The sequence below is a fragment of the Typha latifolia genome, chromosome 3, assembly GCF_019914945.1.
Source record: "Typha latifolia isolate L0001 chromosome 3, TyphaL0001v2, whole genome shotgun sequence".
Taxonomy (NCBI): Eukaryota; Viridiplantae; Streptophyta; class Magnoliopsida; order Poales; family Typhaceae; genus Typha; species Typha latifolia.
The window spans coordinates 14,335,154-15,430,279 of record NC_133088.1 but is presented as its reverse complement, the minus strand read 5'-3'; the positions used below and the strand labels follow the sequence as shown (position 1 = coordinate 15,430,279).

The 1,095,126-nt window shown below is 37.7% G+C and overlaps 159 protein-coding genes, 12 long non-coding RNA genes, 6 other non-coding genes and 3 pseudogenes across 272 annotated transcripts; 84 read left to right on the top strand and 96 right to left on the bottom strand.

Annotated features, from left to right (window-relative positions):
* Window positions 1-300: 300 nt before the first annotated feature.
* On the bottom strand, window positions 301-5,780 carry LOC140784958 (transcription factor EMB1444-like). The gene is made up of 10 exons (XM_073132602.1): window positions 5,602-5,780; window positions 4,927-5,016; window positions 4,310-4,421; window positions 4,036-4,077; window positions 3,807-3,866; window positions 1,672-3,423; window positions 1,484-1,585; window positions 1,232-1,384; window positions 1,029-1,154; window positions 301-942 (listed from the first exon to the last, which is right to left on the bottom strand). The coding sequence occupies exons 1-10, from the start codon at window positions 5,700-5,702 to the stop codon at window positions 760-762; spliced, it is 2,721 nt and encodes a 906-aa protein (XP_072988703.1). The 5' UTR covers window positions 5,703-5,780; the 3' UTR covers window positions 301-759.
* Window positions 5,781-11,110: 5,330 nt separating this feature from the next.
* Window positions 11,111-16,812, top strand: LOC140784957 (uncharacterized). 2 transcript variants are annotated; one of them, XM_073132601.1, is made up of 4 exons: window positions 11,914-12,276; window positions 13,231-13,379; window positions 15,806-15,963; window positions 16,062-16,812. In XM_073132601.1, exons 1-3 carry the CDS (start codon window positions 12,091-12,093, stop codon window positions 15,942-15,944), a joined length of 474 nt encoding a protein of 157 aa, XP_072988702.1. In that variant the 5' UTR covers window positions 11,914-12,090; the 3' UTR covers window positions 15,945-15,963; window positions 16,062-16,812. The 2 variants fall into 2 exon arrangements, with proteins under 2 accessions (XP_072988700.1, XP_072988702.1); XM_073132599.1 differs by having other exon boundaries at window positions 11,111-12,276; window positions 15,806-16,812.
* A 2,873-nt stretch (window positions 16,813-19,685) lies between these two features.
* Window positions 19,686-23,115, bottom strand: LOC140784462 (dof zinc finger protein 1). The gene is made up of 2 exons (XM_073131882.1): window positions 22,886-23,115; window positions 19,686-22,131 (listed from the first exon to the last, which is right to left on the bottom strand). The coding sequence occupies exons 1-2, from the start codon at window positions 22,907-22,909 to the stop codon at window positions 21,097-21,099; spliced, it is 1,059 nt and encodes a 352-aa protein (XP_072987983.1). The 5' UTR covers window positions 22,910-23,115; the 3' UTR covers window positions 19,686-21,096.
* Window positions 23,116-34,888: 11,773 nt separating this feature from the next.
* Window positions 34,889-39,336, top strand: LOC140784956 (uncharacterized). Of its 2 annotated transcripts, none has more exons than XM_073132598.1 (8): window positions 34,889-35,362; window positions 35,832-36,936; window positions 37,044-37,134; window positions 37,252-37,385; window positions 37,475-37,526; window positions 37,852-37,931; window positions 38,081-38,174; window positions 38,264-39,336. In XM_073132598.1, exons 2-8 carry the CDS (start codon window positions 35,842-35,844, stop codon window positions 38,851-38,853), a joined length of 2,136 nt encoding a protein of 711 aa, XP_072988699.1. In that variant the 5' UTR covers window positions 34,889-35,362; window positions 35,832-35,841; the 3' UTR covers window positions 38,854-39,336. The 2 variants fall into 2 exon arrangements, with proteins under 2 accessions (XP_072988699.1, XP_072988698.1); XM_073132597.1 differs by having other exon boundaries at window positions 37,228-37,385.
* Window positions 39,337-41,621: 2,285 nt separating this feature from the next.
* LOC140784950 (bifunctional fucokinase/GDP-fucose pyrophosphorylase) lies at window positions 41,622-47,716 on the bottom strand. 2 transcript variants are annotated; one of them, XM_073132590.1, is made up of 7 exons: window positions 47,252-47,716; window positions 46,811-47,090; window positions 46,058-46,425; window positions 45,286-45,412; window positions 43,658-44,674; window positions 42,552-43,270; window positions 41,622-42,364 (listed from the first exon to the last, which is right to left on the bottom strand). In XM_073132590.1, exons 1-7 carry the CDS (start codon window positions 47,576-47,578, stop codon window positions 41,969-41,971), a joined length of 3,234 nt encoding a protein of 1,077 aa, XP_072988691.1. In that variant the 5' UTR covers window positions 47,579-47,716; the 3' UTR covers window positions 41,622-41,968. The 2 variants fall into 2 exon arrangements, with proteins under 2 accessions (XP_072988691.1, XP_072988690.1); XM_073132589.1 differs by having other exon boundaries at window positions 46,058-46,428; window positions 47,252-47,701.
* A 1,300-nt stretch (window positions 47,717-49,016) lies between these two features.
* LOC140784955 (calcium-binding protein KIC) lies at window positions 49,017-49,993 on the top strand. The gene has a single exon (XM_073132596.1). It carries the CDS (start codon window positions 49,406-49,408, stop codon window positions 49,799-49,801), a length of 396 nt encoding a protein of 131 aa, XP_072988697.1. The 5' UTR covers window positions 49,017-49,405; the 3' UTR covers window positions 49,802-49,993.
* A 390-nt stretch (window positions 49,994-50,383) lies between these two features.
* Window positions 50,384-54,167, bottom strand: LOC140784953 (serine/arginine-rich splicing factor RS31). The gene is made up of 6 exons (XM_073132595.1): window positions 54,096-54,167; window positions 53,788-53,936; window positions 52,380-52,492; window positions 51,961-52,196; window positions 51,198-51,452; window positions 50,384-50,675 (listed from the first exon to the last, which is right to left on the bottom strand). Exons 2-6 carry the CDS (start codon window positions 53,891-53,893, stop codon window positions 50,645-50,647), a joined length of 741 nt encoding a protein of 246 aa, XP_072988696.1. The 5' UTR covers window positions 53,894-53,936; window positions 54,096-54,167; the 3' UTR covers window positions 50,384-50,644.
* A 578-nt stretch (window positions 54,168-54,745) lies between these two features.
* LOC140784952 (embryogenesis-associated protein EMB8) lies at window positions 54,746-60,745 on the bottom strand. 3 transcript variants are annotated; one of them, XM_073132593.1, is made up of 12 exons: window positions 60,303-60,745; window positions 59,843-59,971; window positions 59,333-59,464; window positions 58,423-58,565; window positions 58,229-58,326; window positions 58,039-58,133; window positions 57,607-57,660; window positions 56,772-57,089; window positions 56,536-56,635; window positions 55,753-55,829; window positions 55,582-55,671; window positions 54,746-55,477 (listed from the first exon to the last, which is right to left on the bottom strand). In XM_073132593.1, exons 1-8 carry the CDS (start codon window positions 60,687-60,689, stop codon window positions 56,868-56,870), a joined length of 1,260 nt encoding a protein of 419 aa, XP_072988694.1. In that variant the 5' UTR covers window positions 60,690-60,745; the 3' UTR covers window positions 54,746-55,477; window positions 55,582-55,671; window positions 55,753-55,829; window positions 56,536-56,635; window positions 56,772-56,867. The 3 variants fall into 3 exon arrangements, with proteins under 3 accessions (XP_072988694.1, XP_072988695.1, XP_072988693.1); XM_073132594.1 differs by having other exon boundaries at window positions 55,582-55,661; XM_073132592.1 differs by having other exon boundaries at window positions 55,582-55,619.
* A 1,123-nt stretch (window positions 60,746-61,868) lies between these two features.
* On the top strand, window positions 61,869-69,072 carry LOC140784951 (ATP-dependent zinc metalloprotease FTSH 7, chloroplastic-like). Its single transcript, XM_073132591.1, has 13 exons — window positions 61,869-62,913; window positions 63,879-63,944; window positions 64,036-64,170; window positions 64,271-64,336; window positions 64,427-64,612; window positions 64,712-64,798; window positions 64,893-65,006; window positions 65,125-65,249; window positions 65,342-65,450; window positions 67,128-67,253; window positions 67,352-67,675; window positions 67,751-67,874; window positions 68,768-69,072. Exons 1-13 carry the CDS (start codon window positions 62,044-62,046, stop codon window positions 68,890-68,892), a joined length of 2,457 nt encoding a protein of 818 aa, XP_072988692.1. The 5' UTR covers window positions 61,869-62,043; the 3' UTR covers window positions 68,893-69,072.
* Window positions 69,073-69,826: 754 nt separating this feature from the next.
* LOC140784948 (cytochrome b5-like) lies at window positions 69,827-72,186 on the bottom strand. Of its 2 annotated transcripts, none has more exons than XM_073132586.1 (4): window positions 71,948-72,186; window positions 71,752-71,841; window positions 70,605-70,671; window positions 69,827-70,401 (listed from the first exon to the last, which is right to left on the bottom strand). In XM_073132586.1, the coding sequence occupies exons 2-4, from the start codon at window positions 71,836-71,838 to the stop codon at window positions 70,151-70,153; spliced, it is 405 nt and encodes a 134-aa protein (XP_072988687.1). In that variant the 5' UTR covers window positions 71,839-71,841; window positions 71,948-72,186; the 3' UTR covers window positions 69,827-70,150. The 2 variants fall into 2 exon arrangements, with proteins under 2 accessions (XP_072988687.1, XP_072988688.1); XM_073132587.1 differs by having other exon boundaries at window positions 71,752-71,844; window positions 71,948-72,079.
* A 2,325-nt stretch (window positions 72,187-74,511) lies between these two features.
* On the top strand, window positions 74,512-90,231 carry LOC140784946 (protein HLB1). Of its 2 annotated transcripts, none has more exons than XM_073132584.1 (14): window positions 74,512-74,982; window positions 76,334-76,456; window positions 77,208-77,277; window positions 77,854-77,964; window positions 78,210-78,293; window positions 81,627-81,677; window positions 83,545-83,574; window positions 83,715-83,777; window positions 83,921-83,986; window positions 84,131-84,259; window positions 84,857-84,892; window positions 86,174-86,293; window positions 88,390-88,575; window positions 89,925-90,231. In XM_073132584.1, exons 1-14 carry the CDS (start codon window positions 74,621-74,623, stop codon window positions 90,033-90,035), a joined length of 1,542 nt encoding a protein of 513 aa, XP_072988685.1. In that variant the 5' UTR covers window positions 74,512-74,620; the 3' UTR covers window positions 90,036-90,231. The 2 variants fall into 2 exon arrangements, with proteins under 2 accessions (XP_072988685.1, XP_072988684.1); XM_073132583.1 differs by having other exon boundaries at window positions 74,512-74,988.
* Window positions 90,232-92,922: 2,691 nt separating this feature from the next.
* LOC140784947 (uncharacterized) lies at window positions 92,923-93,985 on the top strand. Its single transcript, XM_073132585.1, has one exon. The coding sequence runs from the start codon at window positions 92,996-92,998 to the stop codon at window positions 93,728-93,730; it is 735 nt and encodes a 244-aa protein (XP_072988686.1). The 5' UTR covers window positions 92,923-92,995; the 3' UTR covers window positions 93,731-93,985.
* A 205-nt stretch (window positions 93,986-94,190) lies between these two features.
* On the top strand, window positions 94,191-98,127 carry LOC140784949 (uncharacterized). Its single transcript, XR_012108342.1, has 3 exons — window positions 94,191-94,327; window positions 95,508-95,758; window positions 96,845-98,127. It is a non-coding gene; the product is annotated as an uncharacterized lncRNA (long non-coding RNA).
* Window positions 96,370-100,756, bottom strand: LOC140784945 (probable metal-nicotianamine transporter YSL9). 3 transcript variants are annotated; one of them, XM_073132581.1, is made up of 8 exons: window positions 100,202-100,756; window positions 99,625-100,068; window positions 99,381-99,553; window positions 98,622-98,719; window positions 98,397-98,531; window positions 98,121-98,310; window positions 97,914-98,028; window positions 96,370-97,837 (listed from the first exon to the last, which is right to left on the bottom strand). In XM_073132581.1, exons 2-8 carry the CDS (start codon window positions 100,049-100,051, stop codon window positions 96,912-96,914), a joined length of 2,064 nt encoding a protein of 687 aa, XP_072988682.1. In that variant the 5' UTR covers window positions 100,052-100,068; window positions 100,202-100,756; the 3' UTR covers window positions 96,370-96,911. The 3 variants fall into 3 exon arrangements, with proteins under 3 accessions (XP_072988682.1, XP_072988681.1, XP_072988683.1); XM_073132580.1 differs by having other exon boundaries at window positions 99,625-100,094; window positions 100,202-100,736; XM_073132582.1 differs by having other exon boundaries at window positions 96,370-97,831; window positions 99,625-100,094; window positions 100,202-100,736.
* A 3,230-nt stretch (window positions 100,757-103,986) lies between these two features.
* Window positions 103,987-110,330, top strand: LOC140784944 (kinesin-like protein KIN-14E). Its single transcript, XM_073132578.1, has 20 exons — window positions 103,987-104,349; window positions 104,819-105,117; window positions 105,190-105,361; window positions 105,443-105,513; window positions 105,603-105,783; window positions 105,874-105,983; window positions 106,093-106,192; window positions 106,273-106,359; window positions 106,449-106,625; window positions 107,359-107,632; window positions 107,728-107,889; window positions 108,013-108,228; window positions 108,324-108,361; window positions 108,475-108,638; window positions 108,706-108,831; window positions 108,918-109,043; window positions 109,116-109,187; window positions 109,305-109,367; window positions 109,453-109,515; window positions 109,606-110,330. Exons 1-20 carry the CDS (start codon window positions 104,115-104,117, stop codon window positions 110,113-110,115), a joined length of 3,246 nt encoding a protein of 1,081 aa, XP_072988679.1. The 5' UTR covers window positions 103,987-104,114; the 3' UTR covers window positions 110,116-110,330.
* Window positions 110,331-111,881: 1,551 nt separating this feature from the next.
* LOC140784682 (uncharacterized) lies at window positions 111,882-113,345 on the top strand. Its single transcript, XM_073132204.1, has one exon. The coding sequence runs from the start codon at window positions 112,397-112,399 to the stop codon at window positions 113,177-113,179; it is 783 nt and encodes a 260-aa protein (XP_072988305.1). The 5' UTR covers window positions 111,882-112,396; the 3' UTR covers window positions 113,180-113,345.
* Window positions 113,346-116,809: 3,464 nt separating this feature from the next.
* Window positions 116,810-133,996, top strand: LOC140784618 (uncharacterized). Of its 5 annotated transcripts, XR_012108297.1 has the most exons (23): window positions 116,810-117,151; window positions 118,957-119,211; window positions 119,292-119,416; window positions 119,546-119,590; window positions 121,221-121,302; window positions 122,367-122,435; window positions 122,901-123,071; window positions 123,165-123,230; window positions 124,818-124,886; window positions 125,010-125,081; window positions 125,211-125,269; window positions 126,810-127,088; window positions 127,639-127,775; window positions 128,760-128,854; window positions 128,928-128,966; window positions 129,057-129,116; window positions 129,692-129,793; window positions 129,916-129,967; window positions 130,048-130,100; window positions 131,765-131,829; window positions 132,723-132,774; window positions 133,406-133,734; window positions 133,917-133,996. XR_012108297.1 is itself a non-coding variant. In XM_073132111.1 (22 exons), the coding sequence occupies exons 1-22, from the start codon at window positions 116,978-116,980 to the stop codon at window positions 133,478-133,480; spliced, it is 2,196 nt and encodes a 731-aa protein (XP_072988212.1). In that variant the 5' UTR covers window positions 116,810-116,977; the 3' UTR covers window positions 133,481-133,996. The 5 variants fall into 5 exon arrangements, 4 of the variants coding, with proteins under 4 accessions (XP_072988212.1, XP_072988210.1, XP_072988211.1 ...); XM_073132111.1 differs by having other exon boundaries at window positions 133,406-133,996; XM_073132109.1 differs by having other exon boundaries at window positions 130,030-130,100; window positions 133,406-133,996.
* A 408-nt stretch (window positions 133,997-134,404) lies between these two features.
* On the bottom strand, window positions 134,405-135,380 carry LOC140785118 (uncharacterized). The gene is made up of 2 exons (XR_012108382.1): window positions 135,240-135,380; window positions 134,405-134,660 (listed from the first exon to the last, which is right to left on the bottom strand). It is a non-coding gene; the product is annotated as an uncharacterized lncRNA (long non-coding RNA).
* On the top strand, window positions 134,736-139,337 carry LOC140785117 (uncharacterized). 4 transcript variants are annotated; one of them, XM_073132858.1, is made up of 5 exons: window positions 134,736-135,810; window positions 135,901-135,980; window positions 138,210-138,285; window positions 138,365-138,472; window positions 138,574-138,920. In XM_073132858.1, the coding sequence occupies exons 1-5, from the start codon at window positions 135,460-135,462 to the stop codon at window positions 138,721-138,723; spliced, it is 765 nt and encodes a 254-aa protein (XP_072988959.1). In that variant the 5' UTR covers window positions 134,736-135,459; the 3' UTR covers window positions 138,724-138,920. The 4 variants fall into 4 exon arrangements, with proteins under 4 accessions (XP_072988959.1, XP_072988958.1, XP_072988956.1 ...); XM_073132857.1 differs by lacking the exon at window positions 138,574-138,920 and adding an exon at window positions 139,018-139,337 and having other exon boundaries at window positions 135,460-135,810; XM_073132855.1 differs by lacking the exon at window positions 138,574-138,920 and adding an exon at window positions 139,018-139,337 and having other exon boundaries at window positions 135,460-135,980.
* Window positions 139,338-144,009: 4,672 nt separating this feature from the next.
* On the bottom strand, window positions 144,010-146,032 carry LOC140785021 (AAA-ATPase At2g46620-like). Its single transcript, XM_073132704.1, has one exon. It carries the CDS (start codon window positions 145,843-145,845, stop codon window positions 144,283-144,285), a length of 1,563 nt encoding a protein of 520 aa, XP_072988805.1. The 5' UTR covers window positions 145,846-146,032; the 3' UTR covers window positions 144,010-144,282.
* A 3,374-nt stretch (window positions 146,033-149,406) lies between these two features.
* On the top strand, window positions 149,407-153,741 carry LOC140784157 (uncharacterized). Of its 2 annotated transcripts, XM_073131391.1 has the most exons (7): window positions 149,407-149,698; window positions 149,956-150,102; window positions 150,297-150,395; window positions 151,477-151,668; window positions 151,825-151,944; window positions 152,027-152,098; window positions 153,182-153,741. In XM_073131391.1, exons 1-7 carry the CDS (start codon window positions 149,426-149,428, stop codon window positions 153,404-153,406), a joined length of 1,128 nt encoding a protein of 375 aa, XP_072987492.1. In that variant the 5' UTR covers window positions 149,407-149,425; the 3' UTR covers window positions 153,407-153,741. The 2 variants fall into 2 exon arrangements, with proteins under 2 accessions (XP_072987492.1, XP_072987493.1); XM_073131392.1 differs by lacking the exon at window positions 150,297-150,395 and having other exon boundaries at window positions 149,415-149,698.
* Window positions 153,742-154,982: 1,241 nt separating this feature from the next.
* LOC140784115 (uncharacterized) lies at window positions 154,983-159,001 on the top strand. The gene is made up of 8 exons (XM_073131323.1): window positions 154,983-155,297; window positions 155,746-155,890; window positions 156,024-156,192; window positions 157,146-157,416; window positions 157,509-157,774; window positions 157,857-158,072; window positions 158,307-158,415; window positions 158,557-159,001. The coding sequence occupies exons 1-8, from the start codon at window positions 155,147-155,149 to the stop codon at window positions 158,616-158,618; spliced, it is 1,389 nt and encodes a 462-aa protein (XP_072987424.1). The 5' UTR covers window positions 154,983-155,146; the 3' UTR covers window positions 158,619-159,001.
* Window positions 159,002-160,583: 1,582 nt separating this feature from the next.
* Window positions 160,584-163,286, bottom strand: LOC140784540 (uncharacterized). Its single transcript, XM_073132018.1, has 3 exons — window positions 162,831-163,286; window positions 161,621-161,780; window positions 160,584-160,967 (listed from the first exon to the last, which is right to left on the bottom strand). Exons 1-3 carry the CDS (start codon window positions 163,060-163,062, stop codon window positions 160,769-160,771), a joined length of 591 nt encoding a protein of 196 aa, XP_072988119.1. The 5' UTR covers window positions 163,063-163,286; the 3' UTR covers window positions 160,584-160,768.
* Window positions 163,287-165,535: 2,249 nt separating this feature from the next.
* Window positions 165,536-166,418, bottom strand: LOC140784442 (mitochondrial import inner membrane translocase subunit TIM23-2-like). Its single transcript, XM_073131859.1, has one exon. It carries the CDS (start codon window positions 166,277-166,279, stop codon window positions 165,725-165,727), a length of 555 nt encoding a protein of 184 aa, XP_072987960.1. The 5' UTR covers window positions 166,280-166,418; the 3' UTR covers window positions 165,536-165,724.
* A 3,583-nt stretch (window positions 166,419-170,001) lies between these two features.
* LOC140783321 (oligopeptide transporter 7-like) lies at window positions 170,002-173,176 on the bottom strand. Its single transcript, XM_073130178.1, has 7 exons — window positions 172,957-173,176; window positions 172,375-172,856; window positions 172,189-172,286; window positions 171,538-172,107; window positions 171,192-171,447; window positions 170,910-171,092; window positions 170,002-170,798 (listed from the first exon to the last, which is right to left on the bottom strand). Exons 1-7 carry the CDS (start codon window positions 173,006-173,008, stop codon window positions 170,181-170,183), a joined length of 2,259 nt encoding a protein of 752 aa, XP_072986279.1. The 5' UTR covers window positions 173,009-173,176; the 3' UTR covers window positions 170,002-170,180.
* A 4,211-nt stretch (window positions 173,177-177,387) lies between these two features.
* On the top strand, window positions 177,388-180,589 carry LOC140784122 (methionine gamma-lyase). The gene is made up of 2 exons (XM_073131339.1): window positions 177,388-178,407; window positions 179,848-180,589. The coding sequence occupies exons 1-2, from the start codon at window positions 177,642-177,644 to the stop codon at window positions 180,435-180,437; spliced, it is 1,356 nt and encodes a 451-aa protein (XP_072987440.1). The 5' UTR covers window positions 177,388-177,641; the 3' UTR covers window positions 180,438-180,589.
* A 658-nt stretch (window positions 180,590-181,247) lies between these two features.
* LOC140784123 (uncharacterized membrane protein At1g16860-like) lies at window positions 181,248-184,821 on the bottom strand. The gene is made up of 5 exons (XM_073131340.1): window positions 184,402-184,821; window positions 183,806-183,961; window positions 182,566-182,774; window positions 182,262-182,475; window positions 181,248-181,553 (listed from the first exon to the last, which is right to left on the bottom strand). Exons 1-4 carry the CDS (start codon window positions 184,735-184,737, stop codon window positions 182,277-182,279), a joined length of 900 nt encoding a protein of 299 aa, XP_072987441.1. The 5' UTR covers window positions 184,738-184,821; the 3' UTR covers window positions 181,248-181,553; window positions 182,262-182,276.
* Window positions 184,822-186,673: 1,852 nt separating this feature from the next.
* Window positions 186,674-188,522, bottom strand: LOC140784210 (homeobox-leucine zipper protein HOX24-like). Its single transcript, XM_073131472.1, has 2 exons — window positions 187,371-188,522; window positions 186,674-187,215 (listed from the first exon to the last, which is right to left on the bottom strand). Exons 1-2 carry the CDS (start codon window positions 187,710-187,712, stop codon window positions 186,952-186,954), a joined length of 606 nt encoding a protein of 201 aa, XP_072987573.1. The 5' UTR covers window positions 187,713-188,522; the 3' UTR covers window positions 186,674-186,951.
* On the top strand, window positions 188,063-188,737 carry LOC140784211 (uncharacterized). Its single transcript, XR_012108229.1, has 2 exons — window positions 188,063-188,136; window positions 188,211-188,737. It is a non-coding gene; the product is annotated as an uncharacterized lncRNA (long non-coding RNA).
* A 1,844-nt stretch (window positions 188,738-190,581) lies between these two features.
* LOC140785336 (uncharacterized) lies at window positions 190,582-193,095 on the bottom strand. Of its 2 annotated transcripts, XR_012108427.1 has the most exons (3): window positions 192,648-193,000; window positions 190,978-191,139; window positions 190,582-190,866 (listed from the first exon to the last, which is right to left on the bottom strand). It is a non-coding gene; the product is annotated as an uncharacterized lncRNA (long non-coding RNA). The 2 variants fall into 2 exon arrangements; XR_012108426.1 differs by having other exon boundaries at window positions 190,582-191,139; window positions 192,648-193,095.
* Window positions 193,096-195,599: 2,504 nt separating this feature from the next.
* On the top strand, window positions 195,600-200,229 carry LOC140783350 (uncharacterized). The gene is made up of 10 exons (XM_073130221.1): window positions 195,600-195,882; window positions 195,975-196,053; window positions 196,150-196,244; window positions 196,898-197,002; window positions 197,111-197,190; window positions 197,985-198,075; window positions 198,146-198,253; window positions 198,693-198,779; window positions 199,099-199,167; window positions 199,854-200,229. Exons 1-10 carry the CDS (start codon window positions 195,649-195,651, stop codon window positions 199,983-199,985), a joined length of 1,080 nt encoding a protein of 359 aa, XP_072986322.1. The 5' UTR covers window positions 195,600-195,648; the 3' UTR covers window positions 199,986-200,229.
* A 1,171-nt stretch (window positions 200,230-201,400) lies between these two features.
* On the bottom strand, window positions 201,401-210,596 carry LOC140784465 (sphingoid long-chain bases kinase 1-like). 2 transcript variants are annotated; one of them, XM_073131886.1, is made up of 9 exons: window positions 210,325-210,596; window positions 208,628-209,161; window positions 208,151-208,522; window positions 207,480-207,573; window positions 207,356-207,393; window positions 205,852-205,998; window positions 204,744-204,843; window positions 202,745-203,685; window positions 201,401-201,945 (listed from the first exon to the last, which is right to left on the bottom strand). In XM_073131886.1, the coding sequence occupies exons 2-9, from the start codon at window positions 209,051-209,053 to the stop codon at window positions 201,796-201,798; spliced, it is 2,268 nt and encodes a 755-aa protein (XP_072987987.1). In that variant the 5' UTR covers window positions 209,054-209,161; window positions 210,325-210,596; the 3' UTR covers window positions 201,401-201,795. The 2 variants fall into 2 exon arrangements, with proteins under 2 accessions (XP_072987987.1, XP_072987988.1); XM_073131887.1 differs by lacking the exon at window positions 210,325-210,596 and adding an exon at window positions 209,676-209,801.
* Window positions 210,597-214,383: 3,787 nt separating this feature from the next.
* Window positions 214,384-222,653, top strand: LOC140784993 (uncharacterized). The gene is made up of 6 exons (XM_073132670.1): window positions 214,384-215,666; window positions 215,846-216,397; window positions 216,495-219,524; window positions 219,679-222,140; window positions 222,228-222,448; window positions 222,532-222,653. Exons 1-3 carry the CDS (start codon window positions 214,704-214,706, stop codon window positions 216,603-216,605), a joined length of 1,626 nt encoding a protein of 541 aa, XP_072988771.1. The 5' UTR covers window positions 214,384-214,703; the 3' UTR covers window positions 216,606-219,524; window positions 219,679-222,140; window positions 222,228-222,448; window positions 222,532-222,653.
* Window positions 222,654-223,718: 1,065 nt separating this feature from the next.
* On the top strand, window positions 223,719-228,114 carry LOC140784727 (uncharacterized). The gene is made up of 3 exons (XR_012108309.1): window positions 223,719-223,910; window positions 225,080-225,289; window positions 227,786-228,114. It is a non-coding gene; the product is annotated as an uncharacterized lncRNA (long non-coding RNA).
* A 2,144-nt stretch (window positions 228,115-230,258) lies between these two features.
* LOC140783589 (trihelix transcription factor GTL1-like) lies at window positions 230,259-234,808 on the top strand. 2 transcript variants are annotated; one of them, XM_073130522.1, is made up of 3 exons: window positions 230,259-231,435; window positions 232,117-233,719; window positions 233,805-234,808. In XM_073130522.1, the coding sequence occupies exons 1-3, from the start codon at window positions 231,032-231,034 to the stop codon at window positions 233,814-233,816; spliced, it is 2,019 nt and encodes a 672-aa protein (XP_072986623.1). In that variant the 5' UTR covers window positions 230,259-231,031; the 3' UTR covers window positions 233,817-234,808. The 2 variants fall into 2 exon arrangements, with proteins under 2 accessions (XP_072986623.1, XP_072986622.1); XM_073130521.1 differs by having other exon boundaries at window positions 233,801-234,808.
* Window positions 234,809-241,763: 6,955 nt separating this feature from the next.
* LOC140784335 (uncharacterized) lies at window positions 241,764-255,433 on the bottom strand. Of its 2 annotated transcripts, XM_073131674.1 has the most exons (21): window positions 254,915-255,433; window positions 254,653-254,797; window positions 253,762-254,093; window positions 253,167-253,248; window positions 252,768-253,086; window positions 251,799-251,857; window positions 250,338-250,427; window positions 249,070-249,161; window positions 248,830-248,928; window positions 248,650-248,727; window positions 247,445-247,529; window positions 247,305-247,363; window positions 247,132-247,201; window positions 246,858-246,949; window positions 246,478-246,540; window positions 246,338-246,404; window positions 244,683-244,937; window positions 244,322-244,438; window positions 243,279-243,431; window positions 242,379-242,505; window positions 241,764-242,301 (listed from the first exon to the last, which is right to left on the bottom strand). In XM_073131674.1, the coding sequence occupies exons 1-20, from the start codon at window positions 255,361-255,363 to the stop codon at window positions 242,407-242,409; spliced, it is 2,805 nt and encodes a 934-aa protein (XP_072987775.1). In that variant the 5' UTR covers window positions 255,364-255,433; the 3' UTR covers window positions 241,764-242,301; window positions 242,379-242,406. The 2 variants fall into 2 exon arrangements, with proteins under 2 accessions (XP_072987775.1, XP_072987776.1); XM_073131675.1 differs by lacking the exons at window positions 253,762-254,093; window positions 254,915-255,433 and having other exon boundaries at window positions 254,653-254,717.
* Window positions 255,434-258,609: 3,176 nt separating this feature from the next.
* On the bottom strand, window positions 258,610-259,885 carry LOC140783808 (protein CDI-like). Its single transcript, XM_073130874.1, has one exon. The coding sequence runs from the start codon at window positions 259,581-259,583 to the stop codon at window positions 258,777-258,779; it is 807 nt and encodes a 268-aa protein (XP_072986975.1). The 5' UTR covers window positions 259,584-259,885; the 3' UTR covers window positions 258,610-258,776.
* Window positions 259,886-262,373: 2,488 nt separating this feature from the next.
* Window positions 262,374-263,745, top strand: LOC140785203 (salt tolerance receptor-like cytoplasmic kinase 1). The gene has a single exon (XM_073132980.1). The coding sequence runs from the start codon at window positions 262,587-262,589 to the stop codon at window positions 263,577-263,579; it is 993 nt and encodes a 330-aa protein (XP_072989081.1). The 5' UTR covers window positions 262,374-262,586; the 3' UTR covers window positions 263,580-263,745.
* A 1,393-nt stretch (window positions 263,746-265,138) lies between these two features.
* Window positions 265,139-266,940, bottom strand: LOC140785133 (uncharacterized). Its single transcript, XM_073132886.1, has 2 exons — window positions 266,015-266,940; window positions 265,139-265,935 (listed from the first exon to the last, which is right to left on the bottom strand). The coding sequence occupies exons 1-2, from the start codon at window positions 266,828-266,830 to the stop codon at window positions 265,426-265,428; spliced, it is 1,326 nt and encodes a 441-aa protein (XP_072988987.1). The 5' UTR covers window positions 266,831-266,940; the 3' UTR covers window positions 265,139-265,425.
* Window positions 266,941-266,996: 56 nt separating this feature from the next.
* On the bottom strand, window positions 266,997-270,468 carry LOC140785134 (monothiol glutaredoxin-S6). Its single transcript, XM_073132888.1, has 4 exons — window positions 270,045-270,468; window positions 268,404-268,477; window positions 267,401-267,499; window positions 266,997-267,299 (listed from the first exon to the last, which is right to left on the bottom strand). The coding sequence occupies exons 1-4, from the start codon at window positions 270,239-270,241 to the stop codon at window positions 267,241-267,243; spliced, it is 429 nt and encodes a 142-aa protein (XP_072988989.1). The 5' UTR covers window positions 270,242-270,468; the 3' UTR covers window positions 266,997-267,240.
* A 572-nt stretch (window positions 270,469-271,040) lies between these two features.
* On the bottom strand, window positions 271,041-273,831 carry LOC140784831 (COBRA-like protein 7). Its single transcript, XM_073132415.1, has 6 exons — window positions 273,711-273,831; window positions 273,529-273,605; window positions 272,785-273,235; window positions 272,478-272,634; window positions 272,103-272,380; window positions 271,041-271,422 (listed from the first exon to the last, which is right to left on the bottom strand). Exons 1-6 carry the CDS (start codon window positions 273,781-273,783, stop codon window positions 271,130-271,132), a joined length of 1,329 nt encoding a protein of 442 aa, XP_072988516.1. The 5' UTR covers window positions 273,784-273,831; the 3' UTR covers window positions 271,041-271,129.
* Window positions 273,832-278,216: 4,385 nt separating this feature from the next.
* LOC140784623 (kinesin-like protein KIN-7K, chloroplastic) lies at window positions 278,217-298,148 on the top strand. Of its 3 annotated transcripts, XR_012108298.1 has the most exons (26): window positions 278,218-278,723; window positions 278,838-278,935; window positions 280,622-280,711; window positions 281,164-281,216; window positions 282,042-282,107; window positions 282,821-282,874; window positions 283,181-283,240; window positions 284,878-284,956; window positions 285,286-285,353; window positions 289,571-289,627; window positions 289,710-289,814; window positions 291,340-291,444; window positions 291,531-291,638; window positions 291,725-291,856; window positions 292,031-292,213; window positions 293,103-293,279; window positions 294,122-294,262; window positions 294,410-294,529; window positions 294,661-294,711; window positions 294,829-294,876; window positions 295,078-295,215; window positions 296,004-296,735; window positions 297,167-297,296; window positions 297,384-297,488; window positions 297,572-297,649; window positions 297,747-297,859. XR_012108298.1 is itself a non-coding variant. In XM_073132117.1 (25 exons), exons 1-24 carry the CDS (start codon window positions 278,386-278,388, stop codon window positions 297,464-297,466), a joined length of 3,216 nt encoding a protein of 1,071 aa, XP_072988218.1. In that variant the 5' UTR covers window positions 278,217-278,385; the 3' UTR covers window positions 297,467-297,488; window positions 297,572-298,148. The 3 variants fall into 3 exon arrangements, 2 of the variants coding, with proteins under 2 accessions (XP_072988218.1, XP_072988219.1); XM_073132117.1 differs by having other exon boundaries at window positions 278,217-278,723; window positions 297,572-298,148; XM_073132118.1 differs by lacking the exons at window positions 278,218-278,723; window positions 278,838-278,935; window positions 280,622-280,711 and having other exon boundaries at window positions 281,196-281,216; window positions 282,042-282,117; window positions 297,572-298,148.
* Window positions 298,149-298,997: 849 nt separating this feature from the next.
* LOC140783421 (B-box zinc finger protein 21-like) lies at window positions 298,998-300,478 on the bottom strand. Its single transcript, XM_073130312.1, has 3 exons — window positions 300,028-300,478; window positions 299,595-299,951; window positions 298,998-299,501 (listed from the first exon to the last, which is right to left on the bottom strand). The coding sequence occupies exons 1-3, from the start codon at window positions 300,220-300,222 to the stop codon at window positions 299,382-299,384; spliced, it is 672 nt and encodes a 223-aa protein (XP_072986413.1). The 5' UTR covers window positions 300,223-300,478; the 3' UTR covers window positions 298,998-299,381.
* A 7,306-nt stretch (window positions 300,479-307,784) lies between these two features.
* LOC140784113 (SH3 domain-containing protein 2-like) lies at window positions 307,785-314,761 on the top strand. Its single transcript, XM_073131321.1, has 10 exons — window positions 307,785-308,113; window positions 309,283-309,405; window positions 309,490-309,559; window positions 309,686-309,837; window positions 310,981-311,082; window positions 312,565-312,765; window positions 312,862-312,924; window positions 313,065-313,217; window positions 313,333-313,407; window positions 314,305-314,761. The coding sequence occupies exons 1-10, from the start codon at window positions 308,054-308,056 to the stop codon at window positions 314,419-314,421; spliced, it is 1,116 nt and encodes a 371-aa protein (XP_072987422.1). The 5' UTR covers window positions 307,785-308,053; the 3' UTR covers window positions 314,422-314,761.
* Window positions 314,762-315,468: 707 nt separating this feature from the next.
* LOC140784026 (uncharacterized) lies at window positions 315,469-316,368 on the top strand. Its single transcript, XM_073131202.1, has one exon. It carries the CDS (start codon window positions 315,469-315,471, stop codon window positions 316,366-316,368), a length of 900 nt encoding a protein of 299 aa, XP_072987303.1.
* A 613-nt stretch (window positions 316,369-316,981) lies between these two features.
* TRNAP-CGG (transfer RNA proline (anticodon CGG)) lies at window positions 316,982-317,053 on the bottom strand. Its single transcript has one exon. It is a non-coding gene; the product is annotated as a tRNA-Pro (tRNA).
* Window positions 317,054-317,127: 74 nt separating this feature from the next.
* LOC140783286 (uncharacterized) lies at window positions 317,128-319,274 on the top strand. The gene is made up of 2 exons (XM_073130113.1): window positions 317,128-317,657; window positions 318,682-319,274. The coding sequence occupies exons 1-2, from the start codon at window positions 317,184-317,186 to the stop codon at window positions 318,934-318,936; spliced, it is 729 nt and encodes a 242-aa protein (XP_072986214.1). The 5' UTR covers window positions 317,128-317,183; the 3' UTR covers window positions 318,937-319,274.
* Window positions 319,275-324,244: 4,970 nt separating this feature from the next.
* On the bottom strand, window positions 324,245-326,220 carry LOC140783242 (GATA transcription factor 5-like). Its single transcript, XM_073130045.1, has 3 exons — window positions 325,889-326,220; window positions 325,387-325,713; window positions 324,245-325,291 (listed from the first exon to the last, which is right to left on the bottom strand). Exons 1-3 carry the CDS (start codon window positions 326,000-326,002, stop codon window positions 324,599-324,601), a joined length of 1,134 nt encoding a protein of 377 aa, XP_072986146.1. The 5' UTR covers window positions 326,003-326,220; the 3' UTR covers window positions 324,245-324,598.
* Window positions 326,221-333,939: 7,719 nt separating this feature from the next.
* LOC140785282 (uncharacterized) lies at window positions 333,940-347,263 on the top strand. Its single transcript, XM_073133095.1, has 15 exons — window positions 333,940-334,296; window positions 334,395-334,476; window positions 335,630-336,130; window positions 336,604-336,769; window positions 336,856-337,008; window positions 337,917-338,014; window positions 338,185-338,276; window positions 344,450-344,520; window positions 344,601-344,736; window positions 345,163-345,222; window positions 345,320-345,402; window positions 345,479-345,555; window positions 346,611-346,681; window positions 346,753-346,810; window positions 346,898-347,263. The coding sequence occupies exons 1-15, from the start codon at window positions 334,046-334,048 to the stop codon at window positions 347,021-347,023; spliced, it is 2,025 nt and encodes a 674-aa protein (XP_072989196.1). The 5' UTR covers window positions 333,940-334,045; the 3' UTR covers window positions 347,024-347,263.
* A 409-nt stretch (window positions 347,264-347,672) lies between these two features.
* LOC140785283 (probable serine protease EDA2) lies at window positions 347,673-357,418 on the bottom strand. 6 transcript variants are annotated; one of them, XM_073133098.1, is made up of 15 exons: window positions 357,130-357,367; window positions 356,935-357,022; window positions 356,062-356,187; window positions 354,277-354,432; window positions 353,804-353,986; window positions 353,527-353,643; window positions 351,885-351,938; window positions 351,736-351,807; window positions 351,074-351,179; window positions 350,845-350,941; window positions 350,552-350,646; window positions 350,040-350,114; window positions 349,221-349,304; window positions 348,893-348,991; window positions 347,673-348,067 (listed from the first exon to the last, which is right to left on the bottom strand). In XM_073133098.1, exons 2-15 carry the CDS (start codon window positions 356,980-356,982, stop codon window positions 348,006-348,008), a joined length of 1,374 nt encoding a protein of 457 aa, XP_072989199.1. In that variant the 5' UTR covers window positions 356,983-357,022; window positions 357,130-357,367; the 3' UTR covers window positions 347,673-348,005. The 6 variants fall into 6 exon arrangements, 3 of the variants coding, with proteins under 3 accessions (XP_072989199.1, XP_072989197.1, XP_072989198.1); XR_012108419.1 differs by lacking the exon at window positions 356,935-357,022 and having other exon boundaries at window positions 350,021-350,114; window positions 357,096-357,346; XR_012108418.1 differs by lacking the exon at window positions 356,935-357,022 and having other exon boundaries at window positions 350,030-350,114; window positions 357,096-357,346.
* Window positions 357,419-358,985: 1,567 nt separating this feature from the next.
* Window positions 358,986-362,289, top strand: LOC140783189 (uncharacterized). Its single transcript, XM_073129968.1, has 4 exons — window positions 358,986-359,763; window positions 359,854-360,088; window positions 360,257-360,333; window positions 361,840-362,289. The coding sequence occupies exons 1-4, from the start codon at window positions 359,188-359,190 to the stop codon at window positions 361,948-361,950; spliced, it is 999 nt and encodes a 332-aa protein (XP_072986069.1). The 5' UTR covers window positions 358,986-359,187; the 3' UTR covers window positions 361,951-362,289.
* LOC140783190 (NAD(P)H-quinone oxidoreductase subunit M, chloroplastic) lies at window positions 362,098-363,780 on the bottom strand. The gene is made up of 2 exons (XM_073129969.1): window positions 363,210-363,780; window positions 362,098-362,458 (listed from the first exon to the last, which is right to left on the bottom strand). The coding sequence occupies exons 1-2, from the start codon at window positions 363,678-363,680 to the stop codon at window positions 362,282-362,284; spliced, it is 648 nt and encodes a 215-aa protein (XP_072986070.1). The 5' UTR covers window positions 363,681-363,780; the 3' UTR covers window positions 362,098-362,281.
* A 670-nt stretch (window positions 363,781-364,450) lies between these two features.
* Window positions 364,451-365,137, bottom strand: LOC140784024 (glyoxylase I 4-like). The gene is made up of 3 exons (XM_073131201.1): window positions 364,968-365,137; window positions 364,771-364,879; window positions 364,451-364,681 (listed from the first exon to the last, which is right to left on the bottom strand). Exons 1-3 carry the CDS (start codon window positions 365,135-365,137, stop codon window positions 364,451-364,453), a joined length of 510 nt encoding a protein of 169 aa, XP_072987302.1.
* Window positions 365,138-366,494: 1,357 nt separating this feature from the next.
* On the top strand, window positions 366,495-373,080 carry LOC140783275 (kinesin-like protein KIN-7F). 2 transcript variants are annotated; one of them, XM_073130095.1, is made up of 13 exons: window positions 366,495-367,141; window positions 367,231-367,320; window positions 367,410-367,510; window positions 367,597-367,710; window positions 367,778-367,859; window positions 367,943-368,010; window positions 368,097-368,162; window positions 368,253-368,380; window positions 368,803-369,130; window positions 369,440-369,544; window positions 369,629-370,540; window positions 372,074-372,396; window positions 372,484-373,080. In XM_073130095.1, exons 1-13 carry the CDS (start codon window positions 366,904-366,906, stop codon window positions 372,803-372,805), a joined length of 2,877 nt encoding a protein of 958 aa, XP_072986196.1. In that variant the 5' UTR covers window positions 366,495-366,903; the 3' UTR covers window positions 372,806-373,080. The 2 variants fall into 2 exon arrangements, with proteins under 2 accessions (XP_072986196.1, XP_072986197.1); XM_073130096.1 differs by having other exon boundaries at window positions 366,793-367,141; window positions 367,249-367,320.
* Window positions 373,081-374,730: 1,650 nt separating this feature from the next.
* LOC140784992 (CDPK-related kinase 3-like) lies at window positions 374,731-380,853 on the top strand. The gene is made up of 11 exons (XM_073132669.1): window positions 374,731-375,539; window positions 376,603-376,733; window positions 377,050-377,091; window positions 377,178-377,286; window positions 377,434-377,512; window positions 377,898-378,194; window positions 378,414-378,523; window positions 378,998-379,105; window positions 379,280-379,342; window positions 380,077-380,244; window positions 380,464-380,853. Exons 1-11 carry the CDS (start codon window positions 375,003-375,005, stop codon window positions 380,602-380,604), a joined length of 1,785 nt encoding a protein of 594 aa, XP_072988770.1. The 5' UTR covers window positions 374,731-375,002; the 3' UTR covers window positions 380,605-380,853.
* Window positions 380,854-382,051: 1,198 nt separating this feature from the next.
* On the top strand, window positions 382,052-384,323 carry LOC140784092 (uncharacterized). The gene is made up of 2 exons (XR_012108218.1): window positions 382,052-383,745; window positions 383,850-384,323. It is a non-coding gene; the product is annotated as an uncharacterized lncRNA (long non-coding RNA).
* LOC140784091 (probable methyltransferase PMT17) lies at window positions 383,662-388,410 on the bottom strand. 3 transcript variants are annotated; one of them, XM_073131296.1, is made up of 6 exons: window positions 388,129-388,410; window positions 386,769-387,514; window positions 386,467-386,677; window positions 386,045-386,342; window positions 385,431-385,898; window positions 383,662-384,267 (listed from the first exon to the last, which is right to left on the bottom strand). In XM_073131296.1, the coding sequence occupies exons 2-6, from the start codon at window positions 387,447-387,449 to the stop codon at window positions 384,042-384,044; spliced, it is 1,884 nt and encodes a 627-aa protein (XP_072987397.1). In that variant the 5' UTR covers window positions 387,450-387,514; window positions 388,129-388,410; the 3' UTR covers window positions 383,662-384,041. The 3 variants fall into 3 exon arrangements, with proteins under 3 accessions (XP_072987397.1, XP_072987399.1, XP_072987398.1); XM_073131298.1 differs by having other exon boundaries at window positions 386,769-387,454; window positions 388,129-388,384; XM_073131297.1 differs by lacking the exon at window positions 388,129-388,410 and adding an exon at window positions 387,851-387,920.
* Window positions 388,411-390,792: 2,382 nt separating this feature from the next.
* Window positions 390,793-396,593, top strand: LOC140785007 (autophagy-related protein 13a-like). The gene is made up of 3 exons (XM_073132683.1): window positions 390,793-392,238; window positions 393,920-394,098; window positions 395,831-396,593. The coding sequence occupies exons 1-3, from the start codon at window positions 391,123-391,125 to the stop codon at window positions 396,120-396,122; spliced, it is 1,587 nt and encodes a 528-aa protein (XP_072988784.1). The 5' UTR covers window positions 390,793-391,122; the 3' UTR covers window positions 396,123-396,593.
* A 2,420-nt stretch (window positions 396,594-399,013) lies between these two features.
* Window positions 399,014-399,826, top strand: LOC140784877 (vacuolar iron transporter homolog 2-like). The gene has a single exon (XM_073132477.1). The coding sequence runs from the start codon at window positions 399,031-399,033 to the stop codon at window positions 399,742-399,744; it is 714 nt and encodes a 237-aa protein (XP_072988578.1). The 5' UTR covers window positions 399,014-399,030; the 3' UTR covers window positions 399,745-399,826.
* Window positions 399,827-405,638: 5,812 nt separating this feature from the next.
* Window positions 405,639-408,876, bottom strand: LOC140783708 (actin-7). Its single transcript, XM_073130687.1, has 5 exons — window positions 408,606-408,876; window positions 407,285-407,357; window positions 406,813-407,206; window positions 406,017-406,630; window positions 405,639-405,931 (listed from the first exon to the last, which is right to left on the bottom strand). The coding sequence occupies exons 2-5, from the start codon at window positions 407,342-407,344 to the stop codon at window positions 405,866-405,868; spliced, it is 1,134 nt and encodes a 377-aa protein (XP_072986788.1). The 5' UTR covers window positions 407,345-407,357; window positions 408,606-408,876; the 3' UTR covers window positions 405,639-405,865.
* A 9,687-nt stretch (window positions 408,877-418,563) lies between these two features.
* LOC140784408 (uncharacterized) lies at window positions 418,564-438,061 on the bottom strand. Of its 2 annotated transcripts, XM_073131805.1 has the most exons (22): window positions 438,020-438,061; window positions 436,837-437,157; window positions 436,618-436,749; window positions 436,083-436,250; window positions 435,905-435,988; window positions 434,491-434,541; window positions 434,073-434,129; window positions 433,867-433,949; window positions 432,860-432,983; window positions 432,700-432,759; window positions 432,133-432,381; window positions 431,856-431,939; window positions 431,572-431,719; window positions 427,858-427,985; window positions 426,997-427,044; window positions 425,365-425,495; window positions 425,077-425,159; window positions 424,394-424,497; window positions 421,893-421,963; window positions 420,568-420,863; window positions 419,023-419,610; window positions 418,564-418,909 (listed from the first exon to the last, which is right to left on the bottom strand). In XM_073131805.1, the coding sequence occupies exons 2-21, from the start codon at window positions 437,047-437,049 to the stop codon at window positions 419,438-419,440; spliced, it is 2,487 nt and encodes an 828-aa protein (XP_072987906.1). In that variant the 5' UTR covers window positions 437,050-437,157; window positions 438,020-438,061; the 3' UTR covers window positions 418,564-418,909; window positions 419,023-419,437. The 2 variants fall into 2 exon arrangements, with proteins under 2 accessions (XP_072987906.1, XP_072987907.1); XM_073131806.1 differs by lacking the exons at window positions 418,564-418,909; window positions 419,023-419,610; window positions 438,020-438,061 and adding an exon at window positions 419,769-420,060 and having other exon boundaries at window positions 436,837-437,214.
* A 418-nt stretch (window positions 438,062-438,479) lies between these two features.
* LOC140784756 (AP-2 complex subunit alpha-2-like) lies at window positions 438,480-456,072 on the bottom strand. Its single transcript, XM_073132296.1, has 27 exons — window positions 455,493-456,072; window positions 453,262-453,393; window positions 452,698-452,823; window positions 451,710-451,772; window positions 451,531-451,628; window positions 451,232-451,439; window positions 450,255-450,326; window positions 450,092-450,184; window positions 449,533-449,634; window positions 449,269-449,366; window positions 448,442-448,523; window positions 448,201-448,289; window positions 445,638-445,743; window positions 445,463-445,528; window positions 443,290-443,396; window positions 443,096-443,200; window positions 442,861-442,981; window positions 442,545-442,721; window positions 442,210-442,449; window positions 441,881-441,961; window positions 441,540-441,704; window positions 441,364-441,450; window positions 441,133-441,258; window positions 439,819-439,899; window positions 439,675-439,746; window positions 439,134-439,213; window positions 438,480-439,059 (listed from the first exon to the last, which is right to left on the bottom strand). The coding sequence occupies exons 1-27, from the start codon at window positions 455,622-455,624 to the stop codon at window positions 438,918-438,920; spliced, it is 3,051 nt and encodes a 1,016-aa protein (XP_072988397.1). The 5' UTR covers window positions 455,625-456,072; the 3' UTR covers window positions 438,480-438,917.
* A 1,449-nt stretch (window positions 456,073-457,521) lies between these two features.
* Window positions 457,522-458,305, bottom strand: LOC140784461 (21 kDa protein-like). Its single transcript, XM_073131880.1, has one exon. It carries the CDS (start codon window positions 458,279-458,281, stop codon window positions 457,682-457,684), a length of 600 nt encoding a protein of 199 aa, XP_072987981.1. The 5' UTR covers window positions 458,282-458,305; the 3' UTR covers window positions 457,522-457,681.
* Window positions 458,306-459,892: 1,587 nt separating this feature from the next.
* Window positions 459,893-464,350, top strand: LOC140785159 (elongation factor G-2, chloroplastic-like). The gene is made up of 4 exons (XM_073132919.1): window positions 459,893-460,282; window positions 461,366-462,780; window positions 463,313-463,825; window positions 463,939-464,350. Exons 1-4 carry the CDS (start codon window positions 460,036-460,038, stop codon window positions 464,107-464,109), a joined length of 2,346 nt encoding a protein of 781 aa, XP_072989020.1. The 5' UTR covers window positions 459,893-460,035; the 3' UTR covers window positions 464,110-464,350.
* A 992-nt stretch (window positions 464,351-465,342) lies between these two features.
* Window positions 465,343-470,217, bottom strand: LOC140785160 (hsp70-Hsp90 organizing protein-like). Its single transcript, XM_073132921.1, has 7 exons — window positions 469,174-470,217; window positions 467,725-468,013; window positions 467,113-467,198; window positions 466,136-466,359; window positions 465,980-466,046; window positions 465,836-465,895; window positions 465,343-465,708 (listed from the first exon to the last, which is right to left on the bottom strand). Exons 1-7 carry the CDS (start codon window positions 470,050-470,052, stop codon window positions 465,595-465,597), a joined length of 1,719 nt encoding a protein of 572 aa, XP_072989022.1. The 5' UTR covers window positions 470,053-470,217; the 3' UTR covers window positions 465,343-465,594.
* A 1,341-nt stretch (window positions 470,218-471,558) lies between these two features.
* LOC140784687 (pectinesterase-like) lies at window positions 471,559-473,453 on the top strand. The gene is made up of 2 exons (XM_073132211.1): window positions 471,559-472,463; window positions 472,547-473,453. The coding sequence occupies exons 1-2, from the start codon at window positions 471,587-471,589 to the stop codon at window positions 473,233-473,235; spliced, it is 1,566 nt and encodes a 521-aa protein (XP_072988312.1). The 5' UTR covers window positions 471,559-471,586; the 3' UTR covers window positions 473,236-473,453.
* Window positions 473,454-476,977: 3,524 nt separating this feature from the next.
* Window positions 476,978-479,448, bottom strand: LOC140784490 (plasmodesmata-located protein 8). Of its 3 annotated transcripts, none has more exons than XM_073131938.1 (3): window positions 478,486-479,448; window positions 477,557-477,658; window positions 476,978-477,458 (listed from the first exon to the last, which is right to left on the bottom strand). In XM_073131938.1, exons 1-3 carry the CDS (start codon window positions 479,237-479,239, stop codon window positions 477,454-477,456), a joined length of 861 nt encoding a protein of 286 aa, XP_072988039.1. In that variant the 5' UTR covers window positions 479,240-479,448; the 3' UTR covers window positions 476,978-477,453. The 3 variants fall into 3 exon arrangements, with proteins under 3 accessions (XP_072988039.1, XP_072988040.1, XP_072988041.1); XM_073131939.1 differs by having other exon boundaries at window positions 477,557-477,601; window positions 478,486-479,318; XM_073131940.1 differs by lacking the exon at window positions 477,557-477,658.
* Window positions 479,449-482,119: 2,671 nt separating this feature from the next.
* On the bottom strand, window positions 482,120-482,653 carry LOC140784023 (auxin-responsive protein SAUR36). The gene has a single exon (XM_073131200.1). The coding sequence runs from the start codon at window positions 482,651-482,653 to the stop codon at window positions 482,120-482,122; it is 534 nt and encodes a 177-aa protein (XP_072987301.1).
* Window positions 482,654-489,146: 6,493 nt separating this feature from the next.
* Window positions 489,147-492,550, top strand: LOC140784604 (NAC domain-containing protein 7-like). Its single transcript, XM_073132096.1, has 5 exons — window positions 489,147-489,512; window positions 489,632-489,830; window positions 490,963-491,147; window positions 491,230-491,501; window positions 491,782-492,550. Exons 3-5 carry the CDS (start codon window positions 490,988-490,990, stop codon window positions 492,355-492,357), a joined length of 1,008 nt encoding a protein of 335 aa, XP_072988197.1. The 5' UTR covers window positions 489,147-489,512; window positions 489,632-489,830; window positions 490,963-490,987; the 3' UTR covers window positions 492,358-492,550.
* A 733-nt stretch (window positions 492,551-493,283) lies between these two features.
* LOC140784640 (uncharacterized) lies at window positions 493,284-496,700 on the top strand. Its single transcript, XR_012108300.1, has 3 exons — window positions 493,284-493,416; window positions 494,420-494,498; window positions 496,269-496,700. It is a non-coding gene; the product is annotated as an uncharacterized lncRNA (long non-coding RNA).
* Window positions 496,701-500,686: 3,986 nt separating this feature from the next.
* On the top strand, window positions 500,687-503,257 carry LOC140784457 (protein YABBY 4-like). The gene is made up of 7 exons (XM_073131877.1): window positions 500,687-501,179; window positions 501,276-501,434; window positions 501,583-501,715; window positions 502,303-502,351; window positions 502,504-502,579; window positions 502,683-502,757; window positions 502,865-503,257. Exons 1-7 carry the CDS (start codon window positions 501,078-501,080, stop codon window positions 502,946-502,948), a joined length of 678 nt encoding a protein of 225 aa, XP_072987978.1. The 5' UTR covers window positions 500,687-501,077; the 3' UTR covers window positions 502,949-503,257.
* A 4,323-nt stretch (window positions 503,258-507,580) lies between these two features.
* Window positions 507,581-511,210, bottom strand: LOC140785318 (monocopper oxidase-like protein SKU5). Its single transcript, XM_073133157.1, has 9 exons — window positions 510,798-511,210; window positions 510,553-510,662; window positions 510,209-510,479; window positions 509,986-510,124; window positions 509,502-509,868; window positions 508,950-509,315; window positions 508,785-508,863; window positions 508,029-508,228; window positions 507,581-507,924 (listed from the first exon to the last, which is right to left on the bottom strand). The coding sequence occupies exons 1-9, from the start codon at window positions 510,960-510,962 to the stop codon at window positions 507,819-507,821; spliced, it is 1,803 nt and encodes a 600-aa protein (XP_072989258.1). The 5' UTR covers window positions 510,963-511,210; the 3' UTR covers window positions 507,581-507,818.
* Window positions 511,211-512,820: 1,610 nt separating this feature from the next.
* On the bottom strand, window positions 512,821-517,726 carry LOC140784743 (beta-fructofuranosidase 1-like). Of its 2 annotated transcripts, XM_073132276.1 has the most exons (6): window positions 517,077-517,726; window positions 516,080-516,945; window positions 513,836-513,997; window positions 513,500-513,735; window positions 513,333-513,420; window positions 512,821-513,262 (listed from the first exon to the last, which is right to left on the bottom strand). In XM_073132276.1, exons 2-6 carry the CDS (start codon window positions 516,938-516,940, stop codon window positions 513,062-513,064), a joined length of 1,548 nt encoding a protein of 515 aa, XP_072988377.1. In that variant the 5' UTR covers window positions 516,941-516,945; window positions 517,077-517,726; the 3' UTR covers window positions 512,821-513,061. The 2 variants fall into 2 exon arrangements, with proteins under 2 accessions (XP_072988377.1, XP_072988376.1); XM_073132275.1 differs by having other exon boundaries at window positions 516,080-517,125.
* A 7,145-nt stretch (window positions 517,727-524,871) lies between these two features.
* LOC140784233 (chaperone protein dnaJ 13) lies at window positions 524,872-536,788 on the top strand. Of its 2 annotated transcripts, none has more exons than XM_073131506.1 (13): window positions 524,872-525,123; window positions 526,231-526,517; window positions 527,405-527,602; window positions 527,720-527,834; window positions 528,169-528,255; window positions 528,856-528,944; window positions 529,782-529,866; window positions 531,351-531,404; window positions 532,616-532,696; window positions 534,426-534,503; window positions 534,924-535,160; window positions 536,347-536,454; window positions 536,542-536,788. In XM_073131506.1, the coding sequence occupies exons 1-13, from the start codon at window positions 524,986-524,988 to the stop codon at window positions 536,596-536,598; spliced, it is 1,614 nt and encodes a 537-aa protein (XP_072987607.1). In that variant the 5' UTR covers window positions 524,872-524,985; the 3' UTR covers window positions 536,599-536,788. The 2 variants fall into 2 exon arrangements, with proteins under 2 accessions (XP_072987607.1, XP_072987608.1); XM_073131507.1 differs by having other exon boundaries at window positions 524,900-525,123; window positions 526,199-526,517.
* Window positions 536,789-537,146: 358 nt separating this feature from the next.
* On the top strand, window positions 537,147-540,428 carry LOC140784234 (bifunctional adenosine 5'-phosphosulfate phosphorylase/adenylylsulfatase HINT4). Of its 3 annotated transcripts, none has more exons than XM_073131510.1 (6): window positions 537,147-537,769; window positions 537,874-537,920; window positions 538,755-538,831; window positions 538,917-538,983; window positions 539,969-540,046; window positions 540,146-540,428. In XM_073131510.1, the coding sequence occupies exons 1-6, from the start codon at window positions 537,656-537,658 to the stop codon at window positions 540,243-540,245; spliced, it is 483 nt and encodes a 160-aa protein (XP_072987611.1). In that variant the 5' UTR covers window positions 537,147-537,655; the 3' UTR covers window positions 540,246-540,428. The 3 variants fall into 3 exon arrangements, with proteins under 3 accessions (XP_072987611.1, XP_072987610.1, XP_072987609.1); XM_073131509.1 differs by having other exon boundaries at window positions 537,520-537,769; window positions 538,778-538,830; window positions 538,920-538,983; window positions 540,128-540,428; XM_073131508.1 differs by having other exon boundaries at window positions 537,520-537,769; window positions 540,128-540,428.
* A 4,915-nt stretch (window positions 540,429-545,343) lies between these two features.
* Window positions 545,344-547,267, bottom strand: LOC140783870 (probable aspartyl protease At4g16563). Its single transcript, XM_073130962.1, has one exon. The coding sequence runs from the start codon at window positions 546,991-546,993 to the stop codon at window positions 545,521-545,523; it is 1,473 nt and encodes a 490-aa protein (XP_072987063.1). The 5' UTR covers window positions 546,994-547,267; the 3' UTR covers window positions 545,344-545,520.
* A 2,446-nt stretch (window positions 547,268-549,713) lies between these two features.
* On the bottom strand, window positions 549,714-552,019 carry LOC140783488 (peroxisomal membrane protein 11-4). The gene has a single exon (XM_073130384.1). The coding sequence runs from the start codon at window positions 551,915-551,917 to the stop codon at window positions 551,246-551,248; it is 672 nt and encodes a 223-aa protein (XP_072986485.1). The 5' UTR covers window positions 551,918-552,019; the 3' UTR covers window positions 549,714-551,245.
* An 836-nt stretch (window positions 552,020-552,855) lies between these two features.
* On the top strand, window positions 552,856-555,803 carry LOC140784356 (uncharacterized). Of its 2 annotated transcripts, none has more exons than XM_073131720.1 (2): window positions 552,856-552,938; window positions 554,657-555,803. In XM_073131720.1, the coding sequence occupies exon 2, from the start codon at window positions 554,709-554,711 to the stop codon at window positions 555,669-555,671; it is 963 nt and encodes a 320-aa protein (XP_072987821.1). In that variant the 5' UTR covers window positions 552,856-552,938; window positions 554,657-554,708; the 3' UTR covers window positions 555,672-555,803. The 2 variants fall into 2 exon arrangements, with proteins under 2 accessions (XP_072987821.1, XP_072987820.1); XM_073131719.1 differs by having other exon boundaries at window positions 552,856-552,966.
* A 40-nt stretch (window positions 555,804-555,843) lies between these two features.
* On the top strand, window positions 555,844-559,682 carry LOC140784354 (uncharacterized). The gene is made up of 2 exons (XM_073131715.1): window positions 555,844-558,781; window positions 559,037-559,682. Exons 1-2 carry the CDS (start codon window positions 556,264-556,266, stop codon window positions 559,378-559,380), a joined length of 2,862 nt encoding a protein of 953 aa, XP_072987816.1. The 5' UTR covers window positions 555,844-556,263; the 3' UTR covers window positions 559,381-559,682.
* On the top strand, window positions 559,619-564,149 carry LOC140784355 (uncharacterized). Of its 2 annotated transcripts, XM_073131717.1 has the most exons (8): window positions 559,619-559,813; window positions 559,892-560,020; window positions 560,096-560,135; window positions 562,360-562,435; window positions 562,517-562,714; window positions 562,800-563,009; window positions 563,097-563,542; window positions 563,632-564,149. In XM_073131717.1, exons 1-7 carry the CDS (start codon window positions 559,771-559,773, stop codon window positions 563,496-563,498), a joined length of 1,098 nt encoding a protein of 365 aa, XP_072987818.1. In that variant the 5' UTR covers window positions 559,619-559,770; the 3' UTR covers window positions 563,499-563,542; window positions 563,632-564,149. The 2 variants fall into 2 exon arrangements, with proteins under 2 accessions (XP_072987818.1, XP_072987817.1); XM_073131716.1 differs by having other exon boundaries at window positions 563,097-564,149.
* A 2,498-nt stretch (window positions 564,150-566,647) lies between these two features.
* Window positions 566,648-571,821, top strand: LOC140784358 (vesicle-associated protein 1-1-like). Of its 2 annotated transcripts, XM_073131724.1 has the most exons (8): window positions 566,648-566,931; window positions 567,107-567,177; window positions 567,281-567,362; window positions 567,453-567,568; window positions 567,657-567,821; window positions 567,910-567,951; window positions 570,825-570,902; window positions 571,396-571,821. In XM_073131724.1, the coding sequence occupies exons 1-8, from the start codon at window positions 566,880-566,882 to the stop codon at window positions 571,501-571,503; spliced, it is 714 nt and encodes a 237-aa protein (XP_072987825.1). In that variant the 5' UTR covers window positions 566,648-566,879; the 3' UTR covers window positions 571,504-571,821. The 2 variants fall into 2 exon arrangements, with proteins under 2 accessions (XP_072987825.1, XP_072987824.1); XM_073131723.1 differs by having other exon boundaries at window positions 566,721-566,931; window positions 567,281-567,568.
* A 253-nt stretch (window positions 571,822-572,074) lies between these two features.
* Window positions 572,075-576,010, bottom strand: LOC140784359 (uncharacterized). The gene is made up of 3 exons (XM_073131725.1): window positions 575,082-576,010; window positions 574,926-574,982; window positions 572,075-572,435 (listed from the first exon to the last, which is right to left on the bottom strand). Exons 1-2 carry the CDS (start codon window positions 575,738-575,740, stop codon window positions 574,976-574,978), a joined length of 666 nt encoding a protein of 221 aa, XP_072987826.1. The 5' UTR covers window positions 575,741-576,010; the 3' UTR covers window positions 572,075-572,435; window positions 574,926-574,975.
* A 155-nt stretch (window positions 576,011-576,165) lies between these two features.
* Window positions 576,166-579,653, bottom strand: LOC140784357 (uncharacterized). 2 transcript variants are annotated; one of them, XM_073131721.1, is made up of 6 exons: window positions 579,210-579,652; window positions 578,471-578,542; window positions 578,226-578,375; window positions 578,086-578,146; window positions 577,205-577,329; window positions 576,166-576,612 (listed from the first exon to the last, which is right to left on the bottom strand). In XM_073131721.1, the coding sequence occupies exons 1-6, from the start codon at window positions 579,573-579,575 to the stop codon at window positions 576,547-576,549; spliced, it is 840 nt and encodes a 279-aa protein (XP_072987822.1). In that variant the 5' UTR covers window positions 579,576-579,652; the 3' UTR covers window positions 576,166-576,546. The 2 variants fall into 2 exon arrangements, with proteins under 2 accessions (XP_072987822.1, XP_072987823.1); XM_073131722.1 differs by lacking the exon at window positions 578,086-578,146 and having other exon boundaries at window positions 576,204-576,612; window positions 579,210-579,653.
* A 2,221-nt stretch (window positions 579,654-581,874) lies between these two features.
* Window positions 581,875-583,830, top strand: LOC140783959 (heavy metal-associated isoprenylated plant protein 39-like). Of its 2 annotated transcripts, none has more exons than XM_073131118.1 (3): window positions 581,875-582,285; window positions 582,380-582,461; window positions 583,313-583,830. In XM_073131118.1, exons 1-3 carry the CDS (start codon window positions 582,277-582,279, stop codon window positions 583,507-583,509), a joined length of 288 nt encoding a protein of 95 aa, XP_072987219.1. In that variant the 5' UTR covers window positions 581,875-582,276; the 3' UTR covers window positions 583,510-583,830. The 2 variants fall into 2 exon arrangements, with proteins under 2 accessions (XP_072987219.1, XP_072987220.1); XM_073131119.1 differs by having other exon boundaries at window positions 582,155-582,285; window positions 582,383-582,461.
* A 1,650-nt stretch (window positions 583,831-585,480) lies between these two features.
* LOC140783953 (uncharacterized) lies at window positions 585,481-587,548 on the bottom strand. Its single transcript, XM_073131108.1, has one exon. It carries the CDS (start codon window positions 587,245-587,247, stop codon window positions 585,721-585,723), a length of 1,527 nt encoding a protein of 508 aa, XP_072987209.1. The 5' UTR covers window positions 587,248-587,548; the 3' UTR covers window positions 585,481-585,720.
* A 113-nt stretch (window positions 587,549-587,661) lies between these two features.
* Window positions 587,662-601,309, top strand: LOC140783951 (protein SHORTAGE IN CHIASMATA 1 homolog). Of its 2 annotated transcripts, XM_073131106.1 has the most exons (8): window positions 587,662-588,078; window positions 588,287-588,373; window positions 589,247-591,216; window positions 592,106-592,307; window positions 593,519-594,034; window positions 594,453-595,931; window positions 596,013-596,088; window positions 601,104-601,309. In XM_073131106.1, exons 1-8 carry the CDS (start codon window positions 587,773-587,775, stop codon window positions 601,118-601,120), a joined length of 4,653 nt encoding a protein of 1,550 aa, XP_072987207.1. In that variant the 5' UTR covers window positions 587,662-587,772; the 3' UTR covers window positions 601,121-601,309. The 2 variants fall into 2 exon arrangements, with proteins under 2 accessions (XP_072987207.1, XP_072987206.1); XM_073131105.1 differs by lacking the exon at window positions 601,104-601,309 and having other exon boundaries at window positions 596,013-596,307.
* LOC140783952 (uncharacterized) lies at window positions 596,254-601,953 on the bottom strand. Its single transcript, XM_073131107.1, has 9 exons — window positions 601,820-601,953; window positions 601,531-601,734; window positions 601,281-601,403; window positions 600,952-600,989; window positions 600,741-600,861; window positions 598,180-600,306; window positions 597,763-597,870; window positions 597,044-597,183; window positions 596,254-596,879 (listed from the first exon to the last, which is right to left on the bottom strand). The coding sequence occupies exons 1-9, from the start codon at window positions 601,895-601,897 to the stop codon at window positions 596,636-596,638; spliced, it is 3,183 nt and encodes a 1,060-aa protein (XP_072987208.1). The 5' UTR covers window positions 601,898-601,953; the 3' UTR covers window positions 596,254-596,635.
* Window positions 601,954-607,156: 5,203 nt separating this feature from the next.
* On the top strand, window positions 607,157-609,896 carry LOC140783955 (probable ascorbate-specific transmembrane electron transporter 1). The gene is made up of 4 exons (XM_073131112.1): window positions 607,157-607,482; window positions 608,553-608,601; window positions 608,693-608,892; window positions 609,400-609,896. The coding sequence occupies exons 1-4, from the start codon at window positions 607,333-607,335 to the stop codon at window positions 609,706-609,708; spliced, it is 708 nt and encodes a 235-aa protein (XP_072987213.1). The 5' UTR covers window positions 607,157-607,332; the 3' UTR covers window positions 609,709-609,896.
* A 4,578-nt stretch (window positions 609,897-614,474) lies between these two features.
* Window positions 614,475-617,816, top strand: LOC140783957 (remorin-like). 2 transcript variants are annotated; one of them, XM_073131115.1, is made up of 6 exons: window positions 614,475-614,767; window positions 614,914-615,160; window positions 616,492-616,542; window positions 616,635-616,722; window positions 616,876-616,957; window positions 617,338-617,816. In XM_073131115.1, exons 2-6 carry the CDS (start codon window positions 614,995-614,997, stop codon window positions 617,536-617,538), a joined length of 588 nt encoding a protein of 195 aa, XP_072987216.1. In that variant the 5' UTR covers window positions 614,475-614,767; window positions 614,914-614,994; the 3' UTR covers window positions 617,539-617,816. The 2 variants fall into 2 exon arrangements, with proteins under 2 accessions (XP_072987216.1, XP_072987215.1); XM_073131114.1 differs by having other exon boundaries at window positions 614,757-614,830.
* Window positions 617,817-619,594: 1,778 nt separating this feature from the next.
* On the top strand, window positions 619,595-624,026 carry LOC140783954 ((+)-neomenthol dehydrogenase-like). 9 transcript variants are annotated; one of them, XR_012108211.1, is made up of 8 exons: window positions 619,596-619,856; window positions 619,973-620,216; window positions 621,103-621,168; window positions 621,252-621,431; window positions 622,709-622,770; window positions 622,912-623,058; window positions 623,337-623,393; window positions 623,526-624,026. XR_012108211.1 is itself a non-coding variant. In XM_073131110.1 (5 exons), exons 1-5 carry the CDS (start codon window positions 619,822-619,824, stop codon window positions 622,936-622,938), a joined length of 552 nt encoding a protein of 183 aa, XP_072987211.1. In that variant the 5' UTR covers window positions 619,595-619,821; the 3' UTR covers window positions 622,939-624,026. The 9 variants fall into 9 exon arrangements, 2 of the variants coding, with proteins under 2 accessions (XP_072987211.1, XP_072987210.1); XR_012108209.1 differs by having other exon boundaries at window positions 622,912-623,190; XR_012108210.1 differs by having other exon boundaries at window positions 622,892-623,058.
* LOC140783958 (LIM domain-containing protein PLIM2b-like) lies at window positions 622,786-624,602 on the bottom strand. Its single transcript, XM_073131116.1, has 5 exons — window positions 624,030-624,602; window positions 623,668-623,767; window positions 623,503-623,534; window positions 623,306-623,395; window positions 622,786-623,214 (listed from the first exon to the last, which is right to left on the bottom strand). Exons 1-5 carry the CDS (start codon window positions 624,162-624,164, stop codon window positions 622,984-622,986), a joined length of 588 nt encoding a protein of 195 aa, XP_072987217.1. The 5' UTR covers window positions 624,165-624,602; the 3' UTR covers window positions 622,786-622,983.
* Window positions 624,603-624,804: 202 nt separating this feature from the next.
* LOC140783956 (pre-mRNA cleavage factor Im 25 kDa subunit 2-like) lies at window positions 624,805-629,687 on the top strand. Its single transcript, XM_073131113.1, has 7 exons — window positions 624,805-625,063; window positions 625,906-625,951; window positions 626,931-627,024; window positions 627,136-627,209; window positions 628,528-628,614; window positions 628,708-628,818; window positions 629,286-629,687. Exons 1-7 carry the CDS (start codon window positions 624,945-624,947, stop codon window positions 629,355-629,357), a joined length of 603 nt encoding a protein of 200 aa, XP_072987214.1. The 5' UTR covers window positions 624,805-624,944; the 3' UTR covers window positions 629,358-629,687.
* A 3,686-nt stretch (window positions 629,688-633,373) lies between these two features.
* Window positions 633,374-634,864, top strand: LOC140784022 (transcription factor LAF1-like). Its single transcript, XM_073131199.1, has 3 exons — window positions 633,374-633,509; window positions 633,980-634,109; window positions 634,288-634,864. The coding sequence occupies exons 1-3, from the start codon at window positions 633,374-633,376 to the stop codon at window positions 634,862-634,864; spliced, it is 843 nt and encodes a 280-aa protein (XP_072987300.1).
* A 1,087-nt stretch (window positions 634,865-635,951) lies between these two features.
* Window positions 635,952-644,583, top strand: LOC140784709 (DEAD-box ATP-dependent RNA helicase 8-like). The gene is made up of 10 exons (XM_073132238.1): window positions 635,952-636,589; window positions 637,296-637,356; window positions 638,370-638,604; window positions 639,419-639,657; window positions 640,446-640,697; window positions 640,779-640,959; window positions 642,545-642,633; window positions 643,012-643,085; window positions 643,172-643,324; window positions 644,192-644,583. The coding sequence occupies exons 1-9, from the start codon at window positions 636,285-636,287 to the stop codon at window positions 643,248-643,250; spliced, it is 1,515 nt and encodes a 504-aa protein (XP_072988339.1). The 5' UTR covers window positions 635,952-636,284; the 3' UTR covers window positions 643,251-643,324; window positions 644,192-644,583.
* Window positions 644,584-645,102: 519 nt separating this feature from the next.
* On the top strand, window positions 645,103-647,607 carry LOC140785367 (transcription factor MYB17-like). 7 transcript variants are annotated; one of them, XM_073133250.1, is made up of 5 exons: window positions 645,103-645,471; window positions 645,594-645,717; window positions 645,854-646,142; window positions 646,451-646,580; window positions 646,733-647,607. In XM_073133250.1, the coding sequence occupies exons 3-5, from the start codon at window positions 646,010-646,012 to the stop codon at window positions 647,382-647,384; spliced, it is 915 nt and encodes a 304-aa protein (XP_072989351.1). In that variant the 5' UTR covers window positions 645,103-645,471; window positions 645,594-645,717; window positions 645,854-646,009; the 3' UTR covers window positions 647,385-647,607. The 7 variants fall into 7 exon arrangements, with proteins under 7 accessions (XP_072989351.1, XP_072989348.1, XP_072989347.1 ...); XM_073133247.1 differs by having other exon boundaries at window positions 645,851-646,142; XM_073133246.1 differs by having other exon boundaries at window positions 645,574-645,717.
* Window positions 647,608-651,557: 3,950 nt separating this feature from the next.
* Window positions 651,558-654,610, bottom strand: LOC140783258 ((+)-neomenthol dehydrogenase-like). 2 transcript variants are annotated; one of them, XM_073130075.1, is made up of 6 exons: window positions 654,500-654,610; window positions 654,170-654,296; window positions 653,824-654,067; window positions 653,532-653,597; window positions 653,260-653,439; window positions 651,558-652,188 (listed from the first exon to the last, which is right to left on the bottom strand). In XM_073130075.1, exons 2-6 carry the CDS (start codon window positions 654,202-654,204, stop codon window positions 651,808-651,810), a joined length of 906 nt encoding a protein of 301 aa, XP_072986176.1. In that variant the 5' UTR covers window positions 654,205-654,296; window positions 654,500-654,610; the 3' UTR covers window positions 651,558-651,807. The 2 variants fall into 2 exon arrangements, with proteins under 2 accessions (XP_072986176.1, XP_072986175.1); XM_073130074.1 differs by lacking the exon at window positions 654,500-654,610 and having other exon boundaries at window positions 654,170-654,354.
* An 883-nt stretch (window positions 654,611-655,493) lies between these two features.
* LOC140785345 ((+)-neomenthol dehydrogenase-like) lies at window positions 655,494-659,137 on the bottom strand. Its single transcript, XM_073133214.1, has 5 exons — window positions 658,926-659,137; window positions 658,593-658,836; window positions 657,074-657,139; window positions 656,811-656,990; window positions 655,494-656,071 (listed from the first exon to the last, which is right to left on the bottom strand). Exons 1-5 carry the CDS (start codon window positions 658,946-658,948, stop codon window positions 655,613-655,615), a joined length of 972 nt encoding a protein of 323 aa, XP_072989315.1. The 5' UTR covers window positions 658,949-659,137; the 3' UTR covers window positions 655,494-655,612.
* Window positions 659,138-659,920: 783 nt separating this feature from the next.
* Window positions 659,921-662,010, top strand: LOC140783343 (uncharacterized). Its single transcript, XM_073130212.1, has 2 exons — window positions 659,921-661,336; window positions 661,447-662,010. Exons 1-2 carry the CDS (start codon window positions 659,989-659,991, stop codon window positions 661,506-661,508), a joined length of 1,410 nt encoding a protein of 469 aa, XP_072986313.1. The 5' UTR covers window positions 659,921-659,988; the 3' UTR covers window positions 661,509-662,010.
* Window positions 662,011-663,598: 1,588 nt separating this feature from the next.
* On the top strand, window positions 663,599-668,274 carry LOC140785358 (F-box/LRR-repeat protein At3g48880-like). 2 transcript variants are annotated; one of them, XM_073133227.1, is made up of 3 exons: window positions 663,599-663,733; window positions 666,397-666,773; window positions 667,476-668,274. In XM_073133227.1, exons 2-3 carry the CDS (start codon window positions 666,415-666,417, stop codon window positions 668,086-668,088), a joined length of 972 nt encoding a protein of 323 aa, XP_072989328.1. In that variant the 5' UTR covers window positions 663,599-663,733; window positions 666,397-666,414; the 3' UTR covers window positions 668,089-668,274. The 2 variants fall into 2 exon arrangements, with proteins under 2 accessions (XP_072989328.1, XP_072989329.1); XM_073133228.1 differs by having other exon boundaries at window positions 663,614-663,733; window positions 666,394-666,773.
* Window positions 668,275-668,634: 360 nt separating this feature from the next.
* Window positions 668,635-670,812, top strand: LOC140783950 (membrane steroid-binding protein 1-like). The gene is made up of 2 exons (XM_073131104.1): window positions 668,635-669,144; window positions 670,270-670,812. Exons 1-2 carry the CDS (start codon window positions 668,831-668,833, stop codon window positions 670,538-670,540), a joined length of 585 nt encoding a protein of 194 aa, XP_072987205.1. The 5' UTR covers window positions 668,635-668,830; the 3' UTR covers window positions 670,541-670,812.
* A 244-nt stretch (window positions 670,813-671,056) lies between these two features.
* On the bottom strand, window positions 671,057-678,371 carry LOC140783949 (uncharacterized). 5 transcript variants are annotated; one of them, XM_073131100.1, is made up of 8 exons: window positions 678,192-678,358; window positions 677,920-678,044; window positions 675,588-675,901; window positions 675,422-675,515; window positions 674,492-674,613; window positions 672,194-672,340; window positions 671,362-671,466; window positions 671,057-671,266 (listed from the first exon to the last, which is right to left on the bottom strand). In XM_073131100.1, exons 3-8 carry the CDS (start codon window positions 675,897-675,899, stop codon window positions 671,231-671,233), a joined length of 816 nt encoding a protein of 271 aa, XP_072987201.1. In that variant the 5' UTR covers window positions 675,900-675,901; window positions 677,920-678,044; window positions 678,192-678,358; the 3' UTR covers window positions 671,057-671,230. The 5 variants fall into 5 exon arrangements, with proteins under 5 accessions (XP_072987201.1, XP_072987203.1, XP_072987199.1 ...); XM_073131102.1 differs by having other exon boundaries at window positions 674,492-674,616; window positions 675,588-675,794; window positions 678,192-678,349; XM_073131098.1 differs by having other exon boundaries at window positions 674,492-674,616; window positions 678,192-678,348.
* Window positions 678,372-679,021: 650 nt separating this feature from the next.
* On the bottom strand, window positions 679,022-683,662 carry LOC140783947 (uncharacterized). Its single transcript, XM_073131097.1, has 10 exons — window positions 683,412-683,662; window positions 682,907-683,012; window positions 682,477-682,615; window positions 681,642-681,750; window positions 681,419-681,555; window positions 680,847-680,983; window positions 680,122-680,228; window positions 679,848-679,975; window positions 679,614-679,678; window positions 679,022-679,484 (listed from the first exon to the last, which is right to left on the bottom strand). The coding sequence occupies exons 1-9, from the start codon at window positions 683,454-683,456 to the stop codon at window positions 679,624-679,626; spliced, it is 963 nt and encodes a 320-aa protein (XP_072987198.1). The 5' UTR covers window positions 683,457-683,662; the 3' UTR covers window positions 679,022-679,484; window positions 679,614-679,623.
* A 467-nt stretch (window positions 683,663-684,129) lies between these two features.
* On the top strand, window positions 684,130-687,763 carry LOC140783946 (glutamyl-tRNA reductase 2-like). The gene is made up of 3 exons (XM_073131096.1): window positions 684,130-684,607; window positions 685,803-686,044; window positions 686,194-687,763. The coding sequence occupies exons 1-3, from the start codon at window positions 684,373-684,375 to the stop codon at window positions 687,325-687,327; spliced, it is 1,611 nt and encodes a 536-aa protein (XP_072987197.1). The 5' UTR covers window positions 684,130-684,372; the 3' UTR covers window positions 687,328-687,763.
* Window positions 687,764-691,422: 3,659 nt separating this feature from the next.
* Window positions 691,423-694,247, bottom strand: LOC140783319 (elicitor-responsive protein 3-like). Its single transcript, XM_073130175.1, has 5 exons — window positions 693,911-694,247; window positions 693,754-693,819; window positions 693,253-693,379; window positions 692,926-693,046; window positions 691,423-691,728 (listed from the first exon to the last, which is right to left on the bottom strand). Exons 1-5 carry the CDS (start codon window positions 693,975-693,977, stop codon window positions 691,675-691,677), a joined length of 435 nt encoding a protein of 144 aa, XP_072986276.1. The 5' UTR covers window positions 693,978-694,247; the 3' UTR covers window positions 691,423-691,674.
* A 5,115-nt stretch (window positions 694,248-699,362) lies between these two features.
* LOC140784212 (probable galacturonosyltransferase-like 3) lies at window positions 699,363-701,183 on the bottom strand. The gene has a single exon (XM_073131473.1). It carries the CDS (start codon window positions 701,049-701,051, stop codon window positions 700,011-700,013), a length of 1,041 nt encoding a protein of 346 aa, XP_072987574.1. The 5' UTR covers window positions 701,052-701,183; the 3' UTR covers window positions 699,363-700,010.
* Window positions 701,184-704,011: 2,828 nt separating this feature from the next.
* On the bottom strand, window positions 704,012-706,138 carry LOC140783945 (uncharacterized). The gene is made up of 2 exons (XM_073131095.1): window positions 705,148-706,138; window positions 704,012-704,534 (listed from the first exon to the last, which is right to left on the bottom strand). Exons 1-2 carry the CDS (start codon window positions 705,888-705,890, stop codon window positions 704,291-704,293), a joined length of 987 nt encoding a protein of 328 aa, XP_072987196.1. The 5' UTR covers window positions 705,891-706,138; the 3' UTR covers window positions 704,012-704,290.
* Window positions 706,139-706,474: 336 nt separating this feature from the next.
* Window positions 706,475-709,453, top strand: LOC140783944 (probable beta-D-xylosidase 6). Its single transcript, XM_073131094.1, has 5 exons — window positions 706,475-707,425; window positions 707,515-707,612; window positions 707,689-708,039; window positions 708,126-708,542; window positions 708,629-709,453. Exons 1-5 carry the CDS (start codon window positions 706,560-706,562, stop codon window positions 709,225-709,227), a joined length of 2,331 nt encoding a protein of 776 aa, XP_072987195.1. The 5' UTR covers window positions 706,475-706,559; the 3' UTR covers window positions 709,228-709,453.
* A 1,083-nt stretch (window positions 709,454-710,536) lies between these two features.
* LOC140785350 (thioredoxin M1, chloroplastic-like) lies at window positions 710,537-715,188 on the top strand. Its single transcript, XM_073133218.1, has 2 exons — window positions 710,537-710,903; window positions 714,644-715,188. The coding sequence occupies exons 1-2, from the start codon at window positions 710,651-710,653 to the stop codon at window positions 714,961-714,963; spliced, it is 573 nt and encodes a 190-aa protein (XP_072989319.1). The 5' UTR covers window positions 710,537-710,650; the 3' UTR covers window positions 714,964-715,188.
* A 1,246-nt stretch (window positions 715,189-716,434) lies between these two features.
* On the bottom strand, window positions 716,435-721,181 carry LOC140783943 (delta-aminolevulinic acid dehydratase, chloroplastic). Of its 3 annotated transcripts, none has more exons than XM_073131091.1 (13): window positions 721,068-721,181; window positions 720,162-720,481; window positions 719,892-720,003; window positions 719,649-719,722; window positions 719,281-719,349; window positions 719,120-719,203; window positions 718,982-719,051; window positions 718,190-718,245; window positions 717,980-718,101; window positions 717,803-717,874; window positions 717,632-717,713; window positions 717,474-717,551; window positions 716,435-716,783 (listed from the first exon to the last, which is right to left on the bottom strand). In XM_073131091.1, the coding sequence occupies exons 2-13, from the start codon at window positions 720,456-720,458 to the stop codon at window positions 716,613-716,615; spliced, it is 1,287 nt and encodes a 428-aa protein (XP_072987192.1). In that variant the 5' UTR covers window positions 720,459-720,481; window positions 721,068-721,181; the 3' UTR covers window positions 716,435-716,612. The 3 variants fall into 3 exon arrangements, with proteins under 3 accessions (XP_072987192.1, XP_072987194.1, XP_072987193.1); XM_073131093.1 differs by having other exon boundaries at window positions 720,162-720,461; window positions 721,068-721,159; XM_073131092.1 differs by lacking the exon at window positions 721,068-721,181 and adding an exon at window positions 720,858-721,018.
* Window positions 721,182-721,929: 748 nt separating this feature from the next.
* Window positions 721,930-723,445, top strand: LOC140784665 (expansin-A12). 2 transcript variants are annotated; one of them, XM_073132187.1, is made up of 3 exons: window positions 721,930-722,152; window positions 722,279-722,588; window positions 722,940-723,445. In XM_073132187.1, exons 1-3 carry the CDS (start codon window positions 722,011-722,013, stop codon window positions 723,253-723,255), a joined length of 768 nt encoding a protein of 255 aa, XP_072988288.1. In that variant the 5' UTR covers window positions 721,930-722,010; the 3' UTR covers window positions 723,256-723,445. The 2 variants fall into 2 exon arrangements, with proteins under 2 accessions (XP_072988288.1, XP_072988289.1); XM_073132188.1 differs by having other exon boundaries at window positions 721,950-722,152; window positions 722,282-722,588.
* A 128-nt stretch (window positions 723,446-723,573) lies between these two features.
* Window positions 723,574-725,504, top strand: LOC140784466 (pentatricopeptide repeat-containing protein At4g21705, mitochondrial-like). The gene is made up of 2 exons (XM_073131888.1): window positions 723,574-723,929; window positions 724,175-725,504. Exons 1-2 carry the CDS (start codon window positions 723,645-723,647, stop codon window positions 725,420-725,422), a joined length of 1,533 nt encoding a protein of 510 aa, XP_072987989.1. The 5' UTR covers window positions 723,574-723,644; the 3' UTR covers window positions 725,423-725,504.
* A 1,225-nt stretch (window positions 725,505-726,729) lies between these two features.
* Window positions 726,730-733,201, top strand: LOC140784778 (uncharacterized). Its single transcript, XM_073132327.1, has 8 exons — window positions 726,730-727,442; window positions 727,794-727,839; window positions 729,040-729,089; window positions 729,275-729,316; window positions 730,994-731,107; window positions 732,078-732,156; window positions 732,618-732,689; window positions 732,776-733,201. Exons 1-8 carry the CDS (start codon window positions 726,880-726,882, stop codon window positions 732,821-732,823), a joined length of 1,014 nt encoding a protein of 337 aa, XP_072988428.1. The 5' UTR covers window positions 726,730-726,879; the 3' UTR covers window positions 732,824-733,201.
* Window positions 733,202-733,666: 465 nt separating this feature from the next.
* LOC140784078 (monothiol glutaredoxin-S11) lies at window positions 733,667-737,813 on the bottom strand. Its single transcript, XM_073131264.1, has 3 exons — window positions 737,432-737,813; window positions 736,247-736,321; window positions 733,667-735,035 (listed from the first exon to the last, which is right to left on the bottom strand). The coding sequence occupies exons 1-3, from the start codon at window positions 737,597-737,599 to the stop codon at window positions 733,791-733,793; spliced, it is 1,488 nt and encodes a 495-aa protein (XP_072987365.1). The 5' UTR covers window positions 737,600-737,813; the 3' UTR covers window positions 733,667-733,790.
* Window positions 737,814-738,345: 532 nt separating this feature from the next.
* On the bottom strand, window positions 738,346-743,551 carry LOC140784705 (DUF724 domain-containing protein 6-like). Its single transcript, XM_073132234.1, has 6 exons — window positions 742,320-743,551; window positions 741,453-741,881; window positions 740,197-740,940; window positions 740,017-740,083; window positions 739,853-739,939; window positions 738,346-739,723 (listed from the first exon to the last, which is right to left on the bottom strand). The coding sequence occupies exons 1-6, from the start codon at window positions 742,812-742,814 to the stop codon at window positions 738,765-738,767; spliced, it is 2,781 nt and encodes a 926-aa protein (XP_072988335.1). The 5' UTR covers window positions 742,815-743,551; the 3' UTR covers window positions 738,346-738,764.
* Window positions 743,552-743,790: 239 nt separating this feature from the next.
* On the bottom strand, window positions 743,791-743,864 carry TRNAI-UAU (transfer RNA isoleucine (anticodon UAU)). The gene has a single exon. It is a non-coding gene; the product is annotated as a tRNA-Ile (tRNA).
* Window positions 743,865-743,999: 135 nt separating this feature from the next.
* Window positions 744,000-746,382, bottom strand: LOC140784632 (uncharacterized). Its single transcript, XM_073132129.1, has 4 exons — window positions 746,106-746,382; window positions 745,475-745,633; window positions 745,076-745,291; window positions 744,000-744,342 (listed from the first exon to the last, which is right to left on the bottom strand). The coding sequence occupies exons 1-4, from the start codon at window positions 746,304-746,306 to the stop codon at window positions 744,001-744,003; spliced, it is 918 nt and encodes a 305-aa protein (XP_072988230.1). The 5' UTR covers window positions 746,307-746,382; the 3' UTR covers window position 744,000.
* A 601-nt stretch (window positions 746,383-746,983) lies between these two features.
* On the top strand, window positions 746,984-751,143 carry LOC140783942 (tetraspanin-19-like). The gene is made up of 6 exons (XM_073131089.1): window positions 746,984-747,389; window positions 748,482-748,581; window positions 749,654-749,734; window positions 749,826-749,930; window positions 750,374-750,538; window positions 750,629-751,143. The coding sequence occupies exons 1-6, from the start codon at window positions 747,241-747,243 to the stop codon at window positions 750,638-750,640; spliced, it is 612 nt and encodes a 203-aa protein (XP_072987190.1). The 5' UTR covers window positions 746,984-747,240; the 3' UTR covers window positions 750,641-751,143.
* Window positions 751,144-751,417: 274 nt separating this feature from the next.
* Window positions 751,418-754,118, bottom strand: LOC140783940 (sphingolipid delta(4)-desaturase DES1-like). Its single transcript, XM_073131086.1, has 2 exons — window positions 753,638-754,118; window positions 751,418-752,524 (listed from the first exon to the last, which is right to left on the bottom strand). The coding sequence occupies exons 1-2, from the start codon at window positions 753,800-753,802 to the stop codon at window positions 751,682-751,684; spliced, it is 1,008 nt and encodes a 335-aa protein (XP_072987187.1). The 5' UTR covers window positions 753,803-754,118; the 3' UTR covers window positions 751,418-751,681.
* Window positions 754,119-755,549: 1,431 nt separating this feature from the next.
* LOC140783941 (E3 ubiquitin-protein ligase AIRP2-like) lies at window positions 755,550-759,186 on the bottom strand. 2 transcript variants are annotated; one of them, XM_073131087.1, is made up of 6 exons: window positions 758,890-759,186; window positions 757,139-757,289; window positions 756,967-757,033; window positions 756,643-756,877; window positions 755,999-756,161; window positions 755,550-755,854 (listed from the first exon to the last, which is right to left on the bottom strand). In XM_073131087.1, exons 1-6 carry the CDS (start codon window positions 758,973-758,975, stop codon window positions 755,804-755,806), a joined length of 753 nt encoding a protein of 250 aa, XP_072987188.1. In that variant the 5' UTR covers window positions 758,976-759,186; the 3' UTR covers window positions 755,550-755,803. The 2 variants fall into 2 exon arrangements, with proteins under 2 accessions (XP_072987188.1, XP_072987189.1); XM_073131088.1 differs by having other exon boundaries at window positions 757,139-757,281.
* Window positions 759,187-760,812: 1,626 nt separating this feature from the next.
* LOC140784903 (expansin-B16-like) lies at window positions 760,813-763,498 on the bottom strand. The gene is made up of 4 exons (XM_073132509.1): window positions 762,983-763,498; window positions 762,228-762,534; window positions 761,961-762,090; window positions 760,813-761,421 (listed from the first exon to the last, which is right to left on the bottom strand). The coding sequence occupies exons 1-4, from the start codon at window positions 763,152-763,154 to the stop codon at window positions 761,227-761,229; spliced, it is 804 nt and encodes a 267-aa protein (XP_072988610.1). The 5' UTR covers window positions 763,155-763,498; the 3' UTR covers window positions 760,813-761,226.
* A 2,840-nt stretch (window positions 763,499-766,338) lies between these two features.
* On the top strand, window positions 766,339-770,997 carry LOC140783476 (uncharacterized). Its single transcript, XR_012108148.1, has 4 exons — window positions 766,339-766,413; window positions 769,265-769,354; window positions 769,896-769,944; window positions 770,564-770,997. It is a non-coding gene; the product is annotated as an uncharacterized lncRNA (long non-coding RNA).
* Window positions 770,998-771,969: 972 nt separating this feature from the next.
* On the top strand, window positions 771,970-779,266 carry LOC140784135 (ultraviolet-B receptor UVR8). 2 transcript variants are annotated; one of them, XM_073131359.1, is made up of 6 exons: window positions 771,970-772,712; window positions 776,355-776,564; window positions 776,650-776,760; window positions 777,484-777,852; window positions 777,927-778,034; window positions 778,698-779,266. In XM_073131359.1, exons 1-6 carry the CDS (start codon window positions 772,374-772,376, stop codon window positions 779,037-779,039), a joined length of 1,479 nt encoding a protein of 492 aa, XP_072987460.1. In that variant the 5' UTR covers window positions 771,970-772,373; the 3' UTR covers window positions 779,040-779,266. The 2 variants fall into 2 exon arrangements, with proteins under 2 accessions (XP_072987460.1, XP_072987461.1); XM_073131360.1 differs by having other exon boundaries at window positions 772,066-772,712; window positions 776,361-776,564.
* Window positions 776,957-777,028, bottom strand: TRNAR-UCU (transfer RNA arginine (anticodon UCU)). Its single transcript has one exon. It is a non-coding gene; the product is annotated as a tRNA-Arg (tRNA).
* Window positions 779,267-779,654: 388 nt separating the features above from the next.
* On the top strand, window positions 779,655-780,533 carry LOC140785004 (major pollen allergen Ole e 10-like). Its single transcript, XM_073132679.1, has 4 exons — window positions 779,655-779,835; window positions 779,945-779,976; window positions 780,078-780,318; window positions 780,467-780,533. The coding sequence occupies exons 1-4, from the start codon at window positions 779,757-779,759 to the stop codon at window positions 780,490-780,492; spliced, it is 378 nt and encodes a 125-aa protein (XP_072988780.1). The 5' UTR covers window positions 779,655-779,756; the 3' UTR covers window positions 780,493-780,533.
* A 2,273-nt stretch (window positions 780,534-782,806) lies between these two features.
* Window positions 782,807-783,369, top strand: LOC140784021 (glucan endo-1,3-beta-D-glucosidase-like). The gene is made up of 3 exons (XM_073131198.1): window positions 782,807-782,879; window positions 783,003-783,034; window positions 783,118-783,369. The coding sequence occupies exons 1-3, from the start codon at window positions 782,807-782,809 to the stop codon at window positions 783,367-783,369; spliced, it is 357 nt and encodes a 118-aa protein (XP_072987299.1).
* Window positions 783,370-785,030: 1,661 nt separating this feature from the next.
* Window positions 785,031-788,001, top strand: LOC140784873 (microtubule-associated protein RP/EB family member 1C). 3 transcript variants are annotated; one of them, XM_073132472.1, is made up of 7 exons: window positions 785,031-785,283; window positions 785,419-785,574; window positions 786,362-786,468; window positions 786,851-787,064; window positions 787,148-787,261; window positions 787,411-787,720; window positions 787,821-788,001. In XM_073132472.1, exons 1-6 carry the CDS (start codon window positions 785,176-785,178, stop codon window positions 787,684-787,686), a joined length of 975 nt encoding a protein of 324 aa, XP_072988573.1. In that variant the 5' UTR covers window positions 785,031-785,175; the 3' UTR covers window positions 787,687-787,720; window positions 787,821-788,001. The 3 variants fall into 3 exon arrangements, with proteins under 3 accessions (XP_072988573.1, XP_072988574.1, XP_072988572.1); XM_073132473.1 differs by having other exon boundaries at window positions 785,033-785,283; window positions 787,816-788,001; XM_073132471.1 differs by having other exon boundaries at window positions 785,033-785,283; window positions 787,411-788,001.
* Window positions 788,002-788,475: 474 nt separating this feature from the next.
* Window positions 788,476-794,606, bottom strand: LOC140784872 (uncharacterized). Of its 2 annotated transcripts, none has more exons than XR_012108328.1 (12): window positions 794,147-794,606; window positions 793,974-794,058; window positions 792,690-792,820; window positions 792,450-792,552; window positions 792,262-792,276; window positions 791,301-791,446; window positions 790,948-791,143; window positions 790,632-790,706; window positions 790,209-790,325; window positions 789,690-789,748; window positions 788,784-788,882; window positions 788,476-788,640 (listed from the first exon to the last, which is right to left on the bottom strand). XR_012108328.1 is itself a non-coding variant. In XM_073132470.1 (12 exons), the coding sequence occupies exons 1-12, from the start codon at window positions 794,437-794,439 to the stop codon at window positions 788,620-788,622; spliced, it is 1,326 nt and encodes a 441-aa protein (XP_072988571.1). In that variant the 5' UTR covers window positions 794,440-794,601; the 3' UTR covers window positions 788,476-788,619. The 2 variants fall into 2 exon arrangements, 1 of the variants encoding a protein (XP_072988571.1); XM_073132470.1 differs by having other exon boundaries at window positions 789,704-789,748; window positions 794,147-794,601.
* Window positions 794,607-795,389: 783 nt separating this feature from the next.
* Window positions 795,390-798,477, bottom strand: LOC140783938 (clathrin light chain 1). The gene is made up of 3 exons (XM_073131085.1): window positions 797,951-798,477; window positions 796,304-796,457; window positions 795,390-796,204 (listed from the first exon to the last, which is right to left on the bottom strand). Exons 1-3 carry the CDS (start codon window positions 798,337-798,339, stop codon window positions 795,722-795,724), a joined length of 1,026 nt encoding a protein of 341 aa, XP_072987186.1. The 5' UTR covers window positions 798,340-798,477; the 3' UTR covers window positions 795,390-795,721.
* A 976-nt stretch (window positions 798,478-799,453) lies between these two features.
* LOC140784762 (probable prolyl 4-hydroxylase 3) lies at window positions 799,454-803,712 on the bottom strand. Of its 3 annotated transcripts, none has more exons than XM_073132304.1 (8): window positions 803,399-803,706; window positions 803,186-803,270; window positions 802,294-802,391; window positions 802,120-802,217; window positions 800,915-801,044; window positions 800,602-800,789; window positions 800,305-800,391; window positions 799,454-799,508 (listed from the first exon to the last, which is right to left on the bottom strand). In XM_073132304.1, the coding sequence occupies exons 1-7, from the start codon at window positions 803,590-803,592 to the stop codon at window positions 800,318-800,320; spliced, it is 867 nt and encodes a 288-aa protein (XP_072988405.1). In that variant the 5' UTR covers window positions 803,593-803,706; the 3' UTR covers window positions 799,454-799,508; window positions 800,305-800,317. The 3 variants fall into 3 exon arrangements, with proteins under 3 accessions (XP_072988405.1, XP_072988406.1, XP_072988404.1); XM_073132305.1 differs by lacking the exon at window positions 799,454-799,508 and adding an exon at window positions 799,857-800,201 and having other exon boundaries at window positions 803,163-803,270; window positions 803,399-803,712; XM_073132303.1 differs by lacking the exon at window positions 799,454-799,508 and adding an exon at window positions 799,857-800,201 and having other exon boundaries at window positions 803,399-803,708.
* Window positions 803,713-805,155: 1,443 nt separating this feature from the next.
* On the bottom strand, window positions 805,156-817,483 carry LOC140784704 (wings apart-like protein 2). The gene is made up of 13 exons (XM_073132233.1): window positions 816,758-817,483; window positions 815,173-815,272; window positions 814,219-814,555; window positions 813,401-813,513; window positions 812,084-812,212; window positions 811,885-811,978; window positions 811,673-811,759; window positions 810,455-811,140; window positions 809,501-809,799; window positions 807,334-807,487; window positions 806,162-806,259; window positions 805,995-806,076; window positions 805,156-805,536 (listed from the first exon to the last, which is right to left on the bottom strand). Exons 1-13 carry the CDS (start codon window positions 817,300-817,302, stop codon window positions 805,453-805,455), a joined length of 2,808 nt encoding a protein of 935 aa, XP_072988334.1. The 5' UTR covers window positions 817,303-817,483; the 3' UTR covers window positions 805,156-805,452.
* A 2,483-nt stretch (window positions 817,484-819,966) lies between these two features.
* LOC140784305 (RNA polymerase II C-terminal domain phosphatase-like 1) lies at window positions 819,967-832,097 on the top strand. Its single transcript, XM_073131619.1, has 17 exons — window positions 819,967-820,776; window positions 821,699-822,175; window positions 822,572-822,782; window positions 822,910-823,067; window positions 823,168-823,238; window positions 823,323-823,428; window positions 823,506-823,589; window positions 823,770-824,339; window positions 824,425-824,488; window positions 825,048-825,181; window positions 825,264-825,317; window positions 826,279-826,375; window positions 827,006-827,205; window positions 827,310-827,396; window positions 827,876-827,941; window positions 828,486-828,559; window positions 831,214-832,097. The coding sequence occupies exons 1-17, from the start codon at window positions 820,519-820,521 to the stop codon at window positions 831,320-831,322; spliced, it is 2,820 nt and encodes a 939-aa protein (XP_072987720.1). The 5' UTR covers window positions 819,967-820,518; the 3' UTR covers window positions 831,323-832,097.
* A 613-nt stretch (window positions 832,098-832,710) lies between these two features.
* On the bottom strand, window positions 832,711-835,149 carry LOC140785253 (protochlorophyllide reductase-like). Its single transcript, XM_073133053.1, has 5 exons — window positions 835,004-835,149; window positions 834,820-834,921; window positions 833,750-834,272; window positions 833,223-833,581; window positions 832,711-832,994 (listed from the first exon to the last, which is right to left on the bottom strand). Exons 1-5 carry the CDS (start codon window positions 835,052-835,054, stop codon window positions 832,839-832,841), a joined length of 1,191 nt encoding a protein of 396 aa, XP_072989154.1. The 5' UTR covers window positions 835,055-835,149; the 3' UTR covers window positions 832,711-832,838.
* A 1,096-nt stretch (window positions 835,150-836,245) lies between these two features.
* On the bottom strand, window positions 836,246-841,844 carry LOC140785044 (uncharacterized). The gene is made up of 7 exons (XM_073132742.1): window positions 840,198-841,844; window positions 838,920-839,010; window positions 838,665-838,822; window positions 838,527-838,578; window positions 838,260-838,342; window positions 838,080-838,173; window positions 836,246-837,262 (listed from the first exon to the last, which is right to left on the bottom strand). Exons 1-7 carry the CDS (start codon window positions 841,605-841,607, stop codon window positions 836,715-836,717), a joined length of 2,436 nt encoding a protein of 811 aa, XP_072988843.1. The 5' UTR covers window positions 841,608-841,844; the 3' UTR covers window positions 836,246-836,714.
* Window positions 841,845-847,844: 6,000 nt separating this feature from the next.
* LOC140783742 (uncharacterized) lies at window positions 847,845-848,839 on the top strand. Its single transcript, XR_012108180.1, has 3 exons — window positions 847,845-848,051; window positions 848,237-848,342; window positions 848,571-848,839. It is a non-coding gene; the product is annotated as an uncharacterized lncRNA (long non-coding RNA).
* A 65-nt stretch (window positions 848,840-848,904) lies between these two features.
* LOC140783741 (DNA (cytosine-5)-methyltransferase DRM2-like) lies at window positions 848,905-852,101 on the bottom strand (annotated as a pseudogene).
* A 252-nt stretch (window positions 852,102-852,353) lies between these two features.
* LOC140783739 (nucleolar complex protein 2 homolog) lies at window positions 852,354-857,314 on the top strand. Of its 3 annotated transcripts, XR_012108179.1 has the most exons (13): window positions 852,370-852,560; window positions 852,671-852,762; window positions 853,438-853,509; window positions 853,597-854,121; window positions 854,272-854,586; window positions 854,740-854,808; window positions 855,209-855,538; window positions 855,610-855,816; window positions 856,041-856,127; window positions 856,200-856,294; window positions 856,421-856,579; window positions 856,671-857,148; window positions 857,259-857,314. XR_012108179.1 is itself a non-coding variant. In XM_073130760.1 (12 exons), the coding sequence occupies exons 1-12, from the start codon at window positions 852,539-852,541 to the stop codon at window positions 856,999-857,001; spliced, it is 2,304 nt and encodes a 767-aa protein (XP_072986861.1). In that variant the 5' UTR covers window positions 852,354-852,538; the 3' UTR covers window positions 857,002-857,314. The 3 variants fall into 3 exon arrangements, 2 of the variants coding, with proteins under 2 accessions (XP_072986861.1, XP_072986862.1); XM_073130760.1 differs by having other exon boundaries at window positions 852,354-852,560; window positions 856,671-857,314; XM_073130761.1 differs by having other exon boundaries at window positions 852,674-852,762; window positions 856,671-857,314.
* Window positions 857,315-857,456: 142 nt separating this feature from the next.
* LOC140783740 (vacuolar-sorting protein BRO1-like) lies at window positions 857,457-860,359 on the top strand. Its single transcript, XM_073130762.1, has 2 exons — window positions 857,457-858,820; window positions 859,400-860,359. Exons 1-2 carry the CDS (start codon window positions 858,173-858,175, stop codon window positions 860,228-860,230), a joined length of 1,479 nt encoding a protein of 492 aa, XP_072986863.1. The 5' UTR covers window positions 857,457-858,172; the 3' UTR covers window positions 860,231-860,359.
* Window positions 860,360-860,625: 266 nt separating this feature from the next.
* LOC140784898 (vacuolar-sorting protein BRO1) lies at window positions 860,626-872,565 on the top strand. Its single transcript, XM_073132503.1, has 8 exons — window positions 860,626-861,480; window positions 862,206-863,156; window positions 863,475-863,564; window positions 863,749-863,817; window positions 864,449-864,589; window positions 865,090-865,138; window positions 870,222-870,325; window positions 870,499-872,565. The coding sequence occupies exons 1-8, from the start codon at window positions 860,815-860,817 to the stop codon at window positions 871,000-871,002; spliced, it is 2,574 nt and encodes an 857-aa protein (XP_072988604.1). The 5' UTR covers window positions 860,626-860,814; the 3' UTR covers window positions 871,003-872,565.
* Window positions 872,566-875,179: 2,614 nt separating this feature from the next.
* Window positions 875,180-877,578, top strand: LOC140784900 (uncharacterized protein At1g65710). Its single transcript, XM_073132506.1, has 2 exons — window positions 875,180-876,377; window positions 876,473-877,578. Exons 1-2 carry the CDS (start codon window positions 875,346-875,348, stop codon window positions 877,382-877,384), a joined length of 1,944 nt encoding a protein of 647 aa, XP_072988607.1. The 5' UTR covers window positions 875,180-875,345; the 3' UTR covers window positions 877,385-877,578.
* A 2,165-nt stretch (window positions 877,579-879,743) lies between these two features.
* LOC140784899 (ABC transporter G family member 11-like) lies at window positions 879,744-883,784 on the bottom strand. The gene is made up of 10 exons (XM_073132505.1): window positions 883,127-883,784; window positions 882,763-883,052; window positions 882,474-882,645; window positions 882,250-882,372; window positions 882,034-882,162; window positions 881,756-881,950; window positions 881,495-881,581; window positions 881,138-881,410; window positions 880,372-880,479; window positions 879,744-880,291 (listed from the first exon to the last, which is right to left on the bottom strand). The coding sequence occupies exons 1-10, from the start codon at window positions 883,511-883,513 to the stop codon at window positions 879,938-879,940; spliced, it is 2,118 nt and encodes a 705-aa protein (XP_072988606.1). The 5' UTR covers window positions 883,514-883,784; the 3' UTR covers window positions 879,744-879,937.
* A 5,248-nt stretch (window positions 883,785-889,032) lies between these two features.
* On the bottom strand, window positions 889,033-890,159 carry LOC140783322 (UPF0426 protein At1g28150, chloroplastic). Of its 2 annotated transcripts, none has more exons than XM_073130180.1 (3): window positions 889,986-890,159; window positions 889,731-889,874; window positions 889,033-889,375 (listed from the first exon to the last, which is right to left on the bottom strand). In XM_073130180.1, exons 1-3 carry the CDS (start codon window positions 890,019-890,021, stop codon window positions 889,187-889,189), a joined length of 369 nt encoding a protein of 122 aa, XP_072986281.1. In that variant the 5' UTR covers window positions 890,022-890,159; the 3' UTR covers window positions 889,033-889,186. The 2 variants fall into 2 exon arrangements, with proteins under 2 accessions (XP_072986281.1, XP_072986280.1); XM_073130179.1 differs by having other exon boundaries at window positions 889,731-889,898; window positions 889,986-890,142.
* Window positions 890,160-892,270: 2,111 nt separating this feature from the next.
* LOC140783388 (uncharacterized) lies at window positions 892,271-895,975 on the top strand. 2 transcript variants are annotated; one of them, XM_073130264.1, is made up of 7 exons: window positions 892,271-892,460; window positions 892,587-892,765; window positions 893,500-893,717; window positions 893,809-894,010; window positions 894,089-894,174; window positions 894,761-894,852; window positions 895,506-895,975. In XM_073130264.1, the coding sequence occupies exons 2-7, from the start codon at window positions 892,691-892,693 to the stop codon at window positions 895,766-895,768; spliced, it is 936 nt and encodes a 311-aa protein (XP_072986365.1). In that variant the 5' UTR covers window positions 892,271-892,460; window positions 892,587-892,690; the 3' UTR covers window positions 895,769-895,975. The 2 variants fall into 2 exon arrangements, with proteins under 2 accessions (XP_072986365.1, XP_072986364.1); XM_073130263.1 differs by having other exon boundaries at window positions 892,271-892,471.
* Window positions 895,976-896,692: 717 nt separating this feature from the next.
* Window positions 896,693-897,632, bottom strand: LOC140784800 (uncharacterized). 2 transcript variants are annotated; one of them, XR_012108317.1, is made up of 2 exons: window positions 897,281-897,632; window positions 896,693-897,139 (listed from the first exon to the last, which is right to left on the bottom strand). It is a non-coding gene; the product is annotated as an uncharacterized lncRNA (long non-coding RNA). The 2 variants fall into 2 exon arrangements; XR_012108316.1 differs by having other exon boundaries at window positions 897,379-897,632.
* Window positions 897,545-897,647, bottom strand: LOC140785375 (U6 spliceosomal RNA). The gene has a single exon (XR_012108432.1). It is a non-coding gene; the product is annotated as a U6 spliceosomal RNA (small nuclear RNA).
* Window positions 897,648-899,000: 1,353 nt separating this feature from the next.
* On the bottom strand, window positions 899,001-899,945 carry LOC140784874 (aquaporin TIP3-1-like). Its single transcript, XM_073132474.1, has 3 exons — window positions 899,813-899,945; window positions 899,474-899,721; window positions 899,001-899,384 (listed from the first exon to the last, which is right to left on the bottom strand). Exons 1-3 carry the CDS (start codon window positions 899,943-899,945, stop codon window positions 899,001-899,003), a joined length of 765 nt encoding a protein of 254 aa, XP_072988575.1.
* Window positions 899,946-901,537: 1,592 nt separating this feature from the next.
* Window positions 901,538-905,403, top strand: LOC140785181 (uncharacterized). Its single transcript, XM_073132947.1, has 5 exons — window positions 901,538-901,783; window positions 902,762-902,921; window positions 903,553-903,913; window positions 904,015-904,169; window positions 905,144-905,403. Exons 1-5 carry the CDS (start codon window positions 901,741-901,743, stop codon window positions 905,253-905,255), a joined length of 831 nt encoding a protein of 276 aa, XP_072989048.1. The 5' UTR covers window positions 901,538-901,740; the 3' UTR covers window positions 905,256-905,403.
* Window positions 905,404-914,913: 9,510 nt separating this feature from the next.
* Window positions 914,914-917,869, bottom strand: LOC140783754 (uncharacterized). 2 transcript variants are annotated; one of them, XM_073130780.1, is made up of 6 exons: window positions 917,667-917,869; window positions 917,457-917,527; window positions 915,830-915,878; window positions 915,648-915,754; window positions 915,472-915,554; window positions 914,914-915,401 (listed from the first exon to the last, which is right to left on the bottom strand). In XM_073130780.1, the coding sequence occupies exons 1-6, from the start codon at window positions 917,713-917,715 to the stop codon at window positions 915,092-915,094; spliced, it is 669 nt and encodes a 222-aa protein (XP_072986881.1). In that variant the 5' UTR covers window positions 917,716-917,869; the 3' UTR covers window positions 914,914-915,091. The 2 variants fall into 2 exon arrangements, with proteins under 2 accessions (XP_072986881.1, XP_072986882.1); XM_073130781.1 differs by having other exon boundaries at window positions 915,830-915,918; window positions 917,667-917,852.
* A 1,036-nt stretch (window positions 917,870-918,905) lies between these two features.
* Window positions 918,906-922,686, bottom strand: LOC140783243 (abietadienol/abietadienal oxidase). The gene is made up of 10 exons (XM_073130046.1): window positions 922,580-922,686; window positions 921,983-922,256; window positions 921,571-921,901; window positions 921,299-921,448; window positions 920,777-921,016; window positions 920,535-920,618; window positions 920,225-920,303; window positions 919,648-919,769; window positions 919,394-919,521; window positions 918,906-919,245 (listed from the first exon to the last, which is right to left on the bottom strand). Exons 2-10 carry the CDS (start codon window positions 922,195-922,197, stop codon window positions 919,137-919,139), a joined length of 1,458 nt encoding a protein of 485 aa, XP_072986147.1. The 5' UTR covers window positions 922,198-922,256; window positions 922,580-922,686; the 3' UTR covers window positions 918,906-919,136.
* A 1,801-nt stretch (window positions 922,687-924,487) lies between these two features.
* Window positions 924,488-927,993, bottom strand: LOC140784020 (uncharacterized; annotated as a pseudogene).
* An 845-nt stretch (window positions 927,994-928,838) lies between these two features.
* LOC140783753 (mitochondrial intermembrane space import and assembly protein 40 homolog) lies at window positions 928,839-931,027 on the bottom strand. Its single transcript, XM_073130779.1, has 4 exons — window positions 930,790-931,027; window positions 929,698-929,732; window positions 929,439-929,564; window positions 928,839-929,205 (listed from the first exon to the last, which is right to left on the bottom strand). Exons 1-4 carry the CDS (start codon window positions 930,905-930,907, stop codon window positions 929,026-929,028), a joined length of 459 nt encoding a protein of 152 aa, XP_072986880.1. The 5' UTR covers window positions 930,908-931,027; the 3' UTR covers window positions 928,839-929,025.
* A 734-nt stretch (window positions 931,028-931,761) lies between these two features.
* Window positions 931,762-941,407, top strand: LOC140783926 (uncharacterized). 3 transcript variants are annotated; one of them, XM_073131062.1, is made up of 8 exons: window positions 931,762-932,211; window positions 936,108-936,206; window positions 936,295-936,370; window positions 936,927-937,022; window positions 937,739-938,252; window positions 939,524-939,659; window positions 940,688-940,955; window positions 941,043-941,407. In XM_073131062.1, the coding sequence occupies exons 1-7, from the start codon at window positions 932,209-932,211 to the stop codon at window positions 940,874-940,876; spliced, it is 1,113 nt and encodes a 370-aa protein (XP_072987163.1). In that variant the 5' UTR covers window positions 931,762-932,208; the 3' UTR covers window positions 940,877-940,955; window positions 941,043-941,407. The 3 variants fall into 3 exon arrangements, with proteins under 3 accessions (XP_072987163.1, XP_072987162.1, XP_072987164.1); XM_073131061.1 differs by having other exon boundaries at window positions 931,767-932,211; window positions 936,040-936,206; XM_073131063.1 differs by lacking the exon at window positions 931,762-932,211 and having other exon boundaries at window positions 936,066-936,206; window positions 936,295-936,410.
* On the top strand, window positions 941,123-945,189 carry LOC140783925 (alcohol dehydrogenase-like 6). Its single transcript, XM_073131060.1, has 11 exons — window positions 941,123-941,264; window positions 941,755-941,849; window positions 941,942-942,078; window positions 942,489-942,535; window positions 942,640-942,962; window positions 943,205-943,287; window positions 943,382-943,457; window positions 943,534-943,595; window positions 943,806-943,901; window positions 944,009-944,170; window positions 944,893-945,189. The coding sequence occupies exons 2-11, from the start codon at window positions 941,822-941,824 to the stop codon at window positions 945,007-945,009; spliced, it is 1,131 nt and encodes a 376-aa protein (XP_072987161.1). The 5' UTR covers window positions 941,123-941,264; window positions 941,755-941,821; the 3' UTR covers window positions 945,010-945,189.
* A 755-nt stretch (window positions 945,190-945,944) lies between these two features.
* Window positions 945,945-946,717, bottom strand: LOC140784396 (uncharacterized; annotated as a pseudogene).
* A 2,221-nt stretch (window positions 946,718-948,938) lies between these two features.
* LOC140784395 (uncharacterized) lies at window positions 948,939-954,609 on the bottom strand. 3 transcript variants are annotated; one of them, XM_073131787.1, is made up of 13 exons: window positions 954,469-954,600; window positions 954,179-954,226; window positions 953,681-953,949; window positions 953,527-953,601; window positions 953,376-953,434; window positions 953,139-953,274; window positions 952,331-952,427; window positions 952,086-952,152; window positions 951,560-951,658; window positions 950,659-950,748; window positions 950,138-950,292; window positions 949,473-949,574; window positions 948,939-949,193 (listed from the first exon to the last, which is right to left on the bottom strand). In XM_073131787.1, the coding sequence occupies exons 3-13, from the start codon at window positions 953,931-953,933 to the stop codon at window positions 949,094-949,096; spliced, it is 1,233 nt and encodes a 410-aa protein (XP_072987888.1). In that variant the 5' UTR covers window positions 953,934-953,949; window positions 954,179-954,226; window positions 954,469-954,600; the 3' UTR covers window positions 948,939-949,093. The 3 variants fall into 3 exon arrangements, with proteins under 3 accessions (XP_072987888.1, XP_072987890.1, XP_072987889.1); XM_073131789.1 differs by having other exon boundaries at window positions 953,139-953,199; XM_073131788.1 differs by lacking the exon at window positions 954,179-954,226 and having other exon boundaries at window positions 954,469-954,609.
* On the top strand, window positions 954,569-963,087 carry LOC140784394 (CDT1-like protein a, chloroplastic). Of its 3 annotated transcripts, none has more exons than XM_073131786.1 (8): window positions 954,569-954,657; window positions 957,206-957,597; window positions 957,674-957,793; window positions 957,864-958,092; window positions 959,580-960,278; window positions 961,715-961,916; window positions 962,004-962,094; window positions 962,814-963,087. In XM_073131786.1, exons 2-8 carry the CDS (start codon window positions 957,212-957,214, stop codon window positions 962,857-962,859), a joined length of 1,773 nt encoding a protein of 590 aa, XP_072987887.1. In that variant the 5' UTR covers window positions 954,569-954,657; window positions 957,206-957,211; the 3' UTR covers window positions 962,860-963,087. The 3 variants fall into 3 exon arrangements, with proteins under 3 accessions (XP_072987887.1, XP_072987883.1, XP_072987884.1); XM_073131782.1 differs by lacking the exon at window positions 954,569-954,657 and adding an exon at window positions 956,684-956,884; XM_073131783.1 differs by lacking the exon at window positions 954,569-954,657 and adding an exon at window positions 956,749-956,884 and having other exon boundaries at window positions 957,209-957,597.
* Window positions 963,088-967,821: 4,734 nt separating this feature from the next.
* Window positions 967,822-971,770, bottom strand: LOC140785269 (uncharacterized). The gene is made up of 3 exons (XM_073133075.1): window positions 970,675-971,770; window positions 969,742-969,890; window positions 967,822-968,582 (listed from the first exon to the last, which is right to left on the bottom strand). Exons 1-3 carry the CDS (start codon window positions 971,737-971,739, stop codon window positions 968,018-968,020), a joined length of 1,779 nt encoding a protein of 592 aa, XP_072989176.1. The 5' UTR covers window positions 971,740-971,770; the 3' UTR covers window positions 967,822-968,017.
* A 232-nt stretch (window positions 971,771-972,002) lies between these two features.
* LOC140784493 (transcription factor SRM1-like) lies at window positions 972,003-974,533 on the top strand. The gene is made up of 3 exons (XM_073131943.1): window positions 972,003-972,324; window positions 972,831-973,192; window positions 973,828-974,533. The coding sequence occupies exons 1-3, from the start codon at window positions 972,298-972,300 to the stop codon at window positions 974,318-974,320; spliced, it is 882 nt and encodes a 293-aa protein (XP_072988044.1). The 5' UTR covers window positions 972,003-972,297; the 3' UTR covers window positions 974,321-974,533.
* Window positions 974,534-975,081: 548 nt separating this feature from the next.
* LOC140785179 (uncharacterized) lies at window positions 975,082-977,647 on the top strand. 2 transcript variants are annotated; one of them, XR_012108397.1, is made up of 3 exons: window positions 975,082-975,524; window positions 976,161-977,229; window positions 977,418-977,647. XR_012108397.1 is itself a non-coding variant. In XM_073132944.1 (2 exons), exons 1-2 carry the CDS (start codon window positions 975,173-975,175, stop codon window positions 977,063-977,065), a joined length of 1,257 nt encoding a protein of 418 aa, XP_072989045.1. In that variant the 5' UTR covers window positions 975,082-975,172; the 3' UTR covers window positions 977,066-977,342. The 2 variants fall into 2 exon arrangements, 1 of the variants encoding a protein (XP_072989045.1); XM_073132944.1 differs by lacking the exon at window positions 977,418-977,647 and having other exon boundaries at window positions 976,161-977,342.
* A 5,036-nt stretch (window positions 977,648-982,683) lies between these two features.
* Window positions 982,684-985,495, bottom strand: LOC140783312 (prefoldin subunit 5). The gene is made up of 4 exons (XM_073130158.1): window positions 985,229-985,495; window positions 985,037-985,140; window positions 984,529-984,606; window positions 982,684-983,016 (listed from the first exon to the last, which is right to left on the bottom strand). The coding sequence occupies exons 1-4, from the start codon at window positions 985,431-985,433 to the stop codon at window positions 982,933-982,935; spliced, it is 471 nt and encodes a 156-aa protein (XP_072986259.1). The 5' UTR covers window positions 985,434-985,495; the 3' UTR covers window positions 982,684-982,932.
* A 75-nt stretch (window positions 985,496-985,570) lies between these two features.
* Window positions 985,571-985,642, top strand: TRNAT-UGU (transfer RNA threonine (anticodon UGU)). The gene has a single exon. It is a non-coding gene; the product is annotated as a tRNA-Thr (tRNA).
* An 895-nt stretch (window positions 985,643-986,537) lies between these two features.
* LOC140784503 (uncharacterized) lies at window positions 986,538-988,052 on the bottom strand. The gene is made up of 2 exons (XR_012108288.1): window positions 987,854-988,052; window positions 986,538-987,046 (listed from the first exon to the last, which is right to left on the bottom strand). It is a non-coding gene; the product is annotated as an uncharacterized lncRNA (long non-coding RNA).
* Window positions 988,016-988,088, bottom strand: TRNAF-GAA (transfer RNA phenylalanine (anticodon GAA)). The gene has a single exon. It is a non-coding gene; the product is annotated as a tRNA-Phe (tRNA).
* Window positions 988,089-988,198: 110 nt separating this feature from the next.
* On the bottom strand, window positions 988,199-993,472 carry LOC140783354 (sugar transport protein MST3-like). 2 transcript variants are annotated; one of them, XM_073130224.1, is made up of 5 exons: window positions 993,340-993,472; window positions 991,825-993,201; window positions 991,201-991,288; window positions 990,927-991,092; window positions 988,199-988,662 (listed from the first exon to the last, which is right to left on the bottom strand). In XM_073130224.1, exons 1-4 carry the CDS (start codon window positions 993,470-993,472, stop codon window positions 991,086-991,088), a joined length of 1,605 nt encoding a protein of 534 aa, XP_072986325.1. In that variant the 3' UTR covers window positions 988,199-988,662; window positions 990,927-991,085. The 2 variants fall into 2 exon arrangements, 1 of the variants encoding a protein (XP_072986325.1); XR_012108132.1 differs by lacking the exons at window positions 990,927-991,092; window positions 991,825-993,201; window positions 993,340-993,472 and having other exon boundaries at window positions 988,521-988,662; window positions 991,201-991,407.
* Window positions 993,473-994,320: 848 nt separating this feature from the next.
* Window positions 994,321-1,005,323, bottom strand: LOC140784506 (probable sphingolipid transporter spinster homolog 2). Of its 3 annotated transcripts, XM_073131973.1 has the most exons (17): window positions 1,005,235-1,005,250; window positions 1,004,823-1,005,012; window positions 1,004,205-1,004,336; window positions 1,003,381-1,003,482; window positions 1,003,182-1,003,286; window positions 1,003,005-1,003,080; window positions 1,002,146-1,002,220; window positions 1,001,660-1,001,762; window positions 1,001,489-1,001,563; window positions 1,000,965-1,001,046; window positions 999,941-1,000,038; window positions 999,679-999,755; window positions 998,733-998,846; window positions 995,984-996,103; window positions 995,494-995,622; window positions 995,240-995,318; window positions 994,321-994,823 (listed from the first exon to the last, which is right to left on the bottom strand). In XM_073131973.1, exons 2-17 carry the CDS (start codon window positions 1,004,906-1,004,908, stop codon window positions 994,708-994,710), a joined length of 1,569 nt encoding a protein of 522 aa, XP_072988074.1. In that variant the 5' UTR covers window positions 1,004,909-1,005,012; window positions 1,005,235-1,005,250; the 3' UTR covers window positions 994,321-994,707. The 3 variants fall into 3 exon arrangements, with proteins under 3 accessions (XP_072988074.1, XP_072988072.1, XP_072988073.1); XM_073131971.1 differs by having other exon boundaries at window positions 1,004,823-1,005,323; XM_073131972.1 differs by having other exon boundaries at window positions 1,000,965-1,001,040; window positions 1,004,823-1,005,323.
* A 973-nt stretch (window positions 1,005,324-1,006,296) lies between these two features.
* LOC140785163 (uncharacterized) lies at window positions 1,006,297-1,010,046 on the bottom strand. 2 transcript variants are annotated; one of them, XR_012108395.1, is made up of 8 exons: window positions 1,009,935-1,010,046; window positions 1,008,881-1,008,986; window positions 1,008,518-1,008,649; window positions 1,008,263-1,008,307; window positions 1,007,878-1,008,047; window positions 1,007,606-1,007,691; window positions 1,006,964-1,007,245; window positions 1,006,297-1,006,638 (listed from the first exon to the last, which is right to left on the bottom strand). XR_012108395.1 is itself a non-coding variant. In XM_073132925.1 (8 exons), the coding sequence occupies exons 1-8, from the start codon at window positions 1,010,002-1,010,004 to the stop codon at window positions 1,006,504-1,006,506; spliced, it is 852 nt and encodes a 283-aa protein (XP_072989026.1). In that variant the 5' UTR covers window positions 1,010,005-1,010,046; the 3' UTR covers window positions 1,006,297-1,006,503. The 2 variants fall into 2 exon arrangements, 1 of the variants encoding a protein (XP_072989026.1); XM_073132925.1 differs by having other exon boundaries at window positions 1,006,964-1,007,071.
* A 367-nt stretch (window positions 1,010,047-1,010,413) lies between these two features.
* LOC140784204 (bifunctional nitrilase/nitrile hydratase NIT4B-like) lies at window positions 1,010,414-1,013,809 on the bottom strand. Its single transcript, XM_073131464.1, has 5 exons — window positions 1,013,414-1,013,809; window positions 1,013,150-1,013,329; window positions 1,012,188-1,012,481; window positions 1,011,369-1,011,650; window positions 1,010,414-1,010,861 (listed from the first exon to the last, which is right to left on the bottom strand). Exons 1-5 carry the CDS (start codon window positions 1,013,553-1,013,555, stop codon window positions 1,010,707-1,010,709), a joined length of 1,053 nt encoding a protein of 350 aa, XP_072987565.1. The 5' UTR covers window positions 1,013,556-1,013,809; the 3' UTR covers window positions 1,010,414-1,010,706.
* Window positions 1,013,810-1,014,772: 963 nt separating this feature from the next.
* Window positions 1,014,773-1,020,620, bottom strand: LOC140783646 (proteasome subunit alpha type-2). Its single transcript, XM_073130595.1, has 11 exons — window positions 1,020,444-1,020,620; window positions 1,020,275-1,020,351; window positions 1,019,284-1,019,348; window positions 1,018,828-1,018,874; window positions 1,018,387-1,018,462; window positions 1,017,457-1,017,524; window positions 1,016,802-1,016,871; window positions 1,016,444-1,016,529; window positions 1,015,855-1,015,917; window positions 1,015,692-1,015,757; window positions 1,014,773-1,015,009 (listed from the first exon to the last, which is right to left on the bottom strand). Exons 1-11 carry the CDS (start codon window positions 1,020,482-1,020,484, stop codon window positions 1,014,961-1,014,963), a joined length of 708 nt encoding a protein of 235 aa, XP_072986696.1. The 5' UTR covers window positions 1,020,485-1,020,620; the 3' UTR covers window positions 1,014,773-1,014,960.
* A 438-nt stretch (window positions 1,020,621-1,021,058) lies between these two features.
* Window positions 1,021,059-1,024,794, bottom strand: LOC140783647 (uncharacterized). The gene is made up of 5 exons (XM_073130596.1): window positions 1,024,535-1,024,794; window positions 1,022,812-1,022,991; window positions 1,022,135-1,022,261; window positions 1,021,826-1,021,939; window positions 1,021,059-1,021,417 (listed from the first exon to the last, which is right to left on the bottom strand). Exons 1-5 carry the CDS (start codon window positions 1,024,649-1,024,651, stop codon window positions 1,021,302-1,021,304), a joined length of 654 nt encoding a protein of 217 aa, XP_072986697.1. The 5' UTR covers window positions 1,024,652-1,024,794; the 3' UTR covers window positions 1,021,059-1,021,301.
* A 6,439-nt stretch (window positions 1,024,795-1,031,233) lies between these two features.
* Window positions 1,031,234-1,036,574, top strand: LOC140784076 (nicotinamidase 2-like). 3 transcript variants are annotated; one of them, XR_012108213.1, is made up of 3 exons: window positions 1,031,234-1,031,955; window positions 1,033,679-1,033,739; window positions 1,036,018-1,036,574. XR_012108213.1 is itself a non-coding variant. In XM_073131261.1 (2 exons), the coding sequence occupies exon 1, from the start codon at window positions 1,031,326-1,031,328 to the stop codon at window positions 1,031,929-1,031,931; it is 606 nt and encodes a 201-aa protein (XP_072987362.1). In that variant the 5' UTR covers window positions 1,031,234-1,031,325; the 3' UTR covers window positions 1,031,932-1,031,955; window positions 1,033,063-1,033,323. The 3 variants fall into 3 exon arrangements, 1 of the variants encoding a protein (XP_072987362.1); XR_012108214.1 differs by lacking the exons at window positions 1,033,679-1,033,739; window positions 1,036,018-1,036,574 and adding exons at window positions 1,032,737-1,032,968; window positions 1,033,063-1,033,323; XM_073131261.1 differs by lacking the exons at window positions 1,033,679-1,033,739; window positions 1,036,018-1,036,574 and adding an exon at window positions 1,033,063-1,033,323.
* Window positions 1,035,895-1,040,957, bottom strand: LOC140784074 (serine carboxypeptidase-like 34). Its single transcript, XM_073131258.1, has 10 exons — window positions 1,040,487-1,040,957; window positions 1,038,353-1,038,460; window positions 1,037,789-1,037,884; window positions 1,037,604-1,037,696; window positions 1,037,439-1,037,527; window positions 1,037,041-1,037,334; window positions 1,036,820-1,036,956; window positions 1,036,640-1,036,732; window positions 1,036,356-1,036,461; window positions 1,035,895-1,036,263 (listed from the first exon to the last, which is right to left on the bottom strand). The coding sequence occupies exons 1-10, from the start codon at window positions 1,040,770-1,040,772 to the stop codon at window positions 1,036,111-1,036,113; spliced, it is 1,455 nt and encodes a 484-aa protein (XP_072987359.1). The 5' UTR covers window positions 1,040,773-1,040,957; the 3' UTR covers window positions 1,035,895-1,036,110.
* A 1,550-nt stretch (window positions 1,040,958-1,042,507) lies between these two features.
* Window positions 1,042,508-1,046,310, bottom strand: LOC140784075 (uncharacterized). The gene is made up of 4 exons (XM_073131259.1): window positions 1,046,175-1,046,310; window positions 1,045,292-1,045,386; window positions 1,044,802-1,045,070; window positions 1,042,508-1,043,668 (listed from the first exon to the last, which is right to left on the bottom strand). The coding sequence occupies exons 1-4, from the start codon at window positions 1,046,202-1,046,204 to the stop codon at window positions 1,042,854-1,042,856; spliced, it is 1,209 nt and encodes a 402-aa protein (XP_072987360.1). The 5' UTR covers window positions 1,046,205-1,046,310; the 3' UTR covers window positions 1,042,508-1,042,853.
* A 2,775-nt stretch (window positions 1,046,311-1,049,085) lies between these two features.
* LOC140784553 (uncharacterized) lies at window positions 1,049,086-1,051,236 on the top strand. Its single transcript, XM_073132033.1, has 2 exons — window positions 1,049,086-1,049,621; window positions 1,050,749-1,051,236. The coding sequence occupies exons 1-2, from the start codon at window positions 1,049,271-1,049,273 to the stop codon at window positions 1,051,163-1,051,165; spliced, it is 768 nt and encodes a 255-aa protein (XP_072988134.1). The 5' UTR covers window positions 1,049,086-1,049,270; the 3' UTR covers window positions 1,051,166-1,051,236.
* A 196-nt stretch (window positions 1,051,237-1,051,432) lies between these two features.
* On the bottom strand, window positions 1,051,433-1,052,676 carry LOC140784019 (probable protein phosphatase 2C 80). Its single transcript, XM_073131196.1, has 3 exons — window positions 1,052,125-1,052,676; window positions 1,051,843-1,051,992; window positions 1,051,433-1,051,717 (listed from the first exon to the last, which is right to left on the bottom strand). The coding sequence occupies exons 1-3, from the start codon at window positions 1,052,674-1,052,676 to the stop codon at window positions 1,051,433-1,051,435; spliced, it is 987 nt and encodes a 328-aa protein (XP_072987297.1).
* Window positions 1,052,677-1,053,010: 334 nt separating this feature from the next.
* Window positions 1,053,011-1,060,095, bottom strand: LOC140784538 (probable LL-diaminopimelate aminotransferase, chloroplastic). Of its 2 annotated transcripts, none has more exons than XM_073132014.1 (10): window positions 1,059,922-1,060,095; window positions 1,059,765-1,059,844; window positions 1,057,656-1,057,723; window positions 1,057,060-1,057,176; window positions 1,056,512-1,056,574; window positions 1,055,803-1,055,907; window positions 1,055,563-1,055,613; window positions 1,055,031-1,055,351; window positions 1,053,631-1,053,837; window positions 1,053,011-1,053,559 (listed from the first exon to the last, which is right to left on the bottom strand). In XM_073132014.1, the coding sequence occupies exons 1-10, from the start codon at window positions 1,060,002-1,060,004 to the stop codon at window positions 1,053,266-1,053,268; spliced, it is 1,389 nt and encodes a 462-aa protein (XP_072988115.1). In that variant the 5' UTR covers window positions 1,060,005-1,060,095; the 3' UTR covers window positions 1,053,011-1,053,265. The 2 variants fall into 2 exon arrangements, with proteins under 2 accessions (XP_072988115.1, XP_072988117.1); XM_073132016.1 differs by having other exon boundaries at window positions 1,057,301-1,057,723; window positions 1,059,922-1,060,091.
* A 1,350-nt stretch (window positions 1,060,096-1,061,445) lies between these two features.
* On the bottom strand, window positions 1,061,446-1,065,813 carry LOC140784961 (uncharacterized). The gene is made up of 3 exons (XM_073132606.1): window positions 1,065,110-1,065,813; window positions 1,064,531-1,064,661; window positions 1,061,446-1,062,660 (listed from the first exon to the last, which is right to left on the bottom strand). The coding sequence occupies exons 1-3, from the start codon at window positions 1,065,365-1,065,367 to the stop codon at window positions 1,061,928-1,061,930; spliced, it is 1,122 nt and encodes a 373-aa protein (XP_072988707.1). The 5' UTR covers window positions 1,065,368-1,065,813; the 3' UTR covers window positions 1,061,446-1,061,927.
* A 1,868-nt stretch (window positions 1,065,814-1,067,681) lies between these two features.
* Window positions 1,067,682-1,068,434, bottom strand: LOC140784680 (uncharacterized). Its single transcript, XR_012108302.1, has 2 exons — window positions 1,068,193-1,068,434; window positions 1,067,682-1,068,106 (listed from the first exon to the last, which is right to left on the bottom strand). It is a non-coding gene; the product is annotated as an uncharacterized lncRNA (long non-coding RNA).
* Window positions 1,068,435-1,069,156: 722 nt separating this feature from the next.
* Window positions 1,069,157-1,070,432, bottom strand: LOC140784739 (xyloglucan endotransglucosylase protein 6-like). The gene is made up of 4 exons (XM_073132269.1): window positions 1,070,251-1,070,432; window positions 1,070,084-1,070,184; window positions 1,069,721-1,069,914; window positions 1,069,157-1,069,629 (listed from the first exon to the last, which is right to left on the bottom strand). Exons 1-4 carry the CDS (start codon window positions 1,070,417-1,070,419, stop codon window positions 1,069,215-1,069,217), a joined length of 879 nt encoding a protein of 292 aa, XP_072988370.1. The 5' UTR covers window positions 1,070,420-1,070,432; the 3' UTR covers window positions 1,069,157-1,069,214.
* An 8,081-nt stretch (window positions 1,070,433-1,078,513) lies between these two features.
* LOC140785112 (replication protein A 32 kDa subunit B-like) lies at window positions 1,078,514-1,081,706 on the top strand. The gene is made up of 10 exons (XM_073132849.1): window positions 1,078,514-1,078,778; window positions 1,078,857-1,078,967; window positions 1,079,053-1,079,150; window positions 1,079,233-1,079,274; window positions 1,079,357-1,079,434; window positions 1,079,988-1,080,066; window positions 1,080,195-1,080,284; window positions 1,080,401-1,080,486; window positions 1,081,143-1,081,211; window positions 1,081,305-1,081,706. Exons 1-10 carry the CDS (start codon window positions 1,078,674-1,078,676, stop codon window positions 1,081,387-1,081,389), a joined length of 843 nt encoding a protein of 280 aa, XP_072988950.1. The 5' UTR covers window positions 1,078,514-1,078,673; the 3' UTR covers window positions 1,081,390-1,081,706.
* A 740-nt stretch (window positions 1,081,707-1,082,446) lies between these two features.
* On the top strand, window positions 1,082,447-1,084,590 carry LOC140784084 (large ribosomal RNA subunit accumulation protein YCED homolog 2, chloroplastic). Its single transcript, XM_073131275.1, has 7 exons — window positions 1,082,447-1,082,765; window positions 1,082,850-1,083,041; window positions 1,083,485-1,083,574; window positions 1,083,739-1,083,825; window positions 1,083,909-1,083,989; window positions 1,084,065-1,084,110; window positions 1,084,182-1,084,590. The coding sequence occupies exons 1-7, from the start codon at window positions 1,082,565-1,082,567 to the stop codon at window positions 1,084,247-1,084,249; spliced, it is 765 nt and encodes a 254-aa protein (XP_072987376.1). The 5' UTR covers window positions 1,082,447-1,082,564; the 3' UTR covers window positions 1,084,250-1,084,590.
* Window positions 1,084,591-1,085,061: 471 nt separating this feature from the next.
* On the bottom strand, window positions 1,085,062-1,089,771 carry LOC140784083 (probable metal-nicotianamine transporter YSL12). The gene is made up of 6 exons (XM_073131274.1): window positions 1,089,262-1,089,771; window positions 1,087,209-1,087,372; window positions 1,087,026-1,087,123; window positions 1,086,807-1,086,941; window positions 1,086,489-1,086,678; window positions 1,085,062-1,086,398 (listed from the first exon to the last, which is right to left on the bottom strand). The coding sequence occupies exons 1-6, from the start codon at window positions 1,089,710-1,089,712 to the stop codon at window positions 1,085,280-1,085,282; spliced, it is 2,157 nt and encodes a 718-aa protein (XP_072987375.1). The 5' UTR covers window positions 1,089,713-1,089,771; the 3' UTR covers window positions 1,085,062-1,085,279.
* Between the last annotated feature and the right edge of the window lie 5,355 nt (window positions 1,089,772-1,095,126).

The following is a 1,095,126-nucleotide window of genomic DNA, read 5'->3' as shown; positions in this document are numbered from 1 at the left end:
TTGGCATTGCAAGCTAAAATTGATCAGGATGGTATTCTCTGTCAGTCAGTACTTCATGGCAAATTAGACACCGTTAAAGTTTTGTTTCTCTAAGAAACCAACAATAATAATAATAGATACATATGACTTTAATTTTTCCTACTAGGAATTTTAATTCAAGAGGATATGAAGGTACAAATTAATATATAGCAAGGGTGGACCTCTGGCCATGTAAAGGTCTACGGCAAATTAAGGAGTATTTGAACTCAGAGAAGGACAAAAAAAAACGAAGAGAGAGAGAGAGAGAGAGACAAAAACAGAAAACAGGGAAGAAACAATAGCATATCATTCACAAAAAGATGTTCAGCACTATGTTAAAAAGGTTAAGAGAAAGAACCAAAGGTCACAATGTCGAGAGTTCTAAACGTCTACAAAAGAATATACACGAACATGCAAGTGATCCCAATACAGCGTTTCTGGCATTAGGATATATGATACGTTGTTATTCAAGTAGGAAACAAAGTAATTCACCAGCAGCTCCTCTTGACACATCTTCCCTGAATATAATTGAAGTGCATTTAGGGGCCTGATCTCAAGGGAGGTGTCTGTCTTGTTACGGTCTTGTCTTGCGATCGACCATCTTCACCCATAATGCTTGTTTAAAGTCAACATTAATCCAAAATACTGATGGCGGGTTCTTGTCATCAATCTCGGTTTGCTAACAATGGGGTATCACATAGTATCCACTGCATTTGTGTGACTGAACCATGCTACTATAGATCATTGCATCCTATCAGCCAGACCAACAGGAATGGATATTGGAGATTGCTGATAATCTTTGAATGTTGCAGCTCCTTTGTCAATGACCTTAGTCAGCAGGTCACTAGACCGAACAGCACTAGTTTGTTGCAGTAGTTGAATGAGTGACAAGAATATATCCATCCTAGTTACATCTCTATTTGCCTGCATAAGTAGAATGCATATATATTTCAGAAACAGTGATACAATGGTTAATGGCATTTGCTGGAATATATCTTTCATATTTTTACCTCAACAAGAAATCGTGCCCATATTTTACTGTCACGAATTTCCATCACGCCCTTCAAGATTATTAAGCCAAATCCGCGTATAACATCTGCAATCTCTAGAAAAAATCCGCGTTCCTCACAAAGCATCTGTTGGAGAAAGAATCGGTATCTCATATTTCTAGCAGACAATAGAATTAAAGAAGGGATTCTGGGATGCACTTTACCTCAACTAACATCTGGCCGGGGGGTGTGAGGTCCTCAATGATTATTGGGCACACCATAGTTTGACCAGAAACTTCGTAGGCCCAGGTAGTGCCACCACCTCTGCCACCACCCGAATTCTCTTTCAAGACAACACCACTCTCCTCGCCAATCATCTTGGCACAGCAAGGAAAAAATGAGAAAAGAGCAACTGTTAGTAAGCAAAAGATGTAGCTCCAAGGGGAAGAAAATCTGTACGCTCAATACTGATGTACCTTTGGCTCATTGGCTTGCTTAATTTTATCTGCATACTTTGTCACACTTTGCAAAAAGTGCATGTGTTTGATAGTACGGTCCAACAAAGCATCGATGCTACACTGTTATATTTGATTGAAACAAGGTCAACATAGATAAGGCATTAAAAATCAGAAGAAACGATTGAAACAAGAAAATGATATGTTACCTTTGCACCATCCGGAACGATCTCCCGTAACTCCTTCACACGATCTTGTATCTGCTGACGGTCTCTTGGTCTAGGCCGAGTACTTTCCCCAGGTCTAGCTCTTTTCTTTACAACCTTGACAGCTTCCTCAGGCTTCTTTGGTTGGTTAATTTTGACAGCATTATTATTCATGCTACAGCTGTCCTCAATCCATGGACTAACATGCGACTTTGAGGGTCCTTCCCTAGAAGATTCATACGTGACTTTATCAGATGTATGGCTAATGGAAGGAAAGCTTACAAGTGGTATTTGATTGTGGTGGGCTGAAGGATGAGCCAGTGTAGCAATGGTAGATAATTGATGTTCTTTATCAAGACCAGCTATGTGGTTAAGATTAGTAGAACCACAAGCTGAGGCTTTATTATTATCACCAACTATGGCATTCAATAGTTGTTCAAAACTCGACTTCGGAAGTAACTCTTTTCCAACACCTGAAATGGAACCATTTTCCAATTGCGAGATGCACGAAGCACTTCCACTCAAATTTGAGCAGATGACATTTCCCACTGGCATTACAGTGTCCTCCCACCATTCCTGCATGAGGGCTTCGATGCTCATGTCCAATACTGTGGCATCATACGAAGCATTATCAGCAAGTTTCTGATTCAGGCTTGTCAAAGCATTCTCATTGCTCCCTTTTCCCAGGGAATACACTGGAGCTGCAGTTAAACATTCAACTGGCTTACTAGGTAATCCACTTGACATAATGCAGCAGCTACCATCAGTTTTGACCAAACCAGTTGAAACAGAACTAACACCCAAAGTCTCATTCATTTGGGAAGCAAGGTCTGTGATACCATTCTCGGGTAATTGATCACCCTGATTAATCATAAAGTTACTTGGACTATACTCAGAAGGAAGCAGTAGGGATTGTTGAGGACCAAAGGCTTCATGGAAAGTGAGACTATCTGGAATTTCTGAAACAAAAGAAGACATATCTCCAACTGATTGGGCATTAGACAGATTGCCTATAGCAGAAGATGACCTATATAAATTCTGGAAACCTATCAACTTCTCTTCACCATGGAGACAAGCTTTGCTTAATTCAGAGGATCTTGCGCCAGTCGTAGTCTGCCATGATCCATATATATTGTTAGATGAAGAGGGGCCTCCACAGAGTTGATGGAATTCATTTAAACTAGGAAAAAGTTCTGTATTTGTTGAAGAGAAGCAAGGATAACCTTGAACTCCCATCCCAGACAACAATTTCTCCTCCATCACAGGAAAGTTAGTGAATCCTCCTATCGGAATAGTGTTCAAATAGGCAGAAACTTTATTACTAGTAAGATTGGCATCAGGTTTTGTGCTAGTTGTGACTTTTACTTGCACTTGAGAACTAGCTGCACGCGGTTGGTCTGTTAAGTGATATGGTAACTTCTTAGAGTTGCAAAATCCTTTGATTGCACCTATTGATTTCGAAATCACTGGCAGGGCTGCTAAATGAGGATATATGCTGCTTCTTCCTGTGCAATTAGATCCAAATGTATTGAGAGATCCCTGGGACTGGGAGAAATAATCAGAAGACCATAGGGAATCCCTCAACAACTCTGGGTGTGCTATATTCTCAGTGCATGCCTCACTTTGTAATGAACCAACTGCTGGGTGTTGATCATTAGTATTGTGGGAATCGCCATGCATAAGAACACTTGACATGTTTCCCATCTGCAACAGCAATTGCTTAACTTCGATGATGAACTCTGGATTTTCAGAAACCTGGTGAAAGAAAGTGAAAATCAAAGTGCATCAATATGCAACTCCCGACATGCCTCATAGTTACAGAGCAAAATATCAAATATGCAACTAGCGGTAAGTTGTGCTCACAAGTCATTTGGCAGAATGTAAACTTTGTTGGTCAACAATAATTTATCTAGGTTGTTCTTTATTAGCAATCTGAGAATACCTTCTCTCATCCATTTTTCCACATGACATCATTGCAAGTCATGCCAATTATTCAAATAGTAGCTAGAAACCCATGGTGGCACATTATTTCTAAAAATGTATCTTAACCTATCTATAGATAGTATCATAGTTCATGATCAGCTAGTGGAAACTCATACTCATTTACGTCAAGAAAATGTTTACTGATGAGAAGTTACCTTTTCCATGGAACCAAATTGAGCCACAGCAAACGGAGGAAGAGATATTATCGCGATAGTCTGCAGATTAAGTGTCATTATCAGTGGCTAAAAACACTATGGTAAGTATCAATAAAATGTGAACTTGAACAGTTCCATTCAAATTGTTGGCTTGAATTATGAAGGGAGTAGATGAGCACATTTGTATGTGTCTGAGCAGAGAGAGATTCAGTAAACAAATAGCACAAACCTTTATTCCATCCAACAGCTGCAGCTGCCATGAGGTATTGCTCTGTTATAGACCAAATAATCATGGAAGAAAATGTTAGCACCTTCCAACATTATCAGATGTGCAAATGCTCCAACAATGTAATGACCCATGCAATCATAAACTTTCATAATAAAGTAGTTATATCAGTTTGTTTTTCTTTTAAGAAAATGTCAAAATAAAACAAATGTGTAATTATCAGCTAGTATGTCAGTCCCTACATTGATTAAGAAAACGAAGGCCCTTGCATCTGTACCTGTAACATGTCTAGATTGCTCAGAATGCTGGTCTGTAACAAATCTATACCAGAGGTACCATCAGCATACATCCACTGACACTTCCCATTTACTGCTGCTCCTCCTACGATACTGCAAAAAGGGAATAAGAATTACACTGAAGCAAAAACAAGTTCTACAAACCTATAATCACCAAAAGATAGATAAATTCATAAAAGCGACAACCAATATGATATTTCGGCACTTTCTACCATCTGTGCTCAAGACTTCTTGATAGGCTAAGATTTAGAACTGAATTGAATAGGCCGAGACTATTTATCTAAGTGAGCAAACAGGGATGGCGGAACCCAGGACTCTTGCTCTTGTATAATGTGAGGTCACCATCTTCTCCAAAAGCTAAAGTGGCAAATTACATAATTTTACAATGTAGCATAGACAGTCGAAAATAAAATGATGCAAGAATATGGTACTTTGGTGGTTGAAGTAATTGTTAGCTGTAGGAAACAAGCTGAAAAACCAACTCGTTGTCAACTACAAGCACTGCTCCAGCATTTGGTTTGCGAACAGTAAATCTAACCTAAGGAAAACAGGAAAACAAACAAAATTTAACAAAGATCACAGAATATATTTGTCGTACCCTTCCCCAATACGGTGGACCTGAGTCAGCATCTTGTCAATCACTCCTCGAACTTGTTCTTCACAGTAGCTATCTTCTATTACGAGCATCCTGTAGATTTAGAATCGCCTTAACTACCACTTAAAAAGTACCTCATAAGAATTTAGCAAGCCAGACTTTAGACGACAAGATCTGAGAGATCATTTGAGCAACTAATTTTGAATAATTATAACAGACTAGCAAGAACATGCAACATAACACTAGCAGCAAGCAAAAACTCGAGTAAAAATTCGATTTTTGTTGGAATGCTACTTGGGTCTAAAGCCTAAACAGTGCGTCCAAAAATGGGGGAAATAGAATGTGTTGCATTCATGGAATAAAGAATATTCTCCCACACCCAACCACCAAAAAAAAAAAAAATCAACATAACTGTACCAAATTTTGGGTAAGTTAAAAAAGAAGCACTTGAATGCTATTTACTCCAGAGGCAAGAAGACTATAAATTTTACATCTTTAGGAATCAAAAGAAAAGAAACCTAACTTAGAAACAAAACGAAGAAAGCCAAAACCACGGGGAGGAAAACAACAACCCAAAGAGATCCCACAACAAAATGCTCCGAGAAAACTGGGAAAAATTTCCAAAAAAAAAAAAAAGTAAAGGAAAGATGAAGAGCGATCGCAGCCGTCGGTACATACGGAGGATTCCCGCGATCCGCGCGCCAGATCACCGCGTACGACCACCCCCCGCGGCGGCACAGCTCCCCGAGAGCCTCCCTGATCAGCTCGGCCCCCGCCATCTCCACCGCCGCACAAACCTCGAGGCAGCAGCAGAAAGAACCTGACAGGAGAGAGAGAGAGAGAGAGAGAGAGAGAGAGAGAGAGAGAGAGAGAGGAACCCCTAAGCTTCAACCCTCGAGCTCCTCGGCTCTTCCTTTAATGGGGCGGACTTCGAGGGGAAGAGGGAGAGAGAGAGGAGGAGAGAAGTTTTTTAGTAAAAGGAGTGGCGAACTGGGTTTCAATCCGAAGGCGGTTTTCCGTTGAAAGGAAAGAAACGGGTCGGAGTTGGGAGGGGTAGGTAGTTATATAAAGAGTCTGGAGTGGAACAAGATCGGCGAGTTTTTGGCGAGGATATCTATGGTGAGAATATAACGGGGAAATGCCTGTTAATTACCGGATATAGGCCATGCCCCTCTTAATCTCACATTAAGTGGAATAATCCAAGATTCTATGGGATACTTAGGAGAAGGACGAAAAGTACACAGTTTCGTCCACACATGCAATCCATCTAATGAAAAATATGATTCTAAAACTGTGATGTCTCTCTCTCTCTCTCTCTCTCTCTCTCTCTCTCTCTCTCTCTTATCTCCTTCGCATGCGTCTGAAAAATGCTGCACCAAATATCCCACGGTGCCAGTTCTATGGACCATGCATGCATGTTTGAGTTTGAAACCCTAAGCTAGATACATTATAGAGTTTTAAGTATAGGAGTTAAGGAAATATTAACTAGTTTCTAGAGCCAACCACAGACTGCTGCCAATTTTACTCTCCGGCCTACTGCAGAAGTTTCAGACAATCTTCTGTCATTAAAAGTCTTCCTGGCTTAGTGTGTAAGGCTTTATGCGTTGGTTGCTTATTTGATCTCCATTTCTTTCTCTAGTTGTAGTCCCACATTGTCACCTTGCAATATTACATATCTTTCAGATTAAAAACACAAAGGCTGTATGATATCTAAATTGATCAGGAAAGAAGGGCATCATATTATAACTTGTACAGGCCTGAGCTGTGCCTCATGATCATCTCTTTCTATCTGTGGCTCTGTCTCTCTCTGTGTGTATGTGTGTGTGTAAACAGCCTTAATTTGAGGGGATCCCACAGTCCACCACCCCTAAGCTTTTGGGATCACCCGTCACTATCTCAATCAAAAGTTTTAAGTGGTATCCTTCCACCTCTCTCTCTATCTCTCACAGTTCTAAGAGCAGTGGGTATTGTAAGGTCCACAACCATAAAGCTAGCTTAGAAGATCATGCATCATTCCACATAATGGATGTCTAGGAAAATAGTACAAACCACTTCCTTACACCTCTCGAGATAAGCCTCACTCATCCTCCTTTTAAAGAATAAATCCCACACAAGCATAGGAATCTTGACTAAGACCACTAGTCATGCCATCACATTAAATCCAAGAAAGGAAAAAAAGGGAACTCCCAACCCCATGTTAAGTTTGGATATATATATATATATATATATATGATCCCTAAGATTAATTTGCAAAACCTACCCACAAAGCTCACATAGCCTTTGCTTTTTTTCTTCTTTTCACACTCTTGGGACCACTCAAGTGATTATTATGCTCTTGTTAATCCAATCATCTTTGCTTGCATATGATTGAGAGCCTACCAAAGGAATATTTCTAGGGTTTCTTCCCTTGTTTGTATGTCTGCACTTGTAATTATTTCTTGGGTGTGCTCTTGTGCAACCCTAACCCCCTCCTGCCCACCACCATCATCTTGTAGGTTGGTAAAGCTGTTCATAAAGAGAGGAGAGAGATAGAGAGATAGTGAGGAAAAAGGGTGAGGTCCACCACTAGCAGCTACAAAACACGAAGCTTTCCCATTATACTCGGCATCAAGGCCTATGGTTTTGTCTCCTCAAGCTTTCCCCAGTGTCCCCCCTCCATCATGGCCGTTGATAACAAGGGTCAATGGCATCAAAAAGGATTGCTTTTTTATCGTTCTCATTTCCATCTCTTTTGTGGAAAGAGGGATGGTAAAAAGAAGGGCAGGGTGCTGCTACTGGATGTGGATAGTACCCAAGGAAAAGACAGCCAGCCAGCCATGTGCTCCACTATACTGGATGCCATAGAGCTCCTCTCTTTTGTTTACTGGATCTTAGCTATGAGCCTCTTCCTTTATGAATTTATTATCCATTGGTGAACTCCATATATTGTACTTCCTTGGAGTGCTTGTAGAAAGTTTTTCTTTGCATTTGAATATTATTAGTTCATTGTTGAATAAAGTTTAAGTTAACCTTATTTTCTTTATGTTTGTAAGACTCCTTTTCGTTCTGCATAAAGCTAGCTAGCTAGCTCGTCTAATTAGTTAAAACTTTTTTAAAATTATATTCTATGGTATAAACTAATTGTAGCCTGCTTTCTTGATCAGACATGATTAAAAATACCTAACAGTTATTATTAGTATCCTAATAGCTAATGACACCAACCATATATATAGAGAGAGAAAGAGAGAGAGGGAGAAGTTGAGTGCTTCAGCAAGGCTTGTGCTACATGGTCAAGAAAAAATGGATTAGCTTAGTTAATTAGATAGTGGAAAATCTTCACAGCATCATTGCACCTAGAAATTAATAGTCACGAGATTAAATTAATACAACGACATTTGGACTAGCTATAATACAATATCTACATACTTTGCATCCTTACTAGTGCATGAACTAGTACTTCAAGCTTTACCTGGCTACAGTTTGCTTTATGGAATTGATTAATTAATTAAGCTAGCATACTAACCAATACTTAATCTATATACGCGACTCTTTGTTGGGCCAATATACGCAACCAATATTAACCAATAATTAAACGGGTCATATTTCTTACCTACGTGCATGGCGAATTCAAAATGCTACGACGGCAGCTAAGCTGACGGTGGGTAGTAGATCGAAAATGAAGTATTCAACAAAGGCCAACTTCCGATCGAGGACTGAGTAGCAGTCGTTATCGTTAACGCGGGGATGCCGTAGAGATTACGAAATGTTGCTCTAAGAAAAGAAAATTAACCTTATTCTATGTATCTCTATATATATGGCGTCGTCCTTCAGAGATGTCAGCTTGTGAGGACTTGGGATATATATAAAGATTGGAAGTGATAGATCGACTGTGACGGTGGCCATGGGTAGAGAGACCCAAATAGGCAAGTTATTAAGTTTTAGTAGAGACCCAAATAGACCCAGTAGTGCAATTGGGAGTACTAGTGTGGGGCTGAGACGGTGATAGTTCTGATCGAATGGTGCGGGACCACCCATAAGTGGGGTTTACGACTTAGGGAATACAAAGATCTCACTTGGACCACCAACTTGGGATGCTCAATCTTACTTAGATTCTTGTGATAATATTTGTATATCTATATTCTATGTATCATTGCCTATGACCGACGTTACAAGACTGACTCTAAACCTAAATAATTATTTTGTGATTTTGTGATTTAATGATTTTGTTCTATAGCTTTGACTTGATTGATAGCTTGATAATACAAATGGCTTAGAGCAGCAGTTTGACAGTACGACGACTTAAAGCATATCTTAACGGCGATAGTTTGGGTGACGCATATGGCTTGAAACATAGATTATGCATCTTATTATATTCGCTAAAATTTAGCGAGGCCTAAGTGACTCTTTATCTAGGGAAGATTGACTTTTTATTGAGTCCATATATAGCCTTTCGAATCATAAATGATCAATATATATATATATTCTAAAAGATTCTTTTGTATATGAATATACCACAATCTATATTTAGCCCAGTTCACTTTTTTTTATTACTAATTATTATTTTACTCTTAAAAAATATTACTTTAATTAATTATCATTTTAGTCATTATCTCTCTTTGTTTCTCATTCATACATTATAAAGTATATTTTAATTATTTATCAAATTATTATTCTAATTTTACTCTACATCAAGTGTATATATTATGCAGTGGATTAGTATATAACCAAACACCAAGACTAATTTATACCAATATAAGATATTTTATGCTAGTATCAGAAATTATAATAAATATACTACTATTTGTCTTTTAAAAAAAGCTTTTATTTTTACTATTTTATATATCAATATTTTTTTTTAATCTTTGCATGCATGTATCTAAATCTAATGAAGATTTGTAATAAGGAGCAGTTGATTTGCATAGAATAGAAAAGGCTATATATAAAGAACTTCATGGCTTCTAAGGAATAATAACATATATGCTCCTGAATCATTGACTATTTTTATATAAAACATCTTATTTATTTTTTGATATATATCTAGGATCTATCTCAAGCCTCAATTATGTAACACCTCCTAAATATTTCTTCTAATGAATTTTCCACTTAACTTTTTTTTTTCGTTTTTAACATTTTTCGTATATACCGTCAATGGTTAAAAATATTAGTTGAGAATGTCGGCGTGGGAAAATTAATAAAATAAGCAAATTTGTACGAAAAATAATAATAATAAATAGTCTAAGAGAAATTATCCCATTTAGCTGCATCTCGATCGTAGCAACCAACTTGTATCAAACCCATTGGTGGTAGACTAATGATTTGAACCCAAGCATTTAGTTGACAAGTATCGCATGATATGGAATCTCTTTGGTCCCCGGAGATCGATCAATTGGTGTGATTTGATTTCTTTCGGCCAATTAGCTCTATCAATATCAGTCAGCTTCATTCAAGAAGTTGACCAATGAGTTCTAGACCCAAAAAAAAATAATTAGAGGTTAAAATTTCATGCCCACAAATATAATAATCAAGACTTGCTTCGAGAATAAGTTTGTGTTAGAAATTAATGCAAAAGTAGTAAGATCTTCGTACTGGTATGCATATATTGACCGATAATATCTTTCTTTATAAATATAAGGTAAGATTCAAATATCCTCGTGTGATTATATTAAAAATTAAATTATATTTTTGATCTTTCATGTGTATCACACTTTGCTCTCTTGGGCCTGCAATATTAAATAGAAGAAGATTAAAAAAGTTATAGGTGTATTTTATTTTAAAATTATAAAATAAAATATAGTTAATAAATGTAATAAAAGGATAAAGATAATTCAAATTATAGTAGAAATTTTCTTCAACATTTTATATATTAAGTTTGGATAAAAATTTTAATAATCCAATAAATAAGTATTTAAAGAACAACATAATTCTATGCAAAACCACATTGGAGCAATTTGTATAATTATATATCTATCTAGTTGAAATTCTTTTGCATTGTTGTTGGAATTCATCAATAGAGATAAGGAGGGAGAGATATATAAAATTAAAATATCTTCTAATTACTATATATGGTGTCACCTCATTTTTTTTAATACACTAAATTGGGCTAATCACTTGTATGATTGTATCACAATCATGGCCCTACATAATAGTAGCAAATATTCCATGCATTCACTTCCTCCGATAAAATGCCTGCTCTTCCTGCCAACCACACAGGGGTTTATTTATATATCAATATCAAGATCACTGGAGAGCTATCTTCTTCTCTCTCTCTCTCTTTTTTTTTTTTTCTTCCAATTTTCTCTTAAATTAATGAACAAAATATTCCAATCATAACCTGAAGTACGACACAAGAGACAGAGAATGTCGGACGGACTCCGCCTCGATCCGAACGCACCGACTCCGCCACGTGGCATATGAAACGGCGATGGTGCGAGTTCTCCCAGAGGCCGGTCGCCACCGCCGGGACCACGGCATCGGGAGTCGGACCGTCCGGCTGGGACGGCCGGCCGGTGTCGGGTCCTTTGCCGGTCGAACCGGGGGCAAGAGGCCGGCCTAGGTCGGACGGGCTGCCAACGTAGCCTCTCGTCGGGAGGATCGTACGGACACGTGGCGGTTGCGACTGTTTGGAGGATGCAGAGGGGATGATTGCCTGTGATGATGCCATGGTAACGTAATCAGTAAGCATTAAAGCGGAAACCCCCCCCCCCCCCCTCCCCCCCCAGTTCTGCCAGCTCAGCCTTAACCTTAGCCTTAGCCTTTCTCTTTTTCTTTTCCTTTTTCTTTCCTATATATATTTTTTAAAATTAATTTTATTCATCAGCAGCTTTTGTATACCAATCTATTCTGGGCTTGAAAATGCACAATGGGCCTGCAATATTATTGGTTGGGCCTATTCCTTGTACCTGGGCTTTAGATTTGATACGAGAAAATCGTTGAAAGAAAGGAAAGAAGATATTTCGGCCGTTGCGAACGGCACCGTAGAAGTCGTGTCCCGTGACGGATTTTACCCTTTCCCTCTCCTTCTCGTCTATTTCTTCTTTTCCGCCCGCCCCCTTCGCAGAAACCTCCTCCTTCTTTATACTGTCTGTCGTCTTTTCTCTCCACGACTCTTTTGTTTTGTTCCTATCTAAGAAGAATCCAAAACGCCCATCTTAATTATATCACAGGAGAAAAGAAGAGAGGGTTGAAGGAATGACGAAGCTGTACGCGCAGGCGTTGCCACCGACGGATCTAAACAAGAACACGGAGTGGTTTATGTACCCAGGGGTCTGGATCACCTACATCTTGATCCTCTTCTTCTCATGGTTCCTCGTTCTCTCCGTCGTCGGATGCACCCCCGGCATGGCGTGGACCATCGTCAACCTCTCCCACTTCGCCGTACGCCTTCTCCCCTCCTCGATCTGTTGTTATCTTGCCGTTGGTTTTTGATGAATTGGCCGATGGGCGATGAATCTGTCCATTTTGTTTTATTGGTACTCTTAGATGGTCTTATTTCCCGGGGTTCTGGGATCGGCACAGGTGTTTCGGCCCATCTCTTTGTAGGAATTATAATGCACGTATCTTCTTTTTTAATAAATTTAGATATTGGGTTTGATATTAGATGATTTCGTGGTTAAATTGAGGTGAATGATAAAGGAAATCGAAGGGGTATTAAATTTAGATGCATGAGAGCTAAAAGGCGCTACCTTTCGTTCGTCTTTTAATAGGAGAAAGTTGTCGCGGAAGTCCGCCTGATTTGGTGCAATTAGGGCACGAGACGTACGTTCTTCCTAGTGGCCAAGATTTAAGGAAGTTTTTAATATGTCCGCGTGCAAGTAAACTTCGCTTAGTTCTTCCAAGCTCTATCCTCTGCTAGTTCTCATGTACGAGTTTTCTCTAGATTTTCTTTTAAAGATATCATGGTTTGTTTACGTTTGAACCGAAACCAATTATGTCAAGCCTGTGCATCAGTTCTGGTTATAAATATTCCGACTCATTGGTTGGTGGCAAGATTTGTTACCCTTTAGGAGTCATGTAATGAAACCTATGGTCTATGCTGTGAAACAGGAGATACCATGCAGAGCTATTCCCTCTACGTGTCTTGATTCGGAATTGAGTTTGCTTTAAGGACGTGGATACTGTCATGCGTCTTAGGTAGAAACGTACTTTTGTTTAAACTAGAGACAGCAATGTTTTTTTAATGTGCTTTAAGTGTTGCTTTGTTCTATTGGCTGAAAGTAAATTCTTTTAAGGTTTTCATATTCCTTATATGGTTATCTGTTCGCTGATATTCTCTACATGTTCCGCCTCTCCCAATTTTGCTATTTTCCCTGATGAAATCTTGCATTTCAGATAACTTATCATTTTTTCCACTGGAAGAAGGGGACTCCCTTTGCTGACGACCAGGGTATCTACAACACTTTGACCTGGTGGGAGCAAATAGACAATGGCAAACAACTCACTCGCAATAGAAAGTTCTTGATTGTGGTACCTGTTATTCTGTAAGTATTCTTTCATCTTCCCATTTTCAGTTTGGACGCTGCTTGTGGCATGTAAATGCAGAAGGAACAATGTGCATTATCCACTACAACTCATTTACCATTTTATGCCAGTTTATTCTTTTACATTTGTATTTTGTCTCTTGGTACACAATGCATGGGCTTGTAGATGCAACTCTAGCTTCATTTGTCCATGCTAGAACTGTCTACTATGTAGGACTTCTTCGGTCATATTTCTTTCTTTAGAGTTCTTTTTATGTGCTTGGCAGGCTGTGCAAAAGGCAATGCAATGTAAGAAACTTTAATTGCAGACATGAATGTAACTAAACAGCAATTGAAAGAGGTAGAGCAACTGGAAAAACTATCCCAACTCAATCAGTAGGATAATCATCCCTACCTCTAATTATCATTCTTAACATTAGAACTTTCGGAAATCTCATAAACTTTCAAGTGCTGTAGTTTCTTAGTACAAGAAGAAGATGCTATGAAGAAATTTCGACAATTTTAAGGTTGAACTCTATAGTTACTATTTACCTTATTATACACTTATAATTAAAATTTGAGGTGATTATTTATCATTGCGCTGTTGTCCTTACCATGGGTAACTGGATCACAGGTTTTGATATAGTTTTATAAAGTGACTAAACTTGTATCTGGCGGATTCTGGCAAGATCTGTTCTGTAATAAGATACTCCACATATTTTTAATTCTATCTAACTTTTAATATATTCTTTACAGATATTGTTATACTGGCAAGATGTGTTTTGTGGTAAAAGAATGTATAATTTCATTCTGATGACACTAACATGCTCAAGATTCTGGATATGCAATATAAATACATATCTGGTTGAACTCGAAGAAATACTATTTGTCCTCTGATATATTGGTTGCAGATTCTTGTTGGTATTATAATTATTTTCGGTAGTAGTAGTAGTATGATTCTATTTGCTAGAGAGAAATGTAGAATTTTTGTATGTGGAATGGGGAGGTGACACTTGCAGATGAGAAATTAATGTTGGAGGAGCCATTTTTAATTCCCACCTCGAAAAGCTGATCCAAAACCAATTAGTTTCCGCTCCTATTCCCCCTCCTGTAACAAATAATTCTACATCCCCATCTGACCTTCTCCCTTTCTTTTGTCTTCATGCATGGACCTCTATCCCATTCTCCCTCTCTTTAGCAGTTTAGCCAACAACACCATCACATGTCTCCATTCTCCAATCAATATATCACTTTACCTCCTCTTCTGGTTCCACTTGACCCATTTTGACCGTTCTTTTACACACTGAAACTGACTTCACAGATGGACTTCTGAGCATACTAACCACATTTAATCTGCTGGAGATTGACTATTTCATATTTCTTAATTATTTGGAGTTCTAAACTCCAAAATCTAACTACACAGTTGCATCAACCCTTCTTACACAACATTTGTATATGTTTGTTAGTGTTGATAGACCATACTAAATTCCCTTTGTTTATGCACCTTATGGTATTTATTAGATTGTTCTTATGCTACAAGTTTGATGAAAAATGTATGTACTACTTCTCAATGGCCTTGTTTGATCCTCACCTTTCTGTTGCCATATGTTACAGAAAATAACAAACTCCAGGACAACTGATAAGAACATGCTTATAGTTATACAAACATGTACATTCTAGTATTTGTGTGATCTTTGTTACTTGAGGTTCTCAATTTGATTTTGTACCATATGGACCAAAAAAGGTCTCAATTTTGGTGATAATTCTACAATTAGAGAGGGTGTTGCCTAATATAATCACCTAATGTTGGTTAGCTTTGTTGCTCTTATGTTCCGTTCACTTTAGAAATATATTTTTTTTATTCTAAAATACAATTCTTATTTTAGAAGCACAATTAAACATCATAATAATCTCAGTCTAGAATACAAATATTATTAATCAAAATTGCATCTTACTAATTTTTTCTTGATATATGTCCCATTAATTTACTTTATATCAAATCAAAGAGTATTAATAGTAATTTAAAAAAAAATAAAACATATTTTTTTAATTTTATCCTTCACTTTATATCATATTAAAAATTATTATTACACTCTTATTCTAGAATACAAGTAAACATAAAATTAGTTATGCCTAGAATAAATATCTCATTTCGAAAATAATAAAGAAGATAGTTATTCTAGAATTGATCTTATTTTTAAAATAAACGATGCTTAAGTATCTTTTGATGTTGGAATCTTTACCATCTTTGTTATAAGATGTAGCATGCTCGTTAGTAAGATTTATAACAATTTTAAGATTCATTTTAACAAAGTGTACATGTGTCCATGTTTTTGTAGTTAACATTCTTCTGTTAGTGGAGAGATGCCTCCAGATCATAGTTTGGACTTTGGAGTATTTTATCAACTGACTAAAATGTGAGCGGTTCCTATACGTTTTTCTGGCAGGTACTTGATAGCTTCACACACAACAGACTATCAACATCCAATGCTTTTCCCCAATACTCTCGCAATGATCGTGCTGGTTGTTGCCAAAATGCCTAACATGCACAAGGTCCGCATCTTTGGAATAAATGCTGGCAGTTAAGCGGCACTGCTCGAAAGATGTAAGCCATTATCACCCTTGTGTTTGTTGCTGGATGCCGATAACCTACTAAAGTGTAAGATGAAGATCATCAGTAGATGTTCTGTAATTTCTGTACAGAAATATTCAGAAGAAGCTGGAAACGACGCTGTGCTTCTCTCGGTAAAACAAAAGTCGTCTATGGACTTTCTTGTTGCTATCGGCTTTTCCCTACAAGTACCTGTTGTGTGTTACCTTGTACAGTTCCTCATTCTACGAAGAACAATACATTGCTACAATTCGAATAAATAGGACCTGCTGCTGTCTGTGTCATCCCAAAGGTGATGATGGGAATATGACACAATTATTATTATGAATAGTCATAGAGGATGTCGGGTTATGCTTTAGAAATGAGACAGATGATTCCTTCATCTTTGACAGGTGATGATGGATTGTTTTGTCTATTAGTTCTAGGACTAATGACTTGATTAGGCCTCATCTTTGATATTGTCGGGGCTTGCTCATTCTCAGAGGTGGCACAATTAGAGTTTGGTTGCTGAAATGATAACAAGAAGACATGCATTGTTTCCCATGGTGAGCTGATTACAAAGCTTTCTAGGGATGCTCTGAGAGATTGGTGAATAAGGTTGAAACTATCTTGAAAGGAGAGGTGGTGTTAGGATTATGATGGGCTTTTGCATGGAAAAAGCTAAGCGAGTCTAAGTAGATGACTGATTTTAGAAGATAAGCTTTCGATGCTGATAAGCTAGACTTTATGTTGAGCTTTATGCCTGCCATTATTTTGTCTATTTGCTATTTTTACCATTATTTTTTATATGTATTATTCTGACTTACCATTAAATGATGATAGGTTGTTTTTTGAGGATAATAATGTGATCTGTTAATGGGCAAAATTGTTGATGATTGACAAGCCCAATAATATTGTCTTGTCCTCCCTTTCCATCACATTAATTCCATGCACAGTGAAGCAATATTGTGGCAGGAATATTTGGCAAAGCATTGGATGACTCTGACTTGAGATGCAAATAATTACTGTCTACAAGCTTATGGGAAAATAAAATATTAAATTAAATACATTTTATCTGTTTTTTTTACTTTGGATTAAAATTATTTTACCTGAATGTGTTTGTGTATTAAAGATGCTCCCTACATTTTTTATTAAGTTATAACGGTTAGATATGTTATCCAAAAATAACAGTATTGATGCTGCTCCTTAATTTCAAAATTTGGTACTAGGTTGAACAAAAGTTATTTATTCATCTGAACTTTAATTTGTACCATTAAATCATCTTGAATTTTATTTTAGAAACACACTTTTTTTAATAGAAATAGAATTATTTAAATCTTTATTTAGAAAAAGATTTGGCATTAAATTATTTAAGTTATTTCTTTTCAGCTCCGTTAGCAATGTTTGTATTTATAGTTTAGTTAAAAATGTAAGGAGGCAATACAAAAGAAAGTATAAGAGGTAAAATAATTTTGGTCCAAATAAGAATGCCTGCAGTTACATGAAATACTTTCAGGAGATTTATTAGGGTCAACTTGCATTTTTTTTAATTTTCATTCATATACTACTAGATATTATTGTTTGACCCCTTCATTTTATTTTTAGTGTCTCAAAATTGTCTTGATGTTAATTCTCTTAACAAATCATTATAATATTGATGATTTAACTATAAATATAAAATGATCTTTATATCCCTGCATAAATTTTAACCTATCCTTAAGCCTCCAATCCTGTTTAACATCTCGTTATCATCATGTACTTCAATTTAAGTTATAAAATGGCAACATCTCATTAATTTATCTCAAAACTGGGTGAGAATTTATTGCTGCTCAACCTATGAGATAATTAATAACAAGAGTGTCAAAGTAATTTAATAGCTCTCTTTATAACCATTTGATTTTTTATTTTCTATTTTTCGAGAGAGAAGTAAAGCAGTGTCGTTGGAATTTGAAACTGAGTACATCTATTTAACATGAGCCCCTTTGATTATATGAACACTATTCAATGACAATCATTTTAGTTTCTTACATCCGTTTGGACCACAAGGGATTAGAAATGACACCAGAAAACTTAGGGCCATATGGTAAAGCAAAACATAAAGGTGATTTTAATAAAATGGATAAGCTTATTGCTGATTTCAAGTTGGTTGAATAGTCGTTTCAACTTACAAACACACTGGTCCAATTAAGAGAGATCTAGCTTTTTCTCTACCAAACTGCAGAGGTCCCACCCACTTGGGGTTGGGTGGGTGCGAGTGGAAAGAGTTGTGGCGTCCAATTCACACAAACATATGACAGGGATCTCAAGACTGTAGCCATTGACTTGATGCAGATTTGAAGAGCCTTTTTCTACCATCCACTGATCGAGCAACTCCTATTACTCCTATTTCAGACCAGAAATGGGGTTCATGTGCAGTAGTTCTTCACCAATGAAAGTTATCAGTTGCCTTCAAATTCTAGACTATGGTTAGAGAACAAGATAAACATGTTAATTGTTTGAGTTTCTCTTTGTAAAGAAATAAAACTTATCTTTTTCTTCTATTTAAAATTTATAATTCGTATGATATCTCTACTGAGTTACCATTAATTTTTCTTTCCTCTCAAAAGAAATCCTCGTAATGACAAGAACGTACGAGGTACGTTGTAAATTATGTATAAACTGTTCTCTTATCTTTTTAGAAAGAGGAAAAGAATTTTATTTTATACTGGACCAAAAAAGAATCCCAACATAGACAGAAAAACCCATCTGTTTCTTCCCTTCTTTTTCACTCCAGATTGTTCTGTTCTACAAATAAATCTTATTTCCTTCCTTGTTATTCTCACTTAAATTGTGGCCAAGAAGGTACAAATGGCACTCCAACACATGCATGCCTTCCTCGAGAGAGAAAAAGAGAGAGAGAGAGAGAGAGAGAGAGAGAGGAGCATCGAATTCTGTGCGCCATCGTCTCGTGAAATGGTTCTGCTGAAACAGGCCAAACGAATAGATTCTTGCATCCGTACCTCATCCTTGTTTTTTTGATATCTCTAGCGACTAATGACGCTTCTTCGGTTGGGAGAGAAACTCGACGATATTTTGTTTACACTCGTAAGAATCTAACGATCATAGTTAACTTTCACCTTCTAAATTCATAATTTTGTACTTCAAAGTAGCATAATCATGAAGCTAGGAATTATGCCTACATTCCGCATTGCTACAACCAACTACTGTGCGAGAGAGAGCCAAAAAGAAATGCCAAACAACTGAGAGCAAGTAATAAATGACATCAACTTGAGCTATGGCATAAAGATATAAGGGGACGAGGACAAACGACTAGGAACTGTTAGCTAATAATCAAGTCGAGAGCTATAAATGACACACAATTACTATGTTGCATGCGAAGTAAAAAAAAGAAAAGAAAAAAGAAAGATCCACTGTATCTTTATCTACGAGCACAGCGGCTAAGTTATCCTGCTCTGCGACCATTTGTTTTTGCACCCATTCTCCTAGGAATACGAGAAAAGGAGAATTCATATAAAGAGAATTCATGTGGAAGAACTAATAAGAAGGCCACAATATCTTCTTTTTTACTAAAAAATAATGTATAGATATTAAAGAGAGGGAGCCCTACAAATAAAGTACACCAAGCATCACGCTAGATAGATAGATAGATAAGAGAAATCTAACAATCTTTTAAAAATTTGGGATTTAGGATGTATATCAATAAAGTAGTACGCATTCCTTAACAGCACGCATTAAAATAGGCGATAATGAAGTAATTTATTAGTGCCACCATCAACAATGTGGGGGGGGGAATAATTCCTCATCCCCCATCCCCCATCCCTAGGGGAATGTTTCTGTGGGACCCTAAAAGAGAGATGAATGCATGGGGAAGGGGAAGTGGCATGCCAGTTCATTAATTAAAAGAGAAAAAGAAACAAAGACATGGGAGGAAGTAATCATACATGGGTTTGATATATGAGTGGGCACGGGAAACATTAGGTAAAAAAAGAAGAAGAAACTTTTCGTTGGGCAGGTGAACTGGCTCTCCAATTGACTGCCCTTTCAAAATAGTGTGGGTACAGTGGTGGGGTGTAATTGTCATCCATCTTTCTTCTTCTTCCACCCTGCTTGTTTTGTTCTATATATCTATATCAAAACCCATGACTCCATGAGGAAAAAAAAGAAAGGGCATGATGGGGGTGAGGAGTGGGGGATGTACCTTTCAATTATAATACTACAATTTGCTATGCGTTACTACCGCTTCCAGATGGCCTAACACTTGAGATAAAATAAATGGGCATGTGAGGGAGGAGGGAAGCAGCCTTTGGGAATGAGTGTTGTCGTTGTTGTCATACCTACTTATTCTCTTCTCTGCTCCTCTCTATGCTTTCATGGCTGGGAGAATCTTGGTTGGGATGATGAGACAGGACGTCTCAGACCTGCTACAGAAGGAGTGAGAGATAGATGACATATGAAAAGCCAAAAGATAAAGAGAAAGAGAGAGAGAAGACACTGATATAATAATAATACATATTACATTCAAACCTCTTGTTTTGATGATATAAATAAACAAATAGGACATGGTTACTTTCCTTTTTTCTACTTTAGTTTGAGCACGCCAAATCTTTGAAAGTCCCACAGTTTTTAAGATACACAATACCAGATTATTATTTTTCCAAAACACATAAGATACATGGGAGAGCCCATCCTTCTTTCCCTTTCTCTCTTCTTGTTATGATCAAATGTGAATGGTGCAATACCTATAAGAAGTATGGTTATCTTCTCCCATGTTATCCCTGCAAAGGAAAATTAGAAATAAAACGAAAATAAGGGGGGAAAAACCACACCAAAAAAAAAAAAATCTAGGCCTCTCTGCTGTTTCTTTCACCACACATCCAAGATCCACCTTGTAAAAGACACCCTCTTGAAGCCATCCTAAAAATAAGCTTCACATGCCCACAGTGAAGTATGAAGAAGAGAATATGAGAAACTAAAAAGAAGAAAGTAAGAATCAGGTAGAACTCCATGTAATCACCCCTCTCTGTCTGCTGTTAGTCCTGAACAAACTCCAAACAAAGTCATTGATCACCACCACCACCACCACCATAAGAACACCAAAAGAGATAAAAATAAAGAAGTAACATCACTCTTCCTCTTTTCTCAAGTATTCTACCATGCTCCTCCTCCACCTATCATGCCATTCCAAAACCCAGGAGGATCCCCACCTTGCCCCCTATTCTGATCAAACGCAGCAGTTGTTGGAGGTACTACTGGCTTCAAGTCCTCAAATGGCAAAAGTATTCTATTCTCCTGCACCCCTTGCAAGCTTCCATAACCATTTCCAGCCCCTCCACCACCACCAATTCCATCGAGAGGAAAACTAAGTGTAGGAGGCCTGAACTCTTGTAAACCAAACCCAGTTGGGTACTCTGGTATCGGCATAGGCAAGAAGGGCCCCAGTCCTCTGCCACTCATCCCACTCCTAAGCAGCTCCATAGCAGAAAGGGCACCAATACCAGTGCATGGATTGCTACCACTGTTACTGTTGTTAGTGGTGTTGTTGTTCTCATTGGCTGCAGTGGTGTTGCAAGCACTGCTGCTCTCCAAGTTTGGGAAGTGATCATTGAACTCAGGCAAGCTATGGTGTGGGAAAGCAAGGTTGAGGTCCTGACCCTCGTGGAATTTTGGGTTCTGAGAAGAGGAGGAGAGGGAGATGTGTTGCAAGGTGAGGGGTGGAGGGAGCTTCCCTGAGGTGGTGCAGATTGCGGAGGTTGATGTAGTGATGTTTGAGGAAGCTGGAGGGGCGAGAGAGGTAGAAACAAGGGATGTGGAGGTGGAGGTGGTTGTGATGGAGGTGGACGACCTCTTGTTCTTCCTTGATCCACCACCAACTGGCACATTCCTAAGCGATCCACCCTCAGTCCAATACCTCCTACAAGTCTTGCAGAAGTATCTTGGCTGGGTGAGGCTGTAGTTGTTATAGTAGCAGAACTTGGTGTTGGTGGAGTTGCACCTAGGGCAATTGAGGGGCTGATCCTTTTGAGGTCTACTCCTCCTCTCCATTAGCTGAGGCCTGGTTGTGGTGGTGCATGTGGTGCTGCTTGTGTTGTTGTTGTTGTTGTTGTTGTTGAGGATGATGATGTTGTTGCTGTTGCTGTTGGCTGAGCTCATCATCTCCTCTATGGGCTTCATTAGCCCTATCTCCTAAAGGAAGCCAGATCATCCCCATAGGAACAAAGGAGAGAGAGGGAGGGAGGGAGGGAGGGAGGGAGGAGTATTAGCAAAGAGGATGTGGTAGTAGTAGTATATCAAACATTAATATGTAGATATATATATATATGGAGCATCTATATGAACAAGAAGAAAACAAAAGAAAAGCATACAAAAGAAAGGATCAAAGAGGGAAAAAGGAGGAGATTGGGAAACAGCTAACAAAAGATGAAAGAGAACCCACAAAGACACAAACACACACACTTTGAAGTTTGTATGTAGATTGTACATCACAAGAACAAATCTAGCCTTTTCATGCCACTGCTTTATTACATAAGCTAAAAGGAATGGGGGAGAGAGAGAGAGAGAGAGAGAGAGAGGAAAGTAAAAGGTAGGGAGAAGAAAGTGGTGTGCTGCTTTCAAGAAGATTAAAAGGAGGAGGTGACAGGAATTAAAGGCTTAAAGCCAAAGGAAAGAAAGGTGTGAGGAAAGAGATGATACACTGGTCTGATGAGAGAGAGTTCTCTCCCTCTCTTAAAAGGCAGGCACACCCTCTCACATACACCAAACCAAAACAAAAAATTCCACATCAAATTCATCAATTCCACAAAACCCAGTGCAATCAAAACAATCATCTCCAAAAAAATCCACACAGAATTAAAGCACCAAGAACAAGGAACTACCCAAGAAATAACCCAGAAACAAATCATACCCACAGCAAGATCCAAGACATAGATGCTAGATTTACCTGAGCCCACTGGGCTGTATCCATGCAAAGCTCTTGCAGGTAGTACTTGCGTGTCAAATCGCCCCTCTCCTGACCTAGAAGAAGAGAGCAATCTTTTTAAGAAGAAGAAGAGGAGGAGGAGGAGGAGGAGGAAGCCAGCAAGAGAAGAATGTCCAAGGCTGGGGTTAGTGGAATCATGATGTGGGTATTGCCTCTCATCTCATATCTCAGAGAGAGAGAGAGAGAGAGAGAGGTTGATAGTGGATTCGCTAATCTATTTTATTTTATTTCTTTACACATTACCCTCTATACTTTAGTCTTATTGCAAACACCTCCCTCAATTAGCACATCTGCGAATTGCCATGTCAAGCTGAGGGTGTGTTCTGCAAGAAGGAGAAAGAAATATAGAATGCAGGTGGGTATTTGCAAAAAAGACCCTCACATTTTTATACTCCCAATTATATATATATATATATATATATATATTTTTTTTTTTGTTGAAAATAGTATGATTTGCGTGTGTCTCTCTTGATTGGTCATTGCTACCTGTTGGTGAGCGCTGGAACAGTGTGTGAGTCAACCACAGGGTTGGTTTACGGTGGGGGTAAGCGAACCGACACGTGTGGAGGAGGACGTGGCACGTGTATCCAGAATGGTGGCCAGCATATGGGGCCCCCGACAAAAGCTTGAGGGAAGTCACGCTTGTGGTGGCCCACTCTTAGTGCGTAGAAGAAATCGGGGTGGGCTGCCGATTGTGACATGTGGAGGAGAGAGAAAGTAGGATTATTTTTTTAAAAAAGGGACAATATATAATAAGGTTAATTACTTCGTCGTCACCCGCTTAATTATACTCGATTTTTAAACTTTTACAATGCACTCGGCGTAAAGTAAAACGGGTAACGGCGGCGACGGAATTCGCATAATGACTAACTATACCCCTAACAAGTGAACAAGGTCATCAATTTAATTAGCAAAAGATATTAATTTGTAAAAGTACCTAAATAGCCTCATCAATTCTCCTCGTCACCCAGCCTTACGTTTAGCACCATCATGCCCGGCACCGTTGCGAGGAGTCCGCACAAGCAGCTAGCCCCCGAAGTATTTCCAACAAGTTTGGAGAAATTAAGAAAGAAGGGTCTCAAAGGACTCCACCCACTAATTAGACTTCATTGCGTTCTCCATCACCATCGCCACCGCAAGGATCCACCTCGCTCTTGCCTTCCACTCCACGATACCCCTTCCCCATCACAACCCTCCCTTTGGTCCCCAAACCCAACCCCATCGTCATCGACATCCAAATCCTTTGCATCAAAGGCCTCTGTCGCCCTCTTTTCTAGCATCTCTACCACCATACTCCGGCAGGCCCTCTTCTCCTCCACCCCTATCAGCCTTTACGACATCCTCAAGAGGCGTTGGTCCCCGACTGGCAATGATTTCTCCCTCCCCCTCCATCACAAGGTCCCTGTTTGGGGCATGTGTGATTAGCGCAGGAGCCGGCAACCTCACCGACATTACCATAATGTAGATGCAAGCCAATGGCTGCCTCCTTGTCGGTTAGCGCCGCAATTATCGCAGCGCCTTGGCGGTCGACGATGGTGAAGAGGAGGAAGATGATTAAGTCTTTTTTATATTAATATTATAAGAAAATTAAATTATATTAATATATAATTTTTTATCTTAATTTAATTAAAGAGTCGTATAAATATAAATGTTACGAGATTATTTTGAATTAATTTCGTCTAGTATGACTGCCACATAAGTTGACTTCCCCAATTTTTCTAACGGTATTAACAATTCTCGAAAGCCTATAACCATTGATAAAAAGTAAATTATCAAGCAAGAAGACACCAACTAAATAACAACAATGAAGGAAATACAGCTCTAGATGAATTCTTATGCAGCTTAAAGTCATCGTATGAGTATTGTGACTCAGGCAGTCAAAGTTACAACCTCATAAATCACGAAAAAGATTTGAGGGAGGAGCACAAATGCTAAGGCACGAGTTATAAAAATCCCAATCAATCTTACTCCTCAACCCACCAAACTGGCCGAACAACCAACGGTAGTCATCGACTACCATGGCAAGAGTTGGGAGGAGGCCAAGTGAGGAGCCCTCATCAAATTGCTTTACCCCATACCGAATCATTCAAATGGTGGCACAAGCCGAGCTAAGGCATATGTTAAGCTAGAGTTTTTAGAGTGAAGGGGTAAGAATGGAAACAATAGAAAGCGACGATAACAAAGAAAATTAAAATTAAATGGAAGGTGTAGAATGATAAATCCTTATTTTAATAAATCTCTCAAAATCATATGTTTTTTTTATAAAAAAAAGTTAGAATTATTTTAAATAATAACTCTATATTTAATGGTTTTATGATCAACACTTTGTGTTTGAGCTATTTGTGATCTAATCTTTTTCGTCTATAATTTTCATCTAACATTCCATTGTTATTCTAATTACCACCTCATAATTACTTAAATAGTGAGTATATAAGAAAAGTCTATCATAAAATTGCATACCTTCCTAACCTATATCAGAATAAGTTCATCCGGATATAGATAGAAGTAGATGGATAAATCAAAGTCGATATTCGAGAAAATCCGGATAGGAAACCTATCAGACCGGATCTTAGAATAGTGGACCCATTTCCAAACTAGAATAAAGCGTTTCTTAGATATCTTCAAAAGAGATTGCCTTTTAGGCTGTCTTGCTTGAACCTGCCAGTGTTTCATCTAGCCCCAAGTTCTTTCCGGATTACCATTTTCTCTTAATCTCACGGCAATTAAGACTTTAAATATTATTAAATTAAAATTTGGTTCAATAACAAGTTTCAAAAAGGGGATGGAATAAGGCCTAGTTAGTTATTGAGTAGCGAGGAAAATTAATATTTTGTTATTTTTTAAGACACTAATTAGATTGGATAAGTTTAATCTAGGTGTGCATGGCGAACAACTCTTATATCTCATAAAAATAAAAATAAAAAATAAATTTTAATTAGGGCTAAATGAGATTTTAAGTTTATATTTTTCAAAAATTTCACTCTGACAGTATGTTAATTCATCAACTGCTCTAAAACTTAAATAGTTAGATAATAGATATAATACATTTATTTAACACTTCCAAAATTTTAATCCTAATAGTTGCAACGTTAATTAAATAATCCAAGATGGCATGTATGCACATTTTCCATAAGTTAAGCTTATATTTCATTAAGATTCAGGTCTCTTTATATGCAGCCCTAATACTGTAATACTACTAGTTATAAAACAAGAGCAGGGTAATAAGACTTAGAATCTATGACATTTAAAAAATTTTATGTGGATAACATATTAGATGACTTCTGTCTCTTCTTCTCTTCTATCTACTATTACTTATATTTATTCATTACTATTTTACTTTTAGAAAAATGTTATTTTAATTAACTATCAAAGTGCCAATTTCAACTTTACATAGTATTAAGTAAAATTATTACAGATTATATAATATAATAAAGTCTCTTATAATAATATAAAAAATTAGGATAACTATAGTAATATTTATTAGCCATTAAATGCTGCATTGCAGCAGCAGGTGCTTCATTGTTGTTTCCTCTACCCGTACAACTTTCAGACCATGTCCTTTTGGCATTTGAAACAATACATTTAGGCATAGTAACAAGAGATTTGGAAGTTTATAGAGAGTCCTCGCTTGACATGAGTTGGAATTTTCGAAACATTTGCACATTAATGAATCTGTCACCTTCATGCTTCCTAACATCCTATTTATTGTATGAAAAATAGCAAGGGGGGTTGAGTGAGAGGTGTGATGTGATGCTTATAATTATTTTTGCCTACTGTTTAAGCTAAATTATTGGAAACAAACTTTGAGAAATTTTTGTTGGTTATCGATCTGGATCTTGTCATCCCAATAGGATTAATTGTATGTTTGCTAAGCTTAGTCCATGGTTAATTATTATCCCTAAGCGATGTAATAATCACATGCATTCCATTTAATGTATCTAAAAAGTGATGATAGCTCATAATAAAAGATTATCTATTTTCAAATCACACTACAAGACTTTGACAAAAATGTCCACCACTTAAATCATTGATTTGGGCCACAAATGCAAAGGACAAAGTAGGGAATCATGTTTAAGTATGGACAAATTAAGACGACTTTGAGACGAGAAGATTAAGTGATGAAGTTTTGGTAGAGCATGAACAGAAACCCTTATGGGTCTCACATTCAAACAAAATAAAGGAGAGAGAGAGATGGATGAGTTTTTCTCCAGTATCAACATCCACAGAACTATTATGTCGTCTTGCAGATTAGGCCACTTTTCAAGCCACCCCTGGCCCATTGTTAGGGGGAATATGAGAATAAGAAAAAGAAGATATCCAGGACTTTTCTTGCATGTTTTAGGTTTATGGCCAAAGGAATTTCTTCAGTGGAATGTGCAAGAACGACCACGAAGTTTCCCCTTTTGCAAGTGTGAACGAGTCGAAATCAGGTGAGAATCCATAATATACCTTGAGGATAAATAGGAAGTTTTGAAGCACTGCACTTTATTAGATTGCATAAAAGTAGTCATAGCTTATGTTATTCCTCTCATGTGTGTAAATAATTGGAGGACTTCCAGCGGTAATTTGGCAGTTTGCGAATCAAGAGCTTTCTATTAGACTTTTTTGGGGTTTTATTTCTTAAAATTTCCTCCATGGAAGGACTTTGATGAGTTTTTTTTTTTTGTTGTTGTTGCAAAAATCTAGCTAAATATCCAAATAATCTAGCCACATAAGAGTTAATCATTGAACATAATTACCCTTTTCTAAACCTCTCAGCAAATTGCTATTAATCTGGTCTTCAAATCGTCACACTATCGAGCTGCAAGGGCTAAGCCAAGTAGCCAATTTTTTCATAACCCACACCTAGGTTTAATCTCACGGCCTCTTATCTCGGGGATGTACCAACCATCTATGCGACAACAATAAATAGTTGGTATTGATGAGATCATTATATTGCTATAATCCAAGCAAAACGAAGATGTTAGCATATATGCAAAAGTCTTGAATTCTAGCATCTTCGTTGTGACAACTACAGACTTATATAAGATAGCTATACGCAAACCCAAAGAAATTGGGATAAGAATCCATTCCTACGTTGAAAGTCACGGATAACAATTTAATAAAATTATATTATAATTTCTTATATAACTGCAATTAAAGACTTTTAAATATCATAATTATCATTAAATTTTTTAAAATATTAAAATATTTTAATTATTTTAGAGTCATCATTATAATTATTTCCTAGTAAATATTTAAATTTAAAGCTCTATCCAAAAGTCTTGAATTCTACCATTTTCATCATGACAATTACAGACTGTGCAAATCCAAAGAAATTTATCAAAATTATATTATTATTTTTTGTATAACTGCTATTAATTTTTTTTTAAATATCATGATTATCATTGCATTCTTTAAAATATCATAATTATCATTGCATTCTTTAAATATTAAAATCTTTTAATTGTTTATTTCCTAGCAAAATATTTAAAAAACTATTGTTAAAGTTACTGATTTATAACCTAACTTGCAGATAGTTCCACTCCCACCTTGATAATTGACACTAGAGCCGCCACATCCAAGCCACGTGGCGACACATGCTCTTGTCACGGCCGGCGTGACCGGCGGCTTAGAAGAACCGCCGTACTCCCCCCACCGAGCCCACCCCAACGACGCACATGCTTTCGCAGTCCAACACGTGTCCTCTTACTGCCAAATAGCATCCTGGGCCCCACATTTCGCTGTGCGGGTTTAACCCCTCATGGAAGTAAAGTATATATATATATATATATATATAGATATAGATATATTTAATATACGAGTCGGTTTCTTAAATTGACGTCAAAATCCGTAGAAATTCGACGTGGACTAGACGCTTGCCTTCATTTGGTGAGTGATGAACACGTCATCAAAATCCCTCTCTGATGCTTGTCGTCGTCTTCTTGTACACCCCCTACTGCCGTTGTCATCTTCATCTAAATTATCTCCCTCTCGCTCTCTCTTTCTCTATCTATCTATAGTGAATACTGATACGAAGCTTAATTTGCTTTGATGTTGGTGTTTGTTTGCTGTTGTCTTCTTTTTAATTAGGTCTTCCTACGATAATTTTTTACACAAGTGTGGGTAGATGTAGAAGAGTCTACTTCAGTCTTCCAACTATTGATTGGTCTCAGTCGTATATAAGTCTCTCCTTGGAAGTCAACCAGATGATTTTCTTTTTGTCCTCTCTCTCTCTCTCTCTCTCTTTGATTGTTTCTTTTCGTAGGTTGTAAGTTGAAAATTCCAGTGCATATGAAATGAAAGCTAGAGAACATACATAGGTCAGCTTAATGAAGTGTTTGGTTGATAGCTGGGTTGGATTTTTCTCAAGGCCCAGATAAGGTGGGCCTTCTTCAGTAGAGGATCATCTCATCTACTTTGTTTTGCCAACTTACCAGGGGAATTTAGTCAGGCCCATGGTTTTGGTTTTGGAATTGGAGGTGATTAATTAGGTGGGGAGTTGGACTTTGGGAGATTGAACGTGCTTTAAATCCAGAGAATTAATTTACCTACCTTGAAGCCTCCTTTGATTCTCGAGTAACAAATTGGTAGACGAAATGTTCGATGGAGCATTTGGAGCAGTTTATTCTGGTATTCTCTGTGGATCGGGTCAAAAAGGGATAAAGGAAAGGAAAAAAAAACCATTGGATTATGGTTCAAAAGACTCGGTCAACGCAAGAGAACCGTAGCACTACGATTCTGGAGTATTAGTTGCCCTTTTAATTCAACAGGTAAAAGATAAGTAGAGAGTGATGGGAAACTAACTTTATTCGTAGCTCTATCCATATTTTTCTATAATGCATTAAGCAGCATTAACGGTACATTTAAGGGTATAATAAGAACACTAAATTTAGTGATATCTCCTATTATCAAGACCTAATCTTATATTTAAAGCTATAAATACAAAGGAAAATAAAAATAGAAGAAGGATGTGGTTATTATAATTTATAGCCGTTTAGATTGGGATTGTAAATTTTAGAGAAATATTAATATGTATCCACAGGAAAGAGCTTTTTATTGGACCAGAATTGTCCACCGAACCGAAGTAACGGGAATTAAGGCTCAAGCCCAGCCCAAAGGCTTAATGCCTAATTTTTAATTTAATTATATTCCCCTTGTATTATATCTTAAATATCATACTAAATTCCTGAAAAAATAAACATAACATTCTTTTTACTTCTGTTTCATTTTAATAATATCTTTTTAAAATACTTTTAAAATAAACTATATATTATTACTATTCAGTGTGTACTGCACTTTTAAGAATAAGACCAAACTATGCACATATAACACTTTAGTATAAAATTACTAAATATTAATATTAATATTTATTAAAGTAAAATCCATGAGTTTTAACCTCACTCGAACCTAGAGGATTTAAAATAATTTAGGTTTAATATTATCTGATTCATATTATAAAAAATAGTCTATTATTAGATAAATTATATTCGTATTTATTATCCTAACCTATTTAACTCATTTATAATACAAATAGTACATTTATAACACAAATAGATTCATATATAATAGTAAATAAAATTACTTATAACCTGTATAATTCTTATAAACTCATATATAACTTAAACTTAACCCAACCCAACACAATATAAACCTATTGCCATCAACTAATATAACCAGAGTCTTTCCCAGTGAATGTATATAATTAAACCCTAACTAAAATTGATCCCCATTTATTATTACCAAATTGAATGCACCGATCAGCTATCTCCAGCTGAATCATTTCTCTGGCAACAGATAAGTCCTCTCTCTCTCTCTCTCTCTCCCTTTCTCTTTCTCAATCTTTGCCTTCAATACCCAACAGATATATATATATAATTAACATGTCAACTAGCCTGGGACTTTAATAAAATATGAATGCCCAACGTGGGCCTTAGTTTGTCCCACAACAACTGGAAAGAACAGAGCAGCAACCCATCGACAGCTCTACATCCTTTGTATCCCTCCAATTTCTTTTACATATTTATGTGGGCAGTAATGCATAAACGTAGACAATAATTGCAAGATTATTGTAATTAATCTAAGCATGATTGGTGTACTAAGAGTTGGAAATTCCTTAGACAGAAGGCATATTACAACCTGAATGCAACTATATGTATCAAAGAGAAAAACCTACGGCTTTTCTTTCTATATCTCATCTTAAAAGGGTCTAAATATGAGTGGTTAAGGGAATCATGTAAGCATGTGGGAGGCAACTAACCGACTTGAATTAAATCCAATTTGCCGTTACTGTAGAATATTCTCAGACTATTTATACTATTGGTTGTCATATAATCTTATAATTATAATAGTCTTTAGCAACAAGAAGATTAGCTTACCAAAATTATTTTATTATAATTGAATATTTATACCCCTTATATTTTTTTACTTTAATATCTTAAAAATATCTCGAGTCATTTTGACCTTAAAAATCTGATTTCGTTTTTTATTTATTTATTTTAATCTTAAAAGAACTTACTCAAAGTATTAAGATCATTAATTTTACATCCATCAATTTAATCTTAAAATAAATAGACATGATCAAATGGTAAATATTCGTGCCGTCAGTAATAATAAATACTCTTTAACACTATATACGAAAAGATTAATAAAATGATGAGCTATTTAATTGCTAAAAAGTATGGAAAAATGTGCTCACTTTTAAAAACTTTTTTTTTTTAATTTGATGTTTGACTGGAAAAATTAAATTAAGAAGTACTTTTGTTTTATCTTTTTAATTTTTTAATTAAAAAAATAAGAGTCACTAAATTTTTAATCATTTTAATTTGCTCACATGCATGCGCTCGCTTGCGGCTAAAACTAGTAATTAATCTTTATCCATCTAATAATAAATTACGCCAAGTTTCCATGCCACGGACTTACTAAACAATAATGATACTTCATCGGAAGTCGCGCTGGACTAAGAGCGAGACACGTCTACTTAATAAAAATTAAGATGCATGCATATATATATAAGACTATAACACGTCCAACTGGTTAATAAAAAAAACCCTAATTAAGTTCTCAACTCAAGCCCGGAATTCCCGGGATTAGTAAGGCAGTGAGGAAATTAAGTGAAACCCAAGACGGGATTTGCTACGTAAAAGTTAAGTTAGGCATTAGTAATATAACCCCCTCCCCAAAAGTCTATAAAATTATAATTAGTGTTTCCACCTTTAGAAGGTGCAACGTTCCATCACATGGACTTCATCGACAGGAGGGAAAGAGCTAGAAATGGGAATGATTGATAGAATGGGTGGTGGCGATGGATAAGTAATAATTAATTAGTACGCTAATTATAATCCACGCGGTTGTCGGGGGGAGAGGGGAGGGCGACGGGCAAGAGGCAAACATGTTAATTAGCAATGTACGTACTAATTACATTTATGGGATCGGTAGCACTAATTAATTAATTAATTGTCGGCATGCCGAGGTGGAAACCCCTAGAACGTAGAAAGAAGCACATGCATGGTGGTAATAGTGATCGGCAGTGTTAATTAATTACTCGAGTACAAAAGAGGGGAATGTTTGCTTGCCATTGAGATTAGTTTCAAATATATGCACATCGGTTTCACTGCATTAATGGAACAGTGTCAAGATTGGTGTCCTAATATCATCAAGGTAAAAGTAAATCAGGAATAAATAGTTTACTCTTAGTCGGTTGCCTAATCGCTTTAGTTTTTTTAATAAGTTTACGTAATAATTTATATTTAGATACTAAATTATAAATAAGTATGTTAATTATAATTTATATTTTACTTAAAAAATATGTATAATTTTATCATGTTAAAATTTTATTATCCGCATAAGAAGAGATCACACATGCAAAATATGTTAAAAATACGAGGTACATTATTGGTATATTAAGTAATAGTTTAAAATTGTCTAATTAACTAATTATCTCTAACACTGGTATAGTCCTCCAATCTCATAATCCTGTGAGAGAAGATGATGAGTTTGAATGTTAGGAGCAGGCTAGCCTCCTGTCCGGCCCCAAGAATGAGCTGATCGACATAGTAAACGAAAATAAATACATTGAACCTTCCACCGAGAAGGTAAAGGAAAAGAGCTTTTAGGGCCACAGTAAAAGTAACAGGAACAGGAACAGGAACCGTTGACCTAATATAGTTGAAAATCCAAATGACCGAACTGCCCTTTAGGTAATCTTTTTCTTATTAGAAAACCTGCCCTCCAAATTAACCGGACGAACGGACGCGTGGATGTGACGCGGACTCCAAAATGGACTCACGCACTCACTCGTCGAGCTGCTTCTGCACAAAGTTGAGGTGCAAAAACGTCATTTCGCACCTACCACAACCGCCGTTCCTTAGCCTCGTCGTCCACACCTGGATGGAAGCATTCGTCGATCCGAACCGTCCAAGTCCAAGCGATACATCCAAAGTCGGGATCCGGGACGAAAGGACGGTGATCCCGGACTCACGGTTTTATATACTGCTCAGCCTAGATCTGCGTGATCCGAGCGGGGCCCATTAGTTGGACGGTCCTGATCTGCGGGGTCTCGTGGATTGGTCTCGTTGCGTGTGTAAAATGCCATGGTATTCTGGGAGGTGAGAAGACGCAGTCTTCAGTTTCACTGAGTCGTCGGTCAACTCTCATACGTTGACTTCGAGGCTAAGCGCGGGAAACCGGAGTCTCCTGGGCAACGCTCGATTCTCTCTATCCCCTGTAGACCGTTGTTTGAGAAGAAAATAGAAGAGAAAATAAAAATGGCCCAAAGTAAAACAATTCGGCGTTCTTTCATCTGACTCTCTCTCTCTTATCAACTCTTTCTAAAATCAAAAGGAGGTAGGAGGTAAAAAGTTTACTAGATAATTTTTAGTATGACATAAATTAAAATTAAATATAATTTATTATCTCACATTCTGCTCTTATTTTGTAAATAATTTTAAAACATCTTAGTCCTGTAACAACTATGACAGTGACCATCTATTCAAAAGTAACTCTCAAACTTTATGTAAGTTAATTTAATGATCTTTCTCCCATAACAACTATGACTATGACTAATGCGCTGGGGTTTAAACTTAAAAGTACTCATACAATATAATTTAAAAAAAAAAAAAAACTAGTTGAATTGTAACCCAAAAAGTCACCTCCCAAATCAATACCCTATGGGATACCATTAGCTTTAAATTTAATTTTATTAAACAGGGAGATGTTTAGATCCTAATGCAATCTTTCTAACGACAAAAAAATAAATTGGCGGCACATCGATCGGTGTTATATAATTGTGGGACATGAAGATGGAAATATATTCTGAATAAGTTTCTATTTTTGACCTGAATATGACAGGCGACATGTATGGCCTTGCATAATGTAGCTTGGTAACGTTCCAAGCATACATTACATGACCCCCCCCAAATTCTTTAATTAGGGCCTCAGGATGCTTTTCAAGACTAATTAATACTAAAGAATGTTCAAAGAATGCGGATATTTCATTAGCCAGCCTCAGCCCTCAGGTCGTTTACTTGGAAATTTTATTGGTACAAAATTGACAAATTCCAGCAAAGAATTAATCTGAGAACCTGTGGACTACTTAATTTTTTTTTTTTGAATAATTATAAATCTATAAGATAATGATGCTTTTATATAAAGTTTTTACTAATATATATATATATTTTTTTTATAATGAGGAGATCTAATCCAATATTAAGTAAATAGTAAGGATTAGTTAATCTTTTTTAAACTTAGTAAATGATATATATTGTCCCTTACCTAACAAGTTAAGGTGTTAGAATTATTGATGAGTTAATATGTTAGCAGAGAGCGTAGGTTTTTTTAATGGTCTAGAATTCAAATTTTGTTAGCTCGGCTTAGCCCTTAATTTTTTTATTATTTATTCAAAGAATAAATAAGAGAGAGAGGAAGGAGTGGGGGCGATTTATGTCATTTGGTCGGGCTATTTCCCAATAGAATTTGGAAGGCAGCGGGGAAGCGAGGGGATGAGAGCAGGGCTTAATAGAGCAGTACAAAACAGCGGCAGGAGCAGGCAGCGTTGAGAAGAGAAGAGAAGACTGAAGAGAAGAGTGGAGGTAAAAAAGAATAAAAGAAAAATTGATAAAATAAAGATAAAGAGTCTCTCTCGTCTCGCATCCCATTAACGTCCTGCTCGATCCGTCCGATCCCGGAGATCGAGGCACCCACCATCACCTTCTCCTTCTCCTTCTCCTTCTCCTTCTCCTTCTCTCGCATTCTTTTCTAGCTCGTTGGGTCCCTGTCCCATTGTTTATTAGGGTGTTTGTGGAATTGTTTAGACCCGGTTCTTCTAATCTCGCCGAGGGAGGGAGGGGAAGGGGAAGGAGGAGGGGAAAGGGCTTTGAATCCCACAGGTGGAGATCTCTTTGGAGAGATAGGTTGCTTGGATTCGACGGTGTTTCGCACGCTTTTAACGTGGGAGTCCAGGTGAGCCTTCCTTCTCTCTCTCTAGTTTGTTGGCTTCTAATTGCTTCGTTGTTGTAAAAGTCCATCCTTTTGTGGTCAAAATCGCTTCTTGCTTCATTTCTATTGGTTTTCCTGCGTTTTGCTTTGTTTGGTATTGCTTGGTTTCGAGATTTGGGCTTCGTTTCTCCTTAATCTGTGTCGGAGATTGAGGGGCTTTGCCCCTTGGATTAGATGAAGTCGGTCGCCTCCTCTTTTACTATTCCAAGCCAATGCTTCTGCCGACTAGGTTCATTGCCCCTAGGTTGGGACTTGCAGAGCAATCTTGGGCTATCGGATTTGGGTAGATTTGCTTATTGAATGACTTAGATTTACCCCCATTTGTTTATCCCTTTGTTTCTCATGTGAAGGGAATTCATGACGTTGCTTAGTGCTTATAAGAGCTCTGCACTGTTTACTGAAATGGAATTTTCTCTTGTCATTTACTTTGAAGTGAGACAGCCATGGCTAGTAGCCACTTGCTCCGTGAAGAAGAGGAAGAGGAGGATCTCTTCTTTGACTCAAGGGAAGAGCTCTCGTCTTTATCATCTGATTCGTGTCCTGGTAGCCCGACGAAGCACGATATTTGCCTGGATGGGAGTTTTGTCAGCCGAGTCTCCAGCGATCCACGGTACCTTCTCTGGATTAACAGGCCTGACAGTGTGCGGGAGCGGCGGGATAAGTTCATCAGTTCGATGAATTTGGATCTCAATCACGGTCGCCAGCCAGGATCTGTTAATTTTGATGATGATTCGAAGGCAGTGGATGGAATTGTGCCAGACACAGATAGACTCATGTCGGATGGAGGAGCTGTTCTCAGAAGCTGCAGTTCGGAGAATGGGTCTTCCATGTCCAGATGGTCCACCGACCGACCCAGTACATCTGATGATGGAAGCTTAGAGGAGAACTTTGAGTACAGAATCAAGAATTCGGATGATGGTATTTTAAGAAGCCTACACGAGGTTGCTTCTAGTAATAAAGCGTCGAGCAATTCTGAGAAGACTATGAAGAAGAGAAGGATGGGATGGCTTAGAAGATTGGGTGTTGTGGCTGGCATTGTAGATAGCGAAGGGAATAAAGTTAACTCAAGTCTCGCAGCATGTGATCAGAGTACCAGTGGTAGGGTTGAAAGGGTTACAGTTCGTCCATATAAGAGGCGATCAAAGGAATTTTCTGCAGTCTACAAGGGGCAAGAAATCAAAGCTCACCAAGGTGCCATCCTGACCATGAAGTTTAGCCCTGATGGCCAGTATTTAGCCAGTGGTGGTGAAGATGGAGTAGTGCGTGTATGGTGTGTGATGGAATGTGAGCGATCAGAGACCTCTGGCATTCGTGATGATGATCCGTCATGCATATACTTTTCAGTGAACAACAATTCGGAAATAACGCCCATACAAGCCAAGAAGGAGAAAATGAGCAAGTCAATGATAATGAAGAAAACAACAGATTCAGCTTGTGTTGTAATTCCAACCAAGATTTTTCGGATATCTGAGGAACCATTGCATGAGTTTCATGGACACAATGGGGATGTCTTGGATCTTTCGTGGTCGGCGAATAAGGTCAGTTAGCTTTATACTTATTACTTGTAGGCTAATACTTCTTTTCATTTTTTTTTTGTAAATGTAATTGCAGTTCTTAAATGTGAAAAGTTTTGCACTCTCTGCAGTATCTGCTGTCATCCTCAATAGATAAAACCGTCCGCTTGTGGCAAGTTGGATGTAACAACTGCGTCAAAATTTTCCCTCATAATAATTATGGTAGGCAAATGAGAATTCTTAATCATTTTTACTGTTTATATCTACTCTAAGATTAGATTAATCTGATGATTATTTATTTTTCTACTAATGCAGTGACCTGTGTTCAATTTAACCCAGCAAATGAAAAGTATTTTATCAGTGGTTCTATTGATGGGAAAGTACGAATCTGGGAAATTCCTGGTTGCCAGGTTGCTGATTGGGCTGATATTAAAGAAATCATCACTGCTGTGTGCTACCACCAGAATGGACAAGTATGCTCCTCACTGAACCATCTAGTACTTACACTTACTGAATTGGCACTTGTAGAATTTGGTCAATAAATTTTTCTTGTTTTGTGCAGGGACTAGTAGTTGGCACAATCACAGGAAATTGCCGCTTTTATGATGCATCAGGTACACAACTATTTCATGTTTTTACTCCAAATATTTGTTTGAACTTTTCATATTGTAAATATTATGACTTCTTTCTGGTGATCATGGATTCAATTCTGTTGTGTTAGTGAAGATCTCGGTTTGATTTTGTCACTTTTTTAATGATTATTTACTTTGAAAAACATCTCAGTCAGGAACATCCTAGAGTTGTCTTCTAAAACTTTCAAACTGCTTGCCAGTCATGTTGTGTTTCAAAATGGTTATAATATTGCTTCTACTTAGCACTTCAACTAGGCAATGCATCTCCAAATGTCATTAATTAATAACTGTGTTTGTCATGATTCAGATAATCATCTAGAGCTGGAAGCTCAGATCTCACTACAGAGGAAAAAGAGGTCTTCCCGTAACAGGATTACTGGCTTTCAGGTAGCTTTTTACTTTAAATTTGACTTAAACATGAAATATGTTACTCCCTGTGTTATGTTATTTGTCCGTTTTCTCCTCACCTCTTTTGATGGATTACCTATATTCGTTGTATGGTTCTAATGTCCTTTAACTTTGCAATCTGTGTCCAGTCCTGCCCAAGCGATACTAAGAAGCTGATGGTAACATCTGCTGACTCAAAAATTCGAATTCTTGATGGGGTTGATGTAGTCTCCAAGTACAAAGGTAAAAGTCGATTTTGTGAAATCATAAACTTCAATTTTGGAGGACTGTCGAACTTCTAATCTCACACATCATCTGCTCTTTATTTTCAGGACGCAGAAGTTCTTCTACTCAGGTATCTGCATCTTTCACTCCAGATGGCCAGCATATCATCTCTGCTAGTGAGGACTCCAACATTTATGTCTGGAACCATGTAAACCAAGATGCACTGACATCAAACCAAGTGAAAAGCATATGGTCTTGTGAGCATTTCTTCTCCAGTAATGCTTCTATTGCGGTACCTTGGAATGGTTTACAGTCCAGAAAAGCGGTCTCAGTTTCCTCTGAGAATCTTCCATCGCAGCAAGACGTATTCAGGGACCTAACTGGTGTTTTAGAGAATGTATCTGGTAGCCACGGAGAAGATCTAGTAGGGGACAATATCCTTCATCTATCACCTTCTGGTAGTTTCACTCTGAGTCAGTTCTTCCCAGAGTTCTTTTCAAAGAGTTCGGCAACTTGGCCAGAGGAAAAGCTTCCATCCGGCTTGATTACAGCGTCTACCTTGAACAAGTCTCAGTATAAGTTCCTGAAAACTTCTTGTCAGAATGCTTCTCATGCCTGGGGTCAAGTGATAGTTACCGCAGGATGGGATGGTCAGATCAGGTCGTTTCAGAATTATGGGTTACCAGTGCAACTCTAACTTGATGTAGCCATCAAATGATTAGCAGAAAGTCCTATTTTCAGCATCTCACATGGCCATGAGTAAAAGCTACCAGGCATCTTCCTTTACAGAGAACAGCTCATTGATGAAGTTGATGCTGGTCCAATTTGTAATTAAAACGTACGAATATCACATGCTTGGTGCTCCTGCTGCATTGTACATGGACCAGAAATTGTATGTAAACTGGTGGTCCTTCAAGATCTTAACAGCAATATTAGTCGCGGCAGGCCCAGAAACTTGAACTTTTTGTAGATTTGTGCAGCGTAGTTTGGATCAAGAGTTTTTGTGTTCTTTTTGCCTTTTCTTTCTTTGGACTCCTTTCGAGGGTCTCATAGATATATCAGTAGCAAATTTTTCGCAAGTGGATGTGAAGCACCTCATCGCCTAGGCGAGGGGAATTACAATGTACTGTCAAATAGAGAAACTCCATTGAATTATACGTATTCATTCCTTTATTCGACATATATTGATCCTTGGATTCTCATGTTCTAGTCTCTCTGAGCAGGATAAGTCCATTTGTGGGGGACTTGTGTTTTGGGTATACATTGGGAGGTCTCTGTGGGGGGACCTGAGTCCCCAGTAGATCTTGTGATCACTGTGTCCTTTCAAGATTGGTTAGTTGATGAGTTATTATTGCTTAAAACCTTGAAAGTTCTTGTGACCTGGCATCTTGAGGCCTTGACCCTTGTTGTTGCCTTTGCACTATCCCTTGTTGATTCAAGGGCAAGGCTTAAAAGGGTAGTGATTGGAATCAGATACAATGGAAAGTTATCTGAGCCTCTCCCTATCCTTTTACAGATGACTATTTAGTGTCACTTTCAGTGCCCACTTCGGCATAAAAATGGATATTAGAATATAACAGCAATTCAATATGATCATGAATTGAGGATAACTATTTGTGTGTTAGATTGGTGGAGGAGTTCCAATATATGGAAAGTTTTTAGGATAATAAGTAAGCTCAGGTTTTCCATTATGCGTTGTGAATCCTCTGCTTGTTCTTCTAGTATTAGGGAAACTGAGAGTGCTTGCAAGGATTCTTCATTCAAGCCCTCGAGCTCTGCTTATTTTGTAAACAAGAGAGACAATTCCAGTTGCCACAATGGACATTTCAAATTCTTTGTCAAACCATTTATTTCTTCTTGCAGTCAGAATGAGAATTGAAATAGGCATAGTGCATTTCCTTTCCTAGAATTAGAATTTCATGAGGCGTGGCAACCTTCTCTCTTGATTTCGGCGTTTGACTCTGAATCAGGAAGAAAATTCTTCAAAGGGTAGCTCAGTTGGTAGGACAAAAGTTCGTTGATTCGATTATTAAATCTTTCCAAATTTTGACTAGTGTTGGGTTGCTATGACTTGGTAGTGGATTGGTTATCTGCCAAGTAGATTGATTTTGAGCCAGAAATTGTCACTTAATCTGGGAATCGAAGGAATAGTTACTGTTGGTTTACCTAACATCAACTTTTGCAAGAGTTTGATCAAACCGGCCTTGGAGAAACTGAGCTTTGATTAATTAAATTGGACCCATGAACTTTGATAAGGTCTGAATGAAAGTTAACTGCGACCCTAAGTGGGCCTGGGTGAGCCCAAGGTTTAGCAGGAAAGGTATAACCTAGGCCTATTTAAGTGTAATATTTGTTAGCGTTTTTTTTAATTATATAATTGCCACCGAGTTTTTTCAAAATATCATGACACTAAAATCTTGATCTTTCTTAATATTTTTTGTTAAAATTAACAAACACATGAAATATTTATTAACGGTTTTATCTTGCATAAAAAGAAGATATTATTTCTTGTACTCATTAAATTATTGGATAGCCCTTGAATTATTTTAAATTTTGTACAAGGGCAAAATAATTCGATTTTAATTATAATTAGTTAAATTTAGCTAACAAAATGATATTTTTGAATGAGCATAAAGGTTTAGTGATAATTATGATATTTTAAAAAATAATAGCAATTATAAATTTAAAAAGTTTTTAGTGATAATTATATAAAAATCTTTATTTGTTATACTCTACTTAGTATTTTTTTAAAGATCCACCATTCTGGCTGTCAAATTCTGCTCGTTAAGACATGATCAAAATCGGCTAGAAAGTGAGTAGATTCAAGTTTAATTTGAAAAACATGCAAGAAATTAATTTTGAGCTGAACTTGATCGTGAGCTAGTTTGATCAAACTAAAGAATAAATAATAGTACAATATTTAATATTATATAATATATAAAATTTAATATATATGACATAATATTTAGATCGAAGATCTAAATGTTGATAACTATATCGTTCTTATACCTTCACTATTGAATCAGGCCTTGATTTAAGTTTGATTTTATCGTGAATCAGACTTGATCGAACTCAATTTAGGTTAGAATTAATTCAGACTTGAAATAGGTTCAAACTCCAAATTGATATTTCAATTCAAGATCAAGTTCGGCTCGATTACACCCCTGCTGGGCCCCAATTCTACAGGGTCATGTTATCAATTATCAGATAAAATGAAAAAAAAAATGCAGTAAACTTGGCACCATAGGCTTGTAGATAAACCACTAACATTTCTTCAATTAATCATCAACTAAATACAAGAAAAAAAAAACGAATTTTTGAAAATATAGATGACTCTTTAATCACTTGGGCATCTGTCTATGGAGAGTGCTTGTAGTCTTGGTCTACAACTGTATCTTCCTACTGCATAACAGGTTGCCAAACAATGTTTGATATTCCAAATGAACTTAAAAAATACAGCATGTATTCTAGAAAAGTGGACTTCCCAAAGCCAGGAATGTCCATCCTTTATATTCCACAGATAAAATCAAATGACAATCTCAACTTGCCCCATCTCGGTGACAAGAACATATGGGATGATTCGGAGGCCACCAACTAGATGAGGGGAATGAATACTCCACAACAAATGTACACATGCAACTACTAAACAAGTGGATCTTAAATACCTCAGATCATGATACGTGTAACTAGTAAACAAATGAGTCTTGAATACCTCAGATTATGATACGTGTAACTACTAAACAAATGGGTCTTGAATACCTCAGATCATGATACGTGTAACTACCAAACAAATGGGACCTGAATACCTCAGATCATGATACGTGTATGTTCCAATTGTACACCTTCACATCAAAATCTGTAGATTCTTTGAGCGCATGCCTTAGGTCTTGTGCATGGTTATAGTCCTTAGCAAGTAGCAAAGCAAAACCACCTCCACCAGCACCGACTAGCTTGTAACCACAGCAGTAAGGATCGGCGAAAGCAAATAACTTGTCTACGAGCTGGTTGCTGCAGAATGGGTCCAACTCTTGATGATGCCTCCAGGCCTCCAACATTATGTGTCCGAGCTCATCGATGTCACCATTCATCATTGCTTCCCTTCCTATTTTGGCTAGAGTTGTGAGACGCTTGATGCTGGTTATGAGCAGGTTATCACGCTGGAGATATCGTCTAACCACCTTCTGCAAAACTTGATTGGCAAGCCTTACCTGCATAACAAAATATAGTAAGAGAAATTGTATGGAACAGATGACTGAAGTACTATGCTTCCTTGAGTGTTGCTGATTCGAGCATTAAAATGGTAAAGAATATTTGATTTCACATGAAGCTATTTGATTCTTAGAAGTATAAAAGAATATTCTGACGTATTAAACCAGAAAGGAAATACCAACATACTTGGCCAGTGAAAACCACTAGAAGACGCTGCTCTAACTCCAGCATCAACTGAGGTGACACTGCTAGAGGAATGACCTGCAACCGAAGTGGTCGTTCTGGAAAACTATGAGTACATTTAATGCCAGGGTACAGGCCACCAATTTGATCTTGCCATCCTCCACCAGTGCCCATTACTTGTTCTAATAGCAGAACAATTCTAGCAATATTATCGTTACTTTCATCTTCTTCCATGAGATGCAGAAGTCCCTTCACCACAGCGGCAGCCAATATACTAGAAGTTCCAAGACCACTTCCACGGGGAACGTCTGCCCATGTCCTTATGCTTAAACCAGATACTGACAATATTTTGTGATGGATAATACCAGACACAAGAATAGCAGACTTTACAAGGCGGAATGGATCATCAGATGCAAAAGGAGCAGAAATCGATGTAGGATCGTCAATATAGACATGATTGGCAGTATCATCTACAATCAGAATGCCAAAATTTTGAGTTGTCTCTACCACTGTGCAGATTGGAAGAGATCCTTCCAAACTTATTGCCATATTCAGGACACATCCTGGACGCTCCAAGCTCCAAGGAGGTGTATCACTCCAACCACCAACGAAGTCAACCCGAACCGGTAATTTCACAATGGCTTTTGTCCTATTGAAAGTGCTTTCCTCATGGTTTCTGATAAGGTTTGATGATGCATTCATCTCTCTAATCGGCACATATTCTACGAGTAGATATCTAAATTAGTGTGACTGAAATGAAAGAGCAAAAGCTTTTAAAATGGAGTGTCATAGTTATATTTATGTAGTAGCTCATATAACTCAAAAAAAAATTCCCCTATATCTTTAACTGGGCTATGCCCACTTCTGAGAGAAAAAAGGAGCTCTTTTCTAAAAGATAGTAAGTCAATAAGTGAAAACAGCGGATAAGGTTACAAAGAATATTTTCATAACTTTACTTACCTTAAAGGTTTAACCTTTTAATATAATGACCCAAAAACATTACTATTTCACTAATTTATATTTTACCTGTCAGACGCTTCCTGTATCCCTTACTTTGGGTTAGATCAAACACATCAGATTGCATTACTAAGAGAGATGAATCAGTATACCTTCAAATTCATATGTTACTGCCAATGCAGTCTCACTGGCAACTGCAGCCCAAACTTTCTCTTCTACCATATGAGCAGTTGATTCATCTCCGCAAGCCCTAAGAAGATCAACTTGAACCTGGTATCCTCTGCTTGGAGGAAGAACACAAGCATACTGATTCTCAAGATTAGGGCAGACTGCAAGAAGTTCTTTACAGATTTCTATTCCTAAGACATCTTTTTGTAGAATCTCCTCACACAATTGAGATAAGTTGCGTCCGACCAAACCATAGATCAAGCAAGCCTTAGCTATCCCAGCTGCAAGATCTGCTTGATGATTACTTGAATCCATGCAGAGATTAGGAAAGTCAATAGACCGATGCAGCTCCTCCAAGCTGACACGGTATGATTTTCGCCACAAGGAAAGCATATCTTCAGACTGGTGGTAGGATGATCCCATCAGCCACATTCCTATATTAAGCATTACAGAAGGAGCTAGGATAGGAAATAGTTTTGCGTTCCACAAACATTTGTCTTGAGTGTCTGTTGAGCTCCACAAGTCGGTTTCCTCAATCTTAAGATCATATAAGACCTTTCTCCATGGTTTGCCACAGAAAGTTCCGTTCTGTTTGACTGAAATTTTGGGATTGTCATGGATTCCACAATAGATAATAACTCTTCCCAAGCCTTTTATCAGAGGTACTTCCCAAAGACAATGACGATCAGGTAAGATGAAATGAACTAATTTTCCGGTTTGCTCACATTCATTTAATCCTCGTAACTTTACACCAACAACGATGGATTGTGAACCAATCTGTATTTTGCCTGAAAGAGATGAATCATAAACCATAGATTCCCCTCCAATCGAGACCCCAGGTGAAATTTTGCTGGACAAAATGACAGCTGTTGCAGCAATATCACAAAAGGTGGTTTCTGGTAAAGAACACAAATGCCTTCTACCTACTAGTCCTGAATTGGGACCCCCTAAGTGATCCATAACTTCAACAGAAGTGCCAAAATGTAAAAAGGACAAGCCATCTGCAAAGAAATAAAATAATAGTGAACTCTCAATCCAAAGAGAAGTAGCATCTATCTGCATAATCTCTCACCAAAGTTAACAAGAAAAATCAAGTGAAGAAGCAAAAAAAGAAAAAGGTATTGTCAGCAGAACCTAAGCACAGAATTACTAACTCATGAGAGAAGCTATCAGACCCAAAAGGAGATCACCATTGAATCTGAAAAATGCCAAGGTAAATCTGGAAAAGCTAATTCCACAGTCCACAAGAAGACATAAGGCATTTAAATTAAACTGTAAAAGAGTTCGAGATCATATATAGGTTTTTCACGATTTACTGTCAGGGATATACAACTAGCTGCAATAACAAGAGGCAACGAAAAGTATTCTGACCCTTATGCATAATTGGAGAACTATGACAATTTCAGAAGAATAGAGAAGAATTTCATCATTATGCAAGGAAAAGAACTAAAATTCTACTTACTTCTGGTATGTGATAGATACTAGGTGTTATTATGATTCAGGGAATCAGAACAAAACTTTAGCTGCAATCTCCAAAAGCAAACTAATTATTAGAAACAAGTTAAAAACATAAGATGATAAGACAGATTTGTTATTTATGGATAGGACATACAAGAACAAAAACTGAACATCTTCTGACTTCCTAGTGCATTGACCAGCTCTTTTCCTAAGGGACGCAGCTTCAACCACTCATGTTTTGCAGGCACCCATGCCGCTATCAAGTCCTCGTACAAACTCATCTGCAATCAGTTAGAAAAGATTCAAGTTTCCAAAAAAGCAGAAACTTAATGTGCTGACCAACGAATTTGCCTAATTAGAATATCATGATGCATGATATACAAGAAAGTAAGCATAGAAGGTCCAGATTACTTGACCTGAGTAGAGATCAATTAAAAGATTTCTTATGGCAATACGAATATAGTTGAGAAGGATCAATAGAAAGGAAATAGTGCCTGGGTAACCTCTAAATATATCATTTTAGGGTGATAATTTAATACAAATTGACCAAGCCTCTATATCCATTTAAGCTGCAACTAAAAACCCTAAATGGCAGAAAGTGTATGATCCTTCCTTGGGTGTAGAATACAAAAGGCAAGGGTTCTTCTCATCAAACCATAAAGTTGACAAAAACAAAGTTGACAGCCAGGTAGCATGAACTTTTGAGAGAAAACAACTGACCATCAAATCATGAAAAAAGCTAGTAGGGTGAGAGACCGAAACAAAAACAAGAAAAGAATTGCACCAACTTCTCTTACTTAGACAAAATGCAATAGATAAGAAAGACCTAAAATATCTTCAAATATGTAACTCGAAGAGAGATAACGAAAACATAATACTTGCTACTGTTACAGCTCGCACATCAATGCTGAATAATGGTGGCTTGCCTCTTTTCTGCTATTCATAAGATCCATTATCATCCTCCTACTTGAAGAATATGCAAGTCTAATAAGCTCTGCCCATGCTTTGCCTCTCACTGCTATTATCCCTGTGTCAAGTAATGCTCTACCATCATGTAGGATGGCCTGACTCTCCAAAAGCTCATTCACAGTTGGCTTTTGCAGAAGATTCTCAACTAAAGAGAGTGAATAATTTTCACCCAAAGTTCCGTTTTTTGATGCTACAATAACACCATGATTAGAAGCTACATCCAGGTTGATTGGGACTGTGATAATGCAAGAAGCATCATGTGGAAGATTCATCTTGGAAGCATCAAAACAGGGGAGAACGTCTCCAGTCATGATGAAAATCCCACCTGCTAGGTAAATCAATTGTAGTAAGATGGATTGAGATGCATTGAGGTACACTAAGGGAATATATGACAAAGACGACCAACAAAATTATGCCAATTGCCAAAGAGGAACACCCGATGACTTATTGAAGCGCTTATTCACATTAATCTTAATGAGTCTTGATAAATGAGCTTCATACTAATGATCAGCAAATCAACATATAAAACAATTGCAGTGCACCTTAAGTAAAAGGCGTAAAAGGCCTCCAGTACCAAAACCAGCTTCGACATGCAAAGGAGACATTAACTTTAAATAGTATAACTACTCATTAGCATCTATTTTCCTACTAAGATTGAAACATTCCACTACATTGAATACAATGTAAAAGAGGATTCAGGAGAAACTAACCTGAATCCTTGAAAGCTTGCCTGGCACCAGAAGAAATTGCAAGTATGTGATCGAAAAGCAAGGGAACAGGCTCATCGGGATTATCTGTAGCCAAATATGGTAGTGGCAGAAACACTTTTCCCATTGGATTAGCCCATGGAACCCTCTTAGAGTCACCTCCAGCATGAAGTAATAATATACGCTTCTTAGCAATAAAGTTCACAATAAATGGAGGGACATCCTCATTAGAATCGCCATGCTCTTTAGATAATAGTTCATCGCATTTGCTGTCGTTTGGCATCTGCTGACCAATTAGAAGCAATTCATTTGAAAGATAATCCTAAGAATGTTTATATAAGGGGGAATATAATTACACATCTACGTCAAGATCTAACACTAGCGCTTCTTTCAAGGGGATAAAAATAAAGATCCAAGAAGTTTGCATAGGAGTAGGACGATGACCTCGGAGAGGAGGTGGGCGGCGAGAACTGAGATGGCGTGGAGAGTGGCGGCGCCGGATCCGATGCGGGCACCGTCGGGGTCGGGGACCGCGAGGGTGACGGTGGAGGCGGCGATGCGGCCCATGCGCTTTGCGCGATTCAGGTGCCACTCGTACAGCGCCGCCTGCTCCGGGCTCGCCGCCGTCAGCACGACGGCGTCCCACGTGGCGACCCGCGAGGGGTCGCGCACCGAGAGGCGCAGATGGTACCAGGACTTCCGGAGGATGGCCTCCACGTCATCCGCCGTGGGCCCCCTCCTCCTCCTTGCATTCCCCCACCTCTGCTCCATTCACCTCCTCACGATTGGAACTCGAAACGGAAGCAAGACGACGGAGACGAAGGCCAAATAGAGCGGAGAGCAACGGAACCGAATCTACTACGCTCAGACCCGATAACTAACCGACTCGTTATTGTCGTATGATTACTCATTAAGGTGCTTCTTAAGCGAAAGATTTATTTGTCTTAAAATAAAGGGTATTAACCTAAGACGTGCTCCTGTTCGGCTCCTAGTCAATTTTATCAAGCTCAAACATGAATTAAGTTCAAAAAGGATTCAAATCGACTCGGTCTGGCTCCTTTGATCAGGAGAGCTAAGTCAAGCTTGTTCAAAACTTAGCTCAACTAACTAGCGTAAACTAATAAATTTATAGAACTAAAGATCTAGCTATTAAATCTCAATCTAGCAATTATAATATCTATTATATATATATATCAAATTAAACCCAAATGAACTAAGTTTTACTCATGTTCGGCTCATTAATATTTTGAACTCAAATTTTGACTCATGTATTAAATGATCTAGTCAATGTTGAATTAATGTTTAACTGAAACAGGAGTTATTTGCAAACAGGTTAGATTCACAGCACTACTTAAAATTAGCTAATGAAAAAGTTTTACTTTATTGTGCATTGTTACATATGGAGTCTGAGATATCTTAACCTACATAAATTGAAGTTATTACCTATTCTATATATGCGCGTATCAACTAGACATTAAATACTCATCACCAATTAAGCAAGCTACCTATAACAAAATGCACAATTTTAATATCCAAACCATTAATATAACAATGTAGTTCTACCATGGATAAATTTTCATTTAGAAAGAGTAACCTAAATTTGAAGTGTGAGAACTAAGGGTTTTCTCATTTTCCATTCTTTCTCTCAATTACTCTTTCCCTCTATTTTTCTTCTTCCTCCTCCCTCCTTTCTCTCTTCTACATTTCTTTTTCCTATTTTTTTTTCTTCTTCCTCCCTCCCCTCCCTGTTTTGCTTGATTGAGGTTGTAGTCACTGCAAATGGAGTTGCTTTGACTATAGTCATCTAGGTCACGGGCCCCTCTCTTCCTCTCTCCCCTCATCCTCTTCCCATATCTTTCTCTTATTTTTCTTTCAATTTTCTCCACTTTTGAACCACCTCCTACCATGCCGCCCTTTACTAGTGGCTCTTTTCTATCGACTCCATCTCCTTCTAAAAACTTGCTTCGCCACCTCCTCTCAATTCGTCACTGTTTGTCACTGCTCCACACACTATATATTATGTACTTATCTTTTTCTTTGTCGGCAAGGGTGATGACTGTAGTTGGTGGTTGCTGTGTCACATAGTTTTTTTTGATGTGGTTATTTTTGAATGTGTTGTGTGTCTTATTTAGATCTTGTGCGCCCCTAGAACTTGATACTTTTTTTTTCTTTTAATACTAATAGAGGGCTCTTCAAAACATCTGCCCCCTTTTTTTGTATTAAGCTTTGTAAATGATGATCCAATTTTATGGGGTTATCAATATTTGATCTTCTCTGAACTAGGAGGAGGACAATAATAACAACAACAATAATAACAAAAAAACAAAAGCAAAAAACAAAACAAGAGAGAGAGAGAGAAACGTCAGATCCAAAACAATAATTCGACGTCACATCTCGAAACGACCAAAATAATATCCGAGAGAAGCTTCGCTTCTCCTCTGCCTCAACTATTCCTTTGTTCCCTTCCACGAACCTTCCTCGAAACCCCCTTCAGTCGAGAACTATTCTCCACCTCGTCACCGACGTGGTCGTCACGTCCTCCATTGAAATCAATCCCATAAGGAAACGCGCATAGAGAGAAGATTAGTAGGACTCGCGATGACTGAGGAGAGGATTGTCCCCACGGCGGCCGCGGCGGCGGAGGAGAAGGAGGAGGACAGGGAGTACGAGGATCTGATGCCGGTGATGGCGGAGAAGCTGGAGGCGGAGGAGTTCGTGAGGGAGCTGTGCTCGGGATTCCGCCTCCTGGCGGAGGAGGGGAGGGGGCTGATAACGCCGGCGAGCCTGAGACGGAGCGCGGCTGCGGTGCTGGGGTTGGAGAGTATGACGGCGGAGGAGGCGGAGGCGATGGTGAAGGAAGGGGATATGGATGGGGATGGCGCACTCAACGAGACGGAGTTCTGCGTGCTCATGGTGAGGCTGAGCCCCGGGATGATGGAGGATGCAGAGGGGTGGCTCGAGAAGGCGATCGCCGCGGAGGTGACGAGACCTTGATTTCACAATGGAGGTAATATAATGGTTTGCCTAATCATCGTGTAAACTACTTTTATTTTTCTACGAATATCCAAACAAACAGACTTTCATATTTGATGCACTTCTACCTGTCATCTTGTGCGAAATATTGTACTGGTTGATTTACATATGAAATGTCAAATAAAAAGATGGAAGTGGTTATGAACCGAGCAACTGCTATTGTTGTTGTAGATAAACAGTGATTGTACAATGATAACCACAGGGAAAAAAAAATATAGTTATTCTGAAAAGATACTAAACTGGCTCACAGCCACTCTAGTGGTATTAGAATTAACCACAAGAATACGAGGATCGTTCGCACACCTGGCCTTTAGAGCGTATCATCTTTCAATCCTGGACTTACCTCTAAACCTTTATACAACAAACTAGGGAATTGTTGGAATACAAAACAGAGAAAACAATCCTACCACAAAGAGCCAAATAGGGTTAACCTGGTGGCTATACAAAAATTGTGCATTTAGAAAGATTCAAAAAACCAGCATTTGATTCATAGGAACGCGATACAATCTAACATATTAGCTATTTGATTTTGTAGGGGCACTATTCAATCTAAGCATATTAGCCATAAAAAAGTGGAACAAGCAGATTAAGTCCAGCAAACAACCATCAGACATGATGGTGATATGCGTTTTATACAAAATACCAAAACAAGTAACATTGGCACTATTTTCTACTAGATAATAAAATGAAGTTCTTCCTAATAGTTTACTGATTGATAAGGAAATCTTAAAAAAGGAGAAGCTAGTAACAGTGACACAGAAATGAAGTCGGCTGAACAATCATCACGGCATCATCTTGATAGCTTCAAGTCATGGACCTTCGGACAGGAGAACGGCTGTCAACCAATTAACAAGAGTAAATAAATATTATCTATCAAAAAGCAATCAGACATACAGAAATTAGAGTGACTGAAGATAAAGACAATAACTCCTTGGAATCTCTGTAAATATTTAAGGCATTACGATATACTATTCTCCCACTAATATAGCAAAGAAAAGATGTTAGTAGCCATAACCCCAAATTTGTAGGCTGTTATATATTGTTCCAGCATGCATACCAGGAATAGGCTTATTGTGTCTAACTGATGTAATGTGGGTTATTTCATACAACAGAAATATAGAACATCACTAGGATAAGAGATGTGGTGCCACCAGCCAACCAGTAAACATTTCTTTTTTCATGCATTCGAGTAGTATTTCACCATCTTTCTACAATGAATTTCTACTGAAAACCCAAACTTCACAGCCTTAAAGATTATCACATGCATAGAACTAATTAACAATTGCCAAACTAAAGAAGGTTCAGTGCTTTCAGCTTAAAACTAATTAACAATAAATTAAAGGTTTAGAATTCTCACCTTGGGTGACGACCATACTCAGGACTTCTGCTCCTATCATATGATGATCCATTATATCGATCATAAACAGGGCTCCTAGGACGACCATAATCAGGACTTGGGCGGCCCCTGCGATACCCTGGACTAGCAGAGCGGCGATATGGACTATCATCATGCCTACCATAACCACCTCTTCTAGGACTATCAAGCCTGTCACCTCGTTCATCATCATCCCTAAAGGCATATTCAACTGATACAACCCTGTCCAATATCTTACTGCAAAATAAAATTGGAGAAACACATTGGGCATGAGATGTGAATGATGCTTCACAAATTAAAAAACCTCTTCAGACCTGTACTCATTCAATTGCAAAGTGGGAAATGTGCATTTGAGTATCCACAGCAAGATTTAGTGTAACTACACAAATCTCACTTTCCGGGGAGCAGGCCATAGTTTCACTACTAGTGCCAATCAGAGAAAGCATTATAACATAGCTAAATCTTCATCAGCATGTTGTCATTTGAGGTAAAATAATATAGCAAACTATGCAATTGAGAGGACCAACTCACTACTGTAGCAAGCAAAAAGAGGAAGAGATTTATGAGAATTTACTAAGTAAGAATAACCAGCACGCAGAAAAGGGTCTGAGCCATTTGAACTAAGAATAACAATAGGAGAAAACAAAAAGGAACTGAAGGATGTTCATGATAAGCACACGAGTGCAATACTATAGCTAAAAGTTATCAGCAGAAAAACCATGAATGAGCAGCAAGGCAAACATACCTCATGTTAGTGCAGTCAAGGGCCTTTGTGGCTTCTTCTTGGGTTTCAAACTGCACAAATGCAAAGTTCCTCCTAATACGCACATTTGTAATCTTCCCATAAGGTTCAAAATGTCTTTCAATGTCACGAACTCTTGTGCGTATTGGGTCAAAATTGATGACAAAGAGAGTTTTAGTTGGCCTCATGTTTCCAGTTGACCTAGAGCCGTCACGATTCCGTGGTCCCCGTTCTCCTTGCTGGAGGAAAAAGAACAAAGAAAACAAATTAATTCTATAATAGTCTATCTACCTGAATGGGATTGGACACACAGTAGGTACAAATAATAACAATGGAATGGTACATGGATAGCAAAAAAAAAAAAAAAAAAAAAATCAGAGAACAATTCAACTCTGATAGTAGTGAAAGAATGTGTAACTTACCCTTGACCACTCCACTGAAAGCCTGCGTCTACTATAACCAAAAGGTACATCGTCAAGTGCTCGAATGGCATCCTCAGCATCACGTTCGTCTTCAAAATAGACAAAAGCATACCCTGCAAGAAATAAGCATAAAAATTTTGAGAAGACCAAAAACAGCAACTTGATAAGTTTCTGATTTCCTTTCAAGTATTATCAAACTCAGGTTACTTAATTTCAAATAAGAACAGAAAAGTACTACACCTGCATATATCTGTAGGTCTGGTGAACATTATGATAGGAACTAAGCATGTGGTATAAGTTAAACCCAAAGTAAGAAGACATTGTTGAGCATGCTTCACACCATGAATAGAGCAAGCGCACAGTAGGCATGGCATGGTGATATCAGTAGGCATGGCATGCTGACACGGCTAGGCATGGCATGGTGATATCAGTAGGCATGGCATGCTGACACGGCTAGGCATGGCATGGTGATATCAGTAGGCATGGCATGCTGACACGGCTAGGCATGGCATGGTGATATCAGTAGGCATGGCATGCTGATACTGCTAGGCATGGCATGCTGATAAGAATCCTCAATAATCATACTTGCACAATGGAAACTGTGGACATTTCAGAGGGGTGAGAAACGATGATCATGTGAAGGAAATGAAGAATGCCGGAAGTGAATGGAAGGAGCTGATGTACTGGCAGGAAGGTTTCCTTCGATGCAGAAGGTTTGTAGTTCCTGCGGCATAGCAAACATTTAAACATGGGGCCCTCTGTACATAAATTACAGCTCTGATCATATCGCACCAACCATCTCCTGAGAAGGCCGTATATGCAATTCTATGTGGCTACAATGGAAATGGTTTACACTATCAAACTATTATGGTGTGTGATTCGTACATGTCTCCCACTCATGTAGTTTAAGAAAAATCACCAGCAATCCACTGGACCATTAGATAACCATCAAATAGAACTCTGGTCGGAAGATTCTACAATTATCTGAATGATTAGTACATGTATCAATGTCAGATGTTGAGAAATGCCTAAAATATATAAGGCATACCTAGACAAAAAAAAGTATCTAGGATATCCTACTGTAAAGATAAAGTATATGGAATATCATCTACAGGTGAACAATGATCCCCATTGTACAGAAGAGCATTTTATACAGATTTAGAGATGAAAGTCCAGAGAAGATCTAATCCAAATCTTCAAGTTACCAAGAAAGAGGGTAACCACCCGACAAGACAATCCAAATATTCCTAATACAGTGAATCACAAACCTACATCCCCTACTTTTGTCTAGGATCAACAAGATTGAACTAGTTTCGAGGAAAGGAGTAGCTCAAAGAATGAATATGCAAAGAGACAACTTTTAGCGCCTTCTTGGAGAAAATAAACTGAAAGAGGCAAAAGAAGTTACCAGATTTCATATCGATGCGATCGACCCTCCCATATCTGGAGAAGAGCCGGTCCAGCTCCGATTGGCGAGTATCGTAGTCCAAATTCCCGCAGAACACCGGCCTCATCCTTCAAAATCGCGAGAACGAACACCTCTGAAAAACCCTAAACCTGGAGTCAAGTGAAATCGAAAAAGGACGTTAAAAGCATGCAAAATGGAACGATCGAGAAGGACTCTTATACCCTAGAAGCGAATAAAAGAATCCGATGATCGGAAGAGATCAAAAAAATCGAAACGACTGAGACATGGGCGAGAAGGGAATAAGGAACCTTTTACTGTCGCCAGAGAAACCCTAGAAGCGAGAAGAATAAAAGAAAAGTACTCTTTTAACTCCAACGGGGTGGGTTTGTGCCCCTTATATAGGCGGGACTGACGTTATGTTAAATAAGCCAGGCCCAGTAGGCCTATTGCAATTTGAGTGATAAATAGAGCGCTTAGTTTTGAAGAAGAGAAGAAGGTATAGCATGGGCTTTGGATGGCCCAAGTTATACAAGTTTAAGCCTAGCTTAATTAACCATGAAACTCAATACCTCGAAATGCTCATACTGTCATACATTATGAAATCCTTTAATTAAGCTCTGTCCTGTTGGTTAGTAAAAATACTACAATCTCTATGGTTGTCAAAAAACATTTTACTGACTTTAGTCAAATGGTAACAGGTCACCATAAGTTCAAAACACACGTAGTAGTGGCTTCGTAATGAAAAATTTACTAAATATCAACTCTAACCATGTTAATCAAGGAAATACAGTACTAGTGGCTTCACTCGAGTCAAATTTAAGAATCACTCTATCTTCCATTATTTCCTTCTCTTTCAAGTAATTTTTGCCGTCCCAAAATGTTCATTAATATTATGAAAATCTTCACTGTCCTGTTAGCCTTCAGAAGAAAATGGAATACTCTGATCTTGCACAGGAAATTAGGAAATACTCTACCTTCATAAAACAAAACAAAATACAGCAATCAATTCACATCCTAATATACAACAAATAGAAGACTGGTATTTAGCTCCTCATCAACTATAAGTGTCACAAATATTACGTTTCACTACTTCACTTCTTAACCTCCTCGTACTCTGCCTCTGGAGTCTGATCACCACCACCCTTCGAGCTGCCACCAGACATGTGTTGTCCGATCTTTGATACTGCCTTATTTGCTGCATCAAGCTTTTCTTTCATCTTCTCAATGTTATCTCCTCCAATCTCTTTTCGCTTACAGTTAGTGGTAGAAGAGCAAAGATGAACGAGACAGAGGATTCTCCTTCCAATTCTAAATGATCAAGCTATTTTAGCAATCTATTCTTCAACAAATGGTGAAGAAGAAAAGCATTCAAGAGTGGAGAAGATTCATCATCAACAACTTTACAAAAGATAGGCAAACAAAGCATACATATTCCTCAATCTATTGGACAAAAAATATAGCTTTTTGTGAGAGTTACGGTTGTTATTCTGTACTTGATCTATGCTGGGTAATAGATAGAGCACCACCTTATATCTGTCTGTTTTTCTGTGAGTATGATAAATGTATTCGTTGGGCTAGTCACAGCCCAGCGTTTGGCTGGAGTTCCAACAAGCAGCTCTCCCTTGGGAGTAAAGGCAACCACTGATGGGGTGGTCCGAGATCCTTCAGAATTCTCTATTACTTTAGGATTCTACACATATCAACAACAAATGGATACGGTACTTAACAAACATGATAGAAATGATATAAAGCTAGAGTGTCACTGGTTTATTGCTAGTTAGATAAAGGTTTAACCTTTCCCTCCATAACAGCCACACATGAATTTGTAGTTCCTGAAATCAATCCCAATAACATCACTAGAAGCTGATTTTGTACTGAAAACCACTACACAAAACAAGGTAAGTAAAACCACTTTATAGCATTGGCAAATACTAATCTTTACAGATTAGAACCACAGATTGTTACCTAAATGGTCTCGCCAAACTTGCCCATTTATGAGCCAAGTGAGAAGCTATCCATGTAGATTTTATGTTGCCAGATAACTGCACAACGTAGGCATGAGGATAAGAGGTCTGTATCACATATTAAGGGCAATAAGACTAGTAAAATGGAATTCTGAAAAATTATATTAACTTACTCAAAAGTGAATTCAAGTACTTAATTGTGCAACAGGTACCGTTCCAGAGCAGTATAACTTAAAACGAGATCAACAAAAGTAGAAAGAGCAAGCAGGAGAATAAGATGTTGGATTCGATCTATCTTATACGAATAGACGAGAGAGAGAGAAGGGTTTGGGAAAGAAGCATATGGATGCAACTCTCTCCTCCGCATGGCTGATCTGAGAACCACCGAGGTGGCCATAAATGATTCCTCTCTTGAGTACAAACTCTTTAACAATTTTTTTCACTATAGTGAGAAAGGAAAGACCGTCCTTTCTAATAAGTTGGCGCTCAAAAGATTTTGGAAGTGTGTGGAACTGGAGTGCCACCAATATGAGACGAATCGCGGGTTCTCCGGTATCAAAACGGGCTGGAGCTCTTGATACTTGGAGGACAATCTTATCAGTGAAAAGCCATTCAATTCTGTGGCTTTACAATTTAATTCCAAATGACAATCTCATGATAAATAATACAACTCCATATAACATATTGCTTATAAAGAAGAATGAGAATGGGCTAAACAAATGAGAGCCCAAAGAGAAAAATGCAGGGAGAGGATAAAGTATATAAAGGATTCTATAGATTCTACCCCGAGGTCAGAGAACCTTGACAAAATAAGATGTTCTTCTGTGTATCTACCTCTGGCGTCCTCTTATCAATTCCACAACATAACTGGACAATGGAATATCCTAACGATAGGCAAGAGATGTCAGTAGAGTATACAAAGAACATTGTAACTCTCTATTTTAATTTAAATGGATTTTGCTTTTCAAATTCAAATAGGTAGAGAGCTGATGGATGAAAAGAGAAAGAGTGAAGATGTACCCTTGACGGCAGACCCTTTCAATGGCAAATGAGCATGTGGAATCAAACATGAAATGGAATGGTATGAATTGCACTGTTAGAAGCAGTCAAGCCTGCCTATTGTGTGCTAACAGTTACAGATGTTGACGATTGTGGAACATCATGTAGCTCATTCCAGAAACTGTTGCTGGTTCCGCTGGCATATTCATTATCCAGATTCTCCAGGAACTCCATTACCACAGGATCAGTCCAAGGAGCTCCAAATGGAGCTTCAGACCCTGCTACCCAACCAAGATGCCCACCTTGCGGAGTAACTATCAGCAGACAGTTTGGATTCTCCTGTAATAGGAAGAGAAGAGAGCAGTCTCTTTTAGAATCAAAATTTCATGCACTACAAATGAGAAAAAAGACAGTAATTAGCAAGTTCAAGAGATCATGGGTAAGAAAAAGATTCATAAAATAATAATAATAAAAAAACAGAAAAGTGCAGTGTGGTATAACTCCAATGCTAATGACCAGCCATCAAAAGATAAAGGTATGCCCCTCTGTATGGATTTGTAAGAAGTAGCAAAATATATGACAATTAAATATAAAACATGAAATCCCGATGGGAGCCTATATCTGAAAATATTAATACAGGGTGGTATTTATGTAAATTTCTCGAATTTGATGGGTATATAATGCAATTTTCATTTATCGATGGTATCCATACGCAAATAAGCACCATACATTCAAAAACCCAAAAGAAGGTTTCATCAAATTTCAGAAAAAGAAAAGAACATATAATACGGCAGTCCAATCATAAGTGAAAATAAATAACTAGAAAAGATAGTAGTCTAGCACTACAAAAAAGTACCTTGATTTTCTCACGTGGAATTCCCCTAGATGGTGCAATTGGATCGTTAGCAGCCTGCATATTAAGGAACAGGAAATAGGAATAGCATTAAAATTTAAAAGATTAGTAAAGGTACTATTTATAAACATTACCGACATTTGACATTTTATTTAGTGAATAAATTATTGAAACCTATGCATAAACAATTATTACTGCAGTTCAACCATGATTAGAATCAAATCTACTGCATAAAGCTGGAACAGTGACCAGCAGATGTCTCCCATCATATAACCATGCTGATATAAGCTGAATCCTTTTCACCAGATTATTGTGAAAATTTTCTTTAGCTGAAGATCTGACATCTCAATAGAACTAATACTTCACATCCTCCAGCCTTTGGTTTCTCAAGTTCAACTGTTCAACAAAAGTAGCATAAAAAGTTACCTATATTACCTGTATGCACAATAAAGGTGTTGCAACATGCTCGATTGAATTTGAGCTGCTTGAGTTGGAGTAATAATCATCAACCGACTTGAAACCAAATGAAACTGCAAGCATTTAGAAGCTCCTTAGTGGAAGGAACCTGCTAACTGAAATGTTAAGGCCATAGAAATAGTGGTCATAAAATCAGGCTGATGTATACCACGAGTTAACCCCTGATCAAAATCTCTGACGGACTTGGCATTAGCTGTCATAGGGATATCGTACTCTCCACCGAGACCTTCAAACAGTAGTGCATGCCTGACAATTGACAGATGTTGAATCAACTATATATTACCTATCAGTTTATGAAATCATTATGTTGGATCAAATGAGAAGTTGCATAACAGGGTTTACTTTTTGAATATGTTGCACAGAGCTCTAGCAAGAGCTCTATCATATACGTTATTGAAGCCTACATGGAAGTCCTCATCTGCGATTACCAGATTGAAAGGATTACATAAGGAGACTGCCCCAGAAAGAGGACAATTATGAGATTCCTGCATAAGTAGAAAAGAAATATACATCAAAATTAATAGCATAAACCATAAAGAAGTAATAGTAAAGAAAACAAGGGATGACAAGGAGCTGTGACGACAGCAAAGCTCAGGTGCTCACTGGCACATCTTGAAGGAAGGAGGATGGTGCATATAATTATTTTTTAGATGCCCATTCATTTTAGTAAAAACACAAGAAATCTGCAGTTCTGATTAATTTGAACAATCATCCTTTTGTTTTATTTGTACTTAATATTAAAATTGCATGCAAATCAACAAGACAGCATTAAAAAAATTGTAGCACTTAATAGAAAAAGTGTAACAGCCGATAGTTGGTGCTTATCCTATATTCCTACATGGCAATGTTTAGCATTATTTTAGTTGTTTATATAGTTCAAAATATGAGCTTTCTCAAGTTTGAGTTATGCAAATAGCTGGCAATATTACCATGAAAAGGATAGTAGATGGTGAGCATTCGAGTCATTTGACAATCACATAGATCATGCAATTATACGAAATGCTAAAAAAAAGGTGAAGAAACAAAAGATTCGTGTAACATTGACATCAGTCTATTAAAGTGATTCCTAATTATCATACTTAAACATTTCAGCCATACTTTGCCCTAAGTCTTCCCTGTCAATTGCAACTTGCAAATTCTTTCCAATGAGATAAGAATTGTATAAACAATCACAGTGCAAGGTCAATAGAAAGAAGTACTCAGGTATTTATCATGCAGCCTTTCTCACTATTATAAAAAGAACAAAACTTACCTGACCAAGATAGCGGACAAGAATATTTGCCCCAAGAGACCAGCCAACAGCATAAATATTTGACTTAGGATAGCATGTAGAAACATGATCGACAACTTGGCAAAGATCTGCTGTGAATGAAGCTGAATAGAACTGCATATTAGAGAAGAACTCAAATGAGAATCTTGATCTGGTCAGTTTTTTTTACTTCTGAATCGATAGGGGATCCCTATACCTGTTAGAACATGGTTAAATAGTCATTACGAGGTAAGCAATTGAATGCAGCATGTTTCCAAACATAACAAAGGTTAAGTACTCAATATAACAAGTCAGACAGAAGTATATGGTACAGAAATTGCTCATCTTCTGATCACTAAATCCACAGATGAGACTTGAGACTTGAGAGGCATTGGAACCTTGTCTCTCTTGTGATCACTCATTCCACGTAAAGGAGATACACAATGAAGCATATAGTTTTCTCTTTCTTTTCAGAAATAAAATTTACTACTGTAGAGGCTATATCACAAATACCTGGGCAGTCGTTACAGGGCTATTGGCACAACCACGACTGTTGAATACCACAATACGCCATCCTTTATTTCTAGCTCTTACAAGCATATGCCTCACATAAGTATCATCACTGCCTCCTGTTAGACCAGGCTGCAGATAAAATCACAACTCCATGATCAGACGAGCATCTTCACGCAGGCGAGACCAATGAGAATACAGTTTTCTTAACCGAAATAGAAAAAGATTCCAAATCAGGTACAGTTAATTCAGGAATAATGCAATTCAGCAGTATACTAATAATAGCATTAGCACTATCTAATACTCCTAAAAATAATTTCTCTTCCCTCAAGCAATTCCCTCTAATTCCAAGGTTCCATCTTTGAACACAAAACCGTTGATTGCATTGGCGACTTACTCTACTCATGACGATGCTCTATGCCTCTATTACATTACATCACGGCAAGAAGAATAAGAACCTCACCAGAAGAATGAGCACCGGGGAATCGAGCGGCAGCCGCCGTTCGTCGCCGGAGACCCAGTCGAGCGCCACGGAGCCGTCGTCCCTCGTCCGGAGGCACTCCCGCCGAAGGGCGACGTCGGGGAGGGAGCGGAAGAAGGCGGCGAAGATGGTCTCCACGTGGCGGTTCCAGCCGACGACGGGGAAGGGCGTGTAGGGTTTCTGAAGGCTGGGGAAGCGGGAGAGGAGATGGCGGCGGGATCCGATGATCTCGAGAGACGACGAAGGGGAGGGGTCTTGGAGTTGCTGGTTAGCGACGGGTTTGGGGGAGTGGAAGGAAGCCATGGTCGGGAGAACCGAGCGGAGTGGAAGAAAGGAGCGAGGAGTGGAGGAGAGAGAAGCATACGCCATTCTTTGTTAGATGCGAAAGTGAATGGAATCGAAGGAGCCAATCAGAAGCAGAAGAGAGAGAAAGTAGAAGAAGAAGCAAAGAAGCGTTGGTGACGTGTTTTGGTAATGATTTTTTAAAATACTCTTTATTTCTTAAATTTAGAGTGTAGAATGTTTATTAATGATTTTTTCCTCCATAAAAACGGAGATTATTTTTTTAATTGTACTGTGATATTGAATAAATATTTGATAGCTTTGAAACCATTTTAACAATTTACAAGCCAAACTATTTTTTTAATCTAACTTTGGTTTTAATTATGAATATTAAATTCAACTCACAGAATATGATTTTTGAAAGAATACAATAATTTTAATAGCAATTATAATAGTTTAAAAACATTTAGTGGCAATTATATATAATTCCGAAATTTTAAATAGGTACATTAATATACACAAATAAACAAGCTTGAAGGGTATTTTTGTTTTTCACTTTTTATTAATCAAATAAAAAATCACAGTCTGTTCTCACTAAATACTAGAAATTGATAACTTATTTTCTTATGAAGTAAGTTATTTTGAGATCATTTCACTTCCCAATATTACTTCGTTAATTTCACTTTTTACGTCCAAACACATCCATGCAGTAAATTCTAAAAGTTTGTTCTTTGTCATTTTATCTTTCATAATAGTTTTTTTTTTATTTTTTTTTTACATAATTGCCGCTCAAAAGTTTTTAATGTCACAATTATTAGACTACTTCAAACCTACCATTTTACCGGTTAATTATAAGAAATCCGTAGGCAAACCATTAATTTATCTAAGAACATTTTGTTTTTTTTTGGGTGAAAGAATAGAATAAATTTTTATTTATTTATCATTTAAAATAAAATAGTGGAATTTGAAAGAATCGAGTGTTTTGTAATACGACTTAAATGTAGGTAGTAATATGTAAAAGAGGAAAAAAAAAAGAGAGGAAAAGATCTAGTTTACCAACGCCTCCTGTGGACAGCGGTCTCTGATTTAACTAGACCGTCCAATTTTATTTTATTTTAAATTATTTTTTTCGGAAGCTTAATCCATCTTGTTGGATTCTTTTGGTTTTGGACTGCATCCACTCGCACCAGGCCACCACGACCACCACTTGATTACGTCGCTCTGCCTGCCTGCCTGCTTGCCTGCCTGCCTGCCTACTGGATAAGTCTCCCGCTTTGGAATAACAACGACGCGGCCCTATTCCGAACAGTGTCCCCACCTCCTCCTTCGCCGACTTCTCTATCCACCTCTCTTCCATCTCTCCGCATTAGGATAAAAAAAGAAGGAAAAAAATATATCTTATCCACCTTTTTATCCGGATCTCTAGGGTTCGAGATCACCAATGGCTGGAGCAATGGAATCCTTACAAGCCCTAACGCCCCACTGCTTCCCCTCCTCCAAAGAATCCACAAGCAGGAATCGATCGCTCTTCTTCCCTTGCTGCTCCTCTCGAAACCGCTCCGTCGAGCTCGTTCGCTTCTCATCGACGCCGTCTCGGAGGAATAGCGCCGCGCCGCTGTTCAATTCTGGGGACGTTATTCTCCGCAATCGGAAGTGGAGGGATAAGTCCAAGATTCGCGCCAAGAGTTCGTGTGAGCAGGGCGGGGATGGCTCTCCCGGGGAAAATAATAGCGAGGCGTCGCCGGAGAATAGCAAGGGGATGAAGAAACCAGCTTCGACTCATAATCCCTCGACGGCGCCGGCGTCGGCGTCTTCGCCCTCTCCTCCTCGAAGGAAGAATAAGTGGAAGGGCGGGTGGTGGTGGAAGTGGCAGCCAATTATCCAGGCGCAGGAGATGGGCGTTCTGCTTCTCCAGCTCGGGATTGTTATCTTCGCTATGCGGCTTCTCCGGCCGGGGATTCCCCTCCCTGGCTCCGAGCCAAGGCCGCCGCCGACCTACGTAAGCGTGCCGTTTAGTGATTTCTTGAGTAAGATTAGTAATGATCAGGTGCAGAAGGTGGAGGTGGACGGCGTGCATATAATGTTCAGGTTGAGGTCAGAGCAGGGAGGGTCGGAGGTGGAGGGGGGAGGAGGAAGCAGGACGCAGCAAGAGGCGGAGGCTTTGATTAGGAATGTGGCCCCGACAAAGAGGATTGTGTATACGACAACTCGGCCAGGGGATATTAAGACACCTTACGAGAAGATGCTTGAGAACCAGGTCGAATTTGGCTCGCCAGACAAAAGGTCGGGTGGTTTCTTGAACTCAGCCTTGGTAAGAATTTTGGTTCTTCTCGTTGCTTTGTGCTTTTAGGCCAGTAAACTAGTTCTATAAGGGGCCATATGGGTTATGATTTTAAAACCATCATTTCTGCTAATGGACCCAATTCTCTTGAATGATGCTTTCTCATTATCAAAGCATCAGAAGAAATGGTTAATTTAAGCAGTAGGGCTGTTAGAGGGTATACTCTATTCTCTCGCAATTTTATGCCAAGGCAATTTCCTTTTTTCCCCTCTTAATCTGGCATTTAAAACTTTATCTATTATTTAACTGTGTTATTAAATTTCTAACCTTTACAATGTCGGTCTAGTTTCCATCTTCTAACACAATGTGAAAAGGACTGTTGTTACTATCAGATAAGAGTCACTTTCAAGAAGGTGATCTCCTATTGATGTTGCATATACAGGGGTGCTTAGGATATACAGGGCAGACTACAGATATAGGTGATTTGCTTTTAAAGGAATCTAATGTCCGACACTTGGGGGAAGTTCCATTTTCATATTTCCTCTTATGACCTGAAAATATGCAGTATATGTATTTTTTATTCAAAGATTTTGTCTTGGTGATCCCACACGCTGAATGGTTTGTGGACTATCATCTCCTTCTGTTGAAAAAAGTGCTAGTAGGATTGTTGAAAATTGAAATATCGTAGAGAAGATAGAACTTCTGAAAGCTCTGACAAATTTTGCCAGTATGCAATTCACAACTTATCTTACTTGGCATGGCCATCCATTAGAGCGAAATGCTCAAGTTACTGTAGATGGATCAATGAAAACTTACAAGCAGTTATATACTTATATATAATTGCTGAAAAAAAAATCCTCTAAAATTGAGCTTGCTGTTTTTCTGTAAAGTTGGATAGTAATCAACATGTGTTCATAAGTTTACATGTATTAGAATCCCTTTTGTGGAACTTTCTCATAGATATTCTAACTATGGCTCATTCGTCTTTCATGTAGGTTGCTATTTTCTATATTGCATTACTTGCTGGGATTCTGCAACGCTTCCCAATAAGCTTTTCTCAGGTTTCAGATGAATCCACTCCATTCTACACTCTATTGGAAATTGGATTTTCCCTAACAACTATAGTTCTTCTCTTTCCTTTCACATTCTCAGCATACAGCAGGCCAGTTGAGGAATAGAAAGAGTTCAGGCTCTGGTGGAGCAAAAGTATCAGAACAGGCTGATGTAGTCACTTTTGCTGACGTGGCTGGTGTAGATGAGGCCAAAGAAGAGCTGGAGGAAATTGTGGTATGCTAGGTCTCATTCATTATTTTATCTCCTTCTCATTGGAGGTTTCTGGATTAAGACAGGAGGAATAACATATTAATTTTCTTCTGTTTATGCTTAGGAATTCCTTAGGAATCCAGAAAGATATACCCGTCTTGGTGCTCGACCTCCTCGAGGAGTCTTGTTGGTTAGATATCAGTAACTAATACCAAACATGACATCCTTATGCTTCAAACTTTATTCGGGAACATTTCCTTAAACTGTAGTTTATTTACAGGTGGGTCTTCCTGGGACAGGTAAGACTCTTCTGGCAAAAGCTGTAGCTGGTGAAGCTGAAGTTCCCTTCATAAGTTGTTCAGCTAGCGAATTTGTAGAGCTATACGTTGGTATGGGAGCCTCACGAGTGCGTGATCTATTTTCAAGGGCAAAAAAGGAAGCACCATCAATCATTTTTATCGATGAGGTGAAATTAAATTGTTATGTGATTGGCTAGTCCTGATCCATCCTTTCATATCTCTTATGCTGTCAGCTTTTCTGTTTTTTTTTTTTTTTCAAAATGCAGATTGATGCTGTGGCAAAAAGCCGTGATGGTCGATTTCGCATTGTCAGCAATGACGAGCGAGAGCAGACTCTCAACCAGTTGCTCACTGTAAGAAGGCAGAAAAGTTATTTCTTTGTTCCAATCTGTCTTCAGTCATTTCTTCATTTGACTATTTAAAGTACCTTGGTTATTCATGATTTAGGAAATGGATGGATTTGACAGCAACTCTGCGGTTATAGTCCTCGGAGCAACTAATCGTGCGGATGTTCTGGACCCCGCACTTCGCCGTCCTGGAAGATTTGATCGTGTAGTTATGGTAAGTATTTTCTGTTTTGTTTCTAGTATAGATCGTAAAACATTGAATATGATAAGCTTATTGACCAAGATTCTTGTTCTGCTGTGGCGTTGTAATACTTTTCATGTTTGTATCACAGGTTGAAACTCCTGATAGGCTTGGCAGAGAATCTATTTTAAAAGTTCATGCAAATAGAAAAGAGCTTCCGCTTGGGAAAGATGTAGATCTCAGTGAAATTGCATCTATGACTACTGGTTTTACTGGGTAAGAATTTTTTGTTTGGGTTTCCTTTTAAGATGACCATTTTCCATTGATTTGACTGGTTGTTACAAATCTTTTGATTAAACCTTACACAGAGCAGACCTTGCAAATTTGGTAAATGAAGCGGCTTTGTTAGCTGGAAGGGCAAATAAAGAAGTTGTGGAAAAGATTGAATTCATTCTTGCAGTTGAACGCTCAATAGCTGTATGTTATTCATTTAATTTTCAAAGATTTTTTTATTTATATTTTGTATTTCAGCTTTTGTACTTTTATATACCTCTTCAATTTTTTATTGCTATATTACAATTGATGCTCTATGGACATTGTTTTTTTAGCTTCCAACCTTATGTTATGCACATTAAGAAGACACCTACGAAACAGAAATTAATTATTTGTGTGTATATAAGGAGGGATGTACTTGTATGTAATTGTGAATCAGTCTTATTTTCTATTGCTGCCTTAATTCAGAAGGGGATTTTGGCGTCTGAATAAAATAGAGATATTTCTCTCGCATTTTCTTTCTTCTGTAGATGTCAATCAAAAATCTGCTCACATGTTTTGCAGTACTCTCTCTGAAACAACCTAACAAACCATTATTTTACATTCCCTACATGAATGATGGTACCTCTCATCTTTAAGAAGACCCATTTCACTTCAAATTTGAAACTCACAAATCATTTTTTAGCCTTTTAGGATAGCTCAATCTAATTCGAATAACAAGTGGTTGTCATTATATAAATAAATACAAGGAATAGAACAATTATTCAATAAACTGGACTGAAATCATATTTTCTTTTTCTTTATCTGTGAAAAACTATTAGGAAGAAATTTGAACATATGTTAAGAGTATACCCCACAATATCTGTGAAGCTCGGATTCAGGTGCATCTCTTTTTAAAAGATCTTTTCCCACGTTCAGCATGTGATTAATTGGGGACATAAAAAAGATGGCACTTAAACAAAACTACAATGACTGCCCCCCATTTTTATCATTTGTTAACAGCATATAGTGTAACACAGTAACATACTCATGGTTTAAAAGAAAGTGTCAGAACACCTAATTGATGATGTTCCACTCTTGGAGTTTGTTCGCAGTTGATATGTGCTCTACAGGTATAACAAGATAGTGCCTGTCACATATAAGAATCGAAGTACATATTTGATCTTTTTGTTCCCCTATCTACTATTCAGTAGATTTAACATAGAGATGTTGCCTGTTATTAATGACCAATTTGATTAGCCTTTTTCTTTAATATGTGAATGAGGTTGTTTTTTCTAAATATCATTTGGTTTTAATTTGAACATAGAACTTCTCCATTATAAATGGAGGTAGCATTTTTATCGGCATCTTTTGCTTGATCATTCAGCATATTTTTTATCATGTATTTTATCGAGAGTTATGTTAATTTATTGGAGAGTTATTTTAACACAATATCCAGGTAGGTGGTAGGCTTAAGCTCCTAGGTGGTAAGAAGTAAGAACCAGTGTAGGGCACTAACAGGAATTACATGTATATGTTCTCCCAGATATCTATTGGCTGCAATTTCAAGGCTTTTACTAGAATTACCAAGTTATGTAGGAAAGAGTTGATCATTCTTTATTGTCATAAGCTTGTCTTTAGAAGTTGAATAGAAGCACTAGTAAATAGTTTGGCCTATTAATATTAAGATTTATCATGGTGTTCACCGTCAGCAGTTTCTGCCCCTTCTAATGTTGATAAATCTATTATGGGATTTTTATGTTACTATGCTTCGTGATACAAGAAACTCTTGCCTGGCCTCCTAAAAAATGTGTCTCTTTATTTTTCATCTTGAATCTATCTTTTACAATGATATGTTTTAGATACCTGAATAGTATAAACTGAAAGTGTACGGATATTTAGGGTATAGAGAAGAAACATGCAAAATTACGAGGAAGTGAGAAGGCTGTTGTTGCACGACATGAAGCTGGGCATGCAGTTGTGGGGACTGCAGTAGCAAATCTGCTCCCCGGACAGCCACGTGTTGAGGTTTATTACTAAAGCAACTTTTTTGGTGATAAAATAAAATTAAGTTGATGGATATCTTATTTCTTACAGAGTAATATATATATATGTTCTTTTACCAGAAATTGAGTATATTGCCGAGGTCAGGAGGTGCACTGGGTTTTACATACACCCCTCCTACCACGGAGGACAGATATTTGCTCTTTATTGATGAATTGCATGGTCGCTTGGTCACTCTTCTTGGTGGGCGTGCAGCAGAAGAAGTTTCTTATTCAGGCCGTGTGTCAACTGGAGCACTTGATGATATAAAGCGAGCAACTGACATGGCCTATAAAGCTGTGGCTGAATATGGCCTGAATCCGACTGTTGGTCCAATATCACTAGCAACATTGTCTAGCGGTGGCCTTGATGAGTCTGGTGGAGCATCTCCATGGGGAAGGGATCAGGTTTTTTCTCCATCTTTTCTAGTCATGTAGTTGAACTTTTTCCCAAAGACAAGTCCATTGAATCTGAATATACAGGGGCATCTAGTGGATCTTGTTCAAAAGGAGGTAAAAATGCTACTGCAATCTGCGCTTGAAGTAGCTCTTTCTGTCATTCGTGCCAATCCTACAGTTTTGGAGGGGCTTGGAGCATATTTAGAAGGTATCTGAATGTCTTACTGAGCTTCAGTAATTATAAATGACTGTCTTGGGCAAATTTTATTGATTTTGGCCATGCTGGGCCTCATTTTAGATATTCATTCCTGGTAAAGGCCCATATAAAATTGATGAAACCTAGGTTAACTGCCTGTACTCCAACTAGACAGAATTGATATTTGTAAATACTAGTAGGCTTCCTAAAACAACATTATAGGTTCATGCAACAAGCATCCTTCGAGATGCTCTATTTTGCTGTTTGTAGAAGTTGTATCATAGAAATATCTAGGTTGACTTTAAAACATTTGCCTGCTATTTAATATTTTAATTATTACCGTTCACTGCAAATTATTCTTTTCTACCCATACAATATGCATAACAAGAAAATGCTCCTGCATTTTCTGATTATATGCATGAGTCAACCACAATATTTGCCTCTTGTTCTCTTTCCATATAATGAGAATATAGATGAAAAGGAATGCTTCCACCTTGAAAGGAACCTGTATACAATTCTCTTATGTTTCTACCTTGAAAGGAATCTATATACAATTCTCTTTTATCATCAGACATGTTATCTGTTCGTTTAGATGCCTCCTTTGCATATATACTATTGAACTCTAGTATGATATTCTTCTACTATATCATTCTTAAAGCTTTAAGCCTTTAATCATTATTCTGTTTGAGTTTCACACCTTTTGAAATTCTGAACACTGAAAAAAATTATTCCTCTTGAGGTTAAAGATTAGAAATTGTCAGGTACTGTAGTTTGAAATTTTGAATATCATTTCTCTAAATTCCTCATCATTTGTGGTGCCGTAAGGAGATTTTAGGGTTACCCTTATCGTGCTCATGGATTTGGTGAAGTACTTTTCTGAATTCCGGGTATCTCTTTCTGTGCAGAGAAAGAAAAGGTGGAAGGCGAGGAGCTGCAAGAGTGGTTGAAGTTAGTTGTAGCCCCTGCAGAACTGACGTTTTTCATTAGAGGCAAGCAAGAGAATGTTCTTCAGCTTGAAGCAGGTTCCTAGCACACGCAAACATCAATTGCACAAATGTTATACTAGGACTATTCTAAATTATTAAATACCATATGGAAGGCACCCAGGAAGTGTTTCACATCCAAGATGGTAACCTCTCTTGTATGTACAGTTCGTTCAAATCAAAATAACTTTATATTTATAAAGGAATTAACCACCTTCACCCTGTAATGATATAACTGATGCAATACGTTTTGGTGCTTACTGTGGTTACATGAATATACAACTCACAGGATATTATTTCTATGGCTCGGATATCGATGCTATTTCCAAAAATCCTTAGTAATATAATGCAGTAGTTAAAACTGTAGCCATATTTTTTTGTTTTTTTGAGAAAACAAACTGCGGCCTATTTCGTTCGGAAGCATGTGTGCATTTCGTGCTTTCAAGGTATATTGCTGCTGCAAATTTAACTGGATACAAAGTTTCTTCTGTGGACCACGGTGTGCTTATCTATACCTGTTTCAAAGGCATTAGTAAGCAAATAAATAATCCTTCCTCTTTAGATACAGAAGTATTTAAACTTTATCAAATTGTAGTTAATATATTAAATTATTTGGTCTAGGTTCTAAGTTACGTGCGTCATTAAGAATTATTACTCTAAATTAAATACTACCAAGACAATGCTCAAAACCGTGCGCAGAGCGAAGTCATTGAATTAAGTTATTAAATAATATTTTCCAAAGACAATTATTTGTGATTGAAATCGACAATGCTCTCACCTCTTCACTCTAATTTTTTAAAAGAAGTTGAATACAAACCATGTTGGCAAAGTGTGCATCCACACAAGGTGTACTAAGCTGATGATTGCACGCTTCCAAGCATGAGAAGCTATGCAAATATCAGTTATGGGGGAAAGTAGAGCAAAAATAAATAAAAACGAATTGTATCTTTTGGAGGTGTAGAAAACGGCGAAAAAAGAAAATAAGAAAAACAATCTGCCATCTCTAGTAACATCGCATAATCCTAGTGGCCTTCAACCACAGAAGCAAACAATAAATATAGTGGCTGCGGTAGTATGGAAGAACTTCGAGCATCACAACAACGGTTCTTCCTGCTCACTACACTAACTCTGGAGTGCAAAGGATTATAGAGAACACAAGGTATTATAATAAACATCACAGCAACTATTCCATGCAGCCAATTGGAACAACTAAAATGGTGGGAATGCTCACTTATTTCTAAATAGACCAAGGCACTATCAATTGATCCACTGTCAGACGCACTGGATGAAAATGGTCGAAGGAAGCTACTCTGCTTTGGTAAAATGTCGGACAGCAAAGGCTAAACCCAAGATCAGAAGGGGCACAAGAAACTGCAGTATTTTGATCATGGCCTCAGAACTTCTGTCCGGATTGTGAGGTGCTTGTTGAGGAGCAATAAATGTTCGCTTTGTTGGAACAGTAGAAGAGTCTATCTCCCCAATGCAGTACTTGGCCATCATCTCCCTTGCAGAATTGCTGTGACCGACATCTTCGAAATCATTTGTTGCGTCTTTTCCTGAATAGATTATATGGAGATAATGAGCTTGAACTTTATGATTACATCACAGGAACTCCACAGGCTACATTCCTCAAGACACACATATTGACAATTTGACATGAATAAGTAAAAAAGCTAATACAACAAACATAAGGGGAAAACAATGGCAGAGCGGAGAAAGAAAGCTGCAGGTAAACAAAAAGAAAGGACAGGATTCGAACCGGTTGCAGCCAGCAAGACCTCATCACCACCAGGATGCTCATCCATAAATGGTGTGACATCGTACACCTACAGAACAAGCATATGTTTACAGAAAGGGTTAGTTTTGTATGGTCAGAATTATTATCCAATCAGAAATACAAGCATGACCAAGCCTTTCTCATGTGCATATGAAGTAGAACATTTGCTATGTGAAACTTAGTTGATTCACTATATAAGTCACAATATGTAGGCTACAACAAAATATCTTCTCATCACATGACAGATGACAAAATCATATTTCATCATGAAACTTCAAACCAGACATGCATAAATGATTTACTTATGAAACTTTTAAGCATCTTGCATTTTTCCTAATACCAGCGTGTAACCTTTTATTGACTGTAGCATTCACAGACATTTTTCTCAACCTATATAAGTACAGTTATTTGTTATACAACAATGATACATCCAAGTCAAATGTGCTACTATGCAGCATGCACAAAACTCTGTTAGTATTCACGAAACAATCAGCAGTCAAACTCCTCACAATTCATAAAATTCACTCTGATATGTCCATCAAGTAACTGGTGAACAGAGCGAACTGAGATGCAAACAGAAGATAGAAGAGATGAAACAGTAGACATGTTGAAGTGATCTGAAAGATCCTCTTTTAGAAGTGCAACATATCGTATAAATGACATGCTTGCTGTCATTTTCATGACTCCAATCTCACGATAACACAACTGTGCTCGGATGAAGATAATAAGGAGAAGGAATTACTGATTAATTATTCGGGTCATGTCTTTGGTCTATCTATTCATATATTATTCTATTATCCTACTAACCGGGGAACCCCAGCGCAAACACGTTTCTACTCTTCGGAGTGAATTTTGGGGGAGAAAAAGGGAGAAGCTTTTCAGTTGCCTTCTCTTGCGCATCCAAAAAAAAAAGGACAGAAGGAAAAGTTAGTCTTTCCCCTTCCACTTCCCTTTAGTTCTCTACCAATGAACTAAATCCTTCACCGATCTAAACCTAATCTTTGGAATCATTAGATAAAATAATTATAGCCAACAGACCGTATCAAAGCTTCTCCACGAAGAAAAGAAGAAGAAGAAGAAGAAGAAGAAGAAGAAAGATAACAGATCGAATTTTAGGGATAGAGAATACCTTCCCGGAGATGATGAGCCAGCAATCCTTGGTGGCGTCGTGCTTCGAGACCTCCTCGAATCCGTAGATTTTGGGATCGGACGCCATTGCCTACTCCAAAAACATCCCAATCTCAGATCCCAAATAAAAATTAATCAAAGCAGAAATTTACGAAAAAAAAAAAGAGAGGGAAAGATCGAGTAAGAGAAAAACTTACTCGATAGATAAGAAAAGATCGGAGAGGGCTATTCTCTCGTTTCTCCGCCTACTTGAGCGTTCCCTCGGATGCGGCCGCGATAATAAAAGGCGTGTTCTTTCCAAACTCCATCACTATTTTATATATTTACGTAACGGGATTGGGATGAGACTTCAGAGGATAGTGGCCTGGCGTCTGGCGATGACGGTAATTTTGCGTAAATGCCACGGTGATGCCACGGTAAATTAATGGGCAAGTCCGTCTAAATCCATTACTGCTGTTGACTTCATCATTTGGCATTTTCGAGTTCGATCGGCACGAGAATAGCGGGCTACGGGTGAAACCGGATTGGACGACGGTAAAATCATATTCTTTTTAGAAAGAAAACAAAAAGAAAAAGGAAAATTCTTCAGATACCGACACCTGTTTGGAATTCTCAGGAGCGGATTTGAAATTTTTATTTCAATGGAATCCTATACCTATAATGTCCGAGTGAGAGTTAATTCAATTCATTTTGGATGATTCCGATGGATGGCTATAACGAAGTAAAATGTTCGAGTTTTGGGTCTTTTTTTCTCCCCTCCCTACGAGGAGGACTTCTCGTCCCCAGCCGTTGGCGATTTCTTTCCACTTCCTTCCTCTACATTTGATTTCTCCTTTCTCCTCCAACCAAATAGTTAGTAAAGGGGAGAGGTGTTTTCCCATTTCTTCCTTCTCCCGCTCCCCCTCTCTCTCCAAAACTCCCACCTTGTTCTTTCAAATCCACCCTCCTTACACCTGATCTCATATCCTCTTCCTTCTGTGTTGTCAATCACAACAGTCTCCGTTGGGCGTTGTCCCTAATTTTTTTGGATTCTAGGCATGTAGTCGACTTAGCGTTCGTTGGCTTTAGATTCATCTAAAGATATAATAGAAAAAATCTTGGATTAATTGTATTTTACTTATTATAGTTTAGTTCAATTTTAAAAAGCCTCCGGGTATTTTTAATTTAAACACTTAATCTCCGTGTGATATTAATTAAAGTACAATAGTTATTTTTTTTTCATCCTATTTGATCACATTAGAGGTCAAATTTAAAAATCCTTATTAAAAATAAAGTTTTAGATTATTGGATAGACTTTTCAATCCTCTAAAATTTTATCTCTAATAAAAATATTTAAATTCGACCATCTAATATAATTAAATATGATGAAAAAAATAATTATTATAATTTAATCAATATCATTATATAAAGGCTAAATTCTTAAGTTAAAAATACATAAAAATATTAATAAAATTAAGATACGCCACAAGGAATAAAATATAATTTCCTAGATAATATTTATGGATTAAGATTATAATGGAAATTTTTTAAATTGCTCCACTCAACAACATTCCTAGGAGATTGATGGACCTAACATTGGTTAAGATCTTTGTATCCAAATTAATCTCTGCGGCAATCGAGAGAGTCGATGGGACAGAGCCTGATACCAACCAACTCTAGTAGAGTTGGTAGGTATCTTGCTCATGACCAAGGAGGTCATGAGTTCAACTCTAACCCCAAACAATATTGTGGAGAAATTGTTTGGTGGTTGGTGGTTTGGTGGCTTGGCTCGATTCAGTTGATGGCTCAGTAGTACAGTTAGTTTAGAAGAACAGCTTGGTAACGGCGTTTGATTCGAAACAATTGTTCAGTGACGCATATGGCTTGAAGCTTAGACTAGACAGCTAAAAGCTCGATGGGACATAAAGTGCCTCTGTATTTAGGGAGTGTTGGCCCTTTGTCCAGCCCATATCTAGCATTCGGGTTCATGAATGATAAAAAAAAAGATGGGACAGAGCCCGATCTCAAAGCAATCTGGCATAGCACCGTTGATTATAAATGAGTCACCGTCTCCTCGGCGACTGCACCTTCTAGTCGACGGTGCTCAGCGGATCCATGATGCATTAGCAATTAATTTTTTTAATAATTCTCTTTTCAATCCATAAACTATTACTATTTTATAAAATAAATCTCTAAATCATTAAAAACATCCCACTTTGACTCCTTCTATTAGGGGATCATTATGCACACAAAAAGAGTTTAGAAGATCATCACGTACTAAATAAAAGTTCAGAGAATCATTATAAAAAATAGTTGAAAAAAGATTATTCCTTAATTTTTCTCAAAGTCAAATAGTAGCCTTTTGGTTCATGGTGTTATACAACATCCAACCTTAACAATTGCACTGCTTTACTCGTATAGTCGTATAATAAAGCAATCCAACTTAGTCTACAATTAAAAACATTTAAGAAATTCTCTTAAATATATATCGTAAACATCCTCTAAAAATATAAAAACATGTGAGTTATGTGATGTTAGACTAGTTGGGTTTAATTAATATAATTACGCATAAAGATGAGAAGAAAAAAGTTCGATTCGAATTATGTGTAATGAAAACTTAGAATGAGAACTATAATATCTTGTGAAAATAAGAATAATTTTTTTTATTAGAAAAGTCTACGCTAAATCAGTTTCGGATCTGATCTGCATCTGGATCCGGAGGTGACGCGACTCAGTTCTTGGACGCCATTTTCACTAAGAGAGAGAAATATATACATATATGAAATATGAACACCGGCAGCAGCCAGCGGTGAGACTACTTTGGTCTTCTTGGTAGAAGATCTCCTCTTCCCTCCGGCGAAGAGTAAACCCTAAACCCTTCGATCCCGGGCATGGAGGAGACGGATCCCAAGAACGGCGACCAATCCGATCTTTCCAACGGCCACGAGCCGGAGGCGGTGGAGCCGACGGCGCAGGCCGGAGACAACGCGATCGAGCCCTCGCAGGAAGCCAAGGAGAGTGAGATCGAGCCGAAGGAGGAACCCAAAGAAGAGGATATCTCGCTGGAAGGATCTGCCGCGGGTAAAGCCGAGGCGTTGAATGGCGAGGGGAGTCGGACTTTTACGATGAGGGAGCTTTTGAACGAGTTAAAGGAGGAGGGCGGGGGGGATGGGGGCAAGGAGAGATCTGGATTTGGGGAAGCGAATGGATCTCTGGGTGGAGATGGGAGGGAAGGCGTCGCCGAGATATCATCGTACGGGTTTGTTTTCTTAGAATTTTCAAGAATTCTGTTATGCTTGGAACCGTAGATCTAGGATTGATGAGTTATTTGTTTCTTGGATCAATGCATCTAATTTTTGAGATCTGTTTATGATATTTTGCTGTCAATTCTTGGATCACGACTTGTAATGCGCACTGTCACTTTTAGGGTTCCAAGGACGATTATCTTGTAAGATAAATGCCAGCAAACATTATCACAGCAAACTTTTCATTGTATTTATATCTTTTGAGTCCAAGGAAGTCATTGATATGCTTAAATCTATGAAGAAACTTTTCACTGTATTTATGTCTTAGAGTTGCTTGTTTAACCGCCTGGTTAGGCGCAAGCCAATTCTAGTGATTTCATGAAGGGTACTTGCATAAAGTTCTTTTTTAAATTTGTATTAACTGTGGAATCCTTTGTCCTTCCAAGAATTTTGTTTTCTTCCACAAATGCAGCATTTTTTATTAGGAGCATGGCAGGTTCTTGGGTTGTTCTTTAGAGGGTTGGATTCTAAATGGTTGGAGTTTGGCTGGATTGTTTACACGTTTCTCTGTAAACCATAAGAGGACATTAGCATCCATCATACGAATCACAAGAAGCTGTTGCTTTTGCTACTTGGTGATATCGTACACATTGTCAGACCTCGGCATAAACCAATTTCTTCTATCAAACAATGCGTCATTTCATCCTGTAGACTCATTCTACATCCAAAAAATGAAACATTTGCTTCCAGATCACATAGGATTGAAGTTATTTGGGACGCTAGAGTGTTATACCTTTTGTCATTTGCTTCCCTTGCCTGAGGATTTCTTCTTGAAGGAGTCATTAGCTTGGATCTTTTGTTCAGTCGGAAGAAAGGGGGAAAACATTGTTTTGATTTAAACTTTTGAACAGTAATAGCATAACACTGGGATAAATTTGGACCGGGCTAAAAGAAGGGTGCTGACCATAATTATCTTTATGTCATACTAGATTTTTTAATTTCCCATAAGCCCCTGTTCAGAGACCCTTCGACAAATTTAAAACCATGTTTTAAATCTTGGAAGAACTCTTAACTTGCCTATAATATCCTTACAACTACTATAAGAATAATTGAACTTTAACAAGGACTTTAAAGCAAATATAATAAGTGCTAAAAAGAACAAAGGAAGATCATCAGTTGCTCATCTATTTCATTTTTTCTTTCTGTTCTCTTTTTCTTTTTATTCATATGCACTACATGTCATCTAATATGGATGTTTGTTTGCCACATTGGCAACCTGAATTTCATAATATTTTGTTTCCTCGATGAAAGAACTGAATTTTCCACTTTATGATTGGGTCCTTTCTAAACTCATTTCAGCCAAGATAGCCTGCACTTTTATACATCTCAGAATGATGTTGCCATGGACTTAATCAACAATGTCACTGGAGTTGATGAGGAAGGTCGTTCTCGCCAGCGGATCCTTTCTTTCGCTGCTAAAAGGTTTCTTATGCTATTATCTTGTCATTGAAATATCAGTATCCTCACTTCTTTTGTTAGCAGCATTGTTTTGTTTTGGTCATTGTTAACATTGCTACTGCTGAATTGTTAATACTGCATTAATTGTTACTTGTGATCGTTTTATTTACTTGTCTTCTCCATATGTTCAGTACATGATTGTTCTTGTAAATTCAAGAATACAGTAGTTACATTTTGAAGCCTTTTGATTTCTGTAGCTATTAAACGTTACTTTTCCTTACAAAGTTGCTAATTATTGAAATTTATATTTCAACAACCAATTCATCATTTGATTTATGGTTTGTACTTTTATTGTCATTATTGTTCTCTAAGTACCTACGTCTACATTTATATATACAACTGTAGAATATTAGCACCACCAAAATGTTAGTCAAGCATCTCTGTAAAGTTTCAGCTGGGGCTTCCACTACTGAGGGAAAAGAACATATGAACAAATTCATAGTGTGAGCCTCCACAATATATGGTCAAGTTAGATATGATGATATGCTACACATAACATTCAAGGCTAGAAAGAAGCATTCTTCTTTAACTTATTTCTCTATGTTCTTTGCCAAAGCCAAAAGTCCAATGTAAGTACCACAAATCCATTTGAAATTGGAAAGGATAGCAAGACTTAGAAGCTTGGTTGTCATAGAAAACATTGTCTTTAACATGATTAACCTACTGAGAAGGATTTGACTTGATGCCTGAGTATAATATAATTTCTATACTACAGGTATGTAAATGCAATAGAAAGAAATCCAGAGGACCCTGATGCATATTATAATTGGGCCCTTGTTCTCCAGGTATGGTTTTAAACTTCTGATTGGTTGTACTTCTGGTTATGATATTAACTAGCCAACATCTCCATGCTTATGATATATTCATGAAGTATTCCCTTAACATGTATGCACTGTGCATAAGTACTTTTTGAACACATTGCTAATAGTGTAAAAGTTGTTGACAAAAGAGTCTAGCCATGAGAGTTGTTTTAGTAAACTGTATTGTCCTATAATAAAATTTTGACATTATGAAAGTAAATCAAAATGCAACCCAACAACAAGATAATGTAAAATCCATTAGATAGAAGGAAAGAATAATGTGAGACTCGAAGATGATGAATTACTCACCTAGATATCACTATCGTAATACATAATCTTTGTCCTGTTTATAAGCCCTTAAAACTATCAATAATCAAATTCAAGTCTCTTGTACATAGCTTTCAGGTTCTCACTTTTTTTTTTCTTACTTGGAGTCATTGGACTAGTACAGAAGATCTTACATGCTTATGTTGTCTTTGAGAATAATAGGCCATTTTAAAGGATGCTTTAACAAAATACAACACGGATAGTTCCAAATTTCTGTTTTGTTTACTGATGCAGGAAAGTGCAGATAATGTCGATTCAAATTCTACTTCATCTAAAGATGCTTTACTTGAGGAGGCTTGCAAAAAATATGCTGAAGCTACACGACTTTGTCCAACACTTTATGATGTAAGTTTTTAGTTATTAACTCTTGGTGCTTTTGTTAATCTGTACAGTGTCTGTGTCTAACAGTGGCAGTTCTTGTAATGGCTAGCAGCCACTTGCCTTGTCTCAGTATCTTAATGTTCTGTTGAATATTTGGGTCTTTTTCTTTCTCTCATGTATCTTAAGTTGTCATTTACTTTAGTTGGTTCGATCCTGCTATGATTAGCAACCACTTTTTCATGCTACCACACTTCATTCTTCTAATGCAGGCCTATTATAATTGGGCAATTGCTATCGCTGATCGAGCTAAAATGCGCGGCCGTACCAAAGAGGCCGAAGAACTATGGAAGCAGGTTAAACCACGAGTTCTTTTATATTATTGTTCTCCGAGTTCATAGTTTTTGGTAAAGTAATTGTTGATGTGAATTTGTTCAAGTTTATGATTCTCATTTTGACTGTGTCACTTTAATGACATAATTATTGATGTTTCCTGTTACCAAGGGCTTTTGTGTTGCAGATTTTTTTTCCTAAAGATATCAGGTGGTTTTTTGAGCTAATAGCTCAATAGTGAGAATATGTAGACCAGATAAAATTTAGAGAACATTTCAAGAAAGTAAACTGTTGCTAGTTACAAGTTCACAAGGAACTATTAACCTAACTAACTTTGTAAGAAAACTTGCAAGTCTAGCTGGTGAAATTATGGATGTAAGTTTATAGACTAGAAGATATGGGGCATAGTGATTTATCTAATAATTTGGAGGGGAAAAAGAATGTGCCTAGTTCATTTAGTCATCGTTCACTTTAGGAATAACTTTTTTCTTATTTTGGAATATAACCTTTTATTCTAGAATAACAATTAACATCATAATAACTTTATTCTAGAATACAAACACTATTCATCAAAATTATGTCTTATACTACACACTAACGCAATTACTAATTTACCCATAATATCTATAAAAATAAATGTATTTTATATCAAATCAAAGAGTATTTATAGTAATTTTATAAAAAATAAAACACTTTTTCTTTCATCTTTTCTTTTACTTTATATCACATCAAAGTTAATTATTACACTATTATTTTAGAATACGAGTGAACATAAGAATATTTATTTAGAATAAAGATCTCATTTTGAGAATAACAAAGAGGAATACCTATCCCTACTCTCTGAATCATCATCTTCTACAATGTGTCCACTCTTCCCATCCTAAGGTATGTCCCATATCACCTTGCAATTGGTACTTTTTCCTAACTATTTGAAATTTCATAGTCATACTTCCATAATCAAAAGTGACTGCCCTAGACTCTGCAACCACTTCACTTCTAATTTAATATTAAAGCCTTATAGTTCCAAAGGATACATATCGACGAGAAGGCAATAGTCATGCAGTCTGACCTCTGCATTACGACAAATCTCTTGCAATTTACTGATTCTCATCAGCCACCAATACTAAAAACAGTGTACCAAGCTCTATCTTATCCCAAAGCCATCAAATGACCACTTGCTCACAAAATAATGCGTGCTTCCATTTTTAACAACCAACACCGACACTAGCCTTCCTTTCAAGGATCCTGCAATTCACACAGTACGCAACATCACACAGCAGGTAAAGTATGCAAGATGATCTCCGGTGATTCCATCACATCATCTAGGGTTGCTTCAACCATCTCTTCATTTGTTGTGTCATGGAAGTCTAATTCAACCACCGACACGAATAGTTGTTTCCCCTAGCACTAATGTTCACAAATGAACTTCTCATCACAGTTAAGTATAAGCATTTTTCTCGTCGTCCTACATTTGCTCATAATATTTAAAACATAAGCTTGTACCGTGCCAACTAGTCGGCTTGCCATCAGTCCATGCCCTAGGTTTTGACTGGACGTGATCGGTGCTAGGTTTACCGTGGTACTTGATATGGGTAAGATCCCCACCCTACCTTGTGTTTGCTTTCCCCTTGCTAGTCTATCCTCATGCATGCACACCAAGTCTATGGCACGAGCTATAGTTTGAGGCTTAAAGTGTTTCAAAAAGTCTAGACATGTCACTCGGAGCTGAACTCCTCCCATCTGGGCTTCCTCAACTGCCCTAGCAAAAGCGACCGTTGGTCTCACCTCAATCCTGGCCAATGTCTCAACGATGTGAAGCATCTACTCTATCATTTCCTCCATGTTATTATTTATTATTTATATGGCTTCCCCAAGCATTCAAACGCCTGATCCAAAAACGGCTAGTTCCTTTGTTGAATCCTCCACTCCTCCACTAGCAACCCAACGTCGCCTACGCTAATAAATAAACTAGCATGGAGTGGTCAAACCTCCATTCCTATCACATAGAGGGGATGTGAGAGTCCCATTAGGATTAAAACAAATCACATAAGGTAGATATTCCTTTCCTAAGGACAATCTGTAAAAGAAAGTGACCAATAGAAAGGCCTCTAATTGGCAATCCTAATTAGATTAGGACTCCTAAATATTCCTAAAGCCTCTAGGAATTAATGCAACAACTTTGACAAGTGCGAAACCAATTAGGTCTCCATTTTATAACAACCTCCCACTTGAAAAATAATATGACTCCACTGATAATACGAAGATGTGAGTCTTCAATGTGCATCATTGTTCAACTACTGCAAGGATCTCAACTCTACCTTCACTATCAAAGACCAGAAGAAGTTGAACATGACTTCAACTTCCCAATTAGAACTACTTTAGTTAGCATATTTATAAAATTCTTATTTTTGTGGATCTTCCCCATGATGAATTATCCATCTTCAAGCAATGAGTAGATGAAGTGGTACCTGATTTCTATATGCTTTGTCCCTTAGTAAAATGTTGAATTCTTTGCAAGATATACTGCACTATAGTTGTCGTTGTGCAATTTGATATCTTCTTATGGTAGGCCAAGTTCAATCATGTTTCTCAATCATATCATCTCTTTGCACACTTTTGCTGCCGCAATATACTTAACCTTTGTCATGGATAAAGCAACTATTTCTATAACTTTGAAGCCCAACTAACCGCTATGCTCCCCAAAGTGAATATATAACTTATAAATTGACTTTACTTCTAAAGTAAACGATGTCTAAGTTCTTGAAAAAGTTGCAAGAGAGTAACATAATATCTTACATGTGATGTCATCTTTAAGAAGGATACTGAAGGAAGAGCCATTTCCTATAAATTTGGGTTAGCTGAGCAACAGCTAACCAAGAGGGTTCCAAAAGGCAAAATTTGGAAGAACTCCCCTTATGCTGTTTGTGGAAACTTGGAAAAGAGTTTATATCAAGAGGGAGAGATGAGAAATTTGATAACAGATGTCTACCCTAATAGAAATTCAAGTGGAGTAAGTTTTAACTCTCAAGCATCATACTTAAGATCCTTTTCAGTTGTCATATAATCATATTGATAATTTCGATTGTGTCATGATCTTGGATGTATGCTGAGTGCCTTATATAAGTTCAATTGTAATTAGTTTGTAAGCGGTCATTCTTTAGATCTATTTGCCCTATTTTCGTGGTAATTTCTATTGCTATCTTGTTTGTGTCATTGTTTGAGATAAATTTTTTGTTTTATTCGTTCTTGCTTGTTATTACTTTTTTTGTGATTATCTCTTATATTGTTAATTGTAACTTTCATACTTATTGTAATTGTTAGTGGTACTTCTGACATCTTACTCATTTCTACTGCAGGCAATAAAAAATTATGAGAAGGCTGTTCAGCTTAATTGGAACAGTCCTCAGGTCAGCTTTGTTCTCATGCCATGCTATTTTGTTTCTTAGCTGCTCATTTCACAATGTAATTTTCATGCTGTCTTTCTTAGCTGAATAACGTCTTGGGGATGAACAAGGGCAATCTTTTTGTTGAGTTAGTGTAGTGGGCAGAGTGCAGACAGATTAGAAGGATGTAAATAATTTACTTACCATAACCTGCTGGTCGAGAAAGATGTTTGAGCTTACAGTAGATGTTTGAACGCAATTTTCCAAGAGCATCCGTTCAAATGAAAGATAATAATACAAACAGGTGTTCAAATGGTGGCAGGAGTTCAATGCAAAAACTTGAGAGCAGGCGTTCAAAGCACATTTGATGTCTGCTCAAATGCATGATGGGATTTCATCCTACTTTTGAAAGCTTGGAACATGCTGTTCGAATGCTCGACGATTGCCATTGAAACCTGCACAGTGAATCATTGAATGCAATATTCCATAAGTATCTATTCAAAGTACGTACAAGGTCTGTTTGAATGAAAGACGATAATACAAGAATGTGTTCAAACAATGACAGGAGGAGTTCAAATGCAAAAGCCTGAGAGCAAGTGTCTGAATATGCTTGAATGCATGATGGCATTTTAATCTGCGTTCAAATGCTTTGAACATGCTGTTCAAAGGCTCGACAATTTTGGAAATATTCTTGATTGATTTCCGGAAGATTTGATAGTGGTTTTGGGTTTCCTTGTTTTATTATGGAAGAAAAAGACATTGAATGAAGTACGACTTCATGACAACATTAAGAACTCTAGAAGATCATTAAGAGAAGTTTGGAGATTCAATCAAGCTCGGAGAGTTGTGAGTTTATCAAGTTCCTCCAAAAGAGTTGCTTTTGTGATCATATCTCTCTTAAGGGCTATGGAGACATGTCGAATAGCCTCACGGGTCATCGATGCTAGAGCGCAGGACGGATAATTGGAATGAGTGCTTATGAACAGAAAATTTACCCTATTAGCAACCTAGAGATTCTTTTCCTATTCTTCTGGAGAGTCCAAGTGTCTAATGCTTTTCAGCTATCAAACTACCTCATACTCCCATAGAATTCCTGGTAGATAACCGAATAATCTAACCTTCTTACCATATTAGTAAAATGCTTTAGTTTTACTCTACTTCATTTTCTCTGTGATACTTTCTAAAAAGATGGGACCCCTGGTTCAATTATGAGCAGGTAAATTTAATACTTTTTTAGTCCCAGGACCATAATTACTTTCTTTCTATTTCCAGGGATTACTCCATTTACTACAAGGGCAAAAACAAATTAAGTTTGCAATTAATTTTGTTTCTACTCTTCATTTAACTGGTTCATGTGAGTGAAGCTCATGCTAGTTGATTACTGTTTGGAAAGTCAAAAACTGTATACGAACTGGGGTGGTACTACTAATCTAACTAACATGATGTACACGATTCCAGCATTGTGTGTCAGTCCACAAATTGGTACTAAAGTAAATTTCCGTGCCTAAATCACCACTAATTTGATTATTATCTAGATGACCTCAATCTCCTTTATCATTCTACTTACAGTTCTCTGACTGAGGTAATGGGAATATCAAATAAACTTCCATCTTATAGTAAGTCTGATCAGTTTGACAATCTTGATGTATCCAGTCAGATGACTTTGAGGAATGTAATTCTTGACACTAGATGGTCACTGTTGTGTATAAGCCATTTGCTTCTAAAATTCTATAGGATACCAAGAATTTTGAAGAATTATCTGTTGATTATATCCTATTTTTTCTTAAGACAATTATTTAAAATTTAAAGGTTTTATGATAAAGTGTGCTTTAATTGCATATTGTTTTTATATTGATGACCCCTCATGAGTTCTCATCTTCTATGATTGTAGGCTCTGAATAACTGGGGGCTTGGTCTGCAGGTACATTGAGACAACTTCTCCTATAATTAACTGGCTTCTAGATTTGATGAGACACGGACTTGCTCATCTCTAATATTTATTCGTGTGAATTATCTCTATGTTACTTAAGTTGACCTTCAGCTAAGAAACTTGTGATGCAGGAACTCAGTGCAATTGTTCCTGTTCGGGAAAAGCAGACAATTATAAGAACAGCTATTAGCAAGGTATACTGACATAGCCTGATACTCCCGAGATTGCTTTTATCTGATATACTCACAAAAAATTGTAACTTCGATGCATTATATCCTGGATACATATATGTGATCTCTTTTATGATAAGTGACATCAATATGAGTTATATTTGCAGTTCCGTGCTGCGATCCAACTACAGTTTGATTTCCATCGGGCAATTTACAATCTTGGAACAGTTCTGGTCTGTCTACATTTCATTACTCACCTTAAATATGATGTTTTTGTGCCTTTACAAGATTCTCCATACTTCTTTGGAATGTTTGAGGCCTATCATTATTGATTCCTGATAATTGATACAATCATAGTTCCATATGTTATATTGCAGTACGGTTTAGCAGAAGACACCTTGAGAACCGGGAGACCAGTCAATGAGAAAGATGTTTCCCCTAATGAGCTTTACAGTCAGTCAGCTATTTATGTTGCAGCTGCTCATGCTTTGAAACCGAACTACTCGGTAATGCCCTTCAGTCATAACATCTTATCTCTCTCTTGAATTATCGTCATATTATTTGTTAATAATTCTTATACCGTTATGCAATAGGTATGAATGTAGTAGTCTTGATCCTAGAGATAGACTGGGAGCATATTTGGAATTGATTTTCCTTTTTGGACAAACTCTAGGGCTTAGGGTTTGGCGATGGTGGTGATGGTGGGATTTAGGCTTAGCTGCATAGATGTAGGCGGAGGAGAACAAGAGGTGGAGGAAGAGGGTGTTTTGGTCAATACCAAGGTCATGTGCTTGACATGTGACAACTTTTATTAGTAACCCTAATGTCATCTTAATGGAAGACCTACTTGATGATTTTAAAGGTTGAGAGGGTCAAGTTGTAGAAAAAAAAATTTGATGGGGTGAAGCGCAAACAGCCTAGGTGCAATTTACCCTATTATTGTGTAATTGTTATTTGGATTTTGGACTGGAGATTAAACTTCATATTTCAATTTTGTTGCGATCCACAGTCAGTTCTTTCTTTGCTGCAAGTTAATTGACTTATTGGCGACTCCTATCTGTTGTAATGATGAGACTATTTATACTTTGTTTGCTTATTTACAGGTCTACCGAAGTGCCTTGAGGCTAGTGCGTTCTATGGTCAGTTGTAGTTGCTGAATTTCTTTACTTTGGGATTATATTTCCTGAGCTGTTAGCTTTAAAGCATGACACATTAATGAAGTATTAAACCAAATTTAACTAAAATTATATATATATATATATATATATATATATATATATATATATATATATATTTTGCACCTGATAAAGCTAAAGAGAACATCAAAAAGTGACTTTACTCATTAAAGTTTTGATTACCCATGCATTGATTATTAAAGATGTTTGTAATTCCACCAAAACTGATAATGTTATTACATGTTCTGTCACATCATATCTGTAATAGAATTACACAGTAGACTGCTCATTATGTTCCTTCTTAATATCATCAGGGGATTTTTGCATATAATTCTCCACATTTTGCTGATTTTTTTTTTTGCAATGACCTCACAATGTCATATAGCTAGAACAAAAGTTTGCAGAACACTGCTCTATCACATTATCACACAGAGATAAACAGAGAGAGGTTAGGTAGGTTATTCTTTGGCATATGACTCCTTTTTTTCAAAAATAATTCCTAGCATTATAAGAAAAATTGTAAATGACTTACATTACCTATTCTCACAAAATGCTTCAGGTGGTTTAACATCATATGAGGAGCTGTAGGCTCAAAGTGTCCAGTCAAAGATTAGGGTTGCATTGTTGTATTAAAATTAGTCAAAATCTCAGAGATCATAACTCTTTTCTTGCTTTAAATAACTAGTTTCCGTCATTTTTCATCACTCTCTGTTGCTTACCTTCTGCGTAATCAAAGAGTCTGATCTAAGATTAACAATAGATTGCTTGTTAAATTAGGTTTAAAGAACATATAAACAAAAAGAATGATTAAAATGCAAAATTATATAAATTTTAAAATCAGGAAATTGACATATTTTGACAATTTAAATTCCTTTTAGCTTTCAATATTGCTTTGCAAATTATGCATGAACAATTACTTAGCCTCTGTTTGGAACCTAATGCTGTGCTCTCTCAATGGATTATAGTCCTTATCCAAAAAGTGGTGCAATAGGGGCTTGTGAATGAAACCTTAATGAATAGGTTATTATATGCAAAGTCCTTAAAATCAATCATGGAAATCTAAAACATGGTAATGCAAAGTGTGTCATTTATCTTATAAATATTAGATTACATACTGTGAAAAGGGATTTTCTCATGAATTTCTTATGTTGAATTGACTATGCAAATTGGTTTATTTATATTCTGTTCTTGTAAACACATCCACTGATCTATTTTACTGTTTTCTCATGAAAATCTTTCTAACAGCTACCCTTGCCGTACCTCAAGGTGGGGTACTTGACTGCACCTCCAGCGAATAACATGATTGCACCGCACAAAGATTGGGAAAGATCACAGTTTGTTTTGAATCATGAGTCGCTTCAACAGGTGAGTTGGATGCAATATATGGTTCTAAAATCAGTTGAGCTCCTAGGACCCTAATCAAAAGGGTCTTAACTTGTTTAATTATATTGTGTAGTGCACTTGAGGTTTTGGATGCAAAAAAGTAAGCCCATCGGCCATCGGGTGTTTAATGTTACTATCACAAATATAATGGGTCAAGAGTTTCTCTTAGGTTTCTAATTTTATATCGTAATTCATGATTTCCAGTAGGACTAGGTGCCAAATAATTCCCTAAAGATGACATCAATATGGTAGATGAAGTTATTTAGGTCATGTTTGCTTTGAGTTTAGGACTCCCCTCTGAACTGGTTCAGGGACTCATAACCTGGTTCAGTAACTAGATATCTTTTTTTATCTTTTTTATATCTACCAAATTCACTATCTAAAAAATCAAGACTAAAAAATGAGATCAACTAATCAAGTTATAGGCTTAGCCTCAAACCAAATAAAACCTTATTTAATGAGTTTAGACCAGTCCAGGTTATGGAAATTGCAAATTCCTGTCTACTTTCATACAACACTTGGGCCTGATCCAAAATTCCATATATAGCTAGGGTCACATCTTTTGCCAGGTTCTCAAGTTTAGAGGTGGCATATTTGACCTCCATTATGACTTATTAAGTCATCCACTATACAAGTTTTATTGCTATTACTCTTTTATTTTATTCTTCTTTAGGTCCTTAGTTTTAGGTATATTTTCTCTGTGTCCCTTTTCTTGTATAGTAGAATTTATATTAAATTTTATATTTCTCTAGATCTTTGCCTTGTATATTTTAAATTTTATACTTATAATTTATCTTCCTAATTTTGAAGTGATCATGTCTATCAGCCCCATACATTTCCTTGAAAGAGCTTTTGTAATTGAAGCCACCAAAATGTGTCTTCTTCCCTGCACTTCATTTCTCATGCTTGTCCAGACAATGGCGAGAACTCTTGAATTTATACCATCATATTTAGGCAGTGGATAAATGATTAGGGGTGGCAATCCGACCTAATAGGGTCAAATTGGGTTCAGGTCGGGTCATGATATTGCAAACACGAATATAATCCATTTATTGAACTGGTTAGAATTCTAAACACGAACACAACCCATTTATTAAACAAGTCATGTGGGTTATAAACGGGTTATCGGGTGACATAATTTATTTGGGTTCTAAAGAGATTTTTCAGGTTATAAACAAGTTTTTTCGGATTAAAATTTTGTTTTTTTGAATGATAAATGAGTTATTTATTTATTTATTGATTATAAACGAGTTAGTGGGTCATAAACAAGTTAGTTGGGTCATAAATGAGTTATCATGTCATAAATAAATTGGTGGGTGAGGTCATAAATGAGTTAAATAGGTTGAGATAATAAACATGAACACAACCCATTTAATAATCGGGTTAGACGAGTTGATCCATTCATGACTCGAACTTGATTAAACTAAGCCCAAATTTATTTAAAAATCGGGTTACCGTGTCGGGTTATCGGATCGAATCAACTTTTGCTATCCCTATGAATGATGCATGGTTCTAGCCTTTGCTCATTACCGATCTGAGTGCTGGAGATGCAGCACATCACACACTTGATTTATTATCATTACCGATTGAAAAGTAAAAGAGGAAAGAAAGAAAATCTGTCTATCCAATTTTTCGTCATTGTATAATAGTTTAGACGTGATCCATCTGTGTAGAGACTGTGCTCATCTGCTGGGTGGAGGGATAACAGCTCTGCATCATTATTTATCAAGTCCTATATTTTAACGACACATTTCAATTGAAATGCATTTTGTATGTAACAGCTGTATACAGTGAGAACTTGTATACCTACATTTAGGATTTGCGTATTTATGCTTAATGCCTACTAGTTAGAAAAACCTTGTCAAAATAAAAAGGGGATTTTAACTTGGATAAGGTAATTTTTGTTCCCCAATCGAGATTGAAGAAAAAACAGTCTTATTTGTCATCATATTTTCTGTCTGTATGCTCAGATTTCTTATGTTATTCCAGCAACAAGTTATTTCCCTTATTCACCACGGTAGTCATCTCACAGTTATTATCTTTAAATAATAATAATGGTCATTTTCCCACCTTTTCAGATCAGTCTGAGTGACAAGCATTTATCAGAAAGCCCTTCTAGCAGGTCGCAGGGATCTTCACATATTGATAAAAAACTATTCAAAGTTGATGTTGTGAATATCGTCTCTGTCTCAGCATGTGCAGATCTAACACTACCACCAGGGGCAGGTCTTTGTATAGTTACAATTCATGGACCTGTATTCTTGGTAAGGGCTTCCTCCTGAACTATTTTCAAAGTCATGTATCAGCACTTAGCAGGAGTTCTTTCATTATCTGTTGTCTTCATCATGAGAGACACACTTTACTAATTTTCACTGACTAATGTAATTGATATTGAGTTTGTGATAATAGGGCATATGCTTGCATATTAATTTTCCAGTTGAATGGTCATTAGGACTCTAGATGTATTGGAATGAAATGTCATAGCATTATATTGCTTGTGCATTTGTGCCACCATATGGCTGGTGTAGTAAAGGGATGAAAGAGAAGGAAACAGACAAATAGAGAAAACAAAAGTTGAAAGAAGAGAATATAAGAATTGACCATTGATCTGCTATGGTCTGATTTCACAGCTGGGTATTGAACTTCCAAAATCTGACAATTGTCTTCCTGTAGCACTCACCAGAAAAAAAAAAATTTACAGAATCTTATTAGTGTAGCTATAAGTATGTCTAGCATTGGTTAATTTGTGGCTTGAACTTGTTGGTTTTACGGACTAGCAAATCTAGTTATTTTTTATTAGGACTCTAAGCCAGCTTAGCTGAACTAGTTTAAGATAGTCAAAAGAGCAAGTGCAACAACTAAATTAATCTTGAAGATTGCAATTTGCAAGATATGATCATCCAACTCAGTCCTGAGGTTTCTGTTGAATGCTATTTTACACCATGAAAATATCAAGATGTTTGTGGCTCATATCATCTGAAAATCATACTTCATCTATGTGTTCTTGTGATTGAATGTGTCTTGCTGGTGCTGTACATATACAACATTCAAAAAGCTTACATTTACTCAAACTCTTCCCATATTCCTCTTGAATATTGCTTATAGAAATACCATTTTTAACATGATATCAGCATCATACAAGTTCTTTTGTTTTTCATTTTTGGCTTATGAACGGCATTTCAAGATGATTGCACAAAAAGAAAATCCCAGTAATTTGTGGGTGTATATGAACTTCTCCAGTTCGCACCTTGTTTATGGAATAACTTGCTTTATAAGCACCTTATCTTTGGCATAAAGGGTGTCTCTGTCCTTTAAGTATTAAGTTAACCACCTTCAGGTATACTTCAATTGGGCTTCAAAATGTAGCATTGAAATAAATTATGATGCTAACAATGACTTACTTGTTATCACTATTAAAATTTTGAAACGCTGTATTTCTCAATGATGATGGGTGAGGAGATAAAATATTGTGATAATATTTTGGTTCTCTCATGTGCCTGAATTTCTGTTGCCACTGAATAAGTGTTGGCTTTTATTTTGTTCCTGTAGGTGATAATGTTATCATTTTTTAACTTGGCCATCTTTTTCTTCTGTTATTTCTATTCTGATACAGGTTGCGGACACGTGGGAGTCGCTCGATGGTTGGCTTGATGCTATCCGCCTTGTTTACACTATCTTTGCAAGAGGGAAGAGTGATGTTCTTGCAGGTATTGTTACCGGTTAATTTCCTTTTATCACATTACCTGACATATAAAGATGGTGGTTTTATGATATTTATAGAACATCGAGTCAGTTTTGCTTATATGTGATAGGTTGTAAAATCACAAGAATTTTTTGTAGAACATCTCGGTCTGCAATATTTTTAGTTGTTGTATTTGTACAAACTGTCATTAATTTATGAAATCTTGATCTGTGAAATATCTAATTGTGTCTCAATCAGAAAAAGGGTCCTTTCCTATTTTGTGAGGTATACGTGACTCACTAGCAGCTTAATTTCGGGTTTTACTTGAAGTTGAGCCTAAGACACATAGCTCCATATATGTCAAAATACTTCGCTGATAGGACAAGTTCGAGTAGACTGCGGTGCATCAAAGACGAGGAGTTGGACAGACAGGTGGCGAAGGAGCAGACTGCAATTGCATCGTGAGGGGGCCAAAAAAGAAAAAAAAAAAAAAAAAAAAAAGAAGAAGAGGGAAGGGGGATGAACCTCATGTCGTCAAGCTAGAGGTTCAATGTAAACTACAATTTATCTTTGCACTTAGTTATGTTACCCTCGCATCGAAAGAGCTTCGGATTGGACTTCGATCGGCGCGAGGTTAACCAGAATTTACCTCGCATCGAAAGAGCTTCGGATTGGCCTTGGCCAATATATGTAGGGGTAAACCAAAAGCCTATTCTACATGCTCCTCCAGTCCAGTATACGAGCATCTGCATATGTCTGCTACTTTGTTCGGAACTGAACACAAGACAAGGAACGTAGAGCTCAATCTCTTGCCATTTGGATTCCACGGTGGTGGTTGAGCCTAAGTTGCTTACTACTGACTGACTGTACCTTTCCCCGGCCCACGGCTATCGTCGTCTGCTCCTGGTCCTGTTCATTTATCCGTTGGTATACCGAGTGCAAGTTGGGATGCTGGGTTGCCACTTGTTAGCCGTAGTCCGCATAATTCTACTACGTGGGGCCCTGCCACATTATTTTGTCGTGTCGCTCGAGCCCAATCAAGCAGTCAAATCATGTTTCCATCATTGAGGGTCAGACCTTCTCATGACCACAGAGTGTGAGAGTGAGCAACCACATCGCGGGGACGTCATTGTTCCCAGAGAGACAGAATCTAATGATAGGTGGGGCGATCGGCAGGGATCCCATCGGAAACTTTTTATCCCAGGCGATTCTACCGTGGCACGAAGTTTCGTGCACAGTCTTCACCAGCTCACCTTTCCGTCAAAAGAGGGTACAAAGATTTAACAGTGAATAATTGGATATGATTCGATGCTAGCAACTAGCTTGAGCTCGTCTTATTTGCACCCTATTTTTAGGTTGACGTATACGAAGCTTGAGATGCGTAATTCCCGTCTCTCGTACCATATAATTCAAGCCCCGGTGATATGAAGCATATGAATTGCTAGGATTTGATTTATCTTGCTACATAAGAAAAAGATAAATAATCTGTCACATCGCTCCATATCCCATAATACAATCTGACCAAAGGCTATAGTTTTCTTTTTAATTCTTGAACAGCTCTTTATTAAACACACTCTTTTACTATTTTTTGTGATCAGTCCCTTTGTAAATACGCCTCCTATTTTATCCATTTTGGTATGTCAAACAAAATTGCAACCTAACTTCCGTGTCAAACACACGTAAAATCACCTACGTGTGTTACTTTTCTCACGCATATCTCTAATTCGTGCCTAGAGATTTGGAAGGGATTCTATGCAGCCCCCTTCGAGTTAACCTGTCAGCAGCTGATTCGCTCAAAGTATGAAGTAGCTAATGATTTGGCACTTGGCAATGATTGCCGACTGTAAGAAATTCTTACAGTAGGGGCTACATGGGATCTTCTTGTTGCGCACTCAGATATTCTAGGCGTTAGCAGAGGTGTCAATTTTTGGTCCCATCCAGATCCCAATGCTTTAAATGAATTTTATTTTAATAGCTGATACCAGTCTTAAACGAGTAGATCTGCTTAACCTTATTATAATCCAATAATCTATTTATTAATATCAAAAGAGTTATTTATAACATGATTAAATCCTTTAATAATTTGAATAATTTATATAAATTTGAATAGCTTTGTTTACCCAATAAACCTATTTATGATGTATGTAATATATTTACGATCCGACCTGCTAATTTATTTATGACATAATAATTTAATTATAACCTAAATAATTTAATTATCTTTTGATCTCATTTATAACATGAATTTCTTTTGTAACACGATTAAATTATTTTATAACCCGAACATATCGTATAAATTTGAATTACCTGCCTTACCCGATAACCCGTTCTTATTATCCATATGACAAGCCTTAATATTTGATCAATCTTGTGTGTGGACAAGATTTGATCAATATTTGATCCATATGATAAGCCTTAATAACACATTATTAATATTTGATTAATAATGTGTGGACAAGCCTTAATATCTATCTCTTCTCCTCTTCAATTATATGTACAAGCCTTGTAATTGATCAATCTTGAATAAAATATTTGACTGCATGCTTTCTCTTCGGGCTTGGGCTCAAACTTAGCTTAAAATTAATTTTGAGCCTGATCTAATTAATCAAGCTTGACTCATTTCAAGTAAGAGCATAATTCGATCGCCTCAACCTAGGCTAAAGAGATTTCCTCATCTCCTGCGGCCCGAGGGCTGTGTTCGGTCGAGCCATCCGAGACAAATAAGATGACGACAAGTATCGGATGCAGGCATTTCGTACAACCGTAACTGCAGACAAGCTGTTACTCTACTGTGCTTCAGGCCTTCAGCACCGCATGTCTCAGCGGAATCTCCACCCACACGCGCCCTCCCAGAAGATTCCCCACACCCCTTAATGACGTGTCAATTTCGGTCCCTTATACCTCAAGACCACGATAACCCGCCGCCCTTGCACCCCCCTATCCGTATAAAATAACCCTCCGCTCACCATAGCCAATGTGGATTAAAAAAGAAAGGTTAGCCGATGGTCGAAAGGGCGAGCCCGGCGGTGGCGATACCGCGCTCCTCGGCATCCACCTCCTCGTCGTCCCGCCGATTCCTCGGCCTCCTCACCCAACCGGACGACTCCGATCCGAACCCTAGCTCTAGTTCCCACCTTGCCCTCGAGCTCGACGAGAGCGACGTGGTCTGGTCCTCCTCCGCCTTCGAGTTCTCCTCCTCGGCCGCCTCCTCCTCTTCCTCCGCCTCCTCTGCCTCCCCCTCTCCATCTGCCTCCTTCTCTCCCTCCTCCCACCTCCACCGCCCCACCCGCCCCTTCCCCCCTCAAAAATTCGGCCTTTCCGCCGTCCTTGCGGACGACGAGCCGCACCTTCGGCGCCCGGCAGGGAGGATCGCCAGTCCCGTTCCGGTTCCGGCTGGAAATTCGCCGTCGCAGGCGGATAGAGTGACACAGAAGGGGTTCCACATGTCGGCGCCGGTGGCGGTGCCTGCGTGGCCGAGGAGGAGGGATAGGAGAAAGGTAGAGGTGGAGGCTTTGGAGGAAGAGGAGGATGATGAGCGGAGAAAGGAAGAAGCGGACGAGGAAGAGGAGGAGGAGGCGGAGGAGGAGGAGGAGATGTTGCCGCCCCACGTTATCGTGGCGAGGTCGCACGCGACGACGTTCTCCGTGTTCGAGGGGGTGGGACGAACCCTCAAGGGGAGGGATCTCCGAAGGGTGCGCAACGCCGTGTGGCAGAAGACCGGCTTCCTTGATTTGTGAGAAGCCGCGCACACAAAAAAAAAAAAAGGAGCCGCCTTTTTGTTGTTAAGCTTTCTTCCTTCCTGTTTAATTCTTCTACCTATATTATACTCTGTTTTCTATCATCTCCTTCTTGTTTTCCCTTCTATGTTCTTTTTTAATGTGGGTTTCGTTGAGTATTTTGTTGCAATTAATAAGTTTAGCTGCTTTGTTGAACCGAGTTGTTGTAGATTGGATTGAAGGAATACAAAGATTTTTGGCATGTAATTCACTAAATTTTCTTTCTGAGCTTCCTAAGTTTGATGCTCAATTTCACAGTTACATATTCATCAAAACTATTTTGATTCAAATTTACATTTGAACCTCTACCTAATTTTACACTTTGTAATCCTCCTAGTGGAAGTTTTCTTTTGTATACCTTATGTTTTCTTTAAATTTAAGAGAATAACTACGAGACACCACAATCATTTTAATTGCATGAAAGTTGTAACAGCTCTGTTTTGGATTCGATCTCTACGCAGATATAACTTATAATAATTTGTCACTGTGGAATGCCGATGTCAGCAGCAATGAGTATGGAGTTATGCAGCCACTTTTACAAACTATAATCGAAGTCAGGTAATGACACTTCTTGACATCAGAAATGCATATCCACATTATATAATTATGCGTACGATATTGTTAATAATTGTTTTCCAAGTTGTAAGATGAGAAGAAAAAGAAAACAGTCTGTGGTGGTTCCCATCAATCTCCTTTCTTTTGTATGCCATGTCAACATGACGCCATTAAACTTCAACTCAGAATAATTTAATCTGACAAAGAATATATAATTTGAATTACCTGAAAGAGATCTTCTGTTTTAAAAATTATAACAAGTGAAAATTTAATGAATGAAAGATAGATAGTTCCACAAGCTAGATTGTCAAATTTTAAAAGGGGTTTATTGTATATATATATATATATATATAATCAGATCATTCTTTGCAATGCTACACATGATTTATCTAGATTAACGCTTTCTAAAACTAGAACATCATGGACTGATAAGAGTCTCTTCTAATTCTAATTCGAGTGCACTAAGCTTGTCTTGTGTGTATGAGGAGTTTTGATTAGTTGACTTTTTCTTTAAGCTGGAAAAAAATATATAACTGAAATTAGTTGTGATTCAATTCACAGAGTGGACTAATTAATGTTCTTGTTCAGATTTTTTTGTCGTTGTTGTTGTTATCGTTGCAATTATTGAACACCACCATGGACAATAATGAACTCAATTCAAATAATAAATTCTCGATGCCAGATATCACCATTTAATCATGAGATGTGGATATCTCACTTCCACATATATAAGTTGCTATTATTAATCTTCAGCAAGTTGATTCTAGAATTAAATGTTAGCGTTCGCCTTACTGATAGAAACAGCTCAATTTTAAAACAGCGATAACTGTACGTCGATAAATAATTTCTGACCAATTTGTACCATAAAATATTACTCTCGGCCTATGTTAAACACCACTCAGATCACCTTTAATTGCCAACTGATATGTTTATTAAGAACTGTAACTACGTAGTACTTTTCTTTTAAAATTTTATTCCAAAAGCCTCAATACTAGATCTAAAACTAAACAAAGAATCACACCTTCCTTTCTTAATGTAAATACACTTAAATCCAACCCCGTTTTAGTTAACATACTAACATTGAGTCATTGCTCTAAACCATCACACCGCTAGCTGAGCTAGGTCACCGCACTAAATTACTAAATAATTTTCTCGGCAATAACCGCTGATCTATCTTATGCAGGCGAGGTATCCATACTTTCTTTTACAGATAGCAAAAATCCAGGAACGTTCCAAAATATTCGAGCTACTCATTCATTAGTTTAATCCAAATGATCAGAGAGGCATGTGATGGCAAGAGGTAGGTTCTAAGGACATGGCAGTTCTAAGCATATCTCATCATCCACAGTGGCTAGTAGCAGATTCAAAGCATGCAGTAGTGGAGATGCACCGACCTATCTACTTACGATCAGTGGAACCTCTCAATGAAGTCAGGTTGGATTTAGGAATCGTATGACTTACAAATCCATATTTTGATCAAATTATTTGTTTTCCAATACAAATGACATGCAAGACCGAAGAGTCTCAACTTTAAACGTGGTTATAAATCCTCAGGGTGAAATACATGCACGTATAAATTGGTTCTTATTATATGCAATTGGGTATAGGGTTTATGTTTGGTGTTTAAAGGATTTAGATTTTAGGGTCAATATTTTTTCCAATATCATACATAGTCTAATAAAATTATCTTTGTTTATGCGAGACAAATTATTGATAACTATTTAACACAACTTTATTAGTCACTTATATGTGATTGTTAACTTTAATAACAATCTGGTAGCAATATTTTGTTATAAACTAACCATAATGTAATTCTAAAATAATTAAAATATATTAGTGACAATTAGGATATTTTTTAAAGAATATAATGATAATTATGATATTTTAAAAGTATTCAATGACAATTATGTAAAAGAAAAAATAAATTCGTGATATAATTTAAACTCATGACCTCGGCTCTAATACAGTTTTACTCAAAAAGCTTAAGACATTAAAGAATAGTAATTTTTATATTTTATATTATAATATCTATGACCAGGGAGTTGTGATAAAACATACTAATCTTATTCACATAAAAGCTCGAGCAAGATAGAAGTACATTATTGGTAGTTTGGTACATCATACATTATTGGTAGTTTGGTACATCACATTACATTTCATTCTTGGTACTTCAAGTAAATCTCACTTCTATTATTATCTTTAGTGCTGCTATCTATATTACAAGTTACGTACGACTGAAGATCTCCTGGAGCATATCTAGATGCACGAAAGGAATTATATCAAAATTCTGGGTTTTCCAAACAAAAGTTTCTCTCTGTGTAGCTTTCACTGGAACCACCATCCTTGGCGAAGGCAAATTTTCTGATATCTATCAGCTATCATAGAACATGTTGATCTGCAACTTCTAAATATTATAAGCTATATATATATATATATATGTGTGTGTGTGTGTGTCTTTCTAACCATAGTTGCTTTTGCTTGTACATGTACCTTTCTGCTAATTAAGATACCTCATTGCAGAATCTCTTTTCCCATTGAACGCCTCGCTGCTACTTAGCGCTTTGAGCAGAAGTGCACCATTTTTACGCTAGGAAGACAAAAACTTCATGCAGATCGGAGGATTTACCTTCGCCAAAGCTAGCAAGGAAGAAGGAAGGATCCAAAGCCCATCTCCACAGATCAAACCAGAGGCAACTGCAGGTACCATCAATGCAGCCTTCCCACTGTTACGCTTGTGCCAAGCAAAGACTATCAAGCTCCCAATGGACATGTCAATCGCAAAACTTGCTCCGACTAGGAAAGGTACAGCCATGGCCATTGGCAGAGGAACCCAACAGCCATACTTAGCTGGGGAAAAGTCTCTCATTATGTTGGCGACCACTGCAAAACCAAAGAAACCATAACAAAGCTGCAGGCAATGGTGAGGAAGTGCAGAGAAGCCCTCAACACCCAGTATTGCCATGTTTCTGTAGATCAAAGCATAAGGAGCTTTCCAGTTTCCATCTGGATTTCCTATATCAAAGGCTTTGTAGAAGAGGAAGAAGGTGAGAGGGGCAACGATGCAGCCCATGACAGTTCCAATAGCTTGGCTAAGAACCATTGATCTTGGGGATGTTAAGGTAAGATGGCCAGTCTTTAAATCGTGCATCAGATCAGCAGATATTGACACGACCGACTTTATCAGCCCACAACCGACAAGTCCTGCAACTACACCAGAGTCTTTCCCTGCCCAAGCTGCAAGAATGAAAAGGGCTACTTTTCCATAATTGTAAGCCATGTTCATATCTGTAAGGCCAGCTCCATAAGCATTGCAAAATCCAAGGGCAGGGGCAAGCATGTAGGCTACAACAACATAGTACCACTTCACCTCAGGGAACATGAAGGGAATAGCAATTATAGAAATCACAGTGAAGAGGATGTATCCTGAACAGGCTAGCCAAACTGGAATGCTGTCCCTTCTGAAAATTTCATTGCGTTGAAGATCATCAAGGACTTGAGAGCCTTCATCTGCCACTATAGAGCAACTGATATCAGTCTAAGTTACATCACAAGCAGAAGTTTGTGTATGTCATGTCATCGGTCTCTTTACCTTTTTTAAGGCCCTTATCTTTTGATCTAGCATGCATGTTTTTGGCAGTGAAAGCTAGAATCTTAAGGAAATTGTAAAGGCCGTCTCCTAAAATGAGAGCTATAGAGATGAAGACCTATAGAAAGAACAGAGATATGTAAGAAACTTGTGGATCAGATGTTTTTTAGAGACTAGTTTTGAAAAGACATGTAAAAGTTTCTTCATTACCTTATAACCTTGCAAGCTCCTCATGCTGCTTTCTGGTAGACTCCCAGGGTACCAATCACCTTTCAGTTCACTTATAAGTGGCCACATTATTCCCCAAGAAAGGATTGCCCCGAGAAGCAGAGAAATATTCACGATATGTGAACAAATCATCCCTGCCCCAACGTATGTGAGGCTAAAATCGAAAAAGAATCTGTAACACAGCAGAGAGATAATTGTCAACTGCATTCGTTTTGTATGCTATATTTAACAAAAATAAGACGGACAAGTGAGGATTACGTCTGCTTCCAAGCTTTTAGCCCAAAAGTAGGGAACTGTGAAAATCCACACCCATCTCCACCTGAGTAAAACCACTGGAAGAAACTCCAGATGAAACTGATGGTAAAATACTTTGCAAATCCATGGACCTGCTTTCTGATGTGAAAATAGAATCCAAATTATCAAGTAAGTCAAACTCTACAATTTCTTTTTTTTCCAGGAGAATTAAGTAAAATTTATGTGTACTTTGCCATCTTATCTCCTTGGGGCGTGTGGAATCCATTAATAAGAACAGCAGTTGCGGTCCCACTTGGATAAGTTAATTTGTAGTCGAGTATCATGATCTGGAAAATAATACAAACTAATCATGAGTATATATAAGCTGTATTTCTATGAAAATTATAACAAATACCGTCACCGTCGATCTTGGATGAACAAATTTATAGGTCAAGAGACATATGTCAAGTTCTGGAATTTGTAAGCAACTGAACAACTCAGTCACGAAAACAGAAAGTCTTCAACAATTGAGTCGTTTTCAGAAGCAATCAAAGACAAAGAAAATAATATATTTTCTTTCAACTGTTGTAGTATAATCTGAACTGTCTTAATCTATGTATATGCTCACACTCACAAGGAAATTCTTTACAATACAAACCATTAAGCAGGAAAAATTGGGTGTCCTGCAGCATTAATAATGATTGTTCCAACAAATCATTTTCCTCATAGCTGATGCAACACTCATTCAAAATACAACAAACCAAACCGAAAAAATTGAAAGCCATATTGACATGTAAAGTTTCAGCAGGAAAAACTCATAAATTTACCAAATCAATTAGCAACAATACTGAAAAAGATGCCAATCGGATAGTGCACAATTGTTTAAGGGGCTCATGGTGTATGGGTGTTCCCAAGTTCAAATTCCGGCATCGGGTTAACTAAGACACCATTAAGTTATCACTTCTCTTAGAAAAATAATAAATAAATAAATATAGATGGATGAATTACCTTCCTCAGAGGAACCAAGGCAAGAAGCCCAACGAAACTAGCAATAAAAAGAAATCCAGTCATCCACCCAACTCCAGGTTCTTTATAGCTCCCTGGAATATTTCCTTCTGTGTCCACTCCTGCCTGTTCGTAAGTCTTCTTGTTTAGACCCAACAAATAAGACCCAAAACCACCTGCAATCACAGGAAGAAATATTACAGATCATAGTTTACTATTCGGAGTTCAAGAATTGAAGCTTTCTTACCTCCCACAGAGATGCTATAGCATGCGACTGCGCAGGTTTGCACCACGGTGTTCTCCTGCCGGGTGAAGGGAGTGGTCACAATGCCAATCTTGTGAAGCAATTTAGTCCATGTCCTGAGGAAGACAAAGGCGAGGAGGGCGGCGGAGACGTTAAGAGTCGGAACGAGGCCTGTGGTGAGATTCAGCTTCATTACTATGACACTGTACATGATTCCAATCACAAGGCTCGCAATGAGGCCACGGAGTGTTATTTGCTTAGACCACGGAGGAAGCCTCCTGAATTCTCCAACCTTTGCTTCCATGGATCCTTCCAAGTCCTCTCTTTTCTGGATCTCTTGTGCCTCTTGGGATTGTTCCATATTGGTAAGGGTAAGCTCAATTTGGTCGATCTGGGTCTTGCGTTTCTTCTTCCTTGTCTCGTCCCTCATTCAGAGGAATCCATCTTCTTCTCTTAGACAAAATAACAAATACCTGAGAGGTTTGATAGCAAATCCCATTAAAGTTTCTACTTCGATCCAATCATTGAGATCGAAAAGTAAAAGTCACTTCTTTTTCGTTACGAAAGATAAAAATCTCACCTGGGTTTTCCTCGTACGCCCAAAAGTTCAGATCTTTACAGACGAACGAATCGAAAAGGATCAAATTCCTGAGATGGGTACTCTTAAAACCCCAAATGCCATCGGTTTTAACCTCCCCATTTTATAGAAGGACGGATATCATGTAAGATCTCTTCTTTTCAAAACCATAAGCTGTGATTCGTCGAGATGTACTGCAGTGAGTACGTACGAGCATCCAAATTGCAGTACAAGGAACGGAGTTCAACTCTCCGCAGGAATCGCCGGTTCTCTTCCGATCCTACCCAACTTTGCCACGCGCAAAGACGAGAGCGTTAAATCCCATCCTTTTCCAGAGTGGGTCGGTGCGAAATAGAAGGCAAATAACAATAAGGCAGAGTGCTCGGGAACTTTTACGGGAAGTCTACTCTCTCCACAGGGCAAAGCGTGGACCAGCAGCAGCGTATGGATCGAGCAAGAAAGGAAGATACTTTTAACGCTGAAGACATTGATGGTGGGCTTGGATGCACATTGAAGAAGTACTAATTCTTCGCCCTTCGGCTTTTTGGCTCATTTGTCACGTCTTATGTCTTTGTCTGACCAACTTTATTCATATTTCAAAGAAGGGTTGACGATCGAGTTTGGACGTTGCTTTCATGGCTTTTTTGTATGCCAAGCCATGGTGATTAATAATTAAATGATGGGTCTCTTTCTGCACTTAAGATTCTGGTTAAGTACTGATTCCTTTTGTTAACTAAAGTTTTGTGTGCATATTATCAAAAGTACCAAGTACTTTTTATGAAAAGTTATTCTAAGAAAAACATTCTAATCTGAAAAAAAAATCTTATAATTTATAGTCTAATTAAGAGCTACGAGACTCACTAGAATTCTATCGAATAAAGTTAGATAGAGGAGTCGTCTATTCGTTTAGATGCTTAGTAGAATAAAGGTGCATTCTGAGAACAACCAAACATATCAAGCAACAATTCTTGATCCTTATCTGACAAGCCACTTGATCTGAAGACGATAACTCCTCCTTTCTTCACTCAGAACACTGGATTGGATTGGCTAGAAATCGGACAGAAGGTGATCGAATTCAGTGCGTCCAAAAGAGAGGCTGTGAAATGAAGAGAATTGTACAAAAAAGTCTCTGTGATTTGAGGTCACGCTGGTGAGATGAACAGATGATGGATACGTTTGGGTGTGATCGGATGGTATAAAAAATTGTGGTGGTGCCTCAAAGCTTTGATTTGGACATGTCGACAGGTGGTCGATGTTTAGTTACGTTTAGAGATTCCTCTTAAACGAGAAAGGTGGTGTGATTTATTTTGGTGCAAAGTGCGAGCTCTTTTAAGAATCAAGACATTTGATGATGTCTTGATATGATCTTTTTACTAGATATTACTTTTGAGAGCATAATTTCCTAAAACGATATCTTTGGATACCCTCAGATTACTGTAGGATTATAAGATAAGAAGATTGCAATTAGGATCACAGGGTGAAGAGAGGATCAATCCGGTAGGTTCAGATTTAGTCTATATTTCTTATCAGTCAATATATCTAACCCAATTTTTCTAAATTCATATATAAATTACTAAATAAAAAAATCTAATTTTATTCCAACATAGATTTTTTTAATGACGATATTTGAAATATTCCTGTGGTTATTATTTAATCTCCTTGTCTCTTCTAAAAAAGAATCTCTAGCTCCCCACTCTACATAAGCAAGTTGTTCTTGGGACATCCCAATATGAAGAAGAAGAAGACAAAACTATTTAGATGCAGACTGTCTTGGACTCAAATCAATAGCCTTTTTCTTATTCTTATCCAGTTGCCAACTCGTTCAACTTAAACAAAAGATAAATTAGAGGAAGATAACTTATTAATTATGACAAAGACTTACGATTTAAGAAAGAGTAATACAGAAAGGAAACATGAAGAACCAGCCATTCTTTTTCTTCTTCTTCTTATTTTTTTTTTCATAGATTGCCAATAAATTGGGCAACCACCAATGCTTCCTTCCTGAGATAAATTAGATCACGAGGGAGAAAATTATATTAAATGTTGGTTGATAAGTACGTGGAGATCCATTCGTTCAAGCAATCCAACTCCCATATGGACACTCCAAAAAATATGGAAAATACTATCAATAATTAAATTTATTTATACTTAGCATGAGTTGTTTGTAAATTTCTAGCCTATGTGAAATGTAGACTAGTCAGCCCACCAGAAAGCTCTTTTTTCTCCCTTCATCTCGACGGCCTTCCTTGTGATTGCTTTACTTGCCCTCCTCCCCTCCCCTAGTAAGAGGTTATGTGTAGGGGAGGAGATCTTCCCCTCATTATGAGTTGTTCCCCTTTTCTCCTCTTTTTGTCTCTTCACTTCATTATCTTTTTCTTTCTTTCTCCTCACATGTTTCTCTTCTCTTGCTACCATTCTCTTCTAGCTATCTTCTTCAAGGTATTAGTCAGTCATTGTTAGGTTAGTGTCTCATTGCTGCTCTTTTCTCTCTCTCCATAGATATTTATTAGTCTCTATGACATGACCTCGTCGTTGTCAGATCCACTTCCCATTTTCCTCCTATGTCCACATCCATCCCCCAACATTGCCATCTTCTCTTCCTCCGCCAACTCCCACATTCTTTCTTCATTGTCGGGCTACTAATATAGACGTGTTGCCACCTCCTCCCCTCCCCTCCGTTGTCAAGTTGATTCTTTCCCTCTCCTATTCTCTCTTCTCTAAGCCGATTGTTTTGTCATGCTTGTCTTATCTCCCATATCACAGTGAATCAGGTACATGCAGTGCAAATCAAGGGAATGCTATAAATTAGTGTTGAGAAATAGTTTGGATTTTTTGTCACCTTATATATTTGAGTTGGCATGTCGTCGATTAGCAAGTTCAAGGTGCAACATACCGTGTTTGTTTTCTTCTTGTGTTTGTGTTCCTATTGTAGGGTTGGATCTTGAAGCTCTAGCCTTTTAAAAACTTACCGGGATGTATGTCTTCGTCTACTAGATTGTGAGAGAGTAGCAGGCTAAATTTAGACCCTATGTTCATGTGACTCCTCAAGGCCGTGCTTCACGTTTGTTAGTTATATGTGCCCTAAGATTTGATAATTATAGTGATGCAATGCGATGTGTGGTGTTATATTTAAGTATAGAACTTATGTTAAAAAGATAGTCTCACAACTTTCTCTCTTAACTCGTGTATCAAATTTTCATCAATATTTTGATGAATTACTACACATACGAGCTTGCCCTACCTCCTATGTATGCCTCGGATTCTTCTTTGGAGGATGGATAGATTTCTTGTTGAGCTCATGATCCGCTTATTATTAGATTTAAATTAGTATCTAAATTATATCAGCATACATCAAATTAATAACTTAGCAACCACACTATTATAAATTATTACAATTTACTCTCTTTTTAATCTTTTTCTATTATCAAATCAACTTCATCATATCTTTCTTTATAATTTAAAAGTAAGTGTAACTAATATACGTGGTTAGTTAGGCTGAAAGTCTCATATAAAAATAAATAACAATAGCCATTTCTGCTACACAAGTAAATCCAAAAATTCTCTTATAAAAATCTCAAATTTGTATAAACTACATGAGTAAATCTTAAAAATTCCTCCAAATAATACTAATTCTCTCCCTGATGAGTGATATGCACCACATGTCACGTGACTTCTCGAATTCGCTTCCAGATGGCTCCATCAAGTCAATTAACATCCTTTAAAGCACAAGGGCTACAACGGTCGATTCCTCCCAACGGTCACCTTATTTCAAATTTGAAACGCTTTCTCAACCAACAAAGGAAAAGGAAGGAAGACAAAAGATAAGAAATTGAAACCAAGAACCGCGGAGAATCCTTCTACGTATTCGATTTCAAGAATCTTTAGAGTAGATTTTCTTTCGAGGATTTTGGATACAATGGAAGTGACCCAACAGAGCCAGTTTTCTGCATACCCAGAAACCCTAACTCTCGACTCTTGCTTCTCCTCTTCCCCAAGTTTCTGGTCTAAAGAGTTGATGAGGTATGGTTCTCCGTTGCTTAGAGAAGAGAAGGAGATGGGCGTTTCTGTGCAAGATTCCATTGATTCGATGATCTTGGTTTCTGGTCCGAGGATAGTCCAATCTGGGCTTAAGGAGGTAGATTGCCGTAGAGGTTAGTCTCTTCTTGAGTCTTTTCTGATGGGTTTCCAGAATATTGTCGTTCCGTGCCCATCTTTGGGTGTTTAATTTCAGAAAATACTATTTGATTTTTTTCCCAAATCGTAGGTATGTTTAAGGTTCTTGTAATTATGTTTCTTCGGATCTCAAAGATAAACCCTTTCTCACGAAAATGACCAGAATGTGAGGTCCATGACAATTAGATTTCTTCCTTTAAATGTTGCTGATATAAAGATGGTCTTTTGTCTTGTGCAATTGATTAGCTGCATGGAAAAAAAATCCGCGAATGTTTTCACTTCCCTTCTTTGCTGTGTGATTCTTGTGTAAATTACAACTCTGAGCTGAACTTTCACTTCCCTTCTTTCCTGTGTGCTTCTGTCAGCTTGCATATCGTATAAACTTTAGATTTTACTTTGTAATGCTTCTGATTCTTATTCTCCTTTTGATAATTTCGTGCGAGGCAGATGATCTTGTAATATTTGTTAATGCCGGAGGGTGTGCGATACAAGGACAGGATACACGCCTCAGTTTTGTTGCCGATTCTTGTTTCCAGGGAGGGGATATTATAGAAACAGATGAGTTAATAATAGAAGGTGGCGATTACCCATCTCTTTATCGGTGCGCACGATATGGAGATTTCTGCTACAAGTTTGATGGTCTCACACCAGGAGACTACTTCATAGATCTCCATTTCGCAGAGATAATTAACACAAATGGGCCAAAAGGAATCAGGACCTTTGATGTTTTTGTGCAAGAAGAGAAGGCAAGAATGAGAATTCACTTCTTATGTTTGTGTTTGCATTGCTTTCTTTCTAAATTTCCAGTGGGTTTGCAGATACTCTCCGAGCTAGACATATATGCAGTTGTGGGAGCTAATAAGCCTCTTCAGTTAGTTGATGTCAGAGTCACTGTAATGGACAATGGTATTGTTGTACTCAATTTTGAAGGAGTTAGAGGAACTCCTACCGTTTGCGGGATCTGTGTTCGAAAAGCACCATTATTATCAGGTTAGAAGCGTACTGGATATCTATTTAAATTCTCATTTTGTCTTAGATTGACTAATTGTAGCTTCTGTCAATTTAATACAGCACCATCAGTGAAACCCGAAAATGTAATATGTAACAAATGTGCTGCTGAGATTGAAGTTTCCCCTATACAGGTCAGAATTTGAAAACTAAATTTAGATCATTTAGACAACTCTTAAATTTGTGTTTTGGTTGGTAAGGTGACTCATTGTTCATGTTACAGAATAGAGCTCGGAGTAAGTTTCTTGCTAAATATGAGAAGAAGATTCAAGAGCTAACAAGTCAGTGTAATTTAAAATCTGATGAGTGCTATGCGGCTTGGTCATCAGTGACGGCTGCTAATGAGCAGCTAGAGAAGCTAAAAATGGAACTTCATGAAAAGATCTTCCGAACTGAAACTCTTGGTAAAGAACTTAATCTGTGCTGGCAATGGTTTTGCTTTTGCTTACAAATGGATTGTACTTATTGGCAAATTCTATCATTTTCTTTGTCAGAACAAGCTGTTGAAAGACATACAGACAAATTGAGAGACATCTCCGAAAGGTACGAACATGACAAGAAGCTTTGGCTTACTGCACTATCTGATTTGGAAGGAAAAATTAAGGTAAAAGGCAGTGTGTCATATATAGGGACTTTTGTCTAGCTTATGTAATTCTACATTGAGAATTTGAACTCATCAATCTTGACAATAAAATTTTGCCTTTCATCCTTAGAATATGAAAAAAGAGCATTCCCGTCTTTCTATAGAAGCACATGAATGTGCCAACTCAGTCCCTGATCTGAATAATATGATTGTTGCAGTTCAGGCCTTGGGTATGTTTTGAATTAAATTATCTAAACTATATCATGAAGAGAACCATATATTCTATTTTTTATGCTTTATGCTCTTGCAGTTGCACAGTGTGAGGATCTTAAATTGAAGTACAATGAAGAGATGGCAAAGAGAAAGAAACTATATAATCAGGTCCAGGAGGCAAAAGGTAGTCTCTGTGTGTGTGTGTGTGTGTAAATGCACTCTACTTATGGTAAATATTGTTAACACCTTTCTCCTTCCTTCCTGTCATTTCAGGGAATATCAGGGTGTTTTGCCGGTGCCGTCCTTTAAATAAAGAGGAAACTTCAGCTGGTTGTGCAGCAGTCGTGGATTTTGATGGAGGCAAAGATGGTGATATTGGGATCATTACTAGTGGACCTAACAAAAAAGCATTTAAATTTGACAGGGTCTATACACCGAAGGATGATCAAGGTAGTTTTGATAGATTAATTTACATTTTGCAGCGCATGTTAATGGGTACAATTTTATTGTTATTAACTTGATCTTATTGAGCATGTTCAAGATAAGGTGATAACCATTTACTTGTAATGGTAGGGTTTAAAATTCATTGACACCAGCGAACCTAGATGAATATGAATTGATTCAGGACTTTACCTTGAAAATATTGTTTAGCTATAATGCATAACTTGGCAAGGTTCCTTATTTTTGTAGTAACTTGGCAAGGTCCCTTATTTTTGTAGTATACATTTATATTCTGACAGAAACCATGCATGTGGTTGTAGCAATGTACATAGGCAAACATGTACATTATTCTTTATTTTCCTTCTCACATCATACTACATAAATTTAATAAAAAAAAGACTACATAAAGAAAGTACTCAAAGTAGCATTTTTCATAAATAATGCAAAAACAATAGGTTGGGGCAAAAGTGGAATATTTATTCTAGTTCCACTTTTTCCTTTGTAATGTTCATAAGAAATCATGCAAATGATTTAGACTTCTACACTGAGTGTATAAATTTGAGGTTTTAATAAAGTTCATTTGATTTACCCAGTGTAGTAAATATGGGGAGCATGCCATTTGAGACGTTAATAAAGTCATTTGGTTTATGATGTGATCTTTTCAATCATATAAGAAATCAGATCCTTTTCTTTCTAAATTTTTTAGGTTGGACTAAAGCTTAAATTTTCTGATCATGAACAGCTGATGTATATGCGGATGCTTCACCAATGGTCACGTCAGTCTTAGACGGCTACAATGTATGCATATTTGCATACGGGCAGACAGGGACAGGAAAAACTTTTACTATGGAAGGCACAGAGAGAAGTAGGGGAGTAAACTATAGAACTTTGGAGGAATTATTTAGAATTGCCGAAGAGAGGAAAGAGACTGTTAGATATGATATTTCTGTGAGTGTTCTTGAGGTGTACAATGAGCAAATCAGGGACTTGCTGGCAACATCCCCATCATCAAAGAAGTAATATAAAAAAAAACAACATTTCTACACTTGGTCATGCTATCCAATTATCTGACTTATTGGATGTTGTCTGAAACTTGCTCTTTTTTATTCAGGCTGGAAGTAAGACAAGCAGCTGAAGGATTTCATCATGTGCCCGGGATCGTAGAGGCCAAGGTTGAGAACATCAAGGAGGTCTGGAATGTGTTACAAGCTGGCAGTAATGCAAGAGCTGTTGGATCTAACAATGTGAATGAGCACAGCAGTCGTTCTCACTGGTCTGTTGCTTGTTAACCATTCCTTGTTTATGATCATAATATGGTAGCTTTTGTCTTCAGTATGCTATGTAGAAACTAGAAAGTAAACTCTTCTTGTGTTATATGAACTATTTTTGTCTTCAGTATGCTATGTATAATGGTGAAAGCAAAGAATCTAATGAATGGGGAGTGCACAAAAAGCAAGCTTTGGCTTGTTGATTTAGCTGGAAGTGAGAGGCTAGCGAAGACTGATGTACACGGAGAAAGGCTTAAGGAAGCTCAAAACATCAATAGATCCCTTTCAGCCCTCGGGGATGTTATATCTGCTCTTGCAACCAAAAGCAGCCACATCCCCTACAGGTTTGAAAGAAACTTGACAAATTAGCAATTGATAGAGTAATCATTTTCTTATATTTATAATCTAACTGAAGCTCTCTTTTTTTTTCAACCTTCAGGAACTCCAAGCTGACACATTTATTGCAAGACTCACTAGGTATTTGATTGTGTCCATTGCAGCTTGACCATTTATTCCTGTCTGCAACTTTTTATTATTATCTTTCCTATGGATTTCAACTAAGTTGCATAACTTTCCTCTTGCCAATGTAGGAGGTGACTCTAAGGCTCTAATGTTTGTACAAATTAGTCCTTCTGAGAATGACTTAAGTGAAACTCTGAGTTCCTTGAACTTTGCAAGCCGAGTACGTGGTATAGAGTTAGGTCCTGCAAAGAAGCAGGTTGACACTGGGGAACTCCAAAAGATGAAGCAGATGGTGAGTATTGAGATGACTTACATGTGATTTTTCTAATGAGAATCCCTAAGATAATTTTCTCCTGCAGCTTGATAAAGTGAAGCAGGAGGCCAGAATGAAGGATGAAACCTTGCGGAAGCTAGAAGAGAACTGTCAGAACTTAGAGAATAAAGTTAAAGGGAAAGAACAAAATTATAAAACTTTGCTTGAGAAGGTATTGTTTTTATTTTAGGGTAATTGTCGTGATCGTTCAATAGTCATAGTTATAGAAGCCTTGTAATTTTATCATTTCTATTGTAGCACAAAGAGATTGAAAGCCAATTAGAGTCAAGGATGGAGATACAGAACTTATCAGAAAGGCAGCAGTGGCAGCTCGCAGAGAAATTGAAATGGAAAGAAGAAATGTGCACCACCCTTCAACAAAAGGTACAGTTCTGGAATCCTTTTCATGTATCTTTCTAGCCCAGAAATATGTTGAAGCAGCTCTCTCCTCTTCAGGTAAAAGATTTGGAATATAGATTGAAAGAGCAGCAACACTCTGACTCTGAAGTTTTGATTCTTCGGCAAAAGGTTTGTACAGCAATCAAAACCTAATGTTATGAGAAGACAACATCAGCAATGACTTTTCTTTGATGATTCAAGCAACAATGACTAAGCTACTGTTATCATCACCTGTATTTCGCACAGATTAAGGAGCTTGAATACAAGTTAACAGAACAAGTACACTCTCAATCAGTTGCAGAACTAAAGGTTGTTATCAATGGAACAGTGCCTCTTCTTTTCTCCTATTCAATGAGTTAACAATAACTAACATTAAGAAATATATATCATGCAGATTAAGGAACTTGAATATAAACTGAAGGAAAAACTGCAATCAGAATCGACACTTGTACTAAAGGTAATGTGAACTCAGCAGCATGTCATCTTTTCTTTTCTTTTCTTTTCCTACTTCAAGTCCAGTAGCCTGATTTCTCTTTATTATTTGCAGGTTAGGGAGCTTGAAAAGAAGCTACAAGAAGGAAGAGAACAGTCAGCTTCCAAGATATTCGACCTTTCTGAATCATTACGAATTGCAACACCTATAGAAGTGAAAGCATTCTCAAGAGACGAATCAACATGTGAAAGTGATCATCTAATACTTCGAAGCTCAAACTCAATCAATAAGCCAAGTACTAGCAAGGAATCAATCTTGCTTAGGGGAGCAGAGCCTCTTCATGAGATCAAGCGTAAAAGAGAACTAAGAATTTCAACATTTGGAGAGCATGAGAACAGCATTGCTGCACTGCAATCTGTGGCGGAGAAAAAGATAATGATGCAAAGTGAATTGAACAAGGTTAGGAGAATTGATCCAGCAAAGGCTCTTGGAAGGATCACTAGGACATCAAAGGTGGTTACTACCAGTAAGATCTTCCCTCATAGGAGGATCACCAGGGAGCAGCAGCAGCAGGCAGGAGGTGGAGTCAACGACAAGGATAAGACCAAAGGTTGGGCCAGGTAGCTCTGTGGAGATGCATGCTACATTTTGTTTACATAGTTTTATACATTTCAATTTGAAAATCGATAGGTTAAAATGAGCCAATGCAGCTTGATTTGATTTGCTGTATGTTGATGCAAAGGATGTATCATTCCTATTGTATGTTTGTATATAAATGACAGTTCTGATTCCATATTTGGCCTATAGAAAAAGCACGAAGACCTCAGTTTGCCTTTCTATATTTGGAAGCCCCCTAATTGATTTCGAACTAGACACTTTCTATTATCTGCTTACTTTTGCTCGTAATGATTGGATCTTTTCCAACATCGTACACTTTTTGAAAACGTAATTTTAAAAAAAAAACGTAAGTTGGGTAGGCAGGAAACCATTTTTGGGTTAGGTGAATCATTCAAAATTCGGAGCTGCGTCTTAAATAGCCCTGGCTAACATTACACGGCATACTACCCAAACTGAGCTATTTACAAATTCTCTTTAAACAAGATTGGAGATGAAATATAACAAGCATATTGAATATATGATAGCATAACACTGTTTCATACATCACTTTGTGCCTTTTATTTTCATACGTTTATTTGCAAGACAAGCTGATATTATTTATCAGTATTATATCTTGCGGATCCCCTCTTCTTTTAAATCTTCTTTTCGATCTTTAGGTGTGATGTCATGCTAGTAGTTGATTGGATGAAACTCTTTTTTTTTATTGGATTGGATGATCATTCTAACCATTTGGAAATATTATCCTAAAATGCAAGCTGTACGCTCGACACACGATTACCACACGTGCCATGATTACTTGGAACACGCGAAAAGGTTAGAAAAAGTTTGTAACTGATTTGATGAGTTGCCAAGAATCCTGTATGGAGGAAATTCCTGCAATTGGAGCAGCAGAAGATCAGCTACCAGATGCTAAAAGGGAACTTATTGCCAACAAAGGTCATGGATTAGACAGCACCTTTAAATAAAAAATTATTAGATGACAACACCAAGATAAATACCATTTTTAAGAAGGTCACGACACTAATTTCAACTTTAAATAATTATTATAAAAAAGTTATTTAATGGTTTGATGACTTAGCTTAATAGTTTAATTTAGTTGATGATTCAACAGTGTAATTGACTTAGAAAAATAATTCAGCGACTTAGAGCAGATCTCCAGGATATTTAATTTAGAGCAATAATTTGACGACACAAATAACTTCAAATTTAAACTAAACAACTTACTATATTAATTAAAATTTAATTAGACATAAATACCTCTATATATAAAAATAATTAATTTTTTATTTAGCCCATAAATAGTCTTAGAGCTTTTGAATGATTAAAAAAAAGACAGCACTAACTAACTTTATCTCCCTGCGATAAGTCTTAAGATCTACTTCAACTTATAAGTGTTATTGTGAAAAAAAAATTTTGATAGATTAATGTAAAAGCTCGACTCTGATTTAATAATTTGACTACATTTATCTCAAAATAATAGCTACGAGCCAAGCCATCAACAAGCAAATAATTTACGCTGCTTGAAGTTGGTGTTGAACTTATAATCTTCTAGATTGTAAGAGAATACTCTCCCTACTTAAATTGAGTGGTACCAAAAACATTTTAGTTGCTCCACCCTTATCATGCAAAGAGGGAAAGAATTCTTTTTAATCTTTTTTATTTATTTCAAGGAACTTTATCTTTGGGAAACCCATGGGCGTGGAGGAAATCGAATCCACGCAGTGGTTATCTAAGCTCCAAGATATACTCTCTTCGTTTAACACGAAGCGGGTCTTGGTTTAACTTTGCAAATGGAAAGGTAAGCATCATAGTTGCATGAGAGACTTAACAAGAGCCAGCATACACGAGGCATGGCCCAATTCTTAATACACGAGTCACCGAGCATATAGTCATATAGAACTTTTTACGGTGCATCCCTACATCTGGCCTCACACTAAATCTGCATAATTGTTTCCAGAATCACCGAACCGTCCAAATTCGTGTGCCCAATGTTTTTCCTCCTTCCAAAAACCACTCCCAAATCTCCATCAAAACCCACAGCGACCAGCAAGACTCCATAATCATTACCTTCCACTACTCAGGATGCGCCACGTACCCAGTTCCCTCCGGGAAACTGCGTGCCATGCGACCGCCGTTTTGAAATAAACCAGAAGACTCTTTATCCTCAGCCACCAGTTTTCAGCCGCCACACCCCCCACCCGCAACCCCCCTCCATCATTTTACTAATAATAATAGTCCAGAGAAGGAGGGGAGAGATAGATCGATCAGATCGAAGAGAAGCGAAGCGATGTGCCGATCGACGACGAACAATGCCGACTTCCCATCGTACACTCGGGATCGCGACCGCCTCAAGATTCGTGCCTTCTACCTCCGTCTCATCGAGCAACAAGACGCTCGGAGGCCGCTCCCTGAGAACCTAACCCTAGTATTCTTGCCTAGGATCGACGGGATCGGACTGGAAGTCAACGGATCCAAGACCCGGCCCGGCGCCGCGGCGATCGTGGCGCTCGACCGGGTTCGGTCGCCGGAGCCCGGATCCGTGTTCGCGAGCACAGATCGGATTCGGATTGGAGAGGGGGCGCGGTTCGAGGCGTACCTGGGGGACGAGGTGGTGGTGACGGGGGTTTTCCGGCGCAACAGCGGCGGCGGGGGGTGGAGGATGGAGTGCCGTTGCGCGAATCCCGAGGAGGCGGCGGCGTCGGAGGTGTGGGTGGTGGCAGAGAATGGCGTGATGATGAGAGAGAGAGTGGAGGAGAAGGGAGGGAAGAGGAGGAGGAGGAGGAGGAAGAGAGGAGAGTTTTGTTTGAGGCTGGAGGAGATACCGGAGGAATCGGACGGCTGCGACTGCTGCTGCTGCGAAGGCGGGTTAGAGGAGGACGAGGAGGAGGAGGATGGGAGATCGGACGGCGGAGAGTGGGAGGACGGGGAGATGGAGATTGGGGATTCGTTGAAGATGGAAGGAGTGAGGTGGGTGGTGGATGTGGGGATATGGGTGGTGTGCTTGGGGGTGGGATTGCTCGTTACTCGAGCTTCTCCGCTTAGAAATCTAAGGCGGAGAAGGCTCATTTGAATCTCCCGCCCTTTCCTCATCCGACTTAGCTGAGGCAGATTTTTTTTTCTTCTTTTTAGGATGTATAAATCTTTAATTGAAACGACCAAATAATTGATATGCGTCATATTATTTGGTTATTTTTTGCAATTAATTTTCTTTATAATAAGAGATACCATGAACGCAAGTACGTTGAATTCTTCTTTTGAGGATTAGTTTATACAAAGCTTTCAGGATTCATTCACCTTTTGGTACAGGTGTGTAGATCTGGGAACTTTTTGGTGGAAGATTTACCATCAGTATGATCACTCGACCACTTGTCATCTTATACCCTTGTGGAATATCTCCTACTTTTTGTATATGAACAATCTTCTCTCGCCCTTTATGGCTTTATGGAATGTTTGATTGGTCGTATTTTGGAACCTAATTAGTTGCTCTTAAGTCTTAATAACTCAATTGAAGGCATTGTACGACACTGAGTCTGTTCCGGGTTCGACTCCCTTAGCTGTATGTTGGTTTCGTCGTTTTGATGTATGGTTGCAAACTAATATGGATGGCAAGGAAAGGATATGGCTCTATGATTTAGAAAGGTGCCATGATATATTTATATAAGGTGCTCATATCACCCAAATCTATTTTTTCTCAACCCTTCTATCAATTATTGCTACTTATTAAGTCGACTAGTTCAACGATATTCATCCTGTCCTCAATATTTCCAGTCATTTTTTTTATACATTTTGAGTTGTTGGCATGTCTTTATACTTTACATGTCTTTAATAAAAGAATCACATTATTCTGCCACTTGTGTGTTTTTTTTTCCCACCTTTATTTCACCATCTATTTTTTCAAAGCTGCGGTTGCAAAGTGGAACCTGTCTTTTGTCAATTCAAAAGATTTGATAACAAGTGTTTTATTTTACTAGTTCCATCCACGCTATACTTACAATTATTTTTTCTCCTCTTTCGGTCGATGGAAAGGAATGTGTAGTGACAGCACAAAATTGATCAACATTATTGGAAGTAGTGGATTCGTGAAGATCACAATCTCATGTCCTTAATAGTTCAAAAGAGAAAAAAAAAAGCATAATGAAATAACAACCATACATGAGATAGTTGTGCGTTATTTTGTGCATGTGCCAACCAAAAGGCCAATCAAGACATGGCAAACAACAACTCGATCACGCTCGCTGCCTTTGAATTGATTATATTTTAGTCCTCAACTTGTTCTGCTTAGCTCCCAATTAGTGATAATCACACATTAGCTTTTCTAATCACTTTAAAAAAACCTTAACTATTCGTGAGTCTTGTAATTCGGCAACCATTGCTTATCAATAAGGCTCTCAACCTCAAACTTATCTGGCATTTTCTCACCAATCCTTCTTCTAATTGGGCTATGCTGTTAAAAGCTAAACACTTCCCCCACCTTTTTTATGGCAAGCAAATTCGAAACGTCTTTGGGTGTGCTGTTTGGAACTCTATAATCAAAGTAAAGGATATATTATCAAAGCATGCACGTTGGATGGTGGGTGATGGTGCATATATTTTTATTCTCTCAGACTTTTGGCTGCCTGCAACTATTATTGAGGACCTTCAGTTACCTAGCTCCATCAACAATTAAAGTTAGTGATTTGATTCATGAAGGAAGTTGGAATCAGTCGCCCATCAAAAGCATTTTCCCGGCGTCGGCAGCCTCGCTTATTCTCAATATATACATCAGCCCTACTCCGTCACTCAGCCTGACAAACCTTTTTGGGCACCCGCGAAGGATGGAGTGCTCTCTGATAAAGCTGCTTATGAAGCAGTCTCGCAAGGCGAATGGTTGAGTTCGTCGTCGAGGATTGATAATAGGAAGCTTTGGTCAATCATCTCGAGACGTTATTCCAAGGGTAAAAATATTTCTTTGGAGGTGCTTAGCGAAAGCCATACCAGCAAGGGCAGTCCTTTATAGCCGCATCCGAGACATTGACAAGGGTTGTCATACGTGCTGCTCCATCAGCGAGACCATCAATCACCTCCTTCCTAATTGTCTTTTCGATCACGCAGCTTAGCTCTCATGTTATTTGGGATTCAGATCTACAATGCTTCCCTCCTCCTTAGATGCCTGCCAGCTATCTCTCCACGCAGACCTTCTGACAAAAGACATAGCCTACTATTTTCGCCCTTTGTGGTGTATCTGAAAAGCACGTTGCCAAAAGGTATTAAACAACGAGGACGATGTCCCTCGAGAAGCAATCTTCAATGCTAATATGCTTCACTCATGTTATTCGGCACATCTTAGTAGCTTTCCAAATATGACGAAGGAACCTTCGAAGTCCTTAGAGCTAGGAGCAGCACACTCTTGTGCTGGCTGGTTGGCGCAACCTGGCAAAGTTCGCTCTGTAGTAGCATTGATATCTATATATCATGCTCAACTCTCACTCACCTCCTCCGGCCATATCGTTCTTTTTGGAGCATTGCCTCTGCCCCTTAGTTGCTAAAGCTAGAACCATTCTAGCTAGCTTGGATGAGCTCTCCAAGCTTCCTTCAAGAAATGAGTATTGCCTCTTCAGTGATAGACAGGTAGTTGTTATCTGGATCAACAACTAGGAGACTAGTTCGGAATGGATAATCCACCATTTAGTGCTTGAATTTAGACATCTACTCTAAGTACCCTTGGATTAAATAGGGTTTATGAGCAGGTGCAACAATTTTTATGCGCATTATCTGGTTCTGCATGCCATTCACCTTACGTCTTCTGGCTAATGGTCAAGCGAGCAGCTAAATGCCATATCTAAACTTTCTTAATGCTTCTTTCAGAAAATAATAATAATAATAATAATAATCTGGTAATATTATAACTTATTGAAAACTTAGTTGATTTATAAAATTGGTCCAGATTATCGGAATAAAGACACAGAAGACCCCCAAAATTTAGCCTCGACAAGTCACCAAGCAATTAATCCTTAGTCAAATAATTTGCACGATTCAATTAATTCAACGTTACTTGTTATATATAAACCCAATGGAGTGCAACGAATTCCTCTCATATGGTCCCCCTGTGACCATGGCTATGGACTAACAAATAAAATTTATTACCAATAATGCTATATGCCTAGATATATTTTTCTATTGTAGAATAATTTTCAAACTAGTTTAGTTATGTCTATTTCTAAAATATGTATAAAAAAACTTATTCTAATTTAAGTTATTATGGCGTTTGATAGTAAAGCAGTCGATTGGTATTATAATTACTTGTAAGAAAAATAATAAATTTAATTTAGATTTTATGCTTATTCTAGTAATCTACCGGGCCTTAATGTCCCTCTCCAATCCTACACTCCTACCGCCTCAAGCCCACCATAACCGTACGGCTCGTGATCTATCGATCGAACCCGAATTGGTCCTGTGATCCTGTAACTAATATCTCATCCTATTCGTACCCGCGAAGTCCCCGCCCGTGGTACTATCTCTCTCTCTCCTCGCGACAATTTCCGACACGCCCCCGAGATATCTTGCGACCCCCGAGAACACGAAAGAGAAAACCACGCCCGCTGGGCGGAGATCTCTGAGCGAGCTAACCGGGCCCCACTGCCTGCCACGTCAGCACTCTCCTCTCCTCCTCCTACACCGCCCCCCCTTCTAATCTCGCTCGCTCCCCTCTCCCTTATTATTTATTATTTTTTCTTTTCTATTTTTTTGCTTTTCTTTCCCTTATCGACCTCGTCTGTAACCGAGCGGGTCGTTGTCGCTCTCGACGGCGGTCAACGAAGCAGATATCGAGAGCTGGGTAGGTAGGGGACTAGGGTCCCGGCGATCTTGACGTGGATTCCGGCGGCCGGAGATGGGGAAGAACGACAGTGGCAGCCGGAGCTACTCGGCGAACCCGACGGACTACAGGCGAATGGAGGAGGTAGGGTACGGGGCGAGCGCCACGGTGTATAGGGCGATCTATATCCCTTCCAACGAGATCGTGGCGATCAAGTGCTTGGATCTCGATCGCTGCAACAGTAACCTCGTCAGTTTCTATCTCTCTGTCTCTTTGCCTTCTTGTACTTGATCACTAGGGTTTCTGCCGGTTGGAGTCGTCAGGTATTGGTTTATGTTGAATTCACGGTCTAGTGAGTCCAGATCGGGGGCTGGAATCAGGTTTCTTGAAGTAGTTGATTTAGATTGGAATAGAAATTATGTGTTCTTGATTAGTTGCCTGTGATGTTTTTCTTGTGGAGTCCGTCTTTTTCTTTTAATTCCTTGCTGAATTAGGCTATTTGGATCAGCTTTAGCTGTTCTACCGCATGATTTGATTTACGAAGTGGACATTTAGGATGACTAGTCATGTTTAGTTCATAAATTCTGTGATCGATTCCTTGGTTTTGTTTCCATCGATCTGTTTTCTCCCCTCCTCGAAAGTTGTCAAATGCTTTCGAAGTCTCTGTATCCTGCAGCGCTGATGTGCGAATCAAGTTCATGCTTCAGGAGGAGGAGAAAGGGTCATCTTTTTTTCTGAACAGTATAAAGAGCAGGCTATGTATGTAGCAGTAATAGAAAGTAATAGTGAATTCAATATATTCTAGTATAGTTGGATAGAAAAGTAGGATTGAAATTAATCAACTCTATCTTCCGTTATTACGGTATCTCAGAGTAATTGAAGTAATATTTTGTTTAGCTAAGCTGGTAACACACAAATATCCTCTCTAATTATGATATTGGGTGTCCCAATCTTTAGTTTTAAGCCTTTAAGGTTTGCATGTTTATCCTCATTTTTAATAATTCAGAGTGATCATAAGTAAACTTCTGTTGAATAGTGAACTGGAAAGGGAAACACACATCCTCATTAATCGTGATATTGGGTGTATGAACTACAGTCAACATGTTATATACCTGTGCCAAATTATTCTTATCTGATTCGTACTTGTTTGCCATCTAAAGCTGTTTTGAGAATCTGGGGCTGGAGAGAACTCAAGTTAAAGTTGAGAAGACTAAGTGACACGGAATATTATATGAACAGCTATTATCTAAAATATGGCCCATGGAAGTTTGTTCATAGTTCTTAGGTAAAGGATCAGTCAAACAAGAGAATGCTTTCATGTAATCCATATGTCCATTTGGCAGATGAAGTTACGTACCGTAATTGAGATGAGGCTAATTTTGGGAAATCCACAGGTTTATTCCTAATTGCCTTTCTTCTGCTCTGCCATGCCTTAATGAATTACTGTAACTGGCTCGCATTCTGATCAACTATGAATTAATCTCGAATTGCCTGAATACTCATTTGGGGGTCCTTATGTCAGAAATGTATAAGGTAAGATACCCCTAATTTACTCACTAGCTTAGCTAGCAGAACTGTTCATTAGAAGCAGGGAATAATTAGTTCTGAAATATTAATTTTTGGCACTGGACTATAGAAGAATTTAGCCATCAAGTGTTGTAAAATATTAAAGATTATAGGAAAACAGGTGTAGTGAAACTGCAAAAAAGGGCAGGTTAAGTGGCTAAATTTTATCAGACAATTTCAATACTCATATCCAGCTGGACATCAGTCGGGAGGACAATTAGATCGCGAACAAAATGTCCAAATGTCAAAAGAGAAAATGCTCTATGAATCCATAGAGTTAGATGTCTTTGTAATTTTCCATTTTCTATAGCAGGTTAATTTATTGACATAAGTTTTTTAAAGCTATTTCTATTGTGCAATTTTTTAATAAATATGCATACATTTTCCAAGGAATGACTAGTAAAGTATTTCAATCTATATATCATATCTGTCCCCATGCATTACTTTAAACTACATTTAAATGGTACTGACTATAGCATGATATGTAGGATGATATACGAAGGGAAGCCCAGACGATGAGCTTGATAGAGCACCCCAATGTCATAAGAGCTTTCTGCTCTTTCGTTGTTGAACGGTTCCTTTGGGTGGTTATGCCATTCATGACAGAGGGTTCATGTCTGCACCTGATGAAGATTGCATATCCGGATGGATTTGAAGAGCCAGTTATAGGATCTATTTTAAAAGAAACACTTAGAGCTTTGGAGTACCTTCACAGGCATGGGCATATACATCGAGATGTCAAGGTTAGTTTATTTATGGAAGGCATACACTCTTTGTTTTTTCTTTACATGACGTCCTTTTCTAACAAGACTCATAATTACAGGCTGGAAACATCCTTCTAGATAGTTCTGGTGTGGTGAAACTTGGGGATTTTGGTGTATCTGCTTGCATGTTTGATAGAGGTGATAGGCAACGTTCCAGGAATACTTTTGTGGGAACACCATGCTGGTGAGATACATAGTACTTTTTAATGCCATTTTGTGTGTTCTTTCTTCTAGAATCATTATAATTTTCAAAAGTTAATCGCCAACCAGTATTCTGATGAGCTGTTTTTTTCATTTATCTTTCTGGCTATAGGATGGCCCCCGAAGTTTTGCAGCCAGGGAGTGGATATAATTTCAAGTAAGTCTATTGACAATCTAAAGAAAATAGTTGTCTGTTAATATTTTCTGCCTAGTTTAAATTTATAATTACTTGGCCAAGATTTAAGTTGTATCACAGTTGAACTACTATTTATGTCTAAAGCAACCCATTTATGCATTAAAGGTACCAGAGCGTAGTGATGAAGCATTTCAGCATTCCATTGAACTAAGAAAGTCAAATACATTTGACACATGCTCAGTAGGCTTTGATGCTTTTTGTGTCCTTGCAAGAGAACTGATTTCATTTGGACATATGCAATTACGTTTATGGAAGACAAACACCATCTATCATTTCCTGATGCAAAGAGGACTGGGTATAGGTATAAAAGAAAGGCAAAATGATGCTTTTGGTATAAGCAATAACAGGATGAGGACAAAGCAACATTATAATGTGATGCAAGGGTTTTTGCTACATTAGAAATTAATCAGCAACAAATGATGGTCATGGACCTTAATTTACTCCCTCATGCAGGGGGTATAGAAGAGCCAAGTTCGGCTCAATTTGAAATTATTAGAAACCAATCTTGAGCTTGGATCAAGCTCGAAACTAATTGATGCTGAGGTGGCTCGAGCTCAGCCCATTGCAATACCGCACCAGCTTGTGTTTGGAGATACCCAAAAATGTGTGGATACACACACACACACACACACACACACACACACACTATGCACTATATGTCTACTATACATGCTAAGACAATCATATTTGCTAGTATCAGATTTATGTAGTTTGGTCAGATACATTCATGCATAGAGTTACAATACATAGTAACATACTAGTAACTATTAGTTAGTTTACCATAAAAAGTTACAGATCGCTAATCATTAACAAGAATGATAGCTTTGTTTCTCATGAGGTTATTATGTACCAAAAGGTATAGCTAAAAGAGATTTACTTGTTTAGCTAGTGAACAATTATTAAGACTCAAAGAAGAAAAAATACCATCTAATAAATAAAAGACCATCTAGATGATGCTGTTTATAAAGATTTAATGAGGTGCCCGCTTGACCTGTATGAAAATGATGCAGAAAACATCCTACTTATCTTACTAGTAAATAGATAGTTAAATACCTCTTAGTGGAATAGTTGCAAAACAATCAGCATTCATGAATTATACTGTTATCCATAAAGAGGATGGCATCACTATCCTCCTGTTGCAATGTTTATGAAGTGCTTGAACTCATAAAAGAATGTGCATCAACAAACTATCTTGATAAGCGGTAAGTTAGAGTAGTGCATTTTGGGTTTTCACTAATTGGAGTTGTCTGCTTGATAAAGTTTACATTAAGTTTGATGAAGATTGGGATTTTGTTGCTTGTCGAAGATTTTCCATGAGGAATTTTCTACGATGTTAATCATAGTAGAACACTGAGATATTCTTGATATATGTTACTCTAGTTTAATTATCCCAAATAAGGTGATTCTAAATGCTAAATAAGACACACCTAAATTTTGTCTAGTTACTCCTATTCTCATTCCATCAGTAAAAACTATTCTTCAAATAATTTCACATATCTTGTTAGTAAGATGTTATATTAATATATTTAGTTATTTAGGGAATACGTTGACACTGAGGTGATCTCATTAATTGTTGAATCTTTCCTGACAGAGCTGATATCTGGTCTTTCGGGATAACTGCACTTGAACTAGCACATGGCCATGCTCCATTTTCTAAATATCCTCCTATGAAGGTATGCCATCAAGTTATTTGGTCATTTTACAGCAGTCACTTTAGTTCTTATGCCGGGCATAGATAATAGTTTGCAAGAAGAACATTAGGAACATAAATCTTCGGATTACATCAAAGAGCTTTTCATAGTTTACATTTGCCTGGTCTTCTCATGAATAGCTTCATATGTTTGCAAATATTTCTGAAAGTTCAACCAGTATGTTATTACACGTATCTTTTATTATTGTGAATGAATCCTTGTTAATACCATTTTTGTGGTGACTTTGCTAGCCTTGTGCTTGTAGGGTGATTTTGTGGAGGTAAGTTGGGAACTCATATTCAGTAATATTATCAAGATACTGACATATATTTATACTATTAGAAGAGTGACTATTTACCTCTGATGTTTATAATTCTCTGGTTCCTACTTTTAGCTGAGTTTGCCATCATAAATATGCTTTGTATTCTCTTTTCAGGATTAAGTCAATAATGAATATTTACTGGAAAAACATTTCCTTCTAGATGGTGTTGTTCTGAGCTAGAATGGCAACTGACAACTCTGTTGCATAAATGCATAGGAATAATTTTGTTAATCACTTGTAGTTTGATGACACTAATTCCAATGTTCTTGCGATGAGATCTTTTATTGGGTATGATATTTATGTCTTAAATAAGTAACTATTAGTGATTGTTAATTTCTTGGAATCATAATTTGGCTTCTTTCACAACTAACCATGAAGTCTTATCCAAAGATTAAGTTCTAGGGATCTCCTTCACAGGTTCTTACTAAGCGTACTACTAATGTTATTGTGCAATATTAAATCTTTGCTTGAAGCTTCCATCTTTTTCATCTGTTGTTTGTTTACCATTTGGGTTGAATTTATAATGAGTTGTGTTTTAATAGAAGTCTGGATATAGGCATAAGCGATCAGTTTTTAATTAATAATTATGGTGCTGATTATGATTTGCAGATTATACAGCATGTCAAGCATCATACAACTGCTTAGCTGTTACTTTCTTTCTTTGCATTAGTTAAATGTAATAGTAGATGCTCTGACCTGATTGTTTTGGTCCATCCATATGTAGGTTCTTCTTATGACCCTTCAGAATGCACCTCCAGGACTTGATTATGATCGTGATAGGAGGTTTTCAAAGGTATTACCAGTCCTTTTAGCTATTACTTATTCTTAAGGCAGACATTGCTTAATAATGTGACAATCATCTTTTGAATTTCTGTATTTTTGTAGATTTTAGGTAGTCGTAAAATTAGTTTATAGCACGATGGGCTTGTCATACATAGCCCTGTTCTGCTAAGGTAGCAGCGTTGGCACATGCAGTCTGGCATGAATAGGCATGACCATATTAATATACAAGTGATACAACTAGGACTCAGGTAGTGCTTAATTGGCTTGTTTTGTTTCTGCACAAACAATACAAGGGAGCCTTGAGATACTCTACTGTACTAGTGCAGATAAGGCATTTTTTACTAGTATAAGTTTGGCACTAGACTTGTGTAATAGGATCTTTCCGAAGGTAGATTGGTATAAGTCGGCATGGCCAACCGTGTTTTATATTTTGTAGTGTTTATTGTTCTAATGAAAGATTTTCAGTTGTAATCAGTCTTTCAAGGAGATGGTAGCAATGTGCTTGGTGAAAGATCAAGCAAAGAGGCCAACAGCAGAAAAATTGTTAAAGCATTCATTTTTCAAACATGCAAAGCCTCCAGAGTTGTCATTGAAAAGTATCTTAGTTGACTTGCCACCCCTTTGGGACCGTGTGAAGGCACTCCAGGTTAGCTACATTAATTTCTTGTGTATTTCTAGAAGTTCCTTTTTTAAAAATGATATAAGTGATCTCATTGTCTGTTCTTTTCTACAAGTGCAGCTCAAGGATGCTGCACAACTAGCTTTGAAGAAAATGCCTTCTGCAGAACAAGAAGCGATATCACAGGTAAGTCATTATTTTTTTTTTTACAAATTTTGGTGCTTTTCTCAGAAGAGTTTGGTTAGTGAGGCTTCTTACCTGTTAATTTCAAGATTCTCAGTAGCAGGAAATTTTCTGGTAAAGTGTGAACTCCAATGCTTTGAGTAGATTAAATCTTCAAAGATCTGTTCTGAACTTCTAATAGTAAGAGGGACAGAAAGGAACCAAACTTTTTAAAAAGTAGTAGGCACATATAAAATAGTGTATCGAGAGGTTCTGCTTGAGGAAAAGATGCTATCGGTGAGCAATTCATTGCCCAATGCTATGTCAACTGTGTTTGTTGTATGTTACAGAGAAGCAGATAAAAATGGCGAGTAAAAAGGCCATCTCTTACTGTTTGTATAATGGATACATAGTGGGAACATCGGATAGTTGGATTGGACTTTTGATTTTAGGGTGGCACCTAAAAGATGTTTAAAAGACCCGGAAGAACACTTTGGTTTCATAAACTTATTATTTATTGAACAGCTTCCATGAGGTATTCTTATGTTTATCTCCTTTGGCTTTGCTTTGGCATGAATAGCTGGTATAAATTTTTTTTTTATCTCAACTTGTTGTGTTACTTATTAAGGATTTTTAATAATTGTCATTGAACTTCTCAAGTATCAATATAGCCACTACATTCTTCAAAATATCATAATTGCCACTGACATCATTGAACCTTTTCAAAAATACCAGCCCGTCAGTTAAATTTAACGAATCACTGCTAAAATTAACTTTGTATTACTGAAAGACCATTTTTCCCTCACATATTTTCTGAAAATTGGTTTTAAAGTTATATAATTTGTTCACTTTAATAACTATCTGTTAAGAATATTCCATGAAAAACTAACTAGGATGGCAATTCTGAAAGAGGTATAAGATTTTAGTGGCAATTATACTATTTTAAAAGTTTTTAGTGATAATTATGTAAAAAATCCTACTTATTAAGGAAAAACCCAATTTCATTTAGCTGATGGTGGGATAATTGTAATGATCACAATTGTCTTTCTTATTTTCTGAAAATTGGAACAAAGTGAGGACCTAGGACAACTGCTGCTGTAATGCTATTCCACAATTTTGGTGGAATGCTTATTCCCATTTCCCAGTAGCCTTCAGTTCTTTTCCTCATAAAATCAAGTTGTGCTTCATCCATTCCCATTTCCCACCATGATATTCAATCAGATAAAACATAAATTTTATCATATGGCAGGATAATGGGGATCAATCAAGCTACTCCAGGCTTATTATTGAGCAACTAGGCCAAGGAATGTTAATACAGGGAGTGTATATTCCAACCTAAAAAACAAACTGCAATTAACATTATTGGTGTAAAAACTCTTCCATCAAAATTACCTTGTTAGGCTTTGGACTTGAAACAACATGTTAATGTCCTGCAATACATAATGTTTGAGTAGAAGTATGGTAGGAGATGCATGCAAGACGAGTTTATATGGATAGTTCCCTTCATGTGAGCGTTAAGGCAACTATTTCTCAAAATTCAAGAAATTTACATGGGAGACTAATTTTTGAACCAATAGTTTAGATATTTATTGTGCTTCATTCCTTCGGCAGAGTGAGTATCAACGAGGTGTTAGTGCATGGAACTTTGATGTTGATGATTTGAAGGCACAAGCATCACTGGTATGGTATCACCATACCTTTCTTTTTAGTAGTACATCTATTTCTATTTCAAAATTAAATATCAATTCCTTTTTGTGCATTCGATTATTAGAGCTGCTACTGATTTTATTAATATCATTTTAGATTCAGGATGATGAGGATCTTCCTGAAATGAAGGAAGATGAAGAAATCATGAGGCAGGTTGTCATTAACAAGGTCTCTGCAGCCTTATTTTAATTCTTTTTAGGGCATGTTTTATGTTTGCTATCTGTGCCTTCCGTGTGAGATAATACTTTTCTGGTTATAAATTGACATCACTTATAAAGGACTCTTTATAATTGGCAGGATCCATCCACTTCAACTAACTCAAGGAAAACAATACTTACTAATGAGATCAACTGTAGGTAAGTTGTCTTAGGAATTCTTCCTTTTCTAGTACCTCATTTTATATTTCTTGTGAGCAAATGATTTTAGCTTCAAATCTTATTTTCAATTCTTTCTATGAAGTTTGATTTTATAGGTAATATACTAATCAACGATGGCCGTGCCACAGGCACGGCACGGCATGTGTCGCGGCACTTGCCGGCCGTGCCGTAAGAGGAGAAGAAAAAAAAACGAGAAACTCACCTTCGTCGTCGCCGGCCGCCGCTCGCCGCTCACCTGCTGTCGCCGCTCGCCGCTCGCCGTCGCCCGAGCGCGTCGGTGCCCTAGCCAGAGAGAGAGAGAGAGAGAGAGATAAGGTTATCGATTAAAACTTAAGTTGCGGATCTGGATCCTCTCTCTCTCTCTCTCTCTCTCTCTCTCTCTCTCTCTCTCTCTCTCATCTCTCCCTCGGGCTACGGCACTGACGCGCTCGGGCGACGGCGATCGGCGAGGGCGACGGAGACGGCGAGTGACGGAACTATTAGGAGGGGTGTCGTGCGGCACCCCTCGTGCCATGTGCCGGCACGCCCCGTGCCGGTCAGCACGACCATCCATGATACTAATATTGCTTAGTGATCTGTATACACTAACACGTCATGCATAAAGCTAATATAAGTAGATGTAGGTTGGAGGCAATAGTAAAGGCAATATAAGCCAAATATGTCTACAGGGAAATGATCTATCTTGTACCTTTCTTGGTGATATATATAGATATAACTCATCAACTATTCTTAAAGCTTAAGTTGTCAGAAAAATATTATTTTTATATTTTTATACTTCTCTTCACTTTCGGGTTTAGGACATTTTGATAGATCCAAGAAGTGTACTTGAATTAAATGAGTGACATATTTTATATGATAGATAGGCTTGATTAAATTTGAACTCAAGACATCTGCTTTGATATCATACTAACTTATCAATTACTCTAAAAGTTTAAGCTATTAAATAATGGACCAACAATATATGTCATATCTTTAACACACCTCCTATATATTTTATGTGGATAGATAAAAGATATTGAGTGTGCGACCCTCCATATTGCACAAAATTCAATAGTAGAAAATAAAAATTAAATGAGGTTGTTCGAACTCAAGATATCTAGAAAACCAGGCTTTGATACCATGTTATATAACTAGTTGATTGAAAAGCTTAAGCTATTAAAAAACAATATTTTTCTATTTTTATATTCTAACATACACACATGTGTATACATATGCAATAAATAGATCTAGAAATACTAATTTTATAATTTTTTCTAAGACAATTTATGCTCTAGCTACCACTTCTGTTGAGGTTTATATCATCGTCCACTTCTCATTTTCTCTTTAGGTTTGCGTTCAGTTCTACTTAGGAGATACCTAAGCAAGTTGATTATGCTTGTTTTATATTTACTCAAATGTTACAGCGAATATTAATATTTCTAATTCATTTTGATTGGGAATACTATTTATATAGCATAGTTGTAAACCACTTTATTTGATTTATAAGTCTTATTGCAAGTTTTATCCATTTTTTTTCCAGGGAAAGTACTTGTGGAGTACTAGAGTCTGATACGAGGTGCTTAAGTACAAAAGATGTGATTTTGGAACCAGATATTTGCAACCCTGGCAATCAAGACAGGCTTGGCAGATATGAGAAGCAAAGATCGGCAAATGATTCAGTTCCATCTACATCAAAGCAGAGCATAGAAACCAACCACTGGAAAAGCGAAGTTGGAAAGAAACATCAAACTTATAGCGGTCCGCTTGTGACTTCTAATTCGCATAGTAATTCATTATCTGAAAGAGGCCGTACTGAAAGGTTCATATTTTTTTTTAAATTCTTTTCAAACTTGATGCTTGTTTAAACTTTAAAGTAGTACTTCAAGAGTAATTGAATATGAAGAAAGTCCATGTAGCATTATCTAATCTATCTTGTGCAATTGATATACAAATCCATATGTCTGGATATGTTCTATAAGCTATTGCACGTAATGTCATAAATGAAGATATATATTGGTCAAATGGTAGTATTCTACTTATTCTAGTAAGGTCTCACCCCACTCTTTCAAAAAAAGAAAAGAAAAGAAAAACACTTTTAGTAGTGTTGTATAAGCATAACCTGCTAATGATATTTTGTTTTAGTGGTTCTAGATGCATTCGGTAATCATATAATGTGTTCAGTGTAGAAAAATACATACATATATATAGGTCAAATGTTAGTAGTATTCTACTTATTCTAGTAATATCTCATTCTTTCTTTCAAATAGTATATATATAGTGTTAATGTAATGATATTTTCTTTTAGAGGTAGGGCTTTTCTTATGCATACAAACTAAAGAATTAGAGGCTAAATTTGCTTCCAAATGTAGGTCTGATGTTGACAGTCAAGCAGTAGCTGACAAATATAGACGAGATGCACGGAGAACAACAAATTTTAGTGGCCCGTTGATGCTTCCAAACCGTGCTTCTGCAAATAGTTTATCAGCTCCTATACGATCTTCAGGAGGTAACAAGGCAACATAGATCTCGATAATTTTACTTTGTTAAGCAGAAGCTTGTTCAGTCCTTGATGAAGCACTCAGGCAAACTTTTCAATTTAGTTTAGCTTAGGGTTTTTATATGTATACCCTTAAAGAATTTCTTATTTGCTTGTATGTCGTATATTAGAATAGAAAATATAAAAATCACCATTCTCTAACAGCTTAAGCTTTTAACGTAATTGGTGAGTTAATATGGTATCAGAGCTAAAGATCATGAGTTCAAATCCTACCATGCTCATCTTTACTACTATGCTCATCATTGCTTGAAAATATTAAACTTTACCCATTTAAATTAAATTTACTTCTTGAACCCATTAAAATATTTCAGCTTGGAAATGAGGAAGAGTATTAAAATATAGAATATAAAAATCACTGTTTCCTAACAGCTTAAACTTTTAGAGTAATTGATGAGTTAACACCCTCTAAAATTGGTATTTGTATATATACTTCTCAAAACATATGTTATTGCATAGATACCCTCCTAGTTATTTTTCAAGTTAAATCTAAATATTTTAATAGTGAAAAAGGCAAAAATATTCTTAACTAAGAGAAATACTTGAAAACTAAAATAATGATATTTGTCTTTTACATTTAAATTGTTCAAATTTTGACGGTTAGTTTTTACTATGAGGGGTATTCATAAAAAAAATAAGGGTTTTAAAAAATATACATACAAAAAAAAGTGTGTTTTGAGGGGTATATATGTAGATATCAATTTAAGAGAGGCATACAAGCGATTAAAAGATTTTTGAAGGGTATGTATGCAAAACAACACCTTTAGCTTAAGGGTGTACTTCTCAATCAGTGTTAATAAATATCAAAGAAAGAAAATCTGAATCTTGAAAATATGGAATAGGAGTCTTGCTGGTTAAATAACCTTTTGTGGGATCACTCCACCTTTCTGTAACATGTACAGAGAAAATAATATTTTGTTTTACTACTTTTTATAGGTTATGGGGATTCTTCGGAGGATAAGTCTAAGCCTAATGTGGTACAAATAAAAGGCCGTTTTTCAGTTACATCTGAAAATGTGGATCTTGTAAAGGTCAGCTCTTAATTTAATAAACTTTTGCTGGTAGAATGGTATATCAAACTTAACATATACATTTCTGGTTCAGGATATTCCACTATGTACTATTCCACGGAGGTCATCCCAGGTTGGCAGTTGTTCCTGATTCATGATCTGTTTACAATATTTTATTGCACTGAATATTTTTCTTCCATGGTATAATGTTAAGAGTTCTCAGGGATCTCCATTGCGAAAATCAGCCAGTGTTGGTGAGTGGCTGGTCAATGCTAAACCAATGGTATGCATATTCATCTGTTATTAGCGGTCTAACGAGTTTGATACAAAGCTATCCAATATTTATCTTTGTCCAATGTGGAGTATGCTTTATATGCTTCAGAAGATTAGCTTCTGTAGCTTTGCACATGGACCCATTTTGAGGGAATTACATGATATGTGAGATTTGTCTGTGAGCAACATGAATCTCTCGAAATTAATCTAGGATTGCTGGCAAAAGATAAATACTTGAGGTCAACTTAAAATCACCTAGAAAATTTGTGAACTATTTCTGGGGCCAACTTTTTCCCCTATACATCTTTATTTCCAGTGAATTACAAACAATACATAACTAACCAACTTAATTTATTAAATAGTAATTTTATTGAATTGTCTGTAATGTGTACATGGTGTAGATAGTTTATACTCATCTCATCTTTATTTGCCAACAATAATTATGTCATACTATACAAGTTCTCTTTCCCACTTTTTGATCAACTTAAAGTTTGACTATTTTAAGTGCTGTTATAATTAGGGTTTGGGATATCTCCTTATTCTCTTTATTCCACAACTAAAGTCAAATTCCATTTGGTTTTCCAGCCTACTAGTCAATATCCAAAGGAAGTCAGCAGTAACTTGCTACCTGCATCAGTTCTTATGCCTCATCTTCAAAATCTTGTTCAGCAAACTTCATTTCAACGAGTATGATGAAATGATCCTACTTCCACTCTATGCATTGCATTATTGCTGAATAATCTCTGTTAATAACCTCTCTCATTGATGAGAAGTTTGGTAGCTAAAATCTTTCTTTGATGATTGTTCAGGATCTCATGATCAATCTTTTAAATAGCTTGCAACAGAATGAGGTAGTTGATGGTGAGTATAAGATTTTCACTCTTGATTGAACCACTCAAAGATTTATTGTAACTGTAATTCAGAAGAGCTGTGTTTTTCAGGTTTTCAACCTGGAGCATCTTCACAAGCACGCAATTTGGACATTGATATGTTGGTAAGTGAACTTCAATAGAAGTTACTTGACTGCTTTGAATTTGGCATAGGGGTTTTCATATGGTCTTTTGTCATAAACCTTTTTCTCTTCATATGATGGAGAATGAACCCAACTTTGATGTGAAGTTTGGGGTGATGCTTAAAGTGAAGTCCTTCACATCCTGTGACATATCAAGCAATATTTCAAAATGAAAGTTGGAACATTTAGTTTGTGTTACCATTTTGAAATCCGGTGTGTTTCAGAAATTTGTTCAATGATCATAACTAAATTCTGAGAAATTTTGTCAGCGAATATATGGGATAGTCATTATACAGGTGTAAACATATTATTGGCATCTCCCATCCTTGGTACTCTCTCATCTATCAATCTTTATTGCAGCAAATATCTGCTATATTTGTGATATAGCTGCATGGATATTTAATTTCTGCCTATCTAGTGGCTCTCTTGTCTATTCATCCTTTTGAGTGACAATGGCCGTGCCGACAACGTATCGGTACGTGGCACGAGGGGTGCCGCACAGCACCCCTTCTAGCAGCAATCCACTCACGCTGGCCTCGTCACCCGTTGTTCGCGTGCCAGAGCCTCGTCGATGAAGTCACCACTCGCATCCGCGTCGGATGCGAGCAGCGACTTCATCAACAAGGCTCTGGCACGCGAACGACGGGCGACAACAAAGTCAGCGGCGAGCAGCCACGATGAGGTCAAAGAGTGAAGGTGAGTAGTCTCCCTCCTCTTTTGACATTATATCATTGTATATATTGCTATCTATTTAGGCCCTTTTCATGATATAGCATTAGAGGTGTAAACGAGCCGAGTTCGAGCAAGCTGAGTTTTGCTCGGCTCAGCTCAAAATGGAGATTACTCCAACGCGGCTTGAGCTTGAGCTCGAGACGAGCTGGTTAATAGAGGCTCGGCTTGGCTCAGCTCATACTAGTATCGAGCTAGCTCGGATTGGCTCGAGTGGCTCGTTTCTAGAATATTAAATATTATTTAATTTGAGAGAACACATTTTAACGGTCTACGAGACTATGTATAAAAGCCACTTCAATTTTGTTCACTTTCGATATGAGACTAAATCGAACTTCATTTTAAAAATTTAACACACTACTTTGAAAAATGTAGCAACTATGATTCAAACCTGGGTTATGGGTAAGGATAAAGGCATTCTTACCTATTGTGCTAGAATAACTTTAGATAAATAAATAGAACTAAATATAATAATATATATTTCGAGCTAATTCGAGCTGAGCTCGAGCAAGCTGGCTCCAACTCGGCTTGGCTTGATTATCTTTTCGAACTAAAGAAGTCGTAGAGCTCAAGCCAAGCTTGAGTTGAGCTCTAAACGAGTCAGCGAGCTTTTTTTACAGCCCTAATAGGCATGCAAGCAAGTGTGCATTTTGTTTCTTTTGCAGGTTGATGTGTAACCTATATATGTATGATCTAGTAAAGCAGTACTGGTTCTGTTATTCTAGATTTTTTAATAATTAACGAACCTGTATATGCTGAACAAATGCACAACCATTGATACCAATATGTCCAATACCACTCAAACATGTATGCCTTGCCAAGTTGATACTACTTTTAGCAAATTCGCTTTTTGCGTTTGACTCGTGTAGAAGAAATATGAAGTTCTAAATAATGCTGAATTCCCATTATTTTGGCAGGTTGAGTCAGCAACCACTGAGAGAGAGCGTTTATTGCTTAGTAATATTTCAGAGTTGCAAACCAGGTAAATCTTCACTACCTTTTAACACAAATATATTTTCCACTTTCCGGAGAGGTGTTATGCATCATAATCTGATTTTATTACATAACCGGAGTGGTCAAAGTTGTGCAAACAAAATCCTGGGATGGTCAATTTAGTATGGCATGGTGTTAAAATTGTACAAAGGGAAAAAAGATGCTTTTGGGAGCTATATGCTCAAATAATGCCATTAACAATTTCTTAGTATGTGCCTACTGACTTTTACTCCAAAAAAAAAAAATTATTAGTATACTGAGCATTATTGCGCCTTGCTTATTTTCTATAAGACTGATGCAAAACAGAATGATGCAATTGCAAGTGACAAAATATATGTTTTCAAAATCAAAGAGCAGATCATAAATGGAGGACATGAAATTGGATTAGATAGTGAATTGGTTCATGAATTGTAAATGGTTTATATGAGCTAAAGGCTTATTACTGGTAAAGGAGAAGAGAATGAATGGATCTTATTACTATGAAGCCTTTAGAAACTTTTCTTTTACTGAGAGAGAAAAGGCAATATAACATAGTTAGGGCATTCTTTTGCTGATGAAATGATATTCGTTCTGCATAAACTATCTATCTCTGGTCCTAGCTTTCTGATCTGTAGCATTTTATTTGCCAATCTTGTATTTCATTCCCAATATAATTAGTTGATTTCTCTTCCAACTGCCAGCCAACTTTCATGTATCAGTGCTAACGCACTGACAACTTAATGTGTTGTTGAAATAAGTGCTGAAATATAGTTATGTTGTTGAAGAACTTGATCTTATATGAGCAACAGCTAAACATGCTTCTATGTAATAGATGAATCCCAGTTTGTTATCCAATATATGTTAGTTTAATTAGAGTCAATCCCTCTACTGTTCCTCCTGCAGGATGATTGCTCTAACTGATGAGTTGACTGCAGCAAAGATAAAGTATATTCAGGTAACTCTTTTTCTCTATGATGGCATATTGTCAATTATATCTTGAAATGTACTGACCATCTCGTGATTACCATACCTTTTCTGAACTCATTTCTGCTTTTGAGCAATCTCTTCCACTTTCTATTCTCTTAACTTGTACCTATGACCCTTGTTTTTAAGAATCACTTCGGAAACATGCATGCTGGCTTCTGTCAACTCTTGATCCAACAAGAACTTAATCCAATTATACTTTCTGTGTCAGTGAGCAATTAAATAAGTTGCAATAGGAGTTAGTTAGCAGAACCCAAATAGTTGGGACCTAGGTTTGGTTGTTCTTGTTGTTGACAGACAATTGAAGATGTTGCAACAAGAATTTTATAAATAAATATAGGTAATTTATTTTTAGCTGAAACTCATGGAGAGCAGAGTGTAAGTTAAGTTCTGGAGTATAACAAAAGTTACAATACCGCACATTTTGACTTGGAGACATTTTTTCCAATAATGTATCTGACACTGTGCTCCTTTTTCTTTAAGTTTAAAATAATTCTCCAAATATGTCATAAATTTTTTACAAGATGATAATTTTCAATGACAAATAATCTGTATATGGAACATTTTGGCCTATTATGATGGTCCAATTTTCTCTCTTTCAGTTACAGCAAGAACTAAATGCATTATATTGTCGCGAAGAAGAAGATAGAATAGATGAGATTGCAGAAGAAACATGAGTTACTTATAAGGGAGTCTTCAAGGCGACACCGGGATTGTCCAGGTAATGCTAAAAGACCTGGCTGAAAATCATACTCTCGGTCTGGTTTCACTGCCTCTTCTATGAAGATCTATTAGGAGGGAGATTGATTTCCACACCTGCTCCACAGCCATATATGGCTAGAATTTTTCGAGGATCACAGCTTTGCAGGTGCCATCGAGATGTATTTATTCTTCACAGGACTGTCAACCCATTCTTGAACGATTGGCATAAGTAAGTAGTTACTTGGCAGTTCTCTTTAGATTGTTTTTTGTGGATTCCATGTTTTTTCGTGTTCTGTTGGTTATAAAATTGTGGTGTAGCATCCAACTGACTACACTGTCTTTGAAATTGTCAGATTTGTTTGTAATCAATTTTTTTCCCCTTCTGAATCCTCTTTTATTGCATGGTGGAAGTTCGAGCTCATCATGCTGATGACTGCAGTCCTACCGAGAATATTTATGTTGAATCTAAGAATAAATGCCTATTATTTCAACGGTCATTTGCATGATTTGTAGTATTTTTCTGATTTTTTTCATGTAGTCTTATGCAAATCAACCTTTTGGTACTTCCATTGTTTCACTCCTCAATTGTAAAAGTGGTAGACGAATTGTTGTTAGATTTCTGAATCGTTATCTCTAATGGAACCGAAGTGATCTGACTGATCGAAAGATCCTTTCAATTTTCTAGAATCCATTACCGGAGAATAAGGAATAGATTATTGTGAATTCAACCGTATTGCCTCTGAAGAGAGAGGTGTTACTGAGAAGATTTGCAATTTGCACTGTGATTAATTAAACATTTAATTTGGCAATTAATCCCATGAAAATCTCATATAAACTACTCTCCACGCGCACCCTCTCTGAAGAAGGAAAAGGAATTTATTCGATAGAGCATCGAAGCCTGATAAAAATTTGCGTTGTCAATTATTTACTGATCCTCATCACTAACCAGTGAGGTTTACATCCATTTATAAGGGATATTATCGCTATGAAAAATAAATATCTGCTAGGAAATATACATGCTTTGATGAGTCATCAACGAAGTTACTGACAAGATGAATTGCTGGAAGCCCTTAACCATTGGTTGTTAAGAGATCTATCAAAGCTACGTCGTGGTCGAGTTGACTCCAAGATCCAAATGAGTACGGGATTGTTCATCTGCGGAATAAAAATCTTATGAGGAATATATATTTGTAAAATGCACGTGGAATGGGAAATTACATAACCAACAAAGTACGTATTCAATATTTTTCGTCTGGATTGGAAGGCGGAGACACCGGCAAATCACCGTTCCAAGGTTAGAGTACAAAGCCCGGCGATGTAATTGCCGTGAAATATGTTTAGCTCTGTCACCTTTAATATAGCCCCCTTTAATTTATATTATATATGCTGCGTTATCTTTATATATAGTTGCAAGAGTATCTTTGAGTGAATATAATCCATATTCTTTTAAAAAGTATGCCTGATCACAGACCTTAGCCAAATGTAATTTCTATTTGCCTTATGATTTGAAGATAATTAGCTCATCGTTTGTTCCATAGATCGTTTAGATATAGCGGTATTGTCATAAGTAAAGAAAATTACATCATATTTATGATTTGGCTTTAGGAGGCTTACAAAGATATCATGCATCCGCATATACAATCAACTCTTTTGAATAAAATAAATGCATAATTATTGCTCCACAAAGGTATTGCAAAATACGCTTTTAATTAATGCCTTCGTGGAGGAGAATACCTGAATCTTTCCGTCGTCATGGGCATGGCTACCCCGAGCTTCAATCTCAAAGTCGCTTCCCACGGACTTCAATCCGATTGGGCCGAACGGTCCGCTTCAAACCAACCAAACCAAATTAAACCCCTGAGCGGCCGAGCCTACTCGTCTTCCTCCCTCGAATTCCTCTCCTCCTCCTCCTCCTACAGTCCTACCTGGCAACCTTCCCTTCCTCCGTCGCGAGATGATCATCTCTATCACTTCGTGCTCGCCTCCACGGCATCCCCTCTTCCTGGGCCAGCGCCCTTGCGGTACATCAGCCTTCTCTACTCTTACTAGGGTTTTAGACTTCAAGAAGACAAGAAAGATAGCAACGGGAGGCCGGAGGAGGACCAGGAGGGGCGCATGCAAAGCGGAGCTCGCCCAAGATGCGCCATTCGCCGCCGCCATCGGTGCATGCGTCCTTAGCTCGCTCATCTTTCCGGTTACACCCGACAGGGAAGGCGATGAGGACGCCGGCGGAGCTATGGATTCGACGGATACGAGGTTGGCGGTTATGGGGATCATCGGCTTCATCCCTTACTTCAATTGGATGGTGAGATATTTGGACCTGTTACTGCCATTTGAGTATAAGATCGTTTCTTGCTTTGTATCTGATACGTTTTATTGTTTTTGGGATGGTAAGAGTTGGGTGTTTGCTTGGCTTGATAGTGGGAACCAGAGGTATCTTGTGTACTCCATCGTGTACTTGGCTCCCTACTTGAGGTTTGTCTTCTTTATCAATTTTGAACTTTTAGTATGTATGGTAAATAAATGTGTGGTTCTGGTTCTTCTGAATGATAGGACAGGAGATATTTCTTAAGCGTTGGCTTTGTAAATAGGTGTTTCTGTTAGCTATTGAACTTAAAGACATGACTTAATGCAAGCATCAACTGCCACAGATATCAACTAATGATCACCAGTGTAGCTAGAATAAGGATTGGGTTTTACAGGATGATTGTAGCTTTATTTGCATGATTGGACCCATGTCTTTGCACTGATTTCTCGCTGCATTAAGTCATGAAGGACTATCTTTCTCTCCCTTGTGTTTTCCAAGAATGTTAGTTGGGACTCTGATTGTTTCTGGCCAAATACCCTCTTGAATTAGCTTGACTTGTCTCTGCCCTCAAACTGTTGCTCTGTTGTTAAACCTTTTCTTGCATTGTGTTGCAGGTTCTTGTTGTTTCTAGCCTGCACATGAATTTCTTAATGTTTCATTGGCAACTTTTATTCTCTATTCTCAGTTCATCTGCAGATTTATTTCAATACCCCAGGTGGATTCTCTTTCATCTTGAGCTTGCCACTTGTCCTGTTCCTTTTACAGGAATTATTCTTATCAGGAATAATCTCTTGCTGTATTCAATGATAATTTGAGTAATTATTTTGGCCCTTAAAAGTATTGTTGTTTTTCCATCTCTTTCTATCATACCCCACATTTTTAACATCTTCAATGCTGAATTAGTGAATTGTCAGTTTGTTGTTGTTGAGACCTGGTGTCACATTTCAATGCATGCTTATAAAAGCACCTTCAATTATCTTTTGCACAATTACCAGTTCAGGATATTAGTTACAGTGTTGTTTAGGTGATATTAATTTGCAGTTATATCAAGTGAATCACTAATCCGGACATTGAAGCCCTCTCCAGAATATATATTTTAGCTGGACTTGATATAGTGAAATGTTTCCACAAGGACATCCTTTCCAATTCCATGTTGACATTGCTCATTCTTATCTCAAATTATTGGAGTAATGATGGAAATTAGAGATCCATGCAATTGTCTTCGGAAATTAATTGTCTTCTGTTATTGTATATTCTTCAAACCATTTTGTAGGTGCTTAATAGTTTGTTTTCTTATCTTTTAAAGTGAGCTTTTACTTCAACATTTCGTAATATTAGAGCATGACAAACAAGGAGTACTATTACCTATAATTAGTACAAAGAAGACATTTAGAGTCCATAAGCTAATGATGGTGTGCATATAGGAGGCTGTAAAGCCGTTCAGATGACTGGACTCATAGACCATCTGGCATGAAAAGATTTGAGTCCTTTAGATTTCTTTTTATTTTATTTCATTATTAGATCAGTCTTTTATTAGTTTATGGTTGTTTAAACTGTGATAGTGAACTAATGCAATTCTTAAATTTCTGATAACGACAGAATGGCCATATTCTATCGTGGAAGCTCTTGTGAGATTCTCAGATATAAGATTAAGAGAAACCTTGACAAGTTTTCTTTTGTAGAGCTATGATTGTCAATACCAGATATTGGTGAGAATTCAAATTCAGACAAGAATTTCCTTGTTTCAGTTTAATGTAAATATGATTAAATTTTGAAAATGAATGGGGGCCTTGTTTGTTTTACAACTTTAATAATCATCTGACAAAATGTATGAATGTCATTCAAACATTTCAGCTTCTTGGAAGGGATACATGGCTCTTTGTTTGAGTGTTGGGCAACTGAATGGAGATTAGGCAATGAAGTAACTTAAAAGGCAGAAGTCAATGATTTCCTGATTCCTAATTTTTCATAGAATTTGTCTGTCATGTCATAAAACCCTTTGCCTTTCTCTTTTTTATATTTTTTTTAACCCAACATCGGATGTTACAATCTGCTATCCTTCTAAGCTGATTGGGGCAATTAAGAATTTCGTTACAAGGAAAAATGTTCATGAAACAGATGATGCTGATGTGGAATATGGTAAGCCTTTTGAAGTGGTTTTAATCTATGGATATGCTAGCGTTGGTCTGTCAACTTGTGCATATACTCATGGGACAGATGACACTAAGGTAGAAATTTCAATTGTTTTAGCTGGTAATTTTTTATCATCCATGAGTACCCATTTTCTTGACAATTGGTTTTTTGTACTAAAAAAAGGCCCTGAACTGTTAGAAACCATGTTTTTTAATTTGTTATAAGTGCTCCAGGCTCTACTGAAATGTGGTACCGTTTTTCAGGACAAACTTATCACTGTCGCCAGAAGAAAGCTGGTTGCCTATTGCAAGCATATTAGTCTGCATTATACACATACAGGTTAGTCAGAGGGCTCATCAAGTTTTCAGCTGATATGATTCATTTTCATGTTCATAATTACTTCTTCCTTTTCTGGCAGCTGGAGACCAGCATTAAGAATGGGGATCTCAATGGCATTCAAATTCTTGAGGTAGCTCGGAAACTAATCTTTCGAATGGTTAGGAAGAAGGAGACTCAGTCCACAATGGTATTTTATCTGTATTATTCGCTGCATACCTTTATAGTTCTTTGGATCTTCGTGCGTTTTAAACCTCTATTTGCGGGTCTTGCTACTTGTGTTTATTTCAGGGAAGTAGTGAAAAACATATGGAGTTACCTTCTGCACATGAATTAAGAGAAAAGTTTCGCGAAAGGGAAATCATTAGAAAACCACTTAATGATCTACCACACCTGAATGAAGATCCTGATATAGAAGAGAAGGAAATGAAAGAAGACTAGACAATTAGAAAGCAAGTCGATCCTTTATTTCCTTTTTTCCTGGTGTATTAATAGTTGAACAACGGAAAAAATATGTTCTGCTCGTGGAGAGTGACAATGTGTCTGAAACTTTTCATTTATTCTTTGTGTATTCTGTGGGACTTATGTAAACTTCTAAAGGAGTAAACATTCGAAAGCTATGTCAGCTCTTTGAGCCACTGCTGTGGATATCTATTTTGCACTTAAAAACATCACTATTAATGTCAAATATCCAAATTTATTTCCAGGATTAATTTTGAGCTTCTACTTTTTCAGGTTGTATGGCAAGTGAATTCTGGTAGAAAACTTCTCGATCACCATCAAATATTACAAAAAGATAGCTACGTCTTTGTTCTCCAGAGCACATCGCCTATTTTGCACCAAAAGGAACCACATGCTACCAAGATATGCCATAAGAAAGAAAAGTGGGTAAAAAATGTGGAGAAATTGTACAAAGGAGAAAGGCCAGGAGCATCTCGCAGCCACCAAAATCGTACGTAAGACATCCATCCCTTAGAAAGGGACCTATTGAATGGAGTTTGAAGCTTTGTTTCACTGCTTTATCATCAGCATCAACAAAGACAAGTCCTTATTGATTCATTTGTACTCCGTCCATAGATTACTTTGTGGTTCTCATTGAGAGTTTTTTTTTTGACCAAACTGATCCAGGTATAAATTTTTCTTATCCAAATAAATTATTTTTTAAATTTATTATCAAATGAAGTCTAATTCACTGTAATCTGAAATAAAAATACTGAACTGATTGTTTGTAAATTATTTTTTAATTAATCTTTTAGTTAAGACAAGACACTGAACTAATTGGCATTTAGAGTGAATTAAACCCCATTTAGTTATAATTTAAATAACAGTCTATTTTGATTATAAAAAAAAAGAGTCTGGTTTAATTAAAAGCTCTCATTTACACACGCAAATAAGAAGGACGAATGCAACACCAGCAGAAAAAGATACAACGAGCATCCCACCAGAATCAAGAGTCCAATCGCCTTATATTATGACCACAAACAAACTCTTTCTACTATCTTATGTTAACATTTCAAGAGTGTCGTGTCTACGCCCGGGGTACGAGTTTTTGAGGAAACTATGAACTTAATATCAAAATGATGTGTTTCATCACCGCAAACCATAAATAAAAATCTAAAATATTAAGTATTTTATCTCCCTATAAATAAAATGCTAATTAGATCAATATTCATTTTTATTGAAAAAAAATTACTGAACAATTCAACGATTTATTTAAAAAAAAATATAAAACGCTAAAAGATAAGTGTTTTATTATTAAAACACTAAACAAAAGATATATAGATAAAAATATAAAGAAAAAATTTTATAATATCGTAACTTTTTGACATTTTTATCTAAAAGTCAAATAATAAATTTGTCAGCATTTTATCTAAGACTTTGATATTAAATTTGAGGTATCATTTATTTAAATAAATAGAATATAAAAAAAGATTAGTTTGTTCAAAATTCTCTGAGGCCTTTGATTTGACCATCGAATATATATCAAAAATACGCATTCAATAGTTCTAATCATATCAAAATATGAGTACAAAATAAGCTTTTTGAATATGATGGATATGATTCCACTTCGGCTATATATATATATATATATATATGCAAGCTAACACATAAATCATATATATTAGATGATTCTACTTATGTTCAAATGTAAATATAGAACTATCCTTTGAGTATAATAGATATGATTTAAGCGTTAACTGTGTGCAGCTGACGACTATTTAAACTGACTGGCACAAGATCGGCCCAGACAGAATCCCAATATGCACACATAGCACATTATTTTCCCACTTCCATAGGCTTATATTTTTTTGGTGTTCATATTTAGCACTTAAAATGTAACAGCATCTTGGCCTAATGGCGCAGTTGAACAATAGTGACAGATTCAGCTGGCTTCTATATCACCAAACAAAACCAAACACCTCATAATAGTCAGGTGGTCATATCCAGTACTATTTATTATCAGTTTTAGATGATTTTTTATGGGTAGCATGCTCATATTAAAGTGTTAAAAAAATAAAAAATAAAACAACCACTAGTTCAAGTGGGACGAAATTATATGTCTTTGGTCAACAATAAAATCACACTCTGAAATTTAAAACACAATAAGAAAGTTATTGTTCGCATAGATATGCTGAAATACTACTGTTACATGATGTATAGAAATAGTTAGTGGCATACGCGAAGCCACGTAGCTATAAGAGGGCCAATTATCCCTTTAATTTTAAAATCCTCCCTTATTAATAGTTCTATTTGGCTCCTTCTTGATTTAAAATTAGTTCCAAATATTGTTCTCTTTCCATAAAGAACTACTTTAATTTCTAAAATAATTCATAGTAGCAGAAATGCAATATATATTTTTAGTTAGAATATTACCAAAATATTATAAGATGTGAATAATTTTATTTTATTTTATTTTATTTTATATCAATAAGCTTGTTGTTGCTTATGCTTTATTTTTTTGTTAATGACAAAATTGCAGTAGGTTGTCTAATCTATGATACCTAACTATCTTATCTCTTTTTTTATCGGCAAATTAATATTATTACTACACCTTTGATCTGAATGAAATATTTATATTACATTCACTTTACCTAATAGATTCATGTCTTTATTCTTTCGGACTTATGCTATTACAAGCCTCATCTAAATCTAAAATCAAAATTATTTTTACTAAACTTTTTTTCTTTTGAATTTTGGTTTGATATCACGGTGGGTTTGAGTTTGGATTCTGCTAATAAAAATTGTTTGCAACTTGCTATCTTGCTCCTGTTGAAAGGACTTAACACCAAACTTTTCTTCCCATAAACTATTGATAAAAGATAGTTTAATACCAAAATTAAATTCACCTATAAGACTAACCAACGCATTATGAAAACCCTTGTAATAATATGGCAGGTTCTTGCAGCATATAAATATTGAGTTTATAGCTCTAATGATGTTAATTTTTGAGAGTTAGACGCATAAGAAGACTTCAAATTATTGCATATTCTTCAACCTTGTTGGGTTGAATTTTTTGGTCAATGTATGTGTGTTTGTGTGCGTGAAGAAATTGAAGGCCAAAGACATTTAATATTTAGACCTAACATTTGGACTAGAATTCCAAGATAAGTTGCAACCACCAATCTCCAGTAGCTATCATACGAAGGTGGAAGGGTGACATAAGATATCAAACCTTGCAAAGAGAAATAATGTTACAACCAAAGTTGAAAGAATTTTTGTCTTGATATCATACCGACTTTGTCACTTCTTTTTACCTAATTAATTAATGTGTTATCCTTCCAGACTTAATTATGAAGCAAAACTTTACCAAACTCCAGAGACAAAGCTTCCTACATATATACACAGACTTTGAGGTGTCTCCTAGAGGTAGGCAAGAGTAAAAAGATAATTATATAAGCCTACGTAATTTATATAATTACACACGTCTTTGTTCTTTTGCCTTAAAACTAATGGATAGGAAGGAAGCACAAGCCTTGTGGAGTAATATTCTACCATGTTCTCAGTGTTCCACGTAGCCTTCCACGTCATCCGTACATGCTGAGCTGGGTGTATGCTCAGATCCCCACGTGGCGGAAGGCGAGGGAAGCAAAGCGAGAGACGAAAACATGAAGACAAGTAGTTGCACTGCATTTCAAAAGGAAGTGCTCAGATTGATAATTAATATGAAGAAAGAAAGTAAAATAAACGGTCCTCTTTCTTTCCTTTCGTTTTCTTCCCATTTTTTCGATCCAGAGATTTCAAAGCTGAGTCAGATGCTCAGTTCAAAGTAAAACTTTAACTAATGACAAAGAACCTAAATACTTATTCCCTCTCTCTTTCTCTCTGTATATATATGGAAATAGTACATATGTCATATTAATCTTCTTTTGGACTTGTTCAAATGGCTAATTCCGCATAGTGACAAAGGAAAGGTAAATGGTCTATAGCTTCGATTTCGTGATCAAGTGAGATGAAAACGAAAGAGTATTTATTAGTAATCTTATATATATATATATATAGTCAAAAAGACTGCATGCCCATGTCATCCCTTGATCCAAAGACTACTTTGGAGTTTGGAGAAGATGGAGTCAATGGAGTTGCGTGCCCTAAGACTCTAAAAAAAGATCAAAAGTTTATCTCAGGAGGTCCTTCATTGGAAAGTGTAGTCGTATGTGAATTAGCTACCGTGTGTGTGTGTGTGTGTGTGTGTGTGTGTGTGTGTGAGAGAGAGAGAGAGAGAGAGAGAGAGAAGTATTCAGAAGAGCCAAACAAGATAAACTTTGGCAAGATTTAAGTAAAGGTGTTGGAACTGAACCCTAGAAAAATGTGGCTAAAATTGAATTGGACCAGGTGCAATTTAATTACTAGTAAACTTATCCACATTGGTAGTTGTTAGATAGATACGGTGGTTTAGCTTATAGTAACCAAATCCTACATTCACATTGACAACAACAAAGGAGAAATATTAGTAGGATAAGAGGTAGAGTTGGAGAAGCAAAGGTCTACTATCTAATATCTATGAGGCAAAGCTACTTATTGTTATTTAATGGCTTAAGCTTTTGAATTAATTGCTTGTCAAACATTAATAGGTTGTGATACTCTTCTATCTTCTCCATTTTTAAGACATTAAAATGTTAGTGCTGGACCATCTCAATTTTGTGGAGATAATAACAATCCTAACTGTGGGCTTGATCAAGTGATCAACTCTAATTAATCAAATTAAGATGCCAATTTTGAAAGCTCGTACAGAAGACAACTGTCCATGATCTTAGCATCATGACCTACAATTTGTTATAATCTTTATGGATCACACAACTCATTAGCTTTACAAAGTATTTGCTAGCCAGTACTTGCATAACTGTCTATACTTAATTCAAATTGCTTTTAACTAATGAAGCATTAGAGTTATGCTTACTAATATTAATTGCTACTAAGTCTTCCAATAATTTAATGGTAACAGTGGTTTGCTAGCCTGTAATTAAACTATGTTTATATATGATTAATGCTCATTTTAAGATCATCTTTGCTTCTATTATTGTTGTGTCATCGATCCAACTTTCATGCTTACATCTATCCTGTGACTTTTTCCAAATTAATGCATGAAAATTTGTTAAGCCATTATATTTATAATTTTTAGCTTAGACTAATATAAGACATGGAGCTCACTAGTAAGCTAGTCGGCTGGGCTCCCATTTTGGCGATAGCAGAGTTAGCCTTAGAAAATAGAAACAGCTCAACTCCTCGAGATTCGTGTAAATCAACTGCTTGCCATATTATATATCTTAAAAAGGGTCGCGAGTTTCGAAGCACACGTGTCATTTATACAATTTACATGAGCCCTTCGCCCCTTCCTCCTCCTCCTCCTCCTCCTCCTCCCAGTCCCACCCAACCAAAATAAACCCCAAAATTCAGGTTAAATAAAGAAAAAGAAATTTAAAATTTAAAATTCTACTCCCTTAAAAAAAAAGAGGAAAAAAAACACAGAGTACGTGAATATTCTCTAAAAACCAATGCTTAGATTCACCATTCCTTCTCCACGTTACCATTCGCCGGCAACGGCGCCGCCCCCTCCGCCGCTGACGGCGACGCCGCCGCCGCCGCAGCCGCCATCGTCCCTTCCTTCCTGCTCCCATTTCTAATCTTAATGAATCCATACAACTTCTTGAACTCCCTCAAAGTGGACTCCTTTCCGAACCCAATCGCCTGCCCACCTCCTCCATTACCCAATCCACCGTTCTCCCCACCGCTCCCCAATCCGTTCACCATCTCCTCCAACCTCGTCCCCGACCAGCTCTCCCTCAACCTCCTCGCCCCACCGATGGTACTCCTCTCCACGCCCATCGTCTGCAAGGCGTTGATCACCGTCTTGATCGCGCGGCTCGGCGATCCCCTGTTCGCAATCATGATCTCACCGACCTCCGCGGGGCTAATCTTGACCCCGGATTGGAACCCTTCTTCTACTTGCGGATAGAGCTTGTGGTCTTTGAGACCCAGGTAGCTACTCGCCAAGGTCTTGAACGCCGCAAAGTCGCACATGGGGAAGTGGATGTGGACGTCGAGGCGACCCGGCCGGAGGACGGCGGGGTCGATTGCTTCCTTTCCCCCGCCGCCGCTCATGGTGAAGACCATGACGCGCTCCTCGCCGCAGCAGGAGCAGATCCCGTCCATGAAGTTTAGGATCGAGGTGAGCCTCGCGGTGGTGGTGGAGGAATCGAGGGAGAAGTCGCTGAGGTAGCGGTCGAGGTCCTCCACGAGGATTAGGGATCGGGGGGTGGTGTGAAGGAGGAGCGACCGGAGGTCAACTCCGCCGCCGCGTGAGAGGTCGACGTCGTAGACGTCGAATCCGAGGAACCGCGCCATGGCGGCGGCGAAGGAGGACTTCCCGGTCCCCGGCGGGCCGTAGAGGAGGTAGCTCCGCCGCCACACCCGGCCGAGCCGCTGGTAGTACGTGCGGCCCTTGAGGAAGCTCTCCAAGTCGGATCGGATCCGCACCTTGAGATCCGGATCCATCGCGACGGTGTCCAGCGTCGCCGGGTGGGTGAACGCCACAGAGGACCACCGCGCTCCGCCGCCGCCGCCGGAATTGGTGAACAGGCGCAGGTCGCGGCGGCGGAGCTCGATCTCGTCGGCCACGGATTCCAGGTGCTGGAGGTAGGGGCGGAGGACGCGCGTCCGGTCCTGGCGTCTCACGCGGATCACGAGTCGGTCGGGCTCGTTGGTCCACGTTAGCCGCGCGCCGAGGAAGGAGTCATGGGCCGAATGAGCCGGCCCGAGGAAGAGGGAGAAGTCGTTGGGCTTCCGGGACGAGGAAACGAGGGAGGCGGCGGCGGAGTCCTCGAGGGACGGCAACGACGCCACGTAAGCATTCGCCTTCCGATACAAGGGGTTCTCCTGATTGCCCTCCGTGCACCGCGGGATGGAGAAGTTCTGGTACACCTGCGCCTTCTCGTCCAACCACCGCCACCACCGCCCCACTAGGTACACCAAGGACTTCACCGATAGAACGATTCGGAGGATTACCAGACCGCATAAGAAGGTTAGGACCAAGGAGAAGGGATCGCTGCTGCTCAGAGAGAGCAGCATCGTCGCCGATTTTGTACTTTAAAAAAAAAGAAAAAAAGAGCACTTGGAATATAGGAAGGTTGGGGATGAGAGTCGAGAGACGATGAGGTTTTAAGTGGGGAGAGGACGAGAGAGAGAGGAGAATGGAAGGTGGGAGACGGCGTTGTATATAGCTTTGTGCGAACGAGTCCAATGAGTAGAAACCAACTCGTAGATTAGAAGATTTTTAATTTATTTTATTATTTTTCCTTTTTCTTTTCTCCTTTTTGCGAAATTAAAATTGGACGGTGGGGCTTTCACAGATCAGATTCGGTGTGGGCGGATGGACCGGGGGAGATTCAAATCTAATCTTTTTACTAATCGCCTGTCAAAATTCCAGATATACCCTTCAGAATCCGATTCATCTTTATGGATTTCCTCCTCCTCATACGGATGGCAGTAATTGAGTCATTCACATCTTATGGCCTGCCTTGTAAGCTTTGTCAGCTGCAGTATCTTTCTTTTCTCCTTCTCTTTCTTAGTGGGGGGAATTAAATGAGTTTGATTGCTGACGGAACTGGAATTCAAACCTGCCGATGTTGCTATTGCTGGTTGTTTGACATTTGAGACACTTGAATGGAAACTCCGTTCTAATAAGTCTAATGTTTGAACCAGCCAGCGTAACTCTTTACAGTCGGCGAAAGTATCGTATATAGACTTCTTTTACTTTGACTAGGACTAGGAGTCTTCCGTGTTTAATATCATCTACCACCTTTACTCCGGAGGGAGGGAGGGGAGTGGGGGGACCGTTGAGAGCTTCGTCAATGGGTTGGATAGTTGAAAGGGCACTCCTTTGAAAGGTGAGCAGGCCCATAACTTGGACAGTAGATTGCTGAGCAAAGCCAGTTAAGTCTCATTGGTGTGGCGCCGCTCAAAGCAACACCTCCAAATTATTCCATTTCCCTATGGATTATTAGTGTATCAGAGGAACTTTATTATAACAAAAGTTTAGAGCTGTCAAACTTTGATTTTTCTTGTTCAAAATTGTAGATATATACTAGAAAATTCAAGAGCTATCCTTATATCTTTAGCCCTTCGAGAGAATCCAAAAGCTGTCCATAATTCTATAGTTAGAGAAATGTAGATATAGAATCTGACAGGGTATGGAATGTCTAGTGGAATTCACCTCTGTATCCATCTCAGTTTCCTAATAGTGATGTACTCATGGGTATTAAATTGGCAACAAACTTGATAGTTATATTTGTTTAATTTTGGATACAAATTTGTTGGTTTTACATACATAGAAATGTGAGTTTTTTTTTTTTGGGTTGTTGTTGAGAGAGAACTTAGAAATGTACGGTTAATTTTTTAAAAATTAAGTGCATATACTATAAACAATACAAAAAAATACAATTAGGTTGCACAAGGACCTACTCAAGTAGATGACGTAGTGAGGAAATAACTACACCACACTAAAACATCATTCAATAGTCTTAGCCTGTTAGGCTATTTAAATGTCTTCTTCATTTTTCTTGTAAGTGTTTCTTTCTTCTGTCATTGTCTAAAGAGATAGAGATTGAAGTGATATTTAAACCACTGACACACATAGTATATGCTGAAACCAAGAAAGATCCAGTATTAGTATCCATATCATCAATAGAGAAGGCCCAAGATGATCTCAGCTTATTTTCACAAACAGCATTTTTGGGTGGTGTGAATTGTGATTGAGTGAATGGTTGCAACCTACTGCCTCTAAAAATCTAAATGCTTGTGCGTTAATGCTCTGTTTACACTTAACTCACATGCTCTGTTTATTCCGCGTGTGATCAGATCTAATTGTACTAAAAAAATTATATGAAAATTATACAACTACAATAAATCCACTTTATGAGATATAGAGTATAAAATTTAGAGTCAATCTTAGTATTAAAATTGAAATAATTGAATGATCTCTTTAGCTGGCCAGCTACTTTGCTAGCTGGATGTGTATGTGAACATCTCAATTTGCCTAATGGGCAGGAAAGGATTATAGTAGACTAATAAAGAATCCGGATATCAAATAGTACAAGTGCTATCTTAAACATATGGAAATAAAGAAATCACTCGTCTTTACTAAAGTCCAAGAAAAAACACTGTGAATTCTCTATACAAAATAGAAGTGGCATGCTACGGCTCTAACATGAGAAATTAAGGCGTGTTTGCATCTTTAATAAATGTTTCTCCTTGCAGTTCATCACTTCAAGTTAGCCATTATTACAATCTAACTGGCTCTGCGAGGTGCATAAATGGCATTGATAAGTTCTAGGAGAAGCATTGATGGGCAATTGATTAGCTTTGGTCATAAAAAATAGAGCTACCACGATGTGTAAAATTATAAATATTAATGATAACCATATGTGCATCCAATTTCGGGTGGACAAGCTGTCCCCAGAGGTTACATTAGCAAGTTATTAAATCTTTTTCTTTATTTTTGTAAGAGATAGGAAAATGAAAAAAAAAATCCAATTTAATAATCTTTAGATTTTAATGGGGTTATTTATATAAAAAAAAAGTTGAAAATTTTTATAATGAAATGTATATAATTTAAATATTTTTTAATGTAAATGTTCTGATTTTTTTTGTTTGTTTTTACTTTGTTTAATGCAGAGAAAATAGGGGTAAGAAATGGGCCAATATCTGTCAACTTGGCCCATTTTTACTTGGGCCTCAGTCTGGCTAAGCCTCTCTCTCTCATCTCCTCCAATTTCAAACCTTAGTATTGGGTTTAGGAGGACCGGAGAAGCATTTCCTATTTTTTCTCCTTCGCCCTTCTTCTTTCTCCCTCTTTCTTTCCCTTCTCATTCCAGTTCTCGAGACTTTTACAAAGGAGCTTCTCTTAGGACCTCACAGTTTTTTTTTTCTCTCGTTCTGTTTCAGGTTGTGGTGTCATTATTTGGAGCGCTAGTGTCGATGTGGTATCTCGGTACTCCTTCCTAATGATTTTTTAAAAAAAATAATATTTATGAGATATATGGATTGAATAAAGTGTTAATGTATACAGAGACACTTAGATTTTACTAAATTTTAGCTAATATAATCAATTGCATAATTTAGATTTCAAACTATGCGTCATCGAATAAATGTCGAACTGCTCTTCAAAATCAATCGCACCGTAGTCATCAACCGAGTCGATTCCATAATCTTCATAGTCATAAAAAGTGTTATCTATCAACTTTAATAAAATTTAACCGATTCCTAATAAAAAAAATAAGTGTGCGGGCTTAGTCAATATAAAAATTGATATATTCTTGTTATACTTTGAGCCATTATATTATTATGTTTTCTTTCGATACCTATGTTTTTATTTATTTTCGACCCGGTGCATGGGCCTAATTGTTAGGACTTGTAAAGGGTCTACATTTTTATCTCGCTTTCTTAATTAATGGATATTATGCTTGTAATCTTTGGATCTTAATAATATATCCATCGGTCTAAAAAAGGGAGAAAAAAAAGCTCTATCGGATCCTAGGATGTCAACCCAAATCGGGTCCATTTCCCAGGATCCACGTCCGCTGGACCCGGACAAACCTTGTACTATTTGTCCATCAAAACCCCTTCACACACTCGTAGTGCGGCTCGACCTATGTTCGCCATTCGGAGCTGGTGGCGAACAACGCTCGCTTTGCAGACCCGAAGCTGCACCTTCTCCATGGCGGCGGCCGCCTCTTCGTCGCCCTCTTCTTCTCCCAAGAGAGCTAGAGTTCCGGCCTTCTCGAATGGCTCCCAAAACCCTAACCCTAGGAGGGTTGGCACCCACAACGGTAGCTTCCACTGCGACGAGGCCCTTGGGTGCTTCATGATTCGCCTCACCGATAAGTTCTCCGGTGCCGAGATCGTTCGAACGAGGGATCCCCAGGTTCTTTAACTTTTCTTGAAAGAACTTATAAAAATATCTTCTCGTGGGGTCTTTCATGCAGTTGGTGTTTGTTCTGGAATCATGTGTTGGAAACGAGTCTATAAATTCTTACGGCGTTGGTTCGATGAACTCAGAATAATGCAAGAAAAGTTTTAAATTGGGAAATTTGTTGTTAGAACTTTCTTCCAAGCACTTACGAGGTCTACAAGGTTCGTTATCTTCGCGCTTAATGTTGCTCTTGCTATCATCACTTGCAGATACTGGATACGCTAGATGCAGTGCTTGATGTTGGTGGAGTATACGATCCGAGTCGAGATCGTTATGATCACCACCAGAAAGGCTTTAGCGAGGTCTTTGGCAATGGTTTCAGCACTAAACTTAGCAGTGCCGGACTAGTGTACAAGGTAGCATGATTTTACTTACTGTTCGGCCAAGTTTAGTCTAATCAAAGATAATATCCTTCTATCATGTTTACGTATTGCTTTAACATAACAAAGCCGTTGATATGTCTACGTTCCATTTACGTTCAGTTGATTGTAATTGCATTTTATGATACTTCGAGAGTGGTTATTTACTTTATTCTACTCTATTGTTGTAGCATTATGGTAAAGAGATTATTGCTAAGGAGCTTGAGCTTGCTGAGGACCACGAAGATGTGCAGCAGTTATATCTTGCTATATACAAAAGTTTTATTGAGGTAGTAATTCTGAATGTTGATGGAACCATTGCATGTAGGTGTCACAAAAATGAAGGTTTTCTTTCTTTCCTTTGACATTTTTCAAACCCTTAAGTACCAGATGTGTGGCAATAAGGCTTGCCCCTTGTATTCAAGAGGCTTTTGATCAAGTCTTAGAAACATCCTCCTCAGAAATAAGAGTAAGGTTGCATATGTCACTCTGCTAGCATAAGCGGGAGATTCGTGCATGAGGACACTCTCTTCTGATGAATTCTTTGATTATTTATATGTTAGACAATGGGACAGAGCCCTCCCTGATGCTCTAGTCATGTAGATCCATGCCATGTCCCAATGACCGTCAAAGGCACTATTTTTGTGAATTTGAGCACCACATGAGCTTGAAGCCTTGAACTCAAGGCACCTCATTCATTTGCCTAGCCATTTGTGACATGCATTGAGCACACTCCTTGCAATTGTCAGCTGATAGTGCTAAATCTAGGTGATGTAGTATATCTGTCCAATTTAATGGCAGTCAATGTTTAATGTGTTTTTACTCATTCATAGATATGGTTATGTTGTGGATGTTATATTTGGTTGTCATGATGTTACAGACCCACTAAATGAATCATATTCTTTCCAGTAAATGTCATTTCTTCGATAGTTGCGTTTCCACACTTTATGCCAGTAATATATGTAGTTGAATCCTTTAGGTGTAGTAACTAACTCGTTGAAGCTTCATTCACCCAGACTATCATCTGTGGCTGCCTCAGATTGACAGAGTTGCCCTGATTTGAGTTTAGCTTTTTGTTTACTTTAGAATTCTTGCTGTAATTGACTAAGTTGTTATAGGTAAATAATTATGAGTAAATCCTTAAAATAAATGCTGGTGTTTGAAATGGAATTTACTCGTCATTTGCTTCTACCATCAACACAAAGCAGTTGCATTGTCTTATTTCCTTGGTGGTCTGATAATTCATACTGTATATACTAGTCATTTGGTAAAAAGAAATTTTGACCAACTTAGAATGACTTATATGTCAGAATGGACCAACTTAGATTGACTCATGTGCGAGAATAACAGAATGGTTTTATTGTGTAACAGGCACTTGATGCCATTGACAATGGGATCAATCAATATGATACAGATCAGCCTCCAAAGTATGTGAATAACACGCATTTGTCTTCACGTGTTGGGCGTCTTAACCTGAACTGGATGGATCCAGACCAGTCCTCTGAGAAGGAAAATGCAGCTTTTCACCAGGCAATGGTGCTTGCTGGCAGTGAATTTTTGGAGGTGGAAAATATGTCTGCCAATTTATCTGTATTTTGTATGTTTCCGTGCTAGCATGCACGAAAAGTTGCTTCAGATGTCATGATTTCTGTTGAATATTTATGCGGAAGTGCTTCAGCATGATTTGACTTCATAACTTGTCTCTTCTTCTATTGCCAGAGTGTCCGTTTTCATGTCAAGTCATGGCTACCTGCGCGATCTATTGTTATAGAGTGTTTGTCATTGAGAGGAAGTATTGATCCAAGTGGAGAGATCATGGTTTTGGATAGATTCTGCCCTGTAAGTTCTTTATTAGTCACCGTTGTATGTTAATTGCTATACGAAATTGTCATTTCGTTATTTACAAATTTCTCTTTCACAGTGGAAGCTTCATTTGTTTGAGCTTGAAGAGGAATTGAAGATTGATCCTCCAACCAAATATGTTCTATACCAGGTAAGTTTGCCATCTCTGTAATCCTGACAAGTATTAATCATGAGTTTAGTAGTTTACTTCATGATGAAACCTTAAGATAATAGGCGGTCCTTTAAGCCTGAAGATATCAGTACAACAGCAACATACCTTAACTCTCAACTAGTATGCTCAATTAAAGTTATGCAGTGTCTTCTTCCTGCTTTTAACTATGCCTATTTTGGTCATTTATCTTCCTTGTGTCACCTTAAACTTGAATGAAGCATTCTGTCGTTGTGCACTAAATTTTATCTGTTGGATGTTTCACCCATGTATACACAAATTTATGGATATAGATTAGCGATGCTATTCTTCGGGGAAATAAAAGCTCTCTTGTATATTTTGATGCTGCACCATTTCCCTTTGTGGGAAAGGTAACCATAGAATTCGTCTTATTACCTCGTAAAAATGCAAGGATACTCCCAACTCTATTTTCTCCAGTCTGATATGTATCTTGTCGCAAGAAGTAATGAAGTATTTAGATGCTCTGGGGCCTTAGTTCATACATTGGTTGAACCAAGCCAGTTCAACAATTAACACCAAGCTGCACTGCCTGTTAAGGTGAAAGAACCCCTATTTGGCATTCACCTGTTGTATATAAGCTGTTTTTTTAGCTATGATATATGGAAGGAACTTTTCAGTTATTAGGTTTAGGACTTGCACTGGACATATTTCCTGGATTCTGGATCTATTTTTCTATAAGGCACAGTGCTTCAGCAACACATCACACAAGAAAGGTAGATAGCTGACTTGCACCCAACCACCCCTCATGTTACTCTCCATTCTGGGATCTTATAAGGTGCAATATTTTACCCAGCATTGTTATTTGTAAAGTTAGGCATCAGGTATTGTTGGCCATTCTTTTGCTTGGATGTTGGTATCTCGTACCGAAATAGTATTCTTAATTCAGGTCCAATCTAATTAATGATATGGCTGAATGCCTGAATGAAGATCTAGTTTACATTCCATCATGCGATATATCGTTCACTCATCACTCACCAAGTAATGCTTCCGATGCGAAACAACAAAACCACTGCTTATATCTTGCTTTTGGTGATGTAATTGCAGGATGAGAGGAGTAAACATTGGCGAGTGCAAGCTGTGGCGGTATCTCCTGACAGTTTCGAGAGCCGAAAGCCTCTCCCATTACCTTGGAGGGGCCTGAGAGACGATGATCTATCAAGGGAGTCAGGAATTAGTGGCTGCATTTTCGTTCATATGAGCGGATTCATTGGTGGAAATCAAACTTACGACGGGGCCTTGGCTATGGCAAGAGCCGGTCTCAAATTTTGATTCGAGCTAATAAGCAAATTTGAGGATGGAGAATATGAGACTATTTGGGAAGAAGCTTAAATGCAAAAGGAAATGCATTTTAGGACAGCTGGGTAGTCACTTTGACTTGTTTGCTTGCTGTGATGGTATACTATGGCGGACGTCAATCAACGAAGCCTTGTAAGAGATATTATGTCCCAATTTTTAGTACTGAATTCTTATCAATATTAGTTTACATTTCCCAGATGGTCATTAAGCGTCCATTTTACTTCTCTTGTAATGCACAGCAGATCTACTTGCTGGCCTTTGTAGCCAAAACTTATATTAGGTCTTGTTTACTCGTGGATTAAGGTTTATATTAGGTCTATTCTAGTATGAATAAGTATTTTAATTTCTAATACTAGAAGTAGAGAGTTAATATTTTTATAAACTATTCTAATGCTTAGTTTGATACTAATAGTAATAATCTTTATGATATTAAAATATTAGAGGATAGTGAATTTGTATTGAGAATTAATGATGTTTTTTATTAAATGATAAAAATATGCTTGATTGGATGTAAAATAGTATTAATAATATTTTTCATTATAAATGTGGATATTAGAATAAATGTGTACTTATAAATATGCGACAATGTGAAAATATATACATGTAATATATGGCAGTCTGGATATATAGTCATATAATGTCATGATAATGTCTGACAATGCATGGTTATGTAGCCAGTAAGTGGTAGTGCAGATTTATTCTTTGTACTACGATGCAGTATATATATTATAGTGTATTTAGTGTATTGATGTATAATCTTGCAATATAGCAATTGTAACTTATTATTAAATTATTTTTTAAAAAATTTATGAAATAAAATGAGAAAAAATAATAAATTAGTATACTAGAATAAACTGAGTTGTATCGAAGAAAGGCTTGTTATTTCCTTGTTGAAACACGGGATAAGAATTTATTATGAATCAGCATGTGGAGTGGAGACGCATCTACATACGCTACAAGGAAAAGTTTCTTTTTTTATCTTTCTAGAGTTATCTTTACCTTTCCGTAATCGTAATTAATGTTCCTCTTTAAGTGCATCGCACGTGCAGCATGCTCAATTAATCCATGGAAAGCACATAGACTTTTGTACTTTGGGGAGCCAACGTAGCCGTCGATCGAACCCTTTAATCTCGGAATCCATGATTGATCAAATCAGACGGCTCATGCCTCGTATAGATACATGCACCCTATTCTCGCGGCACGCACACCGACATTCGCGGTGCGAGATTAAAAATGCCAACTAACTCCAGATCTAACTCATCCTCATCAAGAGTAAAAAATAAGTTTGAAAAGGCCTGCCATTGAGGTGGATATTAAATAACTAATAAGATTTTATCAAACTAACGGAAAGATCTAAATGGATTACCACCAAACAAAGGAAAAGAATACTAAACATTGTTTGGCGTCAAGGATTAATCGATGGGCTAGCTATTCTTATTTTGAATCGACATTTCTGCTACATAAATTGCACAAAACTATTCTTTTAATTCAAATTATAGACAACATTCTGAGCACCACTTAATTTAACAAAATAAGCATTAGTCCTCTCGCAGGAAAGATTAGGCCCAAAGGAAGCAGCTCAACTTAAATATCCGGGCATTGACGCAAACACCCCCAGCCCCCAGGCCTTCTTAAAACGCTCTCGCTCTGCGTTAAGAGAGAGAGAGAGAGAGAGAGAGAGAGAGAGAGAGAGAGGTAGGAAAGCTTGGGAAAATGGAGGTGTTCTACTACATGGTGTTCGGGGGGCTTGCGATGGTGGTGGCGTTGCTGGAGTTGAGCAAGACGAGCAAGGATCGCATCACCACCTCCTCCGCCTTCAATTCCTTCAAGAACAACTACCTCGTCGTCTACTCCCTTATGATGGGTGCGTCCTGCTCTGGAATTATCCGAACCGGCTTTCTTGGTTTGTTAAGTTGTTAGATCTGGTATAAGAGTCGGGCTGGTTGATGTGGTATCTCGATTTAGGCACAAATGAAGATTCTTTTTTCCTTTTCTTGTTCTGGTTGAGTGATTGCTTAGGTTTAGGAATGCTTTACGTCTCCGATCTAGTGGCGTGTGTGTTAATTTTGTAATGCGGGCTGATTGATCTTAGATCTGTAGCTCTCCATGCTTGATTTGGGGTTTTGGGTTATATTTATAGATGCAATTGTGCTTGGAGATCCGGTTGTGTCGTAATTTTGGAAGAAGATCTCAGCTAGATCACCATGTTGGTGCAATTTTCAAAAATTGAGATCGGATTAAAGGTCGTTTTTCGTTATTTCTTTGTTTCAGCTGTGAATTGGTCTAACTGCAGTTTGTTTTACATGCATCAGCTGGTGATTGGTTGCAAGGTCCATATGTGTACTACCTCTATAGTAAGTATGGGTTTCTTAAAGGCGAAATCGGGCGGCTCTTCATTGCTGGGTTTGGATCTTCCATGCTGTTTGGGACAATTGTCGGTTCTCTGGCTGACAAACAGTGAGAATTTTCCTAATGAATATGCCGCATCTTCCATATTTGGAAGTTTTTTTTTTAAAAAAAAAAAGTCATGCATCTAAGGATAAAGTGAAATCTGTGTATAAGATCTCTGTGATTTTTTATGTGACTGCAGAGGTCGGAAGAGGGCTTGCATTACCTACTGCATATGTTATATTCTTAGCTGTTTCACCAAGCATTCTCCAGAGTATAAGGTATTGATGGTTGGCCGAATCTTGGGAGGAATTGCAACATCGCTACTCTTTTCGGCCTTTGAGTCTTGGCTTGTTGCAGAACATAATAAGGTGATGATATGATCCAAAGTTCCTTAATTTCTTTTGTAGTTACTTTCAACTCTTTAGGATACATAACATTTTGCTGACAGAAGATAATCATAGTTGGTGCTTTTCGTGGCACATAATTTGTTACTTTTTCATTCATGTTCCATCACCCTCGATCTTTATATTTCTATTAAATGCATTTCCCTGTCCTTTTTCCTCCCCACAGATATAGCGAAGTGGTTTCTCCTTGAGTCTAGAGCACCTTAAATTGAAGAAATCATTCACCATAACATACCATTTGGATTGATTTTGCTATGATTTTAAAACTTGTTACTTTTTTGTATATATAAATATTTGAACATCTTTTAACTTGTGAATTTGCTAGCGTCAGTCTCACCTTTTTTGTGTGATATTTGATAAATATATGTGTACCACTCAAGTAAAGAAGTAAAATTGAATACTTTGAGATTTTGCAATTGATAAGAGATGCAAGAAAAAAAATGATAGATTGAGTATACTCTGAGGAACACGGAATAATGAAATAAGTTAATAAAGCAGAAAAGAATTTGATGAAACCAGACAACTCTATTCATCTTGCATATGAGCTGGCACATCAAGAAGTACATCTAGAAAGTATTGCGCCTATTTTTGCTATTTGACTCAAACAATTTGATTAAATGTAATGCCTGCCCTTCTTTTCTCTCATTTAGGAGGCATCTAGGTGTTCTTCATATGCATATTTGTTAATTCATGTAAATGAGCACTTTATATTATTTACAAGTAGAAATTGAAGAACAGCAAACATCTGTGTGGATGTGGACTTGTAATTGGGATGATATATGTATGATGCCATTAGCCCATTATCTTCACTTCATAGTCAGATATGATTCAGGACTGGAAGGAACACTAAAATTGGTGATTGGTAGGTCGGAATCTTTTTATTTGGAGATCTGAGACTTTGTTTTGCTCTTCTGCAGAGAGGTTTTGATGCCCAGTGGCTGTCCTTGACTTTCTCCAAGGCTATATTTCTTGGCAATGGTCTTGTTGCCATCATCTCTGGGTTGTTTGCAAATCTTTTGGCTGATAACTTAGGATTTGGTCCTGTGGCTCCATTTGATGCTGCGGCATGTTTCCTTGCGATAGGCATGGTCATCATTTTCTCATCATGGGGTGAAAACTATGGAGATCCTTCTGATGGCAAGAGCTTGCTGGCTCAGTTCAAGGTTGCTGCTGTAGCCATTGCTTCTGGTAAGTTTTGGTTTAACCCTTATTAGGCCACAAAAAGAAAATCTATCTTGAGTTTGGGTTGGCAATTTCATAATTAATTATTTTGAAATCAGATGAGAAAATTGCTCTGCTGGGTGCAATACAGTCACTGTTTGAAGGTTCCATGTACACATTTGTGTTCCTGTGGACTCCCGCATTAAGCCCAAATGATGAAGACATTCCTCATGGCTTTATATTTGCTACATTCATGCTGTCTTCAATGTTGGGAAGCTCTATTGCCTCTCGATTAATGGCTCGTGCAACACTTAAAGTTGAAAGCTATATGCAGCTTGTTTTTGCAATCTCTGCCTTCACTCTCCTTCTCCCTGTTATTACAAATGTAAGATTTCTGTTTTCCTGTTGTAATGTTCTCTCTTATTTATGACATAGTCAATGAGAGTGATTCTGTGTGCGCTGAACAGTTCCTAGTAGCAACGGGTGGAGTAAAAGGTGGCAGCATGCCACTTGGTGGCTGGATCCAACTCTTTGGTTTTTGTACGTTTGAGTCCTGTGTTGGGATATTTTGGCCATCAATTATGAAAATGAGATCCCAGTACATACCAGAGGAGGCCAGGAGCACAATCATGAACTTCTTCCGGATCCCTTTAAACATATTTGTCTGCATTGTGCTTTACAATGTAAGCAAGCAATACTTTGGTTCATCAAAATCTATAATTGTGATGCATCTTCAGTTAGAGATATATATAGCTCATAAACCAAAGAAATATCCTTGCTTACTTTTCCATGGTTTCTTCTCGTGTGTGCCAGATAGTTACTTTAATAATTAAATACTGCTATATTGTTTCATGAAAATGATGGAACTATGTTGTTAGCTTATTCCTCTAAGACTGGTTCCTGATATATTTTTGAAGGTGAACGCATTCCCTATCACTGTCATGTTTGGCATGTGCTCTATTTTTCTTTTTATGGCGGCAATCTTGCAAAAACGGCTGATGGTGGTCGCTGAGAGCCATAGATCAAGTAAGTTCCATTTAACATCTAGCCTATGCATATTGATACTCGCGGATCATTTTTACTTTGTTCCTTTGCTTTCGCAAACAAAATATTCATCCTCAAAACTGTAAAAAACTTTTGTTACAATCTCAATGAATTTCCTTGCAGAGTCACAAGATTGGACTGCTTTGAGGGAGAGGAATGGTGAAGAGGAGCCATTGAATGCCTAATTAGTTCTTTAGGAATTGCAGTTCTCGCATCATAGCAAGCAAGAAAGAGTAAACATTCCAGCTTTTCAAATCCATGTTGTTTCAAATGGAGTGGGAGGAGTTCGATATTGCATTTTCAGCTTCTTAATGTTATTCAGAACCAACTTTCCATGTGAAAGAGGCTTATAAATTCTTAGATAATTTATTTCTGAGTAGCTTATGCCAATTAGTATACAAGTTTCTCTAGAGATCCAGGCTTTTTTAAGCTGTCTGAGCTATTCATTGTATTTGCTTCTAATTTTCCTCGTTTCTCTTCAGTCTTCACCATTATCTGTCTAGTTGAAGCATTCTGATACGCATGATGCGAACTTTGATATTAATGCAGAATGATTGGTTGCTAACAACAGCACTTGTATGTAGTTCATCTATTGATCATCTTGAGCCCTGTTACCAAGGTTGTCACCTGCAACTGCAATAACATACGTAGTTCATGCATGAAATCATTTTTGGTGCAATCTAACTATTTACATTGTTTTTCGAGCATGTCTTTCCAAAGTCGATAGCGTAGGGAAATGAAGTTAATGTTTGTATTTCCTGAACCAAAAAATTATCTGACCAGGATCAGCATAGCATCATGTTTTTTTTTTCACTATCAGAGTGACTATTCTTGAATTTTATGAATATACTCTCTCAGTGTAAAGAAGAAAATGAATGTAGATATCCTATTTATATTAGGCACCTTTTCTCTGTCATAGTGATTATGCCTTTCTGGCGCAGGTATTAGTTGATTTGGTAAAATATTTTTTACGGCAAAACATGGGCAACTTTGGGGCTCAAAGGCCCAAGTAAAGCTTAAAAGTGTAAATAGTGTACTAAACTCACTCTCTTTAGTTTTCTATTATCGAGCTAATTTTTTTATTCACTTCTGTTTTTTATAGATTTGATAAGTAAATATATGATATTAAAATACTCCATAAAATTTTTTATATTCTATCGATAATCTAACATAAATAATGTGTGTATCAATTAATTTGGGCTCAAAGTTTGTAAACGAATCAGATCATGATTTGTCTAACAAAAACTTAATTTAAACAGAAAAATATATGGATGAAACTTGATGATTATTCTCTGGTGGTGTTGTCTACACATTGGTTTTGAGTTTTTCACCAAGCTAACTCTATTTTAAATTTTGATCAAAATATACAATGCATAAACTTAAATATTAAAATGGGTTTATTTTATGGTAGTTTTAATTAAAATATTTAAATGTTAGGCGTTTTATTTATCTAAATATAATAACACAGATAATATCAGTAATTTTCTAAGTAAAGATCTTCCTCAGCTAAAAGAGTGAATTCGATAAGAGATATAAAATATTATCTAAACTGTTTTAATAAAAATGCTGATGAGATTAACATTTTACTTAAAATACGCTGATATTATTAGTATTTTACTTTTAAATAAGTAAACACTTAATATTTAAGTATTTTTAATTATCACAACAGTAAAAGAAACCTTTTTTTATATTTAAATTTGAGTGTTATCTATTTTGATAATAATTTTAAAAATAAATCTAGTTCAGTCAACTACTCGGTTTCCAGGAGGAATGCAACTCCATGAATTCCCAAAAACATCAATCATGAGCAACTCCTTTTTATCATCGTTTAACCATCGATATAGAATACAATAGCACTTCTTTTCCTGAGCATAAATGGCATTTGTCTCATTTCTGTACATAGAGACGAAATAGTTGTGGATGTATGTTTATTGGCAATTTGGCATAAAGAGACACTATAAATCACCATTCGGAGACTCCAAGTTCTACTCCAGGAATTTCTGGCTGTTAGGAGGAATTTGCAGGCCCTGATTGGATGCAAACCATTTCGAACTTAATTTAACCTTTTCACTTTTATCTGCTGAATAGTTTTGGCAACTGCAGAACAAACGCAGGAAGACTCGATACTCAATACTCAATAGGTCGATGAGTTGTTTCCCAGCTCTGTAAGTTTACATTAATGACTAACATTTCACATACTAAACACTGGAGTTACAGACAAAATCTGTCACAAGATTATAATATCAATGTAAATGCAAAATTATACACACTTAAATACAGGATTAACAATAGAGATTGATGATTCTGTGGTACAGAGAAACATGTAAGAACACCTTCACATCTTGACTCGCTTCGCATCGGCACAAGCAGCCTCCAGATCCCCAATAAAAAAAAGGATCCTGTCGCAGATCTGGTGCTGCTCTTCCTCAGCCTGCAGAGGGACTTCTTTCGGCTGGCCAGAGCCTAGGTACCTTTGGATCTCACCTTGATGGATGATATAGTAATCGTTTCCTTCTCTAATGATCTTTAGACCCCTGAAATAAATTTGAGAAAATTTGCATTAAGATAGAAAGATATACTCGTAATGAAGAATAGATTTTTACACATTGTATCAAGTAACCTTCCAGACTTTGGTTGAGCTAAACAAAAATGCTCAGCACTATCTCTACTGGGTTAAAGTATATATCAAACAAGTGTCATACTGTTTGTGCTAAACAGACTCTCTCAATATAAAAACTAGTACGTGCCAAAAGTATTGCGTAAGAGAAAATCTCATGCAAATGATCATCCTGCTTGCTTTGACATTACTTGTACCTCTGTCTTAATCATTCTGCTGGACTCTTGAATCCATCTATTAAGTTTTTCTCCTTAAACTAGATATGTGGATGATAGTTGTCATCCTACTCAGTCTAACTATGATCGTCACTTGTAGTAATTTTTGCTAGTCATGCAGCCAAAATTTGTTGTTTGTATAGACTTATCTGCCAAGTCAAAATTATGAGGTCCAATATGAGTTACTGCATCTATGAAACTATCACCATTAACTAAACAATCCGCAGTTTCTGTATAATTTTTGTGCTCAATTTGCTATTCTGAAGAAGAACAAAGATATTCAAAGACTGATATATACATACATACATACATACATACATATATACATATATATATATGAACTCTGATGACTCACAGTCCATATCGATCGCATCGGTCTTGCACAATGTAGATATCTTTCCAGGATTTGGAATCTTGCGGGGCATAAAACTCAGCAGAGTCTCCTCCCCATCTCTCCCTAAATAGGTTACCCCATAATGAATTGTCAGAAGCTAACTTCCTCCACTTTCTGCAAACTAGTTAGGAGTAACGGAAGTGTTAAAAATGCAGTCAGGCAAAGGTATATAATAATACTAGTTCACAGCAACAACAGACTACAAGATGCCATCAGCTTCAGATGTAATCCCAGTTAGCAATTGGACAGGCTAATTATTAAGGCCTGAAGCAGTTTAAAGATTCAAATAACTGTAATTACCAGCAAAAGCATTATGATCAATAGAAGCTCTTTTTTTTTTTTTCTTTTTTTGAGAGGAAGTTGGTTGGGCCCAAGGCAGTTATATATACTGAGAAACGAGGCAAAAAAAGGGGAGGACAGAAAGCCTTATAAGGAAAAGGTTGCAGAGAAAGAGTCAATAGCCGATAGGGGAGGCCGACGGAAAGCAACAATGCCACCAACTACACTGGTACCAGATCTAGAGGGAGATCCAGAAGCCCAAGGAGTACGTCGGCGTTAAAAATTCTGTTGTTTCTTTCATTCCATAATAACCACCAAAAATTCCAAGCACAAAATTCATCCGTTTTCTAAAGGAAGGCAGAATGGACTGCCTCGTCCTGGCTGCCCAGTAGGATAACAGAGAGTTCAGCCGCTGCGAGATCCCTAAGACGCTATTTAGATCTCCATCACTAATTTACTTTGAACAATTGTAACAATTGTAGTATAAGGCTGAAGTTTAGCATCATCATATATATTTATATGCATCATAGGTTGACAAAGTGATAGGCTTTGTAATCCTTTACCTGCAAAGAAAAATCTTGGAACGTACATTCTCATCTAACTTCTTGAAATTGTATTCAGTTCAGAATATTATCTGACACATGGCTCCTTATCTGATAATTTCCCCATTCTCATACATTTAAGTTTGAATGGCGTATATTTGACTATGCGCTAAGATCCAACACCAGATCTATCCAAATTGCAAAATTGCCAATTCTTAAAGAGATTGGCCAACCAACTCCAATTGCATGGAATTAGAACAAAATTGCACATCTTGAAGTAGGGTATTTATTAATCCAAAACTATAACAAAGTGCAGAAACAGAGGAGATAGAGAGGGAATTTCCACAGACCTTGGAGAGAGGCTGCAAGACTTTGGTGATCCAAGAGATCGAAAACTTTAAGGCAAAGCTCCCCCGGCAACCTTTCCATACCCCGGAATTCTAATCCCGCGGTTTCCCCTTCGATCACCGCCGAGAACAACGATGTCCGAGATGAAACGCACATAAGAGGAAGGAACTTGGCAGAGACGATAATATAACTATAAGAATAAAGCATGGCGTTAATCCCCAAAAATGTTGTCATTCGGACCAGGGAAAAGGGCAAAAGGGTAAATCCAAGTATCGACTAGTGATACTAATAGCACCGCATCATGCCACTTTGTCATCCAGCGTGTCAAAGTAACGGATCCGTTTCCAAGGGAAATAGAGGATGGATTATCTTTAATGATTTAATCCTCATTCTCCTTTCGTAATTTTAGAACAGATTATAGTTGAAAAAGTTGGTTAAAAACCCAAGCATGTCTTTAGAGAGTTTAAAAAAACAAAAAAGAAGCGACAGCGCCATGGAAAATTTTATCCGATTAGACCTAAATTTATTTCACTTTTTTTATAATTTTATTTGCATCACTTTAACTCCTTTTAAATTATATTTAAATTAAAACTATCATTTTTACTATATTTAATTAGAGATAAAAATGTAAATAATTGAGTAAACTTTTGCACTCATTTAATTAAAATTTAAATAATAAAATATATTGAACATAAGTATATGTTCATCATATTTTTATCATCTAAAATTTAATTAGTATTATTTAAAATGTGTTAAAAAAAAACTTATTTAATTATCTATAATTTTATTCCTAATGAACATTAGAATTAAAGGAGAGTAAAGTAAATGTAGACCTATCGAAGGGTGCAATGTCATTTTCCCATTGTATTACTAATTTTCAGTGTAATCCGTCAAAAATGACCAACCTGAGATAATAGTTTCTATTTCATGAGATACAAACCATTTTCACAGCAGATATCTATAAAAAGATACAGTTTGTCATCAATAACCACAATTTAGCAATCTTCTAATACCAAATCAAATGGTTTCACCCCCAAAAGCCTTTCAAGCAAATTAAGCTCACAACGGAAGTGTTCGATAAAAGCAGGGGAAAAATGAGGAGCAAAATCTCATTCCCATAACCATTTTCAGAATCTGAATTTGCGCTATAATAACAAATACACACAGGCAAATGCCAGAGGATATAAAAGAACAGAAAGATATAAACAAGGGAAAGGTGAACAAAATGAAACAAAAATAATTTTGGAAGATTTGAAAATAAAAGACAAACAGACCTTGTTTGACAATTTGACATGGTAACAGGGAATCAACTACCCATAATTAAATCCAGATAGTGAAAAAGGGAAACTACATTTCTAGAAACTGAGGCTTCCACCCATGCATGTCACATTAGACAACATAAAGTATAAGATATATGTACACATGCAAATTGGAAAATAAAGGGGTTGCTATTAAATCAATCAGTCATATAGGGAAACTATATATACTTTCGAATACAGTGTGTTCTAATGGAAGATCAAAAGTCTTCTCATCTATTGCAATATCTGATTGGTTGATGACCAGCTGTAACCTTACATTGGAAAATAATAATAGCACTTTCCTTGATTCCGAAAGAAAAAAGAGGACATAAGATCCCAACTTCAACAGATAGGCAACTCGCAAGATATAGTTCATCCACATGAAAGAATCAATAGGTGGAACATATAAAGAGGAACCCTCCAAGTATTTCGAAATTCAGATTTCCCCTTTCTAAATCAATGTGCCTTGTAAACAAAATGAACAAAAAATACATGACTTATGATTTATAAACTTGCACAAAACGATACAATGAAGAAAATGGACATGCACTTCAAACCAGGAACTATTAGTTCATCTTATGATTTCCCATGTGCTAGATAAATCATACAGAAGTGAAAATTTTAAGTGCTTTTAAGCTGGAGCAGGAATTAGATCATAAAGATAGGAAGAAAAGATAAGATCAGGAGCACAAGATTTCCTATTTAGAAATTAGAACCATAATAGAAAATTCAATGTAGTTGACTAAGTAAAGAGCCAGGCATTATATAACAAGCGAAACTAAATCCATTCGTGGCATGTCGAAATAATATGACTTTATTACCATTTCTACAAGGAATGCATCTCTACTAATAATATTTATACTACTAACTTATTGCTGAATATAGGTACAAAAATTAATAGTCAACAATCTGTTGGCATAAGTCTAAAAGATGCAAAATGACAGTAAAGCAATATCAAGTTAAGTACAATAATAACAAACATCTCATCCAGTTACAACATTTATGAAAAAAAATTAATATCAAGTTCTTTTCTCTTATGGAGACTAAATATATTCAAAATCCTGCTCAGCAATTCTCGGATGTATATATATGCAATTTAATGTGTCAAAATGCACAAAACAGTTATCAGTCCATACATGAAACCGATGAATTTTAAGTGCCAACAAATGCCCAAGCATACCGATAATTCAAGCAATGGGTTGAAGTTTAGATTCATCCTAAAACAAATACCAATCAAATATCCACAAGACTCGAGTACCTTCATATCATTTCAATACTGCTATATATTTTCCACAATCCATTCTACTCAAACATCATAAACTTGTGTACCCTATACAGTAAAAGGGGTTGCAAGAAGTAGCTCCTGATAATTGAACACAAAGAGATAATACAATATGAATCATCAAAGCTAAACATGAAGAGCTATCCTTCCATATATATGCCAAATTATTTCAATAGTCATCACAAGATTATTCTGCCAGACCTACCAAACCTCCATTCATCCCACAGATAAATGAGATGGCAAACTTCTGCTACAGCCATATGTATAGCAAGAAGATAAGTAATTTAAGCCAAAAGATTTTTTAAAAAAAAAGCCTTCAGATTGGTACATATCTCTTCATGACTTGCTTCCCCGCGACAACAGCCCCAACCATCAACCCTCCGATCGCCCCGGCTACCGCGGCCGACCTCGGGCCACTGGCTGCCCTATAGATAGCTCCGGTGCCGAGTCCTGCAACGACGCTGTTGATCCAGTCGTCTTTACTCCTAAAGGAGACCATTCCGCTCTCCATCCCGGCGTAGAGAAGCCCGATCACGCCGACCCGGTTGCCAATCCGACGGCCGTCCTGGCCGGAGGAGTTGAGGACGCGATTGACGCGAATCTTGAGGGTATCCCCAGGCTCGGCGGCGCAGGCGGCGCGGCGGAGGCCGATTCCAGCTCCCGAGACGGCGCCGCAGAGATAGCCGACTCCAGTGTAGTAGGTGAGGTTCTCACCCCAGGAGCGGCGCTGGGCGAGAGACTCCTCCTGGAAGAGGAACTCCGGAGAGGTAGGGAGGTCGTATAGACGACGGTAAGGATCGTATAGATGTCGGCCGTCTCGGATCATGCGTTCGACGTCATCCCCGCCAGGGAAGTTTCTCCCATCCGCCATTGGAGCCCTAAAATCCCTCCCTTTTAATGAGATTAGGTTTAGGGTTAGGGTAACGATGGGCGGGAGGAAGGACGGAGGGACGACGGAACGGTGGAAAAAGAAGAGAGCGCAAACGAGATGTTGAGCGGATTTATTTGTTTTAGGCGGTGAGCGGTCCTAATTTATATATATATATCACCTCTCTTTATTGGTCCTAACTTTTGTGCTACTTTGTAAGTTAGTACCTTGGATTTATGATATTACTGCACTAGTCTATACCTCTAGTCGAGTTACATTAGTGGACCCAGGCCCATACCCAACTGGACTTTGCCTTCCCAAATCGAGTTGGGCCCAAAACAGGCCCGGGTCAATTGAAATGTTGGGAATTTGAGAAATTAAACTACTCTGTAATTTTTAAAATCTAGGACATTTAATATGTTTATTTAAATTGCATATTTATCAAAACTGACCGGATATTGACCCGGTTAGATGTTGGGTTACTAGGTTACTGATTCAATATTGGGTCACCCGGTCCGGTCGGGTGGTTTATTTAGAATTGTTTTAATATTTTAATAATTATAGTATTAAGGAATTCAAAAAAAAAAATCTATAAAAGCAATGCAATTGCATTTCTTCTTTTTTTTTAAACTAATGTTTAGGTTAAAGTACATTAAATCATATGAATTTCAAAAAAAAAATAGTATCTTAATTACACTTTTAATTTTTTAAATATATTCCTTAGGATAAATAATATAATAGTTGATATCTAAGGTAACTTTGATAAAATTGAGCAACTCTGTACAGTTCTAATAGCTATTGGTAAATTGACTAAAAACTCCAATTCAAAAGATTCGCAAGTTTTGGTTGCACTGAGCTGATGCATTGTGCATCTTCTACCATTAAGTTTTCTTTTTTTGGAAAAACTCTGGTTCCATTGTTCTAAAAGTGCAATGAATGTTACCCATTTGTTCTAGGCATCTCCTAATCTTCTAAATGATATAGTGGGCAAAAAAGTTTGGTCATAGTTCGTAAAATCTTTGTGGAGATGCATAAAAGACGTTCTTATATATGCATGGAAAAATGTCTTCCATCCATATATTCAAATGTTCGTATCTTTCAAAGATTTGATTATTTCAAACCGAATCGCCACGAGACAACCTTTAGATTTCATCGTCAGTGTCATTCGTAGCTGCATAAATAATTTCTCCCAATTAGGAGAGATGAAGATATGTCGGTGATTTGGTCTATCCCTCAATTTAGGTTCAAGACATCAAAAGACATGCAATTACAAAAATCTGGAGGAATGAATTCAATCCGGACCCAACAAAATAGCTTGAGATGTAGTCTTATCCCGTTTGGTCGCCTAGTCGGCCGCACGGTTTACATACATGCAAAAGACATTAATTTGTAAAGGAGCTGAATAATATTTTTGCAGTCAGCAACTGGACTTTGGAGTTTCCACAAACAACCGATCTCCGTCTTCGTGATCCGCACAAGTTCGAGTTGAGCCCCATTGTCGGAACTAGCATGAGCCGAAGAGCCCAATTTTTGGGCCAGCAACACCGAGTCCCCTAGCATAGGCTCCCAGGCCACTTTTAGAAGAGCGCCTTCAGCAGACCGAAGCACGGCTCCTGCTCCTCCTTAGTAGAGCAGAATAGTCATGGGGAACAATTAAGATAGACACTGTTAAACCAACAACACTTTAATTTTTAGGAAATTAGCTTACTTAATATGTCTCAATAGTAAAGTTATTGTGGAGAAGAGATCTTAACAAAGAAAGAGAGATTAGATTTGATGCTTCGAAAGTGCTTTACCTGATATGGTATTAGAAAACTAGCTTAGATCAGGAGCGATTCTCTCTACTACGGGCTGGCTCCTCATCATATTAAAATCCTGCACATTATATCATGCTACGGCTGAGATCTAAAGAAGACCTCCTTCGACGTACGAAGGCCAAGAAAAAAAAATTTTTAATTAAATTAAATTAGTCTAATTAATTTGAGTGGCCTAACACGGACGACAGTGGTGGTTCCAATCTTTTTGCCGACCTCTTCCATCCAAATCCATTATTTAGATCTTTATTTTTTTTTTTTTTTGATCATTCATGAGCCTGAAGGCTAGATATGGGCCGGACAAAGGGCCAACCCTCCCTAGATACAGAGGCACTTTAGGTCCCACCAAACTCTTTAGCTATCTAGTCTAGGCGTCAAGCCATATGCGTCGCCGAACAATTGCTTCGAATCAAACGCCGCCGAGACCTGCTCCAAGCCGTTGCGTTGTCAAGCTGTTCTTCCAAGCTAACCGCACTGCCGAGCCATCAACCGAATCGAGCTAAGCCACCAAACTACCAACCACCAAACAATTTCTCCACAATATTGCTTGGTGTTGGAGTTGAACTCATGACCTCCTTGGTCATGAGCAAAATACCTACCAACTATACTAGAGTTGGTTGGTATTATTTAGCATCTTTATTTGCTAACCCATTTCCGTCCAAATCCGCTGAAAGCAGGCAGATTGTTTGCAGCTCCTGTTACAAGAACTCCATGCAGTCAGAGTATTTGGCAGCTCATGATTGACTTATTTTAATATTTTCTCTTTTTTAACTCACGACTCCCAAGTATTAAACTAGGAAAAGTTCGTTCAAGTGCTATCCAATGAAAATATTTTACCCAAAGATTCGCTTAATTTGTTATAATTAATGTTATCTTTACCAATAGGAGGGTGAGGACCACCCAATTTGTTGCCTGTCAGTGTGCAAAATCCTACGGTAATATAACCACCTAATTGCAAAATATTGGTCAATGCAAGATAACATAGGTAGTAATTGAGAATTAAGCAATTAAATCTGGTTATTACTAGATGTAGGGGTAGCATTGGTTACTACTTATTAGGTCGACCCATCACGTAATAGATCCTTATTGTTATTACCTGGCACTAGGAGCTCTGTATCTATCTTGGCTCCATGTGTGTGGGAGGTTAGATTTGTTGTTTAATTCGATAGTACACTTTTTAGTGCTATATAGAAAGGTGATGCCATACTAGCTTAGTCGACATGCAAAGAAGAAGAGGAAGAAGAAGAAGAGAAGAAGAGGACATGGCGTGGTATTGGTTCGGTTCATCTCTTTCATGTCGATATCATTGAAGAAGAGGCGAGCCGAACCAATATCACTCATGTATTCTTCATTCAAATTTATATTTCCAGATCCAATAATATAGCTAGCTACCTTAGTTCTTTTTCTCTTTTTCTTGTCAAGTTATAATATATGTTGTTCTAACTTATGCTGGAGGGCTTGTTTCCTTGCGTTGAGTTGATTCAGTCTTTTGGCTGCTCAAGGTTGTTTCAGATTAATTGTTACACAAGTATACCATTTCGTGTAGTTTATTCTGAAGTAGTATCGATAAGCTTTTATCTGGCTTCCATCTGAATTATGGTGGTTTTGATGATCATCAGAGGTTCTTTGTTCTTTGTTTATTATGGAATATTAAGATCAATCAAAAAAAAGGTAGCTCTGTCCTGATGAGCAGGAGTTCTTTTCACTTACATTCAGATTTCATGAGTTAATTTGCAACTCTATATTAGATTCACCATATATTTGACTTTGAGGAAGACGAAAAGAGGCCGCAGCAGCCTGAGGAGAGAGATGTGGATATGAAGCTGGATAATTTCCGGAGAAGAAAGGACTTCTAAGATACCAACACAAAAGCGAGGGAAAGGAAGAATTTTGAAACAAGCTTGCAGAGAGTACAGATAAAATTGGATTTCTATTAGGATGATTGTTTTTTGAGAGCTTTGTACATTAAAATCACAACCACAAATGCAACAATTGCTCCTCCTTACTCATTTACTCTTATTTACTTTCTCTGTCACAAACATATACACTTCTTTTTCACAAGAATAAAATTCCAATTTAAACAATCACAATCAAGAAGAGATTGGGCAATGGTCGACGGCAACACCATGCGCAGTAGGGCAAGAAGCCAAGGTGCACCCATCCAGCTTATTACCCCACCAACTTAGCTTAATCCCCTCAAACTCCAAACACAGGTACAGCAACACACCCATGAATGCCAGTCCAGCATCCAGTGCACCAGAGAGTATGTAATTGTGGCGTTGCCACCAGCCTCGTCTATACCTATAGACAACAAAGCCGGAGACAAATCCAACAAGGACCCAAGTAGTGTAATTAACTGCGGTGGCCGGAGGCATCTGGCCCAGAGCACTGATCATGATAGGGATGTTGATGAGACGAATCCATTGGTGTCCTGGAAAGGCTCTGTGAGCAATCCAGACCAGAAGTGGAGCTATGGCTCCAAGAAGGAAGAACCAGTTGATGGCCGAGTAGGTCCCGAGATTGCCGAAGATTCTGCGAGGCCCGATGAGGCCCCAGACGACGGATGCGTCGTAGAAGACATGGTCGCTCGGGCATGTCCATGGGCTTTCAGGTGACATCTTTGCTCTGTCGCATATGTCTGGGATCGTGTCCATTAGCCACCATGCAGTTCCCAAGTGAACTATTGCTGACTCTAGTGTTCCAACAACCTAACAGAAACATAATTTCTTCAGTAATCATAGATTTGACGATGGTACACTTGATTCATGGTAGATTCTCTCAATACCGTGAGATGATAAGAATGTTTAAAGGAAGCCAACCTGTGCCATAAACATTGCTTTGGGAGGAATCTTCATGTAGTGGCCCAGTTTGAAGTCTTGCAGAAAATTCAATGCCTGCTTCATGCTAATGAAACCATAAACTTTGAAGCACATATTTGCAACAGGGCGACCTGGGTATAGATAGCCTATGATATACTCTGTGATGACATTCAGCCCTGGTGTCTGTTTGTCATAATGTTCATATAAGTGAAATCCTGAAGTAGATGCTAATAATATGCATAGAAATTGAATCTATCATCAAAAGAACACCCAAATTTAGACCTGGTTAGTTGTAGCTTTGAGGATTCCGATGGGCAGAGTGAAGGAAAAGGCGATGCCGCACGCTAACAACACACCCCACCATGGCAATTGGAGCTGATCTATGTAGTACTCACATGCGAAGATAGTAAGAGCAACATTAACTACAAGTATGCACACAAACCACCATTGAGGAACTTGCTTGTATCTGCTCATTAGCCTTGTATGCACATCCATCCTCTCCTCTCGAAATGCCATTTTACTCATCTCCAATATTTCTCTGCACAGATAGGATAATTTTTTCTTCCTTAGAGTTTGGATACAACATAAAAATTACCATTCTGAGATTGTGAGCTTGGTAAAGTTTTACCTTCCATGGAACAAGAGAACATGAACAATTGTGGCAGTGAGCGAGGCGAAGCTGAGGCCATAAGTCATGGCAAAGAAGGTGCTAAGATAGAGAGGCCCCTCTTTCTCATAAGCATTAGCATCAAACTGGAAATGAGAGTCAATAATGGTGGAAATATTGTATCTGAGTCCCTTAGAGGTGAATAGCCCATCAGAGAATATTGGAAAGGTCTTAGCATTATACACATCCAGCCAGTATGTCACGGGAGTGATGACATACATAAGAAGGAAAAATCCTACACCTATGTTCGCAGTGGCGAACCACGGGCTAGCGAGCGGGCTACCAAGGTAGGCGCACACCGACGACCAATCGAGCCCAATTGTCGCGATACCGAGCCCATGCATTCCGGAACCTATTTGTTGTGCCAGGACTGAGTTGGGGAAGACCCAGCATATCCAAGATACAGAAGTTAGCATCTTGAAGAGGTAGCCTGGGAATACATAGTAGGCAAAGCTACAAATGAAGGCAATCAAAAAGAATTGGTTCCTTGTCAATCTTCCCCTCTGCCTCTCTTCTTTCTCATGAAGTGCTCTATATCCAAGATCACAAAGTTAGATCGAAAGAAGTAACTTTTTCCCTGATAATTTATACAGAAAGAGGTAAAAGTGTCACCTGAAAAGAGAGACTTGAACAAGATTGTAAGGCCACCACATAGCTGCAGGTTCTACTAAGTATTTCCTAAATAGCCCTGCCCATCCATATCCCAAGACCTGCTCTTTTTTCAAAGAAATTCTCATTCAATTATTTTTACTAACTTGGGAGAGGAAATGATCAATGATTTAGTAAGTGATGACATACCTGCGTGGTTACGATGACGACCAAGGAGATGAAGAAGGTCATGTTCTTCTTATAGAAGACCTTGACGGCTGAGACGATGTGGACGGCGTATACGTTGCCGGCGCCGGAGCTGGCGAAGATGGTGATGAGCACGTGCTCCTTGACATTGAACGGCCCGGGATTGAGTGTGAACTGGAAAGAGGTGTCCTTGAGGAAGATGCGGGAGGTGATGGCGGAGGCCATGAGGTGGCCGAGGGGGATGACGGCGATCTGCGCGGAGATGGAGGTGATGGAGAGCGGCTCGCTGCGGTACCAGAAGAACTGGTTGAGGAAGGAGAGGACAGCGCAGGAGGCGACGCCGAGGACCCACATGCGGAAGGTGAGGCACGGGAGGGAGGGGTCGTCGGCGACCGGGACGGTGAGGGCCACCTGCTCCACTGGGGAGTTCGACGGCACTGAGGTGGATGGGTAGTCGTCGATTTCGCCATGGATGGGCTTGGAGACTGCGAATTGCGGAATTGGAAAGAGGAGAAGACCATTAATTAAAGAGGTGGAATTTATTAGCTAAAGGAAAGAATTTATTAGAGAGTAATAGATAGTTACGCAATGGAGCTTTGAGTTGAGCACGAGGAGGAGGAGGAGGAGGAGACTCCATTGTGAAGCGAAAGAGTTGCAAATTGAATCACTTCATGGAGGACTGGAGGAAGTTGGATCGCCGGGGGTGAAGAGGAAATGCTCTTTTTCTAGATCGTTGACTTCTGGATATGGGTAAGTTCTTGTGCACGTATTAGGACACATCCCCGGCCACCTACATTCTGGCGATGAAGAGCGGATCGTCTGCAGGCACCAAGATAGGAATTTCCACACTCCGTTGTCGTGTATCATCCATCACTGATTTCCCATTGGTGCCCCTGCGAGATCGGAAAGGGAATCTTGGGTGGGATCCAGATAGGCGTGAGAAGGATAGGCGTCAGATGTTACGCAACTGGTCGAGGAGAGGATCTTTAGGTTGGTACTTTGATGGATCATAGTTAATTCTCCTTTTGGGGTCACAGGAGCTATTGCTTACGTGGATGCTACAAGTCCAGCGGTTTTCCTTTTTTTTTTGTATGCATATTCCCCAAAAGCTTCTTATTTGCAATCTAACCATGCACCGAGTTGAGTGCGCTTCTCTGATAAGAGAAGATGAATACCCAGGTCTTAAAAATAATTCATATACATATAAATTTTGAAAGAGTACTCCTAATCATTTTCTCTCTTTTTTTTTAACAGACAGTCTGCAATTCGATTAAAACTTAATTAGTAGCACAATCGGTGACCAAAGTCTCTAGAAAAAGTGAATACACCCTGTAACAAAAAATTGACTCTATAAGCCTTTCTAACAACGCAATTAGAATAAGCCAAAACAACAGTTCATCCTGTCAAAAAAAAAATTAACCTTACAAACATCAAGTTAACACCACATAAAGCATCAACCTACTGCCCAAAACGAAACTATCACTAGCAAAACAAGTATCACAAAGTAGTTCTAAATCTATTAAACATCTTTCAAAGTATTGAAAATGAACAACAAAAAGATAACTCCACAGCAGTAGCATCAGTCTTCCTCCAAATCTACCACCTTGTTCAGCAAATAATCATCCATTAGTCGACGAGCCCATTTCGTAGCCTTCTCTCCTTAAATTCCTAGCCAACAGAGAAACAAGGATGTTACCTTATGTGAGAAAGCTTTATAAGATGTGACACAGTTATTTAAAATTCTATTATTTATTTCTAACCTAAAGAACTCAAATTATTGTACTTAACAAAATATACCACCATTTTTCTCTCTCTCTCTAAATTTAGATTGTCATTTGGAACCAATCTTTCGTATGCTTCGTCTTACTTTAAATTCTCCAATACTTCATCATTTGCCGCAACAACTTACCATTATATTTACACCTCAAAAATAGGTTATCCACTTACTCATCTCTTTTATAAAAAAAACGCAAGTAGAGTTGCCAGTTTAGTCTTTCTTAAGCAAGTTATCTCTAGTCAACACTCTATTATTACAAGCCAACCACAAAAAAAAACTCTAACTTTTAAAGAGTCTTCAGCTTTCATATTATTGGCAAGCTTTTAGAGATAACACCCCTATAATTAAATAATCTACAGAGAGATTTAATAGTGAAAATACAATTGTTTTCTCATCTACATCTAACTTAGTCATTACTCGTATCTCTCCAGGTACATTGGGTATTCACAAAATTGATCATATGTTGTTTTTCTAATAGAAAATTCTCGAATAACATTCTTCTATATTTGAACTGCTAATCTCCTCTTTCAGGCCAAACCTCATATATATTTGCATCTTCATCCCAGACTATATTAAACAACTGAGGATAACTAATCGCAAGAGAACAGTCCTCAATCCAAATGTCTTTCCAAAATTTTACACGTCTGTCATTATGAATTTCCTACTGCAAACCAGTTTTAAACACTACTCTAGTTTGTAGTATTCCCCTCCAAAAAAGGAGAAACTCTACTAGAATTAACCAGTATGAAAGAATTAATCTTGACTTTTTTTATAATATCTTTCCATAATAATAGAGATCCACAAATGATGTTCCAAATTTAGAAACCTCCACTACCATTCAGCTAGTAGAGATTTATTCAGATCATGAAGATTAATAATCCTCATTCCTCCAAATTTTTTTCTACACACTTTGTCCCAACTGGCTAGAGCATAATTTTTTTTTTATTCTCCACCGTCCCGTGCCAAAAAAATTCATCCTCAACTTATCTATTCGTTTCTGCACTCAAATCGGCATGTTAAAGAAAAAGAGAAAATATAAGTAACATCTTATTATCACTGACTAAGCTCAAAACAAAACAGAGAGAAAAGAAAATACAAATGCCACCTAACTTTGAATTATTTTCAATTTATCATAACTTTTTTTACTAACATCATTCATCTCTAAAATTAATATTTTTTTCATTATGTTATGTCTCATTAAAGTAGATATAATAAAATTCATATTTTAAATCATCTCTTATATATTTTAATTTCTCTCCAAATTGAACGTATTTTTCTTTCTTCAAAAAAAAAAAAAAAAAAAATCTAAACTTACTAAGCACATAATAGCGGGCATGCAAGCTTCTGAACCCGTAAGCAGCCTTGTAAAGCCATAATAATTACTCTTATTTTTTTCTTTAATAAAATTTATAATATGAGAATATATATATATATATATATAAGATAATTTTAACACATATGGATATAAGTCTACAAGACTAACAAAAATTACGCTAACGCTTGCGGGCTTGTAAGCCCATAATTCTTAAAATTTTAAAAGAAAGTGTAATTTAATAATTATGGGTTTACAAGCTCGCAAGGCAACAAGTTTATGGGCTTGTATTTAAGCCCATCGTAGTCTCGTAAGCCTGCAATCTCGTAAACTAAAAATATAATGACTTTAATTGTGGGCTTACAAGCTCATGAATCCGCAAACTTGTGAGCTTCTTTAAAATAAAATAAAAAAGAAGAGAAAGAAAATTTACCATCATTCAAAAACTTGTATTTAATAAAAATAATTCAATACTAACATAAGTCAGGATTAAAAGATATATTGGTCTTTTTTTTTTTTAACATATTCTAGTTTTTCTCTAAAATCAACACATTTTTTACTTTTTTATATCACATCAAAAATAAGAAATATATTCTTAGTTTACTCCACAATTAAACATCTAAACTATGGCTAACAATGATGTCACTTAACCACGTTAAACCACTAAATTCAAATTAAATAGAACTAAATTTTAGTAATCAGCACATCAATTTTCCTATAATAGAGTCACATATATCCATAAAAAATCCTCCTAAAAGATAAATGAATTCTAAATTCTCTAAAAGATTGGAAAACATTCTACATTCGTGATCACAGAGATAAGTTAGTGTATCCAATCTACATAGAAGATCCTCATAAAAGATAAATGGATTCGTAATCACAGAGATAAGCCGGTGTACCTAATTTAAGAAAAATGAATTCTGAAATCTCTAAAGGTAAAAAAATAAAAAAAATAAGACTAAACTTGTGATATCATATCCTAAGTTGGTGGTGATCACGGAGATAAATATCGTGAGCTTATCTGCGTGGTACTTATCTCCCAAACCGTGGACCCGATTGCGACATTCACCTTCTCCCTAGCTGTCGGAAGCTCATGCTAATTAAAAGATTCCTCCTCAGCTTATCGCCGTAGCTATCGCCACGTGTTCTACACTATAGCAACAGATAGATGGCTCTCGTGTTAAATGTGCCCTTGTTTACCTTAGGAGTTAGGACACTATAAATATACCACACATTAGTTAGGTCACTGCCAGATGCATACGAATTACGTTTTTTTTCTCCTCCACTCGTCCTCTATTAAAGTAAGAACTGACTTCTTGCTAATCAATTCTTAGAGCCTCGTCAATTTGATTGCACTACCGATGTCGTTGTCCAAAACCGACGATTATGGTAACAGCTCTAATGCTTGTTGTAACGTTTCCAGCCATATATAACCTATTTACGTGCTACTGTTCAATAACACGTGGACGTTATATATTTTAAATTTTTAATAATTTAAGGTTTTAAAATAAATGATGAAATGATTATACTACTGGATGACATGCACGATAAGCTTATCTTTTTCTGTACGACTATTCTTCGTTTACGTTGTAAAAAGTCTAAAATCGTCATCTTTTCTATGAATGCTTATCAGTTTATGTTTTTAAAAATGTAAACCATTTAAATGGTAGAAAATTTGAATACTCTTACCTGATAATATACAAGACAATTATGTCGTTAAATTATTCACCAAAGAATAATATTTCGAGGGCAAATGTACACGATAGTAGTCGAGTGGTATGTATCCATGCAACGAAAGAAGAGGGACACTCACATTGACGTGTAAATAAATACCGTAGAGATTATTGTATCAATAATCTCAATAATAGTACTAAATCTCAGTATGAAAGGACTACCATAAATAGGACCCGATTCATTGCATAGTCCTGACTTTCCCCATCCGTTTCGCCTACCGGAATTAATCTCTTCCTTTTTGGTCCCGAATTAATCTCCATCTCCCCCCAATTCTCACACGTTTCCACTTTCCCGTCCCAATTCACGTTTAACCTGATCCACCACAGCGGGACAATATACCGTTCCTCCCTTCTATAAATACAAACTACCCCGCTCACTTCTATTCCATCCCCAAACCTCACCTCAATTATAATTCCTCCTCTCCCCATCCCTTTCACCGATCCAGCAATGGCGGAAGCGGTCCAATCGGCGATCGTCGCGATCGCGAACACCAAGAAGCGCCAGCCGGAGAATGATGACGACGGCGAGTCTGGAGCGGCGGCGAAGTACAGGCGATTCGGGGATCCGGCTGCCGCGCTGGCAAGCGCGCGGCACGAGTTCGGCGAGCACGGTGGGGTCAACATGTCGATCGAGGCGTCAGCGACCTTCACGGTGATGGAGGCAGAGACGATGCGGCGGATGTTCGCCGGCGAGCTCGGCCCGGACCGGGACTTCTTCATCTACTCCCGCCACTTCAATCCCACCGTCCTGAATCTCGGCCGGCAGATGGCAGCGATGGAGGGTACGGAGGCCGCCTACTGCACCGCGTCTGGGATGTCGGCGATCTCCGCCGTCCTCCTCCAACTCGTCGGCGCGGGGGGGCACGTGGTGGCCTCCCGGTGCCTCTATGGAGGCACGCACGCATTGCTCTCGAGGTTCTTGCCCCGCACGTGCGGGATCACGGCGACATTCGTGGACGTGGGGGATCTGGCCGCTGTGAGGGCGGCGATAAGGGAGGGGGTGACGACGGTTTTGTACGTGGAGGCGGTGGCGAATCCGACCCTGGCGGTGGCTGACGTGGCGAGGCTGGCAGAGGTGGCGAGGGAGAAGGGGGTGAAGCTCGTGGTGGACAACACCTTCGCGCCGATGGTGATCTCGCCGGCGAAATTGGGTGCGGACGTGGTCGTGCACAGCGTCTCCAAATTCATCAGCGGCGGCGCCGATGTCATCGCCGGTATGTAACAATATACCCTAGCTGATTACTCGCTTTTAACACGCGCTTTTCTGGACTGTTCTTCTCTTGATTTCTTTTTTCTTTTTCGTATCCTTTAATAACGCATATGCACAAAAATGAAAATCCATTTGATCGGTTGTTCCACAATAAGACTACGATCCGATCATCAAACAATATCACGGTCAGAGTCCTTTTTTTTTTGGTGAAGGTAAATACTTTTTAAGTGTGAAAGCGACGGGACTGATAATAGGTTTCTGAGTGTTATATTAGGATTTCTTTTACTAATTTAAGTGAGCAATGCTAGGATTTGGGAATGTAGAATAATTAGATTCAAGAGTAGGTGAGGATGCACGGAGATCTTAGCCGTTAATTGTCATTATCAAGTGAGAAGTTTTTTAGGTAAGCTTAATGAGGCGAAGACACCTACATAAAGTATAGAGGTGTTAGAGAGCTATGTGCTTACATAAAGGATTTTGCAGTATGCGTAAGAAAACTTAAAAAGGCTAATGACCTTATAATATAACGTGGTTGGGATACTATACGTTTTTGATATAGCTTTCGATATAAGAGTTAGTCAGATTAGATCACAAGTCCAAGCTTGTCATTGTGAGACTACTCGATCTATATGGCGTTATCTAGAGTCTCTAACTTATCAGCACGGGTCACTCATCCCCGTCCTGTAGTTGGTACAGAACATAAAACATATATAATAATTTTGTAAGATTCTGGTCAGATACCCGACCATGTACCAGAGATTCCAATTAAGATGCGTCAGCCAGAAGAGTTGAGAAGAGTAGGAACGGCTTCACGGTAGTGAGGCAGAGTTCCCGTGATCTGGCGTCCATGCATGTGCCCTGCACTCCCCCCCCTCATGCTACATGTTGCTTAGCTTTTCCTTGTCCTGTATTGACCCGTGAATGCATGAGTGGTCTCTCTCTCTCTCTCTCTCTCTCTCTCTCTCTCTCTCTCTCTCTCTCCAACCTACAAATCGATAGAGTATGTAAGGATATTAAAAAAAGTGTATGCATGTACAAATTTGGGTTATCATTCCATTCTTTGGACAAAAATTATTCTAACTCCCAACTTTTCTTTTGCATCATTCTGATTTTGGTGACATTGAGATACATTGAACTTTATCTTCGAATATATATTTGTTTAACAGAGAAACTATTTGTCATTTTATCATCTCTGTGGATGTCGTCTGCAATTGCAATCCAGTTAGAGGTTTATAATATAAAACGATTACATCTAAATTACAGGGGTTAAAATATACTTTAACTCTTACATGTAATCATGTTTCATGAGCTCGCGACATGTTACCCAAAAAATATTAGACCTGATATATCTAAATAGAAAGAATAAAACTAACGAGCATCCTGTAGTTTGACAAAAAGAACAGAAATCACTTGATTAAGTTTAACTAATTGTGTACTTAACCAGGCGCCATCTGTGGTCCGGCAAGCCTAGTGAACTCCATGATGGACCTCCACGAGGGCGCCCTTATGCTCCTCGGCCCGACCATGAACGCCAAGGTGGCGTTCGAGATCTCTGAGCGCCTCCCCCACCTCTCCCTCCGCATGAAGGAGCACTCCTACCGCGCCCTCACTTACGCCACCCGCATGAAGAAGCTCGGCCTCAAGGTCATCTACCCTGGCCTCCCGGACCACCCCGACCACGCTCTCTTTGCCTCCATGGCCAACCCCGGCTACGGCTTCGGCGGCCTCCTTTGCCTCGACATGGGTTCAGAGGAGAAGGCCAACCGACTGATGCAGCACCTCCAGAACACCACCCAGTTTGGCCTCATGGCTGTCAGCCTTGGCTACTACGAGACGCTCATGTCGTGCTCGGGGAGTAGCACGAGCAGCGAGATGCCTCCTGAGGATAGGGCGCAGGCGGGGATTTCTCCGGGACTTATCCGCATGTCGGTTGGATATAGTGGGGAGTTGGAGCAGAGGTGGAGCCAGTTTGAAAGGGCACTTGCACTCGCGCAGCAGCATCCTGAGGGTGGTAGCCTCTACTGCAAGGTTTGAATTCCCCCCCGCGGACCCCCTGGAATAAGTCCTATATTATTATCCTCGGATGAGTGGTACTAGAGGCATCGTGGTTTAGATAGATGTATGACGGGGATGTACATATGAAGGGGGTTATTCATAACAATAAAAGAAACTACCGTAACCCACAAGAGACCTTATTTTGCTCCTAAGTTATCGGTCCCTCGGGTTAATTAATACTCTTTTATTCGCAAACGGTAATTCCCTGTTACAATGCTTCTTTCCAGAAAACTACTCTTTATCCTAATTTCTTTTACTGGAAAACGCCTCTAAAATTACACTATTCTAACGAATAAAATACGGCAGCTTAGTATATTACAGTGGGTGAAGTGATATATAATATGGATGCGTGACGAAATATATAAATTTTACAATGTAAATTGCCAACTGGTTACACCTAAAATGCCCCCACTACGTATCACTACAGTATTACTCCAATCTTGATTCAAGGAAAATAGCATCAATAGTGTTTTAAAGAGCATAATTTTAACTGCGAAGTAAACAATAGAAACAAACTTCCTGTCTTCCAATTGGCTTGGCAGCAGAGGATATCACATTCGTATAAGATATAAAGAGTAGGCCGAATTAATTAAAAGTCTCACCTCACCATTTTGATTGTGCTTTAGCTAGCTCCTGCACCCAGTGAATCTATATTCTATACTCTGTAGCTCTTTGTGCGTCTTATATCATAGTTTTGCATGCAAAGACCTGGTTTCAAACGATATTCAGTTACTTTGTTGTCAACAATATATGCTTAATCATATCCAGAAAGAAGGACAAACAACAATCTGGAAGAATGTCTTTAAAGTGTACATAGATACTTCTCTACATGAATGTAGTTTCCCTTAACAAGCATATGCAAGTTACAAAATCAGTTAGCTGAAGAGGAAATCAGCAGGCCATGCAATACATAATTTGACCTCAAAAGGTGAGCTCTTTCTAACCATTTAGCTACAAAAGAACAAAAGCTATGCAAGTCAGTCTTTCTGCACAAAATATCCAATGTCGCCACCCCTCCCCATCCCCATTCAGCAGTTAACCATATCAATTTGCTGATGCTGCAGGTACTTTTGCACGTCATTTGACAATCAAAACCTGTAAATTAGATTCTGTTAGTGAGCCTGGATCCATAGAGAACACTGCAATGTAATTTTAGTGAAATCAACATTGTTGCAATAGATGCCATTGGGGAATTCATTACAGGGATTCTATAACAAGCTATTCTATTAGCATGTTCTTCTTCTTTCCCCATATCTTATCCTTTGTAATATCACTAAGAACTACAATATCATGGGGATTCTAGTCATTGTGATGAACGAAACAAAGAAGTTTATCTTCCCATACAACTGATATACTGCATGTATAGGTTCACAGAAAATGGTGTTACATGTATAATTAATTAATTAACACTTTGATAAAAAAAAATAACAGCAAGAAAATGAAGTCTCTTGGTACTCCTCTAAAGTATTTATTTTATTGTAGACGAACATCAATTACAACTCTCTGTCTTCCCATAAATTGTTGGAATCTGTTGGAACACAACAATGCTAAAAGGAACAAATTCAAGAAATCCCCCCTCCCCACCAGGTCAGAATGATGAACTATCTAAAAAAACTAAACGTTGATGCTCATATCACTTCTTCCACTATCAGAATGACAATTTTCTCATCCTAAGAAAACTCTATAGGTTAACTACATTCGAAGGAGAAGCCCCCTGGCAAAATAGAATAAAAAAGGAACATAATGTTGAAGTTATTGATATCAAAAAAGTTGAACGAGTAAATTCACAGGATAAAAGCTCACCCCAATGTCAAGGACTCAGGAAACAGCAAGGTTGGGCATGAAAAGATTCTTGTCAGAGATCTTCAAAAGCAATCCATCAACATCAACAGGAAGGAGTAAATTCTGCAGTAAGCAACCCGTAGCAATAGGTTCGGGTAGTGGAACAATCATAATTGCACCACTCTTTCTACTCAACATTCCCATCACAGTCAAAGACCTTCCCTCCTTTATATACCTATCATATCATGCAAATGACAGCACTAGACATTTCAGGAATTCCTGAAACAATGGACATTATGAGCTCTTTAAAGAAAAACATGCATACCCTTCCTCAAGCCGCAGAAGTGAGTCAGCAGAAAAATGTCTTTCTTCCAGCCAATTCTTCAATGTTGAAGACAGTTCTCTGTTTCTGAGCGTCGTGTTAACAAGTATATTTTCATCAACCAAGGGAATCACTTTGGAGTTGCTTCCAGCTTTCACCAGAGCTCTGGTACCTGATTTCGCATCTGTTATGTAAAAGTCTGCAGCGAGCCTCTGCCAAAGGCCAGAGAAAAAGCACAATAAGCAGAACAGCTTCTAGGAATATAATCCTAGTGAGAGATCATGAGAATAGTAACAATTCAAGGCACAAATTTGAAATAATCAACTGAAAATCTATAGAAACTTTTACTTTTCAAAATTTTCTTATACCAAGAAACAAACAAATGACAATGGGCAGACGCTCACAAGATTTAACTTGGGAAGCACATCCATGAGCAAATCCATTAGCTTGAGCTATTTAAACAATAAGCGAAGCATTTTGTGCAGACATTAGAATCCAGAGGTCTGTGAAGTTCGGAGTCTGAATAATCATACTGTAGATGGATACACCCAACATAATCTTTGGAAGAAATAGAAGGTAAAACACCAAAACTTCTAGGAATTAAAAATGAAGAGGCAGCAACTTGCCACATGAATTGTAAGATATAAATCTAAAAGGAAAGCCTCCAGAAAAATACCTCTTCAGTAATAATAACTTCCTTCATGACACAGGTAGATTTAAAATTAGTTCCGTAAAGAAGATGAATCAACCATAAAGCAGCATGAATCAATGCGATTGACATCCAACTGATAACAGGATAAGAGTCCTTGTATTTAGAAAAATTCAACTCACGATCATGACTCTTGATTACATCCAAGATAGTACACGTGATATTTGCAACTATAAGTTTGAAAATCATGCCATTATTCATCAAATGGTACATGTAGTATGCCCTTTCTTCTGCAAAGTACTCCAGTTTAAATCAGAGGATAAAAATGGAGTCTACAAGTTTGAGGATGTTGTCAGAAACTTGCTGGTTAATAGTTTCTCTGCTATCTGCTATTTTCCTATTTCCCACAAAATGCTAGAGATTAAAAAAAAGAAAACGAAAAAGATCTGTTACAGTAAATTTAAGAAAGAATGAGTTCATTATTATTTGAAGAAAGATACAGAAGACACAAATCATGAATGTAATTTAAGAATGAAATAAAAGGCAAGACAACTTCTGAGCTTACCCATAAAATAAGATCCCTTCCCTACTTACCTCCAGATATGTTAAATTCCATCGGAAGCATCGGTTCTTGGCATTTGCTAGGTATGATTTACATCCGCTATATGTATACAAACTTGTGGATGTGTAAACACATCTTTCAACCTTCTCATACGAAGAGACCAGAGAAACATCACAGCATGAAGCAAACTGTGCCAGCGAAGAATAAAAGAAAGATTGAACAACCGATATTAGTAACTTGCAAAAACTGCAGATAGCGTCAGAGACAATGTAACTGCATGACAATCTAGATAGAGAACTTGATGCATCTGAGGGGGCACAGAGCAACATTAATCGGAGAAATAATTAAAATGTACAGGTTTTTGGAAGATTACAGTAACTCATTTCGCTTTGAATCATTCGCAGTGATCGAAATCCTAAAGAAGATCCGACGGAAGAGAGAACAAGGTAGAGATCAAACTGCAGCGATGTATTTGTCCGTATTGGTCAGCGGAAACATTCAACTATAACAAACACGCATCTCAAAATTCGAGGGTACACGTAATAATTTTATATCCAAATTTCAAAGGCACATGCACATTAGGGCAAACACTGATGAAGAACGAACAACAGAAGTAGTAAACTAATACCCCGGTGATCTTGACGAGCTGGCCATCGGCGGCAGTGCGGAGGTCGGAGGCGGGGAATCGATCGAGGAAAACCCGAAGCGCGCGGTTCGATCTTTGCGACGCGGCGTTCCAGAGGAAGAAGGCGGCGACGAGGGCGGAGATGAGGAGGAGGGCAACGAGGAGGAGAGCGTTATGGACGACGGCGAGGATGAAGACGGAGACACCGATGCCGGCGAGGAGGAGGGGGAAGAGGACGCAAGGGACGGCCGTCGGGACAGGGCCGCAGCACCGGCGCCGATCTCCTTCCACGGCGGAGGAGGAGAGGTCGTTCACCTCTGGTTTCTCGTCTCGAGACATGGAGAGAGAGAGAGAGAGAGAGAGAGAGAGAGAGAGGTTTGGCTTGGGGTTTAAGGCAACGAGGGGTTCCTCTCCTCACCTCGCGCACATAAGTGCTTCTTCTTCTCTTTTTGAGTCCATGTGAGTCGTCGCATCGGTAGGCTCACGTGGAGCACGTGATTAACAACTGACGCGCTATTCGCGGATGTGTACGTATAGGATCTGGATTATTCATTGGCCCGTTCCATTCGGTTATAATTTATGTTTTCTAAAATTCTAATTAAGATATACTATTCAAAATTTATAACTCTATATTAAATACTATTCAAATTATTTCACTCATAATCTCGATTATAATTTTACTTTTATATTTATTAAAATTATTTTAAAATATCTCTCCCCTTTCCCTTACCACTAATATATCTTACTTCACAAATCAATGTTTTTTTGCTCAATTCCTCACATATATTCTCTTTTTTACTATTAAAGTACTTACAAAATATGAAGGAGTTTTAATTTAATTTATGTATCAAATCAAATATATTTTTGAGTTAATTTTTACAATTCTTATTTATGTTTTATCTCAATTTTATGTCACATTAAAAATAGAATTCTAGTTTATAGCCGAACATCAAATTATCCTACTCTCTTATGAGTAAAGCATTAGAATAACTCGGTGCAAGTTTATTTATTGGGTCGGACTGATCTGATTCGGGCCGAAAGAATCATGAGGTCCGGGTCAGGCTGGCCCGAATACAGGCCTGTAGTTCTAACTTCAGCTATTTGGAAGAAGGAAAAAAAAAGCTATTTTGTACGAAGAGTAGTGCTAAACTTTTTTATTGTATTTTTTTTAAAAGGTTATTTGTGAATAGGATATACTTTGTAATTGGGTGATTTTATTATTTAATTATACTTAATTTTTTTGTTTATAATAATATACTCTAGTGTGCATTGCATATGTAAAATATATGCACTATATAATTTAATTGCAAAAGCCCCTTCGTAGCTGCTTACATATTTTAATGAAATTGTGCATAAAATAAATCATGTGATTAATTATTACATGTTTTCTAAATAAAAATTTTATTAACAAAATAATCAAAATGATCTTATCTGTATATAATCCCTTTCTTCAACTAAAGTGCATAAATTGTATCATGATCTTTGACAGTAAGAAATGATCAAAATATCCATCTCTATTGCTAAAATATTTATGATATAATTAAAGTGACTAACAGCAACAACCACCGTTCCACAGCAAGTTATAATTATCTCTCTTCTCTTATTCAACTTCGCACTATCTATTATGAGGGCATTTAAATCTTTTTTATCTTAAAATTGTCTTACTAGCTATACTTATGCATAGTTTAGTCACTAAATATAAATTATTACATAAAATTTATTTAATGTATTCACTATAATTTATTCATATATTTTTAATAAATAATAAAAAAATAAGTAAAATTATAGGGGTACATAATTTGTATTTATGAAATAGACTAACAAAATCTTATGCATTAACCAGAAGTAGGTCTTAGTCAATTAGGTAAATTTGGACAAACAATGCCCTGGCACTAATAGTCGACGATTACGGCTCTGACTTGCAACACCCATAAAGTGGCCATTTAGATCTACGGAGTCCCAACTAATCATAATACCTCATATGACAGTAATAATAAGCTAAAGAGGGTATGCAATAATTCTCCATAGGCTCACTAATGATTGATGAAGCAGGCGTTGTCATTTCAGGAGTATTCTTTATAGATAATATGCATCTGAATTTATATAAGTTTTCTTGATAAGATTTGATTTGATTTTTATGTTTTTGTATCTCGACGTGGCTTTATTTATGGCCAATTAATGAACGCCAGGCTTCTATCAAAATCTCTTAAAATATTCTCACAATCTCCAATTTGGATGTTATATGTTTAATTAATCAAGGAAAGAGAAGAGGAAATTAAAGAACAGCCCTTCACTTTCACTTCGCTGATGTTGCTTCCCTTCAGCTAAGCAATACAATGGTATTAATTTGTATAGCTGAGAGAAATCAAAATTTTCGTCAGCCATTTTCAGACACGCCTGCAACTTGGATATGATGCATCGCAGAACTTTGTTTAAAAGGATAAGAAGACTTTATGCAACTCTCAATCATAAGCTACTCTACTTTGGCAATCCAGATAGATCATTGATGACTAGCCACATCTAACATTAGACTGACTACTAATAAATCTCTTCTTAGGCAACTGGATTCAACTCTGTCAAAGGCCAATACTCCCACCACTCAGAAGTAGCAAGACACTGCTCCGGGGAGCTGCTGCAGTTGAGACCACACTGCTGCTCAATTGATGTCAAATATTCGCTCTCAGGATAAACCAACTCCGCATCTTCTTGGTTAACAAAGCTTTGCTGCGGCTTAATTTCGCCGTCGGGCAGTTGGTAGCCATCTTTGCTGCTGTCATCGGAGTCCTGCTGCTTCAGCAACTCACTGAGCTTCTGCAACTGCAAATTAAGGGTGATCGATAGAGAAAGTAGTTAAAAATCAAACACTTTAGCTGCAGTAGAAAGCAATCAAAATTTTATGTATATGTATATATATATATATATATATATATATATATATATATATATATATATATATATATACGCCAAACCACCTGTTTGACAAGGAGCTGCTTCTCCTTTCTCAACGACTCGATGCTCGATTGCAGCGCGTCGTAGTCGGCTTGCAACGCGGAGTACTCCCTCTCGAGCTGCTTCGACTTCCACCTGGCCCGCTTGTTCTGGAACCAAATCGCCACTTGTCTTGGTTGCAAACCGAGATCTCTCGCAAGATGAAGCTTTTGCTTCGGCTCAAGCTTCGCCTGTGACTCGAACATGGACTCCAGCGACTTGATCTGCTCCTCGCTGAACCTCCTCTTCTTGTCTCTCTTCATGCTGGACATGTAGCAGGAGTCCGACTCTAGTATTGCAAAGCAGTCCTCATGACTACTTCCCATATCTCTAAAGATCCTGAATTGGCTAGCTCTCTCTCTGTCTCTCTCTCTCTCTCTCTCTCTCTCTGTCTCTCACTCTGCTTCTTTTTATATTGGGAGTTTGGTGCTGGAATTGCGGCTGGAGATCGGTTTTGGAGACTTCCGGATGCTAATGGCAGTGAGGAGGCCGGTGGATGCTCGTCTTAGGAGAATTACAGGACTGGTTTTGTTCAATTAATTGGGTTTGATGGAGCACTGAGACCAATGGAAACATATACCGTGGAGAACTAATCTTCTATAAAATTCTCTATCAAGGACTCGGTTGCTTGAGAATTCCTCTCTCCTCTTTCTCTCTCTCTCTCTCTCTCTCTCTCTATGAGGTGGCAAACAAGTTTGTCTCTTGTGCGTTAGTGTTAACTTGCTCCTCGTGGGGCTCCCTTATAGCTAGGTAGGAGCCACTACATATTATCTTATTAATTTTTAATTTTTCTTTTGTTTACATAATAATTATCTTAGATAAAGGTAGAGCTGCGATGTAGCGGAACATACGGTGGGGCCGGAGTGGCAGCGGAGCACGGGTTGGTGGCGCCGGTGACAACGACGGAGGCGACGAAATAAGCATTACTTTAGTATTAAAGGCGAGGGTGACGTGTATGAGGGAGGGGGGTTCGGCCAGATCGCTCGTACGGGAGAAGCATAGGTCGACACGTGTCCCGGGGAACAGTCTTTTACGCTGTTTGCCGTTCTGCGTCAGCAACTCGCCGATCCACGTGGCGGGAGGTGGGATCTTTGGCTGGCTACTTTTGCCGGAGCGTCGGCGTCGTAGTCGGCTCACCACCACTTTTGCATATCGCTTTGTAGATCCTCTTTCTTGTTCCTTCTTTTTACGTGGCAAATTCTTAAATCTAGAGAGAGAAATTTGTGGGAAGAGAAAGGAACACATCGAGGAGTTGTTAATATCCGAGGCGAGAAAATTAAGAAAGCCAACTCTTTCACTCTTTGGAATAATCCGCGTTAATCTATAACACATCCCTTGATATACTTTCAAATAATATCCTTTTTATTATTTTTCGATTAACATTGTGTCATCCAGAATCTATCCTTGTTTTTCCTTTAATTTTCACAAAAAAATTAATCTAACCTAACTATTTCTAATTAAAAATTTAAAAAGTAATTTATAAAATAACATGTTGGGGGTAGGGTGATTAATTATATAAAAGAGTTTTAATTTGGTGGAGTGAGTTTTAATTTGACTAGTATAGAAATTTTAGTAATCTAATGAATATAATTATATAAACTATATAGTGAGCTTAACATCAGTTAGTCAAAATAATAATAGGATGTTATATAAAAAGTATAAAAGAAAAGAAACGCCGAGTTACAAAATTCTCAAGAACTCAATATTAATCAGAAAAAATAGAGGGTATTATTTAACAATTAAAAACTAACAAAATAATTAATTTAAAAATATATTAATTAGGACTCACAACGGTGCCGGAAAGCTTTTCAATGAGCACCCAAAAGTCGATGAGTGGCCAACGTTAACCAACAAATCAGCAGCACAATTAATTTCACAAAGCATAGGAGAGATTTACATTTGGATAAATATATATTGAGAAAGAAAATGCATCATAAAATACTATTAAGAATGTTGGCAAGCAACAACGAGTCAATTTCGATCCCAAGTTGGAATGTTGGTTATCCGTCAAACAAACAAAAAGAGCTTCACGTCCAGCCTAAGCTTTGGCTTAGGCTTCTACAGTAAAGATGAATCTTTTTATACCAAGATCTTATTATAATTAAAAGACATCCATCAATCCCCGGGCCACAAAACTAACCCCCTGTTTTAGAGGGTCATGTGAAGGAACCACGTATGAAATAAACAGAGTATATATATATATATATATATATATATATAAATAAAATTAATTGATCTTAATTTCAACAGCTCCCATTAGGATATGAGCAATGAGGGGGTGGGATTGGATCTTATCGATAATAGAGATAAGCCCTCCCCTTCACCCTCCCTCCCCCTTTTGGAATGGATAGCATGACATCTCACCACGCCAAGGCCAAGTTATTGTCGACGTAGTTATCCGGAGGATGGAATCTTCCCATGCTAATGGTGGGTTCCAATCCCTTTAAATCGCTCGTCAGCTCTCCATATCCAACAGTTCGTCGGCTCCATCCCTCTCCACTTCTCAAATCCCATCTGGAACTTGGAAGCCCAATCACATTTTGCCTTTTAAAGGCCGTTTAAGGAGTGGTTATGAGTTAACGGCGATGTTATTGCTTGTGTTTTTTAAACTCATCCATCACTTACATGTATTTGTGTCCTTTATTTTGCCATATAGTAATTAAAAATAATGGTTCCAAGTATAAAATCGGCTTGTATGTGTCTATAGATTACTAATCATAACCCTCTTTCTGCTCTAATAAATTTTCTTTGATTAAATATCAACCCTTGGTGGCCTGCCTAACTATGGTATCCAATCTCAATTTAGTTTTGGGCTTGGCCCATTTATAGTCATAAATTTAGGCCCAGATGACAAATTCACGACTCAATCTTGGAGCCTTAATCTAACTGAGACCAATAAGATAAATTCCTAATACAATTATCTCAACATATTTTTGTAAGTAAGAGAGAGTGCCCCCAATCAAATTATTACCTGTAAATAGTCTTCTTTTTCGCACTATAAATATGATTACCTAATTATAAGATAACTTGCTGAAGAATCTTAAACCACAATAAAATCCCAGTATGCTTTACATGCTCATATCACTACCTTCAATATAATTCTTTGTCTTGATTAATTTATGCACAGCTTATTCAACTTGTATAAGTAGAGGATTTCCATAATGGAATAGTGTAAGAAATGGTGCACATTGTAGGTAGACAAGCTAATAGCTCGAGATTTTGAGTTAGATAGTACAAATGATCTCTCATTGGACCAATTACGTAGCCATATGTTTGGGAGATATATTTGATATAAAAGTTTAAGCGGTTAAGTAATTGAGCAACAATGTATATTCTCAAGTGAAGATTGATAACCTAAATATTCTCGAGGAAGGAATCGTTCTTTCTCCTGGTCATAATAACTGCTGCACCAACTTGGTTACATCTTTTTAAATAATTTGGTGCTATTCTCAAGGAAGGCATCGTTCTTGAACTGTTAACCTACATGGAGAACATGAACAAGATGCTCTACTTAGATAACCAAAATGTGCTTAGAATCGTGTCTCTTGACCACAGTGAAAAGGAGGAGGTAAGAGATCCTTAGTGCCATACCAAAGTAGACATGATAGTGAACCAAGCCACAGGTACACATACCACTTGCTGCAGTACCAATCCTTCTCCTCTTCTTATTCTGACTTGGAGTTGCCATCAGGTGGGGAAAGTTATGGGCAGAAGACTCCCATTGAAAAGCATCAAAACACATGATAAAAAGTTCTATATTCCCAAGTCCCCAGAACCAGGATGGCATCATTCCCCAATAGGTGCAAAAGTTTTGTACACACACAACTATTAGCAATTAGATGATATAAATGGACTAGTAAATCTCGAGCAAAGAGTTTAAGACTTCATTTAAGTAAGCAAATGCATTCATTAGAAAAGTAGTCAGGAGATGAGGGAGCACGAGATTGGGGCGTCCGGCTGAGACAGGCATGATTCTCCCACGCAAAAGAAACCCTAAACATCTTATCAATAAAAGATATATAATATACATTATTAGTTTGTTACATAATAGTTTAAATTTTATCTAATATAATATCGTAGCTACTTTTCTCCCAGGTCTTGAGTTCTCACCTCAGTAGCCTGCTTTTATTCCTTAACTCTTAGTTTTGATGTATGGTGACGGTCTACTGTTCTCTTCTCGCGAGCAGAGAGGTTCCACACGGGAGACTCCTGCTTAGATTAGCTACTCTACATTATTCTCTAGAAGAGCTTTGATCTTTCTTTTCTACCTATCCCCTTTTTTCTGGTAAATAAGAATGGAGTGACGAATACTACAAGATGAAGACGAGCAGCAAGAAGCAAATTTTAGCTTTGTTTTTAAGAAAAAAATGTCTTCCATATATGCCGGCAGTGAGTTTATATATATAGTCTGAGACTGTATAAATACTAGAACACAGTGAGTATATGTATACGAGAAACAAAAAAAAAAAAAAACTAACCTCAAAGACAGTGAATATTGCTATCAAGGACTAATTTTTACCAATTTACTTACCCACCCTAGGAGATAAGATTTATGAGTAAGCGAAGGTAAGACATCATGTACTTTCTCTACTATACAAATTAAGAGATCAAGAACACCCTACAAAGATTAGGTGGATCCTTGTAAATGATTGAATCACAACAATAGAAGCAAAGGAAAAGAAGAGGACTAAGACTGTTATTCCACTGGTATGATATCATCACGATAGGTATGTCTGAGCTGCTACAAGATGAACTTCCGCTCATAGTATAAGTAGATCTACTACAACTTTATGCTCTCTGATAAAGATCTAGAAGAAAAGAAACTTTTTGGAGCATGGCGATTCCAACTTCTTGGAACAATTCCCCAGCTACTATAGATCAACTTCTATCACATGAGAAAGATTAAGCACGTCCCTCAGAAAAGGATAATGGACATGAGAAGAAAGAAGAGATCGTTCAATCAAAAGGTAATGATGATAACTTTTCCCTTTCTCTTGTCAGAGAGGAAATAAGGAAAAAACTTAAATAGTAAACAGATTTGACTGACGAGAGAGAGAGAAGAGAGAGTCAAAACACTTCATCATTACACCAATCTGCTACTTCTCAGATCCACATTTATAATCAAATCCAACAACACAAAAAAAAAACGGCAGGCAGTTGCTCTGACCGGCAAATCATGAGCAAATGATCACAAGCCCAACACGAGAAACCCCAAGAAAACAAACAAAAAAATAGGATGGGCGAAAAAGTTGTTAACTCACCGCACGGCTGCTCATAAACTTGGGGCCAAGAACTTTGGAAGCTATGGTTGAGGGGAATGAAGCCTGGTCCGAGATCTTTTCGCTGAGAAGAGAAGGAGAGAAGAAATCAATCTCTAGCTCACGGCAGCCTCGAGCCAGACAACATTCCCCCCAATGGAAGAGCTTCCTTCTTCGATCTCTTTCCTCTTCTTTGGAGGTGATGGAGGAGGAGGAGGGTGATCAGGTTGGGGTATGTATAGAGAGATAGAGATGAGAAGAGGAATGGGGGTGGTCATGATAGGTGACATGATTACATTCTGGGGTCAGAGTTAGAGGTGTAAAAGATTAAAAAAAAAAAAAACGAATTAAAAGAGGAGGTGAAAGATGAGAAGGAAAAAATAAAAATAAAAAATAAAAATAATAAAAGAGGGTGAAGGTTATAAAGACAAAACAGTGCGGCAGGGTATGACACTACGCATCTGGGACTTCAGAAATAACCACGGACTTTTGTACTCTCTTTTTATGTCTCTCTCTCTTCTTTTGATGTGGCTCTTGAAGTCAATCCTGGGCCGTCCATTTAGACATGGACGGCCGAGATGACAGAGTCGGTGGGGGCAACGTGGACACGGATGGGAGCAAGGGGAAGTGGTCGAGTAAATTGCGAGTCCCCGTAACGGAAAAATCCCGCACACCGGTCCCACCCCCCCCCCCCCCCCCCCCAATTATTCCAGGGATCGGATCGCCTGCAGCCTAGGCTGCATGAATTCGGTGCACTTTCGAAAATATTAGTTCTCGATAAATATAACCTAATCAATATACCGGAATATAAAAGGCTGCCGCCTTAAGAAACTATACTACACAACTATTTATTTCGATTAAAACATTTTTCAGGTAGCCGTGTAGAAAAGCCTAGTTTTTTCCTTCCAGCTGTCCTTTGATCTACTCGGAATCTTGCATAATATTTCGTAAATCTTTGCGACTGTCTGTTTCCCTTCTTGGTCGTTAGCGTATTTTTTCTCTATTAACTTCTTTTGTATAAAGAATCAAACAAAAATTTATACCGGCCTCGTTTACCGCGTACTTTTGACAGCAGCGCGAATATCAAAGCAAGCCGAGACCATCGGCCCCCTACATGTCAATATACTGGTCACCTGGCTACTGTTGTTCTATGTAAGATAATTATATATATATATATATATATATATATTGGATATTAATGTTTACTATAGATAGGAAATTTAAAAAAAAAAAAAGAGTAGCCAAGTTAATTAGCTTAGCTTGGGTTGGCTTAATCTCTTGTTGGTTACTATGCATATTAACTAGTGCTTTTTCGCTAATTAATCAATGAGGCCATTAAAGGGACCACAAAGGTACGTTTACTCGAAGGATGCCAAGTTGGCACCAGAGATAACAGGTGCAAGTGTCCACGAAGAATAATGGTGGTCATCAAAAGTCGTGCATAGTCTGGGAAAAAAAAGTATTATGTAAGCTTACAGCATAAAAGTTGTTAGACTTTTTAATCTGCAAAATTAATTGATTAATTAATTAATCAAACTCCTTCACAAATATCTCCGCATGCATAGAATATTAAATTAATCTCGCAACCTTCTTAACCACTCTCGCAAACAACCAATGCGTAAACGTCAACGCTCCAAATTAAAATTAATATATATATATATTTATATAAGTTGGCAACTTTTTGCACCTCCCATGATCACATGCCGATAGGAATTAATTCGGTCCCCCACCTCCCTTTGTATAAAAATAACGTCGACTGCTGGCTTAAGATAAAGCTGTGGAGTTGTTGGAGAAAAGGGGTAAGGGGCGAGGAATTGAAGCACTTTAATTAATGGCCTTTGGAATGGAGTTGTACGTGGTAGCAGTAGCAATTAATGAACATGTTACCATAGTCTATAGACGCATACATACATACATACATACATATATATATATATAGATTATGTATATGTATTCGTGCATGGTTTTTTTTTTTTTTTTTTTTTTTGATGTCATATTCGTGCATGGTGTTTTGAGTTTGAAATGAGAATTTGAAGGGGAGAAAAGGGATTGCCTGCGGCGCTGGATGCAGGAAGTTCCTGCATTCGGGTGCCTGGCAGTGTATTATTTGGGCTGGGCTCAGGTCGATCTTTTTAGTTACCATATTTGAGGCCTATAAGCCAGTTGAGACCGAGAAGGCCTGGGCTTTGGGTACCTATAGTTAAAGGTTTTTTTATTCGCACAGTTAAATTTTGAATAATTTAAACATAAAGAAAATTTTGTTTTATAAGTCATATTAATATTTAATATTTTTACTTATTTAATAAATAAAACTTATTCGTGTTGACTTCAATCCGACCTGAAAAAATGGTACTAAAATAAATGAGTGACAAAACATTTAAAATATAACGCAAAAAAAGAAAGTGGTACCTTGTTATATTAATAGTGTAATTTGATATCTAAATATCACTTTCCGTTTAATAATCTAAAATAATAAATAAAATAGTGAGATTCATAAGTTGCTCTCTGCTATCATTTTATATGACCCGTTTATAAAGACACTCAGAGGGAGCCATTATTTCGCACCAACCAAAATTTATAGCAGCAGTTAAAAGGCAATACTTCACCACTATTCAAACATTAATTATCCCAATACCCTCCATATATTTTCCATTATAATGTTAGTAATATATGTGGGGGTCCGCTTAATTTGCATATCTTGTAATTAATCCCTGAGATTTAATCTTACATATTAAGGTTATTATTATTTTTTGTAGCTTGTAATCATATTAAAAAAATATATTCTTAAATGTTCTAAATCACGATAGACAAACAATTTTATGAACATTATAGGACTAATTAGTTAATGTTGAAACCTACGGGGACTAATTAGTTAATGTTGAAACCTACGGGGACTAATTTAGTAGTATTTTCCCCTACTAATATTGTTGTCTTCCACGAGACATCGTTTATATTAAGAGCTCACTCTTCTCGCTCGCTCTCCTTCGCCTTCGTGTAGGCATCCATGGTGGACGACTCCGAAGCCAACGGACGGGAGGACTCCTTCGTCCTCGAGGAGGAATCGGGGCGGCTCGCTGAGCTCGCGCGTGAGCTGCGAGACGCCGCCGCGGAGCTCGTCTCGAGGACCTCGAGCGAGGAGCAGGGCCTCCGCCGGAGAGCGGTCGCCCTCGAATCCGGCATGCGGAAGCTCCAGTACGCCGTCAATGGCCGCGCGATCGATCGCAAGGACGCCGAGAAGGTTCGAATCCCTAGACGCGATGCGATCACATCTCTTCCTCCCTTTTGCTTTCTTCGCGGTTTCTTGGAATCTAGAAGCTGTTCTGGTTTCAGATAGAGGAGGACCTGTGCAGGGCGAGGTGCATCCTTAATGATGGAGATGTCGCCTCGCTTGTACCTGGCAAAGCTCACGGTTGATTTTCTTATTCTACCTCTGTTTGATTCGTGGTTTCGTGATCAGAATTTAGTTGTTTTTGTCGTGAATTCTTATGTAGTTGTTTGTGTTCAGGTAGGTTCTTGAAGATGTTTCTTGGGCCCATAAATGTCCGGGCGACGAGGAAGGACGTGCAGCTGAAGGTGAAAGATGAGTATAACAAATACAGGGTAAAAATCTCGCATCTCTTCATCATCTTGATATCAAATTAATTATCTAACATATGAGGTATTTCACGAAGCTTGAATAGGAAATCTAAGATTAATCTATTATGTTTGGTTCGGCTCTGATCGTGATGTTAGTTTGGCCACTTCTTTAAGTTACTTACGTGAGATAAATTATCATATTTCCTGATCAATGTTTTCGCCCTTCAGAGAGGAACTCGTATGTTTTTGCAAATGAAAAATGCATGGGAAAGCTATTTGGATTTTGTCTTATCCTTCAAGGTTAACACCAAATAGAGTTATCTCGTTGATTCAAAAGGAAACTACTTTACAATAAATCTACTTAGACTTCTAGTGGAAATTAGAATGACAGAAAGTTGTCTTCTCTTGCAGAGTTGCAGGTCACCAAGAATAGTTTGCAACTTTAGCTTTCTAGTTAATTCAAGTACTAAAAGTTACTTGCCAAAACATCCAAATAACAGGTTTATATTTATTTATTTATTTATTTATCTTCTGTATATACTTTGCACAACATCAGAGCTGGTAAGCACATGACGTTAACTGTCAATTATATTATCTGGGATAGTTATATCTGAAATGTGATTTTTGGAAGAGGAGGAATTCATAACTAATTAGTAGTCTAATTTTATTCTGGGCAGGATAGAACAGCTTTTTTGTTCCTCCTTTTCCCATCCATCTTACTTATTCTCAGATCAAGGAGGTGGGATGGGTGCTTTCCTGCATTGCCGGTCCAACTGTACCAAGTATGGAAGTTCTACAGCTTAAATTCAGTTTCAAATGTTTTGCTATCACTAATACGTGACATAATATACAGAGTTTGAAGTTAACATCTAGGTCGATCAATTTTTCAGGCTTGGCTCTTGTTTCTCTATACAAGTTTAGCGCTGCGAGAGAATGTATTGAGAGTAAATGGAAGTGATATTCGCCCATGGTAAGGGAAGGCTGATTTGTAGAAATAATTTTGGTTTACCATCATGGTGCTTATTATCCAACAAACTCATGTACCCTTTCTTATGCTTTTCTAACAGATACCAAATCAAGTTTGCCTCTTTCATCTTCTTGAGGAAGCATTTTTTGTTTCCTATTTGAATGTTCTTTTCCTTTGCATGACTTGCATATACATTTCATGCACTTTGTCTGAGATGAAGTACAAAAGAAAACTACTTTATTTTCCTCAATTTCTCTATATGTCAAATATGCTATAAGTTATAACAGACTTGAAGAAGCAGAATTTTCACCTGAATGTACATTTAATCTTTTTTCTTTCTTTTCTTTCTACCTATTCCATTGTAGAAAGAACACATCCTTCTCATCTTGTTTCAGATTGTTTTCATGGTGGATCATCAATGAACCAAGAATCAAGCAACACTTTGGTGATTATACAATTGAGCCACGGACTTATATAATATATGATACGTCAAAATGTATAAATATTTGGAAATCGAGATTGAATTTGAAAGTTGTCTCCATTCCTGTAAAATTCAATATTCTTAATAAACAATAGGCATCAATTACTAAGCCTTCTCTGTGCACTTGGCCCTCTTTTCCAGTTGAATCCCTACATTATGTAATTTTTTATGTTTATATGGAGTCTGCACTATTAGAGTTCTTGATTGAGGCCTTCATTGTGGTTGGTTAGTTACTATCTTTAATCAAAACTTGAGTTGTAGTGGTAGTTTTCATGTTGTACTTGTTCATTTATTAGTTATTCTTTTGGTTCTGCAGGTGGATGTATCATCACTACTGTGCAATGCTGATGGCCATTGTGAGTCTTACTTGGGAGATAAAAGGGCAACCCGATTGCGCATACAAACAGGTACTTCCTTTTGCTTCTCCTTTCACAACGGTCATAACATATCAAGTATGACATGTAAAACCTTGTGCAGAGAGGGGTGCAGCTGTTTCTGGCATGGGCTATGATGCAAGGTGTGGCTATGCTTCTACAGAATAGATATCAACGACAAAGGCTTTATACTCGAATTGCTTTGGGAAAAGTATGCATCATATTCCACCTGCTACCTTAGCGTTTGCTGTGTAACAAGTTTAATATCTACTTGACATGACAATAAAAAGAAGAAAAGAAAGACTAACACATGCAGGCCACTATTATTTTTTATCCTTTGGGAATGATGATGTGACTCCTGAAGGTTCTAATGGTTGTGGGCTGTATTCATGGATCACAACTTATCTTCATGATCAAACATTGTACTTTTGCCTCTGTGGACCACATATTTTATTTTGTAAGTGTAATTGGGTACTATGAAATTTTTCTCACTTTCACTGTGCACCTGCCTAGTTTATGTAGCTTTAGTTCATTGATCAGTGATCATTGATGGGTCTCTTGAAGTATTACCTTCCAGTAGCTTAGTTGCACCTAATCTAATTTCTTCTTCAGCGAGTATGTACTTTATTTTGTGCTTCCTGCTTTTGCAGGCAAAGAGAATGGATGTTGTGTGGGGAGAAACAGCTGGTGTAGAAGGTCAATTGTGGATGTTATACCCGATCCTTTTCATATTACAGGTATGTTTTCATTATGATTGTGTTATAATAAACAAAATCTGGCATGCAGCGCTATTTTCGTTATGAAATGTAAAACCCTTTCTGTCCAAATCAAGCTTGAGTAATAAGGCATCTCAAGAAATTTTAGCTTGTGATCAGCAAGAAAAGCTTCCCTGTAGAATACTTTTGATGAAAGAGCAATATTACTGTAACTTCTTCTAAGATTGTGGCAGATGGGGCACAATAAACCATTGAAATTTGGAAATATTATTTCACTACAGGAGAATAAGATATTTTCTTCCTAATCATGTTTTTCATACGATGATGACTTGATTTCCAGGGCTTTGAAGCTTATCTTGGGAGTTTACTACTTCGCACTGCATTGGATGGTGTTGTTTCTGAGTGGCAGGCAAGTGATTCTTGTGATCCAAGATAAAACTTTACCCTAAAATCATGTGGTTGACGGCATGAGCAATAATTAAAAATTAAAAGGTATATAAGACAATTTACATACATGATTTGAATATAGAGGGCATAAATTAGAAACAGATGAAAAGATCGGTGTTAAATGAAAATTCCTCTCTAATCTACCTATTTGTAAAAGAATATTTTGTAAAAGTTAAGCATTGTATTGATCACATATTTGTAAAAGAAAAAAAAACCTTATACGTTTTAGTTTTACCAAATAAATCTGACAGTAGGATGTTCTTTTGTGAATATTTTGTTAAATGTACGTCTTGAATGGTAAATAAAAAAAAAATTAGGATGTAAACTAAAAAGCATGAAACAATTGGGGATGTTAATAAATTTTTTGTTTGCTGACTTGCAGAAGGAATGAGAACTTCTACAGATTTATTATTATATTTGATCTTTTATAAAAAGAGACTATATAAGAGAGAAATCAAATAATACTAATTTACCCATACAAATTAAAAGAGTGATCTTTACTTTCGACTAATTTTATGTAGTATTATTTAATCTGAACTGTTGGATTAGGAGAGAGAAATTTATGATTCTTATTGAATTATGTCCGGCGGCATACCATGACATTTGAATAGGTGCTCTAGAATCTTACAATTACTTCCAATGCTGCAGGTGATAGTTTGTGGTATGCTACTGGTAGTGATGGCGGTGGGCAACTTTGCAAACACAGTGCAGACGCTGATGGCAAAATCAAAAGTTAAAGCAGAAATGAAGCGAAATAGGACCAAGCAAAGCACAGATTAGTGAGTCATACTTCAAGACCTGGGAGTTTTGATAATATATTGTAGCCTACTCTATCCGCATTACTAATTAAAGGACTTCCTGATCTCCCAAATGAATCTCCAACAAGATGGGAGAAGTGAATGAATCCTTCATCTAGTACTTTGGACAGCTTGAGGTCCTTAAAATATTATCAGTCCTTTGTCCGGACAAGGTTTTGATCCGAATTTTTAACCCTATTAAGTCTTCGCATATTTCTTTTCTTTTATGCCTAGTTTACTTCGAAATTTAAATACCAACTTAGGTGAGTTTTGTCACATTCTTTTCTTACTATGTAAATTGCTTACTGTGTTTGCGACTTACATATAAATTACTTTCCTCAATAAGTCTAGTTCACTTGTTTACGTAAGTCACTTTTCAGTTCATGACTTATATAAGTAGTCTTTCCAACGGTTTTTCTCTCGTTCAAGTCAAACTTTGCTTAGCAGTCCATATAGAAAATTAATTTTCGCATAAGTTGTTTTTTAGTTCAACAACTTATGTCTAAAAAGTCCGTCTAATTTAGCAATCTTTGTTGAGCTAAATCTGACTTGACACAATTTACTTAAATTTATTTTCAAGTTTTGAAAGGAACTACGACGCTTAACAAAAGCTGGGTCAAAAAATCGTCTATGCCCAACAAAGCTTTGAGCAAGCTGGAACAATCAATGCAGCATACACTATTTTACGTCCAAATCCAAAAGACTTAAGTGACGTCCAATATCGAGTTACCATTATTGGGTCACTGAGATTCATTATTACGCCTAGATTTTCGGAAGCATAGCTTGTCCGCCTCTCCACCTCCATGTCTCTCCCATAAATAAATTAAGGAAATTTAGAGGTCATTCCTTCTTCTTTTTCCAAATATCCACAACTTAAGTTAAATAAAAAGATTTTTAAAAAAAGTTAAATAAAAAAAAGTGAACAACCAAACTAGACCTATCCCAAATTTTACCTATCAAAATAGACTGCTGCTCAAATTTATTACTAGTCCTAACTAAAATGCTAAATTTATAAACGTTTTATCATTTGGACCAGGCCACTAAAACGTTGGATGAGTTCAGCAATTTATTTAAGACTACAGTAAAAGAAAAGTTTCTAGTAATAAGTTTTGAGAAGATCTATTTCAGTAAATATAGTTTGAATAATGATTGGTTTGGTCTAAAACTCTAAATAAAATGCTATAGCGACCGACCAATCATGATGTTGAAAAGGATGAGAAATGTAAAATGAGGGTGGATATTGTGAAATGTTACATTATTTTGAACTGGAAGTGAAAGGCTAGATGGAACAGTGAGATTATAAACTGGATCACAGAAAATGTGTCAACCAATGAGGAAGATCTAAATTTCGTGGATTGGATATTCGAATTTCAAAGAAAAAGAAAAGGGAAAAGAAAATTACGAGTATGGATTTGACTTGAACCCCATTCAATGAACTAGTAAAGATTATGTTCCTTCATACAACTATAGTTTGCAAGAATGCTCTATAATACAAGTGTACACATATCTTGGAACTGGACCACAACTGAAACCAAACAATATCTCAAAGCCCTGCAACAGAATGAACACACAGCAAAGAAAGAGATAACTGATGATTAAGATTAATCCCGTTACGCTCCTATGAGCACGCAAATGTACATAGACCTCACAGATAACAAGGCTGATTCCGACCAAATCTCGAGTTCTGAATGCTCTGAATATTCCAGTACGACACCTCACAGTCAGTTGTTAGGGTACGGAACAGAGAACAGACCATTGACAAAAACTCCCAAATGATCAAAGATATACATATTTTATACACGATTTTTAGCAGGACGGCCAATCAATCGACACTGTTCAGGTAGCAAAGAACATCGGACTTGCCCCTTAGCATGTAGAAGTTCACCATCAATGCCACACCCATTATGAGTGTTTGTGCCAGGTCTAAGCTTCACTGACTTCACCTGTAATGCCAATATGTAGTTAAGAGTCATGTATGATTTCTTGACTATTCAAAATTATGCAGAACAATTAACACTAGGACATCAAGATGATCTTTCTTATGTCCATTGCAGCACTGCTTAATAAATATAAAACATCACTGAATAAATAAGAAAACTAAATCATTAGAAAATGCAAGATTTAGGGCATATTGTTTAGAAAGCAACTGCCTTTAGAATTGGCCAGCAGTTAATCCATGATGAGGTGTAAATCTGTGATACTCATATAACCATCTTGATCTACTAGAGCAAGACCTCACATCATAGATGCATACAGAATGGATCTAAAAGAGAGGAAGAAAGTCATGCTAAGAGTTGATATAGACCTCTATAACCTTCAATCAAAGAATCAGAAGAGCTGAATCAAGTTTTCTGAATAACTCATCTCCAAGAAACAATGTTTCAGGAAACAAAAGATGGAAGGTAAAAAACATGAAGCAGTAAATACACTGACGTGTGGAAGGAAAAGAAAATCTAGGCAATAATTGTAAGGTTCTAAACTGACATGTAGCTTTTCTATGAGATGCCGGGTATGTAGTTCTTCAGATATATTACCAGAACTAAAAGGGTAAACCACAATAATATGATTGCTAGAAAAGCAGAAAGAACAGCAAAGTTATGTCAATTGAAAAGACTGAAAGAACCTCAAAATTGCAGTAGTCAGTGCAGTTATAAAATCAAATATAAATTTTTTTGGAAAGTGCAAAAAATATCAGACAAACAAATATAATGAAAACCGAAAGGCAAGCAAACAATATAATACCTTAACATATTCGACAGATGGTAGAGAAAGATGCCGCCCAAACTGAAGCAGTATAAAAAATCTCAACAACCTCAGTCGGCCACATCCACCAACCAATAGCAAGTCTAAACTGTTATCGTCATGCTCAGCTTTTGGTGCAATAACCTGGGAACTCAAACTCTGCACGGTTCTGCAAGAGTGGTTGCAAACCAGTACACCAAGAAAGTGCCCCTTCCTAACTTCCCACTTCTCATCTAGCTTTGGCACAAGTTCCTTCATTCCTAGCTCTATGTCTTCAGGTGGCCCTGGAAGCTCAATGGCTTTCTCAGGTTCCCAGTTTGGCTCTGTATCCCACTTCGGTCCAGAGTCCCAGATAGGCCCAGGATCTGACACTGTTGAAGAGTTGTCTTCCTTGTCATACATTGTTGTGGCTGCCCATGAAGACCTGGAATCATTGGTAGCAGTCAATCCTGTCCAAGCTTTATCTGTCCTTGACTTTGATCTGGTTCTTGGCCAGTTAGAGTTGGATGAAATGTGAGGTTGTGGGTGGAGGACTTCTTCCGGTTCTGAAACTATATTAGTTCTCCCCAAGGATAATCGCTTTGATTTGGGATCAATTCCACGGACGTACTCAGATGGCTCATTGCTTGCAAGTGTACTACCTGTTGTATCCAAGTCTCCTGACATTCTGCTAGGAGACATAATCGAATCAATGCTAGATAAACTGGAAGCCCTTGGAATGCCTTCTGCTCTAGACCTTAGCATTATGTCTGTATAGAAATCTGACATGTCAATCTTTTCTTGCTCTTCTGAAGCCCTTTTCTGGGAGTCAGATTCCTTTGAGATGGGAAGATACTCCAACTCGAAACTGTACTTGGGCAAGCATAGAAATTTCAGAAAACCAGCCACAAAATATCGAAGAGGACCGAATCGCTTCTGATATTTCTCGGATAGTTCCAGAACTGCAAAAAAGAAAAAAATAATAATGATAGATGTAGTTTATATTCAAATACTCAGTCATCATCAATTAAATGAAAAGTGAAAAGATTCAGGAAACTTAATTAGGAGATCAGACTGAAGTTGGGAGATCCCTGAAGAAGTATTCAGACCCAACTTGGTGGGCTGAGTGGAGCAGTCCATACATTCATTATTCTCTTTGGATCTACCAGAAAGTGAATCCAAAATTTACAGCTGGCCCACAAGCTTGACCATGAGCCAGCCCAAAACTAAATCAATTAAAGGAGATGAAGGTTCATCTATAATTAGTGGACTTATTACCACCACAACTAATTCAAGCAATAAAAATTTAAATTGTCTGAGCAGATAACCATCAAACAACTAACTCTGATTATCTATCACTTTACAGGAAAAATAACTATAGTTATAGTATCTTGCATAGTCTAGTAAAAGAATTAAGAAACTCAATACGGAAACATAAACTGTTATCTGATGGTGCCATATCAAAGTGTGCCCCATTTTAGAAACCTCCTTGATAGTTTAACTCATATCTGTATAAGAATATTGTGTTTCTGATACGCAGCTACAGGGGGTACTCACCCCCTGTGCATTATAAAGAATATCTGGAAAACTGAAGTCTGATTTTCATAAGCTTGAGGAATTCAATTTTCATAAATTTGAGGAGCTCCTACATTAAATACTCCAGACTGTCATAAAAAAAACGTGTACAGTGAAATTTCAATGATAGTATATGTAATATTCGGAGGCAAAGATGATAATTATGCTCAGCCTCACTCACCAGAAAGCAAGGCCTATCGAAACGATGCATGACCAGGTAAGCCCATATTTTGATTAACAACAAAGCAAGATATTGTAGGCTGATAATCGACAATATCTGGCACTACAATAGCAGGGTTTGAGTTACTAAGATCTGAAGATTGAAGAACCATAGACCATCTAACATGTAAAACAAATAACTAAGAGTGCATGTTTCAGAATAAGAGAGCAAAATCAAGTCAAGATCAAATAATCAAGTTTGACTTCTATGAAAATGTATAGTTACCATCACTGAGGAAACCGAAGTATGAAACTGTTGTTCCAAAGTGAATGATCCCAGATTGAATCCATTCAACTGCAAAAACATCTGTAGCTGTAAGGCCCCCCTGTGACCAACAAATGTTATGTCAACATCGGCAATATAATATGTAACAGTATTATGCCCAGATATGCCAAAATAGTTATGAAAAACTTGCACAAATGTAACAAAGTACATTCCAAGAAGAAACCTTGCCAACTTATCTTATATGTCTACCTCCACTTTCAATCTTAACCCACATATCTAGCTCGACTGTACAAGATACATCGTTAGGAGGACTTAATCTAATCTTCAAGATTAGGCTTCAAGAAAGATACTTTTAAGGTCTTTACTTAAACAAAGAAAGCAGCTGTATGAATTTTGAATTTACAGAAACATTATTTGGAGGCTATTGTCACGGCCCAGCAGTATGCCCATATGTCTCTTCCTCACCCTTATCTCCAATTTTCATGTTATTTCTCTGAGATCTCCTTGATTTCTAATTCTGAGAAGTCACTTGAAATAATCACCAAATAGAATTGTTACTCTGCAAAATTCCTCTTCTAATATTTCTTAAAGTCTAGCTGAGAGGCATATCAATATTCTTCAGGGTTTCTATAAATTTCCAGTCTGGTAAATCATTCACAAGGATAGATAAAGCCTTTGTCTATAAACAAAAAGAATATCAGTACCTGGATCCAAAGATTCTAAACCATGTCACTGTTTCAAGATAAATTTTATATTTTCTCAAGCCTAATCCCCCTAAATATCATGGACCTGCCCTTGTCCTAACCAGAAAAATAATAATATAATATATGCCATCCAGTAAGCTTCCCACTTCATTTGCTTAAGAATAAACAATTGCAAATGCATTTAGATTCACTCACCCAGTTCTAAAAATATCAAGCAAGCTGGGTGCGTGCATAATGATATTGGCTACCAGTTTTTCTATTGATAATCACCATCAGATGTAGTAACAAAATAAAGAAAAAAAACATGTTCAGGAAGAAAGAAAGAAAGAAAGAAAGCAGAAAAAATAGCTTGAATCGTGGCAACATTATTAACAATAAAGTGATTGTATTGCATGATTGATTACCTTCACAATTGCCATTGCAGCAGAAATTGGATCTCTAACTCCTAGAACAGTCCAGACAAGTGAATTGTCAGAACCTGCTGGAATTATGCCAATCGGAATGGAAATAGCTTCCCTCTGATCACCTCTACTAAGAAGACCATTAAGAACCTGCATTAGAATATGATCATTCAAGTCCCAAATATAAAATTGAATAATTGGTCATGCATTGATTATTTCTATTATGAAATGGCAATAAATATTAGGCATATGTACCACAGGTGTAAGCCTCAAAAAGAAAAGCAATGATTGGAGATGGAGATTGAGGTTCCTAATCGCTAAAAATTTGTTCAATAATGTCTAATTACAGCAGAAAGGATCACCAACCAACAATATGGAAGAAGAATGCAACTCCAACTTGAAAAATATATCAGCAAAAATTGACAAACTTTCATGCCCAGTATCAACTCATTGCTAATCCTCAAAGAACAGGTGGCTAGTTCCTAGTCAAGGAAAACATGGGAAAAAGGGGTGTGCCATGAAATGCGGCTAATTCGCAGTTATACCTTATTGATTGGAATTTAGGCTCATGCAAACTATGTGCAACCCTCCAAAAGTTCCTCTAGACATGGATATAGTACATATGAAGGAGAAAGGTGATGAATTGATTTATGTAATATATGCCCAATGTTGTGAAGAGCCAGATAGAAACACAAATGCACTGGCAGTAAAAAGGATATAGACGCAACATACATCGAAGCTATATTCGGGGCTTCTAGTCATAATTTTGTCTGTTTAGCTAGCTCTAAGGATCATGGTATTGGAGTTACAGTCAGCTAATTATGAAATTTTTGATATGAAATTACTAGCCAATGCAAGTATTTTGAGATCTCTCATAAAAAATGGTAATCTAAAAGTCCAGATGAGTGATGCTAGTTTATACTTTATCAGAAAAACAAAGCATGCATAATTGTACATTTAAGAAATTCACTGCCATACAGCTTTTATACCTAAAAATTTACCGAGTGCAAGAATGTGATCACAACATATACGGTGCTCAGAAATTCTAGGTATGATGAAGAAGCTGAGAGTAGCACTAGTTCAAGATAAGAAGAAAGTCAGAAACTTTGCTTTGACTTGAAAATTTTGTGTATCCATATAATGCATAGAAAGAAGTGCTTTAGTTCAAGCAAGCTAATAGAAAAAAGGCTCCTAAGAAAAATGAGAAATATAACTTAACAATCATGTAAGAGGGAATAACCATATATCAATGGCAAATGATGTTTCAGAAAACTAACCATGTGTGGAGTTAAATTTGTGATAAACAATAATTCGACAAACAGATCAAAGATGAAAATTTTGACACCATAAAGGGTAATGAGGTAAACTAGTTTGGTCAGTAGAGGAGTCTCTATAGATCTCATCTACTAACCAGAAAACCCACATACTAACTACAAAATTTTGACAAGTTATGATAAAATCAGTGTACTCAAATAAGAGCTTAATAGAAGATACAGTGGAGACAGACCTCATTTACAATTCCATCACCTCCAACACATACAATTCCTACAAAACATTTGAAGTAATGTAAACCAAATGTATTGGAATGTCATTAGGGTACAGTAAAGAGAACTGAAATAGTGCAAATGTACCATCAGGGCATGTGCTGAAATCAACAGTAGAAGCAATAGTTTTTGCATGACCTGCATGTGTTGTTTTAACTACTTCCATCTTGAAACCTGCAACCTGTCACCAGTTTAAAAAAATTAGTTATTGGACACTGAAGCTCTGTAATATGATAGCACCTTTTATTTCACGTCAAACAACTTACAAAATTACATAACTGCTCAAAATAAGCAAAGGGCAAATGAAAAAGCAATAAAATCAGGACAAGCTGAGACAAGGAAAGGCAGCTCGCACTATTACAAAAGTTAATTAATAATATTTATTTCAGGAGATTAACAAGTTTAGAAGCTAAATTTATTTTTCTTCTATATGTCATTCTAGTGAAATTAGCATTTAGAAATTAATTTTGTGCCGAGTCATATAGCATATCTAGATGTCAATCTACAGGGATCAGCAATTTACCAGGAAAAGAAAATATCGGTTGTCTAATAGCATACAGTATATATTGATGTTCTCTTTTACAAAGAGTGCTCCTTGTTTTATGTTAGTTAAAACTTCAAAGTACACAAACATAATATATAATGAAAAGCAACCAAGATTTCCATGTCAACAAAAAAGAATGTATGAAAAGCTCTCACAAAATGGTCTAAGCTCCGGCAAGTACTGAATCAGCATCAATTCATTAGATAAAGCATACCTTAAAGATGGGCTCAACTTTTCCATGGAAAACTTTACTAGATCGACCATGTCCAGATCGAGGATTCAGTATCACAAGTATCTTTGGTGGACTCCTACATTTGATATATGGTTGATCAAATGGAACCTCACTTGCTAATATATCAGAAGCCTGCTTCTTAGCAGAGACCATAGGGTGAGGTAAGAAATTTATAAAGCATTGCTGATCTGCAAAGCCAGTAACCCACAGAATGGCTTCCTCTGAATTAGAAGCTAAGAACCGGAAGTCTTTTTGAACTCGTTGAGGCTTTACAAAGCAAGAAAGCCCACATGATCTCTTCTTAACAGGGTATGCATGCACTGTGAAATGTCGAAGACCAGCATTATAAGACACCTGTCAAAGTTTAAAAAGAAGCATAGGTTTATAGGGCACAATCATCAATAATTGCAATCACAGATTCAGCCAAAACAATTAAAATCATATTCTCTGAAAGCTTACTGATATGACATCCTCAAGATTAAGCATATTAGAACCCCATATCAGGGTTTTGCTCGTAAGTCTCGCATCAGTGCCATTAGTGTTTCTACTTCCCGAATTATCTTTCTCATCCCCACTCATACTTTTTGTTTTCTTATCCAGAATGAGCTTTCCGGAGAAAACTTCATATCCTAATAAGTCAGACTTCTCATCTCCTATATCAATTCTGTGCTCATGTGCCTTTGCCTTTTCAGAATCTATATCAACAGTGTGTGGATCCTTCTGCTTAAAAGATTTCTTCTTGCTTCGTTTCTCCGGAAATACAGTTGGAGAAGAATGCTGCCCTGTTGCTGTTTGAGAGCGTCTGCTACTCATGCGACGACTAGACTGCTGGGATAAGCGCCTTGGGGAACCAACATTTTGATGATGATGGTCTGACTTCTGCATTTCAATCTTCTATGTGGAGCTCAGTACATGGTTACAAATAGCATATAATGGAGCATGTCAGCATCACTCCTTAGAACCCATGAGAAAAAGTCAGTGTAATAGTGAAACCTGCAACAGAAGGTATCATATGTTGTCATCCATGAACTGAGTACATCATCCGGCAGAAAATTAATGTCTCGATGAAGTATTTAAAACACTTGTTTTCATGTAATAAGTTAGGATGGCTCGAAACGGTTAGAGAGAGGCAGGTTCTCAGCTGGACATTATAATAATAATTTGATTCTTGAAATTTGACAATCCTAGATATAGTGGCAGATTTATAAGTTGATTTGGCAATACAGCAAAAATGCTAGATTTTAGTATCAGTCGCCTCTTTAAGTCATTTTCATAATCTCTATTCTCCTCAGACCTTATTGGTATGAACATAATAACCAAATAAGAATGACCAAAATCCAGCAATGTCGCAAATCCTATTTATTATAATTGCAGGAGAAGTGGAAAATTATACCTAGAACTTCTGCATGAGCTTATTTTGAGATCAGAAAGCCAAAATGTTTTCATAGAAAAAGCATGACGAGAGAAGAATGTAAAACTACGTAAATGCCCAAGAATGAACACTCACAAGGTTTCGATATAGCTTGGATGCAGCATCATGAATTGTTACCAATTAAAATAAGGATAGCCTTCTGATACCCTTTGAAATTAAGAAGTTTTGCCATCTCTAACGAGCACACCCAATATATCTAGCCTCGCAAACAACATATTAAATAGTAGTTCTTTAAGCAGGATTAAAGACTTCAGGAAATGCAAGAGTCCTAATCAACAACGGTTTTCAATCCTCTTCAATAGTTCAACCTACCTTCACCTAACAGAAGATTCTGTTCTAACAACCACTATAAAATTCAAACAAGGATTAGAGAAAAGATATTAATAATGTAATAGTTCACTTCCTCCTATTCAATTCAAGGACCTAAAAGAACTCTTATAAAAAAAATATTAGCTAGAATACGACTATCCCTTTCAGATTCCGCGTGAATTCAACGGAAAATAACAATTTAAAAGTTAACAATCCACCAACCCTGAAATCAATATCTCTGAGCTCGGATCTCGTCAAAATAATTCCATCAGAACCAACAATTGCGAAACATAACAATCAATCCTGCCGTGTTATAACGGAGGGAAACAAGAGATCGCCAAAAAAAAAAAGAAAATCAAAAGCATTTCTCGCAATTGGATCAAGAATCAATCAGAGGAGAACAAAGGGGCAGCACCTGCGATTGAGCTCCCATCCGCCCGATCGACCACGGGAGATCGATCCGATGCGGAGGCCAAGAACAAACCCTCGTTCTCGAGCACCGCGGGCTCCGAGGAGAGGAGTAATCGAGAGAGAAAGGAGCGCGAGATCGTGCCAAACCAAGCTCTGTTTCTCCTCAAACGTGGCTCGAAGAAGAACCCTAGAACCGGGGTCCAAAGACAATGGAAACAACCAAGCCAAGGAGGAAGAAAGAAAAAAAACAAATTAAAAGGCAAATAGGAGGAGGACGATAAGAAAGATTTATTGGCTATTTATATATGTAGCGTATTGGACACGAAGCGGCGTTCCGGCTCTGTAGTAAAGGGACTATTTCGTCTTTTTCTCTGCCTTCTAATTATTATTTCTTCACATTAAATTTATCAAAAGAAAAAGGTGAGCAAGTTTCTGCGGAGAAGAAGAAGAAGAAGAAGAAGAAGAAGAAGAAGCCATCTCCCATGCCCCGCGGAGTATTATATCGGCACCGGAGGGCATAGATACGGCCACTCGCTGTGAGGTTACCGCGCGTCAAAGTGAACATTTTACGGTCGTTCCCTAGTACTGACTACTGACTGCTGTAAATGCGCATTTATTGATGTAGAGTAGTTATATTTTTTTTTAAAATTTCATCTTTAATGTTATATTATTCTTTAAGAAAAATTTCAAATAACACCCGTCAAGTTTAATTATTTTCTAATTAATATTCCGTTTGAGAATTTTGTAATTAGATTACTTTCCTGTGATTTTTATATAACATCTCACTGTTATTTTTACTAACTATTATAAAACCTAATTTATAGTTTCTGTAACTCCCCTGATTAAAGTCTTAAAATACTTTTGAAAAAATGTTAGATTTAAATATCGAATATATATATATATATATATATATATATATATATATCTAACCACCATATCTTATTTCATCAAAGGATAATTTAGTTATTTTAAATTCATCTTTAGTATTTTAATATAACGTTTTTTTATTTAATATATTTTATTTGAAAATAATAATAGAGTTTCAGAACTTGAATGTTATAAGAAAATTATAGTGGCTTAAATTACAAAATCCTTAAAACTGCATTTTAATCTGAAAAATACTGGAAGTATAGGGTGTTATTTGAAAATTTCCTAATTTTTTTTTCAGGTTACCTGTCAGATTCGTGCCAATTATTAGACCCATGTATCCCGAGAACGGGACGTTGATTTTATTTCTTGTGGACTACTGGAGTATCTGAGGATTGTTTTATTTTCTTTTCTTTTCTTTCTTGTTTTCTTGTATTTTATGGAACGATTGCAGAGGTGATCAGTTTAATTAGCGGTAAAATAAATTTTAAAAAGACGATTACAATTTGACATAAGAATATAAGTAGGGATAGGATAGGATGGATGGCCTTCTAAAAGATAAGTTTTACACTTAGCTAAACACAAATCAAAATATAATAAAAAAATATTATCAAGTAAATTAAAAAAGAAAGTGGGCACTCAGAGGGAAAGAGAGAGAGAGAGAGAAAGTAGAGCCCCTGTCCCAAAAGTAAGTCTTCATCTTAACCAATATCACCGGTGTCGCATAGAATTGTGGCAAGAGACTAAATAAAATAATGTAGACTAAAGAATGTTAGGCATCTTGTGGTCGTCAAACCCACAATTAATGTAATGTTACAATCCTGCAATAATCTACTTTTATGAGAACCCTACGAGTATAGAGTCTCATCAGATTGTATCCTTGAAAGGTATAAAGGTATAAGACTAAACAATTTGTTCATCGTTACATGGATGCAAAGCAAGTGATAGATAGTCACGACCCCTTGGTTTGATATCAAGAATTCATATCCGGTTTAACAAAGAGAACACGACACTGTCACTTGCAATCGTGCACCAATAATAATGGACTAGGGGACTATAATTCAAATAGGCATTTCATCGAACATCTTGTAGGCACGACCAACATGAAAGGATGAATCTGATGGCCAATGATGGTGGCGACTACATAATTAGAGTGGCCAAGTGAACAAAACTAACACTCTCGTTGTTAGGACAGAGACGAGAGCTAATGAGGGCTGAAACCAAATATCTCTGTTATCGACGACAAAGACTATGGAGTCGACGATTCCAATAGTCGTGAGATCTTTAAGGAGAATAACATGGGAGAACGGAGGTAAGAGTCTCTCCCCTCTCATAGTCAATTTAGCTAAAAGAGGAGAGAGGGAGGAAAGAAGACCCACCAACCACAACAAACTTCTACAGGACACAAATTATTTTCCCTTTTAAGTTGCGCACTTTTCTAAAGCAGGGGCTTATCAAAATAATAATAATAATAATAATAATAATAATAGTAAAGTAGTCAAAGTGAGAAGAAATTGGTTACGGCGTGCAAAATATTTCATTAAAAAACAATTATTTTTTTTGTTGATTACTAGAATGGAATCTGAATGATTTGTTAATACAGGTTCTATTATTATATATTGGTTGCTCGTTACCCTTTCCTCTCTAGAAATGATTGGAAAATTTAATAATTTTTCTGCTCCTAATAAACATTTGACAAGTTGGGAGGCACGGATGGTAATCAAGCACCAACATAGCACAAAGTGTATGTTTATAAGCTCGGCTGTTAAAAGCTGGAAGCTCGAGATATTCTCGCATTAATGTCATGTCTAAATAAGTAGGAGAACTAGAATGAAGTGTATAAAAGACGAAATCGTTCACATGGTTTTTTTTTCTCACCAAAAGATTGATAACCAATGTCCGGATCTAGTAGAGTTGATAAGTATCTTATAAAAATATTTGGTAGTTGAGTAGTTTGGTAGCTTGGCTCGATTCGGTTGATGGCTCGACAGTGCGGTTAGCTTGAAAGAACAACTTGGCAACGCAACAGCTTGGAGCAGGTCTCGACAGCGTTTGATTCGAAGCAATTGTTTGACGACGCATATGACTTAAAGTCTAGACTAGATAGCTAAATGCTCGATAAGGCCTAAAGTGCCTTTGTATCTAGCCTTCGGGCTCATGAATGATAAAAAAAAAATCAACAATGTCCGAATTATGCTTTTGGGAAGCACCAAAGCATGAGTGGACAACAACGCATATGGGAGGCTCGATCTAGCTCTTTAGCATAAAAATAAAAGGACGCCCAAAGATTAAAAGGAAGTATTTCAATGGGTGTACAGGAGGACTGGATGCCAGTAAAATGTTTATATTTTTCCAATCTTTCTAGATACAAGTATAAAGTGTTGGAAGTACGATACACCTGTTATATATATAATTTTACTCGTATTTTATTATTTTTAAATATAAATGTAATAATTATTTTGAATATTTTTTAAAAAAAATTGTGTTTGGTTACTAACTATATTTTAAATAATTATATTAATTATACTAAAAATATTGTTTAGAAAATATGCATAACTTATCTTATGTAAGATTTAACTAAAATATGCACAAATAAACATTTGGCTGCAAAATGTATTTAAAAAAATTATAATTTATAAATAAGTATTCCCTATGCACGGATCAAATACTAAACTAAGCCTCCACCAAAATTAATTTATTCAAATAATTTGCCTCTGTTTTTAATAACTAAATAACGTTAGAGGTTCATTATTTTTATTTTTTTTTAAACAAAATCATTTTGATTTTCTATTACAAGTTAGGCATTTTTTTTCTTTGAAATATATCCTTTTGCCATTTGAAGGTCTGATTAAAATCAGACGGGACATTTTGAGAATATGGGTAAATTATTACTAGAATTCTTATTTAATTTTTTATTATTTCATCTAAATAATTGAATACAAGTCCCTTATATACCCGCCCGCCTTAAGAGATGTTCCTCTATTTCTATAATATTCTATCACCATTTAATAAGTAGCTCAAGCAGTAGATAAACAAATTTAGAAGAAAAAAAAAAGAACTTAAAAAAACGAAAAATATTTTATAAATATTTTCCATGCCAATCATTTTTTAAGCTTATTAATAAATAAATAAAAACATTTTGAAGTGAATTATTCTGGGCCTTAGTTTGATTAAAAACTATAGCCCGATTGAGAGGCAACAACTCGACGCTCTGTGGACTCCGGGAACAGCCATCTCCATCACGACGCTTCCAAGACCCAGATCCTCGTATTCCCCATCCGAAACTCCCACTCGATGAAACACCTGACCACCACCGCCAACTCTCTCTCCTTTTCCTGGCCTCACCACCAAAACCAAAAGGAGGATTCCGAAACATTTTTCTCCCTTCTTCTTCTCTTCAAAGTTTGAAACGCCACTACACCATCGGACTCTCCACTTTCCAAATATATACCTCCCCTCCTCTCCTACCTAAAATATAACAACCCTGTCTCCTCCTCGCGCAAATGAGCGAAGACTATGACGATGACGACGAAGATGACGACGATGAAACCAGCCCTCCTCCCCACCGCCTCCCTCCGCCCTCTTCGCCGCTGCCGTATCGCCTCCTCCGCCGCGGCCTTCCTTGCACTCCTCCTCACCACCGCCGCTTGGCTCTCCCTCGTATTCTCCTCTTCATCCTCGCCATCCTCTCCGTCCACCTCCTTTTCCCTCCTCTCGTGGACTCGCTTTCATTCCATCTCCTCCCCTCCTCCATTATTCTCTCCTCTATTCTCCCCTCCTCCTCCTCCTCCTCCTCCTCCTCCTTTCCGCGACCCCTTCCTCTCTTCAGAGACCCTAACCTCCTCGGACTCGCAAGACGGACACTCCTCTTCCTCCCCTCTCGCAGCTCGCCACCTCGTCTTCGGCATCGCTGGTTCCGCGCACCTCTGGCGGCGCCGCCGCGAGTTCCTCCGCCTATGGTGGCGCCCTTCCTCCATGCACGGCCACGTCTGGCTCGACGACCTCCCTCTAGCTAAGGACGATGACGACGCTCTCCTCCCTCCGATTCGCGTTTCCGAGGACATCTCCCGGTTCCGCTATACTAACCCCACCGGCCACCCATCCGGCCTCCGCATAGCCCGCATCGTCGCCGAGAGCTTCCGACTCGGCCACCCCACGGCACGGTGGTTCGTGCTCGTCGATGACGACACCATCGTCTGCATCGACAACCTCGTCGCCGTGCTCGCCAAGTACGACTGGACCGAGATGGTCTACGTCGGGGCGCCGTCCGAGAGCCACTCTGCAAACACCTATTTCAGCCATTCCATGGCATTCGGCGGCGGTGGCATCGCCCTCAGCTACCCGCTCGCCGAGGCCCTTGCGACGATGCAGGATGGATGCCTTGAGAGGTACCCCCGGCTCTACGGGAGTGACGACCGGCTGCATGCCTGCATCTCCGAGCTCGGAGTCCCCTTAACTCGCGAGCATGGTTTCCATCAGGTACATTTCGGATTCTTGATATATTTGTTCTTAATTTTCGCCGTCAAGTTAACTTCTTTATCAACTGAACGTAATGTCTGCATGTCATTGGATTGGGACGATGAATGATCATTGGAACTAGTATCTTATTGAATAGGAATATTACCAATATTGCTGTTTGTTCTTCTTTGTTATCTCAGTGGGATATTAGGGGGAATGCACATGGACTTTTGGCTGCTCATCCTATTGCTCCTTTTATATCAATCCATCATGTTGAGACTGTTGACTCCTTTTACCCTGGCTTGAGCTCCCTTGAAAGCCTTGTGCTTTTTACAAAGGCTATGAAGACAGATCCACATAGTTTTTTGCAGCGTGCTATTGCTTATGATAAAAGCCGGAAGCTTACTATTGCTGTGTCACTGGGCTATGTTGTACAAGTGTTCCCTAACATTGTTCTTCCACGAGATTTGGAGAGATCCGAGCAGACTTATATTGCTTGGAATAAGATTGGTCACAAGAACGAGTTTGATTTTGACACAAGGGATTCTTACAGATCAGTGTGCAAGAAGCCGATTCTATTTTTCTTGAAAGATATTTGGAAGGATGGTAACATTACAAAGGGTTCTTATGTACGAGCTACTGGGAGAGATGACCTGAAGAGGAAAGTGTTCTGCTTTCCTCGATCTCCTCCTTTGCCAAAAGTAGATGAAATTCAAGTTTTGGGAACTCCATTAAGCAAAAAATGGCATTTGGTTTGTTAATACCTTGGTCTTGCTTGTTTCATTTTGATGAAATTTTGTCTTTATAAATTCTTAGCTGATGCATATGTTTTACCTTTTGATTGAATAGGTGCCACGGCGGCTTTGTAGTAAGCTAGATGAAACAAGAAATGGCACTTTGCTCATTATTGTTGGGCAATGCAAGCAGGGAACTTTTGGGTCAGCCGCTAATTCTCTGTGATTATTAAGGAGGCAATAGAATTTATAACATTTCACTAAATGACAAAAGGAAAGCATAGTTAGCAGTCAGGCTTTACTTTCTCCTGTGTTTCAATATTTTTGTTCCACATTGGAAGCTGGTCTTTGATTCACTCGAGCATATCGACACTTTTCATATCAATGCTTAGACCTTCTTGAGTACTGAAGGTAGTTTTGAAACTTTTGCTTCAAATCTGATTGAGGAACATCTTTTTTATAATTCTTTGCCTCAAAGCCTTTCTCATAAGGCATATCATCATAATTTCATAATATAATCAATGATTAGAAAGCTCTTTCATGTATCAGTATTTGCAGTAAGTATTTTTTATACCCTAATATCTTTTATGATGGATTGGTCTTCATAATTGGTTCTTTTGTCATTTATCATGTTGTCACATGTAAAATAGTTTGAATCTCGTGTGTCAAGAACAAGGTTTTAAAATACTGTAGGTAGTAGACGGGTGGACAAGGGATCATGTAGCGCTTTAGTGCTAGGCGAGTGCCTAGAATTCAAAATGGTTAAAAAATAAACAAATAAAAAAATAATAGTGAGAGAAGAAGTTAAAAATTTAAAATTAATGCCTACAATTTGAACAATATACTAGTGCATTCTTCTTAACATTCTTATTAAGAACTATAGTAAGCTATAAGAATCCACTAATTCATCAATGTACAATAGTTTTAAATTTCAGAGTCAATCTATATATTAAAATATGATATAAGATGCTACAGCGGTCATCTAGGCGGGACTTAAGTGGAGCCTAGTTATATTCTATATTTTTAGAAGAATGGTCAAAAAGTACTGATGGATGCTTATGCTTGGTGCTCGTAGTTATTGGAAGTTGGAAAAGTGCAAGACAATTATGCCAACAATCTTTGAGCAACCTCAATTAAATTCCTGTGGAACTTGTCATGCATAGTTGAACAAACACACAACAAGCATGTGCCAGTGTGGATCTGTGTATATAGATAAGGTTGTCATGTATTTGCCCTGGAGTATTTTTATATTTGCATGTCTTCCCTCATATTCCTTATAACTGCACTATATCCTTGAAATCATCACCTGAGTTACATATATTCAGTGACGGTAAACATTATTTTAGGTTGATAAAAATTGATGCTTCTTGGTTTGCGCTCCAATTTGTTGACACTTTGCCGGTACAAGTAAATTATTAGAGCAGAGCAATATATATCATTTTCTGAATTTCTCCTGCTGGTCATTTTGCTGAATTAAGTGAATACACTCACACATTGACTTATAGGGGACTCCTTAAAATTGGAGGCACAACACTGTTTTATTACACACAGTGTCCTCACTGGTTAGTACATGCATGTGCCAAGCAACTAAATGCCATCACAAGTATGTGAGGGCCTTGTTCCCTGGTTTGCGTGGCACAACAGGTTGCATTATTAAATTGTATTATCAGCTATTACAGGGAAGCAATACCTACATTTATGCGAAAGGTTATTTTGTTGGAGCAAGAATTTCCGAATGCCTTTCTAAACCATGGAATATAAATGGCCTAAAGAGACCATTGTGTAGCACTTTTACGTTGGATCCATGAGCACATCTGATAATGCCAAAACTAGCAGTCAGATAATAGCTGAAATGGTGTTGAATGATTTAGATTGGTCATTTCGGTCTTTTATATTCTATTTAGTGCTTAGAGTAAGTCGCATTTAATCACTCATGTTGAATTATTGATGAATATTGGCTTCTGCGAGATGGTCCTTTTCTTTTCTTTTCTTTTCTTTTCTTTTGATAGTAAATGCTCTCCTCTGCAAACCTATGTCTGTTATTGGTGCAAAAGAACATTGGGTTTTGATGCTTGAAGATTCTTTTGCCTTTAGTTTTCTTTTTATTCACATTCTTGGAGGGAGTTTGGAAATGTAATGGTAGCACTGATTGAGGATAAGGTATGAGGAAATTATTTAAGATGGTCTGAACATGCTAAAAGTGATAACATGGTGCGATTAAGAAGTGATTCAGATTTCCAGTATAGATGGAAGATGCCATAAGGGAGAGAGACGAAAAGCAGACCTAGATACAACTAGAAGTTTAGAACCCTTCATGATGTTGAGAACTCCAAGATGGAGCTGAACGAAGAAAAAAATATATTCATTTAAGTATTTAACTGACACCAATTAAGGGAGTCATAGGGGTGTTGTTTTTATTCTTGTACTCCTACAGGAAGCTTTGGTTGTTGATCCATTCAGGGAATATGAAATACTTTGTTGCTTTTGAAAACTTAACTTCTCTGATAAGAGGAAGGCAAAAGGGCATGTGTTTAGTGTTTACTGTATACACACGCCACGGACCATGGATTATCAGATTAATTGGTCTGCACCAAGGGCTGGTGGGGTTCACTAATAAACAAGGATTACTTGTGGTTCACTAGATTTATGTATGATTCCACGTGCTTAAACTTATCGAAGATAATGAAAGTTTTATATAATCCAAATCCATATCTACATTCTATATATGCTGCATCATAATCTTTTGACATTTAATGGCCTGAACTTTTTTTGATGTTATACCCCCACATACTACTGACATTTCCTTTATGTTTGCAAAGGTCATGCTGTACCTGCTATTTGATACTTTAGATTTTCTTGGATGATGGTATAAATTGTCCTGGAAAATATCTTTGAAGGGTACAATGTTGGTTTCATAATACAGTGATTAGTCTGATATTTGCTAGACTAAGCATCTTTCTTTTTCAGAGAAGTAGTTGCCACGTTAAGCAATAATTATCATGCTCTGTTACAGGCATGCTGTACTTGGCATGCCTAGGATTTTGACAGCAGGTCCCATTACGCATTAGCATGGCGTCACACATTGGGAGATGAGATTTTCTCAAACCTATTTGATCAAAAAATTGCTGCTGAAGCTGAAAAAAAGGTAATTACACTAAAGTATTGTGCAACTAGGATACCATCCCTTGTTTTTTATATAATAGAATGCTGTTGTCATTTTCTTTTGTTGTTGCAGTATTAGATTAGCTGTTGCTAATATATTTTCACCAATATCTGATGTTTTCATTTATTGGTACTAGAGGTTTCTTGTTGTTTATGCCTTGGCAAAAGATATGAAGGATCGACGAGGTTCTATATCTCGATTAGTGTTTTTGTCTTGACTGGGCCTGGGTTTCTCTTTTGGCAGTGATGCTTAGCATCAAAGTTTTGCAAAATTTGTAGAGAAGTTTCCAAATATGAAAATTGAGAAGAAAACTTGGACACAGCAAACCAGATTGCTCATCACTTTGGAGTTATTTTGTTACATAGGAATGGTTCAGTAGTTTCAGGATTATATATGTAAAACTGTATGATTTAAGTGTAGTATGACTTAAAATACTTCATAAGTAAATAATTAATCAGTGAAGTTAATGTTATTTGTTACATGACAATTATATGACTAATAAGTGTTTGGGTTAAGGAAATGCTTTTGGTGGTAGGTAAATCAAATTATGGCGATGTACATGGTCACTGTTGAGAAAAAAAGGAAGATATGTCATGAGTTTGCATCTAAATTAGAAGAGAATGGTATAACTAAATTTACTCTTCAATGTAGCTATTGATGAACCATGTCTAGAATGTGTCTGCTCGAGTTCACTATAATGAGTTTTATTTGACTTCCTTAGAAATGAATACGTTTGGTGATAATATGCATAGTGCCTTTGAATGGCACTGCACAGTTTTTTTTTTTTTGAAATGGCCAGTTCTAGTCAATATTCAATTGTATCTATAGTTTCATTCAGGTCTGAGTCAATTTCAGTCTGTTTTGGACATCTTTCGAGTTTTCTGGCATAGATTTCCAATGAAACCATAAATGATGGATATTTCAGATCATTTTGGATGGAAACAAGTCCTTTTCGACTAGAACTTCAAACCTTTTATTTTATGGATATTCCAGATTTACTATTGTGCTTTGACCTAACACCTGACAATAATACTCTGGAAAGTGTTGCAATTAGAAGTCAAGAATCATATTTTAGGACTTCTAAGTATATGTAACAAGTCCGTAATGTTGTGACCTGAGCCCATCCAGGCGCTGTTTGCAGCTTCTAAATCGGCTCATCAACAAAGACAGTTTGAAGAACATTCTCAAGAAACACTCTTATTCAGATGAAATTACAGCTGTTAGTAATATTGAATCTTCTATTCTGTGGCATAGGGCAACATGCTTTGTAAGGTTGTTTTGGCATGTCAACCTCAGTTGAAGGCTCATATTATGGTATTGTCTTAGTATTATTGCCATTGTGAAAATAATAATTGGATTTAATGTGAAAAAAATATGATGTTATACAGAGATTTTTTTTTCTTCTAAGAGTATATTTATAGAGAATTTTTCTTTTATGATAAGTAAAACATGTTCTGTTCTCTCTGATGGCAGAACTTGTTAATATTGATTTCTTCAAGGTAAACTATATATATGTGGATATAGACGATGAACTGCTTATCCATTTATTTTCATCCGCCAGTCCTTGAACTAATTATGCTAGATTGTTATGCATTATTTACTTGTTTTCCACCTGACAGAAGAGCATGCTTACTTACAATTAGTGGTCTTTGATATGGATCTTATGGTCATAATGTCGCCAGAAGCATGAATCAAACTTGAAGGACGGGGTGTATGCTATCTAATGCTTATGCTTTAAAATGATTCCTTTACAAAGATGTTTTGTATATCTTGCAAAAGCCAGAAATAATTCCCAATTGGAGCTGAAGATTGTATGGTATTCTTGGTAGAATTCATATAGTTTGACAGGGTTAATTTAGAATTGGTGAAGCTGGTTGATATAACAACTTGTTCTGGAGTCATCTATGAACTTCGCAGGTACTTTCTATTCGAAAAGATTTATTTTGAAAATAAAGTTAGACATCTGGAACAAGAACATGGGAAATTGGTGGTCTGGAACTAGATTTAGACACAGATTGCATAAGATTTTCATTTTCCTTTTCTTTTTGTTTTGTTTCATAATGGTCAGCAATTAGCATGATTGCGACCTGTTGACCTAAAAAGTGGTTGCAATCATCTCTGAAAGATGATTGTTGTAGCTCAGTGACTGTTGCTACTGACTTCTATGAACTCTTTTAAGTCATCTTTCCATTAATTCAGGCATCCCTGATTCAGCAAGAAAAGCTCCTATTTGATTGGCTTCAGATGCCTGCTGCAGTTTACGTTCTGAATTATAACAACGAACTTTGTATTTATTCTGCTTGTCTTTTTATCTCCTTTTTCCAGTTGTGCAGTGTTATTACAAGTCCTACTCAATGCCTACATAAAGAAGCTTTATTCCTGCAACAAGGCATACCTACCTATAAAATCTTCCTGTCCTTTACTCATGCACTTCTAAGGGTGACGATTTGGATTAATTCTTTCCCTTCTGGGGTATAATCTTTAAAGCTAGCTACTTGGCTTTCCTGAGACCACGCATGTGATTGTCGCGTTCGATCCTGTCTATTACGACACAGGAGATTACGACATATCGACGGCGATGGTTGTAAATCTTGTCTGGTACAAGCTTACTTCTCTTCATCCTGTATCACTGAGTTCTCCCATGTCAATTCTGCACCTAATTCTCCTCTCTATTTTCTTCTCCAGATTGCTCCGATGTGTGATCGGTATTATAGCTATGCAAAGGACAACATCATTGCAACAGTAATGCTAAGAACGATACTGTTGTGTGATTTGTGATACTAATTTCTACACTAGGAATTAGGGGTTGGAAACAGTGAGTGGGGTCATGCACACAAGTGGCGAGAGAAAATTGGGCTTGGTATTAATTGTATGTGAGAAGGTTGACAGTTGCAACTAGAAGGGAGGTGCGTTTTAATCACATTGACATGCTTTATATTCCTTGGAATGGATTGCGTGGTATTAATTTTTGTAGGATTTTTTTTATCAGGGGAGGGAGTGGATATCTGATCTTATCACTAGCTAGATTGATAAATAGCATGTGCAGCTACTTGCAGTGAACAGTGTTTCCCTACATATATCTAACTTTGATGACGCAAGTGGTTAATGTGAGTTAATGCCATCAGATTGGTCAATTCAATAGTGGTGCTCATATTTTATCTTGGAATATATATATATATATATATATATATATATATAATGATTGGAGCTCGTAGATTAAGTCGGCAAAACAAGGGTCCAGCTTTACTCGATACGAGCCCCACAAATAATCCACATATTATCACCGTTGCATCCTGCACAGCTTATAATTTCTTGGTAGAAATTAGAGTTTAATAAAGTGACTCGCTTCAGCGAAATAACTCTGCTTGAAAGTAAGTTAAAAAAAAAATTGTTAAAATTTTCTTGGTAGATGAGAGAGTTATTTTTTTTAATGTTTTCTGTAAATAAATATAAAAAGTATAGAGGTATTTGAAAGTGATTATCTTTTTACTTCACTTTTAGGCAATTAAACATTTCTGTTAAAGATTGTTGAACTTCTAACCCCTTTTATTCTGTTTTTCTCTTCTATTTTTTCCTTTTGTTTTGTTAAAGATTTTCAACATCCAAAGTAAGAAATGAGAAAGATAACCACAGAAGAGAGTCAAGTTACCCAAATAAAAATTCAACAGATACCGTAAATTTTAATTTAACCACAAAAAGATAAAATGTATTTCTAAGTAGTTATTATTACAACAAACAAATAATTGCTTGTGATTGCACTAACTAGTGAATTCATACTGACTCATGGAGAATAACCATGGCTCTTCATATTTCACGATTTTAGAATAGTCCCATACAAGAATAGAAAAGCTAAAGTGCTCCTTTGGTTCCATGCATTAATAACAATATCAATTTTTGGTTCATAGATCCCATCACATATCCTTTCTAAGTGGCAAGTTAAAACCATATGAAACATCTTGATATCCACTTATAAACACATGCTCTTAACCTTTGATGGGAAGAAAAGAATGAAGACCAAGATTCTTTTGCTTACGATGATTTCCATTTAACACTGTACAAATGCAGCGTCTTGATATGCATGACGCCAAAACTGTTAGGTTTGTGATATCAAAGTCACAAAATTAAATCATATATTTATTAGGGTTGATTCAATAGACTCATGAAGTGAGTTATCTATGTTTGAGTTCACTTGACTTATGTCGCTTGGGTTATATGTGAGAGACTATATATGAGGGTTTGTAATACCCAAATGTTGAGAATTGGCACACAAAAGAGGGGTTTTGCCCTCTAGACACTTCAAAGGTAGGTTTTGCTTAAGGGAGAGTCGGACGAGAGAAGGGCTTCCTCTAAGAATGCTGTTTGACGACGGTAGTAGATAAATGAGATCTCTCTACCTATATCTCATATTCTTGATAGCGAAATATTCTTCTTCCTGTTCTTGGGCATAGCTTAGTTTTGGATGAACCATATGTATCTTATTGTGGTTATGTCTATAAGTCTTTCCTTACTGTTTTCTTATTTCTTTACATGCTTATAGGTTTTGAGGAGGAGAGTGTTGTTATAGCAAATATAGTGATTTGGTATTAGAAGTACTTTGATTCAATTAGTGAATGGAAACAGCCCTCCATTGAAAGTCATATAATATATTATAATAAACTATGCCTGTGATACCATGATCGGAGCTGCAATTCATCATGGTGTATGTATGACTCTTACGAATATATCTAATAATTTTGACTACTTTTCTAAACATTTGGATGCTCCTACTCACCAAGTAGCATGCATTCATCTATCCATCCATCGTATATGCAATGCTTATCATTTAATCCTGAGGCATTGCATCTAAATCTCCCATGATTGGAGCTTTGATTGCAGTGCACTTGGTGATCGATCACCCAATTATATTAGTGGGTGGAAGATTTGATGATGCTGGTCATTATTTGATATAACGTATGCGAATAAGAAAGAAATTTAAAGGAGAGGAATATTTAACATCAATCGGAACTCGGAAGGCTAATAATATTAGCTGTTATGTGACATCCTTCTCCTCTGCCCCCACCTCCAACTCCCAATTGTCATGTTTTGTCCCGTTCACTCTGGGGTCAGCGAGTTGACCACTTTATTTGTGGAAATATTAATTTCTCATTTTAACATCTTATATTATACATATAATTATCAGAAACAGTCGATATTTTGTCTATATAATCATCCACATTTAATTTATATATATATTATTATCTTAAATTAGAGGAGAAGACGTGATTTTCAAACCCCCAAAAAAAAAAAAAAAAAAAAAAAAAACGAGAAAACCTTAGATTGGGTATTTTCTATGATATTTGATAAATAATAATAGTGGTTGAATTAAAAGCAGTGCCAGTGAACGACTGAGCTTAATAAAATAAATATCTTTCCATTCTAATATTTCACGTTTTCTTTTTGTTTGCATTAGAGTCAACTCTTTTTCTCTTAAATTTTCCTCACAATTTCTTCTACTTATCAACTTTATTTTCCTTCTCTCTCTCTCTCTGTGGACGTAGAGAGGAAATTATGCGGTCCGTGTGGTGATCGATTGCGTAACTCAAAGAAACTCCAAAGCTCGTTAAAAGAGGAGCCGTCCAATCATAAGCTACCGACGTGGAGCTTACGTTACCTGGCGTCCACGTGGTTGCACGTGGCAATCCATATCACCATGCACTCCTCCATTACTTGGGCTTTGGATTCTCCCTGCAAGGTGGCGTTTAGATGCGGTATAAATTCTAATCTACTTTAGTTTTATTAACTTTTAAACTAAAATAAGTTAATCTAACTAGGTTTAGAATAATAAATTTGGGAGATATTTTGGTAAATGACTAAAATATTATTTGTAGTAGTTAGATTAGGAGAGGAGAGATGTGAAGGATCGAAATGATAGCAGAGTAATACTTTTTTAAAGAAAAAATAATAATAATTGAATATGTAAATAAATATTCCTAATAAATTATTATTAAAGCTAATAACCATATGTAAACAATTAAAATATCTCCCCTTTTATGGTATATTCCATATATAATATTTGACAGCCTTTAAACCATTTTTAAACATTTATGCAAGGATAAAATAATCTTTTATAGATCTAATTTATATTTTAATTATGATTAATCATATTTTAGTTAATAGATTTTAGAGGATATCCATATTTAAAAAAAAAACCGTCAAATTTTGTAATTCGAACCTTGTATGCTTAATTCTTTACAAATCAATCCCTTGTTATTCCAACCGTTGGGATTAAAGGCTTTGGGAGACGATTTTAATTTTGTTATATATATATTGCTGCTTGTTGAAGCTCACACTCCACTAGCATGTGCATCTTTAATTATTATAACTTCAAGTAATGATAAGAGAAAATAATTGCAAATTATAAACATAATGATTTGGCTAAGTACAGTCTAAGGTACCAAATTAGAGATTTCGTATGGCTTCGATGCCATCCAAATTAATCTATGTCGTTTAGTACTTATTACAACCTTATAATTTGGTGGAATTGATTCATTTTTGTGAACAAATGGGGAGCTTCGAAAGCCCTCATTTATAGATCTAGTAAAGTTTCAACATGGGTTAAGATTAGTGAGTAAAGTTCTAAGCAGGAAGGATTAAAACAGTTGGGTGCTAAGATTAATAAAACTTAGGCATCTTGTGATATGTGTGGATACCTAACAACAGTGGTTTCTTTTCCCACTGCTTAATTAAGGACCATAAAACTTTGGAGATATTTTTGATTGGGGTGGGGAAAACATGAGACCCAATTCATTGAACCTAGGAGAATGCCCAATTTTTTCTGCATGGAATTATTTTATATGCACTATATTTTTTTCCTTCTTCACTAAAAATACTTAAAAATATTCTACAGACATAACGACGTAATAAGATGAATTCTCTCTCTATATCTCTCTACTATCTTCTGCATCTATTTTGAGAATATTTGTAAAGAATTTTTAGGTAAGATTTTTTATTTTTCAATTTCAAGATAAACGAGATTAAATAAGAGATTATAAGTCATTATCCCCCTCAAACACTGCCAATATATGTCGAGACTTTTAGGGTTTTTAACCAAATTAATTTGGCATTATAAGTTAGTTCCAAACTTATTTACAAGTAGGACGATACCGACGCTTAGAAAAATAAATCTGATTAAAAATAACAATTTTTTTTAATTTAATAAAAATCACTGAATAAGAAAGCGATTATATCGAGTCTTGTATATACAAAGTCAAATAAGTTTGGAACTTTCATTCTGATACTTTGTTTGGTGCTCACATTTGGTTTGCCCAAAAACTCATAATTTTACTTCTTAATCTCAGCCTGCAAATTTAATCAAATTTGATTAAATAATAAAAATTGATAATTATGTGGACCAAAGATAATTTTTGTTGGTATCCTCATTATGCCCCGACATAGAACAATCTAGGAAAGATGGGTAACTTTCCTTTTAATTTAATTAGCATCTCTAATCTTAATTACTTCATCCTCTAATATACTATCCATTGATACAAGTATGAAGAGAGACAGCATAATTCAAGGTTTTAGGACTCCAAGGACTCTATACAAATTACTAGATTGAGAACATTATTTATAAAGGTGCCAAATATAATTGCGAAGTTCATATATATATATATATATATATATATATAATTGATTTGCATTTTACGAGTAATAGCAAGTGCAACCAGGTAGTGACATTAAATGAAACATTATACCAAAGCTTGAAAACTTGCTTTAATTTCTTAAGTTTGGTGAGAGCATACTCGAAAACCATGTGAAATTAGACAATTCCATTTAAAGTTTGTCCTAGGTTTATCATTCCCTCTCTACATGTCCAATATTTCGCTTACTCTAGCGTGCATAAATCTTTAAATAATTTATGCAAAAGTAAAGTAGTATCTTTCACTATGATTAATTAGGTTTACCTACATAATTTTATTCTTAAAAGAGTCCATAGGACTATAACTCAATAATTTTTCGCTTTTCTAAAGGTAAAATAGTGGCTTTAATATAGTGAGACGAAAGGCCCAGGAGATTAATAGGATTATGTACATAATTTAGCTTCTATCTTTGCACACGCAACCTTCCTACGTGAAACAGTTGGCTTTCTCGATAATTCACACTCCTAACTTTAATTATTATCTTCTTCTCTTTGGGATTCATTCATACTGCATTCATTCACTAATTTATTGTACAAATTATTGATTCACTCGTTTTACGTACAGATTTATATGATACGACATTTTCTGGTCTTCTTTACATACCCTTTCCTTTGTCCCCATCTCGTACTCCTATTTCATAGACGGATGTCACGTTACCTGGGGCTTTCGCACAAAGGAAAAGTGAGGATGAATGAATGAGACAGAGGCATTAGTGGTAAGGAAGCTTAAAAGGTTATGTATACCAATTACCAAGGCAATATTGCAGGAAAGATGGGGAGATATTAGTTAGGTTGATCATATTTTATTTTATAAAATTATGATTTCGATCGTACCAGCTATAATTTTATGATTTGAATGGATTTAAATTTAATCCCGGATAAATCTCGTACAAAGCTATTGAATGTTTTTTATTTATTTAACACGGATTGTTTTGTATTGAAATTTTAAATACCAAAATAATAGGCCCGGCTCAAATTTTAATAAAAGCATGATAAACTTAAAAGACAGGGTGTTAAGTGCAAATATTTCGTTCTTCGTTTTTAATATTTTGGTAAAATACGAAGCTAACGGTGGTCCCAAAGGTTAAAAACAGCCCAACCAATGAGCGCCTGCACCTGTCGAGAGTGGGCCCGGCCCAAATACACGCTTGTTTTTTTTTCACATGATGGGCCCCAATCTCCCCCTCCACGCTAATCTTTAACTGGTCCCCCACCTCTAGCCAATCACAGCCACCCGATCCAAATCGGACGGCGATCCCTTCGTCAATCGACCCATGCAAGTCCACCGCGAGATAAAAAGAAGAAGAAAAAGTAAAAGGAATAAAAGATATTAAAAAAGAAAGAAAGAAAGAAAGAAAGAAAGAAAGAAAGAGGGATTAAAAGAAAGCTCGTTGTGCCGCCGAATTCAAGCATCCTCTCCTTCTGACGGAAACACCCCTCGAGGTCGGCGTTCTCCGCAGAGTAAAAAATCGTTAGCGGATGAACAGTGGGCGAGGGCATCTGCGTCATTTGGCCGTGCAACTGGGGCTTGGAAGCGACGACAAAACTTGGCAGGTCAGCATCAGCTTGGCATCAAATTGGGAGAAGCTTTCCGTTTCGGTTACTTCCCCTCCCAAAAAATGACTTCCTCTTTGGTATTTACTTTCTTAGCGTTGAGACGATTTTCTAATTTTATTATTATTATTATTATTATTATTATTATTAATTCTTTCTGGATTGGTATAGATAGTGAGATAATTGGTTGGAATGATGAGTCCTATGTACAATTCCCGTCTATTTTTAGAGCGGGTCCGGACCAAGGAATCCAATTGGGTACGGCCATGATTGCGAGATGAGCCCCCGATGGCACATGCTTAATCTCTTTGCTTCTCTCTCCCTTCTTCCTCGCGTAATAATGGAATTGAGCCGTGAAAGAAAGAAATATGTCCTACGACGGGTAAAAAACATAAAACTGATTGATGAGTTACAAATAGAGAGAAATATTGAGTTACAAATAGAGAGAAATATTAAGATAAATAGTGAGAATAAAAAGGGGGGGGAGAGAAATGAAATGGAATGGGATGTGATATTTTTTTTTTCTTTTGGGGTGGAGGGGGGAAGGCTCTATTATTACTTGACCAGATTGGGGCCCACTGTAATAACTCAAACCCCATCCTTTCAGTAGAAAAATAGAGCAAAAAAACAAGCCCACATCTCGGCAATATCTTGCATGCCAACTCCTCCATGCATTTACTTTTTTATTTTACTCTAAACGATTAGCAATGGATCTGTTAGTTATTTAACTCAAAATCATCAATGATTAACGTCACGGGGGAGATGATGGAGGGGGGGTCACGCAGGTGGAATCGTGTGCCATCTGGATCGGAGATTCCCTCCGTCTGCTTTATTTTTAACGGGGTGTGTGTGTACGGAAGTAGTTATTTGGTAATAAAAAGATGAATAATAAGTCAATTAAGGGTTAGTTTACTTGAGTTATTACCTGGCTAACATGGTATGAGTGTGGGGTTTAATCGTGGGGATTTGGCTGGCAGTTGGGGTTTCCGTGGGATCCGCGATATTCGCCCGGCACGTTACAGCCCTCCTCCTCTCTCGTCTCCGCCCCCACAATACAGCTGTTGTAGTGTGTTCTTGTCTACCCCCCCCCTCTCTTTATTCTTTATTCTTTAATTTTATTTTTAATTTTAATTTCATTTCTTGTGCAAATTACTCCTCTGCCTCGTAATTCAAAATAATTGCGATAGGCAAAATTCTTGGTAATGTATATCAAGAAAAATGGTCCCTAAGACTAGCTAACTGGGCCACCACCGCCACCACCAACCACCATTGTTTTTATTGAACCCACTTCACAACGCTCTGATCGAAACCGTCCATGCTAGATGGGTCCCATCGTAACTCCCCCGTTTCAAAACTGTTAGCTGGAGGAGAAGAACCAAAGCTATTCTATTTTTATTTATTTATTTATTTAATATTTTACCTATAGATGTATAATGCCATTATATAAAAAGTATATTACCACTATAAGGTATGGGATAGACTGTGTGCGTGTTGTGGTTGTGCTCTTATTACTTGTTTCTCTCTCTCTCTCTTCTCTGTCCTTTCGGTTTTAACTATTATTAGGCAGCAAAGTAAGCCCCCCTGACAGCGCAGCATCCAGTTTGTTTTTATCATTTCCCATCTCTCTTCTCTCTCTCTCTCTCTCTCACATCATCATCATCATCATCATCATCATCATCATCTCCTGTAAGTGTAACCCTTCTCTCTCTCTCTCTCTCTCTCTCTCTCTCTCTCTCTCTCCCCCCTTCACTATATTCATTTCTCCCCCTCTCTGTGATGCTGTTTCCCTTTCTTCTTCTTCCTCCCTTTTCTTTCTCACCCATAGCCATAGCCTGCTTCAACTTCTACAATATTCTTCACATATAAATGGTGACGGAAATTTTTTAGTTATTTTGCCAGCACAGAGCTCGCTCCTAGTCTTTGCGCTTTCTCTCTCTCTCTCTCTCTCTCTGGCCTGGACTGGCTCTCTCTCTTTTCTTTTCTTTTCCTCTTTCCAGTTGTCTATGCTTCAATCTCTTTTCACCCCCTCTCCTTGTACTGAGTTCCTTTTTCCAATTCCGGATTCCTCCTTTCTCTCTCTCTCCACACTCAGTTAAGGGAGGGAGAGAGAGAGAGGGGAATAGGGAAGCTGGAGATCGCAATTAGAATTAGTGCCTGAGCTGTGGTACTACAAGCAGAGAGAAAGTATATAGCCAACTGAAGTGGTAATTAGGGAGAGGGAGAGAGAAAGAGGAGCGGGGGTAAAGATTCCAGTGCCATGCAGCAGCAAGGGGGGTCCCAGTATGGGGTTCCTCCGCCGGAGATGACCCCATTTATGGGAATTCCCGGTGGCCCCGACCACCTCCAGCCTCCGCCGCAGCAGCCGTCGCCATTGTCGCAGCTCGCCGAGGCCGCCTCGCCTATAAGCAGCCGTCCACCGCCGCCTGCAGGAGCAGGAGCAGGACAAAGATCTCATTTTGAAGAATTGGTCCCCGGAACTGGTGGGAATTTCCCCGACGATGAGGCCCTCGCCGCCGCCGGCGAGGAGGTCGAGCGCGGCGGGGCGCCGGGGAACCGGTGGCCGAGGCAGGAGACGCTGGCTCTTCTCAAGATCCGCTCCGAGATGGACGCCGCCTTCCGGGACGCCACCCTCAAGGGACCTCTCTGGGAGGATGTCTCCAGGTAGTTAAACGCATTACAAATCCTCCAAATTTCCAACTCTTTTTAACGGTTTCTTGGGCTTTAGTCCCCCATGAAATAGAGTGAAAATTCTCTCTCTCTCTCTCTCTCGTGAATTCTGAGAAACACATGTTAGTGGCAACCTGTAGCAGCAGATGCTGCAGCTGCTGCTCCCTGCGGCTATTGCTTTCATGAGCTCCAGTTTTGGGAAAGAAGAAAAAAAAAGTACTACTACTACGACTCTCTCTCTCTCTCTCTCTCTCCTCTCGCTTAGATCCAGAACCCATCTCAGCTTCACGAGCGTAGCATCTTTTCCCCTTCCTTTAATTATGTGTTTGTCGCCGAATTCGAGGAGAGCCGCTTCAGATCCGCGGCATCAATCCCAACAAGTCCCTGTTAATTTTCTAATTCCGGTGCAGATGATTTTAAGACAAAGAGGCGACGAGAGAAACGGGGTACAAGGCGCATGCATTCCTTATTTATCTCACTTGAAAATTTCGCTCCCCCTTTTTCTTTCCCATCACGTTAATATACTTTATCTTTTCCATCTTTTTTAAAATATTATTAGTATTATTCTTCTTATTATTGTCTAATTAGCGTAGATGCTGTTTGTGTGGTATGTATGCAATCATCGTCCTCTCTCATTCATATCTCCTCCTCTTCTTCTTCCTGCTCCTCCTCCAGGAAGCTAGCCGAGTTGGGGTACAAGAGGAGCGCTAAGAAATGCAAGGAGAAGTTTGAGAACGTCCACAAGTACTACAAGCGCACGAGGGAGAACCGCGCCGGCCGGCAAGACGGCAAGACCTACCGCTTCTTTAGCCAGCTCGAGGCCCTCCACGCCGCGACGACCACCGCGCCCAACCCCGCTGCCGTCGTCTCCCCGGTGAGCTCTATCGGAGTCAGCGCCGGCATGGTGGGCCCCTCCTCAGCCAGGATCCAGCCGACTCCGATCTCCGTCGTGCCCCCGCAGAATCTCGGGCCCACAATCCCGATCGCCGCCGCCGCCGCCGCCACTCCCACCGGCGGTATCAGCTTCTCCTCCATGAGCACGTCGTCAGAGTCGGACGACTCCGACGACGAGGGAACCGAGGAGATTGGGGGGAGCAGGGAGCAAGGGAAGAGGAAGAGGAGGGGAGGTTCGGGGGGGAGCCGGAAGATGATGGCGTTCTTCGAGGGACTGATGAAGCAGGTGATGGAGCGGCAGGAGGCGATGCAGCAGCGGTTCTTGGAAACGATCGAGAAACGGGAGCAGGAGCGGATGATACGCGAGGAGGCGTGGCGGCGGCAGGAGATGGCGAGGCTCAGCCGCGAGCAGGATATCCTCGCGCAGGAGCGCGCTATGGCTTCCTCCCGCGATGCCGCAGTCATCTCCTTCATCCAAAAGATCAGCGGCCAGACCATCCCATTGCCGACTACTCTCCCCACCACCACCACCTTCGCGTCAATCTCGCCAACTCAGTATCCGATATCTACACCACCGCCGGCGCCGCCACCTCAGCAACAGCAGACGCCGCCGCAACACCAACAGCAAAAGCAACACCACCATCAACAACCACAGCAAACGCCGCCACCGCCGCCGCCGCCGCCGCAACATATCCAGCAGCTCCAAGAGTTTCGCGGCTCCGAGCAGCATGATCAGTCTGGGAGCGCCGGCATGGAGACCATGTCGGCGTCCTCGCGCTGGCCCAAGCCGGAGGTGCACGCGTTGATCAAGCTGCGGAGCGGGCTCGAGACGAAGTACCAAGAGGCCGGGCCGAAGGGCCCGCTGTGGGAGGAGATCGCCGCCGGAATGCAGAGGATGGGATACAGCAGGAGCGCCAAGAGATGCAAGGAGAAGTGGGAGAACATCAACAAGTATTTCAAGAAGGTGAAGGAAAGCAACAAGAAGCGGCCGGAGGACGCTAAGACCTGCCCTTACTTCCACCAATTGGACGCTCTCTACCGCAAGAAAAACCACGGCGGCGGCGGCGGCGGCGCCAGCAGTAGCGGCGTCGTCTCAATGGGATCGATCCAGCAGCAAGGGCAAGAAACCGATCATTCCAATCCCAATCCGCAAGAACGAGGTGACTTCCTCACAATTATGGCAGCTCCACAAGCCCCGCAACAACCAGAAAGCGAAAGCAACGATAACAGCAACAACGATAACTTAAACAACAGCAAAAGGAATGTCGGGAATCCCGAGGAGGGTGGAGGATCCGGAGGCGTACAGATACAAACCAGCAACGGAGGATTAACTCCAACCTTGCTCGAAGAAGGCACTAGTGGCGGTGGCATGGCCATGAAGAAGGTAAGCAAGCAATGCTGAAACTTAGAGAAAAAGATCGATTGGTTTGTAGATCGTATCATAATTGAATTGATTGCTTTGAAGCCAGAAGACATTGTGAAGAAGCTGATGGAGCAGCAGCGGCAGCAAGCGGCGATGGAGAGCTACGACAAGTTGGACGACCCCGACAGCGACGTCAACATGGACCAAGACGACGAGGAGGACGAGGACGAGGACGAAGACGAGGAGGACGGGAAGATGCAGTACAAGATAGAGTTCCAGAGGCCCAACGTGAGCGGCGGCGGAGGAAACGCTCCGACCACAGCGGCGGCGACGACTGCGGGTTCTTTCTTAGCCATGGTTTAGTATAATTAATTAGCCCACCACCATTAGTCTCTTCCTCTTCCTCTTCCTCCTCCTCTCAATGTACCATATGTACCTATTTGTTACCCAAACACCCACCCAAAACTCGAGACTTCGCATCACCCCAACACTCAATTCTTCTCTTCCTCATCTCCTCCTCCTTCTTCCTCTACACTGTGATCATCATCATTCCTTCTCACTTCTTCTTCAGTAACTACATCTTTAGTTGCGTCGTAGGTCTACAAGTTTTCAAATTTTTTTTTTTTCATCTCTTTTCTCTAGATCATGATGATGATGGTGTTCATTGCGTCAATCTATCCGTTGTTAATTTATTGATTTGTTGTGGAATAAGAGTCCTCTTCAGCTAACGGAGTGGGCTGACACGACCCAATGGCTAGCTCAGTAATAAGCTCATGCACATAGCAGCATCAACAAACAAAAAGAGAGGGAATCAAAAGGTATAAGAGTTCGATCGCACTCCTGATCATGAGAGAGAGGAAGTGTACATTGGAATCTCGGATGAACAGAGAGAAGGTGGCAGAGGAAAACAAAAAACAAAACCCAAAGAAAAAAAAAAACCAACCTGTTAGTTTGGACGTTTCCACATGTTGTACATCTTCATCGACTACACGTAGTTTGTCTCTGTATCTTTGTGTACTCTACCAATGTAAGATTAAGATCTAGAACAATGGCGGGAGTTCATCTGGTGTGTTGTGCTGGGCATTTAATTATTTATCTCTTCTTCTTCTCCTCCTCCTCCTCTTTTTTTTCCCCCACTTCATTTAAATTGATTGATTAAGATGCAGTTGTTCTATTAAAATTCTCGTTTATGCTTGATTCATGTACTACTTATTAGCAGTCTTCTATTAATTATTAAAGCCCGCCATAAGTAAAGTTTCAGCAAGGTATATTGCTTAATTAGTATACCCACTTGGGGAGAAGCGTATATAATATTAGCAGAGGTCGGTGAGTTAAAGCGATCTGGGATTAGCTTTTATGACAGTAACGTGGAGGTCGCCGGTTCTACTGATACCGTTGAGATGCCCACCAACCTATTTTTCTTTATTATTATTTATAGATCATAAATATTAACAAATACATCTTAAGTCAAACCATGCGCATATAACCTTTCTAAATATTATATACAAGATTTATTATTGTTAGAAAGAACAAAATAGGGATCAAATAATACTAATACTAATACTAATACTAATACTAATACTGGAGGAATGTGTTGCTTTCTGGGGACCGATGATGTATTTTGGAGATAAGAGGGGGTGTAAAAGGACAAATATAGACACCCGTCCCGAGTGTATCAGAGCCCACCACGCTCTTTTTGTTTCCTAAAATGCCCTCCTCTTGCTTTTAACCTTCTGTCGCCCCACCGGCAAGGTCAATTGGGGTGGGGAATAATCGCTCTGCTGTATTTCCCAAATTACCCTTCTCTCAGATCCTCCAAGGCTGACACCCGTTTATTCTGGCTGTCAGTTTTACCTTCCACCTTTTTGTGGACTCTGAAATTGACATTCAGGTGTATATCATTTCGTATCAAATATATATATATATATATATATATATATATATATATATATATATATATATATATATATATATATATATATATATATATCTTAGAAGAGGCAAACTAATTGTCTAGTTTATACTTGTGGTTAACTTTCAGGCTCATAAGCTGGGTAGTAAATATTATTTGGTTTATTCTATTTTTAACTCTTCTTTGGACACTGCAAATGGACATAAGTTTTGTTACTCTCATCTCTGTGACTTTATTCATGCTAAAACAAAATATTCCAAACCCAAGTAGATATATTAATATTCCTATCCAAGTGGTCCGTCTAAGTAGATCTCATTCGCAGAATAAATTTCTAGTACAAGTTATTCAGCCAATGACTTCCTACTTCCTTACATTTTTTACTACTTACACAAGCATTTTAAGCGGTCCATATTGTTACGGACCATACCTTATTATCGGTTCAGATAATAATTATAGTATTGAGACAAAGAATGAGGAAAAAGTTGTGGGAATTTAGAGATGACAACTTGATTTTTCTCACTTTTTTTTTTAATGCTTTCAATATATTAACATTATATATGCAAATTAAAAAGGATAAGTCTCTATATATATGCAAATTAAAAGAGAATATAGAGACGATAGGAGGGATGTGTACTAGGAGGTTAGATATAAGATCAACATTTTTCTTAAGTGCAGCGAAGACGATGAAACTTTCCTTCTTTTTATGATCAAACCTATTGGTCCACTCTACTCCCAAGTCTTTTTCCTAAATCTCTTTCCTAGCAAGTTAATGCCACAAGTAGAGCTTTGACTATTCCAAAAGTTAACAAAAATGGTTGTCTCCGATCTATTTCATTTTTACTGTCATAATAATTCAGGAGATTAACCCTAGTCGATAAGTTTGGGTCTGGCCTAATTATAATGGAGTCGCTTGAGTATTCTAATTTAGCTATGAAGTAGCTTAGCATTTTGGACATCCTTAATGTAGTTAATATATATAAGCAAATAACTAAAATTTCTTTTTATAAAAAAAAATTCTTGTAACTAGAAAATATAGAAACATTGCATAGAAAAGGATAAGAGAGGAGAAAGAATTAGGTATTAATAAATATATATATATATATATATATATATATATATATTGAGATAAAGCATTGTTTGATTATTATACTAGTAAAATAAAACTTATACTAGAATAATAATTATGTATTGCATTCGAAATCAAATATAAGAGACTGTAAATACAATGCATCTTAATTTAATGCGAACTCATCAAAGAAAATTATTGTAAAGATAGAGTTTAAACTCATTGCCTTGCTATGATCGATTTGGCCACCATTATTTAATCAAATGTTAAGAATTTATCCGTAGACTATGATTATGATGCTTTGAAATCTTTGTGCCCAAGTTCAATGTTCATCATCTTGATCCAACTCAAGAGAAGTTGCTGCTATTCGGATAAGATCTAGTTTATGGTATCATTGCCGACAAAAAACTAATGCATTTATTATTGACCTCTTATGTCATTACTCCTCTTGTTTGGTATCTAATCCTCCATTCTTAAAATATCAATTTGTGAAATAGAAAACAATAGAGTTAGTATATGCCATCACCGTAACTCAATGATTAAATTTTACTAATCCATGATAGAGGCCCGGCTAATATTAGGATTAATATTTGATCATTTTCTTACCAAAGCATTAAATATTATATTATATTTTAAAATATACATCAAACTAATTCGAGCCCAGAGTTAAATTCGAGCTGTAATTAGCCGAGCCCTTGAGTCTTACTATGATAGATAGCAAGCTAGTGATTGCTGAAAAGAAATAAAAAAGAAGAAGAAAGAAGGGAGTAGTGGTAGCATTAGATCAGCACAACTCTAGCCAGAAAGAAGCTTTTCCCTCGTTTGGTCTAATTAACTGTAAGCTTAGTAGCTAAAAGAATCATTTGATTAGAATAGATAATGGAATGAAATTAAAGGTGGGGGCTAATTAATGGCAATGGAGTTTGGGGAATAGTAGTTATTGGGTCGTTAAGAGATAAGATAGAAAGGAAGTGGTAAGAAAAGCTTAGTATAATATAAAGACGTGCTGCCTGATAAGACAACATGATGTGCTCGTTTTATAGATATTATTAAGTGTTTAAGTGCATGCCAAACTTTTTCTCCACTTGCCCATGGCAAAGCCCCCCAAGCTGATGCAAACTCTCTAATAAACAAAGCAAAACAGGCACAACTTAATTTAGGATCAATCTAAAAGTGGTAAGGTAATTAGGTTTTCATTTTGTTAGGTCAAAATTTAGAATGATTTCTAAAAGTTTCTCCTATCACTTTAACTCTCTCTCAATTCTAACTTATTTGTAACTGGTTGGAGAAAAAAAAAAAAAAAAAAAAGGCACTCTCAATTATTAAATCTTTATTAGATAGCTAGTTGACTTGAAATAGTGTAAAATTCTTCTTCTTCTTTTCCTTTTTCTTTTTACCATTGGTTTGAATTCTTTCTTTAGTTATTAAGTATACAATTGGGTCTTCACTTATTATTTAAAAAGGTTATGGGGGTAGTGTGCTATGTGTCAATATGTCATCCACTTGAAGAGTTCACGAGCTAAGTCCTCCAACAACAACTAACACAAAGTGTCTCCTTGGATGAGCACAAAAAGATTAGCTTGGGCTGGTTAGCTATGTAGGGTGGGCCTGAACCTAGCTAAGGGTTTACATCTTGGGTCTCATTCTAGACTCGATTATCTAAGTCAATTCATGCAAATATTTGTTGCGTAAAATAGACTAATATTTTTAGTACAAGCAATCACTCAAAATAATTGTTTAGGTTTCGTATATTCAAGTAATTGACTTGTGGCATTGATTGATTTCGAATTGCGTCTTAGGGGAAATCATGTTTGATCTTTTCTCATTAGAGAATTAGTTTTTATTGTATCTTGTAACCTTGTTTCGATCGATTATTAGCTCCTTTTGAAGTATTAATAGGATTAATTAAATCATCACGTGTCGAAAATTAATGGTTAAGGATTAGACTACTAGTTAATTAAAATACACTATTCAAGGTACGGATAACTCCCAAATTAAAAACAAACCTAACTTATCATGCATGGCATGATGCAAGCCTATTTATTTTTATTATATAAGTTATAGCTAATCAACTAAAGCATACTATTTGAGGCATGGATAACTAACTCCAAGAGAGAAAAAGAACAAACCTACCATGCCAAGCATGATGCAAGCTTATTTATTTTTAATGAAACTACTATTATTAAAACAAAACATATTTTTAGTTCTGGAGGTTTTTATGAGCAGTAGTTTCGATATCAGATAATTAGTAAATCATTTAAATTCTCAAACTAATAAAATATATAATAATAATAATAAAATTTGGGGAACACCAGAGTGAGTTTTGCTTGCAAGAAGAACAAAGATGGCAACCTTCACAAATCACCTATATGTATATATATATATTCAAGCATTTAATAGTTATAAACCCAATTCTTCAAAGTAATCATAAATTTCCTAACATAATTTTACCCAAATTGCAAACCCCCCAAGTGGAATCTTTGGCATAGCATCGACCCAACAATGACAAGTGGCTCATAGTTGCACATATCCTAGATCTTAGGCAGCCATGGCCCAACCAACCCTTTCTTTTCTCCTTAGTGGTATGTGGATTCTTATTAAGCTGGCAGCTTGCTTCTCACTGCGGTAACTGCATAGATTCCAATTGTTTGGCAACAGTGCTGTGTCTTACAGCACATACTTCACTATCATATCCAGATGCCCCCACCAATATATACTATAGAGCTGGATCAAACCCCCCAATAGTCTTTAATCATCTTAAACTTAGACAAGTATCATGTAAAGTTGGGCCTTAGACCGACCACCGTAGCTCAAATTCCGCCGTAGCTCTTTTGTCTAGCTTATAATTTAGCTTACAAGCTCATCAAAAAGAAGAATGTTCTTTTCAATAAGACCAATGGTATCAAAACCCCCCAACAAATTATTCCAGACATAATAAGCATACAAGATGCCAGCCTCAATCCCTTGTGTAGGGGAATAAAACTTTAATTAAATCTCTCTTTTTAAGGTTCCCTTGGTAACATGGGACTACCAAGTAGTCCCTCTCAAAGCTTTGGAAGAATTCCTGCAAACCTAACACCCCCCCGCCCTCAAAACCAAATAGTTTTGCCAATGGGAAGAGGCAAATGAGAGGGCCTAACTCTTTCCTTGAGAGGGCAAGGCATAAGTTTAAAAGGGGCTAAGTTGGTATGTTGTTCATGCCAGATAACTCCAGCCATATTTGAAAGCTATATAGATATAAAATACTACACCTAAGGCAACTTAGAGGATATTGCTAGCTCCATGTTATGCCCTTCTTCACCATGTTCCCCACTTGCATCCTTTTGCACATGCCCTTCACTCTCCCAATTAACAATGCCAATGGGCCCATTCCCAAAACAACCTCCTCTCTCTCTCTCTCTCTCTCTCTCTCTCTCTCTCTCTCTCTTATTCCTCCTTGCCCTTTTCCTTGTACTTAGGGCTTTGCAGTATTATTCTCACCCTACTTTAGTATGAGAGGAATAAACAAAAACTTTACTTTGTGAAAAGGGTAAACAAGCCCATGCCTTTCTTTTTAAGTAGTTGATGATAAGATGTGAGTAATTGAAATGAGTGAGTTAAACAAACATGCACAAGGCTTGCTTTAGTTACAGTGTTTAGGGGTTGTGGGAATTCCATTATGCCATCCATATTCCCATTAGGATATGCTTAAAGCTTTGTGGGCTCCATTGCAAAGCTTAAGCTAGCTGTGCAAAGAGTTGCTTGGCATCACCTCCCTTTATTTTATTTATTTATATTTTTTTACAGCACTTCGCCAGGAACTAACAGTTGGGAGTTGGGAGACATGCAGATGGCACTGAAATATTTATGTTGCTACCTTTTTATGTGAAGGTTTTGGATTTTTAAAATCCATTAGCTTTCGACATGTGAGAGGATGCTTTGAGAGGAAGTCATTATCACAAGGCACACTTCTTATTTCTATGGGCTGTGAAGCATAAACTAGAAGCAATTGGAGATTCCTAGAGCTCATCTATAAGAAACATTTTTGCAATTCACCCCTTTGCCAAAAACAGCAAGATTCTTGCTTACCCTATTCATCGATTGCCACTATCTTGTTTGGCCTCATACGAGTTGGGCTGCATGCACTTTCCATTCTGCTCTGCTACAAAACTACAGGCAGTAAAAGATGAGAAATTTACATAAAAGAAGAATGAGAAGGGTCGTATCACTTTTCACAGGAGGCTTTTGTCAATCAGGTACAGTCTCCAGATAAATTAAGTCGTAGAAAGGGGGAAAAAAAAAGAAAAGATTCCAGATTGAATTGAGCTATTGTTTGGGCCACTACCATTAGTTTATTTTTAATGAGTACCAAAACTAGAGCATGAAGTCCTAATATAGTGATTTAACTTATAAGCTACTTGCTCAAAAGAATTACTACTCTACAAGCAAGAATTTTTTTTTTTTTAAGTGGGTTTGTCAAGGTCTTCTATTATCTTCTCTACTCTATTCTAGCAAAATCCAAGTCATATCTTGGTGATGTCATATAAATAGCATGTCAACAATATCAAAGGAAGTACCAATTCAACTTTTTTTTTCTCATCATTTTTCTTTTGACTTCTCAATAATCCATTACTTCTGTCAGAAAACTATACATCTTAAATGCACACCAAATTAGTTAGGGTAGGAGCTGGGCCTCCTATAATAATGGTCCACCAAAAGTCCCTAACTACCTCAAGTACAAAACTCATTATTCATCAGAATTTAGAGCTTCAACTGAAGGCCGTTTTGATCACCAGCAAGTTTTTTTTTTCACAAGCTTTGTTCATCACAAGGTGGTTGCGAATAACATCGACGGCAACTGCTTTGAAGCAAAGCTGGTGCAAAGGCAGCATGACCATCATAATTTGTAAGCTATGCTAAAGTTCTGTAAGATCTCAAGAGGATATAATTTGTGGTAGCTCCCACAAGTTCAGATTCCAAGGTCAGATTGTGCCTCCCACTTTTGCTTACTCTAGCAAAGAAGCAATCAGAGTATTCCCGCAGTATAAAGAGAACAAGTAGGAACGCATAAGACAGTGTACAGCTTTGTATGGATCAGAACAACAATATTGTGAAACACACTATCACAGTGCTTCGTATACAGCATAATGCAGCTGTTATTCCTGCCATGCTCACAACTACACATTTCAATCATTGTCAAGGTTTAGACATAATAACGCAACTCTAAAGTAATCAAAGGATTTTCTAATGGGAAGTGACAATCTTTTTGGGGTTTCTCCAACAGTTGTGACAAATCTGGTCAAATTAGGACCTGTCTTAAAACCTCCATTCCTCCTCTGTAATTTTCTCTTTTGTACTCTTTTTCATTAGTTTCACGAAGCTGTAACTGCAGCCTCCACTGTCTTCTCACATTCAAAATAAATAAATAAAATGTGTGAGAGAGACTGATTCAGTGCCTCTCAGAACACCAGAAGGGATCTACTACCCCTGTTTCCGTGATTCTAGTTCCAGTTGTGGACCTTGATACAAAAACCCAACAGGATGCCAGTGCTGGGGAATAAGTGTCAATCCCCCAAAGATCCATAATTTCTGAGGACTAACGCAGCAAAAGAGATTCGATGTGATATTCCAATTGCCATAATTTATCTGCAGAACAAAAGATTGTATAATTAGTTGTAGAATTTGGTCTGGTGGAAAGACATTAACAGTGAAAATTATTTCACCTTTGCATAAATAGGAACTTGTTAACAACTAAGCCCCATCAGAAGAAGTAGCAGCAAGCAGCTTCCTTACTTCACTAAGACAGCTATCAAGTGCCCTGAATTCCTCAGTCTCTTGAAAGTTCACAGCCTGAAAACATGCAGAGATGTGTTCCTGAGTAGTCATGCATGTGTAGACTGTAAGGTGCTTAAATGCAATCCACTGAAAAGACAAACAGTCTGAGGGAACTGGGGACATGCTTGTTCAATATGATACCTCTAATATGAAGGCAAGTTGAATGACAGTAACGTGAGCACTGAATTGTGACCGAGCATTAATGGTTATGTGTATGTAAATCATGCACAAATGCAGTTTTAGAAAAAGTAGACTTTTAAGCTCATAGATATTATCCTACATTTGTTATTCTCTTCTAATTATTCACCATATTGTGGTCGCACTATTTGTTTTGGGACTTTCTTGTTAAGTGTTACACAATAAACCTGATACTTTCACACACCCTAGAATAAGTTCCCACTTATCCCTTTCTAATTTTTTGTATAAGTTCCCACTATATGGTTCTTATTTATATATTATGTAATTTCACCCGAATACTACAATTACAACAATCATTTTAACAGTTTTGCTCATAAAAAATTATGATATATACAGAAAACCATATTGTCAGAAAACATGTATTACTGTCCATGTGGAAACAGTATTAATTTTATAAAACTACGTTAATCATATTAGGTTGACTTGCCGCTTTTTTTTTCTTACAGTAGCATTTTCTTGTTTAATTTTGTAAAAACATTTATTGCATTTACTAATTTATAGGGCCTTGTAGGCAACAAGACATTACTATCCACAACAACGAAACTTATGCACACACATCCTTTTTAGTTATTGATCAAAACTGACGTTACCTGCTTCACAGAGCTTCTTAAGTGCATCTCAGCTGTAATTAATTCTCGGCGATTTCCAGTAGACGAAGCAATTTCCATGTAAATCTTGCAAAGCTGAAAAGAGGCATGTGCAAACCTTTTGAACTTATTGCTATCATGCCACATATCTGAACCCTGCAACAAAGAAAATAAAAAATAAATAACTAAACAGACAATTCAGTCAAATGGGACACATCCAAATTTATAGAAGTGTCCCTCAACTTCAAAGTTCTAAAAATACAGAGCCTAGAAGCTTTAGAAGAAACTGTTAAGTGATAACTGAGGATTGATGTGTCAATCGGCACAGTCCGCGCTAGGAGTGTGTGCCGGCATGTGGCATGAGGCGTGCCGCTCAGTGACAATGTGTGGTGCTGCCTATATCACCCGTATCTCTCGATATGGTAAAGACAAAACGCGCAGGGCATCTTAAGTGACCCGATACCTATTTACTTAGTTAAAAAGACTCATTTTACAGGTCTCTTTGCTGGTAGGCTTACTTCCTAAACAAAAACAAAGAAAAGGAAGAAAGAGAGAATTTAGGTCTCTTCCTATTTTCTTTAGTTTAGAAACCAAACCTGAGATTAATCATCCTAAATGTAGCAAAATGAAGTTAAATCTATCATTTGTAAGAGGTCATTCTACATAGATCAAGCATTTTGTGCTTGAACAATATAACATTTTATTCAAAACATAGGAATTAAAGGGAAAGGATAATTGTTTGATAATGCATTGAATCATATTTTTACTTGAGTGTTGTTATAATTAGGTCCTTTACAATATTTAGGGATAAAAGACTCTAATATAAACTTCTATACATATTTTAGAACTTAAAATATGTATAAATATTCTAAAAATCTATTTAGAGGTGTGTCAATACACAGGTGCATGTCAAGTTGACATGGGATATGCCAATAGAATATCAAAAAGGCATGTAACACTGGCACGGCAATCCTTGATGATAACCTTAACTTTTGAAGCAAGTACTTCAGATTGCGATTCAAAATAAAATAAGATTACATAAAGACCTGGAGGGATCGAACTTGCTTCAGGAGAGCTTCAGAACACATGGTGAGATCGCCCTTGATTTTGTGCCACCTAGCATATAAACCCCATATATCTCCAGAACCACCATTTCGAATAACCTAAAAAAACACATTAAAAGTTCACTCATGCATAAGCGTTGACTTTCAGGGAAAGTGCCATACTGCGTGAGGATATGTGCCACCATTGAAGGATAAAAGGGATCAGAAAAATAAGAATAACAGTAATTGACACCAATGTTAAGACAACTAAAATTTACTTGTCATATAAGTAGCTAGCCAAACAAGAACACAACAAAAGCAACAAGAAATAACAGAGAAGGGTAGACCATGAATCATTATACACCTGTTGTAGAACATTCCCAAGCATTTCTAACAAGCTGCTATATTCCCTTGGCGCTTCAAGGACAGATTCTGGGTGTCCGGACTCATTGGATGTGTCGCTTAAAGAATTAGCAACACTAGTTTGATGGATATCAAACGAAGTTAGAGCAGGAGTAGAGGACCTTTCCTCAAACTTCCTCATCAGCTTATCCAATAATTCAACATCCACCCGCTTGTTAGATGACAGATCTAGTACCATTTTAGTAGCTTCCAGCGCCTGCAATGAATGGATAGTTAGCATCAGTGAATTCTCAAAACTAGTCCACATTCAAGCGACTTTAAATTATAAGATCCTGGTGTGCCAGGATATTTAATACTAATGAATGTTAACTGTATCTCAAAAACACAATGTCATCTGATCTTGCATCATCTCAAAATTCACCCACTTTAGCAAATCAATATCATAAGTACCAAAGAAGGGCAAAATAAAACTTTGTTCACTATTAGAGAGTACTAACTGTAAGAACTGAGGGTTTTTTTTCACTATTAGAGAGTACTAACTGTAAGAACTGAGGAAAAAAAGGATGAAGAGGGTGCACATGGGTTTTTCGGCTAAATCCAAATTAAAATTCGATCTCTCTCTATTATAAAAACCCTAATCGAAATCAAAATTCAATTATTATCTGTTAATTCAGTTTAATTAGAGAGACATCAATAGTGACATTGGTTATTTTTATTATTGGATTACATTTATTGTAGTCAGATATTCATATTAATTATTATCATTATAGAGTTAGAAAATTTATTACATTCCATGTATCTCAAGTGTATTGAGGTACATGGTCAGTTATGATTCTAATTTCGAGTCTTGACACTATCCTAGTAAGAATTAGTTATTATATTTCTTTTAAACTTAACATTTAAAAGAATATGTTAAGAATCCTATAAATATTGACAGCCCAGGACATCAAAAACAAGATATATAATGTGGTCTCCAAAGAAACCTTTGGGACAATGGTTGAATTTGAGGTCTGATTTAGTGCCTCTTGAAAGATTTCAGTTGAAACAGAAACCAAGGCTATAGAAATAAATTTAGCAATATTATTGCAGAAATGTACAAATTTGTATTTTATGATTATCTCAGCACTACCATTAATGATAATTTGTAACTAGATCATAGGGGTTATCATCCCACTCCCTTACTCAGAAAGAAGGCAAAAACGAGAGAACAAGAGCTAGAGAATGGCATAAAGAGGGCGAACGCTCGCCAATAAGTCAAATAGAGGAATAAAGATAGAGGCTGGAGCACAATCTCTGGTCCATCATCTGTAGCAGGTTAAGAAAAATATTAGGAGTCCAAATGTCCAATTTTATTGCAAGGATAGAGAATGGTTTTAGATTATACACTCTTTAGTACAGTATTTGTTTTAACCAAACAAAGTAGGCAACCAGAACTTCATAAACTAGGAAGAAGAAAATGAGAATTTTGGATGGTCCAGTCCTACTTCGCTTCACTTGGGTAACTCTAGGATATCGGTGACCTCTTCAAGGAAGATTATAGCTATATTGCATGTCTATGCCTACACATCCCTACCAAATTTGTTCAGTGCATCAATCAGATACCTGTAGGCTGAGAGACTTAAACATATTAGAAATAAAAAACTTTTCATATCTAACCTGGTGTAAGTTTCCTACATCCAGAGATACATGACTAAAGTTCTCCCAAAGTTGCCAACTATTTCTCCTGCAAAAGCCCTCATGTCAAACATTGAACCTGCCATCATGTTACTGGACAAAGAAAAATAAAATTTAAGAACCTGAATTTTAGGGCTTCCTTGAAAGCAATGAATGCCGCTGTGTTCTTCTTCCTAATCATATGCCTGAACAGTTCATTTTAAAGATCTTTCAGAGAGTAAAAGTAAAAAGGAAGAAGAGGAAAAGCATTTGACACTGAAATATTTGTAAAACTAGAAATGCATTTTCCATCTAAAGGCTATTACAAACATATTAGATGTACTAAAATTGATAGTGCTTAACATGTTGTGCATACAATGCAATAAGTTTACCTCGTAATGAAGTATATGTATCAGCAAGGCCGAAAAGGAAGTAGAACAAGAAATAACAAGAGCAAAAGATATAAAAAGGCAAAAATATACATAATAAGAAGAAAAAAGAAAAGAAATGTGAATCAACATACAAGCATGCAATATTATTCCAAGCCTCTCCATTATCAGGATCTATCTGGACAGCATGAGTAAATGCATCCACTGCTTTCTCAACATCACGTGACTGCAGAAACCAAATACCAGGCATACAATAAATTACCAATTTATTCACATGAATGCGAGTGCCGGAAGGAGTTGTATAAGATACATAATTTGAGTAATTCTTACATACACCAAGAATTAGAATTTACATATAAATATGCCAGGAAACGGCATGCTACATAAGGAATAACGAATAAGGATCACCTTCAAAGCTGCTGCACCAAGAGCAAACCAGCCATCTGGATACAAAGAATTTAATGCCAATGCTGATTCCCTAAAGAAATCCCAGTAGAAATAAGTATTTTTTGCTGTGACTAGAAACACTAGTAAATCGCATAGAAAAGAAAGGAAATTATCCCAGTCATGAAATTATGTACCAAAGAGTTTTAGATGTTTCATAGTCACCCCTGTTATAAGAACTTCGAGCTAGAGACCGCTGTCAAGAAAGAAAACTCATTTCAAGTAGACAAAATGTACCAAAATCAAGGTACAAAAGGAGAGTATTAAATAACTTCACCAAAGCTCGAGAAGATTTATTGTTTGAAACTTCCAACGCTTTTTCATAGTGGGCATCAGTGGTTGTGACATCACCAAGTGAACACCTATAAAAGCAAGCAAGCATCATAAAGGACAACGAAGCACATACTACTATGAAAATAGAACACCCAAGGCAGAAAACAGAAAATCTACAACATGGTTATTTAGTATGGCATCCAAACTGTAGTTAACATGTATGCAGCCCCCCGAATGTGCTAGAAAATAGCAAGAACAAAGAAGGGTGAACATGCTCACATTTGTAATTTTACAATTAACAATAAACAATTAAATAAAATTATAACAAAAAAAAGTAGATAAAAGACCTAGAAGAATCTAAAGTAATTTGGAGAATACATGAAGAATTAAAGAAAGACTTCCTATGAATGAGGCTCCTTAGATGTAGCAAATTATAGATGTAATTGTTCTGAAATGAGAGAAGGAAAGTTTCAGCAAAGATTTAAGGAAACATTACCAGGTATCAATCAAAAGGGAAATGGCTGGAGAATGACGAAAGGAATGAAAAGGGTAAGTACATGCTTTAAAAATTTTAATAAATTAAGACAGCTGAGAAACATGTCTAATATTTATAAATGCCAATTGTGAAATGTTTCATGTTGCATAAGTGTCCTCAACAGCTCCTTAGTTTTAGACATGAAGAATGTCTGATAAATTTTTTTTCCTTACATATCCCTCTCAAGACACTCATAACCTACAAGACTATGAGAACTTTCTGATTCACATTATGATGGACCATGTGTGATGTGTCTATCATGTGCTCGAAGCGCTAGAGAAATTTTTCTACAACAACCAGAAGAGGTAGCATTATACACATTCTTATAAAAAATGGAAGTAGGGAAAATACAGATTAGATATTTTCTGTTCCAACCTGCTTTTACATTTGAGTATAAAGTTTAGATTAACATGGATAACAGTTATTTATCCAGCTTGAATCCTCTTCAGGATCCAAAAATGAGAATAGTCCTGTCCAGTTCGAGACTTTTTGCCTATTTGAATTTTCTGAGTCCAGTTACAAAGTCAAGTCACATAGAGCATAGTAGCATACCATACTATTAATTTTCACAAGATTAATAATTTCTGCATGATAAATGAATTTTCAAATGGAAATGATCTAGAACACCGATCTCTGAGTAAATCAAAGCACCTGCAAATGGCAGATTTACATACCATAATCTTGGGTCATTAGGTGTCTCAGATAGTCGTGCCTTGATAAGATCAACAGCTGCTGCCTTCTTATCCAGCAATCTGTCAAATTACAAGAGAAAGAAGTTACAGCTTTACTAATTAGCATAAGCGGATGCTGAGAACCACAAGCTAACAATATGTTTTAACAGGAACAAACCATACTGGTAGCAATAGATTAAATTATCCCATAATTCAAGATCTTCAAAAATATGTAGGGCCTCCCCAATCATACCACAACTAACCAGAAGTTCACTATATTCCCTGGAAGTTCAAAGTGAAATAGAAAAGTTAACTTTCCTAAGATAAATCCATGAAATAGTGTGCAATAGAAAATGTAAATTAGAGGTGAAAATTCAGTGCAGAAAATGGAACTACTGTCCAAAAAGGATCGCCAATACATACTTGCGCAATGCAGGAACAGTTGGCATATAAACTCCAAAAGCAAATTGAATCCTTTGTGCAGCAACAGGAAGAGCTTTATTAACAATTTCAACCTATGCATGTATCAACAATTTACATTAGCAGAGACTTGGCTGAGGGACATATGTAAAATTATAAGAGGTTAGAAACTTAGAATAACCCTGACATTTCAAACAACTAACCAGGGATACAAAATTTGGGGCTGTAAACTATGTTTTAGAAGCTTGGTCAAGGAAATAGTGCTGAATCCCAAGCCTTGAATCCCTTGGTCGGTACACTATGCTATCTTCATTTAACATGCTTGAAGCAACTCAAAAGAAGTTTCTTTTATCATATTCCGATTAGTAATTTACTAACTTCAATTTCATGAAGATACCCAAGCCTTGAATCCCTTGGTCGGTACACTATGCTATCTTCATTTAACATGCTTGAAGCAACTCAAAAGAAGTTTCTTTTATCATATTCCGATTAGTAATTTACTAACTTCAATTTCATGAAGATACGCCCGTTTCTTACATCAAACAATTTTTCTCCAACTTGAAAAACAGATACTTAAAAATCTAACAAGAGTAATAGACTACCTGAATCATTATGCAAGTAAGACCCCAAAATGGACTTACAGCAGAATAACATAAACAAACAGCATCAATCAGCAACATTGACAGAATGTTAAAAGAAAAGAAGAATTAAAAGGAACCCTCAGTGACAATCAAATGCATCAATAAGAGATGCCAAGAAGGCCACAAGATAAACTGGCAATAAATAGAACACATGAAAATATACAATTTTGCAAGGAAAAGGAAAGTCAGCAAGTTATATTAAGTAAAAGATATTAAAAAACATAATCATTAAACAAGAAAAACTCAATAAGAACAACTTATATACAATGGTGTTGGCATGCTATGAACTTCATGTATAGAAATGATTGATCATGTTGGTTACGCCGGATTTCATTGTCAGTCCGTACCATGTCAATGCCCTGTCAGGGCCAAATATAAAGGAATATCTTAACGGTCCCCCATGCTGACTCATGCCGATATGTGCCAGCTGTATCAATTGGTTAACATCAATATGATGCCCAAGATACATGAATCATGGTGAATGATTAATGCTTCCTTGGAAGTTTATGAACATATAGAATTATATCAGTAAGGTATCTATGAATTATGCAACAATAAAGGTGCATTTGAACTTTTCAAGTAGACAATAAAAAATACATCCAAGCAAAACAATGCTGAGTGTCAACATACCAAGTTATCCATCATTAACAAAGCGCGCTCTTTTGTGTGACTACGACCGGACTCCCATCGAATACGTAGAATGTCACAGAAGCTTCTAATCTTGAGAGAAAAGTCCATTAGAAATGACAGGACATTCCAGGACGTAAAAAAAAACAAAGATTGTCCACCAACTAGTAAACTCCACATACTCAAAAGAGTGAAAGTGAATATGTAGAAAGCTTCCCAAGTAAATATATCTCAGAAGCAACATTAATTTGCCATAAAAGATCATAATCTCGAAAAGACTATTAAAGATCTAGTGTATTCTTGTTACTTTATTAAGTAGCACATGCTGAGCATGTTCCTCTACTAGCTTTATTTCTATTTTGACCTATACTTCTAGAACATATAATCCTAAGGGAAAAATTATACCGCTAAGTTGGAAGGAAACCTCAACTTTAAAAGGTAACTCATGATATTATGATTTAATGCAGATTGTGCATAGCAAAATGCAGAAGAGTCGATCTAGAGTTCTTGTTCACAACTCACAAGTAGTATGCTGGTAAACAAACTTCCCTTCTATTTATACTGCTATTTATACTGCTTACTTTAATGGATTAAACTTCTTGACCTGCAAGCATCAAGTATGCAGGTCTATTCTTTTAGGTCAAACAACCAAACAATCTGAGACATTTTGCTGCTTTTATCAATACTATCCTAGAACATTATTTGGACTCTTCTTGTACAAGCCCTTTTTCTATGGAATTCCTCCAACCCTTTTAATTAGGATGACTTTCCATTACTTTTGTCAGCACAAAGAGTAGTGCTGTAACAGTATGTGCATTAGTAAATTAAATATCCTGGATTTTCAGTAGTATATGCAAGATCCTATTGATAAAGATTGGCTTGTTGTCATTGGATTATTAAAATCTACACAATGTTGGCTCAAAGAGCTTTGCTAGGGTTCGTGCTGAGGTAATTTGTTTATTATTTATGTAACAAGTTTATTGTCTTTGATTGAATTTTAAATATGGATCACTCATTTTAATATGTATAGATGACAAAGGAAAATCATAAGGAAAATCAAAAGAACTTGATATGCATAATTCTTTAGCATCATATAAAAAATATATTTATATATTGGTATGACCATCCTGTTTGTACCGTGGATATGATTTGAACCACTATATCAGCTTCTCTTTTTCTTTTTGGCTTTTCCTATATCGAAAAACCTTCCATTGTGACCCAGGTGACACATTTAAAATGCATAACTTCATCTTTATATTTCCCATAGTCATATAGTAAACTTATAACATCTACATTCTGAGACTTCTCTATTTCACATGACAGGACTCAGTAATTCTAGCCTACATATTTCTGGAGGAGCGAAAAATTAGTGGTTGCGAAGACTACTGAAGAGGACAGGTTACAAAAAGGAACATGTTGGCAATGCTAAAGAACTAGAACAGTGCATGAACAATTACAACTTACAGAATAAAGGGAATGGCTTTGAGCATCAATGGACTCTATGTATGGGCCCATCTCCCACCCTGCATTATAAGACCATCTGTAACATGTCAAATAAAATCATATAAATTGCATTCAAGAATATAATGAGAGTAAAAAAGTGCTGTATGCTGATACCTAAATCAGTTGACCACCACAAATAGTGCAGTAATTCAAGTAAATTGCTAGAGATCATTCACACACATATGCACATATAATCTACAAAAGTATCATGAGAATAAACATAGAAAAATAAGTAACATATGTATGGATACATGCATATAACATTAAAATAGACACATTATTTTACGAATATAGAACAGAAAAATCGCAATTCCAATTTATAGACTGCATATATTTGCAACGAAGAACATCACGGTTATGAAGCCATTAGAATTATTTAAAAAAAAAGAGCATACAGAAGGATTGACGATAACAGCTAAATTGTACATTGCACCTCATAGCAGCCATTATTTTGTCAATTCAGTACTAAATAATAAACTACAGTTGTTGGTCCCAAAAAAATGGCTAGTATAATGTCATATCAGTGAACATTGACAAATAAAGTGGAACGCAAATCAACCCATCAAATGGCTATATAGAGTTCACGGCATGCACGTCAATTTTTTACTTTGCTTTAGCAAGGAATCTAACACCATTTCTTGAGTGCTAATATCAGGCTAATGAAGTCATAAAATTGTGGCCAATATTCAGACCCTAATTGACTTGCTCTAGCCAATCAACTGACTTTAGGTGTGGATTGAAAATCTTCAAGTAGGACATACAGGAGAGCATATGGCATAAATGCCTCCATCCATGGCATGTCATGTTACATGATTATACAGTATAGCAAATTCCTAGGAGAATAGAATATGTATAAATCATGATTCAGAAAAGTATAAATGATGTAAATTTGAAGCAAATTTAAGAATTCATTTACAAGGAGTGACATACTCGACAACTCATCATCACGACTGCGTCGCCTAAGATGTAGGCATTGAGCCAATACAACTGTTTGCTGGATAGCTGACAACAAAAGGTTACTACTAGAGCCGGTACTATTTTCATTGACATCACTCATCATCTCACTATGGAGCAATCTTGGAATCCTTAAAATATCAGAAGAGTTATTTTGTGCATGAGGACTAGAAATTTCTTTATCTTCAAAAGAAGAAGCATCGTGCTGGGTTGGAGAAGTCTCAATTGGACTCCCATCGTGATTAACTTGTTTATCTGCCTTTGCAACAAGTACCAGCTGAGGCTTTGCATCCACCTACACCAAAGTATTGTGTGGTTTTGTTAGATTGTAATAATGCAAAGATGGCGTCATAAATAGTTTAACTATAACCCAACCTGGTGTATTGTCCGAAAGCCAAGGATGCCAGTAAGAGATAGTTGTAGGCCGCATGCTTCCTCAGCAAATTTGAGATGCATCCTATCGAAGAAGCCAAGAACTCCAGTAAGAAAAAAGATCAAACTATTCTCACAAACATTTAGCGATGTTAAGATTAATCAACTTTATAAACTTCATATATATATGTAACTGTTTACTTCCTGGATAAACATGTCAATACATATTGGCATAAAATGCAGGAAACAGGAAATGCAATAGTTAATAGGCATCACCTTCCAGAGTTTACATGTACCAGATTGTAGCCAAACAAAACAACAGTACAATTGGTACTTTGAAGATACAACTAGAAAAAAATTCTAATATTTCTTGCAAATTTTAAGGCCAAATTAAGATGATAGAACACTTAGTCAAGAAAAGGAGCACAAAGTGCTTATATACAGACAAAAGCAGAAGTTTGAACTATAAGCAACAGTGGGCCCTAGAGCTCAAATTTTGGTGAAGGTTCTAGAAAGTTGTGAATGATAAGCAGCAACAAAATTCATCCAAAATGACAAAGAAGAAGAATTGTACTATAATGAGCAGTGAAATGGTCACCTTGAAGAATCAACACGGCCATACTTATATTCTGCAATTCCTGCTTCTAACTGAGCAACTGATACAATGGTTAAACCTTCTCCTTCGTATAACAAAGAACCCCAATAACTAGAAACCTTTTCCAGTTCACCAAATTGAAGCAAGGTATCCTTCTTAAGTACTTGCACTAGCTCGTATAAAGAAGATGACAGTTCTTCTAAAATCCTTTGCTGGAGGAGGATGATTCTACATAACCACCAAGATACACTTCCTTTACCACTTAGACAAGTATTTTTCCCCTTGGTGGACAAATCCTTTAACTTGCTCAGCAAAATTTTTGCATAGACAATATACTGTAGAGAAATAACATGTTAACCAACAATTTCAAAATACAACCATATAACCAAGGCAACAACTCATCTGCAAGAAGTCCAAATATGCAACTGAACTCCTTATCAAATTGTGAGAAGGAAAAAAAAAATACAGAACTCGACAGAGCAGCTGACTTCAGCACATGCAGGATACAGTAAATACATAATGTTGGTTCAATCCTAATTCGATGATGGAAAACCACATTGAACAAAAGGAAGGAGGAAAAACAAAAACGAGAGACAAAATAAGCAACATCCTTTTCTGCACATACTGCACATAGATATGATGCTGATGTCTCCTTTAAATGCAGGCAATAGCACATGCAATCCTATGGTCATCAAAACATTCAACAGCCCTACTTAAACTCTCAAAGGTCTATGGAGTTCCCATGTCACCTTGCAAGTGCCCCTTAAAATGCCTACCAACCTAAAAGGTCATCAAATATGCAGATGATATGATTTCCAATCAAGGAATCAATCACCACATAATTTTCATGAAACGGTTCATCAAAACATAAAAGCAATATCTTGAATCCCGCACCTGCAAGAGCGAGAATTTGCCCTGCACATCGCAACCAACCGAAGCCAGCGATCTCCGAGCCCAAACATCCCACTCCCCTTCGCCATTATCATCTTCTTTCTTCTTTGCCGCCGGAATCGGAAACGGAGAAAACTCCCCAGTCGGCCTTCCAAGAATCCAAGGATTCAGCAACAATACCCAAAATAATAATAATAATAATAATAATAATAATACAAGCCAAAGATACAATTTTTACACTACTATGACATCCAAGAAGACACACCCAGTCAGGTTCCGCTGCGTGAACGCAAGAAACGCCGCAACGCCGAGGCACATCAAGAGCGCACACTTGCACTCCAGTTCGTCATCCATTTCCTCGGATTCGGCATCAAGAACTTGAAGCCAGGCCTCTGCCGCGCAGCTCAACAAGAACGAGTCAATGCTCCGCTCCGCCTCTGCGTAGAATAGAGCGGCAGAGTCCGTGGAGTTCTTGAAATCCCAGGAGCTAGCGAAGGGAAAGGGGAGGAGAGCGGCGTCGGAGGCGAGGACGTCCCCGTATTCTCCGCGCTCGATCGAGATGAGGAGGGATTCGATAAGGGGGCGAAGAGAGTTGGAAGGGTGAGAGGGTGAGGGCTTAGGGGAGGAAGGTGGGGAAGAGGGGGTTTGAGAGATAGTGCAGCGGAGGAGGCGTAGCTCGACGGAGCGGAGGAAGCTTGGGTCGGAGCCCGCCATGTTTATTGGTCCGGAGGAATTGGAGGAGAGGTGGGTTAACTAGGGCTTTAGAGACAATTTAATTGAATATGATTTTTTATATAAAACTGAGTGTAGAAATATTTATAGGGTCGCACATTATTATAATAAAATATATAATGTAAATATATGATGCAGACTAAAATTTATTATTATAGACTAAAAAATTAAATATAATACAAAATCTCACGAGTGACATTTTAAAAAGTACACATCTTACTTAAACCCTCGTAAATACTAATATGTTATATATCCTTTAAAAATCTTTTATTTGCTTTTATGTCAATATTACGATATTTTTACATAATTATTACTTTAAAAAAATATTATAATTGCTATCAAAAATATCACTCTGCTGTTAAATCTAACTAGTAATAATTAAAGTATAATACATACTGCTTTTCTGAGGCATAAATTATTAAAAATAATTTAAAAGCTAATCAATATTATATCCATACCACACAAAAAAAAAACATATTGTACTTTCTGATATAAAATTTATTGATTAAATATATCATATCCTAAACTTGGGAAAAAAAAAACAAGGAGTGTTTTAGTTATTTGCATATATTTACTAACTTTAACAATAATATGTTATGAATATTTTATTAAAAAATAACCGTAATAATAATTCTAGATAATAAAAAAATAATGACATTTCTGATATTTTATATAATATAATAGCAATTATGAATTTTAAAAAAAAAATAGTGACTATTACATAAAATCTCATCTTTTATTTACTTGTATATCACTCCAAAGTTGATACTTTCATGCTTATCTATCTAAGCAAAGTGATCTTTGATCCTATATACTTTAAAATCCTTTCTTTACGTGACTATTTAAATGTAGAAAGACAAAAAGAAAATGTAATATTGTATTGTCTGAATAAAACCACCGATGAAGTATCCCTTGCATACTTGTCCAGGGGTTTCATTAAAAAGGACAAAGAAATAATTATAATAAGACTATATAAACCATTACTCAACTCCGCATGCGTCCTCTTTTTTCTTTTAAATATATTGACTCTCTAGACTAGAGAAGACCTCTCACTTCTAACAGTGTTGCAGAAAGCATAGAATAACTATTTTTATTATAAAGATAAAATGATTCATTGAGGACATAATATTTATTGATCACGTGAAATTACATGTCATGATTTTAATAAAAAAAATATAACGTAAAGGATATTTTGAAGATGTTACATAGCTAAAGGGGTGTGATGAAAAAAAAGATAGGAAGTCTCAACGTGGAAAATGAGCAACAATCACGAGCCTGGATGTAATTATCTCTGTAATAAATTGATATAATTAATATTTTACCCCTATATTAAATTGGTAAAATATATCAATAAAAAAGATGAAAAAGAAAGAGCTGTCGAATACATCAAAAAATCCAGATGACCCCAACTGTCTTTATATTGAGTTGTTAACAGTTTTTGTCAACTCCCCCCCACCCCCCCAGCAGGAAACAAACAGATCTTATGTATGCCATGCTGCCACCTTCGGCCAGAATCCAAGCACCAACTGCTGGAGTTCACATACCTTTTTATCTTTGAAGTGATCCACACAAACCAGTAAACCAGAAGGATCCATTTATGAGGACCGACTGATGTGGAATACACTAAGAATGTAGCATAAATTTTGCCTCCTCAGATGGCACCATTGATAGGAGCATAAGGCATGGTGTAGTACAAACCATGTTTGTTTTCTAGTTGCAAGCTGCTAAATATCACCAGACTCCTCGGCAACTTCAATGTTGTTGTGCAGGAACTAAGACGACAAGTTGTCAGTAGGAAATGTGTCAATTTAGATGCAAAGCATGTGAAGCAGATCGACAAATAATACAAAATAAATCAGTACAGAGGTAGGACTGAAAGGGTCTCTAGTGATATGGGATCCCATGCTGATTTCGTCTTCAGTGTGCATACTGTGTTTCCTATATTTTACTATAGGTGGTCATTAATTCAAAGCATTTGTATTAAGGACAAGGGGACGTCACAAACTCTAAAGAGTGGTGGCATCAACACCACCAGCTTTCCTCATTTATACAAAAGTGCATGGGATCGCAATATTTAAGTGGCTGATGCTTGGGGTGGTCGGGGTTTTCAATTGAGTTATAGAAGGGGTTTGTCCGAAGATCTATGGACTATAAACAAACAACTATTTTAATTGTTTTATGTTTCTGGTTAGTTAGATAGCAAGAAGAGAGATAAGTTAAACTGGATGTTTAATTTTGTTACAATCTTTACTGTTAAAACTGTCTCTCTACTCCTTCCTTAATCATGGAGGTAGAGTTATCAGGATAATTTCGAGAATGTGGAAGTTACAAATACATCTAAAGGTAAATGCATTTTTAGGGATCATAGAATTGTGTTTACTGTGGCAAAGATAACAGTGTTACTCACTTGGTATTGAAGTGCTCTAATATAAGAATATTTTGACTTGGGCCAAAGGTGTTTGGGGGGCTCTTTTAAAGTCCCAAAACCTGAGAAATTTGGACTTCTCGTCTATGTAGGAAGTTGGATAATGAGGAGAATGGCGGTAGATGGGAGCCGACATGGAGTGCTTGGAGTCAACGAACGGAGAGGCCATGGCACTAGATGCCGGCTTGGAGAGGGACACGGCGGCGCGAATGGAGGGAGATAGGCTTGGAGAGGGACACGGCGGCGCGAATGGAGGGAGATAGGAGGTGGTGGCGGTGGCGAAGCGAAGAGAGATCATCGATGGTTATTTCTAAGGTTTGGGTATGACGACAACGAGAGGAAAGAAGAGGGTTTCGTAAGGAAGTGATGGAAAATTGATTTATGGGTTGGGAGAAATGGGGATTATGGGCAACGAAGGAATTTTAGAAAAATTAGTATTAACTAAGCCACTTAACTATCCCATTGTTAAAAATTAAAAGGCAATTTAGTTAATTTACCAATTTCGGTGAGATATTTTTGATGGTTCAGAAGATTAATATGTACCCAACAAATTTTAAAGAATTACTGTGAAAATAAGTAATAGTTCAAAAAGGTGAAAAAATGATTATTAAAAAAACAAAGAATGTTTACACAAAGCATATTCCTTAAAAGATAACATTCATCTAGAGGTGATTATCGAGCGGGCTAAATCAAGTTCGGGCCGGGCTTTTTCGAGCCAACCGGTATTAAGCGCATTAAATATTGGGTTTGAGTTGTGTATAATATATCTAACAACACAAAAAAGAAAAAGGAAATGGAAGAGATAGCAAGCAAAGAAATCTACTCAGAATTATATAGAGAAACAAATCCATAGCTATAATGCGATGAAATTAGAATGAATTTAACTCATCTAAGGCTAATTGCCAAGCATATGAAATCTCCTACTAAAGAGACAATATAAAGTTTTAAACTACTTCATGGATTACCCAAATCAAACAGCTACTGCAGCCGCATCCTCTGCGATCTCCTTCTTCCCCTTCTTCTCCTTCTCCTTCTCGTACTCCTCCAACTCCTCCAACCACAACTCCGCGAACTCGCAATCCTTGTACGCCTCGAACCAGGGGCCCCCGGAAGTGTAGTGTAGCGCCTTCGGCACCGTCGTAGGATCCTCCGGAACAATCTTGTTATGCCCGACCAGGAAGTTCCATACATACGGCACCTCCCCGATCTCGGCGTCGTCCAACCACATAAACCTGTGCAGGAACGCCCCTGTCTGGGTGCTGACAGTCTCCGGCGTCAGCACCTTGTTCTTGGGATGGCCGCAGTTGTAGAGCACCATGGACGACCAGTTCTTGCGCGGGTACACGGTCTGGACGGCGCCGTCCATTTTGGTGGTCTCCTTCGGCGCGTACTCGTGCTTGACGCACATGACGGCGTAGGACGGGTCGATCAGTGAGAGGAGGTCGTTGATGTCGGCGCGGTAGAGGAAATCGCAGTCGACGAAGAGGGCCCAGCCGTGGAAGTCGGCGAGGAAGGGGGTGAGGAAGCGGGTGAAGGAGAACTCAGTGCTCTCGGTGGGGTTGCGATCCCGCCAGTAGTTTCCGGCGGAGCGCAGCTCGGGTTGGCGGATCGGGGAGATGGAGAGGGGGATGGAGGAGTGCTTGAGGAGGGAGCGGCGGCAGAGCTCGTAGGGGAGGTCCTCCCGCGGGTCGTACCCGATAAATATCCGAAATGGGAGGAGGGAGGAGACGCCATTGGAGGAGGCGCCGTTGGGGAGAGGGGAGGAGGACATGGTCATGGTGGTTACTTCTGGATCTCGGAGACGAGGAAGGTGACGATGGATCTGGTAGAGCGAGTGGATTTGGGGCCTTTAAAATGGGAATGAAAAGAGAGAATCCTTTTGCAGATAGAACCCTACCCTTAAGTAAAATTATAGCTCTACTTGTGCACTTTTCACTAACCTATAGTAAAAAGTGAAAAAGGCAAGGTCGAAACCGTAAAATTAACGGGGACGGAAGGATCGACCGATCGATCGATCGGCGCCCACGTTTTGCTCGACGCTCGTTTTCAATGGATGAAGAGGCGACGAAACTACCACCCATCGTTTTGGGGGGAGGAGATTCTAAACTTGTCGGTGGGCTACTTACGGTGGGAATTAACAGAGTACAGCCTGTGATTTGATACGTGTGAAGGGGAATACTTTTTAAATAACATTCTATTTTTATCTCAATCTCTTATATAAATTATATATACTTCATTATAATATATATATAGAAAATAGACAAAGAGCGCTTTGAGTTGGGCCGGCCTGCAAAGCTGGGCTTTCGATGAATTATATGGGCCAGGGCTGGTTGGATTATCTTCATTGGTGAGTGTAAAAGCCTTTTTGCTTTCTTGTAAGAGTAATATACTCTGTTGTCTTCGTTGGGGAGTGTAAAAGACTTCTTCTAAGCCTAATCTCAAATTGGGCCGAACTAATGAATCAATTTAAAGTGGCTCACATAGCCCATGCCGGAGTAGTATACCTACAAACCTGGACACACACACGATGCGTACCGTTGGGATTGTTGAGGCTCTTCGATCTCCTCTCGCGTTAAAAATAGGGTTCTTTCTTTTCCACGTGTAACCCTCGATATAATTTATTTATGTTTACATCTTTCTAAGGTTAATATGTACCGTGTAAATGAGCCTCGGCTTAGTTCGATTTAGCTTGAAATTAATAAAACTTCGGCTCGAAGCTTGGCTCACTTAAATATCAAGTTAGCTCAATCCAAAACCAAATAACTCTAATATGTTAATCAACTAAAGCCATTTTAATGCATTTAGATAGAATAATATCTATATGAGAATATACTCATCGTATCAATTTTTTTGATACGGAACTAAAGAGCTATAGATTCAAGAATTGAGCCCAAGGAAGATAAACTTATATATCTATCCGAGCCGAGCTCCAATAAACTGACTCTAACTTGGCTTGTCACAGTTAAAATTTTAAACCCAAAATCTCAGTTTAACTACGCTCATTTAGAACTCTAAGCTGAGCTCACTATTAAAATTCCTACTACTTACCCCTCAAAAACACTTAATTTTTTTAATTTTGCATATATATACCTATAAAAGTTAGCCTATAGTTAAATTTTAATATATTTAATAGTAAACGATTATATATATATATAACTCTATTTTTCTGGATATATACATTTATATTAAACTTTGATCCATTTTATAGAAATCCTCCCGATTCTACTACCGAAGATTGAAAGACTACTTAAGAAAGTGAGAAACCGAGTTGGGGGGTTCTTAGTTCACAAGCTTTAATAGTTTACTCAGTCAATGTACTTGCAAGTACAAACTCATCTACATAAATCATAAACTAAGATACCAAAAGTAACAAAGATATGGTCCACCTAAGTTACACCCACTGATCCACAGACACAATTTGCCACCATTTCTTAATAAATTTCCACCTTGTTTGTTAGTTTAGGCACAAATCATCCAATATTTTTTCCACCCCCTCTCTGCTCAATAGAACATCCCAGAAAATTAATAGTTTGTTTAGATCCACGCAGCTGTTTGTCCCTAAATTTGTTCTTCTGGCAGCTTGCGAGTAGCTTCCGATGCTCAGTTTTCTTTATAACACCAACCAAATTATGTTAGCCAAACGACAGGATCGTTAGATAATTTGGGAATAATAGGACAGGCACACGGATTGGGAATACTTATCCTCTTTGTTTCATGTTTGGATATATAATTTTTTTTAAAATACAACTTGTTTTGATTTGATTGTCATTCACATCTTACTATATAAAAATATATCATTACGGATGATATATTTGTAAATTAATTTTAATGCTTTGAATAACTTTATACTATATTTTAAAATAAGGGGTAATTTATTTATCGTAAAATTAACTCAGAGTATTATCGTGGCAAGTAATAAAATGATAGATTGTCTCCGAATAAATTTGCCTATACTGTTATCCAAAATGCTTAGCACCTGCTCAAACGAAGGAACCTTCTTGGTTCGTTCTTATTATTTGATTGATATGATTGTGTTAGTGAATTAGGCAGCATTGAATCTAGTCAAACCGATTTAAATAAAGGGAGATGAAATGGGCCACTGATAGGATCGGAAGAAATCTTTAATTTTGTTTAAGATAGTACAAAGTTTCAATTCAATATATGTTAGCGTGTCACCTTCTTCGACACCCCAACAATTAAAACGGACCCATGACTTCGATTTAATTTCTAGGGATAATTATATATGCTTAAAGAGTTTGGAAGGGAACAAACAAACTATCCAAAATTCCAAATCTTATCAGCCTCATACTCCAAACTGCCAATTATATGCATTTGGCACTTTCTATGGCCAATCTTAAGGAGGAGGAGGAAAAAAAGAACCTAATATTAATCACATATATTGACATTTTACATTTTGCATTCAATTATATTTACCTAATGTTAATAAGAACATTTATATCAAAAAGATTAATAGTTCAAGAGCCCACGTGTGATTATTTAAAAAAATAAAAATAAAAGTTACCTCATATTCATACCTCTTCAATTAACCTCGTCAGATTAGTTGCCCCACAGATTATTCCCCGTTTTATTAGTAGATTAAGTCGATGGGCCTATATAAATACTAAAGTACACTTCTTTCCTCCACTATCTTCATCTCACTTTCCTCTCTCTCTCTCTCTCTCTCTCTCTCTCTCTCTCGCCTTATTAGTAGATACTCGACTCTAGACTCTCCACATAGATATCTTCTTCTCACTTTCGTCTCACTAGTCACTACCTTGAGATGGTCCGCAAGTACAGCTTCTTCTGCTGCTACGGCGGCGGACCCAATTCCCGAGTCACCGACGAGCCCAATCCTGAGCCCAAATGGGGTCCAATCCGCCAATTCACATGGTCCGAGATCGAATCCATGACCTCCTCCTTCACATCCTCGGTCATCGGCGAGGGTGGCTTCAGCACCGTCTTCCTTGCCCTCCTCCCCTCCTCCTGCTCCCTCGCCGCCGTCAAGCTCCACCGCCGCAGCGACCGCCTCCGCTGCCTCTTCCTCCAAGAGCTCGCCGTACTCCGCCGCATCAGCCACCCCCACATCGTCTCACTCCTTGGCTTCTCCGACGACGGCGCCGCCCCAGCGGCCGTGTTCTCCCTCGTCCCGAACGGCACCCTCCACGACCACCTACACGTCACCTCCGGAGCTCCGCTAACGTGGCCGCGAAGGGCCGCGATCGCGTTCCAGATCGCGAAGGCCCTAGAGTACCTCCACGACGGCTGCGACCCCCAGATCATCCACGGCGACATCAAGCCTTCCAACGTCCTCCTGGACGCGAATCTCGATGCCAAGCTCTGCGACTTCGGGTCCGCGGTGTCGGGCTTCGAGTCGATGGTGAGGCCCGGCCCGGCCCGGCAGATGACCGGGTCGCCGGGCTACATGGACCCGTACTACCTCAAGACCGGACTGGTCACCAAGAAGAGCGACGTGTACTGCTTCGGCGTGCTGGTCCTGGAGCTGATCACGGGCGTCGAAGCGGTTCGCTTGGACAAGGGGAGGATTTTGACGGCCGTGATGCGCAGAGAGGTAGGGGATCTGGTGGACCCCAGATTGGGCACAGAGTACGACGTGGCAGAAGCGGAGGCGGCGGCGGAGGTGGCGGCGATGTGCGTGGGGAGCAACCCGAGCTTGAGGCCGTCCATGGCGGAGGTGGTGAGGGTTTTCGAGGAGCACGCCGAGAGGTCGATCTCGGCCGTCGATTCGAGATCCAGCGGCCAGTTGGATCTGTAAATAGCGCTCCTCTGTTTGATATTAATGGTAGAATTAAAGCACCGCTAGATAACTTTGTATTTATTGGTACAAATAATTTCCCTCCGCTGCTCTCGATGTTAGCTGTCCACGTGGCAGGGACAAAATCTTAAATCAGAATCAAGATCGCTTGGTTTATTGCGTAAAATTTTGTAGGGGTGGAAATGCAAAATACCCCCAATGAGCTTATGATTAGGGAGTAATTGAGATGTACGCGTTTGATTCGGGTGTGATTGGTTGTGGGACTACCGAATGGATTGATGGGTATAGCAATTCAGATGGGTAGCGACAGTTGCAGCTGGTGGGTGACATGTCAACCACTTTGAATTAGTAACGAAAGAACGACCACTTCATGTACGTATATAAAGATAATTGGGAATTTAAGTGAATAGAAATCTATCTCATTTTGAAGCCTTTCATTTATGATCACTAGAGTAAGACAGTTCACCGGACCGATGGAATCTAGAATCATATAAAAATAACACAGTTCGAATGTGCCATAACTACTTCCATTTTATCTCAATTATATCTCGAGCCGGGCGTGGTTTATGTGATCTTTATCTTGTATCGTAATACTATTAGCTTATTAAATGCAAAGTCTTCCACTCATTTCCTTATAAATGTATACGATGCCATCCCTAGCATCCACAATACTAATCAAACGCATATAGTATCGATCCTCGGGAGTTCAAATTTTTGGCGCCTTTTAAGGCCATCTCTTCTATCCATATCACCGACGTAGTCCCGAGAACGTGGCAGATGCACGCGTACACGTGCTGACTTCTGCTCCACTGAGCTTTTAATCTGTGATACAAAATAGTAGTTGAAAAGAGTAGCAGATCAAAGGAGTACTAGGTCGTGCAAATTAAACGAAGACTAGTAGTATCAAATTCAAATACATGGCATCTCGCTACTACTCGATGGAGAACTTTTATACATAGCGAGGTGTGATCGATCACTTGCAGCTCAAAAGGTTGGTAGATGAAGAGGAGAACTTTACAGTGTGTCAAAGCAACAACTGATCGATATCTGTCTGTGTCCCTCCCCAGGAGCCAGGCTTTGAGCAAAATTCCACCACATGCATTACTGCTTTGCTTACAAGAAAAGCTAGGATCGCCTTTGCTTTATCCTCTGCCAACTTTGTATTCTAATGGAAGAAAGACACCGTAGATACCAACTTTGTTTTCATATTAATTATATATAGGGGCACCAGCAGCGTTAACTATACTATACTACTCGATTCGATACGTATCTGAAGATATTATGACACCATGTTGTCCATGTATCATTGATCTCACTCAGCTGGTGGACAATACGGTGGCTTGGCTTTTCAGCAACAATCAAACTGTGTTGAATGCTGTTAATGATAGTGATGATAATATTGTTTGGACTAGTCTCAATTTTCAATTGCTAATTATGAATAATAGATGGATATCATTTTACGAGTAAGTGTAACAACACATATCTCGGCGCCTCATTAACTGGTTCATTATTCCGTCTCACGGAGTGGGCTTTGCTGGAAAATAATCCACATTTTACTCTTTAGGAAGAATAAGTAAAAGTTTATTAATTAATCCTGATAACTGTTACAATGTGTGGACTCCATGGAGCACTATCCGAGTACGAGTCATAACATCCCATGGCCATGAGAAATATTGGTATCAATGGGCTTGGTGAATGGCATCTTAAGCCTGGTTAAAATGTAACCGTAGCCAATTCAAGTCCCATTTGGCTTTCACATTCCCATTTAACATATGATTTTTAATTAAATAGAATCGACTTCTTAACCACTCCTAATTAAGAAGCAATTCTATATCATTAACCCTAATCATTGATGTATGACTGGATTAAACAGCCGACACGTGTCTGCCGACTTCTGCCCTCCCTTGCAAAAGAAAAACACTTGAGGGCACCGACTCAAGCAATTATCCGCCAAACTAACCGCCGCACTTCCCTCCTTAACCCATCCCATCGGGCTCGGGATGGGCCCAAGCAAATAATTCCCCTCCAACATCAACCTCGCGAACCCGACCCGCTCCCCTAAACCCGCAACCCGAACAGCGTACTGAACTGGTATCAACCCGGTGAACCGGTTCTCCTCCAGGTTCACCGCCGCTAGCCTCGGCATCACCCCAATGAACCAAGGCAGTAACCCGCCCAGCCGGTTATGGCCCATATCCAACGATATAACCCGGCTCCCTGTCCCTGTTCCTACCTCAACCGGTTCCTCCAGTGACTCGAAGCGGTTCCAGGCCAGGCTCACCTGCTCCAGTGACGGGTGCAAGAATACTGTGGCGGGTACCGTGCCCGATAGCCCATTATGAGAAATATCCATCACCTACAGAGAGGATAAAATTATAAGGAGTAATTCTATAAATTTACAAATCTAAAGAATAGATTGAGCAGAATCTCCTCGCCTGGAGAAAGGGTAGGTCGGCCACCGATTCAGCTGGTAGCGTTCCGTACAGGCGGTTGCTTCGGAGCGAAATCTGTACCAGAGAAACCGGCAGGTGCCCCCCCTTTGGGAACGTTCCCGAGAGTGCGTTATCGCTTGCATCGAACAGGAGTAGGCCCGAGATCCGGCGTAGATCGGGGATTCCGCCGGTGAGATTATTGGATTGGATCTCGAGGCGTTTGAGAGAAGGAAGCGAGGCGATCTCGTGGGGCATTTGGCCGGAGAGGAGGTTGTTATCGAGGATGAGCTCTTCTAAAGAAGAGGAGGAGAAGATGGAAGGAGGAATGGAGCCGGAGAGGGAGTTGCGCGAGAGGACGAGGCGGCGGAGGAGAGGGGGGAGAGGGCAGGAGGGGATCGAGCCGGCGATCAGGTTTCCGGCGAGGTCGGCGGAGGAGAGGAAGGGGAGAGAGGAGAAGAGGGAGGACGGGAGGCTTCCGGAGTAGGCGGCGGAGTCGAGGGAAAGGGCGGTGACGCGAAGGAGAGAGGAGGCTGGGTCGAGGTAATCGCACCGAAAGCCGCAGGTGAAGGTGGAGGTGAAGGCGGAGTCGCACGGGTCGTAGGCGAAGTCCCACGTGCTAAGGCACGAGCCTGGGAGTATGGAGTTGGGGTTGATGGAGTTCTTCAGTGATTTGAGAGCTTCTATATCTCCAGGAAAGGTCTTGGAAGTTACTTGGAATACTACTAATGTCTGGAGAAGTAATACAGAGAGAAGAGAGGAAGCCATGGAGAGTGAGCTTAGTGGAGACTGGGAAGTCACTTCACTCACCTTTCTTTTCATTTTGAATTAGGTCTCTGTCTGAGATAATTTTTTAAAGGAAAGTCGCACCAAGAAAGTGGGCCCACTTTAACATTTCGTCTTGTAGCCTCTTGGTCTTTTCCTGGATACGGGTTGTCAGATTTAGGCATCTGCTCCATTTCGATGACCGCCGAAGAAAAAGATAACATTTGTTTCAAACGAGGCTATAGAATACGAACTAGATTGATACAATTGCTACAGCAGCAAATGTAACAGTTCTACTCCAAAACACAGTCTATTTGTTGGTCAATAATCCCACACATAACTGGAAAGCAAAGTGCATTTCCAAGCATCCAAATTTTAGTACCGAAACTAACAATCTAACATAAACTTCGAGGTGGTTGTCACCTTCCACCTCTGTCAGTACGTCCGGCTTATCGGAGATGTAGCTGTCATCTACTTCTACCAAGCAGCTTGTGGAGCTGGCCATTTTCCAGTGCAACCATTGTATCTGAATGGTTTGAAGATAAACGGTATTAAGATTATGCCCAAGAATAGGAGGGTGCGAACTTCATAAACAACCAGTGCAATTTGAAAGTATTGAACACAAACCATCTGAGCCACCAATGTGCTTCCCGTTGATAAAAACTTGCGGTACAGTGTATCGGCCAACTAAGTCAAGAAGAACACTTTGAATCTCTCTGCCATCATCTGCATTATACACGATAACAAGATAGCACTGTGAAGATTACTACTCTTCTGCAATAATTTTACAAAACATAGTTAAGAAAGTTTACTGGGGTGGAGAATTCGGCATCATATGACAACCAAAAAGAAAGAACATACGAGTTCCATTCTCAGATCTGTGATTTCTTAATAATCGACAAAGTAAAATAAATACATTCTAGGATTTTCACAGGCCAAAAAGAAAGAACATTCGAGTTCCATTCTCAGATCTGTGATTTCTTAATAATCGACAAAGTAAAATAAAGACATTCTAGGATTTTCACAGGGCATGGCCCAAATTCAAAACAAGGATAGAAGCATATCTGCCGCCCAAGTCCATTTTACAGTAGAGTAGCTTGTCTAGTATGTAATGTAAGTAATCCAAAATCACTTTGCTCATATGGTTGTTATTCGCATGGAAATAATGTCAGCGGAAAAATACATGCTCTCAGAATTCTCATATATAGAATGAAGAGACATCCAACTTTTCAAGGTGATCTTTTATTGCTGAAAACTAATCCTTTGATCCTCAAGTATAGCTCTAAAAGAATAAATAAATTCAACTGTAAACCAGATTCTCAAGTTGTTTCAGTGACTCCGAGGAAGGAACTGAGTAGGCTTTATGTTCTATGTACATATTTATGCACTTGTATACATATAACTATACCTGGATATATCTCTTTGTATATCATCTCTTTTCAAGGCACAAAAAACAACTTTTAGTAGAAATGATGAATTTGATAAAGATCAAAGATGAATGGAACATCAGTCATTATATGGAGAATTGCCTAACAGAAACTAGTCCTTCAAATCTTGCTGATTTTCCAAACATTAACCAGCTTCAAACGCGCACATACTACCGAAAGAAAAGAAGATACAAATCCATTACCTCGAAGATCAAGTTCCACTACATATGGCTTCTCACTTAGTTGATCAAACACACGCTTAGCACGCATTGAGTATCTGTAAGAGAAATCCAATGTTAGAGCATCCACAACCTAATGTTTCTTAAAATATGTTAAGCGCAGAACATAGCCACAAAAGCAACGAGAACCATTATAGTGATAACTTCATCATGTGTACTCTAGTTGACAGCCAGGTGAGCATTAAATTGATAGGAACTACTGAATTGAAAATTTTCCCATTTTTTATTTTCTGATACTATCATGAGATGGAAAACAGTGTATGCTTGATTTTAGTTCTTAAGCAGCTCAGCATCATTCACCCGTATATTAAAAATGAGACCACATCTAAGCTGTGAGGATACATGTCAACCACATAATGGCCCTGTACTTGCATTCTGCAAAAAATCTCACTGTTGCATTTCAATAGATCCCATCATCTAATCTATCACCTGGTCTGAGAATAGTGATATTCTGATACTGCACACATACTAGCAAGAAAATTCAAGAATACTTTGCAATTTAGATTAATAGCTTGAACCTGTGTCTGAAGACTGAACGAGAACTTCTTCATAATAATCTCTTAATAAATTCTCATATCTTATCTGTGGACGTGTAGCATCTCCAACCTCAATTTTCTGGTGCTTTATTTTCGTCAAGACAGGCATCCTTGTTAGCATTGCCAGAATGCCCAAAACTATTCACTCCATACATCTAAACTTAGCAGAGAGCCACTTAATTATGTTACATTGGAAATAGTTTTGCTATTCCTGAGGGGAAAGAAAATCCTGACCAATTCCGCAGCCATACTAAATTTTGGAACTCAATGTAAAAGGAAGCTTGCTAAATCTTAAAATCTTGTCACCCATAGCCTCAAGTTGTAGCCATTGGGCAGACGGAGTCAAGCAATTAAAATGAAGCAAGATTTTTGTAACGTGCGTACTTTTGCAAATCCATGAAGGTTAAGTTTAAGTTCTATCATGCAAGACATGAAAACATAAGAGCTGGATGATTTTTGTAACGTAAAAGGATACAGTTGCCGTAGGAGAAATCTGGAAATCTGTCCAAGTTGGTACATCTATGCCAAGGGGATATGATGCAAATAGCATTAATAAAAAAATATATAGAAAGGCAATAACAGCAAAACATACACCTTATAATCATCAAATAACTCAGGAATGAGACTACCATGAAAAGAGACTTGGCAATGTGTAAAATGGTAACTTCTGATGTAGGGCTTGGCTCTTTCTTAGATAGTTTCATATCCTGCTATCAAAAATTCCGAAGAATACAAGATAAAGCAACTCAATTTGACTTTGCGAGATCTTTATTCTTGATGCGAAGGTAATGATATGCCTACGCATTCAGAAATTCCTTTTCCAAGGAACAGATTATTGACCTCTTCACTAAAATTCTGTCGACTAATAACAGTACAACAATTTAAGATGCATTAATTTATGTCGGAAAAAAGCAACAGCTAATTCTATAGATTGATTTGGACTTCACACTTACTGTACTGCACAATAATATTTGCCGCCAACAATTGAAACAAAAAAAGGAAACAACAAATCCAATGAAATCAAAATCCAAGAAAGGAACTCAAGGAACACATAGAGAAAGAACATTACGGGCAGTAGGTTTTGGAGAAGATGGCGATCCGATTGGAGTAGACGACGTTCTGAACGAAAGCGGAGGCGGAGTTGACCCCGAGGGCGGGATACGGCCCGCATCCGAGAAGTAGAAGGACGACGAAGGCTACGACGGCGATTTGACGCCGAGGAGGACGGCCCGGCGAGGAGAGGGCTTCCGTTGCGCCGCGCGCCATCGCTGCCTTTTACCCACCACGGCCACGGGGGACTTGGGCTACTGGGGTTCGATCGTTTGATGGTTCGGGTTAGTTGTCCTCGAGATTAGGATGATGCTGTGATTCGGCTGTGGAATATCTCACACCCTTCTGGTTGGGAAAAGTGTGCCCCGTGAGCCTTGGGTTCCAGTCTGGCAACCCTACAAAATTCCACGGGAGAAATTGCTCACCGTGTAGTGAGTGTAGTTGGGCTAAATTTCAACTTTTAATTTAAGCATTTAAGTTTCATAATCTTAATTAAAATATAATATAATATTTTTTTATATATTTGATAAATTTATAAGAAGCCGAATTTAAATATTTTTATTAAATACAAATTTTTTTAGAGAATTTAATAAGCTTTATGAGACATCTGAAATGATACCAAATTTTAAATTTATAATTTTATCTCTAATAAAAATTTGTAAATTTAACATTAACTATCGTCAAATATATTGAGGAAAAAAGAAATTGTTGAGTGTTAAAGTTTAAAATACACGAGAGTTTACGCAATTGAGTAAAATATAATTAGACCCAATCTCAAACCCTCTAAGGATAAGGTGTTTCTAATAAATTTTCTTATAGTTTATTATTATTTTCCATACATTTCAATTCACACCCTGCATATTGCTCTTAGTATTATGGACACCCCAATACCCCATCCATCCGACTGTTCAAGGTATATACAAAGTGCTGCTCAGCCTGTGTAATTGTATATAGGAGATATGTGAAACTTTATTTTATTCTTTATGCATCTAAGCATGGAACAGAGAAGGTTATTTTCCCCCAAGCTGCTCTGTTTCTGTATAAATTAAAGCATCCCAAGCTATAGGAACTATTCTTTTAATCAACTCTATAACTGAAATCTATCTAAAAGTACAGAAACACAGCAAACAACAACAATGGAATCAGACCCAGGAGCAGGTGAACTAAAGCAGGCATAGTTGGGCTTCCATTGGGCAGAGAAGGGTAATTGTCCGGGGACGGCATGACGCAGTCGTGCCCATTGAAAGATATTCTCCTCGGGAAAGCCCAGCCTCCTTTGAACGTAAATTCTCCAGTGTCCTTCTTGAGTAGCATCTCGGTCTGTACATTCCCACTGTTCCCGGATTGCAATAGCATATCATTGTAGGATTGTATCCCCCAAAACATTCCTGTGTCATCTGAAATAGAATATAAAATTATGTTCTAGTAGAAACTATATACAGCTCTGTATTACTGCATGGTAGTGGAAATATTACAATTTAAAATTTTCTTGTTCTAAGGTTGTCTCTGTTCTTTTCACAGCAAGTATCACGATGAGTAAATCCTAAGGAGTCTGCAGTACTTAACGAGGAGAGTCCGATCCCTAGATCATCTCTCGTGGAATTTGAAGATGAACAGTGATATTTAGCAAGAAAAAAGCTCAAGAATTTAGTCCTTGCTACAAGTTTTTTTATTCATCTTTCGGACATTTATGTTAATTTTGCTAAACCAATATTATCTGTTACACACTGTTTGAAGCTTTTGTACCATCTTGTTTCTACACAAGGTCATTTATTCCAGGGATTAAAACTTCAGGTTGTATATGACTCATGCCTGTGATTTGTCCTAAATCATAAGTAAATACTTCAATGAATTATCATCGGGATCATATGGGTCGACAAATTTTTGAATTCAGGAACGGAGGGAGAGAGAGATGAAAAAGAAACAACATAGGAGGAATTAGCATACAGAACTTCCTCCGAGGTGTCAAGCTTCAGATGCACAGATATAGTTAGCAAGAACATAGTAGCGTGTAAAAATTGCAAGGACAAAAGAATTATTCCTGCTCATGTTAAAAATCCCAGAGAAGAATACTCACTGGAGTCACCATATTGAATAAGAGGTTGGTAGTTGAAGCTGAAGACTCGAGTCAAGCTTCGCAGGTTTGGATGCTGTATCACCAAGTTCCAATCACTATAGTTCCTATCGACATTAAAGTTGGTAATTGTCACCTTAACCCTCCAGTATTCCCTGTAATTCACTTTCAAGTGCCAGTGCACTCGAATCGGACACATATGTTGTGTGCACATCACAACTGGAGGTGTTGATCCCTCATCACCATTTGGAAGCTGCAAAAAATTAGGTTGCTCACCCTCCCTACAATAAGATTGTCAAAAAAAATGAAGCCCAGATAAACTTGGGAGTTGATACAAGACTCATTAGGAAGAGAAAATAGAGTCTCTTAGGAGCTTACCTAATGCATTTTGGCGATGTTGGAGATGTTTGGCAGCCACAGCTACAATGAGGACATGAAACAATGGTATCATTGTAGAAGGTAGACAAAGAAACACAGCAACCGGGCAGATCTGATTCCCTGAACTGGGAGTAGGAACAAGTAATTTCCCATGTCACTGCAAAAGAATTCATCCAAAAAGCCTAAGTAACAACGCTGTAGTGGTAAAATTCATTTCTTGTTACCAAAATAGCCTCCTTTTCTGAATCGCATAAGCATGTTCACAAAGTACAGAAGTAAACATATCTGCAAGTCCTACATCGCTTACTTAGAGCTTGCGTGGTTCGGTGCTTGTCAAATTGGAATTTGCTCGGCGCAACATCGATAGGATCACTGCAGGTATATCCTGGAATACCAATACTGAAATTTGACGGCTTATCGGTCTTAATATTGTTACCATTCAGATTCCCCACAGACATTTGGAAAGAGGTCATGTATCTAGTTGGGTTTTGAACAGTAGAAGACAGTACTCCTCCTCTGCAGCAATTTGCTACTTGCTTATTGTAAGGAGCCCCAAGAGGCAAATCCACAATGACTGGACTCTTTTCGCAGCAGTGCGGTATAGTTTCTCCTCTGAATCTAGAACAATTTCCTTGCTCAGTGGCTTCTCCACCCTGCATGTTCCAAATGAACTCGTCCCCTGCCCAGGTCCAACTCAGCTTCCAACCAGGAAGCTCAATGTGCCGATAAAGCTGGTAATTGTATATGCGTACCATGACCTATAACTTTAAGAAAAAAAAGGTGAGCCTTGCACAAATGGAGCACTATCTTGTCGTCTCGAATATACATCAAATAGTTACGAGGAACACTCTCTTAAGATGGCACTAAGTTGGTACATTTGATGAAATTTTCCACAAGGACAAAACCTGATGGTATTAAGAACTACTACCGGATGATTTAATTCAATAAAAGTAGAGTTATTTTATTTCCCAAACTTGTCATTTTGCAGAGGGGTGAATCTTTACTGGTCGCGAAAAGACAACATAAATTCGTTGATCACATCATACAATACCGTGTAAACATTGTCTATAGTCTGGAAATCCCACTTGATCGTGATGTTCCCATTTGGATCCATCGGATCGTACCCATCTGCAGACCAACATGAACACACACACACACACACACAAAAAAAGAAACCGTATGAATATGCATCAATCCAAACTAAGGGAAATGGAGGGGAAGAAAGGAAGATACCTGACAATTGGACGAATAGTAAGATTAGGAAGCACGAGAAGAGGCAATGGAGGTGATGAGCTCTGGAAATCATGGCGATGGTGCACCGATAAACTATATCCCAACCAATATATGGTGTTTGTGTGTGTCTTGGGAGTAACACACACAGAGAGAGATAGAGAGATTAGAGGAGATGGAGGTAGAGAGGAAGATGGAGGGCGGTGATAAGAGATTGCCATAAATAGCATTCCATGCATTGAAATTGCATTAACGCCTGATGTGGAATTAAGTTCTTTTTTTTTCCTCTCTCTTCCTCGAAATAGAATTAGCTTCTTTGGAAAGCCAGCCAGGTTTCAGTTCTTCTTCTGCCATCGCCTCTCTCTCTCTCTCTCTCTCTCTTCTTGATACGTAGTATTGTGGTGTGCTCAAAACTTCGTTCATCTCTGCCAGAAAAAAATGTTCACAGTGACGGGCGGTTTTAAAGTTTGGAGGGCATGCAAAAGGTGATACCGATAGGGACGTTCTTAAATGGGTTTTTTACACTACTACCCCTCTAAATTTATTATTTACGTATTTATCCTTTTATTTTGTATTTAAGTGTATACTCTTTAAAGTTTATGAATTTTTGTGTAAATTGATACACTGCATATTACTTCTTAATAATTTCACGAGGAAGTAATACATATATCCTTAACTGAAAAAGTGTACTTATGTTTTCTTATAATTAAGTGATGCAGGTTTTAGGTAGATTTGAAGAGTGTTCGTGTTTTTAGCCGAGACTAGCTTAATGAAGTATCACTGCAGAAACCAAGGAGTCTTTTGTTTGTTTTTTTATATATATTTTTAAATGCAACTATATTTATATAATATAATATAATATTTAGTTTTTCAATTCAATTTTAATTAAGTAAATGTCAACATATTTTCTTAACTCTTAATGAAAAAAAAAGAGAAAATATAAGGCTTTGTTTATATTAGTTTTTCATTTATATTATAAATGTTGGATCTTAAAACACGTGAAATAAAATGTTCCTAAATGTTTTAAAAGATATGCATGCAAATATCAAATTTCGAAGTTTGTAGACATAAATTAGAGATTCGAGAAGGATATACATGCAAAACCGTTGTTAAATAATAAGTTAACTCGGTCTTCCATCCTATCTTTAATGCTTTGGGGTAGCCCATCTTGGCTTGCAGGAGTTGTACATAAAGGTCCAGGCCCATATGGAAACTTCGTTGCCTTGGGCTTCCACACATTTAAGAGGTAGATTAAATTGAGGATGGGTTCATTTGCAGGCTGATCTATGTGGGCCATCCAAGTATCTAAATTGTCACAGTCAAAAGAGACGGCATAAAAAATATATAAATTTGAATGGACACGATCAAAATTACCAAATGTGTGCCATTAATGCTTTTAAATTAAGTTTATTAGAATATCAATAGGCTTGTCTTTCTCTCTAGCCTAAGATGGCGAAAGGTAACTTATTTTGCTAGTAGCATAATAGGTGAGGTGACGCTATTCCATGGCCTAAAAAATAACTCCTCTATCTAGGCGGTCCACAAAGGTAAATTTAAGACAACAATAGCCATTGTTATATAGCTGATTTGGAGAGCAAGAAACAAAATATGATTTGAGAGCCCAGACAGATATCACAACATGCTTAATGATTCAGATGGCGCAGGAATATTTAGGGCAGCCGGTTGAAGACAGAAAGAAATCAGAAGGTCTGTGGGTCAAATGCCAGTCTCTTCCCAGTGACTCCTGTGATCTAATCGAAAAGACAGCGAGATTGGTATCACCGCTAGAGACCACAAAGCAAATATGCTCTTGTCATCGGCTAAGCAGATCAATGCCTCTCTGAATCACTTGCCTTGAAAAGGAAGGGCTCAGCACTCCACCTTGAACAATCTGCAACATCGTCCACTACTGCTCCCTGCTCAAACCTTCTTTTCCTCTCATGTACTTTTTGTCATTTCTTTTCGGAGTGCAATAGGGCCGCCTGTGCGGGGGCGGTCAAGTCCACAATTAATTTAGCATGTATCCTCTTTTTGGACTCATCGGAGGCTTAGGTGTTCCCATTCGAGCTCTAATAATTAGTTGATTCTCAACTCCTTTTGATATATATATATATATATAAAGTGTGCCTCTCCATGTATTTCCATCTACTGTGCACCGCGTTCCTGTCCCAATCTCCTTTTTTCAAAACTTGAACATTGGTCTTGGTCCTTCTCTATCAATTATTGATGCTTAGGGTGGTCCAATCCTCGAGTACAAGCATTGCCACGCATATTTCCTGCCTAGCAATCATCCCATGTGGACGTTTGCTTCCTCCACGCTGCATCGTTCCTCGTTCGTCAAAACTCGGTGGTCTTCCTTTGTCTCTTACGCCTCTTATATATATATATTTGTTTCTTTCTTTCCTCTTCCTTCTCTCGACCGTGCAAGAGAAAGAGGAGGTCTCTTAGAAGAGAATAGCAGCAAGCTTTAGAATATCCCACCCCATTTTCCAAAATGCTAAATTATCATTTTGACTCTCTCCAAAAGCTAAAATATTATAATTTTAAACTTAATTTTTAATAAAAATAAATAATAATAATAATTTATTTAGATCAAACTGGCAAAACATAATAAGGTCTATTTGACCATTTAAATTTTTTATTATAATTATTACAACCAAATATTATCCTATCCTATCCTATATTCTTATCCTAATTAGAATAAATTTTTTCTTAATATGATCTTATTCTAATCTTGTTGCCAAACGGTCCCTTAGATAAATGCTAGTAAAAATCTGCGTGGATAGTAGAATGTGGATTAGATGTGTTATAGATACCAAATAGAATTATAATAAATCTTTTTTCTTTTGCATGTATGCCCTTTTAAAGTTTGCAGTCACCGATAATGGATAAAATAGTCTAGAGAGTTAGATAAACGCTATTGATGATGTTAACCAAGCGTTGTGAGTCAATCTCGATTCAGACGTGATAAGTTCATTGGGGTTGAATGCACGTAAGAGTCTCCCTAACGTCGATAGCTTTCACAGCGAGTGAGAATAAGAACGGGCTGCAGGGACTGCCAACTATAATCGAGGAGCGTGAGACGGAGCCCGTCCCATTGGGCTCGTTGAACTCAAACATGAGCTATCAGTGTTGAGCTCGATGAAACTAAGAGGATAAAATTTACAGTGTATGTATTGGGGAGGAGAAGATGCCATCGAGCGTTAAAAGTCATGTTCTCTAAATGATAATACGCAAGGGATAGAGTTCTCTCCCATATTAAGTAAGACAATTGTTTAACGGAATTGAAAAGATAGTCATTACTTTAATTCCAAAATTTTTAATAGTAAGGCACTGATTACTGTAAGCAGCAGAGGGCAAGTCTGATTGGAAGTTTGTTATAACAGATATTCCACAAGAACAATTTGATCTTGAGAGGGCCAAGCAACTTTCACAGAGCTTCCAACCCTTCCAAGGGCCAACTGGGGTGGCTCAAAGCGATTACGGTATTATGGTGAATTTAATATATATGAGGTGGTGTCCACGACAACGCGAGGACTATAAATTATATATAATAATGATTGCGTTACCGAGTGTTTTTGAGATAGCGGATCCTTTGCAGCCTTTGGTTGTAGGTGTTTCCTGCAGATTCATTACTTGGCAACCCACAAATCACAAAAGCCACCCATGACCTATCACATATAGCAAACTGAAAATTAAATATTTCGTACGCTGGCCTCTTATACACATTAAAGTTTGGATGGAATAAAGTCAGAAACGAACATAAGAGAGAGAAAAAATAAGAAAAAAAAAATCCCTCATCTTATTTGAATATAAAAGATAAAAAAAATTATTATTTGCTAATTGTACACTCAAGTATCCATATCATTGATAAAATATGTTGTTGCTATATGACACGACAATAATAACAACACAAATTATACAAAAATGGTAGGAAGAAAGCTTTTTTTGAATATAACTTTAAATTGTTGTATGTGTTAGAATCGGATGCAGTAAAAAATAAGACTGTTATTTGAATAATAACCTACAGTGAAAGAGAGCACACTAATTCTGCAGATTGATTTGATATGCTTTATTAGATGTTATTTATTATGTACACCCCCTAATTAATCGTGCTTTAATTATAGAGCTTCCTATCCTCTGTGTTGTTTACAGTATTTAATTTATCAACTCCTAATTACAACATTGTTCATACATGGGCTCATAAGTAAATTGCATACCTTCCAACATTAGACTTAGTTTAACTTGAGTTATTTTTATTATGGATAAGAAAAGTGATTGGTTAAAGAGCTAGCTAGCCCATTCATCACCTGATACGAGATAGCGTCTATTCTAAGTCACAGTTTACCTTCCTGCCCTTTTTGTTTCTCATTCCGCCCAAAAAGAACGAGCAGCGTTTACTCCCGCTCGCCCACTTCAGTTTTCAAATTCTCCCTTTCCCCTCCCACTGTTTAAACTTTGAATCTCACCCCATTAACTACCCCAGGCTCCACCCCTCTGCCACGTCACCCCGTCCTCGTCCCCCAAAAAATTTCTCCTCCCAGTCCCAGATACCCCTCTTCCCCAGCCCACACTCCCGCTTCCCTCTCCCTTTCGCAGCTCTTTCTTTAAACCCCTCCTATTCTTTTTACCCCTTTATTTTTTGTTTAGAGAAAAAAGTCCTCGCGAGCTCCATCCCATGGCGACGTCGTCGTCTTCGCGTGGGAGGAGCAGCTCGCCTTTCGGCTACCGCAAGCCGCATTCGACCTCCTACTCGTCGTCGTCGTCGTCGTCGTCGTCTTCTTTCTACAACGGGAGGCAAATCCCTAGGTCCTCTCCCTCCTCCGTCTCCTCTCACTTCTACGGCGCCGCGAGCGGGTCGATGCCGAGATCCGTCACCCCTACTCGCCCCCGCAGCTCCGGCGGCTCGCGGAGCCGCGCCCCTGTGGCGTTCCCGCCGCCAGAAGAGCTCGTCGTGGAGGACACCTCGAGATCCGGCGAGAGCATCTCGGTCACCGTCAGGTTTAGGCCGTTGAGGTGAGGTGTTTCGGATCTGGTTGACTTTCGAGGGTACATCTGCGGGTTCTTGGATCTCCGAGGATTTTGAAAGTTGAATACGGTCTTTGTGTTTTGTGGACAATGTGGGAGCAGCGAGCGCGAGTTGCAGCGTGGGGATGAGATCGCGTGGTACCCGGATGGAGATAAGATGGTCCGCTGCGAGCCAAATCCGGCCATTGCCTATGGTTACGGTACTGTCCTTTCATAATTTTCTTGATTTTCTTGTTTAGTTTGAGTCAAAACATATTCGAATGCCTGTTCTTGATTTTGGTCGCCAAACCTAAATATATCCACCTCTCAGTGAAGCATGGCTAGATAATATTGTAGAGATCATACTGAGTAAGTTGGTATAGTATGTTTCAAATTCGGAGAAGATTAGACAAAGCAAGGAATTTAAAGTACATCACTTATTTAATTGCAGAAAGCACACGGACAAACTGACATATCTGTCATACTGATGGCGATTCATCCAGTTAATATAAGTTGTTAGTCTTTGGTAACTGGAATCATACTTCTATAATTAAGGCCGTCAATGGATCATATTGCTTTATGCTGTATAATTTGCTTTATTTATTGCCAAGAAATATTGTTAAGGATAGCATATTTACATGGATCTGAGAGTCAAATTGAATCATAACAAATATGGCAGGAAGGCTATTTGGTTTTGCCAGAATGTAGAGTATTTATTACATGGCTGAGCGCATGATGCTTATCTTTATTTGTTCTACTACAATGACATCCTAGGTTGTAAAGTATGTTGGACGTAAATTGTTTACCCTTAAGTTAGTAATGCATGTTTTTTCCAAAAAAAGAAGAAAGGAATATATATCTTTATTTTTTAAACTATTATCTTAAACACGGTTTGGTGTACACCAGCAACAAACAGGCTTTGTGTCCCAGTTAGTTCTGTGGGCAACATGAATCTATTGCACCAGTCCATTGCCTTATCTTTTTGCATCCTATTGACTATTGAGGCAAGGCTTCAGCCTGATTGACAAATCAGAGGTTAGACTGGCATTAGTAATGTTACCCACTTACAATCTAACTAGTGTTCCAAAATATTAGATTAAGCTGACCAAATTCAGGTTAAAAGCAATCCAGTTGCAGCTCTAGTACCCACAGAGATGCCTACAGGTTGAGTACAATCCAGGTGTTTCAATCATAGTCGTGTTGGCCACCTGTGATTTTTTTGCTTTTTTTTTTTCCCTCTAGATTATGAAATTCATACCAAGAATTACCTATAAGCCATTTTCTGAGAACCTCTGATTGACTATTTAGGATAATCTCACGTCTCACTTTTTATAAGTGTTTGTGTGCATATCTTTTTTATTTCTAACTAGATAATAGGGCATGAGGTTTCTATTTATCAACGTTTGAAATCAATAATGTATTCCTGTCTCTCTGAGCCGTTTTACTCAAAATGTTGACAAACTATTATTATGCACTATGCAGGATCTTATTATTTATTTACTTTTCTTTTTCCTGGATTTCAATTTGCTCAAAGCCACAGATCTATGATTAAAAAGTAGGACTTTCCATACGTACAAGATGGCTTTGTTGTTTTGGCTTAATAAAGGCATCTTTTCCTTAGTGTGTTCTCCTTTATAAGTTTTAGTTAAACTACCCATGCTTTCTCATTGTCTACTCTGTTCTTTATTAAAGCGTATACAAGTTATCTCTGTAAGACTTTCTCCTCTTTTAAAGTTCTTATTACTTGGTCATCACTATCTGAAAGGTGCAATGTGAAATTTATTTCTTCTGGTAATTTTGGTTGTTATAAGAAGCCCCCTCTTTTATAATCTGATTACTCTATCTTGTAAATGTTATCTGTATTGGATTCACTTATTCATGTCATTGCAATAATTTTTTTTTTCTAGATAGAGTTTTTGGACCTGCTACAACTTCCCAGGATGTCTATGATGTGGCTGCTCGGCCTGTTGTTAAAGCTGCGATGGAGGGCATAAATGGTATACAACCTTAATCTTGTTTAGTGTACTCAACTTGAAGTGAGCCAACACTCTTGTCTGTTTGGTAATGGCCAAGTTACCTTGGTTTTATAAGCATTTTTTTAAGAGAATTGAACATCACTCATATTTTGGGAAGAGAAAACTTTGCTTGATGGCTTATTATTTGTTGCTACTTGTTCTTATTGCTAGTTTTCTTTGACTCGCTGTATTCTTGATAGTGGTGTTTACTAGTTTTATTTATTTTTGATTGAGGGAAGGGACTAGCCTAATGTTGCTAGGCCACCATGAATGCTAGCATAGACCACAAACCCCAAGCACAGTTTGACCAGGGTGCATGGCATTGGTTATTCCGTGTCTTGTTAACATCCAATACAGATCGTAGTTTGTTATCGAGTTAAAGTTACTACAAAGCAGCATTCTTTACTAACTATCGCTCTATATTGAACTTGTAGGGACAGTTTTCGCTTATGGTGTCACTAGCAGTGGGAAAACCCACACCATGCATGTAAGTTTCTGATCGTCAGTCTCAGTTGATGTAAAATTGATAACTCATTAAATACTCTAAAAACTTAGATCTTTAGAAAACTGTGATTTTTATATTTTATATTCTAACAGAATTTTATATTAACTAGATATTTTAACTATAATATTTTAAATTGGCAATATGACCTTGTAAGTAACTATGATAATTTAAATTGGTGGCCACTTTGCCCCCAACGTACACATATATAAAAGAAATCAACTGTCACTTCAGCTTTCTCTGTCCCTGATAAAATTAAGTTACTGCTTCCTAAGTTAATCATCTAAACTTACACTGGGTGACAGAAATCCCTCCGCAAGCAAATACTTATTGATAAATACCTTGAAAATTTCTGCAATTCTGAGGGTATTACAGAACTAGAGCTGTTGAGCTCTGCTAAGCTCTTAAATGGTTAGAAGCCTGTTTTGGTTGTGCTGAACCTATGGATTAGCCATTTATTTGGCAGCAAGCTGACAAAAGTTATTACTTCCTTTGATCCTTTTGAGTGATTTTAAATATGTTTTTATATCAATTCCCACCGGAAAATTTCTTCTTTATCTCTAATGAATGTGAAGCTAGCTGCTGGCAATCTATAGTGTTTGGAACCACAGTGCTGTGACCTCTTTGTCAACAGTATGCATACTCTCATGTTCCTCTTGATCTGATGTGCTTGCTTGAAGTGAACTACAATCCCCATAATTCTTTTGCTCAATTTTGAATTCATTACCTTTAAGACACGAATTTTACTCTGCATTCTGTACTTCATCCTTCTTTTATCTTGTTTGCTGCGTTGATACTCGTTTTTTGTAGGGTGATAAACAATATCCTGGAATCATTCCATTGGCCATCAAGGATGTCTTCAGCATAATCCAAGATGTATGACAAAGTATATACAAATCTGTAAAGTCATACTGCAATTTTAAATCTTTCTAGCATACAGAAACTATCAACTACAGTAATTGAGAGCATTATAATTCTAGTACTAGAATGCTAGGAACCATAATCTGTTTATAATTGATTGCATTTCATCTTAAATCGCGTAGGTATAAGCTGTTATCTATGTCTCAGGTTCGCTTTAAATCTATCCGTCCTTTGTTACCAGATTTAGCGACTGACAAACATTAAGCCACTAATATTATTACATCAATTAGCAGATTGCAGATAAGCTACTTTTGGTTCATGATGCCTATGATGCTGTTTTCATTTTTATTTTTTGATCTCACTAAATCAGCTTGCTGCGATAGTTGAGAGAAGAAAACACTCCCATGACATCTTACGGAATAATTGAGAAAAGAAAACAATGAGAAAACAAGGTAATAGGTCAAGATTGGTTGCTACTGTAAAAGAAAAGAAATAAATTGTGTTCTTGAAGATCTTTTATCTATGTGTGGATGGGTGGGTCTGTGCATGATAAAAGTATAGTGCCCTACATTTGTTGGTTAACTATGTGCATCATCACCATGACAATTGTAGCTATTGAATTGCTGCTCTACTATGTTTTTGTTTTTTCTTTTCTGTGTTTTCCTTAACCTATTTCAAATGTCTGTGAGGGTATGTCTAATGTTATGTTTTTCAATTGTTCTTGGCAGACACCGGGAAGAGAGTTTTTACTTCGTGTGTCATACCTTGAAATTTATAATGAGGTAAGTCTTTCCACTACAACTAGGCTATGTAACAAATGGCTGCCAGCTATCTCCAAACTCGAACTGTCAACTATTGTCATCTGCATGCCAAAGCTATCCTCTTTCAATTAAGTACAATGTGAGAAGTTAAAATACATCTCTATCTGAAAAATGGAAGTCTACTGACAAGCTATGTGATATTGATTGCTCATGTTCAATCATCATATCCTAGATATCAAATGGCCTCTATTTTTATATTTCTTGAGCATTTTGTTCATTACTTTACATCTTCATGTTTCATGATTCTTAATTAGCATTACACTCCAGGTGATAAATGACTTGCTTGATCCTACTGGCCAAAATTTGCGTGTTAGAGAAGATGCTCAGGTTTGTCTTCTTCATACACATTTATCTTGTCAACAGAGTTTAACTTATTAATTCCCTGCACAGGATATGTTGACCTTCATCTTTGCATGCGTTCAGAGCAAATCTCCTATACTTTACCTAGTTAGCTAGCTTTGCCCTACTTTCTTTTTGGTTAGTGGATACTGACTTGTTGACACCTTATGTCTGGCCCCACTATGGTTGTAATTAGATCAATCTAACTTTCTAATAGTTACAAAGAATCAACTATTCCATTTTTTCTGATGAATAATAATTATGAGCCATCATGCAGCCATCATTTTGTTATTTCTTTTACATGGTGGGAATAAAAACTGCTGTTTGATTTATTAAGCTATCATTCATTTAAGGTTGATGATTAATACATTTTTTTCTTAGAGCTCTCTCATGCATTAAACAAACAAATATGTTTTCAATGACAATTGAGACACGATGTTATGGTTTTATCAGAAAGGAGCAGCTGTGAGAAAATAATGCCACCTGTTAAAATGTCTCCTGTCAATGTTCTACCTTGTGTTTTTAAGTAATCTGTTGGCACAATTTTTTTTGTTATATTTGTTTAGCCTTTCTCTTATCTAGTTGTGCATCACTGATTGATAGGTTGATGAACAAATTATAAATCAAGTTTGCCTTTTTTAACCCTCTATATCAGTTTCAGAGTGATGAAACTGTAGATGAGTATGTTCTCCAAATAATATCTAGGTTGTGTGTTTGTTTTTACTTGTCCTGCTTGTCACAGGTTAATGTATTAAAGTAATTACGTGGTAACCTGATTACCAAAAAGTTCAGACGTGCTTAAAATTTCTTCTATGTATAAGAAAAAGCATAGGGAAATAAAATCGACTCGATCCATGGCCCCTGCCTATTCTGCAAAGTTACGAGTCGGACATACGAGTTCAATCTTACTTTGGTGAATTTTTGTCGATCTTTAATCCTGAATTGGGATTGCACATTGCCAAAAGATTAATTTGGCCAACTATTTGCCTTTTAATGAATAGAATTTCTTATTTGTAGATGTAACATCAATGCTAATCTTTTTTGATATGTAGAGGCTTCAACTACTGTGACAGTTACCTCTTGCACCTAAGAGGTAGTTTGTTCAAGACATGGAAAAATCCATTTCCAAAAGTATAGAGGCCCAAAACCCACGGCGGCCAGAGCTTTATGCACCAAAGCACAACCTTTTCTCATACTTGATGACAATTTATTTGAGGTAGATGGTTTGCATGATAGTTAACTCAGCTGAAATTGCTCACCCAGATTGAGCATACCAAGAAAGTTCTGAACTCTCTGAATGAATTGGTCTTCAGATCAAGTTCTGCATAATTTGTGTCAGAAACGAACTGACCTCAATTTTAAGATCTGCTTAGTTGGAAACTAGGCTGAGTTTTTAGTCGATGTTTTCTAAGGTTCTGCTGGAATATAAGCCGTAAACATTGATGGTCCTTTTTTCTGAGCTCTCAAGTATAAATCAGTAGTTTATTGCTCAAGCTCTTTATTGACAGAATTGGTTTCTGGTCTCGTCCACTACCAACTATTTTCCTTCAGAATATAAAACCCTAAATAAACTTCACTTGTCTCTCTTCTTGATTCCTTTGTTATTAACAACTAGGCCCTTGCAGGGAACATATGTGGAAGGAATAAAGGATGAAGTTGTTTTATCTCCTGGGCATGCTCTTTCTTTTATTGCTGCTGGTGAAGGTGATAATATTGCTTTAATTTTTTTAATGTCCTTGTTGCAGAAGTGTTTTACATCAAACTTATCTAGCCATTTAAAAAGTTTTCTATAGCATTCTTAGTTCTTACTCGTATAACTAGGCCCGTCAGTTCAGCTACACCTTTTCCATTAGAGCAATTAAATGCATAAGAATTGTGTGATTAAATAGTTACTCATAATATTGTAGTTAATGCTTATTGAATTCATTTGTTTATTATTTGATCTCTAGCAGCTAAAAATCTTGCTTAAAGTGCCTTCATCTACACCTCATCTTTGTTATCATGGAATTCAACTTATTTTTTCATATTTGCAGAGCATCGCCATGTCGGTTCTAATAACTTCAACTTGTTTAGTAGCCGCAGTCATACAATCTTTACGTTGGTATGTATACTTCATGCTTACAATTTTCTGGGTTATGGAATGTTCTAGTGTAATGAATTGTTTTGGACTTGGGAAATGGAAGTTGTTCGTGCATTGTTTAGTCTACTGGGAGATCATTAAAGCAATCATATTTCTAGAATGGGTATAACCAAGGAAGAAAAGACTGAATGCTTTGCTCATAAGGTCTATGTTTACCTTACTCTCTTGATTGTTGTTTTTTCGCTCCAGCCAGGTCATACCTAGAGTGATTTTTTGTAAAGCGCTTCAATACCTCAAGGAACTACTCTAGCTCTTTCTCATTAAGAAGATATACGTATATATATAGACATGTGGTAGATTCTCTCCCAAGTAGAACATTACATATACACAGTAACACTCCTCTCAAACTCAAGGTGGATCAAACACACAGCGTTTGTTAATTAGATACTTAAAACACGGAATGAAATATGGTTTATTAGTTCAGTAGAATATAATACATGTGGAAGAAAGTGTCAACTAGAAGCTGACGTCGAACAAAATGACAGTCCACCTCGATATACTTTGTTCTCTCATGAAATACACGATTCCTTGCAATTTGTATAACGCTAATGTTATCACAATAAGTAGAGTAGGCATAAGAGCTGACACTACGATAACACTCAATAGACGTAAAAAATGAATGATCTCCTTAGAAGTAGTGGAAATGACACTACATTTTGCTTTAGTACTAAAGAGACAAGATCTCATGTTTTGCTTCGCCAAGATATACACACATAGGATCTATATCTATGACTCTAGTGGTAGAATGATGAGTGATAGGATCGACAGGCGAATCAGCATCAGAATATGCATGAAATGTAGTAGACGAATGTAAGACTGCATAATGACCAGATCGAGGGGCAACCACAAAGTAATTGGCTGGACTCACAACATGAGAAATATTTGGTCTGGTGATATATAAGTCTACACAAGCTGATTAACAAGTTTTCTATATGACTATATCTAGTTGGATCTGCCAATGACACCCCTTTTAAGATGAAGCTTCACATGAAGCTCAAGAGGTGTATCAATTGTCTTATCATCAAAGATAGCTGCTCGGCTAATCAAATAAAAAACGTATGTTTGATGAGATTCAAATATGCCTCTCTTACTATGAGCAATTTCAAGATCAAGAGAATAATATTGGAGACCCGAATCCTTCATCTGAAAGCACCGAGTATTTCTTCAAAGATTGAATAGCAGCTGAATCATCACTTGTAATTATTATGTCATTTGCGTAAAGTGGCACGATAACTTACCCCTATAGTGATGTATTCATAAACATACAATGGCCATGATCTAATGTAAAATAATAGGATTATTAAGATTCTAGGAACAATGATGGTGAAAGAAAAAGTAAAATGTTTCACACTTCCATTATTAACTAGTGTTTCACATTCAATACTCACATTGGAGATAAATCTAAAATAATCTCATTTCGTCATTAATTTTGATTGAGTAAAAAGATGGCATACATATAGCTATTACAAATGACAATGGGCAAATAACACTCTAAATAATTGTAAAAAAGTATAAACAATCCTAAACAACATAAATAACAAATATATAATAAAAATAATTGATTTAAGACTAATTTTCTAAAGGAAGAACTGTACTGATATATGTGCCCGTGTAATATGTCACCGATACCTGTATCATGAGTACTCTCAACATAATCATCATCTGTCATAGCTTGATGGAACCACTGAAACCAAGTAGAGATGCCTATTTGAGCCCATAGATGGGATAAAGAAGCAATCTATGTCAAACTAGAATGGAGGAACAAACAATCCAGGAGAAGGTTGCATATAAATTGTTTCTATCAAACATTGTAAAGAAAACTATTCTTCACATCCATTTGAAATAAAGGGTCAACGATAAATGACAACTACCAGAAGAAGAATATGGATAATACTCATCTGAGCCATTGGAGCAAATGTCTAATTATAATTGATGCCATACTCTTGTGTGAAACTTCTAGCAACTGGGTGAGCTTTTTGTCATCCATAGATCTGTTTGATTGTCTTTTTTTAGTAAACCCATTGACAACTCATGGTTTCAATACCACTCGGTAGAGGAACAACATCCTATGAAGAACTATTAGAAAGTTGTAAAACTCTAATGAATAACAAACAACGCCACTATATCTTTGAGGAGGATAATGCTCACGCTGGGATCGACGAGGATCTACGGTACTAGTAGGAGAATGTGCAAATGATGACACAGAAAATGGAATAGGAAGACACATGAAGAAGGTACGAAATAGACCTATCGAGAGTATAGCTGAGTGATAGGAGGGTGACGAGAGGGAGGATCTTTGGAACATTCAACAAGAGTCAACTTAGGAGAATATTGAGTAGGCAAAAGATTAAGAGGAAGGCGAGGAGACAATGTAGGTGATGTAGGCTTAAGAAAAGTGAGGTAGTGACACTCGTGAGAGCAATAAGAGATATCCTCTATAAAAGATACAAAGACTAGCAATTCACATATGACGGTTAATAGAATTATAGCATTAATAGCCTTTTTATTCTGAACTGTACTTAATAAAAAAAATCATACAGATTGTGCCAACAACTTGTTGGTACTAATGAGCAAGTAGAAGAATTATGTAAGTACATCCAAAAATATTAATGCGACTAAAATCTAGTTTATTAGAGAAAAGAACATGAAGAGAAAAATTTTGTAGGAGAGGAGGGGATGAAATTGATAAGGTTAATAAAAGTCAAGAGGGCTTCCGTCCGAAACGAATAAGGGATATGAAACGAGAAGAAGAGCACTAGTAATCTCTAAGATATGACGATGTTTTTCTTTCCTATTTCATCATTTTGCTTATGAGTGTAGGGACAAAACTGTTGAAAGTTGGGTGCATAGCAACAGTGGTATACTCTTGAGCGCATCTAGACCTGAAAATCGTAATGCGTTTGTGAAACTGAGTGTTAAAAATAGAAGTGAAAATCTGATAAACTTGGGAAATCTCATATCGTTGACAATTGAGATAATCTTGAGTATATTTAGATAAGTCATCAATTGAACTCATAAAATACAATTATTTACACATGGAAGATAAAAGGAGCATGTCCCCAAATATCAAAATGGACATGATCAAATGATGAACTGTTTTTTCTATTTGCACATGGAAGGTAAAGGGCCAATTGTTTGGCCAACTTTATTATTTACACATGAGAGGCATGAGACTGGATTTGTCGAGATGACAGTTGAGATCATGACTATCAAGCGCATTTTCTACCGTAGTGGACTAATATGACTAATCGGCAGCAGTCACAAGTAAAAAATCTGCCGAGGACAGCAAATAGTCGTGAGTTGGATCTATAATAACCATCATGATACTATTGCGATGACTAGCGACAATGACAGTTGCCTAGACAATGCAACCAAGAGAGTTGGGAAGCAATTCATAATTCTCTTTAGGTTTTGGTGAGAAGCTCAATCTCAGGACAATTGCGCACATTGGTTTTCTTGCAAGTTTTTTCCAGACGTGGATTTTCATGTGAGATTGTCCAATCGACGGATTTTCACATCGTCTGCTTTTGTAGAGTCTGACTCAAGATAGTCTTGCTGTAGATGCGAGGTAGGGAAAAAAGCTGCGATCACGTGAGGGAAAAAGGAAGTACATGGAACCCTTGTTGCAATCATGTGATGAAGGTTTTGAAGTCAGACCAACATAATGGAGTCCTCAATGCATGGGATACTTCAAGATTAAATGACAAAGAAAAGAAAAAAATAGAGCAAACTCTAATCACACTCTTATACCACGTAATGAGAAGAACAACTCGAGCACTTTCTCATTTAGAATATATATGCATGTGGTAGATTATCACTCAGGTATAACATAACCACATATGTACATGAACAATCTCATGAGGTATTGAGATCAGACAGTTATTGTCAAAAGTGAAGAAGTTAGATATATGCAGTATAGCTATTTTAGCTTTTGTAGAATATAATAATTTGAGTAAACCTTATATTTTGTATTGAAAATTTTGTTTACAATACTTTTTTTATTTTTTTATTATATTTTTGACTCAAAAGGAATCATTAATGGTCTATTCCTGTAATTCACTCTTCCATTTTAACTGTTGTTCATCTGCAACTGTGCATCATCTTTTCTAAACACCTTGTAATGTTTCTATAAAAAGTATGCTCACATTCACCTTTTTATTTATTTATATCATCACCAGATGATTGAAAGCAGTGCACATGGTGAGGAGTATGACGGAGTGATGTATTCTCAACTTGTATGCTCTCTATCTTATTAGTAAGAACAGGTCATTTGTGTTTGTATAATTGCCTTAATCTACTCTCTGTGTTTTTTCCTAGAATCTGATTGATTTAGCAGGATCAGAGAGTTCCAAAACAGAGACAACTGGATTAAGGAGAAAAGAAGGATCTTATATTAACAAAAGCCTTTTAACTCTTGGGACAGTAGGTGTTGGCTTCCGGTTTATATTTCCATGCATACATTGGTTGAAGATTACATTTGTGATTGAAGCTTATTTTGATTGTATTTGCAGCTCTCTTAATTATACATTTATATAGATTTAATAGATCCTCAACTTTTCTCATATTACGAGTCGTCAACTTTTATCCTTTCTTATCCTTTTGTACTATCAAGAGTTCTTTCCGTAAATTTCCTAATATTCTTCTCTGCCAAATTAAGGTGATTTTGTCATCAAGGCAAAATAGCTTTCTATCATGCTCAGGTCACCATTTTGTATTTTATGATACAACCGACATGAGAAATGGTGATCAATTTTGATCAATGTACTTTCAATAATTCTTTTGTACGAGAAACAAGATACAGTAGTAGTCCTAAATTATAAATGAGACTCTTGGAGTCCTTGGCTCCTTGCCGCAATGGATGCCTGGAGTGGAAGTCATTCATTGCCTATATTGCATGAATAATTAATTCACTTTTGCAATCTTAGTTTCTGAACAATGACCATATATTAATAATTTTCCTGTTGATGTATTATAATACTTTGTCGGCAAAACTTTGCAATTTGCACTTGCAAGGGGCCTACTTCTATCCAACTTTGTGGTTTGCGCCACCTACACACTTGAGTAGGTGGCCATCCACCTGTCATTTATGCCAATACTATCTTCTAACCAGATAAGAATATAACTAATTCTAGAATCGTTATTTCTCTTTATTATTTCCAAAATGAGGTATTTATTCCAAGAGTAACTATTCTTATGTTCACTTATATTATGAAATAAGGGTGTAATAATTACTTTTAATGTAATATAAATTGAATGAAAAGATGGAAAAAGAAGTTTTATTTTTTATAGAAGTACTATGAATGCCCTTCGATTTATATAAAGTAGATTGATGAGATAAATTTTAAGGGTAAATTAGTAATTATGTTGGCGTGTGGTCTAAAATGTATATTTGATAAATAATGTTTGTATTCTAAAATGGCGTAATTATGATGGTTATTTGGAATAAGGAGTTGTATTCTAGAATAAGAAAAAGATTATTCTTGAAGTGAACGGAGTCGAACTATTCAAGCCCAATTCAAGGTGGCTGTTGGCCAATGAGATACATATGCTATCATATATGCAAGTTTGTGTGTCACACTTAAGCAACTTTCTTGAAAGTCGCTGAGAGATGAATAACTAGTCAGTTCTCACTGGCTGCTGTTCTGAACTCTGGTATTAGTTTGCTGCAATTTATTAATTATTTTCTCTGAATTTTTTTCAATAATTAGCATGTTATAACTCTTTGCACTTAATACATGTATTATATGGGGAAAATGTTGATGAACCAACCTTTAAAGAATTAGCATTTTTTTCCAATGTAGAATATTAAATTTATTTACTATTGTAAATGACCTGTGATAAGTGTGTACCTTTACTGATTCTTATGGTTTGCCATAAATAGTATATATTGCCCACTGAGATTCTGAGAATATTCTAGTGACTGTTTATTTTGTTTGAACTTTGAAAGGTTATTGGAAAGCTCAGTGAAGGGAAAGCATCTCATATACCTTATCGTGATTCCAAATTGACTCGCCTTCTACAATCGTCTTTAAGTGGCCATGGACTTGTGTCAGTAAGTTGTGAAAGTCTATTTTTTGTTAGTTGATCTCTGACTTAATTGCCAGCTCAGTTAAGGATATACAAACTTATTTCATACAGCTTATTTGCACCGTCACTCCTGCATCAAGTAACATGGAAGAGACCCATAACACATTAAAGTTTGCGAGCAGGGCAAAGCGAGTTGAGATATATGCTTCTCGTAACAGGGTAGGTGCAAAGATCTTACATGAACATTTTTGTGTCACTCATCTGCGAAGTCCAAATAAGCAGCTTTTAATATTTCCCCCCTCCAGATTATTGACGAAAAGTCACTGATTAAGAAGTATCAAAGAGAGATTTCATGCTTAAAGCAAGAGCTTGATCAGCTAAGGAGAGGAATGCTTACTGGCGTTAATCAAGACGAACTAATGATTTTACGACAGCAGGTTTCTTTTCTAAAGTTTTTTGTTTATATATTTATTGTTTTTGCATAGATTATGATTTCAATGTATTGTATTTTTTGTGACTATCAACTGCAGAAGAATGATATTGAGATTCCATTTATAAGCAGTGTCTTTTAATCCTAACCAATGGAACATGTGCTTCTATTGTGTAAGCAGTTAGAGGAGGGTCAAGTAAAGATGCAATCTCGTTTGGAGGAGGAAGAGGAAGCAAAAGCTGCTCTAATGAGTAGAATACAACGACTAACCAAGTTAATACTTGTTTCTACAAAGAACACAATTCCGGGACACTTGACTGATTTAGCTACTCATCAGCAACGGCACTCTGTAAGAGACGAAGATGTAAGTTTAATTTTCAAGCTTGAAGATTGAGACTAGATCAATTAGTTGTTGCTTCCAAGGTGTCAAAGTCAATTATATTCTCTAAATGGCATCTACAATTTCCCGGATTCCATAATTAATGAAATATTTTAATGCCTGAAAATTCGAGCCTGAAAGACTAGAATCCTATTTGGCTCAAAAGGATTTGCTCAAAGTATTGATTAAAAGTCAAAAAGTACTATATCATGTACTTTACCATGGCTTCAAAGTTTTTCTTTTGAATCTGTAATTTAAGCTATCTAAGATGTTCATAGGTACTATAGTTTTTTTACAATTCATAATATATTAATTTTCTATGTTTGATCATCCCATTAATGTTCATGGATGATGAACAATTATATGCTTGCATTATTTTGATTGATGATGATCTTCACAACTAGGGAGACAAACATGTCCTTTTTGAATTTCAAAATATGGCATTTGCCTCTCCTTGCTGGTGTTATGGACACCTTGATGCAAGTTTTGCATGATTACTAGTGCTAGACTGTGCAGCTTGCCAATTCCATGATATGATATATTCTGGAAGCAGGGTTACACACTTATACTCATTTGTCAAGTGGACAAGTTGAATAGAAAAATAGGTACAGTGATGTTAATTGCTCTAGAATTTAAATCTTAGCTCTGCCGGCATAAAGGTCACGTAGAAGGTTCTATATATTATCATCATTACTTGAACTATCTTAATGATATTCCCATGTTTAGTTGGGTCTTCTACTTTTTCCTGGTTGCTGTTTATTTTTTATATTGGTCAATAACCTTCATTACTCTTTGGCATGGAAACTATCCTTCTCATCATAGAGCATGCTAATTGAAAAGGCTCATTTTCATTTGATCATTTCTTTTTTTTCAGAAATTGGATATTTTGCGTGAGAGTTCTCCAGTGCTTGCAAATGACAATAACTTGGAAGACTCGGTATCTTCTGTGCTGGCAGATCCATCAGATACATTATTTGATGCTCATCGGAGTTCAAGCAAGTTGAATGAAGATAATTCCTCTGTTACTACTTCCGTCACAGAATCATTACAGGTCAGTGGTCATGTAGCTTGATTGTAGGTAGTCCGTACTATTTATGATTTCTATCTTCTATTTGATTTCTTAAGTTTATTTTTATCATCTGGTTTTGTCACAGCCGTTTAATTTTGTTGGTTTTGTTTTACTATGGTCCCTATTTCAGTTCTTGTTCTCTCCTGGTGTTAACTGTAAGTTATTCAGAAGTACTAGGTGAATTAATTTTTTGTTGTGCCACCTATATGCTACATGATTCAGTACCTCTGCGAATCCCCACTTTTTTCACATTCCATCTGATAGAACAAGGAATGTTTGTGGTTTTGGAAAAGGTTAGTACTTGTTTCCTTATAAGCTGCATATCACATAACCTCTTATTCTAGATATACTGATTTTTTCAAGTAAACATGGTTCACAATAGTTCAAGACATGCAAATATACTACTCATAATTTAGAACTACGAGTAGTGCACCTTTTCAGAGTATTGAGCTCTCTAAGTATGTTCCTCAAAATTGATAGTGGCCCATGCAGACTGTCAATCGTCTTAGTGACCTAATGAGTGTTGCTTGTCCATGGTGAAAGTTGCAGAAGGATGAATTTTTTGCTGCTTACTGCAGATCTATTTAAACCTGAATAGAAGTATAGTATGAGGAAAGAATTCACTAAATTAGTACGAAAGCAGTGTGCTAGGCATTTTTCTCTGGTAGATGCTGTAAGGAAACTGCTCACTATGTTAGTACAAAAGCAGTGTATTACCTACATCTTGCAAGAGTGAGCTAAAATTTTCATGCCACCCTGTTTCTCTTTTTTCCCTTTTCAGTTTTAGTTGATGATTATAGACATGATTTGCTACACATTTACAGGCTGAGATGTCCGCGTCTGACCATATGGATCTCCTTTTTGAGCAAGTTAAGACACTTGCTGGTGAGATTGCATTCAACACCAGCACGCTTAAACGACTAGTAGAGCAGTCTGTTGATGATCCTGATGGTTCAAAAATTCAGGTATGCTTTTCTCATTTTGTATTTGCTCTGTTAAGGTGCTAATAAACTAATATGTTAATCACAATCCTTTCTGAAAAAAGTAGAGTTGGAAAACTGATTGCAACAGATTATGGAAGCTTGTTTGAGAACACATGTTTTTGACCACAGATTCAGAACTTGGAGCGTGAAATCCAGGAGAAGAGGAGGCAGATGAGGGTCATAGAGCAACGAATTGCAGAGACTGGCGAAGGGTCAATTTCTCATGCATCTTTGGTAGATATGCAGCAGGTACGATTCTTCCAGGACATCAACAGAGCACATAAATGCATCATTCCACCATAGTTTCTTTGGCATGTGCCCCTGCAGAATATCTTCGCTAATTATTTTATTTGACACTTTTGTATTTATTTTCTAAACAGACCATCATGAGGTTAATGACTCAATGCAATGAGAAGGGATTTGAGCTTGAGGTATTCTCTCCTAACAACTTTTGCTATCACTAGCACGAACTGAATTATCTACTGAGATTTATTTTACATAATTTCAATCTTCTGAAGCAACTCATTTACTGATTCTAATTCCTGCAGTTAAAATCTGCGGATAATCGAATCCTTCAGGAGCACCTACAGCAAAAGGTACAATGACAGCATTTTGTCAAGATTGTTGTTTGGCATGTGCTTGCACATCCTTGTTTATTTGTGAGCAAATGCAAATTACTTTGTCCATTCGATATAGTCTTTTTATATTAAACTAAATAGTGCCAACTAAGCATACATATTCAGTCATTTAGTACCATCTCTTTGTCCATTTACTTTACCTCTTCCACTCTCTTTCAGTGTCTGGAAAACAAAGAATTGCAAGAGAAAGTTCTACTTCTAGAGCAACAGCTAACTTCAATGAAGAATGACAAGAAGTCATTGGAACAGTGTGCCAAAGAAGAAAATAATGATTTAAGGGCTAAACTTCAGTTTCAGGTTATTTAACTTCAATTTGTTCACTTATTTTGTTGTATGTCCTACAATCCTTGAAAACTGATTCATCAGTATACATTTTATATCTTCTCTTTTTTGTCATTAATTCATTGCATACTTCTTTGCATTTAATATCATTATTCACACTGTAACACGTTTGGTATATGCTTATTTTTTGACGTGGCATGAGATGAGAAACATGTTGATGCAGGGAAAACATTAGGCACATAGATCCATGTCCATGCCCAAGGAGAGAAAAGATGGGGCATAAATGGTTAATTTTTCCCATCTATAAGAACCTTTTTTATACTTGGATGATTAGATAGATAAAATAAAGAAAAATAAAGATAACCATCCTAGCTGTGGAGAAAGAGAGTAGTGGAAGAGGAGAAGAGGTTCAAGTGTAATTTTCAATAATATTTCTCTTCTTTTTGGAATTTTACTCTCTGGGGTTAAGGAGATGACATCAAATCATAATCTAAACTTGGACTTTTTGAAACTTAGAACTAACCAAATCCTAACAAAGTTTATCTTAAAAATGACTTCCAACCAAATCTCTTGGATTTTAGGATCTTAGACCAAATAAGATACTCCATAAATAAATCCAGTTTCTATACACATCTGAAAAATTACATAGAGAAGAATGAAAGTTGGAAACATAGTTAAAATTCTGTAATCATGGGATGATCAGGAATTGTTATAGTAGTCAATTTATAAGTTTGCGCATGTCAAGTCTGTATTTTTTCTTCTTTAAAACTAAACCAACTCTACTGTTTTGATATACTTCGCAGGATGTTGAAAATGAGAAACTGAATCATGAACGATTAAAGCTAATTGAGGAGAACAGTTGGCTGCTCAGCCAGAATAAGAAATTAGCTGAAGAAGCTTCTTATGCAAAAGAACTAGCATCTGCTGCTGCTGTTGAACTAAAAAATTTGGCATCGGAAGTTACAAAGCTCTCACTACTAAATGCAAAACAAGCGAAGGAAATATCAATTTCTGGTAACCTTGCCAGTCATAGGACCTATGACAACAAGGCTGAAGGAATGAAGTTAGGGAGAAAAGGTCGGCCTGCTAGTAGAGGAAGAGAAGTTGGTGGTTCAATGTATGATGATGTCGAGTGCTGGGGTCTCGACTTCGAAGATATGAAGACAGAGCTACTAGCTAGAAAACAAAGAGAAGCTGCCTTAGAAGATGCTTTGGCAGAAAAAGAGCTTCTAGAAGAGGAATACAAGAGAAAATTAGATGTAGCAAAAAAAAGAGAATTGGCTCTAGAAAATGACTTGGCAGGAATGTGGGTTCTTGTCGCTAAACTGAAGAGAGGTGCTTTAGATATATCTGAGTTGAATGTTGATGAGCGGTCCAGCAAAGCAGCTGATGTCACCTATGATCAAAAAGAAAATTATGATGAAAACAGCAATCCTCTTTTGAATGGAAGACAAGTTTCAGATTTTTTGGCAAAGTCCATAAATACACAAGAAGATAGAAATTCTCAGTTAGAACCTGTTCTTGTTCGTCTTAAGGTAGATATCATTTGCATCAATTAATTTGGCATATATAGCTGCTCAAGTTACTGACCAAGAAGTTTCCATTTTGCTTCAAATTTACAATTCACGTTATTTTTTGTTTTCTCCTTCATATAGTTTCCGAGATGCCTTCATGCACCAATGCCATTATGCTCAATTCCAATTTTCTTTCTCAATCTGGAAAATATTATTAATGTACTTTTGTATACTCCATCCTTTTTTTTCTTTTATTTTTCTTAGTCTAAGCTGAAGGGCCAGACAAAACAATTTAGTACCTACCATATATTTTACCTTGATCTGTGTTGTTATTACATAAGAAGACATGCAAAAGTCAGTATTGTAATTGATATAGAAATATCTGAATTGTTCTTCGCGGTGATGTTGATATACCTGCTAACCCCAGAATTTGACCAACATATTTTATCCAGGCTAGAATCCAAGAGATGAAAGAAAAAGAAATCGAGTCTCTGCGTAATGGGGATGCACCATCTCATGTTTGTAAAGTTTGCTTTGAGTCTCCAACTGCTGCAGTATTACTTCCGTGCCGGCATTTCTGCTGTAAGCAATTACATTGTTAAAGTGGCTGCTTGGTCGTCCATTTTTTTTTCCTAGGTGACTAATGGCATATGTTGTAATTATCCCCAGTGTGCAAGCCTTGCTCACTTGCCTGTTCAGAATGTCCTCTTTGCCGTACTAAGATTGCTGATCGGATCATTACCTTCACATGATACATCATGTCTAGAACTGAAGGTATCAAACTTGGGCGGCGAACTTGTTCCTATCTTCATTTTCATGTACATGTCTTGCTCTAATGCATTTTTTATATTTGTCAGGTAACTTCCGACGTTCTGTTTTCTGCCTTATACAATAAAGACAATCTTCATCCAAAATTTTAATCAGTTATCCGGAAGGTATATCGTCCAAATTTCGCTTATATTTAGGAGTGTAAGTTATCTCTCTTTTCTAGAAAGCAATGATGTCTTTCTGGGTCATATTTAAACTGTTCAGATATAACAAGGAGATTATCTCCTATATGGCAAGAGATGCCACAAAAAAGTTGTAAGACATTTTTTCAGAAGAAAATAGGAAAAGGAACACAATTTCATGGAGCTGCTTTCTTCCTTCCTGTTGTCTCCTGAATTCTTTTGGATATGATACTGTCGAGAACCGAGCAGATGAGATCGGGGCTAACAGAGGGAAGCAAATGGTTCGTGCAGTAACTGGAGATCAACATTAATACTTTTACAGACTAGTGTGCAAATTTGGTTACTGTCTTCAGTCTTGTATGTATATTTTTGTGGAGAGCAACTCAACAGCTGTCTGTATATGTATATATATATATATATATATATATTTAGTCCAGTTAGTAAATGTGATTCCAATTTTCTTGAGTGGAATTTTTTCGAGGTCTACCTGTTGTCTGGCTGCATTCCTGTTACTTTTGGTTTTACATCTCCTGCTATAGCAGCTCGTCTCTTTCCCCTTTGTAATATGCATTAGTTTTGGACTTCAAAATATTATTGGGTATCTTCAGCCTTCTGATATTAATGCCAAATATGCGAAAGTTAGACTGCGTAAATAAAAGCAAATGATATTGGTAGTATTGTGGTATTGTGTGCTCTGGCTTCCAGCTCAACATTAGCTATGGTATGAGATGTATGTGCACTGCTGCATTTCTTTTTTTCCTGCTCGAGTACGTCTGTTGAATAAGATATTTCAGAAACCTTCAAGGTTGGTCAGTCTTTTATATATTACTAGTTTATTATTTGTTAGGTCATTTTCTCTTTTATGAGTGAATTTTCCTCTGAACACAGTTGTTGGCTGTGCGTGGTTAGAGAAAAGAAGATAAAATGGTACTTAGTTATAGCTATTCAAAATTGTTTTGCTTTCCTGATATGTTCATGTTTATTCTACTGTAGCATTATTTTTTGCAACAGCAGAAATCGAAGATATGTTAATGTTTATTCCCCGTCTAGGCTACCACCCGGGACTTTGACATGAGAGGTGATAAATTGCAAAATCGATGGTTGTAGCGGAATAATTATCTAATAAGGTCTTGGCTCGTTCTCGCTCTGACTTGGACTCATTCAATTAAATGAATCGGATCCGATAAGGTCACCTACCACACCAAACCAAAAGCTGGAGAGGATTCATCTTAGGACCACTTTTGTCTTCAGCCTGGAATTTGCCCAGGCTTGAGATCTAAAATGATTCGGTGATAAACTGTTCTTCGAAGTGGAGTTTGACCAGGTTTAATGCTTTTAACCATAACAATAGCATACTTTCTTTTCAACAGAATAATATTACAAATTACTTATGGAAGATAGCAAATGGGTATGATTCCAACCAAGACCTTTTTCCCCTTTTCCCATTCCTTCATAACCTGGGAAAGCAAGCGCCAAAGGAACGAAGGAAGTCTTGATCATACCACAGTCGATTAATCTAGAGGAGCAAATTACAATCAATGATAAAGGTGCTCTAATTCTCTCCCACCTAAGTTAAAATGAGAGGAAAACAGAGGACCCAAAAAGGGAAACGCTTCTGGATGATATCGAAGCGCAAAAGAGAAACATATTGAGCTCCAACAGCTAATAACTTCCACATCTTCCATAGTAAAATCGAAAAAAAAAGAGGCCAAATCCTTCACCAGTAGCAAAAGGAAGCCCTGGATTTCTTGTTACTCTTCCACTCGTTGTGGATCTGAGGAACTTGAGGGACCCAGATCGGGAATCCTTGAGATAAGCCACTGGTGTTCACTTCGCCCTGTTTAATGATTACAAAACACCGATCAAAATTACTTCCACTCCAATTTGAAAGAAGCCCAATAAAAGTATGACGGCAGTTGATAAGACCAACCTGATAGAATCCATTGGCGGCGGTGGCTGCGGCGTCATCAATCAAGAAGTCCTCCACGTGCCATCCGGGCAGCATCTTGGTCAGGTATTCGGAGATGCTACTGCTGTTGCTCACGGCCGTGACTGAGCTAGTGGCCTCCTCCTCCACGATCACCTCTTTCTCATGCTTAATCTTGTCGACCTCCTCAACCTCTATGGACATGGAGGTTGAGACGATCGGAGTCGAAGAGAGCTTGATACCCGTGAGAAGGTATCTATTGTGCTTCATGGTCAGATCACTCGCGGTGTGGATAGACAGGTCGCAATCCCTGCAGAGGATAGCGCGGTCTTCTTGGCAAAACAGGAATCCTCTCTTCTCCTAAATATTATACAAATTATAGATTAAACCTTCCTTTTTATTTTGATATATAATCTTTCTATATTCCGACGCTAACCTGACATATGTCGCAAAGAGGTGTCGATTGCATCGAGCAGTCGGACGGGTGGATGAGAGAGAAGCGTCGGTGCCTGCCGGCCAACTTATTGGCACGGTGGATGCGACGGTCGCAACCGTCGCAGAGCGCGGCCTCGTCGGCGCAGCAGAAAACGGAGGCCGTCTCCGCGTAGCAGAAGTCGCATTGGACCTTCATGTATATGGATGTCTTTTTATTTCTAGCTTCTTCTCAGTCTTCTTCTTCTTCTTCTTTTGATTCAAAATGAGATAAAGAGTAGGCGTAAAGGTGGGGATGTGTTTATATTGGTGTAATGAGCTAAGAGTCCTGTAGGTAGTTGGAATATAGTAGGGGGGGTTGGAATTGCGTTTATGATCTAATTCGAGTGACATAGTAAAGTGAAATTAATGAAGGTGAGAGGTGAAAACGAAGTGAGAAAGATAAGATCTCTCCCTCTCTCTCATCGAATTGCCGACTTAATTGCGTTTCCGGCGTTGAGGTCGGTCGTCTGCAGCCCAGACTGCAGGAGTTTGCTGCATCGAAAGAGTGCATTTCTTATCTCACCTTTTGTCATATTATTTTTTATAATCTACATGAAAAAAGTTAATTTGATAAGAAAATGAGATAAATCTAATAGACATTTTCGCACTTGGCTTGGAAAAAAAAAACACTGTGGTTCCCTTTGAAAATAAAGTAGCGTGAACTTTGTGTCATCCAAAGAAGTCTTTCATTTTATCTTTTCTTTTCCCTTTATTTTTTCTGACGTTGATTTCTTGGACCACTTTCTGGATTGGTAGTAAGATTTGAAAGGGTTCTTAATAATGATGGTATTTTAAATGCTTTTGCATTAAGGATTAGGGATTAATTATAAGCATATATTCCTAATTAAATAATTTCAAATCAAGGATGAGTCAAACTTTTATTTTTCAGTCTAATTTTTCAAGCAGGGTCCTGGAAACACATTAGTTGTTATATGTCATTACCACCCATTATGTTAGATAATCAACTATGCTTTAACTCCCAACTAATGCATTTAAAACAATATACAAATATTCTTCTATCCTTACTGTTTTTTGTACTCTATCACTTGGATATCCGTTGAAACACCAAATAAAGATAATATTTATTTATAAACGATACCTTATTTTAGGGATTCTATGTCATTCTATCAATCAAATAATGACTTTAATATTTAATAATTTTTTTACTAAATGGTTATATATAAATAATTTATCTCATATTTTTAGTCTATGATTCGACGTGAGACCTTTCAATTATCGCACGATGAAAGTAAAAATTGTTGATCTTCCGAGGCACAAGTGCCGAGAAGTGTGGATTGTGAACTCTCTAAAGTGCAAGTTGATCTCAAGCAATATTATAGGACACCATCAAGGAACCACATGGTCTAATAGTAACACAAGTACTAAACTTTGGAATACCGAGACTAGATATATAGAGGATATTTTGTTTGTTCGAATAACTGTAGATAAATAAAATAATAATAATATTATTATTAGATTTATATGTGAAATAATTTAAATAAAAAATTTTAATTAGAGTAGAGATAATTTGATGTTTAATTACAAAATTAAAATAATTTTAATCTAGAATATAGAAAAAGATAACTTCGAATCACTACTTTCCTCTATCATTACATTTGCATATAAAACCAATCGCCTGTGAAATTGTAGAGATAGTAAAAAAGTATATATATATATATATATATATATATTTCTAATTTTGAATCTAAGCAACGATGTAAGGACAACGACTAAAATACCATTCACTATTATTCAATTGTTTCCTTCCAACGACTTAAACCATGACACTATTAGTTGAAAGCTAAATCTTTGCATGTCCTATTAAAAGATTTCAAACCTACTATCCGAGAATAATAGTATCACTATTTTCCTCCATCACTAAATTCGCGTTAGCCGATAACAAGTTTTACGCAAAATAGTTATAGTTAATAACAATTCTAAGTATTTTTTAAGGAAAAAACTTATATAAATATGAGTATTTTGTTTTATATTTTACTCATTTATTGAAATGGGATACTATAGATCCGCACAACTTATTATGAAAAATTCAATTAAGTTGTCCATGAATGGGGTCAACAAGTGGGCATATGGGCATGGGCATTGGGTATTAACTAGGGGAGCCACAATAAAGACACCCAATATATATATATATATAATTGATATTTTTTAAATTATTTTTTCTCCGAGATCAAGCTTGCTAACTATAAATCCTAAATCAACCAAAAAAAAGTTATGGATCTACCTAGATAGCCTCTTTCATTTATGGTGGAGTAATACCGTTTGGTCACCCATTAAGGAGAAAAAATAAATTGAGATAAAGTAGGGATTTATTCTGAAATAAAATTATATACGAGATAAAAAAAAAACTGTAGAATAAGACGGTGTTTAATTGTGATAGTTAAATTACGAGATAAAAATGATAAAATTAATGGCATTACTGTTTTTCTAGTTTCATATAAAATAGATTTTTAGTTCTTTTTTTTAAGAAACTAGGAAATATGTTTAAAAATTAGATATAAATTATATTTATTTTTATTATCTATTGTATTATATTCTCATTTAATTAAACTTAATACATATGAAATCATTTGTTAGTATAAAAGCGGGTCCAGATGGTGAAATAACGAGAATGAATTTTTTATTTTTTATTTTTTATTTTTAAACTTACTGATGTGTTAGCACACCTGACGTGTAATATAATAAATTAAACATTCAATTATTACGGATGACATGTAAATTATGCTCATTATGTTTTGACATGCCAAGGCCCAAGTTGCATATATATATATAAAATAGATATCGACATGGGAATCAACAGGTGGTTCATAAAATATCGGTACTATATATATATACATATATTTATATTTATAATGAAGGATGAGATATGATGATGAGAGACAGAGAGAGGGAAAAAGGTCGATTTTGTTGCAATCGGAGATGAAAATCCTCGGGATTCGGAGTCAAGCAGCGCCAAAACGTCCCATCCATACACCTGTCACCCACTATGCGCTATTTTTTATTATTATAAATTTATCCTCCATTGGAATCCTTGTTCCATACTTCTCAGGAGGTATCAGAGACGAGAAATGATTTCATTAACCAATTAGTTGTTTAAAATAAATTTTATACGTGGATTAGATTAATCGATAAGTAAACTAAAATTTAAGTATTTTTTATTACTTATTTTTATAACTGTTTTCTTCGTAAGAGTAGAATATGTGGATAAATTTAAACAAGTATTTATGAAAAAATAGACAACTAAAAAAGAGAAATAAAACTCATTACAATTTAAAATGGTGATCAGTATTTCATGTTAATTTTATTTAGTATTATTTAATCTTAACTATTAGATTAGGAGAGAGAAAAATTAGTAATTTTTATTGAATCATTTATCTAAGATACAATATATTTTTAAACAAAATTTAGTAATTTTAAAATTTTTACATTAGTCATTAATAAAAAAAATTATATTAAAACATGGATGACTAATTCAACAGTTTTGCTAAGCTAGATCCGACACGATAAAACTCACGTAGATTTATATTTAAGTTTGAAAGGAAATTGAACGCGTGAAAAGAATTAGCGGCTAAATTCGTCGTGTGTTTTGACTTAAAGATAATTTATATTGGAATTTGACGAGGGCTAAGCTAGGATGGACTAGTTCAGGATCCACCGTTGAATGCGCCAACAATATATTAATTGTGCATATTCTATGACTAACAATACGTTGACATGCATTCAACAGTGGGCTTAGATTCTCGCACAGATCATCTGACATAGAAATCTAAGGATTCAATTTATTATATTAGTATTCAAATAACCTACCTACTTGACTAATATAATTCATATGTTGGATAAACAAGACCTAGTCCTGAAATTTTAATTAATTTCAAATTTCACTTAACATGTATATTTACTAAAATACCGTTAAAAAAAGAATCATAATAATTATTTCTCAACTTGGGATAAGAAAAAAAATTAATGTTCGAAAGCGTCACAGTATGAGTAAGCCAACCAAATGGGAATATTAGATTTCCAGTTGCAATTTTTAAAATCATCCATTTCTCAACTTGAAATTAGAAAAAAGAGGAAAGTACATTAAAAATGCATGGATGCTTATGAACGTTTTCCAGTTTGGACTATTCTGACCAGCTCTATATAAATATGATGTTAAATGCCTATAAGGTTTTTAATCTGCAATTCTCGTCCCCTAATTTTAAGCTAAGTTCCGGTTAATTTCCACTTATTACTTATACATTTATCTTAATTTGATGTCATATTAAAAATAATTATCATACCATTATTTTAGTTTGTAACTAAATAATATAATATCGGTTAAATCGGATCACATCGTGGAGACATTGGACTTAATGGATTGAGTCTAATTATCTTATTTGGCTACTTAGTTTAGTTAGAGCCTTAGTAGGTTAGGATTTTATTTAATGAGCTAAATTCAACTCTGCCGCGGTTTCGAAAAATATTTGTAAAATATTCTATCGATTTTTAAATGATATCAAATTAGTTGGATAAGATCTCTAACATTCACATGTACAACTTTTGTGTTAATAACTTCTTCGGATTCGAAATCTATTTACGGCGAAACCAATAATTAATCTGAGAAGATAAGAAAAACTAATTTAGTTAAATTTATTTAAGACCTTTTGATTTATCTCTACAAATAGACCTTATGACTTTAATCTTAAATATGCCTTTTGCTCTGGATCTCTTTCAACTAGGCCACTGTCCTTTACATCTCTCTCTCCTCCTTCTTTACCAACTAGCACCACCTCTTTCGTTGGCACGGTCTCGTCTAGTTTCTAATTTCTATTTGCTGTCGATCACTCTTTAGTCTCGTAGGGCAAACCTACTCCTCCCACTTCGTCTCTTTATCTTAATTGTCTCTATTACCTCCTGTACGATTTTTTATCACAGTTGTAGGCCAATCATAGCCTTCAATCATTTATCACATCTGCATCGGTAAACCACCACCACCATCATCAATTGCCGAGCCAACTCCATCAACTACTCGGCCTCCACTCCATCATCACCTCTATCTTATACCTAGAAATCCGTGCCTCCACTCACGGATCCCAAATCCCGTGCAGACTTGAATCTCAATAGCTACGAATATAATCAAGCCGATTCATAACAAATACTTGAGAAAAAAAATATTTTACCTGCCAATCAACTCCTCTGCTACTAGAGAAGAAAGACATCACAGTTTGTTAACTCTAGACTAGCTAGTCACCCTAAAGAACTAATAGGGAAGGTACTTTATACAATAATAATATAAAAATAATTTATTTAATATTAAGAAAAAACGAGGGGTTGAAATAGAAATTTTCCTTTATACTATGCTCTATTGAAAGTTGGGAACTTTGCATTTTATTAGCAGGTTGGGAATATAATATAGAAGCATTATTCATTTATTCTTCAAACTTTTTATATTTCCAGTACAATAACGGGGAAGGTGGTGAAGTCTTTTTTTTTTTCTTCAAAAAATATTGATGAAGTAGATTTGGTGCAATTTCGAAATATTTTAATGTTTGGAGTTATTATTGTGCGTAGCTGGAAGCCTGGAAGTCTTCACACTTCCAGAATAGGAGGGAAAGTTGAACTTTGTCCTTTTCCTCTCAATTGACATTTATTTTTATTTAGATTCATATGTCTGCTGATTAGATTGGCTAACTTTATTAGTTGGCACTTAACAAGCAAAAAGTTTTAACACCAAACTCGCACCTACGTTACCAACAACTCTAGTAGTAGAGTTGGTAGGTGTTAATTTTTACGACGAAAGAGGTTATAATTTCGACTCCAATTATATAAAGGGTTAATTTTTGCTCTTCTTAAGGTCCAATAACTACTACGAATGGGCCAGTTCCCTTAAGGCAGCCCAATAAAGCAGAAATTAGTCTCCTATTAAGTAGTACCTTTAGTAAATTTGCTACATTCTAAATTACCCAAAAAATGTTTGATATGTTCTATGCATGATAAGCAAATGTTAACTTATACGATTACCTAAAAAAAGAAAAGAAAAAAAAAATATATATATATATATATATATTATTTTTAAATTTTAGTATTTTAAATATGCTCATATTTTATTATACTATTTATTTGACATTTTAGAATTTTACTGACAGATTTAAATGAAAATAATTAAATATTGTAACTTGTGTCAGATATTATAGCTTATTTGTGTTATTTTTATTTATTTTAAAGAGTAATTTTATAGATAGTACAACCATGCTGGTTTATTTAAAAATTTAAATATTAGATTAATATTCTTTCGATTATATCCAAGTGAGATGAAATATAGTTATTTTCTCTACTTCTCTTTTCTCCTATTCTCTGTCTCCATCGAACAAGAGTGATTTTTAGCTATGTGATATTTGGGATCCTTAAATTTTTAAAAAGGGACTAATGCTTATAGCCCAGTTTCTCCTGTAGGCCTACACTGTGGCCCAAGTAATTAAGGAAAGTATATATTTGTTACAGCAACAAGATAATTAGAAGGTGGCCTAGAAAGGGGCCCGGCATGATGGTTATGTTAGCTCTTCGATAGTAAAATTTATTATTTTTCTTCTTTTTTCTCTTTTAGTTTATTTAACTCAGTGATTAATAAATAATAAGGCTTGATAAACTTATCTCCTCCCATTATAATTTGTGCAAATTAGCATGACTTGGGCTATGTGCTCACGACTAAAGTGATACCCATAGCATCAAAGGTTGGAGGTGCATCCATAGCCTGCATGTCTACTCGTATTTGCAACCCAATCCACAGTTTGGTTAATTTTATGGTTAGTATGCTCAAAAGTGTGTACTAGAATACAAAAAAGAAGCAAATTACAGTCATCTATTAGCTATAGGAGTGTCCGGGAGGCAAGCATTGATACTTTGAGGATGTCAACTAATAATAGTGAATCTATTTCAATTTCCCGATAAGAGATTTTTGAGCCTTGAATAGCAAGCATGCCTTCTCTAAGGGTAATATTTTTCATAGCTAACAGTGATTGGTACTTATTGAAGTGACTATCGGCTATAATTAGGGAGCTCGACGAGGAACGCAAGACAAAGTCGAGTATGATACCCTAGTGTTGAACTTTAAATGTCCAGGTGGTGACCAATAGGTTAGCATCCTAATTTGCCGGCTTTCGGAGGAGTAGGAGCGATAGTGGAGTCATATTCATAGGCAAGTGCTATTAATTTCTCTCTTCGCAACTTTTTGGCATATAAATATAGAGTTTTATCAACTAGACCTATTTTATATTTTTTATCAAAATAAAATTTCACTCAAATTTAATATTAAATTTGGTCTAATTTACTGTAGTCATAACAAAACTATTAAGTGTTTTTACCTAGAGAAAAATTGTTGATCGGTAGAATAACATTCGGTGATAAATTTAAAGTAGTACAGTAGAAAAAATTTAAATTATGACTAGTTTGGTCAAAAACCCTCTAAAGATAAGCAAAATGTACTATCGGACGAATACCATGTACTCTAATTCAGAGATTTCAAATCCATTGTTTGTTTGCAAGATCTATAAAAAGTTTATATTAAAATTTGATGATCATAAATAAAAATGCCAAAGATTTAAAACGAGATTGTATCTTTGCACAACTGATGGCTTAAGCGTTTGGTGATTGAGAAATATTTATAGAAATATAAGTTTTCCTAACAAAAAATTATATTACAGCTAGATCTGAACATTAATTTTTATTCTTGAAAAAAAAAATAGCGTAAATAACACGACGTATTTATACCACCCGAAATATTTGAAAACATTTATTTTTTTTCTAATAATCTTGCCATCTTGGGTGTTCTTCCCTACCAAAAATTAAAAAGAAATAGAGAAGAAAGGAGGAGGAAGAAGAAGAGAAATCCATACCATCAGATCTAATACCATTTCTTCTTCTCCCTCACCTTCCTTCTCGCCGCTCTCCTCCTTCCTTTCAGCCTTCTCCGGCTCGAGTCCTTCGCCGTAGTAATGGATGCGATCAGGAAGCAGGCGTCCAAGCTCCGGGAGCAGGTCGCTCGGCAACAGCAGGTTGGGATCCTCCCCTCCCTCGTCTCCCTGTGCTCGATCTGTCTCGTAGATTTGAATCTTTTGAATATTTAGGGTTGTTTGCTCGTCCATTTTTCTTGTTTCCGCTTCAGATCGATCCCTTTCTGGTTTTCCTGGTTCAGTCTGTTGCTGTGATTGCGATGTGAGAGTTCGATGCCATCTGATTAGTATTTGTTTGGATCTCTTCGTTTGATCTCATGCTCATTGGCGAGATGCAAGCAGCTGTTGCTATTTGAGCGTCATGTGATGAATGACAAATTGTAGCATGGAATTAGGGTTTCTTAGCATGTGCTTGGTTTTATGGTTACGATGATCCGATAACATGATAATGATTCGGAGGTGGAAGAAGAAGTGATACATTGTTAGAGATAGTGTTGTTTGGTATTAGAACAACAATACTTGGAAATGGAAGAGTTCAACGTGAAATGAACTTGATTAGGAAAACACACCTGACTAACATTTGTATCACTTAATGTCTTGCTTATATTTTTTTTCTTGCCTTATGAATTTATAGAAGTAAAAAGGGGATGTCAAAGTTAGCGCAGAACAAAGGAAACATCCAATTTTTGCATTAAGTTTTTGATGAATAGAGTTTTTGTGCAGCTCCTGTAGAAACTATGGCAATTGCACCCAGTTGTCTAACATATGTACTAATACATACTCTGTATCTAACCAATTATTCCAAAGGTTTTATGTCATACTCTGTAACCTATCTTCGTATCCTTTGGTCGGGCCAGAAGATTTGTTGGTTAGTACTTACCTGTTGCTGCTAGGTGGTCTCCACACTTGGGGCTTTAGGGTGGAGGTGTAATAGCCAGTGTTTTCGAAACTCTTTTTCTCTTAATGAAGCAACATTTCAAAGGTTTATATGCGTATTTACTTGCTAATTGATTTTTCCCTCATCCAATAATTTTCCTTTTGAAATTTCTCTTGAAGTGTACAGTTGCAATGTCTTCTAACTGCAAGATCTCGTAGTGTTAGAAGTTCGTCAAAATAGAAAACCACACAGTACCTACTTGTTTGAAAAAGGGAAACAAATATGCATCTTATTGGCAAAGGCTTGCCTATCTTCTTCATGGACTCATTATGTTAATGTTGAAATTATTTTAGACAAAATGATGCAACAAGTAGGTCATTTCTTTGGTGTGCAGGCTGTTCTCAAGCAATTTGGAGGTGGTGGATATGGAAATTCTGATAATGCATTTGCAGATGAAATTGAATATCAACAACACCAAAAGTTAGAAAAACTTTACATATCTACTCGTGCTGCGAAGGTCAGCACTCCATTGTTGTCTGTTGCCTTTCTTCTGTTGAACTTCTTGTTGACTAACCATGCAAGCATCTATCATTTCTTTCAGCATTTTCAAAGGGACATAGTTCGTGGTGTCGAAGGTTACATTGTCACAGGATCCAAGCAAGTTGAAATTGGTATACTTGCATGCTTGTTGTTCCCCTAGTTTTGTAGCTGCTAATTTTAATCGACATATTCGACATATACACGTCAGTCAACTTATTCACTTAATTTCTATACATCTCTTACTCATAATAATGTAGGAAATAAATTGTCTGAAGATAGTCGTAAGTATGGTGTTGATAACACCTGCACCAGTGGCAATACATTATCAAAAGCTGCTTTATCCTATGCAAGGGCTCGCTCTCAAATGGAAAAGGAACGGGGAAATCTATTGAAAGCTCTTGGTACCCAGGTCTAGTTGGCTGCCTTGCCTCTTATTCTTATTTGAGCTTTCCTTTGCTATCCACTGCAGTTCTTGATAGTTGATACTTTTATGAAAGTGTACTGAATACAAGAAACTCACCATCTATCTAGTATCAAACTCTGATTCTTTCTTCTTATATATCATAGCAAGCATGTGTTTTGTACCTGATTAGGCTATAATATGAATGGTCATTGTCAATTTCTTGTGCCTGATAGTTTGATTGAGATCCAATCGTCATGATTAATATTGGTTTGCCTTCTTTTATTTGCATTTCTCTTCTTTAATTGTAAGCAGCAACAATATTTATTCAATTGTTATATTCATGTATTTAGTTCTTGTCAAGAAAAATAGTTCATTATTTTATATACCTTAAAGCTGAAGAATTTGAGATGTTGGAGGTTGCTACCTTAAAAATGAGAAAGTGATCTATGTGAAAATCCTTGGGATAGATTCATACACTTATTAGTGGTGAAAGGTGACGTCACTAGTTCCTCAAACATTAAGATAATTGAAATTGTAGCTGATGGAAGTATCAAAGGGATGGCTACTTTCAAAGTCTCACATGTACAAGCTTTGCAGAATCCATAGGCACCTTGATTTGCTCTTGGTTTTGGAGTTGTACGATTTTTCTGGTCAGAAATTAATAGGAAGCTAATCAGTCCGAGAGCTAAACCAAAGTAGAGCCTTTCAGTTTTTCTGTACCTTGCAATGATAAACATGTCGAGATTTTAAATTTAAATATGTGAATATGATATACAAGAGAAGTAAAACCTTGAAACTAGCTATGATGCCTGAAGTCTTATACCTAGCAATTTTCCAAGCATCTTCTGTAGGATGGATATACCATATGAGATGTCTTCACCACTAATCCTACATATGAGGTAAGCAAATGGGTGAACTATTAGATTGCACGTGGATGCCTCATATCTGTCTCATTCTGAAGTTGGGATACACAAATGTATAGATATTTGCATGTATACCCACACATATACTACCATATTTTCTTGGTCTTCTATTAATTTTATAAAAATGATTAGTCCATTTTGCATGAATGTAGAAATTTAGTTCTTTTTCTAAATCCTTTCAGATTTTGCTCTGTTTTGCATAAACATTAATAACCTTGAGTTCCAGGTTGCGGAACCATTAAGAGCAATGGTAATGGGTGCTCCTCTGGAAGATGCTCGGCACCTTGCCCAGAGATATGATAGAATGCGCCAAGAAGCTGAAGCTCAGGTTAGCTTACTTGAATCACCTTAAAGTACTTTCTACTAGATATTCTAAATTGGTGCTTGTTGGCTTATTACCTTATTTCACACTGCTTCTTATGACAAGGTTTATTATGCTAATAATTTTGGACAATTTATTCTTAATAGCCTTTAATAATTTGAAATTTTTTTGAAGAGTATCATACTTTTGAGCCAATTAGCTTGCAAGCTGGAATTGTTGCCCACTTGCCCTGGTGTAATGCATGCTCCCCAAGATAGTGATGTGAATCATGTTAAAGTTGACATAACTAGTTTGTGTGATGGCCTGCCTCCTTTATTTTGTTAATTTGATTCTTCTATTCATAAAAGAATGAGTTAGTCCATTAAATTTGTAATTCAGGAAAAAGCGAGTAGCTTGATTTTTTAAGTCTTGACTTTGGGAAAAAAATGACTGCGGCCATTTTTCTTTCCCAATTTTGCCCTGTTATAAGAGAGTAGGGATAGAAGAGGTTTAGCTGACAGCTCAAATTTTATCATTGCTGGATGCTGGGATAAATGCAGTTGTAACAGGGTTAACTTTGCTGGGTTAACATTTTTTTATGGGACAACTATCACTGGGATAAAGGGCTTAATTTTAGAAAAAAATATTCAATTAACATTTGCCTTTTATAGCATCATGTACACCAACTTTGGCAGAATAATAGGGATAAAGCTTTTCATTCCAATTTTTCTCAAACCAAAGTCGGCCTTGGGATGTAATAAATGCCTGATTAAAGAGTCCTCTGTTATGTTACATTGCTCCACATTAACTAGTTGTGAGAACATTTATAATATCTGGGTTTCAGCTATATCCATGCCCAGAAGAGTTCTATTGGATGGATGGCCTGGGCTTTTCCTTCCTTACTTTCAATTCCTGCCAACTGCCATATTTTCTTTGCAATGACTATTTTGTGATGCTGCTACTTTTTTATTTATCTGTGATTCCCTCTTGTTTTCTTCCTGGTCCTTCTAGGAAGTTAATAAGATTCTTCACTGATGAAGAATGTGAAGTAATTATTAGAATACTAGTAGTAATTTTGAAAAAAAAAAAGGGTTAAAAATTGATTCATAGATAAGATGTATTCTTATCTTAGGATCATTGTGGTGTTACTTATCATGCTTACAATTGCCTACACGTAGAAATATATTAATAGTTTTAAAAGAATCCACCATTCTATCTAATGTAACAGGCACCTCTGTCTAATGAAAATAAATTTTCATAAAGCTATAAACAAATTTAGACTCAACAAGTAGTAAAGCTTTTGACCTACAAGTGTAATAAAACCAACCAAGCATTTAAATTTTGCTTTTCTTTTCTTGGTGCCTGTGTATATTGTTTCTCCTATTGCATGATCTTGCCTTATTCCTAATGTTTCAAACACACTTAAAATTCAAGCCATTAAGGTTTTTTTTTGCTGTGTCTTAATAATTCTGAGGGCACATTTCTGGAATCTATTATATATCTTTGCAGGCTATTGAAGTTTCCAAACGACAAATCAAACTTAGAGAAGCATCAGGAAATGGTGACATGATTTCGAAGTTAGAAGCGGCTGAAGCTAAGCTGCAAGAATTAAAGTCAAACATGGCGGTATTAGGTAAGGAAGCTGTTGCAGCAATGACTGCTGTGGAAGCCCAACAACAAAGATTGACATTGCAGCGGCTTATTGCTATGGTATAGTTTTAATCTACTGGTTATTAATCACTTGCATTTTGTATAGCATTAAAAGCTTAGACATGGATTCATTAACTGTTTTCTGCATACACAAAGGTTGAATCAGAGCGAACGTATCATCAGAGAATCATGCAAATCCTTGAACAGCTTGAGGGAGAGGTATGTGATAATGCCACTTCTGCTTATTAATGGAAATGGACAATTTCATCTCAAGTGCCCATACATGCATTATGGAAGTACTTTTTATCTGGGAAAAAATTATCCCTGTCTGTCTGACCATTATTCTTTAAAATAAACAGATGGTGTCAGAGCGTCAAAGAATTGAAGCATCTCCAAATCCAGTGATAGAGAACTCTATGCCACCACCTCCATCATATGAAGAAGCTAATGGCATTTTTGCAAGCACACCAGTTGATGAATTGACTGAGTCAATTGAGTACTTCTTAGCAGAGGTTTGTGAATATGTTCTTCCAAGCCCAAGGCTTCTAAAAGCATATCAATTACCTCTGTATGCCATACTTCTTTATATCAGTTGTTGTTTATATATCCTTCTTTATTGCACCGCAGGTTATCAATTCGTATCAAGCTGAGAGTGATGTGGAGCTTAACTTATCAGTTGGTGATATTGTTGTTGTACGGAAGGTACTTACTCTCTTGCAATGCTTGCTTAAGTTGTTTCTCATCTGAAACTTCTGAATTAGATTCCTTTAGAAGTTAGATGATTAGATCTTCTATGATTACTTATTCATATCCAGCATAAAGAGATAATGAGAAAAAATGTTTCTATATTCTGGAAAGCTGTTTTTAAGCAGAAAAGTAAATCTCCGATAGTGGGTTCAATGATGGCTAGATAAGTGAGATGTAAGGAGACTTGGAACCTGGAATGAGGTTAAATTGTTGTGGCAGCTTGAATTTGTTAGAGAAGAATAAGGAACAGTTTTCAGTTCCCTCTCTAGCTCCATCATGTATTTATTTGCATCATAACATATTATTGCTATTAGCAGTGTTGTAATATCCATAACAAAGTATTACTCTGTAATATTATTTTTTCAGTCCTTTAATGATTGTTTTTACATATGTGCATAAGGTGTAGCAATGGCAATAGTGAATCAAACCTTTTATGATGCTTGCTTTTATAATCTGTTATATACCTTTTGTATCCCTACTATGGCCTCTTGAATGATTTAGATCATTTTCCATCTTTCTTATTTCCCACAAATGTTGTTAAATATCAATACACAATGGTTTTGAGCACAGCTGCTATATTTGACCAATAGTGTTTTTGGAGAAAACACCTTGTAATTGGAGTGGAGCTGGCGCCTTCATTTTAATGATCCACAATGAAGTGGAACTGACTGTTCAAATAGTAACTACATATGTTGGTTCATGTCCAATTTTTGGGGGAAAATAAAAATCAAACTCATGTTTTTCTGAACCATGAATTGGATTCGTAAAAATCATACAGCTTTGTAAATCACTGATGTAAGTTTGAAATGCTTATAAGTCACCAGCAACCTGATTTTTGTGTATGATCCTCAGGTCTCAAACAACGGTTGGGCGGAAGGTGAATGCAAAGGGAAAGCAGGGTGGTTCCCTTATGGATACATTGAAAGACGGGAACGTGTACTTGCAAGTAAAGTTGCTCATGTTTTCTAGAAGTTTGGACTTTCAGGGTCATGAATCACAGTATCACAGCCTGTAATGAGTTTGTTGTGTTAAAAGCTACCTATTGTAGAATATGTAGAAGAAGATATATCTTTGGCCCATTATTCATTTTTCTTTTCCTTTTTCCATTCTATGAAGTTGTTGATCCTTCATGCTTTTGGTCACATTCTGTTTGTTGATGAAGGAACAGTACAACACTCTCTCCTATTTTCAAGCAATGTCCGGTCGGTCGAAGGAATTTTGTCCCTTTTTTATTCTTCCGAACAAGTGATGTTTGTTTGGTGTCGCTTGAAATTTACTGTGAAAGAACTAGATATAGTGCTTTCGGCAACTGGAACGATGTATGCTTCAAATTCTATCTGGGTCATGGCTGCAAAATGTCTATGAAGAAGGTTTTCTCATTCCACTTAAACTACCTCCTCTGCTGTTGAATTGCTCATACAATCAACTGTTTCCACTGGACTACTGCGTACTGGAGCTTCAGGCTTGTTGATTCCATATATTTGTCAAATCCCGTAAACTCTTTGTTCCCTAGAAGCTCAAATTTTCATTTTGCATATCAGGCTGCCCATCTTTTACAAATTATCAAGATGTATTTATGCCCGTGAATCATTTGAATATTTTGGTTCGAAAGTGTGCCGCAGGAACCGCATCGAAGTTGGCTCTTTGTGGGATACAGTAAATGCTCATATCTTCCTTTGTTTTTTGTGATGGGAAAGTGGAATTCTCAAGTCAACAAAATTGTGGTCTTTATTATGTCCGGGCAATAATTATGTTTTGCAATCAATTGAAAAAAAAAACATATTATGCATAATTCAGTACTGTCATCGTATTTGCAGCAGCTATTATATCATATGTCATAATCTATGATTGTATCCGAGTTTAAATTCTAACCGTTTTAAATTTTATTCAATTAAATAATTATAGTGAAAAGATAAGGTAGTATTTTTCAGTTCAACATAGCAGGAGATATATCGTGCAACATCATATTAATAGTAAACTTGAGAAATGGAATTGTGAAGACTGCACCCGTGGGAGATGACGAAGACCCACCAACCATCCTGGATGTGGCGAGCTCTCACCAAAACAGCTTCTCAATTAAGAATGGGATGCCGAGTGATGATAGGGAACAACAAAGGCACTCGCGCCGCTTTCGATCCATGGCTGCATGAGGTCCCGTGGTCCAGACTGCCAAGGGTCCTGGCACCTAGGCTAATGGAAGAAAACCTGAGTGTGGCAGACCTCACCTGCGAACACCAAAGGAATCCGGGGAGTTTGGTCAGAGAGGCAGGAATGGAGCTGGTCTTCGAGATCGCAACCTTCCCCATGGGTGCCGCTACCAGTGAGGACAGATGGATCTGGTGGCCGCACCCAAGGGGGACGCCTTCGGTTAAGGTGATATACCAGTCCCTGCTTCCTCAGAGCGACCAACTCTGGGCAGGGTGGAATAACCTCTGGCGCCTGCAGGTGGCTCCGAAGATCAGAGTATTCTGCTGGAAGCTCCTGTGGGGTAGGCTCCCAACGCGAGCGTACCTCCACTACCTGCACGTTGGCCCCGAGGATCCTTGTGCCATGTGCGGTCTGTTCAGTGAGACGAGTGAGCACCTCCTGTTCTCGTGCAGATACAGCAGGGAGGTTTGGAAAACCCTGGGCACCAGAGAGAGGCTGGAGACTGCGGAGATCGATCAAGAATGGATCACAAAAGCGTGGAACGTAAGCGCGGAGGAGGATGGACGGGCCAAAGGTTTAATAGCATGCACGCTGTGGTCACTGTGGAAGAGCAGAAACGAAGTTGTGTTTAGAGGAAAGCGGTCGCCGGAGCTAGCCGTGGTCCGGGCCGCGGTCGAAATGGCGGAGGAGTACCGGTGCGTAAACAAAAAGAAGAACCCGAAGCCAAGAAAGATAAGGAAGCCCTGGGAACCGCCGGAGACGGGCTAGAGCAAAGCCAACACCGACGGAGCGCTGAAAGCAGGCGCGCCCCAAGCCGGAGCAGCGGCCATATTTCGAAATGCCGACGGTGAGTTTCTTCAGGCGGGATGGGAGCTGTGCCCGAGTACCTCGGCGCTCCAAACGGAACTCTGGGCCATTAGACTGGCGTTGAAGATGGCGAGAAGAGGCTCTCGACTCGAGATAGAGTCGGACTGCACCGAGGCCATCAGATGCTTGCAGCAGCCGGAGCTCGGGCCATGGCGCGTCCGTAACCTAGCGCGCGAATGTGCGGAGCTCGCCAATGGCGTTGGTGAGGTCCGGTTATCCCACGTGGGGAGAGAAGCCAACTCGGTCGCTGACTGGGCAGCAGCGAGGGCCAGTGTGGCATCGGGCTACTGCCAAGTGGAGCGTCTAAGCAACGCTCCACCGGAACTATGTAAGCTTTTATCTGCCAACACTGACACGTGGCGGCAAAATTCAATAAATAGCTGACCTCAGCTCTTTGCACTCAAAAAAAAAAAATTGAGAAAAGGAGTATTTATTATCTTATGAAGAAACTAGGCTGGCATAAAGAAAGGGGAAATTTTTCTTTAGCAAAATCTTAAATTCAAGTGACGGGTAGGGGGCGTTGCGAGAATCGAACTCGCGACCTCTCGCACCCGAAGCGAGAATCATACCACTAGACCAAACGCCCTTATTGACTTTGCGAGAAAAAATTCAAAATACTATTTTATTTATAAATATCAATACTCAAAAATTTTATTTTATAAATATCAATCCTCTATTAATCGCCCTTCTTCACTCTCCTCATCTGTAGGACACGAATGGCTACACCTTCCGCTGCGATTACTATTCGCCGCCTTCCTCTTCCCTCCTCCCTCCTCCCCCGCCTCTCCCGCTTACTCCCCTCCTTTTCTTCTCTTCCTCTCTCCCTTCCTCCCCTCTTCATATCTCCCTCTCATCGCCTCTCCTCCTCCTCCACTCAATCCCACGCTTCCCCTTCTCTCCTCCACGTCTCTCACGACCTATCCAACGAAGACGCCAATTTATCCGAACCGGAGGAAGAGGGAGACGAGCTCGACCTCGAAGCGCCTCAAGAATCAGAACCCATCAGTAGTTCGACGACACTCCCGAGATTGCCATGCCCAGAGCTTAGCATTAAGGAGAAGAAGGAGTTGGCTTCCTTTGCTCATAGCCTTGGGAAGAAGCTAAAATCCCAGCAAGTGGGCAAAGGCGGGATTACCCCCTCAGTTGCCGCTGCTTTCGTTGAGTCCCTTGAGTCTAATGAGCTCCTCAAGGTTCGTTTTTTCCCCCACTTCATTCGCTTCTCCTCTTACATTTAAATGTGGTTCTTTTCTGGAAAGCTGAGCTTCAAATGTCTAGTATTGAAGAATTAGTCGTAGGAGAAACTTCAATTAAGAAAAATATTTGTACATATCTAGATCCTGTGTACCTTGATTGCTTATTGTTTCTTTTTCTTAAGGAGTCAAGTGTGTTCTTCATTACTGATTTGCTCATCGGAGTAATACGTCATACCTTTCTTGGAATATTCTTGTAGATCCACAACTAAAAAACTACCATATGTGATAGTATTGGGATCCAGAGAATATATCTCTGAAATCTCGACATAGTGACACTAGATAGACCCACAATGACAATAGAGTCATATATCCCAATAAATTGGGAACAGGGCCATCACCTAAGTTGCATTCTTAACTTAATTCACCCACAGATGATAAAGCTGTTCCGAGTTATTGACTAGAACATTTTAGTTAATCTGTGAATATCTGGACTTCTTTTAGTGTCCATTTAGTCTGTTTATCATAGTTCGTCTGGTAGAATGTTGTGATGGGCATGTTACAGCTAACTTTCATTTTGTACCTGATAATGACAGTTAAAATATTTAAGAATTAGTAAAAAGCTCCTGTATGCATTTTTAATAAAAATTTATTCTCTTAGGGAATTCAATTACTTGACTAGTTAGATGCTTTGGTAACGGTGGACTTTTTTAACGGAATCAGGTTACTCATTTGGGTACAAGATATCAGCCATTGTTTTATTACACCAACAATCTGACGTAATAACAGAGAAAAATGGAGAGAAAAGGGTAGAAGAAAGATTAACAATATAGAGAGAAAGATAGGGAAAAGGAAACTAGAGGGCAATAAAAGGAGAGTCATGCAGTTTTATTTTTATTTTAAAAAAAAATTCTCCAGAGCTTTTTATATTTACAACTTCATCTGGATGCGGCATGTCTGTTCCTCTTTTACAATTTAGTAACTCAATCGAAAGAGTCTTACTAGCTTTGCATTCTGAAAGCAGATCAAAGTGCATGGAAGTTGCCCAGGAGAGCTAAGCGATGCGATTAGACAACTTGAAGAAGCTACTGGATCAGTTGCTGTTGGTCAGATTGGCCGCTCAGTAATTCTCTATAGGCCTAGCCTCAGCAAGATGAAAAAGAAAGAAGCACAGATTCCCAGAACTGGCTGGAATGTGAGATCTCGGAAGTCAGCAACCACGTCCAGATTTCAAAAGAGAAGACCAGAATCTAAAATGCCTACCTATGGACGCCAATAGGTCAGTCAGCTCAACCAGAGATCCTTTGTGTCTCACCATGTTAAAATGATATCTTCAAATCGAGGGATCGTTGATTTACCTGCTGCACAACAAGTCCGAGCTTTTAGCTGGGCAAATTATGAAAAAAGTGTTAGATGGATTACTTTTTGCCAATTTTTCTATTAGAGCTAGCAGTATGGTGTTCCCATAAGAACGTAGTGTCTAAAGAGATGTCCAATTTCAGATATTTATGAAGCGTGCATTCTAGTTGGCTCTGCATGTCATGCTCCTGGATAAACTTGTAATCATTCTCTATGTATTCATATCTTTGATTGGAAAGGTTAACTTGGCAACTGTTACATTGATTGGCAACAAAGAATTGCCAGACTCAGGTAGTTTGTTGACAAAACTTGGTATTTGCAAAGCATATTCAGGAGGTTGGCTGAGCAAGAAGGTGAGAAATCACTGTCTTGAGAGTAGCCTGGCACTGTTTTCTTGATCATTAGGCTGTTAATTGAATGAATTTTCTGCTAACTGACCCTTGTGAAGTAGCCTTGAGTTCTTGACTATTTCGAATTAGTTTTTCGTGTTGTATCATTGTTTTGATTTAAGTTATTTCCTCCAGCTTCTTATGTTTTTTTGTTTATTTTTGAAGTGTTTAATGATAAAAGTATGGAGCAAGGATATAGCAGCCCCATGTAGCATTTTAGTTATCTGATATAATGAAATATACTTTTCAAGAGGTAAGATGTGCTCACATGTATCATTTTCATAACATTCACTTCAATTACATGGATGCTAAAACACATTCTTTCAATCTTCAATTAGAAAAGAAAAGAAAAGATATAAGACTTTTATCTACATTGATTTTTCAATTTAGCAATGTAAATGTTGCATTTTAGAACAGATGAAAGGCCATTTTTGTTTCATATATTTTAAAATACAATATCTGTAGTATTAAATGGAAAATCAATATAAATAAGTTTTATATCTTTCTATTATTCTCCATTAAAGGATGAGAGACTCTTAGTAAGTATACTTCATTGGATCCATAAACTAGAAACTTTTACATTACACTTTGTCATATATATATATATATATATATATATATATATATATATATATATATATATATATATATATATATATATATATATATAATAGATTTTCGAGATACATTAAACCAAATATGGCTTTCGACTATAATACAAATTAGTCTCGGTGATCCCAACCATTACCAATTGTCAACGGGAGACAGTGCCCCTCCTTAAGGTTTGACTTCGAGATCTACACTCGGAGTGATGAGATAATTGACCTACCAATTTGATATCAACCCAGTTCAGCAGTTGCATTCTTTTATTAAGAACTCGATCTGAATACTGGAACCAGTTGCTAATCAAATCAATTTTGCCATCCAAAAACGTAAGAAATTTCACCTGCTCTCTCTCTCTCTCTCTCCATCTCTGTGACACATCATCTTTCAATTATCATTTATTATAAAGATAACAAGAGCTTCAAAGAAAATAAAAAGTCGTACCTCACAGTTGAACTACCTAACTATTAATCCATAATAAGACCTCACAATGCCAAAGAATTTGACCATTTCAAGAGATGACACCTATCAAGCTGCCAGTTGCAGAAAGCAATGCGTTGATTACGCTCCATCACACACCCTCCTGCTCCACAATATATATATATATATATTCAAGTTTTACAAATAAACGCCTAAGTTTCAGATTTATTCCTAAAGACTCCCTCATTTTGTAAGACGAGGAAAAGCTAGAAAGATATAGTTGAAATATTCTTAGAAGTTTTTTCTTAAGAGTTTTTAACGTGGATACATACGCCTCTAACAATCTCTTATTTATATGTACAACATTTAAAAGTTAATATTTTCATGAATACTCTTTCAAATTCATGATTTTTGGTATATCCACTTTACTCTTTGAATATTAACAGAATTTTTTTATATAAAATATTCATATTGAAATCAAGTATTTTAAGGTATATATATGCAAATATATTAACTTCTGAGGCTATAGGGCAGAGGCATGGATTCTAGGAACACTACAGAAATCATATGTTGACTCCAAGACTGCTCACTCCTATCCATAGTGCTATCTAAGTTTAGACTAAGTGTAAAATTTGTATTAAAGAGTTATTATCTTACTTTTTTTTTTTGTGTAGCAAACTGCCTTGTAATAACTCTTTGTTGTAAATAGAATATTTTTATCTACGGGCTATCACTAGAAAAATAACTTCCGGCAGAGTATATAGTAAAAATAAGAGATTTTCGAAGGGTGTATCTGTTATTAAAAAAAGAAGCCCTTTTCATAAATATACTTTACAAATATAATATTATTGCTCGCGCCCTTATCCCTCTTGTCTACAGGCAGCAATAATGGTCTCGGGAGTGCATGGATCCCGCGCGATTGTAGTGGTAATCATAGACCCCACCCACCCCCCTTTGTAAAAAGGAAAAATGAGAGGACTAAAGAGGATAAGGACCACAAAACTCCATATTTGAATTTGTACCAAAAGACTCTGTTTACTGGTGGGCCCCTGGATTTGGATTATTTATTTATTTATTTATTTATTTTTATTGTGGTCTTCTGCCATAGTGGACACGCACCCGTCCCACTCCATTTGACCCGGTTTTGAACTCCGACGAGTCATGATGCGCACCTCTTTCTTGACATTTGACACGTCAAAAACACTATTTACTTAACTTTTAAGCAAGGAGAGAAAACTAAAATAAAAATAAGTAGTGTTTTCTAACTACTTTAATATTTCAAACAATTAAAAATTACCTTTTCATATACTCACGGTTCGTGGAACTCGCTTCAAAACAATACCAGAGTTCTAAACTCTCAATCTTCTTATAATTCGAATGACTCAACTACTAGGATACTGAGTCAAGAGACACAATTCTTCTTCTCCTCTTTCACGACAATGTGATGCATTTTTATACAATGGCAAATACTTGCATAGCATATGCTAATTCGGAACTAATATCACCAACTTGAAAGAGAGGAGAGTGGAAGTGTGTGCGTCCTCTTCCATCTCACTCCATATGTCATTTTGCTTGTTTGTTTGTTTGGTGGCGGTGGTTGCTTTTACACTTAAAATATCCCACCAAACGTATCCCCATTCATTACTGCACTAATAAAAGTAAAGACGAAAAGAAAAGAAAAGAAAAGAAAAGTAGTTTATCTAAGTCTGAAGGGTACTTAAGCAAACCCAACCCAAAGATTAGCATAAGATTCCTGGGAATGGAGTCAGGAGAGCACTTTAAAGAGGACGAGAGGAAGAAACCACCCCTCTCTCTCCCCCCAAAGTGTACACAACTTTCCGTCATTATCATCATTGCTAGTGTTTAGCAGCACGCCTCCCTAAAAGTACCTCCGTTAACTAAATGATAAGAACTACAGGTGCTAAGCTTTTGATTGACATCCATGATAACGATCCAACTTGGGTGCGAGAAATTAATGCCAATGTGGTGGAACCAATGCGCTAATAGAGATTGATCTCTTATTCTATCATTTTATACTCCCTTTTTAATTGTTTACTAAATAAAAAATCAATCATTATATAAAGTATATTTCAAAGTATATCAGATAATAAGTCGAACAACTTATTCAAGCTTTGCATTAATCAAGCCATAACCAGATTTAATTACTAGTTTGCCTAACCAGTGCACAAAGTCACCTAATAAAAAATTTAAATCATTAAGCTGCTGAACTATTACTCCGACCAAACATCGCACGCTCATTGGTGATGTAGAAAATGGGTGGTATATCGTTCTATACTCACAACGCTTAAAATGTACTTGAATAATTCAATAATAATCCACTCCACTAGACAATTTTTATTAGCCAATAGAAAACCGCTAATACTATTAGCGCTTTATATTACGTTTTATTTGGCACTTTATGAAATATAATTCCAAGAATTAGGAATACAATTTCACCCTCTTGTTATTAGTTCACATGTTTCACGCTTTATGTTTATCCACTCTAGATCTTAATCCAATATATCTCGCCAATTTTTGAGAGAATGATATATCTTTCTAATTTATCTAATTATAGCATAATAGAATGCTAAATAGTTTAGTATTTTATATACGACAGTGATGCTAATAATGTTAGTGAATCTTTTAATAGCCCATGAGATGGCAAGTGACACGTCTAAAAAAACAAGAGAGAGAGAGAGAGAGAGAGAGAGAGAGAGAGAGAGAGAGAGAGAGAGAGAGAGAGAGAGTCTACTTAGATATTAAGTTTGCAGGGTTGCACTATTCAAGCATTTAAGTTTCTTAAAAGATCTAGTTAAGTCAAAAACTCTATTATGATCTATAAATTATTACTATTCTTGAGATAAAATAAGTTGAACTAGGAGAGAGTTTTCCTACCACTCAGTTGACCTCTAGCAGCATACTATTCCTTAGTTGGAGATTATAATAACAAAAAAGAAAAGGAAAGAAAGAAGAGGCGGCCCAATCAAATGCTTCCATCTTAGTAGTTTGTATATGGTGTATAAATTACTCAAATGGTTAATTCGATGTTATGTATCAATAGTAAACTCATTTTTTTTATCGATTAAACAAACTCTAAACCGATACATTAGATAATTAACATCTTAAACGGATCCAATCTCCAACAAAAGTGTAGTGCTACACTTGATGGAGGGAAGTCGATTTAATTGGCAAAATTTGAAACTAAAAACCATCACGTGCCAGAGAAGGATGCGTGGAGTATATAAAATTGTCTAAAATGATGCTGTTTGGCTTTTGTATACATTGCCTTATCCAACACCAAGAGTAACGAGAAGGCCAACTCTTGTAACTACATCACTTCTTCTAGTAGTATAAGTGGAAGAAAGAAAAAGATTTTATGTTTTACATAATTAATTTGAAGATAAACTTTCATGGTTAGCTTGTATTATCCAACCTACTTAAAAGAGGTGGAGATACACGAGGCTCTTGCCATCTCATAGTAATGAAAGAGACTTTTCTTGCTTGGCAGAATTTATTATCAACCCTATTTTCTCTCAGTCCTGATCAGTGAGTTGAGTTTGGTTAGAATTTGGTTGAGAGCAGGGGCGGGGGGGGTTGAAATGGTGCCTTCAATTCAATCCAACCAAAGCAACCCCAGAAAGTCTTCAAATTTTATTTTTTATTTTATTTAAAAAAAAATGGACAGCAGGAGATGTATAATAAATAGAACAGGCTACAGAGTGTTTTGTACATCACGAGGGAGATGCAGATAAGATGATAAAACAGTACATACTAATAGACAAACACAAAAGGCTGTGAGTAGCTGAGCAAAGGGCAGAAGAGAAAAAGAGCATTTTACCGAGAACAATTTCCAACTGCAACCATTCTCACATTTTTTAGAAAAAAGAAACCCAACTACAAAATCACACTAGAATGCTCAATCTATTCTCTCTGCCATTCTAATCTACTGTTTAACATTTGTATATGCATGGATGTATTACAAATGATACCATAGCAAAAATCCCCCCTTCTTCTCTCTAAATTCTAGAGATAAATAAAAATGTTTCCACTGACCCTATAGCCTAATAAAAGAAGACTAATAAGCTACTGAAAGCTAAAGAGAAATAAAAGCTGACCACCTACCTAGAATTAGAGGAGGAATTATACAAGCAGGACGGGACTAAATTCGTCTCAGAAGGAGGCCACCGCCGGTGCGGTGGAAGCGAGGACTTCGGCGTCTTTCTGGCGGCGCATCTCGAGAACTTTGCGGTGGGAATTGGAGTGGACCTCGCTGATGAACGTTGGGCTACAGGCGGGCCGGTACTCCGGCAGTAGCCGGCCGGACTTGTACCGGACTCCGCAGGCGTTGCAAAGAGTTTTTGCCCCTTCTGGCCCTGCTCTCCACTGCGGCGTCTTCTGGACTCCGCAGTGGCTGCACCTCCTCTCGCCGGCGCCGGCGAGGGAGTTGGGTGGTGAAATTTTGGGTTTCCGGCCGCGCTTCTTGGGCTTTTGCTTCTTGGGGAGCGGTGGGCTGTCGTCAAAAAGCAAGCTTGGCTCGTACAGGAGGACGGATGAGGAAGAGGAGGAAGAAGAAGAGGTGACGGTGGAGTTAGAAGAGGAAGAGGAGGAAGAGGAGGAATAACCGGAGAGGGACCAAGAGGTTGCTCTGGTACGCTTGCTGCGCTTGGATTTCATGGGAACGAGAGCTTCGGTGGAGAGAGCGCAAATAGTTGCTTTTGTTGGGGATTTGGCTTCTTGGGTTCGTCCATGGCAAGGCTGCGGTGGTGGAGGTAGGTGGTAGCCTACGCTTGGAGGCTGCGGGAACTCCAAGAGGGTGTCGTCCATCATGAGAGATACCCATTCCAACTCCGCAGCATCTGGAACCTACGGTAACCCAAAGAGAAAAGAGCGCAACAAAGCGTTAAAAATTGCTCCTTTTTGTCGCAAAATAGTCCATATTACGAGAATAAGAGGCTTACCGGAAGGCCAATTTCATGAGGCGGAGACGGTTCAGGAGAGGAGGAGGAAGAAGAAGAGTTGGAGTTCTCTTCTTTCACTTCCTCCGTTTGCTTCTGTTCATGGTTTTCTTTGTCTTCTCCCTCCTCGGGCTCCGCGAATTCCCCGAGGTCAAGGAGGTAGTCGTCAAGGACGTCGTCCAAGGGGAACACCTCTCCTAAGAGGCTACCTCTTTCCACTGCCCAACTGATTTCGTCGGCGAGGATGAGACTTTGCTGCTGTTGGTGCGTCGACGCTTCTTGCCTTAAACTGCTCTTCAACGCCTCCATAGGTGCTGCTTCCTTCTCTCCCTGCAACCCCAACACAACGGAACACAACTCTCCTAAGTTTAAAACGCCACCAAAGAGAAGAAGAAGAAGATGGGAAGTAGATGAAAGAGGGCAAGATAAAAGAGAAAGATTCCATCTTTCCCTTTTAACTCTTCCCAAAGAAGAGATTTTTCTTGTTAACCTCCGTCTCTTTTACCTGTGAGGACTGATAACACGTCGTCGGCGAGGACTGGAGGAGGCAAAGTGGAAGAGAGGAAGGGGAAATGTTGGAGAATGGAAAGGAAGAGGAGATGTGCGTTTGGTGAGGCATTGAATGGCTGGCAAAGTCCGTGGGCGTAACAAATGCCCTGGTTCTCCCTATGCTATTACTACCCCCAATCTTTCCACTAATGAACAAAATATACTTTTACCAATTCTCACCCACTTCTTCTTTTTTTTTCAAAAAAAAGAAGAAGATAATAATAATTCACTGCTAATTGCTAAGATAATATATATTCTACCGCTCTCTTTAAATGATACAATCCCTTTGGGCCCAATGCCTGATATGGCGCAAGATATAAGGGGTCTCCTAGATAACTTTATTCCTTTCTTTAATTAAAAAATTTTGTGGGTATGATCTACCCTTCTATGATCTTACCATAACAATTTATAAAATATTTAAATCCTTCCCTCCAAATCTTTTTTTTTTTTTTAAAAGAAAAAAGAAAAGTTGAGGTTTCGACTTCCTTTTCTCATTTAATTAGAGGTTACGAAATGAATCGGAAACGCTTCCTGAAACCTCCATCTTCATTTCACCACTTTTCTTTCCGTTTTGAGCCGGTTTTCCGCCATTGCTAACCTAAACCTTTGCTTCACCAGTTAGTCTTAAAAGTCATAACAGGTAATTATATGATAATTTTACTTTCTTTTCCTTTCTCTTTATTTTGGATTGGCGCGTTACCGTTGGAATCGGAATTCTCTGGCCTTAAACCCGCAGACTCGGTCTTCAGAATCGTCAAAATTGACCCGGGTTTCCAAAGAATCGTCCAAGCCTTTTATCGCTGTCACGCGCTCCTTCGTTCCTCCCTTTCGTTCGTCCTTCCATACGTGCGAAACGACACGTACCGTCCGAACCGGGCCGCCTCGGTCGTCACGCCGATCCGAGTCAGCCGAAGCTTTTTTTGGCAGGCGGGGCCACGGATGCTATTTTGGAACCTCGCCGAGGGCATATCCGGAAAACGAGTTGCTTCTATCCGAGGGGTTTTACCCGGTAAAAGGCCAACGTGGCGGCCGGTCCGTGTCGCTTTCCGCTCTGGCGGCTGGACCAACACGTCATTCCGTTGACGTGGCCTCGCCTGATTGGTTGACGTTCGGCGAATTCCGATTTCGTTCGGGGTACCCGAAGCGGGGTTCGAAATTTAAACGTGAGTCGGGTCACCGTCGGTGGATGGGTGGGAATGTTCATTTATTTATTCTAGAATTTGTAACGTTGTACGGTGAGTGAACGCTTCCTTTGGAGGCAAACCAATTGAATGGCGGAATCTCCGGAGTTTGCGATGGGCAAAATTAGTTATACAAAAGAAAATTATAAATTTGAGAGTCTTTATCAATAGTTTCCGCATTTAGGTGCTAATAGTATTTCAATTGAAGGACCATTTAATTACCAACTTCTCACACTAATTTTTTTTTTCCTCTGCAATAAAAGTAAAACAGTCCTAATAATACCTCAAATTGATTGTGTATTAATGTAATATTTTTTTGACTGAAAAATTAGATAAAGGGCATTTAATATACATAGTTGAGCAAGATAAAGTGTTATAAAAATAAATAAATGACATATGTAAAAATGCATGATAGTTTAAGAAATTTAAATATAATTATCTCAAAAAAAACCTAATAATATTATTAACACGTATAAAGAGTTTATATATCAATAGCATTATGAGAAAAATCAAGTAATTTCGAGGACATATGGATTAATATAGTAAATTCAGATTATTATTGTAGCATATTGATTGAGTTCTACTATCTTGTATGAAAGGTAACGATTCAATTCAATTTTTTCTTGAATGTTAGCATTGATATTTTATGAATCTGGAGCGTGATTTTTATTTATGGTTTGAATACATTGTGGTCCATTCTTTTGGAGGATGAGGGGGAATTTTACAAACCGCACCCTATTTTTTTTTATCTATTTTGTGATTTATATTCTATGCTTTTTTCAGAGAAGGAAAAATAATGGTAAGGCTATTTTAATAATTTTATTAATATTAATTAGTCAAAATAATATCAGGATATTAAACGAGAATTATAGAAGAAAAATAGGATAGATTATAAAATCATTAAAGACAGAGTCTGAATCACAGAGTAAGTTAAATGGAGGGTATGATTTATAAAATATATTTTTTTAATGATGACCTAGTTATCTAATCTACCTCTCAATAAATGTCAAACTTATTATTAACTTACAACCATATATTTCTATTCTATTATATATAATATATATATAGTGAATTATCTTTTGGTGCACCCATCATAACATCGATGGGCCCAGAGGAGGGACAAAGAACACTATGAGTGAGGACATTGGTGGGGCCCTTTGTTGTTACTCAAAGTGAGTGCAATGTGGGTGATATTTGCATCGGATATCTATCAACATATTTATATAGTTAGAAGTTTTATCTTTAGAGTAAAGGAAGAGAATAGTAATTCACTGTTCAGCTGCAAGCCTGCAAGAGGCCAGAGAGAGGGTTGCAGGGTAGATTTATTTGTGCCTTTTGGGTAAAGAAAGTATCGTGATAACATGTATACACTTTGCCTCCAGAAGAAGTTTGGAACATTTTACATTTAGGTTATGTAGCATTTTGGCACCATTGGTTTAATTCTCCTTTACTGAGAGAGTTTTCTGAAAAGAAGGTAGGTTTTGAAGAGAACATCTTCTATTAGACCTTCTACCAAAAAGTCTCTACATTTGTCGTACATCCTATATCACTTGTAGCAATTTCCTGATTAATTTTGTGAGATAACCAGACTTCATATAGCACATGCAACATAGGAATTTTTTTTTTTTGTTGATAAAAATTGTTATTTAATATTGACCCGCTGCTAGATGAAACTAAGATAGATCTATATCCAATTCTATATGAATCATCCAACATCATAACAAAGAGCTCAGCTCACTAGTCAGTATACATATATACTTCAGATAGACTCATGCAAAAAAGAATATATATATATATATATATATATATATAATTTTAGACCACGACTACATATTAAGTCTTCGCTTAGTTCTCTGTTCTCTAGTACGGAAACTACGGAGAAGATGGCGTAAGGGAGGGAGAATGTGACAAGGACCGAGACGATCGGCCACGTGGACTTGGATTAGATTCCATGTGGTGTTACGAATCCAAAGCAAAGCGTCCGAAATGGGGGAGGGAAAGAGATTTCTACGGGTCGACGTGACAAATGGCGCTTCTCCCAGGAGAGAGAGAGAGAGAGAGAGAGACGAATCACGGATGTCTTCACGTGATTGACGGTGGAAATCAAATTTAAAATATGGATTTCAAATTGAGCAGTAGATTCCTTGTTACAAATCGATTGGGATTTTGCTGCAACAGGATAGGATAGAGAAACATTTCCAAGTCAAATAAAAACACAAATCAAGAAACCGGTACTCATGTTTGGTTTGAGGCTAATTCCGTACTTTATTAGTCTTATTTCTTAATTTTAATTTAAAATTTTAATTAATATATATATATATGAGGATTTTTTTTCCTACAATAGAATTAATTCTTTATCAATTAATTTAATGAAGATCTAACGGTTAAGATCTTTAAGGGTATAATAAGAATGAAAGTTATTATCAGTTCAACAGGTAATTTTTTTTAGATATATAATCTTGCACATTATTTTTTAACAATTATATTTATCTTAATATTTTATTAAGTAAAAGACATATATATCATTAACTGAGAGTAATGTATATATATCAAAATAAATGTATTGATGTCTTTTATAATTAACTTAATAAAAATTTAATTACATTTTATCTTTTTGATTATTTTTTATTATTTACATATATCTCCCATTAGTTTAAGATTGTTAAATTTTAATAGATATAAATAGAGAATTATATTTAAATTGAAGTTTATCTCAAAATAATCAAATTTAAATTATTTAATATTAAATGATATCTCTTATAATTAAGGCATAATTATATTTAAGAGATAAATCTTAACGGAAGAAGAAAAAAAACGTATAGAGCGCTTCTTCCGTACCATAAAGTTAATTGTTTATCAATCACTTTGATAAAGATCTGATGGTTAAGATCTTTAAGGGTATAACAAGAAAATTGAAAAGTTAGGCAAACGTAATTAATCTTCTTAACTAATATGCTATTTTTCTTACGTAATGTGGTTTTGGACCGGTACCGGGTATGAAAACTGACTATTAGAACCATTGGATTATGATTATAATTTTTAAAGGTGCATTAAAGTATTTGCTTATACATATATATATATATATATATATATATATATAAGTTATTGAACCAAGTTAAAAGTGTTTGAAATAGTTTAGAAAATGAGAGCAATTGAGAGTGAGGTCAACCAATACCAAAAAGGGTGAAACAAAAATTGAGAAGGATATGAAAAAGGAAAGAATGATGAGAGGGTTTGCGGGATGGTGTGCTAGAACTCACATTATGTTGGAAAATAGTCGGTTGCACACAATCAAGAAGGAAGAAATAAAAAGAGAAATCTAGTATGGGAACGGAAGACCTCTCCTATCCTCCAGGCCAAAGGGGCTAATTGAGAGGGAGGAGGTCGGTGACAACAACGTCAAAGAAGACTCTCAATAGAAGATAGAGAAAGAGAAACCCGATGACTTATAATTAATCAAGTAGAAGAGTCTAATGAGATAAAATATGAGTGTAACAATCATTTTACTTGTAACCATCATGGAGTATTCTCACATAATATATTTTTATTTCTCTAAAATGAAAAATAATAAAGGAATAGTATCTAGTAGTTATAATACATATCTCATACTATAATATAAACCAGCAACATGGTATATACTTATAAACTAAAGCTGATAGGGACCAATGTCACATGCAAACACCTCGCCTCCCACATGGTCATCTTTGTCTTTTGAATTTGGAAGTCCACCACTCCCCTACTCTACTAATGACTAATGCCTGGTGGAGATGGGTGATGGGCAGAATTGGAAGCGGAAGTGGAAGTGGAAGTGGAGGTGGAAGTGGAGGGTATTTTGGTCTCGTCAGCTTCCAACCTAAAAGCTATTTAACTTTAGTTTGTCCACCTTTTATCTACTTGCCCCTCTTCTTGCTTGCAAGGCTTAACTACTTAGCTGGGATGGAGCTGTCTTCACTAACCTCAGGCATCATCCTCCTCCTCCTGGACCTCCTCCTTCTCAAACATCACCCTCACAGTCTTGTGCTTCTACGTGCGTTGCAGTTGGAGTTAGATTAATTGAGTGGGGTACTAAGAGTTGCATCACTAACATGGGTTCCACTCTCATTCTATACTTTATCTCATCCGATTTTAGTATTTTGCGTTTAAGAAAATGTCTACTTTTATAAACTGTTTACAAAATATATTTGCTTGTGGTGAGAGGCCTACTATATAATTTCAATAGTTTTACCGATTTGAATTAAAAAAAATTGTTATAACTTCAGAAACTGAAGCCATCATACAATGATCCCAAAATATGAGGACTAATCATGCATATTTTCTTAGAGTTTGCATATTCCTTTTATCTTATTGACCATGATGTCTAGGTCAACTTTGGAAAATACAGGGCAAACGAAGAAGAGGGGTAACGTCTACTCTGTAATCATATTCTAATCACACTAAGTTTAAGGTGATGTAGCTAGTAATTTCCATTAGTGATCCAATATTAGATGTGGTCAATGGAAAGTGATCTACATGTATAAATATCACTGCATGCGAGCCAAGTCCAAAGGCATGCCTTCCTCCGGGTGAAGACAAATTGAGGAGCATTGTTATTCTTATCCACTTATAAGTATTATAATCTGAAGATTAGAGTGGATATAGTCTTCAACCCTCGTCCCTCGGCCTAGTGGAAGATAATAATTAGTGGCATGCTCGATTGTTCCACAAAGTTTCTAATGTTGCCAAGAAGAGACCTACTCCCCATGTGGCATGACATTTAATTTTAGGCTTATATTTTCACCAAGTAAGCAAGACAAAACATGCATTAGTAGCAGCACGAACCCAAAAGATGCTAAGAAAAAAAGTTTTGACTCTCCATTAAAAGATCGATCCATGTGGAGGTTCAAGATGGATGATGAGTCGGGGTGAAAACGGGTTGGATTAACTCGGACCCGAGGTGAAAATAGGTCAGATTAACTCCGACCCAATTTAGACTGAGTTCAGATACAAAATTTCTATCCCATCTGAATACAGATTTAAATACAGGTAGAATTATAAAAAGAAAATACGGATACGAATCGAATATAATTTTTCGGAACGAATATCGAATATTCTTTATCTGCATATTTTTAAAATAATTTATAATTTATTTATTTAAATAATAAATATTAATATTGTTACTAATGATGTGTTCGACATTATTTGTAAACAATGATTTTGCTAATATATAAGAAATTTTCTTAAAATTTTTAATATTTTTGTGTTAATTGTCTATAAATAAAAAGTCATAATTAGTCTAAAATTTAATTCGATTCTCTATCAAAAAATTATGTGTATCTATTTTCACTCGGAACTCTAATTGGGATGTAAGTGGGTAAACTTGGACTATAGTTATAAGGTCGAAATCCAAGGAGATCGAAAGGAATTTTTGTACAAGTGGATTGTAAGTGGGTAAACTTGGACTATAGTTAGTTATAAGGTCCAAAGGCAGGGAGTAGCCGGCCTACCAATACCATCAAAGTTTATTTTGGGTATAAATATTTGCCTAATTAGACAGCAGGAATCAAATTGTCAGTCAAAGACGAGTTGTCCTTGGAATGCTTTCTGTAGCAAAATAAAAAGTGTCGGCATGATGATGAGAAGTCATGTAACAATGCAGAAATTTTTCCAAGACTGTGTACAACTTTGGAGGTCGAATCTTTCAAGCAGCATTCATTCAGCATGAGATTCTCTGTGGAAAGTTTAAGTTGACCCTCGGAAAGCCACATATAATTTTTTCTCTTATAGACAGATAATTTATTAAAATTCGATTTATACAAGCTCGATACACAAAAGATTGGTAAAAAGAAATATTAGTCTAAACCTTTTACAAGCTCTAACACTTGAACACAAAATAAGAGTCTAAAAGTCTGATGAAAAAACATCAGCTCTTCTGTTGGTTAGGAGCACACACGTATCAAAGAAGGCATTTAACAAGAGAAAAAAAATCACCCCAAAGTCTGGAGAGGATATGGTTTGCAAGAGAGAGAGACGAAAATTTCTATACTACACTACGCAAGAGAGGAGAGAAAGAGGAGAGAGTGCACTGCTGAAGGTAGGAAGAGAAATAGTAAAAATGGGAAGGCTCTACAGTCTACCCTCACACTGGGAAAGCATATTTGTGAATATATATATTGTAGAGAAGTATATTTGATCTGAAAAGCTTGGAAATTGAGGCTGAAAATATAATTAAACATATATGTTTTACCGTTTCTGAGCCTAAATAATGGGCTGAAGCCCGTAACTGTTACAACTTTTAAATTGGGCCTTTTGGGCCCAATTATGCTCTGCCAAATTTTGGAGTATTTAACTGCATGTGATGCACACACTGAAACTTTCCCATAACCTTTTCCTAACATCCAGAATTTTCATCATCTATCACTTATTGCATCGATGATTGCATGCTTCAATTGATTAAAGCAAGATACCAGCATCAACATTTATTCCAAATCATTCCTGACTGAGCTTGAGTGCTTATAAGTATTGTTTTATATTTAATACTATATTTTAATTATTATTCTTTCTAGCTAAGCATGGAGCTTATGTCCAAGACAATCCCCCATCTTCTCAGTCTCTATCTATGTGATAAACTAAAATAATTCCTAATAAGCTGCTAAAGCATAGCAAACGAAGTATAGAAATAGGGATGATATGGTAGCTCATTAGCAAATCATTTGCGCTAAAAATCTTTAATTTTCAAGAGCCCAGTCATATTTTATTGTCCAAAACTTGAAAAAAAGAGCTTGCGCATGCGAGTTTATGAGTATCGGACAAGAAAACGTCATTTCCTTTCAAGTCCGAACTTTAAACCAAGGCATACCGTCAACCAACCTCGACCTTTCCGCGCGTCTCTCGTTTTTTTTTTTTTTCCTTCCTTCTGCTCTTCTTAGAGGTTACCCTTCATCTCTCTCTCTTCCATGGCCATCTCCACTCTTAGCCCAACACAGCGCTACGCCGCGGGGGCCCTCCTCGCCCTCGCGCTCCGCCAAGCCCAGATCCACCAAACCCGTCCTCTCGGCTTCGAAGAAGGCGACGAATTCCAATCCCAAGACCATCGCAGCTGCGCCAGCGCTGGTAGCGCCAGCACTTCCTACGGCAGCGATGGTGGCGGCGATTCCTCGTTCCTTTGGACGCATGAATCCCATGGCCTTCTCCGCCCCGTCTTTAGGTTTCTAATTTTTTATTTCTTGTCTTTATTTTATCGTATAACCCGATCATTTTGTGATCCGTTAATCTTTGAGAGATTTGTTGGTTTGCGTTTTCCAGGTTCTTCGAGATTGATCCGAAGGCGTGGCCGGGGTTGGAGGAGACCGCGGCATCGTTGGAAGCCAAGCATCATGTCGGGGCTGTATGGGTTCTTTCCCTTTCTTGGTTTATTTCGTAAAATTGTTGAATCTAAGTGTAATGTTGTCGTTCTCGACGGGTAGATTTGAATTAGGGTATGCTGGGATTTACATAGCCTTTTTTCTGTTGCGGTGTTGGATCACTTGATACATCTGACCAGTAGCATGGTGATAATTTAGGGTATAAAGAAAGTAGATGGAATCTAGTAAGTATTTACCATAATTCATCACATATAGGGGGTTTACATATGTCAATTTTCTGATAAATAGATTCATTTACCTTTTATGATACTGTAATTCAGTTATCTAACTTGGTTTTGCATATAGCTAGAAGGAGTGTTCTGGATTTTATAGTGAGTTCATGCTGCTTAAGTGATAAACGAACGACTTAACACTAGAAAAGTCTTTTGATAAATGAACTCTTGACATGTAAATTAATATGGTCCTTAATTTCTGGATTTATTGTTGCTAGATGTAACCACCGGACTAATCATGGTGTGCATTCTGTTGACAGTTGGTGTCATGCAAAATGGCAGATGCTTATTGCTACTCATTAGCACTATCTGTCACTTGTTTAAAGGTTATCTCCTGTGGTGTGTGTCTCCTGAAATATGTTTTTCTTTGTGCAAGTCGAATTTACCACTTTTGTGTTGCAAGATGCTGGGAAACAGTATGATTGGACATCTACAATTTGTATGAATCGATTAATCTACTACTGATGTTCAACATGACTCAAAATTAGTTGCCTGAGATACTCAATTACAGAAATCATTCACATATCACTCGCTATCTTTTGTTGGAGATATGAATCTTAAGATATTCAAGTGTTGGGAAGTCCTGTTGCTTCTCTCATTTTATCAAATGTACTCCAAAGGGGGCTACCTTTGGCAGGCATGAACAAAGCATATTCAATTCATTGTGGAAAGGCTATAGATCTCAAATGTATTTCTCTCATTATCTACACTTCATCGTGTTATTAACATATAGGCACAGACAGGGTAAGCTGAGAAACTTCTTCTCCACTGCAGCTTCTGTCTTTTGTTTTTCCTTTTTTTCTTTGTTTTGCATATTGTAATATGTAATGGATTGAATGATTCTTTTCATCTTATCTTTTTCCAACTGCAATGGTGACTTTCTGTTATTTTCCTCAAATATCAGTTTCTAAGATTAATCTTTGAAGAAGATGATGAAAGTTCGTCAGAAAGATCTGACCAGGAACTTGCTCTGACAAAAGCAGTTGATGCAATGGAAATGAGCTTGGAAGCTGGTGTTGATTCAGTTGGAACAGCTAAGGAGGAAGATCATGATAAAGTTAACGAATCCCATGAGAATGATAGCTCCAATATAATGAATAGAAGTTCTGAAGTGATGTTAGGAACATCTGAAACTTTGGAGGCAGCAAATCTTGATGTATTATTTAGAAAGGAGGATTCAAGTGATCGGGTCGATAGAGTGCATGTCGAAAAGTTGGTTTTAGAGGAATCTCCAGTCAGTTATCAACGGAAAGTGGCATTGTTGTATGAACTTTTATCTTCTTGTGTGGCTGATACACCTCAAGACAACAAGAAGGCATCTCGATTTAGGAAGGGCTATGATGCTCGACATCGTGTTGCCTTGCGGTTGTTGGCGACATGGCTTGACGTGAAATGGATCAAAATGGTTTGTCTATCCAAACTTTATTTTAGTTTGCAAGCTCTTTCTTCCTTTATTTGACAATCTCATCAATTAAGGATATATTTTGAATCTAAACTATTTGGAATTTTCTTCCTCGTTGTTTGGAATATACGACACCTTGGGATACATTAGACTATTTTTGTTTCTTTTGGTATGTCATGTCTCTTTACATCATGAGTTTTTTTCCCTTAGGGCATATCTCTTTAGTGTATTTGGATTTTTCTGCAGGATATGTATTGCTAGGGTATTGGCTTTTCCCAACCATGTGTGCTCAACTAAAGTATAACTTCCAAGGCTGTATGACCTAAAGATAAAGTATTTAGTGAAGCTTCTCAATATTACTTTTTTTTATATCTTATGAACTGTAACATGACCAGGATATAAGTCCATATAAGTACGTAAGAAAGGTTTTCTGAGTGATACTTCAACTCCCTGTTAATTATATTGTGACCCTGTAGGAAGCTATTGAGATAATAGTTGCTTGCACTGCAATGGCTGCAGCAAAAGTGGAAGAACAATCAAAAGAGAATGAGTCAGTGGAAAGCAAATGGTCCAGATGGAAGCGTGGGGGCATAATTGGTGCAGCTGCATTGACAGGAGGAACCTTGTTGGCCATCACTGGAGGTGTGGCACTTCAGATTTAGGGAATAGTGAGATTTTTTGCCTTAGTATTCAGTGAATATTTGAGATATTTCATTCTTTTGTAACAGGTTTAGCTGCTCCAGCAATTGCTGCAGGGTTTAGTGCTTTAGCTCCAACATTAGGGACACTTATCCCTGTTATTGGAGCTAGCGGATTTGCTGCCATGGCTACTGCTGCAGGATCTGTTGCTGGTTCTGTGGCTGTTGCTGCATCATTTGGGGGTGAATGTTCAACTTTCCCTTATTTCCTAGAAATTCATCCTTCATATGGAGATATATTACAAAAGTAAAAACTTAGCCTTTATAATTTGTTTTGTGTAATGCTATGATATTTTTTCATTGTTGAACTTTTAAGGCCTCTTATATACTCTAGGTAGATGGACCAATTCATAGTTGCTTCAGGTAGATGGTACAATTTCAATGGTAGAATCTTGAAGCTGCTCAAGAGTCAGGCGTGAAAAAGAAAAACTGAAAACAGTTAACTGTATCCACTAGCTTCTTTCAAATTGTGATACTATTGATGCAGGAGAATCGACTAAATCATTGTACACCACAGTGGTGCAGATTGGTGAAATTATCTTTCTCCTCTCCCTAGAAATCATTATCTGCATTTATGATATTTTCATTCATAATGTGTCCTATGCGCAAGCATTTTGTATTAGATTTATTGTTATTCAAAGTTAAGGTTGTCCATAATGAATCTAGTTGTTCTCAGTTGTTGGGTTTATAAATAGTTGGATACTTAGATGACAAAATAATTGATTCTTGACTTTGTGATTGAATTTATTTTGAACTCGATGCTTTTTTCTGTTGCTAGAGGTTCTCACTTCTTAGCTTGTCACTATTTGTCGGATAGTAATGCAACCTCTGAAGGGGGGGGGGGGGGGCGGGAATTGTGTATAGTTTAGACTTCCTTTATGAAGAAGGATGTAGCTTATGGAAATGCCATCATATGTTACATGTGGATTGCTTAATTTGAGAAATTATTTTCCCTGATTAGGACATTCATAATCACTAGTTACTTATGTGAGTCATTGCACTAAAGAGTTACATATTGATGCATATTGACTTATTGTACATTGTAGTCATTTGATATTTTCGAATCAGTTCACTCACTTTTGGAAATACAGCTGCTGGAGCTGGACTCACAGGTAGCAAAATGGCTAGGAGAATTGGAAGTATCAAAGAATTTGAATTTAAACCTATTGGTGAAAACCATAATCAGGGTGTGAGTTGCTTGCCTCTTGAAATTCAATCATTTGGGCTTTTTTGGCGCTAACACTGGCTGAGTCGAGTGCCTGGCTTCCTTATGATAAAAATGCAGCTTTATTATCTTAAGAGTCAACATTTTGTATTCAGTATATTTATGTAATTTTTAGTGAATGTTTTCATTTTCAGCGTCTGGCAGTTTCTATCTTGGTTTCTGGTTTTGTTTTTGAGGAGGAAGATTTTGTGAGGCCTTGGGAAGGATGGAAAGACAACTTGGAGAGGTAAATCACATTCTCTTGCTGTGTTATGCATGGTTTGGCAAAAAAAAAGACAGGTTTTTTATTTTTATGTGTTGCCCTCTACTTTTTGTTGCCTCTCTGTCATGTTAAAATTGTATTCTAAGCTGGAAATTGGAATCTTCCTGATACACCTTGCTGGAGTCTATTCTTATTGTACTAGTTTTTTATTTTAGAAAAAAAAAAGATTTATGTATATCGCGTTCGAATGCGGGAGGGGGCGCGTTCGAATGCGTACAGGTGTTCACATCGACAGAGAACGCAAATTGTGTGTTTGGCTGCGTTCGAACGCCCGCTTGCGAATGCCTGTATACGTTCACATCAACAGAGAACACAATTTGTGCGTTCGAATGCGGTGGACCCCGTTCGAACACGATCGGCGAGAATCCACTATTTCTAGGGTTAATAATTGCCATTTTTTGCTTGTTTGGTTAGTCTCTGAAGGTGTGGATGGCAACAAAAAATATTATGATGAATGAATATTGATTTTATCTCCTTTCTATCATCTTTATCCTAATCTCTCTTTCCCTTCCTTCAAGCCCTAGCCGTTCGCTATCTCGACATCGGTGTTCTTCTAACCTCCCTTGTCTCTCGAGTCCTCCCTCCTTTTTGGGATCTCGGCCACTTCTCCCTCTTCATCCTTATCCCCTAAACTCCACAAACTATCCACCTTTATCTCCATTATCATCCCTAACCTTATTATCACCTCCACCCGTCACCACCACCTTCACCCCCACTCTTACGTATTTTCGTCCCAGTTGTAGTCCGAATCTACGAAGGGTATAAATACCAAAAATATAGATTAGGAAGTTACGGATCGACCACCTCTGGTTTCGTAATTTTCCGACTACGGTAGAATATCTGGTGAATATTTTTCTTCGGCTGCGCGGGCTGATTTCCTGCAACCGATCCAGATATTGAAGAGGATGTTCTGTTCCTATCAGGGTGATAATGGAGATGAGGGTGGATGGTTTGTGAAGTTTAGGGGAGAAGGATGAAGGGGGAGAAGTGGCCGAGATTCCAAGGAGAAGGGAGGACTCGACAGACAAGGGAGGTTAGAAGAACACCAACGTCGAGATGACGCATGGCTAGGGCTTGAAGGAAGGGAAAGGGAGATTAGGGTAAAGAGGATAGAAAAGAGATAAAAATCAATATTCATTCATCATAATGTTTTTGGTTGCCATCCATACCTTAAGAGACTAACCAAACAAATAAAAAATAACAATTATTAACCCTAGAAACAGTGGATTCTCGCCGATCGCGTTCGAACGCACAAATTGCGTTTTCTGTCGATGTGGACGTATGCAGACATTCGCACGCGGACGTTCAAACGCACAATTTGCATTTTCTATTGATGTGAATGCCTGCAGGCGTTCGCAAGGGCGTTCGAACGTGCCCATCCCTCATTCGAACGCGACATACAGAAATCTTATTTTTTCTGAAATAAATAACTAGTACAATAAGAATAGACTCCATCAAGGTTTATCACTTTCACATATATGATATGATATCTATTATACTTATCAACTTATCCTGTTTAGATTTATTACACGATTGAGGTGGGGTACTTTTGAAATATTAAGGCCTTGATTCATCCTTTTGCAAATAATGATTGCACTCTAATTATGATGATCGATACCATTTGATGCCTAGATACCAAAGTTCTATTTTCCTAAGTGTTCTTTACAAGGCATCATAACAGAAATAAAATTAGACTGCAATAATCATAAAGCATAATAAAGTATATTATATAATTAGACTGCAACAATCATAAAGCATAATAAAGTATATTATAGGGCTGTTTAGTCAAGAAATTAAATGTTTGATCTTAATCCAGATAGTAAGATCTTTGGATAAAAAATTTAAAGATCTCTGGATAAAAAATTTAACTAGTTTGGATTTGAAGTAGGACAACTTCTCGATACATATTTGAGAAGAACAAGTAGAAAAAAGTAACAAAAACTGGGGAATCCACCAACAAACATTCAATATGTGAAAACTCTCAAAATATTCATTAACCAATAAATGAGCCTTTATATTCGTTAACTCAATATGTGAATCCACCAACGTTGGGATCCACTAACAAGCCTTTATATAGGCAAAGTAACGCAAAAGACAAAAATACGAAAATAACCCTATAATAAGGCTAGTTAAAACCTTCGTTAAGTCATAGGGCCACGGGTGCAGCCTTCTTGTGCCTACGAGAATTAAAATGACGAATGATGGTGTCCACACCAACTCTCCCGGGGTGGAAGAAACTCGACTTAGTCGAGTGGGTGTGTGAATGATTCTGATAGCACTCCAAGATGTTAGGGTCAAGCTGTTGTAACTCTTCGCGAGTGATCCACGTGACCACGTATAATTAGACTCTGGTTGACCTTGCCACCGAATTAGAAAATGGTGAAACCCTCATGCAGTAGATGTTATTTGATCATTTAAAATAACGTATTTCTTTTCTTATAGTATGGATGAAAAATAAGAAGTGGTACCTGGTATATCAAGTATGTCTGGAATAGTAGCGGATGTAGCATATGGTTCAGTGAGGATGTTCATAAGCGGTTGGTAAGCCACTAAATTCTCAATATTAAAAGTACAACTAATGCCGTAATCAGAGGAATATTAATGAAATAAGTATTAGTCTCTACACGTTTCAGAACTTGTAAAGGTCCTGCACTAGAGCATGCAACTTTCGAACAGCTCTTGGAGGGAATCGTTCGGGTCTGACACAAATCATATTATGATCTCCAACATTAAACTTCTTGGCACGCTTGTGCAAGTTGGCATATATTTTATACTAAAAATTACTTGTCTTAATTCGCTAAGTGATCTCCTGATGCAAAGAATAAACATGATGTGCAAATGCTTCGGTAGACTCAGAGACTAGCATGAGATGACATAGGCAATAGATCTAAAAGTTTGCGTGTTTTAAAACCATGAACAAATTCAAATGGACTCATGCCTATAGACATATTGATGGAGTTATTATATGCAAATTGGGCTATAGGAAAAATGACATTCCAGTTTCTGTTATGGTTACCCACGAGACATCGCAAAAGATTTCCAAGACTAAGCTTACTGACTGTCGATTTGGGGATGATAGGCTGTAGAGAACTTTAATTTTGTGCTGATCATGTGCCATAAAGCAAGGATTCGAGTTTCGGCCGATCCCGAGTGGGATCGGCCGAAACGGATCGGGATCGGCTATAGCCGATCCCGATCCAGGCCGAAACCACTCGGTTTCGGCACTGCAGCGGCCGCTATGCGGCCACTTGCGGTAGGCCGCTACTCGCAGCGGCAGCGGCTGCAGCGGGGGTGACAACTACTGGCTGCAAGTCGGCGCCAGCTAGAGAGAGAGAGAGAGAGAGAGGAAGGGAGAGTGAGGGAGAGAAAAGGAGAGAGAGAGGGAAAAAGCAAGAGAGAGTGAGAGAGAGAAAATGAAAGAGAGAGTGAGGGAGAAGGAAAGATAAAAAAAAAGGGTATGAGAGAGAGGAAAAAAGGAAGAGAGAGTGAGAGAGGAAAAGAGCAAGAGAGAGTGAGAGAGAGAGAAAATGGAAGAGAGAGTGAGGGAGAAGGAAAGATTAAAAAAAAGGGTATGAGAGAGAGGAAAAAAGGAAGAGAGAGTGAGGGAGAAGGAAAGATTAAAAAAAAGTTGAGAAAGAGAGAGAAAAAAGATAAAAAAAAAGAATGTGGGAGAAAATAGATACTTTAGACTAACAATTAGAGGGATAGAAAAGAAGAGAGGGAGAAAAAGAGATTTTTACTTTTTAGGCTTTATATGTGAGTAATTATTATTTCTTATTTTGTATAATTTTTTCTAAATTTTTAGAAATTTCTCTAATATTTTTAATAATATTTAGAATTTTATTTAATTAAAATAGTCCGATCTGATACAGGCGGCTGATACGGCCGATACAGCCGATACGTATCGTTTTTTCGGACGGCCGATCCCGATCCCGATACTGATTTTTGGAACCTTGCCATAAAGTTTTCTAAAAATAGCTCATAAAGCAAACATCTTGGTCGGATATAATAGTTTTTTAAAGACTATTTAACTTGACTATATAGGCAAAATACAATTTTGCCACATGTGAAGCATCAGAGGTCTTGGCACAAGAAATAAAATGAACCATCTTAAAGAAGCGATTCACGACCATAAAGATTAAATCACATTTTTCAAAGGTGCGAGGTAATCCAAGGACAAAATCCATACTTACGTTCTGGCACGGGTGATCAGGCACAGGTAACAGGGCGTAAAGGCTAGTGTTTTGTTTTCTGTGCTTTGTTAATTGACAGGTCCTACATTGACCAATTAATTTTGCTACGTCACACTTAAGACTTGGCTAGTAGAATTAACGCTCAACTTTTTCGATAATCTTATCACGTTTAGACCTGACATGCCATCACTATGGATCTCCCAAACTAGGAAGTCACAAACGGATGTACGGGGAACACAGAGCTTGTTAACCTTAAACAAGTAACCGTTCTGGAGGGAGTAATTGTCCAAAGCTATGTTCGGGTCAATCAGCAAAGTGAGAATAATTTCTCCACAGTTCATACAAGACTTATAGTCTTCCTCATTTTGTCAAAGCCAGTGACTTTAATGCTTATGACAGATAGAAGTCTAACCTATTTGCTAAGCGCATCAGTTGTTTTATTCTCAACCCTAGCTCTATGTTTGAGTACAAAAGTGTACTCCTGTAAGAGCTCGATCCAACGAGCATGTATCAAATTTAGTTTTGTCTGAGAATTTAGGAATCGAAAAGATTCGTGGTCGAAATAAAGGACAGATTCATGTAGGAATAAGTAATGACGCCAATAACGCAGAGATTGAATAACCGCATAAAATTTCTTATTATAAGTTGAATACTTTTGTTTAGTCTCATTTAATTTCTCGCTGAAATAGACAACAGGATGATATTCCTGGCTAAGAACACCCTAATCCTAATGTCTGAGGCATCACATTCCACCTCAAAGGCTTTAGAAAGATCAAGAAGACGCAATCAATTAAGCGTCAATAAAAGGTAGCGAGAATCATGAATGTTTCGTGGTTTCGACCAATCAATGATTGCCTTAATATTTTCAAGGTTGGCGCAAACTCCTTCAAATGTAACCATAAACTCTAAGAAGATTTTATTCACAAGAAAGGAACACTTCTTCCTATTGCCATAGAGTTGAGCAATACGAAGCGTAAAACAGACTTGACGCAAATAGTCCAAATAAAACTCTTTCGACTGACTATAAATCAAAATGTTATCAAAGTACTTGTGTCAAGGTTTTTCTTGAGAACATTTAAAATGGTGTGTAAATCATGTCGAATAATATGGATTTTCAATAAAAGTTTCTCTTTTTTAGTATTGAGGAATTTTTTTACTAGAAAGAATTAAGATCTCAATATTATCAAAGACATCATAGCTCAAGTCTCTCTCTCTCTCTCTCTCTCTCTCTCTCTCTCATCTCATAATGTATATGTATGTACCTCTATGATTATTCATTAACTAGTGAATAATCTGGTTGCAACCTTTCTTTCAAATATTGTTTATCAGGGCAAGCTTATAACACCCATATGGTGCAAAAGAATTGAAGCCATAAACTAAAATTGAAATCGTGCAAATATGATTTATGCAATGTCTCCATATATAAGGAAGAAGAGAAAAGTTTCAACTGTGTTCATATATTGCAATGACTTTTTAGCGTTCCCAAGACTTTAACTACGTTGCAACCTGTAGTTGAATCACATGATGGGACATTTTGTTTATGTGAGTTACACTGTTGCTTCATGACTAGAATCTTGAGTTTAAAGTTTAAACACACATATTCAAGCGCTCAAGTGTTCTGGATAAGTAATTATCAAATAAATGGTTTTTCAGTAGGAAAGTTTTCCTGTTGATAGCTGGGAGCTCTTCAAGCATGATGACAGGATGGTCGTCAACTTGATGATCTGTGATACAACTTTGTATAGGGCTCAACCTAGTTGGTAATAGGATATAAAGTAATTTATGAGCAGGTAATTTCCCCCAGCTCCCAGTGTTCACCTTTCTTGAATGGAATGTTAATGACCAATTTTATTAACTGATGGCATTATATACTTGTCTTTGCTATTCTGCTCGTTTTAGTTGCTTTATGGTAGGTCTCTCATTGCATCTCATTGAAAATGTCAGGTATATTCTTCAATGGGAGTCCAAGATCTTGATTGCAGTGAGCACTGCAATACAGGATTGGCTTACATCGAGTAATTTTCTGGATATATATTTACTCTTATGACATCTGGTACTAAAGCTCCTTTCTTCTGATAAGTGGTTAATGCTGTAGGACTTACAATGGAGTTAATGAAGCGAGGTGCCATGATGACTGTGTTACATGGTCTTATTTCTGCACTAGCATGGCCTGCGACATTACTTGCTGCTACAGATTTCATAGATAGCAAATGGTCAATTGCTATTGATAGGTGCATTTGCAAACTCATTGGAAACTTTAAATGTTTGTTTGTTTCGTACATGCTATTGAAGGATGACTTGCTCGATTTATGCAACTAGTCATCTAAATTTTTCTGCTTGGGACAGAATTAATGCTCTTGAGCATGGCGTTTTGAACATGATTTAGATATGTCCATATTGCAACTGATTACAGTGTGCTTAGATGTCTTTCTTATTTAACAGTTCCTGGGGTGGTATTGTCTTGATTCTTTAATGTCCATTTATGCAGTCTGTCTCCCTTCCTCCTTTTTCCATGTTCTTGCCTCACAGATAAATGCATTTGATTGTTTGACTGCATTTTGGCATACCTATCTCTTCATATAATAATTCATACAACTATCCCCTATAAGAACCTTTTATGTCAGCCTTTTCACTAAACCTTAATTGGTTTTTTCCAGGTCTGATAAAGCAGGAAAGCTCCTTGCTGAAGTGTTGCTGAAGGGATTGCAAGGAAACAGGTATATCTTAGGATAGTCTTTGCTTCATACTTCATATAGCTGCATACTGTTTGAAATGAAATATTGAATTTCTTTTTTACTGGTTTTTTTTTTTCAGGCCGGTGACGCTTGTTGGTTTCTCGTTAGGAGCACGGGTTATATTCAAATGTCTAGAAGAGTTAGCGGAATCCGGAGATAATGGTACTTTTATGCTCATTCAGGGCTCCCATTTAAGTTTCTTGTTGCTATCAGCTGACTTGTTTACTCCATTGGGTAGAGGGACTCATAGAGAGGGTTGTGCTCCTCGGTGCACCAGTCTCAGTCAAAGGTGAGCAATGGGAGGCTGCCAGAAAGGTATGATGTGGTTGTCGCTCAATGATTTATTTCTGAATCTTTTTTCTTATTTTTTTTATCTATAATATTATTTCAAATTGAGGGTGCTATTTCTCACTTAGTGTAATGGTAAGGCTTACTTCTTACATCCAAGGGGTCATGAGTTCAAGTCTTGGAAACAATTTCAAAACGAGGATAAAGCTGCGCACATCTTTCCTTAGATCTTGTGTAAGCAGGAGCCTAGTGCAGTAGGACACTCATTTTCTTTTATCTTATTTCTGGTTACATCCCCTCATATCTTGCGTAAGAAGGAGCCAAGCTTTTCTATGTCCAGAAAGGTCCTTTGAGGTTGCTTTTTCTAATATTAAGTTTGTAGAAAAGCCTAATTTAAAAGAAGTGTGACTATTGAGGTTAGAAGCGAAAAGCCAACCTCTCGATCACATAGATAGATCTATTCAGTGTTCTAAGAGCCGGTTCAGGCAGCTATATATGCCTGCATTGACTGCATCCTCTTAGGGCCTTTTGCCACATTCAACCGCATAACAAGTACATTAGCAAGACACTCTGTTTCCAGACATTGTAGATTAATAGCTAGCTAAGTATGAATTACTTATAATTTGATGGCAAAGTGCTGAAGAAACTATTTATTGTTCTAGTTTTGACTCTTCACTTTTCATAATTAGAAGATATGTTCTTTCATGAAACCATGAGTTCATTGGAAACTACCCAGGAACTCTGTTGTCAATGAACTTAAGCTGGAAGCTTCCCCTTTTTTGAACTTTTTTTCCCTTCTTGATGCTTTTTTTTTTGTTTTCATTTTCTTATTTATTACATCCTCTTTCATCTACTCAGTCCATGACAAAAAGGCAATTATCGCTAACTCTGCCTTTGGCTTTATACCATATCTAAAGAGTTTTAATGTATTTAAAATGGTCCACATATGTTCCTGCATGTCTCAATGTGGGATGATGCCAAATTGTGCTATCGTAACTTGCTTTTTTCTTCTTCAGTAGCATGTTTTTCTATTAATATGTTGATGCTGTGTCAATTGACATGCCCTGCTTTCTTCATCACAGATGGTTGCTGGGAGATTTGTGAATTTATATTCCACAAATGACTGGATACTTGGTGTTACTTTTCGTGCAAGGTATACTTGGTTTTCTTAAATGTTTTATAATTTTTGTACTTCTATATACTTACAGATCTTGTCCCATTCAGCCTGCTTACACAAGGTCTGGCTGGCATTCAAGCTGTTGATGTTCCGGGAATCGAAAATGTCAGTACCTGCATAACCACATTTTAGTTACTTGATCTTATTACAATGCAGTTTGAAGATTAATGGTTCGCATTTTTCTGTTCATAGGTTGATGTTACTGACCTCGTAGAAGGTCACTCCTCATACCTGTCGGCCACCCAACAAATTCTTGAAAAACTTGAACTTGATACTTATTATCCTGTTTTCTCTCATGTCCAAATGAGAAAAAGCTGACAATATCATGTACAGGAAATAATCTACAAGGATAAGCAATATATGTTGTCGTGTGCCTCGAATAGGTAAAGGCAGCTCTTTCATGTAGGGTTCAGATCCGCATATCTATCAGTTGAAGATGCCTTAAATTTGATATGATGTTATGCGAATATATTCACTGATGCTGCGGTTCCGAATAATGTAAATATCCAAGCTGCTTCTCATATCTTGAAGTTCTATTTGAGTGGATTCTTGTTTTAACAGCAGGCTCGCAGCTAGTTCATTCTGGAGAATGGGATGGAATTTTTTTTTGATTTTGAATAGCCATTGATTTCCTAACAACCAATCTTGTTAGCCCATGTTAGATGCATTTTGCTTTCTTTCCTGTTTTTTTTAAGAACTTTTTATTTATTTATTTTTGAGAAAAAATGTGGATTTCACTTTTACAACTAGGTTCTGGAGAGGCGAAAATCTTTTGATCGTCTGAACGTCCAGCTAATGGGTTTGTCCGGCAATCAACATTACAAATTGAGGGAATGTCAAAGTAGAAAATAATCAGTTGCAAGTTTCATGGTTCAAACTGGTATGCAGTTGTGAAATAGTATTCTGAAGACAGGCAAGCAGACAACCATTCTCATCTCTATCAGCCTACTACTGAAAGGGGCAGGACTAAGCAAAATAAAGAGGATGACTATTTCGCAGAAAGCATGAAAAAATTGATCAACATTTGTGAATAGTTTAGCTCTGCATATGTGGCAATGGGCATAATGGGTCCTTTTGCCTTCTGCCCCTAGTCTGATGTTCTGCATCGACATTTGACAGTGAACATAACCATATCTACATCACGTTTGATTACCTTGGCTTATTAAATGACAGATTTTTTTTTTCCATGGTGATGGATACATCAGCACATAACTTCTTCTCAGCTATGCAGCTAACTGATACATCTCACAACATTGATCAACTATGAACATTCAAACATAAGCTTTATCGAAGTCGAGCATCAAGCAGAAGAAACCATCCTTTTTCCTGCCAGAAACAATCTGGGTTCATCATCACCGGGTCCTGGAAGCACCATCAAGATAATCACAAGTTAATAGTAATAAGCTGCTTTATTCAGTAGTGCTATTTTCAATGTATCAAGGACTTGCAACTTTAATCTGGAAAGAATAATCTGATATTATTGTCTAGTTACGCCACATTGGTTTTAGTATTTGAAGAAACTTGACATGCAGACACCTTGTACTCGCATTGCATGTCCATTTGTGTCTTCAATGAAATAATACTTCACAAAGAATATGCTACAGATCCCTAAACTTTTTCCTACGAGATTTCTGAAATTTCACACTGTTACAAATACAATCACGATTACATAGGTTAGCATTAGTTATACTAAAGAGACACCAAGCATGAGTTGCCAAGAAAACTAGTGCATGCTGAATCTTTTGAAGCCAGTAGAAGAAAAATTAAGTAATTAACAATTATTTGCAGACAAGCACCCACAATTAGGTGAGTATTCTATAGTGGAACACTGCAAATTTTAAACAAAGTATTCCCCACTCTTCACGGTAGCAGTAGAAGATTGCTGAAGGCTGAAGGCAGAACAAAGATCGTCTCATGATTTGTTTAAAATCAACAATATGTAGAAGCCAACATGGGTATTAGGGCCACAAATCATTGATAAGAGGGAGCAAGCAGACCAAAGGAAATCTATATAAAGTTCCTCTTGAAATTGGTGGCATGCAAAATGTTTGATCCCATTCTGTTAACCAATTTATATTTACATTTGCCCCCTAGTTATGTCAAGGTTAGCACATATGAAACTACTTGTCTTGCATAAATGAGAATGACCATTAGTATACTTAACAAGAAATAAGATATAAGTTTTACCTGCATCTTGGCATTGTGACAGCCACAAGTCAATCTGCTCTATAACCTGCTGTCTTACTTTCTTCACTGTTTCAGGAGAGCTGCAATTTTTTGCATCACCTACAAACACTTATGATAAGTACTGTATATATTTGACTATAAAATACAGTCAATTATGCATCATAATGACATCATGAGACTCTAAGAGCATTTAATATAACTTGTTCAATTGCTATGTTACAAATGCCAACTGCACTGAGAGTAGGAGTACCATTGTCCAGTAACATGCTAAAATGTTATCCCTTGGGACCTTAGAAAATGTCAATGAACGGAAGGAGAATAATAGTACCTTCAATGATCAAAGGAGACTGAGGACATCCTCTCAGATCAGTACCATGTCCACAATTATGGCATTTGATTAAGTAGGATGGCACTGAAGAGAATAGAAATGTCTTAGTAACAGTAAACAACATCAACAAAGAAATAAGTCAATAACTATGTCAAGAAAATTGTGAAACAGGTACAAAAAGAGATACTCCTAAAAATGAAATGATCGGTTAACATTTAAGACATAACTAAGACCAAGTTCCATTACTCGTAGTTAACTACATAAAATCTATTAATGTGCCGGTCAATAAGACTGCATAACTTAATGTATGAATTGAGGATTTTCATTATTGTCTTGTAGTTAAATTTTGCTAATGGTTTGTTGCAGCATTGCATGACATAGTCATCAACAATGGTTTGCTGCTCATAAAGGTACCATCAATGTAAACAAGGACAGGACATTCTGAAATGTGCAGAAAATATTAATTTCTTTCTTGCAATACATAATGTCACTAAATGCAACCAGTTAGTACATCTCTTTCACATTAACTACTTCAAAGTCCTACTAATCAATACTATACACTTACAAAAAAAACCTAGTGGTTAATATTTGATCTCTAAAAGAACACCTGCATAATGGACAATTAAAAATCACAAACATGTTAACTTTTCAGCTTGTTTCATATACAAGCTAATGTGACTCATAGATGTGAATAAATGGCATCCACAGAGAATAAATCATCCTGTTCAACTAATCAAAGAATTTTGCACACAAGTGAACATGGGATAAGAGCAATACTGAATGTTAAACATGACAGTTACAATTAGTACAAAAGCTCACTATCTTCGGATGATTTTTGTTTGGATGCATGGCGCCAGGGATCTTGTGATCCATTGGTAAACACTATTTTGGAACCTGCATAATCGTATGGAATTGTTATCATAAAGTTTCAAGAAATCTGCTCTCAAGAAATATGATTGCAAAGATAACAAACATCCTTCATTATAGATGACCTAACTTACCTCCAGACAGTGGTAGCAAAGCACTTTAAGTAAAGATAATACCTTTTCAGTTAAACAACATCTGTTACTTCTTGTTTTCATATAATGTCTTAAAAAGAAAGGAAGAATAGTCAAGCAGTTAATATATAAGCAAATTTCATTATTATTAGTTCAAGTGTTTAATACTTAGAGGTCCATCATCTGAATTTCATGATTATAAATGTTACCATATGAAAAGTTGACATCGGAAGTAAGAACGTAAAACAATTAGTTTTTAATGACCAGAAATATGATGGCAAAAAGTTAGAAAGATGCAGTTGGACCAGAAACAAATAGGGTAAAAAAGTAGACCAGCAATTCGTGTGCCTCCATAGTATATGTTGGTCATATCCACGTCAGGGTAAATTCCTTCTCCAAAAATATTTCTGCAAAGGTCCAAATGATACCTAGACAACAAAAATGACATCAATGTTAGCATATCAATTATTAGACCACTAAACAGTTGAAGATCCAACTTTCTAAAACTTAACAATTCTAGATTCTTTTAATTCTTATTTGAGAAATGAAAATAGCAAAATGGCATTCCTGGTAATAGAACTTAGTAGCACTTGAATGGTATACAGAAATATTTCATGTAACTAAACCTTGTATCAATCTTTGCAGAACGAATGCTATCATTTTGAGGTGCCACTTGGAAATATGCAACTTCAGTGCAAACCTGGAACCACCACAATCGAGCATCTAGCAATAGAATTTCTGATTAAGAGACAGTAACATGAAGAGCTGATTCAACTAATACTATGAAAGTGCAGAAATACAGTGACTAATCCATAGCTTCAGTAATAGGTTTACTGAACAAAGCTCAAACACTACCTGTCTCTTCAGGAGTAGTGTTCTTCAAATATTGTTGATCATACGTTTGAAGTGAAGCTCCAAAACTTCCAAGGTAGTAGTCCTTCACAAAGTGAGCATATGTTTCCTGTATTACATTCTCATAAGACAATTGCATATTTGCCTCTGAAGACTTTCCAAATTAGTGACTGCACAATGAAAACCAAATTGAAGGATATGTATAAATAAGTCCAACGTTTACAGCATAGAAAAACTCTCTAATATAATGAAATGCTACAAAGGAACCTGTCAAGGAAGATGTAAAGATAGTTTATCAAATAAATTTATCAAGTAGTAATGACAACATTATCGCCTAAGGTAGCTCAGGGTTTCAGGTTGCCAAGGTCAGCAGAGATCACCTGCACAAAACTGTCCTGATAACAGGAAAAGAAAACCTACCTTAATCATATTTCCTAACAAGCAATCACTAAATCAATCAAATGAAGGAATAAACTAATAACACATAAAACTATTTTACAAGACAATCAATATTAGGACTCTTAACACCATCAAACCACTTGTGGCATCTAAAGATCTAAAACAGAACAAGGTAAACACAAGGCCAGAGAGGATGGCCAAAAGGTATATTAACTAAAACCAACTTAGAAATGCATTGTTGTCAATGAGGGGAGACCGGAACATACCAACAAATCGTTACCGGCCTTCTTGGCATCAACCAGAGGGGAGCATAGAGCATCTGGATTGCCATACTGAAACTGCGAGGTCGAGAATTAATCAACAAGCTACTTAAGATGTTTCAGATACTAAACCAAATTGCGCCATTGATGCATACCGCTGTAACCGCAGCATCAGCCAAAAGGTATAGGAAGTCAACATCATTCCTTAGCTGCAAATATAACATAGGAGTGTGTGGTGAAAAACTTGGAGCAAGTATCATGTGCTATTGAAATTTATCATCATATAAATAGGTAGAAAAAATTAAAACCTTGATATAAGAAAATATAAAACACTTGGAAAGAAAATAAATTCTCCTCAAACCCTAGTGATTGAGTTCATCAAAGCTCCCTGACGGATGGTGTTTTATTTCATTGAAGCACTGGTACAAAGTTCTATATTTGTACTTTATGGATAAAATCAAATAGCACTTAAATCCAATTGGTGGGTCAGATTTGGATCCATATATAGAAAATTGGCCACATTTGTCTCCTGATCTCAACTTGATATAGGGTCAGCTACGGGTTGAGGGGCTTCTGACGAAGCATGTCAGCCTGACACAAACACATGACCCAACAAACAACAATTGTTATGTAGAAATGACTAAATATAACAAGATTTAGCAAATTGTTATTATCTGGTTGAAATTATTCATTTTAGGGAACAATGTCACATCACGCCAAGGTTACGAGAAACCAAAAATCAAATTGAAATTGCACTTCTCTGATTGATTTACTTCAATAAGGAAGCTGCAAAGGGACAGGAATATCCTACTTTTCACATTGAACATGATCAGGACATGGCATATGGTATCCCTTAAATCATAGCAGCTATAACAATTAACAAATTCCTTAAAGCCAAAACAAATCTAAGGTGACTCAACAAGGGAGGATATGACATGTCCACCTATAAACTACTTGAATTTATTTATTGAATCTATAATGATATGATCGGTTCGATCACTCCAAAGACTACTCCAATGCCTCTTTCCTTGTCAGTGATATTAAACTATGTGATAAAGTAACCTTTGTAATATAGCCTGGGTGTCCTTATTCTCATATTAATCACTCTTAGACAAATATATCTTAGAATAGCATTCCAATTTCCCTCGACTTTTTCTAACATGCCAAGTTAGTGTTTATAAGAACTAAGAGGAGTGGTCTCACTGCTGCTATATATTCAAGCATGCTTCTTTTTCTAACATGCCAAGTTAGCTTTACTGCTTTTCTGTCTGTTAAAATGCTTTCCATGATTAAGTGGCCATTCCTTTTGTTCTCCGATTATAATTTAAGGCATTTGGCAATCCTAGTCAATAAGTTTCTCACTGATAATTGATTTTTCATAATTTGCTTTCTGCAAAGTTCAAAGTTTCGTCCGAAACTGAGATGTTTCACTGAAATGTTTCACATTTCGATTTTATCCGGTTGAAAACTACCCCCCAAAACTAGCATCCAACCGAAGCAACCTTAATAACAATTTTTTTAATGTAGGTTTTTTTAATTCTACGCTAGATTGACTTGAATCCAACTTGTACCTAACTCCATATCAACCTCATTGCTTAAATGCTATTAGATTTTGTGTGATGCATTAAAAGATAATATAAAGAAGACTATTTATCAAGAGTCCGAACCTAATACAATGAAACTAGAACTGATATTGACCGAAACGTTTCATTTTTTAACCAAACTGAAACCGAAACTTTGCACTATGGTTTTCTGAATATGTTTTAAAGGCATTTAGCAATCACATAAAGGGAATACCATAGATGCACCGAATAAGTTTTTCACTGATCTTCCATCAGAATGGAGACGTTCTTCAACAAGCTTCGTTATTTCTTGAAGTACAGCTTTGCATTCAGCACCAGCTGACTCTCCAATCTGCATAAATATTGTATTATAGAAAACTCAGTTTATTCTGAAGGGGATAAAAAGAGGAATACATGTAACAGCATAGGCTTCCATATTACCACCGGAGACAATATTACAACAACTCAAAAATGAATAGCTGAGATACGACAGGTAATGTATACATATCGACCTGCTTGTCAAATTCTGTGAAGTTGTAAACAGCAAGAACAACAGCCGAGCTTGCAAGACTCCCACATGTCAAATGAGGAAACTTTAAACGAAACCAAGCACTGAGTGCTCCAGAGTATGAAACACCAAAAACAAACCAGGAACTCTCTCCTCTTGAGATGTTGTAATGTTTATTCAAGTATTCCTAGAGAAAACAGAGGGCAGTCAGATCTCCGAAATCCAAAATCTAAAAGTATTTAAAAGAACCTGAAGAGAAAAAGCTTATAACTAACTAAGAGGTCCATAAATAAGATACCTAATTTCATAGGTTTGCTCTAAGAAATTTCTAAAAATGAAGAAACATAAAAATGAAATCTTTACAAGAAAGAAATAATATTGCACTAATATTAACAGAAACTGACAAGCAAATCAGCACTAGGAGTAAAGTAACCATATGAAACCAGATTAGAAAAGGAAATAAGCATTTCAAAGAACCTGATAATACTGGCGGAAAACAGCCAAGTCAAATAGAGCCTGCTTTGAGGACAGAAATCTTAGGTTATTTGTTGTTAAGTACTTGAAAGGGGCACTCTTGCCGTAGTATCGATGCTCAAGAGAAACCACAGCAGCACCAAACTTCTTTGCTATAACCTGCATCATGAGTAGAAAACCTTAAGTCATTTTCTAACATGCACTATATATATGTCATATATACAATACTTAATTTTGTAAAATGAATTAATCACGATCGGCATAAAACCGTTGGTGCGTCCACATTCATAAAGATGGTGCTTGGCAGTTGGCATGAATATATTTTTATACTTTTAATGGAAGGTGACTTTTTTGGGGGGGTTGGGAGGGGGGCGCACTTTCAATTAATCCAACCCTTGAGCCCCCTGAAAAGCAGGAGTGCTTAACCATGTTTCCTTTGACACTGAAATGCTATACTTTGTGTACACAACCACTACTTTTATGTGTTCAGTGAGTCTATATCCATAACACATCTATACGCAGAGAACAACCTTACTGTTTCTAAGGAATTACTGACATAATTGTTCCCAATAGTGAACACATGATAAAAAATTCAAATAGATGACCTGTTGTGCAATTACATTCAAGTTCAACAGATTCAGAAGCACTTGAATGTCAGATGCAAGCCTTTTAGGAAAATCTAATGCATACATTAAGGATGGAATTTTCTTTTGAGAAAGGTTGGTTGAGTGATCATCAAAGGATAAGATGTCTGCAAAAAACAATAATATTGTTTGTACACAAATCATGATGAACAATTGAACTGAGTGAATCTATCATACAAATGTCTTGATTTATGAGGTTAACATACTAGTAAGAAACATGTTAGTTACTCTGCAGGAACACCAGAGCCAATTCCACACATATTATTCTACAAATACACATATACTAGAGATTGATCAGACAGATCTATTCATGTAGTAGATTCCAGTCAAATATTCAAATTTTCAAAAGGAAAAGTCTGGATTCACAGCATAAAAAAAGAAATGTTTTCAACGTCATACGAGGGGTAAAAGAAGAAATGAGGTAGGGTGCCAGATTTAAGCTTTTAAAATGAGAGTAAAGTTGACCTATATCCAGTTCTGAGATTTCTTATTGCAAAATTAGGAAAGTCACCCTGGGATTGGTGAGAATATTAAGTGCTAGGTGTCTGACCAAGGTGATAATCAGCCTGATTAGCTTAAGGTAAAAGTTGGTGTTCTATAAGTGCATCCCAGTAAGAGAAAGCAGTTGCATCAGCATATAAAAAACCAAAGTATTGAATTATCGTTCCACAAGAAGTAATACATCATATAACTAATTTAGCAACACTAATTGTAGAAGATGGGTAATCTCAACCTACTCACAGAAAACAAAAGTAAGACAACAAATATCCGCACATTCATTAAGTTGACAATGTCACAAGTTTTAACTGAGTTATGGACAAAAAAGAATTTTGGGACAAAGAAATTGTGAGAAAACAGTAGTCGAGAAGGGAAAAATAAGGGTAGCTATTTGATTTAGTAAGAAGTTTTAAAATGAAAATGGAAATATGTCAAACTATTGAAAGTCCTAAAAGAAGCAAATAGCACATGCACATAAACCCTGTCCATGTGTCTAACAGACAAAAGGGGTCCAATGTTGCAACCATTAAGGATGGGGATATGATATTCCACTTAGAATAACTTATATCAGTTTAGAGAGAAAGAAAAATGAAAGGTGGTTATAGGTTACTATAGCAAACAACAAAACGGTCGCACTAGTACTTACAGATGTGTAATCATTACTGATTCCATTGCAAGAAGATTCACCACATATTCTTAAGAATATAGGTCCATCAGGAACTCGATAGTAATCAAGAAATTCATAATACCGCTGCTGGAATTGACGGTGGTCCTGCATAATCCAACCAAATAAATGTCCAAATATCCACAATAAAGAGAATATAGACTAGAACAACAAATAATAGGTGATTTTACAATATAAACCTATGTATTTATGTCTAATGATGCATTAAGTCATCTTGAAAATTCTTCCATTAGAAAGCAAAGCTTCAAACATGCCCAAATAATACAAACTTCAACAGTCTTCTAAACAGGTTAGTGTAAGTAATAATAAATTAACTTCACCAAGAGATAAGTTAACTTAATAGCAAACAACTAGAAAAAAAAAATGAAAACTTCCATATAAAAGATAGCAGAAGCAGCTAAATAATAACTCATAATTTATCAAAAAAATCGTAAATCACAATTCACTAGCAAAAAACAAAACCACATGTACTATGCTACAAGCATGGTTATCCAATTCAATTATAATCGTGTATGTACGGGTATTTAAGAGTGTACGTCTAAGGACATTAAGGTCAATCTATGTACTTATTCTTTTTTTATATAATAATATGCGAAAAAGAAAGACATGATCAATTTGAAAATATTGCAATTAACAAAGCACAAGAACCGCCCGATGTCACAAAAGACAGATAGATAGACAAAAATTGACTAATCTAACGGGACATTCCTTCTTTCTCAAATAAAAGGAAAAGGATACATAGACCAAAAAAAAATGACTGTATTTTTCCTCCTCCTACTAGTCTTTGTTTTTATGTCCTCTTGCAAAAAAAATTTCTGTCAAAACCTAACTCACAGTATCATCAATATATAAGTTCCGGAATCTTGAATCAATCGTAACCATCAATCACGCAATTAGGTCGAACCTTCGTGATCAAACTCAACTGCAGAAATCGCAAGCAAAGAATTGAACTAAGAAGAGGGGAGGGAGAGAGAGAAAGTGAAAGAGAAACAAACGGTAGGAGAGAAGTGATCGAGGGTTTGATTGAACCAGTGCTCTTCTTTGGTGAGGTACTTGTCGCCGGCGCCGTGAGGTCGTTGGAAACCCAGCGATTCCACGGAGGAGGAGAAGAGCGAGAGGAGAAGCGCGAGAAAGAAGACGACGGAGAAAGCCCTGGTCATCTCCCTCATTGGCCGGTGCCCTTTCTAGCTTCTAATTCTATTCCCCCGACGAGAAGGGCGCCTCTGCCGTTTTAAAGTGGCAGGAGTACACGGCACGAGCGAAAGTCGTTGTAGTTCGAGAACCATCGGATGTGAGTAAATTGTCAGCTTTTGTCAATGGTGGGGCCGAGGAGAAAAAAACAAACAAAAGTAGCGCTCCGCAACAATAAAATTATAATAAACATTATCCAATGAGTTCCCCTCTAGAATTGCGTCCAAATATGTGATCCTGCGTCCCTGGGCCCCGTAAAGAGTAGAGACCACAAAATTTGATGGAAACGTTTGGTTGGGTGCATAGATTATTTTTTATAATCCTGAGGTCGAAGGCTAGTTATGGGTAGGATAAAAAGTCTATTCTCTCTATATATAAAGTCATTAGATTTTATTGAGCTTTTAGCCAACATAATAAGTTTGTCTAGTCTAAATTTTAAATCTTATACATCATCGAACAATTGTTTTAAACTAAATACCGTTGAGACCTGCTCCAAGCCATCGTATTGTCGAGTTGTTCCTCTGAGCCAACTGGACTGTCGAATCATTAACTGTGTGTGCCTAAAATTTTTTAAAATTTTTTTTATAAACATCCCTCTACATTTCTCTGAAAATATAAATATTAGATATATTTATAATTTTACTTATAATTTACTTTTGCCTTGGAAAGTAATAAATATTTATAAACTAATACACCATGAACTATATAAATAAACTATGACCTACACTAGTTTATTTTAAGAATTAGGTAAACTAACTAGGAAATTTATAAAAATTAACTGTTCAATAACTACAAATTATGTAATAAAATAGTAAAATAAAAATAGAAGTATTTAATAAATGTAAACTACTTAATAAAACTATAAACACACACAAAATACAAATATTCAATATTTATGAATTATAAGTATAGAATAAAAAATATAAGTATTCAATAATTAGAATTAGAGAGTGAAATTATGGTACTCTTAAAAATCCAAGTGTTCAATAACTATAAAATACAGGTATTATATTATTATATAATTTCAATGTGTGTAATCGAGTGTAACATGCATTCAATACATCTAATAAATATACTTTTTAATCTTATTTTCTTTTCATATGAAATTTAAAAATATATATATATCATGCAAAACAAAACTAAAATGGTATGACTTTAGTTTACAATCAAACACTAACTTATATATTTTTTTCTAAACTTTGGATAAAATAAGTTACGTGATAAGTTATGTACAAAATCTTATCACAAGTAGAATGTGCGGTAAAGTTGTGCATATTTTCTAAGAAAACTTTTTAGTATAATTAATATTCTTATTTATTTTTGTACCTAGGAACAAAATATATTTTTATATAATATAATAGTATATTTTTAAAAAAGAGATTAATTTATAGAACATATTTCTCAAACTTATTACATGAATATATTGAATACACTGTGAGGTAAAAGTACAATTTACACTGTATTAAAGACTTATCTCTCTGCTCAACGAGGATAAAATTGGAATAAAAAAAAACCAGACAACAAAAATGGAAAGTGGGCCTAACAAGTCAACCAAAAATCTTTGCAAGGAACAAACTGATTCTCAATATAACCTTAATTTAGAAAAGAAACAATTATAGAATGACACGGTCAAAAGCACAACCAAATAATATAATATCATCTCAATTAGAACACGGAGAACCCGTTCAATCTCCAACGTATTGTTCGTATTTTCTCCCCCTCGCAATTTCAAAAGTAAGGCGGCAATCACCTGATCACTTGATCGCCGCGTCCCGCCCAATTCCTACCCAGAATCCGATTTCTCCCCTCTTCCTGAAAATATCATCATTACTTCGAGTAACACCGCAATAAATCCCGTCGACTCCCCTGCCAAAACCCTAAATCCTAGTCCTCATCATGGGATCTCCTTCGTCGTCTAAGAAGGATCGCCCCTTCCCCATTGGCGATAGGAGAAGCCGCCTCCGATCCGGAAGCTTCCTCTCCTCTTCCACCGATTCCCCTCTCGGCGAAACCGGAACCAATTCTAAGAATCGAGCGAGCCGAAAGTCGACGGACGACGGCGCCGACGCCGAGTACAAGCTATTCTTGGAGCATCTCCGCGTCGATGGCAAATCCTACGTTCTTGAAATCACAAGCCAAGACGGATCGCCTTTGATTCTGAGGTACGAAGAGGACGATGATTCCAGCGAGGTGATCCAATCCGATTCCACGAGAAGCCCGAAGAAGAAGCCGAGGACGGAGAATTCGAGCCCCAACGAAATAGTTGACGACAGCTATCAGATTTTCTTGAAGCATGTGGGGTTCTTGGATGGCACGATGGTTCTGCAGTTGGAGAATAATGTCGTTGTCCGATACGAAGAGGAAGTCTCCAACCATCAAGAAGAAGCAGCTGAAGAGCGGCATGAGGAGTGTTTGGAGGAGTCTGAAGTTACGGAGAAGAAAGGCGATTCCTTTAAGCCTCCCAGTTCACTGGTAAGAGAGTTTTAAACAATGAACGAAAAATTCACATAATATTTTGGCAATTAGCTTACTGTTTTCTTGGTTTTAACCCGTAACGTGTAGATACAAATAGTAGATGATGATAGCTGTCCTTTCGAGATCAACAGTAGACTGCCATCTCGGTTCAAGAGCAGGCTGATTAATGTACTTCGGAAGCCATTTGACCAGAGTGAATACGATAATCTTAAGGCGACGGCAACTCTTCGAAAGAAAATTATTAAGATGAAACACTTGCGTGACAGGTCCATAGCCTACGAAACAAATATGCCGGGATATTCTTATTTTGATCATTACCCAGGTAAATGATGTATTCCTTGCAAGGTACAGTAAAGCAACTAACGACTTTGATAGTTTTGAGCGAATTATAGACTTATAGTGCCTATTACCTTTATTTTATTTTATTTTATAAAAAATAGATGATTGGACGAGTGAACAATGAACTGTTACTTTGTTTTTGCAATAACAGATCTTGCTAGACAGATCGATTGTGCTGACCGTAAAAAGGGCTTGGAACTCTTGCGTGGGTTTTTCTTCTGGTTAGAGGTAAGGTTTTCAACTTTCACATTCTTTCTACTGTCATATGTTGTTTTGGTGAAATTGAAATTATGTCTTTGTCTTAGTATGTTTGTCAATGTTTTGAATAATTTTTTATAACTCATATGCATTTGATTCACTTCGGTTCTCTATCAAGGTTTTAGAGTTTAATTTGCATGCAGCCAACCTTCACTATATTGATCTTCAGTCCCTAGATTTGCTAACTCATGGCAAACCCATTGATTGTACTTTAGATGACTTACACAATCTTGACCCTTGAACACTATGGGAAAAGAACATTAGCTAGAACCCCTATAACTCTGCTTCAAAAGAGATTTCCTTTCGACCTAGTTAGGCCTTGAGGTTTTCAGCTCACTCTTTATCTCTATATTACAGAAACACACATAGCCAACTTACCACTTTGCTTCCAAGTGTAATGCTCTCAATGGATGCAAATCAGCCTTAATGCCAATAACATCTTCCCAACAGCAGGGTAGGAAACTGCATCTTTTTGGTCTTAACTCCTTAGTTCCTTTTCTTAAATACACACTTTATGCTTAGTTGATTATATGGAATTGTTGTGATGGGCTTGAAAGTATCGTTAAAAATAAAAAAAGAATGTCGCTTTTTTGTTCTTGAAAAAAGAGTTGTTTTTTTGTTCTTGATGCCTTTTGTTATCCTTTGAAGCACTGGAAACATTTGGTTTTGTCACTCTTGTTTTTGAAACATGAGGAAACTTGGTAACAGCTGGACCACCACGAGTATTAGAAAAATTCTCTACATTTTAGTCAACCGTGAAGAAGCTTGACCATTATGTTTATATCTGAACACCTTAAACTTGAGTAAGTCAATTGGTCTCAAAAAGAAGTTCAGCAGAGTTAGTAGGTGAATGACAGTAGAAATCAACAGCAAGGGTTAAGAGGCAATGAGCGAATTGGGCCATCCAAGAACTTCTCAAAAGTCAGAACTTTGTTCGTCCATGTTTTACTTTTCTAACACCATCTTTACAGCTCACTGGACCACCATAATGCATATTGGACTGTTAGAACTCCTAAAATCTAGGATTGGTGACTTATCAACCTTTTAGGGTTGTCTGAATTTTAACAACTAACAATAGAAAAACTATCTCTGATTCTTTTCTCAAGAACGTATTATGAAATGTCAGATTAAGATGATGCCACTTTTAATGCTCAAATGCTGATCTATGGTGGGCACTGGAGAATGCTGACCAGAATCATTAAAATATCTTTTGTGGTCCATGGTTCCGCTGCTGACTTCATGAAGCGCGTATCTTATAGTCACTTTTTCAAGTATTATGAACCTTTCTGATGGTAACCTACAATTAAAATGTGAAATCATATACTGTAGGTGCCTAATTATTTGGATATATATGCTTAATTGTTTACTTAGGTGGTAATTCTTAGTTAGTAATCCTTGACTTTCTTGATTATCCAATAAGTTTTATTTCAGGAGATTATATAAATTTGATATAATAAATGAAACATTCTTTTGCAGAATGTTGGGCATGAAGGGGCATTTATGCCATGGGTAACTGCATGCAGAAGCTATAGGGAAATCCCTTACAGTGACTGCAAGGCAACATTTCCACGTCGGATTTCCAATTGAAATGTCTACTCTGTGAAATCATTAGTAAAGTAAATATTTGTCAATAGAAAAACATCTTTTTTGTGTCCATGTAAATGCTCAATCTGGATATCCTTTTATAGCATGTCATGCTTGGGTGCTTGCTAATGGTTGCAGCTGCATGTGGTATATCACTAAAGCAGGTTTCATCAATAGAAAAGTCCAGATATTGTAAATGTATATGCTCAATCTGGGATTCCCTGTGATAGCATATCGTTCTTGAGTGCTTGCTAATCATGGGAGCTCCAAATGTATACACTTTTGTTCGCACATTCAGTCAGAATCATTTTGGGGGTATGGAGTTATTTACCTTCTATTGTACATTTTGAACTTGACTGCTATTGAATTTCACACGTGGCTTTCCCATGCTGAAGTTAAGAACTCTGGCGTTCATGTTGTAGTTGATCTCTCCGTCGTAAAGCAATTTGCGGATATAGTGCTCGATATCTGAACCGATTAATCGGAGTGTGTACTCTGATAGTGGAGCTCCCTTTGTGCAAACAGAATAGCAATATGTTAGTCTCACTAAAGATCACACTTTGTACCGACCAAAAAGTATAGAATGTAGAGATCTTACATATATTTATTTGGAAATGAGATGCTACTGCTAATTGATTTTTATTGCACCTTATTTCAATTAGTAAATCGAGTGACAGTTGAAGTGCAAGTGATACAATCAATGATCTTGATCTAATTTCTTGTTTTTCTTTTCGCCTTATGGTTTTACTTTTTAGTTCTTGATGGAAAGAAACAAACACTTAAAAATTATTGTACTTGTCATTGAAACAATCAATATATTTCTCAGATAAAAATCTCATGATAAAGGAGTCTTGCAATGTTTACTGTTAAATCATTATGATATCCTTCCTAATATTGTCACAAAATATTATCTTTTCATGGTTTGCACCATTTGCACATATACAGATTTGACCATGTCTGATAATCTGTAGCGATTTCCACTGATTTTGTGGTACAAATTTGCACAGCATGTTTGAGTTGTTTTCTTGCAGAGGAAATTTTATTGGAAAGAAATGACGGAAATGTGCTCCAACTCTGAAGGATTAAACAAATTTTTTAGTCGGTGTGAGTAAAATTATGCAGAAGCATTTGCTCTGCTTCGGAGGCCAAGTTCAAGGATAATCCAAGTTCTCTACTGTGATTGCATGCGTTATCAGGTAAAACGAAAGTTGCAGTTTAAATCTCTTCTACGATATGAAATGCTTTTAAGAACATTTCATTACCTCATAATGGTCTATTAGCTCCTGGAAGTAGCCATAAACCTTCTGACAAGTTTCAGGAGTCCACACGAACTCGTTGGTCGGATCAAGGATGAGCGTCAGCTTATCCATCTGTGTCTGGTCGAAGGCGTGGGTGACCGGATCGATGTAGGCGGCGTAGATCCTCACATGTCTGGTGACACTGCTCAGCCACTGCCCTCCATATTCTCTGCTCATATTCTTGCTCATTGCAAGAGGTTGCAGTGGTTCCTGTTGTACCCCTGCTTGCCTTTGCGGTAGCTCCTGCTCCTGCTGTGGCAAGCCTGTTTGGTTTTGCTGCACCTGCTGCTCTTCTTGTTCTTTAACTAGTTCTTGTTGCTTTTGCTGCTGTGCCATAACCGAAAATGGCTTGTTGATTCTTCCAGATTTTCTCTTCAAAGCCCATCCTTGGATTGATGATATCCCGGAAGGAGAAAGGAATGAGGTAGTAGCCATACTTGGTGGTGTTCTATCCTTCCTCTGCAGAGTTTAGCTGGTTGTAGATGTAGGTGAGGTGGAAGTTTTTTGTTTTTTGTTTTTTTGTTTCCCATTCTCCACACCACACATGCCATATTCTGTTGTTTGTGGATAAGGTTTCTTTTGTAGTATTTGTGACTAGGGAGCTCGAGAACATTACCTGACCAATTATTGCTCTTTTCTTTTTGAAAAATAATGCTTGGGGCTAAATCTTGTTTCTTTAGAGGTAAAATAAAAAATTTGTGGTAAATGTTGTTGATGCTAGGTGTCCAGGGTAAAATTGTAAGTATGCATGATATTCTCAAGGGTACAATTTGAAGCCAATGATCTTCCAGAAACCTAACACTTCCAAGAAAAGCCATCCTCATCTCTTAGTTAGTTAGTTATTTGAAGCCAATGGAAGTTATTGTTCTCCAGGAAACACTAGCCCTGTCTGTAACTTGCCTTAGTTTTTCATTTAAAGCGACAGGAAGATGATAGGCACTATTAAAAAAATTTCAATTGTACTTATCTCTTAGGGGACTGTTTGGGTGCGGGTGCATTTTTGAGGCACCCCAAGAAATGTTCTTGTGCAAATAATCGAAATATGAGTTTGGAAGATAAGCCCATTTCTCAATGAGTTAATAAACGTCTAACTTTTATTTTTATATTCTATTTTGCTGGCGTACAACAACAAATGGCCTGAAAGCCTTTAAAAAATTCACAAACTTTACACGATGAAGCTACGCAATGTGATGTAGACGATGCTCTCATCGTTGGAAATACTTAGTATTGCCATGGCTATTAAACATTTTTGGTGGACAAGCAGAAGACAGAGGTAGGACTGGCAACTTCTCGCAATCACATATCTCAATCATATTACCATCTGGATCATGAAAGAAGAGTTGCTCAACCACAATGCTTCCTTCCTTAACAGCTGCGGTCACGTACTCCATTCCCATGTCCTCAAGCTTCTTCTTCATCATTCCTACATCAACACACTGCCATTCGCATGGCATCAATCATTAGCCCAAGAACAATATTAATCTCAACTTCAAAATGGTATTTGAGTTGCTAAGCGTCGTCTCACTTGAAATGAGATGTGATTGCCTTTTGGGTCGATCGTCGATGGCTTAACTGGTGCATCAGAGAGCGAACTCCGCTGCAGTAAATGTATGGCAATCCCATATCTGTGCAGCCTGCAAGTAAACATCACAAATCATATAGGCTAGTGATCGAGTATTAGTAGAGAAACTTACATCTATGACAATGACATAATTAGCTTACCATGCTCCTTTGAAATCGAAGCACGACGGTCGTTTGATCAGATCAAATCCGAGCACTTGTTGATAGAACTTAACGGAGCTTTCGACGGATGTGCACAAGAAGGAGACATGGTTGAGAGAGATGAGAGGAGGGGAGAGGAGGTCAGGCGGTTCTCTTTCATGCAAGCTCATGATTGTTCACCAAACCAATCGATTGCTATTTTCGGATTCTCGAATCAAGAATATCTATATCTATATATACAGAGACAGGCAGAGAGAGAGATCATGGGTCAATGTAGTGTCTTGCAAGCGACTTGGCTTAATTTGAAGCTATTCATTTCATGCTGGATCCTAGTCATCATTGGTTTTGATATATTCGAGGCAGGTGGATGCCAATTTCCATTAAGATTCGTAGGAGACCATTAATCATTATCTATTTTCAATAGGCTCATGGTATGATGATAACAGATAACCCCTCTAACTAATTAAAGATTGCTGACCTTTTCCATTCCCAACGTAAACTTACACGAAACGGAACTGAAGCAAGATTGGAATGATGAGATAGTTTACCTGTTGACCACATATAACAATCAGATAATCTTTATATAAATATGTTTTTTAAACAGGGAAAACGCATCAGACGCACAATTTGAAGAGGCAAAAAAAAGGGTGACGACATTTTTACGCAAGCCTAGTTATCGGTTATAATAGTAAAATGACACAACAATGATGCCAAGCTCTAGGACATTGACAAAATTATAGGTACGTAATCCACTCTGTCGCGATTCGGTACGATCGACAGTCCGGAGAATTCTAGTTAAACATGTTGATGCTAAGAGAGCAGGCAAGATCAAAGAAAATCTAAGTCCAAAAAGCTACGGCCATGGGCAAAGATGAACAAAGGCTTAAAAATAGAGCCCAGTGTGACACCCCAAGAAGAACTCCCTCCTACTACTCCTGACCGTTCCTGGAACAAAGTGGTGGACAAGTGCTCTGCGGAGTCATTGAGATCTCTAGTCCTTCAGTTGAAGAGGAAGAATTCGATGGCAGATGATGCGATCGATAAGAAGAGGCAATGCCATAGAAAGATTGGAGTTTTTACTCGTCTCCAGATGAATTCCATTGGTTAGTTTAGTTTCTGCGAGCAATTTGAGGCTATCTTAAGTTCTACTTGGGTGAGGTTGATAGTTACAAGACATTGGATCCATTTCTTTTTTAGCTTATGGAGATACAGAGAAAGATGATCAGATGAACGACAGTGCTTACCTTTGATTTATCGTAGAAAATTAACTCAACCTTTTCTGTTTATGTGCTTTATAAATCAAAACAAACTTTACACTTTATAAGCCAAGACTCTAATAAAATCCGCTAAATTAACTGGTTGGTCGAAACGTATATGTAAAATAGTAATTTTTTTTATCCCTGGATAGATCTAGAAATAGAATCGTAGTCCAGCAATTCACTGATAAATTCCCTTCCCTGGTGTGTGACCGCAGAATCGGAGACCACCAGTAGTCTTTGAAGCAACTTTCAATGGATAATTTTATACCTAGTAGAGTTGAATAATGTCCCTCGGAATATCTCTCAAAAGACAACAACTACCGACAAGAATCGGGCCTGCCGCTGCCTCTCAAACTCAACACAAACATAATTAAACAAGTACATCATCTCTCGTTGTCTCCAATAAAAATTCGAACAAAGATCGACGTAGTTCCCAGTAGAAAAAGAGAGCGAGGGAAAAAAGAGAGACAAAATAACGGCTCTCAGTCTGAGAGAGAGAGAGAGAGTAATAGAAAAGCCGACCACCATCACGGGTGCCTCTATTTTTTTACATTTTCCCCTCTTAATTCCTCACTGTCCATAGATCTCGCTGCCGGCAGCCGGCTGCCGGGTCGAACTGACACGAACATTATAGATTAATATGGCGTAGGAAAGATAGGAGAGAGAGAGAGAGAGAGATGGGGGAAGTGTTTGGGGACGAGTCGGTGGGATTCGAAGGGGAAGAGGGAGGAGGTGGTGGTGGTGGTAATGGAGGAGAAGTGGAGAAGATACTCGTGTCGGTGAGGGTGAGGCCTCTGAGCGAGAAGGAGATCGCCAATGGCGATTCATCAGACTGGGAGTGCATAAATAACACCACCATCCTTTTCAAGAACAGTGCTCATGAGCGATCCGCTCTTCCCACCGCCTACACATTTGGTGAGCAATCCGCATCATTTTCCCACATCAATCTTTCTCTTTCTTAGGGGGTTTGATTTAGTTTTATTTTTTACCGCCTCGGATGATAGACAGGGTATTCCGTCCAGATTGCACCACCAAAGAGGTGTATGAGAAGGGGGCTAAGGATGTTGCTCTCTCAGTAGTAAGTGGCATTAACTGTAAGTCCCACTAAATTAATCTCCTTATTTTATTTTATTTATTGTTAATCTCTTAGACATCAATATCTGATAAATTGAACTGGCCATAGCAAGCATATTTGCATATGGTCAAACAAGCAGTGGAAAGACGCACACTATGATTGGAATAACTGAGTATGCTATGATGGATATATTTGAGTATGTGCATAAGGTAATGTAACATCAAACTCTGCTCTGGTACAAGGCTACGGTCCAATTTCCTGTTTGATTGGAGAAACACTTGTAATCCTTTTACAGCATGAAGAGAGAGCATTTGTATTGAAATTCTCGGCAATGGAGATTTATAATGAAGCTGTGAAAGATCTCCTTAGTTCAGTCAACGCTCCACTAAGGCTTTTGGATGATCCTGAGGTGAGGAGATGTTGTTAATGGTTGTTTTACTTGGACTTCCTTCATATTGATTCAATTGTTTCCGCAGAAAGGAACCATTGTGGAGAAACTAACGGAGGTTATGTTGAGGGATTGGAACCATATTAAGGAGATCATTTCTTTCTGTGAAGGTGACATGCGAAATTTTTGTATGCATTGTGGTTAAAGTGAATGAAGTTTCTCATCTTTTCTTTGCATTCTATGTTTGCCACAGCTCAGAGGAAGATAGGGGAGACCTCCTTAAATGAAGCTAGTTCCAGATCTCATCAAATACTTAGATTGGTTTGTTTCTTTCAATTTGATGGTCCAACTTTGTAGAAAGGAAAATTATGATTGATTATTTTCTTCTTATTTGTTGACTCTTTCAGACTGTTGAAAGTTCAGCTCGCGAGTTTTTGGGTAAGGAAAATACGAGCACTCTTCTGGCCAGTGTGGTATGAAATATCTTCTAGTGATCTAATTATGGCATTCTTTCTTAAACATAAAAAAAGAAACAGAGGAACTGTGTTTGCTTTTGGATGCAGAACTTTGTTGATCTGGCAGGGAGCGAACGTGCATCTTCTCAGGCTTTTGCGGCTGGTGCTAGGCTGAAAGAGGGTTGCCACATCAATAGAAGCTTACTTACGCTAGGAACTGTTATTCGCAAGCTAAGGTTTCTAGAATCTTTACTTTCTTTTTCTTCTGGACTAGTACTTGTTCTTTTCTGCTCCCCTCCCAATTTTTTTATCTACTATCACACAGTAGTTTTTGTACTTTGTTTTGGTGATTCATGATAATTATAGAGGATGTTTGCATGCTGTAGTATTTCTGGTAATGTGAAAACTGCATGTATTTTGAGGAAGACCATCTCAATTCTGTCCCAGGCAGATCCTTTATTTCTAGTGAAGTCCACAGTGATGTTTCATAGTCTATAAGTATAGGAAATATCAATCTTTTTTCTCTCTCTAATAGTCAACTTGATACCATGTTCACATGGATGAACCTATTAGGCATTAGCTTTGTTGTATTATTTGGGTAGCACAGTTGTTTCAGGCTTTCAGCCCTTCAATTATTCACTTATCTGAATTTGCACAGCAAGGAAAGGAATGGGCACATACCATATCGAGATTCAAAGCTCACACGTATATTACAACCTTCCTTGGGTGGTAATAGCAGAACTGCCATTATTTGCACTATGAGTCCTGCACGAAGTCATGGTGAACAGTCCAGGAGTACCCTTTTATTTGCAACCTGTGCAAAGGAAGTAGTCACCAATGCTCAAGTCAATGTAGTCATGTCTGATAAGGCATTAGTCAAGCATTTGCAAAAGGAACTCGCCAGATTGGAGACTGAATTGCACTTTCCAGCGTCATCTTCCAGTGTTGAAGCATTACTAAGGGAGAAAGATGCACAAATTAGAAAGGTAACGTAGTTATGTCACATGGCGTTCTTCCAATTCATTCATGTCTTTGTTTTACATATTCTCAAATTTTCATGATATATGTGTGTTTGACTTGCGCAGTTTTCTATATGAAGTCCTTTAAATTAGCTTCTTATATAGGTATTGATGTCGCAGTTTATCAGTGTCAAAAGCTCAAAGGAGTAACTTATGCATGCCATTCTAATAACGTGCTGGATTTTATCTCTAATACAGAAATCTATCATCTTGCTAACAAGAGAACATTTTTCTTGCTTTTCTTCTGCTGCATATTTCATACTTCGTTCTTGGCAGATGGAAAAAGAAAAAAGGGAGTTACTGCAGCAAAGGGATCTAGCCCAATCTCAGCTTGAAGACTTGCTCCAAGTTATTGGAAATGATCACTATTCAAGACGACAGGTATCTAATGTAACTTTCATAGTTCCAGGTTACGTTGAGACTTGCAATGTACTTAAACATCCTTTTCTTTTATTCATTTTGGAGGCTTCTGGCCACGTTTTTGCGTCCTTTGTATCTTGCGAAGACGAGCAATCAATAGTTGGGTCATCAGAATCTAGTGGTGATCAAAATCAGAACTATGGGTTTACAAATTCCAATTCATTATTTAAACATTGCCTACAACCTTCTGAAAGCAAAAACCAGGATGTAGTGTCACCTGAGGATTCAATCGCCGCCTCTTCACTTGGAGAAGTTTCCTTGGTTTGGAGTGGAGGTGGAGTTCTCCAAAAACCCCATGAAGATCGAGAGGACGTTTGCAAGGAAGTGCAGTGTGTTGAGGTGAATGAGATGCGAAGAAATAGGCACTTAGATTTTCTGTCAACTGAAGGAAGCAAAAGCCAGATTAATCTTGATATGAATGGTCCTCCTATTGGAGATCAAGAATCAATTCTCAGAAGGCAGATGAACTTGACATTTCATAATACAACTCCTATTACATTGGAACAGCATCTGCAGAATGTGAGAAAGACTCTCAAGTGTCCTGTCAAAGCAAACCATGAAGGATCATATCCATGGTCCTTAAAGCAAGATTTGTCAAGCTTTAAAGACTTTTCATGGAGTAGAAGTAGAAGGTGCAGGTTTGCTCCAACGAGCTCTTCTACTTGGTTCCATGATATAGAGCAAAATAACTGCACACCACCAAGCAGATGTTTCAAAGAGTTCCCAGGAAGACCTGATGTATTTCAAAGACGGCGACTTGCATTTGACTATGATGATGAAAGTGAAACACTTTCAACAGAAGGATCTCAGACTTCTGAGATTACCACCGATGATGCCCTTGGAACACAAAAGAGTAAGACTCTTTGTGAAGCAGCTTTTTCTGGAATAAATGAATTTGCTGCAGAACTGAAGGAACTGGTTCAGATTCAGTATCAGAATCAACTCAACATTGGCCAGGTATGGATAATTATCTCTTGAGGTAAAAAGGGTTATAGTCAATTGTTATTAACATAATATTTTATGATGTTAGGACATTGCACAGGAAATATATTGTCATTATGCCATCATATATGATTTGGTTCCTCCACAGGAAATATATTGTCATTATGCCATCTAAGTGATACCATAACTAATACAAGTCAGTTTAGGGTTCGAATCATCTCAATATCAAATCTGGAGTTTAGGTTTAATGAATTAGGACAACACATAAAATAAGATATCGGTGGTGGAATCAGGTGTGTGAGTAGGCTACATTGATGAAGAGAATGATAGGAATGCGTTGGTGGTGGTGGTTTGGATAAATGATGTGATTTGATAGATGATAACCTTGAGTAAATATTATGTGAATTAGGGCAGATTGCAAAAGTAGGTTATTGGAGATTGTGGAATACTTGTGGGTGTTGTTGAGGGTGAAAGGACGAAGAGGAAGAGTGGGTTTAGCATCGAGGATTGAGGGAAACAACCAGATGAAAGAGATCTAAAAGGAGTCGAGAATTGAGGGAGAAAGAGAGTTTGATAGAGGAGGGAGATAAAGAGAGTTTAGAGAGATAGGATTAATCCAAAATATGCAATTCTTGAAAAGAAGCTGCATAGACACATATTTATAAGCTAGCTACACGTCCCTAAGACATTAAAGAGACCTAATATAAAATAAACACGTCAAGAAACCTAATACGAGTAAACCTTGTTGTCGGGCGTTCAAATGCCCCAAGCCATAAACACTTCAAGAAACCTAATACGAGTAAACCTCGTTGTCGGGCGTTCAAATGCTCCAACCCATCTCTGACTCTCGGGTAGGGCGTTTGAACACCTGGTAGGGGCATTCAAACGCCTGGACCCGAGAGCACATTCATCTTGGATTAGTTTTTTGTTCTACTGTAGATAGAGTTCAAATCTGAAGAAACTTTGCATACGAAAGTTTTAGATTATGATGTCATCGATCTTATTCAATTAGTTTCGTAATATTTGGACGTTGGATGAATATTTTCTGAATATTCTCTCCAAACTACGCAGAACTAAATTTACCTAATTAAACAATTTCTAACCTACTTGGGCTTTCAACATAAGCAGATAGGATAAATAGACTAGATCCATCGAGCCCAATATTTTATGATGCGATTTGAGTTGACCTAGTTCGCATTGCACTTTCTTTTGCAGACCTTGAAACAATTGGTTCTACAACGTAACTTGAGATACTCTTGGATGCAATTTGGTCACACAATTTGATCTGAATTTTCTTGTCAGACATTTCACTAGTATTCTTTGCAGAGCATATAATTCAGTTGTGACCTGTGAATCTTATTTAAATTCCTTGCCTATTCATTCTTCAATACTTTATTGCTCTCATATTAATCTCTCTTATGAGATATCACTAAAGCTATTTTTGAGGAGTGTAACTGAGGATTCTATAGCTCTGTCTGTGTTATTCAGATGAACTATCTTAGAAGAGATTACATTACTGCCTTGTTGTTTTTGTCTGATATGGAACAGATGAGTACTGAAGAATTTGGAGCTGAGGGAAGCATGAAACATATTCGCTTGGACAATCCAATTCTAGACTCTCTGCAATCTCCATCTCGATCACCAATGGAATTTGAGAAGAAGCAGCTAGAGATTATTGAGCTCTGGCATTCATGTAACATTTCCTTAGTCCATAGAACATACTTCTTCCTGCTCTTCAAAGGTGATCCTTCAGATTTTATATATTTAGAAGTAGAGCTTAGGAGGCTAACCTTTCTGAAAAATGCTTACGCACATGGAGACTCTAATAGAAAAGTGGCTGTAAGTGGCCTAGATAGCACAATGGTTTTGAGGTGCGTCCTGTTCTTCGACAACTCATCTCATGTCTTCATATGACCACTCACTTCTAATTGACCATAACTAAACTCCATTTTGGGCAGCATGAAGAAGCTTCGACGTGAAAGGGAGATGCTCTGTAGACAGATGAAGAAGAGGCTGTTAGCGAAAGAGAGGGAGAGCATATACACCAAATGGGGAATCGCGTTGACCACCAAACGGAGAAAACAAGAGCTTGCTCGACTCCTGTGGACAGAAACTAGGGACCTTGAACATGTTAGAGAGAGTGCATCTCTTGTTGCAAGACTAACTGGACTCCTAGATCCAGGGCACTTCCTCAAGGAGATGTTTGGACTTAGCTTCACACCTCAAAAATCTCATAGGTCTTATAATGGCTGGCAATATGGAATCTCTTCTGTCAAGTGAGCAAGCTGATCAAATTTGCATCTCCCAGGATTACAGTAACAGTAGACGTCTTCTTCCTTTTTGAATCTTTTCGTTGGTTACGACATAACTACAGGAATACCAATGTAACTGCAATCAATTGTACAATTTCCTGTCGTGTTATCAGTGCTTAGCACTTGCTGCTCGGTCTTTCTATGGCAGTGGCAAGTCTGTAGATGGTAAAAGAGAAGGACGAATCATACCATGCAAGTATCCTGGGGTTTATTTCTTGATGGTAAACTAAACTTTTTTTCTCTCTTTAAGTTTCAAATTAGTAACTCGCATGTGTCATCACTAACAGTATTGTAGCATTACTAGTTTATATTCATTCTGTTTATTAATGACTCTGAAGCTAGCAAAAGGGGAACTCTGAGAGTAAATTTCATATTGATACGTGGGTGTGGCTAATAAATAGCCAAAAGAAAGGCCAATCTGAATCTATTCTAACACTTTAAGATCGAGTTGGTATACTCATCCAATGGATCTGCAGAACAAACTCAAAATTATTTGATTAAATAAACTTTAGAATATGTTATCTAGGTCAAATGCCACTTTCCTCATGAATTGACCACATGCATAGCATATGCGCCTTTTCAAACTCAATAATGATATTTTAGTATCACGGAAATTTACATTTAACCCCCGACTTTTTCATGTATCTGCGGTTGACATTTTATATATTCAACATTTGCAAATTGCATCCTACGTTTTAACTAAATATTTGCAGAATAGACTTTGTTTTAGGTTAACACTAAGCCAGAGCAAATAATGAAAAAAAATATCAAAATCTTCTTTTTCTTCTAGGATCTCAAAGCTAGTTTTCCACCATCTACCCTCTTTTTTTTTTCTCTTCTCCTCCACTATTTATTAGGAAGGTACATCTCATTTTAAATTCTTAAAAACTATATTTTAGTTCTTTCGCTTTAAATTAATTGAATAAAACTATGTATCTTTGCTCATTTATTGAACATTTTATTAGTTAATGATTATTGTATACTATGTTGTAAGCGAGATAAATTTCTTGATGTGAATGCAGGTTAAGTTAGAGAAGTATACTTAGTATAGCCAAGTTAAATAGTTTGGTTGATTTTACTTAATGGACCTAACGACTAAATACCTTATATAAATATTTGATAAAATAAAGGGTGTGGTTTATAAATAAAAAATAAAAAATAAAAAATGTAGTATGTAAACCCTAAATATTAGAATATGTATGGTGTTAAATGCAAATTTCCATAGTAAGAAAGATCCACAGAAAGAGGAATCAATTGTGATGGCTTCTGTTAGGCGACTTCCCGGTTAGATGGTATTCCTATTTGGCTACGTACCTGCTTTGGTCATACCTCTATTTTAAGTTTTAATCGGTCATTGATTGAACTTGTTTTGATTTATGCATTAATTCAAAGTTGGAATGAGCTACAGTTTTGATGGTTTTTTGTTTCAAAGAATAATTATATTTAGACTTTCTGAATTATTAATATTATCTATTTCTTAACGTCGTTAAAAAGATAAAAATATTTTAGTAAATTAAAAATTTTCTCAGTAAAAATATCAATATCCACTTATATACTTTACACGTGATAATTTATAAATAAAAAAATAATAAAAATTTAACAAAAAGAATGTTTGAGATATTTTTAATAATTTAGATGTTTGTATGTAAAAATAAATAGAGAAGAATATAAAAAAAAATAATAGTCGAGAGAGTGTAAGTCTAAGTAACCGTTATATTAATTACCGAGATGCTAACTTCTTAAGATTTTGATAAAGACGCTATCCTTGTTTAGAACTTGAACCATTTTTTAATTGAATTAGAATGTGCGCGATATGTTTTGAATTGTATCAAGCATGTGGAAAATGAAGAAATACCGATAATAATAAAGAGAAAAAAAAAATGATACGAAATCGAAGCAGCCTCAGTTCCTCTTCTTTCTCTCTCTCTCTCTCTCTCTCTAGATTCTCCTGTACACACATAAAAAGCTTCCCACTTGCTCCTCTCTTATAACAACTCTAATTCCTCTCTCCGCGTCGCAATTAATTCCTCCCTTGCTTTCGCTTCTAACGCGCGCTCTCTTTATCTCTCTCTCTTGATTTTATATTCCCCTTTACCTCTCTGCCGATCTCAATCCCCTAGGAAGAAGAAAAGAATTTATTAAAGACCGTGCCTTTTGCCGGCAAGATGGGCCAGTGCTACGCCAAGAACGTCTCCGTCACCGGCGACGACGCCGTTGCCGACATCCACGACCCAGCACAGTCTCCTCTTCCCTCCGCTGCCACGCCGGCAAAGGGCACGACCCCGTCCCGCTCCTCCTCCTCCGCCGCTGCCGCCGCCAGCCCATGGCTCAGCTCCCTACCCGCCGGCGTCGCGCCGTCTCCGGCGAGGTCCACTCCGCGGAGGTTTTTCCGCCGGCCGTTCCCGCCGCCGTCTCCGGCGAAGCACATCAAGGCCGTCCTGGCGAGGCGGCAGGGTCAGGCTAAACCCAGCGAGGGCACGATTCCTGAGGAGGACGGCGGACGAATTGGAGGTGGAGGTGGCGGGGGTGAAGGTGATCGGCCTCTTGATAAGACCTTTGGTTATGGGAAGAACTTTGGTGATAAGTACGAGCTGGGGAAGGAGATAGGGAGGGGGCATTTCGGGCACACGTGCTTGGCCAGAGCAAGGAAGGGAGAGATCACGGGGCAGCTTGTGGCGGTCAAGATCATATCGAAAGCTAAGGTGTGTGGACTCGAAAAGGAGAAGTTTTTATTTTGATATATGATAATTTTGATTCCCCTTCTGTCAGAAAGCCTCAAACCTTTTTTTTTCTTAATGATTGGTGCACAGTGTCTTTTTCAGGACAATTACCTATTATATTTGTGAGAATTTGTCTTGATATAGTTTTCTTGGTTATGTCTGTTTCTACTTTGCTTTGATCTAACATTCTGGATGAGCTAAAAACTTAAAATGCTGAATTTGATGGTCATCCTTTTACTGCAATCTGCATTTAGAACTATGAAAATGTGCTTCTCTGCATTTTATGTCACTGGTCTTACTTTCACCTCTACCCTATTAAATATTAGTTCTTCAGGTCAACTAGGAGGAGTTTAGAATGATCTCTGCAAATTTTGAAGTTAAGCCTGCATGATTGATAATTTGATTCCACATATGTGATTCATATTGCTTGACACCTGTAGATGTTACCCAGTGACCTTTTAGTTGGAAATCTGAACTCCCAAGTGATATGCCATGTAAGCCTGATTCTTTGGAAGGCTCTGCTTGACGCAGGGTTCATCCATTTCTTATGTGAATTCTATAGGAAGGAAGCATTTTATAGTGGCGTGAACACTTACAACTTGATGTTTGAATAACTGGTGGAACCTTGGAAGCCCAAGAGTCTGGCAGAAGTTCAGCATATTGGCATTTAAAGATTTTTTTTTTCAAACATGCATACTTTGGTCTATAGGGTTGGGATGTAGGTGAATTGAAATTTGCAACATATTTTGTTGTTGTTATATAGGGCACCTTCATAACTAAAGGAAATTGATAGTACCTTTAATTTATTTCATCAGAATGATGTGAGACTAGAGTGCCTAATTCCTTCATTTAGTTTGTTGCGTTAGATACTATTACTTTCTATTGATTTCCATGGTTACGTCAATCCAACATTTTTTATGCTTTGTAATCTTTACACCACATTCCCTCAGTTCTTTTCTTTGTTGATGGGTCTGCCTAAATTTTAGATGTGCTGTATTAATTGTCCCTAGGAGGAGGATTTGATCTCTGAGTTATCTTCTTTCAGATGACAACAGCAATATCCGTGGAAGATGTTCGCAGGGAGGTGAAAATTCTTAAAGCCTTGTCTGGGCATGCAAATCTGGTCAAATTTTATGATGCATGTGAGGATGCCTTTAACGTCTACGTAATCATGGAGTATGTTTAATTTTCTTTGCTGTTTTCTGTTGGATAATTTTTCACAAGGAGACCTATAATCGAAATTAGAAGTCTAATATAAAATTATGCATAGCCACATGGCTTGCTGCTAGTTTCTGTAGTCTTTCTTTCTATCTATAGAGGCAAATATTAGGCCCAAACTCAACTCAAGTAGGAAAAATTTTCTTGATGAAATATCATCAACTTTGTATTTGATAGACTCCTGTTAGTTCACTGATTAGTGACAAAAATGGGTTAGATATCCAAGAAGCAATAAGTAGTTTCTTTTAATCTCTTGATTATTTTTGTTTACCAGATTGTGTGAAGGTGGAGAATTATTGGACAGAATTTTATCCAGGTACTTCATTTTTCTTGAACTGTAAATTCACTTAATAGTTATTCTGTTAATCTTCTGATATCATTATATCTTGTGCTTGTCTAAAGAGGTGGAAGGTATACAGAGGAAGACGCTAAGGTTATTGTTGTGCAAATATTAAGTGTAGTCGCCTTTTGTCACCTTCAGGGTGTTGTGCATCGTGATCTGAAACCAGAGGTCTGATATATAGAGCATCTATTGGTTTTATTGCTATTACATATTTTATCTATTGATTTTCCTTGTGATTTTGTTCTTATGCGTCTTCTGGTTTTGACTTGTATTATATGTCTGCTGCTAATATAATTTATCTGGACTTTGAAACAGAATTTTCTATTCAGCACTAGGGGTGAAAATTCCCATATGAAGGTGATTGATTTTGGTCTTTCTGATTTTATAAGACCAGGTAATTGTTGGACACTGGCTCATCATTTTGTGCCCTGTGACCTTTTTTTTTTATAAATGTTTTGAACCATATTGTGCTTCTAAAGTGTTACTATCACGCTACCACATTCTTCAAGAGTTCTTCTGAAGATATTCAAAATTAGCATACGAATCATTCTTGTTGACATTTTTGCCATTAGTTAAATGTAACTAGAGATAGAAGTAATCTTTGCTTCGTTTTACAAAATTGACTTCAAATTTCTAAATTTTTTTAATGTGAAATCATTTGCAATTAGGGGTCAGGAAATTTGAAAGATTTCTTCCTTACAAATGTCTCTCTTTTTCCGCTTCGTCGGTATCATCACTGTCTTGTTGGAGGCTTGAACTTTTCTTATGATTTCTTGCAGATGAAAGACTGAATGACATTGTTGGTAGTGCATATTATGTTGCTCCTGAGGTCCTACATAGGTCATACAGCACTGAGGCAGACATTTGGAGCATTGGTGTTATAACATATATATTGTTATGCGGTAGTAGACCATTCTGGGCACGAACAGAATCAGGAATATTTCGAGCTGTGCTGAGAGCAGATCCTAATTTTGATGATTCACCTTGGCCTGCTATATCTTCAGAAGCTAAAGATTTTGTAAGAAGGCTTCTAAATAAGGACTACAGGAAAAGAATGACTGCTGCACAGGCACTGAGTAATAATTTGTCCATACACTAACTTTTATCATCTTGCTAAAATATTCTTGATTTTGTACTTTAACATGTCATTGACATTTAATCTTTGCATGCATATCTTTCTAAATTGTTTGATATCTGTAAAATCTTATGCTAATAATGGTTTATAGTTAATGTCTAATGAATTTCTGAGGTTTGGTTGGTCATTGGAAAATAATTTGGTACTTTTGTGTCGACAGTTCATCCTTGGTTGCGAGATGAGCAGCGGCAAGTCCCTGTAGATATGTTAGTCTACAAATTAGTCAAAGCATATCTACGTGCTACTCCTTTCAAACATGCAGCACTAAAGGTTCGACATTCTTTCTTTTGGAGTAAGTAGAAATAAAAGAATATATATCTGCAAGGTGCATCATGTTTTGACTACATGTTATTGCTCTAATTTTTACCTCTTAAAACCAAATCAAGCATATATAACTTGAAGTCTGTCACAACTGCAGTGGGGCAACTTTGATATGAATTATTCCATGTACAAGTATATTTCAAGTTATCAATGTTATTCAATATGATTAATCATACAATTCACACGGCTAGGGTTTAACATACTAGTTCATACATTAAATTTATAAGTCTGAAAAGCTCAAAACAATGTTGAGGAGTTATCCGGAGAAAGTGGTGAAAAGAAGTGAGAAGAAGTTTGTAAAATTTTTGTTCAGCTATCATGTTGGTAAGCTAGGAAGTGAAGAACTTCTAATCACGTAATAATCCTGTGTAGCAAGAATGTTGTGTGATCTTGGTGTCTTTGGTTTCTTGTTGACTTTTACAGGCGCTATCAAAAGCCCTAACAGAGGATGAACTCATCTATGTTAGGTCTCAGTTTAACTTGTTGGAACCACATAAAGATGGGTGTGTCTCCCTTGAAAATTTCAGGATGGTTAGTTCTTTGACTTACTTTGGCTAACTTCCTAGAAAATCATGCAACGGGGAAGGTTTTGGTTTACAGTAAACACATTCTTTTAGATTCATAATATACCTAAGTACTTCTTATTCCGTATGATATGGTACTGACTCATTCTGGGGTGTCGAATTTGTGGTTACTTATATCCAGGCACTTACTAAAAATGCAACTCCAGCTATGAAGGAGGCCAGAGTTCTTGACATATTGAGTGCGGTACGAAATCATTTGCTTTCTTGCAGTCAATTAATACTTAAAGTTTTCCTTGCTAGAGACTCTTACTACTATATCTTCTTCCACAAATATTCTTTCAGTGGAATTTAGACGTTTTCTTAAAAATCCTTATAATCATTTAATTGTATAATTATTAATACCTTTAATGTTAACCTTGACTGATCAACCAATGTATACATGGAGGGAAATGTAGATTCAAGATTGTGTTCTACAGGGTTGGTTCTTGTTATTTTTTGTGCCTAGGCACTTGAATTTCACATTGACCTGCAAGACATCAGTAAACCTAGCAAGGAAAGGTAAGGAAAGATTTATTAGGCTGAATATTCTAGGGAAAGAATGGAATTCCAAGAAGCCCACTGTTGTTATCTAGTTCTATTTACTGATAGGATCACAACAATAATCACTGGAGGAGGCAACTTTTTTACGTATCTCTTTTCGTGGTCCTCATTAACATGGATATATCAAATATTAAGCACAGCCCGCATAAACTTGCATTTTCTTATACCAGATCCATAAGAAGATATATTACCATATTGCTTGGTCATGCGATGAGGCAAAGCTCAGTTCAGTACATACAGGTTATAATCAGAGTATGAGTTAGTTTCTTGGGGAAGGCCTAGACAAACTATATGGTTTTAGGAATATACACATACCTAAAGATTCTGAACTATTGTTTGTTGTCACATGACATTCAAACTTGTGAATGTACATTTCAGTTGCAACCGCTCTCATACCGAAGAATGAACTTCGATGAGTTTTGTGCCGCCACAATCAGCCCTTTCCAGCTTGAGGCTTTGGAAGGATGGGAACAAATAGCAAGCACCGCTTTTGAGTACTTTGAGCAGGAGGGTAATCGAGTCATCACGATTGAGGAACTTGCACAGGTATGCGAATAGTCTATTAACCTTAATATCAGGGAAACAGAAAATAAACATCTCCTTGCTAGTAGCAATGGGGATGATAACGAAACATCTTATTTTTCTCTAACTTGGTCCATCAGTTCTGAAGTGGTGTCATACTGAGTGACAGCCTTTAAACTTGTGATTTTAATATGATGGTGATTTGCTTACTTTCACATACAATGACCAAACTTTCTTACGTAGGAAATGAAACTTGCTCCAGCAGCTTATTCTATTGTCCGTGATTGGATCAGACCAACTGATGGCAAACTCAGCTTTCTAGGATACACTAAATTTTTGCATGGCGTAACAATGCGTGGCAGCAACACAAGACACCGCCGCTAAATTTCATCACAATTCGTCTCATTGTTTTATTCATGTGATTCAATATAGGAGCTAGGATTCCCACAGGTCATGGCATTTTCATTTTGCAGAGAATGCATGTAGAAGGGTTCAATACCGGTTCTCAAAATGTGAATATCTGCAAGCAATATATATTCCGAGCTATTTCCTTTCCTTCTTTCTTTAATTTTGTCAAATCTGTAAACCTCAACATCCCTTTCCTTTAATCTAAACAAACTCCTTTCGCCTCAAGTTTGCATATTTATGGTGTTTATGGTGCCAGGCAAGTCATGTATAGTTAATCATTTGTGACAGAGAAAATAGTGGAACAGTTTATATGCACCTATGCACTTTTATTTTCCTGCAATACAAGGAAAAAGTAGACATGCATCTACTACTACTGTTAAGTTGAATCTTATACTTAATTCTTTTTCTTTTCTTTCAAAAAAAAAGGGGGCAGATTGCACCTTTAAAACATCTAAAAAGCAAAGGAAAGCAAAGAGCTCATGTCTAGATCTTATCGAGTTGGAGTTGTTCAGGAGCTACTAAGACTCTCGTATTACAAATGCATTTATACTAATCTTTGCCAAAGATTCGTTTAGAATAACATCTAAATATAAGATTATAACGTGCACTTTGCTTCATCCACACGTTACAAGCGTACAGCTGTCCTCAGTCCAAGAATAATATAAAGTTTATATCGAGTCTTCTACGACTTTATTTACAAGGTCGTTTGAGAACTACGCGGAAGTAATTAGTCACATTAATACCCTCTAATTATAGATTAAATAAAGGAGTTAGTCCACATAACTCCTATCCGACGTATAAATTTGTTCACAAGAGAATTAAATTCATATCTTTTTATTAATTAATCTCTTTTTTTTTAAACACAGTTTAGTTTCATACATCATAGAGCTTTGGTTTATTATGGATTAGTTGAAAAAAAAATTTAATTCAAAAAAGACTAAAGAGAAGACTTTCTTTCTTCTTCTTTTTTTATTTTTTGCACGTTTCCAGTTCAAACCCAAGATTAGTTGAACGGTAGAACCTTGAAAGCGTCGTTACGTGCCACGCACTCCAACTACCCGCGATCCGTCGGCAACGCGGGAGAATTGACGCGGCACCCAGCTGCCCCGGTTGAAACAGGGTACAGCTTTTAAAAGACGCCGTGGCATCTCCTCATCCACTAATCTGCTGGTCCCACTTGTATTCTTCTTTGAACTTCCCAGCCTTGGAGAAATCTTCCACGTTACGATTTCCCTCTTGACCGAGTTCCAGATCCCTGGGAGATGGATGACGTCAATCCCAACGCCACCTTTGCATCCACTTGGAAGCTGGAAGGTACTTCCCCTCCCACAACACGTGGCTTCTCTTTGGTGGGACCCCTCGTGTTAATAAAGATATATTATTCTTTCGGAAGAGCCATAAGCCCATAAGCCCATAAAGCGTATAAAGCGTTGACGAAGACCAAAGCCGTTTCCGCTTCGGAATCGGCACCGTCTGAACTCTGAACCCAAAAAGAGCCGCAAAAGCCTTTTCCTAATACACTTCTTCTAAGCAACAACCGTAACCCGAAAGAAACGCAAAGCAAACCGCCGTATTATATATATATATATATATACTCATCTCTCCATCTCCTACCTTTTGATCTAGAGATTCATTACAATTTCTTTCTTCCTTCTTGGACTCCAAAGCCATGTCCAATTTCCCGACGTCTCTCTGTGATTCATCTCTCACCCTCTTCCGCCTAGCCATCTCCGGCTCCGACCCCTGGCCTTTCTCTCTCTAACCCTTCGAGTTTCTGAACTCCATCGTTTTCCTTCTCTCAAAAAGAGCCCTTCTAAACTTTTAAGTTAGTTCTTTGCCTCCTCCTCCTCCTCCGCGTCCCGGTCTTTTGGTTTGAGAATGCCGCCGAAAGGACACGTGGCGATTCGGGTGGGGGTGGACGGGGAGGAGCAGGAGCGGTTCGTGGTGCCGCTGGTGCACCTTAACCACCCCCTCTTCGCGAAGCTGCTCGACGAGGCCGAGAAGGAGTACGGCTTCGAGCAGAAGGGCACAATCGTAATTCCCTGCAGCGTGGACTATTTCAGGCACGTGGAGGGCGTGATCCATGGGGAGGAGGATGGGGGATGCCATCACCGGCGGCATCATGGCCTTCACCATCTACCTCACTTCGCTGTTTGCTTCAAAGCTTGAGAGAGCTGTAGATGGGTTTGGTCAATTCTTTCCTAAGTTTTTTTTTAATATAAAATTTTATTTTAATTTTAGGACTCCTCTTGGGTTTTTAGGTCTGAAATTTAGAACTAGGCAATGATGATGACGACGAAAAATAAGTGTAAATGAGAAGGCAATATTACTTTGTATTGGGCTTGATAATTTCGTGTAGTTCTTTAATCATGTCATTGGGTTATCTGAACCTTTAATTTTGTACAGTTGTTTTCTAGTCATTAACTATCTCAAAGATTTGGCTTTTATTGTGATAAACAAAGTTATTAGTAGATATTATTCACTATTTATGTGATGATCTTATTTATAAAGGGATAATTTGCAACCTTGCATTTAATTAAGCTACTTTACGGATAGCCTATTCATGTAGGGATGTATCTCGTTGTTCTTGAGAAATATTCAAAGTCCTTAGGTTTACAAGTATAATTATCAAATTTGGACGTCACTATGTTATTGGTTTAACCGATTAGCCACTCTAGTCGAATTACTAGTTTATTTAAAAATATTTTAAATATTATATTTTATAGTTCCAATACAATTGTATTTCTTCTTATCATTTAGCTATTTTTATTGATTAATTGCGTTTCAGTCCTATAATAAAATCTAAATTACCGATTCTAGTAGGTATGTTTATAAGTGCTATAGAAGGTTTGCAGGTTGTAGCACTATACAAGCAAGACAAAAATACTTTGGTCCATTTCACCACAGGAAACACCGTAAGTTATGGAAGCTAACTTCCGACAAAAAGGACCACCAAGTTTTTCTTGGAATGGAATAGAAGGAAAGTACAAGAGACAAAAAGGATCAAGTACAATAGAAGTTTCAGGCAAGGGATGAAATAATTCAAATAGTTCATACCAGACGAATACTAGTTACAACTTTCCTGACCCTACATTGAATTGATTGCTAGGAGAAAAGGTAACCCACCAAACTCTGCACTTCTTTACTGCTCTCTGTGCATCACCAACCAAACCAACTCACACCAACCATCTAAAAGACTAAAACCCCTTTTCTTTCTTCAGGGTTACAAAGAATCAGATACTCAAAGCAGGTATCAAAAGTAGAGGAGGAGAGAAAAAGAAAAGGGGATATGAAAGCAGAAAGTAAATTCTAAAATTACAAACATATGGCTCAAACACTTAAATAGTAGTAAGCCAGCCTCTCATGATGGATGACACCAATGAGAAAGATACTGCAGCACAAAAGACTGAAGATTATTGCTCTGTCGAGGGCTCGCCGGTCCAGTATTGCTTAACAGCCACAAGGATCTTCTCAGGGTTGAAAGGTCCGCTCTCGTGGTCCATGATCCGGCTCTTCCATCTCATTCCATCACTTATCGCCTTAACTTTAGTCAAGACCTCCACTGTATCCCGAACTATGGCTGTCCCCTCTGGCCTCAATATCCTATCCATCTCCAATAGAATGTAGGTTATGTCACACCTGCAATCACCACCATTCAGTGAGAGGCTGAAAATAACAGTTTCAGATTTTCTTCATATTTCTTCCTTTTCTTCCCTTGAGCAAATATTAGTAGCGGTTCTATCGTATTTTAGTGGCTGTTCACCGAACTTAGTAGAGATTTATAGGATCCATCAAAAAGGGAATGCAAAGAAAGATGGAAGCATAACATTGTTCAACAAATAATTTCAATTTATGGAATAATATATGGTTAAGGGAAACAATTGTGCATTTAAACATAACTACCGATGGATCCTAAAGTTAGCCAAAACTATTTGAGAACATAGTGAGCAGAATGCATGTCAATACAGGAATAGCTTTGTATGCAAGAAAGAACACAATAAACTGGACAAATTTTAATCCTAAGGCAAGAGGAACCTCATGAAATTATCTTATAAATTAGTCCTCAAATTAAACAGAATTCAGAAGTCAGAAGGAATATTCGGACAACACAAGGGTAATCACTTTATCAGAGATCTTATTCTCAATGTCAGTAGAACAGAATCAGTTTCGTGCATTATCAGTTTATAGTAATACTTTATGGTCAAGGGAGTACAATTTTGCATTGCATTCAAAAAAGGAGGACAACATATATTACATACAGCAAAATATAGATTTTCAGGATTTGTAATAAGTCAAGGATTTTTTAAACATCATACTGCACATCCAAATTAAACATAGAAGGATTTCTGCAATTAGTGAATATGAATACTTATATTTTGTACCTGTGGTAGAAAGGGAACAGAAAGTCAATTAAAGAGGAAATTTCTATGATGTTTGGGCAGAAGCTACTTCCTCTTGGAGGAAGACTAAATGTTTTCAGAAACTGTCAACTTGCCACTGTGGATAATCAACTAGTGATCAGCTATAACTGCTAACTACAGAATTAGCAACAAGGGACCTAAAAGGAAATGTTTGACAAGTATATAAAAGCAAAGAATTTTATTTGAACAACATTTCTCATCAGCAAGAGTATTTAGAGGAATTTAGAACTTCAGAGATTATGTAAAAGGCTGGAAAGATGCATTAACACTATGTGGCCAAACAAGGCTAATCAGATGCATTAATTATTAAGGCTAGCATGTATGAGATGATGACAGAAAAAAGAGAGATTAAATTAAGATGATGACAGAATATTTAGTTACCTGTCCTGATACATGCTAAATACCCCATCAGCATGTATGAGATCATAAGTTCTCGGATATGTCGAGAATGCTTCACACCAATCCTGGTACGTGCCAATAAATCCGCGCTCATAGATAACCCCAAGTGTATCATGCTCTGAATTAGTAGGGACCACATTCATCACCCATACTGGATATTTCTTCACAGCTGCTGCAAACCCACCTAAGTTGGCATTCATGTCCATCACATTCCTGTATCGTCTCTGAGATAGAGGTGGAATGATATGCTTGTAGTATGTCACTCTCTCATTCCACATGTTCTTGTCCACTTCGAACTTCTTTGCATTTATTCCCGGAACAGAACCGCTAGTGATTCTTGGCGGAACAGATACTGCCCTATCAGGCCAACTTGCCAATTCCCCGCCAGCAATTTCTTCTTCATTGTTTACATCTGGTAAAGGGGTTATGCAAACCTCCAACTTCTTGTACCTATGGAGACCATAAATTCACAAAAGCATGAATAAATTTAGTTAATAGTGAATTATTAACATCAAATAATAACACTTATAAGGAATTGATTTTTTTTCCCTTAATGTCATAAGAGATTAATCTAGGTTATTTAATGAACTTCATACCAGGCGGTATCAGAATTGTCATTCTTGCAAATGTGGGGGGTCTTGTAGATCTGTTTGCTCTTAATGCATTCTATATGATTGATTGGCTTACGCCAAATTGAAAGGTCCTCCTTCTCAATCACTTTCTTCCAGCACAACCGCTTTGCGACATCCTCAATCTTATCTTGCTCTTGCTTTAAATCCTCTTTTGTCCTCTCCCATCCTTTGTAATACTTCTTCCAATTGATAGGAGGACCCGAGAGAATCCAATAGCCTCCCGGTCTTAAAACTCTATCAACTTCAATTAGATAAAGACCCTCTGATGGAGACATGCACATAAGCACCAATACATCAATTTAATGTTACCCTACAATAATACCACAATGACAGACGACCAACTTCAGATCAATAATGCATTTTGGATTACTAAATAGATTGCTTACCATTAGCATACCAAGGGATCAAGCACCGAGAACAATGAGCCATATCAAAAGCCCTAGCCGGATATGGCATCCGCTGCGTTGCCATCACTCCGATCATGGCCGGAACTCCGCGCTCCAAAGCAAATTGCACCTGTGCCTCATGCGTATCTCGCGGTGCGAAAGACATTGTTACAATATCTCTCTTCAGAAGGTAAGCACCCCAACTGGCAACCTACAAGAGTCAAACAAGATCGAACATCTAAGAAATCCACAGACACCAATAAAGCCATGAATCTTAACATGGGAAAGCAATGGATTCTCACCCCACAACCAGTGTCAAGTGCTGTTCTAATGTTACCGTTGGTTAGTGGTATGAGTGCATCAATATCATCAATGTAAGCATCGGCGCCGCGCGGGAACATCGTCCCTCCGCCGGGGAATCGGAATCTATCACCCTCCACTTGGATCCAGTTCTGAACAGCCTTCTCAATGCTGAGCTCCTTGTGGGGGATGTTGTCATACCAAGCGTAGTCCCTACTCTGAGGCCACTTGAATGGGTACTTATACTTCGGCGGCGGCGGAATCAAGCACCGGATGAGCTCGTCCTTCCCCGGGCAGTGCCGCTCCCGGTATGCCAGCATCGCCCGCTCGAACCGCCTTCCCCTGGTCCGGTCTTGGCACGGAGTGTACTCGCTGAAGTTGAGATCGCACGGCGGGAACTTCTCCATCAGCACCGCCGTCTCGTTGATGCTGAGCTGGTGATGCGCCTCGAAATCGAGAGCTGGCCTAGATGACGATGAAACGGATGGCGTGGTGGTGGATTCACAGTCAACCTTGGCTATGTTGGAGTTGGGATTAGATTTGAGAACAGAGGAGTTCTGCCAAGCCCCAAGGATGTAGAAGAGAACACAGAGGCCACTAACACCAAGGATGTAAGTTAGTCTGTGCTTCTTTGACTCCATCGACTGATGGGTCTTGGGAGATGCAGGGTAATCTTTCGCCATTGCACCTGGAAGTAGAAGATGGAAGCTTTCAACAAGAAACTAATATGTCCTCGCAGATCTGGAACCTGGAAAGTGTATACATGGAAGAAAGAAGCTATGATAAGGACATCAAGAGTAGAGAGTTCTATGGCTTTTACACCAAAAAGGTTCCGATCTTAATGAGGAGAGGAGAGATCAAAAGGCCAACTTAATACTCTGAAACAGTGGCAGAGTTCATCAATGAACATAAACAACCAGAACAGTGGTTTATAATCCTAAAACTCCAAAACAAATCATGTCAAAATCCGACAACAAAATAAAGCACTGCAAGCAAAAGCAGGGAGACCCAAAATTCCAAAAGAGAACAGCACCAGGAAAAAAGGGGGAAACTTTAAGCAAACGCTACAGAGAACAGCAGGTACCTAAAGACAAGAAACCATGAAATGAGAGAAAACTACTAGACCAAAGCAAAAGCTTAAGACAAGAGCAATACTCCAAACACTGCCACAACCAATACCTATTTATCTGCAAAATTTTAAAAGAAAGAAATAAAATAAAAAAGTAATTAAAGGATCCATCCGTCCATCTTCTTTAAGACTAAATTATCTATCAAACCGACAAAAATATCAGAAAGGGTGAGGAAAATAATAATAATAGTAGTAGTAGTAGTAAACAGTGGCAAAGACCCGTATGGGCATACCTGAGCAAGGCAGGAAGTGCCTTCCTACCTCCCTACTTTGCTTTTCTCGTAGTTGTCTGCTTTATTTGTTGCCTTGTTTTCGTATTTTACTTCTGTACAAGAGAAGTCCAGCACAAACCTTTCTCGTTAACTCTATTTCAGCTTAAGAAAACTTGATGATGGTGGGTTTTGTAGAAGAATTTTTTTGGTTATCTTGGAGAAGAGGCTTGAGGGGTTCTTTGAGATAACTTTTTTTTTTCTTCTCTCTCTCTCTCTCTCTCTCTCTCTCTCCCCCTTGTCTTTGCTTTACTCTTTTTAGTTTTCTTCTCCCACTTTATTTCATATCATTGTCGGATGGCTCCAAAGGTCAGGATTTGGTCCAACAAAGAACATTACGGAAGTCGCGGGGAGAGGATTAGTGGAGATGGACCAGCCTATAAATGCTCCCAGCTCTTGCTATTTTAAGCACCCTACATTTATTTATTTAATTTCTTCCAGCATTTATCTAGTGGTTAATCGTCGAGATCTGATGGAAAAACCCGCCGGATATAGGGGCTAATTTAATAATTAGTGTGACGGGTCCTACGTGGTGAATTGATATTTTTTTAATCCGCAAATTCCATGATTTGATAATTAATTTTTAATCTGAATAATTTATTTTTGCAAAAATTATATTTATACTTTTTGATATTATTTATGTCATTTTATTCTTATGATTGTATTCAAACTAAAATTATTATTTTTTAAATTATTTTTGTCACTTTGACTAATTTATCAGTCACACTCGTTAAAAGAAAAGTTATAAATAATTTACTAATTGAAATTTAAATAAATAAAAATATAACAAAAATACATATTTATTATATTTTTATTATATAAAATTCGATTGATAATTTTATATGCGTCGAGAAGCTATTCAAATTAACTATAACTTTATCTTTAATAATCATTTTTAAATTAGTCAAACACCATGGAAAAAAAAAACTAAAGTAATATAGAAATAAAATTATAGAGGGTTAAAAAAAATTTAAGCTCCGCACGATTCAGTTAAATATAAGATATTTAAGTTATTTGATAAAATGAGTCATATGGTGGCCTGAACTTTGTCCGACACGACTGGACTAATTGCCAACCCGATCACCTAATTATCCAATCCGTAGCATGTGGGCTCAGAAATTATGAAAGAAAAGAAGGTTAATTCCACGTGGCCCATACGCGACTCACAGCCTTTTTATGAGCATGGGCCCCATCCATGCAACATCCAAAGGAGGAACTGGTACAATTGAGGGCAGTGAGATCACTAATTTGGTTGGCTGACACCTTAAAGTGGGTTGTCAAAGTTCCAAGTGGTAGAGGTTGGGAAATCGTACGAGGTACTTGGGGACAACATTTTTTGCTCGAATTTATTATTGATTACAACAACAAGATACATTATTAAGCAATACAAACAGACGGATACGACAAAAACCGTACACCACTATAGATATGACCAATAAGAGTCCTGGAAGAAGCTTTATATTAGAGCTAACCAGAAACACGAACTCACTGAGGGACGGAGTTCAGTGGCAATGTCAATAGATGAAACAAATACATCCACATACGTAGATGAAACACACTGGAGGGAGATAAGTCTTATGGCTGTGAAGGAGGAGCCCTTGCAATTTAAGTGGATCTTGAGGTAAGATAAGGGAATCGATGCTTGGGCAAGGGCCACTAGCCTAGGTGTGCACGACGACAATGGTGAAATTGATGCCGTGAAGATGGGAGAAACACTAGACATTAAGACGGGAGAGAAGCATTTCCTAGGGGCCCACATAGTACTAGGTTGACATAATTATTTGGCGGGTTCAGGTCAATCGGGTTTAAGTATTTATTTACGGCCTGACTCGCCAATCACTCGAGCCGGGCTAGAATAGTCTAGCCCGCTACCGTCATCGTCCCATGAGAGATCGGGTTAGCCGGGCCGGCTTGACCCACCAATCACTCGGCTCAACCCACATTTTAGCTATTTTAAAATTTTTTTATCGTTAGTTTATTTTTTAAAAAGTATTTATGTTCCTCCATTTAAAAAAATTAAAATAAAAAAATTTAAAAATATTCAAAGGTGTGCTTAAAAAAATATAAATGGTACAATACCAAAATTTTTGTTGGTTTTCACGGTAGCAGAACGGGGCAGGCTATTGTAGCAGAATGAGCGGGCCTAATTGCGAGCCAAACGAGCGGACCAAATTGGCGGGCTTTCGAGCCGGATCGGGCGGGCCGAACGAGCCCATGCCGCCCTAGTTCGAGCTTGGGTCGGGCCTAAATCGGGTCCGGGCCGAGCACGGGTGAGCTGGACCGTTTGATCAGTCTAGTACTAGGCCAGGCTCTTTTTGCTGAGCTGTGTGCGAAAGATGGGCTTAACAAGCTGCAAACCCGAGTTATGTCACTCCAACCAGCTAAAGCCCAAACAAATTTTGAAGCCCATCCCGGGCCCATTTCTAACCTTACGTGCAATGCGTAGTCTTGCAGTCTCTCAATATCTTCATTCCTTGTAAATTTCTTCAAAGCAATTACAACTAATCTAACTATCTAAGCTTATCTCCTCTATATGAATATATGATAACCTAAGCCCACTGATCTTAAACTCCTAAACCCTCACGCTAAGTAGTTAACAACCTTACCAGTTTCATCTTAATCCATCCTCGTCGACACATAAGCCCGATATTAATATCCAATGACGATATAAAAAAGCGACCGATTACCTCCAATTCCTTCTCCCATTCCTCCACGCTCTCCCTCCTCCTCCCTCCCTCGTCGATAAAATAATTCTTATTCCTCCCGTTATTCTATTCCTCTATCCCAGACTTGTTCTCCAACCATGACTTCTCTAGCTTTCTTCCACCCTAATCCGGATATCCCCTCTTACCCCCCCTCCCTTATGCCGTCCTCGGGCCCCAGCCCCGGCTAGGAGGACCAGTCCCTTTCGCGCTATTCCAGGCCTTGATACCTTATCCACCCCTCTTATCCCAACCCATGGCTCTCCAATCCGAGTCCGCCCGGACAACGGAGCAGATCTTATCCCAATTCCACCTCAAAACCCTCCACGCTATCCTCTCCGCCCGCGTCCCCCAAATTCACGGCGGCAGCCCAAACCCTAGCCGCCACCGGAAGCGAGATCGATGGTTCCACCTCTCTCTCGGCGATCCGCTGCCCGCCTTGGATCACCTCGGCTTCCACCCCATGGAGCCCTTGTTCGTCGACATCGTCCTCTCCTCCCGAGACGCCCCAGGGGAACCCGAGGCCATAGTCGAGCGGTGGACCGCCACATGCGAGACCCCGGCGCTGCCGGATAACTTATACGGCGGCCTTCTTGTCAAGAAGACTTATTCCAAGTTGATGATCCTACTCCGGTCGCTTTATTCCATTCTCCGCCTGCTCCCCGCTTATCGAGTCTTTCGGATGTTGTGCGGATCCAATCAAGCTTACAACTACGATATGAGCTATAGAGTTTCCTCTTTCGCTGAGCCTTTTACGCGGGCGGAGGAGGCAGGATTGCGGTTGTACAGCTTTTTCCCGGTGGAGACGGTGTTCGGGCAGCTCGCTGTATCAGTGCAGTACCGGCCGAGCCTTGCGGAGTTCAGTTTGGAGGTGTCTTCGCTTTTGCCCCCCATGCTGATTACCGATTACGTCGGTAGCCCGACGACGGATCCTCTGCGAGCGTTTCCGGCTTCGCTCCCGATGGGAGGCGCCGCTCGGCCGCCGTCACGGACGTCTTCCGCACCGGTGTTTCAGCAGCGCCCTCATAGCTGGACTGGCATCCCGATGTCGCACCATCCGCTCAGTCCAACGCCGACAACCCCGTCGCCACAGATGGCTTATAGGTTATCGCCAACACCATCGCCGCCAACATTTGGGGTTAACTATCCGCAGTCACGGTTGCGGTCAGAGACGGCACCTGTGAGTATACCGCAGCCGGCAAGTGGGAACAGCCAGGTGCATCACACACCCAACCTTTCGGATCCGACTAGGAACTTTTTGCCGCCTCCGTCCCCAAGAAGAGTGGATGCCTCACCCCAGGAGTCTGCTTCATTTAGAAAGTCAGAAGGGCTTAGGGTTGCGGATATCCTCTCAAATTTGTATGCTCAGAAGGTACTCATTAGCCTCCCTTTTGCTTCCTGATGGGAACCCTGTGGCTGCAGGGAATTTAATTCGTTATTGTAATATTCAGGACACGCTAAGTTGGTTTAACACGATGGGCTTTAAACTCTATTGTAGGATAAGCTCACTGAGATCCTAGATCCTTGTTAGTAAATCAAAGAGTTTGCATTAGAATTTAGAGGTTTGATAATCGAGTAGGTTTGTTGACAACGTCATTGCAACAAAGCTATTCTCATGTGAAGTTCCTTACACAATGTCAATCACTAGCCCTTCAGTTCTTAGGGTTTCACCTGTGAAAGTATGTCTTTTCAGGTGAGTGCAAGGCCTCTATTCACACCAGGGAGGTCTGCCAGTGGTATATCATTTAGCTATGAATTGCTTCTACTACTTACATTAAGATTTATTACTATATAGATGAGCTGTCAAAACGCCTCTGAAACAAGCTAAATGCTTGTTTAAGTGTCTATCAAGGTGATGAAATCTATGTTAATAGATAGCCAAACTTAATTAGTGATTATTTTCACTTTAACAGTAGTTATGGTTCTTTGTTTTCAGTGGTAGAAGTTCTATGTTTCCTAGTTATGACATTCTGCCTATTGCATTTAGCTTTTTTCTACAAAGACAAAGACCATTTGCTACTTGGTTTAAAAGGAATTTTGTGTTTTAAAAAAAGAAAGAAATAAGTATCTGTATTGGCATAACTTCTTCATGTATTGCTGTAACTGTAGTGCCAAGAATAAGGTTGCTTATGAGTTAAGTGGTATCACCTTCACAAACAACAGATTCTTATGAGGCCTTACTCTACTTTTACATGTGATAGGAATTATCTATTTCTTTAGTTGAATCATTAGGAAGTAGTTCTCAGCTACATTTTAAGAGAGCATTTACAAGTAACGGCGCTGAAGATTGTGTAGAAGGAAGGTACTCTCTGTCCAAATTGGAAAAGGTTGGACTTGAGATTAGTGGTATTGACCCTATCTTATTTCCAGATACTGTTGGCTTGACAGTTGACCCTAATATTCATGCAAGTGAACTAGAAGATAGGTTTGCAATGCATGTTGATAAAGCCTAACCAAGATGCTATGACTTGTGACATATTGAATTAGGTCAAAAGTGAGTTCTGTATTTATCATTTAAAATTAAGTTGGAAATGTTTTGGAAACTGTTTTAGGTGTTAATGACGAGAGGATTGTGAAAAAGGAAAAAATAAATTCAGTGGGTGACTATACTCTGTACTACCACACCTTTGGGAATTCAAAGGCTTCATGCAAGAGAGGTTGCAAACAGAATTGAAGTACGCAGCTTTACCTGGGTGTCTCATCCTTTAAACTTTAAAGTATTCTACCATCTTTTTTGGTGGCAGCCACGGGCCACTGTCCACAATCCACATGCTAGCTGTGAGCTGTATGTAGCAATATAGAAAAGTTAGCTATTGTAAATCCCCTTTATGGTTCAAATCCAATTTGTGAGAAGAGGCCAAGCAAGAAAATATTATAATAATGACTAAAATCAAAAGCATATATGTAAACTTGTGTACACTTTTTCCTTTCACTATTGAGCACATTAAAACGTTTATCAGTTTTGGTTTCTCTGTCATTCAGGTATATTGATGTCCCTTGATATCTGCTGTTGATTTGGTTGGATATTGCTCTTGATTATGAAAAATGCGCAGGGGTTTAAAGATGGTAGGGATGACTCTGGAAGGTTCTCTGGTGTTCTTTCATCTGGTGGTTCACCTAGATTTGGGTTTTCAAGAAGTTCCAGCAGATTGTCTATGCAGGATGATCTTGATGATGCAGATCTGTCTTGTCCTTTTGCTGTGGATGATGTTGATTCAGATTCCCAAACTAGGTACTTCCTATTCTCACTTTCTCAGCTTCTACGGGTTGATCTGCATGGTGTGAGGAGGTTGACATGAGTAGTAGAATACTGATGTATTGCATGATATTGGATGTTCTTTGTCAAATAGGTTTACTGTTAGAGAGTTTATCATCCCTTTGTCTCTTGGAGGGGTCTGATACATAGCTTTTCTTGTGATTTGTGAATTCACAGTTGAAGATTTGGTTTCTCATTCACTGGGTATCTCCACATTCATTTGAATTATTTGATAGGTTAGTATCTCTGATTTGAACAATTGGATAGGTTAGGACAGTTAATGGGTTCATCTTAATAACTGATAGAATAGCTCTTATCTTAGGTGATATAAGAGGATCCTTGAGTGGAGGAACTTATATGATTATTATCTGGACTACAAACCTTTATGAAAAGTATAAGCAATTATTCTGTTGTTTGGATATGATCACTATCTTGTGGGAGATGGAAAGTTACACTTTGATAGGGGTAAAGGTGAAAAAAGACTGAAAACTGTTCCACTGCTTTTGTTTTGAAAGCTAAGATTGATTTTTTTTTTCCTTTTCATGTCGGAAGAAGAGAAAAATGAATCTAAAACAGGACTATTTTGGCTTTATGTCAAATTCCTTCACTAGAATCTTGAACACTTCATCCTACTGCTGTTAAACTTCTTTTAGTCATAAGTTTCCTCTTCATACATTTTTCAAGATGCAATCCTTTTAGATGTGGATACATATGCAGATTGCGGCTTGTGAATTAATCATGAAATTGATGACCATGCTGTCTTTGTAATGCAACTTCGTTTCATGCATTCTATTTTTATTCTTCATCTTATCTGATCCAAATAAAGATTGTATTATTGGAACACATCTTGCGAGAGGAAGTTTGGTATACTTCAACTCATGAATGTTTTACCTCATACATGTACGTTTCTGTGAATCATTAGGCTTGAGAAAGAAGAAGTTATGATTTTGATTGATCACAATAATTTATCAATGGGAAGTGGTTTACAGCTGTTTCTTGCGAAACTTGTATACTAGAAGGTACACCTTAAGTGGGGTTGCAAGTGCATATTTTCTGGAAGCTGGATTTTGCACATTCTCAGCTTGTACCATATGGTCTATTTTGCTGTAAAATGACGTTAAGTGGTGTTCTAGCATCATTGTATGTCTGCGAATGAAAGCAGCTCATCTCAGATTTTTCCTTGACCCCAATGTCATCACTAGCATTGCATCTTTTAGACACTGTATACTCTCTGCTCACAGTTCTTTGAATAGGCATCTAGGCTCTGTAACTAAAAATGATCAAATGGACGATTTTCAACTGGAAATGCTACATTTAGGTTGCAGTATTGTTCAATTTACAGTGCATTTATTGCAAGAAGCAACTAAATACTTCTAAATTCTTAACTACATAATCCACTATCAAGGATGACTCCATGGTTATTTGCAGATTGTTTAAGTTTGTGAGAGATATAGTGTTTCTGATCCAGTAAGATGGATATATCAAGTAAAAGGTTGCATGCTATTTCTATTGAAACTAGTAAATACGATGTGTAATGCACGTTCCTTTCTCTTGAAAACTCTTTGATAATTATGTCCTTTTTCCTTCTATGGAGTAATTAAGTTCTTGAGTACTTGGTGCTTTAAAATTATGATCCACTAATGTAGGAGCTTTGTTTGAGTTTTTGTATGTTGTTATTTGATGTTTGTGGCATATGACTTGTTTGCAGGAGCGATGGAAAAGAAACGCACTCGGAGTCTGGTCAGGCGTGTACATCAACCCATAAATCACAAGATTCAGAGGTTGGTGTCCTTGTCCACATGCTGAGGACTGCACCTGCCCTGCGGGATCATAGTTTTTCATCCCATTCCTCAAAAAATGAGTTTGATGGAGAAGGTGGCAGCTCTTTCATGTCTCGCAAAACATCTGATGCATTTGAGGAACTCCAAACCTATAAACAGATAAAGGAGATTCTGCTTTCTAGGAGTAGAGCTGAGTTGCAAGATTCACTCAAACAGTGAAAAACTAGCATTCTGTTGGTAAAACCTTTCTCAGAAATACATCTGCTTTCTAGGAGTAGAGCTGAGTTACAAGATTCACTGAGACAGTGAAAAACTACCATTGTGTTGGTAAAACCTTTCTCAGAAATACATCAGATGATCCTAGCGAAGCTAATTTTCATGTGATACAGAACTGCAATTTGACAAACTCGGGGATGCTTTTGTGAGGACACAAACCATGTAATATAAAGCTGACGACTGATGCTTGTTGAAAGATACAAGCTGCCATTAAATTTCAGCGAGAGTTCCTTTCTCTTATCAGGAACTTGTTAAGAGTTGTGACACATATTTCGTGTACTCTTTGCTAGTACATATGTACAGTTATCACATCTAAGCTTGTAGCACCCTACTGTGATGAGAGGTTCTGGTTTACTGTGGTGGTCGGTGTTAAAAATTATTTTGGCCTTTAGAGTTTTCTCCATGTTTTCTTTCTTTCTAGGTGGTGCTTTCCCTTGGAGAATGGAACATTTGTGCTTATGAGATTATAATGCCATTGCGTGGCAATCGTAAATGCTGTTTAGTCCTCGTCTGCGCAGAACTTCTGCTATTGGTAAAGCGAGCTTTGTGTCTTGAATATCAAGTGATAGATTACGTTGAACAATATCAAAGCAATGATCTACTTGCAGTTTAGTTTAGTATAGTTAGCATCCAAAACTAATTTTAAAGTAGCATGATACCTCCCCCGGTTGCGAATTCAAACGTCTTTGTAGGGCGTTTATGTTTTGAAAGTAAGCCCTGGCACTAATATATTTATCCTTATGAAAGTAAGCCCTGGCACTAATTTATTTATCCTAAGATGATTTCATAAGGAGCTCTTGAAGAAAAAAAGAGTACTCGAAAATAAGCAAAAAAGACGTGTAATTGGCGATCTATTTGCAGACTTAAAAAACAGTAGGGCAGGCTTAGAAACAGTAAACATAATAGGACCAATATTACGAATAAAGCAATCATAACAGTGGTTATGATTCATCACGAAGACGAACAATCTGGTACGTGCATCTGACGAACTATTGCTTGTAGATTGTCATTCTTCTTTAGTTAGAGTACCAAGAAAGTCCACTATCTATGCATCTCACCTTCCCCACGTAAATCCTGCCTCATATAACACCATCTAGGCCAATATTTTAGTCTAACGTCCTTATACCAATCGAATCCGTAATACAATAAAATAGTTGGGGCTGAATCAAATCATCTAAGGGAGGACTTAACCAATTACCATCCCAATGTCATGATATGTTTTATACCTAATTAAGCTTCCAAATTTTCCAAGTGTCATCTACACTTGCCATTAATCTAGACAATCACCAATTCACCCACTTCCCAAGTCCACGCCTGTCTCACTTCCTCACTGGTTCACTCATTAAATTAGCTAATTAGACATTACAGTAAAGTCTGCAAATGTATATATTTGCTGTCCACGTCCAATTGATAGCTCCAACGGTCCAAGCACCCTGACAAACTCATTATTTACAAGAACGTTAATTTTCTAATCTCATACTACAAAATTACAGATATCCCAGTCCTGGGCGTGCCTCATATATGCTCCCACGTCCATCCTTTTCCCTAGCTCCAAAGCCTATCACCCCATGTCTTTGTCCAAAGTCTATGCAAACGAGCCCAACGGTGAGATCTCAATCGAGCTAACCATTCCAATTAACCGATCTCCATGTCCCAATTAATCAACCTGAGACTTCGTTAACTACAGCAAAGATGGGAAGGTCTGCAGTACTTGGGGATTTGGTAGGGCCGTGGGGCGGCCATGGGGCTGTCTTATGGCGTGTTAAGGTTGTCTGGGTTGGCTTTTAAGACCCAAATATCTCTCTCTAGCTAGCTAGTTAAGTTTTAAAGTTTGTGCCATGGAAATTCTATGTAGGTCTTATTGGAGAAAGTGGAAGTGGAATACTACTTGCCACAATGGATGTAACATACTATAAGCTATTGAAGTAAAGAGATTCCAATTACGCTCATATGTATCTGAGAATTAACTATAGCTTCGTTGTCAAAAGCTCGTACATTTGGTATGATTATAAATATATAGTGATAATTTGGACAGATGGGCCACTGGCGTACGTACTATATATTCTTTTTTTTAAGGAAATACGTACTATACATTCTTTTTTTTAAAAGGAAATACGTACTATATATTCCAATAACAAGAAAGGATTCACGTGCAAATTTTCGTCGCAACGCACGTTTCTCTCGAACCGATGAAAAAAAAAAGAGAGGTTGTTTGAAGAAGAAACGCAAAAGATTCTTCGGGTTAAGCGTAATACTTCATATAAGACTACTTTCTTTGTTTTTGTTTTCCTAGATCTTTAATTTGAAGTAAGACTACTATGTGGGTGTTGATTCAGATTATAGCTTTTGGTCATCCAATCTTCTGTTATTCTAAATCAGAAACCAAAGACTGGAATACCTCTTTCCATTCATGGGCTCCTCCTGACCATAGTTTGATATATAAACAAGCCAAGTGCGTGACTGCATCACTTTAATTCGTTTTACTCTCCTTTTTTTTCTTTCGTATTCAATGGCCATGAGAGGCGTGCTCTTTCCAAACACCAACAAATCCCACGCATTTATTTAATGCCGTTACACGTCACACACAGCAGTCGAAACCGTCTTATATTCTTCTTTATGCCTCCATAGTGCCTTCTCGCGTGGTTGCCACGCGCCAATCCGTGATAAAAGCATTCAAAAACCCCTCAAAAGTCGCCTTATATCTCCACCTCTTCGGAATCTTTAACCCATTCACACCTGGAAAGCGACCCCCAAGTCCCCAGCTATAAATAGAACCCCCTTAGGCGTGTGGCTTCCACACTCCTCCATCCCTTCTTCTCCCATTCATAGTTTCTATATAGGTAACCTAACCATGTCATTCCTCAATAGCTCCCATGTCCATGCAACCGCCTCGCCGGATCCCGCCAAGCCAGCCCAAGTCATCACCATCCCCAGTGACCCGGAGCTCGCCCAACCGCCGGCCAAGCCATCTGTAAACTACTTAGCCCGAGCCCAGTGGCTCCGCGCCGCCGTCCTCGGGGCGAACGACGGGCTCGTCTCGGTCGCGTCCCTGATGATCGGCGTCGGCGCCGTAAACCAGTCCGCCAAGGCGATGCTCGTCTCGGGCCTGGCCGGGCTGGTGGCCGGCGCGTGCAGCATGGCCATCGGGGAGTTCGTGTCCGTCTACGCGCAGTACGACATCGAGGTAACACAAATGCGGCGCGACAGCTGCAGCGACGACGACGAGGAGGCGGCGGCTGCTGCTTCTACAAAGGACAAGGAGGAGAGGCTGCCGAACCCTCTATTGGCTGCAGTGGCTTCAGCTCTGGCGTTTGCGATGGGGGCTTTGTTGCCTCTTCTGGCAGGGGGGTTTATTAACTCCTGGGGATTGAGAGTTGGGGCTGTGTGCGCTGCGAGTAGCCTTGGATTGGCAGGGTTTGGTGCAGCTGGGGCCTTCTTGGGTGGTGCAAATGTGGGGAGGTCTGGAATTAGGGTTTTGATTGGGGGGTGGTTGGCCATGCTGGTTACTTATGGGGTTCTTAGGCTCTTTGGGTTAGCTTTCAACATGCAAGTTTCTTCAGCATAGGATCTGTGATTCAATTGTATTGGGTGCTTTGGCTTTGATCCCTCCACTAAGTTTAGGAGGAGGCCAGGAATCTAGTTGTCAACTGATTGCCGGGATAGTGGGTCTGATACTTTGTTATATTAATTGCGTTATTCTTGAGAATGGTTTCTACTGTTTTTTTTTTCTTTAATTAGATTCCTGTACTTATTGATTGAGTATGGAAGCATAATTTAGATCCGTGTTGAGAAATTTTAATTTGTTTACAAGATGAAAGTGCATGCATTCGAAAAAGGGATCAGATCCAGAGTCTGGTAACCACATGGGGGCTTGGCGGTTTATAAATTGTGTGGTGATTATATATAAAATTAAACTATTCCTAAATTTTTATTTGTATCACTCGTTCCTTGTGATTTAGATTAGTATAAAACTATTAACTTTTCTATCCGAACGAATAAAAAGGTAAAATATTATACTTCTTCTATTAAATTTAGTCGCCGTATTTTATTCTTCAATTTTAAAATAAAATGCACTTTCAATCTCTTCTATATTCTCTAATTTAAGATTATATGTCTTAAATATTAGTTAATATCTAGCTTATCACAATATTCCTCCCTCTATATATAATGATCTTGGAAGAAAATTTTAAATCATCATAAAAATGTGAGTAGAAAATTTGTATTTATTCAAACAATAGGAATATTAATACAGCAGGATTATTATAATAATTTATATTTTTTCTATTAGTTTGGATACAAAGGCTAACAGTTTCACATTAATCTAAATTACAATCGGACAATATTGGTACAAATAAAAGTTTAGATGATAGTTTAATTTTAGGCATAATTATATGGGGTAATTTTAAATTTATGCAACATTATTTTTAAGGAGGAACTAGATATGCTCAGTAACAGTATCTGGTACAATCAATTATAGACTTTTGATCCGTTTAAGTGTTTCAGATAAAAGTCACAGAGCATTTTACATGTTTTCATTTAACCACCGACGCTAATAAGAGGCCTCCTTTGAAAAATATCATTTCCCTCAAGCATCTTGTTTAATCTCCACATAAATTTAAAACATAAAAAAAAAATGCCTTTCTTGTGTATGTGCTTTCGAATTTTATTGATGATATGATGTCATATGTGCTAAGTTTATAATTGGTTATATAGCTTAATTAATAAAATCGCCATCTTCTTGTACACCATATTCTCGTAATAAAACAAAATCCACAAATATCCTAATCAGTAGAAGCATTTAAAAATATCTAGGTACACCGAGTGAAACTTCACACAGCAAAATCTGAAAAATAAATTTTATCTAAAGATTCATTCTTGAACTTGCACATTCGACTATGGTGAAAGACCTCTGGACTTTGTAAATGGACATTCTTGCTATAATATTTATCTACATTATATAGTTAGCCAGCCATCACTAAAATTATCATCCATTTTAGCACAATGTCGACCTGCTTGGACATCTCCGATTAGCAATAAAATAGTGATCGCTTACGAATTACCTCCAGTTTTGTGCGCATGCATTTAATCTATGCTATGGAGATAAATAAAATTTCAAGGTGGTAACTAGTTTATATACATGGAATTATCCACCAGAATGATATGATAAAACCTTATCTACAAGTCCTGCATGGATGTTTAGCTAAAATTTAGTTAGCTCATGAAGCCTGAAAACCTATCAATTTGCCGAGAGAGACTTGTGTGGTTTACAATGTAGCAGCTAACCAAATCTTCCATTAAGAGTTAATGCTTCATAATGACAGAATTTGTCTAGCTACTTATCTTGGTATCAAACTATTCTTTTTTTCTCCCAACTTGCCTTCAAGCCATGGTGCGTTAGGTCCACTTGTTCCACTCAACCACCTCAAGAAAATAATGGTTCATTTCATATTAATATTTCTTCCCTTGGATAAGAATCCTAACAACTAATTTGAAAATAAATTAACCAATTCAGAGCCCAATGGTCTATCTAAAGAAGTCGAGGGAGACAAAGGCGTCGATTAATCTCCACTAAGATATGTTGGAAAGCATCCAAGGCATCATAGTAACCACCACTTGGTCATATGCGTTCCCATCACCGAGGCTAATCTAGAGGCTTAAAATATCAAAAAAGCAAACGAATAATTGTAGTGGCTTTTGGTACTATTCTAAACTTATTCGATACCGTGGTTGGCACACGCCATTCATTAAATTTAGTGAACAAAAGGTACCAAGCTTGCATCATTTTCCAAGTTCATTCGCGTGGTCGGCACACGCCTTTTCCTTAGTTTAATGCAGTGTATAAAAAATCCAAAATTTCGATTCGATTCACTCGAAAGTTAAATGACCAGATTTGAGTCTTTGAGGATAAAATAAATAGATAGATAGGAGACAAAAAATCACTTACCTAGATAATAAATACATTATTTTTAATATAATTTTTTATAAGTAATTTTAAAGATATGACAAATACTAATATAATATATAAATATATCAATGTTCATGACCCGTCCAGTAACATAAAACTCAGACTGAGTTTCGAGTACTCAATGAATTTAATTGAATTTTGCTGATTCTTAACCTGCTTGGGCTGGGCCGAGAGTGATTATACTATTCATCCTTTCGTCAATCCATCTCGGGCGTCGGCAGGAAAACCGTAAAGAACTATGTAGGCTTGTGGTCTGATGCAGCTTGAGTTTTTTCTCATCTTTTTTTGCTGAGACAACTCAGATGAATTTTCATTGACTCAATGAGTTTTTGAACAATAGTTTAATGCCATTCGTACCTAAAAGATGCTCTATTTTTCGTCCTTTTGATCAGATTATTCTCATGGCAGCGGCACAGCAATCTTATAACTTAATGACTAAGTCTACGTATATGAGTTGGATTCATTTGTTAGCCCCTTCTTCTCAGAAACCACCATTTGGATTCATTTTTCTTCTTATTTGACTTAATGATTGATCACTTTCACCTAACAGTGCAGTGTATTAGGTGCCATTTGGCACAAATTAATGTAACAATCTTATCCTTATAAATATCTACCAATTGGGCGTGTGTCTTCCACAGTACTCCTTTCTCTCTCTCCATTGTATTCGCTTCGTTTGCAGGCTTTCTCATCCTCTCGGAAGTAGATTTTTTCCAGCATCAACCAAGGGTGAGTAACGTAGACCAGAAATACTTATGATAATCTTTTATTTCCTCTACTGTACCAGAAACATTGAAATGTAATTACAATACTAAAACAATGTTTGATGCTTTTGATCACAGGAGATCACATAATGCAGCATTTGACTCAAAATGGCATGTTAAATTTCTCCCAGTGTGCTGTTTCTTACGAAAGATCGTATTGGAATGGAGGAGAATGGTATGCCCAGCAACAAAGTAACTCATCTCATGGAAGTAGAAAGCATTCTAGTAGAAAGTTAGCAGATAACAGCCAATGTAAAGAACGGCGAGTCATGGAAAGGAGTCTTAATAAGGTGAGGAAGGAGTGGATGAAGGTGAAGGAGGAGATGGGGTATGCCAAGCTATGTGGAGAGCACTTGAGTGAGTCATTAATGGAGACGGATAAGAAGATAGAGGTGATGCTCGAGGAGCTCAATCGCACCGACAAGTATGTGCAAGATCTATTAGCTCAGAACGATCATTCGTATAGGTAAGAGAAGAGATGGATCCACGAGTGAATGAGTTGTAGGTAGATTAATAGGATGTAGATTGTAGAATGTAGTTCTTGATGAGTTACTTCTCCTTTGTAGATGTATTTGATTGATATATACATATATTGTTATTTCTCTTTGACTCTTGTAAGTCTATCAGAACATAGCAGTTAATGTTCGCTAATGTTACAGTGTATCGATCGCACATATTCAATAATTTATCTCAAATATTTATATCATTAAAGGGATAAGAAAATTTTCAGAGCGGGCAGATCTGTTCTAATGACGCATTGTTGGTGTGCATAAGCATTGGAGGGGGGGGGGGGGGGGGCAGTAGAACGAACCTGGACGGGATCTGCCCTAATGCACGGCCCAAATCATTAATTAAGATTAACAAATCTAACTGCTAACATAATCACATGTCAAGCCGACCATCTCCATATAAAACGCCAAGATCTTTTCCAAAGGGAAACAAAAAAGAATATATATAAAGAAATACAGTGGGCGGTGCGGTACCGTGCTCGATCTGCTCAATGGCGTGGTAGACACACGCCACTCATTATTTTAACACCAAAATCTACGTAAGATCGTGTCCTGATGAGCTGGATCCGCGTATATTTAGCCTACTTTGTCGACACGACGACCAAGTCATAAACCATCAGCTTGACTTAATTGCCATCCTGTAGTTGACTCAATTTTCCCTGATGACCTAGTAGTTTAGTTAATCAGTTCTTTTTCTCTTGTTTTTGTTATTTGTATGTATACCTTTATATATTTCTTATCTCTGTGTATACAATTTAGACCTTCAAAATGTAAAATATTTATATCAATACCTTTTAGGTTACTTTTAAACAACTATGGATTAATAACTTAGTAATTTGAAAGATGCAAAGACAAAAAAGAACAAGGTTATTTCAATACTTTTACGGTTATTTAGTTACTATTGTGGGTTAAATGTAAAAAAAAAATAGGGATATAAATGCGAATATAAACTTTGCAAAGACATATACACAAATAAGAGATTTAGAAGGATATACATGAAAAAAAAAACTTAGTTAAATTAGGTGCCATATTTACCATAAGCTCATCTTTATAAATTAACTACTATCATTTGGGCGTGTGTTGTTCACACTTCTCTCTTTCTCATCCTTACAGCTTAGAGAATTAGCTTGGAGAAGATAATCGCAAGGATCAACTTAATTCCTGGTACGTAAGTATGTAACAAAACCTATTTGCATTATATTTCCCAAATTACCTAAGATTGCAATGGTTTTTTTCCCTTTCACGATCTTTCAGGCAGGCAGAAATGCAAAATATGAGTCAAAACGGCATGTTAAGTTTCTCACAGTATAGTGATGCTTCTCATGACCAGAGCTCGTATTGGATTGGAGAAGAATGGTTATATGATGAACAAGGCAACCCGTCCAATATAAAGGCAGCAGAGAGAAGCCATGGCAAGGATCAAAGTAGAATTAGGTTGGAGAAGAACCTCGTTAAGATGAGGAAAGATTTGATGAAGGTAAAAGAGGAGATGGGCTACGCCAAGCAGTGCGGCAAGCATCTAAACGAGTCATTACTGGAGACTGACAAGAAGATAGAAGTGATGCTTGTGGAGCTCGAACTCACTGACAAGTATATGAAGGATCTGATGGCAAAGAAGGCATGATACAATTCGTTCATGCATGGAAGATTGAATTGATTCAGAGTGTAGATTGATTAAAGTCTTAATGATATTTTTTTTTTTCCTATGGTTGGTTGTGATTCAAGATCTAGAAAGTAGAAATATTATTTTTTGCGAATAGTAGCTGTCTTCTCTGACTCAGTGGCTTGTATTTAAAAAGAAAGTGGTACAAGTGAGCTAGCTATCCATGTGCTGCTAGTTTTTTTTTTTTTAAATAAAAAAGTATCCCTAATAATACTCTTCACAAACATGGAACTAACTCAAAAGTATGATCTCTCCATAGATCATTAGGGTAATAAATTGGAGTTTTCACAAGGAAAAGTTGTGACCCAGTGGAGGATGCAAATCATATATGAAGCTTATTACACAAACGATAAACAAATGAATAATTAATTAGTTAATTAGAAAAGTAAGAACCAACAACTGCATAATGGCATTAGCCTTCCAAAATGTGTGGTTGGAAGCCACGAAGAGATTTTTGTGGGAAGCTACATGCTCAGAATTTACCATAGAAGTACACATAGTTCTCAACAATATTAAAAGAAGGATCAGAATTGCAAGTATCAGTATCAACGTGCCATAAACTTACGGAAAACAAATAGGCATTCACCAATTCAAACTACAAACAAAGTGCAAAGCTCTTCCTAACTATTACAGATCATATATATTATCATACATAAAAGACGAGAGCTAGAATTTAACTGGGAAAACTCAAAGAGGCACAACCAACAAGCAAACATGTCTCTCACGCTCTGACCACTTCCTACCACCAAATATAGCGCAGATACAAGCCAAAGAAACTCGGATAATATCTAGAAGCACTTCCTGTGCACAATCGACGGCCCAGATTCATCATACTCTGCCTTGGATATCCACATCTGTAGTTCATAATAAAAGGTTAGATCCCTCAAAGGCATGATCTAGCGAAAAGTGTGAAAGCAATACGGAAGTCCAGTAAATTACCTGCTGGAATGTGCTCAAGGAAGCTAGGATTGAACCTCCTATCCAAACACTATACTTCCTCTCAGGAGGTGCCACTACCTTGATCTTCATACTGCTCGGTGCAAGCGCAGTGATCTCCTTGCTCATACGGTCAGCAATGCCTGGGAACATTGTGGATCCACCACTGAGAACAATGTTCCCATACAGGTCCTTTCTGATATCAACGTCGCACTTCATGATGGAGTTATAGGTTGTCTCATGGATGCCAGGGGCTTCCATGCCAATGAGAGAGGGCTGGAAGAGCACCTCTGGGCACCTGAAACGTTCTGCTCCGATGGTGATGACTTGTCCATCTGGCAGCTCGTAATTCTTCTCAATTGATGAGCTGGTCTTCGCAGTCTCGAGTTCCTGTTCATAGTCAAGAGCTACATAGGCAAGCTTTTCCTTGATGTCACGAACAATTTCACGCTCAGCAGTGGTTGTAAACATGTATCCTCTCTCAGTCAAGATCTTCATAAGAGAATCAGTAAGGTCTCTACCAGCAAGATCAAGACGGAGAATGGCATGTGGAAGTGCATAGCCCTCGTAAATTGGAACAGTATGGCTGACCCCATCACCAGAGTCCAACACAATACCTAATGCAAATGAAAACCATTAATGATATCTTCAAATGTGCCTACAATAGCAGAGCAGTATTTCTAACCCCTCCTACTAGGGAGGGCAAGTTTCCATATCCAATTTCAGCACTGGCACCTCACTTAAATTTGCTATCCAGATAATGAAACGCAGTAGTAAAACAAATAAAAAACAACTGTACCTGTGGTACGACCACTGGCATAAAGGGATAAAACAGCTTGAATGGCAACATACATAGCAGGGACATTGAAGGTTTCAAACATAATCTGTGTCATCTTCTCTCTATTGGCTTTAGGATTGAGAGGGGCTTCTGTAAGAAGAACTGGATGTTCTTCTGGGGCTACACGAAGCTCATTATAGAAGGTGTGATGCCAAATCTTCTCCATATCATCCCAATTGCTCACAATTCCATGTTCAATAGGGTACTTCAAAGTCAGAATACCTCTCTTTGATTGTGCCTCATCACCAACATATGCATCCTTTTGTCCCATCCCAACCATAACACCTGTATGGCGAGGCCGGCCAACAATACTTGGAAAAACAGCCCGTGGAGCATCATCTCCAGCAAAACCAGCCTGTCCAATAAATCAAAGCACCTCTTAAAATACATATAACTTCAGAAAGATTTCAGGTTACAAAGTCGATTAATTCACCTTCACCATCCCAGTGCCATTGTCACAGACAAGGGGCTGAATATCCTCTGCATCTGCCATAGTTTACAACCACCTGCCAAGAATTTTTATTTCAATATTTTGCTAACAAATAAGTAAGAACAAATAGTCAACACCACTAAATGCAAAACTAATAGTAAAAAAGAAAGCATGTCTTGATTTGTTAGTTATGAGATATATGATATATTAGGAAGAATTATGAAAGAAATATTCCCACAAGAAAATTAGCAACATCAGCAAGCACGGTTGTCGCATGGTTGATGGTTCCACAGAAAAGGAACTCTCTTAACTATGGTTTTGGCTAGGCATTTAAGAAGACAACCTACTGACAGAGGCAGTTAATTAGAAGGTATCCAAGAATAATCCAATTAAAAAAGTATCCAAGAAACCCCCCCCCCCCCTCCCCCCAGGGCATCGACCCTACGAATTTGCCAATTATGAGTTGGGCGCTTTAACCATTCAGCCATTTCCATGAAACCCCCAAAAGTATAAAGGTATAAGCAGAAGCAAGGCAGCTCGCCATTGCCCAAATCATATATGTTTCTACTAGATAAGCAATTTTGACATTGTGAAGCTAATACCAACCAATTGATATATTAGCATCAGCCTTTACTTCATCAACTACAACAATAACTCAACTTTGCCTTCAAACTTCCCAATAAGTGTTATAATAAGAACCAATTCTCATTTCAAACATCCAGGCAATCCCTAATCTGTGTGAGTGGCATCAACCAACATTTAGTCATTCACCTGCTTCTATTTAATCCAACTTGGCTTTCTTCTTTTGGTTGATGACACCAAGATGATTCAGTCAAATGAACTGCTTAATCGGCAAAGCAGAACATTGCCCATGTCTCAGCAATAAAAGAAAGAAGACAGATCCCGATTCCCTTGTCCATTTAGCTAGCAAATCTTATACTATTCGAAGAGTTTTATGACCAAAACATACTAATACTTCCTTAGAGAAGCCAAATCTATCAGAATTAGGTACCTGTGCTTGACTTGCTTCTTGTGAGTAAAATATTATTTACATCAAAAATCAAAACCTAAGCATAGTAACCAGAATCTTTCGCCTCATCGTACGGCTTCACCAACTACAACTGAGAAATGTCGTCAATAATAACAAAATCGGATCAAAAGCATCAGATTCTTCCTTTTCTCTGAATGAATTCCAAAAATCCTAAAACCGATCTAATCCACCCGAAAGCATAAATTAGAAACCCTAGATCTGACGCCGAGGAACTCCGATCTATCTTGGCAGATCGAATAAAAAAGGTCGAAAAGAAAGATCGGAAGCACTCACCTTTGAGGAGAGGAGAGGAGAGGAGCGGAGCGGAGCAGAGGCGGAGTGATGGGGGATTATGGGATCTGGGCGAGATAAAAAGCTATAAAGAGAAGAGAAAATAAATAAAATAAAATAACACCCACATGAAATGAGGTTTAATTTATGCTGGAAATGAGATGTAAAGATAAGCTGATCTGGAAAGTGGGGTTGGAGAAATCATAGCTCTCTCTCTCTCTTTTCTTTCCCTTTTTTCTCTTCTTATTTTTTAATTTTAATTTATTACATAGATATTCTCCAAGGGGAGTGGAGAAAATATATTTGTACACCCACTTTGATACCCTGTCCAACAAAGTGGGCCCGACTTAACTAGATTAGTGTGGTGGATGTGAAACCACACACTAACCCGTAGTGACTAAGGTGACACACCTTGGGGCAAAGAGTTGGCTTTATCTACAGAGCTTTTGTAATTAAATTATATTTAATTTCTCAATTAATAATAATGAAATTTAGTATGCATATGTCTGTTCTCTATTATAACAAAATATATATTAGCTATAGAAAATATATACATTTGATTTTATATGTTAAATAAAAAACTAAATACAATTAAATTGTATAAGCCTTTAAATCTATGCATCCGGATTAATTGGTATTTTCATGTTATGTATTATAGGCCTTCACATAATGGATAAAGTATAGCTATAATATGATGGAAACAGTTGATTAACTAAGATGGATTGATCTTATATTCTCTGACCTACTTAATAGATCAACTCTAATTAACAAAAAAGGGGGGAAAATATTTTAAAATTTTTAAGTGGTATTGTAACGCCAACTATGTATAACATGTATGAAGATTTTATTCTTAACTTTTTTATGTATTAAAATTTTTAACCCGGTAGTAGTTTTTCTTCTTTTTTTTTTACTTTTTAAATAAATTTAATAGCACTTGTGGCAACACACAAAAGGATAAAAGAAATTAAAAAAAAAATAGTAAAAGGAAAGAATTATTGTTGTGTACAGTGTACGTGAAGGCCAAGTTAGGTGGGGTTGGGAGAAAAAAAGAAAGGCAAAAGGTGGACGTGGGAAAAGGAAGTCGGTGGGCATTAGGGCAGCTTTGCATTTAGCTTTACGACAACGCCTACCAAAGGAAGTCGGTGGGCCGGAATGGGCCGTAACCTACTATACTTAGCATTGGGCTCGGCCAATGAGACAGTTGGAGATTGTTATAAGATGTAATATATAATATATATATTTGTTGGTACTGTAGATTGTGAATTAAAACACTAGAGGTTGCGTTTGGTTACAGGTAATGAGAAATCCTAATTAGTTTTACTTTTTCTTTTTTGTTTGAATATGTACCTTTAATTACATTTAGTTGAATTGGGTGTTTAATTGTGAACTATAGATAGTAGTGTCATCTTTACTTTTTAATAAGATGTTTTTTAAATTAGAATATTTAACATAAATATCCTTTCTAGTGGATGAATGGTGTACACACCTTTCACTTCTGTTTAGTTTTCTTTCCAAATATATATGTATAATTTATTATATATGATGTTTAGTTCTATATATATATATATATATATATATATATATATATATATATATATATATATATATATTATACTTAACTCTAGTACATTTAAATCCTTACTATTTTTTTTAGATGTGTTAATTTAAGTCAGTAAAAATGATGATAAAATCGGTGGCTTAACATAGAGAGGATGGAACTAGTCATGAAAGCTACCTTTTTTATATTAAATTTAATAGGCAGCCTGACTCGGTAAATAAAGTTTGGAGGATGATGAGAATGGTCAAAAACACTTCATAATAGATGGTACAAGGAACCTGTAGGTCAATTGACTAAAGTAATTTTTTTTGTCGGCGTTGACTGGTTGAAGTGTGCGTTTGGGTTGGTGTTGAATTACCGCCTTTGATTCCTACGGGGTATTGGAATACATGAACAGCTTGTTTGGATACTTATAATATTTAACTAATTTTATGGTATTTTAAATTCTATAGTAAAATTATAATTAGAAGTGTTTGACAGCACTTCTTATAATTAAAATTTATTATGGTACTAGACCGAAATATGCTAATATTGCAGTAAAAGAAAATTTAGTCTGAGCTCCCGGGTGTTTTTTTTTCCTCTCATGTTACACATTTCTTTGCCTTCCCTCACTCGTTAGATCTCGTGGTTCCAAAAGTGCTCGGCATCGGAGAAGCGGAGGCAGAGGGCGATAGTGCCGATGCCGGCTGCAACGATGACAGTGTGGCCTCGATCGGAAGGGGTGGGAGGAGAAGTCGACGGAAGTGACCGTCTCAGAGAGGATGTGGGTGTCGAAGCAAAGAGACCGGGCACGGAAGTGCTCAGCGCAAGGAAAGCGGAGGTGGCACGTGTTGGTGTCGGCTGCAACGACGACACCATCGGCCTCGATGGCGATGGAGTCGGAGATGACACGGAAGGGGCAAATCACAAACTTATTCTCCCTAGTGCTTTCCTTCTATCTATGCTATGCGCTTTCCCCTACTCTCTATCACCTCTCCATTCATGATCTCATCGTCACCTCCTCTCTCTCTTGATCTCTCTTGAGGTTGATCGCCCTCGTCATGGGAAATTGCTGCTATAAAGACGTCCCTAGAGGGCGGCAACCGTTGGATCTGGCGATGCAGTCGCTTCCCATGGAGGAGGCGACGCGACCAACACCGTCGAGCACTTAAGTAAGTCCCACGGGGGCCTTTTCACCTAGATCAAGATCAGAATTCTTCTGGTCTAGCTTCTAAAGTAGCTGGGAAAGATTGGAAGGGATTGGCCTCTTCTTTGGCCGAGTCGCCGCCGCCGATGATGGCAATGAGGCGGTCACGAAAGATTGGAAGGAGAAAAAAGAGTTGATCACCGATAACTCCTCCCCCGCATCCCTCTTCATCTTCTCTTTCCTAGGATAAAGGAGTGGATTTTGATTGGAAGGAAAAGGAAGGGTTGATTGGAGATTTGGAAAACCCATCCAAACAGCATATAGTTTGAAAACCCATAGTATTATGTCTCCATGGTAATAAGATATGGTGTTAAAACTCTGAGGAGAAAATTTACTTGTATCGAAATAGGGTCATCGATAAATCTATAGGGCGTGGTATCTCAGTTGGATCATAGCAGGGATTGTTAAGAAATAAAATACTATAAGTGGTTATCTCATCAATCTTGAGGGTTTTTTTTTCCGATAAATGTCCGATTGTCCGTAGACCTCATCAACCTTGCGTAAGTATAATAATATTATTGCTCATAATCTAACTAATTATGCTTTTAGATATTGTGTCTATAAAGATTGAATCAATCCACCTCTAAACTTTTATTATAATCTAAATTTTTGCTTTATATATATCAAGTCATCGGAGTTCTAAAGTACATGATAATAGAGAAATAATAATTGAGATTCAAGACTCCTAATATTAGGAATGAGAAGATACAGACAAAAATATTTGATTTTGAGAATTGATATTTTGATGCCCATTCTTATATTATTTTTGCATTTTTTTTATCAAGTTTGGATGAATAAACATGACTTTATATTCCAAATTAGTTTATACCGCATAGAGGCAAATTGACAAAAATAAAAGTTACATTTAGTATGATTTTAAACATAATATATGAAGAACAATCGTGACTAGATATATATGTTTCGATAAACTATTTTTTTTATTTTTTATCTTTAAAATATAAAGATAAACATGTTATATAGTTAATTATGTGATTTGGAGTTAATAAATTATAGAATGGAATCCCGTAGAACGAGTATTTGAGATATTTTTAATATTCTAGACAGTTTTAAATTTCACAGAATTATGGAAAATGTGATAGATAGTTCTGCGGAATCTAATATAATTAACTCTATTTTATATTATAATAATACCAGTACTCAAAAGGAAAAAATGAAAAGAAAATAATTGTTATCGTGGACGTGAAGGTCAAAGTTTGGTAGGGTTGGAAAGTAAGAAAAGGAAAAAAGTGGGTGTAGGAAAGTAGGTAGCAAGCAACCAGGGAGTGGGTGGGGGTGGCACTAGCAGCTTTGCAATTAAACATTAACTTCAACTTAGACAGGAAACACACATATGTGATGATCGGCCCTTCGATTTGATCCAAGGAACGAGCAGCATATTTAATATGGTGATGATAACTACAACGGTAGCGGCGGCGGCGGCGGCGGCGGCGGCGGCCTTGGTGGCCGTGGCTGCGGACGTGTATAAGAACGGCCTAACTGGCCTTGCGGCGAAAGCGGCCTGTAAAGAGGAGCTCTTTGACTAATCGTGACCAGTGGCATATCGACGGAGTTCTTCGCGCCTAAAGGTGATCGAAGCCGTTCATGGCCGTTGTGGGGGCTGCCAGGAGGAGAAGATGATAGTGGTTGAACTTTTCTATAGAGTGAGCTAATAACTCCATGGTCTCTTGAAGGGCTCACAATCACAGGAGTTAGTAGGACAAGGAAGAGCAAAGTTTGCAAGCGTAGCATAATGGACTTGTTAGATGGCTAACTATGTCTCTCTAATGAAGTAGGAGCATATATTTATAGGGAAAAATTCTATTTAGCTTTATTAACTCTTAATCTGGTAGCTAGCCTACCAACTACGACTAACGTAATCAAAAGTGCATAGGAATTGGAGTCAAATCCTCTGGCTAAGTCTTACGGCACTTGTGGCCTTGTGGGTCATTGATGGTATATTCCCACTTAATTTGAATCCCCTTGTTCTTGTCTTGCACGTCTTGGGAAGAAGAATTTTGGAATACTTTAGGAGAGTAATAAGGATAGAATTATTCAGTTATAAATTTTTCTTATACAGGTATTATAATTAGTAAACAACTACTTAAGTTTATATTAGTATTGTAACTTATTTCTCTCTTCTAATAGTTTTATATTTACGAATCACTCTTTTCACTTTACGTCATACCATACTACCAGTACGCGTGTACCTAAAAGTTTATTAAAAAAAAGGAATTCCTCGCATCTCCACAACCTAGCAAAGATTGATTTCAACCAAAAATATAAAACAAGGACACAAAAATTTGATCCAAATTACGTGCTAAGAAATGGCGAGTGAGCTAAGTAGATATAAGAAGCAACATGTACAACTTATACAATGATGATTAGACAGATGGTGGTGCCGGCAGTGGCGTCAGTGGATTCATCGGTAACGGAGACTTGCCCATCGGCGGCGGCGGGGGCAGCTGTGGAGTACGTGGCATTCAGATCATATGAGCGTTAGGCTGCGGCGGAGTTGGCACAAATAGAGGAGCACGTGTAAGGGTCACTAGGGGGATGTTGGCCGAGTTCTTCGATCCGAAAGGCGGAGGCAACGGCCGCCGGTCGTTCCTAGCGTGGTGGCTGTGAAGTGCCCAAATGGCCTCAGAGCCTCGTAAAGTAGTTATCAAGACAAGGTAGAAGAATGTTTCCAGGTGCAGCATTGGTCGTAGCCCGACTAGCATCTCTCTAGTATATAGAGATAAGAAGATAAGAGTGTAGTTCATATATACTTAGCCTTACCAATTTGCTCCGTTCTATTGTTGAATCTCAATTTGTCCAGGATTATATCCACTTTTAACCAATTGTACGTAGTTGGTGTAATGCATACCGATATAGCCTACCGATTAAGACCGAATGGATTCAAAAGTCTAGTGGAGTTGGGGACTTAATAACTTATGGGCCCATAAATTCCATGGGTACAAAGAATTTATATATAGTTGCCTAAAATTTTTTCTTTTGTCAGCATTGACTGGTTGACATGTGGGTTTTGGTTTGCGTTGACTTTGGATTCCTATATGTTTGTCTTTCATATCCTAGAAGCAATTTTTTTTTGGATTCTACGAAGAGGCAATGCGAAATCTATGGAGCGTTGTATGAGATGAGCAGCTAGCTAGAGATTTTTCTTTTAGCTTATTGGAGATCATTGGAGAAAACTTTTGATAACTTAATAAACTGTGAGATATCTTAGTTCTAGATCGTCAATATGTGTCGTCCAACGCATTACAATGTGGTGGTACCACCATTGTAATTTAGATGTATATCAACACAAATTGTATATATTTAAAGACTCGATCATAAAAATTTGAGTGAGTATAATCAAAACTGTGGATATACATTAATTTTTTCACTTCAACCGACAACCACCTTCATTAATGTACAGGATAATTGCAGTGTTTGTAGAACATTCATACAGTGCTATCGGATAAGGCTTTCTTCCATCACCCATAGGCCATAGGCCATAACTAATGTACGTCTGTGGGCATAATTCTCTCCTATTTAAACACCCATCTCTTGATTCCCACCCACAAGTTCAACAAAACCGGAGTAACCCATAGATTTCTTAGCTTTATTGTATCGAGTAATTAATTATCGGTGGGTACATCCCTAATATTTGAATCCCATCTAATGATCTGAATAGCAAATAACTCTAGATACCATATTCCGTTTGTTATCCAACAACAGAATGGCCAATAGATAACCTCGACATCATGTTCCCTGTTCAGAACCAGAATAGAAATTTATCCTCCTCGGATCCCAATCCGGCCTAATATTAGGCAATAGTCTGGGCCCAGTTGTGGTACCAAAACCACTGACCGCTAGTAGCTGGCTAGAGGAGTCATCTCATATAAATGCACTGCTAGTAGTGTACTGCTCTCAAGAAAGCAACATGGGAGGGCTTATCCGATCGCTTCTTATCGGAGTTCTTATTCTCGGAATAGCGACGAGCACTTGTCATTGTTGGAGAATAGGGCCATTTTATCCGTTGCCACGTTACCATCATGAGGATAAGTTAGTTGATGCAAGTCTAAGAGCTCGGCCGGCATCACCTCCACCACCCAGGGGCCACTGGCTTATATTCTCTTCTCCACCACCCCCGCGGCCGCCGCCACCTCCGCCGCCGGTGGCTCATCCTCCGGCTTCTCGTTGATGCAACTCTTTTAACTCTTTGGTACTGCTTAGTTTTTTTGGCTGTCATCAATCAATAAGGTGGTAGAGTTGGAGATGAGCGGTGGTTACCTATATATATGAATAAATAATGAGGGTATTTAACAAAATCTAGATTGCAAGTTCTTGATCTGAGTCTGAGATGCTATGTAATCGTTGCATAATATAATTAATAATTGTGGGCCTACTTGTTCGAAGCCATCCTAATCTTTTATTATTATTATTAGTATTTAATTTTATTTTATGAAAGACTCTGTATATAATTTAATTAAATCAAACATCAATATTTCAATATAGAGCATGATTATAAAATAAAAGACAAATAAGGTGGGTGGTCTTTGACATCAAATCCAAGGGGCTAGAAGAAACATTACAAGAGAACGAGATTCCATAGGTTAGGAGAAGCGAAAAATATCGAGAAGAGCAGATAAAAAGCTCACCCCACTGACCACAATGATACAAGTATAAACTAGAAAAACAAATAGAAGACAACATAAGATCATCTCATGTCATCGAATAGACAATAGATTAGCGGCGGTTATCTAAAACTGAACTTAGAATAACATAATGCAATTTATTTCTTGTATAATTTATTTAAAATAGTTTTAAAACTATCAGATAGAAGAAAACAATTTTACTCTCTGAACTTAAGTAAAAAAGATTGTAGTAATAATTATAATATTTTATAGAAGCTTTCAGCGGCAATGAATATAATAAAATGGCCGCCCTGGGCCGAAGCATTCGGTAGATATGACTATCTCAAATTAACTAGTAGTAGAAGTTTATTATTATTATTATTATTATTATTGATTAAAAGCAGAAGTTGACAGCCCAAGAAAACGATACTTCGTACTTCGTACTTCGGTAGGAAATCAATAGCATGGAAAGTATGGAACTATAAGGTGGCGATTGTATACGTTTCAATAACTTAATAAATGCTTTTTATTTTTATGCCCCAATAGGACCTAAAATATAATCCATCAGAAAAGAATAAAAAAAATGTGTCCGTGTTTAATTGCCCTCCTTTGGTTCCCCCTAACATCAAACTATTCCTATATAATTTAGATTAATATAAAATTATTGAATTTTTTTCATCCAAATTTAATAGAAAAGTGTAAATTACCATAATACTTTTATAACTTAATAATTTTATTATTTAAGTAAATATTTTTATAATTCAGTTATGATAATTAGATAATAACTAAAGATAAGGTATTTGTAATCTTAAATACTAGAAAGATAACACAGATTGAAGGTATATTTTATTTAAAACATGAGTAGAAGATTTATAGGAGCATTATAATAATTTTTTTTAAAAAGTATGGATAAAAAAGATAATAGTTTTATATTAGTCTAGTAAAATGACACATATAAAAATGTAATTTGATTTTAGCACGGGAGGTAATTTGAAATTTATCCAACAATTTTCTTTTCGATTCACCCACCCCACCCGACTTTAAAAGAGTCCTCCTGCCTTTGCCTTTGCGTCATTAGAATAGACAAGAAAGGGGAAATGGAAGTGAAGCATTTCGTTGTCAAATCTTTCCTACTTTGCTTCCTCCATTCATCAATCAAATACTTCCACTCCATTAGGTCCCACTGCATCTGCTTCTAGTCTTCTAGCTACGGATTTGGTCTCCAATCCATCAACCAACCAATCTAGATCAGGCCGAAAGGTAGTGAGCCCATGGCCCAACTAAGAGTCTCCTAGGGGCTAGGTCTGGGTGGATCTGTGTCACTCTCACATCTTCTGGTGACGTAACAGCATGATCGAATAATATCGATAATGCTTTTCAAATATATAAACCATATCGTCTCAAAACGAAAATTGAAAAAAGTAGAATATGTATATAAATATAAAGAATATGAATATCAGATTGGATCCACAGTAACTTCGACTCTCGTTCATGTCATCATCTGTATGTCAGAACTAAACTGATTGGATTCGGTCCACAAATCATAATGAGGTAAGACGTTTTAAGAAGGTCTCAATTATGAAATTTTGGATTGGATTCAGGTCTAAATACCAGCTCTAATTCGAAACACACACACACACACAGAGGGGGAAAAGATTACCATAATAGCCTCAGTTCTCCGATTCATCGAACCTGGACACCTTCGGCTGTATAAACTGACGACCAGCTCTCTTGCTCTCCTCCCAGTTATATCGTTCGCTCTCCGCATCGGTCCAGAATCTCTCTCTATATTCCTCATCCCGCATAATATGTGCGATGGCTCCGGGGATAGATGAGGAAATATTGGAGCAGCTTCGGAGGAGGAACATGGAGTTGGAGAGGGAGGTGAGGGAAGTAAAGGAGAGGGAGGAAGGCGTGAGGAGGGAGCTGGTGCGGACGCGCGAGCAGCTCCGTGCAGTGGAAGAAGCGGAGGAGCGACTCTGCTTCGAATTCGGAGAACTCGAAGCGGAGGCGGTCGAGCAAGCACGCGCCTACGAGCTCCGGATTAAGGCGCTGAGCGAGAAGCTCGCTGCAGCGCACGGGACGAACTCGATTGTGAATAGAATTACGTGTGAAGTGTGAGCGATCGATGTAGCTAGTTTCATATCTAGTTCTTTCGTGTTGTTTTTTTTTCCTTTGTCTTTCTGGTCTATAGATATTGATGGGTGTTACTTAAGCTTATCAGATATGTGAGCGTTGTTACTGTTGCTTATAGTATGAACCGAAGCTTGACCTGGTAAGATATGTATAGTATGAAGTATGAAGCAAGGAAATTAAAGCTAATTCCAGGGAACTTTAAGACTATAATTTGTAAGCAGATAAATGCAATCAAATTAATTGCAGCTTTGTTTTTACATTTAATCAATAGCTTGCATTAGTAGATTAGAGCTCTCGAAAATCATCTCGTATCAAGGAATATAGAAATTTTAGCAAACGCGATCTTCCACAAACTTATTTAGTCTAAGTAAACCGTCAAAAGATTGTGTTATAATTTACTTCAATAGGCGTGTACAATGGAAAATGATGTGGAATAATAAATAACGATTAAACAAGCGTGCATTGAGTATAAAAGATTCGGAAAGCGATAGCCCTTACCATAACCTTTTCTTTTAATGCCTGGGTAGTGTTACATTTGCAATCAACAACGACAGCCACTGAACACTACTATTCGTCATATGTAGATCAAGGTAAATAAATACAAGTTGTTTTCAAAAAGACAAAAAAGGTGGTGGTGGCATCCAATAATCGATGGCGTAACCGAGCCGGTACGGGTGACATCCGGCGTGTGCCAAGCACGTGAGTAGTGCAAGAGAATTTAAATGGAGTGCAGCGTTACAACCTGTAAAGCCTGTGCTAAGCACGTGAGAACTTGGTTCTACAAAGAGATGGGATATCATTCTCCACGCTGGCCGTGTCAATCGATGGACATGAAATTAAGATGTTAGGAAGGCAAACTGTAAAATACGAGAATTTCTAGTTTACCTAAATCAATTTATTGACAGGAGGACCAATACATACCTCTGGAAGAAGCAGTATTGAAATCTGGAAATTTATATGCGCAGTGTGCATATCCAATTTTCAGCATTACATCAGATGATTCAGATCATCTCAATATCCTGTCAGGACAATTGAATCCAACACGGATGACAACAAATTAAATCCCTGCAGTGATAAATTTGGAGGATGTATAAAACCTCACGTAGTATCCTTGTGTGAGATCTTCATGTTCAGAATCAGCAAAAGAAGCTTGACAGGACTGGGGATTTTGAAACAGACCAGATGGAGATTTGAAAACTAAAGAATCGCGGAAAAAGCAGTTTGAGATGTAACTTTATGTATATGTTGTAGCAAGATTTCTCTCCATGCATAAGTCGAATGAATCTGCTAGATGTAGTTATCTGAAGTTTCATCAGGGAATGTAAAGCCTGCGCTTTCATCTCCTCAGTTGCTGACTTCTAGTGTCTGTCAATTTAATTCTCAACTTGAGGTTACCAGCTTGGACTAGTATCACTCCTTTAGATGTTTCCACTTTTAACACTGTTGCTTGCTTATTCAGAGAAGCAACATGCACTATATCACCAATCTCAGGAATTCTAGTTTGTTCCTCTGAAAAAGAAGATTAAAAAAAATGACATGTTACCATCAATCAATAGCAGAAAGCATGCCAATATTTTGCAAGAAACACCGGTCATTATGTATATATTGCTACTGAAAACTTCAAAGTATCATTATTTCCATCAACGATGACCGTGCTGGCGGCGTACCAGCACATGGCACAAGGGGTGCCACACGGCACCCCTCCTAGCAGCGCTTCACTGAAGACACTTTGTCGTCGTCGTCGTTCGCCGTCGCCGCCGACCTCGCCACTGCCCGTCTTGCCCCAGGTCGTTGATCGGGACGCGGATGCCCTAGCCCTTGCTGGCTTGAGGAGGGAAATGACTCGAGTGGGTTGGGTCGTCGGATCGATTTTGAATAAAAACTTAAAGTTGCAGATCCGCCGCCGCCGACGACAAAGCGCTACTAGTTTCCCTCATCTTTTTCTCTTCCTCTTGCGTGCTGTGCCATGGCATGGCCATCCATGATTGCCATTATATTTTATCAAAATATTAAAATTGCCACTAAAATCTTTTTGACTCTTTTAGAATTTCTATTATGGTTATTTTTAATGAAATATTCTAACATATTGTTGTTAAGGTTAACAATATATATATATATATATATATATGACTAAAATATCATTGTTTAGAGTGTGAAGTATTTACCACTGATTTGTCTTGCATAAAAAAAGTTATTTTCCTGGTTCTATAATATTAGGTAAATACTAAATATGTTTTCAACTATTTTAAACAATTTCTGCAAGAGCAAAACAATCTTTTTTAAATCTAAATTTAATTTTAATCATAATAGTTAAATTTAACTAATGAAATGACATTTTTGAAAGAGCACAATAATTTTAGTGTTACTTATAATATTTTACAGAATTTAGTGATAATTATGATATTTTGAAAGTTTTTGGTGGATATTATGTAAAATCCCATAAAAATGATGTAGCTTAATTCTGACCTGCAACAGCATTGCTAATATCTTTCTGTCTTGCCCTGTCTGTTGGAACACTACTTGGCTGTTGCTGCTTGATGTTTTCAGTGGAGTTCTTCATGTTGCTTTCCATGTCCCCATTTTCCGAAGCTTTTTCTGCTATTGCACTTTCACGGTACTGTTGCATTTTACTGCGAAGGATGGAACGTGCTATAGCTGCACTATCTGATACTGCTTTGACCTTTCTCTTTTTTTGAAGAACAACATGATCTGAGATCTTCAGCTTTGCCAGTGATAAACTTTCACGAAGCTTCTTTGACGACCTGATATAATATAAACATGCTGAATAAAACTTGTATTCATATACAAGTTGCAAGGTAGCAAACATTGACTTGAAATTTGTGTTTCCCTAGTATTCCAGCCCCAAGTATGAAGATTTCTCCCACTTTCCACACCATTTTTGCCTTTTATGTGGCAACATATACATATGTATATTCAGACCAGTAACTTCTAGTTTGATGACTTCCCCAGATAGGAACAAGATCTTTAGATATGTTAAAACTTTCCAGGTCTAAGGACCTGAACTCAAGAAAACATACTTTGAATGCAGTGCATTCTGAAACTTTACAGAGACTTAGGTCAACCAAGATGATAGACTGTTTGTGGAGCCCTTATTATGAATCAATTCGACTACTAGGGGATAAAAGTCAGTTATGAAGCCAGATCAATTGGATAGTATCCAACCAAATTCACTCCTTTTTAAAGAGTTATTTACAAGTTCAAAGAAAACCAAGAAATTGGGATTCATGTGCCAATGGTGCAGTACTCATGGGATGAAGTTTGGTTAGCTAATGCATGTGAGCATGTCAAGGGCAGGTGGAATATGGAACGCAGAACCTTTATGTGAAAATTAAGCTAGGAAGAGACATCACGGGATCCTAATAAATATTTTGACAATTCTTTTAGTAAATATGTTAAAAGGCTGTGCTTTTACATAGCTTCCTGCTGAGTTTGAAACATTAATCATGTTAGGTACTGCATAACAATGAAGTAGCATAAGTAGGAAAAGACACGTGAATCAACCAAAAATAATATAGTAGAACCTTCAAGAACGGGTATAAATGAATAAAATGGTACTGTGGTGATGACATTTGCCTATGCTCCTATGATTATATATTTTCAATGGTCAATATTGTTCATGAAAATACTTACACTGACTGGGCAGGTCAACACCAATTATAAACAACAAGACAACTAAACTCATTCTGACCATGATACCATGTTTTTCATCAATTTATTTTCCTAGACCATATTCATTAATGCAAGTAAGATTCAAGAAAAATTATCCTCACATAAGATGTTGTTGTGCTTCTTGAAGAGTTTGCTGGAAATTTTGCTTAAATCTCTCCATGTCAATTATAACCTGCACATGATTTCATCAAAAACACATTATTGAATTGGTTATAATTTGGTTTCGAAAAACTAAGAATCAGTTTAGTTGACCTATTTCACACTATCACACCAATCTATTTTTCAGATGAAGAAATACAAAAGAAACCTCTTTTGGAGTAAATTTGATTTGTTTTTGCTAGCCATCCTTCTATTATGATAAACTCATCCATATTTTGTAACAATAAAACACCTTGAAAAGGCCCATCCGTTATTGGATATCTATGAACCTTTTTTTTTCCTAATGCTTTTATGATTGTATGCTACACATAGAGCTTGAGATGTCAATATGGTATTTTGGATATTACCTGCATCAATGATCAGGGCTTGTTTGAACCTTTAGACCCTTTTTGTACATATATGTTCATCATATTGAAGATATTGAGAGAACCTAATTTCCACATTAAAGGTATAAGTGAAATTAACTACCCATGTGATATGTTGCTGGTCCGCTAATGTTGTTTATAACTTCCTATACCATTGGATTTTCCATGCTAAGAACTATTAGTTCTCCTACCATTTCATTTCGAGGTAACAAAAAGGAAAATGACTAAGCATCACTTTTTCACCTTTCTTGTTAGAATCAAGGGCGTATATTAATCCAAGAAATATTTCTTCCAATAAGCAAATATATATTTCAATGTTGTGTAATCTAGTATTTTGTGATCTTAAAACCAAGGATAACCGTGCCAACTGGCACATGTGCGTCCTAGTAGTGTCGGTCTCTCTGCCGATGTGGAGTCATTTTTTAAAAAAATTTCTATTTCCGTCGATCATTATCAAATCAACTTTATCAATTTTATTAACAAATACGATATGACATGTGTAACCCATTGTTTTTACTTTTTTTTTAATTCCATCAATCAACTTTAATATTATGTGTTCAATTATATAATAAAATATTTAATTATATTATAGAGTATTTAATTATTAATATTAGTTTTAATAAATAAATTCAATCATATTATGTGTTGAATAATATGTGTATTTGAATATTGCTTTATCTTTGATAAAATAGATCATTTACAAAAAATAATCTAAAAATAAACCACTGTAATGTAGGTTTTAATGTATATATTTAAACTAAAATCTAAAGATTGATATGCCGAAGACCTAAAAACATCTCTAAATATTCTAAATTTTTTATTAAAATTATGTTAAATCCATGCCACTAACACTCCCCACCTTGATGGTGGCACAACCATCATTGCTTAAATCTACTTATGCATGAATGCCAAAACTGACTTATACTAACTGAAAATAGATAAATTTGTATTTAACACACCGCATTTCCACGTAATTATGATTTATACCCTACATTTTTAATATTTGCAAGTCACACCTTATGTTTTACTATATAATTGTAGAGCACACCCTGTGTTTAGATTTATTAACTAAACTTAACCAATTTCCTAACTTATTATCTACACTAAGGACATTATCAAATATTCTTACCAAATATAAACCCACCTTCACACCAAGAGATTCATTTTCTCTACAACCTAACACACAATAACCATTAAATAATAAAATGCATAAACACATAGAACTCAAGACTAGAATTGACACATTGTTTTATACAATTAATTTAATTTTAAAGAACTGAATTATGGTTCTCAAGAAATTTGAATTTCCTAATAAACAATAGAAGAGAGGGTTGAGAGCCCCAATTTCCTTCTTCTAGCTTTAAGATTTTAACCAATTGAGAAGTATCACATACCCTAGAACAAGAGGGGCATTTTAGGCATTTTAGTGGACAAATAGTTTGAAAATAGATAGAATATTCTCATTTTATGTCATCTTCCCAAATGTTTGTTAGTGTTAACCTAACCATTTCTAAAGGCAAGCGCACAAGCTATAGAACTCCCGCGCTTGCTTGAGCTTGGCCTGTGTTAGAGGGAAAGATTAACAAAGCGGAAAAAGACAGAGGGAGGACGTGTTTCCAAATATTTGGTAAAAATGCAGGGTCCAATTTGCAAATATTAAATATGTAGGAAGTAAACTGTAAATACATGAAAAGGTAGTTTCTTAAATACAAATTTCCCTTGAAAAAAATTACGGAACAAAAGGTCCTTGAAGCAATGAAGGTTAATGATATTGCGAATGGACAAAACAAGCATCATCTACTTGGTGAAGGCAAGAGGTAGCGAAGCTAGGACTTATGAGTTATCAAAAAGCATTCAAAGAAAAGATGTGAGTTGGCAGGTAAGATGTACATAGTCTTATCCTCATTACCAAAGAGCTTGCTCCACGACTTAAATCCATGAACTCTTGGATGCAAGAGGTAAGCATTATATGAAATTATTTACTATACAGATAATACAGGCCTCATAATTTCATGTGGAACTCTCACAAAGTAGATTGTTAGAAATTCAAAGATAAGAAACAATTCAGATACATTTACCTCATTAATTTCAGCACTAGCTGTTCCATGGAGCTTTCGTGCACTTTCCAGTATCATATGGGGCAAACCTAATCTTTCAGCAACATTAATTGCATTTGAACGTCCTGCAATACAGAATTAGCAGAACCATCATTATATGTTAGGTGAAAGCAGTAAAATACAAACAACAATGTTAGACCAGGTATGTTCAATGCGACAATCCAGATAAAAAGCATAAATTTTGTGTACAGAAAATGAGATCTAACAAAAAAACTACACAGAAATAGCAGTGCGCTATGCAAAGCCTATAATTTCTTAGAGATCAACTGTCTTCCACATTCAGATAGAATCAAATTGAAAAGCAAATAATGAAGACTTGAAGGTTTGAAAAAGGTTTGCCTTGTTATCATAACAAATTTGGTGATTTGATATAAAGTAATCGTTTGGATCTCACATTTGGTATGTCCTGTCAATTTGTATCTTCATTTTGTACATGTTCGGCTATTAAAACCCTGTTCTTTGTTTGAATAAATGCTCATTGAAAGCAAGAAAATAAGGGAAGGCATAAGTTATAAGATTATCATACTAGTCGATATGGTTGGCAAGGTCAAGTTATGCAGTACCAGATATAGTCACATCTGGGTCTCAGTATGCAGGAATAAATTAATGATGATCAAACTCAGATGAAAAGACAGAAGAAGAACCTGGTACTCCCCATAGTATCTTAAAAGTTGGTTTTAAGCTCTCTTCATCAAATTCCACGCATGCATTCTCAAATTCACTATTGCTGTGGCAAAAAATTCATTGAAACCATGAATTTGGGTTCAGGTTTGAACCCCCAACGAGAAGTAAAACCCTAGTAGACATGTATAAAATTCTCAAAATTTCCACACATTTGTGCATATCTTGCACTAATAATGAATAAAATATCTCCTGTTTTCCACAGCTGTAACAAGCTTGTATGTAGCAGTGGGCATGAAAATATTCTAAACCTGTATTTCAGTGTTTTAAGTTCTCCATGATGAGTTGTAACTATTGTGAGAAAGGACCCCGTTTCAGCAAAAGATTCTAAAAGTGACATCCCCAAGGCAGCTCCTTCAAGTGGATTTGTTCCTGCTCCAACCTATGAGAATAGAATATTCAACGAATAGTATCAGTCAGTTGCAAAATAAAATAATAAATGCTTTTTATATGATGACTACCTGTAACTTGCAAACAGCTTGTCAACAATAGGGCCCATCTATACCCCCAAAAATCATTTTATGCTTCTTCTAAAGCTTATGAAGGCACAAGGTTCCTATATTTAGACATGACCAACTGGATAGATCTGCTTAAATCAGTAAGAGAGGTTCCTGATGGTAGAATAATGCTGTAACTCAAGTAAAGAACATCCACTGCAGTCTGCAGAACATGGCATGGTAGACTAAGAAATTAATTTTCTCTCATGCAAACAGTCCTAGCAAGATATTCTTCTTAGTTATTGCAATTCATTCATTATTATCTTATAAGCTAAATGTTTTCTCATGAACAACAATGCAAGCAAGATATTCTTTCTTACTTCTTGCAACTTATTTGCTTATTCTGTTATATGAGAACGCATAGCCTATGAGGACGAACATGGAGTAATGATGTAAAATAAATATAAACCATCTGGATGCCCTTACAATTTTTTTCAGTCGGAACGTGCTAGAAAAGGTCCAAATGATTTATGAGGCTATAGCAATTTGCACTTTTAGACCCTCTACAGTAGCCTCAGAAGTTAAAAATGATAGAACAGCATCCTATGCTTAATTCTAACTGGAAATTCATTTAAGTCTTACAAATTCTATTAATGAGGAAAGTACCTCATATGCAAATGTACAAGGCGGCACATCTCACGGTGGCAATGATAGTTGACATCATGAGAGTTCCTTGTATGCAATATTTAAGTGTCAATTGTATTTATCATATAATTAGTGTATATTACATCTTCGCATAAATAGTTACCAACTACAAGTCTACAACAAATATTCCCTAACTATGCACAGATAACCTAGGAACAAATCTAATACAACTACTAGAATAGCCTTACACCATTTACAGTTGTCTTCTAAAGTCTAAAGATTCCACAGAATGGATAAAATAGCACTTGTTGTTGCAGATTATCAACACCTACAGAAATTGGAAACACAAGCACGTAATGATGGACATCCTAAAAATGAGAAAAATAATCCTTCAACATCACAGTGGACAAACGTGCAGAAATTTATTCAAGATTAGAACATCCATATAGTTGAGTTTTACGTATTCCATCTTTAACAAATACCCGATAAACTTTAACTTCCAGCAATAAATTCTAGGGAAGCATCCAAATGAGGATTTTGACAGCTTATTCTGATGGAATTAACTCAACAGAAAAGAGGCTTCTAACTACATAAACCAAATCATGGACACAATTCTAAGTCATTCTATTAATTCAGAATCCCACACGATGTTTTACCTACAATTGTCTGATTTGTGAAATATGTGTTATTAATCTAGAAAGAGATAAGGTACAAAAAACAAGCATAGTTTACATAGCACCATAACAACTGGCCAGACAATATAAGGATAAACTAAAAGATGGATTAACACATGATACTCACTTCATCTAAAAGCACCAGCGACTTAGATGTTGAGCGTGTACGTATGACCTACAAAAGAAATTAAGAACATGAAATGATTTACATTAAAGTACAAAATTTTCAATCATATCAGGTACTATCATGCCTACGATTACATATTGCTATGTATTTTAACCCAACAAGCACTCACTTTGTGAAACTATAAATGTTTATCAACCTAAGCTTTTTAGTACGAAATACTAATGGACGGAAAAAATAGTTATATACAGTTGTCTTCTTCAATTTTGTGGAGATATTATATACTCTTCATGAGGACTTTTGATCTACAAAATAATGTGTCAACTGTCAAGCATATGAGATCTCCTTCCCACAAGATGTGCTTCTAATTTTATTTTAATTGAAGCTACAATTTGGACTGTTTTACTTGTCTAATGTATTCTATTACAAGTAAGGCATATCAATTTTGCATGACCTTGAACCAGAGAAGTATGATTTTTATCATTCTACCAGATAAGAACACCCTATTATAGGTAATTCTATATGCCAAGAAAAATGTTAAAACTCATGCAAACATTATGGAAGTACATTAAGCCAGATATTAACATATCTTCTTTGATGCATGATGTGAAGCTCCTCAATTGCATCAACTTGGTGAACACATGTGAAATTTTTTTAAAAAAAATTACATAGATCATTACAAGAGAAATTTGCAAGATTACCAGCTTTGAACAAACAATAATTTTTTAACAGAGAAAGAGACAGTTAATTTTATACCCATAAAGAATTCATGGTTGCACAAAAGAATACATAATGATTGTCAATCTGACCACAAAATATATTTACTAATACACATAAGTAAGATATAAAAGTCGTAAAACCTACACCAATCTGCTTTAGATGGCCAGAAAAGGTAGATAATGACTGGGTCAAAGACTGCTCATCTCCAATATCAGCATAAATTGCATCAAACCACGGGATTTTAACAGGCTCAGATGCTAGGACATATATACCTGCATAATCCATGAGATCAGACCAGATGACAGTCTTTAACATTACCCCTCAAAACTAATAACAAATTTCAAATGTACAGTTTGTTATTGAAATACTTACAAGACTTATAAAATATTACAACTCAAGATGAGAAGATAACAAAATATAACACTTACAATGATCACTGATTGAACTGTTTAAGTTTTAAGTACTAACAGAAAGTAAATACTCCAAAGTATAACTAAACAAGCAAGAACCAAATTAGATGAAAGATCAAAGAACAATTGGAAATAAGGAATCTTAGTTCGACTCTATTAACTCCATAGAATGGACCAAGTATATATGTAAAGGATGAAAATTAGCAGGATAAAGACAATAGATGCATCAAGGATGGTCGTGCCTGTGGCATGGCACATGCCGTGACACTTAATGTCTGGGCCACAAGAGTATAGGCTCCACCGCCGAGTCCATGCAAAAGAGGGAGTGAGAAAAGGGAGAAAGGGAGAGGGAGATTACCATGCCGCCTTTGTCGACAATCACCATAGTTGTCAGCCTGTCACCCTTCTTTCTCTCCTCATCAGTGCCCCTAGGTGGAGGTAGAGATCGGAGAAGATTATGGGAAATGATAACAGATCAACAAATTAGAAGGATCCACAATATATATCCTTCTACCTTGACCCATTAAGAGCTTTTAAAAGCTCTCTCTTCAATCTTCGTTAGGGCACGGGAGAGAAACAAAGAGAAGGGTGATGGTTTCGCATTGACACTCTCCATTGTTACTCACCTCCTCTATCCGTTTTGCTCGATCCTAAGAGGTGAGAAGAGGTATTTTGTTTGTGCCATGTACTAGTATTGTGTCGGCACAACCATCATCAAGGATAAGTAGACACAGGCACAGTACTAAGCACAGTGCACATTGTAACCCTAGTCATGCAAACAAAATGCTGCTAGCATGCTTACATGGAGCTTAGTGGATTCACAGTGTTAAGTGCATTATGTTTCGGTTATCATGTCATACAAATCCCTTCCAACTAATTAGATATTACTGGTTAGTTGTAAGAGCTACTTCTAAAGAAAATTGTAAATACATTTAAATTACATGCATATTTCTAGGCTCTGGCCTTTTACCAAGACGTGCAAGTTTGTCGTATTAGAATAACATATACTGAGTAATCAAACATCACCTTATAACTACAACATTATATGGCATATAAGTGGATAAGGAAATAAAACCTGTAGATGCAATATAATAGAGAGATAACCTCTCAACTAATATTACTATAATTTTTGTATTCATATATATATTTGTCAAAGTTCATTCTTTCTTTCAATTGATCAAAGATTTGCATCAAATTTAGAGGAATTGAAACGGGATGAAGCATTAAAAGATTTAATTTATAAAATTGGCCCTTTCAATAGTCATCAATTAACTAATTTAGTTATCTCGCTTAGGGTTTAGCACAATCTTACTCTCCCCTCTTTTAGAGGGCTTTCCTCTCACCGCCACTAGCGACTTAGGGAAAGACCTTCTCCTTCTCAGTTTCTCTTCCCTTCCTCCTCAAAATATTACTATATCTATTTTTTATTCATATACAAATGACATTCTATCAGCACCCTGATATTTGCCAAAGTTCATTCTTTCCTTTCAATTGATCAAAGATTTGCATCAAATTTAGAGGAATTGAAAAGGGATGAAGCATTAAAGAATTTAATTTATAAAATTGGCCATTTAGTAGTAATTAATTAACTTATTTAGTTAGCTCCGGTAGGGTTTGGAGCATGCTTATTCTCCCCTCTCTCTCAGACGGCTTTTCTCTTGCCACCACTACCGAGTTTCTCCCCTCCTTTTCTCTTTCCTTCTCCTTTCCTCCTCTAAGCTTCCCTCTCTTCTCTCTTCTCTTTTTTCCCCTTATCGTCTTTGTTTGTCTCTCTCTCGTCGTTGCCATCCTCTACCTTGCTTCCATCGCCCCTCCCTTGCCTACCACCACTGTCCCCTCCTATTATGCAGCCACAATCCCCTCTCTCATCTGCTGCCGCCCTTTCCTCCTCTACCTCCTCCACCTTCCATCTCTCTCTCTCTCTCTCATGTTTTTTTTTCTATATGGAATTTTTTTTTGTTTCTTGCAAACTCTTGGCAATTGTGTTTTAATTTGATGGTTTTAGTTAGTTGGTCAAGTCAGCTATGACCAGCTTTGTGATGCCATGCATGAATAGATTCTTAAATCAAAGGAAACATAAGAGGAGGATTTCATCCATGGCCGTTGGCGCAGACCGCCTGCAGTTGTCTGCAACCTCCCTCCTCGCTATTGACTACAGCTACTCCCTTTTCGCCATTAATTGCAATGGCTCTCCCTTTGTGCATTTAACCTCTTCCCCTCCTAGCTCCTCCTTTCCCCACTGACGACGATAGAGGGTGTTAGGCCTTTTGTTATTCAATTAGTCTATGCCTTTTGTTTTTCTGTTTTAATGGTATGTTTGTTTTGTTATTGAGAATTCTTCTCCGGTCTTAGGAGATCATAGAGTTGTGTACCTATAACTGCCGGATCACGACAAAGCCCCAGGTTAATCTTAAGTCCTTTCCCCACCGCCAACAATAGAGGGTGTTCGGTCGGCCTTTTGTTATTTGATTAGTCTGTGTCTTTTGTTTTTCTATTTTTATGGTATGTTTGTGTTGGATTATTCTCCAATCTTTGGAGATCATAGAGTTGTGTACCTATAATTGTCGAATCACGACAGAACTGTAGGCTAATCTTAAGTCCTTTTCGTCTGTGTATCTAACAAGGCTATACTTTCTAATGTATTTTATTTATGCCCTAGGGCTTGATATCTTGTTTTCCTTTGTCATGACGTTTATTGTTGTAACCAAGTAAAGGACTAGTGTCAAAAAGTCGTCGCTCTATCCCCTTCTCATATAGTATATCAATCCATTTTTAAGGTTGAATAAAATTTGTGCCTATGAACTAGTTATTTATGCTTCACTTTTTGCTTCCCTTAATTCTGATAAACAATTTAGGGGGATCATTATTTCTTCAATTTGATTTGATGTGTCAGCCTAAATATCTAGATATTCTAACAAAATGGTCCATTAAAAGGGTAGATCTATAGGATGTGCACTTCAATATTAAATAATCCAGGTTAATTAAGACTAATATTTTATAGATTTTCAAAATTCTTATAAACAAGTAGGAGGGAAATTTTTGACTCAAAATAGCATCCAATTTTTTAGAAACTTGTAAGAAATACTAGGATTGATTTATTAGACCTACCCTTGAATGATAACCGCCTTCACATATAAATTACAATTTTCCTTATTTCTAAATCTCTGATAAAATAATCTTGGATACATTCATTCTTTGCTACATTATATAACACAAGCATTGTATACCTTTCTCAGATTTGATTTGGAGTTGTTTATGCTATTGGAAACTGGGAAGTGATTACCAAGCTCATGACCAGCTTAGGCCTTTAAAAGACACTTGTATCAATAACCCCCACGAGCCCTCCCCTCACCAGCCCATATGGCGGCCCCATGCCCAACCAACATAAAATTTTGTTGTTGGAGTAAAAGTAATAGTATATTAAAAAGTAAACTCTGAAAATAATGACCTGTTTTAGCCATTAAAGATGCTAGACCAACTGTCTTCAAGCTGATTGTCTTGCCTCCTGTGTTGGGACCAGTTATAACAAGAACATTAATTTTCCCAGAAACCATAAAATCGACAGGTATTGGATGATCTTTTTCCAATTGAGAAATCTGAAAACAAAAATATTCTCAATTAGTATATCACTATATTGTATACCAATTCAAGCAGATCAATTATAAGCAACTTACAGAATAAATATGAATGGAATTAACTAGATAACTAGATATTATCCTACCAAAAATTTACCCTGAGTTTCATGGATTCGAGATGTGATTTAATGTCATCGTCTGCAGAGATGTTCTTACCATGCATATTCCTTCTCCTGATGTCCTACAAGTTTAAAGCTATTGCAAGAATTAGACAATTAACTCAGAGCAACTGAAGCGAATGTGCTGGGATTTATCATTATCCGCACAAATCAAGTAAGTATAATCTATGAACTGAGAAGTTCTTGAATATGGAAATTAGAACCTTTAAACGACTACACTGGCAAAGGGAAGCAAGGAGGACTGGCCAAACTTACAGAGGTAGCATTAACAAGGTCCTTTCTGGCATTAATTAAGTTCTCCCGATGCCGCTGAAGTAATAAAGGATGGTGTGCTTTAGGCATATATAGTTTCCACTGCCTTCGAGGGAGATGAGATAAAGAAGCAATATTGAAATTTTCACCAGCATAATTGTCACTTTTTGCTATTTCATCGTCATAGCTTGGCAAATATAAGTTTGGAAAGGTACCATTATACGCAATACTGAACTTTGCTCTGGCAGCAACCTACACTCCAAACAGAAAACTCTGAGAGAGCATTTCAGCAAGAACAAGGAGGATTAAGGATCTGTGTAAAACGAGAAGGTGCAGAACAATAATGCAAAGTACTGCTTCTACGAGATGAACTAAATCTGAAAATGTGCAAAGCAATATGATCTGTGCGATAGCAGGACACAAATATGCACGCGTATTGTACTCATTCTGTTTGCAGAAATTAGTTACTAAATGAATCAATGTATATATTTATGTGTGTAAGTTTAAGTTGTGCACACATTTAAGTATACTAGAGGTTGATAGGAAATATGACATATTTCAATGACCAACCGCATCCAATTGAATTATGGTATCCAACAAACTCCGGATTTCATCAATTTCTTCCAACATCTGTTAATTAGAAAAGGAAAATAATCAGAAAAGAAAATGGATCACATGTAAAGGAACTAAAAGAGCTATAAAAACGTGGACATACAAAACATTTTTAAACCTTATCAGTTAGTCCTGATAGCACATTTTCCTCAGCTTTGGCCACTAATATTCTTGCTTGTTGCAATTCATCATTCAGTGGAATAGCAGCAATTGGCTCTATCATACTTCCAACACCTGAACCACTATAATGCACAATGTATATCAATGATAACAACTCTTAGGCATTTCGAGTATATTATATGAAAACGTACATACATTTCAAGTTCACAAATTCAATGGAAACATGTAAAGGGAAAACATGTCTACATAATTGGTACATTAAACAAAAACATGATATAGACGTTAGCAAGAAAACATAGTATCTCCAGTTAATGATCTCCTCTAACAAATTCACCCTACACTCTCTGTCAGCTTTGACATCCTCCATATGGGCCTGCATGATTATCTTATGGTGCACAGGAAGGAACAAATTAGATATCATCATCGATACATATCCTTTAACTATGTGAGTTCATATAACATAAAACCGCTCCTACAGATAAGCATAACGTTAGGCACAAGTGACCATCAGATAAGCTCTGACATGTGCAGGATACTGTATCATATCCACATGACAAACCACGGATCATCATAGAACATTCTGCACATGTCAGAGCTTACCTGATACTCAGCATAATCGAGATCAAGATCCCATAGTACTACTTGGCATACCATGAGGAAAAAGAAAATATACTTCCTCAAAAGCTGTGCAACAAGAAAATTAAAAGCCAGACACAAGGTCGATAGTCATGAAGAACAATGCGTTAGAAGGACAACAGCGAGTTAAATGACAGTAGAAAATCTACAGAATTCCAAATTATACTATAGCTATAGTCCGTCAGTCCAGAGATGGGTTTTTTAATCATGTTGTTATAAAATTACTGACAAAAGAAGAAACAAAAACAGTTCAATCTGAAAGTTCCACTGTTACATATACATATACTTACTTTAAGGACAACAGCTGAAACTGTATATCAGAAGCAATATGTCATGCAAAAAAACAGAAAAAGGTAACATTCAATACACCTGGACAATAGTAGTCCATCAAAGCTTGCAGAATGATCTGCTAATGCCTTTATGCAGCATCTTCCATTAACAAGGCACACTTCCTGAAGATAAAAGATAAGAAATTTTACTACTTCAAGAACATAAATTTACAAGAGAGAATAAGATGGTATTACTTCAAGAACATAAATTTACAAGAGAGAATAAATTTACAACTGAAACCATACCGAAGAGGAAGCTCCATTCTTATCACTTCTAACCAACTTGTCCATTAGCTGAAATAACTGTAAGAGAAAAAATGTTTCATTAGTCATTGAAGAATGTGTGTAATAAATTTACTGAGCAATTTTCACAAGAATAGTTCTAAGTACACCATACTACTTAGGAATGTCAAAGAAGATCATCTCATACATTACTGGCTTCGAATGCAGAATCATCATAAAGCATAAATATTAATGCCAAGAAGTGTTAATTTATTTGTAACAAACTAATATAGTGTATATCAACTTTTCAACAAGCAATGGCAATCGTTTCCATAATAGGATGTTCAATGTTCAACAATGGTTGATGCAAATCAAATTGGCTACAGTACCAAAATCTAATCCTTCTAATATAAAGTTCTATTTAGAAGTTAAAGCCTTGTACCTTTCTTTCAAGGACACGAACTTGCTCTCGGGATCGTTTTAAATCAGAACTCTGAAAGGACAACATACAATTTGCAGCTTCAGCTAAAATTAAAAGAATGCTTGATTCTTAGCTAGCAAAAGTAAGCAACAGAAAGTACAGAAAAAATAGCACTTGAAACAAACAAAGATATACAGCTGCAAAGATTTGTCAACTAACCATTTACTTGCAGTGTTGCGCAATATGATATTGTGTACTTCAGCACGATAATTTCTTTAAGAGAAATTATGTTTAAAAAACTAAGTTCTGATTAATAAATAGATTGTGCTCCTTTTATATCCTAATCAGATTATGCATGATAAAATCACTCCTTTACCTTACATATAACTGGTACTTGAAAAGAAAATTACCACTCTGTTGAGCTGTTTCAGTAATTATAGCAGATTGAAACGAAGGACGGACTCTGCTAAGGAAATCTAGTGATAACATCAATAGATTAAGAGTAGAACTGTATATTACTTAAAACTGATTACAGTTGCTTTTATTTCTGAAGATGTGTTAGTCTAAATGCATTTCAAACTGCAACCACCTCTTCCCAACACCCCACACAAAGGAGAAAAAGAAGACATATAATAACATTAATAACGATAATAATAATATAATATTTACCCACTGATAAATGGTTAATCATACTATGATCAATAAGAGTAAGATTATTCATGATGTAGTCAATTGAAATGATCAAGATGCAAGTTGCAAGCGTAAAGCATTTATTGTCCACCGCACTGTAGATAACTACTCGTTCTTTGGGTAAATTGGTGTCATGATCAAGCAAATAAAGAATGAATGTGGTAACTCCTCAGTTAAAGATTTCGGTTTGTACTCCTAGATTAGCACATTAAGATAAGATGGGCACTCAGTATTTTACCAATATTGTCCAATACATGTTTTAAGCTTTAACAGAGTTACACTTAGTGCAACACTTCACAAGATAACCAAAGCCCTACTCGCTCTTATCCAGATTTATAGCCCATTCGACAGCTCAAACTGCATCATCATTCTGGCTTTAATTGTTCAACAATGCTTAAAGTATTTCAATATTAACAGTTAACAATGAAAGTGCAACCCAGCAATCCATGCTTGTCTTCATACTCTGTTCGCAACATAAGGTTTTTCCCTTAGTGTCCAATGCACTAGGTCTTCCTACATTGGTGGACATTATTGGCACTACAACAAGTATTCTCCAGAAACAGGATATAACAAACAGAAGCTACAATTAAGTAAGATAGGTCTTTGGCTCATATCAACTACATGAACTTCTAGTCAAGATATTATGTTATACTTTGACTAGCTAATCCAGCATTGATCCTACATAACCTGAACATGAGCAATCAGGGAGTAAAGAATATTGAAAAGCAGGTGTTAAGGGCCAAACCGCGCTATCTTTGACAGAGCCATCTTCATCTATCACCTGCTGTACCAACTTGACAAATGATCTATTAATGACAATATTTAGTATCTGCAGGAAGTTGGGAGAAGGAAGAGTTTACTGTGATTGGATGATGTAATGAAAAATCACAAATATTATCATGGAAAAGTATACAATAAATTACCAGTTGCGAAAGAGGCATAAAACGGTTATACCATTCTGCACCCTCCTTCAAGGCAGTTTTCAGAGTTATTTGCAAGCATTCTGCAAACTGTATGAGGCAGACAACAGCCATTGCTTCTGATCCATCTAAGGAAAAGCCTCTACAGGCACGGTCTATTGCTGATTTGACCTTTTAGGAGACATCACAGACAGCATTAGCATTTCAAGAGCACAATAACAAACCTAAATAAAAGAAATTAATTGAAAATTGGCGCACAAACGAACAGTAAAGAGAAACATGACCAGAATTTGTAATTCATGGAAGACAGCTATATCAATAATAATAAGCCCGGTCAACATGGTGTAAAAGACTGAAAGAAATAGATTATCGAAATCAAGAATAAGTTAAAAGAACAGTCCTATGATTTAAATGATTCTCTCTTCTAGATCACGCTTTCTTATATCACCTTTATCAGAATATGCTTCGTATCTCGCTTGCAGGAAAAGGACAAAATAAGTAGTAAGTTATTTTTGCAATTATTGATCAAGGAACTCACCAAGACCGTGTCCACACCGGTGAAGTCCACGCCGCCGGCTCCATAATTGATCAGCTCTACGGCCGCCGCCGTCTCCTCCAATAACTTCTTGCTCTCCTCATAGCTCAAACCCTCCACGTCCCACAGCATCTCCTGAGGCATCCAAGAACCAATCGAAGTGAAGATCCATCCCAAGAAGAGAGGCAGAGTAATCACGAAGGGCAAGAACTGGGGAGATACCTTCGTCGCTTCTCGGCCGAGGACGGTGCCGGCGAAGGAGGACACGGCGTCGCAGACCTTGTCCCATTCAAGGAGCTTGAGGCTGTCGGAGACGACGGAGGAGGTGGCGGCGGAAGGGAGATAGAGAGCGCGGAGAGGGGCGAGACGAGGACGGAAGTGGGCGAAGGCAGTGGGAATTGGTAGGGAGTTGAAGCCAAGAACGGGGAGGAACATTAGAAGCCTCGCCGAGACGGGTAGAGTTTCAGGAGTGTGTGGAGACGCGGATGATTTGAAGGTGAGGCTACAGTTGTTGCAGATGTCCGGATTGCGAGTAAAATCTCGCTGGGGTTCAAAAATAAGAAATATCTATGAATATATAAAACTATCAATGACTATTCTATATCAATATCATGCGTTAGATAGTTATATTAGAACTATTTTCGTTAGAACTTACTGCATCGTAGTCATCAACAATGTTCTTTGTTACATTTTGAGAGTGGTTGACCATTAAAAATATATTTACCATGCTGATCCACCAGCCAAAATTATACTCGTCAGAACTTAGCTTACTACATCGTAGTCATCAACAATTTTCTTTGTTATATTTCGAGAATGGTCGATCGTTAAAAAATTATTTGCGATGCTGAGCCATAAACCAAACTAATTATTACAGGAGGCATACATATTTTAGCCAGCTCAAATACTATGTCATAGGTTCAGCACTTTTATAGAAGATAAAATTGCTAAAACGCTGAACTGTTGAGTAATTCACGTTAACTAGCCTAAGTTTTTTTCAGCACTTTCATCACTGTCATAATTCAGCACTTTGAAATTGATATCCCGAATTTTCTTTTTTCCAAATAAAATCACCGAACAATTTAATCGTTTTACTAATAATATAAGCAGTGAATAATTTAGCAATTTTCATCTAATAATGTGGCAGCTGACAAAAATTCACCTTTCATAATAAGTTTGCTTGTGGTGAACCAAAAACGGTAAAAAATAAAAATTATATGGACACCCATTTTGATCGAAAACTCACATTTTGAGGCAACACTGTCCATTATCTATGATAATAATTGTCAATCAGCTCAGAGGAATGGAATAAATTCGAACTATACAAAAAAATAGTGAAGAATAAAATTGATCGTGCTTAATAAAACAGACCAAAATTACGCATAGAATTTTCTAGTTAATGGTATACCAGTACAGTAGTGCTGTCAATTTCCTTTCTACTACCTTGTATGGAGATCTTTCCTGTGTCACAGAAACGATAAATTAGGCAAGTAAATAATAACATCATTTTTTTAAATACAACTAGACAATAAACCTCTTCTCAAAAACAAACCAAAAAAGAACAAAGAACAAAGAACAAAGAAAAGAGTAACTAGAAATATCAAGTTCGAACATAAGATATTCTTTCACACTATCTATGCCTATAGAATTATGGGGAAAAAAACAAAGAGTTCAAACAAACCATTGCACGCATACAAAACTGAACATCAATAATGATTCTACAAACTACCTTTTATACAAAATACTGTATAAAGACAAAGAAAATACTCTATGGATTGTTTTAAGACGAAATTATCAATGAAGTATACATCCTTACATGACACAAAATCTCGTGAGGGCAGGATCCAATAGGTTTAAAGCTTAAGGCATCACTAAAAGTCTTCAATTTCTATTTGCTCTGTTAACGATGAAGTACATTAAAAGATGCAACTGGCATCAAAGAAATTTTTTTACAAATGGCCAAAGCCACCAAATCCAATACATTCTCAAAAAATACAGATTCACCAACATGGCAGCAGAGAAAGGGGGAATATGTAAAAAAAATGAAAATGAAAATGAAAATTTACAAAGCTTACACAGTATGGCATTAGGCCTGCGCTAATGACCCTAAAGAATTATACCTTCCCAACAAAAACAAAGAATTCCAGTTAGAAACAGTGCTGACCATAGTTAGAATGCCATTGCTCCATCAGCCCTCAGCATCAATAGTCCTTATCCATGCATCCTCACCAATGCAACAATAGTGGGGATAAGGGTGTTCTCAGAGTTAAATTAGTGCGTACATTTGAATACTACCACTTGAGATTTTACAGCAGCCCAGCAAGCATGGCACCTGGATCAGTATAACCCGCAGGTGTGACTGATGATTGTGGCTGAACTGGGGACACAACAGGTACTGCAGCTGCAGTGGGAATGTTGACCAAATGTTCCTTGATGAATTCCTTTAACCTATAATAAGAAAGCTTACATAAATTTCCATTCTCATCTAAAGACCAAAGAGTATGAAATCAACATCAACATACTCGAACGTCAGTGATGGATCTCCTGATGCAACCGTTATCCGGAGCTGAGTTATGTCTGATGGATCTGTTTCGACTCTAATCTACAATGATATTAGCAAATTCAAAGATAGGATAAGCCATGTAAAATAAAACCATGGAAGAGAAAATCAACTAGTTCAAAACAACAGTTAAATATGAATTCTAATTCGAAAATTCAAGGAAAGAATGCTTCTAATGAACACGAAATAAGCCAGTAAGGGCTAGACTTAGTTCAGAAAAGAGAAGCCTAGTACTGTCTGGCAGAATGTTGATTAATCTCCAAGTCAACCATTGCTTAATTAAAATGAGTGAATGGCCCCAATTATAACTTTGAATAAACATTGCTTAATTATATATGGATATATATGCTGCATACACCAAGATTACTAACAAAAAGTTTAGAAAACAAGCCACAGTGACTTGAGTTATTACAAAAACTCAAAAGATGAAAGTAGCCTATGATAAAAAATGAATCATGAATTCCAGCATATGCAAGGAGTAATTATGAATTCCATATTCTTACCAAGCAAAGCATAGCATGAGTGCTCTCTGAATAGAAGGTAGTGCTTGCAACCAGATTGTTTGGATTGACATCCTGTATAAATGGCACCAAAGTTCAATAATCTCGTGAAAAAGGCTGTCGATACATAAATAGATAGTAACTTACAAGTCCTGGGGTAACTGCCAAATGAAGACTAGTAAACAAATTGGTCATTTCAGGAAGAGATAATGGCTTTACACCTCGAACCTGCCATGGTCATGAAAGATTCATTACAGCAATACTGCAACAAGGTACTAACAATTCCCATATGCTTCACTGAAATAAAGGACACAGCAAGCATAAAGCTACAATTTTAGTGAGTTCAGAACAAGCATAACAAACTTTTGTCGCCATCCAGCTTCTTTAAGGAAAAGGAAGTACATAGTTCACAAAGAGGCTCTGAGCCTCCGATGTATATTATTATAAGATGAAGTAGGCACACCACATCGGCCCATCCTTTCTCTAGGATTATCATCAGACCCCAAGCATCATAGATTGCTTGGAGAAAGAGTCAAATCAAACTGAAAAGTAGATCATAGCTAGAAATCACATTTGAAAATTTGATGTAATATTTGAACTGAAAAGACAACTATGAACTATGTTTCTAAAAGGACATTTCCATGGGACAATTCACTTATACAAATAAGATCCTTGTTCGTTTCAAAAAGGGGTGTCCCAGTGCATGAGGCTCCAGCCTATGGTGGGTTTAGAAAGGAAAAATATATATAGCCTTATTTAGCCTTTCATTTTTTAATAGGTTTTTTCTAAGAGAATATTGTATTAAGCACAATACATCTTCTAAGCATATATGATCAAGGGGAAATAAAGGGAAAATCACTAAGCAAATTAGCAACAATTTGCATTGTTAATACCAATTCTGAGGGCTTCAAAAGTGCGAAATCGTATTAGCGAAAATATAAAAATTACCGTTCTCAGTTAGGGAATTTTCGTGATACCAGATCAGAGATCCTGAGTTTTGAATCCTGCTAGGTCTATCTATTGTGAAATTATAAGTCTCCACCCATTTAAATTCAACTATTCAAGTACACTTTTTGGGTCTATGAGTATATTAAATGTCTCAAGCCCATAAGTGAAGGGGATGGGTTGGAATAACCAATCGCTGGATAAAAGCAATATTCTGCGTATCTAATTTTTTCTTTTTTCTTTTTGTGTACAGTTTTAGTGTAGTTTTCTTTGTTAATTCTTCTCAGCTTGTTCTTTTGAACAGTTCACTGACTGTCAGAAGATTTTCTTTATTATCAGCAACCTTAATCTGCCGAGTATGTTTATATCAACAGTACCTACATCTTCCATTCAAAATATCTGATAGCAATCTAACAGCAATAAATCATTCATCTGCTGATTCGATTCCAAGTCAACTTTGTGCATCTTTCTGAGCATTTCTTGCTATGGAAAGTAAATTGGGAAGCAAAATCTTACAACTTCTTGAAGCTTCAAAGGTGGTCCAGATAGTGATTTCCACTGGGGAAAAAACTCTTCAGCCGATACTGATATAGGCAGCAAAAACTTATTCAAGACAGCTGGGAGCCGAAGTTTGACATTAACCTGTGTAAGAGAGAACATTTTTCAGACTATTTTTTATGGGGGATAAATTCATATTCTTGGATTTATTAAAGAACAAGAGACACAAAATAAAGTAAGGGTTAGGACCACTGCAGTTCCAAATTTATAGGAGAAATCAAGAACAGCAATATCTCTGCTTGCTCGATGATTCACCACTTCAAGTGGGCATTGCACCTAGAATATGTCAAACAGAAAAGGTAAATCAAATAAAAATATTTCTTAAAAGAAAATACATGAAACCAATGTATCATGCTGTTGCCCACCTGTGCTCTAGGAGGAATAGTATCAGGCACCAATGAGAGTTCCATCTTTAAGTGGGTAGGAGGTAATATCAGTGCTCGCACTGAATCAAGAGGTGAAGTATTCTTGTTTCCCAAGAAAAGAACAAGACGCCCATGATGGGCTCGCCACTCGGCTTTTAGTCCAATCTAAATAAAAGAAAGGCAAATGAAATAGTAGCAAGAGCCAGAGAAAGAGACGTAAAGCATGTGGAGAATAATAAAGTCATTATTCTTTCGTTTTCACAAGTAGTGAAGTAAGAAATATTACCATTACCTGGCTTCACATATAAACTATTCCAAACATGCGAAGTTGTGCAACAAACCTGAATGTGCGGGTCTTCATATAGAACCCCATTATCTTTCAGGCTGAGCGCATGAAATCTTTCACCAATATTGACAATTGGCTGCAGAATAAAAAAAGAATTACTTAGCAGCATGTAAAATCAAGGAGAAAGGGGTATACATGTCCTACCAAGATAAGGTTAAAAAAATGAGTAAATCTATGGAAAGCAGTATTAAAGTGACAAGTGCCCACTGGTGTTACTAACAGAGAAACTGCAGAATAATTTGCAAGCTGCGTGTTAAAGTATAAGCTCGATGTAGGTATCTCATAATTGACAATGTTGGAGAACAATATAGACCGAAACAATACCTGGATTGAGCTTGACTGATCATCAAGAGTTGCTAAAGCTAAGGGACCTGCCGCAGTTGTAGTAGCATCCAATCCTGAGATCAAATTTTGCTCTGCTGGAACAGCACCAGCCGAAGGGCCCTCTATAGCAAGGGGGCCCAAAAGATCTCCAAGAATGTCTGCTGATGTGATAGGCTCTGGTTCAACTGTGCCTACAGTCCCATTTTCCTTGGCCGATCCCTGATCTCTAGAAATAGCCTCCTGCATATTTGCCAACTTTTACTGAATTCTATCTATTAAACCAAGAACAACAACCACCTGCCTAATTTCAAGGGAAAGGAAATTTGGAATCCAACCGTATCTTGACGTGGCAACTTCACGAGACCTAGCTGATTTTCTGGTAGAGACATGCTGACAGGATGTTGATCAGCTATAACTATGGCATTGGATGTCTGTTGTTGACTTCGCAGTTTTATTGCACTTTGTTCTGTTGTATCAACCTCAGCAACTTCAGCCTTCCTCAGCAAAGCAGACTAATTTTGAAAGGGTAAGTAAAATTAGAATCACATTTAAATTTTATCCTACCCAATAGCCTTTTTTGACTTATACTAAATAACAATGCCATCTTTCTAATAGTAACTTTCTAAAATGTATAGGGAAACACATGCTTACCTTGCGTTCTGGGTATTTCGGCATTTCAGCCAATACATCAATCAAAGAAGCACCTTTCTTACTCAGTGCAAAGTATTCAACTGCTCGTTGCTGAATCTCAACATCAATAAAGGTCTCATACCTGCAATGTGCGATCGAGTTTGTCACAAAATTAACAATTTTGTGAACTTAACTATAATTTAAAAAAAAACTCAATATAGTAAAAAAGAAATGATGAAAAAATAGTCAATGTTACTTTCTGAATATCACCCATATATGATCCTGCAATTCTGGATCAGGGGGCTGTGTATGCATCAAAATCTTGGCGTATGACGAGAGAAGAATGGCAACAGTAGTTGTCCTGGAATAAACAAATTTATGTCAATCAAAATGGTCAAACTGCTCAAATAAACAGATTATAATAAATATACAGAAAATTGTCCATCTTACGATACTGTAGGAAGCTTCTCATTGATAATGGCAAATATTTCCTTGGGGCTACAACCAGGTCTTTGGGCCAAAAGGTGACTGTACTCTCCAAGAAGATAAGCACTGACCTGGATTAGGAGTTAAATTAAATTTGTTCAATTTGTAGTTACACAGGTTACAAATTAACCAGCATTTGAGTTTTTAATATCACATTGCAGCTTACAGACAGATAAAAGGTAAATATCAGCCAAATGGGACAAAAGGGTAAGTACACTTTAAGAAGTCTGTTCCTCTAATTGTTCGGGCATGGGGAACATATATAGGAGATCATAATACTAGCTATCATATAAACATATCCAGAAGACATATAATTAACGCATCCATTATGATAATTTTCACAACAACAACAACAACAAAAACACATGTGGAAGAATTAGAAAGTCAATAAAAGAAGAGAAAGTATAAAAAAATTAATTAATTAAGTCCTCCATCCATCCGCCTAAGCTACTAAGAGAATATCTTTAGAGCCTGCAGAAACATCCATAATGGTTGCTTGAAAAAGTGCCTCTGCCTTAACTTACTAATGAGATAGAAAAACTCATTAACTCAAGAACAGTAAGGTAAAAAAGTTATGATAGGCTACGGAACGATCTCTTTTGGATCTGAATTAATTGTAGGAAACAGTCTGCGCAACCGAGGGAAAATATTCGCCAAATATTCTCCCGTAGTCAGAAAATTACGAAACTAAGTTTGATCGATCCATAACTTCTTGATCTACGTTTTTCATATTTACGCCCTTCGCAGTTTCGAACTGCAACTGAGACGAAAACATGTTAGAGTGGGATGATTGTGGTGGTGACGGGTGAAGTGGATGTTAGGATTATGGATGATAATGGAGATAAGAATGGATGGTTGATGTAATTTAAGGGATAAAGATAAAGGAGGAGAAGTGGTCGAGATTCCAAGGAGGAAGGAGGACTCGACAGACGAGGGAGATTAGAAAATAGATAAAACATTGCCAACGGTAGAGATAGCTAGTTAGTGAAGAGGGAGAAGGGAGATTAGGGTAGAGAGACTAGAGAGAGGATAGAGAAAAATAGAAACCAATATTTATTCATCATTATGATTTTGGCTACCATTCACATCTTTATAGAGGCTAGCCAATAAGTCAAAATAATAATTATTAACCCTAATTCTAGTGGACTCCCGTTGATCGCGTTCGAACGGGGTCAACCGCGTTCGAACGCACAAAAGACGTTCTCTGTGGATGCGAACTAATGCGAGCGTTCGAACGCGCCCGATCGCGTTCGAACACACTTTTTGCGTTCTCTGATTTTGCGAACTGATGCAGGCGTTCGCAAATGCGTTCAAATGCGACCTACCAAAAATTTATTTTAATAAAAATAAATAATTAATGCAATAAGAAAAAACACTAACTAGGTGTATCAAGTTAATTCCAAAAAGGGAAATCTAGGTTATGCCACTTATGGTTGATTGAGATTAATGCAGAATCTTCTGATCAGACACTACCAAAGATGTTTTTCCTTAAAATACTATATATGACTTCAAAGGCCACTGGGTGCCAGAAAGTATTACAAGTATTGTCGTCTCTTTATTTCTTTTTCTGGTTATAATGGCTTCAGATTATGGGAAGCAGGATAATAAAGGGTGTGTGCTAGAACTAGAAGCATTGGAGGGGCAATGTTAGCTACATAGAAGTAGCAGACATAAAGAGAGAGGGTGATGGTGGTTGGGAATGATTGTGCTGACAGTATAGCTCTCTATAGAACTGTACACTTAAAGGCAATCGATTAATAATTACATTTGTTCAATTATGCAGAGTTTGTGAAACAGTGAATCTTGAATACCTAAGTACCCACGGCCTTTCATAAGTCTAATATTTCTATCTCTAGAATATATACATCCAATCTTTAAGGTGCCTCACAAGCACACATAAGCATGACAAGACTTTCTTTAGCATGCACTATAATGAATCCCAAAAATCTAGAAAAATTAAAATTTTGAAGGTTTTTTTATTATTATACTAAAAGGTTCATTAACAAGAAACATACACTTGCTTGTTAAAGTAAAAGTTCAACCTATGAGAAAGCATGTTCATATACTGTGACAAAGTTCTATTCAGTTTATAAAGGTCAAATTTGTTAGGAAGAAAACGAGGTCAAGACCCAAGTACCTTGACCATTGTCTCATGTAAAGCAGGCTTGTCGAGGTACTCTCTAGCCTTTGCTGCGGCGTATGTCTGATACAACTTACATGAGTCAGATTCCAAACAGGAAAAACACTAAAAGACAAAGCTAAAATATCATAACTTCAGAAATCTTAGATTCAGCACAAATCACTTAAGCCACCTGCAAATCTTCATTGTTGGTAACAAATTGAACCACACGGTACCATATGTCATCACTAACAAAATCTCCTGCTTTATCTATAAGCTGGAGAATGACATCGACGTACCTACAACAAAATAAGGATTATTAATTAGAAATCTGAATAAATGATCCATACAATTCATATAGTAAAGAAAAGGAGGAAAGGTGCAGACCAAATTGCTTATTCAGCTGTGTGCAAAATGATATGAAGAAAATGTAAATTATAAAAAACTCACGAACCCTTAGTAAGAAAAGTTTTGTGCCCATTCTATTGTCTCATATACTCTTTATACAAATATGCATGAAAATAATCAACACAGGCACACCATAGCCATATGTGGTCCCTTTAATTTCTACATATTAAAGAGTAATTTTCTTAAATCTAGTATCAAAATGCGAGATCTATGTAAAAATAACCTTACAAATGATAGATCTAGCAAAATTAAGCTAGATCTATCATGTATACATTCCATATTAGTTTAAGTGTAAAAAATAAAAAAAATAAAAATAAAGAAACTTAAGGGAATGAAAAAAATACCTTTTGATGGGATTTGAGGAAGAAATCTTGAATTTTGGAGAAATTCAAAATTTTCTTTGAATTCCTATAGTATAAAGAGTACTTTTCATGGATCTAACACCAAAATCATAAATCTATGTAGAAAGACTCTTATAAATGATAGATCTAGCAAAAGTTTGTACACCCCCGATTAGGTTTTAAAATGGAAATTTAAAAAACTAAAAAGAAAATCTTAAGAGAATGAAAGAAAAAATTAACTTCTTATGCAATTTTACGAAGAAATCTTGATTCCGTCCTTAATCTCCTCTCTTTCACTTTCTCACTTCCATTTTTTTAAAGTAAATTGTCTTCCAAAAACTAACACATAATGGGTTATTGGATTTTCAGTAACACCCAACCCATGCCACCATGTTGGTTCGCGCACACACGTATCGACAGGCACGGGTCCATATAGCCCATGCCGGGTGTTGATATTTCATAAGTATGGGACATGCCGGCCAACACAATCATCCTTGGCCTCGGTATTCTATTGCTTCATTGGAGGGGGGAAAAACAACTTTAACATGGACACTTTACTCTCCCTAATAATACCACTCTAACATAAGTGAATATTGTTTCTATTACTTTTTCTACAATTATACTAATGATATGTAAAATAGGAAATGTGCCATTTGAGTTCCATGAAAATCTAAACATGAAGCAAATATAACATTTCAAGTGAATAATGAAAAAGGAAAAGTCATAGTCAAAACTCTGTTGCACTCGTTATAGAAGTATACTTTGAAGTTTTAAGGCATAATGACTGTTATGCATGTCATGGATGGCCATGCCGACCGGCACGGGGGCGTGCCATGCCGATCCATGCTGGTCATGTGCCAATATAGAGGCATTTTTTAAAAATTTTCCTATTTCCATCAATCTTTAACAAATCAACTTTACTAATTTTCTTAATAAACATGATATGACATGTGGAATCTTTTTTTAACTTTTTCTTATTTTCATCAATCATCATCAATTAATTTTTGTGATTTGTCATTCTTTAATTTCCATAATCATCATTTAACAAACATAGAATGTTCAATTATATTATAGAGTATTCCATCATATTATGGAGTGTTTAATCATTAATATTAGTTTTAATGAATATATTCAATCATATTATGTGTTGAATAATATTTATATTCAATTGTTATTTTATTTTTAATAAAATATATTATTTACAAAAATAATTTAAAGATAAAATATTGTAATGTAAGTTTTAAATTTTAATACATATATTTAAACAAAAAATTAAAATTTGACATACCAAAGACCCCAAAACATCTCTAAATATCCTAAAAATTTTATTAAAAATATTATAAATGCGTGTCAATGGCACGCCTCGTGCCGATGGTGGCACGGCACAACCATCATTGATGCATGTCTAATATGACATAATGCGAAAACCAATAATGCTTCAACGGTACTTGCAACAGCAATAATGGCCAACACTTTACACCCTACTAGGGTCTCAGATAATCAGTTAGTGGTTTTGCCTTTTATGACATCATTTTGACTTAGCTATTGTTAGAGGTGATGCCAGGGAAGATCCTTCAATCTTTCAAATTTAAAAAATTGATCTATTGTTATTTTATCTCACTTCACTAAACAAAGCACTAGGCATGGTTAAATCCACTCTACTCTTGACAATTAACACAGGGCATCACAGATGTGAAGGTTTTAGTCTAAAATATACAAATACCACCAAATGATAGGACAAGGATATTTCTGAATTGCACATGGAATAGTCACAATTTGAATAAACTCTCTACTCAGGCTACTAGAGGAGGCATTACACCATTTTCCTATCTGCTTAGCAGCATAACATGGAGCAAAATCCAGCTGGAACCAACCCATGCAGATATGTTTTGAAACTCCATATGAAGTTGTATAGTATGTGTCAGTAGGTAGAAGAACAAAAAGAAATAACAAATGTTGAGTTGAACTAATTTCCAGAATGGTCATGACGGAAGTTGGAATATGTACCATGAGAGATCTGGAGCAAATTTTTCTGCTAGAATTGCAGACTTCAGCGCCAATTCTTCACGCATCGCAAACTCCGCCGTACTAAGATACTAACATAAATAAAAAAGATGATGGCCGGACTATCATAAAGGAAGAAACTCTTGCAACATGATGGTGATATTCTTATCACATAATTTGTGCAATGTGCCTGAGCACTTAATCTAGAAATTAAAGGTACATACAGCACAAGATTCAATATTACCTGCAATAACTCTTCGACTATATCCTTAGCATTTGTCACGTCACACATTCCATAAAGCAGATCAAGAGCACGTCTTCTTATACTGCAAGATTATAACCATAAGAGGAACACAACTTAGACTGGAATACAATATCAACCATAAGAGCACACACCTTAGACCTTCCCTTGGGTCAAATTTCATCAATTCTTCAATCTACTAGTTGGTCTAGAAAAGTTTTCATTAAACATAGTTTTCAGATTTTTTTCAGATTAAATATGGACTGTTTTATTCTTTAATGGTTTCATCTTGTGAGTTACTTTTTTGGCAAATGTTTTCTGCATCAATTGACATCACAGAATTTATATTTTATTTGCATCCAACCATAAAACAGCTAGGTATAGAATGAGTTAACTGTTTTGAGAAAATTACTTGATTGAGACCTGCAGAAAGAAATGTAAAGCAGAACAATAGGACACAAATGGAGAAGCATTCCCATGACTTTAAAATATAGCTATATCCACTTTAACTTGTAGTGTTAATTGTGCCATCTCATAAGTCATAATAGAAGTGAGCATTACTGTAATAGGACAAGATCTGACATTTCTCCATAAATAAGAATATGCAGAATAAATGTCACTGCAATTCATCATCAACAAAAAGAAATTAGCAAACTATATAATGCTACCAAAGACATCTTTGCTAGCACAAGACAGTATTTGCAATGAGATCAACCTCACAAAATAACTAGGAATTCTTCTGGTATAATAACGTAATGTAATAAAAATATAAAATAGATGTTCCCAGAATTTCAACAAGCAAATGCACTGTGAAAACCTAAAAAGCAAACCTGATATCAGGGTCTTTTAAGGACGTAACAATCTGAGCTTGATGTCTTTTGATAATATCCTGCACATCTGTGACCAACAACATCCTGGTCATGTTCTCCTGTACCAATTGCACATTAATGTAAGAATAACACTTCCATTTATGCTATGATTGACAAGCTCTGTCTACACAAGAACTCGTATGGCCATGCACCTCAACCAATATAAGGATAAGAAATGCCAAAGATACATTAACTTGCTATTATAATGCAAATGAGAAATCTTACCAGGCCAAGATAACGAATGTTTGGTTCTCGGGCTGCAATAAATTTCCCAAGTAAAGCTACACACTGAGACATCATCTCCTTTTCAGCATCAAGATGCATAACCTGTAATCAAGTTCAGAGGAAAGTTCACATACATTTCAATTTTATTAGTAGTAAATTTTCATATGCCTATGCTGAATGCATGTGAAATTTATTATGTTAATCAATTCATTGCATGCCTCCAAGCAAACATGGACATCAGTTCAAGCCAAGTCAGCAGCAGCAGGTTCAACCTCAGACAGTTTTGCATTGGAACTAGCCTTGTATTATTAGATAATTGACTAAGAGCAGATGCAATAGCTTAGTTTTAAACAAGAAGGATCTAACAGTTGCATGCTCATAAATAGCAATCACGCAGCGGGAACAGGAAATCCCTGCAGGAAAATAAGTTAAACTTCTCAATAACTAGTTCCATTATGTTGCACAAAACTATAATCAAGTTTAATCTTCATGTTAAGCCTGAGGAACATGAAATCAAAAACTGCATATTTTATGCTTGCAACCTAATCAGAAATCTTACCAGAGCAAGGGCCTCAAACAGAACAGCATGAGATGCATTACTTTTGTTGACATTTTTAACTACATCTGTACCCATTAAAATACGCTGCAGAACCTACACAACCAAAATGATTAATCAAGAATCTTGAACTGATTTATCATGAGTCTAACAAGCTAAACCCTACCTCAAACAGAGCCCTTTTTGTATTTGGATCTTCAATAGTTGGAAAATATTGAAGAGCCCGCATTGTCTTAACCTGAAAGAAGTAAAAGTTTTATTTAATGCTTAATAGAATTCGTGCTGTATACTATTGGGCATTGCTTTATGCAGACCACTGAGACAATTGGCAGGGAAAAAGAATTTGTTTATCTTTCCAACAACCTAGTAAACGCAAGAGAAAAACAAGAAGGAAAATGTTGTAGCAAATAATCATAAGAGGATATCCATAATTTATATTGCTTTAGTAGCTAAATATAGGCAAAAGAAAATCCACCAGAAGTGGATATGATTATTTCCATCAGAAGTCACATTACCAATCTAATCCTTAAATTAACCTGGCTTCTCTATTCACATAACTGATAAAAATCCATTACAGATATGATATACCATTCATCTTGCAAAATTCAGTTGCCATGTATAATCTTAACGCTTAGCATCCCACTTGTTGTATCCAAGAGTATCTTTTCGTGTTTGCATGAAAAAAAATCAGTTGGCTAATAGAACAGCCTGAATTCAGTACCAAATAAATCACTTGGATTGGTTAACATCCAGCTCATTCAGAGCAATACTAGGAAGAAGATGTATGACAAATCGTGATACGCAATCTATTGAAATTCCTAACGAAGCTTACTGATGTATCACCATTCATAAATGAGATGGAAAACAATCAAATCACAAATCCTGTTATGCAATATTAGTCATGCCCAAAAATTGGGCATGACTAATATTCACAGAGATAGTGTATTAGTATGACTGCATATGAAATAATGATGATAAAATTGCAAAGATGATGAAGCTCAGAGAATAGAGTTCTATCAAATTGAATTATGGTGATACGGACTGTGCAATGACAAAAACATATAAAGACAGACAAAGAAAGAAGACAAGCCAATCATACTCTTTCAAAATACATGTAGCACAAATAAGATAATTGCCCTTAACCTGAAGCCAGGGAGATGGAATTCCATAGTAAGTGTATTCTTGTGGAACATCTTGGTTTCTAGCCAACCTCTCTAAAATTTTAACACATTTTGGAAGACAATTCCAATATGCTTCAACGTTGTTTGATACTAAAGAAACAAAAAGGCTCATGACAGATGTCAATACTCCGAAGTCGCGTTCATCTAGAAGTTGTGTCATACGATCAGACCTGATAACAGAAATAACAGAAAACATCAAAGATAACTAGCAATACGTAGTTTATTATGCTTATATAAAGTGTGCACGAGTACAATACTTACCAGCCATCAACATTGACAACGTCAGGATTCTTTCTATAGAGGCGTAGAAGACATAACGCGGCCTTTTTTCTGACTAAAGGCCTGCAGCTACTGGAAATCTAATATAGTATCGGCGCTATCAACTACCAGTACTGTTCATATAGTAGCAAATAGGAGATGAGAAACTTAGATATTCTTACAAGTAATTTCTGGACATCAGGAGCCAATGATTCAGAAAAATCCTTCCCACCAATATTTCCTACCTGTAAAGAACAAGAGAAGTAATACATAAAGGAAGGTATAGATTGAGGGCATAAATAGCCAATAGAAGGTTGCCCTTGTATTAGTTGCTGTTTAACAAACAACGCATGTTTATTAGAGACTAGTAAAGTTCATCTTTAATAAAGATATGGTTTGTTTTATAGCTTAAAATAGTATCAGCTGAGCCTTGTATTTTATACTTCCCATCATTTAGAAAAACTATGTTAGGTGAACTTTAGTCATTCCGTCTTCATCTCCTCTTCAAAGACTAACATATGATATGTTGAGGAATAAGGTAGTGAAAGATATTTGAGGGAGTTGCCATGGGAGGGGGGGAGTAGAGTTCACTCAGCTTGTTGAAGGCTTGATCAATCAGTAAGCAATCAAAACTGAGCATGGACAGAAGCTAGCTCAGCTCAGTAGGTCAAGTTTAGATATTGCTCAGACAGGCTTAAATCAATCGCAATCGTAGGATCCAAAATGACTGATTAATTGATTAACAATAAAGAGTGGATATAGCTAATTAATAGGTATCTCCAATTCTCCTTTCTTCTGGTCAACCTCGAAGTAGCATCACCACTTCGCAGGTCATGTGAATAGAATATACAACTAAACTAACACTTAAAAATTATATATAAACATCTAGATGCACATCTCTGTTACGTGATGGAATGCACATGTAGTGGGATGTCATCGTGCCTGGTTTCATGAGGATAATGTTGCTTCAGAATCCGAAAATAATTTTTCATATAAAACCAGAAAAAATGAAGTATGCAGACTCATAAAACCACCAACCCAATAAAAATATTATTGGATTTGTCAGATAGCAAAGTTTGATTGACATATTTAGAATAAAGAACCTCAAGTTCTGATATTGGTGTTCCTCCTGAAAGTTATTGTCAGTTCACTGAAGAAAAAATGGCATACCATTGTCAAGGCCAAGCACTGGAAGGTTTCATTTCGCCCAATAATATCATTACGCACAGTGTTTATAACCATCCTTAGGAAGTCGTTATTCTCATTAAGTAAGCAAGATGTCACTATGTACCCAACCTGCAGAATCATTTTGATAATGAGTAAGGCGACATATAAGGCAACGAATATATAATATTCAAATGAACATACGATGCAAACTATATTATTTTCTCCATAAAGTTAATTAATTATTCTGTCACAGATAACATATTGTTTGACAAGCAAAACAAAAGATTCTTCTCAACATGTGAATTTGTAACTGTTATTATTGTACCCCTCCCATCTTCAACCCTACCATATATCTTCATGTATTAATGTATATGCATATAATATATATGTAAGTATATGTATATTCACGTCTGATTCATACTTCATATCCATTTGTCACAGGACTATGTGAATTTCTATGTGCATTTTCCAATTTGATTGATCAAGTTCATGCCAAAAAGAAAAATTGCCTCTATGAATTGTAAGAATGAAATAAGGAATGCAACTTCATATCAAAGGATATATCACCTGTTTCTCAGGATACTTTGGTGCAGATATCAAAGAGACGGTCTCCGTATGACCAAAATCAACATCATACCCCAGCATAAAAATGTAAAGCATTTTCCACACATATTTCTTTTTCTCATAATGTGATAAGCCCTGTCAAAGAAAACACCAGATTGTCAATATCTTGTCAGTAAAATTGATTTCACTACTTCACTGAATGTATATCTGACGGAAAAGAAGGAATTTTATTTATCGATATTAAAACTAACTATCATTACTAGGAAATTTTAACCATTATCTTTGCACTTGAAGTTCCAAGATTTTTTAAAAAAAAGGAATGCCTACTCTAATTCTTGTATTGTCAACCAGAGGATGGAGGCGGCATCATATAAGAGGGCAACAGTATGCAAGTGGTCAGACAGACTTCATATCCTTCACCAAATAAAGTTAAAACGTGCACGTGCAGACTGTAGGCTTATCAAGAAAGCTCAGCGGCTTGCGAGCCACCCAGCTCGGCTCATTTAGAGCTCAACTTGAGATCAACTCGAGTTCGATTGGATATATATATATATATAGAATAATTGGAGTTATTAAAACCATTGGATCTAAGAAATACTTATATGCTCTCTAAAACCCCTAGATCACCCAAACCCATCTTGCCCAAATCGTCCACCGACCTTCTTCTCCTTCCTCTTGCCTCCACCAACCACACTCTTCTTCCTTTCGCCTCCACCAGCCTTCTTCTTTCTGACACCTCAAGTCTTCAAACACACACAACACCCACCCCCACCCCCCAGAGCACCTATGAAGAAAAATCTAATTGGGAGCAAAGAAAGAGGAGGGAGGAAGATGACAAGATTCCACCACCACTTCGTTTGTGCGTTACTGAGAAGGGCACGGTGCTAAGTAGCCGCACGATCAGCTACCGTGCAACACACAGCAACCAACTAGAATTTTCCCAACTATGGCATGGAATATTTATGTAATAATAAAATTTACTATTTATTGATCTTTTGTGCTGATTTAGTCTGCTAACTAGATGATGATATAATTTTCTCTAGTTCTTCTACAATTTTATAATTTTTTTCTGGTTCCTCAAGATCTCATGAATGTTAAAATTTCTCTTGTTCTTCTACAAATATAGACTTCTTCCTCTCCCCTCAAAAATGTATCTGATTGATCAAGAATGTATCAGATTGATCGAGAAAATATTGGATTTGGTGTCTTCGGCCATTTGTGAGAAAATTTCTATAAAAAGTCAATTGCATCTTTAGATGAACTTCATTACTAACAGAGAAAATGGAGATCATCTTGGTTGAGTATTTTTTTAATCTATGTCCATGCCCATGAAAACCATTATCGAGTTACCAAGCCGAGCCAGCCTTATCTAGCTCATTTCTTGCTTGAGTAAATCGAGCTCAGAAAAAATGCTATCGAACTAAGTTGGGGCCAACCCGCTCAAGTTCAGCTCATTTACACCCCTAGACTGTATGAGCTGATGCACCACATCGCCAATTCGGTGTCTGTTAAATGTTGGAGAATAATTTTCATTTACCAAATGGGAATATCCAAGAATACATAATAAATGGAAAGAAAGAGAGAAATTTTTCGAAGAGAAAAAAAAAAATGGGAAGAAGAGTAATTTATTGACGACATACTAAAGTTTATATTGATACATTAAAAGTTTATAACTGACACGCTACTTTCATTTAAATTCTGCATTCCGTTGGCGTAGTGTCTGTGGTTATGCCCAGTACATCACAACTCCCATTCTTTCAACAACTTAATAAACCAATGCTTATACCGACATTGATAATGACCTTACCACCAAGGTACTGGGAGGCTAATTTCTACCACTGAGAAAACAATAATCAAAACAACCTTAATAGCTGCTAACTAACTAGCAGTCTTATTCTTTCAACTACGACCGGATGGTAGATGTGGATTCATGGAATTAGGCAAAGTATAATCGTAGACTAGTTTTAACAAAAATTTTCCGTACCCCCTTCAGTATCCTTAATTCCCCGAGCTATAGTTCAAGAAGTCCTTCTAAAGCGCCACATAATAATAACCGGCTAGCCTCGCTTAGCATTGCAGTTCTTCTTCGACATTGGAACAGTGTCAACAACAATGCATTCAAGCCCATCATACAAGAATACGCCTCAATATTCAGCACCAAATCCAGCTAATTGAGAGCATAACAGCACAATCTACAACCATGCCCTCAATGAGCAAAGGAAAAGAGAGCTGACCTTCTCGTTCTTGAATCGAGCCCGGATGTTTCCGAGCTCCTTATCGACCCTAAGCCGCTCCTGTTCCTTGTTCTGGCAATTCCGCACGTCGCTGATGAAGACGGAGAGCCCTCGCATCCCCGAGAGCGCCATCGCCCCCTCCGACCCACCTCTTTGCGGCGGACCGGATCACCACCGCCCCTACCCCGGCGCGATCGATCCGAGAACTGCGTCGGATCCGACGGCCCCACCCCACGAGATCCGCGATCCACCTCTCAAGAATTGGAAACCCTAGAAATCCTAGACTTCCAAAAGACGACGGAGATGCGACAGGGAGCTCAACTCCTCTTCTGATGCTGGATTGGGAAAAAATAGCGTAGAAAATTCTCCTATTTTTCGACACCTTTTCTTTTTTTCTTTTTTTTCTTTTTTCTTTTTTTGTGCCCTTTTCGCTGGATTATGGGATTAAAAAGTCGGCTTCGGCCAATTGGGAATTAGGAGATAACGCATTGTAACGTCGTGACCAAATAAAGAAGACTTGTGAGCTCCACTCCCCTCTGCCTGGAGGCTGGAGCTGGCTCCCTCTCTCCCCGGTCTTAGTTCCTTCTGACCCAACTGATCCACAGCGTCTCAGCGAAGTAAATTGGGTTGATGCTACCATTAAGGTGTCCTAATGGTAATCTACTCTTTATGTCTTGATTCTTTAAAATATTCAAGATGTTTCCCTGTCTAAAGTCACCGTGGAGTGTGGACCTAGAAAGAGTTAACGAGCCATTTTGAGTGACATTTTAGCCTTATAATTAAGTTTCTTAGTCAACCGCCCCCACTAGCCTATCTTATTCAAGAGATGACGAGGAGATAAAAGCTGCTCGTCAGTATCCTGCAAGCGATAAACGTAGTTGATGACTTTTCTACTTTTAAGTTTTTGTTGGCATTCATATTGGAGGTCATTGGACCTTTTGGAGGCATGGTATTATATCCTATTGCCTGGTGTCCTAACTTTCAGTCGCTCTCCGAGAAGATTCTATCTACCCCAGTCTGGGTTTGGCTCATGGGACTATTATGCTGGTCTGCAGACCTCCTCTTAGAGATTGCCTTGGATTTTAGACGACCTCCGAAGATAGATAGAGTATATCCTTGCCCAATCTTATGGTCACTTTGTTGGAGTTTGTGTTCAATTGATCTAACTAGACCATTAAGACAAACTCCTCTCATTGGCCCTCTGGTTTATGAGAATCCTCTTTTAGTTCGTCTTAGTTACAGTGTTGTTGGTCTTAGATTAACAATCTGTCCAAAGATGATTTTGGTTGGGGTAACTGGTTCCTCAACATCAAAGATGTCTGGATTTATACTTAAGTATAATTATGGCATAGGGTGAGGATGGGGCTTAACTCCAATATTTGTAGGGCTGTTTACACATATATATATATATATATATAAGGCCTAAACTGGGCTCATTTGTTGTATCTCAACCCTCCATTTCAATTTTTAATAGAAGTAAGAGGGGAAAAAAACTGTCTTTTGCCGGAAAGAAATAGTATAACTTTTTATAAGTTAACTCCTAACAATTTGCTGATCTCTCATCAGATTAATAATGCATGTATATATAAATTTACATCTTGGAAAAGGATCGAAGGTGCAGAAAATAAAAATAAAAATAAAAACATAACTCAAGTTTATGGAAGAAAGAAGAATCTTATCAATTTAGACTAATTGCTTATACTGTTCTTTAGCTTGTTTGGAGATACGGATGTGTAAATTTTTTTTAACTTTTTATAGAGAGAAGTGGGAAATTATTGATGACCCAAATTGGTGGGATTCAATCCGAATATACTCATACATTATAAGTCTTTTAATCATCTATTCAACTATAATATGTGCTACATCTACGCAGAATACGTTATTTTCCTCCTCATGGTTTTTTTCCCCTTTGTATAGCTCTTTGTGTGTAGTGAAATGGTAAATACAATCAATAGTCGTTATAACGAAATATGATCATAATTTCGATTTTTAACTTAAAAGGCAAAAAAGAATAAAGAAGAAGAAAATATAAGATTTATGTTTACATTACTTCCATTTAGCATTAAAGCATCTCGAAACAAATGAAACTAAACTGCCGTATATTAAACAAAACATTATGGATACGAGAAATATCTAATGTTAGATAGTACTCCTAATCTTTCTTCTTTCTTTTTATTTTTTATTTTATTTCACGGAGAAGAGTTGCTAAGCCCAACGAGGAGGGCCAAGGCGTTGCTGGTCAACTGCGCGAGGCCAACCACGTGCCTCCTCACCACCCTCTTCACCACCCCATCCACGTCACCCCCTTCGAACCCGCCCATGCACGTGTTCTCGTCGGTCAACGCCGCGCTGACCCATGTCTGGACGTTCTCCACCGCCACCGTCTCCCCTGACCTCCTCATCCCCCCCATCGCATCCAGCGACTTCTCCAGCTCCTTCACCGAGTTGCCCACCATCGCCACGCAGTCCTCCACCGCCGCCGCCTCCTGAGGCGTCAGCGCCCCCTTGGTCGACAGCCTGTTCACCAGCGCCGACGTGTCCACGGCGGCTGTTAGGGTGACGGAGACCGCGGCGCGGGAGAGCTCGAGGAGGCTGGATCGGATGGTGGAAGAGAAGCCGGAGAGGGAGGCGACGCAGGTGCTGGGGTACGTCGTGTTCTGACAACTGAGGGTGATGAAGTCGTCGTTCGCATTAGTCGTCGCCTTCTTCGAGTCGTATACTCTCGCTGCGTTGCATGAGATGGAGCCAAAGAATAGTAGGACGAGGAGAGTGGTCGTTTGGACTTCCATTTTATCTTGACCTCTCTATGTGTGTATAGTGGACTGGATCATGAGGACCGGTATATATATAATAGAGAGAGATCAATTAAAAAGTTTTTAATATTTTCCGACGCTTCTTGGAAAGTTCATAAGACCAGTGATGTGAGTGTGCAGTGGATGTGAATAGCCTCGGATTACGAGGTAAAATCTTTATTAATTAATCTTAAATTGAAGGGTCGAGCTGGAACTCGTGAATGCGAGAGCCACGCCTCTGAAATGGTGCAAGGTCAACGAAGCGAGTAGTGTTATAAGACTTATAGTGTAGCTTCGGGAACTTTCATCCAAATGATTTGATGTTGGGAAACGTGTCATTATGCACACGTCCAGTGGTTAAAAGTTAAAAGAGAGATGCATAGCTAATCTATTTATTTGAATTGAGGGGAGTAGTGCGTGGGTGATTAATTAATTAGAAGCTTGAATTAAGTAGTTGACCATGGGATATGCTGTCATCTGAGAGCCATTTGTCTGTTATCTTTACCCAAGTCAGCACTCAAGGTGTGCAAATCTCGGTCTTTGGTACAAGATTTTTATTAATTCTTCCACAACTATAATTAATGAAAAAAAAGAATTGCTAAGTTATGGGCTGAGGTCCACTCGGCTAAAAGAGCTCGGCCCAACTAATATAGCCTTACTTGGGCGATGAATTCTCTTGTTGATGATATTATTTTTAGAATCTTTGAAATTGCTTACATATTTGGTGAAGCCAAGCTAATTAGCTTGCAAATTGGAATAGATCATTGGATTATGATTGTACCTACGATAGTAGTTTTTCTTCTAAACTTATTCAGATTTTTATCCTCCAACTCTAACAGAGCATTCTATACTCGTGTAAGTTAATCTACAAATTCTTATCTATTTTATTTTTTTTAATTTAAAAAAAAATTACTAACATAGCCTAGAGGTTCTCAGTCCGGAAAACTACAACTACTATGTTCTATACTTTGGCATAGAATTATTTTATGTAAATGTAATTTGTTCTGTATTATTTAAACAAACTCGTGACCTCTCGTAGAATTAAAAAAAAAAAAATTGGCAGGTTGTATTCCCATAATTTCTTTATCTTCATGAATTAAAATATCTCTTTGTCATTATATATAAACTAAGAATAAGATAAAACCCACTTCTAATCAAGCATAGAAAAAAGGGTGTTCTTTTTAATTTTTCCATAGTCTCTTCACAATCATGTTTCTTTAATCCTAAACAAAAACCGTCTCTCCCAATTACAATGGGATAAAATGCAAATTAACCCCCCAAAAAATTAAATATAACTTGCTATGTTATACCTCACAGAGGAAAGCAAGGTCGCTCGAGTATGAAGTTGTGGCCAGTAGCAGTCTAAGACTCGAGCAGTGCAAGAAGATGAGCATCTCGGCCGTCAGTTCGACAGAGGCCATTTGGTGGACGAGTAATTGCAACGATCAGGATTGGAGTCCATCCGAGCCACTTGCGGCTATGGGAGTACGGAGACGTGGACGCTTCTCAGCCCTTGCCAGTCATTGCCACTCTCATACCCTTCCAGCCCTCTCTCAAAGGTTTATCTTTTGCGATATCGAACCATTTTTGCTTTTCACTTATATGTTTATTAGTAGACTACATGGCCTGATGGCTTAACTATTCTTCTCTTTTTCTCTCCAATTTAGTGAGCAATCTCGCTTGCCTATATATATATATATATAGAGAGAGAGAGAGAGAGAGAGAGAGAGAAGCAGAAGGCGAAGTGAACCATGGCGGGAGAAGCGGCTATTGGAGCGACGCCCTCGGCCGCCTGCAGAAGTTTGCACGGCTCTCGCCGTGTCCTACCTCTCGCCTCCCATCGCTTCCTCGGGCCCAAATCCTTATTCGCCTCTCGCCTCCGCCACGCCTCCGCATCCGACCTCTTCGGGAACCTTCGCCTGCGGTCGAATTCGCGGCCTCCGTTGGCGCGAGAGTCGAAGGCGAGGCTCTCCGTCGTCGCAATGGCTGCTCCCGAAGGTTAGCGTTTTTGGCCTTGTCCCAACTTCTCTCTCTGATTTCTTTATTGATGGGTTTGTGCTATGTTAGTCTTATATCTTTGTTTGATATTTTTAATAGCGGGAAGTGATTTCATGATGTTTGTGTAAATTACGCAGAATAAGACTGCCGACTAACAAAATTATGGCTTTGATTTAAAAGTAGTACACATTCCTACTTTAGCTCTTATCCAATTTACCGTATTGCTAGCATTTAATTTGTTATATTTTCTCACATAATTTTTCTATGAATTCAAGATCTTTCTAGATGATCTGTAGGACAACTTGGCATCTTAGCTCTACGTTTTAAGTGTACGTGTTACTTGGACATCCTTATTGTTAGTATTGTTATATGTTGTTTTTTTCTCTTTTTTTCAGGCAACATGGTAGATAGGCCACCCTGTTTCATTAGAAACCAAAAGGATTAGCTCTCATCAGAGAACCATCAAAATTTTTATACTTTCGCTGGATACAACAAACACCTTAGTTCACCAATCCAAATCAACATCCTATTTTAAAGACAAGCAAAAACCATCTCCACTAAGGCCTTGAGCTTCCTCCATAAAAAGTAGATTTTGCTAACTAGCTAACCCCCGGAGAAGCATTGTGGCCCACTTGACAGCATGGTCACCTCGCAGACCTGTCCGAGATATTAGAGATGATTTAGCACCCTAGACTAGATCTTCTCACCTATTCCTGGTGTAGTTACAAAAAAATATTCATGTTTCTTTCATACAGAGAATCCAAAGCTATGCTGCCAGAGAACATCCCAAATCTCTCTCTCATTTTTTTTTCCCTTCTCCACTTTTCTCTAGATATTGGCAACAGTAGTAGGTCCCCCTCGAATTTGAAGATACTCCTCAACAAATTCCAAATTGCACATCCCTATTTTCTTTGCCAAGGAACTGATAATACAAATATATCAGGAAGATTAGATGTGATTTTTTTTTTTGCTACCTCCTTTTCTTCTTGAGAGCTGAGATATCAAGAGATATTTGGGCCTATAAGAAGCGTTTGTTTAGCATGCAAGTAATTTAAAATTTAAAATTCATCTTTTGGATGCCAGAATCAAAGCGAGCAATACCGCTGAAGGATTACCGGAACATTGGAATTATGGCTCACATAGATGCTGGGAAAACCACTACCACGGAGCGCATTCTCTATTATACAGGAAGAAATTATAAAATTGGTGAGGTACACGAAGGAACAGCTACTATGGACTGGATGGAGCAGGAGCAAGAAAGAGGGATAACCATAACATCCGCAGCAACTACCACTTTCTGGAACAACCACAGAATTAACATTATTGATACACCTGGTCATGTCGATTTTACACTTGAAGTTGAGCGTGCTCTCAGGGTTCTGGATGGTGCTATATGTCTATTTGACAGTGTTGCTGGGGTGGAACCACAATCTGAAACTGTGTGGAGACAAGCTGATAGATATGGAGTCCCTAGAATATGTTTTGTTAACAAAATGGATCGCCTTGGGGCTAACTTTTTCAGAACTAGGGACATGATAATCACAAACTTGGGTGCTAAACCTCTAGTAGTTCAATTGCCTGTTGGTGCAGAGGACAGCTTCCAAGGAGTAGTTGATCTACTGAAGATGAAAGCTATTATATGGACAGGAGAAGAATTAGGTGCACAATTTGCATATAAAGACATACCTGCTGATCTCCAAGAATTGGCCCAAGAGTACAGAACACTGATGATAGAAACTATTGTTGAATTAGATGATGAAGTTATGGAAAATTATCTCGAAGGAATTGAACCAGATGAGGAAGCTATGAAGAAATTAATCAGGAAAGGCACAACATCCGGCAGCTTTGTTCCAGTTTTATGTGGATCAGCATTTAAAAACAAAGGTGTTCAACCATTGCTCGATTCTGTTGTTGATTTCTTGCCTTCACCACTTGACGTTCCACCAATGAAGGGTTCTGATGCTGACAACCCGGAAATAATCATCGAAAGGCTTGCTAGTGATGACGAACCATTTTCTGGGCTGGCTTTCAAGATCATGAGCGATCCTTTCGTGGGATCACTGACTTTTGTGAGAGTGTACTCTGGGAAGTTAACTGCTGGTTCTTATGTTCTCAATGCAAACAAAGGGAAGAAGGAAAGAATTGGGAGGCTTCTAGAGATGCATGCAAATAGTAGGGAGGATATTAAATTTGCTTTGACAGGTGATATTGTTGCTCTTGCTGGTCTGAAAGATACAATCACAGGTGAAACACTCTCTGATCCAGAGAAACCGATAGTGCTTGAACGTATGGACTTTCCTGATCCTGTTATTAAGGTTGCAATAGAACCAAAGACCAAGGCTGATGTTGATAAAATGGCAGTTGGATTAATTAAGCTTGCGCAGGAAGACCCATCTTTTCACTTTTCTAGGGATGAAGAAATCAACCAAACTGTTATTGAAGGAATGGGGGAACTGCATCTCGAAATCATTGTCGATAGGCTAAAGAGAGAGTACAAGGTTAGTGCGTTAACTTATAATACTCGGTAATTTATTCTATGTGAAAGCATCTCTTTCTTAAATTCATTAGTAAATTGGTGTCACCTTTGTGAGTGCATGTATGATTAGAGGAATCAACATACTTCTTTTTTTCTTTCCTTTCATCTTACAAGGAAGCTATTTTTGTAAATACTGTCAATCTTAAACTTGAAAAGAAAATATCTATCTTCAATATTATATACTTGTGTCACCTGTCACCCCCAAGACTACCTTAGTCACTTTATAATCATTAGATGCTTTTTGAAGTTTGAATAACTAGCTGGATCATTAATGCTAACAAAAAATTTCGAAGAACCCTTTCTATTGCATGATAAAAATATCTGATTTAGATATACACTCATGACACCAAACATAGTGTATATCATGAAACCAAATTTGTACATGATTTCTTGCAACTTAATATCTTTCATTGTCAGGTTGCTAGTTTAATTGGTATATATGAAGCTTCTGTTCATAGTTTCTCATTTTCATCTAATTTTTACTGCATAAACAGGTTGAAGCAAATGTAGGTGCACCGCAGGTCAACTACCGTGAAAGTATTTCAAGAGTCTCAGAGGTGCAATATGTCCACAAAAAACAATCTGGTGGACAAGGACAGTTTGCAGACATCACAGTGAGATTTGAACCCTTGGAGGCAGGAAGCGGGTATGAATTCAAGAGTGAAATAAAGGGTGGGGCAGTGCCAAAAGAGTACATCCCAGGTGTGATGAAAGGGTTGGAAGAATGCATGAGCAATGGTGTTCTTGCTGGTTACCCAGTGGTTGATGTTCGAGCTGTACTAGTAGATGGTTCCTACCATGATGTCGATTCTAGTGTTCTGGCATTTCAACTGGCAGCCCGAGGTGCTTTCCGTGAGGGAGTGAGGAAGGCTGCTCCAAAACTGCTCGAACCAATTATGGAAGTTGAAGTTGTGACTCCTGAAGAGCATTTGGGTGATGTTATTGGGGACCTAAACTCAAGGAGAGGCCAGATCAATAGTTTTGGTGATAAGCCAGGAGGCCTAAAGGTATGAAAAAAAAAGAATATATTTTGTGCAATCCTATCAATCTCCTTTTCATGATCTTTTACATGAGTTCATCTTTCTGGAATTAATCGTCTTCTGATGCTTCCAATATATAGGTGGTTGAAGCTTTAGTACCACTGGCTGAAATGTTCCAGTATGTAAGCACTCTCCGCGGAACAACAAAAGGACGCGCTTCATACACAATGCAGCTTGCGAAATTTGATGTTGTCCCACAACACATCCAAAACCAGATCTCCTCTGCAAAACAAGAATCTGCGACAGCTTGAACCATTCCTTTTGTTTGAATGTTTTGTTAGAATGTTAGTTCATGCAAGTGGATTAATCTGTTAAGGCGGCAATTTGTAGCAATACTGCGTGTCAAAACTAGCAATTTGTGTATCTAAATATTTATTTTAAAGTGTAATAAGGACACCATGTAATCGTAAGTTTTTTTTCCACTTGACATCAACCTGTGAATTGATCTTTTATTTTCCTTATTTAAAATTTCGCCCTCGCGTTTGTTGTGAACTGTCATCCTCATATCCTGTCAAAATGACCAAAGATACGTATTATTTCTGCTATTAAGGAGCCAAAAATTACTTGATTATTAGAACAAATGACAATCGTAATTTTGTATGTGCTCACACACCGAAGCATAACTAAGGAAATCTTCTGGATCTAGGATACTGTATTCATATAAACATGTCTATCGTACACTGGACTGTCTGAAAAGAAAAAGGAGAGAAAAAAAATAACAAATTGAGATAACTGGATCGTTGTAACATTTTCAGCCGAACGAGCAAAGGAAATGGAGCACAAATAGATCGGACAAGACATACAGTCATCAGACCAAAAGGGGGTCCTCATACAGGCGAATTACCTTGGCAACAAAGGCAGAAAAGGACAGTATGGTACGAGATAGGCTCCCTGAGAGAGAAAAGGAATCCATCTTAAAAAGCTGGAGATTGTCTCAAATGAGGTCAAGACATTATTCCCTGGTGAACAATTCCGTGGAGAGGATCCAACTCCCACATCTCCTTGACAAAGGTCTCAGATGTTCATACGGAATGTTCTACCAATTTCCATTTAGATTAATGATCAATCAATCTTAACAGCTGCATGACTATATCCTAGTAAAGCGTCGCTGCACGCTCAGGAAAAGAGTTGTGAGTTGTGACGATAACAAATCGGTTGCAACAGCATGCCCGGTTCAATTAATTATACAAAAATAACTATGCCATTGCCCACTGGACTTTGGAATACTTGGGATACTTACAATATATGCTCTTCCACCATCTCAGAACTATGCAATTGGACTTGCTTCTCTAATTCTACACATAGATATATTTTTTTTTGGGTGTAATTCATGGAGATGTTTTATCGTTCTAAAAATTAGTTGCTCTAAATTAACAGAAATTGCTTACTAAGAAATATTTGTAATCTTCCCAGGAGGAAACAATTTACACTATACCGTATATTTCACCAGACTCAGCATAGTTCAGCCAGCAGAACTAGAAGAATTTAAACGAAAGTAACTCAGAATTAAGACGAACAAAATCATCTAGTACAGTGAGCACAAATGATAGATACACTTACAAGACTTGATGCATATCGAGTTCTCGAGTAGCTATACTTGCAAAATTCAACTACCAAAAGGACAGAAACGCTCTGATGGGTATACCAACTACATCGTTTCAAGGACTCACGAACTGAGATCAGAGCAATTCCAAAATGGCACACATGATAGATACATCCAGGGGCTCTTTTTTATTTTATTTCATCTGGACTATTCCCGCACTAATCAGCTTCTGAATTTTGTGCATCACCTGAGGATTCTTCAAGTGATCCTGAGCAGCCTTGGGATTCTCCTGGAAATCGATCAATATCTGGCCAATATAACATCCAATTATCAGACCTTATCGGAAAAACAGATCATCAGTGCAACCAACAAAGACTAGCACTAATTGGGAATAGATTTAGTCAGTAATAATGTTGGATAATTCTAACGATTACCTGTCGCATGATGGGATCAGATAAAATGTTCTGTATTTCTGGGTCCTGCATAGCCTTTGCCTACAAAATGATCACAAAGTTAAATAAGTCAAATCTGAGAACCTACCATAGAAGAGTACTACTGATACTTGTATCAAGACTGACCTGTCTCTCTTTCAGTTCCTCTGGATTGATCTCCCCTCTGTTGGTCTTGTTAATCTGTTCAACACACCTGCAATTTACCGAGTAAACATTCATTAGACAAAAGGAGAGTTTTAGATAAATGACAAAACAAATATCTTTAACTCATAGGTTCATTACCTCCTAATGCCATCCATTAATTCCTGATTGTTTGGATCAAGTTTCAAGCCCTCCTGGTAAGTTTCTAATGCTTTGTCATATTCTTTCATGAAAAACTGAATTGCACCTTTCCTTGTGTATCCTTTGGAGAAGGTAGGATCCAGCTCAATGCACTTCTCAGCATCCTTGAGGCCTTCAGGCAGGGCTCCAAGCTTCGTGTAGCACGCAGCTCTATTACTATATACCTGTTGATTACCAAGTAGTTCATACTTAACTGTCCAGTAAAAGAAAATTGCTAACAGAGGAGATGAGATATCTTTGGCTCGTCAAACTAAAACAGAAGATGGCATATTCCTAGCTTCTTGGAAGGACATTGCTGTAGTAATTTTTGTTCAGACACACATGTTCAAGAACAGAGACCCAGAAGCCTCTTCTGAGGGGGGGGAGACCCCATAACTTTAATTAAGAGTTCACAAATAATTGAAGTAACAGTACTGCCAGGGAACAGCGAAGATCTAAGTAATTATAACTCCTTAGCTTCAGATTGCCTAAATAGTAGCTTCTTATATTAATAAGATAACCGAATAGCAACTTCCTGTAAAAAGTAGTCCCTTGCCTACTTGTCTTATAAATGGAAGAAGCATAAAACATTACCGTTGGGTCATGTGGATTCCTTAGTAATGCTTTAGTGTAATAGTAGCTTTTTATAGTAATAAAGATAACCGGATAGAAACTTCCTGTACAAGTAGGAGGAAAAGTAGTTCCTTGCCTACTTGTGCCATAAATGGAAGAAGCATTAAGTGATAAAACGTTACCCCTGGGTCATTTGGATTTTGGAATCCTTCGTAGAGCTTCAGTGTAATGTTTAAAAAGAGTAGCTTCTTATATTAATTAAGAAAACTGAATAGCAACTTCCTGTAGATGTAGGAGGAAAGTAGCTCCGAAAGTAGCTCCTTGCCTACTTGTGCCATATAAACGGAAGAAGCATACAACATTACCCTTGGGTCCTTTGGGTTCCTTCGTAGAGCTTCAGTGTAATGTTTAACTGCTTCAGGGTATTTCTGCTGCTTGAAAAACTCATTGCCTGCACATTCAAGGTTGATGGAGTAATGAATTAAGGCCACACAAGGGAACTGTCAAAATCAACCAGAAAGAACATTGAAGATATACAAGTATACATCATATAAATGTGTGAAGTAGATGCATATGGGATAGGTATTCAGTAAAAGCTTTTTCTTTAGCGAAATCGGTTTCCACTGGGCATTCAAAAAGTTTTTTTGTGCGACAAACAAATACTAAAGCCTTGGAATAATCTCAATTGACATAGCCCCAAAACAAAAACTTCATCTTAAAAAAGATGAATGATTTACATTAACTAATATGTTTTTCTCTATTAAATTCCTCAATATTAGTTAGAACGAGCTGCTGTAATATATAGAATAAGAGTTTATATGTCAATTGTTGTCATTAACTGACCAATATGTCTACACTGGAAGAAGAGCAAACATGTCCAAAAGCACTAAATGGAACAAAGTATTGACAGACATTTTCAATGAGATAAATAAGAAAAAGAATATGAAGATGGTGATAAAAAAAGAAAAAGAGACTACCTTTCTCTCGCTCCTCGTCAGCTATTTTTGGATCAAAATATTCCTGTTGCTCTAATTCTTTCTTGGCTCTCTCAGCATCGTTGAGCCTCTTCAGGGTGTCAGGGTTACGATGCTCAGTTAAGGCTTTCTGGAAAGTCTCAATAGCAACGTCATAATCCTTGGAGATTTTAGAAAGCTTCACAAGTGCAGTTCCTTTCCTGGTCAAGGCCCTTGCAACCATTTTGAAGTCAGAACGAAGTTCTCTTCCCCTCTCGACAGCTTTATCACAATCTTTTATACATTCATCATACTGTGCAGAAAAAGAATATTAGCAAGGAAACATGACGGGAAGAAAGCTGAAAAGCTGACAGCAGGAACATCGACCCGCTGCAGTCTTTGCATATACATCCCAATAAACAATGGTCAAATTACAGAAAACATTATAATTGTGCTGATACCAGTCACAAAATTGCATATGAAACTTTATCTAGTAGAATACGATACAGAACACACCATAGAATATAGAGACTCCCGTTTGAATTTAAATGTACTAAAGATGCAGTAAAGTCAAAAAATACTTCTAGCAAACAAATACAATCTCTGATCCCCTTTTTAGACATTGGATTAAGTGTGTAAAATAGAGTGAAACTTTCTAATGTGCAACAAAAACAAGAATACCATAAATCCATTTCCCAACAAACAAAAACTGCAATGTACATGAACAAACAATCTGAAATGTTGTAATAATACATATGATTGTTACTGTGTATCTACAAATTTAATCTGGCAAATAGTCATGTACTAATTGTATGTCAGACATCATTATACACAATTTGAAATCTCCATTGCGATATCTGAAGTATGAATTATGACTAAAATTTAAATGGCGAAACCAATATAAAAGCGAGAAAAAGAGATATGCAGAGTATGATTATACCCATATATTGCACCATTTTCAGTTAGCAGAGAGAAACTTATGTTAATTAATGCAGACAGCTAGCAGCCTATCACCCCTCTTTCACTAATGCATTTTATAACTTGCATTTCCAGCCCCAATGAAGCAGAAACATCATGCCACCTAAAGGACCTGAATGGCAATCTGCTATTAAAAATTTATGAACCACAACGGACCTAAATATCAATTTACACATATATAGAATACAGATACATGGTCTCTAAATGATATAGAATAAGACCAAAATCCTAACATGTCTAAGGTCTTCCATACTTTTCATGTAGTCAAAAACGTAAATCCTACCATCTAAACTAGATGACATACTACTTTAGGTATGACAACACTTTCCTACACACTAATTGACATATACTGTATGACACATTTAGTAGTAGAATTATGAAAATGAAAAACGAATAGAAGAATAATAAAAATCTAACCAATAAGTATAATATAATAAAACCGCATACTGCAAATGAATAAGTTGCAGCAGCAAAAGTAAGAAATTAAGCAGGCACCTTTCCCATCTCCAAGTACACCGCAGCCCTGTTCGTCAAATAGGAGATATCCTCATCATCCAGTTCCATCGCTTTGCTATAGTGCTGTATAGCCGTCTCAAAATCCTTCTTCTTGTATGCCGCATTCCCTGCCTCCTTCTCCTTCTGCGCCTCCGCCTTCTTCTCCCTCGCCTCCTTCTCTTCCCCAGACACATCCATCGGCTCTGGTTCAGGTTCCGGCTTTTTCTCCTCCTTCTTCTCCGGCTCGGCCTTCTTCCCCACCTCCGGCTCCGCCATCTCCCGCTCCATCTCATCCGTCGGCGCCCTCATCTTCACATTCAGCAATACCCCGAGAACCTGCATCATCCTTTGATCGGAAAGATACATATTGATATTGTTAGGGTTCTTCTGCACGTCCCTAAGCATCTGCACGAAATCCGGCTGCTGGAGATAGCCCCTTGTCGTCGGATCGGCTGTCAGCTTCGTCCAAAGCTCCGGACCCTGGAAGATCTTCCCGAAGGGCGATGCCGCCTGTCCCGTTGACGCGCGAGCGGCGCGCCTCGCATCGGCGAGGCCGCCCTTTAGGGCCTCATTAGAGGGATCAAGCTCGAGTCCCTTCTCGTAAGCGGCGATGGCAGCAGGGGCGTCGCCGAGGCCGAGGTGGGCGGCGCCGAGGCGAGAGTATCCCTTGGCCCAATCAGGCTTAAGCTCGACGGTCTTCTCAGCATCGGTAAGGGCATCGGCGTAGCGGTGGAGGGAGGCGAATGCGGCGGAGCGGTTGGAGAAGAGGACGTGGTTGGCAGGAGCCAGGGCAATGGCGTCGGAGAAGTGGCCGACTGCCTCGTCGAAGCGGCCGGCGGAGAAGGCGGCGTTGCCCTTGGCTTTAGCCTCGTCGGCCATCGGGGAAGAGTATAAGAGAAAGCTCTTAAACTAGATCGTAAAACGGAAAACCCTAGATCGCGAAAGAAATTGGAGAAGGAGAAGGGGTTTTAAAGTCGTTATAGGAGAGTTCTAGGCTAAAGGAGACCAAGGAGTTCGATCTCTCTGAGAGCTTCTGGAATGTTCGGGAGTACAAGGATAGATGTGGGTATAAAATTAGGTTGTTCGGGCTTTCTTCCAGCCCAATATGGATAGGGACTCCAAAATAGAAATTGACAAAGTGAGGCCCAATTATTAAATATCTGTTCTTACTGTGGCCCACAGAAATGCCCAATCATCTTCTGGCACGTTTCTTACCCTAAGAGGCCCACAAAGAATATTAAAAAAAAAAACACTCGAAACCTTATTTTATTGTTTGACTAAATATCTTTAACCCCAGATTACGGTTTATCTAACTCTATGAGAAATATATATATATATATATATATATATATATATATATCCACACTTTCTAATCTAACCTCACATTAAATAAAAAATTTCCTTAAGATTTTTTTCTTCTGAAAAATGTAGATGTTGCAACTGTACTTTAAGCAACAATATCTTAGAAGTTAAATAAAAGGGAACTGAAAGTTAAATTTAGTATACTTAGATAACGTTTTGTTACAGACTAATTAGTTTAAATTAATCCAGAGTGTGATATAAAGAAGGGGTTGGATTATACATAACTCAAAAACAGGATGTTATTGCAATAAAAACAAAATCTAAAATTTATCTTGTTGGTTAGCCAACCATTGACACTGCTGGGGATGGAGTTTATTTGGTTGTTATGCTGGGGATACGCTCTGGCTTTCTTTAACACAAATCTATCGTTTATTAAAAAGAATAATAAAAGATATCTTCAGGAACAGAGCAATCCAACCAATGGTTCCTTCTGTTTGTTATCAATCAAATAAACTCAGCATGCAGCAGTTTACTTCAGTTTACCTCCTGGGCTCACCTAATCGTTAAGCGAATTTTACTAAAGTTTAGATAAAACTTAGACTTGAATCCCGGAAATATGCACATGATCGAATGCATGCTTTGCGTTGGTGCAATCTTGCAGCACGAAACGTTACTCGTATTCTTTCCCTCTTTTGTTTCACATTGGAGGAAGAGTTTTGGATTAAACCGAGGATAGCTGTCTTATACGGGCCGAGCACTGGCATTGGTGCGTACCAATTTGAAGCCTTCTAGGTACGCATTTTATTTATCATCGATATAAAATCCATTTATTATTCGGATATCTCTTCCCAATACCTACGGTTAGGTAGGCCAACCTAATAAATGTCATACATGAGACCAAGTTTAAGAGAAGTGGATTTTAGATCGACTCTTCTTGAGTTTGCCTAACATGCACTTTTATTATTCAACTTCTTGCGTTACATGTTGACCTTCTGACCATGGCACTATTGCACCTTCACCTAAACAAGCTAAGTCAATCTATTCTCTCCCTTTAAATTCCACCCAATACTCTCCCTCTTTCTCTCCCTCCTAAAAAAGAAAACCTTTAGCCATGCATATTCCTACCTCCCTCTTACTCATCGCCATTTTGATCTCCTTCCTTTCTCTTCTCTATCCTTCCATCTCCTATCCAGAAGGAGGGGAAGATGACTCCGGCATCGACCGGTGGTGCGAAGCTACGCCGCACCCCGGGCCCTGCCGCTACTACTTGCGCCATGGGCCTTCAGCTGGCCGGGAAAACCTGTACCAGCTCTCCCTGAAGCTCACCGTAAACCTCACCGACCACGCCCAGAGCCACCTCAAGCGCCTCGGAGTGCGGTGCCAGTCCGATGCCGAGCGGAAGGCGTGGCTCGACTGCTGGAGGCTCTACACCAACGCCGCCCTGCAGCTCAACCGCACCCTCCACCGCAGTAGCAACGCCACCTGCAGCCAGCTGGACTCCCAGACGTGGCTCTCTGCCGCGCTCACGAATCTCGAGACGTGCCGGAAGGGGTTCGCGGAGCTCGCCGCGCCCGATGGGTTCGTCGAGCCGGTGTTCCGGTACAACGTCTCCGATCTCATAAGCAACCTCCTCGCCGTCAACAAGAACAACAGTAACACCACCAGTGCCGTGAGCGATGCACCGGGATGGATGCAGCTTGCGAACCGGAGATTACTACAGCTAAAATCGACTCGCGCCAACTTGGTCGTAGCACGAGATGGCTCCGGAAATTTCCGCACCATTAAGGATGCCGTCAACGCCGCTGCGGCGCAGAGGAGGAAAGGGAGGTTTGTGATTTACGTGAAGGCCGGGGTGTATAACGAAAATGTGCAGGTGGTTAGTAGCTTTAATGATCTGACCCTCATCGGCGACGGCATCGGGAAGACGGTAATCACCGGGAGCCGCAGCGTCGCGAATGGCTACACCACTTTTAGCTCCCCGACTTTCAGTAAGATATTAAAATAAATAATCTCCTCTCTTTCTGTTTAGATATAATAGCGGATAGCGTGAGCAAACATTTGTTACATGTAGGTGTATTTGGAGATGGATTCATAGCCACCGGAATCACGTTTCGCAACACGTTCGGGCCGGGATCGCAGGCGGTGGCGCTGCTCTCCGGCTCCGATCGATCCATCTTCTACCGTTGTAGCATCGAAGGCTACCAAGACACACTCTGTGTCTTCTCCCAAAGGCAATTCTATAGGGAATGTGATATCTACGGGACCATAGACTTCATCTTTGGCAACGCAGCGGCGGTGATCCAGAACTGCAACATTTATGCCAGGAAACCGAGACACGGCGAGTCTAATGTGATCACTGCCCAAGGTCGCAGTGACCCGAACCAGAACACTGGGATAGTGATCCACTCGAGTAGGATTAGAGCTACGCCCGAGTACTGGCTAGTTCATCGGACGGTGAAGACCTACCTTGGTAGGCCATGGATGCAGTACTCAAGAACAGTATACATTAGGAACTATATTGACAGCATTATTGATCCGGTCGGGTGGTTGCCGTTCAACGGCAACTTCGCGCTCAGCACGTTGTTCTACGCCGAGTATGGCAACTCTGGGCCGGGGTCGAGGTTGTCGATGCGGGTGCGGTGGCCGGGGTACCATATCATCGCGCGGCCGTTGTACGTTAGGCAATTCAGCGTCGGAAGGTTCATTGCCGGCGGCACCTGGATACGGTCGACCGGCGTGCCGTACAAATTAGGGCTATAATTAGAGCTAGCTTAAGGAGAGAAAAAAAAAAAAAAAGTTTAATTGATTAGTGTCTGTACTATTGTTGGCATTCTTATTTCATACTCTAGTTGATTATAATCTTATAATCATTTGATTTCTTGCAAGGTTAAAGTTCCCTTTTCTCTGCACTTCAGTAGCATGTTACACAAACTCTTGTCGTTGATGTGAAGGCATGCAAGCCATTAGAATTCCAAAAAGTTTGTTCGTTTGCGTTACAGAGAAACTAAATTAAACACCATATTAATTTGCAGAATAGTTATTATATTCTAAACAAAGTATAGATATTTAGGATCAAATCTACCAAGCAGCTTAATTATCCAGCTACCATTGTAACTGTTCCATTACCGGCTCTGCCAATAACTAATGGCGCCGCACTACCCGGTAGGAATAGGAAGAGCAATCAAGTTAGCATAATGTTGACACAGACCCAATGATTAATTCTTACTATAAATTCTTTTAAAGACGGAATTTAATATCAATATATATATATACATATTGTACAGCTAACGTAGAGACTTAAAAAAGAGGAGAAGAAATTTAGAAGGAATTCAAACATCGGTATTTTATTTATTTGGGGGTCCGAATTCAAAGGCTTGGTTTAGAATCTTCTTCGCACGAACGTCAAAGTCCGCGATTGATCTCGAGCGCGGCAAACGGCGGGAAGGGATTGGTTGGTCATTAATTAAGGAAGGCATTTAAAGATTAATGAAATAATAAAAATGAGCAATCGGTGACTCCGACTGCTGCGCCGGATCCGATTCTTCCGGGTCCATAATTCTCTGTTTCGTGACCCGAGCCCGGATCCGATGTGCCAGCTGTTCAATTGAACGAACTAACGCGAATACCAATATGGCAACACCAAACTTCCAATTCTTATTACACGTTAACTACTATCCAAAGCTATAGTATGCATTACGGAATAAAATTTTCATTTACTATTTTACTAAGAGTAAAATCTTATGAATAATTCTTTCATTCATTATCCATTATATTTTTTTGTTAAAATAGATTGAAGATATTAGACAAGTAAGAGAGTAAGTATTGATAGAAATTAAGAGACTAGATAATACTAAACTCATATGTGGATTCATACTTTTGGAATACATATATTAGATGTATAATAAGATTTAAAATTATATCCTCATTAACTAGATATAGATCAGCACGAATCATATAAATTGATTTCAAACATGCATTCCGATATTTGTCAAATAGAAAACTAACTATAGTTTTATAATAATAATAATAATAATAATAATAATAAAGTGAACTTCACCCAAGAAAGAGAGAACACAAACCTTAGAAATCACATTTGTCACATTTACCAAATTGAATTCATTATCATTAATAGTCTTCCTCTTCTCTCTGGCACCTATATTAATGGGACTACACAAGGAGATGGTCATTAGGATCTGAATCCATCCACTTAACACGAGAGTTTGGATATACTAGTGAAATGTTACTTGATTATCTAAATCTGGATTCGAACATTTTGTAAAATTTATATCCGTATTCAGATCCGAATCAGATAGCAATATTGCTACTATATCTAAACCCATGTAGATATGATTTCAAGTCTTTATTTCTTTTCACCTAATATTAGAGTATAAAAATCACAAATCTATGCACACATGATTTAGGTGACAATTTATAAATGGAAGGTAACAAAAGAAAAAAAAAACTAATAGCATAACAGGTCTATGTAATTAAAAAAAATTACGAGGGAGGGGTGTATGTGAAAATGATCTATAATTTAGGATCTAATAGAGAATTATTAAATAACACACTATTATTATTATTATTATTTTAATTAATACCTTATCTTCAAAAAATTTGTAAATATATCTCTCACTTTTTTTTCTGTTATTTTCATATAACCCTCTACTTTTACGTTATCTAACTATCACTAACCCTAATTTATAATTTATGTAATTCTATTAACTAAATTATTAAAATACTCTAAAAAATATTCTAATTTTGACTCACCTTTTTTAAGTCATCCCATTCTAGGTCACTTCTATCCAAAAAAAACAAAAAACTCTTCCTAGATCTAATCATTCTATCATATTCAGATTAATTTAGATATTTTATAAATTATAGAGTATTTCTTGGTTTATATCTTTTAATATAAAAATATTTGGATTTAGTAAACTCGTCGTATAAAATTTATAGGAAAAAAGGGTTGAATTACAAATTTTCTAAGGCATGATCTTAATAAAAAAAATATAAAAAGTATAAGGTGTTATACATATACACACATATATACGGGAGAAAAATATCCAATAAAGAACAATTTATATCCACCAAACTAAATTTCATTTTCTTTTCTTAGAGAAAGAAAGCACGTAGACAAGAGATGTTATTTGTATTAGTCAGATATTTCATAAGCTTGATACATAAGAAAAATAAGAGAGAGTTTGAACGAGCACCCACTACTTGGGGACAAGAATAATATAATAGAAAGATGCATAGTATTAAGTCTAAAGGGCACATAGAAATATAGGAAAAAAAAATACTGCCTAAATCACTAAATCATCATAAAACAACAAATTTTTGGCAAACCTACACACACAAAAAAGAAGAAGAGGAAGGTGTTCCGTTGATTAATCCAACAAGCCTAGACCATGTCGATCCAATGGTGGCTCCTAGGGTTCGACGAGGGAGGGGGTTCGTAGGAGGGGAGGGGAATGGCAACTACAAAGAGAAGAGGAGCGATGACGGTGTAGAATGAGGAATTAGAGAGGAAGTGGCAGAGAAAGAAGAGAAGGGAAGAAGACACTAAGGGAGGAGGAAATTATCCTCTTAGTATAGGAAGGAATATCTCTCCCACTTTTAACCAAAATTGTTAGGGGAGCGGAGAGGAAAAAAACTACGGGGCATCGCCATCAATGGAGAGAATCACAAGGAGAGAAAAATATTTGAAACCCTAGGAGAGCTTCTAGCTAGGGCTGGTATATTATATTATGCACCCAATTGAGTAGAAGACATCCAAATCAACTTACATATCTATAAAAAAAAACTCATCTACAACCAACACACATTTATCTAACTTTGGCTTGAAGAAGACTCTTCGACAACCAACACCCAGTCTCAGTTCACTTCTTATCAATATGAGGAAGTTGTCATCCCAACGTCTTACTATGTTCCTATTTATGTTTTTTTTTCAAAGATTCACATATTCATATCTATATTCAAGAATTCGCTTTTAGATCTCTTGGACAATATTTTTATGACATGATCTTGATAATTGAGATACAGTGAACTCAACAGTGACATTCATTAACTCTTCTTTTCAATGACTTCGTGACACCTTAGGGACCTATAAAAAATTTGTGGATATTTTTTTCTCTATTATATTTCTAAAAATTACCCCCGATTTTATTTAACCTGATAGAATAAAATCACATAAGGGAATTTATAATTGAAAACAAATACAGTAACTAAGATAAATTATGCCTTGAGTACAATTACTCTTTGTTTTCCCTATATAATAATTGAGAAGAGAATACGTCGATTTGGATACTCGAAAAAAGTGTTTTAATCAGCAATAAACAGAAATTGAGGGTTTACAATAGAAAATATCCAAATTTAGTGGGCATGGAAGTTTTTGTAGGAATTATTGTTTCGATAAACCGAGATTGTCAATTTCAGGATATGTTTCATAAATAAATGAAAGGATAGTGAAGCTCATCTAACAATATTTAATGAGAGGTGTATGAGATAGGGAAGTGTCTCTATTTGTTTATGATCACTTTAAATGCTTTGTTAATTGGTGGCAATACTTTGCAAACTTAAAAGCAAATTGTAGGCCAGGTATCTGATAGGAAAGCTACTGGATTAATGCAAAAGAAGAAGAAAAAAAGGTTAACTCCAGAAGACTACTGCTTACAAAGAAATCATGCTGATTGCTAGATGAATTCCTCTGAGGCGATGATAGCCATGTTCAGGTAGTAATTCGCAGCTTCTTCGGCACAAATCTGATCGAATATCGACAAAAATAAGCCGGCCATAAAGCTTTAGAGCGAAATTTTCATCAGATTAGACTGGAAAAATCGGGCCTATTGTTAATGAAAGATGAATACAAAAGGCTTGCTTTAGCCCAAGTATGTCAGTAACTGCATCTGCTTGCGTACAGTGGCTCTTTTCATGTCTCATGGTGGCAGAATTCAGTCATTTAGAGAAGGCATCAGATACTGGCTAGCCTGCATTCACGAATCACATACTCTTAATCTAGAGACATAAAGAGGAGAAGAACAAAAAAATAAAGGAAATGAGGACATGAGAAGGGATAAGAACTTGCATGCTCTTTTGAGAAAAGAAATGAAGACCACAATGAGGGCCAGTCCTGCCAAGATGCCAACTATTATTGCCACAGTTCTTCCAATGTCATCATCTGAATAATCTATACCACATCGAGCAACAATAAAAGAAAAGGATCCAATTAGTTTGATGAGGTTTTGTTATCCTTTAAGAATATATTTCATATCAGTTCGCCAAGCAGTGGTGGTCTTGGTGGGTCTACTGTGCTTCAATATGCGCACTTGCTTTTTTAGTTAGACAGTACATTCTGTAGTTTATTTTTGTGGCTAGTAGCAAAAGGAATCATATTCTTAATGTGGATAGGGTATGGAGATTAGAGTGCCAATACTATATATATTATGTGTGATGATGGGAGTTCTGAAAAGTGGCATATTGATCTTTCTTTGTGTAATAAAGAATGCCAAAACAAACATAAACTTTAAAGTTTTAGGACAGCGGCGCATGTTGGCAAAATTTGAATTCAAAAGATGGGTGGATCCAAGAACTAGCTAAAAGACTATGCAATATCTACAGTCAATTAATCAATAAGATTTTAGTTAACGATTTAAACGCACTTCATTTAGATGATATGGTTCTAGACTATTTTATTCCGGAAGGAACTTATCCTTCCGAGTTATCAAAAAGTTATATTTGAGGAATATATTCTCATATTTTAGGGTACTATACCGGCTCTTATGCCGAAGTGCTCTCAAATTAAGCTGCAATAGTCATCCTATTAGCCCATTGAATATGAACCGAGCATCAACAAATTTCACATCGCCTCTATATTTAAATAGTGTTGGTGTCCTTCAAGATTAGATTTTTTTTCAGAGACCAAGTGATGGACAAAGTTAAATAATTGAAATAGAAAAATAATGAAATTATTGGTATTATGTACTAATAAATGCATGCAAGTGATGTGCTACTAACCTCCAGTAGAGCGGAAGTAATAGCCGGAAGCCCAATACCTGGCGTAGCACTGGGCCAAGTAGACGTCAGCGGCCATCGCGGAGCCGCACGAATTCTTCAGCTGCCCGACCGCCTGCCCGAGACACGCGGTGCAGTCGGAGCCGCCCAGGTCGCCGACGCACTGCGCGTACCCCTGCACGGACCCGGAGCTGCTCACCCGAAACCCGACTCCGCTTCCCAGATCCGCTAACACGTCGTCCCGCCGCCGCAAGAACTCCACGTCGTTGCTCGTGCTCGTGCTGCACTTCCGGAAAGCGAGGCCGGTGTCCGGCTTCCCGAGGAAGTCGCTGTCGGCGTATCGCACGAAGCAGCCGTCGAGCTGGAGGGAGGCAGCGTAGGCGTCCGGGCAGACGAGGTTGAGCTGCCCGACGGCGCTCTGGACGCACGTGGCGCAGTCCTGGGCGCCGAGGTCACTGCGGCATTGGTACAGGCCGTAGACGGCGGAGCCGGGACCGGCGCCCGCGTTGGCGTTGGCGTTGGAGGAGAAGCTGTTGTAGGTGGACTGTGAAGATGCGGAAACGATGGAGGAGAGGAGGGAGTTGAGGTTGGTTTGGAAGGGGGAGTTGGGTTGGAACTTGGAAGGGGAGCAACCTGCGTAGATGAAGGTGGAGGCCGCCGTGGTTTCTTTGGCTTGGTGGCAGAGGAGGGAAGTGGTGAGGTAGAGGAAGACGAACAAGGATGGAGGGAAGTGGAGTCCTTTCTTGGGAAGTGGCATTGTGATCGAGTATTAACTATTAAGATGTGAGGAAGAGAGTCTCGCTGCTTTTGTATGGTGGGAATGTCATAATTCTTCCCTCTGTCTCTGTAGTCTAAAAGTCAATTATTTTGTCTGTATACTCTTCATATTTATACAAGTTGAGGGTTATGTAACCAAATAAAGGTTCTCACAGGGATGTTTCAGCAAAAACTCCAACAAAAAATAAAAAATCTCTAATTTTCATGGACTGGCATGTAAAGTTTTCCCTTCCATAATTGCTGCCTTGCGGTCAGGTAGACAGGTAGTACCTTAGACTTGGCTTCTTTATGAAAAATTCCAGATCGTCTTTTACCGTAGTAGTCAAGGAGGACCTTGATAGATAGACAATGGCAGTGAATCTTATTATTAAAGGCGAAAGGGCCATTACAGCGTAAGTAAGAATCACGCTTTATGTCAATCCATTGGATATTTGGTCGCCCAAATTCAAATTAGAGGGAGGTGAATAGTTGCAAAATGTATGTTGCCCCCCTTCTTGGAGGGGAAATTATTGTTCGTGCCTTCCAATGAAAGTAGATCGTTTGGTGCTCTCGTTGTTTCGATCGACTCTTTTTTTTTTTTTTTTGTGGCTTTTGGACCACATAGCAAACAGTCAAGTGGATAAGACTGCACGCTTGTCTACTGCCTTTTATTTCTCCTAAATTAAAAGTTTCATGGGGTTTTTTTTTTCTTTTCTTTTCTTACGGGGCACAAGCATGTAAATTTAATTAGTTAGTTTTATAGATATAAAAAAAATAAAAATATATTTAATTAGCCAAGAATATCCTTAAATTTATTCTACAGAGAATTTCACCTCGGACTCTCCCAGTGGTGGGTATGACACTGTGGCTAAAGCTAATGAAAGAATAAGCGGTCCTTTTTCTGTGGATGTTCTTTAATTTTATTCGTGTGTACCTGATTGAATGTGATATTTACATCATACCCCCTCGGAACTGTTGTTATTTTTTTTTGCAGGGATGGTTCTGTAATTTGGTATTTGCATTCGCGACCCTGAAAATATCATGTTTTACATGGCTGCACCCTTAAGACGGTAAGACCTTTGCAATTTTTGGCAGATGCCCCTCAAATATATTCTTTTTCTGATAAAGTACCTCAAATAGTTGTTATTAGCGCGAGTAACCTTATATTTCGGTAGATACCCCTAAATAGCAAAAATGTTTTAAATTTAAATGGTACACAAATATTATATTTATAAGGAGTACATATTTAGCTCATATAACATGTATAATTATATTATCTAAAAATAGTTTTAACGTATGCAATCTCCCCTGTTTGCTAGTCAAAGTATAGAACTTAGACTACCAAATCACTCTCCTAAAAAATGACTAATATACAACAAACAAACAAACAAAAAAAATAGAGCGATAATTTTTTAAGACTTGTGCATAAAAATAATTAAGGTTTTATATATGTTTATTATTGAACTAAGAGTTTAAGACCACACAAAAAAAAAAACAAATATAATTGAGCCTTTCGATGTCTTTATTCTTGTAACTCATGGCCCAACTTGATCAATAATTGGGTCGTGTAATTGGACATTAAGTGGGCCTGAAAGAATTAGATCATTCTACTCTCCACTGGCACAAGTAGCAGTCTGTTGTAAATATATTCAATAATCGATCGTACTTTGCACTCTTTGATCGGCATGAAGTCTTGGGGAGGATTAAGCCGCCACTTGTTCTTTATTTTGGACTTTCTTTTTGGCAACAAAGATGATACATTTCTTTCTTCGTCCTCCATCGTGATAAATATTTTTCAGAGAAGAATTCTGTCAGACTAATTTGTGGCCTAAGCTAAGCGAATTCTAACCAATCGTTCATATATTTATTAATGAATTTTCTCTTGCATAATGAATATCTATTAAACTATTTTAAATAATATATACGAAGACAAGATGGTCTTTTTTAGTTAAAGGGCAGTCTCGATTATAATATTTTTAAATAATATAGTGAAAATTATAATATTTTAAAAAAAATTAGCGACAAATTATATACAAATCCCTTCTTTTAACCTTGCGCATAAACACGAATGTGAATAGCTTTAAATTTATTGCTAAATTGTGGCTAGATTATCTAAATGAGTTGATCGGCCTTCATGGATCGATCATTTGGATGGTTTAGTAGAAAAGAGTCACTGGGCTTTAATGCACGGTGTAAGCAGTAAGCAGTGCTAATTACAAATCTAAGCGAGATTATAATACTAGAGAAGGATCTAAGGATTTTTCCTAATTGCAAGAAAGTATCCCCCAAAGTGGATCCAGATCCGAGATTACGACGAGTTTCCAAAGGGTGTGCTGTTTATGTTTAAGTCCTCCTCGTCTGTACCGCTGTACGGCATTGGCATGACTCACGTAGGACATAAAAATAAATTTCGTACCGCATTCGGTGCAGCAGATCAAGGGATAAGGAATCCTTCCCTAAATTACCTCCTCCTTTTGTTTTTTGTTTTTTCTTTCTCTCTACTAAAGAACAAAAATAAAGTATACAATAAATTCAAATTAAGGTAGGAACCCACTAACGAGAATAAAGTTGAATCCCACCAACAAAAGCTTCTAATCACCGAGTCATTGTGAACTAATAATCCTGCTAATCTTGTTTAAGATGCCGAAAAGAAACTAATAATATACTAGCTCTTTTGTGGGCATCGATGTCATGGTGACAAGGACATCCACCAAGCCTTCTTTGTCCTCCCCCCAAACACCTACGCTGCCATGTCCAACATATATGATAAAGATTAGATTTTTGAAGCATTTCTATCTGGAATTTTCGCGACCACATCAAAATATCATCTAAAATTTCTGAAACTGAAAAAAAAGGAGGGATTTTTTTTTTTACATAAATGCTAAGAAGAAAGATGGGATCTTTTGCAGAGCACTCCGCTGCTCTTAATCCGAGTCTGGACTCGCTCGAACCGGGCGGCGGCGCAGGGGATGGTAATCACACCGGGATGATGGAATCCGAACTCCTCCTCCGCCTCCCTCAGTAACTCCCCAAACAGCGGGTGGTTGAAGTAGATGACGGGCACCAAGTGACGTTGACCTCCGACGTAGACCGCCAGGTGCCCTTTTGGGGGCGGTCTGCAGCCGGCTTCTTCTTCTTCCTCCTTCCCGGTCAGCAGCGCCGCTTCGCCGGCAGAGGAGCGGAAGCGTCGCGTGAGGTGCTTCCCCCAGTTGAATAGCTTGGTCGAGATCGTCGATTTCTTCGGATAAAGACGGGATTTTTGTCGGACGAGTGGTCGAACTGGGGATTTGAGTTGGGATTGGGGAGGGATAGGGTCGGAATAGAGGCGGAGATAGCCTCGGTGGCGTCTCCGGAAGGCCCACCGCCAGAAAGTTGCCAGCTTCCGACCTAATTTGAAGCCCCTGTATCTTTTCATGGCTGGAAGTGGAGAATTTGGAAGCGGTGGGAGAGAGAGAGAGAGGGAGAGAGAGAGAGAGGGAGAGAAAGAGAGAAATAGAGGGGAAGTGGAAGAGAGAGAGCTCTATGGGTGTTATAATAGTTTGGCAGGCGTTTATTTATATTTGGTGCAATGATAATGTTTTGTGGTGCTTGAGTTATGTTTGTCCACCTGGGATCTTGTATTCATTTGGATGCTGCTGCTCTTCACAAAAAATCGGAGCGTGACATGATCAACACTAAATTTAGCAAAAAAAAAAAGAAAAAAAAAAAGAGAAAGGAAATCTCCATCCTATACGTAAAAAATAGAGTATTGTACGCGTAAGTAGCAGCGTGGGGTTATATATTAAACTAAAATTAAAGAAGATCATAATAGTTTTAAAAAAAAAACCTACGCTGTGTGCGCGTGATAGCAAATGTTGACGAAGTACAACCAACCCCTAGTTGACATAAAGGACGCAAAGAAAGAAATACGTGGAGCAGTCCTTTTAACGTACGGAATCATTGCACTGCTCCAGTTCTTTAAAACGCCATAAATGCTTTCCATTTCTCGTCGGTTGATATTTCCAACGAAGTAGTGGCATGTATGCAAGTCCTGGAGGGAGAGAGAAGACAAATGGATAATAACCGGAGGAAGCGGTACAGAATGCGACTGTTGGAAGTCAAAAGGGATGGAAGAAGAAGGAGGAGGAGGAGAGCGGAAACGGAGGGAGTCTGTTGGAATCCGTACGGGAGCGTTACGGGGAGGGTGGGGAAGTGTAGGTGGAGGAGGAGGACAAGAAACGTGTGCGTCTCTGTGTAGAATTCGTGGTTGGTCTGGTCGGTTGGGTTGGGGTTGGGGTTGGACTTTCACTTTCCAGTTTCCAGTTTCCAGTTTCCAGTTTCCACCTAGAAAATGTGGATGCTAGAAACGAAGAAGAAAGTTCCTTCATTGATTCATCCCTCTTGCCTAGATTTTTTTTTTCACTATTTTTTTTTTTAATATGTTTATATATTTTAAATTTTATTAGGTAATCTCTCACTGCATCAACCGCTTATATTAAAAATAATTGTTAGTTATATTAGTAATTTTTAAATCTATTTATTTTCGTATTTAAAATTTAAAATACTATATACATATAAAATAAAATTTTGGAATGATTAGTTTGGCTAAAAACTCCTATTACCTACTCCTAATGCGTTGCCACCTGATACAAAAATCGTTAGTTATATTGAAAAAAAAATCGTTAGTTATGTCAATAATTTTTAAACATATTTAAACTCGGATATAAATTTTAAAATATACTAAACATATAAAATAAATTTTTGGGATGATTAGTTTGGCTAAAAACTCCTCTTACCTACTCCTAAATCCTAATGTGTTGCCTCCGGATACAAAATATAAAAGTTAACCCTTTCATTAGCATCGTGCTAAAAATTAGGACAAAATATATTTTTTTTAGGGTTTTGAGGAAAGCTAAGTCATCAACCTACAATTGATTTTCTCCCCCTGCACCAAAGCAGGACAAAATATAGAACTACTCATTTTTATGGAACATAATAATTTTTTAATCAATAATCTATTTTAAACATATAATGTGCCGTTATAAATACCAAATGTAATAATTTTAAATGAAGTTTAATCAGACTTTGAAGAAAATATATATGCAAATATACAAAAAAAAAGTTTGTCGCCTTATACATTTATCCTCAGTTATCAATTTTAGTCATAAAATATGTCATTATAAAAATATAGAAAATATCTATAAGTTGGAACCATGTACTTATTCCCGCAACTAATTGTGCTTTAAATCGCAAAAGAAAAATATCGCTAATCCAAATTTTACTTTTAATTTTTTTCTAACATAATGTTCAACTCTTCAATATTTTCTGGTGTAAGACGCTAATATAATCGGCGTTTTATTTTTGGCTAGGTAAAATAATGAACTTATTAGTATTTTATGTATGGCTACAGTAATGCATATATATTTTGGTATTAAGTTTAAGATACGATTTATTTAAGCTCCGGGCTCGATTAGTTAGTCTTATTTTTTAGCTTTAATTTTTTTTAAAAATAAATTTAATCACGAGGTCCCTAAACTCAAAACAAGGAGGCTTAGTTTTTAAAAGAGGGCTAGTATAGTCAAAAACCCTTAATTCAATCTACCTCCACTGTTTTTTTTTTTAATCAGCCTTATAAATATCTAATTGCATGAACCAAGTATCTCACCTATAGGCTTTCTCTTTTAGGAAAAAAGAAAGAAGAAAAGAAACAACTTTCACTAGCATTAACTTTTATGTGTATTTTAGTTTTGACTCCAGTGGCATCAATTTATATAATGTTGAAAAGTTTGTAGCAATTATTATTTGTCTCTTTTCTAAATCTCTGCTTTGATAGATGTAGATTTATGACAGTCTACCAAAGATGTGAAGTAGCAACATAATATTTTTAGGTTTATTTAATAGCACAAAACGTGAGCAAATTCTTTAATATATTGATGCAATTTTGGTCGGATCGAATCACATCATGAGAATATTGGGCTCAATGGATTGGATTTAGTTACTTTATTTGTTATTTGATTTAGTTGGAGTCTTAGTAGATTAGAATTTTATTTAATTAGTTTTGGAAAAATATTCGCAGAATATTCTACAGATATCCGAATAATATCAAACTAGTTGAATAAGATTGCAAATTGCTTCAGATCTACAACTTATCGCCTTAACACCAAAGAATTAATCTAGCATCTATCTATGGCTATCAAATTAGGATTTACTTGACTTTCAGTCACTGTTTGATCAATATTTTGATATTTAACCATCCAAATTCTACGATTTTGGATTCGTTGGAAAGTTCTCTCCAAGAGCAACAACATATCCAAATTTTAGGAGGATCTGTAAGTTAAATTATTCGCAAATCCTTCTGAAAGTTATGAACTTCATCGAGTCTAAAACAGTTGCGGATTGAATTAAGCTGGTTCATAACAACTATCAAATCAAATATACTGATTCAAAATCATAATAGAGTTTAATATGAGGATGTATTGCTAAATGTTGATATGGATGCCAATAGGAATTTTATAAGCTAATGCATAGATGCGATATTGCTTTGCTATCACATACATATACGAGGAGTAATTTGCATTATTCGGACAACATATCGTTGTTCAATTTCCTAACCATTCCACACCTGTTTATAATTAAAAACGTAGATTATCGTCAAATTGGCTAAATTATTTAGTTGCTTTAACGAGTTAATTTGTCCCTACTTCGGGTTAGAAACAAGACCAGAACCGAGTCAAGATGATTCATCTAAACTTTAATCCAATTTGATGAGCCTTGCTACGGTGGTATAGATATGAACTTCGAATGGATAAGACCAACTAATCTATCATATCCAAATGGGTCCTTAATTATATTGGATTATATGCGTTAAACTTTGACATCACAAAGATATAGACATTGAAATCAATAAAATCGGATTTTAAACTAAATTAGCCTTTTTATTTATAAAAAAAGAAAGCAAACTTACTGGTCCACAATACTTTAAACTTTATATATAAGACTACGCGAGTTTGATTCTCAAATATAAATCTAGTAAATAACTTATATAAAAAAAAAATTAAGTACCTAAAAATTCGCCAAATTTAAGGGAAATAAATTTTATATAAATCACTGAATCGGAAAATAGTTTTATGTAATTTTTTTCTTCTTCTGTAGACTCGACAAATTTTGTGAATCTAATAATTTTGTTTAAATCGTTGATTTAATTAGCGATTTTAAAATGCATCTAGCTTTGTATATAAATTTAAAAATAAAACTTAAAATAAGCAAAAAAAACTCACAAAGTTAGAAGTTTTCTAGGGAAGCACACCACAAAATACCAAAATATCGTGGGTTGTACTGCAACGTACGGTTTAGAAAATTGTGTTGAAATTAATACCAAAGCATAATGGGGTCAATGTGCTATTAATTAATTTGAGATTTTTCTTACTCTTATCCAAGTTGGTGATCTATTTTTAATACAAGTTGATACTTAAGGACGTGGCACGATTAGGACTTTTAATGGTTCCTAATGTGTCCAGATTATATATATTTACGGCTCCCGTACTGAATGAATGCATCGAAAAAAAGCATTTAAAGAACAAGTTGATGGATTTGGTGAGTAGATTAACTAATCTTCTCTCTTGTCTTTCTCTCCGTGCATTATTTAGAGACGTCCTTGACTTAACGACTCCTCGAAGTTGATAAGTATTAAATTGCATTAAATGGCATTCTTATCTCTCGATTTTGGGTTAGAATGGGACAAATCTAAACTGGGCCTGGGTCCAAAACCCTAATGGCCCATAGATTTAGCACTATAAAGAAAGAAAGCCATATTGGATTATGTGAGGAGGATTAAGATGAGCTTAATCATTCCTTATTACAATCCTTGGTCTTGATGCATTGCTATACTCCATTAATCCCTACTGTAGATTTCTATAATTTTGAAGGGGACATATAACCAAATGCTATCATTCCCTTTCTTATTATTATTGATTTCACCAACACAACAATGACATTATTAGGCCCATTAAGCTGACGCTTTCCTTAAATGCCTAAGTGTCAATTCGCAATTCGTCGGAGAAGTTGACCATTAGTCTTCATGGTCAAAGGAAGGAGCTTTTAGAAGAAACTGCTACTGAAGAGTGATAATTTAGAGACTTAAGTGGCATAATTAGGCATCGAGAGTCCAAATTTAAGATATACTCCTACCAGAAGAAGTATTACAACGGCATCTTCTTTGACTTTATATAGGTGCTTAGGCCATATAATGGTGCATAACTGCCTCTATGATTAGTTTAATGACATATAAAGTACAATGATGATGTCTTCTGGTCCTTCTAGAGCACTAACTTACCACATAAAAGCTCTTCTGCTTTTATTAGCTTATTAAGCATGCAACAAATGTCAAATGTTAGTATATGTACTTCTAATACATCGGTATCTATATATATATATCTTCCCGATTCTTAAAGCAAAGCTCAACTTAATTAGATTTTGTACATATATATATAGATAAGAGTATATATAGTTTGAGAAGCATATGAAAGAAGAAAGGTACGCATGGGGCCCTTACAAGATCCGTAAAGATCTAAGACGAAACGCGGTAGATAGTAAGATAGGGGAAGGCATGATGGGTATATGTATATAGGCAGGTGGTGGTGGTGGTGGTGGTGGTGGTTTGTGGGGCCCTGGGAGTATTGCAGAGGCCGCATGCCTCCTCAGTTCCTCCCCCACCCCTATTGGCTGCTTTTTATCCGACGTGGCCACCGGACGGTGCCACGTCGGCCTCAAGAAGAAGGTGACACGTGGACAGTTAGGAAGGGGCCATGATGGGGATTACGTATAGGCAATGATTGTGGCGGGCCGACACGGGCCCACGACGGCAGGGATAATTTACTTCTAGAACTGCATCATGTCAGTTAATCCACTCCTTAAGTTGGAAGCTAATCTTGATAGGCTTGCAATTTTATGCGCATTTATTTGGTCACCTCTTTGAAGGTGACGATGGTCTCCAACTTTATAGATTATGAGTAAGAAACAATGTACGTATTATATAGAGATTAATTAGAGACCATGCATTGAAACACGGTATGTATGTGTTTGTATAGAGTTCCCAGTCACTAATGACATCAGAAAAGGTTTGCTTCACTTCTCTCCCAAAGATACGCCTACTTCTCTATTTTAATAAATACATGTATCCTTCGAAAGACTTGAATATAAAACTTATCTACGTCAAAGCCAAGTATACTTATTATATCATTATTCCATAAAAACGATGAGGGGTCGCTTTTGCAAAAGTGGTCCAGCACTCCACGGGCAAACTCACGGCGTCTGCTGCAGGTTCATTACGAGTTACCGGGAGTAGCCCGTCGTTCCCCGACGTGGGGCCCAGTAGGAGGAGGAGTGTGGTGGGACCCGGGAGACAGCCGGCCTGCACCCAAAATTGCGAGCCTAATGATCGGGTCGAGCCCACGCCGGACCAGGAGCCGCCACGTACTGACTCTGCGTGCCTTCCGCCGGGCCCTACATCCCTCTCATTTCTCGGTTTATTTTGCAGATAACCCCTTTTTATTTAGTCGACTTTTTTTTTTTGGGGGGCGATTATAAAACGAGGGTGTTCTGCGCAAAAGTTTCGTCTCTTCTGCTCTTCTCTCTACTCTGGCCTCTGGGGTTTCTATTTGGAGAAGCATCGCCATCAAATTATACTTAGGTCGGTCTGACGTGGCCCCACCACCCGAAAGCGACCATCGGCGACAGAGCTAGCGAGGAGGGGAGAGGAGAGAGGATCGAATTGTTAAGAGCCAACCAAACCAACCAACCAACCACCGCGCAGGAGGAGGTGGAAGCCTTTTGCGGGCCCCACAGCAACTTGCATGTGTAAAAGATTTCACTCAATCAATAAGGATCTAAATGTGATATAAGTTCTGGAGGTCCGAGTTGGCATTTCCTTCGTGCTCGCCTTTTATCCTGGAAGCCAGGAAAAGGGTGAGGAGGGAGGAGTGGTGTTTCTGACTCCAACTATTGTTGTGGGCTTTATAAACAAAGCTTGTGTAACCCCGTTAGATGTACTACTCTCCGTTCCATTACATTACATTACATTTCTTTCTCTCCTCTCTCCTCCTCCTCCTCCTCCTTCTCCTCCTCCTTAATTGCCCTCTAGATCTTCTTTGTGAGATCTAGAAACTAAGAGGAGTAGGCAAACGATCGACTAAGCATTGTAATATTCTTGTCACTGTCCGTGGCGGTTGGAGGTGGACGAGGCCGACGGGCTCCTGCTTTTTATCCTTTGCCTGCAATCCATCCGCCCTTAATTTCCGGTGCATCTCTCGATCGACCTCTCTAAAATTGCTGGTAGTAGTTCTTCAATTCTTGGGGGTTTTAGATGCTTGTTATTTAACCTACGCCATTGTCCTGCCTTCTTCTTATTACTTTCAAGGACCAAAGTCTACTTCTTCTCTCTCTTTCTTTCGGAGGAAAAGGAAGTACAACGTGTTCAAGTCCCGAGGATTAATGCTATTGATCGAGCAACGGCAAAAGAGAACAGGAAAAAGCTCTTCTCATCCTCGTCTTTTGTTTGTCATTGGTGGATCGAGCTGAGCCGGAACAGGCGTGTTTCTCTTCTATCCCATTAGCAAGTAAGTGCTCTCTCTTTCTCTATGTACGATATATAGACAAACAAAAACCACTACGTAGAAACGAACAATGAAACCAATGGTAGCTGCATGCCCTTAAAATCTTTCATAGAACAGACGTGGTTAGATTTTGTCCACGTGAAGCTTTTGCTTCAAGGTAATTAAGTCGATCTCTCGTAGATGTTCTCTAGCTCTATTAATTTTCCTTTGCTCAATATGTCTGGAAAAATGTACACAGGGTCATCATCTTATTATTATTATTTTTTTATTTCGTTTTTCTTGATCGATTCACAGAAAATGCACATTATTATATATCTTGAACATCTTTTATTTTGATGGACAACTGAAGATGTAATATTAGTTAGCTTTTTCCGGAAGATGAACAAGATGCAAAACTATCATCTTCTTCATGTCTTGCACTACACTAGAATGTTTCTGAGTAAGATTATTAAAAGTGAATGAAGACTATAATGAATATCAAGTACCGTGGGATTAATACATTGAAGTCTCTTGCCTTCCAAACTTGCCAAACAACAACAATAATAACTACGTAATTATTCCCAACTTTTGAGTCCAATAAAAGAAGTCTATATCGATCGTTCAATATAGAGCTCAAAATGTAAATATATAGCGTTTATAATTAGAAGGAATATTATTAATTAACTGAGATACAGTAATTAAGGAGAAATTATCTCTTGCTTTATGGACGGGGACACATAGTTGTCGTATTTCAAGATAATCAATTATGATTCTCTTAATGCATGCTTCGCATAATCTGTGGTCATTACATAACAAGTGGCATAGTTCCTTTGACAATAATACTATTAGCCACATGTAATTAGTTGCGCAACTATATATGACAACACTAAAATGTTGTTTATCTCATGATGGTTAGCCATATAGAAGAAGTTCATTATCCTTTCTCTGCACCATCTTGATTTAAGTATAGAAAGTTTTACCAAAATTAACTAACAAGATTATGCTATTCCTAAGTACTCATTGCAATTTCACAGTCTTCAAATAGTACTGTAATATATATATATATATATATATAATTAGAGAATTAGATTGATTAATGGACATAAAAGATGACAATTATAGATTACGTCTAACCCAATGTTGGCATGGTTGGCAGGTATTGATTGCATACTCTAAGGAAGATGAATACCTTCTCGCACGTTCCCCCAGGTTTTCGTTTCCACCCTACAGATGAAGAGCTCGTGGACTACTATCTCAGAAAGAAGATAGCATCAAGGAAGATCGACCTAGATGTAATAAAAGACATTGATTTGTATAAAATTGAGCCATGGGACCTTCAAGGTACAACTCCATGGATGCTTGTAGCTATTAATACATAAGTCACAGATAGCACTACAAGCTAAAGTTACACATATTTGATCAGAGTTGTGCAGGATCGGAACGGAAGAGCAGAACGAATGGTACTTCTTCAGCCATAAAGATAAGAAATATCCGACCGGTACTCGAACGAATAGAGCGACAACGGCCGGATTCTGGAAAGCAACAGGAAGGGACAAGCCAATCTATGCGAAGAGCAACCTGGTTGGTATGAGGAAGACCTTAGTCTTTTACAAGGGTCGAGCACCAAATGGGCAGAAGTCGGATTGGATTATGCATGAGTATCGTCTTGAAACAAATGAAAATGGAACTACACAGGTAAGTGAATGTGCCATAAGTTTGATATATATGTTCATATATATGTTGTTGATGTTTCTATTTTCTACCATTCTCATGTTCGTAGGAATGCTATATGATAACACTTCAGGGTAAGCCAATATAGAACAAAAAATTAAGTTTTTCTTCTACATTAATATAACGAAGCCTAGCAATGACGCTAGCTAGCGAGTCTCCTTGCCTATAATTGACAACTCTTTTGAATACAAGTACATATATATATACTAGTTGAGTTATAATAAGTGTTGTATCTATATGGCAGGAAGAAGGATGGGTAGTCTGTAGGGCATTCAAGAAGCGAGTGACATCCGTGACGAGAATGAGCGAGCAAGCGTCTCCTTCCTGGTACGACGACCGTATGGCGTTCATGCCGGACCTAGATTCTCCGACACAGTTACGTCATCAGCCCGATATAACCTTCCACAACCACCTCTACTCATGCAAGCCAGAGCTAGAGCTGCACCACCTCTTGCCTCATGAATCCTTCCTGCAGCTCCCTCAACTAGAAAGCCCTAAACTACCGTCTTTCATTAATCAAACTGCAGTACTCCATTCATCTGCCATTACTCAGGAAGAAGCTACTCAACCTAGCCACCAAGTTCAGATCATCTCGGTGTGTGCTAACGGCGGAAACATCGAGCAGTGGCAGGATCAGGTTACAGACTGGAGAGTTCTCGACAAGTTCGTCGCGTCGCAGCTTAGCCATGATAATGCCATCAAAGAACCTAATTGCTCCAATTCGCAGCATATTTTTCAAGTTTCAGACAACCAAGAAGGGACAGTAGAACAGTACCCTTCCACATCTGGCTCCAGTGACCAACTGGATCCATGGAAATGACTCACGTCTACGAAATTAATTAACTATATATATATATAAATATATAATATACAAATACATATGAAGTTCATAGGGATTCCTGTACAGAACGATTGGATGTTGTGATGCAGGTTTGTGTACATAAAAGCATACGGTGGAAGTTGGTTACAGTAAACAACTTGTGCTGTTAATAAAGTAGTAGATGAAAGGTGAAGCTGAGGGTTTCAGTAACTGACTTGGAATATGTACAAATAGTTACCATTACAGGCTATGTATATCTAGCCTGCAACTATTGGACTTCTATTTGTTGCAGTCCATGGTTAATTTGACAGCTATGGATGTTGTCAAGAAATCAATTGTGTTAAAAACTTGTAGATTTGTCTCCTTTTCTTCAAAATGAATTGCAAATGTAAGGGTTTGTTACTTCCTTTTTAAATTTCTTGCTAGTTATTTTTTGGCAAGATGGTATTACTCGGTAACTTTAAGCATTGTTTTATCCATCACTTACGTAAATTAGATACTACATAACAGACCCAAGTAACTATATTTGTGATATTAATAGGCCATCATGTCTATGAAAAATATCCAGTTTTTTTCTAGTGAATAAGTTTAAACAAGTCGAGTTAATTGTCATAACAGTTGCATTAAATATTAACATAAAAAATAAAATTGGTATCTATCAGCTTAAAGATTTTGATATCAAAGGATTGAGTAATAGTTTAATACCAAGTATCGGTCTAGACTCGCCTAATCCAAGTATCTTATTGGGACATTTGCTAATGAAAATAGAGTTAAATTACACTAAATCCCCTAAGCTATCACCCGTTTTTTCATATATCTCCCTTCAATATTTTCTTTTTACACACCACCCGTGACCCGACCCACCTAACTAACTAAATCTTAGAATAGCGATGGCGGTTCTCTTTATTCTCCAATCTTCTCTCTCTCTCTCTCTCTCTCTCTCTCTCTCTCGTGTTCACGATGGAAAGCTACAACAATTGTTGGCATACGGACGCCGCAATCCAAGCCCACATCGAAAGACCGGAACGAGCGAATTCTTGAGATCAAGTTCTCAACCAGGTATCTCGCCGCTTCTCCTAAACCCTAGTCCATCCGTAGATCTCCGACTCTTATGATCTCTTCGTCTATTTCATGACCAACAAGTTGCTTATGCGATTTCTACTAGAGAGAGTTTGCTTATATCAAGTGCGATGCTACGCATGCTTCAATGTAAGAACCCTAGATCGGATCTGCTAGTCTACTCTTGATCATCGCGCTTTTTTTTTATTCACTTGGCGTAGTTGAATGATCAGATAGATTGGTTGCTTCGTTTAGCGGATCAATGAAACCACTGTTTTATTGCTCTTATCTTCCAATAGAATTTAGTAACTTTGGCAGTTTTTATAGTGTTCCTCTTGAAATTTTGTGCAATGATGTGAAATATGGACGTGAGTTATTTTCGTGAAGATGGGACAGAGTCGTTCGACTGATCTCCTTTGGAATATATGCCTCCCATATACAGGAGGAAATGAGTTAAGTGTATAGGTAGTTAGGATTTGGGTATAGTCATGGCTGATATCCTATGATGACGCGAATAACCAATTGAAATAGGTAAAATTCGTGGACAACTTTATTTTGCTCTCGTAACATCTTTCTGTTGTGACCTGTTATTTTTCCTAGTTGGGTCCTTATGCAACTCTTAATATATCTTCTTCTTTAACTTTTAAATGTTAGACATACGAAGAAACTTGTAACTTTCTTTGGGTGGTTTAATTGTGATCCTTTCTTATCACTGTTCCATCATGTGACAAAAAAGAAAAAGAAGAGCAATGAATTTGTCATTTAGCGATTCTTTATCATGGTTATTTTCTTGGTTTACATATCTCTGCAGCCATGTTGTTTTTTGCAATATATTTCATCATTGGAAAATGAAATGTAAAACTATATCTTGGCTTTTGTCGGAAAAAAAGGAAATGCAAAACTACGCCGAAGGCCACATCTTTCTAGATATTCTATTCACAATAGGTATGCTAATGAATATTTTGTCATCAAGATTCCGCTGACTTCTTTGATTATTTCCCAGTTATTAACAGCAACGCGATTGTTGTACAATTTTCTCAAGGCAGTTCTTTTGCTCATTTGAGGATGACAAAAGTTGCAATGTAAGTATAAATACACATATCTATATCATAAAAACATATACGAAAAGATTGGGGCAGACCTTTGGCATATCTACACTCAGTCGCTCACTTTAAAGCTCAGTGTACTCTGTTTTTTTTTTCCTGTTTCTTTTTCTTGCAGACATCTGTGCATTCTTTTTAAATATGTGACTATGGCATCTTTGAATTATGTTAATTAGTTGCATCAACTTTCTATTCATTAAATTATTCTCGTAGATTTGTACTAAATAATCTAAACAGAATTTTTTAAATGAGGAAATTGATAGCTTATTGCTCCATTGTAGTTGGATCTGTTTCATCTGTACTGGCTATGTCATTCCATTTCAGCAATAAAAGGTTAACATGAGACAGTTTCTCTTTCCTTGCATTTTGTCTTTTGCTCCTCATCCACATTGTCATTAACATTCTTAATCCTTTCTCCGCTGTAGTATGTGGGTTGATTTATGTAGAATTGTCTGGGCAGTTTAGATTCCATGAAGATGACAATTTATATGATACTAGTGATCTTGAGCCTTATTGTCTATAAGTAGGATTCTCAATCTATTGCCTTTATAGATGATTCTCCATGATAACATGAGGAAGATATAAATGATAAATTTGATTAGGTACATGGTATAGGTGAAGTCTACAGGGCATGAATAATCTTTAAATTGAAATGTCGGTACTGTTGATTCATTTTTTTTGGCTGTACAGTCCATGAGATAATATAGTTTGTACCAAAATGATGAAACTTTTGATAACCTCCATAAAAACACTGATGAGGAACCTACAATATGAGTACAAACAACAGGTGATAATTGATAAGAGAGCCATAAAAAAAATGGAAGTTGATTGGTAGATATAGGTTAACTGAGAGTCAGGTATAGCTTTATCTTGGAACCATCTGTGTTATGGGCAAACACTCCATTCTTAGACATATACTGTTTGGCATGGAGAAGATTTGGGAACTTCAATGTCTTTCCCTGTTGTTCTCTTTCCCGTGACCTTTACTTTTCTGGAAAGAGTGAACAGAAGTGAAAAATTGATCGATCATTATGCTACAATCAAATGTGAAAGCAGGAAACAGAAAAGGAAAAAAAAAAAACCTTTCCCCTGTTCTTTCTTCTTGAAGGTGCTAGGGGTGTTGAATTTTGTAGGTGCATTGGTTGTGCTTGTCTATATGGCATTCAATGATATTTATGTCCATGGTCATATAGTTCTGATTATGCATGTATTAGTCATGTAAAAGTTTGTCTGCCTCTGTGGGATGTGGAGAGGGGATTTAGGAAATCAATCACTGTCTATGGCATCATATCGGAATTCGAGTCGATGTAAAAGTACTAGTTAACTATGATGCCAAAACATTTTGGTAATGTTGATTGAATTTGTTGTTTTGCAATGTTTAATATTCTTCTGAGTGGCTGTGTCCCCCACCTTAAAATTTGTAGTTATCGTACTTCTTCGAGTATATATTTTTGCAGATACATCCAAATCAGACCTTTTCTGCCTCACTACTTGATGTTGAGTAATACTTGCATGATGATTCATCATCTTAAGATAATATTTGTAGTTTAAATGACTGGTAGTTCACGCTGTATACATCTTTCTAATTGACGTGAATTTTATCATAACTTTTGAACTTAGTAGTACTCTTTCAGTCGGAATTCTCTTTATATGGTATATTGTGAGGTTTTTTCTTAAATCCAAATAATGTGCTTAGGTGTAACATTTGAGATGATCTTCTGAACTTTCTAACTATTGCCATGTGTTTAGTCCTTAGTCAGGTGGGTTCAGATTTTGCTACACTGGTGATGATGCACTATACTTTCCAATGAAAAGGAATACTACAATATGCAAATCTACAAGCGATGTGTTGAAGGTGTTCATTTATTTCGCTGCAAATCTTAGATCATGGTGATGTTCTGAACTGGAACAAGCCATTTGGCCTGTTGAGTCCAAAATTGCATGAAGTCATTATCTCCCTGCAACCCAGCTACATGATTTGGGATTACAAGTGGAAGCTGGTAGCCCTAACCCTTGGAATGTCTAAGCATCTGGCATTCTAGGTCAGGGAAAGCTATTCCTTTGAATTAACTAAGCATTTAATTTTTCATCTGTTCTGTTAACCTAGTCACAAAACTATGTAACTTTAACGGTTGCATGAAAAGCATCGATGCATATATATTATATTATATTTGTAGCTAACATGCTGTCCTAAGTCAACCTAGCCTGGTTTAACCCAGTTGCCTGAACTTAGCCTTCGCCCTTATTAATTGCTCGTTCTTGGTCCGATGTCTATAATCTTGGTGTGCATACATAGAGCCTACTGACGTACTATAAATTAGGCTTTAGCTAACTAGTAAGTAGTATATAGTGCTCCTACTACTATGTCCCCCGAGCACTCATATAGTCATATAACAGAAAGCATAGTAGACGCCAATCTTAGAGATGGCACCTTAAAATGGGATTCTAACTGTGTTGGTTGTAAATGCCCTGAAACATTTCTATCACTTACTTCGGTCAAAATTTCCATATTTTCAGTTGATTATAACTGAGAATTTTAGTCGTTAGCTGTTAACAAATTTGATCACAAAGTTGGTAATGGCTCTGATTTGAATACAGGTACAGGTGCCACAATCTGGATTAAAATTTCAAACCATCGGATCTTGTTATTTGTTTCGGATGGGAAAAAGAAAAATAAAAAATAAAAATAAAAAAAAGAAGAAGGTACAATTGCATTGATCAGGGGAACACTTTCAAAATGGAGACAAATGTTTATCGACTGATAAGAGTTGTTGGTTCGTACAGGTTGGGCTAACCACGTGTCTTACTGTCCATCTTCAACTTCTTCTTTTTTGTTTAATCTACTACCGGAGCCACTTTAATGCTGGTAAGTACAACATACCACACGTTAAAAAAGAATCATATCAACCCAGTTCGACCCAATGTCATGCTACCCGACCAATCTTTTCTACTTGGGCTCAGGGCTATCACCATGCGTGCTTCCATCGCAGACAAATTCTAAGTTGACTTCAGGTCAGGCATCTCTTTAATAGATCCTAAGACGTATTAATTGATGCCTCCATTTCTATTCCACAGGTGTGCAGGTGATCACCTCTAATGCCTCGAAGCTGCTGCATGCAATGTGTGGTCTTAGATCTCTCTCTCTCTCTCTCTCTCTCTCTCTCTCTCTCTCTGTGACAGAGAAGAGAGGAGTAGAGAGAGGAAAACAGAACTTAGCATTTGCATTATATAGATAGACAGGAGCCGCAGGATACATAAATAGAGGTATCACTAGATAACAACATTAATAGAGGTGACATTTGTTTGGATTAAGAAATTTTTTTTTGAACCTAGCTAGGGAATAGTTATGAGATTTAATAACTAAATGATAATTTATTTCTAACTAAGTTCAAAAGGTAAGAGTGGAGAGGGAAAACAAATGGGTATAAGTTTGAATTAGTTTGAATGATTATAAATGAATTTCTCAAATTGTAAGTTTACCCATAAAAAGCTTTGGGTGTTAGTAGGATTCCTTCAAGCCGCAACCGAGGTATGAGTTCGGTTCTAGGAGTTCGACGTGCTTACAATCAAACACTCAATTTTTTCAAATTAGTTTAAATTGCTTAAAATCAAGCTTAGTATAAGAACAACTAACCAAATGTACCCTGATAACTGTGTAAGCATTTGTTCCCTCTCTCTTCGGTTCCCGTGCACACATCACTCCCTTCGTCTCTACCGACAGGGATAAGCTTAGTACCGTGTCCTCGCACAGCACAAATGCGCATAAATATTATATATATATATATATATATATATGTGCGTATATATATATGTGTGTGTGTGTGTATATATGTATGTATAAAAGGAGAGAGAGAGATGGTAGGAAGTAGCTAGTAGAGAGATGGCAGTACAACTAAATAATAGGTGGCACGGCAGAGACGAAGGAAGAAGGGGCTGTCTGTCTGTCTGGTGCCGCAAGAGAGAGAGACAAAATATTGCATACTTTCTCGTATCACGAGTTGCTCGTGATGCCAATCCAATTACATTGGCTCAGTTCATTTAACACAACTCTCTCTCTCTCTCTCTCTCTCTCTCTCTCTCTCTCTCTCTCTCTACTTGCGTTTGGCATTAGCCCAGTTGAGCGAATGCCACGAGTGCAGCATCATAACCCAATAACAGCACCGACCACGGTGGCTATAATGGCTCCAAGCGGAGGAATGATGACGTGGATGTTGCTCGACATGATGGGCCCCCCCCATCCATCTCGTGCATGATTGATGGACCGGTCAGTGCAATTAGCAAATATGTGGTATAAGAACACCGGACCTACATATTTACATTTTACACCCCGCCTTTTATCTGCATAAGATTTGCACCCCTGTATTTTTAATATTTGTAAATTGATTCGTTCCTTTTTGCTGCTGGTTTGTTTATTAAACCTAACCAAAATCTCAAGTTAACTTAACTACACTAAAAGAATTATTAAAAAAATAATGGTTTGTAACAATATTTCCATGTGGTGTTAGTGTTAAACTTAACTTATAGTATTTTGTGCATATGTTTGGTAAAACGAAGGTTTCGATTTGTAAATATGGAGAACATAGAATATAAATCCTTAAACGGGTGAAAAGGATAGGGTTTACGTTTACCTAAAATGAAAAGAAGAGGATAAAAAGTTATAATGGGAATGGGCGGCATGCGTGAAGTCTGTGAGGTGTGGGTGCTCCTGCAGGCTTTAGTGTGAATGGAGAAAGGAGGATTTGGTCCGGCATATAGTGAAAAAAGTTGGAGCACAAGTTTTGGAAAGGAAGGGAGAGGAGATCTTAATTGGTCTCCATGTGGTGTGGGTGGTTTCTTGGTTTTGGTCTTCCTCCCTTGCTTCGTATGAGCAGAGAGAGAGAGAGAGAGATTAAATTCTGGTCAGATATACGAGACCAGAGGACTCGGTCTAGAAATGCGTGGAGGAGAATGAGGGGACTAACAATATCACAGACCCAAATGGAAGCACATCAAAGAAGAAGAAGAAGAAAAAATAAAATAAAATTATGGTGGGAATTGAGAAAGGACAAAGGATGGTAAAGATGAGAGAGAGAGAGAGAGAGAGAGAGAGAGAGAGAGAGAGTGGAGGATCTCTGTCTTCTGCTGCTGCTGCTGCTGCTATTTTGTTACTGAGTGAGGAGCTGTCGTGTGAGGTCAAATCATCAAAGTGAAAAAGCTTTATCTTTTCTTTTATCTTTTTTTTTTCCTTCCCTCCTTCACTTCTTTTTATTTGCTCTCTCTCTCTCTCTCTCTCTCTCTCTCTCTCTCTCTCTCTCTCTCTCTCTCTCTTTATTGGCCCCTCTTTTGGTGTTATTTTGAACTTTTGGGACAAAGGTATTTATCAATCCATGTACCACCCTAAGGAGGCGGAGACGGATACGGAGGCGATCGAAGCCTAACATATTATTAAACCTCTGTTCACCTCTACGCTAGAGAACTACTACTGCTATTAAACTAGTGCACTGCACCCTAGCCTGTGCTCTATTGCCTGGCCAAGCCAAAGAGGGGATCCGAGAAACGAGAAGGTAAAGAAACATAAATAAGAGAGGCTAAACTCAAACACAAACTCCCTTTTTCTCTGCTCTTTTTCCTCGCTCATTACTTCTACTACGACTACCATGGGTGAGTGAGTAGTGAAAGAAAGCTTAAGGTGCCCGTGCATACATCGCTTTCCCTCCCTCTCTAACTCCATACCAACCATACATCAAATATCTACATCTTAGATACATAATTCTATATCTATGCATCCAATTCATGGACCCAAGTGGACCCATTTGAAGTTGATCACCTCGTCGCACGTACTGGTATCTAGCTAGCTAAGTTATATTGCGTCCACATATATACCGAACTACCGAAGTAATTAACGAAGGCCCAGGTGGTATGTTGGAGTGAAATATATACTAACGTGTGCCGTACAAATGCATGTAAAGAATATCGTATAAAAAAAGTCTACAGTGTCCTGCTTCTTTATTATTAGAATTGTTATTATTATTATTTCAGCTGACATGTCCTAGAAGGCTAGAACTAGCTCTAGGCGTACGTTAGCTCCTCTAGCTCATCACTGTAGCTTCATACTCAATTCACTCACTTAGAAATCATTCACTTTATAAACTATTATAATATCTTCGTAATAACGGTGGTAGCTGTCTGTGTTATATAGAGAGAGAAACTTTTATGTGTTGGAGTTTGCCCTGGCCTATATCTCTCTCTATCTCACCCATTCTTTAAGGCATCTTCTTTGCTCTCACTATCTCTATCACTATCTCTATCTCTTTCTCTTTCTCTTTCTCCCCCACCCTTGCTTCCTTTCTTCTCTTTCTTTCCACACCCTCTTTCTAACATTCCTTCCAATTTTCAAATCAAAGACAACAGATCCGAGGTTTTATTGAATCACAAGTCACTCAAAGCATCAAATCGAACACATCAAATCATATCATCACATCAAGGTCAGAAAAGGGCAACAAAAATAGTTCTCTCTTCTCCCCCCTCCTCGAGTGAGTTGGTTGGTTGGTTGGTTGGTTGGTCCATCAAATCAGAACCATGTCATCCTCTTCAGCCGCCTTTTCTTTGGACCACCTCACAGCAGCCGCCTCCGAGCAGCTCTGCTACGTTCACTGCAACTTTTGCGATACATTCCTCGCGGTATATTGCATTTACTCATAGCTCCTGGCAACTTCCTTCTTCTCCTCCTCTCCAAGATGTGTTCTCTAACCTTGTGGGTGGATGTGGCTATGGCAGGTGAGTGTACCGTGTAGTAGTCTCTTCAAGACGGTGACCGTAAGATGCGGTCACTGCACCAACCTCCTGTCGGTGAACACTAGGGGTTTGCTCCACTCTGCGGCAAACCAGCTCCATTTTGGGCATACCTTTCTTGCTCCTTCACACCATAGTCTCTTGGTATATATTTATATTACTACTTCCTCTCCTTTTCCAACTCGGTGCATGATTTGGGCTTGTTTACTTTAAATTTTTGTTGAGGTTTGTTTGTTTGATTAATTCCTCTTTTTTCTTTAAATAAAAAAATTGGTTGGTATTTGATGCATAGGATGAAATATCATACGCACCTCAGAGCTTACTGCTGGATCAGAATAATCTCAACAATTTCTCCAGTAACAACACTATGGCGACCGTGAAAGGAACCGAACAAGAGCTCCCTCAGACCCCAGCGGTTAACAGACGTGAGAGATTTTTTTTTCCCTTTTCGTTCTTCCGTTCTTCCAATCTATCCTCTCAAAAAAAAAGAAACTTTTTTGAATGAGCTAGTTCCTTATTTCAAGGATAGCAAAAGCTAAAATATTTCTCTCTAGTTTTCTTGTATGGTATTTTATGGAAGTTATGATAGATATAGGATCACCATAGTCTTTTCAGTGAAACGCTTTCTGCTTCGGCCCCTCAACAACTAATACTCCTATCGAGCTCAGGGAATAATGTAGAGAGGCTACAATGTCAATCGTCTTTATTTTCTTGATGATAAACAAGGCTGGAAGAGAAGAATGTATAAATTAAAAAAAAAATTGAAATCATGCCTGTATAGGCTTACATTCGCACATTAGTAGTTGTCTTCTGGTCTTCTCTACCAGAAATGAAACATTTGCTGCATTAATTGAAAGCTCAGACCCTCTTTCTTTAGCTCTTCTTCATCCTGCTATTATTATGCTCACATTTTTCAAACAAAAAGTCCCAGGAAAGCATCTAGCATTGTCACTAATTAGCTCTCCTCCATATTTCTCGATGTGATTTAAGTAATTTGGTGTGATGGGTGCAGCGCCAGAGAAGCGTCAGAGAGTTCCATCGGCCTACAACCGATTCATCAAGTGAGTAGATCAACAACATTATCGATTTCAGAGAACTACAAGAAAGAAGAGAGAAGAAGAGAAGGAGCTTTCTCTTTAATTCTTGATTCCTTTCCTTCTTCTTTCACACAAAGCTAATGACTAAATCAAAACAAACTTGCGGATCATGGCAGGGATGAAATCCAACGCATCAAAGCTGGCAACCCAGACATCACCCACAGAGAAGCCTTCAGCGCCGCCGCGAAGAATGTAAGCCTTTCTAGTATCAATCATCAACTAGGGTTTCCCTTCTATCATTATACTCTCCATTATTCTCACACAAATCTTTCTTCCTCCATTTGTATATCTTTAGTGGGCCCACTTCCCTCACATCCAATTCGGTCTCTTGCCTGATCAAGGCTTAAAGAAGACCAGTGTCCGGCCGCAGGTAAAGACTTTGAACCAAAAGTCTAAAACAAAAATTTTCTTTTTTTCCTTTCTAGGGTTTTGATGTAAGATTTTTACTATATTTATCTCGATTACTTTCTTTGTTAGGAAGGAGAGGACGTGCTTCTCAAGGATGGATTCTACGCGGCCGCGGCAGCGGCTGCAGCCAACATGGGTGTTGCACCGTTCTAGAAGCACTCACTTCTAGAGTTTCCCGTATTGGCTTGGTTGTTAGGGTTTACCCTTACTCTTCTCTTCTTAGACTTACTATGTTGGGGAGAATCTATTAACAGTCTTTATATGGGTCTAGGGTTTCTGTGTTTCTTTCTCGTTTCTCTTCTACTTGGGTTTCATGTCTAGTAAAGGGTGGCTGGTGGTGTCGGACAAAAAAAAAATGCATGTGGAAAAGTTGGTATGTTTAAGTCTCTCTCTCTTCAAGTGTGTGTTTACTTGTGGACAGCATCTCTTTTAATCTATGAAGTTTCTGTTCTACTGTTGCCACTTGAATTCTCTTGTAATTCTGGGACTTCTGCATGCCTGCAATCTCAGCTTTTTCTTTTTCTTTTTGTTTTGCTTTCTTTTTTAAGAGACTGCCACTCTGTGAATTTGAGAAACTTTGGCTTTTAATATGGTTTCCTTTGATTACTTACGAGTACACGCATCATATTAATGCTTTATTCATTGTGAATCTATCATCTTTCATCTGTAAGATTTTACTGCATGTTTGCACTGTGTAAAACATAGACATTCATATAGATTGAGTAGAAAGCAGTTCCTACTAAAATTAAAGAAATTAACGGCATGATCAGTGAAGTACTACAATGATCTGAGCGTATAAAAATATAAAGTATGTTGACTTGAAAGAAATGTGAACAAGATAATGCATGCAGGGCCACTTGATGCTTAAGATATATATTTCCTGATCAACGATATGGTATTCTCCGGGTCTCTATGATTCTCGCGTTGGCACGTTGAAAATCTCATGTTTCTGCTTTTTTTATCATTTCATGTTTCAGATCTTCTAAATTTGTAAGTGCCAATATAATTTTGTTCTAAGATCTAATTTCCGTTGTACATACAAATGTTCATTAGGATAACTTATTTGACGTTACTAATCTTAGATCCCTTTCAGTACTGGAGCCAAAGTTAGACAAATGATATAGGATACTTCCGTAATCAATAGCTTCATGAGATTATAGATGAAATCTGCTTATCATGCAGCTAGCCAGAAAACCTTGGGGCTCCCAGTGGTCACAATTGTACCAAAATAATTGACTTCTATCGTCACATTGTAGTCTTTAACTACATATTGCTATCAAAGCAACACGCCAAAAAACTTTGGTTTAGATAGGCAGACTGATACCATTTTATTTATCGTACAGTTATTGATGCGATATCGTGTTCACATTCATTCCTTCATGCAACTGGTCCAAACACTTAGATTCATCAGCAAATCTTTTCAACTCTATAAAGTGCATGCCAAAATAAGTGTACTTGATGGAGACTTCATCAAGGGTATATTATTTGTCCATAACAAGTCTGCCTGTAGCTGGTACTTAAGATTCAAATGAGTATCTTTGGAAAACGGATATACCAATGCGGTAATGATCTGTTTGCTTTGCAGAAGAATTTTTTTTTTTCAGAACTTGAGAAAGAGAAACATCTATCTATCTATATATATATATAACAAGCCTAAGAAATCAAAGATTGCATCCCAAGTGGAACTCAATCCATATTACTTTCGTCTTGCCATCCACATTTTTTCTATATAAAGGAAAGATCTAAACAAGGTAGATCTACATATAAAGTTTCAGCACCCAGAGAGTGCCAGGGATTGCAACAGAAGACAGAGTGCATGCCAAGTAGATCATGCTGTAGATGATTTGAATCATTGGCCTCTTTGATTGATAATTGATATGTCGGAGATCCATGAAGTGACTTTTGATGCAGTATGTGAGATGATGGACTGGAGATGCAAACAAAAAAATAAATAAATAAATTGCAGGCTAGTCCCACGGGTTGTTTTGATTCATAACATGTGGGACTATATATATAAGAGCTACGTGGTGATTTCAGAAACGGAATGTTTAATATGTTATCATAAGGAGGATGTCAGGAAGAAGAAAAGGTAGTGCTTGTGCATAGTGGGAACAAGATAGAAGGGTTCTTTTTTGAAGTTGATGTGCTACGTCTTGTCAGCTATGGGTTGTTGATGTGATGCATCATGCACCATGCATCATGCATCATTGGAGGATATAAATATTATATTTAGATCCACGGTATTAGACAACTATAGTGAGAGAAATGCACATATTTGTAACAAAAAATACATGTTACAGTAGATTGACACTTTGATGTGGAAATTAGAAAAGATATTGTTATCAATCCAACCATATAATTTGGAGTCCAGGATTCCAGCCAGGCCAAGCCCAACATTGCTCTCAATATAAAGTAAGTCTTTTATATAATTGTCGTTAAAAGCTTTTAACATATCATAATTACTATTAAAGTTTTTAAACTTTATTATAATTGTTGTTAAAAAATTTTAACTCTTTCAAACTTACCATTATAGTTACTGTTTTTTTTTTTTGAAAAAGAAAACATATTATTGTTCAACTGGACAAATGTCAATTAAATATCATTCTCTTGAAATATAAACAGTAAAGTATTTATCCTTTTAAAAAAACAAAAATAAGGTTTTACTGAACTATGATATCGGTAACATTATATAGCTCAGAATTTAAGTAGCTATAAAAGGGGAAATATTAGTCTTTTATTTATTCAAATTTATTTTAGATATGATTAATTTAATTTATCATATGGGATAATATTTTTGAAAGAGATCAATAATTTTAATGGCAAATATGATATTTTAAAAATAAGAAATTTTATAAACCACACTCTATATTTTACTTATTTTGTGATTAACAGCCTCTTTTAAGAGTTTTGTCATCCAACATTTCTTTTTTTTTCTATAATTTTTATTTAACACCCTGAATTAATGCGAACGGTACTAACAAAAACTATATTCTATTATAATATACTAAATATTTTATAAAATACCTAAATTACTCGTATTTTCTTTATCATCTCATTCTCTCCCATCTTCCCCATAAATTGGTAAAAGAGGAGGGGAAAAAGAAAAGAAGATGATGGAGGGGTAGAAGTGCGAGAGTATTTTAGTATTTTAGTTAATGTCAGTTAGTCAAAATAACATCAATGTGTTAAATAAAAATTATAAAGAGAAAAAAAAAAGACTGTGTTACAAAATCTTCAAAAAACGGAGTGTGAATTATAAAATAAATAAAAATATAGGGTGTGATTTATAAAATCATCTAGAAAAAAAATAATAGTATCCTATATTTAAAAAAAAATAGTGGTAATTATGTAAAAAGCCCAATAAATAAAGGATACAGGATTACAGGTACAAAAGTTACCATGTCTTTTTTATGACAACAACTAGAATCTAAGTGATTAGCAAACAAATGCAGAGGACAAATGTCTTTTATGACAACAAGGGGACAACTGATGAGCGGATGATCTTGTCCATTAGTGGAACCCACATGATAATTAAATGCTTAAGAGGAGTATTCCTAATTTTTACTACCATTTATGTTTAATACATGCAATTTACGTCTCTGGTAAATTTAACGGGTATTGAAAAAAAATTGCCGGGTATACACCTATTCTGAATATATATATATATATATATATTATAATTGTATATAAATATATGTATACATATGTGTGTGTATGTTACCATCGGAAGCAAGCAAGACAATTACTGATATTTTAAATATAAAAGAACAGGTTTATTCTATTGTAAGCCTCCTTATACCGGTAAAGTAAGTAGGTATTGTAATACTAATACATAATTCTCTCTCTTCTCCTATTTTATCTAATATATTTATATTTACTAATTACTATTTTATTATTATAAAGTCATCGCTTTAATCAACTATCATTTTAGTTACTCGCTCTCTCTTTCCTTTTTCTTTTTCTCTTTCTTTCTCCTCATTTAATCATTATAAATGGTATAAACTCTCTTATGCTTGTGTAAGAAAATTATAATCCTTATTCCATAATAAGTGAATAAGGATTAGAATTTTTTTTGTTTATATCTAACAATTTCTAGCCAAAGAAGTTTCTAACAAATTGCGATAAATTTTACCCGATTTTAAGTTATAATTGTATTTCAAATTTAAGTATCAAACTTTATTTAGACTTTGTTGTAATTGTTAGTCGACTGTTATAAGAACGTGAAGACTTAGTTATGTTGACAAACTTATAGCCCAATTTCAGAATTGTAAATGAAGTTTGATCATTTAACAACTTATTTATGGCAAAAATATTAGCGCTAATAAATTATCATTAGTTTTGGATGAGAAATCTAATGGTTATAACTTAATCTGAATCAGAGGAGGGTTATGTGGTTAAATATGAAGTTCAAGGAGATAAGTTGAAATCAAACCAGAGCACATAGGGTGTGGGGGGTGTAAACTATAGTTTGGCTAACAATTTGTTATTCTCATGTTGTTCATGTCTAACTAAAAAATTACTTCACTTGGTTTGCATATGCTATGCAGTACAGAACCAGCAAGTAAAGATTTTTATTATACAGAGATACACAATATTAGCCACCATATAGCAATGCAGAAAGCTTACAACTTTCTTTAGGTATCCATGGAGTACAATATGCTGCATGGTAGATCTACAGTTAATATTCCATACTATTCTTTGTTTTGCGAAAAGCTTTTGAATTATCGGAAGAACAAATAAAAGCAGATGTTAACAAAGTAAATACAAAGAAACGAAGAGAGAATCTTGCTCAATCAAACAGGTAATAATAGGAAAGCAAGATCTTGTAATGTACGACGAGCCCTAGAAATTTTAGGCAGAAAGAATGGCTGGTATTTCCGCAACCCAAACTGGAAACAAATGGGTGGAATTCATGAAAGACACAACAAATACATAATAACTCATTGACAGCAAACAAGATTCTAGAAGATTTCTAAACCGGAAGTCGCTCAACCATGTCATCTTCCTCACTTAACTAGAAACTTTATGTGAATGTGGCCATTGCAACCAAGATCGACATCAATACGACTAACTTCCCACGTACATAGGTAATTGAAGAAGATGAAGCTCTGTGGTGCGGAGTTTGTTCACTGCATTTTGAAATTGACACAACATAAGCAGCAATCTTAAAGCAGCAAAAGTATAAGAAAATTTGCCCAACGAAGCAATTGTATTAGCCTACTAGGAAACGTACTTCTGAAACTTTTGTAGGAGACCGCAATACAGCGCATTATCTGGCATAGGCAATTCTGTTTTGTTAGTATCTTCTGGATTTACAACTCTTACGTACACTTCCTGCCCAAGATACCAAGCATCAAGGTTTTCCGCACGCACGTTCCAGATGCCAACATTGTCTAACGAGACTAAGATGGCAGTCCATGCACCCGGGAAGACCTGAACATCATGTAAGCGTTCTAATTAGTATGCCTACAACCAAAAATATCATGATATATGAGAATAAAGACAGCATCGCTCTCTTCGTGATAATTTCTTCAAACAGTTATATCCAATTACACACATTGATTTACCAATCTGAAGGATAAGAATTTAACATATCATTTAAAACACAATGTTTACAAACAAAACTGCTGAGCCATTGTTGGCTATCTTTGTGAGAGAATCAATTTTTAGTGATTGCCTTCCCCCCTCAATAAAGATATTGCAAAAAAAAAAATCAATTAAATTTCAAGAAGTGAATCTAAAGTTGCACGTAATGTCAGGTTTTACAAGGAGTGACTTTGCAGCTAATGGTTAGCCATTCTTAGTGACTCTTGAACGAGCATAAAGAGGTTTTAGTCTGAATGAGAATGATGTCATTGCATACTTAAAAGTTTTGCCTAAACCCAGGTAACCAAATGATATTTACTGTAATCATGAAAGAGTCACTATCTGTCATCAAAGCTTTTCAATCTATTCAACATGCATGGAAGGAAAGTCTAAAGCTTGTTACCTGTGTCGTGCTGCGTGCTACACCATCTCCTTTATTGTATGTTCCTCTACTATCCTCTGTCCACTCCCCATAATCCATTCTGTGATAAAAGTGAATGAATATTAACAGCAAGATAAAAGGAAACATGGATGCATCTAGAATGTGAAACTGATATGCCATATATACCCGACAACGAAAAATGCGTATCCATCGATATGATAGGTCTGAACTTTGGTGTCATTGTTCTGGAAAATTATTTCCATGAATCCCCTGTATGTGCCATTGATTACAGATTTTCCAATCTTTGGTGCTCCCTTTAGGGGCCTTGTCGGAAAATCAAGTGTGTATACTCCCTTTAGCTTGTACTGGTCAGCAAGCCTCAATGGTGTTTCAGGAGGAAAGTATGATATTCCATTCAGCGTAGCTCGACGTTTTCCATTAATAACCACTGGTGGCACATTTTTCAATAAATAAACCTGGCTCACATTGATTGAAGAGTATCTGAAAGATCCTTGAGGATTGGGGCGTGCAGCACCAGCACTCAGATTCCACCTGATTGATGAGCAAGAGCTTTCTCACAATAAGGATGGATAGATAGAGCAACGGAAAAGTCTAACTCCAGATTGTTGATACTATCATTTACATGAACACTAAAACATTTTGTAAACAGCAAATGTAGTCAGAAAACTATTAAGAACACTATGAAAAATAGATGTGTATATATTTCTACACACAAACCTGATAGATCTCGCTTGATTCATTGAGAATGTCTTGTCATAGAAATCTTGGGGAGGATCAGGAAGAGGACCGGATGCTTTGCCTTTGGAATTGGAGTAGTGCAGAATGGCAACACCGGTAACTCTTCTCCAGATAGACTCATTCACAATCCTCGCACTTGCCACTATATAGTAGTCACTACTCGCATTTTGATCCATAGTAACCAGAAATGAGTACGATTGGCCCACATGAATGTCTAGGTTGGTATAGTTCTGCTGCACGGTGTACGATCCTTCAGTTTCTACGAGAAGCATGTTATGATTCTGTATTCTGAAATTGAGACTGGTTGATATGCCAACATTGTGTACACGAATACGATACGTTTTGCCTGATCAAAATCCAGGGAGAACAAAAAAACATTATAAATACACGATCACTAAGTTCTCGCAAATTAAAAGTTAATCGATAATCTACTCTATGGAAGAATTATTATTATTAGTTTCACCTGGATGAACATTGATAGTTTCATGCTCGATACCACGCGGAACGAGTGTGTCATTGTATCTATATGGGCCTTTTCCATTGATAAGCACACCATCTGGCATCCCGAGACTCTTTCCGCCATCCAGCATCTTCCTCAAATCCTACAAACACTAATAACTAACATGAAGCTCGCTCTTTACAAACTAAACAAGACTTCCATCTCTTTGTTATCCAATCGCACTGACCGTGTGATTCTTGCTGTACCAATCACCAATGAACAGAGTGATGTCTCCGTCGGGCTTCCCGAAGGGCACGGGGATGACGTCCCGGTTGTTGACGATGATCCCGCCATACCCACCAGCTGCTCGCTGAAAGTTCGTAGAGGGGAAGTAGAAGAAACTCCCAATTTGGTCCTTAACTTGGAACTGGTAAGTCCAATTCCAACCAGACGGAATTTGGCAATTGGTACCCAAGACTCCATCTTGCCAAGAATTCTTGCGATGCTGAATTCCGTTCCTGCAACCAAATTAATTGTAGCAGGAAACACTTGAGGAAGGTAGTAGCAAGATTTGAAGAGTATATAGTATACCAGGTGATTAGGAGAGGCTCGTCTAAATCGTTGAGGACGTTGACCACTACGTTCCAGTTGGTGGTTATATTGACGATTGGACCCGGGAATTGACCGTTGATGCCAATCACCTGCCACCAACAAAGAGAAGGAACATTGTGTGCTTTTATTCCTCAGGGTGTAATTCATCATTAAGTCGTAATTTAGGGCTGAAAACGTAAAATTAGCAAGGATACGCCGGAAAATTTACTAGATAAAAATGTGACCTGCTGCTTAACGCCGAGAGGGGCGGCGGTGATGTAGGAGACGTCCCAGTCGAAGTAGGCGTAAGGGTCGCCGGCCGAGACGGGGCCCACCAGAGCCGACGTCAAAACCACCGCCACCGCCACGGCCGCCAATGTCCTCCCCGGACCTAAACGTGTTACCGTCATTGCTCTACAAGCTAATTAGACTCGTTCCTCTCGATCGATCGACCCAGAAGAGGTTAGAGGTGGACAAATACAACGGATCTCTCTCTCTCTCCACCCTCTTCTTTTCTGCTACAATCCCATAAAAGTAGCGGATAATAATGACAGGCAAGCAGGCTGGAGAGAGTGAGAGTGAGAGTGATAGAGTAGTCGAGAGTAGTTGCAAGACTAGATCCCAACTGGTTGTCTGCCTGTTGATCTGATTAGTTTTCTGTGACCGACTATTGTGCGCCGTTATTAAAACGTTTTTTCTGATTATTTATAATAAACTAGTACATTACGTAGCTTCAACGGCAGAAATAGGGAACACTATAAAAGACCTTAATTAAGCTAATATCCATCCCATAAATATATAGTAAATCTTAGTAAGAGTGAAGCTGCAGATATATGTACTTCTCTGTCGAAATTAACATTATGATTAATTTTAATACAATATTTCTGATGGACTACTTTTAAAGTTATCAAAAAAATAATAACAGCAAAATAGTATACAACATATTATGATTAATTATATTTAACTAATAGAATGACTTCTTTTTTTAAAAAAATAGTATAAAGATTTAGGTGACAATTATAATATTTCATAAAAATATAGTGACACTTGTGTTAAAAAAATATTTGTTTGTTATGAGTGAACCCCAATGCGGCAATGCCACATGAGCTAAGCTGTATGGATGGGAGCAAATATGGGCCAAGTTTCTTGTCTTGTTAATGTACGATTCCAGCAATTTGCCAGCAATGCAGTTCCAATCCGATGTGTAGTTTTCCACAACTGGGGCCCATTTGGAAAGCCTAATAATCTCCAAAAATTTAGCTTTCCATAGAATTTAAAAAAGAAAAAGAAAAAAAAAAAGAGAAGGTGTTTTGAAGGAAATTTTGAATATTTATTTTCCCTAGAAAACCCTTTTCTTCTCCTCCCCCTCCGCTTTCCCTTCTTCCTCCCATATCTCTCTTTCTTATTTTAATAAACAAAATAAAATTAAATCTATGCATAATTTCACATAGAATTCTTTAGTTTCAATGACTACATTTAAAATTTTCTACCGAAATTAATCATTCCTGGCATAACCCAAAGAGGGCGCTACTAGTTTGGTTCGTAGGATTGCTGTCTCGTGTTGTGGATAAGTAACAGTGTGGGACACTGTCTCGCCAGAGTAGGCACGTGGATCGAATCAATGCCCCCCACGGCCCACCAATCAAATGGTCTTGGGCCCTACCAGGTAATAACATTATAAAATAGAAGCCGAACTCGTGTAACATTTGGTGTCAATGGGCCCAAACTAGTGGAAGTTTTCAGGCTTAATGAGCAAAATGGATGATAGCGTCTATAGGTGCCTTTTATTGGTGAACAACATGATAAATGTGAAGACATGCCGTAAAAGTAACAAGAAAGGTTAAAAAATGGTTTAGAGGACGTAATGATTGTAATTAAGTGACAACATTCTTCTTTTGAGTGATCTCTATCATGCCAATTTGACCCTAGTCAAGGTTGGCTCACCGTGGAAGGAACTTTGGATGGATGTGGTCGATATATGGTCCAGGAGAAGGCATTTTATTTGGAGGCCTTAATGTGACTCCAATTACAAAAGTTCATTTGGGAAATTTATCAGAAACATCCTCATGCATTGTCTTTATTCGCATCTTGATGTTAGTTTTCTTAATCATATTTTCTATATATATGCGTGTTCATTTGTTTCTACATCATCAATCTCTACTACTTCGGAGTTTGTAACATTTTATATAAAGAAAATGATTTAGTCCTAAAGAATAGGGAAGGACGACTAAATCACACAGGAAGAAAGTGATGAAACGTTAATATATATTTAGAAGAAAAAAAAGAGACTTGTATTAATAACACAATATATCTTATCAATTAGAAAATCTAATCCGAGGTCCAAGAACACTAAAAGTACATCTACCTCTTCGCCGAAACCTATACATACTCTACAAATTTTGTATTAAGATATGTGTAATGTAACTTAATCACAAGCTCATCAGGAAATGGAACTTAAAAGTGTAACAATGAATTCAAACAACTGGGACTTGCCCATGGCCGTGAAAACTTAGGACTGGGAATTGAATGGATGTATAAAAGCAGAGTTCATCTCCCAGATCTCGATAGATTTTGCTGTCACTTGAGCACCCGTGGCATTGTTGAATAGGAAAACTCGTGCCGAACCATAGATTGCTTCAGTTGGATACACACGCGAGGTGATACACGTCCTCCCACCTTGAGCAAAGCTCTCCACTATAGAATGATCCACCTGCCAAATTTTTTTTAATTAGAAATGTAAACCTTTATTTCTAAATTTTGGGTTTCTTCTTTTAGCTCACCAATATCCGCAAGAATAAAGTTTCGCCGCCGAGCACCGGCACTGTGCTCCCGTACACCCTCTTGACGATGTCATTCGCGAGCGACGACCTGCATCCAGTCCATGCATGCACTATTTTTATGATCACGGATTGATGAGAAGAGAGTGCAACAAGAGAAAGAATCATGCCTCAGTTCATCCTGGCAAAAGAAAGTGCCAAGGCCACCGTCGGCTCGCCTTGCGACGTAGAAATAGACCGCCGTCTGCTCCGATAAGCCCTTGTCGGCCAAAACCAGCAACCCAAATGGTCCCAAAACGCCCCTACCGGCCGCGCCGCCGCTCGTGCTGCAGTTGTAGCCGACATCAGCCTCGACGGTGCTTGCCAACGCCGACGGGTCGATCTCAAACTCGGCTATGATATCCAACTGCGACATGTACGTAGATCCAAGCCGTGGTAAGTTACGAACGTACATATGAGATAGATCGAGCTAATTAATAGATTTGGTTTTGTTAACTAATAGCTACCTGTGTGGCTTCTTTCAACTCCAAGGGTTCAACTGATCCGGGACTGAGGTTGATGCTGCTGAAATGTTTGCTGCTCAATCTCAAACTCTCCACCTCTTCCACTGGCCATTGGAGTAGATTAGTTCCTGTCTTCTGATCAAACCGAACGGTTCTTGGAATGGTCTGTCATGTAAATGTGTGCATAAATATTTAAATAATCTAAGAACTTCGTCGTAAAAATTGAAAGGAATCACAAGATCATTGGAGAAAGCTATGGATATGATGAGTTGGTGGTAGTAACTACGTCTTTCCTGCACAAGGAAACGTGGCTGGATTTAATGCGATAGTTGGGAGTAATGCACCATTTGGTGCCATCCACGTGGGAATGGTTGGGATGCATATATGTGAGTTCATATCTTTTGGACTTCCACAGTCCCATCCCTACCTTTTTCCTTTGTTTTGGATTTAACCTAAATGTGCGACAACTCTCTCGTGAGGGTTTGTCACAGATTTTGGAATCCAACTAGTCTCAAAAAATCCTCAATAATAAGGAAAGGATTTTAGTTCTCCATCACTAGAATCACTAAACTGCTTCATATTAGAGTTCAAGATTGTCGGAACTATTGAATCTGATACATGAGTTGAAAAGATAGAAGAGTCATAGTTCAAGTGAAATAAAATTTGACATAAATCTTAAATTTTATTTTGACGGATCAAAATCTTGACCTATTAAATGAAAGCCTAAAAAATTATATAAATATTTTAAAATCTCACATATATACTCAACACTGAGAAAATGAGTTTTCTTATTGCCCTTAAATTAACAGGCTTTCTTGTAGAGTCATACTTCCCTAACACTACTTTCCAGTCCTATATCACTATTAAGTTTCTCATCTCAACTCACAACTTTCCTAATTTATAATCTCTTCATCTTTCTGTTCATCTTTCTGTTCTGGGAATGACATTCATAAAAAAAAATATGAAAGAATTGTATATTGTTCAATGTAAGTAAATTCTTTTGACCATTCTTTAAAAAAGAAAAGAAAAGAGTAGTCATCATTTTAAAATAATTAAACCAGAATCATTGTACTTCTGACATTTGTTTAAAATAATTTTTTTCTTTTATTACTTGACATGTATTACTCGTCATTTTAGATGCATAAATATGTTTTGTAAATTACATTATTTTTTAAATGTCTAAAGCTCTTTAGATCTACACAGGTGCGTCCTAATCATCCTTATTTTTCTTTGTACAAAATTACGGTGTGATTCTAATGTTACATCTACATTTTTCTGAATTTTTTTGTTTCTAAAGTACATTTATTACTCTTCATTTTCTCGAAAGCATATTTATTATTTGTGCATCTCATACATTTTAATATGATTAAAAGCATATTCTTTTTAAGTACTCTTATGAAACATAATACAAATCTTTCCTTTATGTTTTAAGATATTTTCTCATAAATATCCCTACTTTTAATTTTCTTATTTTCAAACCAAACACCAAAAATATGAGAAAATGTTACCTTTCGGGTTTCACTTTCCTCACTAGGCTCAGTTTTTATACTTACATAGGCAAGGTTATACCGGTATAAATATTATAGTATTTCTTTGTAAACTAGTATAAGATGAAATAATTATATTTAATGGGATAAAAAGTTAAAGCAATAGTTTGACAAATTATTAAAATATTTTTTATAAATTGTAGGGGATAGATGAGGAGAGAAGAGATGAGAGAAAAAAAAAAAAAGGAGAATGAATGACTGAATTAATAATTAATTGAAGTGATATTTTTTAAGGGTAAAATAATAAATGATAAATGTAAAAATATTAGAGGGGAGAGAAGATGACAGAGAGATAAGTGATTGCTTACACGGGCTTATACCACAAATGCTTATTTTTAATTTTACACTATTTTATTCTTACCAAATAATAAAAGCTGATAAAAATTTCTTAGGAAGTAAATTTTTTAGAAACTCCTGCTTTCCAATACCATTTTACTTTTACCCACTTCCTACAACCTAAAAAGCCCACGATTAACGTAATGTGATGAGTTTGACTCAATTTTTTTTTGTTGAGTTTGACTTTTTAAACGACGTATACTACTACGTTCACAGCATCTACGTAACGTGTAGCTGCCAATAAGTATTAAAGAAAGGATAGCAAATCCGCGAAGAATGCCCGTCTCTCAATATCTAACTAAATATTTAAAAGCGAAGTGGAAGAAAAATACACAAAGAGGCAAGGTGTAATATGCAAAATTACCTGCAGGGATGCCCAACCTTTCCGTGTATCCGTTCGCTCGCTATCCGTCTCCCCGGTCCATCCCCACAGCACTCGCCTCCTCTTCACCTGGTCGTAGAAAGTCTTCGATGCGTAGTACTTCCCGTAGTCGTACCTCAGCCCGATCCCCACGTCCGACTCCGCGTCGTCCGGCGTCCACGTGTTCGCCTCCTCCTCGTACCTCCCGATGGCGTAGTAGTCGTGCTTGTCGTCGTCGAGGCTCGCCTTCAGCACGTGCCTCACCCCTTCCCCCGGCCCAGTCGACGTGTCCAGTCCCTCGCCTGACTCGGTCGACACCGGGTAGAAGTCCACGCACTCCCACATCCCGGTCCCGTCCACTTTGTGCAAAATTCCATGGATTAGCTCGTAATTAATGAAGTCCCTCGTCTTGTAGACCAGCGCGATTCCGTCGTGGTCGGGGTTCTTCGACCCAATGGCTATCCTCCACGTGGAGTCCGACTTCACGAACCAAGCGGTGGTTGGGTCGCGGAAATCCTTGAGCCCGATCCCCCGGGGTGGGAGCAGGACCGGGTTGGACTCGGACTTGATCCAATGGAGCAGGAGCGGGTCGTCCGGGTCGGCCGGGGTCGCTAGATTCTGGACCTGGACCGACTCGTTGGTCGAGCCGGTGTAGAGCATGACGACTCCGCCGGTCGGGAGGAGGGTGGCCGAGCCGGTCCAGACGCCGTTGAGGTCGTACCAGCGGTCGGGGACCATGGCTAACGGGAGGTAGAGCCAGTGGATGAGGTCACGTGACACAGCGTGTCCCCACGTGATGTTGCCCCAAATTGCGGAGTCCGGGTTGTACTGGTAGAAGAGATGGTACCAACCCTTGTAATACATCGGCCCTAATAAATGACTAGTATATATGAATTCTAACTGTAATAATTTTTTCATCGTTTGCAAAATACTAAAAGAACAGGGGGTGAACCGCAAAAGTAGTTGAAATAAAGAAACAGAGAGACTAGGATTAGCTTACCATCGGGATCTGATCCATAGGATAAGAAGGGAAGCGAAGCCAAAATAGGAATAAGATAAAAAGGAAAAGAAATCAGTGGGATATCCTCTCGGAAAAAAGGTTAATTTAAAAAGGAGAGGCGAGCGATGGGAGTGGATCAGAACCGTTCATCCAGTTCTTTTGCGGTTGGAAGTGGAACGACGTGCGTTGCCAGACGAGCATGGCGTTGGTCCACGGATACCGTGAGGAATCGGCGAGGAGCGGGCCATTGGACTTCTCCGACACCCCCTGGGAGACGCCACGGGAAGCGGCCGCCGGCGTTTCCGTCCCCGTCTCCTTTATGCCAGTTGGGCCACGCGGCGCCACGGCGGCGAGGACCAGCAGTAGCAAGGCGGAGACGGCGAACGCGAGGTACGTTAATGGAGCCTTGCGTTTAGGAGGAGGAGGAGGAAGAGGAGGGTTGGTTTGAGGAAGAGGGGCGTAGGAGAAGGGGATGAGATGATCAGGGCCGTCCATTACTGTGGGAAGGAAGAACGGGGGGAGAAGGGTAGTATCCTACGAATTTATGAAGCTTTTATTCTATATAAAGTGTTTCAGAATAAGAATAGAATGGTAAGAGGAAGAGAGAGAGAGAGAGACGTAGATTGCCTTGCCTGGCTCTCCAAGGTGATAGGACCATTAAATTTTTTTTAACCCTTGTCTCTTCCCTTTCTTAGGAGGAGGAATGGCCGCACTTAATTCACATAAATAAAAGTTCAAAATACTGATCGTTAAATGCAAATTTCTTTGCATCATATCCTCTCGTTTTAAAAAAGGATTTTTTTTTAAGCGTTTTGGTGTGGCCTATACGTAAGTGCAAGTTAAGGAAAGGATAAATGGGGATTAATTAGGAATTTTACATGGATATATAGAAAGGAGTAGTGCAGGTACTCCTTCATAAAAATGGGAGTTGATGGTTAGTTAGGGAAGACAGGAGGAGTTTGTATTGATATTGGCCACTTGTTAGGTGGGACAGTTAGGTACTCTGATAGCCTTGAGTTGGCACTCTATGATTAGCTATCAATCTAAGTTACGGCTTTTGCATGGATATCCCTCTATGAAATCCTTGCATTTTTGCATGAGTACGCTTCAAACTTTACTGTTATGATTTTATTAAGTTAATTATAAAAAGACAGTCCAGTGTAAGATATCTATATATTCTTTTTTTTGTTATCTACTAAGTTATATACACATTCTTATTAAAAAAAAAGTAACTTTTAACTATTTACGTGATTTAAATCTAAACATATGAGCTTTCAAGATTAAAAAACTGATCATGATAGAATTAATAGTTAAAGAGAATATCAACATATGAAAATTAAGTCTGAGCTAACTAGGAGGAGAATTAATCCATGGTTATTGAAAATAGCAAAAAATTATATTCTATGGTTCTCAAGAAAATGTTATGCGTGATGGAATTAAAGAGAATAAATTAATCACAACTATTTTCCAGATCAAATGACTTAGTTGTCAACATTGCACTCCATTTGTCGTAGAAAACACTATTGCACCCCAAGAAAATGCCATCCTATAATGCAATAATATTCAACAACTTGCTAGTTTCTAAATACTTTTCCAGAGTGGATCCTCTTATATCTTGTCACAGAATGAAACGTGGAGGTCTCTCTTCCACGTCCTTGTTCAAGAGCTAGCAAGTAGACTTTTGTAATTGGATGAGGTTATCAGTTATGTCCACAGGATCGATCATCGATTAACCACCTAACAATCTCGCATTTATCACGTGCACCTACTCTCCTCTTGATGATTAAATTAAGCAAATGACTTGCAGATGTATTAGGGTTAGCAATTAATTAATCTATCAAATCAAAGAAGATCGGATTCAGAAACCGTGATATTGTTTACGTTGTTCACACTCCTAATTCGTTGACTAATGGATTAAAATATACTTACATTTAATGCAGAAGTCTTCAGCGTTAAATATGGGGAAGTACTTCAACTCTCATCTATGGCCGAAAAATAAATAAATAAAGGGAAACATATATATTATATTCTTTGTAGTTAGGCTAAGTTCTAAATTGTGTTTATGAATTTCTTAATTATATCGCTTAACCCCCTTCTAGTTGATCTATGTGCAGTCGTTTGTTTTTCCTTCTTAAAATTAGCAGCCAAGTATAATTTCTCTTAACATTTTTATAATTTAACCATTATACCTTTTTATATTGTCTATTGTTAGAATATTCACAATTTTAAAGTGTACAAGTGATCGAGAAAGATTGAGACTAAGAAGCACGAGATCAAAAAAAATTTAATATATATATCTCTTAGAGAGGATTAAATGATGCAAACGATAGTTTATAAAGCCACTCTTAATTTTGTTCTAACTGCACTGCAGCGATATAAACTGTATTTTTTCCATGTAAATAAATATACATCAACTCAGCCTGCATGAAGCCTATTATTAGTACATCCATTTAGAAACAGTGGACAGAAGCAAGTAATTTATTAGTTAGGTTTCATTCCATAAATATAGCTTCTTAAATATTGATACCTTCATTCAACTACCGAGCATATAATGCCGCAGAGGTTGGAGATGAAGGGCCTTTCCGGAAAAGTACATATAAGATTAAGCCATAATAAACCTTCAACAATGCCACAAGCAAGTATCCTTGAAATAAGAACAATATATATATATATATATATATATATATATATATATATATATATATATATGTGTTAATTATTTCCATTGATTGAAAACAAAATTATGCTATGCATGATTGAAAATTTCCATTTCATTGATGATGACAGCCCGAGTGGCATTGCTAGGAGAGGAACAAATGCATGTCGGTTAGCGTTATTATTGGCGGTCCAACTCAGGATATCAATTATTAAAATTAGCCATCAAGAGCGAATGAAATGTAACCTTCGCTCGTCGGTCCCCTCTCTGAGTAAGAAACACCGATCACATACTTATGGATCCTAATTTAGTTGTTGTATTCACATAAATGAGACTATGGAACATAGAGACGAATCAAATGGAACTTAGCAACTGCCTCTTTCTTAATTGGCCAAGATTCTGATTTAATCTAATGAGGGTGGAAAATAAACGAGTTAATCTATCACTTTTTATTATTTTAAATTTTAGAGAAGATATGATGGTTCCTTTTGTTGGGCCATTTACAAGTCATGAGCGTTGATTAAATGGGCTGGATACTACTTTGGCAGGCCAAAATCAGGTATGTTTGTATCTGAATCGGGATTTTAGTTGGCATGCCTCTGCCTTGTATATGTTAGGAGTTGTGCACTTAAAAAATAAAATAAAATAGTGATATACTTACAAACTCTTTACAAATATTCTACAAATAAGATAACATGACATTTTTTTTACTGATCACATGCCACATATATTACAATTAAAGAATTTTAATTTTCTTATAGATTCATCTAGTGTTTTGATTAGGGTTTTTTATATAGATAATGAGTAGGCTGCTAATCTAGCTCTTTACTAACAAATAATTCGTGTCGGGTTCAAAATAGTGTTCAAGATTTGACTAGTTTGTTTAATAAATAAGTCTGATACGAACCAACATTTGTCAACATTTGAGCTGGGAATATAGACGAGCTGAACAGAAGCGATACTTAGCTTGTTCGTAAATATATGTTTAGAACAAGCTAAGTATTCTAGCTGTTAAATTGAGATTTAATAAGGGTGGGATATTTAGTTCCAAAACTTTATTAGTCTAACCATAGCCAATTGAGTTGAGCTCTAAATGAGCTTGACTTAGGTCGCCAAGCCAAACATGCTGGCTCATATTCTTTTCCAACTAAACACAAGCAAGGACTTCAACTTAACTCATGTTCAAGTTCTTATGTTTAATTCCAAATTAAACAAGAGAAATGCTTAGCACACTCATGCTTGCCTTGTTGGTACCTCTATTTCTAAGAGTGCCATTAGGAATATTTATCTATCGTGTAAGGATCAAGATTGATCACTAATGGACCCACGATACACTAGCCAGGATTTGGCGCAAGGGAGAAATCTCCTTCATCTTCCCCCTCTTTTCTTCCTCTCTAAAGGTCGAATTTCCTTCTCTACTCACTTGCGTGCTCCGTCACCTATCCTCGCTACTGCCACACCTCTTCCCCATTAATGCCAACGTCTGCAGCTAGCTACCACTTCTTCCCCTCATCTCTTGATGCTATCATTCTCCACTCATCGTCGTTGCCGCTCTCCTCCCTTTAGGCCCATGTCGCATCAGCCCTTATTTTCTTCTTCGCCCCCCTCGACTGATGCCCTCCTTCGATGGGCCCTTGTCGATGCTAATGTTGTGGTTCATCCCCTCCATACCAATCCATCCTCATGAGGATGCCCATTTGAAACTTGGTCCTGTTCCATTACTGATCTAGCTTTGTACCCTCGCCTACGAGCAATGGCCGCTAGAGCCATGTTTTGGCCAATCTAGATTTGTTGCTCGTCTTGGAATCAACTTTAGCCCTGCTGCCACCAACTCGTCCTTTCTCCGCTGCTTACCCTTTAGTGACTTCAAGGTCTTTGGATTGGGTATCTTCATTTTTGTCGAGCTACGCTTTATTTGTGTAGGCTTGTGGTTCCTATGGGATATTTGTCAAAACTATGCTTGTCGTGGGTTTTCTTGTATATGCGAGAGGCTATGCCTGTTGTGGAGTTGCTTTGGCCTGGCATGCTTCTCCCTTTCTCTGTTGTATTGCTTGTTTACTTTTCAAGTCAATTATAATGTCGATTAATGCCATAGGACGCTGAATCACTTCTGATTACGTCTCCTCTCAAGCCTTTTGATGCTTCAATTTATGGTGCTGTCAGTGTTTAGCAATGCGAGAGGCTTGTTTCCAAGGCGATTGTAGTCAATTTTATGTGCTTCTTGCTAAGAATGCTTCATAGTTGGTCAGTCTATATGTCAACTTAGTGTAAGACTTGTTAAAGGGTCGATGCCTTGTTTTCCTCCTCATCTAACTATATGTTGTAGTTTGTGAGACATGGGTAAGTATAGTTTGGTCCTGTGTTATTCCCAACACAGTGGACATGGGCAATCGCATGCTAGCTAGCCAAACAAAATTAACATAACTTCAGGTGGACTCTGTAATTTAATTATATAGCTAGAAAATTACCAACTTAAGAATTAATGCACGGCAATGAATATCTAAAATTCGTACACAGAATATACTGCATCCTATGATTCTTATTCTATATCATTCATTCTATTACCCTGCACAAATCGATACACATATAACTCGATCAGATCGAAATCGACCACTTGGAATCTAAACCCACCTCATTAAAGTGCACCATATTCATATCAATATAAGCATAAATACTTTTAAAGAGCTAGCATGGATACAGCATTCAACATCTCCTCATTGACGTGCACCATCCTATACCTCCCCTCGTCGGCGGCGTCGACGGCCCGCATGTGGATCAACCGGAGGGTTCTCCCCCACCTCCCGTTCCTTTGCCTTGTCGTGCCGTCGTCGAAGACGATGCGGTTGAGCCGGAAGAGGAAGAGGCGAACGGCTAAGGCTGCGTCGGCCCACGACGAGGGGAGCCGGGTGGCAAAGGGTACTTTTAGGGCGAAGGGGCAGAGCAAGGCTATCAGAAGCTTCCAGTTACTGTGGCCGGCGCCGCGTGTGAGGAGCTTTAGCTTGGCCATGACCACCATGTGCACCGCCATGGCTGGGTTGATGAAGAATTAACGCACGTACAAAGTTTCTATTCTTATTGGGTTATGCTTCTTCCCTCACTCCCTCTTGGGAGAGAGAGAGAGAGAGAGAGAGAGAGAGAGATGGATGGAGTGAAGAGGTTGAGGTAATGGGCTTGGGATGAAGATATCGGAGTCGAAGATCTATGGTGTGAATTTTTATCTTCGGGATAGTTACCGTGACGTGCATGGTTCTGCAAATAAACGTGGGGCCTATGGATTTGTCGAATGGGAAGTCGACACGTCACCATAAGGACATGGGATTCCATTCCAGGACTACAGGCTCGGCAAGAGCCGCTGGCTTTGGGATACGGAGGCGGTGGGGCCGGCGGGGTTCGGCAGCGAGCGAGGAGCGGCTTCGCGGAAGCTTCTCCTCGGCGAGAAAAAAGTGCCAGCACGATGTTGGTGCTGCGATAGCAGGATGGCGACGTACGTGAATTAGGATCTCGAGGTACAGCTACGGGACGAAGCCTAGGCAATCAGAATTTACTGCTAGGTGGCCAAATAGTAATACGATGTATTTACTAATATTCTAACGAGAAATTAAAGTAAATTCCTTTTTTTTTTTAACGAAAAGAGAGGGTCTTTTGTTATTTAATTATACTTAATTTTTTTTTCATTTGCAATGAGTTACTCTAGTGTGCGTCGTATATGCATATTATACGAACTTCATATAATTTTATATATTAAATTTAAAAATAAAATATAATTAAATTATAAAAGCTTCTCGAAAGAGAATAATATTAAAATTAAATTTTAAATCAAGGAAAACCAAATATTGTAGTTTTTTTTTACTAAACTAAAGGCATTCTAGAAATATACCACATCAACTCTTTACTAGGGCTAGGGAAAGAGAATTATATTTTTTTCTACGTGAAACTTTAAATAATTAAGCGTCTTTTTATTAAAATTGCTAAATTATTTAGCATCTCATTAGTGTGCTGAACTACTAAGTTTCGAAGATCATAACTTTTTACTAATGATCCATTTTATATGAAATAAAAAGAGAAACAAATATAATAATTTTGCTTGAAGTTTAAACAGACCTCAAATGAGAAAGATATATTAAAGAATATAAAGAAAAAAATTTAGAACATTATAACTTTGTGCTTAATAATCAGTTTTAGTCATGAAATGTATCATTTTAAAGATATGATAAAAAATCTATGAGTTAGAATGATGCAATTATTCCACACAACGAATTGCCTTAAAATATTTATAAAAAAAGATGATAGCTCCTCCAAATTTTAATTTCAAAATTTGTCACAATTTTTTGCTAATAAAACAGTACTAAATTGTTAACAATTTCTAAAGTGTAAAACACTGAATTCGTTTTCTAAAAAGAACATTTCGGCGTTTTCAATTAAAAGTAATATGTTTATAAGTTTAATGTTTTACTGATAGCTATTAAAAAATATACTAATTCTTTATTAAGTTTGAGTGTGATCTATGAATCTATCTCTAGAAATAAAGTTTGAAATTATTTTTAGGATTAAATATATTTTACTTTTTGTACTTATGTCCAAAATTATTTTACCCGTTTGTATTTCAAAAAATCTCAAATCAGTTCCTATACTTATGATTAAATTGAGACTGCTAGTTTTTCTGTTAAATTTAACCAAGTACTGTGGCTATTTTTATAATTTTACTATATTATATTAAAATCTACATGTCTTCTCTAACAAACACGATATGAGCATTTTAGTTATTTTGATATTGTTCAGTTAAGTTTAATAAAAAAATTAACGGTTTCACTTTACTTATAAGTATGAGTATTGGCTTGAGACTTTTTAAAGTACAGGGGTAAAGTGATTTTAGGCATAAATACAGAGAGTAAAATGCTTTTAACCCTTATTTTTATTTAACTTAGCACTCCGGCCGAGACTGATCCGGTTCGGGCCGAAACCCGGGCCTGGCCAGTTTATGAGTGGGATGTTTGGGTTGATCGAGCGGCCTATGGACCGCCCAAGCCCATTTGCATAGCCCGGCCCAGTTTGTATCCAAAGATTCCAAGCCCATCTACCTTATCGGTTATTTCCGATTCTGCCCTCCGCGCTTTAACCTTCCCTTCTCCCACTAAACCCTCGCCCTAAAGGCTAAACCCGTGCAACTCCCCTTCTCCTTCTCAGCTCCCATTTCCTCCAACCGTTCGAATCCACTTCCAAGAAGCCGACCCAAGAATTGGGGGATCGCGAGAGATGAAGGAAGCGGAGGCGCCGGAGAGGGATATCTACGCCCTCCTCCACCTCTCCCCGGACGCCTCGGACGAGGAAATCCGGAAGGCCTACCGTCAATGGGCGCAAGTCTACCACCCGGACAAGTACCAGGATCCCCAGGTGACCTTCGCCGAACCCTAGTCGTTTCTTTCGCGTGATTGGTCTCTGATGTGGTTCGTGAGTTCTCAATTTAGGAGGATTGATGCCTCGTGGATATCTGTGGAATGAAATTTGGATAAATCAAAATCTTTAATTCAAACCTGAGTTATATTCACGAGAAAGTAGACAATTTGATTTTTAGTTCATGGTAGAGATTGCCTTCGAGTGAATCATCCAGCTTGCTATAATACTACTAATTATTATGCACAATTGCAATGTCTTAGTTTGTTATTCTGTTATTTGTATTTAGGGCTTGGGTGAAAAAGAGAGGGTGGGGTGGGGTGGGCAGGGGAGAGGAAGCGTATGCTAGTGCAATCGATAGACAACCTCTAAATCTGGGAGGGCGACATCTTTGGATAACACTAGCCCCTGGCCCCACTTGGTGATATCATGTTAGTAAAAATTAGCATGGCAAACGGGAAATCCTTATTGGTTCACAGTTTCAAGGATGTAAAGCAAGTTTTGACATCTTTTATGAAGATAGTGCCCAACTGCTAGTCATGTTGAACAACTCTCCTGAAAATCTCCCAATAGAATCTTTATATTTCTTCACTTGTCGCTTATTGAAATAACCAAACACTTTCATATAGTAAGAAGATGTTTCTCCATCTGTTGCATATTGTTTGAGGATATATATCTAATCCACAAAAGAGATCATGGGAAATTTATATTTAAGTTTCTTTTATTTCCATTAGATAAAAGTTGAAGCTTCTCTATGATGATCTTGCTTCTTACTTCAATGAAGGTTATATAATAACTAGCCCAATAACTTTTTTAACTGTTAATCATTGGTATCTACAAGTAATATCAAGCATTTGTTTAATTTTGAATACTGACAAATTTTTAAAGTTAATATTTTGAGTTTTGACAGACCAGTCATTAGAAAGTTCATATTCATGTAGAAGGATTTATACTCAATCTTGAGGTTCAAATTGATTTTAGTTAGATTTACACTGAATACAGTATATCAGTTTTGAATGTTCTAATATATTGCCATCTGACATTGCTCAATGATGCTTTACCATTTGTTCTGCAGAGGAATTATTTACTCTGTATTTCTTTTATCAGATGAAAGATGTAGCCACGGAAAATTTTCAACGAATTCGTGATGCATACGAGATTTTAACAGATGCGCACAAAAGACAGATCTATGATATTTATGGAATGGAAGGCTTGACTTCGGGTTTGGAGCTTGGCTCAAAGCTGAACAAACCAGAGGATATTAAGGAAGAATTGGAAAGATTAAAACGCCGCAAAGAAGAGGAGAAATTGTTTGCCCATGCTCGGTCCACTAGTTCATTTCTTGCTAATTTATCTTTGCCACAATATCTGGATGGTGGGAGCATTATGACAGGGTACTGCATGTCATCTAGATGGTTATTGTGTCTTTCTTTATCTGGTGAACATTACTTATAGATTTTTTTTTTCTTCTTTTGCTGCTGTAGTCGTTTTATAGGTTAGTACTAATTTAAGTAGCAAAAATTTGCCTTAGTTAATTTAATGGTGATAGTTCCTTTCATTAGTTGGAAACTGTTTCTTACGACTTGCATTGGTTCTATATATTTCTAGATTATTAGTTTTCTGGACTTCCAGTGCCTAAATTTGCATTGCTATTCTTTTCAGTAGTTTCATTCTCATGAGTCATGAGTCATGAGTCATGTCAATGCCCAAACATCAGATAAGTTGCCCTATAAATGAGTATCCCTTATTAACTCAAGTTGCCAACTTGTCAATCAAGAAGTTCTATGCTCATCAATTTTATTAGCACTTCTCTTTTATTTTCTAAACTATTGATGAAGCTATATTAGGAATAATGGAGCTTTCTTCTTCTTGAAATTATAATGCTGCAACTTCTGGACATGATATTAAGCAATTGATGTTTCTATATCTGAAATGAAAGTACTACTGAACACAAGTTTTTATTAATTTTTTTATATCATTTGCTATTTTATAGAAAAAGTTCATCTTTCTTGGCTTCTAGTTGGGGCGCATCTCTTTCTTGCATCCTATCTCAATACCTCATCCAACTATCTTTTCATGACTATGTTATACCAAGTGTTATTTTCTTTCTTTTTTTTCAGAATATTACCCTGCCAATTTTTTCCAGTTGATTTTTAGTGCATAGATTAATTAATCATCATATCAATGTGTGTATGTATGTATGCTTTTCTCATAAGTATCTGATAGTGCTTGTTAATCCATTTCTCTAATTGGTTGCTAAAATTATGGTGGAAAATGACAGAATGGCAATGTCTAGTGAAGTTCGGTCGCAGATATCCAAGCGCGACACAGTTGCAGCTGTTGGCAATTTGATTGTTAATGGTAAATCTGGAACTGGTGCTGCAACAGCTTTTCTTCGACACCAGATATCACCAGTTTCTTCAATGGAGTTCATGGCAACGGCTGGTCTGCGTGCTCTTGTTGGCTTCCAAACATCTCGGTATTAATTTCTTAAGATTAACCTGTACTCTACAGTCTACATGTTTATTTATTGACTTTTGTTTCATAAACAACTCATATAAGAACTATAATTTTGTCATTATGCCATTTTGTTCAGTCATGTTTCACTTCATTCAACAGCGACAACTGGCGTGGCCATTTCTTTGCGAGACGGATCAGTCAATCTGTCCAACACCTGGACTCGCCAACTATCTGAAGATACTGTCGGTAATGTATGTTGTCTTCTTTCCTTTTTCTTAAATTTTTATTTGTTTGTTATACATTGCTTCTTGTATATCCTTTTTATATATCAAAGTTCTATTATTGGCTGTTGATTCTAAAATGCTTTGACATTTCGTTTTCCTCTATGTATACTTAATTTACTTGGTGTAAATTTTTGCAAGCATTTATCCAACACCTCTGTACTCTTCTCTTTCTATATCTGGATGTTACTTTTTTTTCTCTTTTTCTTGATGTTATGAGTTGATGCAGCCAGCATGTTCATCTGGTTCTATTTTTCCTTTGTATTTATGAGGATTGAGTATCTTTTCCTTATGTTCTGTTTAGATACAACTTGTTTTAGGAGCAGAATCAAATATCTCGGTTGGGTGGCAAAAGAAAGATGAAAAGACTTCTGCTGCTGGAGAAGTGAAGGTATTTAATCCTTCTGTGAACATGGGCATATATTTTACTAATATAAATAAACAACTATTAGAAACTGACCAGATGTTAGAATTTAGAAACTGATCAGATTCACTATCCGATCTCTAGAAATCAATTATTTGTTTTAAATTTAATCCTTGGCAAACTTCTTTTATCAAGCTAAAGCTTATTCGTTTGCTTCTTATATCCTCTTTTACAAACCATCAGGCTCTTGTTGGAGTTCAGCTATGTTGGCTTAACCTCTTTTATCTTAAATATGGATACAATATTCTTTCTTTTTTCTTTTTTCACACCTCGTAATTTTTTAATGCATTGGACAAGGGGCCATGTGTATGTGAATTGTGAGTTATTAGTTCTCCATATCCAGTTCATCCAATTACATCTCATTCTTGGTTTTCTGATATATGGGAGTTAACATATAGGACAGCCTTTATTGGTGCATGTCCTGTATTTGTTGCCTTTAGCGTGTAATCTTCAGCACAAATTGTTTCTATTAGGTCTTCTGTGGTTTGTTGAGCTTTGGCAGGTTTATAGATTTGCTTAAAAGTTTTTGCTGGACTTCTCAGTCTTGGAAGTTTCTATCATTTGCAGTTTGGATCAAGTTCTTTCGGGGCCTCAGCTCATTATACCCACCATTTCTCTGCAAAATCTCATGGCCGTGTTGCTGGTAGGATTGGAAGGTATATGTTATGCTTGATATTGTTCTGTTCTTTCTACTATTTGTTCCATCCTCTTTTGTCTTAGATGTATGAAAACTGAATGTTGTTAAATTCATCCTATACTTCTTTCCATTATGTATATAGTAGACTCAACTCTTTTCTATCCTTTCATTCTTAATAAAGGGGATGATATCCCTTGGTGGATTCCTCTGTTATTGTTTAATCTCCTTCATTTTCATAATGATTGTGCCAATTTCTTTCACACTTCCCTTTTCCTCAATTTCTTTCAGTTTCTTAGTTAAAATAGGAAATGATACTCTGGCTAATAGTAGATACAGTTGATAACAAGAGAATATTGAAGGTTTGAGCATATGGCATTTCTCAAATGCTATTATGCTAATATGCTACTCAAGGAGGCTTGATCACATGATTTATTTCTTCCATGTAATTATTTACTCTCTAACAAACAGTGTACACTGAATCAGGTCATTTTTTTCTATTTTCCCTCCTATTCGATTGGTTTTATATCCTTATGGTTGAATTGAATTTTTCTACTAAAGCACTATCCATTCTCTGTTGGACATATGTATCATCTTGTTGTTTATAAAGTATTTCCCAGTTACTGCTCCCCCAAGGGGTTTGACTATCCATATATCTAATCAATTTTATCCTATCTTTTTTGGTGCTTCTTGACCTTTTCTTTTCAGCAACACTTCTAATATCATGACATTGAAACATGTGCTTGTTTCATGATTACTTGTTCTTCTCGATATCCTCAGGCACTGGACAGCGTTAGCTGTGAATTGTTATCTGACTCACCAATATGAGTTCCTGACTTGTTGAAATGAACCTTTGCAGCACTGCTCTTGAGTTTGAAATCGGCGGTGGAAGACGAATATCTGATTTTAGCATGATACGGATGCTCTACACTATAGGAATTCAGGTGACTAATCATGTTCAGTTTTTAACCTTTTCCTCATTTTGATGTCTCTACTCTCTAGTGCTTATTCTGCTTCTAGTTGTCTTGCTTCTGCTTAAAAATGAATCAATCATGTGAATCATTGTTATATCCATATTTTACATCTCTGAAGTTTAATTTTTTATGCGGAAATGGATGGACATTCCAATTATTTTATGACTAAAAATAGGGGTTTTGAGTACCACTGTCCCAGGTTATGCTACAGCTTAACATGCCGGTTGGCATGGTAATTTGCCAGTTCTTTGTGCTACAAATATGAGGTTCTCAGATTTTTCATTGTAGAGCTGTAGGCTTGTTGATCATCTCCAATGCAAGTTCTGGTATAAGACATTAACTGTTAATTCTTAGTAGACAAGCTTGATTGTATGTTCACTTGAGATGAAGCAACATCCCACTGTGTGGAGCTCTCTCACTGGTGGGAGCTTCTGTACCCTCTGTTATCAACCTTGTTTTCTATATCAGCATGCTATTGGCATGACATGAGTCCACATGGTTCTTAATTTTACCTGCCCTGCCAGAGGTGTGATCCTTGCCCGATTGTTTCCTTACGAGGCTGTAATAAAGTATGATTTGTTATTCTTCTCACTACTCATGAGTTTACTACGGCACATATCACTAAGCCATAAATTACTATTAACATTTTATACCAATGGATACAAATATGAGTGACCTGGGGTTCTGCAACTTATGGCCATTACTCTGCACCTTCATGAACATGTTTCTTTTATCAACATGCAGTGGCACAGCATGAGTCTGCTCTGTTGTTATTTGCCTGCTATGCTAGTGAGTGTGAATCCTTGCTTCGGTTTCCCAATAAGGTCGTAATCAAGGATGATGAGTCAAATTATTGTCCTCATGAGTTTATTGTTGGATCTCTCATTAAGCCATAAATTAGTATGAAACATGATATGTCAGTTGAAACAAATCTGAAGGTATTCAATTTTTCTATAATGAAATGATATCTGCTACTTCTGAGGACAATAGGTCTTGTTATTTATCTGCCTCATTTTTCAGTTCTATGATTTTATTGCTTTGTTTAATTCGTTTTCTTTGTCTTATATATTTTCAGTGTTTGAGATTATGTTTCTAACTGCATGAGAATATATGATTTGAGAAAAGCCCTTTGACCCACTGGTGGTCAGGAGTCACTAGTCTGAGACTGACCAGATCTTGATCAGATAACATTGGGACATTGAGATCATTTAAATCTTGATTGTTAAAGAAACATGGTTAGGAAGTTGAAAGTAATATGATATTTTGGTCAACTTGTTTTACTCCAGTGAAAATTCTCTATTGCTATAATCTGCAATTTCTGCAGTATTGAGCTAGTTTCATAAAGGGCAGTAAAACCTCATCTATATTGTCAACTGTTAGAAGAGTTGGCATCTGCACTGTTATATTTGTTGCTCAATGCTTTTAAAGTAATTTAATAATGATTTTTTTTGTAGGGTATCTCTTGGAAGTTTGAGTTACATCGTGCAGGTCAAAAGTTAGTAATTCCAGTAAGTTGAATCTTATGCTTCTCATGGCTGCAGTCACTAATTCTGTCTTTGTATTTTAGATGTAATAAATATTTAACTTCATTTTAATAAATAAGATATTTATGTTTTACCTTTTGACTTTATGTTGTATGTAATATTGGTGAAAATGCAGAATGGCACTTCTATTATATTTTTCCAAATGTAGTCTACTAGTCATAATATGTTTGTTTAATGTTCTTTTTGACATGCATGATATAGAAGAGTAGCTGATTCAGAACTGGACTGCTTTGTTGGTCTCTCAGTTATTACTTTCCCTAGTGCATTCTGTGTCATTTTTCTTCCTTTTCCTACCATTTTGCTACAAAAGGCAAAAGATGTCTTTCACAATATGTGTTGTCATTACACTATTGCTAGTTGTATGAGCATGAAGAGGCACGCCGATGCTTAGTGGAAATATTTGAGAGGGGGCAATTCACTTGAAATGTCTTTGCTGAAAATATGTGCCATAAAAATGCATCAGATTACCTGATATATATGTTAAAACTTATTGTATGGTCTTTGATTTACCAAGAAACTTTTGGAGCACATGTGCCTTCTGGATAATAGATGGTCCACTAATCTAAGATTATCAAATCAAGGGGTAAATTACAAGATGGTTAAACGAGACTGATGGTCTAACTGGCTAACCTTGTGAAGTGACCCAATGAGGATTTTATTTATGTTCACCGAGATTGTTCTTTGATTCCATTGAAGAAGTGAGCTTTTATATTCCAATGCTGTCATTGTGCTTCTCTTTCTTGGTGATGGATGGATATGGAATGCAACATTCATGTTTCTTCTTAATAATATGTAATGCTTAAGTATGCATAGTGAATTCTATAGTGGAGAGTTTCCTTGAACTGATTCTGTCTCACAATGTTACGATCATCCAGAAGCTTTGTATCGTTGTAGATTGATCATCGGGAGAAGAAGTGTTTAGTAATGCATCTCACACACTACAATTCAAATTTTAGAGTTAATGCAGATTTTGTGGGTTTTCCTTTTGCGCAATGACTGAGGAATAATCCACTCTCTGTGGCTGGCGTTATTTCTAAGATCAGAACTTTGGAAAGATCAGTGGCTGTTGCTTTCTATATCAAGATGTCAATCTTAATTATTCAAATTTGCTACCTCATCATATTCTGTCTCTTATTGTTGTTTCATCTCTTTATCTCCATTTCAAAATTGTGCAGGTCTTGCTTTCAAGTGAGATAAATGCAATAGTCGCAAGCAGTGCGTTGCTGATCCCTTCATCACTTTATTTTCTGCTTAAGGTTCTGTATTTTTTCCTCTGATATGCTTTTCCCTTTTTTTCCTTCAATTTAATCTTTCATGGAAGCATGATAAAGTTGCTGATTCCTTCATCACTTTATTTTCTGTGCAAGGTGTTCCACTCTTTTTTTGCCCTTACATGTTTTTCCCTTCTTTTTTTTCGTTCAGTTTCATATTTCACTGGAAGCATGATAAAGTTAAAACATTCCAGAGTCGTTGGTGGGTCATTTAGGTTGCATATATTTTCAGATTTTTTTTAGCCCTATTGTTTGAAGAGTTGTTTAAATGAACAGTTAATAATTCTTTCAGTTCAACATTTTAAAATAATGTAGAGTAGCTCCAGGGAAAAGTTCTTGAGTTTAAAGTACAGATATTATTGAGTCGGTGATGATCGTCTATCACTTACTGAAAATGCAGAATTTAGCTGGACCATAACTAAAATTATGTCCGTTTACATCGTCTAGCTTGGTCTCTGTTGAAAAGTGATCCGATCTCTAGTTGAAAAATACATTCTCTTGTCTAGGGGAGTATCAAGTATCAACTAGATATCAAAAACTGTATCCTTGTATAGGGGGAGATCATATGTTCAGACTTTAGCAAACAGTATTTTTTCCCTTAACAATGAAAAAGAAAAGCAACACATTGTTGAAATTGAAAGTTTAATTGATTTATAAAAATGGAAAAGAAAGGTATAATATATTACCACTATACAGAATAACATGAACTTCTGGAGTTTTGAGTAGATTTCTGTAGAATCTAGCAGGAGTTAGTTGAGACTGAAAGAGTTATGCATTGAAATAATTTATTCAAGAAACAAACTTAGAAGAATAACTTGAACTAGAGAAGTGCAAAAGTGCAAGCAGCCAAAAGAGAAACTAAGATAGCTTGGTGCTATAATTAATGCTTATGGTACCTTCTATTACAAGTTAGATATTAAAGTTCAAGAGAAAGGGAGAGTAGGCTTAGGAGATGCTGAAAGCATAAAAGTTGAGGATCAAAGGGTTTATAAAGATGCTATAAGTTAAATTGGATAGGATTGAAAAAATGGCAAACTACTTATTGAAGTGATGTAGGAATGTAAGACAAGTTAGGGACATCCTATGATTTAATGGTGAGCCTACTATGCTAAGGAGAAGAATAAGATAGTTTACAATTCATGATGCACTCAAGATTAAAATGCATGGTACAAGTATATCAATCTTAGCATTATGAGAGAGTGAGTTGTATAACAAAACTTCCTTATGGTTTTGCAGATATTTTGGATGTAAGAAACTTGATCTAATGGTTTTTAACTTTTAAGCAAATAATGATGGATTAATATTGATCTATGAATAAACATCAGCAGTTGAGATTTATAGCTGATGCCAAAAGCTCACGAATATGAAAAGTTTCCCTCTTTTTTATAGTAAATTTTCATTTGTATATTGTTATAAATATCATTTAAACTGTATAGCAATGCCATTTCGTTGTGCCATATAGTACTTCAATTTTTTTTTCTAGTATGTCCCTTTCCAAACATTGATGAGAAATCGCAGAAAGCTAATATGTTATATAAATGGGTTTTTTGGAGTGTGAAGATTTTAGTTCCTTAAGGAGATGATGGCAGCCTTTACGGTAGACACATGAGTACTCTTATCCATCTAGCTAGGATCTGTTTACTTTTGCCAAAGATGTAAATTCTGCTTTGTTGTTCTTTTTCTCAACAAAAAAAATGCTTTGTTGTTCTTGCAGACATACTTAGTTCAACCTTACTATCGTAGGAGGGAAAGGAGGAAATCTCAAAAGAAGATGAAGAACTTATCAGCCCAGGTAGATCAGATGTTCCTTATATTCTTATCTTTTTTGTTGGTTTCTATTTTTGGGAATATAGAACTATTTCTGTATCATCTGACTTATACACAGGCTTGTTTGCATCTAGGTGCAGTACATGATATGTGCATATTATTTCTTTCTCTATATGCATGCTAAATGTCATTGAAATTGCACTCAAAACATGCTTCTACTCCAGTGGATTCATGTAAAATTTGTAATCTTTTGTACACATTTGTGTAATTAGAATGATGTTGCATATCCATCGATGATAACAAACACATTTTTTTTAAAGAGGGTAAATCTCTGTCCTTTAAGGCTTTGTAATTCATAGTTTGTTACAGTGTTATACGTGTTTACATCTCTGGTGTTGCTAATGGCTAATGCTATATTCTTATATTAAAACCTGCTTGTATATAGGTTCAAGAAGCAAGAGAAGCTGCTAAAAGAGCGCAAAAGTTGTTGGAGAATGTTTCCAATCGGAAGAAACAAAAACAAATGGAAAAGGAGGGGTTGGTCATAATGAGTGCAATATATGGCAATCGTAGAATTATTAGAGAAGGAAATGAACACAGTGAGGTGAACGACGTGTCATCACAAATCCTAGATGTAACACTGCCGCTGAATTTTCTGGTCACTGAACCTGGGCAGCTTAAGGTATGTAGATGATATTCCTGTAGTTTCTCAATTACCATCATCTATTTTTTTTAAAGACGTGATTAATGATTTTAGGAGCCTAAAATATATCCTGAGGTTCAATTGGTTTGTACTTTATCTTGTTTATCCTGTTCCACAGCATCTGTACAAGAGCATGTGGAGGAGAATGACAGATCTTTTATTAGCTGAAGTGCTGAGATTATCTACTTTACTTTTTCGTCTTTAACATTTGCCAGTGCCACAGAAGGCACTCCAAACTAATATGAATGACACATGATAGCAATGCTCAACATGATATAATTTTGCTGGTGTATATTGATCAAGACCACTATGATAGACTCTTAAGTTGGAGAAAACAAGAGAATTTGTAATTTATCCTTGTACAATAAAGTGACATCTTTCCAAATAGTGTTGTCATAAACCACAGATGTTTCTTTAGCATTTACTGTAGTAGTATGGACAATTGAGGGGGTAATGTAAGGTTGGAGGAACCTGTTTTATGAACCGCTAAGTACTAATAGAACATAGATGTTTTTACTAGGAGAGGTTAGAAGAGTAGATGCATTGTTTTGGCAATTTGTATTTAATGTTTCTTTTCTCTGTTTGGGTGTTTTTATAGGTGCACATGCCTTATTCAATGAGAATGCAATACTATATATATACCATAGGAATTTGTAAAGCTGTGGGAAAATTAAGAAGTGTTTGCAAATAATATGCCTTTTCTGGCCTTATTACTTGTAATAGAATGAGAAAATTTTGTCAAGACCAAAAGATTCTAAAATTTTGGCAGTACGTCGAATTTTTTGATGTAACATGCCATAAGGTTACTGGCTTATCATGTTAGCTGCATCTTGATAATTGCCATATGTATTTGAGATGATGTTAGTGTAATAATTTGGTAGATATACACCAGAACAAGGGTGAGTGGAAATATTCAGTGTTTGTGTCACCTTGATAATATTGATAGTAGGAGGCTAGGAGCTGTGTACTTTTTAGTTGCCAAAATGACAGTATGAGTTTTGTTCTTTGATCATTTGTTCAATTTCAAATGCAGAAGGAAATTGGGGCGGTGCTTCCCAGAATAGCTTAATTGGGAATGCAATGTCTAGTTTTATTCTGAACAGCTAATTTAATTGCACTACAAAAGGTAATAAAATGTTTAATATCTCATTATTCATATGTGCAGCTTCACGAGGGAATAAAGAAATCTGGGATAATGGGTTTCTGTGATCCCTGTCCTGGAGAGCCTAAACAGTTATTAGTGGAGTATCTTTTCAAGGGCCAGAAATACAAGGTTCTGATGCATACTTTTTTTTTTTCTGTTGACATGGACGGATTCTACTTATATAATCTGTATTATTTCATTGTTGATTGTTCACAGGCGGTGGTTGACGACTATGATGAATTGCTAATACCTCAAGAGGAGCATCATATTTAGTTCTGTTTGTTAATTGTTTCATCATATGAAAAGTTGTGCCCAAACAATTTTGCATACCTTTGCTGTGCGTAGGCACTACATTTACGCTTCCTTGAGGTTTTGCTCCAACATCAATTTTCCTGGGAAATTGAGAGCTTTTTGTATGGGAATATTTGTTTGTTTGTTTTCCTATGTTAAAAATTGTTCTTTACCCTTTTTCTGATTAATTTCATTGGGTTAGGAAGCAAGATCACCAACATTTTATCTTATTTATCTTATGGATGTTTCTAACCTCAGATGGCTCAGATACTTACTTGCCCATTGTAAATGGAGAACATTTTTTGGGAGAAATCATTGTAATTTGAGAAATTTGTACTGATGTCATTTAATGGAAAACCTGTTTAGCAGCATCAGAAATAACCGCAATGCCTCTCATGAACAGATTACAGTTCCCTTCCAAACTTTACCTTTTGATTTATGGTTGTTTTGTACTCATGGCCTCATGGGACAGCGGCATGATGGCATCTTTGGAAATAAAAGAGCCAGTGATTATGTGGTGCTCGCATCTTGCCCATATTTTGGACAGATTCGAGCAGGATTTGTTGTGGGGACAATTGCAAATTGCTAGCCATATTATGAGATAACAGCTAAATTACCCAGGGGCGATCCTGGTGGACAGATGCTGTTTATAATATATTCTGATTTGTTTTCCTTTATCCAAGTATAGTGTTATAAGGAATCATCTGCATGCGTAGGCTTAGATTTGCATCCATTTATGTATCTGTTATGGATATAGATTGAATTATTTCGTAAGATGGACTCAAATTATATGTAAAGTTGAAAAATTAACAAGCAGTGCTTACATAATATATCTAGGTCTTCGCTCGCGTCTTTTGGGAAATTGCTCCAAATTCCAGCATAGAAAACCAGATAGGGGCTTGTCTAGTTCCAATAAACATGTAATTCTGCTCCACTTGAGAACGTCATAGATGCGCATAGTCCACTCTCCGCGCAATAAAGCTGCAATTTGAAGTGACATTTTGACCTCGTCTAGTCGTCGCAGCGTAAGAACCAGAGCATGCGACTTTTGAAGTCTTGTTTGAGCTCACGACGGCCGGGGCAGCAAATGGCGAATCCGTGCGTCTTCTGCCAGATTGCGCAGGGCTCCACTTCCACTGCTCTCCTCTACGCCGTCGGATCTCTCTCTTCCTCTCTCTTCCTCTCTTTTTCCTCGATTATTTCCTTTTGTTAACTATCTCGAACTTATGTTCTTCGTATAATTATTGGTATGTTTAGGATGAGAGGGTCGTCGCCTTTCCGGACATCAAACCATCCGCTTTCAGGTATTTCTTCAAACACCTCCTCCTCATCTTTCCCCTCTTGTTGGCTTTCCTTGTTAGGTATTTATATGTCTTACTTATTGCTTCCGCTGAGTTTGTCTTTAACGAAGGATTATCGAACTCATGCAGCTTTAATAGTAGTGTCTGATAATTGACTCATATGCTTGGATCTAATCAAGACATGAATCACAGATAAATTAGTACTTCTAGTGTAGTTATTGATTTTGATAATTGGGCCATCATTTTTCTGTCTTTCTATTGTCTATAAGAGCTTCTTCTTTTCTCGTAGTCAAAATAAATTGCAAAGGATTAGTCAATCTTCTTCCCCCAATGCAGCACCTTGCATATATGACTTGAAATAAACTTCTTTATAAAAATGGCTGTTGCTTTGATCTGACCAAAATATTATCACAGTAAGCAAGAAATTGGAATCTGCAGATTCGTAGAAGAAGCATAGATGAACCTTAAGGCACTATCTCCATTGATTCTGGAGAGGAAAGGATAACAAATTTATGATACTGTTGGTATTAATACCACTTCACTTTTCCATTAGGTAATTTCTGATATTGTATGTTGCTAGTAAAAAAGAGAATTGCATCATTTCAAATGACTAGTGCTACTTCTGTGTCAATTGTAGCAGCTACATGTCAGCTTGATATTCTGTTATGAATATTGTGTGACCTAACTATGACGCTGCTATTGTTCCGCCCAATTATGACAATAGTTTTTCTGCTGTAATCTTAATTACCACCAGGAGTCTTTTGCTGATTGTTTTGTAGAATCGAGTGGAATTATCAATAATCTGGTTGGTGTGAGTATGATTCTTATATGTGACAGGCACTATCTTGTTATACCTGTAGAGCACATATCAACCGTGAACGAACTCCAAGGAAGAGTAGAACATCATCAGTTAGGTACTCTGACACTTTCTTTTAAACCATGAGTAGGGAGGGTAGTCATTTTAGTTTTTTTTAAGTGCCATCTTTTTTCTGTCCACAGTTAATCACATGCTGAACGTGGGAAAAGATCTTTTAAAAAGAGATGCACCTGAATCCGAGCTTCACAGGTATTTTAGGGTAACTCTCTTAAAATATGATCAAGTTTCTTCCTCATATAGTGTTTCACAGATAAAGAAAAAGAAAATATGAATTCAGTCCAGTTAATTGAAGAATTTTTTTAATTCCTCTTATTTATTTACGTAATGATAACCACTTGTTTGAATTAGATTGAGCTATCTGCAGGCTTTTTTTTTTTTTTTTCTATTTCCTCTTTCTTTTGGGGGGTAATAAGGGAACAATAGCAGTTTAGATACTGGTATGGAGCCTATGCTTTCTGATTTGTTTAAACAGGAGGATTTTTTTGGTCAATTTACTAAATACAGTGGAATTTTGGTTATCTTTTCTATCAATTTTGGAATCTGAAGTTTACTTAGTGTATCTTGTCTTACCAATTAATGGAATTAGTTAAGCTCCCCTGTTTTATACATTTGTAGTACATTGTTGGCAGAGTTTTTTATTCTTACCCTTTCTTTTTGAAAAGTAACAAATCTACCTCAGTGTAATTAGTCCCTTTGGTTTGGTAGTCATGATTAGATCCAGGATACGTGATTCATTATATAGTCATGAAAGAGACAAGTCTACTATGCATTATATACAATCTGAACTAAGGAATTTCACAATGAGTGTCTTGAGATACCTTCTTGTTACTTGCTGGAATCATCTCCAGTAAATTGTACTTTTTAAGGCCCAACCAGCTTAGCTGTTGTCATATCAGTTGTAATTTGACAAAAACCTTAACTGAACACTTGTTGAATTTTGTCTTCAAATTTTGATTGACTCTGAGTTGGGATTCACATTTCACAGTTTTGCAGATTGTGGTGTTGTAAATTCCAGCATCTTGTGGATTACTCTTTTGAAAAGTATATACCTTAGATGAAGACCTAATACATGAGAATACAGATCATAAAGATTTACTTCACGCCTAGTGTTCCTAGAATCCTGAATGCATCTAAAATTGATATTTTCATGACTTTCTCTTATACAATATTGCAGATTTGGCTTTCATCGGCCTCCATTTAATAGTGTCAATCATCTGCATCTTCACTGTTTAGCATTACCATTCATACCGAGGTATTTCTCAAAGTGTAAAACAATGTTTTCTTGCACCTCAATTTTTATAATTAAGTACTTCTTGGGATTTTTAATTCACAGTTTCCTCCTCAATGACAGCTGGAAGTGTGTTAAATATACACCTATGGCTTTTGGAGGTTTCCAAGAGGCTGAGAATTTGTTGGAGCAGATAAAACCACCATCAACACTCAACTCATAGCAATGAAATCAACCCAATGTTAGATGAAACTGGTACTAATAAAACTCTATTCTTACCTATTCCGAGTTTGCATACTGTCATTTCTGTACTCTGTATGTTATAATTATCAGATGACATGGTTATGCATATCATGATATTGCAGTAAATGAGAATTAACAATAGGCAAGCACTTCAATAGGATGATACCCCATTCTAACTCCTAATATTAATCCTACTGACGACATAGCCAGTTACTTTGTTTTTTTATATCCGGTACAAGTTTCCTAGTATCCTTTTAATCACGGATTTAAGAACTAGTAAATCATTGAGAAGTAGTTATGTATGCACGCTCTCTTTTTCGAAATATATCTTCTTTCCTATCTGAATATAAAAAGATAACCATTCATTAAGAGATGCATTCAAATCTATCTTTATCTGATTCAAAATGATAACAGACTACTTCAACCCTCTTTCTCCAATCTATATATTTCTTCTTTTGTCCCATGATATACTTTAAAACCGAATTTTCTTTTGAAAAAAAGATAGTATTCAAATCTAATATTGGTTCCAAATCAATAGAGAGTTTAATTTAAATATGCTCATCTCTCTCTTCTCTTTAGTAGCTTTCCCTAACTGGTTTAGGAGGTAATTAGTATAAAATCTCCTTTATATCTTAGGTCCATCAATGGATAGATTTGATTTTCATACTAAACAGCCACATGAAAATGTGGGTATGGAAGAAGAGCTCTTAGCAGTAGCGACAGTTCATTTGGTCTTCTATATCAGAACAACTGTACTAAATATCTAACAGCCTGCATTGATTGAATGCTGGAGATTTTTTTATTTTCTTCACTTGATAATTAAATTGGCAGGGGAGCTCTTTTAAGTCATTGAGTCATATAGATAAAATCTCCAGGAACACTTGATCTTTAAGATGCAGGTTTACTTTCATCTTCAGGCTTCAGGCCATCAGATCTTAGCCTTTTCAAAGTACCACCTCTTTTGAGAGCTTTTTGTTCCATCAATTTGAACAAAATACTCTGGATATCTTTTCACTCTTTAAAATAGCAAAATTGTTACCAAAATCTTTAGACTCTTTCAGAATTATCATTAGAATTAATTTTTAATAAAATATTACTACCAAATGATTGTTAATTTTTTTTTTTTTAAAATACATGTAAATAACTAAACTACCTTTCTTTTCCGAAGTTTAGCATAAAATATATACCACTAATCTTTTTCCTTGTGTAAAAGGGTTTTTTTTAAATATCGGTTGATAATTTATACTTCTGAGCTATTTTTAGCAATTTATACCCTCTCCTAATTTAAGATCAGTTATAATAAAATAATATTTTAAAAATAGCTTAATGATTTCAATAGTAATTATGATTTTTAATTTAAAGAATGCAGTGACAACTATAATATTGAAGAAGTTTTCAGTGGCAAACATGTAAAAATTACAAAAGTGGATGGAATGGTTAAAGCTAATCATTCATCTTATAGTCCACTATTATATATTCCAAGGGATTCAACATCTTTTTCTGTACGTTTGGACAGGACTGTGGGGATTCAAACTCGAGTGGCTCGAGTTACGATATCCCAACCTTAAAGAAAGCCAACGGTTATAATCCCTACGATGTTATTGAAACATGATAATGGTGTTTGATGATTGGGATAACACCTAATGGTGGCACCCTTTGTTCCAAACAAAAGAGTCAGAGTTGGAGTTGGAGAGTCGTAAAGTGGATCTCCCCACTCTATTATCTCTTGACCCATTCAAAAAGGGTATAACCTTAAACATTATTAAAACATGATAATGATCCTGTTTATAAAAAAAAACCATTTGTTATTCTTATACCAATAATTAGTGCATTGTTTTTTGGTGCTGAAACCAACAATGAAGCAGGAAACGAGGTGCCCACTTGCTAGAGAGTGAGAGAAACAACTATCACTTTGGTGGACAACTAAAAGATCTTGTTTGCTTCACCTCCCAACATTGCTTATGCAAAACGACAAAGATGGGAGCATTGGATTTTGGCCCATATTTTTTTTTTGTTCAGTTTAGTCCTCATTTTGATTCCCTATCAATTATCAATTTTCCGACACACTCCTTGAGTTATCTAATTACTTTACTAATTCCTTTTCGTTAAAAAATTATTTAAAAAGAATTAAAATTTTAATTAACTAATTAGATGAATACAAATGTGCTTACTTTTCTCTCTCTCTCTCTCTCTCTCTCTCTCTCTCTCTCTCTCTCTCTCTCTCTCTCTCTCTCTCTCTTCTCTCTCTCTCTCTCTCTCTCTCTCTCTCTCTCTCTCTCTCTCTCTCTCTCTCTCTCTCTCTCGTTAGAAGTAGATTTTGAGGGAATTAGAAATCAATTTAGAGTTTGATATTTGAAGAAGTTGATGATATATTTTTTTTTCCATCATATGTTAAGTTAGTCAAAATTTTAAGATTATTTATATGGAAATTTTGAATGAAATATTGACAAAGGATTATCCTAAAAATTTAGGTAACACCAACTTCTAGATGTTAAAACAATCTAGTTTTTACTTTTAGATCAATTTGGTATCATATTAGAGTTTTTTTTTTTTTAATGATTGCAAACTTCTACAATGTGTCTAGATTATGTAAAAAAAATCATCAAATATTAATATGTATCATAAACCAGACTCACATAACGAGGAGATATAAAAGCCTTTTCCTACATAGATACGAGGAGTAGGATCACTTTCGTCTTTGGTTCAAAACCAAAATTGTAGGTTTAAAAAGGATTCAAGCCAAGCTGTCAGGGCTTTTGAACTATCGAATAGGAAGACGTGGCCAACTCGATGACAAGGACGGCCACCACGCCAGTCCACGTACGCCTTACAGCTGTTTGATTTATTATTCCATCCTCGAACAAAGATTTACGTATAATCTTTCCTTCTTCTTTTTTTCAATGTGTCAGGAGGTCTTTGTCCCTCTCGCCTGGGGCCTCAGTGTGGGACCCACCTTTCCGTACTGCCAGCATGCCACTTAGTTTGGGTTATTTCTCTTGCAAATAATAATACATCGTCTCGCTGGTTGGTGGATGGAAACTTAAAACGACGTCCAACTGAACGGGTGCCGTTTGAATTTTAAATTTGTTTACGACTCATTTAATATGAACCGTTTTAATCATTTGAGCATAATCTCATTAATAAAATTAAAAATTAAAGTCTTGGTAATTTAGCAAATTAAAAGTCATGAATATCCTCTCTCTCTCTCTCTATATATAAGAATAAGATTATTTATATATTATATTAAATCGAACATTTGAGTTACGCGTATGTAGGGGTGTAAACAAGCCGAGCTTTAGTGAGCTGAGCCTAGCTCGGCTCAGCACAAGAAGTTAAAAAGTTTAGCTAGAGCTCAATTCGAGTTTGAAAAGCTGAGTTCGGCTTGACTCATCTCCAGCTCGATGAAACTCGACTTCGGCTCAACAACTCGACTCACCATGGAGAATTTGGGACCGAGCATCAATGAGACAGAGGAGGAAGAAGGCCTCAACATCGTCACTGGCTTTATTTTGGCCTCGTTCGAATAAGCCCTCATCAGTGACGAGGAGAGCTTGTCGGAGAGCGGAGCAACGAGTGGTTCGACCGAAGGAGTCTTTGTAGATCTCCCATACTAGAAAGAGCAAAGCTCTCATACCACCAACATCAACACGTTGACTCTCCATCCTTGACTGTGTCAGTCATGCCTGTCCTCTTCTGTTGCGGCCTCGCAAAGGCCCATTTTGGAACCCTAACCTTAGCCTCTGTACCACTCTAAGCTCGGTGAGGGTGGAACCAGCTTCGACAAGGACCTCGATGAGGACGCTCGGTGTAACTCTGGTGAGGATGCTCAATGTAAATGAGCCGAGCTTGAGTAGTGGAGATGGGTTTCACAAGTTGAGCTTATTAGGATACGGGTTTTAGATTTCGGTGGTGAGTGGTTGCTAGTGGAGATGGTTTTTGATTTTGGTGGAGAGGATTTGGAGATGGTCGGTCGATGAGTTTGGGGAAATGAAGGTTGGAGACTTTCTATGCTAGGATTTTTTTTTCTCACTTATCAACCTTTGGATTTAAGATCCAATGATTCTAAGTCTTATATATATATATATATATATATATATTACAAGCCTCAATGTTGGCTCAACTCAGCTTGGTAAATTTTTTGAGCCTATTTTGTTAGCTCAGACTTGGCTCATCTAGAGCTTGAGCTCTTAATAAGTCAAACTCGTGAGACTCATGAGCCCAAGTGCTTTTTTGATTGCCCTACCTGCTCGCAAGAGATTTTAACATTTTACTCTCGAGTAAGAGATAGAGAAAAAAAACTGGTCTTTTTGATAAAATAGTTAAAAATAATTACAGTATCAGTATTAGAGAAAAGAAATAATGATCTGTATAAGACAACAACAGAAAAGAAATATATATATATATATATATATATATATATACTAGTTAAAAATGGAGAGAAGGACGCCATTAATTGCTGATTGGAAGCTTTATAGAAGCTCTTCTCTGGCACCCGTAGATTGGTAGGAATCGGCGGAGTGTAGTCTACGTAGCCTGGTGGACTTGCAGCTCCGAGGCCACACGAGGACACTTCCAGCTCACTTCCAGCTCATCACCACATTTATCCTGGGAGTCAGTCACTTATCTCCTCCTCCTCCTCCTCATCGTTCGGGAGAGTTCGTAGTTGCTTATCTAAGCTTATTCTCCACATTCTTACAAACAGATATAGAAAAAAAAATATTAAAAATTTAGTCATGTCCAGCTGGATTCCACGACACCGAATCAATGAGATATTTTTTTTGGCCAATCATATGATGTGTGGGGGCAAATCACATTCATTAGGATTTTACTATACAATGACAACGCATGCTGTCGCTCTTGCAGACCCCCATCATATACTCATACAAATACCTAAATCCAAAGTAAGGGTGACCACACATCAATCACCACACTACTCTCTACTCTCTACTCTCTACTCTCTACTCTCTACTCCATTCATTAGTAGGATAATAAAGTTTGAGAGCTAAATGAATCCCCACTTAAGATATATATATAAGAATAAGGTCGCAAACACCACCTGTCTACTAGATCCTCCACCGTATAAAAACACCCAGCATACTTTTTTATTGATTTATTCACATACCACATAGATGTTTCCAGACCCTTCCAGGTCACGTGGATATGTACACAAGTACACCAAACAACCTTCAACCCCACACGTGTGCCTCCAAAATGAAACGAGGTCAAAATGCCCTCGCGTGCATTGCACGTGGAATTCACCCGCGTGCGAGCTCGTCCCAGAGCGCCGTACACCGCCGGCGCGCGAACCCGACCCGTCCGCCTTCCAAGTCGTAGACCACCTCGAACCCCTGCTGCTGGAAGTTGCCCAGTGTGCCCGCGGGCCCACTGTACTCCTCCTCGTCCCCATCGCCGCCGCCGCCGTCCATCAGCATCAGGCACCCGACACTCTTCCCCTCGCTCTTGAACCCCATGAAGTAGTTCCTGCGGGGCAGCGCAACGGTGGCGTTCCCCTTGAAGTGGAGAGCCAGACCGGGCACCTCGCGGCCCGAGCTCCGGCTCGGGAGGTAGTAGTAGCAGGGTTTGAGCCCGGTTTGGTTCTCGGTCTCGACCGCACGGTCGAACCCGGACTTGGTCATTCTTTTATCGAACTCGGCGGCTATTAAGGAGTAGGTGTCAGTGGGGAGCATCGTAAACGTCGTACCCGAATCCACCACCATCCCCCCGTTACCGGATCTATCGACAGAGGCCAAATCGGGTCTGGTTCGGATACGGGTGGATCCGATAGAGACGGCCTCGAGGGCGACGGAGTAGAAGTAGGGGTGCTTCGGGTTGGGGAGGAGAGGGGTGTAGACGAAACCCAGGTCGGGATGGTCTGGATCGGCGGCGCGGCCAAGGATGAGAGGGCTGGGGCGGAGGAGGCGGTCGGGAAGGAAGGAGTGGGCGACGAGGCAGTACGAGAATCTCGAGGCCAGGGAGGGATTGAGGGCGGCGAGCTGGGCCGGGAGGGAGAGCGGGCCGCGGCCGAATCCGGCGACGCCGACGGGCTCGGCGAGGGCGGAGTGGGCGCAGGCGAAGGTGAAGTTGGGGAGGGAGATGGGGTTGGGATTGGGGGAGAAGGAGAGGCGGCCGCGGCGGAGGTGTGCGAGGAGGCTGCCGTCGCCGTAGGCGTAATAGAGGGGAGGGCAAGGGTGGGAGTGGCAGGAGGAGGTCTCGATGTCGTCGAGGGGGCAGGCTGCGGCGGCGCAGAGGTCGGAGGAGGGGAGAGAGGAGTGGGCGGCGGAGCAGGAAGGGGAGGAGCAGGAGACGAGGCGGGTCTCTTGCGGCGGAGGAGGTGGGGGAGGGGAGTTTGGTGGGGATTTGCCCTCGCAGAGGATGCATGAGAAGGGGGAGCAGGGGAACCAGACGAGGTCACTGCCGGTGTCCATGAAGAGTGAGACGGTGGTGGGGGAGGCTGTGGGGCCGAGGGAGAGGGAGAGGGTGTAGTCACTTCCCGAGGAGAGGGGGAGGGAGAGATGGTGGTGGTGGTGGTGGTGATGGTGATCGGGAAGGTGACGGTGGCGGTGGCGATTGGTGGAGCGGAGAGTGGAGGTCTTGAGAAGATGATGTAGAGAAGAATAGTTGTCAAGAGGGAGGGTGTGGGAGAGAGGGATGAGGAAGGAGTGGGAGTGGGAGTGGGATTGGGAGGCGAGGAGGAAGAGAAGGGAGAAGAAGAAGTACAAAGTTGACATTTTTGTTATATTGCAGAAGAGAGAAAGACAGAGAGTGAGAGAAGGTTTAAGAAGGGGTTTGGAACTTTGAATTTGTATTGGGATAAGGAAGGAGGAAGGTTCGACCTGGGCGAGGAGAGAGAGAGAGAGAGAGAGAGAGAGAGAGAGAGAGAGAGAGAGCTTCAATTCAATGACGTAGTGTCGAATTTTTGGGGGAAAAAACGAATAGGTGCCGAATTGAATGCAGTTTCATAAGGTGGGTTTTAAGTATCATTATAAATTTATAATTGAGGCGTGGGCTTCAATTCAAAGGGTCGTCATCGCATTCATAGGTGCTCCACATAATCATAGAGTTACACATAGTAATAATATTGGATAAATTCTGCGCACTTTTATTATGAAAATAAAGGTGCAATACACTCAGTTTTAAGAGTTTAATTATGCTATTACTAAAACCTAATAGTTTTTTTTATACAAATAGCTCATTAAAATGGTAATACTTGGACGAGTTCTTACTGCCACGAGCTTCGTATCAAACTCTCTCACCAATTACTACTTTTTTTTTTCTCCCCCTTTAATTCCTTTTCTTTTGTTGCAATTATTAGAGATTTCCCATCCATCCAGATGATACTAAGAATTTCCAACTTGCTGTATATCCTTACCCAACAACTGATCAGCCAAATGACATCCATCATCCTCTCTAGTTGGAATAAATAATTGAATCGTTTAATCATTACATGATTATTGTTTTTTTAAGAATCATTATATTATTGGATATTCGTCACGGTTGAATCTTCTCAAAGATTAATATTCCCATAGCGATGGCAGAGTTGGTTATGAGTTATATATATATATATATATATATATAACTTGAGCACAGAGAAGCCCATGGTTCCAAATGGTCCAAATGGATTTAGCTTTTGACCTTCGGAAACTTTGTATTAGTAGTTGGGCTCAACTATCTCCTGTTGTTTTGTTTCTAACTCAATAATTGCTGGATAATTGTCAAGATATGTTATTGATATGTTTCATTATACTTAAAATGTAAGGAGCAAAGTCATGGAAAGACAAAAGAAGATGGAGTGATTCTCGCCTTGGCCAAAGCTGAGGGGTGTGCTGGGGTTTTATTATTTTATCCTCGCTCGCTAGAGGCCCTCCTTAAGTCGTCCCACTGACCTTCTCTCTTTGAGGTCTCTTTTTTTTTTTCTTCTTCTCTACCTCTCTCTCTTCTCTCATTTTCTCTCATCATTCTAAGTTTGCGATAGTGAGTTTCTTCTCCTTCATACTCTTCATGGGCTCCACCACCACCTCTCACAGCCACTTATCAATATAGCGAGGCACAGGGGAAGCCAGTGGGTCTCTTTGTCTCTTCATTTCTCCTCTGTTTGAGCTGACCCTTAACTTGCATAGTGGAGGGAGGTGTGACTTAGGAGGTCTTTATAAAAAATCTAGGTTTTCTATGATAGTTTTTCCCTTGCAATTTGTAGTAGTGCTTTAGACTTTGCCATCATCTCTCCCTGTGCATCTTTGGCAATTATAGCTTATCATTTACTTTCTTTCCTTAGCATGGTATATGTATTTTTTTTTTATCATTTTTGTTTGTTTGAGGGAAATGAGAATTTATTAATGTTATTAAAATTAAAATCTGAGCCATTTTAACCAATTTAGAACTATCTCATGAGCTATATGTGTGTTTTTGTTTTGCTGTTAACTTTTCTACTGAGGTTTGCTGAATGTAAGAGTGTCATGTAAATGTTTTGTGCCCGTTAAGTTATGATGTCATATTTTATTTATTATAATGTGTAATTTCTCAACAGACTTCACCTAGAAAAAGGAAAAAGAAAAAGAAAAAGAAAACAAGTAGATGTCTCGTATTTACTCTTCCATCAACTCATACATCATCACTACTTTACTTTCCCATCATTCCATACCTTTTCATCATTGTACTATTATATATATATATATAATTTTTCAGACTATAAGCCTCGTATACAAACTTGGAAAGATATAAACATTTTAATGTCAAGTTAATTTATCTTCATCCTTCATCTACTTTATTTGTCTTAGTTCTAATAGATTTCAAGCATACCATCTTTCCTTCTCTTATTATTATTATTATTATTATTATTATTATTATTATTATTATTATTATTATTATTTCTTTGGGTCCTAAAAATTAGAACAAAGAGCACGCAAAGCTGCTGGCAAGACCTCATCACTCAGCAATCAGCATGCAATTGCCTGCCCAAATGCAACGCATTCGGAGCTCTTATTCTTTTTCTAATTTAATTTTTAGATTTGCTCGTATTAAATTATTTCCCATTTTAATCATCTTCTTGTTTTAGATCTCTATATTTATTTTTCAAAAACGCGTATTACAAGCTCTCACCAATCACAATGGTTGGCTGCCAGCTATTATTCTCCAAATATTTATTAAATTCCACCGGACTCTGAAGCTTCCTCTCTCCCAATAACTCCACTAAGATCTACTTATGTTCCCCTTCATGGTCAACACCACTCGATCCACTACAATCCAGGTCCTAGTAATTCTACAACCCAGCAACATGGCATGTCCTAATTGGTAGTCACACCCAAGGCGTAGGAAATTCCTATATTTTGGATTACAGAGAAGGCAACATGCAACCCTTCCCTGAGCCATCTTCCCCTAAGAACAGCCTCCCTCATATTTTAAATAAAAAAATATAAATAAATAAACATATAACTATATAAGCCAACATAAGTTAACAAAAAATATGCCAACCGTGAGACCTGTGTCTTTTTTCTTCTTTATTAATTCCAACCTATTTGACCATTAAGAACACAGTTTGCAAACCATACATGAACCCAAGTTTCTAGGCTTTTATATAAAGCTTTCATTGTTCCTCCTCCTCTCCAAACATTCCTCCTCAACTCCTCCTCCCCAGTGTAACTCTATTAGCCTTTTCTTCTCATATACGTATATATACATTGGCATATGTATATGGCTCGCCTCTTGCTACTAGTAGTAGTTGGTTTCTACGAGCTTGCAACACTGGCAATGGCTAGACCACTTGGTGGTGTTGCAGAGCCACCATCTGCAAGTGCGATGGGATCTGCGGCAATCGCCGGCGCGCCGCAAGGAATGGGGAAGAATCGCTCGTCGGATAAGTCGATAGCCGGAGCGGAAGTGATACTCGGCGGCTTCGCGACGGCGGTTCTGGCTATAATCTTCTGCTACATTCGGGTTACAAGGAGGAATCAAGAGGACAAGGCATAGATTAGTTGTAATCTCTGTGTGTGTGTGTGTGTGGTGATGTAAAATGCAATGAAAAAAGGAATAGATTTAGTGAGAGTAGTGAACTGATAGATCTTTCTTCCCTGGTTGAAAGAAATGGTATATTTTTCTTTAGAGCAGATTAGAGTTCAACCATGGTTTAGCTCCATTTTAACCCAGCATTTCTTAACAATCTTGTATTTTAGAAAATAATTATAACTATTAGATTTTTTTTGTCCAAACATAACAGTGGTTCATTAGCATTAATATTTTTTATCATAAATAAATTACAAAATTATCAAACTATTCTTACCATCTTCAAACTATGGGTATAATATAAAGTTTTAGTAAGCCAAACATAAACGTAGAGTGAGAAAGAACTAATGGGTTCAAGACATGGCGTTTGGATGAAATGAGAGCAGATGTAGGTTTGGAAAACGTTTGCAGAGAAGGTTGGAAACTGGAAAGCGAGGTGGAAGAAGGCAATTAAGAAGCAAGTATGCATTTAATAAAGAGCAGTTTCATTAAGATCCAGAGCAGCAGCAGACAGCTGTCTCTAGTCAAAATGCCAGTACTATGAACAAACAATACCAACTTAATTAGGGGGAGGTGGATTCCGCAGATTGGATTGTCGGAAATATTAAAATAAAATCTACTGCAAATATCACACAACTAAGTTTACAGAGATTTAATAACTCAGAGTGTTATATCCATTATTCTTTTTTTTTGTTTCTTATTTGCAACTAAAATCATTCTCTTTGCATAACTTTAAAAAAAAAAAAAAGACTAGTTCTTAATGTGTACAGTCATTGACCCTTCTATAAATCTTGAAAAAGTTCTTAAGCAGAGCTGCAATTAGTACTTTTATAGAGAAAAAGAAATTAAACCGATAGAAATTAACGACGACGTTTAATTAATTCCTTTCTTCTCTCACAAGTTTCAAACCGAGTGTTGCTCACCTTGTCTTCTTTGTTCTATAAAACTTGTTTGCGTTTTAATCCCTCTCTTTGTATAAAATTTTCATGAAGGCCAGTTCCTATACCAGCCAGCCCAAGCCGAGACCAACCCGCTAATTCCCAACGTGACTGCGTGGTTGCAGAAAGGATTCGGCTCGATGTCAGCCAGAGCAATCACCAAATCCGCCACGTTGGCCGCCACCGCCATCAACCTCATCACCCGATCCAATCTAATCCTCTTCACCTCCTCCTCGCTCTTCCCGTTCCTCTTGACCTCCCTCTCCTCCGCCAGCCCCTTCTTGATCATTATAAAGTCCATAACTATAAAGAAGACGTATCCGAAGGCCTCCCCGAACGCCGAGACGAAGCTCATCTTCCTAGCCAAGGTGGGATCCAGCACGCCCACCCTGGAGAGCCAGAGGAAGTGGTCGAAGAAGAAGTAGACCATCTCGCCGGCATTGGCGAAGACGGCGAGGGAGCGGAGGAGATGGGTGGATCCGGTAGGGAGGTGGCGGAGTGCGTTGAAGCCGGTGAGGAAGCGCCCGGTGCGGAAGGCCTTGCGGCTGAGGCCGGCGGCGACCTCCCAGTTCTTGGCGCGCTTGGCGAAGTCGGGGAGGGTGGAGTCGGCGTGCCAGTGGGCGAGCTTGGAGACGTATTGGAAGGTCTTGACGAGCTTGTCGATGCCGTCGCGCTTCGCGAGGAAGACGACGAGCTTGTCGACGGCGTCGCTGCTCATGGTTGGGGATCGAGTGGCAGGGGATGGATATGGCAGCAGTGTTTGAGGGAGTATTGGGTATGTTGAGAGCCACTAGAGTTGGGTTTGGATAATGGGCGGGAGTTTCTTGGCTACCATGCTTTCTTGATCCGTTGGGAATATTTTACGAGTGATTTTTTCTCTCTTTTTTTTTGTATTTGTTTGCATTTTTTTTTCTTTACCAGTAATTTCCGAGCAATTTAGACAAAGATCTCTTTGTTTCCCCAATAATTTTTAAATTTTTTTAACCAATAAACACCCGCACTAAGCTTCTAACTTCTTATGATTTGACTCCAGTTTAATTTACCTCTACACTTTTAACTAAAATACTTGGCTATCCTATTATATTCATCAAGCTACACATGTTTAATTATCCGTCTAATTTCATAATAGTGCGATGGTTTGATATTTAGCAACTCAGTGAACTATATTATAACCTTCAATCTTATTTAGTATTTATTTAATCATAGAACTAGAGTTATTTAGGTTATTTTACTGTCTCAGCCATTAACAACTTGTGTAATTAGAGTCTAATTAAAATTTAAGTTAAAAAGAATAAAATAAAATAAAAATTCAGGATGAACGTAATTGTGGTCCAAATTAGACTCTAAAAAAAGTAGGATTAGTTACAGTTTTATCTTCCTAAACTACCGTCTATTTTTAACTATCTAATAATATATCTTACCATCTAACTGTCAAATAATTATTTTACATTTAAACCTTTTTTCTCTTTTATCTAAAATAAAAGTGAAAATAATTTTTAGAGAGCCTGGAATTAATCGCATGATATTTTTATATAATTAAGAGAATTAATATGTAGGAAAATAAATAAGTAGGTTTATATGAAAATATGCTAACAGTTTACGAATAATTTAAATAAAAAAAACAGTTACTATAAATAGATTCCTTTGTACTTGTGAATCCATTTGCCTTTCTTTGCAGGAAGAATTCGCGTGATGCCGATGCAGATCGGACCTACCGGCGACGAGACGGATCGAATCAGGTGATTCCACGGTCGCCCCCTTCCTCTTGTAAGCCCTCTTCTTAGTAATAACACCTTCCGCCTCGTCGCGAAAATTAATCGTCTGTTTGCCGGAGGATTACCCTATTTCTCCTCTCAATTCGAATGGTCGCTTACTTAATCCGATCAATCCAGGCATAAATCGAGTTCTTTTCTAGACTTGGGAAGTTCCATAGAGGAATTAATATTTGATGTGATCGAAAGATTGAATCAACATATTCCAATATATGAAAATCCCTTCATTTTTGTAAGCATCTTATGTATGTTAATCTTAATGGAGACGCATTTACATATTTTTTTGATTGACTAGGATCGAACGTTTTATGATTTACTCAAATTATATCCTTTTTTTTAGTTTGGATGGATTCGAGTTGGGTTGAATTTGTATACTCGATTATTCTGATAGCCCCCCATCCCTGGATAAGCCTATAGCCTTATCAATCCACTCCAGTGATGTTTAATATCTAAGATTTGAGTAATAGGATGTTATAGAGATCGGACTAAAATAAGTATGAAGTTTTTTCGTTGTATGAAATTTTTTGTTCTTCTCTTAAAGAGAAGTGTATTTCTGAAACCAAATCTCATGGCTTTCGGCTGTTCTAAAGGGAAAGGATGCTAATAATTGTATGACTACATTTTCTGTCGAATGTGAAAGAAGCAGATCAGATATTGAAAACAATAATCTTTTCTATGCTAGAAACTCTAGCCTGAAGTTTCCATTATATCAAGCATTAGATTTGATTGCTCAAATCCTGCTATAAAGGAATTAAAAGAGTAAGGAAGCTTAACATAAAATAAATCCTGCTAAAAAGGAGTAGACAGAATAAGGAATCTAATTTGGAAATCCAAGGTTAGTATTTTAAGTGGCAGACTATTGTAAACTAGCAAAATAAACATTCTGATTATGCAGACTATGTGCTTGATTTCTGCAATTAGGAAGTAGTCTTAATCTCTCAGATTCTTTTTTTTTTTCATAAACCATAAAACCATTCAGTTCTGGGTAGAGATTTGATTCTTAATTGAGGAGCTACAACTGTTTCTCACTTTCTGCACCATAGCCGTATTTCAGATCTCTACGATCAATTTTAGTTGGTTTTAGATTCATGCCTTAACCTTTTTGTTTTCTTTTCACACTACTGGCTTGATGCGATCATATTAGATATATGTTCATCAACGTAATCATAATTCCTAGAAATAAAATTGGAGAATTGTGAATTTTCTTACCCAAGGCTTAGGTACATTAACCACATTTTTGCTTTGAATTTAGTAGTTCTGAATGGTACACGATGAATAGGAGAAGGATATTGTAGAGAGAGATTCACTCGTTCTACTTTTTTGTGATATTATAATTCAACATGGTAAAAATCTTGCAGTTATGCCTCAAAGTAAGACCTGAAATAGTGCAGTACTAAGAACTATCTGACTTGTTTCACAAAGACTTATATTTGAAATCCATGTTAGTGAGATGCCAATTCCTGCCATTTTCTTGCACTGATGTATTTGTGTTCCTTAATGTGTACTGTGATAAACCAAAAATAACATGATTATGTCTTATCTGACATCTTGTACATTACCTCTCATTTTCTGTATATACTTTGAAAGTGGATGCTAATGGTTGGTATGTTCTTAAAAACAAGAGATTGTGCTTCAGTTGTCCTTGACAATGCTTCCCAAGACCCTAATTATTTTTCTCTTGGCAGTGTATGAGGAACGTCAATTTTGGAGACTTTTTACTGAGGGATTTCTGAAACAATGGCCTCTTTAACTTGCTTACAACTGAATATAAACAAAGAATTGCTGAAAGGTCAGCTTCATGAGTCGAGATTTTCCAGAGTGCGCATGCTAGGTAGTAGGAAGCCTTCCATCTGCATGAGTAGGTTCAAAAATCTGCCTTTGCTTTGCACAAAGAACCTTGCTTGGGAATCCTCTCTTCCATATGCTTCCACAGAGGATGGTGATATTATTAAGGGCAGCAATATTGTTGAACCAATTGATGCAGAAGAAGCACCAGAAGTTCCATTTCTGCAGAGTGAAAACGATGTCATAGAGTTGAAAAATCAGCCATCTATGTTACTACGACCTCTTAAATGGCCGATGTGGCTTTTGGGTCCTTCTGTTCTACTGGTCACAGGCGTGATCCCGACCTTATGGTTGCCTTTGTCATCTGTCTTCCTTGGCCCCAATATAGCTGGCCTTCTCTCCCTGGTGGGGCTCGACTGTATCTTTAACATGGGTGCAATGCTGTTCCTCCTCATGGCCGATGCTTGTGGGCGTCCAAAGGAAAGTTCCTCTGTCCGCGTAAGCCATATTCCTTGCGCTTACAAGCTATGGAACCTGGGTGCGAGTCTGTTGGGTTTTCTCATTCCCTTGGTGCTACTCTTTGCGTCTTACAAAGGCACTCTCCAGCCACATCTTCCATCCATTTCATCAGCAGTGCTTCTTGGGCCCTATCTTCTACTTCTATCTATACAGGTGCTGATTGAGATGCTGACATGGCATTGGAAATCACCGGTGTGGTTGGTGGCCCCTGTAGTTTATGAGGCTTATAGGGTGTTGCAGCTAATGAGAGGGCTTACATTGGCTACCGAGGTTGGTTCGCCTGCATGGATGGTGGAAGGTCTTCGTGGACTGGTATCATGGTGGGTGCTAGTTCTTGCAATTCAGCTCATGCGGATTGCTTGGTTTGCTGGGTTCACCTCTCTAGATAAACAATAAGCCCAAGAGTTTCAGTGAAGATGCATGATGACATGTAAATTATTTAAGAACATTTGATACATTCATGAAACACATGTATACTTGTATTTCCCTATAATTCCCATACAAATAAAACATCAATTGCTGACTGAATGGCCATGTCAGAATCTTCTCGTCACAAGTAGCCTTGGACATGTAACATGTTTGGATGTTAATAAAATTTATGCCTGTTTACTTGTATCTTTATTTGTAAATAATTTTTTTTTCTTATTTATAAATACAATCAAAATATTATTCTCTTTCTGGAAACGTTAAATCAATCAATGTGTTACACGTTTCTCTCGAAAAGGTGTACTCTCTCCCACCTTTGTGGTGCTTAATGAGTCCCCATGGTCTTGATTAATACCTTTCGTAAAATAGTCTTCCTTCTCAAGTTCCAAGCACTCCACTGCGACGACTTCTGAACTTACCATAACGCGGCACTTCTTTTTTTGATAACTAGGCCGTAGGTAGCCCTGTTTCATTAACACAACGCGGCACATGAGAGCTATATCCTTTACATTACACAAACAATCCCCCAGATACACCCATTTTGGTTGGCGAAAGAAGAAAAATGGCGGGGAAGATGGCCTCTCTCTGCCTCTTCTTCCTAATTCTCATCCTTTTCCCTTTCATAACCATATCTGAAATCACACCAAATGAAACAGAGAAGCAAACGCTTCTACGAATCAAGAGTGATTGGGATAACCCAAATGCACTGGCCTCCTGGAGCAACTTAACCTTTTACTGTTATTGGATTGGAATCCAGTGCTCCTCTAATGGCGCAGTTATCTCGATCTCCTTATCCAACCAAGGCTTACTAGGAGTCTTCTCCGCATCCATTTGCCATCTCAGGAGCCTTTCTTTCCTCGATCTCGGCAATAACAACCTTGGCGGCACCTTCCCCACCTCCCTTTATAATTGCTCCAACCTCCGATACCTCAACCTCTCCAGCAACCTCTTCACCGGCGATCTCTCGGCCGATATCGATCGCCTCTCTTCCCGTCTGACCGACTTCGATCTCGCCTCAAACAACGTCACCAACAGCATCCCACCCGCCATTGGCCGGCTGACGTCTCTCCGATCTCTATACCTCTACAATAACCTCTTCTACGGCACCTTCCCTGCCGAGATCGCCAACCTCTCCGATCTCCAAACCCTCGCCCTCGCATATAATCCCTTCGTGCCGGCGGGGATCCCCGCGGCGTTCGGCAATTTGAGTAAGCTGAGCTTCCTATGGATGACCAGCGCTAATCTGGAGGGCGAGATCCCGAATTCTCTGGGGGGGCTGCCGGCGATGGTGCAACTGGATTTATCCCTAAATTCGTTGACCGGAAGCATCCCTGCGGGAATCTGGAATCTCAAGAATTTGAAATTCTTGTATCTTTACAACAACAAGTTTTCCGGAAATATCCATCTAAATGGCACGATCGGAGCAGAGTTCTTGGAAATCGACGTCTCCAGCAACCAGCTCAACGGATCGATCCCGGAAAGCTTCGGCGATCTCCGGAACCTATCGCTTCTTTTCATGTACTACAACTGGCTCTCCGGCGAGATCCCGGCGAGCATCGGCCTTCTTCCGTCGCTTAGCGATATCCGGCTATTTTACAATAGCTTGACCGGTGTCATGCCGCCGGAATTAGGGAAGTATTCCCCACTACGGAACGTTGAAGTGAGTAACAACATGATCTCAGGCGACCTGCCGGTGGATTTGTGCGCCGGAGGAGTGTTTACTTCTATAGTTGTGTCGAATAACAACATGAGCGGAAAGATTCCGGAATCGCTCGGGAATTGTGTTGCCTTGGAAAACATCCGGATCGAGATGAACTGGTTCTCCGGCGATGTTCCGGTTGGGATCTGGTCAGCGACGAATCTGACGACGGTGGTCATGCATGGTAATGCGCTATCCGGCACACTACCGGACAAATTACCGTGGAATCTCACTTTGCTGGACATCGGGAACAACCGGTTTACGGGCAGCATCCCCTCGTGGGCCCCGAGGCTTCAGGTGTTGAACGCGAGGAACAACCTCTTCTCCGGCGATATCCCGGCATCGATCTCGACTTTGACGTCAATCAAACAGCTCGATCTGAGCCGGAATAGCCTCTCCGGCGAGATCCCGTCTGGGATCGGATTGCTTACGACGCTCATGATACTCGATCTATCGGCGAACAGGCTTTCCGGTGAGATCCCGGGCGAGATCGGAAACCTCAATTTCAACTACCTCAACCTGTCCTCCAACGACCTCTCCGGCGAGATTCCGGCCTCGCTCGACATCCCGACGTATGATACTAGCTTCCTCTCCAACCCACGCCTCTGCTCCGCGGATGCAATCCTAGCAGTCCGCTCCTGCGGCCGCGGATTCGACGGCCTCTCCGGTGGATCGCGGATCCTATTCTTCGTCCTCGGTGCGATGGCCATCCCCATCGCCATGGCCTTCGCCCTCTTCGTGGTAAAGGATTGCCGCAAACGATCCGAAGGCTCAGAATCCGCCATGTGGGAGGTCACCGCCTTCCAGATTCTAAACTTCACGGAGAACGCGATACTTGGCGGTCTCGCGGACGAGAACCTGATCGGGAGCGGTGGGGCCGGTGAGGTGTACCGCATCAACCTAGGAAGTCGTGTAGGAGAGATTGTGGCTGTTAAAAAGATCCATAATGCGAGGAAATTGGACTCGAATTTGGAAAAGCAGTTCCAATCCGAGGTCAAGATCTTGGGCTCGATCAGGCACGCGAATATTGTCAAGCTGCTGTGCTGCATCTCGAGCGTTGATTCCAAGCTGCTCGTGTACGAATACATGGGGAATGGGAGCTTGGACAGATGGATACATAAGACAAGTGGAGGTCAATCCGAGCCGTTAGATTGGCCTACGAGGATCCAGATCGCCGTCGGTGCGGCGAGGGGGTTGTGCTACATGCACCACGAGTGCTCCCCGGCTATCGTGCACCGTGACGTGAAGTCGGGCAATATCTTATTGGATTCGGAGTTTAGAGCTCGGATTGCAGATTTCGGCTTAGCCCGGATGATAGTGAAGGCTGACGAGCCCAATACCGTGTCGGCAGTAGCAGGAACCTTTGGATACATGGCTCCAGGTGTGACAAATTATTCTTTATACTAGTAATTACTCCATTTCTACTACTATGATCTATAACAACATAGACATCAAAGTCATAAACTACATTTTATCATAAGCAATACTAGTAACGTACAAATTTACAAGAATATAGCTTACATAACGAACATAAATATAAGAGGCGATGCTTGGAGTAATTCAGAATATATGTATTCTAACAATTTTGCTTTGAGCGTTATCTGACATTGAGCGTCTTATGTTATATATCCTGCAGAGTGTGCATACACAAGAAAAGTGAACGAGAAAGTCGACGTATATAGCTTCGGGGTTGTTCTTCTAGAGCTGACTACCGGAAGAAAAGCCAACGACGGTGCCGGCGACCACGGGTATTTAGCAGAATGGGCATGGCAGCACTTGCAAAAGGGCAATGACATATCCGATGCTGTAGCGGAGGAAATCAAAGAGCCGTCGTACATGACGCAGATCGAGGCCGTGTTCAAGTTGGGTATCGTATGCACAGCCACTTTGCCTTCAATAAGACCGACCATGAAGTCGGTTTTAGATATGTTACTATGGTGTGACCAAATGCGTAATGTAAGTGGAGTGGGTCGGACCTAAGCCCGACCCTGAGCTGATTGTTTACCGGGTTGATGGGTCGGACTTGGATTGAGCTACAAATAGCTAGGGCAAGCTTGGGCTTTTACAAAAAATTATCGAGACGGGTTTGGACTTGGGCCTACCAGAGACCGGCCGGGCTTAGAGTCAGGCCCGATCCGAATACCACCCGACCCGAGCAATGATCAGGTCTATAATTTTAGTGGGGCTGATCACGAACAACTTATAAGTTCCTCGAGCGTTGTTTGCTTAAACCAACTTGTATTTCGAAAAGGATTTAAAAATCCCCAATCAACCTTCTGTCAGTCTTATCCTTTCCTTCGACGCTAGGGTTTGCTCTCAAGCTTTCCTTCGTCGTCGTCTTCTCTGTTGAAATTAGGGTTTACTCCCTCCATGGATGCACAGAGAGCTCTGCTTGATGAACTCATGGGTTCAGGTAATACCTTGCGATTCACCTCCTAGACCCCGTTTCTTTTATCTATTTCCGTATGTTTACTTTCTATGGTACTCCTAGCCCGAAATCTCACGGAGGAGGAGAAGAAAGGGTACAAGGAGATTAAATGGGACGATAAGGAGGTCTGCGGTGCCTTCATGGTGCGATTCTGCCCTCACGATCTGTTCGTCAATACAAAGAGCGATCTCGGTATGTCTTTCGAGCTTTGCACTATGTAATATCGCATTTGGTTTCGGATTTCTCATTATTACTCTCTTTTATCAGGACCTTGCCCCAAAATTCATGATCTTAAGCTCAAGGAAAGGTAACAACTGATTCCTCTTCTTTTATCAGGACCTTACCCATCTGCGATCTATTTTATTTAGTCTTTGGTTATAGTTTCAATAATGTTGTCTGAGACTTTGTTGTTGTTATATGGTTGTTCATAACCTAGTCATCACAATGACTGACCTTAGCTGATGATCAAGTATATTTTTCTTTCATATTGATTACTCTATGATTGGAAGAGCGCTTTTGAAGCTAGCTGGTTTATATTTCATGTAGGAGCAAACTTTAATATGAGTTACTGGCGCTCTATGCTAAATATGACATTTGGAGTTCTCTGGCTGTTGCATTGTTTTTCTTTGGAGGTAACTGGCTTACACTCTATCATCAGGTCCTCGTGTGAAACAGTTGATGATATATGTTCCTTCTATGCTTAATGTATGCCATCAAATGTAGTTAGGGTTAAGCAGTTTTCTCTTCTGGGAATAGTCCAGCTTTTGAGCTTGGCAATTTCTGAGAGTTCAAAAAGTTTTCTGCAGATCAATATTTGGTAGGTCCAGTAGATAATGTTGTGTATTGTGGATTAGACTGCAACATCTATATAGTCATGATATATCTGGATAGTTATTATCTAGAAAACATAGAAATGCTGGTGCTGATGTTGAGTGAAGTGATAGGGTTAGCCTGTGCTATGAACCAGTAGCACTTCGGGTGCTGTAGCGTGGTCTTGACATAATTCTTCTTTTAGCTATAGCTTTTGGCTATATATATATGTAAATTGCCAAGCTCAAAAGCTGGACTATTCCCAGAAGAGAAAACTTCTTGAACATACATTTTCCACTCTATCAATGAAAAATATTGATATAACAGTATACCTAAGAAAAAATAAATGTTTAGAAAGGAAAACTGATTTTTCACAATGTAGGATATTGCTGGGTTGGAACTGATTTTTGTGGAAAAGAAGAGAAAAGTGTTTTGTATGGAAAAGCAAAGTCTTACCATCCAGTGCTTTCTCAGAATGAGAAAATGAGTTAACTTTGTTTTGATATTTGGGGAAGAGTGGCCTGATATTTTGAAGAGCTTAGGAAGGTTCTCTTAGGTCTTAGTAAAGATTCCATGGTAACGAGATTTGGCATTTTCCCTGACAATGTAAAGGTTTCCAAACTTCAGTTCTCTTGTGAAGTGTGTAGGATTCAGTTTCCTGTGAAGTGTGTATGTAAATATTCTTTTTCTAGTAGTCTATTGTAGCTTTAGAACACTTATATTTTCAATGTTTGCTGTTCTTCTATATTATGCCATCTGGACATTGCATGAGGCTTATAAAGCATGTTGCCATGGGCTGCATCAATATTCCAATAATCAGGTTAGGTACATAATCATGGTAACACTATAAAGTTTAAAGAAGGGAAGGTAAATGAAAGATAATATTTATTATCGATAATTTTTCAACGGTAACTTTATATGCACCTCTTAAATACAAACTAGGTACTTCTTAACTTTGTTGTTTGGTTGTTAAACATGGATAAAATTGTAATTATTATCTTAAATAGATTTATGAAATGTGTTTGGTTATTGAACTGAATAAGTATGGTTAATAAGGTTATTTTAAGATGAAAATACTAAAATGCTCTCTTAAAGATAGCGTCAAGCTGAAGAAGAGAACTAAGATGAATATACAACTTGCTATGAAAATATAATTGTTTTTAGTTTTTTACTAGTCATTTTTAATAGATGACAAATATTTTAGACCAAAACTAGTGTTGCGATCGTAAAATCGAGTCTTTTGAAGGACATAGAGAGCATTATGTGGACAGTGAGGGGAGTGCTACATTGTTGTAGTGTCATCATTCACCAATCATATGATGTGCAAATTGCAAATAATGCATCAGCTGTTTCTGGATTACTATATTTATGGTCCTTGAAGGAATAAATTTAAAGGAGTCTCGAAGCAAGATTTAGAATATACAACATTATTGGAGGGTTAACAACAAATGCGAAAAAGATAGGAGAAGTCTTGGCACAATAATTCTAAGATAGAAGAGATAAAAAACTGTGAAATTGTTTAGTTGAACCCAAATCTGACCAAGAAAATGGAGTTGCATTCATCTACGTACTCTATGCTTGCGGCTTCTTAGCTACCCTATGTTTGAAGCAAAATACTTGAGATTATATACAGCTCCTTTCTATACATTATTGTTACAACATAACTCTATTCACTTGTCCTGTTCGCACTTCTTATGGGAGGTAAATTTGGTGATTTACAGTTTTGAAAAGTCCCCAAGACATGATGCTTATGTTCCAAGATTTGAAGCGGAGCTTGCACAATTTTGTGAGAAACTGGTAAGATTATTACAGCTAGTGGAGCATATCTTACTTGCAAAGTTGAATCCTTGATAAAGACATATTCTGTTTCTATTGCAGGTGATGGACTTGGACAGAAAAGTTAGACGTGGTCGGGACCGTCTTGCCCAAGAGGTAGAAATAACACCTCCTACAATTCCAGGTGAGAAGTCTGAGCAGCTAGCTGTGCTAGAAGAAAAGATCAAGAAGTTGTTGGAACAAGTTGAGACACTTGGTGAAGCTGGAAAAGTTGATGAAGCAGAGGCACTTATGAGGAAGGTGCTGCATAAAGTGTCCGATGTTATCCTTTCTACTTATGTCTTTACATTACTCAACATCCTAATTGATGGACCTTCTATTTCAGGTTGATACGCTAAATGCTGAGAAAACAGCCTTAACTCAACAATCAAGTGATAAGGTTATGATGCTTCCACAGGAAAAGAAGATGGCACTTTGTGAGATATGTGGTTCATTTTTGGTAGCTAACGATGCTGCTGAGAGGACGCAATCTCATGTAACTGGGAAACAGCATATCGGTTATGGGATGGTGAGGGATTTTCTAATTGAATTCAAGGTATGGTATCAAACATACGAATTTTTTTTCGAACACTAGAGATCTGTTGGAATAGAATAGTCGGCTTATTTCTGATTTGCTCTTCAGGCTGCAAAGGAAAAAGCAAAGGAAGAAGAGAGGCTAGCAAAGGAGAAAGAGGCAGAGGAACGGCGGAAACAGAGGGAGAAGGAAAATGAGAATAGAGGCAGAGGGAATGATACAGTGGGAAGAGAAAGGTCTGGAGACCGAGATAGGGACCGCAATCGATACCGTGAACGTAGCTCTGAAAGAGAAAGATCTCGTGAATGGAGTGGAAGAGGAAGCAAGGATGGAGGGAGAGGGTCTGATTTCAGGCATGATCATTATAGGAATGGGAGGGAGTCAGATAGGGGGAGATTTAGAGATAGGAATGGAGATATGCCACGAGATAGGACTAGAGGGAGGAGCAGGTCCCATTCTCCTGTCAGACATTCTTATAGAAGGTCATCAAGAAGCCCAGTTCGACAGTAATAGCTGATATTATAGATAGTTTTTCAAGTTCTGGGACTGAAGAGGTAGACCATTATGTCTCTTTTCTTAAATATGCACCTGATGTGCTTAAATTGAAGAGCTTCATTGTTAAAACTCTCTTCTATTCTAACAGCTCTCTTGAAATCCTACGGTCTTCCTAGTAGAGGAAAAACATTTGAGGTAGGTATTACTTATCTTCTGTACCTTGATAAGTTTGAGTTGTTTCTTGTTGCCATGATTCTTTCATATGGATGTTTGGAGCTTCATTCTCAGAGTTTAGACATGTGCACTAGCATTTCATCATCATTATTAGGTTGGCTGTTCAAATATGGTAACATGAATGATGGGACTACCAACAAAGCTGATTGTTAATCAGCTTATAAGAGGTAACGCGTGATCTCAAGCTTTTAATTTAGTTGTTGTAGGCCTCTAAGTAAGTTAACATACCTCCAGTTTCTGGTAAATATCATTTTCTTTTGGTTTGCTTTTTTTACTTGAGGATGGTTATTAATTAGTTCTCCAGGAGAGTCATCTTTTTTTTAAAGGAAATTATTTTAGTTTCTTGTTTTTAGCACCTGTTATCTGTCAAATAGAAAAACAGTACATTTCGACTATCATCAACTCTGTAAATAATGTCTTTTTATTTTTGCACTTCTTTCATGGATGCTTAAACAATGATAGTGTGGTTTATCTTTCTGATTTTCTCCAAAACATCACGGGAGATAGTGAGATGATATATCGAAGGGGGAGATTTGGTAGTTTGTTCTAAGAATGAAAATTATACGAGCCTACTAGTAATTTTCGACCATGCCCTTTCGCCAGCACTTGGACAAGTTGATCATTTGCTGTCCAGCTGAATTTGGTCAGGAGCTGATTCAAGATCCGATTGAAAGTTCCAGAGGAGGTCAGTTATGATCTCTTTCCTGCCCCTGCTATACAACAGAGAAACACTATAGATTTGATGGATCAAGGGGGACAGAATAACTTCTATCTCCTTCTAATTTGCAAATTGTGCATTGGCATTATTAAGCATGTTGCTAGTGAACTATGAGCAGGAAGAGTTTCCACGAGCTGCAAGTCCAGTGCTGGCTGAAATGCACAATGGAGCTATTGAATCCAGTCTATGGTATTAGCTGATCTATGTTTCGCAGCTTCGACCCTATTGTTGATTCATAAGCAATCTCTTATCTTTGGTCAGTTTGAAATATAATTAGGAGTCAGACAGAATGAATTCTTTCTGGTAGGTTTTGTGAATTTTAACTGATTGGTTCTGTTGGAAGGAGTGATTAGTGGTCTATAAATTCAAATTTTGATTGAAATGTAACGTAAGACCACTACCTTTCCTGTGGTGTCATCGTACAGAATTCCTTGGGCGTATTTCTCTCTTCATGGCCGTCAGACCTAACATAGAATGATAGAAGCTCCTTCATATGTATTCCACTGATCGTGCTGTCGTTAGATTTGGTACTTGCGTGCATGGTAGATTGCCTGAGTCTGTCTTACTAAATCTTCACATGCATTCTGGCCTCGTTAAGTAGAATGATATACGTACATGTTTTTGGGTCATGATGTATAAAACTTCTACTACGTAGTACGTTAAAAAATCTTGATTTGAATTTGAACTGGTTGGGTATATCCTCTAACCTACTGTTGACGTCTTTTTTAAGCTTAAATATGAGAGGAAGCTGGAGAACGGTGGTCGTGGATTAAACACTTTGCAACTGAGTCATGCAAAGAGATTTACCATCACATTGGAGGGCGTCCCTACACTCAAAACTGATCTATCGTTCTATGCCAAATTGATTAGCTCTTTTCAGTTGCATAGGAAGGAGCTATTAATACCAAGAAATTAGTGAGGATGATATAATTGCATAATAATATATCCTCCTTGGTAATATGCCACCTTATTACAACATTAAACTAGAAGAACACCTCAACAACCAACAAGAATGAGAATTATTGGATTTGTGAATGGGATCTGAATAGCTGCTCCACAGAAGATCCAATAAAGTCATTTAAATGTTCTTTCTTAAGCATCAAGTTGCTGATTAAATTACCAGCGGATAATTTTTTATTATTTGTTTCTGTTGGGTGGTCGTATTAGGTGTGACAGCCAGCCTAGATATTAGCAATCTGAATTCGAATCAAACAATTTCCATAACACTTCTTCACCTTGTGGAAAGCAATAATTAATCATGTATTGATGTTGTTAATATAACAAATTATTTTTTTAATAGGTGGTAGGAAATTGATGCAAGTTTGGAGAGACATTCAATTTTCCTAACTACTCGAGCAGGTAAAGCTAATAAGAAGAAAAATAATAAAGAAATAATAATAGCAATAACATAATAGTAAAGCGTAAACTAATACCCCTTGAATTATTATCATTTCTACATTCGCCTCATTATTATTTTTTTGTAATTTATAACAAATCTTCTTAGTGTTTTTTTAGTTTATTCGTTACAAATAGACATGTCTATCGTAAGATCAATTTTAAGACCACTTTATTATTATTTAAAAAGAATAGCTTGAGGATGATCATTTGATATTTTTTTCTATTAACACTATCAAAGGTGAGATATTTTTCATAATTTAGGAAGGTCAAATTGTGTTAAAAGTAGAAATGAGCAATAGTTTAGCAGATCATTTAGCAGATCTCAGTATAATTATCCTAAATATTTTAGGGATCCTAAATAGTTCCAGGTCTAGGTGTCCCAAAATTTTACTCATCATCATTAGGGGACGAATTATTTTTCATAGTTTAGGGAGTTAATATTTAAAACTTTTGTAATTCAACCATTCAAATTTTCATACCGACACCCTATTATTATTATTATTATTATTATTTTACATAACTACCATTAACCTCAGTTTGTAATTTATACAATCTACTAATTAAATAACTAAAATATTCTTGGAAAACTTTATTTGAAAAATGGTTAAATTTATTTAACTCATAATATCATATGAAGATAATTGGAAGAAAAAAAAAAGAACTAGTCTTTGCTACAAGTACAAAATCCTCAAAAGACAAAAGTGTTATAAAAAATAGTGAAAATATAGGGTCTGATTTAAAAAGTTCCCTATAAAGTACGATGCCAGTGGGCAATGGCTAACATAATATTAACTTTGTAATCCGACTCAAATATGCACAATGTTGGAAACTCTAGAATTAAAAGGAAGAGTAATAAAAGGGAAAGAAAATAAAGACTCCTCACCTTTCCCGTTTCCACAATCCCCACCTTTTCTCGTCTCCTGGTTTCCCCACTTTCCCCCTCTCCTCGGTACTGGAAAAACCACTTCCGGACTCGAGGGAAAGTAAACTTGCGCCTCTCCCCTCCTCTTCGATTCTTCTCTCTCTCGCTGAGATCGAATTCGAGGATGAGCACCAAAGAAATTCTTGCGATCGAGCCGGTTGAGCTCAAATTTCCTTGTAAGATATCTTGAGATTTCTCTTCTCATCCCAATCCGAATTCCATCACAAGATTCGAGTAGTTATATCTTCTGCTGTGGATTTTGATTGGTTTTTGTTTTCGTATTTTCTGTCTTTCTTTTGATATTTCTCCGATTGCGTCGGCCTGCGTTGGTTTGGATTTGAATTCGAGAAGTCGAATTAAAGAAACAGATCTCGTGCTCTCTTCAGCTATTAAACAAGACTGATGAGTACGTGGCCTTTAAGGTAAACAAAATTTTATTTTGGTTTCATCTTTCGCGTTTCTTTATATCAGTATTGAAACCCTAGAAAACAGGTGAAACTTTATTATTATTCTTTTCAAATTTAGGTCAAGACTACGAGCCCGAAGAAGTACTGTGTTAGGCCCAATGCGGGGATCGTGTTGCCCAGATCTACCTGCGGTGTTATTGGTATGTTCTACCTCGATTTTTGCCCAAAATTTCATTTTTTTTTTCTTTTTTGTTCATTTTCGTTCAATGAAGATCTTGAATATGATTCAGTTACAATGCAAGCGCAACGGGAAGCTCCTCCTGACATGCAGTGCAAGGACAAATTTCTTGTTCAGAGTGTTATCGTGAAAGAAGGTGCTATGGTGCAGGATATTACCCCCGAAATGGTACTTGACTATTCATTCCCGTATTTTCATCAATTATAGGTTCTTTTAGGCCGTTATGTTTTCATATGTGGAGTTTGGTCTTGTTTAGTTTACGAAAGAGTCAGGCAATGTGGTGGATGAGGTGAAGTTGAGAGTTGTGTATGCGCCGCCGCCACAACCACCATCGCCAGTGCCTGAAGGATCAGAGGAGGGTACGTCTCCTAGGGCATCTGTGTCAGATAATGGGAATTTGAGTTCTGCAGATTTAACTGCTGTAAGTATTCAAGCAGCTTGGTATTTTGAATATTTTTTGGACTAGTTCTTGGGAATGTAGATTGATTGCTGTTATGATATGATTCCAGGCAACAATAGCATACGAGGAACATGAAGAAAAATCTTCTGAGGTGAGCTCCATTTGAACTCGCTTCTCAAGCAATGGGTGTTTGTGGTACTTTACTTCTGTAGTGTGTTATAGATGTATCAGTATCTCAGCATTTGCAAATATACAAATGCCCTTTCTGTCCTAATGTGAGATCTCCAAGGCACTTCCCATGCTAAGATTTGTTTTGTGGCTTGTCACCTATTAGTATCTATCTGCTGAATCCTTGAAAAAAGTTGAAATATCTGCTGTCAGCTAGAAACTATAGCATTTAGCACTGGGACTTGATAGAGTATTTTTATTGTTTTTTCTGTGATTAAAAGTTGTCACCTAAATGATAAATGATCAGGTGTCTACATTCCATTTCATGCATTTTACCTTCTTTTATACCCTGGTTGCACACATCTTCTCTCCCTTATTGTTGCTGAACTGGTTTTATTGTTTTGTTAACCTGATTGTCGACCACTTTATGGAGATTTTTTTTGCCACGTCAGTATGTATATATATATATATATATATATCTTTATTTTAATTAATCTGCAGATTTTATCAACAGTCTCAATCTAATATTTGCTTCTGGGTACTGCTAGATAACTTTGGACTAGCTTGAAATTTTCGAGTTTTGACATCTTGAGTGCTTCTGGTTTCCGTTATAGTTCGGCAACTCTTACATATGTGATAGTCACCATTTCGCACATATCAGCTGATATGATAGATCCATCATTAATCATTCTTTACTGTTGTCTGCTGCCTTTTTATTGGTCTGAAAATATTAGCAAACTGTTTTGTCAGACTATATTACAGTTTTAGGGATTTCCTGCTTTATATCATATATTGTTTGCAAAACCATCGGTTCTCCATCTTCACTCATGCTTTACTAGTGTGCTGGCTTGTTATGTTGGTCTAAAAATTTTTACAACCTATTTTAGCAGACTAGATTACAACTTTGGGGACTTCCTGTTTTATATATTTATCATTTGCCGAGTCAATGCTTCCATAAAGATATTTATGATGTATATTTGCCAGTCAATTAAATGATTACTAAAATTTGAATGGCTGAAGTACTGCTATCCAAATATTTCTCCTGATCTGATTATCTTAAATCACACTTTTCGACAGGACTGACTTTTCTGAAATCTTGTTGTTGCACCCGAACCCACGTCTCAGTTACTCTCTCTCTCTCTCTCTCTCTCTCTCTCTCTCTCTCTCTCTCTCTCTCATGAGAACTCTGCTTCCTAACTCTTGCAACCAAATTATTTTCTTGGCCTTCTCTTGGTGTGGATAACTTTTATCTCATAAAGACACGAGTTGGTTTGCAGGATTTCTTGTGATGCTAGTCTTGCAAGTTCAATTCCAACAAGATCCATACAAATCTTGCTAACAGGTTATTCGGTTATACTGTAGCATATGAACTGGTAGGAGTATACGTTGATGACTCTTGTCAGTTGAATATCTCATTTTGAACCCTCTTCCTGTTCATCAATAAGCTTTAAGGACACTGCATGAGCATGTATTCCTTATATATTTGTGGTCTACTATGTGCATGATTTCATTTCCATTCGCTATACTCTCTTATGATTGGCTGCCCTTCTTTATGTTGGGTCATAGAAAAGCAATTGGTTCAGAGACATTGTTTCTGCCTCATTTAGTTTAGTTTTAAAGTTGGTATTGTCACACTCAGGTCAAAAGATAGCTTGTTTACTTTTTCCTGTCATGGGAAAATGATAGAACTAGAGATGAGGCATCTTGGAGATTCTGTATTTAAGATAAGGTAATAACAGTCTCTGTTAATGCATAATGCCTGATTGTACGCATCAATTATCAACAGCGACCAAGTTATCAAATGTGCATTCTTAGTTAACCAGTTGATTTTTCACCTCTAGGAGTCAAATGTGCAGGAGCAAGTATGTTAACAAATCCTCTTGGTATAGTTGTGTGGGAACTGTTAGACAGTAAGATGACAAAATTTTAATTGGAAGACTCAACTGTAATACTGGAACGAAGAGAAAAGCAAGTTCTGGATTCATTCTGAAATGCAGAAGCTATTTTCCTCGATTTTGGTTTATTCATACTTATATGCATAATTTCTAATATTTCACATGATAAGCATGGAAGCCGATGAAGTAAGCAATAATAGAATGGAGACTTTAAAAATCTCTTTCAGGATAATAGAAGGAAAATGAAGCACGCGAAAGAGAAAATTTGACTAAGATGTTATTACATACTACTTGAAAACTATGCATCACCAAAGTTTGATTAAGATGTCACACAGGATTTAAAATTATCCAAGCGATGCTCCTCTTCTGCCTTGAAGTATAGTTGCTGTTAAATCAACGGGCGCTTCCTTACTATGTGTTTTAGCTTATGTGACCATGCTAAGTCCATAGAACATGACTCTTTGCGTTCTTGTTTTACTCTGTATAAAAATCTGGTCTTTCCACCATGTCTTATACTGACTGAATGATAAAGTATCACCATTTTGATATACAACCTCACATTCCGTAGGTTTGCTTGTAACTTCTCTTTTCTTGTTTGTAAGCTTCTTGAATCCTCAGAGTCTATAGGTTGATTGGATAGACAAGTTGCCAGCTATCTCCTGTAATCCCACCTGAAACAGACTAGCCAACCATCAGTAGGCAATTAGGCACAAAGCCCACTACATGCAACCCAACAGGAAAGAGGGTACTAAGGCCAAAATTGCAGAATCAGTTCTGCATATAAGCTAATACTGCATTAAATATCCTGTGTATAACTAACATTTTTCTCATGATTTTCGTTATTCTAGATAAGATAATAGAATTGTATTTTGGAACAATCTGATACTTTATCCTTTTATCTATTTGGTTCTCCCTGATGTTGTAAATCCATTATTTACTTGGATCTTTTATTTGTTTACAGGCAACTACCTTAATTTCAAGATTGACCGAGGAAAAGAGTACTGCTATTCAGCAGAACAAGAAGCTTCGACAAGAATTGGTTAGTATCAGATTTTATATATCATTTATAATATGTCCATTGGCTGTACTCCTTAATCGGTAACTCTGTTTGAAGTTATTGAATTTGAATGATACTGTTTGTATTTGGCACTGGCCATTTATGTAGCATTCTACCACAGGCACATTGCAAATTTGTTGCCACATGCATATCATGGTCGCTGCCTCTTAGGTTATTTACCTTTATTAATCCAAAGAAATAAAGCAGGTGTTATCATAAGAATAATGTTCTCCGCTCATACAGGTTAATAGTATTTCATAGCTTAAACAAGTCTTGCTTATGCCAGATTAGGCATTATGTCGAGTGGCAATGTGGCCAACTTCAGTAAGGCCCCGTGAAAAAGAGAACTGCTACTCCCAAACTGGTGTATATACTGCCTGATCGAGGAGTTTGGCTCTTTTATTGGCATACTTTTGGTTGAGATTTTCCTTTGTGTTTTCTGACTAGTTTTTTTTTTTTTTATCTTGACATACAGGATCTCCTAAGGCGGGAAGTCAACAAGCAGCGTGGTGGTTTCTCGTTCATATTTGTCGTGATCGTCGTGCTGCTTGGCATCATTCTAGGCTATCTGGTGAAGACATAACCATGTTGATTGCACGCCTTAACCATTCCTCTGGACAAATCAAAATAATTTGTCATACTTATTAGTTGCCTCAGCCATTTGTATACCTTAGAGCGTGCTCACTTAGGGTTTGATGTGTTCTTTGTGTTAATTCAGCGGGAAATGAGTTTATTTATCATCTGCTGTGGTCAGTTGAGAGTCATTTTGCTAACCTTAGCCTTATATATTCTGTTATGTATGCGTGAAGGTCAGAGGACCCAACTTTTTCAATAAACCACCTCTGCTTGTAGTGACTAGCTCTTTTGTTTTATCAAGTAATGGAATCAACGTTCCGTTTTAGATGATTGTAGTTAATAATGTAATGAGCAACTGATTTAAAGCGTTGTAGTACTTTATTGCATCAATCTTTATTTGATTTTTCATGCAGGAGATACATGCAGTCGAAAGGTCATCTATTCCGATGGTGCCGAACCAGCAAAACCCTACCTCAGTAGAGGACATCATATCGTATAGAATAAAGTTTTTTCCTGGATGAGTAATTTAAGCTAACAGTGAATCTGAAGCCCCACATAAAGATAGTATCATAGTACAGTTAAACAAAGAGTAGAAAGAATTCATAACTAAAATACCAGAATAAATACTATGCCTGCAATGGTTGGACTACAGATTGATGATTGGAGAAAGTAAAATGGATATAGATAGGAACTGCCTATATCCCTTCCAGGTAAAAGTAAAAGATGTTTCAATGACTGGACATAAGCATACCATTACAAAAAGAATTACAGGGCAAAGTATAATTAAGAATAGTTGCCAATTACGAATATAATGGACTCATTATCCTTGTAGAGATTTCTACAGGTTCTTGTGCAATTTTTCCAGTCTTCCTCCTCTCTTTCATTGATACCACAGTTTTGCATTGCAAGACTTGTTATCTCTGTCCTACACAGCTCAACCTGCAAGATAACATGCCTCCATAAGTAGGGGTTTTTTATTATTATTAAAGAACAACATGCATTTCTTGAAACCATCTGTCAAGTCAGAAATCAACTTGGGTTGAGAGCAGAGGAATTATACATGCTCTGAAATCAACATTTGTTTGCTTTGTGTACCAGCACTATCCCTTCCAAGTTAGATTAACTGATTAAGTCTAATTTTCCATTTTACAGTGTTCTGTTGATAGAAGTGAATAATACAATATATCTAAGGATTATTCCTCATTTGAAATCTGGTAACAAACCTGATACATAGAGAGGAGAGACCAACTTGTTCTCCTCAAGTATGTGTTCCATGACAAGCTCTACATTTCTACCTGACCAACTTCTTCTCATTTGAGATCTTCACTTCATACTATACCATAACAAATAGCATAAGACAAAGGCAGTGAATTTAATAGGGGCCAACTATTTGTGTTTCCTAATGCCCACTTGCCACAAATCAAACTCTTGTTTCCAAGTTCTATGACATTGGTTCATAATTGACGATCAATCCTACTCATGGAGGATCTATTAGCAACAAGATTTATTTTTTTGGATCACTTTTTTGATTCATCAGAGAGGAAAGCAAAGGTCCAGCAGTTCTAAAAGGAGATATTTCAGGTATCATGAACAATCTGCCTGCCTAGAAAAAAGAACCTAGTATACTTGGAACAGTTGAGTTGTATCTAAGCCTCCATCGTTGATGATCAATTTAGTGTTAATGCACCCCATGGCAAGAAAAAAATATCAGGATTACAACAGAAAAATGTGTTCACAAATTTTGGTCGTTCTCATCATCATGCAAAACTGCCGTATGTGAAGTTGTTGTTCCTCGGTTTGTAACAAAACAGACAAAATCATAAAAGAAGAGGCAAGGAGAAGATAATAAACTATAACATAAACAACTTCGGATTATTTCACTAAATAGTGATTGTCGGATCACAAATCAGTAATTATAAAAACTAGTCATGCAAACAGTGACCATCACATTACAAAGGTCCTCAAGCATCATAGAACCTGTTGGCAAGAAGAGTCTCCATGATCACTTACATTACAAGATTCATTCAAAATCAGAAATCATATATGAATTATCTAAGATAGTTGTTTGTGTGGTCATGTATGCCGAATTATAAATTGATCATTTAAAGTTCTTATACCAATATATTTATAATGCAGTAAATGTTAGCAACACAAAGTTTCACATTAAAGTTTGAAGTTAATTGAGCAATACAACTTATATCAAAGAAAATGACAAGAAAAGTAAGGCATTCTATGAGTGTAGCTTCTTCTAATACACCACTAGGGCTGTCAAAATAATCGAGCCGGCACGAGCTCGGCTCGAGTTCGCCTCAATAATGCTCAATCAAGCTCGGCTCGAAAATAGGCTAAGCCGAGCTTGAACATTAAAGCTAGGCTCAAAATTAAATTCGAGCCAAGCTTGATCTCGAGCCGGCTCGATCAAGTCGGCTCGATAAGGCTCGAATATATATATATATATATATAATATGAGTAATATTAAACGAATATGAACCATCAGATTAAAACCCTTTCACCCATTCAGAATTTTAGCCATTATTTTTTGCAATGATGGCCGTGCCGTAAAAAAAGGAGAGAAAAATGTACCACCTTGGTTGTCGTCGTTGCCGCTCCCGGTCGCCACTCGCTGCTCGCTTGAGCTCGCGTCTGGTGCCCTAGCCGAGGGAGAGGAAGAAAGAGATCGAGATCCGCAACTTAAATTTAAGTTGCGGATCTCAATCTCTTTCTTCCTCTCCCTCGGCTAGGACACTCAATGCGAGCTCGGGCGAGCGGCGACGGCGACAGCGAGCTTGACGACGAGGTCGATGGCGAAGCTATTAGGAGGGGTGTCGTGCGGCACCCCTCGTGTCATGTGCCGGTACGCCGCCGGCACGGCCATCCTTGATTTTCTGACACAATTATCTTTATTGTTTGTAATTTATATTTTGGTTGTTTGTAGTTTTTTAACACAATTATCTTTGTTACTTGTAATTTATATTTTAGTTGCTTGTAGTTTTCTAACCCATTTATCTTTATTACTTATAATTTATATTTTAATAATATTTATATCTTTATAGTTGAATTAGGTTTTATTTCAAGCTTGATTCAAGTCTAAATTAATTCAAGCTTGCTCTGGCTCGAAAATAGTTTGAAATTAATAATACTTGAAATCGCTAATTGAGCAGCTTGTTTAAGCTCGTTTAAGCTCAAAATTGGCTCGAGTTCGAAATTGGCTCGGATTGAAATTATTTCAATTCAAGCTTGATCATGACGATAGGCTCGAAATTAATTTCAATCCAAGCTTGATTAGAGCCAGGCTCGATCAAGTTCGGCTCGATTACACCCCTATACACCACTAGCTCTGTTTAAAAGCTTTCTGTGTTTACAATGACATTACATATTCAAAAAAATTAAAGCACAATTAGTCAATAACTATGGAAAGGAAAACATTACCCTGAGACTGAGGGTGAGCTTTAAGGCCGAGCTATCACGAACAAATCAGCTTACCACCTGAAGTAAGATCATTTTTGCACCACTCAGTAATAGAAAACCAAGGCCCTAACACTGAAAAGAAAAAAGAAAAAAGAAAAAAATTGAGCCATATCTTACCTAGCAAACCCCCTATTGTCTGATCTCTTCTTCTTCTCCACGGATGCAAGAAGCTTCCTTTCCCTCTCCTTCTCCTTCTCTTCCCTCCTCCTCCGCTCCTCCCTCAATTCCTCGATCGTCTTTTTCTCCCCACTCTTCTTTCCTGCAACCTCTCCGCCCTTCGAAGACGCACGCCCATCTCTATCCCGCTTCTCGTCCAAATCTGCAGGCCTCGTCAGATACCACGGCGCCTTCACCCCCTTCCCCACCAACCCATACCCTAGCTTATACTTCTCATCCTCCGGCGCCACCGCCTTAGGCTTCTCCTCCTCCCTCTTCCTCTTTTTTGCGTTCTTGCCGTCAGCCGCCTCTTCTTTACGCGGCTTCTCGCCGCCGTCCTCGCCAACGAGAGAGGCGAAGTCGGCGAGGCCGTCGAAGAGGTTGATGTGGCGCGAATCGGCGGAGGCGGAGGTGGAGGAGGAAGACTGGATCTGGGTGCCTCGAGATTTCCGGAGGAGATCGAGGCGGACCTCGGCGTCCCGGCGGCGGGACTGCTCGCGCTTGAGTTGCTCCTCGCGGGCGGCGGCCTCCTCGTCGCGGCGGACCTTCTCGCGGTTGTCGAAGTTGTAGACGTTCCATCGCTTCTGGGGAAGGATGTTAAGGCCGCCATGGCCTCCCATGTCGGCTTGATCTGAAGAAAGAGGGCGATGGAAGGTCGGGAATTTGCGATTCTATACTCTATAGGGTTCTCGATTGGATTGGTTTTGGCCCTCTTGGAAACGCGAGGTCTTCTTGTATTTGGCGTAATAATTTGGGTGAGGTTGGTTCCAAATCACGGTTATACGTAGTAAGTAGTAGATATATGCGGGATAGGAGTGGCATTGGACTAGGTTCCGCCTACCCGGATCCGAAAGAAGGCTACGGGTCGGGCAGAGTACAGCCGGTTTCGGACGTCCGAATCCGATTACGAATCACTCAACTGTGATAAAAAGAATTGCCGATTCTGTGATGATTGCTGCAACAATTGACTAATTATTTCCTTTCTTCCCTTCTCCATTGGTCAGGTAGAAGATAATTGATCTGGTTTTAAAGTAACTCACAACAGTTCTAAATCTAACCCAATCATAGATTTAACTCATTGACTTGTAAAACAGAGCAGCTGTGAATGCATTCGTATGACATGATTATCAACATTGTCAACACACAAGGGAGCTTTTACCTATTTTTTGGTACAAAAATGGGAGATCTTCCCAATCACCCATTATCCTGAGCATGCGCATGAGACCCTACCACAAAATTTACTTGGGAAAGTTCTCTTCAGCTTCCTTTTGTTGTCAGAGAGCTTACACTTTCCTTCCATTGGGTTTATGTGTAAGCTGCTATCTGTCCTCATTTCAGCAGGGCCATATTTGAAGCCATCTTCTGAAACTACTATTCTAACATCTGAACAAAGAATCACCTGGCTCATCAGAACTGCAGACTCGAATCACTCTCCAAGCTCTTGCATCATGTTGCACCGAGATACTATGCTCCGAAAGTCATCGAGGCTTAGCTGCAAAATCCAAGTGTAGGTAAATAAAGATGTTCTATGCTAGGATTATAAATCTCTGTTAATTTGAAAAGTTTTGATTGGTAATGACGGAGCAATTCCCCAACAAAATAAAACTGAAGATGTGTATTACGACTTGGTCCACAGATAGTCATCTCTGGACCAAGTCGTAATACACATGATATGCACCACTTATACTATCGATGACCAGACTCAATGGAAAGTAGAGTTTAAGAAAACAATAGAAAGGAAATGGTTAAAGGTTCTTCTCATACCAACATATTGCGGCAGTAAATCAGAAAAGGTTAACTGGTGTCAAGAACCAGTAACAGATGCCCTTTTAACACCAATGGGTTGAACCGGGTCTTGCTAACCAATACGCATGGTATGTTGTATACTAAATAAAGATTATTTAACCTATGCTAGAGCTATTGCCTCATATCTATGATCATACTTCAGGAGTTGTCTAAAATATATAGGAAAATCTGAAACTAAAAAAAAAAATTCTGAAATGGAGCCATAACTTAAGTTATCAGCCACTCAACAGTGCTGAGAGTTACAAATATGTTTTCTGAACAGAAAAACAGAACCAGACCTTTCCATCTCCACCACTATTAAAGGAATGAATCATGTTAGCCATCTCACTATCTGTCCAGGTAAAATCATGAGCAACGGCCATTCTTTGTATATCTCGTACAGTGACATACCCTTTCCCAACTTCTGCAGATCAAATCAAATTATATTAAAGTCAGAGTAAATCTGAGTTGTAAAGATCTGAAAGTTCAAGTTCCAAAAGATCTACTTCAAATTAGTAGACTAAGTTCAAAAGAAAAACAAGAAAAACAAAAGAATCTCATAAGATCAAATGAAGAAATTAAACCTATTAAGAAAATCAGTCCTATTAAGCAAAACTTAGCTACCATTGGCAGTGGCAATTACATTTGCATCAACGCATGTCTTCAACCCAAGCAAACATTTCAGTCCTTGTGTGCTGGCATAGTTCTGAATTCTTACCAATAAAAATAATCATATGGATATGTAGTATTGTACTATTCTCAACTAAATCCCAAATCGTATATCTAAAAATCGTCACCTAAGTTGTGCACATCGAGCTAAGCGAAATAAATAAGGGAAATAGCGAGAAAACGGCCCCCCACCCCACCCCAAAAAAAAGGAGAAAGTATAGATACTAGTGATTTGATCAATGAAGCTGGACACAGAAGGAGAGATAAACAAGGCCGGCCTAGAAACAAACTAGTTGACAAAAAAGGCAACCAACAGATTATCAAAGTACTTGAGAGGTGGCATCTTTATCAACAAATCACGCAAACACTAGACAGCACCTTGAACCACTAAAAATGATTATTCATTTAATAGGACCTACAGACAATTCTAAAGTCCTTAGGAGCATAAAATTTATGCCTGTGAAAGCTTGGAAGAGTCATAGATAGTACCTTTAAATTTAAAAAGACATACCATCAAATGAGAAGAAAAAAGCAAGCACTTCATCTTCAGTTAGTTGTATCCTACTCTTCCTCTGAATACACTGCAACATTATGTGGTGAAAAGGAAAAGAAACGTAAAAGATATTAATATAAGTTACAGAGAAGGACCACCTGTTTAGTCTTCCTTCTCGCAGAAGGTTCCTGTGTATTGTCTTTCTTCTTGTATCGACCAGTCTCAGTTTCTTTTATTCCAGAACTTGAAAGACCGTCATGTAATGCCAAAGAATCCTCCATAGGTACTCCAAGTGAGAGAGCAATTGCCTGCATATAGTTCAGGAATGCAGTAACAATTTCTTTCTACATCAAATAAGAAATGATGAAACATAATCTTTTTTCTTCGATTACCCCAACCTTACCTGTTCTAGTGCTGCATCATCATCGATGCAATCAGATACATTTGATTTTGCTTTCACATTCTTTTTCTTCCCCTGGAGAGAAAACAAGAAACATTTATTATTTTGATCAAACAAAAAGAATATCGAACACTTGAATAAACATTTCAACGCAAGTACTAAAGAGCACTGATCAGAAAATACGCGATGTAGACTCAGTAAGGGCATACACACATAGTGTGACATGCAGATAACAGAACCATAACCATCGGTTCAAAATCCAAGTCGCAAAAAAGTTCTGTCTAAAAAGATAACTTAGTAGTAAAAGAAGAGGAGCAAAAAGAAGAGAAGGCGAAAAGTGATCCTAAACATACACTCCAGTAATCGCATTTCTTTCTTTACAACCATTCCTTCTTTCAAATTTAGCTTTTTACTCTATGGAACAGTAAAGAAAGTCGTAATAGACAGTATGAAATTGGGACAGGATTAAAATTGAACTTGGCATCTACAGTTTTTTCTTGCTAAAAGTGTACCTCAGAATTTGCTCTCATTGCCTCTACGATTTTAGAGTCCAACATTTACATTAAAAAACTACAGACAACAAATGTCAACTAAGGAGAACAAATAAGAAGGAAAAAGAACATCTTGCCTCATATAAGAAGCTAATCCAACAATTTCCAGTACAACCACAAGTATAAGCAAAAGAAAGAGTTCCATTTTAAATCCAAATTGAACAAGGAGGAGAAAGAAAAGGAAAATGCACCTTTCTTCGTGAACCAGAAGAAGCTTGCTCTCCCTTTTCCTCTTTCCCACTTGGAGGAGAACTTCCCCCGGCTTCCTCTTCGTCATCGTCGTCCGACGGTCGGTACTCTTCGTCATCCTCTTCACCCAATTTACTGACCCTACCTCTCTTATTCTTCTTAAGCTTCGATAACTTATCCCCCTTCTCTTGCTCCGCCAGAGGACCGAGGAGAGAGGAAGCGAGATGGGGAAGGCCGAGGGCTTCCATTCTCGCCTTATTCTCTCTTATCCGCAATAACCTCTGCCTCTCGTATTCCGGCATCTCTCCTTCTTCTCCGCCTTCTACTGGGCTGTAGCTCTTCGGAGAAGACGGTTTCGCCTCTTCCATCGTTACTTGCTACGAAGAGGTTTCTTTGTCTTCCGAGACGGGGTTGTTCTGTCCACGAATACGAATAAGTATCCGGATTTCCGGGTTGGAAAGAGGTAGTCACGGATTTCGAGGCATAACAAAGAAAGTTATCCATACTCTGATAGATTTTGCAAATATTTATTTTACTGTCAGTATAGCTTAAAATTTAAATACGACACTATATGTGTTTAGAACCCAATTAGCAATCTACTAAATATAAATTATTTATTGGATCAATGACCTTTACAAAATTATCAAGTCTAAGAGAGAAATATTATATAAGTCCCTCAACCACTTATATTTAAAAGTTACTTAACCGAAAAATAATTTTTCTTTGAGACTTAATCAATTTTTAGAGGATTAAATATTTTTAATATAATACTAAGCTGCTCAAGCCGCTGCTGCGGTAAATTCATTGTATTAGTGGGATTTTCACATACTTAATCTTATATTTAACTCTCAAATTAAATTAAATATGTAATAAAAATAGAAGCAGACTTAAAAGAGTTAAGAACTCCAATTTACGATCTACCAAGCTATCACAATATTCACTCAGTGGTAAAAACTTAACTATGGGGTGGCAATTTTGAAGGCTTTAAACCGGTTTCAATTATGGTTTTTAGTTCCGACTAATTTTAATTTCGATCGGTCGAAATAGATTGGGATAGGCCATAGCTAATTTTAGGTCACTTTTGAGTTGATCAATCAAAATTTGATCCGTATCAAACTCATCAAACTTGTTTTGATCGAATCAGTCAAAATAATCTAATACAGGTTAGTTAAATGAGTCAACTCTCTCTATGTCCCTTTGTTAGAGGACACCACACACTATAAGCATGATGCACCTTATCTCTCTCTCTCTCTCTCTCTCTTCATATACCCCAACGAAGTCCTCGCATGTCGATCCATCAAAATTGAAGTTTGATGAGTCCTCTTTCGATGAATTCGAAAAGACCATACTCTATCTATCACCTTTGTGGTCCTCTTTCTTTTCAATTTTTTACCATCTCTCTCACTCTCTCTGTATCACTTATCTACTACAGGAACATAGAGAGTGAAATAAAGAAAGTGATAAGAGAGAGGAGCCAATATATATTAGAGGAAGTGAGTGTGTGAGAGAGAAAGAGCGGGAGAGAGAGAGAATGAGGGAGTTTTTTTTAACTTAGTAAATGATCGGTTTATTATTTTTTTTCCTATTTTTTTTATCATTTTTAAAATTTTAAGAATTTTCTCCATATTTAAAATATTTTTTAATTTTATATAATTTTTTAAATAGTTTAAAACCAAAACCTAATATTGGAAACCGAAACAACCGAAATGGCCAAGACATCACTTTTTTTTTTTTCAAATAGTCCATTTCGATCCTAATATTTTGAATCATAATTTAAATTTAATATAATCAAATTCGGAACATAAATGAGTTGACTTATCTAATTTAATTATTTAACATATTGTGTTTATATTTATATACATTAATTTATTTGATCCGTTTAAGTTAAACTTATTTATTAATCGTATTTAATATTTTAATATACTTAATTAATGGGTCATATTCGCTATTAGCTTGAACTACACTCAACTCGAACCAATCTGACCGCCTCCCTTGTGAAACTGAAAAGGGATATCAAAGTAATTAAATAATTCTAAACAATCTAAGATATTATCATTTTGAGCATCTTGAAGCAAAGTTGCCAGCAATACTTCTCGCCATTTCTCTTTTGACACATCAAAGAACTCCCTCGCCATAGATGTAGTCTGCCGGGCTAGGACAGTAGCATTGGTCTGAACTCTGAACTCCACCAGAACAAGCTCGGCATCTGTTCTTCCAGATGAACCCAAAACCAACAGCCAAGTCACAACTGTGACTCTGTGAGCTTTTAGCCACAGGAGCCCGTACTAACTGGGTCTTCTTTCTCTAACCCACAGAGAGGGCAAAGAGGATCAAAGTTAAGATTTATATTACAAAAATGCAATCTAGCAGGTGACCTATCAAGACAGACCTAAGAGCTTCCATAAAAATATCCTGCTTTTCGGTGCAAGAGGGAGCTTCTAAAGCTTGGCCCAGCCCATCTGGGAGGGCCCTCAAGGAACGCATTACTTCTTGCCTTTGGTTATTATTATTACCACAAGTATTCCACTGCTTATAATTATACCTTCAGTTATTGATGATGACAATAACACCACTGAGATTTGAGTGATCACATCCACCCTATCCACCACCACCACCACCACCACCACCACCAAAACCACTAATGTTCATCACTAGGATCCATAACCCAATATATGGAAGGTTATCACCTCATCACTTTTTCGAACTCCATTCTCACAATTTTTACGGCAAGCTGAGTTTTCCTGTAGTTGCTCTTATTCACGGCCATCAATGCCAAGACAAAGTGATAAGAAAAGTGGGTGACATTCTTCACTTCGCTTGCAAGAAAAAGAATCTTGAACGGTGAGAAATGACACGTCTTTGTACTGGATGCCGACTAATTTGACTACGACTCATTTGTCCTGAACCAATTCATGCACGATGTGGCCCCAGGTTGCTAACCAATGAGCCCTTGTCAGGCCTAAACTCAACACTGGACCTCTATATAGAGAACGAAGGCCTTCTTCATCTACCCTTTTGGGAGAAGCAGCTGTGTATGTGCAAAAGCCAATCTCTCTTCATCCTCTTGAGATGGCACAGGTATGCAAGATTCCTTCATCATCTCAAAAGTTTTCTTCCTAGTACTAGATTTCTGTATTTTTATGGTTCGATTCTCTGTTTTCGTTGCATATAGAAGAAGGTAGTGCTGAAAATTCTTGCCATGAACGATGAGAAAACGAAGCAGAAAGCAATCGAGGCTGTTGCGGAGATCTACGGTAAGTCTTGCTTTTGAACATCCGCTATAATCTAATTCTCAAATTGGAGCTGATTTCTGAGAGACTAAACAAAGCTGATTTGCTTTATGATCAGCTTTGATGTGAAAATGGCTTTGCATGCACAATTCTCTACCTTTTCTCCTTCTACGGGTACTAAAAATTGTTCAACAAAATCGCTATCACAGAAAACGATTTCTTTTTGGGTACTTTTAAGTTCAAAACTCACACTTATTCAGCTACATGAGCATAGCTAGAATGTTCAAAAACTCTAGATTTTCTTTTTCTCAGCTTGTAGGTCCAATTGTCTTTGCTGCAGGACACAAAAAAGATATATAGAATCACACAATATATACATACGTAAAGCCTAAACTTGATGCATTGGATTTATGCAAAATAAAAAGAAAGAAAAAAAAGAATTTAGGCCCGGTACGATCGCTTGAATGAGATGTAATATTGAGTGGTCCCTGCAAAGAGTGTGACATTAAAAAAAATAATACACAACATGGAGTCGATTTATGTTTAAAAATGGCAAGTTGGACTGATCGAAAGAAAATAATAATAATATCCAGTAATTTCTATGGACGATGGCTTAGCTTCTTTATCTAAATTTCTGCTTTGGAGACATTGAATTTGAACAATAAATTATCTACTTGTCATTTGACAAGGCCAATTTTTCTGCTTCCATCAAGCTGCTAGAAGATGTCAAACAAATGGAATATAAACCTAAATATGAGAAGAAGAGAATCAATACAAAAGATAATTTGCTGAAAAGAGGAGATATTCAATAGCACAACAAAAAGATGAACATTAATTTATGTGCATATGACAAAGACATCAGTTTTCTGCTACAGGTATTGATTCAATAGCTGCTGATATGAAGGAACAGAAGATGACAATCATCGGTGAGATGGATACAGTGGCGATTGCGAAAAAATTGAAGAAGATTGGAAAGATTGATATTATATCAGTTGGACCAGCAAAAGAAGAAAAGAAAGAGGAGAAAAAAGAGGAGAAGAAAGAAGAAAAGAAAGATGATGCAAAGAAATGAAGCATTGCACAACAGAAAAGAGAATGCAGGCTTTTCTTCAAATGTTCTGATTACTTGCTAGTTCGTTAGAGTGTGTCTGAAAATATGTCAAGAAATAAAACAAACATCTTTACATAGTGGCCTCATCTTGATCTCAACTTGTCTCTCCCAACTTCCCCTTCCATGTTAATAAGAAGATGTTTCTATGCCTCACATTCGACATGACAGTAATATTGACTAAAATGAGTCATTTGGCAGAGCTCTCGTGTAGAACCATTGATGTATTTAGAAGCAAGATGAAATGGCATATTATAGACAGATGCGTATTTGTCTGTTTGATTATGTACGTTGTAAACCATTTGCACAAAATTATAGATGAGCCTGCCTGCCTGTGTATAATTGAGAACCTCAGAATAAGTCTTATGCCTAACATCAAAATTTGTCTTCTTTGAAATGGCAGAACAAGCAACAGAGAGATGCCCAATTGATTACTCCATGATGGAAACCATTAACTAATACTAGCATCAACAAGACTATATGTAAGGGTACAACATAACGGTAAGCTGTAACTCTTATGCTGTTGGGTTAAAAACTCAACCTGCAGTTTGTTGAGCAGAAAAGGAAAGAAGCAAGAGGTGCAACATGACTTTCTTCAATTCAAGCATAAATATCATTAATAACCGAATCATATATTTGCTACAGTGATCTTTATTTAATTATGTTCAGCATCTAAAAATATTATTTAATATCTGACAAGGAAGCAAGAATACCACAAAAATCTTACCTAATTCAATTCCACCCTGCACCCACCCCGCTTTGACCACTTCAACTACTAAAAATCAGTTGGCCATTTTTTTCTCCCCTTGTAGAAGGGAGTTTTTCCTCCTCGTCGCTGGGGATCTCCTCCTTAGGAGAAGCGACCTTTATTTCTGCTCTCAAAAAGGACTTTTTTTTTCACTCTTTTCTTCCCTTTTCCCTCTCTCTCTCTCTCCTTCCTTTCCCTCTCCTCCTTTGCTCTGTTTTCTCTGCCGTCTGTTCCTCCTCTTTCTCCTCTTTTTAGCCCCACCACTGTAGGATTTCCCCTTCTCGGCTGTGCTACTGTGCCACCACCACGCCACGGCTGCTATTAGAATCGTCGAGGCAGTCGTCAGATTTTTTGCTTTTTTGGGCTCTTTTTTCCTTTCTTTTTCCCTATGTTTTGGTTGCTATCCACTGTAGACTCTTTTATGATGTTATGCTCGCGATGGAGCCATTGAAAGCCCCTTGTGTCGGTGTCACACCTTTTGGGCTTAATACAATATCTTATCATCTGTTTTGAATTAATGAAATCTTGTCTACATGCTAAAAAAGAAAGGAGAGAATCACTTTAACTAGTGTATATATACTTCATAATGCATAACTACATAAGTTTTCTAGATCGAAATCTCAAGAGAAATTCTACTATTTTGTTCATTTTACTCAGTTGCTTAGGCAAACATTGTGTATGCATAATTGCTGACGGAATAGTAATCTTGACTCATACCATGCGCTTGGATAAGATTCTGAAGCAACTAGACAAACCGACAATCCTAGATGTTCAGCAAATTCAGCATACATGCATCTACATGTAACATAAGGTCTACTAGTTACAATTTACAAACATCCAGTTTCTAATATTTTAAAATTCCGACTAGCTAATAGTAAATGAAAATCTGGAAATAATGCATGCAAAAAATAATGTACGCTCTACTGGGCATAGTTTTTATTTTCTGGACATAGTAACAGCTAAATATGCCATTTACTTATTTGCAGACTTTGAGAATCCCTTGATGGCGAAAGCTCAAAGAACTACAACTTGCAGGACTTTAAAATATATAAGCAACATATAAAGCAGGGTATTCTCTGCATTAAATTTTCTAGAAGTTTAAAGCACAACTATTAGTTGGGCAAGGTGCCATTTGCTTCAATGAAACAGGGCTGCAGCCTTTTGTCAAGAGAAAAAAAAAGTGCCCATTTGCTTGTATAACTCCTCTTATAGCATTGTAGTGAAGTTTTGGAAAGAAAATTATAAACCAGAGGATATTTTGTGCCTCATGGCCCACTGCCACAAAAAGAATTGGAACAAAAATCCTAAGAATTGTTCTAACAAGCTGCTTCTGCCTCTCCCTGCTATCAGATTCTGAAGACAACCAAAAGCTAGCTCTCCAGTTGCAACTATGAAACTGAAGTAAACATCTAATATTGGCATCCCATTTAACATCTTCTATATCCCTTAAACCTAGACATCAGATGAAGATAGTGACCCTTCTCCACCATATAGTTAATTACATCATTTGCTTCAGAAACTTTACCTGCATTACGAAGCCTCACAACTAAAGTGCTGTAAACTGAGAAATTTGGAGTGCATCCCTTGACCTCCATATCCTTCAACATAGAACATGCCTCCTCAAACTTGCCGGCAAGGCAAAGCCCACGAATCATGGAATTGTATGTAAATACATTTGGTAGTTGACCTTTTAATAACATATCGTCAAACAATTCCTGAGACTTCTCAAATTCACCTGCCACCACATATCCTGTTATCAGAACTGTATAACATACTACATCCGGTTCGCACCCTCTCTTCACCATCTCATCAAAAAAGTACTTGCAAGCACCGAGATTTCCAGCACGACTAAGCCCATCTATCAAGTTCGTAAAATGCAGCACATTTGGATGGCAAGCAACATCATTCATGTAGTTCAACAAATTAAGTGCAGCAAGTGGTTTGTCCCCTTTTCCAAGCACATGAAGCAATAGATTGTATGTATGAAGATCAGGAGCAAATCCATTTTTTCCCATCTCATCAAGCAGCCTATGAAATTGATCCAACTTACCCAGCATGTACTTGGCACGCATGATCACATTATACGTCAACACATCCGGGGAGTGTCCCTCGAGCAGCATCTTCTCATAAACCCACTCAACCAACCTGTACTGATTCATAGTGAGAAGCGAATGGAGGATTGCATTGAAGGAATTCTTGAATGGTCGATAGTTAAAAGTCTTCGACTTCAAAAATCTCTCAACCAGTTTCCTTGCCATGCCCGCCTCTCCACACGTGCAAATCAATATATTGAATGTCCGGGCAGTGATAGGAAGCCCTTTCTCACTCATCTCTTCCACCAATCTCCACATTGCTTTCAACTCCCCAGATTCAGCAAAGATCTTTATTATGAGATTATAGATATTAGTGTTATGCCTGTAGTCCTTCAGCTGACCCGACCAAGCAAAGAACTTGTAAGCCAATTTGGCACATCTCGACTTGTTGGCACCATTGATGGACATCAGAATGCGGATAAAGACTTCTCTGACAAGAGCATTCGAGACATTCAACTGCAACTCTTCCAGCGCCAATCGGGCATCAAAGCCCGGTCCATCCTGTAGTAGTATTTCGATAACTCGATCAGCTTCAGATCTTATATCTCTGAAGAACTTCCGCTTGGGAAAATCATCGTCTTCGTTGGTACCATCACTACTGTCTGCTCCCTCAGGAGAAAATCCAAGAAGGGTTTCGGCAGGGAGGCGTCCAAAATCCGATCTTTCGTCATTATCCTCGGAAAATTCATCACGAGTTTTGTGAGGAAGGCGGCCAAAATCCAATCTTTCACCATTGTTTGCAGATTTCTCCACATCTTGTCCGCAATCACTGCCGCAAAGACTTCTCGAAGGCCAAATACGAGGGCGGTGACCAAAGAAGATCCTTATTGCCCTTCGGCCGAGCCAAAGAATTGATCTCATGACGAACAAAGGACAAGTACTCCCCGGCCCTCATCTGTGCAGCAATTCTGAAACCCTATATAGTTGTGAAGTGAACCAAAACCCCAAACCGACGAGCTCGTCGAGCTTTGATCCAAATCGAGCAATCTCCATCAAATTGAACACCAGAGATGCACCTATAGATAGTGAATCAACGGCAACCGAAGAAAGAAAAGCCACTACCTTTTAACGTGGTTGAATTGGAGAGGGGAAAAGCGAAGCAATCGACGTAAGGTATTAGGGTTTACAGGAGGGCACAGAAGACAGGAATCCAACCGGGAGTTCGTCAGATATAGTACTTGGCACGTGCAATGCACGCAACTGATAAGATGCGCATCGACCAGTAAGGGCGCAGATTAGTACCGATCAGAAGAGCCTATAAAACAAAGCCCTCTCTCCCTCCAGGCGCCATTTCAAATCCAAATAAAGTCGAGAAAAGCTCCTCTCTCCCTCGTCCTCCTTCTCTCGTCACTCATCCGAAGACGAGGAAGGAAGAGAGCACGAAGGATGCGGACTCGATTCCTTGCGACTGATTACTTCTTCAACAAATCCGCGAGCGACGCCCTCAGCGGCTTCCACTTTCTTCCCCTTCCTCCTCCTCCCGATTTCTTCCCTTCCGATCTACATTTCGATTTGGTGATTCCTTTCTTCCACGTCGGTCTCGATCTCCACTTGAACTCCGATATCGATGGGTTCCCGATCGAGAGCGCCCTCTACGATCTCCTCTCCGATGTCCTCCCTTCGTTCCAGCATCCAAGGGAGATGGATGCTGGAGTTTTCGAATCCCGAATACAAAATTATCTTTCCAGAGAGGTGAATAAGATAATTCATGGTGCTTTTGATAATTTCGCGATTCAATACGTTCGTCTATTGATTTTGTGGCCGATCTGGCTTCCATGAGGAAGAGAATAATGAGATCGAGGGGCATTTCGTAATATTCATATGAATCACTTGATTTATTGCTATGGCTTATATTTTATAGCAGGTTTTATGATAGATCTTATTGAAAATTTTCTTGTAGGAAATAGCTGATTTGATTCATGAAGGGAAAGAGGAAAAGACGAGTTTAAGTTTTAGATCTGACGCTCCCGCAACTATAGCTCTAGAGGTAGATGATGTTTTCCTTCAAAAGATATCTTGCTCTTGGTATTAATATCTAACGCAGAACGGAATTTCTTTTCTGATCTTAGAGTGGCCAGTTAGAGCATCTACTCCAATTTGAAATAGTGGAGGTCGAGTTACCTCTGGTAATATAAAACCTCTTTTGCAAAAAAGCTTGTCGCCTTATGCTTAACTATTGGCTTAAATGTTTGTTTCTTCTTCTTTGTTAATTATTTGACAGAGAGAGACTGCAAGCTCCTGCAAAGGAGAAGTGGGGAGTTCTGATGTCTGCTTTGAAATTTCTGATATCAAATTTCCTATGGTACATCATCAATTTATTAGGATGACTGTACTTTGGTTCTGCTGTTAATTCTTTTGATGAGTTCATAGACTTTCCCAAGATTACTTAATGTTATACTGGTTCTGTTGGGAGAAGTAAAACTAAAGAAATATATTTAAATCATATTTCATGTCAGAGGCTGAGTGACCAGACATATGCTTCTTGACTGTAGAGAAGCCCAAGGTGGCAGTAATTTGGCCCACTTAGAGTTTTCTTCAATATTGTGGGAATGTTTTGACCAATATAAAAAAATTTCATGGATAATAAATAGAGGTGTGTAAAGATTTACAATCCTGAAAGTGATGATTGCTATGCTTTCTAGAACCTTCTTTGATGGCTGTGATGATTGATCATAAAGAGTAGGATATGCAAAATTTTCACTGTAAATTTGCCATTGGCTGCCAGTGCTGATTTAGACATGTTTCATAAGTCTTCATATTTATATTCTTCCCTTGATAACGTTAAGCTTAAGCAGCATGCTGTGATCCTCCATTCTTTTCATGCATCTATTCTTTTGTTGAATAATATAAGTATTTGCAGGATGTCATCGACATTGAAGTTGAAATTACAATACCATATCCCCATATGGCTGCAAAGTCCATTTGTCTAGTGGAAAATTTTTCTTCTATACTCAATGATGACCACGAGTATTCTTCTGTCAAAGATGGTAGTCCCTCTGCAGATGCAGTACTAAAGCAGAAAGTACAAATACCTCAGTTTGAGATCACAGGGGATGCTTGGGAGATCGATGACAGCATGTATGGCATAGAGATATTCAAATTTCTTCTTCCTGTAGTTGAACCCTGGCATGGGTCCCAAGGAGAAGATTTGATGGTCAATGCAAAAGAATTTTTGGTATCTGATGATATGGCTGATCTTTTCAGAGATATTCCATACGAACCAGTATCCATGAAGTCTGTGATAGATATGGATCTTATAAGTTTCAAAGACAACATTCTCCTTGACGAAAGTTCAGTAATCTATCCGACAAAACCTGATGGAACCTGCCTGGACTTGCCATGCTCTGTTCTTTTACAGGAAGTCCAGATCATGGATTTTCCTTCTGATGATATCTTCGAGAAGTTTATCAATTTACAAACAGCCAACATGGATACATCTGATCAAATGTTCAATGATGATATGGAGCTTGTAGGAAGCCTGTATGACTCTATTGTTAGTTCTGAGTTGGCTCTGGTTGATGAAACATTCAAGTCATTACCTACTCCTGTTTTTTCCGATGATAAAACAATGAAATCCCAGAGTATAATTATTCAAGATATCCTATGTGCCCAAAAACCACATCCTTTGTCTGCATGTGATGGAATATATTTGGATTGGCATCTTCTGCTAGAAGACACATGCAACCGCTCTATCTGCTCCCTGTATGTGAGCATGGCAGAAGAGGTGAATATCTGCAGCGTAACTTCCAAGACGCAAATTGACTTTGAGCAGATTGTAGATATTAACGTTGATTTCTTGGATGATTTTCAAGAAAATGAAAATAGTCTATGTTGTGAGGAAGTGCCCAATGAGCTCCAGATTTGTGTCCCTCAGGCTGATCATCCATCTGGCAAAGCAGAAATAGCTCAGAAGCAGAACAATGAAAACAATAGTGCTAACAGCAAAGAGCGGTTTGCAAATGCGAGTTCAGAAAAGGTTTCTTCCTTATTTGAGTCAACATCACAATCTAATGATTTAAACTTCTTCTTGGATGTGAGAAGAGGCAGTACTAGAAGAAGAGATTGTGCCAATGAGAGTTCAAGGGAAAGTAGCTGCAAAATCTCAACGCCTCTTACTTTGTTAAAAGAACCATTTGTTCCATCTATTGCCCCTAAAGTAAATCCAGGGCAGTGGAACATTCATATTCATCAGCTTATTCTCTCAGATAATATTGTAAATCTCATTGATCACATATATGGGAGCTACACATCCATACTGGAAGAAAGCACTTTTTTAAGAAACTTGTTTCCAGTTGAAGAACTTATAAACATTTCAAAGAAAAAGCTATTAGAGCTTATTATCGTTGAAAGTGCAAGGCCATTGAATGATGGCCATAAAGATGAAGTTATCATGGAAATTATTTCACTCTATGCAATTAAGCAACTGGCATACTTCTTGTGTTTCTTTGGTGTCCATACTGCCCATCTTTATATAAGCAATTTGTCAAGAAATATTGACAATATGCTTGGGAGGTTAAGATCTCTTGAATCCTTAATTGGGGATGCACGTATGAAAGATGAGAAACAGTTGATTGAAACACATCCATCCTTGTCTTACACTGAGAAGATTCTGAGAACAAATTGTCGACTTGGTCAAAAGATACTCTTTGTATCTGAGAGCATATTTTGGTTACCACTGACTAGGAAATTGACTTCTATGAAGATAAAATATCATGAAGTAAGAAACACTCACGTACATTCTACTCAATTGGATACACTGGACAATAGTTGCTTCACAAATTTTGTATTAGATGAACTGCTGAGATCAGACTGCTTACTGATGAATTTTGAGTAAGTGAAAATGCTATGAGTTTTGGTCAACTTACATAACAGTCTGTTTATGCAACATATATTGAACTTACATATATCCGAAGTGTCTTCAAAATCTGGAAGTCAGTTTCCTCAAGTTTTAACTTCTTTTCCTTCACTGTTATCAGAAACTGCTGAATTTAGAATTACGATGGGATTCTTGAAGTTTGATCTGCAACTAAGCAAGAATATCTTGATGAAATTACATAGAATACTGTCTCATCCAAAATTAATTAGTTTGATCTGTATGGGTACTTTCCTTGCTCAATCAGTTTAGAACTTGGAATCAGATAGCATACTTGCATAAGACCATGATACAGGATTATATAATGAAATAGACACTGTTATGCATCTGATGTTAAAATAAGAAATACTATCCATCTTTAATATTTTATGTTCTGTCCTAGTAGTTCAATGTTGATTGGGATGTCTGGTGGTTGACTTCTAAAATATATCATGTCACCCTAAAGAGACTGCGGTCTTAGAAATGAAACTGAAAAGTCTTACGTTTCCAGTATAAGAATTTCTTATTTCCCTTGTTCTTTGGGAATGAGTTATTGATGTTGTGGAATTTATGAAATGCCAGCATGAGATTAAATATCCTAATATTTGTTTCTGTAACTTTAAGTAGGTGTTCTTATGGCATGTACACATCTGACTGGATTTTACAGATTTAGGTAGGTGTTCTTATGACCTAGGTGTTCTTATGACCATCATATATTTCATGTAGAAGAAAACACTTGCACGAGAAAGTATTAGTCATGCAGCCATAATCCATTTGTTTTCTAATAATTGAATGTCAGCCTAAATGGCCCAATCTATATATCTCTTGTAAATTATATGCTCAGGTCCTCTCTTTTTCTTTCTGAAGAGATATTCCAGCTTCATTTCCCTTCAACAAGTTCAGCATCATATTGGAATATGGAGGTCAATATTCATCATCTAGATTGTTCTCCCTAGCTCCTAATTTGGATGGTTTGCCTCCGCTCCACTTCTTTCATGTCAAAATGAATGTCCAAAATCTCCATGCTGTATTATTTGAAGACTTATCCCCGAATTGGAAATCTGCACAGGTAATTCAAATCCTATTGCATGCCCATATTATAAACTGCTATCGATCTAATTCACATTGCCATGCTATACAAAATTGTTAGCTAATTATTGTTCCTTTTTGGGTGAAATAAAATTACTTTATTGGCTGGTTGTTACTAGTGCTTCAAGTGAAATTTTCAGTTATTGATCACCAATAATCTACTGATCATACAAGGAGGTTACTGCGCTCTTGATCTTATTGTGACTTACCAAAAGATCCACTGTTATGTACTGACAAGTTAAACATGCTTAGCATGGTAGACCTTGCAAAGCTTCTAAATTAGTGGCTTATAGAAAACACCTAATACTGACATGTCGTATTCTACATATCTGGTGTTGCCTTATCTTGTCCTGATTTCCACGTGCTTATATTTGAAGGCCACATATGAGATCTATTGGAAAAGTAAGCTTCGAAATGTTCCTTTCTTGTCTTCTATTTTTGTTATCCATCAACATAATAGCATATCCTTTGTATAAATCAGTGGTTCATTTCTTTCCTTAGCATGGTATAAGGTTCTATCAGCATGATGAATTGATGAGAGTTCTCTTTTTAACAGCTTCATCAAGCTTTTTTGTGTCTGTTTTGTTTTGGATAAATTAAGCCTGAAGGCTGATACAACGTCTTAAAACAAAGCAAATAACTCACGGAGTCCATTGTCATACAAATTATGGTAAAAGAAAATAGCTTTTTCATGTCTGCTATGTGCTTTTCGATTGCATTGATTAATGGAATCCATATTTCTTCTCAGAAATCTGAATTATAATTCAACTTTATGGTAACATATAATAAGATGATGAAATTATCTCAAGAGAGCATTCGACATGCTATATTGAAGCAGAGTATATAAAGCAACATTGCAACTGCTGTAATAATTTTGGTTATTTCTTTTTCTATCTTTTGTGTTTATTAGTTAGACGGTATCACTTGGCTTTACACCAGCACCTTGGTGGCATGGTCCGACAGAAACAACGTCTCTAATAATAGGAGTAAGGTTGCCTACTTCTCTCAAGACTCTGTATTGGCAGGAGTCATTGCCTGGGATTTCTCCTTATGGTTATAATAGTTTTCCACTAGATATGGTACATATTCATAATTATGAGCCGTTATCTGTTCTGGTTCTTTCTGATATTTTTCCTGATCAATGTAGCTCTTTCCACTCGATTCTCACTTAAATCCTAAATTTATGGCCAGGAGACAGTCTTATATTCGACAAAGGATCTGCAGGAGAGCCCTAGTGGAAAGAATATAATTGAGTCACTTACCTATGTGCCTACAAGTGACAGGAATAGTTGCATATCTTCTGAATCTGCGAACAGAGTACACGCTTCTTATGATAATGATTCTGGTGCGAGCTTTCCTTACATTGTGAAATCCAACAATATTGAGTCAAGAAAACCCTCCTTTCCCGATGTAATTATTGTCGTGAATACTCAAAGTTCTGAGAAAAAGATGCTCATATCTCGACGAACATCATATCAAAGGATTCTAGCTCTTGAGAAAGGGGGAGCACAAGTTGTAGAGAGAGAGGTTGATCTGCCAGTGGACCTAATTTTCAGTGCTGCAGTTTGCCTAGTTTGGTATGAGACCAGAGCCTTTGGGGGCAACACAACAATGAGAACAGAGTCATCTTCTATAGCAATGTTCATGGAGAGCATTGCTACCAACGTTCTGATGTCACTTAGTTTTTCTTTCAGTGGCTGCATACTGGTAACTGCCTTTTCTTTCTGAACCTTGTCTATTTTTATCACCTAATCTCATTTGAAGGTCCAACTTTTTTTTTTCTCTATGATTTATTTTGCTAGAAATTTTTCTCTGGTTCTGCAATCCCTACTCAAATGTTTTGCCAATTGCTCTTGTACAATAAATAGAGCTTCTCTGCTAATGTTTCTTAGATGAATTGAAATTGAAACAGTAATGTTATGGTTTATAGTAGATCTATTCTAGCTTAATTTTGAAGAGCCCAGGTGCTTAGCACAAAATTTTCAGAGAATTGATTGAGCCTTATGATGTGAAACAGCTGGCTATGATGCACATATGCTTGATTGTCCTAACTGATTTGTTTCATATCTTATAGTACGACAGAACAGACGCTGACAATTTTAACTGCTTCTCTACTTCTTTTCAGATCTTTGAGGGAGAAAGCAGCTCGCTTGCTGCTGTAATGGAGTCATCTGATGCACTTTATGCAGCAGCTGTGAGCCTGGACATGAATTTGCAGCTCTTTTGCTCATATACGCCAGAGTCAACTGATGAAATTATTCTTGGCTGCATTAGGAGTGTGACCACATTAACTCGAGGTCTTTATCCGTCAATGCCTGAAGTGGAGACACTTGGTGAATCCTTTCTTACGAGGTTCCCTTCTATAAACCCACTCTCAGCTCATGCTATACTTTCTTCTGGTGGTACACTTGTTGAGTTTCTTGAAAGGTCACATGAGTGCAGAATTCAGGCTGTTAGGAAGTATTTTCTGCCTTACGAGAGCATTTCTCTCTTTAGTGCATTATGCAGAGTTGGTGAGATGGGGGAATCTAAGTCAGTAATGACAGAGTGTTCCTCTATTGGTTCAGATATTAGTAGCGCATTAACACGGTCACCTCGAAAAAGGAAAAAGCCTGCTTCTTACACTGTTGCCATGCCTATAAATGATGACCCATTATATGCTAAGTCGTTATACCAGTTGTCAGATAATGGCTTAGAGCGGCCACCCGTGTCCTTGCCACATCAATTGAGAACATCTTCCAATTTCCCGGATAAGTTGAGAAAGACAGGGGGATGTATACATGATCAAGCTTTGGGTGGAAGTCTCGGAGTGAACTCTTGTAGAGTAAATTATGGAGATGAGAATGACATAGTTAAGGATCACATTGTCCATGAAGAGTTCGGCCATAGAGTTATTCATCATGATCACTCTTTGAATGAGAAGCGTGGCTCCATGGCGGACACCTCTAGTTCCTCATGGGAATTAGATTCAAGAACTAAACTTCCATTCAGAAGATCTATGCCTTCCAGTAGGCTAGCATTCAGCGGTTACAGTCATCGTGCCTTCCCAACCTCTGCAGAGATCAATCATGACACAAATAGTTGGAATCCCTTGAAGGATAAAGATCTATCATGGGATGAAAAAATCTTTAGTGAAGTAGCCATAAGCTCCACGAAAAATGATATAGGCATCATGCATCATGAACATCTGAGAGACAATATCTCACAAGACTATCCAAATTCCCCTGGTTATTCAAGTAAAAAACTGCCACCACCCTACCACAAAGATTCATATCGCAATGCATATCTAGAACAAGGTCCGAGCTGGAGAAAGGACTTTTTCTGTGGGATCAAAGAGAAGAGCAGAGTACATCAGCAGAACCTTAAAGGCACTACGTGCCTGAATTCTGCTACTCGTTCAAGGAACAAAGATACAAACCGTAAGAGTCAAAGCCCTTCTATAATTGATAGATACAGGTATCAGGGAAGGAGCCAAGTGAGCAAAGAACTCAAGCAGACTCGGAGGAAGGATACCAAGGGGAAACCAAGTCCAGATTGTAAGAAACGGAAGAACCCATCTTTCAGTAGTCCGACATGGACGCCTATTGATAAGAGAGCAAGACAGGTACATTCTGGTGCTTTGTAAACATTCACGTGTCGTTTCTTATAATGACTTTCTGCAATTCTTCCTATTCAAATGGTGCAGAATCTATCTTTTGCAAGATATGGAAATGAAAAACAAAGCAAATTGGTCTGGAGAAACAAAAGAAGTCCTGGTACAGGTGGTAATCTCCGGAAAAAATACCGGGAAGAAGGCCAGTTAAACATTCTTTAAAGCACAAATGCATTTATTTTTCGAGAAAGTAATCCGCTGTCCAAGTTTCCTGTATGGCTTGAAGTTCACCACAGAGTGTTGCGTTAAATAACACTACTCTCAGCCAATAACATGCTGACTAAACTAAACTGACCTTATAATGAAGTTACTTTGTCTTATTAGTAAACATGATATGTGCATTAATGGTATACAGAATATAACAATCAGGAACTGCACTCTGGAATCGGGATAAACAGACGAAATAAGGATACAACATTATGCATATTGCTTTGCACTCTGAATGCTACAGTGAGCCTTCTTTTGCTAATCAAGCCAATCGCCCTATTCTTCTGAAAAGAGGAGAAGAATACACCCAAATGAAGAAAAGAATATTATTAATCTACATGCTCTATTTTTTCTGATAATCTATTTCCAATGCAAATACTGGATCATCCACATCGCTCATCCAGTTCTTGCCTTTACAACCACCTCCTGTTGTTTCTTGATATATTGAACTAGCTCTTCAAAGAATTTTTAAGGGTTCGGATTGTCATCACGAGCTGCTGCCTTTCACCTTCTACTTCTGCAAACTTTAGACTTATCTCTGAGTATCTCTCTTGCATTTCTTTTAACTCTGCTTCCATTGATGTGTTCTGTTCTTTTAGCAGTGCTATCTCTCGTATAATTTTAGCTTCATTACGCTGATCAGAGGTACACGAAAGGGCCTCTTCTTCTTTCTTCAGATCAGCTTCACTATTCCTGTGGCGAGATTGATCATTCATAAGAATAGTTTTTACCACTTGTGAATTGATTTACTTCCGAGTTTTCAATTGGGAACATTTGAGGAGCATTTATATACTACAAATAAATTAAAGAAGTATGTGATCTGAATTTTCAGAATTTAGCTCTCTACTGATGTTTACCTTCTTGGTAATTCTCCACCACTGCCATTTACATCATGATTACATGTTTTATCTTCAGTCCTGGTACTTAGCAAAGAGTTCTGTCTGCTATCGGCATCAGCGGTATCATACTTAAAATTCATGTTGAAATTCTCGTCACCCTGCATCATATAGATGATCTGACATTATGTAACAGGATAAAAAGAAAAGTCTGCTATGCTGTTGAGCTGACTGATTGTATCAGTTCATAAAGGTAATATTCCATTTAGACAAATCCTAAACATGCAAAATTTGCTAATATTTCACTTCCTTTTGGATTGTATCACTTCCTTTTCTTTAAAAGATATCCTTGACTCTTAGAATAATATTAGGTCAATGCAATATAGATTATTAGAGCTTGAACTCAGTTTATCTTACAATTTTCATGTATAATAGGATTACTTTTTCTGCAAGCAGAATCTATTAAGCATCTCCATAATTTCTCCCAAATCCTTCTCCCATCAGATATCAGGCCTAAGAGAGCGGAATAGATATAGTTCTATGCAGTATCAGAAACTCAAAAATCTGCGTGGAATGCTTTGTGAATCAGCTTCTCACAAAGATCTCTGCATTGTATCCTTTTGAAATTACTTTAAAAAAAGAGAACAGTAAACAGATATGTATTGAACAAACAAAAAATCATTGACAGAGCTGCAATATTAACGATCATTTGGAAGAGAAGAAATAACTCACTGCCTGACCTTTTGCACTATGCCTTCAGAAACACATGAAGAGCTTTGATTGGATTCTTCCGTACCATTCTCCTTTTCTTCATCTTTGTTGTAGAGATCCTTCTCATTCGACAAGTTCTGCACAGGTGAATTAACAAGGTTTTATTTTCATGCTCAAATGCTCAATTTGTTAATGAGAGTTCATGAAGAACACAAAGTTCTGGCTAAATTCATAATGATCATGTGAATTTCTACATCTTGTGTCTGTGGCTGTGTGTGTTCTGGTATGTTTTCCTTCTTTTAAGTTGTACACATGTTCGTGCATGTGAAAACTTGTGCATATGTGCCTGTTTGTGTCCACGTGCTGTTAAGTCTTTTAGAAGCTAAGTCTTCTAGTAGACGAAAGTCAGAGCTGCTAGATCAAATCTAGTATTCTTGAAACCTTACATTTGTGATAGTATTTGCGCTGTTTCTGATATTTCTCTCAAGGATGCTGATCACATCTTCTTTTCTGTGAAGTTCATCCCTTAACTTCAGGACCTCTTTGATGATGTTCTCTTTCTCCAATTCATTTTCAGATAGGGAACATTTCAGGTCACTATACTGCACATTAAGCATTTCTACGTCTGACTTTAGCATCCTTCCAATATTCTCCTTTTCATCCTTTAGATTCCTTAGGTCATTTAGCTCTTCAATTGATTTGCCTACTTGCTCCGTCAAGGATGCCACTTCTTTCTCAAGCATATCTATTTTTGTACATTTTTCTTGTAAAGCCTTATCACTTACTGAATTTGATGTCTTCAATTGCTCCATCTGGTTTAGTACCTTTTCTTTCCTTTTGTTCTGTTCTGAAAGATCATCTCTCTCTCTTGTTAGTTTTTCTATCTCTGTCTTGAGTAGCAACATTTCTTCTGAGAAATTCTTTAGCTTTTCTTCTCCAAACATTTTCTGCTTCTGTAGTTCCTCATTCTTATTTTTGAGCTCCAAGAGTAGCCTCTCAGTCTCTTTTGACTTGAAATCTACTAGGCTTAATAGCTGTTGAAATTTTGTGCGGTACTGACTTTGCACTGACGAAAGCTCTTCTTCGGCTTTCTCCAGCAGTTCTTCCAGCTGGATTTTTTGCATACGCAATTCACTAGCTTCTGTTATTGATTGCATGAGCAATTTCTCATTTGCATGAAATGTAGACGACATATGCAGAGATAATTTTTTGAATTCATCATGAAGCTGTTCAGCAGCATTAACATTCTTCCATCTAGCCTTTCTCAACTCCTCCTCTGCCTTTACTGCCCTTTGTTCTTGCTCAACCTTTGCACATGTTATAGATGCTAGATCTGCCTCAAATGCTTCAGCCTGTTTCTGAAGTTCTTTCTCCAAGTTGTCTACATGGTCTTCAAGATCACTTATAATAGCTAAATGTGCTGAACACTCGTACTGCATCCTTAGTTGTTCTCGTAGTTGGGTTTGCTCCAGCTTTGAAGAGATATCATGGTTTTCCTGTGTAAGAATCTCATAGTCAAGTGCTAGCTGTTCCATTTGCATTTCTAGCTCTTCATGATCTTTTTTGAACAATTCTATTTCATTGTTCAACTCTTTGATCTTTTTCTGTTGCTCCAGCGGCACCTTCATATCACCGACTAGTACATCCACAACATTTTGTTCTTTGTCACGTTGGGAGTTCTTCTCCAACAACTCTGGTTCACATTCAGAATTTTGCATATGGGAGAGTCTACTTCCATAATCCATGTCTTTGAATTCCTCCTCAGGACCCACTTTAGAGTATGTTGAGCTACACCTAATATGGGACATTTCTTTATTTTTATGCTCTAATTGCTCATCAAGATCTCTTACAGCTAGAAGCAACTCTGAGTTCGATTCTTGTGTCTTCTGTAGTTGTATACGAAGATTTGCATTCAGATTCTTCTCGTGATATAGCTCTCTTTTGAGTTCTTCAAGCATGGACTGCACTTCATTGCCATCGGGCAGCAACTTATTTGATACATTATCATTTGCACACTTCTCTGCAGATTTAAGTTGTTCACATTCTCTTTTAAGAGCATCCTTCTCCTCCTTGAGGCTACTTATTTCCTGCAAAAGATCTTGTCCTCGCCTAGTCTCCTTAACAATTTGTTTTTTGAGAGTCTGCAGTTCCAGGTCTGACACTTCTTGCTTCCTTGTCAAAGCAATAATGTCACCTCTTAGTTTCTCAATGGTGTCGTCATCTGAATCTTGCAATCCTACCTGTGGTCCAGCTTCTCCTGAGTTATTTGTTGAACCATCTGTGCTTTCATCAAGAGCCGAAATGCCAGACCAGTCTCCTGAGCTGGTCAGAAGCATTTTAGGAGTGCCACTGTTGCTCAGAGGTGACAGAAGCCGAGAAATTTCCTGATGGCTATCGTTATGCATGATCCCACTCTCTCTTGCGATATATCTTCCTGAGCTGATATCTGACGCTGTTGCTGATATGGCATCAAAACTATGGGATTTCCAGAGGTTACCATTAGTTTCAACATGAAGAGGGAGGGTTCTGCTTGATGGAAATTTTGTTCGGATGTTGTTATTAACTGAGCTATCCTGTAGAAAAAGTAAAAGCCAGACAGTCACAAAGCATTGCATGTCATAAGGTGAGTGACAAATTATTAAACATTCTGATTGAAACAAATCTATTGAAACTAAACATTTATTTCCATTTGCTACCATCTCTTCGCAGTGTTCGGAAACACACAGGGAATGGAAAGTTGCAATCCTTCAGTAAGGAGTGAATTGGGAAATCCAGTGATTAGCATATGCAATGAATGCATATTACATAAAGATCTTTCTTTTTGTAGGTAGATTTATGTTGTATCACACTGTCATTAAGCATCTCGTGTATCGAAGCACTAGAAGAAACCTTACTTTCATAACAAAGGTGTTTGCTTCCACTAAAAGATTAAATGAGCACAGAAGAAATAATAAAAATATTTTGAAAAATGGAAAATAAAGAAGAAATGTTATCTCAAATAGATGACCTCTGTAGAGATCACACCATCTACAGCTTTGGTAACTTCTTCGTCATCACACTTGCTTAAATGGCTCTGCAATGTTCTCCGTTGTGGTTTTGTGATGGTATCTCCATTTTCTGCAGCTTCTCTAAAAAAATAATATCGAGATGATAGATTACCTAAAGACCTAATCTTTCCTTGTGTATGCATTAACTGTTAGCTCTGTTAAATTGTTTACCTTCCTTCGCCATCACCCTGCATTCTCTTTATGGTAACCTGTCATCAAACAAAAAGAAAAATTGAAGAATATAAAATTTGAAAACCAGATAAACGCAGCTTTCAAATCACATGAAGTCTCTGAAATTCTTCTCCATCTCTCTCTTTGTTCAGGTTGGGAAGATTCATGAAGAGATTTAAGAGGAAACAGGAAGCAAGTATTGTCAGTGGGACAGTTCTGTTATTTACTCAGCATGGAGATCTGGTGGAGAACTTGTGATTTCTAGGAGTTGCAGTTGCAGGTACGACATGTAAATGAATGGGATCAATACAAAAAGTAAGAATGCTCACATGCAGCAGCGCTCCTGAATTTGATGCCTTGAGAGGGACAATAATTGAAGAGGACTTAAACACCTCGGCGTAATCCGCAAGGTTAATGCTGGCTTCTCCCAGGACTCCAGGTTGGTTTGATCCCTATAAAACCTCATAAAATTATTGACACCAGAAATGATACCACCCAAGATAATTTTTTTTAAAAAATACAAAACAAAATTTAATTTGGAATCCTCCGATGGAAGCAAATGAAAGAAATCCTTCATACTGTTGCTGATACAAGAAATTGGTAGATTTTCTCATTGATCTTTCCAGTTTTGGGATCGCGGACAAGTTTAACTGACTCGTAGATTGGATTCAACCAGCGACAGGTCCCGTTGATCACTGCAACCTTTTCTGATCTCACAACTGGGGTTCCAACATCAAGAGGAATCAGAGATACTTGCAATGTTTCCCATCCCACCTGTGGTACCTGAGGAAATTAACAATATTAAGACTATATTATGTAGATAGAACAAGTCAACCTATTGGAAAGTATGAACTGTGAAGCATGATACCTGTGTTGCTTGGAACTGCAGTTTGAACACAGCTTTGATCTTGTTCTTCTCACTCCTCCATCTCGCAGCCTTGAACATTTTGGACCCTGAGCTTTCTGGTTGTTCTCCGGCATCACAATGTGGAGAAATCACCTCATTCTCTTCTACACAAGAATCACCATGACGACGAAGGAGTTGTTAAGAGGACGAGGTATTCCCCTCCTATCTCATCCTCCTCTGTTTTGCAAATCATCTGGAAGTAAAAAATAAGAGATTGCCTTCAGACACAGTACTGGGCTAGTGGAAGTGGGTGGAAACGCAGACAGTAGACAAATCGAATACCTTCACAAGAGACCAAGCAAGCAGATCTGAGAACTCACTAGTTTGTTTCCTCTCTCTCTCTCTCTCTCTCTCTCTCTCTCTCTTCATAAAACAAACATAAAGTTGAAATATTAAGAAGCTTCTTGTAATAAAATAAACTAGCAAATTATTTAAAGGGGTGTAAGAAGAAGTGATGCGAGGGAGCGTGGTAGGAGTTGGCGAGTGATATAAAATGTCGGCTGGTGGATCGCGTAAGACACACAACACTAGGAAAGAGGAACACCGCTTAGGGGTTCTCAGATGGGCTTTGGGTTTGACAAATCTCCCACCACTGAGGGCAACGTGGTGTTGGCCTTTATGCATGTGGATTGTTCTTCTTTTCCCTCTTTCTTTTTTTTTTTTTTTTGGATTAGATCGAATTCTGCTACTCCCCAGTAGATACCAACATAACCATGCCATTCTCATCTGACTAACCATGTGCTAAATTAGCTACAATCTACACTCCAACAAAGAAGAGGAAAAGAAAAGAAAAAAAACTAACTAAATAAAAAGTCGTCTTCTCTTCTCTTTCTTACCCTTATAATTAGGTGTCTTTATGCTTAACTTGGTACGACAAATCTCACAGAAAGCATGCTCATCTGTGGATCAAGGAGAAAGGCCTTCAATAATGGCATAGCCAGTTTGCCTTTGGTGCAATCCTGACATCTTTAACTAAATAGAAAGTAGCAAGGACATGGCGTTAGGGATGTTTCGTCCGCGCTGTCTGTTTAAAAAGCAAAGACTGTTTAAAAAAACAAACAAAGGAAAAGAAAGAAAGGCCGACTTGGTGTCTGCCTCGTCTCCCACGCTCCCACTATCATCAGAATTCAGAAATTGCACATGAAAGGACTGTGGGAGGCTTTAATCTTGGATACCCAAGTGTTCGTCCTTTTTTTTTCTCTCTCTCTCTTTGTTGTTCTTGGATGAACAGTTCTTAATTTTTGAGGAAATATAGTATGCTTTTGTTTGTCATACCACCTACAAGAAGAAGAAGAAGAAGAAGAAGAAGAAGAAGGAGAAGGAGAAGAAGAAGAAGAAGAAGGAGAAGAAGAAGAAGTGGTTGGCTTAATTTTCCAGTTGCATTGGTGGGAGGTCAATATTTCTAGGTCTCTAGGGAGATCTTGAATGCGGTAGATTGCCCACATCTTTTCAGGGAGAGACCGAGAAGGACAAGTTCACTATCAGCACGAACGTCAGTCAAATTTCAACTAGAACTTGTCGCCTACGCAACCATACTTTCGTACCTTTTCCATCCAATTATTAGAAACGCGAGACTACAAATTTTACTAATTAAATTATAAAAAATATTTTACCATTAGCTTCTTTTTTTAACGATTATTTACTATATAAATGAGTTAAAAGTAATTATAGAGAACTAAATTTTAAAGTTAAATTAGGAATAGTTTAGATGTTTTTATATTTTTATTTAAAAATCAATGGCAATAATTTCTATTTCATTAGTTGTTGTTAGAGAAAGTTTAACTTAGGGTATTTTGAGGCATTAAAAATCAATTGCAAGGGGTTGTGAATTGATAATAAAAATAAAACTTAGATTGTTTTTGCCAAATTTTTCTAAGTTATATATCTTTATTAAGGGGTTTCAAACTCCTAACCACCTGGGGTCTAAACATGTTGCATCAAAAGCAAAATAGTCTTGGATCTTTCCTCTTTTCTTTTCTTCAAAGATTAACAATGTGTCAAGATGCTGTATCAAATTCTAACATCGGCAACGTAGAAAGCATTAGTTACATCTACAGATCAAAAGCTGATTTTAAAATTACACTCTAAATATGTAGATATAGTTTTTTTTTTTTAAATACATCAAGCCAATTGGCTCCTCCGTGAAAAAACAAAATCAAATGTTGCGATATATAATGTTCAAGAGATTGCTCGGAATGAATTTCTAGGAGTCATTTCGTTGTCTAACAATGCGTTTTTAATTGGCATTAATCTAACAATCTAATAATGGAAATACTAGTTATTTTCAATCTGAAAAACAAAGTTATTTTTCAAGCATAATATAATAATGTGCGAGATCGAAGAAAAACTTAAACTATAACTTGTCCGCTATGATTGAATACGTTAGATGTACTTTTTTTAATATCTTATATGTCATTAGGACGACTTTAATACTTATTTTTCTTATAGTCCCAATTGAGGGGCTCTTCAAAATATCTTCTATTTATTTTGCGTATCAAACTTGTAAAATATAATTGGATTTAATGAAATTATCATTCTACGAACCTTCTTTCAAAAATGATATATATAACAATGTGCCTGAAAAATGTGTTAAATCCTTTCCAAAGAAAAAAAAAATGTTAAGTCCCGTATGCAACTATGCAAGTCATGTTGTTGTCCTTAGCAATTACACCCATCTGAAGTCTGAACCAAGCTCAGCCTCAGCATGGTCAATTATCAAAGTTGGTAGTTTGATTAACTTCTGCAGGTAAGTTGGGCCCCTGGTGCTTCAAGGCACGGGAGTCATGAATGCCTCTTCCCAATTCCCATGTATGCACTTCTCCTCCACAAAGTAAAGTCCAATCAATAGGATACCCTCCACCTCTTACCTTCTTTTAAGTCGGTAGTTAATAAGCAACCTCCATTTCAATCTCGGATTCACAAATCTTATTACTACTAGCTATGCTTTCTTTCGTCTTGCAAGCTAAACTCACCACTAATTTAGCTTAGCATTTGAGCCCAATGTAAGAATAGCCTACTAGGTCCAAAAGGCCCAATTTGTACTCACTAGACCTTGCATGGATCTAAAGTCTTCTAGGCCCTAAAGTCGATTAGTTAATTTTATTTTTTAGTCTTAAAATTTTAAAAGATAAACTTAATTAGATATTAAAAAGTTAAAAATATATTTAATTATTAAATTAATTTAAGAGTTTCTGAATTAGTTCAAAGAGAGAGTTCCTAAATTCTAATGCACCTTAGGAATGCCATTAATTGCAACATCTGTACCAACAATAGGAAGGAGATTAGGAGACTATCTCGAAAGCCGTATCTCAAATTTATCCACTGTAGATTGCCAATCATGAGAATTTGGAGACGTGGATTTCAGAGTTATCCACGTCTCCAAAACTATAATTAATTAAATAAATAAAATATAATAATAATTAATGGCATTCTCTAATATAATAAAAATAAATATAATAATTCATTCTCTAATAAAATAAAAATAAATATAATAATAATTAATTAAATAAAAGTTCTAACCAAAACTCAAGTCATAACTCATCTCTTTCCACTCCGCCCCATCTCCTTTCTTCTTCTTCTAACTTTGGTATGTTAACTTAACTCATATCTAAATAATTTAGCTATTAGAGAATGAATAATTTTTATATTTTATATTTTAATATAAAAGAGAAAGAAGATATATGAGTAGGATTAGAGAAATTTAAAAAAGAGAGAAGAATATTTAAAACTCACAAATAACCTCGAAACTTTGATTTACCGTCAAAGGCGTGAGGATTGCAAGACCGAGTAGTAATATGTCCCTCTTCCTTCTTAGCGTTACCTATACCTATTACAAATTATATTTATAATGCATCTGTCATGTGCATATGACACTAATCACACTAAGAAGCAAAGAATATGACAGTGTTATATCCGTGATTATCAATTCTATGCGCATATTTATTATGTATTTATTCTGACACCTATGATCACTGTTACAACTTATATGTTTTAAATCATATGGCTTGTTAAATTTATTGTGAATGCGTGATGCAGGGTATGTTATGGACGTAAATATTTGCACATAAAATCATCTAATTGAATAAGACGACACTATGCACTCACATGAATCATTACATCAAATCAGTCAGAGGCTAACTCTGACAATACTTAAGAATCCTTATTATTATTATTAATATTATTATTATTATTAGGGTCTACTTCTAGTGTCTTAGTTTATGAATCTCCAATAATTAGACAAATATTATTGGAGATTAGGGAATCCTTGACCTAGTGTTAAATGTAACGGTGTTGAACTGAGAAATTATATATGGATAGAATCGAGACGCGATACTAACTCTTGAGGATTCTAACAATGATTGGATCCAAACCCTAAAGAATCCAAATCCAAATCCAAAACGAAAGTCTAGTGTTACACTCACTCAGAGATGAAACAGCAATTAAATCCAGGGTTTTACAAGATGACACGTTATTAGGACATAAGTTAGTACCTACTTATCTTTCTTTTTTATTTAATTTTTAGTACCTACTTATCTTAACTACCACTAGAACAACGTGTCACGTGCGTCGCGACTCACTATTCCCACTTACCTCCCAATCCCAAGTATCCTTCTGACATCATTGCTGACTCCAATTGGACCCATGATTCACACGGCACCCCCTATTTTGGATATTTATTATGTACCTACCCTGTTTTAATACATATAGTTATATTATTTTTTTAAGAAATATATTGTTATATATTGAGAAAATTATTGATAACACCCCCATTTTGTCTTGGTATAGATAAAGTCATTTTTTATTATTTCATAAACAAAACCTTATATTTGTTAGAGAAAAACATAAGCCACACTTTCTCATTCGATAGATGGATATAATTTGGCCTCCTAACGTCATAGGATTTATGATTTAATTTAATTTAATTTATGGAACCAAACTAAGACTTAATTAAAGTTAGCTTCTCCGGTGCTCGGTATTTAATAGGAGAATGTATTTATAAATAGAATTTTATCTATAATATGTCAAAACGTAAAGTTTTAATTTGTAATTTGGCCATTATTATGATCTACCCTGTTTTCTTTACTATTTTCAGTTTCGTCCTTGTACTTTTCCACTATCTCTCTGACGATCTTTGAAGGTGCGAAATGAAAAAATTCACTGTATCTAGCTACATGCATATCCTCGCCGGTAGTCCATCAAAATGCTACGCGGCTGAAGACCATTGGTGGAGAGGTGTAAGTGGGCCCCGCCATATTACGGCTGACGTGCTAATCCCTCCCCTTCCCCCACAGCATTGGAGATCGCACGTTCACACGGTCGGGTGAAGATCTTCCCGGGTTGCCCTTATCGGGAGTCTTCGGATCTTTTATTCTTCTCGGGTCTCGTTCCGTCCTCTTCGTATTCGAGACGAGAGGAAAGGAGAGAGGAGAAAACCCTAGCGGAGAGAGAAAAGGAGAAGGGAAGAAGAGACGGAGATGGGTGTCTTCATCCGAGTAAAGGCAGCGCCTTTCACGTACGCGTCGCACGTGCTAGCCGTGGCGGCGGCCGTGATGGTGCTCGTTTGGTGCATCCACTTCCGCGGTGGCCTCGCCTTCGAATCCACCAATAAAAATCTCATTTTTAATGTACTCCTCCATCTTCTTCCTCTGTTTCATTGATTTCCTGCGGTTTTGGTTTTTGGGTTTGTTGTTGCTTTAGAATTGAATGCTTAATTAGGTTCAAGATGTGTCTCTCCGTTGTCTGATATTATCTCTATGGAAACTGGAAAGAACACGAAGTAGTACCAGTTGTTCATCTTTTTTATCTTTAAACTTTCCTATCATGATCTTTATATTTGGGTTGTCGTTTCCTCTTTGTTTCTATATGTATCGGTTGGTTGCTAATTGGTACTATTCCTTCAAAGTTGTTGTGTTTTACGTGGTAGAATTTCCTTTCCTTTCGATTCCCTTTTAGCTACTCTGTATATTTGGGATATTATTTTATTAAGGGAATAAAACTCTGAACTCCTCTTAATTAACAGAGTTTGTTTTTTCACTGAGATCATCACGAGATGCTGACGAAATTATAACAACTTCGTTGGTTTTTTTGAAAGTGGTGATTGTGACCCCTAATTAAGTAGAAATTAATTTACTGTATGGTTGATTTATGAACACTCTTCATCTACACTCTAATTGATTGCAGTGACCCACCTGGTAGTCGGGAATTGGTTGTCTTGATCTATTGTTTCTTTGGTTGGTGATTTCATTGCATAGAAATGATAAAGTAGGATAATCCTCTTGCTGTATCAAGTTGTTCATGTTAACGCTCATCTGAAAAAAAAAAAAAAAAAAAAAAACAAAAGAAAAGAACAACACCTTTGACTTGTGCTGTGCTGGTTGTCTGGTGGAGTCATTGTTGCTTAAGCACGACTTCCCTTACCTTTTAGTTTCTAATTTAATTTTTGCATTGTTGCCGCATGTTCAATTATTTCTGTCATTAAGCCAATGATGCACATTAAGTCCCAATATGACTTCACTTGCACTTGCAACTATTCCACAAATTATGGGCATTCTCTCAATCTTTTCTTGAAATCTGGATAGTGGTAAAAATTAATTATTCTTTCTTTATTTCATCATAAATACATCGAGATTTTAATTAATTCACAGAGATCTGTTTCTTCAGGATCATTAATATTTAATTATGCTGGTGTTTGCAGGTTCATCCTGTTCTTATGCTGATAGGCTTTATTATACTTGGGAGTGAAGGTAAGAATGTGGAAAATGCACTAGGTTAAGCTTGTTATTGAGTAATAAGGGTATGTTCAAGAGTTGAAGAAACTGCTTTTTTTACTCACAGCTATAATGAGTTATAAGACACTGCCTTGGAGTCATGACGTAAATAAGCTGGTACATTTGGTTCTGCATGCTATTGCTCTTATTCTTGGTGCTGTTGGAATCTATTGTGCCTTCAAGTTTCACAATGAAAGTGGCATAGCCAATCTGTACAGCCTTCATTCCTGGCTTGGAATTGGTACAATTTGTTTATATGGTATTCAGGTATATAACTATTATAACGCGTTCTGAATTTCAAGTATTCCTTCAGTATATCAATTTGGTTTCACATGACACATATATCCTGTAAACTTCACATACAATATATTTCTATGGATAGTAAAATTACCTATCATATTGTCCGTCAGGGAAGTTAAAAACAAGGAGATTGCGATATTTAGTCACCATGCTCTTTAATAGGAAAGAAGGTACAGATGATCTTGATGGAAATTCAGAAAAGATGAAACATATTTTTAGCAACATAATGATAACATAGAAAAGATAGCATGTAAATGGAGAGATCATCGAAAAGATGTTTGTTACAATGACAAAAAATTGAGAATTGTAATTGGGACACAGATATCTACACCTAGGTTGTAAAAGCTATGACAATCATAAGTGAGCTCCTTTTATTTTATTCCCACTCATAGAACACTATTAGATGAACTGGAACTTACTCTTGTATCAGTATTTTTACCAATCTATCTAACACTTTTTTTTTTCCTATTTCAGTGGATATTTGGGTTCGTCACCTTCTTTTTTCCTGGGGCTGCACAAACCATCAGACGGGATGCTCTTCCATGGCATGTTTTATTTGGGCTCTTTGTCTACATATTAGCCTTGGCTACTGCAGAACTAGGACTTCTGGAGAAACTCACATTCCTCGAGAGCTCAGGCCTCGACAAATATGGTTCAGAAGCCTTCTTGGTAAATTTTACAGCCCTTGTGGTCGTATTGTTTGGAACTTCAGTTGTCGTATCTGTTATAGCTCCTGCCCACATTGAAGATCATCCTGACTATACTGCGATATCAGAGGACTAATAGACACTCTTGAACATCCTCTTTCCAGCTTTTGTCAGTTACTACTATTGTGGACTCTTACTTTTATGTTATTGCTATACAAGGGTTATTGCTGTATGATGATTTATCTTCATTACAAAGAAAGAGATGGATATGTATTAATGTCTTATGTTGCTATAAGTTTGAAGTGTCTTTTTAATTTTTCAAAACTGTCCTAAGTTGATCTTGGCAGTTGCAGCAAGTCACTACAAAGTGAGTAAAATGTCCTCTCTTTCTAGCATCCAATTTCCTTCGATTTTTATCAGAGTAATACAGAAAACAGACGTCTAACTTCCATTCTGCTGAAATCGTAACTGCATCAGAGCAAAATAACATTGCAAATCAAGAATGCCTTGCTACTTGCCACAGTTTTAATTGAAGGTGAGTTGGTACTGGGTCTCATTGATTTCTTACATGGGGATGAGATCGAGCAAAAGTCTAGAGTTATGATCTGGATCATGAAGAATATCAGAGGAGTTAATTATAGACAGTGGAGGTCATTAAGCTGATCTACAGCTTGAGACGAGGTGCAAAAAGGAATAACATTATAACCTCATCCCTCGACTAAGCGGGCACTAACTGAGCACTCTAGTTAAGGGCTAGGCTCTGTTTTTATTATACTTTAATATCTATTTTGATACCTGCTTTAACTATTGTTCAGTTTCTATTTGCAGCTTAAGTGTAAGGCTTATTTTTAGGGCTCTTGTCCTATCTCTCATTTTCATATTTTATATCAAATTTTAATTAATTAATTAAAATAAATAATATGATTGGTCTACTTACTTGCTTTAAAAAAAGAAGAAGTAATAACAGTCAATGGAGAGCTAGAATAGAGGGCTGACAGGATTTGCCATAACTGAAAGATGGTCTTCCTATTGTTTGGTTTGAAATTTCAATTTATCCTAGAATAAATTTGGCAAGTATCTAAAATTCTGACGTTCTGATTTGGTTTGGAATTTCAATTTAGCAGAAATTATATTTTATCCTCCTATAATTAGGCTTAAATTTATTTTACCCTCTATTATTTTATTTGTGTCACTTTGCCCACTATATGGTTATTATATTCAAACTAAAATTGATATAAAAAAAATTAATATGATAAAAAAATTAATTTTAATTTAAAGATAAAAAAGAAATTATTTATTTTATGCCAATTACTAATTTCTAAAAATACAAACACTAAAGTAAATATCTTCCTCTAACCATATCCAAATATCATGACATTGATAGCATAGTCTGATTAAAAAGCAAGCTAAAGTGTAAGTGGAATCTGTCACATTGCTTTATACTACTATGATTTCGGGAATGATATTATTAATAAAGAAAGTCTGAGTGCTTGTGTTAATTATCTCCCAAAGCTTGTGACATATTTTACTTTGATTCTTTTCATTTTTTTGAGCTCTGATAGGAACCAACATAAATAATCCTAGTAGGTTTTTTGAGACTGTACCTAATAAATTAAAGTTTTTGAATTGAGTTGGCTATATCTCTAACATAATAGGTAGTAGTAAGTACTATTCAAGAAAGAAAAAGAAGAAGAAGAAGAAGAAGAAGAAGAAAAAAGGCTAGTGTTTGTTGAACTACTTCTTCATCATTTGTCCTAAAGATTCAAACAAGGTGGTGGAGGAATCGTGAAGTAAGAAAAGTTGAGCATATCTTTGAATAAAGGAATAAGAGAGCCTGCCTATTTGAGACTGAAAGATAGAGCTGGATGATGGGCATCTCTACAGTGTACACCAACCAAGAAAAGACAAGTAAAAAGACGAGGGTGGCCCCAGATTGACAAAGGGAGTGAAATCTATCTTCCAAGAGAATTCATCAATGGATGAGGGGGATGGAGATGGCAACGATTACCAGAAACCAAAGGAGGCGTGGAGGAGATAATTCATATCGGAGAGGACGACGAAGTGGTAGGTTGGCTGCCGACATAAATCGCTTTCAGGCTTAATATTTTGGCGAATCTAATGCCTCAATTGCTAGGTCCCAAATAACACAATTGTCTGTCCTCCATTGGCGAATCTAATTTTTTTTTTTTTTTTGGTTCGATCGACCTCCAACGATACTGATTAAAGTTTGGACAAATCTAATTGATCTGAATTTTAAATCTTATTATCCTAATAAATTAACTTGAATAGGGCGTTAAGGGCACGCTTTAGAAATGCCTTCTTTTTTTTTTTTCTTCTTAAGACGAATTTTTTCTCCACCAATTTAATAAATTAGTAGGGATCGGGTTATAATAAATTTATCTTTAGAATAAAGAGAAGTGCAACCGAAGTAGGAGGTCTATCCGATCCGATCGGATTAGTAAGATTTGGTTTGGATCTACCAACACATCTCATTTAAATAAATGAGTCAAAATTTTGAAACACAACGTGGGGTTATCAAATGGCAAAAGTTATTTATTTATTTTTTAAATTATAAATTAATTTTTTTTTTTATATTTTAAATGAGTTAGTAAGGTCATAAATGAATCGATGTAGTAACATAAATACGATGAATTTATAATCAGGTTAGAATGTTAGATAGATTAACACATTTACGGCCTAAATTAAATTAAATTGAATATAAACTTATTTAAAAATTAAATTACTATGTCGACCGATTGGATCAGGTGGAGTCAACTCTTTGCTACCCTATGATGATCACTAATGTTCGACTCCCTTTGAACAAATGAAGTCAAACCTGTACACCCTTTAGAGACTTTTGTAAGAGAATAAAAATCACAAACGAGAGAAAGCTTTAATCTAGAATTTAGCAGAAAATTTATAAAAAGGATGAGTCTTCTCAAGATGCCTTCTACGCTTCTTACAAAGGTATGTGCATATTTCATTAGATCAGCTGATTAAGAGTAAACAACTCTGTTTTCTTCGCTCATTGCTCATTGTCATTGTCGCCACCTCTTCCCTCCACCTAGCAAAGAGCTAGAAGGATTTTTTTTTTTCTTCCATTAGGAAGCTTTCCACCTTCTACTAGTAGGTTTTCGGCCTTTTGATCTTCTTTTTTTCTCTCTTTCTTTCTCTTCGTTGTCCTCATCCGTCATTCTCTTTTATTTATTTATTAGGATCGTGTCTTTAACTATCTAATACCAGTAGAACCCCATATAAAGTTTAGATACTTTGCTCCGGTGAATTCTCTAGGATTATAGTTCGTGTTATTATATATTTATGCTTTATAACTTGTTACCTTATTTTTCTTATAATATTATTTTCAGTTATAATCAAGTATGTATAAGACTTATTTTTCTTAAAGTATTATTTTATGTTGTAATCAAGTATAAAACTTAGTATTAAAAAATTGACATTCTACTCTAGCTCTCATGGTGTGATCAATTCTTGAAATGGATTGAAGGAAACTTTGTGGGCTCTCTACAACAAAATTAAATAACACCGAGGAGGTCAACATCTTTTTTAGATTATTGGTTATTAAAACACTATAATTAATTATTATCTGAATCAAACTAGACATTGACCCGGCCAGAAGTCAGGTCACTGGATTATTGGTTCAACCAGTAGTTCACTCGATCGGATTGCTATTTTTTTTAAAAATTTAAAAAATATATAAATATATCTGAATAATTTTAAGAATAAATAAATATTTATAAAAATAGTATAATTGTATGTATATCCCTCAAAACAAATATTATTTATATAGATATCCTCATGTTTATTTTCAAGTTAAGTTAAAAATAAGGATTTTAAAAGGTATACGAAAGAAAAAAATTATATTTTAAAAGATATACCTGTAAATATTAAATTTAGATATTCACACAAACAAATAAGGGCCTTGAAGGTAATTTGAAAACAATAGATATGTTATAAACTAATTTTTTTTAAATTTTAGGATTAAAATATCATTAAGATATAGAATAGAACAATTAAATATGAAAAATAATTATCTAATTTTGTAAAAATAATTAACTCAGCGGATTCGCCAAATACCTCAATTTTTACCAAATCGATTGCTTATTCAGTCTAAAAATAAAACTCTTTACAATTCGGATAACTACTCTTTTACAAAAGTTAACACTTTATCAAAGCCCAGCAACGCAGTAAGAAACAAATAAAATAATATTAAAAAAAATACAATATTAAATATTTAAAAACAAATTCAAACTCATTTAAAACACTTGATTCATATCGAATTATTTATATTTTCCCTTAAAAAAAATACACACGCAACGTCTCCACGCCCGGAATGCGACTTCTAACGGTCACCCGCGAACCTTACAGCGGTGAAATATAAATATAAATATAAATATAAATATGAGCTGTCTCTGTCCGTCCACAGACGTCGACCGTGCGACCCCACATGAGCGACCATGTTGTGGTGTCCACACACCGCGTAGGAGTCTATGCCTCATTCACCGCCCCACATTCATAAGCTTTTTTTTTTGTACCACACTACACTACACCACCCTCGACGCGAATCCTATGTGCATTTTGGCGGAGCAGCAGCAAAACCCGAGATTCACACATTAAACTCATGAAATAGTGACGGTGACTCATAAATATCACACATTCTCTCCTACCATATTATACCGGTGGCCTGGCGGTTAGCAACGCGGATATCTACGACACCAGCGTCCTTTCCGTGTGAATCCAACCCTCCCTTCCCATCGCTTAGTTTAACGATTCTAATTGAAAGTTAATTATTAGAATAATTAAACATTTTTTAATAAGCAAGTAAGAGTTGTAAAGAGTATCGCATCCTGAATGTATGCCTCTGATCTCGGGCAAAGTAGGCAGCAAGACACTCATCGACGGGCCCCACGTATCCTCATTTTGTGCCAGCGGATGAACACCAACTATGGTTACCCAATTAGATTTTTTGTTTGTTCTTTTTTTTTTTATGTGTGTGTGTGTGTGTGTGTGTGTGGGTGTGGGTGTGGATACCGACTACGAAGTAGATTGTTAACAACACTGATTCGCTGGCCGCGTATGAGCGCATTGTGACATCCAGCGATTGGGTGGTCCAGATTTCTTTGGGATCCTCCGACAAAACGGTGGCCCAAAGGAGAAGCTTAATGACAGCTATGAACTCTGTAAATTTTCAGTTAAACCCACCATTAATATTTGTTTTCGTTCCAGTAACGCTTCAGGATACGGTAAAGTTTTTGTTTGCTTTGTACCTTTATTTAGCTGAGAGCTGAAGTTCTACCTCGCTGTACTGTGTTGCTAAATTTGGCAGAATCCGGAGTAGAGAGAGAGAGAGAGAGAGAGAGAGAGAGAGAGAGAGAGAGGAAGAAGAGAGGTTGGTGAGAGGAGAGAGATGAGCGCGGAGGAGACTAAGAAGGTGGAGGAGTCGACGGAGGCTGCTCCGGCTGGGACACCGGCGCCGGAGCCCGCGAAGGATGTGGCAGAGGAGAAGGAGGTGATCCCGCCGCCCCCGCCGGAGGAGAAGCCAGACGATTCCAAGGCTCTTGCCATCGTCGAGAGTGAGCTTCTTCTCTTTTTTTTTTCTTCTTCTTCTTCTTCTTCTTCTCTCTCTCTCTCTCTCTGTTTTAATTCTCTCTAATTTTCTCCAATTAATTCTCAAAACTTACATAAATTCTTGGGTTCCCTTTTTTCTTATCGGAATTTTGGAATACAAGTTTCTTAAATTATGGAAATAAAATTTTGGAATTTGGAAAGTTGACGCACTTGTGAGCAGAATTCATGATAACAATAGCTTCTAATGGAAAATAATTGCGTTTAAACAGTTTTAATTAAGAAGCTAATAGCTCGACTGGTATTTTAGATTGATAAAACGGGCGAAGAAGAAGAAGAAAAGTAATCATGACTTAATTTGTTTCAAAAGTTTGCTCTTCTGCAGTATTCCTTTGTACTTTTATGCCAGAAGTTGGAAGATTGTGTCAGATGAAGAATCACTTGGAAGTTTACAACCTATTAAGGCATTCTTTTTTTTAAAAAAAAAAGGGAATTCTGGAATCAAGAAAGTTAATACTTGTTCAGCAACTGGAGCTGTGACACCCGTTGCTGATAAAATTGTAGCCTTTTCATTTCTTCAAAAGTTAAAAATCTTTTAACGTTTTATGGGGTTGCTTTTGGTAGTCTTTCATACTTAGAATACGATTAGTCAGGTGAAACAATTTTAGGTCAATTTATCCATACTTCAATCAGAGAAGTTGTAACACCTGGAAAAACACTAGATATGATCATTTATTCTATGCATGATCTATTTATATTGGGCATATTAATGTTCAGGTTGAAAAGTGTATCCTGAATTGGATCATCTATTGAGCTAGTTTAAGGCAGGGTCGTTGCAGATTGAAGTAATATCTATGTGTATAATCTTACAACTTTGTTTGGCTGTATGTTCACTCATTAATTACTCTAAATTTAATAATAGCAATTCCGGATAGGATGCTTTTGTTTTTGACAGATCGATATTAAAAAAGTTGGTCCAGTATATAGCACTTTAATTTGAAGTTGATTGGCTTTGTGGTTTTACTTCACTATAATGTTGCATTTAGCACTAAGCAGGTAACAGGTTTAACTTCACTACAACCTAAGTATTCTTAATTGTAACTGTGTGCTTGTACTAATTTTTCTGACTTTGGTTGTTCTGATAGATTACTAATTATATAATATTCTCGTCTGTAAAGCTGTTGAGTATTAGATATTGGAGACCAAATCGGTGAATACATATATGGTCGTCTGTCTTTATTCTGTGAATAGAAACAATACTTTCATGCAGCCACCACTAGTTTGCTATTATTAATTATTTATTTATCTCTTTTCTTTATGTCTTTTTCTTGTAACACAGAGGTTCCAGATCCTCCAACTGAGAAAAGCTCAGGAGGTTCAATTGACAGAGGTAATTGTTCATATAGTTAATTTGATATTAGTTTCAGATGATATCTTCTGACAAGCGATGGAAATGAAAATAACCTGAACCTCTATTTCCAGATGTTGTTCTTGCGAGGGTGGAAACGGAGAAAAAGATGTCTTTGATCAGGGCCTGGGAGGAAAATGAAAAAACTAAAGCTGACAATAAGTAAGATATCTATGCTGACCATTTCAGATGGCTGTATGTCTTTTGTTACCCTAGCTTATCTGATATTTGGGACTTATGGTGTCTATACTATTTGTGAATATTGAGGATATTACCATGTGGGCTGTTAATTTTTTCCTTGATGATGTTGTGCAGGGCTACAAAGAAGATATCAGGTATCGCTTCGTGGGAGAATACAAAGAAGGCAGCTATTGAAGCTCAACTGAAAAAGAAGGAGGTAAATTGTTCCTCATATGCTTATTTTATTTCAGCAAAGACTTTGTAAATTTCTAGTTGCATCCACCCGAATTATGAAATACTCACGAAGGTAGAGCACGAAAACTGAAGGTGGACAGGACGGAAATAGAGAACTTAGAATCTCTGCCAAGCCAGATTAACAGCCAATCAGTTCATTAAAGAATGACTGAATAAATTGTCTCTGTCACTAGATATTCTAGCATGTGTAGAGAATACTGGGTTGCAAGTGTAGGGGAGGTAATTAATAGATTGTGTGAGAGCTCATTCCGAGGGCCATATGTGTAACTAGCATATTCATCATCGCATTACTTCAAAAATAAAAAAGAGTTTTACTAGTACAATGCTTGGACATATGAGCAGGAAGAATTAGAAAAGAAGAAGGCAGAATATGCTGAAAAGATGAAGAACAAAGCGGCCAATGTTCACAAGGAAGCTGAAGAGAAGAGAGCAATGGTTGAGGCCAGACGCGGTGAAGAAGTTCTGAAGGCCGAGGAGATGGCTGCAAAATATCGTGCCACTGGCCTTACTCCAAAGAAGCTTCTTGGGTGCTTTGGGGCCTAATATGTGAAGTAAAGCAGGAAACAAGGTGCTATCCAACTATTATATCTGTTTGTTTCTTCACCTAAGCTATTATTTGTGGGTGTGATTAGTTGTTGTAGCTACTGCTTTAGTGCGAAATCAATGTCTTTGGGGTGTAAAGTCTGATGTTCTCGTATATAAGTGAATGTTACAAGAACAGGAGTTTGATTATGTACATCTCTATTGTTTTAGATTGTAACATGACATTCTTATATGTACTTGGGAAGAAAATGAATGGTTTACTACTGGTGTTCCCTTTACATACTTGGGCTATATATATGGATTATCCTATAGAAGTAACCGTTTTGATCTATATTGCCGACGGATTAAGAAAGATTCATTGGTCTTCAACGAAATCTGATACTGTTACATCTCTCACAAGAAAGCAAACACTCGGACATTGATCTCATACTATTTTAAACATACGGATGGCATCATCAACTACTAGATTGCTTTCCTTCGCAGTATTCAGCTTTAACGCACGACTTACATCAATCAATTGCTGAGTTGTTATAAGATTTCGTTTGTAAACTGCACTAATTCATACGTGCAGGTAGCCCCAAGTGATTACTTAATCAAGCAGATTGTTTCTCATATAGACGCATTAGAAATCCATTCCTCTCTCGTGTTATCAAGCCTCCTTTATTAAAGAATCCAATTACCGGCAGCCAATTGAAACCAACCTTATCAGAGAAGAGAATAACAGAGCTTTCTGATAAAGAGGACAGAGAAAAGTAAAATTGAGGTCCTATGTTTTTTTTTTGTTATCATAGGACATCTTTATATCGTTTCCAAAGGATACGTGGTGCATTAGGAAGGTAAAGATATTATAATGCTTGTATTAAAATATAATAAGATATGCATCCACTTGAAAGGTGGAAACTTCTTTGTTCAATTGCTGAAATCGGATCATTCAGGGGAGGATCTCTGTCCTTTTCCAGAGCAATTCTTAGTAATGGCATGGTGGAGTTTGCTCACGTTACAGAAAAGTTCTATGAGATTTGCAAAACAGTGAAAACGTAGGGTCCAAATGGAAGATGAGAAAAATACTGCGGAAAATAAAGAAAAATGGAAGGAAATCAAAGATCGACCTCACAAGAAACCTGGGCTGTTGAAGTGAGTGTGAATGTTAATGCGTCATGATACATGGCCGACATCCGAACTTCTAAGAGTCGGTGGTAAATCACCCCTGCGAAAGTAAAGACTCCCGCATTCTCTGTAGCTTAGAAGTCGCAAGTAATAATTTTGAAAAGGTTCATCATCATCATCTCTCTCTCTCTCTCTCTCTCTCTCTCTCTTTCTTCTATAAACATAAATCTCTTTTATAATCTGTTTTGGTTTTGCTATGTAATAATACGATTCTTACATCTTGGAATATAATGAGACTCGGCTCCTTTCTTAAACGCCGTCATCGATCTTAGAAATTTAATCATCTTAACTACATCATCTGCATTCAAAAGTCAAAAATCTCTAGCTTGGAGCAGGGCAGGGCTGCTTCAATTCTCTTGGCTCGAGCCTGTAACCTGGACGTTTGGGCTTGGATTGACGCAGACGACTTGAAAGGAGGTCTACTACTCATTATTTCTAATACAACTTGTCGTGGTTCACTTGTTCATAGTATTAAATTCTTGCAACTCAAAGCAAGGCTGCAAAAGAAGCTTGGTGTCTAGTGTAGAGAACTTATGAGAAGAGGGGTCTTAGATAACTGGGAAACCTCACTGGAAAAATACAAGTCATTGAAACAAATTCAACATATATTTATCTGCACGATATTATGAATTTATGAGAATTTAACAGTACTTATCACTAGCAAACATACACAGACCACCAAGTTGGAAGAATTTAATTGTTTCAGAATTGAAGATGGGAAGGCTCTCTCGGTCTTTATAATATTTATAATTAGAGCGTTATATTTTGTAAATATCTCTTGATTATGTCCTTTAATTTATAAATAGATCAAACTTATTTTTAATAAATAATTGGTTTGTATCGAATCATTGCTCTTATCTTTATTATGAACTCCAATATATATATTGCTATCTTATCTTGTCTTGAGGATATCCACTTGATGTTGGTTAAGATCACCATCCTATTCCTTCTTTCGACGTTCTTTTTGCTGATTTAAATGTTTTTTTTTCCTTGTTGACTTTTGTCCCAATGTGCTCTTCTCCAGCCTCCAAGATGGACTTCTATCTGGACTTCCTACAAATTCCGATCCAACTCCCTGCTTCTTGCTTTGCGTTCACATCCACCTGAACCAGGAACATGGAAGCAAGCATCCATGAAACAACCCCAAAGAGGTAAATTTCCTCTCATCCATTTCCACTGGAATTAATTGAAGTAATGAACTATAAAAATAATGGCTTTGAAACCAACTTCCTGTACATTTCATGAGATTGTTCCTTGCAACTTGTAGGATTGCAGTAGTGACAGGGGGGAATAAAGGAATTGGATTGGAGATATGTAGGCAACTTTCAGCCAAAGGGGTCAAGGTTTTGTTAACTGCAAGAGATGTAGAGAGGGGAACAGCAGCTGTTAAGAAGCTTCGTGAGGAAGGGGCATCAGATGTGGTGTTTCATCAGCTTGATGTAGCTGATTCTGCTAGTGTTGCTTGCTTGGCAAAGTACATCCATGCCCATTTTGGAAGGCTTGATATATTGGTGAGCAGGGCTAATGAAAAAATGATGCTTCTTGTTTCAAATTAGAGGCTTATTGATGTTTGGGAAATTCTAACTCCATATACATTTTGCAAATGATGCCCTTCTGTGTTTACTTATACATGGCGTTTAATAGATGGTGCTCCTCTGATGTGTAGCTGTGCTACTCTCCTGAAACATCTTAAATAAAAAGAATTGGATGAGTCTCATATGGGTATAAAATAGTTTGTTTATGGCATCTCATTTTAGACATCACCTAGGTGTTTGATCTGAAGATGAGGGTTAACACAAAGCATGCGGATGCAAAAGAAATGTGCTAAGATGTGGATCTGGATGAGTTTTGATGCCAAAATGTGATAGGTGAAGGAAGTCATCTGATCCTCCAACCAGATAAAATTTGAGCTAAGCCTCATGTATTTCGGAATAGTTCTTACTGAGTCGTTATCAGTACCTCCCTAGTTTCTGTCTATTGGCTAAGCTTTTGTGTGTTCAGTGGCAATTACAAGCATTTCATTTACTGGTTTATTCATCTTCTAATGAAGCTTGTTGCTTTGTTTTCAGATGAAAGGACCCATAAGCATGTACAGTTTATAGAAGATATCAAATAGAGCTCTAGGCTCTATGCATTGTGCCATGTTAAAGATCTTTTTCTTTGTATTCTTTTAGCATTTGGTCTAAAACTTGTTAGAGTCGGATCGTTCCATTTTATATCCATTCCTACTCATTACCAATCAACTTTTGTGATGGGGCCTAGAATCAAGGTATCATCTCCATTAAAATGGCGGTATAACATCTCTTTCTACAAGTTTGTTTATAAACTCAATTAGTGGAACTTCATGGCCTTCATCTTGTAATCTTTGTTCATTTAAATTTATAATATGCTTCTCAGATAAACAATGCAGCAGTTGGTGGATGGGAATTAGAACCTGAGGCTTTAGCTCTCTTGAATCAACCGGTAACTTCACTTTCTTAGCACTCTAATAGAGTTTAGCAATTTTTGTAAAAGTGGTCAGACTAGTTTATGCTTTTCACATGAAGCGGCAAGGTGCATTTTCAATTCTCCCTGGCATGGTATTGGAGACTCCTGAGAAGGCGGTAGAATGTATCAACACCAATTATTATGGAACAAAAAGAATGTGCAAGGTGTTCATCCCTCTTCTCCAGCTATCTCAGTCACCAAAGATTATTAATCTCTCCTCCGAGTATGGGAAGCTGAAGGTATTAAATCTATAATGATCTATTTTCTCAAAACGACTGGAAGTAAATAAAACCTGCTAATTACATTGAATTTTCTTCTTTATAATGATGTTAAAGTTGATATTTTTTTCTTGTTTTCTTTAATAATGATGACAACATGTATTTTTGACGATTACATGGGCGATTGTCTCATTATTTGATAGTCTTAAAAAATCTTTTTTTTTTCAGAGGTTTTAAAATTAAAGGCCTTTGAGTTTGATTTTGTATTTCTTCTGTTTCTATACCTGCATAAGTATCTACAATGATCATTGGTTAGGGACAATCTTTATTTTCGATCTAATTAATTCTTCTTTAATTTTGAACTTACTTAGTTCTCAATTTTTCGTATGTTCAGAGGTGTTGCCAAAGTCTGATACGAAATATACTAGTCTTGATTTGACTAACTACTTAAAAACAGAACATTCTGTTCATTTTTTTTCTTTGTGTCAGTTTATCCCCAGTGAAAATATCAGGAAGGAAATAGAAAATATCAATGATTTGACCGAAGAGAGATTAGATGGACTGTTGGAATCCTTTCTGAACGATTTCAGAGAAGAGAAACATAAAGACAATGGTTGGCCCGCCAGATCATCTGCCTATAAGATCTCTAAAGTTGCTCTGTCTGCCTACACAAGAATTCTTGCAAAGGAGTATCCTAGAATCAGTATTAATTGTGTCGATCCTGGTTTTGTGAAGACAGACATAAACTGGAATACTGGGCCTCTGACCGTTGAAGAGGGCGCGAAAGGTCCTGTAATGTTGGCCTTACTTCCAGATAATAGCCCCTCGGGCCTTTTCTATTGTCAAACAGAAGTGTCATCCTTTGATTAATGTAACAATCTCCATCATGGAGTGCAAAGATGACATGTTACTTGAGACATCTACAAATTCATGGGTCAAACTTAAGTTTCTCTAGGAAATAAGCTTATTTGTATTACTCAATAACATTTCTTCGAAGAAGGCAATCAGAGTTCAGTTGCATAAAAAGAACCAGTAATTTTTAGATTGATCCATCTTCCTGTCTGTGACTCTGATTCATCTCTTAGTAAAAGGTATTTTACATCTTAGATGCAATTGCATTGAGTGGCATCCTATAATCTCCATATGTGCAAGAAGCTATTACTTCATTGAATTACTTCCAATGGTAAAAGCCTAATTGTATAGCAAAAAGAAATGTCTTTTCTTCTTTGTCTTTTTAACTTCAGTATCACGAGCAAATATACACAGACCACCAACTTGGAAACTTTTGATTGTTACAGAATTGAAGATGGAAAGGCTCTCTCTTGTGCGACAATAGGTTCCTCTTTGGAATTTCTGATAGGCAAGCATAACCAAGTTCAAGTCCAAGTCCAAGTCCAACTTAATTCATCTTTAAATTATGCTTAATGTCGTACTACAAAATTACACAAAACCAAGTTAAGTTATTATTTCCATCGTAACAGATGAAGAAAATTATCAACAGGAAGTTGGAGAAGCCAAGAGTACGTGAAGGGAGAGCAAAAAGGACATAAACTTAATCGTATGCCCTTTATGACTAGTCCTTATCATGCGCAGCTTCTGGTGTCGATGCCTCGGTGCTGCTCTTCTTCATGGAGGCAGCCTTGATCAGGTGGTTGTAGCTTCCTTTTTCCTTGAATAGCTGTGCAAAATGGTGCTTGCAGTAGAGAATGCCATCGAGCGCCGCATAGGAGGACGGCGTCAGGATGCAACCTCCATGCGAGCACTTGAAGCAAGTCTTGTGGTATGACTCACCCTCCACAGTGAGCTGCAAGAATTGTGACAAATAATGGCAATCATCTTAAGCAAATAGTCATCAACAATATGATGGATAGTAGCCAGAAAGCTTTAACACATACCTTCTCCAATGGATATACTGTTTTATTGCAGGTGGCACATTTGTCTTGAGTTCCTGAGAACATGGAGGATACTTTGCTTGGAGCCCTGGTCTGTTTAATTTATACTTGATTAGCCATGAATTATAACTCGATCGTGCTACTTAAGCAACATAAGGAAAATATATGGAGAATGGCTGCTGAAAGTTTGCTAAACCTACCAATTCATTCTGCCTCTCTGCAGACTTTCCACCTGAATCACAGAACATATACAAAGATGTAAGCTAATTCGCAACTCGTGATGTAAAGGAGTGATCAACTCAATCGCAGTCAATTCAAAAATGTTTGCAGCCATTTGATTATATAAGAGAACATGCCGTGCCAACCTGTGGGGAACTTTTTAGTGAAGGAGCCAGTCTCCTTGAAGAGCTGCTCAAAGTGAGGTTTGCAGTAGAGGACACCATCCATGGAAGAATAGCTGCACATCTAAGGGATCACAGAAAGAACAAGTCCATATGAGTGCAAAACTAGTCAGAAATTATCTATTTGATCCAGCTTCTGAATCCTATTTTCATTGGGATATGTATATCAGACTTGAATCAGAATCTACATCCTTATTTATGTCTGCTCATTTAGATATGGATTAAAGCACAACAAAGTCTGTAACTTTTCATTTTTTTTTTTGTGTGTGAATGAGTTATGACTGCTAGTAATACCATGCAATGCAACCACCAAGATTTGGATATACCGAAAGTGTTCCTTTGCAGTGGCTACATTTGAAGCAGGTCTTGTGATACACGACTCCGTCCGTCGATAAGAGATCGATAAAATGCACAGTTTTGTCGCAAGCCTTGCATTTATCCTGGGTGCCACTGAAAGACATGATGAACAATATGCAAACAATCCTAGCTGCAGCTGATCTGACACTCTCTTTATCAGCGCAAGTAGGCAAAAACTTGAAAGGATTTGGCAGAGGAAGTGTGGTTGTATGATCCTTCGCCTCTCTCTGATCTGCAAATGGTGGAAATGAAGCACAAGAAAGGCGAAGCCAAAGGGGGAGAGAGAGAGGGATTAGATGAAACAAGGCTAGCTATAACCTGATATGGAGAAGAGAGATGGGAGTTGGGGAGGAAAGATAGGAGATTTAAACGCTCTAAATCACGGGGACCAAGTCAATGTGGTGGAATTAATTAGAAGAGGTACTACAACTATAGGGAGTTGTCCGAGAATTTTGTACTCATATACTCATGACGTACATAGTCTCGCATGGATATCGATTATAGATGGATAAAACTAAAATAGCTTCGTTGGTTCCTGTAAAAAGAACATGAACATATGTTATAAAAATGTGATTTGTTTTCCTTTTCTGGTTCATATCTGTTCCTCTCTTCTTGCCAATGGACATGAAGATATGATGCACCGCCTGACATAATGACGAAAATATCCTCTTAACACAAAGTAAAAGATTCGATGCTTTTTGCCCTGTGTATAGGTCTTTTGGTAAAAGACAAGAGGCTAACTTCAAAGTAATCCCAATAAGGCCACTACTTATTTATGCGTCTCTCTGTTCCGTTTTCCAAACCTTCGTCCACCGGCGAAGAGAACGAGGAGACAGAAAGTTGATAGAGGAAGGAGAGAGAGAGAGAGAGAGAGAGGGAGAGAGATGGGTTTCCCGTCGGTGGTGAACACTTACCCTCTATCGAGCTACACTTTTGGAACGAAGGAGCCAAAAATGGAGAAGGACACCTCCGTTGCCGACCGCCTCGCACGCATGAAAGTCAAGTGAGTCTCCAATCCACTTCCGTACTTCCCGACAGTAAACCCTTAGATCTGGAATTGATTCGAGAAGGGAAATATAAAAGACCATACCTTTCTCTCTCTTCTTTCTCGCTTAAGCCCTGGGGCGGACAAAGATTTGTTTTTTTTTCCTCTTAATTTGCGTGAGGAGATCGTATTATCGGGCAGGGTTCTTGATCGCCAGAAAGTTACGATCTCTTGCAATTTTAAGTTGCAACCAACCAAAGAGTCGTTTTTATTTTCGGTGGTGGAAAGCTCGATCTTTCTTTCCAAGTTGGTTTCTTTTCTTCTTTTTCTGTTCGATTACCGACTTACTCATGTTTTGGTTCGGGGTGAGTTTGATCGCAACGTTTTAATTTTCACAGTCGTCTTGTAGGTTTATCGCGCTTTCTTTTGATCTCTCCGTTTCTGAGCATTGTAGTTGCTTCTTCGATTTGGGTCTTTTATCGGAGAAGAATCGACGTAGCCTTGGCATGTATTACATTCATGTGTAGGTTCATGATTATGTCTCCTTGTCTGCTTAGCATCCATGTACATTAGTTGATTCTTGATATGTAGATCTTAGTATATGGAAAACATTAATGATATTTTTTTCCTACTTGTCCTATATTATTACCTGTGAAGTAAATAAAATTTTCGTTTAGGTTAAGAAACGTGACAGCGACACACTAAATTCATTTTAATTATCCTACTTAATTTATCAGTACTTTACTTATCTCTGGTAGGGCTTCACAATGGCACAACATTTTATCTTCACACTACAGTTGTGAATTTGGTCCGATTTGCACGTGCTTTGTAAAACTCATTAGTTTTGTTTTTGATACCAGTTATATGAAAGAGGGTATGCGAACAAGTGTCGAAGCAATTCTCCTGGTATGTATGTTATCTGGAACACGTTTGATGTTCTTTAACTATGTGCACGATGCTAGCTTTGTAAGACATCTATTTGTTGACTCTAATCCTCTTTGTTAAAGAGCCATATCTTTTGTTGGAAGCTGAACACTAAATTCATAATTGTTTTTGCTAGATCAAGGCAAAAACTTTAGATTCTTGTGCAAGTATGGCTATACCTGTATCTACTGTTGCTCAGCCTCCACCTTTTGTTTACAAGACTTGGCAACTCGAGTGCAAGAAAGAGATATGAGCCCTTGCATAAGTTAGTTAACAGATTTCTCCTCCTAGACGAGCTTTTACATTGTTACAATGTTCATACCAAGACATTGTCCCTGTGTAGAATAACTTTTTCACTTCTTGGAATTACCAAGGTTTACATGTTTTGGAAGTAGTTTTTCATTAACAGGAGGTGTATCATTATGTCTCCTGAAAATTTGAAATTGTTGCCAGGCTCCTTTGTGTACAATAAGGAAGATGGTTCTTTCTTCAATAAGGAAGTCAATGTTTATTTTAAAGTCTCCCTTTTGTCCTTTGGATGATTTCAAAAGGATGAAATCAATATGAAGATACTTGAGAATTTTTACGCATCTTTTCAAAAACCAAGAAGGATGGCAGAGCAAAGAAAATATATGGCCAACTCTGAATAATTCGTGAGGTTATTGACCCTGGACCACAATACTGGGCCTCATGAAACTAAGTAACTGAAGGTTGCAATAGCGACTGGAGACAGAAGTATGATGTCACTATAAAAAGTTGTCTCATCGTTTAGAGAGACAGAATGAAGAAGAAGCTAGATTGGCATTTCCTTGAAACTGTGTTTGTCTTGTTTAGCTGTTTAGATGCTTTGACAAGATGTTACTTTGCAATATACTGCGATATTCATGTTAATTTGAATCACCTGTTTCTTCTGATAGCCTATTTTAAATGTCGATGCCTTAGAAATTGGCTTGAATTGCAGGTACAGGAGCACAATCATCCTCATATTCTGCTGCTCCAAATTGGTAACACGTTTTGTAAACTTCCTGGTGGACGTTTGAAGCCTGGAGAAAATGGTGGGATGATGGACTTCTTTTCTGTGAACTTGTTGAGCTCATTGGACAATGATTTTGTATTCGTAAGTTTATTATCATTTTCATTGGAATCACTTGACTGACAATAAACAGAAATTGAGGGCTTGAAGCGGAAGCTGTCTAGCAAGCTTGCAGCTAATTCACCTGCGCATCAGCCAAACTGGCAGGTATCAAAATTAATTGCTAAATTTTACTGATCTTTGTGATTAATCAGAACTAGCAGAAGCAGTAGAAAGGTTAAAAGGTTTTCACTAGTAACTAATATTACTAATTTTATATGTTCATCTCTGACAAGCTGGTCAAATTGTAGAATTACAGGAAAAGGCAAAGCCATGAAGCTGCCTGCCAACTAGCATGCTGTTCTCCATAGTCATCATGCTAGTTAATGGTCCACCTTGAATCTTGAATCAAAATATTACTGTTACGTACAAAGTCACTTGATATAGTGGTGGTTATTATTTCTATGTCTTGCTCTTCAGATTTATTTGCAATATAGGCACAGTAAATCATTTTATACCCCCTGTCAAGTGTCAGCTCCACTTTTGACCATTTTATATATGGCTTGATATCGACGTTGGAATGATAACTTAATGGTTAAGAATGTAGATGGGTTACTAAATGAAGGTTGACCATCCTCCAGAAAAAAAAATTTTAATGCGTTAATGGAAGTATGAGTAAAAGGGGTCTGGTTTTGTTTTTAGATGAAATTTCTTATCATTAAGTAGATATATACAAACAAAATCATCTCTGACTGCGGGTTAAGGTGCTAGGAGTTTGCTGTAAAAATTCTAGTGAACCATGGTATGGAGACTGCAGTCAATTTGGCCAATCAATGCACATTTCTGGATTATATACATTATTATATTGCAATGAACTCTTGTCATTTAAAAATTGTTCTGCTTTCTAATGAATAACATGGCTAGCCAGTAATTCAAGATGTTTAAGTTCGGATGTAGTCTTATGGTTAGGCTGATTGGTATATGGAACGGAGATGCTTTGAGTATCGTACTGCAGAAGAGAAACTGATAAAAGGGAGAAAGATTCAAGTCTGCTAAATCTTTGCATAATGAGAAAGATCTTGGCTTTAAGCAACACTAATATTAGTTATTTCATTAATCCACACCTTGTTATATATAGTCAAGAGTCAAGTTTCTTTTGAGTCACATTTTCAATAAATTCTAGCTGTTTTATCTGTATCTTCCTATTTCTTCTTCCTCCACCACTGTGCTTAAGAGAACATTTATATTCTCCCTATACCAATGTCCTCTCCAATTAATTGGTGTTTTCTTTTCTTGTTTTGATATAACTTATATCCTATTTATGGGTGTGTTTTCATTGTATCAGTGCAAACTGCAAAGTTTTTTCTTATAATTATTGTAATTGAATGAAGAAAAAAAAATTCTAAATTCTGCATCAAGTGCTTGAAAAATCAGCTATAAGACTGATATTGATGGGCGTTTAACATTTACTGCCACCTCTTTGTAGATCGGGGAGTGCGTTGCAATCTGGTGGAGGCCAAACTTTGAAACAGTAATGTATCCGTATTGTCCACCCCACATCACGAAGCCCAAGGTGAGTTCATGTGAAGCTTAACAGCTGCGAACTGTTTGATAAATATGGTTTCCCTCAACGTCTTCTAAAATAGAAGTTCATTTCCTTTTTCAGGAGTGTAAGAAACTTTTCCTTGTTCACCTGTCAGAAAGAGAATATTTTGCTGTGCCAAGAAACTTGAAGTTGCTTGCTGTCCCGCTGTTCGAACTCTATGACAATGTTCAGGTAGTCCTCTTCTTTTCCTTGGCGTATGCCATGTGATAACTCTATTCATCTCAGTATGCTGGCTCTTTATTCACTAAATCTATTTTGGCTTTTTTCTAAAGGGCTAGCATTTTGTGTACCCGAAATTCTTGAATCATGTGTAAAGAAACCAGTTCATGTTATTTATTTTATCATTTACCAGTTCAATATGCTTTTGGCCAAGGCTTATAAACCTATGCTTAAGTGTGATGATCGTTCTTTATGTAATCACCTCATTCTAATCTTGCTACACTATCATAAAGTTTTCACCCCTTACATAAGAGTTTAATACCTTAGCAGGTAAGGCTATGTGACAACATTGATCATCTGGCAAGATTAACTTCGTTTTCTCATTTTTCAAGATTGATATGACTTAATCAAATCCAAAGGCTATTAAGTTGATAATTCTGAAGATCTGTGATTCATCAAACTGCCTTTGCTATTTGCAGAGATATGGACCTGTTATATCTACAATCCCACAACAGTTGTCAAGGTTCCAGTTCAACATGGTTAATGTGTGAAATTCGTAGAAGCTAGCTAAACAGAAAATCTCGAGAAGATGCTGGTAGAAGTACACGAGAGAAGTATGTCTGAGCTAATTATGTTTGCTTATATTATTATGTAGTTCTGTATCTGAATGCATTCTTATGTGAACCAACAAACATGCACCTCTAGACTGGCTTGTAATTTGGAATAGCTTAGAGAAGGAAAGAATGATATTTACACTGAGTTTTTCTCATACTGGCGCGGTTGACTTGTAATTTTATCTAGGGTAACTTCCTGTTCCTGTAAAGATTATATTTGGGAAACCAAATTCTTTGATGTTGGACAGGCGAAATTGTTTGGAGGAATCTTGGGATTTCTGTTTGCAGTTATAGTCTGTAGCTTGGTCTAAGATATGAAGAATCGGATTTACAATTCAGTCTCTTTATTTAGAGAGCCTGTAGACAAATAGACAAAGATCTATTTTCTTGAGCTTTCAAGAAGAGAGAGCCTGTAGACAAATAGACAAAGGTCTATTTTCTTGAGCTTTCAAGAAGTTGGAGAAAAAACCAGATCAGCCATTGTTCTTTCTAAGAAGGCATTATTTTTCATAAAGTAGAAAAAGATCTTGAAAGAATATTGGACAGTGGAATACTAGAATATAATTAGAGAGTGGGACTCTTTTTCTTCATTTGGGAGACTTTAATTTACATAATTAATTGCTTCTGACAGACAAAGAGAACAAGTATTTTTTTGTATTAACGTGATGAGATTAATAATTACATAAACAACCAAAGAAGAATAGTATATGTAATTTTTCAACGGAATTAGTTGAAAGCCTGAAATCCCTACGGTTAGACATTATAATCTAGTTTGAAGGGCAGAACCTTTAATTATTGTTTTATTAATTGCAAGTTATTGGCTCTTAGTTTCTTGCCCTTTGGTTTTTTTCATCTCTTTTGGAAGTCATAAGCTTTGTGAATTGTGAGACGACGACTCCTTTCTCCTCTTTGGACTATATAATCTTTAGAAGAAAAAAAAAATATTTGCCGAAAAAAACATCCTAGCTAACTTATTTTCCCAAAACAAAAATCATCTCAAAGCATAAGCACTTTCTGGCCCCATTTAATACCATTAATGACCTTATAATATATTTCAAAGAATTTAATAACAAAGAAAAGTGGCAGTAGAAATAAGATTGATGTATGAATTGTTCTTGTGTGGAAGGCAAACTTTTGTAACAATAAAAGAGAAAAGAAAGCAATGGAAGAAAGCTTCTCATGTGCTACTTTTAGAGAGAGAGAGAGAGAGAGAGAGAGATGGTATATATAGATAATTCCTAAAGCAAGTTGATCAATTGGTAAATGGCACATAACATGTTTCATTCTGTGGGACCTTGCACCTGAGTTCCATCAAAGTCAATGGATTAAAAACACTCTTACACAGGATATTAAATCTCCCATGTAGTAGAAAACAGAAGAAACACCTATCAGAACTTCTGATGAGTGTTTCTGCCCTACTGACATACATTATCTACCTTAAACAATAGGTAAAGCTGCTCTGCAGAAAGAAGATGCTTTGATGGCTTGATGCACAGTAAGTCAGCATTGTTATGTAAGAGATGACAGCACTAAGACTTGTTTAAAATGCCTAAGTCCTTAGATTGTTTATTCCATTTACATCATCTCTTCTGATAAAAGTTTTCTGACAGTAAGGTTGCTTCTTATGCTGACAGGAATAACAAATAATCACTCTTGGTCAGTATTATTATGATTTGTCACTATTAGTATCCCCTTGAAAGCCACTAAATTCAGCATTTTTAAGGCGACTCCAATCAGATCAGACTGCAGAAAAACTAGATGGAGTTTTATATGAGATTAAAAAACCTCCGGCGAGAATTTGACACTAATCTATGGGATGATGCTAGTTTAATTGTCAGCTATAAAAATATTCAGTTCTTTTGTAGACCAATCATCTCTGAGTTACTGCTTAAACTATCCTAATTGTTTGAAAAAGTTTGGACACTGATGAATCTCGTCTTAAACTGTGGACTTAATATTGGCAGGCAAGCCACTCCAAAAATGTAATCTCCCTAAAGATTTTGAATTTTGATTGAAGATTTTTGGCGCTGTTTGAGCTTTTAAACTAGAATGTAAAATATTTGCTTAGATAAGAACATGGTGAACAAGGAATCCTAATATTATCACCATTCGTAAACTTATCTTGACAGTCTTTGGGCAGACAAACTAGTTGACCTCAAAAGCATGTCTTTATTTTATTTAATTTTTTTTTCTCGTCAAGGAATAGGTCTCTATGGGACTGTCATATATAAAATATGTTAGATTTTTTATTTTTTTCAGAAATTTTAACCACTAGTTTGAAGTATTCAGCATGCTAGGATGCTACAAATAATATATAGAAATCATTGGCCTTAAAAATAATGTTGATGATAAAAGATCGATAAACAGATTGCCATAGGGTAATAAAATCTATAGTGAAGAATCTACACGTACTAGTAACTTTATTCAAATGCAAATGGACTGATTAAATACAGCTCTCTGATCAACTGAATATACCTTGGGCCTTATCATCCACTGCATAAAACAAATCATGGTTCTACTATATAACTAAAGAGAAAATATCGTCCAAGATCTTTATATGCATAATACGACTGAAGAGGAACCCAAATTCTAAAGATGAATTTGTGACAGAATGATGAACTAGCATGAAACGAAGAATTTGCTGATTAGAGAACTACAAGGAGATTAAGAAATGAAAGCCTCAAGCTGGTAATCTAGTTAAGTTTGAGCTTTCACACTAAATTTACAATAAACTACTGTCTTTCTATGGGCCCCATATAACAGCTTCTTTTGTGACAGTCAAAAGCTCCTTTTGTTTATGTTTAATTAGAGGAAATGATTTTCTTGACTTCGACTGAGTATTGAAGGTATCAACTCTCTTTAATTACAGCCAAGCATGAACAAATCGTTGATAACAATGCTCTCTCTAGTCTGTGAGCTCTCTGATGTTCTTCAAGACCTTTTAGCTTAACCTGAAATTCAGGTAAATTATCGCGCAGGAATCTACCGTATGCAGTATTCTTCGCTTCCCTTTTCCTTCTCGTGCGAACTTGTTCTGCTAAGAATGTGTGTTTATTGGAGGAACATTACCTTTAACCCTTTTGTGATTTACCTTCAGGCTCATTTTGCTTGTCAGAGTATTGACTTTTAAGAGTTACCTTCTTCCCTGGAGAGTCTCTCTCTATATGGCCGTTTACCAACTACAAGGGTGTTTTGTAAACTTCATTGTCAGAAAGAAGAGAACAAATGAATCTTTAACTACTTGTAGTGAATTCATGGCTCAAGAAAATAACAAAACAATATTCATAATGTTCAAAACTTCAGTAATAATATTAAAGATCACCAAAATGTTCCATTCTGGTCAGGCAGATAAGATAATTATGGTTAGTAAGATCCAAATAATATCCTGTCATTGGAAATATTCTCTATCTCCACTAAAAGAAGCTAAGAACAATTTTTTTGGGTACACAACATGACAATGAAAACTGATACAAAATTTATAAATTATATCTGTGGCCATACTTTTTATTCGTGAGCAGCAAATAGAAGAGAGTTGACACTGAAAACAATTTCAATATCTCATGCGTGTAATCGGCCCTCTCTCATTCTTGTCTACCGCATTTTAATACTGAGTTTAGCGGCCTGAAATATACAAGCAACAGTCATACTGTGGTTTCTTTTATTTTGACAGGGTAAAAGGAGAATAATAAATATCATTCTTAAATCTTCAATAACTTTTAATTACTTGCAAAGAAAAAAAAGATCGACTGTGGTTAAGCATGCAATTATTGGCTAGAAGATACTGTAAGTATTCTACAATTTGTCTTAATAAACAAGTAGTGTGGTGAATAAATTCACCGTCGATCCTTATAAATCATCATAAAGGCCACAATCTCACAGCTGAATTGTCTCATACTCAATCGTTTGCTATTCTAGGATTTTTGTCTGTGATAGCTTGCAAACATTGCATGGCGATGGGGTGCAAGACATGTGAGAAGCCAAGGGTGAGTCACAGGAAGGGCTTGTGGTCGCCTGAGGAAGATCAGAAGCTAAGGGACCACGTTCTTCGTCACGGGCAGGGATGCTGGAGTTCTGTTCCTGCTAAAGCTGGTAACCTGCGGCATTTAATTTCCTTGAAAAGCTTTATGATGCTAGATTGCGATAACTATTATTCTTGAATTCAGAAACTTGAAGCAGAATGTATTATATACTTGCCTCTCAATTGCATTTCCTAATGATCATCCAAAGTTGCGCGAAGCTTAATCGCTGCACAGAAGGATGGAAAAGCAAAAGATGGGTTGTTATCAGTCTGTCATCCAAGACCTCTACGTCCAGTAGAATTCTAAGAATGTAGTTTGTCTCATCCTAAAACATCATACCATGGAGCTAAAATTGTAGAGCTTAGAAATGTGAACGCTTGGAAGATCAGCGTCATTCTTTCTCTTCTTCCTTTGCATTGATAGTTTAAATTATATGACTGTTTAAGAATTCCAGCGTTCTTTCTTGATGGTAGGTTCCATTTTAGACTACGTTTGCTAAGATTTATTGTTCTTAGTTGCTTACATATGTTGTTATGGCAGGCCTTCAACGAAATGGGAAGAGTTGCAGATTGAGATGGATCAATTATCTGAGACCAGGACTAAAGCATGGCATGTTCTCGCGAGAGGAGGAGGAAACTATCATGAAGCTTCACGCGGTGTTAGGCAACAGGTAAGACTTAATTCCTATAGGACTCGTATTATGATAGTTTAACAAGTTGGCCGTATAGTATTGAATAAAGAAACAAAATTGCTTCAAAGCCTATTGTTAATTATATATATGATGCTAACTGACTGCATATTTTATGCGACAAAACATGTCTCAAAACAACATATGATTGGTCTTGCAGATGGTCAAAGATGGCGACATTTCTTCCCGGGAGAACTGACAATGAAGTGAAGAATTACTGGAACTCCTATCTCAAGAAAAGAGTTCTGAAGATTGAAGGGTCAACTTCTCAAGCCTCATCATCCAGAACTATAGATTGGAATAGGCAAAGTCTAAAGTTAGAACAGTTCTCTGAAATATGGAATTCAGAACCTTGTGAGCAAGTTGAATCAACTTCAGCAGATTCCTGCCTAACCATGGTGCAAAGTACGGAGGTTGGCTACTCCAATGGGAGAATCCAAGCTCCCATGCACAAAGTTATGTTTGCAGATTGGCTCTCTGCGGATTATTCCAATGGCCAAAGTGCACAAACTATGGAAAGAGGGATGAATTGCCATTGGGATACAAGTTTACATACTGAGGTACATAGCCATGGATCTCTCCAAGTCGATCAATACCCATCCATTGGTAACTTCCTTCATGGATGTGTAGATTCTAGCATCTATGGCGAATTACAGTCGCAGTCTGAACCTGCGAGCCAGATCCAGGAAGGCGAGTTATATGATCTTTGGCGCATGGATGAACTTTCCTTTTGGTAGTTTTGGCACCAGCCATGGTGGAGCTCACTGAATTGTTCATAATATTGTACATGTCTTTCTAATGTCATTTAACTGTGAATATTGGTCTTATTTTACATGTCTTAGTTTTGGCATTGAAGTGTTTTAAGTTGGCCTCAATAAGTTCTCCTGTGTTTGTAAAAATAAGTTGAGATCATTGTTTTTGATAGCAAGTGCTCAAAACTAGCCTCTCCATTTGTATATCAAAGACAATGCTTTGGGTCATTTGTAATATACTCTATAATTTTATCATTGATGACTAGCTAGGATATCATATGTTCTCAAGTAATAACTCTATATACAGGGCTTCCTATAGGATGGATATTACATCAGCTAGTTGAGACCAATCTCGGCCAAATTATTTGCTATAAGACCAGTTCGCATTGCTACTATTTATACTCTTGAACTAATATAATTTAGAGAATTATTTTTTCTATCAATTCTTGAATTCATCCAACTAACTTTACTAGCTCACTGTCTCTTTCTCACTTTTGGTGAATGAAAAAAAAAAGAGAGTCTATATCCTTTCTCTTCCTTTCAACTCTTTCTATTACTTTTTTCTTCACTTTTCTTTCTCTCATTTTTGGTAATCTTTTTTATTTAATTGGATATATACACTAGCTTTAAGATATTTTTTAGGTAGTATATAATACAAATATAAGATGTGAACTGCCAGCGTTATAATTTTCAACTTCATTGCCACATAAAACTTTTTAAATATTATAAATTTCACTATATTCTTTCAAATATTAGAATTGAATAGTCACACTAATTTTGAAGAACGTAGTGATAATTATGATAATTTAATTAAATTTTTGGTAGTAATTATATAAAAAATATTCCTAATAATAATATGCTACTCATACCTGCAAATTATTATATTTTTCTGGTGAGCCAATACTGCTGCCCGTCCATTTATTACCATCCTCATCTCGTCCGTCCAAATCGACCGCCACCCGATTACGACACCAATAACTCGCGATCTGTACAAGGGCATTTTCGTCCTTTCGCATATCTCCGGGCCCACCTCACAAACAGTGATATGTTCGATGCCCGCCTGCCCTAAAGTGGAAGCAGTTACTTCTCCCAAAGAGCTCTCCGCCATCGAAGAAATGCCAGGCTCTCTGATGCCTCGATCGGTGTTATTACCTTCAAATCTTTGCCTTTGTTCTGCGGATTAATGCCTGAGGGTTCCTCCGATCGACGTGGAAGCGATGGAATCCTTCCCTGATAGATCTCGCTACGATCCGTTCCTCCTTTGCCGTCGATTTTTAGAAGAAGAAACCGTAGGATTCTGTTAGGGCTTCTTGATTTCTTGTTTTGTTTTTAGATTTTTAGGAGATTCTTTGTCTTTCCCTCCGATCGGGTTTGGTTTATCATCGGGGAGAAAGGTGCTTGAGGTATGAATCCTCGAGGTAGGTATCCCCCCGGGAACGGCGATGGCCGTGGGGGGAGCATGGATGGAAACCCTAATTATTATGGGAGAAGCCCTCAGCAACAGCACCAGTATGTGCAGCGGAATCCACTGCCGGGGCAGCAGCAGCAACAGCAGTTCCAGCACCAGCACCAGCACCAGCAGTTCCAGCAGCAGCAACAGCAGTTCCAACAGCAGCAACAGCAGCAGTGGCTGAGAAGGAATCAGATGGGAAGTGATTCCTCCACCAGCAAGGCGGTAACATCAATTCAGCCTAACAGCATTGATTCAAGGTAAGCAGTAGAAGTGAAAAGTATTGCTATTTTTAGATAGTGCTTATTTTGCAAATTGCTATACTGTAATGATGTGTTGTGCCTCTTTTCTCCTTCACGATCATTTATGTTATTTAGATCGGAGTTTTGTCGTTATATATAGTAAAGTGACCTAATTCAGTAGAGCTAGCTGTTGCTCTGAGTAATTGTAGCTGAAAATATCTCTCTTTGGGAGATTGGAATCATACAGAAATGAAACAATTGTACATCTTCGCAGAAGAACTCAATTGTTTGACATGCCAAACAAAAGAAAAAGGAAGGGAGGCATTAGAAGGTGGCAACAAAAGTAACATTGAAGGAAAGAAGGGGCATTTGAAAATTAAGTTTGCTGTAAGACACAATTGTCATAATTGCTTCTGACATGGACTTTGTGATCTAATTATATGAGACTATGCACTATTGTTGTAACATGGAGTTATCTGTTGAACCTTTCCTCACAATAAGTGTCTTGGCCTTTGATCTGTCTGTTGGTATGTTCGAACTTATGCCAACATTCCTACTTGGTTTAAAGCACTGCACAATTGTCAGAGTTCATGCATTGTATATAAATTGGACTCTGTATGATTCGATGAAGTGGAGTTAAGCTATATCCTTTTAGGTTAGAACCATTAGATGCATATCAACACTTCTGACACGTTGTTTTCCATTTTTTTCCTGATTGTTGCAGTTCACAAGATTGGAAGGCACAATTAAAGATACCACCTCCAGATACACGTTACAGGACTGAGGTAAAATTTGTGTGATCTATTATGTCAAACATTTGAATGATAGTTCTAAATTTTTAATGTAGGCCCCTCCCCTAGCTACCTAAATGAAAGACTGAAAGAGAACTGGGTTTATCCAGTTCAAACCAGAAAAAAGACTGGTGCGGCTAGATTCAGTACTTGAATTTGCCATGTTAAAGAATATAATTGGCCTGTGAAAATTTGTCACTATTAGTTTGTTTGATTATATATTTAGACTATATTTAGAGGCATCCTTATTTTTTTCGTTTATACTAAAGAAGGCAGCTTGGCTCATCCTGCTCTAGATGAAGGTAACAATTGCCTATGGTTCTGTTACAGTCCTATGGTGGGCAGGCGATTAATTTTTGAACTATTTAAGTACCCAACTTCAGGACTCATGTTAACTTCAACTGTCTTTAGTGATTGATGAGGATTCTTTCCTAATTCCGATGGTAGATATGTTTTATCTTTCAAGAACAATTGCCTCGGATGCATGTAGGACTTGGATCGGCAGCTTGCCCACTCATCAACTATTTACATCTATGCTTTTCCTTTTCAAAGCAATCACTAATTGTCTAGTATCTTAATAACAAAAATCACAATGTGACACCAACAGTCACTAAGTAGCAATATTCTATTTTTGACATGAATTCTCTAATAAGTTAAAGTGAGGTATATTTAGTGTTTAACAAGAATATTTTCCTCTTAAAAGTTAAATCTATTGCTCAGCTTTATTTAATATACTGTTGTGGTATCTGTGTGAATCCTTGTCCATATTATGGTTATAAATTTGATTCATTTAGCATTGTAGATCTTCATTTCATAGTTTTGTTCTTGACTCTTAAAACCATCAGGCTCGTCGTGCAGCTACCTTATCTTTGTAACTTTGTTCCACAAATTTGAAACAACAATGCTGTCAGAATGATGTGGTTCCACCTGCAGACATTCACTTTTTATTGCAGAAATATTTGTTTGAAAAAGTCTCAGTTGTATAAATTTTGATATGTTATATCCAGGATGTTACTGCAACTAAAGGGAATGAATTTGAAGACTATTTTCTGAAGCGTGAGCTACTTATGGGGATATATGAGAAGGGATTTGAAAGACCTTCTCCTATTCAAGAAGAGAGCATTCCCATTGCACTAACTGGCAGTGACATTCTTGCAAGAGCAAAAAATGGGACAGGAAAGACAGCTGCATTTTGCATTCCTGCACTGGAGAAAATTGATCAGGATAAAAATGCCATTCAAGGTCTCTTTGTCCTCCTAAACTTATGCAATCATATGAAATCTTGATCAACTTCAGCAAAGAGAAGAGGCTATCTTGATGTCTTTCTTTTATCATTTACTCGTATATATATCTATACATATATTTTTTTTTCTTTAGGAGCATAGAACTTGAACGCGTGTCCAAGGATTTTGTTTTGGTTTTGTTCTTTATACATGATATTCTTTTCCACTAGATGAGAAGATATGAAACACACATGAGTAGGCTTTGTGGATACATTAATCTAGCTCTTAGTACATAACACATTCTTTTAGCTCCCGTTTATTTTAGAAATAATTTTTTTTTTCTTATTCTAGAATACGACTTTTAGTTCCAGAATAACAACTAGATATCATAATAACCACATTTTAGAATATTAATACTATTTATCAAAATTATATTTTATATCATATACCAACCTAATTACTAATTTACCTTTGATATCTATACTATCTATTTCTTTTATCAAATCAAAGGGCATTCACGATAATTTCATAAAAAACAAAACACTTTTTGTCTTTACTTTATATCACATCGAAGACAATTATTATATATTTATTCCAGAATACAAGTGAACATAAGAATAATTATTCTTGAAATAAAAATCTCATTTTAGGAATAACAAAGATGAATATTTATTTTAAAATTGATCTTATTCCTAAAGTAAACGAGGCCTTGCTAATATTCATGTTTGTTGAAAATTAGTTGTTCTAGACCAAGTATTTGTTTGATGTAAATAGTTTTGATGATAGAGTTCAAACAACTATTCATATTTACTTATTGGATTTCTTGTGTTCAGTGGTTATATTGGTTCCTACAAGGGAATTAGCGCTGCAAACATCACAAGTTTGTAAAGAGCTTGGGAAACACTTGAATATCCAAGTTATGGCGACCACTGGAGGAACCAGCCTAAAAGATGATATTATGCGATTGTATCAACCTGTCCATTTGCTTGTTGGAACACCTGGTCGAATAATTGATCTTTCTAAGAAAGGTGTTTGTGTCCTGAAGGATTGTGCAATGCTCATTATGGACGAGGTATCTTAGGGCTAAAGAGTTTTTGCATTATGAAGAAGTTAATATGTTTATTTGTTATGGATATTGTTATAGTTTTTAATCATGGCTTGTGGATACATCAATTCTGCTCTCATTTGGGATCTCGTCCCGTCATGTGTACGGAAAAGCCCTTCAATGCATGCTTTTTAACTAGTGCTACTTCTCAATTTGTTAGAATTTTACTAGTTCTCATCTTGTGCTTTTGTGCACTCTCTCTTCTCCAAGTCAAGGCAAATGGCAAAGTGATATACATACATATCTCTGATAAAAAATCAAATTGCAATGCCAGAAACTTTTGTACCGGTGCTTCTATCTCAAGTCATTGTACTTTATCAACAAGAACCAAGTAAAACATGTTAGATTATAGTCTTACATACATTTGTTGGTGAAGTATACTTAACATTTATAAAATTTGTTAGGGTTCCATAGTTGTCAAGGATTGTTGTTTTTTTGTGTGTGGTTAAAATGGCATGTTTTTCCTTGGCCATCAAAAGGCTTTCATTGTTGGCTTGTAATGGTAACAAGCATTTAGCTACGTAGTGTCCAGTTTTATTCATTGCCTTGCATAGAATTAAACATTATGTTCCTTTCGTGATGTTTACTTACTGTTAGTTAATTCTCCGACACTTAGTATTGCACTAAATCCAGTTTTCAGCAAGTATTGAACCAGATAAAAAGATTGAATTGGCAGCAGCAATTTTAGAAATGTTTTCATTTATTCTGAATTAACTTTTAGCTTCAAGTTGAATGTTCTGCCTTTGCTCTTACAGGCAGACAAGCTTCTATCTCCAGAGTTCCAACCTTCTATAGAGCAGCTGATTCGTTTCCTTCCTGCTAATCGACAGATTTTACTGTTTTCAGCAACCTTCCCTGTAACTGTGAAGGATTTCAAAGACAAATATTTACCAAAACCTTATATAATTAATCTTATGGATGAGCTTACACTGAAAGGAATTACACAATACTATGCTTTTGTAGAAGAAAGGCAGAAAGTTCATTGCCTCAACACTCTTTTCTCAAAGGTTTAACCTAATTGCCTCTTCTTGCTTGGTGTGTTTCATCAATAATTTGAGATGATGAATTTGCTGACATTGTTTTGACAGCTTCAAATCAACCAATCGATCATATTTTGCAACTCTGTCAACCGGGTAGAACTATTGGCAAAGAAAATCACCGAGCTTGGTTATTCTTGCTTCTATATTCATGCTAAAATGTTGCAAGATCATCGGAATAGAGTTTTCCATGATTTTCGTAATGGTGCATGCAGGAACCTTGTTTGCACAGGTATTATACCGTTCTTTCGGTAAATTTTACTTGAATCACCTGTAAGATTTTGTTTCTTACCATCCATAAGTTCACATTTTTAGGAGAATATGCTTGTTACTGTTTCTAGTTCCTTCAGAATGTTTATGTTGTCTTATTAAGTTATTCCAGCCTTCCAGGGTAGCTTAATTACATATTGTTTGACATAACCATGTGATCGAGATTATTAATTTGCTGAAAAATTTGTCAAACTCAGTATGCAATTTTGCGTTAGTAGATCTCCATTTCATATGAGAAATAAGCAAGCTAGCAAAAATGAATGATCTTGATTTTGAGTCAAGAAGTCTCTTCCAGATAGGACTTATGTAATTTCCTGATCTTTATTTGTTTCCTGGGATGGTGCAACAGTCTTAACTCTGGGCAAAATTATTTAGAATTTTTACATTGTCATTCACTTATTTGCTGAACCTAATTATCTTTTCATTCACTCATAGCTACAACAATGTTTTTGGTCTCCAATTTGGTGAACACAGTTGAAAGATCATTTTTGTGAAATTCTCCTTTTTGGTTTTCTGTGTATTTGCTCTGATCTGTTTGCAACATGATTTGTTATCAAACTTCATCACAGTACAGCTTGCCGCAGTTATACAGTGTATATGATCTTTTTTCATTTTGCTTATTTTTTCTCATAGAGGCCCTAATATATTAATATCCTATATGACCAAAATCATTGGCCCTAAATGCTTGGTCGTTGTTATCTTATACAAGACCTGAAGAATTGCTTGTTTTTATAAGAGCTCACACCGATGAAAATGGTGATGGTTCATAAATTGTTAACTTGTTACTTCTGTGGAGGATATAAGTTTGTCCACTTGTCCTGATTACAGAAGATCTTACCGATATTTTGTTATGTACAAGCCATTGTTTTAAAAAACTCCTGCCTTAGCCTTCTGTCTTAGATAGAATATAACTAGTCTTTGCTTAGGTCCCATCTAGCTAATTGCCTTAGCATATTGTATCATACTTTAGTATGTAAATTGAATCTGAAAATCAAAATCATTGTATATGTTGATAAAATAGTGGATTGTAATAGTTTACTGTAGTTCTGAACAAGAATGCACTAATATATTATTTAGATTGTAGGTATTAATTTTAACTTCTTCTCTAATTATTATTTATTTATTTATTTATTTAACTGTCTTGAATTCTGGGCATCTGCCTAGCGCTTAAGCACTATATGGTCCCTTATCTGCCTGTCCACTGCTCAGTCTTTTAAAACTTAATGCAGGCAAATTATTGTCATCTAGTGCAGATGATTTAGTTCCACATGATACTAGGGAGAGCTCCTCTCTTTAGTGGGCCTGGGTCAAAATTCTCTTTTACACACTTTTGCAAGATGTGATACCATAGTTTCATTAGAGAAAGATTTTGGGTTATATTAAGAATTATATTATTTGAATATTGCTACTTATTTCAATGGATTGCGTCTTGTTATTGCTATATCATTCATGGTTAACTTGATAATAGCTGTAGGCTGATAATCATTGTGGACGAACATTGAGTTATTTTTATTTTGTGACATTTTTGTAATTTTCTTTATTTGCAGATCTCTTTACGAGGGGGATAGATATCCAGGCCGTTAATGTTGTTATCAATTTTGATTTTCCGAAGAACGCTGAAACGTATCTCCACAGGGTATGGTGTTGTTTGCACTTGAGCATGCTATTGTTAGAAACTCTTCAGACTCTGTTGTTACATGTCAATTAATATTATTTGCTTATAGAGTAGCTTTTATAGCTAGATGAATAAAGGAAAAAACAAAGCTGATTAGTTAGATGAACTAGTAGTGTATAATTTCCAAGCATGAAGAAAAGGACAGTTTAATATGGAAATATGAGTCAGCTTGCTTAGACTTTGCCGGTCCTTTTGTGCACTGTTTCTAGATTGAACTATTATCAAATTGGTTCTCACTTGATATGGTAACAAACTCCTACATTTGGCAGTGTGTTATGTTTTGTCCTGCCTGGTTTCTATTTACTTTATTTCCTAATAAGTTCACATATAATGTTTTAGGTTGGTCGTTCTGGGAGATTTGGCCACCTTGGTTTAGCAGTGAATTTGATCACATATGAGGACCGCTTCAACTTGTATGACTCATTGAATCACAAATATGCACGGTTACTCTATTTTACTGATTGTTTTCCTTTATACTGATATATTTGTTCAATGACAGGTATAGAATCGAGCAAGAACTTGGGACTGAAATAAAACAGATACCTCCACAGATAGACCAGACTATATACTGCCGATGATGTGTGAGATAAATCAGCGTCCTCTTTGTTGGTGAACATTTAGAAAGGCACCTTTGTAAATATCAGCTTATCAAGTAATAAATTTCTCTACTCATCCTTATCAATTATCATATGTTGAGTTTTTTTTTTCCAACATATAATGCTTGGATATAAACTCAGTTCCTTGTAGGAGGTTATGATGTTACATGGCTAGCTTACTGCTTAATCATAATTGTATAATGTCTGGTACGTTGCTGCTAAGGTTTCTCGCATCACTGGTGGAGTTAGGGATGAAAATAGACTAAGCATATCCACGTTCTATATGATAAACTTATATCAGTCTGTTTAAGTCGAGATTGGATAGTAAACCAATGATGGCACCAAATCCATCGTGATTTTGTTTCTTGATCAGATGTATTTCCTTTATTTCTTTTAAGAAGTTTGTAACCATATACATATCTAAATCAGAACTAAATTTATTTGTAATCTAGCTGAATAATAATATAAGAACCTATAATAACCGTTACCCACATGCTCCAAATTTTGGTACATAAATTCAAGGTAGTAAAGTATATTAAATATACTTTTGCCTACTTAACCAAAATCCCTTTTTTTTCCCATCAAGCATTTCTTTGTCTTTCATTTGTTATTATATAACTTGATTTTGTCCAAGAATATAATTGTCAATGGTGAAGAGACATGTGGACTTTGCATAAATCAAAGGGGATTACATTAGAATAACAGGAATAGTTTACATGGTGAAGCTCCATGAAATAACTGAAAAAGCTTTGTTTTTGTGAAACACATCTCTTTGTTTCTTGATGTGTGTATGTATATCTTACATGAGTATGCTATCAATTTACGCTCATGAATTGTGCCCCGAGTTTAATTGCATTCTTTTTTCCATTTCCGTTTCCTTCTCTGACAGATTTTTCGTTGATGTTATCGTTCTGTGTATCCAGGGTTTATTCTGTTGCCTAGCCTCAATACCTGAGCTAGCGTCTGATGGGGCATTCATCGGGATGATATTGATATCAGTTCATGTAGTGGATCCTTTATGCTGACATCACTGTGGTTGACTAGCAACTATCATGTTCTTATCACTTGTAGGTTGTCGGTATTTCTAACTGGAGACGTTTCTTGTATGCCTGACAAAGTTATTGTTAAGGCTTTAAATTGCTTTGAAGTTTCATTATTCTCTTTAATGTACTGTATAGTACTATAGGAGCTGATTACTCTGACAACCTCCAGGATTGTGTGTTGGATGAGTGCAACTTGGCATTAGTATTTGTAGTGTCAATGTATTTTCTTCATGAATTCAGATATTGCAACCTGATCAAAGATAGGTGAACAACTGTATGCTTTCATTATTGGCAAAACATTTTACTTTGTTTGGTGTGGCAGATAACACCTTTTGGTCATCGGTAGCCTCTAATGGATATTTGATGAATTTGGCGAAGCTAGGATATAGATTATTAATGTCATACTGCCATAATGGTGTAGTTTATCGATCAAAATGAAATTTCTAGGCAACAAATGAGCTATTTGTTCTCGATGGTGTTATTATTAACAGGGAGCGAGCAATTCTTCGTGTGACTCTTTTTCTGCAGATAGAATGTCATTGTGGAACTTGAATTAGATCAGGCGATATATGTGTGGTATGTATAAAATGCGTGGGGTTCCTTCAACACGTCCAGACGTCCCCCATTGCCTTAGTGTGTTCCCATCAAAGTAAATCATAATGGCATCGGTTGCAGCGCATAGGGAGGGGGATTTCAGAGCGGATAAATAGAAAAGAGCTTGAAGCCTGCTTGCTGTATGTTGTTTTACCATGTATTCTACTCTTTTCCCAACTAGCTTATAGCTCTTGAAACTAAAGAATACTATGTATTACTTTGACATTGATGTAATTGTTACTTGATCTGGACCCTTTTGGGCGGCACGTGGAGGATACATTTGGCAGCACGCTTGAAGACACGGATGGCATTGTCGTAATTATAACCTCTGGTGATCGAGTCCAGGAAAGAAGCATTTGACGCCTGCTGGACACTTGTGTTGGACGCCTTAATTTCCGATTCATATATTGTCAAACGGAAACGGTAGAACAACAAGCAACTCCCCCTTCTCTTAGCCCATTTCCCAATACCCTTCTCATATATCCCTACTAAATCTTCCTCCTCCCATCCGCATTTAAGTCGTCGCAGCCAAAGCAGCTCGCCCCTCCATTAGCAGAGATTTGAAGGTAAGATTGCCAACCCCTAGTAGTAGTAGTTTTAGTCTCTCTCTCTCTCTCTCTCTCTCAACAACCTTAAAAGCGAAATTGACCTCTAAACCCTAACCCTAGACCCCGTCCGGTTCAATCAGTGGCGAAAGAACTGCAGAGAAGCCTCTGAGAAATCCGCATTTACTCACCCCCGTCTCTGATTTCTGAGCTGCGTCCGTAGGACCGAAGCCATTAACTTCGTTCCCATCTCTTCTCTCCATTTACGTGAGGATATACATCTCTTCAATCTTTTCCCCAAGTCTTCTGAATGTACTTGTTCTGTATCATTTAATGAGAGCTCTTCTTTCTATCTATTATTTTTATGTATTTTCTTTTTTGTCTTTCTGATTGCTTGCAGCAGGTGATATCCATGCATTTAAAGCTTCGTGATCCACCTCGTTTATAAATTTTCCTCGGGCCCTGAGCCACTTTTTTTTTCTCCCCCTCTTCTACTGCTCTCTTACTCTTCTTCTTCCTCACGTTTTTGGGAGGAGGAGGTCCGGAGGAGCGGGTAATAATGGGGAGAGCTCCTTGCTGTGACAAGCTAGGGTTGAAGAAAGGCCCGTGGACGCCGGAAGAAGACAAGATCCTCGTCGACTACATCAAATCCAACGGCCATGGGAGCTGGCGGTCTCTTCCCAAGCTCGCAGGTTTTCCTCTTTATTATAATATCGCCCATCCTTCGTCATCCAAAACTTCGTCTCTTTTGCTTCGACAGAGTCGCATTGGAATTTTATGCGGAGTCCGCATAAAAATTGAATTTAATAACCCAGTCCTTCCATCGTCCTATATGCATGTATACTCGCAATTACTCCCTCAGAACGTTAACTTAGAATAGGAAGCTCATTGACCGAGTACGACCATATATAATAAGAATATTATCTCATTCTCAAATTTAATTATATATATATTTTTTTCTTTTGGTATTCTTGGGGGTATTTGGGTGCGTAAATGCCAGGTCTGCTTCGATGCGGTAAGAGCTGTCGCTTAAGGTGGACCAATTACTTACGCCCCGACATCAAACGTGGCCCTTTCACGCCGGAGGAGCAAAAATCCATCGTTCAGCTCCACGGCATCGTCGGTAACAAGTAATTATTTCTTTCTGCCAGGGCCATAGTGCACTTAATGCCGTGGTACCTTTTCTTTGTTTTATTTTTCCGGGACTGTCCCATGAGTCATTATTAGTTTCTTTCATTGCGCTCCAATTATACCGAATCGAATCCGAATCGAATTGAATTAGGTGGTCCACGATCGCGGCCCAGCTTCCGGGGCGGACGGATAACGAGATCAAGAACTACTGGAACACCCACCTCAAGAAGCGGCTGCTAAAGATGGGGATCGACCCGGACACCTATACGCCTTCCTCCCCCTCGCGCTCCACGTCACCTTCCACCTTCCCCGCCACGCGCCACATGGCTCAGTGGGAGAACGCCAGGCTGGAGGCCGAGGCGCGCCTCTCCCGCGAGTCGATCCTCTTTTCCGCTTCCGCCGCCGCCGGTGGTGCCTCCACCTCCTCTTTGGCTACCGCGGACGGCGAGGACGATGCATCCTGTTCTAAAAGTGAGGACTTTTTCCTCCGGATCTGGAACTCGGAAGTCGGGGACGCGTTCCGGAAGCAAATCCAGTCGTCGCTGGCTTCGTCTTCGACGAAGCTGCCGTCGGCGGTGAAGGAGGAGGCGGAGAGCGGCGTGGGAGTCGGAGAAGGGCGGCGGCCGGCGGAGGTGGCCGGAGGAGATGATTCCTCGGGGTCGAACGAGGTCGATGAGACGTACCGGTTGTTCTTGGACTTCGCCGGCGATGAGCTTGCGTTGTTCCATAGTAACCTTGGGAGCTTCTCGTCGCTCTTTGGTGGTGATCTAGCGGAGGCCTCGCTGGACACAGCGTTTAAATGACTAATTTACCCCCTTCCTGTATTTTGGTCCCTTTTTTGTGGTATATTATATATTATTGTACCTTAAACGGTGTGGATGTGAAGAGGTTTTGTTTTCTAAGAGACAGTGATCGATCGATCGATCTTGTTATCTTGTAGGTAGCTACTGTGAGTTATAAGTTGTTGATCAGATCGATCTACTTTAATTATTTTTACTAGCTATCACATGCTTCTAATGTTTTTGATATCGATCGCTCCTTGTTCTACGTACGTGAATAATTTCATTCATGCATGCATGAACCTAAGGTTTCACAACTTTTAATGCTTCGCGCGCATGCAGATCATGGTAAAGTTTCTTTGCAAACTATGGTCGTAATAGGTTTATTAAATAATAATAATCCAACGTTCTCTTCTCTTCTCTTCTCTTCTCTTCTCTTGCTGAAAGGGTGGTGGTGGTGTTAGGCTTTTGTAAAAGGAATAGCTTAATAAACGTGGCGGCCGAAGTACGGTTGGGTAAAGTCTCTTTCTGGGCTCCCAATTAGTAAAGAGACCTCCAAATAATTAATGGCAGTACTACGTACATATATACGGCTGTGTTGGATGATGATACTCTGTACAAATTTGTCCTATTTTTCTTAAACTTTATAGATCAAAGAAATATTCTTATTGCTCGTACGGAGCACGGATCGAAATATGGACGTTCCCCAAGCACCAGTCTCGATCCCCTATTTTCCTCCTCCTATTTTGGGTGGGATCTGCTTCTCGATGATGATTAAAAGAAAAGAAATCATCCGAAACCCCTATTATTATGAATTATTATTATTTAAAAGCCTGTACATTAAATTTAGACCGGACAAAATGTCAATTCATTTATAATATAAAAAATATTAAACAATAGATTGGACAGTTGAACGGTCTCTCGTTTTAACCTACTCATAAAACAAACACCCTTAGTATTTAATTACTATACCATATATCGCACCATACTAGCTATTTATCTAAATAAATTATATCTAGTTCACGAAAAATTTAAACTAAATAGGTCAAAACGAGTAGTATTATTTATCTCCAGTGTTAAAATTAATGATCCACAAAGTTATACGCGCGTGTGGGGCAGAGTTCATCATGTGGGCATGCCTTACCAGTCGTAAGAGCTCGTGAGACAAAGGCATGTAGCATTAAATGTTGTGAATGTGCATGCACTTCCTTGTTGTAACTTGCAAGGACATCTAAAAAAGAGAAAGGAGACGAGACGAGACGAGACGAGACGAGACGAGAAGCAGTGCAATGCCACGCCACGGCTCCGGCTCGGTCACTTCGCTCGTCTCCAAATAAACGATGGACGTCATCAAGTGATCCGCAGCACAGTCCACAGTCGCACCTCCATCTCAACCTCAGCCGCGTTTAGGTGTCAGAGGGGAGAAAACGATCGAGAGAGAGAGCAAGCAAGCATTTAAAGCGTCAAAAGGTTATTAAATGCTCGCCTCCTTTTTAACTTTTCCGCTTCTCTCTCTCTCTCTCTCTCAGGAGTCAGGAGTCAGGAGTCAGGAGTCAGGACCACTGTAGAGCTGTTGTTGGGAAGCACATGGTCTGTTTGCTTCTAGTTTTAGAGAATTTTGTATTCTTTTTTATGTAATGTGCTCGAAGATTGTTTACGATCTAGACGATAACTACTTTTGCGTATGTATGTATGTATGTATGTATGTATGTATGTATGTATGTATGATGATCTAATGGTAGAGCCAATTTTTTAAAGATAATAAACTACAACGGGCAAATTTCATATACACGCAAATCACATGTGCATATGATAGGAGTCAAATTAAGTCGAGTGACAGGTACCCACAAGAATCGTAAGCTGTATGGAAAGAGGAGGGAACCAATTGATTAAACTCCAAATGCTATGATCCCACTCACATACAACTCCGATCATGTTATTTAGGAAAAAGACTTAGAAAGTTCCTAATGCATGCTTGTATATCCAAGAATAAAGAAAAATTATGGAATAGGTCCTATTCTTGTGTTTAAAATTGTATTATGTATATGTATGTTGTGTAAAACACCATATATTTTTTTTAATTTTCTTCGTAAGCTGATCTTAGCTCTACTAGGATTTGGTGTAAGATCTCTCCATCTAAATTAGAGGTTTTTTTTTTTTCTCGCTGCCGGTAGAATCTTCCTCTCCCATTTTTTCCCATTTTTTAGCTGGAGTGGCTCCGAGAGGAAAGAGGTTTACTCCTTTTCTCTCCCTTCCCTACCCCTTTACTTGCCTCTCCTCTTGCTTGTTATTCGCTCCCTTCTAGTCCTAGGTCTCTCTCCTTTTCCTCAATTTATCATCTAAACATAGTTCTCCGGCCTCATTCTCTCATCGACGTGCTTCTTGTCATCATTTTTGCCCATCTATCATAGTCCACTTTTGACTTCTTTTTGTAGTTCGACCTCAGCCACCCCTTATAATTATTTTGCCCCTCGCCCCTCCTCACTATTAGCAACCGCCGATTCCCCTTATTGTTGCTATCCCTAACCGATGCCATCTCTACTGTTGCTTGTTGTTGTCTGTCACGTGCCATTCATTATGGCCATAGGTTTACACATCTTTTGTAGTTCGACTAACTCCTATTTGTCTTGTTTCCTTTCATATTTTTTTAGATTTGTCTCTGTAGAATGTTGGAGATTAATCTCCGACCGTTGGGAATCAATAAAGTTGTATACTAATAATTATTAGATTGTTACAGAGCTACATGTTAACTTTAGTTCTTTATGTATTTGCGCATTTTTCAAGATTCTTCTTTCTTATATTTTCAATATAAGTTTTAAGGTCTGATATCTTACCTTTTTTTTTTGTTGGGATACAAACTGTTGTTGAGGAGCTTAAGTTAAAGAGTCGTTGCTCTATCTCTTCTTTAATTTGTGTATCAAATCAATTTATTCAATGAATAAAATTTATACCAACGGACTGTCCCTCAAGAAAAAAAAAAACAATGCATGTATGTACGTATATACATATATGTATGCTTATAATTATGGAATCATAACCATGGAGTCGTCTTCATGTAGAGGCCTTTCGACGCTCTTCTTACATCTAATCTACAATGTATTGTATAGAGACAGATTTACTACATAGTTGGGGCTATTGATTGGCTGACTACACTTTTACAAACAAAATGACTGTTACGATTTGAGGAAAGCTGAGAAATAGTTCCAAAATTAATACGAACTTCCGTCTCTCTCTCTCATCCAAAGTGAGCTATTAATTGTTCAAATGTACGTCCGTCCCTGCATCAGCATCTTACATTATTGTTCCAACTCCCTGCAGTACATCACATTATTAATTTCTTTCTCAAGATATAGATATTTATATCTATCCTTTGGGCTTTCACCAATAGAAAAATAAAATAAACCTAATATCATTTAATGATGAGTTAGGTATAACCTAATCTGGTCTCCAATACTTTTCTGTGGTATGAAAGACATAGGATGAAAGTCTATCGGACAGATCTAAGTTTTGTCGCTCATAATTTGTTACTACGAACAGCAGCATCTGCTTAATTAGGGTTAAGAGATATGTTCCTGTTTTTAAGAAAAGAGGTCTAAAGATTTAAATCATGAGATATGGTCATTAATATCCTAGTTATTTTTACTTGCCTATTTTCATCAAGCTTGCATTCTATCATAAAAGATATTTTATGTTTTATTTATTATGCATTCTGAATAAAATTCCTGTATGTTTTGCTATTTAGAAGCAAATCACAGTAGCCATTCATAATTTTAATTGCTTGGAGTTTAATGTTCTTGATCTGTGCATGTAATGAAGCAAGGTTCCATCCAAATAAGGTTTTGAGTCTTAGAGAAAACGAAACAGATCAACTTTAAAAATAAAAAAAATTCAAAAGAAAGCTAAAAGGTACCAGAGAAATAAATGAAATAGAGGAAAACTAAGAGAAATCAGGAAAATGCATAAGATAATTTATATTTTATAGATCATTAAAAGAGAAAGATATTTATTTTTCCTATATAATTAGGCTTTTACCACTGGAAGTAATTCAATAAATTGAAGATGCTAGATCTTTTCTAGTGTGATGACACTGTCAATGCAATGGAGATGAGCAGAATTTCACTGTCATTCCATTCAGCTATATTAGCTTCTTTGCACACATTAAGATTAGTAGAATGGCACTCTCAATGCAATTGCATCTAGATTTAACATATCCTTTTACTAGTGGATGAATCAAAGACAGATGGGAAGATCTGAAGATGGACCAAACCAAAAATTACTGGCTGACTGACTAATTGTGCAGTTCAACTCTGCTTGTCTTCAGCAAAATGTTATTGAGAAATATAAACAAGCTTATTTCATGAAGAAAGTAAGTATGACCCATGAGTTTGAAGGTCTCAAACAACAAGCTGCATATGTATCTTCTCACTGGATGATGGAGATTATTAAGTTACTCGAAGGATGACACTTCGGTCTGGCAATAGAAAAGGCCCGAGGGGCTATCATTTGGAAGCAATGCCAACATTACAGGACCTTTAGCGCCCTCTTCAACGGTCCGAGTCCCAGTATTCCAGTTTATGTCTGTCTTCACAAAACCAGGGTTGACACAGTTGATGCAGATCGTAGGATACACCTTTGCTAGAATTCTTGTGTAGGCAGTTAAAGCAATTTTGGAGACTATATAAGCAGATCCACTGGCAGGCCAACCATTCTCTTCAAGTTTCTCTTCTCTGAAATCATTCAGAAAGGATTCCACCAGTCTATCTAGTCTCTCTTCGGTCAAATCATTTATATTTGCTATTTCCTTCCTGATATTTTCACCAGGGATATACTGAAACAAATAGAAGAAACGAACTGAATGATCTGTTTCTAAGTAGTTCGTGAATCAAAACTAATATATTTTGTACCAGAGTCTGGCAACTCATCTGAAGATTTGAAAAATTGAGAATTAAGTTCAGAATCAAAGAAGAATTAGTTTGATCGCAAAAAATATGACTCTACCCAATGATCATTGTAGATACTTATGCAGGTATGAAGATATATGAAATACAAAAACAAACTAAAACACCTAGAATTTAAAAAGCTCTAAAAAAGAAAAAAAAGTCTAAGACTATCAAGTAATTGACAAAATTCTTAAAGGCTATCTCAAATAAGATTATATATATATATATATGCCAAAGAATGTGCTTCTAACCTTCACTCAAGGAAGCTTAGAGTCACATATACCTTGTAGTTAAAATGTAAAATATATAAGGAAAATTTATATATCTTATTCCCATTTGCAGTTAAATCTGAATTTATTTCACCCCTTAAAATTTCAATTGTATCATTTCATCCCTTTACAGCATTATCTAAACTGAAATCATTAACTTCTTATATCATATTTAACAATACTATAGGTTTAATTTAGAGATATTTATTAGAGATAGAGGATTAAATAAGCTTTCTAGCGTGTTTAAAATAATATCGATCTATTAAAAGATTATATAAAGTTCTCAACGAATATAAAATAATATCGATCAGATGCGACAAATATATGATAAAAATATATATCTATTCAATATATTTGTAATATCTTTATTATCTGAAATTTAATTTTATATTATTTTAGATGCTTTCGAAAACTAATTCAATTTTCTACAATTTTATCATTAAAAAACCTCTTCAAATTCGACCTATAATTTAGTTAAATATATTAAATAAAATAATAGTTGCAATTTAATCTTGCCCAAAAAGGGGTAAATTGACACAAAAATATAATTTTCTCAATATATAATCTATACTATCTTAGAAGGGTTATCAAAACCATCTGATCTTATAAATAAAGATATAAAATCAATGTAACGTACGTTTTATTATTTTTCCAGTAATTTTAAGAAACCAAATCGTGCTATATTAATACCTGCAGCCTCCCTAACTCAGAGGAGAGAATAATAATCTTTGGCGACTGAGATAACCGAAGAAGAGAGATGAGCGCCTCGCACATTCTTTTGGTTCCATAGTAATTGATGTTGATACATTCTTCTGCCTTCTCATGACTCTCCAGTCTCATGTCAACGAGAGTTGAAAACGCAACTTGTTGCTTCGTGTGAAAATTAAGCATAAATTAAACTAGTCAGACCACTTGTACAACAATTGTTAAACTCTACTAGAGTGCTAAGAAGGTGAAGTTACCTGTTGATCCAAGAGGGTTAAAGCCTCAGGTTTTAATTCCACTCCACCAACTGCTGCATTGTTTATCTGAGAAGCATGGTATATATAAGCTTTTGCTAAACAGAAGGTATAAGATGAAGGCCATGAAGTTCCCATCAATTGAAGAAACTTATAGAAAGATATGTTATACTAGTTGTAATGGCTACTAAACATACAAAAGCTTTGCCAAGAGACAGAAACTAGGGAGATACTGATAACAACCAGCCTCTAATTCTGAAACAAGAAGCAATAATTTTTCAGTAGCCTTGCTCACCAATATATCAAGCCTTCCAAAATGGGTATGGATGTAGTTTGCCAAGGAAGCAACACTAGCAGAATCAGCTACGTCAAGCTGATGAAACACCACATCTGATGCCCCTTCCTCAAGAAGCTTCTTAACAGCTGCTGTTCCCCTCTCTACATCTCTTGCAGTTAACAAAACCTTGACCCCTTTGGCTGAAAGCTGCCTACATATCTCCAATCCAATTCCTTTGTTCGCCCCTGTCACTACTGCAATCCTACAAGTTGGAAGGAACAATCTCATGATATGTACAGGAAGTTGGATTCAAAGCCATTCTCTTCCAATTAAATCCAGTGGAAGTGGATGAGAGAAAGTTTACCTCTTTTGGGTTGTTTCATGGATGCTTGCTTCCATGTTCCTGGTTCAAGTGGATGTGAACGCAAAGATAGAAGCTGGGAGTTGGATCGGAATTTACAGGAAGTGCAGCTAGAAGTCCATCCTGGGGGCTGAAGAAGAGGACAGTGGGACAAAAGTCAACAAGAAAAAAACATTTAATCAGCAAAAAAGTCGAAAGAAGGAATAGGACAGTGATCTTAACCAACATCTAGTGGACATCTTCAAGACAACATAACAAAATAAAAAAAGAAGAAGATAATATTGGAGTCCATAATACAAAATATATCCATTGTACGGTTTCATAATCTCCAACCTTGGATATTATTCAAGTTACATAAAGGATGGCCAAAATATACAATATATGATTCAGTCTCTCTACCGTGGATATCATTCTTAGTAGTGTCTTTCTCAAGATATAGATATTTATATCTGATATCCTTTGGGCTCTCACCAATAGAAAAATAAAATTAACCAACTATCATTTAATGATGAGTTAGGTATAACTTACTTAATCTGGTTTCCAATGCTTTTCTGTGGTATGAAGGGCATAGGATGATATCTATGGGACAGATCCAATTATTTAACTTCCAAGTTTTGTTGCTCATAATTTGTTCGATTGATGTGGAAAATTTTTTATAGATGATATGCTTACTACGAACAGCAGCATCTGCTTGATTAGGGTTAAGAGATATGTTCCTGTTTTTAAGAAAAGAGTTCTAAAGATTTATATCGTGAGATATGCTCATTAATATCCTAGTTATTTTTACTTGCCTATATTCATCAAGCTTGCATTCTATCATAAAAGATATCTTCTGTTTTATTTATTACGAATTCTGAATAAGAGTCTTCTATGTTTTGCTATTAAGAAGCAAATCACAGTAGTCATTCATAATTTTAATTGCTTGGCGTTTTCTTGATCTGTGCAGGTAATGAAGCAAAGTTCCAAATATGGTTTTGGGTCTTAGAGAAAACGAAACAGATCAGCTTTAAAAGAAAATATCAACAGAATGCTAAATGGTACCAGAGAAATAAATGAAATAGAGGAAAATAAGAGAAATCAGGAAAATTCATAATAAACTTAATATTTTTTAGATCATTTATAAAAAAAAACATTAATTTTTCCTATAAAATTAGGCTTTTACCACAGGAAGTAATTCAACAAATTGAAGATGCTAGATCTTTTCTAGTGTGATGACACTGTCAATGCAATGCAGATGAGCAGAATTTCACTGTCATTCCATTCAGCTATATTAGCTTCTTTGCACACATTAAGATTAGTAGAATGGCACTCTCAATGCAATTGCATCTAGATTTAACATATCCTTTTACTAGTGGATGAATCAAAGACAGATGGGAAGATCTGAAGATGGACCAAACCAAAAATTACTGGCTGACTGACTATTTGTGCCGTTCAATTCTGCTTGTCTTACTTCAGCCAAATGTAATTGAGTAATATAAATAAGCTTATTTCATGAAGAAAGTAAGTATGACCCATGAGTTTGAAGGTCTCAAAGGATGACACTTCGGTCTGACAATAGAAAAGGCCCGAGGGGCAATCATCTGAAAGTAATGCTAACATTACAGGACCTTTAGCGCCCTCTTCAACGGTCCGAGTCCCAGTATTCCAGTTTATGTCTGTCTTCACAAGACCAGGATCGACACAGTTCGTACAGATCGTAGGATGCTCCTTTGCAAGAATTCTTGTGTAGGCAGATAGAGCAGCTTTAGAGACTTTATAAGCAGATGGTCTGGTGGGCCAACCATTCTCCTTATGTTTCTCTTCCTTGAAATCATTCAAAAAGGATTCCACCAGCGCATCTAATCTTTCTTCCGTCAAATAATTGATATTTGCTATTTCCTTCCGGATAGCTTCACCGGGGATACACTAAAACAAATAGAAGAAACAAACTCAATGATCTTTTTTTAGTAGTAAGCCAATCAAGACTTGGAATATTTCATATCAGACTCTGTCAACTCCTCTAAAGATATGAAAAATCGAAAATTAAGTTCAGAATCAAAAAATTAATTAGATCGTAAAAAAAAATCGACTCTACCCAATGATCATTGTAGATACTTATGCCAATATGAAGATGGAATGCATACAGAAACAAACTAAACAGCCTATAATTTCAAAACCTCTGGAAAAAAAAGGATTTTTAAAGAATATCAAATAATAACAAAATTACCCAGGTAATGGTCAGCAATACATTTTGTCATCATCATAAAAGAAAAGGCATTACCATTTGAACCTGGTACATGATCTGTCCGATCATGTTCTACTTGTAGAGAAATTCCATTAATGTTAGTCATGTATCGCTGGACATTCATTCAACATTATAGACTTATCTTGCAATGCCATAAATGCTACATTCCATCCCCAATAGAGGCTACATATATACATATAACAAAGGATGTGCTTTCAATCTTCACACAAGAGTGAGCAGATTGAAGGGATGTAAAAAATAGTAATGTTATTGTTACTTGATCCAAGTACGTTAATTTCAGATGAAATGCAAAGAATTAAAAGAATTATAAAACCATCTGATCTTATAAATAAAGATGTAATTAGCAGATTTAATTTACTTCGGGACATTTTAAGAAAATAAATCATGCTATATTAATACCTTCAGCTTCCCATAGCCGGAGGAGAGATTAATAATCTTTGGTGCCTGAGATAACTGAAGAAGAGAGATGAACACCTTGCACATTCTTTTGGTTCCATAATAATTGATGTTGATACATTCTTCTGCCTTCTCATGAGTCTCCAGTGTCATGTCCAGAAAACTTGGAAATGCACCTTCCCCCTTCATGTGAAAAGCATAAATTAGTCTGACCACTTGTACAAAAATTGTTATATGATATGAGAATACTAAGAAAGTGAAATTACCGGTTGATTCGAGAGAGTTAAAGCCTGAGGCTCTATTTCTGCTCCGCTAACTGCTGCATTGTTTACCTGAGAAGAATAGTATAAATTTAACCAAACAAATGTTACAAGATAAAGGCGATGAAGTTCCATTAATTAAGTTTTTAAATAAATTTATTTAAAGAGATGTTATACCGCCATTTCCATTGGCATGCCTCAATTCTATACCTCAATTCTAGGTTCCACCACAAAAGTTGATTGGTAATGGATATAAGAGGGAATGATCTGATTCTAATGAGATCCGGAACAAATGGTCAATAAATACGAAGGAGATCTTCAACATGGCATGACTGGGTTAACATAAAGCCTAGTTTTATTTTATACCTGACAAGTCATTAGAAGATGAGAGCACCCACAAATAAAATGCTTGTAATTTCTACTGAACGTACAAAAGCTTAGCCGATTAACAGAAACTAGGGAGGTACTGATAACAACTCGAAGATGAAAACAACAGATAACTTTTAATTATGCATGGTATATGAAGAGTACAATGAATGCATCCTCACAAACTCTCTAGCAAAAGATGAAGAATGAACTAAAAGAAAAAAACGCCTACATTAAGACACAAAATACAGAAGACAAACACACACAGGGCACAGAGAGATGAGGGAGGGAGTCATATTGTCCATAACCTATATGTAGATGCTAAAGATTCTTCTAAACTCACATAACTCACCTAAAAGACTATACATAATGCACTGAGTGCACTTGCCTCAACTGTTAAGTCTTCAATAATAACTCAAAATGTACATCAAATACCTCTCAGTGAAATGAAACGATGGATCTACATCCTTCACCGAAAGAGAAAAAGAAAAAATAATAGAAACTATAACCTTCGTGATACGAGCGGGAAGGAATATCAGTTTATTCATTATAACTAACCTCAGATTAACCTTTTCTATACTGACTAAACTAAGTTTTAGCAGGAGCTGTGTTGAATTAGGGCAATAACTTCAGGAAGACTCAACATGCTGCAAAAAAAATGTGATGTGCTCCATACTTAACCACAGTAGATACCAGTAAGAATTATTTTTCGACACTGAAAATTTTGTTCAGTAGAGCTACACTAACAGCTATTTGGATCACTCAGTTACAAAATGTACTCAAATTATTTTCTGTCTGGAAGACTTGTTTACCAAGAAAGTAGATGCATGGACACGTAACAGTATTTAGCAACCATAAATCTCATGGCAATATCGTTCTATAGTGTGATAGAACAAGAACAGCATTAAAGTTTATAATCTAAGTAGCTTAACCACCATTTTAAGACATCAAAACACTCTTCATCCGAGAGAGAGAAAACAGTGTTCAGATCTAATCTCTCCAATATATAAACAACAAAGGAACAATTTTGATTGCTGACATGCAAAAATTGAGAAACAATAAACATAAAAACAGGGAGAACTTTATCGAACACAAGTAAGGCATGGCCTGGATAGCCAACGACCGCAGTAATTTTCACTCAAAGAGTTTCGTTTCTCACCAATATATCTAGCTTGCCAAATTGGGTCTGGATGAACTTTCCCAAAGCTTCTGCACTAGAAACGTCAGCTACATCCAGTTGATGGAACACCACATCTGATGCCCCTGATTCTTGAAGCTTCTTCACTGCTGCAATACCCCTCTCCTCATCCCTGGCTGTTAACACAACCTTGACTCCTTTGGACAACAACTGCCTACATATCTCCAAACCAATTCCTTTGTTGGATCCTGTCACAACAGCAATCCTACAAGAAAACAGTCACAGGAAAAGTTAAGGTTATTATGATTATTATTAATCATTGGAGTTCCAGAGGCATAGATGGAAGAAATATACCTCTGAGGAATGGTGCTTTCCATGTCTGGATGAATTGGGGGAGTCGATCTTTGATCCAAGCACAAAATAAATTCTTATTGCGGATCTTATTTTAACTCGCTTCCGATTGTGGCATGGCCCTGCAAAATGCTACTGAACACAAGTTTGCTAGAAGAAAAAAAAATCTATTCTTTCAAACTGGTAGTAAATCCAGACGCAAAGAGTGGGCCAGCATTTAATTTAGGCCTTTTCTTTAAGGTCAATTGCTTTACAGTCGTTGTAGATGTATTTGGTTGACCAGAAAACTCATAGTTGTTTTTTCTAAAAACATAAAAATAAAAGAGGAGTTAAAATTAGCTTGGATCACCTCAGCCAATTAGCTTGGATCAATAAGTCGATCAGGATAGGTTCTGTTTCAGGAATCCGGCTCATAAATTTATCAGTCTGTCTTCTCTAGTTTGTAAAATTATAGTTTGGAGACTTAGCTTACAACTCTTTGAGTGGAATACTAGATATCTAAGGACCATTCTAAAAATAAATAAATAAATAACGAAGGGCATACGATCTCCTTCCCTCCAAAATATAACACAGGAGGGCCTCTTGTCCCTATTGGCCGCTCAACTGACAACATAATTTTTCTTATTAAACACATAGAAGTCCTTACATTTTCCAAAAGAAAGCAAAATTCCGAATCTTCCAAAGATTTCAAGACTCCTTTTTTGTAAGTATTTTGACGAGCTCCAGCGAGTCCAATTCCACCATTAGATTGCAATTTGGAGGGACTAACGTCAGACCCATTCGCAGCGAAACCTTGGGCCACACGCCCACACTCCGCAGGGACTGGTTCGTCAATTCATAGTTGCTAACAAGTGGATATGGAATGGTTGCTGACTTTTAATTTGTCGTCTTATTCTTGACTTGACTTAGCGTTGACTGACTTGACTCAGCGTTGGTTGACTTGAGTCTTCGGCCTTATTAGTTATACAGAGCTTGCAATAAGATGTTCATCTGATCTGTTGCTCACTGCTAGATATTATGGATTGCAAATTTGTAACATCCCTGCTGCTCTTCCTCTCCTTACTATATGCTCTATTTGCTGCTGGTGTTAGCTGCCCAGACAGAGAGAGAAGCTCTACTTGTGTTCCTAAGAGGTCTCCACAGCACAGTGAATGACTTCTCCTCTTGGTTGGGTAAAGATTGCTGCAAATGGAACCGCGTGGGCTGCGACAATGCAACCGGACATGTCGTCTCTCTAGATCTCTCTTTCTCACAGTTATATGAGAGAATACCAGATCAACTTGGAAATCTTTCTAGATTGCAGACATTGGATCTAAGCGGCAATGAATTCCAATACTCTACAATTCCAGAGTTCATTGGTTCTTTCAAGGAGTTAAAGTATCTAGATCTCTCGTTCTCACATTTCTTCAGGAAAATACCAGATCAACTTGGAAATCTTTCTAGATTGCAGGCATTGGATCTAAGCGGCAATGAATTCCAATACTCTACAATTCCAGAGTTCATTGGTTCTTTCAAGGAGTTAAATTATCTAGATCTCTCGTTCTCACATTTCTTCAGGAAAATACCAGATCAACTTGGAAATCTGTCCAAGTTGCACACATTGGATCTAAACGGCAATGAATTGAATGAACTCGGTGAATCTTTTTCTGGGTGTATCAGAAACAGTTTACAGGAGCTGAACTTATCCGCCAACTCTCTAAGTGGAGATATACCTGATTGGATAGGAGGCCTAAAGAGTCTAAAAATTCTTGATCTTTCACGGAATTCACTTTCCGGTTCTGTTCTTGATTCTCTTGGAAGATTGTCCTCATTGCAACACTTAGATATTTCTTACAATTGTCTGAATGGCACTGTTTCAGAAAGTCTTGGACAGCTCAATGAGCTGGTCAGTTTGACCCTCAACAACAACTTTTTAGTTGGAGTTCTTACAGAACATCATTTTGCTAATCTTACAAGGTTGAAGTCAGTGGACTTATCTGGGAACTCCTTGGTTTTGAATATGAGCTCCAACTGGGTTCCTCCTTTTCAACTCGACTATATAAGCACGAGTTCTTGCACGCTAGGCCCAAGATTCCCCTCATGGCTCCTGACACAAGAGACTCTCACTAGCCTGAAGTTATCTTTTGCAGGAATTTCCGATTCAATCCCGAACTGGTTTTGGAACTCGAATACTTCATCTTTTGGTCTTATTCCTCGGACTGAGGATATTCCTCTGCAAATCTTGGATCTCTCAAGCAACAAACTGTCAGGAGTCATACCACGGAACTTTGGTAATTTGTCCATATGGGGCTTTGATTCATCATTGCCTACAATCATGAATCTCTCAAGGAACGGCTTGTCAGGAAGCATACCGGAAGAGCTAACAAATCTTACCGGATTGGCTGTATTAGATCTATCCAAGAATAATCTAATAGGTCAGATACCATATAAAATCGGTGATCTACTAAATTTGCAATCTCTTGACTTGTCAAGCAATGGCTTATCAGGTGAAATTCCTTTTAGCTTATTCAAATTGATTGATCAGGTGCACTACTTGAACTTATCCTACAACAACCTCTCGGGAAGAATTCCAGCCAACGCCTTTAGCGATCCTAACACTTACGTCGGAAATGCACATCTTTGTGGATTTCCTCTAGATGTCAGCTGTCCAGGAGACAGTGATGTTGTCTACGAAGAGCCGACGAAGAGGAAAGCTGGGAAGAGAAGTTATTGTTTTGGCTGATCACAGGAGTAGGATTTGCAGTATGCTTTTGGGGTGTTGTTGGAGTTGTACTAGTAAATGAGAGCTTCAGGGTTCGCTTCTTCTTATTCATAGACGACCTGTGTAATAAGACCTATGTGACTACCGTGTTAGGCTTCAGAAGACTTAAGAGGAAGTTTGCAAGAATCCAGTTCATCACTAACGGCGCATTGAAGAAAGTTAGATGGAAGTAAAAGTAGTTATAATGTTATCATGTTATATATATATGTGTGTGTGCGTGTGTGTGTGTGTGTATTGTGTGTCTAAGCTCGCTTGAAATCATCTTCATATTCTGTATGAGGCTCTTTGATATATGGAAAAGCTGTATCATGTTTCTAATATACGAAACCAATTAAGATAAATGATAGCTACATTTTTTTGTGTGTGTTAAAAGGTAAAATATTCATTACCTTAGAAACAAATCTCAAAACCTTCGAGATATCTAAAAGTATCCCTATAAAAGAGATGGGCTAAATCAACATGAAATGATCCTATCCAAGACGAAGAGTAAAAGTGAGTTCTACATAGGTTGGCTAAGCCAATATGAATAGTCTCCCTAAAATGATAAGTAAAGGAGAAAAGTTTCTAAGAGTTTAACAAAAAGAGAAAATATCCACAAAAATATAGCTCAATATAGTATCTGTAGTATTCGACATAGAAATTACTTAAGTTAAGTCTTATAATTTTCTCTTTTCTTTCCATTAAAAATTTATGATGTATTTTAATATTTACTTAATTAAAGTAGGTGGCTCAGCACAATATAATTTTAAAAAAAAGATATTTTATAGGATTAATGAAGTAATTAAAAATTAGTTTTTATATTGCACTTACATGTGCAGCTTTTCCAAATACATCCTTATAATAATCTTTTAATAGATTATGAGCTCGTAAATAAGGGTGTAAACGAGCCGAGCTTGATCGAGCCTGGCTCTAATCAAGCTTGGATTAAAATTAATTTTGATCCTGTCTTTGTGATAAGCCTTGAATTGAAATAATTTCAATCCGATCCAATTTCGAACTCGAGTCAATTTCGAGCTTAAACGAGCTACTCAATTAGCAATTTTAAACCATTTTTAAGCCTGAGCAAGCTTGAATTAATTTAGGCTTGAATCAAGCTTGAAATAAAACATAATTTAACTATAAAGATATAAATATTATCAAAATATAAATTACAAGTAAACAAAGATAATTGTGTCAAAAAACTACAGGCAACCAAAATATAAATTACAAACAATAAAGATAATTGTGTCAAAAAATAATAGTTGAAAGGGTTTTGATCTGATGGTTAATATTAGTTTGATATTACTCATATTATATATATATATATATAATTCGAGTCTTATCGAGCCGTCTCGAGATCAAACTCGGCTCGAATTTAATTTCGAGCCTAGCTTTAATGATCAAGCTCGATTATTTTGACCGCCCTGCTCGTAAACTTATTATAATATAGCTAAAGAGGCTAACTATTATATACATATATAATTAGCAACAAAGCAATGTCATATAGACATATAATGCCCAGATGAAAAACCATCAAATATCATTCTTAATGTCCATCAAAATTATAACCTTTGTCATAGGCCGCTAATACTCGACAGGTGTATGATTTTTAAATTTGCTTCACACAAATAAAGATCAATCGTCCCATTCTTCCAACAAATTTTGGTTTCCACGGATTACAGCATTGCCGTTAGAATTTGTGTAAACATATCGACAATATTCACTAATAATATTTTTACCAATTAATTAAATCTTGAGGTCAAAACTAAGATCCCTTATAGGAGTTCGGATTCCAAGGTATTCATCTTCCCGGCCTCCCCGAATTCGTATGAAATCCTGCCGTCCATATCTCTAAACAACAGAATCTAGCGACTAACATGGGATTTAGGACGGTTTCAGAATAATTCGCAGATTTTGGGGTATTAAAGTTATTTAAAAAAGAGAGAGAGAGAAAACTTTTCTGGGTTTTATCGTCCGGTTGAGAGCTGCAGGAAAAGAGCGGCCTTGCAGATCGAGGAGACGACGCAGAAGACACGAAGGCTTCTCCTTCGTGATCTTCTCATTATGCTTGGTAGATAATTTCGCATTCGCTAGTCGAGTTTGATGTATTTTTCTTGAAAAGTTCTTGCCTTTTGTTACGAAAACCCTTCCTTTCTTTCGCCCTGTGATGGTTTCTTTTTCTTTGGATTTTCTAGAGGAATTAGTGACCTTGAAAGAGGATCAGGCGGAAGGGGGTAGACAATCTTTCTTGGTTATTTCTGAGTGAAGTTTTTGTTACCCATGATTAGATCCTAGATTATGTTTACGTCATCTAATCATATTTCCTGAAAATTTTGCAAAATTGAAGCATTGTTATGAGGGAATAGAGGTTTTTCACTCAATCTAGGAAACATTGCTTGCGAAATTCTTTGTTTGTTAGTTCTTCTGATTGATAAGGCATGATGATCGGGGTCTTGGATTACAGCAAATTATTCAAAGGAGAACGAGAAAAAGAAGTAGATTTATGTGTATACCTCCACGAGAAATTTTGTACTTCAAATGATGTAGTTGGGATAGTTGATGCAGAGAGTCAGATCAGTTGAAATAGTAAGAATAAATAGTAGAGGGATAAGCAAATACAAGCATTTGGATTAGGGGTATAGAATTATTCCTTCCTACGACAAGTCGTTGGACCTCCTCAATTATTCTTCCTTTACTTCCAGCTGATTATCTCAATAAGTTGCTGCAAAATGGAAAAGCTTTAAGGAAGCACTTACTTTTGATTTTCTGTTAATCATTCAAGATATCTTGATAATTCTAATATTTGTAAATTATCCTTTTGCTTTATAATCCATTATCAACTTATTACTCATGGACTGGATTGACCGAGAACGATCCATGTAACCACCATAAACAATTGAACCTATTGACTTATTTCTGTTTTGTCTACCAATCACTGAAGTAAATTTTGACGCTGAATGGATTGATGATGAAACACACTTATATTCCATACTTTCCATTTAACACACTTTGATCAACGGAATTAAAGTCTTTGTTATGTTTTTATCTATATTTGTTTGTTTCCATACCCAGATATAGGTTTATCTCAATGTGAAATTAATCTTCTTTGCAACTCCTGTTTCTCTTTAACTGCCCCTTACCATTTTTGGAATAAGAAGATAAAATTTAAGCATTCCAACAATATCTGAAGGCTTTCTATATTAATTATATCATCTTTCATTGCCCTTTAAATAGTCAATTCTTTTGACATTGAATGTTGTTGACCTATACCTGATCCACCGTAAGCAATTATAAAGGTAGAATTAAGCAGCTTGTGCCTGACAGGAAGAGGGAACATAAGCTTGTTATTATTCCTTGCAGGATAGAGCTTTATAAAGCTTCTCACTCTAGATTTTTTCATGTTATTACTTATTAGGTCTAATAACTATTAAGGCTATGTCAGTGTATGTTGTCGCCTAAGCAAGTTAATTACAACTTATAAGTTCCATAAGTCCCAAGACTTTGCTTTAATTGCCTATGGTTCAGTTGCATGTCGCATTAGTATAGATGATGTAATTTGAACAAATGACCACATGCATCTTGATTGATTGATTAACATTATTGCATGATATTTGTAGAGCCCTAGGGCAGAGCCACATTCATCTAGGGAGGGCCATGGCTCCCATAAAATTCCAAAATTATAGCCACTAAGATAGAAAAAAAGTATAAATTTTACAATTTGGCCCCTTAATATATGCAATTTGCCCTCCTCTTAAATCCCTTGTTAACTCTATGTGGCCCCTACACATCCCATATCTAATCGTATTAGACTATTATTGGTGAGCTTTGCAAATTCTAGAGAATATAAAAAATGAAACATGGCAAATTTAAATAATGTTTTGAATAGGTTACCTATTAATTTATAACTTCTAGAATTTCTCAAATCTAATCCCTCCCCCTTCTATCCTATTCTTTATCTTATTGATTTTGCTCCTTTAATCTCAATACTTATGTATAAGCATCCTCTCTCTCATATTAATATATCATCTTATTTATATTATCTAATATTTGAGCATCTAATTTGATTGCAACAGTAAATGATTCAGTATATCATTATGTTATCTTAATTTTTTATTAGTGAGGCATGTATTTTTGTTCACTTGCATGTAGTGAAGCTATCATACAATGATTCCGAAGTATGAGGGTTTGTCATGGACAATTATAAATCATTATTATTAATTTTTTAAAGCCTGTTTTTATGCATTCTTTTTTTGTTCTTAGAGTTTGCATTCTATCTATTCATGTTTGGGGCCCCGCTATTGAAAAGTTCAAGCACTTCCATTAGTAGAACCTTTTGTCGTTAGCCTGTTGGTTATAGCTTTAAACATTGATATGGCCTTTAATTGATGATAACTACAGCTATTTCTTTCTTTATATAATTATATTTGTTTTTTTTTTTCCTTACTAGCTACTCTTATTTATTTTTCTTCTTACGTATTCTACTGATTTTTACTAGTGTCTACTTTGGCCTTGGTCTTCTGTGTTGGCAGTACTGGTTATACTTGTACTCCTTTTCTGTTGGAGTAGCTAATTATTTCTGTGACGTTGGCAATTTGAGAAATATCGGATGTAAACGTCAGTTTCACGGAATGCCATCTAGCATTATGTTGGTTGTCTTTGCAATATATATCTGTTTCAAATGCTAATGTTGTATCTCTAAGAATTTATGATGCATTGCTTTGCCTTCTGCAGCAGTCATCTGAATTGGAAAGGATGGAGGACAATAAATCTATTGTAAGGCGGTGGGAGGACATGGGAATGGATGTCCTAGTAAAAATACTCAAAGACTTAAATATGGTTGAGCTGGCTTCAGTTTCTCAAGTTTGTCGTCAGTGGCGATTGGCTTGCTCCAACCCATTTCTATGGAGGACTCTTGATCTAGGGCTTCTGAGGTCCAATTTTATTCAAACCCCAGATGTGCCACCATATATTTATGTAGATGATAGGTCAGATAGGAGGCTGACACAAATATTGAAGGTTGCAATGGCTCTAAGCTGTGGAAGTGTGACTTGCATGATATTCCACTTTAATTTGTATATGAAAGACGAACATCTCAATTACATTGCTGAAAGGTAATAATCCTTGACTTCCAGATCTGTTTTCTTTCCTTACCTCCGGCTCCGGATGTTTTGCTTGTGTTTCACAAATATATACAGAGGACACTCCAGATGGCTTCATGATCAAGTTTAACAAGGCACACTTTCTTGCCACTAGCTTGGTTTTTTTCTTTACCCTTTCTTATGCACATAATAGAAATTCAGATACTGCTTAATACGTGCATGATGATCTCTCATGCTTCTCATCTTGTTGTACTAGAAATGTTATGAGCCATATGCTCGGAAAAAAGAAAAACCTTTTGTGTATCTGTTAGGACCTGGAAATTTAGCAAATTTGTTTATCATCTGTGCTTGAATTTTGTGATGTAAGTGAGAATACTTTTCTAGGGCTATTCATGGTTGAATTAGAAACCAAGTGCTTAATTATAGGTGCATGTAGTCTTAACATGAAGCAACTTTTTATTTATTTATCATTCCTTAGAATGCATATCCCTTCTACTGGGAATGTTTAGTCAGTTTGTAGAAAATTTTAACAGAGTGCTGGAGACACAAAGAATTGCTGCAGTTTTGTTTCAGAAGACTTGGTTTTTACTGTTTAAATAATTCAGCTCTTTTTTCCTTTTAGTTATCATTTGAGATTTGACCTTGCATTTCATCTGGTCATCAGGATGGGCTTGTTGTTTGACTGACTCGTCATTTATATTCTCCGCGGCACAGGTCTCCTCACCTCAAGCGACTAGTTATGCCAGGTTGGAACCGCATAACCAAAAATGGAATGTCCCGAGCTATCAGAAGATGGGAAGAGCTGGAGTCCATGACAATGCCAACTATTGCTCATCCGCCATATATTATGGACGAAATAAGCAGGAGCTGTAAAAATTTCTCTCAACTCAAGATTATGGGTACCTTTGATGTGAACTTTGCATCAGCAATTGCGACCAGCCTTCCAAAGCTGAAGGTACTGAGCCTCCGGTGCTCTAGGATTACTAAGGAAGCTCTGCTTCTACTCTTGAACTGCATGGATAATCTCGAGGTGCTAAATATTTCCCATTGTCTGTTGCTCGAAAGCCTTCCAAATCCGCGGCTGAAAAAGATCATCAGAGAACTAGATCGAACCATTCTTGAGAAGGCTTCACGGTTTCGTGAATTCTTCCATTGTCAGAGGAGCTCATGCGTTGCATGTCAGAGGATGGATGCGGACGAAGGTCTGATGAGATGGTATCGGTATGAGGATTGGTTCTGGCGTCAGGATGAAGTGAGCTCTCTTGATCTGGGAGATCATGGCAAGTTATTTGACTCCGACTGCGAAAAGTTAGCTACTCAGATCTAGTTAGCCCTCGAAATGTTCATATTATTTCAGTTACAAATGTGTAGAGTTTTGATCCTAGTCATCATTTTGACAGCATGACTTGATAGCTGTCTGGTTGTAGTTTGGAAACCTAATCGAAAAGCATCAGGGGGGTTGTAATTCGATTTTTGGAGCAATAAATAAAAAGAGTAGATAAATTGTAATTAACTCAAAATTATATCATCTAAAAGATGATTTTAGGTGCAGTTAGAAACACAATTTATTTATTCAATTGCATCTTTTACATTTCAGCCCTTCAAGGTTGCGGATTCGCGCCGGCTGCGGACTTTCTCTCATTTTGCTCCCCTCAGCGCTGTCGTAATAACAAGTAGTAAGTAGTAAGTAGTAGCATGGCTTCTTCGCGTCCCTCCTCTACTACGTCCATACAAAATTGGGATACCAACAACAACTATCGAGAGGATAATATGTGATTCGTGGTAATATTGAACACATAACAAATCTTAGTCATAATAATATTTTAGAATACGTAATTTATACTCGCGAGATATGAGCGAAGCCTACTAGGAAATTAGAGTGCACTTAAATGCAACGACCCTTCACCTAACACCGCGGCATTCCTATCCCTACTGCCTCTTCTTCTTCCCATCGTCTCCGAAGAAAAATTATAACTAAGGAGAGAGAGAGAGAGAGAGAGAGAGAGAGAGAGAGAGAGAGAGAGAGAGAGAGAGAGAGAGAGAGAGAGAGAGAGAGATAGAGAGAGAGGATGGTTGCGGTTGGGGAGTTATGGGTGGCGCTGAAGGAAGCGATCGTCGCCTACACGGGGCTGTCGCCGGCGGCGTTCTTCACTGTGGTAGCGGTGGCCGCCGCTTTCTACCACGTGGTATCAGGGTTCCTCGCGCCGCCGGCGCCGCCGGCGAGGGAGAGGGACGCGGATCTCGATGGCGTCGAGCCCCTCCCGCCGCCGGTCCAGGTCGGGGAGATCACGGACGAGGAGCTCAAGGCTTATGACGGCTCCGATCCCAAAAAGCCCCTCCTGATGGCCATCAAGGGCCAGATCTATGACGTCACCCAAAGCAGGTCTCTCTTTTTGGTTGCTTATTTCGATTCTGCTACTTTAATTTGTTTACGATTATCTTCGTTTTTCAAGAAAAAAAAATTATCGGTGAATTTTAGGTTCTATTTGAAATATCTCTGATCTTTTGGTTCAAGATAGGGTATGTGGTCTTTACCACTTGTGCGGTTCAAGCTTTATATCTTCCGTTTGTTTCATGTCCATATCCTTTTAGCCTGACCTTGATATTGGCTATAAATTTGCTAAATTTGCAAGAACATAAGCTAATTATCCTCTTTAAATAGGTGTTTCTCGTGATTAAACCAATTATATTTTATGATGATTCTTTGCCGCTGTATCGCTGAACTTATCCTTGTGCTCTTCAGCGAGGTTAAATTAACCCTGTTATGAGATTTCCCATAGAAGATGGCAAGATGATGGATGGAAATTAAAAAGCAATTAATTTGTTTAGTTTGTTCCTTCGCCACTTTGACTATCAAGAGTAAGGGTCCACCAGACAATTGCATTCTGGGAGAATACTGTCTACTGATCTTTAAGTCAGAGACCTTTAGGAGATGAGTGTTTGGCATTTGGTGTTATACATAATTATGGCCACCTTTTCCATATCTTGTTATTTTTCCTATCAAATATTAATGCTTTTTGACCTCTAAATGAAAGCAGTTGCCAACCTGGGTATTGTAACACTTCGTATAATTCTAGGTGTTGCTTCTACAACTCCAAATAAGAAATCAACACAAGTAAAAATCTTAGATCATTTCCTTTTCTTTTTTTCCTCACCAAAGGTTGAGAAATTGTATTTTGAGACACTCAATTTGATCGAGTGGATGTCAAGATGCTTTGCATGAGCCTGATTTTGTATTTGGAAAGACTATATTATGATATCTATAAACAAAAAACTGATTTTTATACCACACTTGAGGTGGATACATAATTCTTTTTTCAAATACATAAGGCTAAACGGCCCCTTAAGTCTTTCTGCATATGCCTTCTATTAAAGGTTGCCGTTCTTGATGCTGTTGAGAAATGGGCTTGATTTTAAGTGCAGTATTTGCTACTCCTGAAGAATTATATTGTTCTTAGTTTCTTCCATGATGGTGTTATTATTGTTGAAAGTTTTCCCCCTCTTGCAGGATGTTTTACGGACCGGGTGGCCCTTATGCACTTTTCGCTGGTAAAGATGCAAGTAGAGCATTGGCCAAAATGTCCTTTGAACCACAAGATTTGAACGGTGATACCTCTGGCCTTGGACCCTTCGAGATCGAGGCATTGCAGGATTGGGAATACAAATTCATGAGCAAGTATGTGAAGGTTGGAACCATCAAGAAAGTCTCACCGGTCACAGAGGAGAATGCTTTGGAAAAAGCAGGCCATGCGATGAAACCAGCAGAGGATGTGCAATGAGACCTCGTTCAGGAAGCAAGTCATGATGCAGCAACAAGGGAAGCAGAAGCGAAGGAAGTTGGGGCAGATGAAGGCTCGAAAGAGTAGGTTGTGATCACCACTCGCGTTCAGAAATTAACCTGAAACTTTAGTAGTATAATAGCTGAGTGGTCTTTCTTGATTACAGACTGGCATTTCTATAGATGATAAGGTCAAGAGTGCGCTCTTGTAAGAACATCATTGGGTTTACTTCCCTGCCAAAGTATATCCGTAATAAGTTCTGCTGCATGAAACGTTATAGTTTTATCTTTTTGGTTACCTCTTCTCAAATTCCTTCAGAATAATATGATACAAGTATATAAGGAAGCAGCGCAAACAGATTGAAGGAAGTGTTGGTGAATTCTGAGTTCTGAAGGGATATTAGGTTCATTGCCTTTACAGTTCAAATAGCAGTACTATAGTATAGAAGCTGTAAGATGAGTATACTTTTCTATCTCGGCATTACTATATACTCCAAGACTATTTCCACAAGCAAACTTCCAAAAATGGTTTCATATCCACATGCAATATAATTATCTTCCTCTTACAATCACTGTTACATGCAAGCATAAAGTAAACAGAGCTTTGGAATCCCCATGTTCATACATTGTGTGCGAGCGAGCAAAGAACAACAACAGGGGAGTACCATCTCAGCAGTCTTCAGGCAAATGCTTATGAATGTGATCCTACCACAAGAGATTCAATTTTCTGCTCATAGAGTGCCAAACCAGAGAAATTATTGGATGAGTCCTAAAAGGAATAACAGAAAATAACAGTCACAAATTACAAAATGAAGTTCGCACCTTCACTGATTGGGAAACTTCTTCAAGTTTGTGTAGTACGATGTCACCAGGAATTATACCACCAGTATCAAGCAGAACGTGCCTTGAGCTTGAGGAAGCTCTAGCCTGCAAGTGGAATTCAACATCTTACTAAACTCCTACTTTTTTCCACTTCTCATTCTTGTAGTAACCACCTCTTTATTTTTAAAAGTTAGATGGACAGGCCGTTTAACAGTAGAAGTCACAGCAATGAACATGCAAACAAGCACTCATGCACATCCTCATACTAACAAGGTGGTAAAGCATATGAGATGTTTATGAAGATGGTGATGTTGCCGCATCAATGATGTCACACTCCTCTTTAGAGACTGCCCAGGAATCAAGTTATCCATGTACATGATGCAGTAGTTAAATTTAAAATCTGACCTTGAATTGATAATTTTGAAGGAAAGAACTAATTCCTAGAAAATCTAAAACCACTATTCTTTGCCTCCTTACAGTTGTTATCCGTCAAAATTATCTGGCACAACTTACCTACAAAGAGGCATAGGGGAAGAACCATGAGAAGGAATCTATTTCTTAGCAACCGGAGAATGACATTAATGGAAGCTTGAGAATTATTGTTCTCACTGGGCATCCTATTGATATGGATGAAAAGTGACTCCTTGAATTAATGAATATGTAGGGGACGCAGGATGATTGTATCATCTTAATAATTATTCTGAACAATGATGCTTAGCAGTCATTCATAAGCTGTAAGTGCAGTGAGAAAGTTGAATAGAAATTCAATATACTCTTGAAACATAAGCTTGAGCCGAGATAGAAGGAAAACATTGGCAGGACAGAAATATACCTTCCCTCTAGGAGATTGCAATCTACCCAATGATGGAATCTCAGTCAGAGGTCTCATAGTTGATGTAGAAAGTCCTTCACCAGATAAACTAACAGGCCTCAAACTTCTGACTTCTCTGATATTCTTTGCAGCTTCCGTGATGACAACCTTCAAGAAGTGCAACACAAATTACTTGCAAACAAGACGAGAATATATTATTTCAGTGACCTTAAAGTCCAAAAGCGAAAGGGTGTCCTAATGCATCAGGCTCCATCCAATTTAGAGAGTGGGGAAGACAATGTCAAAACCAAAACACACAAAGAGAAAACTGGAAAACACAAGAGGAATATTTTTGGTGAATTTTTTGGCCCTCAATACGAGAGCTCTCCCTTCATTATATAGACTGTCTACTATAATTACAGCAATCTAGTCTTTAAAAAGTTTAAAAAATCATGATCGATCTTCTGAAAAAAAACGATATGTATTGACTGAATTAGTTGTACTGGCCGTATTGGTCACCTGAATCGGATCAGACTTTTTTTAATTATGTAAATTTTAAATATTATTTAAAAATAAAAAAAAATCTAAAAATTTAGAAAAAATAATAAAAAATTTAAGAAAATAAAGAAAGAAAAATTATGATGCAGTGAAAACAGAAAAAAGAAGATATTAGAATGAGAGCGAGTGGAAGAAAACCAAACAAAAAAAAGAAAAACTATGGTGCAGTGAATAAAAAGAAAAAAAAGAAAAGATAAGAAAATGAGATAGAGAGTGGAAAAAATAAAAAAACTAAGAGAGAAATAAAAAAATTATATATCGGAGTTTGTTGGAGTTAGATCTACGTCGCCGGAGTTCACTGGAGCTAGATCTCTCCATAAGAAAAACAATGATGAGTGAGAGAGAGAGAAAAAGTTTAGATCGAGCCAGGATACACTGATCCTACAAACCATAGATTCTAGATCCCCCAATTTAGGAGTTAGTTATAACAAAATAAATAATATCTTCACTAAATATGATATGTTGGTATGTACAAAGAATTTTGATATATTTGGAAGCATTTTGAGTTTGTGGACTGATCGACACTCTGCTGGGCTCTAGACAAAGTGATGATTGAACAAAGCATGGATCATCTTGTATGTATAAGGATTTAGCTAAAGGTTATGGAAATTAATGACATGGCAATTGGAATTAAATATCTAATCCAAGGTGAGAAGTAATTGACCAAAACTTGGACATGGCATACTAAAAGAAAGCAAACTAAGTATCACAATGAAACACGAGCAAAAAAAGCTCCTTGATAGGGACATATCATTTCTAATTTTCTAGTTATAATGTTAGCTAGCTTCAACCATCCTTGAGATAAGAGCCTAAGACAGATTGGAATGAACTGTTACGAACCAGATCTGGACCGATCCAAACGTAATAAAATTATAAAAATTTAGATGGTGATAGCCTCATGAGTTAGGTATCTAATGACTCTAGTTTAATCTAAATTTGTCTCATGACGTTCTGAACTCAGCTCACGTACCGCTTTAATGGGCGAACAACCCAACCCTTGAAACATACTACAGCCCTAGGTGGCGAAGAGCGTCTAGATGAAAAGATATAAATAAAATCGTGGAGCAAGGTCAGAACAGGGCAGAACGATACATATCCAACGTTACAGCGGTTGTTGAAAGGTGATGGGTGGTCAAGGGTGGTGGTGGATTGCCGTATAATAAGGTGGCTACTAGAGAAATATGGTGGCTAGGGTTTGGAAGCTTTGGAGGTTCTATGACTATAATTAACTCCTAGAAACGTAAAGATGACCTAAAGGCTACGATAAAACAATAAATGCGATAATAAGAAAAAAAACTAAACTTAATTAATTCTTAATGCATAGATATTTGGATATATAAACTAAGAAGCCCATGTCCTCTATATATAGATGTCGGGTACAATGAGTCCTACTCGGAATAGCTCTAAAGGTTTATACGACTCGAACTATAACTTTCCTTAAAGATTTATATGACTTAATTAAACTTGTCTTAGTGGCTTACATGATTTAACTAAATTTGCCTTAAGGACTTACATAAAATAAATCAATTAAAAGATAAATAAGCTTAATACATCAAACCCAATGTCCTCATGATGCAATCCGATCTGATCCAGCTCACATCAACAATATCAATAAAACCTTCTTTGGCCTCGCATTACCCTCTCAAAATCACAAGTATATTATGTGTATACCAAAAGCAGGGCCACTTTAGTTGCAGACTTACTACAATAGGTTGCTGCCATAAAGAAGCTTCCGCTGAACTGTAAAAGGTTTGGAGTTACCTTCCTTAAAAGTTCTGGATTGGACACTCCTTGAAACTGTAGTTCATCCACAGGAGCAGCTTTTCCATGAGCTATAGTTTCAATCCTGAAAGTATGTAATCCATACATAGATTGTAGCCAACCTGCTATCGCCAAAGCATTATCCATCAATAGAGGGTTTTAAAGTCATTCATCTACTTGTACTGATAACCTCACAAGAGACAAAGAAAAGAGCCCATGATTCAGAATTTTGTAGACATAACAAGATAAGAGGTATTACAACAGCAAAACATGTTAAACATTATGCTTTACACAAATAAAAAAAGTAAGAAGACATTTAGTAAGAGCAGTATCCCTGTCCGAAAATTTTCTTATGCATCAAAAGGTGTATATCTTTTCTTTTTCCAGAAACACATTGAAAGTTATTTTTCTGGATGACATCTCTCTTCCAGCATGATGTCAACCTTTTATTTTGGTGAAATTCCATATCGTAGACCTCTATCTGCCATCTACAATCATGATTGATCAGGTAGTTCCTTTTTTGTTCTTTTCTTAGGCAACCTCTTCTCTCATTGAGCAATAACTATCATCATTCACCACTCATAACTGGTTTCTCATCATATATGTAATAAGTGCTTTATTGCTAGTTACATTTACTATTTTCTTTTGGCCTCTCCACATGTGCCTATGTAAACCAAAATATCTCCCGTCGAGCATACGAGGACTTTGTCATAAAACAGATAAACATACAGATAATGCTTGGCATCTGAGAAGGTTGGCAGTTCTCTGGAAAATCCAATAGCTTATGAAAATAGAATAGCATTAATCTAAACAAATACTTTTTAGAACAATAAGAGAAAGGTTTACCTATTGATTAAACTCAAATAAGACAGATGCAGCATGAGACAGAAAACTCGAAAATGAATACTACTTGATCTTTCCCTCTTGTACCTTGTTCTATTATGATATCAATCACCAGATGAAGAGATACTTGCTTCTCAATACTTACAGGCCCAAGGAAGGGCAAAAAGGAAGGTCTTGTAGCCTATAAAATATTGAGCGACTTCATTATGTATATAGCAATAATACACTAAGAAAGAGGAAAATCAATAACTACCTTGTAAACTATTTTCTTTTGTGTGACATACAGTGTGCTTGAAGAAATCTCCTTCTGCAGCACATATCTTCTGAATGGGAGATACAAAAGCATAAGGACACCAACTCCCCAAGCTAAAACAAGCAATAGCGATACCAGAACCCATATTGTTGTGTCATATTGTACATGGCTTTTCTCAAGCTCCTCAAAAGAGGCTCTGTATAACACCTTTACAGAAAGTTCTTCATCATCAGTCTCTGATACAGGATCTGCTAGCAAAAGCTCATCTGAATCGCTTTTCTCATGCAAACTCATAACATGACCACTCAACATTCCTATCAGTTTAAAAAAGAGATAAGCTAACCACAGAGGCTTGCATACATAATATATGAGAAGCTGTGATACATGCTCTATATTTTGATATTTCTCAATCTTTTTCTTGTACAACTCATGAAAGCAACATAAGAGAGCAAAATGATGTATGAGATTTAAAATCCTAAGTATATGGGAAATACATAACATTTTTGGAAAGTGGTAGAATGTGAAAAAGGAACTGTTTTGGTATGATCTAGCCACTTATATGATAAATTAGATATAACAGAAAACATACAAAGTCCATTTTCCACTTGAACTTTTATATTGACATCTAGATGATTATCTGTGTAGCCTTGACAATCTTAGATGTTTCTAAGCTACTGGCAGAATATATTCAAACTAAAGCATGGGCCACATTGATCATAAGTTTATATTATTTGTTTTGTCTTCACAATTATATTAATGTATGCTTAATAAGCTGTGATCACTAGGATTGATGGCATAATTGGGAGAAAAGAACATGAGGATAGTCTTACAGATCAATAACTTCAACAAATTAGTCCAAAGATCAAATTCAAAGTGGATCAAAGGGTTAGATGAATAAAGATTGCATTGCTTCCCCTCCAAAAAGAAAAAAACACCGGATACATATATATATACACCTCATTACAGTCTTAACTCAGGTTCATTCCACTAAGGAACAACAGTTGAATATTTACAAATTCACGAATCCCTACTTTTTGCTCTCGCCCTATAACTTCTTTTTATCTCAAAGGGATAAAATAAAGATGTTCCCTACCCACAAGTAGAGGTGATCATTAGGCGGGCTAGGCCACATTTGCGTTGACCGAGCTTAAATATTTGTTTACAGCATCAATCACTCCGGCCGAGCTGGGTTTAGGATAAGCTAGAATATTATAGCCTGTTGCCGCGTACTAGCCCATGAGATATTGGGCTAGGGTTAAGCATAATGAGTTGGGTTATAAAAAATATTATATTGTAATTAGTCTCTCATGAAAATATTTTAGTAAGCTTCATAGGAATATACTTATGTAATGGGATCCAATAAATAAAATATACAATGTGAGACTAAAAAAACATAAAAATGGATGAGTATAATGAACTGGGCTGTGGGCAAGCATAACAGACCGAGTCGTAGGCAGGCATATCAAGCCAAGCTTTTGGGACGAGTTTGGGGGCAAAGGCCTAACATGTGCCGCCCATTACCATTTCAGGCTTGGGCCGAGCATAGTCTGATTAAAAATTGAGCGAGTTTGAGCTAGGCTGGGCAGGTTAGGCTGAATGATCAGGTCTACCCATTAGCAACTTATAATCCTTTCTAAGAAAAGAAAACAATCCCCAAGAACTAAACAACTGGCATACCAAATAATCTTACAACTTACAAGATAAACATATTACACCAATTCAAGAGCTCTTCGTAGAAAAGATAGCATCACTAAACAACACTTCTTAATACTGTTATTAATTTAAAATTAATAATTAAAGGGAATTTAAAACTCAAATATTACAAAAATAGTTTTGTAATGGAGATAATGGTTTGTTTATAATAGTTAATAGGCTGAATAAATTTAGGGGGTTACAAGTGTTTCGAGATATTCAAGAGTCTCTAAACAACTTACATATACCCCATTTTGCCTGTGAAAAAAAAGCAACAACAACATTAAAAAAAGTTAATTTGCCTCCCTTAGTTTTTCTCTTTTCCACTATATTTTAGTTTGACCAGATGAGAGTGATTCTAACATAGAAGTGTCGAAGGATTGTGCAAACCAGATACGCATTAATACAGCTTTGAGTTGTACATTGAGGAAAAGATAGACGAGTAACCTTATACAGAGGGTAGAGGGCCTCATTATTTTTTAAAATAGTTGGGCTTCTGCGTGCTTCACATGGAGAGTTACTAACCTTTTATTTTATTTATAATAAATAGCATCTATCTTATTTTTCTAAGCACGAAAACTAGATTTACTCAGTTGCATAGATATTATATGCTAAATTCAGAAATAAAAACTAACAATACCTTCATATAATTCTCCGAAATTCTTCAATAACCTTTATTCTAAGCTCAAATCCTTTATCCCATGTTTCTCTCCAATAAATTCATGCAAGTGCAACGAAACAAAAAATTGCATAAAAATCAAATGCCTGCACGAAGAACAAGGACGGGAAAGAAGGAGACGATCAACGTAAGGGGCTACTCTAACATTCGCTTGCGTAAAATCGAATCTAACAGTCTACAACAACGAAACTCGACTTTCCTAATTTGAGAAGGAATGTGATCGGAATAATTACCTGGAACCAAATTAAAATCCTAGCCGAATAGATAGAAGTGATAGAAGAGGAAGGAGAAGAAGAGGGATTGAAGGAGAGGAATTTTTATTTTGCCGCTTCTCCCAACTCGCGCGATCGTTGAAAAAACTCCACGCCCTCTAATTCGGTTAAAAAGAGAGAATTTTAAAGTATAAAAGTCAGCTAACAGTCATTCGGGCTTTCAAATGGGCGGATTTGGGCTTCGGGTATCGTTTTTGAAAAGGTGTAGTAACAAAAAAACGTTTAACTATTTTACATTCAAAATTTTCTCTAATTCTTTTTTTCTAAAATAAAAGTAAAATAATTTTGTCAATGGAAAAATCAAACGAATAGTCAACGAAAAAAGAAGTATTTCAAATGTTTTCATAGTTACAAAGAGTTAATATTAGTAGCAAATATGGGCAACAAATTTAAAAAAGCCCAGGTGCAATTTTCTCTAAGATAAAAAGAAAAGTGGCAGTCTTTTAAGAGTCCAAGTGTAAAAATTTCTCGGGCTTTCTAGTTTTGATTCGTTCACTATATCTTTTCTCCTTTTATATGAGAGTAACACTTTATGTCGTCAAAATATCATAATTACTTATTTTCACGGAGCACTTGCAACTCTTTTAAAATTGACACCACTATAAACTTCCAGTCTTTCACCATGTTCTTTTTTTTTCCCAGTTTTTAACAATCAAATTACCAAACACAGAAAAACAGATAAAGTGAGTTTCTTTATTTCGCAGATAAAAAAGGGAATCTCTTCACGCTGTCGTCAAATGGATCACAATTAGATCAGTGAGGAGAACAAAGGCAAGAACCATCATAGGCTATGCATGAAGTCAACTTTGTCATTAACATGCTTGAATTGCAAATATTGCGAGAAAAAAAAAGGTGTTGCACCGTAGCAATTAATTACTCAGCTGAGATTTTGCAGTCACGTCTGGTTGATGATGAGTCTCTGCTCCCAAAGAACAAGAAAACAAAATTTTAGCCCTGGCTTACATGAATCAGTACTTTGTTCCTAGACTTCATAGTTGCATCCATGCACCATTGCAATATTCCAATATACTGTCTGAATTTCCATAGCATATATTAGGACCTTTTCGTTTTTCTTCCCCAGCTCCCCCTCATTCACTACGAGGGCCTAACTAATCTAGCAGGTGAACAGCCAAGCCACCTGATTTTGATAGCTGTTGTTCAGGGACCAAAGCAAACAGGTTGAATCGTAACCACCTTTCCTGTGACCAACTTTTGCTCCATAGGGGCACTTTCAACAAATCCATGCATAAAATCCTGTAATAAAATAATCAGTGATTTAAGAAACTGCGATCTGGAACTGAAAGATCATGTTCCTGGGCATTTGATGCCAAGAGGAATAGAAGTCACATATTACGAGAAAAAAACTTAGGCAAAGGAAAGTACCTGATTTCACTCATTGCCTATTTACGGTAACAAAATTACAGTACTCCTCTTCCCCATATAATTTCCTGAAAAAAAGATTAAAGATGTTGAGCTTTCAGAAGGTAATAAACTACAAAGTAAACTGAGTCCAAAATATGTGAGCAAGGAAAAAAAAGTTTCACAGTGAAATGAAGAATAAGAGTTAATTTTGAGAAATTTCAGGAAAATAAGCAAAGAGAAATAGGAGACGCTTACGCTAAGTCTGCTGCAGTCTCAGATTTAATAACAGCCTTCCCTTCAGGAAGTTCAAGGCAAGAGTAGTGCATTATCATTTCTTTTAAAGTTTGCTTTGTGCTTTTCATATCATTGTCCCACAAAATGCTCTGTTCAACAGACTAGGTAGATTAGACACTAAACTCATTCACTGAAAATCAGGATACGAAATTCCATTTATAGAGGATCAGCACAAAATGAGAAATCTTTGAACAAAAGGTAGTTTTGAACAACTGAAAAGGATACAGTTGAATACCTTTCTTACATACTCTCTCTTCACATCCTCCCAAGGTGATTGGCCTTTGGCACAGAAAATTGAAGCATTCCATAGAGCACCTCTAGCAGCCATTACCGAAGAGGCACCTGCATGATTATGGGTGCAGGAGTCAAATGGAATACCAAATCTTTAGATCACAATAGAATGGTGGTAGTAGTAAATGACACCTATTGTGCATTCATATGTGCAATATGTCAAGTTGATTTACTTGGTGAAATACTGGCTATAAACTTTCTACTACATTTCAAAAGACAAGTTATCAGGTCCTTATATGTATTAGCAGGTATGTAACAATAAATAACTCAGCTTGAGCGATATTGTGGTCAATCACTCAAAAGTAATATGTGAACACCTCACTTCTTCCTTTCCCCTCACCTTAGCCTACCAAACCCATGCTCATTTTCCTACCTCTCTTCTTTCTTTGTACCATTATTCTCTTCTTTGGTAAAGGACCATTCCTTATCACCATTTTATATGGCAGCCTGACCATGATTGAACTAAGACCCTCAGCCCATCAGTTAAAATTGGTCACAGACTCACAGCATACCATCTGACAAGGTTAGAATAGCAGTTTGCACACAAGCATTGCAAACATAAGAACTTTCGTCCTTTCTTGTTACCTCTTTTTAGCCTATCTATATTCTCTTCATCAAAAAAGAAAATTTAATAAATGAAAGAGAGGAGCAATAATCGAATTTAGATACCTGTTATATCTTTGATCCTTTTAAAATCCTCATACTCAAAGACATCTCCATTAGCTATAACAGGAATAGATAATGCTGCAACAACATCAGCAATCTCATTCCATTTTGCAGGATCTCTTGGCCTGTCTTTGACCCTTCTGCATTCATTAAAGACAGAACATTGAGGTTAACTACCAAAAAGCGTAATTATTAGAAGCGGAAAAAATTGGGAAATTAACAGTTGCTATTTGATGCAGGTAGAAGAAGAAGAAGAAGAAAATGCTACATAGGATGCCTGAACTCATTGTTGTCCAATGCATATTAAAATAGTTTAAGTTAGTGGCATCTATTGCTTTCAGATATAGCAGGAATAAAGTTGTCAGTTTCCAAGCTATATAAAGGATGTAATGAGTAAAGACCCGTCAAAGAACTAGGACTGCTTAATCCAACTAAAGTAAAAAAAGTTTAATATGATTGCTTATTGAAGTTGACAATTGTTTCTTTCTCTAGCAAACAGTATCTTGATTACCATCTTAGTATTTGGGTACCAAGTTATATAATTTCAAAATGAATGGTATGAAACTGGCGTATACCTTCCATGAACTGCTAGAGCAGAAACACCAGTCTTTTCAATCCGTCGTGCTAATTCAACTGTGTCCTGAGATGAATTAAGAAGACGGATTTTGCATGTTACAGTTGTGTCCAAGTTTCTTCTTAGTGTAGTCAAAATCTACAAGAAAGAGAAGATAAAACATTGTCATCAAGCAAAGTAAAGGTCCATGGAGCCCTTAAGTAACATCTGATGATATGAAGTACATCATGAATAAGATCTGGTTTAGAGAGTAATGCAGCACCCATTCCTCCGCTGAGAGAGAATGACTTTGGGCAACCCATATTAATATCTATAGCAGCTACATCTTTGCACCTGAAAGAGGAGAACCAAAAATAATAAGAACGATACAAATAATCAACTCAAATAACCAAATCACAGATGAGAACATCATTATGTATAAAGAAAGACTAGGAAAAAACCGCTAGATAGGAAAAAATGGTTAGAAAGGGATAAGCAAGATTTGGATGGTTTGAAAAATAATTATGACTTAACGAAATAGAGAAGAGAAGTTCCGCAAAATTCAGCCGTGGACAGAACAACATGAGATGCCTCATTGAATAGCACAACCTCATCGTAGGATTGCGGCTTTGAATATGGAGCAATGCACATGGATTGGCAACAGTGTAATGTAATGCCTTGTACTAACATGATGAAAGGCTACTCTGCAGATTAATGATTATGAACCAAAATATAGTAATTAGTAAGAGAATGCATATTGCATAATGAGGTGTTGCGTGGTTATTTGCAAATAGAAATCAGCAAAAATGGAGGATACAAGTTATGGCTATAATGAGGTGGTCTTTTGCCATTCCCTCATAAAGTGATGATATGTGCACACAAAAAAAAGACGACAAATAAAAAGAAACAATTAAGAAAATTATAGCATACATTTTTTAAGTTGAAGTGAAAAGTTGCAATCTATAGTAAATATAATGACTGACCAACTAAGATTTGTAAACTAATCTATAAGCTCCATTTATGATTGCAAAAACAAAACAAAAACAAAAAAAAGACTTCTTCTAATCGATTAATTCTTACACTAGCTGAGCAGCTCTAAGAGCCCTCACAGCATCTGATGTACCCATCTGGAATACAACTCTATTCCTTTCCTCGCAGCAGGTTCTGAAAACAACACTGTCGGTTCCTCTCTCCACAAAATCAGTTGTCCCAAGAAACCCTGATTGGCACGGAATTTGTCAAGATTTTCAGTAAAATGAAATGAGCATAAGTTGGTATCTTGTTAAAAGTGCTCAGGTATGTAGCAAGACCAAATATTTACACATAATTGCCAAAATAAATATGAATCTAAAGAAAAATATTTTCTAGACAACAACAAAAGTATTTTATCATAGAATATCTTGGTCCATTTTAAAAACTAAACAAAGAAACCTATCATATGCTTATGGTTACATAATAAAAATTTTGACCATCAAAACCACTATCAAATAATATTTATTGAGTATCTTACCATTTATGCGGCGTTCGCATTTCAAAAATTTATGATCTATTATTTCCTCCCCATATGTTATATCAGCACCATATTCTGCAGCCAGCAACCTAAATGGCAGAGTACCCTACAGCAGAACTTCAGAAATTTAGGAAGCAAAATTATGCAATCAGCCAATCAAGGAATGAAACAAAATGGGAATATTTTTCTTAAATTCAGTCAAATAATACAGACAAACTACAGAAAAAAGAAGTGTCCTAGCAGCAACTGAAAGCACTTTGGATTCTTGATAACTGTATATCTATATTTCAAAGTATACATCATATGCCCAAATTTTGGCTCAAGTACCCTTCAATATTCCTACGTAACTAAGTCCATAAGATTAGTGACTCAAAAGTTTGGAAATTTTAGGTGGATTAACGAACGCACACTGACCTAGAAGCAACCCAAAGTATATCAGGAAGCATAATAGAGAGAGGGGAGAGAGAGAGAGAGAGAAAGGAAGAAGAAATCCAATTCAACTGACCACTCGAACCATGGGGGCGAGGACGAGCTTGTTCTCGTACTCCATCTCTTCTTTCCTCTTCTTCCTCCAAGCCCCGCTTCTGTCGTCAAACTCGAGCCCCGCGGATCTTGGGGGGTGGCTCCGAGTGGAATTTTACCACTAACGCGCACGTGCTACGCACGTGATAGACACATAGTCGGCAAGCTTAGGAAAAGAGCAGCCGAAATCCAAACCAACGCCGGGTTCATATTCTTCAAATTGCTTACCGAGATGGTGAAGTTAAATTAAGCCTGCGTTATTATAGGCTACTACTAAAATTTCGCCTTCCAATTTTGCTACCAAATTAGCATACGGAAAGGTGAAGGCGAATCCGACTCATTAGTAGTTAATGTAGTGGTGTGCAGACGTGCAGTATTAAAGTAGACCTGCATCTCAGAGCTCTAAACTTTGTCAAAACTCTAATTTGACAGATTGACGCCATTGCTGCATTGGAGTGTGGTCGGCATACCGACACGCGATTGTCAATGGAAGCATATAAAGGGAATTGCAGGAATTTGGAAGATAAGATTTTGGGAGTGTGGATAACGTGTGGAAGAGCGACCAACCAATCGCAGCGGCAGCCGGCAGCCGACCGAGTCCGACGAGCCGCACCCCTCCTAATTTTTCCACTTCGTAACCCAATTGCGCACCCACCGAACCCCAACAACAACAAAGACCACAGCGAATGTGGGACCCACACGCCCATAGAGGCATAGACCTATTCCTAGTCCTCTTCTCCAACCCCCTCTCTCTCCTCTGACCGAAAGGCCACCTTCGTACCAAATACCATTACTAGTGGGGGGAGAGAGAGAGAGAGAGCGCTAATTGAAGGCTTCTTCCGCTCTCTCTCTTTCTCACCTAATTATATCTTGGGTCAAATCCGAGGAAGAACAGGCAGAGGAAGGAAGAATTAAGATTTGGGTTTTGATCTATTGGTGATCTGATGGCGGCCGTGAATGGTTTCGTCACCGCCTTTGCTCGGGTAAAGGTCGTGCCTTTCGCTCGGAAGAGCTCTTTCGGGATTAGGAACGGTAACGTAGTTCCTTCCTACGGTAATAGCCGGAGAGTAGGTCCTCGGAGGAGCGTCCGGTGCGAGGCGGGGGTGGATGTGGAGGTGAAGGCGGTGGCCAGGGCGTCGAGCGTCAACGCCCTGGAGCAGTTCAAGATCTCCGCTGACCGTAAGTTTTCACCGAAATTTAGCTTTGATATCGGAATTTGATAGCTTGTCTCTAATGGTGCATTGAGTCTTTTGTAAATTTCGTGGTCTAGGTGAATGGTGGGAAAAAAATGGGATTCTTTTTTCTTTCGGTGTCTGTTATTGGTGATCAAACATCCAAATTCAGTACATTTGCTAAATAGTTGGTTATGTTGGGATTGACTAACATAGTTTGTTGATATGATTTGGTCGTCACGTAATGAGTTCTCAGGAAAGGAGAACATCGACACGGGTTTTAACTATGAAAACAAGCAAATAGTTGTCAGCTAGACATAGACACAGATGATTACTTGATTTCCTACCACATTCTTTTTATGGGCAAACATGTTCGCAATTTATATGTTTTGAACTCCCATAATTTCATGTAAAAGAATTGTAAGCTGTATGGAAGACAAAGATCCTTGCTTCTATGGCAAAGAGAAAACTGAGGCAATCTTTAAACTGAATTCCTTGTCGCCAACTTGATATTGCGCTTGTCTGATGTTTGTGCAGGACTTCCTGCCTGAGAAATTGGATAGAGTTGTGTATCTTCCTGATTGGAGTTTATGCTAATGCATACTACCGAAATTCTGTGGAATTTTTTTTGTTGTTGTACAGAATATAGAAAATAGACTAGAGTGTGGGACAAAGATATGTCCCTTCACCTAGGCATTTCTCTTCATCTTGAAGCAGAGATAAACAAAAGACTATGTGATCATTTGTGTCATCTCACTATTGTTTCTAAAGTAGGAAACTGATTATCCCAAGTGATAATTTAGTTAGCACAGATTTATGCCTTCTTATTGATTAGCTTTCAGTCTTTCACTTCAATTCCCCGGTTTGCCTTTGACCCTCTACTATGCACTGCCCATTTATCTTATTAGATAAACTTGAAAAGTTAGAAATTATTTCCTCAATTCTAAATGGATACTTGTTGGGAATTTAGTATGCACACAACACACACACAGATTTGTCTGTATGGTCGATTTGGCAGTTAATAAAGTCTGAGTTTTGTTAAATCGGCTTTTCTCTGCTTGAAAGTCTTACCACAACATTCCCTAGTTTGTGATGTCTATTTTTGTTAAAGAGTGTTTGAGTTCTGCATTCATGTTACCGGTTCCTGGTATGCTCTTAACTATGAAGCATGATATATGATACTTTAATACCTGTCCTATCAGGATACATGAAGGAAAGGAGCAGTATAGCTGTTATAGGCCTTAGTGTCCATACAGCACCAGTGGAGATGCGTGAAAAGCTTGCTGTACCAGAGGCACAATGGCCTCGTGCTATTGCGGAGCTTTGTAGTTTGAATCATATAGAAGAAGCTGCTGTTCTTAGTACATGCAATAGAATGGAAATATATGTGGTGGCTCTTTCTTGGAATCGAGGAATCAGAGAAGTTATAGATTGGATGTCAAAGGTATTTATTGCTACCTTGATGTGTTTCCTATACCCATTCATCTTTTCTATAATCATTTTTAGCAAAATTGTGATGCAAACAAGTTACTATACATGACCTTCTGGAGTATTCTGTCAGTTGACATTAATTCTTTCACAATATTTGAGCAGGCAAGTGGAATTCCTGTTTCCGAGCTCCGCCAACATCTCTTCATGCTACGTGACAGTGACGCTACACGTCATTTGTTTGAAGTATCTGCAGGGCTCGACTCGTTGGTCCTGGGAGAAGGACAGATCCTTGCGCAAGTTAAACAAGTTGTTAGAATCGGGCAAGGTAGTGGAGTCTTGGGGAAGAACATAGACAGAATGTTTAAGGATGCAATCACTGCTGGAAAGCGGGTTCGCAGTGAGACTAACATATCGTCCGGTGCAGTCTCTGTCAGCTCAGCAGCAGTTGAGTTAGCTCTGATGAAGCTTCCGAAGTCCCAATGTCTTTCTGCTAGAATGCTGTTGATTGGAGCTGGCAAGATGGGGAAACTTGTGATCAAACATCTGGCTGCAAAAGGATGCAAAAGGATTGAGGTTGTAAACAGGTCGACGGAGAGGGTTGATGCTATTCGTGAAGAACTGAAAGATATTGAAATAATCTACAGACCTCTCACTGAGATGCTTGCATCTGCTGCTGAAGCCGATGTGGTTTTCACTAGCACAGCATCTGAGACACCATTATTTCTGAAAGAGCATGTCGAGGTTCTTCCTCCTGTAAGTGAGGCTGTTGGGGGTGTAAGGCTTTTCATTGATATTTCTGTTCCAAGGAATGTAGGGTCCTGCGTAGCAGGTCTTGAATATGCACAAGTATATAATGTTGATGACCTGAAGGAAGTTGTGGAAGCCAACAAGGAAGACCGACTGAGGAAAGCAATGGAAGCGCAAGCAATCATCACTCAAGAATTAAAACGATTTGAGGCATGGAGGGATTCACTGGAGACAGTTCCTACCATCAAGAAATTAAGGTCCTACGCCGATAGAATTAAGGCTTCAGAGCTTGAAAGATGTTTGCAAAAGATTGGTGATGAGGCACTGACAAAGAAAATGAGAAAGGCCATCGAGGAGCTTAGCAGCAGCATAGTAAACAAGCTTCTTCACGGGCCTCTGCAGCACTTGAGATGTGATGGCAGTGATGGCCGGACGCTTGATGAGACTCTTGAAAATATGCATGCTCTTAACAGGATGTTCAGCCTTGATACTGAAAAAGCCATAATGGAACAGAAGATCAAGGCTAAGGTGGAGAAAAATCAAGCTTAAGCTTATAGAAGAACGTGGATGATCGACCTCTACATCATCATAAGTGTTACATTTGTACCTATACGTCTCCCAAATTCTTTCTCGGTGAAGTTTTCACTCTACTTCTCCTGATTTCCTTTTTCTAAGGCTTCGATTAGAAAGCCTCCTCACACCGAGCTCTTTAACTCTATTGAGAAATATTACCATTCGTGTGGAACTCTCTTCTATAGATTATAGAGGCCTTATTAACTTCCCACAGGTATCTTATTGCGGCTGGCATTATATGAGGTCCATCTAGTTTTTTTCAGAATCTTGTGAAAGACATAAGGTGAATCCTGTCGGCTAATTTAACGCCAACATTGGCATTATTTGTATCTCTTCTGGAATTCTTGTGCTCATTCTTGTTAACATTTACTTCTGATGAGGTTACTTGATAACTGGAGATCTGATTGGTTCATTGTTATGTTCCTTTTTCTCCTTTCTGCCCTTTCTATGTTATTTTTCTTTCTTGTGATAAAGATGGAGCTAACTCTTGCTGAACTATGCTTGCATGCATAACATCTATGCCCCCCTAGATCTAACAGTTGTCCTAAATATTCTCTATTATATAGTTCCAGAACATACAACCTACCACAATTTTTCATCACTTATTTTTTTTTTCAGCAAGTCAGTTGGCCTGCCAATTATGCAATTGTTTAGCAACTCATGATTATTCTAGAACTATGCATTCAATCAGGTATCTTCTAAGGTATCAGAGTGGTTTCCAACTTATCATATTCTTTGTTATCTTCAGCATAGGTTCTAAATCAATATGAACCTACAACGACATATCTACTAGTGCAGAAGCCTTGAATTTGCTGCCCATTTTTCAGAACAGCAACTTACATGACTTCTTACATTAGAAACCTCATCTTGTGAAATTTATCTCATTATAGGTATCTTGGTCCTGGTTCTTTGAGATCTGTGTTCAATGCTACAAGATACTGTTGATAAATGATGATCTTGACTACTCTTCTGATTCTGGTGTCAAGAGTTTGTTGGCAATTCTCTGTTGGCGAGTCTGCTATTGTCCATGAATGCTTATAAATCCTACTATAAGTCCAGAAGCGACTTCTGGATCTCCTACTCTTAAATTTAAAAGTACACATCCTCATCCTTAACTCTATGAAATCTTATCTTCCTGAAGAACTTTAGACTAGTATTTTTCTTGCCCCATTTTGTTAACAGTTGTGTGTGCTTCTGTGAATAAAATGCAAAATGCCAACGGCGGTGTTTATATAATCTGGGAACTTTTCATTTTGCACCCTGTCATATTCGTTTATTGCAGCTCAATCATCAGGGTTGAGGAATCTTTGGTGTAGTTGTGGAAGATTGCAGGATGGCAGCTACATTAAACTTCTTGATGATTGTACACGGTAATGTCACATCGCATTAACCCTTGCAACTTCATATCAAATGAATGCTAATAAAGGTTGGCAGCTTGGCAATCGACATTGCAATTAAGCCCTTTTTAATGGAATAGTGATCGCTGGATCAATAATAGTATTCTAAAGTAAGCCCATTTTTTATATACACAGTTGGGATTAATGGCCCGTTAGAAACAAATGCTCTTTGACTTTCTTAATTCTGTAACAATCTAATGGTTGATAAAAAGGATCCGACAAAAAAATATATACATCAAATTATAATCAACCCAAAGAAAGGGTTATTTGTTAATAATACCATACAGAAAGATACTTTTGGTTAAGTAAAAAGAAAATTAATTTACTCTCATAAACTTTATCTTGTATAATCTCTTAGACTTTTTTAACTTTTTTCTGTGTTGCAGTTATTATATTTTCATCCAAAGTCAACGGTGTATGCACTTTTTAATCTTTAAAATTATTACTAGTTTGAACAAAAATTATTTTGCCCTCAGTTAAACCTTTTTCTTTTAGTATCCACCCTTAATTTTCTTTCCAAATGTAAGTTTAATTGTGTGGCTAATGTAAGCAACCTTTGGAAAATAGCTAAGGCATCTCATGCTTGAAGAGATCATCTATTTTAAAGCAGCAGTTGTTGACAAGCCAATCAAAAACTACTTTTAAAAAAAAAATTATTTGAAGTCTAATCTTAGATAGAGCCCACCATAGCCGGCAGCCCATTTTAAGTCCAATCCCTCAAATCTATATTTAAAACATTGCTAATTGTGAGCTCTGCAACCACCAATTAGATTGGCGTAGATAATAGATTCCATTCTTAACATCTATTTTTTAGTCCTATTCCATGAATCATTCTGTTCAAATGAAAGACTGCTGAGTTAGTATCAGTATCCTAAAAAAAACATCAAAGGTGAACCTATCAATCACTTCCATCAATCAAAATGGTCATAGTGATCAATTTTAATCAGCCCAAGGCAATCATAACCTTTATAAGTATGCAATGATGTCAAGGGTAGTAAATATAGTAGTACCCTAAAGTTAAACTTAGAAAAAAAATATTTCTCCAGATTAACGGCTGCTTGTATGACAGACGTCAGAATCAGGACCTGGACAAGATTAAAATGGTCAACGCATCCCCCTAGATAGAGCTAAATGGGACATAGAGGATCTCCAACCCCCACTATATTTTGGTCAACACCAAATGGATTGGAGTGGTCAAAACTCAAATTTACTCACTATGTTATCATCGGAATAACACAAGACAAGGGAAGACATCTTGGTAACATTGGTTAAAAAAAGGAAGGAGATGGCCCCATATTAATAGGCCTCCCCACCGGCCTACTCTCCAGCTAAGTTCCATCCAACCTTCTCTTCTTAAAGCCTCCACCTTTCTCTTGGATCTTATTTCACGCATCATAACCATGAGAATCCAAAAGTTTCAAGTCCCACCCTTGCTCATCGTCTTCATCTTGGCACTGCTACTAGTTGCAGAGCTTGCTAGGTTCAGCCATGGTAGGAGAATTATCATGAGCAGAGATGGGGCCAGGAGGAGTAGCGAGTACTCAGCTCCGACGACGACGACGATGGGTCACTTCTCGAGGATGATACCTTCGACAAAGCGCGGCGAGGATGATTCCGATCCTATCTATGGAGTTTCCAATAGATTGGTGCCTCAGGGTCCAAATCCACTGCACAACTGAAGAGGTTAAGAGAACAAAGTTTTGTTGCAGTTTATACTTATAGTTTGAGAGGTATACTACGTTTAAAAAAGCCAATGTGATGGTAGATTTGTAACATAGCCTTTTTTAGTCCGTGTGGTAAAGTTTTCATTGATATGTGGAGCTGCGTAAATTTTAGACTAATACTAACTGGGTTTTGTGTTAGCCTTCTTTCTTCTTTTTCCACTAGAACAAGAGAGAGGATTAAGGAAGAGTTTATCCATTGTTTTGTATGAATAGAATAAGAGATGTAGGACAAATAGGATTTCTGGTAGATAGTTTCAAGTAGCCCAGGCTGCTGACTGGATCTTTTGTTCCTTTGTTTGCATACATCCATTATCTCAAGGATATTTTATTCCAGTATAGTTTGATTAGATGGGACGTGGTGGAAACCTAGTTTGGCCCCTACTATCTTATACAAAACAATACGAAAGCCACAGAAAGATATTATTATCTTTCATATTCTGTCTAAATTTTCTCCAAGTAAAAGCTAAAAAACATACTTATCCTTGGGGGCCAATCAAGCCATGAATTTAATTTCTGTTTGCATTTCTAGATCCAGATAAATGTAAATTGACTTGTACTTAAATCCTGATCACACGTTGCAAACATACTTTAGTCTGAAAGGAAGAGTACTTGAAGCACAAACCACAAGCAACTGAGCTTCTCGATCATCTTCATTTGCATCTAGCTACTTCCCCCATTCTAAGAGGAATCATGTCATGTGCCATGAAATGAACATGTTCTTTTCACTCTTTAATGGCGAAAGCAAGTAGACTGCAGATCTCCCGGATTAGACGAGCAAATCTACAACAGATCAAGGCAATCTGGCCTATTTGTTGTTTGACAACAAACTCAATGGCGTCCTGTCTCATTTTTACATGTACTGTTCCGAAAAAAATTTACCAGCATGAAGAAAGTAACTGATATATTACTTGCTGATAGCATAATGAGAAACGATAAAAGAGGTGTCAGGATGTTCAACATATAAGTATGTCTTATTTTAATGAAAAGAAAAATATATGTATGTCTTCCAGTAATAGATCATTAAGTGTTAAGCATAAACGAAATTCATAAATAAAGCAATTAATCAAGTAAGGTTTATATATGTTTGCAGTAACTCGTGAACAAGAGCTTCAAATCAACCAGGTTTTCTCATCCTACAAGCATCGTAGCATAGAAGTATGCTAAAATATAATCTGGGAATAGATAGAACAAGCTTCTTCCTCTCAAGACGATCCATTCCATCCGCCATAATTCTCTTCAGAATAATCCTGCTGTTCCTGCACACGCAAGTATAATGTTGGCAAATTGTAAAAAAATTGTAGTGTATATGTAAACAATATCATCAGAATTTAGTCTGAGCATGAGACATATCACGTACACTACAAATTAAATTGATATAGGGAGAGAACTACTTGATGAAGATCATCATTGAACATAAGATAATTTGGCTCCTTTCAGAATAAATAAATATATATATGGAACTAGACTCTCTCTTACAACAGATTAGCAAGAGAAATGAACAGCGCAGCACCTCCAGATAATGAAACATTATACATATCCTTCAATGATCTGTACTTAGCAGGCACTAAATTATTACTATAATCCAATATATGAATAACAAATATATATATATATATATATATATCTTGCCATGTATAAACTTATAGTTTAGACTGACATGGACAGATGAAAGCCAAAAAGGTTAAAACTAAGGGGCAACTGAAAATTTTACAGTAAATACATGTTGATTGACATATCTATTCATATCCTGTTGTTTATATAAAGCATCAAGTAGTTCCTAACCGTGTCCTGGCATGAATGTCTATATTAGCTCTGGGATACAGCCATATGGATTGCTCACAATGGTCATCTCATCCAAGATTTCACATGTATAAACCAATTCAACCACAATATACACGAAGGAAGAACATTACGAATGTTAATTCAGTGGATCTCCAGATATATGTTTGGACTTTGAAAAAACATTTAGATATCAAACCTAAGAGATATGGACAGTTCAATTTTACACAGGTACATTCAATATTCATTAGCAGCTCTCCAAACAAATTACATCACTAGTAACTTTTGATTGTAATGTTAACTAATAGTATGCACCTTAATGTGATAAATTGCCGCCTTGTTTATCAGTTTTTCATAACTCCCAAATGTTGTGTAGAAAGACTAAAGTGCCTAAATTATAAACTCCCCAATGACATCATTTGGTCTTAAGATGGAAAGTTTAATTTCAATAGGATTAACTTAATGCTCTGTTAATTTGCCGTAAATTTTATCCGCATCACATGCATGACAAACTGAAGAAGTAGGCTGAGCATAACTACTTTTGATAGATATAAACCTTCATCTTTTATCTCACTATAATAAACAACAGTTGGATAAGTACTACCATAATCTAGAAAAATAGTTCTTTGTGACATTTTGTGATAGTATTGACGATTCTAATGAATGTAGGGTACCTCAGGATCAGGAGTGAAAGTGAGGCCGACTCTGATTTCCCCACAGTATTCTTGATCTTTGACCACATTATAAGCAGTTGGAGGGAGGCTTCGTTCAGAAAATAATGGTTCTAAAGGAATCCTAGAAAATCACACAATGAAGCAGAAAACGACATCAACATTGATGAGAGCTAGCAGAACTAAAATTAGATAAAGATAAAATTATCATTTGCAAGTACTTCAAGCTCAATAAGAACATATCAAAAGATTTGAATTTTGGAACAGCTTAGTAGAGAATTGGCATCAGATCTCCCAGAATTGTAGAGATAGATGACAGGGTATACTCACGTCACTTCTCCGACTAAATCATCGCTTGTGCCAGCATCACTGTCCATGAGCTTGATCACGAGCTCAGAAACATTGCCAGAGACTGTGAACACAAAGGTCTCATTCCATTCAGGATCACTTCCTTTTCCTGCATCAGTGAAAAGATTCTAAACATCAACAGACAAAAGAGCTGTATAATAACATCAAGTTCAAAAAAGTAACCCTTCTGTAATTTATCCATCACCAAGGTAATCAGCATAACAATTTTACGAAAGAGACCAACAAAAAGGCAGATCTTTCTCACAAAAACAGAATCTCCATTAAAGCTCAGGTCTGATCATGATATTACTAATTTCCAATTCCACAAAATTGTCTCAGCTTTCAGAACATCGAAATCAAAAGAGAAATTCCAATAGTCAACTCAAATTTGAAAGCTACATTCTATTATCCAAACCACCTGAGAAATTGAGATCTGTCTAAGATATAATACCGAAAAAACTGCGAATTGGATCAACTACACACCTGATGCAATACTGCTCCTCTGTTCCTGCGTGCGGCATATGAGAATAGCATAAGGATCCATGTCACCTGTTCGACCAATTATCCAAAACACCCATCAGCTACGGATCTAGTAAAGATAAGATGTTGATTAGAAGGAAAACATCGAAGGATTACGTACAGAGGAAATCGGTGTTCTCGAGGCCCTTGGCACCAACGAGAAGGACTTCGAGCGTTCCCCGAACCATCGTCTTTCTTCTCTCTCTCTCTCTCTCTCTCTCTCTCTCTCTCTCTCTCTCTCTCTCTCCTCTCTATGTGCGATGGGATGATGGGAATGGATGGGGAACGGGATCGACCTATGGAGGATAGATCATAAGATGGGTGCTTATAACGGGGAAGGGGCAAAGAAGGAAGACAAAGAGAATGGTGCGAGATCCGAGACGGATGTGGTGGAGATGGTGTTCAGACCGATTTCGGCGCTAAAACCGGGGACGGATTCGCTGGCGACTGGGCGAGTCACTCTCCGCGTCGAGTCGTTTTGCAATAGAAAATTATTACGCGGGAGACGAAGCGTGCGGGGAAACGTATCACCGTTCATCAACTGTAGTCGTGAATCCCGAGGTTAATATCTTCACCGTTTGTATATTTCATTCTATCTTCACCGTTTGTTTATTTCATTGTGGGATAATTACATATGGATTCGCCCATTTTTAAGTAGACCTCTATTTTTTTTTAATCCACATTGATCCACTTAACTATAGAAACCTAAAACTTCGAAATTCTTTCCATTAATTATCTATTAGATTTTTCGTTTAAAAATCACATGTGAATGTCACAAAATTAACTTTACTCTCTAAACACAATTTAATCCTTATTTAGAGAGGAAAAAGAGCAAATTTGAGCATAAAAAACCATTAATACCGCATAATAGAGGGTTGAGAGATTTTCGTAGTTTAAAGATGATTGGGGGTGGGGTTGCATATAGTAATGGCCAATAGTTCAAAGATAATAGTATAATTTCCTTTTATTATTTAAATTTAAATTTTGAAGGAACTTCGATGTATATTGGAGGTGACTTATATCACGTTATGACTTAAAAATGACTTTGTCCACTTGCTTATACTTTATTTTCAATTTTGGATTTAAAATGAAGCTCACAAGCAGACTGCACGTAAGATCCAGATCCAAGACAGTTCTTCTTGGGGTTTTTTTTTTGCATATCCATCACTTCCAACTTGGAATATAGGAAATCTTTCTCAAAAATAAGTCCAAATTATAAACTGCACAACGGAATTGATTATCTTATGAAAATAGAGGAAGAGATAAATGAAACAATTTTTTATCCCTGATTAAGGAAAAGATAGATGCTGAATGCACTAGACAATGTGGAAATATGTTCTCAATTTTACCTTGGGACATAGGTAACAAATATTCATAACATGTCAAGTGCTATTCTGAGCCTTTCTCTGTTTGCTGATGTTAATAATCCACTTGTGCATCAGTGCTGGATGGACAATACTTGAACAGATAAATGATGGTACAAGGGCATCCAAGAAACAGCTTACAGAAACAACTCTTCTCACCAAAAAAAAAAAAAAAAAAAGGTTACTGAAAAGCCCTACAATCATCGATGGAGATTAACCTATGATTCAAAATTTTCCTATTCATGAAATAAGTTCAATCAAGTAGCAATAAGTTAGAGACACCTGTGCTCTACTCTAGGATACAGATGACAGAAATACAGGTTAACAGGATCACGGAAATTAAGAAAAAGGAGGCGGAGGCAGGCAAGAATATAGAATCCTATTACACAGAAACTTATCCAACATCTCCTGAATTCAGATGAAAGGAGATTCTGATATAACAAGAGATTGTATCCTGATAAATAGCACATATGTATGAACTTAGTTGTCTATTACGCCGCCAGATGGCTCAGTTACTCTTGAAATTTCGTCTTTCATACCATAGTGCAGTAATTTGTCTAACCAACTCTGAAGATCTCATCTTAACAAGTTCGTGCAACACTTCGATCTAACCAACTCTGGTGGTATCATCTTATATGACCTCTAAACATGTAATGATTCAATTCCAATGACACAATAACAATCTTCAATGTGCATCCGTAATTGTTCAAAAGGAGAATAGTAAATCTAAAAGGATATTTTGCAGGGATAACATCATCAAATGACCAAGCCTTTCTTTAAAAAAATTTACCGCTCATCTCTATGCATGCGCACCAATATTTGGACTGCCTGATTATAGTGATGAATGTTTGATATCAGTGTTCAATAAAGAAGTTAGAAAAAACTTCTAAAGGCAACTGCGCAATTCATGCAGAGCCTTATGACGATCTAGAAGGAAAAGGAAAAGTGTGAAGCTCTTCGAGGACCAGCATTGTATTCAGAGGAAAAGAAAAGAAAATGTAAGTTTCATACATACCTGTATATAAGCACGCACACATATATGATATGCATGTATTAGATCTGCTGAATATGCAACTCAGCAGACTAAAAAGAGAAGAAATTTGAAGATCCAGGCAACTACCGAAAGGCCCAAAACACCATCCCACACCCGAAAGAAAAATCTTAAATGACGTAACAAAAAAAGGTGGACAAGTACCACATTAACAAAAGTAATTATATAACTCATATCAAAATCATGTTCCATGTATCTACAGACACATTCCAAGGGTTAGGGATGTGTGCAATGGTGCTGAGGTCCCCGGTCTGATCCTGTGCTTACGTAGCGCTACACCAAGAAAAAAAGGAACAAAAAAATCTTACGCTATCAGTCCATCATATATCTACTCTTGTTACTCCGAAAGTATAGATCACAATTAATATGGAGTCGTCGCATCTTTCCTACTTTCAACAAAAGTTTTGGTTTCGGTTTTAGTTTCAGCTTGATTAAAAAATTAAACTTTTCGATCAATTTCGGTTGGTTTCAATTCTAGTTTCCTTGTATCCGTTTCTGACTTCTTTTGATAAATAATCTTTTTTTATCTTATTTTTTTAATTTACCACGCAAAATCTAATAGCACTTATGCAATGAGATTGATATTGATTAAGTGCAAGTTGGTTTCAAATTAAACCTAGCTTAACATTTTTTAAAAAAATGTTATTAGAGTTGTTTCAGTTTGATGCTAGTTTTGGGGGCAGTTTTGGACTGGATAGGACCGAAATGCAAAACATTTAGGCGAAACCTCTTGGTTTCGGACGAAACATCAAACCATGTTTTAACCTATAAATCTTAAATTTTATAACCACTTTAAAAGATCCGTTTCAACAACTATCCTTGCTCAGAGTCTCAAAAGTCAAAAATGTCTCCAAATGTAACACTTGAACTGAACCCTGTAGACTATACAAATCTCCATTTGTAAGCCACACACTCTGGGTAAAGCTATCGAGTTAGAGAAGTCTGAGAGTTTCTATATCCAATTTCTTCCTCTCTATGAGGTCATACATTCAAACATAATATTGCCTCATTTGCCATTCCATGAACCATATAGTACTCATTCCCTGTTATTGAAGTGAACCATGCTTCCTGTCCTTCAGAACATCTTATGCTTTTCACAAAATAAGACAAAGAGCTGCTTCCTAACTCCTCCAGCTCCATGAGGTATAGTTACTATGCACATCTTGTTCAAATGATTAAGGTTTTGAGGTGATGTTTCCAATCCTTTCCTAACACAGCAAGCAAGCTTTTATGTTAAAAATTCAAATATCTTACTGTGATTTGGACAGCATAAGATCATGCTGTTCGGCGTAAAAATGAAACTTAACCTTCTTCTTCCGTGCATGCAGAGTATATTCATAACTAAATGCATGGATTTATTTTTCTCCACTACAAAGAATCTAACAGGCATCATACATAGGTAGAAATGGATATCATATTCATTAAACAAGGGATTCTTATGATATTATACAGAGATAACCAGATATATTTAACATTTTCTTAATACCGAAACAAAGAAAAAAACATCACAACACCACCAACCTTACCATAAGAAATTAAGCCACAAAACAACATCATAACATACAAGTTTTATGATTCTACTGGTCTCATAACGACGCACGACACAGAGCAACACAGAGGAAGAAATAACTAGTGAACCCACGATTTCAAACAGACAGAACACGAGACAGGAACAGAACAAGACCGATCTATTAAAAGTCACATAAAAAAAGGAGGGGGTGGGGGGGGAGGACCGAACCGATCACGAGGCACGGATCGACGATCTCAAACGGAGGAGCTCTTGGCGGGGCCGTCGGCGTCGGCGTCGTCGTTGGGTGCGTTCTTGGTGAACATGAGAGGCCGGTCCTTGGCCTCCTCCTCGTCCTCGTTCTCGTCCTCGGCTGTGCTGAGGTTGATGCAGGAACAGCGCTCAAGGGAGGCGAAGAAGGCCGAGGCGACGCTCGTGCCGACCCAGCTCGCCACCCCCTCGAGTTTCTCGTACGAGAGGATGCCCTGGTTCTCCATCGACATGGATCCTTGATTTTTAGAGGGATTAGAAGATGCGGGGGGAGGGAAGGGGGAATAAAGGAGAGAACTTTTGTTTTGGTCAAGGGAAATTAGGAGAGGGAGGTGGAGATCGAATAGTTCGAGGTGACCAAAAAAAATTTATTCTTACGACTTGGCACGACGGGAACGAGGGACGTTGGGCTGCACCTGGTTCTCATCAAACGAATCAGTTAATAAACTTGTGGTGGGGGTCCGTGGGGATTTAAAACTAATAACTCCTATCTTTTCTCCATTTTCTTCCTGAATGATGCTTCAATTACTGATTCCTTTTACAGGCCAGGCTTTATTCCAAAATATTGGGCCTCAGCGTGTAGATGGACTGGATTCGGATAGATATACACGTCCAACGTTGCCGGATGCTAATTTGAACGGAACTTAGCCAGATAGCTATGAGTGTGATTAGGTTCGAGTTTAAATTTGATTGGAAACTGTAACTTTTCTGGATTCAACAATATAGAAAAGGCTTTGGTCCTTTACAACGTCTTTTATAATATTTTCCTCACGCTGTGGTGTAATTAATTAAGAAATAGAGAAACGCACGTTAACCATTTTTATTAGGATTCTAATTTTCCAGTCCGAGAAGTTTCTCTTGTTGACTCTGATACCGGTTTGTTGGTACCACTCTGATGCTAGTTATTAGAAATACTGTGGGAGTCTAGAGAACAAAGCAAGAATGACACACAACAAACACCATAAAAGCTTATAAACAGAATAACTTGTGAAATATCTAATAGTGAGTCTTATAAAGAGAACACAAATTTTTAGGTTGGATCCTTTATACTTTTTAATCTATATATTGAAATTGATAAGAGTTTCACAAGTCAACCATGTAAAAATAATCTTTTATGTGACTATCTTTGTATTATTATTTTTTCCGTGTTTCGCTCTTCTAGACTGACGCAATATTGTAGGCAGTAGCCCACGCGCACAAGAGAAAGCGCCCACGGAGATGTGATGTTATGGATCAATGCTTGTGACGCTGGTGATCTGCAATAAAACCAGTCACATGAATTGTTGCAAGTTTACCAATAGGATCTACGTGTACAGTGTGTAACAGTGAAAGGTAAGTCTCTAAACAGGCAGACCAACCCAGGTGCCAGGTACGAAAGAAATTAAACTTTATCCTCTCCTGGAAGATAAGCAATAGTTATTCCCTTCTCTCATCCAAATGCCCTTCATGCACATTATTCACCAATATCACGACTCCAGATTGACGAGAGTTTAAAAAAAAAAATTAAAAAAGAAAGATATAAGCCCACCTTGCTTACAAGATGCAGCCTAGTCATTCGAACTCTATTCTGCATCAGATTGTGAGCCTCAGATGAAGCCAAGAAATATCTACCAGCTGTTGAAGTAACAACAATACACTCCATTCAAACAGGAAGGGAAATTCCCTACTCCCACACACCCTGCACAGCTGTACATCTCCACGTGTCCGTCCCATTTCCTCCTTGGGTTTATTGCAATTCACCACCTACATCTATCCGTATTGCAGTCAACATCCTCACTTTGATATCCTTATATAAAATATACTAAAATGGAGGTAGCGAATTGCAAAAATCGTCAAAAGAGAGATGTCGGTGGTAATATGCAAAGAGAACCCTCTTTTAGCTTCTGTCTTACTGGAATCGATCCGCGCCGATCGCCCACCCGGCAAGGTGCTTTCACTCGCCAGCTGTTGCCTTTTTCAACTTTAACCTCTCATTGGCTGATTGCTCCCGATCCCTGTAGGCCCCACGCCGATCTCCCCCATCCCCACCTCACTCGTCGGCGAAGGGTTCCCTCCCCTTCCTCCTCAGCAAATCGTACGGCTTCCACAAGCTATCCAACGGACACGACCTTCCTTGATCGAGCCGAAGCCATGGCTTCCCCTTCCCGCTCCAATGGAGGAGGCTCACTGGCCCCGGATGCAGATCCCGGCACAAACCCTCGACGTTGTCCCCACCGAGCCCGTGCTGGTTCCACCGGTGCTCCACCCCCTTCACCTCGCCAGCGAAGACGAGCAAGAACGGGGGAAGCGATCCGAGCTCGTAGATCCTCGCCTCCTTCTTCTGTATCTCCATCCATCGCTCCAGTCTCCGGGTATAGTCCCCTGATCTCCATCTCTCTAGATCGATCACCATTACTCCGGTGTTGAAGTAGCACGGGGGGCGGGATCGGTGGGAGAAGACGGTCGGGAAGGTCGGGTGGGACCAGAAGGCGGAGGTGAAGTAGGAGGTGAAGTTCGCGTGGCAGTACTCCGGGGCGGCGATGACGTGGTTGGGTTCTAGGTCGATGGACCAGAGGCGGGCGACGTCGTCGACGACGACGAGGTCGGAGTCGAAGTAGATGACGCGGGAGATGGCGGCGGGGAGGAGGTCGGCGAGGTAGATGCGGGCGTAGTTGAGGGGCTGGTCGAGTGCGCGGCGGACGGAGGAGGAGATCTTGCCGCGGACGAGGGCGGAGTCGAAGGGATGTATAGAGAAGGGGAGAGAGGGGAAGGCGGAGAGGACGGCGCGGCGGAGGAAGGGAAGGCGGCGGGACGGGGAGGCGGAGGAGATGAAGTGGAAATGGATCAACTCGGGGCATGAGGCGTGGCGGAGGACGGAGAGGACGCCGGCGAGGGAGCCGCGCAGGTAGGTGGAGTCGAGGGTCATGGCGATGTGGATGATCGGAGAGGAGGAGCAGCCATGGCCGTTGCGGAAGGCGGGGGCTTCCCGAAAGTTGGGGAGAGAGATGGGTTGGGATGGGTGGGAAGTGGAGAGGGAAGTGGAGAGGAGAAGAGGGAAGAGGAGGAGGGACAAGAGGCGGAGGGGTGGCATTTGGTGGAGATTGGATTGGTTCAGAAGGATGTGGAACGGAATGGAATGGAATGGTTCAAAGAGATAAGAAGTAATAAGCGGGGCGTTAAAAGACTAGAATAGGGATGGATCGAGTCTCGGGTGGGATAATAATTAAATGGGAACGGAGGAGTGGGACGTTGGACAGGCTGGAATGACGCGTTCCTATTTTTGAACTTATAGAGATGTAGTAGAATAATTGAGATAGGAAATTACAAATATAACTGGGTCAACAAATTCTATATAAGAAATAGACATTTTTTGAAGCTTTACTTGGGAAAAGAATAGTTTTCATGAATTTAATGGCATGTAGGAATAGTAGCAGGTGGGAACTTTATCCAGTACACGGAATAGCGCCGCTGTTGGGTGCGAGCAGTACATGTACAGGATTTACGAGGCAACCGTGCCGACGGTGAAATTAATTTGGGACAGCTGAGGAGCAAGGAGCCCCTAAATCTAGCCGATCACAACCCAAATCCCCCTAAATTAGTGGCCACCTCACTCGGTGACAACCATTTCGGTGAGAGTAGCTAACGCTCGGCTCCACGGTGTATAAGCTGGGATTCGAGCTTCTCACTCACCAGTGCCAAGCCTAAGTTCGCCACTCGATCCTTCGGATTCGTGTGACGTCAGTGGAATTATTGGATGACGGCATGAGGCGCGAGTTGGAAGTAATTCTGATCGCCTGCGTCCTCGATGCAGGGAATTCCTTGCGACTCGCACTTGCCGGCCTCTGATTAGCTGCCATGGCAGTTGAATTCAGATTTTGATTTACTATATTTAACCAATGGATCGTTTAGGATCAATTTAATATAGTTTACTTAGCAAGCAAGACAAGTATTCGTTTGGTTTTGTCACTAGCGTTCTTATATTTGATTAAACTTAAAAAGTGGCCTGTCATAGCCTAAAAGTGGTGAATACTAACTAATTAGGTTGTATTTACCGTTTTAACCTTTTGTTGTTTGCCACATTATAAATCCCATGCACCTAACTAGTCAAGTTATAACCCAAACTCACTTTCCTTCGGGAACTCCCACATCTGGGGTCTTAAGATACTCGACCGACAAATGCGTCTTATTCGAGCATACATGAGAATAAAATAATTCCCATTAAGTGTTCTCTTAATCACATGGATGTTGTATTCTAATTATAGGCTACCTGTTGAGTGACAGTGCTACAATAACGAAATATTCTGAGTGGCTGGCGGACTGCTTAGCTGCATGTGACCAAGTACCTTTTAAGATGCATAGATATGCCATCTTCCTATATATGTGAAGTTTTATGATATTGATATCCCGATTGGAGCCACATACTGAGTGGATTATCTTGGTAGACATGTTGTTATTGAGTCTAGATTCGCATTTATCTCGTAGATGTGTGTATATACTTATTTTGAGTTCAATCTTTGGCCGATGTAATGGATCAGGATGTCCTTTTAGTGGAGGTTGTGATGTCCTTGTCTTGGGTCCTTTTAATCCTTTTGCAATGGGACTATATTTATGAGGTGGGTGTTATGAGTTTGGTGCTAAGTTCTAATCTCACGAAGAGCGATTGCAAGCTACGATTCCCAATGGTGAATTGTGGAGTTTAAATTAAAGGAACCAGGTCGTCAGCATCTCGTACATCGCACGTAATAAGTACACTGGTATAGTGTGGCAAATGGCTTTTGTAAATTAGGAAACTTGTAAAAGATTCTAAATTAAGGCCGATAAAGTTAAGTAATGGACAGATAGCCTAGCATATGATGGGCACTTATCATCACAGGACTGGCAAATGGCAATAGCACCAGAAATAAGAGGCCAGGAAGCTTATCCTGACCCAGCCCATTGGCTTGTGGGGGCCTTGTAATGAAGACAGATAGTCGCAAGGATATCTTCCCTAAGATTTAGGAGAAAGCCGATAGTTATCCGGCCGGATATTTAACTCATTAGATGCTTTATAAAATCTTGCCATCTTCTTCATGCTTTAGTTGAGCAACAAAACGTTAATCCTTGAGATCATTGAAGGTGTAGATGTCATAAGAGAAACCATATGAGATCCTCTTCATGTTTTATTTCTACTGGATTTACAAAATAGGAGATAAAAATAAAGTTTCCTTTTTCTTTTTCTTTGATGTCTTCTAATACAGTTCTCTAACTATCTTTCCTCTTCTCATTTAGGATTTCTAGATGAAGAGGAGATTTTTTTGCTCCTATCATAGGTTGCTTTTACAATAAAGTTAAGATTTTGTTTCAGTGAGGGCAAGAGCCAAGAGGGGATCTTTGTAGATTATGGGGGGGGTGGGGGGTAGCCATATTTTTTTTTTTTTCCTATCTTTAATTTTTTTTATTTCCTCCCTCGTAATGTCCAAGGTGCCGTTGCTATGCTCCAGAAAGGTCTCAACATTGCAAGGACATAGCCGATTAGTGCTCCATGTTCTTAGGATGTGCTTTCTTCTTAATCATGCTAGAATGCACAAGTGCTAGAGCTTATAATAGATTTAATGTTAAAAGGATTAGAACGAGGGAATTGTATATCTCACTAAGATAAATCAAGTACATAAATAGGAGGAGATTACAAGTTTACAACAATCTCTCCTATAATTAAGCTTGTCTATCTAACATATTAGGATAGTGTTACTATATACAAGAAAAGTAAATAACAAACAAATTAATCAAATTAATAATAATAGTAATAAAATCTGATTTTAAAATTTCTTTTCTGATTTTAATATTTCTTTACAATACTCCCCTTCAAGTTAGAACCAAATCTGATTTTAATATTTCTTTCCAACAAACACCCTTCTTAAGTTGGAATCAAATATATTTTCAATATTTCTTTCCAACATTTAATACCCACTTACATTTCTGTTCTTTGGTGTTTCTCGAAACAATTTTTGTATCTTAACGAAGGTAAATACGTGCAATTCTCCGTCAAAAATAGAACAAGAAAAATAGATTCCCTTTTTCTCTCTTAAACAAATGTAACTTTCCATTATTTCTTTGCTCCTTGGCAAACTTTATTCACTGTGTAACTTTCCGCTGATGGACACAGTCAATGATGCTTCCACTGGGGGAAAAAAAAAGGTTGAATGAAAGAATAAGAGATTAAGGCTAACAACTTTTCGTGCACATACTCATATATCACCACACTGGAGGCCGTCTCACTCTCTCTCTCTCTTTCTCTCTCTCTCTCTCTCTCTCTCTCTCTCTCTCTCATGATCCAATCCAGAATGGACTCAATCACTCTTCACATCCCTCATCTTCCAGGGGAAAGCAAGTCTCCACCCCACCAGTCCTCCAGAGGAACCAAGCGTAGGTGCTCCGGTGGTAGCTATTCTCCGGCTCGGCTTGTATCGCCTCCAAGAACATCTCCTCCGCCTTCTCGAGATCCTCTCGCTGGTGCCAAAGGAACAACGCGTACTTACTCATCGCCTCTCCATCCACCGGCTCCGCCGCCACCGCTCTACTGAAGTAGTCATCCGCCCTGTTACCAAGATTTCCTATTAGAACGGTTTAATTTCATTTAGATCCCCTTAAATTATCCTAAACTATTGCAGATTTTTCATATAAACCTTCTCTTTTCTTTTTTTGGTGCTGGCTTAATAATATAATATCTCTCCACTCCTCTCTCTCTTTTCTAAAGTAAAAATAAAATAATACTCCAAGTCCTAAACTTAACAACACGATACTTCTTAATAGAACATTAAATAAAAGGACCTTTAGGAAATTTTACATAATTGAGAGAGTCTGAATAAAATTGGTGCTTTAATATGACATCAGAATCAGATTCCTAGATTCAAATCTAATCAGAATCCTACGGGACCTACTTTATCAATTAAACAGAAAATCTTTGTCAATTTAAATCATGTTCAAAGATTCTAATTTTAAGGTTTTAGGGTGGTCCACGAGTTAATAGTTTTTACAATAACCACTAACCCCAAATCATCCTATTAAAATATAATTATCTTAATACGGTATTAGAATCAGATTTCTAAGCTCAGAATCAGAATCTTGCCGGACCTACCTTAGTTTTACAGATTCTAATTTTATGTTTTTAGAGTATCCGAAGATTTAAAATAGATTTCAAAATAACCCACCTGTCAGGATCGTTCTCGTATTGATACAGAAGCTGGGCATAGTTAGCGAGAATTAAGGAGCTCGCCATCTCGGTTACGATGATCTGCTCGTAAGCAGCTCGTTTACGCTTATAATCATCGCAGTACATTGCCTTGTCGGAATCGTCAAGGATTCCGATATCGGACCAGCAGGTGAATTCTCCGGTATCAAGCGGACGCGGCAATAGCGGCAGGGCGGAGGTCGCCAAGAACTCCGTCGTGAGGCTAAGAACTTGGACTACGAGGAGCGGAGACGAGGCGAAGACCTTCTTAAAGAGCCAAACGATGGAGTCGCCCGCATCCGTGGAGCTCTCCTCTTTAACAACCGATTGCTGCAAACTCTCGAGGGCCGACGCGAGAGAGCAGACAGCGTAGCCCAGCGAGCCGAGATCGGGGGAGGGGAGACGCGGGCGCGGCGGCGCGGCCATGCGCTTCTTGCGGAGCTGGAGGAAGCGGAGGGAGAAGGGGACGGCGGAGGCAGAGCCGTTGAGCTGGAAGTCGGAGACGAGGTCGGAGGAGGGGTTCTCCCGCGGGGTGGGAGGGAGGAGGAGCCATGGCGGCTGGGGCTTGGTGAAGGAAGGATGGGATTGGAGCTTATGGTGGGGTTTGGGATTGGCGGAGCTAGAGATATGGATGGATTTGGATTTCGAGGAGATAGATTTGCGAATTGGGGAAGAAGCGTGAAGAGATGGGGAGAGAGTTTGGAGAGCGAGATCGGTTACCATCTCATGTGCAGAGAAGAGAGAGAGAGATAGAGAAAGACGGTGAGAGGGGCAGAGGGGGAGAGGGGGAGGGAAAGGTTCGTAAAGGCAAGGAGGGAGGAGAGAGAGGGAGAGGGAGAGAGAGAGAGCGCGAGGGTTGGGGATCGTGGAGCTGAAGCTTCGGTCAAGACGGGAGACTAGGGTTTGTTGTTGATCTTTGGGGTTCGTCTATCTCTGGGATGGAGGGGAATAGAATGGCCTAAGTTGGAAATGGGCCTTAGACAAACTAGCTGGTTTGGACCTAACACCTCTATGGCTTGGGCTTTGTCTAACTTATCTTTATTTTCATACTAAATTAGGGTAAATACATTTTAACTTCCCATACTTTAGATAAAAATTAGTATACTTCTCCAACTTTGTTTTATATTATTATGCATATATATACACATTGTTAATAGAACTGATAAGATGACTTAAATGATGATTATTTCTATTCATTAAATATAGAATAACTTAGTGATATAAAAAAATATTTTTTTGTTTAAACTGATAATAATTTTTAAAATAGAAAAAACACAGACACTAATATGGTAAAGCTAATCTTCTAACCGATAGAACAATGACCAAATCCCAAGACTACAAGTAATCTATGTACATATCTCATCAGATTCCTCTTGTACTCTTCTCATCCAGATGGGACTGAGCTCGATCTATTTCCAATTCCTCCTCCTCCTCTTCTTCGTAATAAATCCCATCTTTGCATTACCAAATCGCCCTTGCTCTCTTCCAACCGCCAACTCCTTCTCCTTCTGCAACGCCTCCCTCCCCATCCCTTACCGCGCTCGCTCCCTCATCTCCCTCCTCACCCTCCCGGAGAAGATCTCCCAGCTCTCCGACTCCGCCGCCGCCGTCCCCCGCCTCGGCCTCCCTGCCTACGAGTGGTGGTCCGAGTCCCTCCACGGCGTCTCCTCCAATGGCCCCGGCGTCCGCTTCAACGGCTCCGTCTCCGCCGCCACCGGCTTCCCCCAGGTCATCCTCTCCGCCGCCGCCTTCAACCGCACGCTATGGCGCGCCCTCGCCCACGCCATCGCCGTCGAGGCCCGTGCCATGTACAACCTGGGCCAGGCTGGCCTCACCTTCTGGGCTCCCAATATTAACATCTTCCGCGACCCTCGGTGGGGCCGGGGCCAGGAGACCCCCGGCGAGGATCCGATGGTGGTAGCCTCCTACGCCGTTGAGTACGTTAAGGGATTCCAAGGCGAGTACGACCATCACTATGCTGGTGACGGCGGCGGCGGAGGACCGATGATGCTATCGGCTTGCTGCAAGCACTACACTGCTTACGATCTGGAGAAATGGGGGAACTTTACGAGGTATACCTTTAATGCCCTGGTCACAGAGCAAGATTTGGAGGATTCGTACCAGCCGCCGTTTCGGAGTTGTATCGAGGAAGGGCATGCGAGTTGCTTGATGTGTTCTTACAATCAGGTGAATGGGGTGCCCATGTGTGCTAGGCAAGATCTACTGAAGAAGGCTAGAGATGAATGGGGATTCCAGGGGTATACCACTTAAATTGCGGTGCCATTGTTTGATTTTTTGATTTTTTTTTTTATTGCTCAAGTGATTATGTTTCCATTGCCCTATGTAGTTATGTCACTTCTGATTGCGATGCCGTTGCGATAATTTATGAGAACCAGACCTACTCGAATTCTCCCGAGGATTCGATAGCTGATGTGCTCAAAGCAGGTAACTTTTTTTTTTGGATTCAGAATTTTGTGCTGTAATCTGTGCTATTTAGCTAATTTTCTTCGCTCTTGAGAAGGGATGGATATCAACTGTGGGACATATTTGCTACGACATACTGAATCAGCTGTTGAGCAAGGAAAAGTCCAAGAGGAAGACATTGATCGCGCGCTCTTTAATCTTTTCTCTGTTCAGCTGCGCCTCGGGTTGTTTGATGGAGATAGGGGAAATCAATGGTTTACACAATTAGGATCCAGTAATGTGTGCACGAAGGAGCACAGGGAGCTTGCTCTGGAAGCTGGGAGACAAGGCATTGTCCTTTTGAAGAATAAGGAAGGTTTCTTGCCTTTGAAAAAGAGCAAGATCCGTTCTCTAGCCATCATCGGCCCTGCTGCGAATGACACAAGCATATTGGGTGGAGATTATACTGGTTTGGTACTCAAGCCATTTGAGTAGCTTATCCTAATTCATTTAGTTCTAGATGAAATTGATTATAACTTTGTTCACTATTTGAAGGTGTTCCTTGCGATCCGATCAGCTTTCTCAATGGCGTCCAGGCTTATGTACCAAAAACTCTGTTTGCTACTGGATGTGTTGATGTGCCTTGTAACTCTACAGATGGATTCGATGAAGCCATCAACATTGCTAGAGAAGCGGACGTAGTAGTTGTGGTTGCCGGCCTAAACTTGACAGAAGAGACTGAAGACCATGACAGGGTGAGCCTCTTGCTACCAGGAAAACAGATGGACCTCATCAATAGAATCACAGCAGTGAATAAGAAACCATTGGTGCTGGTTCTCATGGGTGGTGGACCTATAGATGTTTCTTTCGCAAAGCAAAATCCGTGGATTGCAAGCATTCTTTGGATTGGATACCCTGGTGAAGTTGGTGGTCGAGTTGTCGCAGAAGTCATTTTTGGAGACTTCAACCCAGGTTAGCAGAACAAACTATAAACTTGATATATTATGAGACAAACCTCTCATAACGGCTTTTAATCTAATAATCTATGGCTGTAACAGGAGGAAAGCTGCCTGTTACTTGGTATCCGGAGTCCTTCACCAGTGTGCCAATGAATGATATGAACATGAGGGCTGATCTTTCAAGAGGCTACCCTGGACGAACTTACCGATTTTACCAAGGAGAGGTGGTATATCCATTTGGGTATGGTTTGAGCTATTCGAACTACTCTTACAGCATCTTATCAGCCCCTGAAAGAATCAGTTTGTCTGAATCATCTGTGGAGAATCACATCAGTAGAAAACCCACCTACAAAATTAGAGATGGACTTGACCATGTGAATATCAAAGAGATCTCATCATGTGAGGCTCTAAGATTCTCTATTTATATCTCAGTAGTTAATCATGGTAGTAGGGATGGAAGCCACATTGTGTTATTGTTTGCAAGATCTTCAACAAGCACCATAGGCTCCCCACAGAAACAATTGATTGGATTTCAGCGTGTGCATACAACTGCTGGCGAAGCTACAAAAGCTGAGATTTTTGTAGACCCTTGCAAGCATATGACTGCAGCGAATGACCAAGGACAAACGATGCTGTCGTTGGGAACTCATGTACTGATGTTGGGTGATTTAGAGATTGAATTGTTTGTTGGAGCTTGACAAAGGCTTCATTCTGAAGTGCCTAAATAAATTGTACAAGTTGTTGTAGTTGTCTCTGGAGTTAAGCTCCTTGTAGATTAAATAGATTTGTGAATCAATAAGCATGTAAATCTGATGAGAGATCTCAGAATTCTGTAGCTACCTTTTTGGTATTTCCATTTGTCGGCAGACATTAAATATTTCAGATCAACAGGAAATGAGGATTACAAGCAATTGTTATTTTCCATGATTCGTTTTGCATTTCTTGTGCCAGTCGGTGGTAGAAATTTTTTTCAATCAATCTTACTACCTAGAGAAAGCTCTATCAACAGTCTCAAACTGTGGCAGAGTAGTATCCAATGAAACAAATTAAGCTCCAAAAAAACAAAGATATACTGCACTTCACAAAATTATAGAATCATACAGTCTAGAAAAGTTTATTAATACAAACTTTCAGGCCCCAAGTACATGACAGAAAATTTATATATGGAGGTCTAATTTTATGATACCACTTACTATGGCAAATATGTAGAGTTTTTATTTAGTATCTACCAAACTTTTTCCGTAGTAAAATATATCCAAGTAATTCTCTGAAATTAACTAAAAAATAATTTAACCCTAATTTTCAATATTATAACACTGCTTTATTGTGAGATATGAGAATGGACGTCTAATTATGGGAATTCCTGCTCTACTTATAATGTAAATGAGTACATGACTCTAGGTTTCCACGGCTAAGAAATAGCAATGCACATTAATACATTACCTTCGCTTTATTACAACGACTGCTACAAAATTTCGGTTGTTAATATCAAAATTTTGGATTAATTTAGGAGAAAATATATTTTACACTCTTATAGTTATAGGCTAAATTTCAAAGTTCTCCTTAAACTTGTATTTATGTTACTTTACTCTTGTATTTTTTTTAGTCAATGTGAACTGTTCACGAAATTGCAAGAGTATCAATTATATATTTTTTAATTAATTTAAAGGCAATTACGAGAGGTATCGATTACTCAATAGTTTAGTGTTTGATGCATCCTCTTAACTTGGCTCGGCGGCAATACGGAGAGATGTTTTGATTAGTTTGATATTTTGATACAATATTTTAGAGTAATATATTTATGATATTCAATTCGAAGTAGTTGTTCGATGATACATATAATTTGAAATTTAAATTAAATAATTTAATATATTAATAAAAATTTAGTAAGAACTAAATGTGTCTATATCTTTTTATCCGGTATTTCAGCCCCATCTAACTTTAGTACGATAAAAAAAAGACTTGTGAATTTCTCACTTTAAGCCCAGAAAAAAGTAAAATTTAGTCGGCGGCACGTTTGGTCTAACTACTTAACAAAAAAGCCCGATCTCTGAACGCCTTTCTCTATCCATTCTCCATTTCCCAATCAACAGCCTCTCTCTCTCTCTCTCTCTCTCTCTCATGGCTAACGTTCTCGATTCGCTAATGGCTCCCTCTTCTCGCTCGGCTCTCGCTACGGTTTCCGTGCCGAGGGCAGCCCTGACGCCTTCTTCCTCGCTTCTTCGCTGCGGCGTGTCGCCACTTCTGCCGGAATTTAAGGGTTTGAGACTCGTGTCCCGAGCTCCGCCTGCGGCGTCAGCTAGGGCTGGGGGGAGCGTGAAGGCGATTCGCCATGGAACTGTGGTTTGTGAGGCCCAGGAGACGGCAATCCAAGGTATTTCTTCTCTTTACATATAATTGCACCCTCCTCTTGCAGTATTTGTTCGATTTAGTCGCCTAATTAAAGTTTCTGGCGTTTATTTCTTGACTTTAAGATTATAGTCGTAGATCTGTCGATCTACGGATTTCTTCAGGTAATTCTGTTCGCAATTATTTATCACTTCTAGTAATGTTTATAGATGTTAAGCATTGTATGATCAGATTGCCACTTGTTGCTGTTTACTGAGAAAAATGACAAATCCTGCTATAGATATCTACGAGAGTTCAGTGAATTTAGAGCGCTTTCCGGTTAGGTATTCTAGAAATGGACTCTAGCGAGTGTGTTGACTGATATAGGAGGGACCTCCTTGAGATATAGACTCCTAGATCTCATAACAACCTGAGCAGGCGGGGCAAAAGAAAGGTCCAAGGAATTCTATTTTCTAATCCGACCAGATCTTATTGTTTATTTAAATTTTGGACATTTTATTATGAACAATTACTTTCTATAGATGCACAAGCTGAACATGCTTACTTCATTGTTCTTTATGTCTAGTTGAAATTGCACGATTCTTATCGACAAGCAAAGTAGATATGCATGCATATTCAAATACCTAATTGCATTGCCATATCTTTTGGAACTTATTTTTTCAAGATTTGTCATATCTATGTGTCGGCATCATGTCATATCCTTAGCCTGTTTCCATGTCCATGCTTTATGCACATCACGAATTAACTATTTATGATTGATAGAATATACAATAGAAATGCCATGGCATCTATTGTTTGCTAAGCATGCAGGAATCTAGTACCTATAAGTTTATTACTATGGTATTTGTTATGCAGAAAATTAATTAGTGCATAAAATCTTCCTATTCTTAATAGAAATAGGAGATGATAATATGTTTAAATGATGATAGCTGAGAATTTGTGCTAGAAAATATGAAGTGATGAACTAATGTGTTTCAGAAAGTGTTGGTTTGATCTGCTGGAGAACATGTGGTCATGTGAGTAGGGCCATTTAGGGTTTGTGTGAACTTTTTGGTTGTTTATGGCTTTATGCTGGATGAAGAAGATGAAAAAGGAGTATTGATGAATATGGGGTGCTTAGTGATGCATGAAAAGGAACTAGTTGCTATCATGTTTCCAGGCTTCCAGATAAAGATCACAAGGTACCCGAATAGGAATGATGTGAAAAAAGAGAAGAAAAGAAAAGGTATCTAATTTCTAATCAATCTTGGTAATCATTTCCTAGAGCCTCGTAAAATTATATTGCCTGAGAGAGTATAGAAAGATTAAGGATGTCTATGTTGCATTAAGATGAAGAGATAGGTTGGCCAATGTATAAATTATAACACTAGTTCTAGAGTTCTCCCTAGTCCACAATTCAAAATGTCTGGGAGTGTTGTTGACATTTGTTTACACCAAACCAGTAATGTGGCATATAGTCATATGGTACTAGAAGCAATGATAGTCGTGCCACAGGCACGGACCGTGCCGACCAGCATGTGCCGCGGCACTTGCCAGCCATGTCGTAAGAGGAGAGAAAAAAAAGATATACTCACCTTCACCATTGCCCGAGCATGTCGGGTGCCCTAGCCTGAGGAAAAAAAAGAGACCGAGAGAGAGAGAGAGAGAAATCAAGATACATATATATATATAAAGTTATCGGTTAAAACTTAAGTTGCGGATCCGGATCCGGATCCCGAGTTCCAAGATCAAAATCTTTCGATTATTTCCTCTCAACTAATCTTGCCTACGAGCTTACCAACTACTTGACCAAGAAACTTTTCTTGAGTTGGACCCCTTCTAACTTGAACAAAAGAGAAGAGATTTAGAACCCAAGTCTTGAAATCCTTGAAAATGGGAAGGAAGAAGGGGGTAATTGTGCACAAATAGAAAGAGAGACTTGGTTGTTCGAGTTCCCATCAGCATATTGGTCTCCGGTCGCTTGGCCAAGGTAACGATCGCTTGGCCAAGGTAACGATAAAGAGTGACTCCCTTGCGTTGGATGGAGGAGGGTAGCTTATTAACGGCGCATCTCCTCTCCGTAGATGAGCTGAGGTGGGTTCATGCCCTTTGGGAGGTGATAGGCATGAGCTTTCTTTTGTCGCAAACGAGGGTTTGGTAAACAAATGTGCATTCGGTGAACATATGATATATAAAAGGTGACTTTGGTGGACGAGATATAGAAGCCTGGCCCGGCTAGCTTAGCTCGCTCTCTCACAAGCCGATGGACGGTAATAGGCTAAACTATTTTAGCCGATCTATCCAATCCGACCCACTCGCGAGTGGGCTGGCTTGCAAATATAGTGCCCAGCTCGGTTGGCCCGGATTGAACCTGGCTAGGCCCGTCCAATAATCACATCTACCTACGAGGAAGAATCTAGTTCTATCGGGTGAGAAACTCACTTGGAGTCCTGCACTCCTGTATACTTACCTAATAGTCACAGACTAACAATATAGGGTTACCTTAAATTCTATGTGACATTATTTCAAGTATAAATGATCAGTTGGCACTTTGAGCTGACACTGGAAACTAATAACTTTCAGAGGCTAATCTTAAAATGGTATTGGTATGCAACTTATTGACTTACTATGAAGTGTGGTGTATTTTCATTAAATCTACTGTGTTACCTTTTCTTTTATTGGGCCACAGTGGTTGATTCTCTCAAGAGAGCAATAGAGGAGGTGAATTTGGTTTTTGCTATGCTGAAGATCATGGTCTTGCTCTCAGATAATTCTGCACTAGTCCTCAATTCCCTGTACGTGTGCAAATTATTACTGCATCAGGCAACTATATTCCCTATAGGATCTAAATCCCATGGGCCTGCCAGTTAAAAAAATGACGGATGGAATTAGTATGAGTTTGAAAATGCGGAGAATTCAAGAAATGATCTCTGAATTAAAAGTTTCAACTCAAGTATTGAAGAAAATCATTGATTTTGAGGGTCATTATGGTTTATTGATGGGTAGTACTTCCTAAGAGATTGATCCAATTGATTTAGTTAATAAATATTTGATGATAATGATGCCGTCCAACTAATTATGAACCCATTGATGGCTTACTTTTGGAATGTGTTGGTCATTAGTTGCTGTTACCTCCAGCACTGAGTGACTAATGCGTTAATTGGATGTCAGTAATGTCTGACCTCATAAACTTGGTACCTAAAGCGTAGTCTAGTTGAGTTAAAAGGAAAAAAAGGATTATGGATTTATGGGCAGTGAGTCTTGAGAAAGACCTCTAATTTATCTTCTCATTTTACAATTATAAGGAAAATAAATAAAATACAAGATGGGTTCTTATTTCTGAGAACTGAAGATGGACATACAGTCTATACCTTGGCATGTGATTCAAACTCTGATTGCTTATCAGGTCTTTCAGCAATCTGTAGAGCTGCGGAGGCAAATGAAAGCAGGCAATCAAAGTTGCAGTTATGTAATGGGATGAGAGTGCAGATAGTGGTGAAATTTTTTTCTTAAAAACTAACATGCATGTGTCTACGCAGATAAACTTCAACAGTGAATCAAGAGACGAGATGTACTAATATGCAATGTTCTTTATTATCTGATTGTACATGTCATGCATTTCATTGTGGGCATGGCACTGAAGTGTCTTCTGTAGCAAATAGTTATTTGTATCAAGACTCCGGAGATTCTTTTGTGTCAACCTTTCCTATCTCTGAACTTATCAATGTTTTTGTTTTCCTTTTCAAGTCAGTTACCTGAGTAACCTATATTGTTATACTTCTGCAGTTCCAGATGTAACAAAATCAACTTGGCAATCTCTTGTTTTGGACTCTGACATTCCAGTTCTTGTCGAGTTTTGGGCTTCATGGTGCGGACCATGCCGAATGATTGATCCCGTTATTGGGAAACTGTCAAAGACTTATGAAGGAAAACTGAAATGCTACAAGCTCAACACTGATGAAAATCCTGATATAGCAACACAGCATGGCATTCGCAGCATTCCCACTATGATGATTTTCGTGAATGGTGAGAAGAAAGAACAAGTGATTGGGGCTGTGCCAGAAAGCACTCTCATATCTAGCATTGAGAAGATTGTTGGGAGATAAATGTGCCCCTTTTCTTCGGATCAGACTGTTTAAATATGTCTGTTGATGCTTTTCACGAAGTGTAGTTCGTTGTTGAAATCGTTTGGTAGTTGTATCTGGAGTTTACTGTACCTATAGATGCTGCATTTAACCTGAGATCTCTCTAGAGTTCTTTGTAGATAGTTGTGAGTAGGCTTTGCTCTTTCACTTGTGTCAATAAATGAAATCGAAGGTGACATTTTGTTCTGTGTTGAGTGCTGCTTGATACCTTCGCCACTTGGATCGAGCTGAGATTTCCCAATTGAGAAGAATATTTTCAGAATCTCAAAACTGTTTTTTTTTTTTAAAAAAAATACTATCCTCTCTTCTTCTTCTTTTTTTCCCTTTTTTTGGTGGTGGTTGAAAGAAAAACTGTCTAATGTCAATAAATTGTCACGTCGTTTCTGTTTGTGAAGCAATTTCACAAGTTAGGAAATTCAAAACGAATACAGCGATGATGTGGTAAAAACTGTCTTCGTTTGATTCGTTGTGATCTTGTTTTCCTGGCAATGTATGAGCCAAAAGGGAAGACGACAGAAATTCTCTCCCATGGCATTATGCTGCTCTTATGCCAACTTGCAGCGAACGAGGTACTTAAAATGCTTCTTTTGGGACAAGTGAGCAATGTCACTTTCCACTTCTCAAACAACCATTTTGGACGGAGAGGATATGAAAGAGAATGAGAAAATAAAACGAGAAGTATTTTTCTCTCATTTTGGATAAAAAAATTTTAGGAGAGAAGAGGAGAAAGAGAAATTAAGAGAGAACCAAGTTTTCTCTCCCTTTTTCTTCTTTTCTCTTGTATATCCAATTAAAACGAGATAATTATTTTCTTTTCTTTTTTCGTCTCTTCCTCCAAACATAGTATAAATTATTTGCTAAAATAAAGGGGATAATTACAGGCCTCTAAATTATAGTCTATTTTCACATAGGTCTTTCTATATCTGTGATACTTTTGACCCCTCAAGTATCTAATATCACCTATCCTTCTATCAGTAATAACAGAAAAGGTTAAATAACTATTCTACTTAAAATTTTCCTCCTTTTCTTTTCTTCAAAGTAGAAATAAATTGATCACTCTCTACGGAGCCTAAAATTAATCCTTACCACATTTGAAAATATATATATATATAACGGATAATTAACACATAGTTAAGAGGTCTAATGTGCCACAAAATAAATAAAAATGTTTCATATGAAAATGAGCTATAATCTGAGATTCATTATCCCAAAATTAAACTTGTTTTGATAAAATTAAATCTTTTGAATGGGTAACATGTTGGCTTCGTATGATGGAGATATGTCACCCTAGAGTGAGTGTCCTTTATCAATATTCACCATTTCGGCGAGTTCATCTTAAGAGAGTGATGCAAATTCTTTTTCGATTGAAATTTCTGTTTCCTTCAAGCACTAATCAAACTACCACCAAAATGGAGGCGCTAAAAGCTCATACTGTATCACTAATCACTCAAATAACCTTTTATTCACCGCACTATCTTGGCAACAATAAAGAAGGGGTCACAATGAAGAGGTACATAGTATGACTAACACGAACTCAAAGTACAAGATGTCTATGCAACTATCCGGTGGCTTTCTCATATCTAATTGGAAAAACTTTGGGCGACAAAGATCTACTTCGATCTCATGCCACATAAAACACTTGCAGCTTGGCGAGCAAAGTAAGAAAGGATGATATCTGCCCCAGCACGCCTGATACACAGAAGCGACTCCATCATGACCTTCTCTTCATCGATCATTTTGAGTACCCCGCCCGCTTTGATCATAGAGTACTCACCAGAAACCTGAGTTCAAAATATAAGCATCATAAGGCACAGACTAGTTGTGTTACGACTGAAAAACAGTACAATAATAGACATGGAACAACTTCATCTGCAGATTTTGTCCATATAGCAGACAAACATCTTATTCTAACATAGAATAATATTGTGATTAGAAGTGCAAAAGATGACAATTGACAATTGATTTAAGAGTACGGATGACAGGCTTGAATAGTTGGCTTTCAGTAGCAACACTAATGAATCAATCCAATTAGAACTATTAATAGCTGTGCAAGTTAAAAATGAGATAATATTAGTCATGAACAACCCTAATATGCCTTCTATTCCTTCAACATTTTGTATTATAGGAGGTCGTAAGTAAGACAAAAGGCACAGAGTTCATTCTTAATTAGTAGAACGAGAAAAGGTCAGTTTCCTTACAATAGAAGGTTAATGAATTAACATCCGAAAAACCATTGAAGATGGAAATATAAGTTGGCTTCTAGAATGGACTACGAACCAATCCAGAATTTTAGAACACAAATAGAAGTGTAATCACAATTCACACTATGGTGTGTACCTAGAGTAGAACGTATTTACAACATACTGTAACATATATGTGTCATTTGATGAAGTACACTCATCGTATTACACAATAGATAGACAGTTTAGGATTAATGCATGAGAAGATGATATAAAAGTGATAGCATTTACCTGATATGCAGCAATTGGTAATGCAGAATTATCTCGAAGAAGACGAATAACATCCAAGTAAGGCAAAGCTGGTTTCACCTGCCAATTGGACACTTTGCTATAAGCCGAAGGGCACAAGAAAGAGATCCTAGTTTGAATATTCTTAGAAGGAAATTCACCAAAAGGATGTCTGCTCCTTCAGACTCATCTGCTTCAGTCTCTACAAGGGCTTCTCTGTAATTGGCTGGGTTCATCTGGTAACTTTTGTTCAAAAAAGCCAGATTAACAATTAAATTACAAGTAAATTGTTACAGTCCATCAAGTTGATAACCCAGTGGATAGAAGCATACGTTTTCTTATCTCCAAAGCGCGGATTTGAATCTAACGCTTCTCGGAATGGACCATAAAATGCACTGGCATATCTGCCCAGGACATACATAATGTAAAAAGTGTTCAGCAAAATCATAACTAAGGAAGCATAATATTTACAGAGTGCAGCAGGCAAAGAAGAGTGAGATAGAACATACTTTGCAGTATACGACATAATGGAGACATCCTGAAAGCCTTCAGCATCAAGAGCTGCACGAATTGCTCCAATCCGACCATCCATCATGTCACTAGGACTGACAACATCAGCACCGGCACGGGCCTATTTCACAAGAAATAAATGTTTGTGTTCCTGGATAGTTACTAACAAGGGTATCTAACATTGGAGAAGAAAGAAATTCAAAGAGTACCTGTGAAACAGCCTGTTTGCACAACTGGTGAACAGTTTCATCATTCATGATGACTCCTGCCAAAAATCAAATTAAGAGATTAAAAAATCATATTCACTAAGATTTCCCATGTTTCTCCATATCACTAATGTTTCCAGATTAACATTCTACGAAGGCTAAACTCCTAATTGAAAAATCGGGATTGGGATCGATTTTTTGAAAAAACGATATGTATCAGCTGTATCAGTCCCCCGAATCGGATTAGATTTTTTTTAATTATGTAAATTCTAAATATTATTTAGAAACACAGACAATTTTCTAAATTTTAGAAAAAATGATATAGATAAGAAAATAAAGAAATAAAATTATGGCGCAGTAAAAACTAAAAAGAAGAGGAGATTAGAGAGAAAGTGGAAGAAAACTAACAAAAGAAAGAAAAACTTTGGTGCAGTGAAGAAAACGAAAAAAGAGAAAAAATTTAAAAAAAAAATTGAGAGAGAAATAAAGAAATAAAATTAAAAAATTATATAGCGGAGTTTGCCGAAGCTAAATCTCTCCATAAGAGAAATAATGGGTATATTGTAAAGAGAGAACAAGAAAAAGACAGAGTGAAAGAAGAAAGAGAGAGAGTGAGAAGAAAGAGTGAAAGAGAGATAGAGAGAGAGAGTTTGGATCGAGTCTAAATCAAGATCGGGTTTGATCGATCTTGTTAACCATGAAATAAATCACAAGTCATAACTACTTAACACATTTCCAAAGTACAAATTGTTAGGTTGTGATCACAAAATGGGAAAATTCAAGATTAATGCATACCATCTTCTCTCACAATACCATCATGCCCATCAGAATTATAAGGATCCAATGCCACGTCAGTGTAGATAACCTAGAAATTTAAAATTTCACTAGAGTTGAAGGTAAAGAACCATATAGAAGAAGTAAAATATGACTCACAATGTCAGGGTACTTGTCCTTGAGTATGCGTATAGCTCGGGGTACCAAACCATTGTCGTTGAATGCCTCATCTCCTGCTTGTGACTGATGAACAATAGCACATCTGATACCGTTTAAGATCCCACAAGACATAAAAGGACAATGATGTTTGCAAGACAAACCTTCAATGCATCAGGGATTTTAGGAAAGAGAACAAAACTATTAACACCAACATCTCGTGCCTTGTATACCTGCATGAAAGAGACAGTATTAGTACACGGTAAATTGTTTGACGTGAAATTCCCTATTTCTCTTTGATTCATATATATTCACATGTTTAAGAAGATAGACAATAATAAGAGTTATAATTATTAATCTGAACAAGAAATCCTACTAATAATAAACTGTAGCGCTAACAGTATTCGCATGTTCTAAGAAAATTGTATCAGCAGAGGCATAAACACTTCATTCATAAGGAAATATAAATCCTACACTATCAAATTCAGAACAGGCTACAGTTTTCTTCAGAGGTTTTTCAAAGTATAAGCACCTCCTCAAGAAGGCCATGCCTCCATCCCAACCTGAAGCATCCAGGCATAGCTCCAATTGGAACGTCCTCTTCACCTGAAAGCATCATAAGTTGAAGTCAACTCAAGGTCAGTCTCTTGCCTTGCCACATTATAATAGCATGCCACAGTGATAGGGAAAGAACTGATTAACAAAAGAAGAATTCTGAGACCTCATGGAAATAGAAAGAGGATTTTTTTTTTCAAAAACTTCATTGACGACCCACCTTCATGAATAAATAGTGGAAGCACAAAGTTTGCTGGAGACAGATACGTTTCCTGAAATGCAGCTCTTAGTGCAGGTGACTTTCGGTTGCGGCGTGGACGTTTAGTAAGTTCCTGTAAAAGAGGGATTAGATAACAGTAAGACATCATCTTGGGTCTTTGAAAAGATAAATGATAACACCCAAATCTGAAGACTGAATTTGATCATGTTCTACATAGTACTATAGTATGTTGTAATGCCTCATATCAAGAACAAATAATTACATACGTACAAGTGGTTGGATGACAGGTGTTCCTTTGGGGCCTGTTGGTCTATATAGGGGAGGAGGATCAGGGAATTTTCCAGCCACAGCTGCTGCTTCACATTCCTCAATACTTAAACCTGAAGTCTTCACTGACGTCTCATTCTCATTGCTTGCTCTAATGACCGTGGATGAATGAGCTTTAGGTCTCCGTGTGATAGAAACATATCGGGGAGCGGTCAGTGGCCTCAAACCAGCATAACTATGGTCATCTATTATCCTTGCCAGTTGAACGTTGCCAGGAGAAAATGAGATTGTTGAAGCCATCAACTGCGACAATCACAAAGTTCCTGAAAGACCAAACAAGAAGAAAAAATAGTTGACAAACTAAGCTAGGTGCTAGGTGGGGTGATAAATGCTCTCCATTACATTATAGAAAACGGGTAATCAGTGGCAGAGTAAAATACTATTCAATTTTGAACCAATGTTGACATATAAAAATACCAATTTCTTGAAGGATGACTCTAAAACCAATCAAATTCCATGACTTAGCTCATCCTACTGAGAATTAGAATATCAATCATATTTCTGACACAAAACCCCTTAAATCAACCAAGAGGAGCGCCTGTAGTAAAATTTAGATTCGTCAACTCATAAATGAATCCTAAGAACTATTTCAGCCAATTTTAGTCCATCTCTTTGCTAACTCCACCGAGAACCACTCACAATTGCAATCACCACGTCGCTGAAACTAGCTATACTTGGATTCAACCTCAGATTGCTTGGAATGAACTACTTCCTCGAGGGACAACAAGTACGCATGATTAATAAAAAAAATCGCAATCTTTAGCTCATAAAGGAATCCAAGATCCATCTCAAGATTTGGAACAGAGATCATTCAACTAATAATATTAAAAGGGAGAAGAGGAGAATTACCTCGCAAATGGATAGGGAAAGGGGAAGAAGGCGACCTTATCTTCCTAAGACTGTCGTGAGGAGGAGTTCACCAACCGAGATGGATCCTGACCACTCTTTGCGATTCTCTTATATGAATTAGTAGAGATTGGATGGAGACGTGTAGTCGTGTGGGTCCCCGGGTCGCTTGCCACACGTCATCTCGACGTAGGCCAGAGTGGAGGCTTCCTTGGACCGGTCGTGGATACCTGGTTCGGCCCAATTAGGCCCGCCGGGCTTTATTTATAGTCTATTTGGGTTATTTTAGGAATTTTCTATCGAATAATAACTCTGGACATTTATTAATTGACACCTATAATTTTATTTTATTGGATTAAAACACTGGATTTATTTTAGCCTAATAGATTACAACACCTAATAATATAAAAAATATTTCGCTGCTTTTGAAATAAAAAAAAAAGTTAATAAGATATCTCCCATTTGATCTTAAACTTTGATTCCCTTTTCATGAATGTTTTTGAGACAATATAAAGTCGAATGATAAATATGCGTCAGATAATAACGGAATAAGCCTCTGATAAATTTCCATAAAGTTTTTTTACCCGTTTGTTTTTTTTTGGCTACATTGATTGATCTAAGTTCTAATAAGATACGTAACTCTTCAACCTCGCGAAGTAAATAGCAACGTGCATGTGTCTCTCCTCACTGAGGCAGGCAAGCCGTACCAGTCTGCTAGTACTTTAATGGACGACGACAGCGAGAGAAACAAAACCGCGTTGATCTCCTCACAGCAATATATTATCATGTCTTATTCGATCACCGACGCAGAAACGCGTCTAATTCCTTCTATAAGATCACACTCTCCCCTCCCCCTACTATCTCATCTTTGATTTATGCACTTAATTATATACCGACCGCAACTTGTTCTGCTTCTCTCTCTAAAACTCTAGCTAGTTCGTTCAGAATGGTGGGAGTAGTGTTCTTGGCATCCATGCTTGGATTCTTGCTTCTCTTGGAGATGAATCGAATCCAGTGTGATGGTCAAAGTGATTGGCTGCCCGGGCACGCCACCTTCTATGGGGTCAATCAAGACCCTACTACACTTGGTAATTAACTAACTTGTTGCATATCATGCAGGTTGTTAGTACAGTAACCTAGACTTAGATAGACAATTAAGTTTACGCGGTACTATTTAACTATATATAGATATAGTTTTGACATTTAAACGACAGGAGGGGCATGTGGCTACGACAACACCTTCCATGCCGGCTTTGGGATCAACACGGCGGCGCTGAGCTCCGCCTTATTCCGAGGCGGCGAAGCATGCGGTGCATGCTTCGCGATCACCTGCGACGCACGAGCCGACCCCAAATGGTGCCTCCGTGGCGCCGCTGTTACCGTTACCGCCACCAACTTCTGCCCGCCGAACAACAACGGCGGCTGGTGCGACCCCCCTCGCCGGCATTTCGATATGTCTCTTCCCGCCTTCGCCCGCATTGCGAGGGTGGGAAGTGAAGGGATAGTCCCGGTCCATTTTCGAAGGTATAGACTAAGATGATGCTATATCTACTCTAATGTTTCGTTCGCAGCACATACTTTAATATCCCATTCCTAAAAACGAATATTTTAATCCTTTTTCTTTTTTGAAATATAAGGATTCAGTCTCACTAATTCAAAAAATAATATCCAAAATAACAACCTTTCCTCAATCGCTCTCTCTAACAGGTTTACGAGATATATAATTAGTATAAAGTCTCATCTATACTCTTAGGTTTAGGAGCTCTTCGTTCATCAATGTACTTTTTAGTAACAACGCGAACAACAAGAAAGCTCTTATTACTTAAAGAAAAAAAATGCCGCTCTATTGTTCACTAATTCTTGCTTGATTACTAGAGTGGCATGCAAGAGGTCCGGTGGGGTGCGGTTCACGTTAACAGGGCAAGCCAACTTCAACCTGGTGATGTTCTCCAACGTGGGAGGGAGCGGGGACGTGAGAGCTGCATGGGTCGAGGGATCACGAGCTTCTTCCACGTGGACAGCCATGCAGAGGAACTGGGGAGCCAATTGGCAGACCAACGTAGATTTCCGGAACCAGGATCTTTCGTTTAGGCTCATGTTGGGTGACGGTAAGCTCTTGGAGTTCTCCAGAGTTGTTCCTTCGAGTTGGAGGCCAGGGGATACCTTTGTGTCTCAAGCTCAGTTCTCTTGAGACTAAGTCAATTAGCTAGAGTGCTTAACTATTGAATTAATTTACTCAAGAAGAAATGTATCTCGGATAAAATTTGTTGCATTGCTAATTATTTGATTTGTTTATGCATGAGTCTTGGAAGAATCTTCCATACTGTAATTGTTTTCTAATAATGAGATTAGAAGTTGGATATAAGGCATTTATTAATATTTAAGCAAACTTATGGGTCTAATCCTGCAATTTTACAGAAAACATAGGGCTAATGCAGGGACCAAAGTACAATTACTCCTAAATGTAGGGTCTCATAAGAAAATTTCCCGAACTTTTTTACTAGGCGCTTGTTTCCGAGCTCTCTAGTGAATCTAAAATCCGTAGTTAAACCCCTCGCTGCCATCGTTCTATCGACCTCTATGGATTCCTCCATCTTCTCCCTTGCGAATCGCTTCCGGATTGCTCTCCAAGCTCGTCTCCGATCACCAAACCTTCTCCTTCTCCACCGTAGTAATCCTTACAGCACGAGGAGAGTTGCTCGCCAGAATCTCCAGTCGATGCTGTGGCCGCTGGGCCACCCCACCGTCAGCCTCGTGCCTGAGATTGAAAGGTGGGTCGAGAAGGGCAACAGCATCCGCACGGTGGAGCTCCAGAACATAGTAAGGGAGCTCCGGAAGCGGAGGAGGTACAAGCAAGCCCTCGAGGTTTGGCTCTCTTTCTAACGCCTTTCAAATGTTTGATTCTTTTCCTCTTTGAGAAATAACTGAGTTTATAAGTGTTTCGCTGGGCACATGAATTGTTAAGAAGATCGCTTTTTGTAGCTCGTGAAAGAGTTTTATATAACTTTTACTTTGATATTTAATGAAATAGGACTGTGGCCTTTTGTCAAAAAAATAAAAATAAATCAACTTTGATATTATTTAGCATGCCTTACTCTTTACTGTGGTAGGTCTCTGAATGGATGAAGAACGAACGAAATGTACCGTTTATGCCGAGTGATCATGCTGTGCAGCTGGATCTAATAGGCCAAGTTCATGGACTGGAATTTGCCGAGAGCTACTTCAGTAACTTGAATGAAAAGGATAAAACAGAGAAGACCTACGGCGCACTCTTGAATTGTTATGTGAGAGATCGACAGGTTGACAAGTCCTTGTCTCATATGAAGAAGATGAAAGAAATGGGTTTCGCATTCTCACCTCTTCCTTATAATGATATCATGTGCCTCTATACAAATACCGGACAACATGAAAAGGTTCCTGCAGTGCTGTCTGAAATGAAGGATAATGGAATCTTTCCTGACAATTTTAGTTACAGAATTTGCATTAATTCTTATGGTTCAAGGTCCGATATCTATGGTATGGAGAAGGTTTTAGAAGTAATGGAGTGTCAACCTCAGATTGTCGTCGATTGGAACACATATGCAGTGGTTGCAAACATCTACATAAAAGCAGGGATCATTGATAAGGCTATCTCTGCGCTAAAGAAAGCAGAAGAGAAACTAGTAAAAAGAGATGGACCTGCTTACAACCATCTAATCTCTCTTTATGGTCATCTAGGGAATAAATCTGACATGAAGAGGTTATGGGAGCTTCAGAGAGTTAATTGTAAGAAATTTGTTAACAGGGATTATACAACGATGCTCGGCGCACTTGTTAAGCTGGGGGAGCTGGAAGAAGCTGAAGTTTTACTTAAAGAGTGGGAGTCCAGTGGAAATGCTTTTGACTTTCGTGTCCCAAATGTTCTTCTTATTGGCTATCGGCAAAATGGGTTGCTAGAGAAGGCTGAGGCTATGCTTGATGATTTCCTGAAAAAAGGAAAGACTCCACCTGCCAGCAGTTGGGGAATTGTGGCAACAGGTTATGCAGAGAAGGGTGAGATCAAGAAGGCATATGAGTTTATGAAGAATGCTCTCTGTGTGTTTGTACCAAATTCTGGGTGGAAGCCTAATGCTGCCATTGTTGAGAGTATATTGCACTACATTGGTGATAAAGTTGATCTCAAGGATATAGAGACTTTTATTGGTTTGTTAAAAGTTGCAATGCCGATGGACAAGTATATGTATCACACATTAATCAAGGCCCACATTAGGGTAGGGAGAGAGGTTGATGATGTTTTGAAGGGCATGCAAGCTGATGGAATCCCTCAAACTAAAGAGATAGCTGAGCTTCTAAGTTCAAGATCTGATCTTACATCCTAGATTTCATGACCACCTGTGTTGTATTTGTAACTTCTTTGTGGAAATTCTGGTCCTTCAAGATAATTCAACATTGATCTAATCACATCGTTCATTGTCTGCAATCCTGTAAATAGTAATTGTTGTCGTACTTCACTGATTTAGTGATATTTACTGACAATTCTGATCATCCACTTCTTTGCTATCCATTCACCCATATCTTATATTTCTTTGGTTCATGAGAGCTCTCAACCCATTTGGAGTAACAAAGAACTATTCTTCTTGATTCTAAAGGTGAAAAGTTAGTCATATTTACTGACACTTCTGTATCATCTGCTTATTTGCTATCCATTCACCCATTCCATATATTTCTTTGATTCTAAAGGTCTACTCTTTTGCAGTAATAAAGCGGTATGCTTGTTAACTCTAAAGGTGAAGTACATCTATCCCTCTGCTATCGCCTAGGGATAATTTTCTTTAGACAAATTATTTGTTTTATCGATTTGTATTAGCTGACTGAATATCACATTAAGGTGACAAGATTCGAACCTATGGTGAGACCAGACTGCCCTACACTGCTACACTTTTTCCCTCTTGAATCTCAATACTTTTTCCCTCCCGAATCTCGATCGATAAAGGCTCGAACCGAACTGATTTTTTGAGTAGGAGCAGCACCATGATCCTTCGATTAATCCAAGTGAAAATTCTCTTATTCATGCACCCACGTTCAAACCCCCTTTTTTACCATTAGCAAGAACTTGTTTCAGTTGCATATTATAAGGAATTCGAACAACTGCTTCAAATACAGTACCAGGAAGCACGCCTTGCGGATTTTAGGTTTTTCCACTAATTGGAATCTCAATCAAATTCTCCTTTTTGATTCCCCCTTAGCGACAAAAGTTCATTAGCAAGAGGTAGGAGTAATATGCACCTGTTAAACTTTGGTATGTAAACATAGATTTTCTAAGTTATTGGAAATTTTGTGTCCCCTCTCATGCTATTGACGAAAAAAGGTGACTCATGTGACGCTATTGATGAAAAAGGTTAGAAAAATAGAAATAACTCTTTATACTATCATCTCTCTTTTTTTATTCATAAAATTGCTCACGTGCATGACGATTTATTAACGAAAAATATAAAGGAAAACTAAAGGAAAGAAAAGTTTTCATGTTTATGAGGTCTTATGTTATATAAAAAATATTTCGGGAGGTGTACCGAGAAATTATCCGTTCCTCACTCACTCATATGCACAATATTTATATCTTAAAGGGAGTTTTACGTAAATAAAATGGAAATTATCTTAAACATAATAAACTCTCTTTTATCCATCTACATTCTAAGTCCCGAGTAATTATATCAAACGGCTCCATCCAACGTCAAACCCTCAAAACAAACTATCCTGGCGGCCAGTGGAGCTCCTCCTGCTTACTACCTCCCAATTCCGCTCATCTACCGAAAAAGAGAACTTTGAACCCTAAAAAATGGCGAAGGATCGCAACGGATCCATCCCCGAAGAAGAAAGAGAAGAAGACGATAAGCACGAAACCGGAGGCGACGAGCCCTCTCCCTCGAAGCGAGATCCACACCGGAAATCGAGGAAGATGAAGGAGGAAATGAGCGAGGACGATTCCGGCGATTACAGCGACGAGAGGTCGCGGTCGAGGAGGAAGAGAAGGAGAAGCAAGAGCTCGCGGAGGAGGAGACGTGGCTCGGATAGCGAATCCGACGACGATAGTTCGTCCTCTGGTTCTGAGTCGGACTCGGAATCCGAGACGGAGAGATCCGATTCGGAGTCAGAGGTGAGCGAGGAGGAGGCAAGAAGGAGGAGGAGGAAGGAGAAGAGGAGGAGGAGGGAGAGGGAGTACGAGAAGGAGAGGAGGAGGAGGAAGGAAAAGGAGAGGGAGAAGGAGAGGAGGCGGAAGAAGGAGGAGAAGAGGAGTAAGAAGGATAAGAAAAAGAAGAAGAAAGAGAAGGAGACTGGGAATAAGGGAGCGGTTACGAATTCGTGGGGAAAGTATGGGATCATAAAAGAAGTCGATATGTGGTGAGTGTTTATTCTCTCAAAACAAACCTTCCTATCATAATATTGCAATTTGGTGGCTTTGAAATTTGGTAATGATTTATTTACATTGGATATTAACTTATCAATTCATGTTCCCGAGTGGGAAGAAATATAAAATCAATTGTTGCGTTTTGAAAATCATGGTGTATGCGTTTATAAATGATAAATTTTGATGCTCAGTTTGTGCTATCTGATACGAACTAGTAGGTTCTATAAAGTTCCATGTCTTCGGTTAAGGTAAGTTTCACTATAGAGTAAATAATGGCACATGAAATGCAAGGATTTGTTCGTGTTGCAGACTGATGATCTGGATCCTGGAATATCTTTTTGTAGGAACAAACGACCAGAATTTACTGCATGGTTGGCAGAAGTGAAGCAGGTACTTTCTGAATAATGAAAACATTTTTATGAATGCATCATGTTAGAAGGCATTATATGCTAGGGGACAGAGATATATTACGTTGACACTTTGTTTTAGGTTTTTGGATTGTACCAAGACAGTGTACTTGAGCTTCTTATAGTGCTTCAGAGTTAAGATACATAGTCTTGATGTACTTGGCTACTTTGCTTCTTATTATGAGTTTGCACCAGAATTCATACTCACCATGAAACCACCTCACTCTTTTAAAGACTCGATGAATCTTTCTTATGGAAAAATTTGCATCAGTATCTGAGTTTATATTCAAGCATGTGTTTGATTCACTCTTCATGTTATGAGAAATATTCATCATCCAGCAAGAGGGAAAAAATAGTCCTTGTCTAAAGAAATGCATTGAGAACAATATATGTATTTAATATTTATAACTCACATATCAAAAGGAATACCTTGGATACTCTCATACCTAATCAATTTGTGAAACTGCCTTACAGCATGATTACTCCCTATCGCATGTTCTGCCATTTAGAGATACTCTAGATCTACATATTTCATTAGACGATTTCCACATATTGTTGGATGTTCTTATTTCCATTTTTTTCCTGTATTAGAAATTTTATTTTGATTCCATTTGCAATCTACAGGCTTAAAGCTTATTTTATCCATAACATGGTTAAGTATATATCTCATTTGTTTAAATTTCCCAAACCATGTGATTTGAAGTTCTTCATTACCAGATCTTGTTATCAACTTATGGGGTCTTCCTCTTAGTCAATGTGGTTAAGCCAGCATTTTCTTTCTACCCTTTTGTCTCTTCCCTGTTAGCAATAGCTAAAGAAGTAAAAGATAATGAGCCAGAGGAATAAAAATAACAAAAATTAGAGGCATTATATTTTATTCAGTACAAGAAGCTTGCAGCTAATTGCCATTTGTCACTAGTATCTTTGTAGTCTGGTGCAATACACATGTTAATCTGATAGCTTGTTAGTGAACTCATTCATCTTTAGCATCTGCTATTAAGTTTCTAATACTTCATTGAGGAGGAAAAAGAGAGCATATGTAAGGTTTCAGGTTTCTTAGTTACCATATTGATATACTTGCTCAAGGGAAATTGAGTGAGTTTCATGTATTTGCTCTTCATAATAATGTAAATTATATTGGATTGGAGAGATTTCTGACAATACAATATGTAATTACTGTCAGGTAAATCTCGAAACATTGTCAAACTGGGAAGAGAAGCAAATGTTCAAAGAGTAAGTTACATGAATACAATTAGATGATTTGAGATGATTTTATTGTTATTCATTGTAGTCTAAAGTGAAGAAATTTCTTTTGGAATTTGCAATATATTAACTATTAAGAACAGTTGCACCATCTGAAATGCGCGAAACTTCGATTGGTGGAAGCAATGTTTGACATCATTTCTCACCTGTAACAGATTCATGGAGGATCACAATACAGCTACTTTTCCATCTAAAAAGTAAGTCTATTCTCTGAAGCTTTTGAGGTATTATTCTTTTTGTTTTTTAGTACTAGGTACTTTTGTTATGTAAGAAAATACATCCTCGTGTGCAATAGTAACTCATTATTATGGGCGCTGATGTGTCATGGTTAACCTTTATTGTGACTACGTTGTAAATTTTTAACAGTATACCCTTATATGTTGCTTCTACTCAGCATATATATATGTGACGACAATTTTAATTTGTTTTGAGTATCTACTAAATAGATGCTGCTTTAAACATGTCTGTTGTTACTCTCACATTGTATCTACTATTAAATATTTACTAATTTTATCCTCCTAGTTGCTCTAAACTATATATGAACTTACAATTTATGTTACTTGTACATAGCTATCATGTTTGTCTTTGGCTTGTCAAAATCCTTGACTGCTTCTTGAGATTATTAGTTAAGCTCTGAGACTTCTCGCTTCTTGAGATTATTAGTTAAGCTGTGAGACTTCTCTGACTAGTTAGACCTTCATAATTTCATATCACTTCACAATGTTGTCGGGTTGATTGTGAACACTTAGGCAGATATATTGCTTCTGAACCTTGTGGAACGTTGTTCTTCAAGGTGCTATTGAACTTTATTGCTGGGACTGTTACAGCGCCACTACCTTTTTTTCGATTAGTTTTCTGCCACGATATACTTTACCAAACTATCTCAATTTCACTTTGTAACTTCCTGCTTGTTTACTGATTTTACCCATGGAACCTCAGGTGTTGTCTCCAAATATTTATGAAGTACTTCCATAGCTCTCATCCATGTTAATTTTGTCCTTTCCACTTGTTTGCTGTCCCAACTACTTATTCAATGCATCTAATGCCTTCATCATTGAAGGATTCTGTATCTTCTCAGTCAGTTTCTCCTTTTTATTTCAATGTTTGAGTGTTGTTAATGTTTATCTTGTTTTTCTTGGGTTTACTTTCTTTCCGAAAATTTTAAAAACAAGCATGTTGTACTCTTTGTTAATGCATACATGAAATATATATATATATATATACACACACATACAATTGGTTGTGTGTGCATATATAGGATTAAGCATCATTTATGAGGATGACCAGTCCCAAATCATCAACCCATCTTTCTCCATTTTCTAGACTATTTTTGTCAAGAGGGCATCCTAGAGGTGTTGCTCCTAGATTGCACGAGTCTATACTCTATATTGCCATCAAGAAGATTGATCATTCTACCAGAAACTAGCGTTATAGCTTTTGTGGCAAATCACTCTATTGTCTTTGCTTTGTCAGAATTTGATAGGTGTCGAAATCTGTCATTTCTTGTGGAGTATTCTCAGGGGGTGTATATGAATAACAAAAAAAGTACAGAGAATGTATATAAAAAACAATAATAGTTCAGAAGATCTAAATAGAATTATCTCATCTTCTTTTTCCTTAGGTACATTATTTTAGTTGTGGTTGATGTTATAGGTTCAGTTGTAGGCCATTTGGTTCATTAAATTGGCTTCTCGTATAATAAAGCATCATAAATTAGATATTGTCTTCTGGTGACTTAAATATATATACATCATGTTAAGTCAACCTCCCTTTTTGGCATGTGCCTAAATTTAGTTTGCTGTCTTCTTTATTACTAGCTTTGGAGAAGCTCCTAGCATTTATATTTATAATTCTCCATCAAATTTTGCTTGCAGATATTATGGTTTAGATGCTTATCATCGCCGTATAATCGAAAAATCGATGAAAAAGGGTTCAAAGAAAGCTCAAGACACAGAACGTACAACTTTCAATGATGAGGAACAACGCCGGTATGTAGTCCTATATTTATTAATTATTGTATTGAAAAATGTAGGTCTATATGTGACAATTCTATTCTTTGTGTAGATATGTAATGTCGAAGTTCCTTTACATTGAAACCCAAATCACGCACTGTGTCTTATATCAGTATTGATTAATTGTGTGCTTTATTTCTAACATCAAATTCAATATCCAAAGATGGTGTATTTATAAAGCAATAATTTAATGAACTTGGAGTCGTTATGAAGCAATAATTAATGAACCTGGATTTGTGCACATGATTTCTTATGGCTTATGCTATACTTTCCAGTCAAATATTGGGTCAGCCGCATAAAGCAACTGAAGTCACTGCCTCTACAAGGAGATGTTTTTTGTCACAGGGTGTCAAATCAATTTCTAGTAAATTTGTTTCCATAGTTCTAACTTCTAACTTCTAAGGGCAAGTAGTTTTATGTTGCTTAATTTATGGTTTATTCAGTTGGTCTGCCATTTAATTGTGAAGCAAAATTCTACACTAGACTGATGTAGGAAATCTTCATTGGTAACTTGGCATTTGGACCGTACCTGATGCGACCGGATTAAGTTATGTTGGGTCACATTTGATGACCCAAATATTCAGTAATAAATTGTGAAAAATATATGTTGTTGTATTTGTATGTGCTGGGAGCATACAGGCTAAAATTTTCATCAATATCATTCTCTTCCATGCAGTAACTCAGTAAGTCTTGTACAAAGTCCTTTTTGCTAGTTCCATAAGTTTCCCCTTATCATGGATTAGCTCAATTGCGATGATAAGCCTGTCTGGTTTGATGAATAATTTGGAGACCAACTCCTTCCTAAATAATTCCTAAATTTGATAATGCTTGTACAACACCTATAGAATGAAGCGCCGCTATATTATCTTGCAGCAGCTGATAATTTACATTTACATGCTCGACATCTATCAATATGAACTAATTATATATTTCTATTGACTTGCAGGTTAGAGCTGCTGAAAGAACGTGAAAGACAGAAGGAGGAACAAGTAGAGGCTTTGAAGCGTTCAATGCAAAGTGGAATGGTAAGAGTGATGATGCCTTATCATTTTCATGCAAAATTGATTAAAAGGCCAAATTTTTACTTAGCAACCTTCTTTACCATAAAGATCTAGATAGTAGTACAGTATTTTCCCAAATTTATGGAGGTAGTTGTAGTTTCCTTGAAAGTTTTGAAGAATACAAACTGTGCTTGTCAATAAGATCTTCCTGTAGAACAATTCATGATTAATTCCCCCATTTGGCATCTACATCCTGATGACATGATAATTTTAACACATTACTATCTACTCACCATGCATTGTGTTTTACTTCACTACACTAACCAAGTCTCACTAATACTAATCAAAATTCTTATATTAGCGCAGATCATATTATTACAAGCTAATCCTGAGATATATAAATTTTGTGATGAAGGAATTTTTTTTTCTTCTGAAAATATATTAATTTTCATGCATCTTATCCTCAACTTTCTGCGCATCTCTAGGCTCAAGCAATGAAGGATCAGGCTCGTCTAAGGGAGGAAATGATGTATCAGTATAAGCTCGGGAATTTTGAGGTAGATGTTTCTTTATGTTGAGTCATTGGACTATAAGCTTACTGAAGCCTGAAGAAATATTAATTGTCTTACAACTTCTCTCACAGGCTGCAGCAGCAATCCAGAAGAGATTGGATCCTGATGTTCCCATGTAAGAAGAGGCTAAACCTGCATATAAAACCTTGTCCCTGCTACCTTGCACTGTAATCGCTGGAGAGACGGCCTTCATTAAGACGACAGTAGGAGGCAAACGAGAAATATCTTTTCATAACAGTTTTTGTAGCTACATAGACAAATCTCTGGTTAGATACTTGGCCCAAGATGCAACTATGTTTGCCTCCTTATATATAATAGAACATGAATAGTCGTTACCAGCATATGAAGAATGCGAAGTTGAAGCATCACCTATTTGATTTGAGAGGAGATAGACTCAGCTGTTTTTAACATGATGATCATGATCCAATACTAGGCATACCACCCTTTGGGTTCAAGTGCCATTTCTTATTATATTTTAGTATTTTAATTCTTCTCAATTTTTTGCACAGTACGTATAATCCCTGCTTTTCTTTCAATTAAGCACCACGAATTCAATTTCCTCAAGAGTCGAAATCTGCTTCAGATCGATGGGGAGGCATCTTCCCAAGTTAGATCTATAAGTAGATTCCCTAAAACAAACAAAATGGAGAAAAAGTGGGGCGGAGTGGAATAAAAAGATGGATGACAGCCAAGCTCGTTGTTCCGTTTATTCTCAACATGATCAGAAACATCATACGGATGGTGTAGTCTCTATTGTCGATAAATAAACCAATCATTAAAATAACCGCACTCCAAATTTATATAAAAAAGTAAAAATGTTGTAATCAAACTCAAAAAGGTCTGGAAATCTGGCAGTGAGCCCAGCACAACTTCCTTCAATTCTCAGCAAGAAATCTAATAACCATCGCACAGATAGCGCTACTAAAGCAAAATAATGGAAAACAGATGGAAGCACCGACACATAATGAACCGTCTAAACTTTCACATACTCACTTTCAGAACCAAAATAAAGATCAACAAGCATGCTGCTTAACATAAAGAGTCAAGTTATTACATAGTTTGGTACTTTATAAGCTAAAATGCTTGCTACTCAGAGAGGGTGGATTTGAGCTCACTGCTGTTATGCAATTCCAGGACAATGTCGCACCCCCCTATGAGCTCACCTTTGTAGTAAAGTTGAGGAAAAGTTGGCCAGTTGGAGAATGTCTTCAATCCCTGCCTCACTTCTTCGTCAGACAGAATGTCAAAGAATCCAAAGTCGACTCCTTCTGTCCTCAAAGCATTGACAACCTTTGAGCTGAAACCGCATCGAGGAGCATCCGGCGTACCTTTCATGAAAAGCATCACTGTGGATGAGGAAATCAAACTTTTTAGCTGGTCCTCGATAGTTTCTTTCGCAACAATTCCTTTCTCGGCAAAAATTCTCTTCAGCTCCCCACTTTTGTGCATCTCCAGGGCTATATCAGATCCCCCAACAAGTTCACCTCTGATGTAGAGTTGGGGATAACTAGACCAGTTGGAGAGAACTTTAAGGCCCTGACGAACTTCATCATCTGAAAGAATATCGAAGCTCTCAAAAGGAACTTTCTCTTGCTGAAGGATTTCAATAACCTTGCGACTGAAGCCACACTTTGGTTCCTCCGGTTTCCCTTTCATGAACACCATGACAGGGCTTGAATTAATAAGGCTTTGAAGACGAGATTTCAACATATCACTAAGGCCTGTTGAATCAGAAAAACTACCTCCCTTCTCAGGTACAGAATCATCAATTTTGGCTGGTTCTGCAATTGCAGTTTCCTTTGGGAGAACTGAAACACCATGATCTCTGAATACATCCTTCAATTCACCACTTTCATGCATAGCAACTGCAATATCACAACCACCCAGCAGCTCACCCTTGCAGAAGAGCTGAGGGAAGGTTGGCCAGTTGGAGAACTTCTTCATTCCCTCACGTACTTCATTATCTGCAAGTATATCAAAGCTACCATATTCAACTCCTTCCTCTGCCAAGATCTTAACCACCTTTTGGCTAAACCCACACTTAGGTTGCTCAGGACTTCCTTTCATAAACAAGAAAACAGGGTGAGAGTTCACAAGCTGTTGCAGACGGATCTTTAGTGTATCATTGGGGTCAGAAGTTGCACTTTCAGGATGAGATCCATTTTCCTTTGCCAGCTCTTTAACTTTTTCTATTACTGTAGGTGCAGCAGCAATACCAAGACTAGCAGGTGCAGCAGATTCAGCAAACTCAGCAGAACCGGCAACTTTTGCAACTTTGTTAGCCAAACTGGAAGGATTTGCACCCTCTAGGGTATCAACAGTTTTACCCCCCTGACAAAGGAAATAACAAGCGCTTCACAATCCAAGAGATCATCATACATTATAAGAATCCCCTCTTAAGTTAGATCCCATATTCATCACACAAGTGGGTTACTTCACCAACTTACCTACAAAGTGAATATTAGTTCAGGCATACTTGGTTCAGAAAATTTATTTTATGCTTCCACTTTAATATAGGTGGTTTTTGAAAATGCAGCCACATGTTCTGTTGATATAGTAAGTCAAGAGAAGACTTAAATAGGACTAATAGAGAACTAGAGACTCAATAATCAATTGGCCAACACCAGCATTATAAATTCTTACCAAGTTAAGAACCTATCAGTTATGATATCTCCATCCTCTTACTTTGTAATGCTCTTCTCTAAAATGATCCTTACTGGCTTGCCACCCTAATATGTAAAAGCCTCCAAAGATAAAAAGGTGTTTATAAATTGCCTACAATTCAAAATAAAAGAAAGGGACCTTAATCCAATTGACAGAAATTAACATGAAAAACATGTTGCAAAGCAATAATAGCTCTCAGAAATTTAATTGAATATCATTCTTTCTCAATCTCTATCCAATCCCTACCTAATATATGTCCTCCAAGCTTATTTATATTATTTACACAATGACCCAACGCAAACAATACAAGATCAAGTACTATAGTGGATCACTTATGTGATAGACAGTAAAGTAAAGCAGACCCATAGAGATCATCTCCCCAAAGAGTTCAGCCATTCCAGGAATTACATTAAAAGCATGTTAAAATACCTCCATACCACCATGGACATCAATAAAACCTCAATGTCTTATCACTGTTTACATTCTCTATTTCTCCAGTTAAGAATTTGTACATATGAGCTGACACATCAAATGTACAAAGGAAGGAAAACTGAGTAAACTAAGAACACAGGTTATATCTTCCATCCACAACCTGTGATCTCTACAGAGGAACCACTGAAAAGGCAAATCAAATGATTTATTAGTGTCATCATCTTGGTCTTCACTCATAAATTTTTAGGTTGGCATCATTTTCCATATAATTCACAACAAAGTAATGAACTGTAGAGAGCACTAAGTAGTGTGCCAATTTTCATATCAACCAATACAAAATAATTAACTGTAAACTTGTTTTTTTCTTCATATAATGAGCAATTAGTTTTCTAGCTGACGTTAGTGTTACTACTTACTAACAAAGTTAAAGTGCAATAACCACTAACCTTGCAAAAGACAAAATAAGGCACAGCTGAAACTGCATAAGATTCTGAAATTTCAGGTTGCTCTTCTGCTTCGACCTGACAAAGGATCAAAGCAAGTAAGTACTAAACTTGTTTCACAACAACTACAATAGACAAAAGCAAATATCCATATTGTCAAGGAATTGCATATGTGAAATGTACATGGATAACAACTCCAAGCATGCACAGGGAAAAGGTATGTGGAAGTGAAACCTTATAACATGAAACTGACAAAGTGAATGATCCAGTAAGAATTACATGCACAAAGTTTTTTATATTGAACTTAAGCATACACCTAACTGTTAGTTCTAAATGCAACATCTAGTACTTGAAAAAGAAATGTTAGCTAGGTAAGCTAGCGAGACTCAATATATTTTGATCACGAGGAATCCAACATTCACTAAGAAGAGAACTATGCGATAAAGGGAGTATGCGAGACAAAAGGACAAAAAGGTAATGAAGGTATGCAAACCAAGTTTAATGGGCTTTGACAACTATATTACTATAATGTGTAGGATTATGCAAGACAAGACAAAACTATAGTGAGATAATGGTCTCACCAACTTTAAAAAAGAAAAGTGCAGGACATGTTCTTCTACCATTATATATCAGTGATAAATAAACATGAAGAAATGATTCATGAAAGACCATGATCATATCACCAAGCACCTTATATTCCTTATGCGTGCAAACATCCATATACTATGACTACGCATACACTGCAAATTTGGGATATCAAATTGATAATCTAATAGGAAACAAATATGTGTTCAGAGCAAAAGAAATTAGTAACAAACTGACAAGGTCAGGGATACAAATATCATATATCAAGAACAAGTATTACATAAATTTAGAAAGAAAAAAAAAACTAAATGCCTTTAAAATCAAAATAAAGATGATATATCTACAAACCGCAAGACATAATAGTACACAAGAACCCTTATCCAACTTCTTTCAAATTTTTTCCAACATCTAATAAAGAAAAGGCAACAACTTGGGGGCGCGGCGCAAAACCCTAATCACCAACTAACCTACACGAACCAAATAAACATTCCAACGAAAGATACGACCTTTCGAGAAAGCAATAGAAACCCAAGTAGAATCTCGCAGAAAAGGAACCAGCAAAATGAGATTTCGAAAGAGAGAAAGGAGCGGAACGGGAAGTACTCGAAAGAAGAGGGCGTGGGGGAAGTCGGTGGCGAGGTGGGCGAAGACTTGATCCATCTGCTTCGAGGCCTCGCACCACGACGCCCAGAAATGGAGCATCACCGGCTTCTCGCCGCGAAGCGCCTCGTCGAGCTCCACCTTCGATCCGATCTCCTTCACGCTCGCCATCGATGATGGTGAAGACTCGTCTCTTTCTTCTTCCTTCCCTTCCCTTCCCTTTCCTCTCCTTCTTCTCCTCCCCTCGTATATAATGATTAATCGGAGGAACAGGTAGAGGGCGATGGCGAGAGGTCGGGCGAGATAAGAGAGAAGAATGAGGTCTACAAGAAAAGAGGAGTGGAGAAAGATGCCGAGTGGAAACTAATAAAGCGGGGTTGCTTTCTCGTGGGCCTTCGATTTAGATGCTATATTCTTGTGGGCTAATGTTGGTGGAAATTTTGGACTTAATTGGGCGAGAATGAAAAATCTCACCAAATCTTTGGTTCCATCGATCGGGGTTGACTAATAAGATATCTCAGTTTTGATTTCCAGGGGATTTATATGTCATTTTAAAAAGTAGAGAAATTCAACTCCTGATGATGATGAACATGAGAAGTTGACATTATGATCGTTCACGAAGTATTTTGATGTTTATTGTTTATTTATTTGTTCATTACGAATGGTTGAGCATGTTCTTGCCTCATTAGATCCTTTGTTTCTAACTATTTAATGTAGTCTAATTTCATATGTTGCATTAATGTAGTCTATTGTTTATAATGCATTGACTTTGTGAAAGATAGGCATGCAATTTATTACTTCTGGGATATGTCATTGTTGTCATCTCAGATCTTCCCACGTATTAATCTCAGTGATAGAAAGAATCCTATCATATGCGCATTAACAAAGTCATGCAGGGACACAAAGAATCACATTCATAGACAACAAAATCTAAGTGCCAAAAACTTAACAACTTGAATCAACACAACTGGAACTACGAATCTTTTCTGGTTGAAATGAAACAGGAAGGCTTCTGATGCCAGAGAAGCACAGTTAAGTGCAGAAATTCTAAAAAGAAGCACAAGTGAAATCCTAGTTAGAAGTCGCAACTGTAGAACTCATTCCAATACGCTATATGCAACATCAACAATGGTTCTATCCAACAATGATTTTTTTTCTTCAATATATCAGGTTTATAAGGCTTAAGGACCGTTACTGAAGCATCTGACAATGAGCATTTGATGCTTGAGCCATTCAAAAAGGGAAGAAAGGCCAAACTGCATTAGGATACTCTGCAGCTAAAGATCATATTTACAGCAAAAATTACACCAAAAGGCCCAATATATTTATGCTACCTTTACCATGACTCAGATAAGGCACTATGGAAAAGCTGCTCAGCAGAAAAATACGATTTCTCAACTTCAGCAACATCCATTTTCAGTCTTGAAATGTCAGAGCTATTTCCATTTCTCTGCGCCATGACTAAATTTCTCCTCTCTCGAAAGAGAGCAAGATTTTGTTCCAGTTCAGGAATAGCTACATCAAGTGTGTGAATTAGAGCATTGAGGCGGTCATTGTCACCTTGCCTTTCCAAAATTTTCTCCTCAAGTGCTGCTTTCTTCCTCTTGCGTTCTGCTTGGAGATTTTTTATCTGTAACAATTCATTCAGGCGAGACCGCACACATTGAACATTGAAACCATTTGCTTCTAAAGGGACAAGACCATTCAACTTTTCTTCGAATAGATGTAGGTCATCATCAATATTCAACTTGTCTATACTGGCCACTAAGTTGGCAAATGACACCATTAGACCAATAGCCATTCCTTCACGAAACTGTGAACAGTACTGCTCCAACGGAAGGAAATGTGGCTCTTGTGGTACTCTACGAAAGATTTCCATTGACTCAATTGACTCCCAAATGAAGGAGCTCTTCGCAAATGGAAGGAACGTCTTATTAGGGAGTGATCCACAAGGTGATAGATTTACCAGAGCCCTCTCATTAGAATTTCGGAACCTGAGTGTTGGCATTACATTAGAATCACACTCCTTCAGGATGGAATTTCCAGAAGGCGACAGAAGGCCTTCCTCTTCTGCTTCACTCACAGCATTCTGAGCTTGAGAATCAAGAGCTAACATTTTTTCAGTCCCAGCATTAGATGATTTCTGGAGAGTGCATGACTGCAACATGGTTGGGCATTTGGTTGGTGCATCAACTTCAGTTAAACTCTCTAGATTAAATGCAGTATGACCTTCTAGAGGAGCATCAGCTTTTTTATTGGTTCCATTGATGCTGTTAATATTAATTTCTTGGGGATCTGCAATAGAAATCAGATAAACTAGCAAATTGACTTGACAACTCCAAATATTCACAGTTATGTAGACTCTTGGCTGATTTATTTTAATGACACGGTTGTTTAGAGTCAGACATATATCACCAAACTCACCTTTATTTAATACTCCAAACCCTGCAATGCTATGTTGTCTCTCAACAACATGATCAGGAGTTTCTTCAAATTGTTTCGATTCCCCAGCTGCAAATTGTCCCAGTAGGTGTTAACTCTGGCATCGTTATGAAATTGTCATATTGCAATAGACTGATAGTACTTACATTCTTTCCAGCTAAGTAAGCGATTTACACTTTCCTTCAGACCTCTGCTTATTGCCCCTGCTTTCATCTGCACATAGAATAAGGAATAGAGGAGATACCAGAAACAGGGAACTTTCATATCATCATTGAGAAGCAACAAAAGATGTATTCTTAAAGAAGTGCTGTGGAGCAAGATCTTACAATATCAGGAGACTCCTTCGGTGTCTGTGCTGCTCGAATAAAGAGCTTCTTTCGCTTGACAACACTAATCTTAGAACCAGAAACACTTCTACAGCCTTTTAGTTCAGCAAGGGGGAGCAAATCATCCGGTTCACGATTGTCTGTTGCAGTATTTACATCAGAAGCCTTTGACTGATCTTCTGATCCCTCACACCTCAGATCAGAGTAACTTCCTTTCTTTACCAATGGTTCAGTTATGCCACTCACTCTCGACAGCTTTCGTCCATGTGTCTGTTCTCCTGATAAAGGACTTCGAGGCGATTCTGTTGACACATGAGAAGTTGCAGGAGTCCTCTCAGAAGAAGGTATCTCAATATGTTTCTCCAGAACCATTGAAGACAAATGGCATTCAAACGGGCGATATTCTAATGTTGGCACAGCAAAAGGGGCATTTGTCTCCAATCTTAGTGGCATTTCTGCATTTCCTTTCGAAGATGAGCAAAACCGTGACCGGAATTCAAATTCTATCGGCCTCTCTTTTTGCAACCTTTTCTCATGATAAATGGAGTCAACATAACCACCATTACTAGATCCCTCTGCCATCTTACGCTTCATCTTCGTAATACAGGACATAGGTTCGTGTGTGTCTCCAGCATCCTCATCAGTTGATCCAGACAGAGATATAGGAAAAGATCTTCCAACAGCAGATTGTTGTCTTTGATTACCCGGCCTATCTCCACCTAAAGTTGACTTGCCATTCTTACCCTGCTTATGTGTAAAGAGTAAAAAGAAAACAAGTACTGCAAACTTCAAAAGAAGTGCATAACAAAAATGACCACAATCACATGATTTTATGACTTGTATTCCTGTCTTACGGTTCCAAATTTTAGTATGAAATTGATGATAAGAAACATCCTCCAATTTTAATATTTTGTTCCTATAATATTGTATGTCTTGAAACAACTCAAATGTTAAATAAAAAGAGTGACAAATAAAAGAGGCACTGTATGACTGAGGAACCCAACCTTGTGACTTTTAACTTAAATAGATGTGCTATCCCAGAACTTGGGGTAAAACCAGCATGGCAGGTGACACTGAAGTTGCTATTGTTTACACAGGAATAAACAGAATATGCATTATCTAGAACATCTTTTGCACGTATTATAATGAGATATAATTCTCTTCCACACAGATTGAAGCTACGATGATTTAAACAAGAAAAGATGATTGCACATCTACAAGGGAAAAAAGCAAATCAAAACAAATGAATGTAGTACCTTAGACAAGTTGCATATCCATTGCCGACCATCCCATTCTCTCCGCGACCTTAGCAGAGTGTTGTCAACCTCCATCTCCACCTCTGTCTCCTGACTCTTCACCTTAACAGCATATTTCGAATTACCGAGAACCTTTAATACCACTCCAGGCGACCATGCACAATTGCAAAAGACCTCCACCTCAGAAGAGGATCCAAATTTCTTAGCCTCTTGGGAGATGTAGGTGGCTGGTCTAATATAGTGAGCATCTAGAATTTCAGTCAACAATTCTCTATTGTCTTCTGCTATCAAGTTGTCATACTCCACCAAGAAGTCGGTGAACCTGATCACCTTCATGATGGTAGCCGGAAACCAAGCAGACCCATAATTCTCTAGGTCCCGAATGACTTCAACCTTAGCTCCGGCACTGAACAAGGGCACTTCACTTCCCTGCAAGCAGCGTTCCTTTCAATCAAAATAAATTTTTTAAAACAAAATCAAAGTTCTTTCTGCATGCATGATGCATACCCTTCTGAAGTCCCTTATAAATCAGAAGGTACACACATGCAAAATAACCCAGAAATGAAGTATTTTCTTTTATTTGCATTTGCAAATCATGAGCAATATCTACAAACGACTCCTGAACTAACATGCTTGCGAATCTATTCCGTTCATTATAATTGCAGAAACACATCTTCACTTAGTTTATAAGAAATATTTAATATTTTCCCCTCACATCGAAACCAAATCATCTGAAAGACGTCAATAAACATAGCGAAAAATATACGTAAAATGGCGCTCCCGCCTCCCAAGCATTGCCTCAACTATTAACTTATCTAACGACCATTTCCCCCTAATTTGCTAAAGAATAATATGACAATTTTTTACCTTATCTCGAGCTGGGATCCACTTGCCCCGGGCCCATTGGAGCCGTTCTCTGATCTCCTCGGGTTCGAACTCGACCACCTCCCTCGTATTAGGAAAGCACACGGTGTACCTTCCTGTAGCCGGCTTGAGTAGACCCGACACGACGCCGGCCCACCAGCCGTCGTTGTGAAACGCCTCCACCGGCTGGTGCAGCTCGAAGCACTCGGCCGAGTCTGGAAGCCGGCGAGGAGGGCGGGGGCGGACGTGGGATTCGGCGACGATCTCGCGCAGGGGGAGGGAGGGCTCAGCGTCAGCGACGAGGGAGGAGTAAATGACGTCATATCGGCGGCGCTGGCGCCGGACGCAGCGATCGGCCACTGTTGCCTCGTACCACGCGCCACGGAAGCCGTCATCGTCGATGCGGACCTCCACCTCGGCTCCCACCGGGAATACACGGCCGTTGCTGGTTAAGGAGTCGGCGGCATCTTTTCGCTTGGGCTTCTTCGAGCGCCGCATTAGGTAGGTCTAGAGTTTGGTCGGAGAGAGAAAAGGAGAGAGAAAGAGAGAGGGGGACGGAAGAAGCGATGAGTTGCGATGAATGGCGTCACCTCTCCGGTGAGATCAAATGAGTCACTCTGCATTGTGCGGTCTAAATTGAAGCCTTCAAGAGTTGAAGAGTTGAAGGTAACGAGGTGGAGGTGAAGCGAGTGACCGGATCACGGGGTGCATCGGAAGTCGCGTGGCTTTTAAAAGAGCGGGAAGGCGAGCCTGTATTGGTTGATTGGACGTCTCTGAAGCAGAAAGAGTACGAAGGATGGATATATATATATATATATGCGGGGAAGAGCATAGCATCTCTATGCGGTAAAAGTTTTGTTGTTAATTACTTGAATGATTAGTGCATGGGAAGTAAACAAAATAAATACATTAGCAGATGTTCATATTCTCAAACTAAATAGAAACAAATATAAATAAATAAAAAGGAAAAGCTAATCCCATCTATCATTCATACTAACTTAAAAAGAAAACAGACGATATATTCAATATAAAGAAGTCTCCGCCATCCATCGTCTCTATTAACCCCTAATCTTCTTGAGCTTGTTCCATGTCTTCTTGCAGGTATCACCCACCGCCTTCATCGCTTTCTTCATCATGTGCTTCAGCTCCTCTGCCTTCTCCTTCAGTTGATTCTGGAACCCAGCCATCACCACCTTAATTTTCTCTTCTTGGGTTCTTCTTCCCTTTAATTGATCTCGTCTACTCGCTTTCTCTTGGCTTTGAAAGGTAGGTAGACGGTAGTCAAGCGTACTTCCAATCACGAAGACACGTGGGAATGTGTCACTGGACGTGGTTCTTATTCAATTGGAGAATTCTAGACGAGAGAGCATCGGAAATCGTGTAGGGATCTGGGATAAAGATGAATAACCATTTCCATCAAACAGGTTAGACCAAAAATGACAAAAAAGCAACCAGGTTTTAATAACGTGAGCTTTGGTCCCGGCGGGGCTCGAACCCGCGACCTTCGGCTCATAAGACCAACGCTCTAACCAACTGAGCTACGGGACCAAAGATAGTTACATCAAAGTAACATGAGAAGAATAACCAAAAACCAAGATTAAAGATCTAAATGAGAAGTAGACAATTTGCAGGATCTCTGTTTTAACAACTGAACACAAGAGACAAAGGAAAAGGGACAGAAGATTTAAGACATAATAGTCACTAGTAATATTGCCGCATTATATACAGAATGGATAGTGAATGAGGAAGCTAAGTTTCCAGTCCAACAGTACATAGAACCAAGAATGCAGCCAAGGACAAAGAGCTGCAGAGAATTCTCACCGGAAAAGTGAGCTACACTGAACATACATGAGCTAATTATGACGGCGTTCTGCCACTTCATCGTGGAAGCAAGAGACGTCAAAAGAAATCCGCGATAGATGGTCTCTTCCAGCAGCGGAGCGATGACACAATAGAGGAAGAAACATACAGATCTAGCAGTTGGGCTGTGCAATAGTATTTCTTTTAGTATGGGATTATTTACGTCCTGCAATGTGAAGAAAATTTGTCAGAGTTCACTCACTTAGCCATGAAAAGCCATGCAATTCTCTAGAAAAATATCAGCCTTTTCTATCCTTTAAAAAAAAAGGCATATTCAACCTGGCACTGCAACTGTAAATATAAAGAGCAAGATATGAAACATACCTCATTTTTCTTTTCTTTTCTTAGTTCCTTTCTCAAATGCTAAAGAAATGATCAAGAGAAAAAAAAATCACTCATAACATGTCTACTAAGAGGACTAAATCCACAAGTACAATAACGCTGTCCAAGAAGCATCCAAGGTTTTCCTGCAGCTGCTTGTGCCAAGCCCTGGTTGTCTGCCAGCTTAGTCCAAATTTTAGATGCTACAAAGATCTAATACTTGTTCTTAAAGCATATCGACAAGGAAAAATGGTTGTAGAACTCTGCTATCTTAGACATAGAAGTAGGTTTGACTAAATAATCAGAGATGAGTGTGTGTAATTATAAGAAAGGAGGATGTGTAACAGTCATGGTTGTATGGTTCTCTATTATTAAGTTACTGTCTAACATCACTACATCAGCTAAGTTACTATAGTTATACTCGCACATATAATTTGTATGTAATTCTTGATACTACATTAATTTTTTATGAAGTAATGAGAACATCTTTGTTGTGAAGGAAGTCACCCTGTTTAGCTGTGCCAGAAAATCAAATAGAAGGTACATTTGTTGAATTAGTACAGAATCAATCAACTGACCTTAGGTCCTACGAACTTGTCAGCTAAGATAGATGTGAACAGAACCAATGCCATCAGAAACAGAATGCCCACTATAGTCTTTTTTACCCAACTCTTTTGTGAAAATAATTTCCCAAGAAAGAAGCTGCAGAACTCGTGTTGTGGCTTCACCGTGTAATTCAACAGTGCCAAAGCACCCAAAAGTTCTGCTATTTGAAGTGTAGTGGTTGACACAGCCTGCAGTAATTCAACAGAACTTTACGTAATGTTCGAGCCATATGGTAGCTATTATTAATGGAAGAGACTATGATATCAAAAGTTAAGCACCGTGTATCTCCAACTAGAATTGGCTCACTACCATGGCTGACGCCATCGATAATATTTGTTCATTAGAACAATAGCATTGGCCAAATTGCTCACCATAGTTAGCGGATCAAGCGCAGATTGATGAAGAACCTGAGCGATGAGAGACAGTCCTCCAAAGCTTAACGGAATGTGTAGAATGAAGAAATATGCAGCAAATGTACTCCATGTATTCTCGGACTCCCATGGAATATCCAGCAAAACTACTGAAAGGCCCTGTAAGCCGAAATGATTCAAAATTGCATTCCACAATATGACAAGAAAGATTCAATCTACGTTATGCCTAATCAAGACTGGCATCTTCCGATAAGACTGAATTGTTACCTTCACATGGAAATTATGACAAGAAATAGAAGGTGAAAATACCACATGCCAAATTCATGACTTTGAGATGTTAAGGACAATGGCAGACCAATTACTACTACTAAAAGCTTGAACAGGATCCAGGACAACACCTGGCAATATTAACTTTTCAACTTGTGCAAGGATGTTCATTATATGTTCGAAAAGGCATGTTAAACTTGAGCATTAAAGCAAGTTGATTAACCACATCACAGTTACATAGTCACTTGTGACATACGATTGTTACAGAGCAATTCCAGCAAACTGTACCTACCCGACCAACTAAAGTGCAAATTTCTTTCAATTATTTACATAGGAAACGGCAAAGAAATAGTTGAGGCATTACCTCGAACGGCTCATCGACGTCAACTTTTTTAGAGCAAGAGCAGCAAAAGGGGACCTTGTCGCTCATACGTTGGATCCCTGAGAAGGAAACGGATTGTAAAGAAGAGAGGGTACCAATGAGTGGCGACGGAGAATTATTTCTGGTGGTAGTAAGAGCTCCTCGAAGCGTAGGAAGAGGGTGCCCAACTGCCGTCAGTATCATTGTCTCGTGGCCTCTCTCGTTGCAATAATGGGTGGGAAATTTTCCTTCACAAATCCACACCCCATCCCTTCTTATTTTGGATGTAAGTGAAAAACTGGCATTTTGAAACTTAATTCTATTTTATTTTTTCATCGACAAAAATAAATTTTATTGTGCATCGTAAATATCAATTATATATTTTTATTATTATAATAAAATATGCATCAACTATATAAAATATATACACATGCTTTAAAAACTCAATCTTATTATTTTAAAATTTTAAATATTTTTTTGTGCAAATTCCAAATTATCATGGTCTTTTTTTTCCTTTTTATTTTGATAAAATTGACAAAAGAACATAATAACAAAGTTTTTCCGACTGATATATTTTTTTTCCATTGTATAAATTATTTTGCCATTGTATAAATTATTAAAAATAGTTTAAAAACTATCCAATATATCTTATTTATGTAAGACAAAAATTATTGATAAATATTTCATACTCTAAATTTTAAAAAGTTAGAGCGTATTTTAGTTATTTATTAATTTTAATAATAATGTATGAGAAATATTCTGTAAAAAAATTAACAATAATAATAATAATAATTATGAGAGTAAATTAAAAAAACAAATACAATTAAATTAGAGAAGCCCCAATATTATAATACATCCAGATCGTCCCAGCTCATGCCTTCCTCGAGTAACTGCCCACTAACTTCCAAACCCATCATATCACCATCGATGGAAATTGGATTCCATTTCAGCTGGTTGGGGAAACATTAACGCAGTTGTTTTGGGATTCTAGAACTCCTCTCCATTTCGTCATCTCATCCCCCGATGATCTGATCTCTTCTTCTTCCCGTTAAAGATTGAAACTTGTGATCTCGGTTCTGCTTAATTTTTCCTCTTCGAAACCCGAGGTGGTGAATCGAGGTGCGGAGGACGAAAAACGATGGGGAGATTAGTGAAATCTTGTTTGCAGTCGGTGTTGAAGTTGGTGAATTCGGTGATTGGATTGACGGGGTTGGCGATGATCCTCTACTCCCTTTGGATGATGAGGGTCTGGTACAAGCAGTTCAATGGCGACCCTACCCCTCCTTGGTTTGTCTCGTTCCTTTCTTCTTGTTTCTTTAGCTACGATATGTGCATACAAATTTATTTTTTGTTTTCTCTGTGATGCTTTTTTTGGAGATTTGTAGATATTAATTTGAGTGTAATAATTCTTATAGGTGAACTAGCGATCAGATATGGTAATATCCGGTTATCGACCTTCTCCTTCCTGATAAGAATTCAGAGACATATAAACAATGGATACCAAAGTTTTTATCTATATTTCTCAAATTTGGATTATGATCTGAAACACCAGAGTAGACATATGTCCATTATCCAGAATTACTCCTGTTGAGGAGATATATAAGACAAAGAAGTAGGGGATTAGATATTGCAATGTTTTGTGGATTGTTAGACGAAAATAGATGATATGATTTTCAGTTGAGATTCCAGGATGATATACAAATCTAAATCCATAATCAGCTTTGCTCAGGTAGGTGCTGGATAATGAATAACATACCATTTTTGCTCCTAAGATGGGAAGTCACAGAAAAAACTTTGGTTAAGCCCTTCTTTACGCACTGTAAACGCATGAGACTGCTTTTCTAGCCAATGAGAAAGATCAATAATTTCTTTTATATCTTTAGTCTCTCATCTCTGCCTTCAGTGCACTAAGCTTTCACACAAGCAAAACACTCTCCTTATTACGTTAAGTTTAAAATAGCTAACATCCAGAAGTAAGAAAGACTTCTAAATTCAAGAGGATCTTTCCACTATTGAATGTGTAGCAGACAGTTTCATTGCTAAGCACCTCTGGTTTTTTCAGTAAAATGCTAATCTTTCTTAGAAGCTTACAGAAGTAGCCTTAATAATAACACCTAATTGCTTGTAGTATCAATTTCCTTTGGCCAGCTTTTATTTCCCTTAGAATCTTTAACTCAGCAATTTCTACAGCTTGCTTTTGTAAAGGTGTTAAAGTTAATCTTATAAGTCACTGCTTTTCAGCTTCCTTCGAGAGTATTGTTTTTTTTTCACTCTTATCATCTTATGGGTCCAGAACATATTTTACCGAACACTAATAGCTACATTTCTAGATGCATTTTTCATGTTATCCCACAAAGTTAATGGAAAATTGATATGCAGGTTCATCTACAGTTTCCTTGGTTTAGGTGTATCAGTGTGCTTGATTGCTTTTTCTGGGCATGTCGCTGCTGAAACATCTAATGGGCATTGCCTTTCATGTGTATCCTTTTTCTTGATAATTCAATCTTTTCTACGCTCTCTGTTAGTTGGAACTCAGTTTCTCGCATGAATATAGGATAGAATACTTTGCTGAATAGGCTTAATAATTAACTGTGGATAGAGTGCTATTTTTTGGCCTTTTGCTGCACGAGTGCTTGTTATGTTAAGTAATTGAATGCTAAAATACTCATGGCCCACCTATTATGCATAGTTCACATTGTCAATATAATTAACAAGAAGAATTTATCAAAATTTGTGGCCAATATCATTTGCATTAACAAGACCATTAAAGCTAATTGAGTTGGAGTGGTTGCATTTGTTCTTTAAACACAAATTTTTTGGTTAGATAACTGGAATTTGGTTTACCCAAATCTAGAAAGAATAATGTTATTTCTAGAAGATTCTGAAATTTCTAATGTCTATCTTGTTTGAATATGTTAAACTGTAATTGCAGATAATCTGAAAATCTGCAAAGTAGTCTTGCTTTTTATTGACATTGTCTATCAGAATGCTATTTTTTTTTAAATAATACTTTCATGAAAGGCTTTAGAAGTTATATTAAGCTCTCTCCACCTCTCATATCTGAACAACAGAATCATTTTTCGCCATAAATCAAAGCTTTTAAAAATTATTTTCTTTTTTATAGATGTCAAGTTACATCTAAAACTTAACATATCTGAGTTCTCATATGATTCTTCTTTGATGTTGTCAGAGAGGGCGTCCAGATTTTCAAATTTCAGTGTTTAGAGCCTCTATTTCAAGTTTTGGCTTATCAATGTTAATTTCTTTATTCATTTATGTCTTTAGTATTTCTTTGAGTTTTAGAATATCATCATATTAAACATCTAAATTAGAAGGCATGTTTTGATGTCTTGCTGCATACCTTTCATATATCACAATTGATTGCTAATTTTTTCTGGATTTATTCAATAAGAAAAATGGCTACACTCGATCTCTATTTCTCTGCAGTTCCTTGTATTAAAGTTTCCATGTACACTTTATATGATCACATAAGAAATGAATACACTGCAGAGATATGATCAACATATTTGTTATTCTTATCAAGTGCACAGTATATGGTCTTTGTCTTTTTGTTTGTAATGATGGAGGCTGCAATAACTGCTGATGTATTTCTTAACAAATATTGGGAAGAGGTGCAGAATCCTTTTGTATTTATTAATTTAATCTTTCAGTCCTCTATATTCATCTTCTTCTGATACTTCTAATCATCTATATCCCTTTCAGGATTTCCCAAATGATCCAACTGGGAGATTTGATTCTTTCAAGAATTTTGTGAGATCAAACTTTGAAATGTGTAAATGGATTGGCTTAGTAATTGCAACTGCTCAGGTAGGCTGCTTATAGAAGTACATACATGTGCAATGGAAGGTTTAAAACAATTTTGCCTCCTATTTTGAGTATTTTCCCCTTTCAACACTCATCTAGATATAGTCATATTACTATACTGACAATTGCTACTGCACATTGAATCATCTAAAGCTTAAAATATAGTTCTCAGAATCATTCAAACTAATATTGTTTCTTTGCTGAAGAATATCGTGATTATGTTTTCTTGGAAAGTAGTAAATACTTGCTTGGTTAAAAGGAGTATCATCTAAAGATCGGAAAAGCTTCTCCAACGCAGCTTCCAACTTGTTCTTTAAAAGCATTTTTGAGTGTCATCCATTGCATTTATTTATTTACTTTTCTTTTTCTGAGAATGGTGTTTCAAGCTTTAAAGTTTTACTTGCTTTATTTCTAAGAGTATGTATTACAATTCTGTCCTTGCCTAGATATTGTCCATCTTGCTTGCAATTGTCCTAAAAGCTCTTGGTCAAGATCATGGAAATTTCGACGACAGTGATGATGACTACATACCTGCAAGGCTTCCACTCCTAAGAAACCACGTTCAGCCATACTACGTCGAACCTCATCTTTCATTTAATGGTTCTTGGAATGTGAGTGTCCACAAGAAGTTTAATATTGCTCCATTATAACAGTTGCTTGTAAAAAAGTTGCATGTGACATTATGTTTTTTGTTTTCACAGGTTAACAAGTAATCAAGGAATCATTATATTCTCTGGGGAGCCCACATTGCCAAGGAATCATTATATTCTCTGGGGAGCCCAATCCATAGTAAATATAGAAAGGAAAACTGTGCCATTTAGGTGATACTAGCAGCTAAGTGACCAGATTGAATGGACCTATTTATTTGCAAGCATGTGGCATTACCAATTCATTTGTGTCGTGAATTGTGATCAGAAGCATGCTATGTGAGATAAACAGCACTGCTTATTTCTTCATTACTCAACCCAAATGCCTATCAGAGACTTGTATATCATCCACACTAGAATTAAAATTTTCTGCTTCCTACTTTTGGGGTGTTGACACTTAATTTTGCTGAAATATTTGTTCTATTCTTCAAGTCTGGAAGTTCTCCCCTTATATTCATATGACAGACGCTAGTTTCTATGTGATTCGCTCTTTGTTTTGAGAGATATTGTAAATGTTATCTGATATTAAAAGGTTTAAGCCGAGTACATCTGAGAGATATTCTTTGTTTTGTGCGTTACTATTATATGTGGAATATTAGATGTTTCTTACTGCCGTTTCTGTGGGTGCAATCATCATTTTTCTTGTGTTTCTTATGCATTAAGTACCATGACCTCTTTGGGCTGACTTTAAAAAGAGAAGAATATGCTTGCACCCAAATGTGCAAGTTTATTTGAGCTTGCATTTAAGCCTAGTTTCGAACCAAGCAAAGGCTCACTTAGAGTTATAATCAATTCCCTGGTCATGTTAAAATGACGTACTTTAGGGGGAAAAAACATATGAAGTTCTATGAAATACCCATGTTAAAATGAAGAACATATCAAGGCAACTTTTAGTGAAAAAACTTCACCACACGTCTCATTTGAAACATACAGCTTTCACAAGACAACTAGTAATAGCTAACCAAAACAGACACTAAATAGGTAAAATACTTAGATCAAGATGGTTCCTGCTCTTTACAAACTCATAAATATCCCAGTTGCTGGGTAGCACACTGAAAGAATATCAATAAATGCAACAAGAACAAAGGAAATGGGCAGTCAGTGATCCTACTCGTCTTTCTTGGCAGCTCCTCCGGCATCTTTGGATGCATTCCTCTTCATCCGGCTGTAAGGTCCGACAGTTCGGTCCATGACGTACATGTAAATCACTTGACTCCAAGATTTATAGGACTTCAAGCTCTTGTAATACTCTGGTGCTATTTCCTTCACCTTGTATAGCCTGCTCCCCGGTATTCTAGGGAAATCATGATGCTCATTATGGTACCCGACGCTCCAAGTCATCAGATTCAACGGCCCGTAATATGAATAAGTCTCCTGATCTGGGTTGAAAATATAATGCTCGGAGATGAAGTGACCTGCCATAGGATGCATGCCACCACCAACAAAGGTTGCAAGTATTAAATAAGCGAGGGACTTCCAACCCCAGAAATAGACCAAACCGGCATCAAGACTGAGCTGGATTATTAGATTGGTAAATTCCCACAAACCAGGGGGCTTGGGTTTGAGGAAGAGTGGTCTGAGTGCATAGAAGAATAGTTGGAACAAAACCCATATACATTTGCTGATGGCATTCTTGACAATGTAAGCCTCAGCATGGCTAGGGATGTCCATGTCAATACCATCAACACCTTGGAATCGATGGTGCTCCAAGTGATACTTTTGAAATGTTATGGACATGGGAACACCAATGGGAAGGTTAGCAAAGATACCTAACCAGCGATTATAGGATGGAGTCGAGAAAGCAAGGTTGTGGCTGAGCTCATGGATGGCTAGGAAGAGGTTGTGGTTAAGGAAGGAGCCAAAAAAGTATGCAACTATTAATAACTTCAGCCAGCTAGCATCTTGGAGGTAGGTCGCAGTCCACAATTGAAGCAGAACTACCGCAGCTATCTGCACCAGAAATTCAGATGTATTAATTACCAAAAATTTTGAGGAAGAGTGGTACTAAGTAAAAAAATATTGATATTATAGTCTACAGAGTGTATAATATTTTCCATAAATACTTCATTGTCTGCAGAGTTTATAAGCGTAGTTCTGAGTAAAAACAATGTCTACATTCTCAACAATCACATATTAGACAGACAACAGAATACTTCTATACTCTACCAGATTACTAATAGCAGGTTTCAGGTAGCAATCAAATTCAGAATGTTCTCATTCATCAGTAATAGGCCGAATATTGCCACAATGTACTCTAAAACCAGGACTAAGCACCCTGAATTAAGAAGATCCAAGAAATTTACACTCTCTCTTACAAAGTGAACATTGAAGGTAGCATTTGTTGCATTATATCCTAAGCATAGGCTAGTTTTCTCACTTGTAACCACCCATATTTGAAGCTTTGACAACATAACTTCCACATTCATATGCATGACCGTTTCATATCCAAGAGCCACCAGTACTTATCAAAATTAAAGTCTGCATAAACTAGCACATTATCTTGTAATTCACAAACTTAACAATAAATGCATCAAATTCGTCCAAGAAAAAGAAAGGAGAAAACTGAAAGAAGAACGAAACTATCTTCCCATGTCCAACAAGTTGAAACCAAGGTAATGACACTTGAGCAAACCTTCATCTAAAGACCATTGAGACCCAAAAGTCCTCTTTACTTATAAACTGAACAGAAAGAATGTATGCAAAAAGGCAGCAATAAAAGTCAAAACCAAACGCCCATTGGCAGATTAGGGGGGAAATGCAGTTGATATCTTACAAAAATACCAGCCTTAAAGCAATTAAAAGACCAAACACATCACGCTTTCTAAGATCTACAATCTCAGATATCAACAGATCCCTACCAAATAAACAGCCCATTACCAAATCCAAGGATCAACAAAACCACATTAAAATCAATAAGACCAAGACCCATTTTAGCAATCAACCCGAAAGCCCCGAAAAGATCGTCAAAATCGCATCTTTCCGGATCCCCCCCCAGCCGAACGAAACGAAACCAACAAGGGGAAACAGGGGATAAAAAAAAAAACCGAGTAGAAACGTGAATACCTTGAGGAAAGCCCAAGGGTCGGGGCCGAAGAGCTCCTTGATCTGCGGGTACTGGGAAAGGATCTGCCGCCTTCGCGAGGCGTGGGGCTCGTCAGTGTACGACCAGAAGAAGTCCGTCGCCATCCCGCCATTCTCCCTTTCCTCTCCTTCCCCTCTCAAACCCATCGCTTGCTCTCTCTAATCTTCTCCAATCGTTTCGTTTAAAAGAGGAGACAGAGGGTAGAAAAAGACCCGAGATTTTCCTTTCCCCCTATCTATGTCCCCAGTCCCCCTCAACAAAAAGGCTAAAACGAGATTAGTCTCTGTCTCTCTCTTTCATATGCATTTTAGGGATGGTTTGTTATTTTGGAAACCACCGGTGGAGGTTCCACTCACCCTAATTAGGAACAATATGTTAACTTCTCATGGGCTTTTTTGCCAAAAACAAAATTAACTGGATGATCTGGCAGTATCACAGCCGTTGGTGAATATTAATAAACTAACTAATTGAAAATTTTCTACGTGTTTAGCACACCACATACTAGCAAGGGGCACACAGAAATATGATAAGATTAATAATACAGAAATTTACATATAACGCCTTATCTTTTAATAAAATTATAATTTATATATTATATTTTTATTATTTATAAATCGAGCACTACAATTTTGTGAATACACGTAGAAAATACCTCGCTGTTAAATTTATTAATTAAACTTAAGCAAACATTTAAATTAAATTAACTATACTAAAAAATTTGGTAAGAATATTTTAGTTATTTTAGAAATAAAGACATTTTAGTTAATTTAAAATTAAAATAATTTTACTTAACGAAGTATTCTCGCAATATTAATTTAAATTTAACTGAAAATAAATTTTTTTAATATGTTTATTAAATTATAGTACTCAATTTATAAATAATAAAAATATACGATGATTTTATTAGAAAGTATGGTGTTATATGCAAATTTCTCATATGTCAGCATCTTCCCGACATGTCATGTGAAGGGGGGATTGCAAAACATGATAGACATCAAACAATGACAAGTGATGGATTAGTTTTGTTATTCATAACATTTACCGACACAATTAAAAAAAAAAAAAACCCTTATTGAGTTAAATATTTTTAACTCAATTGTAACTGTTAAATTTAAATACTTTATAAGTGCTTAGAAGCATAATGATACAAAAGGCAATTCAGAAGGATAAAATAATTTTCGTCCAAGGAGAATAAGATGGATTTAAAAACCAAAAGTTGTAACAGTTAAATAATGAGAAATCTTGCCGTTTTTCCAAATAGTGTTTTAAGTGATACAAAAGAAATTGAAGAATAAAATGTATTTAACTCAAAATTATTTCATTAGATATTTGGATGAAACTAAAAATTAAACCCCATACCAAATTGCAAAGCAAGTAAGCCCAAAAATTTATTTCAAAATATAATCTCTTATTCCAGAATAAAAGCTAAACATCATATAACAAAAACACCTCTAGGTCCACATGAGATAGTTTTAGTAATAACTGAAGCCAGCTATTGACTTGTTTGATCTTGGACCTCTTGCTTAATAGTTAATTTGGTACAAGCATACTAACAAACAACAACCTTGCAGTAGTAGCACCTATATTTTAAAGTTGATTCCAAATCTCACATATATGAAAATTGTTGATCCGTACAACAACCAAAGAATATTGTCATCTAGATCACTTGTGTCAAAAAGAAAATGGAATATTTGCTACAAATCAGCCCTAGTAAAGTGGGGAATGTATAGTTCTCATGTTCCAAAAACACAGGCCAACAATAAATACAGAGAATATTACCCAATATGTGTTTTGGCCAACAAAACAAAAGCTTTCAGGAAACACAACGGCAATAAACAGAGATTAGAGAGAGAGAGAGAGAGAGAGAAATCTTAGTAATAACTGAAGGAAACATAAAACTGAAAACATAGTAAGACCTCTTCAGCATACTTGTATTCTGAGATTGAGTTAATAATAAACTATAATTGGCTGGAAAAGCCATGTTTAAACTAAAAGGAGCCAGATACAAAATACAATGGTTAAGCCAAAACAGTTCAGATGTTACTATGTCGAATAATGGCTGATTAATTAATAATGGCATGTTAACAAGCTATACACTCATTTATATAATTATGGACAGAATCTATAGATACCTCCACTGCAGTTCCTCAAGTTATGAGCTGCTTTAAAAGTTGCAGAACATCGAACAGAAAGTGGAGCTGCATCCAAAACATAAATCAACCATGATTTGATCCAACTGCCACTAGTTGAAGACTTCAAAGGACTATGACCAACAATGATAAAGCCGACAAAGCTCATTTGACATGTAGATCATAGTGATCGAAAAAGACATCTGGTTTTACCAGAGGCAATTTATTTGTGTACATGAAGAGGCGCCTAAGATTTTCTCTAGACAGTGTTGCCATGTCAACAGCTTCTCTTTTCTCAGGATAAATCCATAAATCACTTGACTTAACTATCTTCAGGCTATCACGACAGAAGGGGCACGACTGCGATCTTGTATTCCTGCAGCAGCAAGTGCAAAATATGACATAACTAACATTCAGCAAAGGGATGATGCAACACTATGATGTCTGAACTAAATGCCAAATTTCGAGTAGAAAGATTTCTGTTTTCACATAGAACGAAGTGAAGGTTATGCAAAACTTCTTAATGATCATAATTAATCTCATCCAGATGGTTCCATCGGTATCATCTCATAACATCAAAAGAAACAATAACAACATACATCAAGATACCTTATCTTCCAGTGCCAAAAACGGGATACACTAGTTACAAGGAGTATTAAAATGTTTCACAAATCAGATTATCTAATATACACAAGGATCATCCATAGGATCACTAGCAGCCACAGTGTTATTAGCAAAACACAATAAGAGCAGCAAGATTCATAAATCAGTTATTCTTTATATAGCATGAATCCAAATTAGAAGATGTCAAAATTCCTAAAGCTGCTATTAGACTAAAAGCTTGAAAATCAAATTACCAGTCATAGAAGCACTTCATGCACATAACATGGTTGCAGTTAGGCAACACTATCTTGTCATTCAGTTCCATGCAAATACCACATTCTTCTTCTCTTTCAACATCGATATCTGAGAGTTGCTTCCTTTCAACATCATCTCTCCTCCTATACCTTATCATGCATAGTGCCTTCTGCCTTTTGTCTTCCATATCAGATACCCCCCTTTGTAATTGCAACAAAGAGGGAAAAATGATGCCTGTCCCAAGTACCAAACAAGAACCACAACATAAAGATGAATATTAAGATTCATAGAAAGGAAAGAACTTAAGTTAGATGATCTATTACCATAGAATTCTCTAAGGCTTGCTTTCCTTTCATGAGTTGACATGGTTGTTGTCCCATCAACATACACCTGCGTGTCAAAGAGTTCCTCGTTCAGCAAAAAGTAACAAACAACAATAATCAATCGGGGAAGAACTCAGTGCCCTCATATGGAGAGATGAGAGTAAGTATAAACCTTATAAATCAGAATCCTGACAAGACCAAGGGCCCCAGCAAGCCTACAGTCAGCCCATCGCACCAGATAAAGAAACAAGTGTGCAGCAGAACTAAATGAGATTCGCATCTGAAGGCGTGCGCCATCATATTGTCTTGGAAATTCTGAAGCCCTACGGATGAAATTAGATTAGCTAATCCACAGGATGCTCCTTAAAAGAAGAAAAGAACTTCTGATGGGCTATTCCAAGTTTATTTAAGCATATCAGCACATCAGGTGTCCCAAACTAGATGTTCAAGTACTAGTTATTCAACTTTCAAAAGTAGAAGAATAACTATGGTCGGTGCATCATACATGCAAGAACACTGGAGCTGGACACATAGACAAGAATTCGAAAAGTCAATTAAATTACCAGATAAACCTACCTAATTCTTCTTGAATAAGAACTTCAAAGAAAAGAGTATAATTAAATGTATGCCCTTTTTATCTCCCTTTAGATGATCCTCCCTTGACATCACTCTCAAAAATAAACAGTACTCGACTACTCAAATGAGGAAAGCACTTACTATTGCGCTCTCCCATAAAATGATAAAATATCAAGCAAATCAAGAGAATAAGTACAAAATCTTAGAAAGACAGTCGCACTACTTAACAAAGCAGCTAAATATTTTCAAAACTTAGATGATTGTAGGGAATTATTCAAAGAAGAGAAAAAGTACCACATTTATGATACTAGCACCACTTTGGAAGTTATCATAAAAGACTCATTTTTCATGTAGATCAAGTTATAAATCAAATAATAAAAACAATGAAGATGGGGCAAGTGGGCAACAAGTAGCTGACAGGCAAACAAACTGTACTTGGTCTATAACAGCATTGTCCTTAAAAATCAATCTGTGAATAATCAAAACCATTTCTCAGTTTGCAATCTTTTAATAGATATGTTAGATAACATGAGACAAAAGAAAAATGAAAAAGAGTTCTACTACATATGAAGACCATGCTGGGGAATTTCCACAGCAATCACATTGCACTTATTTGTACTTAACAAACAAGGACTTCTCACTTCTCAGGTTACTCAATTATATTCAGATCCATCAAGCTTCAACTTAGTAGCAAACTAAACCATATTATATATACAACATAATGAGAACATTCAAACTGTACTTTTCGCATGTGGTTTCTGGTCTTCTTCTGTTTTTAATAAACCTGTCACAATTTTTTTTCATTCCTCATCAACAAAATATTGTTATAATATCTTATATATAGATGACTGTAGTCCACAGGAAGAGATAATGATTAATGATATTCAAACGCAGAAGAGAACAATAAACCCTAAGAAAGACACCATTTACGTGTCACTTTCGTTTAGCTAAACTCCACCAAGTCACACGAACCTATAGATTAACTGTTACTGCAAAATCGAATCTGAAGTTATCCTCATAGCTAGTTTACAAAGTATCTACATTGACAGAATTAAACTACTACAAAGAATGCCACCAGAACTCTCCATAGAGATAGAAACAGGGCACCGCACGTAAAAGTGCTACCTTTATAGCGTCTAAAAGTTATCGTTCTGATAAAGATTCGTCCAAATTTGTGACGCTAGTCAGATAAAAAAGACAACTTTTTCTACACAATCAGACCAAAGTTGTTGAAAAAAGAGAGACGGAAACAGAGGGAATCCAAAGATTACCCAATAACCAATTCCAATTACTTCACATTAGGAAAAAAAAAAAGGATCTTTCATGTATAATCCTTCATAGACTTACAATGCGTTGGCGTGCTGGATGTCAGCTTCGAGCAACTTGAGAGAATCCTTGAAAGACTTCCCCATCCGCATGGAGCCCAAGACCATCTCCACTTCTACAGCTCATCCAGATCAAGCATCAACAGAAGCCGAAGCCCTAGTCCTAACCCTAACCCCTTCCATCTACTTTCTCGCTATACTAATACCAAAATCCCCAAATTCCTAATCCGATCCGATTTCTTCCTAGTTTCCCTTTTACGCTCTCGGCTCTCTTTCGCAGTTTCGAACCGGAGAGAAGCATAGAAGCGCTCCGCTCGGCGCCACGTGGAAAGGGTAGTGGCGTTCGTGTGCGCCAAAAGTAGGACATAAATAACTCCACCGGTAATTTTAGTTTACCCTCTGATTTATCCAATTTTTACCGATTAACTTCTGATTCTAGAATATGTATTCTTATTTATTACACTCAAAATAAAATTTTTATTTCATAAAATTATCTTTAATAAAATTATAACAAATACTATTTGATTTAATGTAAAGTATATTAATGTGATAAACATCAAGTATAAAGTTATAATTAGATTAGTGTATATTTTAGAATAAAATTATTATAATTTTTAGTTGTTATCGTTAAAAAAAAGTTATTCTGAACGGGAGCTTAATGGGCCGTCCAAATTATCAAAATATTCCATTATATTTGTTAGACAAACCAATAGGACAAAATAATAATTAAGATATTTTAGTAATTTATTATATTTATTATAATAGAGTATTTTAATAATTTGGGTGGGGTCGTTTTATTTTAACCACAAATATAGAGAACAAAAAAAATTGTACGGGGATGGTAAAATATATTATGTGGTTTTTTATTAAAATAAATGGAAACAATGCCACAGTTAGGATGTTACGTGGTCTTCTAAACATATATCATTTCTTCGAGTGGGTCATTTTAAATATACTCCTGCAAAAATGCATTCTGATTTGAAACAGATAAATAAAAACAACAGAGAATATATGTTTCTTTAATGTAAATATTAATAGTTACAAATTGCTTCCCTTCTCTTTCTCACATCCTACCATCACATTCTTTCCTTCTTCCAGTATTAACTAATGTTGGAGTGTTCGGTCCAATGACATCTCCACCTTTTGCTGTTTTCCTATTATCTAACCTTCTGTTAAACTTCTTCTCCTTTTGCTCCTCCAAATTGAGAACAAAGAGGAATCCTCTTAAGGATACCAATCTCATCTCAACTTTATGAAACATCCATCAAAAGATGCAGCTGACTCCATATCATTGCTTATTTCATTGGTTGACTATAAAAGTTACTGGAGAAGTTCTGAATTCTGCTGCGAATGAATCATAAAAAGAACTTCATGGTAGCTGTAATGCTAAAACTTTTCAGAGATTCTTCAGCACGCTTATGCCCACGAGTGACACTTTGCATGCCTTGACAGAGTAGATTGACGAATCCAAAGATGGGGGGGGGGGAAGAGTCAAAAGTGCAGAAAACAAATAGCAGGAGACATTAATTTGCAAAGCTAAAGTGCATGGTATGATGATACATAACTCTTGCAATTCTTTGGCACCTGCACAAAAGAAACCTCTCTGCACTTTAAAGCTCACTGAAAGAACCTCAAGGAATGTAGGCAGAAAAGTGATTCTTGGGCATGTGATATATCATATATGCGTGATGAGGAAGTTGCAAACTTGCATCATGCATCAATCCTTCTCCAAATCTAGTGGTAGGTGAGCTATCATCATGCCCACATAATGCTCCATATGTCTATCTCAACACATACCCATGTGTTTGGGCTCCACATCCCTATCAAAAGAACATGAAGAATGACACATTCACTATGTAAGACAGCGAAGTCCCATGCATGGCATGTGATGCCCCCCATTTGTAAAAAAGCAAACTCACAAGTGCAATAGTTTTACTACACACAGTAACCACAAGAAGAAATGCCATTAACATGTTGAAATAAGAACAACAGAGAGGTTTCCCATCCTGGCCAAGCCAAAGCACAAGACGAGGAATACCCTATTTGGGACTCCCATTCATTTTTTAATCAGATGGGATGTATCCCAAAAGCTTGCACACAAATGGCGCTCTCTCTCCCCTTTGGAGAGGGCTACAAGGGCACACATCACTGAGCCCAATAGTGAAAAAGAACTATAGCCTATAGTAGTAGCAACAACAACTACCATAGAAACTTCCAAGCTCATAGATTTAAGGAGATCCTATGTAAATAGCCTGATGGGAGACTGCCTTTGCAAACCCAACGGCTACTTTTTCTCCCTCATCTTTTTTTTTTTAATGCCGAACCCAAGAACCAACGGCTACTTTTTGCTTCTTTAAGCTTAAGAGAAGTTAAGGCGAGAGGTGTAGGTGGCCTTGGGAGCCCAATTCTTTGGAATCACTTCCCTAGCTGAGAGGCTCTTCTGTGTGGCCAATGTGGTCAGCTTCACTGAGAAGGGGCCCTTTAAGGGTCCTCCAATAATGCACCAATTTGCTCCCCATATGTGCTTCATCTCTACCCATTGAACAGAGTTTGCCTGCGATGCAAACAAAGGCAAAACAAATGGAATTATTAAAGTCTAATCCACTTTGGGTTAAGGATTAGGAATTATTAAAGTGGTACTAGTGCCAAAGCTTTAGGGTATGGGGAAACCAAATTTTGCAATTGACTATATATAATTCTAGGCCACTTTTGTGGACTAAATTCCGTGTGATGTGACACGTTAGTTAAATCCATAGCCGTAACTGTTATCAAAATTTCTCTGAGATGCAAAGAATAATGTTAAGATTCTTAAAAGAAATTATGGAAAAGTCCCGCAGATGAGAGGCTCTGTGGCCCAAAGCCTGCACACCAACCACTGAAACATGCAGCATGTCTTCAACTGTAGTCTGTAGATGCCCAAGAAAGAGCTCTCAAGAAAGAAAGGAAGGCACTAAAAAATGCACAACTTTCTGTAAAAGAGAGAGCATGGCACCCCAACTATATACATAAAGAAGGTTCCTTTATGAGCTTAGTAGTGCTTAAAGGGAAGGCAAATCTGAAAGAAACAATTGAAAGATGTGATCAGAGACGTACTTGTTTGATGTGCATGGATCCAATGTCTCCATCGCCATCCTCAAACTCCACAAGAAGCGACAGCCAGTAGTCTGTCGACCCTTCGTTCACATGGAAAGCTATGTTCTTCCCGCGATACTTGCATTTAGTCCTGAAGAAGATATAAAACTTTACAGTCAAACAAAAGCGAAGGGAAAAGAAGAAGAATAAAGATTAAAGAGCATCCCTTTGTCTCCGCCACTACAAAGTGACCAATTTTCCTTTGAAAAGAGAATAGTCTAATCTGACCTTCGATAGACGACAGAGATCTCGCCTCGGTCCCTGAGACGGCCGCCGGATCCGGACACCGCCATGCGGCTGAAGGCGGCGCCGCTGAGATCGAAGTGGGTCCGCCCGAACGCGCAGTAGCCACCGGGGCACTCGTCGGTGATGATCACCGTCACGGCTCGCCGAGAGCAGATGGCGGGATCCAGGCACCGCACCTTGTAGCACGCGCCGCACCCTTCCCCGTCCTTAAACAGTATCGGGCTCACCGCCCCAACCCGCGACCTAAACGGGCGCACATCCACTAGTGACCCGTACCCGCACGCCCCGCCTGGTTAAAAGAAAAAAAAAAAAAAAGAGAAAAAGGAAAAGAAGCGAGTGGATTTATCGGAATGAAGGGTGAGTTTAACTGCTGGTCTGAGTAAAAGGTCAGTGCTAGGGCTGACATGCATCGCTTGCGCATGTGCCGAGCACGCACTTGCGGTGAGGCTCCGGGATCGGATGCAATTCTTGCACAGCGGAGATGGTGCTCGAGCACCTCATCATTTGACACATACACCAAATCGGTGTGGCCCCCGAGATATACGCATGCCGATCTCAACGGCTAGAAAGAATTAATTTTACACATAACTGCCTGAACTATCTCATTTCCCAACTATTCGCAACATCCGACGCAAAAAAATAAAAGGAACAGAATTACAAATAGCTGAGATATGAGGTAGTTATTTGCAAAACAACCTACTAAACTCCCCAGGCAAAGAAATAGCCAGTGAGCTTACCGTCGCTGCCGTCGCCGTCGGGGCTGCCGTACCACGTGGCGGTTGCGGGGTGCCATTGCGGGTCGGACAAGGAGACCGCCTCGCCCGAATCCGAGAAGAGGTAGAAGGACGAGCAGATGAAAAGGGGAAAGAAGAGGAGGAAGGAGGAGGAGGAGGAGGAGGGAGCCGCCATTGTGGCTTCTCTCTGTTTCTTTGCCACTTTAAGCTTCGAGAAACCCAAGAGTCCACCCTCAATGCACAGAGCTGTGTGTACTATAGAGCAGAGTAGCAGCCTCCACACTTATATAGAAAAGAGGAAATAGTCGAGATTTCCCACCTAAAAAAAAGAAATATTCGCGGATTAGTCGTGCCTCCAAAGAGGCAACTAAAGAGCAACTGTGGAAGTGTGGCACTGTGGCTAGGAAAAAATAAATAAAGAAAAGAACAAAAGAAGGGGGTGTATATTTATCGCTGCTCCGTAAAAAGATTTTGAAGAGCCCAAAGATGAAAGATGGGCGAGACGAGATGCCACCACCCATGTGCTCTCCTGTTGGGGTGGGGAGGAAATGACCAAAATGTCCTCTATGGTGGGCTTCGGTTACGCCGACGGTTACGTCTGCGAATCGGGGATTTTATTTGGCGGGTGGTCGTTGCCGGTTAGAATATGAACTGATTGGTGTTAGTTGATGCGTCAAATCTCGTCTTACCTTTTTTTCTTCTTATTTTTTAAAAAATAATAAGCTCGTATTAGTTGGCACATCAATTCCTGCCCACTGCGCTTCTTTACTAAAAGCTTAGTCAAAAGAAAATTAAGCTTTAACGAAATTAGTCGGCCAATTACAACATGCCAAGTAAATAAAACTTCGCATGGCCCCCAGCCAACCACCAATGAGCTTCGTCATCATTTCGGTAAAGCAGGAAAAGAATCGCCTCCTAACCAGAGGAATTTTCTCCTTTTCCGAGGGGTACTATTGTAAACTCCCATTCGCAGACCGTTCATCATATGGGGAAGGAGCAATTGGACACGTGGAGGAGCGTCACTGTGCTCGTAGTTAGTATAGTGATCCCGAGAGTTACAACTTAGCCCCCCACTGTTCGCGTATTCTACTACTCTGCCATCGTAGAGTAGATAGCAGGGGGACCGGTTAGCCCATGGGATCTGCCGACACTCTCGAGCTGTACTATTACAAAATAAACGGCCGTTACGCTGACGTACGCGCCCGACCGTTAAGAAAAATCCGATTCCGATGGACATGGAACATGGCTAACCTACCTCGTGACTCACATGACCTTAGTTTAACATAATTCTACTGAGAAAAAAATAATCTTTTATAATGCTCGTTATAATTTGTTTCACATAGAACCCTCTATTTCTCAGAACAATTAATATTACATGCTAATTTACTGCCTCTAGGTAAATTTTAAGAAAAAAAAAGGTAAAAGGTGTGCAGCATTATTGTAGTCCTCCTGGTTACAGTAGTTCTAGAGACTTTTCTGGAACTTAAATGAGAGAAAGAAATATATGTGTGAATGCGAAGAAGAAGTACAAATATGGCATTTTGGCTTGGAAAGGGCCTGGGCTGCCTCCTAAGTAAGTAAGTGGTCAGTGTTCTTAGTCAAGACTTGGAGAAGTCCTAAAATAAATTGCACAGATCCCAATAGGCTCTAATTGTTGTGGACTAAGTGTTTCCATTGACTCTACTCTCTGTTTCTCTCTCCTCTCCACTTGGTGTGCAAATTGGGAGTATAAATTTCCTCACCCATGCCTTTCTTTCTTCAGATCTTAGGTGGGAATATAAATGCAGCCTTTTGGTAGACAGATGTGTCAGAGAGCAGTGGCTATATTTAAGTTGAGAGTTTGTGAGAATTAGACCCAAATGGAAGAGTGAAATTAAAGTGAGACAATGATTGAAGTGTTAGAACCAAACCACATGCATGATGGCTAAATCTCTCAGTCAACTTTGACATACTCATGTGTATATAAGTGATAAAGTGTTTTTGATGGTGGGCATAAGTTTTGCTTCATAACGGCGTCCTATTGGTAGTGGTAAATTGGGTTTATTTTTCTTGTTATACTTGTAATTATGTTTATGTTTATGAAAGTTACCTCGTAAATTACTTCTTTAAATATGGATAGTTTTTATTATCGTTATTCTTAAAGTTATTGATTTCAAAATTTCACTAAATTATTATTATTATTTTACCATCATTGATTATTTTGTTTTTCTCCATTCAGATGGGCATGTTTTAATGGAAGTTGATTCCTAATAATTATTATTATCATTGTTCAGGGAAAGCCCCATAGTCAAAGATTTAGTCTATTTAATATGATTTTGATAAAATAAAATATCAAATGGTGAGAGGAACGGCGAAGCAACAAGGAGGGGAGCCAACGATGAACAAAGCTAGGTGGATTGGCGACAAGAAGCACGTAAAATATAGAGAAGCATGATAGAAAAAAAATATCCTCTAAAAGAGAACAAAAATATTGATGCTATAAATTCAAGCAGAGATATATACCCGGTGAAGAAGGAAAGGGAAAGCTCAATACCAAACTTCCGGCATTTGTATTTTTAATAAGGCATTTACAACCAATTTCTAAGAAGGTGGAAGATCATTAAGGATAGCTAAGACTTGCATTCCGAAAGGAGTTTCATTCCCTGTTGCAAGATCTTCACTATTACCAACATTTAGATGTGGTGTTATATGTTTCTCCAGCACATTCATCATGGACTTCGTAATTTCGTGTTTCCAAAAACTCTTATTTATTTTTTTTCTTCCATTGACAATGGTGGTTTTTTTTTAATAGAAATAGAGAATATTATATTGAAATAAGAATATCAGTGGATAAATACTGCACACTTACAAAAAAAATATTAGCAATTAAATATTTACCATGAACCCAGTTTAGGGTGTGGTGAAGTCAATCTCAACTCAAGTAAGTTGATTTAGTGAAACAATAAACGAAGAGGAGGGCTTCTCTAAAATAAAGACACTGATATTTTTGCTATCAAATCATCATCCCTATTAAACTCTTCATACTTTTTTTTTTTCTTCTTCCTTAAATGATTTATTACTCATTATTGGTACTTCATTATTCAATAAACATACTGTTTGCTATAAGCAATGTAATCCAAGATGAATTTGCTAGAGATTACCAGATTTTTTTTGTTGAAATTATCATTTTATTCTTAATTTTTCTGTTTTTTTTAATCTAAAATAAGGGTATAACTATGGCATGACAGCCATTTTGATATTTTGTAAAGCGTTAAAAAAAGTCTACGTAAAGAATGGTAAAATGTAATTGGATACGGATCCGAGTCCATCCTAACCCGGATCCTACTACCAAACCACTATCTAACTCCAGTTCGGATGATGGGAGCCATGATGGCCGGAACCCGGAAGCAGCGAACACCACCGACGGAAACCTCCACCAAAAAAAATCTCAGACTGTGAGGAGCTATCAGACTTCCTTTATTTTATCTATTCTCGCTTAGTTTCAATATTCGTCTCAATTGCGTTTTTCTTTTCTTCTGATTGATCTATATATAGTGTATGTTAATACTTCAATTATAACTACTTGAATTAGATTTGTTCTTAGCTAGGGTTTGCCATGCCAAATTAGACTTGCCCCTTTTGGGCTTCTTCTCACTGGTGGCTTATTATCTGAGAGATATATAACCTAATTTATACTTCAATAACAGATTTATTAAGAATTTTTTTGCTAATCACCCAAGGCTTTGATCTCTCCCTTCAGACAATTAATCACTGCATTACTCATGCGCAGTATGGTAGCGTATATTTGGTAGTAAAATATTAAAATTTATGTATATTGATTTACAAGACATCTTCTAGTGGATATTTGTAAAATAGGGAGAACTTTTTTTTTTATCAGATTTCTATTCATGAATATTGAATACTATGATTCTTTACAAGTATGTCATGGTCCAAATAAAACTTTCTAGTAATTCTGACAAGTAAAATAAATTGACAACTACTTCCAGCAAGATATTAATCCCCATCCCTGAGGTTCCTTAATATATGCTTCAATTTCAAGTTGTTGTGCAGATTAGTACTAACCCAATGTTGGCTTCAATGGCTCTATTTAACTGGATGACTCTTCCTAATGAAAATGGATAGGAATTATAACTCGACATATTTAAGCATAGACAAAATATACATTTATGATTACAGAATGTGTTCTTAGTTCTTACCTGTTACTTTGCTAATTGGGTGTTATACGTACTTCTGATATTGCAGTTTTTAGTTTACTTTGTACTTAACATTGTTGTATTTATCGGACTAAGTAGACAAACAGCTCCTCAATGGTAAGGTACACTGCATACTCTGAGACATTGTATCATATTGCAGAGGAGTGTCTGATGCACTTGAGTTCATCTAATTTATCTTATCTCATGATTCCTTAGATTATGTATCCTATGTTTACAAAATTGTTCCAATTATGGATTAGTTTAACACTAGAACCATTAAAATTTTTAATTCATTGAACTTTGGCAAGGTTCAACGGTTTCTAATCTCAATTTTTCATGTCATGTGTGCTACCATAACCAAGGGTAGGAAAATTTTGTTGGTGATACGATCCGATTAAAAAATTCACAAAATCCAACCCATGCGGTAACAAAATTAATTAAAGAACTTATAAATTACAGAATACCGTATTAGTCGAATCTAGTATTTAACACTCTCTCTTTGAGACCAATTTAATCTCCATTGATTGGTCCTGTAATAATGGACATCACTTTCTCATGAGGCAATGATTGCCTTGCACACGAAAGGAAACAATAAATCCGAATGCTTTGTCGAACCAGAATAGTGCAGTACTACCTCTTAGTACAGTAACGAAAATCTTGGGAATGTACAAGTGAATAAATAAATAAAATCAATTCATTTAATTTCATTCGATCATTTCCTAATGCATATCAATAGACTATTTATAATAAATGAACAACCACTGTAAAGGGATGCAAAAAATCAGATCGGTTGAAAAAATCGCCAATCCAAAGGAAGCATCCTTTCGTCAACAAAAGCATCTGGTCATAATAGCTCGAGCAAAATCAACTTGTGCTGGAGCCAATTCACCTTATGCCCGACCCAATCCACCTTATGCTTGAGCCAATTGAAAAAATGTTTGAGCGAATAAAAAAAAGGCTCCAACAAATCGAGATTAACTATTTCGGTTTCAAACAACAGATGCTGCACATACACCTAACAGAGCAAATAATAATTTGGATTTGACCACCCACGAACCGAACCGAGCCGTCCGGTGCGTGTGTATAAGCTAAGTTGCATAAATTTACTTACCCATTAGAATGGTTATTTCTTGGGGCCAAAGTCTAAATGAAATTTGGTACTTATATACCCTACTAACATTTCCTAAATAATCAATGCGATTTCGTTTATTTTCATATCCACTCCCCTTAATGTATTTGAATAAGTGAGCATATGACATTAAAATGCTCTTTGAGCTTTATATTCCACCATTTATCCATTATTTGTAATGTGTGGACCTCATTGATTTTGGCCTCAAAGTTTTCTCATTATTATTTTCCCAACAAATTTATAGTTTCTTTAAATGCTATGGCAGTATGGCTTAGGATTATCTTCCTTAGATCTCTTTGAGGAGCGCTGGATTAGTCAGCAGACTAACTAGGAATGAGAATCCATGTCCCATGTTTGTTCAATATAATGGATTTTCTGTGTCTGGATACTAATTCGACTGCAATTATGATGCAGAATCAGTTTACACATAGATATTTTGTCAGTCAAATATTTCCTGATCTTACTAATCACCATTATGTATCATTCTGGTGGCCATATGATTTGGTAGAATTCTTTTGCTTCCACTTTGACTACGAAAGTTAAGAGGATCTCTGCTGCCAGCCTGCCACAGTTGAATAAAGAGGAAATCAAGGTTGTTTCTTGTTTGGAGATCAGAAAATGGAAGGGAACCTGGAACAGAGTAAACAGCTTGAGAATGAAAAAGATTATGTGCTGCTTGACTTGGATGATCTTTAAATTGATTCAGATATTCCAGCAAATGCTATCTGTAAATCTGTATTATTAACAGGACTTCAGCTAGATTTGAAATCATATTTCTGGATGCCATGTTTCAAGTTCATCTGTTTTTGCTTATAAATCTCTGATTCATTGGCTCTGTGATAGACTTGATCATCCTTCTCCTCTCTTTTTTTTTCAGTTGATGCTATTAATAAGGTTTAATTATGTTTGCCTGTAAATCTCTGATTTATTGCCTCCTCTCTTTTTTTCTTTTTCCTTTTATAGCATCTGCACAATAATCTAGCCAAGTTGCTTAAAGTCAGCTCAGCAGTTGCTCCATGTGATGGATGCACAAATTTGTGACGGCATTAGCAGGTTGTGTTCTTTTTAATTTGTGATGGCATTAGCAGGTTGTGTTCTTTTTAAGGCCTAAGTTGTTGACTGCTGATTGTGTTGTTCTATCTTGTAATATTCTTTTCTTTTTTGCTGATTGGGTTTGGTTCTGCTGGTTTTGTTAATTCTCCATCTTTACGCTTTCCAGCTGTGTTGAATCTAAGAAAGTGCGTCCACTTGCTGCATTGCTCAAGAATAACATTTTGCAGTTAGTGACATATCCTCTTTTTGCCTAAAAATTAATTTGATCTAGGTGGATGATAAGTTGTAACATACAGAATCCTCACTTGAATTGACAAGTTTTTTAATGGAACACAAGCCCATGCAATTTACTTATTAAGTAGCAAATTTCAACCATCTTCTGGAAAGAATTTGGATGATCAAATTTGCAATCAAATCTCCCATCTTGAAATTTTACGCTTCCTTCTATGTATGTTATTCTACCGGTAGTTAACCTGCATTTTTTTTCCTTTTTTTCTTTTTGAAAATTTTTAGTGATTGTGTAGTTTATGACATTATGCAGGGCCTGGAATCAGTCTCCTACGTTGGTCATTGGTGATTGTCTTAAGCTGGTGCGAATTGTAACTCTTGCCAAGATCTAACCATCACTTTTTAAGATATTACTATACAACAATCTTGGAACTTTAAGTGGCATGGCAGAAAGAAATGAGAAATCCTGGAAATGTTCCTGTTTGAGTCACTAGATAAAAAAGCTTAAACTGTATAATGATTTCTGCATATCTCTGCATGATGTCTAAGTAGACTCATGAATTCATTGGCAACCAGTTGGAACATGCTATGTCTCCCTCCGAAGGTGGTTTCATTTTACCATTCTAGCACTGTACAAGTTTAGATAGTTATTTGTAAATTTAGGTTCTTTAAAGAATATAGTAAATCTTCTGAATGCCTTTACATACTTCCTGTATTTCAAGAGTTTGATGAGCCGTCCAGAAAATATTGTCGTTTATACATCTGAGCTCCAGAAGAAAGGTTTTGAAGTAACAACTAACTAACAACCTGGTTGGTTTAGAACTTCAGTTATATTCTTTACTTAGATTTCAGTACGAGAGCTTATCATGTTTGTTCGAACGTGGAATTAGTGGATTCTCTGAACTTGTTTACATGTGGTTTAATGCTGAATTTTGTATGGAAATGGCAAGAGGAAACATTACTCTCTTTCAATTTTGTCAGATGTTGCGGCTACAAAGATCACAAGTTCTTCTTCGGCGATGAATCTTTCCAAGGGCAAATGCAATATTATTAGTACTAGACAAAGCTCCATCCAGATCCAAGCAGGTTAAACCCTTTGCAGGTCTTCACAGGATTCCCAAATTCAAAGCTAGCAAAATGAGCATCGGAATACAACGGAGGCTACTATCAAGCACTTGTAGTTTCAAACGCATTCATACCCATCACAACAATATTGACTTTTGTGTACTTCTATTGGAATTTGTTTCCAGTTTCCACTGTTGAAATCGGCAAGACACTTTCTTTAGTATTTCTTGCACGTTTGGATAGTTTGTTGCTGAAAGTGAAGAACCAGAAAGTGACAAGCTTGGGCATTGTAGCATTTCTCGTGCAATAAAACTTCAAAAGAAAAAGGGAAAGATAAAATTCTCTCTCTCTCTCAGGCATTGTATTACTTATAATTTTAATTTTTATGCAACTGTTGACGGATTTGAGATCTTTTATATTCGTGCATATTTGCTAGCAACAATGCTCATAAATTAATCTACAACTTCTCTGATTACATCTCACTATCACCTCCTCAATTTTTCGGATATAAAATTTGCCAACTGCCCTCGGATTTGTGGATCACATCTTTAAAATTTGTTCTGTGGTTAGTAAAGGTAGACAAGCTTTTAATTTAATAAACAAGATCCTCAGCCTCTTAGTTTCTCAATAAGCTTTAAAGTTCCTCATTTCCATCTTCCAACAAAAATAAATTTGACTAGAGTGCAACGATAGAATCTTCAATTTTAAAATTCTAGCTTCCAACTAGAACTCAGTCTTCGGCGAAAATAGGCCATTTTATTTTTTTTAAGTTTTAATTTTTAAAAAATAAATTTGATTAGATAAAAGGAATATTTAATTATCAAATAGTTTATGAACTATTTATGTGAAACCAAATGGGCTGTCACCCATTATTTTCTCAAAATATCTGCAAACCATGAGATTAAGAAACAAAAAATGATACTTATCTATATGATATTAAGATGCCACTGGACTAGATCTAGCAAAAACAGCCTACGTGCATAAATGAATATAAATAAATAAATAAATAAATAAATCTAAACTCGGAAATAAAAAAATAAAAAAAACTGCCACGTCATCCATCAAGGAACGAGCTAACGCCAAGTGGAAGCCACGTTCGAGCCGTAATTCCTGGTCCACGCTAGGCTCACTATTCGCGAGCTATAATAATAACAACTGGAATTAATAATTACAAGACCCACCCTGCCTCGACGACAGAGAGCTTCAAAATTCCTCTTGAGCAGCCAATGGCGTTTCTCCTTTCTGTGGGTCCCCGACACAATTATACCCGCACAATAATTCCGGCCATTTATTTTTTGTCCTCTTTCCCCCTCCTTCCTCTTGCCACTAGTGCAAAGCTTTGTCACGAAGCTTCTCGTGCGCGAGAGATCTCGGTGGAAAGAATTCTATAACTTTAATCCGCCAAAAGAGAAGATTCCGCTCCTCCATCTCCATCCCCTTGCCTTTATCTCCTCCGTCGAATCGCCTTCTCCTCTCTTGTTTTGATCCTTTTCCTCTTCGCCTTTTGGTCTCCCAGGAGTTTTTAGATCTTCTTGATGCTTCTCTTCCTCTCTTATTCTTCGAGATCTACCAATTCTAATCCGAGATTCGCTTCCAGTAGTTTAATCTCTTTCATGCTTCTCCCGGCCGACGTCTTCTTATTATTCCAATCGTCCCTCTTCGATTACTTCGAGATCTCGGCCTCCAAGTCCTAGATTTCGTCGAAATTCCCGATTTTGAGGGCGTTATGGCGGAAAAGAACCGTGCTTTCTCCATCGAGGAGCTTCCTACCCACTTGATTTTGGAAGTTTTGAGCTCGGGGCGCCTCGGCGCAGCTGATCTTGCGAGTTTGGAGTCCACTTGTAAGTTGTTTAGAGGACGCCATGGGATTTTCCCCAATAAGTTTCGATCCATGGTTGACTTCGCGGCGTTTCACGTCTGCGAGTCGCATACGGTGTTTGCTTGCCTGCCGCCGAATGCAAGGGGTGATCTCGTTGAGAGATGCGGTGGGAATTGGAAGAAGGTGCTGAGATTCTTGCAGTCCGTGGAGCAATCTTCTGGCACTGTGGAGACTTCAGCAGGCAATGTACTACTTTTCTTTGATTATGCCAAACTCTTGTCTATCTCTTTTGTTGTTGAATATCATTCCTGTTCTCAAATTGATTAAAAATCAAATTACTTAAATTTCTCTGAAACTTTTTCGTTGGCTTCCTAGAGTCGTCTATTACTATTAGTAGGTAAAAATTTCCTTTCTAAATTCTAATTAGCGATAGTGCAAAGTGAAAACAGAAAACCCGTGTCTAACTGCTGCGACTGATAGATTATCTTTTGATCATATGGCATTATAAGTGAAGTCAGATTACTTTGTGAGGGGGATTCCTAATTTTGGGTTCACATTTTCTCCATTAAGAATGTTTAATTTGATACATCGTCTTCTGAAGTGGCTATCCATGACCTGAAAACTAATTAGCTTTCAGGGAAAGGCTGCAATAGAAGTGGCCAAGGAAGAACAGGGTTCTTAGCAGTACTGATTTCTGTTTTTAGTGCAGATTTTGTTGCTAATACTCAACACACCGACGAAGATTTACATTGAGGTCTCACTCGTATCTAGTTGATATATGCTTTTGGATATTTTACAATGCAATTCAATGCATGGGCTAAAATTATCTAAAAGTAGTGGTAATGTACTTCTTTGGACTGCTTTTGTCAGAGACTTGAAAATGACTGCTTTAGAATTATAAAAGTAGCAAGGTTCTCAGTCTTGACCGATCTTGATTTGGATCATGCGAGTTTCGACCATTTCAGATGAAATGAACAAAATCAGGACTTCGAAAGGAGAGAAAAGAGGAAGAGAGAGAGAGAGAGAGAGAGAGAGAGAGAGAGAGAGAGAGAGAGAGGAGAGTGTGAGAGAGAAACAAAGGAGGTGGGGGGAAGAAGAAACAAAAAATTGCATACCCAAGGTTGTCGGATCTGCATTGGAGGAGTTCATCAGACGTTGATGGATGTTGAATCTACGTTAGAGAAGCATCGATTTATTTGGGGCTTGGGAGAAAAAGGGAGAGTAGTGCAGTAGGAGGGAGAAGGAGAGGTGAGTTTTTTCAAGTGAGAGTGAGAGATAGGGAGAAGGAATGGGAGAGATAGGGAGAAGGAATGGGAGAGAGAGGGAAAGAAAGGTATTTTTATTTTTGTGAGAGAGTGAGGTTGAGTTGGATGAAGGGAGATAGATATAAAAATTGAGAAAATAATACTTTTTTAGTTTTAGACTTAATAATTTATATTTGATATATCTTTATTAGTCTTTTTTTAGTTTTTAGATATACCGATATGATCGATGCATATCGTTTTTTCAGGAGGCCAATTCGGATCTCGATACTTGAAAACTTAAACATAGGTGATTTAATAATTTTCTTTTTTACCAAAGATTGTCATATCAATGAAATGTGCTAGGCCGATACTCTCTTGACCAGTGGCACACTGGCTTGCCTACTCGCACGTATTTTATATATTTTTGGTTTTTTTATATATATCAAAATTTACAGTAGAGTCTTTTACTATTACAATTGTCCTCATTTTTTGAATTAAATGAATATCAAATTTTGTGAGTGAAAATTTGGGGAAAAGCAATAATTCTAATTATGCTAAAATTTTAGCTTAAAAATTATAAAATTTTGGTTCAAATCAACTCTTATGGAGTTAATCTAATATATTACAATACTAATTTTAACATAATTTGAATGAGTTTGACATATTAATTTTAATTTTTTTGAATTTGGGACAAATTTAAAGGATATTAAAAAATTTCTGTTATTCATATATTTTAAAGTGTATTTTTCATAGATAAAAGGAAATACTTACGAAACGAAAGAAAATTTAATTTTTGATGGGATTTGAAGAATAAATCTTTTATCTTTTAATGGTTGTTACATAATCTCTATCCCCTTTTAATTTTTGGCATGATCAATGGTTGTTACATAATCAGATTCTTTCGCTTTGCAAGCAAAGCGCTATTGATAGCTCACTGAGCGAAGACTGATGTAATCAATCGGTGCTCTCAGCTATTTGTCCTAATCATCTCTAGATAGGGAAGACCTTACTGGGCTCAAGGAAAGGCTTTGGGCATTGTCTTTGGGGCGGGGATCAAGGAGACCGGATTTATGTTTATGAACCTCGGCCTTTCCTAGGCTCACTGAAGGGCTTCATTCTTTAACTAATAGAGATCCCCCCCAAGGGGGAAGCGATGCGGAGGATAATGTCCACCCAATCAGCTCTAGAAAGTGAAGACCTTACTAGGCTCAAGGAACACTTTCTAGAAGATTGTATTGTATAGTATAAACCTTTTAGCAAGCAAGAGCCAAATGAAAGCTCAACTCAAATAATTCTTGTGATCATACCTTGCTCTGCCAACCCTCGTTAGCAACTCTCATTGCTTCCTTAGTTCATGTTCTAGTATAGGAGATCTAGTGAATTGAAAGGGGATAGAGATTAAGGGTTGCAGTAAAGCTTTGATATTTAGTGCAACGCAGCACCTGCTCAATTGAAGGTTTGCTATTGCACGCTCCTTCTCAGGCTTGAAAAATTCTGCATTGACAAGCAACTTTGAGCCGCGAGTCTCAGGTCATTCTCAAGAACTTATATTTTCTTAGAGGAGGCTTCAGAAACAAAAGTAAAGTCATTTGAATCCTTTAAATATATTTCCAAAACCTCTCTCGTATAGATAGAGAAGTCACCTAGCTTGCTAAGAAGAAGAGCTCCTTTTGTCAATCAGTCAAAATGAGGACCCACTTTACTTTGAGCTTGAGGGCATGCATCACAGTTCCACAGGGAGTCGTCACCTTGAGTGATAAAAATTAGTTTTGATTTGAGGGACGAGGAAAGGCATAGGACTTACTGCCGGAAAAGGGTATAGGAGCTTGCAAAAGAAGCCTATAAAGAGCTTATGAAGGAAGCCATTCAATCTCTTTTATTTCTTCTCTCATTCTCCTCTCCTTCTCTCTTTCTTCTTCTCTAACTTCAACCTTTTCTATTTGGGAAAGTGATTTGACTAACCCTTGATGGGTTTTAGGTGGCACAAATTATTTGCTGTCTGATACTCTACGTATGTCAGTCGACAAGGGGCAACACAGGCCGACATGCACTCGTGCTAAGGGCCAAAATCTCATCTTCACGGGGCGTGCCAACTGGCACAACCATCCTTGTTTTTTAGCTTGGGCCTCTATCGATTCGATGATGATACATTTGTGTCCTATTATGCATTTTCTTCATACCTTTCTAAAGAAAAGAAAATACTGAGTAATTGAGTTGAAAAAGGCTGAAAGAAATGATGGATTAGTTATGGCGTGCATCTTGTTTAGATTTTAATCTTGTTCAAATTAGCTTTCTTCTGCTGCATCAATTTCTGATACATGTGTTATTGAAGTTCAGGCATTTGGCCACAATGTCTGTTTTCTGATTTGTTTAAGGAGTCGCATATCTTAATGGAGCTCTTAGACTTCATTCGTCATGGATTTAGTAAGCATATCTCTGGGTTGACCATGCTAAGTGATAAGCAGAATGGTAACCTGTTGATTCCATGTGCTAAGTGATAAGCTTATCTCAGCTTCCATGTGCAGAAATATGAACAGACATAAATATTTTTGATGTATTTTCTCCATATTGTATTTCTTTTGTCCTGTTGATAGGTAGATATTTGTTGTAACCTATTGCCCAAGTAATTTTTTTTAATATCCAGATGCAGGTAACTACTGGAAGATATCATACTCTCTTGATTCATGATTCTTCAGTCTTTTCTTGTGGATCCAGTTTATGTGGAGTTCTAGGTCATGGTCAAGATACAACACAATGTGTAGCATTTAGCCGGGTCAATTTTCCATCCCTCTCTCCTGTGATCCATGTTTCTGCCTCTCACAACCATGCAGCATTTGTTACGCAATCTGGAGAGGTATTTGATGTTTGTTATTTATGGCAGTAGTGTTAGGTGTTATCTTGGTTTGATTTAGAATTTTAGATACTTTTCTTCTTGTTAGGTGTTTACTTGTGGGGATAATTCGTCATTTTGTTGTGGTCATGGAGAAGTTGGGCGCACAATATTTAGGCCTACTCGCATTGAAGCACTGAAGGGCATACCTTGCAAGCAGGTATATATCTTCAATTCCGCACTTTGATTGGCTGCCTACCAAATATTAACAAGCATGCATATTAGCAGGAGCTGAATATATAAATTTATCATGTTTATTCTTAGTATAAGAGTAACCATTGAGAAATATTTTTCATTTGAATAATTCAAAAAAGGTTTATTAGGATAGCCATTTATAAAAATTGCTGGAAAAAAATTGCGTCCAATAGGATTTGAACCTATACCAAAGGTTTAGAAGACCTCTGTCCTATCCATTAGACAATGGACGCTTTTCACTCCTATTTTTTTTTCTTTCGTATTATTCCTTTCTCTTGTTCAGATAAAAAACGATTACACAGAGAAAATATTTTAGAGAATAAGAAAAGGATGCATATCCAAATGGATTAGATTTAAATGTGATAGCATCTTCTGATATGCTTCACAAAACATTTTTCTATGTTCTCAGTGATGCAATCAAAAGTATCAGCAACATACCTTTGACCCAAGATGCTAGACAAGGGCAGGATATATCCTAGCTACATTATATTGCTAAAGGATACAAATGATGTTGTCTAAATATTTTGGTCTACTAAGGATTTAGTTCATAAGATAATCATATGGGGAAGTTCTATGCATGGTCTCCATTATTAACAACCGCAAATTGCATATGGTTAGGTTATTCCCCACAATCAACAAATTTGATTGCTAATTATGTACAAAGCTAACCCCTAAATTTTGATATTAGGTTGCAACCGGGCTAAGCTTTACTGTCATTCTTACAAGGCAAGGGCAAGTGTACACTTGTGGAAGTAATGCGCACGGTCAACTTGGTCATGGTGACACATTGGACAGGCCTACTCCTAGGAATATTGAACTCTTTGAGGGTATCGGCCATGTAGCTCAGGTTGCAGCTGGTGCAAGCTACACCTTCGCTGTAACGGATGATGGCACAGTTCATTCTTTTGGCTCTTGTACAAACTTTTGCCTAGGACATGGAGACCAGCATGATGAACTTGTTCCACGTGCCATCCAATCTTTTAGGAGGAGGAATATTCGTATAGTTCGGGTATCCGCTGGGGATGAGCATGCTGTGGCTCTTGATTCCAGTGGATATGTGAGTAATTTACTATTGCATCTACTCTCTCTTTGTCCTCACAGGAAAATAATAATATGAACATCTTTTTGCAGGTTTATACATGGGGAAGAGGCTATTGTGGAGCCCTTGGCCATGGTGATGAGAATGACAAGACTAGTCCAGAACTACTGGCCAGTCTGAAGGGTCAAGTTGCTGTGCAGGTTGATTACTGTTGTTTCCGTCTACTTTGTCCCTTGAAATGATCGAATTTTTTAGGCTTGAATCAGAAAAATAATAACACTGACCATCTTTTGTAGTTCATCCTACTTTAGATAAGTTCAAGTTTACTGTATATTATGCTAATTATAATAGTTGAGTGCAACATCTGCTGTCAACGACTAGTCTAGTATGTCGGAAGTTATAATAGTTGTTAACTTAAATTGATAGATGACAACTATCCAGGATTAAGAAAAATGATAATCAGATGGAGTAATCATTGTAAACTTGCCCTTTCTCAATACAGCTGTTAAGAGCATTGGCTGGACTACAGGCAATTACATCACTTTATCTTTAAACTTTTTCCTTTCATGCAATAACTATGGATTGTTCAATTGCCACTTTCCATTCTCCTTGACAAAAGCAGTTTCAGGTTTTTTTTTTTTTTTCAAATCGCAGACACAAGGTATTTGTATTGCATGCAGTTTTCCTTGCAGAATCTTTTCTTCCTATTTTACAAGCTTTAAATATTCAATAATTTGTGTAACATTGGAGTTAATTTTTTTTTATATTGGATGCTTATAGTGCAATGTGTCCTCAAAATCATATGGCTGTTGTTTTCACGACATCTTGATCATTCTTATCTTGGTGGCTGCTACTGTTGACAGGTTTGTGCAAGGAAAAGGAAAACCTTTGTCCTTACAGATGAAGGCTCTGTTTTTGCTTTTGGGTGGATGGGTTTTGGGAGCCTAGGCTTCTCAGATAGGGGAAGCTCGGACAAAGTTATGAAGCCGCGGATCCTTGATAGCCTACATTCCCACTATGTCTCCCAAATTAGCACCGGTTTGTACCATACTGTTGCAGTCACAAACAGAGGCGTGGTATTTGGGTTTGGGGACAATGAAAGAGCACAGCTTGGACATGAATGTATCAGAGGTTGCTTAAAACCAACAGAAATCATGATTCGGAGGTCAGTAGATGACATGGATATTGCAGCACAAAGTGGATAAAATCATTGAAGGCCTTTGTTCCGGTAGTCGACAATTGCACTTCTGTACCAGTATACATTTTGTTAGCTTTAAGTGATTAGCGATAACTTGCATTTGTAGTGAATTAAGTTACAATGTACTGCTGTAGTTTGGAGAACATATTGTAGTTTTCTGGTGATGTATTGAATAATTTGATCAAACAAAAAATTGCTCATCTGTATAAAACTAGAATGATTTGATTGTGTGCAGTTTCTCGAACTGTCAATATATACATATATGTATATATATACTCTGAATGCAAAGGTAATGATAGTTTTGTAGCTACTGTTCTGTCTGTATTTATGCTGGATGAATGCAATGTTCCAAAAAGTTATATACTTCAAGGAAGGAAAAAAGAAAAAAGAAGAAGAAAAAACTCTACTCATCCTTGTATCACATAAATTATTTAGACAGTAAAATGAAATTGGTTTAGAGCTCTTTTTCCTAACCCTTATACAGTTATACCTGCCTATTGTTTGGCAAGATAGATAATCAATCATTAATGCACTCGACTATATCTTGAGCAATTAATGCAATGAGCCAAAAGATCGATTTAGTGCCTTTATCGCACTAAATCTCCAGAAGATATAAATTCTCTATAAAACCCACCCCATTGGGTGGTTGATGCATTAAGTCATCTACTATTCTACCAAAGGAGTCTAGAGACAACTAGACAAGTGAGAGAGATAACAACAAAGGATGTCGATCACAAAGGGACTGCCATTTGCTTACGTAGTCGTCGCATTAGCTCTTATCGCCTCTAGTTACGTCCATGCAGGTTTGTATACCTAGTCTTGCGTGCATTAGTTAAACATTTAAACGTTAATAGACTATAGATTATATTATATCAACCATAAGTTGTCTCTTTTTTATATTTCTTCATGCAGGACGAAGCAATGCCGGTGTGGACCGTAACACTGTAAGTGTAATTACCATCTTCTTCAGGATATAAAATTAATGGGTTTAATAATTATAGTTAATCTTCATAAGATGGTTAAGGATGTACATTAATTCCTGCAGCCTCGAACGTGGTGCGTCGCGAACCCCTTTGCAAACGAGCGTAGTTTGCAAAAGGACATAGACACCCTCTGCGCCGGAGCTGTCGACTGCAGCTCCATCCGACCCGGTGGTGCCTGTTTTGAACCCGACACCGTCAACAACCACGCCTCCGTCGTGTTCAACGAATACTACAGGGCGCACGGATCTCAAAGGAGCGCATGCAACTTCAACGGTGATGCTTTGGTCGCCTTGTCCGACCCTTGTAAGCCATGCTATACTACATACATATATATATATATATATATATATATATATATATGCTTAACTTAATTAATTCCTTATATTATATACTTTTTTTTTTGCTTGGTTTTATTAATAATTAATCGGAGATGTTTGTTTTCTCTTTGCAGCGAGTGGGTCGTGCATCTACTCGTGAAATTAAGGCTATCTTGGAATGGAATAAGAGAGCCACAATTGGCTTAAGAATAAGGATAGCTAGGCTCTTGAATTGTACTGTCCTTTGTTTGTAAATTTCTTTTTTGGGATTATGAAAATTGACTAAGATTATATATATCCTCAAGTGCTATTTGCGTCGTATTCTCACTTGGTCTCATATTGTTGTAATTAATTTGTTTGATTGTTCTCATGAAATAGATGTGAGATATTATGGAATAATTTTTTTATTAAGCTTGGACACAATGTTGGCACGATAATTATATCAGGTCACTGTGTTAGGCATGTAGAGCAGTCACGGATTAAAATAACTCTTATGGCATTAATTTATGAAAAGTATTGCAAGCTCCTAAACTTTAATTTGCAATGGCTAGGACATATGATTGTCGACGATCTCCTCCTATCTTCTTTCTTAGTTTGAGCGGCTAGGAGAAGAAGAGATGAGTTTTTCTTTGAGAGGCTTCTTCTGCTCCTCGATCGCTGTTCTCTACTGTTGATGACCTTTGCCTCATTGCCATACTCGGAGATCTCGCCAACCTCCATGCATCCTCTACTTTCTAGGGAATGTCGTCAATGATGTCTCAAGTAGAGGCTTCGACTTCCATTGCTTCAAACAAGAATTCTTTCTTTTTTACAACATTGTTTGGAAGTCTTTGTGAATCAATCGCCTTGCTGCTAATGTTGAGGTGAGGTTGTGTTGTTGTATTACAGTGTGTTGTACATTTGAGGTGTTCGGTTTATTATGGTTTTGACAGAGCTAGAGAACATAACTCTCTTATGTCTATGTTAGTGAGGGATATAGGGGAACAATGAAAGAGAGATTGAGTAAATTATATATATATAAATATAATTTTTAGACTTTATATACAAATAATTTATATCTTAATTATTATAATATTTTAATATTTTTCTATATTTTGAAATGATTTCTAAAATATAAGCGAATATAATTAGTATATATGTATTATTTGTATAGGAGGCCGATTTCAATCCCGATATTCAAGTCAACTTTCTTCTGCTGCATCGATTTCTGATACTCGTGTTTTTGAGATTCAGTCATTTGGCCATAGCATCTGTTTTCTAATCTGTTTAAGGAGCTGCATATCTTAATAAAACTCTTAGACTTCATTCATCATGGATTTAGTAAGCTTATCTCTAGGTTGACCATGCTGAGTGATCATAAGCATAATGGATGTGCAGAAATATGAACATGAATATGGCTTCTTCTATATTACAGAGGTAATTATTTATCAATAGACTTGATGAAGATCTAACGATTAAGATCTTTAAAGATATTTTAATGAAATAAAAGAATAAATAACTCGAAAGTTAGGTACACATAATTCAATCTTCTTAAACTAATATGATATTTTTTTCTATGTAACATGGTATCGAAACCAGTACCAAATATGACAACTGGCTATTATAATTATTTAATTAAGATTATAAATTTTAGAGGGATATTAAAATATTTGCCATATAAATATTATAGTAGTTTGGAGAACATACTGTAGTTATCTCGTGATGTGATGTGTTGATTAATTAGATCAAACAGATAATTGTTCCTCTGGACAAAACTAGAATGATTTGATTATATATATTCTGAATGCGCAAGGTAATGATAATTTTTAACTACTGTTCTGTTCCAAAAAGTTATTAAGGTTTAATATATATTGAAGATATCATAAAGTATCTTACCAGTTAAGACATCCGAATCTGCCTATCTTGGCAATACATCAATAATATCATGATCCCAATGATCATGGATTATATTAGGCATAAAAGAATCACGTTGATCTTATGGGATGTATTTAACAGCTATTAGTATCCCATCTCTACAAATATACAACAATGTAACATAGACGATATGAGACAATCAATTTCTATAAGTTTCTCTCTTTGTTTTATTAATAGCATTCCATTCTGAGTGCAAAAGTAATACTGGCATTTTCATTCATGCTCGTAAGTTATATTATATACATTGAGGAGAAAGACCCAAAAAAATATATATATATATTTAGAAAGTAAACTGTAATAGACTTAGAGTTCTTTTTCCCTACTCTTATACCTGCCTATTGTTTGGCAAGATAGAGATTCAAACCAGATGCACTCAAGAGTATATCTTGAGCAATTATTGCAATAGACCAAAAGATCGATTTAGTGCCTTTAAAGCACTAAATCTCGAGAAGATACCAAAATCTCTATAAAACCCACCCCCTTGGGTGGTTGATGCATCAAGTCATCTATTATTCTACCAAAAAGGAGAGAGAGACAAGTGAGAGAGATAACAATAAAGCATGTCGATCTCAAAGGGACTGCCATTTGCTTACGTCGTCGTTGCATTAGCTTTCATTGCTTACGTCCATGCAGGTTTGTATACCAACTTCTGCATGCATGAAACATTTAAACGTTAATATAGACTATAGATTATTATTATATCAACCCAGTCGATATATACAATAATTTGTCTATTTTTTATATTTCTTCATGCAGGAGGAAGCAATGTCGGCGTCGACCGTAATCTTGTAAGTGTAATTAGTAAACTAATGGGTTAATAATTATAGTTAATTTTCATAAGATGGTTAAGGATGTATATTAATTCCTGCAGCCCGGAAGGTGGTGCATCGCGAGCCCCCTTGCAAACGACGGCAAGTTGCAGAATGACATGAACTCGCTCTGCGGCAGAGCTGTCGACTGCAGCTCGATCCGACCCGGCGGTGCCTGTTTCAACCCCAACACCGTCAAAGACCACGCCTCCGTCGTCTTCAACAATTTCTACAAGGCGCACGGATCTCAAAGCAGCGCATGCAACTTCGGCGGTGATGCTATGCTCTCCTTAGCGAACCCTTGTAAGCCGTAGTTTATACTATGCTTAACTTAATTAGTTAATTAATTCGTCTTTTTATATAATATGTTTTGTTTTCTTTGCTTGGTTTTAAATTTTTTTTTTTAAATTATTAATCGGAGATGATATGTTTTTTTTTTTTTGTTGGGTTGCAGCGAGTGGGTCGTGCATCTACCCGTGAAACTAAGGCTGTCTTGGAATGGAATGCAATGGAATAAGAGAGCTATAATTGGCTTTAAGAATAAGGATGGGGTCTTGAATTTGTAGTGTCCTCTTTGGACAAATGTTTCGAGTTTCTTCGTAAATTTCTTTTTTGGGGATTATAAAAATAGCTTTAAGATTACATCCTGAAGTGCTATTTGGTCTCGTATTGTTCTAATTTGTTTGGTTGTTCTCATCAAATAGGTGTGAGATATTATGAAATATTTTTTTTATTAAGCTTGGACATAATAGTATAGCGGATTAAAATAATTCTCATCACCCTGTAATGACGCTAATTTATGAAGTATTGCATGCTCGTAAACTTTAATTTGCAACAGGAGGTTGTTTCCAATAGATCTTAGTAGCTAAGACATATATTAAAGAATTAATTACTTATGAAAAGATAGTTAACATTAGTAAAGATTAAAAAATTAGTTGCGGCCTTCTTCTATATGATTTTAACTTTCTCTACTAGAGGTTTTCCTTTCTATTCCTTTTCTTGAGACGCTTCTTCTCCTCTCTACTTCATTTCTCTTCTTTCTCAATCTTCTCCTCCCTCTCCCTCTCCCTCTTTGAATCCATCATCGCCAAGCTTAAAATCCTTAACTGCTCCTCGTTATTGTCCTCTATTAATTGCTGATGACCTCCAACTCATTGTCATACTCGGAGTTCTTGTCAACTCCACGGATCCTATGGCTTCTACTAGTTTGGCCATTGAGCTCCAGTCTTGCACCCTCCACCCTTCTCCCCCGTTTCTAGAGGATGTCAACAATGGTATCCCAAGCAAAGGCTTCGGCTTCTATTGCTTCAGACAAGGATATTTTTTATGACTCCATTATTTAGAGGTCTTTGCGGACTGCATCGTTGCTAATGTTGCGGTGAGGTTATGTTGATCTATTACAACGTGTTGTAGATTTGCGGCATTAAATTGTTGCCACAAAACTCTTAACTCTCTTATGTTTCTAAGTTCTTCCTCCGATTCTCAAGTTGTGCTTCTTTGTGGTATTGTTGATGATGGTCAAGAGGGAGGTTTGATTCCATGATTGTTAACCCTATCACCTTCACTTTTTCTTTGCATGAGTGCTTGTGTCTAAGATGTTAATGATATAATATTAAGGTTGAACGATAAATATTTATTAAAGCAAAAGCTATTATGTTTTTGATAAGTTTTCAATTTATTTTGTTTTTCTATTTAGGCCAATGTTATTTTGTTTGTAAGATTGGGTGAGAAAGAAATTTGCAAATTGCTACCATGGTTATTAGCAATTCTGACAACAGTACTGCCTACACCATCCCTCTCTTGCAACAATTTCCGTTTGAAATGGCCAAAATTCCAAAACCTAGTCTTTACCTTTCCACCGTCCGATTTGAGACAATAGAATACATCCGCCGTTCCTGGATTAACGGGCAACATGACCCGACCCGTAAGCCCGAAAAGTTCGCTATAAAACACACGGCCATTCCCCATCCTAGCCCTACCCAAATTTGAATTCCTCTCCAGCCCGCTCTCTCTCTCTCTCTCTCTCTCTCTCTAATCTCTGTTCTCCTAATCTCTGTTCTCCGGTCGACTAAAACCCTAGGATAGGAGAAGGGTCACCAAGGAGAACTCAAAAAAGGCTAATGGCGACAAAGATAGGGATGATGGATTCGGCCTACTTCGTTGGGAGGAACGAGATCCTCGCATGGATCAACTCCACGCTCCACCTCAATCTCTCCAAAGTAGAAGAGGTGAGATCTCGCTCTCTCTCGGTGCTCTCGATTCCCTTTTGATCATTTTGTTGATTTCCATTTGGATTATTGTTTGATCTCTTCTTGCTTGGATCTTGATGTGGATCTGGCGCTGGTGGTTGATGGATCTGATAGGCGGCGTCCGGGGCCGTCGGCTGCCAGTTGATGGACTCGGTGCATCCGGGAATGGTGCCGATGCACAAGGTCAACTTCGATGCCAAGAACGAGTACGACATGATCCAGAATTATAAGGTGCTGCAGGATGTGTTTAATAAGCTTAAGATCACCAAGGTATATGACATTCTTCTACTCTTTGCGTTGATCTTTTTAGAATTTTTTTCATTTAATTGGACTGCTTTTCCCCCCCTCAAATTTTATCGGTGAAAGATAGACGGTCACTATAATTTTGTTTGATAATTCTATTGAGATATAGGTATTTACTTGTGACAATTTTGTTATAATTGTGGTTGTCTTAAATTTGAATATTACCTATTGTGTTTCCAAATTTAGGAAAGTAAGGGCACACATTATATAAAGCAATTTTTATCTCTAATAGTCGAGAGAGACTGCAGATGCCATCCTGAACTGAGAGAGTTTTGCTACAGTTTACCTTGGTTTAACGTTGTCGAGGGGAAAATGAGGTGAAGAAAGAGGGGATTCAAATCCTCCACTCGAGAAGACAAATCAATTAGGCAACAATAAAATTGGGCATTGCTTACATTTAGCAAATTCGGGAATTTGGAATCCAAATGACAGCTGTGAAAATAAAATCAAAATCGCGTCGCGTACTTCCTCAGGAGAAAAAAAAGAACCAGAAGGGATTTTAATGCCCTTACTATTAGGTTCTTTGGTTGCGAGTTCTCACAGGCCAACATTATTAGCATCAGGGAACTATCCTCTGCCGGACTCTAGCACTTCTATTTATTTAACTTTAGTTGGGTAATCGTGGTTTTCATTGTAGTTATTACCATTGCTACTGCTGCTACAAAATGTTTATACTCGATGTCCCCATTTATTGCCGAAAGGAAGCAACTGACTTGATATCATTCCTTGTTTTCTCTTTTATTTTTCTTCTCAGCATATTGAGGTGAACAAACTTGTGAAAGGAAGGCCCCTGGACAATTTGGAGTTCATGCAATGGATGAAGAAATATTGCGATTCTGTTGGCGGAAGTGCTATGAACAAGTAAATACCTTTCTTCCCATAATTTTCTTGCTATTCGACCTGATTAGTTGTTAGAATATATTTGAGTATCTAAATTTATCATTCCTCTGAAGAGAATTTGAAAATTCAGGTAGTAACTCTGCTTTTCTTTAATACCTAGGATTGCTTTTTGTCAGCGAAAATAATTTTCCCTTCTGTGTAATACCATTATATATTACTAATTTTCTACTCTTCAAATGGTTGATCCTGTTTCTTCTTCATCAGTAATTTAATTTTTTTTTAATACTCCATTTGGGATTAGGCTATGCATCAATAGTGTGTTATGTTAATCTTTACAGACCTTCTGCTCCGTTTCCTTTTTCTTTTCCCTTTCCCAGCTTCTCTAATTATTTCCCTTTTCCAGTTACAATCCTGTGGAGCGAAGGGATGCCTGTAAAGGTGGAAAGGAAGCAAATAAAAGGACAGCACCTGCACAAGCATCATCCAAGACTTCATCTGCTGCATCCAAAGCTCAGATATCTAACACGACAAAAAAGAACGATGGGCATTCCGCAAATGTATCACAAAAGAGTGCAAAGCCTGCATCTAATGCTGGAGGACCAGCTTATGATGAGCAGGTAAGTCATATGCTCAGGTCAATATCAGTTATCGGATTCCTTCATAGTATAAGAAGCGTATACTTTTTGACTTTTGAGTGCAGATCACAGAATTGAAGCTGTTTGTTGACAGTCTTGAGAAAGAAAGAGATTTCTACTTTGCTAAGCTGAGGGATATAGAGATTCTGTGTCAGAGCCCTGAGATTGAGCACTTAGCTGTAAGTAGAGCAGCATTTCCCTTTGCACTTTCCAGTTTGTAACCACAACAACTCCATTAGAGCTTTATATCAATAGAGAGAAGTACTTCGTAACATATTGCAGTAGTAAAAATTCTGATGTTATTTCCATCATTCTATACGATAAGCAGATTGTGGGTGCCATCCAAAGAATACTGTATGCGACAGACGACAACCCCTCCGTCGTGGCTGAAGCACAGGCTATGATAGCACAACAGAATCAGCAGCTGCCTCTTAGCCCAATCGCCGAGACATCAGAAGAGATACCGAAGCAAGAGACGCAGAAGAGGAAGAACATATCGACCCTCGAGGTTGACATCGCAGCCAATTCGACCCTCTCCCCAAGGCAAAGGCTTTCAGACATCTCGGACGTGCATTACTGCGGATCACCTTTAACAAACTGCTGAAGTTCTTTTGGTGTTTGCGTTATGCAAGCTCAAAGTCTGTTCGTTGTTCCATTCACTTGTTATCTGGCAATTCTAGCATTCTACCTTTTTGCTAAACTGTTTCTTTGTTTTCTCTTTTCTCATTTGGAGGGCAGGTTTGTGGTGCAACTCGACTGTTGCCTTCTAAGATAGGTGCGATTTGAGATAAAACGCATCTTGTTGCCGTTGCTGTGATTCTGGTCTTCATAATTTGTATTAATTGGATATCATTTACTTCCTGAGGAAGTAAAAGAATGTTGTCGTTATAGCTGATATATATAGTTTCATTATCTACTATTCAAAGCGTTTGTTCTACAAGGGTTGCTGGATTACCATTTTTCACTTGGCCGATATGGTAGCAGAACTTTAGCAGGTATTCGTAAGCGGATGGGTGAAAAGTGAGTTGGATTACCATTTACATCCAGAAGAATATAAAAGGGGAGCCTTACAATGACGATTTATTACGCTGTAAATTAATTCTGGTTTAGTAGGCTAGAACCGATGTTAGGTGATTTCAGCTGAATAACACATTATTGACTTAAACATTGAATGCATTCAACAAAAGAAAAGGAAATCATTCTACAGAAGCCATGATGCTGATGACTATTGAAATCATTTTAGGTCGGATGAGTTTGGTATCACAGATTTACATGATCCTCCTGAATCATTTGCTTGTTCATCAAAAAACAACAAAAGAGTAAATAACTGATTTTCTTTGATAAGCAATCAAAGTACGGATTAGACCTGAATCTGCTGCATTCTGGTGCAAGATTGAAAGAATGTTATAACTTGATTGTCATATCTGTGTTGTTGTTTTCAGTATGGAAGTTACAAGTCCAATTTAAATTAAGCTGATATACAGAAATCAGGAACGCCACAATCTATCAATTAGCATGCACAATAGTAGGAGGGCACTCACTCTGCATCCACAAAAATCTGCAAAGATGATGAAGTCATCAGTAGTTGCTTAGAGACTGTCACGAAAATGCATGAATACACAGTATAATAGTTAAGCAAATCAAAAGTTTGTCGTAATTTTCTCGTCAATTAACCAGAAAAAAATCAGAGAAACTGTTTACCTCTATATCTGGCAAAGGATCATAAAATTTCTTATCACGCATAGCTGAAATGGTTATTCCCGAGATTTTCTGGATCCCAAGCTGAGTAGCAACCAAATTCTGCAGACATTTACAAGGCTTATCAACTACTAATTTTTTGCTTTTTGATTATAAATAATCTTATCAACCTTTCCATTGCCAATTATAAGACATAAGAGGCATATTTCAGTTCTCGAGAGAGAAGCTCATATCTCCAGACAAAGGCTGTGGTACTTAAGGTTGCAGGGTATTATCCACAGTACCTATGATGCTTGGAGCTTTGCTACCAAGTGTTGGAATCCTCATTTACAACCAGCTATGCAGCTAATGCTGTCCCAATGGCTCCTCTTCAGTAGCCAATGGAGAATCTATAGGTTTTAGCCACCACGATGGGAGAAACACCATCACATCATTTCTCAAAGAGAGCTCAAGAAAATTTCATCAATAATTCCAAAATCTTGAGGATTTTGGGGTATTCCTGTTCATAAAGAATCTCAGAAATATATTGAGGTTTAGCAACTACATTTTCAGAATTTACTGACTTTTTATATTTTCTACTATAATTGCTGGAAAGCCTTCCATAATGTAGTTTCGACTTTCGAGGTTGCAGAGGAAACCAAATAGCTTTCAGTTCCAGATAAGAGTGGCTTTCCAGTGCTTTTCCTTTTCCTTTTAGGTTTTTTTTTTGGTATCAAATGAAGGACACTGGACACCTAAAGGTGGAAAATCTAGGAGTTCAGCAGTGATCCCAAAAGAAAAATAAAACTTTTTTTCGAAAGCAAAATTTCTTTGGAGGCCAATTCTAAGAATATCTTCTAATCAAAGATCATGAATATGTGTGCAAGATAGTTAAATAGTTTATAGATACAAAAACAGACAGTTTAGTACTTGGCCTTTCTCACCAGGTTAAAATTGATAGAATCAAAAGCTTCCACTGTTGGTAGAACCTGTATTGGCAGTGAAAATGGTCATTATCTGGGGAAACTATACTGAAGTACTGATATAACAACTTAACTAGAAAAAGATCATTCAAGACAAACACATCTTCAGAAAGTGCAGATAACTCTAGGATATAAGAGAAAAAACGAATATCAATATGACACATAGCAATATAGCATTAAGTATTACTTATAGGCTTGAATCACCTTCTAATTGGAAGGTCAGGATAATCTGAGCAGGAGATACGGGGCAAAGAGGACAAATGATGGTTCCCTAAGGGGAGAACTACTTGAGCAAGACAACAGTAAAAGCTTATTACTTTTCAGATAAGATTGTCCATATCAGATTTACCATAGCGCAAATTCAATAGAATTATCAATCATCATACTAACTGAGTCAAATAAATAGAGCATAATGATACAAGTTTATAGTTATGACTGATAAACTATTAGCAACTGAATTTCTTACCAACTTTTCGATTCCATTAATCAAGATAGCTTTCTCTTCCTCGGAGATGCTGGGAGCTAAAAAGACTTCAAAAGGGCCCAATGTCATATCCATTTGGTTTGTGAGACATAAATGGACCTGATGAAGCTCAGAGAATTAGTATACAAAATAACAGAAATAAATAAACATAAATTCTGCAGAATTATGAAACTATCCTGGTTACATATGTGGAATGGCATAAGGTGAACTATATTTTCACATCATTAATTGTGTAGAAAAACATTATGCCCACGGTATAGTGGGATAATGTTCAATTCAAGTTGTCAAAACATATTCATGCTTTATGGTCATTTGTTCACCATGAAGGAACCTAAGGCAATAGGAATGGAACATCAACTGTACTGCAATTATAAAGGAGCACAAAATATTTGGATAGATACTCACAGGAAAAGGTCTTTCCAGACTAATGACTGAAGGAACTTTGACAACTCGCAGATCAACATCCTTGTGAGCAACAGGCTGTCAAAAGACAAAACTAGTCCACTTAAGATGCCTTATCTCTTTCTTTCCATCACAGAGGATCATTCATCTCTCACATAATGATTCATTCTTTTCTCTAAAAAGTAAAAATACATTCCAAAATTATGTTGAAGGAAATATTTCACGTTCCAAAATTATGTTGAATGAGACATTCCACATTTGTTGTTCAAATGATAAAATTGCAATAAATGAGCGATAAAGCAGAATGTGTTGTACTAACAGTGCCATGAATATTCTGAGTTTGCAGGCGTCCTGGTTCACCTAAGTTTGTGCGCCATGTTATCTGAAATTTACCAAGAATATTGCTCCCATCAACCTTTGTTTGCCCAGACTCTCCTGATAACAACTTTAGTTGATAGAGGTAATTGTGTATTCCTCCCCCAGCTCTGATGAGAACTGGTAGCTTAAACATATCCCTGTCCACAAATATGGATAACAAACATGAGTAACTATGACCAGTCTCTTGCTTAATGGACTCACTGCTGCCTTAGAATGGAAGCCAAAATGATATCATATAAGCAATCCAGATAGGGAATTGGTAAAATATCTGTGCATCTGAATTATGTGAATTACCTAGTCTTAAAATTCATCTCTGAAGGATTTACATCAGCTTCCAATCTTGTTGCACTCCATTGTTGAGCAGGTTCAAACTCAACTTGATCCATGTAAAGGTTTGACTTCGTGTGGTTCTCTATGCAAGCCTCGAGAAATGTACTCTCCTGATATAGCAGACGAACTCTAGAAAGGTTTAACTCTAAGCATCAAGAAACAATTAAACAGAGTAAACTGAAACGAATATACAAGAGAATAACTAAAGGCCATGCAAAATTTGTACAAAATTGAGCAACATCATTGGCATTTTAAACCATCACACCTTGTCCAGATAGAATATCATAAACATACCAAATGTTAATAATAATATTCTTGGAGGTGCAGCATTGGTTGAAAAATGTCATCAAGCATAAATATGTACAAAAAGGTTACGACTCCATATAAATGTAAGAGCCTTATTTGTTGTACTTTATTTCCAAGTTATTTTGACTTCTAGTTTTGAGAAATTCTTATGTTGTATCAGGAGATCCACCCCTCTTTTCTTCTCATTGCAAACCGCAACTCAAATTGAATGAACGCCAAAATACTGCATATGGATCTACCTTGGCACTTGGAAAGACTGTTATGCATTTGGGGAATTTATCCTATGCATATAGATGTAGTTTCTTAATGTCTTCAAATACATTAAACCAGATGGCCACATACATTGTCAGTAGGTCAGAGGCACACCGACATACAGCAGTAAGAAAATTTGTGCTAAATACTAAAATTAACCCCTGAAGTATAAAACAAAAGAAAATCCAGTGTCACAGCCAGCTGTATATTATCTTCAACAAAAAGAAACATATGCATTTTACAAGTAGAATTCAGACAAAAAATACATAGAACACGACATCCACAGTTCCAAACAACTGCCCTTAGAGTATGGATAGACTTACAATCTGCTTTTCTAGTGACTAGTGGGATGCAAGAGAGAACCTACCTTAACTGTGCGGACCTGCAAAACAGATAAAAATAACTTGAGTTGAGAAGTCTATAGGAAAATGATTGATTATGAAACTCCAATTTTTTTCACATAAGCGGAAACATCTTGCTTCAGAAATCTAAAAGGAACTTAACAAGTTAAACCATTTTCAATGTCAAAACTATATGTTAACAAAAAGGTCATACCTTTGTTCTAACAGAAAGTGGGTTTGCAACAACAAACTTAAAGAACTGTGGGAGATATTTACGCTCACTGTCACCATCATTGTATAGAGCACTGCAGACAAGCCTAGAAATTGTATGGCAACATAACCCTGTCAATTTACATTCTTAAGACTGTAGGGGAACTTGATACAGAATGATACACATACACATAAATACTAATAATTGTACATTTACACTTATGTATATGTAGAAACAACATACGTGTGCGCTCCTAGTTCTTTAACATCGTGTTCTACAATGAAGTCATATCTGCCTCCAGCGCGTATAGATTCAACAGGCGATTTTGATGTGTCCAGTAGCATTATTCTTTGTCTTTCAGTTTGAATTTCTGCCTGAATGAAACATAAACTGTTGTGAGCATGAAGCAAGTATCATCAACCAAATCAAAATATATAAAGCTTGATAGGTTAATTGGATGAATAACCAGACATACAATGGTTCAGAAAATTAGGAAAAAATGAACACAGCAAAATATATGACCTAATAAGCTGTATTATGCTATTTTGAGTGGATTTATAATCACATTCAACTTCTGGGTCCCTATGTTTTTTATCATATAACATTATGTTATTACAGCAGCTAGATAAGACCTAGTCCTGCAAGCAATTAAAATTCTTCTCTGAACTCAGAGGGATAAAAAAAGATATACAAGGTACAAACAGGCAGACTAATTCTTAATAGAAAGAAAGGAGTAAAGAAGTTGCAGAGAACAACGAATAAGGTTTGTTATCATCTACTAGCTCTAAATAACCCTTTAAACATAAAGTATAAAGAACCTGCCTCTTACTAGTAGGGGATAACAAGGGAGATATTAGTATAAGCACACCATATGGGAACATAAAAGCAAGGGAGGATAAGAAAAGGATCCATCCGTTGCTACATTCCCCATCTTCCAAATTATGAAGACTGAAGAAAGTGACAATTCCACCAAATCCACAACTTATACTATCAACTCTATTTGATGGACCCAAGCAGATATATCTTGTTTTAGTTCATGCGCATATACAAAATGATAAGAAAATGCTAAGAATGTGCATTCCTCTTGTGCCTAGCAAAATGCTTGGTCTTGAAATTGCATCATCTACTATATAGCACATAAAAGCCTCCCTTTGCCCCATTTTTCCTTTTTCACGGCATGTGGACAATTAGGGGAAGGTAGAAAAGTTTAATAGTCTACTATTCACCACTTTATATGATCCTGAAGAAATGATATAATCCAACTTATTGTTAACACATAATTTTGGTCTAGAAACCATTTGTTAGTATTGGCCGTCAATGAAAGGGACTAAACAACAATCTTCATGGTAGACAACATAATATTAAATCCAGGTAATCCAATCTTACGGTAAGAATCATTACGTAAATCAATCTTGCAATCATCTAATAAATGCAGACCTATATCTTCTCGCAACATGAAAATGCTACATAAATTACCATACCAAGCTTTGAAAAAATGGGTTAGAATCAAACGGGAAAGGAAACCACCTTAATGACCACATCCCTAGCTTCGAAGCTGGAGCTATTGTTAATGCTAATGTAGCTGCAGAACGTCTCCCCCAAGTATATGGCCCTAATATCCAATGATTCGAAAGAAATCAAGATTGAGAAAGAGAGAGCACATTCGCAAAGAGAGAAACAAAGGACGTGAGGAATCGAACCCGAAGGACTGCGGAAGGACAAGGAGACCAGAGAGCGCCATCGCATCGGTCGGATCTTGGAGCTGGAAGCGGTTGCGGAAGCTGAAGTCTCCACCGTCCGCGGCGGCGGTGGATTTATCGAGGAGGGTGGGGGAGATATCGGGGTCGTCGAAGAGATCCTCACCGGCGAAGATGTCGGCGGGATCGAGGCGGAGGACGGCGTCCTCTGTCTGGAAGGATGGGCGACAAAGACGCATCACGCGGAACGCGAGGGAGTGGCGGCCCGGTGAGCCACTGGGCTGGTGAGCCGACATCACTCACCGGATCTTAACTGGATCGATCTGTGGATCCTCAGACGAGAAGAAGAAGAAAAAGAAGAGGGAGACGTTCGTAATCCGTCTGGATTCAGGGAGGGGTTAGATTTATGTACACCCGACTCGATAGCCAAACAGGCATATGATTAGAAGATTCCAATTTACCGGAGCCAAAGAATCTCTCTCTCTCTCTCTCTCTCTCTCTCTCTCTCTCTCTCTCTCTCTCTCTCTCTCTCTCTCTTCCTTTTTTTGTTAAAAAAACAAAGCAAAATAGAGTTAATTTTCATCTATATGTTTATAGAACCTCCTTACAAGCCTTTAGAGGGAAAATAAAGGGTCATCGAAGAGACCTTTTACAATACGATTCGATCAATTCCCTCCAAATGGTGTCATTTACTAACAAACCCAGCGTTGATAGAAGTCTGAGTTATAAATGTTTCATTTCTAGTTGAGGCAATATTGTGTCTACCGGGCTGTCAAAATAATGGAGCAGGTTTGAGCTCCAGAGTATTTGAAATAAGTCTAGCTCGAAATTAATTCTAAGCTAGCTTGAGAAATGAGTATGCTTACTCAAAAGGCTCAAGATTCAATTCAAACTTGATTCTGAGTCTAATCAAGGCTCGAGTTAATTAAGCGGCTTAAATTAGGCCTGAATTAAATCTAATCAAAGCTTTAGATTGGGCTCAAAACTAATTTCAAATCAGAACAGAGATCAGCTCTATCAAGCTCGACTCAATTACATACCTTCTCTTTTAGTTAAGTGATTGCATATACTCTCTCAATTGAAGTAGGAAACAAATATACAGGTTGTTCCAAGAAACCATTTCAACTGTTGCACCCGGACCACAAATGGTATCACATTTCTAATCCTCTACAAGTAAAAGACAAATCAGAAGATAAACTTTGCTACTAAGAATCAAGTTTTAACAAGCTTGTATAGGAAAGGCAAATGAACTGGAAGAAGAAATCACAATACAGAGGAAAAGTTAATACATACAGAATACTATGTCCAACAAACAAAGATTATCGCAAATCCATGTAAATTACTCAGACTTGTTCCATAGACAAAGATAGCTGACAAGTCTAACTGTCTAAAGAATGAATAATCGCCAAAAATAACAGATGTAGATGATTTTCACAAACTGTTCTGAAAGATGAGTAATTAATGGGAAGAAGTGCTTCTCTGCTGGCAATCAGAAGTTCTGGAAACTTTATTCTCGTTGGAAAAGATGAGCACTGCTACTACCCCAAAACAGGTCCAGGATGATCCATTGGCACACAATCAATTAGTAGAAGCTGGCTGCGGTGCCTCTGGTGCTTGCTCTTCTATTACCTCGGTGGCCTCTTCCTTTGGTGGTGCAGCTGTACCATTAGCAGTGGGTTCTTTAATTGGTGATGCTGGTTTTTTTCCAGCAGCTGGAGCACCATTTTTGGCTGCAACACCATCTTTGGCTGCAACACCATCTTTAGGCGCAGCACCATCTTTGGTTTCTTTGGCGGGTGCTGGTGCAGGAGGTGGCGGTGGCTTCATGTGGGGTGGAGGAGTATGCTTGAGCTTCACCAAAATCTGGCGCATCCTTGAAAGATCAGTGGGTTTCCCAGGCTTTGGTCCCTGGATCACTACAATTGAAGGCTTGTTCTCCTTCTCTTTTTTCCCTCTCTTCTTCTCAAGGCCAGGTATCTCGTAAGGGATGAGCTCACCAATAGCTTTCCAGTACTCTTTATCTGCATTCTTGTGGAACTTCTCTTGGTTGGCCAAAAACAGCTGGCATAGGGATAAGGAAGGTGGTTTAAATAAAAGGCACTAGATATAAACTTGCAATATGAACTATACAGGGAGTTGAGAACATTTAACAACTCTTACCTTCTCTCTTTCCCTATTGTTGGTTTTGTTAGTTTCACAGTTCAGTTTTCTTTTCTCATAGAAAGATCTCTTGTATTCATCAGCTTCAGCAAGAATTTCCTCTCGACGTTCCCTCTCCTTTCTCTCTTTCTCCTCCAGAACGATGGCATTTTGGCTGCATTTCAGCTGTATAAGTTAACTATATACTTCTAAAACAATAAAGAGGAAAGTCAAACTTATTATCGGAGCAAAATCTGTAAGGGGTTCTAATGCACTTGTCTGTGGCAAAGAAAGCTTCTTTCGATATCTTCAAATTATGTAATGACGTCAAATTAAAAATCACCTAATACTTTTTCCTTCTTATTGACTGCAAAAGCAAAGTTTTTGTGTTTTTTCCCCTCTCTGAACAGCTTCCCCATAAGTTTCATATAGAAAAAAATAGACAGATATGGATAAAGGATCTTTCATCATAACTATTAGGCATGGACTCACAAACTCCATATAGAAGTATAGAACTAGACTGAGAACAGACTTTCTTCTCTATGATAGATACATGTGCAGCGACCATCTTGTCTTGAAATAATCTTCTGTTTTCCTCTAATTGAACTATGAACTAAGAAGAACATAAACAAAAGAAAAGCTAGAAGACTTGCATTCACCATGAAAGGTCAACATAACAATAACAGAGTTGGCAAATTAAAGACAAGGTGAGATAATATGGAAAGGTGAATACATAATCACACTGGCAGCATTTGGGAAAGCAAGTTGTCCACTTCAAACATGAAGAAAGAAAAAAAAATGTCAAGCATTCATCAACATGCATCCAATTATGCAGTAAAAGCATACAAAGAATAGCTGCAGCAACAAATAGAAGTCCTCCACCAACAGATGGAAGCCTCAGAATAAAAGGAGAGATCATTTAGGAAGCTGCTGGATGCTGTAAACCTTCACTATACATAGACAAGCAAACATAAATCAAGAAGACCCACTAGAACACTCAGGTGGAGTAAAAGAATCATTTGGCATCTATCCATAAGGGGTTGTCTCCTATATTGATTCGAGAGACCATGATAGTTCAGTACTCATTCAATGGCCCCCATACTTCCATGGCAGAAATCTTATTATTATTTTGAGCTGTGAATCATTCCCATTTGTCACAAAAAGGCACTGCTGTAAGCAAACCTCTGCGATTAGTGGAACAGATAAAATTCCTAGCAATTTATGTTTCAAAGGGAATCCATAGGAACAAAACCACGAATTTTATGTACACACGATTAAAATATTTCTGTCCGAACTTTTACTAAACAAATTTCTATCTTCTCAAGTTCATGGTGATTAAAGGTAGGGGCTGAAGGAAACAAAGGAACACCCAAGAAATCGCAAGTTGCATATGGACTTGTACCCATAACATTAGTTTCTGTGAGAATCAAACGTAAGATATCTATAATCTCCATCAAAATTGAATGCGTGGAGCAAATTACGTTTTTGAATTACAAATCGAAACCGTTCTCAATGTAATTAAAATAGAAGCAAAGCGTAGGCACTTTACGGATCTATTAGAGAAAGCCACAGATCTACGTAAAGCACAAAGATCAAGCACGAATAAGTACAGATCTGCAGGAAATAAGGTACTAGCGGATCAGATCTAAGAAGAAAAGAATCCCTCACCGGCGCCACTCCCTTAGCATGAAACCCTCCTCCCGCATATCTTCCGGAGGAGGAAGGATCGGCCCATCAGAAGCAAAGAACCCACCGTTCTCCTCTTCCCCGTATACCTTCCCGTTCCCATTCGATTCCGGCATCACGAATGGGGACGGATCAGCGGATCCGAACTCCGGGAGCGGATCGGATCGGAATCCGAACCCCTCCGGAGAGGCCGGCATGCTGGATCCGCCTCCGATGTCGCCGGAGAATCCGTTTCCTGAATCCTTGGTAGCGTCATCGTCGGCAGGGAAGGAGGAGAAGGCGTCGTAGCCGCCGTACCCGTCGTCGTCGAAGGGCGGTGGCGGCGCCGGTGCCTCGCCGTCGTTGAGGAAGGTGTCGAAGGAGGAAGACATCTCGCTCTCTTTGTTCTCGACTTTTCTCCCCCACCTCGGTCTATTTCTAGTAAAGAAGCGCGGTAGGAAAATAAGAAGGTTAAGAGGAGAGAGGAAGTGGTTGTTTGACCGTAATTTTCTATTGCGACATGCGAGCGCGCTCATGGGCGTCACTTGACTTGACTACGGGGTGTAATGAGCCGAGCTCTAATCAATGTTCATGTTGAATTAAAATTAATTTCAAGCATAATTATAGAATCTAAGCTTGAATAAAATAAAAATTAACGAGCAATCAATTTAAAGCTAAATTGAGCCTAATCAAACTTGAATTGAATAAAACTTGAATATAAGTCTTTAGATATTTAATATAAATGTTAATAATTAGTCATACTTATTATATACTATATAATATTAAATATTATGTTATTATTTTTCAAATTTTATTAAACCGAACTTGATCGAACTATTCTGTATATCAAGTTCAAGCTGAGCTGAACTGGAGCCTATTATTTGGAACATAGGGTTTATCTGAAAATTTTATTGATACATATGTTTCACTGTAAGAGAAAACAGCTACATTCGCTCGGTACACAAGTTTACTATAGCTCTAATTCTAAAGCCTAACATGACAATATAATACAAACTAGACATTACATAGTATATAAAACCAAGTACAAAGAAACACTGGGGAATAGTTCTCCCCTATATATGTTCAGCTATATCTATATTTCCCATTCTGTTGGTTTGTCCATCTCAAACAGATCCCCATACCAATGAATAGTGATGCCTGTGAGCCTGTGAGCCCGTGAGCAGCACACCACCAGTACCTCTTACCATATCAGTGGTACATCAATGGGCACATTCCCTTGTTGGACAGCCGTTTTCCATCCCTTGTGATTTCCTTTGCTACTGGAGCCTATGAAGTTCCAAACAGTGATATGTATAACTGAATCCTTTGTCACTATGAGAAGAGGTAAAAGAGAGACCTTTTCTTTGAGATCGATAGCAGCTTTCAGTAGTTTGCCGGCTAGTTTGGGGTAAGGAAGAGAGAGCAGACCGTAGAGAGTGGATGTGGCCACTGCACCATCCTGATCCCTCTCCTAGGGAAGAAGCGATCCGCCATATCCAAACTCACACGAGCTCTTCCTCCTCGTCCTTAGAATTGATATAGTATGTTATCTTATGTTTACCTGGATAACGGTGCATCAACAATCAAGAGAAAGAAAAATCTTTGATTCATCTCGTTGTTCCGAGCAAAGAGGGATAAAGAGAACATAATCTTGATTCATCTCGGTGTCCATTAACATTTCATGTTACATACATTGTACAAATTAGCCCATTTGGATAAGAAAATAATGCCATGCTTATCAAACTAGTAAGAAAAGTTTGACAGCTACATGCAGCCAAAGAAACGATCTGCTTGAGAAGCCAAGGCAAAACATGATTACTATCAGCTTACCTGTTCTAATTTCTTACCAGAAAAGATGTTTGATCCTTTTCTCAGATCGAAGCATGATAAAAATAAAAAAGATACTGAATAATGCCACAAAATTGTTGACGTTAGCATAACATAAAGCATCATTGTATATGATGCATAGACAAGATTAGCTATTGTTTTTCCACTACTGCCTCTCATTTCGTATTATAGTTGAATAGTACTACATTTTTGTACATTACGATGCCTAGGTTGTGAAAAAACTTCTTTTGTTACGCTGAAGAGTATGCATCATCGATCTAAACCTAGTTAACCACAATTCCACAAATAATCCTCACAAACTGGCATGCTTCCACTTCCTAAATAAGTGCCATCTCAGCTCATATTGGATGAAGCATCTTTTGCAAGGTCTAGTACAGTCGACACAGTGATTTGACTGATCCTCGCCCTATCAAAGAAATTAAGAAAACAGTTCTATCAAATAATTTACTTCCACATCACTGATATAGCAACGTTGTAATAATGCCTGGAAGGTGAAAGAAGTAAACTACCTTTCATGGAGTATCAGGCTTTATACTCCTGGATATGCATCCACTTTGTAGATGACCACTTATTGCCTTTAATCACAGGGCACCCACCTGCAAGAAATTGCAATATATTAGTGTATATTTGGTAATATATTATGGCGTCATAAACATATTGGTTGTAAGAACTGCTACTCAACAATATGCACAATGCATAACATCTTCAACCTGGCTGATATATCTGCAGTGTGTATCTCTAGATTCTATGAAAGAAAATCACAAAGGGGAAAATTTTCTCAGCTACTTCACCAATTAAGGTCTCACCATGCAAACTAGATGGATCCAGAGTGGCATCAGGTCTCATGCTCCAAAAGAGTAAAGCATCTCCTCTTTTTGCTTTGACAGAAAGGCCCTTCTTCGCACATTCTGATAGCTCATTGTAATATGACAAAGAGCTGCTGTTACCTTTGGCAGAAGGAAACACCGTCTCACCACCCTCTTCGACATCCGAACTGACCAACAACAAAAGTCAAGAAGAAAGAGAATGGTATCAAAGTTTGCTCCAGAGGAAAGCATTGTAATCTTGATCATACTGCAAAAGAAGCATTCAAAAAATACATGAATGGTGGGTGCATACAGATACATGAGAACGGTTGCTATCCGTTGGCCCCCATTCTTAGTGTTATATTCATCAAGGAAGTAATCATAGTGAGGCTCATATTTCTGTCCAACTTCATAATGGAGAATCTGAAGACCTTCGCCATGCTCTGCAGGTGATGAAGCCAAATTAGGATATCCAAAAAAATAGAACAGAAAATTTATAGGTTGAACTAAGGTTCCAAAAATCGGTATCGGGATCGGAATCGGCCGTCCGGAAAAACGATACGTATCGGCCGCCTGTATCAGATCAGACTATTTTAATTAAATAAAATTCTAAATATTATTAAAAATGTTGAGAAATTTTTAAAAATTTAGAAAAAATTATAAGAAAATAAGAAATAATAATTACTCACATATAAAGCCTAAAAAGTAAAAATCTCTCTTCCTCTCTCCCTTTTTTTCTATCCCTCTAACTGTTAGTTTGAAGAATCCATTCTCTCTTGTACTTTTTTTTTCTATCTTTCTCTCTCTCTTTCTCACCCTTTTTTTTTATCTTTCCCTCTCCCTCACTCTCTCTTCTTTTCTCTCTCTCTCTCACCCTTTTTTTTAATCTTTCCCTCTCCCTCACTCTCTCTTCCTTCTTCTCTCTCTCTCTCTCACCCTCTTTTTTTTAATCTTTCCCTCTCCCTCACTCTCTCTTCCTTTTTCTCTCTCTCTCTCTCACCCTCTTTTTTTTAATCTTTCCCTCTCCCTCACTCTCTCTTCCTTTTTCTCTCTCTCTCTCACCCTCTTTTTTTTAATCTTTCCCTCTCCCTCACTCTCTTCCTTTCTCTCTCTCTCTCTCACCCTCTTTTTTTTAATATTTCCCTCTCCCTCACTCTCTCTTCCTCTTTCTCTCTCTCTCTCTCCCCCGCACTCTCTCTGACAGCTGCTGTCAGCAGCAGCTGTCTGCTGTTGCAGGTGGTTGTACAGGCCGAAACCAGGCAAACTTGCTAGTTTCGGCCTGGATCGAGATCGGCCAAAACTGGAAACTATGGGTTGAACTATCCAAAGCAAGAGTCAATAAGTATTAAGACCATATATTCTTGATAGATGTATAATTTTATTACATTATTCATGAATAGCCCACAATGTAAAGATAAAGCAAAGGATAAGAGAATGGCGGAGAGAGAATGCGGGAGCTGGAGAAACTTTGTGAGAGACCATCAGATGTCTTTAGCATCAAATATAAGTATCACATACCCACAGGTATGAAGGTGAAATCCGCTATCCTTTTCTCAATAGTCCTGACGATTTTGTCTTGGCCTCTTCTAAGAAACATGCCCGAGCTTGTCCGGACCCTGTCATAGTGAGGCTTATTTGTTAGCTAATACCCTAAAATAATCAAGAGAGATCTGTGACCATTGACTCACAAACCTGCTATCCTTACTCTTCCCAGTTGCAGCATCAACAACTGTTGATTTCTCCATATGAGGTTTTGCCAATTCAATTAGGTACTCGCATTCCTCCTTGGACTGAAGAAGGGGAATAGATATAAATATACACGTATGTAGCATGTGCTTTTCTACGTTGCAACTTTGTTAATGATTATGCAAATAAAAAATCCAATGAAGTTCAACGATGAATTCTAATAAAATTAGCTAAATCCCATATAGATCACATACCATATTTTGACTGTTCGCTACTATGACAGCTATTTTACAAAATGGAAACATAATAAAAGTCAATTCACCATATAAAAATTTATTTTCACTTCTGCCTGCTATCTTTTAAGCCACTCTGAGCATCATAAGGATATATTGAAAGTTCTTCTAGGTGTTATACAGCTTTAATATATACCAATATCATTATCAGGGAAAATGTTATAGTAGCATGGCCTCACTTCCGAAGTGCTTTCTAATTTTATTTCTTGCATATTTCTCATGCCCATTCCTATAACTCCTGCTCTCGATCCTGTTTCACACAACTAAAGCTTAACCTCGACATTTTTGTGGATTTTCCTAATAATGACAGAATATTTTACTTAAGATATATTTCTAATATTTAGTACAAAGAGTATTCCGTCATTAAACCAAGTTAATTCCCTATAGTGACATAAAAACAAGAGCCAACTTGCATGAATAAACTACAACTGGCATTACATTTAAAAAAAAAATTAAAGATATCTAAAGTTTACACTTCCCAAACACAAGCACAAGATCATATAATGCAAAGAAGAATAGCAAGTTCTAATGGAATAGGCACAGCAGTTCTTGCCAAAGTAAGTGAATTTGTGCAACAATTACCAATAAAGAGCAGTTATACAAACCAAGAAATTGTGATAGACAAAGGCCCTGGGCTCCCACGATATGATCTCCATCCACTGCTCCCCTCTCTTCCCCGCCAAATCCTTCCTGCAAACAAATCGGAAAGGATCCAAAAACCAAATCAGCTAACGGATCCACAGATCCAACCTCCAGATCCGCTTCCTTCTGCATGAACAAAAAATCTCCAAGGAATTCGAAACCAGATCCATACTTACGCATCGTAAGCGGATCTGACCGGCCGTAATCCAGTCTTTGGTCTGCCTCCGGAGTCGACGGGAAGCGAGAAGATCCCGAGGGCGAGGAGGATGAGGAAGACAACGGAGACGACCAGGAGCGCCGCGAGGAGCCATGTGTACGGCGAGGATCGCCTACCAGGGAGCATCCGAGGGTGCCGCGTGGCCCTCGCCATGGAGGCGAGAGAGGAGAGCAGGAGGAGAGCAGGAGGAGAGGCGAGGAACGAAGCCTTCGTTGGGTAAACGGAGACGCGACGAGAGACGAAGGTTTTAGTTTTCTCCCTCGGAGTTGGGTTGGGTTTTTAAAGTAGCTTTGGTCCTTATAACACGTATGCAGAAGACCAGAGCAAAGTGATGAATTCGGCATTTGGTACAGGCAAGGTCGCCGATTCCTTCGTGGAAAAACGACTTGATCACTGAAACATACTATCCATAGCTTAACAACTCTTAACTCATAGCATTTGTAAAAATTAGGAGAAAATACGTTTTAACACTGTAGTTAGGCCAAATTATAAAGTGCCTCTGGAGCTTTCATTTCTGTCATTTACCCCCTTTGTACTCTAACTTGTATGTTGTCCTTAATTTCTTTCTTTAAAATTAACGATAGAAGTAAACATTTATTATAATTATTAAACTTGTTAATCATTTTTCTCTTTAAATTATCGCCTTTTGAAATTTTTATAATGTCTAAACGTAAAAGTGATAAAAGATTGAGATGAAAGAAACAAAATATTAAAAAAAAAATTTACTTAATTGTTGTAAAGCAAAAAGGGCACTTTAAATGTTTTATATTAGAATTAACATATATCTAGTAGTTGCATATAGGTTGAAACAATAAAGAGAGTTAAGTGATATAAACGAAAGATTAGGAAAGCTAAAATTCCTACCACAGAAGTGCAAATTATATTTTTCACTAAAAAATATCTTAGCTAAAAAGAATTGGGACTCCATTGGTGTTCTAATAGGAAATATTCAATAAGAGCTATTTTTTGCACCCACAAAAAGGAGCTATTTTAAAGAATATTATTCTGCTTGAATTGAACATTTCGTTTGACCTCTTATTTAGTGTTGAAAGAACAGTCGACCATAGTCCTATCGTACTCAACAAGTGCCTGGTTGCATTTCATAGGCATCACAATTCACACATTAACACAAGGGAAAACAAGCTCTGAAGTGCTTCCAACTTCAAGCAAGCATTGTGTGAGATCTTTTCGAGAAAAGTGAGTCCAGCCCAGTTAAAGTAAGCACTATGAAAAATCTCGAGCCACAATTTTATTGGGTAACTCTTAAGATGCAAGACTGGAATCTCATCACTAGTCTTAAAAAGTAACTGAAAAGTATTACAGGGTAACAAAGGAAATATAAAGTAAATCAATGTTACTGCATCTATGACCTTGAACTTTTTCTAGCAAGCAACTCATCTGCGGAAGAGCTTCCTGCCTCAAGCTGCTCGAGCCAAACATATTTTGCAATGAGAAATGAAAATAATGCAAAGGGGGAGGCAAAAAAGGAACTAAGCATGGAATCTACATAAAATTTTGTACACCGAATGCTATAGATGCAGCCATCTGTCAGGAATTTCTACATAAAATTTCACTTAACCAATGACACCCACAAAATTTAGACAAGATGCTTAGCTTTGGTGTCTGAACATATGCTGCATTCTAGTATCAGTAATGAGGTAGTACACAAAAATTTTGTACACCGAATGCTATAGATGCCAAATATGCTTATTAAACTGAAAGAAAATTGAACGCATTGCACCTCCCTATTTAGTTAACTTGTTATTTTACATCTAATGGCATGGACCTGAAGATTGATACACCTGTTACATCCAATGGTGACAGAAAATAATGTAGAAAAAAAGAAGATAAAAGGAAAAGAGGCCAACCAAAGGTGAAATAAAATACAGATCATTGCCAGTCCTGAAAGGAGGGTTTCCGTTTCCGAGCCCAATCTTTTCCCCAAGCATAGAGATGAAAAAATATCTATGAACGAGCAAGAGATGAAAAAGCTGTACAAGATCTCTCTGCTTTTTAAGGTCCTTTACAGGATTCAATTACTTTGATGACAGATGAATGTGTTTCGGGCGATATCATGTTCAGTGTCAGATGAAATGCCTGAAGAAAATAGAAGCAACGGAAGTCATTAACCCTTTAAAATGCACATTTGCAAAGCATGTCAGAAAGTAATAAGACCAGCTAGTTCAAAATCATCAATTCGTTACTGCCCATTAAAAAAAAAACTACCATTACATTTATCATAAGAAAATTCTTCAGATATAATAAATATTGAAAAAGTTCCATGCCAAACTAGTATTAATGTGATTTGTAAAATACCAACTGAATGGAAAAATAATAGACTATAGAGTATGAGAAATCAAATATGACATCAATATAGACAGTAATGTGTACATGATAAATCTAACATTAGGCTAGATAAAATCTACAGATTTGAGCTGGCAAACAAGATGATTTCCTTATAGACATGGAAGCATGCTAGGCACAAGTATTCTTCCCCTAGTCGTGTAATGTAACTGGAGTTCAAATCATCAGTTTTTAAACTTCTGGTAACTTACCACAAATCTTTCTAGCACAGGTACAAGAATTTGTAAGTTGTTATCGGGGAGGCAGCTGGCAATGGCTTCGCGCACCAAGGAACTGTTGGCAGCAAGTCATTGACAATAAATGCAAGGAATCGCTAGCTCAAAAATTGAAATGAGTAAAAGATGTTGAGAATAGAGACCTTTCTGTGGACAGAAATGCAAGCAGGAGAGCTGCATAAGCCTGAACAATCATCATCTCAGCCTCTCGCTGTCCTTGCAACAAGGAATCTTCATCGTCCTATCATATAATAATCAAAATAAGCTAGCTGTGGAAGGACAACTTTAACTCAGAAAGTTATTTAATCTGGAATAAATTTAATAATGGCAAGAGTAAGGTAAGATCTAGAGTGATAGCAATTCTCTATGAGACAATTTAACAGTGTAATCTCGCCAATAGTAATCAGTAATCCCACAAACATTATGTACTGTAAAATGACATCCTCCAGTATCCACTAATAATATGAATCAATAACAATGCTCTCCACAATGCTCTCCATTTTCCCCCTTTATCCCTTCAAAGGTTCAAATTCCCTCAAAACTTCGATAACTTGAAAAATAAGTCAACAGAAATCTGAGATGCTGTATACTAGATGCTTGGAAACCAAATATGGTACTCCGATGAATCCATCCAGAATGAGACCCGCTTTGTTATAATAAAAACTATACAGAGAAATAGTGTTATCTTATTATGTGAATAACTGCGGATCTTCAGTGTCGTTACCCAGCTATGGTACTTGTTTTGACTTGTACATGCCCATATAAAAAAATTCATGCTAGAATTTCTACCCTAGTACGCTATCACAATGTGCACAAGAAACTCAATTTATAAAATTGATTCCAGCACAGTCACAGTCACGTACCTTATCTCCTATAAACATAAAAGGGTGCATTATTTTGTATGCACCTAAATGTATTAAAAACTGTTGGTGCCTGATCTATTATAGTACTTTCTATCTTTCCAGATATGGAATTACTACTTTGTGCTTTAGCTGACGGTTACCATATTTGAGCAATGCACATGGTAATTATGTATACTCAACAAAGAGAGTAAAAGGTAAATTTGCAAATTGCTAGAATATCTGCCACCACAAAAGTAAATAACAGATAGTCTTGCTCACATTAGTTTCACAAATACAATAGAGAAATATAGAAAAAAATTGACCTAAAGTTTCCTTAATGAGATAAGCAAAAGGCTAGTACGAAATATATGCATAAAACAGATCAGATTCACGAATTGCCAAAATAAATTTCATGCTCTAAAGACTAAACTAATGACTGCATGATGTTTCTTGGAAACCCAACATGCACTTACAGAGAGGACAGCTTTTCCCTCTTCATCAACCTTTCCAGCACCTTGATTGGCCAAAAACACAGAGCAGAGCAATGGTATCACATCCTTCTTAACCTCCTTGCTTTCTAAATTTCCTGGTAGATCCACGGAAACTCGGGTGGATGCCAGACGTACTCTGCAGCAGCATTTACAGAATATTAGCTATATGAAAATACACTAGCAGTCTCTTTACCATCAAACAGCTTTTTATATTATAAGGGTATAATTATCTACAAAGGACAGGATACTTACTATTGAGACAGGAAAACAAAAGAAAAACAACATATATATATATGGACACGCGAATTGAACCATTGTTCTATAGTTCCATAGCCATATGTAAACAAAGGTGACCGACCATGGTGATGGTGCCAGTTGACATAGGAAGCAAGTGACATAGAGATGGGATCATAGGTACCTCTTCAGTACTATGTTAGATAACTAATTGGCATAAGAGCTTAAGTTGTTAGCTAATAGACTATCAATATATATCATACATTTAGTATTAGCGATCATCCAAGAGCAGATGACCTACCATTTTATTCAGCCTAAAGAAACCCTTAAGTGGGCTACATTCGACCCAGGACTAAACCCAAGGTTGGCCATTTTCGGGCATCCAAGTTCGACTAGGCAAAGAGGACCAAGGGTGTCCCTGAGAAAGAGCCAAGTCAGAGCAAGGCCGGGCAATGGAGAAGTGGTGGATTGGTCTATGTTATGCTTGAATGGATCTTCTTGAGGGTGAGAGCAAGGAAAGGAGAGTGCAAAAGACAAATAAAGAGAGAAAATCAGCCGGAAACGGTATCCTGTATAGGCTCATTGAGGCAAAAATCAATCTGGTAAAAATTTGCATGGTTAGGCAGGACAAAATTAGCTTGGTTTCTGATCGCTAAGAGGCTTGATATCTCATCTGATAGATATTCATCTAAATTTTGATGAGCAGTTTGACCAAATTGGGGGAAAAATTTCTAGTTTTATTAGACGATAATAAATAATAGAAAGTATAAACAAGCAAAATCAGTGACAGTTGTAGGGTGGATCTTGCAGATCTACCTTCTAATGGTTCATCTCATGCAAAATTATTTTCCTTCATATAAATTTTTTAGCAAAACTGAGGAAAAGATTTCCTCAATTTACACTCTACTGACGAAATAGATATGAATAAGAAATGGAGCATGTTATATTAAATATATTTAGTAGTTTAAAAGCAAGATGTGTCAGGGTTGTGTTAGAACTTCCTACTCATGCTAGGACTATGCAGGTGGCTCAAAAAACCCAGCAGAAAACTACGAAACTGATTCAGCCCTTGCAACTAATGAATGTACAAAGCAAAGACAATTGTCAAATGTAGTAATAAATCTGTGGTATGACTTAAATGTTGCTAACAACTCATTTTCATAGATAGATTAGCAAACAACAGGCTGTATGACTAGCCTTTTCTAGTTTCACTTACTCTCAAAATTTTGCAACCGATAAGCCTTCTATTATCACTTGGATGTGGACATTTCTGATAAAAGAAATACCTTTAAAGAATCTATATTTTATTTCATCATTATTTGCTACAACCACGAACCTAAAAAGTAAAAGATAGAAAAGTGTAATGGAATTATGGAACTCAAGGACAGGGTCACAGTATTCATCCTTGCTGGAATTATGGCGGATAGCGGGAATCGAACCCGCATCTTCTCCTTGCTCCTCTAGAAGGATCATCTAGAAAGCGAGTAGCTAATGAAAATTAAAAAGGATACAAATATAAATGCGCAACCTCTGGAGATAAAAGGAGAGATCTACAAATATTCATATATTTTCAAGTTAAGGTCATTCATCAACAGGTCAATAGAATAATCTAGGGGCTTCTTCACTATTTTCAAACATAGGACGAAATAGGTTCAAAATTGGTTTTTGCTATAACCATGGATACAGCCAATTAAAGCGACAAAATAAAGAAGCCGAATTATTGGATAGTTCACCATGAGAATGAGAGTGCTTACAAAGTTACAATAAACTAACAATAAAAGAATATAAAGAATATTAAACTACTAAACTGATACAAACTCAAATAGTGAAATGCACTTGGAAACAGAAGCTATTTGCTTAAATTTCCCAAAGTAGCTAAAACCAGAGAAATCTGCAAGTTAAAGCAAGGATATACCTGTTTCTACTATCCTTCTCCACGAGGTTTACAAGCAAGCCCAAGATAGCAACCAGGAAATCTAGTTCATGGTCTCTCAAATGTCTATTGCTCACATGACTAGCATCAGAGGTCACATCTTGACCAGCACTGACATTTCGGTCAGGTAAAATATTTTTACTCGAAGGACTGTTCACAGGGAAGCATAAATCAAACGACGGGAAATGTCTTGTAATCAAGGAGGCCATCGTGTCTAGCCCACCACAAGAAGCAATCTCCTGACAGCCTACAGGGTTGTCATTTGTTAAGTTCATAAGAACCTGCCAAAAAGTCACCGGAGATAGAACTTTCAACTCATTTTGATATATCATTTTAGGAAAAGATGGTTGCCACAAGATAGATCATACTTTATAACATAGAAATATCCAATTAGCAAAAAAAGAGTTTAAATTAAAAATTGCTGTAAACAAAGACTTCTGTAATCAATAAATGTCAGAGACACGAAAATCTACAACTGACGAGTATGAATAGCCTGAATACTAGCTAGTACTGCATATGTTAATGTTCTATTTAGCTTCTTATTAGTCATGTTCAGTTGCCCATGCTATTGTTCACAAGGATACGTCATAAAACATCATGTTCAGTTGCCCATGCTATCTCTATGCTGGCAACCTAACACAATTCACACCAACACAACCATATCTAGCAAAAGTTAGCATGGAATGGGTTGTAATGTACCAGTGTATCACAGCAAGACCATCCATGGTTAACTGTTAAACTTTTAATCCATAGGAATATAGGATTATGCCAAAATTTGAAATTATGTAGAAAATGGTATGCTTTATAGTTGTTACAGGCTCACAGCAGCAGCATTATGGAAAGCCAAACAAAAAACAAACATGTCAAAAATTCACCATATTTAAATGTATGCAATTTTCCTATAGAAAAAAGAGATCATTGAAGCACATAAGTTACCTTTACTGAGGTAAGAAGGCAATCTTCTAAGAGGTTGGTATCTTCTTCATGTACAGAAGGAAGTGAGCTTTCACACGACTGGTGATTTTCTCCATTGGTTAATAGACTTGACACATGATCTACTGTTGTAACCTCCTGTAAATCCAGGAACTCTTTCTTTGTTTCAGTTCTCTGATGCTTCTGGGATGTTTCTTTTTTCATTGCTAACATCTCCCACTTGGAGGGTTCTTGGTCACCTTCATCAAATGCAAAAGGATCAAAACAGTCTATTTTACAATCACCTTTGGCTTCTTCAGACAAACGAGGTCTTTTAGCCAAGCTCCCGGAACGCTTTTCTGAACCATTAGCTTTCATAGGAATCCATCCAGTTGAATTTCTTATAGCATTAACCTTCGCACTATTAAGATTTAGTTTCATTTTTGGACCACCACCATTGCTGAAGCTGTCTCGAAATAAACCACTTGATGCCCCATTACATGAAACAGATGAAGAACAATCAAGTTTCCTTCTCATCAAACAAACATCACTACCAGAAGAAACTGTCATTTCTGAATTACTTAAAGATATTTCTGATTGATAAACTGACATCTTATCCTGCTTTTGACATATTGAAAACTTAGTCATCTTAGAGTCTTTGTCAACACCAGAGCATCCAGCAAAACCACTAGACGAAGTCTCCTCATTTTCTGCAGGAAATAGAAAATTAACTTAGTATGAGATATGGAGACAAACACATAGTAAAAATATGATTATCATACAAAGCATTAAATCTTTCAACAAAGCCATCAGAGAACTTTTCTCCTTTATTCAAATTGAACAGTGATCTTCAACAGTATAATCTTGGTGAAAGAAGTCAAGAAATACAGTAATTCACTGAATAAACACTGATCTGGTCATATACAACCTTAATGTAACAGATAATTAACTACATTAGCATATCATGAGGGCAAAAATAATTCTATAATAAGGCTTTGCCCTGCTTCTAAAGAGAAACCAAGCATGTGAGCGCTTGCCAGAATGTGACAATGTCTCAGTCACAATGAAAAGCAAGGCATGATTTGCCACATTACGAAAGACAGAATGAGTTAACATATTGAGTTGGGACCATTTTTGCCAGTAGAGATGATTCGTGGCTGTAGGAAAAACAGTACTGTAGAAAATTTAGAATCCTACTGAAAGACTGCACAAAATAATCAACTGATGTAGGAGATAAATTACGTTTCCAGCTTTTGTTTATATGAGTTCCAGAATATTTCGGCTCCTCAGTGTTAGAAATATCAGAAGATCTTTGGAGTAGAGAAAGAACTGCAAGGCAAAAAGAGAAGCAGTCAGCCTAGAAAATTGTCCTAGCATATCTGGCATACTTTCTTTGAAGGACAAATTACTTCTCAAAATACGGATTAATCAATAGTACTTTTCTCTGAACAAACCTGATAAGATTTTAATTGTGCCAACAACAACGCCGACAAAAGATAGTGCCAGCCCTTTAGAATCTAATTTTCTAGTCATTCTCAACAAGTAGTTCTGTCAAGGAAATGAAACAAATGTCAAAGTGGTGCAATAGTCCTATAGCTATACAGCTTCAAAATTTAAAAATAAGTCATTACTTCATCAAGCATGAGAAATAACCTGATTCTCGTTGCTTAAAAATGTGGCATTCTCCATGATCTTCAAACATTTCAGGAGAAGCACCACACTTCGCATAGCTACTCCATCTTTTGACTCTAACGCTGTAGGAGTCCTAACCTTTCTCAGCTCCTGGAACGTAAGCAATAGTAATATTAGCTCACCAATAAAGCCTTCTTCAAGTTAAGTGAAACGTTGTTATGAGGCCTTTATGTTTTCCATATAGTAGAATAAGAATGGTGGACCCAAATGAGAGATGGCTTAGGGTTTTTATTTTTTAATACCTCATGTGGATCAGCAACTTCGGAGGAAAAAGTCAAAAGAGATGAAGTGAGAATCTTTCTATTAATGTGACTGATAGCTTTTCAAATGAGAAAGGAGGCTGGCAAAGGAGGAAAAGGAAGGAAGACGAGATTAAAGCATGCAAACAGAGAAAGATAGAAAAAGGAGGAGAATGGACAATAAGAATCATAGAATAACTTCTCATGCATGGTTGTGTGCCAGTAGGTCATCAGGAATTTCATGACAGAACTGCAAGGCACATATGGATCAGCACTTGGCACGGACGGCATGTTGCGTGGCATATCAGCACTTCATGGTTGCCATTGTGTCCATATTGGCATGTCCTAGTGGCCACATGAGCCATGACACAATGCCAAGAAAGAAAGCTAAGAATGACTATGATGACCAAATGGGTGTCAATGTGGAATATGATTTGCTTTTAACCATTTTTACTATAATTTATTCCATAGATTTATGTGTTAGACTTTACTAGATTGTGAAACATCTCGAGACTTATAAAGTTATACTGTCAATGGCAAGAAAGGTTTAGTAAGAGGAAAAATTACTAGGAAATGTGAACCTCAGTTTTGTTGAAATCATCGTCAAATCTATTTGAAGAAGGTGAGTTTGCTTTTCAAGGTGAAATTATCAATTACTTGAAAATTTTGATGGTAAACTTTTGCCTAAGAAAATTCATAGTTTCATGGAAGCTATGATCTGTCATAGAACAAATTCAAATAATAACACCTAGAACAAAGTTCCATAAAGGAAAAAGAAAAAAAAATAAAGTTCAAACGTAAGAATTGCATGCAAATTAATAGATTATACATATGTCCATGACTGACTAAACTTACCAATCTGCATATTACAATATTATATCAGAAAGGTATAACACTATACCTAGAATTCTTATCGAACTTCAAGGTGATTAAATCGTCCACATAGAAAATCTGTTCACCCATTTCAATCCTCCCCTATAATATTTTAACTCTGACATATTTAAAGTATTATAGAAAACAACACAAAACATTCATTTACCTCTAATGCAGAATAGCAACTTGCAAGAACATCAAAGATAGCATCAAGACCTCCAAACTCCCTTAATCTTTCCTTGAAATCTCCACCAATCCTTCTTACCATCTCAGATGTGTCTAAGAAGTGCACGACAATAAGAAAAACGAAAAGGAAGTTTGAGAAAAATCGAGTCCATTATTAAGCTGGATAGAATACAAATCATAACGAAAAACACTGGATATAGGAACAGTGGAATAACAAAGTATGCATCCACACAAAATGTATATCTCTATCGCTTAACTAACCTAAAGATAATAAAAATGTCAAACTAGACAGGGGTATCAAAGTGGACAAAGCTATTACAGATGCAAGGTCTAAGGAGCGCAAGATGTAAGCAGCTTTATCCCATCAGTAGAGAGATCTTCCTATAGGTTTAAGATCATTGTTGCTTGGTTTTACCACTGAAGCAAGCTTTACCGCCATACAATGACACTCACTTTCAGAATATAGCATATTTGATAAAGGGGGGATAATATATCGTATAAAAGGAACATATAACAAGTTAGAAGTAGTAATGCTGTATATTTTTTTTCAAAAACCTAGCTTGGAAGCTGATAATCTAACTCCATCTTGGACTCATAACCAACAGAATGTTAAATAAGCTGTGCAGGAAGTTTGAGGACTTTATCATGTTTATCCATAAGAAGAACATGAAGGAAACCCATATTTAAAAATTGAATACAGCTACTTCATATTATACCATGAAAAAGATAAAATTATATGAGCAGCATTTTCAAGAGACAAAATGAGTTTATCACTCCAAAAGATTGAACTAATCATACCTTCAAATGATACAGTAGATAAACATGCTTTTTCTATAGTCAATAAGGCTATCCACTTTGAGTTCAATTCTGGCCTCCCTATTTCTTCATCAGCTCCATTTGTTGATTTTATCTCTTTGCAACTTAATAGAATTTCTTGGACTTTTGAAACAATCTCCCTGGAACTAGAGTCCGTTCCTTTGTTTGTGTCATTAAGTATGTTAGCCCGGCGTATGCCAAGAAGATTACAGCCTATTGATGGTGCCTTTTCCTCAACATTTTTACTTGTGGATGGATATAATAACTTAAGAAGAAAGTGAATACAAGACGGTGAATCCAGCAAATGATCATCTTGAACCTGAAAATAGTAGTGGAGAAAATAAAATAAAGTACACTAAAAGAACTATGAGAATTTATTCAAGAACAATGTGGCCAGTAGACATTCAGTAGCAGTAATCATATGACTAGTAAACCATAATCAACCAACACATGCAATGTTCATGATTACCATAGTAAAATCCAAATGTTTACAGCAGATTCAATATTCTCCCTCTCCTCGGAGGCTGACTATAAAGAACACCATGTGGATGCAACATAGCCTCAGAAAAGTTCATGTGTGTAACTCAAGATAATAAAAGTAAAAGCAGAATACAGCTGAAGAAATAACTTGTAGGTTTTCATATCTCAAAATCATTCGAATTTTCAAGATATCAGCATGATTGCAATATGCATAATCTTTGTACTCTTCAAAGGAAGAGGACCTGTAACAAAAGTTATAGAATCTCAATTTGGAGGGTTTAATCTATTACATCATCATTTAGTACATTCATTTCTTTTGATATGTCTACCACTTCAGAAAATATAAACAGTCTGTAAGCCATAGCTTAGTCTTGCATATTTAGGCAGCGCATATGACAGAACATACAAATCAAGAGCTCAATAAGAAGCAGACTTCAGAGTAGATAAGATACTCACATCACTTGCCAGAACATAGAAGATAGCAGCAGCAGCAATAGAGGTTGGGTCATCATCAAATTTGAGATCCAAAATAGCATCAATTATTCTCTTAGCCATCCTAACATATGTTGAGAGTAAAATATGTATAAGAAAAGGAAGCACAATTAAATAAGCAATAATCCAAGGGAGTAAAGTGAAAAACAGAAGTTATCATCAATAGTTGCAAGGACAGAGTGCCTTTGACTTCTGGCTTTCTGCTGAAAGACATACAGATAACAACAATCTTGAAATTTAAGCCCAATTATAATGGCCGGTCATTATAGTTGATAAAAAGTTGTTCAAAATTGCCAATAAAATGCAGAATGATATCATGACCAAACTTGACCTAAACAATAAATTAGATTAGACTTCCCCTATATCTTAAAGTACTTGCATCGAAATGCCATGATGCTCAACTTTATTAATGAACTGCTTGGAGTAGCATGCAACGAGAATCAGGAAATTATGAGCATATTACAACTAAATATAGTTGTTACAGGTCATCCTAATCACAGCGAATTTCAATTTTTCGAAAGTACAATGACAATGTCGAGATCGTAAATGGCAAGAGTTCAATGAAGCGATAAGAGTGAGAATCTAGTAGTTGAACTCAAGGGAAAATTGTCATATAGTCTCACTTAGTTTTAAAGAGGGAGAATCCGTTGAAACAGTTATTATAATAGATATAGGATGCCTACTTACAAGCACAAAGGGCTCGAGTTTGTAAAGTTTGTAAACCACTCTCAGAAAGCACTAGGACAGTTGGGTCTTGTAAAATATAGAACATAGTGTAGTAAAAAACCCTCACAAGTTACAACAAGCCCCTGTTTGGAGAAGTATGAGAAAGGGATAGCCTGCTGACAACATGGTGCTAGCCCAAACTGGTATGGCCTTATTTTACCTAATTGTAGCTAAGATGAGTAATCAATAGACAGACTGAGTGAACCTAGTAACACCATTTTGTGCATATACCTAGCAGGATTAAAGGATAAAGTGTTCTAAATACTAGCAAGCTTCAAGAAACAGAGATTGCTTTCCTATAACAGCTATACTAGATCAAACGTGAGTCGGGACAGCATAAAGATCTCAACTTTATCATCTCCGATTATCAAGACAGATATTAAACTAATGTCGAGACAAGCCTAACTTTTACTTCTACTGGCAAGAACTTAGGTCAGCACGAACGCAAATCTACTATCTAATAATACTCCTCATAGTGGACCGATCTTACCCAACAAAGGGCAGAACCTATCACCAGTCCATATCCTACCAGTCCAACATAGGACAAGCCGATTCTTCCTCGATAAGTTATCTGGCCACTCAATAAATCTTAGTATGCTTTAATCAAGAATCATGAACCCTAACTATCTAAGGTGAGAAGAAAAGAATGATATTTTTTCCGCCTTGTTAAGAAGGGGGTCCGGATAAGGAAACCTTGAATCCCTTACCAATCTTCCAACTAACCAAGAAAAAACACACAATAGGCATCAAGATGATACTTCTTGAACAACAATTCGATCAAAATATACAACGAAGAACATGAATAGGCATCTCAGCAACTAACCCTTGAGCCCGGAGAAGCCGCCGCCTCTGCGGTGTCTCACAAACCGACAGCAACGAAAGCAAGCTCGCCCGCCGGATCCGCGCCGGCTGCCCCGACCGCAGCCCATCGAGCGCGAAATTCACCTCGTCGACATGCTCCATCATCTCCCCGAACTCCTGCGCCTCCATCAACGTCGCTGTGGCTGCCGCCCTGACCTTTCCCTCCCCATCCTTCTTGGGAAAAGAAGAGCCCTTGGCCTTCCTGCTGAGCTTCCTCGGCGCGTCGGAGGAGGAGGGGAGGAGGAGGAGGTCGTCGGGGATGGGAGGCGGAGGAAGGAGGAGATCCGGGTCGAGGGACCAAGAGGAGGAGTCTTGGGAGGAGGAGAAGGCGCCGAATTGGGGGAGATTTTGGGGGAGTTCTTGGGCGGCGCTGTCCTCGGATTGGGAGAAGGTGAAGGAGAAGTCACCGTCTTGAGGGGATTCGTCGCCGGGGTCGAGGTCGATGGCGGAGAGGCTGTTGCTGCCCGGCGGGCCGCGGGTTCGTCGGGTGTAGGTCCGTACTATCATCTCGCGGAGAGGAGAGAATAGGAGGAGGTTGGGGGGTGGATTAGAGGGCTTTCGTTAGCCTCGGGTTCGGTGGGTTCGGGGAGGTGGCGACTGGCGAGGAAACTAGTCGTGTTAGCTGGGTAGATCTGGATTATCCGATATGCAATTGTAATTAGCTTCCTAGGCGCAAAGCGCGAATTCTTTTTTATCAAATTAAGTCGATTCTAAAGTGATGATTATATCTAAATCCCCTGTATTGATGTCTATGTCTCTAATTTATTTTTGGTGACACATCCACTCAGTTAATTATAAAATATCTTTAGCCTTGTTCTAAAATAAGACTCCTTATTCTTGTGTAATAATTAAACAACTACTTATCTGGTATGGTATAGTATTTTTTTATTTTATTCTATATAAATTTTAAAAAAATAATTTAATAATAGCTCACAATTATTATTTTTTTAACTATTCTTTATTATTCTCTCTCTTATTGCCTCTCCTCTCTTGGTCCTCTATCGTCTTGATGCACTTATGAGCTTAATTGGGTCATTCTTGGCTCAGGAGCTGGTTAAGATATCGGAGAAAAGAGCAACCCTTCTTCTCCTCATTGCGATTTATGGCCGAGAAGTTCTAACCATTTTGTTCTTCAACCATTACTTTTTTCTTCTTTTTTTCCTTCCTATTACAGTATAGTATTCTATATTGTTAGTTAAGGATTCTTCTCGAGCTATTTAAAGATTCACAGGATCACTAACAAAGAGCCATAGACTAACTTTAAATTTGTTGAGCTTGTGAACATTATGTTTATGCCTCGTGAATTAATACCTCATTTTCTTTTGTTGTGATGTTTCGCTTGTGTAACTAAGATGTGGATTGTGTTAAAAGGATTGTCATTTTACTTACTCTCTCATTTTGTATATCAAGCAGGGTTAAGGAATAGATGAAATATTTGCCTATAGCCTTTTTATGAAAAAAATACACTATAAAAAACCTTTTGAGTGCTCCTTCAATTAGTTATCCATTATATTTTCTCGTTAAGAAGTTACACGTGAATGTTATGTGATTATCTAAGAACTATCTTACTCTTATTTAAAAAAAATTAAACCTGATACTAAAATGGTCTTCGATTTTTTTTTTCTCTAACGCCGAGGGATAATTCATAGTTTAGGCCGTCAATATGCATAAAATAAAATAAAATGATCGCATGTGAAAATGAGCAATAGTTCATAGGATTATAGTATAATTATCCATTTCTCAAATATACTCGAAGAATAGGCGAGTTGCTGACTTGTTTTAGAGAAATAGATTAAACTATTTTCTGTAAAGTGTTGTCACATTCTATTTGCCAAAAATTGCTTATTCTTGTTGGCGATTCATTTGCATTAAAATAGATACATTTTTAGATGTAAAATAAGTTTTTATTACTATAATTTAATGTATATGCGATATCGAAAAAGATGAATTAGTGATAAAGAGGTAATTATTGCGGTGCATTGAGCTCAAATTCTCTTTGCTGGAGTGTTTTTAAAAGCATTACTCAGCAAACATTGAATGCTCATCAATTTTGAGCATGCGATATATCTTTATAAAGTTATAGAAAAAAAAGGGAGATATTTTGGACATTGGGCATATTAAAAAAAGGTCATGATTTTTTATCACAGTAAAATTTCATAATTTCCTTTCTTCAATTCTTATCAATTAAACACACACTATATAATAAAAGTTGGTAGAAAATTGAAATGTTTTTACATAACAAAATATGTCAATTTCTTATGTGATTATTTTTAGGCTAAAAATAGATCTAAGTTGGTTGGACCTAAATCTTTCATATTTCTTATGTGATTACTTTAGACTATGCCTAAGCTCCAAAAGTATGAAAGATTTCAAACAACTAGGCTGGATGGGCATGAGTCTAATACGACCGACCCATAGATTTTATTTTTTTGTCATGGTTCATCTAATGCATACCAACACATCGATAGTCTTTATCACATTATGTATTTTTTGTGTTTCGAAATATAACGTTCAACATAAATATACAATATAACAATTTATTAATATCCACTTCTCTAAAGAAAATGAGTTCAATTGAATGGAAATTTGGTTAAAGCTGAGCTGCCAAGTCAGTCTATGCATGTCATTAAATACACATCAATGTATTAATTTTGCACGGTCGATGACTTTAATCAATCCAAAAGTAATACATAAGAGTCGTAGGAACTGATCGACTGAGATTACAGTTGCTGAATACTTATAATTAATATAAGTTGATACAGATCAGATAGTTATAATCAATACGTTGATACATATCTGACAGATCGACCATAATTGATATGTATCCGTTACATAACCCTAGCTTCTAAACCTCAACCTCCAACCATTCATGAAAGGTCTAACATGGAGATCGATGACCATGGGCCTTTGCCCCCACCCAACTATCTATGATGGCAATAAAAACAAAAGATGGCCAATTTTTGATATAGATAGAGAGACACCACAAGTCCACAACTCACAAGTCGCCTCTCCCAAATTGTTTTCCTTGGCCTAGAGGAACAATAAAAGGGAAGATATTTTTCCCCATCCACACCCTCTCCACTTTTTTTAATTGTCATTATTATTATCGTTATTCCGCAAGTTGGGTTGAATTGTGTAGAACTTTCCCTTTCCATCTTCTACTCCAACATCATCAGATCGACGACCTAGGGTTTCTAACTTTCCTCCCCCGCCCCCCTCAAATCGCTGGGAGCAGCCGCTAAAGAACCACAAAAATTCGCCAAGAACCCTAGAAACTTTCGTCAAAACCGAAACTTCGAAGGCCTCGCGTAACGATTTCGAGCAGAAACCCCCAACTCTCTCGAGACGCCATTACCGGCACCAAAAGAACGGAAGGAGACATTAAAAACTTTCCCTTTGGACTTCGTAAGAACAGATCTTTCCTCTCTAAAACCCGGATCTATGCCACTGATCTGTCTGATGGAATGTCTGATGAAGAATCTGGACAGATCTTGGTCCCTTTTGATCCGGAAAAGGGATTTGTGATCTTAGTCTTTGAGACGGAAGCTGAGATTCGGAGTGGGATTTCTTCTATTTTTCATGTGGAAAGGACCTTTTTTGGTGGACCTTTTTAAGCCTTAATCGCTTTGAGAACTGTTTATGAAACAATAAAGCCTAGATCTGTTGGATCCAGTAAGGGGCTTTTGGTTTTGATCTCCAAATCTCAGCTGGGTGTGGCTTAATATGTTCAAGTCGACTGTTTATCATGGAAATTCCCCTATCGGGGAGGTGGAAATTTACCCTCAGAACTCGAATTCAGACACATGTGTCAGGGAGATCCGGATCTCCAATTTCTCGCCTCCCAGTGACCGGTGTCCGCCGCTGGCGGTCCTCCACAGCATAGCCGCCCGTGGTGTCCTCTTCAAAATGGAATCAAAGTTGTCGCTGTCTGATGAGTCGCCATTGTTAGCATTGCACGCAGCTTGCCTCAGAGAGAATAAGGTATTAATCTTCAAAAGGAAACAAATAAGAATTTTAATGACAGCAGCCGGATTATAAACAGTGAACCCTACCAGAATGAGTAGACTCAGCTCAAATGTCACTTATTTTTACTCACTGGAAATCATGCTTTTCTATGCGGAACTGTTCTGGTGAAATTCACTTAACCTGACTTGTTAATATTGGTTAAAATCGATATCTCTGGGTTCAAAACATATTTCTATTGGCTATACATTAAAACATTCAAGTTTTCTCATTACAATTTATTGAAGTTAGGTTATCAGTTTGAGGGTCATTCAAGTGATGATAGCCTCATGCACCTGTTTGTACAAAAGCCAACTAGCATATTTATCAGGTTTTCCTGAATTTTCTTTTGTTGTCTGATTTTATTTTGTCTAGGATATCTGCATCAATTTAGGTAAGGTTGACTTCAAGTTGATAGCCGATTATAGAAGTTTCCCAACTCTTTGTAGTCCCAATATTGTTGGGAAAATGCTTGCCTAGTGCGATCCGAGGCTGTTGTCAATTCATTAATTGTCCATTGAGATAATGAGTTTTATGCTATAATATTGCAGAAACAATAAAATACTTTCTTTAGGTAGTCCTAGTTGTAGAAGAATTTTCACTATCCTGTTGTGTTTTATGCAGATATTTATATGTTGATCCGGAATCCTCTGGTTTTCATTGATTTTCCTAAATTATCCCACATAAATAATTTTTAGTTTATGAACTGGTTAAGTGTTGTTCATATTTTGACCGTCATCTCTGATTACAGCATGCCTTACGATAATTGTGTTTTATATGCTCCAGATGCATATAGAATGACATTGTTGGAAGTTCTTTACAATTATTATTTTTGGTTTATTTTTACTAATGCTTACATTGCTAGGTTTCTTCAAATTTTTGTACTTTGTCATGCTCGCAGACTGCAGTTATCCCATCAGGAGAGGAAGAATTGCACTTGGTGGCCATGAATTCGAGTAGAAACCTCATGAACTATGCATGTTTCTGGGGATTTAAAGTTGCAGTTGGACTATACATTTCTTGCCTCGCAATGTTGAATCTTAGGTGCCTCGGCATCGTTTTTGATCTTGATGAGACGCTAATTGTTGCTAATACCACACGTTCATTTGAAGACAGAATTGATGCCCTTCAGCGCAAAATAAGCAATGAGACTGATCCACAGCGTGTTACCGGCATGTTGTCTGAGATCAAGCGGTATCAGGATGACAAATCTATTTTAAAGCAGTATGCTGAAAATGATCAAGTTGTTGAAAATGGAAGGGTGTTTAAAGTACAATCTGAGGTTGTTCGGCCTTTATCTGATAGTCATCAATTGATCACCCGCCCAATTATAAGGCTACAAGAGAAAAATATAATTTTGACACGAGTAAATCCATCAGTATGTATTTCCAGTCCTATCTTTATTGGTTGCATCATGAGAAGATATTATTTTCTATTTTGGCGGTCCTCCATGCAGTTATAATCTACTTTGTTTCTGACTGTATAATCTCTGTGATCTAATATTGTTTCCCATTTGCTGTCTTAGATCACAGGCAATTGTCTCATCTTTTGATCAAGTGAAATATATAGTGAATATTATTTTCTGTCTGCTTTTACTCCCAAAGTTTGTAAAATTGTGCTTAATATCTGGTTGTTGATTGTGTTAGAGTGTGTTCTTACTTGCTTTGAAATATCAGTGGTTTCCAGTTGCTTAGATGAACTTTAGTTGCCTCTGTTTATCTTGGACAACTATGAATATGCAAGAAAATTAAGGCGTTGAGTTATTTGCTTGTAGATTCGGGATACTAGCGTTCTTGTACGCTTAAGGCCTGCGTGGGAGGATCTACGAAGCTACTTGACTGCAAGAGGTCGCAAACGCTTTGAGGTCTATGTTTGTACAATGGCAGAGAGAGATTATGCTTTAGAAATGTGGAGGTTACTTGATCCAGATTCAAGCTTGATTAACTCCTCGCAACTTCTAGACCGAATAGTATGTGTCAAAGCAGGTATGTAATGCAAAAATCCTTTGAAATAATGTAACTTTGTGCATACGCAGATATATAGTTTTGGTACTGGACTCTATAGTTGCCTGCAGTGTGGCTTATTACGTAATATAAAATGTGTTGCTGATAGGTTCAAGAAAGTCACTGCTTAATGTCTTTCAAGATGGAATCTGCCATCCAAGGATGGCTCTAGTTATTGATGACCGTCTGAAAGTTTGGGATGAGAAAGATCAACCTCGGGTTCATGTTGTCCCTGCATTTGCCCCATACTATGCTCCTCAAGCAGAGGTAAGTATTCTGATCCTAAACTGCAAATACTACAGAGGCCCATGCTTATCTTAGTTGATCTTACATTTACTGAAATGTTTTATTTCCCAACTTATCTTAGGCAAACAACACTATCCCAGTTCTTTGTGTTGCCAGAAACGTCGCATGCAATGTTAGAGGTGGATTTTTCAAGTAAGGGCATGACTTCTGTCAATATACTCTATCTTGTATTCTTGACATGTTGTTGAGATGACACATTCTGGCTTTTACTGACAGAGATTTTGATGAGGGCCTATTGCCACGGATTAGTGAAGTTCTGTACGAAAATGAAATTAATTATCTGCCATCTGCTCCAGATGTTGGCAACTATTTGATTTCAGAGGTAAATCTATAGAGAATCTGTGCTTCTACATTCATTCCCCTGGTGTTAGTTTAAATTTTGAACCTTTTTCAATTCAGGATGATACTTCCACAACAAATGGAAATAAGGACCCTCTCCCTTTTGATGGCATGGCAGATGCTGAGGTTGAGAGGAGATTGAAGGTCATCATTAGCTTTAGTTGATATGCTTTAGTCTCCTTTTCTAGATATATATATATATATATATATATATATATATATATATATATGCTTAAGAAAACTATTGTTATCATAACTTCAATTTCTTAACTTCTTCAAGCATTTGCATGATGAAATCCTCATTCATTCTCGAACTTCTCTCAGGAAGCAAGTTTTAATGTTCAAGCTGTTCCTCCAGTAAGCAATAACTTTGAGCCAAGGTCTATGCCTTCTATCCAGCACATTATGCCATCATTATCTGCTGCAGCTTCACTGACAACACAAGGCATGATGCCTTTAGTTAATAATCAATGCCCTCAATCTGTTACATTTAGCAGGCCAGTATCTCAACCTGGCCTTCCAGAACCTGCCTTGCAAGGTTCTCCAGCTAGAGAAGAGGGTGAGGTTCCGGAATCAGAATTAGATCCAGACACACGCAGGAGACTTCTCATACTGCAACATGGTCAAGACACAAGAGATCCTACTCCTCCTTTTGCAGTGAGGCCACCTCTTCATGTGCCAGTTCCTCCTGTGCAACCACAGGGAAATTGGTTCCCTTTGGAAGAAGATAGGAACCTAAGAAACCTGAGTAGGCCTCCTAAGGGATTTCCTTTAGAACCGGAAACTGTACGTTATGATAAAAAAAGGCCGCAGCATTCATCTTTTTATCGCGGTGCGGAGAACACTGTTTCTTCTTATAGAGGTCCAAATCAAAACCAGAGATTTCCTGCACAGGTAAGTGATGACTTCAGTGAAAGCTATTAGTTGATTTTCAAGACAACTTCTCTGCTGCTTAATCAATAGAAAATGTTTGATTCAGTTGCATCATGGTGATGATCGATTGCGTCAAAACCGTGCAGCATCAAACTACAGTCCGTTCCCTGGTATGTTCATCGATTTGGTTATTTCTGGCCTTTAAAGATCTTGATGATTCATAATTTCATACCTTCTCTTGATATAGATAAATGTTATCTGATGGTCTCTGTCATATCATCGTATACACCTAGAATAGATGCCTAGATGGATGTTTGTAAACAAGTGAACTAGATAAAATATGAGTAGCAGGGTTGGGTTTTAAATCTATTCATAAGTATAAGTTAAGATGATTGTGGATTAGTGAAGGAATAAATAAGGGCACTTTATGTATTCTTACCCTGTAAGCAGACAGGCTGTTTCCTTTATTTTGTATACATCATCTTATTTTACTACTATTACACTTGTGTCGAAGCCCATGAATTTCAGTGGAATGCCTACAATGCCATGAATTTTCCTTTGATCGACTCTAGTTATATTTTATGAGTTTTGTCAACAAAGAAACTTCATCGTGCTAAAGAGCACATTTGTCTCCTAGATGTTATTTGTGATGGATTCTCATATTGCTGTTTAATATAATAGACTTGCTTGATGTAATTGATTTGGTTCTGCTTCATTTACATGTTGAAGGTGAGGAGCTGCCTACAGGACAGATGTCTTCAAGCCAGAGGGGTATTCAAATTGAAGTGGAACCAACTGTTGCAGCGCATCCACAAACTCCCCCGGGAGTTTTGCAGGATATTGCCATGAAGTGTGGATCTAAGGTAGTTCCAAAGGTTAAGCCTCATAAATATAGTTCTTTTCCTTCGATTATTGATACTGTGTGCTATACTTGTTTACTTGTAGGTAGAATTTCGAACAGCCCTATGTGATACTACGGAACTTCAGTTCTCTATTGAGGTAGGTTGAAATGTCTAATTATAGTTGAACATATCATGCTGCGATAATATCTGTTATTGTGACGCATATAGGGAGGTTGTTTTTCTTTTCAGTTTTTATGTGAAGGGTTTAACTTCAATTTTTTTTCTTTAGTAACCCCACCCTTTAGTTCACTCCTGAGGACCCGTTTAATATGATATGAGTTGGTACCATTATTCTAGTACCAGTGATTTATGAAAAGATCCAGAAGAACTTCCTCGGGAATAGTGTATTGTACTCCCCTTATCAGATATTCATATGGACCATACCATAGTTCCAAAGACAGTTAATTTCTCAATTTTGACATTCCAATTTAGACTCAAATACAAAGCTTAACTATATTGTTTGTTATTGTGAATATTGAGTTTTGTTATATGGAGGATATACTACAGGGAATATTAAGCTTTCATCGTAATCTCAGTTTTGCTACTTGTTTTTATTTTATGAACAATGCATACTATCATGTATTTAATAATAAAACAGTATATATTAAATATTCAATTTATCCCTGGTTAAATGAGGTTTTAAGGAATAGCCTCTCATTTACTTGTCTGTCCATCAAGTTATGTCTTGTGCAAGAACTTCAAGAGAAGATGCCAAGTATAAACACACAACCTTGTAAAACACCTACTAACATCTCATGGAGAGTTCAGATGGATAACTTTACTACATAAGATTTATTCATCAAGGGACAATATTAGTATATAGTAGGTAATGTTATAAATCTGCAAAATGATTGGATGCAGAATCGGATATTAGGAGGATTAAGCAAAAGGAAACAATGAACTTGTTTACCTACTAGGAGTTAATTTTGATGTAGGAAGTAAAAGGTCTTTTGAACCAAGTCACATAGACAAATCCAAATTGTTGCTTGTGAAACAGCAGACAAGTTACCATTTTATTGGAAGTCTCAGCCATATGCCTTCTTTTATTTTTTTTCCAGGTTTGGTTTGTTGGAGAAAAAATCGGTGAAGCAATTGGTAGAACAAGGAAAGAAGCCCAATATCAAGCTGCAGAGATCTCTCTTCGGAATTTGGCTAGTATGATTTATTACTTTTTTCAAATGTCGATTTTCTTGATAGTAGCTATCAGAGAAGTCTTCATAATATATTGGCAGTTCTGTCCAGAAGAGGTTAAATGTATAAATTTGGATGATTTTACATATTCGCTTAAAGTTTAAAGTTGGACACATCAATTGGTACATGGACTGCCAAAGATTAACTAGTTTACAAAATTCTTTGGTAATATGGGTACAAAAGGAATGCATTTGAAATGTAAGAAAAAGTAATTAAGATCACTAGAAGCAATGTAGGTTCTTTGGAACTTCTCATGGCATTAGGTTACATTTTTCATGCATTTAAGTTGCTGAAGAGTGCTGCTGTTATCTGATTTTTTTAATTATGTTCCTCATTTTAATTTTCTTTTTTTGGGGTGATTTGTGACTAGAAGAACCTGTCATGTATAGTTTTTACGTAAGAGTTAAGCTGTGGTTTCTTGTGAATATTTCACTTAGGTCTTCTAGCTACAGTGCTTGTGGACTGGGTTACTGGGATGTGGATGTGCTCCTGTCATTAGATATCAGGCTTTTCCTATATTGGTTTACATATTTTAGCTACACAATTGATTCTATTGCCCTGTGCAATTTTTACAAGCTTAGCTTTTAATTGCAGATAAATATTTATCAAATGCATTGTCCGAACCGAATAAGCCTGCTTATCCGAAGGAAAATGGCTTTATCAGTGATTCATATTCTTTTGGATATCCAGCGAGAATGAGGGATGACATTTTGCCAATTGCAAGTGCTTCAGAGGAGGATCAGAGAACCAACAGTTCAAGAACAACGGCTTCTGTTGCTGCCCTCAAAGAACTAGTGAGATCTCGCATTTTCTCTGTTTGTAGTAGCCTTCTAGGGTCCTCAGGGTGGTTCACTCTGCACATATACATTAACTGACTTTTGCTGGATCTCTATTTCAGTGTATCATGGAGGGATTCAACCTAGTCTTTCAAGCTCAGCCTTCACCTTCAGGTGGCTCAGTTAATAAAGAAGAAGTTTATGCACAGGTTACTGTCTATCTCTTTTGGAGAATTCATTTTTTAGTACTATATTTCTGGTATCATAGGATATTGTCTGTTCCTTGAGTCATATCTTGACTCGTCACAGGCAGAAAAAGAAAAAGAAAAAAGAGAAAGAATTATAAGAAGAAAAGAATACACTGTCATGTAAACCTTTTTCTTATTGTTTCACTGCTGTCATTAACATAAGATTTCACATTATTATTATCAGGAATTATTAGATTCTGGTTTCTTAAAGAAACCATAAGTTAAGAAGTTTCCCAGCTTCTTACATTGAGCTGATTTTCAGTTCATTTAATTGTGTATGTTTTGCTATCATTATATATCCCGAGTTTGCTAGCTAAGTAAACAAAAGTATTGTATTACACTATTCTCAAATTGAGTTTCGTCTTTAGAGATTGAATACTTCTATTTGTATTTTCAAAGTTCATCTCAGCATATCTTTTGGTTGCCTATGGACTTTTCAGGTTGAAATAGGTGGACAAATCTTGGGGAAAGGAGCTGGAACAACCTGGGAAGAAGCCAAGCTCCAGGTAGAATCATCTTGCTCTGTAGTTTTACTTGGAGATGTTTCATGTTGATACATGGGAATCAGTATGAGAGGATTCTTAAGAAGGATAAGGAAGGATTTTGACTACCTCCTGAACCCCAGATCCAGGACTGATAAATTAGCCTCAAACAATATCATACAAGAAAGAAAGAAATGCATGGAGATTGAATCTTGATTATAACTTTACCTAACTTTACAAGTAAACTTGCCTCTTGCAAATCAGATGATATATCTTAAAATTTGCAACACTCATGTATGACGTGACCTGGCTGCGTAACTAACCTTCAGTAAGTTCAGGAGAATAACTAAGACAAGATGAATGCACATTCTAGTCAATAACGACAATTTAGGATGTAAGAATAAAATATAATTCTTAATTCTATATTATATTTGACTATTCTCCTCATAGATTTAAAGAGGTTGCATACATGTATGGCTTCCATATCTGTATGTTAGAAGCATGATTTTATTTCTTTGATATTTTATATTACAGTTAAAAGTTAGTACAAAAGTTTATCATCCTACAGGCTGCTGACGAGGCCCTCGGAACTTTGAAGTCTATGCTTGGTCAATTTACTCAGAAACGCTCAGGTTCTCCAAGGTGAGAATCTTCTATATACTTTTTGCTGAAAATTATCAGTTCATTTTCATGATACATTTTGTGAATTACCTTTGGAACAGGATGTCTTAAATTTAGAAACTTGTAAGCATGAAGCTACAGAATGCAGAAAATAGGAAACATGTAACGAAGTAATCAACAAAATCCATATTGAAATAAAAGGTCAAATGAACTACTCTATTTGATACAGATATCTTATTTGAAAGGATCGCTGAAATGGGTATACTGGAGGTTCCATACATAGGGCATACCAACGATGGTCATGCTACAGGCACGGACTGTGCTGACCACCGGTCGGCATTGCACGGCACGACACGTGTCGCACACTTGCTGGTCGTGTCGTAAGAGGGAGGGAAAAAGGTAAGGGACTACTCACCTTCGCAGTCGTCGTTGCTGCTCGCCGTTCGTCGTCGGCTAAGTTCACCCCTATCGGGTGCCCTAAGTCGGATCTGCAACTGAAGTTTTAAGCCGACCCCTTCTCTTTCTCTCCCTCCCTTTCTTTCTCCCTTCCTCGAGTTAGGGCACCGACGGGGGTGCAAACTCGGGTGATGAGCGGCGACAGCAAGCTCGACGACGAGGTCGCGGTGACAGCAAGCTCGATGACGAGGTCGCGGCGAAGCTACTAAGAAGGGTGCCATGTGGCATCCCTCGTGTCACCTGCCGGTACGCTGCCGGTATGGCCATCCATGGGGCATACAACTATGAAGCACGGATATGGGATACAAATACAATACACATATGTCGATATGACAAATCTTAAAAAATAAGGATATACTATACACGTAGGATACTTCGTTCATATATGTATGTTATATTATATATATAATATAACATATTCTATATTATTTGTGTATGATTATTTATATAAGGATATCTTTAATTAAATTATTAAAAGAATTATCATTTGTAACAAAGAACTAGTATTACGTAGTGTATTATTAACTACTATGTAAGATAACAAGCAATTCAATATGTAAATCAAAAGAAATTGGCCGTTGTAACATGATTTCCTAACATAGATTATAGAACAAACAAGCAAACTCAATCTTTTCACAATAAGAAATGAAAGGTGATAGTCTCTTTCAATTTGGCTTCTATTAATAGGCATACTAGAAGTATAATTTCACATTATTAATTTCATTTTAAAATATTCGGATACAAGGAAGGAAAATGACAGCAAGAAGCCAAGAAGGAACCAACAAAGTACACCATCAGCCCATCATTTACAACTTGCCATCAACATTTTGTTTGATAACATTATAAATAGGCCTATTGTTAGGCTGAGCACATTACAGCCTAAGTCTTAGCACCAGAAGCTAGGGCTACACACAATCCTTCCCCAAACTCCTCATAAGCAGGAACATACACTAGGACACCCTTTTTTTTATTATTATTTATGAATTGTGAAATTAGCAGAATCAATTCTTAGGCATAGTTCATTCATTCCATAAAGATAGGCCAATGACTTTTTAACACAAGCCTCATATTTGGTTATAACAGTGAACATCACAGAGAAAATAAGGTAATAAACCCAAGGGCACTAACAAACTACAACTCAAAGCATAAGCCTAGAGAATTCACAAGAACAGAGTGTAACATTGTCCAACGGCTCCATCGCAATTCAACTGTTGAAGATAATCCCAAACCTACGAACAACCATAGAACAAGAAAGAGAAGAAAAGAAAAGAAAAGAAAATGGATGTGGTGGCAGGCAGATTTGACAATGGAGCAGTGGCCAAGCCCCAAATCCAGCAGTGAAACAGCAAGGATCCAATAGGGGGCAAAGAGGGAGTAGCAACACAGCACGAATCTGACGGGGGATGATGGTTGGGCGTAGATGATGGAGGTGGAGATTAGGAAGCCGCGACAAGGTTTGGATTAGGAAGGTGGGAGTTGGGAGGTCGCAGACAGGTACATATTCAACGGGGAGCAGCAAGGGGGTGGCGGCAAGGGGATGGAGGGTGAGCTTGGAGGAGGAAGGTCCAAGGGACCGAGAGTGAAGCTCAAAACTGATAAGAGAGTGACAGCGAAGCTCGGACACGGCAGAGAGGCGGCGGCAAGACAGATTCAATAGATGAGGACAGTGAGGTGAGGATGGCTGTCTGGAAGGAAGAGATAGGAGGGAAGGGAGAGAGAAGGAGATGAGTAGAAGGGGAAGAAACCTCCTAGAGAGGAGACAGGGCCACTGGCGGTGGTGGCGAGAAGAACCCTCAACTCAAGAGAGGGGAGAAGGTGAAACCCTAACAGAGCTGTCTGCCAGGGCTGGGACTTCATAGAATCGTCTATTATGCTCATTTATATACTTATGTTCAGTTCGACTATTAGTTAATTTGTGCGTCCAATTTGAATATAGTTCTTAATGTCAAACTTTGTTATCTTACTGTCGTGATATATACTTCTCTAAATCAGTGGAACTTACTTTTCAAGTTCCAAAACCTTTTTCGAGTAAGAGAACTAGGAAGCTTCAAGGTCTCCAAAAGCTCCGCAGCCTCCATTCTATCATTGTTAATTGCTACTAGATTTTCATTACCTGTGGCGAGTGTGTTATTGGGTTTTTTTTTTTTTTTCTGTCAACTCTATCCAAAGCCTGCCATACACAGCCTCTTAATATGCTTGACATTTACCATCCTTTTCAGGTCACTTCCAGCTACTCCTAATAAGCGCTTAAAGCCTGAATTTTCACGGACATTGCAGAGAATTCCTTCATCTGGCGGATATTCTAAGAATGAAACTTCAGTTCCTTGATGTTCTCTACCATACTTTTTCTTGCTGATATTCTGATTGCTTGTTACTAAGATCAGACCTGTCAAGCACTTCAGAGGCAACTTAAGGAGGGGCCTCATTTGCAACCCAAGACAAAGCTTTCCTAAAGCTGCCAATGAAAAGTTGTACCACTCATCAGAATCAAATCTTGGATCAGGATGTTATAACTCTACTCTGTTGGAAACATGGTGGTTGCGCATATTCCGTAACCATCGTGGGTTCAGTCTCCAATATCATGTTATGTCCACTGATTCTGTGAAGGGGAAAAAAACAGTCGAACTGTTTTGGTATTGCTTAACAGGGAATTCTCTTTCGTTTACAAGGTTTTATAGCCACAAATGCAATTAAGGAACATTGAAGTTTGCACATCATATTCCATGGTTTGGCATAAAGTTTGTGCCCCCAACACTAGTTGTCAGGATGTGGTGGGAAGTGAATTGCATGTTGGTCTGGAGTACTTTGCTTGTAAAGATTACCTTCGGCTGACAGTCTGACCAGTTTAGTTGAATGCGGTGACTTCATCAATCTGTTGGAATTCAAGGCTTGCCAATTTTGCCGACGGCAACCGGGACCTGATTGTAAATTTTTGCTGGTTTCAGCTTTAAAGATGTGTGACAAAAGATCATACAAGAAAGAATGTGCTTTAACTTATTAGGGGTGGATTCCATTTAAGAGATGTTTGTAATTCTTTTAGGATCCTTTGCTTTGTCATTCTCATTTACTGTAATGAATGTGTTGTGAGATGAGTTTCCATCAATTGCCTAGTATTTTGTGATGTGAAACTGGTTTGTCATTTGCGGAGTGTTTGGCACATAATGACAATATATTATCTTGCAAATGAAGATATTTTAGGCCCTTTAAGAGTCATAGATCCAATATAAATTTTGTAATACTAGCAGACCCTGTGCTGGTAGGAGAGCTTCGTGCACAAGGACAGGATATGACATGACTTTGTATTTATTTTGTTCCTTTGATGATGATCACATTTCTCAATTTAGTGATCAGTCTTCCAAGTTTGTGACATTAAAGCTGCTTAGGGTTATTCATATCATTCGAGTGTTCTATCCCAACTCTTTTACAGGGTGCTCTGGATTTGCCACAACATCCTCTTCTGCCAACTTCCAGAACTTACTAGGTTATAACTTATAATCCTGCGGTGCATTTGCTATCAATTCTTCAATAAGCAACAGAACATATGTTTGCATATGCAGGTTTAAGCCATCCATTCTTGCAAATTTACACTAATTTGAGAAAATTTGAACACTAGCTTGCAGTTTATCCAGTTCACTTCTGCTCCCAATATATCTGATGCTTTTGTTGTGATTTTGCACGACAATCCTTGCCTTTCTAAGAGTACGGAAATCCATGGCTAAGCAATGGATGCCTACAGTCTCTTATTATCTGAAGCACTCAAAATTTTACAAAGAAATCAAGTTGAAAGAAACATCATAGTATTGTTACAGTAGCCTCCGGCAGCACTAAAAAAGATTGGATTGGATTAAGCCAAGCCAACCAACTTCTCACTGAGCTCCCACACCTTCTTAGCTTTCTCTGGATCACTGGCCTCCTCAGACAGCTGGTTCTCAAATGATGCAGAGTTGTTATTCCAGCTCCAATATACTCCTGACTTTGTCAAGCTTGGATCACTCACTACCTGAATCCACAAAAGAAGAACTCAGTCAACTCCCTAGAAGGCCATAACTAAGGGAAAGAAAAATTTACAGATCATAAAGGACTACAGAAACCACCAAGCCACTTTAAAGTGGAAAGTATCAGTGACAAAGTGACAGGGCATTAGTGCCGTAGAATTTCATTTCCTGAGTCTAATTCCTCTTTAGAGCAAGTGTGCTAGTAAATATCAGCATCAGATAAAGAAGTATACCTGTGCAAGTCTCTTGCCGGCTTCGTCTTCGGAGACGAAGCCTTTAGTGATGTATTTCTGGAATGGAGGGAAGAGGAGCCTAAACAAAGGGATGTGCTCTCTGAAGAGGCCAGTTGTGGCAATGCAGCCAGGGTAGAGTGAAGCAAATGTGACTCCGGTCTCCTCATGGAATCTCCTGTGGAACTCTTGCATGGTTAGCATGTTGCACACCTTGCTGTCCTTGTAAGCCTTGGCTCCGTCAAATTCCCCGCCGTCGATCATGTTTGATCCGTTTAGTCCATTTAGACCGCCTGCAAGACCCCGCAGGTCTCCAAGGTTTGCTTTCGGTGGTACATTCCCGGCCAATGTGTTTGTATTGCCTGACCAAGCCAAAAGTATTACTCTCAAAGCTTAAACTGATATAGAAAGATAAGAATGTTTTATATTTAATCCACATATAGGTCTAGCATGATCTAAGTTCGAGACTTGTATGCTCCAATAGATAGCTTGTAGAGAACGGTAGATTTTATACTCTAACATATCGTTACCTGTAATGGAGCCAACAATGATGAGACGTTTCGAGGGGTAGTCGGAGGTCTTCAAGTCCTCGAGGAGCTCACGGGCGAGGAGGAAGTGGCCAAGGTGGTTGACCCCGACGCTCATCTCGAATCCATCAGCGGTGTATGTAGGCTCCTTGGCGGTAGGGAAGTACACGGCTGCATTGCAAACCAGCACGTCAAGCGGCATTTCTGATTGTTTGAAGTTCCTGACAAACTGGCGGACGCTGTCCAAAGACGCGAGGTCAAGGTGCATGACGGTGTAGCTGCCCTTGTCCATGCCGGCGGCCTTGGCCGCCCTCTCCCCCTTGAGGAAGTCGCGGCACGCCATGATCACGTTCCACTTGCCAGTCTCGGCGAGGGCCTTGGCGGTGGCAAGGCCGAGACCAGAGGAGGCTCCGGTTATGATTGCATTGCCCTTCCTTAGTGTCTTCTTGCCCTCTGGGGTGGCCCGGTTGACGCCTGGGGTTGTCACTGCTGTTTGAGCTCTCACTCCAACCGAGATGTTTACCCGCTGCAAGTAAATAGCAATTTGATAGAGAAACGAATGAAGGAAGATAACTTCACTAACCAATTGAAGGAAGAAAATTTCATTGCCATCACATCTGTAGTACTACTGACTGGAGGAGGAAAAATTCATGAAAGAAATTTAATATCTACCGAATAAGTAGCACTGCTGCATAAGATTGTTAAGTGACATTAGCCAATTGCTCATGAGCTTTAACAATCCTACATCAACTTGGCAAATTTCCCTGAAAATGTGCTTGTATTAGGCAACTTGAGACACCAAATAGTCTCAAATCACTTTGATTCAGAATTTTCACCACACACAGGTGGCTAATTAGACACTTTAATATCGAAAAATAGGTAAGTTATGATGGCCTCTGATTGTTTCAATCTGCAAACTTAGACTCAAGATCTAAGTTCCTCCAAAGTGAATTATTTTGACATCATTGATAGACGAATTTAATCTGGTCAAAGTTCCAATTAGCATTCCTTTGGCATATCCTTTACTCTATAAATAACCAACTACTATAAAACTACAAAGCTAAAGACCAAACCTTGCTACTCTTAAGAATTGAAGAGCTGAAGTCGGACTTCACATGCTCAGAGAAAGAAACACCCAAGAAAGCTGAATCCTTTACACCTCCATTTGCCTTCGCCTACACGAGAAGTTCATATATTACTACTAGAATTCCATCGAACAGTGCGAAGTGCAAATGGAAACCCACGTCCAAAGCTCACCTCCTTGTGAACCGAGAGAGCCGAAGGGAAGAAGGAAGCCTGGAGAGCCATGGAGGGAAGGATAGATAGCTTAAGGGGTGATGGCGAATAGGTGAGAGCTTTTGGGTTTAGGAAGGAGGGATAAGAGGAGTGGGATAACTTATAAAGGCCGCGTCGGAATAGGATAAGGTGATAGAAGCCGGACCACGAGGCGCCACGGTGGCACGGAATCCTCCAATGGGAGCTCGCGGTTTGGATTCCTCCCCTGGCGATATTTTTTCTTGTTCTTTTTTGCTTCTTTCTGGATCCATCCAGTGGCACGACAGGGGGGTTTAGTGACTTCTTTTTGGGTTTTTGATTTGGGGGGATAACAAGAGGCTCGATAGTGGTATCCGAACATCTTATCCCAAGAATAATAAGTGGGTTTATGGGAGTTCTGATAAATTCCTGGTATAGTGGTATGGCCTTCTTATGGGTCTCTTTGTCTTATGGGCTTTTTTTTTTTTTTTTTTTTTTTCTTTTCTGACATTGTTTTCTGTATATAGTTGTATACTTTTTAAGAGTTAAATATATTTTTAACCCTGATACTTTGAACAAAAATTATTTTTTCGCTCCTTAATTTTTTATTTATTTAACATGACTGTGCCCATTGAACTGTTACCTGAACAGTAACTTAAAATATCGTTAAAAGAGATGGAAAAATAACTTAAAGTAATTATACTTCTGTTAAATGTATATGATTTCTTATAGAAATTTGATAGTGGCTTTGTGATACAAAAGAGAAGGTTCAAAAGAATCAAATGAGTTCTATTTAAATAGGTAACATTATCTAAGATACAAGACACTGACAATGTTTTCACTTTGAACGAAAAAATTAACATTTACAACTTAATCAAAAGTTTAGGAAACTTTGGGAGGAAAGAAAAAGTAAATATTTAGCCCAACTCTTAATTATCACATATGATTTGCAGAAACCACCTTCCATTTAAGAGAAATTGTGGTTCAAACCCTGAATTTTCACTGTTGGAGAAGGATGCATTTCCTATAAAATGAGTTAAAAATTCTGATGTTAGGTTGAAGTAACATTATTGCTACAGTACCGAATTAAGTATAACAGAGTATTCCTTTCTATCCACTCTTGTACGGCTAGGAGGAAGGCTGTCATAGAGTGTCATCCGATATGCTGCTTACGACTAGATTAAGCTTTCAAGTGTGAAGAGTTACCTAATAACATTTCAACTATGAAAAGAATTTTCTGCACCCTGATTTGAACTTTTTTTGTTGTTGTTGTTGTAAATTTGTAATTTTCTTCTTACAAAAAAGAAAAATTATAGTAAAACAACATGAGGGTGCAAACACAGTTATACTCCCCCATCAGCAACATTGAGCGGAAAAAAAATATGCTGAACCCTAACCTAAGCAGCCAGTAGTAGCATCATAAATTTTAGGTTTTGAACTTTCATGTACAGTAGGGTAAACAAAGCCGTGGCATGCCGGAGACGAAGAACGGTTCTGGTGCCTTGGCTGGATGGTTTCCTTAAATATACCAAGCAAATGCGCATGGAAGCAGCAAATCCAAGCAAATGTGCATGGGAGCAATGGAACCTCTGCGAACACCGCAACATAAGATACACAAAGCAGAGTCCATGGTAGATTTGGAGATTCTGACATTTTCTTCTCCACCGACCAGAGGGCTTTATACTCGAACAGGAAATCCTAAATTCAGAGGGCTTTATACTCGAACAGGAAATCCTAAATTCTGAAACGTTCTGATTTCACCGCCACGACCTGCGGTGACAATTACTAGCCCCCAAGCTGACCTGCTTTGTGCAGGCAAACCTCCTTTAACAATAAGATCAACATCAGAATTAGGGCTCCATTTGTTGGCTGCCATGAGTTCTTCAGGCCAGGTTGCAGACACCCTATCACCGTAATGATTCGAGTTGGCGTTTCGGACACTACATTGCAGTTTGCTAGACTTGTAAGCAGGTAAAGATGAAAGAGGATTGTCCTTGGATTCTCCACCCAACCCATTTTGTTTGCTGGAGTTCATTTCCAATGCCATTCCAGTGCTAGCAGATTGCCAAGGAACAGCCACAGTCACATCTCGGCAGTGGAAGTGCTCATAAGACCGTGTGATGACAACACCCTTGCTTTTGCTTGGCCGTGAATCATCATCATATCTCCAGACGTATACATGAGAATCTTCACTCGCACAGACCACATACCTCCCATTTGCAGTTAAGCCAGCTGAAATTTGGCTGTTGGTATTGCGAAACCCTGAAAGAGAGCAATTACTCAGTTCCAGAACATAATGGCGCAGAGATATTCCTCCAAACTTCCATAGTAGATACATCTTTCCAACACTATCTCAAATTTACTATGTCTAAGTTAAGGATCCATAGATGTGACAGGATGCAACTAAAATAATACTCACAAGCCCCAGCACTAACCATAATCAAGGCATAAAGATACTGAGGATGCTTGAATGGAAAAGAACATAGCATTTAGAAAATACCTATATATTAGAGCAATATTTATTTGGAAAATCATTCTGGAGATTAAGCACAGGCAGATAGATGCATACATCACATACATCTAATTTCTCATAATTTTGATGAAACACTTGAGCGATAAAAACCAGAGCATCTTTTGCACAGTGATAGCAGGTCTAGGAAAAATGTATAAAGCCAAGAACTCAATGAGCATTTACACTGCTTTTGAAACTACATTACTACGAGGGCATTAGCGAAGGGCTAAGAGGGGCCACGAATATGAAGGAAACAAATATGTACTGTCAAAAAAAAAAAAAAATCACTCACAACACAATTATATCCATCAGGATAAAAAAAACACCTTTTACTTCAGTATGGATATATCAAAAAAATTTGCTAATATTAACTTAAACAAACATGTTAATACTTCTAATTCATATGAATACCCAGCAGCTTGGGTGATAACATGAAGGCTGTCAGTCAGGTTGCTGTATTCTGCGAAACTGAATAGTCTTCCCTGGCATAAATATTAAAGACAGACAGAAAATGTACAGTCAGGGTTAAACCCTCTTTGTATCTCAGTTAATAACAAAAGCTTATACCTTGAAATTTGTGAACCAGTTCAACACCGTCAATGACCCGGATTCGTGAATCGGCAGATGTAATAAGCACCTTTGAGGAATTTCTTGGGGCAAACTGTTCAAGTAACTATTAGAGAACTCTGAACATAAAATGTCTCAAGATACAGTAGACTGGTATAACATCTTCTAAACAATGAGTACCTGAAATCCAGTGATTTTCTTATGACTGGACTTTCTCCTCTTGTTCTCCAAGTCGATTTGACTTTTTTGAAGAAGCTTATTATCTAGATGCATCAGCACAAAGCATGAACATACAGGCAGATCAAAGAAAAATGAACAGCAGTAAGGAAGAAAATTAGGTTCAGAGTTGGAGTTTGTGCACACATGCAACCCACTCATTCTCCAAAGCTCACACATGCATATACAAATAAAACACAAACCGATAGGCAGAGACAGAACAGTTAATACCTGATGTGTCATACAACTGGCAACTCCCCTTGTGTGAGCCAACTAGGGCACTCTTCAGAAGACAACAGAGTAAGCATTAAGAAAAAACTTAGGATTCTTTTTTCAGAATGAGTAGTGTTTCAGAAAAGCAGAAGTAACCTGTCCATCTGGGGCATAGCAAGCAGCTGTGACCATTTCATGCAGATCATTCCAATCAACGACTTGCCGGTCTGGTATACTCCAGATACGGACCTTTTCATCTAGGGACCCACTAATGAAGTATCTATCATCAACAGGATTGAATTGGATGCAAGTCACTGAAGCATAGGATCATAATTTGTTGTAAGGATAAACAAAATGGTGAAAGGAAAGAGAGCACTGAAAAATAGACAATGAAAGCAATCTTAAACTTACCAAAGTCACTATGGGAGAATATTTTCAAACAGGATTTACTAGACATGTGCCATAATCTGACGGTTTTATCCATTGAAGAGGAAAGTAGGTACTGCAATTCAGACATGTTCAATAATTCATAAATGCAAACATAGTACTGATAATATGAAAAAGAAATCCTGAACCAACTATACATAGTTATCTTAAAACATTCACCTCCTCATATACACTAAAGCAGTATATAATTCTATCATAAAGATAAGATGCAAGACATTTAAGATTTCCCAGTCACAAGAATTTCTGAATCTAAAGGGACTAGTAAGACATGTAGTGAAAAGTAATATGTTGTTAAAAAATTAAAGAAAAAATAAATCCCCAGAATAATTGTAAACAGTTCTAAACAGACTCTTGACTGAAAATTGATTTAGACCTATGACTAAATACCAGGTAATTCAAACATCATTTTGGAAGAAAGAAAGTAAGAAACCAAACTAACAAATTTTCCATTAACCGGTCTACTTTTAACTCTTCAGTCTCCTCTTCCACAAGGAGTCTGAAAGTTTATTTCAAACGTTTCAGGTTACATTTTTATCCATAAAAAAGGGAAAAATTATGTGATGCAAACCCTTATTAGGAGGGAATCGTCCATGAAGACAAACTCTACAATCAGATGCAGAACATAAACACATCCATCTTGCATCTTCATCAATTGGCTACATAACAAAGAAAATATTGGGCATTGAAGAGAAACAAGAATGTAGCAAGTAAATGGAGATAGTCCACAAGGAGTGACCAGGAAAAATGGTAGGGGTCATAAAGTAATTTGACCTGGCACCTTGGAAGAGGACTTTAAATTAAGCGGGTTACAACAGAAGCCACATGACAAATTTATACATGTATTCCAAGAAATATTCAAAACTCAAATTTTGCTCTTCCTGGGAAATACAATAAATAGAAGTATATTCTACATATCCTAGACGCCTTAAAGACCAAGCATTGTCCACCTAACAGAGCTGCTATCCAAGCAGTAATTTGAAAAAACAAATAAATTCCTATTCTGCAGTTCACATGTAAAATCAATCAATTGGTTCCTTGCAAATTTACTGCCTAGCAAATTGAGAAGATCGGATGTTGAAGAATTCCAAGTTCTTAATAATTGTACCTTACAGTTCTGTCATCAAAATTTATTTATTGTGTTCAAAAATCAAAATGAACAATGCATATCTCGTGACTTCCAAGTAGAAAACCAACATTGCCTCTATGTATAAATGCAGAGAAAAGTTATAGTAGCATAATTACCTGTGATTTGGACCAAGAGAGGTCAAGGACATCATCCACATGCCCTCTAAAAGAGCAGACAGGCTTCTCTGACAGAGCAAATACATGCTCTGGTACCATCAAATGGTCCGAGCTCACAGACTTCCTGCTTCCGGGAACCTTTGCCCTTCTCTTTCTCTCCCAATGATTTCCCTCAATACCAGTCAACCCCACCGGCTCCGGCGACCCATTACAAACGGCGATAACAAACGGATTGCAACTCACAGTCTCCTCTGGTGCCTTCTCCATCAAGAACTCTCCCTTCCTCTCAAATTTCAAGACCTCCCAAACATGGATAACGCAGTCCTCCCCGGCGCTCGCCAAGTACTGTCCATCCAAGCTAAACTTAATGCTCCATATGGATCCACTGTGAGCTTGTATCTCCTGGCTCATGTACAATCCCGAGAGCTCCTTATGGGACTTCCCATACTGCCGCACTTTAGCCCGCTCCGGCCCTTGGTGGAGCGAATGCGGAAAACCGTCCTGGCTGTCATCCGTAGCGGAGCTCGACCTTCTCCCACCCTTCTCCGACGACGTGTCCCTCTCATCGCTACTCCGCCTTTCTCGTGCCACGACGGCACCGGCGACATTCTTGATGCTGCGAAGCCAGCTCCCTCTCTTCTTCGACCTCATCCCATTGGTAGTCCCTGAACCGGTTCTCGGCCCACTGCTGCCGCCGGAGTTGCCGCCATTTCCGGAATCTTCTACATTCTGCCGCCTCATGAGCTCCTGGACGATTGGGGACCGGCCGACGCACATCTCGAACTCCTCCATCGTGAGCTGCCGCCCCGTCCCGACCTCCCGCAGCTTCTTCCACATCCCGTCTTCCCTAAACTCCTTCACCACGAACTCACTACCGTTGTCGAGGTTCTTGATCAAACACCTAGGGTCTTCGTCGCCGCTCTCTCCATCGGAGACCTTCTCGACCTCGAGATTGCCGGCCGAGAGCGGCCGCGACCGCCCGACGAGGGGAGGCTTGGCGGAGATTGGAAAATGCACCGATTTCTGGTGTCTGTGTTGCTGCTGTATATTAGGTCTATTTACAAGATTGGGGTCCACGGAGCCGTCGGATCTAGACCGTACGACGGCGGCGCCGCCGCCGCCGGAGGCCAAGACCTCCCCGTCCAGAGCAGCCGACCCGAGTCGACCTAGGGCTCCGTCTCCGGCCAGCCCGAGCCGCCGGAGGAGCCTCCGCCGGCGCTCCTCGACGGGCTCCGGCTCGGCTATCCACACGTCGAGCGAGGACACCGTGGGGAATCGGCGGCGGTGTCGGCCGCCGTGTTCGGCGGCGTCATCGTCGGATGCCGACGTTGATGAGCAGGACGAGGAGAGGATCCGATCCAACGACTCGTAGAACTCCTCCTCCTCCTCCACCTCCTCCGAATTGCTCATTTCCCCTCCGCCAGCATTAAGGAGAAGAGAGACGAGATCCGTTATTTATACCGGCTTGGCTCGAAGCAGAGAGGAGAGATAAAATATAGACAGAGAGAGAGAGGGAAAAGGGAAGGGAAGGGGGAGCGAAGCCCGAGGGAAGGAGAGAGAGAGAGAGAGAGAGAGAGAGAGAGAGAGGGGGGGGAGGCTGTCGTTGTAGCGGTGGTAGTAGTAGGGTAGTAGATCCATCCAGGCATCTAAATCGATGCGCTTGTGTTTTGGGGGTGTCTTTATCTCTTCTTTTTTGGGGGAGTTATTACTGCTGCATTAAACCATCAGTACACCATCCCACACTAACTACTTCCCCCGCCGCTCCCCCCCCGTCTTCCGTTGGGAAACCGTCCTACGTGCCATTACCAACTAATCCAACCTTATTAACCACTAATAATAACCCTTCCTATTCTTCTCTCCATCAAATAATTACAGCCACTATTAGAATTACTATTAGCATTAGTATTAGTATTAGTATTAGTATTAGTATTAGTATTAGTATTAGTATTAGTACTAGTACGCAGCTCTAATTAAGAAGAATAGATTAAAAAAAAAAATGGAAGCGTATAATAGTGTTATTATTCAAAAAGGCTAGGAACCTACTAATGACTGCTGTACAGGGAAAAGAAAAGCTGAAAAAGGTAAAAACAAAAACACGTGTCCCTATCAAGGGAAATAAATAGCAATACGTGCGATGCCACCACCACCAGGTGACCTTACTCCCCCTTCTCCTCCGAGCTGCGTTAAGACATTAATAACGGTGCTATCGATGTTGGCACTCACTCACCCACACCAACGCTGTCTTCTTCTTTCCCACCCTCCAAAGCCCTGCAGCAATGGCTTTACCTAGAAGCCCTTGCTTATTTCTCTTTTCCGTTAATTATTTGTTAATTTTTTTAATTAAAAACTAATATTTAGATTTAACTTATTTGGGTGGATATGTAAAATAATTTATCTTCAAAAAGAACTGCAACCGTCCACCTATCTGAGATCAGGGAGGCGGTGCGTGGATTCATGGATAGGGACGGTGAACTTATCGCCTTATTTTATTTTATTATTATATTATGGTTAAAACTTAAAACCCTTATGGCCTTAGTTATACTCGGATTGGCACAGCCCATTGGGCTGGCACTCTCGGCCCATTAGCTTACCACTGATATATTTGAGAGAATATTAATGCCATACCTATTCAATTATTCCAAGGGTTATAAGTACACCAAGATCTTCGAATAATTATTTATTTATCGTAACACTCTCTTAATTTAGAAGAAAGAAATGAAAAGGAAGTCAGTCATTTAAGGAACCGTTATTGTAATTCTAAGATGAGATGTATTGTAGGTTGGGGGGAGGGAGATGGTAAGTATGTGAAAGCGACTAAGAGAAAGGGAAGCATTAGTATTGCTCTTAGCTTCCGACAACTCTACTTCTCCACATGGCGGTGACCTGAAGAAAGATCTAAGAGAGAAAGATCCAGAGAGAAAGAGAAAGATCCGTTAACAGAGAGCCAAAAGAGGGGACCATGCACCAAATCTAAAGGTAAAATATAAAGGTGGTGGAAAGAGCTCCTCCATTCTCTTTGTTTCCTTTTGGCAAGTAATTAAGTAAAGTGGTAGGAAGAGAGAGAAGAGAGGGAGAATGAGAGCTTGGGAGGGATGTATGGATGGACCATGAGGCAAGCGTGATGAATGTGTCATGATACTTTATGGCTCCATGATGCAATCCTGCTTCAAATTGCTTAGTTTTGATTTGGATTGTTGAGGTATTTTTGGGTAGTTCTTGGTAAGGGGAGTAGGGGGGTCAAAGCTTCATGAGGTGTTGGGTTATTTGAGAAAAATTAAAAGAGTCTCTAATTAGGTTTTAAAATTCAGGTTTTTATTTAACATAATTATCATTGTTCAATTTTTAAAATGTTAGAATTACCATGATGATTAGCTTTTTAATAGAATATTCATAATTGATTGCTATTAAAGTAAGTAGATATATGTAAATGACTAAAATATCTCATTCTCTTAAACTTAAGTATATAATATTTGATAGTTTTTAAATTATTTTAAATAATTTATATAAGGGGATAATAATTTTTCATTTGATTCGCAGTTGTGTTTCAATCGTGATTAGTTAGATTAACTAACAAAATAATTATATAATAATTTCAGTGACTATCTAATGGCAATTTTGAAAGTGAAGTTTTTTGTGACAATTATATAATAAATTTATAAACACTTTTTTCTTCTTCAAATACTATTTAACACTAAATTTTAAATGTAATTAGTCAAATTTAACTGACCACAATTACATTCATAAAAAACCTCAATAATTTAAAAATCCCCAAGATAAAAAAGTTTCAACCCTAAGAACTACAGTGGATCTACTGTTTTGGCAGTCACATACTTTTCACTCGATCCAATTACCCAAATCTCGTTTTCAAGTGGGACCCAACAATAAACAACTCGCTTGATTTAGTGCCTGCAAATTGGAGCCACCTCAGGTGAAGTGGCCAGAGTTGTTGGCATAGATTTCATACAACTCATTCACCCAGGAATTTTCTTAGCCAACTTGGAGAATATAATGCATATATATATATATACACATATAGTACAAGAGCCAGAGGTGAAAACTTTGCATACAGAGAGAGAGAGAGAGAGAGAGAGAGAGAACTGTAGAAGAACAGGTGGAAACCTAGGAGTGCATTTGGAGGCTACCATAAAAGAAAAGAAGAGCTTTCCACTGAGCAGCAAAAGAATGGTAGCTTCCACTTCACACGAGTTGGTTCCTAATCCTAGGCTAATTAACTCACAAAGCACTAACTAAGCCTACCCTTAATCACTTCATTTCATATGATGGCCATGCAGTGGTCCAGCCAATAAATAGGAAGGGCCAAGTTGGTTGTGAAGCAATGTACCTTGGAAGCATGGGATGTTGGCTTTAAGGCACTACTGGGAGGGGGACCAATCTTGGCATTCATATTCCAATCCAAATGATAGATTTACCACCATGGTCATCTCTATATGTATATATATATATCTATGATAAGAGTGAATTATAATGGACATGTGTGAGGTTAGTGTAATGAGGTGGATAATAATAATGGAGATAGGTTGGCACATGGAGGATGTATGCTTGTGAATTGGAAAAGTACAGACACAGGGAATAAGATTCTACAAAAGGGTGGAGTGCATCCATGATCCATCATCTCTCTACTATGTCTCTTGTTTACACCATTCATTGCTTATTCTTTTCTTCTTTTCCTTTTTTTTAATCTTTTTGTCAATGCTCTCTTTCTTTCTCTTTATCTCTCTCTTTCTCTCTTTCTCTAGGGTACAAGGGAGAAGATGGCCAGGTGGCCAAGTTGGGTCTACAGGGTTGCCTCTTGTACTTAATAGTTTTTCTTTTAATGAAAAGTCCATGCTAATTATTCACCTAAGGTCAAGGAGTTTGATAAGTTTGTTACATAGCTTAGAATAGCTAGACTTCTAACACATTGAATAAATAATGAGTCATGGAAAGAAGAGGAGGTCTGTCATTTGAGTTCTACCTTTCATATGGATGATTAAGATTGAAGATTAACTCTAATAAGTCTATGTCATCCCGCAAAATTCGGATACGGAAACGAATCGGATAGATAATAAGATGTTGGGCTAGACCCGACCTTTTAGATTTTCTGAATTGAAAGTGACTCCACAGCAACCTCTTTTAATTATTGAATATAGAGACTTTTGCCGATGACGACGAGATGAGCATGGATAGAGGTAGAGAAGATGTTACCTCTAGATGAGATTAATCATGAACAATCATGATATAATTGAAACTAAAAGCATATACTAAGAACTAGATCATGGTAACCTTTCAAAATTTTCACATATAGCCTACTTTGTATATTAGTGTGGCCTTTCCCTATGAAGAATGTACTGTCTTTCAAGTTTGGGCATGTACTTTTGACTAGTATGCAGGGCTTAATGAATGGCATTTAGTACTGCTTTAAATAATTAACTGCCCTCTTGCTAGCTCTCTCATCTAGGGGAGAAACATTAAGCTATCACCCTATCATTTCCTCTTCCAAGAGGAGATCTTTCCATCCTGGAAGAATTTCTTTCCTTAGGTATACAAATTCCCTTTGAGAAGGAAGCAAAGCAGGGGGTAATATAGATTTGCTCTATAAACTTAAGTTATTAGAATATAATAAATTCTATATTCTATCACTCTCGCTTATTTCTAGGCTTGAGATATTTTGATAGGTCTAATATGTTTACTTGACTTGAAAATATAGATATTTCACATTTTAAACAACAGATTAACACGATAGGATATTAACTCGTGACCTATGTTCTAATACCGTATTAACTTATTGATTACTATATTATTATGTTAACTCCTAGGCTTGAAAGTTAATTATGGGACTAATGTGCTCTACTAAAACAGTGGATAGTGGATATTTCCAACTGTTTTAAACTAGCTCAACTTCAGCAAAGCAAAGTAAAACTAAGCAGTGATATTGACAAAGGAAGAAAATTCTATTTTCAAATTAACTACCATAATTAATTTTGTCTTTCATCATCAACATCTTACATTACTTATCTAAGTAACCTGTAGATGACCAAATTTAGACACCACTAAAGTTTATTGAGATGTGGGGACTTAAAACACACAAGCACATAACTCACAGCCCCATGTTTCAGTACTCTTAAGACCACATGAGGTGGAAAGAAGAAGAGAAGTGAGATAATGGATACACCCTTCTGATTGGGCCCAAATGATTGATTCATTCATCTTTAGGGCTATCTAGGCCTCAAGAATTGAAGCTGATGTGACCCATTGACATGAATTGGAACCATCTGAGATCTAGCCTTATAGCTTTTAAGGTAGTTGCTCTTTTGCCCTTTGATGGCCTTCCCAGAAAAGTTCTAATGATGGGTTGGTGAGGGGCAGCAAATTGGTGGTAGTGGCTTGGGCCCAGTATATGTATCATGTATGTCATTGGTGTCACTCCTGTGTAAATCTTGTTAGATGGTAACTTAATTAGTTTAATACTTTTAGTGTTTGGAAGGATCATGGGCAGTTTGAAAGATTAGACTTTCTTCTTGCTTCACACCAACTACACTGTGCCATGTATGAATGCCACTGTGAAGGTGGGGGCTAATCTTTTCTCATAACTACAAAGGAGAATTTGATAGTTTGGTGAGTGTTTTATAAGTTGGTGGCAAAAGTCTAGTTGGATAGCATAATGCCATGCAATGAACTGGAGAAGATCAAGTTCTAGTGTATCACTGTTTCTTATTACTAATCTCATATATATATATATATATATATATATATATATATATATATTAACATCTCTAAATCCTGATTCCAATCCTCATTGCTGACTGCTTAATTTCGACAATGTTTCCCACGGGAGGAGGAGTTCTTGTGATACATTTTTAATTTTACTAAAAAGATCTCTTCTAACAGTGAGTTCATAGATTCTCAAACATTCGATTAAATTTTTGTAATGATTAATTAGCTTCTAATATCTCCAAAGAAAATAATTAAAATTGAAGTACCACACATCATTAGGGGATTAGCGTACATGAAATTTAAGTAACAAGGAACTAGCCTATAAGACAAGGAAAAAATTATTTAAAAATAAGTCACACCTTATCAACTTCATTAACTGCAATATTGCTGCCCCGTGGAACTATATTCGTGTCCTTCCTATTTATTTCATTTTTCCACTGCTTCAAAAGCTAGTAATTATGCTGCTAATTCGCTACCAAAATTAGGGGAGGGTTAGAGATTTTTTGCTATATGAAATCTTATATAGGGATACATGAAGTAATATCTTATAAATACTTCATGCGAATTTTGAAGCTTTTTTTTTTTGTTGTGATTAATAAAAATTTCTTTTTAACAAAAAAAGAAGAAAGAAAAATGAGTTGCACCTTGGGCTTTGAGATTGGAGCTTGTGTAGCACGCATCTCGACGTCCAGGTGTACTAGTGGGCTATCTCTTTCTAGATCTTAGAATCCAAGATCAAAAATCCCTCCACTAATCTTGTGCCAAGTTTCAATGTTTCATGGTCCACATGAAGCCATGGATCGATCTCTTCTGAGGACCACAACCGAGTCCAGATGAGACCATCACAGGGTTAGGTTTGTGATCTTATCCTAAATTCCTGATGGGCGAAGCCCTTCTTCCCAGCCAATGCCAAGCTAGTAATATCCCAAATTCTATCTTTTAAGACACATCCACAGCACACCGTAAATAATACCAAAGGAGGCTTTGTTACCAGAACTCTTGCTCACTTGCATTGCACCATTACCAACCTTCACCATTGGAAACCAGAAGGAAGAAGAGATGTGCACTGCTATCCATTCCTCTCACTATCCTCCTCTTCGCCATTACTTTCGATGCCGTCCTCGATGCTACATTCGCTTGGTAATTTATACGCCATTCCTAGCTTCCTTCGAATCCTTTTTCATGCATGTTAAGTTCTTTCAGTGATGAACATGTTAAGGGAAACAATGGCAAGATCTTCAGTTCTACGTAAAATTTGACGTAGATTCAGATTCATCGATTGATTGCGATGCTTAGTGCCTGCAAACTGCTGCTTGTGATGGTAGGTTCAACACCTGATAGAGAAATGCTTGACATTCGACATGGATCGCGATGCGGTTGTCGCAGCATTGGCAAAGTATGCGAGCATTGAGCCAGTTGTGACCATCACAGGTAGTACTAATTCTACTTCATCTTCTTCTTTGAATTTATATCAGTACTTCCTACCATTTCAGTAAGTCCAACACTAATTTTACATGCATTTTAATGATCTTAATGACTATCTAGTTGAACTATTTTATATGTTAATGCTCGGAGTAGTATGCATGTAGCTAATCTTGTAGGAATCTAACAAGTTGTATCTTCTTGAGGCTAATTGACTTGTTTAGCAATTGCGTGCAGTGTGGAATGAACTACTGAAGGAAAATCCGGCATTCTTTAGCTCCTACTTTGAAGCACAGCAGAGAAGATTGAGGAATACACAACTCATCCAACACGCTCTCTCCTCCAAATACTGGCTACGGTGATCGATAGTTACATAGAACGATAAATTTCCTTCCTTTAATTCTTCTCTTGAAAGCTACCAAGTGAAATTTTGTTGCGAAAGCTAATTGGAGATGTATGTGGATGTGAATTCAGTTGGTTGTTCATTGATGTGCATTTTTCAAGAATATGATTGCTCATGAGGAAGGTCTCATGACAAATAACTCTCACGTAATGCACTGAGACAGACCAATTTAGAGACACTGGAGAATTTCATTCAATAAGAATTGGCCACAAATTAACTGCATTTAGCATCTACATGTAAATGGTTCAAACTGGACAAATATTTCAGCTTTGGAACCACACAGAGGCCTGTAAAGTATCATATACAAGAACAGAACATGTATGGTATCATTTCAAAGTTTTTCAAAAATAAAGCAATACTCTTGGGGTAAAAGTATAAAGAAGAAAATGGCATAGATGGTCTCAGGTAATAGATCTGTCAGCCCAAATCACTACTTTCTTCCCATTATAGAGTTTAGGAGATCTAGGATGCGATAGTAATGGTAGAAGAGAGCAGACTGTTCGCCCTCGAGTCCAGCATGGGTGTGGCGATTACTACCTGAAAGATTATTGCATTGACTTCCACCAATCACCAGATCGAAACAACCATATGTGTTTACCAGCTGCTGCAGGTCATCACTTCTGACTTGCTGCACATCAGCTATCTCAACAAGCATCCCTGTTTGATTTGTTTGCTCCCACCAGCCTCAGAGTATGTTTCTATTTGTTTCAGAGATCTCAAGAAACAACAGTCTTCATTTGTATCTCCAAACGGTAGAGAGATACCTCAGCTCCCCCAATGCAAGAGAAGATTGAAAGCACTGTCATGGCATTGGGAAACAATTCCTTCAGCACAGATAGGTGATATGCCATTGTATCCACCTGGAATGAGTAGCCAAGGCACCAATATCTCTCCGTCCTGCTAATGCTACCCCCTCTTGTGTGATTTCTTGGAAAGCCTAATAGATATTCTATCTCATCTGGTTCGAGGGGTGCAAATCTGTGCAGCCCAACCCATTCAAGATTCCATCTCCTACATTCATTCAGAATATATAATAGAACCTTTGGGGATGGTGGGTCATCTGAAGCTGCAAGTTGATGTTGGATCCTCTCAGTAAGTTTAGCACGTGCAACGCATGTCTGCAGACAATTCAACTGTGTTCTAGGATCCCTGGTTAACCACCAGTTGTTAATGGAAAGGCATCATGTATCATTTTTGGAGTCGGAAGAAGAGGAAATCTGTTCTCTACCAGGAGGTTGCGGACATACACTCTTTTTGGAGCAGTAGCACAGAAGTACTTCGAATCGACAAACTCAGGCTTGATATCATAAAGGAATCGAGAGATAGTTCTCCAAAGTCCTTTTGGTGCTAGTGCTACATTCTCGTAATAGAAATATGGGGGACCAATAGCTGCCTCGGGGTAGCCTTCTGTGTATCACACACGTTCTCTCATTTGGAAGCCCAAACCCAAGCATTGGATTTGGGAGAATGATCATTGAATCGTCATTCTCATCAACATTTTTTACATGGTCTCTCTGAACTTGACTGTGTTTTCTTTTGTTCTTCTTCTCCTTAGTAGTTTTGTTTTTTCCTTTTCTTCTCTCTTAAAGAGTTACATTTATAGCTTCCAAAGGTCTGAGACTCCCAAAATATGAATGATGATAAGCAAATCTAAACAGTGAAGTTGTCAGATAAAATTGGATATCCAACAGTTACCTCATCTTCAACAGAACTTGAAGCAATAAATTATTTTAGTTCCTCTCCCATCTCCACAGCATGAATAGAATCCACTAGTACTGAGAAAGAAGCACCCGAACCTGAAAGCAATTAAATCAAGGTAAAATATATTAGGAATATCATAAGTATTGAAGACTGAAGATGGATTTCTAACAGGATTTGGGATGATTAGGAGTGCAAAGAAATACTTGTGTAAAGTTTTTCATTTGTTAAAGAAAAGAATCTAAATTCTACACAAATTTCAGATGATCACTTCACAGAAGCAGATGAACTGCAGTTTTATTAGCAGAGACTGAGAGAGGCAAGCAGTGAGGAGTTGGGAAACTAAAAAGCAAGTCTGCAGCCAAAACAGATCAACTAAATGAAAAGTGCCTCTATGGTACAACTCAATTTACCTGAATTACCTCCACTAGAGAATAAAAACTAACACTAATCTAACCAAGCATTCAACTAATGAATTTTGCAAAACGAACTGATAAGATTAAGTATTTAGCAATAAGAAAATTATTTGATAGCTATAAGAAGTGGTTAAATGCGAGAAGTATACCACATCTAAAAATAGCTGATGCTTCCTCTCTTTTATAGCCCATCTCCACCAAGGTCAATATCATATCTTTCTCCGAGAGTTCTTCTCCAAAATCCTATAATGGAGAATTTAAACAAGTTTGTAACTAATCATGTATTTTAAAACTCAAACAAAAAAGAGGAACAGCCAAACAAACAGATCAAACAAGCTACAAAAGACATCAAAGGGATACTGGAAGATCCTTGCCGATGACTTTATAAGCTTTTGCAAACTCAAAATGCTTCCAAAATGCCATTAAATGACTTTCTACAGAAGATAACCAAGGAAATCACCTTGTCTTCATAGTCATCCATATCAGAGGAATTCGCATCGCAATATAATTAACAAGAAATTGCAGGAAAAAATAGAAGAAGAATTTAAGTTATTCTGCATTGCAAATGCATACTGCATAAGCAAGTAGTGATTCCAGTATGGCTTCCGAATCTCCTTCTGCATTGCTCGAGAAATTCCAAGAATAAGATACAATAAACAAAGATAAATTACTATAAAGAGGAATGACCACTGACTAATTGCAATTATCATTATTCTTCATTGCTTTAGCTACCATCTCCCTAGAGAAACTCCTTCGAACGTAATGGGCCATAAAATTCGAACTAGAAGTGGCCACCTCAGAACCCTAAACAAATCGAACATAAATGTACAAGAAGAAAATGGCCATTCAAGATTAAATGATCAACTATTCACATTATCATTCCGAAGAACTGGGAGAGTAGAGGATCTTTGGCTGCTGCTCCTCTCCGGCATCGTCGTCGCTATCCCATCCAAAATCGTCAACGCCACAACTATCACTGGTCCAATCCTGAGAAACGACAAGGACCCTAATTCAACTTCTAACTCCCCAAATGTACACATTCGCATGCAAGTTCTAAGAAAGTGGCGGCAAACAACAACGACGACGATATACCATCCATAGATTAGACGATAGAATTAGGAAGAAGGAGAGGGAATTGGATTCCGAGTGCTTGGTAAAGCGAACATTTGAGGGTTTTGAGACGGCGCAGCGAGATATATGCCATGCTGATACAGTTTTATATTTTGAGGCTAAGATAGGCACAATAAGATTTGATCCCATAACCTCTGACTTTGATACCATATTTATTATGAACTTAAGACGTTAAATAACGATAATTTTCATATTTTATATTCTGATGGCTCGAAAGTCGTGCTTGGATTTCCTATTTTAGAGCCCCGGCTCGAACCCACAAGGCCCGAAGCGCCTTGTGGTCTGGCTCGGGCAAGGCCCAGATACGAAGTTAGTCCCAATTTTTTCGGCCCGAATCCGGCCCATGAACACCCCCCTACCGCGAAAGCAAGTAAGCCGGCTCCTTCCACTGACTAGGGCTGGACGAGCACCGATAGCGGCTGCAGGCGGCGGTGTGTCGAATCCTCTCCATCAGCTTTTGTTTCCCCCTTTCTTCCTGCAAGATAACAAGATATCGCTCACCGCTCTTGGTTATTTGCGTTAGGACGACGAAAATTTTCTAATCCACACTCCCAATCATGTCGGATATCGAGGACTCGGGTTTGCTTCGACTCTATTCCAAATTTATCCTAGTTTTATACACTTGTATATATGCTCACAAATAGTTTTTTTTTTATATATATACTGGGATGATTTTTTTTTTGGATTAGAAGTAAGCGACTATGGGGAGGAAGAAAGCGTCCCTGGCTCCAGAAGTAAAGCTAAAGAGCATGTGAAACAATTGGAAAGGCTGCAAGAAAAGGTGGGCTGTTCTTGTTTTAATTTTTATCCTATCTTTTAGTATTCTGGCAAAAACAAGTTCAGTGAAGTTATGAGTTACTGTGATTATTTAGGAATTATGTAGCTATAGATTTATTTGTGTGCTGAGATGGGTTGATGACAGTAGTGGATGTTGTGCTCTAAAGTCTACACTCGGAGGGAAACAACATCCTCTAACTGCTATCCCTGACAGGAGCACAACATCTGATTAAACGCTACGCATAAATTGGCCACCAGCATAAGATTTACTAATCAATGGAAGAGTCCCAACTATGGTGCTCCTGCCATGTTGATAATTATATTATAGTTTGTCGATATATCGTCCTCTGATATCTTGTTATGCTTCATATAGGCAGACCTTGACAAATTCAGGTATTGGCAATGTGTATTTATGTGGTCAGCCGGCCTTATGATCTTTGTTTTGCAGAATTTGTTAAATCTGTTGTGTTAACTGGGTTGCAGAGGAAGAAATAAAATAAGAACGCCCAAGCTTCCTGCCAGTGTTGGTTTAAATGTTTTGTCATAACTATGGCATTGTTTCTTTTACACCTTTATGATTTTGCTTCATGGATTTTCTGGTTACATCCCGACCCCAAAAAATGAAAATTTTTCTTACTATGTCAGATTTATTTATGCAAACATAATTTGCTTTTTGCAGCATCCTGAATTCTATCAGTATCTAAAAGAGTTTGACAAAGAACTCTTGGAGTTTGATGGTGAAGATATTGATGTGAGTATATATTTTGCATCTTTCTTGTAGTATCACTTTAGCTTAATAAACTCAGAATCCAACCTCTTAGATGAATATGTTGTGCAGGAGGACGCTGGAACTGATCTGGATGAAGCTGTGGAATTTGAACCTGATACTGAGAAAGAAGAAAAACCACCTAGGAAAGTTATTACAACTGAAATGGTTGATTCATGGTGCAAGGCAATCAAAGAAGATGGAAAACTTGGTGCAGTTCAATCTCTTCTTCGGGCTTTCCGGACAGCATGCCATTATGGTGATGATGGAGAAAATGACACAGAAGCTAAATTTAGGATCATTTCTAGTGGTGTATTCAATAAGGTAATGGTTTTTGTTCTCAATGAAATGGATGGTATCCTCCGTGGATTACTAAATGCCCCTAGCTCTGGAGGAAAGAAGGAGACTATTGTGGAACTGATGACCACTAAAACATGGAAGAAATATGGCAGCTTAATGAGGCTATATCTTGGGAATGCACTTCATATATTAACACAGATGACTGATGAACAGATGATCTCATTTACATTAAAACGCGTTAAGGCATCAGCTGTCTTTTTAGCTGCTTTTCCTACTCTACTGAGGAAGTATGTTAAGGTATGTATCAATGATTTTTCTTTATTTTGGTTTTGTTCTCCTGTTAAGTACGTTAGCTCATACTATTTCTGTCTTGCCTACGTACATATATACTCCAAACATCTAATACGTCTTATATTGATTTTATCTCAATGTTTTATCTGACTACAGGTTGTTTTGCACTCTTGGGGCACTGGAAGAGGTGCTCTGCCGGTCGTTTCATTTCTGTTCCTTCGAGATATATGTGTTCGGATTGGTTCTGATTGTCTTGATACGTGCCTTAAGGGTGTATACAAGGCTTATATTCTGAATTGCAAGCTAGCTAAATCTGTTAGTAGATCAAAACTGCGGCATATTCAATTCTTGGGAAATTGTGTCACTGAACTATATGGTGTTGACCCACCTTCTGCTTATCAACATGCATTTGTTTTTATTCGTCAACTGGCAGTGGTACTACGAGGCGCTCTCACTGAAAGGGGCCCTAAGGTAATGTAGCTTATGTTTTCTATCTTTTCTTCTTTTCTTAATTCTTAATTTATTGATTTATTTCATGTGTGCTCTCAAATAGACATGTTTGATTTGTTGGCTGCTGCTACTTGTTCTCCTTCATTATTTCTTGTTTCCTTTTTCTTTTGAAAGGCACTGAAAGACAAAAGAAAGGAAAAGAAACCGAAGGAAAACAGCAAGCCCACAAAGGAGCAAGTTGCAGTGAGTCATATTAACATATTTCCTTATGCTTTCTGACTCTGCATCTTCTGTATATCTTTTATTGAGGAAAGAGTAGTGTAAAATTTCCATTAGCATATGTCAAGACTTTTATTTGTTTGTCATTATGACATTCTGTAAATAATCTGCTTGCAACCATGCACCTGTTTGATAAGATGTTTCACAATCATTGTATTATGTGAAAATTTTAAAATTTGGACACTTTGAAGGGATCAGAAGTTAGGTTCCCATGCTTTTGGCAATTTCTTGTCAGCAATCACTTTACGCTGTCCTCTTGTTATCTATACAAGTCATGCAGAAAGATGCTTACTTTTTCATTACTTCTAGCAATAATTACCAACTAATTGATAGTTGTCTTATGTTCTTCCTTTCTCCTTTGCAGAAGGCATATCAAAAAGTTTATGATTGGCAGTTCATATTCTGCCTTGAGCTCTGGAGTGGGGTTATATGTGCCTACAACACAGAAGCTGATTTCCGACCTTTGGCTTATCCGCTTACTCAGATAATCCATGGAGTGGCATGTTTGGTTCCAACTGCGAGATACTTCCCACTTCGTCTGCGATGTGTAAAAATGCTCAACCGTGTTGCTGGAGCCACTGGTACCTTTATTCCTGTGTCATCTCTTCTGCTTGATATGTTAGAGATGAAAGAACTAAGTAGCCCTCCTGCTAGAGGTGTTGGTAAAGCAGTCAATCTGCTCAACATTAAGCAGGTAAACTTTCTTGTCATAATGCAACTATAGAAACTTGATAGATGGTTTCTTAGCTAATTGTCTTGTTGCAGGTAGATAAACCTACAATGAAGACGCGTTCTTTTCACGAGTCGTGCATATATTCTGTGGTTGAAGAACTTGCTGAACACTTAGTTCAGTGGAGCTATTCAGTTGCCTTTTTTGAGCTGTCATTTATTCCACTTGTTCGGTTGCGAAGCTTTTGCAAGACCACTAAAGCTGACAGGTTCAGAAGGGAAATAAAGGAGCTCATTCGTCAGGTATTATAGAGTATCCGTATATAAACATGTATGCTACTGTGCAGGAAATGAAGCAGCTCATTTGGCAGCTACTTATAGCCTGATTGCTGCAGAGTGGCAGCAATCGGGCTGAGTAGTTAAACTGTGATGTGTAGCCTAAGTTGCACATATAGCGCTGTATATAATAAAACTAAATGGTTGTGGTATGTATCCTTATGGGTCTGTTTTTGTGTTTTTTACTCCAGGTGGAGGCCAATGTTGAGTTCACAAACACAAAGCGCCTGAATATTGGATTCTCACCAAATGATCCTGCTGCAGAATTATTTCTCAAGGCATGCATGTTCCTCAATTTTCTCATCCTGACTTTTAGTGTGTGAAACTGATTAAATTTGGTTTTGCAATAGGAGGAAAAAGAAAGTGGATGCAGTCCTCTGTCGAAATTGGTGGCTAGCTTACGTGTGAGAGCACAGCAGAGGAATGATGCAATGGAGGAGACTAGGTTGATCTTTTGTTGTGTTCTAATTATGATTATTCAGCGCTTTCTTTTTCTTTTTCTCTTCTTTTATGGGATTAGCTGTTTTCTGAGGAGTACATGTTTTGATGACTAATACTTCTCTCTTTGCAGTATCCTTGTGGGAGAAAAATCTTATGCTTTTAGCAGCAAGCTGTCAAAAATCAAGGATGAAGATGACGAAAGTGATGCTGATGAAGATGATGAAAACGATGCTGAAGAAGGTGCTGCAGTTTTTGGTTCATCCTGGCTACCAGAGAAGAAGAAATCTAAGTATGGATAATACTAGTGTGCTATGATGCTCATTTTTCTCCTACCGTTTTCTAGTATCGTAGGTAGAGCTTAAAGTTCTATTTGTACACAGAGTCAGTGAGGAAAAGAACAGCAAGAAGAAGCGGAAGCATGATGAGCAACATGATGTAGGTGCTGATGAGGATGTGGTGGAGGATCTAGTCCTGAGCTCAGATGATGAAGATGCCAATAGCGACGAAGATGGCAAAGCTGATGATAACTCTCTTTTGGAAGAGGAAGACAACAACAACAAAGCAGGTAACAGGTCTGCTGAACAGGCTAGAAAGAAACAAAAATCAGTTACTTCACCGAAGCAGGAGGGCAAGGAACAATCTAAAGTGTCTTCGAGAAGGAGACGGAAGACGCGCCACAAGAAGAAGGGGAAGAAGGTAGCAAATCATTGAGGTAGAGGGATTCAAAGTCCATTGCAATGCTAAACGAGTGGCAATCATTTGTTGCGGCCTGAGCCTCATCTAACTTGCAAACTTATGATAAGAAGAATTTGTCAAGATTTGCATAGTAAATGAACAGCTACTGTTGATGCGGCGCAGGTCTCGACAGAAAATTTTGTTAAACATGAGAATCTAATTTTTAGTTTTCATGAGCTAATTTATAAAGCTCTTTGCGAAACTGATGAAACTTCTGCTTTCACATGCTTCAGGCATGTCATCTGATAAGGAGCATAACAATTCCAATTGAGAGCATATCTGATGAAAAGTAATGCAATGAAAATGATTAGTAAGATCACAAGATTGGAGGTATGTGATGCTCATCTCATAGAAAGATAGCACTGGTGGTATTCTACCTCGCTATAATATACAATGCCTATTGTGGATAAAGTTGCAATTTAGTTACTCTGCAGTTGTTAGGTGACTGGACGGACACACCTAATTCCTTTTTTTATTCTTATCGAGAGCGAGCTCTCTCACTCTCACAGGGATCATGACACATGGCACCCTTATTTATTTATATTTTGTGATATTTTAAGAAATTACGTAATATTTTTTAACTAAAAATATCTACGTATAATTACTACAAGAGGCATTTCAGAAATTTTATACAATTAAATATATCTATATGAATATTATAGTTCAAAATTCAGGTGTAGTTATCCTCTTACATAATTTGCAATGTTTGACCTACCATCTTCATTTTGACGATTCAATTCTATATATAGTCACCAAATTAGGTCATATCAACTAAAACAAATATCTAATTGCCATCTTGCCCTTTCAACGTCATCTGAGTCAGCTAGTCAGTATATTTTAGTATTTTCTTGAATTGACTACGGAAATGTCGACGAATGCGCAAAGAAAAAAAAATTAGGATATAGAAATATTAAAACTTTGTCACCAGATACCAACGTGAAATATATAAGCTCGTAGGAAAGACTAAAGAGACGTAGACGTACTCTTTTAACTGCGTTTGGCTCACCGGCGGAGCTCTGGAAGACTGGAAGTCTTCTTCCAAGTTCCATCCCATCGAAACGCGATATCCTCCCCCTATCCGATAGACCTGGCATAAGCACTAATCTTAAAGCCGCCGCCGTAGATCCCCCTTTCTAAACCCTCGCCGATGGCGGAGTCCATGCTCTTGATCCCGGAGAAGGAGCCGATCCCGATCGACCTCTATAGCCCCCTCCGGTACCATATCGCCGTCACCTTCTCCGACCGCATAGCCGACAGCTCCTCCGATGACATCGCCGCCCTCGACGACATGCGCGCCGCCCTCGAGAACCCCCTCACCCCCTCCTCTTCCGCCTACGCCTCCTCCTCGTCCTCCCTCGAATCCCGCCGCAGGCTTCTCCTAGCCTACTACCGCGCCCTCGCCCTCATCGACCTCCACTTCCCCATCTCCACTTCCATCCCCTTCACCTGGCACGACGCCTTCAAGCCCCACAGGAAGTGCTCCCACCCGTCGATCCGCCTCGAGATGGCCGCTGTGCTCTTCAACCTCGGGGCGGTCCACTCACGGATCGCGATCGAGGCGGATCGGGCGGAGGAGGCGGGCTTGAAGGCGGCGTGCAACGCGTTCCAGTGCGCCGCGGGGGTGTTCGAGCTGTTAAAGGAGAACGGCGCGGTGGAAGGCGCCACGGTGGATCTGACGGCGGAGTGCGCTGTGATGCTGGAGAAGCTGATGCTGGCGCAGGCGCAGGAGTGCTACTTCGATAAGGTGGTCGGCGACGGGAAGCCGCCGGGCTTGTGCTCCAAGGTCGCGAGGCAGGTGAGGTGATTCTTGACTCGGTCTATTACTACTGCTATATAGTAGTTTTGGTGGTTTGGATTCTATTGGCTGGCCACGTGGGACCGCAAGTTGGAATTGGAGGTAGTTTATGGATATTCTCATATAAGTCCATTACCTACACGCAAATACCTTTAAATCTTAAGTCCGTTGTCTACTTATCTCTTTTGGTTCATAAGTCTTAAATTTGAAGATAAAGATGATTATATAATTTTATCGTACCTTCTTAATAGAAAAATATGTATATTTTAAAATTATACACGTCCAACGCACCTATGCAATACCTTAAAAAAAAATTAGACCGCACTTAAAACATACTTCTAGAAAAAGACTAACCTATGAAAGCTATGTACAAATAGTGAGTTAAGTCATAAATAAAGAAAACTTATGCACCACCCGTAAAAAAACCTAAGTTTTGAGTCATAAATCAATTGGAGTTAATTGAGTTCAACGAAGAGAAGTGTTAAGAGATGTCATATATTAGTGGTCCCTTGCTCAATGTTTGATCATGGCTATCTATATATATAAACTGGCTTCTTAAATTCGTAATATATATTGTAGGTTGGGCTCTACTACGAGGAAGTTTCTGCAGCCCTGTCCACTGAGCCACTCAAAGGCAACCTTAAGAAGTCATGGGTCTCTCATGTACAGCTGAAGGCTGCCCAGTTCTACGCAGAAGCTTGCTACTATCATGCCTTGGAACTCCACATAAAGGAAATCATCCCAGAGGAAATAGTTTGGCTAAGGACCGGCATTGACGTCCTCGCCAATGCCAAGATGACAGCCAAGTCGGTCACTGCAGCTGTCCTCGACGCAATCTCTATGCTGGAAAGCAAACTAAGACGTAATCTAGAGAGGGCTGAGATGGAGAACGATCGAGTTTATCTCATGCGTATCCCACCGCTGAGTTCCTTAGCTCCTCTACCAGCTGCTGCTTCCCTCGTCAAGCCCACTTCCATGGCCGAAGTATTGGATCCAAGCAACGAGAGGCTGTTCGCTAACCTCATCCTACTCAAGTATGAAAAGATGGATAAGGTTAAGGCGAAGGAGATGGACGTGTCGGATTCCGTCCAAGAACTAGGTGGTGAAACTTGGGATGTTTATAAGGAGGAGGAGGAGGAGGAGGAGGAGGAGGAGGAGGAGGAGGAGGAGAAGATGGCTCTACAGTTAAGGAGAGGGTCTTCTTCTAGCATGGTGGATGATCTGAGGCAGCTCAGGGCAATGAAGAGGAAGAACGAGATGTTATTGGCCAAGCTCGAAGAGCTAAGGTGGGTCCGGAGACAATCGCTTGCCACGTGGACGATTATCTCGCCCAATGTCCGCTTGATGATCCTTCTAGGGCTATTAGTGTTATTGATTGCCATAATTTTATGGCATGTATGGCATCGGTAATGTCAATCTCGGTGTATCATTTCTTGTAATATGGCGTCATGCATATCCTGTGTTAAGACTTTGATATTGTAGACTTGGTGATCCATTTCACATTAGTAAATAATGACCACTCATGTGCTTTACATTTTATTTTAACTCGTACTAATATCAATTCATATTAATTTTATCTTCACCTTGAAATCCTACTAAATTCGTGTATTTATAAGGATGTAATAAAGAACAAGTAGCTTCTCTTTGGATAATAATCCTAATTAGTTTAAAAACTTGGAGGTGGTTTGAAATAGAGCCCTGCAAGAGACGCAGAAAGCCCAAAACTAAAGCCGGTTCGTGCTGCGGGTGACGTGGCATACGGCTTATCAGATACCACATGTTGTAATTGGCACGAATCTTGACGAAGTATACGGTGACGGTGTACCTCCCCTTCGTTTCTCCCGAGTTGAGCCGACCCCTTGTCCCTTTGACGAAGTAAAAAAAGATAATTAGTGCAGAACCTCCTCTCTACCAAGATCCCCTCCCCTCCCCTAATTAATTTTTCTCCTCCTTCCTCTCGAAGCAACCCCTCCAGATCTCTGCAATCCCCTCCGATGTCATCGCCGGCTACGTCGGTGAACGTGATGCTGGCCGTACACGAGAAGAAGACGACTCCCGTCGACCTCTACCGCCCCCTCCGCCTCTACATCTCCTCTACCTTCTCTGAGCGCGATGCCCAGAACGCCGATGACGACCTCGCTGCCGTCCGACAGATGCGCTCCGACCTCGAGAACTCCTCCTCTTCCTCCCCCGATTCCCGCCGTGACCTACTCATTTCCTACTCCCGGGCCCTCGCCCTCATCGAGCCCCGCTTCCCCATCTCCCCCGACCGCGGCCACGTCAGCTCCCTGGCCTTCACCTGGTACGACGCCTTCAAGCCCTCTAAGAAGGCGACGCAGAACTCGATCCACCTCGAGAGGGCCGCCGTGCTTTTCAACCTCGGGGCCGTGTACTCTCAGATCGCGCTCGCGGCGGATCGGACGGCGGAGAAGGGCCTCAAGCAGGCGTGCAACGCCTTCCAGAGCGCGGCGGGGTCGTTCGCTTTCCTGAGGGAGAATGTCGCCGGGAAGGCGGCGGCGGGCGGCGCGACGGTGGACGTTTCACCCGAGTCTGCGGCAATGTTGGAGAAGTTGATGCTCGCGCAGGCGCAGGAGTGCTTTTTTGAGAAGGTTATCGGGGATGGAAAGCCGCCAGGGTTGTGCTCCAAGGTCGCAAGGCAGGTGAGATTCTTGTGTTTGATCATAATTAGTGGTACTATTTTGAGGGAAAGAATGGAATAATTGTTTAATGGTTATTTTATATGTCGGGTGCATTTCTCTTGCAATCCTATTGTAATTAAATCGATATGTTCTATTATTCTTGCTAGTTCTGCAAAGTTTGAACGAGGTAATTTAGAAATTTGTGAATTATAGAATTATTTCATATTTTATATTTGCATTCCGGTTTTATCTTTTACATTTTGTTAAATCTCCTTAGTTACCAGTATCAATCTAAAACAGGTTATACTATCCTTGCTAAGATGTTATCATATACCAATGTCTAGTTATATTGAATATTATTATTGCTGCTAATATTTTGAAATCTTTATTTGTTCACTTTTTCATTCTTAGAATGCATGTTTTTGAATTAACTTGAATGTTTAGGATGATCTATAATGTAAACATCTTGCAATAAGCTTAAGTAGGTTTGAAACTTTTTTCTTTTCCTTTTTGATTCTTTTACAGTTACCTTTTGATCTTTCTCACATACTCGTCTATTCTTACATGTGCAAAATATGCTAATTGTGCCTATACCTAGACAGCATTTGCCATTATCCATACTTGTTTATCATATATTGTCACATTCTAGCTGCCTAATAATCCCGTCTGCCTTCGATTCTTTGAGAATATTCATTGGACGAAAAACCTTATTTCAAAATATCATAATTGTCGGATGTTTTTTGCAGGTTGGTTTATATTATGAAGAAGCTTATGCAACCTTGAATGCTGCTCCACTTAACCAACATTTCGATAAGACATGGGTATCACACGTCCAGTTAAAGGCTGCTCAGTTTTATGGAGAGGCTTGCTATAGGTGTGCATTGGAACTTCATGAGAAGGAAGAGATTGCAGAGGAGATAGCTCGACTGAAGATTGGGATTAGTGCTTTAGCTGATGCAAAGAAAACTTCCAAGGGAGTTGCTGCACCTCTTCTTGACGCTGTCTCCAGGCTGGAGGCTAACATGAATCGTAACCTGGAGAGGGCTGTAAAGGAGAATGATCGAGTCTATCTCATGCGGATTCCTGCAGCTAGCTCCTTGTCAGCTCTGCCAGGAGCTTCCTTAGTTAAGCCCACTCCTATGGCTGAAGTTTTAGATGCCAGTAAGGAAAGATTGTTCTCAGGTCTCATCCCAGATGGCAGCATGAAAGCTCTCTCCAAGTATACTGAAATGGTTGATGACATCATCCGGACCCAAGCAGAGAAGCTGCAACAAGGAAGTGAGATCACGAGGGTTAAACTGAAGGAGATGGATCTGCCAGATTCCATCCTATCATTGGAAGGTAATTTCAGTATGCCGTTGGAACTTAAAGAGGATGTGGAGGCAGTACAGATCAGCGGGGGGCCCGCGGGCCTGGAGTCTGAGTTACAGCAGCTCAGGGATTTGAGGAGGGTCAATCAGGAGCTGCTGGTCCAGACTGAAGAGCTACTGCAGAAAGAAGCCAGTGAGGATACTCAATTCAGGACTCAATTTGGAACACGGTGGACAAGACCCCAATCGAGCACGTTGACCAAGAACTTGCAGGATCGACTGAACAGATTTGCTGCAAATCTAAAGCAAGCTGCAGATAGTGATGGCCGGATTGAGCGAGCGGTGAAAGACAATTATGCTCTCATGGCAATCCTTGACCACAGACCAGTATGTTCTTCATCTTTATCATATGTGATTCTATGTTTCATGTCGGTTAATTTGGTTTTCTTTTGATTTGACTGCTATACAGGAGTCTTTATTAGGTCCAAAGCATTAGCATTTTCTTACGTTGCTGAATCTTTTATGACCACTGCACTGCCTTTCAAAACTATATGTATATATTAACATTTGAACTGTTGGAATGAGGATTACTATAGCTTACTTCAATTCATCTGCTTCTTCCTATTGCTTTTAATTTGAGAATATGATGGTGTCCAATATAAATTTTCATCTCTTCAATACTAACTTTATTTTGTCACATGGCAGATAGAATCTGCCCTTCCAAGTCTTGCAAGGCCTATTATGTCTTTAGATGGAAATGAGGATGCTATAGTTGGAGCCCTCAAGCAGAGCTTGGTAATGCATATCCTTTTCTATTTAATGCTGTTTAAAGAATTGCAGGGATGATCCATTTTGTTATTTAATCTTTTAGGATATGCTTGTTTTGGGTGGAAATGACTAATGGGCATGTTATGCTTGTGACAATTCTTAGTTTTAAATGTTAAAGAACAAAATAATCGTATCATTTTTGCTTCTGCAGAGGCAATTGGAGGCTCTAGGTGCACAACGTGCCGGTCTAGAAGACATGCTAAAAGAGATGAAGAGAAAGGTCTAATATATCTACAGTCCTAATTGTTTACTCGTATATATTGATCATGTTTGCTCTTGAAACAAAGGAAGCACAGTCAAGACATTCTATTCAGTATCTATCGACTAAATTTTGATGTTTTTATGATTCCTTGAACATTGTGGATTTCTGGTTCAAGCCACATGATGTGGCTTACTACATAGAGGCAAGGAGTCCATCTTACTTTCAGTAAAATTGTCCCTGCAAGTTGTTGATTCTTTAACTAGATGGCCCGAAGAATTTCTCTTCTTAAAAGTGTTCTTTATTTTCTTTTTCATGTTGGACCAATGAACCCTTTTCCTGAGATTTAAGTGTAATTTGACCAGTTTAGACATTTGCAATTACCAAGAAAATATAAAAGCAAAACTAATAAGATGGCTTTTTTAATCACTGTTTTTCCCCATTACATATTCAGTTTCTTGGTTTCAAATGGCAGATAGTTCTTTCAGGTTTTTATATTTAGCTGATAGTTTACTGGCTAAAATATCAACCTCCTTCTGAATGCCTTGAGACTTTTGGTTGGGTAGTATATTGTGCATTTGCCATCTGTGACTGACAGAATTGATAAGCTACTTTTTTCTCATGGTTCACACCAACTTTCCATTTGTTTCAGGATGATATACTACCAAAGTTGATGGCGGGGACTGGATCACAGGATGATCTCTTTAAGAAGGAAATTAAAAAGTATGACCAAATCTGTGAAGATATTGCACACAATATTGAGGCACAGGAGCAGTTGTTACTGCAAATACAGGTATATCTAGTTCCTGCTCTGGAATTAGTTGATCCTCTATCTTTGCAGATTAATGACATGGTTCAATTGGTTAAATTCCCCTCCATTTTGTGCATTATTTGAGTAAACTTTTTTTAACTGCTGTAATTTTTGACTTCTGGATAAATTCTGAACCTAGTCAAGAAATTTGTTGTTCTTTTCAACTCTTAGATCAGTTGATCCTCTGAATGTATATTTGCCTCTTGCTACTCAAAACTGATGTAAGGTAATAAGATGAACTCAGCGCTGGCTATCTGTCCAAGCTTGCATTTAGGAACTAGGCAATAACTTAAATTTGTAATTTCATCTTGTGATAAGTGTTTCTCGTCATATTTTGATGGTACTATTCATTGCGCAGCATTATCATAGTCGCAAGGGGTGAATTCTTTCTTGAGGCATGGGGTTTTCAGTTAATATACCAAACAATGCAATGCTACCCATCATTAAGGTTGTAATAACCATTTCTTATTTTCACTTGACAGGCACAAAATGATGAGTTCGCTGCTATCTTTAATCTAGAGGACTACAAAGGTGGTTGTCTTTTTTTTTTTTCCTAATTGTTTCTCGATCGCCTTAGGTTATATTATTGTTTAAATCATTCAAGTGCATTATCTTCTTTTGGCATATGCTTAGTTATCAAATATTGGCATGCTTAAGTTAAACAAATATTTATGCCTTTGATGTTTACATGATTGCTCATGATAATTTGGATATTCTCATTGCACCATTTTGTTATTCTCCTCCAGTTCATATCAAATGATTCAATGAGTTCAATGTGGGGATATTTGTCAAAATAGTACTTATTTGATTTTATCTGAAAATTCTATGACATGAGTTAATTAAATATGACTCAGTGCTTCTGCTGGTATAGATTAGTGATATTTATATATATATTTTTAAAACTGAATCCTTAAGATTAATTGGCTAATTCAACACTAAAAAGTTATTATTGTTCTCGCCATAGTTTGACAACAGCAAGTTCTGGTATGGCTTTTACAACATCTTTTTTCTACTATTAGTTGTTTGTCTGATTATTTAGCAGCTAGCTGATAGTTATAGTGCAATTTCTTCACAAATAATGACTATTTGAGACATTTCACCATTTCACTCATGTGCAAGCTACTACGATTTGTCATTCGTCACCACCATTTTACTCCAAGAAAATTATTACTTTAATTCTATTGGGATCACCTTGAAGAGGTGGATGGATGGAGAGTTTGATCAGCCACAGGTGGAGTACTGATGCAGAACAACGTCTTGATTGTAGAGTTGAGAAGAAAAAATAGGGAGAAATAATCAAACCCGAGGAATCCACCAATCGGGGTGTCGGAATCCACCGACGTTGGAATCCACCAACAAACACTCAATAGGCAAAAACTCTCAAAATATTCATTAACCCATAAAAGATGATTACAAGCCTTTATATAGGCCAAATAAAGTAAAAGATAAAAGACGAAAATAGCCGTAGAAGGTGACTAGAAGACAAGGTTAAAAAATAGCCCTAAAAAGTGACTAGTCACAACCCTCGTTAAGCCAAAAGGCCACGGGTGTAGCCTTTTTGTGCTTATGAGAATAAACGTGGCAAAAAGTGGTGTCCCCACCAACTCTCCTAGGGTGGAAGAAACTCGACCCAATCGAGTGGCTCTGATAATACTCCAAAATGTCAGGGTCAAGCTGCTGTAACTCCTCGCGAGTGATCCACGTACAATCAAGACTCTGGTCGCCCGTGCCATCGAACGAGAAAACGGTGAACCCCTCCTTCTGCAGTAAATGTTATTTGATCATCTAAAATAGCATCTATCTTTTCTTGTGATGTGGATGGGAACGGAGAAGTGGTAGGTGGCACAGTAGGGATGTCTGGAAGGGTAGTAGATGTAGCATAGGGTTCGGTGGGGATATGCATAGGTGGATGGTAGGCTGTTAGATCCTCAATATTAAAAGTACAACTAATGTCATAATCAGGGAGAATATCAATGACATAAGTATTAGCACCAACACGTTTCAGAACTTGGAAAGGTTCTGCACTACGGGCATGCAACTTCCGAATAGCTCCCGAAGGGAATTGTTCGAGTCTGAGACGAATCATAACATGATCTCCAACATCGAACTCCTTGGCACGTTTGTGCAAGTCGGCATGTAATTTATACTGGTGAGTACTCGCCTCAATTTGCTTAGTGATCTCTTGATGCAAAGAATGAACATGATGTGCAAATGTTTCGGCAGACTCAGAGACTCTAGAATGAGATGACATAGGCAACAGATCTAGAGGTTTGCGTGCTTTAAAACCATGAACAACTTCAAATGGGCTCATGCCAATAGACCTATTAATGGGGTTATTATATGCAAATTGGGCTATAGGAAGAATGACATCCCAGTCATTTAAGACTACAATTAACAACCTCGGTTTGACCATCGATTTGAGGATGATAGGCAGTAGAAAATTTTAATTTTGTGCCAACCATGTGCCATAAGGTTTTCTAAAAATAGCTCATAAAGCGAACATCCCGGTCTGAAACAATAGTTTTTGGAAGACCATATAACTTGACAATATAGGCAAAGTACAATTTGGCCAATTGTGACGCATCAGAGGTCTTAGTACAAGAAATAAAATGGGCCATCTTAGAAAAGCGATCCACAACCACGAGGATTGAATCATGTTTTCTAAATATGCGAGGCAAGCCCAGGACAAAATCCATACTAACGTCTTGCCACGGGTGATTAGGCACGGTAAACGGAGTGTAAAGTCCAATATTTTGTTTTATGGGCTTTGCTAACGGACAAGTCCTACATTGACCAACTAATTTTGCGACGTCACGTTTGAGACTTGGCCAGTAAAATTAGCGCTCCACTTCCTCAATGGTCTTATCATGTCCAAAATGACCCGATAGATCGCCGGCATGGATCTTCCAAACAAGGAAGTCACGCACGGACGTACGGGGAACACAAAACTTGTTAGCCTTAAACAGGTAACCGTCTTGGATGGAATAACTGTCCAAAGCTAAGTTCGGATCAGTCAGTAAGGTGAGAACGATTTCGCCAAAGTTCGGACAAGTTGTATAATCTTCCTTCATTTTGTCAAACCTAATGACTTTAATGCTAATGGCAGGACGAAGGTAAACCCTTCGGCTAAGCGCATCAGCCGCCTTATTCTCAACCCCAGCTCTATGTTTGAGTACAAAAGTATACTCCTGTAAGAACTCGATCTAACGAGCATGTCTCGAATTTAGTGTCTTCTGAGAATTTAGGAATCGAAGAGCTTCGTGGTCGGAATAAAGCACGAATTCATGCGGAAGTAAATAATGGCGCTAATAGTGTAAAGCTTGAATAACCGTATAAAATTCCTTTTTATAAGTGGAGTACTTTTTCTTAGCCTCATTTAGTGTTTCGCTGAAATAGGCAACAGGATGGCGTTCCTGGCTAAGGACACCGCCGATCCCGATGCCGGAGGCATCACATTCCACCTCGAAAGCTTTAGAAAAGTCAGGAAGACGCATTACAGGCGCTATTGTCATTTTCTTCTTAATCTCTTCAAAAGCTTTATCTACTGCCTTACTCCAATGAAAATCTCCTTTCTTCAAGCAAGCAGTGATCGGCGACATGATAGTACTAAACCCTCGAATGAAGCGGCGATAAAAAGTAGCAAGGCCATGAAAGCTACACACATCATGAATATTTCGTGGTTTCGACCAATCAACAATTGCCTTGACCTTCTCAGGGTTAACGTGGACTCCTTCTGAAGTAACTACAAATATTAAGAAGATGACTTGATCGACAAGAAAAAAACACTTCTTCCTATTGCCATAGAGTTGAGCAGCACGAAGCGCTAGACAGACTTGACGCAAATGGTCCAAATGAAGCTCTTTTGATCGACTATAAATCAAAATGTCATCAAAATACACCACAAGAAATTTGCCCATGAATGGGGGAAGCACTTGTGTCATAACACGCATGAAAGTGCTTGGGGCATTTGATAAACTGAAAGGCATTACCAACCATTCATACAAGTCGTCTTTCGTCTTAAAAGCAGTTTTCCATTCATCGCCAGTAGTAGATGATGAAGATGGTGGTGAAGATGCCAGTAGTAGATGGTGAAGATGGTGGCACGGCAGAGTAAGGGCCGTGAAAATCGACGGTGACGTCGTCCGTGGAGGTCAGCGGCAGCGTCGACGAACAGAGGAAGATGGGATGATGGATGTGAGTGACGGCTGGGGTTGTGATTATCTCCTTGTGATGGTAATGGTTTATTGTTTTCTTCCTTGAGGGTAATCTCGCGTAATTCGGATCCGAATCCTAATGTTATCGAGCGACGGATCTCGTAGCGATCTGGTGTTCGTGGAGCGATTGATCTGACGAAGAAAAGATGAGGCGCTGCGTAGAATCCAGGCGGTGAAGCGTCCATAAACTAGGAAACGATTCGCTCTGATACCAAAGCTGATGCAGGACGACGTCTTGATTGTAGAGTTGAGAAGAAAAAGTAGGGAGAAATAATCAAATCCGAGGAATCCACCAATCGGGGTGTCGGAATCCACCGACGTTGGAATCCACCAACAAACACTCAATAGGCAAAAACTCTCAAAATATTCATTAACCCATAAAAGATAATTACAAGCCTTTATATAGGTCAAATAAAGTAAAAGATAAAAGACGAAAATAACCCGAGAAGGTGACTAAAAGATAAGATTAAAAAATAGCCCTAGAAGGTGACTAGTTAGTTACAACCCTCGTTAAGCCAAAGGGCCACGGGTGCAGCCCTTTTGTGTTTACGAGAATAAACGTGGTAAAAAGTGGTATCCCCACCAAGTACTCAAAAATGTAGTAGAAAGCTTGGTAGCAATTGAAGTTTATGATTAGCAATTGAAGTATATGTGCCTGTTTTCAATTGAATTTTCTTAGCAATCAGCTTCTATATTTGAGGACATACAAGATAAAGGAGATAATAGTTTTTGTGTGTAGCTAATGGTACAGTAAGTTATACTTCAAAGATGCTCAGGATAAGTTTGTATAGGACAAAGTATTTCTTTTCTTTATTTTGATTCTTTTAATTCTTTTGGAAGGTTTGTGATCATGCTTATTATATCTCGAATTAGATTAGTTCTCGTAAAAATATTTACAAGAAGCATTTTTACAGAACCATTATCGCACAATGGTAAAATAGTTCATCTGGACCTCCAATGCAAGATGTTGTAGAAACATTTCCTTCTTTTCATCATTTTATTTACATATTCAGCCAATTGAGTTTCACTGCTTAGTGTGTGGAACAATGTTGGTGAATTTCAGAATAAATATGTCAATTCTACAAAATCCATCACGAGCGATTGACCAAATTTGTGTGGTCATCTACTGCTTGGGATTCTGATATAAAAAAATCAATGAGCTTCTTTATCTTTGATTACCTTTCATATGGCGATCCTTTGCATGTTTTATTTTCAACTCTAGCTGGTTCCAGCAATTTGATGTCAAACCTTCTGCAGACTGTTAGCCACTAAGACAAAAAATTCCTTATTCTTAAATGCTAAGATCAATATTTCTTTTTTTGCATATAAGTGAATGCTGTAATTTGTTTTGTTAAGAGTTGCATGGAACAAGTATTAATTAGCTAAGTTTTTACTGCTAGTTGCTCGTGAGAAAAGTTATAAGCAAATAGCTGCTGCCATAGCAAAATATCGAGAAATCAAGGACAATATCAATGAGGGATTGAAGTTTTACGTAACGCTACAGGTATGCCAGTCTTGGGCCCACTGTTACTACTTGCTGCACATGCCTATTAGCCTCATAAAGTCATAATGTGTATAATGATAAGGATTTATTGGAGAAACTAGAAGAAAAGATACCATAGTATGTAATCATGTCATTACTCATATACACTAATTCTCTGAGATGCTTTTGAACAGGATGCAATAAATAATGTAAGGCAGCAATGCAGTGACTTTGTAATGACCCGAAATATTCAATGTCGTGAGATGATTGAAGAAGTGCAGAGGCAGATAGCTGGTTTCAACTTTTCATCTGATGGGAAATCAGGCTACAAGTACCCTTCTTCCAGTCAACCCAATCCACAGAGGACTGCTTCTCCACAGCTGGATCAGCAGAGCCCTCCGCTTCCATCTCAACATCAGCCACCTTATTCGCATCCAACAGGAGAGCCAAGACCTGCATATTCTCAGCCATATCCTCCTTACGCTGCTCCTCAACAGCCTCCTTACCATGTTCCAGGTAGTCAATATCAGCAACCGCAACGGCCACCGAGCCATGAATATGGCCAACCAGCTTATCCTGGATGGCGTGGACCGTACTACAACACACCTCAACAACAGCCAGGGCAGCATCCTCAGCCGCCTTACACCATCCCTGGGCATTACCCCCCTCACCAGGGTGGTTACTACAGACCTCAATGAAGCGCATATCCCCACCAGATCCGTTAGTTTGCGTGTTTCCTCAACTTCTTTTCGCTGTGAATGGTTTCCAAGATATAAGTTTTCCTGTTCTGATCCTCTGTAATTTTCGCCCATTTCAGAATAGTAGACATTGTGTGATTATTTTACTGCCATAGAATAAAGAATCAGGTGATTTTATGTCTGGCAGGCACCTGTGGATCATATATGTCACATGTACACATGATATTAAGAAAGTCGAGACTTGATATAGCTACTGAATGCATTTCTTTCCCTGTGCAAAGCCTAGGTAGGAGTTAAATTCTGCTGCATAAGATACATGGCTTTATCACCTTGTGTGTGTGTGTTGGTTGATATCATGACATGTTATTTTCCCCAATTAAGTGCTCTTGTATTTTTGGGGTGCCAAGTTATGACAAAAGGCTCCTCTTATTTTTGTTTGCTGATGATATAGCGAGAAATTTCTTAAAAGATCTTGGAAATGCTAGTAAAGACAGATCAATCCTTGACATTGCTCTCCATCTGTCACGTTAAACGTCTTTGGAGATATGAACAAATGCGCAAGCGACTGACCCAGCGATCTTTGTTGTAGTGTATTACACGGGATATGCAGACAGTTATCCTTGCTTCTAGCCCTTTCCCTCGCAACTATCCCCTTCAATCTTCCAACTAATCTGCGCCTCTCGTCCCCTTATCCACTTCCCCTACCACTCGCTTCCTATTGATTTGCACCTCTTATCCACCAAATCGGACCCAGAATTCTCTTTTGTCTTCTCCGCGCGCCCGATAACCATTCGACGAAAGGTCTCAAACAAAATAGAAGGCTTTATTTATCCTTCGCTGGCTTCTCTCATCCCAGACACCGTCTGCCAAGTCCCTGCTGCGATAGGAAAGCGAATAAGGATCGATACGCAGAGTTATTCCGAATCAGAATAAGAATGCCGACTGCGGCTACCACGGCCACCACCGCCACCCTCGCCTCCTCCTTCCTCCGCCGCCACGTCCCTCTATCTCCTCCTCCGCCGTCATCGGTGATCCCGCCAATCTCGAGGCTTTGCCATTCCACCTCTAGAAGGAGCCTCTCGTGCCAAGTGGCGGTCACCAGCGACGTCCCCTCCTCCTCCTCGTCGGAAGTGGCGGAGGAGGAGGCGGAGATGGCGTCCAAGGTCGGGAGTAGGGTTCGGGTGACGGCGCCACTCAAGGTGTACCACGTGACCAAGGCGCCGGACCTGGATATCTGTGGTATGGAGGGCGTAATTAAGCAATACGTCGGACTTTGGAAGGGGAAGCGCATCACCGCGAATCTCCCCTTCAAGGTCGAGTTTTTCCTTCAAATAGAAGGCCAGGCTAAGCCGGTTAAGTTCTTCGCCCACCTCAAGGAGGATGAATTCGAGTATATAAGCTCCGACGTGTAAAAGGCTCCGTATTTTTAGTTGCCTTTTGGGGATTTAGGATCCAGAGAAAGGTTTATGTATCGGTAAAAATTCCAGGAAATCCACTCTCTTGTGGTACTTAATACTTATACTCTTTTGATATAATATAATGGTGGTTGTAAATTACTTCTTACATGCGGGGACGTGAAGAAAGAGATCCTGCCTCCAAGTAAGTTTTAATATCTGCTCTCGTCTTTGTTTCAACTTCTGTTTTAGATTTTATGCAACTGCTTGGTTGGTGAGTAACTTGGTTATGTTGCAGAAGAGTTTAAGAATCTTTAAAGCATTCCATTTGTTGACTTTATGGCTATACTCTGAACTTAATTGGAATTCAAACGCAGCAAATTGTCTTATGTGATGTTTTGAGAAATGGCTAGTTTTACTTGTTTCTTGAGTATGGAGTTTCTGGAATTGTAATTTTGCATATGCTATCTTGGAACAAATTGGGAAAAGAAATACGAGTTTCTGAAATGATGGAGGCATCTGAGCCTGAAGTTTTCTTGTAATTGTTGCTGTTGCTTGATGCATCAAAGATGTGGCGATGAATTTCATAAGGGAATGTACTAATGGAACCATTAATTTTGGAAGAATTTGAGTTAATAGAAATATCAGGTTGTAATAAGATCAACTATGAGAAAGATATTATGAATGAAGACTCATACTTTTGTCTCACTAGGTGCGTTAAGTTAGAAATTCTGGATTAAAGTTATGGCGACAGAGATGTCATCAATCTTAAAAGCCATGAAGGAAAATCTAAATGAAAGAAAGCAGAACATTGTAATGAATGGTGGATAACTGGATATCCACCATCTCATTTAGTTTTTTTTATAGTACATTGACATTTTTAACTATATAAAACCTCCTAAATGCTCATTTCATTAGTTGCCCATTTTATATTTTTTATTAAGGCATCACATGATCAAGTTTAGACGCTCCAACAGAAAGATATTTATTTAATATTTGTAGTTAACACCGTGTAAGAGATATTAAATAGATGAGGGAGTTAAAATGTCATAAATGTGAAGAAAGGCTGCTCCCAATAGTACCATTGACAAAGCTTGAATGAAACATTCAGCATTTGGTCTGTTGAAAGTTTCTCTAATATTTTCTATTCAAACTCATTTCCTGTAGTTCACTATTATTTCCGGTTTCTAAAGAGATGGTTGTTTACTTCGAAGAACTTGAATGCTTTCTTTATAGTGTAACGTGAAAAGAATCAATATTTTTGCATTGGCTTGAAGTGCATAGAACTGATTTTCATATGAGGCATGTTTTTATTCATGCGCTGGAAATGATTAGATCGGACACCATTTCTATATTTTTCCATTGGAGATTTTATCATGTAATCATACATAACATGAGTTGCATTAGAACCATCAAACTGAGAACAAATGGTTGATGAACATAATTGATGGAAGGAGATTACCTTATGCCTCCACTTGATGCTTATATCTGATAGGTAAATTCCTTCGTGAATTTGATGGTATCTCTTTTCCAGAAAGCAAAATGTTAGAAAAATTTGGCCATGAATGAATGAGAATTCTATCTGTTCATAGATTGTGGGTGCCAGGATTGACATTTTACACATGACTGCACATAAAAATAAACAATTCATTGTGACATAATGGCGTATATTAAATATATAATGACATATCTGTAAAAGGTGATTCACAGGTGTCTAATATAGAAATTATGCATGTATTGACATGCTGTAGTAAATATTGTCTTACTGAGTCTGGAGTTGCTTAACATTCGACGATTTAAGGGGCACTATTACTTAATTCTCTGTTACCAGCTCTTGCTTGCTGAAATCCTTCTTGTTAATTCTTTCTTTTATTCAATCCAGCAATTTGGTTTGTTCCAGAGTAAACTTCATATAGGAGACTGGATTACCTGTGAACATTAGTATCTTAGAAGGTCAAGCTTCAACACTTATCCAACTGCAGGTGTCATTATCGTCCCAGCATTTTGAAGAAGTATGCCTGACGAACTGCTTTAGTTATTTCTTTTTCGTATTTTAAGTCGATTAGGAGTCCGCAAAAACTTGAATCTAGTTCTGCAGAATTGATTTATATTCTCAACTTCAATGCCTCCTTTCTTCTCTACCTGTTAATTTCATGTGTTTTGATCACCACTTGACAATATTATTTTGCATTGTACAATGTTTTTAATCCCATAAGACTTCCAACTAATGTATGAAAGCAGCTGCTTCTTGGGATAGATGATGGACTATTAGAGACAAAGCTGTTTCTTTTGCATATAGATCTTCCCAGGAATTGGCTTTTACTTCCTACTTTTTTGTACCACTTTGATGCACGAGATACTACTTGAAGGTCCTCTGTATAGTGTATACTAGATTCAAGTGCATTCAAGAAAGAAACCCAAAGGTCACACCAAGAAGTAAAATGCAAACAAATCCTCTTCGATTCCTTTCCAGGGACTCTTCTAAAAGCTGGACGATGCTAAAGACAGCATGCCACCACCTAACCTCTTCCACATGCCATAACGGTCGAATCCACTTAAAAATACTCCAGTAATATCGCATTCTCCTTTGACGTAAACACTTCTGTCACAAATATGAAGACGGCCGTTGGAAAGATTCAAACATCTAAATTTAAATCGAAGGACTAGAATATTAGAAACAAATAAAACTCTCTAATGATTCAAACCCCGGGACCCGACCCTGGCACATAAAGGCAAGACCTAACGGATACCCTAACGGCTCTATTCCGTGCACTGCACTCACATCCCGCCCAGCGGCCCAGGAGAGCAAATTTGAAATCCTAAACTCTATTCTCTCCTATTTCAAACAGTAGTTGGTGGTCCAAACCACTTTATACTCTGATATATAAATGTTATATCACCAAAGTCTACTCTTTTCTCCAAGATCTCTCAAACTCTTGATTTGAACAAATGGGTCTTTGCTTTAGCAAGAAGAAGAGTAGTTCTCCTCCTCCAAACCCACCTCCTAATCCCATCGTTGTTGAGAAGAAGGTCGAGAAGAAGACGAAGAAGAAGAAGGAGGAGGTGGTGGTGGTGGAGATGAAAGCTAATCCAGTAGTAGTAGCACAAGCATCTAAGCCAACCCCAGAAGTAGTAGTTAGCGAGAAGAAGCCAGTGTTTGCCATTACCCAGAACATCAAACCAGCCGCCATTGCCGTCGTGGAAAGCAACGAGAAGAAGAAAGAAGAGATACCCACGAAGAAAACCCAACAAGAAGTAGAAAGCAGCGGCGGCGAAGGCGAAGAGACGAAGCCTGTTCCTGTGAGAACGTCGAGTTGTACGAAGGAGGAGGTCGACGCGATACTCATCCAATGCGGCCGCCTCAGCCGCAGCTCCTCGGGAAAGGCCCCAAACGAGACCAATGGCTCACATAGGAGGTACTCCGGCTCGAAGCGGAGCTACGATTTCGATCATGAGAAGAAGGGAGGCGAAGAGGAGGACTGGGAGAAGCCGGTGTCGAGGCCTTCGCCGCACCGGAGAACACCGGGGAGGGAAAGGTCGGGAAGCAGAGAAAGGGGAGGCAGTGGAGGGGGAAGGAGGGTGAGCCGGTCTCCCGGGAGGAGATCGGAGGGTCCGGCTTCGTCGGCTTCCATGAGCGAGCGGGTGAAGCAGCCGGGGAAGATGGTCTCGGTGCCGGCGAGGGAGAAGGGAGGAGGTGTTGGCTCGACTGAGGTTGGCGTCAGGAAGGCTTCTCCTGCTATGTCTAACAAGAGAAGCTCGTCTCCCCGGTCCCGTTCGCCGGCGAACGCCGCTCGGATGGCTAACGAGAATTCCGCGATCAATCACAATTCTTTGAGTCGGAATTCGTCGAGAAAGGCAGAGCACTCGCCGTATCGGAGGAACCCAATGGCCGAAATTGACGAGAACTTACCCAGGAAGCATCAGAATGGAAGTAACAACATCAAGATGCAGAAGGCCAGTGAAGGGCAAGCACTACCGCAGGTAAAAACAAAGACATAGCTTTCAACCTCTATAGATCTTACTTTTCCCCCTTATCTTGTGATATAATACTTACTTTCTGATTTGGGTTGTCGCAGAAAGTTTGTAAACCAGAGCAAAGAAATGGTGGAGCAGCAGAAGTAGTGGAGGAAGCTGTGGAGGTGAAAGGAGCTCCAAAGACTAATGGCGCTCACTCGATGAACGTCATTGTCGAAAGCCTCAACCCGAAAGGCCTAACGAGAAGTAGATCATCGCGACGGTCGTCCAGGGACTTTGATCATAACGTTGGCCTGAACCCTGACATTCCTCTCAATCCAACTTCCTACACATCTTTGCTACTAGAAGACATCCAGAACTACCACCATCAGCACAACACTGCCTTCTCCCTCCCAGCTTGTGTCTCCAAGGCCTGTTCCATCCTAGAAGCCGTGGCTGATCTCAATTCATCGTCTTCGGAGAACAAGAGCTATGAAGCAGACCGGTCGAACAACGACAAGGGATCGATCAATGGGAGGTATGGAATGAGGGGTCTGATGCCAAGGGAGCCATTCCTTGAGTCTGAGATAGTTGTGAATCACCTCTTGGAGCCAAGCCTTCACAAGTATGTTACAGTTAGAGAATTGGGAGGTGAGATGGAGCCGCAAGAGTCCGCGGGGAGCAATAGCTTTGTAGGTCCGCCATGGGCTTCGTCGTGGGAGCCTAATTCGGTCGAGTCCACCGATTGGACTTCGCGGTCTAACAACGGGGAAGAGGTGGAGCAGGAAGGAGGAGGAGGTCATTTAAGCCATTCACGGCTGTACAAGAACCAATTGTTGCAAGAGGCTTCTTGCGACTTGGATGCGCGCGAAAGGAGATTGAGAGGAGGATCAAGTAGTAGCAATTTGGCTGCTAATTCAAGTAGCAAGAAGAGCCATGTTCTCCGCGGCGGTGGCGGTAGTGTGAGGAGTGGAAAGTCTGGTAGTAGTAATAAAGCTCTTTCAGCTCCTGTTGTTGCTGCTGCAAGCTCATAGCAGCAAATGACTCTAGATTGTGTATGTTTTGGTCTCACAGCAATACGGTTTGCTGTTGATTTTTTTCTCTTTGTTTATTTTGTCTCTCAATACATTGTTCAGATGTAGTCATCACAATCTAGATCCTGTGTTTGATTGATGGTGGATATTCAGCAAACTTATAATTTAGAGAACGATATCGCTGAATTATGCAAGATTAGTCTGCATAAAATATGCTCTTTTGGTACATGAGAGAATTACTTACCAAACTCTAATAAATGTTAATTGCTAAGATATTTTGATAGACCGCGGACTTCGTTTTGCTAAATGATATCATTGAATTATGTGAGATTAGTCTCTGTATAAAGGCTTGATTGATTCTTGAAGTTTGAGAGTAAATGTCACAGTTCCAGTTGTCTCAGGTCTATCCTTGGCCACTTCCAAATACTCAATTATCATGTTATCATCTATAATCTCTATTCTTAGTAAATTCTCTCAAAAATCGTTATTCTTGTTAAAAAAAATTTATTATCTTTAATCTTCTTCTCTTAAAGAAATTATCATCTATAATCCTGACTATTCTATCTCGTATCATTGATGTACTGGATCAGGAAAAGATATCCTCATCATTCTTGAATTTTGCTGTGGTTGCATTATCTCTTCTAATCTCTGTTCAAAACTTATCTCCAATTGCAGACGTATATAAAACTCACAAAAGAATAGATTCACTCCACTTAACATCATTTCAGTTTTAGGAGAAGTATATGATTTTGATAGTCCAAGAAAATTAAGAATCGAGATCATAATTTACTTTTCTACCTGGTCCAGCATAGTTTTTGGCATTCATATCCTTTGAGATCCAAGAGGTTGGGAACAGTTTGAACCTATCTGAAACTCTAGATAGAAGACCCAAAAGAATCATGCAACTGACATAAATGCTTTAATTATTTTTATCCTACCAAATGTGGACTCGGCTAGTTGTTAGCTTTGAAGAAACGTATTTAATTAAGTTTTTGAACGTTTCACCATAATTGTCTTGCGTCGTTTTCGCCATTAAGTTCTGTTAGGATGTTCAAGTTGTGTCTTAAAAACAGGCTAGTTGGTCCTGAAGTATACTAGTACAGATTGGTCTCACTCTTATCTATTCTGTCTGTACTAAACCAGGAGTAACTAATGCAATGCAATGATTTGATTACACCAAAAATGAGCTGAATCTAGGGTGGAAGTTTGACAAGTTTAACATGGAAAAATCTGAGAAAATTAGGTAAAGTGCAAACCATTTGCGGTCCGAAAAAACTATTCAAATGAAATGTGGACTTACTCAAATCCCAAATCCTGCTTCTCCATCTTTACCCATGTTTGCCTTGTGAGAGTACAACTCAATAATTTGTAGCAAAGAAGAGCTCTGTCATGCAATTGTAAATGAGATGCTTGTGAGCTTCCTCAGGCCCAATGAGCATAGTATTTGATACCAAGAAGCTGGAGAGAATAGTGTTACCAATAACGAAGACATCAAGGAGAAAATAACTTCTAGAGATATCATATGCACTTCTAGCAGCAGATTTCTGACACTTCACCAGACTGGTGTGTGGTAAAAGCTCAAGTAATCCAGCTCTGGTGCATTAAATTCCACATGGTGTACTGATCTTGTCTAGTTTTGCCTTCAACTTCAATTGTTTTCACCAACTACAGCAATAGATAGAAGAACAGTGCTATGACAAGGTTATATATGAAGAATTATATGAACCCATCTCTCCCATGGCCATCACACTAAAGAGGTGGGGAAGAGAAAAAAAAGCATATGGTTGGTATCCTGTTCAACCAATATACTCATGTTTACATATGAATCACAGCACTTTGCATTAAAGTGGCGCTTTTGATCTTGGCCAAATTCTACTTGTCTTGATGATGCATTCACCTACTTCTTCGACAGAAAACTTTGTATTGAATGATTCCATGTGACATGAATTTCTCTTTTGTTCTTCTTATCCTGAATGTAGTATAAATCTCACTGTGGCTATACAAACATCACAGTTCATGTGACCCTTCAGCGAACCAAGATTAAAATAACTTTTTTGCACTGCAAGAATGAGAACGCGAGCTAGAATATGCTTTATGGTTCTCTATGACCGAAAGAGAGGAGATATTTCTCTCTTAACTACCCATAGTTACTGTTAGAATATAAAATATACTATTTTTTAATGGATTAAACTTTTAATGCAGTTGGTGAGTTATCATGGCATTAGAGAACAATAGTTTTTTTTTTATATATTTTACATTCATAACAGTAATTATCTACTATTCTTTGCTTTCTATCTTTCCTCAGTGTCATAAATTTAATTCAAGAGAGGAAAACAAAAACAGAACAAAAAAATAATAATTTCAGTTTCCACATATTCTGTAGATAGATATAAGTATCAAATTTCCTTGTAGCGTTTCATGATTTCTGTATTATAAAAGAGAAACTCTACTCCAGTCATCCATATACATTGCACTTAGTTAAAGCTTAAAAGTAATGCCGCAGCTTGATTACTTTGAGTGTTGCATACCTATGGACAATTTGAATTGGCATTCTTATGTATCACCCCTAGAATATGGTTCTGCTTCAACAACATAGGCCCTGAGCGAAGGAGTCCTATTGGCGAGATCGACCGAAGTGCTCCACTGCTTAGTGTGCTTCTTCTGCAGCCTTCGTCTGGCAATGTATCCTCTTATCCATGGGGTTACATCCTCACTTATCTTGATCATGATGAAGAAGAGGAGACGATAGATGATGATCATGCTGAAGAGGACAGACAAGTCCCACCATTTCGATCTGTTCACATCAATCTGGAAGACATTTTCTAGTATGTACTCTCCAGGAATCTTTGGAAGGTCTGGTGTTTGATTATCAAATATCAGTCCTTTCAGGTCATTTTGATACTGGCCCTGTAGATGGAAACATAGTTAATATAACTAAAGAAGGATGAATGAATGCGATTTATATGGATTCGGTTTTATGATTTTACCTGCAGTGACCAGAAATGGAAGCTGATATATGACATAGGGTATCGCCAGAATGGTTTCGGGATGTCATTTGGAAGTCTAAAGTATCCGGAAACCAGCATGAATATTCCCTGTTCAAAGAGCAATTACATCATTATGTCCTTTCAGCATATGAAGTTAAATGATCATGATGAAGAAAGCATGTTCTGTAGCTTAAGTCAGCAAAAGTTTTCATAAAGCAGTGGAGGAGAATTTAAAATGAGATAGTGTTGAGAGAAATGTGCGGAGTTTATTTACTATCTCTTAGTATCCTAATTAGAAGATCTTGAAGATTATGGTCTACCATGGTTCAGTTCAGATATGAAAATTTCAGACTTCTTTAACCACATCAAGAATGCAAATTTAATCGCTGAAATTTCTACTCTGGATATCTTGATTTTTTAGTGTAGTGAGTCAGAGTTACACAAACTGTTGAGGAAGTAAAAGAAAATTGTTAAAGAGTTACTTGAGATGATCTAAATTTATACTTGGTAATTTATTTGCTGTATGTGTGAGACAGGCCTGTCAAAATTTTCTCTTTTTGTACTCTTACCAACTGATTCAGGTATGAACAAAACAATTATTTGCATCAACAAATAAATGAGTAAGGAGTTTGGATCATAGAATTGATGCAAACTTCTTCTGCTTCAGCCAGACCCTCTGTGATTAATCACATAGAGGCACTCTGAAATTATTTGCAAATGTACTTGTTAACGTGAAATTTAATTGCGGAAAGTACTTAATTCTTACCTGAATCCCAGCTCCTATGATGATTCCCATAAGGAAATTAGGAACAACACTGGCTATGGCCATCATCAAGCTCTCAACCACAGTAACACTGGCGTAGAGGCACAAGACGAAGAACAAGTAATGCATGAAACCTGGGTGAAGGTGTACCATGAAGTAACATATGGTTCCTGATGCAAAGGTTATCAAGATCAGAAACGGCATCGCAGAAAGCGTATTACTGAGAACAAATGCGAAGACGCCATAGTGCCCATTGAGTCGCTCTCTTTGGAAAACCTGCAAATATGAAACATACTAATTCAGCTCAAGGTTTCAATATGTTTATATTAGATTACAGGATATAAAGAATTCAAAACTAACCTTCATATCTTCAACAAATGAAGGAAATCCTCCAATCGACATGAATGTGACGAAGCCAAAGACAAAAGAAGCACATGCACCCCTAGCCTATACATAACAAATTAGGTAACAATGAGTACATTAGATCGTCAATATGATGAATTGATGACAATCCATCAATTCTATCCAAATATGTTTGTGATTAGTTAGGTGCTAGACGAGAAGATGAGTATGCAAATCCAGAGCATCTATCTATTAGTTGCAAGGATGTATGTAAAGTACCAGAATGGCACTGTATCCAGTTCCCACATTGAAGTAGATAGTTCCAATGCAGAAGGTTACAACAAGGTAAATCACAAGCCGCAACCAGTAATAACCAAAATCCCTTGACATATTAACAAACGAACGCTTGGTTAAGGTAAAAGCCTGCATGCCAAAGCTGGCCTGACTGCCTCCTGAGTCCAAAATTGTTCCTTTCTGCAACCAAAACAAATAATCCTATATTAGTCCTACTTAGCTTATTATCACAATTTAGAACAGACTACTAGTATAATACATACGACTTGGGAGATCTCATCCACTTTCTGTCTTGCTGCATAATAATACTGTGAATGAGTGTAGAAATCAACCAGTCTTCTGATAGCTTCTGCTGTTGTAATTTTCTCCAGAGGGTCATCAGACCTCTCAAACTGGGGAACAAAGAAACAAATCATTGATCCTTTCATAGAAGCCTTAATTGCAGATTGGAAGGTATATATAAATATATCTATACTTACCCTTCTTTTCATTGATCCTTTCAGAGTAGCCTTCACCTTGTCGAAATCCGAGTTTACGCACCTAAGGAAATGATCTGATGGGTTCCTTAGAGATGGGCAAGGGAAGCCAGCTTGAGCAAAGAACTACAAATCAAGCAGTGAGAGTGTAAGAAACTCTTAGTTGAATCATAAAAGAACAAAGATAAAATCTAGCTTACATAAGTACATACATATTTTTATTATACCTCATACGATTCTCGAGCTTGCCCAAAGTAAATAGTCTTGCCTCCTGAGAGCAAATATAAGCTATCAAACAATTCGAAGACCTCACTGCTTGGCTGGTGGATTGAAGCTATCACAGTCCTCCCACCTCTTGCCAAAGCCCTCAATGTTTGTGTCACAAAGAAAGCTGATGCACTGCAAATATAAATATATATATATATATATATATATACAATGAAGTTAACACATCAACAAAAAGATCCAATTGAACTAGAAGCTAAAAGCAATAAGAAAAATGTATGCAAAAATTACCTATCAAGACCACTGGTAGGCTCATCAAGGAAGAGCAATCTGGGCCTCATCAGTATCTCAAGAGCAATGCTGACCCTCCTCTTCTCACCTCCACTTATACCTCTCAGATGCCAATTACCAATCACCGTATCTGCGCAATCTTGCAGCCCCATCTCCACGATCGTCCCTTCCACCAACGCTCGCTTCTCGTCCCACGGCATCTTGTCCGGCAGGCGGAGGCGGGCAGAGTACGATATGGTCTCCCTCACCGTCAGCGTTCCAATCAAGTTATCGTCTTGCGTCACGTACGCCTGATCACATACATATCGAAGCATACGTACGTGAAGACGATCGACAACAACGTAGACATGATCAAAGAGCTCACCGCGGTGCCAAAGGAGAGCTTGGTCTTGCGCCCGTTGATGAGGATGGTCCCGGAGAGGAACGCGTTGGTGGCGAGGCGGCTCGAGAGCGCGTCGAGGAGGGTGGACTTCCCGGAGCCGGACGGTCCCATCAGCGCCGTCAGAGTCCCCGGCTCCGCGTACCCGGTGAGCCCCTCCAGCACCGTCTGCGTCTCGCCGTTTCCCAGTGTCACCGTCACCGTCAGGTCCTTCCACGTCAGCCTCGCCGACACGTCACCGATGAACTCGGTGTTGGTCGTCTCCTTCCACAGCGTCTCACTCAGCGGGCTCAGCCCCGCGACTACGATGCTGTTCGCCGCCGGCTTGTTCGCCTCCATTTCTAGAATCACTTGCCCTGCGGCGCTCCTCATGCCTACCGTTGGAAAGTGGTGCAAAAGATACTAAAAGAGAGGTGCGACCGATGCTACCATGTTAAGGAAGTCATGCATATATGTTGGGTTATATAAAGAGGACGAAGAGATGATTACCCATCTAGAAGAACCTAAGCGTGAGAAGGACTAGTAGTAGAAGAGATATTGTAGTTGAAGAGGAGGAGAAATCTTGGGTTTGGGTTTGACCGAGGCGGTAGGAAGTAGGAACTGTGAGAAAGCATGCAAATGGAACAGATGGGGTTAGCTTTTGGTGTGACTGCTGGACCAAAGAGGATCATAACTTCTAAACTTCATTATTATTATTATTATTATTATTATTATTATTATTATTATTATCTTTTACTATTATTTTTTACTTCTTTTTCTTCCTGGGATTACTAAACAATTTAACCAGCAAAAGTCTCGAGATCGGGGAGTATAGAGAACGAAGTGAGGGGAAGATGCTGGGGTATGATCACAGTTTCCTATAGCCATTAGCTTATCTCTTTCTTGTTCTTTAATGGAAGGATAGATTCATCACATTAATGGAGGCTGGTGGATGTTGGTGTGCAATGAATGCAAACAGCAGACGTTGCTTCTCTCTCTCTCTCTCTCTCTCTCTCTCTCTCTCTCTCTCTTAGTTAGGAGTTGAGGAGCCTATGATTAAGATAGGAAAAAAGCACATAAATGAAGAAGTTCTTCAGCAATTAGTTCGGCAATATAATAGCACATCAATTATTACATCCGAAAGAAGTATCAGATTTTTTTTTTCTTTTCTAGTTAACAAATATATGTCAAGGATATAAAATTGCACTTAGATCTCTCGAACCGATGCCTATTTTTATAGAGACGTTTTTATTAATTTCTTTTATTATAAAGAAAACTTTTGAAATGCCCATTCCTTTAGTTATATATTAGATTTTTATGTTAAAAAATATTATGTAAGTGGCACACGTATAGGGACCATATTAGTCTTATTTTTTATTAAAAAAAAGAGCTAAGGGTTCATTAGTCTTTTGATGTTTTTGATCAATACCGTCAATGGATGATAGATATTTCATAATTTAGGAGGTCAATATAGATCAAAGTTGATGAGATACAAGTAATCAAATTTTAACAATCCATACAAAAGTTATTGGTTACAATTCTCCCAGGGGACAAACGACATTAATTAGGTTTGTGTGGAATAAATAAATACTTATAACTCTTAAATTTGTTTAGCTATGCTCATTGCTTTAACCGATTTAGGTTACTATAGTATTTGGATGTAAACTAGTATATTAATAATAATTATACTTAATTGAAGAAAAAAAATGTAAGAGTTATTTGAGTAAATGACTAAAATACTTTTTATAGTGGATAGACAAGATAATAAAGAGATGAGAGGAGAGAGAGGGAGAAGGCAATAGTATAATTAGTTAACTAATTTTGAGACAACCTACTGTTTGGATACCTAACCAGTATAGCCCTCGTTGTACTAGAATAAAATTGTGGGTATTCCACGTCTAAACACAGGCTTATTGATCCAATCGTACTGAGGGAGAAGGCCATTAATTTTGATGGATAATTCCCTGAGTCGTCCTTTCATATTGATAGCAATGGCATCATTAATTTTCTTGTTATATCTCCTAATGTTCATACTTCATAGGCAAGAATTCACCTTTAGTTTGTATATACAGTATTCAAGAACTTGCCGCAGTGAATTAATGGAGCTCTACTTTATATTTATTTTTGAGTATATACATGCATCTATACAAGCTCTGTCCAATCAACAACAGTGTCTAGGCATGTTGGTGAGAGATTTCTTTCAGTGAAGCACACAACACCACCGCCTTCTAGCTGACCCAATTCTCCACATCAAAATTGGATATCCTACGAACCCTATAATTCAAAGAGAAAGAACCAATTTATCTATAAAAAAATCGACATATATATATATATATATATATATATATATATAGAGAGAGAGAGAGAGAGAGAGAGAGAGAGAGAGAGAGAGAGAGAGAGAGAGAGAGAGTCTAAGTATCAAAATAACTGAGATGAATTAGTTTCACTGATATAATGTATGAGTGGTGGATTAAAATGCTAATCCAAGTAGGAGACCTTGATGTCTTTCTCCATTGGTGTTAATGCATGGATTAAAGGTTCCTCCTTTGTCACATTTTTTGTTGGTCTCCTTGGCAAAAAACAGAAAACATGCCATGCCATCCATAAATCATGAAAGGGACTAGCATCTACCCTTGAAATCCAAAAAGACAGCTGTGTGCATAGATCACCTCTCTCTCTGTTTGACTTCACTGGCTGTGATTTAAGACAAGAGCAGGTGCATTTATAGACAGTCTTCAAGACTCCAACTATGCTCATGGTGGTATGGCACTATGTAACTGTGTGGGTATTATTCTTTGTCTCATGCTACATTGCTTTATACTTCATTTTTTAGAGGACTTTTGTACCAATATTCCTACTCTGCACTAATCCACCTGAAATAAAAGAAGGCTCAATTCAAGTTCAAACTAGTAGAAACAGGTCAAGTTCAAACAGCTATACCAATATACCATACATCACCATGTCTAGTAAAAAGAATTCCATACAAGAAAAAAGAGGTCAAAGATTGCAATTGGGGCAAAAAGGAAAAAGAATACTTGTATCAAAAAAGAGCTGGATGCTTTGCAGCAGTACATCTTCAGCTTCCTGAAAGCTCCATTAAACCACCAGCAATTTAATAATTAGTTCACCTCATAGATGATCCATCTGTTTTGATAACCCACAAAGATGGCAACTGAATACTATATGATCTCAGGTAGAGATTGAGATGTATACTTAGAAAGTAAACCTTTTTCAAGATTCTGGTAGCGTTGGCTTTCTCAAGCAAACTTTCACTATTCTTACTCTAGAAGTCGCTAACAGTGCAGTTACACATACAACAAAACTATAACATTTAATCAACTCCTAGAATTGACACTCAGATTATATTCCACAGCATCAGATCATACAACAAGATTCAGTTGGAGTTTTTGCAGGAAGTATCCTTTTATTTCATTGCATTACTAGAGGACTAGTGAAGTAAAGGGACAGGGGAACTAAGAAGAAAAAACTACCCTAGACAAAGGACCGGCCTTGAACATCTTATTAAGGCTAAGAACACTTAGCATGTTGGAATGCATTTACTGCACTTAGTAACACACTTCCCTTTGATGTGTTCGATGCCAACACCCTCTGTCTTGCTGCACTTCTTGGTGCAGATCACCTTCTTCTTCTTACAAAACTCTTCAGTGAAGCATTTAACTGAATTCCTCGTAGTGTCCTTGTCTACTCTGGCTTCCAACTTAGCTTCCATATTTGTTGCATCTACTGCGCTCCCTCCTGCCACACCATTCACACCTGAGGAGCTCCAAATGCTGCCAGCTTCTGCGAGGAACTTGCCCAGATCCTTGATTAAACTTGCAGGGACGCTGTTGGCTGCCTCGTTCTCCGCCAGTGAGCTGCTGCTGGCGATGGCACTTGCGAGAATGACTACCATCAGAAAGCAAGAACTCCTCATGACTGCAGGTGCACTAGTTGGTTGCTTTTGATATCCTCTAGCTTGGCTGAAATATATAACGGCCAAGGTTCCTCTTCAGAGATGGAAATTTTGGCATGATCTAACTGATCTTGAAGAGCATAAAAAGTATGCAGATAAAACGTAGGTGGTGTGAACTCTGGAGAGCAAACAGAAGGCATGGGAGATACTTAGTGTGTAACAGTCTGTCTGAGATGAAGATTGAACTTTCTAGTTGCAAGAATGGCTGATGGCTCAGATTTGATTTCACAAACACCCTTCACAGAATTGGATGGCATAAAGCTTATCTATAATAATTTAAGACATTAATGAGGTGACAGTCTCGATGATCTTATGATTTCGATTGGTGGCAACAAAACCTGAATTTTTTTTTACCAATCTCAGGTCAGTATGGAGATCAAAGAAATTATTTTCAAATATTCCAGTTTGTACAGTTTCTATGGGATCTGTTTCAAGCTCTTGTTGGAACAACATGGACATTCTTGGATCAGTTCACTACACCAAACAATATAAACTAATCATGGAACAACTTCCAGGTTCCAACTTGATTATTCCTACAAACAAGCTGAAAATGATCATCAATGAGCAGCTTAAATGATCTTGCATAGTTGCATCCTTATTCACGTTAGCAGATCCCCACTAATACGCTTATAGCTTTCCAACTTGTTATCTATCAAAACTTACATGATAAATCTTAGCACGCATGCTAACCATTTGATACACGTAAGAAAACCTGTATAAACCTTTGAAAGCAGATTACTCAGACTCTATGACACTAGAAAATAAATCCAGCCATCAAGTATGCCCTAGAGGCCACTCTAATTTCATTGAAAGATCTTGAAAATGAATTGCGAAATAAAAATTACTTACAAAAAAACTAAACCCATAGATTAGATGAATCAGGTCAGAGTTCCTTGATTGTTGTTGTTACTTAACATGCTACTTATATGCGCAATTCTTTTGGGGAGAAGTGAATTGAGAGTCTACAAGAAGCATTTCTGCAAGTGGGTAACAAGAAGGCAAACCAACACGTAAAGCTGATCTACTATTTCAGATGTCTTCTGCAAAAGGAAAGGGAAATCCAACACAGAGAGAAGAAAGCACAGAGAATTAAGCAAGCAACATAATCCTTGAGAGGAGATTTATGGGTCTTCATCATATGAGAATAGAACTATCTGAAAAGGGGACTTTCTATAGTGATGGTGAACTGATAAAGCATGCCAATCTGATACAAACATATTTATGATCAATAGAATTTTTTTAAAAAAGGAATTCTCAGTGGAAGCTCATAAAAGTTAAAAACTGGTTTGTGGGACAAACTATAGAGGCTACAGTTGCTGAATCAAACAGCCAAAATAGTTAAAAGGCAACATCATCTAGTTCCTTTTAAAACTCGAGGCTCATAAAGAGCATACATGAAGAGCAAGTATTATAAGTCATTGTGCTCAAGGATCTCTAAAGCCAGTCTTCCTTTCACAAAAAGAGTACTTTGAAGTTTGAATATCGAATGGTGTATGTAATACATGAATTATATATACCTAGCACTTCATAGTTCTTCCATAATGCATATGCTCTTGAATCCTCGATCAGCATACATTCCTCAATACAAGCAGTCTAGCACTAACAACACTCACGATGACGTTAAAATTTAAATAGAACTGGAATACTCAATTCCACTTCACTCTATTTGAAGTTCCCATAAGATGAATGATAAGCACAAGAAGTTAAATAAATGACTCAATAATAAAATTCATTCATAACCAAAAAATTTGTTCATCCTATTGTTAGCATTAGCTCCAAATCTCCACAACACTTCCAATAAGGCAATAACCATATCTCATTTTGATTCGACAATAATGGAACTTCACTTTTAACAGTTGAGTATTTCCAAGAAGTGCCTGAACTGATATATATGGACTGAGAAAAGGACACTTAAATTCACTGCAGTCAAGTGCCCAACTTTGGTAAATAGATGATTATAATATAAGTAAATTCAAGTACTATCCTATAAATTATCATCTAAAGAAAAGATTACAGACTTGAGTCACTCCCCTATACTACAGTTACAAGATGTGTATGATTGAGAATACACGAATAGAACAAACCGATGCACCTCATTCAATCTCGATTTGCTGAGGCGCATCACCTTCACCTTCCTGCTCTGATTCCCCATCACTAATCTGCCCCTCCTTGGCAATTCCGGAGGCTTCCACTGTCCTTGAGACCCACTCCTTGAGGGGATCCTCATTCAAATCAAGCCTCAAGAGACCAGCAAAAACACCGCCCATGAATGCGACAGGCTCCTAAGAAAGGTGAACAAAGGTTATTTTGATCATACAAATTCTTGCATCTTAGCACTTTACCCCTCATTTTCTACCCTTTGGATCCAAATATAGATCAATTTGATTCATGGAATTGGTTTTAATTCCAAACAACTCAGTTAAACCGAACTCCTACTACTGATTGAATTGACTATCATTCAGCCTCATTTTTTGGGTAATTATAGGAGAATAATTACTAGAATAAAGTTTAAATCCCGTTTCACAAATAACCCGAGCTCCTCAAGTGCTTATAGAAGCCAATCCAAATCTAACCAATGGAATCTAAGAACTGGAGGTTTAGAAATAAAGTGTAACAAAGAAAAGGCACATGTTTTACCTTGAGGGCATCTTTGACGATGGGTGGTTGGTCTTCGAAGGGGTTAAAGAAGGCTTGGATTCTCCCAGCAGGAGTTCCTACTCGGCTTCTTGTTCTTCTTCTTCTTCCAATAAACCCATCCATATTCCTCCTACTTTTCACCCACTGGAAAAGAAGGGATCTTTTCGCCTTATTTGGGGTCAAATGCCGTGGAATAAATAGGAGAAAAATTGTAAAGAAAAAAAAAAAAGGAATCCGAAGTAGGAGAACTCTCACCGTGATAGGAGTGACTGAGGTGAGGAGGAGAGCCATGCCGCGTCCGGTAGAGGATGGTTTTCTGGCAAAGGCGTCAGTTTTGCTTCAGCCCTGCAGATTCTAACGGAGTTCGTGGATTGAATCGAATTGGCTTCTTATCTGGTCTGGTTCTAGAAATGATTGTATGTTTTATTTCTTTCTTTTTCTTTTTCTTTTTCTTTTCTTTTTAGTAAATTACAAATTGCCGCATGAGCCTTCAAATTATTTATTTATTTTTGGTATCATTTTATCTCTTTATAATATAGAATAGTGTGAAATTGATTTGGTAAAAATTCTAAAAATAGCTGAAATATGGGTTGGGCCGAGTGATTGGTGGGTTGGGCTGGCCCGGCCCGATCTCTCACGGCCCAACGTGCGGTAACGGGCTAGACTATTCTAACCCGGTCCGAACCCGGCCCGGCCCGCTCGATTATCATGTCTAAGCGGGATTCTAGAATTGAGATTGTATGTTTTATTTCTTTATATTTTTTAGGTAAATTATAAATTACCAAATATTTTTATCCTTAAAATCAAACTACCTCTTAAATTATTATTTATATTATTACAACTGTTATATTTTCTATCCAAATTACTGGAAAAGGTGAAAAAGATATCAGAAAAAAAATAATTCTTGGAGTAATTTTTCTCACCGTGGATATCAAAATGTCTGAATTATCTTTCTAATTTTATTAAATTATATCTCGTTCTTCAAACTTAAAATAATATATTTTTTCTCTGTAAATAACATCACCCTGTAAATAAGTGTCGCACTCTAGCTAAATCAACATCATCGGCAGAACAGAGCACCATCCAGACAACTCGGGATGCCGAAACAATCTTGCAAGCGAAACAGCAGAACATCTTTTTCGAGCATCTTATCGAGCAAATGCCCAGAATTCTCAAGGTCACCAAAACCTGATAAGAGCTGATCTGAGACGCGCGTCCAGAAGGGTGTTCCAAGAGGAGAAGCAGTTTCTTTGGGGCATTTCGTTGAACAAGAGGAGGGCATTGTTGAAGTCTGGACTTGAGGAGCATCTGGTGGAGCTGGTAGCCTTGAGGGATCGGTCCGACGACAGGAAACATTTGATCGGAGGAAGCGGCTGCACTGATGGAGGAGATCAACGGTCGTGAGAGCCACAAGTCGTCGTTGTGCACCAGGGCAACGGCGTGATGTAGACGAGGGTTCGAGTCCCTTCCTTCATGGGCCCTTCCTTCTTCCAGGCCTACATGGAAGTCTGATCCTGAGGCTCCCAGATTTGGATTTCGTACCACTTCTTGGACCCATCCAGTGGGCGGAGAATTCCGTGAGCTTACTACTGTTTTGGGCGAAATTAATACAATTTAAAATAGAGAAGAGTAAGTATAAAATTGCTCCTAACTACAAGATAGTGGACTATAATTTATCCTAAGATTTTTAGTTAACACTCGCTGTCTTTCCCCCAATATATTGGACTAAACGACATGAAGATGAGCTGCACCAGCACTACTGTTCAGCACTAAAGTTCCATCCTCTCAATTAAATGCTATTTATCCGGTTTTTGACTGTCAAAACGTCCTCCTTTCGACTCGCCGAACTCTCCGAGACCAAAACCATTCAACCCAATTCGGACCACGTCAACCCCTTCGTTGACTCCCAATTCCAAATTGATTATAAAAAAACGGGATTAAATGCAAATTTTTTATACCAATTTCTATATATTTTTTTTGAGTAATGTGATACTGTTAGAGTGAGTTTCCCTCTCGCTTAATACAATCCCATCCAAATTATTAAATTGCTCATTAATATTTATTAGATAAATTGATTGAGAAAAAAGAGTAATTTATTAAGTATTTTGATAATTTGTTGGACGAAAATTTTAATAGTTTCACTTTTAAAAGTTTTAAACTAATCAATCATCATCAAAATTTATTAATACCAAAAGGAAATTACTTGAGGCATGAACTTAGTATACTGGAAACCTCGTGAAAATATTAAATTTAATTTGATATGAAAATATTAAATTTATCTGTGAATTATCTTATAAGTAAAATGTTAATTAATTCGCACTTTTCAGTTTGGTCAAAACGTCTCTAGTTATAAGAGGAAGTAAAAATGTATTTAATGAGGGAAAAAAGAGTAATCTGAAACGAAAGCGAGCTGTGAGTGTTGGCATATCGCAAGTCCGACAAAACGGAAGAAAGCCGTTTCACACCACGCGGCAAACGACCGCTCGAAGTCGAAAGTCTCTTGTTCCACTACGCATTTATTCGCCTCCCTCGTCTTAGTCTCCTCTCTCTATTCACTCGCCTTATTCTCCCCTCCCCTCCCCTCCCCTCCTCCTTCGACACTCCTAGTACGTTATAAAGCTTAGAAAGGGGAAGAATCTAGAAGGAAATCAGAGTGGCTGGGGGTGGGGATTAAAGAGGACGAGCGTTATTCTTAGTAGCTACCCGCTGGACTCGCACTTACACGTGAAGGTTCTTCTCGGGTGGATAGAAGCTCTTCCTATTCTCGGAAGCCATTTCCTTCTTGCCTTCTTCGTCTTGATTTAGCTTGTTTTGGTGGAAAAGATTGGATCTTTAGTGTTTTTTACGATGGTTTAGGTGGTGGGGAAGAGGATAGTGATAGAGCATTTGATTGGAATATTCGAATCTTTGAAGGGCCGGGGAGGGGAGTGCGATAGTGAGAATATTAGGAGGAATTAGAGATGGTTCTGCACTCCAATCTACAGTGCTTCTTGGACTGCACCACACCCTCTGTGGTGACTCAAATCATTCCAAAGGTGTTCTTCTTTCCCAAAGCCATCGTCTTTTTTTGTTGTTGTTCTTGTTCTTTTTCTTTTTCTTTTAATCCTTCTCTCTTTTCCTTCTTTTGTTCTCCTCGTGTTTCTTTTCCTTTTCTCTTTGATACGGCAGTTGATCATCATTCTTTTCTTCTTCTTCTTCTCTTTTTCTATTTCACTTTGGTAGATCTACTTCTGAATCATTTGAATACACATCGCATAGTTTATTTTTATTTTTATTTTCCCTTCTTACTATACATTGTTTTTCTTTTCTTTTTTTTTGCTGTGTATGTGTTGGATATTTGGAGTGGACATTGATAAAGATGGAAGGATTAATGGGTGGACATGGTTGGGAATTGGGTGTTTTGCAGTAATATCACACTTGCATTTGCATTTTCCTTCCTGTGCTGGTAGATGGAAACTCACATTGTTGTCTCTTTGAAGATAATCTTCCTCTTTTGGAAACCATAAAATGTAATTGGTTGCAATGGTTAGGTGTAGACTTAGAAAAAGATGGTAACTTTCCCTTCTTGCATGTTCAGTATTTTCTTGGGTTCCCCTGTGATCTTCATTGATCTTTTGGAAAGAGTAGCTGTCTTTCTCCTTTCCACCAATCTCCTATTTAAAATTTATACATTCGTTGGCAGAAGTTGGTTGAATCAAATTCAATTTAAATGCCATTCTCTGATGGTTATTATAAATTCTAGAGTATAAAGTGTTACTTGTTGGTGCAGCCATTCTATCATGCATCCAACACTTTCTGGCGACCACCTGGATTGGATACTGTTGAGTTCTTCAATCTCAGAAACCTCTGGGACCAATTCTATGAATGGAGTGCCTGTGGTGCTGGCTCTCATGTTCTCTTTCCTAGCGGCGAGACAGTAGTTCAATACTTTGTGCCATATCTTTCCGGCATCCAGTTGTATACAAACAAATCCTTTGCTGTATCTAGGTTGTTGATCAGTTCCTTATATTTGAAGTATGATCTTTTAACTTCAGCTAAGAGAACTAAAGTTTACTACAATTTTGTGTTCTTCGTGCAGGAGCTCTGGTGCAGATAGCAGGATAAAAGACTGGAGTGATCACAATGAGCATGAGAAGCAGTCTACACTGTCGGGCTCCACATCTGAGGAATCAGACAATAACCAAGAGGGTTCTCAGGGGAGTAGGGAACACCTTGGGCACTTATCCTTTGAGTTCTTTGAGACCTGCCCTCCTCATGGAAGGGTACCTCTTCTGAACAAGGTGCGCTTTTAGCTCAACTGATTGCAAGGAGAAAGCATTTGTGAGCTGTTTTCTGATTCTGTTTTTTGGGTTTTTAAGGTGTATGAGCTATCCCAGGGATTTCCAGGATTGACTTCTCTTACTAGTGTGGAGCTTTCACCTGCTAGTTGGATGTCAGTTGCCTGGTATGCTAAATTTGTCTACATCTTATATCCCTTTTCAGTTCAGAAAAGGAAATGATCAGAGTAATCGACCAATCTCTACGTGGCCGATTAGAAAACAGTGCCTGGATTTGGGAAATTATTGGATCATAAACGACAAACCGGAACATCAAGCAAATCTGATCCTTCCAAGATTGATGACAGAAACTGGGAATTGTCGGGTTCTTCATGATTTGAGAAACATTGAATCATAAAACGACAATGAGAACGACAATTAATGTGATCATTCACGTTCTTCATGATTTGAGAGATCATTGGATCATAAAACGACAAATTAGATGGATGACAAAATGTAAACGTTCTTAATTAATGACTGAAATATGGGAATTCTTGGTTATTCGTGATCTGAGAAATCATTGGATCATAAAATGACAAACAAGAACCAGGCTTAAATTGGATTTGAGTTTCCTACTTATTAATGTTACGAGAAATTTCAGAAGGTCTTTAACAAAGATTGCTGTTTCTATTCATTTACTTGCTTCTTTTATTGTTCTCTTGGAGTGAACATTCTTTAGATTCTGTAACTACTCTTTTCTATTTTGTCCATTAGGTACCCTATCTATCATATTCCAGCCCGGTGCAATGTGAAGGAGCTGTCAGCATGCTTCCTTACTTACCATGCTATCTCCCCATCTTTTCAAGGTATGCTCCTATGATGTTGTAGGAGTTAGACATGCAGAAACATCCTCAGATCTTCAGCGACAATATTCAACTTGTTTTTCTTGTCTTATGGAATGCGGTAACGTGTGCTAAACTTTTGTCGGTCTTCCTAAGAAGTAACTTATCTAAGTTTCCTATTTTGGTCCTTTCATTATTTTCATGTTATCTTTAGAAACTTGTTCACCGCGCAATCTTTAAATATGGCTTTTCTAACTAAACACTCTTTAACATAAGCAGAAGCATTATGGAAATCTTGCTATTGTACTAGATTGAAGTTTAGCTGCCAACATTTATTTGATTGAGTTGCTCGATTGCATGGGAAAGTACTCGAGTCTTGAGCTTGACTTATACTATTATCCATTTTCATCATATAAATATAATCTAGACCAAGTAAAAAATGTCATCCAAAAGCAAATTCACTCTTCAATTTTTTATTTGAAATTAAATTATGTCAGAGATGTTCCTAACAGAAGCCAAACTGTCTAATGATCCATTTTCTTCAACTTCTGTGGATGTCTCACAAATATTTTGTTGGAAGATTGAAATCATAATTATTCTCAGATCTGCTTGCATTGCTTCTTAACTTATTAAAGCATCAAATGTTGACGGTAATCATGTGCATTATGTTCTTGCAGATTATATGCCTGGTAATGTGACAAATAGTTCATCTTATTCTAACAATGGGAGACATGGGAGGATACCTCAGCTGAAGGGCAGAAGAGTCTCTCTTCCTCCATTTGGTCTGGCGACATACAAAATGCAGGGGAGCCTTTGGATGAATACTGAAACTGGAGACCATGAAAGGGTTGCTTCTCTCTTTAATTCTGCAGACTCTTGGCTGAAGCAGCTTGGGGTAGAACAACATGACTTCAACTATTTCAAGAGTCACTCCAGATGAATAACAGCCGAAAGTGTGTATGTATTAAGGTTGGCTAAATTGTAAAGAATGATTTTAAACAGATTTAGGTTTTGAAGCTGCAGTTGATTTGAGATAAATTCTTCGCATGGTCCATAATTCTATTTGTGACTTATTCCTGTTGTATTTTCGTTAACATACTCATTTTGATCTCATTCTGCTGGAGAAGGTAAAATAACCTTTAGATAATACTATTGGGTCTTACTTGTTTTTTAGCGGCTTGTATATGACCGATTTGCTCTAAACATTAACGGAATTTACCATAGAAACAAACAATATTGAAGAATGTTGTAGTATTGAATTATATTTATCACATGTAGATAGAGAGTTTACAAATATCTACAGTTAACAACATAAGTTTGTCAACAATATATGTCTGACCTTCCATTACCAAATAACTAGTAGCACAAGTTCTTTAGCTAAATCTGGGGAACTATTGGTTTGCATAATCTTGCAAACACACATTGGATGTTAATGTAACACTTTATTCTTGCTTGTTTCTCTACCACAATATCTCAGTCAGATTTCACCTCAAATGGTTAGGGTGTCATTCAAATAAACAGAATTTAAGCCTTCCACATGATAAATAAGTTAGGGTGTCATTCAGAAAGGCACCAGGAGATACAGAAGTTTCATACTTTCTTCAATCAAAATTTACAACCTCTTAACATTGATCCAGGCTAGTGGAAGCAGGAGACCGAGAGACAGAATATATTTAGAAGACCACAGTAAGGATGTAGACCTCTGCTGAAAGGGCTTTAGGAGGTAGGTCATTCAAACAATAGTACTTCCTCTCTCCATTTCTACTTCCATATAAGTCACATGGCAAACTATCCATAATTGCACCTTCTGAGCATTTGATATCTTATACAGCATTAAGATCAGTCGCATTCTTAGATTAAGAAGTAAACAAATTTCTCATTCTATTTCATTGCCAAGTAATAAAATGATGAGCTTTATCCACACACACACACACACACACACAAAAAAAAAAGTTATTGCAAATGATAAACTTTTGATACATGGATCTTGTGAAGGCTTTGATCTTTGATACTGGCCGCAGCATTAACACCAGCCACATTCGTAGACGATAAAAAAAGACAATAGTCTAAATAATTTACAATATGAACATGATTTATGAAATAAACTAGCATTCCAGCATATTTATTCCCCATCATATAGCTTGTGATCCACTATTCCACTTTATGTTGTTCTTTATCATTTTTCAGTATCTACCCAACATTGTTCCGATTGGACTGTGAAATTATCCGCCAGACATGCCCAGGCGATGGAGATCTTTGCCATGCATAGTCTATTCTTGTGGATGGAACAGATTCAAATTCTAAGCAGATCCTGTCACACACAGCACAACTAATTAATGATCTTCAAGATATTCTGGTTAATGAGAAGGAAGGTTATAGTAGATTTCAGCTACATTGCTTCCTGAAGAGAGCTTTACATAACAATATCAAGCATATGATCAACTAGAAGAACCTTATAAAATATAGAGTACACAAAAAGCTGGATGGCCTCAATTGGCAGCAGATTATGGAGAAAAAGAAGGTGGTACTCTGTATGAATGAAATACTTGCATTCAAGGCTGCGAAGCGGTAAACTGAACGATGCAATACTTGCGAAGAGAAGGTGGAAAGCCCCAATTGAGGAGAGCCAAAGACCCTAAATCTAAGACAAGGCTGTGAAGCGAAAGACCTAATCGAAGGGAAGGCGAAGCAAAAGATGAAATCGGGGGATGGGAAAAAAAATTTGGACCATTTCTCGATTTGTGCGTGTCATCCTTGCGCAGGGGCCATGCTAATCTTCTCTGTATCGTTCCAATTTTATCGGATGTCCCCGAAGGGACAAGTTGTAGATGCCACTCCATGTATATAAACATATAATTGTAAAAGGAATTGTCGATATGGGACTAAAGAATTCCAGGAGAGAATTTATTGGACGGGCCGGGCTTTTGGGCTCTACTCGTGGGTCCGCCCAATAGTTACTTGGGTTGGGCTAAGAATATTTTAATCTACATTAGCCCATGAGATATAAAGCGGTCACGTATAATAGGCTGAGCCTATCAAAAATATGGATAAATGCCTAATGCATATCGTTAGGGCTGTTAAAATGACAAATTGGCTCGATAATAGTCAATTAAATTCGAAATAAGTTGAATTGAGCTTCATAAATAGGCTCAAAAATAATTTCAAGTCAAAAAAATAATTTCAAGTCAAATTTAATTATAAACCGGCTCGATCGAATAAGCTCAATAAAACTGGAAATAATTTATATATATATATATAAATATATATAATATGAATAATATTTACTATTATAATATGTATTTTACTTAGATTTTAGTTCTAAATTTTTATTACATTAATTTATATTTTTAAATTAAACTTTATTCTAAGCTTACTTTAATTCGAACCGGCTTAAATTTGTTTTAAAATTATTTATTGATCAAATAATTTTAATTAGGCTCGAAATTAAGGGTCGACCGAGCTATTATCAATATAGGGTTGTCTAAATAATAAAGCTAGCTCAACTCAAGCTTAGCTAGTATTTAGAATAAGTGAAGCTTGATCAATTAGATCATGTTCCAAATTAATTTTGAGTTAAGGCCAGCTTGTTGAACACATGCCTGCTCGATCTGCTAAACAAGGTGCTCTCTCTCTCTCTCTCTCTCTCTCTCTCTCTCTCTCTCTCTCTCTCTCTCTATATATATATATATATATATGGTTAAATATTTAATTTAATTTTTTATTAAGTGTAGATTATCAAACATTTAATTCAAACTTAAATTTAACGAGCATATAACACTCTTGTCTTCGTTAGTTTACATCTGCTCTTTTAAATATTACTAATAACAAAAAAAAAATTGAATTTAAAAAATATTACTAAACTCATCTGCTATATCTATCCGTAAAAAAGAAAAGAGAACTGCTCCAGTTGAGCTTGTGGAGTATAAAATAGCACAAATGTCATGCAATGCATATAACATTTACTGCAACATGTTACATCATCCATCCATTATTGACTCCAATTTCTTCAACCAAAACACACTGTACAAGGACGCCGTTGCATGCTGATCGATCGATAAACACTTAGTTATTTTACCAATCTACAACTCCACTATAATAAACAAACAAACAACCAAACACCCAACCCAACAAAACAAACACGCATCAAAGATCCACATCTCACAAGCTTTGAATTAGTAGTCCTCAGGAGCCAAAGGTTGATGAGCCAGCGGCGTCTCCACCGGGATCAGAAGGAACTCGTAGACCAACCCGGCAAGCCCAGCTCCCACAAATGGGCCGACCCAGTAGATCCAGTGGTGCCTCCACCGCCACCCCACCAGCGCCGGACCAAAAGCCCGGGCCGGGTTCATCGCCGCCCCATCGAACGGGCCGCCGGCGAGGATGTTGGCGCCGACAATGAAACCGACGGCGAGGGGAGCGATCGTGCCGATGTGGCCTCGCTTCGGGTCGACCGCGGTGGCGTAGAAGGTGTACATTAGAGCGAACGTCATGATGATCTCGAGCAACACGCCGTGCCACTCTCCGATCCCGGATGCCAGCGAGAAATCCGGCGGCCGCTGCGTGGTTTTCAAAAACAAAGGGTACATAATTGTTACTTAGTTTGTATATTTGAAGATCTTGGAGGAGAAGGAGAGTGGTTAATTACCATGCCTCCGGTTGTTAGCCTTAGGAGGAGGGTAGCGACGATGGCGCCGAGAAGCTGAGCGGCCCAATAGTAGATGGCGCGGATGACGGAGATACGGCCGCCGACGAGCGCGCCAAAGGTGATAGCAGGGTTGACGTGGCCGCCGGATATGTTGATGGCGATGGCGACCGCGACGAAGAAGGCGAGAGCATGGGCCAAGGCCACCACCACTAGTCCACCGGCGGTGGACGTGTCCTTATAGAGCTTTTCTGCATGCATGCATGTACTGTTTAATTAATTAATTTGTAGGGAATATACAAATAGATATGCAAGTAGGAATCTTGCATGTAGCTTAGGTACCGAGGGCGAGGACGGATCCTTCAGCGGCGAAGACAAAGATGGCGGTGGCGATGAACTCGGAGAGAGCGGCGCGCATGGTGTCGGGGTGGACGGCATCTTCGGTGCGTCGGAAAGCGAAGCGGCGAGGCGGCATGGCTGGAGCTTGCGTTTATGTTTATATGTATAATATATAATTATATGGGGGTTACTAATTAAACTGGACTAGTAGTAGAATGGAGACTTTCTTCTTCTCTGGATCTCTCTCTCTCTGGGTTCTTGGTAAGGGATTTAGTATGCGGTTGAATTGGCCTTAGACTTGGAGGGTTATAATAGGGAAGGTGGTAAGGTGGGAGTGGGACACGTGTGGGAGGAAGGGGTGAAGGGAGTGGCACGTTGAGAGATGCTGAGATGGCCAGAACCGCTTGTCCACTCCTGCCTGTGTTCTTATCTCGAACTCCTCATAGTCCTAGGAAATGCTTCGAGAGAAAGGCATGCATGCATGGCTTTCTTTTCCCCCCCTTTAATTATAATTATATAGGCTAATTATTGGTTGGGTGATGAGATTAGTCATCCTCAATATATAGCCCAATTCTCCCCAAAAAAATCTAACAAATCACAATGAGCACGTATGGCGTTATAGTAAAAATTTATTTAAATTAATATTAATTCCAACATCTACCGGCGAATTAAATGTATAACTATAATGATTATAGCATAATGGATATAGATTATCATAGTTTAATCCCATAAAGTAAAAGAGTAATATTCAAATATAATTATGTCGACCATTTTTATTTATTTCTAGAAATGGTTAGAAAGTGGAGTTCAATGAAATAATAACTTAAAGTAGTGCAAGATAAGCTAATAGATTGAATGCCAAATCATGCTACTAGTGTGGGAGGGGTGCTGGATTATATATTACTGGGGATGACTTTGGAAGAGATAGTTTGCAAGATGTCAGGCCAAGTTTAGTCCACGGTACTGAAGGAAGTCTCAAGCGACCAAGATTAGTCCAACTCAAGCCATAAGGAGGTACACGGATGGTAAAACTTAGGCTCCACCTCCGATGCAACCATGCAAATTTGGCATCTACAAACGCAAGACTAAGTAGGGCAATGCTATGATGCCATCATGTCGAGAATGAGAGGGCAAGGCCAGCTATGCGATGGGAGAAAGAGGCGAGGGTAGGAAAAGAACACAATAGAAAAAAGAGAGAAAGGATAGGAGATGGAGAAGAGATAGACTAGGATCAATGGTATAATGAAAGGAAATGCCTTTACTTCCCCTAAACCTCGCGGGCTAGAGGAGTGGAGAGCCTCTCCCTCGCCGCTAGCGATAGTGGCGAGGAGAAGCCCTTAATTTGAGAGGGGAAAAATCTATTGCACTAAATTTTAAATCTAATTTAATTTAATAAGAAGACTCTATCTTTACATGGTAATTTAAGTTGTTGAATTAAATTAGATTTTAAGTTTTAGTACAATAGGTTTAGCCGTTTAGATACAAATATTATGGGCACGTTGGGCCTTTGATGAGAAATATATGTGGGGCAACTGAGTACAATGTGTGGGCTTTGGCAAGATACAAACAAAGGCCCATCTAATACCATGGGCCCAATTCTGGCCCAATAGATGTCTGAATTCCGCACCCGATGCTCCACTCTTTTGATGTACACCCACTTTCTATTTGGTCCGTTTCACTGCATGGTCCCACATAACATTTATAAAGTCTAAATTCTGTGTCTAACGTATCGGTGCTCGTAAAAAACTCTCCTCCTCCTCCAAACCTAAAACCTCGACTTCCCCCTCCTGCGTTCTTCTCTCCTCGAACAGCCACTGAGGCTGGAGATTAAACAGAGGATGGCTTCTAGCTCTCTTCTAAATCTCTCTTCCCTGGAATTCTAATCCCTGCCCTCGTGGATTCGAGCTTATGAATACCCAAATCGAGCACAGATGCAAGCCTTGTCGCGATTCTCCTCTCTGAACTCCAAAAGGGGTAACCTTTCTTCTCTCTCCTCCTTATATGATCGTTCATGTCGGAATATTTAATAAAGTTTTCGAAAGAAGTAATCTTTTTACTGGGTGGTATAAATTTTGTATCTTGGGTTTGTCGAATCCTCTATGTAACTCTTTGCGGTAGTTAGTGAGGTATGATGATAGTAACCTAGCCGAAATAAGTGGATAATAGCATTGCCAATTGTAAAGGCTATATGTTATGATCGTTTCAAGCTGAAATGGGTGCCATCTTTTGTTGGTTTATCCTTCTTATTGATTTTGTTGTGATGGTATTAGAGTTGGTTCACGTTGGAATTAATGAGCTCTTGGGTTCAAAGTTGAAACCTTAATCACCAGTAGCCGTATCCACTATTATCCATAGTTATTGCGCATAGCCTCTGTTCTATTGAGTCTGCTATGCTCTAATTCCTACATAGATTTGTCCTAAGGTGATTTTATGTTTCTTTAGTTGATTTAGTATGCTCTAATATAGATTGGTTTAAGGTGCCTTCTTTTTTGTGTTTCATTGAGCCTAGATGCTATACTTCCTACATAGATTGGTTTGAAGGTGCCCTTTTCTTTTTCTTTTAAGAAAAAAATACTTTTACTTGGACTCAATGTCCTAAATAATTGTTGGAATGGAATCCCGAAATTGAGTGCGACATTCTATCCTTTACATCATCACAGAGATATAGAACCATTTCCTTTTCCTTGTGGTCAATTATAGTTGTTTAATATCTTAAGAGCTGTTATCTGGTCCTAATGAATCCTATGCTATCTATTGGTCAACAGGCATCATTTGCAATAACATCATACCTTTTCCACCACTTTTTCAATGTGCAAGTAAATAAGGTTTTTTTTTTTTTTATGTCAATAACACAAATAGCATGTTGTCCAGATGATGTATTATTTAATTGTACTCAGTAATTTCTTCTTTTTCTTGGTGGAACTTAACCCTTTTTTACTTTACATTTCACAGTGTTTGTTGGCATCTCAAAAACTATATTTAGATCGGACCCTTGGAGGCGAGGGAAATCATATGCTGCTTCTGTACCAGCTGACTCATTTAAACCACAAAAAGGCCAGAAGAGAATTTCAAAGCAGGCAAGACGTGCTTTGGTAGAGGTCTTTGTCGAAAAGTAAGATCAATCTCCTGGAGACTTCCATTCTTTAATATATCAATTAAGTTTTCCCATCTCAAGATGGCTTATCTTGGATTTTGAGGACAGGAGGTGTACTCAATTGCTACAAAAGTTTTATTTTTATTTAGTGCAACCGACACACACTCATATATATCATATATTTGTGTTGTATTTATGGATGCACGTCATGTAGATTTAACAATTTTACAAACAATAAGATAGTAATGATTACAAATTTAACCAAATTAAATTTGTTCCTCATAGGATCTTGGCATCAATTAAGGTTGCTTTGTTGGAATATAGTTGAGAGTAGGTATCAGATTGTTAAATTGTTCTTTGCATCAAACAAGTATCAGATTGTTGAAATTGCTATAGCTACTTTAGCCTGTGTAATACAACTCAGTGGACTTTAAGGGCAAGTTAGATCAAATTTTGCATCAAACTCATATGTTTTCGGCAAACCAAGTTTATGCAAGTTTCTTTAACATCCTTTTGCTCACTCCAGAACACTTATATATGATTTATGATATATTATCATGATTTTGTAATAAGGGAGTATTCATAGATATATAAACTTGCTTTCTGTGATAGGAGAATCTTACTGCTGGAAGGTTCACTTATGATGCAGGTATAGAGCCTCACATGAAGGAAAGTTCCCAACAGCTTCCGCCGTTCAACAAGAGGTTGGAGGATCATTTTATACTGTACGCGAGATGGTGCAGGAATTGGAATACAATTGTAAAATGTCCCCTTCAAACAAGTCTGAGACAATTCAACTTGACAAAACAAAGAAAGTGAATTACTTAAGTTCTGATGCCAAAGAGGAATCTTCTTTTTCAAGTAGAAAAAAGGCTCCAACTATGGAAGTAGTTGGGAAAATAGAAATAGATGAAGATCCATCATTAAAACTTGCAAAAGTGGAAGGACAGAATCATGGCGAGTCCATGAGAGTTCAGAAGTCCAATGCATCAACTGTCTGTTCAGAACAGGTTAATGGTTTTCCAAAACTGTCTGTTCTTTCTGTTGGTATTATGATCTATTTGTTATTGTGGTAAATGCTGTTAATATTGATTTCTTTGCACTTTTGCAGGCTGAAACAGCACAAGACACTTCAAGTTCTCCTTCGGGAGAAACAGAAATCAGGACAGATATGAGTGCTACTGAAATTCTACAGGACAAGAATGCCCAAAAGGAAGTTGGACAAATGGAAAGTGACAAAGTTTCCAAATTAGATGAACAGTACAGGTAGGCTAGTTCACATCACATATTTTTAGTTACTGCTTTATTTTCTCGTATAAGCAACCAGTTGTCTTGGCCTTTTGTTATAATTGAATAATGCAGACACCAGTTAAGAACTTAGATAAGCTATGATTTATACATCCACTGAATTAAGCCCCTAGCTTGCATGAGCCTCAATGCTGTCTTCCTATTAGGTTTAGAAGAAGCTGCTATTATGGGTCATGTACCGCAAAAGATTTCCTTGTTTCTTCCAAAATAAACATTATGTCCATGGCAGGAAGCACACAATTGTGCTGTTTTCTCTTCTCCAACTAATCAAGGTCTGAATTTCTTCTTGAAGGTTGTATTAGTTAGTAACCTTTCCTTTTGATGTAGAAATGCCCTTAGCAAATACATATATAAATCAATCTATTGATCAAATATTCGCAGATTTTCTAAATGTTTTGCTTTCCTGGGTTCCTGTAGTAATAACATCTGATCCATGTATAACCCTTCCAGTGAAACTTAACTAAAACCAGAAAGCTTACAATGAGATAATAAGAACTAACACAAATCAGCTTATAACGGGCTTCTTGCAAGTCAAGGAATTTAATTGTTATGACCAAGTCATCGGAGAGCTAATAGTTAACCCTTAGTTGATAAGGTAACTTACAATGACCTAGTGTGCGTTAAGCTGGATTCATAATTTTATGACCTGTTGTACATTGAAATAGTTTTCTCAGACTTTATTCTGGTTATCTTATTCATCACAAATCTCATGCTCTTTTTGTTATTTTTCATTTATGTCTGTTAGGTTAGTGAAGAAATCTGCTTTGTGCTGGTGCTGCACTTACTACAGTTCCTTAAAAATCTATCTGATGACATGCTTTTATTCTAATCAATAACATTCTTTTCTTCTGTGTTATTAGACTTCTCCTTGCCCTTCTGGTATGCATATGATTATGTGCTGAAATGTCAGTTCACTGTTTTTCTTTGTTCAGTGAACAACCATCTAAGTATGAACATGGAGAATCTTCACCGCCGGCGGCAAACTTTTGGGGGAACTTGAAGTCTTTTGCTGATGGAATCATCAATTTGTGGAAGAAAATGTAAATTTCATCATTAGGTTTATGGATGATTGATCCCCATATTTCCTGCGTAACTTTTGAGAATCTATCAGAAAGGGTTCGTATATGTCAAATGAAGGTTTTAAAAGCTAGCGAGCTATTAGTTCATATAATGCATTTGGAACACTTCATTATCTTGGTATTCTTAAAACTTTTTTCTGTGTCTCCTTCATACTTCCAATGGATTCATTTTTTTGGATTTGATGATATTCTAATTCCTGTGCTGCTGATCAAAATACTATTCTCTATTGTGAACAAATAGAAAAAGAAAATTCTATCGTAGTTTTAAGTACTGAAATGTATAACTAGAATGCAGTCGCAAAATGATGCTAAGAAACTTGTCACCCTTTGCAGATTCTGCCTACGGAGTCCTTGTGAAAGGTTGCTTTTAGGATTCGTTGTTTTGAACGGAGATTGTTCGTAAGATTTGAAATTAAACAAGGATTTATTCAAATTGCGGGATTTTGCTCAAATTATTGAAGAGTTTCATTTTTAAAATTTAAATTTTAACAGCACCGGTTTAGTTGGAATGCTCCGTGTTCTCATTTTAACAGCACCTGGAGGACTTCGTAGTTCTTACACTTCTCCTCATTTTTATACGAATAAAGTCTTAATTATAAACAGTTCACATATATTCTTCATTCTGTGTATATATGAGTATGAGTGTGAGGTGGAGAGAGAAATTATCGGAGGGCTAAAAAAGTTGTCACATTATTTTGTCCATAAAATATTGAAAAATTTCTAATCTTTTTGTAGGGAAATAAAAAAAATATATTAAATAATTATTTTACGCTTGATTTACTCTAATTTTTTCTCTAAAATAAGAAGTAAAATAATTCCTAAGAGGTCTAACACTTACATATTTTTTTTAATTTCGAGCGTTTCAAATATATATATATATATATATATATATATATATCGTCAGGTCCACGTTGAAATTGGCAACATTTTTAGGGTGTAAATAGGTTTATAAAGTATTTATAAGTAAATATCGGAAAGGAAAAGGTGAAAAAAGTAAAAGTGGGATAGATCATTGTGACATCGGTTATTCAAATTTTCTTGTTTGGATACAGCGAACGAAGCAGCCCCCCTTCGCGCGTCCTTTCTTCCACTCCAAAACCCTCCTTTTTTCACACCTTTCTCTCGTATTTCTCTTGATATCTATCTCCCGATCCGCTTCTTTCCTCATTTGCTCGATCTTGAGGTGGAGATCCAAATCAGAGCACGGCGTAGCCGACCGACCGCAACAAGGTAATCCTAAGATGGCCTCTGCTTCTCTCCCTTCTCTTGAATCATCTAGGTTTACCGCCGTGCGATGCTTTTACTAACATCATTTGCTCCTTTCAGGAACTTTGCGTGTAATTTCGCCACATTTCCTTCTTCTTTAAATGTCGAAAAACTTATCTTCTTTGTTATGCCTAATAGCTGAATTTATACGGTTAAATTCGGTTGGAAGGTTTTCTTATTGATACAATGCATGTGATTTTGGGAGTCTATTGTGTTATCACATTAGGATTTTTCTCAAGAGGTTTTGAACTACGCCATGCTGATTGCAGAAAATGGCTTGTAGAGTTGCTGTCTGCTACTGGAGTGGGGAAATTTTGAGTAGAGAAGATGTCGCTAGTTATGTAGGCGGTAAGAAGAAACCTGCTAAGGTTAATAGGAGTTCAACCTATGAGGAGTTGTTGGAGAAGATGTATGACATTACCTACTTTAGTAGGCTGCAGTGAGAGTTGCTGTTGATGTTTAGAGTCCCCACTTTTCATTGTAAGTTTGATGATGTGCCAATCGATGACAATGAGGCGGTTGATGCGATGTTTCTTCTAGCAGATCAAAAGAGCTCAGTCACAGCAATTTATTTGGATGTGAGAGTGAGACTAATTAATTCCCAAACTATGTGAGAGTCACATCAATTCAGTGTTGCACTGTCCAGACTATGAGCTCTCGCGAAACAGAAGACGACGGAAATAGGCCCCCAGCCCCTGCTGGAGGAGAAGACGTCCACCTCAGAAGAGCAACGGCGTCCAAGCCAGCTAAAGAAAAGGAAGCCTATCCGCCCTCGGGACCCGAGCAGACAAACCACAGAACCTGGGCCTCAGTAGCAGCCGGCAACAAGCGGCCAAAGGAAAATATAGGGAGGATCCCGGCTGAAATACTTGCCAAACTCAAGCAGCAAACGACGGACTGTGTCATCGTCGACCCTGAGGTGTTGGCCAAATGCAGGGAAAAATGGAAGCGTACCCTCTTTGGGAATTCCTGGGTAGAGGACTCCCTCTAGAGAGACTCAAAAGCATTCTAGCGAGACTATGGCGAGGAATCTCCGGATTCTCCGCCTCTGACATGGACAATGGATTCTACGCATTCCGGTTCGACAAGGATGAAGACATGGACTACGTGCGGAGAAACGGCCCATGGACGATCACCGGGAAAGTCTTGAAGTTGATACCATGGCAGAACAACTTCAGACCTTCCCTAGCAGCGTTTGATACTGCTCCAACTTGGGTCCAATTCCATAACCTCCCAAAGGAATACTGGGAGTTGGAAGCTCTCATCCAGGTCGCAGCTTACTTTGGGAAACCTCTGGGTGTTGACGAAACAACCATGGATCACACCAGAAGCCATTTCGCTCGCGTATGCATCGAAATCGACCTCTCGCAGCCACTGAAAACAGTAGTGTGGCTTGGCCCAAAAGAGGATGAGCTGGATCAGACGATCATCTACGAGAGTATCCCAGCCATCTGCTACAAGTGTGGAAGGATAGGACACAAGGAAGAGCGATGCAACGAGCCTAGCAAGGAAAGGGAAACAACCGGAGGGAACGGTCAGGCCGAAACAACCAAGGAAGAGGTCATTATGGGTGAAGGAAGCACTCCAGTAGACCCGGAAGCAGCTCAAGCTAGCTCTGTCTACGGCCCATGGCTAACGGTGCAAAGGAAGGCCCATAGGAGGCCGCGGGCAGAGCCACTAAAAGCCAAGGAGCTGGTGCATCCCGCTCAGGCTGCACCCAAATGGCATACCCATCCAAGATTCCGGGGAGATCACGGCGACGGCAAAAAGCAGCCTGGCTGGCCACCCAGCCAACATGCTCCGTCAAACAACCCAAAACACCACCAAGAGGTCAAGAGGAAAATGCCTAACGGCAGCCCTCGAACCGACGGAAAGAGCACCTCACAGCCACAAGGCCGCGCGCAGAGCAGCTCATACCCCAAGGACGGCGAGGTACCCCACGAAGAAGAAAGAGGCAATGCCGCGTCAGGGGAGAACAGCGCCACACACTACCGAGGCCCTCAAAGAGAGGCGTCCAAGCAAGCTTTCAGACCCAGACGTGAGAGTAATCCTGCTCCATCCTTGCAAGCAACCATCAGGGAGGAACCCACACCCGACACGTGGAATGAACATTTAATTGGAAGCGATGGAAAGGCGGAAGAAACAACAGGCTCACATGCATACGTAGAGTCTGTTCAAGCCAGCAGGGTGGCCATCATAAATGGGATTGACATCCGCCTGGGCTCTGGCCATGCTGGGTCCGCTCGCTCCGTGTACGTCAAAACCTTCAGAAGCCAGACCCATCCGTCCACCTACCCGCCAGAGATATACCAAGACGGCATGGCGAGCTTTCGGACCACGCCGGAACCCTCCAAGGACCCCAGCTCTCAGGCTAGCCACGAAGGATTAGTGCTAAGCGTCCTAGGCAAGCTCTCCTACCAGCCCAACAGCACAATGATGAATGCAGCATGGACGAGGACGATACCAACCTGCAACTCGCCCTGGTGGACCCAACCACGGCCACGCACTCAGAAGCAGTTTCCATGGAAACGAAGGGCAATGCAGTCGAGCCAGCAGCAGGCACGGAGAGAGCACCTACCTCTAAGCGAGGCAGGTTACACTAAGGTCCCCCACACCTCCAATAGTTTACTTATGAATAAGGCCTTGATATGGAACTGTAGGGGCGCCATGAAAAAAGAAGTCCTGGATAGATGCCGGGATCTCAACCGGGAGCACAAGATGGAAATCCTGGTCCTTCTTGAAACACATGCGGACTGGGCCAAGGCAGCCACGGTGGCCAAAGCTGTCGGGCGATGCTGGTCCTGGTTCTCAGTGCCCGCGGTAGGAAGCTCCGGGGGGATCATAGTAATGTGGAAGACCAAGCTGGGATGGGTGGATATCCTAGCAACCTCACGCTATGCTGCCCACCTAGTCTTCACTTCCAAGAACGGCAACACCACGCTCATGTCGGTGGTTTATGCAAGCAACATCCTCAGAGAACAACAACACCTATGGGACGAGCTCCTCCAGCTCGCCGCCATAAACATCCCTTGGGTGGTGGCAGGGGACTTCAACGCCTACCTCAGCACTAACGAGAAGAAAAGTTGCGGAACGATCGAGCTCGGCCCGAAGGGAAGAGCATTTGCGGACTTCATTGAAGCAGCTGGTCTATGCGACCTCGGCTTCGAGGGGCTGCCCTATACGTGGTGCAATAACCAAGCTGGGAGTCGGCGCATATGGGTGAGGCTGGATCGAGTGCTGGCAAACACCAGATGGCTAGGACAGCACCCTATGGCCAAAGTCAGGCATCTCGACCGCACAGCCTCCGACCATGCACCACTCCTCCTGTCAACCCCGAGGACAAGCTCTCCAACAGCGCGTCCCTTCCGCTACGAACTGCTCTGGCTAGAATACAAGGAGAGTGAGCAGATAGCGAGGGAAGTGTGGGTTGCCGGACGCCGCGGGAATCCCATGCACACCTTCACCCACAAGATCTGCCAACTCCAAGCAAAGATGAAACGCTGGAGTCGGGACACAGTAGGCGACCTTGAAGCCAAGCTGGTCGATATCTGTCAGGAGCTCGAGGAGTCAGAGCAGCTGGATGCCGCCGGAAACCTTCCCGCAGACGGACTCGGCAGACTCCGCAGCCTCTACCACCACAAGTCCGCCCTCAGCAGACAGATCAACATAAAATGGCTACAGAGATCGAGACTCCAATGGGTTCAAGAAGGTGATCGAAACTCCAAATTCTTCCACCTCACGGCGACGACCCGACGTCACCGCAATAGGATCTCCGGCATCTTCCAAGACGACGGAAGGTGGGTCCAATCCAAGGAAGAAGTGGAGGAGACCTTCCACGCGTTCTACAGCAAATTATGGGGCCCGATAAGTTCAAATGAATCGCAACCCACCAGCTGGCCATCCCTGCCTAGGATATCACCAGAAGAAGCCGAGCATCTCACCGGAGCAGTATCAGAGGCAGAAATAAAAAAGCCCTGTGGAATCTCCCTCGGGGCAAAGCTCCGGGCCCAGATGGTCTGCAGGTGGAAGTATACATCAAATTCTGGGATGTCATGGGCAGCGGCCTCTACGAAGCCATAAGCCACTTCTTCCGCCATGCTAACTTGCCCCACCACTGGGGCAGAACCCTAGTAACCCTAATTCTGAAGAAGGATAGCCCCACCTGTCTAAAGGACTTCCGCCCAATCTCGTTGTGTAATGTCAGCTACAAGATCATCTCCAAAATCCTAGTGGAGCGCATGAAAGCCCTCCTACCCAGGCTAGTCGGGCCGGAGCAAGCGGCCTTCATTGCATTGGCGAAGCATCTCAGACAATACATTGGCGGCCCAGGAAATAGCTCATTCGATGCACCACAACAGAGGAGAGCCACCGTTGTTGATGCTCAAGCTTGACATGGAGAAAGCCTTCGACCGCGTCAGTTGGGCAGCGGTGCACCAGACGCTGACTAGAATGGGTTTCCCTGAGCAATGGTGCAACTGGACCATGGCCTGTGTTACCTCTCCGAGGTTCGCATTCCAGATCAACGGGCAGCAAACAGAGTGGCTGCTGCCACACCGCGGGCTACGGCAGGGCGACCCACTATCGCCATACCTCTTCATCCTGGTCTCCCAAAACCTGACGAGTCTGCTCAACGAAAAGACTGCTTCAGGCCAACTTCAGGGCTTCAGAACGGGGGACGTCCAGCTCACTCATATGCTATATGCGGACGATCTGCTGGTCACAGCACAAGCCACGCCCCTCACCGTGTCGGCGATCCTCGACTGCCTAGAGGAGTACTCCCGGCTGACAAACTAGAAGGTAAACCTCGATAAATCCGAGCTTTTCCTGCCACAATGGATCAAACCGGAAGAGAAGGAGATAATCTGCAACTCCCTTGGACTCCGACTGGCCTGCATGCCTTTCACCTACCTAGGTGTCCAAATCTCAGGCCAACGCATCAAGGTGAAGGAACACAGTCACTTAGTCGATCGGGTGGCGAAGAAGCTAGCGGGCTGGAAAAGAGGGGTACTCTCGATGGTCGGCAGGCTCACGCTCATCAAGGCCACCATGCTAGCGATCCCCGCATACTAGATGGGCAGCACTTGGTTGCCGGGACTCGTTCTGGAAGCCATCACCAAGAAAGCCAGAGCTTTCCTATGGGAAAATGGCAACAGACGTGGTATGCACCTCATCGGATGGGATACAGCTACGCGCCCTAAGGAAGAAGGCGGCCTGGCCATCCTAAAGCTCACGCAGGCCCGCACGGCACTCGCCGGGAAGCTGCTCTTCCAAGTGCTGAACCAGGCAGATAAACCATGGGTTCGCATCCTTACGGCAAAATATGGGGTGCTAAACCCATGGGATCCGAGCACGCCTCCCAAGGCCTCCTGGGTATGGCGGGCCCTAACCAGAACTGCCTTAACTTGCGAGCAGGTTGCCGCAAGCTGGTGGGCAACGGCCGATCAACACGGGCAGCCATAGACCCGTGGATCACTCCAATACCGTGGACTCGGCAACCGCGCTGCATGCACCCTAGCCTGCTGGACGAGAAGCTGCTAATGAGCGACCTGAAGGGCTGGCCAAGCGAAAGACTACTGTCTGACGCCGGGTCGGACCTAGCCTTCGAAATCACCTCGGCTCTATCGATAAGGACCGAAGAGCCAGACAGATGGATTTAGTGGCCACACCGGGAAGGAGAGCCACGCGCTAAGTCCATCTACACCCACCTTCAACCCGGCAGCCAGCCCAACTGGGAAGGGTGGCGAGCGCTGTGGCAGCAGCTCCCGTTGGCTCCGCGGGTACACCTGTTTATATGGAAGCTCTGCTGGGGCAGACTGCCCACCCGCGCCTACCTGTATGGGCTTCGCATCGGGCCAGACGAGAAGTGCGCCCTGTGCGGCATCCACCCGGAGACGACAGACCACCTATTCTTCTCATGCAGATACGCGTTGGAAGTGTGGGCCCTGCTAGCACAGGAGCAAGCCTGGACACCAACTGAGACGAGCCACGTCGGAGCAAACTGGCTCTACGACGAAACACAGGACCCTGCATGCAAAGCCTTAATCGCGGCAACCTTCTGGACGGTGTGGAAACAGCAGAACGCACGGGTGTTCCGAGGAGAAAACGACACGGCGAAAACGGCAGTTCGCAGGGCGGTGCAACTCGCTCGGGACTACGCCAAACCAATCCGGCAAACGCTTAAGCCCACTAGGCCACGGAACGAATGTAGATGGGTGGCCCCACCCCCTGGCTGGACCAAAGTGAACGTGGATGGCGCCCACGCACCGGGCGACTACCAAGCGGGAGTAGGAGTTGTGCTCAGGTCGGCAGACGGCGCGCTCCTGCAGGTAGCTTGGGAGCCCACGCCGGCAGGTTCGGCATTACAAGCCGAGGGTATGGCCCTTCGGCTCGGGCTAGTCCTAGCTAGTGACCAAGGACAGGTGGTGGTAGAAACCGATTCTCTCGAGCTGGTGCGGATCATGAAGTCGGAGCTCGGCTGCCCCTGGAAGCTCCGAAACCTAGTTGCCGAGTGCAAATCACTGCTCGGCTCTCTCCCAAACTATCGCCTCACCCATACATACAGAGAAGCCAACCGTGCGGCTGACTGGGCGGCCAAACGGGGCAAGGCTGCGTCGCGCTCCGTCCGGCTAAGGCCGGGGGACCCCATTCCCGCGGAACTTTGTAACTGCCTAACGTTCGACGCCTTAACCCCACTTGGGCGTTAAGCCAGCTTAATATAGCTCTTATTATCAAAAAAAAAAAAAAAAAGAGACTAATTAATTCCCCAAGAATAGGCTCTACGAAGTTGGAATGCTCTCAAGCAAGTGTTGGTTTCTCCTCTACGCAGTCAGAAAACTTCGCTACCCCATGCATCTGGATCTGCTGATGCTCCAAGTCAGCCGGCAGCACATAGACCGGTGAGTAGTTTGCATATGCAGATGAAGCAATTTCTTGCCAGTCCAAGTCAGCCGGCTGTCAAGCAATCTACACGATAAACTGGTGCAAAATTGGGTCAATACTACGAGACTGATAGTGATGCAACTGCCATTATTAAGCGGCGGAAAATGAGCAATTATATGATGTGTGCATGACCAATGACTTAGTGGACACTACTAGTAGCGAAGATGACATTGATGCGCTGCTGGAAGCTGACACAGATGAGGACTCAGATGAAGACTCATATGAGGATGTAGAGTTTCCTCGTTCTCCACCTCCACTTAAATGGACTAACAATGATGCAGTGCCTCATGCAGTTAGAGGCAATGCAGTCTCTCGGTCGCCTGCACCTTCTCGCCTCAACAGCGATCTTCTCCCTGTGGATCTAGGATGGTCAGTGGTATGCAAAGTCGGACACACTTTTCAATATTATAAAATGCCATTATTAGATTATTGGCTCCATTTTTTCAACAATGTTTTTTTTTTTCCTTTTTTTCAGGCTGAGAAGCATGGCCATGCCTGATTGCTGAAGTGGTGCAGTAGGGAGAGCAGCACTATCAGATATTGCTTCCTTGTGTGAAAGAGCAATGAGGATGGTTGATGGGCGGGCACTATCAGATATCGCTTTCGTGCCTCTTCCTCACAAGTTGAGGGGATCGCTATCCTCGTCTCCCTTCCAACCAAATTCAGGCAGTCAGGGAGTATTACAACAGGAGGAGCCTATGGTTCCCCACGGTAGGGGAAGAAGTCAGGGAAGAGGTAAAGGCAGAGATAGAGGTCGAGGAGCAGGCACGAGTTCTGTACGGAGATCCGTTCCACAGCTGCAGATGCGGGTCCTAGCAGGCCAGGCCAGCTGGTTGTGGTAAAAAGAAGAAACCAGCTCATTTACAACCCTGAGTATACGCAAGAAACCCTATGGTGACAGGGCTACAAGTTTTGTGTTAAAACATTTCGGAATGGACAAATTATGTACATTTAGACCTGCTTCTGTATAGAGTTATATTGCGTGTTTTGACAATGTTTTATTCTGTATTGAGTTATATTCTGAATAGGTTTTGACAATGTTTTATTGTTTTCGAGTAGCGTTTCAATGAATTTCAGTGAGGACTTGGAGGTTCAGAAAGATTCAACAAGTGCTCTGGAGTTGTTCTGAAGAAGTGCTCCAAATTTTTTTTTCAGTATCTCGTTGTCCGCTGCTGCTGTGGAATTAGCAGAAGCTTCTACAGGCTGATGTATCTTTCTCTTTTTCTCTTTAAAAACATTGCACACACAAGAAACCTGTGCACATATTTGTAGCTCGAGCGGAATCATTTCATTCCAATCCTTTTTGAGAGGTGACACCTGGTTTATGAAAATTGTAAGATATGATATCCAATCTGAATATACTCTGGCTGATGCAATGCAGTTGCAATTTATTGTGCGGAAAGTAAAATAAATTTTCATTTTAGCATAGACCAAATTTCTGATTTCAATAATTAAGCATCCAAAACAAAATTCATTGTACATATTTCATGACCTCGATCCAACCAAGACCATTATGTTTAGGCAAACTAGCAAGGTAGAAAAGCAAATTAAAATATACAACAAAACTGCGTGCCTGGTCTCCTCCAGAATCCTAGTTCAATCCTCATCAGAACTCTCATAGGATAAACCTAACAAGCTTCCAACAGCATTCTGTGGTTTGGCAACCCCCACATTTCCGCTTGGTTTTGAAGGCGAAATGTTTGTTGCTGTTTGTTGCGCGGGGATCCTATGTGATGGAACTGGAGCACCCAAAGATGTGCTTGATCGCTCGTCAGAAGGTTGGACTTTTTTTAAGCACTCTTCATGGTTTGCAATTGGTTTATCACTCTCTACTAAATCAGAAGGGCTGCTGAGCCTCTGTCTCTTTGGTTTAATTTCCACGATATTCTTCAAGAGGTCTTGCTGCCTGCACATAAAGAAGCAGTAATGTTAAGAAAAATAGTAGTAGCAAATTGCAAAGATTAAGTGTGAATTACCTGATACTACTTTTAGGTTTGGGTTCAACACGAAGAGGTAGCGGCAGTGAAGCAGGCGTGGAATCTGCTAAAATTGCTGCTTTGTAGAATACAAGTTAAGAAAGCAAATAGTATTTAAATGGGCAAAATCATAAAATAGATGCTCATAATGGTCAGTCAAAACATCAAAAGGATATTTTAAAAGCAGCAAAAGCCCTTTTTTCAGTCCTGCGGAGAAGACGTTCAGCATCTTCCTCAGCTTCCATTTGTTCTTTCAGGTAGAGCAAGTCATCACTGTCCAAAGCTGAAGGGTAAAAGGATAAAAAAGTTAACAAGACAATGTACATAGATAATGTTAACAATAAGAGGAGCAAAGTACCTCCTCGCCCATGAAGGTAACCTCCACGTTCACCAGCAACCTCCTGCATCTATTAGCATCAACAGCCCCAATGGGAGATGCCAATATCCCTGCCGGGGCATGTTATCAGAACACTATATCTCAAAGAACTTAAATGTGCCTTACTAGAAGAATATTTCAAAGGCCAGGTAAAGAGAACTTATGCAACAACCTATTTCACGTACAAGCAACAACTATGTGCCATAGATTACTATCAACAACAATATTATGGTCATATCCTTTTCGCAACAATATAAGGTCACACAAAGTATAACTTAAGTGATGAGAATGACGAATATCTAAAAGAGCCTCCGAGAACTGATGTCAAATAGGATTAAAGAAAAATCAAGCAAGAGAGGGCTTAGATAATTGGCAGGTAAAGTTATTTAACCCATTTAGTACAATTCATGTTTACAAAACCAAACCCACAGTAAACTTTTCAAAGTTACCGGTAGATGCAAGAAGGCTGAATGATGCATAAAATAATATCTCAAGCACGAAGTGATCTTCATCTCAGTGGCACCATTAAACCAGTGCAGTAACTAGACTTAACTTATAATAAATGAAATATATAACATAATCTAATTATCAAGTATGGACTTTCAAGCTACTATTAGCAGTTTAGCAATTAGCATTGAAGCGCGAATACTGTTTCTCCACAATCCACTCTCCATTATGCTTTGTTTCTCCAAGACATTCAGATGAAATTTAAATGCAATAAAAGAAACCTCCCGAGAGATATCAAATGATCATTTTAGTCCCTAGTTAATCAAAATCAACCCACCAAACCACCAAAATTTCCCAGAACAAAAGAAAAGATAGATTTGACAAAATGCTGTTAAAATATCTGATTACAACCACTTTAATCATGTTTTTTTTTTTCATCTTTCAGTTTTCTATAAAGAGGGCAATAATTACTACATGAAACCATCATGTATCTGTTGAATGCCAGGGATCCAGGACTTATTCCAAACTCTACAAGAGCAAAAAATACAAAAGATAAGGCAGGAAGACCCTATATGGTCATCAGGGTTATATAATTGTTCATGCGTAGAAAATCAGAATCCATTGAGAGTATGTGATTGCACAAATAAAAGACAATCAACAGGACGCAATAGATTATTCCTTGCCATCTAATATTATCCTATTCCGTGGAGCTCTAATCCTAGAAAGGATATGCCATGTATCAGTAAGATTTAGTTGGTACAAATTATTTCTAGTATCATCCCGCTATTGCAACCTTTTGGGCAACTGATTTTTAGACCAAAAGTATAACTGCAAGTACTTCGGACTCCCCTGGGATTAATTCCAAGGTGAAACTTGAATTGCCCAACAGGCAGAAATGTCAGAAAAAGGAAACCTACATATAAGACTATGACTCCAGTTACATAACAAAAAACAATGCATAGTTCAAGGTTATTCCAATGAGACATAATTCCTATATAGTTACTGCATCAAGACATTATTGTGAGAGTAGACCATAAAAAAGAAAAAGAAAGATGGATAACAATCAAGTGTATCTTCCAGCACATACTAACTAAGCTTATCAGAAACATCAAAAAGACAATAAATTTTTAAAAAATAGCAATAGAAGAGCCGATTCGCTAACCTTTGCTACCATGCGTTGGAAAGTGATGTCTTCGTCGTCAATCTTATCCTTCCCCTTTCCCCATTTCTTATCTACCAAATTCCACAGAAAACCAACACAAAGGCATCACTTCAACCAAATCCAGCTCATCCAAAGATCCCCATAAAGCTTTAACTCCGAACACTTACAAATAACTCAAACAAAAAGAAACCAAGGGATCGATTTTGGTACCTTTGGGGTCGCTGAGATTGGTGTATTCTCGAACCTCTCGCCCCGCCATTGACACCGATCGCAAAGCAAAACCCTAATCTCAATCGCCTCCTCTCCTTCAGAGCGACAAAGATTAAGGATAAATTATATCCCAAATGAACTCCGATTAGGTTTCGAAAAACACGAAGAAACCTTCGCGGAGGCCTTATCGAAAATCTCGAACCTTCGTAGTCGTGGGGTGATGCTGGTAGCGGATCCGGATCGGGTTTGAATTGGATGTTGACATGATTCGGGTCGAATTTATACCTGACTCGAGTAGAGGGGATCGGGTTCTATATCTGAATATTTGCTATCCGTTAACTATCATTATTTGTAGGGTTAGGGTTAATTACATTTGACCCTCCATTAGAAATTTTGTTAGAAAAAATATAAAGATCGATTAAAAGTTTACTATCTAGATAAATTGTCATAAAGATCACTAAAAAGTAGTATCTCAAAGAAATATGAGAGTACTTTTGTCCGTCTATTAAATTGGTCAAATTTTTAAGATCATTTTTATCAGCATTATTTGTAAAATATTAACATAAGAGGCTTAGCAATATGTTTAAATAGTTTAGGAGGTGTATTTGCCTATTTTTTTTATATAATTTTTTAGTTTTTATTTTTTGAGAGGATGAAAGCGATTTAGAATGATAGTTGAGAGAATCAAGATGTAATTAACTCTAAAAGTTCTTCATATCTCATCATTTCCACTCCTAGACAAGAGTAAAAGTTTTAATATATGAAGATAATAAATCAGTAAGGTGAATTATATGCAGAGTTTCTATAGCAAATCAATTTCGAAATTACTATTTCACAAGCTCAAGACTCTTCTTTTAACTTCTCTGTTTCTTTCTCCCTTTAACCCTGATCACATTAGACCTCACTGTTTGATACATCTCATCATAAGATATATGACTTGCAGTGTAGTAAATCTCTGTTAAGCAACACTTCCAAACCTCAGAAGATTTTTTTCATCAGCAGTTCTTTTTCTTAAAAATTTTTCATTTGTTCTAGCTCCAGTTTACATGTTTGTTGGTTCATATTCATACTGTTGTCATAGAAAGGGTCATGATGGATTGATATGTTACATTTAGTCTAGGAACTGTCAGGATGAAAGCGTGCGAAGTGCCCTATTTCGGAAGGCGGTATAACTTCGCCAAATACAATTCAAGTGCTAAGTTGTTTTCATCCAGACAAAAGAAAAGGAAAGGGATCAGATTGTAGAAAAAGGAGATACATATTAATAGTGCCATTTTTCTGATTACAAGATCCTGCCAATGTATTATTACACTACTATGTATTAACTTGATATATATATATATATATATATATATATATATATATATATATATATATATATTACAGTCCCACTTAACTAGAGAGCATAATATTTCAGCATTCTTTGTATATACTGAAAGTCTTCAAACTACTAGAGAAGTAGAATGGAAGTCAATGTGCAGGAGCTGTCTCCGAATTCTTGAAGAGGCGGACTTGAAATCCATTTACTAGCCTAGCTGAAGGGAAGAATGATGCGCGGTCGTTCTTGAGCTGAATCCACCTATTCAGATTCAGATTGTTCAAATAAAGCAGTAAGCATTTGCATGAACATAGCTTCAGATCTCAAAATTCTTCCTAGATGTTGCATATCAAATGTACTACACTATAAGATTTTCAACATTCAGATGAAAGAGGGTGAGGATATACACCTGTACTTGGTAAGGAAATGATGCAGAAATAACGCAATCTGAAGTCGAGCTAGTTCAGCCCCTGGGCATAGTCTACCGCCGCCTCCAAAAGGTGTGTAAAGTGAGCTACTTCTCCAATTTCTCTTCTCCTATGGAACCATAAAATAGAGAAAAGATGTTAGTAATTTACATATTTTATACATCCGAATATAGTTTTAAGTAGTACTACAACAAGATATATATATATATGATGGACTATTATAGATATTACTGACCTTATTCTCTTGATCCATCCACCTCCAAGGGTTGAAACTTAAAGGCCTAGGATATATATTCTCATCCAAATGAACAGCTGAGAGGAAGGGAACTACGAATGACCCTTTTGGAACAATAAAATCTGAAATATGTCGGATAAGAAGCAAATTAGCTTAAGGTTCTATTTGGTTAAGGTCATAACAGCCATGTCATAAGATTAAAAAAAATGCTAATATTCATTTGGCCATTTTGAGTCCCTTTATATGTGTTTTGTTCCATTACACCTTGATTTCTTTTCTCATATTAAGATTCTGGATAACATGCTGATAAAAGCCACAATGTAGTGTTTACAGATCTACCTCTCCTAAGATCATAAATTCCCAGCATTATGTGCCAAGCCAATTCTTTGTGGTCTCTATGGAAAACCTTTCTCCAAGAACAAAGTTACTAATAAACCTACATATCAAACTCCTCACCTTTTTCATAGATACCTACTTCTACAGTCATCAAAACAATATGCTGATACTACAAGTAGATGGTAAAGCAGACATGAAACGACATAGTAAAAGAAGATATACTAGTATGAGAGTCTTTTACCTTGATATTCAACATCCTCTTTTGCCTCCCTCATTAACCAAATTGCAACACCCCCAAGTCTCAGGGTCTCATCAATTACCTGCAAAATCTTGCGATGCTTATTGGCACATGAGACTACCATACATGAAGTTATTGTGTTATCTATTGTGCAACGTAACTCTTAAGAATTCCACAGAATATGTGCGAGTCAATATATGAAGCGGATAAGAGAAGGAGAACTGGGTTCCTTAAATCTACTTTTTCTGATTTTGACTTCTTCTGTTAACAGGAATACTGAATAAAAGATAAAGTTTAGTTCCTGAGATCATACACATTGTGTGAATGTCATGGCTTTGTAGTCCTCCCACACAAGCATGTCTCCATGTTTCATTCTTCTAATACTTTCCTGCTCATCCTGTTAAAAAAGAAAAGATGGAAACAGAAGAAGTGAAATTTGAAACTTCTCATTAAGTTCAATTGTCACTTGCAGATTTGTATCATTTAGAAGCTAGACACCATGGAGTAAACTGCAGAGCTTATAGAGGCATGACTACTGGAAGTAGCTATCCTTACCAGTAGCTGCTCTAGTGCCTTAGGGCAATGTGTTAGGAAATAGACAGCAAAGAGCATTGTTTTAGCTGTCGTCTCATTCCCCGCAAAGAGTAGGTTAATTATAAAGTCCGCTACAACGTCATCTGGCAGATTCTCCTCCTCCACTAGTCTCCCAAGAACCCCATTGCCTGCTGCTGATTTGGATTGCACCCTTGTGACTGCCACTATATTCTTGATCTTGTTAACTATAGTTTCCCTGGCCTGCCATGTTAATCATAAGAATGAGACATTTCTCTGATACGCATTCAGGAAGCTAGACAACTACTTAACAATCTTGTTTGTTTAGTGACTTTAGTCCACCGCGTGCATGAAGGTTGTACTTGTCAAATAATTGAAAAAAATAAGACAAATGATACTAGATTTCTAATCAGTTAAAGCAGAATCGCATCGGCTACTCTTATAGTACAGCAAGCGAAACAACAGTTGAAGATAGCATGAGAATAAAAAATGAAGGAAATCCACACAGGAAGATAGGCCAGTCACCTTCATTGCAGTGTGATATGCAAATCCAGGCAATTTGATAGGAATAGAGAGGCAACCATCTGCAAAGTCAGAAAACAGTTGGGATAACTCATCGATCTCGGATTCGGTAGTTACTCCAAGCAACTGATTAACCATCAGACTAATGGCCACCTTCAAAAAAACCAGATCATATTACCTATAAAATAAAATTCAGTCTTTAAATAGAGGCTTCTTTTTTCCTTTGTATATAGTTAGACTATAATTAGTTCAATAAGTTTTGGTTCTACACTTGCCTTCCTGCAGATATCTTGAAGGATTACAACCTGGTTATCCTGTAAAGCATTTGTTGTTTGAAGCATAACTTTCTGGACATCTCCTAAGAAGCCAGGTTTTGAATTGAGCTTCTCCAATTTCACCATGCTTGTAGCAATCCCATGAAGCTTCCTCTGCTGTTCTCCTTGTGATACAATCACTCCATTCATGCCAACCAAATCGCGGAACGATTTTGGATAGCATGATTGGAATAATTTCCCTTCGTTTTGCATAATGAATCGGTTGAACATCGGATCAGCTGATACTACAGCTTGTCTCCTAAAGAGGTTGCATGTAAATATTTTTCCATACCTGCATAAATTCAATTGATAAATAAATAATCCATTCTCAAACTAATAGTCAATAGTTGTATCAAATGAAGTGCCCACATACCTCTTCACCTGTTCTTCAACAAATCTTGGCGGATGTGAGCTTACAACGGCCTTATACCACTGAAGGCTATCACCTATTAAAGGCCAACCTCTTCCTCCAGGTGGTAGTTTCATGGCAATTCTTCCATTTTGATTCCGTTTCAACAACAGAAAAAAATTGAAAAAGAGTATAATAGCAACCAAAGTGGACCACAAGAAGATATAGTTTTCTTCCATTTCAATCAAAATGTTGTTAAAGATCACTGGAGTCTAAGTATACAGAATTCTCCAATCACCTGCTTGAAAAGAGAAAAAAGATTAAAAGATTATTACTAACATATCCAATTCATTTGCTTTCTTTTTTTTTTCCTCAAAATTTTGGTCAGATGCAGAGATTTGCTCCAAAATGCAACATCGTTGGTAACTTAATCATCTATTACTTCAAGAAAATTGCGGTGTTCATCTGCATCCTTTCCATCCATTTTTAACTTTGATAAATTCATCCTGACAGTTGGTCCAAGCATTTATAACTTTGATAGCATCTCCTATGATAATTGCAGAAAATGGTCTGCTGGCACAAGGCTTGCTGAAAATTTTAGAGTTGCAAAGGAGCACTAACCTTGTCTTCTGATAGTTAATCCAAGCCTGCACCACAATGTCACAAGTAAGCTTGGGGCTGCTTTTATAGCTCTAAAAAGGGACCAAGCCCCTGGCAATGCTTACACTTGAAGTTCTAAATGCCACTGGAGTTGAAAGCAAAATGCATATATGTTTGTCCTTTTGGTCATTTTCTTTCCATATCCATTACCTTTAAATTAAACCAAAGAGCTTAATCTCAATGCAATATTTATAGCTGACAAAATATTTCTTATTGGTTCATCAGAGTAAACAAATCTAAACTTGTGCAGGAGTCCATCAGCAAGAAAAGATCATATCGGAGGACACCGATACATCCTACTAGATCGAAAGTAACATGTTTGCTTCAATAAACACTGACAACACCGACTAGTACTTTCAAATTACTTTCTTATGATTTACTCATAAATTCATCAATGAAACTTACCATCAAGCTAGTGTGAGAAGGAACCGATTGAAGATTTAATACCACCTTAACAAGATTGTTTATTGTAAACTCATTGATTGATTTGACCTGCCACACAAAACTGATACAAGTAGACTCATCAACTTTGAATTGCTCAGAAAGATGCAAATACTAAAAGAAATCTTAACACTATCTTTGTGCTTTCCATGTAAAAAGGCAAAAGCTTCAGCCTTCAGCAACTTGTTATTTTTAATCTCAAGACAATTGGAGACTAGTATATCAGTGGGGTGGCTATCAAAGCCTCCAACTTGTGTTCTTTAATACCATTGACCTTGTCTTCTGTACTCTCAGCAAATTGCCTCAGCTGCCACTCTTATTCCCATAATGATACTAATATATTGCATGTTTGGTACTGGTAATTTACCCACTACTCTAGATTAGTAATTTTGATATTTTATGTAAGCCCAGCAGGATTTGAACTTATAAGGGCTTCATCTCTGATGCCATATTAACTCACCGGCTATTCTAAAAATTTAAGTCGTTAGAAAAGGGTAATTTTTATATTTTATATTTTCAATGGTACTAACTCAACATTTTAGCCATCTTAGATGATTAAGCCATTATTTGCAACTCTCAGTATTTGAGAGTTATTTGAGAGAGGCTTTCTCCTGCCTTAACCAAGACATTAGTCTTAGAACCATTGATGAGATGACAGTGCCTGTAAGAAGAATCAAACTGAGAGCAAGTGATGCTATGTTCTCTTCTAGTCTGCAGATAATACATTTCAAATTTGATCGAATTTTTGAGGAAAAAGAACCATTATCCTAGTTAACTGTGGCACTTGGATCCAGATAACTCAATGCATAGTAACATAGCAATGCTTTTTACCTAGTTGATTTGGACCAACTTTTAGGAGCCGATCTTTTGTAATTCAAACCATTCAAACCTTGTTCATCTTCCATTCGTTAAAGAACATAGGGCCCCAGGCCCCAGGCCCCAGGCCCCAGCAGAGAGAGTGTAATCGGTTACTTCCCACAAAGCAAACAGAAACATCAGGAAAAAAGATATTATCATATACTAAAAATGCAACTAGAGTGAGTGAGTCACAGAAATAAGAAACAATCAGAAAACTTCTCCAAAACCATCCATTGCTTCTATATAAAACTCATCTCTTTCATAAGCATGTTTACAAGAGGAATTATGATGCAACGGGCATCGCCAAACTGTCAGTCTGTCACAAAACTTACAAAGCCACTGAAATTCCTCATACACTAAACTCCCCTCTTGAAGAATTGCACAATTTAAGCATTAAGACTCTGCTGTGGTTGTAACTGGTTTTACAGAAGAATATGCAGCAACCGTAGCAGCTATATCGATCAGCTCCTGCCAATTTTAGATTGTGCACTTTAGGTTTCTCACTATATTCAAGAAACAGACAAGGAGCCATCTTCCTGCCCTTCTGTATCAGAGTCATCAGCCATCTTCTTAATCGATTCAATATCATCAATTTCAGAAAGAGTATAAATGCGAAAGGTATCTGCATCCTCGCTGTTTTCAAAAGGAGAAGAAATAAATAACAAATAACAGTAAGTCAACTGACAGAAATATCTACAAGTAGAAAATCTACTCTGTAACACCACATATTTCCTTAATGATCAGTGAGCTGTCTCTTGAGCAGAACTCTGGTAGCTGGATAACGATCCAAGAACTAAGTCAGTATTTGATGTACGATATATAGACGAATCATAAGTTGGCATCTAAGCATTAAAACACCCTTTTAGCAGAAAAGAGTTGCACTTGCAAATAGTGCTGTCAGAATGTGAAGCAATAATATATTAGTATTGCACCAAGAAGATACAAGTAATAAAGCCATCAAGAGATGTAATCAGCAACAAGAACAGCCACCAGACTTTCAGCCACAACTACTTGGGATCTGCTATATAGATCCTTTTCCTCCAGTCATCTCGGATGTAACCATAAAAAGAAAAAAAAAATCAAAAGGTTTTATAAGACTCTCTTTGCCAAAATTGACTCATATTTCTATCTTTGCCCTTTATTGGATTTGGGCTAGGGCTCTGTCCTCCAAAAAGGTAAGAGAAATCAGTAATTATCATAACTTGATTAAGAAGCAAGAGCTCTTGAAAAGGCCTCAAAGATGACATATTTGACACTAACAATTCACCAGGACTTACTGAGTGAAAATTTGCACTCTCCATTGAATGAGACCAAACAGTCATCTATCATATCTTTGACTCAATAAAATCATCACTCACGAACACTAACTCTTATGTTTATCCCCCTTGAAGAGTTTCCTTCCTTCTCTTTCTTTTCCTTCTTCAATTCCTAGCACAACCTCCCCCTCTCCTTTTTCTAGTTTTCTGACAAAGGTCTAACTTGGTCGACATCTATTGGAAGTTTGAAAATCCACATACCTGACCAACTCAAAATCTTGTATTCCGTACTTTCAAGATATATACATAACATGCTGCACAAACCAGATTACATGATCTAAACAGCTTAATATGGTATAAATATTGCAAAGTAAAAAAAGTGAAAATAGAGACTTAATGTAGTAGGCATCATCAATTCATTATCACAAACTATAAGTTAGCTCTAAATATCTGAAACCTGAATAAGAGTATATAAATGGCTTACTTCTGATAAATAAAAAATCTTCCCGAACAAGGCTTGAACAGCAAGTTTTCGCTTGAAACCTTTTTCCGTAAATCCTGATATGTCCATAACTACAGGCCCTGAAAGATCATTACAGATAGCAACTATTATTTGAGTATACTTAAATTGCTGATCAAATTACTTTTATAAACTCTAGTAGTCAAGATTATATCTTCCACTGATGCAAATAAAATGGACCTTATACTTAATATGCCTACATGTCCACTAAATGTGTAGTATTCAAAGTTTGAACATCCTTTTCATATAAGAAATTAGATGCTGAAAAAAGGAAAAAAAATTAATATGTATTTTCACTCATGCAATGTTTATTCTACACCTTAATTTGAAAAACATATTCTGTATATACCAGTTAAGATACACATAAAAAATAATTATTGTCCATTAGCTGATGGCAGACCTAGAGTTGTGCTGCTGAGAATCTGAGATACTTCGTCCAATGCAACATTCACCAAACTATTTAGACGACAGAACCAGCCTAAACTAGTAAATTAATCTGTACTAGCAGTCCAGAGCAAAACCTTTTGGAGTAAAGAGGAAAAGAAGAGACTAATAAGTACATAACAAGCAGGCAGAATACATACATATAGAACAAAATACAAGAAAACCAGTTTCTATTCGGTTTTCTATCTATCACCACAATCTAGTCTCGGGAAAAAAAATTGTGTTGCAATTTATAAAACACTTGAGTGAAACAAAATTTTCCAATTCTCTACTAAATATTCCTTCAAGCATCATAGACAGTCATTGCAATGAGAATAATGTTGGACCTTTTGGATAAGCCAAGTAACACCCATCTTATTACTCATAGTGGCTGAATAGGAAAAGACAGCTTACTGAGCCAAAATTATGATGAACTTGGAAAGTTAGACTAGGTATAGTTTGTAATGGAGAAATCCAATGTATAAACCAAAAATTTGTTAAGAAAAATGGAGATCTAGTAAATTCTATTCTACAAGATGTGATAAACTCGTAGGCTTAAGCATTTAAATTCTCAAAAGGTCTAGGAAACAAAGTTGCCAAACATATCAACAGAAGCAAATCTAGTGATCATCAGTTCATCACCTTTCTCCTTGACAATTCGCCTTGATACCTCATTTAGGATTTCCGCAACTTGAGCATCTTCTAACATTTATGCTTTTATAAGATGTATGAGAGCAACAACTGCATCAGGATTGAATGGTTTTTCATTCAATGTGTAACAGATATACTTTCTCAAAATATCATCCATGCTAAAACCTGTCTGAATACAAGTAGGAAGTTGTATTAGTTTTCAAACATGGTACAATTGTTTAGTGGGCACAGGCTTTTCAGTAAAAGAAATATGAATTGTCTTATATTCAAATACAAATTCACAACTACTCTGTGGAGCATGTAAGTATATAGAAGAGTAAAACTTCTCATGCACGCTGTTTATGAACTGTGAGAGTAGTACTAGCAAACCTAGCTTACGAGTTAATAATCACAATATCAATTGATTATTAATGTATGGTTAAGATACAGACCTGTTCAGCAGAACACTGAAGGAGGTAAAAATTGGAATTAACAGCACTTGACGTCGAAAAAGGAAAATTTTCCAGAAGGATTAGTCTCCTAAATAACTACATAATCGTAAAAGATAAAAGAAAAAAGAAATAAGGGATATACCTTCTGCACAAGCTCTTTAAGAGTCGAATCAGTTACTTCTTCCTTCCCCTTCGTAAACAACTCGTCTATAGATTTCAGCAAGAATGCATTTTTGTTCACCTGCAAGACATTTCCAAGAACTTATAACTAAATAAAGCCTCGTAACTTGTAACCACTAAAATCATAAACTTTTTGCGGTCAAGAGTCCACACGAACTAGTTTCTTGCGCTTGGCCCTGGAAGAAGTAAACTTCTTAACTGTCTTCACAAAGGCCATGACGAACGTCACTCCGGCGTAGGCGAGAGGCACGCGAGGAGCCACGGCACGGTGCTCTGGACAACCCTAGGCCCAGGAATCGCCTGGGTCACTGTTCCGGTGAACTCGACGAGGTTTAGGGCCTTCTCCTGGATCCACGGCAAGTCCTCCTTCACCTCCTCCTCTCTTCCCGGAGCCGGAGAGGAGATACTCTGTGTTGCATTCTTAGGATCCTTGGATTGCTGCGGCAAGGAATCTCCTCTACATCGAGCCTTCGCTACGAGGATGGCGAATTGCTTGCGCCGGCGAGTTTGAGGAGAGAGTGACGAAGGAAGTACCGGGAAGAATAGTGGTGCTGGTCGGGGTTGCGCTGGCGCCGGCAACGGAGAGAGGCCGGAGAAGAGAGGTGGAGGAAGCCATTAGGATTTATCGTCACGCCATCCACAACAACTCACAGCAAGTAGCTATCGAGCAATTGACGTGATAGAAAACAAATTGGGCTTCTTAACAACCGAAGGTAGATATGGGTTGTACAAATGGTTTAACCCTTTCTTACGTACAGAGACACTGCGATCCCAAACTACTAATTACTAAATAATTTTTTTATAATATTATTTAAGATTAAATCTCCTTAGTTATGAATAAAGAAGTGCCTAACAACTTTACCAGAGTTAATTGGTTAGTTACATGGGCCTTTAATGGGCTAAGATACGAGTTGGAAGCACGACGTTGGCAAAAGATTGTCCGAATCACCGGGTGCAGAAATTTCCTACATCTAGTTACTGGCAAACAACGATTGGCTGCCAAAATCCATTGATTTTTTTTTTCTCTATTTAGAGAAAATTGAGAAATAAACAGTGTCTCAATTAAAAGGACATCGTTAGGAATTCAAACTCAGAAACACCCAGAGTCATTGTACCGCCTCATTGGCAATCCATCCATTTATGTCTTCTCTTGGTCCTTAATTAATTTGGTTTGTAGTTTAATTCATTTAGATATCTACTCCTAAGGTTTTCAGAATTTCTGTATATTGTTTATGTTCTCTTAAACATCCAGCCATTGCATATCTATCTTGGCAAAAGCACTTCACTGCTAGATTGTATATACATGTATATAACTTTTGTGCTGCAATAATTGACCCAGTAGAGCAGATCAAGGAAAATTACTGTCAATATTTGCAAATTCAAAAGGAGATCCTTTTCTCCATTTCTAATTGAGTTCCAAAAAATTGGCATTTAATGATGAACTTCCCATATAATAAATGTTGGCAGAAAGGATACATCTTTTTATTTGGCATGTCAGCATTAACAGAGTTTGCTGCTTCTTGCTTTATCAGCAGCATAGCATTTGAAATGGTTCAGAAAATGATCTGAAGATTGTAGGCTCTGACAAGTCTCTCTTAAAGTGTTAATGTAGAATATATAAACAAACTCCACAAATTAAAATACATGTCAAATCTTCCTCTTACGTTCTCTGGACCATAATGGAGGTGAAATTTTATAATCAGGAGTAGTTTCCTTATCCTGCTTATCATCACTCTCCTCGTCTTCAAGAATATCCTTGGAAAATGCATTTGGATTTGCTTGGATGCAATTCTGCAAGGCAATAAAAGGATTCACACAGTCTGATCCCTGCAAAACAAAAACCCAGTTTGCCAAACATACATGTTAATCTTCATGAGAAACCATTTCACTAAGTAGATACCAGGAATAACTCCCCAGAGTAATACAGAAATAGATATCAGTACTGCTACTGTTCTTACTAGAAGTGCAGCAACTATAAGCCAATAAAAGGCAACATAAACTGCAGCTAAAATCAACTAATTGATTGATAAAGCTGACATGAATTACAGACTGTTGATTACCTTCTCTTCGGCGACGCTTTTGAGAAAGCAAACAAATGCATCTGTGAATTGAGTCCCACAAGGACCAGTTTTCAAGCCAGCAATACAAGGGCATTCCAGTGCTTTCTGAACCTTGGCATCCATTGACTGCAAAAGCAAGGAATTCAACAATAGTGATTATATAAGGATCAAGATATCTATTCTGCAAAGCATAGGAGATGATGCAGAATATGAACATTCAGTAGAAGTGTAAATTTTACCGCCTGAAAAAAGGACAGACCTCCTCATTTGCATCCTCGCCAAAAGTCATAGCTTCTGATGCATAGTAACATGTAGAAAAATATCAAGAGGACATCCAACCAGAAGAAGATATCAAGAGAATATATGACCCACCATATCTTAAGTAGCAAAGCATCAGAATGGAGGTGTACATCATAGAAGGATTCATCTCTTCTCATGAACTAGTAGTTAGAAACAGGCTTTAAAAGAATATGTTCCCAAATTTGTGGAGAAAAAAGGTATCCCATTACCGGACCAAATTTATCCTTTTCAATCACAGCATTTTCCCACATTACACAAAATTTTGACTCTCCATTCCAATGACGTCATACAACCAGAAATCCTCAAGCAAATCTTACTGAACAATTAGCATATCCCAAAATAGTCAAGCTTAACAGGATGGAATAAGGAATAAAAGAAAACACAGATGACTTGGTTCTTCGACAATCCAGCTTTCAGACTCTCAAAAGGAACTTAAAGCAAGGAAGAAGGGATGCAGCACCTGAAATAAACACTACTGGCAACTTGGGTGAAGTAGCCTCTCTAAGAACATCTCATCTTTAAGCGATTCTTTTCCTCAAAGATACATAGATTCTATTACCAAGCTCATAGCTAAAATGTTAGTAACAAGATGACCCAAGATCATTTAGCTGCTCATTGTTACCGTCACTCAACAAAACCAGGGAGAATTGAAAACTCACAACAAAAAAAAATTGATATTAGACATCTTTTCAAAAGAATGGATGGTGGAGATAGAAAAATTGTTTCAACTTTACTGCAACCATCGTTATTCTCAAGGATGCAGCAGCATAGACAGAACTTTCAGCTACTTAGGTGAAAACGATTTATCTAATCCAAAGACTTAGATAACCACAACCAAGCTGGAAGCTAAGTGTTCACGAGAAAATGTTGATAAATTCCATCTCTCCACGAAAGATCTTATTCAGGCTACTCCTAATAGCTACGTACTACAGCCAAAATTTATCGCATAACCAGAACAAGGAAGATAAAGTTCGAGCTTTATGCTTCAAATAAAAAATCTCGCCACCAATAAAGGCGAAAGAAAGCCTTGATTAGAGGGAGCAACACTGACCTGCTATTAAGTCTTCCATGGAAGCTGGCGGCGGAGACGGGCCCGCAGGAGACGGTTCGGCGGCCGGAGGATTTGGAGGTTCAGCTGCGGCGGCCAGATGGCTCTGAGGTTGACCCATTTAGAGAGAGCGAGAAAGATCGAAAATAGAATATAGGGTTTATAAACTCGCCGCCGGATCGAGAAGAGACCGAGGACTAAACCTTCTAGATTCAGAGTCACTTAAATTTCACTAAGCCCCAACGTAATCAATGTCGTCACACCACTACTACTAAGTTATCAACCAACTCGAACCAAACCGTCATACCATTAATTTAAACTATTAAATTATTATAAATTTTTTTATAATAATTATTTAAAATTAGAGTCGCACATTAACCTTAGTCTTAGGAGGTACTTTATGAAGATTCTCGCGATTGCTGTTTTATAAGTAATTGGTCGGAAATACGAGATTTGTACATATTTGCTATCCTTCTCGAATTAAATTTAGATTGATACAAATTTGAGAATTTTTTTTAATTCAAATTCAGATATATTTAAATATAAATAGGTTGAATCCGAATGCAAATTAAATATTCGTTTACCCGCAAAAAGAAAAATTAATTCTACTTAGCAAGACTATTACTACCCAAGTGGCAAGTATCCAACTAATCCAATTCGACTTGACCCACATGCCCTAGTAACTACTGGGAGGATTAGAACGAACCAGCTGGGTACAAGCAAGCAATGTTAGATTCGAAATGATAGTAAATCCTACTCAAACCAAACTATTTAATTCCAATCTCACCTCTCAAGAAGACGTATGGGTAAAAACGGGTTAAATTAAATCAACCCAATCCAATTTTGTATTCGGATTATTACAAATTTGTTACTCATTTCGAATTCAGATCCGAATACAAATATTCTAATCAAATCCAAATTAAGATATCATATCCGTTTAACCATATAAGACCAAAGTACCCAACTATCCAACCCGACCCGACCCGCTAACGGTAACCCTAACAGCTTTCACTTACCAGCTCCATTTGGGCTCCCGCTGTCTCCCTCTTCACCCGTCTCCGTTTCCCAGCCCTCGCTGCCGCCCCCTACCACCACCTCCTCCCCTCTTCGTCGACTTCTCCGGCCTCCTCGCCTACTTTCTCGAGCACCACCCTCCCACAGGATCGTCGCGGTTGGTCGGGAATTGGAAGGCGATCCCTTGCTTTCGGGACAGGGAGGAGTGGGAAAACATTGATAGGGAAGAGGAACGCGAGCTTGTGAATAAGATATTTTCGGCAAATTTCTTTCCTTTACGTGCCCTTTTAGGGACTTCGAGGTCCCCGGCGCAGCTTCTTGCTTCGACGCCGGCAAATAGGACTTGTGTTTTGGAAGCAGATGCTTCAATCACTCAGCAGATATGTGGGGTTTCATCTGTTCGAATAAATGGTTAGTTAGCATGATTACGTTTTGTTTTATTTGATCGTATATTTGTTTTCCTCTATAGCTTATGTTGCTGCATTATTCTTGAGAATTTTTTATTTCCAATTTGATCCAAGATGTCACCTTAATGCTTTGATTCTGGCAAATGTTCTGGATTGAGATGATTTTAGCTTTACTCCTTTTTAGGTTGTTTGCAATAGGCAAAAATTTGGTGGTTATATGCAAACCATGGTTTGAAGTTTGGTCCTAAACAGAGACATTTCGCCAAAACTAGCATCCAACCGAAACAACCATAATAACAATTTTTTAATATATATTTTATATTCAAACCTAAATTTGACTTGAATCCAACTTATACCCAACTCAATATCAACTTCATTGCTTATTATATGTTATTAGATTTTGTGGGATGCCATGACAAATAAGATAAACACTATTTATCAAAAGAAGTCCAAACCTGATACAATAAAACTAGAACCGAAATTGATTGAAACTGACCAAAATGTTTCTTTTCTAACCAAGATGAAACTGAAACTGAAACATCAAAATATAATGCAAGCAAAACAGTTTTCTTCATAACTCCTATCGGCTTTCTCCCATAGGGTTTAGGGTTTATATGCTAGCTTTGATTACTACTTTTGAGAAAATATGCAGTTATATGTTCTTTATATGCCCAAAATATCCCATTTTCTTAACCTCTTGCTTTAATCCAATAACCTATTAATGAGAAAATTTCTCAGTTTCATGGTTTATTGCTGTAAAATTAGTGTTCACCAAGATTCTGAAATTCGGAATTGAGATTGGAATTAGCCACTTGAAAAAATGATATGTATTGTATCAGATTATTTTTAATTATGTAAAATTCTAGATATTATTTAAAAACGCAGAAAAATTTCTAAAAGTTCAGAAAAAAATAACTGAATATAAGAAAATAAAACTTAGTCACATACGAAGCCTAAAATCAAATAAAAAATTAATTTAAAATCATAATAAATTTCGAGCTGAATTTGATAAATTTTTATGCTCATAAATTACTGCTGTAAAAGTGAGTTGAAGTGGGAAGATCTCTTTTCACTATTGTTTTGCAACAGTAAGAAAAGGAGAACTAAATAGCGAATGAGAAAAAGTGAGTGAGTGTGAGAGATTGGGGCTTACTAGTTCGACCGCCAGATGAGTTTGGTGAAGTGTGAGGAGAGGGTAGGGAGTGTGTGTGAGAGATTGGGGGTAAAGTTTAAAAACTTGAAAATAAAGCAACTATAAACTGACCAATTATCAGTATTTCCTCGATAAGGTCCATTGTAGATTCAACTTGAATCTTAAAAAATTTAGTTTCAGCCGAGTTTCAACCAATTCGGCCAATCCCATCGGGTCATGATTGATCGATTTTGTGAACCATGGTGTTGACTGCTGTGTGCATGTTCTTGACTTAGATAGTGATAATTTTCTTCCTTCAAGAGGAACATCTCTTGATGTTGTTCTATTAAGAGGATTATCGCTCATCTCATCTTATTAATATTCATATATTCAACATTGTGTATGATCTGAGAGCACAATCCATTCTTTTGGTATTTCAATTCCTGTGGGTTAAAATGAAAAGCAGATTTCAGATTTTTCATGAATCTGGGTACCATCTTTTATTGGTAATTTTTTGTCCAATTAGAATCTTGAAAATTACAATTTTTTCCAATCAATTATGTACATAAGGTGCACATATACTCTTGTACATTCTAAGGATGTCTTGTTTAGTAAACCGAACTCTGAAATGTGAAAGCGGGAGGATATGTCCTGTAAATTCATGATTCAATTGGTTTTCACCTTTTGCATACAATTACTATATAATATGTGATGGTTTGAACTTGGATTGGCGCTAGGCTTGCTAATTGAAGTTTATGTAAGAGAATATTATGTCTCTTTGTTCCGGTCATTATTTAGTTTATATCCGAATATGTCTAAGATTTGATTCATATTCATATCCGGTTGGGATTTGATCTGTATTTGATTTGTATCTGTATTCGCTTAATATCCGATTTATATCCGTATCCATTTAAGATCCGATCTGTATTTGTATATTTTTAGTTAGGATATGATTTGAAAATTTTCTATCTATCTAATATTCATATATGAATCTTTATCTGGAGTAAAAATATAGATCCGAATGTGGGTTGAGCACTATTCATTCCAATTTCACTCCTATTGAGAAGTAGGGTTGTAAATGAGTTAAGCCGAGCTCAAGCGAAGCCACACAGAGCTCGAGCTGAGTGTAAGCCTTAAACAAGCCCATTTTCAGGTCATAAACAAGCCGAGCTCAATTCAAACCTTCATTCTCTTCTTCCTTCACTCTTGTGGTTTAATACTTTAATTGCATCAACTCATGTGTCTAGGAAGGTACAAAGATTTGAGCTTTGTGGCTAATTTGGATAAATCAATAGATTCGGTGATTCGTGTGGTTCATATAATTAATTCTTTGTAGCATTCTTCATGAGTGGTCAGTTATGCAAGAGAGCTCCATTGCCTACCCTTAAAAGAAGGAAATGGTGGTGGTATTAGAGCCTTAGAGGTATAAGCAATGTAATCAAGTACACAGCAGCGCTGAGCTTATATGAAGCCGCATGACTTCAAGTCCCCGAGCTCTAGTTGTTCAACATCACTATTCAACTAAGGACGAGCAGTGCTGCTTCCACCCTCACCCATGGCGTTCAGGTTCAATCACTCTCCTTCGGCTCCCTCAAAGGAGTTATCAATTGCCTTCTTGAAATGAACCAGGAGGAGGAGGCCAAAGGAGGAGCATTGGAGGAGGCCAATTGCGAGACAAGGGATGAGAGATGAGAGTGTTAGGGTTTGGGTGAGATTTGGTTTGAAATGATTGTATTAGGTTATTAGGGAGAGATATGAGTCATTGGATCAAAAGATCCTAATAATTAGAATATACATATATATTAATAAATAATATTTTTTGAACTTATCTAGTCAAGCTTGATTGATTCGGCTTCAGCTCAAAATTAATTTTGAGCCTTGTATTTTTTTCAAGCTTGGCTCAGCTTAGTTCAAGTCGAGCTCGAATCGAGACTGAGCCACTCGTTTATTTTGACTTCCCTATTAGGAAGTGCTGGAAACCTCTCCTACTAGTACCCCTCCCTCTCTCTCTCTCTCTCATGCGCATGAGCTTGCTCTTCTTGCATGCATATATGTGATTTGGAGAGATGGCAGTTTTAACTCCAATTTTTTCCCCTCTTTCTTTTTTGCTTTAGAACTTGTCCTTTTGCTAGTAATGGTGGCTTCTTGATTCAATTGAAAGTTGCTTGATTTTCAAATCAATTCCATCAGTAGCTGCAGTGTAAACGCAATCTACGTGGAGAATGCAACTAAACAATTTGGTGAGGATCTCTCCTAGAAGGCTAGAAGCGATTGAAATTAATTCAAGGGCTACAGGTTAATTTGAAACCACGACAGATGTGGTACTATCACCAAAAGAGAAGTATTTGTTATGTATCTTTGACGCAAATGTTCTGATAACTTAAAAATGCCAAATGATTGTAGTTTCATGTATTTTTATATGTTTATATTATGTTGAGATAATGGTTGTTGGAATGGAATGTATGTTGTTGATTTTGAGATATAATCATTTAAATGATTACATGATTTAATTGGTTTTACATTAGTTGGCCAGTGATAAAGTAGGAAGATGAACTTCACTATTTTGAGAGCAAGAGAATTTAATCGTAGCAATTTAATTCCATTGCATTCCAAACAATGAAATCTGTTACATTGGAAATTAATTGATCTCTTCTTTACTGAAATATGTGAGTTTCACCCTCATGGTTATTTTCCTTACAGTGGGATGAAATCATAACCTCCCCACTCTTTAAAACTTTTCCATGTTCTCAATGGGTGATCTTCTGAAGGACCATATGTTTGCTAGCCATGCCATTGCTGTAGGCAGTGCCGTTGCTGTAGCCTCCTCCCTCACTCATCCCCTTGACACCCTCAAGACGCTCGTCCAGGTAAATTGCCAAACTACTAGTTATTTGATAATTGATACCTCAGATTTCATCAAACGTGGCTTATTCTTTTTTGCTTTTGCTGATCCAGGTTGGTGCAGGGCCTAAATATCAATTGGGTCTCTCTCAGGTGGTAGAAAGAGTCAAATCAGTATCAGGGATTTCAGGTGCGCGATAATATCTATTGGATGCATTTAATAATTTCAGGTATAGACGAAGCTGAAAATGGGTTGTTGTAGTAGTCAATGGTTCATTCTGCAACTGCAATTATAGATTGTTCGCTAGATTTTTCTTTGATTAGAAGGGGCAAATGGTTAGTTCACCTGACAATGGATGGCTTCATACCGTTTGATTTAGGCCCCATTTGGTTATTGGTTCCTTAACCTAGATTAAGAAACAACTCTAGATTTGTAATCAAACATAAGATTATCCCTAAATCAGATTAGAAACACTGTACAGCTTATTTTAATCTTATTCCATACAGAAGCTCAATTATAATTTACCCAAAGAGAAATGAGAATAACTAAACTAGATTTCCCCTTAACCGGCAACTAAATGCCACCTTACCTTTTACATGATGGATTTCAAGATAACACATTTACATTGTATAGGTATCACAAAAATATAGCATCTGAGAAGAGTAGCAATGTAGCATGATAATCTTTTACTTTATGTAAGTTCTTGATAATAAAATTCTCTATAACATATATGGTACCATTTCAGGTCTTTATAGCGGACTTGGATGGTCAACAATTTCTAGGGTTGCAGGAATTGGAGCTCGTTTTGGAATCTATGAAGTTTTAAGTGCTTTTTATAAAGGTATTATTTTCATGTTTGATTTAAGCAGCCCTTTAGGAAGTCTATTTCTAAGTTATCTTCTCCTTGTTAATAACATCTTGTTAAAACCCACTTTTTTTTAAAGCTGATGGATATGGAGATTAACACTATAATATTGAACAAATTTAGTATGATTAATATCAATAAATGTCGTCCACTCTTGGCCCACTAACATGAATTCATGCCAGCCATTACTAAGGATTTTACACCAAGTTTGCCTTTAAATAGGCTAATGTGATATTTTCTCTTACAATGTGTTTTTGGAGCAGTCCTTTCTATCTCAAAATGAGATTCTTATGCTTGAAGCTCTCTAGTCTTTTTAAAAGTAAACAGAGTACATAAATGTTTATACATGGAGCGATATGCCAACAAAGCAACAAGAATAGCAGCGGTAGAATTGATTTTTTATTTAATATCATTTAGTGAGGTTGTGTGAACCATATACGTTAGTTTATATATCTTGTAATTCTTCCTTTTTACACTGCAATAAGATGGTTAGTATCATGATTTATGGTTTACTATTCATTACATTGGCTATTTAGCATTATTTTGATACTATATGGTGAAAAATATTGAGCTTGTTTACTAACAAGTTTAAGCCCACAATACTTACCATGATAGTTTTTATTCTCACATGGGAAGTAACAGATGTGATTAAAATGTTGATTTTTTTCTGATATTATAGTTTTGTTTGACAGATGGAAGGGAAGACAACTATGTATATGTTTCAGAGGCTCTTTTGGCTGGAATAGCTGCTGGTGCCGTAGAATCGATAGCATGCACACCATTTGAACTTCTTAAGCTTCGCAAACAGGTTTCTGTGTCACGCTTGAAAGCTGCGACCTCTGGTAATGTGATGCAAGAATCAACTCCTCTAATTTCTAGACTACTACCTGGCTATACTCCTGATATGAAAGCATGGAGTAATACTGTTGGACTTTTGTCCACCCTGTCCCCAAAAAGTCCAAATATGGTTGGCAAACTGGAACAGTATCCTTGGATGCTGACTGGCTCTGGGAGACCTCCATTAGCATCTGATGTTAAAAGGCCATCTAGTGTCATATCACTTGAAGGTTGGAGTGCTTTATGGAGAGGACTTCGACCTGGAGTAGCTCGAGACTGTGTTTTTGGTGGTGTTTTCTTTTCTACTTGGCAATTCATTCACATAGCAATGCTTAATTGGAAGGCCATTGACATAAACCCTCCACCCAGGTTGGTAATATTTTTGACGTGCTACTTAACAAACTTTTATACCTTTTTCCTTCAGTTGACAATTGAATTCTCACTTCATTGCATGGTTAGTAATCCTTTTTCTTGAAACAGAAGGATAATAACTTCACACATTCTCTCTTCAGTGCATCACAAGAATTATGTATAAATACGCATGTGTTTATGCAGAAATATATCATATATATGAATCCCGTCATATATATCTGTGTATGAACAGATTTATGGCTTGTTATATTATGTATGTATGCATTTATTAAGCAGGTTTTTAGATGAACTATACGTATTGTTTGAATCGGTCCCCTTATCTTGACAGTGCAAATTCAGTGCTAGGGTATCAGAAGTTATAGTTCCACTCCCTTGTTAGTGATACTTCGCTATCTTCTTTTTTTAAAAAAAAAAATTTAACCTTGATGATTCAAAGCATGTAAGCAACCAACCCATCGTGAAAGTAGAAAAGGTAATTGATAGTTCAATAATATATCTTTCTTGAGTTGGTGTGTTAAGAAGCATTTAAACCAATTGCACTTTGAATATTAATAGATAATGTCTAATGGTTTGGATTATATTGTAGGTTCTATCTTTCGTTGCTTGTCTTATCTTATCAGGAGTAGTAGCATTATTCATTCTTGCCAACTTGGATTATATTTATTAGCCCCGTCATTCATTTTACCTAATGGCTTGGAAACTTAGGCTATATTTGTGCTCCTGTTTCCTTCACTTTGCTTGTTAACATAGTTGACATATACGTAATGACCATACATTTCTATTAGTTCATTTTAGCATTCAAAGGTTGCTATTTTTTTTTATTTTCCCACTTGACATATATGTATTGACCATACATTTCTCCACTTGTATTCTTTTCTTCTTTTCTTCCCAATGACTCTTGTAGTGATTCTTGTGCCTTTAGTTATTTTTGTCTGACAAGAAACTTATACTAGTTATATTATGGTCTTATATAACGTGCTTTGACTAATCTTTCCCCATCATCATCGACCCCATTTGACTATTCTGGATAGTGTTAGACTACTATGACATTAAAATGATATCAGCAGATAACAGGTTAGATTTTATGATACTTCTATATATAATATCATGCTGGTCGTTCAAAATATAATCCATATAGTTGTGCAAATTGATATTCCTTAATTAATAATGATCTATCAGTCGTTGACATTCTTAATGCAAAAAGAATCTGGCAGTTAATGTAATACACTTCTATTTTTATTTTGAGTTATATGTTCTATGTTCTTTAGGTCAATTGAGGAAGTAGGCCCTGTATCTCCTCTGGCTTCTAGTCTCACTGCTGGCTTTTCGGGGACAGTAGCTGCTGCTGCTTCCCATTCATTTGATACAGCCAAAAGTCGTTCACAGTGTATTGTTATACCTAAGGTATTACTCAGCAATGATCCTTTAGCTTGCTTTCTACTGTAATATTTCACCAATTTTGAAGGTCTAAATCTAGCTAAGAATCACCATGATAAAGTGCTGTGAGGACGTTGGGTACCTGGTTTAGATGAAAATTATGACTTATGAGTAATTAGATAACTTTATAATACAGCTTATTGATAATTAATCTGAACTGATTAAAATTTAGCTCCTCACTGGTCATCTGCTTTCCCATCCCATTGTGCAACAACTAACTTTTCCCTACTTGTATATTATGCTAATGTAAAGAAAAACTTGGCTATAACCAAGCCAGTAAGAAAATCAGAATATCCTTTCCCTTTCATTAGGTATGAAACATTCACCACCACATACACATATTTATCATGTGGGTAAATAATCTCATGGAACATTACGTGACTTGTTAGTAAAATATTTTCACAAAGTATACAGAAAAGGTTTTCGTACCATAAACAATCGCAAGCATAATAAATTCAAATACAAGCTCCATAGGCCACAACAAGCCTTTAAAGATATATGTCTAAAATACAATCTAGATCATAAAACCTTCACCCGGGCTAAGTGCAACTAAACAAAAATAAAGATAACTCTAACAAGAAGTAAAAATTGCTACTCCTCGCCACCTGCATGCATTTACTCAAATTGTGAAGGTATCCAAAATACTCTAGCTCTTCTTAACTAGCAACTCCTCCTAAATTCCGAAATCCTCCTTACATGATATCCTGCCTAAGCATAGTTTTGAGGGCTTGGATTAATCCGGTTCAGCTCTGGTGCCAAGGTTTCGTTGACTCCGGCATCGGTAGTATTAGAGGAGAAAGAGGGAGGGAGTGAAGGTGGAGTCGAGAGGGAGAGTGAACAGTGGTGGCTGGGAATAATAAAAAAGAATTGGTGGGTGAGGGGGTTAGCTAGGGCAACACACGCGTCTGGCCCATGTGGGATTTTTTTTTTCCGCTCTAGTTGTTACAAGATATGTGTATGATAATGCATCATAGTCACTGGCTTGCATTTTGCAGTACATCACTATGGAGAGGAAGCTTCTTAGATGGAAACCACCTGGAATATGGCTTGAGAGAGTAACTGGGATGTCTCCTGCTGATAGGAACCTCATGTTCCGGGGTATCTGGTTACGGATGGCACGCAGTGGGATTGCATCATTTGCACTTGTTGGATGCTACTTTTTCACGGTTGATCATCTATTATAGGCAACATTCTGCAACATCTGGAACTGAATTTTAGAACACAGAAAAAAACCAGGTCCCCTGCTAAAGTTTATGTGCAAAGGTAATTTTTGTTTTGTTTCTCTACTGTTATATCCTTTCAGGTCGGTATTCAGTATCATATTTCAGCTTCATCTTGTTTATTCATCAGGGCTGATCCAAATGTTTGATGCCATCAGAAGTGAACGTAGTTAAGCCACTTCGATATGATGGTTATGAACTACGCCGAGAATTCAATAGTATTGTATTCATGGACCAAGAGTATTTATTGGTGACATTCAGGTGAAATGTGGGCAGCACAATTGAAGCTGTTCACAGTGGAGAAGTTTCTCAGCTCATAACGTGAAGCTTGACGAAAAATGTGTATTGCAATGTAGTATAATACAACTCCTCTGAGAACTTCTTAGTTAATTATCCACTTTATTCGACTTTGCATTGAAGTATAATACAACTCTCAGAACTTGTGTCAATTTAACGATCCTTCCTTTAATGAATTGTCCTTCTATTGTTATAAAATGTTCAATATAATTGATTTACATTTCAGGCAGGTATTTTTTTTTAATCTAAAACTTATTATAATCTTTTTTCTTCACAGAGAAAATTCTCTAAATGAGAGGAGGCAAAATTAACAGTGAAAGAATTTATAAGAAAATATATAATAACACTTGATTTGATACAATCGATTAACTAAAAAGATTTGATGATATGATTAAAGAAAAAGATCTAAAGAGTCGGACTAAAGGCTTGGTTGTTGTTTTAGATATGATCATTATTCAATTAAATAAGAATTCGGGATTTGGTGAAAGGTAGGGGTAGTTGAGGAGAATTTGCTCTTACCTACTACCGTTGCCACCAACTTCCAGGATTCCCACTATCGTCTAAAACCTTCGATTCTTGGAGTAAACGAGACGAGACGAGCTGCAATCCCAGATGTCTTCGCCCGTCATCACCTGCAAAGGTCTTCCTTCAGATTCCTTTAATCCTCCTCCCGATTTGATAAGAGTATTATTCGCTTCTTGAATCTTTTTATTCTATTTCGTTTTTGGGCAGCTGCGGTGGCATGGGGACCAGGGGAGCCTCTGGTGTTGGAGGAAGTGGAGGTGGATCCTCCCAAGGAGATGGAGATCCGGGTGAAGGTCGTCTGCACCTCCATCTGCCGGAGTGATGTCTCGCAATGGGAATCAAAGGTCATCCCTTTTGGTCTCTTGTTCTCTTGATTGATTGATCTCAAAATGGTTTGGTTGAGTAAAATTGAGTAAAATTAATTAAATCTAGAATTTAGTATGAAGTCTTATGCTCAGTGGTGGGAGGTGATGGCAGTAGTTACCTTCTAACTACTTCTAAGTTTGTTTGCATTGTTCTTGAGTAAATGATTGTGATTGAGGTCAAACCTAGATGGTTTCTTATAACAGTTATCCAGCGATCACACCATCTAACACAGTTAAGTGGTTTCAAAGAAAGTGCAGGTGTAACTGTTTCCATATAATTCTTGCAGTTAAATTTATATGTTCTGTTCAACAACTAGACTTACTAAGTAGAACAATCATGTCAAGGAAGCTGGTGATCCTGATGCTTATCTTGGTACTTTAAAATGCAGGCACAGCCTGATTTGTTTCCCCGAATTTTTGGCCATGAAGCATCTGGGTAAGCTCTCTTGTTTGTTATGTGTGTCTCATTCTGGCCGTGTTCCACTGGTTCTGTCATTGTTAATTGCATAACATGAAATGGTAAACCTTTTAATCTTGTAGGATTGTTGAAAGTATTGGACAAGGAGTTACTGATTTTAAAGTGGGAGATCATGTACTTACTGTGTTCATTGGGGAATGTAAGAGCTGCAGGCACTGCATTTCGGGTAAAAGTAATATGTGCCAGAAGCTGGGTTTAGAAAGGAAGGGTGTCATGCACACTGATCAGAAGACTCGGTTCACAATCAAAGGGAAACCTGTGTATCATTATTGTGCAGTATCAAGTTTTAGCGAGTACACAGTTGTCCACTCTGGTTGTGCTATTAAAATCAGCCCAAGTGCGTCAATGGATAGAATTTGCCTTCTAAGTTGTGGGGTCTCTGCTGGTAAAGTTTGATTTATCTTGCATTATGAGAAATTCTTTTTCACTCTTGGCTTATTGTACTTTCTGATCGAACCATGTTACAATTACTTCTTCCTATATCATTATTTCTTGTTAGTCATGATACTTTAATAGGTTTCCAACTTTCCATTATCCTGCTTCTTATTGAGTTTTCTGTCTGTGCATAGAATATATCAAAATGATCTGTGGGTAGTTAACCTTGTTTTACCCGTTTTAAAATTTTAGGCCTTGGTGCAGCTTGGAGAGTTGCTGACATATCTAAAGGGTCAACTGTAGTTATTTTTGGCCTTGGAACTGTAGGCCTTTCGGTGAGTAACATGTCAAATTAGGTCACTTGCTGTATGCCAAAATACAGAAAGCAGAAAAAACATACTGTAATGGGCTCTTCATTTGCAAGAACAGGTAGCTCAAGGTGCTAAACTAAGGGGAGCTTCCAGAATTATTGGGGTGGATACTAATCCTGAGAAGTATGAAAAGGGTATGAACATTATTATGATTGCCTAACTTGATGAGTCATTTCATAAGATTATGTATCAGTTGTTTGTGATGTACAGGAAAGGCTTTTGGTATCACTGAGTTTATCAATCCAGATGAGTGCAGTGAACCTATCCAACAGGTGATGAGAAAACTTGCACAAGCCACCACACATGCATCAGTTCATGCATATTTTGGTGTACACAATGCATATCATGCTTCTTACAGATCTGTTTCCACTGATATGTTTTTCAACAAATTGCAGTAGGCTGACGTTTTTGTTTTGATTGAAGGTTGAAGTTTTTATTACTGGTTTAGAGGATTAAGCAGAAATGTTCATTTACATTTGCAGATTATAAAGCGCATCACAGACGGAGGGGCAGATTACTCTTTTGAATGTGTTGGTGATACTGGAGTAGTATCTACCGCATTACAATCTTGTTGTGATGTAATTCTCGTCCTTTATTCTGTTTACAGTCATTTCGAGGACATAGTTTTCGATTGGCATGCCTTTGCCTTTCACTTTTCTTTTAAGCTCTGTTTCCTTATTCTCAGGGTTGGGGACTAACTGTGACTTTAGGTGTACCAAAAGTCAAACCAGAGGTTGGAGCTCATTATGCATTACTCCTTTCTGGAAGGACTTTAAAGGGCACTTTGTTTGGAGGATGGAAACCAAAATCTGACCTGCCATCACTTGTTGATAAATATATGAGAAAGGTAAGTTCTCAGATTAGTTCTAGTTGTAGTTGCAGAGATTAACTGCTCACTTGTTCTCATACTTGCTTTTGAGATTTGCAGAAGAATTTTCTCTGATTGCAACTATTTCAGTATCTGGCAAAATAGAAATGATTTCTTAAGCTTGCTTGTAGGAGAACTTTTGTTCATCTGGATGACAACTAGTCATTAAGGCATCAATAGTAATCTAGGTCCTCTAAAGTTTAAACTGAAAGACAGCCTAAATTAGGGGGAAAAGTTGTCTAACCATTTGATCTTTTGCCTCCTAAGGATCCTTTTGGTTTTCTGAATTTATTCTTTAAATGGTCAGTGCATGAAAAGATTTCCAGAAATTCATCCGATTTTCTTAATTTCTCCTTTTTCTGTCAAAATTAAAATTATTGCACATGATATCAATTATCAAGGACATATATTGCTTATCTCTGGAAAGAGTGAGTTTTGTTCATGCAGGAAACAAATACTATGTCATGCTAGATTCTAACGAAGCACAAACCTGACATTGTAATGTCCTGTGCTAAGTTTTGGTAGGTAATATATTTCACAAAGTTAGAGCATAAAAAGGGAACAAATATTGACATTTACTTGCTGATGTCTTACATGTTATGCCATCTCGCTTCTTCAATGCCACTTGATTGCGCAGGAAAATTTGTAATATGCTAACTTGTTGATTTATTAAACAATTGCTTCTTCAATGCTACTTTCAGGAAATTGAAGTTGATGGCCTTGTCACACATGATATGCCATTTAGCAGAATAAATGAAGCTCTCAACCTAATGAGAGAAAGCAAGTGCTTGCGCTGCGTGATTCATATGTCGAAATAATTATGAGCAGGCCAGGATACCATGAACATGAATGTTCCTTTCACTTACTAATTTGTAACCATAATTTTATATTGCTATCATGAGAGCTCGGCGCGTCTAATTTATATCCCTAAGTTTCATATGCAATGTAGAACTTTGCCAAAAATATTCTTTTATACAAGTAAGGTATGCTTACAAACACGACAAGCATTCTATATATACTTTCTATATAGTATCATCATGTCCATTAATAGTTTCTCGCTTAACCATCACTATTAATAGACATGACAATGTCATGTTTTTCTTATTTGTAGAATATTTGTTAGGGATTTTTACAAATCGCATTCTACATTTTGTCTATTTTGTGATTCGCATCTCGTTTTTGGGGATTTTATAACGCGACCCCTTATTTTTTTTTATAATGTTCATTTAACACCCCAACGTTACTTTAGCTAATTGATATTAACCATATTATACATTTACCATGTTATATAATTTATGTGACTCTAGTTTAAAGATTACTAAAATACCTTTAAAAAGAAATCTAAATTCTCTTGTCTATCACTAAATCTTACTTCACAAAATTAATATCAAAATCCACAACTCACAAGAATCCTTCAAAATTTCTATCACGTACAAATCTTAGAAGCTTTTTACAACTTTACCTATTTTTCTTCATCTCTCTAGCTCAAAATTAGTTACTGAATTGATAATATATTTCATTCCTATTATTTTTTTAAAAATCTTAATCGTTAGATCTTCATTAAATTAATTAATAAAAAATTAACTCTATGGCACGAAATAAACATTCACGCCAGCTCTTGAACTCAGACAACTACTGTTTTCTTTTATTCAGCGTATATTATCAAACTTAATATATGCCTCCATCTACAGCAAAATCCAGAGGAAAACTACTATATATATATATATATATATATATATATATATTATATGCGTGGCTCTCAATGGGCATACATGGCTTTATAGTCGCTCCAAAGCTGGTCCACAGACTTACCCAGCAAGTCGAGGAAGTATTGATCACTGTATCCATCCTTCATCTTCGCGTTGAGCTGCGCCACGAAGCCATTCTCCAACCCATCGCAGTAATCCAAGAACCGAGCAGTGACGTCATACCCCTGGTCCCACGTATCCCCTTCCCCGGGCTTAACCCAGTGACTCGGGGCGTACCCGGCCCTCAAAGTCCGCGATGCCTTCGATCAATCCGGCCGGCGCCGCCGAGTTCCCATTCCACTGCCACACGTGGGTCACCTCGTGGTAGAGCACCCCCGTGAACTCGGCCCTCAGGTCGCCGGAGTAGTTCCCGATGTACTCGGCGCTGAAGTGGATCCCGTCGGCGACCGTGTAAGCGACGCCGTCGTAGGACTCGATGGAGAGGGTGACGAGGCTGACATCCTTGCGAGTGGACTCCGTTTGCTCGAACGTGTCCCACACGAACTTCGAGGCGGCGGCGAGGACTTGCTTGCTGTAGTCGAGGCCGATTTCGGCGGTGAAGCGGGCGCCGCCGCCGGTTCCTACCGCATTGTTGGTGGCCTCGAATTGGACGGAGCCGGCGGAGGAGGCTAAGAGAGAAGAAGTGATTAAGAAAACTATTAGCACACCCATGGTTGCTAATAATCTTGTGGATCGATAGATCGATGGTGTTTTTTCTTATAGCAGAAGGATTCAGCTTGACTTCGATGCTCTCTGTCGTGGGTTTTGGGGCATTGTATCGAATACCTGGCAGTCATTTGTGGAAGAGTTAAGCGTACGTCTTTGAAGACTTGGAATTAGCCGTGGAAGAAGAAGTAAGTCTTTGGTACTTGTCAAGTTTTAATTTGGTTGGACAAGTTTGGAAAAAGATATGATAGAAATTTATCAGATATTCAGACACACACCCTTTGTTTTGACTTCATTATTATTATATTTTAACACTCTATAATATAGATATTTATCATTCATATTTTGCTTTATGCCATAGTTTTCTTAACGAATAATCACCATATAAATAACTTAAATTAATTGTAGAAATAACATGATCTTATTACTCTCCACTAAGTTCTTAACCAACAACCAAAGTGGAATTAAGCCTCTAGAAGTAATGTGACTGGACTTTTCTCAACATCCTATAGGAGTAGTGATTACTTGTCTCTGTGAAAGAGTGAAGAGTTTTTATTTCTATTACAGCAAGATCAGACTATTAATCTTGAGGCCAAACTGGAACAGTAATCTAAAGTTGGCAAGCTGAAGAGCTCCATGAAGGATCCAATGGTTTATAGGCAGAGTAAAATCTGGCAATGCAGGTGCTGTCTCAATTTATTATTGATTTACTTATACCATTACTTTTATGTTTTCTTAAACTTTTCATTAATTGTTTATGAAAATTATTGCTTATAGTAAGACCTATAGTTTTATTTGTTAATTGATATATTTTCAGAAGATGTAAAATCTGAACTTTGATATTACTTCAAAGGATGAAGTTTTCACATGAAGATTTGAAAATATAAGGACTGTTGTTGTAGGCAACTATAAATCATTTGCATGTTTTTATGTATTAATTTTTTGTTATTAGAGTTGCATGTTTCAGTGTATTCATGTTTGGCTCTCCTCAACTAAAAATTCCTGGTTTTGCTACTAGTCCTTTGTAGTATTCTTGTAAATACACTTGATGTGTAGGATGTCATATGCAGTAAATCTTCAACTGACTATTTGGTTTGCAAAATAACCACCACTTTCTCATAGGAGCTAAAATTAGGGAGGTTAGGGTAGTTTTAGGGAAGCCGAAAAACTTACTTAATAGTCTATTTTCTTCATTCAAACACTAGTAATTTTTAGAAGGTTGTCATTTTATTTTCTAATTTTTTGCAAACAAACAAACATACCCTTAGCGGGAGTTTAATCTAACTAATTTGTTAGCTATCATCTCGAATATCATCTCGAACAGAGAAACAATTGTACTTTTTTTTAAAATGAATTAGGAGCCAATTGACTATAAACTACACAAAGGGGGTTAGCTTTCTAGGACATATAAGTCAGGACAACTAGGCTACTTCTTAAGAAAAATGCCACAACGAGTCTAAATTATGCATATATAGCACTTTAATATAAATTAACCGATTATTAATTTTAATATTTATAGGGGAATCAACCCGGTGACCACCACCAAAGTCGATAAGACCTAACCACTGAATATACTGGTAGCTTAAAACATTTATACTTGGTTGGATAAGTTTGTCGAAAGATAAGAATAATATTTTCTTTCTCAGGCAAAGTATAGTTTACATGTGTGATTTGGCTAATTTCAACTTATTTTATGTACTTTAAAATTTAATATTTAATTGATGTCCACCGAATAGGCAGAATCACTTGTATAAAAAAAGTCTTTTAGATTTTAATATAGCAAGAATGGGTCTCTGGGTACACTTGTGTGCATCTCTTGTGTAAGTTATCATTATAAAAATATATGCATTTAATATATAAAAAAGATACATTCAGTTTTCAGAGTCTAATCTTAAAAAGCCCCTATTAGACGTTAGAGCAATGTTGAAACCAGTGTGATTCATTGGGGCTAGTATTTATCTTCATAACTTAGTTACTCACCAACTATCCCTGTCATCCTTCAAACAGACTATTTGAAAAAATGATTAAAAGAATTACAATCTTGTAAACAAATTGTAACTTAATGTGAACCACATTATCCATTTTCATAGCGTTAAATGGAAAAGCTGCATTTGTTGCTATCTTTTCTGTTTTGGAAAGGCTTTTGGATGATTGGAATGAAAGAAATGGTCTATTTTTCTATCAACCAGTCTTATCCACTAATCAAAGGGGAAATTAAGCCTCCAGAAGCAGTGACTTGATTTGTACATCCTATTGGAGTAGTAGTGTTTTTGTACAAGAAAACCAAATAGAACAATAAAGGAGTATGTAAATACTTGTATCTGGAAAAAGAGTGAAAAAGTTTATTTTATTACAATGAATAAATTGTTACAATGCTTACTATTCTTGAGTTCATCAGTAGTAAATAATGAATGGTAAACTGGTACAGCAAGATCTGACTCACTCTAAATGGGCAGCTGAAGAGCTTCTACTTCCTCTTTGATATCTTTCAGTGATTGCTCCATGAAGGGTCCAGTGAAGGAAGTTGGTAGTCATCAGGTTTTAGAGCCAGAGCAAAATCTGGCAATGCAGGTGCTGTCTCAATAATCCTGCATATTAAGAAAGCAAAAGAAAAAAAAATTCAGTAGCACATTTGTGATTCGCGTACTTATTTTTCAATATATATGGGATATAAGTATTGCAGCAGACATGTAGAGAAGAGCAATGTATTAAAAGACTGCAAAAGGCCTAGGTGAATACTTAGGAGAGACACCCATGATTCCATTTCCACTTTGCCTCTCCAAAGAAACATTGGTGAGGGCAACCTAGATTCTAGAAATCCTCCCTACTACGTGAAAAATGTTATTAGGTTATGAGTTAAGTTGTACCTTTCTTGACTGTAGAGATCCCGATTAATCCGAACCTTACTCGAAACATCTTTTGGGATCTTCTCAGAGAGATACTTCATAGATCCCCAGAGAGCAGGACTCCTGCAAAGCAAAATAGTCTCACATTGTTGAGTTCCCTGCTCAAAATTGGATTACTAATACAAGGATATAGTATTCAAAGAACAATTTCATTCAGACATCAGATTCAATCTGTACTTCTATGAAGTAGAAAGAAAGAAGAAAAAAAAAATGTAATTTTGCTCAATAGTTAGGATCTAGCAAGATAGGATATCCATTGATGAGGGAATCCTTTTAAGCATATTTGTGAACATTATGAAAGAATTGATCAAAAAGTCAACACCAACAGCAGCTTTGTTCCTCAGTGGTTTTCACAAACTAAAATGCATCAACAGAAACTTGGTAACAGTAAACACCTGACTTGGTGAAACCTAATTCTAGCAAACATTTAATTTCAGATAATGTTTGTGGCTTTTCATTTCCAGATACAACATCTTCAACAGTAATTTGACTACCAAGTAGAAGATTGCTAGGATATCCAGATTTTAAGCAAGCCCTCCTCTATAAGCCAAAGTAAAGGAAATACTAGCAACCATGGAGAACATCATGGAGACTGGCCGATCAATCAAGTGGTGTTGCCAGAATACCTTGATGTTGGTGGAGTTGCATTGAAGGCCTCACAAGCCCTTTTGCTTTCTCTGATAAATTCGTCTGATGCCTGTAGAGCAGCTACAGCCATTCCATGGGATTTCTCTGTATTTCCCTCATCAAGAATCAATCCGTGGAAATAGTATGCAGCAGCCTGATAAATAAGAATGCATGTTTTTAAAATGCATCAAACTTTTTTTTTACTGCTGATATAGAGAGGAATTCCAATGGTCATCACATCATAAATTCTAATCTAAATAGTAAGAAGGTCTCCCGTTCTCGAGAGGGATACTCTGTGGATTGGAGTTGAATTTATAATAAGAGAACATCCAGTGCACTGGATATTTAAACTACGTACAAGTGTATTGATATTGCCCTGTAATAATACGTAGGAATTTGTAGGATTCAAAATTGCAGAGGGAAAACTTAACACATTAAAGTCTTCACATGAATACCAATTAAAAAGTTTAACATTGATGTATGAAAGAACAAGGGAAGAAGAGGAATTCAATTTACAGACCTTTGCTTCTGTAAATTTCCATTTAACAAGAAATTGATGCTTTTTCCCCCAGCCATCGGGTAAAGGAAGCTGTGCAATGTTATCCTGAGCCTGTATAGGTTGAATGGTTTAGCTACAACAACAATGGCAATACTAAATAATTTTCATTATTCACAGTTAGTAAGTACATCTATTAGCAGGGAAAAAATAAAAAATATGGTGGAACTAACAACTAGTTAAAAAGCCGACAGATACAAGACATATTTTAAGTAAAAGAGAGATATGATTAGAATTTAGAACTAATGTTATCAATACTTCTTGCACAGTCTAACTTAGAACTTGAATTAGGTACATAATTTTTAGGAAATTCTTGTCCTGTATCATTAATTGCTGGAATTATTAAAAAGGTGTCCAGCCAGTCACTCAGTGGAAGTGTGGAACTATTATGTAACCTATATTGGGTGGAACATTTCATGAATGCTGGACGTTCTTGATGGTGCTTCAATGAAGTTGATAGATGAAAGAAAGTTATCTATTTGTTAAGGTAAAAGTCAACTTTTCTTATTATTATGCTGCACCAATATTCTAATTAAATGAGAGAGAGAAAAGAGTATCTAATTGTGAGAACTACTACTTGGAAACAATATAGTTAGTAGTGCTGCAGCCAAATATATCAAAGAAGATATGATCCTTAAGAACAGAAAATACAAATAGCGAACAGGTACGACGATGAGACAAAAGAACTTGGAGACTGTAAACAAATTTAGTATAAAAAGTTGGTTCAGTAATCGCTCCAGGACGTGCTTGCAGGAAACATGAAAGACCAAATAGCAAGAGAGGAGAATTGTGAAGAGGGAAATGATTTGCATTGAAGGATTCACGTTGCCTGATGGGAAAATGTTGAAGTTGATAAAAGTTATACCTGATGCCAATACTTGACCATCTCACATGCCAACCGCCGTTTCACTGCTAAGGTAGCCTTTGGACTGTCGATTGCCATCCCAAGTTGAATATCAACACACTATCACAAAGATCGAAAAGAAGGTAAAGTGACAAACAGAGTGATTAAAAACTGGAAAGCTTAATATTATTTGAATAATAGCAAATTTATAAAATACATTGTTGTTAAGGTACACTCTGAAACTTGATATATTTGTATGGAATGGTGACAGTTAAGTTAATTTGATGTCAAACCATAAAATTATCTCAGCAAGTCATCTATAAATAAGATATTATTGCGAAAACTTCCATCTCAAGTATACATTTGGTACCACTTCTAGTTAAAAGAAAAAACAGTTAAGATAAGAAAATGCATCAAAACAGCAAATACAAAAAATTATTAAGGCGCTTCCAGTTAGGAGTATAAAAATGGTCACTTGCTGATAGCAAGAAAAGTAGTCAGAAATTCAGATAATATGTACCAGATAATGTTGGAGAACCGCAATTACCTGACCCAAAGCCTGCAGGCTAAGAGCTTTAAGAATTCCTTCTGCTAGGTCTATAGGAAGATCTCTTCTGCAATTTAAATAAGAGGCAAAGAGGGGTAAATAAGATTCACTAATGGAATTGACAGAAAGCTTAAAATCTTCAACATCCACTCGAACGATATCTCCACTGACAATGTTCCATAAGATGTTTAACAAAACAACTGGAAGAGTCATCTCTATTATGAAAAGGAACTGACGTTGCATACCTGAGTTCTGGAGGTATCTGAGGAAGTACTTGCCGTGTAGCACAATCCAGATACCCTGCTGCCTTCAAGAAAACATCAACAGAGGCCCGTTTGCTATCTGCGTGCCACCATGCAAATGTACTAAGCTACTATCAAGTAACTATTGTTAAAGAACAAATTATGAAAAATAAATTCCAATTGATACTTTCCTCAAAAATGAAAATTAAGAGGGCAAAGAACATCTCTAAGAAACAAGGATGATTTTTATGCATGCACAAAGGGGATGACACTGAAGCTTAATGAGTAAAACTGTAAGCTGTGCATAAATGTCAGAATCTCGTATTACTTAAAAAAATTGAAGTGCAATATTTGTACAATATGAAGTTACAATGGACGGAGGATAAGACCCTGAACTATAGCTCATTAAAATGAAGTAAACCACTTGGCTCAGCTAGGAATATAGCAGTTCTTTAATAGCAGTTACCCTCCCTCAAATTGCTTACCGTTCCTAACATTGATTTTGCACTATTTTGCCTTTCATGTATATGGGTCTAATCATTTATTACCAAACTATGCTAAAATCAACGTAGCCAGTTATACATTATTTAAAACAAAGTGGCAGATGTTATTTAATCCGGGGAAAAATTGTGAATTTCAAACCCAAAGTCATAGTAGGTGAACCAAGCATTTGGTTTTGTGCTCCAGCACAATTTAACATTGCATATACAGTAGATGATTCTCTTGAAAGAGATGATGCTCCAGAATTTATGCAAATTGAGGAAGATGATAGCTCTGAAACTACGAAATGGAATTTACAGTTTATTCCAACCTTCCGACACCCTTGGCTGATGTCCATCGCCAGATGTTTTAGGAAGAAGCAAGGAATTGGCCTGCGATAAACATAGGATGCCCATCAAGTGTAGAACTGATAGTACCTCATACCAAGCATTTGTCATGGCTGTTTCCTGCACATATCTAGTTATCTTAATTAGCTGTTAGGGTTGTTCATTCTTGGCTAAGGAAGTAGTCTCGATGTACATTTTAAAACTAAAGAAACAGAGCGGACCTCTGCATCATCCTCCTGGTTAACCCACACAAACTGCACTTTGTCTCTCAATGGACTACCTGAAAATTATGAACAAACTATCACGATTATGCTATGTAATAATGAAAATAGCAGGTAATGTTTCTTTTTTTTCGAAAATCCTATAAATTACCATCCTTCACCAATCCAAGAAGAACTGGCAGGTAATCTTCAAGAGCATTTAGAAGATCGCCAGAAGAAGATCCTCCTGCAAACACAAACCCACCTATGCTCTCATCTCTTGCAAACAATAGTAAAGCAACAGCAGAGACTCCACCCCTACGTACCATGACGTGTAGCTGTTCTTCGCTTTGGCCTTATTGCTATTGGCGTCTCTTGGGCAGCCATGACTACTATTCGAGTTCTCAAAGCTGAAATGCGTTCAACTAGGCTCTTTGGCAAGTTGTCGCCTAGCGATTGAGAAAAATCGACGCCTTGTGGGATGCGAAATCCTGGCACAAACACAGCCACCTCCCCAATACTCTCGGGCATTCTCCGGCCTCCGCCTGCATCCTTCGGGGTAGACACCAGACATCCCATGGTCCAAAACTAATTGCTGCATGCACAAATTCAGCAAAATTAGCATTCCAGAACAAGAAAAAAGATAAACCCATTTGCCAACCAAGTATGTGAAGTGCGTGGGTCATTAAATGCTAACTAACATAGGAGTAGGTGGCTCACGGGGTTCTATCACATGAACGAGTACCAGAGATTCAAGAAAATAGCCTAAATTCATGAGCTTTTTAGAGAAAAGTAACTTTCGGAACAGGTGAGAATCTTCCCACCTTCAATTCGTCGCCTTTATTCCTTATCTCTTCCTAATGGAATCTCTCCTGCCAGAAGATAAATTCAACAACCAGGCCCAAAAATAAATTTATAAAGCCAATGGGGTACTCTGATGAAAAGACTAAGGAAAAGAACACAGCAAGTTGTAATAGAAAAAGCGGGAACTTTAGTTCGAGTAAAGGGCTTCCAAACTTTATCGACATCAGAGCCAAAGATCAAAATGGGCGGTGTCAACAAATAAAGCGATGAAAGAAGCAAAAATCCAACAAAAAGAATTCTCGAAAATTACCCGGAAGTTTGGTCTCGATTCGTCGATTAGCTTCTTTGGGAATCGAAAGATACTGGGAGAAGGGCAAGGATTAATTTAGCGACAAGATCCCGAGAGACGGGGCAGTTCTTGGAGGGAGCTCGAGAAATAAAGAGGGATGGGTGGCGCCTGTCTCGGTATTTAAAGGTGGGGATTCAGTTGTGAGTGGAGGTGAGCAATAGGATATGTCTTAGAAGTTGTGCTCTTTTTTACATTCAATTCTCTAGCCTTTCTTATTTTTTTTTTAAAAAAAATATTATATTTACTTTTAATCATTCAAAATACCAACGGCCCAAATGCTAAATATAGACCGGACAAAGAGCCAGCTCTCTCTAATTATAGAGATATTTAGGTTTTATCAAACTCTAGCTAATATACTAAGTCGTATTGTCTAAGCTTCAAACTGTCGAGCTATTCGTTCGAATTTAATACTATCGAGACTTCGCTCACTAACCTATCTCACTGAAAATATTTTTTTAAGCCACCGTACTATTGAGCCATATTAAGCTATGCAATATTTTTTTAAGCTATCTACTTTCTTGATCGTTAAAAAAAATATCTAGCTAACTTTACAAGAATTAGTTAGTACATTCTCGTCCTCTTACTGCGGCAGCGGTACTAGTAGTAGATTTGTTGATGATCAAATCATCTGAAAGACATGGATGTAGGAATTCGATCCACTTGCCCACTTGGTAGTCTTTGATTACCTACATCAAAGTATCTACTGTCTACTGTTCTGAGGTGGCGTGTGATTTTAATAGCCATATGGGATGTTAGGATGTACAATTTGGTACCCAACGAGGTCATAAGGGTATGTAACTACTCTCCTACTCCATGACATCATTTATTTGTCCAGAGCTGAGATTATGAGTTTCAATCTCTATGACCGTAAACGTTGAGATTATTGAATTTTTTTTAATCGAAATATCAAATATTATATACGCATAATTTATCTATTTCTGCGTATTATATATATTCCTAAGTGTGTGTATATATATATTATAAGCACGTACGTGGTCCTCCACGTGGAAACCTTCACATGTGACGAGATAGGCCGCCGGCCACCGACCGCCGCCCGGTTAACCACCACCTTCCACGTGTCTTTGAGCCTATCACACGGCTGTTCCGAGAAAAAAAGCAGACTTTTGTCCGAGGTGACCTCGTGCTTACGTGGCGCGGGCTGGTTCATCGGCACCACGGATCACGAGATACACCGTTGGTGTTGATGTCGAAAAGGCGCCGAGAGTGACATCAAGCCGTCAAATTTGCGAAACGTGGTACCTACGAGAAACAACGCAATAAATTGTTGGAGTTGGAGTTGGAGTTGGAGTTGGAGTTGGGAAGGAAAATAATGCTGAGAACGGAGCACTCGATTTTTGTGTTTCTTTTCATAATTATTGTTAGTTAAGTACTAATAGATGACAACTAACCTCTCTACCTCACAATCATTATAAATGACAAACGAACTTTCCTAGGTTCCAACATAGGTCACACCTAAGAAAGCTACAAGGTTTAACTAATTAATCCCGAGATTCTGGGAATTAGCACGCCAAAACCACGTGTCAATCATGAAGATGACATGAACGATCCTTAGTTTTCGCATAACAACGATGCCGGTGATTGGATCATAATCTCCACACGCTTAGTTAAGATGTTTTTAGGATGGCAACGAAAGTGAACCCAGTCATGGTCTCATTGATCCTCTGGAGATCTGCCTGAAGTCTTCTAGTACACTTGGGATTTTGAATGTCATGAGATGGAGACTTAGAGAGTCGCCGTCTATGATTTTTTTCCTGACTGCAAACTTGTGGCTATAATGAGAAGAATAAGGTTGCCAAGAGATTTTATTTCATTAAGAATTTTCAAAACACCTGTATCATTTGCTCATCTCTTAATTTTCACTCTAATTTAGTTGATCCCCTGCACTCCAGGCCAAATTGCCACTGTTAGTCATTCGTTTATATTAGTGTCAATTCTGCTTAATATATTTCAGTCGCTGGGTTGTTGTCTTTTAAATTAATAATTATATTTTAAAAAAACCTAACAAATAAAGAGCATTTCTGTACGGCTAATGGGTGGGGAGACGGATCGGACTTCTATTTCCTGACCCGTTTTCTTACACCCGAATAGATCCGAATGAGTGGCATTTTCGTCTTTTCGCGATTCCTTATTTTGAATTGAACCCCTATTTCTTCCCACCCCGCACTAAATCTTTTTCACTAAATCTTCTCCTCAAAGCAGCTAAGTTTTTTCGATCTATTGCTCCGATCGTAGTGGCGCTGTGTTGTTGTCTTGATCTTTCCTACTACTAATCCTTGTGTGCTCTGCAATTCCTTGGCCTGAATTGATTTCGACGTCAGATCTCCAACCCTAACCCTAGTTTGCTGCTTGAATCCAGGTTTGCTTTCGTCGTCTAGCAATAATGACTATTTTGCATGCTTGAATTCAAACAATGTCGATTTGAAGCTTGTAGTTCCATTAGGACTCGTATAAATTTTGTGGACTTTGAGAAATTTTCCACCTAATTCCATGCTTCTAGGCTTTATTTTATTGGCTTCCTGAAACTTTGAGACCTGCATGTATAGTTTGCAGTTGTTAGCTGCTTAGCTCGTTCAGCATTGATCAAGATAATCGTCTCATGACCTGCATTTCAATGTTTCAGACTCTCCATGCTGAACACTAGCTTAAGTAACTTTTATGTTTACATCTCTTTCTTTAGTAGTCGATGGAGCATGAAAAATGCGAAGAGCAGACTCCTAAGCAGTCAAAGTACGAAAAACTACTTCCTGGAATTTCAGATAAGAATGAGTCAATTCCATCTACTATTCAGAAGATGGAAATTGATCTAGAGGATCCTGGAAGCAACATTGAATCTCCAACACCTGAGAAACCAGAATCTAGAAGAAAGGCGAATCTGGCTACTTCTCTTGCTAGGAAACAACCTGTGGAGAGTTTTCAAGATGAAGCTGTTCCTAGTCAATCAGCTGTTGTTGGCGAAGCAAGCACTCTTGTGCTCAATGCTGATGATTATTCATCTGCAGTATCTGATGTTGGAAGCAGACATATGCTCAACAGATCTCCAAGAAATGAATCAGTTGAACTTCCAGAAGAGTTAGTCAGTTGATCTTTTGTTTTATTCTTCATGCTCTTGCCACTAAATAACTTGCTTTTATCTCTCTAATGGCAGATACAGAACTTTAAAGAACCTCTTTAACCGAATGGAGAGTTCATTAAGGTTGCTTCGCTTGCGAAAAAAGTTGCCAACTTTTCAGAACATCTGCACTCAGGTCGAAATACTAACCAAAAGGTAATTAAAATTCATACATTTATTAGCAAAAACTTTGGTTTTAGTTCACTAAATGTTGTTTCTTTTACAGAAAATTCTTATGCCACCATCTGGCACAGATGAAATATTTATTTCCTGAAGCTATCCAGATAGACAAGATACGTGTGCATGATTTGAAAACTTTATGCATGATTCCAGAAATGAAGATTACTCTACTAATGGATGTAGTAGAATACACAAACCCTAATGAATCTACGTCAATGGCTCTATGTCGAACTTTTGAAGAAAAGCTCTCAAGTTTCATCACTGACAATCCAGAGGTACAATACTGAGACACTTTGTTCATGACCAATTTTTTTTTTCTTGGTGATACAAGAATTGAGAAAGGTACTCTGTGCTGATGCATTCTTTAGCTTAGTAATTCAGAAATATGCTTCTTCTTCTTTTTTGAAACATGAACATTATATCTAGATAAATATACTAGCCGTGGGTTCTGTTTTTACACTCACCTTCTTTAAAATGGAAAAGTTGATCTTAAATGCTATTGTAGCTATCTTGCTGCCTGATTACATCTAATGGGTAACAAATTGATACTGGACCTTGAGTGCAACTGATTAAGAAATTACATGGTTATGACATTTTCATGGCAGCTACCTTCATCATTACAGCTTTTTCAAATTTCAACATGATCCTGCAGTACATTCATAGAGCTTGCCCTAGCATTGACGGGCTATTGGAAGTACTAGAGTCAAGACACTATTAATTGCAGTTCTTCTGGAGTTCCATGTTAAACAGGAATTTTGATTTGGAAGTCTCATGTGCTTCTGTTTCTTTACTTCTTCCCTCCTGAGACTACTTTGGCGGGAGCCTTGCATATTGGGATGCCATTCTCCAGTCTGTCATATTTAACTGCTACTTTGTTGTATTGGGATGAATTACATAGGACAGTTGATAGACTTTTTCCTTGTCTTAAAGGCTCCTTAGGTTGCAATTACTTGTGCATGAGAATTGAACTAATAAGCACTGCAATCCTCGTGGTGGTCAATGAAGCAGTAAGTGTTAAAGGCATGCTTGCTTATTTGTATGGCCACAGTAATTATATCATAATGTATTGGTAATGGAACAAGTACAGGAGCATCTAATCATAATTAGTCCATAAAGTATGCTTGGTATTGTCTTCATTATTACCCTTCTGCTAGGTGTGGAAGTAAATTTTAGGAATGAAATGGTTTCTCAATATATTTAGAAGATTATCTTTGAAAGATTTTGAAATATTTTCTTTGGCATTAAGTTGCTGTATCTGGTTGAACTTTTCCATATCTAATAAATGTAATGCTGAGGAAGAATATTTCATAAATACTGTGATCCTACAAGCCATTAGGATGTTGGCTTTTGATTCTAAATGCTGCTCCTAAAATTTTATATTTCGGACAAGTAACAACATATTAATCTGGTTACAATCATAGAAAAAAAGAGATAAAAACCATTGAATGCAGTAGCATATAGTCTGTGGCTTTTATTAGAAAAATCTGCCATACTTTCAATCTCTTGGAATCCTAATTTAGTCTGATGTTGTATTTCTCTAGGAACTGTAATGCTGGAAATAGGAAGGCTATTTATTTCTCTTTTTGAGTTCAATATGCACCTCATGTCAGGCTGTTTGCTCCTCTTTATGTAATGTCTTTAATATGCTTGTTGCATCAGTTCTTTAAACTATTTGTTAACATAAGCGCTCTCTCTCTCTCTCACAAACACACATTCTATGTCTTTCGTATCTGTGTATTCTCTTATCATCGTCGGAGAACAGGGTACTGTAATCCCAGAGGCCATGCTACCAGAACCTTTTAATTCAGGAAACCCTGCTTTACTTCTCAAGACAGTGCCCACAAGATCATCCACTGAACAACCACAAAGTTTTATTAACCTAGAATCATCAAATGCCTCCCATCTTCCCTCATCTTTCCAACAACTAATTTCACGGAAAGTTATTCCGGAAACACAACAAACTCAACTACTTGCTTTGCAAGTGCTGTCAGAATCCCAATGCAACAATGGGGAACACACGGAAAATAGAAGAAATCCTCAAAAGCAAAGCAGTACTAGTTCTTTCATAACTGTCAAGTCTCCTGCTGGACTTGTTTCTTCACCAGATCGCCATATATTGTGCCATTATACAGAGAGCACGCCTGCAAAGCTTGAGTCGAACTCAGAGAAGGTGATAACAGAAACTCCAGCACAACAGACACCTAAGAGAATAGTCCCTACTTCACAGGAAAAATTGGTTGCTGAAAGTGAAGAACCATTTTCTGAAGCCAGATTGACAAGTTCGGCTCGAAGGTCTTTGATCTACTCGCCCTCAAAAACTGAAGAAAGTATGACCGATCCACTTGTATATGCGACTGGACAGGATAGAACACTCCAGTATTCTCACTATCAAGATGTGCCCACTAAAAGAAGTCTTTTGGGAGAAGAATCTAGAAGATCTCTTGTTAATCAACTATCTGTGGTATGTTTAGACCCTAATTTCCTTATATTTTGGTACAGTAGATCAAATTCAAATGACCACACTACCCACTCATACAATGGCCTGTGCCATCCAATTTATGCTTTCCAGCACATGTGATCACATACCTATGTCTTATGCAAATTGTTAAATGCGCTTGATTGAAGAAAAATAATATTAGCTATATTCTAAACTTCAACATAAACCTGGTAATGTAGGTTCACGGTTTCAAGTCTGATGCAGGTGATACTTTGGCTACGAAAAGCATTTTCTTCCTATGTATCCCAGAACCACACATAGTAACCTTTTTATTCCTCATTTAATGTTGCATATTTGTATAATTCTAGTGAGAGAAAGACTGCATTTCTGATCTTATAAATTATAATATATGCCTGAATATGCTCATATCTATTTTTCTTGTTCTGCATATGCTTTGTCCAGTCAGACCTAGTGTCCTAATTTTATTTAGAAGCACTGCTCCATGCACATGGATAGGATGTTGTGTTAGGACAATTGCTCCATTTGTTGGCTTGGTGAGTTTCATAAAAGATGAGATACAAGGAAATGCCCTAAAGTTTGTTAACAATGAGATATTTGTATGCATATTTGACCAAATACTTTATTTTAGTATGAACTTGTTAGAGATTTACTAGTTTGAAGATCATTCTTCAATGAGTTCCATTTGTTTAAACATTTGTAAATAAATTTTACTAGCAACTTTCTTTTTGTTAATTACAAACTAGTTAGGGATTTACTAGTCAAAAAGATTACTTATGATCTTTAACTTATCGCTAGTAATTTTAGCATGGCTATAACCCTGGTTACTTTTGGAGAATTCCAACTCTTAACAAAAGAGTTCTGTAACTAGTCTATATGTCCCAGTACAGTAAAATCATACTACCCGAAATGTTCTTGATAAGTATTCAACCAAGTGTGAATTCCATTCCATTCTTTGGTGAGTCACTAGGTAAGCCCATTTCACTTTATTGGATTATGTTTCTATTGAAAATTTGGAGTTCTATACACTTCCCTTTATTTGCCCCATTAAAATCGGTACAAAGTGAAATGTCCATCGACCTTTATTCTTTTCCAAATTTTTTTTCTGTAAACCCACTATATTTCTTGTTAATTTCTTATCTGGATCAAATATATTTTTTAACCAAACTGCCCTCTAGAAATTTTGTTAATTCTTTTGTTTACCTTAACTCTTTAAGGGAATCTAATGTCAAAATAGTGGTAAGTTTTGTATATGGAAAATATCTACTGTCATATCCTCTTGATCATGATTAACATCTAATGGAAGACCTCTGGTGATTTTTGTCCGAGGTTACTATGTCCCCTTTGGCCATTAAGGTGGTCTTTCCTTTTGAATACATCCCAGCCGTCGTAAGCCAGTAAGAATTAGATCTACTACTTTATTTCTGACGTTACTTTTACAGGAACGTAACACCGCAGTTGGCATTCTAGGAGATGCCAAGATGAACCGAGTGAGTCCAGGGAAGTGCCAGGAAAAGCTAGCATCTTTGCCTAGCATTTTTGACACTATCTGCCTCATTTCACAATCTATAGACTGTTCCTTGATCACAAGGCAGGAGCTTGTGCATAAGGTGCTCTCAAACAACTTGGATATTGAAGAGACAGGTACGGTTTACTGGAACACACACAACTTTCTATTTAGATTTGATTTGTATAAGGCATTCCATTATTCTTGTCCTTTCTACATGATAGGAGAAGTAGAAGAGCAGTTGGTGATGTTAGAAAAGTTGGCTCCAGATTGGATCAGTAAGAAGCCTGCACCAAGTGGAGAATTTCTTTACAGGCAAGTACTGCTATGCAGCATTAAACTAACTTTTAACTTATTAGCTATCATTTATTTCTTCCCTGAACAGTTAAAGTCTCAGCATTTATTTCTTGGTAGAACTGCTGATGCTAGCAGAAGTCTTTCAACTTTTATTCAAAGGAAAAGTAGAGCAACAGTGGTACCTTAAAGATCACATTTATGAAAAATAATAGTTTCACAGGCCTTTTGTTGCTCTCCACATTTTCTCTAGAGAACAGATCCTGTGGAGAGCTTTTGTGAGAAGAAATAATTAGTGATAAAATTGTCGCCATGTAATCACACCCTTAAACTGCCTGCATGAATTGCAATCTGAAGTCAGGCCAGTTTTTGTTTGAACTGACTATTGTGACTAGTGAATTATGTCCACAAGGCCAGTGTTAGGCCTTTGGTCTAGTTGATCTATTCAATAGCATTTTATTCAGTTATCTTCTGCTAAAAGCTCTAGTACCCTGTCCATCATCACCATCAAGATCCTTGAGGTACTTGGGCACCCATGATCTTTATTAAGTTCTCTAATCCATAAATATCTGTAGCATTGACATCATTACATTCATGTTATTAAAAAGTAGAATTACTCATTTGCTTTTGCGGTTCCTATACATTGTCCAGTTGCGGTTCCTTTACATTGTCCAGATCTTCTATTGAGTTATAACTTCTCCTAGATATTAACATTTTTCTTATCTGTTGTGCTTATGCAGTATTAAAAAAATACCCAATCTGAATCGGTTCACGCTAGGCTTGTAGATGCTGTTTAAGGATGTTCATGATACGTGAGTTGCTAAAGCGGAAGGAAGAGTTTCTTATGGCTGTATTCAATTTCTCATTTGTTATCAATATTGCAGAACCTTGTTGTTCCTGTTACTCGAACAACAACGCTATTTAAGCACCTCTCCCTTCTTATTCTCCCAAGGAATCCTTTTGAATTTTTGCCATGATGCTAATCAACCTGAATGAGTTTGCAGTTTCTGCTCATTATTTGAGTCGTTTTGTTGTAAAGTAAACAATGCTATGTACAGAGAACAACAAACTGCGAAATTTCCTTATATTAACTCTCAAGTCCTCTGAGCTACCCATGAGCTTGACGAGTCTACTATAACCAATAGCTTACGCTAAATGCATGCCAACTATCCACTACAATTGTAATAGAAAGAAATCTTATATATATATATATATATATATATATAATCTTCGAAATGAGTACCACTAGGGCTCCAATCCGAGACTATTGCTGCTCCACTCAATGGCCCTAACCATATTAGACCAATAGGAGACCGTTGGCTTCCACCTATTGACCAAATTGACAACTATCTGATATTCCAATTTACAAGCTATAATAATGACAGCTTAGGTGGTCCAAATAAGTAGTTACAATGCCTTCGCCATCTTCCTAAAACAGTGGACGTCTTTTCTTCTCCTTTTGTTTTTAATTTATTTTTTCTTTCTTTTAGAGAACTTTATAAAAGCACACCATATTTTGTCTTTATTACAGTTCACAACAACAAACAGAATAAAAATTATTTCTTTTTTTTTAAAAAAAATATATTTAAATTAAATAAAAATCTCCTCAAGAATATTAAGTCCATTTGGCATCCACGGTTAATCAACTTTATAGTGGCTTTGAAGCATAAAAAGCAATATATATATATATACATATATATATATATTGTTATGCATAGAATGTGAATAATAATATTTAAAACAGAAGAAGACACGATATTGCGTTTATTTTAACAAATTTCTCTTCTTTAGAATAGCAGATAAGCGGGACCACTCAGGAAAGCTAGAAGAATCCTGTGAGCGTATCCTCTGATACACACGCTTTTGCACGTGAAACCTCTCTGCAAACATGGCGACCTTCCCCTATACGTGCTGCTCTCACGGACCAGACACAACCAACTTAACTCAGACGAAGACAGCGACTCACCATTACGACGGGGGTGGTGCATTGTCAGACAGAAACTTCCTCCCATTATTATTACCAAATTAATCCCCCTTACTTAACAAGACAAAAAACACATCATCATCATCTCATCACTGCTCCTAAACCCCCCCTGCCACTTGGGCTAACCTCACAGTCCAGTCTATTATAGGAACTACATTTCCTTTATCTGAACAAAGTTGACTCTAAAATAGTTATTCGATTATTTTCTATTGTTAAAAAAAAAGAAAGATAACGGCGGCGACGGTGCATTTTGGTCTATTTAATTCTCTAATATCTCTTACTCTTGATGGTGTTAAGAAAATAAAATAATATAAAATGACTATCTTACACCTAAATTTCTTTTCCTTTTTCTAATCTTAAAATAAAATAATTTCTGAAATATCTAAAGTTACTAATATTTGCCTTAAAAAAAAGATTTGATAATGATTTTAAAGACCATGCATAGTTAAAAAAGGTCGCTGTCACCTCTCGGTAAGAGATATTCGAGTTCTTTAAGACGCTTAGCGTGCACCGGCGAGGTGGCTAGGTTCACGTATAAAGTTATCCCACGTCTGGAATAGGAATAGCGGACGCGAGTTATCCGAGGGGGGGTTGTAAGTTGTAACTTTAGCTGTATAGCAGCAGCTCGGCGACCGAAGTTATCTATCCGACAGGATCTCTGCGGAGATGCGCTGTGGCGCGCGCTCCCACGCCTCTCCTCTGTGTAATCCTTTCATTGCAAACCGGAATTTGTTATCCACGAGGTAGAATAGTGGCGCCCGATATTCCGATGCCTTTTTCTCTGATCCTCGCCAATTCCTCGGACAACAATTCGGCTCTTTAATTTTTTTTGGAGTTTACTTGTCTTTTGTACCGATCAAACCGTTGAAGTTTTTTATTTTATTTTAATACCAACCATTTTTAATACCTTACATATACTATTTATAGCTCACTCAACTCAAGTTTGGCTCTTTGTATTTTATTACGAATGCAATCTAATCATTAGATGCGTATGAACAATGGAATAATGTGGATTCGAATAGGCCAACAGTATTGAAAATAATCATAATTTAGTCTAATTTTATTGGAATATTAAATATATAAAAAATTATATAATTGCTGTGGAATTGTTTTTATAGTATCATAATTACCACTATATTATTTAAAATATAAATCTAATTAATTATAATTAAAACTCAACTTAAATATAAAGAATTATTTTACCATTATATGAATGGTTTAATGTATTTTAGGTTAGATAGGAAAATTTTTATTATTTTTTTAGTATAGTAAAGTTAATATAGGAATTTAGTTAAGTTTATTTAATAGAATCAACATTAGAGTGGATAGCGTAATTTATACTTATTTAAAAAAAGAGTTTAAATTATAAATATTTAAAAAGATAGGGTATTAAATATAAATTTTTTTAAAAGAAAAACAAATTTAGTCCAACGAACTTTAGAGAGTACCGATCGCCGAGTTATTCGGCACAACAAAACGACAAAATTCTCCTCCACCACCATAATTCCATAAATACCCCTCCTCCCCCCCCCCCCCCCAACCCCATAAAAAACATACCAATTTCCAAGAACACCCCCGCCAAAGAATGAAAATTCCTCTCACAGCCCCCCGTCCGCGACTCCCCACCTCACTTCCACCACCCCCATGTGACCACACTTTCCATCCCGTACACTTCTCTGTACAAAAATCCCCAGCACCAGAGAGAGAGAGCGAGCCAAAGAAGTGAGAAAAAAAAAGAAAGTGCAGAGAGAAAGTGTAGATAAAGAGGAAAAGTGGGCATCTTCTTCCCTCGTATTTGTCTGCTCTCTTTTACCGTATTATGATACTCCAATATTAACCCACTTCTCCTTACTCCTTACCCTCCTACTAGCCATATAACCAACCATACCCTTTTGCCTCTTCCTCCAAAGACTAGTCTCCATCACCCCATTCCTCCTTGTAGCTAGCTTCTTTATAAGAAAGAGAGGGAGCTAACTCTCCTTTTGGGCTCTTTTGCGAGTTGGGTCTCTTTGTTTGGAGAAGATGGCTGTGGTTGTGGCTGCGTTGGAGGCTGGGTTGGTACTCCAAGGTGGGAAGAGGAGGGTGCGTAGCCTTTACTGGAAGCTGAGAGCAGAGATCAGGAGGCAGGTGGGGATGGGAAGAGAGAAGAACAAGCAGAGGTTTAGCTTTCACTATGATCCTTTTAGCTATGCTCTTAACTTTGATGATGGTTGCTCTGCTTTCCGCTACTGAGGACTACTAATGTGGATGCAGGGATGTCTTTATCTCTATATTTTGCTCTTCTTTTGGGTTTAGTGAGGATGTATAGGAGAACAGAGGGGGGTTATTTTGTAATGGGGGAGCTTATGATGCCTAATAGTTTTTTGGTGTTTTAGCTCGGTAGTACTTTGTTGATGTTTTAATTTGATCGAGCTTGTTCTTTTTGTTGGGCTTCCAAGTAATTAACCAATAGATACACTTTTGGATAGAGAAAATGTCACTCCTCAAGTCCTTCCAAAGAGGCTTTGCTTTGGAACCATCACTCGAATCTTTTGTTTGGAGAGTACTGTAGTTGTTAAGTCTCTCCAATGGAAATTGTAGGTACTAATTGTTATCAGTAGTTGATGTCTTAGTCCCATCCCATCAGCCACTCGAGACTTGCAATTCTTGGGCCTTTTTTCTTCTCTAATCTATGAGACAATTCCTGGCATAATTATTTGGTATCCAAGCATTTACAATAAAGGAATGAGAAGTGAGACACTCTCGTTAAAAAGGAGAAAATGAGGTGGATATAGAGGTGGCACAGTTAATGCTCGACAACTTTGCTTGTTGCTGTATAGGTTAATAAATACAGCAACTGCAGTGCTATATTAACCTGGAAGCAGAGGAGCAGAACAGAGGGAATCCCAGACCGAGTTATGATGGCTGTATTGATTAATATATTTTAATGTCTCCAAGCTGATGTTGCAGCAGCTGCAGTGCTATATTAACTAACTGTAACTGTATAGATATAACCAGGCATGGTCTGTGATAGCTCTGTTGTTTATATGTTGCATGTCGAACCTGCACGACATTTATGTTAATAGATGTAACTCTATTTTGCTAGATCTAATATTTTTGTGGCATATTTATTAAAAAATATTTTTTTAAAATATGAATTGAATGAAAATTTTGAATTCCCTAAAATTTTAAAAATTTAATAGTCATCATGTAAATTCATTTAAATAATTTATACAAAATAAAATTTGGTATCATATTAACACCATAAAAAATAAATTACACTTGAATTTTATAGATTAAATTTCTCATAAATTTTTTTTTCTAAATTTTAAAATCCAAAATTATTGTCAAAATTGATGTACGAGCATGCCAGATTAACTGCATTCAACTAGATTTTTGTTTTAAATTATTAAGCTATTATCAATTAATTGATGTGTTGAATTATATTTTTAGTTAACTATTATTATATCTTTAATAAAAAGAAGTTATTTATAACTTACCTAAAGATAAAATGCTCTAATATATAGTTTAATATGCATATTCAAACTAAAAATATGTATAAAGATTCTCAAAAATATATCATAGGCGTGACGTGTTGGGCCATCCTTGATCTCTCTGCCCATTTGAGTGCTGGAAGAAGGTTTGCCATTTGGCCAGAAGCCCTCTCATCTCTCTAGCTATTTGGGCTAGAAAAGCATCTGCTAATTGGCCCCAAGGATCAAAAGTTTGTGTACCTCTAGCCTCTTCAGTAACCCAAGCTACCTCTCTATCTCTTGAACAATATATGCTCAAAAGCAAAGCTAGATCTGGAGTAACTTTTCATTCAAAATCAAAAGCTGTTTACATTCATCATAACTGTAAAAGATTCTCGTTTAGATTTTGATAATCAGAACTCACTCATTCAACCAATTGCTATAATTTGTTTCCTGGTAGTAAAGACAACAGAGATGACACCTTCTCTTAATCATGCAGATGGCTTGCCTACCAGTTGTTGACTACCTTAATTACATCCACAGCTTTTTCCATCTGCATTCCTCGGCTACCTTTAACCAAAACAACATCACCTCCAGCCAGTTCTTTTGTTATGCTATGGGAAAGCATTGCTGAATCACAAGCACAGATTACATTACCCTTCCCAAATATATTCAACTTTTCAGCAGCTGCAGTGAATCTCTTGCCTGCCAGCATGACTAATGCAATACTGGGATCAACACAAAGTTTCAGTACTCGCTCGTGAGCATCAGCCTCTGCCGCACCCAGTTCTAGCATATCTCCCAGTATTGCAACTCTTTTACCCATGCAATCCATTGATTTTAGCATGTTGATAGCTGCACTCATGCTAGAAGTGTTAGCATTGTAAGTGTCATTGATGATCGTAATGCCGTTTTCAGTAACCTCCATCTCTGATCTCATGCTAACAGGTCTGAATCTTGATAAGGCTTCCCCAATTTGGGTAAGAGGTATTCCAAGTGAAAGTGCAACTGCTGCAGCAGCACAGGCATTCATAGCTAAGTGCAGACCAGGGGAGGCGATCTTAAATTCAACCCTGAAATTGAAAAACACACATGTAATAACCAAGTATAGCAGGGAAAAGAATTGGGCTTGATCTGCTTTGGATGAGAAAGAAATTTGTAATAGATATGAGATGTGAAGTGGAACATCAAACAGTAGTAGCAAGAGTTCGGAAATTTGACTAAGTTAGATAGTCTATGTCCAGTTGACAGATGAGTTAAAAGGATGATAAAAGTTTGATGAAGAGACACATTTTGATATATAAGTGTCTTGACTCTAACCCAATTATGTTGAGAAGTGAAAAATAATAATATGCTACCAAAGAAGAATCACAGATTGTAAATGTTTCTTCTTGCTTAGCAATGCCTTTTGAAACCTATCTAAAAGGTCGAAATAGATCCTAATGATGCTTCTTGATAGTAAATAATATAAGGACAGTACAAACTATCAGTGTTGGGAAGAAAGACAAATTGATAAATTTAAATACTTAGCTAATATCAGCTCAATTATTGCTCAGAGTAGGACGTGATCTATAGCTACTAGGCATGGATAATGAACAACCCAAACTTGAATAGCCTGCACTAGCATAAAAATGTTAAAACCCCAATTGATTTGACAAAATCTTGGTAGAGCAGGCTCAAGTAGTAAATTCTTCAAGTTCAAAAACCAATCTTTTCTCTTTTCAGTTTAAAATTTATACATGCTAAAACAAGCATTAGCATTCAAGTATCCAGATCAGCTTGGCTGTAAGCAGCCTATGAGGACTGCAAAAAATTCTATAGGAGAGCTGTAGCATCTTCCTTGTCAACTCAAGTGTAGATATAAGAGCTGCTTCAAATTTAGCAAATCCACGTGTGGACAACAGAATACAACAAATCTTGGAAAATAAGGGTGCCTAGTTTCGAGAATGTTGTGTCACTTCACTCCATGATGGATAATTAACTGAAATACATGAAGTTAGGAATTGATTGTGCAATCCACTACCAAATCTGATTAGGCTAAGTCCAATAATTTTGGTACTGTATAGTCTGTGTAAAACTGTAAATACTGATTTCAGGTTCCTTTGGTAATTTATCTTCGAATGAAATTTATCCTGTCCATTTGTTGTCAGTTTTTTTTCTCTCTAGGACATTTAGTTTGCCATCAATTATCCTCTTTGTATCAGAGATAGCAGAAACAGAAAAGAAACTTACAGCTCTGGAGTTATTCCACTTGGTCCTGAAAACTGATTCTCATACAAATGCATCTTACTTTCTAGGACAACACGAACAGAACAACCTCCATCAACACATTCAGCTGATGCCAAACGGACATCACATCCTCTTTTTCGCCCAAAGAGCACCTAATAGCAAGTGAAGAACTAGGCTTAAGAGTCAAACAGAAGAAATCTGCTTCGAATTTTGATACTTCATGTGCAGCAGGACAGACATGAGTAAAATTTATTAATTTTATTCCAGTAGTATACTGGAGACGACAATGAAAGATAACTCACACGCAAAAATCTGGTTCTTACGAGGCAATTAGCAACTAACTGCAGACGCATTATCTTGCAGAACAGGCATCAGCTATGCACTTAATAAGTTTGCAAGGTTATTGAAATAAGTGTGATGATATAAAATATCTAACATAAGAGATAAAGAAGACTTCTGGCTATTGTGGTATAATTCTAGCTTCATGCAAAATATCTCTAAATAGCACATCTGCTCTGTATGAGCATTGAGGTACATTTTAATGAGTTGGCAAGAATGGACAAAAGATGCAAAAAAGGCCAGGTGGTGTTAAACATATCATGGGTTTGACAACAACGTAATCAGAGAGCATAATTTATAGCTAATTGTAGGTAAGGAAAATGAAAGCATGGCATAAAATGTTGTTATGGATGGTAGCATTTAAAAGTAAGAATAAGGAGACAAGACCCTACTAAATTATCTGGTTGATTTTATAGGACATCTGCAGTCACATTAACATGTAATAATCACTTATTACTAACTTCTGCTCCAAGAATGCATAGCACGGCACACCCGCAATTGCATTCGATGAAATTATCCACAGATGCCTAATTTGGTAAAGTTCATGGCAATATATAGACAGTTAAAGAACAAGTACATGACTGTTATGAATCTTACCTTCTTAACTCCAACTGGAACAGGAACACCCATAACAAAAGGATCATCAGCATTCAGTACACATATATGCCCCGGTTTCGCCTCTGTGAACAGCTCCCCTTTAGCTCTAGCAACTTCCTCCAAGCTTGTAAATTGATTCATATGACTGTACTCAACGTTCAAAAGCACCCTGACCGAAGGCCGGCACATGTGTGCCATCGTCAAGATCTCCCCTTTCTCCCCTCCCAATCCTAGTTCCACAACCGAGGTTTTTGCATCCCGGGGAATCCCGATCAGCGTCATCGCGACTCCGACCATATAGTTCAGGTTCCCGGGAGTCTGATGCACAATGCCAAGGCTTCCAAGCGCGAGAGCTATCATACTTCTGGTTGTAGTCTTTCCAACACTCCCAGTTAAGCCTACTAAAATGCCATCGAACCTATTTCTAGCGAAAATTGCCATATTATCGAGAGCAACCAATGTATCCCCTTCCACTTTGATGAAGCCTCTCTCCCAATCCTCGCAAACCCTATTCCCGATAACCCCGACGCAGCCCTTATCGGCCAACGCCCGGTCGACGAAATCGTGGCCGTCGAAGTTTTCTCCGGCGACGGCGAAGAACCACTGGCCGGGGATCAGCTTCCGGGTGTCTGTGGAGATGGTTCCGGCAGGGGCAGGGATGACGATTTCTCCATCAACAGCTTCTGCTAGCTCTGAAGCAGTCCACAAGCGCTCGCCTTGGAGCTTTCGACGCCGGAAAGGGCCAAAATGCAAGATTTCGTCGGCGATTGGCAGATTCGTGGCTTGAAGAGTAGAAGACAACCTGTAGATTCCTGGGCGAGAAACTCGGCCATGAACGAAGATCGGCGGTCGTGGTTTCCGGCATTTGGATGTGCCCAAGAACCAATCATTCGAATTGAAAAAGGTGGCATTTTTATAAAGACGAGAGTAATTTTCTTTCAGAAAAGAGTCCACTCCACAAGCCAAGTGAATAGTTCCCATGAGGAAACCTCGAGTAACGAAAAAGGAAGAAGCAAGAGGCCGATTGTTATCAAAACGCAAGGAATCTCGTCCGAAATCTCGCATAACACACTCTTAACTTACGCACAAAGGTTTTCTTCGCTCACAAAAAAAAAAAAAAAGGTGATCGTGCAAAATAGAAAATTAGTTTGGGTTTTAGTGCAAATGCCCCTTCAAATAACGAAAATGTGGAAACATTACGGAGATCTGACGGCTCGCCAGGCTAAAGACGTGCGTTAGATGGAAAAAAAAAGTATCTTTTTATTTACTTTATAATTTAAAATAATATCGATTAGATTTTAAATCCTTCTAGAATTTGGAGTTAAGATGACATTATTCCACTTCCAATCAAATCTAGGGAAATCCAAACCGTGCATCAATAGGAACTCCGCCTTTTCCTTTTTTGGAAGGTAGGGTTTGTTGGGCAGATATTCGATATTGCTGCTTCCCTTTAGATTAAGGAATTAATCCTCTCCTCTCTCTCTCTCTCTCTCTCTCTCTCTCCATTCTGTTAGTGTTTAAGTTAATAATATCTCTGGAATCCTGCCTGGTTTGTTATCTTGTCGATTCGCGCACGAAGTGTTTGAGTAAATCGCCAGCTGAGCCGTACGAAGAATACCTAGAATGTGCAACTCAAACAACTTCGCCAAGGTTAATCTGCTGCTACTTCTGATACTTATACATATATTTTTGCATCCAATTCTTGCTTCTTCTTCTTCGCCGTACAACATAAAAGTAAAGAATAAGAATGTAGATAAAACAAAGTTCGATATCTTAATCTTTAACACTTTGAATCTCCAAAACAAAGTGGTTACTGATGTTGGCGTTGTTCTTCCTTACTTCTTGTTCTTGTTTATTCATCCATAGATTAATACATGGTTTGATATCTTAATCTTTAAAACTGTTTGCATCTTCAAGAACAAAATGGTTAGTGATGTTGGCACTGTTCTTCCTTGCTTCTTGTTCTTATTTATTCATATATAAATTAAAACAAGGTTTCGATATCTTAATCTTTAACTGTTTGAATCTCATTGTTCTTCCTTTATTCATTCATGCATGGATTAAAACAAGCTTCCTCTCATTGGCATGAGATAGACTAACTTATATTGGTCGAGTATAGATTCCTTGACTCCTTTTGATATTATATGCCCAAGAAGGTTGCTGAAAGAGGAACTAGAAGCTCCTCCTGGAATCGGGACCAAGAAAAGGCATTTGAGAATGCGCTAGTAATTCACCCAGAAGGCTGCATTAACCGGTGGGAGAAAATCACGCAGGCTGTTCCTGGAAAAACTGAGGAGGAAATCAAGCTCCACTATTCATTATTGGTTGAAGACATCGACAGAATTGAATCTGACCATGTTCCTTTACCCAATTATGTCAGTCCATTTTATGGTTCATGTAACGATGGCTCTACTATCAGAAAGGGTGAGCATTATAATGAATTTAATGACGATGTGAAGAGAAAAAGGAGGGATCAAGAACGCAAAAAGAGCAGACTATGGACAGAGGAGGAACATAGGTGAAAATGTTTCTAATCTTGCTTTTCTTCAATTCTAATCCTTATCATCACGCAAAATGCCATTTATGCCATTTCATAATTAATAATGGCTTTTCCCTATATCAGCCCTTTTATCATGGTATTTGTTGGTTTTACTAATTTGTGAAGTTGGAGGAGCAAGTTTCTTGGTACTTATATGTACATCAGAAAGAACCTGCCATTTAGCTGAAGTGCTTGCTTTATTTCGGTTCACAATGATGGTTGCTCTGGTTAAATGCCAAGTTAAAAACTTTGAGTTGTAACTACACTTAGTCATAATCAAGAGAGCATATATTTTTGTACTAATTTTTATATCAAGTAAGCATTCCATTTTGCCGCTCTCTTGATTCTTACAAGTTGAAATTCTTCTGTTACTGTTTTTTATATTGTGAGTTCGTGTGTGTGTGTGTGTGTGTGTGTGTGTGTGTGTGTGTGTGTTTCAGCTGATCATGCCAAGTTGTGTGCTGCTATGCTTCTCAAGTTTTGAGCCTCCATAATTTAAATGGTCATATCAAAGCTTTTACTACTTACCGTTTGTTACATGGACACAACGGTGGACATTTCTCCTTATCTTTAATTAATAGCAGTAGTACTTCTACATTTTTGATGAAACACAGGAACTTTCTTCGTGGTCTCGATGTGTTTGGCAAGGGTGACTGGCGTAGCATTTCTAGAAAGTTTGTGACAACAAGGTCACCTGCACAAGTGGCAAGCCATGCACAGAAGTTCTACAACAGGCAAAACTCGTCGATCAAAGACAGAAAAAGATCAAGCATCCATGATATCGCTGATGTGAACGATGGCAATGCGTCTGCACCTCAAGTTCCAGTCACCAGCCAAGCCGATGGTCCAATTATATCTAATAATCAAATTTCAGCCAAGCCTCCTCCCCAGTTTCCAGCTTGTTCTCCTGGTTTAGGTAAAGATGCAGCTACAATTGAACAGCCAGTTGAAACTGTGATTTCTTCAGATGGCACTCCAAACAATCTTCCAATTCTTTGGTGCCCCTATGAGAATAGCTGCAATGAACCATCAAACGCGGCAGAGACATCTCCACTGATAGCAAATCTCAGTACCATACACTGGTTGGATTTGTTTGGTTCCACTTAGAGCAGAACAAGTTATCTGTAATAAATCTGCAGCAATATCACTACTTCAGATTGTTAATAGGGTGTTGCCGATTAGTGTATGAATCGTGTAAATATGATCCGCAGGAGTAGATAATAGTCTTAGAGTTATCTGTTCAATAGTTGATTTGTAAAGACAGCAAATCTAATGGAAAGAATAAAATGTTTTGTGGCAGTACCAATATATTACTGGTAATATACCATCTCAAGTGGTTGTGTTCCACAGCTCTGAAGCATGATTCTTGTATTATGTAGTACTTTGTTTTATCTTAAAAAAAAATCTGCAACTGGCTGAGCCAGCAATATCTGCTACAAAATTAAAGCTGAATTCACCAAGCTTTCTCATGATCATTATATTCAAAAGATAGAGGATTTAGATTAAGGTTTCTTTAACTCTTTTTGTTCTTATTTATCTTAAAAGAGCTTTTTAAATTTGATTTAAAAGCCACTTTTATTATTTTATTCAGAGGAATCTTGATGAGAAATTTATCTTATATTTTAAAAAATAAAAAATAAAGGGTCATAACCTAAGAAAGCCATCATCCACACCATAATGCCAACCAATAGTGATTTGTCAACCTACCATTTGTTGGACCATCAAAATATATCAACAACTTTCTGGGCCCATTTGCACAATTCCACCTACTAGCTAGAAGTTAGAAGGGCAATTTCGTCATTTCGTTCAAAATGGAAACCCTTTTCTTCCGGTTCTTCACTGTGTTATAGAACCCTTTATTAATTCCCGAAAACAACGATTGCTATACTACACGATTTCTCAAAGGAATCGAGAGCCGATTAGGGTTTCTATAACCCTAATCCGGCGAATTCGGACTCGATGGCGGCGGCGGCGGGAGAGGGGCGAGGAGCTATTTGCATCAACGAGGTACTCACGGACGACGAGCTCAGGGCTGTTTTAGCGAAGTTGGAGAGGGAGGAGGAGAAGGACGCGTTTGGGCTCGTTTGCAAGCGATGGCTTCGGATACAGAGCTCTGAGCGGCGGCGCCTCCGGGCTCGGGCCGGGCCCGCCATGCTCCGCGGACTCGCCGGACGCTTCCCCGGCCTCCTCGAACTCGATCTCTCCCAGTCCGTCTCGCGGTCATTTTACCCGGGTGTTATCGATGCTGATCTCGACGTGATCGCATCAGGTTTCCGAAATCTGCGGGCGCTTAACTTGCAGAACTGTAAAGGTGCGATTTTTATGGCTTCTTAGGTAGTTTTGGATCAGATTGTTGCTGGGAATAGAAATTTTCTGCCTATTTTTGTTGTTTAGATGGGTAAAGGCCCGATTTTTGTGCTAATTAAAAATAATCTTATTATCTAAGATCTAGTTCTATAACCTGGAGTTCCTTGTTAAAGGTTTGTTGAGACTGCAGATTAGTTGATGGTTGTCGTTGATGATGAGTGATTTTATTGATTCTTTCAGCTATCACTTTACGGGGCCGTACACTATGGATAATCTCTGCAGGGAAAAATCTATATCTTCCTTTTAGATTTGACTGATGATTGTTTGGTGCTCATGATTTTGGGAGCTTTGTGATGGTTGCTTGTCTGTTGCTGATAACGAGTGCTATATTTCTGCAATTTTTTAAAATTTAGGATGATGAATTGTAGATGTTATTCAGTATCTAAATGTGGCAGTATTTTGTCGTTCTGAAAATAAAGTTTCATCTTAGATCAATTGGTATTAGTGAGAAAACGATGACAAGGCTATTAGATTAATCATCAAACTTAAATATTCATTTTAAGTAGGAATTCCTTTCAGTGGAAGTTTTGCATCTCAATTCAGTATCTGATTTGCTTATAGTGCCCTTGTTGTTTAACAGGTGTAACTGATGTTGGAATGATAACCCTTGGAGATTGCCTTCTTTCCCTCCAATATTTGGATGTCTCTCATTGCAGAAAACTTACAGACAAGGGATTAACAGCTGTGGCATTAGGTTGTCGCAGTTTGAAAAGATTATACCTTTCTGGCTGCAAATCAGTTACTGATAATCTGTTATGTGCTCTATCCACGAGCACTTTGCAACTAGAAGAGCTAGAACTAGCAGGATGCAACAAGATAACTGATTCTGGCCTCTCTAGTCTAGCCAATGGGTGTCACCATATCAAATGTTTAGATGTTAGCAAATGCAGCAAGGTTGGGGATGTGGGAGTCTCTAGAATTGCTGAGGTCTCTTCATCATCTTTGATGTCACTAAAGCTGTTGGACTGCTACCGTGTTGATGATAAATGCATTTTTGCCTTGGCCAAGTCATGCCACAACCTCAAAACTCTTGTCATTGGTGGCTGTCGAGACATTACTGATGAGTCCATAATATCCCTAGTCCTTGCGTGTTGTCACAGTCTGAGGACATTACGGATGGACTGGTGTTCAAACATTACTGACTCATCCATGAGATGCGTGCTGTCAAATTGCAGATATCTTGTGGCTCTTGACATTGGGTGTTGTGACAAACTAACAGATGGGGCATTTCAAGTTCTAGGAACACAAGGATTTGAGTCACGGTTGAAGGTTTTGAAGGCCAGTAATTGCCTGAGGATCACAGTTGCAGGGGTTGCTATGGTATTACAGTGCTCCAATGCATTAGAATACCTTGACGTCCGGTCATGCCCACATGTTACAAGACTTGGATGTGAGCAAGCTGGATTGCAGTTTCCTCTGTGCTGTAGAATAAACTTCGATGGCAGCTTATCGGAGAGTGAAGGGATGATTGATGTATACTTCTAAAGCCAGGCCAGGATTAGGAAATCCTCCCAGACATCTCCGGGTGCTTATCAATGGACTGATGCCTCATACAACTATATAAATTATGTTGATATCTATTATATCATACTGCATCCTTGGAACAAAAAGGAATGCGCAGTTCAGCTTCTGTATATGTATATTCTCAGGTATCCTGACACTCTCGTGTCCTTTTTATGATGATCTGTACATACTAGGCTTGCTTTAGGAGCTGAATAGATGATAATGGAATTGGAGGCATCTTTTTTTATTTTATTTTCAACAGTATTCTTGATTGTATGTAGCAAATGGATCCTGAAATGACTCATGCCTCATGCAACTATATAATTGCAACTAGGTGCAACTAAACTCACAAGGATGAGCAAACAGAGAAGCCATGCCAGTCTTTGATGGATATCGGGTTGAGGAAGTTACTTGCACGGTTGACCCACTACGGTCAAAAGAAGATTGAGATCCTTTCAAATTTCTTCTAAAAACTGCATCTTATTCTTATCGACATAGAACTCAATTGTTAGGAATTGAGCATATCTTATTTTAAACAAATTAAATTTGGAAAATGTTTCTTTACTTTTGATGTCTCCCTGTGATGTTTTATTTATACAAATTATACTCTAAATTTTAGAAATTCATAAAAGGAAAAGTTTTCAGTCTCAAAAAAGGATCTGGTGAATTTAGAGTAGTAAAATTACTTGTACGAGAGAGAGAGAGAGAGAGAGAGAGAGAGAGAGAGAGAGAGAGAGAGAGAGAGAGAGAGAGAGAGAGGTGTTCATGGTGTGTTACAGCCTCTCCAAGAACCGACGCTGCTCGGACTCTTGGCGTTGCAGCCTGAGGTGGTCGTGGTGTTTCTTGATCATCGTCTCCGCCCGTCCGAACAACTCCTCGCGGCCGACCACCAGCGTATCCCTCCTCCTCCACCCGACCTCCTCCCTTCCTATTAATCCCTTATCCATCGCCGACTTCTCCTTGAAAGTTGCCGACTTTTTCAACCCCACCTCTGTCGCCTCCTCCCCTACTCTTTGCCGCCGCCTCTCCCACGTCTCGCTCTTCGTCAACTGCGCCGGCCTACTCGTGGCATCCGTGGACACCTCATGCGGGGCGCAGCCACTCGGTGGCTCGGCTTCGGGGGAGACGAAGGACGATGGGTCAGGTGGGGGCAGGGAGGGGTCGTCGGCGGCGCGTTTGGCTGCGGAGAGACGCCAGATGACGAACACGATGACGTTGGCGGTGAGCCAGAGAGCGCGCGGGGAGGACTGCAGAAGGTGGTGGAGGAGGAGGAGAGTGGCGGCGTAGAAGACGGCGAGGATCGCCGAGTGGACACTGATGAGTTTCTGGGACCATGACAGCACGGACGCCACCGCCGGCATTGCTAGAGAGAGAGAGAGTTCAAATGAGAGGGGAAGAGAAAGTGGTTATTTAAAGGAGGGTGGAAGTGGAAAGATGGAGGATGGCAAGGAATGCAACAAAAATCTTAGGGAGGAGGTAGGAAGCATGGAAAAAATGTTGTATATTGTACAGTAATTTTACGTATTTAGTTGAGTATTTTTTTTATCAAATTAGCCGTTCTCAAAAATATATTTATCCAAATAGTTCACTTCTTAAACTTATTAGCTAAAATGGTATACACATAGACTCCACACATCGCATTTTACATGTGTAGTTCATCTTAATAATATAAAAATATGTGAGGATAATGAGGTGGGCCGTGAGATTATTTGGATGTCAATCTAATATTTTCTTTAGTTTATTTAATTAATATAAAAAACTTCTAATTTATCTAATTAACAGATAATATATAAATCTTGAAATATCTTTCTCATTATTTATATATATATTTAGATGCTATTTGATTTGTGCATACCAGATGATTATTTATAAATTACTTATATATATTTTAAAAGTTATATACAAAATCTTATCATAAGTAGAAAGTGTGATAGGGGTATATATATTTTCTAAACAAGATTTTTAGTATAATTAATCTATTTATTTATAGTTAATAACTAAATATAAATTTTTGAATAAATTTATTTGAGATAATTATTAAATTTTATAATTAAACAATAAAATTTATCTAAAATTCTAGATGTACTTTATTTATATTTAAGAGGTGTTTATAAAATTATCCTTAAAAGACATCGATAAAAATAAATTAAAACAAAAGCTCTGAACTCTTTAGTGCTTCACAACTTCCATTAAACAGCTTTCCGTCTCCATCTCTACTAGACTTTGAACCAATTAATCTCCCGACGGCTGTGGCCACTGACGTTGGGTTGGAGCCACCTCTCCTCTATCTAATTCTCCTTTCTTAGATTCTTCGCTAAAAATTTAATTAAAAGAAGATCTTTAACGTGGGGCCATTAGAAGGTCGTAGTTCGTCGGCCGGTGCCTTTGTTTAAAGTTTTGGTGGACGAACACTGAAGGCACGGTTGGTCTACAAGCTAAGCAACATTTGGTGGCCCCTTTGCTATCATATCATTTTTTTTTTTTTCTTGTCTAATATATATCACTCCCATGCATTTCAGGTGTAGTTTCTCCTCTATCTCTCTCCAGATCTCCTCTTCCTTCCACTTCCTTCCTTAATTTGTAAGGAATAACACTGCGGAAAAAGAACACTTTTATCTTTACGGAGGTGAGAGCTTGAAGATGGATGGAAGAAAATCCACACTGTTGCCACTGTCAGGAAAGGAGAAAAAAAGGATGCGTGCATTATATGGATCTTATCTTTATTAGTTATTTATTTTGTAATCAATCTCTAGGTTAAGTGGTAGTGTCAGCAACACAGAAATTGACATAAAGTTACAGTAGTTTTGGAAAGGCATGTGATGGTCTGAAACTACTGAAATGAAAAATGAAATATTACATTTGGTTAATGAGAGAGAGAGAGAGAGAGAAATTGTAGCATTATCACAGTTTGTGTTATAGTAGATAACCCTTCCTTCTAAGTTTTCTTAAAAATATAGGTTCCATGACTACTTCTGTGTTGAAGTATTTTGATCGATCCAAGAAGTAAATTTAATTTATATTTTAAAAATTTTATATTTTTTTGGTAATAGATTCGAACTTAAAATTTATGTTCTGATACCATGTTAACAAAACTTACTTAACAATTTGCTCTCAATCAAGGCTCGTACTTAAGATTACATAACTAAACCAACAAAATAGTCAAGATGGAATTTACTTCTTCTATGTTTAATTAGGCTAATTGGATAAGCTTGAAGGCCGTCTGTGGATAGAATTCAATGATAAGTTCCTGCTAATGGTGGATTTTCTCATGTTAAACAAATCAATAGGAAAGTGATTGATGTTTAGGGTTTGGTAATGTCTGAGTAGAGGGAGAATGTGGGTGGTAACCCACAATGAGTTAGGGCTAATGAGTAGGACGGTTGTTTGCAAATGTGGTAAGATAATATAAAACTCCTAGTGGACACAAGTTTAGCGAGGAGAGACAAAAATAATTATAGAATGGAGCCAAAAGAAAGAAGTTTTGATGGTTTTTATTACTCGGTTTTAGGGTTTAGGGTTTAGACTTTAGAATATTCACTTATTGCTTACCATATCATTAATACAAAAGCAAAGTAGAGTTTAAGAAATTAATTTTAAGAAACCTCTCATATATACTATTCTAAAATTTATAATAACATTATCAGTAATAAAGAAAGAAGAAAAAGAAGCACAAGAAAAGTGAATCATGGATTTTTTTTTTCTTTTTTTTTTCTGAAAGACATGAATTTCATCTGTCATGCTTCCAGGAAAGTAAAACTTTTAACTAGGTAAGGAGAATTTGTGAAGGTTTTACACCAATTTCAGAAGGGAAAATTGATGAAAACTGCACGTTGGTTATTCTCTATATATCTTAGAGTTTAGTAGCTCCCTTGCCCTTCAATGTGAGACAAGTTTGCTGGTGTCACCTTTAAAGCATCACTTTTGTTAAGGATCCACTTTTCCTAAAGTTGTTTCAAACTGTGCAGAAAGAAGCTGCAAAAGAGTAGGTTAGGAATTAACATAGACTTCTTATGATATATCTATCTATCTATCTATCTATCTACTCAATCATTTAAATCCCCACAGAAGACCCCAGTTACTACCTTAGATAATTCTCTAAAGAGAAAAGTTCCTCCTATTCAGATATTATCACAAACAAGAAAGGCACTATAGATCAGTTGCTCATTGAATTGTAAGACTCGAAAACAACTTGGTAAATTCTAAAAGGCAATATCTTAAATTCAGATGTCAGGTTCAGCATAAAATATACTCGCCTCAGAGTTTAATGGGCAGAGAGACAGTTGACAATGAGAATATGATTACTTCATGTATTCATGTTTGAATGATACCATATAATTGTTTCAAGTTTTATATTAGTAATAATTATCTTTTATTTTTATTTTATTTTATGTTACTGAACAAGATCATTTGACAAGAGTCTTTTAAATATTGGCCACATTCAAAAAATGTGGAAGATTAAAATGTACAGAAATTTTGGGAGATTTCTCTTCAAAAAATATCCTTAATTTATGCCTGCGGCAAACAGCAGAAGAATATTGAAGAAAGTAATGCCACCAAGAAACAGTATCAGATATATCAGTATGTTAAGAATATTTTGTTTTTAATCATGTGAGTGCTCAAAGATAATTTATCAGATGAATAACATTATGAAGCATATCATTTACAATATTATTTATTTGATTAAAACCTTCTACCAGATGAGTTCCAAATGTCTATGTTTTTGAATCCCAACTAAGTGACTCATTGCCAATTCATATCCCACTATAAAAAAGAACAGAAACCTTTTCAATTTATACCATGTGGGGGAGACCAGAAAGCTAACGGTCATGTGCAACGTTCCTCTAGTTCAAAAAAATAAATCTTAAAAGAAATAAGAATAGCACTTTGCTCATCTCAAACACCACATAGCTCCAGCTCCATCCAGAAGTAAAAATGATCAGAACCCTGAAGAAGCTCAAGATCTGGTCCAAAATAAAGAGGAGAAAGAAGAAAGCCGATTCATCTCAGCAAACCAACCATTCCCTCCACTGCTGCACTTGCTCGGCCCGGTATCCGCAACCGAGCGCTCCACCTTTGCCACCGTTTTTAAACTTCGACAACTCCAGGGAGACCACCGTGTTGTTTGATCACAATGTGGTGAATTCAGAGCTGCCACCAATTGATCTATTACCTGCTCCTCGTCCAGAGACTACCCATTTGTATACTTCCTATCAGCAATATTTTGTGCCTTCTCCCTTCTATGGAGTGCCAATCCAGCCAGTTTGTGTAACGAGGGGAAGTGGATGCCTTGCTGGTGTTGTTGCATATATCAGTCGTTGCTTGTGCTTCTCATAGTTTTGCTGTAATCAGGAGAGGTACTAATATGGTATCCCATTTACATGGATTTCTTTTGAATCTTTTTGAAAATTACTTTTAGAGGTCATGTAAGAAACCACAAGAGGCTTGAGCCACTCAAGCTCGAAAACCAAGCACTGACATCAGAGTAGCAAGAATGTTTACTATCTTTGTTACGTCGTCTAAGATTCAACTCGTTGAATCATACAGAATAAAAAGAAACATTATCTAGAGTGCAAGGAAGAAGGAAAGATCTCACATGCCAATGGAGAAAATATGTTTTCAAGACATCAACCTTATCAGCACAAAATACTATCCTTGAAGGGGACAAAAACATTTTACAGTGTCTGAGAAAATGTTCAGCAAAACCCAGGCAAGTCGATGTAACCATCTCACATATTAAGAATCATCACGTAATGAGATGCAATTTGATCCTAATATGACCATATAGTACACGCCAAATGCCCAAATATGGCATCTTGAGAATAAAAACAGCAGCTATCTATCTGTCTTCCTCATGAACTTGGGGATGATTGCCTTAGTTTTGCTTGCAATACTACTCCTACCTCATCAGCCAAGTTTTTCTTCTTCGAAGCCATCTGCATTTTGCAATGTAAAGTTAGTCAGCGAGTCAGTAAAGAATAATTGCATAGTAACTTCTTGGTTTTGTTGCACTGTTTGGTCATGCGGATATAGTTTCTTAATTCCATCAACCCAAAATGCATATTAATAAGGTAATTTGCATGTTATTCTCAACATCAGGCACCAGAAGATTGAAGACAAAGCAAATGGCAGTTTAAATATTTGACAGTCTAACATTAAAGGACAAGTTAATAAATATCCATTGGATTTCTTTATAGAAAGACAGAGTATACTGAAATTGCTTCATGCAAGAAAGAAAAGTTAGTACAGATTTAATACTAAATAACCATTTCATGTACTTAAAGTGTCTGCATTAAATTCTAGAGAACTTCTATAATCAGATCTTATAATAATTTTATTTATATTAACAAATTCATGAAAGATGAATTAATATGCAAACAGTTGCAAAGTCCAACAAAACACTGCAAGTTTACTGGAGTAATTGCAGATGGAATCTTTCTCGTATTTCCTAATTGTCCTTTTATAGGTACATTCTGTATGGCGGTGACATCCTCATAATATCATAGTAGCATTTCCTCTTATACATTTTCTTGTCATGCATCTTTTACCGTAAACACCTTATAAACCACAAACTAGTGAGTGACAAGAATACAGTCCACCAATAAGGCAGGTTAATAAGGGCATTCAGGTGTGCCACATCAGCATGTTGATGAGGGCTTATTAGGTTAGAAGTCCATAGTTCTTGGAGTAATTTAGTCGTTAACTAGATTAATTCGAGTCAGGTAGTATGTCAAAGCTCCTTTAACACAGCACTACCATGTACCTAGACAAGAATTCAAAAAACATATGTTGAATCATTAGAATAGTTCATTTGTGATCCAGCTAGCCTTAGAATGGAAGGAAACATACTCCAAGATTAGTTTAGCATCAGTAAAGAAACTAATGCAACATCCACTAGCTCTGGCAGAAAAAAGCTGATCTTGTCAAATCTTTCAGTTGATTATAAGCTTTTATAGAGATACATAATCTTAAGAGCAAGCTGTCCTATGTAAGACAGAATGCAGATTCCACATACAGGCCACTTGTAGTTGGAGATAAAACTAAAGGTTAACAATTCAACAGAGCTAATCGCAGAACTAGAACCGCAGCATATAGCATGAGATCAGATGATTAAGAGGATGTTAAAGATAAGATGGACTTTTTGGGTAGCCTATTAAATGTGAAGCAACTTCCGCTATTTTGCAATGATGTTGCACAATGACTTGCCAAATGACTTTAGCTATGCATATTATGCCAATTGAAGCTAAACTTAACTCACAGATCATTCTTGTTATGTAAAGGTCTCACTCCCTTCTGGCTATATAGCAATTAATACCACCAAATAAATTTTGGATTATCACAACATAATGAATATAATGGGAAGTTTATTTTGATCCAACCGTATGAAAACATGACTCAAAAGTATCGGATGATACTCGAGAGTGCAACATATATCTGACCGTACATACCTCAACAAGTTCATCAAAGTTAGACTTCAGTAGACTGATTTTCCTATCACAATAATCTTTGCCTTCAGCCGTGGTTTTCTGCATTAACCAGAAAAGTAATTAATCTTACCTATCTCAGAAGAAGGATCTGCCAATTAAAAAAGACATATCCATAAATCCATAAAAATAGCACAACAGATGTCAGAAAATAACTATTTACTGTTATACTGTCCATATATTATTGATTTGATTGTTGGATAAGTTTCTCACGCTGCGTTTCTACACCATTAGCAAACAGTTAAAGCTATAGAACAAGGTAGCCTAAACTACAAATTCTTCAGATCAATTAACCATCTTGCATAATAAAAATTCACTTAATAGCCTATTCTTCACTACAGATATATCGGAAAACATACAGCCATACATCAATGAAGCAAACACTGCAAGCAATGATGGTTAAGGATAGCATAACACTAGAAAGGAGCAGCAAGATGGAACCTTTCAGGAATATTAAAGATAAAAGTTTCACCTCGATGAAGTATCCAGTTCCCACATCAACTAGGACCTTCTCAGCATCATCTAGGGTTCCGGGAACGTACAAGGATGCAGTCAAAGGAACCAACAGCTTCTTCCCTACAAAACCAACCAATTCTTTTACCTCAAAAGGGATTCCCAAAACTCGATCAAGGAAACCAAGAACGGGGAGGGAATTAAGATTTGCCTTTGGGACGAAGGGAGAGTTCGTGGAGGGCTGCGGATGCGACCTCGAGGCGGGAGGCGGCGGTGCGAATCTTAGCGAGGCTGTCCTGGAGGAGATTGGCCTCCAGATCTGATTGCTCCTTGAGGGCCTTTAACTGCTCCACGCTCATCTTTTCCATGTCCGATGTCCTAATCACATTTCCTGGCCCACCTCGCGCCGCCGCCATTGATGGTGTTGAGAGAGAGAAAGAGAGACGACGACGGAGGAGGAAGAGATGGCGGAATACCCTCGGAAGAGGGAAATATTATAAGAGGCGAATTAAAATAACCAACAAATAAAAACTACAGAAAAGTTTTCCCAAATGCCCCTATAGCTCAGTGGTAGAGCGTCAGTCTTGTAAACTGAAGGTCTGTAGTTCGATCCTGCATGGGGGCACTTCTCTTTTTCCGTGTTTATTATTTTATTCTTTTTCATCTTCAAGGTTCCAAGCCATATAATAAGCTAATGCTCTAAACTATATATAAAACGTCGCTTGTACCGCATCGTTAAATCGAGTTATACCACCACTCCTTTCGCAGGGTGGCACCAATCATACATAATATATATAACAACACCATGTTTCATATTCTTCTTTTTGTTGCATAAGAGCTACTCTTTTTATGACAAATTGTAGATGCCTACATTGTTTTATTTTTTCCTGCTATCTTGCAAAAAAAAAGATAGGATACACATTTAATATCTATATCCGAATAGTCAGGAAATCATCTGTGAATAAGATATATGGCTTAAATGTGGGTTAAAAGGGACATAATGCTGAAGTGGATAGGATGCTGATGTCTCCTCGACCACAATACAATTATGCAAATACTAGAATAACCAGTCTATGGCAAACCACCTGCCTGCTGAATGGTAACAGTCATGGAGGATGTACACGAACATGATGAAAGACACTAGTTTCGACAAAGAATCAAACGACTACACAAGTTCAAACATGCAGATGCGAAAATGAAGACGGCTGCAAGATCTAGCACTTGATAATGAACTTAAAACATACTGTTATCAACTCCTGCAGCGCTTGAATGATGTGCAACATGCTGAAGCTGGAATTCTGGACGAGATGGAAATTGATGATGATTCCGCACACTGTTTAGAGAAAACTTCTAGATATCTCTGCGTTCATTGATTATGCACCTTGGTTCAAGGCTTTACAACATCACAATCGCCTTAAATATACCAATATGTGAACATCTCCTCTCATGCTCAACAATTGTGCGTGAAGTTAAAAGCAAGCAGTATATAAAGTTATGTCAATATGTGGGAGAGAGAAAGATTGAAACAAATAACATAATCTTGCATTGGCCAACACTTTACATTGAAAAGTGCTAGTAAAGCCTTTACCATGAAGTTCAACTTATCAATCATCACACTTGTCCTAACATATGCAACTCTTACTAGAAGATAACACAAGATTGAAAGCAGCTCCGACCTTTGTACTATGATACAAGATCTTAAACATTTGATGACCCTGATTCTTTCGGTGTTTTTGCAACAATGGAGATAGCATGGAGTCCAGATTTCAGTTCGTCGCCTAAAAGATCATATACCATTCGGTGGCGTTTCACGAGAGTTTGCCCATCAAACTTCGAAGAAACAATCTTAAGGTTAAAGTGGGTCTCACTAGCATTACCCTGGACACCTGCATGGCCAGCATGCTGATAAGAAACATCTTCAATTTCCAGGATGCTCGCTTCCAGGGCAGACTGCAGAGTTTGCTTGATTCTATTAGCTCTTGTTAGCACGGCATTGGCCCCTCGTGCAGCCATCTTTGGTTCAAGCTCCCTGTGGGTCTCGCAAGCACACGCCAAAATTTACAGCTTTTAAATTTTGTAATCATAGACTGAAATATTGAACAAGGTTCGGATATACTCCTTGCTGATTTTTTTTTTTGCCAATCATATTCTCATAAGTCATGTTTTCAGCAAACTACATCAGAAAGCCATTGATCTGGAATTATCATTCAGAGATAATATCAAACTGTAACAGCATCTCACTAGTTGTCATACTAAATCTGCATACTAATAGAAACTCTGGACAAGGCCAAATAAAATAAAATAAATAGACAAAAAGCCCAAAATTTGTATAATGCTATCCTATATCGACTATTCATCAATCATCACTGCCATGTTAAAAGCATCACCCTGAAATTCTTGAAGTATATGAATCCATGATACATAATTTCAACAGACAGGTGGGGGCTTTCGTTTTCCTGGAAACCGTATATTGTGAAATGGAATGATCAAATGAACTAAAACAACAAATAACTACCACTACATAAAATACTTGACCTAGTGATTTACAGGACAATATAGCGCATAATGCGAAGTGATCCACCAACCTGTCATGGAAAGCATCACTAAAGGTACAGATCGAACTATTTTGTTCGTGTCGGAGAATCCCAAAGATATTTAACGGGAAAAGAGCGCATTAATTAGGGTTTCTCTTTTAGTTTTCTGTTTGATTCTTGATCTGGCTTTGGAAAGACGAAATCTTATACATATAGATAAGGAAGCAAAGAGAGAGAGAGAGAGAGAGAGAGAGAGAGAGAGAGAGAGAGAGAAAGAGAGAGAGAGAGAGAGAGGTACTTACAGCTTAGAGGATAGTAATGGCCACTGGATGCGGAGAGGATTTTGGAGGAGAACTGAAACAATTCTGAAGATACGACGACGAAAAGGTTTTATTATTTATATATTTGGATAATTGTGTATTTCGGAAAACTAGTATAAAAAAAAAAAACAAAAGCATTAGTCGTGCGGTGAGCGTGGATCGAACACGCGACCTTCAGATCTTCAGTCTGACGCTCTCCCAACTGAGCTATCCCCGCTGCGTTGAACAGATGATACTTTGTTACAATTTAAATGTATTCATCAATGATTGAAAAAAGCATTCTTAATAAGACTTCTAGTTGACTTAGACATGATATAGAGGAATTGCTGCTTCTGGAAGAAGATTATCTATACATTCACAAGAGCATGATAAGGTTATCGAGATGTTCAATTTAAAACCATATACAAGGTTCAGATTAGAAGATGCTTCTATCATCGAAGAAGCAGTCGCACAGGTGACTGATAAATCATACATAGATACGTAAGGTGATTAAAACATCGCTACAACGGAAATCCTGCAGAAGAAATCAACTTCTTTAGGAATTACTAGGAATGACATTAAAGAAATGGTAAATCTCCTCCTCATCCAGGACTCCAACCTCAGTCGAGCAAACTGCACAGCACACAGGCCGGAAAACTGAGTCGTTATGTACATCATCTTTAGACTTGGTAGAATCAACTTGGGCCTTTGAATTCCTTCGCTTCTGTTTTCCTTGCCGCAGTATCTGGTCGGTCCTGACTTTACAATTGCGAACAAACATTGCCCTGTACTGCGTCACATACTTCTCATGCCTGCAGTGCCAAGAATAACGACACAAATATCAGAAACAAATCTATCAATGTGAATGAAACCTTCAGAATTAACATCTTTCATAGATTAGAAGCCTGAAGTATCAACATCATGCCTATAAGTATAAATACAAAATATGCTGGCCAAAAGATTAGCTTCATCGGATTTCAAAGAGATTGATAGGAAGGAAAGGGCATCCGTTGTTCAAATCTCCCAACCTTCAAATTTCAGCCATTCACTAGTTGAGAACGGATTCCATAAAACAATATATAACTTAAAGGTTCTATAAGAGAAAGACTGTCAGCTACTATCATGATCTAAAAGTTTGGAATCAATGCTGCATATTTCTTCTTTCCTTCTACATCAGTCAAAAGGATAAATAAATACAGTGAGTGAAGACCAGTCAACCATGAGCTAAAAGCTTTCTTTATGCGCTTACAACTTGCAATACAAACTTTCAATCTACCAGAAACTGTCAGAGCTTCTGAAGAATCACGAGAACACCAAATAAATGAAAGTTTTTTATTCAAGTGTGTATAAACAGATGATCATCCTCGCAGGATCTCATCAGACAGGTTTAGAGTTTAGACATTGGACAAACGAGTTAGCAACAATCTTGAATTGTTGCTGATCTGCCCAAAATAAAGAGAGGAAAAAAAATTAAGGATGGCTGTGCCATTGGCGCGTCACTTGCTAGCCGTGCGGCAAAAGATGGAGAGAAAAAGATGAGGGAGACGACGGCCATGATGAGTTTTAGATGGTGGTGCCAACAAAAGATGTTTAACCGCAACTTAAGTTTTTATTCAAACTCGACGATCCGACCCGTCTACCTTTCTTCCTCCTCGAGCTAGGACTCCAACGCGAGTGGCACCTCTAGCTCAGACAACGACAAGGTCAGCAACAAGCGGCGACGATGAGGTCGATGACAGGAGAGGTGTTGTGCGGCACCCCTCGTGCCATGTGCCGATATGCCGCCAGCAAAGCCACTCGACTTTTATTTTCATTTTGTACTGATTCAGATTTTGATGATTTCAGCAATGAAAAACTAAAGAGAAGTTCATCTCTCACTTTTGATTTTTGAAGTTAGGCTTTCAATGTCTCGGTGAGTTGGTGCTAATTTTGGAACTGCTAGATGACCTATCGTTTAGTTGGTTTAAGTGATGATCTAATAAGTTCAACTCCGGGGAAGATCTTTAGGAAGAGATACAAATAAGTTCTTGGTATCTTCATGATCCTTATGTTGAACCTTTATCCAGGCAAGAATCACCTATTGTGAACTAGGGTTCAAGGAGCAAATGCCATGGAACTTACCTAGGCGTGAAAGCGGGTCAGATTAATTTTGACCCGACCCACTATCTGACCCGATTCATACCAGATTCAGGTAAAAAATTTCTACCTGACCCGGATACAGATTTAGATACGAGTAGAATTTTTGAAAAAATTTCAGATATGGAATCGAATATAAAAAACTCGATATGGATATGGGTTGGATATAATTTCATATTTTTAGAATGACTTACAGTTTTTAATTTGCTTATTTAAATGGTGAATAATGATATTGTTATTAATAATGTATTCTATATTGTTTGTGAAAATTGATTTTACTAATTTATATGTATTTGACATGCAAATTTTTTTTAAATTCTAAATATTCTGTGTTAATTATCTAAAAAAAATGGGCATAATTCGTTTATAACTTGATCTGCATCCATCTAAGAGTCAATTCTCTATTTGAAAATTATCCGTATCTATTTAGTTAGGAATATAGTTTTAAAGCTTGTTATCCATCTAATATTCGTATTCGGACCCAAAATATGGATCCCAGATGTGAGTTAAGCACTATCCGATATGTATCAGATCTGTTTTCACCCCTAAACTTACCCATATAGCATATCGAATTAACCAGGTCATAAGTATTTCTCATTTTCTTGTGAATCAAAGGCTCACGATTGCAACTGCCATATCAAATAGTTCGTTCATGGAAACTACTAAAGAGTAATATATTCCTCAATAGTCAAGAGGAAAGAGATAGAGTGTTAATAACAACAACAACCGCCATTCCATGATTACAAATATGAACAACGCATCGTAGAGAAAGAATCACTAATATACGATTGCATATAAATATTCTTCAATAATTTAAAAAAATGGAAATTATATAATGACAACTTTAACAGAATTATTGCCAACTAAAAGCTAGTCCATTTTACTACTTTAATATCGATATGCATTAGAATTTCATTTATGATGAGAAACTAAGGAAAACCTTTGACAATCCAAGCACAGGGTAGTGAAACACGCAGGGCAGCTAAGAATAGCATCCGAACTCTGCCCCTTTCTCTGTTTATGAGCCCACAATTCATCGACATCATCAATATTTGGATCATAAAATTCAGGTTTGACGGAGTAGTCGACTTCATCATCACTAGAAACTAAGACCAGTAAAAGGAACAAAGTTTTGAGATCCCAAGTCTTCAAAAGTATGGGTAAAATTAGATATAATGGAAAATACGAAGCGAACTATTAAGAGCATTCCGTACCGAGTTCGTGGGGATCGACAGTTCCCTCTTCCGATTCTATCGCCTTCTGCTCTCGAGAGCTCTCCATTGCTGCTCTCTTCTTCTTCTCGCGTGTTCTCTAGGGTTTTAAGTCGAAGACTCGAAGGTTTAATACCGGAAGTGTTTCGAAGGGATTAGACCTTTTGGACGAATGTGGGACGTTGATTAATATGATCCGACGGCATCGAACCTGATGATAACGTTGCCGAGTCCGCTGTTGACAGGAGTAGACGGCACCGACTTCAGCAAGATAAGGAGTTGAGCACATTAGCACTCAATTAAACAACCAGAAGACCAGTTGAATGAATAAAGAAGAGCCACTCCTAAACAAAAGCTAGTTGGATGAAATTTAAATTTAGTTACAGTTTAGATCAATGATCTCAAAGAATATCCACACACACACATACAAATGGTAAACCAGAAAAAGGAACATTTGAGCAATATATAGTTCTTTTTACTGTTTCCCTAAGACGAAATGAACATGCATGGATATTATGGTAGCCATGCAAGAAGATGATGGAGTCCTACCTATCACTATTCTCCATTCTATTCAATTCAATTCCTATGCTGTGGATTTCACATTGGCGGCGGCGGTGGGCAAGTGCTCATCCTGGGGAACAAACTTCTTCCAGAACCAGTGCCTCCTCCACACCAGATTCATCTCCTCGATCGGCACGTTCTTCGTCTCCGGAAAGAGGAGTATGATGAAAAGCGTCATGGCGAGGACGAAGAAGGCGAAGAGGAAGAACAAGCCGTGCTTGAGGTGGCAGAGGGCCATCAAGAAGAACTGAGCCACGAGGAACGTCCAGAAGAAGTTGACCGACACCACGATCGACTGCCCCGCCGACCGGATCTCCAGCGGGAAGATCTCGCTCGGCACGAGCCAGCCGAGCGGTCCCCACGACCACGCGAACGCCGCCACGTAGACGCATATGAGCACGAGCACGAGATTCGCGAATCCTTTGGATAGCGCCTTGTCCCCACCCGACCCGAATCCGAACCCGAGTATGACCCCGATGGCCACCTGGCTCACCAGCATCTGTGCCCCGCCCTCCAGGAACAGCGCCTTGCGGCCGAGCCGGTCAACGCTGGCGATGGAAACCAGCGTGGCAGCGACGTTGACCACCCCGGTGATGACGGCGGACATGAGGGAGGCGTTTGCGCCGAACCCGAGGGTCTTGAAGAGGACGGGGGCGTAGAACATGATGACGTTGATCCCGGTGAGCTGTTGCGCGGCCGGGATGACGACGGCCATGATGAGCTGCGGTCGGTAGCGCCGCCGGAAGATGTTGCGCCACGGGTGCTGCACCCTCGCTGATGCCTCGCTGGCCTCGACCATGTCGGCGAGTTCGGCGTCGATGTCGTCAATGCCTCTGATCCTGCGCAGCATCGCTTTTGCCTCGTCGCGGTGGCCGCGTTGGACGAGGGAGTTGGGGGTGTCGGGGAGGAGGAGGGCACCGATGGTAAGGAGGCCGCCAGGGACGGCGGCGAGGGCGAGGGAGACGCGCCAGCCGTAGCCGGCGGTTATCCGGTTCGTGCCGTAGTTGACGAGGTTGGCGACGAGGATGCCGAGGGTGGTGGCGAGCTGGAATCCGATGTTGAGGGCGCCGCGGAGGTGGGCGGGTGCCATCTCGGAGAGGTAGAGGGGGACGGCCTGGTTGGCGAAGCCGACGCCGATGCCGAGGAGGATGCGACCGACGATGAGCATAGCGACGTTGACGGCGGCGCCGTTGATGGCGGAGCCGGCGAGGAAGTTTGCCCCGCCGACGAGCATGGAGACGCGGCGGCCGAATCGGCGGGTGGTAGCGGAGGCGACGTAGGTGGAGAGGAGGCCAGCGATGTAGAGGGAGGAGGTGAAGGCGGTCAGGAGCGGGCTATCGAACTGGCACCACTGGTTCTTCTGGCCGCCGGCCACGGCCTCCTCGTCGCGGTACACAGAGGGGAAGAACTTCTCCAAGAACACATCCATAGAGGTCACACCACCTATAATGCCCAAGAAGATAAGATTTGAACTCATGATCACTACAAAATCTAACTCTCATCTCATCATAATGTTAGATAATTATTCATTACAAAAAGCGGCATAATAGAAGTCAATTTTATTTTTCTCATATTTTTCACCTGATATGCCAATGTCGTATCCAAAGATGAGGCCACCAGTAGCAGCAACCATGCAAGTGATGACGACGAAGGCCGTCACCTTCCCGCCGTAGTCCTTCACCTCCCCCTGTGACACCATCCCACCTCCTGCCATTCTCGAGGCGAAATTAAACAAGCAAGTACTCAAAATCTATTCTAAATATTTCTTGTCGAACTCTCAGTAGCTCTAAAGCAGCAAATGAACGCAAAGGATAGCAAGGTGATTCTCCTCTTCTATTTCTCTCTCTCTCTCTCTCTCTCTCTCTCTCTCTCTCTCTCTCTCTCTCTCTTTCTCTCTAAGCTAGCAACGTTCTACTCCTCTAGTTACGTTTGGGATTTGTATTAAGTAGAAGGGTGGCCGAATGATATTCCGTAATAATTGGGTTGACCCTATCCATCTTTCGATCAGGTGTTACCCTCTTTACGAATGGATAAGGGGAGTTGGAATTTGCAACGTGGGTTTCTAGCCATTCTCTAGGAAGAGAGGAACACGGAGAAGTTGGACACCGTTAGTTTAATTTACCATAGATTAATTGTCTACCACCCAAATCAATAGGGAGTTTAAGAAAAAAAAAATACCTCTACGTGGACTCTTTTCTAATTGGGTGAGCAAAGTCAGAAAAGATTTCGTCCCTACTTCTGAATTGCTATGGATTTTCTGCAGCTCTCAGCATTTCAGCAAGTAGGAACCTCTGGCAAACTTTGATCGCTATTTTCAACTTTTCGTATATAAGTTCTTTTTTTCTCTTTCATTCAATTAACTTTAAAAGTATAGAAATACAGGCAAAGCTTATTTGTATACATTCTTTTTAATTTATAGGCACAAATATAAAATTTAGAAAGATATGCTCACAAAGGAGTATACAGGCAAAAAAAGGTCAAGATGCTACGTAGTTTAGTTATAAGATTTTTGAGAGTACTAACCAGTCTTCAAGTAGAATTACATTCTGAGTCTACTCAAAATTGGGTAACATTTTTGTCATTCCATTGAAAAGATTCAAGACAGAAAACAAGCTGCGAATTTATGAAAACCTTTCTGTGTCAGACTTTCTCAAACAAAATAAATTTACAAAGTAAACAGAGTAGAAATGTAACCCCACGTAGTAGTTACTATATACAAACGATAGAGATTAACAACCAGCAAGAAATTCTAATGTACATGCGAATGAGTTTGCTCAATTCCTAAGACACGAATTTCCTTCCGGTTCTTTTAAAACCATATGCCAAAGCCACCCAGGATCTGTTAGGTTATCAATTTCTTTGTTCACCTATATCAAATAAGTTGAGAGAATGATGCAACTCAACGCCCCCGACTAGGATGGTTCTGAATTACTTCCTGGAAGCCACCCATTATTCAGATATCTCAGCATGCTCGTCAAGCAGAGGTCTAAGGTTTGATCTCTCAATGACGGGAACGCCATGCTCACTTTCTTCATTGAAACGGTCAACGCTGTGAAGAAATATGCCTGCCAGAGGAAAACATAACTCTTCAATTTGATAAAAAAGATGAGGCTGATGATATAAATGGTAAAGAATAATCAAGTAAAATGGGATGTAAAATGTCACAAAAACCAGGCAGCAATTATGGGGCCTAGATTTGGCTGCCAACAATAGAGGAAACAAAGACAACAGATTGGATCACCCTTTTCATGCAATAACCAATAAATAAGATCCAACAAAAAAATGAACATCCACAAGACAGCTCGCTTCTAAATTCTCATACAAAGGAGAAAAGATTGGAGCTCACCGTTCAGTTTTCTCATACATGCAAGAGAAGTATGTAAACAATGGAATATTTAATATATCGTTTTATATACTCAAAGAACATGCAGGCTTAAAAGAAAATAGAACCTAATAAACAAGTGCTAGAATGGATACATACCTGCAAACCATATACCAGATGCAATGAAAAGAATAGATGTCAATATCAGAGCAGTTTCTCTCCAGTTGTTGACATAGTCCTGAATCCAAAGTTGAAAAGAGAAAACAGTTCGTAAGCAGAGAATACAATTTATATGCAATAAATCAATGTGTCCATCTTCCCTCCCAGACCGTGCCTAGGCAGGAACTCATGCAAGCACTGAACTTGCTGAATATAGATTCAAGAATATAGAAATCAAAAGAACTGTCACAAACCTGTAAAAACCCAACCAGCGGTGAAGAAGGCACATCACCAAATATGTGGATAGAAACAGTGGACATTGCCATGGATAGCGGTCTCAAACTAGGTTTTACACAATGGAGGCATATGTAATTCACTGGACCCTGCAAAAGAATATGAAGGTCTGAGAACAAAAAGAGTTGTAGGTATCTTATACAAAGATGCCTTTAAAAGTAGATATGCCTCATTTGCATATCTCAGTTTGTTCATCCAATAAAGAAAATATAAGCGGCCTATACATGCCCATGCATACTCTCATCTTAAATTTCAAATATAATTATTTGAGAAGAAGAGAACTGTTAGGAGCATGTATCAATTTAGTGACCACCAGGTAATATATGTTTGAGACCAGCATCAGAGGCACTTATGGGGAAACTTGTAGACTATGACAGCATATATCCACACAGAGAGAGAGTGCTCAGCACTTAGTAAACCAGAACATTAAGCTGTGTAAGAAGCTTATACCTGTGTAGCAAAGACTAGAAGCTCCCCAACTGAGAAGAATGGTATGAATCCATAAAGGCTCTTGAAACAAAATGCACTGAAACAAAATATCGCCCCGAGAAATGTTGCTCCAGAAAGAAGCTGCAAGTTGACAACTCTGAATGAACATAACCACCTCACCATGATTATATTTGTAAGAAGCTAGTACAAGTACTTTAGACATTAGAATGTGGAGCCCCAAATCATAGTGATTAAAAAGTACAGTCTGTGGTTGATACCCATAGTGTAGAAAATTAAACTGATCAGACTAAAAGGGCAGTTGAATTTAATTCAATGTTCTAATGGATTTTATTGCCATAGGACAAGTTTGTATATTTTTAAGGTCCTAGGTGTTAAGAACTAGGATGATAGAGAAAATGCCACGTAGAATGCATGCAAAAATGCTGAACTTTGACATCCACATGACAATGAGTTATATTTGGGCAGAATGGTGTCACCGTAATTTCGACATCATAGAACCTCATGAAGCAGAAGGAACATATATTGATGACTGTTTCTCAAGGAGCTCTGGAACCCAACGAAAATGCCGAAACTTCTTCTAGACAAATATCCAATTAGGTCCAAAGTAGAACATCCTAATATCAATGAGAAAAATTCCAAACCAAAGCATTTCTAGAGCTCGCTAGAATGTAAGGCATGCAGTCCTTTTATATGAAGTATTCATGCTCTTTTCTTCTTTCCTTGATGAAGCAATTTTACTATGTGACTAAAGACTGGTGACATTAGGTGCAATTAAAAATGGGCTCCAATATACCTGAAACTCTGAAAGTAATAGTAAATGCAGATAAAGATTAGATCAACAACACAAATGACATCTTGACTCTCATGGCATAATAGTTAACGATCTACCAGGCATTTCAGTATTAGCATTCCTATTCATGTTCTCATTCCTGATCTTTAAATATTACGATGACTTTTTATCTTTCACATGTATGCAATACGAATCTATTAGTTAATACATATTACATTACATTTTTTCAACTATACTATATCTTGTATCTACAATATTCACCAAATTCAGCTAGTTTTACAAATAACTTTCAAGTGCCAAAAGAAGACTTATTTTTAACAAGCCATCCTAACTTCAAACTTTCAATTTTCATATACTTCAACAAGTATTCACCTTTAGCCTCACGACTTGTCAAAAGTGCAGGGTTGATGAAGAGATTGAGAAAGAAAGGAAAGCCAGTAAAATCCATGGTTGATTCATGGATATTGGCATGGGAGGAAAGGCAGTTCACTTTGGATGGATCATAATCCACCTGATTAGACTAACTTCATGAATGCAGGTTTTGTTCATGAGAAGACTAGTTTAATAGTAGAAACAGGAGTATATGGTAGGCATAAAGATAGACACAATGTGGAACAAAAAGCCATCGGGTACGGTGATGCGAACCAGGTCAGATCGGATCACATCAAGGGGAGATTAGACTCAATGGATTGAGTCTAGTTATCTTATTTGCTTATTTAGTTTAGTTAGAAGGTTAGGATTTTATTTAATTAGATAAATCTAGCTCTGCGCAATTTTGGAAAAATATTCGCAGAATATTCTACAGATGTCCGAATAATATCAAACCAGCGGGGTAAGATCGCCAACCTCCAGATCTACAACTTTCGTATTCACAACTTCTCCAGATTCGGAATCTATCTACTTCGAAACGAAGGATTAATCCGTGAAAGATAAAGAAAGGCTAATTTAGTTAGTTAGCTAGCTTTATCTTGTTGTTTAAATTTCAAATAAATCGGATAATCCGCATATGGATCCAATCCGCTATGGAATTTTACTTCTATAAATAAGAGTGGACATGTATTGATAATTTTATGAATGGAATCATTATTGAGAGAATTATGAGTTTAGCCAGTTATTATTCCCGTTCTTATCTTTTTACATTAACCGTTGGATTGCCTTTATCTTCATAGAAGTAGATCATAATCGTAGATCCCTTTCAAGCTTTCAAACCCTAGCCACCTCCTACCTCCAATAGCCACCCTACTACACGGCCGTCCACCACCCTCCGACGATCGCCACAACGTTGGAAATTACCATTCTGCCCTCTCTAATCTATCTCCACTATTTTATTTTTATCTTTTCATCCCGACCTCCAATTTAGGTGAAACCAGAGCCATTAAAATCATAACTCATCTCCACCTAAATTTTCATAATCATCCAACGGATGGATCGTTCCAGATCTGGTCCGTAACATACGGATTTATATCATTATAGGTAAAGTTAAGGGAACTGACAGCACTATAAGCATGATTGGGAAATGGAAAGAAATTATGCTCTATCAAGTTTCAACATGATGTAAGTAGTTCCAATTTTAGAATGAGATGCTAATATTAATGACTTTATAGGCCTGCCTATCTTACTAGGTTTTCGAAAGTTAAGGTAGGCTTGTAAGTCTAGATTTTTATGTTCTTCCACTTGTTTCTATTCTTCTTCTTGGTGAAGCTCTCATACACCCTTTCCAACTAAATCACAATTTTAGAAATTGCTTTTCATAGGAAAGATAGTGCAAAATAAAATAACTGTTGATTGACTACACATTAGACAATATGATTAAAGAAAGAGATCCACATATTTTGACTACTGAAATTTCCTCTACATCATTATTGAATTAAGTATACACAAAATGCAAGCACTACATTAGTGTACGTAAAACGATGCAACACTACCACAAATGATACTTTCTATTGAAATCACATGTACCTTGAAAGCATTTGAGATTGTGGAATCCATTTTATCAAGAATAAAACCACCAGCTAAGGTTCCAAAAATCCCACAGACTATCGTTATTCCTCCAAACATAAGATCTGCATTGCTCTGACAGGAAAATATATTGGAAAATTGATATCAGTAGTACAAGTAAAATTACTAATAAAAGAAATTGTAAAGCATTACAAGGGACCTAACTATGCAACTAAATGAAAGAAATGAATTGAAATTACAAAACAAATTTAAAATAAATGTTACCATACCAAAGAAAGAAAACCAGTGCACGCATATGTTCCATTATGATCAGGCTAACTACCTATCCATAACTACTTGTCTTATCTTGACTATAACTCAGAGAATTGTAAAAGAAATGCTATAAGAGAAATGACAAGCTTACATTAAAGCTCTTTCATCACTCATTATTGAGCAGCGAGTTGACTTACAGCTATAATAAATTTGGTAAAGTTCCAAAGCCATCATAACATAATAGGTTATCAATAGACAGACAAGAGTAAATTAACAGCAGTTATTCAATCATTTAATAACCAGAGTTATTCTTTAATATACTCACCTAATCCAATTTGTTACTGAGCACACTAATTCATGTTGTCAGCTAACTGGAGACTAGGATGTAAGATACAAATATCTGATTAAGCTAATTGATTAGGACTACAATGTGAAATTAAAGAACCATTTATAAGACTAAAATCATGTAAGTGGATAAAGCCAAACAATTTGAAAAGACAATAAAGATGTAGAAAACTAAGACAACTTCATATAATGGACAGATGCAACATGATAGGAAATATTGGTGAAAATTCTACTTTCAATTTTTTTTTTCCATATGCAAAGTTCAAGCTATGAGAAAATTTCCCATCACAATAATCGTAAATGAATTTGCCAATGTGTACTGAATGGGAAACTAGAAATAGAAAGTTACCATATGATAAATGTCATAACCCGCCTTTGGTCCCCAATATGAATAAGCACCAATGACAAAGTTGTATGCAATATAACCTGCAAAAAGAGACAATGGAGTCCTACGCTTTAATTGAGCATTAGGGAAACTCAAAGGAAACACCAATTTCACTTCTATCAGCAAGTACAAAATCTTATGTTTGATGTGAAATTCAGAACATATCAAGAGATCCAATGGAAAAATAGAAAGGTATTAATTATAGTTTTAGCTGCAAAAGTCTGACCTAAAACATTAATGACATAAACCTTCTCGAGCAGAAGTACTTTCACATCTTTCCAAAACCGCCCCATTTGAATCATAATCTTCTTACTACCACTTGATCTGCCATAAATTAATTTAAGCATAACATCAGATAGATGCACAATAAGTCACTCATAATCTGTATCAAATTAAAATCCAAAAGCACAAAGAAAAGAAAATAAGTAGAGTAGCATAATCTGCAAAAAGGACTACTCAAACAGAAAATGGGTTACTAAACAATAAACATGCATCTGAATTGAGATTATTGAATATCTGAAGAAAATACATTGCTCAAAACTAAAATGCAACATTATAATATAGACTGGGATACATTCAAATGGTCTCACATGGGATGCAAAGTAAGATAGGAGCCTAAAATCATCCAACAATTTAATTTCCTGAGATGTGAGGGTATGCTCAGAGAAAGTTGCTTTTAGGCAAAGCTTGACCTCTGCATGGATGCCCATGTCTATGTCATGGTATCGCTTCCACCACCTCTAGGAGGTGATCCGAATTGGTAGATCATCTAATATGATTACCAGGTCACTGATTGTATCCAATTATATTAAAGTAACTAGATCCCAATCAGATGGCTTCCTCTGCCTCTTAGAGATGGTATCACATGGGAGGAGGTGGTGGCAGCCCCATGCCACATCAAAGCATTCATATAGCACAAGTTGCACAACAATCCATCGATTCCCTATATGCTGATCATTACATGATAATTTCAAGATTCAGCAGACTCATCGAATCAAAGTAGTATCTAGAGATATCTAGGGACATAATTCACTAAATTGAAAAGACAAACTCTAGAACATACTCCTTAAAACATGGAACTTGTAGAACAATTAGCAGCAATGATACCGTGCACATCATAACAATAAAAAAGGTCCTTGAATCTCACTTGAACAACTTAACGCCAGCACAACGCATTTAAAAATGAAGTTTTTGGAATATAAATAACTGTAAAATAGGCAAAAAGAATATTGAAGAACAAGACATCATACAAGGAAAATTTCTGCTTTGGTTTATCAGTTAAGTCCTCGTTATCAGCAGGAATATCCCGTTTTGTAGCCGGATCATCTGAAACTACAAAAAGAAATTATAGCAAAAAGGCCATGGTAAAGTACCTAAAACTTATATGCTAGGAAAAAGAGAAACTCCTTTGACATGTCATAATGCATTTGAGTTATCAAGAAGCACAACAAATATTTAAAAAGTGAAAAGAATTTGCTATTTCGGGTTTTCTTTCTCTCACACAAAAAGTTTTGATGGTTCCACAAGGGCCAAGAAATTCTTTCAATCTATGTCATTTCAGATATCTACTATAATTATTGAAACTATCCAGGTTACTGAAGTATTAGAAAATAAATAATAAATATAATATACTTTACTAGTCCGACACAGAGGAGAAATATATTTATAAAATATAAAATAACAAACATAAGGGGAAACAAAAAATTTCACACCTGTATGGATGAAATAAATAAATTTAGTGATTCAACTAAGAGATATGTGAACATGAACATACTTATTTCAACTTGAAATTCTTGATCGGTCATCTCTCCACTGCCTTTTGATTTCTTCAACCCAGATGTAGTAAATCCTATATTATAATATTGTCAAAAGCACATAAAAAGATGCAAAATATGTTGATTTCAGATCAGACATATAAACATCTAAAGGTGATAAAATCAGTCACCTTTTAATTGCAGAGGCTTTATTATAAAGCCCAGAATGGCAAATGGGAGCATCAAAATAGACTCTCCCCAGAATGCAGCACGCCAGTGAAGATGACTACCAACCTGGTATGTATAAAAAATAACTAATAAGCGTCAAAATCATTTATCCTACTTCATACATATTCGAGAAATAAAGGCGGGGAGAAATTTAGAAACATGTGGACCAGTCCTTTTAAGTAATCTGCTGCCCATTAATGTATATGCTGCATACAACACAGGCAATTTTTCATGCATTATTAAATAAGGACCTTGACACTAAGACATACATATTAAAAATGTACACAGCTAATCCGCAGAAGTATTCATCCATGCAAATGAGAGACCCAACCAGCACTTTGGGAGAAATCCAACCACTATCATACTTTCAGGTACTAAGATATACTAGTCACATAACTGTAACATGATTTAATACTCAAGGAAAAGAGTATTCTCCAACTGAAACTCACCAATCCACCATAAACATAGCCAACAGCAATACCAGTTGGTATACACATGTAGAAGACAGAAAGCCAAGCTGTTTTCTGCCACCATTACATTTGATAATACAAAGGATCAGTAGAAAATAATAAAAGAGCCATGATAAAGCAAGAACAGAAAGCCATGTAAAGTTGCAAAGTGTATATGACAAGATATGATTAAATCCACTGAAGACAACTTTTGGATCCATATTCCCAAATGTTTCTAAGATTTTAGTAGATTTCAAGGTCCTATGTTCAATTTGCACTCAGGCAACTTTTTCTATTATCATATGTTTCAATCTTATTCTCTGCAGATTAGTGATTCATCTGAGTAGATATAGCCATAAAAGCTTCACTAGAATACTGCAAAGGCAGTAAGTCAAAACATGTATTAAATGTGATAGCAGTGAGCATCTTTTTATTAAAATGTATATGTAAACATATATTTATATAAATCTGTTCAAAAATACTACTTTCCTCTCAAGATTCAGATGTAGGTAACTCTAATTTTCTTCACATTGTTGATCGTCACATTACTCATCTTCCACACGATGCAAATCCATTTCAGAATAAGATGCATGCTACCACATGAAAGAAGGATGTCCTATGTTGTTATACACATATCTTCTGTTCTCCTCAAAGGCTTGAGGAACTCTTCCTATTACCTCTTTCCTTTAACTCACCAAATTAACTGTAATCTTGTAATCAATAAGCAGATCGGGACAGAACCAATAATCCAATATCTCTACATTGCATGGCAGCTCGAAGTTAAGAGTCTGCCTCGCTGGAAGATTCAGCAGAGTTTAAGGATTCCATAGAAAAGTTAGTGAAATAAGACAAAACAAACCTGAGAAGGAGGTGCATTATCATCAATAAATGGAGCTGCAAGACTTATAAATGAAGCCTCACCAACGCCAACCAACCTAAATAGAAAAATAGAGATCATTCTTCTGGATGGAAGCTTTGTAGATAAACGTGTCTTACACTCTTGGCAGGTCATTGCCTATTAAGTAAAATCACTTACATGCGGCAAATTGTAATTGACCAAAAATCAAATGCACACCCACAGCCAGCTGTAGCAATAGTCCAAACTAATAGTCCAACTCCAATAAGCCTAAAAGGGTTATGACTGAAAAGAAAGAAAAATTTGTCAATCATACCAAAGGTTATAAGAAAGTATAGTACATACTACATAGTACTACATGTTTCAGCTAGAGATCAACCTCTTTGCCAAAGAAGCAAATACTGGTGAAGACACCAGTAAGCCAACCATAAATGCAGATGACAGGATACCATCTTCAAAATAATTTAGGTTAAAGTCTCCCCTGCAACAATATATTGCACAGTGATCAAAAGCAACCTAGCAATGTTCATATCACTAAGTTTGGTTAGAAAAACAATCCACTGATTGAGGTTGATATTTACAAAGCCTATCTAACAAAAGTGTGAAAGATGCCTGCTTGGCTGCTTATAAAAATAGGCCCACAAAAGAGAAAGTGTAGGTCTTGATTTAAGTTCCAAAGTTACAATAAATTAAACTAGTTGTCCAGCATGTCATGCATGTTTAGAAAAAATGGAAACAAAAATGCAAATAACTGTTTAACGAATATGGTAAGTTTGGGTGTCTATGTATATTTAGTTATTTACAGATAGAGTTGAGTTTGTTATTTCACATTCTTACATAGTTACACTTACAACCATAAGAGGTATAACAAGAGTACATATTCTTCCAAACTTTTGACTAATGGAGAAAACGAATTAACTGCTAGAAGCCTAGAAGTCAATTCAACTTTATGATTTCTCTTATATTATTGGCATCATCATGTTTGTAACTTTGATGCTTAAAAGGATACACTGTTACACCTATAGACAGTTAAATGTAAGCATTAAAAAATACACAAAGTCAGAACAAGAGGATTCATCCACTTATATAAAACTTGCACAAACTAAATGGATCACAATTTTACAGGATTGTTTCTACATGCTAATAAAAGAATAACATTACTGAAACTTAAAATGAAAGTAAAGGTTCTGTAATGCATCTCACTGAATTCCAGTGCCCGAAGTGCATATACCACTCTCTGTGCATGTTCGACGACTACCATTGACACCATTACTTGCTATTGCCCCTCGATCAAGATAATTTAACATGTTGATGATACAAAAGATCACAAGTAATCTGCAAGCAAAAAACAATTGTCTCATGTTGAGCGTAAAGACAAAAGAAAAGTGCAAACCATGATACAGAAGTACTAGCTACTAGTTGCTACAGGAAATTAAAAACATACTTTTGCAACGATTTCAAAAGCTAGCTTGTATGAACCTACTAAACAAACATGCTTAGGGGTAAGTAGATAAAATAGCCCCTCTTCTACGTCTTGTTTCAACTGCTACTTCCAAAGCTCCTAAATCAACATCAAGGAACCAATTTCTGCCTCATCGCACTTGCTTCAGACGATGCCTCTCTAATCTTATCGTATATCTACCACTTCCAAACCCATGTGACGAACTCCAATTTCTACATCCCCCAACTAATACTCCCTCATAAATCGCAACAAGATTTCAAATTACCTACCTCTCCTCCTCCTCAATTCAACACTAAAACCTAGGATCAGCACAACACTGAACCGAAACGAACAAAAAACAATCCTGAAATCTTCCTTACCTCTTGGGCGTGAACCAGGAAGGATTGGGATCAGGGCCATCAGAGCGAGGGTTTCCATCCGGATCTTGGTGTACAGAAATCGCCATATCCGTCGTCTTCGGTGGAGGAGGAGGAGGAGGAGGAGGAGGAGAAGGGGTAGTTCCCGGCTCTGGAGAGTCCACGTTCGGGTGGTCTTGCGTTGGCTCTGCCTCTGGCTCGCCCATAAAATTAAAATTTTAAAGGAAATAATTACAGGAAGAGTTTGAAGTAAAAACAAAGTCTTGGTGGTGAAAATACGTATAATTCCTTTCCCCCCCTCTCTCTACATCAATTTCTAGGGCTTTTTCGTAAATATATTCTTCTTTTTCTCCTCGGTGGTTGGGGAAAGAAGAACAGAGGAAGATGAGAGGAGGAAGAAGAGACGTTTTGATACCTTTCGATCTTTTCTCTCTCTCTCTCTATCTCTATCTCTCTCTCTCTCTCTCCCCCTCTTCTGCTCCTCTCTCTAAAAGCCGGTTGTTGTGACATGAGATATGGGAGTTTGTACCTTGTTGTATATTATTCAAACATAAACAAACTAGTTGTTATTAAAAGAGACAAGTTTGAAACATCTAATCTAAGAAAATCTAGCCATCTTGTCCCGTGATTATCCGTGATTGTTATAATTATTCAAATTTAAATTCCTTAGTTTTTTTTTTCTTATTTGTACATTTATGCATATCGTGGTTAAACCATGGTTAAATATATTTTTTTAAGTATATACATGAAAAGGAAAAAAAAAACGATTGATCGTAGTTGTGGGAGCAATTGGGTAACCTATTTTTAGTACGTAGATTTGTCCTTGTACATCTTTTGGCCACGTGAGATGTGGAATGACAGATAGAGATTAGTTGTCTTTATTAGCGGCTTAATCTTTCGTTTGGTCTCCCACACTACTAAAGTAATGATTCGCAATCATTGAAGCCACCCAAGAAAAATCTCAACTACCGTTAGATCCACACCCATGCTTCTTCTATTCAAAAAGCTATTTTGTTGGATTAATTGGTTATCTTAGCTTAACCATTATTCTACAACAATGGTATGAGACGTGTAGGTAGCCTTTTACTTCACCAACTCCATGAAGTGGCTTACAAGCTTGTTCATTTCTGGCAGTAGAAAGAATGTGATGCCGTAGTGTACTTCTTGTATAAGGGGATTTTAAGCTACTTCTTATGATCATTATTGGGAATTCTCCATATAAATCATATACAAGACCTATTGACTCTTGGGCAGACAAGGAAACTGGATCAACAGCAGTGAATCTTTTTTTTTTTTTTTTTTTGAGTTTGAGAAAATCAAACCAGCAGCAGTGAATCATATTTTTCTATAGATGTAAGTTTAAGACATTTATATTTGCACTCTGGGAAAATAGAAATGATGCCACAATATGAGAATAAGCTGTGCAGTAATTGTTCAAAGTTGAAATAGCAAGCCATCTAGAGTCGAGAAGGCCAAGGAAAAAAACTCAGGAACTTTATAAGCAAAACCAACTGTTGAGACAGATAGGGAGTAGTAGTAGATAACTTACTATACATGCAGAAGTCTTAAACCAACTTCAACTGCCCATGAAATAAATTAGCAGGGCATGCGAGCTCAATGGATATCTTTCTTCTTTTTTTTCCCCTTCTTTGTGATTGTACACAAGAACATGCGATGATATTAGCTAATCTTCCTTGAGAATGTATGGGTGTTCGCTCCAAAAATTGGGTCCTATAATGTCCAAGTGTCCGATTACCACCTTCGTCCTAGTTCTTGTTATGTGGTTTCCACTCTTGTCCATCTTCACTGTTTCTTCCACCTGAGTTCAGACATGAGGTGTGTATTGATCGATAAGAAGTAGAAAAGACGTGAAACATATCGAGTGTATAATTCTGTGGAACATGCTCAAAGTAAATGAATGTGATCATAAAAACTACATACTAATCAGACAAAATATTAAGCAATGTTTCACCAAGGGAGGCAATTCTGTAACAGTAATCAAATTAGAGAGAAGAGACACATGTATTACTTTACTGAAATGCTAATACAAAAGTTCAAATCCACTTGGGATTTAATTCAAAGAAAAGCACACAGTATAAAAATAAGTCTTTTGATAATGCAACTTCCCTTGCTCATTAGTGTACCTTATCTCTATAAACACAAGAGCCTTTTCGGAACATAGCTGGCAGCTTATTGTAATTAACACCAAACTGTTGGAAAAGAAGTTCATTCTTATCTTTGGCCACAGTTCCCTGCAAAATATAACTTCTGAATATAATTGGCACTTAGACAAGTTAAAACAGAAAAGTTAAAGGGACAGTGATGTGTGGCAACAAAATTCTGGTGCTCATATATGAGTATTCTGAGCATCATTTGGGTGACTGATAAGACTTCAACTGAACCCATATTCTGATTAGCATTTGCAGCTGCAGAAAAGACAAATCTTCAACAGAGAATAAGACAATAAGCAATGAATTCCAGCCCAAACAACACCTCGCATGCTGACCATCTTTCAGAGGACAACTAGCTAAGAGATTCTATCATGTATTAATAGTCTATTTGTGTTTATTAGCAATGCTCCGTCCAAATTGGAGTAGAAAGCAACAGATAAGTATATGTTGGTAACTACTAGATGAGTGAAGTTATCATTGGTAAAAGGGATACCTAAATGTTGAGGGACCAATAATTCAGCAATCAACAAATTCAATTACATGAACATCAGAATATTGTCCCATAAGTGAAAAGACAAAACAACACAGGCAATTAAATAGTAACTTGGAGAAAACCTTTAGCAACTCTTGTGCTTCCCTCTCTGTTTTCCCAGATTTAACCAACATCCAGAAGCAAGTGTTATATTGATTGTTAATATGACCTGCAAAAGGAGAGAAGAAGATTCAGCATGGATTATATTCTTTTGTATGATATTATTTCACATAATCTTAATAACACAGTGACTGGTATTCTATAATGTTTCAGATATTAGTGCACATATTTCAAGCTCTTCTGACTAGAAAATTTTAAAAGTTTTGACACATATTTTGCTCTTGCTGGCACTTACAGTCTACCTGCCTCCATGATAGATAATCTCGAATGATTTTTGCCTTTGGATAGCATACAACTCGCCCATCAAAAAAGGGCGGTCCTTTCAATTCTTTGTGGGGAAAGAACTCTTTCCACTTCATTACATATACAGATGTGAAATAGGATACACTGAGGGAAAGTATTTTGCTGCAATTTGATTGACGGAGCAATTCATCATTAGTTTGTAGGATAACATCTATGACCAATCTAAATTTTATGAACTTCATTTCATTGATCATGCAATTGTGGGAAAATGAATATCAGAGACCTTCATCTTTCTCTAAGAAATTATCTTTATACTCCTAGTTTTAATTGGATGGATTGAGATTTCCATATGAGATGAAAGAATATCAAGAGAGAACCTTGCCCTTCTTTGGTAAAATATACTTGTCTCCTTCAGTATAAAACTGCAAAAAAAATTTAAAAAATAAAGAAAGAAGAAGTTAACATCACCAAATTTTGGGTCTCTAAAAAGTAAAACAATACTGCCTTTGCAGTTAGATATTGAAAAAGAAAACATTATTTTGTACCGCAGAAGATACTACTACTACAACAAGTTTGATTCCTCAACTACTAATAGGAGAATTTAGTAAAAAAAATTGAAACAAATAGTGTACCTATATTCATCACTGACACCATAAGCAAATACAAAGTCTGGAAACTGCTCTAACATTGAAAGTGCACATGAGTTCATCAAGTTCAATGCATTCTCATCATTGGGCTTCTCAAATGAGTGCTCTGCAGAAAATCTACATAATCACAGAAGCATTAAACAGAGGATGGAGATGAAGAAGAGAAGTTGAAACATAGATGTAAAAATTATGAACTTAACAGCACAAGATCAATGATTCCAAGAACAAGAAACAAAAAAAAAAACAACTTTTCTAAATATTTTGCATTGATGAGTAGAGAAAAAACAACTATGCCAGAGAGAAACAGATATAAATATTCCTTTTGGCGAGGAGAAAGTGAGAGCTTACTGATGAAAGTGGCATCCATCAATTCGGACAACAATCCAATTAAAAGGTGGTAACTTGTCATCGGCTTCAAACTTCTTCACGTATTCATATTTGCTGTTGGCCATCCCTGGTGTTTGCCAAAGAGTCGATGTGAGAGAGAGAGAGAGAGAGAGAGAGAGAGAGACAGAGAGAGACAGACAGAGAGAGATCTTTATAAGGAGTCATAAGAAGGATGGCTAGGTGGCGGAGCCAGAACTTTTCAAAAGAGAGGGCCAAACATGAATATATAGAAACATGCAAACTCTAAGAAAAAAAATGCATAGAAGACCATACAAATTTTAAGAAAAAATTAATTACTTATAATGATTCATAATTATCCACAATGGGTCCTTATATTTTTGGAATCATTACATGACAGCTTTATCATATAAAATCATATCAAAATTTTAAATTCAAATCTCTACATATTTTGAGTTATATCAAAAAAAAAAAAACATACCTCAAAATAAGCAAAAAATATCATCAAACAATTAACCAAAAAAAAAAAAAAAACATAAAGTGATGATCTAAGCAATTTACCATTGCAATCAAATTAGATGCTCAATAATGTCATAAAGAGGAGAATAAATTAATAAGAGAGATAGAAATTTCGATGCGATATTTATATAAAATATAAGTGTGTGTATATATAATAATCCACTCCACCTTCACAATGCCACAATTAACACACTACTAAACACTAACTAGCAGCAAACTACATTATACTAAAAACTAATGAAGTGTGGAGTGTGGACTGTAAGCTGTAATCTACATTCTGTGAACTAGCATAATGAAGTGTTAGGTGGTTATTTGCAAAAAGAATCACTGAATCAGTAAAAATGGAGGTGGTTTTTTTCTCTATCCTCATAATCATGGCGGTGGTAGGCAGAGAGAGGGAGAGAGAGAGAGATGTTTCGGGTGGCCGCTGATCGGATGGGAGCCGATGAGGTGAGAGAGAAAGAGATGGGAGAGTGGGAGTGGGGTTGCGGCATGCGGTGGGTGCCAGTGGGTGCGGCGAGAGAGAGAGAGAGATTACCTCCGTCCACCGGAGAGAGGAGAGATTGCACTCGAGAGCGGAGAGGAGTCGGGTGTGGATTAGGGCTCATACGATGAAAGAAGAAGTTTGTTTTTTTAACTAACCGATAAGACTAAACCCAACCCGCTATCCCCGAACCGACCCGTTATCAATCGGTCTAATACCCGAGAAGTCAGCCCGCTAGGCCCGCCAACCAGATCCGATTTTCCATACACCGAGCCAAAAATCATATCAAACAACGTACTAACGTAGTTTATAATCTCAATTTACCAATATAATTACAAAGTGATGATTTGAGAACATTAACCCCCCCTTTAATTGATTATAAAACGAATACTTATAAACAATAGGGGAGGATGGGCCTTTTAACAGAGGTCAAAATTCGCCTGCCCTAAATGACAAGTTTATAGGAAAAAATTTGACAAAACCCCTATGCTTCTCCTTTGTTTTTTTTCAACAAATATACATGACCCAATATGTATTCTTAACACAAATTTGCATTTGTTCTCCATTATGCTTGAAGAACAAGACATTACCCTGAAACAGACATTTCTCAGGTTTACATCCTGACGACAATTGCTAAATTGTTTTCACAAGAACAGCACGAGGTTAATGAGGAAATCACATACAAAACAGATATGGTTTATCTGAAAGACATAGAGACCTTGACAGAACTAGGCATCTGAGTTGGCAAGACATCAGTACAAATCATTCAAGATTGCATACATGCAAAATGTTATTCAGGTGATCACACACATTGAGTCCCATGAATTCACTGCAGTTTCTGAGAGCTTTCAGTCTTTGCAGCAGATGTAAATGTCACAGGGCTTTGTGGATGATCCTTCACAGTTAGACTCAGCACCTCAGCCCTTGAATAGTGCCCAACGACATCGAAATCAAACTTGGCTCGTGTAATTTCTCCAAGATCTGCACATCGCATTGTAAAGAGAAAAGTTGATTGATAAGATGCAAGAATTCACATGAATAAATGTCTCCAAGATATTCTAAAGCTCTTCATTTACTTGAGGCATTCCATATTCCAGTTGATGACCAACAAAAGAATTCAGAATTATCTTACTACTGCTAATGCTGTTTTACTATTCTCACAAGTCACATGCTTACAACCTATAAATTTATAAGTATCTTTAAAACTTTCTATAGGTAAATAAGATTGATCTCAATTGGAAAGATTATTTAGGAACATAAGCAAGTTTTTTGTATCTTTACAGAAATTTTAATCTTTATCTCCAAGACAAGTTACCATCAAGCACATAACCTGCCTGGTGATATGGTAAACTTATTCCCGATAAAATGATAGAATATGGTAGACTAAGAATTTGCTAATGCATAGAGAAAAGGCACTATCAACATTTTGTTCTCTCCTAGCATTGTGGAAGGTATAATCTTGTAATCTGAAACATCTGATTCTCATACCTAGGTCTGCTGTGATAAGAGCCTCTCCTTCATAATTGGGGCCTGCCAAGACTGCTCCAGATGGTGAAATGATGACGCTTCCTCCAGCACAAACAACAGTATCTGGTGACGGTTCATCCTCTACACCTGCAAAGACATAGTCAGGTGGGGGAGGATAGTCTTTTCTCCTGCAGAATTGGTTTGCTGACAGCACAAAACATCCACCCTCAAGCGCAATGTGGGTCATGGAGGCCTGCCAAACTTCCCTGGAATCAGCAGTGGGAGCACAATATATCTCAATACCTGGAGAAACATGAGACAAGGTTCTCAGATGCAAAACTTTGTGCACTTTACTACTAAGGGAGATACGTTCATTTGCTTAATGCTAATTTTTTTCTTCTGTAATTATTTTATTGCAATTGTGTGGATCTCATGCTTCTAAACTTTAAATAATACATTAGTCAGAAACTAAGGTGAATAACAGCCAACAGTATGTTTGAAATACACAGGATAGAATGGTTTACACATTCCACAGAAGTACTCGAAAACCCTATAAGATAACGCAACAGTGTCACATTTGACCTGATGGCCTTCCTTTTGTCAAGCTCTACCAATCTGGCACCCATAAGGCTTGAAATATATGGAAATCTTGATCTGTAACTATTTTATAGAAGCTTTATCATATAATAGAGCAAAAATAGTACATTAGTATATGCATCAAAATTAACAAAAAGAATAAACAATTGTTCAAGAAAGAAATGAATGGAGCACACAATTGCAATAAGGGTTATATAGCACTTGACAAATGAGATAAGATGATAATCAAATGAGGGCACCTACCTTTACCATACAATGCAGTCCTCAAAAGTGGCATTCTATTCTCCCAACAAATGAGGGCACCTATCTTTCCAAGAGGAGTCTCATAGACAGGAATTGTCGAACCATCTCCAAAGCCCCAAATCACACGTTCCAATGCTGTAGGCATGAGCTTGCGATGCTTACCCAAGTACTGGCCCTGTGGGTCAAAGAAGAGAACAGTGCAATAAAGTGTGTATCCTGCCCTTTCAATCACACCCATCACCAAAAAGATCTTATATTTTCCAGCCATCGCAGCCAAGCGGTCAACTTCTGGACCTGCACACATGGAATATCAATATCAGCTAAGGAACACGGAATTTTATAACAACTACCATTTATTTTATTTGATGATTAGAGCAATGCGCAGAAGTTATGTTAGATAACATGCATTCAGAATATACTAGGAAGAACAAATTATTACTGTGCAGAAGAAAGCCGCAAAATATCTAGGTCTGACAGATAACCAGAGAGTGAAATAGAGAACAACAATAAAAAACAAAATTGAGATGCAGATAGAAGATCATCTATTGTCAGATATTTTCTTTGGCACCAATAATAATTTATTAAAAATAAGAATCCACTCAATTTGGAAGAATTCTTATTCTTCTCAGTTCCCTGCAACAGGATTAGGAAGAAACTTCCATTATTGCCACTCATCTAGATTTTAAATTTCATTTATACGTTCCTAGTTCCCCTTATAAAGAGGCCCATTCTAGTTCCGAAACAACACCATGTAATTGTAATTGAAATTTTCATCACATTAAAACATCACCATGTAATTTAGCTCTGCCCTGACATTTTGACAATCATCATTATTTAAAGTTTGATGATCTCTAAATTTTACGTTCCAAGATAACAAGAGATGCACTTTAGTTACATTCCAGCATTTCATAATAACAAATTGTTTTACAAATATTACAAATTTAGGATGCATCTAAGCATACCAGGCACATCTATCGCAGCCGCATGATACTTCCTAAACTCCTCCCTCCCCTTAGCCGACCGGCTCCCAATCGTAACACCAAACGTAGCTCCCCTCGGATATCCCCCAACAAACGCCTCGGGAAACACAACCAATTGCGATCCGTAACTAGCCGCATCCGCAATTAACCTCTCCGCTTTGTCTGCAACACCAAAAAAGTTGCAATCTTTAACAAAAATATTCATTTTCTCATATCTCGTCACTTCTTAGTCGTATGTTTTCATACCAAGAGTCGCAGGGGTGTCGTAGAAGACGGTGGATGCCTGGACGACGGTGGCGCGCACGGTTGTCGAGGTCGGATCGGAGCCGTTCATCTCGACCTCGGCAATCAAAGGGGGCTCGACGGAGTTGGCCGGAACCAAAGCCATGGAAACTTGGAGAGAGAAGGGGGCGAATTTAAAAGCTACTTGCCGTACTTCTTCCGGAGGTAGTCGCGGACGAATTCGTCGCGAGCAAGGGTGCGGGCTCGCTGGGGTTCGACGTGGACGTAGGAGAGGTGAGCTCCGACAGCGAAGAGGGCGGCGCCCGTGGCGAAGTAGAAGAGAGTGGCCAACAGTTGCTTGGGAGAGGAGGGAGAGCACCACACCATCTGTGAGGGTAAGCCGCGTCTCATACACGATTTTATAGAAAGTTCCCTGAACGGTCAATCTATTTCTTTTATAAAACCATAATAAAGCTCTAAATAGAGGCTATTTCATAATAACGAAAAAGAACGCAAAGCCTGTGACAAAATAGAGGCCATTTGTTGGATGAAAAAAAATAAATTATTTTAATGTTTTTATTTATTTATATATATATATATATATATATTTAATAATATAATGTTCATAATTTGCACTGAAATATTAGGAGACTATTTTTAGTAATTTAAAAATTAAAAAGTTTTTTTAATGCAAATGCCTTGATTGCTTATTCTGTTGAGAGAAAAAGAAAATTCAATGTATATTCCTGAATAATTTAATTCTTTAATTATTCAACCATTTCATTTTAAGCCAGACTTCGGCACTTCGCTTAGAAAAGCCCTTTCAATACGTTGATATTTTATACTAAATATATTTCTTTTTTATAATAAAATATATGAAATTTATAATATAAGACGAGCACAAATTTATATAAAAACTTATTTTTACTGTTTTAAAACTAAAAATAAAGTGAAGAGTTTAGTATTATTATCACCATCACTGTCGAGAAAAAAAAAAGAAAAAAAAATCACTGAAAAGCTTGGACGGCATCAATTTCTTTTTCAGATTTGTCACAAAATCTTATCCTCCCTCCAATCTTTATCCACCTTTCGAGTGGTAAGAAGACCAGCAAGGATTTCCTCCATTTATTTAGCTGGAGTTAGAATGCTCCAACAGGAAATGAGAAGGCAACCAAAATGTCACTAGTCCCTGTATCAGTTTATGTGGGCAACCAAAATAATAGGATAGTCTTAACAGCTAACATGTTCACCTGCCTCTTAACAATAATTTGGATACAATAATCATGGCAGCATTGTTACCAAAACTATGAAGCAGACTGTAAGGTCCAGATAAATAAAGGCAATCATTTTTCCTGCCCTTCAGTCATCCGAGACACAGCAGAATTAGGTTAAGAGCAATTTGAAAAAGTTTGTTCCGAAGAGAGACATAAGATGTCTATATGAATTCGAAAATGTAAGAGCTTCATCCAGGTTTTGGCAACAAACAATGGAGTCCTTGAAGAACTTTAAAATGATACAAGGTGAGATAAACAGAACTACTTTTTCTTTGGAATCGGGATCAAACGCAAGATTTACTCCACTTCTGCTAAATAATCATCAATTTCAGCAGGACTCAGTACTCTGCAAATTCAGATAAAGAAAAAGATGTCAGAAATGAATACAATCTAGAATACAAGTTCCAGGGCTGAGCTCAATTAGCACATGAAAAGTCCACAAATAAATTTTTGAGCAAAAAGTTCTGAAGATTTCATTAAAAAAAGAAAAAACTTGAATCATAGTTGCTTAGTTAGTTCATAAACTTTTGAGTATTGATTTGTGCAAGTAACCAATGAAAATAAGAGGAATAATATTTAGATATAGGACACTGTATATGGCTTTTGAAGTAAATGACATGCTACAGACAAATAGTTTGGAGACACCAAACTTCTGTGCCCATAAAATCTGAAAACTCGAGCAAAGAGTTGGTCAGAATCCATCAAGTTGTAGCGTTGTTGTACTTAGACCTTTTTTAATGGATGACTGAGAAGTTGAAAGGTAATAATACTAAAGGCACTCCCTTATAGGCAAGTGAACTAATTAAAGACAATAAAAAAAACAAACCATCATAAATCTGCATTTTTAACTCAAAGTAATGACAAGTGTAATCAAAGGGGTAGCTGGAATGTTATGCAACTCAATCACCACACATAGTTAGGAAAGGACTTAAACAGAAAATGTATGCTATTTTACCAGGGAATCAAAAGGGTGAGAAAATTTTCAGGTATATATTGGTTTATGCAAATGTCAAATGTGTAAGACATGCCTGAATTTACGATCAGCACCAATTATTCCAATTTCAATGTTCTTGCTAGAGATTTGTCCTTCAAATCTGCAGTTAACAAGATGAGCCATCATATATGATAATCCATAAAACTATAGGTAGAGTGGCAGGTATGGACTACATCATAAGAGCACATAGATGATACCCTTCTTTTAAAGTCAAGATAGCAGTGTGAACAGCATCATCAAGTTCCATATCTTCTGTGTACCTACAATGAGAAGCAGTCAAAATTTCTACGTCATTCAATGTTAACCAACAAGAGGATTAACCTGACAACAGGAATGATACCTGGGAAAAAAAAATTTGCAAGATATCCATGCAAAAAGAAAAACGGAAAAGTTATCTGTCCATATGACAATAATTGAGCATGGCATAGACAGAAACCATACATCATGGACAGAGAAGAGTGAAAGGAAATGACAATAGCAAGATATCCATGCCACAGCTTCTCCATGTGGCATATGGCCAAGAAGCATCACACAAGATAACATATGAGCATAGCAGAAAAGATAGCTACAAATACGCTATATGAGCATAGCAGAAAAGATAGCTAAAAATACGCTATATGAGCACAGCAGAAAAGATAGCTAAAAATACTCTATATGAGCATAGCAGAAAAGATAGCTACAAATACTCTATGAGAACCAGCAAAAGCACTGCTAAGAATATAGTGCTGAGTATATAGCTTGAAGAAACGACAAGCAGGTTATAAGTATTTAATCCAACTTGAGTACCTTTTCTCAAGAAAAGTCTTTGCATTAGAAACATTTTTCCCCATCGCTGAAGCTTTCCAGGAGAAGTACGATCCCGATGGGTCAACCTGTTACAAAAGAGTTGAAAGAAAACAAAGGCAAATGTAACAATAGATTTTTCTGAGATTATGTTAATCCTACACTGCAAGAGACAAAAAAGCGATTCAAAGAAAATAATAAGACAACATATCATGAGTTTATATAACAAGATAGATGATAATCTCGCAAATACTAAGCATCTCATACCCTGCCATGGTACAAATCACCAGCAAAAGAAACACCACCACCACAAAAACAGAGAAAGAAAAGAAAGAAATAAAGATCAGATATTGTTGGATACCTGATACAATTGAGGACCATTGTCATCATATCCTGCAACCAGCAGAGAAACTCCAAATGGCCTTACACCACTGCAAGACACATAGAAATCCATATTAGTATAAGGAAGTTAAAGTCTCTCGCCAATGGCGTATCCTGGTGAGGCAAAGGTAGACAAACAATTATAGGTATAGAAGATGGTTTGCATCAAAGTTGGGTTAAAGATATGTGCTAGTAAATATTTGATGTTTTTGTTCCATTAGATGAGAAAAGTGAAGAAATGGCAGATGCAAACCAAAATTGTGAAGATAATAGAATAATGGAGATTAAGAACATGGAAAAGGGAACATATGGAAATATGTCTAAGAGATATTCTGTGCCTTTCTGCATAGCATATTAACATATATGTGAAACTTGTACATCAGATATCTACTCTAAAATGTGGAGGTAATGGACAATTTCCTCCCTTGAATAAAGATTCTCTGGTGATGGAAAATGATAAAACATCTCGAGCAACTTGAATAGAATAGCAATTTCCTTTTTGTCTAATCAACAATAGATACAGAATAATTGCAGCTGTCAGCATTAAATGATCTGGCATATTTTGTGAATTCTTTGAGTTGAATTCCCTGATTTTGATTTGTGTACAGCAAGAGCATGTAAGATCATAAAAGTACCCAGACTGTGTGAACTCCTGCATAACTGCTGCCGTCTCCCTCACGAGTTGTGTAACTGGAATAGATTCCTGCATTTGTTCAACATATATTGAAATAAACAATTTACAAAAAAACTAAAAAAGGACTCTAGCATAGATGATAGAAATAGTGAAATTCGTCCTGGATGGACTCATTATGTTCTTTATCAATCTGTCAATGTTACAAAGGAATGTAAAGGCATGCAGAAATGTAATTAAGTGCATCAATTTGACGCATCATAGCAGTGTTCCAGTCAGTGTCGGCAGATTGTCATCATTCAAGAAACAGGAAAATGAAAGAAAAGATTGCCACCAAAAGAGCAAGATACTACATCACATCAGGCCTAAAAGAGTCATTATCTTCATGGAGAAACTGTAGACCAAGGTGCACAAAGATACCAAATATCGAATAAGAACTCAGCTTCAGAAGGAATGATGCATGAGATAAGTTGAATAAGAGGAAGGTTGAATGCACGAGTGCAATTAGTGTATCACTCATTAGGCAAAGCCATATGTACTGCTTAGGTTAAGATACCAGTAAAAGGTGATAGAGAGCCATAAGTTACTAATTAGAACTCATGGCATTTTCTCATCATGAGTGCCACTGAAATGCATTCATAATTCCTGAATAAACTATTTAACAAACTTCTTAAGTGGAAGTGGTTGACTTTCTAATATACAATATGCAATATTCTGCCGTGGTAACAAACAATTAAATCCAGCTGAAAAGAATAATTAACCACAAGGATAAAAGAATCTGAATAAAATCTTACTCTATGTTATATAAATAAACTATAGGCATGGAAGACTAGGTACAATTGTCTTATTATTCACAATGATATAAGAAAAAGAAAAGGCTAACACATCACAGCGAAAACTAGAAGAGATAATAAAACGGAAGGTCAAACAATACCTTATATAATCGAAAATATTGTTGGGCTTGCTTTCTGCTTTTCCTCACTAGAACACGGGAATCTGGACCCATTCCACTGTTAGCATGAATAACTTGTCAGGTATATGGGTGACAAATAGTAACAAGAATTAAGAAAATGATCATAGGATAAATATCAGTTGATAAAATGGTGGAAGACCTAGTGACATCAGTTAAAAAGGTCAATGTTTGGCATCATCACATGTGAAATATAGATGAACACTTGAGAATTTATTAACATTTTCCTTTTCATTCTTTCTGCAAACATACTAAACGTACAAGAAGTACGGTGCAGCCTACCTATTTAAGAATATGGGTTGCTTAGTCTAAGCCATGTTGATTTTCTAATATAGCTGCTGTACTAATTTTGCTGCACAGCAATATTGTATCAATTTCTAGAATAAAAACAGCACAGAAGCTCACCTATAGACGACGCCAATATTTGTAGTCATCAATTGAATCTTTTGCACCTGCAATAAAAGAATATCAACATAAAAATATAATCCACCACATTACAATTAATGAAAAGATATGCAATGAAAAAAAAAAGTATAAGAGGAAAATATGCAGGAGTATCTGGTAAGATAGACAAAATGAACTGAGAAAGGAGCTCAAGTAGGCCAAGAAATCAGATTGCGAAGGATCATATCAGCAATGAATGGAGAAAAGATGTTGACTAATGATGATTTTTAATGAAATCTAGCCAAGAAAATTTATTTGATATGGGGTAGTAAAGTAATTAATACTCATGTTAGTAGAGAGTCATCACTTTCAAGCAAATAGCCATATCTATTTGATTTCATGATTCTGGTGATGCAATGATAATTATAACACAACTATTCAAAGAAAATATACTTGATATAGATGAGGTATACATACCGATGTTTCATCCACTAAAATAGAAGGTAATTTCTTCTCAGTTGCAATAATAACACCATTAGCAGCTGCAGTAAATACAAAATAAGTATCAGAATATAGGACTTCAAAACATGTTGAACACTCCCATCATATTTTGGTTATTCAATAACTAATCATGTTTGCAACTTCTTTAAAATTTACTTTACAATGCAAATTTAACCCTCGTCTTCTTTTACCCATCATTCTTTTATAGTGGCCTTTTGTGTGTGTGCAACTGGCAATTAGCTGTAATAAACCTATAACTTACCATCCATAAGATCTTCTCATTAACACAGATTATGCCACCAAATGGACAACAATAAAAAATCTAACAAAACTAAGAAAAACTAGAAATGCATCCGCCTTACCTTAATGTTTAGTGCTTCGTGGATTACAGTAACATAATTTGAAGCCACAAACTTAGTAAAGTAGGACAATTAGGTGGACGCCGCTTCAATCATTAAACATACGGGTAGTAGATATCCCAGTAAACAATTAGGTAAAAATTGTGTAGCTAACAACAATACCAATCTTGAGCAATTAGTTCTACTTCCACTTGTCTTCCTTTATGGGAAATGCAACCCATAGGTCTAACCCTATCATTAATGCACCCTTTCCCAACAACAATCTCTACTTAGAGCTAGCATGCAACCCATAGGACGTGTGCATGTTAGCCTAGGATCCACCCTATCATCCTTGAAGGATATCTGTTAATTATTACTTTCATTTCCAAGCCCAAATATTTTCAAGGTCTCCCGATCAACTCAATCCGAAATACTCAAGAAAAAGCTAGTGAAATAGATCATGTTCACAATATGGATTGGCAGTTCAAATGATCTAGCATCATCCTACGAAAATAAACCCCAACATAACATCATCTTTTCTATATTAAAAGCCCTAAAAAGAGCACGAAAACAAGTCTAAAACAAGATTGCACAATGCAACGCGAGAGAAAGATAGAGAAAGTGATCACCTTTGATCCCGAGAGAAGTCTGACCGGATCCGACGGCGGTGAGGGCGTGCTCGATCTGGACCAGCTTTCCTGAGGGGCTGATTCCAGGAACAAAGCCATGGGGTCAGTAGATCGACTCGTCGGCGATATAAAGCAAAGGAAATCGAAGCAAGACGCGAGTAATGCATACCTAAAGGTGGTGAGAGAGAACGAGTACTGGCTATCTCCCATTTTTCTACTACTACGGATTGGACCAAATCGAAGAAGAAGAAGAAGAAGAAGAAGAAGAAAGAAGAAGAAAGAAGAGTGAACCCTCGCGCAAGAAATGTCTGGGAGAGTGGCATAATAGAAGAGAGTTGGGGGGGTGTTATAGGAGTGATGGGCTTGAGTCATTGGGCTTAAGAAGGCCCGTTTATGAAATGGGCTAGTTGGGCTCCATACATTTAATTTCAAATCGAGCCTAATCGAGCTTAATCTTGAATGGATGGAAGATAAATTATCAGAGTTTATTCATTCAAAAGGGCTATGGTTTTATTACACAAGATTTATCAAGGATTAGATAATAAAATGAAATGTTGCATATCAAATTAATCAGATGATTAATGATGTAATATATATATATATATATATATAAATACTAAGATCCAGACAGAATAAATCAGGTCGTTTCAATCAGGAAAAACCATACTGATAATTCCATAGAAATGTGTATATGTCTTCCTAAAAGCGACCTGGTTTGAATTCAAGATGGCAATGGAACTTGATGTTAAGTGTATAGAGCAGCCTAAAAGCTTGAGAGTTGTAATTGCTGAGAAATTTCTGACCAAGAAAACTAGATGAAAACTCCCAGATAGCTGTTTGCTCCTTACATCATACACCACCAACCAAGAAAGACAAGAGGGCGAAACAGATGATTCGTAGCAGCTTGAGCTTAAAATTGCTAAAATTGAAGAAGTGTAGATGCAACAAAGCTCAAAACAACTTCATGATTCAATCAATGTACATGTTTGTTACAAGCTTTGATTTCCTCCTTGCTATGTGCAGTTGGCTAGCGCTGAAAGGATATTGAGTATGAACCCGTATTTGGATCTTTGACAGATTTGAAGTTGTCGACGCTCATCCCAAAGCGTCCCAAGACTGAATTTCCCATCTCCTTCAGCTTCCCTGCAAAAGAATTTAAATATCTTTATGTGTTCCCAAGCAGGAATTGCTTTGAAGCCTAAAAATTAAAAGCAATTCACCCATACTCTAGCAGCTGTCAAGTGAAAAAACAATCTAGAAAATATTCTTCTTAACTACAGAAGAGTTGAAGAGTTTGATTGTATAATATCAACTTTTTAAAGTGTATAATAGCTCAAATATTATTCAGACTTAAACAGGAAGAACACATGGATTGCAAATAGCTAATGGCTTAATAACCTACAGAAATTCTTTTTTTTCTTCAGGAAATATCTCATGCTTAAATATAAGGAGCACTTTGACTGCCTATTTTACTTCCAAGAGCATAAGAATATTTGCCCTGATCATATATATTCAGGAAAAACAGATGTAGCAAACATGCCAATAGATTACCGATCATTTCTTCCTTCATCTTTTCTCGCTTTTCAGCTGCTAATGGCTCTAGACGTCGTAGTGATCTTCTAGCTTGGTCATTTGAAGGATCCAGTTCAATAACCTTTTTCATATCTGGAGAATTTTCCAGAAAGAGAAAAGTGAACAAAATAGGAAATGGAAGTAGATAAAATCCATAACGTAACTCCAGAATTATACAAGATTCACAAAATAAATATCACAACACCAGAAGGAAACAAAGAACAGAAGTGAGAGAATCATTATTGAAGAGAAGTAATTCGAATGATGTGTCCAGATATCCAAACTGACCAGCAATAGCCTCTTCAAAGTGTTCAAGCTTTTCATGTGCCTCTCCCCTCCTTATCAGAGCTTTCAGATACAAAGAGTTTAATTCCAATGCTTTTGTGCATTCCTTTATAGTCTCATCATATTTCCCCTTAATAAAAACAAAATAAAAATAAACATAGTCACTTGCTGCAAACAAATTTTCATATCATGAATATGCAAATGATATGAGGTATTCAGAAAAATAATTGCTTGCAGAAATAATGACAAGTGCTCACTCCAAAAGCATTTCAAATAAGAAATTAACAGATCGATTTAGAGGAAGCACATGTGCTGCACAAGATTCAAGCAAAGATGGAAAAGCGAGCAACTAAGAGACTTGTTGATAAGCATCAAAGACCATATGGCGTCTTTTTTTATGAAAGCCAGTAGGCGACCATATGACATGTCTACTGTGAAATTTGAGGACAATTATGGAAGCCAATAGGAGTTGGAAGGAGGTCAGGGTCCGAAACAGCAGAATTTAAAGGGTCTCTATTCCAAAGGTAGTAAAATATTAGGGGTAAGACTAACAGGCATAAACAAAATATGCTATCCTAAGGTATTTCCTCCACGTATATACTGTACCCCCCCATTCAGCTGGAAGAATTATGATTGAATCATGTAGTCAATGACTTTAATACAATGAACATGAAAATTACCAGCTTCGAGAAGCATACTGCACGGTTTGCATGACACATAGAACAGATTTCCTCTGATGACTGTACTTCAGTAGCAATCTGCAATGCAACTTCATATTGAAATAATGCGTCATCGTACTTTCCAGCAACAAAAAGTTTGTTCCCCTCTGCTTTAGCATCATTTGCTTGATCTAAAGCTTTCTGATTAATAAGAAAAAAAAGGGAAGAAATTAGCTGAAGCCCAATGATTTTTTGAACAGAATTGGTGAAGAAAATATCTACCAAGAATGACATCAAAGAACATCAAGAGAATTAGCATAATATGTGTGAAGTTTGACCAAAGGAGACAACTGACAATATTAAAGTCTGTAGAAATTGGTAATTTTGATAACAAATAAAGATGCAGGTCTTTATTATTTGGCTTTTTGAGAACTGTCAAGGGTTGAGCACTCCACAAAGAAGAATAGTTGACTAACTCTATCAGGTTTTATTCTAACATTAGTTAAACCTAATATAGATAGAACCATTCAATCACAAAATAGAGAAATTATCTACCATTTCCCCCCTAGGAATAGGCTGGAGCAATGTGTTAAAGGCTTGCAACCCCAAGTTAATAAAGTATATGATTTCACAAACATCCCAAACAGAATAAGAATTATCCCAGAAAAAACATTTAAACAATGTGGCAGAGCATTTCTTTTCAGGCTTTATAGGCCATGCCACATTCAGTGTATTATCCGTGGTGGTCCACGGCTCGCTGGTACATAAGGAAGCTAGTTGGATTTTAGTTCCCATGAAGAATTTTGATGCCCACTTTGAGAACATCAAATTGTGACTGAATCGACACTGATGGTTAAGGGATTACTGCAGCTTCAACAAAATTATTCTTGAACTCCTAAAGTTTCACTTTGCCTGTCAGACCATGTAAACCAATATCGAAGACTAAACCAAGCCACTTTATCTCGTGAGTTATTACTGAAAGTCTGAAAGTAATACATAGTGTCCAAAGCTCCAGTTACAATATGTAAATGAATAGGAACACTGATTTATAGATGCCCTCATTCCTCCATTGTGTACCTTTTCCTACTCTCTAGTATACAAATTATTCAGAAAAGTGGATGCCTTACTGCACATTAATCTAGAAGATGAAAAAAGGTGATGAATTCTCTTCTCCATGAGTTACTTTTCTTATTGCAATTTGGTCTCATGGAATATCTGCTTCTACTTTTTACCAGCTTAATTAAATTTCCTGAAAGATATGTAGGCTGTTTAGACATCAAATTATTAAATTAGGAAAGGATAAAAATCTCCTGAGTGCTGCAGCCTAATGATGTCTAAACCAGCTAAATCTCTTCTACATTATTTAAACATCAGATATTAAAAAATATCTTCTTGTTTCATAAATTTATCCCTTATCGTTAAAGTGTACCTTAAATCTCAGATCTAATAGTTTTATTATAACCAGATAATTAGGAGATATGGGCATTCCTCAAATCTCTTTAGACTATGTGAGGCATCTGAGAAATTTGTGACCTTCAACGACATAATACTTACTGCTATCCTACATACTCATTATACTTTTAGAGGCCCAGGAAGAAACACCAATCGATCAAATCAAACCATTTAAGAAAGAGGCAAAATTCCTGAACACCAAAAGAGGGGAAAGGTTCAAATTTTGATCACATTATCACACCAAAATCTTGAAAATAAACAGAAAATAACAAGAAGAAATAAAATATTGGACCTGTCTAAGCTGTTCCTCGGTGAGCGCGTCCTCGAACGATTCCTCCTCTTCATGGGCTTCTTCCTCCTGAGGAGCAACCGGAGCCGTCGGTTCCGATTCCGCCTCGATCACCACCATCTCTTCTTACGAATCTAATGACCACCCTCTCTTTCACCTATAATTTACCAATTGGAAAAGAATGAAGAATCGTTCGTTGTAGCGAAGTCCATCGCAAAGCGTATACCTTTGGAGAGAGCCAAACAATCGAGGGTTTTGTAGCTTTTGCAGAGGATGGGAGAGAAGAAAGGTAGAAAAAGCTCGGCCCACGTTGTTGCTCTTTGAACAGGCTTGGCACAATTCCGGCCCAATCAACAGCTACTCTACCTTATATACTTCTTTAAACTATTTATATTTCATCATTAATCTATTATAAATAATATCAATTTAGTTCAATTTAATAGAAAAACTAACGGTCTCACTTTAGCCATAAGTATAGAGACTAGTTTGAATTTTTTTTAAAATACAACAGTAAAATAATTTTTAACATAAGTACAAAAAATAGTAAATACATATTTAATCCTAAATCAAACAACAAAGAGAAGAATTAATTTATTAAATAAAAATCAAGCCCGAGTACATATTATAAATGAAACGCACACATTAATATTAAGGACAACATTCATCATAGACTCATCCGTCCGCAAGCATCAGCTCAGATAGCTGATGTGGCTTCTGCGAGGTGGCACAGGAATGCAATGTTTTTCGTCAATGAAATCTTGACAGGAGCAACGTCTGTTTTTATTACACGAACAAATCTGGCAGCCATTGGGACACGACAACGAGAATTTATCATTACAGAGGCATAAAGGTGGTATTGCTCGAGCACACGTGCAATTCCGGCACTCCCAACCACCGTCTCCAATTTCTCCCATAACTGGTAAAATAATAAACCAAAATATATATAGATTAAAACAACGTGACAAACTTTGTTTATTTTTTAATTCATAATGATGAATTATAGTATACAATTATCTAGTGATAATTAATTACCTTTGTTGATAAAATCTAAACCAAGAGGCTGGTTGGCATTAAGAAGCAATGCCACCACAAGTGTAAGAAGAGCAACTCCTCTCTTGCTTCTCTCCATTTCTATCTATCTCTACAATCACTTTTACTTATAGAAGTTTCTTCGTCCATGAAATCTCATCCGTTATGACAAGCTAATTAATTTATATCATAAATCTTAGTTAAAGTGAGTTAATAACAGTTTCTAATTAATTAGTGATGGTGGTAGGGATTAACCATTCTCTCACCTATAAATAAATGATTCATAATAAGGAACGTAGTGCATTAAAATCTAAGTACCCACAGACATTCTATTTACTATGCTAATATGTAAGTTTTAAATCCTAATAAAATTTTAAAACTTTAGTATCAGAGAGTATGATCTATTTGAGTTCGAAATTTTCTTCTATATACATTTTGGGTTCTTAGATCTCCATCTCATACAAATGTCCATCGGCCATTAATAATTCATGATGATAGAATTAGTATTAGATTTTGAGAGGGCCATATTTAACCTGAACCCTCTATGGGCATTGTGGATGATTGTTAGGGTATATAGTATAAATCTACTGTAATAATTTAGATTATATAGTAATGCTTCGTATTTGATGCCACGTATTCTTATATATATATTTCATGAATTTTCTACTGTAATGTTATACGCAGATAATTTAAATTTATTATGATTCTTTTTTTTTTTAAATCCGTTAATATATATTAGATAAATAAAAGACTTCTTAAACAAAAATGCCTTTATTACAAAATGCATATAAGAAACTTTATACATGCAAAAAAAATAAAAGAAAGAAAAAAAAATCTTTTTAAGTATTAGTTAACATTAACCATGGTAATTAATTACCTTTGGCACTAAGAAGCAAAGCCACCATAACTAGAAGAAGAGGAATTCTCTTGCTGCTATCCATTCCTCTCTCTCTCTCTCTCTCTCTCTCTCTCTCTCTCTCTCTCTCTCTCTCTCTCTCTCTCTCTCTCTCTCTCTCTCTCTCTCTCTCTCTCTCTCTCTCTCTCTCTCTCTCTCTCTCTCTCTCTCTCTCTCTCTCTCTCTCTCTCTCTCTCTCTCTCTCTCTCTCTCTCTCTCTCTCTCTCTCTCTCTCTCTCTCTCTGTGTGTGTGTTGGTTTTAGGGTGTGGGTAGCTCTTTATATTTATATAATTGATGTGTAACAAATATGGGTAATGTATAGTTGTCCTAACAAACATAGATAAAGACCAATTCAAATGCTTAACAAATATTAGAAGATATATTCAAAGATACTTTGATTCCACTCCTTGAATCTTGAACCTAGTTTGAATTGCAATATATATATATATATATCCATAACAATATGCAATTCGGAATTTTAACGTATCCCTTTATTTAAAATGGTTAACATTTAGAAGGAAAAAAAAAACCCTCTCTATCTAATATCGGGAGTTAAGAAGACTGTTCCGTTTGAAATTGGCTCGAAATTGTAAGATTTGGATTAGACTAAACTCGAATTGAGCCCGAATGTGACTAGACTCGATCTAGCAAAGAAAGTTTAAAATGTAGAATAATTTTTGTTTAAAATATAGAGGATACAATATATTTAATTTAAATTTTAATATATTAAAATTCTGAATTACATGTTGACTAGCAAGATGTCATAGTATGGGATGAGACTTATTTTTTTTAGAAAAAAGGTTTAGATGTTGTTTATTAATGAAAATTAAATTCTTTCTTGGCTAACTAGATTTCATCTTTAAAATAATTCACTCACCTTCTCTTACATATTTGGAGATGGGCATCTCTTTTAAAATATATTTGCAAAACAAACGTCCGACTAGTATACAAAGAATAATAGTAGTACGTTACTTACTGCATGAAATATAATAAGCAAATCCACATTAGGTTTTATTAAATATAATTTAAGCTTTTAGTTAACACAGTATTAACATAGAGGTCCTTACGTCGATAAGAATTGTTATATTCTTTAATAATCGAAGCTGCGAGTAGCAAGAGAGTAGTTTCTTTTATAACTTTGATAGTCATGCTAGTCATCGTCGAGTTATTGCTCACAGTTATTAGCTGCCGAGCTGCTTCTTTAAGTCAACACATAATTGAGCTATTAAAACAAACCGAGCCGCCAAGCCAAATTAAGCCACCAACAATTAAATAATTTGCGCACAATAAATTTAATAAAAATAAATTGTTCATGTACGGAAGTAACTTGTGGTCCTAGGTTCAAAGTTTGCTATTTCTTTGTATCCTTGTATGAAACTCTTAACTAGTGTTTATAAGCATTCACTTTTGCTGCATAAATAAATTTAATAGTCATTTTCTTGTGACGAAGGATTCACTCCACTGCTGAATTGAGATGTGATTCTCCCCTGCACTCTGCACTCTATAAGTAGGAAAAACGATGTACGTTGATCTCATGAGAAAATACGTAGAAGATGGATGCCAAGAAGAAAGAACTAAGTGCAGACAAAGAGGCAGGTCATGCTTCAGATGAGACCATTAGCTATGAAGAAGCAATTAAGAATGAGATAGAGTATCAAAATTCAAAACATGATGAAATTGAAGCAGTTCCAGCCTTCATGTAGTACTTCTCGACCACTCCTTGTTCATCTTAGTGTAATAATTTAGATATTAAATATCCAGCGTCTTATAAGTAGATTTTTTTTGATTTACTAGTTCTTTGTGACCATTGAGTTGCCCTTTTCACTTATTGTCATGTTGCTTATTTCTTTAATTTATAGCTCGGCTGACTCCAAACTAAGACATAATAGTTTTCGTACTTGGAACAATAATAGATGGTGCAATTCTTTGCCTTTCTTCAGTTTCAGTAGGAAAGCAATTATGTGAACTAATATGAAATAGAATATAGTGAAATTGTAGTCTATCTCCTCTGCTGTAGTGTTTGTTTCAGTAGTTTGGTTTTTTGAATTACTATGTATGCATCTTAAATCTATTTAACAGAGCTTTACTTTATCCTACGTCAGATTTACCATATTGACTAAACTAATTGGCAATTCCTGTGTTCCTTCTGCTACTTTTCCTCAGGAACATCCTCCTAAACCAAGTGATCTTTCAGGAACAAAGAGACAAGAACCCACATCATTTCATGGTCTCAATGATCAGTATTTGCCGCAGCAAATACTTATTCTACAGAATCCACTGCAATGAGATCTATATACTGGTTCAAATAAAGAGATTGGATGTCAGCAATATATATACTACTAATTTTGCTAAAGTTTTCAAAACATAGTTGTGTTCGGTGGATAGATACACTTCATCATCTATGTCTATGGCTGCAATCTTATCTCTTCCTTTTGCTATCGGTTGAGTATTGAAGTCATAGTTTTCATGCCCAGATACATTGTAAACCATTTTGGCAAGACAGAGCAACAGTAATTCCTACCTGAAATCTCTTTAGACCCAACGAGGCATCTGAGCAAGTATAGTTTTCAGCGCCTCAAGCAAAAGAAAGAAATCCAAACTGTATCACATGCAGATTAATTATCACATCAAACTTTTTATTGAATAAAGATCAAGCCACAACCCAAGTACATGTTAACTCACCAAACTACTCTCAAAATTTAAGCTGATAAAAGACGATAATGTTTATATTTCCAGCTCGGCCATGCAGCTAGACAAACTAGCTTGCTCTCCTGTCTGTCGAGCTCTCATTCGTCGACGCGTGCCAGCTCAGCCGGCTGACGTGGCTTTGCCGAGACGACCCAAGGGGAGCAAATCTCAGGGCCGCCGGTATCTCTGCAGTAGCAATTGCCGGCGATGCCACATACACAATCCTCGCATTCATCAGGACACGAATACAATGAATCAAGGCAGTGGCATATACTCGATTCTGTACAGATGCAGGATTTACATATCCACCCATCCCGATATCCTCTCATGACTGTATGAAAATAAACATCACACACACACACATACACGTGTTTAATAATACACAGAAATCCCAAACAAGAATTCTTCTATTGTTGGTTAGCAGAATTAAATTCTTTTCCTGTAGCTCTATCATTCCCCGTTTACTAGTAGTGATAGGCATCATAACGATGAGTTATAGAGTGTAATTATGTAGTCATAAGTGATCACCTCTATTAGCAGAATCTAAACCAGCGGGTTCGATGCGAGCTGAGGACTGGCTCGCACAAAGAAGGAAAGCCGCCAAAACTAAAAGAAGAACAACTCCTCTCTTGTTGCTCTCCATTGCTCTCTCTCTCTCTCTCTCTCTCTCTCTCTCTCTCTCTCTTGCTGCTCTGGTTGTTAGCTCATCACTTCCCGTATTTATATAATCCACAACCCGGCCAAAATCTTGGTCGAATTTATTGGAACATTTATGATTGCTGATAAAATCTGTCGAATTCCTCTGTATTATATCCTTATGCATGCTCAATAGAAAACTTCAATTTAACCATTTTGAGTAATGCAGGGCTGGAGGAGCTCCACGCACAACGCAGAGAGAGAGACGGAGAGAGAGAGAGAGAGAGAGAAATGCCGATCACATGACCAAGTTGCTCATCTGGATCTTATGCCTTGCAAATGAATGATCTTAAAGAGTTCATTTTATTTTTTTTATTCTTATTGACGGAAATTTTATAGCGTGTTCATCATATTTAAACAAAGCAATTGTGCGGTGACTTACGGTATTTTTATTGAGTAATATTGCTATATGTTATTAAAAGATTACTCAAAATACTATGAATTAATTATGCTTACATCCTTGAATTTTCACGGAGACTTTCTAAATTTTTTTAGGTTACAATATTACTCTAAAACTTTGAAACAAAGTGAAACGAGTAACGACGATAGACGAAAAACGACTAATGACTAACTACACTCTTTTTGTTAACGAATTCATCAATTTAGTAAAAAAAAATAGTAAATTACCTAAATAATCTCAAAGCACTTATCTCCTCTATCAAACCCATGCGGATCACCTCATCGAAGTACTTCGGTGGAGGCAGTGATCCAGTTGCTGTTGACTCGACGTGTAACCTCCCTCTCGAAGCCTTGCCATCACTGCTCTTCGGAAACCGATTGACTTGGACGAAGCGACGTTAGTGCTTCCACTGCAATAACCACTTCCTCGTAGAGTAGGATTGGAAATGGATTATGCACCTCCTCCGCCACCTCAAACGCCGGTATCACAAATCGCCAGTGTCATCGGACTCCTCTCCGTTGTCGAGTTCCGCAGGCGGTGTGGCAACACCGTCGAGCTTAAGGGAGGATCTAGGTCATTTTAGGGTTAATTAACTTTCCCAATTTAATTATAATAATATATATCTTTTTATTCTAATTTAATTAAAGGGTTTATAAGGGCACGGTGAATTAACTCGCCCAATTTTTTCGATGGTAGACTAAAGGAAGGGTCACGTTAAACTTTTTTAAAATTTTACAGTTGGTATTATAACCTAAAAAAGTTTAGAAGATCTCAGTGAACCGGGTATATTTTAGGGGTGTTAGCATAATTAACACAAATGTTACTGACGACAAAAACTCAGTTATGTTTCTAACCTAGCTGTCCCGTTTTCGCATTCATTGCCGCGTGTCAGCGAGCGAGTGACGTGGCCCCTGTGCGGTGACATGGAAACGGGGAAGAGATCTATCTGGCATTATGGGATTATATCCTAACTTGTAAAAGAGATGTCCTACGTATCCAGATTTTCTTGTCCTCATTGTAGATTTATTCCCAAATCCACACCCCTAAACCTCTTCCTCTCCTCCATCTCCACCGCCACGCCACCCATGGCTTTCTCCTCCTCCTACACGAAGTACGAGATCCGCAGCCGCGATCCGAACCCTAGCTCCGCAGCGCTCCTAGTCATCGACATGCAGCGCTACTTCTCCTCCATCGCGGCCCCCATCCTCCCCTCCCTCCTCACCACCGTCGACCTCTGCCGCGCCGCCGGTATCCCCGTCATCTATACCCGCCACCGCCATCTCTCCCCCTCCGACGGCGGCATGCTCGACGAGTGGTGGCACGGGGACCTCATCTTCGACGGCACCCCGGAAGCCGAGCTCCTCCCCTCGATCGGCCGCGTCCCCGACCAGGACCACGTCGTCGAGAAGTCCACCTATAGCGCCTTCGCCCGCGGCACGAATCTCGAGGAGATGCTCAGGAAAATGGGGGTGGAGGAGGTGATCGTGACGGGGGTGATGACGAACCTTTGCTGCGAGACCACGTCGAGGGACGCCTTCGTGAGGGGGTTTAGGGTGTTCTTCTCCGTCGATGCGACGGCGACGGCGGATAAGGAGCTGCACGAGGCGACGATTAAGAATTTGGCTTATGGGTTCGCGTATCTGGTGGACTGCAAAAGGCTCGAGGAAGGGTTTTCTCGATTAAAGGGTTGAGATTGGCGGTGTCGCGTGTTTTTGGTAAAAAAAATTTGGTTTTTTAAAGATGTTTATTGCATTTGAGTAGTTCCAAATTCCAATTCTTGAATTATGATATGTCACTCATCTAGAAGATTCTGGAAAGGACTTGTAAGATGGATAAATCTCTAACAAGAAGAAATTCTGAATTCAGTATCATGTTGATTTTAGGTTTTATTTAGTCAGATCTGAAAAAATTAGTAGGACAAGATATGAAACTTGAAAGAGAGAACGTTTTGCCCTCGCTGTCTTGATTTCCAAGGCCAATGAATGCATTGGCAAGGTTAATGCATCTTGGAGATGTTTAAATGTCTATTATCAAATTCAACGATGCATAGTGTTTTGAATCTAGATAGGGCATTTGTACAATCTCCATATGGCCAAACTGTTATCATTGTCAACAGTGGATAACCTATCCTGCGAGCTCATGGACTGGCCTATTTGCATAGTCTGTGTGTTCTGGGGAGGGCCCTTGAATCTCCATATGGGACCTTCAACAACTTTGGCAAATAGGCTAGACCAACAAAGAGGACAAACTTGTAACTTGCTTACAATGTGATTATGTTTTGTTGCAACTTGCTTGTAGGACTGGATTGTCTTCTGATTGTTCATTTATAATGGCAGCAGTAAGAATTCATGTTTAGCCAGTAATTTTTCGTGATTTAGCTTGCGTGTCTTCAAATTTATACCCATGGTAGATCACCGTAGATGCTGCTATTCAATATTGACTAGATATTCTACAGATGTATAATGTACCATACTGACAACTTTTAAAATTTTCCAGCTCTTTCAGGTTTAACATGGATGTATACATAGACTATAATATTCTTCTGCTTGTTGGTCCTCATTACAGAATATGGTGGCATAGGAATTATCATTTAAGAACGCTATGAACTATGATAAGACTAGTTGAGAGTTTGCAGTCTGTCAATTGATGATATATGAAATCAGCCAGCTGCTAACTGGCTTATACGCTTATAGCTTTCTGTCCTAAGTTCCTAAATCAAGATACCAGGGTATGATATCAGAATTGAAAGTCTACCGTAGAAGTAGAAATTCCAGTTATTTCAATGTTCTAAACTATCTCTCCTCCTTTTCTCTTTTCTTCAGGTTCAGGTTTTGGAACATTATGCATGTGGACAAGTTAACAAATTAATGTATATTACTGATGTATGTTTTTCTGGCTAAACAGTCATGAGAGAGCAAATTCCAAAGACGGTTTTTGTGATTGTACATATACTGTTGGTTGTTGATTATTTAACTTTGTTAGATGAGATAAAACAAAATGTTAGAAGCCTTTGTTGGTGTTTATCTGGGAACTCTGTAAAGTCTGTATAGTTTTACACTTGATTATGCTGTTTTCTCCTGAAACATGATGGTGCATATCTTTTGACCTAGTTACTTTTGTCCTTTCATATGCTTGAACAATCTTTCTGATTACCACTGTTTAGTGATTGAGTTTGGCTGTGTTGTTACACCATATTGGAAGGAGTGCCTTGTTGAGATATAAAAATATCTAGACCTATTTGTGTTGGATAGGTTCTGTTAAGATTTGTACATGATGAACTCCATGTTGCTCAGTTGTCAGTTTATGTATCTTATCATACATTTTTTAGTATATTAGAATCAAATGAATGATTATTTTGTTATGCTTTGAAGTATTTTGTATGGGATCTCCAGTCCAGAATATGTTACTCTTTTGTTTCTACATTGTATGTATGTATAGGTATGTCAGAGGTCTCCCGGTACTGGTAGTGTTCTGCACCAATTTCAAAAGAACCTGAGAGGTACTGATCTACTATCTTTTCAATGTCCGATGTAGATACTGTTTCTGGCTTAATCTTGTTTGCCAAAAGATAACCTATTTTCCTTTTCATTTCCCTTCCATTTAGTGATTGTTGAGCTCTGACGCACTAAAGTAAGACATGTAGCATTTTTCTAACCGGCTTAGCTCATTTGCAAGTTCACCTGCCAAATAAACATTTATTTGAGCTCTGACATACTAAAGTAATATATGTGTAGCACTTCGCAATATAGTGATATGTTTATATATATAGGTGTCTGAACCTCCTGTAAGCCTGTTGTTTTGCTTAGACAATTAATTTTCCTTCTATTTGATTGCCTCATAATAACTTAGCTCTACCATTGCTGACATCTTTGACGGCTTGTTTTGTCTGGTGTGTTTCTAGCTCATTTAGCCTGGATTAAACCAAACACTCAATTTAGGCCTGGTTGCTTGAATTCTTCTTGGGTTTGTGGTCCTGTTCTGATTCTAGACCTCAACTCGTAGAAGGCCCAACTTAAGCCAGATCATTTTCGGGCCTGACAATTTGCGTTAGTCTGATATCTATTTGCAGCCATACTGGTGACAAATCTTCCATTTTTTTTTTCCTTTTTCATTTTAAGTCATTCGTGAAGGAGATAGGATTGCATTTGGGCTGTAGTAAAGTTTGTTTTCTTTCTTATTTCTCAAACAAAGTTGTTTTCTTTCTTTTGGGAACAACATGCTTACTTATCATCTAAGTTCGACGGAGTATTGGACCATTTTGGATCTTGATATGTTCTTGTTCTCGTGATTCAGCTCCTAACATAAACAAAAACCCTTAGTATTAAGATTGTTTTCTATAGCTTTCCTAATGCTTTCCTAAGGCTTTTTGTTGTTGTTGTTGTTGTTGGGTACACCACAAATATTCATTTGGTGAAGGTTTTGCCAAGAAATCTTTGCAAAAGAAGACAGTGACAAAAGAAAGAAATGCCAGCAGAAAGTGACACCCAATAAATTAGGGTTCATGTATTCAATTTGATTCTTTCCACATAAGCCACCAGAAGGTTCCTTTGACTGATAGAAAATGTCACTTGTGCTGTGATTCTGCTATTAGCTTGCAGGATAATGACCTATCTCCTTGTTTTATATAGCTGGAACATAGAAGTATCGATGATTTATTCTTTGTTTTGCCCCAGTTCAGACGATATTGTATCAATATTGTCATTAATCACTAGATAAGACAATTTCACGCGCCGGCAATCATGAGCAAAATGCTAAAAAGCGGCAAATTTGGAGTAGATTTGCTCAAACTTCACCTTATTGCATGAAACATGCTTTCTTCTTTCCCTTCTTTAACTCTAAATAGATGTTGACAAGCCATTTTATTGGACTTAGCCGGCCATTCATGCAATGAAGATCTTGACTAGACTATCTCTAAGCTGAACATTTTTTTCTCCTTTTATCTATGTCGTTTTGTTTGATATTCTGCTACATTTTGTTATTCTAGAAGCTCTCCTTTGGTGAACATCCTTTGTTCACGTAGAGACACAGCTTATCTAGTCCTTTCATTGTCACACAAGCTATAATATGTGCCTCACGTGGGGCATTTGAAGTTTGAGATAGGAGTTTTGTATTGGAAGTCCACATAATACCAGTTAGAAAGATTTGGGTGATCAGATTAGGTCTGTAGGTTATTGCGATCACCACAAAGTCCAACACCTGGGTCCCTGAGATTGGTGATTGGGAGAGATTTAGCTTTCCTTATTGCCATATGGTCCACTTTGGTTGTCTTCTTTATTGTAATGTCTTGAATTAGTTTCTGAATTATAAGAGATAGAATTAAACATCCATGACATTTGGTTAATTGACTCACAAGGGAAAACTTGATAGTGATATTTGATTGTAATCTCTCACGTTAGTGTCAGAACAGTTGGTTCTATTAAATGAGCTATTTTTAACTTTTGGGGTACAATAGGAGAAGATTAGGGAACTAGAATGGATAATAATTCTGATGGATAAAGTTGGAAAGCCAAGGATTAGTTCATGTTTAACCAACATATTCCACGGTTAATGTCTGGAATAGAGCAATTCTTCCATCTTATTTGTGTAAGCAAAATAGGAATTATTTATCACATAACCAAGAAAAATTGGGACTTAGAAATTATGCAGCTTGGATATTATGAAATCAGCCCGGAGTTATTTTATTTCTAACTCGTTACGACAATGGAAATGTTTGTATACTTGTCTTGGAAAATTGGCTTGCACCTATTTCCAACATTTTTTCTGTTTGCTTTTCTCAGAGCTATCAAACTTGGGACTAGATGAGGAATAAAAGCTATTGTCTTGAAGAAGACATGTAAATCTAAGCAATAGCTTGTGACAGATGAAGAACACTAATAGAACCCCGAAGAAGGCAACTGTTCATTAGCTAAGAAGTGCTTGATGAGTTGCTCTGCTTGCCTAGGAGCGAATTGAGGAACTTCATGGCCAGCGCCGCGGATCGTAACAAATGTTAGTCCATCAAAGATGATTGTCCATCCACCAACCTAAATGATTATAAGTTTGCATAAATGCACAATTTTAATATTTCACCTGATGTGTTGTGAGAGTAGTAAGTAGTAGAGTTTTTAAGGCTTACCTGCTCATGATCATACCATGGCTTCCACTCCTGAATAGTTTTGAGGCCAAGCTTGTGCAGTGTGTATCTTGTTGAGGTAACTGGAATCCTTCCATCTGTGTCACCACTGCAAGGAAAAATTAAGCAAATAGGTTGTTCAGAAGAATGTCTTCTGTTTATATAGGATACACCTTCACTGCTTGATATGTTTACAATAGTATCTTATCTATTTTCTCCAAAGAGATTTTTATACAATTGTCATTGAAATCTATTCAAATATCATTAATGTTGCTGAAATGCTTCACCTGTAAACCCACACCCTGAGTCCACCATTGATGAGTTTCCGAATGATCGGTAGCACAGAGGCTGGTGCATCGTTCCATTTGGTGATAGCATCACTGTCAACGATATACTTTTAATAAGCTGTGGAAAATGAGTACTTATTCACACAAAAATATCAAAATAAAGATTGATAGTTTTGATACCTGCAGTGAGTCCAATTATATCCTATATGCGTAACATTTGCATGCAGTGCCTTTTGGACGTCATGCCTATTGAAGTACACCTCAGCGTAGTCGGACACACACGGGTCATAGCCTGCCGGCTTCTTAAACCAACCTCTCTGCATTAGAAGAAGGTCATTAACACCTTAAACCCCCCATCTTTACGAGTTCTAATTATCAATAACATCCCAGAGAGAGCTTACAAATTTGGAGAAATGCTTAGGCCGAGCACCTTCAATCCAATAAGACCTTGTTCTAGAGGTAGTGGATGTATTTGTAACGCATGAAGGAGTGTACAAGCTATACATGTTAATGATATCGTAGACAGCAAAGTATTCATTCATTGCAGCATCACAAGCAGGTGTGGAGGGTTCCACACTGAAGTTGCATTTGATCTTGACATCATGGTATACGCGGTCCGAGATGACTGCATGGTCCCAGGCGTAGTCCACCATTCCTATCTGATCAGTTTCATCGTCCATCAACGCGTTCCCTATCTGGATTAATCAGTAAAATGTGTAGAAATATCACAACGGGGCACAATGCTCGCTAGAACATGCAATAATAATAATAATAATAATAATAACAAACAAATTCTTACCATGAAACCCTTGAAATTTATAAAATTCGCCGGCGATGCCTTCTTGTTTTCGTCGAATATTTTCTCGGAGAGTTGTGGAACGTAATGCCCTAAAAGAGAAATTAAGTTTAACTTAATTACTTAAAGTATGATGTTGATTAGAGATGATTAAAGCTAATCTTTTACCTGCATAGCTCTCTCCACTGATGTAGAAGCCATGAGACTTATACTGTGGGAACCTCTTGAACCAATTCACAAGGAATGTATAGGAGTCCTCAGCTTTAAATGAGAAATGGGAGTATTAGAGAAGTTAATAACAAAAACCAACACAATTAAAAGACTACATTAGTTGGATTAGCCTCACTAATTACCTGTAATCTTATCACCAAGTTGAAGCAAGTCAGAGCTTGTGTTCGTGTATGAGAACCCCACACCAACAGGAGACTCCAGAAACAGCAAATTAGCCTCTGTAATATGAAAGAAGAAAATATGATATATCTTATTATCAAGTTATTAAAAATTTTCATTTACTTGTAATTTTTAAACACAAGCTGTCAAAGTTTCCCTCCATTGCGTGGCTTTTAGCTATAATATCTTCAAGTATAAGCTTGAAGGTAATATAAAGAAGGTAAAGGAGACTTTGACTACTTGGATGGTTTTGGAAGAATTGTGGCAGGGAATAGACAAAGCTATCCCATTCAAAGGGTCAGCAAATTGACTGGTCAAAGGAATAAGATAAGATTTCTTTCTCCCTTCACTATAAAGTAATGTTTCTTGACAGGAAAATTTGTGTAGATATTTACTCAGATCCTTGTGCCCTAACTTATGGAAAGCTCCTGATATCTAAGACAATTCTAGGCAGGAATTCTTAAAGTGCAAGTCTCAATTAGTTTATAAGACCACATAGTTTTGTCCTATAAAATTAGGAGCCTTGCCTTTGTTCCAGGAGTACTTATTGAGTTTGATCTCTGGGACCCCTTTTTGTATCAAGAAAGGGCCAAGCTCCTCAGCCTCTCCATACCCTATAGAAGAACAACCAGGCCCTGAAATAAAAAAACTTTGTCAGATTAATATCATATAGGTTATAAGAAATATAACATTTTTTTTTTGTTGGATAGATCGTAATAAACCATGCACATATATCATGAGTTTTTACTCTAACCCTCCATGGGAAAATTGAAACAATGACATTTTTTATCTTGAACTAAGCTATGGTGGTGATGTAATCCTACATATTTACATCCATTTGTGAGACCCAAATATCAAACTGTGTCTTATTGGAAATAGTAGGGACATGCTAAGATGCCTATTTACTATGTACGACGTGCACTCTTCTAAATACACAAACAGTTCTTTCACTGAACCATCCTGAGAACATGGTCATGGCCCAGAATTTCTATGTTAGGATAGGATGTATTCCAAAATGAAAGTGATGTCTAGCAGAGGAAGATGGATTCCATCTGCCTTGTATCTGTTCTACTATCCAACCTTTCTCACTGGTTACCACTAATAATTCTAGTAGATAAGAACATCAAAGTGAATAGTCTTTCTTACCAGAAAAGGCCATCTGAATGAACCAGAACAACAAACACAAAGCAATTGCAGACCACTAATCAGACAAAATCTACTCCGATGACCGGCGTAGGACCGACGCAAGATTTCTGACTCTTCTATAAAAAGAATCACCAGTTTTTGAGTTAACTGGTTATCTAATAACCGCTTAAAACTTTTAGAATAGTTGATAAATTAATAATTTCTTCATTAGTTACAAGCCTTTGTAACCACTTCTATCCATTCACTGAGTTAAGAAGTGGGTGCTGTCAGTGCTGGACCACCAAGCTGGATGATGGCCGTATGGTCCCCTAACCAACTTGTTTATATTGCATGTTTGAAAGTGCCATATCAGGAAGAAAGTTTTGCCTTTTTGATCTTTTGGTAACTAAAAGATCTGGAAAGTAGTAGTTAAGGGCATTTGTTGTAAGTTATAACTAACTTATGGGTCCTTAACTAACAAACTAACTAACAGATTAAAGTTGGATGACTGCTTCCCATGCACACCTACAAAGAGACTGCTGACAAAGAGCTTTAGCCCATGCCAAGCAGTTGTAGAGGATCACAATATTAAATAGTGTTAATTATATCTTTCCACTATTGCTCATTTTCATATAAACAATATTTTTAATGAAAAGATAACTAATGAAAGAGACATTTCGAAGATTTTGGCACACAATATAATGAGGGGCAAGTCTGAATTTAATTATTTATAACAAATATGAAGTCAAAAGTGAAGCTTAGATGGGTAAGAGAGAGAGAGAGAGAGAGAGGAGAGGGGAGAGGAGTCAAATGTTTAACTTTGCTTGGAAAGTAGCCAAACAATTGCAGATCCCGGGGAGGATAACACACTGGAAAATGGAATAAGGAATTAGCAGCTGACCACCACCAGGAACAAATATTAAACAAACTACCACTGGGTGTTCCTCTGGTAAGCAGAGTAATGGTTGACCCAAAATGACAAAAGACCAAATTAAGGTATACCATCCTTTTCAAACAGGTCACAAGAGTAATAGTGGTCTGGCCCAATGAGCCATGTATGGATATGATGGATTCCAGGACCATGAGCACCAGCAGGAACAATTACAGTTACAATCTCTAGCTTGATCACTGAGTGTTTGAAGAATGAGTTAAAAGTTCATTGAATGAAAAGTATATAGCCCTGTTCAATTAACATGATGGTTTCTTGGCCATTGTTGACCAATATGGGATATGAGACAAGGATTTAATTATTAGTTAGGTGCAACCCCCTCTTGGTGCATGCTCTCTAATCTTACATAAATGAAGACAATAATGTTTTAAGACTAGTTTCTTTTAACTAACATCCCAAGAAAAGACACCCTGTACTTAGCTTGAGCAGTAATATACTCAACACACTCAGTTCTAGCTCCCTAACATGCTAATGGAAATAGAAAAAGAAAATTTCCATTCATCTTAGATTGAAATTGAGAGGCATAACGAAACGTAAAAGAACAAATAGATGAGTATAATTTTCGCTGAATTATGTAGCACACGTACCTCCATTTAGCCATAGCACAAGAGGTTTCTTCCCAACATCATGAGTGGCCTCAAAGAACCAGTAGAAGAGAGCCCGTCCATGGCTGGCATTAACCGTCACGTACCCGGCGTACTGCCGGAAATTTACGGCTGGCTGACCGGGGAGCCGGATTACGCGGTCGGCCTCTTGCTGTTTTAGGATCTCTGGATCTAATCTATATGATTCAGATAGAGAACAGCTATAGGAGAAGAAGAGGAGGAGAGCGAGAGAGAGAGAAGAGAAGGATGAGCAGGAGAAGACACCCATATTTGGTGAGCTGCTTACAAAGAGAGCCTTTGGATGTCATATTTATAGATGCAACCATTAGTCCTTATTCTATGCCTCACTTTTTAGTGATGAATGATAAATGCACGGTAAAAGATCCCAATTTCTATTACAAGGTCTGGTTGATACTTTCAATGTGACCTTATAAAATGTTTTGTAATAGAGATATTAATTAAAATCTTAATTACTCTCATTTATTGGCCTCCCTGTCATTTGAAAGGATCCTTCTCTTTTAAAAAGGACCCACCATACTTCCTGAACCAATTGCATTAAATATTTAGAAAGATTTGTGTCCTTCTTCCATTTGTACATATCCTGTTCATAAATAGATTAGAATAAAAATGATTAATTATAAACAATGAGAATGATTACTATAAATTAGCCGGCTAATCGTAAGGTTTGGCTTCACTCCCTCGGACAACTACACAACAACAAATTAGTGATCGATGGATAGTGCTCGTTTGCTTGTATAGTTTGGTTGATATATTTATTTTAATTTTCTCAGTTGCCTAATATCAGTATCTTAGGATAAAACCATAATTTTTATAGATTTGTTTGACCGAACTAAATCTATTTTTTAAATTATTTACGAAAAGGAATAACACTCATACTTAAATACTAAAATGAATTTATTTTACTGTGTCTCATTTAAAACTAACATGCTGATAAAATTAATATTTTTTTAAGTAAAGTGTTAATCTTACTAATACGAAATGATATCTCTTCTTGAAATTCTTCTCTTTTTAGTTTAAGGAGGTTTTTATTTAGAAAAATATTGTTATTATCAATGTTTTAATTTTAGATAAGTAAAACGCTTAACAATTAAATGTTTTAGTTAGGGCTATAATTAAATAGATCATTTTTTATATTTAAGTTTAAGTAAGTGTTGCCTATTTTGATAAATAAAATATAGCTAGTTTGGTCAAAAACTCTTAACTTCATCACGGATGTTGAAGCATAACTAAGAAAACTATGGTTCATGCTCTTGAATAATATTCTCTGCTTAGGATTTAGGAATGAGATGCTGAGATGCAGCAAACCATCAAAGAGCTAGGTTGATAGATAGATCGATTACTCAATTAAACGATCTCCATCCATCATTCAACTACTTTAGCAATATTCCTATTGCATTTTGTTAATTATTTAGCTTTCGGCATCCATCAAGTAGTTTGAGAATTATAAGATATTTAACTAATGGTGAACTCAAACAAGGCATCATAAGTTCGTTTTGTTTTGTTTTGTTTTGCTTTTGTTCTTTTTTGAGAATTTGGCCGGGTTTTATAATTTTTCTTTTGCTTAAAAGATAAAAAGAAGAAGAAGAACTCAATCAGAAAGTAAGACAAGTTTAACCAACCAACAAATGTAAGCATTGTTTTATCCTCCCAAAATGCTTAACCCACATATATATATATATATATATATATATACATAGTTTCTTGCTTCAATAGAGATGACACAATTGTAAAAAATTAAAGGTGGTTCTGAGTATATAAGATTTGTTGCTAAATGATTCGAGATACTTAGCTGATACGATCTATATGATGCGAATAATAAAAAGGGCAGATGCAAAGCAGAGAGAGGATAGAATTCGTCTGGAATTGAATAGAGAACTCTTCGTTTGATAGCAATGTGAATTCGCCCCATTGGAGTATGCAAAATACTTTATTCTTGTTAAGAAGTCAGCCCTAAAATCAAGATCATATGGATGGAGAACAAATTTTAGATCTCAACTGTGGCAAGTCTGAGCAAATGTTAATGTTAATTGATTGTGTCAAGAATTTGATTGACCACTTATGAATAAAGTTTACAGAAGGTACACAGAGCGACTGTTTAATTCTTGATAACTTATTTCTCATCCTAAAAATTCTACAACTGCAGACACAACAATAAGTTCATACGGAACTGAGAGCTTCATCTGAGGCAACCAGAAATGGAACCAAAAAGAAATTGATGCCAAACTTAGTTTCTTTCTACCATCTTGGTGTAACTTGTGTCAATTAGAAGCAATTGAAGGTGTTATGAATGAGAAAGGCAGATCAGCATCACAACATTAAGATATCAGCCTAGCTCCATCTCCGCCTATCTTCTTCTTCATCAACCGGGGTGTACCATTCTGGCCGTCTCTTTGAGTTGCTCAACCTGTAGTTCAGGAACACTTCTTCATCATGTAAAGCCCTTGTTGCAACCAGCGCAAGTGTCCTTATAACTAGAGCATTCCCCTGTTTACCATGAGAGCCTCCAGATTTAAACCAAAAGCTGCCAAATCTCTTCATCGTTACATTCTCTTCGTTCCCAAACACAAGATTAGGAATGTAAACTCTCATGTCCTTCTCAGTAACCGGAAAATCATATGGACAGACCATGACATTTGGGACTGCTCCCTTTGGCGGATGGTTGGCAAAATGGCCGAGGGCAAGTGGGTTTCTCCTCTCAAGTATATCCCCATGATTTCCCTTCTGATTGCTTTCCAAAGGCTTACTAAGCATCCTCCACATACGATCAGTCTGTCCCTCAAAATTTTCAGAAGTGTTTGTGCTGTACTCTGTCTGGTAAGAACCATCCCATATTTCTCGGGTTTCCCCACCAGCTCCCCATGGCTGTGCATTAATAACAATCCCATCATACCTTGTAATCAAATAGGAGTTGCAAGCATCGATTCTGGGATATCCAGGAATATACCGATAATAAGCTGGCGAATATATTACCCCCGGATAGAAAGCTAAAACAGCACCAGCACCGGCTTCTCCAGATACAAATAAACCTTGGCCAGCATCCTTGTGAGGAATTTGAGATTGCCTGATATCAAGAGTGTAACCAAGATGATCCCTCAGACTCTGTGATAATTCAAGGCGAGTCACCGACCTTGTAGAAGGCACAACTGCGCTGCAACACAGAGGGCATTAGTTCACAAGACTGAAATGACTCTGACAAAGGATTTCGACAAATGCTAGAAGCCTAGAAGGAAAAGAGTAAAAGCAGAAAAACAAATGCTGATGAAACTATAATATTTACTTTGAAGAACAGGCTGTTGATCTCTTATTTTTAGAACAAAGTTACTGACAATGTAACTCAAACAATATATTTACCAAGCCAAACATTTTTCAAAATGCCACATAGCTTTTTAGTTGCAGTAACTGTTCTCTGTCCAAGCCTCTCTTTCCATACCAACATCATGAGTTCGAATGCGTGCATGATAACAAGGTACAAATTAAACGTCAACATGGAAAACACAGCAATTTTAAACAATTAATGAATTAGACCAAAAGGATCAGTTCCAGTGTGGCATAGCTTAAGTACTCCAGGCAATTTAAAGTTGACAAGGTGAGATGTTTTTCTTAATGCTCCTCCACATCCAGTAGTAGGGAATTTAATTCTTGTGATTGCATTGCTCCTATTATGTCATCACATGGTAAAATGCAATAATGATGGGTCTTCAAATGAGGTGCTTTGATTTAACTTTTAAGTACAATTCATTGCTTTCCCACATCATGAATTCTTTGTTCACTCTTGGCTCCAAACATTTATCAAACAATGTTGACTACAGCCTTCAATTGGCCACTAAAGTTCAGTCCTGACAAGGTGTTCTTTCCACAATCTCTAGTAACAAAAACTATAGGACAATATATCACATGATGCAGCAATTAACCCAAAATGTTTATCTTGGATGTACTTTCATTTTCAGCAGTAAAGTCATATGTCATTCTCCATACCAAAAATGCCATCAGATGATTGTTTTCATCCTTTCAAGAAATCTTTTTTTTTTCAACTTCCAAGCTCTATTATCTAAAGCAAAATTATTCAGATCTAGCAACATTAAAATGGATTCAGCCTTCAGAAACTAGGACAATCTTTTCCTGTTGGAGTACATCAATTTTCTAATGCACGAAGAGTAAGCTAATAACAAAAGCAACAATAAAAATGTGTCTTCATCTATATTTGGGATGAGGGAAAGGCGTGAGGTTATGGATAGAGCATATACAAATTAATGAGGTGTCCTGAGAAAACAATTACCAGGCTGGTTGGCAGATGTCACTCCTCTACCAATGGCAAAACCCAGCCCACTGCGCCGAGAATCATTCTGGAATTCTGAAACTGAACTTGATGAATCAGGGTTGATATCAGAAAGAAGAATGCCATCCATTATTCGACATATGTTTTTTATTTGAAAATGAATATTTTCCTGCACTTGTTTCTGCTGGTCAGTAAAAGAGGCTTTGTTTGCCATATCAATAATCTCATCCACATCCTTCTCATCAGCATTCTTTCCAAGACGATTATAGCTGAAATAACATCACATGTGATGGAACAAAATTATTACACTAGAATTTGATTTAATCTCTTACCCTTCAACATAGAAGTATACCTCTTACTCCTAGCATATGCATTTCGGTATCTTGAGTATTTTAGATCATTAAATGAAACAAGTGGGTACCAGTTACTTATTGAAACACTTGAAATAAGTGAAGTGGAAGTTGGCTTCATCTAAAAGAAATGCAATTACCTAGTATAAAGAAACAAACCATTAACATCAGACTCAAACTGAAGACGCCTTGGATCTCGAACAAAAGTCGGACTCCTTGCAAGTGTTTTGATGGCCTGGCCATGCAGTATAAAAAAACAATAATGAAGAAAAGGTGAGTGCTTAAATTGAAAATATCAAAATAAATACAGCATCACTAAATACCCATTCTGCCAATTCTTCTCTTTTACCCGTTCATTATAAACACTCTGTTAAAAAGCAGAAAATGAAGAGCTTTCACAGCACGTGTAAAGCTTTATTGAACAGGAAAAATCTAAAACTAGCAGGATAGATTGTGCCCCCGATGATCAGAACAAATGAAACTATTTCAGAAAAAAGTGATTACTGATCTTCAAAATGCCCAATTTTTTATCTAACTAAATTCAGATATTGTTCTGGGAAGTTGCATTGCAGAGAAAATCCCTATTCATAAGTGAGGAGAATCAAGCGAGTCTTTCACACGCATGTTCTTAGAAGATTCAACTCAAGCATATGCCCAAAAGCTATTGAAGAACTCCTAACTCCTATGATCATACTAATATTACAACCCATTACCTAACAGTTCTCGAAAACCCTTCTGCTTGACAACTAGCTAACTAATGGGTGCACATAAAACCCTTAAGATCCACAGAAACTACACAAGGAGGCGCCAATCACAACTCAAATTGCCTCACTAACAGCAGATTCAAACCCAAAAACGATTCGCTTCAGAAATGAAGCCAGTAAGCTCTAGATTTAAACAACTAAATGAAACCAAAACCCTAGCAATAACCAACGTTTGCTTCGAAGGATCGAGCCAGGGTGATGCAGATTAGATTAGAGCAAGGAAATTTGGACGGAAGGAAGTGAACAATGATGAAGATACCTCTTGGAATCTTTGAAAGAGGGAAGCCATGATCTTCTACAAGATCTGGGACAAAAATAATGGCTAAAGAAAGCTTTCTTGGAGTCGGATCTCAAACACTGGAAAAAGGGTTTTAACCAACCCCTCTTGTTATTAAAAAAGGGTTTTCCAATTTGGAATTTGGGCCATCTTTGTGTAGCCTGTTGGGCCTCATGTTGTGTATATTAGTCTGGGAAAATATGGCGAACCAGTAAAGACCGTTTGGTTGCAGAATAATGAAAATTTAAACCTACATTTTTACCATAATATCTCGTTGGGTGTTTGGTTGGAAAACAAAGTCCTACTCCAAGTCATTACGTTGCCAAACTGTTTCTCCAAACTAACTGCATTACCGAGCCATCAACTGAAACAAGATAAACCACTAAACCACTAACCACTAAATAATTTCTCTACAATATTATTTAGGATTTGGAGTTGAACCCATAACCTTCTTAGTCATGAAAAAAATAACTACAACTCTATGATTGGTTAAATATGACTCTATTCCAATCATGCTATGGGCCTAGAATACAAAAGATTGATATGATATAGTCGGGGCATGCTCCCCGACCTAGACGGTACCAAAAGAAAGAAGATATTGCAAACTGAATGAGTGAATTAGCCGTCCGTTGGTACTATCAAAGGTCCGAGAGTGTGGATATCCTAAATGACATAGAGACTAGGCTTTGACACACAGAATATGATCGATCTAGACTTTGACAATCAATCTCCACATCGAATCCCGAGAACCTACATTGAGAGCATTTGGATAGCATATGGAGCAAACCAAAGGCCGAAGCTCGAAAGGGGGATGGATAATGCCGACGAGAAATGATTCACCGCTATTATTGGGTGCAGACCAGGAAACTCGCACCACTAGACAGAGTCTTGCTAGAGAAGGAAGGCTCCATCGATATTTAGCTTCAAACGGAGCCCAACCCAACTGGGGCCATGGATGACCTCGAAGTAGAGGGTGGGCGAGGCATTTTGTAGCCAGGAGACGGGTTTTGAAGACAATTTGAGCCGGAGTGTCTTTGCCATTATTGAAGATTCTTATGTTTTTGGCCTTTCACAAATGACACAGGGCGAGCAGCGCATGGACTAGAGGGTAGTAGACTTGATTTCCTCTTACAGCCGTGAAAGGCCTAGTAAGCATATCACTAGTTAATTTGGGGAGACTGGGACATATGGAGAAGACTCTGTGGCCAAAGGTAGCTCTAGCTACCTGTACAAGTGCTGAAAATAATCTAAGGACTCATTTCTCTCATTCAAGTCACTAAAAGAATGCAATCTATCTATGCCGAGTGATGATGGCTACCTGGACCCCAAGTACTTTTTTTAAAGATTTGGCTCTTACTCAGTGATCAATAATATTTGGCGAAGCAAGGCAAGGTGCTTTCGATAGGCAACACGAAGTGTCGTAGACTCGGACAACATAATTTTAGCTGGCCTTTATTATTATTATTATTATTTTTATTTTTTTTTGTGGAGAATGATAGAAAATATGTTTAAAATTACATAAATTTATCATATTTATACAATATAGATACCATCATACATGGCATCAAAAATGGACATGTTATTATATCGCAGTCAAGTTATAAGTCAGAAATTACATTATGATCGCATTAAAGTTTGATAATATATTTTAATATATTATTGGAGAGGGCAATCAACTGGTTATTTTGCATTTTGGAATTACTTGACGGAATATTCTAAAATTTTATCCCAGCTAAAAGCTGGGATAATGATATCTAGATAAATGTACTTATTTCGTTTTCTTAATCCATTGCCTTTCTTTTTCTTAATAAGATTGTATACAAATTAATCGTACAATGTGCAACTCAATAAGTAGCAAATCTAACATAAAAAATTAAAAAAAAAGAAAAAGAAAAAATCCAACAAGTGAAAACGATTTTTAAAAGAAAAAGAAAAAGAAAAAGAAAAATTATGACCAACTGTAGAATAAGCCAGCAAATTTTAGCTCAATATCAGCTGCAATATACTTGCATTCATGTTAACTTCTATATGCCTTCTCGTTTAGCTTATTTAATATTTGAATTTCTCCAAATTGAGACGTGTGGGGAGTGCTTTGGACCTTTAAGAGTAATATTGACCTGCTAATCCTGGCCTTCTGGCCTATTCTCGCTACTTCCGAGGCAGTTTAATTAGCCATCATTTGCCAATTTGACCATCGTTCTGTTTCCTAATTTCCCACTATTTAATAGCACACAAGAAGAGTATTGAAGGGGCTAATGGGCCCTTAATTAGCTGGATAAAGTTAGACTCCGGCACGATACGATTAATTGGCTAACTATTGCCTATGGTATATCATATGCAACGACTTAGTCAACTATCCTTAGAGAACTCCACACTTGTAGGACACCTCTATATCCCTGCCATTGGCCGACTGGTTGAAGGCATATGAACTCTTTATTTTCTCTTTGGTTTTTATTTAAACAGAAGGAGTTATATGCAAAATGGTATTTAATTTTTAAAGAGCATACACGAAAATAGAACTGATATTATCCTAATTTTTTGAAAGCATAGAGTTTTGTTTACTAGCTATTATAATTTAGTAGTTGAGTCTTACTCGTTCATGATTAAATTAATATTTTTACTAAATTACTATATAGTATTTCTTTAAAGGGTTGGCTAATTATTTAATCTGCATATCAGGCGGTATATGACTCATAATTTATCGAAAAGAGAAAAAAAAACACATAGGCTTTTATATATATATATATTCTTATATTTGTATGTACAATATCCCTTAGGAACATACTTGCTAGTAGTTTGAAGATATCCCATGTAAAATTACAGAGATTTGAGGGTATATATATATATGTATGCGTGTGTGTGTTTATATATAATATGATAAGAAGTAAGAAGTGGGAACCAATTAATCCCAATGATTTCTATATTACAATGACTTGTCAAAGAAGAAGAAGAAGAAGAAGAAGAAGAAGAAGGGGGATATTGAGACTTTGAAGTCTATGGAGAGGAAAATGGAGACCTCATCCCCTCTCCCTCTAAACTCTCTCCCAATTCTCTCTTCACCCCTCCCTATCTGACAACATGGACGCCAAGGAGGAAGGCAACAGTACTACTACTACTACTACTACTACCACCACCACCACCACCACCACCACCACCACCAAACCAACGCCGCCAAAACTCCCAAGAAAGAGAAAGAGATCCTTCTTATTCCTCACTTCTTGCTTCTGTGGCTCCGCCGCCGACCCCGAAGCCTCGCAGAAGCCGAGCGGCGAGGTCGGTAGCAAGAAGAACAAGCGCAAGTTCTCACGGTTCTCATGGTTCTCATGGTCTCCTTTTAAGAAGAAGAAGAAGGAGAAGAAGAAGAAGAAGGAGAAGGAGAAGGAGAAATCTATTTCCTATGTTAAAGCTTCAGCTAAGCAGCAGCTAAAGGTATGTCTGGATTGCTAATTCCATCGATTGCTTTGTTGTGAAGGAAGGATCGATCGATTGTTGATCTTGTTTCGACGGTCGTGATAAGGATTAGACTTGGGTTTGTGTTTTGGGTGTAGTTTAATCGTCGCACGTACGTAGGCGAATGCGTTAACGCGGTTTGTGGGATATTTCCACATCTCCCTGTGATCAATATTTCCGGGGATCTCCCGTTCCACTAATCTTAATCCGCACGAATATTGATGTGCAGACTAATTGTCACGTGCGCGTTAGTTAACTTCTCTACCGGTCGTCTCTATCTCCTCGAGGAAGTCTACGTTTAGATGCTTCCGAGTGGGACCCGCATGACGCGTAGGATGTGTGATGAGTGGACAGGATTCTCTACCGCGTGAGCTGTAGGATTCTCCTACAACCCGGTTACACGGCTAAAGATGCTGGTCAATAGGAAAATCTTGTCTCTTTGTTTATTTAACATTAAAAATTTCTCTTTTTTTCTTGACATATTATGGACTAGGAAAAATAACCATTAGATTAGTTTAGACAAAGGGACTCATTTTTTTTCTTCATATAACTAGGCCAATCCTCTAAGCAAACGGGTTAGTAATCTAGGATAGGTTAGATAGATCTATAGAAAAATAAATTATCTTCTTATAGAGCTATTTATCGTAGAAAAAGGAATAAAATTCTATTATTATTATTTTTTAATTGTGGTCATTGCCCATTTGTTATTTCCTTATATTTTTCTCTTGTTTTCGTATAAAGGTTGGGAGTCCACACTCTCCTCCTCATTAGTGATTTATAGCTTAAAAATCTCTTATTGATATTTACATGTATACCTCTTTAAACATAGATTGTTAGCAAAGATACATACTCGGTTATTTTTCAAATTATATTAATTTATTTGGAAAAAGAAAAAAATATTCTTAACTAAATTATTTTTATTAAAACGAGAATAAGGATATTTCTGTATTTTGATGGTTAAATTGTTTAAATTTGGACTATTAATAAACTCTTAAGTTATATCTATATAAAATAAGAGTTTAAATGATTTAAATATAAAAAATCGTGTGTTTTTTAGATATATATATATAACGTACTCTTACAAATTAATCTCTGATCCAATGCAGGCTAAGAGCACCAAAACCCGTAGCATCACCCAAGTCAACGTCAACGCCAGCCAGCAGCAGCCGTCAATCCTCCTCACGAACTCGAGCCGGATTCTTGAGCCGATCCAATCAGAAACCCGGTCCAGCCAGCCCGGCTCGACCGGCCGGTTCGAACAGGAGGCCGGGTTATGGGTGATGTTAATGACACTAGCCTTGATAGTGTTCTTTGGCCGTGTCACTGCAGTGGTAGTCCTATGCACCTTCTTCTATTTAATTCCATTCCTAAGGGTTCCGGCAAGCGACGACGGCGCCGCCGCCGCCGCCGCCGCCTCCGGGGAAGTCGACATGGATTCGGAGGGTTACAAGAAGAGGATCGTATTGGGAGGATTGCTGGAGAGGGATAGCCGGAGGCATTCGCGTGTTTATGTAACCAGCTAAGCTAGTTAGGCTACAATATATTGATACTTTTATTCTTTTATTTATTTTTTTAATTTTTTTTCCTTTGTTCATAGGGTTGTTTTATTCTCGTTCATTTTGAATTCCTCTATATTCTCATATTATTGACATAATAAAAACAAACATAAGCGGATTAATAAATACCCATACAACAAAGAAGAGGGTTTTATTTTATAAATTTTCAAAAAAAAAAAAAAAAAAAACAAGAGAATATGACAATGGTTATAGCAAGGAGAGTTAATTAGCTAGTTACTCCACAATGGAGATGAGGACGACGGTGATATCGTCAGGCTTCCCGCCGTTGCGTGGCTTTCCGGCGTAACGACTGGCAATGGAGAAGGGCGTCTCCCTTGTCCAGGAACACGACATGCTATAAGCCAAGTTGGCAACAATGGAGGCGACTCTCTTGGCATCCAGGCCGAGATCAAACCCACTCTTGATAACGTAGGCCAACTCTTTATCCAGCATGTTGTCGAACAGCCCATCCGTGCCGACGACCACCACGTCTCCTGGCTCAACCTTAAACCTCTTCACCTGATTCAATGTAATTAAGCATCATCCGATCGAGTTAGAACGTGAGCAAAAATGACTTGAGAGGTTCATTACTTGTGCAGTACGTTTGAGTTCATCCGATGATTAATGCCGGATGTTATACTAACCGATAGCATTGTCGTTGAAGGCTTCCAAGAAGACCTCCTCAATTGATAAGGTTTGTTGAATACTTGTTGCATTACAGGAGAGTGAAGCAAGGCAGCACCGTCTCTGATCAGTACGTAGCCGCAATCACCAATATTTGCGCAAGAAATCATCTGCATATATATATATTCCAAAACTACTTTTAAACTATCCAGAATTGATAAATTCCAGTCATTACTCATTTAAGGGTATACACGCATTAAAAAGAAGAAGAAGAAGATTTAAAGATTGATCAAAGAACAAACCTGGTCACGGAGTGAAACAATGCAGGCAGTGCAAGAACCCTCTGCCGTGGTACGCTGATGAGCTAACTTCATCACTACGTGAGGATCGACGTATGTCTCCTTCTCTTGCCGGGCGGCGCCCTTGGCCTTCGACATGAGCTCTCGGGCGTAAGCTCCGGCATCGACGCCCGCCTTCCTCCACGAGCCGACGCCGTCCGCCACTCCGACGACCTGCTTCTCTTCGCATATGAAGAACGCATCCTCGCCCAGCTGATCGACCAGTCCCCCAGTCACGCTCTTCTTCGGTATGTAACACGACGCCGCCGTCATCCGCAACGGCTTCTTCTTCTTCTCGCCGGCCGCGGGCGGCTCGGGGGTGTGATTACTAGAGCTCTCCTTATGGGAGGTTAACATGGCGTTTAGCTTGGATTCAATCCTTGCAAAATTTGCGAGAGTCGCGTGCATGCATGAGCTGCTCTCTGGAAGCCGAAAGATGTCGAGAAAAAACGAGAGAAGCAACTCTTCATCCTCCCGGCTAGGATCTTCTAGTGCGTTTCTTTCTTCCATAACCATATCTCTTTGCTCTGTTTCTTGGTTGGGGATCGAGTTGAGAGAAGGTGAAACGTTGACACTCGATTGTTGTACGCATTGGATTGGGGGATTAGTTTTAATTTTATAGTTAACAAAGATCTAATCTCGTTCTTGCTCGGTTTCCTTTTAGTGTTCGAGTTTGTATCGTAGTAGGAGTTTATTTGCCTTCCGAGTTCATATCTTACATGAAATGAGTTTCTTACTCGTATACTATTACAAACTTTCTTTCTTATTTACGCATGTACCCTTCTAAATTTCATATTTATTTGTATACGTTACTTTTTGAGACCTGGTAGATAAAAAGACAAAAATACTCTTAACCAAAAAAATATATATTTAATCATATTTTCTCCCTTCAATTTAAATCAAAATGTGCTCCAATGCAAGCTATGAAAATTGAAGTGCATTACAGCTGAAACTGAAACAGCCTCTAAAGGCCTTGCAATCCGTTATCATAGACCAATGCCAAAGTACACCAATTGTAAAATGTAATCAAACTTGAATAGCATTAAGTTATTAATGCACTTCTCAACAGTAATGTCATGGAGTGTTATTGCGAGGATGTCTTTGCTTACTTGTACAGCTGCTTCAATCTTTTAGCAGCTTCAAGAACATTTTCTCTATGACCAAATGCACTAACCCTAACAAAGCCTTCACCCCCTGGTCCAAACCCACTGCCCGGAGTAGTAACTATATGCGCCTTCTCGAGAATCTCAGCAAACACCTCCCATGAGCTTCGACCCGGGAAGTGCACCCAAACATAGGGAGCATTCTTCCCACCATAAACATTGAAGCCAAGCGAGGTAAAGGTGTCAACAATGATTTCAGTGTTCTCCTTGTAGAATCTGACTGTGTCGTGCATGGCCTGCACAAAAAAAATTGTCGCAATACATTGATTGTTGAAAAAATAGCCAGCCCAACAGTTTAAAACCTCACCTTTAAACCCTCAGACGAAAGACAAGCTAGACCCCCAGCTTGAGCAACATTAGATGCACCATTAAAGCAAGTGCAAACAATGCGATTGAAATCCTTTGCAACAGGAGATCCATCAGAGAAAAGCAACTCCTTAGGGACCACAGTCCAACCGAGACGAACACCAGTGAAACCAGCATACTTGGAAAAAGATGACGTCTCAATAGCAACCTGCAAACAATGGGTCTCATGCATCAGATAGTCCTCATCAAAGCCTACAACAGAACGTCAGAGAAGCGGACAGCTTTTCTTTTCGAGTATCCTGAGACGGCCAATATTTGGTTGACTAGAGAGAACTTTTTTTCAGATGCCTATGTGGTATTACATAATATAAGTTAACAGTAGAAAAGTTCTCAACCTGTGGGTTAACAGAGAAGAGATTTCGAAATCAAGTCACTTGCAAGTAGGGTAATCAACTCATTAATCTTCATTTGATCTGCATATCTGATCCACATAACAGAAGGGCATTGGCTGAAACAACTAATGTTAAATGCAAGCTAGCACACTGGTTTGCTCATACTTTTAGGAGCTTTACTATGGGCAGGTCCTATTGTTTGTTAAAGATTAGTCTAGGGACTGCAAAGAAAAAGTCTATAACCACTGAAGCTACCACTGTACAATCGGGAACAGTATTCAGGTAACTTTTCTTACTAGAGGGGAAAAAAAATTGTGTCATAAGGAGGCTGATATCTGCAACAAGGGGGTCATAAACATGCTTTATCCTCTAGAAAGAAATTAAATTTGAGGTTCGGCTGCCTCTTCTTACACAATGAGGAAGCAGTGAGTAAATGTTGACTAGAATGAAGCTCTGAAAGTCTTGCATAAATGAGAGAATGAAGCTCTGATAGTCACGCATAAATGAGAGAAAAAAATGCATAATTAGCTGTCGGGTAGCTTTAAAACAGAAATCCAAAAAAATTCTGCTTTCAAAAGAAAGAGTAAATGTTGACCAACATGGTATGTGAGTCATCTATATTTCTTCTTCCTTCAGTGACTGAAGTACATAATGACAGAAGTCTATGATCTTATCCATGTATAGATGGAACTTTCAACAGCAGCTAGGTCTAGAAAAAAGTTGTGACTGAAAGTTTGATGATACTTATGATGATAGTTGCATCTGTTAACACAAAAATCTATGGGCTAGTGTTCTCTTTAATGGACCCTAACCTAATATTTTACAATCTAATGCAAAAACTTGTAACAGATTGTAAAGTAGCTTGTAATAAAATAAATACTAATAATATTGGGCTTGATTTTCAAATAGAACAAATCATAGTGTAGAACAAAAGTAAAGATGGAAAAGAGAATCTAGCAAAATCATCACTTAAGCACAGGATATTGAAGAGTTCCATTTTTTTGCTTACCTCTTTTGCTCCAGGAATTTCAAAGATAGACCGTGGGCTATCATCTGATATATACATAGCATATGCAGAATCATAAACTATGATGGATCCATTGTCCTTTGCAAATTGTACTAGTTTCACTAGCTGGTCTCTGGAAGCTGCAGCTCCAGTTGGATTGTTTGGTGAACAGAAGAAGATGATATCTGCTCGTGACATGCTTGACAAATCAGGGAAAAAGCCATTCTCATATGTGCATCTCATGTATTCAATATTTCCATACTTCTCAACATCCTTATCAAAGAGGCCAGTTTGCCCCATAATAACGCTTGAATCAACATATGCCTGTAAGTCAGAACAGTGATAAGAAATCAAGCATGACTAAGCTAACATTTTAAGCAATGATATAGGAATCGAAGACATTAGCCATTAATGCAACATATTGACTTTCAAACTTCAAAAGATGCATATCAATTAAGATTTAAGATATCATGTATCTCATACGAATAATAAATAGGGCTCAAAGAAAGAAAAAAAAAACTACAGAACAACTTACAGGGTATGATGGATCTTGAGCTGCCATCTTGACCTTAGATCCAAAAAGCAGCTGCACATAATCAAAAGCCGGTATGAAGCCATATATTTAGCTGAAACATACAGAGCATGTTCATCAAAATAATTCAGCAAGATAAAACATCAAGATTTGTATTTACTTGTTCAGCAGCATCTCTTGCGATGGCGAAGTAAAATAACAAAATAAGAATGAGAGGAAAAGCGAACAAGCGGATGAAGGAACCTGCAGACGAGAAATGTCGCATTTTGCACCATCTGAGACAAATACATCAGCCTCTTCAATGCCAAGGTCTCTATAATAGGTTGATGTTATTGCAGCTCTTAGTTTCTGTACAAGAAATCAACCAATGATGGTTACAATGAAACAATAAATATACATCCCAGTTGAAGCTGAAGACAGTATGATCCACATGCTATGGTAACATACTAACATTAGAGACCCAGTTTTATATGATAATAACAAAACTGTTTATGATAACTCAGAAAATTTGCAAAAAGAAAAGAATGATGGAAAATCAAAAGGGTAGAGAGAGAGAGGGTCAGATTGAGAAGAGGGAGGTTAAATTAAAAATTATGCATCCTTTTTATCAACTTGATTACATATATGTTATATGAATTTATGGGGCTATTTGCAGAAAAAAAAACCTTTCGGTTTTAGTAATAGTAAGATTGGGCTTTGAAACTGAATGTGTTTATTTTTTATGCCTAGATACATATATTTTTATAATAAATACACACAATTTACATAAGAGATATGCACAAAAACTCAATCTTACTATTTTAAAAATTGAAGAGTTTTTTTGTACAAATGACCCAAATTTATGGGTGTACATTTTCTCTTAACTAGTTTCAATAACCACCTTTGTAAAATCTAGATATTGCCTACTAGAGAATATGTGATCATATAGGTTGATGGTAGAACTACTATGTACCTTGTCACCTTGTTCTGCTCCATAACCACTATAACCGTCAATAGTTGATAAAGCATGTGCTCTCTGCAATGACAAAGTATTCTCATAGCATTACAAGTCATCACAAATAGTTCCAAGCGTTAATAGACACAACAAAGACAAAAAATTACTTGACAAAAAACTAGAAAAGGCTCAGAATCCATGTCCTAAACAAGTAAATGCAGCTGCAGGAAACTTGTGCATACAATAACAATGGAGCAAGTCATGTTCTTCGTCTTCATTCAGGAATATATTCGATCGAATCATCAAACCACACAATAACTGCCCTCCAATGCTTAACTGCTTTACAAGAAATATTATGGAGCAAGACATGGTCTTTGTTTTCATTTACGACATTTAATGGAAAAGTGGTACCTTTTTGCTCAAAACTATGAATAGATTAGTAGGATTTCATTAGATGAAAATAAAAGCTATTCTTATAAAACCTGTAGTACCAAAATCAACACATAACAGCAATCAGAACTACTTTCTACAACAGGAAAGATAAACTATCTATTAAAGTAGATTACCATAGCCATGGCAGCAGTTATAACTTCTGGGATGGGTTCTGTAGTGTCACCAATACCAAGGCTTATCACTTTTGCATCAGGATACTTCAACATGTGAGCTGACCTTCTTCTAGCAATCTGCTCAAACAATTCAAAAGACATTAATATAATTTCTAAGAGTCTGCATAATACTGTCAAACTATTTGTTATTGAGACATCAAAGATAATTAAGAGAACAATCAACCCAGACTAAAACCTTTACCTAGCCTAACAAATGCAGTACGCATTCTAGTGTACAATCTTCCACGCAAAGTTGCACATTGCAACATATTTGAAAATCAAGGGGGGAAATATTCCCTCTGTTTGACCAATTCTCACCTCCAGTCCTCATTTTACTTAATGCAAGGTGACAAGGAGTGTTGATTTATCAAAAAGTGATGAGCAGCACTTCCCACATGTCAAAATACCAAAATACAAATTGCATAATCCAAAAGATCAATCCCTATTACTGCTCTAACCAAATTTGTTGATATTGTTGTGTCTTTCCAACCAATACAGCCTGGAAGAAAATAATGATACAAGAAACAAGATACATAAATAAGAAGAAACATACTTACCTCTGGAAACAAGTAGCCTGCTTGAAGTTTTGCCATATTCTCATTCCGAGAAACCTTTGTCTTGTAAGCTTCATAAAACACTTAATAAATTCAGTAATATGAATAATCTTGATATTTTGTCCAATGTTAATAAATCATACAAGGTTAAGAAAGCTAACTACCAGAATAAGGAAATAATGAATAATTTTATTTCAATTGATGATAAAAAAAAACACTTGAAGATTCTTCCCCCAGCCATTATGCTTATATCCAATGAGTAAAAAAGGCTTCATGCATCCCAATAGTTTTCCTTACATTTTTCTTCTTTTTTTTCTTTTGTATTCCCTTACTTTCTTATGATGTATGCTTAACTATGTAGACCCTTGACATTGAAGAGAGAAAATTATGATTCTTGAGCACTTGTACGCCTTTTTTTTTAAAAAAAAGGACAGTAGTAAAAGAATACCACTTCCAAAAATGACAGTCAAAATAATCGAGCAACTCGAGTTCGGTTTGAGCTCGACTTAGTTAAGGCTTGGCTGGAAATTAAATGAGCCAAACCTAATCAAGAAATTAGCCTCGAAATTAATTTCAAACCAAGTCTGATGACAAGCCGGCTCGCTCAGGCTCAGTCAAAAGGCTCGAATTTATATATATATAATATTAATTTATATTACAAATAATTTGTGATGATTAGATCAAGATTTAATGGTTTATATTCATCTCTAACTTGATTAAATCTTAGCTTTAATCAAACCTTATTTATTTTAAGATTAAATCAAACTAGATGAAACCAACTTGAACAAGGTCGGCATTAGGCTTGAATTGGGCTTGTTTAAGGCTCAAGCTTGAATTAAGCTTGCTTAAAATAGGTTTGAATTTGGCTCATTTTAAGCTCGAGCTCAAATTAAGCTCGGCTTTGAATTGGTTTGAAAGTAAGTGAGCAGAGCTTAAACTAAAATGTGGGCTCAAAATACTAGGTTCGCTTAAGCTCGCCTCATTTATACCCAAACTTCTAACGGCAAAGCCAATAAAAGCTAGTCCCCTTTAAGATCTAAAAGTTTTTAATTTAGTATACCTAGGTAATTATGTGGTTCCCCCTCTAAAAAAGTTAGGTTGCCCCCTATGAAGATATCAACCTTTCATTCTATGTTAAATTGAATAGTTAACTTGTGTTATTTTGAAGGTTCTGAATCCCAATAGATGCGATGCCTTGTCTGACAAGCCTTCTAAAAATTAGGATTTTAAAAGATATAACTACATCGTATAATAATATACAAATTATGAGGTTTGAGTTAGGTCTTCAATGTGACCAGAGCTAAAACCATATAACTCTTCTTGACCTATCTTTCTCTCGCGCACACTTCTTATTATCTCTTCGCAAAGTAACAAAATCCAAGTCCTAACATTTCAAAATAGTTGAGAATGAACCTAAGAGCATTTTGAAGATGAAAAGGCAAATGGCTAAGAGCCCAAGATAAAACATATCTTATAGATCTTGCATATTGCGCTCACTACAAAGAGCTATTGTTGGTAAGCATTTCATAGGTTTTATTTGGTCATTTTAAGAGTGATCTCTTGTGTAAACTAGAAGAGATGCAATTAAAGAAATCACCAATTGTTTTGTAAAGTTTTGTAGTCATTACATAAAGAGATCGACAAATCATACACATTTTAATAGACTAATGCTTAAAGTTAAGGTATGCTAAACTATCCAATTCTTAAAATTTCTCTCTTTTTTCCCGGTGCATAGTGTTAATGTGTTAATATTGTGCTTCAAGTTGATATATTTAGTTATTTGATTTGCTTGATTGATTTTCTTTTCTCTAAATTTATAATTTTATTCTTAAAACTTAAGAGTACATAATTTTTTATTCTATTTTTAATAAACATATTTTGTCTATTTATTCTTTGTATTCTTATTCCAACTTTTATACATATTTTATTTCTTATAATTTTAATAATTGTTTTAATGTCATATTGAATATAATATAAACTATGCAAGTTCGTAAATTTATACCACATCGTAGATAAATCATTTTGCTACAGAAATAGAGCTATTCTTATTCGTTATTATCTTGTATATTACAAGATTAGTCGCAGATAGGAAATAAAAGAGCAGGCAATTACCGGTCTGCTCCGTTGGAGGACTGGCAACGCACAAGCAAATCCCATAGTTTCTTCGCGGAAGAGGAGCACTTGTTGGCGTTCTTTTGGGCCAAAGAAAAATAAAAGCATCAACAAGGTGTTAAATGGGGGAAAAAAAAGAAGGGAGAAAAGAAAATACCTGACGGCGAAGCCGGTGGGAGATAGGAAGGAAGAGGAGGTGGAGGAGATGGAGGCGGAGAATTGCGTCGCCGAGATCGACATTGTTACGTGCGGATGCTTCTTTTCTCGGCGACAATGGCGGCTAAGGAAAGAATGGGGTTTTGGGCTCTCTCTCTTACAAATTGGATCACTCGGAGAGTCGGGACTCGGGAGTGTAGTGTGTATTCCAGCACGCGATGAGATCCACGTGGCCCAGTTCGTAGATCGGACAGTTGTGGATTCGAATCCCAAAAGGACAAGGTAGCTCGACCCGGCCCAATCCGGTTTTTTTTTCCCTGAGTCTGATCAAGAGCGAACTTTAATCCGCTGGGCCGGGTCAGGCTTAAACTACAAGACCCAATCTATTAACTGAGCCAGACTTGGGGGGGGTGTGGTGGAGGAGAGAGAGTGATGTTTAAGCGTTATATATAAATAATAAAGACATGCACCAACCAAATAAAACCTATATTTATAAGCGTCATACTCAGTTGTGTCTAAAGTTTTATGTGAATTTTTATCTTTGGGATATACAAGCTTCTATACCCCTGTACGAAATCTTAGACACAGGATAATGTAATTGTTCAATTTAATTTTGAAGAAAGTTATACCTAAATTTTTTTAGGTTATAATGTTTCCACTATGTCTCTCGACGGTGACAGAAAGTACTTAATGATAATTATACCCCTAATAAGTTAATAAGCTCGTTAATTTAGCTAGAAAATAAAATAACAATTATACCCCTTTACTCCCTTGCCTAACGTCTAACATTCTATTCTTCACCCCACATCAACGATGAGCTCGCACCAGAAGAGACTTCAAGGAGGCACTCGTCTACGCCCTCCGTGCTGTCGGAGAAGGGCCCAGTGCGTCATCATCCGTGCTACCCTCACCCTCGCCCTCGTCGTAGGCAAAAGCTCATCCTCAAGGCCAATGGACGGATCCATCGTTGCTGTCGACAATGAGACGAGGAAGGGAAGATGGGGGAGGCAATGTCTGTTGGTATTGGCCGGCTAGCGATGCTGCCCCTCACCGCCGGTGGTCTTGGCTGGTGCTTGGCTATCGCAAGTCGGCGGCTGGAAAGCGATGTCGACAGTTGGCGATGATAAGAAGGAGAAGTCAGTGATAGTAAAAGGCAAGAAGACGATAAAAATTTCGATAATAAGAAAAATTAAATTATATTAATATATATCTTTTTATCATAATTTAATTAAAGTGTCGTATAAGGGTTATAAAGGCATCTAAATAATTTTGGGGTTAATTAATTGCATAGAAGCTTACTGACTAACTTTTTTGACGGTAGAGTAATAGAAGGTTCATATTAAAAATATAGGAATTATATTGTAACAAAAAAATTAAAAAGATCTCCGTAAAACCCAGATATAGTTTATGGAGTATAGATGCAATTAACCCAAAGAATAATTATCTCGAGTCGAACCTGATGAATACTACATCAAAAGGGAACTCTGAAGAGATTACAAAACCACACTATTTAGCATCTGAAGTATACATAAAATGGGTCTCAACTTCTTCTATATTGCATGTTAGTAAAGACTAGTGCAACATTCGATTTCTTTTTCTCCAAATATATCATCTGCACTTGTACAAAAGAAACTCCACAAACAACAACCAGGGCAGAAGAATATAAGAATATCACGACAAAAAGAATTGAAGTCGTCTTCCATCTCAGTATCTCTCAGAGTATGATATGACAGGAGGACGAGCAGAGAGCTATCTACTGAACAAAATCTCCAATCAAATGGAGCTGGTAATCCATACTGATTGTTTATTCACCTGTGTATACTATTTTACTCTTGCTGGTTCTTTTTTTTTTTTCTGTTTTTTGAGAGTAACTCTGGTTGTTGAGATATACATAGTATTAGCCTTGCTAAGTTGAAGCTTTGACATAAGAAGCTCGTTTCATGAGTTTGCAAGAAGTTCCATATATCCCAAATATAACCAAAGTGCAGAACAGGGGGACAAGTTTTGCTAGTCACGAGCAGCTTTGTTTCTCCATACACTTAAAGGCTTTGGCAAACCATCAAAAAATGGCCTAGCAAAGGTATCAGGTTTCAGACTCCATCTGCTTTTTGGCCATATGGAGGAGCTTCCGCCAGATTCCTGCAAACTAGATGTGCTGGAGGATTTCCGGACAATGAGTAATGCATCAGACATCAGAGAGTCCCCGATTGGAACAAAATTCTGATGATTCGCATCAATATCTGTCCGGCTCCCTGTCTTTGGCCTTGGCGCGCGAGATTTTCCCGTCCTCCCAAGGAGCCCTCCGCTACTTTCTTCCTTCAACAACAATTCTGGAGTGTGCATTAATGGAATGGCATCAGCTTTCTGACGCCTCCGAACAGAACTTTCAATGTCACTGCCGTCTGCATCTTCTATAATTGCTTTGTCCTCTGTGATATCACCATTTTGTTGTAGGAATCCATTAAGAAAGCTTCTAGACTTTCTATGCCCGTTCAGAAGTGGTTCTGAATTTGGTGCCTCTCTAGGCAATCGTTCATCTTCCAGATAACAAGCCTTACCAGTTTTATAAACTGTCATTTCAGTGCCTTCAAGTGCTGTTGCCCTCTTAGGGGGCGTGAGACCATAATATCCTTGTAAACTGCTCATGGCCGGGGACACTTTGGACAGAGGTGGTTTCAGCTTGAGAGGTTGAAATGACTCCAAAATATCATTGTGAGATCGACGTGGCGGTGTCTGTTCACTGCAGCAACTTATACCATGATTAGTGACATTATAAGGCACCAACACAAATCTAGTAGAACGCATGAAATGATTGAAGGGGCGAATGGACATTTGTAAATGACTGATAAAAGAGCAAACAAAGTGCTGAACAGTCTGAGCAACAACAGGAAATTTTCTGTACAATATCAATCATTTAAAAACTTCATTCTCGGGAAAAGATTGTTCGAATGGACCTTCAATGTTCAATAAAATTTGCTCTTTGAAAAAATATGTTTGAATGAAACTATTTCGCTTGAACAGAATCAAATCTCATTCGAACACAAATCCTGCATCACTATTCTTCAAAGTAAAACAATTTTAATTTTGGTTGCCAAAAAAGAAGAGGTTATGACTTTTACAATTAAATCTAAAGAAATTACATTATGAAAGCATTTGCTTTCTCACAAATTTGCCAATCACAAAAATAACAATTACTAGTCAAAAATTACATATTTGTATTATTCTCACTTCATTAAACCTACTAGGATCAAAATAAGAACAGTCAATGGCAGCTAAGGACATCTATTTAAATAATTCTTCTTCTATCGTGCTAACACAAGGACCTGCTCACCTTGAAGTAACTTTCACTAGAGACTAAGAGAATAAACTCAGAACGATGACCTCATACAGAGTTGCATCACATCTCCAATATTCTAGGGAAAGAAAAGATAAATACTTCTGTTGTCAGAAGAACATTAACGCATTCAGATAATATGATTATCCAATGATAATTGAGTGAAGACGGTTTTGCTTTAGCTGACTCATTTTTTACTTACAGACTTAGCAGTTAGCCGGAGCAGTGATGTTTGAATAGATACTGCTACAGACGACAAGCTACCAAATAAAACAATGGGCCTCTCTCTCATGCTTAACAGGAATACTCCATCTATATGTAACCATAGGCCTGATTCATGTGACATTCTGCCGACGACACATTACAAGCATACAACTCTTACTCTTTGTTAGTTTCCACCATCTACAATTAGAAATATATTAATGGCAGATTTAGTTGGGTTCCTTATAAGGCCAATTGCTACTGAAAATGATCGAGAAAGCTATAAGATGTACAAATATATAATGTAAAAGTATACAGAAAAAAAACTTCTCTTTTGAAGAAAAATAGCTAGGATCCTCTTTATCGCTTTCTAGCAAATCAATTGAGGAAACTGATAGGAGATTATCAAATAAGTTTGTGGTTAACTCACATTTCTCTCTACAAATTTGAACCCTTGTACTCAGTAGACTAAAAAGACAAAATACAAGAGAAGGCCAAAATAAGAGAGGTTAGGTATCAGCAGTCTTTAAAGCAAACCATGAGACAGCGAACCATGAGACGGAGGAATAAAAGAAACTAAGAGCACTAACAACAAAGGACATAATTAGTATACATGGTTTGGCACTTATACATTATGAGAAAAGACAACCTAGAAGGTCCAGTAAAAGACAGGAATTATATTTGGTGGTTTTACTTTTCTTTGATAAAGCTAGGCTTTTGCATAAGCTTTTGTGGTACTACCTACTCAATTACCAATATGCATCCAAAAGGATTTAAAGTAGGGATTGAACTAAAAACCACCTTAACATAATGGTAGCACTATCTAATCCTAAATTGCAGCTGATCAAGTTTACCTGTTTATGCAAAATAGGACTTCATACATAGCAACAGGAGCATTGAGAATGCAGCCAAGAGAAAAGAACAATTTGTCCCAAATTTAGTAGCTCAATAAAAAATTGCCGAAAGAATACATGCATGGAGTAAGAAAAAGAAAAGGAAGCATGATATTAGAAATTTAGAATGCTTATACCAGTATATAAATTTAAATGCACACAATTTAACACATGAAAATTACCCGTTACTAACTGAGCCATTTGACAGATAAGGAGATGGAGGATGTCGTCCTGGCAAAGGAATCTGCAATGACTTGTGACCGAACATCTGAAGATCTGTCACCAAGCCATTTAGCCGTCTGATATCTGCCACCTAAATCATCAAAACTAACTTAGGACTTAAATGCACATCAATTGCACTTCAAATAAGGCAAAACGAGAAGATAACTGATTGAATATTATATATTGCTCGGAGAATGCAAGAATCACCAAATTATTAGTTAACATATATCTCGAGTTGACCAACATCAAATGCATGAAAATTGGATTACGAGAAGATGACATTTAATTATTCATACCAAATTTTCATATAAAGGATTTTTGGCTAAGTTGCTCCAGTAGATGAATCAAAGCTACATTAAGATGCCATCACAAAGCATCGAAATAATTATCTCCAACAAAACGACAGGAAGATCCGGCCTTTTTATCACAAAAACAATCCCATTTTCCTCACTTTCTGTGTCTTACGCTAACCAAATCAAAATTATAGGAAAAAGGAACCGAAAAGGGAAACTAAAGAGAGGCAAGGAGACTCCACTTACCTCTACTCCATACTTTATCGCAATGCCGGCAAGCGTATCCATCTTTGATACTCTATGTTCAATGTAATTAACACCCACTAACGACGACGACGATGACGACGACGACGAAGAAGAAGCAGGAGAAGGATAAGACCAGGATGACGATGCCGGAATTGTTGCAATGGTCTCGCTCTCCTTCGGACGATGGACGACTCCATCAAAGAAACCATTCGATAAAATATGAGAGCTCCCATTTCTTCTACCTCTCTCCATCAACATCCGGAAAAGACCTCAAATCCACCTACAAATCCGTGCAAAACACCAAAATTGTGAGAACTTTACATCCAGACCACCATCGCATCGATTCGTCGCACGGGGAGCCGAATTGTTTTTCGATATTCCTCAAAAATTACTGGAAATTCGCCGCAGAAAAGCGTACACCGGTGGATCCGGGGCTGCCGTTCGAGATCCTGGTCGGAATCGGGTCTAAGTTTTCGTCGAACTTGATGTATCGGACGCTGCGCGATTCCAGATTAGGCGTAAAAATTCCCAAAATAAGAGAAAAGAAAAGAGGGGGCAGGAGAAAGAGCGAAGGTGATGCCTTTTAAGAAGCTTGGAGGAGGTTTGACGCGGTTCTATAAATTTAAATAAAACGTGGAGGAACCCTAGTGGCTATTGCACAAAATTTCCTCCGACCTTCGGCGTTCGGTTCCTCGAATTGCCGCTCGCTTTTCTCTATTGCCCTCAAATTTTATAGTAATTACGCTTTTTTTTTAAAACAAATTCCCACAGTAATAGCTAAACATTATTTTGTTGGATAAAACCCAAATTGCCCCTCCTGTTATTTTTTTATTCGCACTTTCCTCGTTACTCTGCTTGCGTGATGTCTCGTACTTGTAGATAAAATTAAATTAATTTTTTTATCTTTTATATTTATAGATTAAATGAGTTAATGCTTCTAGCTGTGAATATAGCACTCTAGTAAAGGATTTATCATATGCGACCACTACGGTAGTACAGTGGCAGTGCAAAGGTTGAATTAATTTAACTCATCCCGTAAAAAGTATAAAAAGTCAACTTCTATGCGTGATGCCTACTTTTCCACACTGACCCATTCAGTTGTGCTTGAGTTTGACTTTGAGGAGCAAATGGATGGAAGAAGAAGAAGTCGATCTGTTTGGCGGGGTCAACGTGAGTTCGTTCCGGATGGTAACAAGTAAACAACCCAGCTAAGAACGCTCCGGATCACGTGCGTCAGAAAATCACGGCCGTCCGTTTTGGGGTTAAGGCCAATCCTTAATTGCGCAATAATTTTTGGATTGTCGGCTAATTACTCTACAAGTTAGTAATTAAGGCTTCCATCTCAAGACCACTTCGTTCCACGCCTAATTTACTAGGACTACTATTATAGTTGTATGACGAAATTACCCATTTCTCTGTTAAAATTACGACTTAATATCACATCTAAAAGCGTTCGATCCTAGGTGCAAAGGGTAAAAGTATAATTTGGCCATCTTAAACAGAGGTATTGGAAACTAAATTTTGCACTAGTAACTTGTTGTCAAACAGTGAGCTGAAGCATTGAAATGTTGGATTATATTTATACGTAAAGAATTAGTACATAACATCAGCAGAGGGCACTCACACTGCAGTCTCCTTGTCCACCAGGTTGTCAAATAGCCCATCTCTTCCAGCTACAACTAATAGTCTCCAGGCTTTACACCAACAATATTTATAAGTTGGTTAATAAGGCTCCACTTTGGAAATAAGAATATGCATTGCATTATTAGAGCTAATGACATCTCCCAACATGTATCTAACTATATATCAAAATATAAGTACGTTCTCATAAAGAATAACTAAAATATCTTCATATAAGTCCATTAAATTCGGCCCAATAATATATAATATTTTTTTATATTTAATATATTATGTTAGAGCCATTATACTCAATTCAAGCCTAATATCTAATGGGCTAATGGACGGTAACGAGCTAGAATGTTCTAGTCTGGCCCGAACTCGGCTCGGCCCGAGTAATTAGTGAGTCGGGCTGTGAACAAATATTTAGACCCAGTTAGCCTGAAAAACTTAACAATTTTAATCCCACGTCCAGCTAAGACAAAGGCATTTCAATCCCTCGAGAAATTATTTGTAATAAGAAGGTGGTTAATTTCTCTGTAGTAGGATAAGTTTACTCGGCTAATCCTTATTTATAGGTACGCAAATAGGTGTGCACTGAGTTGTTAATGTTTGGGTTAAGAAGAATAAAAGACTGTTATCCATGAATTACACATCTCGATTTTATGGTTTATAGCTAAATATAATCAAATCTAGTATTAACTTAATCACATTCCAAATAGGAATATTCTTTATCTTAGCGGGCATAGAGGTAATATGAAGTTTGCAGTTACTCTTACAGTGATAATTTCCAATTCGGCCCATTGTTTCATTTTAAATCATGAATTGAGGTCTCCCCTGTATTGCAGACTGCCAATAGGAATTCCTAAACTTCCATCTAATCATGTGTCGGACTTCGTTGAAAAATATTTTCTTGGATTGGCCTTAGCCTATGAATCTTCATCACGGTGATTGATTAGAGTTCGAAATCAATTTTAAAAAGCTCAGATGAACAACTAATGGAGCAACGGAGAAAGATACAAGAAGGAAATAAGCAATTTAGAACCATCCACTACATCTGATACATTCCCAGCTCCATATCATTTAGCTCCTCCGTATCTCTGTTTGGCTTTTCTCAACAACTTGATACCTTTTAATGCCTCTAGTTAAGTGATCCGAGTAACCATGAAGTGCTTTTGGGAGAACATAGAGAGAGCTACATGATCATAACTTCATTCATGTCTGCAGATCAATTAAGTAGCCGGTAATTTGTTCCTCCTCCTCCTCCTCCTCCTCCGTCATCTTCTTCCAAACTCCAGGAAATTTTCACTAGGCTAGTAAAGGAACGAACAGCACAAGAAATCCAGGATATCATTGCAGCAGTCATAGCAACAAGAACAACTGCAGAGTATGAGATAAGTCTAAAAATGATCAGCCATAGCAAAACAAACCAACACAAGAGTGGACAAGAATTAGTAACAAGTTACCATTCATCAATTGTCCTATCCTGGAAGTCCTCTCTGCTTGACATTGTTTGAGAAGAAGGTGGTTCCATCCCCACTACTCTCCCTTATCTCTGTCTTGCCGTGTGGATGTTGAAGCCCAACAAATGATTAAAAGCAGAGCAGTGGAAAAGAGAGAGAGAGAGAGAGAGAGAGAGAGAGAGAGATAAGGAGTGGTATAGGAGCACTGAAGTGCACATGGGACATCCTTAGAGCTTAGTGGGGAAGGCTACTTGTGGGCAGTGCTAATGCGTCCCCACATGTATGACCGGACTATAGATATATTCTATGCATTACTTTTTCTTAAGTCCATTGTGGGCCTGTGGGGGGTAATATCAAATTCTTTTTAAAATTAAATATATCTTATCTTATGTATTTTAAATAGTTTTAAATTAGTTTTTGTACTTATGAGTAACGGTAAGTAGTGCCTAAAAAATTTTAAAATTGAACGAAGAGCTAAATTCGGTCAATTTTTAAAATTGTATGAACAAAAATATTATTTTCCTTATATATAAGTATTTTTTTCTCTTCAAAAAATATTCATTTATTTTCTTCTTTTACTTTTTAGATTACGTTAACTATATAGTAAATTTTGATATCATATCTAGAAATAAGATAAATTTAAAAAATTAGATTAAAAATTCAGCTATCTAGTGGGCAGTGCTAATGCGTCCAGACATGTATGACCGGAACTTTTTCTAAAGTCTATTGTGGGTAATATCAAATTTTTTTAGTTTACTAAATTGATATGACTCGGTTATCTAATTTATACGTCCGAGAGCACTAACCTATTCTAAGTTTTATATATATATATATATATATATATAGAGGCTATGTATATAGCAAGCTTACAGAGGGTTAAACCCATTGTCCACCATATAGCTTATTAAAGACTATATTATTATGGTTAAAAAGCGATAGCATGAAATATGATGATGAGAGCAAGAGTTATTCACAAATCCTTTATTCATCAAATCAACACACTAATAGAGTAATAGTTGACCCCATTATAGTTTTCCTTTACACTCTCTCGGAATCTCGGCAAACCTTCCAGAGTCGTTGCAGTAGTCGTAGACCAAGTGCTTGGCCCGCACCCACTTGAGCTGGCGCCGCTGGTGCGGCGTGAGCCGGCTCATGCCCGGCGCGTCCCACCAGTTGGTCCCGCCCTCCTTATCGCACGGCTCGATCGAGCCGCCCTCCCCCCCTCCGGCCTCGCAGCCGTCGATCTCGAACGCGCGGAACGACGAGACGAACGGCGCGTGCGCCCAGTTCGTCTTGAGCCGCCCGCCTTGCGTGGCCCAGTCGTCGGCGTTCCACACGGACGCGTACACGCCCATGGGCTGGTCTTTTGGGTAGAGGATTAATCCATCGGACTCTTCGTTGTTGGCGTATACTCTTATCGGGATTCCATCCACTTGAAACCTATCAAGAGTTACTGGAATAAGTTCTATAGTCTTACGTACACTCTTATCCAATACCATGTTAGAATAGCTAGCTATCGGGATTTCCTCACCTGATATGGTCATGGTTCCAGAGAATGGAATAAGTGTGGAAGTCGACCGTTGGATCGAACCACAGAGAGTGGCGTTGCTCGCGGTTTCCACTGCCATTGACGTAGATGTTGGTCTGGACGAGGTAGGGCTCGCCAGATACGTTGCCAAGGAACTCGAAGTCTAACTCGTTGTGATTAGGCCCATCTGATGACATCTGTACCATTGTAATATTTACCATCAAAACTTATATCTATATATGTATATATATGTATATATATAGAGAGAGAGAGAGAGAGAGAGAGAGAGAGAGAGAGAGAGAGAGAGAGAGAGAGAGAGAGAGAGAGAGAGAGAGAGAGAATGGTACGTAGTAGACATTAACTTACGTAAAATGCTGTCACAGTTCCAGCAGAGTCACCTTCAACGAGCTTGATCTGCATACTTGCTTGGCCAAACAAGTACTTCTTCTTGGACCCAAACCCACATCCTAAGTAAATCCGTATTTAGTTAGAAAGGTCACAAGAGCTAAGGAAACGAGACTAAGTTCACTGACCTGAGTCATTGTCAAGCTTGAGCTTGAGTGGCTCTCCATCAGCCATTACAAAGTGGTCTGAAGCCCAGTAGGGTTGGAAGAGATCACTGAAGTTGGCTGAGTGCACTGAGGATAGCAGCAGTGCAAAAGATAGGCAACCGAGAAGCATGTAGCTGGTCAGTGATGCCATTTGCTCTCTCTGTGAACTTGTTTGTGAGCAAAAGCTGTTAACATATATAAAGAGGGATATGGAACTGGTGTTTGAAGTACGATGAGTATTGGGATGGATTCTATGGGTGGGCTGGCTTCCACTTTGGAAGTTCACATATTTATCCAGAATAAACCTAGTTATTAATCCTAGCCGCTAGGCTTTAATATGATAGGTTCTTGATCACCAACTTTGGTGCCAATTATATTAAGATGGTAATCATTTCTATCTATTAGGCAACTTGTGCTTGTAGTTTAAGAATGTTCTCTCGAGATACTACAAGTACCAACTAATGGTTGGCCTCTTTCTGTTTATCACTGTGCTTAGCTTCGATGATGGTTTAATTCCTTTTAATTAAGGTCTATGGAGCATAGATTAGTGGTAGATACTGTTTGCAAACTTGTTTTTGTTAAAGCTATTGTTTGCTTCTGCTTGTATTATAGCACAGCAACTAAAGAAACTACAATACGATCACATCTTTTAAAAGCATAAAAGGTGACCTTAGATTGTGCTAGACAGCAGTGCAATGGCATAATTAGCAAATAAAAAGGATAAAGAGACTGTAGAGGGAACTGGATAAGTGTGGATCTAATCTAGTTTGCTTAATCACGACAACCAACGCGTGCAGTGGAACTGAAGTTTAATACGTAAAAAAAAGAATAAGTATTTGAACTAATTATTAGAATAAAAATAAAAGGAAACAAAGGTGCTTTCTTAAAAAAACAAATAATATATATGTACTGATTGAATCATTAGAGTGCTTAAAAAAGTAAAAGAAAACAAAGCTTATTGCATAGTATTGTTTCTGAAGGAGACGTTAGTGTGGGTTGACTCTGTCTCATGAATCCAATAGAATTCTTTTGTAATGTGCATTGGTTACTCTAAGCCCTAATACATTCTATTATTTTGTAAGTGCTATTACAATTGTTGTTATGGATATAGAACATGGACTCAGACCTGCAACCACTCTTAGATGTGCCCAAGTTGTTCAAAGGGAGGGTTTAACCATTGATTCACTAATACCCAATGATTTTCCTGCAACTGTGTACTTGGTCATTACTCTTTTTCAAATACTCAAGCCATTCCCTGAATTATGGTGGCCTAATTCGCTTTGAACTTAGTATTGGGCCTACACAGCTTATTACCTTGAGAAGGCCTTTTACAAGCCTGCTCGAATTAGTCATTAGTCTTATACGTCAATCTCAGTAATCCTCGATATTTATTAGATTACTTTTGTAACCTTCGAGACGATGTCCCACAAAATTTAGATAATTAAGGACGTGTAAATTAATGATTGAAGCACTTTCGTCCGAAAGCCGATAAGATTTTCAAATGATAAAAAAATGGCTCCAAATTTTATGTTTTTTGGTTGCTTATCTTGTGTTTGAATGCAGATGTGCACATTCGAATGCTCATGCCTCTCTTTCCAATTATCATATGGAACTCTATATATCTTCTAATGTTCCGACTCTGTTCGAATACTAGTTGTCACCTTCGTCTACAACACTTTTGTTTTCAATAAATGCCATCCTCAACTAGTGCATACGCTGATTCCAATGGTATCTAGACATAAAATATTATTTTGATCATACTTTGCGAGTTTGTTCACACTAACTCACAAAGTACACTTCAGTCCTATCAACTTTATCATTTCTTATCTAAGGTATTCGTCACAGTATTACTAAATACATCATATATTCAACTAATGTAGTGTTATAAAGCAAAATTAACTGAACGATCCATTTATTTTCCAAACATGTATCTCTTAATACATATTCTGTTTTTCTTTTCAAAGAGAAAAAATAAAGATCACCAAAGGTTCTCCGAAGTGATTTCGGAAGAACATAAAGAGAGCTAGCTATACGTGATACAGATTGTGGTGATTTGATTGGAACTCGATCCGGAAGTTAAGTTGTCACCATGCTCGATCGTTAAGATCAGGAGGAGCATTGCCCAAGAAGCTCCAGGATGCACTGGCAGCACTTGAGGCAACAACAACAGCTGCAGAGTGCGAGATAAACTTTAAACAAAAAAGGATGAACAAAGAGCAAAACGAACAGCATAAAAGTGAACAGGAATCGATACAAGTTACCATTCACACATAAAGTTCTTAGATTCGGAGTCTTCTCCGCTTGACATTGTCTGAGAAGAAGGTGGCTTCATCTCCTCCATTGCCCTTTCTTTGTCTCGCTTTGTGCATGCAAATGAAGCCCATGGAAGGGGATTAAAAGGAGAGAAGTTGGTTGACGAGACCCAGAGAGAGAAGTGCACATGGCGGGAAGGCAACCTGTGAGGCAACTTGTGGGCAGTGCTAATTAATGTTCCCATCACCCTTTGGAGCAGACGATAGAAATATTGTATGCATTAATGTTTTTTAAAAGAGCATCGTGTTGGCACGACCTAGTCCATTTGAATGAATAGAATAAGACGAGGATTGTGAGCTGGATTTAAATGTTAAGAAATAAATATTTAGTCATTCTTGTCACGTTTTTGTGGATAAATCTTTTCTTTTTAAATTAAAGTTTTATTAAAGAAAAAGCCAGAGGCTCAATACTAAATTACTAATACATAGCCCGTTGCCTCGAAAGCAGCATCATTTTTTTTTTCGAAGTGATAAGGATAGACGACCAAATTATGCCTGCCTGGTTGGTTAATGGTAGGTACTATAAAGCATCATTAATTATCATTAAGACTTATGTTAACAGTTATAATGTTAGTAAGGATGTCTTAAATTGCTTTGGGGTTATTTCTAATTAAAAAGTTAATTTAAACAAATTTGTGCTTTATATGTCTCCTCCTGGACTAGCTCTGCTATCAATAGAGATATTAAAATGTTTTGAATATCTTTCATGAAAGGTTGCCGTTTAATTACATTGGAAATGCAATTTGGCCTTCTAAGCTCTGCGTTAGGGACTGCAATAGCATTATTAATATGGATAATGCCAAGCTTGCTAGATGGAGAAAATATTCTCTATCCCAAGCTGGAGTATTCCTAATTATAATTTTAGTAATTCTTTGGTCTCCCTCAAGTTGGTGGAGAATATTGATAAAAAAAATCTAAGACCTTTCTAGGGCTAAAGGGGATAGCAAGGGCAGTCGTCTTGTTAACTGGAATGATGTCAATTTGCCCAAAGATCTGCAAACTTTTATGAATCCGAAAATTTCTAGGCTTCTTAATGATAAAAATTTGCTTGGGGTTTAGTTAATGAATAACAAGTATGAAAAATTCAGCCTTTATGGCAAGAATTTAAGAACTTGTGGCTTATCTAGCATATATAAGCATATTATTTCTCCGATCCCTAGCTTGAGGGGTGATTATATTAAGAACATTAGTGATGGCAATACCACCTCCATTATGAATGATCCTTATTATTCTCTATGCCACTTTCTCTCTAATTAACTTATCATGGATGTAAGCTTTGGACAAAAGAAAATAGCTAGATTAATTTATAGGGGTAAGTGGCATACTAAAAGACTCTTGCACTAGTTTGGTCAGATCATGACAGAGCAAATTTGCCTAAGCTTCCTCGCTACCTTGGTTGAAATTCTTAGGTGTGGGCGGCAAACCCAAGAGGTATAGCTTGGGTTAAGAATGATAATGTAACCCCCCCCGGCACGGCACGTGCACGCCCACGCGCCCACACGGCACGCACGGCGCACGCGACAAGTCGGGCGAGGCCCGTCACGCACAGATACTCTCCTGTGCACATATAATCATGACATCATCGAAAAAAATATCCTGCTAACCTATTTATGATCACATAATCCATCGCCAAATAAATCATACTCTTAACCAAATAAACCTGTTAACATATGAATATCAAATATTCAAAGTCCACAATAATATACACTAGACTGCTACACAATCTGGCAGGGCCCACACAGGCCACAACAAACCATCAAGATACCATTAAACAACCGATACAAGAGTACACTATGATTCGACCTGTATTATACAAATCATCGTCTAATACAAAAGAGTACAAATATCAAATACTAGTACAACTTAATTTCTATATAAACCATCATCTATACCATCTCGCATCTATAGCTCACCTCATCATCACTCTAAAATATCTTCTCAAGATATCTCAGGTCGCTATCACGTACCACAAACCTAAGGGGTTAGAAAAGAAATAAAGAGAGTCATGAGCAAAAGGCTCAGTGAATATACCTTACCCCGAATCAGTGATGCCAAACAGAGAGTAAATCATGTACTGGATAATATGAATTAGAAAGCAACATCATGTCATGAATGAGTATATGAATGTATCCTCAATAATACATAATTGAAAAGTAGATAATATGTCATACTAATAAAAGTATACAATCTTCGACAATGAATAAATAAATCTCCATGTCATATGATCATCATAACTCTCTATCAAATATAATATATGATGCATGCCGATCATGACCATGCGATGATATCAAATACAACCATATATGATATATATTGACCCCTCAATAATCAGTTATGTCAGATAAAAATAAAATCATATGCATTTCTCAACATCACGATCATCACCGACATCTCGGTATAGTATCATCATACTAGACCACTTTGTGCACATCAATACCGTGCCCGGTCTCAACATCATGCCCGAAGGCTCGAGCATACTCGCCATCCGCAAGGAGTATCTCAAATATAATCATACCCCGCCACCTGCTAGGGTATCAACATCCATCCAGACCGGGCACACACATAGTTGATAGAAACCTCGTGAAGATAACTCACCGCATATGCCCTGGCGAACGGCATGTGTTTGAATGTCTGCTGCGCACACAGACTAACGACCTCAGACGTAAGGCCAACAGGATCGCGACCATGTCGAGCGATCAATCATCCACCAAGCGCGTCCTAACCCTCGCGCCCACTCGGGTATCCTCACGCTTTCTATCAACTATCCTATCAATTACATTTCATGCTTTTCTTCTAAATGACAAATCATATGTATATATCCAGTACGATAACAAGTCAATGCATAACAGGAATTTAGGTGGAATAAGAATCAAGAGAAAATGATGCAATGTAGTCTCCAACTGTATCGTCAACACATGCATACTCATGCTAATCTATTACATGCATACTCATGCTACGATCAACTCGGTAAATAATCATAACAAGAGAATCATCTCGATTATCTCTATATATATCACCAATGTACTCTTATTCTAAATCGCCGTAATCGAATGTATGATAAAATATGCTCGACTATAATCATCTCTAGATAAAATCATATAATCATGCTGGAGGTCAAAACATGCATATACACAAATATATAATGTAACCTAATTTGAGAAAGACGTCTAAGGGATAAGACTACTCACAGTCTGATAAGAAGACACGAACCACGCATCTCTCACGTCCGTTAGTCAAACATCAACTCATTGTCAGGATCCACGGGGTCTCACATAAGGGGTTCGGGGTCTGAAAATATTTAAATGATATGATGTCAGCCGTTTATCCCATTTAGAATTCATTGGTGTAAAATATAATAAATTATTTGATTTTATTAAATAACTTGATATACATTATATATATATAATTATAATAACCTTATTCAATTATTTGGCAATTTTTACTTTTACTTAACTAGTTACTAATCATACATATATTAATCATTATTCATAAATTCAAAAGTAATTATCTGAGCTCAGCATTTTATTGCATAGAAAATAATATATAATAATAATAAGGTGCTAGAAACACATTGAATACTCAAATGTATTAAATATATGCATGTATAAGCATACATAAACGTTAATAGAAACTTATAAAATTTAATTATTTTTAATAGAACTAACTATATAAAATATAAGATTATTATCAATACGATTACATGTATTAATCTAATAAACAATGGCAAAACTATATATAATCATATGTAAGTACTTATAACTATAATTAATAAATTATTATACTAATAATACTTAGCTAATACTTATGTTAGTGAGTATAAATTATCAAAATAATCAATCATTTAGATAACTGATTTACCTATATTTTAGAAACTAAATCATATGATTAATATAAACAAATTAAAAAAAAAGGGAGCAATCCCTTGTCATAGTGCTGGGCTCGGCACTACCTGCTACAGTGCTGGGCCGAGCCCAGCACTATTGCAGAAGGGAAGAAAAACTGAGGAAGATGAAGAAGAAGAAAGAAGGAGGAGAAAGAAAGGAAGAAGAAGAAGAGAAGAGAAAAGAAGAAAAGAGGAGAAGGGAAGAAGGAGGAGGGAGGTGCGGACCCGGGCCGGCGGCTCGGCTCCGACGGGCCGGAGCCCAAGGTAAGAAAAAAAAAGAGAAAGAGAGAGAGAGAGAGAGAGAGAGAGAGAGAGAGAGATAGTGAGAGAGAGAGAGAGAGATAGTGAGAGAGAGAGATAGTGAGAGAGAGAGAAGAAGAGAGAAGAAGAGAGAAGAGGAGAAAGAGCTCACCGGCGCTCGTGGAGGTGGCGGCGGCGGCGATAGTCCGGCCTCGGCGAGAGAGAGGGAGAGAGAGAGAGAGAGAGAGAGAGAGAGAGAGAAAGAGAGAGAGAAATTTAAAGAGAGAGAGAGAGGGCGGTGGAAGGTTGGCGGTAGCTGTGGCGGCGCTGGGCCCGCCGCTGCCAGACGGCCGCAGCCGATTGGCTGCGGCGACGCGAGGGGGGGTGCGTGGCACCACCCCCACGCAGCCCCACTGCATGGGCACGAGGCCAGTCACACTGTGGCCGGCCACGTCGTGCCCATGCAATTTTTTTTTTTTTTTTTTTTTTTTGGGATTGGGTTGTTACAGATAATACCCTACTGGTGGAGCAATCTAAGCTTAACATGAAAGCTAATCCCAAATAAGAGAGTATTTGGAAACTGCCGATTGCCTCAAGAATTAAAATCTTCTTACGAATGCTTATTTGAACCATTTGCCTACTAAGGCAAGACTTCTTAGGCAAGGTATGCCTATTGACACCCTTTGTAACAGCTATAACAATGATCTTAAAACCGCGAATCAAATCTTTTTAGAGTGTACCAATGCGAAGCAGATTTGAGAACTTAACATGATTACTCTCGGTATTCATCTATCTTCAAATGGTAACTTAAAGGGAGACTAGTTAAATGAGGAGGGAATTTACCAAAAGAAAAACAAAAAAAAAATGATTTGGCACTTATTGCAAACTATTTATGGCAACTGTGGAAGTCTAAAAATTCAATTCTCCACTTATAACTGCTAGCAAACTATTATTACCATAACAATGGACTATTTAAACCCTAATATGAACTTTAAATCTCTAGGAAAGCAACTCCTCCACCTTTAATCCCTCTTGCATCCTCGGGTAAAGATCAATGGCTCTTTTGACCCAACAATCAGTAAGGGTGGAGGAGGCTAATTTTTCCTGAGATGCTGACATTCTTTTGACAGGTGATATTCCTGTTGATTGTGAAAGTGCACTTATTGCCGAAGCTTGGGCCTTAGGAGACTCTAGAGCAAGTCGAAAGCCTTCTCTTCCACAAGTGATCATCGAAATTGACTCCAAATAGCTTAAGCTTATTAAGCTTTTGGCCAAAGGACTCGACAACTAGACTAAAAAAAAAAACTTATTAAAGATATACAATTCACTAAGCATACCTTTATATAAGAGAATTTTACTACTAATTAGTTAACAAAGTAGGCTTGAATTACTCCATCTTCTTCTTTTTTTTTCTTTTTGTTTTTGACCGGCTCAGGGATGTTTGAGCTCTATTTATGTCTCAATGCTGTGGAGGAAACTGTAAATTTTTTAATTTAATTTTTAATTACTAGAAAAAATATTTATTATTACGATTTGGAGGAAGAGCAATGATTGATACTAACTAATTAGTTATAAAAATAATTTTTATCTATTACAATTAAAGGGTATATAAGATATTTTACATATATAATTAGATTAACTGATAAAAAAAATTAGAATTTAAGTATTTTTTTTATTACTTATAACTGTTTCTTTAAAACTAGAAGTACCAACTTCTACCAATTTATTATTATAATTTAGAAAAGTGACGTGTTCATATGATAGGAACTTTCGATTAATTTTATTTAATATTATTTAATCTAAATTATTTGATTAGGAGAGAAAAATTAATAGCTATTATTGAATCATTTGCACAGAAAGAAACCAGACCCGTTTCCCGCCCCTTCGTTGCTTCTCCTTCCTCATCTCGCGCCCCTTTACTCCCTAGGGTTAGGGTTTCGTGTCTAAGCGACTCCCCGACCCACTAAACCATGTACTCAAACCAGTTCGATGGCGGCGGTGGCGCCGCCCTCTTCTCTGGTGGCGGTTTCATGCCCTCGCAGGCCACCCAAACACCCGAATCCTCCTTCTCCAAGGTACTCCAATCTCATCGCTTTGTAACAATTCTTCCTTTTTACTTTTTCATCTCACGCTTCCTCTCTCTACGCCTCCAGAGCCGCGCTACCCAAACCGTGCTCCCCCTCATCGTGAAGCAGATAAACGAAGCTTACCACTCCAACGACGACAAGTCCAACTTCGTCGTCGATGGGGTCGAGATCTCCACCGTAAGAGTTATCCTCGATGTTTGAGATCCTCATAAACATTGTTCTTCTCCGGGTCATCTTATGATGGTTCTTGGTTGGCTTCCAGGTGGAGCTATTGGGTCGCGTCGTGAACAGGGTCGAGAGGGTCACTGATGTCTCATTTACCCTAGATGATTGCACGGGAAGGATCGATGTTAACCGATGGTCGGGTCTTTACCTGTTCCCAACCCGAGCTTAGTGTCCTTTTGTTTTTCTTCTGTTGATTCGTTTCGTTCTTTGTTCTTAGGGTGAATGAGACATCGGATACCAACGAAATGGCCAAGATTCAGTAAGACTTGCAAAATTGATGGCTGTCATCACTAATTAGGTTTTGAATTTAATGAGTTTTTATAATTTGTTCTTGTGTTAAGGAATGGGATGTATGTTAAGGTCTACGGAAACTTGAAAGGGTTCCAAGGCAAACGTCATGTAGTTGCCTTTTGTGTTCGGTAAGTATTTCAAATGAGGATTGATATGAAAAAGAAAAATTGGATTTGTTCTTCTTCCAAGTTATGTTCTTTAGGTTATAATAGTTAGGCTTTCATATGCTGATTTATGCATCTTTGTGCTCTGAGAGACATGTTTCCTTTTTCAGTTTGGAGTTTAAGAATTGTACTACGTATGGCACTTTTTTCCAGATCAATAAATTCTTTGCTTTATTTATTCTCATACTAGTTTTTGCATTCACTTAGTCTTAACTAGTTAGGTTGTTGTACATCACTTTTCTTCCTATCAGTTCTCGATATTCTCTGTTTTAGGTCTACAGGAATTTTTTATTATATATGTATAATGTAAGTTTTTAATTGGACAAACTGATAGACCTGCAATCATGTTTGTTCAATTGCTTGTTCAATTCCAGTTGATTGTTAGCTTTAGATGTCATTATCTTATTCAGTGACATACATGTCTTCAATATCAAGATTTATGTTTGTTTCTTCATATTCTTTATTACACTGCTATTGAAACATTCTAGTATCTTATTGTTGTACTTTTGTTTGACAGACCTGTGGTTGACTTCAATGACATCACACATCACTTTCTTGAATGCCTTTATGTGCATTTGGAGAATACTAGACCGAAGGTACTAACACTTTAGTAGGGTTATCCTCTGATTTCTCCTCCCTTTCTTTTTATGTGTCTTGAGAGCTTCTTAAATATGATAATGATAATTCTTGGGGTGTTCTTTTGCCTTCAATTTGAATGGTTCAGTTACATGGAGGTGGCCCTCTTCAGTTCCAGGGCAATGCAGCTACAGCAACAACTCCGATAAAGGGATACCAGACACAAATCTCTAATCAAGTATGCTCTTTTTGATTTATTATTGTTTTCATTTAATTTCCTCATTCTAGTGGGATACACCAAAAGTGCCATTTCCTTTTCATGTATGATTTATTCCTCTTTTCTTGTTATTCTAGCTTCCAACACATTCGGCAATGGGGGCTCGACCTGCAAATGATATCCGCGATTTGGTTTTGAATATTTTCCAGGAACCAGCAAGCCTGTAAGTTTAATTTCTTATGTATGTTAAAACTGAACACCCAGGGAAACTCTGAGAAGTCATGACCATATTATTATTTGAAGCAACAAAGACATAATTCTGCTTTCTATTATTCTCCATAGATTCTTTGCTTTCTATTAGCTTTTGCTCCTATGATTACTGTTGTGCGTACGTTGTGATGTTTGTACTGTCCATAGTCAGCAATGAGCTGTCTTTTGCCCCGTAGTCTGCTATTATAGAAGAGTACCTTCTAAACTCTTTATCAGCCAACCGACATGCCTTTAAACAAATTTGATTTCCCTATTATCAATTTAATTTAGTGATGAAACTCTATGCACTTCCAAATGTTAGTGTAAAGAACCCTGGCTATCTATTAGAAGGTGTCACAGTGCACAAAGCTCCTGCCAAGGTAGCTCTGTGCATGGAAGCCTGAAGTTAACTTGTTCCATAATTTGCACATGGATGTCCTACTTATCTTGCTATTCCTGACCTCTGAACCCATTCTTGTCATTCGAATGTGTAATTGCAATCTTTCTTGAATTAGTTTAATTTGATGCCTGCATTGTGTACTCAGCCATTGTTCTGCTAGCTTAATGCATGTTTTGATAGTCAGAAAGCTGTTGGTCTAAATATGTTGATATTATCTCATTCTTCTGCAGCACTCGTGAGCATGGGTTGCATGTTGATGAAGTTATCAGACGACTTGGATTACCAGTAGATAAGATTAAGTCTCTCCCTCCTTTCACTCCCTCTCTCCTCTATTTCTCTCTTACACATAGATGAGGTTAACCTTGTGAACATATTTCTAAAATCTTTTACAGGGATGCAATTGAATACCATGTTGATGTTGGCAATATTTATTCTACAATTGACGAGTACCATTACAAGTCTGCATGCAATGGCTGATGGCTGATGGCTGGTCGACTAACTGTTGTGGAATGCTTTGAGTCTGGAACTATACTAGTGTATTATGTTAACCAGCATCATATCCTTTGTACATTGTCTTTGTTGTCCTTTTACAAGTAAAAACTATGACAGTGTTACTTTCCCGTGAATGTATGTAGACATTAAGGGAAAAAACGAGGCACCAGAAAGTTTACCTTTTAGCTTTTACATGGACTGTGCCTGAGACTCTCATGGTGCAAGTACGTTGATACCGCTGCTACTGTTTGAATGTAAGTTTTGTAAGTTTGAAAATATAGTGGAAGGAGACTGGTGAACAATTTGTGCCTTATGATGAGAATATTGTTGTTATTGGGATGTACAGTTGAGGCTACTATGTAATTGAAAGAGTATATTGGTTTAATATATCCTATACAGTGGGACACTTCTTTGTGAATACGGTTACGCTAATTAGGAAAGCTAAACTGAATCCTCTCCTCATAGTTAAAATCTCGTAGGTGTTTGGGAAATATTTGCATGAGATCAGTCACTCCTGAGGGTTATATTCTAGCTTGGAACTTTATTAGTGAGTCGAATCTTTGCCTTTACAGAGATAATCATGTCGCTGTGTCTCCAAATATAATTACCCTCCCAAGGTCAAGGTTTTATGCATCACAAATAAAGATCAGGTTTAAGACAACTATTTTTTTTGTTAGCAGTTTGAGGCTTTCAGCCCTAAAAATTTAAATATATTATTGTATGCTAATTATGGATGACTATGTCAACCGGCACGAGGCACAAGGGGGTGTCATACGACACCCTTCTTAGCGCCTCTGACAGCTCATCCGAATCCGCAATTTAAATTTTTATTATTATCCGACCGGATCCGATCCCATTTTTCTTACCTGATGCAAAGAGCGGCGAGTAGGCGAGAGCATTCTCCCTTATCTGTTTCTCCCTCTCTTGTGGCACGACACTGCACAGCCATTGTTATCGCTAATTAATTTTTTGGTTCATTTTAAAAAATTCTTATACGGACACTGTTAGAGCACGTAAGTAGCTCTCCATTTCCACATGGTTATAATTTACCCAAAGGAGAGATAACATGGACCACATGAAAGTGTTACACGAAGAGATAAGGCCTGCAACCCCATTGTGAACCAAAGCAAAAAGAACAAATCTCTCTGCTCAAATTGCAGATGGCAAAATCCTTCAATTCCATCTCAAGACTCTTCACTCCTATCACCACCCACCTTCCTAACACCAGAAGCCATAAACTTTCTACGTTCTCGTGCTCCGGCTCGCGAGCTTCTTCTTCCTCCTTTTCTTCTTCTACTTCTTCTTCTTCTTCTAATTCTAATTCCTCCTCTACACCATCAGATAGAGTTGAAGCCTCTCAGGTGACTGCAACTTTCACATGAACATGAAGTAGAAAGACATGCAAATAGATTATATATACTGAAACCATTACTTCCCTGTAACAGAGTCCAAAGAAGAATCTGAGAAAGGTAGCGAAAGCGCCACGCCGCTTGATCTCAATCTCGACTGCGGGTGCGAGATGGCAGGGTCAATGGAGTTGTGACTTTGTGTTCACACTTAGAGAGCTTCAGCTCGAAGACTTGGCCGAGGATGGTGACAAGGACGCAGAGGTCTCTGTTACCCTCTCCATCCAGAAGGTAATTTCTCTAGTAATGATATCTCTAGACATCCAAAGAATGGAAGGCCTAATATGTCTTGGAATAGGTAATGGCTATTTTAGTGTCTATTATGCTTTGATTTTCTTCTACTTCTTGTGCATGAATTGCCATTCTGTTTCAACTTCAATTATGTCTGTTTAGGATGCTGCACTTTGCAACATCATGAAGCTAATTTAAGCGTAAAAAGTTTTTGTTTCAATATATTTGTGGCCGAACCATTAAAATAGAAGGGGAGAAGAAGAAATCATGGTTTATCTCGCCACCAATAGATTCAGATTAATCTGAATCTAAATGACAATTCTACGAATTTTGAGAACAAAAATACGACAATTGAGGAGATTGGGTCACCAATTCAGCTACATTGATGTAGTGTATTGTATTTAAAACCAAACTACCACTGAGCTTAATCTTCTTAATTTCAGCATGCTGGGTTTGGATTCTCAATAGATGGGCGAGTCATCACATCCTTCAATAGAAAATGCAGCTGCTGCTTCTCATCCTACTGCAGAGAGGTATATTATATTACATCTGAAACCCATAATTTGGATGTTAAGTGAGAAAAAATAATGTTATACTTGAATAATAAGTGAAATAATGTAGAGCTTATTCTATCTACAAATGGATAAAAATATTGAATTATCAGAAGATATGATTGTGATATTGAATTAATTTACAGATCGATACTACATTCGATGTCTGGGTTCTACCTTCAAGCAGGAATAGTGAGCTTAATTTGCCTGAAATTGGCGGAAATGATCCTTCATTAAGTCTCCTGAACCTATTTTCTCTCTCTTTTTTCTCTCTAAACACACAAGAAATTCTAACATGCAGAATTTAACTTAGCAGGTCATCTACGTAAAGCCCGGGTCAGAAGCCGATCTCGACTCTTTAATCCAAGATACGATACGTCTCTCAGCATCAGCAAAGGTAACATAATTTAACCTACCCTGGAATATCTTTAGCATTCCAGTTACTAAAATGGTGGTGGTGTTCATGGTGCAGGACACTTGCTCAGAGTCATGTGAGAAGTCTGCAGTCATATGGCAATGTATGCATAGCATTCATCACTTATGAAGATCTATTAATGCCATCTCACCTGTATGTTGCAAATGCTTGCAGATAATGATGGAAAGAGGGATTATGACCAAAGGTGGTCAAGGCTTCTTGAGTTGAAGAAGGCAATGTAAAAGAGCATGCTTGGTTATATCATCATCAGCCTACAATCTCAGAAAAGCCTCCCGATGCAAAGGCAAGAGGGATGTGAGAGAAATTCCCCAGAAAGTATCAGGTTGTTGCAGCAAACATGGGCAGAAGAATGTCACTACTCAAAAGAAGATTACTAATTACAGGGTTCAATTTAAGGGTAGGTGCTTATGTAGAAATAGATAGTCAGACACTCTTTGCACAATCTACATCAGAATTTGGATGAGATTAAAAAAAAAAAATAGCATAATAAAGTCAAAATGTATGAATAGAACAATATGTTTTATATACCTGAATAAGGGATTCAGTGAATAATGGTTCATCATGATGAAGATGTCTGCTATTGTAATGTGGCAGAAATTCGCATTATATATAGTTGAGAGGGGAATTGCTGATTCCTGTTAGATTATTTATAATAAAGGAAGACTGTGCAACTAATAAGGCAAATAATTTAGTTAGGGCAAATAATGCTTGAGAAAACAAGGACATGAAGCTGCAGTGCTTACCATGCCAATTGCTATTGTAAGTCTGCAATATTTGTTTGATTATGCCATTTATTTATCCACAAACCAGCTAATTAACTGCACAAGACGATCAATGATCATGTTGGACACTTTTCATTGAGCAGAAAATATATATATTCTGTTCAGGTAATTGAAAAATGCAGCTTTGTCCACTTTATCCGAGCAGCATTCACTTTTGACATGGTGACAACCAACTGTTAGATCTATGAATGTAGAAATGATTATATAATTGTAAGCATCATTTCATGCTATTTTTCAATAAAGCTTGCAAATGCTTGTGAAGATATCTTTCACATTTCGAATTCTGGCCACTCATTTCACAAGTTCGACATTATAGAGAATAGCTGCTAGTTTGCACCGACCTTAATTACCCCATATGTTTACAGTTCGTCCATTCTATTAAACAAAGAGCAAATAAATACAATTTTAGCAGACACTAATTACAGAATATCCTATTATACTCAATCAATGTTTTACTAATGGTTCCTCCTTAAGACAAGGAGGTAATGAAAGTGTCCACTTTGTCGTTCATATTTCTCGACAAGAACTTCATGCATATGGGAGGCTTCACCTTAGCAAGAGCAAGCACAGATTGAGGCAGGGTCCATATTCCATCACCACATATCAAACCAGAAGCCACTGCAGGTCCAAATGCATCTGCCTTTGCCTTGTTGATCAACTCCCACACAAACAAAATCAAGCTCCCTAAGCACATGTCAATGGCAAAGTATGATCCTATGTAGAAGGGTATTGCCATTGCCATTGGGAGAGGTATAAATTTCGCTATCTTTTTTGGTGCCAGATCTCTTAACAAGTTAATGAGAATTGCAGCAGCAAAAAATATGTAGCAGAGTGTGAGGCAGTTCTTTGGAAGGGATGAGACACCATCGACACCAAGGATAGCCATGTTGCGATAAACAATGGCATATGGTGCAGGGTATTCACTGCCACTGATACCGATGTCCTTGAAAGCCTTGTAGAAAAGCCAAAAGACACAGGGAGCTATAACACAACCCATTGAAGTACCTATCACTTGGCTAACAAACATAGACCTTGGAGAGGCTAAGGTCATGTATCCAGTCTTGAAATCTTGCATGAGATCGGAAGCAGTAGACACAATGCTCATCATGACACCGCAAGCTGCGAGGCCCACAAGCACGCCGCCATGATCTGCACCTGCCCAGGCCCCAATGGTGAAAATTGCGAGCTTCCCATAGGTGGAGGCAAGAGACCAGTCAGTAAGGCCGCTTCCGTAGGCATTGCAGAAGGCCAATACTGGTGCAATGATATAGGCTACCAAAATGTAGTACCATTTTAGCTGCGGAAAGATGTGTGGTAGTGTGATGATTGAGATAGCAGCAATGACAACATAGCCCCCAAGCGCAACCTGCTTTGGTATTTGATCCTTGAGGAAGAGTTCAGTACGCCGTTCTTCGTCAAAGGAGACGGCGGGGCTGGTTGTAATAGGACTGCCATCATCTAAGACAGGAAGCGTGCTTGTGGCACCTCTTTTCTGCACCACTGAGACAAAGGAGGAAATAGTGCGGAGCAGCACCTTGAGGAAGTTGTAGAGTCCATCACCAAGAATCATAGCTATGGATATGAAGACCTGTACGATTAAAGAGATTTTGGATAATTCAGTCTAGTTCTAACTAGCAGTCTGAAAATTGGTGCACCTGATTGGGAAGTAGATGCTTACCCTGTAACCTTGCAAGCCATGAAGACTACCGGATGGAAGATCTGCTGGATACCACTTACCCTTTTGATTATTAATGAGAGGCCACATTACCCCCCATGAGAGAATGCCTCCTAGGAGAACAGATATATTCACAATGTATGGGCAGATCATTCCAACTCCAACATAAGTAGGAGAAAAATCAAAATAAAACCTACAAAAATAATGATCCAAACTCAATATTTATATAACTGCACTCTTCAAGCTGAGCACAAGACGATTAAAACGAAAATAAAATAGACATGAATTTGTAAGGAGAGATGTGAAGGCTATGCTTATCACCTGTTCTCATAAGCTTTCAGACCCAATGTAGGGAAGGATACAAAGCCACAGTTATCTCCAGCTGTGTAGAACCACTGGAAGAACCCCCACAGGAAGCTAAACACAAAGAACTTGCCCAATGTCTTCACTTGCTTCCTGAAAATAGAATGATTAGTGAATAACACTCCTAATCACATTTGACTAGTGAAACAAAGTATAATTGCACTATTATAATTGTACTTTGCTAGCTTGGCACCCTGGGGTGTGTGGAAACCATTGATAAGGTGAGCAGTCGCAGTGCCACTGGGATAGATGAGCTTGTAGTCAATGATCATGATCTGAAACAAAGTTCTATAGTTGTTTATCTTTGACATGCTAAATCAAATTTCCATACTGAGTTCAGTAAATTGAGTTGGAATTTACCTTCCTTAGGGGTACCAGAGCAAAGAGACCAAGAAAACTGACGACAAATAGAAATCCAATCATCCATCCTAACTTTGGGTTCTTGACATTCTGAGCATCATTCAATTCCGTTGTTTGTTGGGCAATTGTTTCACTCATACCAAAAAGGTAACTACCAAAGCCCCCTGTTGAATTCAGTAAGTTGAAAGTCTTGAAACAACCAGAACAAAACTATTTCCATCTCAAAAGAAATGTGAATACAAGTACGCCTAGCTAGTTATGGAAGGGTCTTTAAAGCTTACATGTCAATTACATCGCAAGGAAGGAATTAAGTACTTCCCAAGGGCAAGTTAGATGCCATGTAGGTTTTTAGTGAAGCCAAAAAATCAGGAGACCTAAGGGTTCCATAACAATTTGTTGTTGACACATTATTTGTTTATTACTCATTAGTTAACCAAAACAATTTGCAAACCTTGATGGAGATGGCATGTCAAAGGCAAATAATTAAACCCAATCCATCACTGCATAACAATTAGCACTGGAAATTGTCCATGAGTGTAAGAAGAACATGTATGAGTCAAATTCTTCAATTTGTTGTCTATTTAGGGAATACATATCATGTGTCCTGCACTCTATTAATTTTATTATAAATGAGAGAAAGCACTAAGAAAATGAAAACAAGCTTATGTAGAATAACATACTACAAAAACTATGAACTGGACCAGGGTTTCATGCATGAACTTGCATTAAAGGTTCCTACTAGCACTGTCTAGCAGAGAAGTACAAGTTAAATATCACCATAAACAAGCTTAAGACAAGTCAAATGGCAATTATAACAGAAGGAGCTTGATCAATTACCAGTTTTCAGTGCTTACAGTTGTCTGACAAGCAATGGAAGTAAGATAAATTATCACAGAATTTTTATCTATGAAGTATGGAAGACCGTACTTCTCAAAGAAAGTAGTATTTACAGCCTAAGTTACTTTTTAATTATGATCTGACCCCACAATTTGGACCTATAAATCAATCCCACACTTTAATGCTCAGAAAGCATCAGTGAATGATGAGGCACGAAATATGTATAATTTTTCTACTTTACAATACTTTCTTCTTCATAACATGCCAGTTGAAGAAGGCCAGTTGTTATATAATAGGTTGAAGATGGGCCTCAATATTCCATAATACCGTGTTGCAAGGAGTTCCTAACACTCAACAGTAGCGAGATATTTGACTCCACAAAGTGACAATAAATAAAAAATGGGCATCACTTTCCTTGATGTGTCTTTGTCTAGCGCGTGTGTACGAAAGAATAAAGCTAAGGTCAGAAGTCAATTCAAGCAAGATAAACAGTTTTGCAGCCTAATGTGGGCCCAAGCTAAACGTGCTTTGTATCAACTACATTGATGCTCATCCAGTGCCCACCACCTCGGACCTCAATTGTCATCATCTTACTTTTTCTTTACCCAGTCTATAGATCATTGATTTCCCTCTCCATATTCAACAACTGAGAGGAATCAAATCAAAGAATCAAGATCCTTCCTAGTTCCTATGATGTGTGAAAAGGAATACAAAAGGTTAAAAAAAAAAAACTTTATGTAGAGTAAGATATCTGAGTTCGACCCCTCCTTGCAGCATGCGAGTGAGGACACTTAATAGAGGTAAAATAGTGAAGGCCGGCCCTTGGTTGCTAAATTAGCAAATATGGTACTTGTAAAATTATATATATATATAATTATTGCATTTATTACTATAAATTGGTCAGGATCTTTGTGTGTAAAAATACTCACACGAAGACAAACGATTCCATACCGCTTAAAAAAAAAGTATAGAAAAAACCCACTCTTTATTAAATTAAACTTGTTCGTAGCCCCACTATAGTTAACAATAGCACCTCAATGTTTTGATAGATGGATTAATCCAAAAAAAACCGACGGTCAGATATCATCCCATTCCCCACCATGCACCAAACTCTATCGCATCTCAACGACCAAATCCCATTCAATGCATCTAATGTAATCGAGTAACCTAGATTAGATTAAAGGGAGAAAGGAAAAGGTAACGCCGTTGAGCTTACCGCTGAAGGCGATGCCATAGGCGGCGACGACGCAGGTCTGGATGACGGTGTTCTCCTGACGGGTGAAGGGTTGCTTAAGTAGACCGGCCTTGTCCAGCACCGACGTCCACATCTTGACGAAGAAGTAGCCGAGCAGACCGGCGGAGACGTTGAGGGAGGGGATGATGCCGGTGGTGAGGTTAAGCTTCATCACGATGATGCTGAACATCACCGCCAGCACGAAGCTCACCGCGAAGGCCCGGAACGTCAGCTGCTCCCGCCACCCCGGCACGCGTTTCCCCTCGAACACCTGCTCCACCGACATCGGCTCCTCCGTTTCCTCCGCCTCCTCCTTCCTCGGCCGTTGGTGCCGCCGCCGCATCTCGCTCGAAACCTCCACCATCTCCATCTCCTCGCCGCCGGCCATGCCCGCCTCGTGATTCGCGCGGCCGTTCTCGTCTTGCGATCTCATCGTATTTGGTTTTGGGTCTTGGCCCTTGCGAAGTAGGGATCTGTAATGCGTATTTATCGTACTCGTTGATGTGATGGGGTCCTTTGTTTTCATATGGGTGAGACGGAGGAATGCCGATCGTCGGATGGAGATCGTACGGAGCTGGGGAAAGTGCGTTTCTTTTATTTTGTTATACGTGCTTATCTTCTTCTTTTTTTAATTTTAAATTATACGTGTTTATCCGCTCGTAGATTCCTTAATAACCTACCATACTTATCATTATTATTATGATTAATTTTGAACAAATATCTATAAAATATAAAATATTTATGCCTGTTATTTTATTTTTAAAATAATTTCATTTAGGTCCCTGATTCCAGAAATCATTATCCAATTCCACACACTCCTGAAAAATAAAAATTTTGAATTGAAATTATTCGTTCATTTTGAATTTTAAAGATTCCTATAATTAATCCTTCCTTATGAGTACAAAATTCTTCCACGTTGTGAGATTACGGGGGCAGCGTTCACATGGAATAGATCCGGGAATTAGGCGGTTGATCATATTATTATAGATAATTCACAGGCTGTTTTATTTTTCATCAGTTATTATCACAGAAAAGAAGAAATAAACTTCCCTTAAATTTAAATTAACCCACCGGAGAGGGAGAGGAGTATCCTAATGAGTGGGGAAAAGATAAAGAAAAGAAATACCCAACTGGCTGGCAGCTTTAACTTTTCTCACGCTCTCATGCAGGTTCTTATAATAGATTGCAAGGAAAAAAGGTTCCAGATTCTCTGAGATACTAATTCCAACCGCAAATAAATGTTACTTGCTAACTCCACTCATTCGGACGATCTATTTTACTTTATCCCCCTCCGCCACCCTTCTCTGTGTGAAAGCAATGAAGAGCAAGCGGCGCTGGTAGCTATCTATCTTGCCCACAACTATCGACTTTGAAATAATTCAATAATCCCACAGAATTCTTCACCTCCCTTGATTCTTCCGTTTCTAGATTCGCTCACTAATAAGTATATGAAGTTGAATTCAGAGGCTATGATTACTGTACATGCCGTCTTCAAATGTAGGCTAACTAACTTCTTCAAATAAGGGTCCACCATGATGGCATAAAGTCCAAGTTTTATTCTACCAGTAGCTCACAGCTTGCCTGTTTATATTCTCACTTAGACCAGGAACCTTATGGATCATCATAATTTTTAATTATAAAAAAAGAAAGTTAATACTAATATAAAAAATAATAATTATATTTGATGTGACATAAAATTGATATAAAAGTATTAAAAATGAATGGTGTTTCGAAAAATAATATTTCAAAATTTTTGCAAATATATTAGGCTCCTTTTGGAAATGAGAGAGAGAGGAGATAGCAACAGTAACTTATATGATTAGTAATTATATATTATCATCTCAAAAATTAAACTGATAATTTTTAAAAAACTATATAAAATAAAATGAAAAAGAATGTTAAATTAATATACTAGAATAAGATAAGCTGTTTAGTTGCTACACTAAAATAAGCCTATTCCGATAGGGGGCTAACTTACATTATTAATACCTGGAATCCTCCCTTCGCACTTAAGCTGGATTCCGTTGACGAATTTGCTTTTGGATAGGTCAATATAAGCACAGAAAAAGTAGTGTAAAAGCAGTATCTTAAGTCAACAAATTAGAATAGATTGAGCTGGCATAAAATTGACAAGAGAGTGATAAGTATCTTCCTTGCAAGATGCTTCGATTCAAGATTTCGCTGTTGACCTCAGATTTGACATATAAATTATATGTGGCGTTGCACGCTTCTCATGACATGACATGTGCATTGTTTCTGAATACTTAGCTTCGAATTGGCCGCCTAACCGATTAAACCGCTGGATATTTTGGAAAATAAAAAGTCAAACGCTAACCAAAAAACGACAGATAATTGAATATTTAGACGTTTTAATTGTAAATAAAAGACCATGAAATTCTTAGACTAAATTTTGATTTCAGTTCGGCCAAATTTTCTAGTAAAATTGAGTTATATTCTGCAGATGATAATTAAAACTAATAAATGCGCATAACAAAGTGTTATATATATATATATATATATATATATATATATATATATATAATATACACTTCCGCAGTGGAGCACTATCAATGGATTCAATCCCTTCCATAGGCTGATATTGTATTGACATAACCCAAAGTACAGACATTATCCTCCTAAATATGCATATGGTGGATGGATGCCTTTTCACAACGGGAAATTCATAAAATATCTGCAGCATCTAGCAACGCTCTGCTCAATCAAAATTATTGACCAGTCAAAAGGAAATAATTCATAGCATATCTGTAACAAATTAGACATCAATTTTCTTGAACGACATACTAAAAATGGTAAACGGCCTCTTGTATGGAGTTTTGTACCAACAAATAAATTACAGAGTGATAAACAGACATTAGTATGACTGGGAAGATGAAGGTCAAGCCGAGCCACCATTAATGAAATTTTACTTCTCTTCTACCCTTCACCTTTCAGTTTATCGAATTATCAACACTAGGTTTAGAAAAAGCACCAAGCAAAAATGCAATTATAAAGGATTACTCTCCATGTCCATCGCCAAAGGTAAACACCATGTCGAGCAAATGTCCGACCTGAATCTGGAGCTAGATAAAAAGGTAAGCAAAAAATTAACCAGAAAACCTACAGCACTCGTCACACATATTAGCAACTTTCTACCAACATACCTGCCATTCTTCAATACTTGGAACTAAATGAGTCAAGCCCAATGTCACTTTTTAGAAAAACTTTCCACAGTGCAGAGCTTGTAAGCCCCCACTAATATATATATAAAGAGAGTGACGGACAATAGAAGTAAGAAGGATGCATATATCCATCCAAAGTTAGAACAGCACTACAAAATAAAATATATCAACTCAGGAACTTAAAAAGGTAATGAATGATCTACAGAGAAAACTGTAGTTTAATATGGGATAAGCACAGGTCCAAAACTTTGGAAGATCCCAGCAAGTTCAGTTTTTTGTAGTCTGAACACTATACTGACAATCGTTTATCAAGTCAAGAAGAGAAAAAAACAAAGAATCACATATACCCATAATTTATGCATGAGCACAAAAGATCACCTCAAGTCATCTAAAATCAATTAAATTTTATAGCCTAAACTTAAACCTCTATACTTTCTAGCATAACTCTTTTATCTCGTTGCAGCCTCTCAAGCACCCTGTATGTTCGACATCCCCTCTGGTGCAACACTCAAAACAAACCTTACAAAGTACAGAAGAAACAAAATAGGTCGGCATTCAAATCTCAACCATGCCACGAGACCACATCATATAAAAGAAGCATATAGTATTCAGTTATCCACTCCATACTCTGGCTTTTCACTTAAACAACAGATGGACCGAGAAAAGCAATTACAAAAACCTCTTTATCATAATTCAGACAGATTGTGCATCTAAATGATAGCAAGAAACCAAATACTTGAATAGCTCTCACTAGTACCATGACATAGTTTCACTTCATCAAAATTTGTTTGTGATTAATTACCAAAACAACATCAGTACCACCTTAACCTACTATTGAATTATTTTACATTTTAAAAGAGAGCTATGCTCTGAATGCAGCTCCAACTAACTCAATGCATGCTTTACCTTGATAAAAGATCATATCACATAGACAAAATCGAATCTGCCATATGATGCACCAAACAAGTATTATTGTAATTACAGTAGTATCTGCTTGCAGCTTAGCTTTCAATCACCAATGAAGCTTGTTCTCATCAGAGCCAGTACAGAATCTGAAGAGTATAGCCAACAAATATTTTTCTACAATTGTATTATCCAAACATTCGACGTTTCTAATCTTGCTGCTCTCTGACATAATTGGAAAACTAAAAGAGCAACCTACGGGCACTGTAAAAAGTCCAAGCATTGAAGTCATGAGCACATCATTTTCTGACGTTACTCACGGAGCAACCTCCAAGATCAAAATTCATCATCTTCAGGAGAAATTGTTTAACTAATAGTTTATCTCACTAAACTTCTTAAATAACTAATCACTTCCAACTTCAACTGATCAAATTTCAAACATGTCAGAATCTTGGCGTTGATTACCAATCTAATTACCTTCCAAACTAGCTGCTCCTATTTGTAATATGGCACAAAAAGCACAAGTCCTGATCTACTATGTTAAATATCATGATCAAATAGTGTAAAAACTGCAATACTATTGCAAGAAAAACACATAAACAGATCAATTCACTTGATTGAAAAGAGAAAAAAAAGCATGCAAGTACAAGATGCACAAGAAAAGAGACTAAAGCTCCAGGAAAGCATACAGCTTTGATGAAATGCTAGCAATATTAGTGTGATAAGTAGTAGTTACACTTACTACCCTCCATCTATTATTCCAATCAATGACATGGGAATTATTAATAACCTGCGCTGTGGTGGATTCTTATGCAACAGCTCAAATAGTTAAGAGTAAAATTGTGCAAGTAACCTAGTACGATATTCCAGAAGAAAAAAATGCATATATGAGGTATACTAAATTTTTTAGTTGTTATAATAGATAGAAACTAGTGCTATCCTTCGCATAAGTTCAGTAATGAGAATCCTCAAATTTCTTTTACAAATTCACAACCCCGCCACTCAGAGAGGTTAAGACCGTTCTAAATAATCAGTGTGTGTCACCCTTACAACTAACCCCAAACAATGACTAGAAAAGGCATACAGTGATACAACAAAGATAAAGCACAAAATATGTTTATAGGACAACATAGACTTTCCCAAAAATGCTTGGCAAGAAAACTAACCAGGATAACACTTTATTGAAGGAAGTAAACGAATAGACATTGACTCTTCTATCAAATAACTGACCCGTGATTTTTCTCAAGATCAACCGATGTTCTTTCACATAAATGTTATTATGTACACTCTACCAAGAAAGGAAGATAAAACCTTCACTTGAAACTCCTAAGAAAGATAAGAAGCTTCAAGAAAAGTAATAGAACAATAAGTGAACTTATGAAAATAGGTGCACTCGTAAAATTATTAGTCCTATACCTCAAGCAAATACATATACCCAGCCATTCAGTGCCCACAGCCCTAGAGACCACTGTATGCATCTAATTCCAATAATCTAATACAACTGTAACTGGTGAACAGTTCTTACAAGTCAACAATGTGAAAACTCTTCATGCAGACAACACTCTTAATTTCACAAGGAACTACCTAAACCAGTTAACCACTTAGTGTTCATATCTTAGAGCACATCAATAAAGACCAACGTAGAAACAGAAGTTGATAGAATAATGGAGGATATTTCAAATCCATCAACTCACACCCATAACTCAGTATGTAAAGATGCTGAAATTAACCACAATCAACAAGCACATCCACGGGATCTTCAAAT

Bases quoted from the DNA above. Each gene is read 5' to 3' on its own strand.
- LOC140784948 (XM_073132586.1), bottom strand. From the start codon at position 71,838: ATGGCGTCCGATCCCAAAATCTACGGATTCGAGGAGGTCTCGAAGCAC. The intron at 70,672-71,751 runs GTATTCTCTATC...CTTGTTCTGTAG, and splicing joins GGCTCATCATCTCCGGGAAG to GTGTACGATGTCACACCATT. The intron at 70,402-70,604 runs GTTCGAATCCTG...TAATCTATTCAG, and splicing joins GGTCTTGCTGGCTGCAACCG to GAAAAGACGCAACAAATGAT.
- LOC140783286 (XM_073130113.1), top strand. From the start codon at position 317,184: ATGGCTACACCTTCCGCTGCGATTACTATTCGCCGCCTTCCTCTTCCC. The intron at 317,658-318,681 runs GTTCGTTTTTTC...TTCTGAAAGCAG, and splicing joins AGTCTAATGAGCTCCTCAAG to ATCAAAGTGCATGGAAGTTG.
- LOC140784874 (XM_073132474.1), bottom strand. From the start codon at position 899,945: ATGCCGCCTCGCCGCTTCGCTTTCCGACGCACCGAAGATGCCGTCCAC. The intron at 899,722-899,812 runs GTACCTAAGCTA...GCATGCATGCAG, and splicing joins AGGATCCGTCCTCGCCCTCG to AAAAGCTCTATAAGGACACG. The intron at 899,385-899,473 runs GTAATTAACCAC...AAAACCACGCAG, and splicing joins GGCTAACAACCGGAGGCATG to CGGCCGCCGGATTTCTCGCT.
- LOC140784358 (XM_073131723.1), top strand. From the start codon at position 566,880: ATGAGCACCAAAGAAATTCTTGCGATCGAGCCGGTTGAGCTCAAATTT. The intron at 567,952-570,824 runs GTGAGCTCCATT...ATTTGTTTACAG, and splicing joins ATGAAGAAAAATCTTCTGAG to GCAACTACCTTAATTTCAAG. The intron at 570,903-571,395 runs GTTAGTATCAGA...CTTGACATACAG, and splicing joins AGAAGCTTCGACAAGAATTG to GATCTCCTAAGGCGGGAAGT.
- LOC140784335 (XM_073131674.1), bottom strand. From the start codon at position 255,363: ATGGCGGGCTCCGACCCAAGCTTCCTCCGCTCCGTCGAGCTACGCCTC. The intron at 253,249-253,761 runs GTGACCATTTCA...CTTCTTCGATAG, and splicing joins GGCCGTGTTGATTCTTCAAG to GATGCATCTCAAATTTGCTG. The intron at 244,439-244,682 runs GTGTATAATGAT...GTGTTTTTTTAG, and splicing joins TTGGGAATGTTCTACAACAG to GTTATTCGAAATGGTGGTTC.
- LOC140784950 (XM_073132589.1), bottom strand. From the start codon at position 47,578: ATGGAGCAGAGGTGGGGGAATGCAAGGAGGAGGAGGGGGCCCACGGCG. The intron at 47,091-47,251 runs GTCATCGTCCTA...ATTGGTCAGCAG, and splicing joins CCGCCCACCTCCTCTCCGAG to ATGCCAAACGACAGCAAATG. The intron at 42,365-42,551 runs GTATGTTGGTAT...TTTGTTATGCAG, and splicing joins TAGTGGTTTTCACTGGCCAA to GTAAGGCTTGCCAATCAAGT.
- LOC140784947 (XM_073132585.1), top strand. From the start codon at position 92,996: ATGGTCGAAAGGGCGAGCCCGGCGGTGGCGATACCGCGCTCCTCGGCA.
- LOC140784538 (XM_073132014.1), bottom strand. From the start codon at position 1,060,004: ATGTCGATCTCGGCGACGCAATTCTCCGCCTCCATCTCCTCCACCTCC. The intron at 1,056,575-1,057,059 runs GTAATCTACTTT...TTGTCATTGCAG, and splicing joins TAACTGCTGCCATGGCTATG to AGAGCACATGCTTTATCAAC. The intron at 1,055,352-1,055,562 runs GTAAGTTGTTCT...TCTGACTTACAG, and splicing joins CTCAAGATCCATCATACCCT to GCATATGTTGATTCAAGCGT.
- LOC140784898 (XM_073132503.1), top strand. From the start codon at position 860,815: ATGTCATCGCCGGCTACGTCGGTGAACGTGATGCTGGCCGTACACGAG. The intron at 861,481-862,205 runs GTGAGATTCTTG...TGTTTTTTGCAG, and splicing joins GCTCCAAGGTCGCAAGGCAG to GTTGGTTTATATTATGAAGA. The intron at 863,565-863,748 runs GTAATGCATATC...TTGCTTCTGCAG, and splicing joins GAGCCCTCAAGCAGAGCTTG to AGGCAATTGGAGGCTCTAGG.
- LOC140784762 (XM_073132303.1), bottom strand. From the start codon at position 803,592: ATGGCGAGGGCCACGCGGCACCCTCGGATGCTCCCTGGTAGGCGATCC. The intron at 803,271-803,398 runs GTAAGTATGGAT...ATTTGTTTGCAG, and splicing joins GTCAGATCCGCTTACGATGC to GAAGGATTTGGCGGGGAAGA. The intron at 801,045-802,119 runs GTATGTGATACT...CATCACCTGCAG, and splicing joins TTTCACCTTCATACCTGTGG to AGCATGGCGAAGGTCTTCAG.
- LOC140784442 (XM_073131859.1), bottom strand. From the start codon at position 166,279: ATGGCGGATGGGAGAAACTTCCCTGGCGGGGATGACGTCGAACGCATG.
- LOC140783943 (XM_073131091.1), bottom strand. From the start codon at position 720,458: ATGGCTTCAACAATCTCATTTTCTCCTGGCAACGTTCAACTGGCAAGG. The intron at 720,004-720,161 runs GTACGTATGTAA...CCTCTTTTACAG, and splicing joins CACCTGTCATCCAACCACTT to GAACTTACTAAACGTCCACG. The intron at 719,052-719,119 runs GTGAGTCATATT...TTAAATTTCTAG, and splicing joins AGGACAAGTACCCTGACATT to GTTATCTACACTGACGTGGC.
- LOC140784958 (XM_073132602.1), bottom strand. From the start codon at position 5,702: ATGGCGGGGGCCGAGCTGATCAGGGAGGCTCTCGGGGAGCTGTGCCGC. The intron at 4,422-4,926 runs GTACGACAAATA...CCCTTTTTGCAG, and splicing joins GTCCACCGTATTGGGGAAGG to TATCGTAGGAGGAGCAGCAG. The intron at 943-1,028 runs GTAAAAATATGA...CTACTTATGCAG, and splicing joins GGGCACGATTTCTTGTTGAG to GCAAATAGAGATGTAACTAG.
- LOC140785134 (XM_073132888.1), bottom strand. From the start codon at position 270,241: ATGGCGCGCGGCGCAACGGAAGCCCTCTCCTCGCCGGGCCGTCCTCCT. The intron at 268,478-270,044 runs GTAATGTTCTTT...TTTCTCTTACAG, and splicing joins TTCTCCAAAACCTACTGCCC to ATACTCAATGCGTGCTAAGC. The intron at 267,500-268,403 runs GTAATGGATTTG...TGTATAATGCAG, and splicing joins AGTGGAACTTGATCTTCGAG to ATGATGGCAGAGAGATTCAA.
- LOC140785181 (XM_073132947.1), top strand. From the start codon at position 901,741: ATGCAAGCCTTGTCGCGATTCTCCTCTCTGAACTCCAAAAGGG. The intron at 901,784-902,761 runs GTAACCTTTCTT...TACATTTCACAG, and splicing joins CTCTCTGAACTCCAAAAGGG to TGTTTGTTGGCATCTCAAAA. The intron at 904,170-905,143 runs GTAGGCTAGTTC...TTCTTTGTTCAG, and splicing joins AAATTAGATGAACAGTACAG to TGAACAACCATCTAAGTATG.
- LOC140784091 (XM_073131296.1), bottom strand. From the start codon at position 387,449: ATGGCGAAAGATTACCCTGCATCTCCCAAGACCCATCAGTCGATGGAG. The intron at 386,343-386,466 runs GTAAGCAATCTA...TGTCTCCATCAG, and splicing joins GATCCCTTGGTATGCTAATG to AGGGTCTTTATCTAATTGAA. The intron at 384,268-385,430 runs GTAACTAAATAT...TGGTGATTGCAG, and splicing joins TTTAGCATGTATCAGGACAG to GTGTGACATAACCTACATTC.
- LOC140785358 (XM_073133227.1), top strand. From the start codon at position 666,415: ATGGAGGACAATAAATCTATTGTAAGGCGGTGGGAGGACATGGGAATG. The intron at 666,774-667,475 runs GTAATAATCCTT...TCCGCGGCACAG, and splicing joins CTCAATTACATTGCTGAAAG to GTCTCCTCACCTCAAGCGAC.
- LOC140784074 (XM_073131258.1), bottom strand. From the start codon at position 1,040,772: ATGGGTGTCTTCTCCTGCTCATCCTTCTCTTCTCTCTCTCTCGCTCTC. The intron at 1,038,461-1,040,486 runs GTACGTGTGCTA...TTTTTATTTCAG, and splicing joins TGTGCTATGGCTAAATGGAG to GGCCTGGTTGTTCTTCTATA. The intron at 1,037,528-1,037,603 runs GTAAAAGATTAG...TTTCTCTTTTAG, and splicing joins CAGTGGAGAGAGCTATGCAG to GGCATTACGTTCCACAACTC.
- LOC140783754 (XM_073130780.1), bottom strand. From the start codon at position 917,715: ATGGCGGGGCGAGAGGTTCGAGAATACACCAATCTCAGCGACCCCAAA. The intron at 917,528-917,666 runs GTACCAAAATCG...GGAATTTGGTAG, and splicing joins CAATCTCAGCGACCCCAAAG to ATAAGAAATGGGGAAAGGGG. The intron at 915,879-917,456 runs GTTAGCGAATCG...TGATGCTAATAG, and splicing joins TCCAACGCATGGTAGCAAAG to ATGCAGGAGGTTGCTGGTGA.
- LOC140783189 (XM_073129968.1), top strand. From the start codon at position 359,188: ATGGGATCTCCTTCGTCGTCTAAGAAGGATCGCCCCTTCCCCATTGGC. The intron at 359,764-359,853 runs GTAAGAGAGTTT...CGTAACGTGTAG, and splicing joins TTAAGCCTCCCAGTTCACTG to ATACAAATAGTAGATGATGA. The intron at 360,334-361,839 runs GTAAGGTTTTCA...ATTCTTTTGCAG, and splicing joins GGTTTTTCTTCTGGTTAGAG to AATGTTGGGCATGAAGGGGC.
- LOC140783947 (XM_073131097.1), bottom strand. From the start codon at position 683,456: ATGGAGTACGAGAACAAGCTCGTCCTCGCCCCCATGGTTCGAGTG. The intron at 681,751-682,476 runs GTAAGAATTAAT...CTCCTCTTTCAG, and splicing joins CTTAGAGCTGCTCAGCTAGT to GTGCAAAGATGTAGCTGCTA. The intron at 680,229-680,846 runs GTATCTAAATTC...ATAATCATGCAG, and splicing joins AAGGATCAAAGATATAACAG to GTGCCTCTTCGGTAATGGCT.
- LOC140783242 (XM_073130045.1), bottom strand. From the start codon at position 326,002: ATGCCTCACCAAACGCACATCTCCTCTTCCTTTCCATTCTCCAACATT. The intron at 325,714-325,888 runs GTAAAAGAGACG...TTGGGGTTGCAG, and splicing joins CGTGTTATCAGTCCTCACAG to GGAGAGAAGGAAGCAGCACC. The intron at 325,292-325,386 runs GTAAGCCTCTTA...GGGTTACCGTAG, and splicing joins CTCATGAAATTGGCCTTCCG to GTTCCAGATGCTGCGGAGTT.
- LOC140784956 (XM_073132597.1), top strand. From the start codon at position 35,842: ATGGCTAGTAGCCACTTGCTCCGTGAAGAAGAGGAAGAGGAGGATCTC. The intron at 36,937-37,043 runs GTCAGTTAGCTT...CACTCTCTGCAG, and splicing joins TTTCGTGGTCGGCGAATAAG to TATCTGCTGTCATCCTCAAT. The intron at 38,175-38,263 runs GTAAAAGTCGAT...CTTTATTTTCAG, and splicing joins TGTAGTCTCCAAGTACAAAG to GACGCAGAAGTTCTTCTACT.
- LOC140783957 (XM_073131115.1), top strand. From the start codon at position 614,995: ATGAGCGCGGAGGAGACTAAGAAGGTGGAGGAGTCGACGGAGGCTGCT. The intron at 615,161-616,491 runs GTGAGCTTCTTC...CTTGTAACACAG, and splicing joins GGCTCTTGCCATCGTCGAGA to AGGTTCCAGATCCTCCAACT. The intron at 616,723-616,875 runs GTAAGATATCTA...GATGTTGTGCAG, and splicing joins AAAACTAAAGCTGACAATAA to GGCTACAAAGAAGATATCAG.
- LOC140784354 (XM_073131715.1), top strand. From the start codon at position 556,264: ATGGCGGGGAAGATGGCCTCTCTCTGCCTCTTCTTCCTAATTCTCATC. The intron at 558,782-559,036 runs GTGTGACAAATT...TATATCCTGCAG, and splicing joins CTTTGGATACATGGCTCCAG to AGTGTGCATACACAAGAAAA.
- LOC140784831 (XM_073132415.1), bottom strand. From the start codon at position 273,783: ATGATTTCCAGAGCTCATCACCTCCATTGCCTCTTCTCGTGCTTCCTA. The intron at 273,606-273,710 runs GTATCTTCCTTT...GTTGGTCTGCAG, and splicing joins ACTATTCGTCCAATTGTCAG to ATGGGTACGATCCGATGGAT. The intron at 272,635-272,784 runs GTAAGCGATGTA...ATTCTTTTGCAG, and splicing joins CCGAACCACGCAAGCTCTAA to TGACATGGGAAATTACTTGT.
- LOC140784957 (XM_073132599.1), top strand. From the start codon at position 12,091: ATGACGAAGCTGTACGCGCAGGCGTTGCCACCGACGGATCTAAACAAG. The intron at 12,277-13,230 runs GTACGCCTTCTC...CTTGCATTTCAG, and splicing joins TCAACCTCTCCCACTTCGCC to ATAACTTATCATTTTTTCCA. The intron at 13,380-15,805 runs GTAAGTATTCTT...TTTTTCTGGCAG, and splicing joins ATTGTGGTACCTGTTATTCT to GTACTTGATAGCTTCACACA.
- LOC140783951 (XM_073131105.1), top strand. From the start codon at position 587,773: ATGCGGACTCGATTCCTTGCGACTGATTACTTCTTCAACAAATCCGCG. The intron at 588,374-589,246 runs GTAGATGATGTT...AAGTATTTGCAG, and splicing joins CCGCAACTATAGCTCTAGAG to GATGTCATCGACATTGAAGT. The intron at 594,035-594,452 runs GTAACTGCCTTT...ACTTCTTTTCAG, and splicing joins CTTTCAGTGGCTGCATACTG to ATCTTTGAGGGAGAAAGCAG.
- LOC140783949 (XM_073131099.1), bottom strand. From the start codon at position 675,899: ATGTTGAGTGGTCATGTTATGAGTTTGCATGAGAAAAGCGATTCAGAT. The intron at 674,617-675,421 runs GTACAAGAGGGA...CTTTGGCGATAG, and splicing joins TGATATCATAATAGAACAAG to CAGGTTGGCTACAATCTATG. The intron at 671,467-672,193 runs GTATATTTCTGT...TTCCACTTGCAG, and splicing joins TGCAATCTCCTAGAGGGAAG to GCTAGAGCTTCCTCAAGCTC.
- LOC140783941 (XM_073131087.1), bottom strand. From the start codon at position 758,975: ATGGTCTTGGGCTCCATGCGGATGGGGAAGTCTTTCAAGGATTCTCTC. The intron at 757,290-758,889 runs GTAAGTCTATGA...TTTCATCCGTAG, and splicing joins ATCCAGCACGCCAACGCATT to GGCTTCAGAATTTCCAAGAC. The intron at 756,878-756,966 runs GTAATAGATCAT...TACTTGGGACAG, and splicing joins AAGCCTTAGAGAATTCTATG to GCATCATTTTTCCCTCTTTG.
- LOC140784993 (XM_073132670.1), top strand. From the start codon at position 214,704: ATGACGATGACGACGAAGATGACGACGATGAAACCAGCCCTCCTCCCC. The intron at 215,667-215,845 runs GTACATTTCGGA...TTGTTATCTCAG, and splicing joins GCGAGCATGGTTTCCATCAG to TGGGATATTAGGGGGAATGC. The intron at 216,398-216,494 runs GTTTGTTAATAC...TTGATTGAATAG, and splicing joins TAAGCAAAAAATGGCATTTG to GTGCCACGGCGGCTTTGTAG.
- LOC140784778 (XM_073132327.1), top strand. From the start codon at position 726,880: ATGGCGAAGGATCGCAACGGATCCATCCCCGAAGAAGAAAGAGAAGAA. The intron at 727,840-729,039 runs GTACTTTCTGAA...AATTACTGTCAG, and splicing joins GGTTGGCAGAAGTGAAGCAG to GTAAATCTCGAAACATTGTC. The intron at 731,108-732,077 runs GTATGTAGTCCT...ATTGACTTGCAG, and splicing joins AATGATGAGGAACAACGCCG to GTTAGAGCTGCTGAAAGAAC.
- LOC140783388 (XM_073130264.1), top strand. From the start codon at position 892,691: ATGGTTCTGCACTCCAATCTACAGTGCTTCTTGGACTGCACCACACCC. The intron at 893,718-893,808 runs GTTGTTGATCAG...TTCTTCGTGCAG, and splicing joins AAATCCTTTGCTGTATCTAG to GAGCTCTGGTGCAGATAGCA. The intron at 894,175-894,760 runs GTATGCTAAATT...TTTGTCCATTAG, and splicing joins AGTTGGATGTCAGTTGCCTG to GTACCCTATCTATCATATTC.
- LOC140784462 (XM_073131882.1), bottom strand. From the start codon at position 22,909: ATGGATACAGCCCAGTGGGCTCAG. The intron at 22,132-22,885 runs GTAAATCTAGCA...GGCTTCCTTTAG, and splicing joins ATACAGCCCAGTGGGCTCAG to GAGATAGGGCTAATGAAGCC.
- LOC140784355 (XM_073131717.1), top strand. From the start codon at position 559,771: ATGGATGCACAGAGAGCTCTGCTTGATGAACTCATGGGTTCAG. The intron at 560,021-560,095 runs GTATGTCTTTCG...CTCTTTTATCAG, and splicing joins CAATACAAAGAGCGATCTCG to GACCTTGCCCCAAAATTCAT. The intron at 562,436-562,516 runs GTAAGATTATTA...TTTCTATTGCAG, and splicing joins CACAATTTTGTGAGAAACTG to GTGATGGACTTGGACAGAAA.
- LOC140783955 (XM_073131112.1), top strand. From the start codon at position 607,333: ATGGGTGTCTTCATCCGAGTAAAGGCAGCGCCTTTCACGTACGCGTCG. The intron at 607,483-608,552 runs GTACTCCTCCAT...TGGTGTTTGCAG, and splicing joins ATAAAAATCTCATTTTTAAT to GTTCATCCTGTTCTTATGCT. The intron at 608,893-609,399 runs GTATATAACTAT...TTCCTATTTCAG, and splicing joins TTTGTTTATATGGTATTCAG to TGGATATTTGGGTTCGTCAC.
- LOC140784961 (XM_073132606.1), bottom strand. From the start codon at position 1,065,367: ATGTTGATGGAGAGAGGTAGAAGAAATGGGAGCTCTCATATTTTATCG. The intron at 1,064,662-1,065,109 runs GTAAGTGGAGTC...TTGATGATTTAG, and splicing joins CGATAAAGTATGGAGTAGAG to GTGGCAGATATCAGACGGCT. The intron at 1,062,661-1,064,530 runs GTAATTTTCATG...AAGTTGCTGCAG, and splicing joins AATGGCTCAGTTAGTAACGG to TGAACAGACACCGCCACGTC.
- LOC140784357 (XM_073131721.1), bottom strand. From the start codon at position 579,575: ATGGAAGAGGCGAAACCGTCTTCTCCGAAGAGCTACAGCCCAGTAGAA. The intron at 578,543-579,209 runs GTGCATTTTCCT...TTTTCTCTCCAG, and splicing joins CTTCTGGTTCACGAAGAAAG to GGGAAGAAAAAGAATGTGAA. The intron at 576,613-577,204 runs GTCTGGTTCTGT...TGGATTTTGCAG, and splicing joins ATAGTGGTGGAGATGGAAAG to CTAAGCCTCGATGACTTTCG.
- LOC140783956 (XM_073131113.1), top strand. From the start codon at position 624,945: ATGGGTTTCCCGTCGGTGGTGAACACTTACCCTCTATCGAGCTACACT. The intron at 627,025-627,135 runs GTGGGATGATGG...GACAATAAACAG, and splicing joins TTTGAAGCCTGGAGAAAATG to AAATTGAGGGCTTGAAGCGG. The intron at 627,210-628,527 runs GTATCAAAATTA...ACCTCTTTGTAG, and splicing joins CGCATCAGCCAAACTGGCAG to ATCGGGGAGTGCGTTGCAAT.
- LOC140784234 (XM_073131508.1), top strand. From the start codon at position 537,656: ATGCGACTTTTGAAGTCTTGTTTGAGCTCACGACGGCCGGGGCAGCAA. The intron at 537,921-538,754 runs GTATTTCTTCAA...TATATGTGACAG, and splicing joins ATCAAACCATCCGCTTTCAG to GCACTATCTTGTTATACCTG. The intron at 538,832-538,916 runs GTACTCTGACAC...TTCTGTCCACAG, and splicing joins AGTAGAACATCATCAGTTAG to TTAATCACATGCTGAACGTG.
- LOC140784743 (XM_073132275.1), bottom strand. From the start codon at position 516,994: ATGAAAAAATTATTACAGTTAGAATTCATATATACTAGTCATTTATTA. The intron at 513,998-516,079 runs GTAATTTTGCAT...TTTACATGACAG, and splicing joins AAGGTTGGGCATCCCTGCAG to ACCATTCCAAGAACCGTTCG. The intron at 513,421-513,499 runs GCATGATTCTTT...GACTGGATGCAG, and splicing joins TTTTGCCAGGATGAACTGAG to GTCGTCGCTCGCGAATGACA.
- LOC140783739 (XM_073130760.1), top strand. From the start codon at position 852,539: ATGTCGGATATCGAGGACTCGG. The intron at 853,510-853,596 runs GTGAGTATATAT...TATGTTGTGCAG, and splicing joins TTGATGGTGAAGATATTGAT to GAGGACGCTGGAACTGATCT. The intron at 856,295-856,420 runs GTTGATCTTTTG...CTCTCTTTGCAG, and splicing joins GATGCAATGGAGGAGACTAG to TATCCTTGTGGGAGAAAAAT.
- LOC140783190 (XM_073129969.1), bottom strand. From the start codon at position 363,680: ATGGCTACTACCTCATTCCTTTCTCCTTCCGGGATATCATCAATCCAA. The intron at 362,459-363,209 runs GTAATGAAATGT...GTTTGCACAAAG, and splicing joins AGCTAATAGACCATTATGAG to GGAGCTCCACTATCAGAGTA.
- LOC140783589 (XM_073130521.1), top strand. From the start codon at position 231,032: ATGCAGCAGCAAGGGGGGTCCCAGTATGGGGTTCCTCCGCCGGAGATG. The intron at 231,436-232,116 runs GTAGTTAAACGC...CTCCTCCTCCAG, and splicing joins CTCTGGGAGGATGTCTCCAG to GAAGCTAGCCGAGTTGGGGT. The intron at 233,720-233,800 runs GTAAGCAAGCAA...ATTGCTTTGAAG, and splicing joins GTGGCATGGCCATGAAGAAG to CCAGAAGACATTGTGAAGAA.
- LOC140784946 (XM_073132583.1), top strand. From the start codon at position 74,621: ATGGAGGAGACGGATCCCAAGAACGGCGACCAATCCGATCTTTCCAAC. The intron at 77,965-78,209 runs GTAAGTTTTTAG...CTTCTAATGCAG, and splicing joins TTTGTCCAACACTTTATGAT to GCCTATTATAATTGGGCAAT. The intron at 84,260-84,856 runs GTAATGCCCTTC...GCTTATTTACAG, and splicing joins CTTTGAAACCGAACTACTCG to GTCTACCGAAGTGCCTTGAG.
- LOC140784945 (XM_073132581.1), bottom strand. From the start codon at position 100,051: ATGAGGGACGAGACAAGGAAGAAGAAACGCAAGACCCAGATCGACCAA. The intron at 98,311-98,396 runs GTAATCCTCACT...GCTGTGTTACAG, and splicing joins CTAAAAGCTTGGAAGCAGAC to ATTCTTTTTCGATTTTAGCC. The intron at 97,838-97,913 runs GTAAAGAGACCG...GTTGCTCTATAG, and splicing joins AGATAAGGGCCTTAAAAAAG to TGGCAGATGAAGGCTCTCAA.
- LOC140784123 (XM_073131340.1), bottom strand. From the start codon at position 184,737: ATGTCTCGAGACGAGAAACCAGAGGTGAACGACCTCTCCTCCTCCGCC. The intron at 183,962-184,401 runs GTATTAGTTTAC...TCGCTGGCACAG, and splicing joins AGCTCGTCAAGATCACCGGG to TTTGCTTCATGCTGTGATGT. The intron at 182,476-182,565 runs GTATGCATGTTT...ATGATATGATAG, and splicing joins CTTCTGCGGCTTGAGGAAGG to GTATATAAAGGAGGGAAGGT.
- LOC140784395 (XM_073131788.1), bottom strand. From the start codon at position 953,933: ATGGGATGTCTGGTGTCTACCCCGAAGGATGCAGGCGGAGGCCGGAGA. The intron at 951,659-952,085 runs GTAATTGCGGTT...TCTTTGTGATAG, and splicing joins GCCTGCAGGCTTTGGGTCAG to TGTGTTGATATTCAACTTGG. The intron at 950,749-951,559 runs GTATAACTTTTA...CAACCTATACAG, and splicing joins TGGTCAAGTATTGGCATCAG to GCTCAGGATAACATTGCACA.
- LOC140784078 (XM_073131264.1), bottom strand. From the start codon at position 737,599: ATGGCGAGCGTGAAGGAGATCGGATCGAAGGTGGAGCTCGACGAGGCG. The intron at 736,322-737,431 runs GTACTTCCCGTT...ATCCTTTGTCAG, and splicing joins CCCACGCCCTCTTCTTTCGA to GTCGAAGCAGAAGAGCAACC. The intron at 735,036-736,246 runs GTTAGTGGTTAT...TTCCTTTGTCAG, and splicing joins CTTATTTTGTCTTTTGCAAG to GGGGGTAAAACTGTTGATAC.
- LOC140785350 (XM_073133218.1), top strand. From the start codon at position 710,651: ATGGCTAACGTTCTCGATTCGCTAATGGCTCCCTCTTCTCGCTCGGCT. The intron at 710,904-714,643 runs GTATTTCTTCTC...ATACTTCTGCAG, and splicing joins CCAGGAGACGGCAATCCAAG to TTCCAGATGTAACAAAATCA.
- LOC140784704 (XM_073132233.1), bottom strand. From the start codon at position 817,302: ATGATAGTACGGACCTACACCCGACGAACCCGCGGCCCGCCGGGCAGC. The intron at 812,213-813,400 runs GTAAATGAATGT...CTTACGTTCCAG, and splicing joins GTTGCTATTCTGCATTAGAG to GAGCTGAGAAAGGTTAGGAC. The intron at 807,488-809,500 runs GTATATCCTTGC...ATGCTGCTGCAG, and splicing joins GAGAAGGATAGTAGAAACAG to AGTACGTCTGGCATCCACCC.
- LOC140784466 (XM_073131888.1), top strand. From the start codon at position 723,645: ATGGATTCCTCCATCTTCTCCCTTGCGAATCGCTTCCGGATTGCTCTC. The intron at 723,930-724,174 runs GTTTGGCTCTCT...TTACTGTGGTAG, and splicing joins GGTACAAGCAAGCCCTCGAG to GTCTCTGAATGGATGAAGAA.
- LOC140783321 (XM_073130178.1), bottom strand. From the start codon at position 173,008: ATGGAGTCTCCTCCTCCTCCTCCTCCTCGTGCTCAACTCAAAGCTCCA. The intron at 172,108-172,188 runs GTGACACTTTTA...TCTTGGATATAG, and splicing joins GTTCAAGTCTCTCTTTTCAG to AGCACTTCATGAGAAAGAAG. The intron at 170,799-170,909 runs GTTGGCTTCCTT...TGTTTCTGTTAG, and splicing joins AAGCAATGTTTATGGCACAG to GTTGTTGGAACACTAGAGTC.
- LOC140784756 (XM_073132296.1), bottom strand. From the start codon at position 455,624: ATGGCGCTCTCGGGGATGCGAGGGCTCTCCGTCTTCATCAGCGACGTG. The intron at 448,290-448,441 runs GTAATATTGAAT...TATTTATGTTAG, and splicing joins TAGTCGAAGAGTTATTGCAG to TATCTTAGTACGGCGGAGTT. The intron at 441,705-441,880 runs GTTTGTTGCACA...TCTTTTATTTAG, and splicing joins ATGAAGACCCGCACATTCAG to ATTGGACTAAAAGCCGAGTG.
- LOC140784233 (XM_073131506.1), top strand. From the start codon at position 524,986: ATGAAGGAAGCGGAGGCGCCGGAGAGGGATATCTACGCCCTCCTCCAC. The intron at 529,867-531,350 runs GTGACTAATCAT...TTTTTTTTGTAG, and splicing joins TCTACACTATAGGAATTCAG to GGTATCTCTTGGAAGTTTGA. The intron at 532,697-534,425 runs GTTCTGTATTTT...TTGTTCTTGCAG, and splicing joins CACTTTATTTTCTGCTTAAG to ACATACTTAGTTCAACCTTA.
- LOC140784903 (XM_073132509.1), bottom strand. From the start codon at position 763,154: ATGGCGGCTCCCTCCTCCTCCTCCTCCTCCTTCCTCCTCTTCTTTCCC. The intron at 762,091-762,227 runs GTCAGATTAGAC...TATCTTCTTCAG, and splicing joins ATCTCTGTCGTCTATCGAAG to GACTAAATGCAAGTATCGCG. The intron at 761,422-761,960 runs GTACGTCTCTGA...TTTGCATCGCAG, and splicing joins GATCCATGCACATCAAACAA to GCAAACTCTGTTCAATGGGT.
- LOC140784113 (XM_073131321.1), top strand. From the start codon at position 308,054: ATGGATGCGATCAGGAAGCAGGCGTCCAAGCTCCGGGAGCAGGTCGCT. The intron at 309,406-309,489 runs GTCAGCACTCCA...CATTTCTTTCAG, and splicing joins TATCTACTCGTGCTGCGAAG to CATTTTCAAAGGGACATAGT. The intron at 309,560-309,685 runs GTATACTTGCAT...ATAATAATGTAG, and splicing joins ATCCAAGCAAGTTGAAATTG to GAAATAAATTGTCTGAAGAT.
- LOC140784900 (XM_073132506.1), top strand. From the start codon at position 875,346: ATGGGTCTTTGCTTTAGCAAGAAGAAGAGTAGTTCTCCTCCTCCAAAC. The intron at 876,378-876,472 runs GTAAAAACAAAG...GGGTTGTCGCAG, and splicing joins AAGGGCAAGCACTACCGCAG to AAAGTTTGTAAACCAGAGCA.
- LOC140785004 (XM_073132679.1), top strand. From the start codon at position 779,757: ATGTCGATCACAAAGGGACTGCCATTTGCTTACGTAGTCGTCGCATTA. The intron at 779,836-779,944 runs GTTTGTATACCT...TTCTTCATGCAG, and splicing joins CTCTAGTTACGTCCATGCAG to GACGAAGCAATGCCGGTGTG. The intron at 780,319-780,466 runs GTAAGCCATGCT...TTCTCTTTGCAG, and splicing joins GGTCGCCTTGTCCGACCCTT to CGAGTGGGTCGTGCATCTAC.
- LOC140784115 (XM_073131323.1), top strand. From the start codon at position 155,147: ATGGAGGTGTTCTACTACATGGTGTTCGGGGGGCTTGCGATGGTGGTG. The intron at 157,417-157,508 runs GTAAGTTTTGGT...TTTTGAAATCAG, and splicing joins TGCTGTAGCCATTGCTTCTG to ATGAGAAAATTGCTCTGCTG. The intron at 157,775-157,856 runs GTAAGATTTCTG...TGCGCTGAACAG, and splicing joins TTCTCCCTGTTATTACAAAT to TTCCTAGTAGCAACGGGTGG.
- LOC140784022 (XM_073131199.1), top strand. From the start codon at position 633,374: ATGGGGTGCAAGACATGTGAGAAGCCAAGGGTGAGTCACAGGAAGGGC. The intron at 633,510-633,979 runs GTAACCTGCGGC...TTGTTATGGCAG, and splicing joins TTCTGTTCCTGCTAAAGCTG to GCCTTCAACGAAATGGGAAG. The intron at 634,110-634,287 runs GTAAGACTTAAT...TTGGTCTTGCAG, and splicing joins CACGCGGTGTTAGGCAACAG to ATGGTCAAAGATGGCGACAT.
- LOC140784359 (XM_073131725.1), bottom strand. From the start codon at position 575,740: ATGGGAGGCCATGGCGGCCTTAACATCCTTCCCCAGAAGCGATGGAAC.
- LOC140784212 (XM_073131473.1), bottom strand. From the start codon at position 701,051: ATGCCACCCCTCCGCCTCTTGTCCCTCCTCCTCTTCCCTCTTCTCCTC.
- LOC140783870 (XM_073130962.1), bottom strand. From the start codon at position 546,993: ATGTCAACTTTGTACTTCTTCTTCTCCCTTCTCTTCCTCCTCGCCTCC.
- LOC140784604 (XM_073132096.1), top strand. From the start codon at position 490,988: ATGAATACCTTCTCGCACGTTCCCCCAGGTTTTCGTTTCCACCCTACA. The intron at 491,148-491,229 runs GTACAACTCCAT...ATATTTGATCAG, and splicing joins TGAGCCATGGGACCTTCAAG to AGTTGTGCAGGATCGGAACG. The intron at 491,502-491,781 runs GTAAGTGAATGT...TCTATATGGCAG, and splicing joins ATGAAAATGGAACTACACAG to GAAGAAGGATGGGTAGTCTG.
- LOC140784873 (XM_073132472.1), top strand. From the start codon at position 785,176: ATGGCGACAAAGATAGGGATGATGGATTCGGCCTACTTCGTTGGGAGG. The intron at 785,575-786,361 runs GTATATGACATT...TTTTCTTCTCAG, and splicing joins ATAAGCTTAAGATCACCAAG to CATATTGAGGTGAACAAACT. The intron at 787,065-787,147 runs GTAAGTCATATG...TTTTGAGTGCAG, and splicing joins GACCAGCTTATGATGAGCAG to ATCACAGAATTGAAGCTGTT.
- LOC140784465 (XM_073131886.1), bottom strand. From the start codon at position 209,053: ATGCAGAAGTCAGACCATCATCATCAAAATGTTGGTTCCCCAAGGCGC. The intron at 207,574-208,150 runs GTATGCTTTATC...AACTGGTGACAG, and splicing joins AAGTTGAGCCCATCTTTAAG to GTTGCAGGTTTCAAGATGGA. The intron at 203,686-204,743 runs GTAACTATACAT...TCTTTTTTGCAG, and splicing joins CTTCGGTTTCCTCAGTGATG to TTCTGGAACTATCCGAGAAA.
- LOC140785253 (XM_073133053.1), bottom strand. From the start codon at position 835,054: ATGGCTCTCCAGGCTTCCTTCTTCCCTTCGGCTCTCTCGGTTCACAAG. The intron at 834,273-834,819 runs GTTTGGTCTTTA...ATTTACTTGCAG, and splicing joins CAATTCTTAAGAGTAGCAAG to CGGGTAAACATCTCGGTTGG. The intron at 832,995-833,222 runs GTATACTTCTTT...TTGTGGATTCAG, and splicing joins CCGGCAAGAGACTTGCACAG to GTAGTGAGTGATCCAAGCTT.
- LOC140783925 (XM_073131060.1), top strand. From the start codon at position 941,822: ATGTCTTCGCCCGTCATCACCTGCAAAG. The intron at 942,536-942,639 runs GTAAGCTCTCTT...TTAATCTTGTAG, and splicing joins TTTGGCCATGAAGCATCTGG to GATTGTTGAAAGTATTGGAC. The intron at 943,458-943,533 runs GTATGAACATTA...TGTGATGTACAG, and splicing joins TCCTGAGAAGTATGAAAAGG to GAAAGGCTTTTGGTATCACT.
- LOC140784899 (XM_073132505.1), bottom strand. From the start codon at position 883,513: ATGAGGAGCGCCGCAGGGCAAGTGATTCTAGAAATGGAGGCGAACAAG. The intron at 881,951-882,033 runs GTATGTATTATA...TTTTGGTTGCAG, and splicing joins TGGATGAGATCTCCCAAGTC to AAAGGAACAATTTTGGACTC. The intron at 880,292-880,371 runs GTAAAATCATAA...TTCCATCTACAG, and splicing joins TCCATTTCTGGTCACTGCAG to GGCCAGTATCAAAATGACCT.
- LOC140783322 (XM_073130179.1), bottom strand. From the start codon at position 890,021: ATGGCTCTCCTCCTCACCTCAGTCACTCCTATCACG. The intron at 889,899-889,985 runs GTGAGAGTTCTC...ACCCCAAATAAG, and splicing joins CCTCAGTCACTCCTATCACG to GCGAAAAGATCCCTTCTTTT. The intron at 889,376-889,730 runs GTAAAACATGTG...CACCTTTCTTAG, and splicing joins TCGTCAAAGATGCCCTCAAG to GAGCCTGTCGCATTCATGGG.
- LOC140784944 (XM_073132578.1), top strand. From the start codon at position 104,115: ATGGAAGTGACCCAACAGAGCCAGTTTTCTGCATACCCAGAAACCCTA. The intron at 105,984-106,092 runs GTAAAAGGCAGT...TTTCATCCTTAG, and splicing joins ATTTGGAAGGAAAAATTAAG to AATATGAAAAAAGAGCATTC. The intron at 109,044-109,115 runs GTACAGTTCTGG...TCTCCTCTTCAG, and splicing joins GCACCACCCTTCAACAAAAG to GTAAAAGATTTGGAATATAG.
- LOC140784305 (XM_073131619.1), top strand. From the start codon at position 820,519: ATGTTCAAGTCGACTGTTTATCATGGAAATTCCCCTATCGGGGAGGTG. The intron at 823,429-823,505 runs GTAAATCTATAG...TTTTCAATTCAG, and splicing joins GCAACTATTTGATTTCAGAG to GATGATACTTCCACAACAAA. The intron at 825,182-825,263 runs GTAGTTCCAAAG...GTTTACTTGTAG, and splicing joins CCATGAAGTGTGGATCTAAG to GTAGAATTTCGAACAGCCCT.
- LOC140784075 (XM_073131259.1), bottom strand. From the start codon at position 1,046,204: ATGGCTTCCCTCTTTCAAAGATTCCAAGAG. The intron at 1,045,387-1,046,174 runs GTATCTTCATCA...CTGCATGGCCAG, and splicing joins TCTTTCAAAGATTCCAAGAG to GCCATCAAAACACTTGCAAG. The intron at 1,045,071-1,045,291 runs GTAATTGCATTT...ATGTTATTTCAG, and splicing joins GGTTTGTTTCTTTATACTAG to CTATAATCGTCTTGGAAAGA.
- LOC140784083 (XM_073131274.1), bottom strand. From the start codon at position 1,089,712: ATGAGATCGCAAGACGAGAACGGCCGCGCGAATCACGAGGCGGGCATG. The intron at 1,087,124-1,087,208 runs GTAAATTCCAAC...ACTTTGTTTCAG, and splicing joins CTCTGGTACCCCTAAGGAAG to ATCATGATCATTGACTACAA. The intron at 1,086,399-1,086,488 runs GTAAGCATCTAC...TTAATCGTACAG, and splicing joins ATGGCTTGCAAGGTTACAGG to GTCTTCATATCCATAGCTAT.
- LOC140785203 (XM_073132980.1), top strand. From the start codon at position 262,587: ATGGTCCGCAAGTACAGCTTCTTCTGCTGCTACGGCGGCGGACCCAAT.
- LOC140783708 (XM_073130687.1), bottom strand. From the start codon at position 407,344: ATGGCAGATGCAGAGGATATTCAGCCCCTTGTCTGTGACAATGGCACT. The intron at 406,631-406,812 runs GTACAGTTGTTT...CATTTGCATTAG, and splicing joins TGCCAGTGGTCGTACCACAG to GTATTGTGTTGGACTCTGGT. The intron at 405,932-406,016 runs GTAATTTACTGG...TATGAACTACAG, and splicing joins CCTTGAGCACATTCCAGCAG to ATGTGGATATCCAAGGCAGA.
- LOC140784540 (XM_073132018.1), bottom strand. From the start codon at position 163,062: ATGACAACATTTTTGGGGATTAACGCCATGCTTTATTCTTATAGTTAT. The intron at 161,781-162,830 runs GTCTGTGGAAAT...ACTCCTAACTAG, and splicing joins TCTTGCAGCCTCTCTCCAAG to TTTGCAGAAAGTGGAGGAAG. The intron at 160,968-161,620 runs GTGAGTCATCAG...AATTTATTTCAG, and splicing joins CGATGCGATCGATATGGACT to GGGTCTAAAGATCATTAGAG.
- LOC140785179 (XM_073132944.1), top strand. From the start codon at position 975,173: ATGGCGGCGGCGGCGGGAGAGGGGCGAGGAGCTATTTGCATCAACGAG. The intron at 975,525-976,160 runs GTGCGATTTTTA...GTTGTTTAACAG, and splicing joins TAACTTGCAGAACTGTAAAG to GTGTAACTGATGTTGGAATG.
- LOC140784951 (XM_073132591.1), top strand. From the start codon at position 62,044: ATGGCTGGAGCAATGGAATCCTTACAAGCCCTAACGCCCCACTGCTTC. The intron at 64,613-64,711 runs GTGAAATTAAAT...TTCAAAATGCAG, and splicing joins CAATCATTTTTATCGATGAG to ATTGATGCTGTGGCAAAAAG. The intron at 65,451-67,127 runs GTATGTTATTCA...ACGGATATTTAG, and splicing joins CAGTTGAACGCTCAATAGCT to GGTATAGAGAAGAAACATGC.
- LOC140783740 (XM_073130762.1), top strand. From the start codon at position 858,173: ATGGCGGAGTCCATGCTCTTGATCCCGGAGAAGGAGCCGATCCCGATC. The intron at 858,821-859,399 runs GTGAGGTGATTC...TATATATTGTAG, and splicing joins GCTCCAAGGTCGCGAGGCAG to GTTGGGCTCTACTACGAGGA.
- LOC140784618 (XM_073132108.1), top strand. From the start codon at position 116,978: ATGGGGAAGAACGACAGTGGCAGCCGGAGCTACTCGGCGAACCCGACG. The intron at 129,794-129,915 runs GTATGATGAAAT...ATGATTGTTCAG, and splicing joins AGCAAACTTCATTTCAACGA to GATCTCATGATCAATCTTTT. The intron at 130,101-131,764 runs GTAAGTGAACTT...TTATTTTGGCAG, and splicing joins ATTTGGACATTGATATGTTG to GTTGAGTCAGCAACCACTGA.
- LOC140783940 (XM_073131086.1), bottom strand. From the start codon at position 753,802: ATGGGTTTGAGAGGGGAAGGAGAGGAAAGGGAGAATGGCGGGATGGCG. The intron at 752,525-753,637 runs GTATTCACGTTT...TTTCTGGTGCAG, and splicing joins ACCCTTGGGCTTTCCTCAAG to ATAGCTGCGGTAGTTCTGCT.
- LOC140783753 (XM_073130779.1), bottom strand. From the start codon at position 930,907: ATGGGTCAACCTCAGAGCCATCTGGCCGCCGCAGCTGAACCTCCAAAT. The intron at 929,565-929,697 runs GTCTGTCCTTTT...TTGCTTTTGCAG, and splicing joins GCGAGGATGCAAATGAGGAG to TCAATGGATGCCAAGGTTCA. The intron at 929,206-929,438 runs GTAATCAACAGT...TTTGTTTTGCAG, and splicing joins AAAGCGTCGCCGAAGAGAAG to GGATCAGACTGTGTGAATCC.
- LOC140784632 (XM_073132129.1), bottom strand. From the start codon at position 746,306: ATGATACTGACGGCAGTTGGGCACCCTCTTCCTACGCTTCGAGGAGCT. The intron at 745,292-745,474 runs GTGAGCAATTTG...GAATTACTGCAG, and splicing joins CGCTTGATCCGCTAACTATG to GCTGTGTCAACCACTACACT. The intron at 744,343-745,075 runs GTCAGTTGATTG...TTCACATTGCAG, and splicing joins ACAAGTTCGTAGGACCTAAG to GACGTAAATAATCCCATACT.
- LOC140783958 (XM_073131116.1), bottom strand. From the start codon at position 624,164: ATGTCTTTCAGTGGCACCCAGGATAAATGCAAGGCTTGCGACAAAACT. The intron at 623,396-623,502 runs GTAGGTTTAGCA...TAAATTAAACAG, and splicing joins CAGAGAGGCAGAATGAATTG to ACCAGGGCTCCAAGCAAAGT. The intron at 623,215-623,305 runs GTATGTGTTAAA...CAATTCTTGCAG, and splicing joins CAGTATATCCATTGGAGAAG to CTCACTGTGGAGGGTGAGTC.
- LOC140784394 (XM_073131786.1), top strand. From the start codon at position 957,212: ATGGAGCATGAAAAATGCGAAGAGCAGACTCCTAAGCAGTCAAAGTAC. The intron at 957,794-957,863 runs GTAATTAAAATT...TTTCTTTTACAG, and splicing joins GTCGAAATACTAACCAAAAG to AAAATTCTTATGCCACCATC. The intron at 958,093-959,579 runs GTACAATACTGA...GTCGGAGAACAG, and splicing joins TCATCACTGACAATCCAGAG to GGTACTGTAATCCCAGAGGC.
- LOC140783926 (XM_073131061.1), top strand. From the start codon at position 936,081: ATGTTCTCAATGGGTGATCTTCTGAAGGACCATATGTTTGCTAGCCAT. The intron at 938,253-939,523 runs GTTGGTAATATT...TATGTTCTTTAG, and splicing joins GACATAAACCCTCCACCCAG to GTCAATTGAGGAAGTAGGCC. The intron at 939,660-940,687 runs GTATTACTCAGC...TGCATTTTGCAG, and splicing joins AGTGTATTGTTATACCTAAG to TACATCACTATGGAGAGGAA.
- LOC140784872 (XM_073132470.1), bottom strand. From the start codon at position 794,439: ATGTCGGCTCACCAGCCCAGTGGCTCACCGGGCCGCCACTCCCTCGCG. The intron at 791,144-791,300 runs GTAATTCACATA...ATTTGTGGACAG, and splicing joins GAGATGAATTTTAAGACTAG to GGATATGTTTAAGCTACCAG. The intron at 788,883-789,703 runs GTGAGAAAGGCC...AAATGTCTGCAG, and splicing joins ATTCTATCAATTTTAACCTG to AATTTGGTTGCTACTCAGCT.
- LOC140784493 (XM_073131943.1), top strand. From the start codon at position 972,298: ATGTGCAACTCAAACAACTTCGCCAAG. The intron at 972,325-972,830 runs GTTAATCTGCTG...ATGCCCAAGAAG, and splicing joins ACTCAAACAACTTCGCCAAG to GTTGCTGAAAGAGGAACTAG. The intron at 973,193-973,827 runs GTGAAAATGTTT...GATGAAACACAG, and splicing joins TGGACAGAGGAGGAACATAG to GAACTTTCTTCGTGGTCTCG.
- LOC140785117 (XM_073132855.1), top strand. From the start codon at position 135,460: ATGATCATCTCTATCACTTCGTGCTCGCCTCCACGGCATCCCCTCTTC. The intron at 138,286-138,364 runs GTTAGTCAGAGG...CTTTTCTGGCAG, and splicing joins TCTGCATTATACACATACAG to CTGGAGACCAGCATTAAGAA. The intron at 138,473-139,017 runs GTATTTTATCTG...CTACTTTTTCAG, and splicing joins AGGAGACTCAGTCCACAATG to GTTGTATGGCAAGTGAATTC.
- LOC140785133 (XM_073132886.1), bottom strand. From the start codon at position 266,830: ATGAAAAGAAAGGTGAGTGAAGTGACTTCCCAGTCTCCACTAAGCTCA. The intron at 265,936-266,014 runs GCGAGGAGATTC...TCCTCTCTGTAG, and splicing joins CCGACCTACCCTTTCTCCAG to GTGATGGATATTTCTCATAA.
- LOC140784506 (XM_073131971.1), bottom strand. From the start codon at position 1,005,025: ATGGGCGAGCCAGAGGCAGAGCCAACGCAAGACCACCCGAACGTGGAC. The intron at 1,000,039-1,000,964 runs GTATGATGTCTT...AATTTATGGCAG, and splicing joins CCAAAGCAGAAATTTTCCTT to ATCAAGTGGTAGTAAGAAGA. The intron at 999,756-999,940 runs GTCAGACTTTTG...CTCTTTTTGCAG, and splicing joins TTATGTCATTAATGTTTTAG to GTTATATTGCATACAACTTT.
- LOC140784135 (XM_073131359.1), top strand. From the start codon at position 772,374: ATGGCGGAAAAGAACCGTGCTTTCTCCATCGAGGAGCTTCCTACCCAC. The intron at 776,761-777,483 runs GTATATATCTTC...TTTTGATATTAG, and splicing joins AGGGCATACCTTGCAAGCAG to GTTGCAACCGGGCTAAGCTT. The intron at 777,853-777,926 runs GTGAGTAATTTA...ATCTTTTTGCAG, and splicing joins CTCTTGATTCCAGTGGATAT to GTTTATACATGGGGAAGAGG.
- LOC140783354 (XM_073130224.1), bottom strand. From the start codon at position 993,472: ATGGCAGGAGGTGGGATGGTGTCACAGGGGGAGGTGAAGGACTACGGC. The intron at 993,202-993,339 runs GTGAAAAATATG...TGGGCATTATAG, and splicing joins ATACGACATTGGCATATCAG to GTGGTGTGACCTCTATGGAT. The intron at 991,289-991,824 runs AGCACTTGCCCA...TAGAGAACACGC, and splicing joins GAAGTTTGTTCCCCAGGATG to GAGAAGAAGAAGAGAGCAGC.
- LOC140785021 (XM_073132704.1), bottom strand. From the start codon at position 145,845: ATGCTGCTCTCTCTGAGCAGCAGCGATCCCTTCTCCTTGGTCCTAACC.
- LOC140784210 (XM_073131472.1), bottom strand. From the start codon at position 187,712: ATGGGAAGTAGTCATGAGGACTGCTTTGCAATACTAGAGTCGGACTCC. The intron at 187,216-187,370 runs GTGGTTTGGCGT...CTTAATTTGCAG, and splicing joins AGCAGCTCCTTGTCAAACAG to TTGCAGAAGCTCAGTGAGTT.
- LOC140784992 (XM_073132669.1), top strand. From the start codon at position 375,003: ATGGGCCAGTGCTACGCCAAGAACGTCTCCGTCACCGGCGACGACGCC. The intron at 377,287-377,433 runs GTCTGATATATA...ACTTTGAAACAG, and splicing joins ATCGTGATCTGAAACCAGAG to AATTTTCTATTCAGCACTAG. The intron at 379,343-380,076 runs GTACGAAATCAT...TGTACATTTCAG, and splicing joins TTCTTGACATATTGAGTGCG to TTGCAACCGCTCTCATACCG.
- LOC140784204 (XM_073131464.1), bottom strand. From the start codon at position 1,013,555: ATGGCTTTGGTTCCGGCCAACTCCGTCGAGCCCCCTTTGATTGCCGAG. The intron at 1,012,482-1,013,149 runs GTATGCTTAGAT...CCATGTGTGCAG, and splicing joins GGCTGCGATAGATGTGCCTG to GTCCAGAAGTTGACCGCTTG. The intron at 1,010,862-1,011,368 runs GTATGAGAATCA...TGCGATGTGCAG, and splicing joins TCTTATCACAGCAGACCTAG to ATCTTGGAGAAATTACACGA.
- LOC140784705 (XM_073132234.1), bottom strand. From the start codon at position 742,814: ATGCGGCGCTCGAAGAAGCCCAAGCGAAAAGATGCCGCCGACTCCTTA. The intron at 739,940-740,016 runs GTAAGTACTATC...GACAATTTGCAG, and splicing joins CTTACTTAGCTGGAAAGAAT to CTGGGGAATCGAAACAATTT. The intron at 739,724-739,852 runs GTGAGTTTGGTG...TTTCTATTGCAG, and splicing joins GTTTGGAGTATTAAATAAAG to ATCCCCAAGAAATTAATATT.
- LOC140783647 (XM_073130596.1), bottom strand. From the start codon at position 1,024,651: ATGGTGGTGATCGAGGCGGAATCGGAACCGACGGCTCCGGTTGCTCCT. The intron at 1,022,992-1,024,534 runs GTCCAATATTTT...CTTATTAATCAG, and splicing joins CCGAGGAACAGCTTAGACAG to AAAGCTTTAGATCAAGCAAA. The intron at 1,021,418-1,021,825 runs GTAATCTATTGG...ATTCTTTTGCAG, and splicing joins GATGAAGGAAGAAATGATCG to GGAAGCTGAAGGAGATGGGA.
- LOC140785163 (XM_073132925.1), bottom strand. From the start codon at position 1,010,004: ATGAGCCCTAATCCACACCCGACTCCTCTCCGCTCTCGAGTGCAATCT. The intron at 1,007,072-1,007,605 runs GTTTTCTCCAAG...TATATTTTGCAG, and splicing joins AAGCACAAGAGTTGCTAAAG to GGAACTGTGGCCAAAGATAA. The intron at 1,006,639-1,006,963 runs GTACACTAATGA...GTCTGAACTCAG, and splicing joins CTTGTGTTTATAGAGATAAG to GTGGAAGAAACAGTGAAGAT.
- LOC140784955 (XM_073132596.1), top strand. From the start codon at position 49,406: ATGACTGAGGAGAGGATTGTCCCCACGGCGGCCGCGGCGGCGGAGGAG.
- LOC140784356 (XM_073131720.1), top strand. From the start codon at position 554,709: ATGGCCTCTTTAACTTGCTTACAACTGAATATAAACAAAGAATTGCTG.
- LOC140784021 (XM_073131198.1), top strand. From the start codon at position 782,807: ATGTCGATCTCAAAGGGACTGCCATTTGCTTACGTCGTCGTTGCATTA. The intron at 782,880-783,002 runs GTTTGTATACCA...TTCTTCATGCAG, and splicing joins CATTGCTTACGTCCATGCAG to GAGGAAGCAATGTCGGCGTC. The intron at 783,035-783,117 runs GTAAGTGTAATT...TAATTCCTGCAG, and splicing joins TCGGCGTCGACCGTAATCTT to CCCGGAAGGTGGTGCATCGC.
- LOC140784157 (XM_073131391.1), top strand. From the start codon at position 149,426: ATGTTCGCCATTCGGAGCTGGTGGCGAACAACGCTCGCTTTGCAGACC. The intron at 149,699-149,955 runs GTTCTTTAACTT...CATCACTTGCAG, and splicing joins TTCGAACGAGGGATCCCCAG to ATACTGGATACGCTAGATGC. The intron at 150,103-150,296 runs GTAGCATGATTT...CTATTGTTGTAG, and splicing joins GTGCCGGACTAGTGTACAAG to CATTATGGTAAAGAGATTAT.
- LOC140784739 (XM_073132269.1), bottom strand. From the start codon at position 1,070,419: ATGGCATCACTGACCAGCTACATGCTTCTCGGTTGCCTATCTTTTGCA. The intron at 1,070,185-1,070,250 runs GTCAGTGAACTT...GGATTTACTTAG, and splicing joins CAAGCTTGACAATGACTCAG to GATGTGGGTTTGGGTCCAAG. The intron at 1,069,915-1,070,083 runs GTAAGTTAATGT...ACAATGGTACAG, and splicing joins GAACTGTGACAGCATTTTAC to ATGTCATCAGATGGGCCTAA.
- LOC140784084 (XM_073131275.1), top strand. From the start codon at position 1,082,565: ATGGCAAAATCCTTCAATTCCATCTCAAGACTCTTCACTCCTATCACC. The intron at 1,082,766-1,082,849 runs GTGACTGCAACT...TCCCTGTAACAG, and splicing joins ATAGAGTTGAAGCCTCTCAG to AGTCCAAAGAAGAATCTGAG. The intron at 1,083,826-1,083,908 runs TTAAGTCTCCTG...TTAACTTAGCAG, and splicing joins TTGGCGGAAATGATCCTTCA to GTCATCTACGTAAAGCCCGG.
- LOC140785112 (XM_073132849.1), top strand. From the start codon at position 1,078,674: ATGTACTCAAACCAGTTCGATGGCGGCGGTGGCGCCGCCCTCTTCTCT. The intron at 1,079,435-1,079,987 runs GTAAGTATTTCA...TTTGTTTGACAG, and splicing joins GTAGTTGCCTTTTGTGTTCG to ACCTGTGGTTGACTTCAATG. The intron at 1,080,067-1,080,194 runs GTACTAACACTT...TGAATGGTTCAG, and splicing joins TGGAGAATACTAGACCGAAG to TTACATGGAGGTGGCCCTCT.
- LOC140783312 (XM_073130158.1), bottom strand. From the start codon at position 985,433: ATGGCGGCGGCGCGAGGTGGGCCAGGAAATGTGATTAGGACATCGGAC. The intron at 984,607-985,036 runs GTGAAACTTTTA...TGGTTAATGCAG, and splicing joins GAACTGGATACTTCATCGAG to AAAACCACGGCTGAAGGCAA. The intron at 983,017-984,528 runs GTATGTACGGTC...TGCAAAATGCAG, and splicing joins ACTTTGATGAACTTGTTGAG to ATGGCTTCGAAGAAGAAAAA.
- LOC140783243 (XM_073130046.1), bottom strand. From the start codon at position 922,197: ATGGAAGAAAACTATATCTTCTTGTGGTCCACTTTGGTTGCTATTATA. The intron at 921,017-921,298 runs GTGACTGGCCTA...TTAACATGGCAG, and splicing joins CATATCACACTGCAATGAAG to GCCAGGGAAACTATAGTTAA. The intron at 919,246-919,393 runs GTGTATATCCTC...GAATCTGAATAG, and splicing joins CATTTCCTTACCAAGTACAG to GTGGATTCAGCTCAAGAACG.
- LOC140784623 (XM_073132117.1), top strand. From the start codon at position 278,386: ATGGCGACGTCGTCGTCTTCGCGTGGGAGGAGCAGCTCGCCTTTCGGC. The intron at 284,957-285,285 runs GTGATAATATTG...TCATATTTGCAG, and splicing joins TTTTATTGCTGCTGGTGAAG to AGCATCGCCATGTCGGTTCT. The intron at 291,857-292,030 runs GTTTCTTTTCTA...TTGTGTAAGCAG, and splicing joins TAATGATTTTACGACAGCAG to TTAGAGGAGGGTCAAGTAAA.
- LOC140785044 (XM_073132742.1), bottom strand. From the start codon at position 841,607: ATGAGCAATTCGGAGGAGGTGGAGGAGGAGGAGGAGTTCTACGAGTCG. The intron at 839,011-840,197 runs GTAATTATGCTA...TCTGAATTGCAG, and splicing joins TCTCTTGGTCCAAATCACAG to TACCTACTTTCCTCTTCAAT. The intron at 838,579-838,664 runs GTTACTTCTGCT...TGTCTTCTGAAG, and splicing joins GCTATGCCCCAGATGGACAG to AGTGCCCTAGTTGGCTCACA.
- LOC140784709 (XM_073132238.1), top strand. From the start codon at position 636,285: ATGAATCCTCGAGGTAGGTATCCCCCCGGGAACGGCGATGGCCGTGGG. The intron at 636,590-637,295 runs GTAAGCAGTAGA...TGATTGTTGCAG, and splicing joins CCTAACAGCATTGATTCAAG to TTCACAAGATTGGAAGGCAC. The intron at 639,658-640,445 runs GTATCTTAGGGC...TTGCTCTTACAG, and splicing joins CAATGCTCATTATGGACGAG to GCAGACAAGCTTCTATCTCC.
- LOC140784953 (XM_073132595.1), bottom strand. From the start codon at position 53,893: ATGAGGCCGGTGTTCTGCGGGAATTTGGACTACGATACTCGCCAATCG. The intron at 52,197-52,379 runs GTAAGTTACACA...TTTTTCCTCCAG, and splicing joins TTTCAGTGGAGTGGTCAAGG to CAAGGAGAACGGGGACCACG. The intron at 50,676-51,197 runs GTGAGAATTCTA...ATTGGTTGACAG, and splicing joins GAGTATGGTCGTCACCCAAG to CCGTTCTCCTGTCCGAAGGT.
- LOC140783350 (XM_073130221.1), top strand. From the start codon at position 195,649: ATGGTGGACGACTCCGAAGCCAACGGACGGGAGGACTCCTTCGTCCTC. The intron at 197,003-197,110 runs GTATGGAAGTTC...TCAATTTTTCAG, and splicing joins TGCCGGTCCAACTGTACCAA to GCTTGGCTCTTGTTTCTCTA. The intron at 199,168-199,853 runs GCAAGTGATTCT...CCAATGCTGCAG, and splicing joins GTGTTGTTTCTGAGTGGCAG to GTGATAGTTTGTGGTATGCT.
- LOC140784665 (XM_073132187.1), top strand. From the start codon at position 722,011: ATGGTGGGAGTAGTGTTCTTGGCATCCATGCTTGGATTCTTGCTTCTC. The intron at 722,153-722,278 runs GTAATTAACTAA...TTTAAACGACAG, and splicing joins TCAAGACCCTACTACACTTG to GAGGGGCATGTGGCTACGAC. The intron at 722,589-722,939 runs GTATAGACTAAG...CTTGATTACTAG, and splicing joins GTCCCGGTCCATTTTCGAAG to AGTGGCATGCAAGAGGTCCG.
- LOC140783942 (XM_073131089.1), top strand. From the start codon at position 747,241: ATGGGGAGATTAGTGAAATCTTGTTTGCAGTCGGTGTTGAAGTTGGTG. The intron at 749,735-749,825 runs GTGCAGAATCCT...TATCCCTTTCAG, and splicing joins TTAACAAATATTGGGAAGAG to GATTTCCCAAATGATCCAAC. The intron at 749,931-750,373 runs GTAGGCTGCTTA...GTCCTTGCCTAG, and splicing joins TAGTAATTGCAACTGCTCAG to ATATTGTCCATCTTGCTTGC.
- LOC140783945 (XM_073131095.1), bottom strand. From the start codon at position 705,890: ATGGTAACCGATCTCGCTCTCCAAACTCTCTCCCCATCTCTTCACGCT. The intron at 704,535-705,147 runs GTGGGTTATTTT...TCTTGGTAACAG, and splicing joins TACGAGAACGATCCTGACAG to GGCGGATGACTACTTCAGTA.
- LOC140783946 (XM_073131096.1), top strand. From the start codon at position 684,373: ATGGCGGCCGTGAATGGTTTCGTCACCGCCTTTGCTCGGGTAAAGGTC. The intron at 684,608-685,802 runs GTAAGTTTTCAC...CTGTCCTATCAG, and splicing joins GTTCAAGATCTCCGCTGACC to GATACATGAAGGAAAGGAGC. The intron at 686,045-686,193 runs GTATTTATTGCT...ATATTTGAGCAG, and splicing joins TTATAGATTGGATGTCAAAG to GCAAGTGGAATTCCTGTTTC.
- LOC140785159 (XM_073132919.1), top strand. From the start codon at position 460,036: ATGGCGGGAGAAGCGGCTATTGGAGCGACGCCCTCGGCCGCCTGCAGA. The intron at 462,781-463,312 runs GTTAGTGCGTTA...CTGCATAAACAG, and splicing joins GGCTAAAGAGAGAGTACAAG to GTTGAAGCAAATGTAGGTGC. The intron at 463,826-463,938 runs GTATGAAAAAAA...TCCAATATATAG, and splicing joins ATAAGCCAGGAGGCCTAAAG to GTGGTTGAAGCTTTAGTACC.
- LOC140783343 (XM_073130212.1), top strand. From the start codon at position 659,989: ATGCTCTATTTGCTGCTGGTGTTAGCTGCCCAGACAGAGAGAGAAGCT. The intron at 661,337-661,446 runs GTCAGATACCAT...TTGATTGATCAG, and splicing joins ATCCAAGAATAATCTAATAG to GTGCACTACTTGAACTTATC.
- LOC140784024 (XM_073131201.1), bottom strand. From the start codon at position 365,137: ATGAGCTTGCATGAAAGAGAACCGCCTGACCTCCTCTCCCCTCCTCTC. The intron at 364,880-364,967 runs GTAAGCTAATTA...GTTTACTTGCAG, and splicing joins TTCGATTTCAAAGGAGCATG to GCTGCACAGATATGGGATTG. The intron at 364,682-364,770 runs GTGAGACGACGC...TGCGAATGGCAG, and splicing joins GCAATCACATCTCATTTCAA to TGTGTTGATGTAGGAATGAT.
- LOC140785318 (XM_073133157.1), bottom strand. From the start codon at position 510,962: ATGACGGTAACACGTTTAGGTCCGGGGAGGACATTGGCGGCCGTGGCG. The intron at 509,869-509,985 runs GTGAAACTAATA...GATTTTGATCAG, and splicing joins AACTATCAATGTTCATCCAG to GCAAAACGTATCGTATTCGT. The intron at 507,925-508,028 runs GTACGTTTCCTA...TTCAAAATGCAG, and splicing joins CTCCTACAAAAGTTTCAGAA to TGAACAAACTCCGCACCACA.
- LOC140784952 (XM_073132593.1), bottom strand. From the start codon at position 60,689: ATGGCGTATGCTTCTCTCTCCTCCACTCCTCGCTCCTTTCTTCCACTC. The intron at 59,972-60,302 runs GTGAGGTTCTTA...TTTTATCTGCAG, and splicing joins CCCCGGTGCTCATTCTTCTG to CCTGGTCTAACAGGAGGCAG. The intron at 59,465-59,842 runs GTATTTGTGATA...TCTAATATGCAG, and splicing joins GCCCTGTAACGACTGCCCAG to TTCTATTCAGCTTCATTCAC.
- LOC140784122 (XM_073131339.1), top strand. From the start codon at position 177,642: ATGGCGGAAGCGGTCCAATCGGCGATCGTCGCGATCGCGAACACCAAG. The intron at 178,408-179,847 runs GTATGTAACAAT...GTACTTAACCAG, and splicing joins CGGCGCCGATGTCATCGCCG to GCGCCATCTGTGGTCCGGCA.
- LOC140784076 (XM_073131261.1), top strand. From the start codon at position 1,031,326: ATGGCTTTCTCCTCCTCCTACACGAAGTACGAGATCCGCAGCCGCGAT.
- LOC140784687 (XM_073132211.1), top strand. From the start codon at position 471,587: ATGCATATTCCTACCTCCCTCTTACTCATCGCCATTTTGATCTCCTTC. The intron at 472,464-472,546 runs GTAAGATATTAA...TGTTACATGTAG, and splicing joins TTTTAGCTCCCCGACTTTCA to GTGTATTTGGAGATGGATTC.
- LOC140784682 (XM_073132204.1), top strand. From the start codon at position 112,397: ATGTGCCGATCGACGACGAACAATGCCGACTTCCCATCGTACACTCGG.
- LOC140783258 (XM_073130075.1), bottom strand. From the start codon at position 654,204: ATGGAAGCAAGCATCCATGAAACAACCCAAAAGAG. The intron at 654,068-654,169 runs GTAAACTTTCTC...TCCAACTTGTAG, and splicing joins CATGAAACAACCCAAAAGAG to GATTGCAGTAGTGACAGGGG. The intron at 653,598-653,823 runs GTGAGCAAGGCT...CATGCTTCTCAG, and splicing joins TTGGAAGGCTTGATATATTG to ATAAACAATGCAGCAGTTGG.
- LOC140783275 (XM_073130095.1), top strand. From the start codon at position 366,904: ATGGGGGAAGTGTTTGGGGACGAGTCGGTGGGATTCGAAGGGGAAGAG. The intron at 367,321-367,409 runs GTAAGTCCCACT...AACTGGCCATAG, and splicing joins AGTAGTAAGTGGCATTAACT to CAAGCATATTTGCATATGGT. The intron at 369,545-369,628 runs GTATCTAATGTA...TTCATTTTGGAG, and splicing joins ATCACTATTCAAGACGACAG to GCTTCTGGCCACGTTTTTGC.
- LOC140784023 (XM_073131200.1), bottom strand. From the start codon at position 482,653: ATGAAAAGATACAGGGGCTTCAAATTAGGTCGGAAGCTGGCAACTTTC.
- LOC140784457 (XM_073131877.1), top strand. From the start codon at position 501,078: ATGTCATCCTCTTCAGCCGCCTTTTCTTTGGACCACCTCACAGCAGCC. The intron at 501,180-501,275 runs GTATATTGCATT...TGGCTATGGCAG, and splicing joins TTTGCGATACATTCCTCGCG to GTGAGTGTACCGTGTAGTAG. The intron at 502,758-502,864 runs GTAAAGACTTTG...TTTCTTTGTTAG, and splicing joins AGACCAGTGTCCGGCCGCAG to GAAGGAGAGGACGTGCTTCT.
- LOC140783808 (XM_073130874.1), bottom strand. From the start codon at position 259,583: ATGACCATGTCCTCCTCCCCTCTCCCCAACGGCGCCTCCTCCAATGGC.
- LOC140784408 (XM_073131805.1), bottom strand. From the start codon at position 437,049: ATGTTCCTCCCCGTTCTTGGCTTCAACTCCCTACCAATTCCCACTGCC. The intron at 434,130-434,490 runs GTACAAGGCTTT...TTTCTCTTACAG, and splicing joins TTCGTGTCCTTGAAAGAAAG to TTATTTCAGCTAATGGACAA. The intron at 431,940-432,132 runs GTAAGTTTGGCC...TTAAACTTGTAG, and splicing joins ACCTTGTTAATGCTACCTCT to GACATCAGGAGAAGGAATAT.
- LOC140783488 (XM_073130384.1), bottom strand. From the start codon at position 551,917: ATGAGCAGCGACGCCGTCGACAAGCTCGTCGTCTTCCTCGCGAAGCGC.
- LOC140785160 (XM_073132921.1), bottom strand. From the start codon at position 470,052: ATGGCCGACGAGGCTAAAGCCAAGGGCAACGCCGCCTTCTCCGCCGGC. The intron at 466,047-466,135 runs GTAATGAACCTA...GGTAAATTGCAG, and splicing joins TTAATGGATGGCATTAGGAG to GTGTGTTGAACAGATTAACA. The intron at 465,896-465,979 runs GTCAGTCTTGAT...ATCATTTTGTAG, and splicing joins AGGAACTGAAAGAGAGACAG to GCAAAGGCTATGCAGGACCC.
- LOC140783950 (XM_073131104.1), top strand. From the start codon at position 668,831: ATGGTTGCGGTTGGGGAGTTATGGGTGGCGCTGAAGGAAGCGATCGTC. The intron at 669,145-670,269 runs GTCTCTCTTTTT...CCCCTCTTGCAG, and splicing joins TATGACGTCACCCAAAGCAG to GATGTTTTACGGACCGGGTG.
- LOC140783944 (XM_073131094.1), top strand. From the start codon at position 706,560: ATGGGACTGAGCTCGATCTATTTCCAATTCCTCCTCCTCCTCTTCTTC. The intron at 707,426-707,514 runs GTATACCACTTA...TGCCCTATGTAG, and splicing joins GATGAATGGGGATTCCAGGG to TTATGTCACTTCTGATTGCG. The intron at 708,543-708,628 runs GTTAGCAGAACA...TGGCTGTAACAG, and splicing joins TTTTGGAGACTTCAACCCAG to GAGGAAAGCTGCCTGTTACT.
- LOC140783954 (XM_073131109.1), top strand. From the start codon at position 619,822: ATGGAAGCAAGCATCCATGAAACAACCCCAAAGAG. The intron at 621,169-621,251 runs GTAACTTCACTT...TTTCACATGAAG, and splicing joins TAGCTCTCTTGAATCAACCG to CGGCAAGGTGCATTTTCAAT. The intron at 621,432-621,899 runs GTATTAAATCTA...TCTTTGTGTCAG, and splicing joins CCGAGTATGGGAAGCTGAAG to TTTATCCCCAGTGAAAATAT.
- LOC140783319 (XM_073130175.1), bottom strand. From the start codon at position 693,977: ATGGTTCGGGGAACGCTCGAAGTCCTTCTCGTTGGTGCCAAGGGCCTC. The intron at 693,380-693,753 runs GTGTGTAGTTGA...TCACTGATGCAG, and splicing joins GAGGAGCAGTATTGCATCAG to GAAAAGGAAGTGATCCTGAA. The intron at 693,047-693,252 runs GTGAGTATACCC...GTGATTTTCTAG, and splicing joins GATTTAGTCGGAGAAGTGAC to GATTCCTTTAGAACCATTAT.
- LOC140784019 (XM_073131196.1), bottom strand. From the start codon at position 1,052,676: ATGGTTATGGAAGAAAGAAACGCACTAGAAGATCCTAGCCGGGAGGAT. The intron at 1,051,993-1,052,124 runs GTTTGTTCTTTG...ATATATATGCAG, and splicing joins TTGTTTCACTCCGTGACCAG to ATGATTTCTTGCGCAAATAT. The intron at 1,051,718-1,051,842 runs GTTAGTATAACA...ACATTGAATCAG, and splicing joins CTTCAACGACAATGCTATCG to GTGAAGAGGTTTAAGGTTGA.
- LOC140785345 (XM_073133214.1), bottom strand. From the start codon at position 658,948: ATGGAAAGCACCATTCCTCAGAG. The intron at 656,991-657,073 runs GTAATTTCACTT...TTTCACATGAAG, and splicing joins TAACTCTCTCGAATCAACCG to GGGGAAGGTGCATTTCCAAG. The intron at 656,072-656,810 runs GTATTAATATAG...TATTTGTTTTAG, and splicing joins CCGGCTATGGGAAGCTGAAG to TGTATCCCCGGTGAAGCTAT.
- LOC140784461 (XM_073131880.1), bottom strand. From the start codon at position 458,281: ATGGAAGTCCAAACGACCACTCTCCTCGTCCTACTATTCTTTGGCTCC.
- LOC140785007 (XM_073132683.1), top strand. From the start codon at position 391,123: ATGGCTCTCCAATCCGAGTCCGCCCGGACAACGGAGCAGATCTTATCC. The intron at 392,239-393,919 runs GTACTCATTAGC...AAAAATGCGCAG, and splicing joins CAAATTTGTATGCTCAGAAG to GGGTTTAAAGATGGTAGGGA. The intron at 394,099-395,830 runs GTACTTCCTATT...ACTTGTTTGCAG, and splicing joins GATTCAGATTCCCAAACTAG to GAGCGATGGAAAAGAAACGC.
- LOC140783952 (XM_073131107.1), bottom strand. From the start codon at position 601,897: ATGTTCAAGGCTGCGAGATGGAGGAGTGAGAAGAACAAGATCAAAGCT. The intron at 600,990-601,280 runs GTGAGCATTCTT...GTTTGATGACAG, and splicing joins ATTCAGGAGCGCTGCTGCAT to GTTACCATAAAGAGAATGCA. The intron at 597,871-598,179 runs GTAAGGTTTCAA...TCACCTGTGCAG, and splicing joins GCGCAAATACTATCACAAAT to AACTTGTCGAATGAGAAGGA.
- LOC140784490 (XM_073131938.1), bottom strand. From the start codon at position 479,239: ATGCCACTTCCCAAGAAAGGACTCCACTTCCCTCCATCCTTGTTCGTC. The intron at 477,659-478,485 runs GTTAGTAGCACA...GATGTGGTATAG, and splicing joins TTACTTCCGCTCTACTGGAG to ATTATTCAGATGATGACATT.
- LOC140784026 (XM_073131202.1), top strand. From the start codon at position 315,469: ATGACGAAGACCCACCAACCATCCTGGATGTGGCGAGCTCTCACCAAA.
- LOC140785269 (XM_073133075.1), bottom strand. From the start codon at position 971,739: ATGCGAGATTTCGGACGAGATTCCTTGCGTTTTGATAACAATCGGCCT. The intron at 969,891-970,674 runs GTAAGATTCATA...ACTTGCTATTAG, and splicing joins TTCCAGTTGGAGTTAAGAAG to GTGCTCTTTGGGCGAAAAAG. The intron at 968,583-969,741 runs GTAAGTTTCTTT...TTTCAATTTCAG, and splicing joins AGTGGAATAACTCCAGAGCT to GGTTGAATTTAAGATCGCCT.
- LOC140783953 (XM_073131108.1), bottom strand. From the start codon at position 587,247: ATGAGATCAATTCTTTGGCTCGGCCGAAGGGCAATAAGGATCTTCTTT.
- LOC140783959 (XM_073131118.1), top strand. The intron at 582,462-583,312 runs GTAAGTCTTGCT...TTTCTGCTACAG, and splicing joins GGCTGTTGCGGAGATCTACG to GTATTGATTCAATAGCTGCT.
- LOC140783938 (XM_073131085.1), bottom strand. From the start codon at position 798,339: ATGTCTTCCTCCTTCGACACCTTCCTCAACGACGGCGAGGCACCGGCG. The intron at 796,458-797,950 runs GTGAGGGATTCT...GCTGAAATGCAG, and splicing joins ATGCTAAGGGAGTGGCGCCG to CCAAAATGCCATCGTTCTGG. The intron at 796,205-796,303 runs GTAAGAGTTGTT...TCCCTATGCCAG, and splicing joins ACAATAGGGAAAGAGAGAAG to CTGTTTTTGGCCAACCAAGA.
- LOC140784877 (XM_073132477.1), top strand. From the start codon at position 399,031: ATGTCATTCCTCAATAGCTCCCATGTCCATGCAACCGCCTCGCCGGAT.
- LOC140783646 (XM_073130595.1), bottom strand. From the start codon at position 1,020,484: ATGGGAGATAGCCAGTACTCGTTCTCTCTCACCACCTTTAG. The intron at 1,020,352-1,020,443 runs GTATGCATTACT...TCCTGGAATCAG, and splicing joins TTCTCTCTCACCACCTTTAG to CCCCTCAGGAAAGCTGGTCC. The intron at 1,016,872-1,017,456 runs GTACTTTTATGA...TGTGTCTTGCAG, and splicing joins CAGGAGTTCACACAGTCTGG to TGGTGTAAGGCCATTTGGAG.
- LOC140783421 (XM_073130312.1), bottom strand. From the start codon at position 300,222: ATGAAGGTCCAATGCGACTTCTGCTACGCGGAGACGGCCTCCGTTTTC. The intron at 299,952-300,027 runs GTTAGCGTCGGA...TATAATATTTAG, and splicing joins CTCTTTGCGACATATGTCAG to GAGAAGAGAGGATTCCTGTT. The intron at 299,502-299,594 runs GTTGGTCTTATC...ATCATTAAACAG, and splicing joins CCGCCAATGGATTCTATCAG to GGCGAAGTGAACACCAGTGG.
- LOC140784553 (XM_073132033.1), top strand. From the start codon at position 1,049,271: ATGGACGCCAAGGAGGAAGGCAACAGTACTACTACTACTACTACTACT. The intron at 1,049,622-1,050,748 runs GTATGTCTGGAT...GATCCAATGCAG, and splicing joins CAGCTAAGCAGCAGCTAAAG to GCTAAGAGCACCAAAACCCG.
- LOC140785283 (XM_073133096.1), bottom strand. From the start codon at position 357,269: ATGAGGGAGATGACCAGGGCTTTCTCCGTCGTCTTCTTTCTCGCGCTT. The intron at 356,188-357,095 runs GTTTGTTTCTCT...TGGATTATGCAG, and splicing joins TCGATCACTTCTCTCCTACC to GACCACCGTCAATTCCAGCA. The intron at 351,808-351,884 runs GTATGCATCAAT...TCGACCTCGCAG, and splicing joins CTGATGCTGCGGTTACAGCG to TTTCAGTATGGCAATCCAGA.
- LOC140785367 (XM_073133249.1), top strand. From the start codon at position 646,010: ATGGGGAGAGCTCCTTGCTGTGACAAGCTAGGGTTGAAGAAAGGCCCG. The intron at 646,143-646,450 runs GTTTTCCTCTTT...CGTAAATGCCAG, and splicing joins GTCTCTTCCCAAGCTCGCAG to GTCTGCTTCGATGCGGTAAG. The intron at 646,581-646,732 runs GTAATTATTTCT...GAATTGAATTAG, and splicing joins CACGGCATCGTCGGTAACAA to GTGGTCCACGATCGCGGCCC.
- LOC140785282 (XM_073133095.1), top strand. From the start codon at position 334,046: ATGGCCATCTCCACTCTTAGCCCAACACAGCGCTACGCCGCGGGGGCC. The intron at 334,477-335,629 runs GTATGGGTTCTT...CTCAAATATCAG, and splicing joins CCAAGCATCATGTCGGGGCT to TTTCTAAGATTAATCTTTGA. The intron at 344,521-344,600 runs GTAATTTTCTGG...TTAATGCTGTAG, and splicing joins ACAGGATTGGCTTACATCGA to GACTTACAATGGAGTTAATG.